General features: G+C 38.5%; 38 protein-coding genes and 3 long non-coding RNA genes across 61 annotated transcripts; 22 read left to right on the forward strand and 19 right to left on the reverse strand.

The window, feature by feature from the left end:
- The first annotated feature begins 118,271 nt into the window (after nt 1-118,271).
- Nucleotides 118,272-358,500, forward strand: LOC131682029 (protein abrupt). 10 transcript variants are annotated; one of them, XM_058963188.1, is made up of 10 exons: nt 118,272-118,352; nt 132,402-132,637; nt 227,245-228,148; nt 244,328-244,443; nt 244,561-244,750; nt 244,842-245,141; nt 245,204-245,408; nt 337,752-338,246; nt 338,301-338,588; nt 350,833-358,500. In XM_058963188.1, the coding sequence occupies exons 3-10, from the start codon at nt 227,555-227,557 to the stop codon at nt 351,288-351,290; spliced, it is 2,646 nt and encodes an 881-aa protein (XP_058819171.1). In that variant the 5' UTR covers nt 118,272-118,352; nt 132,402-132,637; nt 227,245-227,554; the 3' UTR covers nt 351,291-358,500. The 10 variants fall into 10 exon arrangements, with proteins under 10 accessions (XP_058819171.1, XP_058819169.1, XP_058819173.1 ...); XM_058963186.1 differs by lacking the exon at nt 118,272-118,352 and adding an exon at nt 118,622-118,816; XM_058963190.1 differs by lacking the exon at nt 118,272-118,352 and adding an exon at nt 118,624-118,724.
- LOC131682030 (uncharacterized) lies at nt 325,631-368,121 on the reverse strand. The gene is made up of 3 exons (XR_009304012.1): nt 368,110-368,121; nt 367,963-368,033; nt 325,631-325,715 (listed from the first exon to the last, which is right to left on the reverse strand). It is a non-coding gene; the product is annotated as an uncharacterized LOC131682030 (long non-coding RNA).
- Nucleotides 368,122-371,598: 3,477 nt separating this feature from the next.
- LOC131682833 (tetratricopeptide repeat protein 19 homolog, mitochondrial) lies at nt 371,599-372,986 on the forward strand. Its single transcript, XM_058964602.1, has 2 exons — nt 371,599-372,530; nt 372,583-372,986. The coding sequence occupies exons 1-2, from the start codon at nt 371,709-371,711 to the stop codon at nt 372,829-372,831; spliced, it is 1,071 nt and encodes a 356-aa protein (XP_058820585.1). The 5' UTR covers nt 371,599-371,708; the 3' UTR covers nt 372,832-372,986.
- A 6,792-nt stretch (nt 372,987-379,778) lies between these two features.
- Nucleotides 379,779-388,994, forward strand: LOC131678625 (protein catecholamines up). The gene is made up of 5 exons (XM_058958856.1): nt 379,779-380,208; nt 380,274-380,466; nt 380,582-381,003; nt 381,069-381,623; nt 388,655-388,994. The coding sequence occupies exons 1-5, from the start codon at nt 379,981-379,983 to the stop codon at nt 388,694-388,696; spliced, it is 1,440 nt and encodes a 479-aa protein (XP_058814839.1). The 5' UTR covers nt 379,779-379,980; the 3' UTR covers nt 388,697-388,994.
- Nucleotides 388,995-400,376: 11,382 nt separating this feature from the next.
- On the reverse strand, nt 400,377-402,186 carry LOC131682349 (WW domain-binding protein 11). The gene has a single exon (XM_058963752.1). It carries the CDS (start codon nt 402,082-402,084, stop codon nt 400,618-400,620), a length of 1,467 nt encoding a protein of 488 aa, XP_058819735.1. The 5' UTR covers nt 402,085-402,186; the 3' UTR covers nt 400,377-400,617.
- Nucleotides 402,187-404,540: 2,354 nt separating this feature from the next.
- On the forward strand, nt 404,541-465,927 carry LOC131678552 (kinesin-like protein KIF14). The gene is made up of 4 exons (XM_058958766.1): nt 404,541-406,241; nt 452,641-453,245; nt 453,306-453,492; nt 464,522-465,927. The coding sequence occupies exons 1-4, from the start codon at nt 404,760-404,762 to the stop codon at nt 465,707-465,709; spliced, it is 3,462 nt and encodes a 1,153-aa protein (XP_058814749.1). The 5' UTR covers nt 404,541-404,759; the 3' UTR covers nt 465,710-465,927.
- On the reverse strand, nt 406,276-407,174 carry LOC131678555 (uncharacterized). Its single transcript, XR_009303672.1, has 2 exons — nt 406,540-407,174; nt 406,276-406,475 (listed from the first exon to the last, which is right to left on the reverse strand). It is a non-coding gene; the product is annotated as an uncharacterized LOC131678555 (long non-coding RNA).
- On the reverse strand, nt 410,409-432,512 carry LOC131678554 (uncharacterized). Its single transcript, XM_058958768.1, has 2 exons — nt 431,812-432,512; nt 410,409-411,446 (listed from the first exon to the last, which is right to left on the reverse strand). Exons 1-2 carry the CDS (start codon nt 431,990-431,992, stop codon nt 411,166-411,168), a joined length of 462 nt encoding a protein of 153 aa, XP_058814751.1. The 5' UTR covers nt 431,993-432,512; the 3' UTR covers nt 410,409-411,165.
- Nucleotides 465,928-466,008: 81 nt separating the features above from the next.
- LOC131678553 (E3 ubiquitin ligase Rnf121) lies at nt 466,009-468,348 on the reverse strand. Its single transcript, XM_058958767.1, has 6 exons — nt 468,083-468,348; nt 467,976-468,010; nt 467,578-467,719; nt 467,123-467,506; nt 466,823-467,058; nt 466,009-466,763 (listed from the first exon to the last, which is right to left on the reverse strand). Exons 1-6 carry the CDS (start codon nt 468,116-468,118, stop codon nt 466,643-466,645), a joined length of 954 nt encoding a protein of 317 aa, XP_058814750.1. The 5' UTR covers nt 468,119-468,348; the 3' UTR covers nt 466,009-466,642.
- Nucleotides 468,349-473,202: 4,854 nt separating this feature from the next.
- Nucleotides 473,203-474,668, forward strand: LOC131681639 (uncharacterized). Of its 2 annotated transcripts, XM_058962554.1 has the most exons (4): nt 473,203-473,348; nt 473,441-473,806; nt 473,871-474,041; nt 474,098-474,668. In XM_058962554.1, the coding sequence occupies exons 2-4, from the start codon at nt 473,537-473,539 to the stop codon at nt 474,548-474,550; spliced, it is 894 nt and encodes a 297-aa protein (XP_058818537.1). In that variant the 5' UTR covers nt 473,203-473,348; nt 473,441-473,536; the 3' UTR covers nt 474,551-474,668. The 2 variants fall into 2 exon arrangements, with proteins under 2 accessions (XP_058818537.1, XP_058818536.1); XM_058962553.1 differs by lacking the exon at nt 473,203-473,348 and having other exon boundaries at nt 473,355-473,806.
- Nucleotides 474,668-476,089, reverse strand: LOC131681637 (cAMP-dependent protein kinase catalytic subunit beta-like). The gene is made up of 3 exons (XM_058962550.1): nt 475,708-476,089; nt 475,255-475,650; nt 474,668-475,190 (listed from the first exon to the last, which is right to left on the reverse strand). Exons 1-3 carry the CDS (start codon nt 476,020-476,022, stop codon nt 474,699-474,701), a joined length of 1,203 nt encoding a protein of 400 aa, XP_058818533.1. The 5' UTR covers nt 476,023-476,089; the 3' UTR covers nt 474,668-474,698.
- An 8,599-nt stretch (nt 476,090-484,688) lies between these two features.
- On the forward strand, nt 484,689-486,708 carry LOC131681638 (uncharacterized). 2 transcript variants are annotated; one of them, XM_058962551.1, is made up of 5 exons: nt 484,689-485,233; nt 485,293-485,622; nt 485,710-485,824; nt 485,897-486,021; nt 486,078-486,708. In XM_058962551.1, the coding sequence occupies exons 1-5, from the start codon at nt 485,126-485,128 to the stop codon at nt 486,402-486,404; spliced, it is 1,005 nt and encodes a 334-aa protein (XP_058818534.1). In that variant the 5' UTR covers nt 484,689-485,125; the 3' UTR covers nt 486,405-486,708. The 2 variants fall into 2 exon arrangements, with proteins under 2 accessions (XP_058818534.1, XP_058818535.1); XM_058962552.1 differs by having other exon boundaries at nt 485,897-486,708.
- A 974-nt stretch (nt 486,709-487,682) lies between these two features.
- LOC131679096 (protein O-glucosyltransferase 2-like) lies at nt 487,683-490,072 on the forward strand. 2 transcript variants are annotated; one of them, XM_058959653.1, is made up of 4 exons: nt 487,683-487,759; nt 487,817-488,074; nt 488,147-489,353; nt 489,406-490,072. In XM_058959653.1, exons 2-4 carry the CDS (start codon nt 487,905-487,907, stop codon nt 489,532-489,534), a joined length of 1,506 nt encoding a protein of 501 aa, XP_058815636.1. In that variant the 5' UTR covers nt 487,683-487,759; nt 487,817-487,904; the 3' UTR covers nt 489,535-490,072. The 2 variants fall into 2 exon arrangements, with proteins under 2 accessions (XP_058815636.1, XP_058815635.1); XM_058959652.1 differs by having other exon boundaries at nt 487,692-487,759; nt 487,810-488,074.
- LOC131679097 (pyridine nucleotide-disulfide oxidoreductase domain-containing protein 1) lies at nt 490,063-491,505 on the reverse strand. Its single transcript, XM_058959654.1, has one exon. The coding sequence runs from the start codon at nt 491,503-491,505 to the stop codon at nt 490,108-490,110; it is 1,398 nt and encodes a 465-aa protein (XP_058815637.1). The 3' UTR covers nt 490,063-490,107.
- Nucleotides 491,506-491,580: 75 nt separating this feature from the next.
- On the reverse strand, nt 491,581-492,468 carry LOC131679098 (small ribosomal subunit protein mS40). Its single transcript, XM_058959655.1, has 2 exons — nt 492,346-492,468; nt 491,581-492,239 (listed from the first exon to the last, which is right to left on the reverse strand). Exon 2 carries the CDS (start codon nt 492,178-492,180, stop codon nt 491,581-491,583), a length of 600 nt encoding a protein of 199 aa, XP_058815638.1. The 5' UTR covers nt 492,181-492,239; nt 492,346-492,468.
- Nucleotides 492,469-494,951: 2,483 nt separating this feature from the next.
- LOC131678682 (protein nessun dorma) lies at nt 494,952-514,225 on the forward strand. 3 transcript variants are annotated; one of them, XR_009303721.1, is made up of 5 exons: nt 494,953-495,363; nt 495,417-496,479; nt 496,537-496,970; nt 514,003-514,082; nt 514,139-514,225. XR_009303721.1 is itself a non-coding variant. In XM_058958927.1 (4 exons), exons 1-4 carry the CDS (start codon nt 495,130-495,132, stop codon nt 514,024-514,026), a joined length of 1,755 nt encoding a protein of 584 aa, XP_058814910.1. In that variant the 5' UTR covers nt 494,953-495,129; the 3' UTR covers nt 514,027-514,139. The 3 variants fall into 3 exon arrangements, 2 of the variants coding, with proteins under 2 accessions (XP_058814908.1, XP_058814910.1); XM_058958927.1 differs by having other exon boundaries at nt 514,003-514,139; XM_058958925.1 differs by lacking the exons at nt 514,003-514,082; nt 514,139-514,225 and having other exon boundaries at nt 494,952-495,363; nt 496,537-497,325.
- Nucleotides 514,216-514,836, forward strand: LOC131678684 (transcription initiation factor TFIID subunit 13). Its single transcript, XM_058958930.1, has 3 exons — nt 514,216-514,349; nt 514,415-514,593; nt 514,650-514,836. The coding sequence occupies exons 1-3, from the start codon at nt 514,308-514,310 to the stop codon at nt 514,828-514,830; spliced, it is 402 nt and encodes a 133-aa protein (XP_058814913.1). The 5' UTR covers nt 514,216-514,307; the 3' UTR covers nt 514,831-514,836.
- Nucleotides 514,837-515,968: 1,132 nt separating this feature from the next.
- Nucleotides 515,969-518,812, reverse strand: LOC131678683 (apoptosis-inducing factor 1, mitochondrial). 2 transcript variants are annotated; one of them, XM_058958928.1, is made up of 4 exons: nt 518,565-518,812; nt 518,451-518,497; nt 516,648-518,004; nt 515,969-516,591 (listed from the first exon to the last, which is right to left on the reverse strand). In XM_058958928.1, exons 1-4 carry the CDS (start codon nt 518,650-518,652, stop codon nt 516,116-516,118), a joined length of 1,968 nt encoding a protein of 655 aa, XP_058814911.1. In that variant the 5' UTR covers nt 518,653-518,812; the 3' UTR covers nt 515,969-516,115. The 2 variants fall into 2 exon arrangements, with proteins under 2 accessions (XP_058814911.1, XP_058814912.1); XM_058958929.1 differs by lacking the exons at nt 518,451-518,497; nt 518,565-518,812 and adding exons at nt 518,084-518,131; nt 518,196-518,375 and having other exon boundaries at nt 516,648-518,026.
- A 7,223-nt stretch (nt 518,813-526,035) lies between these two features.
- Nucleotides 526,036-529,944, forward strand: LOC131682827 (uncharacterized). The gene is made up of 5 exons (XM_058964595.1): nt 526,036-526,310; nt 526,369-527,179; nt 527,230-529,055; nt 529,120-529,322; nt 529,653-529,944. Exons 1-5 carry the CDS (start codon nt 526,174-526,176, stop codon nt 529,757-529,759), a joined length of 3,084 nt encoding a protein of 1,027 aa, XP_058820578.1. The 5' UTR covers nt 526,036-526,173; the 3' UTR covers nt 529,760-529,944.
- Nucleotides 529,945-532,451: 2,507 nt separating this feature from the next.
- Nucleotides 532,452-654,660, forward strand: LOC131685120 (protein kinase C and casein kinase substrate in neurons protein 1). Of its 2 annotated transcripts, XM_058968580.1 has the most exons (11): nt 532,452-533,514; nt 622,487-622,567; nt 633,970-634,267; nt 634,450-634,559; nt 643,412-643,560; nt 643,619-643,807; nt 643,857-644,213; nt 645,038-645,148; nt 645,623-645,843; nt 645,901-646,082; nt 652,392-654,660. In XM_058968580.1, exons 3-11 carry the CDS (start codon nt 634,164-634,166, stop codon nt 652,502-652,504), a joined length of 1,536 nt encoding a protein of 511 aa, XP_058824563.1. In that variant the 5' UTR covers nt 532,452-533,514; nt 622,487-622,567; nt 633,970-634,163; the 3' UTR covers nt 652,505-654,660. The 2 variants fall into 2 exon arrangements, with proteins under 2 accessions (XP_058824563.1, XP_058824564.1); XM_058968581.1 differs by lacking the exon at nt 645,038-645,148.
- Nucleotides 572,247-574,394, reverse strand: LOC131685121 (probable DNA double-strand break repair Rad50 ATPase). The gene is made up of 7 exons (XM_058968583.1): nt 574,275-574,394; nt 574,058-574,189; nt 573,735-573,996; nt 573,321-573,676; nt 572,878-573,044; nt 572,685-572,821; nt 572,247-572,620 (listed from the first exon to the last, which is right to left on the reverse strand). The coding sequence occupies exons 1-7, from the start codon at nt 574,333-574,335 to the stop codon at nt 572,326-572,328; spliced, it is 1,410 nt and encodes a 469-aa protein (XP_058824566.1). The 5' UTR covers nt 574,336-574,394; the 3' UTR covers nt 572,247-572,325.
- Nucleotides 654,661-665,800: 11,140 nt separating the features above from the next.
- LOC131678702 (integrator complex subunit 1) lies at nt 665,801-684,624 on the reverse strand. The gene is made up of 4 exons (XM_058958966.1): nt 684,250-684,624; nt 681,336-684,188; nt 667,865-669,223; nt 665,801-667,807 (listed from the first exon to the last, which is right to left on the reverse strand). Exons 2-4 carry the CDS (start codon nt 684,183-684,185, stop codon nt 665,876-665,878), a joined length of 6,141 nt encoding a protein of 2,046 aa, XP_058814949.1. The 5' UTR covers nt 684,186-684,188; nt 684,250-684,624; the 3' UTR covers nt 665,801-665,875.
- Nucleotides 684,625-686,791: 2,167 nt separating this feature from the next.
- LOC131682773 (cell division cycle protein 123 homolog) lies at nt 686,792-688,062 on the forward strand. Its single transcript, XM_058964494.1, has 2 exons — nt 686,792-687,584; nt 687,640-688,062. Exons 1-2 carry the CDS (start codon nt 686,909-686,911, stop codon nt 688,002-688,004), a joined length of 1,041 nt encoding a protein of 346 aa, XP_058820477.1. The 5' UTR covers nt 686,792-686,908; the 3' UTR covers nt 688,005-688,062.
- A 6,720-nt stretch (nt 688,063-694,782) lies between these two features.
- LOC131679158 (transmembrane protein 184C) lies at nt 694,783-700,385 on the forward strand. Its single transcript, XM_058959792.1, has 5 exons — nt 694,783-695,422; nt 696,479-696,515; nt 696,723-697,000; nt 697,069-697,275; nt 697,338-700,385. Exons 1-5 carry the CDS (start codon nt 695,160-695,162, stop codon nt 698,272-698,274), a joined length of 1,722 nt encoding a protein of 573 aa, XP_058815775.1. The 5' UTR covers nt 694,783-695,159; the 3' UTR covers nt 698,275-700,385.
- Nucleotides 700,386-704,628: 4,243 nt separating this feature from the next.
- LOC131679265 (small ribosomal subunit protein uS14) lies at nt 704,629-705,810 on the forward strand. Its single transcript, XM_058959972.1, has 3 exons — nt 704,629-704,774; nt 704,910-705,009; nt 705,701-705,810. The coding sequence occupies exons 1-3, from the start codon at nt 704,713-704,715 to the stop codon at nt 705,707-705,709; spliced, it is 171 nt and encodes a 56-aa protein (XP_058815955.1). The 5' UTR covers nt 704,629-704,712; the 3' UTR covers nt 705,710-705,810.
- Nucleotides 705,811-707,524: 1,714 nt separating this feature from the next.
- On the reverse strand, nt 707,525-710,583 carry LOC131681896 (phosphorylated adapter RNA export protein). Of its 2 annotated transcripts, none has more exons than XM_058962995.1 (7): nt 710,255-710,583; nt 709,074-709,690; nt 708,834-708,931; nt 708,525-708,616; nt 708,204-708,468; nt 708,042-708,143; nt 707,525-707,981 (listed from the first exon to the last, which is right to left on the reverse strand). In XM_058962995.1, the coding sequence occupies exons 1-7, from the start codon at nt 710,327-710,329 to the stop codon at nt 707,860-707,862; spliced, it is 1,371 nt and encodes a 456-aa protein (XP_058818978.1). In that variant the 5' UTR covers nt 710,330-710,583; the 3' UTR covers nt 707,525-707,859. The 2 variants fall into 2 exon arrangements, with proteins under 2 accessions (XP_058818978.1, XP_058818977.1); XM_058962994.1 differs by having other exon boundaries at nt 708,834-708,943.
- Nucleotides 710,584-722,842: 12,259 nt separating this feature from the next.
- On the reverse strand, nt 722,843-734,510 carry LOC131683193 (ejaculatory bulb-specific protein 3-like). Of its 3 annotated transcripts, none has more exons than XM_058965029.1 (2): nt 734,386-734,510; nt 722,843-723,459 (listed from the first exon to the last, which is right to left on the reverse strand). In XM_058965029.1, the coding sequence occupies exon 2, from the start codon at nt 723,435-723,437 to the stop codon at nt 723,054-723,056; it is 384 nt and encodes a 127-aa protein (XP_058821012.1). In that variant the 5' UTR covers nt 723,438-723,459; nt 734,386-734,510; the 3' UTR covers nt 722,843-723,053. The 3 variants fall into 3 exon arrangements, with proteins under 3 accessions (XP_058821012.1, XP_058821014.1, XP_058821013.1); XM_058965031.1 differs by lacking the exon at nt 734,386-734,510 and adding an exon at nt 734,102-734,251; XM_058965030.1 differs by lacking the exon at nt 734,386-734,510 and adding an exon at nt 734,085-734,238.
- A 14,145-nt stretch (nt 734,511-748,655) lies between these two features.
- Nucleotides 748,656-749,363, forward strand: LOC131683194 (ejaculatory bulb-specific protein 3-like). The gene is made up of 2 exons (XM_058965032.1): nt 748,656-748,699; nt 748,796-749,363. The coding sequence occupies exon 2, from the start codon at nt 748,816-748,818 to the stop codon at nt 749,194-749,196; it is 381 nt and encodes a 126-aa protein (XP_058821015.1). The 5' UTR covers nt 748,656-748,699; nt 748,796-748,815; the 3' UTR covers nt 749,197-749,363.
- A 10,267-nt stretch (nt 749,364-759,630) lies between these two features.
- LOC131683198 (ejaculatory bulb-specific protein 3-like) lies at nt 759,631-760,358 on the reverse strand. The gene is made up of 2 exons (XM_058965036.1): nt 760,273-760,358; nt 759,631-760,179 (listed from the first exon to the last, which is right to left on the reverse strand). Exon 2 carries the CDS (start codon nt 760,169-760,171, stop codon nt 759,794-759,796), a length of 378 nt encoding a protein of 125 aa, XP_058821019.1. The 5' UTR covers nt 760,172-760,179; nt 760,273-760,358; the 3' UTR covers nt 759,631-759,793.
- A 25,409-nt stretch (nt 760,359-785,767) lies between these two features.
- On the reverse strand, nt 785,768-786,342 carry LOC131683199 (ejaculatory bulb-specific protein 3-like). The gene is made up of 2 exons (XM_058965037.1): nt 786,315-786,342; nt 785,768-786,239 (listed from the first exon to the last, which is right to left on the reverse strand). The coding sequence occupies exon 2, from the start codon at nt 786,233-786,235 to the stop codon at nt 785,888-785,890; it is 348 nt and encodes a 115-aa protein (XP_058821020.1). The 5' UTR covers nt 786,236-786,239; nt 786,315-786,342; the 3' UTR covers nt 785,768-785,887.
- An 8,785-nt stretch (nt 786,343-795,127) lies between these two features.
- On the reverse strand, nt 795,128-795,656 carry LOC131683192 (ejaculatory bulb-specific protein 3-like). The gene has a single exon (XM_058965028.1). The coding sequence runs from the start codon at nt 795,611-795,613 to the stop codon at nt 795,224-795,226; it is 390 nt and encodes a 129-aa protein (XP_058821011.1). The 5' UTR covers nt 795,614-795,656; the 3' UTR covers nt 795,128-795,223.
- A 374-nt stretch (nt 795,657-796,030) lies between these two features.
- LOC131683196 (ejaculatory bulb-specific protein 3-like) lies at nt 796,031-796,586 on the forward strand. The gene has a single exon (XM_058965034.1). It carries the CDS (start codon nt 796,110-796,112, stop codon nt 796,488-796,490), a length of 381 nt encoding a protein of 126 aa, XP_058821017.1. The 5' UTR covers nt 796,031-796,109; the 3' UTR covers nt 796,491-796,586.
- An 8,971-nt stretch (nt 796,587-805,557) lies between these two features.
- LOC131683200 (uncharacterized) lies at nt 805,558-806,158 on the reverse strand. The gene is made up of 3 exons (XR_009304414.1): nt 806,081-806,158; nt 805,883-805,997; nt 805,558-805,687 (listed from the first exon to the last, which is right to left on the reverse strand). It is a non-coding gene; the product is annotated as an uncharacterized LOC131683200 (long non-coding RNA).
- A 17,330-nt stretch (nt 806,159-823,488) lies between these two features.
- Nucleotides 823,489-823,954, reverse strand: LOC131683197 (ejaculatory bulb-specific protein 3-like). The gene has a single exon (XM_058965035.1). It carries the CDS (start codon nt 823,948-823,950, stop codon nt 823,570-823,572), a length of 381 nt encoding a protein of 126 aa, XP_058821018.1. The 5' UTR covers nt 823,951-823,954; the 3' UTR covers nt 823,489-823,569.
- A 10,825-nt stretch (nt 823,955-834,779) lies between these two features.
- Nucleotides 834,780-835,399, forward strand: LOC131683195 (ejaculatory bulb-specific protein 3-like). The gene is made up of 2 exons (XM_058965033.1): nt 834,780-834,797; nt 834,871-835,399. Exon 2 carries the CDS (start codon nt 834,892-834,894, stop codon nt 835,270-835,272), a length of 381 nt encoding a protein of 126 aa, XP_058821016.1. The 5' UTR covers nt 834,780-834,797; nt 834,871-834,891; the 3' UTR covers nt 835,273-835,399.
- A 10,914-nt stretch (nt 835,400-846,313) lies between these two features.
- On the forward strand, nt 846,314-847,036 carry LOC131683191 (ejaculatory bulb-specific protein 3-like). Its single transcript, XM_058965027.1, has 2 exons — nt 846,314-846,433; nt 846,504-847,036. Exons 1-2 carry the CDS (start codon nt 846,329-846,331, stop codon nt 846,906-846,908), a joined length of 510 nt encoding a protein of 169 aa, XP_058821010.1. The 5' UTR covers nt 846,314-846,328; the 3' UTR covers nt 846,909-847,036.
- Nucleotides 847,037-848,366: 1,330 nt separating this feature from the next.
- LOC131681536 (putative neutral sphingomyelinase) lies at nt 848,367-858,306 on the forward strand. Of its 2 annotated transcripts, none has more exons than XM_058962358.1 (5): nt 848,367-848,441; nt 848,576-848,652; nt 848,721-848,894; nt 848,959-849,142; nt 857,235-858,306. In XM_058962358.1, the coding sequence occupies exons 1-5, from the start codon at nt 848,382-848,384 to the stop codon at nt 858,048-858,050; spliced, it is 1,311 nt and encodes a 436-aa protein (XP_058818341.1). In that variant the 5' UTR covers nt 848,367-848,381; the 3' UTR covers nt 858,051-858,306. The 2 variants fall into 2 exon arrangements, with proteins under 2 accessions (XP_058818341.1, XP_058818342.1); XM_058962359.1 differs by lacking the exon at nt 848,367-848,441 and adding an exon at nt 848,497-848,515.
- Nucleotides 858,307-891,896: 33,590 nt separating this feature from the next.
- Nucleotides 891,897-917,171, forward strand: LOC131679309 (uncharacterized). The gene is made up of 4 exons (XM_058960017.1): nt 891,897-892,005; nt 903,548-903,941; nt 916,571-916,773; nt 916,832-917,171. The coding sequence occupies exons 2-4, from the start codon at nt 903,556-903,558 to the stop codon at nt 917,119-917,121; spliced, it is 879 nt and encodes a 292-aa protein (XP_058816000.1). The 5' UTR covers nt 891,897-892,005; nt 903,548-903,555; the 3' UTR covers nt 917,122-917,171.
- Nucleotides 917,172-949,141: 31,970 nt separating this feature from the next.
- LOC131679235 (ejaculatory bulb-specific protein 3-like) lies at nt 949,142-949,765 on the reverse strand. Its single transcript, XM_058959910.1, has 2 exons — nt 949,723-949,765; nt 949,142-949,648 (listed from the first exon to the last, which is right to left on the reverse strand). Exon 2 carries the CDS (start codon nt 949,622-949,624, stop codon nt 949,286-949,288), a length of 339 nt encoding a protein of 112 aa, XP_058815893.1. The 5' UTR covers nt 949,625-949,648; nt 949,723-949,765; the 3' UTR covers nt 949,142-949,285.
- A 697-nt stretch (nt 949,766-950,462) lies between these two features.
- On the forward strand, nt 950,463-951,072 carry LOC131679236 (ejaculatory bulb-specific protein 3-like). Its single transcript, XM_058959912.1, has 2 exons — nt 950,463-950,504; nt 950,586-951,072. Exon 2 carries the CDS (start codon nt 950,602-950,604, stop codon nt 950,938-950,940), a length of 339 nt encoding a protein of 112 aa, XP_058815895.1. The 5' UTR covers nt 950,463-950,504; nt 950,586-950,601; the 3' UTR covers nt 950,941-951,072.
- Nucleotides 951,073-957,538: 6,466 nt separating this feature from the next.
- On the forward strand, nt 957,539-958,165 carry LOC131681408 (ejaculatory bulb-specific protein 3-like). Its single transcript, XM_058962169.1, has 2 exons — nt 957,539-957,593; nt 957,663-958,165. Exon 2 carries the CDS (start codon nt 957,687-957,689, stop codon nt 958,023-958,025), a length of 339 nt encoding a protein of 112 aa, XP_058818152.1. The 5' UTR covers nt 957,539-957,593; nt 957,663-957,686; the 3' UTR covers nt 958,026-958,165.
- The last annotated feature ends 81,642 nt before the right edge of the window (nt 958,166-1,039,807 follow it).

Raw genomic sequence — 1,039,807 nt, forward strand, 5'->3', positions numbered from 1 at the left:
AAAGCATCTGAATGTCAAATTCTCTTGGTAAATTCATTTAGTTCATTCATAGTTAGAGATGTGAACAAATGCATTTGTATTAATAACGTCCCCTTTGACCAGTTTTTGACATCTGTCAACCCAACCAGCAAATCACGAATGTACAAAATTTTCTACAAAAACCGTACCATAATTTATTTATTTATTATTACATCTTCGATATATATATATCGTACAGATTACACTTAATTCTATTGCTAGTGTCAATGTTAAAAATTTCTAATTGCTAACTTATAACTAGATTTAGTGGTATGGAAGTCATAAACTAAAACAGTTTCGTTGAATCTGCTACAACACCTGTCTAGCGGATTGTTCTGGCCATATGCTGTGCGGTGCCTGGGAATCCACAGAAGCGGACGATTCCTTATATCACGAGGGGGAACAAATAAATGAATCCTTGAGAGAATGTCGGGACAGTCAATATTGTTCGACAACATATCGAAAATGAACATTCTTTGCAAGAACGTGCGGCGAGACTCCAGCGTTGGCAAATCTAGCAACATGCATCTATTATTATACGGCGGAAGACGGATAGGGTCGTTCCAAGGCAACTTTCTGAGAGCAAATCGTACAAAACTTCTCTGAACGCGCTCCAGTCGGCTACTTTGAACGGCGTTGTATGGCGCCCATACTTGTACAGCATACTCCAAAGTGCTCCGGACCAGTGCGCAGTATAAAGATTTCAGTGCGTAGAAATCCACAAAATCGACAGCGTTCCGTTTTAGAAAACCCAATGTTGCAAAAGCGTTCGCCGTTGTTGCAGTGATGTGGTCGGCGAAACGAAGTTTTCTGTCGAATAACACTCCCAGGTCACGGATAGAATCCACCCGCTCGATGACACAGGCTTGAAGAGTATATTCGCAACGCCTTATATTTGCCGAGCGTCCGAAACTTATCATCTTACATTTATCAATGTTGATCTGCATACCGTTCAGCAAACACCATTCCTCTATATTGGTTATATCGTCTTGGAGCACAGCAGAATCGAGTGCTGAAGCAATTGAACGAAAGATTTTCAGATCATCAGCATAGAGCAGTTTTTCAGAGTTGATGCGGGTGCAGAGGTCGTTCATGAATAAGAGAAAGATCAGTGGCCCTAGGTGACTTCCTTGAGGCACACCGGTTGGCGTTACGAATGCGCTTGAGCATGTAGTGTCAATTCTAACGAAGGCAGATCGTTGTGAGAGATAAGAATGCAGCCATCTGGTAACCCACTCAGGAAAGCCTAGTCGCTCCAGCTTCAAAACAGCAATGTTGTGCGGCACCTTGTCGAATGCTTTTGCGAAATCAAAATATATAGCGTCCACTTGTTGACGCTTCTCTACAGCTGGAACTAGAAGGCTCGTGTACGTCATCAAATTCGAAGTGGCGGAGCGTTTTTTCATAAATCCGTGTTATCGTTCGTCGATTATATTGGAAGAAGCAGCGTACATCGCATTGTACACAAACTTTTCCAGAACTTTAGCTAGACAGTTCAGCACCGAGATTCCTCTGTAGTTTTCAACATTGTGCCTATCTCCAGCCTTATGAAAATATTTTCCGAGATTGAACGCTGAAAAATAATACTAATTGGTGCAGAAAGTGCTCGGGCACAATGCTTTATAAACACAGGAGGCAAGCAATCCGGACCAGGCCCTTTCAAAGGATCAACGCTGGACAGAGCGCTCGCTACATCAGAATCATTTACGTTAAGAAGAGGAAGGTTGATATTATGCGTTGGCAATGTTTCAAGGTACTGCTGCGATGGATAGATTGGAGGGCTGGAAAATACATCTCGGAAGTGTTCTGCAAAAAGGTTCGCCGACTCGGCAGCGGACTGTGAATTTTTGTCTCGAAGATAGACATTTTCTGGTACACCCACGGAACGTTTTCTGCTGTTTATATATGTCCAGAATGTCGAAGGATTATTTCGAAGGCTGTGCTGAACTTGGTTCAGATATTCACCGAATGCACTGTTCCGGGCTGTTTCATATTGCAGTTCAGTTTGACGAAGAATAGTTTTATTGTCGTCGGTCCTATGATGTAAATATCGCTTTCGGTGTTTCCGGAGTACGTTGCGTAGGCGACCAAGCTCAGCGTTCCACCACGGAAATTTATATTCTGCTTTTCTGCTGAGACGTTTTTTAGGAACATTACGGCGAAGAATCTCATATATGGCATCATAGAACGCCACAACTGCCTGATCTAAGTCATTTCCAACCAGCATCTCACGCCAATTGAGTGCACCAATGGTCATTGAGACTTCATCGAAGTTGCATCGAGTAAAGCCAAAGTTGAAGTCGTCGTTAATTGTATCAAAAGCTTCACCGTTATCAGAACACATATCAAGTCTTAAAACGAAGGGTTTATGGTGAGGGTCAACCTTCAGTATAGATGTGGGAGGCTCAATCAGTTCGAACACGTCCGTGTCATTGACGAAAGCTAAATCGAGGGTTCGTCCATTCACGTTGCTAACAGAGCAGATTTGATACAAGCCACCAGCGACCAAAGTTTCTGTGGTGGCCGTCTCTTGTTCCGTGATTGCATTTTCAGGAAGGTAGCACTTATAATCGTCATCAAAAATCCACCGAAGATAAGGAAGATTATAATCACCTACAACAAGTACATTGTCGCGCCTATTACATTTGTCCAGAATGCTTTGGACTGCAGAAGAGTGAACATTGTGCAAGTCAGGATCACTGTTCGGCCTTAGATAAATGCAACAAATATATAACGATCGACCTGGCAGTGAAACGCGTACGACAACTTGCTCCAAACATTCACATCCAGGCATTTTAAGTATAGTCCCAGTTAGATGTTTCTTTATCGCTATGAGAACACCACCTCCGCGACGTAGATGACTGGTAGAAGAGTTGCGATCGCATCGGTAGATTGTGTAGTTCGTCGTTAGCTCGGTGTTTAATATATCATCACATAACCAGGTTTCGGTGAGAACGATAATGTCATAGTCGCAGGAAGTGAGCGCAAGCAAGAAAGCCTGCGTTTTTGTTCTCATTCCACGAACGTTCTGGTAGTAGACGGACAGGAAGTCTGGAGTTGTACGCAACGGCATGCTATGAACCAAGAGGTTTTCAGGAAGCGAACTGTCATGTAAAGCAAAATACTCGCCTGAGAAGGGACTTCGGAAGACCCCTCACGACCTCCGACCATAAATTGATCTGAATCAGCAAATACCTTCATATTTTTATATGTATATATTGAATTTATGATTTTATTTTCCATGATTTTTAGTTTGCGGTCGCTGCATTGAACCAATGTATAGAAATCGATATGTCATCGTTTTTAATAAAATAAAATTGACTAAATAATGATAATACATATAGTTGAGATCATTTATATATCAGCAAAAAAAAAATTTTCTATTTTTTCCGTAAAATATTGTAATTAATGGTATGACATCCAGTTGTAAGCATTAAATTCATTATGATATGTCTATTTGAGTATATATTAGTTTGGGATCTCTAATGATATCAAAAACTTCACATTTTTGCTCCTACGTTTTCAAAATCTGAAATATTTAGGCATAAGTGAAAATAATACTTGTAATTGAATATCAAACCAAGAATTTCAAAAATTGGGGCAAAAAAAAATTTTTTGCTGATTTTTGTATGGAAAATGTCAAAAAACATGGTAAAGTAAGCCTACCCTATTCATAGGGTTCTAGAGTACCACGCACAAAACTTTCTTAGATTTATTGTGCATGCTTTAGACAGTGAAAAAAGTGCCTGTTCGTGCATTTTGGTTTGCACCTTTCTTTCTTATACGTAGTTGAAGTTGGTGTAAAAAAATGTTAAAATCTTCAATACCTTTGAAACAAATGAGTATTTTTACATACAGTCTTCGACAATATTATGTACTTTTGATACCTACATATTTGTTTTGAAAATAATTTGCACAAAACGTCACAATGAAAAAAGTTATTTTAAAAAAACTAGATTTAAGGGGGTTGCCATAGTAAAATGCCTTATAAATCGAGAACGTTTAGTTCTACAAGCTCAAGTTCTTCAACAAAATTCTTCACTATGAGCACTCCTGAAACTTTGTCGAAGACACCAACTTTCTATCTCGTCAGTATAAAAATTTATTTTTTTTAGTTCGATCATAGTAAGCCATGCCTAATTTCAATTGTTATCAGATTGTGGGAATATTCATATGAACAATTCCTCCAAAGACACCCTGTGTCGATGGTTTGGCCTCTAGTGAATTAAGTTCACGTTTTTAGCGTTTCCGACCACTGTGCCCTGGGGCGACATTATGGAACCATTTCGAATCGAGTTTTTCATACAAGCTTGCATACAATAAACCTTTCGTTTCGAGATGCGCAATGCCACCTCTGCTTTTGAGGTCGCACGCACAGGAAGAAATATCCCACCAGAACCACGCGGAGCGAACATTTCCCCGCTCCAAGTATAGCCATAGGAGAAAAATCGGCCGACTCAGTGAGCACACACCCACACACACAAGTTTAAATTAATAAATGTACTAAAGTGAAGAGAAGTTAGTGACATTAATCATCCTAACTCTTGATCCTAAAGCAGGCCCCGGAGCCGACCATGAAAACCTTCGTGCTTTCACGATCGAGCTAGTCAGAGAAGAGACCGTGAGAGTCCACCCCAGACGCACAGTGGGGCCGGGCCGGTCAAAAACTCCAAAATTTATTGTCGATTTTTATAGCTTTTATATTTTTTCCTAAATGTACATTACCTAAAACAGTATTCGTCAAATTTTTGAGTCAATCGATTGAAAAATATAAATGCTACATTTTTTTGAACCGTACAGGCTCTTGAAAATCTGCAAGAATTTGAGTGACATTCATTCTAATTCATCTCGCTTTAATAGGTACTACAATGATAATTTAACAACACATATAGGCATTTCTAATAGAAAATCAGCTCAGAAATTCAATGGTGTATTTCGATTTGAGAAATAATGAGTATTTAAAATGTTACCAATAAAATCAATATAACTATGTTGTTCAAAGCGGACTTATTTACATTCAGAGTGATATCTCTTTATCGGTAAAAGCGTGTTATAGGATCTCATCTAGTGCAACTTACGTAGAATTTCATCTAGTTTTCAAAAATCGTAGTACCATCTTGCGCCGTTTTGCGCCGAAGGTTGATATTTGGACATTTGTAAAATTAGTTTTTTTCATGGAGACGCATGGTATTTCTTGATTTCATGAAGTTTTGCATTATTATTCACCGGTGGATTTCTTTTTCTGAACGCTGCTTGTAAATTCAGGGTTTGGGGTGATTTCCTTGATACAAATATAAGTATGCCTTAACCGTCTTGCAATTATGACTCGTGTTTCTACATTTTCACAGTTATCTGTAGTATAGAAAAATTCAAATATATAGAAGCCAACGAGGCAAACTAACTGCAACTATTATTATATCTTTCCATGAATCCTATCTCTTTGGTAAGTATTGGTCGTTAACTTTACTGGTGGCCGATGAAAGGTAAACACGTGAGTGTGGGAACTGTTCTTTTTTATCCGATTTCTAGTTATTGGCCAGTAATGCAACATTTATTTTCAAGTGCAAACTCCCTATTAAATCTATTTCAATCAACAATCAAATTCAAAATCTTTCTCAATAATTCACTTCCAAATTGACGAGCTTCAGGCAAAAACGGTCACGCCTCTTTTTCTGGTCGTCAAATGGTGGGATAAAAAAATTCTCACAAGTTTCCTATCTCATGCCTCCACGCGAGTCTAAGTCTATTGATGACATTTGGTCCTTAGACCGGCGACGACTGGGTGCTATCAGCCTTCTGCCGATAGTAGCAGAATGAGAGGGTGCGAGCAGATCTATTCGAGAAAACATTGCCGTAAAAATGAATAGTTGATCGAAAATTAGCCCCAATAAGACATTAATCTGACTAGTATCGATGATCACGGATCAATACGTATTGAAAATTCGCCACGTCTGCTTTTATGAAACTAATTTCAAGCTCCGTTAACAAGCCCATGAATCAGGTTAACAATCCTTTATATTTATTTTCAGTGTTCGTTATTATCGCTCGTATACTTGTATTCCACAAACATTCCGATATGAAAAATAATAAATACTTTCCTTGATTTATAACATCTCGCGCTATCATAACTCTTTGCCTGTATAATGTATTATTACTCGGTAGTTTTCAACCCAATAAATATATCGTATAGAAGAAGTAGCGAATTCTGTCTAAATACTGTTGCAATAAATAGTGATCCGGCCCATTACGTAGATAAGATTAGCTTTTCTAGGCAATACTCCCACGATCGGCCGTGTGGAGTTCAAATTGCTTTTATTTAGGGAACATGGGATACTCTCGGTGGCCGGCTGCCCAGAGTTTAAAAAGAACCGAAAACTAAACAAGATCTTTTCTTTTTCTAGTCATCGTGCACTCAAAGACTAACTTAACAACTACCTAATAAAATATGCTTTACAGGTCACATCGCTTGCTTGGAGCGAATCCTAGACTTTATACCCTTCCAAACCACCAACTCCGCAACACCTATGGAAGAGTTTGATGAATCGTCGTCCTTCCGTTAAGTAGCATCAACACTTCCCATCTATTTTATCCTTTATCCTTCCCCGTGAACGATGGAGATGGGGGCGGCCGGCAACGATGGCTATCATGTTGTTGAGGTTTTAATATGGGTCGGATTGGTATTACCATTTCCTAAGCAACTCTTATTAGATAATCAGCAGTCAAACATGATGAAGTCAGTGTGCAATCCGCCAAAATCATCGTCACAATGCAACGCAACGCAAAACGCTCACGCCTCTATTTCAAAGCATACACATACAGTGCAAAGTATGCTCAGGATATTTTCGTACGAAAAACCAAGTCAGTACCCACAAGGAGAGATATGCATATCATCATTGGAATTGAAAATCAATGGAAAAGTATTGAGAGGCTTAGCTGCAGTATGCATCGTATGAGCAACTGTGAATAGAGCATAGTACGGCATGATTTGAGAGCTTCATTATAATCAAATTATCCTGTCATCTTTTAATAGCTTTGGCGATAACTATAAATAAATAAACCAATAACACAAAAATTTAAGGCATTCTATCAAATACCTTAAGATATGCTATCTTTCACAACTATTCTAAACGCATGCGTTTATAAATTCATACATAAGAATTATCTCTTAAAGAGCTATGAAGGGATGATTATTTCTACGATGATATTCAGATTGGACTGAAGATCTACAAACAAATGTATAAAATTACATCATTTTTTATTCACCAGATTTCGATAAATTGGAACCACCCTAGCTAACTCATTACTAAGGATTACTCTAGGAAATCAAAATGTTTCTGTTCGCTTACGAAGTATCTGTTTTGAGAAGTTAATAAAATTCACTTTTGCGAAATTTAAAAAAAAAAACCTTTTAGAACCACCCTAGGTCGTCTAATTTTCATTTTAGCATCCTAATTTAATCTAAATCGAGTTCAGCGCACCAAAAGTACCCTTAGACGACATTTTCAGACATTTTAAACTACTTTTGAGGTTTTGTCCAGCTTTTGTATGGAGTGGATCCACTGTGAGACGGTCCCCGTGGCTTGACCAGGGACTAGGGGCTTTTCAAAGGCTGGCCATCTGCCAGCCAGTAACAATAGATAACAGTAGACGCCACGTTTGACCAGTCGTAACAAACGTGATGTCCCAGTAGAGCAAAAGTGCTGATAGGCACGGTTATGCTCTGACTTAGAACGTCAATACGAAATGCACTATACTATTACTCCGGCTCTCAGTTAGTGTCGGATTCTGATGAGACGTAGTTGAGATGCAATCCATGACGTTATTAAGCGAAATTAAATGTTTCTCCGCCGATAAAAAAAAGTCTCCCTATGCAATAGCCTGTTGTGTGTTTTGTGTGTGCATGTGTGCTCTCCAACGGTTTTTTAATCTCGAATTGACACAAATCGGGTATCCAAAAAGCACATGTAGCACTCAAAGCTAAGCTGACATTAGAGTTAGTTAGATCCAGGAAAATTATTCTGATCTACACTTAAAGCCACGATTCCCAGTCTATTCCGACATCGATCAACAAGCTCTTGTTTGTCAGCCGTCCAGTATCCCAAAAAACTATTTTCGACCAAAAACCTCATTCGAACGTGTTGATCCGTTTACAACCATCCAGCAAAAGCACGCAATTCTTGCTCCTTTGTTGAAGGATGAAAAGATTAATCCTTTTCCACTTTACGCTAGCAATTTCTTAGCCGTCATTGCTGGTAGGATAAAATTCTCTCAACATCGATACCACATCAACCAGCAGTGGCAAATCCTGCAAAGAGCTTCATTACGAATTCCGGATTGGCAAAAAATTGACTGCCACTAGTCCGAGCGTACCATAAGATCCCATGCTTCAGCTTCTGATCTATGTATCAGCATTGTTTGGTGACTCGTTCGCTATATGAGAGGGAGGCGTCATATTGGGGATTTTTCTTGCTCGACGGGAAAAAAATATAAAAGCCAACCAAAGCGTAGAAAATGTAAAATTACATGACAACATACGTGTTCTGTGTTCATTTGTACGTGCTGGCCAAGCTTTGACTTTTCCGAGCCGAAGTTACGCGTGTCACATAAAGTAGGTATAGGAGAAACGGTGCCAGGTTGGAGTTGGAGAAGGAAAATTGCCTGCTCAAAGTCATTTTCAGCTTTTTTTTTGGTTGCTCCGTAAAATGAACCGAAATTTATACGAAAGCATCAGGCTAGCGGAGAAATGAAGAGACGGCCCATAAAGAATTGGGGAAAAAGTGGGTTTTTGGCAATATGTAGCACAAAAGGCACCCAGAGATTACTCGAATCGGATGTTGCAACGGCAAACGTGGTGGCGATATGCTTTGGCACCGATATGCTACAGAAGTGGAGGAGGGGGGGACGTTTCGGCCGGACCGTCACCGGTTCGGTAACTGTAGAACGGATGCGTGTCGTGTGCTGGCCATAATGCATAGAACGAGCATCGGGAAAGAAGGAAAAGCATGTTCAAGTGATCTTAAACTCCCATAAATAAAATATCAAGTGAAAGGCGGAACACTGATGAGATGTAAGATATATGAGATGGGTTTCATGTTTGATGCTAATATTATATGTAATTTGTAAGTTGTGAATGCTTGATTATCCGAGACGGTATTGGGATAGTGAGATGAACAGAATGAGGGAGCATCTTGGGAACAAATTACAATTACATAGCCTGAAAAAATCAAAATTTCCTATACTTCACGTCACATTTCGTTGTTGGTCCAAAATAATACTTGACCAAAAGCTTTTTGGACACATAAACTTACTGTCAATTTTAAGTACTTGTCCTTGCACGAATAAAATTTACCACCAAAAGCATTTTATTTGTGTAGATTTGTTTCAGAAGGAATAGTCTTGTAACCATAAAAGCAAATAATAACTCAATTACTCGCAACATTTCACAGCAGCTAATGCAAAATAAACATGAAATGCCATTTTGAGCACAATATTCCTGATCCCTCAAATAAACCTAAAACTAAATCTGTCAGTCCTACACCGATGAATGGGGCATCCAGAAGAATACCTTCGGGATCTTATTAAACTTCGGGTACCGCCATTCTATCGATCTGAACCCTTCATCCCTTCTGTTATCACAGCCCCAACCAGAGGCCGGATCACGTCCATCTTCAGATTTCAGTCGCGATTGAACCAAAAAGTATACCGGTGTAGTGTTTTAACTAACTCATAAATATACAACACTGTTCATCCCTTTTCGGTCCGTCCATCAGCGCTCTACGGCTAAGCTTCCATCAAAGGGCAAGGAATCGAGAATTTCACTTTCACATTCACTAAACAGGGCAGAAAAGAAACGGTCGAATAACAGAACGCATATATTACCCTTAACATCTCCAGCAGCAGTCTCGTTGGCAAAACTACTCAGCCTTAGTTTTGCAGCGCGGTAGAAGCAACGGGGTGGGGTGGGGTAAAGGTTTTCTTGATGGATCCTTGATGCCTAGCGAAAATGAAACATTCGCTATCCCCTAGCAGCAGCGCAGCGCCTTTTCAGTTGGAAGAAAATAAAACCTCCCACATCCAAAAGGTGTGAAAGTGGCCGTTACGGAAAGTTATGATGGCAGCCAGGCGTCGAAAATATTTCGGATCAAACGAGCAACGAGCTTGGCTCCTTGACGGGTAGGGGATTTTTTTGTGGTGGAACGGAGTGTGTTTTCTGCAAAAAAATGATAATTTTAGCAGAGATTTGGCGAACACAAGAAATATTTAATATTTTCAAATATAAAATAATATAAAAAAATATGAAAAAATTACTATGTTCAAAATAAGATTAACATCAATAAATCGCATAATAATAATTTTTAATCTTATACGGTCAGGATCTACTCACATATAAAATTTTCTGGTTAGACTTTTTATTCGTTCATTTTACTCGCTTCACTGGCATTAGCCTAACTAACCCTTGAGTCTTCTATATTACCATTTTTTCTATTGTTAGGAGAAACTTTACCACTGTGACCACTAGAGTGACAAGAAAAATGACTCTAGTCGTCCCACACCTGAGTCAATTCATAGTCCCAACAGGAGTGCTTGCTCCTAATCTGGCTGTGTATCAGTACTCGATTCCCACAAACTATACATTTTTTTGTGAAATAATGATTAGGTTTAGATCAAAACTATGTTTGGACGAATTATAGTATTTATAAAACCTCAAGTTTTAGTTAGAAAATTTTATTTCCACGTGTTAGCGCATATATGACACCAACATAAACTTTTCAATAGAGAAAAATATAAATAAGGCGTCTTCTATAAAGAGCTAGAACAGGCATTTCTAATAATAATAATAATTCTTTTGAAGATGCCCATATTATTTTTCTCTTCACTGAAAAGTTAATCTTGGCGCCATCTATCACAGATGGAACAAAAATTTTCGAACCGAAATATGACTCGTATAATAAAAAGGAAAAAAGGAACTGATGGGAATCCATCGCCCCCATTTGGTAGACGCTGAAGACACAGCCACCACCTTAGACAATATAACAAACCTGCTACGACTGTAAGCGCAGTGGCAATAGTCTAATAAAAATCTATACTGGCATTCGAAAGGCAAACATAGATGAACAGCAGCAATTTCATTGATGCTAATCATCAGCAGGTTTTCAGTGGTGATCTTACGTGGCTTTTCTTTTGTCGGTTCTCACGGTAAAGAGGGGCACGTCTGTCTTTACCAGGAGACATGTTGGTAGACTTGAGTGATTCGTAGTTATGCTGCTCAAGCCTCGGAAAAAGTTTTCATAGTTTGAGCGAATTCTATACATTTCTTTTGTAAGAAATGTAAAAATATATAAATTCTTCTGAACATACTATTCAACTAAACATGACCATTATTTCACAAAAATGTATAGTTCGTGGAAATCGAGTACTGATACAAAACCAGGCCCCATTCAAAATTAATTCAGGCATCACTTCGTTAATTATCGTTCTAATTTTCGTTTTTGTAGTGATAGTCTGATTCATACAGTGCCACCCAGCGATGAAAAAGCGATTTAGGGGTTTCTCTCCATAATTCTTCGTACACGTTTGTCTTGTAGCTATACTCGTTGGTGACGAGCTAGTTTGCCAACTCGTGCGTAGTATTGGCAGCGCAGACAGTTATGTCTAACACCTCCTCTTCTTTGCCAGATAGTGCAAATGTTGGGCGATTTCCTACATTAAGTATATACAGTTTTATACTACTTAAGTATTCCATCAATTCGGGCCTCCCAAATTGATATTTGAGCTGCCCCAAATTATGTGGTGAGCAATTGCATCACTGTCGATTATGAACGGAAACCCATTTATGTCACAGTATGATATAACATTTTTGTAATTAGCTGAATTACATGATTTATTATGCGACAAATATGCCGAACAATAGATGTATTTCCTGTTTATCTTATGCAGGTCCGTCGAGCCGCACCGGGCCCCAGGACTTATATTATTGCCTGCCCCCTCTTGATAAATACTTGTTTGAATCTAGGAAGAATTAAGAAGATCGTCATTACTTAACTCTTTACAACCATGTTCGGCCACTCGGCTTATCGTTCCTTTTGATTGGAGAAGCAATAATAATTGAATTGTACTAATAAATAGTACTTCCATAGAAATGAGTGTATCAGGGCCGGCGGACTACCTTTTGTGCCGAGTGGGTAGTAAAATTCGGAATAATTTCTACTCGTATTGATGAAAGTTTAGACATGGCGTGTGTAAGTGAAAATGAAAACTCCCTGATAATAGCTTGTATTCATTTGGAAACACCCTTTGTTAATTGTCTGTATGACCAACGGCTTAGCGAAAATGTGTTTATTGATTACTGATACTACATAGAACGGTTGTACAGCTAAGTACTAATCACTCCATTCTTTTCAATTTCGATGCATTCCCTGCGATAGAACCTTCTTTGGTGGATATTGAAGCCTGCATGATAATATTGACTAATGGGGAGGTATCTTCGACAACAGAGAACGAATTGAATATTTCTCCGATTACCAAAATAATGCCGATAAGTCTCCTTTTCAATGCAAACCGTATCCATCTAATACAACCGGCCCTTGGACGGTCTGCATCCGAACCATATCGAGTGATCTAACTAAACAACACTCGGGCGCGTACGAATAAGTATTTGTATACGTACCCGCCCGGGAAGTAAAGGTTGATGGTGTAGTCTCCGATAGGCGTCTCCTATTATTTTCCTAAGTTCTACACAATGTACTTGCATTATAGAAAACCTGGTTAACTTTCGACGTAGATCTTCCACAATTTTAACATTATTCGTCAGAGACGCTGAAACACTATGTAGGAGCGTTTTAGGGATCAAAATGTGCTATTATTTCAATCGGATTAGCCTTTGGTCGGTACCAGCTATTGAAGTTGTCGCTTGTCAAATCCGAATCAAAGGCAAAGACTTATTGATATTGCTTCCATACTCATCGCACCTCAGGTGGTTCTAGGTGACTTCAACTTCCACGGTATACCATTGGCTTGTCTTCACGATGATAACCAATCTATCTAAATGTATGATATTCGCGACAATTTCAATATCAACTTTTTGAATCAATGAGCACACTAAATGTAGCGAGGTCGAGAACAATAATAAATCTAACGCGCTAGGCCGAGCTGGCGTTGGAGTTGGCGTTCGTGTTATTTTCATCGTAGTCTTGACTACGATGAAAATAACACGAACGCCAACTCCAACGCCAGCTCGGCCTAGCGCGTTAGATTTATTATTGTTCTCGACCTCGCTACATTTAGTGTGCTCATTGATTCAAAAAGTTACGCGTCCACTATATCCTAAACAATCGAATCAAAACAAGAAATTCCTCCGGTGAAAGCGTACAACGTTTTGACTGGCTTGATTCAGGTGGAACGAAAAATCGCACCAGATTACCAGATACAAATATTAGTTTGAGTTGTTTCACATATCTTCAATCTGGGTAATGAGAAGGCGGATACTTAGGCATTAGGAGATATTTATGAAAGATCGCGTAGCTTCAACTAATTTTTCAGTATGTCTTGTCAGAGGACGTTTGAAAATTTATCAAATTGCATGGGGCAATGAAAGTTTTGGAATCTGAAAAGTTTCAGCAAACCTTGGTTAAAGCGGATGGATGAAGGTCGTGAAATCCGTTGGATGGTATATCGGGTCGTGTCCAATCATGGTGCGTTGAATGCGCATATTCGGAGTATTGGGATCGAGGAGAACGGTCTCTGCGCTTATGGTGACGGTTATCGCAACATTAAACATGTTGTCTGGTCGTGCGCCTAGTGTTTTAGCGCCAGTTTTCCGATCCTGTATGTCTCTCATATACATATTTTTAAACCCCCGATAGATATCCGAATTTAGGTATCTCTTCTCTTTTGGTTGACATACTACCAGCTACCTAAAATCTGATCCCAAGCGTTCCCACCGGATCCAAGGAGGCCAGCCGACGATCCGGTTCATGATGTCTGTGATTTTCTGTTTGTTAAAAAACTGCAAGTTTAATATAAAATTGTTGTACATGGAGAATTTCAGACGCATGCATTTTGTGCGCGAGACACTATATGGTTAATTTCAGGTTGTGGTTTGTTTCAAACATTCGAGTGGGTAAGTCTCCCCTCGGTAATTTTCGAGTGGGTTAACATTAACAAAGATTTCGAAGGCCTTGTTACCCATTAAACTTAAAGCGAAATTGAACCGTTCGCAATGTTGACGAGTAAAGTATAACTACGGGCAGAAATTAACGGTTCCAGATATGATGAAGAATGAAATTGCTACGTCTGCAGATCGCTGGTCAGGTATTCCAAATTGTATTTTTGTGGCGATAATACGGATATACTAACCCATTGCCGTCTACCTTACCCTGCAGTACAAAACAGAAAGAGGAAGTACCATTCAACAGCAAACTCTTGGTACATATCAAGGACAAACTAATACGTGCCAGTTCTGTGTACAAACGCCGCATTCCGGACAATCCTGCCCAGAAACCACTACTGAGGAAAGCTCATCAACAGCATCAACTGTCTCCAATATCAATACCTGAACCACATACCGTTGCCAAATTGATGAATGCTGTTCAAGCAATGACTGCAAAAGCCGCGTGAAGTAACATAGACTCAACAGCTAATACATTAGTGAGGCACCTACTACCAATGACGGTGGGTTCACGCTCGTGTTCACCTACAAGGGGAAGGAGTTAGAAAGAACACCTAATCGCGAACATCAAAACAGGTACCACAATGATGACACGAACGTGTGCGATGACGAGAGAGATATTAATGGCCCTCAAGCTGCAGTTGATATGGACGCAAATATTTCCCCGACGCGAAAAAAGATCTCTCCGCGCAATGGCAAGTTTTCGCGTACGAGATCGGACAGACTATCACTATGAATCGTTTTAAATTTTCATTTTCTACTCTGGTCCCCGACGATGGATCTAGCCTACTCTGACGGAGAATTCCCCGCTTCGTCCCGATTTACTCGATCTAGTCCCCAGCGGTAGACCTAACATACTCAACGGGCCAGCTAATAGGTGCTGAGGTCCATCCAGTAACTCCGGGGGGAGTGCAGATTCGGGTTCACTGGCGCCCCAACGACCCACTGCTAGCAATTCGACGCGGTCTACTCGCTCTAATCCCCGGCGGTGTATCTAGCCTACTCACGAGCTACCCGGTAGGGTGTCGAGGTCGGTCCGGCGATTCCGGTGAAGCCTGACATCCGGTTCGCTGGTGCCACGATGAATCGAGCTTTGTGCTACGTAGCGTACTACTCAACTAGTCCCCGGCGGTGCACCCAGTCTACACCATTAGAGAGTTCCCCAGCGACGGAATTTCTCACGAATCCCGATTTGTGGTTTCACGACGACTTTCTACCCAATGGCGCTACTTTATTGGTCCCTTCGTTACTTCCGGTGCAGCTCGGAGAGTATACTAGTAACTTCTCTGTTGGCAGCGTCCCAGGTATGCTCGTCGTGGTACATCTCTTCGACGATATTGTAAACTGTCACACCAGGCATACCTCTACGAACTTCTTCGAACCTAGGGCATTCGAAGATTACGTGTTCCGGTGTCACTTGCCCGTTCACACACTCCGGGCAAAGGGGTGACTAAGCATGTCCAAACCGATGCACGTACTTCCGGAAGCATTCGTACCCGAACAAAAACTGCGTCAAATGGAAGTTCACCTCTCCATGCTTCACCCAAGCCGACATATTTGGGATGAATCGGTTGGTTCACCTTACTTTCTCCAGCTGCTATTTTGCCAACGAGTCCGCTCGCACCAGTCTCCTTATATTACGTTCATTTCTCCACTGGTAGCATTTCACGTCCTCAGCCAGAATGATGCAGATGGGGATCATCCCAGCGATAACGCATACTGCCTCCGACGATATTGTTCTTTACGCACTTGCGACTCGTACTCGACCATCAGCCGGAATGTCCTGTTCAGCTTTTCATGGTTCTGCTTGGATTTCAGCGCAGCACCCCAGGCAGGAACCCCACATAGCATACCACCGACTTTGGGCATGATTCTCGCTGTTGCGTTCGTTGCCTTCGCCGACTTCGTCGTCGATCTGTATCCGAGGCGTCGCTTTGCAGTTGCAGACCTACAACACCTTCCTCTTGCTGTAAGCTAGCTTCATTCCGTTCTTCCAGTCTATTGTCTCCGTCACAGACCATTAGTGACACGTCGTACGCGAAACCAACGATTGTCACTTTCTTGGGCATCCGCAGTGTCAAGACCCCATCATATATCCCGTTCCAAAGAGTTGGACCGAGAATGGATCACTGAGAAACGCCTGCTGTGATTCGCATTAACTTCTGCACTTCATTCGTCTCGTTTCGTAGAGCACTCTGCTCTGGAAATAGGATATGGCATAGATTGTTGGGAACCCTCATTCTGTGTGACGCTGCAGCAATGGCTTCCCAGCTGGCGCTGTTAAATGCATTATTCACATAGATCGTGACCACAGCGCAGTATCGATCTCCTCTTCGCTTCTGTTTAGATTCCTTCTCAGCACACTCGAGCACTGTCTGAATTGCATCCACTGTCGATGCTCCTTAGCGGAATCCGAACTGCAACTTGGACAGTTCACGCTCGCCCTCCGTGCATTTCCACAGCCCATTAAGGATAATTCTTTCCAGGAGTTGTCCGAGTGTATCCAGCAGAAATATAGAAATATAGCCTTCCCTGGCTTCTGCACCTTCCACATTTCGGGAAAGTTGACTTCATTTAGACTCATATGCAGCACCATCCTCAACATGTCCGGGTATGCCAGGATCGTAACTTTCGGAACCACGTTTGGTATTCCATCAGGGTCGAGAGATTTCTTTGATTTCAGTTGCTTCAAAGCTTCTGCCAGCTCATCGCTAGTCTCTTGCCGATCGTCCATATTTGCTCCTGCTTCTTCGCCGTACTTTGTCGGTGGCCAGGTAGTTGGATCTTGGGGAAGAGACCCTCAAAAATGAAGTTTAGCTTACCCGTACACATTTCAGCTGGCATCGACGAGCCCTTCATCTTGACCATCACGACACGACACACGTCCCTCCAGGGATTGGCATCTACTTCTCGGCACAGCACCTTGTGGGCCTCCCACTGTTTAGCTTGATCTCCCGTTTCAAAGCGACCCTAGCTTCCCGAAACGTCGCCTTGTACTCCTCTCTATCTGGCTTCGATACTGCTCTTTGACCCTGTCTTCTGGTTCTGATGCATGCAGCGTGTAGCGTACTGAGCGTCTCGTTCCAACTGGACGTCGTCTACTGCGTGGATCCTGGTTTCGCGGGATTGTGGCATTTCAGGACGCCATCATCCTTCTTGTAAGATCAGCCTCGTCGACGTTCCTACTCTCCGGCCTGAGGAAGAGGTCTCTGTTGAAGGCTTGCGTCTTCCACTTTCGCTCTCCGATCATCCTTCTCCTGGCTGTAACAGGGTCCCGTTGGTCGATACGTTGTCGCTGTGAGTATACCACTGGTTCCAGTCCATGTTCATCGTCAGTGAAGGACTACAGAATGTGAAGTTGATGATAGACTCCCTACCGTCTCTTCGAAATGTAATAACTTCATTGCGTTCATGTATTTGTTACTCTACGACCTCACTCCACAGCCCAGGTATTGAGGTCGTCACCAATGACTACCGGTTTTGGGCCGATCAACTGCTCGGTTAACTGCTCCAGCATTAGGCTGAACTGCAACACTATCCACCTTGCAGGAGTGTAACAACTGCACACGAAGACTCCGTTGATTTTGGCGATGATTAAGCCTTCGTATGTGCGTTCTACTACTTCTTGAATGAAGAATCTGTCCATAACTTGTATCGCAGCCGCTCCCGATCTATCACCCTCCCAGTTACCGTCATCAAGGGGGACATGATACGGCTCTGTCAAACATTGTTTCTGTCGTAGACTGCCACAGCAGTTGTCTCAGTGATTCAGATTTATCTAGGTTATCTCCATTGCCGTTGGTACGCAGTCCCCCTTCTTGTAGGCAGGGTATTTGAAACCACCCGTCTGATGGTCGTTTCCGTCCTCTGGAGTGCAAAGCATGCACTTCGGCCTTTGCGTGCAATCTCTCGCAAGATGGCCGGCCTCCCCGCATTTCCAACACGTTTCCCTACCTCCAGCACCTTGTCGGCAGCGGTTACTGATTAACGAATCATCATTGTCTGAGCTCCTTCGTAGCCCTTCTTTAACCGGATCGTCATGTGCACTTCGCCCAGGTTGCACTGCTGATTCAGTGCATCTCTCATCGCGTCTTCCGTCGTGTTCTCATCCAGACACTTGCAAACCATCACCTTCTTCTGGCTTAAGGCTTCAACTTCTGCCTCTTAACCCAGTGGTTTGGCAACAATCTCCTGCATAATCTAGCTGTTGATCATGGGATCCTCCTTCAACTCGAAGAGCATCTCACCTTTTTGAGTACGCCTGATTCTTATTATTTTTCCGCCAAATCCCATAGCCCAGATTCTTTCTGATTTTCTTGAGCCCTTTTCTCTTCAGCTCAGCTTGTATCTCTTCCTTCCGCTTTTGCTGTTTCCTTTGCTTCCCCTTCCGACCTAAAACGATACTTCAGCTTTCTCCCTGTTGAGTTCCCTTCGGCAGTGAGGGCGATCTCGGGTGTCTGTCTCTTATACCCACCAGGTCTTCCATGTCATGGCGAAGATCTTGCCCTTTTTGGAATCATGGAAACTAACGTGTCCTCCATTCCAGTCTCTTCTCTTTCCCTTGCTTCGGAAGAGCTAAGGAAACGGTAGCCTTTGCCGACGCCAACGCACACCTCAGCTACCTCAGTCATTTCGTACTCCTTCACAGCAGACACTCTCGCCTTTCGGACTCTGAGAGCCATCTCCTTAATGTGCGTATGGACATTGTTTCTCACGCCCACAAATTTGTGGAGCACTTTCGGCTTCCATGCAATTTTACTCACCCCGTTCTGCTCTGGCTATTGTTGCTGCTTCTCCTCCTCCTACTATTGCTGAATACTTCAGCTGCAACTGGTGGACGTGACCTCACCAAACAACCTCTGACCAACGGATTCGATGCACTTCCTCCGTATGTGTGAGTTTCTTGTTTGTTCTCCCTTTTATTGGGTCCCAACTCCGGGCCGCTATCTCCACTCGTTGTACGTAGTCGTCTCTTGTGATCCGATGGTTATCTATGCAAGCAGAGGGATCACGCTAGGGTTGACACTACCCTTCATGGGGATTCGTATTTAGAACCGGATCGGCGTAAAATCGGGAATGGTCCATCCGAACCTAGTACCACCAACTATGTCAAGAAGAACGTACCCGGAGACCTGCCAGGGTTTTAACGGGACGGAGACTACTGTGCTGTTAGCCCACTCTCCATTTCAAGTTCGTATCATCCTTCCTTACTCAGCGAGCGCCTTTCAGCTCAACGTCGCTGTCCAATTCGTGATCCGTGTCCGTCCGTTGACATTCGCCATGGCCAGTATGTTGTAATCCGGTTGGCTAGGGTCCTTTTATTACTAAGATCAGTGGTCTTTGATAGGATCTCGCTTCGTCGAAGTTGCTATCGAAAATATGACTTTTTAGAGGTTTAGCAGAACCCGATCTTGCCCCAACCCTACCATATCCTAACAAGACAGCCCAATGCGCACCACTGGGGAGAAGAAGGGTGTCCTTAAGCCCCGTGAACTCCTGCTCCTGCTATCCCCTTGTGTGTGTATTTTTTTAATAGAAAGCTTTAAAAAGCATCAAAAGCCTAGCCTGTAGTGCAAGTGCACTACAGATGTGTAGGACTCATGACTTACTTTCGTGCCTAACCACTAAAAACACGATAAGTAAGTAGTGAAACACGGAACTACATCAAGGTAAATTAGTTATGGAATTTGCGTTCAGAATCCGACACTAACTTAGTTAATGGATTAAGCTAGCGCCGGATTGACGCTAGCTCCGAAAAAACGGACAGACAATTTGTGTTCCAGAGCAAACCCCTAGTCAATCATGATGTCCAGCAAGAAAAGAAGCTCATTTTAAGCTAATGAGAACAAAAAATGAGCTTCTTTTCTCGTGGAACATCATGCTTGACTAGGGGTTTGCTCAGGAGCACAAATTGTGTCATCGTTTTTTTGGAACTAGTGTCAATCCGACGCTAGCTTCGTCCGTCAACTAAGTTAGTGTCGGAATCTGATGAGACGAAGTCGAAACGCAACTAATAGCTAATTCAGGATTTCTACTCTTCACGCGCAAAGATGGTTTTAAAATCCACTAACGTATAGATTTTGTTAGTTATTTTCGGCAAATTTGAGACTAAGAGAAACGAAAGGAATGAAATGGAAAAACGGATAGGTATTCTAGAGTGAATCAGTTATAAACTTAGAACGTAAAACTAGGACTAGGCAGGCTCATATGGACATGAATGCATACGTCACGGCTTGATGCTAGCAGAAAGGGAGAAGAATGATCGCATGGTCTTTCTAGGCGAGGATTTGTGAAGAATTTTTTTACTAGTGTCAGCGGTAGAGCATGGTGATGAGTTATGTTCTACCATAGACCATGCGGTAGACTTGGGTGCAACGCCCAACTCCTACTTAGCAGAAGGCAAAGGATTCTTCACATTTCCTTTCGATCTTGTCCATATGAGCCTGCCTAGTTCTAATTTTGCGTTCAAAGTTTCGATCTAGAATACCTATCCGTCTTTCAATTTCATTCCTTTCGTTTCTCTTAGTCTCAAATTTGCCGAAAATAACCAACAAAATCGATACAGTAGAACCTTGCGGCAATTAAAACATAGTAACCTATAAAAAATTCACTAAGGAGAAATATAGGATAGTACATTAAGGTATTACTTTGTGAGGGGAGGAGCTCGTTGTGCTTTCGTTGCGCCTCATTCTTTTTCTCGCGGCAGCTGTCGCGGAGCCTTGCATGATCCATGAAATGGACCTCTTGAGCCAGTTATCTCTTTCTTTTGCTTTTTGTCTCCATCTATTAAGTCGCCATTTAGCTCTCGTCTCATTGAGCCGTTTAGTCTCTGATTTCATGAGCAATTGAGCTCCTGTTTCCGTGAGTCATTCAGCCCCAAGTCTTATCACGATCTACTCGGATAGTTCGAGGCGGTGAACTCACCCTACTCCGACTGAGAGTTCTGCGACGGAGGAATTTCTCACGACACCGATACCCGCTTTCTTGAGCCATTTATCTCCCAGCTTCATGGAGATCTATCGGATATATTTGTGTGTTTTATAGCGAAAAAGTTCCAAAATCTGCAAACAGACCCTTGAATGATCACTCAGGAAGTGTGGTTAACAGAATGCTAATCCACTAAAAAAAACCCGCACAAGTACACTTGAGTGCATCAATTGAGCTCTTCTCCTTATGCCTCGATCCCACCCGTAACCACTGGATTCGACTGCTATGGGGGAACGATGTGATCATTCACTTACAACTTTCAATCCCTAGTTGTCTTTGGTAGGTCACTGATTGTTTTTTCTCGCTTGTAAATGTGCTGTGCTTATGCATATCGTTTGTGCTAGTCTCTAGCGGATGCCGTTCGTTCGCTGTATTCGCTTCGATGGAGACAGTATCCTGACGACAATTCGACGACATCTCCCGACCACTCTATTCGCTCTTATACTACTCCAGCACATTCGTCATTGCAGCACAATATCGGTTGTTATTCTGGCTATCAACTATGGAAAACAAAGACACAGTCCTACGTCAACGCAGGCATATCAAATTTTTTATTATCTCCATAGTTAATAGTTCGATTTGCCTGATTTTTATCCGAAATAACTTTTCCAAAATTCTAACTAGATCTTCAACATCGGATTCAACTCGTTAGCTCAGCCAAATTTACCATCTTGATACAAACAGTAGTAACTAATACGAAACACGTCTTAAAATATTTTCTATAATTTTTTGATGGGCCAAACAATAGTTTCTGCTAGATGTAGGATCACGTGCATAGTCAAATCTTCCCAGGTTCCCTTACTATATAATACTTCCAAGCTATACCTATTATTCTGACACACTTTTCCCAAAAAATCCCCCATAGAACACAACGCTAATCATTTTGTTTTAGAATATCTTTCCCAACGAATCAGCAGGAAACATGTGGGCAATGGATGGCCGAGCGAACAGTCGGATGGACGGACGACGGACGGATGGATTGGGATGATGATTGGGTTCAGCTACCACTCTACAACTAGAGCTATCACACTCGAAGACGCACATAAAGAACTTTTTCCCGTTCTGGATTCACCGGTGTGGCACCTTCGACGTCCAATCGGGCCCCGCTACAGGAAGATCTGCAACGTCTACTCAATATGTTTGGAAAAGTAAGACGCTCGTTCGTCTAAGAGAAAAGGAAAAAATAAATGAGAAAAAAAGGACATTGGTGTATAATTCAGGTGGAAATGAAAGCGTGAATTTTCATCTTGAGTGATTTTGAAGAAGTTTTTCGTGTTGTTTGTTGTTTTTTTGCCTTTCGGCGTCCTTATGGTTGCGCTGGTCTCGTATGTCTTGGAGGATTGAATTGAGTTTTTAGAATGAAAAAGTAGGTATGTTTGATTTTAAGCAGCGATATCCTCGGAATTCGAAATGACGAGAACTTCCTTTTGACATCGCCGCTGTGATGAAACTATTGGAATTCCTAATGCAAGGATTGGGAATACAAAATGTATTGATCCAATTTGTTGAGAGAGGTTGTAAAACTGCTAAAGTGCTTTTCTGAAAATAGCATTTCATTAGAAGGTTGAAAAATGATTCGAAATTAAATTGAAACCATTTGGCACTATTTTGTTCTAGACATCGTTGCGAATTAGAAGCCGGAAAATATTAAACAGATATACTAAAAAATCCCGATCAAAATCGATCGATAAGATCAATATTTGAAACTGAAAAAAATTTGCTTGGTACGCCTATGACATTTCGTTTGAACTCTCAACCCAGTCCTCAAGGTAGCTTCGCAACTATACACTCCAAATGCCACATTTTTATTGGCCCGATAAGAGCTAATCAATTTCATATATTGTTTTCAGAAACACAGAAAAAATGAATTCTCGATTTCATTATACAAACAATACTGCAGAAAAAAACACTGTTCTCAATGTCGTTCAGGTTCACTGGGTAAAAAAATAAACCCACCTCACAATATGGAGAAGGAAAAAAAACCTGTAGACATGAATCGAAAGCCCCGAACAGTACCGAAAATATTTTCAAAACACCTGTTACCCCATCAAGAAAATAATAAACTATAGAGAGAAATGGAAAAATTATTTTCTTGCACGCCTTCCGTGCTGTGCTTCGCACTCAATGTGGTAGCGGTACAGTGAAGACCCGTTTTTATCAGTCCCTTGGTGAATTTTAGGCTGATAAAACAGGGACATTGACAAAATCGGGACATATATTTTTTTTACTTTCAAAGACACCGAAGCTCTTAAAATATTTTTCTTTAGTCCCTACACACCTAGAAAAAATCGTGTAAATTTACGTCTTCTGACCCTGACATATACGAGCATCAAAAATGACTTAGTTTTACGTTTGGTTTTAATTTTACATGACGTTGATTTTTGTAAATCGTGTAATTTTACTAACAATGGCAGTAAGTGTAATTTTATGTCATTGCGCATGTAAAGGATATGTTTCATGTAAAATTAAATGGAACACGGTAATGTTTCGTCATTTCGAGAATTACGGGTTGTTAAATTGTGTCATGTTTGCAATTACGTCAATGATAAAATTCATAATTTTTTGGTGTGTAGATATAGCCTTATAACCTTTCCTGATTATTTCGCTAAAAAAATTTTTTGCATGTTTCAGATCTCTAAGATAAGAAAAATATGCTCAAGAAAGGATTTACTCGAATTCTGCTTGGTTCGTCTACTAGAGCCCATCAAACTACCAACTATCAATTTTCTTATGAGGCTGATAAAATCGGGTCCTCACTGTATTTCGAGTTTCTTTTCTCCGCACTGATTTTCCTAGGACGGACTGCTGCGATTGCGGTGGAAAGATTTTCGCGTTTTCATGGACCAAACAAGTGGTGAAATGATTGTGTACATTTTGTTTCGTCTGTGAAAATGTGATCCTCGTAAGAATTTGTAACTACATGACCGTTAGGGTGGGACAAAAATTAGATTCCAGCTCCGAGCAACTTTTTGGATACCATTTGGGTCCTAGAACAACTGTGCAAATTCTTAGCTTGATCCCTGAAACTATATTTTTGCGCCCACTGTTTAAAGTTTACATAGGATTTTGTATGGGGAAATTAACTCTAACAAAATAATTCCTCCAGGACTCCCCCATTACTTCCTAAAAATTAATCGTTATGTGGCTTTTATAGGAAATTTAACAAAGAAATAAAGTCTCGAAAACCGCGAAACGAAAAAAGTTAAACCGAATGATACTCCGACGATTGACAAAATATTCATTTTTTCTAGCACCACTGCTGTTGGTTGTCCAATTGTACACAATTTTTTTTAATCTTCTCTTAATGTGTCTAAATCATTTATCTATATTGTTTGGCCACTTAGCAAGAGTTTTTAGACCTTTTTTGTACATAATACGAGAAAGCTAAAAAAAATTGTATCTAATTCGACCGTCAGCAGCAGTGATGCTATGAAAAGTGAAATTTTCATCAAGCTTCAGGGCATCAATCGGTTTTTGCTTAATAACTTTTTCCACAAGCTTCAGATCGTTTCGCGGTCTTTTAGACTTTGTCTCCTTGACAAATTTCCTATGAAAATCAGACATTTATTTATTTTTAAGAGGTAACGGGCGACTCTTGGAAGAATTATTTTGCAAATGACGATTTCCCCATACAAAATCCCACGTAAACTTTAAACAGTGGGCGCAAAAGTATAGTTTCACCGATCGAGCTCAAAGTTTGCAGAGTTGTTCTGGGAGCTAAATAAGACCCAAAAAGTTACTCGGAGCAAAATTTTATTTTTTTTTTTCATATAATTATGTCCCACTCTAATGACCGTCTTCGTTTGTAATGCGAGTATCGAGTCTCTTATTTATATTTCTAGAGCTTGTATTCATAAAGTCATATCTATCAATAGGGACTCTCTTAGTTAACTTTTTTTTCCAATTTTATCGGCGTCACTATCAGCATTAAGCCAAATTTACACCTATCTGATCCGTCTCAGTGCCGGTTCAGTTCCATATAAATAATTATGTAAACTTCAATACATAATGTTGTGGTGGTTATTTTTGCCTTTCTCATATAGAAAGGTTATGCAATCACTCTGAAAAACGTCAACCTAATCCCGGCCCGGAGGGCCGAGTGTCATATCCCATTCGACTCAGTTCGTCGAGATCGGAAAAAGTCTGTATGTGTGTGTGTATGTATGTATGTGTGTGTGTATGTGTGTGTGTATGTGTGTGTGTATGTGTGTGTGTGTATGTATGTGCGTATGTGTCAAATAATGTCACTCATTTTTCTCAGAGATGGCTGGACCGATTTGCCCAAACTTAGTATTAAATGAAAGGTGCAACCTTCCCATCAGCTGCTATTGAATTTTGGATCGATCGGAATTCTGGTTCCGGAATTACGGGTTTCAGAGTGCGGCCACACAGAAATTTCTCATATAAACTATAGGAAAAATTAAAAACTGAATTTTTATTTTTGATGCTAAATGTGTTCAAGGTGCATGAAACGTCGAGATTTGATGCAAACTAGAAAAAAAAATTTGACTACGATTCACTTTTTTGGATTTTGGCACATTTTTGCCTTTCTCATATAGAAAGGTTATGCAATCACTCTGAAAAACGTCAACCTAATCCCGGCCCGGAGGGCCGAGTGTCAAATCCCATTCGACTCAGTTCGTCGAGATCGGAAAAAGTCTGTATGTGTGTGTGTATGTATGTATGTGTGTGTATGTGTGTGTGTGTATGTGTGTGTGTGTATGTATGTGCGTATGTGTCAAATAATGTCACTCATTTTTCTCAGAGATGGCTGGACCGATTTGCCCAAACTTAGTATTAAATGAAAGGTGCAACCTTCCCATCAGCTGCTATTGAATTTTGGATCGATCGGAATTCTGGTTCCGGAATTACGGGTTTCAGAGTGCGGCCACACAGAAATTTCTCATATAAACTATAGGAAAAATTAAAAACTGAATTTTTATTTTTGATGCTAAATGTGTTCAAGGTGCATGAAACGTCGAGATTTGATGCAAACTAGAAAAAAAAATTTGACTACGATTCACTTTTTTGGATTTTGGCACATTTTTGCCTTTCTCATATAGAAAGGTTATGCAATCACTCTGAAAAACGTCAACCTAATCTAATTTTTTTTTTTTTTCGACTCGTTTAGGGTTTCTGGATTTTAACAGGGGCGTAGTTGATGGTTTACGGAGAGGGGTTACACCCCCCCCCCTCTACTGTTCGCGCCCCTCCTTTAAAAATCTCCTTAAATCACCCCTCAGACCACCACCCCATCCAGCCCTCATACCCCTCCCTTTCAACCCCATCATCTTTAAACCACCACTATATCACAAAGCATACCAATTTAAGCTGGGGAGTGGTTCGTTCATGGGACTTTCGCCCTCCTCACATACCCACCCCCGCATGACAAAATGAGTTAGCAAGCAGATAACATTGATCTAATGCTGATTAGGCTAATGAAGTATGATATTTTTTTGTTTCAAGTGTTTCACCGTCGACACGTAGCTCATCAAGTTCGTGGCTGGCATGCCATTGCGTATAAGTGCAAAGTGTACTAAGAATGTAATGGACATTTCCACGATTATGTTGAACATAAAAAGTCTCCGTACCATTGTTTAGAGAAATGAGAAAGGCACAATTGCACCGCTAGGTGGATTAAAACAGGTTTTTTCCTGATTCTTCCTCATAACTAAATAAGAAATTAAAGAAGTAATAATGGAATAGTTGTTTAATGACATAAACTCAATTCAATGGGATTCTTGATGAATAAAAATATACTTAGTTGCTAAATTAGACAATATCTTCTCACAAACTGAGTTTTATTGGATTCTGAGATGATTATGACTTTCAAGGAGATGGTCAGAGTCGCAAGCTTTTTGAGCCAAGATAGCATACCGAAATGCCGTGGTGAATGACGTAACTCTCTTCAATATTTCTGCCAAAGAGTGCTTAGAGCGTCTGCTAACAGAAGGCTTCATATTCTCCGGGTGTTGTTTATACGCCGGGCACAATCATTCTCTGCACACTTGCCACAACGGGCCTTATTGCTGCAATGGCCAGTTTGCTTGTATTTAGTGCAATGCATGACGCGCGGTGCACATAACGGAACAGGTACACGAGCCTTGTCAGATAACACGTAATTAAGCATAGCAGTCCCACCAAAGATAACCCGCTACAAGTTTGATGAAACATAGAATTCTTCCATAGATTGTCATTTAAAATCTTCGCTCACTGGTGCGAGGGATCCTATAAACAGCGAACTCAAATCGATGAACACACCGTCGATCTCAACTTTGTGAGCCGGCATGTAGACGCGGAATCGTGAAAGATTTGCCGGCAATAATTTGTTTGCTTTAGACAGAATGACACAATTCTAAACTTATAAGGGCAAACTTTCGAGATATCTGCCACGGCTACGTCAGTTCTTTAGAAATCTTCAGAACACTTAGCAGTTTATCTTTGATCCTAAAGAAGATATGATCCGTCTGAATTCAATGTGTATGATTTTAAACGGGAAATCGGAGCCTTTGATTACGTCTTGTTCGATATCTATTTCATCATCAGCAGGATTCTATCAGGAGGGGTTTATTTACGTACGATCATAGAGTTCAGCGCAAAGTGAAAATTTAAAGAATACCAAGGAAGAGACTGAAATTACAGGCGATATAAAAATTAAGAGACATGCCAGAGGATCGAAAAATGGTGACCTATCATCACTTGATATATGACTGGAAGATACCGATTTTCTTGCCAATTAACACGAAGAATGTGAAAACACATATATCAGAAATAGATAAAAAGAAGTATCTTTATTCAACTCACATGTGCGTTAGTAATGGCTGGGATATAACCGGAACACCTAATCATGCCATAATTCCTAAAAATTGCCTCATCAGTTATATTGGTCTAGATTTTGCGGCTGGAATTTCCATGAAATGAGCGACAGTCAAACACAAGCAAACTTCGGTCAAATCTTTTGGAACTCAGGTTTTGCAGTATTTTTTAAGTTACCAACCAATTAGTCGGTTTGTGAAAAAAGTAATATTCAAATAAATTCATCGGATTGTTGTAAGGCACAGGGCCGTCGAGAGCCGTGCCGGGCCCCAGGGTTTGAAGTACTGACGGGCCCTACCATATATGACTTCTTATTTCAATATCGATTAGAGAAATTACACGGATGCAACCGTTTCAATTAAACTGTTTTTTTATGAAAATTGTTTATTTGACACGATTCAATGCGTTAGCTTAACAGAGTCGTCAGTATTTTAAACATGTAATAGATGGAAAAAATAAAAATTAATAAAGGAATATTTGTGGCTGGCCATCAGAATGGCTTACGTCCGACTTGCCATTGCAATTGGTATCCTTTTTTGCGACGTTGCCATACAGTCCATATCGCCATCGTTCATGCTCCCTTGACGCACGTTAATGCTACCATCGTTAAGGCTGCCCAGAATCAGAGCTTAGAAAAATTTACATCCCTGCGTGAGCTTGAAAGAGAAACAAAATTCAATTCATGCCCGCCGCAATGTACCTCCATTTACGAACCAAGCCAAGGGTTCGTAAATTGAATTAGTACGTAAAAAAGTGTTAGTTTTTTGGGATTTAGATCGTAAAAAAAGTTCGCTTTACATTCCTAGTAAAATTCATTGCTTGAGCGACATTATCGATAACCCTAACAATATTGGTATTTCCGAAACGGGCTTGACAAGTACATGATGAAAATGGATATTTGCTACCTTTTTGAAATCCAAGATGGAGACTTCCGATCGAACAATAATCACGATAACCCTAAAAATTTGGGAATTTTTGAAACGGGCTTGACGAGTAGATGATAGAAATGGTAGCTTGCAGCTATTTCGAACAATTTCTGTATAAACTATGAGGTATTTTTAGGCGGGTTTGACGAATAAATGAGCGATGCCCTTTTGGAGGCCAAGATAGTGCCTTCTGGTTGAGAAACGTTTTCTATAATCAGATCATCCGCATCACAAATCACTATATCTATTCTATGATTATTTTATTTCGAAAATGTCAATATTTTAGGTTATACAGATATCTTAACTGGAATTCGCCATCTTAGTTTTCAAAATGGCTTCATACATTGATTTTCGTCATCTACTCGTCAATCCCATTCCGAAAATATCCAACTTTTATTAGTAACAGTTAGCTAAGCATATATTAAATTGTATACAACTTCATACTGTACTGTGCGTATTCAACCTTCAAGCAAAATCACGGTATCGCACAAACACAAAGACACAGACAGTTGAAGTTGATCGCCCATCGCGGTAGCAAGCACTTTGCTCGTGGCGAGATAGTCCGACAGGTTACCGGTGATATAGCACCACAAAATCGGTTTTTCGAGCCGGATAAATTTGTCCGTCGGCACAATCAATTGGCAAATTCGACTGTTAAATGAATCTAATAGGGTTACGTTCACGTACTTCAGAAAACCATTGAAACGACTGGAACGTAGTTGACTGTGGTATATTTGCAGTGCCAACAGAAACAATAATTTTCAATAATTAAATTAAAATAAATTAAATTCAGTTAAAAATGCGGGCCCCCAAAACAGACCCGGGCCCCAGGGTAGTTGCCCCTCCCCCCGACCCCCCCTCTCGTCGGGCCTGGTAAGGCAGAGATGGGTTGAGTAGTCTGAAAATCATCTGCTCAGTAAACCGATCTACTCGTACAGCCTCTCGGCACAATTTTTCGTTCATCGCCTTTAAATACATAGCATCAACTGATTTTACAGCCTTCGAAAAAATGCTTCGTCCGCCACCTTCAAATACCTGACTTTGAATAATATTATAGACAGATCAGCACTTAAATTTAAAATTTCACAAAACTTTAATGCGCTGTTGGTGATCCCTCTTGATGTTATAGCCCGAAATAGGCTAGGGAATTCCAGTTCTTCACGTTACTTTCGAAAGATTATTATTATTTGTTATTTATTTATTAAGGCTCTAACCTCGAGAGAAATTCGCCTTTTTGAAAATTATTTACATTTCGAAAACACAATTCCATTTACAATTCAATGTGAATAAAAAATAAATAAATAATCGAATACTATTTCGGTCGGCTATCCTGGGCTTTTTGCTTCTTATGTTCATTTTCTTTCTTGGTGGTGAGCAATGGTCTAGTTTACACTCTGTCGCTTGGTAATCATTCCGTCTGCCTTCTCCCTCGCTCGTGTTTGCGTCCATGTCGTCGTCACTAGCATAGCTCTAATTCTCACTGTTAGAAGCTTGGTGCTTTTTGTGTTTTTGAGTGACTTTGGTATAGCCGTCTTTTTTCTTATTTCTTCCCAACGTATGTTAACTATTGGCTTTGGGATATCAGGGTGTATTGTTTGTCCGGTATTCATTTTTTGGACGTCTGTCTATGGTGTATCAGCAGTTGTCACTCATTTCACTCGTAGTTAGGTGCAACGGAACTTTGATGTGTCTATACGTTACAAGTATAGGGTGTGGAGACTAGCCGTTAGTTAGAGCAGTGTCTGCCATCTTTGTTCAACGCATTGGCAGCATTCGATTCGAGTTTTCGTGGCGCTCAAACAGAAGTATTTCCCCATTCTCAGGACATTTTTGGTATTAAATTGGTTCTTGGGAACGAAGCAAGGATACTGATGCCAATTTATGTGCATTTCATCGACTGTAGACTGCATAATTAATAGAATAGTGTGGCACCCTCCCTAATGGGGCGAAAATTAAGTCTTTACCCTACTTTAGGACGGCGCAGCGCGGGTATTATTTTTTTGTTTGTATGCTGTTCGCAAGCGGTGCGCTTATTGGCTTCTGATCTGTACAAAATGAAAAAGCAGTTAGTTATGAAATTTGCGTTTCGACTTCGTCTCATCAGAATCCGACACTAACTTAGTGACAGGACTAAGCTTCCGCCGGATTGACGCTAGCTCCGAAAACGAAAACACTATTTGTGTTTCTGACCAAACCCCCAGTCCTGCGGCGCGAAGTCCGGAAATGCGTATTCTAAAATAGGCTGAGAGCGGCGAAGAATTTAGAATATCGTACGTGGAAATTATAGAAGATGTTCTCAAGCAAGCCACTAAGGGCTACTTCTATTTGTTTTATTCATGAATGATATTAATTCACTGAGCTACATTTATAAACACTTTAACACTTCATAGCTTCATAACAAGCATGCGTGCAAGTAAAAATTATCACGTTTACGTATATAATTTGAAGATATTCGAATTGATTTATTAGCACTACTGGCTCACTAAACACCAATCAGATGATCAGAAGGAATTAAAAAAGCAGATGTCTTTAGATTCCAAGGGAAAGTTCAAGAATCAGAAGATACAATAATTTAAATATTCAAAGATCGAGTAACCCCAATGGTCCAATAACCAGAAACGACTGAAAAGTTTAATTATCCAAACCTCAAGATCAGAAGATTAGAAAGCTCAAAAACCAAATCAATGAATTCTGGCAATAAAATTAGGATTATTTTCAAACTCTTCAACGTCGGTTTTACTGAAAGTATCTCTAGAGTGTCCATTATTTAGTTGTATAAAATTCTACAACAATTAATTTGTTGTAGATAGTGTATGTTAGGCAAATTCGATCAGTCAGAACTCGAGACATGCCAGAGACTTTATGAACGTTTCAAAAATTCACACCTTGGTTGAAAAAATTCCAAATTCTAAAATCACTTAAAAATTGTGGTGAAACATACTCAAACTTTAAACGAATTTCAATTAAAGTTGGTGTAGTTTAGGTTAAAATTATGTCAGATGTATTCCTCTACATCGAATCCAATTTAAACGTGATTTTCAATTGGTCTATATCAAACAAGAAATTACCGCATAGCTTTTTTTTTTTCAAAACTTCTAATCTAGGTCAAACTAACAACATTTTGCTGGATTCTCGCGCAAATTCTGGCATGCTGTACGCTGTGAAGAAGTTTTTAAAAAATAGAGATTGGAGCCTTTTCTGACTGTTAAGTAGTTCTTCAAGGTAGGTCACAAGACCTGCTGTTCTTTTCACTGTTCGCGAATGTCAATTAGATTTTTTAATAATCATGATTTGAAGAAGGCACAACTAACACCAATCCATTTTCTTGACAATTCACCCAAAATAGTAGTACGGAACAACGAACAAACTAGCGTCCCTCGCTTTGATTACATATTTTATTTTGTGATGGTGAGTTCAATTGAACTTGCTATTTTGGAAATTTCGACGTAATTAATAATGTTTAATACGGAGGCGGGTAAAGTGTAGTTGGTAAATCGATTATCTTGTACGCAGATCACCTGGGTTCCGCATATAGGGTTAGAACATTTTCTATCACAAAGAAGAGGTGAAATAACGTGTTTTATGGTACTTTTTTTGATAATAATAGAAAATGAAAAAGGATTGTCTTTTATTAGTTTGATTTTATTTCTGCGAAATGTATGGATCTTACCATGTATTTTGTTTCCAGACCTAGGTAAAATAGCACTTTCATTTCATGTAGTCACATTTCGTCGTAATCAAAGCAACTCCAGAATTTTGATACCCAAACAGGTAGCGTTTGTTCAAAATTCTGAGAAAATTCTCTAAACATCAATCTAACCATCTTAAATCGCGATACATGGCTATAAACAACGCAAACAAACGGCTAAACATCAAATTGTTCGCAACTTATCAACGACTTCAGGACAAACTAAAATCCCAAAAGCTTCTGGAAGTACGTCAATGAGCAGAGGAAAGAAAGTGGGCTTCCAAGTACCATGGTTAACCCTCCGGAAGTCGCGCTAATGGCCCATTAAACGATCAACCGCTGATGCGCTAAGACAATTTCGCTAGATTTTCAGAGCAGCGTTCACTCAGTGCACTAGCGCGACTTCCGGAAGGTTAATGGTGATTCAGCAACGAAGACCTTGACAGCAATTCCATCTTAAACGCGGCCAATAACGTTCCGTGCTTTTCATCCGTTGGATTCCCATCACTTGTCTCTAATGCGGTAGTTCTAGAAGCGTACTCACTCCCAAAATACTCATCCAATCCAGAGCCGTCTTAAGACTACGCGGGGCCCCTACTCACTATTGAGTCAATGGGGCCCCAATAATTGAACATGCGTAAACAGTTGTAGAGTAGGATGATCAAAAAATGATTCCCAGCATTACAGAATTATTTGTACACCATGCCACCCTGAGACTCTTTTTCAAATTTGTGCCAAATCAGTCGACCGTGTTGAAAGCATTTTAAAAAATAAAGTGAGATTCAAAATGTATTGAGATCAAAGAGTACTTCAGATTTCCACAACCAGGTGTCGTTGCTGATGTCCAAACCCCCAAACACACTAAATGCGGTGGTGGGAGTTCGATCTCAGGTGACGTGCAGTGTAATGGACTCACCAACTACGCTATAGTCTTCCTAGACGATGTAATCTGACCTTCATAGTTGTAAGACGTTGTTCGAGGAATAAAAGTGCCTCCATCAAGAAGGAGGAATGTTGGACCATGGTCTGTTGAACGTCCATTAAACCAAAAACGAAGCGCACTGCTGTTCATGATTTCTGGAATACTTGATGTAGTTTGCACATGTTCATTTACATTGTTTCGTTTAGTGTTGATCTTGAGAGCTTGCTAATGTTCCTGATATGATGAAACTAAACAGAGTCGACTTCCGACTTTGGAGAAAAGGTTATTTTTTCTTTCAATCGTATATTGTGAATAATGCTTCACTTACAGGTGGCTGAATTTGGGAACCTTTGAAAACAATCGATATTATTTTGAGACCAAGCGCGCGAATAGCCTTGAAATTCATTCATTTTATTCGCATGCCTTTCTGCCGAAATAGGAATTACGGCTCTTTAAAGTATTATTTCTTCATTGTACGAATTATTGGTGAGGTTGATTTTTGTTTAATATTCCGGCAGATGCTTTGTGCATTAATTTATTGTGACCGGTTCGGGAAGGTGTAGCATTTCAAGTAATAATAATAGTATCCCTACTCAACAAATTGGTGTTTTGAAGACTGCTCTGGTGGTTGAACGGCAAGCCGAAATGTCCCAGTAGAAGTCGATGACATCCTTTGATTTGAAAAATCTCTGGCTACATCTTCCTACGTGGGAGAAGTAAAACCGACCGATGTTATATCTAGGGTTCAGTTGGTAGAATCGCTTCCCAGTGCGGAAAGAGACCAATGGTAAAGTAATGTGAATATTAACATTACTTCAGTGGCATAGCCAAAAATTTGGTATGGGGGGAGGGGGTTTGACGAAAATCGATGATATTTCGAAAATGTTTCAATATAATGTAATTTTGATAAAATATTGAAAGTTCAGAAACAAAAACAGTACAGCAGTTACCATTCTAATCTACAAATGACAAAAAATAATAAAGAATACTTTTCATATCTTCATAGATAAGTTTCTTTCTTCATCAACGTCGAAGGTTGGTCGTCAAAAGGTGAATGCTTCCCAGTACTCATAAGCTCCTATGTCATGCTTCCCTGTGCGTCTATTGATGACATTTAATCCGTAAGCCGGCATCGACTGAGTACTACCGTCTTCTGTAGTTGAAGCGAAATGAGAAGGTTCGATTGGAAACTTGACACATCGAACTGCAAGTTACTTTGCTTTCCTGGGTTCGAAACAATGATGAGTTGGAAACTCGCAAATTCAAAGCCGTAGCATTACAGGAACTTTGCTTGGCGGGACAGAATGTGTGGAAAAGCGGGCATCGAGCGGTTACATTCTACTAGAGCGATGGCACAACAAACGAGTTGGGAATCAGCTAACGCGTAATCGTGAATCAAAGGCCATTTCTACAACTACAGCATCGTTAACGTGCACTGCCCTCGCGAAGTGAGACTAACGGAGACCTTCTCACGACCGAGTGTGATCTGATCGATAAGTGTATAATGAAGAACATCGAAATACCAGTAGACGAAGAGAGGGATTGCTACAACTAGTTACCGAGCAATCACATTGCTGAAGGTGTTCTCCCAAATTCTTTATCGCCGTCCATCTCCCATCAAAATTGGCATATAATGCCCAAATACGGATTCCCGGATAAACGACAATAGATCGAGTGATGGGTGGTGAGAATTAGAGATACTTTCGAGTCCTTTTGAAACTCGGAAAGGGCTACGGCCAGGTGTGATATTAAGAGAGAGAGGATTGAAATGAACGGTACGGTTTTTCGGAAGTCTGTTCAGCTTCTTAGCTTCGCCGGTAACGTCACTATTGTGGCACACAATCTTAGCAGACGGTGGGGGCATGTATCCGACTGACGGTTAAAGCAAAGCGAATTGAACTGGTATCAAATGCGTCAGATATAGTACATGAGAGTAAGAGGTTACGACTCCCACCGAGTATATCGATCGATGGTGATGCTATTGAGCTGGTTGATGAGTTCGTGTAGTTGGGCTCACTAATGATCGCCAATAACAACACCAACAGAGAAATTTTGAAACGTCTTCTAGCATCTAGCAGCGAAATCCCCTTCGATCGAAGAGTGTACGGCACCGCATGACGTCAACCTTCTACAAATCCCTCATTATACTGGTTGTCCTCTACGGTTAAGAACCCTGGAGTATGCTGGTGGGAGACCAGCGCTCCTAGTGTTTTCGAATGGAATGTGTTTAGAACGTTCTACGATAGAATGCATATAAAAAACGGAAAGTGGAGACGGCGTATGAATCACGAATTGCAACAGTTGCTTGGAGAACCGGCCATTGTTCGCTCAGCGAAATTTGGGCGGCTGCGGTGGGCTGAGCATGTCGTTAGAGTGGTAAACAGCTCGGTAAAATGGTACTAGAAACTAATCCGACAGCTACACGGAGGAGAGATCGGCTAAGATGAAGGCGACCTGAGCAGTCTTTTGCCTTGCGAGGCGACAAACAGCCATGGACAGGAGAGGACTTCTTGATACAGCAAAAGGCTAGATGGTCTTGGACTGATTGGTAAGTAGGTATTTCAGTGAATGTTTAGCAACATCCTCCTAGAAATAATCATGGAAAATCAAAAGTAGTAAAAGACTTGGTGTCTTCAGCAAAGTTATTGGGAATTTCATTTAAAACATCTTTATTGAAGATATGAAAGCTCTATATATGTTGCATATCAATATATAAAAGAATATTAACTAAATTATTCTTAAATCCAGTTTTCTTCAATATTATTGTAAGCTTCCGAGACACATAGCGAAACTCAAGCGTCTCGGTTTCCATGGAATGTTCCTCGACTGGCTAAACTCGTATCTTGTTGGTCGCGAAATGTCAATGAAAATAGGAGATAGTATCTCTGAAACAATTACCGTTACCTCTGGTGCACCACAAGGAGGTCACCTTGGACCTCTCCTATTTCTAATTTACCTCAATAACGTCAATCTCTCTTTGAAATGCCTAAAGCTTTCCCACGCCGATGATTTTAAATTATACCTAAGAACTTGTAATCTGAATGATGCCCAGTTTCTGAAATAGCAGCTCGATATCTTCGCCAATTGGTGTCAATTGAACAAAATGGTGCTGAACGCAGCAAAGTGCGTTCAACTTGAAACGTGGGACCTGCATCGAAGATCTCGGGGTCATACTAGATAGTAAATTGTCCTTGTGTGATCACATATCATACATCATGTCCGAGGCATCCAAACAGCTCGGTTTTATATTCCGGATGACTAAATTATTCAAAAACATCCATTGCTTGAAGGCGTTGTATGTCGCCCTTGTTCGCTCCTTACTAGAGTATTCGGCAGTCGTTTGGTTGCCTTCTTACCACAACGGTGTGCAGCGCATTGAGGCAGTACAATGTAAATTTGTTCGCTTCGCTCTACGTCAGTTGCCTTAGAGAGATCCAACAATTCTCCCGAGTTATGAGCACCGTTGCACAGTGGTCGGAAACGCCAAAAACGTGAACTTAATTCACTAGAGGCGAAACCATCGAATATATTCACAGGGTGTCTTTGGAGGAATTATTCATATGAATATTCCCCACAATCTGATAATAATTGAAATTAGGCATGGCTTACTATGATCGAACTAAAAAAATGAACTTTTTATGCTGACGAGATAGAAAGTTGGTGTCTTCGACAAAGTTTTAGGAGTGCTCATAGTGAAGAATTTTGTTGAAGAAATTGAGCTTGTAGGACTAAAGGTTATCGATTTATAAGGCATTTTCTATGGCAACACCCTTAAATCTAGTTTTTTTTAATATAACTTTTATCATTTTTGCCTGCTCCAATAAAATAAAAAGATAAAAGTGATTTTTGATTTCCAAAACAAAAGCGGACAGTTTCAAAGATCACTCGAATGCGTTGAAGTTAGCTCTTATTTATTTGGAAGGATTTAACTCTCCGGGTTCCAATTGAGAGCGGTCCTGATCTGACGATACCGATAGGTTTGAGCACCGACCACATAGTATGATCGGTGTCACTGACCCTGGAATTGTTACGCACACGTGATGAATTGACTGGAATTTGTTAGTAAAAAGGAATACCATTAAAAACTGAGCGTACTCCTCAGTTCCCATCGTTGGCATCATATTTGTTCACGTAACGACAACAAGCCACGAATAAATTTTCGTAAACTTGAACTAACTCACCGCAAATGCTAATTCAAATTGTTTATAGTGAGTCGGTTAAATTTTATTTGCCGATTAGATGATAACAAATATACAGGGTGTTAGGTTCATGTTTCAATCCACCTAGTGGTGCAGTTGTATCTCTCATTCATCTAAACTAGGATTTTTTTTTTAATCATTTCGTTTATTTGATAGGCACAAATGCGTTAGCTTGGCGGTGCCAAATTCTTTTGTTTTTACATTTTGGATATTTTAAAACTAGGAGGTTACAATGGTGAAATATTTTTTTTTTAAAAGAAAATTTTTACAGCTATCTTACGATTACAAATAAGATTCTATATACAAGAGAGGGAGCAAAAGATTTTTTTTTTATGAAAAATTTTAAAACAAGGAATTCAATAGTAATAGTTTTTTAGGAAATATTTACAGTTATCTTAAAACTAACAATATAGTTTGGTACACAAAAGGGGGAACAAATGTTTATGAGAAAATTCACCGGTGTTTTAAAACTAGGGATACAATTCTATTTACAAGATGGGGGACAATAGTTTTAACAAAGAGGTAAAATTACAACTATCTTAAAACTAGGAATACAGAATACAAATTTGAACTTTTTAGCGGAGACTTATGCTTGGTCAAGATATTCAGAGGGGGCTGTAGAAGCAGTTGTATCAAGGACAGGGGAGAGAAAGCGTAGATGGTGACCGGGAGAGAAGAGCAAAACTTGCAACTTTCGGGCAAACGGGAGATCAGCGAGACAAATTAGCGCCTCAGTCTAGTAGGTCGGATTGGCGGATGGTATTCTTCGGACCCGCGGGGAATCCTTCAAAAGTCATCGGACCTCGAGTCGATCTCGCTTCAGTTTCCGTAGTGGTAAGTGCGACAGCGGTTACATAGTTGCAGTCTGGAGCTGATCGGTCCCAAAAGGCAGGAGAAAACTTCTAAAACGAGAAATAAAAAGAGAGGGGCTAAATTGGGATATTTATCGTTTTTATGAAAGTATAAATAAGGGACATATAGGGGAAATCACGATTTGCCAGCATATCTCGGACTGGTACATTGGGTGGTCTACCTCGGGCCCGAAGGGAATCCTTTAACTGAGACCTGGCGTCCAAATACCCGGCGCATACCCAGACAACGTGCTCGATGTCGTGATAGCCCTCGTCACAAGCGCACAGACTACTCTCCGCAAGCCCAATACGCCGCAAATGCGCATCCATGGTGTAGTGGTTGGACATAAGTCGGGACATTACACGAATAAAATCCCGACCCACATCCATCCCCCTGAACCAAGGCTTCGTTGATACCTTTGGGATAATGGAATGTAGCCATCGTCCAAGTTCACCATTGCTCCACGAGGTTTGCCAACTGCTGAGTGTCCTCTGACGACAAATACTAAAAAATTCGTTGAAGCAGATTGGTCTTTCATATATGTCACCATTTAATGCGCCCACCTTTGCTAATGAGTCGGCCTTTTCATTGCCCGGAATAGAGCAATGAGAGGGGACCCAAACAAAGGTAATTTGATAAGATTTTTCAGATAACGTACACAAGGACTCCCGTATCTTCCCCAGGAAATATGGGAATTGCTTTTTGGGCTTCATCGCACGAAGAGCCTCGATGGAGCTGAGGCTGTCCGAAATGATGAAGTAGTGATCTGTGGGCAGAGTGTCGATGATCCCAAGGGTGTACTGAATTGCAGCTAACTCTGCGACGTAAACTGAAGCGGGATCATTGAGCTTGAATGAAGTGGTGATAGTATTACTGAAGATACCGAAGCCAGTGGACCCATCGAGATTTGATCCGTCAGTGTAGAACATTTTGTCACAATCGACTTCTCGGAATTTATTATAAAATATATTGGGGATCACTTGCGGGCGTATATGGTCCGGGATTCCACGAATCTCTTCCTTCATGGATGTGTCGAAGAATACAGTAGAATCAGAAGTATCTAGGAAACGGACACGGTTGGGATTGTACGAAGAAGGATTGATGCTCTGTGCCATGTAGTCGAAGTACAAGGACATAAAACGGGTTTGAGAATTAAGCTCGACGAGCCTCTCGAAATTTTGAATTACCAACGGGTTCAGAATGTCGCATCGGATGAGCAATCGATATGAGAGTTCCCAAAATCGATTTTTTAGCGGAAGAACTCCCGCCAGCACTTCGAGACTCATCGTATGGGTCGAGTGCATGCAACCCAAGGCAATGCGCAAGCAACGATACTGGATTCTCTCCAGTTTGATGAAGTGTATGTTCGCAGCGGAGCGGAAACAGAAACACCCGTACTCCACCACCGACAATATCGTTGTTTGGTATAACCTGATCAGGTCTCCTGGGTGGGCACCCCACCATGTTCCAGTTATTGTTCGGAGAAAATTGATCCTTTGTTGGCATTTCTGTTTCAGATACCTAATGTGACATCCCCAGGTACCTTTACAGTCGAACCATACCCCGAGATATTTAAATGTGAAAACCTGATTGATCGTTACACCCATTAATAGAAGCTGGAGTTGCGCGGGCTCACGCTTCCTAGAAAAAACAACCAACTCAGTTTTCTCCGTGGAGAACTCAATACCCAGCTGAAGAGCCCAAGCAGACAAATTGTCCAAGGTATTTTGTAATGGTCCTTGCAAGTCGGCAGCTTTAGGCCCTGTGACAGAGACCACGCCGTCGTCTGCAAGTTGCCTTAGCGTGCATGAATTGGCAAGACAATCGTCAATGTCATTCACGTAGAAATTGTAGAGCAGGGGACTTAGACATGAGCCCTGGGGAAGACCCATGTAGCTAAATCGCGATGTTGTTAAATCGCCATGCGAAAAGTGCATGTGCTTTTCAGACAACAGGTTTAGCAAAAAGTTATTTAAAATTGGCGAAAGACCATGCTGGTGCAGCTTCTCTGACAGAATGTTGATAGAAACTGAGTCAAAAGCCCCCTTAATATCCAAGAAGACTGATGCCATCTGCTCTTTGTTAGCATAGGCCATTTGGATTTCTGTAGAAAGCAACGCAAGGCAATCGTTCGTCCCTTTGCCTTTGCGGAAGCCAAATTGTGTATCTGACAGTAAGCCATTTGCTTCAACCCAATTGTCGAGGCGATACAAGATCATTTTCTCGAACAACTTCCGAATACAGGACAGCATTGCAATCGGCCGATACGAGTTGTGGTCGGAGGCTGGTTTTCCTGGTTTTTGGATGGCGATGACTTTCACTTGCCTCCATTCATAAGGGACAATGTTACCCTCAAGAAACTTGTTAAATAAATTCAACAAGCGCCTTTTTGCAGTGTCAGGCAGATTCTTCAGCAAGTTGAATTTGATTCTGTCTAACCCTGGGGCGTTATTGTTGCATGATAAGAAAGCAAGTGAGAACTCCACCATCGAAAACGGTGTTTCGTTCGCGGTATCGTGAGGAGACGCGGCGCGGCACGTTTTCTGTACCGGGACAGAGTCCGGACAGATCTTCTTGGCGAAAGCGAATATCCAACGGTTTGAATATTCCACATTCTCGTTGGTACTATTACGGTTACGCATACGTCGAGCCGTACCCCAAAGAGTGCTCATCGCTGTTTCTCTCGTTAACCCGTCGACGAACCGGCGCCAATAACTGCGTTTTTTGGCTTTCATTAGACTCTTCATTCGCCTTTCTAACGACGCGTACTGTAGATAGCTAGCAGGTAACCCGTCTTCCCGGAAGGCCTTATATGCAGTGGACTTTTCCGCGTACAGCTCTGAGCACTCTTTATCCCACCACAGGGTGGGAGACCGTCCATGGGTATTCGCGCTGGGTACTGGTTTAGTCTGAGCTTGATTCGCACTGTCGAGAATCAAGCCAGCCAAAAACCTGTACTCTTCCTCCGGAGGAAGTTCTTGAGTGGATTCGATTTTAACGGATATCGCGGTCGCGTAACTCTTCCAATCAATGTTCCGTGTGAGGTCATACGAGACATTGATTGTTTCCGATGGTCTTGAACCGTTAGCAATTGAAATCACGATAGGCAAATGGTCGCTACCGTGGGGATCAGGGATCACCTTCCACCTGCAATCTAACTGTAGCGATGTCGAGCATAACGATAAATCCAACGCGCTTGCGCGTGCTGGTGGTGTAGGAATCCGCGTCATTTCTCCCGTGTTTAAGATGGTCATGTTGAAATTGTCGCAAAGATCTTGGATTAATGTTGATCTATTATCATCATGAAGACAGCCCCATACCGTACCGTGCGAGTTAAAGCCTCCCAGAACTAGCCGCGGTGCCGGTAAGGATTCCGTGATATTACAAAGCGTTCGGTGCCCTACCGAGGCTCTAGGAGGAATGTAGATGGAAGCAATGCAAAGGTCTTTACCTTTGATTAGAACTTGACAAGCGACAATTTCAATGCCTGGTGTCGAAGGGAGGTTAATTTGGTCGAAAGAATAGCACTTTTTGATCCCCAAAAGTACTCCTCCATAAGGGTTTTCTCGATCCAGACGGATTATATTAAAGTCGTGGAAGTTGAGATTTATATCGGAAGTTAACCAAGTTTCACATAATGCGAAAACATCACATTTTAAACTGTTTAGTAAGAATTTGAAGGAATCGATTTTCGGGAGGATACTTCTGCAATTCCACTGTAGGACAGTGATCGAATCAGTGACCTCGTTTGATGACTTAGCCATCGAAGGATACGATCGCTGCAAGGAGGGGCCATTTAGCAGTCAACTGTTTCAAAAATGTTTGCACCATAGGGAGAAAATGTATCAGAATGCTTTTAAGAGGATCAGTAACATTGAAAGCTGTGAAAATTAATTCCACTATGTCAGAAAATTTCATTAGTCCGCTACTGGACTGAGTATTTGTTTGAAAAAAGGGAACACTTGGGGTTTTTGGTGTCCCTGGAAGTGGTGGATACTCCTTGTTAGAATTAAAATTTCCAAGTCCTGGAGCAAATTGCTTCGGCTTCCGTTGGATTTATTGATTGTAGTTGGCGCACTCTGAGTGGATGACACCTTGGCACCCTTACGAGGCAATCTAGGGGAAGCTTGATTTTTCCTCTTCCTGGACTCCCCTGGGTTAACCAAAGATGTTCCCTCTTGTGGATCGTCAGATTCTTGCTCAACGCCAGCCAAAAGAGCAAAGGAATTTTCGGAAGGGACAGATGGCGAAGCATTCTTAAGAATTTCTGCATAAGAGCGCTTCGAGCGTTCCTTAAGGGAGCGCTTAATTTTATCCCCGCGCTGTTTGTACGCGGGGCATGATTTAAGATCATGCGGAAGGCCCCCGCAGTAAATACACTTCTCAGTTTCTCCACTGCAAGCGTCATCCTCATGTTCTCCCTCGCATTTGCCGCACCTTTTCTTATTGCCACAATAGGTGGCTGTGTGGCCCAGCTGCTTGCAATTGCTGCAGTTCATTACCCGCGGTACAAACAGGCGAACCGGTAGGCGAACCTTATCCAGGAGGACATAGTTGGGGAGGGAAGACCCGGAGAAAGTCACCCGAATCGAGTCTGACAATGAATAAGTTGTCTTATTATTCTCAGTTTTTGCTGAATACAATTGCTTGCATTCCAGAATCTTCACATGTTCAAGTGAGGGGTCCTTAAAGCAACCAACTCCATACTTCAACACGTCTTCGCACTTCAAACCCGGTTCGGCAACGACCCCGTCGATCTCCACTGCCAAACAAGGTATATACACCTTAAATTGCTTTGTAAAGCGCTCGCTGCGAGCAATTTGGTTTGCCTGGTCGAGGTCATTCACTAATATGCGTATCTTATTAGCTCTAACACGTGTTATCTGAGCTACGGCCGGGTAGTTAGCAGTCAGCTCCCGTGAGATCTCTAAAATATTAAGCGATTTCGTAATGGGCCGGAAATAGATCACCCAGGGCCCAGTTGAACTGGGTGGGTATGTTTTAATACGAGGAGGACTGGGGGAATCAGGGGAGGGAGTAATTTCGGGTTTATCCGGTATATCCATGGGAATATCATTCCCATCCAATGTTACTTCGCCCTCGGCCATTTAGGCACGAGGATAGTACGTGGTGTAAACGAGAGATGAAACTTATATTCAGGGGAAAGGGATCTAAGAAGTAGCGACAGATCGGGGGAAAGGGAAATGAGAAAAAAAGATACTTAGCTTATATAGCGGCTTGTCCGGTTATTGAACTATTCACTTCACCAACCTAGGCACCGGCGAACAAAGCCTGCCGCAAACAATGACTGGCCTTCACAATGTATATATTTATATTGATCCACTCTATGCACAGCACAAGAAAACGATCTGCTTCGATCGAGAGTTCAGACGATTGACTTTGAAAAACTAGGATTTAATAGCTGATTCAATAAAACATTGTGGAAATGCCTCTTACATTCTTATTACACTTGATAAGCGCACGACTGCCACGAACCTGATGAGCAATATGTCGACGCTGACACACTTGAAACAAACAAAAATATAATATTTAATTAGCTTAATCAGCGTAAGCACAATGTTGGCTTTATGTTAACAATGACTCGGTGCTCAAACCTATCGGTATCGTCAGATCAGGGCTGCTGCAAGTTGGAACCGGAAGGGTTCATTCCTTCCAAATAAATAAGAGCTAATTTCAACGCATTCGAATTACTAGGTTTTTCAATTTCATTGGAAATATCAATCAACACGACCATTCGATATTATTCCTTATTCCGATAATTCATATCATCCATGCTATAAATAATCGCCAGCTACAAACCATCTCCAAAGTTCATTGACAGTCGTTTCCTAAAACAACGTCTGCCAATTTATTTCGCAAAAATGAAATATGACTCTTCCTATTCCGGGAGGTACACGTCTAATCGCACCCCATTGTTGCGAAAAAAAAACTCAGCAGCAAAAACAACACCCAAAAAAGGGTGGTTAATTGCAGTTTTTGTGCTTACCCTAAACGTGATACGGTTTATTATCGATCCTTTCCTTCCCCTATGTTTCAACCCCTGCCGATGCCTGGTGCATTCTGATTCGCATCCGCATCCGCAGCACTTTTTTGGCAATCGCGTGGGCAAAAATCACATTTTTCGCAAGTGACGCTCAGTTTGAATGGCACAAAAAAAAACCTCAGCAGAAAATCCCTCGAGGCATGTGCCTTGCCATAAGGCGATGCATTCGATTAATGCACGGAATGGAATTAATGTGCTATTTTTTCCCCCTAGCACGACGTTGCAGCAGCGGTCGATTGTATCGATTAGATATAGGACTATTTTTTACCACGTGCACTACGAAAGGGATTATCGACTTTTTTTGCAGTTCGAACCGTCGTGATGCCATAAATTTGATGATTTTGGATCGACATGACGCACCCATTAATGGCATATGTTCACATGACCTCTGGCTTCGGGTCAGGCTTTCAGTGCGAGAGTAGGTCACGTGATAACTAGCCGAATCTAGTTTTGTTAATTCTAGGACTGTCCTCCAAGAGAATTGTCCTCTAGTGGAGAGACGAAGACGATGATTTGCTGGGACAAAAAGATTTATAAGACCGTCTTGCGGCACTTTTGGACTTTCGCCGATAAATTACGACATCAAGCTTGCGAAACAAGTCATCTCCGAGGATGGATTTACGCGAGAACATTCATGCACAGAACGACTGGATGTCCTTTTCGTCCGTCCGGCAGCCCGTTTTAATGGTCCAATATATATGTATATTTATGTATATTTGCCATTTATTTTATTACCCGATTCATTACTATCCGTATATCGTTTTCTTCCCGTTTATCGCCGTTGTTGGTCACCCAAATCTCCGGAACCGGTACCTCACCCTTTTCCACTGGCGACCAGTGAGAATGCACAAACTTTCCTTGAAATTAGTTGTTTACTCACTGTAAAAATGTTCCTCGTGCCAAGCACCTTCTGATCGAAACGCAATTCGTAATGACGCCTAACTGAAACTTATCAGGAAAATTATGCTCTTTTCACACAAGCCATCAACGCGAACTGAGTCAGGCTGCCAATCTTATCATTCAATCAAACAACGACCAAGCAAAGCATCGTCCCCAACATATTCACCATCCAGCCAGCGATGGGCGCTGCTCTCCCAGCCATGAGGAAACAAGAGTAAACATCGTGCAGACCGAAGTTATTGAGCCTGATGCGAACAAATGAAAATAAATAAAAACTAATTTAATGAGATCATAAAACTGATGGCAGGGCACCAATCCTCGCGTATTGACAAAACCGAAAACGAACCGAGCACGCACATAATATGTTACAATAAGCATGTGTGTACATACTGAACATTGTTGTACGGTTGAATTTAGTCGTTCCTTTCGGTTCGGCCAGTCGAGATGATACGCGATACGACAAAGATGCAAAGATAAAGATGGTGGCGACCCTGGACAGAACACAAAAGTGACAGCAATCTAGACAAGTCGTCGGCCGAAATAAAAAGCAATTTAATTTATTAACCAAACATACACAAATAATACAAACCTATTTAATCATCTCTCGTCGCAGTCAGCGTCATCAGTATCAACGACACGACACTACACTACACTTAGGATCGGGTGTACAGCGTGTGCGTATAGAAGGATGACAAATTTCTTTGCGGATGCGGTGGAAGTCGTAGCCGGGACCAGAGAAGATTGAACCAAAAAACCAAATAAGTTAGGGGACAGACTACACGCGGGGAATGTTATTTGGGATGAAAATAATTATTTTGTTGGATATATATGGAACGGTATGCGGGTTTGTTGAAAGATTCATAGATCGCTGTGGATGGTTAAATTTGTTGGCGTTGTAATTTGAATTGTAATTTAGAAATGGAAGAGAGTATATCATGAATCAAAACACGACTGTGTGTGGGTAGTAAGTCTTAAAATAATAAAATGATGCATTTTGATGATCCGAATATGGTCAACGCAAATTAGTTAAGTGAATTACTGAACCACTAAAATTCAAAATAATTGAACCTCGTAATATCTACATATTCATTGAATCTACGTGGAAAAAATATTACCAAAATCGTAAATATATTCGAATTCTGGAACAATCACGCTTTTACATCACGAAAACAGGACCATGAACAAAACCCATGTGTTTTATAATTATGTTCAATTTCCCTTCGCTTTTATTAGAAAAAATATTTGCTCTGGTTCTGCGAACTTTAATCACATTTTCCGCCATGTCATCGATTTTCTGTACGTAAACTAGTACACAACTTTATGAACATTATTCATAAAACCAAAAATTAACTTATGATGTCATTCACAGATTTAGGATCATTAGTTCACAAAATCAAAACAGTTTGGATACTTTCTCGTAAACTATTTCAGGAAACTCTGAATTTTATTCATAAATATTCTATGGCTTCCAGAACTAATTCATGATTTCCAATATATTAGTCCAATCCAATATCCATGCTCGAGAAATAGTTCACAAAATCATCAAATATTATTCTTGTATTCGTCAACTGGTTCATGACTCCTAGTATAATAGAGGAATTCCACGAAGATCCGTCCGAAAATATTTAAAATCGTGACCGACCATTTTAGATTCCTATGAAACTTTACAAGTTTCATCGGCAATGGAAGACTAAACATTTTCCACAATCAGTAAGATCGTTTTGACTCAAAAGCAATTTTTTGACAGAGCGTTAACATTTCAACGTGCATTAATTTCAATTCTTTTTTGTTAGAATACTGTATTTTATAAAGGGCGAACACGAAATTATTGCGACACCGAAAATGTCATACCAATTTTCTTATAATGTTTAAAATCAAACCAAAATTTTAGGGTAGTTTTATACATATATTTACTTCAAAAATCAAAAGAAAAGTTAATCGATGGAGCCTTGAGTGTAAAATTGAACGCATTTTCGCTTGATGCCCTCCATCAAAGTCTTTACAGTGTCATCCGGTACCAGTTTCTCAGTTTTTTTCCATTTTCTTAACATGTCCTTCTCGTCTTTGACTGTCTTCTTGCTCTTCCGAAGTTCCCGCTTCATCATTGCCCAGTACTGCTCCACCGGGCGCAGCTCCGGACAGTTTGGCGGATTCATGTCCTTTGGAACAAAATGGACAGAATTGGCCTCATACCACTCCAGGACACTTTTAGAATAGTGGCATGATGCCAAATCTGGCCAAAATAGCGGAGCTTCGTCGTGCTGCTGCAAGAACGGCAAAAGGCGCTTCTCGAGGCACTCAGATTTGTAGATCTCGCCATTTACTGTGCCCTTTGTCACGAAAGGCTCAGTCCGCAAGAGCAGATGGCCTGCCAAATGAGATATTTGGAGGCGAACTTCGACATTTTCTTCTTGCCGGTGAAAAACTTCAACCCCGGAATTTGCTTAAAATCGGCTTACGTTTCGTCGTCCATCACACAGCAGCCATATTTTGTCAGCATCTTCTCGTAGAGCTTCCGTGCCCGAGTTTTTGCCGTCGATTGTTGCCACTCATCGCGGTTTGGGAAGTTCTGTACCTTGTATGTATGTAGTCCAGCTCTCTTCTTTGCATTCTGGACGTAGCTCTGCGACTTGCCGATCTTTTTAGCCAAATCACGGCTTGAGACGTTGCGATTTGCTTTAATCATCCGCTTCACCTTTCCCTCCGTCTTTTTGTTCTCCGGTCCCGGTTTTCTTCCAGCTCTTTTGCCGTGGTCCAACGTCAACCGCTCCAGGAACCGCTTCAACACTCTGGAGACGGTTGAATGGTGAATGTTCAACATTTTTCCCAACTGCCGGTGCGACAGGTCAGGAAATTCCAGGTGTTTGGAAAGAATTTGTTCTCTCGACTCGCGTTGGTTCACCTTCATTTTCGTTGAATCGAAAAACACGACTTCGAGTTTGACAGCATGTAAACAATACACATCAATGAGAAAGTGTGCAAAATTTGGTTGATTTTTACCCAATGGTAAAAAAGTTATGCCCTGTTGAATGTGTCGCAATAATTTAGTGTTCGCCCTTGCAAAACTTTCTGATAACGAGTTTCAGGGAATGAATATTTCTGTGCGAAGAAAACATACACTGAAAAAATGCGTCATTTTTCACAAAAACAAAAATGTGTGTTAAAAATTTAAATTGCAAAAAATCTATTTTTTCAATATTTTGTCAACTAAAGAGAAAAGGAAAATTTTGAATATGATTGTATGATGGAGAATTTATCGGTAAAAAAGTTTTTCTAACAATAACTTTATACACATTTCATACATATTGACATACAAAACTGTAATTTTATTACTGAATATAATTCTAAGTATCATTTTAAATCAAAACATATTTAACAAAAATCTTCCAAAATGCGATAGTTTTCGAGATATTTGGAATTTTGTTCCAAAAAGGTCGTCAAACGGTGGGATAACAAAATTCTCACAAGTTTCCTATCTCATGCCTCCACGCGAGACTGGGTGCTATCATCCTTCTGCCGATAGTAGCAGAATGAGAGGGTGCGATCTAGTCGAGAAAATATTGCCGTAAAAATTAATAGTTGATCGGAAATTACCCCAATACGACCAACCTGACTAGTATCGATGATCACGGGTCAAATCGTATTGAAAATTCGCCGCGTCTGTTTTTACGAACCCAATTTCAAGCTACGTTATTGCTAACAAGCCCGTGCATCAGGATAACAATCCTTTATATTTCCCTTCAGTGTTCGTTATTATCGCTCGAATACTTGTATTCCACAAACAATCCGATATGGAAAATAAGAAATACTTTCCATGATTTATAACATCTCGCGCTATCTTTACCTGTATAATGCGCTATCACTCGGTAGTTCAAGCCAATAATTATATCGCATTTATTGGCTTGCTTTTGTTTAGGAAACATAGGATACTCTCGGTAGCTTGCTGCCCAGAGTTTAAAAAGAACCAAAAACTAAACAAGATCTTTTCTTTTTCGAGTCATCGTGTACTCGAAGACTAATTAAACAACTACCTAATAAAATTTGCTTTACAGGTCGCATCGCTTGCTTGGAGCGAATCCTAGACCTGATACCCTTCCAAACTACCAACTCCGCGACACCTATGGAAGAGTCTGATGAATCGTCGTTCTTTCGTTAAGTAGGTGGAGCTTCAACACTTCCTGTCTACCTTATCCTTTATGGGGGCGGCCGTCAATGATGGCTATCATGCTGTTGAGGTTTTAATGTGGGTCGGATTGGTATGAATTCCTGCTTACCATTTCCTAAGCAACTCTTATTAGATAATCAGCAGTCAAACATGATGAAGTCAGTGTGCAATCCGCTAAAATCATCGTCACAACGCAACGCAAGTTGGAATTTCGTTCCAACAAAAACAGTTAATTCGTGTGATTAAGCCCTTTTTAAAAGTTATTTACGTTACCCCATCATAAAATGTCAAAAATCTAATGTTTATCGTCTTAAAGCCGTAAAAGAAACTTTTTCAGTGTATTTGGATCATGGAGAAGCTTTCAATGAAAAAGTTTTCCTAACAACAACATTCGACATATTTTTATAATACGTACTATTTGCCGTCAAAAACGATTTTTCTTTTTGAATATGATTCTAAACGATATTGTAAATCAAAATTCTAATAACAAATATTTTCTGAAATGTAGTATTTCTCGAGATATTTCAAATTTTGTTTTAACAACACAATTCTTTTTTTTATTACGACCTTTTCAGAATTTATTCGCATTTGTCCATCAACTATAATAAGTTTTTCAAATGCCCCATAACATTTTCTGTAACTTTCTCTTTGACATCAAGGTTTTATTGTAAACCATTTGAAAGCTATACGAAAACAATCAAAATACTATTCAACAATAGGGTCTTATGATTAAACTAAATAGTTCGATCATATTTTGGTTGTTTTCATGTAGCTTTCGAATGGGTTATAATATCACCGTGATATCAAAAGAGAAGTTATTGTTGATGGAGAAACGCGAATAACTTCTGAAAATGTCGTAATAAAACAAAAGAATTGTGTTGTTAAAACAAAATTTGAAATATCTCGAGAAATACTACATTTTAGAAAATATTTGTTATTAGAATTTTGATTTAAATCATATTCAAAAACGAAAATTGTATTTTTGACCGCAAATAGTGTGAATTATTAAAATATGTCAAAAGTTGTTGTTATGAAAACTTTTTTTATTAAAAGCTTCACCATGATCCAAATACACTGAAAAAGTTTCTTTTACGTCTTTAAAACGATAAACATTAGATTTTTGACATTTTATGATGGAGTAACACGAATAACTTTAAAAAGGGTATAATCACACGAATTAACTGGTTCCAAATATCTCAATAACTATCTATTCAAACAGGGTTGCTATGATTGATAATAAAATGCACTTGTTTTGAAGTCATGCTGCTTCTTTAGATAATAACTTTTCTCAGCGAATTTTCACAAACTTACAATGTTCCACGAATGTGTTCAGTAGAAGAATACCTTTAGAAATATATAGTTTTCTTATGAATTGATTGATGAGGTGATTTTTTAAGAAATTATTTTTAACTTTAACCGTTTTTCCATACTAATTTCCATATAAACTTTGGAAGTTTTGGAGGTTCCGTAGACACAACCGATCGGTACCAAAATTTGCACAATTACTTAGGGCCATAAAAGGAATCAGTAAAGCCTGGTGGAGCTAAAAGTCAAAAATTGAACCAGTTTAATGGTCATGAATTTTTTACAGGACTATTTCACAAAATTTTTTAGTATTTTTTGCAGAATCATTTTTGTTCCTTGGACTGTTCCATGAAATGTCATATATGCCCCACTTCTACCGACAAGCAAGTGGCACAGATCGTAATAAAGCGAAGAAAGATTGCGAATATTATAACAATACTGCTGATGTTATGAACAGGAGTCACATCACTCCACGTGTCAAATTCGAAAGTAATCTCCATAATAAAATATAAAGATAACGTGCAAAGAAATTACGAAAATCGTGACTAAGATCCTGAAATCATGAATATAAATCACATTACTCGTCATTAAAATTTCAAAAATTAAATCATGAATAAAGATCACATTAATCACACAAGAACCGTGACTAATATCCTGAAATCGTGAACATGAATTAGTCTACTCATGACTAAAGTACCACGAAATACAAATTACGAAAATACCAAGCAGTATCCTGCAATCATGATCATAAATCACGCTACTCTGACAGAAAAATCCGATAGCAAACTCATGAATAAAATGTCGCGGTAACTTGATGAGAAATCACAAAAATCGTGAAAAAGCTTTAACTGTTGGCTATGTATTCCCAAATTATGAACAAGGATCACAACAAAAACTAAACATGTCTAGGGAACTACCACAGCAACGCAACCAAACATTTGAATATAACGCCATTCAACGCAAACTAGTTTTTTGGAAACACAAATAGTTTCATGAATACGAGATTTATTATATATAATTTTAGAAACTTGATCACGATTTTCGTAAATCCTTCAGTTCATGAAATCGTAATCTTGTTTTCATGAATTTATGACCGGATTTTTTTCCGTGTAAAGTTCGCAGAACTTGCAAATCGATATTTTTTAATCATTGAAGCTCCAAACCATCGAGACTAGAAGATTTCGGAAAAGTTGCAAATGAATTAAGTCTTCTCTCCATACACCCATGTAGTCGTTAATTCGTTAATCCACTCGAATTCACGATTTCGTAAATCCCTGACCTCTGAATACTTGAAAACATAAATCTTTGAATGAAAATTCATAAGCCAAGAACCTACGATTCAACGAATCAAAAAATACATAAATCCTTTAATCCATGAATTCCTCGGTACAGAAACCCATATAGTAGTGATTTTTATAAATTTATAAAACTATTTATAAAATCAATGAATCAATAAATTTATGAATTCATAAATACATGACCATGAGTCCATGAATTAAATAATCCATTAACCTGCGAATCTCCGAATGATAGTTCTTTGAACCCACGATTTCCTTATTTCATGAAACCAAAACCAATTTAATCCACCTGGCAGTGAGATCAAACATTTGTTGAACATATCACTGTTGGACAATTCATTAATTTGCAGAACTCATGCGAAGTAGGCACCCCACTAGAGGTGAGCTGAATACAGTTTCGAGTCATGCACGAACAAAACCTCGGATAAACTGAATAAATTATAAAGAATCAATAAAACAATTAAAATTAAAACAAATAATGAGGAACAATTTTTTTCCATAAATTAGGCAGAATGATTAATTTTAATCCACCTAGTGGTGAAATTATGCCTTTCTCATTTATCCAAACTATGACTCCATGGCTAGTAATGTTCAATATAATTGTGGAAATGTCTATTACATGTTTAGAACACTTTGCACTTAAACAAAATGGCTCGCCAGCTACGAACTTGATGAGCTACGCGTCGACGGTGAAACACTTGAAACAAAAAAATATATTTTTTAATTTGCACCCATTTTAATAAATTTTGCAACATTTTGATAGTGGTGATAGTGGTATGATAGTGGTACCAGTTTCAATAAAAAATTGCTGTGCACCGAAATCGATCAAAATGTTGAAATGTTGAAAATCGATTTTTTTTTTTGTCGAAATATTTCTAAAAATAGCATGAAACATCAGCATCTAGTGTCAAAACAAACGAAAGCCGCTAAAAACAAATTTAATTATTTTTTTTTGTTCCAAGGACTTTTATTCAATTATTCAAAAATTATTCAAAAATCTAAAAGTTTATTGTAATGTCCTATGATTGCAAAAAAAAATTCCCAACGAACTGGGCTTGAGAGCAGAACAAATAAAAAGATGGCAGGGATTTAGGGTTCCAACTAAATCATCGTGAAGAAATTTTTGAAAAAAATTGGAACGGGACTTCACAGTTTAAAACCAAAGTTTTGTGAAAAAGAGGATAATCCAAAACGCTAAAAACTAATTTTAAGTTAGATATTGTGCCCTCCTGTACGAAAAAAACAAATTGAGAATGAAACGTTAGCAGTCAAAACAGTAAGCGATGCTTATATTGAGCTCTTGTTCTCGCTCCAATGAATTGGCGACAGTAAGGCTGTTCTCCCGTGCATCTTTCACTCATTGGAATCATCATTGCGAGGAATTGAAAATGACCATTATTTCATGTACAGTATTAATACGATTATGACGATCATGTTACTACAAATAATGAACTAGTATTAACAAACGGGTGATCTCCTACAAATAGTATTGTATAAAAGAAACAGAAAGATGGGGAAACCCCCTACAAAGTACCGCATACAGCCTGAATACAATACGCCAATGGTGTTTGGCTTACTACTCCAATATAAAACAAATGGTACTCAATCCAACTGTCATTTCTATGTGCTTTCTCTCGCACACCTTCTGTGAAAAATGGTTAGCTGAAGCTGAAGTCATTTCTAGACCTTTTATTCAAAACGACATATCTACAATGAGTGACTCTTTTTGTTTACTATCTCTTCTGTTAATAATTCGGTCGTTTTAACATTTATCCCTCAAACCTTTGCATAATATGCTAGTGAAAACCACCGTCTTTCGATCTGTACTGTAAAATAAGTGAAAAGTGCTATAGTGACACCGTACAAATCGAAAGAGAAAGTAAACAAAAAGAGTCAATCATAACTCTCCGAGCTCTCGATCGAAGCAGTTCGTTTTCTGGTGCTGTGCATAAAGTGAACAAGAATAAATTGTCAGTGAAGGTCAACCATTGTTCGAGGCAGTCTTTGTTCGCCGGTGCCCAGGCTGGTGAAGTGAATACCAGAATAGCCGGAATCGCCGCTATATAAGCTAAGTATTTTTTTTTCTTTCATTTCCCTTTCCCCGATCGGTCTCTACTTCTGCCCTTTCCCCTGAATATAAGTTTCATCTCTCGTTTACACCACGTGTTATCCTCGTGCCTAAATGGCCGAGGGCGAAGTAACATTGGATGGGAATGATATTCCCATGGATATACCGGATAAACCCGAAATTACTCCCTCCCCTGATTCCCCCAGTCCTCCCCGTATTAAAACATACCCAGCCAGTTCGACTGGACCCTGGGTGGTGTATTTCCGGCCCAACACGAAATCGCCCAATATTCTAGAAATCTCACGGGAGCTGACTGCCAACTACCCGTCCGTGGCTCAGATAACACGTGTTCGAGCTAATAAGATACGCGTTATAGTAAATGACCTCGACCAGGCAAACCAGATTGCTCGCAGCGAGCGTTTTACGAAGCAATTCAAAGTGTATGTGCCTTGTAGAGTTGTGGAGATCGATGGGGTCGTCGCCGAACCGGGTCTAAAGTGCGAAGACCTGTTGAAGTACGGGGTTGGCTGCTTTAAGGACCCTTCACTTCAAAAGGTGAAAATTCTGGAATGCAAGCAATTGTATTCCGCAAAAACTGAAGATGATAAGACAACTTATTCTCCGTCAGACTCGATTCGGGTGACTTTCTCCGGATCTGCTCTTCCCAACTATGTCCTCCTGGATAAGGTTCGCCTACCTGTTCGCCTATTTGTACCGCGGGTAATGAACTGCAGCAATTGCAAGCAACTGGGCCACACAGCCACTTATTGTGGCAATAAAAAACGGTGCGGCAAATGCGAGGGAGAGCATGAGGATGACGCTTGCGGTGGAGAAACTGAGAAGTGTATTTACTGCGGGGGCCCTCCGCATGCTCTTAAGTCATGCCCGGCGTACAAGCAGCGCGGGGATAAAATTAAGCGCTCCCTTAAGGATCGCTCGAGGCACTCTTATGCAGAAATGCTAAAGAATGCTTCGCCATCTGTCGCTTCCGAAAATTCCTTTGCTCTTTTGGCTGGCGTTGAGCAAGAATCTGACGACCCACAAGAGGGAACATCATTGGTTAACCCAGGGGAATCCAGGAAGAGGAGAAATCTAGCCTCCCCTACATTGCCTCGTAAGGGTGCCAAGGTGTCGTCCACTCAGAGTGCGCCAACCGCAATCAATAAATCCAACGGAAGTGATGCACAAAAGCCGAAGCAATTTGCTCCAGGACTTGGAAATATTAATTCTAACAAGGAGTACCCACCACTTCCAGGGACACCAAAAACCCCAAGTGTCCCCTTTTTTCAAACAGATACTCAGTCCAGTAGCGGACTAATGAAATTTTCTGACATAGTGGACTTAATTTTCACAGCTTTCAATGTTACTGATCCTCTTAAAAGCCTTCTGATACGTTTTCTCCCTATAGTGCAAACATTTTTGAAGCAGTTGACTACTAAATGGCCCCTCCTTGCAGCGATCGTATCCTTCGATGGCTAAGTCATCGAACGAGGTCACCGATTCGATCACTGTTCTACAGTGGAACAGCAGAAGTATCCTCCCGAAAATCGATTCCTTTAAATTTTTACTAAATAGTTTAAAATGTGATGCTTTCGCATTATGTGAAACTTGATTAACTTCCGATATAAATCTCAACTTCCACGACTTTAATATAATTCGTCTGGATCGAGAAAACCCCTATGGAGGAGTACTTTTGGGGATCAAAAAGTGCTATTCTTTCAACCGAATTAACCTCCCTTCGACACCAGGCATTGAAATTGTCGCTTGTCAAGTTTTAATCAAAGGTAAAGACCTTTGCATTGCTTCCATCTACATTCCTCCTAGAGCCTCGGTAGGGCACCGAACGCTTTGTAATATCACGGAATCCTTACCGGCACCGCGGCTAGTTCTGGGAGACTTTAACTCGCACGGTACGGTATGGGGCTGCCTTCATGATGATAATAGATCAACATTAATCCAAGATCTTTGCGATAATTTCAACATGACCATCTTAAACACGGGAGAAATGACGCGGATTCCTACACCACCAGCACGCGCAAGCGCGTTGGATTCATCTCTATGCTCGACTTCGCTACAGTTAGATTGCATGTGGAAGGTGATCCCTGATCCCCACGGTAGCGACCATTTGCCTATCGTGATTTCAATTGCTAACGGTTCAAGACCATCGGAAACAATCAATGTATCGTATGACCTCACACGGAACATTGATTGGAAGAGTTACGCGACCGCGATATCCGTTAAAATCGAATCCACTCAAGAACTTCCTCCGGAGGAAGAGTACAGGTTTTTGGCTGGCTTGATTCTCGACAGTGCGAATCAAGCTCAGACTAAACCAGTACCCAGCGCGAATACCCATGGACGGTCTCCCACCCTGTGGTGGGATAAAGAGTGCTCAGAGCTGTACGCGGAAAAGTCCACTGCATATAAGGCCTTCCGGGAAGACGGGTTACCCGCTAGCTATCTACAGTACGCGTCGTTAGAAAGGCGAATGAAGAGTCTAATGAAAGCCAAAAAACGTAGTTATTGGCGCCGGTTCGTCGACGGGTTAACGAGAGAAACAGCGATGAGCACTCTTTGGGGTACGGCTCGACGTATGCGTAACCGTAATAGTACCAACGAGAACGTGGAATATTCAAACCGTTGGATATTTGCTTTCGCCAAGAAGATCTGTCCGGACTCTGTCCCGGTACAGAAAACGTACCGCGCCGCGTCTCCTCACGATACCGCGAACGAAACACCGTTTTCGATGGTGGAGTTTTCACTTGCTCTCTTATCATGCAACAATAACGCCCCAGGGTTAGACAGAATCAAATTCAACTTGCTGAAGAATCTACCTGACACTGCAAAAAGGCGCTTGTTGAATTTATTTAACAAGTTTCTTGAGGGTAACATTGTCCCTCATGACTGGAGGCAAGTGAAGGTCATCGCCATCCAAAAACCAGGAAAACCAGCCTCCGACCACAACTCATATCGGCCGATTGCAATGCTGTCCTGTATTCGGAAGTTGTTCGAGAAAATGATCTTGTTTCGCCTCGACAATTGGGTTGAAGCAAATGGCTTACTGTCAGATACACAATTTGGCTTCCGCAAAGGCAAAGGGACGAACGATTGCCTTGCGTTGCTTTCTACAGAAATCCAAATGGCCTATGCTAACAAAGAGCAGATGGCATCAGTCTTCTTGGATATTAAGGGGGCTTTTGACTCAGTTTCTATCAACATTCTGTCAGAGAAGCTGCACCAGCATGGTCTTTCGCCAATTTTAAATAACTTTTTGCTAAACCTGTTGTCTGAAAAGCACATGCACTTTTCGCATGGCGATTTAACAACATCGCGATTTAGCTACATGGGTCTTCCCCAGGGCTCATGTCTAAGTCCCCTGCTCTACAATTTCTACGTGAATGACATTGACGATTGTCTTGCCAATTCATGCACGCTAAGGCAACTTGCAGACGACGGCGTGGTCTCTGTTACAGGGCCCAAAGCTGCCGACTTGCAAGGACCATTACAAAATACCTTGGACAATTTGTCTGCTTGGGCTCTTCAGCTGGGTATTGAGTTCTCCACGGAGAAAACTGAGTTGGTTGTTTTTTCTAGGAAGCGTGAGCCGGCGCAACTCCAGCTTCTATTAATGGGTGCAACGATCAACCAGGTTTTCACATTTAAATATCTCGGGGTCTGGTTCGACTCTAAAGGTACCTGGGGATGTCACATTAGGTATCTGAAACAGAAATGCCAACAAAGGATCAATTTTCTCCGAACAATAACTGGAACATGGTGGGGTGCTCACCCAGGAGACCTGATCAGGTTATACCAAACAACGATATTGTCGGTGATGGAGTACGGGTGTTTCTGTTTCCGCTCCGCTGCGAACATACACTTCATCAAACTGGAGAGAATCCAGTATCGTTGCTTGCGCGTTGCCTTGGGTTGCATGCACTCGACCCATACGATGAGTCTCGAAGTTCTGGCGGGCGTTCTTCCGCTAAAAAATCGATTTTGGGAACTCTCATATCGATTGCTCATCCGATGCGACATTCTGAACCCGTTGGTGATTGAAAACTTCGAGAGGCTCGTCGAGCTTAATTCTCAAACCCGATTTATGGCCTTGTACTTCGACTACATGGCACAGAGCATTAATCCTTCTTCATATACTCCCAGCCGTGTTCGTTTCCTAGATACTTCTGATTCTACTGTATTCTTCGACACATCCATGAAGGAAGAGATTCGTGGAATCCCGGACCATATACGCCCTCAAGTGATCCCCAATATATTTTATAATAAATTCCGAGAAGTCGACTGTGACAAAATGTTCTACACTGACGGATCAAATCTCGATGGGTCCACTGGCTTCGGTATCTTCAACAATACTATCACCGCTTCATTCAAGCTCAATGATCCCGCTTCAGTTTACGTCGCAGAGTTAGCTGCAATTCAGTACACCCTTGGGATCATCGACACTCTGCCCACAGATCACTACTTCATCATTTCGGACAGCCTCAGCTCCATCGAGGCTCTTCGTGCGATGAAGCCCAAAAAGCAATTCCCATATTTCCTGGGGAAGATACGGGAGTCCTTGTGTACGTTATCTGAAAAATCTTATCAAATTACCTTTGTTTGGGTCCCCTCTCATTGCTCTATCCCGGGCAATGAAAAGGCCGACTCATTAGCAAAGGTGGGCGCATTAAATGGTGACATATACGAAAGACCAATCTGCTTCAACGAATTTTTTAGTATTTGTCGTCAGAGGACACTCAACAGTTGGCAAACCTCGTGGAGCAATGGTGAACTTGGACGATGGCTACATTCCATTATCCCAAAGGTATCAACGAAGCCTTGGTTCAGGGGGATGGATGTGGGTCGGGATTTTATTCGTGTAATGTCCCGACTTATGTCCAACCACTACACCATGGATGCGCATTTGCGGCGTATTGGGCTTGCGGAGAGTAGTCTGTGCGCTTGTGACGAGGGCTATCACGACATCGAGCACGTTGTCTGGGTATGCGCCGGGTACTTGGACGCCAGGTCTCAGTTAAAGGATTCCCTTCGGGCCCGAGGTAGACCACCCAATGTCCCAGTCCGAGATATACTGGCAAATCGTGATTTCCCCTATATGTCCCTTATTTATACTTTCATAAAAACGACAAATATCCCAATTTAGCCCCTCTCTTTTTATTTCTCGTTTTAGAAGCTTTCTCTTGCCTTGTGGGACCGATCAGCTCCAGACTGCAACTATGTAACCGCCGTCGCACTTACCACTACGGAAACTGAAGCGAGAGCGACTCAAGGTCCGATGACTTTTGAAGGATTCCCCGCGGGTCCGAAGAATACCATCCGCCAATCCGACCTACTAGACTGAGGCGGTAATCTTTCGCTGATCTCCCGTTTGAGCGAAAGTTGCAAGTTTTGCTCTTCTCTCCCGGTCACCATCTACGCTTTCTCTCCCCTGTCCTTGATACAACTGCTTCTACAGCCCCCCTCTGAATATCTTGACCAAGCATAAGTCTCCGCTAAAAAAGTTCAAATTTGTATTCTGTATTCCTAGTTTTAAGATAGTTGTAATTTTACCTCTTTGTTAAAACTATTGTCCCCCATCTTGTAAATAGAATTGTATCCCTAGTCTTAAAACACATGCGAATTTTCTCATAAATATTTGTTCCCCCTTTTGTGTACCAAACTATATTGTTAGTTTTAAGATAAGTGTAAATATTTCCTAAAAATTATTACTATTGAATTCCTTGTTTTAAAATTTTTTCATAAAAAAAATCTTTCGCCCCCTCTCTTGTATATAGAATCTTATTTCTAGTCTTAAGATAGCTGTAAAATTTTTCTTTTTTAAAAAAATATTTCAACATTGTAACCTCCTAGTTTTAAAATATACAAAATGTAAAAACAAAAGAATTTGGCACCGCCAAGCTAACGCATTTGTGCCTATCAAATAAACGAAATGAATAAAAAAAAAAAAGAGTCAATCATTGCAGATATGTCTTTTTGAAAAAAAAAAAAAAACGCTCAAGATTTGTGGTGTTATACGGTCATTTCATATTTACCGTCACAATTCAAATACCATTCTGAGATTGCAGACCACTGGTTCCTACCAACTTTTCCCCTCTTCTCGTGACACAGACTAACAATTCTTTCCTTTTCTGGGCCAGTACCGGTATAAGTAAGAAAAAGTCTTGGGATTATCGGAAGTTTTACATTGAAGGATGATTTGTTTTTAAAGAAAACTTAGGTTCCTCTCGGTAGCCGGCTGCCGAGAGTTGAAAATTCTAAAAACTAAACAACATCTTTTCTTTTTTAAGCATCGAAGCTTCCCGACTGTCCTATCCTTTATCCTTCCCCGTAAATGATGGAGATGAGACAACCGGCAATGGTGGCCATTTTACTGTTGTGGTTTCAATATGGGTCGGAATGATATTACCTCCCACTTACCATTTACTAAGCAACTATTACAATTATTTTTTCCGAATCATAGTATTGATTTATCTTTGATGTTCTGAATGCACGAATCTGTTCAACTCTGTTTAAAAGAAAATCAATAATGAGTCATTGAATCCATTTAACCATCAGAAATCGAAATCAAATCACCTAAAAAATATGCTGTATCGTGAAATCCTGACTATCTACAGTGTGTTTGACAGGCCATTCAAGACGGCTTTGACACGATTATTTCAGCCATGTTACTTCAACTGATGTAAATCATAGAAACATATGAAAAAGAAGTCCCTAGCCGTAGACATCAAACAAAACTAATAATTTCAAAGCGTTGTTGCAAAACAAATGTTTGCCAGCGCCAAAATTTCGTTCCAATGACGTCAATAATCGTAATCTGAGTCCAAATATTTTCTCCTAAAACAGTCGGAATTGTCTAAGCCATGGAACTGCGTGAAGTTAATTGAATATGTGTAGCGCAATTCAAGCAATTTATATCTCCAAGTGAGAAATTGAGTAAGAAGCCAATCACGATGGCCATGTCTCACTTTGGCAGCCTTCCTTTTCATAGGAATATAGTATCAATAACCACAAAAAAGATGTACTAAGAATATGTTGATTCCTCTTCATTTCAGCTTACAATCGAACAGTGCACTATAAAAATATTTTTAAATGTTCAACTAAAACCGACCGTTCGACGTACATCGAAATTAATAAATGCTACTCTGATTCAGAAGCAGTGTAGCATCTGTGCAAAACAAATCCATATTTTTTCATAGTGCTCCCTTTCCCAAGTGTGAAAAATATTGTCCAAGGATAATGAAAAGCGTAAACGAGTCCAACAGCGGCAACGACGACACGATGGAAAATCGAACCACCAAGTCGGCGGGCCAGGGCCTATCACATCACAGATAAAGACGATATCGCACGCATTTCCTCTTCCCTGCCGGCGCCTCCGACGTGCCTAACAATCCAGGCGAGAAAATAAAAAAGCAACTTTCGCTTTCGAACCCACGATCAGTGTGAGTATGGGTTGGGTATGGCACCGGATCGTTGATAAGGACTTCATATATAATATGGCGTAGGGAAAGTTGGTGAAAATTACGATTCGAAAAGAAAAACACACACAGTCCGCAACGAAACGAAATGTGCCTCACGGATTCGATTAGGAATGTGAAACTGATGGACCGACGTCGACGTTTGCTCGGAGACGTCCTGTACTACGACGAAGGAGGTAGACCGCTCCGGGCCCCAGGGGAGACGGGTGGATCTGGAATTACACTTTTGGCGTCCGATGTGCCACATGTGAGTGGATACGTGGAAAAAATATTTTTCGATTTCTTTCTTCAGGCCTATCGTTAGAAAGTGCTGTTGCCAAAGGTTTTCTTTACCTCATTTATGCGAGCTTTCAATTTGTTCTGATATGAAGAGATGGTGCGTGAATAAAAATAATGTCAATTTCGTTCAAGTCCAAGTGTTGAATGATGTGTACATTATAATATCTTCTAGGTTTTGAATTCACTTCAAGAGTAATTTTGCAATGTTATATATATATTATAATATTGAGTCTAGATTTTACGATGTTATATATAAAATAATATTCAATCTAGAAAGTCTGGTTTGTTTTCCTGTCTTACGAATTATTTGAAAAAACGACCAAAAGAGTGGCTAACTGTTTCAAGTGGAACCTCAACCTCTCCATCCGAGATGTCGCAAGCAAACTGGGAGTGTCGACTACAACCGTGTATCGAGCTAAAACTAACCGAACTGTCGGCTTACAAGAAGTTGATAACTGCAAATTGTTACGATAAGTAAAACAAGTCGGTCAGCGAACAATCACGTAAACTATACATGAAGTTACTGACGAAGTTTGAATGCGTGGTACAAGATGACGAAACCTGCGTTAAGGCAGGCTTTAAACAATTTCCTGGACAGGAATATCGCACGTTGACTGGAAAAGGAAATATGGTACAGATTTTCAAGTACATTATGCTGTCGAAGTTTGCAAACCGCAACTGGGACCATCAACTAGAAAATTGATGGATTTGGCATCTTACTTTTTTCTTTTTCAAAGACGGCCGCTTTTCCAGGCTTTCTCAGTTGAACCTTAATCGTCCGCATAAGAAGAAATTATACACCGACGCACCAATTCCAAAGATGAATTAAAATAAGCACTCTAGCTCAGCGATTCTCAACCTTTTTCGTAGTTTATCGAGTTGTTGCGGACCCCACGGCTCAGCATTGATGTTTATATTTATTTTTGTTAGCATAACGTAGCCGTGGAGGGTCTTGTAGCTGCAAGCTTGCTGCTGCGTATTGAGTACCTTTTTCTTAGCGATAATGCTTTAGCTGTGTTGTCCTCCACAACTTGGGAGTTAGCCAATTTCACTCGCGTTATCGTTCACGTCCATGTCATGATCGGCACAGCTTTCGCAATGTTCGAGGTTTGTTTCTTGCTCTTACAGGCCGCTGTTGTAAGACCATGTCTATCAGCATTTATTGTGCTGGCTGTTGGTTTGGAAACACTAGACCAATCGGTGTTATTCCGTTGTAAGTATAGGAAGTTAGTTTCGATATACAAAGCGCATCAGTTATTGATTGACCAATTGATTGTTTTTTGGTATTGACTGTAGTGATATTGCTTAGCGACTTCTAATTACAAAACTAGCACGTAGAAATCTGACAGGATCAGGTGCAGAGAGTCATTTGCCACCAGCATTTTAACAACACGAGCGCCGTTGGGGATGCCACTGAAAAGTTTTCTTCGAGTATCGTTTGTAACGGATTCCACTTTCTAAATTTTGACATAAATCTTTCAATGTTTTTAGTCTAATGCACGGCGCTAGTTCGTGTAGGCGCACCTTAATTTTATCGTCATCCACACATTCAGGATATTGGCTTTCACGTCGTCATATTCGAAAGTTGTATTGCATGTTTTTCTTCGAAATAAAGCTTTCTGCCTGGACTAAATTTTTAAACGTTTTCAAAAGAAATATTTAACATTAAATAGAGATGACGGATTATTACCGTTTTCCAGTAACAAGAAATAAGACCAGAAACAAGCAATGAACTATTATCGCCGGCTAAGTTTAGGTTAATAGCACCTTCGGAGAATTTATTGGAAGTAATATGCTCTTTTTTGATATTGTGTTTTCACAGATTACTCCCCTATAAGTGAGATATTTTCATTAACTTTTCGTAATGCTTAGATAGGGAATGAAAAGACTTAGCTATTTAAAAAGGTATGTATAGTTGTAAACACATTTGAAAAGCTAAAATGAAAATTTTCCTTGAAAAACTTTACAAAATGGCAGATTGCAGAACTATTTCGTTCCTCTAATACCTTATTGGCGGGAAAAGTGCAGTTCGTAATTCTGGTTGAAATTAATGAAACAGCATAGATTTGATTTTCCGTAGCTTTTTCTGGCGATTTTCTAAAAAAATATGTATTTTTGGTATGAATTTTTGATTTTAACGTGCCACAGATATGGTTAAACCTACCGACACTTTTTACACAGACTAGCGTAGTGTCAAACATTGCAGCCAATAGAGCATAAAGGTTTTTAAGGGAAGTGTAGGAGGAAGCCGTGATGCCAGTTTACGTTAATGGTTGCTAGTTTCACTGTTTTGTCTCCGCTAGCCAGTGTATAAAGAGTCTGTAGTTAAAACCGGTTGCCTGATTATAGGGGGACCGGGGCTAGTTAGCGGTGTTTTCAGTTTTCATTTTTTACTGCGTTGATTTTGGTAGATCTTGCAAAATAGATCACGTTGCATAAAAGGGCGGACTGTTGGCAACATCTCTGAATTTTATTAGAATTTTTGAAACATTGTCTCCATTTCTAGAGACAAAAATATGTCACGCGAAAAAGCCGTCAACTTACCCCAACCACTTATCCATACAAAACTATTTCAAAAATAACTTTTGTTTGTGGATGGGTGTAATATCTATACGGATACTAAAAGCGCTTTTCACGCACTATCCAAAAATATTAAATATTCGTAATTTTTTGACGTGAGTCATGTTTTTCCTCTTTTCAAGGTGTTTTTGGAACGTGTCCAATGGAGAACAGACAGAGAGCGGACTACGAAGAATTGTGATGATGTCATCACATATTCCCAACAGCATCGTGATCACCACCATAGTCCCAATTCCTACCAATGGGCCCATTCTACCCCAATGCCTCTTATAAGCCAATCGTCACCGCACCTTCTCAGACAGAATTCACTCATTATCTAATTCTAGCACCAATGGATCGCGTTCAGGCTTGAGAAATTATTATCACTGTTTGCTTCCTATTTGCTAGCTTAGACACCGCCAGACTTTGGTGGTAAGCATTAAGCTATGGGGAAGCATTGAAGTCTGCCCTCACAGCCCATCGGCAGATACTAGAACAGGAATAGAATCATCTTAAATACAGTGGAGACCCGATTCTATCAGCCCCCGATTTTATTAGCTTTTTGACCCGATTTTATCAGCTTCATATGAAAATTGATACTTGGTAGTTTGATGGGCTCTAGCAGACGAATCAAGTTGAATTCGAATAAATCCTTTCTTGGACATATATTTCCTATCTTAGAGATCCGGAAAATACACAAAACGAAATTTTAATTTTTTTTTAAATAATCAGAAAAGGTTGCAATGCTATATCTAAGGAACAAAGAAGAATATTTTAAGAGCTTCGGTTCATTAAAAAAACTGAAAAATATATGTCCCGATTTTATCAATGTCCCTGTTCAGCTTAAAATTCGCCAAGGGGCTGATAAAAACAGATCTTTACTGTAACACAAAATGTTTAAAATTAAGAAAATTTACAAAGTATGCTCAAAAACACAATTTCGCTCACAACTTCCACAAAACAAAATGTTTTGCAACAAAACCACATTGGATGTGTTTCACACTACTTGAGATACACAACGAGATGCAACGCTTTATGTCTAGAAAAGGAGAAAAGGGCATTCCGCCAAATTACCCCAACCGCCAACTAGTCCCGGGCTCCCTTATTCTTAGAATCTCAAAAAGGCTACATGAAAGACTGTTGTGATACATTCTTTAATTTATCTATTAATATAAAAAACTCGATTTTTTCGATCTTGCTAACAGGCGCGTATCCAGATAAAAATCGGGAGGGGTTAGAAATTTCGTTTTTAAAATTAACAATATGTTTAATACGTAAACGTGTTACGTAAATACCTCATTTAATGAAAATCAGTATTGGTGGTCAAATTTGGCTTGAAAAGCTTTTGAGTTTGAAACTAATAGAAAATTCAAGCTAATTTAAAAGTTTTTAACAAGGTAAAAATCCGATGAGGGATCCGGACCCTCAGGACTTTCTCCGTGGATCCGCCACTGCTTGTAGGTCGCCCCCTTAAGGGTTTATATATGTAACGGAACTACAAAGATTATAATTTTTCATTATTTTCTCTAACCAAGATTGCAAAATTTTAGTAAGCTATATTGCACCACTGTAGAGTACGAAAAATAGTGTGTTATTAGGGACTGCAATTTCAGTTCTAGTTCTCAGATCGCCATGAAAATTTGAATAAACGCTATTACGGATATGTACTTCAAATTTACGTAAAATTTTTTTTTAATTTTGTTGCTTGGCACAACATATATAGTTCCTTTGTATTTGAATTTGTTTATTAACAACTTTACCACCTGTCGACATATGCCTTAACTCAGGTCAAGGAATATTCAGAAAAATATGAGTTTGTGAGATTAATTTACATTTATGTTTAAAAAAAAATCAAATGTACTATTAACTTCTTCACCATGTTACAATTTCCATTCACTGACGATAGAGGTTTTTACAAATACTATTTCTGGTAAGTCATTTGCAAGATATTTCATAGGTTCATTATCACGGAATTGATCTCGTTCCAGAGCCATAATCCAGATTTGAATGTATGGAAATGATGGAGCGAATAATTCTTGTACGGTTTAAAATCCGACAATTTGCATGTATTTATGGCCAGTGTGGATATTCAGGTGGAATATAAATCGTCTAACGCTACCGCAGGAGGATTTATCCGAAGGAATTCAGTTGGAGAAATGGACAATTCAGATCTGATTCCGGGAAAACATGAAGGTGGCATGAAAATATAAGCGAACTTAAGGCTGAACAAAAGGAGTACATATAAGAAACTGTTTCACAAAGCGACTGCCCCTGATCTTGGCCGTGGTTCCGAAATTCTGGCAGTGAAGTTTGGTTCTAAGACGAAATTATTTCAGCAGTGTATAGAGAATCGGATCAATTATTTACTGAAATAAGTTCTAATCGGTGTTTTTTCAGACTAAAACGATAACGGTGAAATATCTGTTCTGAGGATAAGGAAAAACCAATTTTAATCCAGCTAGTGGTGCAACTGTGCCTTTCTCTTTTGTCCAAACTACGATCCCATGGCTGGTTATGTTCAATATAATGGTGAAAATGTATATTGAATATTCACATACATACAATTTATCGACAGCCACGAACTTGAGATGCTATGTGTCGACGCTGAAACACTTGAAACCAGAGGCGGACCAAGGAGGAGGGTACGGGGGATCCGGACCCGCCTAAAATTTTCAACTTGTTAAGAAAATTTAAACTAGTCTCAATTTTAAAGTAGTTTCAACTTAAAATCATTTCAAACCAAATTTTTCACTGGTTTTATATAAATGCGGTAATTGCGTATTACGTAATGTGTTCATTTCAAAATCGAAATTTCAAACCTAATAGGAGATTTTACTCTGGATCCGCTCCAGCTTGAAACAAAAATATATAATATTTAATTAGCTTAATCAGCATTAACTCAATGGCGTCCTTCGGCTAACTTATTTTTCTTATACGGGGGTGTTTGTGTGTAAATGGGATGAATAACCCACAACCAAATCGCTCCCAGCCTATCTTGGTACGCCTACTGGATGAAGGTGTTTGGGATGGGAGAGGGTTGGTTCTGAAGAAGGTGAATGAGGTGGTTTGAGGGGGATCTGTTGCAAAGCTATGATGGGGGTGCTTGATGGGGGGACTTGAGGGGGAGGGGGGGTTCAGGGAAGGGTGTCGTGTAATGTGGGGAGATGGGGGGGGGGGCAACCTCTCACCACATACCCCAAAAAAATTATTATTAAGTTGGTCATGTTCAGAATGATTGCATAATCTTTCTATATGAGAAAGACAAAAACATCAGAGTCCTGAACCGTGGTGCATTTCTAGTCCTTGTAGGTAAGGTACAGGAAAATTTTGATGCGATTCTCTCGTCAGAGATGGTTTACAACAAAAACTATAACTGCTCCTAGATTGATTTGTTGAAGGCGGAAGGATCCGTTTTTAAAATTCGCAGCTTTCGGATATGATCGTTTTTTATATTCACCACTCGAGATCGCTACACTACTGCTTACCTCGGTCCCAAGGTAATTCTCGAACAGGCGGTTCCCCGTGTTAATAGTTATTCTCCAAAATTATAGATTTTCAACGGCACACAACTTCCCCTTCAATATAAAACTTATTACTTAAAAGTTGAAAAAAAAATCCATTTTGATGCATTAGCAGGACCCCCCTGCGCATTGTAAATGTCCAAAACTATTGATTTTCAATGGCGAACGATTTCTCGTTCAATATAAAACTCATTACCAAAAAGCTGAAAAAAATTAAATTTTGACGCATCGGCGGAATTTAAATTTTGACGCATTGTAAATGTCCAAAACTATTGATTTTCAATGGCCAACAACTTCTCCTTTAGTATGAAACTCATTACCAAAAAGTTGAAAAAAATTCCATTTTGGCGCATCGGCGGACCCCCTGTATATTGCAAATGTACCAAACTATTGATTTTGGATGGCCAACAACTTCTCCTTCAACAATACCAGGTGACCGCTAATATTTTGTTGCAGTACTTTCCCATAGCAAGCGAAAAAGGAACTGACGCATATACCCATCTTGCAAATATAAGCCATGAATGTCGTTCACTACATTCATTTTGAACCGCTAGCTGCTATGAAATTTATTAGTTAGACACACGGGCCATTCACATACATTTGCAACTGTCAGCGAACCAAACCAAACTACGGCACCAAGCCGAATAGCCGAACTTTCATGAACATGCAACAGGCACGCACAGTACGTGCTGCTGAGCGTGCCTGTTGCATGTTCGTGAAAGTTGCTTTGCTTTTCTCTCGTTCTTTTACATACACAGCAGCCGAAGTCAAACTTGCACCGGTGCTGTCGTGTTGGTTTTTTCCCGAACTTTCGCATTAAAATGACATTCAAAATGACTTATTCCAGTCCTGGTGCAGGCCCGTAGCCAGCATTTTGTTTCGGGAGGGGCTTGAAAAGTTCTTAATGAAATCAATTCCAAATCTAAGACAATCCTAAAAATATGTTAATTGTCACAAGAAAGGCTATAGTACTTACTCTCGTTACAACAGTGGATATTCTAGAGTTCACAGTATTTATGCGCTAACTGATTATGACAATGCTTGATGGTGCTGGAAAACGCAAGGTGTTCCAAGCTACACGTTTACAAGGTGTAGAAGATGTTAAACCGAAATGAGTAGCAAAATATCCATAAGATGTTCGAACGAAGAGAATGTCGAAATTCGCACAATATCTTCTGATTTAGCAAGCGATTTGTAGATGCGCAGAAACGGTTCAACTTCTATTCTCTTTTACTTGCGTCCTGCGAGTATCGCCAGTTCTAAGGCATCATGTTAACACATTTATTTATATATTCTATTTAAACGAAACTATTTTCAAGACTGGTCTTGGTCTTTTAGAGCCCCAGTTAGGAAGGATTTTTGGTGATCAATAAAATGATTAAATCAACTAAAAGAAACTGCCCACAATTTTATTTATTAAAGAAAATTGTCCACAAATCGAATCAAAATTACTTAACACTGATTACTAAAATCTTCTAATTTACCTTCAAGTCGCCAGTCGCCGTGCATGCTTCGTTCACCGTGCAGTTTCAAAACCACGAAATTGACAGAACTAGCTCCCTGAATCCACAAATCCTTTCGTTTCATCGTTTTATTGAAACATTCCAACTAAAGTTGAATCAAAATTTTAAATACACAGTAAATTGCATGCACGGTTAATGGTGACATATAACGTGCACTGGTGCCAAACAAATGTCCTCGACTACTTATACTCGTTTTGTTGCTAATAGTTTTATATTATTTCTAAATTGTGACGTATTTAGATAGGTATTTTACTGTGACTATGAGAGCGGTCTTCATTTTGATAAAAAACAGGGTTTCAAGTCACGCCAAATCCACCCAAACGCACGGTAACTGGTGACTTGACGGTAAATGTATTACCAAAAGAACTAGAAACTATAAATATGAACAAGCTCAATAATTTCAGCATCTCTTTATTCCGACGCATGGACGGGTATACATCGCACTTACGCAACTTTGGCGAAGAGTACGTAGGTGTAAGGCCAACTTTCTATGATGGTTTCTGTTGTTCTGTAGTTGAGTGTACAGAAAATATAGAACAGCTGCTCTTGGGTCGATTTCAATTTATTCATTCTTTTTTCTCTCTTTTTCTTCGTGATCTCTGCTCATCTCTCTCATTTAATTCCATAACTCACACAAATAAAACGAAAACATCAAATCGAAACAATAATCCCAACTTATTGACTGTATACTCAACTAGTTACAACATTTTAGTCTCTCTCCGTGAAAGGCTACTGATGTCGGTTCACTGTACCGTCACATCGTTTTTAAAGTTACATAGACAATAATTGGAAACCATCGAAAGAGATAAAAATGCTGCTGCTGGTTGCAACATTAAGTTTATTATGATTTATTGACTAATATGTGGTTTAGCATCAATTGACATCCGTTGAAAAGCAAGGATAAAATCACAACAGTTAGTCTTACCGCTACTATGTACGTTTCTGTATGTCAACAACATTAGTAATATACGAGGATATACAATTCGTGGGTTGATGCACACCTCAGGAAAACCGCTGTTTTACCACTTTTTGGCTTGTTTATTTTTTCTCATTGTTCTTGCTTATTGTTCGATTGTTTAAAATATCACTACTTTGCGGACTAATAATGTTTAAATACGGAACGCATTCCTCGCATAAATTGAAATCGAGTGTCAATAGAAATACTATTGCATTAAAATGAAGCGAAAACAAAAACTGTCTTCTCTATATTGTCATCAGCTTAGGGAAACGTTTTTGTCTAGCACGCTTGAGTGAGATGCCTGATGTTTCTACTAAGCGTACAGTGCACTTACCTATTACAGAATTTCAATTTGCTTATTTTATTTTATTTTTTATTTATTTACTGGTCTTCGAGTTACCCGTACAGACAGTTAATTAATTAATATTAATTCTATGTTTAAAGGTAGTCTTAGAAATGTTAAAATCATATTTGTCAGCTTCATTATTAAAATTGCGGCAGCATACGTTGAACGGATTGTTATGAGAAAATAGAGTACGATACATCGGTAACCGAAAGAAATCAATTCGTCTGGTGGGTCTTGGCGATACGTTGAGTCGGAGATGGTTCAGCAACTCCGGGCTATCTATATTGTTTCCCAGAAGATCAAACATGAAGGGCCGTTGCAGCATTATCCTCCGACTTGCAAGAGTCGGCAAACGTAGAAGATTGCATCGATGTCCATAGGGCGGTAGACGAATAGGATCAGTCCAAGGTAATGACCGCAGAGCGTAACGAACAAAGTGACGCTGAATTCGTTCGACGCGGTTGATTTGTACAGCATGATAGGGTGCCCACACAAGTACTCCGTACTCGAAAATACATACAAGAATACATACAAGCGCGCAGAAGAGCGATTTTAGGCAGTATACATCGTTGAATTGTTGCGTGGTTCTTTTGATGAACCCTAATACGGCATAAGCTTTGGCTGGAGACATTGCAATGTGTTGCGCGTAACTCAATTTGCTTTCGAGATGAATGCCTAGATCCTTAACTGCGTTTACACGGTTGATAATGCTTGTTGACATTCTATAATCAAACGTTGTTAAGTGCCTGTTACGACAGAACGAGATCACATTGCACTTTTGTACGTTTACTTCCATCCCGTTTAGTGTGCACTAATTTAGCAGTAAATCGGTATTGGCTTGGATGGCACAGCAATCCACTGCCAAAGCAATTACACGAAAGAATTTCAGATCATCCGCAAACATGTTCTTAGGAAACTGTATAGTGGAGCACAAACCGTAGCGGGCCTAGATGACTTCCCTGGGGAATACACGACTCTATCACAAACGGAGATGATCTCATTTCATCGATACGAACGTACGCGCGGCATTCGGTGAGGTACGACAATATCCACCATGTCAACCATTCAGGAAGTCCCATTCGTTCGAGTTTTGCCACCATTAGCAATTGAGGCACTCTATCGAACGCTTTAGCAAAACCCAACAAACATTTCGTGGTTTTATAAACGTTTTAACAGTTGCTTTATTCAGCTCTAGCTGAACATTGGAAGTATACGTGTAATCATATATCGTTTATTCCACCCTTAAACATCCGGGATTTGGAGAATTTAATCAGCTGGTCTGATTAAGACACATGAAAGAACAATTCTTCAGCACGTATACAGCCTGAAGAAAACCACAGTTCAGCTTTATCAATAAACCTTTTCAATCCCGCTATTCAGCTGAGAGAATTATCATAGGAAAATGGTTAAAAAAGACATTCATTTCAAGTTACACACGCCATCAATCTCTTTGGAAGCCATATTCTTTTATTAGTGTTACGTTACAGTTAGAGAAAAATTGTATTACCTTGTTGGATATCATATCACGTACCTGGATCCGAACCAGCAACCTGTTGAATACTAAGCACTTACCTTACTGTCTGCACCAATCTTGCATACATCGAATGCTTAAGAGTTCACCGATGTACCGACAAGTCTAGGCTGCTGAATAGAGTCTATACAAAGGCTACAGTAGCCTTCTATAGATTTGAGTGAACCTAGTTGACTTGGGTTCGAATCCCAACCTACGATAATATTTTTATTTCAATTTTTTTTATTTAATAATTTTTAGAACATTCGGGAATTTTAAATTAGATAATTTATTTATTTCAAAAATGATGGTTATAGTCGTTTTTGTTTCCAATGTGAGGATTCATGGTTGTCACAAAATATTTAGATAAGTAAAAATGGGTGTTATATGAAAGTAGTGGTAACTGAATGATGGATTGAAGTCATTTATAATTCTAAGGTGGCAATATCCTCAATTTATTTACCACTCCCTGCCAAATGATTTTCGTTCCATTGTGATTTTTTTTTTTTTGGTAAGCGGAAGTCGCTGTTCGAATTCAATAGTTTATTTATTTATCAATTAAGTCCGCCAGCGTGAATAATCATTTCATTGTACCTTTGTTTGCAAGTCGATGGATAGAAAAAATCATGGTAACAATGCTGGTGTCTAAAATTTATAGCAACATTGGAACAAAAAGTTTCTATTGTGTTCAATATGAGAATATTCATGTTTCACAAGTAAACAGACCGTTTCGAATTAAAAGGTAAATTTACATAAACGAGGGCGCGAGTGATTTGGTAAGCTTGTACATTGAAAAACTGTAAATCGTGTATTTCCCGTGGTGAAAACTCAGTAGATATAAAAAACTAAATAAACTTTCTTTATTTCTTTATTCATTTATTGATCTATTGCTCCTTAACTGTAATATATGCAAAACATCTCAATTGGAATATACCGAAATAATAAAAAAAAATCCTTCATATAATAGTAAAAAAAATATTGTGTGTGTATTGGGACTCGAACCCAGGTCGGTTGCCATTCCTCATGATTTGCTAATCGCACCAATTTTTGTAGTAGTTACAATTACCTTTGTTAAACACATAATTCAGCTGAAAGTCAAAGGTGGTATAACGGCAAATGTAAAGGTAGAAACAACCTCTTGAAGACATGTAGTGCAGCTTAATGATTAAAGGTAATACTTTTGGTAACAGCATCGTTTATTCAACTCGCAATTCAGTCTAATTAAGATGGTTGAATAAAAGCTTTAATATTGTCGCTATTACATTTATTAGCGGTATAGTTCAGCCTAGTTGGAACTGGCGAATACTGGATTTTAAATAGGCTGAATAAACTGTTAATGTTTAAATAGTTCAGCGAAAGTTTTATTCAGCTTATATAACCTTTAATCTGCTTTAAATCAACACGTAGTCTTATAGTTCAGCTCCCAATGTTTGTTGGGAATCCATATAAACGGCATCAATTTGCTGACGTTCACCAAGCGCGCTATTTAGTGACGAAGCGTATGCCATAATATTTGTACTTGTCGATCGTTTTTTCACAAATCCATGCTGCCACTCGGAAATAATATGGTGCACCTTCGGATACAGTAAATCATGAACGAGGCCTTCAAAAACTTTCGGTAAGCAACTCAAAATTGAGATGGCATGATAATTCTCTACATCATTCACGCTACCTGTCTTGTGGATCGGTGTCTTCCAGACACGTGGGAAAATTCCTTCGAACAATGACTTGTTGAAAATTATACTCGCAGGAACAGCAAACGCTTCAGTACACTTTTTAAAGAAAATAAGCGGCAGACAATCCGGACCAGCTCCTTTGGCACTATACTTTAACTAACTTTATTCTGGCTAATATATAACATAATATACAAATCTTGTTAGACACAACCACTAGCGATAAAGTGCTCATTTTGGGACAGTTTTTGAGCTCACTTTTCTTTAAAACTTCTTCATTTTTATTATATATTTCGTTTATTTTATTCGGTTCAATGCATTAGCTAAATGAAGCCTTGTGTATAATATATTTCCATGATGTAAACAATGAAAATTATAAAACGTGAATGGTTATCCTAAAGATCTCGTGCGAACGACTAGCGATTGCGCGTGTAGAACTATTTACTAGGCTGGGAAATATTTTTCCTAGCCAACAGTGTCGTAGTGGTTGTTCATTACTATCTCGTACACTTCCTTATCATCATAGTGGTTACTGCCATGTCCATGTTCGCGAATTTCTGACGGGTCACGAGTGTCGACTTCCTCAATAATGATGCTGACTGTTGATTTTGAGATACTAGACACAGTTTTCGCCATCAATATTACCGAACAGCAGCCAAAAATGGGCAAATGTTTGTTTTTCAAGTAATTGTATTGGAGACTGCAGATATGCAAAGATAACAACGGGGAATGTTTTCGGCAGTGCAGTCACGTAAGAATTTGCGTCGATTCTAACTTATCTGCGAAGATAAGTTAGAATCGACGCAAATTCTTACGTGACTGCACTGCCGAAAACATTCCCCGTTCTTACAATTTCCACAGTCAAAAAGAATAAATTTACCTATGCAAAGATATAATGTATAAAATGATAGTATTGCATTATGTTTTACGTGCAGGGTCAGGTAGGAGGAAATATGTTGGTCCACCTAGATCCTCACCACAAAAACACTATTTAATACATAGAGAATCACTTCCTAGATATGTCCTTTATAATTATATTTTTTCCAAATGTGACAGGAATCTTTTAATAGCCACGGTGCAAGTAAGTTGTATCAGATCTTGTATCCGAGCATTGATTTTCTCATCGTCCATATATATGAGGATCAACCACGTGTTACAAGTTGTTATGCAAAATGACTGAACGCCTGACATGGTTAAACTCGTTAAAGGCGATGTTCGTAAGCATAACCTCCATATTCACCTTCAGCAAATATTTCACATCACGAATGTTCGATCTTATGCGAAAAGGCCGGAAGTCAATATCCTCCGTATTTGGCTGGAGCACCACTTCTTGCTTCTGCGACTCAATCATTCGACAGATCCCCACAACAAGAATTAAAGTAACAGTTTCTTTTGTTCTTCGGACGAGTCACACAGTATTAAGGGAACTGTTTTGTTACACTCAGCATACTGAGTAGATATCGTGACCGCTATCTTCGAAATAGCAATCTTCCTCACAATTCTCGCCTTAATTTGTTGAAACCAAACAAGATACAAAGTTTTTAAGAGACTCCGAAGAACATGTTGTTTCTTAAATTTATTTTTGAAAAGTTTCGGAGGGGGGGGGGGGGGGGCTTTAGCCCCTTTGCCCCCCCTCTGGCTACGTGCCTGTCCTGGTGGCCGAAAACAAAACTGCTATGTGGCGGCATTCACGCACACCAAAGAAACCACATTCATTGAACGACATTCATACGTACACCAACCAGGAAATTCGTATACGACTTTCCTGCTCAGGAAGCAGCGTGAAAGTTTGTAAGCTTATGACGTTCATAAAAAAAAATGTTACGTTTCCAGCCTTCGCTGGTGCCGTAAGACGTTTTCGCTAGATTTTCAGAGCAACGTGCACTCAGCGCACTAGCGCGACTGCCAGAAGGTTTTCAAAATGAGAATGTTTGCAGCAGATGGTTTGCCATCATATTTAATATGTTATTTAAGTTTATATACAATCCCTTATATTTTATGTTTTTAACGACATTCAATTAGCAAGGGACTGGAAAATGAAGTATATTTTTCAATATTAAGCAAAACTCCGACAGCATGAAGTAACATGTTGCTATTAAACGTGACCATCATTAGTCACCTATAAATCAATTTTCTTCAATATTATTTATTAAGAGTCGCCGAGAACAAAACAATTCAAAAACAATTTCTGAAAACCATAGAAGACTGTAGACGTGACACTGTAACTCGCAGAATCAATGCATCTTATTGGGATCTAGCAATTCTTAGAAGGATACAAAGAAACTCATTGAAAATTTTGAACCAAACAGTACATGCACTTCCCATTCTTCACACTTTACTTACTCGCCAAATATGCGACATATTTATTCAGGCCTGCATGTTCGAACAATGGCCAAGGCGTGATGATAGTCCCGGGCAGAGACGATTTAGGATCAAGCTTCGAAAAACACCTAAATATACAAAGTTGGACAATGCACGAATGACCACTTAAAAAGGAAAAAGTCATGCTGCACATACGAGGGAGGAACGGAAAGGCTTCAAGTATGCCAAAATGCGGCAAAAAATGCACATAAACCATTGCAGGAGAGGCAGGAAAACCCATCGGCACTGCACGCATGAATAAGAACGTTTGCCTATAATAACATAACTGGATTAGCACAGGTATTACACTGCATAATGCCATCAACGAATGGTGCCAGTCAGTCAGTCAGTCGCTCAGTTAGCCACCAAGCTGGCAGCAAAGCAGAACTGGCGGCACCACAGTAAGAAGAAGAGGCAGGTAAAGTTTTGAAACGGTCCATGTCGCGCTGTTACGTTCGTCCACTCGGCAGGTATCAGGATTTTATACGAAAATGTACGCAAATACCGTGACCAACAGTCAGCAGGTTAAATTGAAAGTTTGCTGTTGTTCCGTGACGTAAAATACTGGAGATTATCGGGGTATGGAGTTAAATGGATTAAGAGTATTAAAATTAGATAGAGCCCACAGTAATATCGATTACAGGTAATTTTTTATCGTTACAGCCATCGAATCATACACAATTTGATTTGTTTCGAACACATGACCGAAAACATTCAGATTTTTTCCGCGCCAAGTAACATAAATCGTTCGCAGAACCAAGTACTACTACGATTGATTTCAGTCAAACAGTCAGCGTCAGGCCCAATTGGAGAAGCTTCAAAGTTGTCGTACCTACATCACCTCGCTTGCTGCTAAAAGCGGTCTACCGTTTGGCAAACTTTTCAAACCGGGCTTTGACGCCCCATCAGTGACGGAGAATTATGTTTGACCCTTTTTAGACTAACATCGGGACGTTGCAGTCGACTGTATGACAGTGCATTTTTTTTTACGAAACCGAAACCCGCTACTGACTATATACCACGGCTACATCATCGGATCGCCTACGAAGCCATGACGGACGGGCTAACATTGTTGTCTGCGCGCTGTCTGGCGGTGGCAGGTTGGCTGCTATTCTGCGTCTTTATTTTGAAACGACCCGCATTGTAGTAGGTAGTGGGTATAGGCACATGGTGGCTGCTTGGATTTGTCGTTGCATTCGGTTCGCTTTATGCTGACATTAGCTCAGCACGCGGACAAACTTCCCGTTTGGTTGGTTGAAAAACAAGCGCCACCACCTTCGCGGCCTTCATGCTTTGAAGAGCATGTTGCTGATTCATCCAACGGAATCTGCTGGAGCCAATTATGACGTCATCGTCAATCAGATATGGTCCAAATTCTGGATGCCGCTTGGGCACTGTGTGTGTGGTTGGGGGAGGGGCACGAAAAGCGATGGAAACTGCTGCGTGAAGCGCAAAGAAAAACTACTTTTTATGGCGCAATAAAACTCGGTCTGTCTTTCCGCTAGTGCTTACGTCCTGCTTGAACACTCCTCGTGCTCTGTTGTGTTTGATGCGAAAAGACGAATTCGTCTCCATAAAATCTAATTATATTTATCAGCGGGCGACGAGATATTTACCATCCACGAGCAGAAGAAGGGCGCACATGAAAGAAATTGAACTTTGGATGGAGGCAATAAAATTTTTCCTCGCGCACGGAAAATCAATGACAGCTCGGCACAAATCTTGGATTGAAGATATTCGGCTTGGCATGCTTTGGTGCAGCGACAAATGTCGTGGACAATAGTTCCACCGATAGTATAGGCCGTTTGTAAACAGGCCTTTTTTGGGAAATCAATTAATTACGTCAACTGTATCGGTATCACTGTGACATACATAATTAAATCTAAATTAGTTATGGAATTTGCGTTTCCACTTCGTCTCATCAGAATCCGACACTAACTTAGTTGACAGACTAAGCTAGTGCCGGATTGACACTAGCTCCAAAAACAGGAACACATTTTTTTTGAATCTGCTTCCATTTTGTTTCTGAGGTTCTCCTACATTCAACAATATACACTTTCTGAAAATCGACTGAAGAGTAATAGAAATATAGATAGGAGAATTTGATCAAATTTTGTATCAATGACAAAATGCCCTAGAACCCCAACTACTTAAACGCTGACTAAAGTCACAAAGATTCTGTTTGATTCCTGAGATTTTTTCTCATTAGAAAAATTGAAAAAAAATATTTGCAGATTTGAGCAGAAATATTATTAAAAATACGGGTTTTTGGCGGCCTCTATGAGATATCCTCAAAAAAAAATAAAAAAATAAAATAGAAATCGAAAAAGCAGTTTTTTTGCCAACCGTTAGTAAAATCATCATGGGGATCAATCAGCAGTATTCTACTAGTCTCCCAAATGAATTGATTGATTTTTTCAAAAGATTGTGTAAAGGGTTGCAAAAAATTGCTTTTCTCGTTTTCAAAGATTTTCGAGGATTTCGCAGTAGAACCTTAAGCCAAACCGAATAACATCGAAAACCTCCAACTTCACGAATCTATCGAGAAACGAACATATCTCTAATCAAATACCAAATTTCTTTCCTTCAACAAATAGTATCAACTATAATTGCGAGCTAGTTCAAAACAGATAGTGTTTCATTTATATTTTTCTTATAATGATAAAAACTTCGATCGAAGTGGGCGGCGGCAAAAATGGTCAACATGATGAGAAATTTGGCATTTGCGCTTACTTTGACATTTGTCACAAATTGAGAGGGGCTGACTCATTGTTTTTTATAATGCTCTATTATTATATTTTTTATTTAACCTCACGGTCATTCGCCGCTTTTCGGGTTAGAGAAATTTCTTGGAAAAATCTCTCACTCTATGTGCGGGGTTGGGATTCGAACCCAGGTGAGCTGCGTACCAGACAATCGATTACCAACTACGCTAATCCCGTCCCTCAAATTACCGTATTATCTACCTTCCTTCATATCACCACTCCCTTCGCCAATCAACGCATTCCAAAATAAGTTAACATGAAGATAACATTGAACCAATGCTAATTAACTCCCCGAGGTAACCCACGGCACAGCCGCTCAACAAAAATCAACCCAGCTCCAGTACATTCCACTCTGACAGTCCAGTAGAACATCAACGGACTAAGAAACAACCTCGGGAACCTGCAAAACATCATCGTCCGCACCAAACCACTCTGCCTCGCCATCCAGGAAACGCACCCTCACCCGACAGAGGCTACAACAACTACCAACGTATCTACCACTATACGAAGCTGGCTCTTCGACAATGCCGACTGGAACGCCTTCAAAGGATCAATAGAAAACCTGCTGGACCGAGACCGAATATACCCGCCAACTCTACTCTCCAACATTATGGCCAACGTAGCAGGGGAAAGTATCCCCCGAACCAGTGGAACACCACCACACCGTTCCGTTCACTGGTGGAGTCCGGAAATCGCCGCCGCCATCAAAGGGCGTCGGAAAGTCGTCCGTCTCCTACAAAAAGCACCGCCCGGCCATCTCTTTAGGGACCAAAGGGCGGACTACTTCAGGACACTCCGAAACGCCGCAAGAAAAATGAGCCTAACAGCCAAGGAAAACAGCTGGAATAACTTCGTCGACGGCATCCACCCGGACTCCACAACTGCCGAACGCTCTCAGCGAAAAACACCGACAAACCGATTTCTCCCTATCGTTCAACAACACCACCATCACTCATCCCGGGGAAATATCTGACAGAATAGGACGCCACTTCCAGTCCTTATCCGCCGATGAAGCTTTTCTGGATTCCTTCAACGCAATCTGGGAAGATAGGACCTTCCCAGAAAAATGGAAACTGGCCCACGTAGACCCCATTCCCAAAAAATGCCAGGGCTCCCGTACCACTAATGACTTCTGGCCAATCAGCCTGATGTCCTACCCCACCAAAATCCTGAAACGAATGGTCAACTGGCGAATGACAGACTCTTGGTCCACACCAATTCACCCAGACTCCTTGATCCACGCCAGTTCACCCTCCGAAATGACTGGAACCTACCTAGGATCCCTCGGGTACTCGATAAGGCCATATGAGAAAATCTACATGCCGACATCGCCATCCTAGACGTGGCAAAAGCACACAACAATGGAGTCTGCGGGGACACCCCAGCACATTCATCCAGAACTACCTCACCAACTGACGCTTCCGGAGTTTGTTTGAAGAAGAGTGCGTCAAATAGGGTGGATGTACCAATAGTCGCATGCTTAAGGAAAACTTTTGATAAAAAATCGATTAATAGACCTATGGGCAATGTTAATACATTAAACGAAAGCTTTCAGTCCCTACTTCATAGGAAAAATATAAAAATGGCTTAGTAACCAATTTATGTATTAAAAACCGCTTGTACCACTATAGGAACATATGTACCAATAGTGGTGCAATCGCTAATTTCGGTTCCTATTGTTGCAAATCCCATTGCTTTCTTATGGGACTTGCAACTATAGGTACACTACATCAACTATAGGTGCAAGGGAGCTCAAAATTCTAAGAAAATAATTTTTTTCAATAGTTATTTGAGCAAATTTCAAGGATAACAGTTTTATTGTCGCATAATTTTAGTGCGATGAATCGATAAAAAAATATTTGTTGATGGTTGGTATCTTAGTTAGGCGTATAACCCACTACTGCAACTATTGGTACACCTCAACTATAGGAGCACCCACCCTAGTTTACAACTGTTGAAGAGAAATTTATCCGTCGCGAACAACGAACACTATTCCTCCTTGACTCCGATTGGCCTTCCACTTCATTGTCCAGTTGGAACATCAATGATGCCCTGATGCACCCTTCTCACTCCGTAAATCATATGCATATAAACTAATATAATATAATATAATATAATATAATATAATATAATATAATATAATATAATATAATATAATATAATATAATATAATATAATATAATATAATATAATATAATATAATATAATATAATATAATATAATATAATATAATATAATATAATATAATATAATATAATATAATATAATATAATATAATATAATATAATATAATATAATATAATATAATATAATATAATATAATATAATATAATATAATATAATATAATATAATATAATATAATATAATATAATATAATATAATATAATATAATATAATATAATATAATATAATATAATATAATATAATATAATATAATATAATATAATATAATAATTCTATTCTATAAACAAAAACTAATAAAATGTTAAAGTTGGTCAAAAAGAACAAATCATAGTAGGATAATGAGCCTATTTTGCCATGTTATCACACTACTCATTTGAAGCCGTTGATTAGAGCAGCGTCTTCCATACATTCAACGCATTGGCAAAGATAAACTCAAGATAGAGTGGTCAAAGGTTTTCCATGTACCATCTAAATGCAACCCCTCGATGACCTCGGTTCACCGTCAGAATGACAGATCAATGCTAAACTGAAGCGAAGCTGTGCGAAAAAGGACACAACGTCGATCTTTGCGTCGTATCCATGACAATCAGTTATTACGAAAATAACAATACATTTTTCAACAGAAAAATAGACAAACTGGGCTTTTCAAAGTTCGGGAATTAGTTGATGTGCCTAAGATAAATTGCTGCTATTGAGGACTAATTAATAAATTAGTATACTAACTGACTGATATACAGGGTGTTTGGTTCATGGTTAAGAATCTCTCGGGGAGTGATAGACAATTTGGAGAAAAAAATTGTTCTACGCGTACCATCAAATCTCAGCCGTTACAGAGTTATTGCACTTTTTGTATAAAAAACTTATTTGTCTTAAAGTACCTCTAACTTTAAAAGTATACTTTGTATTTTAAATCTATTAGTTCCATTCGAAAGATGAGAAAATTTCCTATTGAATGGTGTTCTCATATCTTTTAGTTAATTAGTTTTAATTACGTTTTAACTGTAAAGTAGTTAAAAGTTAGTGTTTTTTAGGAGGTTTTTGCTAATTTTCTCGAAGTAATGAAGTATGATTATAGCAATATCCATTATCCAAAAGTTGGGTTTTAGGACCATTCATAATTTGTTCTTGGACGTCATATTTCTATCTCTGCTCATTTCTCTGTAATTTCATTACCATACTTTTCCTGTAACCGACTTGCAAGTGCTTAAAAGATCCTAATCTAAAAGATATGCTTTATATCGTTATTTATAATTCATTGGAAAGCTGAGAAAATGTCCTATCAGTGCGTGTACAAATATCTTTTAGTTAAGTGTACCAAATGATTTTTTACTATCGAACTAACTCAAAATTTGTGCATTTTGGAGAGTTTTTTTAAATTATTTTAATTATTAATCAACAAAATTTATCGATACTATTGTTCATTTGATGCCCCTTAATGTTCTCTATAACTTTTTATTTGACACTTTGTTTATCTCTCTTTTAATTTTGCTGGTATTTAATAGTTAACACAGCATGACCTCGCCACAAATGTAGTAGGTTCGAAACGATTTTGCGTCGAAACCAAAAGAGATAATTGAATGGAGTCAAAGAAAGAACTGTAGAACTTGCTGAGATGCATTATTTCCATGATAATAATAGTGATGTTTATTATTTACTATTTTAAGAAAATTAACGAAAATGCTAATAATAGCACTAACTTTAAGCTTATTTACTTCTAAAAGAATACTAAATTCACTTAACTGAAAGTTATTAATACATTTTTCTCTGTAAAACTTTCCTGGCTTTCGAGTAAAAAGAAAAAAAAAGTACAATAAGTGCCATACTTTTTCAATTAGAGCTGGTATCAGTCAAAATGAGATAAAAATATCATTTTGTTGAAGTTGAATAACCCAAACTCATGAAAATAAGACAAGGTAAGTGTATCATGTCAAAGAACGAATTATGCAGCTCTTCAAGACTAACAATCTGGGTTATTAAAAAGATGAGGTTAACTATTAGGATTTTCAAGAAATGAACGAAAAATCGATTAAAATTGTTTAATTTTCAATAAATTAATTTGAAAAGGCTACTTAAACTCATTAGCTGAAACATGTGAGGGCATCACTCAATGCGAAATTTTCTCACCTTCCCAGTGGACCTAAAATATTTGAAATACAAAGTATACTCTTTGAGTTAGAGGTATTTTAAGACAAATAAGTTTTTAACACAAAAAGTTCAATAACTTTGTAATGGTTGGGATTTGATGGTATGTGTAGAACGATTTTTTTCTCCAAATATGACAGTCAATTATCCCTCGAGAGGTTCTTAACCATGAACCAAACACCCTGTATTTTACGTCAGATTCTTCAACGAAGTACAAAGCCTTTGTATTAGATTGTGTGGAAGAATCAAGCGGGTCTTGAACTCTATGAATTTTCAATTTTTTCGTTTTTTTGTGGAGTTAGGTAAATTGCTCAGGATACGAACTGTAAGAAACGGACGAGCTCACATCAATAATTCTGGCCATCAGTGTTCTAGAAATAGGTCTTTTGTAGTAAACAAAACTGAACAAGATTTTACTCGTGGATTTAGACAACATGTTCCTTTCATAATAAGATTGTTTGCAACTTTAATTTGATTCGCATTTTGTTCTATTATATTCGCATTCTAAAAATAATCGACGCCTATTACCGAGGGGATAGCAAATGCTTACTATTATTGAGTTCAGCGGTTCACGGTTACTGATCCATCTTGAATGGTTTGTATGGGACCTAGTAATCTTGAGTTTATCTTTGGCATTGGGTCAAATGGTATGACATCAGCGGATATTTTTTTCTCACACAGCTTCACTTTACGTAGCCCGGATCGATTCTTAAAATTGTTGATCCAACCAAAACTAAACTTGAAGGCATAATGAGGCATATTAAAATCAGTTCAGTTCTTGTTGTTTCAACATCCATAGAAATAGTCGCATTTCCAATTGTTAATGTTGTCCTTCCAAAAGAAAAATATACACATCAATTCAAGAGTAAATGCAGTAGACTGAATTTACTTAACAGGTATTATTGCTTATTGTTAAAAAGGCGCAACTCATCCCTTTCAGACTATTAGAAGAAAACGTGAGATCCCAAGTGATTCCGGTTGGCCATCAACTCCATCATCCTGTTATTCAGATGTGTGGTAGTCGAATTATCCTCCCTTCCCATGTAATTTTATACAAGCAATAAAATTGATTATATAACGTCAGATTTTTGAGGTAACGGAATCCATGGCTGCTCCGCGGCTGATACTGGGAGACTTCAACTCGCACGGAGTATTGTGGGGTTCCCTCTTCAATGATAATCAATCCTCTTTGATATACAATGTTTGTGACGAGCTCAATATGACAGTTTTAAATACAGGCGAAGCAACACGCATTCCCAGACCACCCGCACGACCAAGTGCATTAGATCTATCTCTATGCTCGACATCACTTCGGTTAGATTGCACGTGGAAGGTTGCACCTGATCCTCACGGTAGCGATCATTTGCCAGTCGTTATTTCAATTAACAGTGAATTAGGCCTCACGAATTCAATCAATGTCCCTTATGACTTGACACGAAATATTGATTGGAAAAAATACAAATCTTTAATTTCCACTTCTCTTGTTTCGACAGAAGAGCTACCACCTACCGAAGAATATAAATTTCTAGCGGGTTTGATTATCGAAGCAGCAGAACAAACCCAAACGAAATGCAATCCTGGCATGACAATGAATAGCCAGCCTCCTAATCCCTGGTGGGACAAAGAATGCTCGGACGCATATGAAGCTAAACAAGTTGCTTACAAAGAAATTATGAAACGGAAAGGGTGTACACGTGCGAACTTTGAAAATTATTCGATTTTGCAAAACAAATTTGACAGTCTCCGTCGTGCCAAAAAGTCTAGTTATTGGAGACGCTTCGTTGATGGCTTGTCAAGAGAAACATCAATGAGTACTCTTTGGAACACAGCCAGAAGAATGAGGAATCGAAACGTAACTAATGAAAGCGAAGATTTTTCGAATCGCTGAATATTTAATTTTGCCAAGAAAGTTTGTCCAGATTCTGCTCCTGTGCAGAGAATCATTCGCGATGCTCCCACAAGTAACGATTCCATAGATTCGCCTTTGAAAATGGTGGAATTTTCAATTGCACTCCTCTCATGTAACAATAATGCTCCGGGTCCAGACAGAATTAAATTCAACTTGGTGAAGAATCTGCCTGACCTAGCAAAAAGACGCTTGTTGAATTTATTCAATAAGCTTCTTGAGCAGAACATTGTCCCGCACGACTGGAGACAAGTGAGAGGTATCGCCATTCCAAAACCGGGAAAACCAGCCTCCGAACATAACTCGTATCGACCGATTGCAATGCTATCCTGCATCAGGAAATTGTTGGAAAAAAATATCCTACGACGTCTCGACAATCGGGTTGAGGCGAACGGCTTGCTATCAGATACCCTGTTTGGTTTTCGGAGGGGAAAGGGAACGAATGATTGTCTGGCGCTACTTTCGTCAGAAATCCAACTAGCTTACGCAAAAAAGAACAAATGGCGTCTGTTTTCTTAGACATAAAAGGAGCATTCCACTCTGTTTCCATTGATGTTCTCTCAGAGAAACTACATCAATGTGGTTTTTCACCAATATTAAATAATTATTTATACAACTTATTGTCAGAAAAGCACATGAATTTTTTATATGGCGATTTGGCTAATAAGTTACATGGGGCTCCCACAAGGTTCTTGTTTAAGCCCCCTTCTCTACAATTTTTACGTGAATGACAATTATCAATGTATTGTCAGCCCATGCACTCTAAGGCAACTTGCAGATAATGGCCTGGTTTCTGTTACAGGACCAAAAGCCATAAATTTACTACAACCACTGCAAGATAGTTTGGATAATTTATCAAATTGGGCTTTGAAGCTAGGCATCGATTTCTCTACGGAGAAAACAGAGTTGGTTGTTTTTTCAAGGAAGTGTGATCCAGCTCAGCTTCAGCTTCAGTTGGTTGGTAGAACGATTGCCCAAGTCATGACCTTTAAATATCTCGGGATTTGGTTCGATTCTAAAGGTACATGAGGAGGCCACATTAAGTATCTGATAAAGAAGTGCCAACAGGATAAATTTTCTCCGAACAATAACCGGATTTTGGTGGGGTGCTCACCCAAGTGACGTGATAAGATTGTATCAAACAACGATACTTTCAGTAATGGAATATGAGTGCTTCTGTTTCCGTTCAGCTGCAAACACTCACATTATTAAATTGGAACGAATGCAGTATCGTTGTTTACGAATCGCCTTAGGTTCCATGCAATCGACACATACGATGAGTCTTGAAGTACTAGCGGGAGTTCTTCCCTTAAAAGATCGATTCTGGGATCTCTCCTCTCGTTTGCTTATATGATGTGAGGTTATGAATCCGCTGGTAATTGAAACTTTTGAAAGACTTGTCGAGCTTCAATCCCAAACCAGATTCATGACAGCCCAAGAAACAATTTGGAAACAACTGTAAGACTATTTACTGAATAAATGCCTAATAAAAGCAACCTATGCTGAATAAACAGTATTGCTGAACTATGTTATGAACACTAGTTTTATCAGTAAATTAAAACACTGTTATTCAAAATCATTAAACGTGTTGAAATATCGGTAAAATAAACGTGCCTATGGCTAGTTGTAGCACGACTATTCAAATTGTATGTTATATCTGAACAATATGCTGAATAAATGTTTTTTCTACCTGCTTTAGGTACCTCAATACAAATGCTATTAAATTGCTGATAAGACTCTGACAAAATGTTAGTCCAATCAATCAAAAATATACTGTTCAGCATGCTATTTTTTCTGAACTACATACTGAATTAAACTGCATTCAGAAGAACTGATTACTTCTGTTCAATTGATACGTGCTGAATAACATGCTGAAAATTGTCATATGCACTTTGTAAACATTGCCAGCGATACTCTGGCTCGTATTAAAAATCGAAAAATCGCTTGATGTTTTTTGTAAAAAGAATTCTACCCAGTATAGCTCAGCCGGACAATGAGCCAGAATTCTAGCTGATTCTAGTTAGTATTCCGACATCTGTGACACAACCGATGATTCTAATTAGAATCGTTCATTACCGGAACCGGAATACTAACTAGAACCACCCAACAGCCTCATTTTCGACTGAACTTACTGAGTAGATTCGCAGTCTTGTTTCAGGACCAGTATGAGTGAACCTGAACTGTAAAAGTGTTATCATGGAAATGATGTCAACTTACCCTCGTTCTCAAATAGGTGGTTTAAATCAATGCTCGCTAATTTGCGACGCGCTTTGGTCTTCACCTTCTTTGTAGGTGGGATCAGCTGTACATCTGATGTATCGGTAGTGTGACCCGCCTGCCTCAGTTTCAGCTTCGTCAAAGGTGGGGATATATTTTCGTTTTACTTCGCATTTTAATCTGTTCCAATTTGGAGATGGTTTCGATGATGGATCTCTTATAAGTAATTCCAACCGCTTTGGTGGCCATAATATTTCCATTTAATTTAATTTAATAATAATATTTTCCATCGATCCATTGATGTGGAACTATTGAAAGAACCGGTCGACTCGCTTCATGGTTCGCACAATGCAGAAAAAGTGACCGGTGTCTGAAATGCAGATAACATACCGCAAGGGGACATTATAGTAACTACACACCAAAAAATCTGAATTTTATCGTTGACATAATTGCAAACATGACACAATTCAACAAACCGTAATTTACGAAATGAAAGAACATTACCGTGTTCCATTTAATTTTACATGAAACATATACTTTACATGCGCAATGACTTAAAATTACACTTCCTACCATTCAGAACAAACGCTGTATGTGGAGTAAAATTACATGATTTACGAAATTAAACGTCATGTAAAATTAAAATCAAACGTAAAACTAAGTTATTTTTGATGCTCGTATATGTCATGGTCAGGAGACGTAAATTTACACTATTTTTTCTAGGTGTGTAGTGTTAAAAAATACAGTGCTAATCGTGCAATTTATAGTAATAGTTATTGATTCAGTCCCAAAAAGAGCATATTTTTAACGTTAAATAAAACATTATTTCGCTAGAAATATCCACATATCACAGTCGCTGAACAAACATAGTTTGCAGCACCTGTAACCCCTGTATCCAACATGCTTAATTCAAAATCCGATTTGGGCTGCAAATTCATAATTTTTTGAGAACAATCCACTTACCTTATCGTGGATATAACACTGGCTCATTTTATTAACTTTCAGCAGCTGTTCGAAATAAAAAAAAACTTTCAGCAGCACAGTAGATGAATAAAATCACGACTTTTAATGCCAAATGATTCGAGGTTTTGAAAAAAATGCTCCGATGTGATGAAAAAAATTATCGAGAAAAATGACGTTACCATCCGATGTAAGGTTGCACCTCCTGTTCTAAGGTTGAACTGCCATTAACACAACGCTGATTAAAAATATCAATGTTGCCGCAATTCAGCTATTAATATATGACTATATGAATACTTACTTGATTGGTATGATGACCAATTTTTCATGTGCTAGCAGAAAGGCGATATGGCTTAGATGGAAGAGCGACGAATGTAGTAACACAATGTACCTGGGTTCGAATCCAATTGCTGGAAAAAGGAAATGGATTCGCAAAATTTCATCTTGGAAGGTAAGGTATTGTGGTGCTGATTGACTTTGGGGGCCTAAGCTCCGTTAACCAGTAATTACGAAAGAAGATTAAATTAATTGAAAAAAATGCCGAAAATTGTTGGTGAAAAAAATATTTTTACCATTAGCTTTTCAAGCGCTTTACAACAAGCTGAACAATTGCTAAATAATTGCAGCTTAAACTGATTTAATCAGCAACTCCTTGTAAAAGCTGAACAAGTTTTGTTTGCGTGTGGAAAAAGCCTGTTTTCAGCTTACTTAATCAGAAACAGTTGAACTAATGTTATGAGCCACACAGAACTGCGACTGAAGAAACGCTGTTACAACAGCACTAATCAGCAAATGCTGAATAAATTCTCCAATTTCAACTGGTTAAGCATTGAAGAGCAGTAGCTTGATTATTTTAAAACGCAGCTAATCAGCATAAGCTGATTAAAATATCTTGCACATACGTTTTTTCAGCAGAAATTGTTCCTTGGGAGTGTACTTCAATCACATGTCACAAGAAATAACGCCTTCTAGTTATGTTATGACATGTGATAATATACTAGATACTCCCGATTCCACTTTATTTTTCGACACACCACTGGCTTCGGTATTTTCTATAATAATACCTCGATCTCTTTCAAGCTTGCAGAACCTGCCTCTGTTTACACAGCCGAACTAGCAGCAGTTCATTATAGTCTGTAAATCATTGATACTTTACATCCGAGCCATTAATTCATCCACACAGATAGCCTCAGCACGATTAAGGCACTACGCTCATTAAAGCTTGATAATCACGCTCCGTTCTTTTTGAAGAAGATACGAGAATACTTAACTAAATTAACAAATAAATCTTATCAAATTACCTTAGTGTGGATTTCCGCTCATTGCTCCATACCGGGTAATGAGAAAGCTGATAATTTAGCCAAGATTGGTGCACTAGATGGTAAATATATGAAAGACCCATCACTTACAATGAATTTTGTAGCGCTTCTCGTCAGAGGACGCTTACTGGTTAGCAATCATTATGGGACAATGGAGATCTGGGACGGCGGTTGCACTCAATTATCCCTAAAGTATCAACGAAGGCATGGTTCAAAGGGTTGGAGGTAAGTAGGGTGACCATATCAAGGGAGTGAAAAACCAGGACAGTCCAAAGGGGACTAATGCCCTCCATCACCTCTTAATCGATTGTGTCTTCTCCCCAGGTTTTCGGCAGCTAAAAACTTCTAGGTGCTGGTAGCCAGAGACTCGGCAGCAAAACCTCTGTTCTGGAGTCTGGCAGGCACAGCTCAGCCAAAGTCTTTCATGAGAATTCGATCGCCGAGCTCATTTTTCAGATTCACACACACGCAGTTCTTGTTACATAACCATCAGCGAATAATCATTAATTTAGCGGATGATATGAAATATTCTTAAATCATCTATGCAGGACCGGTAAGGGGAGATCCGTACTAAACACACGTCATTGAAGTAAAGTAGAAACATCAACGGTGTCAAGTAGCTTCCCTGCGCCATTCTTTATTTAAAAAGAAGTAGCTGCCAATCTCCAATGACAATCATTATCTCTTGATCTGAGAACTGGGATCGAAACAGCTGCAAAGCTGCCGTTGATTGCAAATTACTCCATTTTAACAATTGTTATATGAAACATAGCGGATAGGTTGGTGCAAATAATATCAGTTTGAGCGCGACCTTCCATACTTCCTGTTATCTAGGATGCTAGACTCGGCAGGTTAGTCGCTGTTCAGCGTCCAGTGAAGCTATGTTAATAGTGGATTAAGTACTGCTAGCATTGACCCTGAAGTGGGTCCATAATCACCAGCTAGAGAGAGCACTCAGTGAAATTATTCCACGATAGTTATTGTTGTTTCGTCATTTCCCTTTGTTAGATTCGAAAAATGTTCGCGGATTTGCAGTAAGGCGAAAAAATGCCACCGGAAAGAGAACTTAACAGAAGTTAAGTCACCAATACGTCTGCAATTTGTATTCTCAGAGGCACCAAAAGGAATTCTTAGGATCTTGGATTGAAAGGCAATTTAATCCGGGAAGAATCTTTAGTTATTATTGTTTCATCGACATTGATAGCGGCCAGAGATTGGTTCACAACGGGAACCATTTCGATTTGTTCGGCTGTGAAATTCAAATTACCTTAATAACGGATTACACTCCCGTAATACGCACAACAGTCTTCCTATACGTATGGGATTGTTATGCTTTTCACGGCAGTACAAGTCATTCATATGCTATGCACGAACTCTTCGTTCTTTATCTTTTCAATTTCCGCGTAAGGGAAGAAACTTGAGAGACTAAAAAAGACATCGGATGGTACAATTGAGGCATTCGAGTATATAGAACTTTGTCGTATTTTGCTTGAGGTTGAGTTTACGCTGCAGTTATGGTTGCGTAACTGCAATCTGAACTAGAGAAAATAAAGCGAAGGCTCAGTCAAGAAAAATAATTTAGGCTTGCAGGACAAAAACCAGGACAAATCAAGCATTTCCTTTGACTTCCCAGGACACCAGGACAGTCACTGAAAAACCAGGACATGTCCTGGGAAACCAGGACGTATGGTCACCCTAGAGGTAAGTCGAAACTTCATTCGTGTGATGTCTAGGCTCATGCCCAACCATTATACGTTGAATGCGCATCTCCGCCGTATTGGGATCGCAGAAGATAATCAATGTGCTTGCGGAGAGGGTTACGAAAACATTGAACATGTTGTTTGGTCTTGCACTGAATATCGTGAAGCCAGATCCCAATTAATAGACTCCTTACGAGCCAGAAGAAAACCACCCTATGTACCTGTTCGTGATATCCTCGCTTTACGAGATCTTACATACATGGGCCATATTTATCATTTCCTGAAAACAATAAATATTCAAATATAATTATCCCCACAATGTATCTATTTTTTCCCTTGGTACCCACAAACAATTTAGATTTCTTCGCAGTTAGTTAAGTTAGATAAAACGATATAAATAAAGAAAAAAAATAAACAAAGATTACAGAAAAACTATCAATAGGTTTACAATGAAATTCAAGAAAATAGAGTATAAATAAAAATATTCAAAATGATGATTATTCTCAGTGTTAGCATTAGAAAGTGAATTTTTATTATAACGTGATAGTCTTAAGAACTTTTGGAACATGTTATGTAAAAAAAAACCCCCGGCGTAAAAAAGCTTTTGCAAATGCCGTGTCAAATAAACGTTTTATGAAAAAAAATTGATTATATAATATTAATGTATGGTTATAAATATAAAGAAAATATTTCATGTAATGCATAAAATGATGAGTTTTATGAATATAATGTATATTTTGAATGCACCGAAAAATAAGAATGTTATGGCTTATAAATATCTTTACGTGAAAATGAGAAATGTACTGAATATATTACATATAACGACGAATATATATTGATCAAAATATATTCAATTATTTGGATTTAAAATGATGGCTATAAAGAATGTAATGAACTTGTTTGAGCCAAACTCCTTCTAACGCAGCCCAATACACTTATCACGACTACGACCTCTGAAAAATGGTACACCAAACTAGTTTTAACTAGTGAAGAGACCTTGACGCCATTAAATCGACGAACACCTAAAATCCCATACGACAACAATGCACCATCTTAACAGGGACCATTCAGAAGTTACGCAACGCAAAAATGGTACAAACTAGACCCCCACACAGAAATTGTCGAAAAAAAAATTTATCCTTTGGTCCCTACATATAGCCTCATGACCCTTTCTGATTATTTACATAAAATTTACCTAACAGCGCAAAATTTATAAAAAACCAAAATTTTTATTTTTGCATATTTCGAATCTCTAGATAATAAAAAGAGCCCATCAAACTACCAACTATCAATTTGCATATGAGGCTGACAAAATCGGGTCAAAAAACTGATAAAAACGGGGGTAGGTACAATCGGGGGCTAATCAAATCGAAGGCTGATAAAAACGGGTCTTTACTGTAGTGGCAGCTTGTCAAATCTAGCTGGAGCTTTGTTGTGCCTTCGTGAGTCTTAATGAAAGGTAGTATACATTTCTCCAGACACTCTTGGTTATGCAGTTAGAAGATAAAAAACCTGTTTCAATCCACCTAGCGGTGCAATTGTGCCTTTCTCATTTCTCTAAACTATGACACGGAGGCTTTTTATGTTCAACATAATTGTGGAAATGTCCATTACATTCTTAGTACACTTTGCACTTATACACAATGGCATGCCAGCCACGAAGTTGATGAGCTACGCGTCGACGGTGAAACACTTGAAACAAAAAAATATTCTACTTCATTAGCCTAATCAGCATTAGATCAATGTTATCTGCTTGCTAACTCATTTTTTTTTTTCAATTCGTTTATTTGATAAGGCAGGTTTGCGTTAGCTTAAAGGTGCCAATTTTGTTTTGTTTTACATTTTAAATTACTTAAAACTAGGGGATTACATATTGATTTTTGAAATTCGTAAGATTAGGGGGTCATTTAGTTTTTATGGCAATATGGTTTGACTTTTTTAGCAATGAGATTATTAGAGCAAATAATGTTTAACTAAGGGGGAAAATTTTTACGACTATCTTAAAAGTAGAAATAATTAGAGGGCGTGATTAAATTTTGTAAAGATTCGGAGACATTAACTACAGTTATTTTATGTGGTAGTAGAGGCATTTTCAACGAGATCATATAATATAATAGTTAAAACTAGAAAAGGCAAGAAGAGCTAAATGCTTCATGAAGATATTCGGGGGGGGGGGGGGGGGGGAAGGGTGCAGAGTCAGGGGAAGTAGGGTGGACAAACGTGGCAGGGGGAGAACATTATTTCAGTTTCAGACTTCGGGAGATCAACGGATGGATTGCAGAATCAGGGTGGCCTTCATCAGGGGAATCATGTACTGGGACGCCGGGTGGTCGTTCTCAAGATGGCAGGGGTTTCTCCAGACGATTTCGTAGTGCGGCTCAGATGTTGATCGGCTACATTTCGAGTTGTGCATGTGATGTTCGTGCTTTAGGTCCCGTGTTTGTTGGCTCATTCGACAGGGATGTTTTGTGTCGCCTTGGAGTCGCATCAAACCATCGTGGGTGTATGGTACAGGTGGAAGAGAGCGTTTCTGAGAATGATAAGGAAAAGGGGCAGTTAAAGTTGGATATTGATGGTTTTTATGAAGGTGTATATAACGGACATATAGAGGACATCGCGGCTTGCCAACACATCTCGAACCGGGACGTTGGGTGGTCTTCCTCGGGCCCGGAGGGTGTCCATAAGCCGAGACCTGGCGGAACTGTACTCGGTGCACGCCCAGACTATGTGCTCTATATCGTTATAACCGTCGCCACAAGCGCAGATACCACTCTCCACGAGCCCAATACGTCGGAGATGTGCATCCAGCGTGTAATGGTTCGCCATGAGTCGGGACATCACACGAATGAAGTCACGACCCACATCCATCCCCTTGAACCAAGGTTTCGTCGATACCTTAGGGACTATCGAATGTAGCCACCTTCCTAGCTCCCCATTGCTCCACGAGGTTTGCCAACTTTCGAGGGTTCTCTGATGAGTAATACTGAAAAATTCGTGGAAGCAAATTGGTCTTTCAAAAACGTCACCTTCAATGGCACCCACCTTAGCTAAGGAGTCCGCCTTCTCATTGCCCGGAATGGAGCAATGAGAAGGGACCCACACCAAGGTAATCTGGAAAGATTTGTCAGATAAAGCACTCAGTAGCTCCCGTATTTTCCCCAAAAAATACGAGGAATGCTTTCCATGTTTCATCGAGCGAATAGCGTCAATAGAACTCAGACTATCCGAGACGATGAAGTAATGGTCTGCGGGTAATGTGTCAATGATTCCAAGGGTATACTGAATAGCAGCTAGTTCTGCGGCGTAAACTGAAGCAGGGTCATTGAGTTTGTAGGAGGCGGTGAACTTTTGATTGAAAATACCGAAGCCAGTGGACCCTTCGAGGTTTGATCCGTCAGTATAAAACATCTTAGAACAGTCGACTTCTCGGAATTTATTATAAAAAATATTTGGAACCACTTGTGGGCGTATGTGGTCCGGAATTCCAATAATCTCATCTTTCATGGATGTGTCGAAGAAAACAGTAGATTCAGAAGTATTTGTGAAATGCACACGGTTGGGATTGTAAGAAGAAGGATTAATATTTTGCGCCATGTAGTCAAAGTACAGGGACATAAAACGGGTCTGAGAATTGAGCTCAACAAGCCTTTCGAAATTTTCAATCACCAACGGGTTCAAGATATCGCATCGAATGAGCAATCGATATGAGAGTTCCCAAAATCGATTTTTCAGCGGGAGAACGCCCGACAGGACTTCGAGACTCATCGTATGGGTCGACTGCATGCACCCTAAGGCGATACGCAAACAACGATACTGAATTCTTTCGAGTTTGATGAAATGTATGTTCGCGGCGGATCGAAAGCAGAAGCATCCGTATTCCAGTACCGACAGTATCGTCGTTTGATACAACCTAATTAGGTCTCCTGGGTGGGCACCCCACCACATTCCGGTTATTGTACGAAGAAAGTTGATCCTTTGTTGGCATTTCTGTTTCAGATACCGAATATGGCATCCCCAAGTACCTTTCGAGTCGAACCAGACCCCTAGATATTTTACTGTGAAGACCTGAGCTATAGTTTGACCCATTAATTGAAGCTGTAGTTGTGCTGGTTCACGCTTCCTAGAAAATACAACTAGCTCAGTTTTCTCCGTGGAGAATTCGATACCCAGCTTAATAGCCCATGCAGACAAATTGTCCAAGGTATTCTGTAATGGTCCTTGTAGATCGACAGCTTTGGGTCCCGTAACAGACACCACGCCATCGTCTGCAAGTTGTCTTAACGTGCAGGAATTGTCAAGACATTCATCAATGTCGTTGACGTAGAAATTGTATAACAGGGGGCTTAGACATGAGCCCTGGGGAAGCCCCATGTAGCTAAATCGTGATGTCGATAAGTCACCATGCGAAAAATGCATGTGCTTTTCCGACAACAAGTTTAGTAAAAAGTTGTTTAAAGTCGCTGAAAGACCATGCTGGTGCAGCTTCTCTGAAAGAATGTTGATAGAAACTGAATCAAAAGCCCCCTTTATATCTAGGAACACTGATGCCATCTGCTCTTTACTAGCATAGGCCATTTGAATTTCGGTTGAGAGCAACGCAAGACAATCGTTCGTCCCTTTGCCTTTGCGAAAGCCAAACTGTGTATCTGACAGTAAGCCATTTGCTTCGACCCAATTGTCGAGGCGGGATAGGATCATTTTCTCGAACAACTTCCGGATACAAGATAGCATTGCGATCGGTCGATACGAATTGTGGTCGGAGGCTGGTTTTCCTGGTTTTTGGATGGCGATGACCTTCACTTGCCTCCAATCCTGTGGGACAATGATAGCCTCAAGAAACTTATTAAATAAGTTCAACAAGCGTCTCTTGGCAGAGTCTGGCAGATTCTTCAACAAGTTGAATTTGATTCTGTCTGGCCCTGGGGCTTTATTGTTACACGACAAGAGAGCAAGTGAGAACTCCACCATCGAAAAAGGTGTTTCGTTCGCGTTATCGTGACGGGACGCGGCGCGGTAGATCTTCTGTGCCGGGGCGGAATCCGGACAAACCTTCTTGGCGAAATCGAATATCCAACGGTTTGAATATTCCACGCTCTCATTAGTACTGTTTCGATTTCGCATACGTCGGGCTGTTCCCCAAAGAGTGCTCATCGATGTTTCTCTCGTTAATCCGTCGACGAACCGGCGCCAATAACCGCGTTTTTTGGCTTTCATCAAACTCTTCATTCGCTTGTCTAACGTCGCGTACTGTCGAAAACTAGCGGGTAACCCGTCGTTCCGGAAGGTCTTAAACGCGGCGGCCTTCTCTGCGTACACGTCTGAGCACTCTTTATCCCACCAGGGATTGGGAGAACGTTTTTGTATGTTCGCGCCGGGTACTGGCTTAGTCTGAGCTTGATTCGCGCTGTCGAGAATCAAGCCAGCCAAAAAGCTGTACTCTTCCTCCGGAGGAAGTTCTTGAGTAGATTCGATGTTGTCGGATATCGCGGCAGCATAGCTCTTCCAATCGATATTTCGTGTGAGGTCATACGAAATATTGATTGTTTCCAATGGCCTTGAGCCGTTATTGATTGAGACTACGATCGGCAGATGGTCGCTACCGTGGGGATCAGGGATTACCTTCCACGCGCATTCTAACTTTAGCGAGGTCGAGCAAAGGGATAAATCTAATGCGCTTGGGCGCGCTGGTGGGGGAGGAATCCGTGTCATTTCACCCGTGTTTAGAATTGTCATGTTGAAGTTGTCGCAAATATTGTGAATTAAAGAGGAACGGTTATCATCATAAAGGCAACCCCATTCCGCACCGTGAGAGTTAAAGTCGCCTAAAACTAGTCGCGGTGCAGGCAGGGATTCTATGATGTCATGTAGCCGGCGATGCCCAATCGCGGTGTTGGGGGGAATATATATGGAAGCTATGCAAAGATCTTTGCCTTTGGTTGTTACTTGACAAGCGACAACTTCAATACCTGTTATCGAGGGAAGGTTAATTCTGTAGAAGGAATAGCGCTTTTTGATCCCCAAAAGCACTCCTCCATAGGGGGTGTCTCGATCCAGGCGAATAATATTAAAGTCGTGGAAGTTGAGATCTATGTCGGAAGTTAACCAAGTTTCACATAATGCAAATGCATAGCAACTCAAATTATTTATTAAAATTTTGAAGGAATCGATTTTCGGGATGATACTTCTGCAATTCCACTGTAGAACAGTGATCAAATCCGTGACCTCGTTCGATGAGTTAGCCATCGAAGGATACAATCGCTGAAAGGAGGGGCCATTTAGCAGTCAACTGCTTCAAAAATGTTCTTACTGTAGGGAGAAAAGCTAACATAAGACTTTTAATAGGATCAGTTATATTGAAAGTTTTTATAATCCAGTCCACAATGTCCGAGAGTTTGATAATTCCAGTGCCGCGATTATTCTCGAACTGAAACAGAGGAACACTTGGGATTTTTGATGTTCCGGGAAGTGCTGGGAACTCCTTCTCTGAGTTTAATCCTCCGAGACCAGGAGCTAATTGCTTCGGTTTGGTTGCAACACTTCCAATAGATGTGACTTTCGGAGTCCCGTCAAGGGATACCTTCTGGCCTTTACAACGAACTTTAGGAGAGGAGATGTTCCTCCTCTTCCTATAACTTCTAGGCGCCCTAGTAGATGTTCCCTCTTGTGGGTCATCAGCCTCGCCCTCGTTAGGAGGCAAGTGAGCATAGATGTTTGTTGAGGTTGGTGGTGTAGCTTTCTTTAGCATTTCTGCGAAAGAACGTTCGGATCGTCCCGCAAGGGAACGTTTTAGTTTATCCCCGCGTAGTTTGTACGCGGGACATGCCGAGATATCATGCAGATTCTCTGCACAGTAAGGACACTTCTCAGCATTCTCACTGCACGAATCATCTAGATGATTCTCCCCGCATTTTCCACAGCGGGCCTTATTGCTACAATGGGTGGCTGTGTGACCCAATTGTTTACACTTTGTGCAATTCATGACCCGCGGCACAAACAGACGCACAGGCAGACGAACCTTGTGCAAGAGGACGTAATTTGGCAAAGCGGTACCAGCGAAGGTCAACCGATAAGAGTTTGATTGGGGGTACGTTTTTGAACCATCCCCCGCAACTACTACTGAGTGCAAACGCTTGCACTCGAGTATTTTCACTGGCTGAAGTACGCGGTCTCTAAAACGGCCAACCCCGTACTGCAGCAGATCCTCGCATGTCAAACTGTCATCGGTGACAACGCCTTCAGACTGTACTTTTACAGCTGGAATATACACGTGATAGTCCTTCGTAAAGTGCTCGCAGCAAGCAATATCGTTTGCCTGGTTTGAGTTAGTCAGCACGACCCTCAGCCTGTCTGAGCGGACCTTTTTTATTTCGGTCACAGCCGAGAACCGTTCCGTTAGGTCTTTTGAAATCTGTAATAGATTCAGCGATTTTATTTTGGGCCGAAAGAAGACCACAAAGGGACCGGTCGAGAGCTCTGGATATTGTTTGGGTCGGGGGAGAGCCTTAGGAGTCGACTCGATCTCCATTTGGCCATCCGGGGAGGAAGCCATCGACACCGTCAACGCACGGGGTCAGCACCCGCGCAGACGGGAAAAAGCCGTAAATGTATCAAAAAGGTAGATTTCACTTATCTGTATACTCGTTTCCCACGACGCACTAGTCCAGCTTAAATAGCTGGTTATTGTTCAATCCTCGCTTTACGAACAAAAGGTTGAGGAATGTGGCCTAACGGTTAACACACGCACAAAAGAAAATAAAAGTCCAAACCTCGAAGAGGCAGAGAATGGCAAAATAACCTTGAACGCGGATTACTGCACTGTTTTTTTTCCAACAGACCGAAAACAAAACACTTCTATCTCGATCGAGCGATGCGTAGAGACTGATGCTAACTCATTTTGTCATGCGGGGCTTGAAGAAACTGTCCTGTTATTGTGCCTAGATTCTCAGACGAAGTAGAAGCAATTCCGAGACTTCAATAAATGTATGGATATGCATTTTTTTAATTCGGACTCTGAACAGCTAAGAAATCAGGTTTTAAAATATGAAAAGCTTAAGAAAGCTCGTGTTATGAATTTATACAGCCTTACCAAAAGGTTAAGTACCGCTGTACCGCTTTAAATGCGATAACAGCCATTAAATAGTAGAACTCAAAAACGTACTACTTCAAAATCCGACGGTCCACTGCATTGAAGTTGGACTCTTTATCTTATACTAAACAATCTAAAAAGGGGCTCCATGCCCCCCCCCTCATTTTCATTTTCTGACTGCATCCTTGCAGAGCCGTAGCGTGCCAAAGGTGCCAACCTTAGGGGGGCTAATATCTTGGTCTGTTTTATAAAATAAGTGAGGTTTAGTCATAAAATAAGCCAGGATAGGAGTATCATTCTCAGGTACACACATAATTATTATTCGAAGGTTAAACTGAAAAAGAAAGCCAAATCAGACAGCAAAAAAGTGCATAACTGAGACTTTAAAAAGGGCCAGAAGATAACGCTACGGTCTGGTTAGTTCAGACGAATTTCAACAAAAATAGCGAAAACCATTGCAAACTTTTTCCGCTCGTTCTCTCAGTTTCATAGAAACAAGGGGAACGGAACACATTTTTAAAACTGTAGCAAAGCCCGTAGAGTAACCTAGATTAATTATCATCGACGGGAGGAGTTCCGCAGTATCAAAAAGTTACCGGTTCCCAACCTAGGTCCAACCAATCCTGCACTAAGTTGAATCTCTAGTTGAAAAATGACATAAAATTTTCGGTGTTTTCGGAAGCGTTGGAAACTCCTTGTTTCTTCTCAAATGTCTAAGACCAGATGCTGTTTGCTTCGAATTTGTGGCAGAGCTTCCTCTTGCTGGTATATTGACGGCCTCTCAAGAAATGAAAAAAATGTTGCATCAAAGACTCATTTGCTTATAATTACGAGGCACAAACAACCAATCATGCAGACGATCCTTGTCAAAGCATTCTCGCCAAAGGTCACCCGACACTAGTTTGAAGGGACATTTTGTCCCCTCCGGTCGGACTGTGATTTAAAATCTTTGCTCCTTAGAACAAGAACACGGGAACTGAAACAGCCAATCCCGGCCTTCAGTAGATCCACGCATGTCTAGTTCGAATCGATAACTACACCATCGATCTCAATTTTGTAAGTGGACATGCAAACGCGTTAGTTCTTTATAAAAGTCTTGTTGCCAGTTACGTAATTTGTTTGCTTTGTACATAATACAGTAAAGACCCGTTTTTATCAGCCCCTTGGTGAATTTTAGGCTGATAAAACCGGGACATTGATAAAATCGGGACATATATTTTTCTTTCTTTTTAAGAAACCTGAAGCTCTTAAAATATTCTTCTTTAGCCCCTAGATATAGCCTCATAACCATTCTTGATTAACTTCCCTTAAGGGGGTCTGACAGTGCAAAATTTAAAAAATAATATTTTTTTTGGCATATTTCGGATCTCTAAGATAAGAAAAATATGCTCAAGATAGGATTTGCTCGAATTCAATTTGGTTCGTCTGCTAGAGCTCATAAAACTACCAACTATCAATTTGCATATGAAGCTGGTAAAATCGGGTCAAAAAACTGATAAAATCGAGGGTAGCTGAAATCAGGGGCTGATAAAATCGGGTCTTCACTGTATCACAATTCTGAGCGTATCTCAGCGAACTTTCGAGAAATCTGGTACAGCTGAATATTTCTGCGTCTTGATGAATATTACAATACTTAGCGGACTATCTTTGATCCGAAAGAAGATCGGATACGGTCGATCCCAGCAAATTCCTTGCAAATTCCTGGCCTGATCATGAGATATTTTTCTTCATTGGTTTACTTCTTTATTGAATTTCTATGTACGTGCATCTTCTAGGTAAATAATCAATTTCGTACCCGAACACTTTTTGCACGTGATGCGCCTATGACTTCAAAGTACAGAATCGAAGATCTCGTTACTACGGAGCCCTCCTAAAAAACGGACATACACTGCTGGCCAATAAAATAGGTGTGTGATAGATTATTTTGTTTTTCTCTCAATTACGCATACCAAGTTGCAGCAGTCTCAATCACACCTACCGCACACAGAAGGCTTGGGATCTGTCAAGTTACTAGTGGGTTGTTGGCGCTGATTCTATTTGCAATCTTTGTCAAGATGCAAAACAAGACTGCCGGAGGCTTTTTCGTGTGGTCAATATAATAGGTGTGTGAAATATATTAACGTGCTATTATTTTACATAATTCCGTTATACGTTTTATTTGGTGAAGTTTGAATTCTGCGTGTTAATAAATGTACTTAAATGTTGAATAAGTCAAAGATTTGTTATAGAATGGGTCGAGCATCTCACTGTACTCAAGTGGAACGAGTTTTTCTAAGAAATTTTGTTCAAGGAGGTAAGACGTATAAATAAATCGCGAATACACTGCGGCGTTCCGAAAACTTCGTTACAAATGCCTTAAAACCTTTGAAAAAAAGAAACACGCAAAAACCCCAAGAAGACATCTACAGCAGCTGACCATCGTATTGCAATTTTAGCGAAATCTGATCCATTCGCGTCATCCAAGCCCAATTCAGCACAAATTGGAAAAGTGGTAGGTCCGAGAACAGATCGCTGTAGGCCGTAAAATTTCAATCTTCCAGTAAGAATTGCTAAGAAAATTCCACTATTTCGAAGCCAACGCCTTTGAAGAAAAATGCAGTTTGCTTTTCAACTGCGTTAATGGGCCTGGTTCAGAAGGAATTAAAAAATGGGAACATATCCTTCGGAGTGAAGAATCAAAGGTAAACCTGTTTTCCTCCGATGCACAACTAAACGTTAAACGTCCAAAGTGCAAACAGTTTGATCTGCGACACACGCAAAATATGGTAAAGCACGGAGGCGAGAACAATGAGGTTTAGGGCTTGCTTTTCGTGGAATGGCGCAGGTCCTATTCCTTGCAACGCCACTATAATGGCAAGATTCGAATGCAAGGCTAAAGGATGGACATCCCAAAGGATGTCATGCAGTCCTATGCCAAAGATAACGTGCCTTTACATGACAGTTTCAGCAAGATATTGACCAAAAACACACATCGAAGTATGTAAAGGAATGATTTCGGGATAATAAAGTGACTATAATTTCGGACCATGCCAATCTCCTGTCATCAATCCCGTAGAAAATTTACGGAATGTACTTAAAAAGAGGTCATTCGATCGAAATTTCACAAATTAGGATCGTTTATGGGAAGCAGCTTAAAAGGAATGCTACCCTATACCAACGGAAATTTATCAGCGTTTGAATGACTTAATGCCAAGACAAATGGATAAAATTTGGTTGAATAAGGGAGCTTACACAGCTTACTAGTTGTTCAAAATGTTGAAGTCTTAAAATCATTGGATTTGAAAAATTTTAATGCAATGGATTGCAATACACCTATTTCATTGACCAGGTATTGTTTTGGATTTCATGGAGAAGAAAAGTTACGACAAAGCATAACATTTAATTTACAAATAAAAGTGTTCTTTTTCATATTTACGACTGTGCCTAACTATAACATATTTGAATATAAACATATTTTTAGAGAAAACGCAAAATTTCATGTACTTTTATCTCGCACCTATTTTATTGACCAGCAGTGTATTCTTTTATATTTCAGTGTACTGTGCATGTATGTACATACTGAACATGCTATAATTACGCAATCTACTGCTGATCCTATGCAAACACTCCCATTAACAGCCACATTAATCGCCTTAATCAGCCCACACGCACACTCAACCATTACTTCCTTGCTTCCTACACATTTACACCGCCGCCAGGGAATCAAATCTCGCCGGATCAAAGCACCGCCAAATGCGCGCAATTTATCACCCTAATTGTTTCCCAAAGCGTTCCCACCAACCAGACTCTGACCAGCTCTACCCAATCCGGGACACCTACATCCATTCGCCACCACAGCCTGCTGCTACACATACACGAAGTGCATTTTATCTTCAATGCGGAAGACCGGATCGCAGCAGGCGGGAGGAAAAAACGTGCGGAAGAAGTGCGAAGAAACAGCGCAAACTGCAAGTACGTGCTCGTGAACAATGATTTCATCGAACACACAAAGTGTGTAATTTCTTGCCGATTTTATCCACCAGCAACTACACAGTATAGATATTCCCAGTCCTGAAGTTATTTGTTCAGTCATGTCTTCACGGCAATTCGTCCGACCAAACACCACACCACCTCAGCCAGTCGGTAGATCCGTGTGCGGAAGGGGGAGCTCCAGGTAACAGAAAAAAATCTAACTAAACACACGCAAGCCGTTCGAATACGGGTTTCTTCAAGATTCCCGACGAGAAGAAGAAAAACCATTAAAAAATTTAACCAATACGATTCAAGTAAACCGGACAACCGAAAAAACGAACACGTACGTAGTTTTCGATATTTTTTCATTTAAATTCATTCGAAACGAAATTTATCCTCTGAAGCCATCTCTTTCGCACGATAATACATCTCTCGAGCCATGGTGGGTGACCGGCATCGGCGAGAGGACCCAAAAACCAGAAAAGTGATCACCCACCCACTGTGGGCAAGGGGAAGGCAATGTCCGAAGTAGCATCAAAAGAGCAACTTTAGAAATTCAAGTCCTATACACCTATTGCCAACAACAACGGTTGAAGTCCAGTACGCGATCCGCATCATCCTCTCCGAAATAAAGATATGTGAGATTATGGACACACGAAGAGAGCCTGAGAGAATCAAAAGTACACTTGATCCGAGCCACGCAAAAAAAAACTATCATTTTCATCCACAAAGTTGGGGAATCTTATGCTGTGTGTGGTACATCAATGCTTCAATCGAAACGCAATTGATTAGAACGAGACAACCATTGGCGCGAACGCGCCAACCGTCCTGCTCATTTTAATAGCTGAGTTCCCCCTCTTTCGGTCACTTGCACGCGCTCTAACTCGATCTAAAATTGAGCTCTCAAAACAATTCAACACCAAAAATATGTGCGATTACATTCAAGAGCGCACTCACACCCAACCACCGCTTGTTGTTGGAGCACATACATACTGCACAGAACGTGAGTGAGTGATGATTACTTGAATCATCCTTCGTTTCGTTGGCGCGCGTGAATAATGAATCAAATTTCTCTTCTTGATTGAGAGAGTGAGTGAGGATCTCTCGAGCTGATACAAATGGTAAACAAAGTCTCTGAGTACCGAGCGGCACGGAGGGAAATCACACACCCTGTTTGATTGCGTTGGAATTGAGATGAGTGCCCCTACGCGAACGCAATCTTTTTGTTGTTTTGTGTGGAAAGGACCAGGAAGAAAGGACAGAAAAAATAGCAACAAAATGAAATTGAAAAGAAAATTTGAAATTGGTGTTGCGTTGAGGTAACGGAGAAAGACTTGTTCGGAATAAAGATAAGGGTTTCTTGTTACTTCGACTCGGCATTTGACAAGGAAACGGCGCAGGTAGACGATTTTGAAGGTGAGGTACGGGTTTGGTTCTGTTTTTGGATCAGACGAAAGGACCTGCAATTTGTCCAAGTTTCTTGGTTGTTTTCTTACTGTTGATTTTGTAAAATGTAGCTGCATGATCTGATTTATGGTTTCAAATGCATCGAATCGAACGAAACGAGATGAGGTGCAGGTGAAAGCAATCGAAGTTGTAGATCATGAGGGTTTTTTTGCTACGAGGTAACGAGCTGGAGTGGTTTGACAGTTAAGACAGATAATTGCAATCGAGTTGATGGATTCGTGGGAATTGTGCTTCAAATTACACTACAATTATCTTCGAGTGATTTAGATCTATACCTGCATCAGATCTTAAATTCACATGTTGGTTTAATTGTATTGTTTTAGAAACAACAGTTTTCTTAATCGAAAATAATTTATTTTATTAAAAATGCCCTCTAGTATACATATACCGCCCTATTCTCACAGTCACGTTACCTACTGACTTGAAAGAAATTTACTTCTAGACACTAGGTGATGTGTCTATGATGATGATGTGACTATGAGAGTAGGGCCTCAGATCATGAGCGAGTTAAGCATAAAATAGATTGTTGGCTTGCCAGCGTTCGAACGCTCAAAAATAATCTAGATATATTCAATATCTAGAGATATTCAATATCTTGTTTAACCTTCCCTAGGTGTAGGGGTCAATATGACCTAAACTGAACTTTCAAAATGCGCTAACTTTTTTAGTTTTGCACCTAGCAGTTTGGATTTTTTTTTACTTTTCCTCTTTCATGGAGCGCAACGATTTTCAATTGAGTTCAAAATTGTCGGGCATTCCTGAAGGGCTGTACAAAAAAAGTTACGAATAAGGTGTTAGCGGGTCATATTGACCCCGATGTCTAACTTAGTTTTAAGGCACATTTTCAGCCAAATCTACATGAACTTGTACCCAAATTGTTGGTTGAAGTTTCAGTTTTCAGTTTCTGGTGAATATTACTGTTTTTGACCAGGTTGGCCAGTGGGAATCGGTGCCGAATGGGGTCATGTTTGGCATAAAAATATGTATGCAGAACCGTCATCATAAATCACCAGTTTATTGACAGAATACTAATAATAAATGCAAATAAAACAAAAATGAGAATGTATATATTAAATTTGTACATGATACGACCGATCTGGGATGTTCCGGATTACAATTCCGATGCCGATTGAATTCTCTATAACCTCAGCAATATGGGTATTTTCGTAACGGGGTTGACGAGTACATAACGGAAATCGATGGCGGAAGCCATTTTGAAATCCAAAATGGCGACTTCCGGTATAGATGAATTCTCTATAACTTCAGCAATATGGGTATTTAGAGGACAAGGATCGTGAAGAACATGTGTAGGTCATAAATACGAACTCATTCAAATGAGAATTCGAGAAACACTAAAAACAAAACAGCTAAGACCTAAGGTTCTAAGACCAATTTTATGAATGGACCAGTTCAGCAAATGTTCTGGATCTTCTGGATGGTCACTATGTGAACAATAGTCAATTTTTCACTCGGAACTATAAATTTATGCCAATGCAATGTGAACAAATGGTTTTGAAAAAACTTTAGAATTCTAGATTCATAAATTAGCCAGTTTTACGGATGTTCCGGATCTTCCGAATAAATTTCACGTATAATCCAGAGTAAGTATTTGAATCAGAGTATCACCATCATTTTAGATGGGATTTTATGTATGTTTTCAAGAATGTTACAAAACTTTGGGATCAGTTTCAATGATTGATCACTTTGTCGCTTGTTCAATAGTATATAAAATACTTTTATACTGCCGGAATCGGCATCGGAATTGTAATCTGGAACATCCTAGATCGGTCGTATCATGTACAAATTTAATATATACATTCTCATTTTTGTTTTGTTTGCATTTATTATTAGTATTCTGTCAATAAACCGGTGATTTATGATGACGGTTCTGCATACATTTTTTATGCCATTCGGCACCGATTCCCACTGGCCAACCTGGTCAAAAACAGTAATATTCACCCGAAACTGAAAATTGAAACTTTAACAAACAATTTGGGTACAAGTTCATGTAGATTTGGCTGAAAATGTGCCTTAAAACTAAGTTCGAAATCGGGGTCAATATGACCCGCTAACACCTTATTTGTAACAAAAAGTTAACACGTAGGAAGGAATAACAAAGAGACGCCATGGTCCATCTTTTGTTATTATATTAATAGAGATAAGATGAAACTAAATTACTATTTTATCGACTACTAGCTAATACCCATCGCGCGTTGCTGCGACACTCTGCGAAATAGGAGGAAAATACAATTTGTTCCAAAGCGCCATCTGGCGGGCAGATAATCTCCAACTAATAGCACGCAAACACGCCCCATACCAAATACCTACTGTGTGCAAATTTTTACGGAAATCGGTTAAGCCGTTTGGGAGTCTATAAATCATATACATACAAACTTTGACTTTTATATATATAGATAGATAGATAGATAGATAGATAGATAGATAGATAGATAGATTTGGCCTGGAATTGAGATACGACACTAAATCTTGAAACACTAGAAAATCACCATGCAAGTACTAGTACAAAAATGCAACAGAGATATAAAAAAAATGCCAACAATATAAAAAACCTTAAAGTAGAGAAAAGTGTGAACTTGCGAGAGAAAGAGAGAGAGAGAGAGAGAGAGAGAGAGAGGGAGCGATCGGAGACGCGCTCACTTCACTGAATTGTCAGATGCAACATTTACCAATGACTATTGAAGCTTTTCTCGCGTCTGGTATCATCAATTTCAGATCAATATTTCATAACTAGAACATTACAAATATTCATTTCCAATCATCGATCGAGGTTGGCTGCTGGTTCTTAGTCCAAACGCCAACGATGTGACCATCTATAACTTGACAGTTTGGCCTTACCAAAACGTAACGAGGGTGACGCCATGAAAACGATCTGTTTGGAATTGTGGCCACATCCAACATATGCCATTGCTCCAAATGTGTGCTATTAAAAGTTAATTTGGATCTGCAATCCAGCTTGCATACTTGTTTTGTGGTTTTTAAAAAAACAAGGGCGCACAAAACAAATATGTCATATACATATATTTTTCATCCGAGATCTAAAATATGTATTACAGGTCGGACTCGATTATCCGAGGATTCGATTATCCGGGGATTCGAATATCCGTGATTCGATTATCCGGGGAAAATGATTCGATTATCCGGGTGTTTCTAGAAAAATTCAAATTTCAACTAGAATGTCTGATTATAGTGCTAATTCGATCATCGCAGTGAACAAAACTTTTTTTCGGGGGATCTAGGGTTTCGTCCTCACAAATTTTGGTCTACCTCAAAAATAGCTTACATATGGGTCATTCCGCGCAAAGTGGCCAAAAAACTAAAACTTGCGATCGACCTTCACGGATTGGAACTAATTTTGAAGAAATTGTTCATCTACAGCCTCTATCCTAAATTATTGTGTCATTTTTAACCACCCCTCGGTCCATTAGAACACTCCCAATTTGAACTAATTGTTTCAAAAAATAATTGTTTTTCAGATTATATCTCTGGTACTGTTTGCACTAGAAATAATCAGAGAGATTGATGATGATTTTTGAAGGATTTGTTCAATGAATCTGTAAAAACTGCTAGTTTTTACGGCAGTGTTGCCAAATATGATAATTTTTAGTTTTAAACTAAAAGTACATTTTTCTAGTGATACACATATCGGTAACGGCATTTTTTACACATAAATACTTATACTTACTCGGTCGGTTTCTGGCACTCTCTTGGGATAATGATGACATGCTTTTCAGGATTCTGTTTGGATACTTTCTAGGATTCTGGTCGAAGTTTTCTTAGCATTCCGATAGAATCTATTTAAAATTTCGATTGAATCCTTATCCGTATTTCTATGGTTTTTTCTCTGAATTTTGATGCAGGATTCTAGAGAAAAGCATCTCAAAGGTCTGGTGGGATCCTGCTCAAAACATATTTCTGCTGAAGATTATGATTTTTTCAAGATGCTGATAGAATTATGTTCCTATTTTCAATGAAATCCGGTGTATAATTCTGATGAATATTCTACTGTGAGTTCCAGTGAACTTTGACACAATATTGCTCTTCTTCCATTATCCCCTTCAACAATTGATTCCTGCTCAGAATTCCAATGGCATCTTTAACCCATTCATGCCAATGTTGTTGATAAATAACCACGTTTTTAACCCTTTCATGCCCAACTTTTTTCTAGTGCATGCAGGGTTTCATAACTATTTTTCCTTCAAAACGGTGGGGCCAAGAAACACGAAAAGCCTTTTTTCATAAAGATAGGTGCTTCCCTCGCAGTGCTAGAAGCTGCTCAATTTTTATTTTCCAATGCTCAATGCAATTCTCCTAGAATATTTACAATAGTCCAATTGCATGGAAAATGTAGCCAAAGACAGTCTAAATTGATAAGTTTTATCAATTTTCAATAATATTGCAACATAACGAAGATATATGAAAAATTCATTTTCCGTCGTCAACGTAAACTGTTCCTGGCAGCACTGCTCCATCGGAATCCAATCAGACTAATTGCAATAACTTCAGTTTTAGAGTTGATCCTTGAAACTATTAATGCTCAAATGAAAGGCAATTGTCACATTTATTAGCTTTACTTGTTTTTGTGAGCAAATTTTGCCTTAATCAAAAGTTACAGCTGTTTAAAAACGTTGTTGTCCACAAACAACATGGGCATGAATGGGTTAAACGATTACAACTTTTGGTTTACACAACGTATGTTTACAACGACAAATAAGCTAATAGCTGGGACTAATATCTTTCATTCGAGCACTAACAGTTATAAATATTATGAGTAGAACAGAAGTTATAAAAATTAATCTTATTGGGTTCCGCTAAAACAGTGCTGCCAGGGATAGTTTCTGTTAATAGTGAAAGTCAAATTTTGGAATATTTTCGCAGCCCAATATATGTAAATATTTTTCGAAACTGGTAGAACTTTTTAATTTAGACTACCTTCAACTACCTTTTTCATGAAATTGGACTTGATCGGAAGGTAAATATTGAGCAGCTTCTAGCACTGCGAAAGAAGCACTAATCTTTAGTAAACCAGGTTTTTCATGTTTCATGATGTCAACAGTTCTAAGAAAAAATAGATTTGGAAACCTATATGCGGTAGAAAAAAGTTGGTCAAGAAATGGTTAACAAGATTCTGATAAGAGACCCGGCAGTCTCTGGAGACGATTTCAATTCTTGGGTAGCTCAAGCAAAAATGGATGTTAGGCTAAGTAAAGCTATGTAAAGAGGGCGCCAGCAGTACTTCTTGCTGAAGCCGCCGAGAGCCCATCATCTACGTCAGAGTCGAAAAATGTTTTTTTCGTTTACCAAAATCTGACGAAAATGACGAGCGAGCGATGCTACTTTCTAAACCACTAGAACATTACGAAACCGAAAATGAGACAACGGCCTACGACAAAGCATGCGGGTAAATTCAATTTCATTATTTCCTCCACACATTCGTTTTCGCTTCGAAATTGAGAGCGACATTAGTCTCTTCGATATTGCACATAGCGCTGGCCAAACGAAAAGAAACTAGTAACGATATTTATTTGTCGTTGTTCGATTCGGGACAATTACAAGCTGACGATGATATTGGACGACTGAAGCACTATTGGTGTGCATATTTCCTGTGTTTGCGGCGTTCTAGTTGCATTTTATGATGCACATTGCTATAATTTCATTTAATGAAAATTAAAATAAAAATCAAAATTACTGATTTGAAATTAAAACGAGATAGAATTTTCGTATTGTCATAGGAAAACGAAAGTCACTACTTCTGCTACTCGCTTCCATAGAATCGAAAGAAGAAGGGGCGTTGTTTTTATTGTTTTGCTCTGTGTGAATTTAGTAACGAAGGAGGCAGCGAAAAGACGAAGGTGAATTCAGTGAATTTCATCGTTCATTGAATGGGTATGAGAATTTTAGGCCCTGATCTACGTAACCTTCTGTAGTTCTTCGCTGGTGACAAACATGAGTGGGAGAGTTTCCGAAGACTATATGCGTAGTACAGACACTTTATATAACAGACTAGCGGAGAGAAAAAAAAGTAAAACTAGCAACCATGAATGTAAACTGGCATCACCGAAGCTCCCATAAGCTTTGCATGGGATTCCTCTTGCACTTCCCCTCTCAAAACCCTCATGCTCGTTTGGCTGCACTTTTTGACAGTCCGTCCCAGTAAAGTTCAGCCGGAAATGAACTGGAATTCTGGCTGGTTCCAGTTCGTATTCCGGCTCCAGTGCAACAACCGATTCTAACTAGAATCGGTTGGGTCACTGGAGCCGGAATACGAACTGGAACCAGCCAGAATTCCGGTTCATTTCCGACGGAGCTTAACTGGGGTTTGGCTGCAATTTTTGACACTTCGCTAGTCTGTGTATAAAGTGTCTGTAATGTGTAGTGATCACATGACAATCCGGCACGACATTGGTCATTGGTCAACTAAATGATGCTACAAGGACAAGAACAAGGATGTTTTTGTTTATACAACGTGCACTCTTCTAACTAAAATGAGGGTTAAAAGAAACGTTAGCTTTACTATTTTCTAGTACACGAGTAATCGAATCATTTACCCTGGAAAATCGAAGCCCCCGTTAATCGAGTTTGACCTGTATTGCAGAAGACACACCTTATTAAAAAGTTTGTCTTCGAATTCTTGCACAAATATTTATAAACAACTAATACATGCCGTTAATTCATTACCAATAAAAATAATACATGAAAACCAACTAAAAATAAAAATCACACCTTGAAATTCTAAAAAATCGGGTAGGGCCAAAATAGGTACATTTACATTTTCCTTAATAGGAGCATTTACCCTGATCATTTTATTTTCAATTTCTTCACAAATACAGTTCAAATTCATAAAATAACACAAAAAAAAGTTTTATTCGATTATTCGGGGTGAGATTTTTTTGAAATCCCCGGATAATCGAGTCCGACCTGTAGAAAGTGCTACTCATTAGTAAAATGTAAATTAGGAGTTCTGCAATATCACAAACTGGCCGATACTAAATGAGTCCTTGGGTCCTGCATTAAGTTGAATCTCTGGTTATAATGTCACAGAGTTAAAAATAATCGAAGCTCTTTTTTGACGGCTCAAAATGAACCTGATGCGACTCGCGGTGAATAAGAAAAAAATGATTCAAATATCCATGGTATTCAATCAGTTGAATATCATACAATATATTCATTTCACTAATTATCTAGGAAAATGTTTTCAAATACCGGTAAAGCATATGAAACAACAATCATCATCGCTTACATTGTGCCAGGGCCTACTTTGATGCGTTTGATTCGTTGCTGCACGGTCGCTTCATGTAATAATCGGAGACGAATGAAAATCTGCATGGATGAATGGGCGGTTTGCTCGTTTGACGTTTTCAGCTGCGTCACTGAATATTGAAAATGAATGCGGCTGAATATGATCAATTTTCATTCAAATAAGTTGAATATTTTTTCACAGATAAGATTTTTGAGATCAAAGCTATTTGCTGGTTCATTTGGCGGCCTGCCAAGAGAAAAATCAAAGGCTTCGCAAGGAATCTCAGCAATGGATTTTTCCATAAGGAGATCATCAGAGTCTCACTCCTGAGCAAAGAGAGCAATGATTTGTCGTTGTGAGTGGCGTAGCTCTTTTTAGTGTTGCTGCAAAAGAGCGTAATGTACAGGGCCGGCGGAACAGTTTTTTCCCGAGTTGGTAGTAAGATTCGTAGTAATTTCTTTCCGTGCTGACAAAAGTTCAGACATGGCGTAACTGAAAAAGAAAATTCCCTGATAACAGCTGGTGGCCATGTAAAAACATCCTCTGCTAACGGGTTGTATGACCAATGGCTCAGCGAAAATGTGTTTATTGTTTACTGATACTACATGAATCATTTGTACAGTTAGATACCAATTACTCCATTCTTTTAAATTTCGTTGCATTAATTTTGTATTCCTTGCGATTTAGTGGGTACCGAAGCCTGGATGCCAGTGTTGACTAATGGGAAGGCATCTCCGACGACCGACATCCTGTCAGGATTAATGCCGATAAGTCTTCTTTTCAAGACAAACCATTTCCAATTCTAATACAACCGGCTTCTGGATGGTCTACTTTCGGACCAAAGATAAGCCATTTAACATCATCGATATATCACGTGATCTAACTAAACAACCCTCGAGCGTGTACGAAGAAGTATTTTGTCTAGGTACCCGAAAAAGAAGAAATGTTAAAGAGAGCTACGCAACCGGCCATGAATAATTTCTATACACTCTTGTTTACTAAAAATCGAGAATCTGGCAATCCTATTGAAGGAACATCTTCTAATGCGCCTATTTTCGAAAGAGGAAACTCATTTTCTCTCCTAAGCTTCCTCGGCCTGAGATTGTCCCTTGATGGGTGCTATTACAAAACCGAAGTAAGTTAAAAGTCCACATGAGACACCCAAAACTCCAAGCTTCTATATTTCAGTGCTATTAATTTCCTCTAACTTAGATCTTTCACAATTTTAACATCAATTTTAATGGCCAGGGCCGAGAAACACGACGGTGGAGCGTTGTTGGGTATCAAAACGTGCTAGTATTTTAATCGGATTAGCTTCTCCGCAGTACCAGGCATTGAAGTTGTCGATTATCAAGTTCCAATCAAAGGCAAATGCTTATTGACTTTGTTTCCATATATATCGCACCTCAGTTGGTTCTATAAAACTTCAACTTCCACGGTGTGCCATGGCGTTATCCTCACGATGCTAATCGATCTATCTAACTGCATGATACAGGTGGTAATTTCAATATGACTATCTTGAATACGATGGAAATGCCACGAAGCGCGTTAGCTTCATCCTTGCACTCGATCTCGCCACAATTAGTGCGCCCATTGATTGAAAGAGCTATGCGTCCTCTGTATCCGAAATAATCGAATGTTTTGACTGGCTTGATTCACTACACAGCGATTAAAGGTAAGACGAAACGAGTACCCAGCACGAACAACCGTGGACGGCCTCTCACTCTGTGGTGGGTAGAGAATGCTCAGAATTGAACGCGACAAGTAAGCAAGTCTTATAAGGACTTTTTGAAGGTCGGATCATCCCATTTTTTTTGCGAATATACGCGACGTTATTGAAAAGTTTTGTGGAAGCTGAAAAAAGCGGTTATTGGCACCGGTTCGTCGACGGATTAAGGAGAAACAATATTTCGTCTGGTCGCTATTATATTCGATTCAACTTTTGATCGGAATACACAGAACCAACAATATTTTTTCGGCGACAACAGCCTTCCATGTAGATCCACATTCAAACGATAGACGCTTCGCAATGAAATGATTATATAAAAGTAATATTTTTTCTTTAAATACACAAATTTGTCAGACAGCAAAGATGCTCGCGCTAAGCATTGTAGTGGCCATATCACCGTAACGTTCGTCAGATGATGAGAGCAATACATAGCTTTTATGCTAATTATTATGGCAGTAGTGGTAGATCGTGATCATAAAACAGACTGTGCTGCAAACATTCACCCCACAAAAGGTATGATTTTATATTTACCTATCAACGACCATGCCCACATCGTTACAGTTCCAAGGAGGCTTCGATGGGGCATGGAAAACACTCCTTGTTTTTCATGAGGAAAATACGAGAGTTCTTGAATGCTTTATCTGAAAAAAACAGTAGCAAATTACCAGATACAACTATTAGTTTGAGTTCTTTCGCATTGTTCAATTCCAGGTAATGAAAAAGGGGACACTTAGATTAGAATGGTTATAAGAAGGCGGATACTTAGACATCAGAAGGTGAAATTTATGAAAGATCGTGTAGCTTCAACGAGTTTTTCAGTATTTCTTATCGAAGGACGCTCGAAAATTAGCAAATTTCGTGGGACAATGTAAGTTTAGGAATCCCAAAGGTATCAACAAACCTTGGTAAAAGAGGATGGATGAAGGTCGTGACTTCCTTCGAGTTGTATCATGTCCAATCATTATACGTTGATCTCCGGCATATTGAGGTCGTCGTGAGCGCTCTCTGCGCTTGTGGTCACATTAAACATGTTGTCTGGTCGCGCGCCTAGTGTTCTTGCGCCAGATCTCCGTTAAACGAATCGCTTCCCTAGTAACAATTGAGGTTTTATGGTAGTTTTATAGCCTTTCATAAAATTTAGATTGCACTTGTAGTGTGCTATAAAACTTCAATTGTTACTTGGGTTTGGTTTCGTTCCAGTCCTAGATGTGTTGGTTATCGAGTAATTTTTCAAAAAGCTGCATGTTTAATTTCCTTTCTTTCCGTGCACGAGACGCATGCGTGGTTAATCTCAGGTTTTGGTTTGTTTCAATCTTTCGAGTGGGTAATTCACCTCACGACAATTTTCGAGTTGGTAATACTATCCATACTACCCACGTGTTCCGCCGGAGACTCTCCTACCAAAGGTTACCCGACACGACTTTGAAAGAACACATAATTTTGTCCCATCCTGTGCGACTGCAGTTCAAAATCTGTGTTCGCCGGTAAAGGGCTCTTTGAAACAAACAATCTCGTGCTTCAGTTGATCCACGCACGACAAACTCAAATCGGTGACTACACCGTCGGTATCAACTTTATGAGCGGGCTTGTAGACGCGGTTTTCCTTCATAAAAAAAACTTCACCAGTAACGTAATTTGCTTGCTTTTAACAAAATATCATAATTAACATGTATGTATTATCGAGGTATACTTGTAACATGAACATCAATAAGTTGTCAATGTTTAAACTGAGTTTTTTAAATTCAGCAACTAGTACCAGCAGTTTGAAAATCTAGCTTAGTGTGAAGACATTGCTGATCGTCTAAACGGTACCGAAAATCGGTTCTTGTGGCCTAGTTCGTTTTGCAGAACTACTCTGTCCATCTCTAATCGGTAACGCCGTATTCGTGCTCACTATCAGATGATCTTCCTTGCCTTTTGCACGTACAGGTCACAAAACCCGCGCTGAAGGTGCTGGCTGTTGATTTTGGGGGTGCTTGATGCTTGCAGTTGAACAGATACTCTAATTTTAGCAACCTTTTGTAGTCCAGGTGATGGTGGCAGGATTGATTTGCCGTAGATGTGTTGCCAATCGGTAGCGGTACATTCTTCTGACCATATTCCTCACAAAGTTTGTCATTGTGTCCCGCCCAATTACAGTACTTGCACATATGAATCTGCCTCTCATAGATGCATTGTACTAGAATTGTGTAGTCAAGGGGATAGGTTCTTCGACCAGCCTCTTCACCACAAAAACATCATTAGGCATATCCGGGAAAAAGTTTCTTCAAGTATCAGGTGTAAAGGATTCTACATCTCCGAGTTATGTGCATTTGCAGTTAGTTCACGAGGTACGCGTTAATAGCTCATATAGCTTTACCTCTATGTTGCCATTTTCTATATACAAGGGTAGCTTAATTTCAACGCTGTCACTTTCAACTACTATTACTTTTGCTTGGTCAAACATATTGAATGATATTAGTACTGCATTGCATAGGTGCGTATACTGTAGAATACTGTGACTTCGGTAAGCATAAACTCCATTTTCAATTCTTATTGAATTGAACTCTTATTATTCTGAAATATGTTGATCTCTTGTGGATGTAAGTACTATCGAAACGAAAATATGTACTTACTATCGAGGATATGTACTATCGAGGTATACTTGTATCGTGTTTTCTATCGATTCTTCGATCTAGATCGTAAGCTCGTATTTCGTGTTAGTTGAAACTGAAACCGGAAGAAAAAATTCTTTGTGATTTATCCTTTATACATTTGGCATAGATAGAAACCGTTTTTTCTTCGTGAAAATATTTTTTTGCGTGATGAAATAGCATTAAATAGAAATATTGATTGAAGTTATATTGATATTTTAACAAAGCATTTTGACAGATGAAAATAAAAACATCTTCACTGCACCCTCATGCCATCTATTGACAGCCAGCGTTAGATCGCAAATTATGCGGAGTTGAGGGGCAAAGGTAGGTCAATCCTACTAATTCGTTTTGTTTGGTCAACATCTACGCCACCAAAATTCTGCATGAACCTAATTCGGTTCTAACAAAAATGATTGAAGAAACCAACCTGAATTGTGACTTGAATGATCAGACTAAAGCTACAAGATTGATCACAGTGCAGCAAACTGAAACAAACCATTGCCATCATTTCACACTGATTCGTTATATTTTTAACCCTTAAAGGCGCAAATCAATTTTTTTAGAATTTTGTGAAAATCGTCTAACAGCTATATCACGTTAATACAATAATTTTTAGACGATTTTCAGGATGTTGTTTTAAAACAACATTGCGCATTTAAGGGTTGAACAATTCTGACATTCATTCAAAATAACAAAAATAATTCATTCCAAGCATTATCCAAACCCAGTGCCAACAGAAGAGTACTATATCTTCGCACTTCATTGTGAAATTGTAAAAATCTATTGAACTAAAATAACACCAGAAAGAGACAACAACACTGCTCGTTTGCGTACCCAAAAGGAAGAGCGAACGGTGAATCTACATCGCAAAACGAACGGTAACAAATTCTAGTTCTTATTATTTTTTTGAAAAATTGAACGAGTACCCTCCGAGCGCCGAACAAGCCGAAGCGTTATTTTAGCTGAGTCCCCGAACCTGAATAGTGCCGGTCATTAGATGAGTGAGAACGCAACGACGGTAGGGGTACGTACGGGACTTGTCTCATTCTATCTAACCCAGTCACATCGCGTACATCAGCAGCAGCAGCGAAACAAGAAAGGTGTACATGATGGAGCACGCCGCTCCTCTTTCAAACAACAATAATTTACCATTGCAATAAAAAAACGGGGAGGAATGGTGGCATTGCACATACATCAGAGTGCCATGTGGCTGAATGAGCGCCAACAGAGAAAGAGCGCTGAGCAAGGATGCTGCGCATACTAGATTGGTGCGCAAGGAGACAGGGAGCTCTTTGTTGATTGCATTGCATATGTGGTACTCAGCCGACCGAAGCAGTTCTGTTCCAGCAATCAAGTGGAAAGCAGTTCCGTGTTTTCGTTCGTGACTTTGACCAGCAACGTGGTTTGTTTTTCTTTCGATTCCGTTTTGCGATCCTGTGAGTACCTACCAGCCTGCCGCGCTCGTTCATTGCACAAGGAGGGTTCTCGTATATACACTTCCACAAGTGAGTGCCTAACGATGCTTGAATGAATGTTGATTCTCTCTTACTCTCGCGATGTTTTTTGCCCTCTCTCACTGGCCGACCATGAGCGGCTGTGTCGTCTCGCTGGACTCTGATATGTAATTGTGTGTACTTACGGTTTTTGCGCTGCTGCCTACATACACACGTTGCGCGTACTCAATCATTCGTTCGGTAACGCTCGCATCGTGTGCACACACATATTGCTCGCTGGCTGCTTCGCGTACTCTTCCCTGTTCAGTGGGCGCACTTGAAGCAACTTCACTTTAGCATAGTCAGTTGCACAGCGTGAGTGATCAAGGGTGGAAGTACATAACAGAGGCTGCTTCTTCGGTGGCAGTAGTAGCATCAGCAGCAACAGCAACAAACCATACTGACAGGTACCGACCGACCCATTACATACTTTTCGGTGTCGGGAGTCCAGTTTGCAAGTCGCGCTTCGCGGATCCGGAACGCAGAAGGTGGCACGGCACGCGCGAGCTTCGAAAGCAAAAAAAAGTGACAAACAAAACTTTCCGCGGGGGTTTGACGACGCGGTTAGTGACGTGTCGGGATTCCAACAGGAAGTGCGTGGGGTCGAGTCTCGTGCGGAAGAAGACAGTTTTCTGTTGTCAAACAGGTGCACCGGAATAGGATGTTGTTTTTTTGGTTCAGTGCTTGGAGTTTATCAGTGTGGTTAGTTTTAAGCTAGCCTTAACGTATCAGTTCGACAATAGGGTTTAGAGAAGAACCCTGCATTGAGTTTTTGTTTTTATTTAGTGTCATTGATGAATCGACCGCTTATCGATTAATTTGCTGGCGTGATAACGGCACACGTCCAGAGCGAAGCAATTAATTTCTACACCACAGACGCGCACCACCTGCCTTGAACAGTGCAATCAAACATCGGGGATCGGAGTGGCCTCAATGAGTGATAAAAAAAATAGAACACACTATATTAATCAATTATATTTGCTTCCCAATAAAAAGCGGCTCCAATCGTCTGATAAGTACGAAGTACCGTAACCTCGGCCCCCGTTGCTGCCACAGACGCCCTTTCCGGGGGGAAAAGAAGATTGAAAATCAATTCCGTCCATCATCGTCGTCGCCCGTCAGTGTTCAATGCCGTCTCACATTTTCGTTTCTGTTTGGTTCAATTTGTTAAATTAAATTAATATTTTTCGGTTGTCACGCGAAGCTTTCCAGACTACTACGACCAATCAAACTACGCTTCAATCGAGAGTGCTTGTGATTGATAAAACAAATCTCGACAAACATATGATTACGGCCTAAAAGCCAACTGTCAAAATCCACTTTGAATGGAAATTCCAAACAAACCGTTACTAGTCCAACACAGTTCACTACAGTTTATGAAAGAGAAAACTTTTCTCTTTCATTTACTACCAACATCTGCGATTGGCGTGTAACGGTTTGTCCGGAATTTTCATTCAAAGTGGATTTTGACAGTTGGCTTTTAGGCCGTAATCATATGTTTGTCGAGAAATGAAACATTTTTTTCAGTTTCCTAGAAGAAAGCAAAAACAATTGAAAAAAGTTCGTAATTAATCAACAATTTGATTGATTTTGATTAAAAGCTAGTGATAACGTACACCGAGATACAACACTCGTTCCCGTGCATGTGACGTTCATGAAATATAATTGAATTATTTTTTCGCGGTTTGTGTGTGTACCCCGTCGTTCGAAAAAAAAAAATGTTTTGGTGAAAATCAGTAACACAAAAAGTGCTATGAATTATGAACGTTTTATGAATACAAACGCGGTGAAGAAAGAACAGTTCGTCCATCCAAACAAGCCAAGCCGTCGCTGAATGTCGTTGCCTCAGATCTGCTAATCGCAGCAACCCTCGCTAAGCAAGTGCAACGCTCATTGCTTCCTCGCATCTACAAACGGTAGGATATGTGCTGCATATGCAACTCACCCTTCAATTTTCAACTGTCGACCCTAACCCCGCAAATCAATACCAGCTAGTTTCCGATTAATCGATAGCCGGGAAAAACAACTAACCCAACTCATCACACACCAGTCTCGCTGTCAGCTGTTCCCTCGCGTATTGTTCCGCTTCTTCCACCTACACCACGTCAATGCGTTCGCATCCTGCTGAACCGAAAGCTATAAATCTCACCCCCGTATGAAAGTCCTGTTTCTCTCGTCCCGTCACCGTGGACGACCGCGACTCACTCACACCAACACCACCGCCGGTTTTATGACGGACGAAGCCGAATGCGATTCGGTGAGACGCTCGGGATCTTACAATCCCGTACTACCTACTATAGAATAAGGTTTATTGATTTTCCCCTATCATATTTTCCGCATCGCACACTGCAACTGCGGAAAATCGCGCAAAATTAATCACCACCGCGCACCGCAACCGCTTCCCCCGCCGCTTAGATCCTCCGCGGAGCGCAGAGCAAATCGATTCCAGTACTGACTACTGGTTTTCAATCGACCGACCAACCGAACACAATCGATGCGATAAAAGTACATAGAAAACTCATAACTCGCCTGCTTTCGTTATTAATCTGCTGCTCTTCCTCTTCTTTTAATATCCCTTAACTGGTTGGTTCACCCTCAATCGATGGCTTGATGCTTGAATAGGACCAAAACCCTTTTTTATTATTTTTTGGAACGTGTTTTGAAATCCGCGTTGCAAAATGAAAACGCGTGTCGTATCAAATTTTAACGCGGTTGACAGTTTGCGGGAAAAATGGTCCTGTTTTATACAGCTTTCAAAATTTAGACGGGAATTTTGCGTGAGATTTTGATGGTTAATTACGCCGGTTGTAGTTGAAATTTTTGGCTTATTTCTACACACTTTTGTCAAATATAACTATAGCAATCCTGTCTTAAATTTCTGGAAGTGTATAATTAGAATAAAGAATTAAAATTCGAATATTTGCAAAGATAGCGCTGCCTTATATGACCTAACCAGCTAGCAGCATGTAGATCCGCAAAAGGAAAATGCCAACATGGAAAGTGCCACTAAGTTGAACAGAAACTACCGATGCCAAGTTAGGTAATCAGTAGGCGATTGCGTTGGACGATTGGTCGGTCGGACGCGGGTTTATGAATGTAATGCTTACTTGATCTGAATCGATTTTTCGTCTATTGGAGTATTTTACTTGTGCTTGTAACATTCTAGACTTCTAGAACAATGATATACTGATCGGATCAAATGAGCTATTTTCTTAATGTCGGAAGTCTTTTGGACGCAGGCTATTTTCGGATCTAGCTTGAATCCCTGTTGATCCGGGCCAAACTCATGATAAATTGTGAAAATTTTACCCAATTGGCTCTTTTCAGTGCAACTAACAAAACTGCAAATTTCTTATAAATTCCGTTAAATATCATTATAACGGATTTAACGTCACTTCTTTTATGACCCTATTTTTAGACAGTATTGGATAATACGTATTTACGGATCATTGGACCGAATTTCTGTATCTTTGAATACTTGGATCTTTCAATGATTTTTGAATTTTCGAAACTTCTAGAGTATCGATTACTTTTTAGGATTAGGTCTCTGGATATATCAGATCTTTGGATTTTCGAATCGGATTGTTGTGTCTTTGGATCTTTAAGTATTGTATCCGTCGGTTTTTTAGATTTCTAAATCTTCAGCTCATTTGTATCTTTCGAATTCTTGTTGATCATTCAGCTTTCTTTTTGAATCTTTGGATCGTCGTATCTCTGAATTTTTGGATTATAAAATCTTCCGAATTTTAAGATCATTGTATCTTGGAATATTTGGATCTTCTGATATTGTGGAATTTTGAACTACTGGAAACCATGTTTGGAATTGTGTATGATAATCCCAAACCATTGTTTTGGATCTTTTGAATATTTTTGGGTTGTTGAATCTTTGGAATTCTTGTATGTGTGGACATTTGGATATTTCAGTATTCAAACCTTTCAATCTTTTAGTTTAGAAATTAAATATACCTTGAAGCGTTGCACTTTAAAAGTTAGATATTGGGGTCCTCACCTTTATATCATTTTTAGCTGGTTTCTTTTTACATTTCCTAGTTGTTTATTCATTGGATCTATTTTAAGTCTTCTGATTTTTAGATCTTTTGATTTGATATTCAAATGTTTTGACTATTGGATCTTTGGAGCTTACAACTTTAAGATCTCGGGATCTTTTCATCGTCATAATTGGATCTTTGAATTTTAATTCTTCAACTGATTGATGTTCTCCATCCATGACAACACATAAAGTAATTTGGACGAATGCGATCACAAAACATTGCAATCAGTAAATCTGAAACACTATACTTTAAAATAAAAGTTTTGACTTATTCCATTTCGAAGCACACAAAAACATTGAAAAAATCAACCATGGTATCGCAATAGCGAAGTACCTTCTAGCTCTTCGGTAGTTTCATTCCTATCTCCATGGAAGGAAGCTTGAAATTAATGTCAATGACGATTTATCAGGATGTCAATTCCTGTAAAAAAAGTCTGGAAAACCAGGCGATTTCAGGCCATTTATTTCAACCTTGAATTTTAAGGGAATTGTAATTTAAATCAGTGAAAATTTTCAAATTAAGCTGCAAACGATATCTTTGGGAAATTTATCTGGTTCTGAAAAGAACAGTCTCGTTGGAATATTGGATCACATTGTAGCGGCGCGCCTACACTGCAACAGTTTTTTAGCTAATGGAATCTTCTGATTCTATTGAATGCCAGAGCTATCGAGTTAATTCCCAGCGCAACTGAGTTTCCTCCGTATTCAATGTCAGTCAGCAGCGCCATTCGATGTTGCCTGAAAACTGGTCGACTTCCACTTGTTGGCCAACAGTTTGTGATTTAACTGATTATGTGCATGTAGTGTGGTAGAATCAAGTACAGTAGGTAAATTTTATGTGCAGGATTTTCCGTAGTGTTCCGTGCTCTAAGATCTAAAGAAAATTCGTAATTGATATTGATGCTCCAGCTAAAAAAGAATATAACATGTCACACGCATTATCACGAATAACTCAAATTTGAAATCCATGTTTCGATTATATTCTAGCGATGAATTTGTGGGTCGTACACTTTGTCCGACCGCGTAATTGTACAACGTATTGCAACTTTTTAAGCCTAAAAAAACTTCGACTGCTAAACTGTTGAACGTTATCATTACACAGTTTTGAATAGGATGGATCTGTATAACGGTGACTTCCGGAAGCTTATGCTCCAATTTCACCATTCAAAAATTATTCCACCTCACGGCAATACTTGAAATTAACAGCCACGGTGTCTAATCGAACTATGCTTCCACTTTTCTGCATCACTTTCCTCGATGATCCCACAACAAACAGAAATACGATCATCGTCCCCAGGAATAAAAGCTACCGTACTTTATCTCTCATTAGATCGAGGTGAAGTGTTAGTTGTCGTTTGCTTTATTTCTTTATAACAGGAGAAACTACCTGCAGGTGAACGAGATGCCAGGGAAATCATTTCTAATAATCGATGAAAGTACCAATGATTACGCATTGATAGAGGAATCAATCTAAAGAATGGGGTGAATTATAGCGTTAATGAGTATATTTTAGGTGGAAATTTCACCAAAATGAAGGTTTATTTTAATATTTGACATAAGTTTTCCATGGCGAAGGAGAGAACGAGTATCACGTTTATGATAATAATCTTCATTAGACAGCTTGTGATACAATTCCTTTTGACCAAGGAATAATATCTACCATTCTGCTCTTTCTTGTTGCGTGACGACTTTTCAAAAGTGCCTTATGTCTACCGTCCTTAACAGGATGAAAACTGTTAATGTCAGCTACGGCCACATTAACTTGGAATGAGATGAGTAAGATAAGATGGTGCTTACTTAAAATAATGCCACCGACTTGGCAACGCTTCCATCAGTACCATCCCGACCAGAATCGAATCAGAATATTTCAATAGAATGTAATTTTAATAACAAACTGTGTCGCAGAGTATCTAGCTGTGCCAAAGATCTAGTCTAGTGAATGTTTTCACCATTTCACAGTATGGCGGGTCCTGATAATGTGGTTCAAAGTATATTTTTCCGATATTCTAACATAAATCTTTCGAAAAATATACAAATAAAGTCATGTAATACTCTTAAACTGGTGTGCGTTTATGTTGATGTTGTGATTGAAACTGTTTTTCAAACCTTCAAAAATAGTCATTTCTATACCGATTGAATATTTTTACTCATGCTAAGCAATGCTAGTTTGTCGAGAAAATTGGCTCTTTAAAAACTACAAAGACTCTCCCCATATGGAAAATTTGGATTTAACCAAATTTGTGCATGATGGGCACAATACCTAAATAAAGTTGAATTTTGGGTTTCGAGTTCATCTCACCAGTAACTGGTACCGTCTTGGCAACCAGTTCGGAGCTATGATTCGGATATCTAAATGAAAATAGAACTACCTTTGCCAACACAATTTTTTCCAGTTCCTGCATCAAAAATGGAATATCATCGAAAGTACAACTCGGGAACATATATTTAAAATCTTCTATGGAAGAAGAATCTTGGACCCTTAATCCTTTCTCCCATATGTACCAAATATTGACGCTTGTGGATGAGTGCCTTTTTGAATCTTCTATTTTTTCGATGCTCCTGAAATGTTGCGGACTGGGAAAGGATAAACATTGCTGCTTAGAAAAAAATAAAAGCTAGCTTAGACCTAAAGTATGATTTCTGTTTTAGTGTTTCGGATTCTAGCACTAGCACCAACTGGGTGTCTAGTTAAGCGATGTATCTAATCTAGTACCCAAATTACCACTAATTAAACACTAAAATCCAAAAATTCACACGTCTTGCGTGAACTCTAAACAACTGGCTTATACCGAGTGATGTCCCGATAGTAAGCACAGAGGTTCTGTTTGCCGACGAGGAATATGAACCTGACGAAGAGAATCCGAAACACTAGAACAAAAACCATACTTTATGTAAGGTCTTGTGTCCTTATAGACAAAAAAATGGGAATTTGCATAGCTTAGACCTTCTAGATTTATGGAATATTCAAATAAACGGTTCATAATGCCAACCAACTGAACGACCTACAGATTTAAAGTGTACATAATCGAAATTATTCGTTGGAAGTTGAGCAACCAATTAGTTTTTATTGCGACAACTAGTTCACAACCACAAAAAGCCATATATTTTTTTTATTTCAAACTGGTTTTGTAGCAGGAACTAAAATTGCTGCTGAAGAATTGTCAAGAATGCTTTGATTTCTACTATCAGAAGTCGGACGTTTCATCCTAATCTTACAGCATGATCGGAACGCAAGGGAAACTCATGAATACGTTTGGCTACCGTGTCCGGGGTAACGTAAATCTTGGCATTCAGGAATCGATCTGGAGACGATAAGCCCATATATTATGAAATTCAGTGATCAACTAATTCCCTTAGAACTGTGATATCTGAAGTTAAATTGTTGCCCGAACAGAGCCTCGAAGTGGAAATGCAAATATTTCAAGAAAAAATCTCAGGATCCTGGAAGATAAAAAATGAGACATTTCGGATCTAAAAATTTTGGAAATAGTTCAAATAGTCCTTGTCGAAAATCACGCAATCTAAAGCATCATATTTGCAGGATTTCTGAAATCGACAATTCAGTGCTTAACTAGGAATCAAGTATACCCAACATCATGTCTATACAAATATGTGTATCTTCTTCATTAATTTTGTGGTGGATAAAGCACGTATAGAAAAATTATTTTTTCACTGGTATTGGGATTCTTTTTTTCTTGCGAGGTGCGTGTATTGGTTTCCCTTTAGTAACAGCAAATATGAAGATTTCACGATAAACTAATTCGGGGCTACCGAAAATCTACCCGCATACACTATATTCCAGTTCAGGGTTTTTATCGTATGGTAGCATCCTGAAATGATGCTTTTGACAATATACAATCTGATATGACATACCCTATCCACTTCTTGTTCCATTTATAATCAGATAGGTAAATGTTGGACACGTGCTAAAATAAAATATTTCCAAAGAGTTCCGGAAAGGGTTTATTTGCAAACTCCCGCTTACAATCCAGGACAGAAAATTATCAACTTACATAACCTCACCGATTCCTACTCAAGAATTTAGGAATATCAAATTAGGAATCCGTATAACGAGGATATTTATTTATTTATTTCATATTTCATATTCAAAATATTAATTCAGTGGTATTCAGCGATCTCGGATTCAAGAAAGAACCCGTATATGGACCAAGAATAGTGATCACTTTTAATTATATTTAGAAAACAACGATTCATCGGTGTTAAAAACATTAAACTAGAATCACTGTAATCTAAAAGTCTGGAAAGGCGTAAGGTAAATAAATCAAGAGTAATGAGCCGATACCATACGATCCCGGAATCAATCTAATAAGAACTTGGAATTTATATTTCCAGGAATCTTGAATTTCAGAGTTCAATCCGCCAATCGATAAAATTGGTCAATATCTAAAACTATCTAGTTCCACGGGTTTAGTCAATTCATAATTTTCGAAACCTAGCACTTTAGAAACGAAATTAGAAATCTATACTTCAAGGTATTCGGGTGTTGAGGATATTATTACTTAAAACACCATGAGTTAGGGCAGCAATTCCAACTCCATTATAATTAGAAATCTTTGACTCATCGGTTTCAGAAACTTTTAAAGTCAAATATTTATAAAACTAAAAGCAACGTATTAGCAGTACAATCTTTTCGCCCTCTGATTAACCAGACTTCGCCGCCGATTATCAGTGCATAGGATAATTTCATGGCTAGCCCTACTATTCTACTGACACTAAGATTCCTTCCTGTTTTGATCTCAAACAAACGAGGAAAGGGACACTGCGCCATAGCGTCTGTACTGCCAGACCAGAGCAAGCAAGGATCTCATAAATCCAGAATTCCTTAATCTTGAAATAAGTTCACTCATCCAAGAATTGAACGAATCAGGTATAACAAGCCAGATAACGCACAATCTTGGAATCAATCTAATTGAAAATTTGAAAATCAACAACTCTCAATCTAAAGTAGCAGTTTTCATTCTAAGAGATCAGAAATTTTTAATTCACGTAGTTTCTAGGAGTTAATCCTAGAATAAAATGAACCACTGAAACTAAGAGTCCAAAGGGCAGAACCTGCTTCTGAAGTACATCCTTTATTATGATAGAATGTAGAAATCGGCTAAAAACTTCAAGCATAAATCTAGTATTGAGATTTTCCGACGTAAGAATCGTTTAAGTACAACGTTTAGAAACCAAACTAATGTGGAATCTCTCTGGATGCCAACAGCAGCCCGGGATAGGGCTTAGTTCTCTCAACGGCGTCTTATTGTCGTTTGAAGCTATATGGTTTGAGAGCTTTTGAAGCACTACTTTGTCTACTCTTACAAATGGCATTCTTTTCTCCGGTTCGGGTTAAACAGGGCAGTATAGGAACTAGCTATTAGTAGTAGCTTAATACTTCAAAAGCGCAAACTCAGCGATTGAGGAATTCGAGTCCGAGGATTCCATTGATTTTTTTTTTCAGCTCTTCTAATTGCAAGGAAGAATCCACATATGTAGCAATAATACTAATAGCTTGAAATCATATTTAGAAAACAATTATTCGTCGGTTTTGGATATCTTAAAATAGAATAATTTCCTGAGCAAGGATCTCAGAGTCACTGTAATATAGAATTTGGGGTAATAGTTTGAGTTTTACTCATTCCCAAATGTCAATTAAGAATAATAAAAAGATATCAATGGAATTTTAAATCGTAAAATTGCAGCATCTTATCTCGATCAGCTCTGCCAATATTGGAATATTGAAAATGAAATCAATATCTCATCGATTTTAGTAGGTACTTTGAAAATCAAGTGTTCGTCAAAGAAAGATCTCATATCCAGAATTCACACATCCGGGAATCGAATCAGATATCAGATACAAAAATCCAAATGTCGCACAATCCTAGCATCATGATCACTTTGCTCACATTCCTGTTCAAATGCTCAGCGAAATCATGTAAACAAAAACTTTTCCCGAATTATTTAAAAATAGTCAAAGTTGTTCCAGTATTTAAAGCCGGTGATGTCTGTGATCCATCTAATTATCGACCAATATCTACAATCTACAATAGGCCTGGGAATATAATAAACTTTTGAAAACACAATCGATTTCTAGTCCCACCACGAGTGCTTGCTCCGAATCGGACAAGTCTAGCTAGCGGACCAACGTGCCTGAAGTTTGTATGGGATTCTTCGGTAAAACCCACTATTTCGCTTTTTCACCGCTAGGTGGCACAGTATGCAGCAGATTATCACCACAGGTGAAAATAAGAAAGACAATTTACTACATCTTTGTCAAAGACCATTGGGCATTGTTGGCAGAAGTTATTAAACTTTGAACGAAGTCAGTTTTGTATGGTGCCTAACAGCGCATGGTTGTGTATCAGTACTCGATTCCCACGAACTATACATTTTTGTGAAATAATGGTCAGGTTTAGCTGAATAGTATTTTTAAAAGAATTTTAATACATAATACGAGTCAGGTTTTGGGGACAAATTTATTTTCTCTGTGACTGCATAGAGGGCGCCAACATTAACTTTTCAAAGAAGAGGAAAAGAATACGGATATGATCAAAAGAATTGCTAGATAATTCCTGTTCTATAACATTCAAGTTCTATCTTTCGCTGTTGAAAAGTTAAAGTTGACGCCCTCTACGCAGTAACACGTGGAACTAAAATTTTCTAGCCAGTGCATGGCTCGATTATATACTACAAATCTTCTAATTGCCTTTATTATTTTAACTTGCATTGATTATCTGATGCATACAGTGCTCCCAAAGACTTAAAAGACGAGCTAGTGGGTTCCCAAGCAAACTTCTAGCACTTTGTGCCGATAGCTAGATTAATGGCTACTTTACTTCAAATTTGGAGCAAACACTCCTGGTGGTACTAGGAATCGTCTCAGGAGTGGACCGACGGGAGTCATTTTTTTTATCTCACTCAAGTCTACAATCTCAGGTTTCAGCAAAATTTTCGAAAAAAAATTTTGTTAGCAGAAAGATTTATTTCTTTAACCAGCACAATGTGATTTACAACTATCAGTACATTTTCTGGTAGGTTTGTAGCACTTCAACAGCTATTTCTGAGCTTATGGATCAACTAATTAAACAGACTGGGAGCTTTGTGTCTTGACTTCTACGAAATCTGGAAATATATGGAATCATAGGAACAGCTACCAGAAACCAATTTGTTTCCATTTAAAACTCGCTGAGCTCATTCAAATCTATTAACGTAGGAGTGTAGCACAGGGTAGCAATATCGGTCCGACGCTCTTCTTAATCTACATAAACGATATTGTCAAACTTAGACGTTTGCTGATGATACAGTTTTGCTATATCCAAGAACAGAATGACACACAATTATCTCCGATATTATCGAAGATCTTTGCGTACTTTCTAATTATTTTAATGCTAATTTGCTTACCTAAAATCTCAAAAAAAAACGAATGCGCGATTTTTCGTTTTCCCAGCAAAAACTATTCTACATGTAAATCATTGTATAGGAGACACTTCTATAGAGAGGTTTTAGCATTTGAAATGTTTACAACTTTTTCCTTAGAATCATTAGTCTTCTACGAGTTTTTACACCAGCTTTCTATTTCGGAGGAGAATTTTACGGAAAGTGGTTATTTACAAACTCCTCTCCTTGGAGTTTGTAAACGGGATTTGAGTAAAATTTCTTCTTTTGCAATGAACCTTTCAAGTAAGCCAACTAAATCAAAAATTCATCAATAATCGCAGGATTTGGGGATCAATTAATGCGGAAAACAGAATGTCATTAAATTCGCGAATTCACAGTTTCATGATCCGAGAATTCATTGACCAAGAAATATGGAATTTCCAGAATAGCAAAGTTTTTTTTAAAATAAAGTCACGGATTTCACGAATCCATGAAACAAGGAATTTTGAAATTCAGAATTCAATTGGGGTTTCTGACGCCGAAGCTATTTACGAACAAGAACAGATCCAAACTCAAAACATACTGAATGTGCAGTTCTCGTAGTAGATCATTCCACTGCTAATCAACTTTTAAAGAAATATGAGCTTACTTTCGAAATGTGTTTTTGCAAGATCTATTACTGAAATGATAATAGAATATTACCAGAAAGTAAGAAAAAGTTATCCGTCGGATTTTGAGTGTATCCCATTCGTCAAAATGACGGGATGGCGTTGGCAATCGCTCGGTCCAGGGTACTGGACTCGGGAAATTGATGCTGCATAATTCATCATGGTGGGAACAGAGTAGTTGTGTCCCCATCGGGAAACAACGGTGTCACCAACAGCGGAACCAAATCCGACCGGCAGCAGCAGCAGCAGCATGTTTACCGGTCGATCGATGGCAGAAGGCACAAAGCGATTAAGTTCAATTGATTTAATTAATTACTAATGAAATTATTTACTACTCGGGGCCTATACTTACACATCCGCTGAGTGGTTTGGCAGTTGGGCTGTTGTAATTCAAAACGGCGTCACCCGAACGCAGTTAAATATTCGCGACTTTCTTCCATTGCCTTTTTCCCAGGCATTCCAATCGATGGGATGGTACCGAGGCAACGGGAATACAACAGTAATTGAATTTAATTGAATTAATCGAAGGAAGCGAAATTGTGCAACTGTCCTGGCTCCAATACTACCACCACCACCACCGACAGTAATGGGTTGGATCGTGGTACGGCAAGAACGGAAAGCAGCTCTAATTCAATTGAAGATTATGTAACAAAAGAAAATCTGGAATAGAGCGCTCTAAAGCGACCGGTCGGCAGGAAAATTGCAATGATTTTAATTCGATTAGAAAGCCATTTAGTGGCTCTGAGCGCGAGTCCAACCATCATCATCATCATCATCATCACCATCATCAGCAAAAGAAGATGAGTCAGCATCGTTGACAGCTTTGACTGATGATTCAAGAAAATTTTCTGTCTGGAACTAATTAATTCCATTACCCTTTCAACGGAAAACCGACTTTCCCGATCGGCGGTTGACTTGACTTGTGGCGGGGGTAGGAGGAGCAGGATGGTAAATATAGCTCTAAAAATGTACCCAATTGTTCCATCAAAACACTTTTCCACTCACTTGGAGCGGCGTCGTGCACACATGCTCGCATTGTGCATGTTTGTATGAGTAATTAGAACTCTCGCAATTAGAGATGCACCCATACAGCGAAGCACGTGGTGCGCCGACACAGTGAGCGGAGAATGGTGAGAGTCTTCGCGCCTGTGAGGTATACTCACTGCATAGCAATCCTACACTCATTACTCTCGTTGTCTTGTTGCTAGCGCGATTTCCGTTCCTGTTTCGAAAGGGATGAAATAAAACAGTCGAATTGTAGTTTTATGTCCGCTCATTTTATACGAAAAGCTCATCATCTTGCGAGACGACGTGCACTAACACAATGATAACGCAACGACAGTACACTCACCAAGAAACCGGAGAGTGTCAAGTCATCTAACCACACTATTTCCCGGTAATAAATAAAATTACCATTTTCCCACTACCCTTTCGTCGAGCAGTGTCCTGTTTTGGGACACTACTACTAACAAATCTACCGGATACCAACCATCCCCAAAACGGTACTTGCCATTGTAATTCATGTATAGTTACAATCGTCCCCCGGGAAGCGAACCAGCAGAGGGGGCCGATCTCTCATTCTGTCCAAAGATTAATGCGATAGCGCCATCTACTTTGCGCGTAGGTAGGTAGCGCGGAATGAGGCAACGACGGCCAGGACATTTGGAATGACGACAAACGGCGACGGCGACAATATCGCACGGACACCAGCGAAAGTGTTCGAGTACTTGTAAAAGTGCCTCCTCCTTACGCCCCACCGTACGTCGGTGAGCAGGGACCGATTAGAGAGCCTTCGCTGGCAGGAAAAATCAATAAAACAATAACTCTATGCGAGATAGTTTTCATGGAAAACGTTTCGTGGTTCTAGTTTTAATTGTTTGCATTTTCCCACAGATCAATCATTGTTCATCGAAGCATGCTAGTTGTTTAGCAACATTGAACCCATCAGTGATACGAGAGTGACAGCAGAAGTAGAAAACAGTTGGTGCTTTTTGTTTTGAGTGTGTGGAAAGTGAGAAGAGATTTTATCCCGCTGACAGTGATTTCCCGGTGCATATTCTAAGTACGAAGAAGAAGAAAACCAGAGTTATCCAGCAAGCAGCTCCTACTCTTCCTTCGTTGAGTTGTCGGTAAGTTCACAGCTCAATTTAAGTTGATTTTTTTTCCTTTCTTCCGCATCCATTCTATCCGTTTACGATGTTTACCCACCAAATTTGACAGCTGAGTTGAGCGATTAGCATGACATCTTCCGAACAATAAGCACAATGTGTGTACTCTCCAAAAACTCGACTCGAGTGCCAATATTTACATATATAAACAGCGAGTGTGACTTCTCGGGCTCGGCTCACGCCGCCCGCCGTCTACCGTGCTACTGCCGCCGGTTCAGTGCCGCACAGGTCGCCCGTTTGTCAGTATAGTCGCGAGTCGCGAGACCCGTCACATGGATATCAGAGTTATCGGAGACCGCGGTACGGGGGAGAGAAGGTTGTCGGGAGGGGGAAAGAATTTTTGTTTGTTATTTATTCTCCCAATATGTACATTTATGTGTACCCCGATGATGTTGATGCGCGCACATACACACACACACGGAATATTTAAATCGTCTATTTGTACATTCATTGAGCGAAATTGGCGGCGTAGACGCCACCACATCTCGTTGCTTTCCTTGTTTCTGCTTGGGTTTCTGTTTTGAAGGATGGTGCGTGCATGAAAACGAAATGAAGTAATGTGATTGTTGACAGTAGCGTATGGTTGCCGTTAGGGTTGTCAGCTCTGACTGCGGGATCGAAAGCCAATATAAGCACAGTTTTGAATTATAGTTGCATGGCCTAGCAAGTGCCTGGCAGTAGGTTTGTATTATCGTGAAGAGCTCGAGCGTTTTTATGTTAAGAACTTTGGTTTCAAACGTGGGCACCCCTTTGTTCTTGATGTCGTATTGATGTGCTCCCATTTTGATAAAATTCAGCGTTTGTACATATGCGTTATTGGACGTCGGTTAATTATTAGACTCCTACTTTGAGGGGAAATGCGGTAAAACGGGCATTGAAAATTGGTTTAAAGAAATAGGTCCAAATTTTAAAATCTCTGACTTAACTTAATGAAAATTGATTCTATACCTTTTCGGTTTCACAATTTTGAAAGCTTAATAGCTCTTTACAACAAACTATTGGAGGCTAAATCTCTATGGCTGAATTTTAGAGTAAAACTAAGACTATTAGCTTGCGAAAATGACGTTTTGGGTGTCTTGAAATACATTACATTTTTTTATGAATCTCCGTATTTTCAAGATATTTTTACTCGGAGTTTCTTTCCAACCAATTTTTGATTCAAGTTTCATTTTCATTTTGCGATTTCTCAGATAATTATACCCCAATTTAATGCATTATAGTCATATATTTTGTGGAAACATCTGAAGTTTAGCCCTGCCAAAAAAATTTATCTTTGGAAGATGCATCAGTGTACGTGGTCTACCCAAGTAACAATTAAAGTTTTATAGCACGCTACAAGTGCAATCTATGTTTTATCAGTAGCTATAAAACTATCATAAATCCACAATTGTTACTAGGACTAGAGCGATATTTAATTAATAAAGTATTTTTTCACATTGTATTTTGTTTATTGTCTTCTAGAGTACTTTTTCATATAGCAATAACTTCAGAAACAATAGGGAGACAGAATGAACATGTTTAAACTTTAAACTGGAGTAGAATTGTCTGAGGAATATGAGTATGACAGAATTTTGAAAAAAAAAATCGATTGTAAAGGAACCCCAAGTAAAAAATTGTTTTTGGAAATATGAAGATTTTGAAAAAAGAGTAATATTACCCCCCCAAAAAGTTACTACTACAAGCTTATAGTCCTAAGTTTAGCGTAAAATGCATCCGTACTGATCTACCCCCCATAATGTTATTGTAAAGATCTATAACATTTTTAAAATTGTCATTGTATTTCAAAAAAAATATGAATGCTGTTTAATGTATCGATCGATTACAAATCGAAAAGGTGTACCCTATTTTCAACCCCTCCCAAAGTCCTTTCAGAAAAAACTAAACAGAATTAGATTTCATCAATTTTAACCGGAGTTAAAAGAACTTTGAAAGTTCGACCTATTTCTTCGGACCAATTTTCCCAATTGCCCGTTTTATCCCACTTCCCGACAAAGTAGGAATCTCATATTTGACCGAAGTCCATTCCAAATATGCACAAACGCTGAAATTTTCATCCAAATCGAAAAACATCAATACAACCAGTGACAAAATGTTGAAAAACTGTCCTCTAATGTGTTCGATCGCGTGAGCGTTTGTATGTTGCGTGTGTTAGCTTATATCACAGAGAACAGACATATAAGCTAAAACAAACATTCCCGAAAAACCTGTATAAACATTTAAATGAAAATACGTTGAAAATCACCATCGCATACAGGTTCGCATGCGTGAGTCACCATTGTATCCAAATTTGCATACAAGTTTCGTATGGCGATTGCTGGCCGATCGAAGGGCCGACCAATGGCAAGTTGCTACTTGCTGTTGAAATTTCAAATGTCAATTTCTTACACAAGTTGAAAATTTGAAGTCCTAGCACATTGACACCTCGATAAGCGTTTCTATGTTTGCGAGAACACGGATGTACATTTTCATAAATGATCGAAATTGAATTTTCCCGTATGGGGCCAGGATTGTATCATCGTGAAGACTTGAGCGCTTGTATGTTATCGTGTTTGATCGCGTGGGGGTTCGCGTGTCGGATGGGCTAGTGTTTATGTGATTTTTCGTGTATAAATTTGTTTGTATCATAGTGTGATCAAGTTCATATTCACGTGGTCCAATATTCTGATGTTTACTTTTGAGTGTACGATTCAGGTGCTACAAAAAAGTGGCATTCCCCATATTTCAGTTATAGATTGTGGCACCCCTAAATAGTTGTCTAGTGCAAGAGCTCATCTTCTTTTTTTAGTGTAATCCAACGTAGGCTTCTAACATCGAGGGTGGAGGTTTCCACACGTATACAATTCATGATCGCATAAAAACGGGCGTTTATATGTTTGCGCTTGAGACTTCGTTTATACATGAATGATTAATAATACATTAACTTAATGGCATATTTTTGCATCGACAATTGCGATTACATATTCCCGTTTGAGTGCAGGCTTGTATTACCTCGAAGAACACGAACATTTGTATGTCAGCGTGTTTTATCGTGTGAGCGTTTATATGTCGCGTGACCTAGCATGTATGTGACCTCGCGTGTATTAATTCGTGTGACTGCTTGCATATTCGCGTGGACTTTTGAATGGTCGTGAGAGCCGTCATTTTGATATTTTCTTGCAAGTTTACGGTTTAAATGCTGTCCCAATCAAGTCTTCATCTGTCGTCGCGCTGATTGAATCTAAATCCACGTTTAATTCGGCGGTTCATCGTCACCACGGAACCAGCTGTCGCCTGTGGACAGACACGGTTCTTTTCCTGATTTTGTCGTATCACCAGCGACATTTTTTTCATGAATTTACATCGCCATTTCTTCGCCTTCGGCTTGGATAAGATCTTACCTACTGGGCAGATAACGAATTAGCGATACCGCCGATGGTTACAGCTCAGCACCGTTTTAGAGTCACACCGAAATACTGTCTTCTTGACTACCTTGCAAGTAACCGGTGACAGTACGTCGCTCACCACTGCCTTCAACTAGAATGGTGGATTAGAGCTTCCTTAGTTTTCCCACTGACTTATACAAAAGTAATTCTGTCCGGAGATACCACGCGACAGTATATAACACACACATAAACTTCTTCATTGGTGTCAACGTTGATAAACAATTGCAGTGATCTTTCGGTGAGTTCTGGATGCTAAGTAAGTTCGTCTACCGCAACCACTTTTCAATCAACCTCTCCGGGACTAATTGACCACAGTTCGACTTCGTCCTCCACAGCTCCTGGATCAAAATTTTACCCTAAGAAATACCCTAATCCTGTCGGATCGAATAGGATCCAGACTACACGCAGCACATATCGATCTTCAAAAAAAAGCCACAATAAATAAAAGTACCTGTAAAGCAATAAAATATAATTTCTTTGGCCTACTCTACAACTAAATCCTCTTTAACCTACAGTTTTGTACTGTTGAATTGTTACTAAAAATGAAAACGGGCCATAATTTTAAGAAAGTGGCATACATACAGTTACACCACGCGAGAAACTGTGTATATAACGTTTAAAATTGGTGGATAGGAGCTGGTGCTACCTTAGTTTTCCCACTGACTTATACAAAAGAAATTCTGTCCGGAGATACCAGTATGTGACACACACCACACACACATAAGCTTCTTCACTGGCGTCCAAGTTGGTATACAATTGCAGTGACATGATATCTTTCGTTGAGTGCTGAGGAAAGCGCTGGATGCTAAACAAGTTCGTTTACCGCGACCACTTTCTAACCAACCTCTCCGGGACCAGTTCGGCACAGCTCGTGGATCAGTCTTCTACCCTGTCGGCTCGAATGGGATCATGACTACACGCAGCACATATCGATCTTCAAAAAAAAGCCACAAAAAATAAAAGTGCCTATAAAGCAAGAAAATATAATTTCGATTGACTCCTCTTTAACCTACAGTTATGTACTGTTGAACTGTTACTAAAAGTGAAAACGGGCCATAGTTTTAAAGAAGTGACATACATACAGTTGCACCACGCGAGAAATTGTGTATAGATAACGTTAAAAAATTTACTCCAGGCAGAAAACTTTATTTCGAAGAACAATATGCAACACAGCATCGAATATGACAACGTGAAAACCAAGATCCTGAATATATGGATGACGATAGAAGTGAGGTGCGCTTACACGACCTAGCACCGCGCATTAGACTAGAAAACATTAAAAGATTTATGTAAAAATACGGAGAAGTGGTATCCGGCACAAACGATACCAGAGGAAAATATTTCAGTGGTCAAATTCCTACGTGCTAGTCTAGTGTCTCCAAACCAACAACCAGCACAATAAATGCTGATAAACATGGATTTAAAACAGCGACGCGTAAGAGAAAGAAACACATAAGAACTTCCGAAAGCTGTACCGATCGTGACAAGGACGTGTACGATAACGCGGGAGAAGGCAAATAGGATGACTGCCATGTGGTGCAGAGCAACACAGCTAAAACATTACCGCCAAGAAAAAGGTTCTCAACACGCAGCAGCAAGCTGCATCCACAAAATCCTCCTGTCCGCAGGAACTTTGTATCATTCTTTTATTTTTATTTTGAGTCGCGTCAAGTATAACAGAATTAAATATAAACATCGATGTTAAGCCGTGGGGGTCCCCAACAACCCGAGGTGATTTCGAAGGGGTCCGTGATACTAAAAAGGTTGAGAACCACTGCATTAAAGTATTGAAGATGGAACACAATTGGATACCGATTATATCGATCTTAAAACAGCGTTCGATTGTGTCGGTCGCTACATTTTACTGATAAAACTAGAGAGGCTGGGTGCCTCGCAATACTTCACGGATTGGCTCATATCAGACCTTGTTGGCCGTAGCCTATCAGTTAAAATCGGAAAATAGCGACTCATACAATATTAGCAATCTATCCGGTGTCCCTTTTAGGTAGCTATCTCAGACCCTTGCTGTTCTCCTTGTTCTTCAATGGCATTTGCCGTGTTCTTCCATTAGGATGCAAACTAATATATGTCGGTATTCTCAAACTGTTTTCCATTTCACTACAGTGGTAACGAGACAAATTTTGTTATTGGTGCACTCATAATCAGTTGATTTTTAGAGTGACACGAAAACAAAGCTTTGACGTAGGACTACGTCTTTGTTTTCGATATGGGGTAGTTGCGCACTTTGCAAATTCGACAAAAATGGTTAGATTTTGAACGCCTATAACTCAGCCATTTTGTGATAAATTATCGAAAAGTTTGCGTTAAGTTAAGGTAAGAACAGATTCCATTAGATAAACCAATAGATTTTTGATATCATGAAATTGAAAATTTGATTGATGTTAAGCATAGTCTAAATACAAAGTTTTTCATCATTTTTTTTGGCGTTTTAGTCCAATTTAGTGTCAACTCCTGCATATTCGCAGCTACTTCACTAGACTTGTTCAAGGCCGTCTTCAGAATCTCACATTAACGTTCGATGGGCCGAAATCGAGGGTAAATTTGGTGGATTCATACCCGGTTCCATGAGCCAATTGAGAGCTGTTTTGGCGTAGTACACCGTCATCAAATCCGACTAAAAACAGTGGAAGAGCACTACACTTTTCATATAAAGGCAGTAACTCTGCTGACACGCAGATCGACAGATTGTCCATAAAGTCCAGTTCCAGTAGTGTAAAGAGTGGTAGAATTCAAACCGCTGGAGCATATTGCTTGCCCTACCAGCACTTTTTGACCAAATTTTGCATTGCGGTTTGATGGTAGGGGTGATCTGTTCTAAACTGATTTTTGATTTGTATTTCACGCTGGGAACACTGGTCGTCATTTGATATATCGAAACATCCGATATCTGTCATATTTGAGTAACATGAGCGTTAGTTTGTGTTTACTGCTGACGTCGATTGCATTTTGCGAATTCAAACCGCAGGAGCATATTGCTTACCCTACCAGTACTTTTTGACCAAATTTTCCATTTGAATCGATCTCTTCCCATCGATTACATCTTTCCTTACGGCGACATTATAGTATGGTGGACCTGAAAGGATTTTTGAGTTCTATTTCACATATGTCTCGTCGTCCATCATAGTGCATGTCGCCGCTGTATATCTCGCGAATACAATTTCCACGCCCTAGATTGGTGTGTATAAGTTTCTTGATGCGATTAATCATTCCCACGATCGTTGGTCAAATCATATATCAGCATTGATTCATTCTTTCTAATTAGAACTACCATTTTTTTATCCAATTTTGAGTTGGAATATCCAGATTTTGTGCCATTCTCTGGTGGTGCATCGAAAGAATAGTGTTATACAAGCTTGTTTAAGGACACTATGCATGCGAGCCAGAATATAGCTTCTACGCCGCACACACTCTCCCCTGCCCAACCATGAATCTGACATGAGCAAATATAAAAACACGTTTTTCAATACACTAACCTTGCCGGTGTACCACGAAACTGCTACTTGAGGAAGCTAGAACATTTTCTTATACAATCAACCCGAGTTTTTGACGGAATTCCATCTGTAGCTCTTATTTTGTGCGAAAATATCACCCCTCTTCACTTGGGGTTTCTTTTTGAAATACTCTTATTTTTCTTCTCATTTTCAGAACACTTTTTTAAATGCACTTTAATCACACACCATTGAAAAAACACCCGCGAAACTTTAATCGTTTACTAACTAAACTTCAAATTTTCTACCAATGTGCAGATGACCGAAGGAAAATGTCCGAAAACTCTCATTTGTGCGTTTGAATTTTCACTTCGAATTCCATTTATTCTCAATGTTAACAAGCGCGTCGGTGCCGGCTTTCACATATCTTCACCTTAAGGTGGATTTTCCTCTCGCTTTTCACTTAGCAACGCGTCCTGAAAATTAGTTTTCACTTCAACTAATTTATGCAATATTTTGGAAACGAAGAAGTTAAACCACTCAAAAAAGTAAACAAACTAAAGGTGATAGCCAAAAGCACAGCATGCTGTGATGAGCATATTAAATCCATCATAAATGCGTCCGTGTGTCAAGTTGTGGGCAATAAAATTAACTATCCCATTTTCATTTGCTATGATTTTTCTATTGCATACAATGCCACCTAGCGGTGAAAATGCAAACTTACAAACTTCAAGTACGTTGGTTCGGTAGCTAGACTTGACCGAGTACACCAAATCTGATAATTCTACGATTTGTATGTTATTTTGTATGATGATCAAATTTCATGCAACCAAAAATGTTTTTAATTGGAAGCTAGCCAATCAAGCTAGTGGTTATTCAAGGGACAATCCCATAGAAAACAAAAAAAAACAAATGTCGTTGTCCTAAAAATAATAGAGTAGTTAGACTAAAAATCACTGCATTGCGGGGGGCGCCAGAATTCCTCGACGACAAGCGACCATGGATTGAAGGTAATTTATCAGATTGGATCGTTATCGGAGTAGTTCTACTCCATGCGCCACGATAAAACGAGTCTGTAGTGCAATGAGGTAAAACGAAGGTGTAATAAAAAATAATAAAACAGAGATCCCTTCTGGTTCCCTACCTACGATCTGACGGATGGGTCCTGCTTTGCTCTCAATACTACCTAGTCTATGCTAATCCGCTTCAGTTCCGACGTCCCTTTTTCGTCAACTGTTATGGAGATTTCGGGTGTGCAAAGTGTGAAGATCTGAGGTAGAGGAAAGGCTACCGGCTGGGAAAGTGTCCCTCCTACTAGGAAGGTGCTGGGAAGTTGCGAAAAAAGTGGATCATAATAAAAAAATATTGCACACGCTCGTAAACATCTCTCCAACCGAATCCGACGCCGAAGTCCGGACGAATTCAGTTCTGGCTGTATGGAAGCTGACGAACGAGTTAATGAACGCAGAGGGCGCATCGACTGTTCAACATATAGGGAGTCCCAAAATTTTTATTTTTATGATTTTATGACCTTATTATTGCGATGCTCGGTTCATTTTTTTTGCTCTTTTCTGACTGGTCATTTTTCCAGCAATGAATTTTCGTTCTCTGCTTTCGGCCTGCTCATAATCCGTGGAAGGACTTTTGAGAAAATAAAACATCTCAGGAACCATGTTGATAAACAGTGCAAACCCGCAGAGTAGGTGCGAGACAGATAGAGAAAAAAGCAGTAGGGTGAGATAGACCGCCGACTTCTTAAGTCTTTTTGCCTTTTATTTTGCGCCCTTTGTTCTAGCAGTTCGCTCCTAAAAGCCATGGACGAACGAAACGAGTGGAAGATCGGCAGAGACGCTGAGGCGAGGGTGAGTGGAAACAATGGCAAATAGACGCCGAAATAATTATTATTTATTGCTAGCTCTAGCTCTTCTGCTTGCTCCTTCATACATACAACGACAGGCAGTATGACTGACGTTTGTTCTATGTGTCTTGTACGTTTGGGCGAGAGGGGTGCCGGGTTGTCCGAGAGGGAGCAACAGCATTGAGAAAATGAAATGTTAGTGAGGAACAAATGAAGGCAACTGTACGGTTTTTGAATTTATGATTCGGTTTCTATTTCATGTTCCCGGCATAATGGTAGGTACCTGTCAGGACTGTAGCTGGACAGTTTTCCGGGAATTTTACAGAAGCTGAGTGGTTGGCGATCTCACCTGCAAGGATGCTTGAAGAAGGTACCGGACCTGTTTTTTTGGATTTGAAGTTTTTTATTTGGGAACACTGACATATCGAAACATCCGATATATGTCATATTTCAGTAACATTAGCGTTAGTTTGTGTTTACAGTTGATGTCGACTGCATTTTGCGACAAGAAAAAAACTGACGCAAATCAAAGCAAGCTAAGCCATACTCCACTAGTAATAATATCACACTGCATTCTATCGTTTCCTGATTTCGGCAAACATCACGGATCCGATGAATTTATTCGAGGTGAACAAGTTGGAAGTAATTATACCGTGGCAGAACAAAGGCTCAAGGTTACCGCCTTACATCGCGCACACGGTGGGAACTTTTCGGAACACATTCCACAGAAGCACAGATCGTTATCGCAGCTGGTGCTGGGGTGCTCTGCCGCGGTTTAACTATTGTCTCAACGCACTTGAAAATTAATTTGGGCACGGTGCGCTACAACCAACCAAATAACTAGTGCCGGTAGTGAGTTGTGGAAATTCAAATAAAGAGCAATTAACTAGCGAAAAATTAGCATACTTTTTATTGCTCTGTTTGTAATTGGGCAAGAGTTGCCTGGCCCATTTGACAGACCAAGGGGTGGGCCAATGCTGGAACTGATCAATCTGCTGCGTAATACCGAAATTAATGCTGCTTTCAATTTTTAATTGAAACCAAAAGTGACTTCTTTTCGGCTATCATGCCCCCAAACTGTAATCTTTCTCCACCGGAGGTGATCAAAAAACGCATTCGTCACGCTTCTTCCTCGATTTTGAACATCTACTGTAGCTCGACTAGTTACATTGGAGCACTTACGAAAAAAGTGTAACATTAGATAAAGCCGTACATAAATTAACACAGCAAATTAATTACATTTTACTCCTCTATCTCCCCGCGGTTGGCCTGTGTGTTGGGTAAGTACCGACAAAACCTAATAAAAACAGACTTTGTGAGGTACCACAGAGAGCTGAAAATTAGAGTACATGAAATTTGGAAAAAAAGCTCGTAAAAGCAACACAAGCCAAATAATTAAAATAATAAATAATTACGTCCAACGCTTCCATTATTTCAGCGGGGTCCCTCGGAGAAAAAAAAAGATTAAACTATAACTTACACACTCACACTCCCGCAACCTCAATTTTTGACGAAGGTTTACTGTAGCCAAAACAAAGAGCTGGCCCCCAATTGTACACGTCGTAGTACATATGTTTCGCTCCGGTGCACGCTCTGAAACCTCGATATGAGACCGTAAGATAGTACGTCTTGGTAATGAAATAATTAAAATTGGGCTGATTTCTGTTTCGTCTAATAAAACTAGGAGTTACGGTTACGGATGCAGCCTCGTCTAATTTGTTATTCGCCAATGCCGACCGGGTTTACGATTGGGTAGGGCATACAGACAGTTTGGGGGGAGAAACCTTGGAAATTGAGCCTCCACCACAATTCGCATCTTAACATTGTGCGGTGTCGAACGAGTCTATGGGGGGTTAGGAAGAGAAAAATGCGATCGTGGTTTCATGGTTGCTGCTTTTTTTTGAAGCTACATGCAGCTTCCTAACTGTTTTGGGTTGAAGTGTGTCTGTGTGTTTAGAACGTCATCTCGAAACTAATTTCCTCTTTGATCGGGGCACAGATTCTTCCGGACCGTCGGTCGGATGATGAATATAAGAAGTTCAAATTGTTCTATTTCAGTCGTGTGTGCTAGGGAACACGGCTTGCCCACCCCTGTTCTGACTGCTATAGAACACTTCGTGCAGTACTCATTTTCCTGTCCAGCGCTTGTGTAATAGTCGCTAATTAGTCATTCGTATTTGGTTGATTAACATGTGCTCAACAAAAAGCACCTAGAGACCAGCACCAGCACTACTACCTCATCACCTACCTCCGGTGTCAGGTAATGGAGACTCTGGTGCGAGTTCTGGGTATATCGCATGACTTCGAGCACTTACTCGTTGCTGTGGGGAAGAACGATCTGTTCGGTCATCTCTTTCAGGTGTCGGCTAGGGTGGGCCTTGGATGATTGAAACAATTGTGATTGGACATTCGGTCGATTGGAGGCATCGTGACTGTTCCAAACGGGAGTTACTACAAACAACAGTGAAAACCTATCAGAATAGTTCTTTGAACAAGATTCATATAAGTCAGCAAATTTTGGAGAAGTTCTCCGAACTTCAAAATGACTATATAAAATTCTTTAACGGGGTTAATATCAGTAAAATCAGAAATGGGTGTTGCTCACTGCCCGTTAAAGTAGATTATCGAAAAACATGATCGAAAAAGAGAAGAAAAAGGAATAAAAAAATGCTCCAAGGCGCAAACGTGGTCGTCCTGCAGCTAAACAACCATGTGAGCCGGAATGCATAACTTCCATTCCACACTCTAGCGACGACCAGGACACCGATGAAGTCATTTACAACTACAAAACCAGACACAGCTGCTGAAAAACACAGGCTTTTTTTAATTTCCTTTTGCGGTTTCATGATTTTTTCACATCATTTCCCACTTCCTCATTGTCTTGCCTGAATTACGTCAATAGATTCTGGAATTTAACCCTTAAATGCGCAATGTTGTTGTAAAACAACATCCTGAAAATCTTTTAAAAATTATCGCATTAACGTGATATAGCTGTGAGACAATTTTCACAAAATTCCAAAAAAAAATTGATTTGCGTCTTTAAGGGTTAAATTATGTGTGTTGCTAATTTTTAAATATTCTGCATTAGTCAACTTCTTAAAACAAAAATTGAACCGCTAATTTTGTAGACGTATACATAGTTTTATTTAACCCTGAATGTAGTAACTTATCGTACTCCCTGCTTTGAAAAACGCCAAAAAAGTACCTGCGCCTTATTTTGCTTAGCTTGAAAAATATTTAGCCAGATATAGAATTATTATTGTCACAATGTTGCCAGTTGTACAACGTTTCCAACGAGTGCTTATTTGTCGAAATCAGTGCAAAAACAACATCACACGAGTTGCCAAAAAATTTACCTACTTGGCCCCACTCTTCTCTACTATTTCAAAAATTATAGTAAAAGTAATTAATAAATCCATCGAAAATGGTCTGGTTCTGAAAAAAAATTAAAGGGTTGTGTACAGGACACGACCACGGTGACATTAAAAATATAGCTTTTTTATCTATCACACATATCGACACACGTTCTTGTTCACTCGCCTGTTTTCATATGTTACAATTTGCTATATACTCTCTCCCCATTAAAACATAATTTATTGAAGGTCTTTTAACGGTAATCTATTAATTAATCAAGTATCTCACTAGGTGATTGGCATTATTTGGCTGATCCATCTAGTAAAAATAGGCTGGTCTGTCCAGAAAATATATTCAAAAGAAAAGTTCCATATTGAGAGCTGTGATGAGGAAACCCACGCCCGCCAACGGAAATATACAGATTCTCCATAAAATATGAAATTTCATTTTCCATTTAAATTTTCAATAATGTACTAATGAACTTAAGTAAACAATCTTAAGTGTAAGTATTTCTTGATCGATTAGTGGTGGAAAAATGAAATTATTTGATAAATTACATTGTTATGCAACGTTCGCACTACCAGTTAAAACGGGTTTTTATGCTATCTTGGTGACATTTTTCTTGTTGCTAATTATTAAAACGTGTTATAACTCTGTAGTGTAAACATTGTATTATTAAACCAATTCTGCAGCGTTTTATGTTATATAGGTGTTTTATGTGGTAATAGGACTGACATAATTATATCTTCAGTACAGCGGTTTGTTTCATAATTTAAAACAGATTTATTTTAAAATTTAAATTAGTATACCCAACCGTATTTGTTGTATACCTTAAAACGCAATTAGAACTGTGTTTTAAATACATAGGGTAGGACAGATATTCTGACTGGTTAAACTGGGAAAACAATTTTAAGTCCAGTAACGCTTAAGACATGGCTTGAATTTGAATCGAAAAAGAACACCCGCTTCAACTGCTGCTGGGACGGTAAGTTCTGTTTTAAAATTTTCCGTTGTGTGCAGTACGAAACAAAAGTGTTTGAAATTAGAAAACAAAAAGTTCTGCTGGGAATGTGATTGTTTCCGATGCAATTACACTCAGATTTTTCACGCAGGGGATACAGGCCGTGTAAATGAAAACCGCGTAAATATAAAAAAACGCGTTAATGAAAACCGCGTAAATTTCAAAATCCGCGTAAAAAACCTGAGTGTACTCTCCTATATAAAATACTACGCTGCTGAACAGTGCAATAACTACAGAAGCACGTTGTCAGATGCCTTACTGATAAAAAACATATAACCGAAATATGAAAACCAATTGGCTCTTTACCCTACGCAGCTACAAAGCGCCGTAAACATGGATTAACAAGTTACAACGCACACGCATGCATAAAAATAAATATATTTTTTTCAAACGCAACACTCTTAAGCAGCACACACCGTATTGAATTAAATCCAAACCACCGCGCCCACCCACTTTGCAAATCATTCTGTGACACCATGCTGGTACCCGACAAATCCGCACACGGCCACCGCTGCCGAAAATGCATAGCGTCTACCGCTTATTGTAGTGCCCAGACGCTGCAGCCATGACCTTACCCGTTCGACATAAGAACAAAAACTGATTCAAACGGGTACGCGTCACCTCTATTTATAAACTAATATGGTATATGGTTTAGTCACTTAGGTGCGAGTGTGTGCCAACGTTACCGAAAATCGATAACGCTTATTGCATCGCCCGGAGACGACGTTGCTCGTGAGGGATAAGAGCAACAACTGATTTAAACGGACATGCGTTGCTTCTATTTATGACTTTTCGTGTTTCATTGAGCAACTAAGCTGCCCTCTTTTGACAGCTGTGTCTGAGAAATCTGCCTCACGAATGGTATTTTTCCCGTTTTTTGTGAACTTTTTAATTTTACCAATTTCCAAAAGTCTACTTTTATTGGGGAGATATTAAATTATTACCAATATTTAAGTTAGGTGTTTCTGAATCGGTTGGTGTATGAATGATTAAAATCCATCTAGTAATATCGGAGTTATAAGCGTGCAAACCTTACATAGTTTCGTTACATGGGAGATAGTTTAGATTTTAGAATGACACCTAGCCCCAGATAGTGGAGTAAGACATTTTTAATGTCAAAAACAGTCTTTTGGATTATTGGATCATATTGTAGCGGCGCACCTAGTTTATGGCAGCTTTTGTAGCTAATGGCTTCAGATTATCTCATACAGCTGCTATCGAGTTAGTTAGCAGCGCAACTGAGAAAAGTTGGATTGTAATGTTTGGTGCTCCACTGATCAGTAACTGACACCAACTTGCTACCAGTTTGTACGATGTAGCCAAACTAACATCAAGTTGGCACCAGTTAGACACTAAATTCAAACAGTTCACACAACACAAATTCCACTGACTGAGCAACCGTTTTTGATTTGTCTGATTATGTTGAAGGCAATTCCAATCGTTGAATTTTTCATTGTGGCTTAATGTTCTGTTCAGAATTGGCACAAAGAGATCTGGACTTGATATGTACATAACGTGGTCTGAGCTCTAACTTGTATTTGGTATTATAGCATCAGGTACAAACAACAGGTTGTGTCAAACGCATTCTCACGAACAAACCAAGTAAGAAGTTTCGACTCCATATTTCGACAGTAGAGTCTAGCAATGAACTATGAACTAATCGGGAGTACGCATTGCGAGAACGTGCAGTTGTACGACGTATTGCAGGCTTTAAAGCGCAATAAAACTTAGTCGGCTAAACTGTTGAACGTTATCAGTTCATAATTCTTAATATGATGGAACTGTATAAAGGTAAATTCCGAAAGCTTAAGCTTTATTTTTACCTCCATTGCGCCACCTCGGAAACAGAAGGACGGGCACGGCAATATTCAAAATCAACTGCAACTGTGTTGAACTGTAGTATGATCCAACTTTGTTAATTGTTTTAGGCAGTATTTAACCCTCAAAAAGGCAAACTAAAATTGTTCAATTCAACAGGAATCGCTCATAAGACCCAATGAAATTAAAAGCCTCTTTTTTGTCGTTTTATCAGTGAGAGAATCGAAAGCCCGAAAACACTCGATTATTTGTATTTCAAATTACAAGTCTATTGAAACTAGAAAACAGTAAGTAGCCGGGCCTCTGAGACCCCTTGTCTTTTTGAGGGTTAATTTCACTGATATTTACACCTTACCAGAACAACATTCTTATATATTTTATAACTTAGAAGCCTAATGACCCTGTAGTACAGTGCCACTTTTATTTGACACGGACCAATGCGTGAGCTTGACTGAGCTGTGGATATTTTCTATATCTTCCAGATGTAGACGAAAAAGATTGGTCAATAATGTTAGAGATACAGTCATGTATGCTAAATAAAACATATTGTTGATAAAACAATATGTTTCATTAGGCAATTTTAAAACTGGACTCTGTACTGAAAAGCAAGAACCATACCTATTCTGAAAATAACAGTTTTCATGATATCTTGTTCTCTTGCTTTGCGGCAGCTTTTTTGTGCTTAATTTCCCAAGTTTGCGGACTGAAATCAATTACTTCTCAGCGGTGCAAACTTATTTTATTCTGATTCTGTCATATATCAACTACCAATATAATTCTTAGCGCAACTCAGTCCCGCTCTTGTTCAGTGCTAATCCATAACGGCCTTAGGCAACGCACGAAGATGACTTCCATGAGCTCCAATTTTATTTTCACCTTCCGCGAATAGAAGGACGGATATGACAATATTTAAAATCAATAGATACTGTGTTGAACCAAAGATTGCTCCCATTTTGCTGCTAAGTTCCACTCATCTCCATCAAAACACAGCAAATAGTCAAACGAACACCATAGCAAAAATCAAATCAGCAATGAATTTTTCGCTCACCTCACATCATGGCTACTGTTATTGCTTTACTTTTTATAGCATTAACTTTAGCTGACCTTCTTAAAGGGTAATCAGTCTCTGACATGCCGAATTGGTGGGAATAATCATTAGTAAGCAAATGGGAGGCTAAAACATTGTTTGCGTCAGATTTTTTTTCCAAAAACCGTTGTTCACTAAAAAAAAATAGCGGAAAATTTCTATTATTAGCAAACTTGTTGAAAATAGAGCTTTGGTTTACTATACTATGATCTTTTGGATGGGTGAATCTATGCAACGGATTTCTGCAACCAGGTGACGCTAGTGAGCATTAACTTTTTAAGTGCATCTCAATTTTTTAGCAGGAAAGTTCAGGTGTACAAAGAGCCTGCAAAGTGTTTTCCGAACAATTCGGGATTATGGGAATAGTTGTCTCTAGTGGGCAGCCATTTTTTGACTAGCTGTATCTCAAGTTTCTGATCTTTTTACAGTTCGGTATTTCCAGCAAAGTAGCTCAGAAGAAGATCCTTCTAGGTAGTATACGCGGAGCTAGTGAGCATGTTATATTCTCGACCTACTGTTCTAAAGATTTCTAGCAGCTTGGTTCCTTCGACAAAGTTGCTTAGGGGATCAAAAGATGAAATGAGGCACCTCGAATAGTTTGGGATTCTGACAATAGGCAGTGCTAGCGAATTTGCACATTTATGATTCCGGATTTTCAAGATCACAACTATTTCGAAGTGCACTGGCTTTGTTTCAGCTGTTCAAGTAGTTGAAAATTCTGCTCCAAAAATCATATAATTTCATGAACATTGTTGCACTGTTAACATAATAATTCGATCTTGAGATACAGTATAGCTAAACAAGTCCTGCTCTGTCATCAGACTGTACATTACACATAGACACGGTTGCAGAATTTGGGAAATCGGCACACGGAATAATGACAACTGCCACTAGCTTCGTTCAGTACCTCCAAATCGATAGCCAATAGCATCAGCGAGGAAACTAATCCTACAGATGATCAATTTACACTTGTAAACCGTAAGGCCAAAAACAATGAAGAACTTCTGATCGCAAACACCAAGACAATATCAACTCGTCATCGTCAATACTGTCTTGGTGTTCGCGATTAAATGTTCTTCCTTGTTTCGAATGTCCTCTTGGCAATTTGAAAGTTTAATAGTAGTTCATTTCGTAAACTTTTAGCGATTTGGATATTCAAAAGAAGTTAAAAAAAATCTTGTTAAGTTGCAATCTTCCAGAATCTTCTAAAGCCTTCAGCCAATTCTAAAATCTTATATAATTGGTTATAATTTATTAAATCTCCCTTCTAGCATCTACTGGAGTCTTCCGAGATTTAATAAAAGCTTCGGATATCTTCGGAAGTGTTGTTAAATCGTCCGAAATTTACTGCATTTTTAAGTTGCCTAAAATTTCTTAGAACCTCACAAATTCCTCTAATATTGACTGATATAGGCAAAGGTTTTTTGAAACATCCTGTAATTTTAAAACCGTAGTCTCCTGAAGTTTTCAAAAATAAATTGACGTCAACTGCAATCATTTGAAGGGTTCTGAAATCTTCCGAAATTTTATTGCACCTTCCGAAGTCGTCTGAGATCTTCTAGAAGATATTAAATTCTTCTAAACCATTCGAAAGTCTTCTATAGTTTTTGGAAATATTTCGAAATTTCTTCGGGCATGTCCTCGAAAGTCTTCGTAAATTTTGTGACGTCTTCTGCAATCTTATTAATGCTTCCGAAATATACCTAAAATAGTCTGAATTCTTCTAGAACTACTTAAGTTCATCTAAAATATTCTGAAATATTCTATAGTTTTGAAAAATCTTCTAAAGTATTTGATGCCTTCGGGAATCTTCTAAAATTTTGCAAAGATTTTTGAAGTCTTTGGAAATCTTCTGACAGTCTTTTTTAGGGTTCGCGTTTCTGTCAGAATTTTGTTTCTGTCAGAAATTTGTTCCTATGACATTTTTGAGAACCTTGTAAATTTAACTTCTAGTTTTAGAACAATATCATTAAATCATCTGGGATCTTCTGAAATTTTCCAAAATTAAATATCTCTCCTTCTGCATATTTGAAGGATATTGAAATTTTTCGAAATTCATTTAAATTTCTAAAATTGTCTGAAATCTTCAAAAACCATCTAAAATATTTTGACATCTTCTAGTTATGGAAAAATCTTTAGCAATCTTCTGATATTGTGTTGTATCTTCCGAAGTCCTCTGAGATGTTCCAGAAGTTCCCAAAGTACTTCTAAAGCATTCTGAAAACTTCCAAAGTTTTCGAAACTATCTGGAGTCTTCTGTAATCTTCTGAACTCTTCCTATATTTTCGAAAGCCTTCGTAAATCTTGTGACGTCTTCCGCAATCTGATTGAAGCTTCGGAAATCTTCTTAAGGAGTTTTGAGTCTTCTAGAAGTTTGTGGATCCTTCTATATTATTTTGGAATCTTCTACATTCACGGAAAATTTGTTAACGCATTTGATGCCATATGGTATCTTCGGAAACATTTGATGTCTTCTACAATTTTTTGAGAAGTTCTGATATTTTCCAGAATAATGATAGGTTTTCTGAAATTTGCTAGAACGTAACACATTTCTCCAAAATAGTCGGAGTTTGAGAGCACCTATTGAAATTATCTGGAATCTTCTAAAATCTTCGGAACTCTCTTGTCGTCTTTTTCCGTTTTGAAGAGCTCTGAAATCTTTCGATTTTTTTAATTGACTGAAATCTTCCAGAACCTTATAAATTTGCAAAATTAAATCTTTTGAAGACTATATTTTTTCTATAATTCCAGAAAAGCTTTTAAACAATTAAGAAACTTCTAATGTATTCTGGAGTTTTCGAAAATCCATTGTCGACTACTGCAATGCTTCGAGGAGTTCTAGAATCTTCGCATCTTTTAAATATCTACTAAAAACGTCTGAAGTCTTCGGGAAACTTTTGAAGTCTTCAGCAATCTGTATTAACACAGAGATGAAATCTTCAGAAATTTAATTAAATCTTCTGAAGTCATCCTGAAATCTTCTAGTATGGGTTAGTGTCCACTAGGACATTGATAATACAATTATCTCGTTCTGGACAAACCTAGTCTAGCGGTCGTGTAGCATCCAGCAAAAGAAGCTAATTCATCCACTGTTTTAGTCGTTATAATCTTCTTCGATTCCTGCAGGGTAGGGTTTCCAGCACAATTAATACTTATTTTATGCCGCTCAAAATTATTTCATATTCTTGTCACCAATACAATCGACTGTTTTTAGTTGTGACCTTAGTTTGTTAGCTAACCTTTACGAATTTGTATTATCCATGATTATATTTTTTACTATTTGTTGTACACTGAAGGATGGTTTGGCACTCTATTGATTATCTGCGCAATTTCAACTAGTCACGATCAATAGCGGAATTGCAATCAGGGGTGGTCGTACAAGCTCAACCTCTTAACAACTTGGTAAAGCATACATAAAAGTTCGAAACATGCTTCATATGTATGTGTTCTTAGCAACTTGAAGTTCTCACAAGTTTCATTTGTGTAACTTGAAAGTGCCCACTAGTTCTATTTGTATATTCACTGTTCCAGTGAAACCGACATCTTTGGCGAAGTTGGTAAGGTTGCTATTACAAACAACTTTGTTGAAGACATGAACGCTCCAAGTATTCAGAGTATCGAGATATAGTAAGCTATGAACGAAAGAACTTTCTAAAGCAGTTATTCAGATTTAACTGGTTATAGGATTTTGTAATATGCTTGGCCTTCTGTAAAGTTTTCTGTTAAAAGACTTCATAAAAGTGTCTTATAGAACTGCATAGATCGGCCATTTACAGTTAAGACAGGTTTTACGACAGTTAATAGCAGACTGGGCCGCTAGCTTGAGACTAAATTTGAAAAAAAAACTCCTTCCCTGTACGTGTCCATTTGAAACAACTATTCGGGATTCCCGGTGGTACAGAAATTCCGATTTAAAGACGAACTTGAATTCTCACCGGGCATCCACCCTAGCAGCAGTCCCGCGTCACAAAACAAACAATCGCAACACGCGGCGCAACAGTTTCCGCCTATAATAGCGCAAGTACCCGAGAAGCCATCGACACAAACGGGTAATTTTTATGACTTTTTATTAAAAACTATTAGCACACAGCACCGAACGTTTATCGCTCTCTCTCTCTCTCGGACTTCGACGAATGGTGCGACGGATTGGCGTGGGCTTCGACGTGCACCGAAGGAACGTTCAATTAGTATTCAATGTACAGCTTGTAGTGAGCAGCGTCGTCAGCTACTCCCTGTTTGTTCACTCAACACGGCTTCACTAATCAATTAACCACGAACCGCCAACTAACCCTTTGAATGGCGTTACTCCTAGAAGCTGTTATCTTTCCCATGCCAAACCACCCGGCCCTGTATGTCACCATATTTATCCAATCGTTTAATCATGCTTTTTTTCGGTAGCGAATGCCCATCTACTCTCGCACCCTCAAATGCCCAATCATGATTACCGGGAAGGGGGTCAACTGTTTTTAATTGAGACGCAAATCCATTTATCGATAACCCGGCCGGGTGTTGCGACCGCATTCCGTATTCATGCCAAGTTGTTATTAAACTCAAGGCTGGCTTATTTTAAGCATCGAGAGAAACGGTTCCACAACATGTGAGCTGATGGTTCTGGTCGTATGTTTTGCATATGTATACGGATGAATTGGTTTCGATTCTAGAAGCGCGACGCGGGTTCTGATACGGGATAGGGACGAAGGTGTGGGATGGTGATTATGATCTCTCTACGAAACAGTAATGTAATAATAATCGATGACAAGATGTCGGAACAGCGGGAGCATGCAAAGCACATGGAAGCTAATTTCCGATCGAAGTAAGCTGGTAAGTGTTGGTTCATACGTAGAATTAAAATTCGCAGGGCAGCTAACATTGACAGTTCGAAACAGCTGAAAAACAGTGTGATTGTTTTCGAAAAAATTGTAATAGCATTTGAAAGAAACGTACCGTGAACTATCGTGCCAACCAAACACATCCAATCAATCCGACAAGGTATTTGATTATTGATTATTATACATCTTTGACGACCTCCTACCGCTCTGCACGCTAAAACATATACGCTTGCAGTTGGAAACATCATTCCTGTACCGTACGGTACAATGCTCCATCAGTTTGGTTTCTATCTGCACATCGGTCGTCCTCTAGCTGCTCGGTGTTATTAATTAATATAATTCCCAATGACAACAAAATGCCAAATCGAAAACGGACCCGGTCTGTCCCGCTCTACCACCACGCAAGGGTGGTAGCGGTAGTTGATCTGTACGCGTTTCAATCCATTCTTCTCGGTCTATGGTTGCCGGTTGTTTTCGTCTCCGCAGCTGCCGCCGCCCGTCACCGACGGCATCAGCGGCGGCTTTGCCGTCATGCGGCGAGAAATTGTATCTCGGTTGAGGTTATGTTTGCTCTCACAATTAGATTCTTTACTGTTTGAATTTGAAGGAAACCAGTCGAAGTAGTGTTTGCAGCAATAGGAAAACCGATAGTGGTGGAAAAAAATGAGACACGACACGACTATGAGAGGGGGCACTATAATTAACTTAAAGATTCATTAGCACAATTGCTCGAATTGTTCGAACCAGAAACGCGTTTTAACTAAACAACAGATATAATGAAGCTGTCAATAGAACACAGCGCAGTGAATGACGCGCGAGAAATATTTGGGGCAACTGTACTGCCACTTCGCCACCATCGACACAAGTGCGCTTTGTTTGTATGGAAAATAATTAATATGTCGTAAAATGTAATTAATAAAGTTTTATTGCTTCCTTTTTATCAGCAATTCAACGCAAATGTCACGTCAATGGTTGTCGTTGTTGCGCTTCTCGAAGGTTGTGTGTGCGCGGGGCAGCTAATTTGATCACGGGGTCTACTATTATTAATACCCCCACCCGCTTCCCGTCTGGCAGTCTGCAGTATGTGCGCTCACCGCTCAAGAGCGATAGAGGCGATCATAACAACAATACCCTACAGTGTCGACGAGTACCGCACGCCGCATTTGGGCCGCCACTTGATTTAGGCGGCGCTACAAGTGCTTCGTATTTGAATTCGAATAATTGCAGCCTTTAACAATCGATAGGATTGGTTCTTATCGCCACTGAGGTGCGGTGTACGAGATTAACTTCGGGCCGTGGACAAAGTCGCATTTATGTATAAACACTTGAAGAATTGGTGAACAAAAATCTTACACGTTCATTTAAAATAACTAAAATTTTGGGTGATTAGCAGCAGTTTCTTGCTCTCGAGATAATAATATCAATATTTGAATTTTTATTCTAAAATTCAAATCTGATTAAACGAGAGAAACTCATTTCTGATCGACTCGCATTGTTTACAAAATTGAGTGACTGGTCACTAAAGTTTGTGATATTGTAACTCACAAATATGTAAGGGTAGATGTAAATTATATTATGTTTATCGACTAAAACAGAAAAAATATTATTCTTTGTAACCGCGAAAGGTTTCGCGAGCTGTTTATGGCTTCTCGTTTTTGCTTCCTCTTTACCGCCGGGGGGTGGTGACCATTCAATGGAGCGATCAGCTGTCACATTGAATTTCAATTACCTATACGCCTGCTCTCTACTGGTACCGCGTGACGCCTACCGCTCTACCACGTGGTCTACTGATTGCTTCTGATTCAATTGTTTTTTTTTTTCGCTGGCCATATCTTCATCATCGTCACAAATCGGTGTTTTTTGATTTTGCAGTGTTTTCTTTCAGTCGCAGCCAGAATGTTCTCAAAAAAGTAAATATGTTCATATTCTCCATTGTGTCACTTCTCGCTCTTTGCCTCGTTGTGAAGGCTTCTTTTTTCACTTTATGTCGATATTTTCTCGCGTTTCTTGTTTTCCTTAGCTTTACGTAGAACTCTGTTACACTTTACAGTAACAGAGCGAAAGTGATGTAGTAGTTGTGTGACCGCCGCCGATATGGCATGGGTCACCGCTTTGGTAGCAGCCCCGTTGAATTAGTGCAATTTTTCCTGCACTGTCAAACAGCGGCTACTATGACAACCGGCCGGTCGGTGGTTCCAGCAGTGGTGCGGAACAACGGGTTGCCTAGCTGGCGGGGAAGTTATGATTAATTTTATTTTCGTTTTCAATATTCGCCGGCTTCGCCATAACGGATGAGCGAAAAAGGGTTGGTTTTCTTCGTAGGGTGACCAGACTGGTTCGGGGAGGGATGGTTGTGCATTTCGAGAATGTTATACTAAACTTTTATTTTAATCGTTACGAAATTACAACTGAGGACACGCGCACAATTCTTTCCCGTTTTAGCTGTCCGTTAGAATACAAGAGTTGGTTCTAAAATCTAACTGGTGATAACAAAATAGCCAGAACTTTGTGCTTAAAGGCCGAACACGAAATTATTGCGACACATTCAACAGGGCATAACTTTTTTACCATTGGGTAAAAATCAACCAAATTTTGCGCACTTTCTCATTGATGTGTATTGTTTACATGCTGTCAAACTCGATGTCGTGTTTTTCGATTAAACGAAAATGGAGGTGAACCAACGCGAGTCGAGAGAACAAATTTTTTGCAAACACCTGGAATTTCCTGACCTGTCGCACCGGCAGTTGGGAAAAATGTTTAACATTCACCATTCAACCGTCTCCAGAGTGTTGAAGCGGTTCCAGGAGCGGTTGACGTTGGACCACGGCAAAGGAGCTGGAAGAAAACCGGAACCGGAAAACGAAAAGACGGAGGGACAGGTGAAGCGGATGATTAAAGCAAATCCCAACGTCTCAAGCCGTGATTTGGCTAAAAAGATTGGCATGTCGCAGAGCTACATCACGAATGCAAAGAAGAGAGCTGGACTACATACATACAAGGTACAGAACTTCCCAAACCGCGATGAGCGGCAACAATCGACGGCTAAAACTCGGGCACGGAAGCTCTACGAGAAGGTGCTGACAAAATATGGCTGCTGTGTGATGGATGACGAAACGTAAGCCGATTTAAGCAAACTCCGGGGTTGGAGTTTTTCACCGGCAAGAGCAAGTTCTATGTGGACCACCAATTTAAGAGGAAGAAAATGTCGAAGTTCGCCTACAAATATCTCATTTGGCAGGCCATCTGCTCTTGCGGACTGAGGAGTGAGCCTTTCGTGACAAAGGGCACAGTAAATGGCGAGATCTACAAATCTGAGTGCCTCGAGAAGCGCCTTTTGTCGTTCTTGCAGCAGCACGACGAAGCTCCGCTATTTTAGCCAGATTTGGCATCATGCCACTATTCTAAAAGTGTCCTGGAGTGGTATGAGGCCAATTCTGCCCATTTTGTTCCAAAGGACATGAATCCGCCAAACTGTCCGGAGCTGCGCCCGGTGGAGCAGTACTGGACAATGATGAAGCGGGAACTTCGGAAGAGCAAGAAGACAGTCAAAGACGAGAAGGACATGTTAAGAAAATGGAAAATAACTGAGTAACTGGTAACGGATGACACTGTAAAAACTTTGATGGAGGGCATCAAGCGAAAATGCGTTCAATTTTACACTCAAGGCTCCATCGATTAACTTTTCTTTTGATTTTTGAAGTAAATATATGTATAAAACTACCCCAAAATTTTGGTTTGATTTTAAACATTATAAGAAAATTGGCATGACATTTTCGGTGTCGCAATAATTTCGTGTTCGCCCTTTACTGGTTAGCCATGAATAACACACCGGGCGAAAAGGTTGAAGAAGCTTCACAGTGGGTCACTAGATGCTCAAACTGCGAACGAACGAACAAGTTTGATCTTCACTAGCAAAGGCTTGCCAGATAGCTCTGCGTTTCATGGCATATAAATGAAACATGCAATGTATTTTTTCACTGAATTTTTATTGATTTGTCATTGTGGATAAGTTTGTGAAGACCATTCGCACCAAAATCCGGACATACAAAAAAGCTACAATATAGTAACTTCAAATTCTTCATTAATTTATACCTATTACATCATATAGTATATAACTACGATACGTATCAAAAATGTGTATTATTTTAAACGGATTCGATTCCTTAAGATGGTGAACGCACTTTCCTTTCAATGCCTTGAATTAGTCTTTGTACAGTGTCCTTTCCAACTTTTTTTTTCGAGGCACTGAGCCGTTTGAAACGGTATTCTGGAATCGATGATAGTTCTCCACTAAGCTTCTTAAGGTTTCGCTTCACAATCGACCAGTATGTTTCGATTTGACGTAGATTATGGCGGGTAGCAGTATTACAATCCTTAGAAACATAAACAATATGATTCTGCTCATACCATGCAATCGAATCCTTGGCGTAATGGTAGCTACTAAATCAGGCTAGAAAAATTTGTTGTTGGCATGATTTTACGGAAAAGGTAAAATTGAGTTTTCGTGTTTATAGTATCTGTTGTTATGAATATCTGAAATTTCAACCCACAAGAACAAATTGCTTGCCATACAAGATACTTTTCGGAGAATCTACATTTTGGTTATTTAGGAGCATCTTTTCGATTAGTTGCAGTGTAAAAGTGTAAGGTCCAGTAAGGTACTTGAACTTTATGAAGCAATACGATTTATCGTAAAATTACGATTTTCTAAATATTTGCGCAAAGTAGTTTTTCTGCGTGCCAATTCAGGCGACGCGATCTTGAAATTAAAAGCTTTCATGGAAATTGTGTTTACGGTTTACTCGTATATATTTATTGGTCTGGTGGCGTTTCTCGGTTTTTATCAATTGTCATAGTGACGGTGTCTTTGTCGGTGTGGGTGTCTGGACAATGTTGGCGATTTTGGCGCTGACTTTTCGCGTCATTCAGCAGGCTTTCCAGTAAGAAGCGGATAATTTAAGTTCCCCCCTTTTATTTTATTTGAGTACTTCATTTTTATTTCTATTCTATTTTTACTATCATTTTTTTTCTATCTGACGGTGATTTTTGACGACAAAATGTCTGTCGAGGACGACACTTTCTTGAATACATTGAAGACCCATTTCTATCAGCCCCTTTGGTGTATCTTTGATTGACAAAATGGGTGCAATGACAAAAAAATATTTATTTATTTTCTTTTCTAAACCCAAGCTGTTTAAATTTTCAACATTAGTCCGTATACATAGTCTCATAACCCTGGCTGGTTGACGAAATCGGGTCGAAAAACTGACAAAATTAGGGGCTGATAAAAACAGATTTTCGCAGTAATTTAAATTGTACACTACCGAAAATTCTAAACTCTAACCACAGTCCATCTTTCCCCTTTCCTCCCTTGATCCCCTTGAGTTCTGGTACAGGCTCTAGTACGGTACTGATGGTACTAGCTTCCAAAACGTCGTTCCTAACCATAATGTTCCGCGTGTTTGGCAATACAATGGGTGTCCGGGCGATCGATTCGTGATCTACTTCCGGCCAACAGGCAAATTATTAATGGTTTCACAAATCAGCAGGAGTCTGACTATCAATTTCGCTAGCGTGTGCGAAATTGTGAAAATAAACGCGAATAAATTTCGTGTTGTGCTCTCGGACCGGAAACTAGCCAACGCGATCATAAATGATTCACGTTTTAGCATTGAATATCGTGTATAAATTCCGGCTGACGTCGTTGAAATCGATGGCGTTGCAACGGAAGAGTCGTTGACTGTCGGCGACCTAAAGAATGGTGTGGAATTTTTCCAAAACCCAAAACCCAACCCAAAAATCATGAGCTAATTGCAAACAGCTGGATCACACAAGTACCTACTGCTGCAACAAAATGATGTGCTCAAAGTGCGGAGATGACACATGTGCAAAGATGGCTGAAAATGCCTGCATTGCGGTGGTGTTCCTCATTCTGCACGTGATTGTCCGATATACAAACTACGTTCAGATAAGCATAAACATTCCGTAAAAGAGCGATCAAAATGCATTTTTGCGCAAATTTTGGAATTATCGATCCCGAGCCACATACCACTGCTAAACACATTGTCGAATTTTTATGACGACGTTGTATGTAGCTATGAAGGTGGTGCCGATTATGTACTTATTCTTGGTGTGAAAAGGACGAGAAGTGTTACCTCCTCTCCGAAACCTTCACTTGAAAAAGGGACGGTACAAGCCAAGCCATGTACTCCAAAGAAGCCATCGACTAACAAATTAATCGCCCCTGATTTGCAGATTTAAGGCAACAGCGCGTATGTTGCGGATTTGGCTGCAATACATTGTGTTTTTTTTACACAGTTGCGTTTCGGCTTCGCCTCATCAGAAACCGACACTAACTTTTTGTCGGAATAGATTAGCGCCAGCTTGACGCAAATCCCTTAAAACTAAAACACACTTTGTGTTTCAATTGAACGACTGATCAAACGTGATGTCCCGTCCGAGCACAAGTTCTGTTTATGCCGATGAGACACAGTGAAGCCGAAACTTGTCTTGGCTTAGCAGGCTGTTTTCGCCACAATCACAAATTGCGTGCCAAACCGGAATGTTTTCTGCAAACTGATATTTAGATACGAGCTTTAAAGTTGACGATGACATATCGTCAAAATATAAACTAAAACTCCAACGTTTTAGTATTTAGATAGTTTTATTCAATAACCTATTTTTAGTCCCTATGCATATTTTCCTGCGCATTTTTGGATTATGCGCTTTACGAAAAATATTTCTTGACAAACTGTGAATTATTTACTAGGTTTTTCGCCAAAAAAAACCATCCTACAACTAATCGAAGAATTCTTCTGAATCAAATAAAAGAATTGAGAACTTGAACCTGAAAAACTATTCTTTTCGGTTGGGATTCGGTGTTTGAAATATTTTAGCCATTAGTTTATCCACTAGATCCTTGATCTAGTCGTCGCAAAAGGCGAGACCAATAGGCGTGTCATAATTCAAGGTTTAAGACCGTGCCGATGATTAAATGAGTGCAGGGACCTACACCATCAGCTGGAAACGGATTTATTTAAAGATCATGGTTCGATGATATAGACAATTATAACCCAAAACATATTGGGTACGTACTAAGTGTTAAAAAACAAGTGCTGTACACGACTTGTGTGCCCTGATCGGTATTGCTTAGAATAGCACAAAACAATTTCCAATATAAACAATCTATAGCGCATTTTGTAGACAGGCAAAATTCGGGTTCCAGAAAAAAAGAACGTTAGCTCCGTCTTAGTTACTTTCAATAAGAATGGTATTACAAATCCACGTTGTACTGGTTTTGAGAAGCACTAAATTGATGAAGCATGATTTTTTAGTGTCCCTGATTCTCCTCGTCAGTAAGTAACACCGACTTAGTGCTAGTTAGATAAGTCCAAACCAGCACCAAATTGGCGCTAGTTAGATACTAAAATCCTAAAATTTACTCGCCTTGCTTGAATGCTAACAACTGGTTGGTATCGAGTGATGTCTCTTGGATTTTAGTGTCTAACTAGCGCCAATTTGGTGCTCGTTAGGACATAATTAACTAGCAATAAGTTGGTGTTAGCTACTAACGAAGAGACAACTAAAAACATACTTTATGCTAGGTCTTGTGCCCTTATGCACAAAAAATATTTCAGAAATTTACGTACTAAATTTATGGAATGGCACGAATTTTCCCAAAAGTACACAGTACAGAAAATTGTCAGCATTGGCACGAAGTGGAAGGACAGAGGTGTTAGATACGACTCTCTGGTCTAACCGAATTACGTGTGAGTTGGTTTGTGTCTAACAAATTCGATCTGGTGTTATCTCTTCTTCTGTTTTAGAAAGGTTTTTGTAGATACGCTACATATCGCCATCTCAAACTTCCTAACCGGAGCTACAGAACTATGAAGGCATCCACTTTTTAAGGTGTTTTCTAAAGCCAAAGTTTTATCCCTGCTTCTTGGAAGTAGCCAGTCATTTAGTCTATCCTCAAATGTTGATAGCGAGTCGTTTAGTCTATCGTCAGATGTTAACTCTTCGGAGGTTTGGAAGTTTCATTTCTGTTACTTGACACGAGTAGATCGTTCGGAATCTCTTTGGAAATGCATACAACTTCGTTTATTGTAATTTTGCAATATCTCACCTTCGGCACTACAATTTGCGAAATTTTCGTCTTCTGCCATTTCCCATTACATCGTTTTGGGCAACTTAGAAATAAATTTGATAGACTCTGGGTTGCTGGAATATTTGAGTAAAACGAATTTTTACTCAATGCAAGAAATCGTCAGCATTGGCACTAAGTGGAAGGGAAGTGGTGTTATATGTGACTCTATGCTCCGACGAAATTACGCGTGAGTTGGCGAGCTGGTTTGTAATTATATTTGTAATTGTTTATTGAGGGCTTCAACCGCTTTGCTCGTTGGTTTGTGATTTACGAGCTCGAACAGTTATATTTTCTTCGTCCCTGCTCCTTGGAAATAGCGAAACGTTCAGAATCTCTGCGAGGAATACATTATCCTCAGCTGTTGTAAAATTTCTGAACTCTTTCGAGATATGATTTTCGAGAAGGAGATTTCACGATACATACATTTGAATAAGTTTTGTATTATTACTAAAATTGCTCATAACTTTTGAACTAAATGAGCTATATCAAGTATGTTCTAATAAATAATATTTGTTTCGATAAGCTCTAAAAGTTTCGAGAAGACACTATTGATCGAACAAATTATTCGAAAGGTTATGGCGAAAAAACTGATTTGATTAGGAGTACCTTATCACACAACATTCAAATAGCTGTGAAATTAAAACCATTAAAGCTACAAACATAATGTCTTCAACAAAATTGCATGAAAAAGATTGTACTATAATCTCAGTTCTTGTTCCGAAAATAATTTTCAAATCATACAAACAATTAGGGTGTTTGTTCCAAAGACATAAAAGCTCCAGCAGTTTAGTTGCAAATATTTTTGTCATCCAAAATTCTGGATTCGAGCCACTGTGCAATGGGATCGAAGGTGCGCTGCTAGACCCCACGCAAAGCTGATTCAGACATCGCTTAGTTGAAAGCTTAACAACTTCTTGTAAGTAAGTCGGATTGACTCGCAGTCTTCGACAAAGTTGTAGATAATTAAATTATATTTCTTTTTTTCACTTGCTGTCACAATCTGATTTATACGGTGAAAATGCGAGCTAGTGGGATTTCTACATGTAAATTGTCATAAAATCCCCTAAGAATGATTTCGCATGCAATCTTTGTGGCTAATATAGGGGACCAGGGCTATTCGGACCTATCTAAGCAAATCGCCTTTTTAGGTGGATAGATGTTAAAAAAAATACCGGTCAAAGGTCCTAATTGATAGTTTGAAACCTCAGCTACATTTTGGTTCCATAAAAGGGTTCATTTGCACCGCTCCATGGTAGCGCTAGGCAACGATTTGCAAACCTCTACGTTTTTCCATCCTTTTACAATGTAGGGGTAATTCGAACCTCCCTACGGGGTAATTCAGACCGTCATTTTTCTTTACTTTTTTACAATGAAATTATTTATAAAAAAACTCCTTGAGAAGCAAAAAAATAAATTGCGTTACAAAAACTTAACCTGATTAATCACAGCTGTTGTTTGGCGCATCATGTATTTTCTTTGCTGTGGCGTGTGCAATGGCGTGCAAAGCATCAAGCCGCTGAACGGTGGTTGATGGAATAGGGGGACAAATAGCTCCGTAGGCTAATTTCGCACAAAAGTGGTGAGCATCTTGAAAATATCTGTGTTTTCACCCAAACAAAAATCATTCCATTAAATAGGAACCCGTGAAGCTTTCCAAAGCACACCTTTTATTTTTTTCACATTTGTTTACCATTTTAATAATTAAAAAAATGAAACACGTTGTATCTCCTTTCAAAAAGAACCAAGAAATGATATTCATCTGTCAAAATTAAAGTTTTAGAACGGCGGTTTCACGAATATGTACAACAGTCAGAAATTCTTACGAATTTCTGAGAAATCTAGGGTGTTTGATTTACCCCCACGGTCTTAATAGCCCCGGGTTCCCCTACATGTAAAGATTACATAGTTGCGTTCTGCCTTCAAAATTTATATATCGTCTCTTGTGTTGGTAGGTTATTGTGTTATTTTTCAAATTTGTCGAAGAAAACTATTCGAATACCGCAAAAATAAACATTGATATCCATAAACTCAAAGTGACATTTGTTTCAAAATCCGGTCACTTTGAATCGAAATCCGGCTAGACCGTTTTTAAACATAAGCAAAGATGCTGTTTCAAAATTTACTCACTACAACGCTCACCATTGGACAATGTTTTTAAAGTAAAGATATGTGGAAGCCAGAAACGCACGCTTGTTGCTAGGCATCGGCGCGCTTGTTTACATTGAGAAAAAATGGAATTCGAAGTAAAAATTCAAACGCACAAATGACAGTTTTCGGACATTTACCTCCGGTCATCTGCACAGTGGCTGAAGATTTAAAGTTTTGTTAATAAACGATTAGTGTTTCGCGGGCGTTTTGTGCAGCGGTGGGTGATTAAAGTGCATTTGAAAAAGTGCACTGAAAATTAGAAGAAGAAAAATAAGAGCGCTTCGAAAAGAAACCGCAAGTGAAGAGGGGTGATATTTTCGCACAAAATAAGAGCTACAGATGGAATTCCGTCAAAAAGTCGGATTGATTGTATAGGAAAATGTTCTAGCTTCCTCAAGCAGCAGTTTCGTGGTACACCGGCAAGGTTAGTGTATTGAAAAACGTATTTTTATATTTGCTCATGTCAGATACATGGTTAGACAAGAGAGAGGGATGTGTGCGGCGTAGAAGCTATGTTGTGGCTCGCTTGTATAATATCCTTAAATAATGTTTTGGCAAGGCCTACATTGATCCAGTTAAAATTATCATAAGCCTCCAACATAACGCGATGTGTTTTCGTATAATTGTGTCATACAGCATTAGCATTTATATGAAATAATGTAAAATTTTGTCAAGTTGGCCGGATTCTGAGTAATCACGGTATCGGTACTAAAAATTACGAAAGTATAAAAAACGAATTGATTTTTTGCGTGTACTTTCATTGCACCCATATCGACAGATTTATTAGATTAATTTCAAAAACGACATCGCACATCGAACCAGATTGAGCACCCATATCGACAGACAAGGTCGTATTTGGGTAACTCTTTGCTTCTATATCGGTCTAATTTATTTAACACTAACACTTTTTGTTCAAAAACAACATGTGCATGAAGGGGTTAATAACTGTTGCAAGGAAGTACTCAAGTTCAGGCAAGGAACAGGTTGGCGGTTTTTAAGGCGTAATTTCTTTAATGGTTCCTAATCGTCCAAACAAACATGGCATAGCTTGTTTTGCCAAGCGGAGCTGATCTATTTCAATCCACATGTCCCACAGTCCTAAAAGTGAATCCGAATGTGACGAATTTGATGAGGAATTCAAATGAATAAATAAATGGATATTTGCTAAAAACTATTGATTGCATCGAAAAATCACGAATTTGCTTGCATGCCAACTTATCACATTCCGACCGTTGGAATGATTATTTTGAACCAAATCGAAACTGTTGGCAATGATGATTAAAGACGCACTTGCCGCACCCAACAAATAGGATATCTTTTCTTTGTTCAGAAACGAAAGTAAGTTCCATCAGAACCCATCTTATCGACACCTCCTTCGGTCAGTTTTCTGCTCAGGTCATAAAACGAAATGTAATATTTGGTAGAGTAATAAAAAGCACTTCACTTTCCTCGGTCCGGTTCGCACTCAGCCGTCTTTACCGATAGAGTGTCTCGCAACCTCTCCTTAAAAAGCCTAGGAAAGTGCCACGGATCTTTTAGCATTTTTTTCTCACATTTTTCCCATATTCAAGATTGTCAGATTTTTACACCTTCCCGGACCGGTCGCAGGTAGACTGAACTGACCGAGGACAGTTCCTTACAATAGAGGTCAGATAAGACTAGTTATTCCGCCTGTCCCGTTTGCCTCTCAATCCCCAGCTATTACCGACCATTGTTATCAAATCGAATCATCTCGCCAAGCACTTACTCAATCCGGAGTGAAAGCCGGCGCGAAACTGAACGCAAGAAAACTAGAAAAGAAAAGTTGACCGTAAAAAATCCGTATCCTCCCTCTCCTGATGGTGACTGTCATTTTTGGTCTTTTTTTTGTGTTTCACCCCAGCATCGTCCTTTTTTTAATGACCCGCGACCCTCCGAAAAGAATCGTAGACCGAAATCGATTTTCTCTCTAGAACTGCATTATACGCGTCTATTTGAAGTTGACCGACTAGATGGCGAAGGAGAAACCGTTGTCATTCTCGGCCGTAAAATCCGATTGGTTCGCGCAAACTTCCAAATGCGTTCCGGGGATAGTGCCCGCTTTTATGTGCGGTACTAAACATTTTATTTGCTGTTTAGTGATTGTTTCATATTCATTTCGACTGGTAAAATGACGACTGTCGCTTGTCGTGCACCGGATCTGGTTCGAGGGCTTGGGATGCGGTTATCAGCGAAAAGTCGATCCTTCGGGGGGTCAACCAACAGCAGATTCCAATAAAAAATATTACTTTTCGACCGTAAAACATACATACTTGAAGGACGTTTCTCATATCAGTCCTAGTTAGGTTGAGAGTGGGGACGGAGAGGGATTTTCCGCTTCCTTTGCCTTCCGGTCAGCACTCATCCAAGGAAGCCATAAAACCGACAGCGACGCTATTTTGATGACTGGTGACTGTTTGACATAAAATTTGGCATCCCAGACAAATTGTCTCCTGTCTGTGACTTGCCACTGCACGTCACAGGGTAGGGTCGGTGGTAGTGACGGAACACAGATAGCGGACAAAATATTGATTTAAAACTTTTTTAATACTTTTTTTTAGTTGTCCTATTTGAGCTTCTACGCCGCCGTTGCCTTCGTCAGATGGTGTAGTGATTTATCGTTTGGTGGCTGATTTGACGCTAGCCACACGTCGCCAAACTTTTTAAACTGGCTCTCAGGCTTTCACTTTTGCGTTGTAATTTATTTTTTAGTGAATTGAAGGATGACCAACTATCGTCACCTAAATACAATAATACATCTAGTAGTCGTTGAAGGATGGTTGCTGCAATCTATCGCCATTTACTGTAAAACAACTGGCCATAAAGAAATCCACTACCCGGTGCAAAAACAACTGGTCTCGAAATAAAAGCACACTCCAAAGCCTGCATTTTCCGCATTGTACGTGAATTATATTTTCGCCCATTTCCCGACACTGTTCTTCGTACTACACAGCAAAAAGCCGCGACGCAGCAGGTTCTGACCAAGTACTCAAGAAGCCCAGTTTTCGTGTCTCCCACACCAACCCAAAGTCGGAAAAAGTGGCAGCAGCAACAGCAGCAGCAGCAGCCAGTTGTTGTTATGTAATAAAAACGAAATAAAATAAAATATAATGTGCAGAAGAATGTACTCGCTAAAGAGTCTGCGAACGTCTACAACTGCTCCTTTGCGCCCCGAATTCCCCCCACCACATGAATCCAGGCAGCGCGAGGAAAAACACTTTTCGCAATAGCAGCAGCAGTAGAAAAGGAGAACGACTCGTCCCTCTATACGGCGGGTTAGGGCCTGGCCGGAAAACTGCAGAACACGAGAAACCGAGAAATTTATGTCGACTCGTCCACTGACTTCTCCACACCAGCCCGTGCTCTATTACCGTTTGCCGACGTGGCGCGGCTCGGCTTCAAGTACTTGATGATCGTTTTCCTTGCTCTTTTTTGTTGCTGCCGGGTTCCCCCCCCCCCCCCCCCCGCCCTCAACCGACTTCGAATGTCCTTTTGATGATAGCCACCAGGGACTGCAACAAGGTGTGGAGTTTATGGCCGACGCGGTTGTTCTCGGGGTGCAAAATGTTTGGTGTTAGTTGGGTTTTTTTTTCATTTAAGAAAGCTGTTTTATTCCACCAATTGATGCAGTATGTTTATAAACGACGAGCGTGTCTATTATTTGAATGAGGCAGTTTTACTGGAAACATTACGTAATGTGGCATTTGAGGACTTGTTGTTTTTGTCAGTGCCGCAGACGTTCCCATCTATATAACCGAAGTTTTATGAACCCCCTTTTATTCATGACAAGCTGGTTGGTGGAATTCTAAAACGGTCTATAGTTCGAGGTAATTTCGCCGCATTCTTCAGCTAGAAATATAGTCAATTATATTCTGTTTGTTTTGCTACAGAAAACTTTTCTGGTTGGCGATAACAAAGTGGTGTGTTTCATTCAAAAAAAACTATGTCCAAGAGCTCGATGCTATATTTTTACGAATTTGCCAAACATTTCACTCTGTCAATCAAGCCCAGTCGGTTTCGAATCAAATCCCCCCTGCACCGCTCCTCCGCCGTCAGTATTATTTCCGCCCTAAAATCAAAGAACCATCAAAAATAGATAAACACGATAAGCAGCTCTGCTATCGAAACCACCCGCCGAACGTCACAAGCGCATGAAGGCGACCGCACACTTGAACTGAAATGTCCTTATCAAAACCTGGGACGAGCCCCGCAACAACCAGACAAGAGCGCTCACATCGCAACAGAGTTTATCCCTCCAAGCAGCATCACTTGCTGACAGTCGCTTACACGAGTGAAAGCAGACCGCAAAAAAAATCAGAAAAACTAACCCCAACAATCGAACGGTGGACGAGCGGCACATTGGGAGTGAGCAGTGTCAAAATGTGGTCAAAAAAAATGTTTTCTGTGTTCATTAAAAGTGTCTGCTTCCAACAAACGAAGACAGTGGTCACGAAAAGCTCGCAAAGTAAACGATGAAAATATGCCGTTTTTGTCAGCCACTTGCGTCTTGAAAAAGAAAAATTTTGGGAATTTATTTCGGGAGTATAGGGCATTTGTTAAATATTCTGTTCAAGTTTCAGTGTATTTAAACGAACAAAAATATTTTTGATAGTAAACTGGCCGCTTCGTGATGCAGTTTCCGCGGTGGTTTTTTGTGGTTCAAATCGTGCTGACAGATGGCAGCTGAAAATTTCTGCGAATTGCTTCCAAATGTTGTGGGTATCTTTATACATGTGGGTCATCTCACGTCAGATTTACAACCAAAATTTTTATTCCTTCCAAATTTTTTACTTGCATTCTTTAGCTAGAAATATTTGACAGGTTTTTTTTGCTGAATATGATATTTTTTTCAAGTTATTACTTTTTGAACTTTTGAAGTTTAATAAATTGAACATTTTTCAATCATTGATAACTTGGAAACGATTCGATATATGAAAAAAAAATTAAATAAAAAAGTGGTGTTTTCAAATGAGCTTACCGAAACAATTTTACAAAAAAATTATTTTTTGTTATATAACTTATGAAATTTGCAATTATTTGAAACAAATTAAATTTTTTTAAAGTTGGACCAATTTTTTTGTAAGTATTTTTTCTTAAAATATTAAGAATCATGGTAAAAAGATTGTATAAAAATTTGGGAGTGGATATTAAAATACTTTGCGAGATATTGCAATTGTAAACTTAAAACAAGGTAATTTTACACTAAACGCCCAGTGATAGACCTGTTATAACTGAATAATCTCGTAAAATACTTCGAGTTCTATTCTGGAACTTTCACGCAATCTTCTCGATATAATTATAAATTATTTGAATAGGCTAAAAAATGTTTTTCTTTGGCGTGGCCCTAAAAATTATTTGCTTCTAACGTTTGCAGAATACACAAATTACATAACCAAAACAATTATTTAAAAAAAATTTCGGTGAGATCATGCGAAAACGCAACTTTTAGTATTTAATGCTTTTTCCACTAATCTAATAGTTTCTAAGTTATCAAGGATTAAAAATGTTCAATTTTATTAAATTCATGAAATTTAATTAAATTTTTTATAAACTTCCAAAACTCATAAATTGAAAAACATATCAAATTCAGCCAAAGCCTAAAATTCGTGTCAATAACTTTTACCTAAAGAATGCAAAAAACCTTGGAGGGAACTAAAATTGTAGTTGTAAATCTGACGTGGAATGACTCGCATTCTACAAATTCAAGACTTTTTTTGGTGGTATCCAAGTGTTCGAAGTAAATTTTTTTTAAGTCGCTCTGAAAACAATCTTTTTTTGATAACATAAGTATATTAAGAAGATTATTTGAAAAGTTCAGAATGTAACTTGAAGTATTTTACGAGATATTTTAATTATAACAGGTTTATCACTGGGCGTTTAGTGTAAAATTGTCTTGTTTTAACTTTATAATTGTAAACAATCTTTTTAACATTCTTAATATTTAAAAAAAAATATGTAAAAAAATTGGTCCAACTTTAAAAAAAATTCAATTTGTTTCAAATAATTGCAAATTTCATAAGTTATATAACAAAAAATATTTTTTTGAGAAATTATTTTATTTTATTTAATTTTTTTTCCATATATCGATTCGTTTCCGAGTTATCAGTGATTGAAAAATGTTCAATTTATTCAACTTCAAAAGTTCAAAAACTAATAACTTGAAAAAAGTATCATATTCAGCAAACACAAAAAATGCGTGTCAAAAATTTCTAGCTTAAGAATGCAAGAAATTTTTTTGGAAAGAATCAAAATTTTGGTTGTAAATTTGACGTGGAATGACCCATGTATAATCTAGTGGACCACGCAAGGGATCTGGAAAATATATATTTTGTGTGAAATGGTAAGCTTTTACACATTCAACCCATATAAAACGTATATAAAAAACGCTTTTAATCCACCTAACAGTGTGATGAGACATTTCTTATAACTCTTATCACTCTCTTCGGATATTTCATCGTTTGAGAACATTTAGAACTTGATGCTTCGCGATGTTTTTGATAACACATACTACATGGGATAGATCTCAAACCAAATCAATGGGAAAGCGAAAAAATGGCCCATAAACTAGACATACAAACGAATTATTGCTAATGCTCTGTTAAAACAATATCTAAATTCCTTAATCAATACATTGTAGTGGGAAAACTGAATTTTCCTAAAGGGGTTATATATTGTACTGAGCCAAAAAAAATCGATTTTTTTTAATCGACTTGAAGTTTATACTTTACTCAAATTTCCAACGTGACTGAGAAGAAGAAATCAACACTTTTTCTTGAGAAAAGCGATACTAGCATTGACACCATTCAAAGAAAATCAACAGTGAATATTTCCAGACTTGGTTTTATTTCCTTTTTAAGAACTATTGTGTTTTTTTACATCCTAGATTGCATGATTCAGTGATCGAAACCCAAAACTTCATGAAGTATTTAAAATTATTAAATTAAAATTTGTGTTTGCTATTGAAATTGACAAAATGATAGTATCGCCCCTTTGGCGTTGGTTAATTTTTCGGTCCCACTTATCAGCATTGAAGTATCGCCCTTACGTTTTTTTACAATACCAATTTTACAATTGGTGGGGGTTTGGTGAAAATCGATCTCACTGTCCAAACGGCATAATTCCGAAACCGTAATATTTGAAGTTTTAAAATTATGCAGAATTAATTTTTCAGACAATAGTAACAGAGTTCGTGCCTTTAGCGAATTTGTTGAGACTTTATTGTAGTCATGAATATTAACCTGAGAAAATTCACCATAAATACTTCTTGGACGATATACCGTCAAAATTATTTTATCAAATGATGCGCTGTTTAATGTTTGTAAAACTCATCGAAGATACTAAACCTCCGAAATTGGCGGTTTCAAAATGATGCTATCTTGACCTTAAATTACTGTTTTTGAATATTTTACCTATACATATAATTCGTCATACAACAAAAATCAAATGCTCATCAAAATAGATCAGAACCTGCTAGAGTCGAATGGAAAGCGTCATTTTTCATAAATTTCTCTCTACATTCGGAAAGTGTTATCCTCGTTATTAATTATATTACGTTTTCGTCTCAACTCGACGCATTCCCAAAATCAAAACCTGTTTTAATCCATCTAGTGGTGCAATTGTGCTTGTCTCATTTGTCCAGACTACGATTCCATGGCTGGTTATGTTCAATACAATGGTGGAAATGAATATTACATGTTCAGTACGATTTGCACATACATACAACGGATCGACAGCCACGATCTTGAGATACTATGTGATACTGAAACATCGCTTGAAACCAGCGGCGGATCAAGGAGAAAGATCCGGGAGATCCAGGTCCTGCCGAAAATTTTCAACTTGTTAAGAAATTTTAAACTAGTTTTAATTTTAAAGTAGCAACCCCTCACTGCATACTCCCTTCGGGCCGGTATGATTGACGATTTTTAGAGTGATTGCATATCCTTTCTATATGAGAAAGGCAAAAATGTACCAAAGTCCAAAAAATCATTTTATGTCAAACAGCTCAATGTTTCATGCATTTTAAAGTCATTTGGCATCAAAAATACAAATTTGATTTTGAAAATTTTTCATTTCAGTTTATATGGGAATTTGCTGTGTGATTGCACTCTTCAACTCGTAACTCCGGAACCGGAAGTCCCATCAATTAAAAAATCAATAGCTGCCGATGAGAAGGTTGTAGCTTTCATTTGAGACTAACTTTGTGCAAATCGGTCCAGCCATCTCTGAGAAACAGAGGTCACATTTTTTCCACATACACACATACATACACACACAGACATTTTCCGATCTCGACGAACTCAGTCGATTGGCATATGACACTCGGCCCTCCGGGTCGGGATTAGATTGACGAATTTTAGAGTGAATGAGAAAGGCAAAAACATTTTTAGCAAATGTTGAAAGTTATGCATCTTTTTGGTGAGCAGTTCTATGTTTCATAGACATTAATTCAATTTTAACTTCGCTTCCTATTAAATAAAGATCCTTATTACAGTACATCTCTACAAAAACGAGCTCAATTTGAAAATAAATCTGAGGATTATGATTGATTACAGAACTCTGGAATTTTCTATTGGAATGTTTTCAGGCAGGAATTTGATATTGATGCAATTAGACAACTGTGAAATCAAGACCAATAGATCAGTTACATATCAGGATCACATTCCGATAATTTATCAAAAGTCCTCATGATGTTTACAACAACAGGTTATCAATCTACGGATCAGATAATTGTTATTGTAATATTGAATTAAATCAGTCTGCATCAATAAATTTTCAACTTCAATCCAATATTTTTTTTGGGTGTGGTGGAGGGGGGGGGGGGTTGTATGGTGTTAAACCCCAAAACCTTCTCTTGGCTACGCCTTGTAGTTATTTATTTCGCTTTTCATTTTCCGATATGTTTCAGATCGATCCGATGGTCATAAGTTAGAAAAATTGCAGTCAGAAGGTTCGCACAAATGAACATTTTTGCATGATAAGTTATCAAGTTCCTTCCAGACAACTTGGAAGTGTTCGGTGATTATTTCTAGCGGTTGTAGATAGAAAAATGAAATACAAAATTCGTTTTATCGTAATAATGTTTGGCTTATTTCAATGGATTATTACTATATTGAACAATAAATAGGCGACAAAAGGTAATCCACAAACAACAATCCATAACTTTTAAAGTATTCAAAATAGATATTTAAAGTCTTCAGTAAAGTTATTCGCAAAAGTAAGTGCTACAAATTTGCTGAAGACGTCATTTCGATATAATCACTTCCAAGAAAATTTGTGAAAATATCTCACTCATAGGGGGATTAATTAGCAAAAGCACAATACCAAAAGAAAGCGCATATTACCTCCATTAAATTCTCCGAAGATACTATTTACCTAAAATAAGCCGTTTTGGCGTTAATAATAGATTACATGTTTTTGGTCATATTTCTGGCAATGGGAAATGATAATCTTTCGTCCGCATTTAATTATAAATATCTCTTTTGATAATAGTCCGATTTCAACAATCTATAGCTTGTTCGAAAGGTATTCGTTAAAGCTATCTAAAAACATATAAATTGTTAATCTGTATTGTCAATTTTGGCAGATAATTCAAAAAAACTGCAAAAAACGCCATTTTTACGCATTCAAACATTCATATCTTGGAAACTAAACATCAGAATCAAAAACAAATTAATAGCGTTCATACTGTTTTTTAGTTCTTTCATTTAAAATTGGTTTGGATAAGATCGGTTCAGCCATTGCTGAGAAACACGAATGAGAATTTGTCCGTTACATACACACACACACAGACACACACACACACACAGACATTGTCCCAAATCGTCGAGCTGAGTCGATCGGTATATAAGACTCGGCCCTCCGGGCCTCGGAAAAAATCTTGAAAGTTTGAGCGAATTCTATACATTTCTTTTATAAGAAATGTAAAAAAGTTGACAACAGATCGAAAAACCCCTACCCCTAGATTATACATGTAGAGCAGTGTCCCCGGTTGTGAGCCGGGTTTTGTTTTTATCCATATACACTACTTACCTTGTTTCGACGATTTTACGAAATCAATCACCAAAAATTTGGAAAATCTCTTATCGACTGATTTTTTAACACTTTGTTCAGCACAGAAATGATAGATGTTTTCGGTTCGGAGTGCGCTTATAACCGACACTGTACAAAGCTTGACAGCGCTGAAAAAAGCACCAATCAAAATAGCGGATGCCCACAACCGGGGACACTCCCCTCTAAAGATATCCTCTTAATTTGAAAGTATTCTGAAACGATTTGGACAGCAATTTGTGAATTAATTAAAAATGATGAAGCCGCTGTATTTGTTGTAGCTGAGGTAGGTGTTTCTTTGTCTTTGGTAATCCAGCGCAGGTTTTCCCGTAGTATGCAGATTGTTTGCAGTACTGACAAGTGGGAAACCGATTATCATAAATATTCTGATACGCTCTACCTGGAATCACTGGACAGACCTCGACGCGTACTGCCTGGCCCGTTGAGTAGGCTTGGTTTACCGCTGGGAACTAGATTGAGTCGGCACGAAGCAGGGAACCAAATTACTTACGAAAACAAGCATCGGGATCGGGATAAATCCACCGCCGAGGAATACACAGTAGGGTGGATTCTAATTTGACTGGCAGTTAATTAGTTCACGAAACAGACATCCGCACCCAGAGAGATTCCACTCCCGGGGAGCTCTTAGTTGGAGTAGGGTAGTTTCACCGCCGAATAATATCCGAGTAGATCTCGAAAAAGTTGGAAGCTAAATGGTTCAAGAAAGCGGGTATCGGTATCAGGAGAAATTCCTCCGCCAGGGAACTCTCAGTCGGAGTAGAGTGAGTTCACTGCCGGGGACAATCCGAGACTGAATGACTGACGGAAATAGGAGCTAAATGGCTCATGAAATCAGCAATTAAACGCTTCACTAAGACGAGAACTAAATGGCGACGTAATAGATGAAGACGAAAACCAAGAGAATAGCTAAATGGCTCAAAGGTCGAGCCATTTCATGAATCAAGTGATGCTCCGAAACAGCTGCAGAAAACTCGGGAGCAAAAGAAATAGGTGAGACGGAAGCACAACAAGACGAAGTACTATCTTGTTGTAGTACCATGGGGAAGAAGGGCGAAAAGAAGAGTGGTTAGACACGAAAGTGAATCCCACACAGTGCCAGTACACTACAGGTCATGTTTTGAAGCTTTTTAAACTTTACTATAAAAATCACCGTGGTCTGAGCACAGGCAGAGCCAGGTCACAGGACCATGAAGGAAGGAATAGGATGCTTAGTACTCGAACACCCCTGTTAATGCCTGGAAAGAACTTTCTCCATTTATTATCTCAAATGGAAATAACTTCTCCGTATTGCGACATAAGCTGGCGAATAGTGCTATCGGTGACGCTAACATTGTCACACTCAACATAGTGGTGAATGTTGTTAACGGAAATTAATTGTTCGGCTAAGAGATGTCTTTTGAATTCTAACCGTACGGCATTACGTACATGGTGAAACAAACAAACACTCCGCAAAGATACCTCACTATCACTGCAGATCATCTCGATCGATACAATTCTCACTCTAGGAATGAGACTAGCGCTACTTGACTTCTATAGCACAGAAATGAGAATGATGGTAATTTCTATGGCACAGCACAAATGTACCTAACACGAACAGTTAACGGTATATTTCTCCGTTTAGCTATTCGTGGCCGATGTCTTCGCTGGATGAAAGGAGACTGATGGATGGAGTTTTGAAAAGTTTTTAGTTAGATACTCGTCAGTAACTGACACCAACGTGGCGCCATTTAAACACCAAATCCAAACAATTCACACTACATATGTGAAAGTCTAAAGCAAGTAGAATTCTTCTAATGTTTCAATATACATTTTCGGCCGGAAATTTGCCCGCTTTTTTGAACACCGACCGTCCAGACATAGCGAACGCATGTGTGGTAAAGCCATCACGAGTAAAGCCGAACTCGCATATAATCCCTAGTTTAAGTTCGAAGCCAAAGGGGCTGGTCACCGAACGAAAAGAATTTAAATTTAGTGCAGTCTGGACGCGGTAAAGAGGTAAAGAGGTAAAGAGGAAAGGTGAAAGGATAAGCCACAATTCTACTCGGTTCGTGCTTCCTTTTTCCAGTTTCCAGTCGGCCGAATCCATTGTTTGCTGAGAAAGGGCCACTACGCCGAGCGTGTCGGTGTCGAAGAACCTATCTACTTGGCAGTAGTGATGGAATATCTTGCCGCCGAAGTACTGGAGTTCGTGATAACAAAAAGAATAAAAAGGCCTGCGCCATTTCAATCGCAAGCTTTCTGCTTGATACAACAACAAAAAAACCGACCTTTCCTGGGCGACTATTTTCCACGCAAAAATAATGAATTTGATTTATACTAATTGCTGTAGACTGTAAGGATTTGCCTTTTTTTATTTTAATCAAAAAGTCTATCGTCTAGTGTTCTGTACAGTTGAAATGTGAAATAGGTTCTCATCCCCCTTGCGTACTCTTTTTCTGTTTATGGAACCGTAGCTTCCCCGGCCATTTTTTTTTTATTTTTAAGTAAACTACAAGCTGAGAAACTTTTGGGGAAAAGGAGCACACTTACATTTTTAATTTTACTGAAAACCAGTGCCCCTGCCGCACAGCATCAAGATCGAAAATAATATAAGCCAGAAGAAGAGAGGGGGTTGTAATGAAATGAAAAACGTGAATTTTGTTTAATTCTAACCAGAATATAATTTACCCGAATGCCATTTGGCCGAAAGAGCTATCGGTCGAATGCCTTTTTGCCGATAGTAATTTAATAGAATGTTAACATTCCATACAATTTTTCTCGTCGTTATGAGTACGTTTGAATCGTTTTCATTCATTGTGTTGTGCCGATTGGTTTCATACTACCTATCGACAGCGGAACGAAGAAAATACTATCATTTTGATTCAAAAATCCGATATTGGCACAATTGATAATATAATTCTGAAAATAAAAGCGCAATCACTACTTACACAATTGTTTACACACTATATCGCAAACAACCAATCATCCGAGAATAAGAGTTTTAAGAATCAGTTCTATGACCAATGAAGAACAGTTCATGTTCTAAGGGAGGAAAGGTATGACTCATGTTCCAAAGAAGGAAAGATATGACATCAGAACTTCGAGGTCAGTGCTATGATTCTACTGATGCTTCTTAGGCGGGTATCAACATATAATCAATCAATAATATAATCACGAATTCATCATAATTTAAATGTAGCGTAATTTGGGGAGAGATGCCGCACATTTCCAAAAATCGATCCTGTATTAAAGTAAACCATTCAATAATTGATGAAATCATTTTTATTAATTGCGACAAGTTTCTAAAATACTGTGAAATGGTTTTGTCATGAAAAAAAATTCATCAAATTTCTACGAACATTTCACAAAAAAGGTTATTGCGGGAGAGATGCCGCATGTGCGGATGAGACGCCGCACCGTGGTCACAAACTGAAAAATGATGAACAAAAGTATTTTTTAGCTCTCGTTGATGTTTTTGTGATTAAGTGTCTTCAGCTAAGTTTCATGAAGTTTGATTACACCTATAAATCGGCTAGCACCTTCACTTTTCTTAAGGGAGTACTACCATTTCTATAAATATTTTTTTTTATTCAACATTTTAAAAATATTTTTCTTTTGCAACCTTGTGTAACGGTTAGGTTGGAGTAACTTAATTAAGGCTACTATTTAACTATATGTTTGTACGAGCAATATATATTTATGTGTTGGTAGCGGTTCCTTAAAAGCAGTGTTTGGCTGTTTCTCCCAACAATGAATTTGTATGACTTAGGTTTGTTCTTGAAAGATTCATTTTGAAAAAGCATAAATTCGTTGAAATTTTCGTTTTTATCGCAATATTGACATCACTACAAATCAACGCGTTCACGAAAAGTTGTGCCTGAAACTTAAACCAAAGTAACTAATACTTAGATACATATCGCCCGTTTAAATATACAGGGTGTTTGGTTCATGGTTAAGAACCTCTCGAGAGATGATTGGCTGTCATATTTGGAGAAAAAAATCGTTCTACGCATACCTTCAAATCTCAAACGTTACTAAGTTATTGAATTTTTTGTGTTAAAAACTTAGTTGCCTTAAAATAGCTCTAACTCAAAAAATATACTTTGTATTTCAAATCTTTTGGATCCATTGGATAGGTGGGAAAATTTTCCATTGAAAAATGTCCTCAAATGTTTCAGCTAATTAGGTTAAGTAACCTTTTCACAGTAATTTATTTAAAATTTATCAATTTTGATCGATTTTTCGTTCATTTCGCGAAAATCCTGATAGTTAATATCACCATTTTAATAATTCAAATTTTTGGTCTTGAAGAGTTGTATAATTTGTTTTTTGACATGATACACTTATCTTGTCTTGTTTTCATGTGTTTGGGTTATTGAACTTGGATATTTTTATCTCATTTTCACTAATACTAGCTCCTATTGAAAAAGTATGGCACTTATTGTACCTTTTCTTATTTTTATTCGAAAGCCAGGAAAATTTTGCAGAGAAAAATGTATTGATACCGTTCAGTTAAGTGAATTTAGTATTCTTTTAGAAGTTAATTAGTTTAAAGTTAGTGTTATTATAAGCATTTTCGTTATTTTTTTAAGATAGTAAATAATAAACTTCACCATGATTATCATGGAATTAATGCATCACAACAAGTTATACAATTCTCCCTTTGACTCCATTCAATTATCTCTTTTAGTTTCGAAGGAAATCATTTTGATCTTCTCGTTTCATATGCAAAAACAACGATTTCGTACCCACTACATTTGTGAAGAGGTCATGCTGTGTTAACTATTAAATTGCAGCGAAATGAAAAGCGATAGGAATAAAGTGTCAAATAACAAGTTGTAGAGAATATTAAGAGGCACAAAATGAACAATAGTGACGATAAATTAAGTTGATTAATAATTAGTATAATTACAAAACTCTCCAAAAAACGCAAATTTTGAGTTATTTTACTAGTAAAAAGTCATTTAGTACACTTAACTAAAAGATATCTGTACATACATCGAAAGGAAATTTTCTCAGCTTTCCAACGAAGCCCTGGTAATGGCGATATAAAACATATTTTTTAGATAAGACTCTTTTAAGAACTTGCAAGTCAATTACAGGAAAAATTTAGAAGTGAAATTACAAGAAAACGAGAAGAGATAGAAATATCATGTTGAAGAACAAATTATAAATCGTACTCAAACCCATCTCTTGGATATTAGATATTGCTATAATCATAATTCATTATTTTGAGAAAATTAACAAAAACCTCATCAAAAACACCAACTTTGAGCTACTTTACAACTAAAAGTTAATTAAAACTAATTAACTGAAAGATATGAGAACACCATTCAATAGGAAATTTTCTCACCTTTCTAATGTAACTAAAAGATTTAAAATGCGAGGTATACTTTTCGAGTTAGAGATATTTTAAGATAAATATGTTTTTTACATAAAAAGTTCAATAACTCTGTAACGGTTGAGATTTGATGGTATGTGTAGAACGATTTTTTTTCTCCAAATATGACAGTCGATCACCCCTCGAGAGATTCTTAATCATGAACCAAACACCCTGTATAGATAAATAGACTCATAATCCTATATGTTACTGTGTCAGGTCCGTTAGTTTGTGGATTTATATTATTAAAAACCTATACCGGACGCAAATGATCATTTAATGACATTCCGAGGTGAAAAAAATACATTTTAGCTACGCATCCTCCTCCATCGAATGCGGCATCTTACCTCCCAATTGTAGGGGAGAGATACCGCATGACAAAATTTTCTTCTGAAATTATGGATGATCGTGCTCATGATCAGAATGCCTTTTCAAAGGTCCTAGCTATTCAACCGATACATGATATACCAAAAAAACGAACAATTTAAAAAATAACGAAATTTTAAAGGGGTGCTGAAAAATTTTCAGCACTCCGTGATGCAACTGGAAACACATAATCATTAATAAAATTTTCGTAAGTTAAGAATAAGCATTATTTTACTTCTCCAGTGTTATAATTCTTCGAAAGACAAACTCACAATATCATATGACCCCATATACGAGATATAGAGAGTGCGGCATCTCTCCTGACGCGGCATCTCTCCCGAAATTATCCTATACAAATAAATCTAGCTGTAGTTCCACAGTACCGTACATTGTTCAAATCATTTCCCATCTATAACATAGATGTTGTTGAAATCGTCTAAGATTGACGCTAATTTTAGGCTTATGAGACAGACGTCATATCTCGGCGCTACTAGACCTACTTGAAGATTATTTGTCTGTTAGATATTATTTATAAACTATTTAAATTTACAGTAATGTTCAAAGGAATAACTGATCGAAATATTATTGTTTATTTATTTTATTCACAACGTCTATCAATACGTCTCCCTCTCAAAACTAAAAATAGACCACATCGAGTTCTGTTCAAGATAAGGAAAATATTGCACAATTTGCTTGTAAACATACATCAAAGAAATGTATACAAAGAACAGCTCACGTTAAAAAGAACTTTTCGACCAAACGATACTTAGTTAGATGACTTTCGATGAAATGACCAGTCGTTTTTTTTTATTATTAATTAATAACTAAGCAAATTCTCAATTCGCTAATTAGAACTAGGGTTTTCTATGGTAAAACTAAAACGTTTCTTGTGGTTTCAGTTTTTCAGGTGATGGAATGAAAACCACTTTAGTGGAGCTACATTCTCGAACTGTTTTTTTCTGAACTTGAAACTATTTCTATTACACACCAAAAAAAATCTGAATTTTATCGTTGCAAACATGACACAATTCAACAAATCGTAATTTACGAAATGACGGAATATTACCGTGTTCCGTTTAAATTTATATAAAACATATACTTTACATGCGCAATAACATAAAATTTCACTTCCTACCATTCAGAACAAACGCTGTATGTGGAGTAAAATTACATGATTTACGAAATTAAACGTCATGTAAAATTAAAATCAAACGTAAAACTAAGTCATTTTTGATGCTCGTATATGTCAGGGTCAGGAAACGTAAATTTACACTATTTTTTCTAGGTGTGTAGTTTCAACCAATTCTGTATTTATTTTTCATTATTTTGGTTGGAATTCAATATTACTTATGTTACATTTGTTAATTTTAGTATCTGTACTTTTAAGCTACAGAAACACAACCAAAACCGAAATAGGTGCGCGATGCAATCTGCAATTTTAATTGCGTTATAAAACCTTAACTTGCCTGCTTTATTCGAAAAAAACCTACATTGGACGCTATAAGTATCTATGAATTCAAAAATTTCAACATGCACGAAAAGTATTAATGTTTTTCTTTATTCTATTTTGACCACCTTTCCAACCGCAACACTCCCTCTGTGCGACCGGTGACGAGGAAAAATCTCGAACAATAACAATTCACCACCGCAAATCGCGTCAAGGTGTGCACCGTGCCGAAATAGCCCCCACGGCGTGTGTATGTGGTGGGGTGGTTGTGACTACTTCACCAAGAGGGTATGAAAGTATGAAAGCGGGAGGTGGGCAGCAGCAGCAGCTACTTAAACACACGTGGTTTATTTTATTATCCTCTCCTCCGCCCCCCAATCAAGTTGAAGCTCTCGTTCGCTCGCGCGCGCACTCATTCGCTCGCTCTCGGCTTCGCCCTGCTTCGGTCCGTGTCGCGGTCTGTATCGGGGGATACCTTTTTGTTTCGAGATGCTGTGCTGTCTCTGCTGGTTCCGCGCTTTCCGAAATGCGGCGCGCATATTTTCGCATCCCATCATCATCATCACCATCGGAATCCTGACAGGATAAGGCATCGGAGGAGAGGGTATAAAAATTGAGCGTTGATTCGCCACTCAATTTCAGCTCAGGAGATGGTTGTGGTCTTTCGGGGAAAACAAGCCTGCGGCGAGTGATTTCCAGCCTAGTAGAGGTGAGCGAAGCATACATAAAACGTTTACGGGATTCATTCGTTTTCTGTTTGGGGTGGTTATTTCTAGTCGTTTTTCTCGACGGATTGGCAAAAATCTTCACAGCCGTGAAGAGAAATGGGGTTGAGTTGAAAGTTAGAAGTTGAATGCGTGCCGTGATGTGCTTTTATTTATGTTTGTTTATGACGAATAAAATGCCGCTACAACCGACGATGATGATGATGATGATGATGATGGTGGTGACGCCGACAGTGACGATGACGTTTCGGGATGCGAATAACGACATCAGGAAGGATAATTTTATTCCGGCGGATTTGCGGTTCACGAGTGAACGTGAGGATTACCACCGCTGGCAGCTGTTTCTGTTTATTTTTTTTTCTTTGGAAAGTGTAGCTATTTATGCTTTGTGAGATTCGGAGATGGGGTAAAGAGGTTGAGGTCAACAATTTTACGGGCAATGAAAATCTTTCACTTCATAAAGAAGAAAAAAAAGTACGAAAATGTTTACGCGAGCTACGTGAGCAGCGAGATTTCCGCCCCGAGATTGTCGTAAATATTTGTGGGCTATTGCGCTTTCCCTGGTCGTGCCGCTGTGGGTTGAGTAGCTGGAGAATTATTTGGAATAGAACGAAATCGCCGAATGGGAGCTTATCTCAAAGGGGGATTGCAATCGTTTTTCCTAGCAGTCTCGTGTATGGGACCCAATCATCACATCATAGTCTTTTATTCAATCGCAATTATTTTATACGCCAAGTAGGACAACGTTCTTCTATAAATTACGAGTCATTTGAGACAATTGTCACATGAATAATCGAACCATAAAATTGACCTATAAAATTACTTGTACTGATGTTCTTTTTTTCTTTGTTTCAGGTACGTATTCAGTAAATATTCGCTAATCAAACATTTATAGTAAGTATGACTGAATCAAATTACATTAAAAATTTACAGTGCTTTGGTATAATGTTACTTGTAAAGCTTTGTCAATGTCGTAAAAATCTACATATTCTAATTTTGTCGTGACTTGGAATTGTTGGTACCTCTAACAACTTCGCTATGATGGGAAGTCAAGAATACTAAGTAGTAAAATCTCTAATACAAGAAATAAGTCATTTGACCAATGATCTAGACTAGTGATATTCCAAAACAATCTGGATTAGTGATATTCCCATTTCTTAAGAATCCTTCTTTTGGTTCTGGTCTAAACATAACATTTTCAAAGGTAAATTTTTTTGGTTCTAGATTTCTGACAAACAAAAAGTTTTCAATATGAAAAAAATACCCTTGGATACAAAGTTTTCAATAGTAGATTTTTCTATTTGATGCAACCTGTAGAAAATCCATTTCTGAACCCAAGTATCAATTGAAGTTCTATTACACCCTTGAATAAGCTCTTTAAACTTACATTGCTTTTGAATTGTGCTGTAATACTTTAAATTACATAGCTTAGGACGTTAAACCACTTTGGTCATGTTTTATTTCAGACGGAAAATACACCAGTTTGTCCCGATCCTTGTGTTGATGGGTCGATATCTAGGGTCCAGAGGGTGTAGTAGTCTGTCTGCTATGCGGACAGAGTCCGGCGGAAAAAAGATGGGTGGGTAATGTCAGAGACATAACCGCAGTGAAGTAGAATACATTTTAGGCTATTCACACATATGTATCCTCATATGGTAACCCTGAGCATTTAATGAGAGTGAAAAAAATCATTTAGCAACAGCAGAAAATTGGATATACTTGTACCATTATTTCGGTATTTCCATTAGAAATACCGAAAAAATTTATTTTAATAAAATCTTTCAGAAATTAGTAAAAATTGCAGCATTCGTATTAAAAACCTAAAGTGTATGCTACTTCATTTCGGATATGTGTCTGACATTATCTACCCATCCTTTCAATCTAAAATAGAAAAATTGTTTTGGAAACCTAATAATTGCATAACCTAAGGCGATTTAAAGTACACAATCCCGACAGAAAACAAAATTAAGTCTTTATCCAACGAGCTTTCTGTCCCATTATTATAGTGAATTATGGTCCCTTGTTGTGATGAAGCACAAGTGCATTTTGCCCTGCCAATTTTTCAAAGTGTAAGCCGCATATGAGGAATTTCACGAAGGTCCGTCCGAACATCTCTAAAATGGTGACCATCTAGATTCCGATAAAACTTTACAGTTTCAACCGGCATGTAAGACTAAACATTTTCCTCAATCAATAAGATTATTTTGACTCAAGCGTAATTTTTAAAAGGGCGTAAACGTTTCTACGTGCAATAATTTCAATTTTTTTTTTTGCACGATTACATTATTTTATACAGTAAAACTATCTGAGAACGAGTTACAGGTAATGAATACTTCTGCACGAAAAAAATATACACTGAAAAAAATGTTATGTCATTTTTCGCAAAAACAAAAATTTATGATAAAAATTTAAATTACAAAAAAAACCATTTTTCTAATTTTTTATATTTTGTCAACAAAAATCTAAAGAAAAAGGAAACATTTTGAATGAGGTTTCATGATTGAGAAATTATTAGCAAAAAAGTTTTTCTAACAATAACTTTATACATGTTTTTAAATTTCATACTAATTGACATACAAAACTGTAATTTTATTACAGAATATAATATCGCCTTGATGTCAATGGGAAAGTTATAGGAAATGTTATGGGCCTTACGAGAAACTAATTGTTGTCGATGGAGAAATGCGAATAACTTCTGAAAAGGTCGTAATAAAACAAAATAATTGTGTTGGTAAAACAAAATTTTAAATATCTCGAGAACTACCACATTTCAGATTTTTTTGTTATAAGCATTTTGATTTAAAATGGCGTTTAGAATCATATTAAAAAATAAAACTGTACTTTTGATTGCAAATAGTATGAATTATAAAAATTTGTCAACAGTTGTTGTAAGGAAAACTTTTTTATTAAAAGCTTCTCCATGATCCAAATACACTGAAAAAGCTTCTTTTATGTCTTTAAAACGATAAACATTAAACTTTTGACAATTTATGATGAGGTAACGCGAATAACTTTTAAAAAGGACATAATTACATGAATTAATTGTTTTTGTTGGAGCAAAATTCCAAATATCTCGAAAACTATCGCATTTTGGAAGATATATGTTTAATGCATTTTGATTTAAAATGATACTTAGAATTATATTCTGTAAAAAAATGTCAATTTGTATGTCAATTAGTATGAAATTTAAAAACATGTATAAAGTTATTGTTAAAAAAACTTTTTTGCTGATAATTTCTCCATCATGAAATTACATTCAAAATGTTTCTTTTCTCTTTAGATTTTTGTTGACAACATATAAAAAATTAAAAAAAAATGGTTTTTTTTGCAATTTGAATTTTTATTATAAACTTTTGTTTTTATGAAAAATGTCACATTTTTTAAGTGTATATTTTTTCGTGCAGAAGTATTCATTACCTGTATTTCGTTCTCAGAGAGTTGTACTGTATAAATAGTGTAATCGAAGAAAAAAATTTGAAGTTGTTGCACATAGAAACGTCTACGCCCTTTTGAAAAATTACTCTTGTATCAGCATATTGAAATTGCCAGAAAAAATCATGGAGATTCATAAAACGAACATAAATGTAAAGTTTCGTTCGAATTGACGATGGTCATATTTTGCGGTCGACCGGTTTCCCATATATAATAAGCCGGTCCTAATGTGGATGCAAATATCCTGTCATGCATCAGCGGGTTATACAATTAGTCTGGTTTTACAGATATTTATTTCACTGTGTTTATAGCATGATGATATGTAAAATTCTTTCCTTGTTTGCCTCGAGGACCGAGTATTTTAAGTTTTACCGGGTAGTGTAAAAATAATCTATAAACTCGTAAATAAGCTTTACGCAGTATAAATCATCAAATCATCACCAGAAAATTATACTATCAGCTTCCAATAAGCCACCTCCGTCTTCTTTACACAACGAAACAATTATGTTAATCAAATCGTGAATCGCATCCGCACTACCGTCTGCCAGAGGAAACACACATAACTCTGAACGCGCGCCGTGGTGAATTTATCTGAACACGCACCTGACACCACATAAATTTTAACTAACAAGAGAGCGCGATTCTCTCGCACCAAACCACCCCGTCGCCAATCTATTTATTTATCTCCGAAAAAAGAGCTTGTGTGTCATCGTTGCAGCTTCTGTATATGCATGAAACTGGAACGCCACTACACCAGTTCATTATTGAAATGAAATGCTATTAGCGCCTGGTGGCAGTCATGGCATTTATTACCTACCACTGAAGAATGCGAGCTGACATGAAACACAGCAGCTGCTACGCTTACAACAACACAAACTAAGTAATTTTTCTTATGTTTCCTTTTTATACGTATCGAGGTTCACTGGATGACAAAGGGGCTGTCCTAACCAGGGATGCCGCATTGAAATCTGTGTTTCGGTCAAAAATATCTTTTCACCATCTGTGATAACTGAAACAGGAAAACAATATGTGAAAATCTGTTATAAATTTCCAAAAAATCTGTGAAAAATCACAATATTTCCAAATAATGTGAAACTTTCATGAAAATGCCAAAAATCTGCCATCTGCGAAAAAGAATCTGTGAAAATTGTGAAATAAATGCTTGGTCGAATTGTACCGACCAATCATGGATCAGATAATAACTGGTGTCATAAAATCCATTATTTCCGTTATTTTTAGTAATTGTACATTCGACGGAATTGGACACAAAATTGTTCTACATATTTCCAAGGAGATAGCGCAAAAATCTTATTTTTTCATTCAGTACAACGGCAGATATTCAGGTTCAAAAAATCGGGTAAAATTCCGGCAGAGAATTTTGAAACGGAAGCCCTATATTGAAACGTTAGAAAGATTCCACTTGAAAATGTATACTCGTAATCTAAATTTTCCTACATGATATGTATCATCCCGATTTTTACCCATGTCGTCAACGTCTTCCGTAGCTACTGGAAACAATAAATGTGGTCTCAAACGTTTTTTTAACAAGCCGCCTTGGATTAAAAAAGCCGCGGAACTTTTATATACCTACAAGATGAAGAAATAACAAATAAAATGCATTTTCATTTTTCACGGCGGGAAAATATTCGTTTCTTCGTTAACAGTGTCTTAGGAATTATTCATGTCTCTCTAATTATAATTATCGATCAGGTCCATGTCGCCATCGTCAATGCTACCTTGATGTTCGCAATCAGTTCCTCCTCCTTACTTCTACCACTTACGAGTCATGAGTATGAAACCATCCGTCGTTACTAGATTCATCACTGTTTGTATTGGCTGTTGATTTGGAGGCTTTTGAAGTCGTGCCTGAAAACAGCCTCAAATTTCGCTATTGTTTATGGGTTGGGGAGTGTTGGACCGAATTTCCTTAGATAAGTTTTCCGAGCATAGTTGTTTGCAGTGTGCTTGTACTTGATACGTGCAAGGAGCTGTCGCATAGTGTTTTGTATTTTAGGGTACAGTAGAAAGAAATGGCGATCCATCCGCATCATCATCACAAAAACACAACTAGAAACACTCGGCAAGTACTTTTTCGTGTATCCTTCGTAATGGAATCCACTTACTCGAATTGCGACAAGTATTTTAATAGTTCATACAAAAACCTTCCGTTTTACGAGTATGTGGTGTCACAGCATGTATCATGTCATCTGTATATCTGACATGACGGAACTGGATAGAGGTGACTTCAGTAAGCTTCAACTCCATTTTCACTTTCAGAAAAATTAATACGAAAAAACCGAATTTCGCTGGCACCACTTTTTGCTGCTGAAACACACTCCTCTCGATAAATCATTACGGCAAAAATAAAGGTAACGGTTTCCTTTGTTCCTCAGACAGTGCACACAAGATACAGTGAACTGTTTTTTGACGTTCGCTAGAGCTGGCTCGGGCAGAAACTTTGTTCTCCCGAAGTTTGCGCCTCATCGTGGCCCGGATAGGTTTCGATCGGATGGAGCTCAGGACAGTTTGATGAGTTGATGTATTTCAGCAAAAAATCTACCGAATTAGCCGCACTATACAATTTTGCAAGAGTGGCCTGACGCCAAATTAGGCCAAAACAATGGTTTTTGATCGTGCTCATATTTGGAGGCATTCAGTTTTGTAAATCTCGCCGTTTCTGCTGCCTTTGATCACGAATGGCTCACTTTGGCCTGCCAAACCAGGCACTTCGAAGCAAATTTCGACAGTTTTTGCTATTTGAACCGGTCATCCATGGTAAACTTACCCGTGATTTTTCCAGCCTGGCAATTGTTTGAAATCCGCTTTGACTATCATCAATGACGCAGCGCAGGTATTTCGTTAGCAGTGTCGGAAAGTCCTCGGACTTGCGATTTGGCAACACTTCGGTTAAGTTCGTCCTTGTACGCTTTCAATGTGGATCGTTTCTTGGCCCTCTGGTCGAAACATTGCGAAACATCAATTTTTCATTGACCCGTTTAAAGACACAGTTACAAGCAGTTTCATATGATCGTGTGCTTCAATTAATCCCACTAAGATATATTCACCGACATCCTTTAAGCAAATGTAGAGAATATTTTTCCTAACAATTTTGTCTAATACGTCCTTATCTACAATACTTTTTTCCTTGTTGTTTGTAGATGTCCCCTTCTATAAAGTTGTTTTGAACAATGCAATACACATTTTTAGATAAGGCACGAGTCTTTAAAGTGTGCAATAAGTTATTTTGAAAAAAAACTGGGTTGAAGAAAATTTCCTAATAAACGCTTTAGATCTCGATAATCTGCATACATAGAATTTCCATGTCTTCAACAAAGTTGTTTGTAATAGCATTTTCAGCAATTTTGCAGAAGATGCCAAATCTCTAGAAAAACTAATTTGATTATACCGAAAATTCTAGATGTGCTCATTAAACGATACGATAGGATTCGATACTTTCGAATGAAAATCATATTGTTATCCTGTTCTCGGGCGAAGTTGATCCAGTGTCCAATTGACGCACGGATGGGTGTACTAAACAGTAAACTAGTTTAGGAATTTCCTGGGAAGTATAAAAATGACTTCAGTACCAAGTATTCAACAGATGTTAGAAAAATGGACACTATCCACTACGGGAGGTTACACGTAAAAAATAGTTCATGAATTCATGAAAAAAATTTCGTAAACTGAAAGGTTCCAGAAAATCGTGATAAAGTTTTGAAAATTATGAATAATAAACCTTGTGTTCAACTATTTGCATTTCTAAAAAAAGTCGTCCGAAAATATACATTGCGTTAGATTCAAAGGTTTGGTTGAGTTAATGTGATTGTTATCTGGACATGTTTAGTTTTTGTTATGATTCTGGTTCATAAATTGGAATACGCAGCCGACAGTTAAACAAGGGTCATGATTTTTATGATCATTTTCTCTTTATGCTACCGTCATAAGTTTACAGATTTTTCTATCAGAGTGATCTATATTCATGATACCAGGATGTTAGTCACGATTTTCGTAATTTTTGTTCACGTCATCGTGATATTTTAAGCATAAGCAGAGTGGTTATTGTTCATGATTTCTGGATCATAGTTACGATTTTTGATATTTTAATATCGAGTAATATGATTTGTGTTCATGATTTCAGAATCTTAGTCACGATTCGTGATTTCTACTCTCGTTATCGTGAAATTTTAGTCATGAGTGGAATGATTTGTGTTCATGATTTCAAGATCTTGGCCGCGTTTTGATATTTTTGTCACGATTAGTGTGATTTATGTTCATGATTTCAAGAGCATTGTCACGATTTTCTTAATTTATATGCGTTATCGTGATATATTTTCTTGAGCTTACGTTAGAATTTGAAACGGGGAATGATGTGACTTATGTTCGTGATATCAGCAGTTTTATCATGATTTAATTTCACTTCGCCTTATTGGGATATGTCATTTTGGGTTACTTACGGATTTTTTGCTCTAAGTAACGTGACAGTATTAACTGGATCATGAAAATGTGACTGATTCGCGGTATCTTGTTCTGTGAACTATACCACGAACACGGTTTGTAACTCTCTAATGTATTTTTGGTGCTCGTCGCAGTTTTCGTTTTCTGTCCAGACATCACACTGAACCTTATCGATGTTTGAGGTCCAAACACTTTTCTTATATCTGCTGATAGTACCTATTACTGGTCGCTGGCAGCTGGACATGTATGACATTTCATGAAATAGTGCATGGAACAAAAATGATTCCACGAATAATACTCCAAATTTTGTGAAATAGTTCATGTGAAAATTTGAAATGATTAGAGATATCTTCTAAGCATCACGTGCACGCAAGATAGATCGTAAATCATGTACTAATTAACGAATCCGTGTTTCCTGATTTTGTGAACATTTTCACGAGTACAATGATCTGTCGTGACTATTAAACTAGGCATCATGGACCAGTTCACGTATACATGAATAATATTTGATGATTTTGTAAACTATTTCACGAGCATGGATATCAAATTGGGACTAATATATTAGGACTCATGAATTGGTTAACGAGGATTGAATGGGTTCATCAATACAATTCCGAATCTCAATAGTTCACCAAAAATATCCAGACTGTTTTGGTTTTGTGAACCAATGTTCCTAAATGTATTAATAAAAGATTAGTTAATCTTTGATTTTATGAATAATGTCCATGAAACTACTATTTCACGTACAGAAAATGAATTTGGTAATAATAATGTAACAAACCTTGTCGCGCAAACGGTATATGTATAGCAACAACAACCCAACCTAACCTGTCGCAACATCGGGTGCTTGACTATGCACCACATCTTCTGCTCATTCATTCGGACGGACATTGGTAATTTCCAAAACCTTCATATCTTTTTATTACGTCAGCTTCAACCAATGCCGCACCGCAGCCCGAGGGGGTGCAATTCAGATGTCTTAATTAAAATTTTCATACACAATATATCCGAGCTAGGAAAAAAAAACTCGTTAAACCGAAGCGCAAGCTTTCATGCGTCAAAGTTTAAGTGTGTATGTGTGCGTGCGTGTGTATGGTAGAAAAACGAGAAAAATTAAAATTCCTCTCCAAAATTTTGTTTTTTTTTTTCGTTTATTGCACGTGATATTTATGGCTGCTGATTGCTTTATTGCGGGATGATTTTTTTTCCTTTTTTGATCCAAAGACGACGGTTTTAGTGTCGGCCTTAGAGTAGAACTGTGTACGGCTTGATTGAGATTTTTGTTGCTTAAAAGAAACGAGTTTTTTCTTTGGACAAGATTCAGAGTCTTTTTCCAGTGTAGTGATTCTGGATTAGAAAATTGGTATTTATTGGTACCCTAGATTTTTTTACTCGCTTAATTGAAGGTTCTTTCGATGGAAATAAATTTCAATTACGACCGCCACATGCGGTTTAGGATGAAAGAAAGACACAATTAGTTTTTAGAGCACTTCGTCTTCTAATATACGCTCAAAAGAAGTATGATATATAAAGTGGTTTCGTTGAATCTTCCTCTATAAATACATGCGTACAATTATTGAACCTTATGCTTACGTACTCAAATTTATTCAACGCAATAAAAAGCTAATCTCTAGAACTGTAAGATCTTTGTAAACAAATGCAAGTTCGATCCTGATGCAACTTATAGGTTGATAATGTAACCAGAGGGCCAGAAAGAAAGAACGGAGGGAAAGAAATGCAATCGCATGTTTTCTCCGCTGATGTAGGGGCGAGCGAGCCCGAATCACATCTCTGTTTTCAATAAACACCAATTTAAAATTCATTTCATTTATCCAGTTAACCCGCATCGAATTGTTGGTCGCAGCCAGACGAAGGCACCGCCGTGCCGTGTACAGAGATCGCAGAATCGGTCGCACTGATCTGCGGCTTCCAAATTATGGGCACAAGTGTACACATATACGAAGCCGCCGTGTTCTCGCCTGTCGCTGTGATGAAAATCGCACATCCTACAATGTCGTAGTAATTTTATTTCCATGTCGCTTGGACACTGTAAACAAAGTTGATTAATAATTGATTTTTTTGACCAAGCAATGAAAACAATCGCTTCGATTTGGAATTTCAACCCGTTACTTTTTGTGACCTTGACTGACTGACTGACTGACCACACTGGAAGAATATATACTCGCACATACATCTTAAACTTTTAAAATATACAAAATTGGCAAAAATAAATCTATCACTTAATGGTGGCCCTCTATTAAGTAAGTGCCAATCCAATTCTAATGCACACATTAATTCAAACTCCAAAATCCCAATCCAAATCCATTTCTGTTCGTAGTTAAGATGTAAATTACCCGCCGCCTGGTCAGCAGAATCTAGTAGTCGCGTACGGGGTTGTTTCAATCAGTGCAAATATCCCCGCCTTTCCCCGCGCGGAGACCACATACCAATCCGCATTCGTTGTGCAGTGCGACATTGAAGCAATATATGATGAGCAGATGTAAAGAAGAGACAAACAGCAACTGCAAGTACTCACCAACCGATCGCAGTTTGCCGCGAGTTTCTGACCGACCAGGACACACACACACGCACGCGGAATCAACCATATGGGTCTAATTGAATAATTTCTATTAAAGTGAAGTTCAATTATGTTAATTCATCGCTGCTGTTTGGCGTTCGGAAGTCTCTCAACAATGTGTGTACGGTAGTGTGTACATGAATATGGTCGGGTAATAAGCCAGTAAGCAAGCAAGCAGTCAGTCAGCGATATCGTATAGCCCAGCGCACACATAGAGCACAATGCAGAACGGAATGATCACGCAGCATTAATTTGAATCATTACTTTAATTCATCTCGCGTGATGGTTCGCAGAGGGCAGAAGGGGGTCGAGGGAAATCTGTCTCGAATCCGCGAATTGTGGGGTGGGTGGTAGGTGGTGGCAATGGGTTGTTCTCGATCGTTTTCAATTATTTTCTCCGGTCGTTGGATATACGCGCAGGCACACGTAGAGTGGAGGGGAGATCCACGGGAGGAAAAACTGCCAATAATAACAATAATCTTAAATCATTTACAAGAGGTTCAGCGCGCGAGAAATTCTATTATTATCCGGGCACATCAAGCTATTGGGAGTTTTCTCCCTTCTTCGATTCCACCGGTCTGGGATTTTAGTCGTTGCACTCCTCGCCTAAGTAAGATCTTCAAGTTGGTAGAATGCGTGGAGGGAAGTTGGTATCCCGCCCAGCCGCGATCAGCTAAGCATATTTAAATGCGATTCACAATAATAACGCCGAGTAATCGAAACATTTCGTGGCTTTCCATCCTCTCCTAGCGCCGTTGGCGTCCTTTTCTCTTCTAAGTCTGCGGGGGTTTCGAGCGATACGCGTTTTTTCGCTGATACTGTATTTATGGGAATAATTCAAACACAGATTTCCCTGAAATAAACAATTAGCTACCGAGGGTCTAGCGCGCAGCGCACGCAAACCCAACCACTATCGGCTAATCGATGAGCGATTTTTTCGGGTTTCGAATTCTGAGCTGGCACACATGTGTGGTCCCTTCTCGGCCCTCTCGGTCTTGGTCTTGTTCTCGGATAGATATGCTCTGGCTGCCGGTGTTTTTTTTCCATTGTGTGAACTGTGAGGTTATGTTTCAGGAAATGGTGCCACTTTAGCAAACAGCAGCAGGCGCAAGATGAAACCGATTAGCGTCCCAGTCGAGCAAATTTACGGTATAATAATTGCTATTGTTTGGAAAGTTATACTTCATTATACTTGTGACCGTGAGGAAGGTTTAGTTTACATGTGATGTCTTCCTAGCAGATGGGATTCGGAAGCTTATACAATTAAATGAAATTATTTGTATAATCTTCTTATTAGGATAACTGATTTACTTGGTTAAATGTAAACAAATCTTGTAACGCCATCCTTTCAAAAAATGATGACACGTATTTTTATTTACAAAATCGTGAATAAAGTGCTATGAATTCTGGAACAATCATGTTTTTACGTTACGAAAACAGGACCATGAGCCAAAATCATGTGTTTTATAATTTGGTTCAATTTCCCTTCAGTAACTCCCGCATAATACTTTTATTAGTGGAGATATTTGGTTTTGTATTATGAACTTCAGTCACGGTTCACGCCATGTTCACAACTTCATAAATGTTATCCATAAAACCACAGATAAACTCGCGATTTTATTAACAGCTTTATTAACATTCACAGTTCGATTATACGACGTGAACTGTTTCATGATTTATTACATTTTGATCATGACCTGCTTTTCGTTGTTGTTAATCGGAAAATCCGCGTTAAAAATCCGCGTTAATTGGAAAATCCACATAAAAAACGCGTTAATTCGAAAATCCGTGTAAAAAAAACTCAGCAAAACTCTTAGAATATTTTTGGAAGTTTTTTTGCGCGAATTTCGCAATTAACACGGTTTTTGCAAAAAATATTCTAAGTCCTTTTGAATGCAAAAGACTTAGAAGATTTTCGGAAAGATGGAAGAGACGGGTCTGTAAGACCCCTTATGGCGCATACCCCAACAATATGGGTGTTTTTGGAATGGTCTTGAAGAGTAGGTGCCAGAAATTGATATTTGACGCCATTTTGAAATCAAAGATTAATACTTCCGGTTTAGCGCTATTCGCTATAACTCATTCAATATGGATATTTTTGGAATGGTCTTGAGGAGTAGGTGCCAGAATTTGTTTTTTTACGTCTTTAGGAAATCACAGATGGCGACTTCCGGTTTAGCGAAATTCGCTGTAACCCAATCAATATGGGCATTTTCGGAATGGTCTTGACGAGTAGGTGCTAGAAATAAATAAATCTGCACCTTCCCCGCGAGGTTTTCCATGAAAATTGATTTTTGGCGCCATTTTCAATTCCTAAATCGCGACTTCCGGCTTAGCGAGATTCTCTACAACTCAATCAGCATGAGTATTTTAGGAATGGTTTTGACGAGTAGCAGACAAACGGTTGGCGTCGTTTTAAAATTCTAGATGGCGACTTTCGGTTTACCGAAATTCCCGCACGAAGAGACGTATATGGTGTGAGTTGGGAGTTTGAATTTATTCAAATTAAACATATTGCTTAAATTTAAGTAAATTCAATTGTTTAATTAAAACTATTTGTACTACAACTTCAACTTCCAAAAAGACCAATATTGATTGGGTTATAGCGAATTTCGCGAAATCGGAAATCGCCATCTTGGATTTGAAAATGGCGTCAAAAATTAATTTTTGGAACCTACTCGTTAAGATCATTCCAAAAACACTCATATTGACTGGGTTATAGTGAATGTGGCTAACCCGGAAGTCGCCATCTTGGAATTCAAAATGGCGTCAAACATCGATCTTTGTCTACTACTCGTCAAGACCATTCCGAAAATACCCATATTGATTGGGTTATAGCGAATTTCGCTAAACCGGAAGTCGCCATCATTGATTTCAAAATGGCGCCAAAAATCAATTTCTGGAACCTACCGAGTTGTCGTTCACCGCTCTGACGTCATGCCAAGTCCCTCGCAGCCGCACAATTTTCGCTGTGCGAGAGATAGATGGTTCTCCAAGCACGGTGTTCCTAAAACCGTAATTAACAAAAAAATGACCATAAATTTGTCATACGGCATTCGAAAGATACAGTATCCAAGCATCTTCTTAGTGAATTTCAAAATATCTACTTATTTAGTACATGCCATTAGAAAGATATAGCAATCAAGCATATCTCCTGCAAGTTTGAAAATATTTCATTGACGGAATTGAAATTTATAACGGTTTGGATGTGGTATGCGGTCATAGATGGGTTTTCTACCAGACTTCAAGCGTGAATCCATGTTTGTCCATTGACTATTTAGTTCGTTTATACGTGCCGCGGTTTTTAAAGGAAAACCTGACCATTTAATTAAATAAATATAATGTACAAAAGGTGTTATTTATATGGTACACTGAAAAAGTATGAAAATAGTGTTTTTTTTTTTTTTTCAATTTGTTTATTTGATAAGGCACGTATGCGTTAGCTTAAAGGTGCCATTTTTTCATTGTTTTACATTTTGAATTTCTTAAAACTAGGGGGATACACATTTCAATATTATTTTGTTTTATATAATAAAACTAAAAAAAAACTACAGCTAACTTATACATATAAAAGAGGGTATAGTATAATATTCGTAAGATTTGGGGGACGGGTCATTTGTGTGTTCTTTGTATAGTAATTCACTTTATGATTTTTAGAAGGGAGATTGTAGAAAAAATAATTATTAACTAAGCGGAACATTTTACAAGCTTATTAACTAGAGATAACTAGAAAGAGTGGTTCAAGATTAAGGGGAATTAATTAGGACTATTTTAAAGTAGTGGTACTGTTGCGCATTTCTTAACGAGATTAAATATTGTTCAACTAAAACTAGAAGGTAGGGGGGCACATAAATTTTGGGAAGATATTCAAGGGGAGAAGGGGGTGAAGTCATACATCTGTGTATCAGAGACATGGGAGGGTGGGTGGACAAGGCTGAAGGGGGGGGGGGGGTGAGATATAAACTTTCAGTTTCCGGCATCAGGAATTAACGGCCAGGATTACAGATTCGAATGGATTGATCAACTAACACTAGAAGATAGGGGGGCACATAAGTTTTGGGAAGATATTCAAGGGGAGAAGGGGGTGAAGACATACATCTGTGTATCAGAGACATGGGAGAGAGGGTGGACAAGACTGAACGGGGGGAGGGGATATAAACTTCAGTTTCCGGCATCAGGAATCAACGGCCAGGATTACAGATTCGAACGGATGTATCAAGTATTGGGACGCCGGGCGGTTTTCCTCGAGCCGGCAGGGGTTCCTCCAGACGATTTCGTAGTACGGCTCAGATACGGATCGGGAACACACCGCGCTGCGCGTGTGATGTTGTACTGTAGATCTCGTGTTGTTGGTTCATTCGACAGATGTTTTGTCTCGTCTTGGAGTCGTATCAAACCATCGTTGAGGTACGGTAGGCGGAAGAGGGCACTTCTGGGAATGATAAGAGAAAAGATAGGGGCATTTAAATTTGGATATTGATGGTTTTGAGGAACGTGTATATAAGGGACATGTAGAGAATATCGCGGCTTGCTAGTACATCTCGAACCGGGACATTGGGTGATCTTCCTCGGGCCCGAAGGGAATCGAATAGTTGAGATCTGGCAGAACAGTACTCGGCGCATGCCCAGACAACATGTTCGATTTCGTGATAACCGTTGCCACAAGCGCAGATACCGCTATCCACGAGCCCAATACGCCGGAGATGTGCGTCCAGCGTGTAGTGATTGGACATGAGCCGAGACATCACGCGAATGAAATCCCGACCCACATCCATCCCTCTGAACCAAGGTTTCGTCGATACCTTAGGGATTATCGAATGTAGCCACCTTCCCAGTTCACCATTGCTCCATGATGTTTGCCAACTTTCGAGGGTTCTCTGATGAGTGATACTGAAAAATTCGCTGAAGCTAATTGGTCTTTCATATATGTCACCTTGTAAAGCGCCCGCCTTAGCTAAAGAGTCCGCTTCTTCATTACCTGGAATGGAGCAATGCGAGGGAACCCAAACTAAGGTAATCTTGTACGATCTTACAGACAAAGCACGCAGGCGCTCCCAGATTTTCCCCAGAAAATATGGAATGTGCTTTCTAGGTTTCATTGAACGGAGAGCCTCGATTGAGCTGAGGCTATCCGAGACAATAAAGTAATGATCGGTGGGCAAAGTATCAATGATCCCAAGGGTATACTGAATAGCAGCAAGTTCTGCGACGTAAACTGAAGCAGGATCATTGAGTTTGAATGAGGCGGTGAGGTTTTGATTGAATATACCGAAGCCAGTGGAGCCGTCGAGGCTTGACCCGTCGGTGTAAAACATCTTGTTGCAGTCGACTTCTCGAAATTTACTATGAAAGATGCTTGGGATCACTTGCGGGCGTATGTGATCCGGGATTCCACGAATCTCGTCTTTCATGGATGTGTCAAAGAAAACAGTTGAATCAGAAGCATGAAAGAGATTGACACGGTTGGGATAGTATGAAGAAGGATTGATATTTTGTGCCATGTAATCGAAGTACAAGGACATAAATCGGGTTTGAGAATTGAGCTCGATAAGCCTTTCGAAATTTGCAATTACTAACGGGTTCAAGATATCGCATCGGATGAGCAATCGATAGGAGAGTTCCCAAAATCGATTTTTCAGCGGAAGGACGCCCGCCAGCACTTCTAAACTCATCGTATGTGTCGAGTGCATACAACCCAAAGCAATACGCAAACAACAATATTGGATTCGCTCTAGTTTGATGAAATGTATGTTCGCAGCGGAGCGGAAACAGAAACTCCCGTACTCCATCACCGACAATATTGTTGTTTGGTACAGCCTGATCAGGTCTCCTGGGTGGGCACCCCACCATGTTCCGGTTATTGTACGGAGAAAGTTGATCCTTTGCTGGCACTTCTGTTTCAGATACCTAATGTGACATCCCCAGGTTCCTTTAGAGTCGAACCAGACCCCGAGATATTTGAAAGTTGAAACCTGAGCAATAGTTTGACCCATTAATTGAAGCTGTAGTTGCGCTGGTTCACGCTTCCTTGAAAATACGACTAGCTCAGTTTTCTCCGTGGAGAACTCGATACCTAGCTGGAGGGCCCAAGCAGACAAATTGTCCAAGGTATCTTGCAATGGTCCTTGCAGATCGACGGCTTTGGGACCTGTAATAGAGACCACACCGTCATCTGCAAGCTGCCTTAGCGTGCAGGAATTGACAAGACATTCGTCAATGTCATTCACGTAAAAGTTATAGAGAAGGGGGCTTAGACATGAGCCCTGGGGAAGACCCATGTAGCTAATTCGTGATGTCGATAAATCACCATGCGAAAAATGCATATGTTTTTCAGACAGCAAGTTTAGCAAAAAGTTGTTTAGAGTCGGTGAAAGACCATGCTGGTGCAGCTTCTCAGAAAGAATTTTGATAGAAACTGAGTCAAAAGCCCCCTTTATATCTAGGAAAACTGATGCCATCTGCTCTTTGCTAGCATAAGCCATTTGAATTTCTGTTGAGAGCAACGCAAGACAATCGTTCGTCCCTTTGCCTTTGCGGAAACCAAATTGTGTATCTGACAGTAAGCCATTTGCTTCAACCCAATTATCGAGGCGAAACAAGATCATTTTCTCGAACAACTTTCGGATACAGGACAGCATCGCAATCGGTCGATACGAGTTGTGGTCGGAGGCTGGTTTTCCTGGTTTTTGAATGGCAATGACCTTCACTTGCCTCCAGTCATGAGGGACAATATTACCCTCAAGAAACTTATTAAATAAATTCAACAAGCGTCTCTTGGCAGAGTCTGGCAGATTCTTTAACAAGTTAAATTTTATTCTGTCTGGCCCTGGGGCTTTATTGTTACATGATAAGAGAGCAAGTGAGAACTCCACCATCGAAAACGGTGTTTCGTTCGCGTTATTGTGAGGGGACGCGGCGCGGTAGATCTTCTGTGCCGGGGCGGAATCCGGACAAACCTTCTTGGCAAAATCGAATATCCAACGGTTTGAATATTCCACGCTCTCATTGGTACTGTTTCGGTTTCGTAAGCGCCGGGCCGTACTCCAAAGAGTGCTCATCGATGTTTCTCTCGTTAGTCCGTCGACGAACCGGCGCCAGTAGCTACGTTTTTTGGCTTTTATCAAACTCTTCATGCGCGTTTCCGCCATCGCGTACTGTCGGTAGCTAGCTGGCAGCCCGTCGTCCCGGAAGGTCTTATACGCAGCGGCCTTCTCCGCGTACACGTCTGAGCACTCTTTGTCCCACCATGGATTGGGAGGACGCCCGCGTGAATTCGCATCTGGTACGCGTTTAGTCTGAGCTTGAATCGCGGTATCGAGAATCAAGCCAGCCAGGAACCCGTACTCTTCCTCCGGAGGAAGCTCTTGTGTCGATTCTACTTTTTCGGATATCGCGGACGCGTAGCTCTTCCAATCAATATTTCGTGTGAGGTCATACGAAACATTGATTGTATTCGGTGGCCCTGAACCGTTAGCAATATTAATTACGATTGGCAGATGGTCGCTGCCGTGGGGATCAGAGACTACCTTCCACATGCAATCTAACCGCAGCGATGTCGAGCAGAGGGACAGATCTAAGGCGCTCGGTCGCGCGGGAGGGACAGGAATCCGTGTCATTTCACCCGTATTCAAAATAGTCATATTGAAGTTGTCGCAAAGCTCATGGAGTAGGGTAGATCGATTATCGTCATGAAGGCAACCCCATGCCGTGCCGTGGGAGTTAAAGTCACCTAAAACTAGCCTCGGTGCGGGGAGGAGTTCCGCAATATCGCAAAGCCGTCGGTGGCTAACTGAGGCTCTAGGGGGGATGTAGGTGGAAGCAATGCAAAGTTCTTTGCCTTTAATTCTGGTTTGGCAAGCGACAACTTCAATGCCTGGTGTCGAGGGGAGGTCGATCCGATTGAAAGAATAGCACTTTTTGATCCCCAAAAGTACTCCTCCGTAAGAGTCTTCTCGATCCAAGCGAATAATATTAAAATCGTGGAAGTGTAGGGTTATTTCTGAAGTGAGCCATGTCTCGCATAGGGCAAATGCATCGCATTTCAAATTATTTAGTAAGATTTTAAACGAATCGATTTTCGGGATAATGCTTCTGCAATTCCACTGTAGAACAGTGATTAAATCCTTGACCTCGTTCGATGAATTAGCCATCGAAGGATACAATCGCTGAAAGGAGGGGCCATTTCGCAGTGAACTGCATCAAGAATGTTTTTACTGCGGGGAGAAAGCTTATCAAGATACTTTTAAGGGGGTCAGAAATGTTTAACGCTGTAAGAATACGGTCCACAATGTCAGAGAAATTTATTAAGCCAGCACTGTTTTCTTTCTCTGGCTGAAATATGGGAACACTTGGGGTTTTTGATGTTCCTGGAAGTGCTGGGAACTCCTTTTCTGAGCTCAGGTTACTGAGACCGGGAGCGACTTGCTTCGGTTTTGCACCAGTACTTCCTTGAGTAGTTATTTTAGGGGGACCATGAAGAGACACCTTCTGGCCTTTCCGACGAAGCTTGGAAGAGGAAATGTTCTTCCTTTTTCTACTACTTCTAGGCACAGCAGAAGATGTTCCCTCCTGGGGTTCATCACAGTCGCCTTCGTCAGTAGACAAGTTGGTAAAGATGTTCGTAGAGACAGGTGGCGTAGCTATCTTAAGCATTTCTGCAAAAGATCGCTTAGAGCGTCCCTGAAGGGAACGCTTAAGATTTTCCTCGCGCTGTTTGTATGCGGGACATGAAGGGAGATCATGTGGGTTTCCCCCACAGTAGAGGCACTTTTCGACATCTCTACCACAGGAATCATCCGCATGATTCCCACCGCATTTCCCACAGCGGGCTTTATTGCTACAATGGGAGGCTGTGTGTCCCAATTGTTTGCAATTAGTACAGTTCATGACCCGCGGCACAAAGAGGCGAACAGGTAGACGAACCTTGTCAAAAAGGAGGTAATTAGGCAGGGCAGAGCCGGCGAAGGTCACCCGATAAGAGTCTGAGTTGACGTATGTTTTCTTCCCGTCAGCTGCGACTGATGCTGAATGCAAACGTTTGCATTCCAGTATCTTCACTGGTTTAAGCATGGGGTCTTTGAAACAGCCAGTCCCATATTTTAGCAGGTCCTCGCAATTCAGACTCGAATCGGAAACGACCCCACTGACTTCAACCCTGCTAGCTGGAATATACACCCTGTACTCCCTCGTAAAGGGCTCGTATCCAGCAATATCATTTGCCTGAGTTGAACTGTTAACCACCACCCGAAGCTTATCAGGCCGAATTTTCGATATTTCTGTCACGGCCGAATACCGATCCGTCAGAACTCGAGAAATCTGCAACAGATTCAAACACTTTTTTTCTTTGGTCCGAAAGAAGATCACAAATGGCCCGGTGGCCGAGCTCGGATATACCTTGAGCCGGGGAGCCGATTTTATTTCGACGTCCATCTCACCTTGAGATGAACCGCCGTCAGGGGAAGTCATTTTTGCACGGGCCTATTGCCCAGTGCACGTTATTAAGACAACCAAGAAGGGGAAACGAAAACTAATACTTAGCTTGTGTATGTAACGGTATCCAGACGGCTTACTAGAAGAACACTGTTTCACTTCACTGACCGGCTAACGGTACTCAGAAACAGAAACACACAAGAAGGGAAAAAATACTGAAACCTCAACTAGGCGCAGAGTGTGTAAATAACCTTGAACGCGGATTAACACTATTTGTCGCTATAGAGTGTACGGACCGATGACAAAAGACTTCTATCTCGACTGAGTGCTCGATAACGAATGATGAAAATAGTGTTGTCTACCAAACGTTAAATATAATGTGTAAATTAAAAGAAATGGATAAAAGTCGGAATGTTTACTTTAAAAGGCCATATCTCAATGGTTTGTTGACCGATTCTAGTTATTTTTTCATTATTGAACAAGTAGACGTTTCAGCGTTAATTTTCATTAAGAAGAATATAAAATAGAGTTGCCTACTTCAAACAATAGACAACATAATTATCCTCAATTATATGTATTATCACTATTTAGTGAATATCTTTGTATTCAAAACGATGACCTATACATTAGTTGAATGCAACAAACGCAAACTACAAATGATGGAAAAAATAAAACCATAAATTTAAAAAATATGAAGGTATTTGCTGATTCAGATCAATTTATGTTATGATACGGTTTTTGTTGGAAATTTTGTAGAATCGTGATTCGCTGGTTTTGGTTGACAGATGTAAAAACTGGTCAAAGGGGATGTTATTAGTACAAGTTCATCTGCTCATATCTCTAACTATTGTCAGTTTTATTGTCGAATTGAACTTATCATGAGAATTTGACATTCAAATGTTTATACAGCAATTGCAATCAACTAGTATATAAAAATGGATAAGCAGCTATTTTTAAAACAAAAATATTTACTAAATAATGATAATACATACAGTTGAGATCAACTATATCGCCTATTTATTGATGTAGATGACTCTGTTTTATATTATTCTTAATGTAAAGTAATAATGAAACGTTTACCTGTTCAACAATGAAAAAAATAATTAGAATCGGTCAACAAACCATTGAGATATGGCCTTTTGAAGTAAACATTCCAACTTTTATTCATTTTTTTAGTTTTCACATTATATTTAACGTTTGGTAGACAACCCTATTTTCATATTTTTTCAGTGCACCATATAAATAACACCTTTTGTACATTATATTTATGTAATTAAATGGTAAGGTTTTCCTTTAAAAACCGTGACACGTATAAACGATCTAAATAGTCAATGGACAAACATGGATTCACGCTTGAAGTCTGGTAGAAAACCCATCTATGACCGTATACCACATCCAAACCGTTATACATTTCGATTCCGTCAATGAAATATTTTCAAACTTGCAGGAGATATACTTGATTACTATATCTTTCGAATGCCATTTACTAAATAAGTAGACAAAAAAAAATTTGTTTGCAGAGATAGGACCAAACCTGTGGGTGTTTGCTGGTAGCCTTATGAAACGTGTCATAAAACTTCAAATTGCAATTTCTCTCGAATCCCTCGATGGATCATTTTGAAATTCACTGCGAAGATGCTTGGATACTGTATCTTTCGAATGCCGTATGACAAATTTATGGTCATTTTTTTGTTAATAAGACGGTTTTAGGGTGTTCCTAAAACCGTTATTAACAAAAAATGACCGTGCAAGCGATTGTTTCAATTCGTAGTTTATACGCCGTCTTCACATTCCGTCTTCCATCTGAACGCAACTGTAGATCGTTCACAGCACCTTCCATTCGAAAGTTCTAAGAGAGTGTTGGTCCTCCGCCAGCATAGTGCAGATTTCGTGGCCGTGGTGTTGATCAAACTGATTCTTAATATTTTCTCATGTGCTATTTCACGAAACCACTGAAAATCATCCATGGATCAGGAATCAGCAGGAATGCTTCGTGAACTGGTTCATGATTTCGAGGAATTTCGTTACAATTCAATGTTTGTACTCATGAAATAGTTCACAAAATCATCATGAACATTTCTACTTTCATGATATTGTTCATGAAATTTGCAGTTTTGTTCATGGAACTAACTCTTAAATGCATACTGTTGCCATTTGGCAACATACCGAATTTTGTGATATGATGCCTTAGCAAGAAGTATATATCGTTCCATCCCGAAAAGTAAGTAGTATGGAAAAATGAAATTCATGCCTTTAAGGGGTTATATTTTTACGTGAATAAATTCACGGAATGCATAATATTATTCATGGATTCGCGAACTGGTTCTTTCGTACTTGTGAACAAGTTCAAAAGTCTAGAAGATATCTATAATAATTATCACTTTCATGCAAATTAGCACATCGTCGCTGTTGTGCTATCTTATGACAAGCGCCATTTAGCACGATGTTTAAAGTTTGAGATTGAATATCTTGAAACTTATAAATGGCACAAACAATTCAAAGAAGACAATTGATGCTTCTATCTATTCTGTATTAATCTCTAAAATATTACGAAGATCGGTTGACTACGTTGCTAGTTTTTAATATAAATGTAAACGAAAGTAGCACTCATACGTGTCATAGGTGTGTATTGATGACAAAATTTGTATAGCGGGTCATAATGGTGCATGGAAAATTTTCCATAGGAAAAATTCATCAATTATTAACTTTAATTCATATTTTTGGCTTCATTTGGTCTATAAACAATTAGTGAGATGCATTTTGAAGGAAATGAGTCAGGGAATCTAGAAAAAATAGTTATTTTTGGTTACAGTGTTGCCAAATATGCTATATTTCCAGTTGAAAACTTAAACTGAATTTTTCTCACGATTCGTGTATTTTTGTTTGGAAAATAATTATGCCATTGTGTTTCTCAGATAGTTTTACACATAAAAACATCTTATACATCAAGACAACTTGAGCCAATCCCCAGACACAGTCATTTGAAGCAAAAAATTAAAAATTTCTTAGCAGGTTTCTCGCTATATCTCAGTAACCAAGCAGAATGTCAAAATTCTGAAAACACCACTTTGTATAGATTTTTTTGACAAGTGATGTGGCATATCTAACTCAGTTTACCTTAAAATTTTTGCGTGAGCTATTTCACAAAATTTGTAATAATATTCATGAATTCATTTTTGTCCCTTGAACTGTTTCATGAATCATGTAATAGTTGTGTCCAGCTGCATGCGACCGGTCATAGGTACAAGCAGTAGATATTAGAAAACCAGAATCCCTTTATGACCCAATTCATAATGTCACGTTACTCCGTGTAAAGAGCCGATAGTAAGGTCAAGAGTGAAGTATAACGTTAACGCAGAGAGAAATTACGAAAATCGAGACTAAGTTCCTCATATCTTAAACATGAATCACAATACTCCATCAGAAAAATCCGATAGTACAAACATCACGAAAACGCTTATAGAAATCCTGAGAACCGTAACAAACCTGCTGAAATCATGAACATCGTTTAATTCTTGGCTCTTTAATTCGATATAGTGGTTACAAATTAGTGTATACCCAAATAAAGAACAAGAATCATAGAAAATTAAACATATTCTGAACAAAACCACAGTAACCCCACCAAACATGTATCTTTCTAGCGTGAACGAGTTTTGTGGAAACACAAATATTTTCATGCTTTTGAGGTTCATTGCTGTTGATTTTGGCAGCTTGATCAAGAATTTTACGTGATTTTTCCATACATTTACTAACAGACTGCTTCGTACTAGAGTTGGCCTGGGTCCAATCCTAGTCAAGATCTGAGAAGAAAAATATCTTCCTTCGGTAAGGAAATAAAGCCGTTGATCCCAGTCCATGTGTTGATCGACTAATATATACACAAAAAAAACAATTCTAGGCAAAATCTCGATTTCGGGAACTGAACGATTTACGAAAATTGTGACCGAATTCTTGAAAATATAAATAAGGAACCTCATGTTCACGAATCCATTTGTGTTTCCAAAAAAAAGCTCGCGCCAAAAATATACACGGTGTTGCATTCGAATGTTTGATTAGGCTATTGTGGTTTTTCCCTAGACATGTTTAGTTTTTGTTATGATTCGTGTTCATGATTTGGGGATGCACTTGTTTGTATGAACTATACCAATACGATAGTTAAACGATGTTCATGATTACGGGAGCTCGGTCACGATTTTCGTAATTTCTCATCAAGTTGCCTTGATGTTTTATTAAACAAAATTATTAATTTTTCTTGCAGAGTAGCGTGATTAATGTTCATGATTTCAGAATCTTAGTCACCATTATCGAAATTTCCATTCATGTTATCGTGATATTTTAGTCACGAGTAGAGTGATTTATGTTCACGATTTTCGCTATCTACATGAACGTTAACATTATATTTTATTCTTGAGCTGACTCTCGGATTGGAGTAACGTGACTCGAGTTCATGATATCAGCAGTTTTATCATAATATTCGTAATTTCTCTTTACCTTATCGTGATATGTTATTTATTTTTTACTATCGGATTTTTACTTAGAGTAACGTGGCAATATGAAATGAATCATCAAAGAGCGACTGATTCACGGTATCTTTTTCTGTGAGCTACATAACGAACACGATTTGTGGCTCTATAATGTATGTTTGGTGCTCAGCGCAGTTTTCGTTTTCTGTCCAGGCATCACACTGCACCTTGTCAATTAAATAACGGTGTTCGAGGTACTAATAGTTTTCGTATACCTGTTGCTCGTACCTATTTCTGGTCTCTATCAGCTGGACATAACTATATGATATTTCATGAAAAAGTAAATGGAACAAAAATGAGTCCAAATATTTTGTGAAATAGTTCATGTGAAAATGTCATGACCATGTATAGAGCTTTATTGAAAATCATTAGGCATATTTGCTAAATATGTGCTAGATACATCGTGAATCAGGTACTAGGAATCATGAATCGTTTCACAAATACATAAAAAAATACTTTAAGAGTCTGTGAACTATTTCACGAGTACGGATATTGAATCGTGACCAATATATTAGCATGACCTAACGAACTTCAACTTTTGAGAAAGTACGAACTGTTACTACCAAAAATGAATCTAAATTACTGCAACTAACCGAACTGACATAATCGAATTGACCAATACCCAAGTCAATGGCCTCTGCACGCTCCGATGTGACAAATGCATCCAAGAGACCCAAACAACGGAAGTATTAAATCTGTGCCCGGTCATACGAAGAAACCCACTAGCTACAGCAGCTAGCGCTAGCGTGTGGTCCAAACGTAACCCACCGGCGCGCCGGGTGAAGGGGGCAGTACCAATTTCGGCCGGACAAGCGCGCAGATTTACTTTCATCCGGAGACGCAATGAAAGCAGCAGCCAACAAAGTTGGTGGAAAAGAAAACCTATGAAAATGTGGTAATTAAAATTCAAACACTACAAAAAAAAGTGCGGCCAAGTCAAGTGCTGCCCCATCCCGCTCTCTCTCTCTATCTCTATTTTGCTCTCGTGAAGCACTATTGGTTGGGACCTACTCGCGTTCAAGTGTTTGATGGTCCCGGCGGGGTTGTACCTACTACGTGAAAGTATAATCTTTTTTTGCACTGCTCTACAACTTTGTTTCGCTCGTTCATACGATTCGGGTATTATGGCGTGATCTGGTCGCCATTTTCATCTAAATTGAAACTGTAACAGCAGCTGCTGCTGCTGCTGCGACACAGAGAAGTGGACCTCGGACGGTAATAATCACTCACTTGTTGTCGGTGGTCTTGCAGCGTAAACTTGTTGTTAGTTCACGTGAAAGTTGCTACTTTGTTGGTGCTGCTCTTTTATGACTTCACCTGTGCAAGTGTGTGCGGCTTTTCGACATGGCCGAGCTGGAACTTAGATGCAGCAACGAGGAGACTATAGCTTAGATGTGTGTCCCCATGCATGTCAGGCAGCTCCTCGATGGGTATCATGTAACAAGCACCGTTAGAAGTCAACCGCAACGGAATGTCTGCTAGTGTCTTTGCCTACTTCGACTTGAGCAGAATCGAAAGTGACGTGAGGTCGAACGCGTAATTGCGCATTGCGCAATGGTCGTGTTACAGGGCGAATCCCAACTTTGTTTCTATATCAGAAGTTATGGCTACTTCATATTGTTCAAAAAGTAATAATTATACCTTCCGACTAATGGCCGCCCCGTTCGGCTTTGTGTGGGTTTCTTCATAAAGTCGACTGAACCTGTTTACAGTTTCGAAAATTGTTTCATTGCCCTATCGAACAGTTTAGATCTTTTCGGAGCAAGGCGTTCGGGATCAATGAAGTGATTAATTTTTGTGGTCTTTGTTTTTGCCTACTCGGCTCTCCGAAAGCTACCATTTCGACGATCGATGTGTCATTCCGATGTGCGACGACTTTCCTCTTGGAAGCTAAGCATGCAGATGGAGAATTCCGCGAGGGGACGGAAATATTCGCACACACATACCCAACCCGCACAGCAGCATTTGCCTTTGCGCTACATTTCGTCAGATTTGATTACATTCAATTGAAACGATTAGACCCTCAAATTTCAACTTTCAAAACAAGTTTCGCCGACCGGGTGTGAGAGCGCCAAAGTCGTCGACACACAAAATGGAGCAGTTCAAGCATCGACAGAGGAACCACGATGTTTGGGGGAATCGGCATCGGTCGAGATGTCGCCACCGAATAATGAAAGAGTGAGATGGTCTGCACATACATTCGTATGTACAGTCAATTAGCCGCCCGCGGTTTTAATTATCGCATCTCACCCGGAGGGAGGAACACCTGCTTCTCCTACCATGGCTACTGAGCTGACTCGATTGAACGGGGCAGATCCGAGGTACGGCATTATTATTCCATTACACGTGATCAGAATGTGGCGATATAAACAAAAATCCACATCATTATAATTGATTTCCTCTTTGGCAATGGTCCCCGCTCTCGTCAGCAGCTGTTCGACTCAACCGTCCGTGGTGGTACAGTACAGACTGACTGACTGACTGGGAGCAAGTAACCGCCCGTCAATTAACGACGAGGGGTGAGCGACCGAGCGAATTGATGCACCGCGTGTGTCAGAATAAGAACAGCGTCTAACAGTCGAAGAGCCCCCCGATCGAGCGGCTTCTCCAATCCGCAATCAGCAAACAAAAAGCCATACGCAGTCAATTCCGTGTGTATTGAAATTACTTCATTTGATCGAGAACCTACCGGTATTGTACGTCGCTGGCAACCGCTTCATCAGCATCAGCCGACGCTCGGTTGGCTATAGATTCGCGGGCGATTATCTGGCGGTTTGCCATCTCGCGGAAATTATCGGCGATGCGGTCTCGCGGTGTAATGGTATAATTTTATTTATTTAATAATCTTTTTTCGATCAATTTAATTTCAATAATCGACAATTGGTGTTGATGTATGGCGTAGGACTGTGTAGTTAATAATTGTTATTCGAAGAGAAACAACGTTGGTTTTTTTTTCCAAATTGTTGGCATATGCGTGACAAAAATGACACCTTTTGAAAGTAGGGGTGCTAAAGCCAGTGTCCTGTTTAGAGAATTATTGTATTTGTTGTTGTAATATTAATGTTCAAATTAAATTATAATTTTGTTTTTTTTTTTTTTTTTTTGAAGAACAAAACGACCAGTATAAGGCCTATTTGATTGTCACTCTTATTCATTGCTTGAACAAAAACAGGTCTTAACAAGCTAAAAAAAAGTTGTAACGCTAGCAGACGCGACCAACACGTTAACATACAAGCGCTTCAACCCTTCTCGATCATCCTCTACGCCCACGATCTCCTAAACATGCCAATACTAAAAATAAATAGATTTTTGCACGATCCATTTTGTACTCAATTTCGTGAAACGTGCGCCTACTAATTATAACGAAAATTTTAGATTTTGTGAAAGCAGTAACAAAGTACACCATGATTGGTTCGTACTATTCAACCGGCGAGTAAGTATATTAACGCGTTATTAGCACCGCCCCATGAATGACCATGGACGGTAGTTCGCCTATAAGAAATTGACTTTTTGAAAATTATTCCGTTCGTATTTTGTTGTGCCGTATGGAGGAAGTCAGTAACAAACCTGTCGGAGCACCTCTTTAAGTTATGACGAAATTATATAAACTGGTTTATATGACTAAATACTGTGTTTTAATTTGGTCACTGGTCATTTCAGCTACCAGTTTTGAAAGCTCACAATTATTTTTTCGATTATTTTTATGTAAACTTATTTGAAAGGGGTGATCGTTAAACGGTTAATATGCACGTCCGTAATAGGAAAGCAATGGATTCCAAAAACATAAAAAAAATTATATGCGCAGTTATTTTTTAAGAGGGTTTATAAGCTTCAGGGCTCGGTTTCTATAGGTTTATTTTCAAAAACATGCGCATAAAGTCTATGGCGCCAATATGTATTAGATAAAGCCTGCATGTCTTGAAATTACACCAAATTCTGAGTAAGATTCATAATAAGTAATCCATGGAAGGCATTTTCAAAAATGTTTAAGCTTATAAATATAAACAACACATTTTACATTTAATTTCTCAACTTATTTTTCTTAATACAAAACAAATGCAAATTTTTTAGCACAAAAAGCTTGGATCTACAATTTAACACAACCATTCTTCTTTCCAATGAATTCAAAATAATGAGATATCGTCATTTGGCGTTCGGAGGTTCCAAATTCTAGCGAATTGAATTGAATGGTAATCCTCGACCCAATGTTAAACATCGATTTTTGCTCCGATTATCGTTTAATTTGAAGATAATTTTATTCATACTTAGAGAAAAATTCGCCTAAATATTAGCCATAGAACACAACCGGATGACCCAACTGTCTCCATTTGAGGTAGTTCATGGCCATTGGTTCGAAATGGCGAACAGATAAACGAACCTTGTCAATGTGGACGTGAGTTGGTAGTGCAGATTCAGTGAAACGCACCCGATAGGATTCTGATGGGGTATAAATCATCAGCTACGGTGAGACTCGATTTTAGCGATCACACCGTCAATCTCCACATCATGTGAAGGTACATCAACGTGGTACTTTAGCGTAAAGAACTCAGCCCGAGCAAGCGCATTTGCTAACCTTGTTTTATATTGCCTTTTTCGAATGAATACCATAAATGAACCAGTCGATCAATCTGGATAAGCTTTGACGCGAGGTTTGACAGGGTTTGAGGCAGGAAACTGGATGCTTTGCTTTTACGCGCCTTTGTAATTTGGTCATTCACTGGTGAGGATAATAATGGGAGAAGTGAATGATTTAGCGGAGACGAACGAGTTTCACGGGGAAGGAAAGGGCGTACAATCGATTCTGAAATTGTTGAGTCCGTTGAATTATCCATCTCTAAGTCGGAATAACCGACTCAGCGCTATCCGACTGAGACCGAGCAGAGCAATACCGTCAACGACGCAAATAAAAATATTTAATGCTACATTTTTATCAATGCACAGCTCGCTGCTGGGAACGAGGCGTTCGTACCCTAGTAACAGTTGAGGTTTTATGATACTCTTGAAACCTTTCTTAAAACTAGAAATGCTATTGAGGTATTATCGCACTTTAGATGCTTTACTAAACGTGTACAGCTTGCATTTTCGTATTGCTTTTCGAATATTCGTACGAACGAGTGTGGATCAGATTTGTAAGGGAGTCTCCATATCACTAGAGTATCCAGCGTTCTGTGACCACAAATGTATAAGGATTCGGTTTTTTTGGACTGCTGCTAGGACCAATGGTTGGGGTTTTCGGACGTGACCGATTCATGATTGCGTGAGACCTGATTTGTAACGCGTATGACGGCGTGGGTTGTTCTATGTCGCTTATGCTAGCGTGCTTGAATTCTTTTCCAGAACTGAATAGCCCTTTGAATGTTCGCGGGGGGTTTCGACAGTTCGCGAGGGCCGTCAATGTGATGTTTAATTTTGAGTGTTCGATTGAGATGAAGGAAGAAAATGAGTTACCCCATCTCATTTGAGTCTTCAACGAATGCGCCCTAAGACTTGTTTTCTAGTGTATTTTAGATCGAGAGCTCTCGGACGAGTACAGTTTATGATTTATGATGGACATTTGTATGTTGGCGCTTGAGACCGCGTTTGTAAATTTGTAAGTGCTGTCACTTTGACTTAATCGCCAGGACGTTTATATGATTGCGAGATCATGGGGTTTGTATTATCGCGAAAGACTGGAGCATTTGTATGTGGGCATTTTTTTATTGCATGGGTGTTTGTATGTCGCTTATGATAGCTCGTACACTTGTGCGTGTCGTTTGCATATTCCCGTATGCTATTTGAGTGTCACCGAGAAAGAAACAGCAAAAGAACACATTAATTATACATTCATTCAGTAAAGGTTAGAAGGACGTACGACTCGTATACTACCATGTATTAGAGAAAGACATAAAATATTGTGACAATCAGGCACAGAGTGGCTACAAAAATGATTGAAATGGGAGGCTGAAGGTTAGTTTTGGTAGGTGAGAGTTTGTAAAGCATGCAACATGTAAAAGGCTCTATAAACCCTTCCGGCCATCTCGACTCGCCATTATCAAGGTGTGTTTCAATCAACATCTCTAAGCAACATTCTGTTAGAGGTAAATATGAAAGTCATCAATTTATTCAATCTGTGGAAGAGAAGGTCTTGTTCTCAAATTACTGTGCTTCAAAATTTAGAAAATTGAAGCAAATTTACAAAAACAATTTTTACGATCAAGATAACATAATTTTGAAGCAGTCAAATTTGAAGGTTTAGTGTCTTCGAAGAAGTTTTTCAACGTAATACATAATAATTATTAAGAATTAACACTATAAAAATATTTAGAGTTCTCGTGTCTTCAGAAAAGCTATTGCAAATTCTGTTTGAAACAACTTTGTTGAAGACATGAGAACTCTATGTATTCTGTATATATATAAATACAAAGAAGAGCTATGAAGCAATATTCACGTTATTTTCTAAAATCTAACTTTTTTCCAATATAAGTCTTTTGTTACTTTTAGAGACCGATATATTGGATAAAGATGTGTATTCTATTTTTCTAACTGTAATATAAGAACAACTTGTTTAAAAGGGTGTTTTGGCGAGTAGTCTAATATAACTCGATACCCTGAATCAGGCCCGTGCGAGAAAATTCTCAAGGGGGGAGGGTTGATTTTTTAACGTTTATTTTAAAAAGAAACGTACAGAAACCCTCAAACTTTGAAGATTTTTTCGGAGGCCTGAACCTAGTCTTGTGAACCAAAGGACTCAACAAATTGGGTAAATGTTTGTTATCGAGAAGGAGTCATCAAAAGACATCGCTGCATAGTTGTCGGAAACCCCAAAAATGAGAACTTAATTCACTAGAGGCCAAACCATCGAATATAATCACAGGTTATCTTTGGACGAATTGTTCGTAAGAATATTCCCCAAAACCCGATAAAAATTAAAATTAGGCATGGCTTACTACGATCAAATTAAAAAAAAATAACTTTTTATGCTGACGAGGTAGAAAGTTGGTGTCTTCGACAAAGTTTTAGAAATGCTCGTAATAAAGAATTTACTTGAACTAGTTGAACTTGTAGGATTTGATGCTATCGATTTGTAAAGTGTTTTCTATGGCAACACCCTCAAATTTAGTTTTTTTTTTAACATAACTTTTTCCACTGTGACTTTTCGTGCAAACCGTGCTCCAGACAAATGTGGAGGCATTAAAACCACATAATATTGTTGAAGACTGTAAGTAAAAATACCCAAGTAAAAAAACATTGCAAAATGAGCTTAAAACCTTCATACCTTTATTATGCGTAGTCCGGACATTGAAAATAGTGCCTTCTGGTCCATTTTGGTTTGCACCTTTCTCTCTTATACGCAGTTGCACTTAGTATAAAAAAATTTAAAACTCTTCAATAACTCTAAAACGAATGAGTATTTTTATAAGAGGTGCGCGCCGCGCTGCCGATTTCAAGTGAATTTTGTATATGCAATATTCAAAGATATTTTTACATGCAGTTTTCAACAATAATTTAATTTTTACATGCAGTCTTCAACAATATTATGTGGTTTTAATACCTTAACATTTGTCTGGAACATCGTTTGCACGAAAAGTCACAGCGAAAAAAACTATATTAAAAAGCAAAATTTAAGGGGGTTTGAACCACCAACCCCCCCCCCCCTCCCGTGAGCACGGGCCTGCCCTGAATACATAGACCTTTCGTGCCTTGAGCAACGTTATTGAAAATATTATTATTTGATTGTCACTCTTATTCATTGCTAGCAGACGCGACCAACACGTTAACATACTGGCGCTTCAACCCTTCTCGATCATCCACGCATACCTACGCCCACGATCTCCTAAACATGCCAATACTTAAAATAACTAGATTTTTGCACGATCCATTTTGTACTTAATTTCGTGAAACGTGCGCCTACTAATTATAACGAAAACTTTTGATTTTGTGAAAACAGTAACAAAGTGCACCATGATTGGTTCGTACTATTCGACCGGCGAGCAAGCATATTAACGCGTTATTAGCACCGCCCCATGAATGACCATGGACGGTAGCTCGCCTATAAGAAATTGACTTTTTGAAAATTATTCCGTTCGTATTTTGTTGTCGTGCCGTATGGAGGAAGTCAGTAACAAACTGGTCGGATCAGTAGCACCTCTTCAAGTTATGACGAAATTATAAAAACTGTTTTATATGACTAAATACTGTGTTTTAACTTGGTCACTGATCATTCCAGCTACCAGTTTTGAAAGCGCACAATTCTTTTTTCAATTATTTTTATGTAAACTTATTTAAAAGAGCTTATTGTTAAACGGTTAATATGCACGCCCATAATAGGAAAGCAATGAATTCCAAAAATATATATAAGTGATCCATGGAAGTCATTTTCAAAAATGTTTAGGCTTATGAATATAAACAACACATTTTGCATTTAATTTCTCAATTTATTTTTCTTAATGCAGAACAAATGCAAATTATTTTAGCACAAATAGCTTGGATCTGCAGTTTAACACAACCATTCTTCTTTCCAATGAATACAAAAATATGAGATATCGCCATTTGGCGTTCGAAGGTTCCAAATTCGTGCGCCCTGAATACATAGACCTTTCGTGCCTTGAGCAACATTATTGAAAATATTATTCTCTACGACTTTACAGAAGACACTAAGTCTCTATTTTTTTTGTGTGGCGAGAGCCCTGAATAATTTTTATTTTTGAATAGTGAGATCTGCATAATAATTTCTATAGGGTTAATCGCCAAAATATTGTCAGAAAAGGTTTTTTATTATATTGTAGAACTTCTTCGGAGACATTAAACCTACAAAGCTAACTGTTTCGTAATTATATGATCTTGAATGTGAGTTTCAGAACAAAGCATTTAATTTATTCATCCTCGGATAGTTTTTTTTTGTACTAGCGTAAAAGTTCGGGTGTACGAGAGAGTAAAGGCGCTATAACCTAGGCTTATTAGCCAGGGCAAGGTGTAAATACCTCTGTCCCACCCCAAAGGACCAAAGGAGTAACATTAACCTTCTTAGCCAAGTCGCTCCCAATGTTTTATCCTTACCCACTTTAATCTGAAACGGTCGGTACGGTTGTCCTCGTTTCTTCCTCATTCAAGTTTCAAAACGATTCTTTGGTTGAATTGTTCATTAAATGAATAATTCAATTGCCGTATAATATTGAAACATCTTCAAACCCAATTCTGCACAGTAATGTTTGCCACATATTTTAATATGCTTCAAATATTAATGTTGACAAGAAAAACACTAAATATTAAATGCAGTGTTTTCCAGGATGCTTTTAAATACTGGCGTAAATTATCATGTATCACTTAAAGGAATTTATTTTTTGGCCGTGATGGGTTCGGCTGGTAAGAGCGTGAATGCTTGAACTGATATTGAAGAATTACTTTGAAACATGATCAAACTCGATCAACATTTTATTCTGCTGTATATACTTGAAGAAATCGTTTCTCAAATAAAAGAAGCAGACCGAAAGCTTGACATGCGGAAACTCAATTTGCGTTAGTTCCTCGATATGACTAAAATACTGCAAAGTTCTTTAGAACAATTAAATACATATTTTATCCAGGGTCTTTAACACTTATATTATATTGATGAAAATTATATTTAATCAAATTTTGTAAATATTTTTCTATATCTCGATAGGCTAAATATCTAAAAGTATCGTGTCTTGAACAAAGTTGTTTCTAGTATCATTCTCAACAACTTTACTGAAGGCTTCATATAACGAAATATTTTTGTTTTGAAGAATTAGTTCTGCAAAATTATTTTTAGTGGGTAAATATACAATATCATGTAATAGAATTTTTTCGAAGACTAAATTTCCAAAGTTTATGATTTCGCAATTATGTGATCTTGACCGTTAAAACTGTTTTTGAATATTTATTTCGGTATTCCTGATTCCAAAAGTACATAACGTGAGAACACTACCTTATACACAAGATATAAAAATGTCATTTTTTCTACTTTTCGAAAAACACGCAAATTGGTTTCATTTATCGAACATTGTAATTGAATAATGTGGTTTCAAGATAAAACTTTCTTTTTCACAAAACCCTGCTTAGCTTGGAAAAAAAATTCCTTTATGTTTCGTAGACACCATCATTAGCTCCCGGTCCCGATGCACATCTGGCAACACTGCCAGTCTACTCTTAATTCCCTGTGTAAATTTCAGTAATAGCCTTATTTTGCACCGTTTTGCACTGAAACGCGATTAAATTAGCTTCTCAGTTTCCCACATACACACACCTCAATCGATGCGTTGGGATTTGCATCATCATCATCATCATCATCACCGCCAATGTGTATTTTCCGTTTTGTTTGCCGAGTAGAGCAGCTCTAAATTGATACCATTTGAAACGTATCCAACCGTGCCACAAATCGAACAATGTGTTGGCAGGCAAGCAGGCAGGCAGCCCCCAAAAAGAAGCAGTGTTAATTAATCTTCAATACTTTTTTAATTACCAATCAAGTTCGGACCGATCGACTTTTTCAAAATCTAGCCATATACTTGCGTAATGTTTGAAATTGAATTCGCCGGGTGCAACTAAGCGCACGGTACAGTTTCCGTTGCGCAACTCCAAAACAGTACAAATTTGGAGTCATGAAAGGAGGTGACAAACCAACGCCATCGACAAAATGCACATTTCTCCTACATCATACAAAGCGCATTGAACAACAGGAAGAAAATCCGAGGAGAAAAGTTGAAATTAGCATAATGGTAATCACTTTTATTACCTTCCTATTAGGCAGTTTCTACTGCAAAGATGTTCTGAGCTTTGGAACAAGCTTTTCGAATTAGCGCAATTTCACTTAATTGCAGTGGGGGATTTCGACTCCTAAAGCCACGCCACTGAACGGGAGTGCTAAAAGATGAAGTGATCAGCAGTTTGGTCGATTTGGCGCGAGAAGCAGTATGCCATGCCAGCAGCTAGTACACATACCCATCAGAAGGCCAAGCTTTCCAGCTAGAGGATTTAGGCGCCTCCGGTGATGTGTGCGCGCGTCCGTGAGGAGTGAGAGCGGATGTAGCGTATTAATAAAAATTGTGATAATTCGCTGTGTTTTTCGAGTAATAAAAATGAAATTAAAATCTTTCGTAGCCCTGCGGTTTGACAGCAGCGTACTTTGGTGGGATACTGGGAGGAAACGTGAACGACCACGCTGACTGCGCGAAACATGTGTAATTGTTTTCTGTCAGTTCTTGAACTTCCTGCCTTCGTTCCCCGTTTTCAAGGGGGGTTCACAAAAATTATTCACGCCTTAAATAAGCCAGCCAGCGTGAGTGAGTTTGTGGTTTTTATTGCGCTTCTTAGTTGGAAAACAATTTCTGCTTTCAGTATAAATTATGAGCGCAATTATTGTACACGAAAATACACACTTCTGCCGATGCTTTTGGAGCCGTTCTCCTATGGTGCGCGTCGATCATATTTTACATATGTTTTCAGTTTATTTTTAAATTTATCTCATTTGCGTGTCACTTGGTAGGACGCTGCCGCCTACCGCCGGATCCGCGTCCCTTTCCACTTGGCCCCCGTGTCGGCGAGTACGACACATTTTGCTCGTACTCAGTTTTTCGAGGGAGGGTGGAAGCTAAGAAGTCGCGAAGTGCTCTAACTTGCGGGAGGGAGAACGCGCGCGCCTGAACGACGGTGATGTGAACAGCCGATTCACTTCGCAGCATCACCGACTTTTTCGAAAAGTCGCGCTCGGCAGCCGTGCGTGATGTTGCGTTCTTTGCTACGCTTCTGTTTCAATTTATCGACCGAGGAGATTAAGACAAAAGACAGCTGGTTGTGGCTTAGGGGAGATCAACCAAAAAAAAGGGGGCGCACTTGTTCTATGGGAGTTAAGGAGTATAAATATCATGACAGGTGAATGACCGAAGGTTCTTTCCGGGTCTTCAACACTTAGGTACCGTTCGAAACAATCATGCAACAGGGAAGTGCAGTGACGTTACTCGAAGTAAAAACTGTCAAATATCTGTGATCAAACAACAATCGTTTGTTTATTTGCGATTTTGGGACTACCCTGGCGCCTGAGCGCCCCAGTCAGGGTAATTAGCCGGTACGACGCTGCCACCACTAAATCCTTCCTCACCTCGCAATTTAATCGACCCATCAAGATTCGTCGCACAATCCACTTGTCAAACAAAAAATCGCACCACAAGTATTTTATTTAAACAACATCCACAATTTACGTGCATTCCCGGCAATTTTCCCCGCCTGCCACGTCTGTCACACATGCCATCTACACAGTAATATGTTAACAAAGATTAACGTACTGCCGAGTGCCGGTATAAACGGTGTGACGTTGGGAAATTTGTGCGCGCGTTTCTGTGATAAGTCTCGTCGAGGCGGTCGTAAGCAGGCAATCTCAGTGCGAAAAGGGCGAATCGTTCGACCTTCCTAGCGATACAATTGACGTCCGGCCCCCGCATGAATGATGCTCGCATGGAGTGTATAGTACGTAGATGAGCCTAAATTACAGTTAATCATCGTTGATGGCCGCCGCTCTCTTTCTCCGGGCTAACGAGACACGAGGAGGTTCTACTCATGAATATATCGCAATTTGCAAACGTGTACGTAAGCAGCAAGTACGTTTCTCCACATCGGTCTAGCCGAACGTTAGATAGTTGGAAGGGAAGCTAGATCGACTGCCCGAAGAAAAGAAAAAAAAAACTGCATCTAAACAATCATGGCCATGGCAATTAAGATTAAGTATTTAAATTATTCATGTCTGTTATTTGAAAATAACGCTTAATCGGCGTATTACCAATAATAGCACTCGAGAATATAATTATTACAAATTTCATAATCTCTCTCGCCTGGCTTCCCCGATCCGGGAGGAACTCTTTCTCTGCGTTTCCTTGTTTCTTACGGATCTACCACCGGTTACCAGCAGCAGCAATGTGCTGGGATGCTGCTGGAAGTGTAATTGAGTGCTATTTTTAAATAATTTTTCAATTGGTCTTTTGCTTGTTGTTGGCTTGCTTGCTGTGTGTTTTTTGTTCACTCTTTCTTCCTGGTAGGTTCGCATTTCTACAGCACAGCTGAACTGCTTCAAGAGAAAACGCAAGAGCTTGTTTCCTAATTATTCATAATTTTCGTACGCGAAGTACGTGTATGTCTGTATGTGTACGTAGTGCAGCAGTTTATACCGGTTGGGTGGGGTACGACGGGGGAGATGACGGATTTGGAACCGGTAATGTGGGAGCGGAAAAACGAGCGACTCTTCGAAATTTGATTTACACGTTCTGCTATTTTTTTTTTGATACTCACAAACGAGCTACGAGTTTTAAATCTTTTTTGTTTGTGGCGAACACATTGTTTGTATGATTGGCGTTCGATGACGAGTAAGTGGCGAATGCGATAAAGAAGGAATTGCTCGTTTAATTGATCGGTTCCGGAAATATACAGTGTCAACAGAATTCCCTAACAGAACGACAACACCCCCAAAGTAATAATGTCATTCGAATGGAGTGGAGAACTAAAAATCCTGATTCGCAATAGCTTTACTGCAGTTCCGTAATCGGATTCACAAAGATCACACGAATAATACTCAGCATGCTGAGTAATAGCCATGTGATAATTGAGTTTGCAATGTCCAGTCAATGCCCAATACTGCAATTGTGCTTGGAAAAAATGCAGCAAATTCTTTGACATTTTCGGACTCACATCCGGCAGAAAAGTCTTAGTTTGAACGCAAGTTTGCAAGCTACGCCAATGGTTGGCATATTCGGATGCAGCCCAAGAGCGAATCTTGTGCTTTATCTAACTTATCGAAAATGGTGAAACTGGTTCTGATCCAACGAAGTCAGTCGCAGCACCCGCTCTAGCCAATTCGTCCGCCCAATTATTTCCAATAATACTGGAATGACGGGGTGCTAAGTTATTTGACTTCAGTTCGACATGCCAATAATAATTTCGATCTCGAATTTGTCGAACTAAGCGCTTCCAGGGCAGCCTGACTGTCAGAGCCAAAATAGATTCTTCTACCTCTGTTGAAGTGCCGATTGTACGCCACACAGAATCACGAAGGTTTCTGCTTGGAACACGGTACAGTATCTACCAAGCGAATGAGACTGGATTAATCTCATTTCACGACAATAGAATCCAGCACCGGCTCGACCCTCCAACAAAAAACCGTCAGTATAGCAAACTATATGTTCTTCAAGTTATCGCTCCATCCAACTCACGCAGAGGAATTCTCGCATAGATAATTTTAAAAGGAAAACTACGTGTGAGTGTAAGGTCACTGGAAGAAAGTGTATACTCATCCCAAGTAACCATTTCAGGCCCAAACAAGGCACCCGTATGCCAGTATTGATCTAACAATTGTTCTGTAGATCCACTGAATGTACTTGGGTTTGAGTACCCAAGATTTGCTGGAAGCCCGTCTACATTGGTCGAATACCATGCAAGTTTTCTTGATTCATTTCTTGATCGATTTCATGTGAACTGTCCAATTAAGTTTTGAGTCAAGAATTACCCCAACGTACTTAACTTGATCTGCGACAATAATTTCAGAGTCAAAGAACTGCAACGAACGAGCTGCGGTTGTGACCGTTTGTTGCATGAAAAGCACCATTGATGTTTTATTTGGATTAACTGATAGTCCAACATGAAGACACCATTGCTCAACAACAAATAAGGCTAGTTGCAACAAATCAAAAAGTGTGTTAATGCAAATACCGATGATCATTATATGATAATCATCGGCGAAACCATGTGTCGGAAACCTAAGCTCATTAAGCCATCGGCGACCAGGTTCCATAGAAGTGGTGACAGCACACAACCTGAAGGACATCCGCAGATACTCAGTTACCTTATCTATACTTGTCCTAACGATGAGCACAGATGTCGGTTGCTAAGCATTGCGTGTATCCAGTTCGTGATATATGAGGGTACTGCATGACCTCGTGCTGCTTCCAAAATTGATTCAAAAGACACTTTTTCAAAAGCCCTTCAATATCGATAAAAACGCCTAAACTTGATTGCTTTTGTGAAAAAGCTTTTTCGGTGTTGTGGACAACATCGAGTAACAGGTTGATATGCATGTTGCATTGCATGCAACCTACGCTAACATCCCGAATGTAGTGATCGATTAAACGTTCTACTGCTTTGAGAAGGAAGAAGGTCTGACTGATCGATCCAAAATTCTTTGCCTCCTCATAGGTAACGCGGCCATCTTTGGAAATGAGTTTTACAGTTATTTCTCGCCACGCTAATGGAATGTATCCTGTTGCAAGACCACAAGTAAGAACATTTTTTCAGAATATGCTCGAAGTGTCCATATCTTATTTTGAGTAGAACTGAAACGATTTAATTTTTTCTCGGAGACTTAATCGGAGCAAAACTTTCAATCGCCCATTTGATCGATTCGGTTGTCACAACTCTACAAGCAAATGCTCAAGAGTCAGAGCTACCTGAAAACAACTCAGGGGTAGTCGTCAGTGATGGCTCCGTACAGCCTGGAAAGTGTGAGTCAAAAAGACAGTTGAGTATTACATCTTCGTCAGACAAGTATTCACCAGTAGCAGTTCTAATCGAACTGACATGAAAGTCTTTCGATTTCGAAAGTAACTTATTTAATCTACTAGTCTCGTTGAGACTTGAGACATTTGTGCAGAGGATTTTCCTACTATTTCGCTCAGAGGATCGAAGGGCATTTTTGCATGCTTAGCGAGCCAACTTAGAGGTATCCGATCCGTCCCTGCGTCTACGATTCTAACCTCTCCTACGTAACTTTTTGAGCCGAACAAGTTCGGTATTCCGCTAAGGTGTTCCTCTAGAAGCACGCATAACACGAAGCGGACATTCCTCTTGCTACTATAAGTGGATTTGTTCTATCCACGACCTCATCCCAGTCACGGCAAGATTCAATCGTCGGAAGATACCCCTGAAACCTAGTCGCCAAGCCCTCTTCATAGAGGTCCCAGTTCGTAGCTTTGGGATGACGATATGTGACGATATCTAGCGAGACGTTTAAATGATCAAAGACGATGTAGTTATGCTCAGATAACGATGGTTCGAGCTCATTTGGTTTGGCAATTCTTGCGTAATACTGTCAGAGCAGAGAGTTACATCTAACACCTCTTCTCTGTCAGCTCGTGCAAATGTTGGGCGATTTTTTTTGGCTGCGTTGCGTAAGTACGGTACACTTCTTCTCAGACTAGATGTGTTCTCTCAGACTAAACGTGGAACAATATTTGAGAATAACGGTTATTCCAGCCCAAGCGAAAACATTTTCTGAGGGCGCCGTGGCCCGGAACGTGACCATCTATAACGTAACTTGAAATATAAGAAATGATTTGTTGATGTAGTACATACTTAACAGAAGGTTTCGACTCAGTGACACTATTAAAAACAGGACCGTGAATAATATTTTATAATTGTGTTACGTAATGTTTGCATAACGTTCCTAGTTGTGGAGATATGTTTTTGTGAACTTCAATCACGGTTCCCGCCATGGCATTACCAAAACATTTTTCTGTCCGTGAACTAGTTTACATTCTTTTAGGGGACGGGCATAGCGTAGTTGGTAAATCGATTGCCTTGTACGCAGCTCACCTGGGTTCGATTCCCAACCCCGCACAAAAAGTTAGAAATTTTTCTGAAAGAGATCGATCTTAAAAAGAGGCGAATGGCCCTGAGGTTAAAACCTCTAATCAAAATGAAAACAATAGTTTACATTCTTATGAGCATTAAACCAAATGTTGATTTGTGATTTTATCCATAAATTTAGAAAAAATGTTCACGAGCCAACTATATGACGTGAACTGATTTATGATTTATTACATTTTGATCATGATCTAGTGTTCTTGGTTATGAACTAGTTCACAAAATCACTATTTTTCGTGAACTATTTCACTAAACTCGAAATATTATTCATGGAACTAATTCATGGTTTCTAGTGTAATCGTCATTATTCATGATTCTTAGTATACATTGAAGATCAGATTTTATCAGCACCGATATTGTCAGCTTTTTGACCTGATCACATAAGAACCCGCCTGATAGCTGGCGAACAAAGCAAATTCGATCAAATCCTATCCCAATCATTTGTAATTTTGTGATGGAACACTCCTAAGGGAAATTTATACTAACTATTAAGAAAGGGTACCTAGGCTATACCTAGGGACCAATTCAAATAATTTTCAATGTGTTTTCTATGAGCTGAAAGTAGACCACAAATTGACCAGCCGACCCATCCGGATCAGCTTTGACGTGAGCCTTAACAAGGGGTTTGCCACAGGGAACTGGGTGTCTTTGCAATTTATGAAATCATAGATGAGAATGATAATTAGAGAAGTATGTATGTCCATCATCACTGTCATATTTGACAGAAAAATGACTACGATTGGAAACATGGAACATAGAACTGCAAGTCGCTCAGCTTCTCCTGGTTCGACAGAATCTTGCAATCTATTGGCTTGGCGGGGTAACACGGCGTGTAAGAGCTTTATAATTGATGATCAAAGGCCGTTTCTTTAACAACAGCATCATCAACGTGCATTGTCCTCACGTAGCCAGACCCGAGGACGAGAAATATGCGTTTTACGCGCAGCTGGAGTATGTCTACGTATGAACGGTTAGGAGACAATGTATAACCCCGCGATCGGACCGGACAGTCTGCACACCGTTACAAATGACAACGGCCAACCGTGGGTGAGCTACGAAGCCTCCTGAGGAATGGAACCTTCTTCCTTCGAAACGGTATTCACAAGGCCATCTGAAGATCAACAAACTGATAAATAATTCGACATAGATTCGGACCACTATCTGGTAACGGTCTGCATGCGCTCAAAGATGTCGACGGTGTACAACACTTGTTGATTACGGACGTCGAGGTTCAACATCGAGAAGCTACAAGATGGTCGTGCTGTCGAGGAATGCGTGTTATTTAGCGAATAACTTAAAGGGCGAACACGAAATTATTGCGAAACATTCAACAGGGCATAACATTTTTACCATTGGGTAAAAATCAACCAAATTTTGCACACTTTCTCATTGATGTGTATTGTTTACATGCTGTCAAACTCGAAGTCGTGTTTTTCGATTCAACGAAAATGGAGGTGAACCAACGCGAGTCGAGAGAACAAATTCTTTCCAAACACCTGGAATTTCCTGACCTGTCGCACCGGCAGTTGGGGAAAATGTTGAACATTCACCATTCAACCGTCTCCAGAGTGTTGAAGCGGTTCCAGGAGCGGTTGACGTTGGACCATGGCAAAGGAGCTGGAAGAAAACCGGGACCGGAGAACAAAAAGACGGAGGGAAAGGTGAAGCGGATGATTAAAGCAAATCCCAACGTCTCAAGCCGTGATTTGGCTAAAAAGATCGGCATGTGGCAGAGCTACGTCCAGAATGCAAAGAAGAGAGCTGGACTACATACATACAAGGTACAGAACTTCCCAAACCGCGATGAGCGGCAACAATCGACGGCTAAAACTCGGGCACGGAAGCTCTACGAGAAGATGCTGACAAAATATGGCTGCTGTGTCATGGACGACGAAACGTATATAAAAGCCGATTTTAAGCAAATTCCTGGGTTGGAGTTTTTCACTGGCAAGAGCAAGTTCTATGTGGACGATAAATTTAAGAAGAAGAAAATGTCGAAGTTCGCCTCCAAATATCTCATTTGGCAGGCCATCTGCTCTTGCTGACTGAGGAGTGAGCCTTTCGTGACAAAGGGCACAGTAAATGGCGAGATCTACAAATCTGAGTGCCTCGAGAAGCGCCTTTTGCCGTTCTTGCAGCAGCACGACGAAGCTCCGCTATTTTGGCCAGATTTGGCATTATTCCACTATTCTAAAAGTGTCCTGGAGTGGTATGAGGCCAATTCTGTCCATTTTGTTCCAAAGGACATGAATCCGCCAAACTGTCCGGAGCTGCGCCCGGTGGAGCAGTACTGGGCAATAATGAAGCGGGAACTTCAGAAGAGCAAGAAGACAGTCAAAGACGAGAAGGACATGTTAAGAAAATGGAAAAAAAAACTGAGAAACTGGTACCGGATGACACTGTAAAGACTTTGATGGAGGGCATCAAGCGAAAATGCGTTTAATTTTACACTCAAGGCTCCATCGATTAACTTTTCTTTTGATTTTTGAAGTAAATATATGTATATAACTACCCTAAAATTTTGGTTTGATTTTAAACATTATAAGAAAATTGGCATGACATTTTCGGTGTCGCAAGAATTTCGTGTTCGGCCTTTATGAAAAAGTTATATTTTTATGAATTATTTTTTAAAACTAGTTTTTAAATATTTTGTAAACGACTGTATTTACATATTTCCGCGTGAAGGGCACAAAATTTATATCTAAATTAGTTGTTGTTTCGACTTTGTCTCATCAGAATTCGACATTAACTTAGTAACAGGATTCACGCCAGATCGAGGTGAACTCTTTACGCTAGAGTACCGTGTATATGTACCTTCACGTAGTGTGGAGATTGACGGTGTGGTCTCATAATCGAGTCTCACAGTAGATGACTTGCTAAACCACGCAGATGGTAGCTTCAGGTATACCGCGATTCAACCAGTAAATCATTCGAAAGAGATTAATAGTTTCTTCCCCCCATCAGAATCCTTTCAGGCGCTTTTCACTGGATCCGTCCAGTCTGTCCAATTTTGTTCATTTCTTCGAGAAAAAAACTAGAGATACTGCCTAACACTTTCAATATTAACCTGTAGCTGATCAGTCGCTTGCTGTTTATCAATGTAGACGAGAAAATTAACGTAACACCATGAAAAAAATTCCAAGGGCGTCAAATCGCAAGAACTAAGCACCCAATGTAGATAGTTCGATAACATTATTAAAACACAATGTTTAGCCATATAAACCATTTTTTTGTAATTTTATCACAACTTTGTTTGTGAAGAAATTGGAAACGTCACGTATCTCAGTAGGCTTTTTCGGATAATCGCTCAATAAGAGCTCGGAATTAGAATAAGAATGATGGTTGGTGCGAATTTTTAAAAAGTATCCAAATTAATCTGTGCGTGTGGCAACACTGCGATGGAAAAGTTTTTTTTACGGTAGACTTTTCCTAATTTATGATTGTGGAACATTAATGTTGTCGATATGGTGATTGATAAATTGAAATTAATGGTAATTCGTATAGTATTATAAAAATGTTGACACAATTTGTGTTTCCAGCGTATACCATAGTTAGTAAATCGATAAAAAAGCAAATTGCTTTCAATTGAAAGTAGCGCCAATTCGCAAACCTTCCCAGTGCTCGGATCGATACTGTCCACTTCGACTAAACCCGAAATGGCTAGAGAATGCTTCTACTAGAATGCATTCCCAGATTAATATTTATACTGTTCCGCATTGTACGCTCCCAAACTTCTCGCTACTCCTCTACCCACTTCCATCCTTCCATCACACATAAGTAAGCAAAAACGCAACCCGTTTGAAAACCAAAAACTACATCCGTCCGGTTCATACACACTCATACAGCACCAAAACAGCTCCTCTGCACTCGAACGAACAGTGTCGTGCACCATTAAAAAGCATTAATCTTTATTATTTTGATCTAGACGACTCACCAACACTGGCATCGACTAAATCCGTTTGCCGCAAAATCAGTGTTGTTGCTGGTACTACTTCCATCCATGTATGTGTACTACTCCGCCACAGTGCCCAAAAGGTTTCAGAAACTCGAAACTGTGCGCTCTCTATAATGTCGTAGTTTCTCGTCCCGGGCGTCCCTCTCCTAGCCGCGCACCGAGCTGCAATTTCATAGAAACAATAAAAACAACCGCCCGATCGGCTTCCCCCCACATCACAACACATTCAATCATAGCGCCTGCGTTTTCCTGACTAGAAGTCTAAAAAGTCTCACCCCGTCCGCCGCTCCAGCTCCCTTCCAGGCATCTTGCTCCGTAGACGGACACAATTCTCGACCCGAAAAATGCACCACTACTGCACCAAATCGCTCACTTGCAAAGCGCAACATACTTCGTACCGCAGTTGCACTAGTGTTTGTCTGGAATATTAATCAAGTTTTCCCTTTCCGTTCTTTTTGCAGATTCCGTCCTTTGTTTGGAATATATTTGACACTACCACCTCGCGGGCGACTACTGCACCAGTAAAGGCAGAGTGCAGCAGGAAAATGGATTTCCGACGAAAGCTTAAATGATCTCAAACCAAATAAAAACCTAGCAAACCAAGTCTAGCAGGAAAACTACTACCTCTGAAATAACTGAAAACCAAGTGAAACAAAAACACACAAAAAGAAACAGTTACAAGCGTAAGAAAAGCCCACCTCACCGACGACCCCCTTTTCAAGTACACGTCCTCCGCCTCCCGCACCCCGGAAGGAGTTCTCGATGTCTTGAATGACGACAGCAACCGTCGCAATCCAACAGAGTGAGAAACAGAGACGCTTTCCGGTCATTCCGGCGCCCCGGACCAGCGAACCCATCGGCAGCAGCAGCAGTACACGGATAAGAATGAATGAAACGCAGCAGATGCACACGACGGACACCGCCAGCCAGCCGAACAGCGTAAGCAACCTGAGCATACACAACAACAACAACAACAATAACAACAACAGCAGTAGTGCCAGCAAAAACCGAAGTGGCAATAGCAACGATGCCAAAATGGACCACCACCTCCAGCTACTGCAGAGGGAACGGGAACGCGAACGTGAGCATCACCATCAGCAGCAACAGCAGCAGCTACAGCAGCACCAACAACAGCAACAGCAACAACAACAGCAGCAGCAGCAACAGCGGGAGCATCAACAGTCGTCTCAGAGCCAGACCCAGCTACATCGGCCACTATCGCCGACACCCTCGGAGCAGCAGTATGCACTCAAATGGAATGACTTCCAATCGTCCATCCTTTCGTCCTTTCGGCATCTGCGCGACGAAGAGGACTTTGTCGATGTGACGATTGCCTGCGAGCAGCGATCGTTCACCGCACACAAGGTATGTACGCGGGTAGAGGTGAGGGTGAGGGGGGGGGGGGGGATTGTGGTTTGGATGACCGCAAAGTCGGTGATTTGTTTTTTTTTTCTTTGATACAGATGTTGAAGCTTGATTTCTAGCGGATTTCTTGGCCCATTAAACAGGGTTGGATATTTGATCCAACAGCGTCAGACTACATAGTTTTAAACTCTTTGGGTTGCATGACTGCCTTTGAACAAGGGGTGCTTGTCGGATGACGCACATTTTAGGTGTGCAGGTTGTGGACTAGCATCTCAGTTCCCATTTTTTAATCGCTTAATCCGACTTCACACGTTTCGTGTGTTAGCTGATATCAATGATTCGTAATATTTCGTTTTTTTCGATTGATGGGTGCTTACTAGAAGATTTTTTTATTTTTTGAAAATCTGAAGTATTTTTCCTTCTTTAAAACATGAGGTGTTTTTTGAATATTTATCAATCTGTATTGTTAGTAGGTGAACCTACAGAATCCAACGATGCATGAAAGCTATAATAATCAGAAATGTGACATTTACAAATACCGTCTTTCTTTCAATCGAAAAGCTTGCTAAGCTTTTTTATTTCATGGAAATAACTGAAACAAATCATTGACCGTTGCTTTGAAAAATTTTTTGCACTTTTCTGTTGATGTGGCTCAACCGGCATACACCTATTTCAGTCATGGTCTTGATTTCTTCTATTGTACATTTGATCAGTGTCGCTGGCGATTGCTCCTATTGGGCAAAACTGGGGACAATTGGTTTGCTCTAGCTCTTTTGGAACATACTGGACTCCATTGTTGTACCAATGTAGCATGTTCTTGCTGTAATTGCAACCGGTTAGATTTGGCCAAAACGTAACTAGACCATCGTGAGACTTATTGAAGGATAGAATCCATTTGTCAAAGTACTCCCTTCTGTAAACTTCCGACTTCATGGTCCTATTCATCACAAAATCGCAGGATTTCCAACCACATGAACAGTTAGGGTGGGACAAAAAATAGATTCCGGCTCCGAGCAACTTTTTAGGTACCATTTGGGTCCTAGAACAACTGTGCAAATTCTTAGCTCGATCGGTGAAACTATATTTTTGCGCCCACTGTTTAAAGTTTACATGGGATTTTGTATGGGAAACTTAACTTTTACAAAATAATTCCTCCAGGAGTCGCCCATTACTTCCTAAAAATAAATCGTTATGTGGCTTGTATAGGAAATTTAATAAAGAAAAAAAGTCTCGAAAACCACGAAACGATGTGATGCTTGAGAGAAAAGTTATTAAGCAGAAACCGATTGATGCTCTGACGATTGATAAAATATTCATTTTTTCTAGCACCACTGCTGTTGGTTGTCCAACTATACTCAATTTTGTTTTAATCCTCTCTTAACGTATCTAAATCGTTTATCTATATTATTTGGCCACTTCGCAAGGTTTTGAGGGATAAATTGAGGCTTATTTTGTACATAATAAGAGAAAGTTAAACATTTTGTATATAATAAAACCGTCAGAAGCAGTGATGCTATGAAAAGTGAAATTTTCATCAATTTTGCAGGGCATCAATCGGTTTTTGCTTAATAACTTTTTTCACAAGCATCAGATCGTTTTGCAGTCTTCTAGACTTTGTTTCCTTGACAAATTTCCTATAAAAATCAGACATCTGTTTATTTTTAGGAGATAACGGGTGACTCTTGGAAGAATTAATTTTCAAAAGACAATTTTCCCATACGAAATCCCATGTAAACTTTAAACCGTGGGCGCAAAAATATAGTTTCACCGATCGAGCTAAAAATTTGCAGAGTTGTTCTGGGAGCTAAATGGGACCCAAAAAGTTACTCGGAGCCAAATTTTATTTTTTTCATATAACCATGTCCCACATCCCTTGCCAAATCATAATTTTTTTCATGAAGTTGATAAAACGACTTGATGAAGATTTACTGGATTTTTGGCTTTTGTGGTCTGTTTGATTAGAACGGCTGATTTATACTGCCCGACGTTTCGGCCATTGATCATGGCCTTTTTCAAGGGAACTCAATACTGTGGCGAACCTTCATGAACCTATCCGTGAAAATAAACTTTAATCTGCCAGGAACTTTACCGCGAACAGGAGCCTTACAGAATTTGAGCCCCTGGTTTTTGACAATTGCATAGATTTTATTATCGATTATCGAATTCCTGTTCGTTCAGTTTGTTTGTTTATTGTTCAAGGTTTCGCTTGTGTTGTTTACTTGCTCGGTAACTTTCGTAGCCTTCTCGGAGACGAATTCGCCGCCACAGTACAGCGTTTAGCATTCAGTTTTTTCGCCACATCTTCATCCGTGATATTGAGATCATCCTTGATTTTCGGAATAACCTTCAACCGAAATTGACAATGAACTGCTCCACATCGAAACTCTCTTTGTGTTTTTTTCGTAATTTGTGGGAAATCCAGTGAGGAAGTGTTGGAGCAATTTGTCTGACAAATTTTGTATCAGCAGATCGATATGACTCTTGGAACCTTGATTTTCAATTTCCAGTAAGTTTTTCATCTGCTTAAAATGTTCGCTGAAGGCTGCTTGCGCATTTACTCGTTCTTTTCGAAGAGTATCTACAATTTCATTAACGTACTTTACTACTGATGTCAAATTTCGTGATTTTCTTGGAGTGGGATAGTCAGCGGGAGCGTGAAATCGAATAATCTGTCTGTATCCGATAGACCAAAACGAATTCCTAGAATGCTTGATGCAAGGTTTCTATCACGGAGACAAATGGGAAATGCTGAAGAAAAAATGGATTTAAATGTTTCATCATTCACTCGTCAGTAAATGACACCAACTTGCTGTCAGTTAAACACTAAATCCTAACAGTTTATACAACATATGTCAACGCCTAAAGCACCTGGCTGGTACTGAGTGATATCTCGGTTAGCCAAGCACAGAAACTCTGGGTCGCTGACAAGTTTAGGGAAACGAACTCTGTCTTTTGACATGACAACCAAACGCCTGTAGGTATGCAACATCTATTTTTTTTAAGGAAAAAAGTGGATGAGCAAATTTGTACATGAAGGCTTAACCTAAGTTTAAAAAGTTGGATTTATACAGGGTGTTTGGTTCATTTTTTTTTTTTTTTCAATTCGTTTATTTGATAAGGCAGGTTTGCGTTAGCTTAAAGGTGCCAATTTTGTTTTGTTTCACATTTTAAATTACTTAAAACTAGGGGCTTACATATTGATTTTTGAAATTAAACTAAGGCTAATTTATAGCTATACATATACACAAGGGGGTAGTATAATTTTCGTAAGATTAGAGGGGTCATTTAGTTTTTATGGCAATATGGTTTGACATTTTTAGCAATGAGATTATTGGAGCAAATAATGTTTAACTAAGGGGGAAAATTTTTACGACTATCTTAAAAGTAGAAATAATTAGAGGGCGTGATTAAATTTTGTAAAGATTCGGAGACATTAATTAGAGTTATTTTACGTGGTAGTAGAGTTGGGCATTTTAAACGAGATCATATAATATAATAGTTAAAACTAGAAAAGGCAAGAAGAGCTAAATGCTTCATGAAGATATTTGGGGGGGGGGGGGAAGAGGTGTTACTTCTGTGTATAAGAGTCAGGGGAAGTAGGGTGGACAAACATGGCAGGGGGAGAACATTGTTTCAGTTTCAGACTTCGGGAGATCAACGGATGGATTACAGAATCAGGGTGGTCTTCATCAGGAAGAATCATGTACTGGGACGCCGGGTGGTCGTTCTCGAGATGGCAGGGGTTTCTCCAGACGATTTCGTAGTGCGGCTCAGATGTTGATCGGCTACATTTCGAATTGTGCGTGTGATGTTCGTGCTTTAGGTCCCGTGTTTGTTGGCTCATTCGACAGGGATGTTTTGTGTCGCCTTGGAGTCGCATCAAACCATCGTGGGTGTATGGTACAGGTGGAAGAGAGCGTTTCTGAGAATGATAAGGAAAAAGGGGCAGTTAAAGTTGGATATTGATGGTTTTTATGAAGGTGTATATAAGGGACATATAGAGGACATCGCGGCTTGCCAACACATCTCGAACCGGGACGTTGGGTGGTCTTCCTCGGGCCCGGAGGGTGTCCATAAGCCGAGACCTGGCGGAACTGTACTCGGTGCACGCCCAGACAATGTGCTCTATATCGTGATAACCGTCGCCACAAGCGCAGATACCACTCTCCACGAGCCCAATACGTCGGAGATGTGCATCCAGCGTGTAATGGTTCGCCATGAGTCGGGACATCACACGAATGAAGTCACGACCCACATCCATCCCCTTGAACCAAGGTTTCGTCGATACCTTAGGGACTATCGAATGTAGCCACCTTCCTAGCTCCCCATTGCTCCACGAGGTTTGCCAACTTTCGAGAGTTCTCTGATGAGTAATACTGAAAAATTCGTGGAAGCAAATTGGTCTTTCAAAAACGTCACCTTCAATGGCACCCACCTTAGCTAAGGAGTCCGCCTTCTCATTGCCCGGAATGGAGCAATGAGAAGGGACCCACACCAAGGTAATCTGGAAAGATTTGTCAGATAAAGCACTCAGTAGCTCCCGTATTTTCCCCAAAAAATACGAGGAATGCTTTCCATGTTTCATCGAGCGAATAGCGTCAATAGAACTCAGACTATCCGAGACGATGAAGTAATGGTCTGCGGGTAATGTGTCAATGACTCCAAGGGTATACTGAATAGCAGCTAGTTCTGCGGCGTAAACTGAAGCAGGGTCACTGAGTTTGTAGGAGGCGGTGAACTTTTGATTGAAAATACCGAAGCCAGTGGACCCTTCGAGGTTTGATCCGTCAGTATAAAACATCTTAGAACAGTCGATTTCTCGGAATTTATTATAAAAAATATTTGGAACCACTTGTGGGCGTATATGGTCCGGAATTCCAATGATCTCATCTTTCATGGATGTGTCGAAGAAAACAGTAGATTCAGAAGTATTTATGAAATGCACACGGTTGGGATTGTAAGAAGAAGGATTAATATTTTGCGCCATGTAGTCAAAGTACAGGGACATAAAACGGGTCTGAGAATTGAGCTCAACAAGCCTTTCGAAATTTTCAATCACCAACGGGTTCAAGATATCGCATCGAATGAGCAATCGATATGAGAGTTCCCAAAATCGATTTTTCAGCGGGAGAACGCCCGACAGGACTTCGAGACTCATCGTATGGGTCGACTGCATGCACCCTAAGGCGATACGCAAACAACGATACTGAATTCTTTCGAGTTTGATGAAATGTATGTTCGCGGCGGATCGAAAGCAGAAGCATCCGTATTCCAGTACCGACAGTATCGTTGTTTGATACAACCTAATTAGGTCTCCTGGGTGGGCACCCCACCACGTTCCGGTTATTGTACGAAGAAAGTTGATCCTTTGCTGGCATTTCTGTTTCAGATACCGAATATGGCATCCCCAAGTACCTTTCGAGTCGAACCAGACCCCTAGATATTTTACTGTGAAGACCTGAGCTATAGTTTGACCCATTAATAGAAGCTGTAGTTGTGCTGGTTCACGCTTCCTAGAAAATACAACTAGCTCAGTTTTCTCCGTGGAGAATTCGATACCCAGCTTAATAGCCCATGCAGACAAATTGTCCAAGGTATTCTGTAATGGTCCTTGTAGATCGACAGCTTTGGGTCCCGTAACAGACACCACGCCATCGTCTGCAAGTTGTCTTAACGTGCAGGAATTGTCAAGACATTCATCAATGTCGTTGACGTAGAAATTGTATAACAGGGGGCTTAGACATGAGCCCTGGGGAAGGCCCATGTAGCTAAATCGTGATGTCGATAAGTCACCATGCGAAAAATGCATGTGCTTTTCCGACAACAAGTTTAGTAAAAAGTTGTTTAAAGTCGCTGAAAGACCATGCTGGTGCAGCTTCTCTGAAAGAATGTTGATAGAAACTGAATCAAAAGCCCCCTTTATATCTAGGAACACTGATGCCATCTGCTCTTTACTAGCATAGGCCATTTGAATTTCGGTTGAGAGCAACGCAAGACAATCGTTCGTCCCTTTGCCTTTGCGAAAGCCAAATTGTGTATCTGACAGTAAGCCATTTGCTTCGACCCAATTGTCGAGGCGGGATAGGATCATTTTCTCGAACAACTTCCGAATACAGGATAACATTGCGATCGGTCGATACGAATTGTGGTCGGAGGCTGGTTTTCCTGGTTTTTGGATGGCGATGACCTTCACTTGTCTCCAATCGTGTGGGACAATGTTAGCCTCAAGAAACTTATTAAATAAGTTCAACAAGCGTCTCTTGGCAGAGTCTGGCAGATTCTTCAACAAGTTGAATTTGATTCTGTCTGGCCCTGGAGCTTTATTGTTACACGACAAGAGAGCAAGTGAGAACTCCACCATCGAAAAAGGTGTTTCGTTCGCGTTATCGTGAGGAGACGCGGCGCGGTAAATCTTCTGTGCCGGGGCGGAATCCGGACAAACCTTCTTGGCGAAATCGAATATCCAACGGTTTGAATATTCCACGCTCTCATTAGTACTGTTTCGATTTCGCATACGTCGGGCTGTTCCCCAAAGAGTGCTCATCGATGTTTCTCTCGTTAATCCGTCGACGAACCGGCGCCAATAACCGCGTTTTTTGGCTTTCATCAAACTCTTCATTCGCTTGTCTAACGTCGCGTACTGTCGAAAACTAGCGGGTAACCCGTCGTTCCGGAAGGTCTTAAACGCGGCGGCCTTCTCTGCGTACACGTCTGAGCACTCTTTATCCCACCAGGGATTGGGAGAACGTTTTTGTATGTTCGCGCCGGGTACTGGCTTAGTCTGAGCTTGATTCGCGCTGTCGAGAATCAAGCCAGCCAAAAAGCTGTACTCTTCCTCCGGAGGAAGTTCTTGAGTAGATTCGATGTTGTCGGATATCGCGGCAGCATAGCTCTTCCAATCGATATTTCGTGTGAGGTCATACGAAATATTGATTGTTTCCAATGGCCTTGAGCCGTTATTGATTGAGACTACGATCGGCAGATGGTCGCTACCGTGGGGATCAGGGATTACCTTCCACGCGCATTCTAACTTTAGCGAGGTCGAGCAAAGGGATAAATCTAATGCGCTTGGGCGCGCTGGTGGGGGAGGAATCCGTGTCATTTCACCCGTGTTTAGAATTGTCATGTTGAAGTTGTCGCAAATATTGTGAATTAAAGAGGAACGGTTATCATCATAAAGGCAACCCCATTCCGCACCGTGAGAGTTAAAGTCGCCTAAAACTAGTCGCGGTGCAGGCAGGGATTCTATGATGTCATGTAGCCGGCGATGCCCAATCGCGGTGTTGGGGGGAATATATATGGAAGCTATGCAAAGATCTTTGCCTTTGGTTGTTACTTGACAAGCGACAACTTCAATACCTGTTATCGAGGGAAGGTTAATTCTGTAGAAGGAATAGCGCTTTTTGATCCCCAAAAGCACTCCTCCATAGGGGGTGTCTCGATCCAGGCGAATAATATTAAAGTCGTGGAAGTTGAGATCTATGTCGGAAGTTAACCAAGTTTCACATAATGCAAATGCATCGCAACTCAAATTATTTATTAAAATTTTGAAGGAATCGATTTTCGAGATGATACTTCTGCAATTCCACTGTAGAACAGTGATCAAATCCGTGACCTCGTTCGATGAGTTAGCCATCGAAGGATACAATCGCTGAAAGGAGGGGCCATTTAGCAGTCAACTGCTTCAAAAATGTTCTTACTGTAGGGAGAAAAGCTAACATAAGACTTTTAATAGGATCAGTAATATTGAAAGTTTTTATTATCCAGTCCACTATGTCCGAGAGTTTTATAATTCCAGTGCTGTGATTACTCTCGAACTGAAACAAAGGAACACTTGGGATTTTTGATGTTCCTGGAAGTGCTGGGAACTCCTTCTCTGAGTTTATTCCTCCGAGACCAGGAGCTAATTGCTTCGGTTTGGTTGCAACACTTCCAATAGATGTGACTTTCTGAGTCCCGTCAAGGGATACCTTCTGGCCTTTACAACGAACTTTAGGAGAGGAAATGTTCCTCCTCTTCCTATAACTTCTAGGCGCCCTAGTAGATGTTCCCTCTTGTGGGTCATCAGCCTCGCCCTCGATAGGAGGCAAGTGAGCATAGATGTTTGTTGAGGTTGGTGGTGTAGCTTTCTTTAGCATTTCTGCGAAAGAACGTTCGGATCGTCCAGCAAGGGAACGTTTTAGTTTATCCCCGCGTAGTTTGTACGCGGGACATGCCGAGATATCATGCAGATTCTCTGCACAGTAAGGACACTTCTCAGCATTTTTACTGCACGAATCATCTAGATGATTCTCCCCGCATTTTCCACAGCGGGCCTTATTGCTACAATGGGTGGCTGTGTGACCCAATTGTTTACACTTTGTGCAATTCATGACCCGCGGCACAAACAGACGCACAGGCAGACGAACCTTGTGCAAGAGGACGTAATTTGGCAAAGCGGTACCAGCGAAGGTCAACCGATAAGAGTTTGATTGGGGGTACGTTTTTGAACCATCCCCCGCGACTACTACTGAGTGCAAACGCTTGCACTCGAGTATTTTCACTGGCTGAAGTAAGCGGTCTCTGAAACGGCCAACCCCGTACTGCAGCAGATCCTCGCATGTCAAACTGTCATCGGTGACAACGCCTTCAGACTGTACTTTCACAGCTGGAATATACACGTGATAGTCCTTCGTAAAGTGCTCGCAGCAAGCAATATCGTTTGCCTGCTTTGAGTTAGTCAGCACGACCCTCAGCCTGTCTGAGCGGACCTTTTTTATTTCGATCACAGCCGAGAACCGTTCCGTCAGGTCTTTTGAAATCTGTAATAGATTCAGCGATTTTGTTTTGGGCCGAAAGAAGACCACAAAGGGACCGGTCGAGAGCTCTGGATATTGTTTGGGTCGGGGGAGAGCCTTAGGAGTCGATTCGATCTCCATTTGGCCATCCGGGGAGGAAGCCATCGACACCGTCAACGCACGGGGTCAGCACCCGCGCAGACGGGAAAAAGCCGTAAATGTATCAAAAAGGTAGATTTCACTTATCTGTATACTCGTTTCCCACGACGCACCAGTCCAGCTTAAATAGCTGGTTATTGTTCAATCCTCGCTTTACGAACAAAAGGTTGAGGAATGTGGCCTAACGGTTAACACACGCACAAAAGAAAATAAAAGTCCAAACCTCGAAGAGGCAGAGAATGGCAAAATAACCTTGAACGCGGATTACTGCACTGTTCTTTTTCCAACAGACCGAAAACAAAACACTTCTATCTCGATCGAGCGATGCGTAGAGACTGTGTTTGGTTCATTGTTAAGAACCTCTCGAGGGATGATTGACTGTCATATTTAGAGAAAAAAATCGTTCTACACATATCATGAAATCTCAACCGTTACTAAGTTATTGAACTTTTTGTGTTGAAAACTTATTTGTCTTAAAATAGCTCTAACTCAAAAAATATACTTTGTATTTCAAATCTTTTAGATCCATTGGGTAGATGAGAAAATTTTCCACTGAAAAATGTCCTCAAATGTTTCAGCTAATGAGGTTAAGTAATCTTTTCACAGAAATTTATTTAAAATTTAACAATTTTGATCGATTTTTCGTTCACTTCGCGAAAATCTTAATAGTTAACATCACTATTTTAATAATTCAAATTGTTAGTCTTGAAAAGTTGTATAATTTGTTCTTTGGCATGATACACTTATCTTGTCTTGTTTTCATGTGTTTGGGTTATTGAACTTGGATATTTTTATCTCATATTCATTAATACTAGCTCTTATTGAAAAAGTATGGCACTTATTGTACCTTTTCTTATTTTTATTCGAAAGCCAGGAAAATTTTGCAGAGAAAAATGTATTAATACCTTTCAGTTAAGTGAATTTAGTGTTCTTTAAAGAAGTTAATTAGTTTAAAGTTAGTATTATTATTAGCATTTTCGTTATTTTCTTAAAATAGTAAATAATAAACTTCACCATTATTATCATGGAATTAATGCATCTCAGCAAGTTCTACAATTCTTCCTTTGACTCCATTCAATTATCTCTTTTAGTTTCGAAGCAAAATCATTTTTATCTTCTCGTTTCATATCATTCATCATTTCATCGAACCCACTGCATTTGTGATGAGGTCATGCTGTGTTAACTATCAAATTGCAGCAAAATGAAAAGCGATAGGGATAAAGGGTCAAATAACAAGTTGTAGAGAATATTAAGGGGCACCAAATGAACAATAGTTACGATAAATTTAATTGATTAATAATTAGAATAATTACAAAAATCATCAAAAACGCAAATTTTGAGTTATTTTATTAGTAAAAAGTAATGTAGTACACTTAACTAAAAGATATCTGTACATACACCGAAAGGAAATTTTCTCAGCTTTCCAATTAAACCCTGGTAATAGTGATATGAAGCATATTTTTTAGATTAGAGTCTTTTAAGAACCTGCAAGTCAATTACAGGAAAAGTTTAGAAGTGAAATTACAAGGAAACGAGAAGAGATAGGAATATTGTGTTCAAGAACAAATTATGGATCGTACTCAAACCCAACTTTTGGATAATAGATATTACTATAATCATCATTCATTATTTTGAGAAAATTAACAAAAACTTCATCAAAAACACTAACTTTTAACTACTTTACAACTAAAAGGTAATTAAAACTAATTATCTGAAAGATATGAGAACATTATTCAATAGAAAATTTTCTCACCTTTTCAATGGCACCAAAAGATTTAAAATACGAAATATACTTTTTGAGTTAGAAGTGTTAGAGGATAAACAAGTTTTTTTACACAATAACTCTGTAACGGTTGAGATTTGATGGTATGTGTAGAACGATTTTTTTCTCCAAATATGACTGTAAATTACCCCTCGAGAGATTCTTACTCATGAACCAAACACCCTGTATGTTTCGTGTTCCACTCGTCAGTATCGTAATGCTGTTGCGGCCCATTTTGAGATAATATTGCATCTTAGTTGCAATTTTTTTCACTGAAAAGATACATTAAATATTATCGGCCCGATCATCGATTAATTCAACAGATTATTCTATTCGAAAAAGTTGAAATAGTATTACAGACTACTGTAGTCCCGCTGCCTACGGATGAGTACAAAGCTTTTTCCATACATATTGCTGATACCCCCTGTTGCTCTGTACGGACATCAGGCACGGTCGTCGAAGGAGATAGATTATCATCCATGTCGCAAGGCTCGTACAGCACGGTAGACTACAGTTGGTCGGATGTGTAGCTAGTATGTCGGAAGAGGAAACAACCACGGTTTTACTCAGCTGCGAACCTGGATGAGGTTGATGACGTTGGTTCAAATCCCGCACTTGAGGAGTAGGCATGTGCGAATCTTTTCGTTTAAAATTGACCATTGGTCTACGGGAATGGAGACAAGTAACAGAGATTTGTTATGCATAAACCGGAATAACCAGTATTTGATCACAATTCGTATCGGCCGATTGCAATGCTATACTACTACGTCTAGATAGATCGGTTAAGGCAAACGACTTGATATCAAAACTCAATTTGCCTTTCGCAGTGGAAAACGGTAACGAACGATTGTCTTGTGCTGCTTTCAACAAAAAAATCAACTATCATACGATCGAAAGAGCAAATGGCTTCTGTATTCTTGGCAAATGTTGCAATTGTTATCTCGGATAAACTTCACCGTTAATTCTAAGCAAATTTTCGTACAACTTACTGACAAGCACATTAACTTTTCTCATTGCGATACGACAACTTCTAGAAGCGGCTACATGGGTTTTCCACAAGGTTCTTGTTCAAGCCCTTCTCTTTACAATTTCTACCTGAATGGCATTGATAAATATCTTGTCAAATCATGAACGCCAATATAAATGATAAAAAATGGCGTTGTTTCTATCACAAAGCTACAGATTTGCAAAAAAACCATTGCAAAGTATCTTTGAATATTTTTGCATTCTGCCTGTAAATTCGGGTATCGTGGTCTCCAAGCAGGCAATCTAGCTGAACAAATTATTCATTGTTTGCTTATTGACATAGGTGCTAATACCTTATTTAAGACTCTTTGTTGATATCCAACGAGAAAAACAGATCGAAATTGTGAGTTAACCCATTCATGCCCATGTTGTTTGTGGACAACAACGTTTTTAAACAGCTATGACTTTTGATTGAGGTGAGATTTGCTCACAAAAATAAGTAAGGCTCATTAATGTGATTATTGCCTTTCATTTGAGTATTAAGTTACAAGGATCAGCTCTTGAACTGAAGTTATTGCAATTAGTCTGATTGGATTCCGATGGAGCAGTGCTGCCAGGGACAGTTTACGTTGACGTCGGAAAATGATTTTTTCATATATCTTCGTTATGGTGCAATATTATTGAAAACTGATAAAACTTATCAATTTAGACTGCCGTTCGCTACGTTTTCCACGTAATTGGACTATTGTAATTATTCTAGCAGAATTGTATTGAGCATTTGAAGGTAAAAATTGACCAGCTTCTAGCACTGCCATGGAAGCACCTATCTTTATGAAAATAGGCTTTTCGTGTTTCTTGACCCCACTGTTTTCAAGGAAAAATAGTTTTGAAACCCTACTATGCACTAGAAAAAAGTTGGGCATGAAAGGGTTAAGCGAAAGCAATTATATGGAAAAAATCCCCCCAGAGGCAGAGTTCGATCCTGAAACTCTTGGAACTTTGTCCCAATGCTTAAACTCTTACGCTATCCCTGGGATATGATGACGTCCCAGAAAGAACACATGATGGTCGCATTGGCGACAGTGATCATAGTGATAGTCCCAAGGGTTGCAGGTTCGAATTCTGTCTCTAGGGGGATTCTTCTTCACATAATTGCTTTCGCTTAACTCACATTTTATATCTGTTTTCCCCGCTGGATACCACCTAAATAATCTTAAATAAGGTATTGGCACTTTCGTTCAAACCCAAAAAAAAATAATTGAATTGTTTAATGTGAACGGGGACGGGACCAGAAATCGACAGTCTTCATAAGCTCTGTCACCCACCGAAGTACGATGGGTAATGTGTTCTTCCTGGGACGTATATCATAAGGGTTTGAGGATTGGGCCAGAATCCCAAGGGTTGTAGGTTCGAATCCTGCCTCTGTGTTGATTTTTTTCGGATAGTTTCCTTCAATTTAACTCACAATTTCGATCTATTTTCCCCATTGGATACCAACAAAAAATCTTCACTCTTTCCTGCGACTACCTTTTGTGAGAACCAGCTACGGCACGGTTGCCACAACAGCGTAGCTCTTCTTTCACTTGACAAAAAATAGATTTTTTTAATGTATAAACGACATTCAATTAGCAAGGGACTAAAAGTATGAAGTATTTTTAATATTAAGAATCATAGTACTGAAGGAAGAAAGTTCAGAAAAGCGTGGAATATGGTCATATGAGCAAGCTTAGAGTTTTCCGATGACTTAATCCTTTATCTGTATCTTTTACCGCATGAGTCAATATATTTTGGCATTTTTACCTTCAAAAATGGCAAAAGACGTTATTCGTGGTATTTAGTTTCCGATCGTTGAATATTTTATGAGAAGATTGAATTTAGAATTTTCTGCATTTCCTTTATAAGCACAATGTAGACACTTCTGAATATTCATTTTAATGAACCTTTTTTTCGCGCGGCTTCTATTGAATAAATCACAGTAAAGTAAAGTAAACAACAACTACCAGTCTCTAGACATAGTGGACATTGTCTCTAGAACAAAGGAAACATTGTTTTTATTGATTAAAGTTGACGAAAAATCGTCGTTCACCTAACATTTTGTTCTACACGCCCAGCGGTGGACTATTTTCCGAAGGTGGAAATGGAGTTTAGACTTACGGATGTAGCCTATATTCAGTTTCATCACCTGTGCCATTCAGTACCGGCAGATGTGAAGACATGCCTTTATTTGAAAACCATTTCATTTACACAAAGTTAATTGTCTGTCATTTACTTCGTGAAGACATTTAGAAGGCTTTCCAAAATATGTGAAGAGTTTGAGCTATTTGTGACTAAAAAAATAGTTCCCAATTAAACCGGATAGCACTTGTGCCCTACTAATTTTTTGCCTTGAAACATGGGAAAATGAATTTCTATCTAACTTGAAAGAAGTCCACTTCATTTCTATTTACTTGTTTCAACTTCAACTAGAACGCAATGATGAAATATATTGATTGTCCATTTAGAAGGGTTATCACTCACTTATCGTTATCTGCTACAGTTAGTTTCGTTTCACTGAATGGTACGCCGCCTTGAACGCCTCGATGAGTCTGATGTATTCACCGTATATGTTCTAAATTTGTCGTAGGATAAACATTTGATCCGTCGTTGATCGGCTTAGGAAAGCTGTTCTGTATTCACCGACAAAGAATTCAACCAATGGGTGCAGTCTGCTGAACCGAACACGAGAGAGTGCTTTGTAGGCTGTAGTTATTACACTCGAGTTTATGGTCCTGTATGAAGATAAAGCATATGAAACCATCCAACCAACCCGAAGGCATTTCTTCTTCCAACCAGGTTATTCCGATTGCTTCATATAGGCGGCCATTCCCGACTTTTAGAGGTACGGCTGGGAGTACATTCTTCTTGGTTTATCATTTTCCAGCCTTTCGCACTTCGTCTAGTGTGGGTGAATCCGCCACTTGTCCATCTTCATCAGCTGCCGAACAGTATTCATGCTAAATGTAATTGATTTAATTTGTTTCTATAAAATAAAGTAAAATCAAATCAATACATTAAAAGCAACGAACATGAAAAATGTTGAAATTCTCACGCATTTTGAAGCCAGTGCATACAGTTACAAAATTTCATAGAAAACCAGTAGCCAAAATAAACCGAACAGCAGAAAAACCTTCGCCGAAATGAACTCACTCCCAGAAAATTATGTCCCAGAAGAATACCTTCAGAATATCAGAAATATCGAAATAAAAGTTTTCTGAGGCAATATTATTCATTTATTTCATCACAATGTAAGCGAGATAAAAAATTTAAATTTTGGATGATTTCGCATTAAAATTCAGCTCATGTTAAAAAGAAGGGGAAACTCCAAATGATGTGCATTAATACCTGAAATTGATCATTGAACGAGTGATTACATTATATCAGAGATTTTGCTTGTTTCTAAACATGAGCTATTCTCTTGAGTTTTTTTAATTCTTTTGTAAATTAACTCTCAAAATTAGGATTTTTCTTCAATGACGTCAAAATGGATTTAAAAATGGCATCGATCAATTTCTGGCACCCACTCGTCAAGATCATTCCGAAAATACCCACATTAATTGGGTTATAGAAAATTTTGCTAAACCGGAAGTCGTCATCTTGGATTTCAAAATGGCGTCAAGAATCCATGATGAATTTTGCTAATCCGGACGTCGGATTTCTAAATGGCGTCGAAAATCAATTTCTGGCACCCACTGGTCAAGACCATTCCAAAAATACCCATATCGTTGACGTGCGGGTCATAAGGAGTCATCCGCACAAAAAACACAAAAATTTCATACCGCAGAAGGTGTGCAATCAAATATATCCCCGCATCGAAAGAAGGTCTCCATGCGCAATATCAAGTTGCGTGCTTGACGGGCACTTCATAGTATACATTATTCACATACGCCTACTGCGCTGCTAAGTTACCACAGTAAGCTGTGCCAAACAAACGAATTAAAACGGCGTCAAAAAAGAGAAACTGGGTAAAGTATGGTTAGTTTCTGTCAAGAAGTTACACCCGGGTCTAAGTGTTTCAAAAATTTCGTGTTCACCCTTTGGTTCAGACTAATTCTTAACTTCTTTTAAATAATGTTTATCATTATCTATTAAACTTGTGAATTTTGATCAAAGAACAATGCTTATCGAGCTTCTAATCTAAACATCGAAGATTCCCTATTTAGTATTTCTATACGAAACAATTAATTTGTTATTATAAAACGGCGACCAGCGGTAATATTAAATTACCATCAAAGTCGCCAAATTAATTCGCATTATGATGTAAATATTTCTTAGCCTCGCGGCATTTGCCTAGATAATAAAGATCCGAACAAAATATAAACTACTGAATCGCATTCATAGCAACCCATAGAAAAAGAGCCCTCCAGCAAAATAACAATTCAACTACCAAAATCTCCGCAAAACGCCAGAGATTCGTTTCATTTTCAGCTGTTTTACTTTCAATTATCTCATTCCCCCTCTTTCCTCCCCATTCCACAGGTTGTCCTGAGCGCGTGTAGTCCCTACTTCCGCAAGCTGCTGAAGGCGAATCCCTGCGAGCATCCGATTGTTATCCTGCGCGACGTCCGCTCCGAGGACATCGAGAGTCTGCTGAGGTAATGTCCCGCTCGTTTATCACCGGAAAACTAAACTAATTAATCCTTCATCCGATTCTTCTCCTCCCCCCCCCCCCCCGGTTGTTCTCGCTTTCTTCCATCAAAACATCAACGCAGATTTATGTACAACGGCGAGGTGCACATCGGACAGGATCAATTAAGCGATTTTCTCAAAACGGCACAATTGCTCCAAGTGCGGGGGCTGGCAGATGTGACGAATCCGGGCCGAACGTCCAACAACTCCTCGGCGCTGCTAAATTCCTCCTCGTTATCGACACCTGCTGTTCAGGAGCTGAAAGCATCCCCCGTAATAAAATTCAAATTAAAACTGGCTCACGATAATTAATCCTCTGTTTTTCAAAATCCTCTTTTCCCTTTTTCCGGGCCGTACAATGCAGACTTCAACATCGTTACCATGGGAACTGCCGGATGACAGTCAGTCAGCGCCACCACCCCAGAAGCGTACCAAAAGTTCGGAACTGTACCGCAAACAACATGGTCTCAGCGTGGACGATCCGATTCCGGTGGATCTGCTACCCGTCGGACAGCATGCACTAACACGCGAACGGGACCGCTCCAAGGATAAGAGCAAGGAGCTGCGAGATTTTGAACATCGTGACCGCGATCGTAGCATGGAGCTGCGAGAATCACTGCTCGGTCAAGCTCTGGAAGGTGGACCCACGTTGTCCGTGCCATCGGCAAGTTCTCAATTTTTGATCATCGTTAAGTTATGATAACATTTTTGTTTCACATTCAACAGAAACATCCCGACCTACTATCGCTGCAGGCTGTCGCTAGCGGTGAAGATTCCAACAGTAGTGATACAGCTGCCTCCGACCACGGTGATGACATTGAAGGCATAAATGGAAATGTCGAGCATACGCGACCCTCGTTCCCGTTCCTGGGGCTGCAAGGTATTCCCGGGTTGATACCCGGCCCATCCGGCATGCACGGAGATAACTTCGGTAAGTCCAACTGTGCTCTGAGTTTTTGATATCCCCATTCTCTTTGGCCTCCCTTAGTTCTTGGACCCTTTTTACCAAATACTAATACCAGTAGATAGTTTGAGTTCTTGTTTTGATTTCTCCCGTTTTTTAGTTCATCTTGAAACTAATCTAATCAGAGTTGTTTGCCTTTGTTTGGTTTCCTATGAGAATTAAATTTTGAACAAACGAAATTAGAGCCCGTCGACGCGTTTGAAATATTGGTAAATTTAGGTTTCCGATAGATTAATACGATTTGAATAACCACACCATGTGACGAACAGGAACGAGTTGATCCGAAAATAAGTGCTGTTGACAAATGACAAATGAGAAACATCGACATATCCCACCCATTTCAGTTCGACGACCTTGTTGCGATGATTTACTAAACCCCAAAAAAACGGTACTCCCTTCCAAAGATATGACCGTAAATTACCGGAATTCCTACCTCCCGCCATTCCATTTTCTCCCCCTGACAAATGAAAAAAGCCACTGAAGGCAGTACTCAGTTTTAAGAATACCGCATATAATCCCTCATTAGGCGTTGAACTTAATTTGGCACTCGTAAAAAACGGCCTGGCCCTAAGTAAGACGAAAAATAACTTAATTCAACCGGCACCCTTCGCCTCGTCCATCCGGACGGGATGGAAAAGAGCGGAACCAACAAAAGAAAAAAGGGGCAAAAGTGCGAACGAATCCTCGCTTCCCGCTCCGCGCTCGGCGTAACAAAGTGGAAAGAAAAATAAACATCACTTCCTATGTTCGACCGTCCCAGCAAACGACGACGACGACGACTGACTTGGGAACTGGCCACTCGTTATTTTAAAGAAAAATCATCGCCTGTCCGTTCATCACCCCACTTTCATCAGCCTATGGCAAGCCTTCGCAAGGAACCAGGACACTTCGATGCCTCATTTTTCTTACGTGTTATGATCGCTGCTTTTTTTCTTTCTTTCTGAGAAGCATGAAAGCATAAAAAATGTGGCCTCTTCCTTCACCGCTCCCACCCCGTACGCCTTTCGAATCAAGCCGGAAGAATGCGTTGAGAGTGTTTTTCCAAGCATTTTCCACCCTTCGCCACCCTCTATCTCTCTGTCTCGAGCGAAAAAAAAATGTTAGCAGATTCAGCTTAACCGTATGGTAGGAAGGATAGCTAGCAGAGAATAAGAAAAAATCTTCATAGATTTAGGTCCATCGATGATGATAATGATGATGCGTCCCCATCACCAGAGTTCTCGCAATTTCTCACAGTTAAACCCGGTGATGGTGGTGGCGGTGGTGAAGCCAGAACCGAAAAGATGGCATTGTTTGTTGATGCTTTCTTTTATTCGGTATAACCGAGTGAGAGAGTTCGGCCGTCTTTTCAAAGAACTGGACCAGAATTGAAAATCGGTTTGATTTGACGTGTCCCTCTTTCCAGTGGGCCTCCTCGGAATAGCCTAACTCGCTTCCGGGAAAGAAAAAGTCGGCCGAAAGGAGTGTTATATAAACAACGTACATTTAATTTTATGTGAAGATTTTTTTTACGTCCATTTGGGGCGCTTTTTTTTTTGGTTAAAATGGGTGGTAAGATTGGGCCGAAAAGGGATCCGAAATTGAGAGCAGAATAGAATAGAAAAAATCCGGAAAGGATTTGAACGTGTATGAAGGCCGCGTCTTTTGCTTTCTGGAACATCTTGTGTACAGTTACAAGGATGAGACTTTTTTTGTGAGGGGCTATCTGAATTTCCATTTCGGACCAAGATTGAATGTGTCCATTCTTATCTGTGATTTTATCTTTCGCCGATGCGAGAAAGATGCTGGAATGGTACGCGGAATCAAATCTTTAAATTTCGATAGTTAAATAATTACTACCAACCATCCTCTGTTACGGAGCCAGTATGCTTAAGAAAGTGCGTGTTATGATGTTAAATTTATGTTAATTTTTTTATATGCAGTGTTCCTTAAGGATGATGCATACCCTGCATCGAAACGTCGGAGTGAACGTAAATTAATTCCACTGATCAGACGAAATTGAAACATTTTTAGGTAATTAATATTCAGTTACGCTTTGCTAAGAGTACAGAATTTTTTGTGAAGCAACGTATGTCACTGGCGTAGTTTGAACTTACGAGTTAGTAAAAATATCACTCATTTAAAAAGCGTGCAAATTTTTGGAAAACTCCAAGGAACGAACGATATATCCAGTATATTTTGGTATTATTGTAAATTAGATATCTTTGCAGTTTCATTGTTTTCAATCAAAACTATGAGCAGTACTTTTTCCGCCAATTAGGTACTATATAAACGAGTTGCTTTCTTAAATAGCCCATAGCTTTGTCATTTCGTGAAGTCTTTTAAATAGAATTTCTACTTGAGATTTTCAATTGTTTGTGCAAATATGTACCACCCCTTTAAAGCAAATGACAAGGGTTAGTTGTGACAATTGTATTCTCTATGGCTCCGAAATTATTGCACAAGCTAGGCATCGATATTGTACTGTTTTTGCAGTGTATAAGTAACAAAGCGGCAGTTAAAATTGATTGCCTACTTGTTTCATTGACAGCAGTCTAAATCAAACATTTTCTAGTTTAATTCTTGAAAATTAAAATTTTAAGATGCGAATAATTTTAGTTTTCAATATTCTAAAATTCGAATTTAAAGAAATAACAATTCCAGTGAAAATAAAAATTGAAAAAATACACCATACACAAAAAAATTTAAAAAAAAAGCGAAAAGAAAATAATCAAACGAACATTAAAAAAATTAAACCAAAAAGTTAAAGAAAAATGTTTTTAAACAAATAACAAAACTAAAGCAGTAAAATATTAAAGAATTGATGAATTTAAAAATTGGTAAAATAAAAATATTACAGTATTCAAAAATCGAGAAGCTAAAAAATAGATAATACCACGTAAAAGAATTAAAAAATTGGAATATCACGAAAGTAAAAAATCAGAAAATTGCTAGATAAAAATTTTTAATATTAGAACAACTAAAAAATCAAAAAAAAACAAAAATCATGGAACCAAAAACTCATAAAATAAGGAAATTATAAAATTAAAAAATTGAGAAATAGGAAAAAAATAAAAATAAAATATTCAAAAAATGCGTTGCACAACATAGACAACGAAACTATACTCTGTGTGCAGTGTATAAGTAACAAAGCAGCATGTATAATTGATTGCCTGATTTCTTTACCGACAACAATAAAAATATAAAAACCTAGAATTTAACATTTTTTAATTTTTGAAAATTCAAATTTTTAGATCTTAGAATTCTTAAACTCGAGTCCAAACAAATCACGATTCTAATTAAAATAAAAACAAAAAAACACCACCAAAAATGAAAAAATAAAACGAGAATTAAGAAAATTTAAATTAAAAAATCGAGAAACTAAAAAATATCAAATGAGAATATTAAAAAATTGTTGAATGATGAAACTAAAACATCATTCTATTTCAATTGAGGAACTAAAAAATTTAAAATTAGTGCAATAAAGAATTATAAAACTAAAAAATTCAAGGTATCAAAAAATCATGGAATCAAAAAATAAGAATTTTTAAAAATAAAGGACTGAGAAATTGGAAAATTTGCAAAGCAAAAAATTAAAACACCAAAAAAACTCAAAAAACTAAAAAACTAGAAAATTGTAAAATTAAACTCGGAAATTCAAAATGGAAAAATGATATAAAAAACTACTAGAATAAGCATTAAAAAATTGAACTTTAAGATGAAAATTAAAAAATTCGGTCGTAAAAAATCAGAAAATGGAGCGATGAGAAAAATTAAAAAATGCATTCCGAAATATTCAAAATATAATAATTAAAAAAATATTGCATTAAACAATTCAAAGAAAAGATCAAATCACTAATGCAAATCGGCAAATTTGCAAAAATACGAATTATAGAATTAAAAAATCGGAATATCATGAATTTACAAAGTTCGGATATCAAAAAATCAAAAGATTTAAAAGATCAAGAATCGCAAAATTAAAGTAGTGAGAAATTTGAAAAGATGCAACTAAAAAATTTAAAATATATAAGAATTAACAAATTAAGAAATGATTAAAAAATAAAAAATTAACGATTCAAGAATTCAAAAATGAAAAAAACTATTAAAGTAGGGAATCGAAAAATTTCGTAACGAAAACAATTAGAAAATCTAAAAATTAACAAAATTGAAAAACTAAGAATAAAGATCCAAAAAATGTGAGACTCAAAATAAAATATAAAAAATAAGTTCTTTTTAAGTCAGAAAATTCCAAAATTAGGAAAATTAAACACAATTGCCAATAATAGAAAGAAAAATGAAAAAGTCAAAATATCAAAATTAAATTAAAAAGAAAAGAACGTGAAAACTAATTAATCATAATTTAGGATGCAACAAAATAACAAATTATAAAAATTAAGGAAATAACAAATAGGAAAAAAAGAGGAATAAGAAATTGAAAAACGATTTTAAAAAGTTTCAAATTAGGAACAAATTAAAAAATAAAAAGCAGTTTTAAAATTAAAACATGTTAAAATTTTAGAATAAAAAAATTAAGAAATAAAAATTTAGTAACTCTAAAATAAAGAGATTGTAAAATTAAAAAAATAAAAATAAAGAATTAACGAATTAAAAACACAAACATCAAATATTCACAATTTTGAGAATTAAACAAGTTAAAAAAATCAAAAATTGAATATTTGAGAATTAGAAAAATTAATGAATTAAAAATTAAAAATCAGGAAACTTTAAAGATAAGGAGTTAAAAAATTCAACGATGAAAAAACAGAAAGAAAAGATAAAACGAAAACTTACTAAAATTATGAAATATAAGGTAGGAAATTAAAAAATTAAGGAGCAAGAAAATAACAAGATATAAAAATTAACAAATCGACGAAATGAAACAAGTAAAAATTAGGATGTAAACAGTAAAGCAATTTTAAAATTAAAAAATTATGAACCAAAAACTTAAAAAATCGAAACTTTAAAAATTTAAGATATCAAGAATAAAAATGAAAAATGGAATGAAAAATTATAAAATAAGGGATACAAAATTAACGAACTCGAAAACTAAAAGAATGAAAAATAATAATTAAAGAATCAAGACATTCAAAATTTAAGACATTTAGAAATTAAAGGAACTCTAAAAAAATTACTAAATTACAAAATAAATTAAGAAGTCCGAAACATAAGAAAGTATTTAAAAATTTCAAAGTTGAGATAAACTTATGATTGTAAAATCAAAACAAATTTAAAAATATTGGGAACCAAAAAATAAATGAATTGAAAATTTTAAAAAATATGATTTAAAAATTGATAATTACAAATCCAAAATTTAAAATTCGGGATTCAAACTTCTAAATTCAAAATTCAAACGTCTAAACTAAATTTACAATTCAGACTACACATTGAAAATTCGATTCGCAAAATTCAAAATTTTTAATTTTAATTCCAAATTTACAATTTGAAATTCAGAATTAAAGATTCAAAATTCCAAATTTCAAATTCGAAATTCGTAATTCTAAATTCTAAATTCTAAATTCTAAATTCTAAATTCTAAATTCTATATTCTACATTCTACATTCTACATTCTACATTCTACATTCTACATTCTACATTCTACATTCTACATTCTACATTCTACATTCTACATTCTACATTCTACATTCTACATTCTACATTCTACATTCTACATTCTACATTCTACATTCTACATTCTACATTCTACATTCTACATTCTAAATTCTAAATGCTAAATTCGAAATTCTGAATTCTAAATTATAAATTCTAGGTTCTAAATTACAAATTACATAGTCTTAATTCTAAATTCTGAATTCTAAATTCTGAATTCCAAATTCTAAATTCTAGATTCTAAAATCCATATTCCAAATTCTAAATTCTAGATTCTAAAATCCATATTCCAAATAACAAATTCTAAATTCAACATTCAAAGTTCCAAATTCAGATTTCAAAATTCAAGATTAAATCATCAAAATTAAGAATTTAAATCCAAAATCCAAATTATATTTTAAATTTTGAAAAAAAGGCTAAAAAACTAGAAAATTCCATTTTCTTAAGAAATGTGAAATTCGGAACTCAAAAAATTAAAACATTAAAAAATCGAAAAAATTAATAGTTCAGAATCAGAAAATTAAAAACATTTAAAAAAATAACCAAACAGTTAGAAAATCTGAAATTTGAAATTAAAAACTTCACAAATTAAATATGAAGAAAATACAAATTCAAGATTGAATTTGTTGTGCTGAATTATTAAATTATAAATAATGTTATGCAATATTGAAAAATAAAAAAGTAAAAATCAAGAAATTTAAAAATCAATAAGTTAAAAAATCACCGGAAGTGTCTATAAAACGCCGGAATGTACTAAAAAAATTTTAGTTTAAAAAAAATGAATAAATATGAAAAATAACTTTAAAAAATTTGCTTTTATTGGTAAGCTTTCAAATGCTTCAGTCTATCCTTTCATCTCGCCCAGAGCAGAAGCGAAAATGAACTCTATCATAGGCAATAAATTTCTGCTGCTTTGTTTCTTATTCACTGCACAAACAGTACAGTATCTCTCCCTGGGACTGCGCAGTCAAATGAGAGAGTCTCAAAAGTGAAATCTACTGCGATGATTACCATAGCGGTTCACATTATACAAACTATTATTAGACCAAAAGCACGTTAGACGAAACAGCTAATAAAGGTGAAAAGGAAGTGGCACCATCACGTGCACTGATAAATTTCAGAACTTTGACCTAAGCAGGAAGTATTATTTTTACAGAAGAAAACTATGTAACACAACATCGAATACGACAACGTTTGAGACAAGTTTCCCGTATACATATGAGGAAGATGATGGGATCGAGGTTCGTCTACTCGATTGGGCACCGCATACTAACTCGGAGTTCCTTAATGGAATGATGCCGAAATACGGAGAAGTGACATTTGAAGAATCTGTTTTCTATGTATTTCCAACAGCGTTCGTGTTGTGAGAAAAGAGATATACCCATTAAACAACTGAAATAATCCAACCAGACATTCGAGTGTATATTTTTGGCGTGAACTAGTTTTTTAGAAACAGGAAATAATTCCGCGAATACGGGGTTTATTATAATTAATTATAATAATTCATCATCTCTGGAGCTTGGTCAAGTTTCTCGTAAACGGTTCAGTTTACGAAATCTGGTTATTTCATGTATTTCTAAACAGATTTTTTTACGTGTAGCTTTACCTGAAATTATAGGGAAGTGCCGAATTTTAAGAAAGGTGGGATGGAATTGACGAAAACAATAACACACCAGAAACCAAAAATTCAATACTTCCATACTTCTGACAAACCAACTTATTACAAAAGTGCTAGACTTTTTGAAAAAGCTTTCAAAAAACAAGAACACTACAAAGGCCCTGCTTAGTGAACAAAAAAAATCTCATGAAAGAAAAAAAATTCAGTATTCAACATTATACATTTTGCTTGTTGTGGTGGGTTCCGTTTGTTTGCGTCGCATCAGTTTCCTACCCTCGCTTCAACCCGATGGATAAATGCTCGAACCATGAAGGGTTTGCCTGCCGTTTAGTCATTACAGTGAAAGCGGTTTGTCAGAAGAAGCAACATCCAACAATATGTTACCAGAGCAGAACCAAAAAAAAGAAAAATCAGAACCCGAACGGGGCCATTACCAGTGACTATGTTGCGATAAAATTTAAAATGCTGGTTGTAACAGTAGGCCAGGACTGTACGCAAGCACTCATCCGGTAGGAAAATGGATGGGTTGTGTGCTTCTAGATTTCGAAAATCAAATCATTTTCGATTGAAATTTTTCTGTTTGTTGATAGCAAAGAAAATAAATTATTTACAATACTTAAAACATTAACCCTACTGAGACCGCTCCTAGAGATAACCAACATTCCTATCTCAATTGTCCCGAGTTAGGTACTCTATTTGCGTCATGTGGTACGGCACCCCACAGCAACCATCCCTTGGCTATCTGTTTCGTCCAGTACTGGTTGGTACAATCGTTGCCTTTCCTAAGAACCGAGCATTTCTTCAGACGTGTATTTCTTCCTCTTTGCCTGAATATGTTCATATCCGTCGAGAGAAACGGTTTCACACTACACCCACGCCAGTTCAAGATTCCCATTCGGACCCGTTTGAATGTGTTTGTGTGCAGAAAAGGATCCAGTTTTTTCTTCTTTTCGTGCCAGACCAGAGACGCGGGTGGTAAATAGGCTCCGGTCATCCCGGTAATACAGATAAATCGAACTTTCGCATTTGTTTGGAAAGGGCGAGACACCACGAGTGTGTCCCGGCCGGAGGCTATCTTCGGAACGGAACGTGTCAGAAAGGGCTTTTGAAGCAGGAAATGCTACCCCTTTCACTGGACGACATTTGTGCAGAAGGGGGTTCATCTCCGGCCCCGATTCCCGATTAGAAGGGATGCTGCGCCAGTAGAGATGGCAAATATCACATATCAGGCAATCTACTTTATTGTGTCGCCTTTCCCTATCGGATGAAAACTGCAAGAAAAACGAATCTTATTTTTCTTCCTGCTGACACTCGTGTGTGCGTGCGTGTGATGATGATGACACAATAGCTACGCTTACCGAGAGTCGGAATTGTTATTTTGTCGACTGATAATGTATCTGTAATGTTTGAGAAATGGTCATACGGATTGTTTGCTGGGATTAGATGGTAGACCAATTCGCAGTTGGTAATGCTGCCACTACACTGATTGTTCTGTATACTGATAAATTGGATGAAGAAAACGAAACAATTTCGATGGGTAATTTTTCTCAATAATGTCTATTTCCTACCGACATTTGCACTTTTTTGAGATATTTTTCACTAATAACCACCAATCAGTACATGCATTCTGATGTCCCGTTAGAAAAAAAAAACATTTTTTTTTCGAAACAAGGTTCAAACCATATCAAGAGCTATAATGATTTTCAATGCAAACCGTATCCGTGATTCGCGAACCTTTTTCTTCCGGGCACCATATGTTCCCTAATCCGTCACGTTCCAGCATACCCGACCGGAAAGACTAACTTCAAGACGACCTGGCGATCCGAAGGGAGAAAGAAATGAAGATGGACAGCCGAAGTAAATTTTCCTGTACACGTACCGAGCTTATTTATATCTCGCTCCACCCAACCCAACCGTGTGTGATAAGGTGGGCAAATTTTGCATACAAAATCAATCTGATTTTTGATGGCTATTCGCCAAGGGGCGACGGTTGGCAAACGAGAAACCCCGGGAAAAAAGGGTTTCTTCCCACCTGCAACAACAGAAGCCCTATATGCCGAAAACCCTCGGGGTTTTCTTAGCTTGTGGCGCCATCTTTTCTACCATCGATTCCAAAGTACGATATGTGAAAGGATGATTGTGTTAGTGGACATGCCAAGACTGGCTCGCCTAGGTACCGGAGGAGAGGTGCGCTAGATACGGATATGAGGAAAATAAAACTTTCTTTCCCTTTTTTCCAGCTTTTCAATCACGATGGCCCGGTTCGGTTTATGTGGAGACGGTTTGGTGGGTCCTCGCCCACCTTCCGGTCGGTGGCGTAAGAAGATTGTGTAATAAAGCTATTTTACTTGCGTAACTTGGATTCATTCTCGGGAAAACAAATTTAGACCGAATCGGTGGCACCGGTGTGGTCTTGTTTTTAATTGTTGCCATGGTTACTGGGTTATTTATTGCATTGGAAACTTCCGCACAGTCACAATCGGTGACAGGCGAGAAAGGAAAAAGTCATGGTGCAACATAATTGCTACACTCTGCCTCGCTTCCCCCAATCACGCTGCAAATCATAAAATGTACCCTTATTACATTCACCCAGCCTGGAAGCGCTGGAAATTAACTAGAAAGCGATATTAAAATGTGAGTTTTAATAATAACACTAATAACAGTACGACATGTTTTGCGCTGTTCAGTTTTTAGTCATGACTATAATGTGTGCCTTCGACCTCATCCACCCCCTCGGAAAATTGAACCAAAACAGCCTTTCCGCAATGTACAGGAACCCCCATTTGCACACCCACAGAGTGCTCAAATTTCCTCCCTATGGGATCGTGGCGTTCGAACCTCCACGTCGACAGTGTCAAATGGTACTTTGATTGACCCGGATTGCCCCAAGCTCCCTTAGAAATGTGCGGTCGAAATAATGTAATAATGCAATGAAATATTCTTCACCCTCCACCTTTCACCATATGCTGCTAATAATGCTATTTTCGCGCAGTATAGTTTAATATTTGCACAGCATTTACATAATTAAAATTATTATTCTGATTAGGAAATTTCAGTTCGCTTTTTTTTACTCGACATGAGTGTCACACACATACACACTTTTTCGTTGCTCATATCCTGCCGGCTGACACCTAATTTAGTCTCCATATCGACCCCATTTCGAATCTCGCTGGCATCCGGGAAATTCATTCCAGCTCCGCGCAATAATAATTACGCTAATGGCAATCGCAACACATTGCGTCGGTAATGATACAATATTGACAGTAGTGTTTTTCGGATTTTTCCGACCCCCACCCGCCTAACCAACACCCCCAACCGTAACCGAAACCGGCACACACGGAATATAATCATCAATAGTTGACACTAATGGAATCGGTGATTCAAAATTATTGTCACCTATCTGGCAGGCGGAACATGTTCTAAAAACAGGTCGGTTCCAGCCTCCCACCTCTCACCTACCACATAAATGATAATAATGCACTCGAGCGAAGGAGAAAAAAATCGGGCAGTGCAATTACATGCACTCTTGTTCGTAATTAGCTCTGACACCCGGAGCGATGAAAATGGCGCTAACCAAATCAAACTAACCGCTCCCCACCCCCGCCTGAAACGTTCTGCGTCACCTCACTAAACACTTACTAACCGACTGAATATGTCATCCGCGCGGGAGCCGGAATGTTGATTGTGGCTGGCGAATTGGTTACTGTTTGTAGATTAAAAGATAACAACTTTGGTTGCGAGTTAGAACAATATTATGAATAATTAGAGCTAGAGTTTCTTTATTCGAAACCCATTTCGAATTAGAATAAAAAATGGTTTGTCATCATCTAGGGGTCAACGGAAGGATCGTCGATAAAGTAGTTTTGCACCAAACTGCTTAACCGCGTAAACACTTTTGAGCAAAAATCCAGAATTTCAAAACATTTAAAGCAGAAGAAATTGAAGATGAAAATATGTAGATTTAAACTTTTCTACTTTATCGACATATTTTTTTACGTTACATTTTTGGTGGGCTGAATTTTGTTACTTGTCTGTATGATTATTACATGTTAAAACATGTAAAAATCATACAGACATGTAACAAAATTCAGAACAATTTAAATTTTTGTTAACAAAAAATCGTCGGTAAAGTAGAAACGTTTAAATCTATTAATTCATTGTTGCCTGTAGAATACAAGTAGCCTTCCAAAAAAAATTTTAAAATTTCAGTGGTTGGTCCTTATCCCGTTTTTTTTTTGATGAAAATGTTGCGTGAGAAAACTACTTCCGCTCTACTGAATCGTATGACTTGGGTTAAGTACTGTTATGTTGTAAATAGTTACGACAATCTTGTTGAAAAATTTTAAACTAGAGGCTTGCCCTTGCTATGTCAAGCGTATCTGTGATACAATGGGCGTTTGTTTCTTTGCCAATCGTGGTATTCAAATGATGGTCATGTTCCTAATACCCAAAATTGTGTCATGTAGTTACTGTACAGTGAAAACTGGCAGTGAAATGTTTAGTTCTCTGATAGAAAATGAGAATAATAGTACAACCTTATCTTCTGCAGGACGCAAAACTTGCCATAGCTTTAGTTCAAGAACCATATTTCTATAAAGGAAAATTCTTGGTCAAAAAGTTACTTCCTAATCTTAGTACCTTCCAGCAATGGGCATGGGAAATCCACGTGAAATGCCTCGTGCGCGCATATTTTCGAATTTAGTGCTATTTACTGTATATCTTATAGCCGCTCAACAAGATCGTGATTTCAATTAATTAAAAAAAACTTACTCTATTTTCGCAATCTTTCCTATCTACACAATACGTCATTTCTCTAACAGTGATCTTGTTCAGAAGTAGTCGAATTGCCATGAGGAACAGCCTTTAGAGAATATGCGTTCAGTTTCCGCCAACCGATTAGAAGCTATCCTTTCGTATTTATACCCTCGTTACTAAGGAACACTTACAAAATTGATCAAATATTCATTTATCGTTCACTAGCCGAATGACACATGCACAGCATGTTGACACGCAGTCAATTTTCGTTACTCACATAATGATGCGCGTGTATTTTTTCCTCATTCATCGTTCGCTAGTCGAATGAGGAGTATGTTGATACGAGATCAGATGATACGCTAAGAAGAAGGCATTCTGAATTTTTGTCGCTTATATAGCCTGCGTTAAGCCAAACCGAGCTGAGTGCCAACATTTTTTCTCAAATTTTCCTTGTCACAAACAATTTTTCGATCACTTGCCATGGTTGGAGCAGAGAGTCACATCTAATACCTCTTCATTCCCACACCGTGCAAATGATGATGATTTTCTGCAAGGAAGAACACGCCTGGGAAGATTCGTTTACTTAAATATATCATCAATTTGGAACCCAGCATCAAATTTAAATTCTAGGTTACCCAGAACGATGTTATGACCATTTGCAGAAGATGACAATTTCACAAAGAAATTGTAGTGTCAAAGGTGCAAAAGCGAAAAAAAAAACAAAATTGTGCATATCAGTCTAGTAAATTGTATGCATTTCCTGAGGAATTCCGGTCGCAAGTGGCAAGTACGGGAATAAATCTTCCCAACATCGAAAGAGTTAATAAATTTTGCAACAACTAAGGATTACGTAGGGCAATTTGAACCGCTGGCCAATTCGGACCCCCAGCTGTTTCTCAGCTACGGTAATATTATGAAAAGCGTATATATCATTTTCATGGCTGTAATGTAGCTCTGTTCTGTCTCACAAAACATTGCGGTTCTCAGTTTTCGTGTGCGTGCGCTAGGAGCGAATGTTGCTTCGGAGCGCTTTTTTTAAATGTGTAAGCCGAAAAACAAGATTTTTGTTGGCAACAACAATTAATTAAATCAAGTGCATTATCGTGATTTTGGATCTGTCGGATAATATCTTTTATTTATATCCTGTTTTGGGCGAGACTATCAAGCTACTTAGACCGAAATAGGAATTCATTTTTTTTGCAAGAAATCGAAAAGAAATGCGTGGTCCGAATTGGAACAGGGTTGTGGTAATTCGGACCTTTCATGTACTTTTACGCAGAACCGTTCATACGCAATACGGTAAAAGATCGGAAAAAGTCGCCTTAGAAAAAAATGTGCGCGATTGATCAGACTTTTAGGAAAAAATATTTATTTGTGATTCGGTTGACACGTTTCAGTTCTATCGCTCATGAACCCCTGCTAGGTCCGAATTGGCCCAGTTCCCCTTACCCTTGAAAGATACTCAACCACCATGCGATAAGTAACAACATCTAAATTAACGTGTAAAAATCGAAAAAGACGACGGTTCTAGTGCGTTAGGCAAATCTTACCAGTTTGTCATTTTTTACGTAATTCGGTCGGAGCACAGAGTCACATCAAGCACCACGGTTTCCTGTATTTAATAGCTATGTGAAAGTTTGTGCCATTCCGTAAATTTGGAGCCACTTAATTTAGCATCCAATTTGCCCAAAATGATGTGATAGGCTTTTTCATCACCGCCGATTATGAATTGAACAATTGGTAATTTTCCATAAACCTATATGCGCCAAAGACACTATTTGAAAATATGCATGCTAGAAATATTCCATGTAAATTCGTAGCTCCGTTCTTATTGTTAACAACCTGGACGTAACTTGATAAGGTTTTTGTCCCTTTTTTGAAATATGGTTCTGAGATAAAAACTTTGGAAACTTTTTACAGAACTCGCGATAGATTAATAGTTACTGAACGATTATGTTAGAGATGATTTCGTGCTTTTCTGACCACTGTCTATCAACTGACTTCTCAAGTCATGTCCAGCATTTTTCACTCAACAATTAGAACATAAATGAACATATAAGTTCATAACTGTTTGTAGTGGACCATGATTTAGATTTGGGGCATGACCTCCTAAAAATAAACCTTGAATTTTGGTTCGCCAATTTCTGGCGCATTTAACAAAGCGGGATCGGTAATCTAGTGGACGAATAAGATATTTCAAGCACCGAACGCCGCACCAAGATAAAATTTCATTTATAAGTTCTCAATTGGTGTATTTGATTTGCGGAATTTTTCGGAAAATTTCAAGTTGTGTTTTTGGCGAAAAACCTAGTTAACAATTTACAATATGTCAAGAAATAATACTGGCCCGCCATAGTGGAAAAATAACTAACTGAAAATCTATTGATAAAATTATAATGGGCGGCGAAATAAAACTTCTATTGTTTTATGTTGCATAGCAATATTTCCCCTAAACTCACAGTTCGTAGTTACAAATTGCTTGCCAAATATATTATTTTTTCAAAAATTTCTGCCATTGTATGTGATACTAGTTTATGAGATACTAATCAAATCAAGAACAGTTTGAAAGTCCTTTATATTGCCTTATGTTTCGTCAGTGCATAATAATTCAAAGATGATCTGACTTGTTTAAAAAATGCCATTCTACTTTTAATATATACTTTTACGGTGTTTATTCACTTTTGTTATTAATTCCTGATTAAGGAAACTAGTTACTAGCTTAAGATTGCTATTCTTATTTTGCAAAGATTCCAAATTCCCCGACTTTTCCCGGCCTGACCGCTTCGCAACCTGACATTGCAAAATTATTTTAATAAATTAAATTTCCGAACCAAATTCATTCGTCTTCCCCGTCCCACCCCAGGCTAATTGATCCGAAAGACAATTTAAATTAATTTTACCCACTTTTCTTAGGAAAAACTTTCCCTTAACCCTAATCGAGCTGGACCGATCGACCGTCCAAAACCGCAGTCCGAATCTCAGCGATCCCAAAACACACATCTGTGCGCAACCGAATCTGACGAAGGGTCATCTCCCCGCCCCCATCTCGAATTACCTAGTTTCTTATGTCCAGGGAGAGAGAGAGCCCGGTGTCTTGTTTTAATAAGACAAATTTTAATTTATTTTAATTTGCAAACATGTGCCCACTCAAATCCGAATACCCAGAAAACTGTAAGTAGTTGCCATTTCTCAAAGCGAAGATTCCGATTCGGAAGTCAACGGGGGGATCCCAACGAATAGATTAATTTCTATGAAATTTACTCAGGATAAAGAAACTGTGTATCCCGGGCAGCATTTGTTTGCCTTAGGACACGAGTAAAGTTCTATGTGTCTGTGGTCAATTCTGGTTGAGCGATTTTCTTGAAGTTGTTTCCAAAGATTTTTGCTGTGTTTCGGATGGGTTGCAGCTCTTCCAAAGGTCATCTGCTAAAAAGTGGAAAGGAAAATTAATCCTTTTCCGCCTTCAATCTAATAATAAGGTCCGATCCGATGCCGAGAAGCTGTACCACATACACTGCTAATGCTATCGGCAAGCAGAAGCCGGGTGTCCGGTTTTGGGATATCTTTTTTCGGGTTCCACCTCCTTCCGAAACTGTTACGCAGTACACAATTCTTGAAAGTTGTATAGAAATTTGACCAATCTGGGTTTGGGGTTAGTTGGAACGCACACGTTCAGCAAATGGAAACATATTTCCCATACTTTATCTTGGTGCTTTGAGTTGCTGGGCGGACACTTTGAAACATGCCTGCGCCGCTGCTACTGGGAGCGGTGGGGGTTGTCCGAAAAGTAAAGAACTCATAAATAAACCCGGATCCAAAAAACCGGAGCCGACCGAAGTGAGTGAACGAGAAAGGCGAGGGACATGGGTATGTGTTTTAAAATACACTTACTCATTTTCTCGGCCCCCGGGGGACTCCACATCGGTCGTGCTGCTTCCGTTCGCAGTGGGTTCTGAGACTGATGATGGTAAGAAAGGAGCTTGCTTTCATCAAAAACCCGTATCTGAACAAACAGAAAGGTCATATAACTTCTTTATGAGCGCCTGGGCCTTTACGACTGCCAAGAAGGGATAGTTTTAATGAAAAACCCTCAGTTGTCCGAAAATATAATTATAACGTAAGAAGAAATGTATGTAAATATACATATTTGCTTGCGTCGGCGAGGGGTCGTCCGATGCTGCTGCAGAGAGGGGAGAGGTGGAAATTATACAATGCTCTCTCGTTCTGACCCTCTCAGTTCAATGAACAGTACGCTCGAAGGAACAACAAGCAAAACTTTTCAACACACGTCCATTATTTAGCATGTCAAAATGTGAACTATTTGTGCGCTTTGGGGGTGATAGGAGCAAGATATTTCTCCTAAAGTTGACCCCCGTCCCACTGGGTCGAGAACATTCCCGTACTGATATCAACACTTGCCAGTCTTTTTCTTACGAGTCATCAAACAATACTTCAGCCGGTCCCACTCGAACAAACTGAAACCGGTTGGGTGGGTGATTTTCTCCATGCAAGTCGTTTTCCATTCCATATTAAATTAATACAAATTTCATCGAGGAAAACTGCTCCGATGTGCTATAATTTAAATAATCTTTCCTCATCATAAATGTATTAATAACCCCATTTGAGTCAACGCTCACCCCACACTGAGCTTGTGTATGTGTGGCTGAGGGCATTATTATTCTATGGAAATTTGTCTCCGCACAAGTGTTAGTTCGTTTGGTTCGTTCAACTAGACATAAAACATATTACATATTTTACTTTCGTGCAATTTCACCCCTTTTCTTTCGCACGTGAAACTACTCCTTGGTCGACCCGTCCCTCCCTATCCGTCCGATTGCTGCACCCCACATTCAGAGCCTATTGTTATGATTATCATCAATGCTTTATGTAATACGGATCGTTTTCATAAATTTGCCCCTCTGCTTCATATACCCGACCCGACCCGATCCCAGTCCATCGGCTCCGTCAGTGCAGCAGCGCAGCAGTGGGGGTAGTTTCTGAACTATCCCCATCAGTGCTTTGTGCTTTTTCTTCCAGTAGGAGACGACCCGGGGAGATCGATGGCGTTTCATAATATTAGTTTAGTTTAGTATCTTAAACGCGTTGCCGTTTGTCCGTTTCCGTTTGCACGACATTAGTGTGTAGTTTGTTGTCGAGGGCAGGAGAGGAACTCAGACGGGTGACATTTTCCGTCCGAGGCGCAATCACAGCCCCCTTTTGTATGAATTGGATGTGTTTGTGGGGAATGTCTTTACTGCTAAATAATCATATGTAATGTAATAATAATCTCTGAAATAGGTTGAACGCCTCTCGGCGAGGAAACCGAAGGGAAAGGCTGCAAGCTCAATTGGCTGATTTTACTAATGTGATCAATAATTGAGCGATTGGTTTTGCAAGGGCAGTCAGGAAATTGTTTCTGCGAACAAATGCTAAACGACTTAAAACTATGAGGATGGGTCAATCACATCGATGGTCTGGTAGATGGAAGATTCTACGAAGCAATTCTCGTTTAGATTGTTTGATTAGATTCTAGAGGCAATTTTCTAGAGCATATAATTTATTACAAATTTCTGTTTTGATTTGCAGGTTAGTTACATGTCACATATTTTGTTTTCCAAGAACCCAGTAATTTTCTTCTATGTCTGCTCAAACAGACAATGTCAATCATTGTTGTACTGTAATGTCCTTAGAGCGTTTCCAATATGATGATGAAAAAAATTATGTTCAATTTCACTTGTCTGTTGGTATATTCAGAACTTCAGGATGCTTGATGAATTTAATGGATTCAAATCATTTGCTACGAAATTACGAAAGTACTTTTCTACTTTCGTACCACTCGTCCACGTTTCGTAACTTGATTAGCTTTTAGAAAAAAGCAAGAGCCACTTTTGAAGACTGATTTGTAACATTTTTCGTTTTTAGAACTATTTTCACTGCATTTACAAATTGCTTGCCACATCAGAACATTTACATACTATATCTGTAAACGAAATTTCAAGTTGTGATGATATTTCATTACAACAATAATCTAAACCTTAAAACTTATTTAGGATCTAATTTTTCAATTTTAACAAATTTAGGGCCCGATCGTAATCGAAAAACTAGAAATTAGTGAAGTTTAAGACCCACTAATATCTGCATTATATCACGCATTTTCGTCACTACCCGTTCGGAGCACCCAAAATCTATCACAATTACCATTCGACTATATCATGATCTAAAAATCGCGAAAAGACTTAGAAGACTTCTTCAATTTCTGTACGATTTTCTTAATTATGGGTCCCTAAGATTTTAGTAACCCCCGGTTGCGGAGGGCCACCCGCCATTTTGACGTGTGCGTTTTGCTAGTTGGATTTGAATGTTTCATGTTCCACTCGTCAGTAACTAACACCAACTTGCTGCCAGTTAGACGATATATCCACCAAAATTGACGCCATCTGGAAACAAAATCCAAACAGTTCACACAACATTTGTGAACGCCTAAAGCAACTGGCTAGTGTCGAGTGATGTCTCGAATAGCCAAGCACAGAAGCTCTGGATCGCTGACCAGTAACCTTGCCTAAGCTCGACTACTACTCTCAGAAGAAACTAGAAAACATAATAAATCTTTAGAGGGTTCGTCCAATTTGCATCAACACAATATCAATTGATTTCAAGGATTGCAAGATTCGGCCATCTGTTACAAAGTGAAATACTTATAGAAAGAGAAACTGTGGATTTTGCCGATGTTGGAATTCGGTTGTATCCAGTTCCACCACATCAGAATATCGATAAAATATCAACAAAATTCAACTAAGAACATTATTGAATATCCGTCGGTCCCTGTGCATGCAATTTGTTCGTATTCCCTTGAGTTATAATATTTGGTCATTATGTCCGATAAAGATATCTGCCTCATCTAAACTATTGAACTTTATCAGAATTTCAAATATGATGGAACTGTATAAAGGTGATTTCCGTAAGCTTAAGCTCCTTTTTTATCTCACGAGCAGAAAGTGCGTTTAAATGCTTTTTAGAAGAAGCTCTTTCTATGATGAGGTGAGCAACAAACCATTCTCCACTGGTAAAATTGTCGTGGTCAAAATCTATGAAGGTACAATTGATTTTGTATTGATACCGTAATCAATCTTAACAATGTGGTAAAGTGGAGCACGCAATTCAAGAACTCTGCGTTTATGCGACATATGCAGGTTTACCTTGCGAGCCATTACCATAGGTTGGCAGTACCGTCTTTACCTATAGCCACAATGGGCTAGTGCCCGCCCGATCAGAAATACATAACAGAAATATTTCAAAAATATATCTCACGTTGTTACTTGTTATAAATTTCTGTTATTTTAACTACTAACGAGACCAAATTTATAACACAATATGTTATCTAAATTGTGTTCTGTTATAATCCTGTTATTTCATTCTGATCGGGCGGGGGCCCCGGGATTTTATAAATACGAATCACCTGAGTATGCGACATGTCCGGACGAACGTAAAGTAACTTTGCACTTAACGCTGTCGGAACCGACTGTCTTTTCCAAGACATGAAACGAAACAAAATAATGGCCATAACAGTAATTTCAGTATCCCGAGCAAACGAAGAACAAATTACACCCCCATGTTCATGGTGTTTGACATGGAGGTTTTATAAATGGGTTCAGCCCATGAAAACACCATCACTATAGTCCGGTAGATTCCATCCAAAAACCATATTTTGGTATATTTGTGGTTTATTGAGACCATTTAATGGTGTTTTGATGGTTTGATGGTTTTTTCAAGGCTGCATGGTGTTTGAACTCGTGAGAATTTCCTCGGGATACCTGTTTCGATGAACAGTCCTGAAACAGAAGCTTCTGTGAATTCACTCAGCTAACTACGACGGGTGCTTGTTATTGAAGGCTCTGCCCGAGAAAGGCATACGAATTTTAGGTACACTTTCCGCGCCGTTTTGAGAAGATTTTATGATTTTTTCCTTATGTAGGACATACTAAGTTATAAAGTTTCTAAATCGTATACTATGTGTTGATCGCTTAGAAGTACCCTATGTTATAATAATTTTATAAACATTCTTACGAAATAACCTACAACACATCATGAAGTACGCAGAATTCTTTGCTGGTTTGAACAACGAGATTCGAATTATGAATCTGCTTTCAACCCTCCATACTCCATAATTTCTCAATCTTAATCGAGGCACACCACATTCTCAAACCACGATATGTAACTATGACGACAGAGCCTAGAGTGGACTTATGACGGCCCTGTCTGCAATCCCATTCCGAACGCACCTTATCTATGTCGACCATAAAATAAAACTGATTGGATGGAAACCGTCATCTTCGGTAATGATCATATTCGCCGATAAGATGGGGAAATTGTGACATGGTACTTACTGAATGGAAGGTCACAGACTTAGCTTGGATCCAACTGAAGCTTCCATAAGCACCCGTTGGATCCACTAGTAGGTATTGATCCAAGGTTTGCCACAAGCCATGCGACGTTGGAAGTATATCTTCATGCCGTGATTGAGCTAATCTTCTAGCAACGCAAAATTTTTTTGGAGTATTCAAACTCTGGGCTACCAGCTACCGACGGTTTCATACATATTTTCTAAACAATGGTAATTTGAGCTCCAAACGGCAGGCCATGTTTGTTGTGACCGGAATAAATTTCCAGTCATAATCAGCGGTGTTTTAAATAAGTATTACATAATTCGGGGAGATTTGATGAAAATTTGAATAACATTAAATAGATGGAATAGCTCAAATTTTCGCTAAAGAATTCAGTGCTGGAAATGGTCAACATTAATACGATGTGTTAGATGCGACTCTCTGCTCCAACCGAATTACGTATGAGTTAGCGAACTGGTTTATACCTGATGAACTCGAACTGGTGTTATATTTTCATTGATTTTTAAAACGTTTTTGTAGCTATCGATACATATCGTAATCTCAAACCTCCGAACTGGATCTGCAGAACAACGAAGGCATCTTCGTTTTAAGGCATAATTTCTAAACCAAAATTTCTCTCTGCTCCTTGGAAGTAGGGAATCGTTCGGTCTATCCTCAGGTGTTATGAAATTTCTAAGCTCTTTCGAGGATTGGAAGTTTTATTCTTGTTTCATAAGCAGGAATCCCTTTGGAAATGCAAACAATTTTGTTTATTGTAACTTTGCTATTTCTCACCTTCGACACTATAGTTTGCGGAATATTCGTCCACTGCAAATGCCCATTACATCATTCTAGACAGTTTAGATATGAATTTGACAGGTTTTGAATTGATGGAATATTTGAGTAAAATGCAGGAAATCGTCAACATTGGCACCAGCTGGATGAGTAGTTATATGTGACTCTCTGCTCCGACCGAATTATGTGTGAGTTGGCGAACTCGTTTGTGATTAACATAACTTCCGATGAAGTAAATTGTTCAAGGAATCTAAAAAAATACTAGTTTTTAGCAGAAGTGCTGCTAAATATGAAATATTTACAATTAAAAATTATAAGTCCATTTGAGGCGCCATTACAAAAATTATGGCCAGTCCCAAAATTCTTCAATAATTATCTATAAAAATAGAATTTTATGTGTTTTTTCCCTTCAAGGCATTGTATCTCGGGATCGAATTAAATTATATTGGGATTCAAAGTGTTTTTGTGTAAAAAATGTCTGAGAAACACAATGGAATTAGAATTTTCGAAATTGAAATTGCTCGAAGCATTTAAACCGATTGACTTGTCAGTAGAAAGTCGCCTCAAGTGCGACTGTTCCTTCACTCGACTAAGTAATGGCAACTTAAATTTCAAACCCGATTCTTCAAGCACCGCCCAAACCAATAGCAATTTATAAAACAACCGATAAGATCGACCAGTACGCGTCTCCATCCTTTCATCTTCATTAACCCGAAACCGGGTCTTATCAAAACGAACCACTACTACTGGTCAGCAGCAGTTATAACAACTTTCATACCTTTCATCCCAGTGCTCCAATCGCTTCCCCGTTTCGGAACAAGCCGCTAGCTGGGTAAGAATATAAAACTACCCCGGTCAACCCTCGACGCAACCATTCGAACTGATCCCCCTTCAATCATTTTGCTAGAACTGACTGGTCTCTTCCCACCTAAGGTTCACCGTGCCATCTTAGATCCGGGTCAGCTTTTAACCGGACCATCAAAAATCGGACCAAGCAGGATTTGGTTTTTATCAGTCCGGATTGAATGGAAGATGTTGACCAGCATGTGTTCTTCTGTTAAGACACGAAACGGGCTGATTAATGCACGGTTGTTCCGGATGGAGAGGGGGAGAGGATGTTAGCAGCAAAAGAGTCGTAACTTTATCATATTTCTACCGAAACTCGCCTCAGAAGGCGATAGTTTTCCGTTGAATAATTAATTAGAAGAAAATTGTCTTACCTCAGGGGTCGTTCGTCCGGTTACTAACCAGGCGTTGGCTTTCTTTCTGGGGTGACTTTGCATGTGATAAACATCTGAGATTGTTTGTTCAGGGAATGGATCAAAGTTTACAACCGGACCCAGGGTGTGTGTGTGTCCGAAAGACGTAGTCTTCGAATTATAAATTACTAATTTTAGGGATAAGGACGTTTGAAGAAGAAAAGAAGAATTAATCTCATTTGGTTTGTCGGGATGGGGAACACATGGTCGCTGTCCGGTAGGAAACCAAAATTCTATAATTAAAAAGATGCCTTAAGAAAAGAAGTTTCCGGGGAAGAAACTTTTGCGTTGCCACGTAATCACCAGAATGAGTAAGTGGGTGCGCAAATAAGGCCCGGATAAATTAAATATTCGGAAAACCTCTAGTTTATTTGTATTTATTTTATTTTTCTATGAAGGGTTTAACGTGTGTAGGAAAGATTCAGAGTCCAATTTTGAATCAAACCGATTTCATTTCGACCGAACCCTGGTTTGGTTATTTCCTTCTGCTCACAGATGGACACGTTTCGTTTTCCTATGCGGTTGCCTAGCAGCAACTAGATCAAAAATCATTACTTTTCTCTCCACATCGATGCAAAGACTATCCCTTGGTGGGGGAAGGCTTCCGTCCGCTGCCACCGCCACCACCTGCGTATAACCCAATCGGTACACACTGATATATCTTCATTTGATAAAATATGTGCGTCTAACTAGAAATAAGAACGGACGAGTCAAGGATATACACAACATGTGCAACCGACCAGCTGGCGTTCCAGGCTCGAAAGGTTCCGCAAGAGAAAGGTTTTTATCAAATCGCAAAAAAAAATAAGAAGTCCTTTTGAAAGTTTGCCTTCTCGTCCGGTATGACGCAACGGAAAAGCTCTACCCCCATCGGTGGGGGGGGCGGGTGATAGGACCGGGTTGGGGACTCGGGGGGTTGAAGAATCAAATTGATAGAAAATAAATTTCCAAGGAACCGGACAAGGAGAAAAACGAAACAGTTTTGTGTGGTCTTCCCTTGGGTTTGCCAAGACTCTTGAGAATGAGGATGCATCATCTGGGAATAGCATTATTTTTAATGGTCAGCAGTCCCCGAGATTCGACGGTGGGATAGGGGTGGAGCGGTAACGAGGAAACACATATTGAAATGCGGAATATAGCAGATAGAGATTGGAATAACAATGGTAGCTTCTTGCTACCGAAAGCAGCTCGAGTATGGCGAAAAGAATACGAAAATCGGTGTATATATACATGTGGGATATGAAGACAGGGTTGTGCGTTAATGTTATTGAGATGGACAGCTGGTAGGGTGGTATTTTTTGTCATCATAATGGATTAAAAATCCGTTGGCTAAAATTCAACTTTGCGAAATGTTACAAGTACCTACTCGAAAACATCAAATATGATGTCTGTGTTGGTAAAGTAATCATCGTTTTCTTAGCAAATCGTCCAACGTTATCCCGTAACCACCCTATCTGCTAATACACACATATAATCAGACACACAATAACTCATGTCCATATTTCATACATTATATTTCATCTTTCATTCCCATCTTCAACACCGGACAAACATCTTCCCGCTTTTCCGACTCCCCCGCACTCGGTTAAACAACCCGAAGTGGTAAAAGTTCTTCATTGAAAATATAAAAATACGTACACATTGTTATTCTTTTCGCCCATCCCATCCCGCTCTCTCGGATTCTCCTTTTTCATATCAATAACGTGTTTTTCGTTTTATTTCCTCACATGCCGCCTGCCCGGACATCCACCCCGGGACCACTTTTTTACGTAATCCGCACATGCAATATTCATATTTGACTGTGCGAGCGTATGACATAAACCTCTTCCCCCCGTGATCGGTCGTTCACATCCCTCCCGGTTCAAAACAAGCTGGACATTCGAATGAGCGAAGAAAAACAGCTTTTTTCCACTTTTTCCATAACGGACAACGACGACGACAGGCAAGCAAACTCCGAAGAAAACTGAAACTCACGCATATTTTTTCCACCCCCTTTTGGGTTGGTCAATAATTGAACTCCTAGCCTGCTACGGTGGTAGAGCAGGGGGATGGTTTAAACTGTGTGTATATTTTGAAGCGTCCAGCCTGATTGCAAACCATTATCATATGAATGAACCGATCGAATGATTGATGGTCAGCTAGATCCCGCAATTGTCAATTTTTCGACAATTCACGCTGGTCTGTCTCTTTGTTGAATTTTTAATGTACACTTTCTACTGCTGCCCGGTCTCTAGGTTGTAAACAACTCCTTTCCGCTTGTGTGCGGAAATTAGATTCATAATTTAAGGGAACCGTGTATTTTCCCCCTCCTTCCAAGATGACAATCTGGAAGCCATTTACCACAAAATAATAAATCGATCGCCTCGTTTCCTCCCGAGTGATAACATCAAAGAAAAATCTATTTTTACCGTGAACAACGACGCGTCTCCATTGAATGCCTCACTGGCGCCATCTCCTACCCGGATACTGAGCCAGTGATAATTACCTTCACGTATCCTCCTTTCTACTTCTCGCACCCTTCTCGTAAACTGCCATAACACAAAAAAGACGATCAAAATTAATTAACCAAATTGTTTGTGCAAGCAAGTAAGCCAACCGACAATCAATATACATACATGTACTCCGTACACACGCTAATAAAATGACCCCCGTGACATCCTCCCTCAAACCGTGAACCACCTGCCGTGAGATGGAGGAAGGAAGGGAGGTAGGGTCGGTCCTTCCGGTGGCGTGCACTATTCCGCATGTATCACTTTGTAATTAAATTTTATTAACATCCGAGAGAGCCGCCTGCCTTCGACGATAACGAAGACGACGACGACGATGATGATGAAACGAGAAAGAATGGTTTATTTTCTTGAAACCAAACTGTCTCCTGTCACCGAAGACGACCGAACGGCGAACGGTAATGAAGATGGTGCCAGTCAGTCACGGTGTAGTCTTAATAAATAATGTCCCGCCTATTCTCTGGTGTTCAATAATGTGCGATTAGTGCAGTATAGCGTTGCTGCTGCTTCGGGGAAATTGTACTGAAAAGTGGCACCCAACTGAATACGTCGGTAGTCTCACATCTTGTTAGCTTCGTCGGCGTTTGTTTTTCCCGTTCAATTTTAATCTTTAATATCAGTTGAAGTTTCCCAATTTCCAGGTAGCTTCGTAGAAGATTTCTCCGGAGATTCTCACGCCACTATATATGTACTGTTGATACGGAATGAGCTTAGTTACGATTTATCGACTGGGAGAGGGAAGTGTTGCCAGCACGACTCGGTTTGTTTTCTGGCGAACAATGCAATTTGGCACATTGATGAGATACATAAGTTTGTCTCCTTCAGTAGACTATCAAATTTCAGTTTGAATGACATTATTAAGCTTGATCGTCCCAATTCGTTTTTTTCGCAGTTTACCTTATAAGATGATTTTAGACATTTTATTAATAGGATTTTCGATTGATTGACACCGGTGTAGTGGAGTGCACTGAAACTGCACCGTTTTTGCACTTTCTTGCAGAAAACTGGGTATGTTCCATTGACACTTCTGCTAGAAAGTGCACAACCAGTGCACTCCACTACACCGGTGTCAATCAATCGAAAACCCCATAAGTCTAGCATTCGATTTCCCCCTCGAAACCAACTCCATTCGGACTGCTTCGCTCTCTATCAGCTCCTATGTGCTTTGTCTCTTAGAGTTTATAACCAGACCGATTATCACTGCCTCCTTTTTAAAATGCTCAAGTTCCTCTTCCACTGCTCTGCGATCAACGCCAATGCTATCGATATCGTTCGCGAAGCTCAGAAGCATGTGGGAGAGATCTCGTTATGATGGTGTCTTTGCAAATCAAATCCTTTTCATCAGCTCTATGCTGAACAATATATTCAAGATTGCATCGCCCTGCTTCAATCCATCTAACGTCACTAACGAGTCAGATGTCTCGACATTCACCTTGAACATCATTCTGATTATGTGAACGAATGTTTGTTTGCAGCAGTTTTCTAAATGTTTTCGTTTTTTAACCATTTTATCTTTTAAACTAACCATTTTATATACCTTTTTATTGATTTATATGCGATCTCCTTTTTTCGTGCATCGTCATTACCTTCATAAATCGTTAATGAATCGGTTTTCATCGTTATGTACCATTTTAACTATTTTTAATATGTTCAGTATCCCAAAACGACCCAAACGCGATAAAAGCATTTTTAAATCAATGATATAGGCAATAAATGCATACTTATTAATAATGTAAAGTTTGCAATCTGCGTCATAAGCTAAAATAATTTGTTCTTCGAAACCTAGCGAAGAAATGTTCAACATTCCAAAATTACTCAAAACCGTCTCATTTGAACCGTCACAACAAAATTATCATTTTAAAAGCACCCTAATGATGTTGATATTAATTAATTTTTCTATCAAAAGCAAATTCAGCGTATCAAAATGACTTCAGTGAAGCCTGCATAGCCTCGCATAAAAATCCGTCTGATGCTCTCTAGCAGATGAGCCAAGCCACATTCGAGTAAGTTCTTTCATAGGCTTCTGTTTATTAAAATGAAAGAATGAAATATGTCACGATTCTGTCATTATCCTAATTTTATCAGCCTAGAATACATCAGTGGCTGATAAAAACTTTAATGAAAAAAATGATATTTTCACATAATTACTTTCGTTTAACTCACCATTTCGATCTGCTTTCTCCATTGGATATCACCAAAAAAGTGTCAAAAATGAATTCTGCGTTCAATAAGTACAATAAAGAACAATATGAACTTTTACCACAAAATAATTATTTTTGAATCACCCTATTGAAAAGTTAAGCGACCAGCGTTTTGTATTTTAATTTTTCAATATCGAAAACGAATTTAGCACACAAAAATTGCCATATGAAAGTTTTATGGACCGTTACGACAAAATAAATAGGTTTGAGCCACCCTAATGACCAATGAAATTATTTTTTCTAATATTTTTTTATTATCAAAACCTAATCCAATGAACGAAAAATGAATAAAGTGACAAAATGAATTCTGCGTTCAATAAGTACCATTAAGAATATTATGAACTTTCACCACAAAATAATTATTTTTGAGTCACCCTATTTAAAAGTTAAACGTCCAGCGTTTTTTATTTTAACTTTTCAATATCGAAAACGAATTTAGCACACAAAAATTACCATATGAAAGTTTTATGGACCGACAAAATAAATAGCTTTGAGCCACCCTAATGAGCAATGAAATTATGTTTTCTAATATTTTTTTATTATCAAAACCGATTCCAACGAACGAAAAATACTATTGAATAAATTGCATGAACCGCGCGATAAAATTATTATTTTTGAGCCACCCTAATGATCAGGAACTGATTATTTTTCATATCTACTAATATCCAAAATGAATGCCGTTTTCCAAAGTTACTCAAAACGTCTTATTTGAACAATTCGGACGAAATCATGATTTTGGAAGCACTCTAATAAGATATGTACGTCCCGCGAGTTTTTTTTTTGAAAAGGACCAATAAGCATACTGTCAAAGTTCACTTTGTGTGGAAATTCCGGACAAACTATTACTTGCCGATTATAAATCACAGGACGAAGGAGAATTTGTCTCTCTTTCATAAAATGTTAACATTCGTTCTCGGCGAGCTACGTTTTTTATCTGAAATTTTCTCTCAAATTTTGATTTTGAAAGTATGCTTATTGGCCGTTTAGAAAAAAACACGCGACATGTATTCATTTTTATCAACAATTCAGCATACCAGAATTATCATTGAAAAAAACATTTGAGCTGTTACCGCTAAATACTTATTTTTGAGCCATCCTAATGAGCGGTTAGGTAGTTTTCTAATGTTCTAGGATCAAAAATGAATTAAGGGTATAAAAATGCTAAAAAAAATTATATGAACTTTGACAACAAAATATTTATTTTTGAGTCACCGTAATGAATAGTAAGTTTGTATGTCGTTACGACAAAATAATTGTTTTTGAGCCACCCTAACAGCTTGAGCTTGAGCTTGTGCGACCACCCCTGGCTGCTACTCCATTATCGATCGGGACTAGCTGAAGTTGCACAGGGAATCAGTAGATAATTATGCTTGGGATTAGCGAAACATCTTTCAATGTGCAACTCCTGGTAATCCTAAAGTATTGATCGATACCGGCGCCGGCCAGGCCCGAACGTAGATCGCTGAAGGAAAGGGAAGGAATGGTTAGTCCGATACTTGCTTTTGCTAGAGGCCGTATATACTACAGCGCACTCCACAAGTATCACGGGAGGAGGATATTTTTGTTAGTAGAGTATAGAAGTTGGATATACTTCTTCTTTACCGACGCCAGAGAGGTGATTCCACTACCTGGACTAGATATCGATCCACCAATTTCACGGACCGGGGACCAACGGCTTTACTTCCCTTCCGAAGCAAGACGTGACCACAGATTTTTTCACCCCAGAAAAATCTCAACGACCTCGGCTGGAAATGAACCCAGGCCAACTGGAATGAGTGGCGGTCACGCTTACCACTCAACCACCGGCGCCGTCAATTGTTTTTGAGCCACCCTATTAGTATTTTTTCTGATATGTTTAATATCAAATATACAAGTACAGTGCAATAATATTTAAAATTCTATTAACGATACAACAAAACGAATATTTTTGAGCCACCCTGATGGTAATAATTTGGGTTCTAATTAAAAAAGTGAATTCGGTGTACCAAAATGACGCAAAAAACATCTTATTTGAACACATACGTCCAAATAATCACCCCGAAACACTTATTTTTGAACAACCCCAATAAGCGGTTAAGTGTATTTGAAATGTTTTAAGTATCAGCAATTAATTCTGCGTATAAAAATTAAAAATATAATGTGAACTTTTACAACAAAAGAATTATTTTTGGGTGTTTTTTGTGATATATGTTATCAACTGAAATGAATTCATCGGGAAAGAACTACTATATATATATATATATATATATATATATATATATATATATATATATATATATATATATATATATATATATATATATATATATATATATATATATATATATATATATATATATATATATATATATATATATATATATATATATATATATATATATATATATATATATATATATATATATATATATATATATATATAAATTTTGTGAACCGTTACAACATAATAATTATTTTAGAGCCACTCTAATGAGTAGTAATTTGTTTTTCTAATATATTTCATAACACAAAACGAGTCCAGTACACAAAAAAACAATATAGAAACATTCTATGAACTGTTCGACAAAATAAATATTTTTGAGCCACACTAATGAAAGGAAAATATTTAATTTTTTAATGATCTAATGTCAGATATGAATTCCGCGTACCAAAAATACATTTGACCAGCGACACAACCACGTTTTGACATTTTTGCACTGAGCTGAGCCACTGTACATTTGAATCAATGGTTATTAACAAATATTTGCCGATAGCAGACCCTTTTTAACAGATTGGTAATGGTGACCCTAGGAGTGATACTGGAATAGACAGATTCAAAACCTATATCATTGGCATTTAGAAGTTACAGACATCACAGATTTGATTGGAGTTGTTCTTATATACATCCGTGTTGCTATTAATGAAGAGAAAAATACTCATCCTTAAGCAGCTCATGAAGCAAAGAATGAAAAGTTAGTATGATTTTTCATTCTGTTTTTTGTATGATTTTTCATTCATTTTTTGTTGCCATGGAAGTAAAAATTAGCGGAACCGTTTTATTGATTCGTAGCTCTATACTTAGCGTGTCCAGAATGTTGTTAGTGTCCATTGGTTCGAAATAATATGACTTGTTCATTGTGAATTATTAATCAACATTCGATCACCAGTTTTTCGTCAACCGATTTCGAATTTTTTATAGAACTTTTTTACTTTTATGCTTTATTCCTGTTTTCAATATTTTTACAGAACTTTAATATTGGCCTCTGCCATTTTATTTTTGCGCCGTTTTCTAGAAATATTTTTTTTTTCAATTTCAAGGGCTTTTTTTAAATTTTTCAGGGAAATGTTCGATCCTGTTTGTATGTTTTTATGGGTTTTAATGTTCAATTGCATCATTTTCAACTCAAGCTGGCTTACTTTTGTCGAACAGTATTCAGTATTCATCATGAAAACTTGTTAAAATGTTCAGTTTAATGGCGAGGCCAGTGCCAGATACTGATGAGAGAAGCTGATACACAAAAATCCACGCTCTGACTCTTTAGTCGAAACATACATTTTGATTTCACCGTGCTTCTCATCAGCAAACAAGTCCTGTACATGCTGAACGTCGCTTGTGACCATTGGTTTAATTACGAGCATAGGAGTGTCTCCTCTTTTGGATTTAGCGTCGTTCTAGCGCCAAGTTGATACCAGATGATACGCTGTGTGCGACGAACATGTCGAATTTGTGCTGTGATGACGTCAATTTCTTTTAACCTTCGCTTGATTCGAGAAATCAATTGCTACTCACTACGATCCGGAATTATCCAAAATGACAAATTTTCCATTCGCAGTGTTTACGGTGAAGTGTATGACAGCAAATTTGATTTTTTCGAATTTTCTAGTGCTCATTTAGGTTTATTTAAAATTGCGTTGTTTTTCTTTTAAATACAGTGGACCAAATTTTTGCACCAATTTGCATGTTGATTGTCCAACCTTGTTTTGGCACTTGACGACCCATCACAATAATCCTTCAAAACATTGAAAATAATTGCATTGGCTTGTCTTTTAACACTGAACGAATTTCTCTTGTACTGATAAGGTGAAGAGAAATTATGAATACCGTAATAAAACTGCTGATGTTATGAACATGAGTCACATCACTCCACGTGCCAAATTCGAAAGTAATCTCCAGAATAAAATATCAAGAAAACGTTCAAATAAATTATGAAAATCGTAACTAAGATCCTAAAATCAAGAACATAAATCACACTACTCGTGGCAAAAATATCAAAAATCATGACTAAGATCCTGAAATCATTAACATAAATCACTCTACTTGTGACTAAAATATTACGATAACGTGAATAGACATTACGGAAATCTTTACTAAGATGAAATCATGAATTTAAATCACGCTACTCTCACAGAAAAATTCGATAGTAAACTCATGAACGAGATACCACGGTAACGTGAAAAGAAATCACACAAATCGCGAATAATTTCCTGCAATCATTAATATCGTTTATCTGTCGGCTGTGTATTCCCAAATTATGAACAAGGATCGTGATTAAAAACTAATCCTGTCCAGATAACAACCATAGTACCCCCGCTAAGCATTCGAATGTAACATATTCGGCGTGACTACGAGGTTTATTATTCATAATTTCAGGAACTTGGTCACGGTTTCCGTAAATCGTTCAGTTCACTAAATCGTAATCTTTTTTTTCATTAATTTATGAACGGATTTTTTTCCGTGTAGCTCAGTTGTCAAACAAGTTGTATGCATCATCAATGCAAGGGAGTCCATCTCTCAAATATTGTTTTCAAACGGGTTGAGTTGTTGTGTGTACTGCAGAAGAAGTGTGCTCAAACTTCAAAAATGGATTGTCAATTTATAAATTGGGATCCCCGCAGGGGAGCGTTTTGAGCAGTTTGATGTTTTTAATTTACTTCAATGATACAATTACTAGCTCTGCGTTATGATTTGTTGGCGTATTCTAGCTATAATTGGTTTTCTGAATCAGTAACAACGTTTATTTCCCCAACTGGAGTCGCGGATTTCAAAGTGCTGTTTGCTTCATAATTCTCAGTCCTTTTGGCGTGTTCCAATTAGGTCGAACTTAACCCTTTCATACCCAACTATTTTCTAGTGCATGCAGGGTTCCAATCCAAATTTTTCCTCAAGACTGCTGGGGTCAAGAAACATTAACAGCTGTTTTGATCGAGATATGTGCTTCTTTCGCAGTGCTAGAATCTGCTCAATTTTTACGTTTTGATGCTCATTACTATTTTAGAATAGAGTAATATCAAGAGTAAAGAGTAAAAAACGCTTCAATTTTTACCAGACACCGTTTGTAAAATTATTTAGTAAGCCTTCAAGTTGGTAAAAAGGAGATATTTTGCAAGCATTGTTAAAAAGTCAAAGCAAAATAATAACGAAATTTGTATTATTTTTGTAGACATATTGTTATCTTGTGCTCGTAGGTTAGGAATGTTGTATTAGTGTGACGTGTGTGGATGGAAAAAATAGATAAAAAAAATCCGATGATTTAACGAGACTAAAACAGTGTCCGGTTGGAAAGTAAAAGAAAAAACTGGGAAAGAAAAATCCTGTGAAAAAATTGCCTACGCGTAGGATATTGTGTATCCAATTTTTTAATTTTTTTTACAAGCTTATGCATTTTGCTAAAATTATACTAGAACTGATTTTTTCACCAATACAGTCTCTACATCCATTTCAAAATAATGATCCCATAAACATTCAACTATTGTTTGAAAACGGGTTAAGTTCGAATTTCGGCTTGTTTGTGTTGCAGGATAAATATGCTAAAATTTCAAGACTGCATTATCAATCCATAATCAAGGGGCTCCACAAGGAAGTAAACTGAGTAGTATGTTGTTTTTAATTTACTTTAATGGCATATTTTCGATCAATTGTATCCGAGGTTGGTCTTCTGAAACAGTTTCCTTTCCCAAACTGGAGTAGACAATCCAGGATTTTAGTCCTATTGTAAAGTATGGTATGTTTCAAATAGGTTAAACTTGAAAAAAACATTCTACCCATTACGTAACAAACTGGCTACCCGGCCAGCGGAACGGCGGAAGTCTCACACATCTGATCCCGATCGAAGTGATGGAATGGGGACCCCAAACCATTTGGAAACGAAACAGCCCACGAAGGAAAAAGACAATTGTATTGATTACTTCACGGCTTTCGGAGAGTTTCTTTATTTTCGTTTCTTATTTCTCTATATATGTACGGTATTGCCCACGTCTTCGATGGATGGGGGGGGAGGTGTAACAGACCGAGAGATATTCTTTTTCGTACCACTCCTCCATCGAAACGCACATATCGTACTGACGGAAGCAGGGATGGGTCAGGATATCTATAGCCATAAATCGCTATATTGGCTTCATCGTATTGTTTTTCGCCACCTTGCGAACCACACCAAAAGGCAACAACAACAACATCAAAGACGATCTCCCGTGGGTGCCTTTGCTCTGTGCTACATCCGTTTTGGTTGTAACCGAGGGTAGGGTGCCACGCGTACAGTACAAGAATGATAATATTTTTCTTTCGATTTTCCTCCAACCAACTGCCATCGTTCTCAGTGCCATGTCCAGTCGGTTTGAGTTCCATCCGTATACATTGACAAACTTGGAAGCGATATGGTTCGGGGTCAGTTGCGTAACATCTCTTCCGAAACATGGGACAAAATGTTGAGGGGTATCTCGATTTAAAACCACCAGCAGAGACCGGGCAAAAAGTGGGTGAAGAAATTGAAAATCCTCACCGCGTTGGCGACTCCAGTCTAATGTGTTTTTGTCCGGTGAAAAATCGAAAATTTCGTCCTCACAAACACATACGTGCAGCACTTTCCGGTCGGATGTACTTTCCCGAATGGCGGAGTATGGAACGGGATGGCCCCGTGCTCTCCAGTAACAACAACGACAACAACAACAACAACAATACCAAGAAGACTCACTCGCCCGAAAAGGACGCAAGTTTAAGGATAATGGCGAGGAACGACAGAGAGTAATTGTGTTCATGTCCGATTATAAGAAAAGCGTACAGAAGAATGATATATACGAGATCCTCCGCTCTCCGCCACCAACGAGCGCAACGCTATATGTGTGCAATACTTCTTACTTTTGTGTGAGGGTAAGCGGCGAAGAAAAGGTCTTGGTAAACACGGACACGCATCCTTTTTTTCGTCTCTTTTTTTGGTGCGGTACTACGCTTGGAACCAGTACTCCACGCCCCGGTAAGCGAGGGTGGGGGCGATGAGGGGAGAGGTAGTATTTCCGCCAGATAACCGAGTTGAGCTGGCCCAGTAAAAGCAACAACAGCAAAACAATAAAAGTAAAAGCGGCTTCTATGAAGCCTTGACGCGGATGGGTGGCGAAGGGAGGGAAAAACTTTACATTATCCATCTTACATGTCCAATCGGAGGAAGCAAAATACATTTCGGCTCTCAATGGTCTAGCTCATGGGCGACCGGGGGCCGCCGGTGCGGAAACTCCTACACTACAACGTGATTCGAAGGAAGTTTATTACGCGGCCGACGAGTGGTTTCGGATTATTGAGCTGCTTACTGTGAAATAATGATTTGGAAATTGTGCGACAAAGTTCAAGGTGTTTTTTTCAGTAGACAGACTGAAGTTCGAAATACCGAAAACCATTCAATCATGTCTTAACATATTTGAGTAATGGTTCAGTAACTAACGTCAGTTCCACTACCCCTACCCAAATCGCTTCATTAAGGCCTACGAATTCCATCACTGTTCATTGCTTCGTTCGCTCACACCAGCATTACCGCGCGGGCGGGGTAAAAACAACCCGCTTCATTCCGGTATGTATTCACATTTTTATCGCCATTCGGACCAACGAAACACTGGTCGGTTACTTCCATTATTTTCGTACGAACACCCTGTCCCAACCCTACATCAACCAGCTTACCCCCATCCCCCCTAGCAAGCAAACCAAGACCGAAAAGACCTGACAGGCGAGAATCTTAGCACATATAAGCACACATTCGGCTCGGACACAGCTGAAGAAGAAGGATTGTATGTATTTACACCCCTTCCCCCGCGCTCGTCCTGGTCCTGGATCCTGGTCTCGCGAATAGCGGCCCGGTAAGTGAACGGGGGATGATGGGGTTGTGCTGTGCTGTGGCCTGTGTGTGTCCGAAAATGCGGAATGCGAGTAAAAGTACACGTTGAACGGAACGGGCACGTACACACACGTTGGCCTGGCTCAGCTCAGTTCAATAAGAAAGTGGTGGGAGAGAGAGAACGTTGGTCCCGAAATAATGCTTTATCTTCGCTTTCCCGTACTCGTACCGGTTGCCTTAAACCCGCATCTCCCTCCACCCACGTCAATCGATGGGAAAAGGCGGGGGGAGGGTGAAGTGGTCAGTTCGTGCTATCTCAGATGTGGGGGGAGGAAATGGGAGGGGGTAAGCAGTTGGTAAGAAGGTTTATATAAGAATCGAACTTTCACGTGGTGTTTTTCTTGTATTTTTCTCTCCCTCTGTGATGGGTGGTTCAAGGGGGAAGGTGTCACACACTGTAGCACATGTGTGATGTTTAATGTATTGCCGGGAGGATGGGTGGAAGAAGAAGATCCTTTAGATTTCAGGCAAAGGACCTGATAAGACGGGACTGTTGTAAGACTTTGGGTTCGGGTCAGGAAATAGGGGTTGTTTGTTAAAAAATAAAGTAATACTGAAAAGAAAGATATATCTGTTCGATAGATCTACTTCGGTAGGGTGTAGAACTGGGGTGGCGGTGGGGCAGCCATGATGTGTCTTTGTGTGCCGTCTGTCGGTACGTGTGGGTTCGAGTGAAAAACGATCGGTTTTTTTCTCTAACGGGCAAGATAGAAGGAGACTATTTACCATTTTAACCATCGTACTTGCCAAGTGTAAAAATGGACCCGTACCCGAAAGGACCACCGTTTGGCAGCGGACGAGAAAATAATGGTAAATAGTACAGAATAATAAGCACATAAGACGCGCCAAGCGCGCCAAAATCACCAACCAAACGATTTTATTTTATTTTTTCGCCTAGATCGGCATCCGCATATTGATTTATAGCTTTCTTCTGGGGCTATCTCTCACTTGTTGGGAATGGGACGCAAGTACATCTCACATGTGGGGGTGTGCACCTTTTGCGTTTCGTAAGCTTTCCAGAGATAGAGGGACAAAAACCGGTCAAATTTATTCCGTTCAAATTTATTCAATTTAAGCTCATTTCTCATGACCGTTATCGGTCTCGGTAGCAGAAGTTAGTCGACATCATTGCGAATGGGGAGGACAGGGACAAAGTGTGGGCGTGATAAATCGAAGCTCCGAAAGGTGAATAGTTCAAAATAGTTCGCCACCTTGGTTAAAAATTATTGTGCTTGCAGAAAGCAATCGGTGTCCTAAAAAATCTAGCCCTGGCGCATGTTGATTATTATCGGTAATTGACAGCGAGATTGATAGTGCGAAATTCGAGCTGACGGTGCACGGTATATGAAAGAATTTTTAAGGAAGCGTTTAGCGATAAATGGTAATTATTCACTTAGTTCAAGGTAGATGATTGGCATGCTTTCTGGTGGACGTTGGTGGTGGAATCTGCTAGTTAGCACATTCTGGAAGCTCAAATAAATTGAGTCTGTCAGCAGGTTCCAAGTTAATCAAAAAGTTTAGATGCATGGTTTTGATGATACATTAAATGTAAAATTGTCATTGATAAACAATAAAACCCTCAACAGTTGAAAGGCAGTAGATAAGCTCCTATCTAAAGCAAGCAAATGACGTTTCTGGCGACAAGTTTTGTATTAAGAACCACCGTGTCTACATGCCCGATCACAAAGTTGAGATCGACGGTGTTGTCACCGATTCGAGTTTATCTTGGGTGGATCTATTGAAGCAATGGGCTGACCTTTGGCTAAACTGCTTTGCCTGATTACGTCTTCTTCGATAAGGTTCGTCTGTGAGCTCGGTTGTTTGTCATGGAGATGATTCTTGTATGAAGACTGCTGAAAAATGTTCCTATTGAGGGGAGAGTCCACATGATATATTACCATTCTAGCGCTTTCGAGAACACTAAAAATACCGAGTGATATTTCGACCACAGATTAAACTTAATCAAGGGTTGGTTGAGCCTAAATTGGACACTGGCAACTTTGTGATATTTTAGAACTCCTCTCGGCACTCAGGATTACAGTATCATTACCACATTGATGCGCGCTCGAAGATATATTTCTCCTTAGTGGAGAACAATTTAAGTAAAAACTATTTTTTCTTCATTAGGGCGCAAATCATTTAAAACCATCTTTGCGCGTGAAGACCACAAAACCTATAACTTGATTAGTTATGAAATTCGCTTTTCGCCTTTCGTCTCGTCAGTATCCGACATTAACTTAATGACAGGACTGTTTCTGTTATAATCAGCCTTATTCTGCATTATGACTGAACGCTTTTCCGAACAAATGTACGTTGCTTTCGCAATAACAACAACACTTCCATATGGGTGTCATATTCGATCGTATCACATTCATTCGAAAACTTAAATAGCCGTAATGCAGAATGTGGCTGAATATTAATGAAATAATTAAATTCCAAAATTTTGTGTTTCGCGGGGAATTCGGTAACAAAATTGTTCGCACTTTCTATAGAGGGCCTTATTACTACAATGGATGGCTTCCTAATCCTTTGTAAGCCCGCTGTACAAACAGATGGACAAGCAAATAAAACATGTGCAACAGGATGTTACTTGAGCTTAGGTCACCCGAAAAGTATTTAATTTGGGATATGATTTCATTCCATACCCCGTTTTTAATACATGTGGAAATGTACATGACTTAATTTGGACATGATTAAGAGGTGTCAAAAATCATCTTTTGCTATATTCCCATAGTAAATTCACCTAAACTCAGGCTTGAACAGTCGTACATCTTAACATCAGGTTTTATCAGGTAAACTACAGGAACTCGCATTGGTAACTACACCATCGATCTCGACTTTGCGAGTACGGATGTAGACGTGGTAGTCGGTGAAGAACTCGCTGCTAGCGGTATCGTTTTCTTGCGTCCAATTTGCCACTACGACCCTAGGTATGTTCGAGTGTTTCTTTCGATCGCACCAAGAAGCATTCCGTCTGGTTTTTTTTTCAAAATCTTCAACAAAATCAAAGATTTGGTTTTGTCTTTGGGTTGAGAAAGGAGGCGGTTTCCATTCGACCTACAGATGAATGACCATGATAAAACTTCTGCTGTGTGCTGTGCTTAGACGGCATTTTGGAATAATTTTATGTTATCGATGATTCACCGCAGTCGTAAGCCTTTAGGGCAGACAAATCCATTAGAAGAAATCTGCTGGAACTTTTATTGTAAATTAAGGCTTTATTCGAATGTTCATATTTAGGAATATTATTTCTTTGAAGGAATATTTAAAAGAGATTTCCGATAACACTAACGTTGCAGTCATTGACGTATGTTGACGATAAACGATGGAATATATCGCTGAAATCGACACCATGAAAATTAGCGGTAAAATTATCAATTCAACGATATCGTGTCGAAACGATAAACACCTTGGTTAAGGTCTTCAACAAAATTGTTCAGATAACATTTCAACAACTTTACTGAAGACATTACCTCTCTATTTTTAGTAGGAAATTCTCCATAAATCTAGGACGATTAAGCACCAGAATTGTTGTATCGGAAGATGCGCTGTATCATGAAACGATAACGTTGAATTCATAGTATTGACAACCCTAATTCATATCTTCATCAAAGTTGCTTCAGATGCCATTTTCGACAGCTGTACTGTAGACACTAAGACTATAATTATTTAAAAATATAACTGGAATACGAGACCTTCTATACAAAATCCAATTACGTCAACAAATTCAGCACCCCAATGTGCCCTAGAGATAGCCACCTACTTTACGTACCACTCCTGATGTACCAGAGATAAGCGGAAAACGCTATTTTGCATCATTTTTCGTCAAACAGTGTTAACCAATTGTAGAAATAGCCCGGATATCTACCGAATACCACCTTTCAAACGACACCCATGATGATAATGGCTTCCACCGAGGATGTCAAACTGGCGTCAATCATTAATTTCCGTCATCCTCTGAATTTCCTGACCCTTTCAAACGATACCCATATCGATGGTGGTTTTCAGTGTTATGTGGTAACCGGAACCCAAAATATTCCACAATATGGTCGAAAAGCCCAGCAAATCATTATTTTATTTTAACCTCTTCTCACAGATTAAAATAAATATTTTTATGCAAACATGAATTTCACATCAAGTTATATCCAAATGCATTCCAAATGTTCATTTTGAGCGGAAGATTTCCTCAAGAATGGATCTCAAAAACAACTAATAAATATAAATAACCGAAAGCCGCCATCTTGCATTTCAAAATAGCATCAACTAATAATTTCGGTCTGATCTAATAATCTTCTGACTACCACCTTTCAAACGGCACACTTAATGACGATAGTTGAACACCCATGTTGATGATGGTTTCCATCGAGGATTTCAAAATGGTGTCAGTCATCAATTTCAGTCAACTACTGATCACCCCTTTTCAAACACCACTAACATCAACGGTGATTTCCGGTGTTTCGTGGGAAGTGGAAGCCTTCATCTTGGCTTTCAAAATTACGCCACTCATCAATTGTTGTTATCTACTGAAAACACTCTTTCAAATGACGCCGTCTTTATGTTGGTTTTTTGTATTTTGTGCTTACCGGAAACGCCATGAATTTTAAAGTTGCATGAATCATCAATGTTCGATATTTGTGTCGCCTGTTAAGAATTAAGAGTGGGCTGATATTCTATACCTTTTTTACCTTTTGTTGAACAATTTTTGCGCTAATTCTCATTCGACTTACTTAGAATCCGACACTAACTTAGTTACAGGACTAAGCTAGTGCCGGATTGACGCTAGCTCCAAAAAAACGGAGACACTAATTGTGTTCCTGATCAAACTCCTAATCAAGCGTGATGTCCCGCAAGAAAAGGAATTCATTGTTCACGGGACACTGCCAAGCTTGTTTACAGAACTAAATTTGGATATTCCCCATTTGTTTCTCGATGGAAACGGGTGGTACATTGTGAAAAGACAATTCTCAACTTATGCTCCCATCCTATAGCCAAAACTATCCGTATCAGTCGTAACCATTGTCACCTAGCAGACAATCGAACGGATACAAACACTCTATTGTACGACATTGAAACATGGTAAACAACTAAGCGTCTCCACGCGACCCAGCCTACCTAGATATACACTAGCTAAATTACACAACTACAAGTCTCCACACACGACTAAATCCTTCGCATGATCTGATTAGCTTTAAAGGTGAAAAGCATTACTCAATTATCCGCAGTGCATATGTTATTTTCTGACAGCAGCGCACCGCTCGTTCCTCCCCCCACCGACCCTACACTAAACCCAGTCTGACATCGTGCAATATATCCTCATCATTCCTCCGAGTGAGTGAGTTAGTGTGTGCCTTTTAGAACCAAACCTCACGTATGTAGATATAGGCCCTAAACGACTAAAGCAGCAGCAGCAGCACCAGCTAGTTTATTGGCGTGAATGAGCCATTTCAGTCAGCAGTTGTTATTGTTGTTGTTGTTGTTGCTATCGGGCTGGGGCTCTGATCCGGCGAAGGGGGTGGACAGCTGGATCGGTACTGGAAAGTGGAACAACGCTCGTTAAGAGTAGTTGCCTTGGCGTACATACATACTTTCATTTTAATGCCTCAACTACACCGGTCTTTTCGCTAGTGGGTGTATATGTGTGTGTGTATGTTCCCATTTTCAGCCCTGGCATTGCAAACTACTAGCACTAGATAACACGAACTTGGCGTTTCCATTATTTGCGGCATTATCATTCACATTTTACGATTGCGTTAACCCCGTGCCGCCTGTGTAAACGCGTGCACCTGAAACGGAACAAAAAAACTGCAGTCCGCTCTTGTGTTATGCAGCGAAGGGAATGTAGGAAACCTTAAAACTACTGGGCATTACCACTTTGGAGCGGCCTCATTAAACGTGGGTTTTACGTAAGCGATAGGAAATTTTCCGTCAGCTGTATACTGCGGCGGTGGAGAGCTCGGGAAGGCATACTGGAATTTTTGCAGCTAGTGTCAGTATAAGGAATGTAGAACTTTTGATTTTTCAATTAAAAAAAGTTTTCGTAGTTTGTGATTTGCTTCATAAACTCAAAACAAAAATAAACACTTGAGGAAAAACTATATGTTGACGGTTTGAGCTGAACTATCAACAGCAAAGTAGGTTGGCCAACTAGATTGGATACATACATCAAACGTAACACCACGCGTCTCCTTCCGCTAGTTGTTGGGTGAATGTATCGAGCTTTACTCTCACGGCTCGAGATCAGTTTGGTTAAACAAATCAAACGTCGTTTATCTTAAACCGAATCAAATGGCTAGGAAAGGTTCAAGAGTTGTTGTTTTCTTGCCTGACGACCATAAACAGAACAAAAAAAAACTGGAAATAAATAACGCAGCAAACGCAACTTCAATAACGCACCAGCGTAAAAATATGGAAGACCCGTGCCGAAGGCACCCCCTTCCATCAGCGGGGTCTCCAAAAGGCACAGCAACAGCGAGAACACAAAAAAGAGCTGAAAAGCGATTGTAGGTTCGCAAAGCCCAGGGATGGATGAATACCGGGACAGTGGATGAAACAGCAGTGGAAACACCAGCAGCAACAGAGGAGAGAAAAAAAAACTTTTGCAATAAATAAAATCGTAAAAATTTGTAATAATTTTTCCTGCTCTTCGTCGAACCGCGCTGAATGTGTAGTGAAGCAGCTGTGGAAGGGGTTGTTGGCGGCAACCCGAAATTTATCAACAGTTGTAATAGCAATAGAAAAGCAATTTGAGTTGTAAGGTGAAAAGTCTTACGATAGTCACTTTGATTTTTTGCCTCGGCTTTTCGCAATTCGCTTGCAAATGGCGAGGCGAATGGGAAATAAATTGTAATGAGTCTCTGTGCGCGGGAACGAGAGGGAACGAAAGAGCAACACTAGGAATTTTGGCACCCGTTGTCGGAGGCTGGTCTTTGAGGAAATAAATCGAAATATATGCCGGTGGTAACTGATCCTGGTAGTTTTTCGTTTTGAATCAACCATATTTGATATGGTATTCCTCAATGCTGATTCCAATGATTCAAGGCGACTGTTTTTAATGCTAATAGTCCGACCGAAATAGCTTATTTTCTATGATCACGCAAGTTCCGACTTTTCAAAAAAAAAGCAGCAAAACGATGCGAAAGCTACGTAATAGTCTCCGTAATCGAACCAATCAATCAAATTCAGCATTTTACGCGAGTGTTAATAATTCAGCGGCTTCATAGATCCATAACCGCAATGTGCGTATTGCGAGGATTCGCTCAATACCTAATTCATCCCCAAACCTTCCTCCGACCGAAAATGTTTCGCTGGCTTCCAACAAGTTCTAGTACAAAAACGAAACAAAATCAGGTTAATGGCGACCGGTAATAAGTTCAAAGCATTTATTTTGAAACGACGACGAAAAAGAAAAAAAAAAGAAACCTCCAAATGTCAACAAGGCGCGTAAGACCGGGAAGGGTGATCGGTGTTTAACAGATAGCTACATTAGTTTTATCGTTTATTAGATTTTTTCCAGTCCGATTCTTTTACTCAAACTTTTTTCTTTTGCTCGACTAGATGGCCCTTTTAAACTGCCATGAATCACGTACATTTTCAATTTAATTTGTGCTTTGCTAGCCCCATCTCGGGCTCGGACAGCCAACCAATCGGTGCTTTTTAAAGCTCTTCGCCGACGGCGGTAAGAAAATGAAAAAGCTTTACACAATAATTTCTGATTTATTGATTTAGGAATTAAAAGAAATCCCCAACAATTGATTTAACTGAAATTTATTCAAGCCCACGGCGTCGGGCTCTTTCTCGAAGAGGAACTGGCTTGCAAATTTTTGAGCTTACCTAACGGCAGGCTGACGTTATTTGACCATCAATTCTCCCCATCATCGAGGAAGAAAAACACTCTTTCACAGCTCGCGCCGAAAGGAATCGATAATAGCTGGAACAACGGTTAAAGGGGTAATTACCTTATAAAATAATGAGTTTTCCGCGGCCTCCTACCTACTCACAGCCGATGGCTGTGGATAATAAGGCAGCCAGCAAAAAGGGCGGAAAAGGAGTGCCATATACCGGAATCGGCATTATGCGGCCCCGATGCGAAATATACAAGGGGGTTGGAAAATTTCCAATCATCGTCGTGAAGTCGTCGGTGGGCGCGAGCAGCGATTTGCTGTTGCGTGCAATAAATCATGAAATTCGAAATAATGTACCCGGGTGTGCGGACGAAGACAGGAGGGGGAGGGGAGAGGAAATGGTTCGGCTAAGTAGGTGGCAGAGCGATGGGGCAGAACTGTTTACCATGAATTGTGTATAAAATTAATCAAAAATATAAATAATCGGGACGATTGCGGAAGACGGAAAACTATCACTGATGGGTGGTGCTGGGCAAGTCTGGAAAATTTTCCGAACAGAGGAGGAAAAACATTAAGAGTCGCAGGGAAAGAAAGGCAGGTCTTCTGCCGGCCGTGGTTGATTGGACTGGTTTTGATTAGCCTTAGTCAGTTGGAGCCGAGTTATTCCGTTTGTTAGTGCTCGGTGATTTGTTTCATATGACGCTGTAGTTAATTTTGTGATAATTACGCCTCATGAAACTGTTCTAGCTGTTTTGATTGCATTGGTCCAGAGATTGTTCGTTAAAACAGTCAGGAGTTTCTTTTAGAATACAACTACATGAAATAGGAATACAATTGATACAGATAGGCGTCAATTGAAAAAGACCGATCAATAAATATTACTTAAAAATTTATCTACAGAAATGTGACCAATGACTGACTGTTCTGAATTTGTCTGAATTCCAATAAAAAAAATATGAGAAGATCACAATACCTTGACGGCGATAAACGGATTTGTTGAAAGTCAGTTCGAACTACAGGTAGAAGCCATATACTCCGACTCCCTCGTGGCCTACGACAAAATTGATTATCAGATAATAGTTTCCAAGCTGTACAGACTTGCATTCAATGGCTATTTCTTGAATTGGCTTCTCTCATACCTGACTGAACGAGAAATGACAGTCAAAATTGGAGTCTGCATGATATCTCCATTTTCGGTTAACACGGAAGTTCCTCAGGGTAGTCAACTTGGACCGTTTATATTTCTACTCTACCTAAACGACGTAAACCTTTTGTTGAATTATATGAAACTTTCCTTTGCGGACGACTTTAAACTATTTAAACTATTAGTTTTGCTAATTAGTGTCAAGTTTTTGGGAAAAAAAAATGTTTTGAAATTTGTAATATATGACACTAACCATTTGATTGAAAAGTTTTTAGGCTAAATCCAGGCGTTCATACTGCATATGCAAGTACAAAAATTCCAACCAATGCACTTATCATACTTAACTACTTCCTCCTGCTCTGTTAATCTCAACACGCATAGTGGTTTACGAATAAAATGTCGTACGAGCTGGATTTACGTAAACCTAAGTGTTTTGGACGGCTCAGTGCTGAAGAAATTCTTAAGGCGTTAATAGACAAGCCAATTTTAATCAGCACTCAAATTGGCACAAAAATTTCGTGTTTTAAGCTTAACTGTCCACTTATTTTGAAGGAAACCCAAGCACCAAAATATACAGGCAAACCACTCGAAAATATACCAATTTGCTGACGTACACTTCACCGTAAACACTTTGCGATTGAAATTTTTTGGTTGAAAAACTGTACTTTCGCACCATACATTGAGTGGAAACGATGGCGATTTCACTGACAACATTGAAGCAACGCCAGACGATGCCGGTAAACGAAATCCGAGCCGAAGATGTTGCTGTGTAAAAAACTTATCTCAGAAAATCTCAACGAGCTCAGCTGGGATTGAACTCAGACCCACCGGACTAATAAGCGGTCACGCTTACCACTGAACCAACGGGGCCACCAAACCGCAAACCTCTACGATACTTAGAGCATTAGAGGATTAGTTCGGCGATACATGTAGTACCACCCACCCACATTGGGCACCGAGGTTGACATAAGTTTTGCAGTTTTCGTGGGAAACGAATATATTTTTAGAAATCTAAAAGAAATTTGCCTCGGTTTTCTCGAAGCCATAACACACGAAATAAAAAAAGGAAAATTTTGCATTGAAATACAAAATTCAAAATACATACGCAACATAACAGCGATGCCCTGTAGCTGCAGTAAAAATCTAGCAACATTTTTAATTCAACCCACTCGCAATCTCCGAACTTTTTTTTTTCTTCCGCTCTGCCAGTCTACTAAGGATATTACCTTCGTAAAAAAAAGATTTTTCCCTGCGTACATGATCGACCGAAAATAAAAGTCGCACAGACAGAATAAGCTTCGTAAAACCCGTTTTAAATATATTAGAATGTAAAAATCGGAAATAAACTTGAAGCGTAAAAAATCGGACTGAGATTCTTCGCTCTAAAAGCTTTAAACCGCAAAAACTTTGCAAGCATGAACCCGCAGTTCTATAGATTAAAAGTTGGCTAAACAAAATTACTTTATAAGAATCGGATATATTTTTTATACTGAACGCTATTTTATACGACTCTTACACCAAAGCACCAATTCGATTTTTATTTGCTTGATGTTTATATCATATTTTTACAATCTATTTTTTTTACATTTTAACGACATTCAATTAGCTAGAGATTACTGGGTAGGGAAAGTTATGAAATTTAGAGCCATAGTACTCAAGTGAGAGCAAGGATGTGAAGTAAACAGATCGGAAAACTAGAAGTGACAGGGTCATTAAAACAGACTTAATATCGTACGGGCTTAACTTTTGTCTTCTGCTGATGAGGGTCGAGCTTAGGAAGCATAACTACGAATCATCCGAGTTCACCAGCATGTGTCTTGGCATAGACAGAATCTAATATATTTGAAGCGGGTTTTACGAGGTATGTTATGCCCATACGACTTGTATTTTCGGTCGTTCTATATGATAAACACAACTGTCAATTCGCTTCATACCCTAAAACAAAGCGTAGAGAATATTTTAGAATGAATATAATATCGAAATAGTAATTCCATCCAAAGCTATCCTGCTCGGACTAGAGATCTGGAACAAGTTGGCACTGTAAGACGTTATCGTGCACAGAAGTTTTCTTTTGCGGTATTTGTCTTCACTAGTGCTCAATGGATAGCACTTAACTCACCTTTACCACCTCTTCGTGACACCCAAAAAGAGAATTCTTTACACTTTTTCTCGATCATGCTTTTATGCGTCTGTACACTCTAAATTTATTACTAATGATGTACAAAGCCGATTGATAAAACATCCGTTCCAAGTTTCACACTTCACTGTCTAAACGTACATCTACATGCTACTCATTCGACTAGCGAGCGACGAATAAAGCACAACAATACATGCGGGAGTTATATAACTTTCCAATTCATATTCGATTAGCTCTTAGATGTTCCATATTGAAGGTACTGTTTGTAATAGACTGGGTAATTTCAGTTTTTTCTTTTTTCTGCTTATCTGAAAATCAGTTTTAGTGGTATTTATAGAAGTCATGCATGCTTTAAAGTTCAATACAGGATTGGTGAACAATTTTACAATTGCCAAATGCGCAAATGATGTAATTCGTTCAGTATAATGAAAGTTACTAACGTTCAAAAGCTTACACTCATGCTTTCATTTTTAAATTACTTTATAAACAACTTGTCAAAAATTATAAGAAATCAGTCATGAAAAATTTTCTATTGATTGATACTTGATACTTTTATGGGTGAGAGGAGTCTAGCCCAATTTTACAATCGGTAAAAAAAATTTTTCGTCGTCGAAACACAGACATTAGACCGCACAAAACAAAACGAACGTAGAATATGCCGGAGAACTCCGAAGTTTATGATTTGGCAAGGCATCTGCAGTCGTGCGATTGCGCACTGACATCACCTTGTTTGACTGCTGATTATCAAACAAGAGTTGCTTAGGAAATGGTACACAGGAATTCATACCAATCTGACCCATACTAAAACCTCAACCATTGCCGGCCGTTCTCGTCTCCATCGTTCACTGGGAGGGATGAAGTAGGCGGAAGTGTTGATGCTTCAACTACTTAACAGAAGGACGATGATTTATCAGACTCTTCCATAGGGGTCGGCTTGGAAAGGTATTGCGCACTTTCCACCCACGCACTTTAAAGTGCGAGTGATCTCGAAACTGCGAGCTGTCAAAACCAGTCGAACTAACTAGTCTATGTGAAGAATTCACAAAAAGAATGGTAAGTGCGCAGTGCGGGTAGAATCCAGTTTTTAGTGCCACAAGCTATATAAGGTCTAGGATTCGCTCCAAACAAGCGATGCGACCTGTAAAGCATAGTTTATTATGTTGTTATTGAGATAGACTTCGAGAACACGATCACTCGAAAAAGAAAAGATCTTGTTTGGTTTTTGAGTTTTTTTTTAAATTTTGGGTAGCCGGCTACCGAGAGTATTTTCTCTGCAATTATGCACTGAGTCTGACTGAGTTACTATTGCAATAGTATTCAAGCAGGTTTCGTTATTTCTTCTCTGCGATATTTTTATTATGTTGAAAACAACCGAGTGACAACACCTAATATAGACAAATAGTTATGATAGAGCGAAATATTATAAATGAAGGATTTTTTTTCTCTCCTTCATATCGGATTGTTTATAAACTACTCTTATACGACCATTGAAGGGAACTACAAGTTGATGATAATCTGATGCAGGGACTTGTTATCAATAACGAAACTCGGCTTAGAATCATATATGCATAAGAGGCGAGTTTTCAAATCTTCAATCAACTATTCATTCTAACGGTAGTGACACCTAGATTCGTTCGAAGTCTCTCATTCTCCTACTATCTGCAGAAGGCTGATAACACCCAGTCGTTGTTGATCTATTTACCCCTTGGATTAAGCGTTGCGCTCAACCGTGAGGTAGATATTGGTTGACATATTAATACAAAAGGTTACCAAGAAATCCGCCTGTAGTGAGATAATAGATTTCTCATGTTGGCAAGGCATTTGTAGTCGTGGAAGGTAAAACTAGATTTTTATCACTTTGACACAGCGACAATGGTAGAATTGTCTTCTTATGTGCCTCCGAAAGAGAATTTGGCCATTCGTTCAATCCCACGAAGATTCCCTGTCACATTTTTTAGAACATTTTTGTTTTTTTTTTATTTTATCGAACTGCGTCAAATTCTTTGAGTGGATTAGTAGGTCGAATTAATGTATTTTACCAAAATTCGGCCATCAGTGCGTTTTTGGAAAGTTTACAGGTACATTTAAAGAAAATTTCGTAAATAGTTAATTTAATGAAGTCGGTATTTTACAATACCGCAATGATGATGATGTCACATACGCTTCACTGAGCTCTGTCCCATTCATCATTGCGTTAACTTAAACATCTCGAATCATCATGCCCCAAACATTGAATAATTAATGTCGATGATTTATTTCTCAACATAATCGGTAATTAGACAACAGTTCAGTAAAATAAACCGGTCAGGTTTGAAAAATTGCAGTTTAAAGCACGGCACGGTCGCCATGTGGTATTAATATTTATACAGATTTTTGAAAAAAGTTTATTGCTCACGGCATCGCTTCGTGGTTTAAATGTGCAAATTTTTGTCTTTAATTATTCTGCGACTAAACCGTAAGGTTTTGAGATTCAGTGACTTTAGAAAGATTGTTGGAGTTGTTAAGGCGTATTTTTAGAAGTAGTTTGATTCATTCATATAGGATACTAACCATTGCTTCAGAACTTTGTAGGACTATTTCATCTACATATTTTTACAACTTGTTGAGAAATTTGTTCAGGAAGTATGATATTTTTAATCGAAGAACGGTCGCAACATTTTCATAAAAATACATCGTGGTGTCTTAAAATGTTCAACAATATTGTGGTTTTTTATAACATGTACAACATTGCAGAGAACATTTTCGTAGAGACATACGACTCATAAGAAAGGAACCGATGCAGTTACAGATTTGATACCTTCAAATGAATTGCTAAAAACAATATTTTATACAACTTTACTGAAGACTCAAACTGTGTGTCTACTTCCAGTAAAAAGTTATATTTTATGAATGCTATTACATTTCATTTTGGAACCGTCTACATTTGAATGTCCATACTGACGATGCTAAAAATATTTCTGAAGTTACCAAACACAAAACCATGTGATTTTGCCTCAAAATAATTAAAGGTCGCATATTTCCACACTAGATAATCGAAAATTTCAGAGAATCTAGTATGAGTGATAACGGACAAAAAGACGATTACTGTGAAATGTTAAATATGAATGTAATGTGGCTCATCTAAGTGTAATTCATATCTTATTTCGGCGGAAACTTTTCATTTAATCTTCTGTTCCTCAAGGAGGCATCCTAGCACTTCTAGTATTCTACTTTTACATTAATGATTCATACGACTTTGGTAATTCAAATTTGTTATATATTTAAAACATTCATATGGACTCGTCTCGAATTATTCAGAGGCTGAACACAACCCTCATAGTTTCAATTTATTCAGTTAAATTTTTATGTTGAACATTTATTTTTCAAATTGTACTACCGGGCAAATTCTTCACTAACCGAGTGGTACAATTTAGCCGCCTCGAAAATTCCAAACATTCGTCGCACTTTACTTCAATTACGACCGTCTCATCCCTATCAGCTGCAAAGTAGCACTCCGTCATACCTATAATTTCGGTAAACAATAAAGCAATACTTGTAGGAACCTGATTTTAATGGGGGTTTCCGTCTAACGGTAAGTTTCAGTGCTTTCCACCCATCACTAACCGCCCCAGCCAGGCGACATTTCAAGGTAAATGGGCTAAAAGTTAGTCTACCAACTGATACCAGCAATGGCTCCGACTAAAATAATAACTCTTCGCTTCTAATGGTTCCACCCGAACCCTCCGCTCCGGACGTAAAGAAATAAAAAAAAACTAAAATAAATAGTAATAAAAAGCTCCAGTAAAACACACAACCGGCTATGTCTCGCTCGGTAATTTCCAACCTCAAAATCAATTTCAACGGGTTTCGGTTAATTATTTTTTATTACCACCACCAACCTGCCGTGCAGCATTGATCCTCCGAAACTACCCGTTCGTCAAAAAAAGAAACGCAGACGTAATGAAAATGGCTTACCTGAAACTTTCAGGAAAGACATTAATGTACCAGTTCTTGATCACGAAAACCCGGCACCCAACACAGCACCACCCACCACCACCCGTCGTCGTCACTCTTTGTTCTGACGATGTAGTTAGAATCGCGGATCTAGATTTTGGCTTTTCTTTCCGTCGTAAATCACGCACCGACTCTTATGCTCGCTGGCACCTACCCACCCACGCCACATCAGGCATACATTAGACTTTGACAAGCCGCAATTTAGATTAAAATTCAATGCCCACTTCCCTGTCCCAGCAGCAGCAGCAGCACAGCTAGCGGCCGTCGCCATCGGGGTTTGCTTGTTCGGTTGGATGATTGCATTTGCGTTACAAGTAAATTAACCCCCTAGTGTTGCCCACTACTGCTCAAGGACCGAAGTTCATAAATTAACATTGAAATTACGCTTTCCCCTTCCCCCTTTCCTTGCATCACACGAGCTCGTGGTAAGGCTGCTACTGCTACATCCCGGTCGGAATAGTAATTAGTGCTTAAGTAAAGTCACTTTCACTCAGTATGCTACTGCTACTGCTATTGCTACCCATCACATTTGCAAATAAATCATTCCCAGGCCTGCTGGTGCTGGTACTAATCAGGATCACCACCGCCAGCTGCGACCATGGAAAGAAAATGCGGCAATCCATCGTGAGATGGCGCTTTTAATCCTTCTTTGTGATTCATTGGCATTCGTTTTGCACCCCGTCCATCGGTTGCTGATCTATGGTGTAGCCTTTTCATTTGTTGTTTTTTCTTTGCCCCTTTGGACATGGTCAAAGATCACAGTCAGTACCAGTCTGGTGAGATGTGGCAAGTGAGTATTAGAATAGGGTTCCTAAACAACGTCTAAGTTCGGATGGGAGCGGTTAGAAAAGTAGGTTAACAACTGCAAACCCTATTCCGATAAAGAAAAATCTCAGTCAAACAAATCTTCCTTTGATCTGTGAAGCAACTAACTTCCTTCCGACACTCCGTTGTTTATTTAATTTATTATTTATGTATGTAGATATCAGAATTATGTAAATCTTTTTGTTTTCGTTCAGGCTCAATTTGTATACTTTTGTTTTTTTTTTTGTTATCCTGTTCCGTTCGAGTCATTGTTTCTATCCGTCTAGTTGCCCTGTGTGATTGTTTTTCACCCTCCTTCACATGCACACTAACGTGCCCCAGTTCACCCGGCGAGTTAGACTAACGATCGAACACGCCACGGAATAAAATATTTGCCGTCAATAATGTGATGAAAGCGCACCCTTTTCTCGACCTGAACTCTCTAGCCTTATCCTGGCGCGCTATCACTACATTCGTATTTTCCAACGCTGTTTCCTAAATTTATTTTTCCGGGCACTCCGCTCTACTTCCAGTTTCTTTTTCTGACAACATTCCACCCCCTTGTCTATGTCCTGAGTTTTTTTTTTTGGCAATTCATTGCCCGAAGAGTGATAGAACTCAGCGCTGAAGAAAGACTGGTCGCCCAATTCCGTCCAAATTTAGCGATGGCTCCTTCTTCAGTTATGGTTATTTATGTATATAAATATACCTAAATTAAATTAATTGAAGCCGGAGAGTTTGACCACTGCCGGATGCGCACGGCCAGCGCAGTGACAAAGAACCTGCCGAGAAGTAGTACTAAAAGGCTAACGCAATTTGACGGAGCAAAATTTTAATCAGTGTAAATTATGACTCCTCTTGTGCCTCTTCATCCTTGCTGGTCACAGTTTACAATGTTTGGCTCAACAACAAAGCACAGTTGAAAGCAGAGCGAACAAAAAAAAACCACCACCAGAAACGCAAATTAGAAGCTCTATACGAGTATCACAGAGTCGACAGTTAAAAAAATAAACAAATTTACATTCTAATTGTTCCCAAAAAGAAGAAAAAATCCGGTGTGCTCTAGTTAGTGAAACTAGGTGGTTACCTAAATCGGCCGAAATGACATGGCTCTTTGACGTGTTTGAGTAAAATGTAAAAATCCCCGCGCACTTGTGGCGAACAGGCAGTAAAACTTCCAATAATCGGTTGAATACTTTTCCGTAGGATAATTACAAAATTATTCAAATTATTTGTTTGCTTGAGAAAACTTTCTCGGAAAGCTTCGCAATGGGATTCAGCACGAAACGAAGACTTGTGTCAATTTGTGGGCAAACCGACAGAGCGAACATCATCGCTTGCTGTTTCCCAGCTGCCTATCTTGCAGGCGCAATAGGATTTTAATTCAAATGTAAATAATTAAATCATATCGTTCCCGATGAGTTTCACCCGCTCTTCGATCATAGGAAAAATACAGTTTGTGTTTCTATAGGCAAAACCCCCCGGTACATTTTATCATATAGCTTAAACCGCTCGGGCTCGGGCTGCCTCCGTCGCATGTCTCATCTCTATTATTTTTAACATTAACAAACAATGTGCCTTGTGATGCCGTGTTTCCAGCTTGCGAGAGGATGTGATGTTGTCGAGCGTATAACAATCAATTTTCTGGTTTTCAGTTTCTGTGTGTATTAAATGTTTCCTGTCTTCGTTACCAAGGTACTGCACGGAGAAAATAAAATGTTTAAATAGAGTGAAAATCGAAAGTCGATGAACGAATTATAGAGCCGTTTTCTGCAAAAAATGCGGTTGCTTTTTGTCCTTGCAACGATTTCTGTTCATACTTCTACGAATCTGTTTTTCGGAGATTTTCGTTTTTTTACAGTAGCAGTATTTCGTCCAAAGTGATCTATTTCAGTCACTGCAACTAAATGTTTCATATTTTAAAAAATTGTATGGTAATTTTTCCTGTTCCACTCATCAGTAACTGACACCAACTTGATGCCAGATAGACGATGTATCCAAACTAAAGTACATTTAACGAAATGTTTAGTATTTCTACTAAATTTGTTCGTTTATTGAATAAATTAATTTTTTTTTTTCGATCATGCCTCGAAAAATTTCGAATATTTAAGTATTATTACATGCTCATTGGGCGGTAGGGCATTGCAAAAAAAATTTTTTTTGACTTCTCAAAGGCCCCTCCCCCTCATATTGTGACAAATGTCAAAGTAAGCTTAGATGCCAAATTTCACATCATTTGGACAATTCTAGACCCCCGCCCACTTTGCTTGAAATTTTTTAAATTGGTGCTATGGGAAAATGTGGAGGAAAAATATATTAAATGCTATACCTTTTGAAGTAACAATTAGAAAATTAAAATTTATACCTCTTTTTAGGGGAAATAACCTTAGTATTTGAATGGAGATATTCCTGTTTCTATAAAAATACGGGAAAGTGGGGTACTAGGTCATTTTGACCCCAAAATCCCCTGTTTTTTTAATTTTTCTGCTCCGTTGTGCAAACCATACATATTTTGCAGTTTTTCTTATGTGAAAAAATCTCAGAAATCGAACGGAACCTTTTAGACCTTTGTCCGAATACGAGAAGTTGGGGTTATAGGGCCTTTTGTCATTTATATTAAATTTTATCATTTTCTCATGCATATATCTCAATTATTCTTCATTCAATTTTCCTTTACACTTTCGGAGTTGTTACAGTTTGTTATGGCATTTCTTCTTCAGCCGCCCATTCTGGGACAGACGCTGCTTAGAGCCGCTCCTAACACGGAAAACGGACGGTTCTTCGGTTTTCCCCCATTTCCTTTCAGGTTACCTAATATCTTCGATAAGGTTTCTCGTACCCTAGCTGGCACTGCGGGAAGGTAGGGATAGGATTTCTGTATCAGGGGCGGAAAGGCTTCATGTTGCACATGGTGCAGCTTTGTCGTCCAAAAATAGTCTTGTACAAAATATAGTTGAGAATCTGATCTTCAAAAGAAATTTATTGCTGCGAGTTGTACGAAGAGGTTCCAAAACATAATACGAGCTGTTCGTCATATTTACAAATAATTCGTACAATTTGCGAAGAAATGTTGTACGAAAAATCTAGTTCGTGGCTAAAAAACGAAATAATGTATTGATTATATTACGAATCTGAAATTATGATCAAGCTTGATTTTGCGAGCCATATACGTACAAAACAATTTACTGATTCGGGAGCGACTTTGTACGATTGATTTATGTATTTTACGAAATATTCTCGGTTAAAAAATCGTATCAAAATAACGAATAAAATACCTCTGGTTTTTATCAGCTCAGTGCAGCTTGATCTTCTGCGACGTTTTTCGAGCTTGAAGTAAGCCCTTTCCACTCTCCAGGGAAGACCAAAAGAGCTATAGAAACATTCTACGAATTTCAGAAAAATCTTACAAACTTCTGGAGATTTTTGAGAGTTGCAGTAAAAGTCTACGAACTTCAAACAAGCCCTCCAAACTGCAGACAATTTTTCTGAAACCCAGGAAAACCATACTGTGAGATTCCATGGAAAATCTGACCGAATTAGTATAAATTAGGCATAACCCTTTTTATTAAGAATGAAATTTGGTACATGTCTTTGACAAGAAAGTGGTCTAGAGATCTTTTTGACTGAAAAGGACGTATGTGTTTTTCTAAAAAACGCTTTTCAAAAAATCGTTACTCGAAACACGTGGGTTGCATCGAAATCTTTCTGAGAAAAATTTTCGTTCATTCTGAACAATTCATCGCTGTATATGAAGAATCACGATTAACTTTTGAAAATGGCGAATTTTTCAAAAATAATAGGTTTTCCATAATTTGTTATAAAATGACCTAGAAAGCGGCTTCAGCTAGGAAATTGATTACTATGAGCATACTGATTACAAAAAAACTTGAATAATTTGTAACTTAAATTCACTCATTTACACGAAAACACTGAACTTCGAAAATAAACAAAGCTTCTATTTGGGATGTCTTTTGTTCGATGTTTTATTTATTCTCTACAACTTCTTCTCAGACATGATTTCAATGCGATCAACGGATTTTAAGTAATGATTTTTTTTTGGAAACATTTCAAGATATATACGCCCTTTTTAAAGGTCAGTCTTGAGCCAAGCGGATCTGTAGACCGGTAAAAAATAATCTTTTCTATCGAAGACATGTACCAAATTTCCAGCTCGTTTACAGATTTGGCATGGAATTGTCCAATATCACCAGATTTCTGTAAAAAAACTTTTGGTGAAAATTAAATTGAAATTCTGTAATTGGTCAGAAATCTTTAAGTATAGTTCGATTTCTAGTTGGTCAATCGAGCACTCAAAGCTTGAAAAGTTTGCTTCGACTCTCGGATAGACCTTTCTGAGGTTAACATTGCAATTCAAATTATATAAATTTTAATGAATTGTGATAGACATTTTTTTGTGATATATGATGTCAAAAATCGTCGTATAATTCTCAAAAAAATCGTGTAACCCGTTCCTCCTTTTTTATGTTTATAACGAATCGGATGTCTTTCCGGATATTTCAGCGCTTGATTTTGACCCATCCAGCGGCATATGAATCAGCTTAATCAGTTTTGTCGGAAAGCCGCTGCTTAATTCGTTTAATTGAATCGTGCGCTGCCTTAAAATCCACAAGATCCAGATGATGAATCCACAAGTTGTATTCTTGAAATTCATCCCGTATTTGTCTCAGTGCAAACTTCTGGACCGTCATTGGTCGTTCCTCTCGAAACCCGCTTTGGTATTCATCGACAAGCGATTGAATACCAACGGGCGCAATTCTGCTAAACAGAACATGGGAGGGTACTAAATTAAAAAAGTTACCAAAAACTATAAATTTTTCGCTTTATGACAAAGTTATGATTTTGTCAGAGAAAAACTGAAAGATTTTTTTATGAAACCAGAGCCCTAAAATGCCATTTTTGACATGTATGTTTTGTTAGCGCTTTGAAATTCGGCAAATCGTCACATCTCATCATAATCTAGTTTTCGAGTGAAATCATCGAAAGATGTCTAAAAATATATTATAGTCAGTTTATCGTACAAATAAGATGTTTATTGAAATTGAGGGGAAGAAAGTGTGATGTAGGCCACTTTTTGTACCCGGTAGTGGGCCACCTTTAAACAGCATTACATATGACATTTGCACCATTGCCTTTGGTTAGATTTGTTGCATTCAAATGTATTTTTACGCAGTTCATATTTGTGGATTTCTCGATGCTAGCAGAATTTTTATTTTCACCACGTCAAGTAGCACAAAAGCAGCTGGAAAATAATTCAGTCCCGATTCTTTCCCGATTTTCAGAAGTCTTCTAAGCGTTATTTCTGGACTGCTCTGGGCAGCCGGCTACCGAGAGTTTTTGAGGGAATTGTTGTTTGTTGTAATAATCTCCAAAATTCCTTGATTGTAAAATACATAACCCAAACGTTTTGTTTTTTGTTAGTTGCGGGATTTAAAAAAAGAAAAATAGTGTGTTCTGTGGCCGTCTGAATTATGGTGAAACTTTTGTCGACAGCTGATACCGAATGAAATTTTTCTTACCAATATTAATGTACGTAAGCTCTTCGAACCTCCGCAATTCTAGGGAAACCTAACTAACTTCAAAGAACTATAAAAAAAATTCAGTAATGTATTTTTTCTCGTCTTTTGCGACGATTTTGGAAGATGTTAGCTACACTAATGATCTACACGCTTAGAAAAAAATATGTAAATTTATGTCTCGAAAAGCTGACATACACGTGCATCAAAATTGGTTTAGTTTCACGTTAGTGTTTAGTTTTAGAACCACACGATTTTATTACATGTTTTTATAATTCGTTTATTTGACGTGATTTAATGCGTTAGTTTCACGCAGCCGTGCGGCTTTTGTATATTTATGAAAAACAAAAAAAAATAATTACAAAAAAAAATTTACTCTGCCATCATTGAATTCTACGCTTGTAATCCACTATTGCACGATGATGCTTCAATATTTGTTGATGCTGTTCAACAGGATTGACATTTCATTCATCATAGGTGCACAGCGTGATCTGTGCATAGGGGGTACCAGGCTCCAGGGTTAAGCAGAAAGGAATAATACGATTTAGCCGCATTCTTCCTCGAACACCATTGGCAATGGCGGGGAAGAAATTCTCCCAAGAGTCATTTTTTAATGGAAACCACTTCACCGTATTGCGACATGAATCTGCGGATTGTGCTAATAGGTGTACCCGGATACAGATCATGTAGCCGTACGTCGACTGTATTGTAAACATGTCAGTTGGATCAAAAATTTAGCGTAGACTTTTCCATACTACACACTGCCCCTTTGATAAAATCAATACTTACACATTCCAATGGCATACGGGGCCATTGGTTTTAGTATTCATTATATTCATTGTGTTGCAAGTTGCTCTTCACAATGAAGTTTTCTGTCTCGACTAAACTTCTGAACGTTATCAGTACACAATTACGTACATGATGTAACTGTATAAAGGTCATTTTCGTGAGGCTGAGTTTAATTTTCACCTTCAATAACAGATCAACCTCGTGCACTATGAGTTTGTTTAAAATTAATCGCAATGGAATTTAACCGTAGTAGTGGCACTTTCATCTTTTGTGACCTGTTTAGTTTACTGTGCAGCCGAAACTATACTGCGTGTGCAGTGGATAAAAAACAAAGCGCTAAGTTGAATTGGCTGCTTGCTTTATTGATAGGTATAGTGGAGTGATTTTTTACTTTTGCTGTTGGCAAGATGAGAAGGTAGACTCGTCATATTTGTTACAAATCGTCAGCAAAGCCAGTCGTAATAGAAGGTCAAGTTTAGAATAACTTTGGTAAAAAAAACTTTTGATTTTTGGATAACCTACATCATATTTCACGCAAATTATTTGAAAGAAACACAATTCCTGCTATAATTACGGACATGTTCTCTCAGTGCAAATAGAAACTATGCTCCACAAATCTCTCCGCCCACCCCCTCTTGTAAACCCTCCTTCTAATCCACTCTTCGCTTCAACCTCAACCCATTCCTTCAAGATGAAACAGCTTCTCTACACACCGGAGTAGACATCATTTCATGCATATCGCACAAAAGGAAGGAGCTTTCCATCTGTTTCCACGCAAAGCCACTTATCCACTCGAAACCCTGCCACCCTCCCATCTCCCTGTGATTGAACGCATGAGCCACCCCAATCAAGAGCAATAGCACCGAACCGGCACCAGTCTCATATAAATAACAGTAGAGTCAATATTTAAAATTGAATATTTTCCAATATTAATAAAACTATTCATGCAATATGAGAAAAAGCATCCTTTTAGTGCTAATCATCGTCATTCGTCGTTTGTCTTCCTGCGAACTTCCGTTCTCCACGCGCTCTCTGTCTGAATCACTAAAGCTAATCTAATATCGGCAATGATCATACACACATGTGACCGTTTCGCTGGCCAGACAGCACTCTTCCGGCAGACGGGAGGATTTACTGCGGAAGATGACACTGATTGCTAGCAAACTCAGCTTTGCGCCATAGGCGCCGCCTGCTACAGCTGGTCGGTTTGACTGCTGAGTGCAAATCGAGTCGAACTTTCGATTTTTAATATTATTAAAAATATTCTTCCACTTCAGTTGAAATCGAAGTGGGCTAGTCGGAACATGTGAGCAGAGTAAAGCTGCTTCCAATGTACTATAGAAGGTAGTTAAAATAATTGCTTTGTTTCCTCAAGGATCACCATGCGTTTCCTTCGAGCTATATATTAACGAGAGGCCGCATGGTGATTAGTAACCGACTAGCACTAATTACTCACCCCACAAACGCAAGTTTCAATTTTCGTCGGTCCAAACCCAAATTTATTCGCGTCTGTTATGATTACAAACAATGGGCTTGTTCGACTAACACCCTCACACTCTTCCCCACCCACCCACACTCATTGCATGTGTACCTAAACGGGGAAGGCGCGAAAAAAATGTATGTCTGGCATGAATTTTTTCCCCCTATTCAGTTTCCTTCCTTCCGGGAAAGCGCAGAACTGGCCGGCGGGAAGGTAAACCTCACCAGCGAGCGAGGAGAGATTAATTAAAACCATTACACATGGACTGCATACCCGCGCCCGCACCATTCCCAATATAATCGGGGACACGTTCCGTTCGGTCGGTTACACACTGTGGTTTGGTTAGCCCTGACGTAATCCCGCGGGATTTTTTTTTCTCCTACGTTAGACCCCCCAAAGACCACCCACCATTTGCGCTGCTAGCACAGCTAGCGTATTTGACTAGTAATTACCTAACGGTCGGCAGTAGCCGCCGCCGTTAAGAACGCAAACCGCGATTGGAGAATCAATTACTTGATTGTTTTTTTCCTGTGGCACCCGCGCAGCACACCTTCACCTGCGACGGGTGACGGTGATGATTATTGACCCCCCTCTCTCTCTCTGTCGCTCCTCCAATTATGACAAGCGCGAAAGAAAACGCACAAGTTCGCTTTCTTTTTCCCCCGTACAGTCTAAGTAAAACCAGCCGCCTCCATCGATGATAAACCGAAGGCTTGCTCGAAATCACAAGAATAAACACAACTCTGCCCCGGGGCGGAACACACCCATATCCTTCGTGTAGGTTTTGTCAGGTTCCGAACGGGTCCGAAACACCAAAATAATTAGAGCTCGATGGAAATGACCGATTGGGTTTGGTAGGGGAAGGGGGGAGGGCGAAAATTAGACTCATGCACGCAGTTTTTCTATTATGGGGACCGAAAAGCCGTGCCCGTCCGATAATAATGATTCGTCTTCGCCGATAATAATAGATCAGATAACGGCCGCCGGTTGATTCGATACGGTGCCAAAGCTTTCTTTTTTTTTGGTTGTTTCGTTCTCCATATCATTGCTATTGGAAGCAGCGTAAAACTATTTGCGAACTTATCGGTGGTTGTGTTTTGTAGGGTGGCGCATTCTAGCTTTGGTCCGGGTGACGAAGAGCATCTATCGATCAGCAGACCACACGAGGTAGGGAGAAAGTTGATTATGAAATTGAATTAATTCACTCTTTCTCCGAGTTATTCGATCCTGAGCTCTTCTGGCGAAAATTTTGACGAACAAATGTTTATCTCAGTAGAAGTTAATTGAAGGCTACTAGCTGCATGGGAAGATTGCGATTGTTCCTTTCGTTTCATAGTGGTAATTATTTGCGCACAGCATTCTTCCTCGGGTCAGTTTTGCCAAGAGGCTCCTTCAACGGTAGTGATGGTGATGGTGATGATGATTGGAAAAGTTTCCAGAACAGGTTCCGTTCGCTACATACTCAGCTTCATTGCAATGGTCTAATGGGTTCGATTGAATTGGGACGTGTTTGTTGGTGAAAGGAAAAATGAGGAAGCTTGTTTGTTCATGGAACCGAGTACAAGATGAAATAAATGTAGGGCATTGTTGCAAAAATTATCGAGTGGATTAGGTTCCAAAAATGTAGAAGTTAGACTAGAATATCCGATCCGATTGCTTTTAATGATTCATGGTGACTATTTAAGCAATTAAAACAATCGACTACTTGAATCACCCCCTATCATATTTCTGACTACGCCACTGAATAGTCTAAAATATAGTGCTTTTTTCAAACCAAAATTTACTTTGAAAACTCATTCAAAAGAAAAAAAATCGAAATTTGAAAAGAAATTTCTGATCTGGCAGGCGATTTGCTGACGTGGTGATGTTAGTACTTCCTACATTACTTCTGGATCAATAGACAGTGTGATATACAAGAACACGCTGCGCCAACGCTGTCATTTTACCAATACACACGGAACGTGCTGAAATGTGGCGAGATTAGGTTCTGGAGTGGAAAGCGGATTCTGAATCGTGACGACTATGGTCTCAGAGCTCAATTCGGATCTCGTTGGATAGAAGGTTTGCAGCGTCTCAGTCTGTGTTTAAAATTACCGTTGACTGGAACTAGCTGAATATAATATTGCCCTATGATCCCCACACACAATATACTGTTTACAAATGACAGTAACAGTTGTTGCTTTTTGACTCATCAGTATATAAGACCAACTTGTATGTAAGACCTAACAGGCACCTGATCCAAAATCGTAACGCTACATGGGTTAGCGAAGCAATTAGTAACTCGTGATTGCGTTTCTGCTTCATCTCATCAGTATCTGTCACCAACCTGGCGTTTAGTTGTACAAAATTTAATATGTGGAGCCATTCGGATCGAGAAAAGCTGTTGAATAAAATAAAAGCATATGCAAATCATAGTTATTCTTCATTTTATGATAGTTTTTGGGATGTTACGATAACAGGCGAAATTTTAATGAGCAACTATGTGTCGACCTACAATGATCAAAAACTAATAGTCTCGTTATAGTATTCTCTATAGAGGAAATTGGCTAAACGTCTTATTTGCACTTGGGTAGTCATGGATTTCGTTTCTACTTCGTATCATCAGTATCTTTCACCGACTTGGCATTGACTTGTACAAATTTCAATCTGTAGAGCGAAAAGAAAGTTCATATTCAACGAAGTAAATTACGCAAATAAGAACTAATTAGTAATTCTTGATTTCATGAAAGTTTTTAAGTTGCTCCGATAACAGGTGAAATTTTGATGAATAATTTCAAGTCAAATTGATCAAGTCTAACTACCGAACATAAAAAAATCATCAGTCTCTCGTTTGCGATCCACAGCTTTCTCCCACCTAAACCTCCGAAAAAGATGCAAAGAACAATATTTTTTTTCTACCTCTGCCTAATCCAGTGCTATTAGCGCCTTTCTGCCCCCGAGAAGTGGAACATTGATTGGAGGAGAATATGAAACTTTTGGAAGTCACCTTTATACAGTTCCATCATACACGAAATTCTGCACTGATAACACTCAATGGTTTAGGCCAAGTTGAAGGCTCTTTTGTGACCCTCCCGTTTATATGGACGAAAACAAAGTCACTACACGATTTGCCACCGCGTGCTTCTGATAAGTTCATTACAAACATTTTGTCAAAATGTTGACAGGTCGAGTTCGTTGCGTTTGAAATTTCGCAGCAAAGTGAGCACAGGCTTCGATTCAACACAGTGAATGCGGTTTAAAACATATTTTCAAATTCATCCTTCAGCCCGCGAGAAGTGTAACATTTGTTGAAAGATGATATGGAATTTTTCCGCTGTTTGATGATCGAGAGGAGTGAGATTTCAACATACTTTGGTTCAACAAAGCGAATATGGGTTTAAACATATTCTCGAATCTCTCCTTCTGGAGATCAATTTTCTCCTTCAATAAATATTCCACTTCTCGCGGAATATTTATTGAAGGAGAAAATGGATCTTTAGCTTTCTGAAGTCTCCTTTATACAGCTGCACCATATACGAAATTCTGCACTGAAAATGCTCTATAGTTTAGCCGAAGGCCTAATTGTGCCGTTTCCCTGTATATTGGAAGATAACAAAATTAGGGTACTACTACGCACTTTGATTGAAAAAAAAAATAATGTGAATCTAAACATATTTTCGAATCCGCCCTTTTTTCCGCTAGAAGTGGAATATTTATTGAATGAGATAATGGAACTTTAGCTTTCGGAAGCCGCCTTTATACAGTTCCATCATACACGAAATTCTGCAGTTCAATAGTTTAGCAAAGGTTGAAGGCTTTATTGTATTGTTCCCGTGTATATAAGGATGGCAAAGTCAATCGTGTGGTAGTGATTTGAAACCTGGAGAAACTTCCTCCCAAGTGTTTCCACCATATAGTGAGTACCGAACCCAAATAAATTGATGTACAAATTACTGTCACCGTTTCGTATATTCTTGCGGTCGTTCCTCTGCTGTTTGATGATCTATATAATCGAGTATTCACAAAAAAGGACCCAGGCGAATGCGGAATAAAACATATTTTCTATTCCACTCTTCTGTACGCTAGAAGTGGAACATTTATTGAAGGAGGAAATGGATCTTTAGTTTTCTGAAGTCACCTTTATACAGCTGCATCATACACGACATTCTGCACTAAAAGCGGTCTATAGTTTAGCCGAAGGCCTAATTGTGCCGTTTCCCTGTATATTGGAAGATGACAAAGTTAAAGGTGCTTCTAGACGATATTTCACCGTGATATTTCACGCATTTTATCGAAATGTGGAGAGGTAGAGTTTGTTACGTTTGAAAGCTGGAGTGACTTCTTCCCTGCTATTTTAACAATACAGGCAGTACCATTGAATTAAATGAAATAAATCTACGAATAACAGTCACCGTTACTTATATTCTTGTGGTCGTTCGTCGGAAGTTTGATGATCGAGTCGAGTGAGATTTCGGAGCAAATCGGAAACACAACAAAGTGAATGTGAATTTAAACATATTTTCGAATACACCCTTCTGTGTGCAAGAAGTGGAACATTTATTGAAGGAGAAAATGGAAATTTGGCTTTCGGAATTCACCTCTATACAGTTCCATCATACACGAAATCCTGCAATATTTTAACCGAAGGCTTAATTGTGCCGTTTCGATAAAAATTGGAAGATGGCAACATCAAGGTACTACTGCACGATCTGTCACCGTATACTTCCGCTAAATTAATTTCAAGCACTTTATCAAAATCTGGAGAAGCGGGGTCCGATACGATTGCAACCAGGAGGTATTTTCACCATACAGTGAGTACCAAACTCAAAATATATTAATAGGGCAAACTAGAAGTAACAGGCGCCGTTACATACAATCTTGCGGTCGTTTGTCTGCTGTTTGACGAACGAGAGGAGTAAGATTTCGCAGCAAGGCAGAAACACACTTTGGTTCAACAAAGTGAATGTAGATTTTAACATATTCTCGAATCTATCATTCTGTCCGCAGGAAGTGGAACAGTTGCTGAAAATGAAAATGGAACCTTCGGACGTCACTTTTATACAGTTTCATCATACACGAAATTCTGCACTAATGACATTCAAGGGTTAAGTCAAGGTTGAAGACTTCACTGTATCGTTCCTACACGATCTGTCACCGTGGACTTCCGATAAGTTTATTACTAGCATTTTATCGAAATGTGGAGAGTTGTTGGTTTGTTACATTTGAAACTTGGACTTTACTGCCTTTTTATGATATTTTCGTGATTGGGTGTTTTCAGTAAGTCTCATGAGACTTGATTACGCATCCAAGTCGGTTAGCACCTTGACTTTGCTTAAGAGGGAATTCAAACCCTATTTTTAGAAAACTTTTTTTTTCATCAAAAACTGTTTTTTGTATCTTTGTTAAACCGTTAATTTGGAGTAAGTTTACTGCATATATCGTCATATTATTATGTGGCTCGTTAAACGCCAATTTTATTATGTTATTTTCCTACGATGAGTTTCTACCACTTTATCATCTAAACATTCTACAGAAAGTCAAATTCCAGCAGATTACACATTTTTTCTGAAAACTCTGAATTATTTGGATGTCATATTTATTAACCCATTCATGCCCATGTTGTTTGTGGACAACAACGTTTTTAAACAGCTATAACTTTCGATTGAGGCAAGATTTGCTCACAAAAACAAGTAAGGCTAATAAATGTGACTATTGGCTTTCATTTGAGTATTAACGGTTACAAGGATCAGCTCTAGAACTGAAGTTATTACAATTAGTCTGATTGAACTCCAATGGAGCAGTGCTGCCAGGGACCGTTTACGTTGACGACGGAAAATGAATTTTTCATATAACTTCGTTATGTTGCAATATTATTGAAAACTGATAAAACTTATCAATTTAGACTATTTTTGGCTACGTTTTCCACTCAATTGGACTATTGTAAATATTCCAGGAGAATTGTAGTGAGCATTGGAAGGTAAAAATTGAGCAGCTTCTAGCACTGCTAGGAAAGCACCTACCTTTATGAAAAAAGGTTTTTCGAGTTTCTTGAACTCACCGTTTTCAAGGAAAAATAGTTTTGAAACCCTACATGCACTAGAAAAAAGTCGGGCATGAAAGGGTTAACTTTTCAAACTGATTCACTGCGGTTAAATTTGTTGGAGTGTGTTGCATAAGCAGAATAAAAATCTTTGTATTATGCATTTCTCAATAGATCACATAAAATATTCGTTTACATCCTATAATTAACATCGTATGCATATAATTTGTGATTTATGAAAAGTTACGCCACTGCCCAAGTAACAATTGAAGTGTTATAGCACGCTACAAGTGCAATCTAGTTTTTCTGAGTGGCTGTAAAACTACCTTAAAACATCTATTGTTACTAGGATGGTATCTGAAACTTTCTGGAATAAACTCAAAAGATACAAATTCGAAAGTAAAAAGCGTCCTTCCTAGAAGAAATTTAACGGTAACCACTTAATCAAAGTTGTTAAAAATGCGTTTATAAACAACTTTGTTGAAGACATGGTGCATCATAGATTCAGGGTATCGAGATATATTATATTACTTGCGGAAAAAAAAACTTCGAAACGAGTTGTTCCAATACTACTGTTTATTATTATTCTTAAATTTGTTGGACCTTCTGCAAAGTTGTATAGAACAATGAAATACACATTTTGATCCAAGCTAAGTGCGCTATGAATAAATTATATTGAAAAAAAAACTATTTAAAAACGTTTCGTCAATATCGTTTTATATTTCAATTTGTTGTATGCATAGAGCTTTCAAGTCCTCAACAAAGTTATTTCAAATGACATTCTCAACAACTTCGCTGAAGACTACAAGTTTTTAAGTAATTTTTATATCGTTAATTATCATTAAAATTTGTCTTTTCACATTTTTACTCAAACAAACAATACCACACTTCGCATTTAAAGCCAGCAACCTCTTCTGCAGCTACTGAGGTCGATAGATTTTCGCATTTAAAAATGGTTATCTTTAAACCACAGGAACATATTGCTTGCCATATCGGCACTTTTGGACTTGTCCGCATCGCTCACATTCTCCGCTATGCCAGCAGTATAATATGGTGGGCATGGAAGCATTTTTGAGTTCTGTTCCATATAGCTCTCGTAGTCTATCAAAATTATTGTAATCGGTTGTTGCAAAGCTCGAGGGGCCCTTGTTGCAGTACGTTGCCTTAGTTCTGCATTTTTTCACGGTTTTATGCTTTTTATAGACCTTTCCATTTTTTGTCACGTTGATTCATTCCAACGCTCGTTCACGTTTTATTGGTCGAATCACGTATTGGCGTTGATGTATTCTTCCTAATTAGACTATCTACTCCAGTTACGAGTTGGAAAATCAAGGTTTCCTGGTTGTTCCTGGTAGTTCATCCAAAGAATAGTGTGCCTCAAACTTGTTTATGATGGATTTTACACTTGCGTGGTGTAACTATTATTTTCTCTGTTCCTTGTGTCCGAAACCTTATTTTCACTTCATTTTTAATGCGCAACATTTCAAAAAGTAAACAAATAAAAGATGACAATCAAACACACAGCATGCTGTGATGAGCACATTGAAACCATCACAAATACGTGCGTGCAACGCAAATGTATGTGGGTAGCTTAATTCCGATACAGCGCTTATGTATGACTTAAACTGCCCATAAAAGCATAAGAGTCCCATATTAAAAAAAAACAGCAAGCCGAGAAAAACACTGTTGAAGATTTACATTCTCATTGAGCCTTATGGATGGGATAACCCTGTGTTGGTATTTTTTCGGTATTTTCATAACAAACCTGGTAATCTTATTTGTTCATTGTGATTCAGTGGTGATACAGAATACAATCCAACAGATAACTCATTTTCGTTAAAAATCCATATGGGACTCTTATGCTTTTATGGGCAGTAAATGTATGATAACAAAAAAACAGAATGTCAGAAAATCTTTCAGAATATTTAACTACAATATCATTTGTATTTGACCGTTTAAAGGCAACGGAGCCTCCAACTAAATATATATTTTTAAATCTGCGTTTTACGACAGTACCATAGAGCCGTCCAACTTCTAATAATTAACCAAAAATATGAGCAACCATGAGTCCAGAAACCTGTCAAATCGAAAGCTTTGCTCCAAATCCGGGCTCAATCCCGCAGTCACCCCGACAGCCATCCGATGATTGATTAAATCTTCTCCCCGCCCCACCCGCTCCTACACTTAACCGCCCCATTGCTCGTTTGCCCAGCTGGCATCAATGTCACGTGTGACAAAAGTGCATGTGTATTGTCACTGCCAGGGGCACCGATAGGTAATCAACCGACCGCGATGCACGTTCGGTCGTCGTCGTCATCGTCGCGATGGTCAGGGTGGTGGGTGGCATGCGGCAAGCTAGAATATGTATACATTCTAATTGATTGCGCCTATTGTTGTCAGTCACTGTAACTGGCCAGTGCAGTGTCGTCACAGCATTTCGCTCTTTCGAACCCGAGCGAGCTGACTGACTGACTGAGGAGGCTCTGTTTTGATTGATGTTTGCTAAAACACGAACACAACCGCACACATATTCTTTTGCAGATGCACGTTCGCCGGCGGTTTTCATTCGCTTATCCATAGATGAAACTTGCCGCTGCCACCGCCGTCGCCGCTTGCTGAGAGTCGAAATTTATTCATATTCTGTTCCAACTGTCGTTTTTCTAATTAATGGTTATGCAAATCGTGGCACAGATCCTAATCCGACAGACGGGAAACTTGGCATGATCTATACACTTAAACAAATTGAACCTATGGAACAGAACCGGGAGATGTCGCCGTTCGTACGGGTAATCTAAAAAGGGCGATCGGTTTGCTGTAATGAAATTTCCACGTATTTTCTACATTCGGTGGTTCGGGACGCCACCGTCATCATCCGTCTCGGTAACCCACATGATTGTGTTTACCACTAATCGCGATCCCGGTTGTTGGTCTTGCCTCGCGAGAGAGAGAGAGAGAGAGAGAGAGATAGAGAGAGAGGGAGAGAGAGACAGAAAGAGAAAGGGACTACATGCAATTTCATTAACCCCCAGCGAGAAGGTCTAAGTGCAGGGTAAAATTTTTAATTGAATTTCCTGCTTTCCGGCGATCGACAGCGACGGACGTCGCTAAATTCCAATAGAACCACCACCGACCAATAATTGATATTTTGCGTGGGACAGATGGAACACAAAAGTTGACCTTTACCCCTTTTGTTTTGCTGCCGAAAATTTAACATTCATTGCGACAAAGTTTGCGCTGCTACGGGGGGAAATTGCTCTGTTTGAAAAATAGAAACATTAACGAGGTAAATAGACCGCTGGCTTCAATAATTTTTATCACTTGAATTGGGTACTTGTTGTTCTGTTCGACCCGGTCCCAGTTGAGTGTTCATTTGCAATTAAAAGAGGAAGGATTTTAATTAGAAAATCGATTTAAAACTCCCCCGTCGCTGAGCCCCGTTCCGTTGTAATGGGGCGATAGGCGTTGGTAGGTTGTTGGTAGGATGGTCGGCCACCCCGAAAGAGCCGAACCTTCTCCATTCTTGTGGATAGGAAATTATAGCGATGATTATAAACCCTGATCGGTTCGTTGTAATTGTGTATTGTTCTTCCACTGTCTCTGTGTGTGCCATTACAATCTACTTCACAATGTGCCCCCATCTCTGAAATTACCCCAACCCCCAAAAGTACGTTAATGAAAGCGATTGATTGAGTTCCTAATGGGATTACTACAGTCGGCCGACAGCAGCAGCAGAATTTTGCGACAGAAGAGCCACGTGGTACGGGTTACTAAATTTAAATTTAGGTTAGCCTATCATTTTTTCGTTCACCGACAGCCCTGATTTTGGGGCTAAGGTGCCCCCAACGACCGTCTCGGCTCACAGGCACCGAGCTTTCTATCTATCTTCGGGCGTTACGGAGGGTGGCAAGGCCACCCTCTCCCGACAAGGGGTTTTATAATCACATTCAATGGATAATTATGCCTTAACTATCATTAAAATATTCCATTCTGAGGATTATAATTATCATTATTTCGACATTAAGAATTTTAATGTCGCTCACTCTCGGCACTTTCGGGCGTTTTCTGTTCTCCGGTGCGAGATGGTTGTTTTTCCTAGCCCAAACATGGCAGGCGACGGGCGGGCAAAGGAAGAGCAAACGGCGCCGGGGGTATCAGCTGCTGCAAGGGAAATTGTTTTTGTTTTTCAGCACTTCAGCCCAATGGGAATGGGGGTAAGCGTCGAAGCTCTGGGGGGGAGTACTATCACGACGGCTGCAATAAATTTTAATTCTTTCTCAGCTTCTGATTTTGTGAGTTGTTTAATGGTTGAAAGTAGGAGGAAGGAGTGGGTTAAGCACTGTTCGAGTGTATGCCATTCGTTGATGGGGACAGCTTTTCGGTGCTGTGTAATCTTCTACTGTTTCTTCTGTCCCCGAATGTATGCAATTGCTGCTTGTTTTCGACGACTGACGGTCGAATGGCACGGCATCGGTCCCTTTGACGGGTGAGGAGCTTATAATTTTGGTTAATTGAAAATGTTTGTTGCTGTCAAGATATGTTGCATGTTTGGTATCAGTTTTCCGGGAGCTGCCTAAGCAATACTGCCCCGTGTCTGTGAGGTAAGATAATTTTTTTTGCTGAGCAACTTCTTATCTTCTTGAAAGTGGGGTGTGCGTGATCAATTAGTATTCGGCAAAAAAACCTCTAAAAATATTCAGTTTCTTTTTTCCTAACTTTATTGAGCGCTTGGATAAAAAATCATGTGGATTCATTTGACTGAGCTGTGTGTCTTTTCCATAGAAACAAAAGGTGGAAAATATTAAATACAAATAGTTGTATAGACTATGCTAATGGCGCAGTTCAAAAATGTTCATATATTCCAGCTGTAATGCTAAAAATCTGAAACTGACTTCTATATTTTAAAATACTTCTTTAGAGAATTTGCTGATTCTGAAAAGGACAGTCTGTTTAGAAGAGTTGGAGTTTAATGTTTTGTGTTCCTCTCGTCAGTAACTGACACCAGCCGATATATTCAAACTAACACCAAATGGCGCCAGTTAGCCACTAAATCCAAACAGTTCACACAACATGTGTGAACGCCTAAAGCAACTGACTGGTAACAAATAATGTCTCGGTTAGCCAGGCACAGAAGTTCTTGGTCGCTTACGAGTATAGTGAAACGGACTGTTATTTTTGTTTTCACGTTCAATGTTCATACTGTTCTATCTGGCAAAATGACCGAAAATGCGATAAGCCAAAAGTTGGTCCGAGCACCGTCAGGCAGAATGTTTAAGAAAACAATCCAGTCAACTTTGAAAGATCTCAAGGCTTTTCTGGGATTATGAGATAAAAGATATAAATTATTTAATAGTGTAAAGAATAATAGCTCATGTTTCAAAAAAGGTAAAAAAAACATTGATTTATTTCAGAGTTTAATCTATAGCATGCATTTTGTGATAAACACTACGATATATTACGTCTCATGTTCTAGTCCAAATAAAAATCTTGCCCTTGAATAACCCAAAAAAAAACTAAACGTTCGACATTGATATGCCAACGTTGGATTACAAGCAACGTTGTCAAGTATTTAAAATCTAAATATAGCACTTTCCAAAAAAAGATTGCGGGGAAATTGAGCATACAATAGCTTGCAATAAAACTACTTCTATGCTTATAATTTTTATTTTATTATTGGTGATTTTGTCGACTTTTATCGAGGTGGTCGTTGAATCCAAGAGACAGTTGTTTTGCCTGAGAAAGCGATATCTTCACACAACCAGCGCATGACAACCCTACCTTAATCAGTTGCTCACATTAAATCGTGTTACATCGTGATGCATGACGAAAATCACACCTGTATCAAAATATGCTGCGGTTTCAGAGCAGGCCCAAAATAGGAAAAAAATAGAAATTAACCAAAAAAATTCTGATCTGGCAGGCGATTTGTGAATGTGGCGAAATTGGCGCTCCCTGAATAACTTCTGGAACAAAAAGCGGCGAAACACACCACGCTCCGAACTTGTTTATATAGTAGGATGCCAACGAAGTGAATTTAATGCCGAATGAAATGGACCAAACTAATTCACTGGAGCTTCGCCTAAGTAAAAAATTTCCGCTACTAAGCATATAACATCTCAAAATCATTAAACGTTAGCTGGTTTTCCAAGACAATTCGTCTGCGGATTTCAAAAAATAGCGAATACAATTTTAAATATGATGTTCTGTTGTTAGATCGTAATTTATGACCCAGGAAACACTAACCGTTTTTCAATTGAATTATCGTCCCACAAATGCAGTGCGTAATGGCAAGATGTCAAATCCAACCAAAACAGCACGAAGAAATTGTGCTATTTCAGGAAAGGAAACAGACTTTTCCAGACACTCGTTTACGTAAATCTTCTTGTTTGACAGCTCTAGTCGTACTGACTATCGCTTTTCTAGCTACAGGTACAGCAAACCTGCCAAACTAGATATATCTTAGCGAACTTTGGCAATTTCGTATGCTTGAAAATATCTGCCCACTTTCCCCTTCCGGTTACCGTATGAATCACCAGAACAGTCTTCACGCATGGGGTCACTGGGCTAGGGTCAGAGAGGTATGGGATTTTCAGGACCCGCACTTAGGATTGATGTAAAGTTTTACTAGCTACACTTTTAGAAAAAATGAAAATTAAATTTAACGTAAACAACGCAGCAACGTATTTTTCTGTCCGATAATAGGATTTTACATGCTATGATATGTAAAATTGAATATTGTGACTCTTTTGATGTAAAACTCAGATTGAATGACCAGGAAAAGCCGAACATCTCACTATTTTACATGTAATAAAATGTAAATTTATGTGAACTGGGACGCTCCTTTTATGTGCATCTGGCAAGACGTAAAGTTACATGATTTTTTTTTGCTGTATATGAGCATTAGAAGAGCAAAGAAAACTGCAGGACATTGAACACCCCTTTTATTTCTTCTCTCCTTCCAATGAGTTCGAATGCAGCATGTGTGCTTCTAGAAGATTGTATTTATATCACTCTTTCGGTATTGATGGAACTTCTATTGTCTGAATAGGAATTATTTGCTCCATATGAGAAACGCTGCATTCTATAGGCACTCAAAATGTTGTTAGTTATCGACGAATTTATTGAATGCTGCATAACATTAAACAATTCCATCAGATCGGAGCCAAAAAAAGGCCGATGGTGTTAGAGAGCACCTTACAGAATTAACCAGACTTCCCATGAACTTCGACAATTTTGTACCTGTGTACCAAATTTCGTGCATGCATTCAACCTCAAACATACTTCGTCTCGATGTACAGGCTCGCCTCGAACATGGAACCCAAGCGAACTCTAGTTCAAACATCCGTGTACGTACACCGGGTGCGTACACGAGAACGATGTGCACAAGGCAAAAAGAGTCAACGATAGTGATGATGAGAGTGAGAAAGAGAAAATTAGTGCTTCGAACCTACGTGTACGCACACCGTGTACATACATGGGGTTCGGTTGTGCAGGCGAACATGTGCACGTGTTTAGGTACGAAATAGCGTATTTTAGTTCGTACACGAAGTGTGGGTTTAATATGAGCACAGAACCAGAGCGCACATTGTTTTCGATGTGCATATGGGAAGACTGGTATTAACTGTCTCGTAAGCCACACCCGTATTCGATTTGGTACTAATAAGGTGCCTGTCATTCGACTTCTCGTTAGGATCGAAACAATACCAATACCAAACGTGCTAAAAAACAAATTTTGGACGCATTGTTAGGAAGGAATCTAATCTCTGGTATGACAAATGGAATCAGTTACATTTCTTGAAATCATCAGCCTAACAGCAAACAATCCAACCTGGTCAGGCTTCCCAACATGCTTTACTTGGTAGCAGCTTTATCGCATTGTTAGTGCCGGGAAATATTCAGCTGGATTATATTATAAATTAACCAAATTTTGGATTTCTCAGCATGCTCTACTCGAAACAAACAGAGAACTTATACTTTTTCCGTGCTGTTTTCGAGATTTCATTTCTGTTATTGATGCAAAACATACATATTTCGAAATTTAATGCAAAATTTGTGACCATTTTTCTGGCTGTATAGTGCAAACATTGAGTAATTTCAATTAGCACAGAAATGTTCGCAATCGTACACTCTTTTCATCCTTTAAATCGGAGTAAGCTTTGGAAGTTTTCCACTTGAGTGTGTTTGCAATTCTTGATTTAAATGAAATTTACCATGACAAACACCAGCAGAATATATTCTTGATCTGTGAAATAAAATAATTTAAGAAATACAATAGAGTTTTTCCAAGTTGAATTCAAAATCGCGATATGTAGAAAAACGACAATCGCCAAGGCAAGTTATGGCTTACGGCGTTTAAGACATGAGATTTCCTATTCCGGCTATCAGACGCGATTGACCTTGAAATGAGTTGTACCGCTTATATTTATTGATTCGAGTAATTTCTATGCATGAAAACGATTTTAAAGCAACTTCAGCAATGCAGGACATTCTTCCATCGTTTGGTGATTTCGTAAAATAGTTAAGTATGGATTATTTGTTTTAAGTGTACGCGGTTCAGTTCGATTTATACATCTTCCTTAACTGGAAACAATCAACATTTAGCGTAACCTATAACAATGAATAAGGAACATTTCTGCCACAAGAAAAACGCGACGATCGAACATTTATTTATTTTTCACGGAGCAACAGAATATCTATTGATTTCAAGGGCTGCAAAATTCGACCATCTGTTAGCGTAGCGGAATAGTTGATAAAGCTGCAAACAGGACAACAATATTTCAAATTTCTGCTCTTGAATTGTTAGGCCAAAACTTCACGGAAGGAATATTCCTTGAAAAATTGTATATTCATAGACGCTTTAGTGATGAAATTTTTCTTCCATAACTGAAGACGGCTTGCCAAATCATCAACTTATGAGAAAATTTGTCTGCATCGCTTAGTGAGGTAAAATATTTGACTCGAGTTTTGTTCACAATCTACTTTAACGTAAGTTTAATCGACCATCGAAATACGTCTTGTATTTACCCAGAACATGCTTTTATTTACTACCTCCTTGCACAAACAAACAAATTTTGCTTCAGCGTCCTGTGGGCATGCTTGATGGTGTCCTACTCGCGCTCAGATTCGCTGAACTCTACTGTGTACTGCAGTGAACCTTTTGACCAAATCAATTCCAGAGAGCCCTTGCAAAGTTTTTAACGTATAAATTATTCACCGTATCATTACATAGGAGATTTCTCAATGTTTAATGCCACATGCCCCCAAATAGACATATTTTATACCAAACAACAAGAAGGCATGTTCCACTAAGTGTTCCATCATCGAATGGTATCGTCGCTCTCTAAGCCTATTTCCAGTCGAGCAATATTTTACCCGCTGATCACCGATGACCTATTGACTTTTGTATTCGTTTATTAAACGAATGCTAGTTAGTATCCGACAGATCACACTCAAGTTGCTATTGCGCGTGGAGACCTTATTTCGCCTTGCCTCTGGTATCTTGGGGGGTCATTCACTTCACTTCACTCATAACTTATGGGTCGCAAGTGCGAGCTCGGCATCTTTGATATTAGCTTTCTCGTTAATGGTACTGGCTGTTGGTTTGGAGATCCCGGACGCAGATGTTCTTCCGTGTCTTTTTAACTTTTGGGTAACAAGTGTCAACTCACGCTCTTTGGTATTAGCTTACTCGTTAATGATGTTGGCTGTTTATTTGGAGATGCCGGACGCAGCTTTTGCTGTTGTTATTATTGCCTGAACCACAGTAACAAATTTGTCAACCATATTTTGGTTAGCTGATGGTATTATTGACTGTGTGTCATATTGGATAGTTTTTGGCGGTTCTTGAGCATGGTTTCCAGTAATGTGCAGTCGGGTCACAGAACAGTCACGTGTTAACTCAATCCCAGCATGTGATGCCATATGACGATTGAATCATGATAGCTTGCTTGATCATATTCGTACAGCGTAGCATCCCGATTAGAAACACATAACAAAAATATTTCAAGACTATATCTCGAGCTGTTACTTGTTATAATTTTCTGTTATTTTAACTACTAACGAGACCAGATTTATAACACAGCTTATTAAGAAAATTGCATTCTGTTATAATCTTGTTATTGTATTCTGATCGAGATATATTAAGCTGTTTTTAATTATTAAAGCACCACAATTCGTTCAACCGTCATGAAATCAGAAGAATGTTACGAAAAACCATGCTTTTTTCGTTTAGCTGTCGAGGTGAATGGGTTAATGTGTCCTGAATATGTGCCTCGGTGGCTTTAGTTGTTGGAAGCAGACTGATTAGTATCTGATGGCTCTCTATTGTTTCATCGCAGACCCCACCTGCATGTTCGTAACCAATCGTGCGAGGCGACTAAAATGTTGCTACTGATTGCTACATTAAACTCCTCGTGACCATATTGAGAGCGCTTGGGAGCGAAAAATAGTGGCAAATATTGATTTATACTTATGTGATTGATTGACCGATATATGATCGACATCTGACCGAAAGAGAGGAAAAAATCACGTAGCTGAATCTAAACATTTATTCCTAAATTGTTGGGCAACTTAATTTTTATTAAGCATCTGAATATCCGTTGTTTATGGCCGTGGCAATTAGAGTTCCTAGTACAGACCCTTTTGGAATAGAACCGGTCCCTTGGTACTGACAACGGGAAAATACCGTTACTCGATTTTCTTTTCAAAAAGAAAAGCGAGAAGCACTTAACAAGTATTCTGATCAAAAAGCATGTTTGATGTGTCACTTGCTTTGGAACAGTATCTCTTTTTATTAGACAGATTTGATTTACTTATGCGGAACATTCGTTGATTCCGAAGTTTTGCACTCTTTTAGATTAAATTACATTTTTGCTGTGCTACTTTCTTCGAAGAAGGAAGATACTAGAAATCCAAGATAAAATTAATCGTCTAGAGCAGAAGTCAGCACAATTCACTGCATTACTTCCTCTTATGTACACCACGTCTTCTTGCAGGCCTTTTCCAATCGCCAGCAAATCACAATCCTCGCCATTAGAAGCGTTTAGTGTGGATGTCAAATCTGGAATAATTATGTACTAAATCGGAGTTCTTTCTTTTAAGGACTCCAGTCGCAATGAAAATGCCGCTTTTCTAGCTACAGCTACAGAAAACCTGCCAAATCGGATATTTCTTAGCGAACTTTGCCACTTGAAAATGTCATCCATCTTTCCCCTTCCGATTGCCATATAAATAACGAGTAGCGTGTTTATGGATGGGTTGGCGCAAGAGGCTCTGGCATTTTTGGGACCTCGCACTTAGGATTGATATAAAGCTATGTGCTATGCTATGTGTAAAGCAAAAAAAACTACAGAAAAATAGCGCTACTATTCTTTCTGTCACAAGATAAAGATATCTGGGTATAATCGGAAGCAAAGTGGAATGCACTTAAGATTGTTAGTTCGAATGCAGAAATTTATATGTGCTTCTGAAAAATTGTATTCAATTAATTGTTTTGGTATTAATGCAGGAAAACATAATAAACATCGATTTTTAGTAACATTTTTACAATTAAAAATCGCATTCCACGGACACGGACATTACACGGACAAATTGATTGAACTCTCAATGACATCAAATAATCTGACCAGATCGGAACTCCAAAGCACCATAGTTCAAGCAGTAAATAGTGTTGTGCAACAGACATATAATCATTTAGTCCAAGATAAGACTGACGGTTTAGAGTACTTAACGGAATTAACTATCTCGTAAGCCAAACCCATATTCGAATTGTTGCTTATTAGGTGTCTGCCATTCGATTTTCTTTAGCACCTCTTTTGAGATCGAAACATAAGTAAATCGACGCTTTTTTCCAAGCCGTTTTTTTAACACGGCTCATTATAGCGGTAGTTTAAAGGAGCCGTGGAAATGTGGTTTCGGACGCCTTGTTAGCAACGAATCGAATATGGGTGCGACTTGCGCTATGAGACAATTTTAACTTCAAGACGTAAAGTGCTCTAAATTGTCGGCATTGTTATGTACCAACAACTCGTTCGCTGAAATGAAAATACCCAACCACGTCTTACTCATACTCTAACTCTAAAAAAATCTAATGTCGTTAAAAAAAATTCTGAGCTTCTGTGTTTGCTTTCCGGGACATCACTGGGGACAAGCTAGTTGCTTTAGGCGTTCACATGTGACGTGTGACTGTTTGGATTATTGCATTTAACTAGTGCTTATTTGGGTACTAGATTAGATAGATCGTCTAACTTTGCTCCAAGTTGGTGTTAGTTACTGACGAGATGAATTCGAAACACAGAAATCAGACTTAATTTGAGTTGCGTCTTGTGCTGTTAATGCACAAATTGGTTAAATCCAATGTTTTCTTTTGGGAATTAATATTGTATAAGAAAATGGGTGCAGAGGGAAATTACTGGCTTATGTTTAAAAAACACACAACATTTTGATCGAATCTCTTAAGTGATTTATAAGGCTCTGTTCGAAAAATGAACATTTTTTTCAGTAAAACTTCTCCTTCGTCGTGTTTTCTGATGAATATCTGCCTTGAATTCTTGCACTGAATTACTGTCTACTTTGTTGGGTATCTTTTCCATCGTTTCTGTAAATCAAACTGAAAGTTCGTGGTACATTTATTCAATTTACACTCGATAATTGTTTAATAATTTTCGATGGAACGGAAATCTGGCCAATTTGGTGTATTAATAATAAATTTAAAAATGAGTTCGATATTGTACATTCTTTAATAATCTGATTGAAATGTTAGTTGTCTAAATTAAGGTAGAAATTCACGGAAGCACTATTCCTTGAAAAGTTGTACATTTATAGTCGCTCCAGTGATGGAACTACTAGTTTTACTTCCATAACTGCAGGTGGCTTGCCAAATCATCAATTTATAAGTAAATTTATCTGCGCCGTTTAGCGAAGTAAGATTTTTGACCGTCCAAAATCCACTTCAATGGATTGAAATACATAACTTGTATTTAGTCAAAACTTGTTCGTATTTATCACTTCCTTGTACGGGCTTCTAGCTATAAAACATCACAATTCCTTCAACTGTCACGGAATCACAAAAAACCATGCTTTTTTCGCTGTGCATCGCTGACTTGACTCGTTGGAATTTGGACTGATTACCTTTTTTGATGTCTCTCTGCTGTTTCATCGCACATACCACCTGCATGTTCATAACCAATCATTTAAAGCGACTAAAATATTGCTTCTGGTAGCAATATTAAGCTCATCGCACAATATTATTGCTAAGATTAAAAATTTTCATATTCTCTTCTCACTGGAATCGCACGTCACATAACTTTTATTGAGCATCTGAACAAGTATTTTATCTTATTTTATGCTCGTGTCAACTAGGATTCCTAGTACCCATCCTTTTTGAAGAGAACAGGGTCTACAGTACTGACACTAGCACTACTACTCGATATTTTTTTTATAAAAAAACGAGAAGAATTTTACAAATATTTTCATCAAAAAAGCCTGTTTAATGTGTCACTTACTTTGGAACAGTATGTCACATTATTTAACAGATTTTTTCTAATGCGACATATCTTTGATTCCGAGGTTTGGTACGCTTTTAGATTAACTTACATTTTAGCGGAGCTACTTGCTGTGTTCTCTGTTTACTTTATTGTATTCTATCTTCCACATCTCGAGCAGAATTCAGCATTCCTTCCTCCTATGTACACCACGTCTTCTTGCTGGCTTCTGCCTTTTCCAATCCCAGCAAATCACAATTCAACCCCCTTTCAACCGATTCTTGCAGATGACAAATCTGGAAAAAAATATTTACTACTTTCTTTTATGGATAAACATTAAAAGACTTAAACTAATTATGTCGGCACACAGAGAAAAATGGGAACTAGTCGAAGATAGACTAATTGGTTTCAGAGAGTTTTATTGCAAAGGCTTCTATACAATATCTTCTACAGCATTTTCACATTAAATTTTCCGAATTTTTATTTGTTTACTAATTGCAGTATTTTGATTTAATGATACCTACTTCCTAGCTGTCCAAACGTCTCCCATACACAGTGGGTGAATAAATGTAACACGTAATACTATTCCCGTTTGCACTAGGCAAGGCCTACTATGCGTCTAATCATAAACAAGATTCTTTGAGCGAATAAACTGTTGCACAGATGAGTAATTATGGATTCAAATCCGGATTAGAAATGGAAATTTATTTATCCAATGAAGGACTATTTTTCACGTATAAATAACATAAAACATGAAAGTTTTAAATAGCAGTTGAATCATTAAAGTTTCGAAAGTTTTTAGCTAAACACCCGCTCACAGATTCCTATTTTAAACCTGGTGTTTTTTCATAGCTCACTGGAAAATTCCACTGAGCCATTCCTCCATGAGTAGACATCATTTTCCTGAAAAAAATCAATTATTAGCAGTAAATAATCAACCAACAAATCTTCCACAATTTTACCTATTTACAATTTTACGACAATCAATCCTATTAGATTAACAATAGATGTTGTTGTTGGTCTACGCCATTTTTCATTTCCATTATTCCATTCCACTAATCACGGATTACTATGATCCGTTCCCATCTCCCTTTCCCACCATCAACATCGATCAAACTAACGGTGAACATAACTAATGCCTAATGACGGAGTGTGGACTATCGACGACACGACACTGCGACAGATGCACATTCCCGCATCAAACATGGAGGTTATTCAAATCGAATCGCAAACCACAGTGACATATGCGACCGCGCGAGAGCAGTGGTAATGCTGATTGTTATTACATACATGTAGCCCGGGTGAAAATATCTAGATTCTAGAATACATAAAAAAAACAACGGTGTGTTAGTTTTCTATTGATTGCGTTTGCGAACTATATTTGTTCGGTCCTGCTCGTTCAGTGAGTTCCTAGATTAGTGTTGCTGTATTTCAACTAGTTTGTTAACGATCGGCAGATTTGTGCTCGTTTTTTTGCTGCTCTTAATTTTTTTTCTTTCCATCTAAAAATAGCGACGGATAAAGCTAACGTTCTTCTTCTACTGCTGCCAGTTTACTGAAAAAAAAAAATCTTCTTTTAGCGAATAACCAAGTCTCTTAACCATCAGTGTTAATAATGATTTCTGATTGTTCAAAATAATAATTATTAATATTTACTTAACGGAAAGGTTTAGTCTCATTTATTTTATGATTTCATTTTTTTATTCTTTCTTTCGTCCACTTCACTCACCCACCTGATATTTTTGAGTTTTCCACCTCCTCACATCAAAAGTTCAATAGAAAACAGTCAGTCAGATTTGCCAGTTGAAATGTCCTAATCTGGAAGAAAAAAAGGTCGAAGAAAAATTACCTCACTCAGACATGCAAAACTAAATTTTACTATTGCTACAGTGTAGACAACCCGATTGGTGAAAAGCAAACTAACCTCAAAATTTTAGTTATATTATTTTAATCTAATCGGTAGCTTTTAGTTTTTCCATACATAACCAAAAACAAATGGGATTGGATTAGGTTTGACCATAGTATTAATAACTTTTAACGAACAAATTGTCCAACTTTTGCCGTTTATTTTTTTTTCCTTCGATGAGTTTTTCTTCTCTCTGTTTTTTGTTTCATTATTATAAGCATTATTATCCATAAGTTATCGCTTCAGTTTATGCCATCTTTAGTTTAGAAACATGCTATCGTCTGCCAATATAGATTAAATATTAATAATTGAACACGACCGTGATCTCTATCGATGTGTAATGATTTTTATAAATGGATCAAAGCAACCGAATCGATGTTACAATAAAACTAATTGGTACTACACATGATGAAAAGCAAATGAAAAAAATGCAAAAACAAAACCAGAGTGTCCAAATTTTTAACTTCTTTCAGACTCGGGAACTGATAAGCAAATTGTAACAGAGCGTACGATAAAAAAAAGCGCTTTAACATAATTAGGTTTCCAAGAATGCCAAAAAAAATGAGAGCAATATTCCAAATTCTCGCGAATCAGTTGCGCTCTTGATCGATGATAGAGCCAACCAAACATGAATGAATGAACCAAAAAAAATCGCTTATAAAAATAATTAACCAATATTGATCAGGGTCGGACTTTTGGGCGATCAGAAATCATCTAACACTGCAATCCCTAATCACGATTGCAGATGCACGCCAACATTGCGATACACTGATAAAGGAGGAAGCGAACGACGACGACGATGATGATGACGATATGCAGCAGCACCATCAACAACAGCACCATCAGCAGCAACAGCAGCAGCAGCAACAACATCAGCATCAGCAGCAGCAACAGCGGAAACAGTTGATTCATCAACAGAAACAACAGCAACAGCGGAATTGTTTAAGTGCCTCGGTTGACGGTGAGAATGCAGGGTTGAGGGAGCCGGACGAGAACGACAGTCGTTACCTGGACGATGATGAAGAAGAGGAGGACGAGGATGGGATCGACGACGATGAGATGAAGGCAGATATTATGTCGATCGATAGCGACTACCATAAGCAATTAGCTGCGGCCGGAGTCCTGGCGGCAGCTGCTGTGGCCGCCAGTGGCAACGGTGGTAACCCACTGGGTGACGGCAGTGAGCCGAATGATTTTTTTAGCGCCCACAAGTCCGGCTCTCGTGATCTAGCGCTCAAGCAACACATCCTGAACGAGAAAGCTCGCCTACATGCTCACCTTCAACGGCACCAGCAACAGTTGGCTGGCTTTCTACTGTCGACGTCTGCAGCGGCCGCTACAACGCCTCCTACGTCCACTCCTCAAAACTGTATCAACCAATCCACCAATTCGACAACCTCGCCATTCGCCTCGGGCACCGGTAGTCTAAGCAGGAGCGTCACTGGCAACACTGTAAATAGTAATTCTGTAAACAACAGCTTCTCGCACGACAGCAAACCCCAGAAGCAGTCGCAAACGCCGGGCGATCGTCTCAACCCCTTTGCCTACAACAACAACAGTAGCAACTCCGGCCAGGTCTACCTGTTACCGTGTCCTTTATGCGAAGTCCCCCTAGAACCACGTGTCTTTAGACAGCACCTCGATCGTCACTATCCACGTGACAGTCCGGTCTGTCCGGTCATCCAGTGTGGCCGTCGCTTTGCTCACCCGAACTCGGTTCGGAACCACATGCGCCTGAAACACACCAGCCAATGGGCGAAGATGAAGGCGATGCGCTCATCCGGTGGTCCCTTCACCGGGATTCCTTGAACCGGCGACGAAGCTACACCGCCGCGGCTGCTGCAACACCGGAGTAGTTCCGAAGCCGGCAACGACGACAACGACAACGACGACGGCGGCGGCGGCAGCAGCAGCCATAGCAGCAGCTAGTGATTAGACCGTGCGAAACTGAACATTCCTCACAAGTGACTGGTGGTGTGTCCGTGGGTCTCCACTATTAGTTTTTGTTTTTTTTGTTTGTTTTTGCCGATGGTCCATCGATCCATACGGTTATACACTAAAGTTCCTAACTATTCAAAAAAAAAAACAGTGTAAGTGAGTAGGCGTAAAGAAGGGCTGCTGCTACTAGGAGGGGGAAGGGGGCGGGAACCTGGTATGACGTGATTATTGTGGCGGACGGTTTCGTTCTGATGACAAGGATATATCTATAAGTTACTAATCAATTATAGGTGTTTTGGTTTGAAATTTAAGAACGTATTAGACCCTAGAAAAACGTAGCGGCAATGGATCAGTAAACATTTAACAATCTTGAAAATGACTTAAAAATCTGGCATCATGGTTGATCGCAGTAGCTTTGGATGGACATTAGACTGTCCAGAAAAGGCACATCCCTGAACCAATTCCTAGTCCGACCAGGAGCGTCTGGTCCAAATTTGAACCAAATTGGACAAGTCTAGCTACCGGAACAATGAGCTTAAAATTTCAATGGATTTTTTACAATTTACACGATGAAAACACATGAATTCGCATTTTCACCGCTAAGTGGCACTGTATGCATTAGATCTTCACTTTAAGTGAGAAAAGGGAAGATAATTGTATCCCGAACAACTTTATTGAAGACTGCACATCAATCCAGCTTCTTTGGGAGAAGTTATTAAATATTTAACTAAGTGCTATCTGAATCAATTTTGCAAGAGGCCTAACAGCGCACGTCGACGAATTACGAATTTGATGCCAACGATTTTTTTTGTGGATTAAATAATGTGCTTGGAAGAATTTTAGTGCAATAGTATGCGTCAAATTTTGACTGAAAAGTTTTAGTTACACATTTGACCGAACAGAGGGCGGAAACACTAACTTTACAACTAAGAGAGATAGAACATGGGTACGTTCAGTGAAATTACTGAAAAGTATCTTTTTTACAACTTTGCAGAAGACACCAAATTTCTATCTCACTCCGTTGAAAAAATAAAGATGGCGCCCTCTATACGGTGAAATGTGAAACGCAAATTTTCTAACCGAAAGATGACTCATATTATGTACTAAAATTATTCTGTTAGGCCTCGTGCAAAACAGATTCAAACATCACTTCGTTAAATGTTTAATAACTTCTCCTATTAAAGTTGGATTTGAGTCTTCTACTAAGTTGTAAGCAATAAAATTATCTTTCCTATTCTCACTTACAGTGCGAGTTCCGTTTTTCCGTGTAAATTGTCGAAAATCCCAGACAAACTTCAAGCACGTCTGTCCGGTAGCTAGACTTGTCCAAATTGGTAAAACTTTAAAGAAGACACTTCTGATGAAACTAGGAATCGACTCAGGAGTGGGCCAAAGGAATCATGCTTTCTTGTCACTTAATGGACATCCTCTCTACTTATTCTCACCAAACCGCCATATTTATTTGGCTGCACTCAAAGTGTCTGTATTTTCGGACAATTTGTTAGGTAACAGCCGAATTAAAGATTGATTCAGTCAGAAACCGGGCGCAAAGAATCAACTCTATGGCATAGAGAAATTGTGGTGGTCAAAATATAAAAAAAAAATATTCTGATGATTGTATGATCAAATACCGAACCTTCCTTTAAATTACTCGCATTGGCGGGTTAACATCTTGCTGGTCTCCGTTAACTGCCTTAGACCAGGAGCGGATCCAGAAAAAACCTCATGAATGAAATCACTTTTGGTGTTCAACCTTGGCTTGAAATGATTTTGAGTTTGAAGCTAATTTAAAATTGAAACTAATTTACAATTTCTCAACAAGTTAAAAATTTGCGGAGGGGGTCTGGACCCCCAGGACCCTCCCCTCTAGATCCTCCACTGCCTTAGACCCTTAATAAACCTATAAGACGGGCACCGCTGTACCACTTTCTGTACCACCGTAGTTTGTTTGTAACAAAAACTTGAATTTTTGTTCGCAACTGCAATTCTCTTGTCAGATCTGGAGTTTTTGAGCAAATGTATGCATGGAAACGACCTTGAACTTCCTGATAACATTTCGTTTAGCCGCGGTCGGATAAAATTCAAACGTCGATACATGTTATTCATATATTTTTATGCAAATCATTTAAAAGTGATGTATTATTCAAGCAAATATTTGATCCTTTATTTTAGGAAATTGAACTTAAACATTTGAAGATCCCCGCATTAATAGTTCCGGTAGTGTAAAAAATGACAGACTGCAATTCGCAGGAACATATTGCTTGCCATACCAGCACTTTTCGACCACATTTCTACACTCCACGAATTTTCGAACTTATTATCGAACTCTTTTAATCAACTTCCGGACAAGTGTTTCATCACACCCAACCAGCTGCTTTACCAGATTTTTTAAACTCCCTTTTCATAATCGGCTTGTAACGTTCGATGTACCGAAGCTGACGGCAATCTGGTAAATTCCCTTTCCCGTGAATCAACTGATAGTTGTTCTGAGGTTTTAAGCCAACGCTAAATCCGACCCAAACAGTGCACTATGGTCCCAAAGCCTTATTTAGGAAGACAAAATTATTAGCGTCCAAACCGTTAGTCTCGTCGCCAAACTTGTTTATTATTTTTCGTCGATTAGTTAAACTAGGATGGTTCAAAGTGTCAACGTTTTAGATATGTAAAGTTTTGTGCTACGCAATGTTTTACTAAGTTATAAAACAATGTTCTTTCAAAAAGTATCACATACTCAATTGAATGACGGTAACTTTCAGTATTATCGCACCAATTGACTATTTCTTAGATGATTTTAAGAAAAGAGATTGAACGATCAAAACGCAACCCCTTAAAATCGCTATTTTTCATGTGTAGTTTCATTCATTTATTTATCTTAAATATGCTCACGACCCTTTTAGAACTGCATATGGCGTATATTATTGTTGACGAAACAAAGATTTATATTGTCGATATGAAGAGTTGAAAAAATTTTGGTTGAAAAACATTTTTTTAGAAGTAACGGTTCAAAAACATTTTTTACGTGATATACCTAAAACAGTTTTATCTTCCTAAATACGGCTTTGGAACCATAGCGCAATGGAAGAGGGCATTGCTTGTCATATAAAGGCAGTTCTGCTCGATAGATTTCTGCATCTATAGTTACAGTAATGTAAAAAATTGTAGACATCAAACCGCAGGAACATATTGCTTGCCAAATCAGCACTTTCGACCAAGTTTCTCCACTGGAATGGACCTATCGGAATCACCTACAACGGCCATATACTATTATGCACCTGGTAGGCTTTTGAGCCCTTTTTCACATGTGTCACTTTGGCGATTTTCTACGTTTTATAAGCCTTTTCACTGTTCCATTTCTTGATACGTTGGATAATTCCAGCACTAGTTTCCGCTCTATTGGTCACATATTCACGTATCAGTGTCGATTTATTTTCCCTAATTGAAGATGCCACTTTCTAGACCAGTTTCTCGCGTTCGAAGGTACGGCTTTGCTGTTTCTTCCTGGCTGGTTCATCCAAAGAATAGTGTTCCCTAACCTTGCTTATGGAGGATTTTACACTCGCGTGACGGATTCCGAAGCGCTTCAACAAATTTTCGTAGAATTACACCCTCTTAATTTAACCATGTGTACAAGACCTTAATTTTCACTTCATTTTCAATGCACGACATTTTGGAAACAAAGAATTTAAGCCGCAGAAAAAGTCAATAAACAAAAAATGACAGTCAAACGCACAGCATGCTGTGATGAGCACAACAAAAGCATCACAGATACGTGCGCATAAGGCAATTGTATATATTTCAGATGAAGTTCTTCTCTCCGCAGAAACTCACTTCACCTTCGACAAATGTTCTGGCAAATTTGTTCCTTTCTCAATGATTTGACACAGTGTTCATCAAGTGATAAGGCCACATTATGCAACAATTGAGATATCTGACGTTTAAAATATGCACACTAATGGTTCGCATCTTTATATTACCGCCCTCCCTTTTAAGCCCAGAAGCGGTTTGATTGTCTCCAAATTCGCGCGTGTAAACGATTTATTGCCTCCCAATTCAAACGTCAAAACGGCACAATACCAACGCAACCTGATAAGTCTATGTCGAAAAAAGTTTTGCATACAAGTTTGTACACAATTAATCTTTTGTTTCGAGCTATGTCACCGCTGACTTTTCTGTAATTGATTTCAATCAGGGAGGTGTCACTCCTGTCATCCACTATGGAGATATACGGACTTTGACAGTAATCAACATATGATGGGCCCATGTAGCCCGTGCAATAGCATGGGGTTGTTTTGATTTTACCAAAGGCAGATGTTGGCTAGGACAAAATGGCTGCCTAGCAGGGGCCTGATTTCAATACCTTCCAGCAAAGGTCAAACGATAGTATTCCGTTGACAGAAATGTTTCAGGACATATCATATGGAATTTGCGAATTTATATGATTTTGCGATTTTTGGAAATTATTCTAAAAACCTAATACAATTATCGTAGAATATGTAGAGTAGTCTAAATTCATGGAAAAGGTTGTCGAAGACATTCTAATTTGATTTTAAAAAATATTTCATGACGACAAAGGTATACTATAATATTTTTCATCGTTAAATGAAACTGGCAGCACTGCTTCAGCATAAGCATGCCATAATGTAACTCAAAAACTTTCGATATTGAAACCCAAGTAACCAATAGGCATTTATAGAGAAACATTGTCTTGTATCTGCTTTAGATCTGCATACAAAGCACCCCTTAAAAGCCGATAAGCCCTATATACTGATTTAATGCTCATATAATGCCAGAAAATGCGAAATATTGGCAATTGAATATCGATGTTAGATCACCGTGAACTTATTTTGGCGGATTTTAATTGATATTTTTCGGTGAAAATGAGCGGAAAGAGGTTAATTGGTTTACGTTTCGGCCTACTGTTACTTTTCAGCCATCATCAGAAATTTACTATATAAAAAAGTATAAAAAATAAGCATTATTACAATTTTCATCACAATAGTTTACAGTCACTTAAAACACCTAGCTATTCTACCCTCTATTCCCCATTGGGTTGCTTTTCTGACTACTCTAAATCTGTTGCCTCTCCCTGAACAGCTGTTGTGAGACGTGAGTGTTTCCCTATCGAGTTTAATTTTTTGAGCAAGCCGTTGTATGTAGTAGAGAACCCCATCGCATCCCGTTGTAGATTAACCGCAGTTTTCTCTCTCAATTTGATGTGGAGAACTTCTGCGTTTAGTCTGTTGCGCTCATTGTTGATTCTTTCGAGAATTTTGGTGCGAGATTACAATTACATTGGCAATTACATGCAAAGTTTGAAAACCCGTTTTTTGCATTATTGATTCAATTAAGCAGCAACAATGTAAAACTCTCAAATTTGAATGTTTGTTATTGGCACTATTCATGCTATTGTACAGTTGCAGTTGGGTGTTATTTTTGCCAACGTTTGCAACACTGTCGTATTTTCGTGTCGTCGTAATTCTTAAAATACCTTATCATCGACACCAGAGAGGTAACTTCACCATCCACCAGACTAGAGAGATTTTTCAGCTCAGAAAATCACATTGACCTCGGCTGGGATTGAACCTACACCCACTGGGGCTGGAAGTAGTCATGCTTGCCACTGAATCACTGGCGCAGTCATCTGCTTAAAAGTATAATTGACCCTCTTCTAATTATAGGTGATAAGTATTTTGATCTTATCGGAGTTTGAACATGAAAGATAATCATGTGTTCTTCCTGGGACATCATCATAGCCCCTGGGATAGCATAAGGGTTTGTGCATTGGGCCGGAGTCCCAAGGGTTGCAGATTCGAATGCTCCCTCGATGGATATTTTTTCTCAAAATTGCGTTCATTTAACTTACCATTTTCGATCTGTCTTCCCCGTAGGGTACCACCAAAAAAAATCTTAAATATGTATGAGCAATACTTTTTGAAAATTATCTATACTACTACCTCGTCATTTACGGCAAATACGCTTCTTTGTTCTGTTTCTGCCTTGACTATGTATATTGAACATATTCGGTTGCAGTGAAACATGCCGAATATAAATCTCAATAAGAGATGCATAAGAAACAAAAATGATTTTATCGGTATATTGGCTTTATATTTGCTCTGTAATAGCCGCAAATGCGTGTGAGCTTTGTTAAGCCAAAGACAGCCTTGCGTTCTTCTAAGATATATATATATATATATATTTAAAAAGCGCTATGGTATCCAATCAAGCTCTGGAAACACCCGCATCAATTTATTTTTGACTAGTTTTTAACATAGTGATCGAGGGCTACTATGTGTCCCTCACCTTTTTATGCTAAAGGTATGTTATTGCAAAATGAATTTTGGCTCGAAAAATACCATAAAATGCCATATGTAAAGCATAAATGCTATAAAGATCCTTAAGGCTTGTATGCATTATATAAACTTTATATACGTTCTCGGTAATCAACAAGCATTGGTACAAGCAGTAGAGTAGCATATAATTTGCATTTGAGATGCTTGTTGCAGCATTCAAGCAACTATTTTGAGGCCAATAAACAGCATTTTAAATGCACAACAGCAGTGTAAAAAAAACTTTTTCATGGCACAGCAGTAATGTAGCCGTGTATTTTGCCAAAATCAGCTTTTAAATGGCATTTAAAGAACTTTAGTGCTTACCAGGTAGCCGTTAATACGCATTTTACAAGCTTATTGGTTACCTGACCTAATATATAGTATATAGTGCCGGCGATAAGGTTACATTTTGACTGTGCCAATATATCAGCAGGTCTATTATTTGGATTATTTTTGAATGTGGGTCTTTCCCAACAACAATCGAGTTCTCTCGGTGTTATCGTTGACTGCTCCTGTAACGGTCCTTAACTGTTGGGTGTTTCGCCTTTCTTGTAACTAACCTGGCGACTGTTGTGATAAATCATTGGATTCTTTGCTCTCCCAGAAAATCCCACTGTGTGCCCAGGCGATATTACTGTCCTGATCGCTACATTCAGCTTGGTTGTTAGCTACGTGCAAGAGCAATACTCATACGGTTTTACCTCCACAGCGAGAGTGGCTGGTGATTTTGGATTTTTTGCGATTTCCCGGGGAAGAGAAATTCTACACCTAGCTAAACTTAGACAATCTTTCACCAACGGCACATAATAGTTATGACCAATACACTTTGTCGAAATTCTGTTTGTTGTCAGCGCATACTGGTGTTTCTTTTGATGCCTACCCTTTGGTTAGTAAAAATCTTCAGGTCCATTTTTCACCAGAAGTCGAAACCCTAGTTAGATAACTAAGGTTGCTGTTAGTAGAAACACTCAGTGCCGTTAATCATCAGGAAAGGACCTTTTTCGTTTCGGTTTTTTGATCCAAAATGGTGTCCAACCAAAATGTTATCTTATAAATGTGTTTTTTTTCTAGCTTTTTTTTTCTTGAAACTGTACTATGTTAGTTCCAAACTATAACACATATCAAAACGAATTTTTTAACTGCAGTTAGTGGTCAGCCAGTCCACAAACAACGACAGCAATAAACTCGCGAGAGATTGAACTGCTTGTAACTGTTGTCCAGCGCTGAACTTCTATTTATTATCGTTACAGTTGAAACCAGGAAAATCCAACCAGCGACAATCGTTTCTTCTCTTGTTTAGTGGTAATCCATGATGTCGGAAGTAGTGCGCTGTGTAGCGCATCATTGTACGAATACAGCGCACTACTTCCGACGTAATTCCATTGTTTAGAACCAGAGAAAATACGATTGTCGCTCGTTGGATTTTGCAGTTTTCAACTGCAACCAGAATATTTTCCGGTTGCTGCGTAGCAACCAACACTCATTCGACCTCCACAGGCTTGCTTTGTGATGCTATCATATATTGATAGAGTATTGTTCCTCCTTCGAAAGATCAGCTCATAATAAACTGCCTTCAAATATTTTCATTGTCATGAACCGCTATCCGGGTTGGACGATATTTTGAAATTTTGTAATCCGACCGTCCGTACATAACCGTCATAGAACGTTTACCCGCCCTCGTCTCCATTCACGTGGGCACTCTCACCTGGAAGAAACTTCTTTGTGAAAAAACCCTTCGTACTAAATAACAAAATATAAGAAAAAAAGTAAAACAAACGTCGCTATCGTGTAATAATGCACGACGCACGCCCGCGCCCGTAAAGCAGTTGTTCAAAACAGTTGAAGTTGTGTGATTCTTAGCATTCTTTTCCTTCTTATTTCTAGTCTCGGTATCATTATTATAACATAATTAATTATAAATAAAAACAAAAGCACTGGCAACACTTGCTACCGATTTTGGGGAAACCCCCACCCGCCGTGCATCGTTACAAATATAGTTAGAGTAAAGGCTTTCCATTTTTTTTCTCGATAGGTTACTAGATTGTTGTTTGTATCGACCCGAGCAAAAGAAAAAAAAAAACGATAAACAAAATAAATCATTTCTCAATCAGTATTATTTTGCCCCTTGTGTAAGCCGCCTGCACGCAGCCAAAAAAGGTTAGATTTATTTATTGCAGATTAGTTATCGAACTAAGATTAACGTAGAAAAAAGGGGGGCCTCGTGCCATCCGGTTCCTAAACGCATTGGAGTTGTAAACAGTACGATTCGTTTTATTCCTTCACTATAGATAAGTTGTATTCCTTCTAACGTAACAGCAAAACTACAAAGTCCTAGTGATTATGATTCCTTCACTTTTAAGTGTAACGCCGTTCAGTTTGAATCGCTGCGAAAAGCAAACTAAACGAACTAGAGAAAAAAAAAGTTGAATAATTTTCTATTTTTAGACATTCTAAAATGGTTCCTATAATGTAATTGACTATATATTGAGCAGAAGAACTAACTGTATATTTATGCAAATACACATATAAATAATATGAAAAAAGCAAAACAAATGCGTAGAGTTATATATAAAATAACTTTAAAAAAGCAAGTAGATAAGACGCTGTGAGCAGTACACTAAAGAGTAACAACAATTAAATAAACAAACCAGCCCAAAACTTGCGTTTTCCCCTTTCTACCCAACTCAATACACACAGTCAGGCAAACAAAATTTTCCATCACCAGCCGCAAACCGCACCTTCGTTAATGCCAACGTCCACTTGTAGTACCCCACCCTATTCTAACTATACCGATTATTATCGTCATATTTTCTCATACTGGAGACAGTTATTAGTGTGGCAAAATAGTTTATTTCCTAACCGTTCCGTTGTCCTTCATCGCCGGTGGCAAGCAATTCAAGTTCTCCCACCTCGCAATATTGTGTCCGTAATTCCTGCTGAAACAATACTAAAAGGAGAACGTATGCAAACCGATTAGTTTTAGGTTAGGATATAACACGATACTAAAACGCTAGCAGGCGTATTAATATTAGATTTCAATTTAGTTAGCCCACCACCCCCCACTTTGATTTCAAATTGATGGAAACAAAACTCGCCATAATGAAACATATTTTAGGGCCAATGTAAGTTCAGTTGTGGCTTTACGTTTGCTGGTTTTGACAGAGGAAAAAAACGATTCAACGGCAATAGAAAAACAATAAAAAAAAAACAAGTAAACAACTGCTTTGATACGAAAAATAAAAAAAAACGTTTGAACAATTAAAAACAACAACAGCATATACTAAACGCCATATTATACGATACCAACCAAAACAGTCAGCAGCAAAACAAAACAAACAAACAATATTAACAGAAGCTGTAAAGTTTAGTTTTGTATTGGAAGCTGAAAAGAGAGAGAAGGAGATATGAAGTAACTCACGTTTCTGAGAGGGAAAGAAAAAATAAACAAATTTACAAAAAGGAAATACAACTTTTACTCCTTCTTTTAATCCCCTTTTCAACTAACCTAACACGAGTGCCACCACATTAGCACATTAGCGAGCGCACAAATACATTCATAAACACAAAAATACACACGCACACACCAAAACACCTCGCCACCACTGTTGCCCTTCAGTTCGATTATGTTTATCATTTGCCACCATCTCTCTTTTTTCTCTTGCCACCCCTCTCTGATTGCAGTCTCTCGCCGTTCTTTAGAAATGCGAGTACGCGCCACAGATCCCCGACCGTGCCCCAAGTGCGGTAAGATCTACCGTTCGGCACACACCCTGCGCACCCATCTGGAGGATAAGCACACGGTTTGCCCCGGCTATCGGTGCGTACTGTGCGGAACCGTTGCCAAATCGCGCAACTCATTGCACTCGCACATGTCCCGCCAGCATCGTGGAATCTCGACCAAGGATCTACCGGTACTGCCGATGCCTAGTCCGTTCGATCCGGAACTTGCATCCCGTCTGCTGGCCAAGGCCGGTGTGAAGATTTCAGCGGCGGAACTGCGAGCACGCGCTTCCCCAACCGGTACCCGACGGAACGATGGTATGAAGCTGGAGCTGCGATCCGGAGGCGAGGGTGACGAGTTTGACGATCCCGAAGATCTGACCATGTCCCAGCAGAGCAGTCACAGCGAAAGCCAGCGGCGGTTCCACGAGAGTATGATGGGCATGTCGCCATCATGTAAGTATTTTTAGATCTGTTATACGCGGACTGGGTCGTTTTAATTTAGCGAAGTTCCTTTCGGTGACGTTTCAGCTTTTAACCACCCGAGCACGACGATAACGCGTGTTCGGCAGGGTGATAATGGTAAGGGCGGAATTGACGGCCGGGACGGCAATGGCGGAAGCGGAAACAGCAACAACAACAACAACAGTGGTAACGGATCGGGAATGTCTCTGTCGCTGGGCGATCGGCACGGAGGCAGTGGAAGCGGTAGCGGAATGAACCACATGCAACCGAACACACCCACCGGATCGGCGATTTTGGACACGTACTTGCAGTTTATAACGGAGAGCGCTTTCGGTAAGTGTTGTGTTTTCTTATTTCAATGTTGGTTGGAAACTAGTTGAAATGTTCCCGTGAGAGAGTTTTTGTTTCGGGTATATTGTATGGCTTCAACGACCTGGGGTCCCCATCCAAATATTTAAGGCAATTATTTTGATTATTTAAATGCTACGAAATTGGAAATCGGTTAAGTAGTTGACTTTCCGTGAAGTAAAATCACAGTTTGTTAAATTAAAACTAAGATAGCTCAAATATTTTAAGAAAATGTATTTTACGAATAACGTTTGTAAACAACTTTTTCACCGTGAGGCGACAGCTGCTATATTCCGTTGCTGAGCTTGACTTTCCATTTCGATAGACTTTTCAGCTTTTTCAGCGCACCGGTCAAATAATTTCAATTTTTTTTTTTTTCGTAACATTTGCATTATATCCACATGTTCATTTGCGATTTTATAAATGCGGAAGTGAAACTGTGGAGCTTTTAATATCATTGTAAGTTTACTTTAGTTTTTATATGGTTCTGGAATGCCACAGTTTAGTTTAGTTTTTATATAGTTCTAGAATGCCACAGCTCAAACCATCTTACCTTATGTTATATAGTCTAGACATTGGAAAAAGTATGACCGTGCATTTTGGTGTGCATATTTTGTATGCGTGGATGAAGTTAGCGTAAAAAAGTAAAACATTGTTTACATGAAAAGTTACAATGAACAAAATTATTATTGTAAATACCAAGTGTACCGGTGATGCCACAGAAAACACTTTATAAATCGATAATCTTTAGTCCTATAAATGCAAGTTCTTAGGCAAAGCTCTCTAAAACTATGTCGAAGAAATCAGAATCCTCTCTTTTCAGGACCAAAAGTTAATTTTTTGAGTCCGATCTTAGCAAGCCATTCTGAATTTTATTTTTTGTTAAATTTTGGGGAATATTCATACGAACAATTTCGGTTGGTTTGAACTAGTGAATAGTTTATTATATTCCCGATTTTGAAATTTCCGACAACTGTGCAGTAGGATCACTAGTATTTTTTCCTTTATGTTTAGTGCCAGAGCATATCCGTTCGTTCACCAGTTTTATTATAAACATCAACCTTACTCTTACTTAACGGCAGCAAGCGAAGAAACCCAAATGTTGCGACATTTTTGTTGGGGTGATTCTGAGGACGCTAGATAGAAGAGAGGGGCTAGATTAGGAGATTTATCTTTTCAATGAAAAGATAGATGAGGGACAAATAGGAAAGATCGCGACTTGCCAGGATATTCCGAACCGGAACACCGGGCGGTCTACCTCTGGCCCGGAGGGAATACTTTCACTGTGATCTGGCGCCACAATACCCGGTGCATGCCCAGACAACGTGATCGATGTCGTGATAACCTTCAAATAGTCGCTCGGATCGAGAGATACGATAATTTTCTGTCAATGTTATATCTGAAAAAAATGCATGAGAAATGGTAAAACTTGTTCGCGTTTGAGTTGCACTGATAGGTTCTGTTTATTTTGAACAATCTGTGGTTCCGGTGAAGTTCTCATTCCTAGAATCATTCAGCTGGATTTATCGGAAGAGATTGTTCTCCCTGAAGAATCAAACCTTTTTATGTGAATGCGGTCGAGTAGTTATTGGAGCCGATAGTTTTGCTGGCTGGTTACCACTAATCAGGAATCAGAATATATTGGCTCAAATGGCACGTTCCCCGTACATAGTCGGGGATTTGTGCCACTAATCAGGGTAATTTGGAGAGAGATGCCGCACATTTCTTAAAATCGATCCTGCATCAAAGTAAACCATTCAATATTTGATAAAATCATTGTTATCAATGGCGACAAGTTTCGAAAATACTGTGAAATGGTTTTTGTCATGAAGAAAAATTCATCAAATTTCCGTGAACATTTTTTAAAAAAAAGGTCATTGCGGGAAGATGCCGCATGTGCGGGTTGGATGCCGCACCATGGTCACAAACTGAAAAATGGCGAACAAAAATATTTTTAGCTATTGTTGATGTATTTGTGATTAGGGGTCTTCAGCTGAGATTACACCTATAAATCGGCCAGCACCTTCATTTAATTTTAAGGGGGTAATACCATTTCTAGAAACATTTTTTTATTCAACATTTAAAAAAATATTTTTCTTTTGCAACCTTGTGTAACGGTTAAGTTGGAGTAACTTAATTAAGGGTACTATTTATTTGTATGTTTGTACGAACGATATATTGGTAGAGGTTCCTTAAAAGCAGTTTTGGTCGTTTATTCCAACAGTGTATTTATATAACTTTGGTTTGTTCTTGAAAGATTCATTTTAAAAAGCATCAGTTCGTCGAAATTTTTATTTTTATCCCAAGATTGCCATCACTACAAATCAATGCGTTTACTAAAATTAGTGCCTGAAACTTTAAAGAATAAACCGAAGTAACTAATACTTAGATAAATGTCGCCCGTTTAAATATATAGATAAATAGACTCGTATTCCTATATGTCACTGTGTTAGGTCCGTTAGTTTGTGGATATACCTTATTAATAATCTATATCTGACGCAAATGATCATTTAATGACATTCCGAGGTGAAAAAAATATATTTCTGCCACGTATCCTCCATCGCCATCGAGTGCGGCATCTCACCCGCAAATTTGATGCGGCATCTCTCCCGAAATTACCCTACAGCCTATGGTACAACTCTGAATAGCAATGTATCGAAAAGCAACAGTAAATTAAGTTATCCTATACGAGCCGCGAAATGACGCCTCTTCTATTGAACGGAACAGATACTTGGTTAGTGGTTACGGGATCATGTACAATGTCGATGTGCTTATCATTGCTCAAATCCGATTGGATGTTCCTGCACTGGTAGTACTCATAGCCATTGATAAGCTGAATTTCTGCGGCACCGTTGTGATTTCCGTTGACGGACGAAACGTCAAGACTAGACTGGCATCACAGGAAGTCAACGGGGAATCATGAGAATAGGCCTTCTGAAACCGTTACAATATTTTTATCGAACTTAAAAAAGACAACTTTCTTTTCCGTTCGCATCGATTTTCGTGTCAATGTGAATTTCGATGAGAATAAAAATCTATTCTTAAGGACATTATACATGCGAGCCACAACATAGCTCTTACGCCGCACACACCCCTCTCCCCTGCCTAACCATGTATCTGACATGAGCAAATATAAAAATACGTTTTTCAATACACTATCCTTGCCGGTGTACCACGAAACTGCTACTTGAGGAAGCTAGAACATTTTCCTATACAATCAACCCGATTTTTTGACGGAATTCCATATGTAGCTCTTATTTTGTGCGAAAATATCACCCCTCTTCACTTGGGGTTTTCTTTTCAAAACACTTATTTTTCTTCTTCCCATTTTCAGAACACTTTTTCGAATGCACTTTAATCACACACCACTGAAAAAACAACCGCGAAACTTTAATCGTTTACTAACTAAACTTCAAATTTTCTTCCAATGTACAGATGACCGAAGGGAAATGTCCGAAAACTCTCGTTTGTGCGTTTGAATTTTCAATTCGAATTCCATTTTTTCTCGATGTAAACAAGCGCGTCGGTGCCTAGCAACAAGCGTGCGTTCCTGGCTTCCACATATCTTCACCTTAAAGGAAGGGTGGAGCTCGGCTCACAGAAACGAGCCTTGCTACTCCGTGAATTGACAGTTTTCGGTGACATCAGACAAATCGTTGAAATAAACAAAACGGATTTCTCGAAAGATGATAATTAACAATATTTAAGCTTTTACGGTGGAAAAAATAATGTGAAACGGGTTCTTGACGTAAATTACGTCATAATTATGCTAGACACAGTGGATAATCAGTGCATCTATGTTATTATGACCGAAAATTGGGAGTTTGGCTGCATGCCATAGAAAACATATCTAACCGTAATTTTCTATTCCTAGCAAAGGTTTAGACACCGGCATACATTCCTTGTGATCTATCATGTGTTGATCATTCGTTAACAGCAAACATTATATGAATTTCATCTAATTGTTTTCGCCGACGATTATATGTAAGCCGTGAGTGAGAGCACTCCAGGTAGAGTCTGGCCAAGATGAATTTGACGTATCCAAACGAGCAGAAATTTGATGTATCGAATGTATCCTAACAAGTAAAGCTCTTTGTTTTGGAATTAAATGAGTGTAAAATTGTAAGGTTTGTAAATTACAATTCAATAATAAGTCTTCAAAAGGGCTAAAGAGTTTGTTGTACACAAACTTATTTTGCTCATTATTCTGCTGCTGAGTTGAATTACATGAAAAATACACATGAATCAACATCTTGACCCTTGGTAGAATCCATTTCAATTGTTTTCTGGGTTTGAAATTATAACAGATTAAGAAAAAATCATCAAAACAAAAGTTTGTTTACAAATCTTATTAGCCCTATTCAAAAGTTGATATGAAATCTTACTTTTAAATTAGCAAACAACTTTATTTGCTGGACAGGATAATATCCAAAAATGTGTTTATTCTTATAAATTTAGAACATATTTCGTCGCTGTTGTGCTATCTTATGACAAACGCCATTTTGGGGTAAACTGAGTTAGATATGCTACATTACTTGTTTGAAAAATCTCTACAAAGTGGCGTTTTCAGAATTTTGAAATTCTACTTAGTTACTTAGATATAGCGAGAAACATGATGAGAAATTGTGAGTTTTTTGCTTCAAATCACTGTATCTAGAGATTTGCTCAAGTTATATTGAAGTTTTAGATGTTTTTATGTGTGAAAATGTCTGAGGAACGCAATGACATAAACATTTTCAAATGAAAATTACACGAGTTGTGAGAAAAACACAGTTTTAGTTTTAAACTGGAAATAAAGCATATTTGGCAACACTGTAATCAAAAATAACAATTTTTTCTAGATTCCCTGACTCATTTCCTTCAAAATGCATTTCACCGATTATTTTTAGACCATATGAACGCAAAGATATGAATAAAAGTTAAAAATTGATGATTTTTTTCTATGGAAAATTTTCCATGCACGATTATGACACGTCTTATAAATTTTGTCATCAATACACGCCTATGACACGTATGAGTGCGACTTTTGTTTACATTCATAGTAAAAACTCGCAACATAGTCAACCGATCTTCATAAAATTTGAGAGATTAATGCAGAATAGATAGAAGCATCAATTGTCTTCTTTGAATTGTTTACACCATTTATAAGTTTCAAGATATTCAATCTCAAACTTTAAAAATCGTTTTTCTCGAAATGTGCTAAATGGTGCTTGTCATAAGATAACACAACAGCGACGATTTATAACCATAGCAGCCTAGGCAAAAGTTGCGTCGAATGTGCGAACGTACGGAATTCGTTAATAGTTCTAAACACTGGCTCAAGTAAAATGTTAAAGCAGCTCCTCTGAAAAATTGTTCTCTGGCCAAAACAGAAAACGGTACATTCTTATACTAACAGCGAAAGTATCACATGTCGACCCTTTAAACGAACTCGAACAACATAGCCAGTCGCATCAAATGCTGACACAATCCAAAGTTTGTGTGAGTACAGATCCTTTATTCTGTTTCAGGTTAGATTTTTGCGTAGAATTTGTTTCACTATGTTATAATCTCAACTGATTTGAGGGCAAAATCAAAACATTTCTATTTAAAATCATTAGCGTAATCTTTACTAGGTGTTTTATTCTAGTTCGCGAGGACCCTTGAGTGCATGTACATTTTAAACCCCCTTTCATGTAAATGATTTGTTGTGGACACCGGTGGTCATTTCATCTGCAAATGAGCAAATTTGCTGTTCAAATATTACTCAAAATTTCTAGTTCATATGCTTATTGTATCCCGATTTATTTTGAAAATATCATATGAACGAAGTTCAAGCGACTTTTTTCACAGCAAGGGAACGGGTGCAAGTTGTACATGGTTTGATACTGTGTGCGGGTTTCAGAAATGCCATAGTGCTTACCGCTCATTGTGCTGCCCGAACGATATAGCCACGATGTTGCTCTTTTGGAATGCAAGGATCGACTGACTCAAACAGTCACACGACACCTCTATTTATAATCTCGTGGGATTTGATTGAGTAGCTAGGCGCTTCCTATTGACGGCTCTGTCCGGAATAAACTAACTAATGTATGGGAGTTTTCACGTTTTCCGATATCTATATATTTGTACGGATTTTCCAATAGTGTACTATTGAAATACATAAACTATATAGCAATAGAACATAAATTCAATAAATTCCGTATTGTTCAAAATAGTAACGCAAAAAAAGTGATCTCGTTCGATTTGAGATTTTGGAATGACACCCACCCCAGATAGTGCAGTAATACATTTTCAATGTCAAAGAATCATTCAATGAATTTGAAATCCTGATTACACGAGCCTCAATTAGTAGGGTAGAATGGGTTATGGTTTTTGGCTCATTCCTCGGGCTGCAATTGATACAGGTTTGTCAAACTTTGATAGTGTAGGTTTACTGCGACGGACTTCCGGCTCATGTTTCATATCTTTAGGTAACTTTTGATAAAAGCATTTTGCTCCGGGGGTCCGTTTGACCCTATCTTCCTCTAAATGTAAAAAGTAAAAGTTCAAAAACTGCCCAAACTAAAAAAGTAATAAAATTTCGTGATTCTATCATACGACCTAACATTAAAAAAAGGCACGGTAGCCCACCGAGTGCATCATACAAATATAGTTGAGACACCATTTGTGTATATAACAAGAAAAATAACAAATTTCAGAATTCTAAAGCACTGCTCATGTGCATTAGAAGGAAACATCTCATAGAAATCATTATTCTAGAAAGATTCAGGTAAAATTACATTTGATTCAATCGTTAAATACATTTGTTTTACCGTGAGGATGTTTTTAAATGCTCCATCGCCTCCAACAAGTAAAAATGCTGCAGCAATTTGTTCAAGTTGTAGTGTACCTTTTAAAATTAACTGTGCTAAGACTTTGTAGTGGGAAGGCAAAGTCCTGGTACTACAATTCCTTTGCGGAATTTCGTCTTCCTACTGACACCGAGAATCCTATGTGGACGGGGTTCGAAAAGAGAGTGGGAAGAGAAGTAGATGTAGGATTGTAGACCTTCTCACTTTTTTTTAATCCAGAGCGTAAATCACGATTGTCTATTCGGTGGAACGACATTTAACAAAATGACAATAGGGGAAATGATTCACTCCCAGGCTTGTGGTAACATATTTGAATCAATGAACAGAGCGAAGCATTGTGATTGTTAATCTTCCACTGAAAATGTATGGAATAAAAGCATTGCGGAAACCATCGATGATTATCTTACCTTTTAACCCTTTGCATAATCTCAGTCGTTTTTTGATCGGTATAGAAAAATTAGCAGAAAATTGTAAATTGCTTTTTTTAATTCGTTTTTTAAACACTACTCTATGTGTTAGCTTAGAGGAGCCGTAGATCTTTTGTATATTTAAAAGTTCTTTTTTCGCGGCGGGAAAATATTCATTTTCTCGCCAACTATTTCTTTCGGGTGATCCATGACTCTCGCGTTGTCGTTTACGTCCGTAAGATCTTGTTTACTGCCTGTATACTCGCTATCAGGCGTTCTTCTTAGTTTCTTGCCCTTGCTGATCCGAAGTATGAACTCCCCATTCTTGGTAGTAGCTTCGTCACAAGTGGTATTGGTTGTTGAGGTCATCATTGCCTGAACAGCAGCCACAAATTAGGCAATCGTCTGTGGTTTATGTAAAGATATTAGAGCCAGATTTTAAAGTGCTGTCGTCATAATCGAAAAGAAGCTAAACAAAGACAGGTGACAATGTCACAATGTTACTTAGGTCCTATTTAAGACTCTCTACAGATTTCTACGCAATATATTTCGGCATCCCATTGCAGTTGCCCGAACCCATGCCGAGAACCGCAGGATGGAATCGTGAAGGTTTTTTAGGGGACAGATGACAGGTCAATACAATGTATTATGGGCTTATTCGTTTTCTTCTTATTTCTCCTGGCATAATGTTTCAACTCGAAGCGTTCAAACGGTGTTCATTATTCAGCTTTCATGTCACTCAGTAATTCCATATTAAATTTGCAAAAGGGCGAATAAGATTTGTAAACAAACTTTTATTTTGATGGTTTCTCTTAACTTACTATAATTTCAAAGCAGAAAACAATTGAAATTACTTCTACGAAGGGTAAAAATTTACATTAACGCATATTTTTCGTGAAATTCCACTCTGCAGCAGACTAATGAGCGAAACAAGTTTGTTTACAAAAAACACTTTCGCTCTTTTGACAAATTAATATTGAATTAACTAGAAAATTGAGTTTCAAAAATTGAACCCGCTCAAATAATTCAAAGCCCGCTGTGGAAGAGCACGGATGTTATGCACCTCAGAGCAAATAAAGAGAAGAATAACAAACGCTCTTTGCACTTTTCATGCGAACCACCGCTCTTCTCTTTTACTACACTACACTTATACTTGTATTCCACAAACAATCCGATATGGAAAATAAGAAATACTTTCCTTGATTTATAACATCTCGCGCTATTTTTGCCAGTATAATATGCTGTCACTTGGTAGTTTTCAAGCCAATAAATATATCGTAGAGAAGAAGTAGCGAGTTCTGTCCAAATACTGTTGCAATAAATAGTGATCCGGCCCATTACGCAGATAAGATTAGCTTTTCCAGGCAATACTCCCACGATCGGCTGTGTGGAGTTCAAATTGTTTTTGTTTAGGGAACATAGTATACTCTCGGTAGCCGGCTGCCCAGAGTTTAAAAATAACCAAAAACTAAACAAGATCATCTCTTTTTCGAGTGATCGTGCACTCGAAGACTAACTAAACAACTACCTAATAAAATATGCTTTACAGGTCGCATCGTTTGCTTGGAGCGAATCCTAGACCTGATACCCTTCCAAACCACCAACTCCGCGACACCTATGGAAGAGTCTGATGAATCGTCGTCCTTCCGTTAAGTAGGTGGAGCATCAACACTTCCTGTCTACCTTATCCTTTATCCTTCCCCGTGAACGATGGAGATGGGGGCGGCCGGCAATGATGGCTATCATGCTGTTGAGGTTTTAATATGGGTCGGATTGGTATGAATTCCTACTTACCACTTCCTAAGCAACTCTTATTAGATAATCAGCAGTCAAACATGATGAAGTCAGTGTGCAATCCGCCAAAATCATCGTCACAACGCAACGCAACGCAACGAACCACCGCTCTTCTCTTTCACAATAAACTTCTTCACTCCGATGCGTTGTGCTCCCACACATGTATTCTACTCCATGGCTGCACGCCACAAAGAGTAAAAATAAAGAGGCTCTTTATTGTGTATCTTGGTCCCACGCGCACGTGAGTAGAGAAGGTAACCAAAAAACATTTTTAAAACGTTCTTCTGATCAAACTTTATCTAAATTGTAGTTTGATTCGCCTTCTTACCTGCTTTCCAGTGAGGGGAGGCTCAAAAAGTGGCTTTTCAAGGTGACTCTTTCAACGAAATTGTGCAGCTCTTGGTGCACAGATCTTACTCTTTTTTGTTTTCAAGTTTCTCTTTGTGCGGTCGTTCTGCACATCGCAGTGTTTTTCTACTGCTCTATTTTTAATCGGTGTATTTCGCTCTTTGTGGCTCATTGTGTGAGCAAATAACAAGCCTGTGGAAGAGAAAATAATATCCAAACATTAGTTGACCAGATCATTTTTGTTGAAAGTTTTCTAATTTGCATCCACTCTGACATCCCGATGAGTTTCCTTCGTGAGAGCGATAACTGTTGGCGTTAGCAGGCCATGACATTTCGGAAAGTACCATTCTTTTGGTTAGGACTATAGAAAACTCGCTGACAGGTTTCACGAATAACATGAAATTCCGTTTCCAACTGGATCCCAAAGCATTCCAAACGTCATGATGATCCCGTTGGCGTCGCTGTCCTCGTAATTGAGCTGCTTCTTCTGAGCATCAATTGGCATTCCTTCTAGTAAAGCGTCATCATTCGCACAGCATTTATGGAGGTGTGATCAAGTCTTCCTGCAAATGCTTCTCTCACTGTGTCGACACCAGAACTTGCATGGAATCGTTCTAGGACAAATCAGAAGTACTTTTTGTCGAAGCGTCGAACACACCTCTCAATTTAGTGCGGTGGAACTGTAACTGTCTGGTTCCATCGCGCAATGGTGCGGAAGGTATTAGGTCATTCCCGGATTTTCGGGTTCTACACACGTCTTGGCTCTACTAGTAACTCTGAGACAAATATTCGTTGATGAATCCACGTTCGTTCACTTCATCTCCGGAAATCTTTCAATGCTACTTTGGTTCGACTATGAGTAGGTATCTATATAAAGTTCACCTCGCATGTATCGTCTTGTGGAAATGTCACGTCACCTCCAGTTCATCGATGGTCCAAAACTACTTCAGTACATAGTGCAGTCATAGTATATAGTGATAAACGCCATTTTGAGATAAGCTGCGTTAGATATGCCAAGTTACCTGCCTGAAAAATCTGCACAAAATGGCGTTTGATTTAACTTGGTTACTGAAATATAGCACAAGACGTGATGAGGAATTGTGTATTTTTGGTTCAAATTCCTGTATCTTGGGATAGGTTCAAGTTATATTGAAGTTTTAGATGTTTTTATTTGTACAAATATCTGAGAAATACAATGTCAGAAACATTTTCAAAATTAAAATACATGTATTTCGAAAAATGCAGTCTTTGCTTTAAACTGTATATATTACATATTTGGCAACACTGTAACCAAAAGTTACTATTTTGCGGAGATTCTGGGGCCAATTTCCTTCGAAATGCATCTCATCGATGGTTTCTAGACCGAATTAAGCTGAAAATATGCAAAAATTACAATGCAAAAATAGTTTTAAAAAATCATATAATATTATATACTGCAGTTTATACTGGGCGCACTGCTTTCAGCTTCTTGTTTTAATTTTTGTTTTTGATAGTGAGCAATGGTCAGGTTTACCCTCTGCTGCTTGCTGATCATTTTGTCTGCCTTTTCCCTCGCTCGTGTTTGGCACCCATGTCGTCGTCGCTAGAATAGCTTTGATTTTTGTTGGCAAATGCTTGGTGCATTTTCTGTTTCCAAGTGACGTTGATGTAGCGATCTTATTTCTTGTTCATTTCTCTAACTAGGTATGGTAACTTTTGGCATGGGGATACCAGGGAATATTGTTTGCTTGACAGTCTGTGGTATATCAGAAGATGTCGAAGGCTGTTTGGTGGTGTTGGTAGTAGTAGATGAGTTTTCTTTAGCTGTTTTGGCGCATGGCTTACCGTAGTGTGCCGTCTGCTTGCAGAACTAACACGTGGGCGTCTGCCCAATTAATGTGCATAGGGTTCTTTGTAGTCGCAAAATTCTTCGCGCGAGAATAATTTTCCGGATAAAATTTGATTTTTTCCTTCTCACCGGAGAACGTGATAATATTTCAATTTCGTGGAAATCAATTAAAGCGTCAAAATATTCAAAGAAAAGCGACAAAGAAGTACGATAGACTTGTTTTTCGCGTTTTGGAATAGCGACAGCCAGACAGCGAGCGCAAATAGGATACCGTGATAAACTCATTCGCTCATTCTCCGGCGGTTTTATTTATCCGAAGAAATAACACGTTGTATTTATCCGGAGAAGTTGTGTGAGTGCCAATAACTTTTCGTGTGAAAATGTGAATTTTTATTGTCGCAGTAGCAAATTATCCGGACGCATTTACTCATATGAGCGATAAATGCAATGCCTGCACGGGGGTGTTAGTTTTGACGTTTTCATATTCGACATCGTGTTGCATGTTATTCTTCGCTACGCAGCTTTCTGCCTCTGCTAAGGAATTTGTCTCGTATGGTGTAATTGTATGTGTGACTCTTTTGTGAGCTCAAGTTCTATTTTCACCTTGATCAACTGCTCCACCTAGTATTTTCAAGGATTAAATTATGCGCCGTTTTTGTGTACTTGAAGACAAGGTGTAAATGAGAATCTTGGAATACATTATTCTGTATTAATTCGTGGCTAGCTGTGATGTTCTTTTTTACTTTTTAACGACATTCAATTAGCTAGAAATGAATCGTGTGAATGGACGCTGAATAGGATGTGAAATACAGAGATCGAAAAACTAGAAGTGGCATTACAAACAGGCTCAAAATCTTACGGATTAATCTTTTGTCTTCTGCTGGCAGGAGTTGTGATTTTCGTGGAAAAGTAAATCATTAACACATCGTGATATTCAAGCATGCATTAGTGAACACAATAGTTTCTTCCCAATATCCAACGTTACTAAAAAATCGATTATCTTTTTTCCCTCCCAACAGGAATGGGCGGCATGACCCAAGAGCAAGCAGCCGCCGCCATCCATGCGGCCAAATATGCCCAACTGAAAGCAATGGGCCACAATCTCGACCAATTGCCACCTGGATTCTTGCCACCACAGCTGGACATCGCCAAGCTAAGCGGAAACAGCCAAAGTACGGACCTCTCGCTAAGTAAACTGCAATCCTCGCCGAACGTCACGATCGAGCCGGCTTCGAACCGTGACGATCGTCACCACCAAATCAGCGCCCAGCAAAAACTTCTCTCGCTAGCAGCTGGAAACGGAAACCACAACCTGAACAACAATTCCATCCTCAACAGTGACACGATTCGGCGGGGGGATTCCTCCGAACCGATGGATCTTGGACTGGATGGACCGCAGCATAATGTGCATGATGATGGAAACAGCTCCGGTGATGAGCGGAATTACTCCGACGATGAGGGTGTCGGTACGAACTAAAAACAGTTCGTTCACCCACCCTGATTCGTCACGATTTTTAGCAGAAATTAAGATCTGATACAGATGATGCCATTCGGTGCGCAGATCGACCTCTACATGCAAATATTTACTCTACCATAAGGGTTTAGTTTTTGGTTCGGTTTTTGCCGAACCGGCAAGAACAAACTGCGGACGAGAAAATGAGTAAATTCGTTGTGCCATCCTTAATTAAGTGAGTATGATAAATATTCTCGATATATTAGTACTGTATAAATCCATCCAAAACTGCAAACAGAGAATATTGTCGTCCTCCTGTGCGAAAGCGTGCAAAACTGATAGCTGTTGACTTGTATAAATGAACAAAACTGCAGCTCGTAAACGTTATACCTCAGGTTAATTTTGCCCCCTTAGTTCCGATGATAGGACTACCTAGTGTTAAACAATGCAACTATAAGGAATATACGAAGATAGACAAACTGCAATCCGTAATTAAAATACCTCATATTGAAGAAGAAGAAAACTTTTAATTTAAAAATTCCTTTTAAACGAGAAAAAATAAGATATTTCACGTTGTACTACTTACCTAGTGATGATAAGAGCATATTTACAAACAGAAACCAGTTGAGACATAATCCGTCAGTCTACCTCACAAGATAGTTAGAGAAAGTTACGATTTTAAAAAAACAACACTTATACGCAACTCCAGAATTACCATGAAGTGTAAATAACAGGCAACCAAAACCGAAAACAACGCCCAGTTCTTTAAAAACTTATCATAGAAGAAATTTACGTATACTAATCTCCTAAACAGAGAAACCCAAACCTCTGTATACGCGAACGCTATCCCGCTATTATACCTTTTTCTATTCTTAGAGTTTCAACTGAAGCACGACATACAAATTGCAAATCTTAGTGCACAAGATACGAAATTTTTATCAAAACTGATATACGAACATTACACCTTACAAATGTATACTGAAGGAAATTGAACACCTACCACACACATATGATTAGTTTTTCGAACGTTAAATCCGCACTTCTTTCCAATCAGTTGAAAACTAACCTATACGATACTTACTTGTAATATCAACCAGAAAACAAAAACGAAAATTCGCTAGTATACGGCCCAATAACAACAACAACAAGAACGTGAAGAGCAAATAATAAACATGTATACTGACAGATACGATGTCTATACGATTTACCCACAAGTAATACGATCAAAACGGAAACCGATACGATATCAATTCAAGTATACTGAAAAGAGAACTACAACTATGGTTGAACGCTCTTTTTTCAAAGCATTTATCGTTTCATTTTCTCCTTTTTCTCGAGTGCTTCCTCGAATCTCAGTTTAACTAATACTCGATACCATTAAAGCTACCTCTTATTACACATCCGTGCATATGCGGGATGAAAAAAAACCTATCTCAGGGCGAAGGAAATCCATAGATTCATTCACGTACGTAACAAACGAAAAAATAACACAAACAGTTGTTTATTAATTTATTAAGTTACTTTTTGTTGTTGAAAAAGTCTGTTTATTTTGTTACTCCGTGACATTCTCATGTGCTTGACGAGCAACAGTAAACAGATTACACATCCATACACACTAGTGCAACATAAAACGGGTATAATATTATGTTTAACTACTACTACTACTACTGTTTAAAATAGTCCTTGTTTACTCGAATGAAGGTAGTTTTTTAGTTAGGTTTCATAGCAACCGTAGATGAGCTTCGTTAACAACAAGGACACTCGTGCGAAGCGAAGTTCAAATAAGGGAATCGTGTGAGCGGACGCTGAATGAACTTCAACTAATTTCTCTCTTCGCCGTGAATTAGAAAAAAATACCGTAAAGTGATGTTTTTCTTGACCAAAGGTTTGTCGCTTGCAGCCTATTATGAATCTCACATTCTGCAGTTGGAAATTGATGCAAATGCATAAAGTGTGCAAGTAGGAGTTTCCTTGCTACTTGTGTTCTGATATGCCCGGCAGACCCCATTTGACAGGGCGGCCAAGGTGCTTCCAACTGAGTTTCGTATTTTCGAAACACAAACAAGAAAATTAAACAGCAAAATAAATTTTACCGCGTTTATTCATCTACTCTCTTCTACTGTACACGTTGGTGTGCTGCTACTGCTGGTGGCGGTAAATGGACGATTTCGTCCGACCAGACGACTTCTCCCGCCCTCCCGGTATGTCGTTGGCTGCTTAGGCAGTGGTCCTTGGCGTTTAGTTATGGAGGTGAGCTTGGCTATTTTGTTGGAACCTTCCTAGCGACGTTGGCGGCGAATCGCGGGATCATCTACTCGCCGTAAACGATCCCGGAAGTCACCGCGATGTACTTCCCAGGGTGAACCTTTATCCACCCTGCTTCCTTCTCCTTGACGGTTAACTGTGAAGGAAAACTTGGGTCATTCGACTAGGGTTGCCACCTCTCCGAGTTTGGCCCGGAGTCTCCAGGTTGTACATCAATTTCTCCGGGTCGACGATGAATTATTTTAACTGAAATTGCTTGTTTTAAACGAGTTCTTCTGGTGTAAAAGTTCTGCAGCGGTCATTAACTGTTGATCAGAGAGAAAAGCTTCGTTCCGCCCTAGTGAGAAATTTTGGTGTTTACCCAATTTTCCTCCTTAGGGTGAAATATAGCATAGTTGGAACCTCCCTAGCGACTGTAATGACGAATAACCGAATTTGCGCCCAGCAAAAATTCCGTTGCCCCTCTACTGACAGCTTCACTCTACTTCTCCTGTTAGCTGGGGCAATCCTTATCCGGCTTATCCTCCACAGCGAGAGTGGCCGGAGCTTTTGGATTTTTTGGCGTTAGCCGGGGAGTTGAAAGTTCATACATATATAAATCGACAAAATGGTTAACAAACGCGAAAAATTGATAGCTTAATGAGAAAAGCTTACAACAGTGGTGTGCATTAAGCTTTGCCAAAACAAAGCACTAAACGGTAAATATGAGTCAATTATGGTAATTGATACCTTGACGAGTTACAAAAAGACTGCAAGAGTATAAACTTGTCTCACTTAGATTCAGCAGATAGGTCTGGTTTCAACGTACACTCGTGCTTCTATACAAGCCTATCCCCGCTCAGTAAAAATCTTCGGGTGAAAGCCTCGCCGGAGGTGGCAACCCTACATTCGACTGATCCTGCACGGTGAGAACGATACTGATGTCACTTGGGTCCTTTTTATTTATCTGGGGAAGCGAACGGTTTCTTCACAATGAGCCCCGGACCACTAGCCGGCACTTTCGACGGAAGCTACCGTTGCACACGTGTAGCTAACGTTTGTTACTGTGGTGGAACTGTCCCGAAAAAACACAATTTTCTGGACGTCTGGTTGTTACCGTGGTCCGTCATTTTCTGTCTTAACTACCATGGCCGCCTTCCACCTCAACCAAAAACAACACAAACCTCCTCGTCGCATAGCTGTCATCGATAAACAGCATAATCAGCGCAAGAGGAGACCGGTGGCCTACCTGAACTCTGTGTTAATTATTTACAATTATACAACAAAAATTACTACACCTAACTGGACTGAAAAATCGAGCAAAAATATGAACAAAAATTTGCAACTAAACGTGAACGGTTCAAAACAGCGGCGAGCATAATGTTGCGTAAACACATAAGCGGACCCTACACGTGCAGAAATATTGTCAATAAATCGATTATTGATCAATATATTGATCGTGTAAGGGTATCTTGAAAATATTGATCATGAAGAAATCAAATGGGATTGACGTATTGAAGCAGTCTTGACAATATTTTTATTGACAATATTCTTGTCCCGTGTAGGGTCACTATACACTATATATAGGCTATACACTCTACCCCGGTCAAACCATTCGGAATTTGATTCGGAATCCTGAATGGAGTCAGTATGGATTCCAAATCAAATGCAACAACCGATCCTGAGTCGGAATCGGTTGTTGCATTTGATTTGGAATCCATAATGACACCATTCAAAAATCCGAACCGGTTCCGGTATGAGTTTAAGGACATTATACATGCGAGCCACAACATAGCTGCCACGCCGCACACACCCCTCTCCCCTGCCGAACCATGTATCTGACATGAGCAAATATAAAAATACGTTTTTCAACACACTAACCTTGCTGGTGTGCCACGAAACTGCTACTTAAGGAAGCTAGAACATTTTCCTATACAATCAATCCGAGTTTTTGACGGAATGCCATCTGTTGCTCCTATTTTGTGCGAAAATATTACCCCTCTTCACTTGGGGTTTCTTTTCGAAACACTCTTATTTTTCTTCTTCTCGTTTTCATTGCACTTTTTCAACTGCACTTTATTTACACACTACTGCAAAAACACTCGCGAAACATTAATCGTTTACTAACAAAACTTCAAATTTTCTGCCAATGTGCAGATGACCAAAGGAAAATGTTCGGAAACTCTCATTTGTGCGTTTGAATTTTCACTTCAGATTTCAGATTTTCTCAATGTAAACAAGCGAGTCGGTGCCTAGCAAAGGGGCTTCCACATATCTTCACCTTAACTGGGACGGAGTGCATAGACAAAAATAGGTATACTTCCACCCAGTGCTCGATTGTTACCCTGATGGGTTACTACAAGGGGCCATTCTTTAATGATGAACCGACTTTTTTCCGTTTCAACAAACTCAATATTACTGACACTTGAACACATTTGGTGTTGGATGAGGCAATTTGACAACATGTATGAAAATAACAACTGTCGAAACAAGGCATGGCCAACTTCGCACAGCGCTTCAAATGTTTTTTCATCATAAACAGTACAATATCTTAGCGGACGAACAGTGTATTGTTACTCCAATACTATGATTTTAATTTTTCTGGCCTATAAATTCTGTGCAATAGTCTCTTATCATTTGTTAAACAGAAGCCCACCAGATTGTTGATTATGATCTGCTAGCAATCACATTGTTCATTCCGTCGTCTCCACACGATTCCTCAAAAATAGAACGAATGCTTCGTTGTAAAGCGGCTTAAGAAAATCCGGTAAGTCATCTGTACAAATATCACGAATCTCGTGTAAACTCAGGTATATAAATATATAGGAAAGAGTATGAAAAAAAAACAGCAATAACAGTCGCACAATCATGCCGCAGTATTGAATCTCACATTTGGAATCTCACGGTATGTTTTTTTTTTTAAGTTAATAAACTGTACTTAAAATCGAATACTTCCTGTGTACAGCTTCCGGCTTATTGCTTCCCGATAAAAATTCTCAGATTCAAACAAAGAAACTGATCACCGTGTAAATAGTCAACACCCTTTACCCGTAGTAGACAAGTAGTAGCTGATTCTAGAGTCTAAATCGTTGTAAGTGAGCGTTAGATACAGATAAGCAGCATGAATGAATGAACTTGATCAAAAACTGATTAAAATAATACTATTATTAATAATGAAGATAAAAATTCTTGTAATTAAAATACGACACTAGGCGTTACTTATTCGATTGATGTTTTTTGGATTCGATGGAGTCAAACAAAACGGAGGTTTCCCAAAACCCGGCACCCGAATACAGAATAGCTAAATTTTAAATTTAAGGATTTAAAAAAGTGAATTCTTTCGAAGAGAGAAAAAATTCAAATGGTTTATGTTTTTCTTTATCCGCTCGGTTATTATTTAAATTTAATCAAAAAAATACACGCTTTTGGTTGAAGTTTATCGCTTAGACGGGGTTCAAATCAAAATTGTTTAGTAGACGGGAGGCAGAAAAATTCAGTGAATTTTTCGTTAGTTATGTTGTATGTTGTACTTAGGCGGGGACGGATTCCGCCCTGTCAGAATTAATTACTTTTCCAATTGTTTGAAGCAATTATATTTATGTTTGTAACAGAACTTTGCGACCCGCGGACAACCTGAACTCGTGAAACAGATACAAAATTCAAAAATGTAGATGATAGCACTACTAGCACTAGTAAGTGTAGCTGGGCCAGGTCGGAGAAGGTGAAAGAGTTGTTAAATATTAACTATGACTATTACAAAATATTTTATTGAATGTGTGATAGATTTACTCTAAAGCATGGGCATAAATGAAATGCTGTTTGCATTTAAAAAAACAAGTTAATAATAATGGACAGAGCGAAACAACCCTAGAATAAAATTATATTTAGTAAGTAGTAGCTAACGAAATGGATATAGAATGCGCAAAAAGTAAGAAACTATATTTAAACAAACACAAGAGTTCGATCAGTAAGTAAAGCTACAACTTCTCGTAGTTTGTAAGATACTTTTAATTTTCTAAGTTTTTTTTTATAGTTATAACAAAACCGTCATCGAGAATTATATATCATTTTTTCAGAGAAAAAATATATTTAAAAATTATATTTTCTTTTTCGTTCTTACTTTCCGTTTGTACCGAAATATCGCCCTGCCCTGTTGTTTGTTTATCCTCAATCTCCTATCTGTTGTTGTCTCACCATTTTTTATCCCATTATTTTTATCTAAACCAAATCGGTTGACAATTTCCGGGGTGTGCCTTTTTTGAAGTCGAACAAAAAAAGAAATCTATTGGAGTGCGAAAAATAGCATCAGCTTGATTCATAGATAAGAGAGAAGAAAAAAACAAGTTCCTAAAAAAGTAGACAAAAAAAAACATTTTTACAACCTCACGCAAACAACAAACTTCTGATTCGATCTATTTCCAAGCAGCTGTAGAATGCGCGTAGAGCTATGTAGTAGTAATTTTTTGCAAGCCTCTGAAACCGATTGCATTTGTATTATTACTTGTAGAAGCTAGATGAGGGAAACACGTTAAAGACAATAATAAAAGTTCCAGATCCAGAATTACCCTTGGAAAATGATGTAGGTCAGACGGCAGGATCTCTCCATCAGAACACGCGAGCCTGTTTAGTTTAAGACCAGGATGACATTTGTTCGTCACTCCGATGAAGCTGTAAATCATAACCTACTCGAATGAATGCGAGATTTATTTTGATCACAAATAATAAAATAATGAATAAGACAAATAGTGCAATAGGTTTTAAAACGCGGTGGCATCGCTTCGATTGGAAACAGTTGTACAACAATGTTATTTAGAAGAAGAAGAAAAAGCAAAAGTGAACAAAGTACTAAAAATGAGATAATGAAAATGGTATTCTCGCTGTACATTAGAAAAGCGAAACAAAACAAATCATTGTGTAATTGCTTTAGGTATGCATAACACTACTACTAAACCCATCTGCATTGAATATAAACTCGTATGGTAAGAGCATTTGAAATAAATTAATAAAATCGTATAACTGAGTGTTTTATTATCGAAGATTGTCCATATCGAAATTAGTTTGCCCTTCTTTCATTAGCTTTTGGCCATTTCTTTCTGAGACTTCTTGTTATCACTACTTGAATGCCGCTTAGGTTAGTCTTATTCGTCTGCTTCGATAATCAGTAGTACGGCTCAGATTCGCATCGGCTCCACACCGAGTTGCGCGTTCCGTGTTTGTTGGCTTGTACGACAGAGCCGTTTCGTGTCGCCTGGAAGTCATATCGAACCATTGATGGGACAATCTTCCTTGGGCCCGAAGGGAATCCAGTAGTTGAGATCTGGCAATGCAATACTCGGCACATGCCCAGACAATGTATTCGATATCGTGATAACCGTCGCCAAAAGTGCAGGTACCGCTTTTTGCGAGCCCAAAACGTGGTAGATGAGCGTCTAGCGTGAGGTGATTGGACATTACACGAATAAAATCCCGACCCACATCCATTCCTTTGAACCAAGGTTTCGTTGATACCTTCCGGATAATAAAATGTGGCCACAATCCTAACTCTCCATTACTCCACGATGTTTGGCAAATTTCTAGCGTCCTCTGACGAGATATAGTAAATGCTATATTACTCCCTAAGGAGAAAATTGGTTCAGACCCGTCTTTATGCATGTAGGGCACAATACCTAACTATAATTAGTCCACGCATTTGCGTTTCAACTTCGTCTCTTCAGAACCACGGCACTTGACCACTTGTGCCCTTCATGCCTAAAGACGGTTTTGAACCAATTTTCCTCTTAGGGAGTGATATAGCATTTGCTAGTGTTTGCCTGCTTAGCTGAAAACAAGGTTCGATTTCAGTAGGTCTCATCAGTAAACAGAACCTCTTCACCTACGGAACATGGTAAGGTAGAAGTCGTTCAGTACGTTCACTAGTAGTGTTTCCAATTTTGGACTTAGCGTCAGCCCGGTGCAGTGCTGCGAAATTTCAAAATCAGCTACTTATTTCTGCATGTATTTACCGAAACCAACATTCAGATTCACCGCCTCTTTCATTCATTAACTTTCCAACTGACTGAAACTTCATGCATGAAACGAATGCTTGAGTGCAGGAAATATAAATTCCTTCACCAACCAAAGCACATATTTGATTTTTTTGTGGGCAGTTTGAAGGCAGAAGCTTGCATCTTCTACATTTTCGAGCATAAGTGAACTGCATAATCTATATCTGGTGCACTTTTGCTCAATAATCGCTCTCATAGGTAGAATAGAAACAAAGTTCAGTTCGCTTCTGAAACCGAACATGTCCGAGCTTGAATGCGCTGTGTCGAGAGAACGAATGACGAAGGAAACGAACCAAACATTTCATTCATCGCGACGGGCATGAATTGAATTTTGTTTTCTTTCAAGTTCACGCAGGGATGTCAATTTTTTCAAGCTGTAAAGTGTAATGTGCCGTGGTTCTGAAGAGACGAAGTCGAAACGCAAACACCTGGTCTAATTGAGATATCGTAAAAAATTCGTTAAAGCAGATTGGGCTTTCGTAAATGTCACCTTCCAATGCGTTCGTCTTAGCTAAAGAGCCCGCTTCTTGATTACCCGGGATGCAGCAATGCGTGGGGACCCAAACTAAGGTAATCTTGTACGATTTTGCAGATAAAGCACGCAGACCATATTTTTCCAGGAAATACGGAATGTGCTTTCAAGGTTTCACCGAACGAAGAGGCTCTCTTTTGAGCTGAGGCAGCCCAATACGAAGTAGTAATGATCGGTGGGTAAAGTATCAATAATCCCAAGGGTATACTGAATTGCAGCAAGTTCTGCGACGTAAACTGAAGCAAGATCATTGAGTTTGAATGAGGCATTCGCCTGATTGAATGTACCGAAGCCAGTGGAGCCGTCGAGACTTGACCATCGGTGTAAAACATCTTATTGCAGTCAACTTCTCCAAATTTACTATAAAAATATTTGGGATCCCTTGCGGACATCTGTCATCCGGGATTCCAGGAATCTCACCTTTCATGGATGTGGCGAAAAATACAGTTGAATCAGAAGCATGAGAGAGATTAACACGATTTAAATACGAATGCCATGAAATCTAAGTACAAGGACATAAATCAGGTACGAGAATTGAATTCCACAAGCCTATTTGTAATTACTAACGGGTTCAAGATATCGCAACGAATGTATTTAGAAAACTTCTATTTCAGGTTCAATAAAAAATGGGAACAATTTCAATACCTTTCTGTAATTAAAGTAAAGAGCATAATTTGTTTTTTTTCTAAGAGAATTGCTTTCTGGACTCCCTAGAAATGGGTGGCATGTTTCTTTTCGCTCGAGTGCTGTCAGTTCGATCGAAGATGGCGTCGAAACAGCAAGCACTCCGCGAGCGTGTTGTACGGTTTTACGAAACGCATGGTCATTGTAACCTCTAGACTAGCTCAGTGGGTGGTTAGAGGGGAATTATGCTGGTACTCGTTTTATACGTACACATACTCACCACGGGACTCATTCACTTTGGGAACTACGGGAAAACGGACCATTCATAGCTGCTGGCAACCAAGGTAAAAGACCAAAAGGTATGCGCTATGTATCACGACACTCGCAAGTGAAACCTTGAATTTTCTTTCTCGTAGAACACCCGAAGACGAGGGCTGACGACTCCTTTCGAGTCCGGAGGACGATTTTAACCTTGTGGTAAATGTGCTGGTAATGTTCACTCTGTGACAAACTAAGCTATTACCCAAATTACATTCTTACTATTTATTGTTACCCTTGACAAAAACATAAATTTGTACAAAACTTAACTATGTGACGTCACATTTAATTTTCTACTTGCGCTTTAGAAATGGTCGTTTGTTGGTGCAGATCTGGTAGAAGATGACTGCTGGGATTAATGAACATTGCGGCTGCTGTAGACGAAGTTATGGTGGCTAGTCGATTTGTGACTGGTGCTTTGTAGCCGAGTCTGAACTGCTTTAGCTCGGTGTTCCAGTTCAGAATCCAAAATGGCGACGAAGCTTCCGACGCCTCCATATGTGCTGTTTTCTGGCATCGAACGTACCGTCGATTTTCGTACCTTCATAGCAGAGACTCACGGCTCTCCCGATCGTGCTCTGTCCACTGCGAGGCTTGTGGTTGAGAATGCGACTTATCGTCGACCTTCCTGCTGAAGAGATGTCCTTCGGACGAAGTCCGAGACCAGAGATAAAAAGGCCCGCTGGGGACCTGCTGTTTCGTGCTTTTCTATTTTTAGCTTTTCCTACTTAATAATTAGAATTAAGACAATACCTTTTAAATTCATGTTAATTACACTAACCGTACTAACATCTTTTATATATCCGATACGTTTTTAACATTCTCCTTACTTTATAACAAAAAAACATCATAAGCACACTGAACACCATTTAGGAAAAATACAAAAATACTTTATATTGACTATGTTAAAACCGCGCGCACTTCCTATTTCTTTGGGCGTTGGGAGCAAAAAGAACGTTCTTGGTCATTGCTGAGTCTGACTTGGCTCGGATGGTATCAAGAAAACCTCAATTTTCTCCATATCTGACACTTACATTGTTTAAACCTGGCAACCCTTCACATTGCTGCAGCGATGAATGACATGTTGCGCGACGTCATTCGCTCAAACCGTTGTGATTGAGTTACCCTAGTTGAGAGTGCTCCCGCGTGAGTGACTCCTCCGTCCCAGACGTAAACGTCAGACTTGAAGGACTACCACTCACACAGCTGACAATATACCTAGGGTAGGACTTAGGATTCTTGGAATTAATTGAGCTAATCTAGAGTATGTTTTCATTGTGGCGAAGCCGACAATCAACATTGTAACCAGCGGTTGATATCATCGTGGAAAATTTACAGACCACTTTCGAGACGAAAACGTGTCCGTGAGTACAGTTCACCGGATCCTGGCATCCCTGAGCGTAGAGCGTAACGTTGGAAGAAGAAGAAAACGTTGAAAAAGCTGTTCAACAACAAGAACGGAACGGATTTGCGTGACGCCGGCCGAAAATATCACTACTCCCATACCTTGATTTACCGAACCCTCAAAATGGAGGACATCATCTGTCGGAAGAAGACTAGGTCCCCCGAGTCGAAAGTTATTTTCAGCTCTCGAAGACCCACATTCCAGGAAATGACAGCTACTATTCCAGCGACAAGTCGGCCACACCCCCGAATTAAAATATAAGTTTAAGTATAAATTTGAAAAAAAAAGTTATGCTGTACATCGCCATATCGGACAGAGGGATTTCAAAGCCGTGGTTCAAGCCGAACGATCTAGCCATCAATCAACATTATCAGGAGGAGTGTCTTGAGAAAATTCTTCTGTCGTTCTTAAAGGAGTATCATGCGGATGGGAAGCACGTCTTCTGACCGGACAAGGCGTCTTCACATTACGCCAAGAAGACGCTGGAGTATTTTGAGTAGAAAATGATACCACACGTGCCGAAAGAAAGGAATCCGGCCAACTTACTCCAGTGCCGTCCCATTGAATACTTTTTTCATCTCCCTCAGTTCCCCAGTGTATAACAATAATTGGCGGGCCAAGGATACGAAGCAGTTGACCACCAGTATCCGGAATCGTATCGGGAAGATGGACGGCTTCATTGTCTTTTTAAGAATAACCATGTTTTTAATAAAAAATACTGAATACACTGATTATTTTTTTGTCTTTCAACTACATGACTGAAAAAATTCTCATTTTTTTATTGAACACTTGTTACCTGATGTGACATCCCAAGGTACCCTTAGAGTCGAACCGTAATACAAGATATTTGAATATTAAAACCTGAGTAAAAGTTTGACCCATTAACTGACTCCTTAATCTCCAAGAAAACTTGCCATCTACTCTTTGCTAGCATAGGCCATTTGAATTTCTGTAGAGATCAACCATCCAAATTCTGTAGAGATCAACAAAGCAATCCTTCGTCACTTTTCCTTTACGGAACCGAATTGTCGATGCGGAATAGGATCATTCTCTCGAATAGACTCCGGATACAGGACATAAGTGCAATCGGTCGATATGAACTGTGATCGGAGGCTGGTTTTCTTGGTTTTGAGAAGGGGATGACATTCACTTGCCTCCAGCCATGAGGGACAATATTACCCTCAAGAAACTTGTTGAATAAATTCAACAAACACCTCTTCGCAGAGTTTTGCAGATTTTGCAACAAACTGGATTTAACTCTGTTCAACGCCGGGGCATTATTGCTGTATGATAAGAGAGCAAGTGAGAACATCCAAAACTGTGATTCGTTCGCAATATCGCGGGAGAGACGCGAGGCGATAGATTTTCTGTGCCCAATTTTAATTTCGCCTAGACAGACTTTCTTGGCGAAATAGCACCCGACGTATGCGAAACCGAAACAGTTGCAACGAAACCGCAGAATATTGAAACGGCTGGATATTCGTTTCAATATTCTGCGGTTTCGTTGCAACTGTTTCGGTTTCGCATACGTCGGGTGCTCATCAGGCCCCAAAGAGGGCTCATCGATGATTCTCGCGCTTTCTCGTCGACGAACCGACGCTAATACCCGCGTTTTTTGGCTTTCATCAAGCGTTTGGTCTGAGCTTTTTTCGCAATGTCGAGAATCAAGCCAGTCAAAATCCTGGCAGGGCCGTATTAAGACTACGCGGAACCCCTGAGCATTCTTGAGCTAGGGGGCCCTATAATTGAACAGGTATAAACAACTGTAGTAGTAGGATGATAAAAAAAGATTCCCAGTATTAAGGAACCATTTCCGCTCCATGTCACTCTGAGAATCTTTTCCGAATTTGAGCCAAATCAGTCAACCGTGTTGAAATTATTTTAAAAAATAAAGTGGCATTATAAATATACGGAAAACAGACAATTTCCGATTTCCATAACCAGGTGTCATTGCCGATGTCCAAACATCGTCAAAACACAAGATGAATTATATCTTTAAAGGTTACTTATTTTTCTGACCGATCTGACCGATGGTGGCAAACGTGCTAACACACTATATGCGGTAGTACGAGTTCGAACTCAGGTGAGCTGCGCGCAGTGAAATGGACTTATCAACTACGCTATGCTATTCCAAGATTGTGTAATCTGACTTGCATAATTTCAAGACATTTTTTTGAGGATTAAGGATTCCTAGATCAAAAAGGAGGAATATTGGGGTAGGGTGTGATAAACGTCCATTATAGGAACGTTATCCAGTGTAACAAAAATTTCTTCGTGCACACTCCATAATTACCATAAACGAAGCGCACAGCTGTTTATAATTTCAGGAATATTTTATGTACTTTGCACATTTTCACTTACATTGATTCGTTTAGTCACTGAGAATTGACATACAAGTCAAGTTTTCAACTTGTGTAAGAAATAAAACTGTCGCTTTGAAATGACAACAGCAAGTAGCAACGTGCCACTGGTCGACGCTTCGATCGACCAGCAATCGCGATACGGGACTTGTATGCAAACTTGGATACAATAGAGATTCACGCATGCGAACCTGCATACGCTGGTGATTTTCAACGTATGTTCATTTAAATGTTTACACAGGTTTTTCGGGAAAGTTTGTTCTAGCTTATATGTCTGTTCTCTGAGGTTTAGTATTGTTCCTGGTATGATAGCTTCTTCATGTTCCTAATATGATGAAATTAAACGGAGTCGACTTCTGATTTTGGAAAAAGTCACATTTTTTTTCTTTCAATGAATTTTCCACTTCGCTTACTGATGCTCAAATTTGGGAACCTTTGAAATCAAACTATACTATTTTGAGTCCAAGCGCGCGAATCGTTTCGAGATTCAGTTTGTTCATTCGTTTCCGATAAAATAAAAATAACGGTTCTTTAAAATATTGTCCCTTTTTGCAAGAATTGTTGGTGAGGTAGATTTTTTTTTCATATTCCGATACATGTTTTGTGCATTGTGACCGGCTCATGGAGGCGTAAAAAACGGACTGGCAATAATAACAGTATCCCTATTTAATAAATTGGTGTATCGAAGACAGCCATTAACATGCTCACTATTGAATACCTGTCGTTGAATACCTTAGTCATTACGTAAAACTGTACTGTTTGAAATTGCTTTCAAAACGACACAAATAAAATTACCCAAATTTATCAATATGATCGGTACAGTTCGTTTCAATGGCAGGAATGTAAGGAATGTAATTTTCATCCTGAAGAAAACCCCATACCGTACCATGCGAATTAAAATTACCAAGGACTAGTTGCGGTCCTGGTAGAAATTCCGTGATAATACAAAGCGTTCGGTGCCCATCGAGGCTCTAGGAGGACTGTACATGGAAGCAATGCAAAGGTTTAGAGATTAGAGGTTGCAAAGTGACAACTTCAATACCTGATGTCCAAGGGTGGTTAATTCGATTGAAATAATAGCACTTATTAATCCCCACGGTGTCTTTTTTTAACAACTTTATGCAAAAAAATTCAGCATCTCTGAAACTTCAGGATATGAAAGAATGGGCTTTCCCCTTTCATTTGAAACCAAAATCAAAATAATCCGTCGGGGGGTCTAGAGCAACTTTTTTTTGAAGTTTTTTTTCGTGAAAACATAGATTTTACAATGGAACTAGTTCATATTTCTGCTCCTAGATGGTGCTTTAGACATTCGAACAACACTAAAAGTGAGAATCTGATAGATTATTTAATTGTCTACAACTTTGTTACCAACTAAAAACCGAGTTGAAATTATTCCGAAAAGTAGTTTAATATTTTAACGAATTCTAAGTCTAAGTTAATTTCATAGAAAACAAGCACAATTCACAAGCACTTTTTTTATTTGCCAAATAGTTGTATTTAGTTCAATAGTGAACTCAGCCGAATTTGAGAGCTTTGAAAGTCATCTTTTAGCTAAAAATTATAATTCCCTGATACAGGCCACCATTCATATTTTTGGGATGAGAAGTTTTAGATAAGTGTTGACCAAACTAGTATGATATTAATATTCTTTTTCATGATGGTAAGTGATTCCTCCCGCAGAAACAGCCTTTTCAATTATGTATGCTTTCTTTTTCATTTTTTCGATTGTTCTCAGGGATGACTGATAACTATTCTTACATGAATCTCCTACTCTGTTAGCATCTTCGTATAAAATTGACTTGTCCTGAACTTCAACCTTTATATTTGAACAAACTCAATGAAACTTTTAACGCACCATTGCAATATTTCGCGGATTTCATTGGTTAAAAACGCTGATTATCCGTTTTCAAAATTAACTCAATGTGACGAACAGTGAACAAAAAAAGTGAGTTTTTGGATGAAGATAATTTTTTTGGTATATATTAGAGGACTTCTATGTATATAAGGTTATTGTTGTACTCAAATCATATTTTGTTTTGAAAAGTAATACATATCGCATAATCTAGGATCAATTTAGTAACGATATCTCGCATAATTGATAGGAAATCGCCGTAAAATCCAACTGCCACAATATGCTTTGCAGAGAATATTTGAATAAATCATTTCACACTAACCACTAATTTGGACAGTTACTGCTGTGGTTTGCGTTAAATTAGAAACGGTGTGTCCCAACATTTCGTCTTGAACGGAATTATAATAGCTGACTTAAGCGATCATAACCTAAATTATACAACGTATGGTCCTTTCTAAAACACCCGTGTAACAAAACATAAATGTAAGCAAACCCTTGTAACCAAGCAATACCTTCCGATGAATGGTAGTCCCTTCGAGCCTATCGGGAAAGATTACAAACCAAAAGCACAAATAGTTTTCTGACTCTGTCAAACATCCCAATTTTCAGAAGTTCAATTAGAATTATCAACGTAATGAATCCCGTCTAATATTTTCATGCCACCAAACCCAATTTTTTTTTTTTTTTTGGTTATGTAATAAGTGTGAGAAAACATATTTCCAAACCACTAGGCCTTGTGTGAAGCTATCTTAGATATAACTTTGTTAAAATCTTAAACAACTTTTCCGGATGATTTCAGATCAGTTTTTAGTGGTCAACAAACTTGTAGACAATTAAATTTTCTATCAAATTCTCACTTTTAGTGTTGTCCGAATGTATAAAGCACCATCTAGGGACAGAAATATGAACTATCCCCAGTAGTAAAACCTATATTGTTACGAAAAAAACTTCAAAAAAAAAAGTTGCTCTGGACCCCCCGACGGATTATTTTGATCTTAGTTTCAAATGAAAGGGGAAAGCCCATTCTTTCATATTCCGAAGTTTCAGAGATGCTGAATTTTTTTGCATAAAATTGTTCTAATAAATACACCGTGATCCCCAAAACTACTCCTCCATAGATACAGACGAATTATATTAAAATCATGATATCTATAGCGGTAGTTAGTTTCATATAATGCGAAAGCTGTTTAGTAAATGTGATTGTGGGTTTCTCCAACTCTCAAGCAAAACACGCGATTTTATGTTGTAATGCTTCAAGCTACGAATATATTTGGATAACATTTTGGTTTATGACTAAAGAAATTGTTTACTTACAAATTTGGTGAAAACACGGAACGATAGGTTGGGTCATTTCAGACAACCAAATTTGCGGTGAAGTTCAGTCCCTATTAGTATAAATTTGGCGGTTAGGTTAAGTTCAAACATATTCTTAGTTTATGGTGTATTATAAGCTATACTCACAGTAGAGTAGAATACGTATAGAATTAGGTAGATCTAGATAGCAATACGTATAGATTAAGTTTCGTATGTAGGTAATATTATTTTTGTTTTCAAATTACTCACTCTCGATAAAGCACTTATTTATAATTATTAGGGAATATTTAAATTATAGAAATGGGGTATTTATATGGTAAGGTAAGGAGGCGCTTGTACCGATAATATTAGAATTGTAGATCAAGCACTGTGCACTAGCAACGTAACTGTCCGAGCAAACGTTCAATTTTGCTGTATCATTACCATTTGACGTTTCGGGTCTTTCGCTCAGCCATGACAGTGAAGGTCTCGCTAACGGGGGCACTCGATCCTCGCCGCGTCGCAGTGGCTGGAGGCTGGCCAAAACCTCAAAAAATTATTTTTGAAATATTGATATTTTATATTTTTCTTAAATTTCTCATGTATTGAATGACGTTTATTCAAAATTTTATGATCATTGGATAAGAACACGATTTTTAACATGAGTTTAAACGTAGCAAAGTCCGGACTTTTTAATGATTTTCATTTCCGAAACCACTATTGCTCTGTTCACTTCAAATGCATGTTGCTCTATTGATTTTGGTCCGATTTTAGCACAACTAATTTCATTATGAAGAGAAACAAAAAAACTTGGTTAGTGAATAAAATACATTTGGTAAATTTGCTTGGAACTATGACTTTTTCGTTTAAATATGTTTGAGGTGGTCAGATCAAAAATACTTTTTTCACTAATGTATTCTGTACAAATTTCGGAATCATTTCGGAACGGTCACATAGTATACATTCTATGGGAAATAACCTCTACTTTTCGAATATCATGGTCTCGTTCTGCGCCTAGGTGCGCAAAAAAGTTTAAGGAGATTTTGAAGCTTTGTTGCTGATATGGAGCCGCATGGTGCTTTGTGTAAAATAATTAGACAATCTACAGTAAACCAACACGTTATATAATGCATTTAAAGTAGAGTTATTCATTTTTTATGATATTGCTGACATTGGTGAACAGTAATGGAAAATCTATCATGAAAACGGGATCATAGTTATAAGAAAGGTTCAATGACACTGTATGGAAAAATGCATTTAATATTTTACGACTTTTGGCATCAAAAATGTGCTCAGCACCTCAAAATTAGCTTAAATTGTGATTTTCAGCCAAATTAGGTAACATTTGAGGTTTTGTCCGACTTCTGTTTGAAGACCTGCCACTGTGCGTCGTCTCAACAGGGAGTATCGTCGCAACAGTAAACATTTGAAGGAATCTACTTTCGGGAGGATACTTCTGCAGCTCTACTGTAAGCAGGCACCATTTAAGAGAGGGGGGGAGGGAGTAAGGGTTCTGGCGTGAATTTTTTTTTGTTTCGAAATTTTGGTGAAGCGAATTGATCAAAACTTTTGAACATTATAATGTAACATTTCAAAAACATTATGTAATTTTCACATGCAAAAATTTTGACAGTCGACTACACGAAGTAGTCATGTTGTATTTGTTGTTGTATGTTTCGAAAATATTTATTGAAGGTAGTAGACAAACCGAAGCTACAAAAGTAAACTCGATTTTATTAGTGATTTGAGTGATTTGAGCGGCCTAAAATGAGCTGTACCGAAAGCATTACTTTGTATGACGAATACATTAACAGTTAATATTGCTTTACTGGAAATGCTACAAGGTGCAAAACGTCCACTAGTTGGACCATTTACTTTGACAATCGATCTGACAAATATTAAGAGATGTGAACAGATTCGACTTCTCCTTCGAACAGTTTTTGACATTTGTCACTCAGTCTAACCTGGGACGGAACATGCGGATAGAAATGAAAACGATTGTCAATTGATCCAGGTCTGAAACGTCACTTTGAACCAGTGTGAGGCAGAATGAGAACGCATGAGAGCAAAATTGGAAACGAAGAACAAAAAATGGAAAAGAAAAGATCTATCCGCATGTCCCGTCCCAGAGCGAATTAAATTTGTTAGTTGGATAGAGGCTGTGGCCCAACCAGCGAATCACAACTGTATTTCTATTGGTTTGGGCTTGAGGGATTATGCAACGAAACATTTAAACCAAACAATAAATCAGTCTTGGAAAAAAGGAATGCTTTATTATGAGCGTCACACCAAATACGAATATCACGGCAGTGTGCGCACTCCCAAGAAGTGCGATAAAAGTGCACATAGTTCGTCATTGGTAGTTCCGTGCACTGGTTTTGCGCTTTTTTACACATTTGTGCAAAAGCTGGATTGTTCCATTTACATTTCCGCTCGATAGTTCACAACCCGGTGAACTCCGCTACAATCGTGATTCGCTGGTTGGTCACTTTTTCATTGGACCGCTTTTTGGTTGGACCTCCTCTAGTTGTCCGATTAAAAAGCATCGGATTGTCATGTCAAATTCGCTCTTTAACAATCGAACTGATATTAATTAGAGATGTGCACAGATGCATTTAAACTACTAACGACTCCTTTGTGGAGTTTTCGACATCTGTCAGACGGTTCTACTAGCGAATAAAATACATTAGTTGGACGTATGGTGTGGCCCAACCAGCGAATTACGACTATCGTTGCACGGTTGTCAAATATGGCAATCGAATCAACTAGAAGTATTCGATGCACTTATTTATTATAGCCAAAAGAACAGGTGCACCGAAGGCGTTAATGTGCACTTATATCACACTTTTAAAGCACTTGAACGATCCAATTTGGTGTTAAATTGGCAGTTTAACATTAATGAAACTTAGTCGCAACTATTTTTTATAAATTCTTTTGTTTATATTTACGCAGAGACTTATTCGAACAAAATATAAGCTATCAAATAAGTAAAAAAAGTTTGTGTCCACGTTTGAACGAATACTCATTAAAATACCTGCGCCGCGTACCCAGATTTTATTTATTTATTTATTCATTTATTTATTTACTCATTGATTTGTTTATTTATTTATTTATATGTTTATTTATTTTGGTATTCATTATCCCATGATTGCTAATTTGTATCAATTCGTTCATCATTTACTTATTTCCAAAGCGGCTTGAAGTTTAAATAGAAAAAAATATTACAATATTACCACGATTCCAGATTTCGCTACTAAAAGTCTGTCAATCCAAAAACTTTATAGAAAATGTTACACCCAACTATTTTGCCAAAAGAATGCTGTATGCTATTTGGCGGACAGTCTACTTAGTAGTTGTTAAATCGATTGCCTTATACGCAGCCCACCTGGGTTCGATTCTCAACCGCGTACATAGGGTTAGTGATTTTTCTAAAAAGATTTTTGTAACTCGAAAAAATGAAAATAACTCTAAGATCAAAACCTCTATAATCGAAATAAAGAAATCTGCTGAATTGATCCATAATCCGGAATTGTCACTACCCATTTTTGAGTAACACTTTATTCTCAGAGTGGACTAAAATTTGCGGAGTGTGTGAACTACATGAATCCATCAGGAAAAATCTCACGCACACTCGCATATCCACCCGGTTAGCAAACAGTTAAACGTCAAAACATTCAAAGCTGCAGCTGTTTACATCTGCTGTTTACAAAATTTTACAAGTCTAATAAAATAGTAATTAAATTATTCCTCTACAAACATCCGCCGAAATGCTGCGGAAACTTCACGCCAACCTGGTTAGTTCCCTTTCCCGACGAAGCTTCATATCCATTCACCACCCGCGAGTTAGCAGTGCCTGCCAGCAACCGGAAACACCAACTCCTACAGAACAGCGACAATATCACGACCAAAACAACAGCAGGGAACAATCATCCCAAAGCAGGAGAAGCTATCATCCGATTCCGGTCATCACAGCCAGCACGTTCCTGTCGTGGTTCAGCAAGAAAAATGACGAAGACACACCGGAAAGTAAACTAATTACCACTATAAAAATGTCGATTTTAAGCATCCAACGAGAGGAATACAAGAAGGCAGAACAGCTGTTGCACGTTGCTCTCAAAATGGCACAGGACTTGCAAAGTAAGGACGGTATCACCTACATCTTCGACATTATGGCAAATTTAGCAATGGAGGTAGGTGAGTTTGCCAAAGCGGAGAAACTGTTTGTCGAAGTTATGCAGCGATTGTTTGCCGATGGCTTCCTGGAAGATCACATGAAAATGCTACACATCAGTTCGAAAGTTGCCCACTTGGAACAGCTACAAGGTCATCTGGACAAGGCAGCCCAAGGATTCGAGTGGACGATCTCAAAGCTAGAAGAAAATCTCAAACGGATGGGTGATGATAAGGAGGTTCGGGAGTTGTGGGGGCTCACGAAGAACTGGTACGCGCAGCTGTTGATGGAGATGAAGCGCTTCGCGGAGGCGAAGCATTGTTTCCAGCAAGCTTACGATGCGTACACGGAAATTCATGGTAAACTGACGGAGGAAGGGCTGTCGATACTGAACAATATTAGCGTGGCTTGTTCGAATGTAAGTTTTTGTAGCAATTGAATTATTCCTAATTTAATTGATTCTGTTTTAGCTGGAAGACTACGCTACAGCTGAAAAATATCTCCAGGAAGCAATCGCTCTTGCAGTGCAGATACCGGATCTTGCGGAAGCGGGGGTGTACCGGGCAAATCTGGGTTTGCTATATCTGCAGCAGGGACTGCTCAAGCAGGCGAACGAGTTTTGCTCGTTCGCTTGGAAATACGGCAAGCAGCATAAACATGAGGAAACTGTGATACAGGCCGACTACTGTCTGCAGCAGATTAGGGCTGCACAAAAGTAGAACTGGCCGATCTAGAGAAGTTGGTTGACATTTTGGCAGAGAGAATTTCAACAGGGGTTATTATTGGAAAGTATTGTTTTGTCCAAACATACGTTGGTACACTTATTGTAAAAATATATTCGTTTACATTTGATAGACTGTTGCACAGCAAAGTAGTAATTGTGTTTTTTTCTTCTTAGCGCTACGTAGTTTATATGCTTTCCTCAACTTATTGTGAAAAATTCGAACTGATAGGACTCGATTTGATCACTCAACAATGTTTAAGAGGTTTTTTATTTGAGCACCTTCAAAACTTAAAAGGTTCTCACCCTTCGTAACGTTTCTACATTTACCAAAAGGCAGACCGCGTCATCACTTTTGAACGCTTTTTACCAGGTAGGTGTGATACAAAATCTTGGGTAAAGCAAATTTCAACGTCTGAAAACTCATTTTCGATCCATGGCAAAACTACTGATCGATCTTCACGCCATCCGGAATCAGAAAACAGAAGATTTTTACCATGTCTGCCACTGTAGCTCAAATCATAACCGAATGCGGGTTTCGCGCCCTGTATACACATCACTGGGATAATTGTAATCAAGATTTTTATCGAGTACCCTATCATTTTGATGGTTAAATTTGCGGCTTTTATCGACTAATTTCTCATCCGAATAGATAACGACGGTGTTAGGAAGCGAACCAGCTTCTTAGCATTTTGCATCTTTCCAGTCTTCTTTTTTCGTTGCCTCAGAAATAAGCTGGTGTTGTCAGAGTTTGTATGGTCCGAGGTCTTTTTTACCACAGTTCGGGTCATCTTACGCCACGCATTGTTGTTCTTAACAATTTAGTTGATGGATCTAACCGATTTGCAACGTATTTCGTTGACCACACCTTTAATCAATGACTTTGTCCTTACAGAATAAGGCTTTTTCGATCCTGGACGCCTAGATGCTTCATTTCTATCTTACAATAGTTTCTTGCATAGCCAGAATATTTTAGATTCACACCGAGCAGCTTCGTTATGTCTTCAACGGACGACTGTTTCCTTAATAGTTCCAAAACTGCACAGCGCTTAGATGCCCACTCCTTAGTTCTGAAATTTCACAATATCACTAAACAATTATTACATTAACTTTATCCCAGAAACAGCTTTTATTTGTTCCCAGCAGTTTGCAATTGGTTTTTTTATTATATTTATTGTCGTGACCGGAGCTTTTGCATCTGCTCTCATCTATTTCCTTCCAAAAACTAAAGCTAGATTGTCTGTCATAACAACCAAGGCCTGCTTACCTAAAATCATTCTACCGTTTGCTTTTAACGCATCAAGGTGAAAACAGAATAGATTGATAATTTGTACGAGTATTGAGATATCTGACGTTTAAAATACGCACACAGAGATTTCGCATTTTTATACTACCGCCCTTCCCTTAAGCCCACAAGCGGTTTGTTTTCCTCCCAATTCGCAGTGCAAATGATTTGTTTTCCTCCCAATTTAAACGTCAAAACGGCACAATACTAACGCAGCTGGATAAGTCTATAGAACATAATTATTTGTTACGTCAAACGTTCAATATTGATTTATTATATCCTACACTCAAAAAAATTAGCACATACTATCCATGTGAAATAGTATATTATTTTTTCCGTATAACATATCCAATGTATTTTATGTAATATCCAAGTGAAAGAAGAACGGTAACCATAATAAAAGTCAAGTGATCTATCACATAAATTCAATGCGGTACTTTACATGATTTTCCTATAAATTTAAATAAATTTTATATTGTTAAAATCATGTGGTCTCTTATAATTTTTAAATGTTTTGCTAAAAAGAAACATTATATAAGTTCAACCTGATATTCCGGTAAACATTATTGATGTAAACATCATCTGAATTCTCTCTAAATTAATTAAAAATCAGTATTCATGTTATATTTTTAATACAAAACATTTAAATGTCTACACTAAAATTATTCTTAGCACGGAAAAGAAAACGCTTATTTATACAATGAAGTGTTATCGGTGGGCTATCGAACAAAGTGATTTTAAGTATGTCAACCAGATTCTCGCTGTTTAAAGTTTCGTATGCTAAATAATGGATAATATAACGACCTATTTTCCACTGTTCTACAACTAGATAAACATTCGTTTCAAATATAAAAAATTCTAACATCTAACGATATAAAACTACCCACTTTGTAAGTAGTCCCTTTGTAGATCATATTGTTTGTTAATAAAAATTCAAAATTCGATCTTATATTCAAGGGTTGTAGTAGTTTCGAAAAATAACTTCGCAACCGTATATCGGCACAATAGCAATCGTTGTGGGCATCAGGCTGGAAAAAGCATTCTGTCAAAACATCTTGTGCAAATTGTAATACGGCTTTTATGCCAAGAGTGTAACAAATATTTTTGCGTGATGCCATGATATATGCGTACTGCTTGAATGACCGATGCTTAGCCTCATTTCTGAAGCACATCATCTTTTCTATTGGACCAGAATTCAAAATTACAGAAGGAACTAAAAAGTGGTGCTTCGGCTTGAGGTCTTTTCGAAACAGCTGTTGATACAATAAATGATATGTTTCAATGAGTTTCCGTAAAACGTGGATTTAGTCGAAAGAATAGCTTCTTTTTAGGCACATATCGACCAGTTTTATCAATGTAATGCAATATTGACATACGTCGTCATCCTCTGGGACATATTGTCCACAAACAAATGTGAAATAGTGATTGAAAATGCGCATCTCATTAGACGTCATCCGTAGGTGCACAGACTTGCGCCTCTCTTTACTAAAGTAAGATTCTGTAATATCTGGCATTCTTTCCAGATCACTATCCAAACAAGTTCTACTAACGTATTCCCTACGAGTATTAAATGCAGCAGGTGTGAAGTATTTCTTTTCATAAATACAATAGGTTAAGATTTCAACAAAGCCATGCTTGCAAATACCCGATGAGAACAAGTCATGCATACCGTCAACACTTTTATTGGTAATAACATGAAAGGATGGTAATTGATTAAAAATTGATTTTCCTGAAATTCCAGCATCACTTCGTCTGTTAATTTCTACATCTTCATTGTAGTCTTGAATTCGACGACAACAGTCTGCATGCTCTCAACAATCTTTAATTCTTTTGGACGTCGGCAAAACCGGCAATATGATGCAGAGAATCCACCAGAAAAGAGCAACATCGAGTGAACCCCCAAATTATCACCCTGGAATAAGCATAAAATTATCCTGATTTTTACTAATTCACCGTCGACAGTCAACTCTATTCCAAATTCTTCCATAGTTTTAAATTGATCAATAAGTGGTGCCATTAACTTGTTTATTCCGACAACTTTCATGTCGGCTTTTTTAACATTCCTGCTACAAAAATATTGTGCAGCTTGGCAGAGAATTCTTCTGGTATAGTTGGATCTGAATAATAAATACCGCATATTGAATGTCGGTTGTTGTGAGAGCTTTGGGTATCGTTGATTTCATACTCGTCGGCGTATAGCCATACTGGTATGCTTATCTCATTTTGATATTTGTTTTTAATATCTTTCCATATAGAACCATTTACAAAATTAATTATCTTAGATGATTTTTCCAGTCTTTGCATATTTTGCAGTGTACGTTTAAGAATATCTTTGCATTCAAAATACGATTTGATTTGTAATTCAATAGCCATTAATACTAGGAAGCTTTTGTCAGGATCGGAAATCAACTCATTATCGACATCCAGTATATCCCTACGGACGACTAGATTTTTCTCTATTGCAATGATCGAAGGTATTTGGAAACAATGTTGTTCTTTAAGATAATTAAAAAGTTTATGATCGGAGTTAATCGAGTTAAATAACTGTTTCATCTGAGCAACATAACTTTTGAATTTAAATAGACTGTCTATATCAGAGCATGTTATGTTTAGGCTATCAATTTTCTCTACTCTTTCATTCAACAATCGACTGATTTCAGCTTGAATATCATACACATTAGATCTAGTAATATTATTTCTTGCATGTAAATTTAAAGTTAATGCTGCAGCTGCTGGTTCAAATGCGTGAGTGTGGTGCAAGATTGGACTATTCTTTGTAATTTGACGACCTTCGCTAACGTTATCTACCCTCAACTTCTTTCTTCGCGCCTGGAACGATTCGCCAATAGTTTCGGAGATTTGGTTAATAATTTTAGTATACGGAACATGAACATTTGGACGGAATTCCGGATGGTTTGAAATGTGTTTTTAAAAGGATAAAATTTGGAAAATATTTGAGGACAACGTGGCATTGTACACACATATTTGTAAGATACTGGCGTTCGATGGAAATTCTTTAGATGGTCCAAATATGGCTCACAACCGGTAAAATTAGCGACGCAATCTGGTAACATACAGTGAATTAACATTTTGTCCCCAAATTATTCAAATATGCTGTTTATTTGCTGATGTTGGCATATGTTTCTCGTTTCTCTATTCCGTATACATAAGAACTCAAAAAATGCCAAAGAAGTTTTGAAAGTTTTGCATATGGCAGATCGAATACAGCTGTTAGCTTTACCAAAACATCCAGTGCTCTTGATGCTGAGGGTAGCTCATACAAAATAACGTCGTCGTAGCATACAAGTGACCTGTTTGTAGCTCGAACCTAAAAACACAAGTTTTGGTGCAACCGGTAAGTGGCGTTCCGCATAAGATGCATATACAGCTTGAATTTTCGAACGAATATCTTCAACTGACTCCACGAATAAAATAGTATCGTCTTGTGCAACTACCATGGTGGGTTTAAAATGCAATTCTGCCGCTATCGGTGACAGAACCGTGTGAAGTCCAAGCAAAAGCGCACATAATTTGGAATCTGCAAAAGAAAAGTTTGAATTAAATTATTTTGCATTTATTAGTTTTTAATTCTTTAGCGTTTTGCGCAATATTGACAATATTACTTTTTTCAATAGGATTACCGTCAGATGCGTTGCTGTCGATCAATAGAGATATCAATCCGTCTACCGATGGATCCAGACCTTTTTTTGAGATGTACGTAATTAAATCCGCCTTCAAGCTTTCCAATTTTTCCGACCCGTTCGATGAACCAATGCCTTTAAGATTAAAATCAATATCCAAAAGTTGATACCCATGTTTCGATTTATAGTGCTCGAACAATGTAAGAAGCTGCTTAATTTAGATTTTGTTCATGAGGTATTGTTTACGACAATTGAAGCTTTTTGACCACATTTCGAGTACCGTTGACCATGGTTCCGTATTTAATTTCAACCATGCATTTGCTGCTTGTGATTCTGGGTCTAGCAGCGAATCAATTTTTCCTGTGGCCTTAATTTTCTTCGAGTGTTCTTGTTCTTTCGCATCCGACTTTCGCTTTTTTTGCTTAAGGTTGCTAATTTTATTAGCATCTTTACCTCCAAAGTTTTTGCGAGCACCACCTCTAGGAATGTAATAGCTTCCTGAAAAATATAACCATAAAATTTTAATGATTTTTCTAAAGAGTTCAAATTTATAATTACAGTTTTTCGTGCGAAAAGAGTTGTAATTACACGACCGTAATTTTCCAAATGTTCTTTACGCGTGATCTTGCATCGGCTCAAATGAAAGCGAGCGATTACACCAGCAAGTTGTAACTGCTTAGGCTCGGAAAGCTCTCCGTCTTTAGCTCTTGCTACGATCTCTTTTCCTTCTTCAGTACTGTTTAAAAAAACAATAGCACTGAGGGAGTTAGTGGAACTGCTGGGTCTTCTGTGGTGTATTTATTCCTTTCTGGCTCATTGCAATCTTCTAAACCGATATCCTCCTCATCCTCTTCGGCGATTGGGAACTGTTCAAGTAGTGGCACGTCTTCAGTTGTATCTATCGAATCGGAATAATTATCCTGCGATAGGCTGCGATTGAATGGGGTTTCGACTTCTTGAATTTCCTCAGCGTCTAATTCGATCGGAACGTGCGCTTCCTCTTGAATCAACAGCGTCGATCGCGAGCTTCCGTGCTCCGTCGCATCCGTAATGACAAGCTCTTCTTTACAGACGGTTTTACCAACTTCTTTTGCAGCTAATGAAGCGTTCGACGACGAAATAGTTAATTGCTGAAAATAACCAAATAAATGTTAGCATGGATGTTTCTGTTAAATATTTCAATATTTACATTTCGCTCCCGCCAGGTATCGATCATATCGTAGAGAACTCCGTATTTCCACTTTGTTCCACCTGCCGCTGTCGGTTCTAAATGGTCCTTCAAATCCTCGAATGAAACTGTGCACAATCGTTGAAGATTAAGACCACATTCTGAAAAAATACATTAATGTATTTATTAATAGTAATAATGAATAGCTAAAATAGTTACGTGAAAATACATCCAGTAAGTTGTCCGAGAAACCTAAATCTGCCAACAACGCTCGACTTGCTTCCGCCATCTTAGTTCGTTTTTTGCACACTGGAAAATCACAACAAAAAATACTTGGCGAAAGTTAGTTTTCGAATGTATATGATAATCACGTAGAAGTTATGGTACACATTGATTAAATTCACAGTGTCTTCACTTCATTTTCAAGTGAATCACATAAATATAATGCGAGTACAACTCAGTATAAGTTAAAGGATTTATAATATGAATTGTATGTTCCTTTTTAGCTGAGTGTACAAATGGGACCATTTTAAAAAGCCACCCATTAACCATTAACAATATATAATATATTATTAACCCTTAACAATATATAATAAATTATGTTCGATCCTTCAAACTTTAGAACAATAATTTTTAATAAAATAAGAAACTAAAAACGTGTGATCGAGCCGAGGTTCGAAAAGTAACACTATGTAACGCTGCTTGTTTTACTCGATATTTTGATTTCGATCAATTTTCATAACGCTGGTAACGGTTATGGCGAACTGAACGCGAATCCCTTCATATTTTTATAGCATGCACTTTGACACTCCTTTTTGACGCTGCTAGATGAGCGAGACGGTTGCTATTCGCTATCCTTTCTCGCTACAGGGACCGCAACCAAAATCGCATTCTTTGACCGTCGTATTTTCGATTGTTCGAACCGGGTAGCAGTAGTGTAAAGATCAAACGTCGAAAATCTGTGCGCGTTGTTATCAGTGACGTGTAAATAATTTTTTGCTGCTTGACCACCATCGCGAAACGCCACCCGGAACCTCCAGCCTGTTGAGTCGGATGGAACACGCCAAAAGTCGGGGGCGAAAGCCCATTGTCCTTGTTAATTCGTCTGATGCGGTGAAACGACCGGGAGAATCAAAATCCTACCGAGTTCACATTGCACTGGGGCTGCTGCTCGTGATGCTGTGGATGTCATTTCCAACGCTGTGCGATGGTCACGGACATTTTGATGATCGTGACCATCATCACCACCACCACGGACACGATGAGAATCCAAGTTTTAAGGTATCTTAGAGCAACATTAAAGGGAGCATCCAGGGTAAACTTATATAATTTTGCGTATATTGTAGTATTCAAGACAGGCTAATGAGATGTACCAAGAAGATCACCATGATCACTTACATGGATCCGAACATCATATTCATCACCATGATCATAGTCACGATCATGGACATAAGCATCAGCATACGGACGATCATGATCATGAGCATAATCATCAACATACGGATGAAGTTAGAAGTAAGAATGTCAAGCCTCCAGTCGGTAAGTTCAATTTTATCTAATGTACCAACTAACTGCTGTTACCTTCGGAAAAGTTACTTCTAGTCGGTTACTGTTATGAGCCATTTCCAAATATACTGATTTCTCCTATTTTCAGACACATTCTACATCTGGGTTCACTCGCTGACGTCAACTCTGTTAATCAGTGCCGCTCCGTTCTTCATCCTATTCGCAATCCCACTGGAAAATACCGACGAAATGCAGCCACGCTTGAAAACGCTTCTGGCGTTCGCCTCCGGTGGATTGCTTGGTGATGCTTTCTTACATCTGATCCCGCATGCCATTCAACCGCACAGTCACGGTGAGGATGATGGACACGGTCACCATGGACATAGTCATGGCCACAGCCATGGTGGAGAGGAAGGCCACGGTCATGATATGCGCGTTGGCCTCTGGGTATTAGCCGGTATTATCGTATTCCTTGCCGTCGAGAAGGGTGTGCGACTAATCAAACGTGATACCGCCGGTGGTGGTCATGGTCACAGTCACAGTCACGCAACCACTGCTAAGAAGGCAAAGGTACGCAGGATCGCAGGTTTAGACTTTTTGTTAGATTTTCCAATATCTTGTTTTGATCTCTTCAGGCTTCTCCACCCGTGTCCCCTTCGAAGAAGAAGGATTCCAAGGCTACCGAAGGTAGTAACAAAAAGAAGGATGAATCCGAAGCGGCTAAAGCCAAAGGAAAAGCCGTCAAAAAAGAATCCAAAAAGAACCAGATTCAAATCGCCGGCTATCTTAATCTGGCAGCCGATTTTACACATAATTTTACGGACGGTCTCGCCATTGGCGCATCATATCTAGCCGGCAACAGTATTGGTATTGTAACCACGATCACCATTCTGCTACACGAAGTTCCTCACGAAATAGGCGACTTTGCGATCCTGGTGAAGTCAGGTTGCTCGAAAAAGAAGGCGATGCTGTTGCAGCTAACTACCGCCATTGGAGCGCTAGCCGGAACCGTTCTTGCCTTACTGGGAAGCGGCAGTGATGCCGCCGAATCCTGGGTGCTCCCGTTCACGGCGGGTGGCTTCATCTACATTGCGACGGTATCCGTGATCCCGGAATTGCTCGAGGGATCCACTAAGCTGTGGCAGTCGCTGAAGGAAATCACGGCACTGCTGGCCGGCGTCGGGATGATGGTAATTATTGCAAAGTTTGAGTAGAGAAAATCTTCCCACTCTTGTTCTATCTGTGAGCGTCAGTACTTTAACTTCATGAAATTTGACCCGTATGTTTGAGCAATGCGTAAAACAGGATAACCTACGATATGTGATCAAAGTAATTTAGCTTCAGGCTACAGAGAAGATTACCGATCGGCTCTTAATTAATGGAAATGCGCCCTTTTTGAGATACCCTTGAACGTTCTGTAATAAAAAGCAATAATCAGTTTGAAAATGCATAATCGTTCTGTTCGTTTTTTTTTTTTTTTCCATACGTTTATTTGACACGGCATTTGCAAAAGCTTTTTACGCCAGTTTCTTTTTTTACATAGCACGTTACAAAAATCCTTAAGACTAATTTTAACTATACTAGTACTTTGTCTAAAACTAACACTGAAATCACTTTATTGTTTGCTTTTTTCCTTACATTGTTGTATTTCATACTGATCTAGTATTTTCGGGTGTATTTATTTACTTTTTTTCTGTTATTGTCTAAATTTAAAAACTAAATATTCTAGGACACTTTAATTGGTGAATGATTAGCCTTGGATGAGAGTATGAGGAGACGAATTTAATTAAATTTTGACAGACGCTGTTTTTAGAAAATGATAGATAAGTTCCATGTATAGAGGATCGCGATACGCCAGGATGTCTCTAACAGGAACATGGATTGGTCTTCCTCGGACTTGTAAAGAATCTACTAATTGTGATCTGGCTTCACGATATTCAGTGCAGGACCAAACAACATGCTCAATGTCATGGTAACCTTCTCCACAAGCACAATGATTACCCTCAGCGAGCCCAATACGACGGAGATGCGCATCTAAAGTATAATGATTGGACATGAGCCTAGACATCACACGGATGAAGTCCCGACTTACATCCAATCCTTTGAACCATGCCTTCGTTGATACTTTAGGGATAATTGAGTGTAGCCATCGTCCCATATCTCCATTGTCCCAAGATGTTTGCCAACTAGTAAGTGTCCTCTGTCGAGAAGCGCTATAAAATTCATTGTAAGCGATGGGTCTTTCATATATTTCACCATCTAGTGCACCAATCTTGGCTAAATTATCAGCTTTCTCATTGCCCGCAATAGAGCAATGGGCGGGGAGCCACACTAGGGTAAATTTATAACATTTTCTTGTCAGGTTACTCAGAGATTCTCGTATCTTTCCCAAAAAGAATGGATCGTGATTATCAATCCTCTTTGAGCGTAGAGCTGCAATTGTGCTGAGACTATCAGTGAGGATAAAGTAATGGTTCGGGGGTAAAGTATTAATTATTTGCAAACTATAGTGAACTGCTGCTAGTTCCGCTATATAAACAGAGGCGGGTTCTGCAAGTTTGAGAGAAATTGAAAAATTATTGTTGAAAATACCGAAACCAGTGGCCTCACTGATTCGTGACCCATCAGTGTAAAACATTTTAAGGCAGTCTATGTGTTGATATTTACTTGTGAATATTTTAGGGATCTCCCGCGAGCGTAGATGATCCGGAATTCCACGAATCTCTGCTTGCATGGACGTGTCGAAGAATAAAGTGGATTCAGGAGTATCTAGTATATTCACGTATGTGGGAACATACCTAGCAGGCGTTATTTCTTGTGACATGTGATTGAAATACACTGTCATGAATCTGGTTTGGGGTTGAAGCTCGACAAGTCTTTCAAAATTTTCAATTACCAGTGGGTTCATAACCTCACATCGGATAAGTAAACGAGAAGAGAGATCCCAGAATCGGTCTTTTAAAGGAAGAACTCCCGCTAGTACTTCAAGACTCATCGTATGGGTCGACTGCATGCAACCTAAGGCAATTCGTAAACAGCGATACTGTATCCGTTCCAGTTTAATAATGTGAGTGTTCGCAGCTGAACGGAAACAGATGCACCCATATTCCATTACTGAAAGTATTGTTGTTTGATACAATCTTATCATGTCACTTGGATGAGAACCCCACCATGATCCAGTTATTGTTCGCAGAAAATTTATCCTTTGTTGGCATTTCGTTATTAGATACCTAATGTGGCCTCCCCATGTGCCTTTAGAATCGAACCAAATTCCAAGGTATTTAAAAGTCAGGACTTGGGCTATCGTTCTACCAACCAACTGAAGCTGAAGCTGAGCTGGATCACGCTTCCTTGAAAAAACAACCAACTCTGTTTTCTCCGTAGAGAAATCGATGCCTAACTTCAAAGCCCAACTTGATAAATTATCCAAACTATCTTGCAGTGGTTGTTGTAAATTTAAGGCTTTTGGTCCTGTAACAGAAACCACGCCATCATCTGCAAGTTGTCTTAGAGTGCATGGGCTGACAATACAATTATCAATATCATTCACGTAAAAATTGTAGAGAAGGGGGCTTAAACAAGAACCTTGTGGGAGGCCCATGTAACTTATTCTGAGTGTCGCCAAATCGCCATATGAAAAATGCATGTGCTTTTCTGACAATAAATTGTATAAATAATTATTTAATATTGGTGAAAGACCACATTGATGTAGCTTCTCCGAGAGAACATCAATGGAGACTGAGTCGAATGCTCCTTTTATGTCTAAGAACACAGACGCCATTTGTTCTTTTTTTGCGTAAGCAAGTTGGATTTCTGACGAAAGTAGCGCCAGACAATCATTCGTTCCCTTTCCCCTCCGAAAACCAAACTGGGTATCTGATAGCAAGCCGTTCGCCTCAACCCAATTGTCGAGACGTCGTAGGATAATTTTTTCCAACAATTTCCTGATGCAGGATAGCATTGCAATCGGTCGATACGAGTTATGATCGGAGGCTGGTTTTCCCGGTTTTGGAATAGCGATAACTCTCACTTGTCTCCAGTCGTGCGGGACAATGTTCTGCTCAAGAAGCTTATTGAATAAATTCAACAAGCGTCTTTTTGCTAGGTCAGGCAGATTCTTCACCAAGTTGAATTTAATTCTGTCTAGTCCCGGAGCATTATTGTTGCATGAGAGGAGTGCAATTGAGAATTCCATCATTGTCAAAGGCGAATCTATGAAATCGTTACTTGTGGGAGCATCGCGAGTGATTTTCTGCGCAGGAGCAGAATCGGGACAAATTTTCTTGGCAAAATTAAATATCCAACGATTCGAAAAATCTTCGCTTTCATTAGTCACGTTTCGATTCCTCATTCTTCTGGCTGTGCTCCAAAGAGTACTCATTGATGTTTCTCTTGACAAGCCATTAACGAAGTGTCTCCAATAACTAGATTTTTTGGCACGACGTATACTGTCAAATTTGTTTTGCAAAATGAAATAATTTTCAAAGTTCTCACGTATACCCCCTTTCTGTTTCATAATTTCTTTGTAGGCAACTTGTTTAGCTTCATATGCATCAGAGCACTCTTTGTCCCACCAAGGATTAGGGGGCCGTCTATTTATTGTCATTCCAGGATTGCATTTCGTTTGGGCTTGTTCTGCTGCTTCAATAATTAAACCCGCTAAGAATTCATATTCTTCGGTAGGGGGTAGCTCTTCTGTCGAAGCAAGAGAAGTGGAAATTAATGTTTCGTATGTTTTCCAATCAATATTTCGTGTTAAGTCATAAGGAACATTGATTGAATTCGTAAGGCCTAATTCACTGTTAATTGAAACAACGATTGGCAAATGATCGCTACCGTGAGGATCAGGTACAACCTTCCACGTGCAATCTAACCGAAGTGATGTCGAGCACAGAGATAGATCTAATGCACTTGGACGTGCAGGTGGTCTGGGGATGCGTGTTGATTCGCCAGTATTTAAAACTGTCATATTAAATTCGTCACAAACATTGTATATCAAAGAGGATCGATTATCATTGTAGAGGGAGCCCCACAATACACCGTGCGAGTTGAAGTCTCCCAGTATCAGACGCGGAGCAGCCATGGATTCCACTACCTCAAAAATTTGACGTTGTCCAATTTGAACTTTGGGCGGTATATATATAGAAGCGATAGACATGTCTTTGCCTTTAATGTTCGTTTGGACAGCTACAGCCTCAATGCCCGCAAACAAGGGGATGTTAATTCTATAGGAAGAATAGCACTTTTTAATTCCTAGAAGCACTCCTCCATACGGAGTGTCTCGGTCTAGGCGAATAATGTTGAAATCATTTAAGTTGAAATTAATGTTTGAGGTAAGCCATGTTTCACATAGAGCAAAAGCATCGCATTTTAAATTATGCAGTAAAATTTTTAAGGAATCAATTTTAGGTATGATACTTCTGCAATTCCACTGTAAAACAGTGATGGAATCTTTCATTGGAGGAGGTGAATTACCCATTGAAAGATACAATCGCTGCAAGGATGGGCCATTGAGCAATCAGCTGCTCTAAAAATGTTCTAATTGTTGGGAGGAAAGCTGAAAGTATACTCTTTAGTGGTTCAGAAATATTGAATGCTTTAAAAATCCAATCAACAATTTCAGAAAATTTTAATAATCCTACCCCCGGCTGAGGCTCAGAGGAAGTCGAAATTTTATTATTTCCAGTAATGGTGTTCTGTTTGGATTGTACGTTCCCAAAACCGGGCGGAATTGATTTCGGTTTTGAATCGGAATTTTTCGGTTTTGGGCGCAGTTTATCTATTGGTGGAGAAATTTTAAGGCCTTTTCTTGGCAGCTTGGGAAAAGAAGACTGTTTTCTTTTTCTGGAATTTCCGGGTAAAACAAATGATGTACCTTCGCACGCTCCGTCAGAGTCAGACTGTTCCGAAAATAGAGATGCGTAAGTGTTTTCTAAGAAGATGGGTTTAGGGGTAGCATTTTTCAACATTTCTGCATAGGAGCGCTTAGACCTCTCCTTCAAGGATCGTTTAATTTTATCCTCACGCAATTTATAAATGGGGCATGCAGGGAGCTCATGTGAGTTTTCTCCGCACATTAAGCATTTTTCTGAATTTTCATTGCATGTATCCTCTTGATGAGAACCCCCACATTTGCCACACCGTGCCTTATTGGAACAGTAAGTGGCTGTGTGGCCAAGCTGTTTGCAATTAAGGCAATTCATTACACGAGGGATAAAAAGGCGAACAGGGAGACGAATCTTATCGATAATGACATAGTTGGGCAGCGCAGACCCAGCGAAAGTCACTCGAAATGAATCAGACAGTCGATAAACTTTTTTATCTCCTTCGTGTGATACTGAATGCAATTGCTTGCATTCAAGTATTTTTACGTCTTTAAGTATGGTGTCTTTGAAACGACCAACCCCATGCTTAACTAAGTCATCAACAGTCAAACTCGATTCTGTGATGACCCCATCAATTTCAATTTCTTTTGAAGGAATATACGCTCTATATTCACGCGTAAAAAGCTCGCAAGAAGCAATTGCATTGGCTTGTTTGAAACTACCAACGACAATGCGTATTTTATCTTTATTAACTTTGACGATCTCTTTTACATCCGAGAATCGCGAAGTCAAATCTTTAGAAATTTGAATGATATTTAGCGCCTTTGCTTTACGCCTAATAAATACAATCCATGGTCCCGTTGACGACTCTGGGTAAATTTTAATTCTAGTCGGATTTACATTTTCACCATAAGGCTTAGGGGGAGGGTCTGTTACTCGTTCTCCCATCTCTTCATCCATTTTACCTAGCAAGAAAAACTATCACAAAAAGGAATGAAAAATATACCTGTTATCTGCTATCTATTAGGTGACGAAGACACCGGTAGAACACACCTCATGTGTTACGTTGTAAACTCGGTGCCCGTTGTTTGACAATGTGACACTTGCTGTCCTTCTTCGTCGCGTTGCTTCTTCAGTAGAGAAATAGTCCTACCTGCAACACTTCAAAACTCTCTCCGATTAAGCTGCTCGTATGTATCACCACCACAAGCGCGCTCTCTCCGTTTCCACCACCTCGGTAGACAAATGTGGCTACCTGTGGCTTGCTGCGAAAATCCCACTGTCGATGCGGCACTTCTCGGTGCCACTATTCGTCGTACCACTTCTGCGGTAGACAAATAGAGCAAATGGGTCTACCTGTGACGCTTCCCTCTCGTCGATTAGAATTGCCCGACGACACCAATACACTATATTTTTTTCTGTGTGTACAGGCACGATCACTGTCGATTTCTGCCACCGCGGTAGGCAAATTCGTCTACCCGCGGTTTGCTGTGAAAACACCACTTGTCGAGGATGCCGTTGACCACGCCTCCGACGTATCAACTGTCGACTCACACTTAACAAACTGGTCTCTCTCTCTCCCACAATAACGCATACAGCGTCTCGCACTCCGTCACTCTCTCGAGAACAAAACCTTCCACCTGGAGGCACAACCGTCTCGGTCGGTTGCAAAAACTGTTATGATCTGTTCGTTTTGTTTGATTTCATTTTTTGATGACACTATCGTAGGTAAATTAATGTTGATTGCTCAAACATGGGGTGCTAGGTATTGGTCTGTTATCTCCCCGATATACAATATACTCAGTGGCAATAAGCAGCTATCAGTTAAAACAGACTTGTGGATAATCTAAAAATTTCACTTGGTGGTTGAAACGTCAATGTTTCTAATTCATACAATACTGTTCAATTATGTTGGTTCAACTTATTCAAAAACCTATGATGCACATTGAGCCTCCTCAAGGCAGATAAAGGACAAAATGTTCTCAGACAAAAGATTTATTTCGAGAGGTTTTCCTTTCTAACATTAACCATTCTACATAATGACAATTTCAAGGATCCTTAGAATGCTTAAGTAAACTTATTTGCCAATGCGCAAGGAAATCAAAAGAGTCAGGTAACCTAAAGTGCAATGCGATGTGCCGCGAAACTCACTCTAGGGTCCTCGGCTCAGAATGTACTGCCGATACCCATGAAACATTGAATGTTGATCTCGCTTCTTCACTTATTGGTGTAATTTATAATTGATTGATCAAATTTTAGATAGAAAATATTCGTAGAACCGATAGGCCGCCTGAACTATATTTATAACACGCAAAAGTATTTCCCATAGACACTCATTACTTGGCTATAAGCAATAGCACACACACTAATTGTTTAATCATTACTTAACTCTCTAGGGAACATGTATGAAAGCCATAGAGGGCACGTATGAGCATTGATGGGAGCGCCAACGTGTGTTACTACAACGTTTTGATTGTTTTATTTCACATTACAATTGAGTGCGAATGTGTCGTGAAGTGTGATTTGTTTCATTTTACTATTGTTTGAATAATAAAAGTTTTTTGTACCCGTTACACTTTGTTACACTAAAACAACTTGGGACGAACTCCCAATCAAATTAATATTCGCAAAACAATCAATATATTCTGTTGTTCTAGCACATGGTGGAACAATTTTCATTAGAAAGTAGATTTCACGAGTCTAATAAAAATTATTAATAAAGATATTTACATTTAACTTGTCTATTATATGTATTCCGAAATAGTCACCCGTCTGTTGTCAGTTGGATACCCCTTTTTATTTAGTCTTGTTTTGGGTGTTTTCAATTCCATAACCCCGAACCAAAGAAAGCATTAGAAATTAATAATTATGTGAATAAGGAAGACACCCTCACAGTCCAACCCCTGAGTCGCTTAATACTCCCACACCGATCAAGTTTCAGTACTGGAGCATCACCCTTGAATCAACATGAACGAAACTCATTTGTTCACATGTTCGTCACTAAAGTTTATCTAAAACTATCCGGAAAAGTTATTGAACTTCTGACGGAGTACTTTTACACTTTTAATCATGCAGCACATGATTTTAGCACAGGAACACGAATTTATACGGCTTGCCAAAAAAAATGCTTTTAGCTAACTGGTGTGCTCCTGCGCCTAAGAAGCTTAGCGCATAAGATACGTGCTAAAAGTTCACTAATGAATTGATCATCCACTTTTTCGAATAGATTGTCTACTTTATAAATATCACCAAGCAATATTCCGTAACGAATACTACACCACATCAATTAGAGCAGTGAGTATAAGGCCAAGTCCCTCATGGTGGTACAAAACTGATACGTAACTGAGGAAACCCTATTTATGCTTTGCTTGTTCAAAGTTGGTATGGCAAGCTAGAAATATCTGGAGCAACATGCATTTTTTAACTGTGTAGGATGATAGCTGATGAAATTTGCTCGTGTTTGCAACACCGTCTTCACTATGGTATCGTTCGGAAAATGGATGATGTCTGTGCCGAACTAAAGGCCAATAACCAAGCAAATTTCGCGCCTTGCTAGAAAAGTGTCTACAGCTCCTGCCGTCCGGCCAAATCCTGACACTTCTCGACCACCTTAGAAACATCGTCGCTGGGATGGCCCTGATCAGAGCAATATATGATTCCATCAACCACGCCGTTGCTCTAGTTGTATCTTTCACGCTTTCATCCCACCGTTAGTCTCTATACCCAGCTACACCGCAAATGTGAACGAATGTCGAAGACGAGCGCATACTTGGGCGCCACGTAGTTGCTACAATGGAAGCTCTAGATCTCCCACTCCTTTGCTCATTATCTAACTCTCGTCGTAAGCTACTACCGTTCCGTTCCTGCTGTTTGCATCGCACCATCAGGGTTCAACGCATTCTGGTATGATGGAAGCCCTCGATTCCTCACCATAGTCGAGATGTCAAGCCGCAAGCGATCATTAGTTGTCCCGATCCTGTGATGGGCGAAAGGGTCTCCCAACACACCAAACACTACAAATCTGAGCCGACTTCATCGCCTTAACCTAGACGTGGCTCGATAACCGTATTCTGTCTCGCCAGGTGTTTGGTTCGGAATTTGATGTTGTAGGTTACTTCCTGCTAGCAAACAGCGGGAGAGTGCTCACCTGAGGAAGAAGGACCAAAATGTAGGTTACTTCCTGTTAGCAAACAGCGGGACCGTGGTCTCCTGCGGGAAACTGAAAAGATTCCCGATCAGTACATACACGTACCGGTGTAAAAAGTGTGAATTATTTCTCAACGAAAACTGAGTTGCAAAAATACTAACCCAATAAACAATTTAGCTGGATTTTGGCTTGAACAGTTATTGTGCAGCTTCTTCCCTCGCAATAACGGCTTGTTCAGCTTCCGTTGTTTGTTGGGAACTGCTACTTTTTATGAAATTATAAATATTCAACTTCGTTAAAACAAATTGACTTCTGGTTCAAATGAATTATTTCTCCAGAATGAAACAAAGGTCAAACTTTTAAGATTCGCCTCCTGTGATTTGTTATTTTATTATTTCCATAGAAACCTGGAGCACCTACGGTTCCCGAGCAAAATAAGTTGCTTGCAGTGTTGGCAACATTCTCTAACCCTGGAATCACTAAAACACTTACTGACAGGTCGCTGCGGAAGATGTAAAAAGGAGAAAAATTCAATATGGAGCCCAAAGGATACGACAGTTGACCTCATCGTTCTGACCAACAATGTTCTAACCTTCCCGTCCGGACCACGATAGACCTTTTCCATCACACCTTTTGGCCAGGTACTACAAGGCAAACTTTTATTTACTATCATGGCTGTTCGGCCATCTATGGAAGTTGTCCTTCAATGTCAGCTTCTTTCTCCAAACAGCCTAGATAAGCCGTGTAGTGTCGGTAGTGGTTGTTTCAACCGGCTAAGAATTACACTGTTCCAGTGGTAAAAATCCACCAAACAGGGAACCCCAATTCCATAGTGTCATGCGACCCGTGCTATGGGTAAAATTGTTGAGGGGGTTTAAAATATTCTCAATGCCAAACGGAGCCTGGGAAGAGTTGGGCGAACTCCCCAGTATGCTGCATTACGCAGCGGAACGTTCACTCTACGCACCGAAGTTTTTTCACCGACGATCCGCTTAATTTTGCCGAATTTTTATTGGCTGGGGGTTTGCTGAGACTCTCGGCTGATGGTAGTGTGGGGAATAAGCCTAGATATATTAGTCGTACCCAAAAAACGATAAGTGTTCGTGAGATTTTATTAAATTTCATGCTTGGTGAATATCGGCATTGCGTATCTCTTCTGTGTTTGTATTTGTCCTCTGGCTATATAATTATTGAATAAATCTCTCTGTTAACTGACCATACGAAGAAGTGAATGGATAAGCGAATAGAAACTAATACGTTCAAAGTTTCTGTATTAATGGTTTCCCTATATGCCGAATATTTTGTCGCTCACTTTTCTACCTGGTTATATAGGTAGGTAGGTGTTGGTAACAAGAATAAAATAAAGCGAACGAGCACGAAGATGTCCGCAGCATGCTTCGAATCTGTAGTCCAACCAATTTCGTACCTACGGGTGCTGCATCGCAGTTGATCGAGCGAGAGAACACGAATGAGTGGGAACAACTGCAAGCGCCCGAAGCTTGAATCGGTAGTGACGTACCCATGTATGTGTGGAAGGCTGGTCAATATGTACGGATCGATGAGCGAGCAATTTTAGATCGTGCTTCAGACACTTGATCACATTTGCCACGAAAGGAAGCCATTTTTATGGAGGGCTCGCACCGAACTTCTAAAATTCACGACAATGGCGCAGAAAACGCTCTCATGAGGTAAGAAAATCTTTTTATATCACAAACAAATTGTGCGGTTATGGTGTGATTTGAAGAAAGGCTAAACTGTTTTGAATGCGAAAATAGTGAAGATAAATGTTATAGTTTAAAGTGAACGCTTACCGACGGAAGGGCGGTTAAGCTTGAAATTGAAAAAGAAATATAAACGCTTGCCGACGGAAGGGCGGTTAAGCTTGGAATAAAAAAAAAATGCTTGCCGACGGAAGGGCGGTTAAGCTTGGAATTGAAAATGAATTAAAAACGCTTGCTGACGGAAGGGCAGTAAAGCTATGAATTAAAAAAATAAATGCTTGCCGACGGAAGGGCGGTTAAGCTTGGAATAAAACGCTTGCCGACGGAAGGGCGGTAATGCTAAGAATTATTTAAAAGTATCGCTTGCCGACGGAAGGGCGGTTTAGCATAAAAAAACTTGGAAGCTATGGAATTAAAAAATAAACGCTTGCCGACGGAAGAGCGGCAAAGCTTGGAATTTAAAAAAAATAGCCTGCGCTTGCTTTGAACTGACAAAAAATATTTGTTGACGGAAGCGCTTTTTTTCTTTGAATTTGAAAATGATGTAAAACACATAACGACGACTTTGAGTTATAAAAAATGACGAATTCAAAATGATTTGTTTGATAGATTTGTTTCTTTGAAATGAAATAGACGGAAATGAATAAAAGTAAATTCACTGGTTTGCCGGCAATTTAACAATATAGAATTTTTTCTACGGAGAGGAAATAAAGAAGTTTACTTGCAAAAATCAAACGAATCTAAACACTTGTCAATGGAAGGCCGGTTTAATGTTTTGAAAGGCCTCTAGACAAAAGGGTGTGGAGTTTAAATGAAAAATATGACAAATTCTAATGCTTGTCGACGGAAGGGCAATAGAGAAGCTGAATTGAAAAAATAAATAAAATGAGTTCAAAGCATGCCATAAGATGGGCGGTTTAGAAACGTTGGTGTAGTGATTTTAATGCTCCTTGATAGAAAACTTTAATTGTAAAATACGAGTTCTAATGCTTGTCGATGATAGGACAAGAGAAAATTCAGAAAGATAAAACGAATTCAAATGCTTACTAACGTAAGGGCGGTTTAGTTCAAAAGATAAATAATACTAATATTTGGAATGACAATTGTGGAATTGAATTGGAAATCTAATAAAACGAGATTTACTTTCTGAATAGCACGAATCCAAACGCTCACCGATGGAGAGATGGTTTGGATATTTTAATGCTATTTGACGAAAGGGCGATTAAAAAGTTTTGATGAAAAAGAACGACTTCGAATTCTTGTCATGCTCCGAAATGAGTACAACTATCAAGCAATGCTCATGAAATTATTATTTTTTAATTTTGTTTCGCTAGCTAACAATGAATTCGACCATACAACTGTTTTTAATTTCATCTGATGAAACGGAAGGGAAATTTTCAAATTAATAAAAACCCAATTAAATGTGATTTTTTTTTGTAATCAAAAACAATTTTTATTGAAGAAAAAATCTACGACTGGGAAAAACGGTGGATCAAGTCAAGTGAATATGAAACATTCAACTTAATCTCAGAATTAGAAAATTCTTCCGAATCTCAACATTATTTTTGAATTTCTATCGAATGTTTTCATATCAAATGAAACAGCGCGACTTTATTCATTAACTCTGTGCTGCATTTCCGTAAAACTATGTTTACTCTGTTGAATTAGAATGAGTATCGTCATAATTTTACTGGTACTATTAGAAAATCAATTACCGATGGTGAGGCCTGTTAACATGCACACAGATTATGCTTGAACAATTTAGCAGATTAGTAGCGTGATCACTACTCTATTACAACATCATTAAAAACATTCGATTCAATGATAAAATCATACACGTTATTTTCGTTAGGAGTAGAGAAGGGGAAGAATGTGGGGAATAAGCCTAGATATATTAGTCGTACCCAAAAAACGATAAGTGTTCGTGAGATTTTATTAAATTTCATGCTTGGTGAATATCGGCATTGCGTATCTCTTCTGTGTTTGTATTTGTCCTCTGGCTATATAATTATTGAATAAATCTCTCTGTTAACTGACCATACGAAGAAGTGAATGGATAAGCGAATAGAAACTAATACGTTCAAAGTTTCTGTATTAATGGTTTCCCTATATGCCGAATATTTTGTCGCTCACTTTTCTACCTGGTTATATAGGTAGGTAGGTGTTGGTAACAAGAATAAAATAAAGCGAACGAGCACGAAGATGTCCGCAGCATGCTTCGAATCTGTAGTCCAACCAATTTCGTACCTACGGGTGCTGCATCGCAGTTGATCGAGCGAGAGAACACGAATGAGTGGGAACAACTGCAAGCGCCCGAAGCTTGAATCGGTAGTGACGTACCCATGTATGTGTGGAAGGCTGGTCAATATGTACGGATCGATGAGCGAGCAATTTTAGATCGTGCTTCAGACACTTGATCACATTTGCCACGAAAGGAAGCCATTTTTATGGAGGGCTCGCACCGAACTTCTAAAATTCACGACAGGTAGTTCGGTGAACTTTTGTTGAGTTTCGATTATCAAATTTCGATGTGTACAGATGAACCTGCCCAGAGGCCGTGCGATATCCGGCCAAGAATTGAGCCACTGGGGTCCTGCTCCCATGTCGTAGGAGGCGACTGAAAGTAGGAGACCCTAGGTCAAGGTGTAGTTCCGTGCCGAGGACTTGATGACTGGAGGGTCTAAATATGCCAGTCGCGCACGGAGCATTTTAGGTTTTGCCCATAATGTGTTATGCGAATCTCTGACACAGTAGACCATTATTTTCTTCGCAAATCGTGGGAATCAAATGATCGTGTCCCATTTAAACCTGATATGGCTCGCTTTATGCGTTAACATCCCAACTTGCTTGGTGTCCTCTAGTTGTTGTGTAATTTGTGTTGAAAATGAAATGTACAGTTCTCTAATCAACAATGGTTAGAATAGCACAAATTAATCTCCTGCATAAACGTACACTGCCGTTCTACGCATAATTGTCCCATGTTGCTTTTTGGTCATTTTCACTTTTTTTAATCAAACAGTCCTTTTTGATGTATATTTTCAGAAAACACATCCAATTCATAAAGTTTGTTCGAAGACTTCGTGAAAAAATACCAAGTCTGTTTGTCCCATTGTTGATATTCTACGCATAATTGTCCCACTAACAAAAATCCCAAAAAAGTGCGCAATAAAAAAATAACTACGTAGCGTTTAGTTAAGAAGTTCATTACGCTAGATGTCGGGCACTGAAAAAATTGATGGAAAAATACAGGATCATTAAAAAAGAGATGGCAGTGGCAATATTAATCACAGTAGTGAGAACAATCCTGTAAAGCTCTTCATTACTATCGTCGCTTGCATAACATGGCGAACGCATCTAGGATAATGAGCCTATTTTCGCAATGTTTCTATTATTACGCTACCCATTTGAAGCCGTTGGTTAGTGCAGCGTTTGCTATCTTTGTTCAACAAATTGGATCAAATGGTAGGGCGACAATTGGAGCACTCGATTGGAACTTTAGTTGAGATCAAACACTAGCATTTCATCGTTTTTAGGCCATTTGTGTTATTAGATTAGTTCTTAAGAACGAAGCAAGGTTGTGAATGCCAAATTAATGCACTCCATCGAGTGTAGGCAGAGTAATTAATAATCTTGTGAGGTACCCTTCTAAATAGAGTAAAAATAGGTACTTTACCCTATTTCCAATTTTGATGAAGCAACAAATCTCCCGAGTAACAGAAAAACTCACGACATACACTTTTGTAAAAAAAATGAGGCATCATTTACATAGATCGTTATGGGACTGATATGCGTAGAACTTTCCGGTTTCCGCTCGATTTCTCGGCATAACAGTCCCACTTAACATTTTTCTTAAAAACTAACGTTAATTGAATCTCTATAATAAAAAACTGGGCTGATTATATTGAAAACGATTGCCATGAACGTAATGTTGGACAATAAAGCTTTATTTGTTACACCGTATCCCTCCAGATGGCTAATACAATTTTCATCTTCAATCGCGTTTTTCTCAATTGCCAGTTTTGCAACATGGGACAATTGGGCGTAGAACGGCAGTATAGTGGTATTTCAAGAATTTTTAACGTAACCCAGGGTCATTTTGAAGGGTTCCATGCTACTTAAGCGGTTGAGAACCGCTGTTCTACGGGATTCTCTATATACCTGGACTCGTGATTCATACGCCTGCGTCCTTCTATGATTTGCACTGTACCGAGCACTGAGCGCAGAAATATCTAAAACCCACCGAGTCTGCCACTTTTAATATCAATGTCACGCCGTCATACAGTGCCATAGAGAATATCAACGAATTTTACGGGGCTAGTTTTGTGCTCGTCTGTAGATTGCGGAGTTTTAGCTGACTTCGCAAACCGAAGAAAATTCTATTCGCGCCGCAACATTTCCAGCCCACTGTGATCTTCCGTGCAGCGTAATGTTTACACATATGGTACAGCTCGTAGTTCATGCGTTTGCACCATTATTCAATTTTCATTGTGCCGTCGAATATTGGGTACAGACTTCTTCTCTCAATCACACCGAACAAACGGTGCCTCCTTCAACAACCACGCTTCATGGCCCTACAGAGAACAGAGAGCATTAGCGATTTGTATAGAGCAAGTCGCGAGCTTCTGTAGGCGACTACGTAAAGCATAGAAAGTCCAATCGCAACACGCCTTTTCCATCGTGGTTAACATCGTTATAATATGTCACTAGTGTTACAAGATATCGTCAACAACCTCGTACTGATCCCACACCGTTCGTATTGCCACACTTTCTATCAGCTACCGAGTACTTTGCTTTGTAGTCAGTTCGAATTGTGCAATCTCTTTTAGAGCTGGATAGTCCCAGTTAGCCTAGGTAAGATTCACTGCTAGCCATATTTGACCCACCGGTCGTCGTTGATCACTCGGGCTTTTATAACATGTTAAACAGAGATAAGCACACCACCACCCAGGGCTTTGCGATCACAGCGGGACACATTTGTTGTCAACAGTGCAAGCAACTAATGTTGCTCGGGTACCGCAGGTGCTCCAGATTTCTATGTAAATAACAAAATTAACAAATCACAGGAGGCGAATCTGAAAAGTTTGACCTTTCATTCTGGAGAAATAATTCATTTGAACCAGAAGCCAATTTGATTTAAGGAAGATGAATGAATCTGTTGTTTCTGACGTATCGGAAAGAGATACGAAATCTGGATTGAAGTCAAATGAAAATCGATCATCGCGAAGCAGCATAACTGACAACCAAATCAAGCTCTTAGATCTAGAGGAGAAAAAGAAGGAGGCGGAACAGCGTGCTTCTACTGAACGAGACAGGATTGTAGCTGAACAGAAACTAGCCGAATTGCGGATTTCGCATGACCTTGTGCTGAAGGCGGAACACAGGAAAATTGCGTTTCTGGAGCGTAATTTGAGAAAAAATGAGCTGCTGTCTAGATCGAGTACCTCGAGCACTAATGCGTGTAAGCGTGTTGAAGAGCGGGTTGCTGAGTGAGAAAAGGTAGGAGCATATAACGAATATGAAGAATCATCCCACCAGATGGATCATGCGTTTTCACGAGAAACCGAAGTATGGAACGCCTCGACGCCTGGCCTAAGGAACGTGACAGCTCCCGAACCTGGGGTGAGTTAAAGTGACTAGACGTCCCGGATTAGGCGTAACAGCCCCTGATTTGAAGTGAACCTAGTGCTTCTTGTTTGAGGTGTATGTGTAATGGTTTGATATTTATAAGTGCCTCAAGAGCGGCAGTCGTGAAAGCACCAGTCAACGCCATGAGCGCCACTCTTTGCAAATGGTTTAGTTTTGACTGGACGGTCAACACCTCTCCCCTCTGCCACCACACAAGGCATCCGTATGGCAGTATTGGACGTCGTGTAAATCCAATAGATGTATTTAGGTTTGATACCCCAGGTCTTTCCAATTGTTTGTCTGCACTGCCCGAAGTAGCAGTAGCACGGGAAGTATTCTATCTTTTCCGGGTGATATGGAGCAAAGCTGTCAACTGCCCACTTGACCGATTCAGTGGAAACCAATGTGCGTGCTAACGCCCACGAGTCCGAATCACCAGAATGAGATCTGTGAACATTGTTCAGCTCCGGATCGATACAACCTGGAAAGTGTTTGTCGAAGAGACAATTAAGAACATCTTTTTCGTCCGTCACATAAACACCATCTCTGGTTTTTAAGGAGTTCATCTGAAAATCATTCGATTTGGAGAGAATTTTATTTAATCTGCTAGCCTCGTTCAGACTAGAGACATTAGTGCATAGGTTTTGCCAGCGAGCCCGCTTTGCAGATCTAAGACATTTCTTATATGCACTACGAGCTGACCTGAAAGCCCTTGAGTAATCACGCTGACGCCGGTTCCAAGCTCTTCTCATGACTTTCTTCATTCTTTCAAGCTCAGCCCACCACCAAGGGGTTCCCCTAGTCGATTTAACAGTACGAAGTGGACAAGCTTCTTCGTATGATGCTAACATGAATGAGTTTGTCGTATCCACGACGTCATCTAAGTCGTCCAGTTGACTAACTGTTGGAAAATATCCATGAAATTTAGTTGCCAAGTTTTCCAAAAAGAGGTCCCAGTTTGTAGATTTAGGATTCAATATATTACCACATTGAAGGTGACATCAAAATGATCGAAAAATATATATTTATGATCGGATAGAGACGGTTCAGTTTCATTTGGAACCTGCCAATTTCCCAGCTTATGGAAAATTCTATCAGAGCAAAGTGTTATGTCTAACACCTCCTCCCTCCCAGACCTCGCAAAAGTTGGTCGGTTTTCCACATTCAGAATATGAAGATTTGTACTACTTATATACTCCATCAGTTCAGAGCCTCTCAGATTGATGACTCGTATATATATATATATATATATATATATATATATATATATATATATATATATATATATATATATATATATATATATATATATATATATATATATATATATATATATATATATATATATATATATATATATATATATATATATATATATATATATATATATATATATATATATATATATATATATATATATATATATATATATATATATATATATATATATATATATATATATATATATATATATATATATATATATATATATATATATATATATATATATATATATATATATATATATATATATATATATATATATATATATATATATATATATATATATATATATATATATATATATATATATATATATATATATATATATATATATATATATATATATATATATATATATATATATATATATATATATATATATATATATATATATATATATATATATATATATATATATATATATATATATATATATATATATATATATATATATATATATATATATATATATATATATATATATATATATATATATATATATATATATATATATATATATATATATATATATATATATATATATATATATATATATATATATATATATATATATATATATATATATATATATATATATATATATATTGTTTCCGACAGTCAGTGTAACTGTGACAACACAGATATCGCGAGTTGTGAGCTCCGATATGAGACACGCGTCAATAGCCTTATTTGCAAGCACGAGGCATTTCACGTGGGTTAGTCATGCCTTTCTTGTTGTAAGCAATGAATTTCCAAAATAGAAGTTTGTTTTATGGAAATACGGTTCTTGAACCAATGCTATGGTAGCTTTACCATCCTGCATGAGTCGAGATAAATTCATAGTTGCTGTTACACCCGGAAAATAAATTATTTTTCGCCGGCCCCCAGCAACTACTTCACGGACCCCAGGTTGAGAATCGCTATCTAGAACTGACTTACGATTACGGGCAGTGTACTAAGTATACAAACATGCAGACGTCAGAAGGCTGACTAAACACGGTAAACTTCGGGCAAACCTCGCACTCCATGAATGCGTGCAATCGAGTAAGTTAAGCATGTCGAGAGCAACAAGGACACTAGGACAAGTGTGGCGGTCCAAGATCGAGTCCCTAAAAATTTGTTATATTCAGAACACTTAAGAGTGGACCCAAACAAACGACTTACTTATGAAAGCAGCGCATTACCTTCCCATCAGCCAAAAACTAGTCATCAATCAGAAGTTTTTTTTTTAATATATCGTTGGTGTTAATTCTTAGTGCAATATTTTTATCTCAATTTCAAATACAGACTAATCAAGCGAAATAAAACAAAACTTTATTTGTTAATTTGAGTTTACTCGACTCAACTATACCTAGAACGTACCATTTGCAAAATTCTAGTAAAACATTGTTGATGCACTTTATAAAAAAACGTTTGCAAAAATACAAGGATAATTCTTTATATGACGCCTGTCATATATGAACTGAATTTTCCGTGAGTTTCGTATTCGATCCAAATATTTACTGAAAATTTACCTTACATTCAAATCATACTAGCTTTATGTCCACTATTTTAACATTTGAATTCCACCTTCGCAAAATCTTTAAAGTAATCCCTCCATTTCTCTCATAAACTGCAAATAAGCATCATCCTTGCTGGGTTTGCTCGGATCATGAGCTCCAATACCAGGTCGACCCGGATGCATATGTTGATGCTGCTGTTGTGGATGTGACTGTTGGTGATGTCCCATGTCGGGCCGATTGGGATGTTGTCGCTTGACACCTTCGTCCTTTTTAGTCCGTAAGGCACTGGGAACGAAACGAGTAACATCGGCGCTAAGATTTCGGATCTGTGGTTTGGCCGAAATAGTTGCACTTTTTGGATCCTTGTGTTGCTGCTGTTGGTGCAGCATGTTACGCATATGTTGCTGCTGGATGTGCTTCGGTGGAGGACCAGCCGGAGGTCCCGGCGGCATCCGGATACCTAATCGTGGCGGAATACCTGGCGGTGGTCGGGGAGGCATTCGTAATCCAGGCATACCAGGCATTCCGGGTCGAAGTGGAGGTGGGCGTATCATGAGAGCAGGCTGGATGGGACCAGGCATTGGAATCGATGGCATTGGTACATATTTTACTGTTGGATCCGATGGGTGTGGTGCCGGATTCGGTAGAGCTAGGGGTGGCTTGGAAGGCATAGGTATTGCCCCAGCTGGATTGTCCAGTTGGTCCTTCTTCTTTTGTACATTTTCCATTTCCTTCATAAATTCATCCAAATTTTGACCAGATATTGCAAGCATTTTCTGTTGTACAGTACTTGGTTGTTTTGGTTTTTCCACATCCGAATCATCAGAGTTATCGCGAGAATCGGCATCATCAAAGAATTTAACGCTTTTCTGAGTTTCACTGTGAAATTCTTCCAACTCGAAATCAAGCTCCGGCATCATGAATATGTCAGGAGGTGGCCCTGGTGGACATCCAGGGATATCGTCATCGTCATCTACGGGTTCCATTGGTTCAATAGGATTTTCCACCGGTTTCTTCAAGACCGGAGGTGGCATAGGTTTCAGTGGCGGAATAATTGTAGGCAACGTCGGAGGTATCGGAATTCGGGGAATAGAGAGAGGAGTAGGTGTTTCATTTGCTGATGGTAATGGGATATCATCAACTTGAACTTGCTCGGCATGTCTAACACTCTCATAATATTGAATTCGCTTATTCCTACGCTTTTCGTAATCAACTTCCTTCCGCTTTAACTCACCCCACAAATCTGGATCATCGGCCTGGTACAGTCGCATAACCCGATCCAATGTCTCTTTAAGCTTTTTCCGTTTCTCTTTCAATACTTTTTCATTCAACGGCGAAGGTTGATATACATTAAATTCCATCTCGTCTATTTTTTCCATTTCCTCGATTAGCTGGGCCGGGTCTTTGCCTTTCAGAACAGCCGCACGGACCATTTGCCGTTGCTTTTTGTTTTTCTTCAGTTCCTTCTTACGTGCTTCCTTGCGGGCCTGATCCGTCGGATTCATGTACTTTCCACTCTTGGTGGTATTGATCGAACGTCGACCCATTTTGATAAAATTTTGTATTATAGGAATTCAATAAATGAATTTTCAAACTAAAATCCAATAATATTGTATAAACACTGAATATGGACACTATTTTATTTCGTATACAGCTGTCAAAACTGAACCAAAACACTCCAAACTGAAAAGGGAACTTTCATTAACATCGTATAAACTGTTGCTATAAAAATCCACAGGGTGAACACACATATACTATACGTATGTCACAGCAAAGAATCCATAATTACAAGCATGAACACAAAAATTTCAAGAATGAAACTCGAAAGAACTGCTCATAATTAAAAGAATGCAAAATCAGTTATAAAATGTTAAAAATTCACTCGAAATATGATCAATATTAGGTAATAGATAACAGCACATTATTATTATTGCTTAGTGCAGCTTTAACCATATGAGTCATTAACCTGATAAACTACACATTCGTATGTTATGTCGCATGACTTTCAGTGAGATTACTTACGGCCAATTTCTTCACTTGACTGAAAACCGGTTTTCGTTGAAAACTGGTTTTCGGCTAATTGGTCACCGGTTTTCGTCCAGTGAAGATATTGGCCGTTAGCAAAACTATGCAAATGTCCGTTATGTCAAATGTCCATTATGCCAAATGTCTGTTATGCCAAATGACCGTTATGCCAAATGTCCGTTATGCCAAATGACCTTCAGTGTAATCAATTCTCAAAATTACGCCAAATGACCATTATGCCAAATAACCATTATGCCAAATGTTCATTATACCAAATCACCTTATGCCAAATGGCCCGCTCCCCATATGTTTGTAGAGATTTGTAGTTTTTGGTCAGTCTCTTGACGTTGAACTCTAACGATTTCGCCACCTGGACGCTAGCTTGACGTTACAGAATGAACATTGTTTACTTTCGACAAGTTTTGATCCGACCCAACAACATCCAACCCAGCAAATGTCATTCCGGTCGAGCTGGGGCTCAAGGAGTACCGCTATCACTGAGAACTGACACACAAGTAAAGTTTTCAACTTGTGTAAGAAAATAAACAGTCGCTTTGAAATGACAACAGCAAGTAGCAACTTGCCACTGGTCGGCGCTTCGATCGGCCAGCAATCCCTATAAGGGACTTGTATGCAAACTTGGATACAATGGTGACTCACGCATGCGAACCTGTATGCGATGGTAATTTTCAACGTATTTTCATTTAAATGTTTACACAGGTTTTTCGGGAAAGTTTGTTCTAGCTTATATGTCTGTTCTCTGTGCCGCTATGTAACACAGCTTGTTTTGCTTGATTGCCTACAAAACCCTCTAATAACGGTTGGTTTCAAAATCGTCCAATTCGTTGGACCAATTTGGACAACGTCCAAATAACCATTCAACAAACGCCCATCGTTGGACCCGTGTTGAACGATTTTGAAACAATTTTTGGACGTATGTAAAAAAATCGACACAGATTTTTCATTATGGCCTAAGTCTCAATGTACTCAAATGGAGAGAAATCAGTTTGAATATTGTACGATGCTTTTCTAAATGTAGCTTTTATTGTAGTTATACATTATGTTTTTCCTAAAGCATCTGTGGTTAAACCTTATAACAATATGTTATATGAATTTGATTAATATATGTTTCTTGTTGTTAGAAATCAAAATAATGCATTCGCCCAATTTGCTTTCCAGTCGTGATTTCGTCTTTCAGAATTCACTGTTTGCGAAGAGGCGGCGAACACGATTTTCCGAAGGGGCGGTAAATGGGCTAAACTGACTCTGTCTTGCTAGGTAGGGCCTAGTAAATGGGCGAGCTCGACATTATATTTTTAATGGGGCTCAGCAAATGGGCGCATAGAAACCCATTACAAATAAAAGGGTGCATGTATCTCTTCTTCAAATTTCATGAAAATATCGAAATTTTCGAATGTTTGTGTGCAGCAATGATCGAGTGGACAGGATCAAGGTAAATATTATTTTTCATTTATATAATACAACCGTCGCATACCGGAAAATTTTGAGAATAATAGCCATTCCCTAATAAACATCGTATGATTCAAGAGCCTATAGGTTATAACGACCTGTTCATTGTATCATCCAAACAATAAGTGGAATCGTTGCATTATATGGGTTATAGTTCGCGTATAATTTTTTTATTAGGGTTCGTCCTAATTCTGCCCGAAACTGTAAATTTTACCTTTATATTCTAGTTTAGAAGAAGGGCATATATCGGATTCTCGAATAAAAATGCATGTTTTGCAGTATTGTTTTCTTTAATTATTAATCGAACGAAAACGAATTTTAATCAATTTTTACCACTACATCTTGTAGTATTTTTGTCGCATAATGTCATATTAACGATAACTCAATTTATTTACATTCGTGAATGAAAAATCTATATCGAAATATCTTCACACTACATTTGGCCTCCCTGCTCGTAACGCTTCGTAACGACATTCGCCAAACGCTCGTTATCGTCGTTTCGCAAAGAGAAAGAAAACCGGAGAAAACAATTTTTCAAAACGATTCTGTTTTGACAGTTTTTATCTGCAACGATTTTTGTGCATCGAGTGTGCTGGTTCGAAATTATTGTTTTATATCTTGAAATATTATAATTAATTCATAAAAATGACTCGCTAATAGTTCCAGAAAACTTAGAAAAAGATCCGTTGTAAACATCGCAAGTGCAAACAGAAATACCGAATTCAAAATGAACTCCCGCATGACGACACCAAAGATTACCAACCGTTTTGGATCTCCTTCAAGACTGGTCACTCCAGTACGGTCAAACCTGCCGAAATCGACGATGAGTAGTTCGTTGTTGTCCGGAAGTAATAGAGGTAAATTAAATGCCTCCAGCAGCGAGAGCTTGAGCTCTGCTCCATCATCGGCCATGAAGACCCCGAAGAATCCATCAGCTTTGTTTGCTAATGCCAAATCTAAATCATCAACAGCCCTGAACAGTTGCATGACACCATCGTCGTTATTCCGTGGTACCACATCGGCAACATCATTGAAACATTTTAGTGGAACCCCGAAATATGGAGTGAAACAGACACGGTCACATTTGGACGGATTTGTTCGAACGACTCCAGAATGTTTTTCAAAAGTGTCACTAGACAGTCCGCGTGTCGGTCGACATTCGGTCAAGTTAGACGATTCAGTAAAATCTTTGAAAGATAAAGACGGGATCAATGGTGAAATTAGTAATTTAAAAGTGGCGGTTCGAGTGCGTCCACTTTCTGTTAAAGAATGTGTCGAATCCGTGGCCAACATTGTTCGAGTGAAAGATAATGACGTGATAGTGAATACTGGAAATACAGCTGACAACTCGGCTGGAGTGGAACATTGCTTTCAGTATGACCATGCATTTTGGTCGTGTAATGCAGACGACCCTGCCTACGTCGGACAAAGTAGTGTATATAACGATCTTATGCAGCCACTGTTGGATAAGGCTTTTGAGGGATATAATACATGCCTTTTTGCATATGGTCAAACTGGTTCCGGTAAAAGCTATAGCATGATGGGATTGGACTCGGATGATCTGGAAATCAACTCTGAAGCGGGAATCATTCCCCGATTCTGCCAAGAGCTTTTCTCTCGAATCGAAGCTATCAAAGACCAAATTCACGTAGAGGTCGAAGTTAGCTATTTTGAAATCTATAACGAAAAGATTCACGATCTGCTAGCGGTTTCACACACGGAAGGAGTTTTCTCAGTAACTTCCTCTAGCGCTAAGAAGCCGCCGCTTAAAGTTCGCGAGCATCCAATATGGGGACCGTACGTGGTTGACTTAAGTACCCATCCAGTTGATTCCCATTCCGCACTACGAAACTGGCTCGCCGTTGGCAACAGTCAACGAGCCACCGCTGCCACTGGAATGAACGATAAAAGCTCGCGGTCCCATTCGATTTTTTCGGTTGTGCTGAATCTGTCAGAGACGGGAACAGCTCAGGACGATGGAGGCAAAAATATTCATCAAACCAAGCGAAGCAAAATTAGTTTAGTGGATTTGGCCGGCTCGGAGCGCGTTAGTCACACTTGTGCTAGTGGAGAAAGGTTGAAGGAGGGTGTTAGCATTAACAAAAGTTTATTAACGTTGGGAAAAGTGATTTCATCGTTGGCGGAGTCTAAGAAGATTCCGACGACCTACATTCCGTACCGAGATTCAGTGCTCACCTGGTTGCTAAGGGTAAGTGATAATAACGTTTTTTTAACTGCATCCATTCAAAGTAATTACATCATTCGCAATTTTTATTTGTTAAACTTTATTACATACTCATCAAACTATCATATTACGGTAAGATCCCATCCGTGAAGTGGTTGATAGGGACGGTTCGCAGAATACGTTTGTGGTGTTTGCACTTGCAGGCAAGAGCACATTTCCTGCAACATGGTTTCCGAAGAGGTGATTTCATAGCAACAGCTAAAAAATTGGTTTACCTAGAGAAATAGTTCTATTTTGTATCTTTATTTGACAAAGTACTCACGTTTATCGAATGATTTGGTTGATTTGAAAATACGACTCCACTTCATGTTGTTGCTTGAACAGTTTAATATTTTCTATATGAACTTCGCAATCTGATGCCAACCTTCACCAAATTCAGTTCTCTCTTTCACGATTCAATGCAAAGTGACTGCAATCGGTCGGGTAGTTGGTTCAACACGAGAGAAGTTTTTCGAAAAACCGCAACCAGCAATCTGTTGTACTTGGCGGTGCCGTCTTTGGGTAGTCGATATCTTAGAAGGGGCAAACATCTTTTCATATCAATGACCAAACATCCGGTGGCGGTGACTGATGAATATTGTACCGCACACAGCGACCCTTCGCTGTAAATAGAGGCATATTAGTTCTATTTGCGTGGTGCGTGGGGCTGATATGCGAATATCTAAAACAATTTTCGATAGCATTGACCCTGCGAATTTTACTGTGATGTTTTGCTGAAACAGTTATTATAATTTGAAAGGAGATGGATTCTAGAGATATCGAAGGTATAATAGTATTTTTTTGGACGTTATGACAACAATTTTCAGACGTTACAAACATTCGACAGGTGCCATTCTTGCTTTAAATTTCAGGACACGTCGGAATAAAGGGTTAATAAACATGTTTCGGAAATTTTTCTTTGCACCGTAACTATAGAGTTGAATCAAAATTTTGTAAAACGGTTAACGATTTTTTTAAATAATTTTAGTGTATGTGTGTTTGTGTGTGACACGAATTACACACTTTGGTATACCTTTGAATTAAACGGTGGAATAAATCGATCAGAAAGAAAAACGTTATTGGTAAAGTCTCGATCCTTGTAACAAACGAAAGTTGTCAATTATTTCAACAGATAACACAATTAGTCTGAAACGGAGAGCCTCCACTCAACCACTAACGGATTGAGGCTGTCGCAGCATCCAGAGGAATTGCTGCCTGTAGCACCTATTTTGCGCGAAATAATATTAGAAAGCTCATCTTCTGAATGACGAAACGTTCTCCTAAATCGACCATATTTTGTCAGACGATCGACATTTCTCCAATGTTATAAATGTCAGGAGCGAACGTCAACTTTGACCGGTTGCAAACGTGAGATCAATGGGCGTCTATGCTCAGGGTATTGCTGACTAATATGCCCAAAAGTTTGTCGAACAGTCCGAACTTGAATGTGCTGCGTCGGGAGAACGAATGACGAGGGAAACGAACCAAAATTATCATTCATCGCAGCGGGCATGAATTTTGTTTTCTTTCAAGTTCACGTAGGGATATCAATTTTTTAAGCTCTGGTCCTGAGTTCATTAAAGGTAGTCCCGATTCTTGATCTGTTGCTCATAGACATGACAACCGAATCGATCAAATGGGCGCTTGAATGTTTCACACCAAGTTCCTCTCCAGAAAGTTATAATTACTATTAAAGTACTCATATATAATCTTATTCCTTATGGAGCAGTGAAATGATTTTACGTGTTACTATGTTTTAATTGTCGCAAGGTTCTACTGTATCGATTTTGTTGGCTATTTTCGGCATATTTGAGACTAAGAGAAACGAAAGCAATGAAATTGAAAGACGGATAGGTATTCTAGAGCGAATCAATTATAAACTTAGAACGGAAAACTAGGACTAGGCAGGCTCATATGGACATAATCGAAAGGAAATGTGAAGAATCCTTTGCCTTCTGCTAAGTAGAAGTTGGGCGTTGCACCCAAGTCTACCGCATGGTCTATGGTAGAACATAACTCATCATCATGTTTTACCGCCGACGCCGGCAAAAAATTCATCACAAATTCTCGCCTAGAACGACCATGCGATCATTCATCTCCCTTTCTGCTAGCATCAATTTTACATAAATAGGAACATTGGAATAGTTGTTGCTAAAATTTGCACGATATTGAACGCAATAACCAAGTGGCAATAAGGTGAAGAAAGATACAAAATTCCTGATATTTATTATGCTTTGGTATCTACTGTTAATGTTAATCACGCCACAAAAAATCCCACCTCAAACATCAGCCTATATATTGTAGGGGAGCGGGCCATTTGGCATAAGGTCATTTGGCATAATGGACATTTGGCATAATGGTCATTTGGCATAATTTGGAGAATTGATCACACTGAAGGTCATATGGCATAATGCTTTTCATTCTTGCAATTATGGATTCTTTGCTATGACATACGTTTTAGTAAAGTATAGTGTAGAACTGCGATCCACCCGACGTATGTTTTGTTCTGGCTATTATTACTATGATCGCCAATGAGTTTTGACTTTCCATACAATGTTTCAATAATTAAAATTACCCTTATTATTTTTCTTTATATCATGAGCTGTTCCCTCGAATTATTTACTGTATCGTTTGTGGATTTCGTCATGCTTCTCAAACGATGATTTATTGAATGAACCTACATATATTCAACCGTCGGTTGTTACACTGGTCTAGCACTTGAGGCGAAACCATTGCAACCATAGCCGCATAACCGAAACCAAGGATCCGAAGCGGCGCAAAGCCGCTGAGGATCCGGTGGACAAGATGGCCGCCGTCGAAAGCGGCGGCCCCTCGCAAGCAAACCTGTGATCCACTCGTTTGCCCGGATTACTCAAACATAGGGGCTATAAATTAGTTTAAGTCCGACGGAGCGACAGCAATGTCGGACAGCACGCAACTTGAAGCGATGTGGCGCAGTCACATTAGTCGTAAATATTGTTTTATCAATTGGTAAAGAAGAATAATCTAATTAATTTTTGTTCAAGTTCAATTTAGTACTATTGGTGAACCAATTCATTTAAAGTCATTTAAATATTTAGGTAGTTGCCGTTATGCTCAAACATGTGATCAACTTATCAGCTGCTTACAACTGCATAACTAACTTTCCCTCGAACGATGAACGTTATTGTCAACATGCAATCAAAATACATAATACATACAAAAAAGGATATACTCAAAAAACATCCTGGTAATCAATAACTTTATCACTACATATACCTATGCCAAACGACCGTTATGCTGAATTACTGTTTTCCTTAACATAAAAATATTTGTACGGAAAGACCTTCAGCAGTAGCACGGCTTAAAATTATGCCGAATTACCTGCCTTCTCGAACAGTTTTAAATTATGTGTAGTTGAAAAAATGGCAGTGTGATCACTTCTCAAAATTATGCCAAATGACCGTTATGCCAAATAACCTTCAGTGTGATCAATTCTCAAAATCATGCCAAATGACCATTATTCCAAATGACCGTTATGCCTAATGTCCGTTATGTCAAATGACCTTCAGTGTAATCAATTCTCAAAATTATGCCAAATGACCATTACGCCAAATAACCGTTTTGCAAAATGACTTTATGCCAATTGACCCAGACCCATATTTTAATATTAGTCAACAAAGCTAGCAGTAATAGGACTGATTTCTTGAAGTGTGACCATGCAATGTGAGTAGTACAGTTAATCCTTAAAAAGTAATGTATTAAAAAATCGAAATTTATAAAATGCAACCCTTCTATATTTCTGCTGTTACCTAAGGATCTCGACAATATGGAAAAAAATAATTACAGTATGTTTTATGTAATTATTTTTTGTTCTGATTTTTCAAAATTCTCTTGGTCAAGTCTCCCCGTAGTGGGACGACTTGACTAAAAAAAAAGATTACAGAAAAACTTTTATAATTTTTGAAAAATTAAATTAATAATTCTACAAAAAATCATGAACACGCACAATAACTTTGCACATTATATCACAATGACTTTTGAGGAATTGAAGGGTTTTTTAGAGATTTATACAGGTTTAACTGAAAACCTGGTCAAGTCTCCCCATGTTCCGCTACTGATGGACTTTTCTTTCATTGCTGATAAATTAACTATTTGCACTACTAGCATAGATACGATAACTTACTTTTTTATTTATAAGTATATGCATCCAAAAGCTTGGTTTACTCCGAATATTGCACTTATAACTACAAAGACACAGTACAACAAAACTTTCCAGCTTTTCAAAGAGTATAATGTTAATATATAGTATTTGTATTGATTAGTTTAAATATTTCCTCGCAAAAAAGTAATAATGACCATCCATATTTCATAAACCGTTCGTAACAACTAATTATTGTTGAATAACGAGAAACACACTTGTAAAAAGTATGATTTTCATGTCGAATCAAATCATCAGGAAACTATTGTCCATACCTTTTTTTCGACACAATCCGTTCAGACAACTGCCTTTCCCATGCTCGCATTGCTATACTAATTTTGAACCAATTATTATTTTATTTCTCCCCGATGGATTTAAAAATCAGTCTTTTTCTCATACCACTATCGATCTCTACACAATACTCCGTGTATATTAAATTCTGGCTCTTGATATATACCAAAAAATGCATTCTTGTAAGACATCGATGAGGTATACTGGGTAGTGTTTCTCGTGTGATGCGCACAGGCAGATTACTATTTTCCAGAGTTGATTACATACAGTTAACTAAAATCAGTGTACTGTACTGTATGGTATATGTTATGAAATAAACTTAGGATGCTAGGAGACTGTTCAGCTTGAAGCCATCATAGTTGCATTTGAAATATGTATGTGAAATATGAGGCCACAAATCATATAAATATCTAGCCAAAAACGCTAGAACCGAAGAACTCATTTTCCATCGCTATCCTGTGAGTTCTGGCGAGACAAATTACGACGGCCGTGTACGTGATGATGATGATTGTGCGAAGCCAGTTCAGTGTTAGTTGGACTTCCGGCGGGTGACGTTTCAGGGCCGCATTCTCGCTCTTCTTGATCTTCCTCGACGTCCTCGGAAATGCTCTCGCTGGTTATGCGCTGACCTCGTTTGCGCATGTATGCTCCAAGGGGTCGTTTTTTCTGCTCCTTGCAGAACGGGCACGGTTCCTTCGAGGATTTGTTCTTGGATTTTTCTGTAAAGAAAGGAGAGGAGTCATGGGAATTATTAAAATTTGTTTTTGATAATTGATTTAAAAGGTTAGTCTCATCAAGACACTTTGTATCGTAGTGTTGGAAGCAACCCCGAAAATTTTAATCTAAGATATAGGCTACATTATGAGTGAAAAATTACATTCGGTATCATTAGTCCCTTGTCAAATCCGAATGAGAGATTAGTGAATAGAAGATTAACAGATGACGGTTCGAAATGATCTAAAATGTACTGGAAGTGGATTAAGCGTATGGACTGCACTTCAAACCTTAACCTGAATTGAGTATCAATTTTCTGGGCTTGCAGAAGTGATCAACTACGTGAGTTCGCATGTCAGGATTATTATATCCAAAAATCGTATTATACGCCTTTAAATTTCCTGTGCAATTTCTTGGGTTGTTACGGTCGCGCGGACTCTAACCGCTGGAAACACTAATCCCTTAATGGAACGAGCTATGATTATTAAAATTAATTTGAGACTCCGTTATGCCACTTTGTAACTATTTAGGGTTATTACGAATAACATGGACAAGGTTCTAGTTATGATTTTTGAGACAAAAATTCTATTAAAAGTGTTGAAAAATGGATGTAAGTATACGGGTGCATCCATCGTTCTGCATTTTCTTTTCATTTGGATTCAACTATTTAAAATTGATGCGCTGTTTTTTACGGGTGAAGTGACCGTAGTGGTCGGTTAGAAGCTTTCGACAGGCATCCGTACACAAAGCTTTTATTTTGAAATTCTGGGCAAAAATGTTTAACAAGATTGGTGTTTTCTCGAACTGTCACGTAACGGAGAAAGGAGCAAATTAATTCTTTAGTGAAGTTACGACATAGCCCGGTACAAGGATCGTAAAGTTGTCTGTTTCCCGGAAGGGGCACTCAAGGCGTCAGACGTTGTTGTGGTCAACAAACTCTGTGATGTACAGTTCGAAATATGCGCATTCGAAAAGGCTACAGAGTCGAATCGTAAAGCGAAAAGTACGGCTAAATGCGGATCAGATGCTGACCAAATCAAACGGACGCATTCTTATGGACGATGAAACGTGTGCCAAATTGGATTTCAAACAGCTTCTGGGACATGGTACCACTGTTGTTCTTGCCACAGGGACATATTCCTTGTCAAATCATATTTTTTCGCGAACCTATCCGCAAAAAGTTTAGGCCACGCTTTAAATCGGCTATCGCATAGGTTACATCGTAAATCAAAACACATCCATCGACTTCATCAGCACCTGGTCGAACAGCTTACGGGTCTGGATTCAGGCCACTGTTTGTTGCTCGACGTTTCAGATAGGGTCTTCATTTGCTCGATAAAATTCGCAATCTTCTCGAAAACTGATTCGCCACAGTATAACCTTCGAGGCTTTGCTAGGTACATATTTGAAAAAAAAAAAAATTTCATCAAAATCGGCGCACAATAACTTCAGTAACAGCTATTTATAACCTCTATAACATTCATAAGTGGAAGTTGATTAAGGCTGAATATGTAATCCACGTGTATGCACAATCCAAGCAACTGTAGTCAAGTTAGTTTACATTTAACCATGAATTTATTAAAAAGACTGCAATCATTACTAGTAACTTTTGTGGAATCTGATCCAAGTTTTTCATATTCATTGATCGGGATTTGGACTCACAATATGTTTAATATAGAGCCGCCTTTAAAATTTTTGGAAGAAATAGGAGGGAAAAATTTTGAACGTTAGTGGCTTTCATTGTATTGATCGAAATTATATTATATTTGCGCTAATCAGTTGACCAATTTTATATTAAAATTTCGAAGTACGACTTCTATGCGTAACGCTAAAACTGTGACACGAAAACCCTAAAATTTGATAATCTATTTTAGGCTGAACCGTCTATATGGTGCATCTAATCGAATTTGTAGAAGTTATAAAAGTTCCGCTCACATTTTTCTACTAAGTGCTTCATTCATCGTTTGTTAGTCGAATGAGAAGCACGTGGGTGGACGGTTTGACGTACCCATATATTGATGCGCTGTGCATATTATATTTGTTAATCAGCCTTATTCTGCATTATAACGGATGATGTGCTTTCTTAAATTACATTCGTTATTACATCAATTACAATGTTTTATCGGCAATATTTTGGATTGCAATATTTCAAAATAACTCTGAAAGTTTAGCAATATTTCTGAGTAATTTAGCAAGGTTTGTATAAATTAGTTATGGAACAACTTAGTGACACTAACTTAGTGACAGGACTAAGCTAGCGTCGGATTGACGCTAGCTCCAAAAAACGGAGACAATTTATGTTCCTGAGCAAACCTATAGTCAAGCGTTATGGCCCGCAAGAAAAGAAGATCATTTTAAGCTGATGAGAACTAATGAAATCGAAACATTTGGTTTAGCTTAACAAGCCAATGCAAGATAAACTATTCTATATTTCACCTTAGTGGAGACTAGGGTATTGCATTTTTTTTTTTGAATTCTCAAAGGCCCCCTCTCATATTGTGACAAATGTCAAAGTAAGCTCAGATGCCAAATTTCACATCATTTGGACAATTCTAAACCCCCGCCCACTTCGCTTGAAATTTTTTAAATTGGTGCTATGAGAAAATGTGGAGGAAAAATGTATTAAATGCTATAACTTTTGAAGTAACAATCAGAAAATTATATTTATACCATATTCCTGTTTCTGTAAAAATACGGAAAAGTGGGGTACTGGGTCATTTTGACCTCAAAATTCCCTATGTATTTAATTTTTCTGCTCTGTTGTGCAAACCATACATATTTTGCAGTTTTTCTAATGTGAAAAAATCTCAGAAATCGAACGGAACCTTTATCCGAATACGAGAAGTTGCGGTTATAGGGCCTTTTGTCATTTATATATAATTTTATCATTTTCTCGTGCATATATCTCTATTATTCTTCATACAATTTTAATAAATTGTACCTCGTTCATCGTGGAAAATTCTTAGAAATACAACAAAAATAGATTCACTTGCGTTAAAATTCAAAAACATCAAATTTTTTGACATTAACTCTACAAACCACATTTTTTTCATTAAATGTCTTAATACCTCAACTTCCCCTATTTTTCCAGGTATGAAACTTTTCTCATGTGATTTCTAAGCGCATTTTTCACTATAAATAGTAAATTAAATAAGCATTTTATTGTTAAATGGAGTTAATATGTGCGATTTTATGATAAAAATGTGAAATCGAGACTATATGTCAGATAATTTGATGTTTCTGAATTTTACCGGTAACGAAACTATTTTTATTTTGTTCCTAAGGATTTTACGCGTTGAACAAGGTACAATTTATGAAAATTGAATGAAGAATAATAGTGATATATGCACGAGAAAATGATAAAATTCAATATAAATGAAAAAGGCCCTATAACCCTCACTTCTCGTATTCGGAAAAAGCTCTAAAAGGTTCCGTTCGATTTCTGAGATTTTTTCACATTAGAAAAACTGCAAAATATGTATAGTTTGCACAACAGAACAGAAAAATTAAAAAATAGGGGATTTTGGGGTCAAAATGACGCAGTACCCCACTTTCCCGTATTTTTATATAAACAGGGATATACCCATTCCAATACTAAGGTTATTTCCTTTAAAAAGAGGTATAGATTGTAATTTTCTGATTGTTACTTCAAAAGTTATAGCACTTAATATATTTTTCCCATAGCACCAATTTCAAGAGGAGTGGGCGGGGGTCTAGAATTGTCCAAATGATGTGAAATTTGGCATCTGAGCTTACTTTGACATTTGACTCCACTAAGGAGAAATGTATATCATAGTGAAGGTTTGTACAGCCTATTAATAAAAGATGCAGGCGGACAATACATGACAATTTGCCCAGAATATTTGAATAAAAAACGCTGCAAGTTTTGAATATGTACAGGCAATATTTATTTACTTTGAGATCCACGCAAAACCTCGCGAGGATTTGGCGCGTTATTATTCTGTTGTTTTCCGTGATAATCCTGTATAATAGAAAAGATGGATTTGCGTTTCATCTTCCACTCGTCAGTAACTAACACCAACATGGGGGCAGTTAGACGATTAATCAATACGGACACCAAATTGGTTCCAGTTAGACACTACATCAGAAGTTTGCAGAATGTATGTGAACGTCCAAAGCAATACGCTGACGAGAAAGTGAAAACGAACTCTCGCTTTTTACGTGAGATCCAAACGTCTGAAACTATGCAAATATAATGATATGACATATTCATCTGACCAGGTTTGAGGAAACAGACATAATTACACCACTAAGTAGATTATAATTATAATTTTCGAATATCAGCATAATCAAGCACGTTACAAGTTTTTTTTTTGCACAACGCATGTCAAAGTTCATTCTGTCTTATCTAATCTAAACGTCTTGTTTCTGGGTGCCGATTCGCAAAACTGCTCAATAGTAAAAATAGACGTGCTTATTCAGATAAAGAATACGATTACTGCTCATTTTTATTACACTGTATGCAAGAGGGAAATGTGAACTTTCATCAAATATATTATTCTGGTGTGACACGATTACTATAGATATCATTCAGAAAATTGAGATATCCACAGGGCACATATATGAACGGCCCCTTAGTGTATACTAATATTTCCCGTAACCCCAACATCGTTTAGAATTATATTGAACAATTTTACTTAGTTAATATAGTGACAAACATTGAGGTATCCCGATCACATAATTTTAACAAAATAATTTATAAACAAGACCTGATATAAGGCATAATTATTTACATGTATAACATTCAGTTACTCGAAACATCTGATGTGTGCATACCATTCATTGCCAGAAGTTTGATACTAACCATTTGAATGGCATATATTGCCAAAGACATCAAATGTGTCTCATTCTATTATAAAATTAAGTTGATTACATAAAAAATCAAAGATTAATTTATTATAGGACATTTCGGAAAAGAAGCTTTCAAATAATTGATATTTCAGTGCATTTTTGAAATACGCATTTGAAGTCGAATATTTGTGGAAATTTTTCCACATGAATCTCACACATGATAATAATCAAAACTCAAAACAACCGGTAACAAGTAACGTATGATAACAGTATTTGGTCAGTTTCTTGAGGTGTTGTTAGATTCGTTATCACAAACCGTGTAACATAACACACCCGTAAAATTTATTTTGCCGCTATTGTACCAACTTTATCAGGTCCATACTTCAAGTACATGCGCTGTCGCATAAGCGTCACAAGAGGTAGTATTGCCTATTTATGGTGGACCTTGTAGGGGTTTGTACTGGTTGAAGTTTCCAATTTGCACCGAGCTTCACAACAAAAATTTTTGAGCAATATGGCTTTTCGATTTTATAAAACATTTAATTTGTCCCGAAATTAGACTTTCTAAAGGGGGTGGGCGTAGCGTAGTTGGTAAATCGATTGCCTTGTACGCAGCGCACCATTTTTCTAACCCGAAGAGGCGAATAACCTTAAGGTTAAAACCTCTATAATCGAAATAAAAAAAGGCTTTCTAAACTGCTCCAATTGTAAATGATTCCTCCCCCATATTTATGCGCAACGCTATACCCTTATCCCTTTTTTCCGTTCTTGACATACTGCGGTTTTGCGCAGACCCAGACAATTGTACAAATATTTTCACATACTTTTATTGTGTTGTTCTATTCGCATAAACTGATTAAAAGTGTCCCCTTATCAAATATCAGTTCGACGAAATAGCACCACCGTCTTCTATTTAGAGCCTGTTATACCAGCGGTGGTTGCGACTGAATAAAAGTTGGCCACATTCTGTCACACTACAAAGAAACGATCGGTCTGATTATTTTTATCTTATCGCTCAATTTAGCTAGAACCGTTTCAGTTTAAATTGCATTGTTCAGGTGGTGGGCTTTTCAGTGTAAGATAAGCAAGTAAGGTCGATTGCGTGGTTGGGACGTGTCACGTAGTCCTGCTGGGGTTGACCGCGGCGATAATCGATTACGATCATTGTTTGTTGGGTCCGAAGTCGGGTGGAATCTTTATTATTCGGTTAGATAGGGTCGAAGGTTTTGATGGATTGTTTTCTGGTCTGTTCGAAGAAGCTCACACTCAGAACCTCATTAGCCTTGTAGTCCCCGAACACCATGTCTATTAGAGTGGCTCGCGGTTGTATGGGAAAACTTTAAAATGATTTCAACTAGCGGGCACAGCACTTTTTGAGTTTCTTTTGTGGTCCCAAATGCCTGTGCAAAATTTGGTAGCGGTTGGTTGCTTCCCGGGTTTGCGCAAAGTTTGTATAGGATTTTATATGGGAAAAATCAATTATTTTGCATTTACGTTGATAAAGATCGCTATTTCACTGAATATGAAAACCCAGCTTTATCAAACTATAGTTCAAACCTTGTTTGACAACTTTGTCGCAGACGGTAACTAACTACGAGTTTTCAAAAAATAGTTATAACGGTTTTAAAACTTATGGTTCAATCCAAATGCAGAAATTTATTATTTTTTCCAACACTGCAGTGCACCACCGACATCGATATTTAAAACTTAAATAAATGAGAATATATTCATCGCAGAGACTTGTTACCTATGAATGAAATGTTCAGAACGCTTTGTGCGAAAAATGTCATGAAAGTTTGAATTTACGTAAAGACATAAAGTAATGATTTCGTTACATCAAACTTATAGTATTTTGGTAGTACATATTCAGTGAAATAAAGAAGTATGAGTTTATAAAAATATATTGATACTTGGCGGAGTTATGGCTTTTTCCCCGAAGCCCTTTTTTATTTAAGAGGTTTGCGGTGATCACGATTGAAGGCAAATAGATGATCTAAATCCCAAAACTCAACTAATTCCATTATTATATGAGTGTTCCTTGTACCTTAACGATTAGTTGAATTATTGTTTTAAGCTCTAAAAATTGTATTAAAAAATTCTCATCCTGCAAAATAAAAATTTATGCCTAAAAAATAAAACGTTAAGGTGCGAGAAAAATTAATTACGATCAATTGAAAAACAAATTGAAGAAAATCGGTTGAGTGGTGTTCGGCAATCGTGATCACGGAAAAACCATTTTTAATCGAGTTTAAAATTTCAAGTTACCACTGCTCCTAGTAGACGAAGCGCGCTTGAAAGCGCTGTAACTTTCTATCTATTTCTCGGATTTCTATAAAAATTTGGCAAAAAATATTCTCAAGGACTTTCAAAAAAAGAAATAAAAAAATCGATTTTTTGAAAAATAAAAAGGTATCCCGAGCAAACGAAAAGCCCATAAAAACCCCATGTCTAACAATTTTCTCGTATGCGTACGTACATACTGCATTTCATTGTAATATTATTTCGATGTTAATTGAAGTAAAATAATTGTCCAATTTGTACTCCTTAGTGTTAATAGAAATTAGGCATTTTCCTCACCACTATTTAATAAAACATTAACTTAAGCATAACATTATGTCGATATGAACGCAAAAACAGAATAGAAACGATATATCGTCTCGGAACAAGACTCGTATACAATGTAAGACGAAGTCAAAAGGCGCTGATGAAAGATAAACACAATACAAATAAAGACGGAGGTCGGGTTCGGAGCGAGTACGTGACTCAACGCACGTGGTACGGTCCGAAGAGATCTATTTCATTGCCAGCGAAGTGCAATCTCTTGCATGACATCTTTTTGGTATGTAGTTGCTTTTGCGTAACAAAGATTTTTTCCGATGCTCCGGATGATCGAATTGATAATGAGAAAATAGTTGCTTGCTATGTACGGATACATATTTAACCCTGTACTATCTGATTTATTGCTCTCGTGGAGAAGTTATTTTTGGTTGTTTTTGTCATACGAAACCCGAAAAACAATGGAAATTTATGAAAGTTGCTGATTTGTCATATCAGTATTCCACCTAAAAGCAGCCAACTTGCCGACCCTTTTTTCGGGGAAACCATCCTTTTTCGCAATTATTGTATTACCAAGGGGTATTTCATTGCTTAATACTCGAATACCTGGCGTTCGAAAAGGGGTGATCCACATTTTTTTCCGAAAACGATTTTTTTTGTATTTTTTATTACTGAAAGTAATCCAGCCATGACACTATTTGAATAATTTGAAAATTATTTTTAGATCGTTTTATTTGCGAATTAGCGCATCACGAAAATGTTGTACAATTGATTTGTAGATTGGTTCTTGAGATATCATTTTAAAGAATTGAATTTGTTGAAATCCCTTGTTGTTTATACTCTACATCAATGATATCAAGAACTGTCTAAGCACTAGAACGTTAAAATTATTGTTAGATGACTCCACATTATATTGGGCTGGCGATGAAATGAGTGTAACAAATGTGCTACATAACCTGTAGCTTGACTTTACACGTGATTTGAAATTAACACGATTTTCATTTAAATAAAACATAATTTTACATGCACCATCAAATGTCATGTAAATGAAAAAATCGTTCAGTAGTGCAAATTTCTATATCGCTTGGATAAGATTTAATCTTCTGCCATAATATTGACTGAGATATACTGTAGCTTCGTGCTATGAGTGACATGATTTTTATTTATGTTAATTTGAATGAAAATTGTATTAGATTAAGTTTTATGTCAACATTTATTGAATTAAAGTGTTTCTAAATATAACTTCGTGTTCTTAAATGACGGCTCGGTGCATACAACGTTATTAGCGAAAGCAATAAAGCAGATTGTACGCGTTGGGAAATAAAGTTCGTAATTGGATAAATCATCACAAATTCGTTAAGCGTTTGTATGTTTAATGACCATGCTACGTGCCTCATATGATGGAGGAGGTAATGTGGTCTAATTTATTTTACGAAGTACATATAAGAGAAATTATTTTTGGACTGATTCAATGCGTTCTTCATGCAGTATGATGCATGGACTGTATACTACGCTGCAATATCCCAGTATTGGTCTGACGTATGTTTTCAAAATTATAGCTGAAGCGTTTAATAAAGCCCTGCATACTATTAGCTTTATTTATTTCAATGTTCCCCAAATGTGAGCTTGGAGTCTAAGATTACGCTTAAATTTCGTATAATTTTACGTTTCTCTGCAAGTTGGTTTGCTAAATATATAGGAATCCGATTTTCTGGTGAACGATCGGGAATTCTCCCTATTATTTTGAAGAAAAGTGAGCGAATTTTATAGTAAAATATGAGATTTTTCGGTTTTCATGAAACCATTTTCCGAAACTCGCCGCGTCGCTTCTTGACGTGGAAACGGTTGAAAGTCTACTCTTGGAACGCTCGTATGTGTGGCTCTGCGTGACTGAAAATATTGTTCGCAAAACAAAATAACTTTTGGTTTGAGCTCTTTACACCAGACACCCTCCTATAAAGAAATATGTGAGGATAACGCCAGAAGTAACTTGAATTGGTTCAGAAAGTACAAATGGACAATTTGTTAGCGTTTCATTAAATATGATTTCAACCATTCTCTAAATCTTGGTTTCATTTCCGATTTTGAGCCAGATTTAGATTGGTACTAAATAGGAAGATTTCCATATTTTGCATCTGTCATTCTGCCGTGAATAGTGCTTTGCGAGATCGAGATAAATAAAGATATAGAATAATATGAGAATAATGTTAAAAACAATAGCGTTCAATTTTATATGCACAGTAAAAGTTGTCCTTATTCACGTGCATTTGATAATTTACTGAAGTAGAAAAATATATAGCCATATTGTGGAAAACATCAGTCGCATCATACACGGCATGCGGTAATAAAATCGTTCAATAAATTGGTCGACGCAGAATGTTACACCGCTTAAAACCAATATCAACAATCGAACATAAAAACGGCAAACATGAGATCACCACGTAGGCCACCGACGACGCAATTGAAAGGCAACTACATGAGCTTCCGAAGATTATAGTAATCATATTATGTCACAGATGAGGGATTTCATGATTTTCTCTGGCAAGTGCAATATTTTGATACAAAAGCAATTTTTCAAAAGGACGTTGACGTTTCTACGTGCATTACTTTTATTTTTTTTGTGCACGAGTGCTGTATTTTAAATAGTAAAACTATCTGAGAACGAGTTACAGTAAATGCATACTTCTGACCGAAAAATACATGCGCTGAAAAAGTTGTCATTTTTCACAAAACCAAAAATTATTTTTAAAATATAAATTGCAAAAAAACATATTTTCATATTTTGGCAACAAAAAACTAAAGAGGAAAAAATATTTTGAATGTGATTGTAAGATGGAGAACTTATCGGTATAAAATTTCTCTAACGATTACTTTACACATGTTTTCAAATTTCATACTAATTTACATACAAAACTGTAATTTGGTTGCAGAATAATCAAAATGCATTTGACGAAAATATGCCAAAATGCAATAGTTATCGGGATATTTGGAATTTTGCTCCAACAAAAACAATTAATTGGTGTAATTATGCACTTTTTGAAAGTTTTGCAAAGTACACAAATTTCCTGTAACTTTCCCTTTGACATCAAGGCGAATATTGCAAACTGTTTGAAAGCTACATGTTTTAAATGGTACCTGTTACCAAAATGTTGCTCAACCATAGGGTCTGATGATTAAACTATATAGTTGAATCATATTTTGGTTGTCTTCATGTAGCTTTCAAATATTTTACAATATCGCCTTGATGTCAAAGGAACAGTTACAAGAAATTTTATGGGCCTTTCGAAAAACCTATTGTTGTTGATGGAGAAAGGTAAATAACGTATGAAAAGGTCGTAATTAAACAGATTAATTGTGTTGTTAAAACATAAGTCAAAATATCTCGATAACTACTACATTTCAGACAATTTTTGTCATGAGCATTGTGATTTTCAATTGCATTTATAAAGGGCGAACACGAAATTATTGCGACACCGAAAATGTCATGCCAATTTTCTTATAATGTTTAAAATCAAACCAAATTTTTAGGGTAGTTTTATACATATATTTACTTCCAAAATCAAAAGAAAAGTTAATTGATGGAGCTTTGAGTGTAAAATTGACCGCATTTTCGCTTGATGCCCTCCATCAAAGTCTTTACAGTGTCATCCGGTACCAGTTTCTCAGTTTTTTTTTCCATTTTCTTAACATGTCCTTCTCGTCTTTGATGGTCTTCTTGCTCTTCCGAAGTTCCCGCTTCATCATTGCCCAGTACTGCTCCACCGGGCGCAGCTCCGGACAGTTTGGCGGATTCATGTCCTTTGGAACAAAATGGACAGAATTGGCCTCATACCACTCCAGGACACTTTTAGAATAGTCGCATGATGCCAAATCTGGCCAAAATAACGGAGCTTCGTCGTGCTGCTGCAAGAACGGCAAAAAGCGCTTCTCGAGGCACTTAGATTTGTAGATCTCGCCATTTACTGTGCCCTTTGTCACGAAAGGCTCACTCCTCAGTCTGCAAGAGCAGATGGCCTGCCAAATGAGATATTTGGAGGCGAACTTCGACATTTTCTTCTTCTTAAATTTGTCGTCCACATAGAACTTGCTCTTGCCGGTGAAAAACTCCAACCCCGGAATTTACTTAAAATCGGCTTTATATACGTAAATTCGTCGTCCATCACACAGCAGCCATATTTTGTCAGCATCTTCTCGTAGAGCTTCCGTGCCCGAGTTTTAGCCGTCGATTGTTGCCGCTCATCGCAGTTTGGGAAGTTCTGTACCTTGTATGTATGTAGTCCAGCTCTCTTCTTTGCATTCTGGACGTAACTCTGCGACATGCCGATCTTTTTAGCCAAATCACGGCTTGAGACGTTGGGATTTGCTTTAATCATCCGCTTCACCTTTTCCTCCGTCTTTTTGTTCTCCGGTCCCGGTTTTCTTCCAGCTCCTTTGCCGTGGTTCAACGTCAACCGCTCCTGGAACCGCTTCAACACTCTGGAGACGGTTGAATGGTGAATGTTCAACATTTTTCCCAACTGCCGATGCGACAGGTCAGGAAATTTCAGGTGTTTGGAAAGAATTTGTTCTCTCGACTCGCGTTGGTTCACCTCCATTTTCGTTGAATCGAAAAACACGACTTCGAGTTTGACAGCATGTAAACAGTACACATCAATGACTCTCGGCATGATACTGTACCTTGATGTGGTCCGGGGGCTTTTCCACCAAAGCAGTATTACAGTGATTATATCACAGAAACTTGGGATACGATTGATTTCTTTTTAGTTAAGCTACATTGTGATCAATTTTAGTACTTAACTTGGCGACCTTTATTATCCACTGCCATGGTCAAATAATATACAATGTGGGTTTAGGGCCCAATTCTCTCTGCAAGCAAATTTCTTATTCTCTCATATACACTATCAATCTCATTCCAAACGTAAAAACGTGGCCTACACGATAACACAAACCTGGTCACAAATACGAACGCCCGCGATCTCGCCAATATTCAAACACCTCGATTGATTGGGTGAACGTTGGAACCTAAGAACCTAAGCTCACGCAATCATGAATCGGTCACCTCCAGAAGTCTCCGCCCTTGATCCTAGCAGCCCAAATTCATGCCTTTAGTTGGACCAATAGAAATAAAACTAGACAAGACGTCCACGCGCGATCATTGAAGAATACGCGAACATGCGAATGGCCACACGCTTATAAAAATAATGTGTCCACGAGAAGTTACATACATACTAGCACACGCGACAAAAACGTCCACACACAAACGCTCGAGTCCTTCGCGATCATCCACGCACGACCACACACACGATCTCATAAAAAGTATAACACCCCGGTGACTAAGTGAATGGTTTAGCACTTATAAATTAACAATCCCGGTCTCGAGAGTGAACCTCCAAATGCCCGTGTTCACGCGATCATGAATCGGTTTCGTCCGAAATCCCCTATTCTCGGCCCTAGTAGCATAAGTCCAATGCTTTCAGGTGGACCAATCAAAAATATAATGCTCATATCCACTAAACTACATAAAATCGAATGTATACATACAAAGTCACATACACGCGACAAACAAATATAAAAATGCTTGAGCCCTTCGCGACCATCCACGCAACCTATACTCGCACTCTTCCAGACATTATAACATCCCGGTGATAATATGAACGTCTCAGCACTTGTAATCACTCAAACGCAGTCTCAAGCGTAAACCTACAGTCCCCCGCACTCGCGCATTCATGAATCGTTCACGTCCGGAAGTCTCTATCCTCCATCCCAGAAGTCTAGGTCCACGCCTTAATTGAATCAAATAACTCCACAGCTCCAGTAGGACAACTCTCGAAAAAAATCGGACTATTATTAATACTCAATAACAATACTAACTCTTCTCTTTATTTTATTTTTATTTATTTTCGGTCTCATGCGTTTTATTCTTGTGATGACCTTCTCGAGCTCATACATCCAAGAAGAGCAACGTTGCTGCCAACAATGATTCTTCTCTGCCATCAAACGTCGCCAGGTTTTAGAACAATGGATATGTATTCTCATACTCGATGGTATCAGATAAGTAGGAACGATCAACAAACTGCAAGTAGTATATTACACATTTCTTGTTTTGAAGTATAAAATATTCGTATTAAAATATTATTTACAGGCTCTACACATATCTCAACACACACAAATACACAAATGCTTGACAGGTGACTGGGCCAAGTGCATTCACTCGTAGGATCTATCATTTCGTTGATCGCCTCGATTCTACGAAACCAGTGCAGAAGTAAGCTGACATAAGCTAGTCTCATCTGGTGAATGCATGTAACCTGGAAACCCCAGACACGACAGGACGAGACTGACAGACTGGACTCGACGAGGCCTAGTTCAGAGTTTTCGGGCATTCTGCAATGCACGGTTAGTGACCTCAAAAAAGAAACATTCGGCATGTTATTTTTCCTTTTATTACTATATCTTAAGTTAGGTTCATACTCATACTCACTAACACAATCAATAGCATATTCTCCCATATACAATCACATCCAAAGCGCACAAACGCCCCTAACTTTCGCGATAACACAAACCTGGTCAAAAACGCGAATTTACATTACAATTTCAATCATCCACACACACCTACGCTCGCAATTTCGCCAACATTAAAAGACCCCCTTACTTAAGTGAACTTTTCAGCACCTATAACTTTACAACCGCGGTCTCAAGCATTAACCCACCACTCGCGCGATCATAGACCAGCTACGTTCGGAATTCTCTACTCCCCACTCATGCCTTCAGTTGGACCAATCAAGAATGATGCAATGAATGATGCATATTCACCAAACAACACGTTCCTCTACCATACACTAAAAATTAATTATCATATTCACGGTCCGCGCGCGATCGTTCAAGAATACACGTGAATATTCGAATGGCCACACGAATCTAAAATCGAATTTATGCACGCAAAGTTAGAGACACGCTAGCATTCAAATGCTCGAGCCTTTGGCGATCACACTATTACACAATTAGTAAACGCCCACGTTAACCCAGACAGATATGCATTCCTGGACTCGAACGCTAAAAACCACACCTTCCACGCATACACCACCCAGGACTGAACATTAGATTCATACACACAAAGCAACAAGTAATAATTGCAGGTATTCGTCTGGCAACCGGGGGAAGTACATCTCAAACGCAGAACTTATCATTTCAATGATGGCCTTGGATCTGCGTTGCCTGTGTTCAAGGCACCATAGCTTTGTCCGTCAGGTCAAGGATGTATGAAACCCGCTAGCCACCACCCTCGGCCCTAGCTGCCCATAAAGGGATAAAAAAAAATGATAATGTGGAAATTTGTTCTAAAATTAAAATTCTATCTACCGCTTTGTTGCTTATCCACTGTACAAACAGTAGAATATCGTGGCCCCCTGGTTGCGAATGGAAAATAATAAAATCACAAAAAAAGAGAATGGTCTTGCGGGTGAATACCATTGTGAATGACTAAATGAGATGACAAATTTCTCCTCACTGACAACGATTTTTCTCATCCGACTCTGAAGAGTCGATTCCCGTTCCATGAAAAGTGCATTTAAGCCTTTGATGTCCATATTTTGTCTAGTGTCTAGAGTCTATGCGTGAGAAAGAAGCTGGAGATTTTGAGGATTTCTGGAGGTTTGGAATGGGACGAAAAATGGATAAGCAAGTATCAGTCACTCGCGTAAGTAGGAGATGAGGAAGGAAATAGAAAAACTGGTATATTTTTCTACAGACATTCTAATTTATATATACAAAAATCAAATAAATACACTAAATACGCGTCGATTTTTTACCTCATGTAAGGAATCGAAAGTCTTATTGTAATGTTATAGTCCATTTGATACAAACATTACAGTAAGGCGGGGCTGGTTGATGGAACGATGACCTCGGAATCAACGTTGTCATCGGAAAGTCAATTGAGCTAACACCTACCGAAATCCTTAAACCAAGTTATTTGCATGGATATGTTAAAATACATGCAAACATCTTTTTTCTGTAAATCACTACCAGCTAGTGGGAGTTAGGATGGTTAACACACACACATACACACACATGTAAACAGTACACATCAATGAGAAAGTGTGCAAAATTTGGTTGATTTTTACCCAAAGGTAAAAAAGTTATGGCCTGTTGAATGTGTCGCAATAATTTCGTGTTCGCCCTTTAATCATAGTCAATAAGAAAATTATATTGAAGTAGACTTCTAACGTTTCGATATATGGACCCCGTTTCAAAAATTTCGGCCAGAATTTTATCCGAGTTTTTGAACATGAATATCTGCCGTTGTACTGAATGAAAAAATAAGATTTTTGAGCTATCTCATTGGAAATATGTACAACAATTTTGTGTCTAATTCCGTAGTATGTACAATTACTAGAAATAATGAAAATGGATTTTGTGAAAGCAGTAATTATCTACTCCATGATTGGCCCGTAAAATTCTACCAAGCAGCGAGCGTTGCTGGGACTGCCTCTTTGTTATCCAATGAAATGCGACACACATATAGTAGCAGAACACATGAAAAAATCGTCAATTTACTTTCTGACCTCGTAGTAAGCAAACGTTGTATGCTAGATCAAACTCTTTGGGCAATATGCGTATCCCATGACTGCCGCCAGCAATCATTCCAATGATGCACAGGCGCGCCAGTTTCATGCATACAATGATCACATACCACAGAAAAAGCAGAACGCTGTTTTCTTTGCGCTGGAGATGGGGTGGTTGGGCGTGAGAGACCCCGCTCTCTTGCTCTTTAAATTATGTGTGGCGTGTTCAGATAAATTCACCACGACCCGCGCTCCAGAGTGATCTGCGTTGTATAGACTTATCCAGCTGGGTTGGTATTGTCCCACTTTGACGTTTAAATTGAGAGGCAAGCAAGTCTTTCACACGACGAGTTGCGAGATCTCAGTGTGCGTATTTTAAACATCAGATATCTCAATACACTGGAGTATACATTGGAGTGCGCTTTTTGGTTCGTTTTCCGCCTGCAAGCTATAAGGGGCCCTTACACGCGCAATAAAAGTGTCATTACTAAGTAATGGTATTACTGAAATTGTATGGCAATTCCGTCATTTCTCACCTCACACGTTCATTAGAAAACCGGATGAAAAAAATCGATGTTTCGAGACAAAAAGATCGATTTTGAAAAATCGCATCGACTTCGCCCATTCCTAGGTGGTTACGTTGTGCGAAGGAAATTATGTTGGCTTATTGGATGCTGATGTTATAAGCTTCTGCTTATGAAATGATACGAATTGCTTTACGTATCATCGTATATGCTACTATAAACACAGTTTTCTAACGATCCGTAGAACCCGATTAATTGTATAATAGGTGTATGTGTAACTTTTTAGTGAGCTTCTTCATGATCCAAATACACTTAACAAGATTTTTTACATCTCTAAAACGATAAACATTTCCTTTTACCGATAAGTTCTCTATCATGCAATCATATTCAAAATGTTTCTTTGCGTTTTGAATTTTTATTGACCAAATAAAAAAATAAATAAAAAGGGTATTTTGCAATTTAAATTTTTAAAATAAAATTTTTGTTTTTGTAAAAAATGACTGTATATTTTTTTTATACAGAAGTATTCATTCCCTATAACTCGTTCTCAGATTATTTAGTTGCATAAAATACGGTAATCGAACTTTTTTTAAATGCCACATAGAGAAAATTTCACGCCTTTTTTTTAAATTGCTCTTGAGTCAAAGTCTTCCATGCTAGTGAAACTTGCAAAGTTTCATCAGAATCTAAGATGATTTTCAAGATTTTCGGACGGATATTTGTGGAATTCCTCAGGTGTTTTAATGGAGGAGTGAATAAGAGAATTTTCTTTCCTGATAGCAAACACGGCGTTCAGGTATTGCGTATACGTTTACCCAAACCTATTTCGTTGTTCATCTATGCTTCTACGGTTAGAAAACGCTGTGTAAGAATAAAAATTGAATTGCTACGTGACAGTTCTAAGAAACAAATTGCACCTACGGGACTCGATGTGCGAAAGCACCATGTTAACTACAACTGGTGCTAAACCACAGATGTAATCTTCAGCTAACCCAACCACAGTGAGTGAAGTCAGCAACAACTGTAATCAAATCGAAAATATCATCTTTACCAAATGCACTAATTAAGATTAGAGGACAATAAGCATCTATTGTCCCCAGGTCTTATTAACCATTCTAAACAAACTTCAGCAATCCAATGAATTACAATGAATTCAAATTTATATCTCGCAAAGGTTTTCACAAAAGGATAGAGCAACCGATCGTTAGCCACAAGATATCAGCAGTTATGCCAATGAACAGGGACTAAAGTTAAGAGGCGGGCATAGCGCAGTCAGGAAATAGATTGCCTTGTACGTAGCTCACCTGGGTTAGTTTCCCAACCTAATCCAAAAAAAATGAATGACTTTCGAGGAAAACAATTTCCACGTGTACTGGCAAATGCGTGTGCAAAACACAACGAAATCACAAAAGCATTCAATTTTAATGCATGGATTATTTTTTTCAAAGCAATAATCCAGCTACATTCCTATAAATCGAGCTTATAGCGCATATTTAACGACATGCGGGACCTTTTGCAATTGATTTTTTTAAGAATCACAGCTGGAATTTCTGTTTCAGCATGATTGAGTTAGTGAATAATATATAGTTTCAAATATATAAATATGCATCCTAAGGTGTCCATCTAAGTCATATTTCCTATATTAACAAATGAATGTACATTGCTGACTACAGATAAATCCATATTCATTTGGTCCGCAATCACTGATCTTGAATAATTATCTTATTGTGTTTGTATTGTTATGTGTTATTGGATACCTATACTGAGCACGATGGCTGTAAACAAGTTTTTAGTCCGCTGCGCATGTTGTTTTTGTAAAGCTGTCGAAATTGCAGTGAGTTCAACTTGTAAACAATTTTCGATTTGATTTTCGGTGCCTACTAATCAAGGATCCTCCTTTCCGAGGTTTTTCTACATTATTATCGCTCGTCATAGTTATATAATAAAAAAAACGAATTCTATCGAAAAAGACACGAGCCACAAAGTAAATAGGGTAATTTTCTTATTTTGAACATGTTATAATATTACTAGTTAGTTAGTCGATGGAAATACAATGGACGATTTTCGCGCCATTTTGATTCTTATACTGCCAATAGTATGTTTTAAGCGGAGAAACGAAAGAATGGCGAAAAATTCGTCCGTTGTAAATCAGTCGAGTAAATAATTAGTAATTTTATAACATGAAAGTTTAATAATGAAGTCGTATTTATCGAAAGAGAATTTAAACGAATAATATAGTTTCTGTTTTAGTACACTAATTAATAGCAGGCGCTCCCTCACAATTTCAAACGAACATAGTGAAAATAAATAACGCACCCTACGTTAATCTGAGACCGTACAAATATCCTGCTCGACAGTTCCTCTGTCATATCAAGCCAACTACGCAAAAACGCACCCGTTCTTTGCAAACAACAATCCGTCGCTATTAATAGAAATTCGCATGCTGCGAGATCGAGTGAGCGGGAATAAAGTATTATGTCCGGCAAATAAACGCCACCAAGGCAACACCAACACACACATTACATGCTGGTTGTCGGGAGGGAGACGTAATGAACCGTCTTCACGCGGTATTTTAGCTTCTCCAATAGAGTAAATAGCAAAACTTTTTTGGATAAATTTAATATTTGAATTAAATTAATTAATTATTTTTAAACCTAAAGCACTCGATTTCGACAATCAGACTCGAAGTAACCCCAGTAAACGGTAATCCTTTTCGAGAGTTTGCTGTTAAACTGCTACTCCTATCAAATGAGTAGTCTGGCCGCATTTAATCCCACGGCTTATGTATCATATTTCTAAAAAGACTGCAAGGAAATTTTTGTTTTCATTATATCGTACAAAACGGTGGATAAATTCTTTAGATGTTGGCTTAATTTTAACAAAGTTGTATTTCTAATTTTAGCGCTGCACGCTGCATCTTTGCAGTCTGCGTATTCAAAGAATTTAATTTTAAGAGGCGCCACGCAGTTCGTCTGTTTTAAATTAGTTAGAGTGGTTGGTAGGTGGCTTGTTCAGATAGTTTAATTTAACGACATCGCCATTTAAGCATTTCAAACAGGTCTCAAAGCTATTCCGAAAGATTGTGGTATTAGTCTTCATTTCAGTTTATCTTGACACCACTGGATGCAAAATCTTGGATAGCTTTAATCTTCTGGATAACAAACCAGTTTGGGTCTTTTATTAGTATTTTTGTCAACAACCTTAGCTAAGCTTTCCGGCGTAGCTTCTTCCTTTTCCTAAAACCTAGTTTTAAGAACTTCACTGATTTGCAATGATAACTTTCATTAACTTTTTTTGCAATGGCAATTAGAATAAAAAACAAGTTTGCATTATTTAAAAACTTTCGTTAAAAATAAAAATACAAAAACCGAAAAAATCTTTTAACCAATCAAATGAAAATAAGAAAAATAACTTGTGTTTGCCACCGTAGTCAAGTCTCAGCATAATCGCCACGAACAAGTTTGTACCGCGTAAAACTGAGAGTACATGTTATTTTGTTCACATGCCTTCGTAGACAACACATGGTCAGTCAATTTTAGAGCTAAAGCATTAGATAAATTAACACCGCTATGTGGGATTTCGAGCTCACTTGTAGTGAGGTAATGGAGAGGGAAGCTGACTTTCAATGTATATTGTTTTGTTGGACTTGTTTGCCTGTTGAGTTAATTCCTTCATAACAAGGTAGATAACTGGTACAGAATAATGTTTAACTATATCAAGCAAAAAAAAGAAAATCAATTGAATATCTTTGAGGCATTTTAATAGGCCGTCTTCATTAACCAACACAAACAGAACGTTTTATTACTTGGAGTCAAACTAACGAAATCCCACGCAAAGAGAGACAAATTTTGCGTTGTGTCGGAAACAAACATGTCGCGGGCCCCAAACCAATGAATGGGGTTGAATTTTGGAATTACCTTGTGCCATATTGTAGCTGCCATTCCGTTGCTGCTGCTGCTGCTGTTTGTGATGTGTACTCTTGGGGGGAGAGTTGAGCGGGTTCTCTAGTGTACCATAGGGGAACTTTTCATAGTCCCGGTACAACGGATTCCGGAAGGATCCGTAGTGCATACTGTCGCTTATGTAGTACACGTCCATTTTAGAGAAAAGCGTTTTGAGAGTTTCTATGCTACCGAATCGAAGCCAAATCGAGGCAGGATAAAGGGCTTTAGAACCCTATTCAATAGTCTACATGCACAAGGTTGAATGAACGAACCTAGGTTGGGTTCTTAAGCAGTTAGTTTGAAGGATTTCTATTGTAGTGCTTCACTTTTGAATGAAATATCGTGTTGCTCTTGCAATATTTACGACTATCACTACTAGAGTTAATCACTGCTGCCGTAAAGCCAACATGTTTATTAACAAAAGCACTACTATTCGAATATCTTCGCTAGCTTCTTATCACTTTCCACATATGCATCAACCACTTTCCGTATGGTTATTTTCCGAAACAAATGAACAATTTCCGATATGATCTCACAGGCTTGAAAATGCTGCACGGCAAGCAAAAACATACAGCGCTTCACAGAGTTTGCAAGGTTCGACCAACTCTATTGAGACGATGTTTGAAAGTGAGTTGCGAGATATAGAGGCACGTAAAAACTTTGCCAACTGGCTTGGTGTAAGCGTACCTACCTATATAACATGCTGCTCGGTGTGTGCCGCCGCCAAGCGCGCGCTCGCTCTCTGTTTTGTATAAAGCCGTAATTCAACAGTAGTAACATGAGGGGGATCGAACTCTCCCATCGAGTAGCTGCGCCGTAGATATGGCTGGGCTGCCCCATGAAGGTAAACGCTCACCAGCGCTCCACTCCGCGTGTGTGTGGTTGAGAAAGAGAACACAGGTTTGCTTTGATGGAACTTGATACGAAAGAAGCAGTCTCGATTACAATGTAGCATTACCCGATCGGAAGATCATAACAACATGCTAGGAAAACTATTTCCTCCGTTGTAACTTGTTATATCCTTTTTTGTTCTTTTAACATTCTTTTTTAATCTGATTCATGGCACAATTAGTCACGAAAACCGCATTCAATTATATTTATTATTATTTCTTTCTGATCGGGCATGGACCACGTTTATGGAAGGATATAAAGACATATGTAATTATGTGATAGTATGGTGTCCGTATAATCGGGAATTGTATTCTGTTCTATTAATAATGTGATACTAGAATTGTTATTTTATTTGCTAATTTGTAAGCATTTTGAGATGGTCCTGGTGTTCACAGTATTTTCTGAGTTTTATTTAAGGTTCAAATAAGAAAGCCTCGAAATCTTTCAAAACGAAAAAAGCAGGATTTTTTACACAGTTTTTGTTAGTAGGATGGGTAGAGTTACACAAATCTGGATTCACCTTGATGAGTAATACGATCTGTACAATTCTCAGTAGTATTATCATGTGTTTATAGCTCTGGGCAACTAGCTGCCGAGAATTTACGAAAGATTTATCGTTTATTGAATTAATTTTGAAATGCTCGGTTTGTAAAACAAGCAACTTTAGCTCCGGGCAGCCGAAAATCGGGAGTGTTGCTTATGTTTAATTGAATTAAACGGCAGGTGAACGATTTTATTATTTCTCGCCCTTCATTCCGGCGAAACAAGGTATTCCAAAAACAATACAATACAATGAAAAGCGATTGTCTCGACACATTTGTCGATCTATGTAATTAAAGATTTCGTAATACACGCATTATTTATCGTGTATGAATTTTGGTATTATTATGACTATTATAAATTAGCTTCTTTTTCCGCGGATGATTGATTCTTATAAATAGTATAATTATTCGTGCGCGTTGTTATGCTACATAAGGCACATTTTAAACGGTATAATAAGCCCTACCGAAATACCTGAAACGACTAACTTGGTATGTCGGGACAACCAATGACATGTGAACGGTTTTTTTACGCTGATTACTACAATAAGATTAAAGACAATAAGAATCAAAAGAAACTAACTTTCCATCTTTTGTGTCAATAATCAAGCTCTAATATTTTATACTCATGAAGAAAAATAGTAAATATCCATGAACCATAATTTAACGTTCGATATTTGAATCATTTCTAATGTTCATTTTTACATCTTCTACGGACCAAGAAAAAATATTTAGCAAGCATTTTCATCAAATTTATGGAACTTTTTCTGACATTTTATTGCTCCATTTTGTAATACCGTGGAACATTTTTGTCGATATTATGGAACATATCGACGTGTTTTAATGTACATTGTTAATATTCTATGGATCAATGTCAGTTAATTTATGGCGCAAAATGTATCATTTTATGGAACATTTCCAATATTTTTATGGGGCATTAGTTGATTTTATTTGCTCTTTTATTACTATTTTAGTGCTCTTTTGCGACCATTTTATGGTTCAATTTTACATAATCTGTGGATCAAATCACCCTTTTTTATGGATCATTCACACTGTTTTATGGATTTTCAGTTTTGTTTTATGGAACATGGACAACTTTTTTATGGATCGTTTTACAATTCTTTATGGATTATTTTAAATATTTTATATGCAAAAGTAGATTTTCCCATTTGAGTATTAACTGTTACAAGGATTAGCTCTAGAACTAAAGTTATTGCAATTAGTCTGATTGGGTTCCGATAGAGCAGTGCTGCCAGGGACAATTTCGTTAACGATGGAAAATGTTTTTTTCATATATCTTCGTTATGGTGCCGTAGGGGAACATGGGGAGACTTGACCAAGCGCAAAATTTTATTTTCGGCTATGGCGTCTTCTATTCGATTCTTAATTTTTTTTCAAAAATATTTTTATACTTGTTTCGATCCCTTAAGGTAATTTTGAAAGTTTGGAGTAAAAAGTCTTTTCCTTGCAGATAATATTACGTGATTAATAAATTTGCACTAAATGATGTATTTTTTTATCATACTTTGTATGGACATATCTACTCGACTACTAATTACTATTAAAGGACTAATATACCATCTTAATCCTTGTGAAGCAGTGAAATGATTTTACATAAACTGGAACATTGGAATAGTTATTACTAGAATTCGCATGAAATTGAACGCAATAACTAATGTTGGGGAGACTTGACTAAGATTTTATGGGGAGACTTGACCAAGTGGCGATCAGCTGAAGAAAGATACAAAATTCCTAATATTTATTAAGCTTTGGTATCTACTGTTAATGTTAATCACGCCATAAAAAAATCCCACCCCAAACATAAGTCTTTATATTTTAAAATTTGTAAGCAAAGTTAGCAATAGTAGGACTGATTTCGTGACGTGTGAACATGCAATGCAAGCAGTACAGTTAATCCTTAAAAAGAAATGCATTTAAAAAAATCAAAATTTATCAAATGCAGCCCTTTCATATTTTTTACTGCTACCTAAGGATCTCGACAGTAGGGAAAAAATAATTACAGTATGTTTTATGTCATTATTTTTTGTTATGATTTTTCAAAATTCTCTTGGTCAAGTCTCCCCACGCCTTGGTCAAGTCTCCCCGCAATGGGGAGACTTGACCAGAAAAAACGATCACAGAAAAACTTTTCTAACTTTTCAAAAATTAAATTAAAAATTCTGCAAAAAATCATGAAGACGCACAATAACTTTGTGCATTATATCTGAATGATTTTTGGAGGATTGAAGGCTTTTTTAAAGATTTATGCAGTTTTAGCTGAAAACCTGGTCAAGTCTCCCCATGTTCCCCTACATTGTTAATATTCTATGGATCAATGTCAGTTAATTTATGGCGCAAAATGTATCATTTTATGGAACATTTCTAACATTTTTATGGGGCATTGGCTGATTTTAATTGCTCTTTTATTACTATTTTAGTGCTCTTTGGCGACCATTTTATGGTTCAATTTTACATAATCTATGGATCAAATCATCCCTTTTTATGGATCATTCACACTGTTTTATGGATTTTCAGTTTTGTTTTATGGAACATGGACAACTTTTTTATGGATCGTTTTTCAATTTTTTATGGATCATTTTTGTTGTTTTAGCGGCGCAAACTTAGGGCTGCCGGTTTAAAGGCAACAATCACATTTATGATCCTAACTTGTTTTTGTGAGCAAATATCGCCTCAATCAAAAGTTATAGCTGTTTAAAAACGTTGTTGTCCACAAACAACATGGGCATGAATGGGTTAATTAGTCATCAGGAATCTAAACCAGAAATTTGTCTTGGAATTAAAAAAATGTCTTTTTGGTCACAGATATCTGAAAAATGATTTTTGCACAGAATTGTATTTTCAGGTCCAGTATTTTAACACGTAACTGGAAATAGTAAACTGAGACAAGGCCACCTGTAAATAGTATTCATTTGCATTGAAGTGTATAGAAAAGAGTGTCAAGTGTCTAGGTTATGTTGGCAATTATATTATTGTCGATGGCACAGAAGGCGTACATTCAGTTGATTACAATGCGGTCTCTTTCCACCCATCCTTATCACTAGCGAATTGTTTCGTTCGGAATTCTCGTTCTAGAGATATGGGTTTATGAGTCCTACACAAAACAATAACATGACAAAGGAATGGTTCAAACTACCAGAATAAGTATTTAAATTTATCGAAAAGCCAGTGGTCATTGAAAGTATCCCTGGACTGCTTTTGAGATACGAACATACTTGAAATTACAAGTCGTAGGGTAAAGTGCCTATTTTCACCATACTAAGCAGGGTGCCTTACTAATTCATTAATTCCTCAGCCTACAATCAATTAAATGCCTTAAAATTGACATCAACAACTTTGCTTCGTTGATAAGAACCAATATAATAACACAAATGCGCTGAAAACAGTGAAATTCTCGTGTTTGATCGCAACAAAAACTCGAATCGAGTGTCCTTATTGTTGCGCTACCATTTGACTCAATGCGTTGAACAAAGTTGGCAGACACAGCTCTAACAAAGGCTTCAAATGGATATGATGACAATAGAAACATGACAAAAATGGGCTCTTCACACTATTTTTCGCAACTAAATATGTTTTTAGTCACATTAATCATGAAAAATGTATATTGGGGTTTTCAGTACAACTCAGTATCAGTTGTAGTTACATTGTAATATGTATGACATAAATTCAGTGAGATCAACTATCTGTCCAATGCATAAATTGTGATTGTAATTCTCGCTAATTTATTTACGTGTAGAATACGGAGCACTCAAACGAAACGTCTATTGAATTGTCCAATGCCTGTACTAATTCTGGAATTGATACTTCAATTGAAGCGTTCTCAGCATAAGGCAAATTTGGGCAGTTGAAACCATCGGTATAAGTTAAAAACATCCTTTTACTGAGATGCAAGTATAGTTGGATAGTTTAGAGGTTTTTAGGCACCATTTTCCCAGGATCTAATTTGTGGATATTTTTGGAATTTGATCCGTTATTTTTAATAATAGTGTATTCCAGTACAATGAATCTGCATTTTCAATAATATCAACCCAAAACAGATGTTCTTAATTTTCAAATGACACATTTGAGCATATGTTTCATTCAAAATTCAGTAGAGATACGAAAAGTTTAAAAAAGTGCACGTGGGATGTCTCTTTTTAATATTTTTGGCTTCAAACAACCATATTACCCAATTTAAAATACCCAAGGATTTCCTTAATTGTAGTATATACAAACACTTAGTATAGAATTCAATTAAATTGGAATTGATGTAGTTTTCGGTTTTTGGTCACATGACTCTCCTTAGTGCAACGTTTCGAAGGAATAACCCCTCATCTTCAGAGGAAAGCAGGGTTTGAACATAAATTAATTAAAGTAACTATAATTAAATCAATTATAGTTTTCTCATAATACAAATATTTTGCAAATTTTTGCCAGGACCACAAATGTTTTCTTTTTCAAGTAGAATGTAATATTTATTTTGTTTCCGAAAGTGGCTCTGTTCTACACTAAAATGGAAAACTATTTATAGGAAAACAGAGGACAAAAATTGGTTTGTTTTTTTAACCTGAAAAAATGCATCGCAAGATTAAATTAGCTTGGATACTAACAAATATTTCAGATTAGTTGAAGATCTTATGACACATCTTGGAAATGGATTTGGAAATATCAGGATAGATCTTAATCGTGACATTTGCCACGAACACGATTGGTGAGGGATCGGGGGTGGGGAGGGGCGACAAGTGAGGGATGGTAAATGATGGTTAGTGCTGTGACATTATTTTTGTATATAGTGCGAAATTTTGATTCCTTACATCTTTATTATACATAAAGCAACTGATACTTTTTACGCCATAATTAGTATAACATAAATCTGGCAAAAGAAGATTTCACTAGAATTTTGTTATTCAAAAATACAGTTGCTTTCGGTGATGCTACGAGTATAATATGAATATGAATTATGTTAAAAAACTATCTTCTCACTACCTGGTGGATTACATGGTGATCTGTGCATTTATATACCATCCAACGTCTATCTCACGACTGAACGCAATGCTTAATCCAACAGATAAATACATCAACTCTGGACAAATTTTCGCTTTGAAGTGAATTTACACATTGTTTTGTCTTTGAAGTAAACTTGATATTAATTTTGAGGAATAGTTAATTAATTATCAAGTAAATTCACAAAATGTTTACGGAATCGAATTCCTTGAATCACGCAGATGTGTTTTCATACCCCGATTTTCAAAAATGGTATAGTTTTGCCCTAAAACATCCGTAAAGCAATACTCTGTCTATAACGATCTCATTTTTAGTTAGTGGAAATTGGTAAACGAGAAATAAAAATACAAAATGTTTAATATCTCCGCCGTTCGTGAACGGATTTTGACAATCTATAGCTTGTTCAAAAGGCTTTCTAATTATGTGCAGGTAGCATGTTCGAAGGTTATTTGCTTTAAACCCTTTGTGTTTTGATAAAATCATTCATATCTCAGAAGGTAAACAACATATCGAAAAACAAAAATAATAGTGTCAAATGGCAACGTTGGGCCTTTCATTTGAAACTAATTTCATTAAGATCGGTTCAGCGGTTGCTGAGATAATTACATGAGATTAGTGCACATACATACATACCCACAACACACACACACACACACACACACACACACACACACACACACACACACACACACATACAGACATTGTCTCAATTTGTCGAGATGAGTCGATTGGTATATGAGACTCGGCCCTCCGGGCCTCGGAAAAAGTCTTCGAAGTTTGAGCGAATTCTATACATTTCTTTTGTAAGAAATGTTATAAAACATTTGCAGATATGACTGCCAAAAATTGGTAACTGGTTTTGAATTTTTCTTGCGAATTGGCAATTTTCAAGCCTCATACATATTTCAAAAGTCAACATTCACTCAGACAAGACCATGCGTATTCCCAACGCACATTAAATACCCAGTGGATTAGTTTCCTAGTTGGTCAAATAAACAAAAAACAAAGAAATAAGTTCGCTCAGTCTAAAGAAATGTCAGCTCGATTGGCATCAATCGGCGGATACGTGTTCCCTTACAATGTCATAAAATCAAAGAACATTTAAAATTACATACTACAAAATATGTGCGATACAGAATATAACGAAATGAAGACTGCTTAGCTATTTACTTTAAAATTAAATCGGAAAAAATGAGTTGCATAACCGAGGTGGCTCATTTTCAAAGATAGCTCTGCTGATGAATCGCTCTGAAAATAAGTGATAAGGGACGCGGGCGAAATTAGCTGAGCTCGTGAAATAGTTCGCAAAATCAGGAAATATTATGCATGGATTCGTGAACTGGTTTATGCTGCCTAGTACATGATTCACGATCTTGCGCACTTGTAATATTATGAAGATATTCCGAATCATTTTCAATTTCATGCAACTCTTCACAAGGTCATGAAATTTTCACATGAACTATTTCACAAAATTTGTAATATTATTCGTGGAATCGTTTTTGTTCTATGCACTTTTTCATGAAATATCATATAGTTATGTCCAGTTGCTACTTGCTAGCAACCAGTAATTAGTACAAGCGCATATCTAAGAAAACTATTAGGACCCTTAACATCTTTATTCCTTTGATAAGATTCAGTGTGATGTTTGGACAGAAAACGAAAACTTCGCTGAGCACCAAAGATACATTATAGAGCCACAAATCGTGTCCGTGCGACAGTTCACAGAACAAGATACAACGAATCAGTCACACTTTTATGATTCAGTTCTCAGTTAAAAAATGCGATAGTAATAACATATCACGACAAGACGAAGAGAGATTACGAATATCATAATAAAACTGCTGATAGCATGAACATAGAAAGTAAGCTTAATAATAAAATATCACAACGTTTATAAAAATTGCAAAAATCGTGACTACGATCCTGAAATCATGACCATAAATCACACTAATCGTGGCTAAAATATAGAAAATCGTAACCAACATTCTAAAATTATGAACCTTAATCACTCTACTCGTGACTAGCAAACATATCACGATAACGTGAATAGAAATTACGCAAATCGCGACTAAGATCCTGAAATCATGAACATAAATCACTCTAGTCTGCCAGAAAAGTCTGATAGTAAATTCATGAATAGAATATCACGGAACTTGATGAGAAATTACGAATATCGAAACTAAGCTCGTGAAATCATGAAAATCGTTCAAATCATTTAGTTTATACAAACCAATGTATCCGCAATTCAGAACAAGAATCATAACTAAAACTAAACATGTCTAGGGACCAACCACAGTAACCCAACCAAACATTCGCCATGTACGCAAATAATTTCATGAATACGAGTTTCGTTATTCATAATTTCAGGAACTTGGTTACGAAATGGTGCAGTTTTAGATGCTGTTCAATTTTTTTCCGATGTTCTATACAATTCTTCTAGAACATTTACAATAGTCCAATTAGATGCAAAAGGTCGAAGATGGTCTAAATTGTTAAGTTCTATCAAATTTCAATAATATTTCAGAAAAACAAAAATATATCAAAATTTAATGTTTCAACCTTAACTGGCAGCACTGCTTCAGCCGAATCAAATCAAACTAGTTGTAATAAATTTAGTTCTATGGACAATACTTATAACTGTTGCTCGAGTGAAAGAATATAGTCCCAGTTATTATCCTTACCTGTTATAACGAGCATATCTTGCCTAAACCAAAAGTTCTGGGCAGGCACTTTACAGAGGTTTTCTACTATTTAATTTCACTATGTTTATTTGTAGTGAAGATACCAGTATTTCGACTACTGCTTGTAATCTCCTTCAGTGATACAAACACTGAAGGAATAATATACAAGTAGTAGTCGAAATTCCGGGGTCTGTTGTTATATAGTTAAGTGTAAATGCATTTCACTACAAATAAACATACAAAACTCACATGTAGTTTTCCTTACAGGATTGTGAAGATTCTCTCTCGAGAGGAGTTGTTGTCCGGCTATATGGAAGGACAACAACAAATGAAAGTGATCTCTTACACTGACGGTTCTCTGATAGCGAGACGTGCTGGTCTACTGTCGTGAAATGAGATTGGAACGATCTCACTCAATTCCAAGCAGAAATCTTCACGATTATATGTGAGGTACAATCGGCCCTTCAACAGAGCTTGTCCGGCAAAGTTATAAATTTCTGCTCCGATAGTCAGGCTGCAATCAAGGCCCTTGGCTCAGACAAATCACGGTCCAAGCTGATGATCGCGTGCCGAATCCAAATTGAAGAACTAAGCATTGTCAACACTATTTACCTTGTCTGGGTGCCCGGACGTTCCGGTATTTCTGGAAATGAATGGGCGGACGAATTGGCCAGGGCAGGTTCGTTGGTCCTGAGCCCGCCCTGCCAGTTGCGATAAGTTGGATAAGGGAAAAAATACGGTCCTGGGCTTCGTCCGAGCACCGCAATTATTGGAGAAATCTACAAACCAGGGCTTTAACAGGTCACTGCAAACTCAATTATCACATGGCAACTATTCAACGTACTGAGTCTTTTTCATGCAATCTTTGTGAATCGGACTACGGAGCCTCATATCATCTGATATGCAACTGTCCAGCAGTAACGCAATTGCGATTTCGAGTTTTCGGTCGTCCTTACATAGACGACACCATGTTTGGACGGCTGGAACTTAGAGACATACTAAAGTTTATTATCCAATGTGGTAAAGAGCTTTAGGCTTACTCGCAGGCGAATTGAACTACTTGTGAGTTTAACTTACCTGCTGTTTTGTTTTATTTTTCCCACTCTTCCAAAACGGACACGCGATCGAACACGTTAACGTATACACGCTTGAACAGTTCACGATGATACACGCGATCGCTAAGTCCCTTTGCCCTCACATATCACACATTCCCATCTCGTCTGCAATTGTAGTGAGTGATTCTGACTGGAAGCCCTGCCGAGACCCTAGTTCTACAACTCCAGTAGGAGAACTCTCGAAAAAAAACACATTGGATAATTGGTTTCACATAACTTAAGGTACACAACGATATGCAGCGCTATATGTCTAATAAACACCGGAGAAAAAAGGATTCCACCAACTTACCCCAACCGCCAATCAGCCCCGGGCTCCCCTACTCATCTACTCAATGCATCAATGCTATGTCCTAGGACTTTTTGTAATAATAAAACATTCTTAACCCTTTCTCGCTCACCTTTTTTGTAGTGCATTTAGAGATCCAAAGTGATTGTTGTAATCAAGATAGGTGCTTCTCTAGCAGTGCTAGAAGCTCCTCAATTTTTACCTTCCAATGCTCAATATACATCTGCTGCAAAATTTACAGTAGTTGAATTGTGCCGAAAAGGTAGTCGAAGGCAGTCTAAATTGATAAGATTTATATCAGTCTTAAAAAATATTTCGAGACAACGAAGTGTATATTAAATTTTTTTTCACCTATAACTGAAATTGTCTCTGGCAGCACTGCTCCAGCGGGATCCAATCATAATATTTGCAATAACTTCCGTTTTACTGTTAATTCTTGTAACTGTTAGTGCCCATGAAAGGTATTAGTCACAGTTATTATCTTGCCTTTTTTGTGACCAAATCTTATTTAATCCAAAAGCTATAGCTGTCTAAAAAGGTTGTTGTTTATAAATAGGCATGAATTGGTTGAACAGTATATCAAATAATACACATACAAGTTAACTTACGCGGTTCTTGCCATCTGAATGTGATCCTAATAAAAATATTAATAAAATTCCGTTTATCTAAATTTCGTTATTTCACGATAGCAGATTAGAGTATATTTTAAAATTTTATCACTGATCATAGTTTAGACTCTTTAGACTTGAATTTGATCCTTGTCTTGCAGGAATCCAAAAGCGATGCAACTTTTGATGATATAAACCCAGCCGTCTTCGGGGAAAACCATATGACGTAAAACGTGTATTGTAGGTGAATTAACATTACATATTGGCTGATTGTAAATACGTTGTTGTCGTATAACAAAGAGTACTTTGTGATTAAGTTTATCATAGTGTTAATATACTTTGTCAATTGACCGTGCTGGATCTCGTTATTGTTCGGTATCACGCTAGTTCTAACATTCCAAATGCATTACGATTATAGTTCATGTACTGGTGTTATCTTTAGATAGAAGTTAAAGTAAACATATTATTGCGGTAATATTTTTTATTATTTTAGATTTGAAAGTGAAAATAGCAATCAGTACGAATTACATCACACAACTGTTTGATAAGTTAGTATAATTTTATAAATCAATACATGCTTCTAAATTTTGGGTTTGACCTCATACGGAATGTCACATGATTGATTATACGTTTGCCTTATCAGGGCGATTGAATGCATTTACAAGTATGTGACAACTGCAGCGAAAGCGATTTGGAATCTTTTGGCTAGATAGCGAAACAATGCAACCGGTTGAAATTGCGCTGTACGTTCGTAGCACGTTCCGAAGTGAAGCTAGCGTGAAGAGTACGGCATGACATCAGATACCACCGGATAAACACTCCATATAGAGAGCACTTGCTCACATCCGCAACCTGTTGCTGGCGGACACACCTCCATCGCTACTCGAATTGTTTGTGAGAATTGTTTTTCCTCATTCATGAGATAGAGTTACTGAGGCACGTTCTGGATTTATTTTTTTAACTTGCGTTGGCACGTTCTTAAAATCCAAACAAAAAACAACGCAGGTCCCGAATGAAAAGTTTTATCAATGTCAGCAAGACATTGAGTTGTTCGAAAAAAAAAAACAATCCAGGAGTAGAAAGATTTTTTAACGATTAGTCAGTGACGGAGCCACCTGTTTGCATCTTTACAGATGAATATCGTAAACCCTCTTAGAAAATCGTTTTTATCGTAAAATAAAAACGATTTTCGCAAGTAGAATTTTAGATTCTCAAATGCTGTGACAATAGTTGCCGAGCTTTGAACGCATTAAAGTCCACCGTGAAAAACTGACCATCCGCAGTTTCCTGTAGAAAGCGAAACGACATCATTCCAACAACGATGAGTCTTTCCAGATAACCTCAGACAGCGCGAGTCTTAAAGCTGCGACTGCTGTCTCATCCAAACGGATTAAACAGTATTAGAACGCTTGATTAGAAGTTTCGCCCACATATTCGCCAGTCCCAAGCCGTTTGTACTAATTATTATTTCTTGAATTCTGTCGTTGGCGAATATTGAGTCTTAACGCACCGTTAGATATAGTGCACACTATTCAAATTTTTGAGGCAAATTTATGTGCAATCATCGGGAATAATTAGAATACCATGTTTAGGAAGGCACATCACCCCAACCATTAACCTGACAGAGCTATATTCTCTATAAAACGTTAGAAAGTGCTGTACTGGTGAAGTTTTGCTCAAATTATTGTTTTATTAAAGCGTCCTTGTACATATCATGAGTTGAATAGGACCCAGCTCGTCGATCTTTTTTCCTGACTAAAGTCTTCTCGACAAACGTTAAACGACAATAATCTTTCGCACTTTATTAGATTTACTGCGAATAACCTTGAGTGCGGCTATCGCCTTTCACTCGTATAATTTGCAGCTATATAATAATACAATCTCCGGGTAGTAATGAAGACGATTTTTGTGTTTAGATTGCTTTTTATGTGTGCTGTACATTGTTTGCTTGTTGCCCTGCGAATGACGTATACAGAGATAAAAAAATCTTACTACGTAGACGGTCATATGTTCCGAATATCCTTATGTTGGAAACATTTATCCAAACACACATATGAATTTAGGGATGTAATATATCACCTAAAGAGTGAACATGTCTCAAAATTAACTTACACACTACAAAATAAGTTTTGCAGGTTTGGTTAATTAGGTATCTACTTCATCAAATTACTATATTTGCGGCTAAGGGAATCCCGATAAAGTGGCTGTAATCCCATAGTCTAATAATTCTTTGAATTGCCTGTTTATATTCCATTGATGGCATTGAACAATGTATTTGGCCACATTTTACGGTGTTTCAAAATGCTGATTTCGCGCTCTAAATTAATTACGTTTAATCCGTTGTTTTGTGTGGTACAGTTCGTTCAGACAAGTTTCGTGCTTCTTTCGATATACATTGTGTTTGGCTCATAATGAAGAATCTCTTGAGAGGTGGTAAAGAATATATTTGGTGGAAAAATCCTTCTGCACGCATGATCAAATCTCAACTATTACAAAGTTATTAAACTTTTACTATCATAAATTCGTAAAAGTATACGTTTTTTTGAGTTTCATTAAAAACCCGAGAAAGTAAGCTTCTGTTATTACATTATTGATTAATTACACAGAACGCAGCAAAGGGATTTGTTTAATTTGATTGTATCGATATTTTGGGTTAGGGATATATGGGACTTAATATATGCAGGGAGGCTATTCCACATATTGGAAAAGAATTTTTCAAGTAAATTGAAAATATTCTGTACACTATATGCTATTGACGCGAGTTGACATACACCTACTAAACTAGTATTCAGGTAATGCATGTTCATGTATCATTTCGAGCATTGTGGTGCAATGTCTGCATTTTAGATAGTTTTGAAAGGTACATCGTAAAATTGACCTGTTTAAATGTGATATTTAATCATACTGTGACAAATACTGTGACCTTGTAACAGAGTTACATGCTACCTACAGTTCTCCAAATGACATTTGAAGTGACAGAAATAACTGTATTTCACTATTTTGAAATACAGGAATATAGAGGCATTTTGTTAGCTTCATTCGTATATGAAACGTAACGATGTAAAATACTGGTCGGACTCGATTATCCTGGGATTTGATTATCCGTGATTCGATTATCCGGGGAAAAGGACTCGATTATCCGACTGTTTCGAAAAAAAATCTAATTTTAACTAGAATGTCTGATTATGATGTTGGCTTTTGAACTTTTTTTCGGGGGGTCTAGAGTTAGCCTTATTAATGGGTAATCCGTGCAAAGTGACAAAAAAACCATAAATTCGTAAAAGTATACGTTTTTTTGAGTTTCATTAAAAACCCGAGAAAGTAAGCTTCTGTTATTACATTATTGATTAATTACACAGAACGCAGCAAAGGGATTTGTTTAATTTGATTGTATCGATATTTTGGGTTAGGGATATATGGGACTTAATATATGCAGGGAGGCTATTCCACATATTGGAAAAGAATTTTTCAAGTAAATTGAAAATATTCTGTACACTATATGCTATTGACGCGAGTTGACATACACCTACTAAACTAGTATTCAGGTAATGCATGTTCATGTATCATTTCGAGCATTGTGGTGCAATGTCTGCATTTTAGATAGTTTTGAAAGGTACATCGTAAAATTGACCTGTTTAAATGTGATATTTAATCATACTGTGACAAATACTGTGACCTTGTAACAGAGTTACATGCTACCTACAGTTCTCCAAATGACATTTGAAGTGACAGAAATAACTGTATTTCACTATTTTGAAATACAGGAATATAGAGGCATTTTGTTAGCTTCATTCGTATATGAAACGTAACGATGTAAAATACTGGTCGGACTCGATTATCCTGGGATTTGATTATCCGTGATTCGATTATCCGGGGAAAAGGACTCGATTATCCGACTGTTTCGAAAAAAAATCTAATTTTAACTAGAATGTCTGATTATGATGTTGGCTTTTGAACTTTTTTTCGGGGGGTCTAGAGTTAGCCTTATTAATGGGTAATCCGTGCAAAGTGACAAAAAAACCATAAATTCGTAAAAGTATACGTTTTTTTGAGTTTCATTAAAAACCCGAGAAAGTAAGCTTCTGTTATTACATTATTGATTAATTACACAGAACGCAGCAAAGGGATTTGTTTAATTTGATTGTATCGATATTTTGGGTTAGGGATATATGGGACTTAATATATGCAGGGAGGCTATTCCACATATTGGAAAAGAATTTTTCAAGTAAATTGAAAATATTCTGTACACTATATGCTATTGACGCGAGTTGACATACACCTACTAAACTAGTATTCAGGTAATGCATGTTCATGTATCATTTCGAGCATTGTGGTGCAATGTCTGCATTTTAGATAGTTTTGAAAGGTACATCGTAAAATTGACCTGCTTAAATGTGATATTTAATCATACTGTGACAAATACTGTGACCTTGTAACAGAGTTACACGCTACCTACAGTTCTCCAAACGACATTTGAAGTGACAGAAATAACTGTATTTCACTATTTTGAAATACAGGAATATAGAGGCATTTTGTTAGCTTCATTCGTATATGAAACGGAGTAAATTCCCTAAGACAGATGAGGCACAATAATCGAAAATTGGAAAAAAAAAGTTGAATAAATTAATAACTCCTCGTGGTTACGTTATAGAAGTATAGTGTGTTCGGCTAAGTTGATGTAAAATACTGGTCGGACTCGATTATCCTGGGATTTGATTATCCGTGATTCGAGTATCCGGGGAAAAGGACTCGATTATCCGACTGTTTCGAAAAAATCTAATTTTAACTAGAATGTCTGATTATGATGTTGGCTTTTGAACTTTTTTTCGGGGGGTCTAGAGTTAGTCTTATAAATGGGTAATCCGCGCAAAGTGACAAAAAAACCAAAACTTGAAATCGACCTTCACGGGTTGGAAACAGTTTTGAAGAAATTGTTCATCTAAAGCCAATATATAATAACCTAAACTACTGTGTCGTTTGAACCACCCCTAGGTCCATAGGAACACTCTTAATTTTAACAAATTGTTTAGAACAATTTTTTTTCTAATTATATCTCTGGTGCCGTTAGCACTAGAACCAATCAGCGAGATGATTTTTGAAGGATTTGTTTAAAGAATCTAGAAAACATACTAGCTTTTAACGGCAGTGTTGCCAAATATGCAACTTTTTGTTTTATACTAGAAGTACAATTTTCTCGTAATACACAACGGTTACTGCAGGCCTTTTTTACACATAAAATGTCATTGTACCTACTTTCCTCCCCAAGGTTTAGGGGTTTGGCGGTATTGCAAACATCATCAAGCATATTGCGTGCATCAGTCCTACAGAACCTCTGACAGACAATTGCTTGTAGATGGTTATTGCATTACGTCTCGATAGTGGTGCATCGAGGAGATCGAGAGGGCTTATGCGCCTTTTTTATGTTATGCGTTTTTTTCATACTCTGCACCTGCGCATACCAACGCTAAACCACTGGCGCGGTGGCGACTGGCGGATCGACATGGATTGACTTTTGCTGTGTGCCGTGTTTGCAAATATTGTTCTATTGGTGGTATTCGTGGACGGGGCTTATAGAGGGAGTCATTGTGTGTCCATTTATCGGTCGACTTCGTCATCGTGCATATACTAATTAAATTAATTTAATAATTAAATTAATTTAATAAAGTAGAATAAGTAGAAACCTATTAGTTGTAGCTTTGTAATAATCGTAGTTGTATTTGTCTGAGTATTTGTGGCAGTTAGGTCAGGGAATGGATGCAGAACTAACGTTTATGGTAGAATAGTGGCTAATACTTCTTTTGATCAATCTGAGCATTTGGTTCTATTCATTGGGGAAAGTCAGGCTGGAAAAATTAAGGTAAAATAAATTTACCGACGCACGTGAGTCATCCATTCCCGGCCAGCATAGCATGATGAAAGTCTAACAGCATGCAATTGTCGTTAATGATAAATATACAACATTTGCTGCATTTAGACGAGTTTGATTGCATGTTACATGTGTTTTTCTATTCTACTTCATTAGTCTCTTTCTTTTGTACATCTATTAGTTTGCCTTTCCATTATTTATGTATACCAAAATAGTATTGTTTAATTTATGCACTTCTAGTCAAGCTCTTTACGTCTTTTTTTCTTTATTCGGCATGTTATGATTCCTTTTATTAATATATCTCTACTATACGCTGCCTATACGCATATAAGTACAAACGCTAGTGGCCTTCGCGATAACACAAACCTAGCCACAAACGCGACCATGCAATTGCAATAATCCATACATACTCACGCCCGCGATTTCGCCTACATGAAAACACCCCGGTAGTTAAGTAAACGTAGCATCTTTAAACTTTCAAACGCGGTCTCAAACATTAACCCACCACTCGCGCGATCATGAAACGGTCACGTCCGAATGTTTTACCAATCTGGACTAATGCATCCAGTTGAACCCACCAAAAATGACGCTCATGTTCACTAGACAACACGTTCCATGGCGACATGACCTGGAACGCTAGTGATATGGGGAAACTGATTCTCTTCTACCATCTGTACCATACACCAAAAATTAAGCATTAGATTAATGGTCCGCGCGCGATCATTAAAAATACACGCAACATGATTATAAAATCGAAATTATACATGCAAAGTCACATACACGTGACAAACACGTTAATATACAAATGCTTGAGCCCTTCGCCACCATCCCCGGCACCTACACCCGCGATCTCGTAAACATGATAACATCCCGGTGATAAAGTGAATGTCTCAGCTGCTATAAATTTTCAAACGCGGTCTCAAGCGTGAACCTAAAAACTCCCGTGGTCGCACGATCATGAATCGGTCACTTCCGGATGTTTTTATCATTGATATCAGCAGACTAGGTCCATGCCTTCAATTGGATCAATTAAAAAAAGAAAGCTCTCATCCACTGGACACCACGTTACATGGTGACATGACCGAGGACTCTAGTGATATGGGATAACTTACTCCCTGTCAGAATGTGAATTGCATACCAAGAACTAACTATCAGAATGAAGGTTCGCGTGACCATATGGAAGATCTCACTCTCTTTTAGCATCTTAGCCGTAGGGGAACATGGGGAGACTTGACCAAGCGCAAAATTCTATTTTCGGCTATGGCGTCTTCTATTCGATTTTTAATTTTTTTTTTTCAAAAATATTTTTATACTTGTTTGGATCCCTTAAGGTAATTTTGAAAGTTTGGAGTAAAAATCCTTTCCTCGCAGAAAATATTACGTGATTAATAAATTTGCATTAAATGATGTAATTTTTTATCAAACTTTGTATGGACATGTCTACTCGACTACTAACTACTATTAAAGGACTAATATACCATCTTAATCCTTGTGAAGCAGTGAAATGATTTTACATAAACTGGAACATTGGAATAGTTCTTACTAGAATTCGCATGAAATTGAACGCAATAACTAATGTTGGGGAGACTTGACCAAGATTTTATGGGGAGACTTGACCAAGTGGCGATCAGCTGAAGAAAGATACAAAATTCCTAATATTTATTATGCTTTGGTATCTACTGTTAACGTTAATCACGCCATAAAAAAAATCCCACCCCAAACATAAGTCTTTATATTTTAAAATTTGTAAGCAAAGTTAGCAATAGTAGGATTGATTTCGTGACGTGGTAACATACAATGCAAGCAGTACAGTTAATCCTTAAAAAGAAATGCGTTTAAAAAAATCAAAATTTATCAAATGCAACTCTTTTATATTTTTACTGCTACCTAAGGATCTCGACAATAGGGAAAAAATAATTACAGTGTGTTTATTTTTTGTTATGATTTTTCAAAATTCTCTTGGTCAAGTCTCCCCACGCCTTGGCCAAGTCTCCCCGCAATGGGGAGACTTGACCAGAAAAAACGATCACAGAAAAACTTTTGTAAACGCAATTATATCTAAATGATTTTTGGGGGATGAAGACTTTTTTAGAGATTTATGCAGTTTTAGCTGAGAACTTGGTCAAGTCTCCCCATGTTCCCCTACACCAAAAATGAAATATTAGATTCACGGTCCGCACGCGATTATCCAAGAACACATGCGAATAAGCGAAAGGCACACGGTTATAAAATAGAATTTATACACGCAAAGTTACATACATGTTAGCACACGCGACATACAAACGCACACGCGATCGAACACGTTAACGTACAAATGCTCGAGCTCTTCGCGATGATACACGCGATCGTGAGTCCCTACGCCCGCACATACCTGAACCGTACAATGAATATCACATTCAGAATCACGGCCCGCTACAATTGGCCTAAAGCAGTGTTTTAGTGGGCGATATTGCTTGTCGCTTCTGCAAATTGTAGTATGTGATTCTGACGGGGAGCCCTTCCGAAAACCTAGCTCTACAGCTCCAGTAGGACAATAGCTCCAGTAGGACTCCCGAAAAAAAATAAAATGTCATTATACCTACTTTGCTCGGCCGTTTTCTGGCACTCTCTTCGGATAATGATGATGTGCTTCTCAGGATTCTGTTTGGATACTTTCCAAAATTCTGATTGAAGTTTTCTTAGCATTCCAATGAATCTATTTCAGAATTTCAATTGAATCCTTATCTACATTTATGCGGTTTTTTTTCTGTGAATTTTGATGCAGGATTCTAGAGAGAAGCTACCTAGTGGTCTGGTGAAATTCTTCCCAAGATGGAATTCTGCTGAAGATTATGATTTATTCAAGATGCTGATAGAATTATGTTCCTATTATCAATAAAATCCGGTGTAAAGGTCTGATGAATATTGATTGATTTCTGCTCAGAATTCCAATGGAAAGTTGTTGATAAACGTTTAACACGTTTCTAAACGACTATAATTTTTGGTTTACACAACATATGTTTACAACGACCAGTAAGGCTAACAACAAGAACTAATAACTACCAGTAACATTTATAGAAATTATCAGCAGAACAGAAGTTATTACAATTAATCTGGTTGTCAGGGATAGTTTCTGTTAATGGTGAAAATTGAATTTAGGAATATCTTCGTTGCCTGGTGATTCGGTTATCCGGGGTGAGATTTTTTTGAAATCCCCGGATAATCGAGTCCGACCTGTATACCGAAAGAATTAAAAGCCTCTAATGAGGATGGGCTCTATACCAGTCTCTTTTGGGGCGACTAGCTCGGCTGAGAGTAGCGCTCTCGCTCTCAGGGTCGGCTTTTGCAGGAACGAACCGATCAAGAGATCAATAAACGCGGACAAGTGCGAATATGCCACTTTTCATTTATTAACCTAACTTACAGTGTATGTTGTGTGTGGTTTGCCGACCGGCGGATGACGCTGATACGTTAAAATAATAAAACCAATTTTGGCTGCTGCTTGGGTAGAGCATCCGGTAAGGGTTTCCCCAAGGAACAAATTCTCTTCAACGTTTTATGAATGCATTGAAATACACAGTGCATGTATGTCTAAAATACTTTTTGTACTATTAATACGGTTACCGGATAATCCATATCAACGAGTTCACGGACATGCATATTCATTTCCTTATTTCCTCAATTGATCTACTTGATTCCTCTTAATATAACCGATACAATACACCACGCGACCTTGCTTCAATTATCACTGAAGCAACCGCATCTGTGAAAAACGCTATTCATGTCAGCGAAATGAATTCTACTGCTAATTAAGCAATTCGTTTCATTTCTTGCAGGAAAGTCTTGGAGGAAATTCGCGAACCGTGATGTTGGCCACTATTTCACCAGCAGCAACACATCTGGATGAAACACTAGCCACTTTGCGATACGCCTGTCAGGCACGAACCATCGTCAACCGAGTCAAGGTGAACGAAGATCCACATGATCGCATTATCCGTGAACTGCGAGCCGAGGTCGAACGGCTGCAGGTTTTACGACAGGATTACGAACGACAAAAACGACATTCGGCCAATCAGAACCATCAGCCGAGAAAAATAATTATCGAGACTTCCGTTGATGATGGTGAAGTAGAAGCGTTGCGGCAACAATTGGCGGAAACCGAACAGGAGTTGGTTAAAGCTCAGAAATCATGGCAAGAACGGTTGCAGGAAGCCGAGGATGTCCGTCGAACGGAGATGAAGATGCTGAAACGTAAGGGGTTGGCACTGGAATTATCCGCCGAACAGAAGGAACCTTGCTTGGTGAATTTATCTGCAGATCCTATGCTTTCGGGAACGTTACTGTATATTATTCCGGTCGGGATGGTGAAAATTGGACGACCATCTTCATTTTCTTCGCCGGATATTGTTCTGGAAGGACCGTTAGTATCGCATCATCACTGGTAAGATATATAATATTAATTGAATTGAACACTGCATTCAATGATTCTAATCAACATCAGCTCAATCGAAAATCGAAACGGAAAACTTTTCCTAACCGCCGAAGATGCAGATCAGTACGAAACTTTTGTGAACGGAGAACTGCTTCGGGACCGGCGCCAGTTGTTCCACAATGATCGAGTAGTCATCGGAGGGTCGCACTATTTTCGGGTATCGAACCCACAGTGCCCGAACCGTAGCAAGCAAATCGTAAGTGCCTTCTACTACAACAGTATATTTCAGAGGGTGATCTGGATGGAAAGTATGTTGAAACCTTTGCACGACAGGTACCACCACGAATAGTCTTACCTTTAGGCAATATACTGTTGTACGGTAGGACATAAAATTAATAAAATAACCGAACTGCATAAGATATTCTGAAGAATTTTTATTCCATCAAACTTCTCGAATGAACTATTAATGTGGAGTATTGAAACACAGAACATAAACGAATACAGAAGAGAAACTCACTGTTAAAGGTAGGCTGTTAATTGAACTTATAGTTTGCCGTTTAAATGCGGTTCTAAATCTTTCGGATGAATTTTCTTGAAGTACTTTTTTGTTAGGGGAAATTTTGCCATTGCAACCATCTTTTGTGGCTGCCCTTGTTTGCTCTACATGTTACAAATTGACCGAATCCAATGTAGTTGGAAGCGAGTTGTTTATTTGTCCACATGTGTCGTCCCAACCGGGTAGTACATTGTTGATGTAGCCTTCAGAAGTATCGCTTTCTTTGAAGAAACAATACTGCACAATGGCAGAGAGCCTGGCTAATTCGTCGTCCACTTCATAACTACCGATAACTTACTTAGTTGCCTGGTACCTAGAATATCATTACTTTATTCCGAGTTGCCAGTTGTTGTAAAGATGTAATGCACCCCCAAACAAATATGGACTCACATCTTATTGCCAACTGTGCTGCTTGGCTGTCGGAGAAGGTTGTGATTTTTGCAGTTTCGTTTCCTGCAGACCTCCGAGCAGGTGCATATTGAATATACCTATAGATATCGCTTTTATAATTCTTGGTCCGTAGACTGCCGGGCCAGTCAGGCCACCCATTTTAAAACCGTCCGTATAGAATGATATTGTTCCTTGAGGTAGTGTGGGATCTCCTACATCCCATATCCTACCGTCCACTATGTGGACCTCATATGAGATGTCGGAGTTCGGTTTAGCCACCATTTTATCTTGAACTGTGGTCAAGACAAGGGTTTAGTTAGAGTTTCTTCACTATGCTCAGGTGACCACTTAAATTCCCATCAAATAGTGGTGTTCCCTTCCCTTCTTCTCTCAGAGAGCGAATTTGGCCCAGTATTTGTTTTGACTCTTGCCGTTTGCGCTCCTCCGCCCATAGGGGATTTTCGATCCTCTCCTTATGTATCAGTTGATGAGCCGCATACGATAGAGTGCTTTTGTTAATAGCTCGATACACTCGTTACCGTTTCTGCAGACTTGCTATGATCATAAGTCCGTCGTAAAGTGTTTCGTGTCACTCACAGGAGCTTTTTCAGTCCATGCTTGCCTAGAATTTCCACGTTCGACGTTTCTAGCTATTCCGCATACGTAGTTCAGCTGGTTGTGTTGGGAGGTTATCAGTTTCACTGAAACCACATCTACCGCCAACAGGAGCTCTACCGTTTTAAGACAGTGCCTCTCTTTACGACCCTCCAGCATTCTGTGCAGAACTTGTCTTTCTGATTCTGCAACCGGCGGAGGATGTTCTCATCGGACCTGTCGATGTTGTCGAGAAAATACCCGATGTAAAGCGCTTGTTTTGGAATCTGCGACGCTTCAAGGTCTTCCAATAAAGCACCATCCCAGGATTTGATCGCAGCTGTGGCATAAGTGGCTGCAAGAAGGTTGAACAGAGAAACGGACCAAAATCGAAACCGAAAAAAAATTTTTTTTTTGCAGCTTTTGTTAGATCTTTCTGAAAATCAATCAGCCGTGCTGTAACAATATTCTACATATGCTTCTTGATTTTCATTAAGATCTAACAAACGAAAACACTGCTTTTTTCGTTTTCGATTTTTGTAAGTTTCTCTGTTCAACCTTAACTGTATCTTTGTCTGAACAGCCGATTTAAAGATGGGGTTTACCCTATATCTTATAAATGCGTTAGGCATACGCACGTTTGGCATGATGGACGTTAGGCATAGATTATCATGTTGAAGTATTACTTCAAGGATATCATTTTTTGGCAGTTCTGGCATCGGGCAGTGAGATCGTGATCGTTTGAACGTTATTTGATGTTGTAAAATTACTCTGGAAGTTGATCAAACTCAATCAACATTTTATTCTGCTGTATGCACTTGCAGAAATCTTTGCTCACATAAAAGAAGCAGACCGGCATGGCATGCGGAAACTTTCTTGAGTGCTTCTCCATGACGTCACATGCTCAATTCGTATCGGTAATTTTCCAACAGCCGCGTAGTCAGCAAATTTAGCAACTGATTTCTCAATAAAGTGAGATTTGTTTGCTGATTTTCGGTAAATGATTTTTCGAGTCTCAGCTATCAAACGTCACTTTTACTGAGATCTAGCAAAAAAAAATCTTTTACTGAGATCTCAGCTGTTGAGATGTCGGCAAAAGATGCGAAAAGAACTGAGATTCGGCAGAAAAAAATAAGTGTGTATCGATCAGCGCGCATCGAGTAGCATTCAGCTGTTTATGGCTGAGGGTATTCACAACCAGGTACCCAATGGGAATGATGGCCATCAAGCGTTGAAGGTTGGGCGCTGTTCAGTTTTTAGTGTCTGGCTAGGATCCTGTCCCTTGATATTTTTCGGTTGGGGTTCCTTCCTGCACCCAGTATTGTTCGGCGACTCGGTGTCCGTTGTACGCTATCGCTTGACTGGTGTGTTCCCTTTTGGGATTTTGACAACTCTATCGCTTTTGCGGGTTCGTGGCCGTTTTTCAGCAGTCACACATTTTTCGCCGCGCTCCGCTTAAGTTACGAATTATCCATGTTCCTCTTGTGTTATTCTCGGAGTCCTCCGGCACAATGGGAAAAATGTACCCAAAACGCAACTTTTTTTTTAATAGGCTGGATAAAGTTTATCAAAAAGGGTGTTTTTATGTAAAAGATCTAAAAAAATAATTGCTGTCATTTACAATGACCGCACGGCACGCTATTATGCTCAATTTGCCCCAATTTTACTTTTTGTTTGAATTTATGTTCAAGACTAAACATCACTTGCGAAGAAAGTTGAATGCGGCTGACTAATATTAGTATATCTTATGTAAAAAAAGTTCAAAGAATCAATTGAAGAATAGCTGTAATAAGCTCACGAAACGTGTATACTAGAGTGACAAGAAAAAAATGGCCCCTTTCGGCCCACCCCTGAGTCGATTTCTAATCCGACCAGGAGTACTTGCACTAAATTTGAAGCAAATCGGACAAGTCTAGCTACCGGACCAATGTATCTGAAGTTTGTATGGGATTTTTCGACAATTTATATGGAGAAAACCCACTAGCTCGCATTTTCACCGCTAGGTGGTACTGTATGCATCGCATTATCACTGTAAGCAAAAATAAGGAAGATAATTTAATAATCTGCAACTTTGCCGAAGACTGCTTGTCAATCCGACTTTGTTAAAAGAAGTTATTGAACTTTTAGCGAAGTGATGTCTGAGTCAGTTTTGCATGGAGCCTAGCAGTGCACATGGTTGTGTATCAGTACTAGATTCTAACGAACTAAACATTTTTGTGAAATAATGGTTAGGTTTAGCTGAGTAGTATGTTCAGAAGAATTATAGTAAATAATACGAGTCATGTTTTTGATAGCCGCGCTTAGCCTTCTATCAAACAATTGAGTAAAGTCGCGTTTTTGATACTTTTTCCCCACTGTGCATCGGTTGCTTCGCCGGACTGGTCTGTGTCCTCCTTGGCCACTGTCCAATCCTCGCCTCTAGCTGGAGAGTTGAGAATGGACAAAGTGCATTCTCCTCCATGTTTACAGTGTTCTTAGTGTTTTCCGTTTTGTTCCCCCGAGTAGCTAGGGAAAGAAAGTCAACCCCGTCAGAGTCCCGCTAGACAGGATAAGGGCAATACAACTGTGTGGTGCACCGTAGTACCCCACAGGCTCCGTACGTGGCTTGGTATTTGTCTTCACTTCGAATCCCAGTCCTAGTTGACGTAGGGGTGTGTTTGAAGTGTTGAGACCCCCCGTCATTCATCCCTCGACACGGGTCGCATCATACCTTTGATTGGGTCATAAATTTTACGGTACGGATTGTGAGGGCGCCCGTTGGCATCGTCTCATTTCGTTACTTTTATATATTCACTTTAACACTAACTATAAATGAAGTAATACAGTGAGAAGCTTGATGAAAGAAGATGTTCACTCTTTATTTATTAAATTGGATTATGATATTTTGAGTTCACTCTTGTGACAATCGCTCGCCGTTATGTCTGCTACTGGAAGTAGGTCTGTTTATCATTGAACGCATTTTATTGTATGCTTCAGAGCGACTTCGGGTCAGTCCCGGACTACGACTCCTTCGCACTCGCTTCGATGTACTTGAATCCTTTAATTCAATATCAGAAAATCCTCTGAATATTCTCGCTGGTGAATCCGGCCAGCCTTGATGCCGGTCTTTCTTTTCATCTGTCCAACTGCGCTTCCGTGTATCTGCTTTGTCTGCCAGAACTAACAGTCTCGAGGCTCTGTCTGAATTGTTCTCCAGTTTCAACTGGTTCCTGTGAGCCATGATGGTGTTTCTTCTGTTGCTCAATCATGTCCAAATGCTCTGTCATCTTATTTCTTAGCTTATATGGTACTCAGTGGCGGCGCGAGATGATTTGCCGCTAGGGGCCAAAAATTAAATTTGCCGCCCCTTTTATAATGAACAAAAGAGTCCAATTGTTTTATCATCTGTTCGATTTTTTGAAAATTTTATATGAAGCCGCGTCCCCTTAAAAGTTCATGCGAGCAAGTTTCTAATTTAGAGAAAAATTAATAATACTGCCATTTATTAACCGATTGTTATGAAAAATAGCGCATAATACTTTTAACAAAAGAACATAACAAATGACCGCGCTACTAATTTTTTAGACCCGAGAAATAGTTGTATGCTCTAAATCAGTATCTTGAGGGTCTATTAATTTAATCGAACGTGTGTTTGTATTGTATTTGACCAGACCTGCAACCTTTTCTGGATCACTTGAAAAGTACATTCTTTTTTTTATTTTGCGGCACTTTGTAATTATTTATTATACTAATAACAAGGTCGCCGAATGGTGAATACTTCCCAGTGTTCGCCAGCTTCCAGCTCATGCCTCAGCTTTGTATGTAATTGCTTGTCAAACGTCCCTAGGTGCGGCCAAGTGCATCTATCATAATATCAAATTTGCCTTAACAAACTATCAATCGTCATCATTATCTTAGTGACCTAGTGACCGGATAATTCAAATCATATCTGAATGTATTTTAGATTTCCAGGTTACTCGATCTTGGACCGCCAGTTCCATAGACGCCCACCGCATGCGCATCTTCCTCAATTGTGCACAGCCAACGAGAGCGGGGTTTGCCTCGAAATTGACGACTTCTTCCAGGTTCTCTGCTCTGTTGTCATAACTTTAATTGGTGTCTCTTTCGTCTTTCGGCACTACAAGCCCAGCTCACTGAAGTCTGCCGTGTTTTATCAGCCTTTCAATGTCAGCATGGTTGTATACTTGGTACTGTACTGTGTATCCCATCGTTTTCCACCTCAAACCCAACACGACTGCTACGTTCTCTGCCAGCTACCATGTACTTTGTCTTGTCCGCAAGTTGTATTCCCTAAATATATTCAGAATTTGTCGCATTTGGTCCGTCGTCGATCGTGCTTCTCGAAACCCGCTTTGATTTTCATCAACAAAGGATTCAGCCAACAGACGCAGTCTACTCAAAAGATCACGAGAGACTATCTTGTAGGCGGCATTGATGATTGTTTTGTCTTGGAAGACATTATTTTCGAGTTTGTAGTCCTTCTTGAAGACATATGAGGCCATTCACCCAATCCGAAAGCATTCTTTCTACCACGCAGATCATCCCGATCACGGAGTGGATTGCTTCTCACAGCCGGTCACTTTTTAGACTTTTAGAAGTTCACCCGGGATTCCGCCCTTCTCAACGGCCTTATGGATTTTAAACTCTCGGATCCACTCATTCCTAAAAAACATTCGGTCAAATAACGTACGCTAGCGCACGAAACTAACCTTCGATAGGACACTTATTAGACCGGTTGTCTTATCGACTATGCTGGACGTTACACGTAACAGGAAAAGAAGCACCTTTCCAATGGAATTAAAAGATTGAAAACACACTACCTATATACTTTTTGAGGTTGAGACATTAAAAAACAAACAAGTTGTTTGCAAAAAAGTTCAATAACTTTGTAACAGTTGATTTGATACACCCTGTGTATGGTAGAGCTCCCTTGTTTAATTCCAGTAAATTAGTCTGCATACTCACTAGACCGGCAAAAATTTTGATTTTTTCGGAACACTGCTAATTCGAACGGTAATTGATAATGGTAATCATATGCAAAATATAAGCTTTTTATGATAGCTCTAGTTCACCCACAAGAGGTTTCAAGTTTCTATAGTAATATATATGGAAATTCGGAAATAACTTAAATTCCAATAAAAAAAATCACAGTAACTCTGCATACCTCAAAACTTGCGGTCGCGTAGCTTATCTTATAACGAACAGCTTTGTTAAAGATTACATATTGATTGAAGGTTCGCCTAAAAAGTTTTTTTTTAACTTTGAAGACGAGAAAGAGATGCAACACATAGCTTTACATGAGAATATCTTTTTACTGCAAAATCGAAAAAAGCTCATATTTGAAAAATTGTATGTAAAGCCAATTACCGTTTGATTTAACAGTGTTTCGAAAAAAGTCAAAATTGTTGCGGGTCTAATACTCACACTACTACAAGGACATTCGGAAACTCATCTCCGTTGAATCTTTTGAGACTGATCAATAAGTATATAGTTTTGTTCGATCGCATCCGTCGTCCCGATTTCCTACCTTTTTAATTGTCAACAGATGCGAAAATAATATAAATTCAAGCTTTTCATCCGCACTTGATTTTTATCGTGATTAATGAAACTTGAAAACTTGAACAATTACTAAAAATGAAATAGAAATTTGTTGAGTATGAAATGCCGCCCCCTGATTTTGCCGCTCGGGGCGGTTGCCCCCTTCGCCCCCCCCCCTTAGCGCCGCCACTGATGGTACTGTGTACGCCTTTTTGAAGATCGGTTGGTCGTGTTTTATCGTTAATTCTCCTTCGTAGCCCACAATTAGTTCTGTAAAATCTTTTCCTTGAGCCATGCTACACACTGAAGAAGTAGATAGAAAACCAGATCTCCATCCAGGATAAAAGCAATCAAGCCACGATCGACTAATCAGTGGAGTAAAATGGTTGTTGCACACCAGTACTACGAGCTTCTGCTGTTGCGTTATTGCATTTAATTTTACCAACATATCAACTTCCCCAAGAATTTTTAAACGCTCACCGTTGACAACTACAAGTTGTCTTTCAGTTTTTGTGATTGGTAAATCCCCAAAATTATTCAGATAATCGGTTTTACTGATAACCGATACAGCAGCTCCTGAGTCAATCTCCATACGCAATGCGCGATTGTTAACGATTGGTTTGACTATACATGGTTCATTTACCCTATTCACTGAGGAAACCATCATGCATTCTAGCTCGTCTGTTTCATCCAGCGATGCCACACCCGGATAGAATTTTACAATAGCATTTACCCTACAAACAATCATAGAACAATAAATATTATATTTATTACTGTTTCAACATTGTTCGATGCCAAGTTCTCACAGTAGATTTACAATAAAATTTTATGTAACAATAAATTTCATTGTTCAGCAAAAAACTGATACAGTGCATTCACATTAAATTTTACTGTTTTCGAGAAAAAAATGTATGGAGAAAAATTGATTTTTCTAATGTTAAGATACATAACCACCCCCTTTTTCACTGTAAAAGTCTATTTTACATTGAAATTTACTGTAAAAACGTTAAAATTTATTGTTTTTGTATTGTAGCATAACACTAAAGCTTACTGTAAATTATTGTAAAATTACTGTACTGTCACAGTGAAAATCGTGGTTTTGTTACTGTACATTTCTATTCGGGACATGTTTTTGTGAAATGTCTGTAGAAGAATAATTAAAATGTCTGTAAAAGTCTGTAGATGGTTGTTTAAACTTTATTTACATTATTACCTTAAAAGTAGCTTGAAACTATTGTGAAGGAATCACTCGTATTCGGATAAAATTATTCAAGTGCAATTTTGTTAAACACTATTACTCTTTTAAAAGTCTGTAGATTTCTGATTACGTAGGCGACCTTCAAAAGTCTGTAAAATACAGACATGTCTGTAAATCTGGCATCGCTGGTTTCATCGTTATAAGATTCATGCTCCTGAGGTCGCTTGAAGTTATATATGTCTTCCTGGCTATTACTACACCCACAAACCTGAGTTTCTGTTTCTATAACTGTAGCAATCGCGTCGAAGGTGTCCTTTCTTCTTACAATAATTACAAATGGCATTCACGTATGAGTTTCTAGTCCTACTACCTGACGTTGACCTGTTCCTAAATGTGACTCGTCTTTCTTCATATCTTGAATCATTTCTTCCTCTTTGTTCTCTGTCAAATCCTCCACGGCTATAAATATTGAAATTTTCTCGTCTCCCTAATCGATTTCTAATTGAAAATACCTCATGCACATCTCTTCTAGTGCACCCATTTATTAGTTTTGCCCTGCTTCCAGCTAATTCACTGTTAACTATTTTCCTTTCAACCGTTGCTAACGACAATTCATCCTCCATAAGCAATGATCTTTGCAGATCTTTGTCAAATAACCCCATAATAAGCCGATCACGTATGGCCGTGTCTTTAAATTCTTTCAAATCGCAATGCTCAGCCCAAGGATGCAAAATGCCTATCTTTTCTGCGGCTGTAATTTTTCTGCCTACATTCTCATTTCCCTCTCGATGCTGCTGTCATTCGCTAGTGCAGGACGCCCAGCGCTGTAAGGCTGCCTGTGTGCAAAGCAGTAACATGACAAAAAACTACTGTCCCCAGTACAGCCACCAGACGCGAGCGGTACAGCTTCTCTTTCCTTATTTTACATTTTTTAATATTTTCAATCTTTTTAATATTTTTATTCAAAAATTACGACAATGAATGCGGCTCATTTACGCCACGGCCGACATCAACGCTTTCGTGTGCGGGCCTCTCCCTTTGACTATGCAGAGAAAAATGTACAAAGCGAGAGAACAAACTTTACTACGCCACACTCTCACCGAGCAGTCGGAGTACAGCAGCAAAACAAAAATGTATTCTACTGCTATACGGGAAAATGTACTCGGTTTGGCTACCGTTCTGGCAAGAGCTGTAGTGATGCGTCGCTGTAGCGGGCTGTACGGCTTGTACAAATGTAAATATACCGAAAAAAATGTAGTTTATCGGTACCGTTGGCATCCCTGGCTCAGTCTGTAACTTAATGGCTAAAATAAAATTCTCAGCTGACTCATCTGATCCCTGGAAACGACTGTAAAAACGATATCTTTGCATCATGTCGGGTTCGATTTTGTCAAATCGCTTTTAATTTTTTCACCATGTCATCATATTTCAAAGTTTTTAATTCAACAGCAGGAAAAATTAATTTAAGTTCATCGTAGACAATGGGCCCCGAAAGAGCAATCAAAATAGACTTTTTCTTCTCGGCTAAACCGTTCAATTGACTCAGGAATTCAAGTCGCTCAATGTAATTTGAAAACGACGTTCCGCGCTAAGTAATGATCTAGGGATCCGATCATAGCCATTTTGTAATTTAATCAATTTAGAATTAAAAAAAAACTTACGGTATACCCACACGAAGCTAGAGCTTTGATGGTAGTTCAACAGGGATGAAGCTATTCTCATGCAGTCTCAGCTGATATTTGAGCGACTCAGAAGAGATAACTCGCTCTCTCTCTCAGCTCAGATAACCGGCAACTGCTCCGTATAATTGTTCCACGTTCCCACCGGCTAAATTATTCTGTCCTGCTACAATAGAGGTTACACGACAAAAGGCAATCGAATTGATACCGACCTCCTCTCTTTGCTCAATAGAAAACAAGATGGAGATTTCTAAGGAAAGCGACGCTGTGGGACGCAATAGAAAAGAAAATGACCAATATTATTAGAAGCACGCGGTACAATTTATTCTTTTCACTCCTAAAATGAGTTTTTTTTATATTTGTCGCTCAATAGTGACTCTTAAAAAAGGTTTTCTGTTACTTTTACAATTGTTTCTCAAAGTCAAGCACACTGTTTACGATACAAGTCTTCGAAAGCTTACCACTTTCCGAAACTCTATAATACTCACACAGCTCACTCTGGATTTTTAATCCGTCTGAGCTCAACCGTATTTTTCTCGTCGCCAACTTTTATATATTCACTTAAATGTTAACTATAAATGAAGTAATACAGTGAGGGGCTTGAGGAAAGAAGATGTTCACTCGTTGAAGTCTTAACTATGAATGTTTTATTCTCTCGAATGTGTACTAGTAGCGGCCGCTAGTGTTTCATAACGAAAACTTTTATACACGAGACAGTATATCATTTAATCGAACGTGCGTTACGCAACGTTATAGTTACTACAACTACTAAAATTTTAGTAGGTTGTTAGCACCCAGCCGATGCGGGTCTGACGAGCAAATGTTATCAATAGACTCACGTGGAGGCAGGAGATAGGAAACTTGTGAGTTATCTCTTGATTTGACGACCCCGAATCTCTTTTAGTATGTATGTACACATACAAAATTTATTAGCGGTGCAGAGGTGAAGCGTTGGTCACATAATTCTTTCATCATATGATCTAGTTTAAATCTTGCTAGTTTATAGGTAATGGCTTGAAAAACACTGTGTAAGAATACTTTATTTTAAGGAACAGAAGATGATTGTACCTCCTTGAATCTTATCAGTCAAGGTGCAACGCTAATAAATTAATTACTAGATTTACAATCGCACAATTAAATATCATTAATATTTGTACTTCGTTGCTAAGAAGCATAATATAAAAATGTATGTAATATTAAAAAAAATGAAAGTTTAACAATCAAACTCTTAAATTTAGTGAACAGATGAGATTCTGAAACGAACAGTATATATTGCCATCGCTGTCCATACCACAAATAAAAGCATGTTCAATTTGTAAACCTTTTCCAGATGGTAGACTTTCAACTGGCCCATCAGGAAATCCTGCGGGAGCAGGAAATTCGCCTCCGTCGAGAATTGGATGCCGATAAGCAGGCCGCTATCGCGCGAATCGAAGCCGAACGCATTACCCACGAGCGTCAGTACGAGGAACGCCTTGCGTCGCTGGAGCTGGAGAAGTTCAGATACAAATGCGATAAGGAACTGCTGGAAACGGAGAAGGAAGCAATGCAAAAGAAAAGCAACGAAACAGATTTGGATGGGTCATTTGTAATTACCCCGTTCAAGTCCAATCTGGCGGAGGAAATTCGGAAGATCATGGAACGACCAAGCGAGGAGAGCTTACATCATGTTCAGCTTATGGTCAAGGAAGCAACGCAAAGGTGCGCCGATTTGGGACTGCACTTTGAGTTTCAACAATCGCAAGTTTTAGATGAGCAGGGTATTTTTAGAGCCGTAGTTAATATTTATGATAAACCTAATGACAAAGTTGCGGAATGGTTACCTGCACGATTAGAGTACTGGCTTAGCGTGGTTAGAGATAGAGAGGATTTAAACATAGAGAATATATTTGAAAATTTCGATTTGGAGTGGAAGGACGATACCGCAGAATTTAGACAGAATAGAAAGGAGTCACGGAACTCTAGTAGAATATCGCTCAACTTAAGTTCGGTGAAAGATATGATTTTCGGTAGGACTAGTATCAGCGGACAGTCCATTGCACCAAGCGGAAGCGTAAAAAAATCGGAAGGCCTTCTAAAATCAATGTTCAAAATGAGCACTCCGGCGCACAACATCCGGAAAGAGCTGTTTTTAGAAGATTGTGACGTAAGTGACTGCAGCCAGTTGAATGATGAGAACACTCCGAACAATCAGCAATCGCCCTCCCCTACAAAGGGTCGATTTGAACTGAAGGTCAACAATTATCTCAAAGACATCCAAGTCGCTACTCTTAAATTGAAGAAACTATGCGAGAAACAACAGCGAGGTAACTCTAAAAAGGCCAACGAAAGTGTGATCGATTTAGACAGCAGTGTCCGATCCGAGGAAGGATTAGCGAGGGATTTCCTTCGCTCGATAGGGGAAATTGAAAACGCTCTCCAGGATATGCGATTTGTGCTGACGGAGCAAAGTGTGAGACAGGCTGCAGCAACAGAACTGGCCAAAACGCCAAAGTCGGTAAGATTTTTATTGGATTAAAGGAAGTTTATGATGATGGAAAAAAACTATCTCGGTCACAACACTTAAGTTTAAACTTATTTGTTTAATGGTGTTTGGGAGAAAGCTGACGCATTGTGTGTTTATTTACTTGCCACATTTGTGATAGTATTAAACAGCTCTTTACCCTTTCTGCTATTTATTGATTTTAAGCAATTCTATGTACAAAAATTTGTATTTTCGGTCCTTTTTAACGTAATACAAAACCAGTTTTACACTATAGAAGCATTTAAATTATAGAGAAACGGCCAAATCTGTGCTAGCGTTTAACTTCCACTGATGAACTACTGCATTGAGGCACTGAAATCAGTTTTTATCGGTATCGATATGTGTAACACGAGACGCCACCTCTATGTGTACAAGGACGCTAAAATTAGCCACGCTCCGTAAAAATGAAGGCTTTCAAGATAAGACTATTACAGTGCCTGAGCCAAATTTCATAACAAAACAAAATACAGTAGCGTCGCATGGAAAGTATGTTTTATTGAATTTTATCTACAGTTCACTAATTCCATAAATTACACAATATAAAACCTGATCACGTTCTCGAACCACTCATTTTGGGTGCAAGTTGTTTTGAAAATGTAGAAGCATTGCCCCTCCCATCACTTCTACGTGCTACAACTGGTTTCGGTGACAAGAATGATTGACTAACACACAGGCAATTATTTTTGCACCAGTTTTACCATGAGATGTAAAACATAATATTACAAAAAAATATTACCAACTCATACTAGGAAATAACTGAGGTGAAGTTTTCATTTAAAATACTAGCTTACGCTGGGCGCGAGTTTTGGTATCGATGACATTTTCGAACGACAAAGATGACAACGACGAGTACGACGGTGACATTGAGGACACAGTGAACGAATGCATGGTTTGCGGTTGCCAACGGAGAAGCCCTATCCCGAGTTGCTATTCTAATCCTAGTACCCAGTTGATGCCTTGCACGATGAACAGTATCAACGGTTGCCAAGCCACTAACCATCGGATCCAGTCCAGTAACTGACCGTACAACACGTGAGGTCGTTCCCATCTGAAAAAATGCAACTTATTGTATATCTTTCGTTCCAACTAACACATTAGAATACTAACGGATTGCAGAACATCTTCTTAAGGTCCACCTTTTCCTTACAATATGGACAGGTTTGCTTTTTCCCAATAATGCACCAGCCTCGTATGCAAAATTCATGAAAAACATGATCACAGGACAGCTTGTAGGTGTCTTCGATGACTCCCGTTTCGTTTACCTCCGTGAGGAGCTGATTACCACATACTGCGCACACATTCCGCTCTAAGTGCCTTGTGGGTATACCTTTAGGCGTATAATACTAGAAATGAAAATAACGGGATAAAACAGTTCACTGAAATCCACCCACTGACACAATCTATTACCCCAATGTGAGCAGCCATCTTATCGGCACAAATCTCCGACACATCCCGTCCCAGCACACCGTAGTACAATCCATAGAATACGAAGAGCAAACCAATATCCATCCATACATTGGGTGCTTGATTAAAAACATAGTTGAGCCCAAAAAAGGTGAACATCATGATAATATAGCCCACGATGCCCAGCCCGTAGCTTAGCTTGTAGATAAAGTAAAACCATTTGTACACTAGTCGTGGGGTGGTGCCAGCCACTGGTTTTTTGAGCGCCTTCCGCATAACCAGTGCCGTTATGCAGCTGAAAATCAGCCAGAAAAAGGTGAAGCGCCAGTATTGGTTCCTCAAGCATAGGGCAAACGGTATCAACCAAAGTGCTAACAGGGTCATGAGCTATGAAAAAGGAAATATCAATTAGTTTTGTTTTTGAATGTAAAAAAGTTTAAATTGACCTGACTACATACCGAATATGATTTATAGTGGCGCTTTTTCCACTCGACCAGGACGATCTGCGCTACGATCAACGTAACCAGCAGGATAACAACCATTTCAGCATGCATGGATTCATGACCCTTGTGTTTTTCATGTAACTTCATGTGTTCAATTCTAAAATAAAATACAAATGATCTATATGGATTGTCGATCTTGCGCCGTTGGACATTGTAATAAGATCGTATTCAATGATCATCTCGACGTGGTGTTGATAATCAACGAAAAGGTACTTTTTTCAGCGCGTCATTTTCTACCAAGATAACAATCGATAAAACGAGGGAGGGGAGAAGCACAAACACGCCACTTGTTTGTTTTCATCGTCTGCAGCAAAGTAAAAGTAATAATTATTATTCTTTCCTTTGGATCTTACCTCATCTTTTCCTCGGGTGTGAGATCCTCAAGGGTCTGAAAAGGAAACACGCGTTCGATTCGTATATATTTCATCCCGCTTGCGGACATATTCAATTATTAAAATACCTTGTTCAGCATATCGACCGGCTCGTGTAGATTCATTTTAATTTCGTCCAGTGTGATCTCTAACTACTAACTTTACAGTTTTGTGTACGATACAATTTAATATACATACATACTACAGCATTTAAAAAGTCATTTTGAAAAACACAGCCAAACTAATCTGATATTTTTTCCTTTGCGAGTAATTTGATTTTTTCTTCCGATGAAACTTTCAGACAATTTTCTTTTGTTGCTTGTTGTTTTGAATACGTTGAACACAGTGGTGACAAATGGTTTTGACATTCCAGGTTTTGACGGTTGTTACAGTTTTCTCATCTCATGGCGTGAGAATTCACAGGTGAGAAGTCGTTCGAAATTTTGAGCCGGATTATGATACTCATCATAACGGGGAACAAGGTCGTTGAAAGAAAGATGTGGTCCGAAATGAGTTGAAATTACCCGGATAGAATTTTACAATAGCATGTACCCTACAAACAATCATAAAACAATAAATATTATAGTTATTACTGTTTCAACATTGTTCGATGCCAAGTTCTCACAGTAGATTTACAATACAATTTCATGTAACAATGAATTTCACTGTACAGCAAAAAACTGATACAGTGCATTCACATAAAGTTTTACCAGGGCCTTGCCTCTAACGATTTATTTTTGGTTCATTGTGGATTCGCCAATAAGTAACTCACGGTCCCTCGAAATGTCAGACCAAACCATGACGTTTTGCTGACATCATAAATACGATCACTCATTTTTCTGTTGCCGCTAAGGAAAAAAATCAGTTGAATAAATTAAACAAAACTTTTACGGCCAATTTCTTCACTGACTGCAAACCGATTTTTGCCGTAAACCAGCTATCGGGTTGCTGGTAACCAGTTAGCCGAAAACCGGGTTTCAGCAAAAACCGGCTTTCATCAAAGTAAAGAAATTGGCCTTTACAAAAACCAATTTTTCCGGATATTGGCTATGAGTGTGAAACAGGAACAAAGATCCACGAAGTTCGACCATTGAATCCGATAAAGTTATACAAGACATAATGCTCTTTACCGCAGATGGAATTGACGAACCTATGCTAATTGTATTTTGTAAAATTCTCGTAAACTCTAAAGCAATCGTGTTTTTTTGAAAATACATTCGTTCGAAACAATCCGATCTAGGCGCCGAAACAGATTCAAGCAACCTTATTATTATGAGAGCGATAGCGTTTCCAATCTCTCTATTGCAATACATGCGATCTTTTGAAGTTTTATTCATTTTTATTATTCAGTTTATGTAGTCGCTAGTAGTACAAATGTTTCAACTACGATAAGTGTTGCTTGTTTTTTCTTAAATTCTGTGGAGGTTCAGTTTTTCCTTATTTAATTCAAAAAGATATATTTTTCAATCATATTTTAGCTTTCGGAGTTTGCCTTTAGTCCTCGAATAACATGGTGTTCCCATTTTGTCATATACGTTGGATTAACTTCTTCGCATCTTTGATTGCCTTGTTTACAGATCTCTCGAGATATTTCCAACATCAACCGTGCAACGGGATCGTTTTTAAGAGTTCAAATAATGGTAAAACGGATACGAACAGCTGATTAGAATTCGTTGCTGTTGGGATGTGGATTGGTGTGATGGAAATTTCGCCAAGTCGGCTGGTTGTTGAGCTTCTTATTAGACCACGGTTGTTGCTGCCACGATTCATTTTGATCATCAGACTGCACTGCAAAGAAAATTTGCATGTATTACGATTGTTGGGTCAAATAATTTACGTCAGTTGTAATAAATATTCACTGCTCTGTTTCAGCGGATTTCGCCAATTTAAACTCAACGAATTTTAGATCAAGTAACAACCGAATAACCGACGCAAAAACAAGAAAATCATTGTTAGATTTTCATATTGCACTTACGACCGCCATAGTAACGTTCAATACCACATTTTGTTTTGATTTATTTGCATGCATCAAGGCCTGCGTTGATGTTTTTCGTTTTCCCAGTACACTCTCAGAAGAAACTTCAAACTGGCGCGCCATCAAGCGGTGAGTGTGGTCAAATCTGAAGGGACCCGAGTTACTTTCAAAAATTGTAAAATGAGCCACAAATTTTTAAAATTTTCTTCGTACGATTCACGTCTTTATTATTTGTCTTTGGTTTTACTGTTTTCGGGAAAAAATGTATGGAGAAAAATTGATTTTATTAATGTTAAGATACATAACCACCCCCCTTATTCACTGTAAAAGTCTATTTTACATTGAAATTTACTGTAAAAACGTTAAAGTTTATTGTTTTTGTATTGTAGCATAACACTAAAACTTACTGTAAATTATTGTAAAATTACTGTACTGTCACAGTGAAAATCATGGTTTTGTTACTGTACATTTCTATTCGGGTAGAGCACTCCAGACTCAAAAAAATGTGAACGTTATGCCTATTGATTTTACACATAGATTTTTGCAATTAGCAGAGGCAGATAGACACTATTTATTGGCACATAAACCTAATGTGTGTATTTACAAGAAATATTAATCTTACATTCACATTTCATAACTATAAGCACATAGAACAGACGTCCATCTTCAGCATTCAACTTGTGTAAAATCTCTAACGGTTTCCAAGGTAGTTGGGATATCCAAACCAGGTGCGCTACTGTCGTCAGGTTTTTTTTTGTGGCTGAGCTCGAATTGACAGCGGTTATTTCTCTACCCAGTCAAACTAGTCCGGAACCGGTTCGGACTTCCAGCATGAATTCCAGCTCAAATGCATCAACCGATAGAGTCGGAATCGGTTGTTTTCTTTGAGCAAGATTCCATACTGAATCCATTCAGGATTTCAAACCGGTTCCGGAATGGATTTGACGGATAGTTGGGATAGGTTGGTGTGGCGGCGCTAGTGTTTATCGTATATTAATTCAAATGTTTACACACGTTTTTTAAATATTTTTGTTCGATCATGGATGTCTGTTCTCTGTGGTTCAATGAAGGACGTTCGTTGGAGGACGTCCAAATAACTCTCGACAAACATATGATTAAAGCCAACTGTCGAAATTCTCTTTGAAAAGAAATTCCGTACAAACCGCCAATCACAGATGTTGGTAGTAAACAAAAGAGAAAAGTTTTCTTTTTCATTAACTGCTATGAACTGTGTTCAGACAGTAACGGTTTGTTCGGAATTTCCTATCAAAGAGAATTTTGATAGTTGGCTTTTAAGCCGTAATCATATGTTTGTCGAGAACTGTTCAACAGCCCGGTCAAATCATTCGAAATTTGATTCGGAATCCTGAATGGAGTCAGTATTAAACTGACTGTGTTAAACTCATTCCGGAACCGGTTCGGATTTCTGAATGGAGTCATTATGGATTCCAAATAAAATTCAACAACCGATTCCGACTCAGAATCGGTTGTTGCATTTGATGTGGAATCCATACTGACTCCATTCAGGATTCCGAATCAAATTCCGAATGGTTTGACCGGGTGGGAGACGTCCCGCGTGTTGACACGCCCCGATCAAACCATTCGGAATTTGATTCGGAATCCTTAATGGAGTCAGTATGGATTCCAAATCAACCCACTGAGAAGTCCAAAAAAATATTTCAAAACCGTTCAACACGGGTCCAACGATGGACGTTCGTTGAACGGTTATTTGGACGATGTCCAAATTGGTCCAACGAACGTCCTTCATTGGACGATTTTGAAACCAACCATTCTTAGAGGGAAATGCAACAACCGATTCTGAAACCGATTGAGTCGGAATCGGTTGTTGCATTTGATTTGGAATCCATACTGACTATTCAGAAATCCGAACCGGTTCCGGAATGAGTTTAACTGCCCACTAAGACGTCCAAAAAATTGTTTCAAAATCGTTCAACACGTGTCCAACGATGGACGTTTGTTGAACGGTTATTTGGACGTTGTCCAAATTGGTCCAACGAACGTCCTTCATTGGACGATTTTGAAACCAACCGTTCTTAGAGGGTGGGGCGTGTTGAACGGTTTCGAAACATTTTTTTGGGTTTCTCAGTGGGTGAAGCCGGAATACGAATTAGAACCAGCCAGCATTCCGGCTCATTTTCTGGCTGAATTAGCTGACGAACGTTCTTCATGAAGCAAAATATGCTGCGTTACAAGTTCGGGCGAAAAGACTCGAAAAAACAGCGTACTTTGCATCATAGAAGTCGCGAATACCCAGTTAAGCTCAGCCGGAAATGAACCGGAATTCTGGCTGGTTCCAGTTCGTATTCCGGCTCCAGTGACACAACCGATTCTAGTTAGAATCGGTTGTTGCACTGGAGCCGGAATACGAACTGCAACCAGCCAGAATTCCAGTTCATTTCCGGCTGAACTTTACTGGGTACAACCAGTCAATAGGTTTGTTCCAGTACATGGAAGATACTCCCTGTTGCTCCGGAGCAAAAAATTCTTGCTCCTTTTCACTCCGGTTTGCCACCACAAGAAGAAAAGAGAGAAGAAGATAGTACAGGAACGATTTTCTCCCTGTTTGCTCCGGAGTACTTCCAGTTTCTCCTGGTACTGGAACAAACCTATTAGGTTTGTTCCAGTACCAGGAGAAACTGGAAGTACTCCGGAGCAAACAGGGAGAAAATCGTTCCTGTACTATCTTCTTCTCTCTTTTCTTCTTGTGGTGGCAAACCGGAGTGAAAAGGAGCAAGAATTTTTTGCTCCGGAGCAACAGGGAGTATCTTCCATGTACTGGAACAAACCTATTGACTGGTTGTACCCAGTAAAGTTCAGCCGGAAATGAACTGGAATTCTGGCTGGTTGCAGTTCGTATTCCGGCTCCAGTGCAACAACCGATTCTAACTAGAATCGGTTGTGTCACTGGAGCCGGAATACGAACTGGAACCAGCCAGAATTCCAGTTCATTTCCGGCTGAACTTTACTGGGTACAACCAGTCAATAGGTTTGTTCCAGTACATGGAAGATACTCCCTGTTGCTCCGGAGCAAAAAATTCTTGCTCCTTTTCACTCCGGTTTGCCACCACAAGAAGAAAAGAGAGAAGAAGATAGTACAGGAACGATTTTCTCCCTGTTTGCTCCGGAGTACTTCCAGTTTCTCCTGGTACTGGAACAAACCTAATAATAGACTTTTCTACGGCTCATGTACGTACACGTCACATGACACAAAACTGCTTCACTAGCTGGTGGAAAATAATAAACAAAGACGGCAAAAGTAAATGGGATTGTTTTCAACCAGTAAGCTGCATTGGTGTTCGTGAGACTGGCCGACAAGAACTCAATAGATTGATTTATCATAAAAGTTATTTGTATATAATGTGAGCTTTGCTAGCGCGTTTAACGAACGATCAATCAAGTAGTTTTTTTTTCTAATGATTTAAACGTTTTCCACCTTTTGATTACTGGTTAGCTGAATCAAAATTCCAATAAAATAGCAAGACAATCAGCGAAAAACAAAGCAACCTTGGGGTTGTACAATTGTTTTTGTCTTGTAATCGAGTGAAACATGCCTGCCAACAAGAAGTTGGCCGCCATCGCTACTGTGGCCAACGAAGCGGAAGAACCCAACGCATTTGTTATTTGGAACCGTCGGATACCAGTGACGGATAGTCGTAATAGGGATGCGGAAAGTTTCACCAACTTCAGCTTCGTCTTTGAAGCGGATTCCAATGATATTTCTTCGCTATCTGCAGGTGATATTGTTCCCTTTAACGAAATTGAGAGTATTGGCCCGGAAAAGATTGTGCAATCTCTCGAAATGTCATATATATCATACGTAAGTAACCTAATGAAACCTTTATTTTGCATCCGGTATTTTCCACATATATTTCTTTGAATAGAACATTATCCAGAATAAGATGAATTTAAACGAAAAGCGAGGCCCAAAGTTTCTTTGTCAGGAATGCCGATCTACAATGCACACTCGTCTCAGCATGATCACTCACATGAAGATGCATCTGAAACCGTTTTGTGAAGTTTGTTTTGGACTGTTTGAATCGACTGACGCAGTGGTACTTAGCAGTACAATAATAGAAAAGGACGTATTAAAGAACTTACAATTTTGTAGCGCAGCCATATAAATACTATCCATCCAGAAGTGGTTATTCAGGATCGAGCTACGACACCGACGCCAAAAGAGTACTACTATATGCAAACCATCGCTCCTCCGAATACACCAAATCCATTATCAGATGACGAGATGAAGACAATTGAAGGTCTGGTCAATCCAATTGTGAAGCTGCCAGTTATTGAGAATTCTGTCAATAAGCTCCTTAGTCACGAGGACACAGATGAAGCTTTCAGTACCGAGGATGAACACGGTCTGGTAATCGATGAACGTCCTCCTCAACCAGTTGGGCATCGCAAACGCCCAATCAAAAAACCTCCAATCTTGAAACGCCAACTCAAGAAAAAGATTACTAAAGGTAAAAGTACTGATGCTTCCAAACCGGAGAATGTTTTGAAGAAAATAACATCTAGATTTGGAAGAGCAATCAGCTTGAAACTACCGCAATATTAAATTGACGGCACATTTTGTTATTGTTTTCATGAATTGAACTGAGTTAAAAAAAGGATTTTTCTTATTAATAATGAACCGGTTTTTATGGTTTAAAACAACATATACAGATAATATTATTTGTTACAAACTTAAAATATTTACATAATAATTAAAATTCGGCAAATTCTTTGATAAATAAACACTTTGATGCTACTTTTATTTCTTGTTCGTCGTACACATCGAACTGGGATGTATCTCCTGGACCACTCACCTTGGGAATGAACGGTGCCGTTATCTCTACATTCAAAAGCCCTATCCAGTTAGTAGCGCGAAACCATGCATGCTGCTTTATATCGTTCGTACCATTTTTCAAATTACCATATCGCTTAGTCAAATCAGTCTGAAGAATGTTTTGAATCAGATTGCGAAGATCGCTGCTGAAGTTGCTAGGAAATCGAACTCGTCCTTTACAAATTTTCTCGAACAACGCCATTTGATCACCGGTGTGACTGTAAAAAGGGGCATATCCTGCCGCCATCTCATACAACAGAATTCCATATGACCACCAGTCGACACTTTTTCCATAACCTTTAGCTTGGATAATTTCAGGGGCCAAATATTCCGGCGTACCACATAGCGTCCACGTTCGGTCTCTAATCATCTGCAGAAATCAAAGTACCGGTTACAATTAAACAATTTGTAATCAAACTAATAATCAGTTTCACCTTACAAAACCCAAAGTCTGTGATCTTAACATATCCCTTCGTATCGATAAGAATGTTTTCCGGCTTCAAATCTCTGTAAATCAGATTCATGTGGTGCAGATACTCAAGGGCTAACGCTACCTGTGCACCGTAGAATTTCGCTTGATCTTCTCCGAATCGCTTATTTTTTCTTAAAAGAGAAAACATTTCACCCCCGCAGATGAATGGCATTGCCAGGTAAATGAAGGAGTTATCCTTATAGCAGCACTCAAGGTGAACCAGAAAAGGAAAATCCACACTTTGCAGGATCCGTTTTTCGTTCAGAGTATGTGTCAACTGTTTTAGACGGACAATTTTCTCTTTCGATAGGATTTTCAAGGCGAAGTATTGATCAGTGTTCTTTTTGCGGATCAGTTTCTATAATTTGAATCGAATGATTATTCCTGAATTTGAACAACTTACATTTCTACGAACCACAACGCCGAAAGCTCCGGTTCCAAGTGTCTTTAGCACATCGTAATCGGACAGTGACGCGTCACTGGAAGTCTTCGAACTGTTGTACCTTTTCTCAAAGTCAGTTTTCAATCGATTGAGGATATGTTTGTAGTCACTGCTGGCGGAGAACTTTTTCGTTGTGTTTCCCCGAACGCTTGTAGATGGGCTACTTTTTAGTACGGTTACACTTCTTAATGCAGGAAGCGACTTTTCCGGCGAGGTAGACATTCTGTCTCCGGTCAAACGACAAAGAAGCTGTCGTTTTAAATGACGAAAGCGGTTCCAATCTGGCATGGCCTACCACAATTTTTATTTGCACAGTTTCCACAAAACAACAAAATTCTTTTTTTGATTGAATTTTCCACAAAACAAACATGGACTAAGCAGTTACCTGGCAACCCTATACCATCATATGGAGTTTGACAGCGACCTACATACATGGGGCTTTATAGCTATAAAGCCCCAAACAAAGAATTATGTTCGGCACAATACACGATATTCCAGCATTCCACACGACGTTTTGCATCTTGTGGGATGATTTAATAAAATTTAATTCAGAAAATGAACATTTGGTAACTAATTACAGCTTTTAATCATTTGATTCAAAATGAATGTTTTGATTTTCATGGCAGTGATGCTGGCTGTACAGAGACGTCGTCCTTGACAGGAGGCTGGGACTAAGCATTTCATGTGACGTTTCTGATCAGCTGATTTTTGGTTTTGTTCTTTTTTTCTTCCCAGAAATCGGATTCTGTCAGAATTTCGGCTACAGCTCCCAGTGAGCAAATTTTCTGGCAGAAACCGCTCTGCTAGATTTCTGTAAGTCTTGGTTTGGCAGCGCTGTCAGATTTCTGCGCGTATGTGGTGTCGGGTTAGTTGCACGGAAACGAAAAACTACCTAAAATTGAGTTCCTTTGACTCAATCTCGTGGTATCGTGGGGAAACTTAAAATTAGGTAAACCGTGTTGAAGGTAGTTTCCATTTAACCACGGCAAAAATTACTACTCATTGATAGGTTTTTTATACTCAAATTTAAGTTGAATTTACCTAATTTTGAGTTCACCCCAAACAACTCAAAAGTACCTTCCTCCACGGAAGACCTCGACTGAGTCGAATCTCCCTTTTTGTTTTTGACAACACTAATAAGTGCGAAAGCGACGCACAACTCAAAAGTAAGTTAAAAGAACTTTTCTGCAGGTTGTTTTATTTAACCGTGTGAGCTAGGGCGAACTCGGTTTCGCTCGCGTTTTCTGGCAAATTTTGATAGGAACCGAACTAAATCTTGGCTGAATTCTGACAACTGTGCAAAGATCCTGGCATTTCCTACCTGGAAGAATTTAGCACGAATTGAGCAAAACATCTGACAAAGATGTGGCAGGAAGCGTGCAGAGATCTTGGCCGTACATTTCTGACTCGATTGTGGATAAAAGTGAGCAGCACTGGTTGGTTTAACCGCTTCTGTCGGAAACGGTTGTGGCATTTTAGCGAATTCGTTGCCAGAATTCGCGCACAAAATGCTCGCAGAAACTCTGCCAGCATCAATTTCGCTTTGCTCAACTTTTGCTAACTTTCTGGTTGCCACGCTGACCCGGTTCCCAGTGAGCAAATTTTCTGGCTGAGACCGCTCTGCTAGATTTCTGTAAGTCCCCACTGAGACGTCCAAAAAATTGTTTCAAAATCGTTCAACACGGGTCCAATGATGGACGTTCGTTGAACGGTTTTTTGGACGTTGTCCAAATTGGTCCAACGAACGTCCTTCATTGGACGATTTTGAAACCAATCGTTCTTAGAGGGTCTTGGTTTGGCAGCCCTGTCAGATTTGTGCGCGTACCCTCTAAGAACGGTTGGTTTCAAAATCGTCCAACTAAGGACGTTCGTTGGACCAATTTGGACAACGTCCAAATAACCGTTCAACAAACGTCCATCATTGGACTCGCGTTGAACGATTTTGAAACAATTTTTGGACGTCTTAGTGGCTATCCTGTCGGGTTAGTTGAGCTAGGGCGAACTCGGTTTCGCTCGCGTTTTCTGGCAAATTTTGACAGGAACCGAGCAAAACCCTGGCATAACTCGGAAATAAACTGTGCAAAGATCCTGGCAATTCCTACCTGGTAGAATTTAGCACGAATCGAGCAAAACATCTGACAAAGATGTGGCAGGAAGCGTGCAGAGATCTTGGTCGTACATTTCTGACTGGATTCTGGATAAAAGTGAGCAGCATCGGTTGGTTTAACCGCTTCTGTCAGAAACGGTTATTGCATTTGAGCGAATTCGTTGCCTGAATTCTCGCACAAATCGCGCAAAATGCTCGCAGAAACTCTGCCAGCATCAATTTCGCTTTGCCCAACTTTTGCTAACTTTCTGCTTGCCACGCTGACCGGGTTACTGTGAGCCGTGTTTACCAACATTGCTTCACAGCTTAATGGCAGTGTTAGTAAACACGTCTCACAGTAAAAGTCAACTCGACTCCGCCCGGTCAAACCATTCGAAATTTGATTCGGAATCCTTAATGAAGTCAGCATGGATTCCAAATCAAATGCAACAACCGATTTTGAGTCGGAATCGGTTGTTGCATTTGATTTGGAATCCATACTGACTCCATTCAGAAATCCGAACCGGTTCCGGAATGAGTTTAACTGGGCGTCAGCGCGCACAGCCTAATACTTCAGTCGAAAAATGAGCAGGAACGCTTCCCAGTTTAACTAGAGCACTCTAATGTGGTTTTCGTTTGAGGCGAAACTGAGTCAGTTCCTAACCCCAACTGCTGTCAAAATGTATGAACTGACAGCGGTTGGGGTTAGAACCTGACTCAGTTTCAGCACAGAGAACAGACGTCCATCTTCAGCATTCAACTTGTGTAAAATCTCTAACGGTTTCGAAGGTAGTTTGGATATCTAAACCAGGTGCGCTACTGTCGTCATGTTTTTTTGTGGCTGAGTGCGACAGAATTGACAGCGGTTATTCCTCTACCCAGTCAAACTAATCCGGAACCGATTCGGACTTCCAGCATGAATTCCAGCTCAAATGCGTCAACCGATAGAGTTGGAATCGGTTGTTTTCTTTGAGCTAGATTCCATGCCGAATACATCCAGGATTTCGAACCGGTTCCGGAATCGATTTGACGGATAGTTGGGATAGGTTGGTGTGGCGGTGCTAGTGTTTTGAGTTGGAAACCATACTGACTCCATTCAGAAATCCGAATCGGTTCCGGAATGGGTTTAACTGGGCAGGATAACTGGAAGTACTCCTTTCCTGCACACCCAATTCAGTTCGGTAATTTCAGCACAGCTGAACAGCCAGTAACATTTTTAAACGGATAGCTCAGTAAAGTGGCTTTAATTTACTGATTTTCTGCGATATATTTTCTGAGTTTCATCAAAACAAACGTAACTTCTACTGAGATCTCGGTACAAGCTTTGTTAGCTGAGTACTCGGCTGTGTGAAACTCGGTAAAAATTGCGAAAAAAGCTGGGATTCGGTAAAATAAAATTAAGTATGTGTACTCTTCTCTTTTTTAATATTCTGGTAGCAAACCGATGTATGAGGGCAGCCACCCGGTCAAACCAACGACGTCAAACCATTTGGAATTTGATTCGGAATCCTGAATAGAGTCAGCAAATGCAACAAACGATTCCGTAACCGATTGAGTCGGAATCGGTTGTTGCATTTGAGTTGGAATCCATTCTGACTCCATTTAGAAATCCGAACCGGTTTCGGAATGGGTTTAACTTCCCTCTAAGAACAGTTGGTTTCAAAATCGTCCAATGAAGGACGTTCGTTGGACCAATTTGGACAACGTCCAAATAACCGTTCAACAAACGTCCATAGCTGGACCCGTGTTGAACGATTTTGAAACAATTTTTTTAACGTCTCAATGGGTACGTTAATGGCTTAACCGTCCCAGTTAAGTTCAGCCGAAAAATTAGCCGGAATGCTGGCTGGCTCTAATTCATATTCTGGCTTCAGTGACACGAACGATTCTATAGTTCCAAATGCAAATATGTAATAGTATTAGGTTAGTAGCCACTGAGACGTCCAAAAAATTTTTTCAAAATCGTTCAACACGGGTCCAACGAAGGAAGTATGTTAAACGGTTATTTGGAAGTCGTCCAACGTACGTCCTTTATTAAACAATTTTGAAACCAACCGTTCTTATGGTTATTTTGACGTCCTCCAACGTTGCACGCTCGTAAAAAGTTACTCAGATTCTGAGTACTTTTAACTCAGTTTTGAATGATGTTCGTAAACGTCAAAAATTGAGTTGTCATGTATAATATCTCTGAGTAACTCTGACTCTATTTTTGGGTATTACACAAGAAACCGTTTTGGAGTTACCAAACGGAAAAGCCGTTTCTCGCCAAGTTAAAAATTCCAAGCGTCATCCGCCATTTTCCATTAGTAGGTACACGCTCGTTTAGTTATCGCTCATAACTTTTTCACAAATAAAAATTTGTTCAAATATTTATAATAGTTGAAGCTAGAGTTGTAGTGTGTAAAATACATTTTAATTGAAAGAGTGGATTTGAACAACCAGCATGCAGAAGATTTCGGAAGAGGTGGATGCTGAAACTGCAATGAAGTTGCGAGGTAATATTCACGTTATATTATATATATATATATATATATATATATATATATATATATATATATATATATATATATATATATATATATATATATATATATATATATATATATATATATATATATATATATATATATATATATATATATATATATATATATATATATATATATATATATATATATATATATATATATATATATATATATATATATATATATATATATATATATATATATATATATATATATATACTGGAAAAAAGTGTAAGGTTTCAGGTTTCTCATGCCATGTGCCAAATTGTGGGAAGATGATTCCTGGACACGTGGATGAATTGAAGGAACACTTCCGGTTGGTACACAATTTGAACACCAGCAAAGCAGCCGCTCAACCTTTCCTTTGTTCAGAATGTGGTTCACTGTACCAGAGGTTTAAGAGCTTGAAACGGCACATAGAGAGTGTTCATCCACTAATTACAGAAAATTCTACAAATATTTCATACGACCATGACGCTGTTGAACAAATTCAAAATAATCATCCGGAAAATATGCTCGTAGATGATGATTATCTGTTGAGAATAACGAATACCATATTCTTTAAAACGGCGCCGTCGTTGGATGAAATTACTAAGAAAATTAGTAAATTCGCCACAGATTTGCGAAAAGATGTATCTCTTCCCGAGACAAAAATCAAAAAGTTCTTACAGATTACCTCGAATCTTATAGAAGATTACGAGTGTTACATGTTGAATCTATTCAGAGAATTTTTGAAATCGAAGTCGATCCCATTAAACGATACCGACGCTTTGAAATTTATAAACGACGCATCTTTGGATGGAATTTTTGCAGACGTAGCTTCTCCAAAAGACAACCTAGCATATTTGTCTGGAGTTGCGGGTTGTGCTGTGCCAAACCCTAGGGAAGAAGTCTTGGGAAGAACTAGAATCACTAAAACTGTCCCTGCGATTACCAAACTAGGCAAAAGAAAAAGTGTACAAATAGTGAAAGACGTTGCTCACTATATTCCACTAACCAGCATTTTAGCACTGGTTATGAAGAATCCCGGAGCTCGCAAGATGATAGCAGAAGAAGCAGTGAATGACGATATCTTGTGCGGTTTCAAAGATGGTCAACGTTTCAAAACACACCCGTTCCTGACACGGTTTCCCGATGCATTACGACTCTCGCTTCATCTGGACGATGTCGAATATCTGAACCCTTTGGGATCACGCAAATCAAAAAAAAAACTTACCAATTTCAGTGTTAAAATTGAGAATCTCCACCCCGCAATTAATTCATCCTCCAACAGGATATATCTAACGCTTACAGTTCGCTCAAGAGATGTAAAAAAATATGGCTACAATAACGTTATGAAACCGCTGATTCAAGATTTGCGTGAGCTTGAATCAGATGATGGTGTTGTAGTACAATATGGGAGTGAAAAGTTTACGATGAGGGCAGTTCTAGTGCATGTTTTGGGGGACACGCTGGCAATTCATGAAATTTTCGAGTTAATGGGGCCCCAATCAAGTCTATTCTGTAGAATGTGCTATGCGACGCGTACTGCACTTCATTGTGGAAACATTGGTGATACCTTCCCTCATCGCACTGAAGAAAGCATACAAGGTGATTTAAATGCTCTTCAAAGCGGAACTAAAACACCTTCACAATGCGGAATCATTCGAAAATCAGCACTGAATGAAGTTAAATATTTCAACATAGCGGAAAATAACACGTTTGATCCAATGCATGATCTTTTGGAAGGCGTCGTCATGGTCGTAATCAAATGTGTTTTGAACGAAGCTGTAAATATCCATAAAGTGATAACGATTAGTCAAGTCAACCAAATTATACAGCATTACGAATACGGTATAACTGAATCGGCTGATAAACCTACCGCTAATTTTACTTGCGAGAAGTTAAAAGCACGTGGACATGCTATTCCTCAGTCAGCTTCGCAATGTTGGCTTCTCCTTCGAGCATTCCCTTTTATGTTCAACCAGATTCTCGGATTTAATTCAAATTTATCATCATTGCTTAGAGCTCTCATGAAAATAACTTATTATAGTTTCTCCAATAAGCTAACATTGAATCAGATTAACGATCTGGAAAACGAAATCGAATGTTTTTACAAGTTGTTCAAATCCTGCTTCCCTGCCATCAACCCTACCAATAAATTCCATCACATCTCTCATTATCCCTACATAATTCGTCAGGATGGGCCAGTTGTTAATCATAGTTGCTTACGCTTCGAAGCGAAATTCAAGGAGTCGAAATCCCAAGCGAAGACATGCAACAATTTCATCAATTTAACAAACAGCTTTGCTAAGCGCCTGAATCTAGCACAGATAACCACTATTCTTGACCATTCATACGAAATTGGTACGGTAGATATCGTTTCGTCAAAGCACATACACAAAAAATCTCTAAATAATTTACTCCTGATCCGGGATCTACCAGATTCAATCAAATATATAAACCATATGAAAATAAATAACACAAGCTTTCGGCCGGGACTGATAGCGAAATACCAAGTATGCAACGAAATGTCCTATGGTTTGATAATAGATATATTGCAATCGGATAATCAAATTGTTTGCCTAATACAGCATCTCGAATGCGAATATTGTTTACAATACAACAGTTACAAACTCAAAACTGACAGTCAAGTTATTCGCATATCACACAAGAACTTGCAAACGAAAAAAACATACAACTTATGGAGTATATACGGAGATTCAGAAGAAAACTGCTATATAAGTTTGAAATATGTAGATAGTTAGTAGGGAAATAAACTTGGAAATAAATTTATAATAAAATAAACAACAATCAAGAAGGTAGTGCAAACAACTTGAGATGTCACTTTAAACCTTTATATATACTTATTCGCTCTTTTCAGCCCAAAAAATAAACGATCAGAACCTAGTTCTGCTCAACGATGCCGACCTAGTTGAAATGGGGATAATCGAAAAAGGATCCCGTCTAACAATTCTTAACATAATAAAAAACTATAGTTCTGAAGCTAATCCGACCAAAGATAAAATTGATGAGACTTCCAATAATGTTCAAAATTTGGTAAACTTTCTACTATAATTACTGTAAGCGCTTGTCGTACTATACATATTTAACGTTTTCAGATTAACCGTTCGACATTCGAAGATGACGCAAAACTCCGAATGAAAATTTTGTATCCAATTTTGGATCAAGGGATCGTACCAGATAAGGACGGTTTAAATCATCTTACACGAGTCGCATGCAAGCAAATGGAGACTCAAATAATGGACGGTCAAAGGCAAGTAGAAAGTTTTATTTGTTACTCTACTAGTGCATCAAACTATGAACACTCCTTAAAGTGTGATAGAATGAATTGTTTACATTGAACCGCACGAGTCTCTCCGCTAGAGCAACCTTGCGGCGAAATGCGCAATGCCTATACATATTTATAGGGCTTACGGCCAATTTCTTTATCCTCGCTTAAATTTTAAACCGGGTTCACCAGTACGTTTAAACCTGGTTAAGACGTTAAGCGAGAATGAAGAAATCGGCCCTTAGTAGTCCTTCGAGCAAATATGCAGGTGATCTAACACTGTCTATGAGCAGAGAAAAGCAATGCCTTTCGTTGTGAAGCTTCTATTTCAAAAAACATCGTAGTCAATCAGTATCATGCATTATTACTTCATTGAGCCTATGAAACTATGAAGTATGCATAGTAATGAAGCACGGCCAAACAACTTCACTTCTGATTATCAATGTAAAGAAATGTATGAAACACAGTACAAACTGCTAGAGGAAACCACATAGTTATCAGTTCTTCGCATCCTGATTTCAATATTGACCATTCTTTTCACATCTTCAATCTGGTTCGATTTATAAACTTCGGCATAAGAACGTACATGCGTCTTTGACGGTGGTACTTAGAAAAAGTAATTCGTCATGTTCCGGCACAAAATTATAAAGACGACCGACGACGACGAATTATAATAACTTAAACATTTAAACCAACAGAATTTAAAGGTATACAATTTCTGTTTATAGCGAGCGTGTTTATTTGTTTACATATACAGTTCAATCGTAAATCGACCAAAGGGTCTAACTAAGCCGCAATGTCGTTGAATCGAGCAACAGCGATGCCAGATTTACAGACTGTGGACAGATTTGCTGCACTGAGAAACAAAAATATGCAGAATTAGCATACTTTCATTCCCGTCTCTTTTGCTGTAATTCTCGACGAACATATGATTACGGCCTAAAAGCCAACCGTCAAAATCTACTTTGAATGGAAATTCCAGACAAACGGTTACTAGTCGAACACAGCTCACAACAGTTTATGAAAGAGAAAACTTTTCTCTTTCGTTTACTACCAACATCTGTGATTGGCGTGTAACGGTTTGTCCGGAATTTCCATTCAAAGTGGATTTTGACAGTTGGCTTTTAGGCCGTAATCATATGTTTGTCGAGAATTTTCATGCATTTTCTAGCATATACTTCTAGTAAATATTCAATTAGTGGATAGACCGAATACGTCCAATGCACAAAATTTGCAGCAGAAGAAACGAGAGGCAGATCAAAAAGTATGATATCGGTGATTAAAAAAAAGTTCTGCGTATGCCTGGTCCAGACATTTACAGACTTTTAAAACAGTAATAAACTGACCGATTTTCTTCAGAAAATAGATGTGTCCCAGCATGCAAAGAATTACGAATCAAATACCGTTCATACTTTTACCATTTAGATTTTTTTTAAGAAATTTAGAACTTAATCTTTCACGGAATCTTTTTGGTCTTTTTCGGAGTAACGAACCAATGATCTCTAAATGCGCAGGTATCCTTCTGTTGATCAACAGCATGCGGCAGCTGTTCAAATCGTAAAATTATTTCCACAACTTAGTAATACGCGAGTCACACCAACTGCTCCTGATGAGGTTTGTTATTCTATGCTTATTTAATTTCTCTAATATAATTATAATTATTTTCATGCTAGTCATTTTTCTTTTGGCGCAACGGAGGCAAGGAAAAGGGTGCTCATACTGGCATGATATTTCATCGCATCCGGAATGTCATCAAACAGCTACCTGCAGAAAAACATAAATATAATCGAGGAACTATGCCTGTAGAAGAGTCCGTTTCAACTGAACTTGTAGAGCGGGCTCAATTGCTCCGAGTAATGCTTGCATCGGCATCAGTAGCAGAACATATTTGTGATGAAATGGACCGATGCTTTCCAGTCCTCAAACTGTTATTAAAAGAAAAGAAACCCGTTAATGATATCTTGGATATGTTTCCACACCTGTGTTCATATGAAGGATTGGTGGTAACATGTTTATTTTTTATTATTTACTATTTCACTTTATGGTATTCACGGAACATATGAATATTTATATCATATCACTTTTTCTAGATTCGTCAAATGTTTGAGAGATTGTATCCTAACAGAACAGAAGGTCTCAAAATCGAGGATGTCTTCTCTCAGTGTCTATCTTATTCACCGTCCAGATTCTCTAGAGTAGAAGATGGTGAGATATAATTTTTTTTAATTTAGCCCAAAGGTCTGTCATAAAATTTTAAATTTGTAAAACTATTCACAGATCACATTCGAGGATGCTTGAGAATAATTTCTCATATGCCAATTCGCGGACAAAAAAGAACGCTGGTAGGCTGTCCAACTGTAGGCGAAGAACATTCGGCTTCAATTTTAATTCGTTGGATTGGGGTAAATGCAATATAATATACATAAGGTTAGATGTAATGATTTTATATCATCATTAGGAGTGCTTAGATACATACATGGCATCCCCCGCAACTGATTCCAAACTACACATGGTGTGCGTAGCAAGCCCGATGAAAAGAGGAAATTATGCCGTCATTTGTGAGAAAAAAGTTATATTCGAGACTAACAATTCTATTCATGCAGTGGAAATTTTATTCAAATGCCACGCAGTTCTCGGAGTGGAGGTGCCACCTAATTTTAGAATGTTTTGGGACTTTCTGGCATGTGCCATATATAATATAATTCCGCACAGTCAGAGGACAACTGTGAATAGACTCGTCCAAACTTTTATTGAAGTTTCCCGCGCACGTATTGACAACAAATAAAAGGACAACTTTTTTATACAATACTTACTAAAAACCATAAAATTTAATAAACAGAAGTTTCTTTAATTATTATTGTAAAAATATTCCATAAGAAAAGAAAGACTGCATTGTGTTGTATCCAAAACAAAATTTTGACGGCCAATTTCTTCACTGGATGTAAACCGGTTTAGTTCCAGTTCAAATGCAACAATCGATCATGAACCAATTTAAATAGGAATCGGTTGTTGCATTTCTTCTTACAGAAACCATTCAGAATTGCAAGTCATAATCCGGATGGCTCCAGTCAGTATTCCGGCTCCAGTGACACAACCTATTCTAACTAGAATCGATTGTGTCACTGGAGCCGGAATACTGACTGGAAACAGCTGCAATTCCGGCTCATTTCCGGCTCATTTCCGGCTGAACTTTACTGGGTTTTAATGAAATCCCACTGAGACGTCCAAAAAATTGTTTCAAAATCGTTCAACACGGGTCCAACGATGGACGTTCGTTGAACGGTTATTTGGACGATGCCCAAATTGGTCCAACGAACGTCCTTCATTGGACGATTTTGAAACCAACCGTTCTTAGAGGAATATTGCACTCATAAATTGGGTAATATTCTACCCAAAAACTGAGGAATTACAACTGGCTTTGTTGTCTACTCAAAAATTGGGTAAGCTTCTGCTCATAATATGAGTAAAAATCGATCAATTTTTGGTTTTGTTGAAGTTCTACTGAACCCAAAATTTGAGTAATGTTCAACTCAAAGTCTGCGTAATAATTACTTAATTTTTGGTTTTGTTAAATTTGTACTGAACTCAAAATTTGAGCAATGTTGAACTCAAAATCTGAGTACTAGTGAAGCACTTTTGGGTTTAGTGTAGATAATATTGTACTCAAAAACCGAGTAATAATTACTCAGTTTTTGGTTCAGGCTGGCTTACTCAAATTTGAGTAACTCCGGAATTACTCAATTTAAGGGTTGTTCCACTTTATCTGGAAATGGGTGGGATTAAACTCATTTTTGAGTAACTTTTTACGAGCGTGTGGTCCAACGAACGTCCTTCACAGGACGATTTTGAAATCAACCGTTCTTAGAAGGAATTGTTCCCAGTTAAGCTCAGCCGGAAATGAACCGGAATTCTGGCTGGTTCCAGCTCATATTCCGGCTCCAGTGACAACCGATTCTAGTTAGAATCGGTTGTGTCACTGGAGCCGGAATACGAACTGGAACCAGCCAGAATTCCGGTTCATTTCCGACTGAGCTTTACCGGGGAGAAGTGAAATAAATGAACACAGAAAAAAATATCTCATATATAAATCATTTTGTCTCACCGTCTGGTAATTGTGTTTGTTGCTCATATTTTAGTGAGGTAAATATAAACAAAGTCACGGTTCAAAGCGGATGAAAACGAAAGGCCAGTTTGCAGGTACAAATAGTATACATTTTAACCAAGGAAATATACGGTGGCCAATTAATTATCACTAGGAATACATTTTATATTCATCAAAGTAGATATGAGAAAATGTATTATCTTGTTCTGCATATTTGTTTGCATTGTGCTGGTTAATTCAAAACCACATGTTAATAAAAGCCGCATTTGGGGACCAGGTATTGAGTTTGCGGACAAACTTCCTATGAATGCAAGATATTTTTTCATTGAACTCAAAGATATAGAAGACAAACTGTGAGTAAAATTTAAATTATTTAATATTCTATCTCCGAAACATTACAATACGAAAAATAAACGTATTTTTAGGATCACCGAGCCGGTGAAGTATGACATTCGATTAAAAGGACGATCTCGAATTGGTAATTGTCGCGTACGAATAGAACAAATAGATAGGTACGATGGGACAGCATTGATCCGCTATAAGCTGATGGAGACCTGTTGGGACGTAGAGATTTCAGTCCTTTTTGAGGATCAACATCTAGGTGATTCGCCTTACAATTTCGACGGCAAATTGTATATTGAAAACTGCAACTGCCCTCAAGGGACATTGGACCAGTGGCTTCAGCTGATCGATTGTCCTGTGAACGATCCTCAAATAGATAATGATTTGATACCGTTTCGAGCCGTGAACTTTTCAAACTTGAGACCCAGAATCATTGAACAGTATGACAAACCAGGAAGCGTCTCACTATGTAACTATGTTGTTAAAAATAACTTGGTTTATCGAACTTGCTATGGACGCTACACAGGATTTAAGATATACATGGATGCGATGTTGCTTTCTTTGGCTCGAAAAGCTTTGCTGCCAGACGTGGAGCTGTTTGTGAATTTGGGCGATTATCCACTGGTCACTAAAGGTGGTCATCGTCGCACTACCGGACCATATCCAATTTTTTCCTGGTGTGGTAGCGATGATACATTCGACATAGTAATGCCAACATATGACATCGTTGAATCCACCCTAGAGGCCATGAGTCGAGTATCGTTAGATATGCTTTCGGTACAACGAAAAGGTGTTTCGTGGGAACAGAAAATACCCAAAGCATTTTGGCGTGGACGAGACGCATGTCGAGAACGGTTGGATCTTGTTGGTATATCACAAAAGCACTCGGATCTAATAAATGCGTCGTTGACGAATTTCTTCTTTTTCCGAGACGAGGAAGAAGTTTACGGACCAAAGGTAGCCCACATTTCGTTTTTCGAATTCTTCGACTACAGATATCAAATCAACGTCGATGGAACTGTTGCCGCTTATAGATTTCCCTATCTACTAGGCGGAACGTCGGTTGTTTTCAAACAAGATTCCAAGTATTATGAACATTTTTATAGTAAACTGAAAAAGTGGAGGGAATACGTTCCATTCGACAAAAATCTGTCCAATCTGGTGGAAACTATTGAAAAGGCCAAAGAGAGTGACGATGATATGCTGCTAATTAGGGACAATGCCAAGATATTTGCTGAGCAGCATCTGCTGCCCAAATCGATATTGTGCTATTCTGCTCTCCTCTTAAGGGTATGTAGTTCGTCATGAAAATTAAAAAAAAAAGTAATATTTGTTTTTTTAGGACTATGCAAAGAACATTGTTAGCCCGATTCAGATATTACCAGGCATGGAATTGGCCGAGCAACCAGCTCTCTCATCAAACTGTGAATGTGATTTTAAAGACCATGCTGAGAATCACGATGAACTGTAATGCATTACCATGTTTGTTGGATTTGACCCTTAAATGGATTGAATTTCGGCAACGTACCAGATTTATCAAAAAAAAGTCAACATGGGGTATAAAATATCCTTGCGAAGTTGATGCCCAGAAAAACATGCATTTAGGGACTAAACATGATTTCTTCAGTAATTACAAATTTCGATGGCCAGGCCATCACATCAAAGATCTGATCATACAGTGATACCTCGCGTTAGAATGGGCATGTCACAAAACGTGTGTATGGATGGTCTTTTGCTAACTGTATGATTAGTTTCGTAGAACGAATTGTTTATTATTAAAAATTGTTTAGAAGTACAAATTGATATGGCTGAGATGGAGAACCAGTTGATACCTATTAAGTTTTTTTGATTATGCAGTTTTCAGCCAGTAAGCTGCCTTGTGCCTTGCTCTTAACGTAGGTACATTCCCCTGTAATAAGCGGCAATAAGTAAATACGATGAATGGACCCTTTCTAAACTTTAGTCAATATGGAAATGTCATCGGAAATAAGATCCTCGATTACTTATAACCACTCACTGTTTTGCAAAGAAAATTCAACATAAACTAATCAAAGTAATCCTCGATGTCGATGTTCGGATCCAGCAAGTCTTCCCCGTACGGCGTCAAATCCAGCTGATTTAGAATTAAATTTTCACACGTTTCTTCCAAACCCGTTTCGCCGATCAACATTGCTCCCTGCAGCCGTCCAGCTACCATAACAAGCTTGATGTATTCCAAACCAGGAGTCATCCTGAGCAACACTTCATACTTATCATCGAGTCCTTGTCCATTGTAGCGACCCAAAAGAACCACCTGATATCCAAACAATTGTGTCACGTGATTAAACATTTCAAAACAAAAATCTTGGTAAATTGTTTCGCCAGCCCGCTTAGCTGCCATGGCACGAGCTGCCATTGATCCCATCTGTCGAGCCTGAGTCCACAAACGCATCTGAAACCAATGCGAAGCATGGTCCCATCCAGCGTAGCACACGTCGCCAGCAGCATAAATGTCATCCACTGAGGTGGCCATTTCCCAATTTACGAATAGGCCTCCATCGGGTCCAAGGCGAAAGTTTCGGTCCGAACTAAAATTGATCGCTGGATTCACTCCTGTAGCAGAAACCACTAAGTCACATTCAATCACCTCTCCATCGGTAAGGCGAAGTTTTAAAGGATACCCTTCGGATTGTGTCTGAATTTCTTCGACTTCGGCTTTGTAATGTATTTGCACCGAACCAGGCACATTCTGCAACTTTCCAGAAATATCAACCGTTTTATGCCAATCCGGACCTAGAGCAGCCCCTCGTTTCGCAGTGCTTGACTCAGCTTTCTCTTCCGAATACCTCATGCGTTTGATAATGGCTTTCTGTTCGCCTTTGCAACTCAAACGATCTTGAAAAAACTTCGCCGCAGCGGAATCAACAAACGTCGAACTAATGTATTCGTCCTTGATGACCCAATGCACCTGGACACCGGTCATTTCGTATACTATTTCCGATGCGATTCCACCATTTCCTACTACCACAAGACGAGTGGCTTCCTTGATTCGATTTTGAAACTGTTCTACTGATTCAGTGTCACGGATTCCAATCACGTTTGGATTACCAGCTGCTTGCTCGATCAACTTAGGACGAGCTCCCACACAAAGACAAAGATAGCGAAATGTGATCTTGTTTCCATTAACTGTTTGAATAAAGTGGGATTCGCTTTCAATTCTAATCAGTTGATCCTCCAACACCCGAATGGCTCTATTCAGCGAAGTTGCTTGCTTCTCCTCAACATCAAAACGTGTGAGAACTTTTCCCAGCGAAACGAGATTGGTAGCCGCCTTTACTAAAGATGATTCAGTAATTAATATGATGCTGTCTTTAGGATCCGCAAAAACGAGCAGCGTTTCTGCACAGGAAACACCTGCTATCCCTCCTCCAACTACCAAAAAAGTGCAACTAATTTCCGTCATTCTTCTCTGTTCTTTTCTAAACTAATTTGCTTCTATTCAATTTATAAAACTAAGCACTAAAGTACTTACAGACGATTATGGTTTTTGGTCGGCATAGTACTCGGAGTAGTCGTAGTTGCGAAAAGGAACATCAAACGTTATCAAACCGTAGTCCATAGCCCGCTCGACGGCTACTAGAAGTTCAAGGTGTTTCTTCTGGCAGAGGCCGGTGATTTGGTAACTCAGAACCTTTCCACTCTGAGGTGAAATAAACTGCTTAATCAAGTTCTCATTCCTATGGTCCAGCACTAAATATTCATCTCGGCAGATGGGACAGGGGTTGCCGGTAGAAATTTTTCCCTGGCGAATGCACGTCTTTCGAGTTTTCTTAGGCGGGTAGATTCCTTTGTGATTTCGGCGGTAGTTTTTCCAAACGGGCTCCCCCTGGTAGGTCTGCTGATACGCTTCACTCGCCAAATACCGAATGCTTGTTTCTACTGGAATGATTCGGGTACGATCTTTTCGATCATCGACGTTTCCTTCTCCGGTCGACTGATCTGCTGCTTGCTCTTCACCCTTAGCTTCCTCCGAAATGAAACGTGATGACGACAAGAAGAACGTCCGAATATTATTTGTTTGGATTACTTGGCGATATGCGGACAAAATTGGACTTCCCACTGCTCTGAATAATGACATTTCTATACTTCTATTGCGAAATATTTACTCGGTGAGATGACGTAATAGAAAAGACGAACCTAAAAAGGAAATATTTCATTCATGTTTCTTTACTGAAATAATAACAAATGTTGGCTAAGATAAAGTCCAATTACTACAAAATAAGTACAAGAAGTAAATACTTACCAAGAGTAGAATATAAGCACCGTAGTAACAGCGGAAACCCAACCAAACATGTGCTGTTTATTTGCGTTAAGGGAATCGCGAGAAGAAATCCTTTTGTTTTTATTGTTTCGTTTTCCATTTCTCACATGCAGGGATGCCAGATATGAAGACATAACATCATTTTAAATACGTCCACCCAGTTAAACTCATTCCGGAACCGGTTCGGATTTCTGAATGGAGTCATTATGGATTCCAAATCAAATCCCTCTAAGAACGGTTGGTTTCAAAATCGTCCAATGAAGGACGTTCGTTGGACCAATTTGGACAACGTCCAAATAACCGTTCAACGAACGTCCATCATTGGACCCGTGTTGAACGATTTTGAAACAATTTTTTGGACGTCTCAGTGGGTATAATCAGTTCTAGGTCAATTTTTCAGAAGGGCGTTACAGCAAAATGTAAACAAACTGTTTTTATGCTTATTATTAAAGCTTATGCATATAAATATCACTGTACATATAAATTATTATGGAAATATGATTTAACAATCATCAAAATAAGATTTGTAAAATGGGCTTAATTCAACTTTGTTTGAAATGAAATCTGTTTGTTGATACGGCCCTTCCGTTTAAATCCATGTTTTAACTTTTATTTAACTATATTTTCTTTTATAATACTTTTATAAACTTTGTGCAATCGTATTAGCTAATAATGATAGAAACAACTGTTGTCACTGAACCCGCCCAGTTACCATGTCTAAAAGCAAAAGGTCTGGCAGATGATTGTAGCTATCACCAATACGCAGAAGAAATGTTTAATAGTGTATGTGATTTTTCCGTTTGTTTACATCACCGATAGCAAAAGTGGAACGTGCTGACGTCACTCCGTGTGTTTTGATTAATGTTCGCCTGCTGCCATTTTGGAACTCAATAACGTCTTCACTGGTTGCTTCGGGATTGTTTACCTTTTTTACGTTACTAGCTCAGGCAAATCCCTTTATCTGCCAGACCTTTTAATTTACGTCATTGGCCCAGTTAAACTCATTCCAGAACCGGTTCGGATTTCTGAATGGAGTCAGTATGGATTCCAAATCAAATGCAACAACCGATTCCGACTCAGAATCGGTTGTTACATTTCAGTTGGAATCCATACTGACTCCATTCAGGATTCCGAATCAAATTCCGAATAGTTTGACCGGGCGGAATATTAACTAGATCCAACCAGAATTCCGGATAAACTTTACTGGGAATGGACCCTCTAAGAACGGATTATAACTACTAGAGGGAGCAAAGCGCTACAGTCTCCATGTATTCACGGACTGAAACATCGCTCTGTAGCATATTGTATCCCATTACTTTGACATGTATGTACTCGGGGCAATATGTGTCAAACTAATGGGCCTATCATATAATCTCTTTTCATTTCTTACATTTTGTAAACAATTTTATGCGGAAATATGACTGGTTTCTGGTAGAATTCTTGCTCAACATCACCCAGTTAAACTCATTCGGGAACCGGTTCGGATTTCTGAATGGAGTCAGTATGGATTCCAACTCAAATGCAACGACCGATTCCGTCTCAATCGGTTTTAGAATCGGTTGTTGCATTTGAGTTGGAATCCATACTGACTCCATTCAGGATTCCGAATAAAATACCGAATGGTTTGACCGGGCAACAGCCGACCTCAAATCCATGGTCCCCAGTCAAACCATTCCGGAACCATCAACGAATCCAGTATGGAGTCCAAGTAAAGTTCAGCCCGAGTTCTGGCTGGTTCTATCTAGTATTCCAGCTCCAGTGACACAGCTGATTCTAATTAGAAACGGTTGTGCGTTACTGCCCCCTAAGAACGGTTGTTTTTCCAATCTCCAAATGAAAGACGTTTGTTGGACGACCACCGACGAACCGACGTGACAGAGGCATTCTAAAGGTGCTCCATACAAAATAACGATTGTTTTTAAATGACGCGATCGCTACTGTAAAATTACGACAGATTGCTCCGCCATGCAGGGATACCAGGTATAATTTTCAAATATCTTCACATTTCATAAAAAAAATGTCTTCATTTTTCTTCAACGGCCAGGATTCTGAATCGGTTATTGATTTTGAGCCAGAATTCTGCCAAAAATTAGTCAGACATCCAGAAAAAAAATTGTCTTCAAAATGAAAAACACGTCTTCACAACATTTTAAATGTCTTCAAAATGAAGATAAATCTTCAAATCTGGCATCTCTGCCGCCATGTTTTCCCACTGAGAAGTCCAAAAAATTGTTTCAAAATCGTTCAACACGGGTCCAACGATGGACGTTCGTTGAACGGTTATTTGGACGTTGTCCAAATTGGTCCAACGAACGTCCTTCATTGGACGATTTTGAAACCAACCGTTCTTAGAGGGTTGAATCAGGACCCGGTAAAGTTCAACCGGGAATTAACCGGAATTCTGGCTGGTTCCAGTTCGTATTCCGGCTTCAGTGACACAACCTATTCTAACTGGAATCGGTTGTGTCACTGAAGCCGGAATACGAGATGGAACCAGCCAGAATTTCGGTTCATTTCCGGTTGAGCTTAACTGGGCTATGCATGTTTTGGGGTGCCCGCCCTGGATGTAGAAATAGCCCGCCAGAACAAGTCCAAAAATAAACGTCAAAATATTCAAAAAAGTGGAAAAAGTTTTGTATTTTAACGTCCAATACGCGTGCATAATTTCCGTTGTACTCTAAAAATCAGATAACGTTTCGATTAATCGATTAACATAGTTGCTAATACATCACACACTCTACCATAATTGTAAAGGTTTTCCGGAATATGGAGGTTTACGAGTTTGAAAAGAGTCTACTCACTCGACTACAAGAAGCACACGACATTCTTAGCGCCCGCGGAATTCCGATAGTGGCATCCGCTGTTCGAAACGAATGGGCTAACTACATTGAAATAGCAATAGAACCAACGGGATGGCAATCACTCTGGCGAATTCCGCGGGTAGTTTGTGAGGAACTTTCAGTTAAATATCCAACCGTCGTGATGGGGACCGTAGAACAGGTTAGTTTGATGTGTTATAATAGATACCGATTGACGCAATATTTACGTTACAGGTGCTGTTTGATGAATTAAAAGCTATATTCCTAATTGAAGCGGTTCAGGATGACGTGCATTTGCCGGACAAACAGATAGTGTCTTTAGAGGAACTTTGGCCGCTGAAGGAGCAGGAAAACAATGCTCTAAATGTTGATCGAACGGCAAATTGTTTAGATCAGTTGAGGTTTTTCTATCAACACATTTGGATGCCGTGGGATAACGACGATGATGACGAACGGAATGACTGGGCTGAAAAACATTTGGAAGGAAGGATCAAATTTTACTATGACTTGAAGAATAAGAGCATGTCGAAGCGATTATCATCGCATATTATGGCTTTGCTGGCCGAGGCTAACTATATTCAAAAAAAGAGAGAGATGCTAGATGCGGAAGAAGAGGAAAACAAAAATCAGTCTGACGATGAGGATTTGCTTCGACAAAATAAAGCCAGTGATTTGATGGAGATTTATCTGAGATTGAACTATATTAAGAACGAAGTTGAAATCTTGGAGAACCCAGCGATGAGAGAAATTTATGAAAAGGTTCGATTTTCGGATGAAATCAGCTATTTTGAAAGATCAAATGTTCATAATGAAGCTTCTGCGGATGTTTTCGTTGTAACTCACATCGGAACAGTGGATCAACAAATCGAATACTTGACCAAAGCGAAGTTGACTATTGATGAGAATAAAGTCGTCCGGATTTGTGATTCCCTCCAGGGGGCTTTAGAAAGGTGCAAACCTTCTGATAAACTTTATTTGCCACCTGGTAGGCATTTAATCAAGTTTCTAGAATACCTCAACAATGGGGGAGCGATAAGGGCAATCAGTCCTGTTCGTTTCGTGGAAATCTTTGAAAGTAAAAAGATGGAGTCGGTTGAAGAGAAAGCTATTATGAGTTCCAAAGATGATAATAGTGTGCTGATTACAGTCGACGGAGATTACTGCTTTGAAAATGTAATGCTGGACTGTATCAATGTTCGTACCGGTGTGCTAGTGAAACGGGGAAATGTCACGTTTAAAAACTGTTACTTTATGGGAGATGCAAATTCAACGACAAAGCAGGGCATTGTTGTTTTCGGTATAATTTCGCTCTGAAGCAAGTGTTGTACGTGTAACTGACATCTCTTATTTTCAGGCAATTCTAGTATTCGTTTCGATGATTGTGTCATAAAGGATTTTTCAGTCGGCATTTATTCGAATCATAATTGTAGGATTCTACTTTCTAACAGTATCATTCACAATTGTATCAACGGCATCGAGGTTCTGCATGGTTGTACTGTTAGTTTTCTTTCGTCCAAAATTAACCAATGCAAAGACTACGGAGTTTCGCTGGAAGTTGATGATCTACAAACCTTCAGCACAGGTGAAACTTGTTGCACTTACAGCGACTACAACCAAATTGAGCGCCCGGAGTTTAAGTTTGAAGGATCGTGCCTTTTTAGTGGCAATGGAAGATCAAATTTCGTGATTTTCAAAAGCAATAATGGTGAATTTAACAATTCGTGCTTTGTCGAGGAGCAGCGTCAGGAAAAATGTCGAGATTCGTTGAACCCCGCTATGGTGGCTAATGTAAGTAGCACTCTTTTCTATACAGCACTTGAAGCCGACAGTTCAGATCACTCTTGGAAACACTTGTCAAGATCCATCGGATCAGACGACCGTGACGGTACGGACGAACTGAACAACGGACATTTAACCGAAAGCATGGACGAAGAAATATGTCAGTCCAGATGTGATCCCGATGAAAAATCTAATTTATTAGAAGGTTTAGTTTTAAGCGAGTGTGAAGAGTCGTCGGATTCTGTGGAGGAATCGCTCGAAATAATAGAGATTAACGATACTGTAATAGATGTTGATTAGTCTAGTTGAATAAAATGGAATGTTTGATTTGTGCTCGTGACATGGGTGTTCTAATATTTCAGAGCTGAATTTAGTAATGTTCCAGATCTTTTGTTCAACTGACTCAAATTGTACACGGTAGCACGTTCTGGGTAAAATAATGGTTATAAAGAGTTTCGTCAATTTAAATTTGACATTTTTTTGAGAAAACGCTAGCAGTCACCTTCAAATTAGTTATGGAATTTGCGCTACGACTTCGTCAAATCAGACACTAACTTAGGCACAGGAGTAAGCTAGCGCCGAATGGCTTGAAATGACTTTTATGCCTCGCTGAAAACCAGTTTTTGGATTGCTGGTGGCCAATTAGCCGAAAACCGGGTTTCATCTAGGTGAAGAAATTGGCCGTTTGTGTTTCCGACCAAACCTCTAGTCCTGCAGTGATATTCCGCAAGAAAAGGAGTGCTGATGAGAATTAATGAAGTCGAAACTTGGTTTAGCCTAACAAATGACGATTGACCATTGGCTCTTTGAAATGATTTTCTCAGTCACTGTGTTTTTTTAGAGTTGAATGCGCAGTGGATCAAATGGTGTCAGGCCATTTGGCATAAGCCCGTTTGGTATACAGTCGTTTGGCATACAGTCAACTGGCATTTGGCGTATCGGGCGTTTGGCATAATAGTCATTTGGTATAAGGGTCATTTGGAATTAGCACGAGAAGATAAGCGCCCTAGCTACATTAGACGGTAGCAAATAGTTTTTTATGATTCTGTCACGTTCGCCCGAATGACATTCGCCCGAAAGCCATTTACCCGAAGGACATTTGCCCGAATGTCACATAAACCCGAATGTCATTCACCCGAATGCCACGAACACCCGAAAGACATTCGCCCGAATGCAACATAAACCCGAATGCCATTCGCCCGAATTCCATATACCCGAAAAACATCGAAATGTCAATCGAAAAAATTTAATTTATTAAGATGAAATACAAATTTTATTACATTTGATGCTATGAAGAAATTAACACTAAAGCTATACCAGTCAAATAGTTAATCCAATCACCTGGTTTGTATGATTTAACTAGGGTTTCCAGTTTTAGGTCCTTTCGTGAGTTCTTTTTAGACTTTTTAGCTGTTGCTACCGCTTGTAGTGTGCGTAAAACATACGTACTAGGGTTTTTCTCTTCAAGCTGCAACTGCTTCAACACACCATAGAATTTCCACGGCTTAACAAATCGTTCCATTTATTGTGCTAGTCTTCCACATTATTGGTGGTTCTAGGAATCTTTGTCGATACATTTTCGAAAACTGACCACGAAGCGGGGGGCAAAGAAGGGTTATCGAGAAACTTTTTGATTAGTTTCCTTCCTACCAAAAATACATTTTTTACTAATATAATCCAAAAAATCGTCGAGAGCCTTTGGACAACTTTTCCTCAATTTTTCGAGTGCCATTGGAATACCTTGATGGGGCAAGAAATCCAAGAAGTTATTGAACTTGTTTGTAAATTAGTTGTATTCGGTGATCTTCCGAATATTTTGTCTGACGACGTTGTTTTATTTTTCTGAAAAAACTTTGGTTTAGATGGAAGAATCATCCGTGAATTAGGTGAAAGAATCATCCTGTCTCGAAATCCAATATTACGTAGAGAGCTATTTGATATATAGAGTCAAGAAATTGCTCTTGTTTTGAAAGAAGGAATCAACCCTTATGTTTGAGTATACCGGGCAAACGAGTGGATCATTAGTTTCTTTGCAAACTTATTTGGCATGCAGATCCAAGGATTTGTCATGTATGAAAGAAGCAATCAACCCCTAATTGTGGGAAAAGAGCTGCTCATGTTTAAAAGAAGGAACCAATCCCTAAGTGTGAGTAAACCGGGCAAACGAGTGGATCACCGGTTTGATTGCGAGCGCTATTTGGTATACAAACTCAAAGAACTGCTCATATTTAAAGAATGAATCAACCCCTATATTTCAGTAAACCAAGTATACCAATGGATCACAGGTTTGCCGAGTAGGGACCTCCGCTTCGGTTCCTCGACCTCGGTAATTGTGACAAAGCCGCATCACACTAGCTTCGTCACATAACATTTATGAGCTACTGTTTACTAACGGTGTTGTGCCAAATGGACTTCCACCATGCAAGATATAATTACTAATTTAATTGATTCAATTCGTTAACGGAACATCTTAATATATATTTACCTCGATCGATGGTGTTTCCGAAAGATTTCTTATTATTTTGTCCGGTTTATCACAAGATTTCACCGCTCGAGCTGACAACTGCGTCCTATATGCATCAGTTTGCACCTGAAGAGCATTTGTGGCGTTGGCAACAGAACCTCAGTGAAGTCAGATAGAACACCTAAAGCGATGTCGCATAGCGACATTGGTCAGTGTACGGTTGACTAATGTGGCTACGCCACATCGCTTTCTGGTGCACTGTCCGACTTCGCTGCCACTCAGTCGGCTTTAAACTAGCTATAGCCCCTATGTTTGAGTAAACCGGGCAAACAAGAGGATCACAGGTTTGCTTATAACTCCGGCGACGGGAGGATCAACGCCTCGTCCAACGGAACCTCAGCGGCTTTGCGCCGCTTCGGATCCTTGGCCTCGGATATGCGGCCAAGCCGCATCACACTAGCTCCGCTGTATAAGCTCACTTGTTATTGTTCAGTTTATGAAACTTTGGTTAAAGATTTCACATTTCCCGTTCGGATTTGGTTTATTTAGGTTAAAATACATCCTATTGGCAAAAAACCGCATTAAAGTCGGACTTCTATCACTAAAGTCACTAAACTAGACAATTACCGATTTTATATTATGCTTGAGTGAATGTGGTATTCGGGTTAATGACATTCGGGCGAGTGGTCCATTCGGGTTTATGGCATTCGGGTAAATGGTCCATTCGTGTTAATGACATTCGGGTAAATGGTCGATTCTGGTAAATGGTTTTCGGGCGAACGTCATTCGGGTAAATGACTTTCGGGCGAATGTCATTCGGGTGAATGTGATAGAACCGGCGTAGCCACATTAGGCGGTGGCAAGTATTTTTCAAATTTATTTATTGCGTTGGAAGCGACAGTACTTCGCAAGTAAACCTGTAATCGCAACATGATTTTCTTAATTTTATAATTAATAAGTATTCGTTTCAGTACAGTGATTATGCCAAATAACCATTATTCCAAATGACTTGTATGCCAAACGGACATTATGCCAAATGACCGTTATGCCAAATGACTTTTATGCCTAATGACCTTATGCCAAACGACCTTATTCGGTCGATTGGTCTTCTCCAAGAGCAGAGGCTAATATCTCTCAAGTATTTAATAAAATAAAATAGGTTTTACACCATTCATTTCCACTATGTGCATTGTGAAAGGGAGATTGGGAGTTTTAGTAGAACTAACAAACAACAAAGTCCGAGTCTCAAAACGTGAGCTAGTTGTAGTATTGGATGAAGAATTCCTTTAGCTTGACTTTTACCAGAAGTGGAAAATGTTAATATAAACCACAACTATGGTGAAAATTGTTGGTAAAGTCTAAAGAGTGAGTCTAGTTATGTAAGGTATGCTAGCTAAGCTCGATGGACTATCCAAGTCAGTCTTGGATCACATACGTTTGGAGCATCAAATGTAGCTTCAAGCTGTTCTCAACCCCGATTTGGCAGTTTTTACGACGCCACCCACGTTAAGGCTTGGTAAGGCCAAACTAGAGTAGAAGGGGGTACATTATGGTTGTTTGACGTATCCTTGATGGTCACATCATTAGCGTTTCTGTATTAAAATCGTCAGACAGTCTTTGTTGATTATAAGCTGAAGGAATATGTATAAAGTGGTATATAATGTCTTTTTCCCCTCAGATAAAGGGTGTTCAATAAAAAATGAGATTGATTTCAATACCTTTCTGTAATTAAAGTAAAGAGCGTATTGTTTCCCACCAAGAGAATTGCTCTCTGGACTCCCTAGAAATGGATGGCATGTTTATTTTCGGTCGGATGCTGTCAGTTCAACCGAAGATGGAGTCGAAACCGCAAGCACTCCGCGAGCATGTTGTACGGTTTTACAAAACGTACTGTCATCGGGGGAAAAAGTTTACGGTAGACCATTTTCGAGACGAAAACGTGCTCGTGAGTACAGTTTACCGGATCCTGCAATCCCTGAGCGTGGAGCGGAAGGCCGGTAGCAACCGTTCGGTGAAGATATTGACGAAGAAGAAGAAGGAAGTGTTGAAAAAACTGTTCGACAACAAGGATGGAACCAGTTTGCGTGATGCCGGTCGAAAATATCACTGCTCCCATGCCTTGTTTCACTGAACCCTCAAGATAGAGGACATCATCTATAGGAAGAAGACTCGGTCCCCCAAGTACACGGAGGAGCGGATAACGATCGTGAAATCGCAGTGCCCGTGGATGACGAATAACTACCGCGGGACATCGTTTCGTGCTGGACGACGAAAGTTACTTTCCGCTCTCGAGACCCACATTCCAGAAATGACAGCTACTATTCCAGCGACAAGTCGGCTACACCCCCTGAAATAAAACATAAATTTAAGCAAAAATTTGAAAAAAAAAGTTATGCTGTGCATCGCCATATCGAACAGAGGGATTTCAAAGCCGTGGTTCAAGCCGAGCGGTCTGGCCACAACTCAACAAGTGTACCAGGAGGAGAGTCTTGAGAAAATTCTTCGGCTATTCTTAAAGGAGCATCATGCGGATGGGAAGTACGTCTTCTGGTCGGACAAGGCGTCTTCCTATTACGCCAAGAAGATGCTGGAGTATCTTGAGTAGAAAAGTTGACCACCAGGATCCGTAAGTGTATCCGAAAGATACAATCGACTTACGACGTCGACATGGTATCGAGTTTTAAAAGACGGATTGAGACACTTACTACCACTGAAATGGAATCTGTAAAGAGCACTAACACATATATTATAATTCCTGCTAAAACATCAGGAACTGTATGGGAAGGTGCTGGGCCTGTGGTCTTCGACTGGCATGGTCCATACTCTTTGGTTCGGATGTCTCCATGGCTGGTTGGAAGACGTCTGTTCCTACTTATAAGTGGATAAATCAATTCGCTTGGGTGGGAGGAAGTGTGGACCCTATCTACTGTCGACTCTTTTCACTTTGGGTATGAGGCTAGTTCAGGAAAGGAGTGCATGACTGGTCCCTAAGAGAAAGTCTAAGAGAAATTCAGGACTTGTTATTTTGATGATTTATATCGGCCAAGCACACCGGCTCTTGGAAATGCTGAATAGCCTTATTCGACTTAAGTTTGCGGTGATCGTGGAAAATAACTCATGTACTTTATAGGCAGAAATTCTCTTTGTAAAACTTTAAAATGCCTTAATCCGTCTAGTTACTCAACAAAACAACAGAAAACAAAAATTTGCCTGATCCATATCCGAATATTTATCAATATAACTAGAATATGGATAATTGAATAATTCTGCTGTAAGATGAAAGTGAAACAGCACAGTTCTAGGAAAAAGCATTCGCGAGTAAAGACTAACACTGCTAGTATTTTTACCGTATCAATTAATAGTCGATTGATCTGCTTCGGACCTAGGAGACAAAATAAGTTTAGAAAGAAATAGTCCACCACCCAACAGCATAAATCCCTGCTAATACGGGAGCAACGGTACGCTCACCGTAGATCCTACCAACTCGAATAAAAATGTGAATGGTGAAAACACGAGCACCTGCTTCCCAGTGCTGGTCCCGTCAGGAAAAGTTCCGCTTAGCTGTGATACGCCCCCGCGGCTGCTGGTGTGAGAGATCCTGCTTCTTCTCGGGTAAGCTCGTACGATAACTCAGTCCGGAACTGTCCGCTGTTTGTATATCTCTGCAACAATGCCGTCGGAAGTTATGGAAACATCTCCGCGATTAACCAAGAAGACTTGATCGGAATAGAATTCAGAAGAGAAGGTGGTGCAGTTAACACGGACCAGCCCTCGTCTAGCCTCCACTCTACCGCCTTTGACATCAAATCAAAAGCAATGGCCATCCAGTGGAACACAAATGGCCTGTGAGGATACCTTGGCGACCTGCAAAAGATTATTGCTAAGACTCAGCCCATCTGCCTGGAGTCACAGGAGACACACATCCGGAATCAGACGGATCCGGCATCGTGGTTTGGACACCGGTTTTCGTAGGACGCCGCCAACGGGGCTAACATCTACTGGACGGTGGGCCTGACCACTCGGGTTGATACACCATCCTGACCGTTATCTTTGGATACCGAACCAATAGTCACCGCCCGGAGGATCGAATATCAAGCTCAGTGCACCATCATATCCCTGTATATTTCCGGCGGAACTCGGAATGTGGGTTGCAAACTCCAACGGTTCATGGGCCAAGTTGAGACCCCATTCATCATGATGTGGGGGTTACGTCTGTGCAATAGAACAGGAAACGACATCGCCGGAGTAGTCGAAAACAACGACGTCGTCGTTCTCAGCAAAGGCAGCTCAACATTTATCCGCGGACAGACGGAATCCGCCATCTACGTCACTATCTGCTCGGAAGTGTTGGCAGGATGTAGTTTGTAGGTGGACTGTTCTTGCCGACCCACGTACGCCCAGACGCCAACCTGCAACGAAGAGACCGTTGACGACCTTATAAATCGGGACAAGTCATAGACTTTGAACGAACTCATCAAAACCTTCAATAGGGCTGCTGTTTCCTACATTCCCAAGACAAGTGGTAACCATACCCGACAAGCATTGCACTGATGCTGCCCAAAAATCAAGAGAGCCACCAGGGCACACCGAACTGTGAGCTTCCGTGGACGACCCACACCGAAACCAGCGAGCTGATGACTTCAGAAAGGCCCGGATAGCGATGAAAGAGGCAGCTAGGTAGGCACTTCGCTTCCCTCCCAGCTGGTAAGTAAAGGGCGGAGAACAGGCCATGGCACGCGCTGAAAGCGTAATTACACACTCCTGAAACACAAAGCACATTGCAACAGGAAGGCCGATCCTGCTTGACGGGCGGTCGTTCCCTACCGTAAGGAACCGAACCCTGGGAATAATCATGAATCGTCAGTTCACTTTCGCGCCACACTTCCGGTGGATCAAAGCCGACTACTGGAGCCGGCTGGAACTAATCAAAATAATCAACTTTCGGCGGCACAAGCGCTGCAATATTCACACTGCATTGAACATTAGCCAGGTGCTAGTCCACACTAAGATATTCTACGGGATTGAGCGAACGTTCGCGCTGCCTGTGGCCTGCTAACCAGCAAGCCTGCTGATTCTACCCCTTGGATTGGTGGATGTATCTACCACCGATCACCCGCTTATGCTGAGCACGTGACAGGACCTGGCACGCCCGCGTATTCAACCTGAACACAAGTCTATACTGTCAGAACTGAGGGCCAGTGCTGCTGGTAGTGAAGCCAGAGCCAAATACAACCGACTGATGGCCACCACCGACCAGGAGAAAATACCTGGCCAATAACCCGAGCATACTATTTTTTGGTATTCATACCAAAACTTGGTATTAAGTGATTATCATACCTGATTGTGGTATTAAGCAGGTATTGAAGAAACATTTTTCAATACCTGTTTAATACCTCAATGAGGTATAATACTTTATTTTAGTATTATTTATGTATTCCAGTGATATTTGCATATACCAAATCAATACCTTATTGAATACCTCCATAGAATAAATTTTGATATTGGAAGGATGAAAAATGTTTTATTATTATTCAGGTATTATAATAATTCGTTTCAATATCAAATAGTCAGAACATGTCTGTGTTATTATTTTTGGTTTTTTACCTCTTATGTAGAGCTTATTAACACCATATTGTGGTATACAGTCCAGAGCTCAAAAAAATTGACATCGCTGCATGAACTTGAAAGAAAACGAAATTCAATTCATGCCCGCTACGATGAATGAAATTTTTTATTCGTTTCCGTCGTCATTCGTTCTCCCGACGCAGCGCTTTCAGGTACGGACATGTTCGGTTTCAGAAGCAAAGTGAATTTTATTTCTATGCTAGCTCTGAGAGGGATTATTGAGCAAAAGTGCACCAGATATAGATTACGCAGTTCACTTATGCTCGAAAATGTAGAAGATGGTAACTTCTGCCTTCAAACTGTCGACATAATAACAAATGAATGCTTTGGTTGGTGAATGAATTTATATTTCCTCTGCACTCAAGCGTTCGATTCTGCATGAAATTTCAGTCAGTTGGAAAGTGAATGAATGAGGGAAGCGTTGAATCTGAATGTCGGTTTCAGTAAATGCAAGCAGAAATAGGTAGCTGATTTTGAAATTTCGTAGCACTGATACAGTCATTGGTATGGAATACCTGAATCTTGTATTCCGCAGTTATTTTCTTCTGCTCGGGTTCTGACGCGTCCCACGCGACTCGTAGCTTATTGTCGAACATTGTCGCTAACATTTGTTCTCCAAGCCCATCCGCCAGCCAGTCCTAGTGCTTCAAGACTTCATCGTTTTTGATGCAGGTGTTGATCATCTTTCTCGTGTTGGCTGCATTCTTTTGACCAGCCTTCGGTATGTTGCACAGGTTTTCAACGTGCCTGTCAACGGCACGTTTATAGTCGCATCATTGTGTGGGTACCAACTATGTGGCATCATAGTCATTGTTATTGGTCAATGATACCTGCTGCTCGCCCAATGAGGCTACTTTGCGTAGGATCCATTAAAGATCGGCAAGGGTGTTTGCAGCGGGGGTAGATTGCGGGGTCTGCCTTAGCGACTTCCGCCTTCATCATTATATCGATCCGCATGCACAACTAAAAGGCAATATCGTAAAGTGACTCGAGTTCGATGTAACTCGATTTCTTCCTTTTGACAATTTGTAGAGTGCGGTAGCTCGTAGATCTAGATCTGAATTTGGATACCATTGCACTACTGACAACTGTTTTCTGTCATCTTCTGGTGAAGCTGGAGAAAATAAATATTTCTAATTCATATTCTCTGGCTCACCAATTTTGGTGTCATCTATTGTCAGAACAGGAACTTGAAAATTACGAACAGCACGCAGAAATTTATTTATGCATCGGTAGCATACTTTTCTATCTGCCTCTCGTTTCTTCTGCTGTAAATTTTATGCATTGGACTTATTCGGTCTATCCACTCATTGAATGCTTACTAGAAGTATATGCACATTTTTATTTCTCAGTGAGGATAATATTGACCGCCAGGCTAGGGGCAGACTTACTTTTACTGCCACCTATTGCAGCAGGAGCACCCTCCATAGCACTGGGTAGTCCTTACACTTCAACTTGATCAAGCATTACCCACTTATCATAATCAGCATGTCATTGTACGAGGGGCCAAAAAGGAGTTGGGCGACCGGTAAGCAATTTCGCTTGCACGTATCATGGGGATGTTCAAGAATCTCCTTCCAATAACAAGATCATATGAATAAGTCGCAATGCAAGCCGTTGATGTGAAAGGTAACCCCAATAGGTGGGGAGAAGAGCCCGCCCAATGTCCACGAAATGTTAATAACAGGGAGCTAGCGACTCTACTCTCCCTGTCCAAATCGCTTCGATCAGGTACCCTGATGGTCCCTCCCAATCCCCTTTCGTTATATTTTTTTTCAATTTGTTTATTTGATAAGGCACGTATGCGTTAGCTTAAAGGTGCCATTTTTTCATTGTTTTACATTTTGAATTTCTTAAAACTAGGGGGTTACACATTTCAATATTATTTTGTTTTATATAATGAAACTAAAAAAAAAAACTTTGCAGCTAACTTATACATATAAAAGAGGGTATAATATAATATTCGTAAGATTTGGGGGACGGGTCATTTTGTGTGTTCTTTGTATAGTAATTCACTTTATGATTTTTAGAAGGGAGATTGTAGGAGAAATTAATTATTAACTAAGCGGAACATTTTACAAGCTTATTAACTAGAAATAACTAGAAAGAGTGGTTCAAGATTAAGGAGAATTAATTAGGGCTATTTTAAAGTAGTGGTACTGTTGGGCATTCCTAACGAGATTAAATATTGATCAACTAAAACTAAGCACTTAAGTTTTGGGAATATATTCAAGGGGAGAAGGGGGTGAAGTCATACATCTGTGTATCAGAGACATGGGAGGGAGAGCGGTCAAGGCTGAAGGGGGGGGGGGGGGGGGGGTGAGATATAAACTTTCAGTTTCCGGCATCAGGAATTAACGGCCAGGATTACAGATTCGAACGGATTGATCAACTAACACTAGAAGATAGGGGGGCACATAAGTTTTGGGAAGATATTCAAGGGGAGAAGGGGTGAAGTCATACATCTGTGTATCAGAGACATGGGAGAGAGGGTGGACAAGGCTGAAGGGGGGGAATATAAACTTTCAGTTTCCGGCATCAGGAATCAACGACCAGGATTACAGATTCGAACGGATGTATCAAGTATTGGGACGCCGGGCGGTTTTCCTCGAGCCGGCAGGGGTTCCTCCAGACGATTTCGTAGTACGGCTCAGATACGGATCGGAAACACACCGCGCTGCGCGTGTGATGTTTTACTGTAGATCTCGTGTTGCTGGTTCATTCGACAGATGTTTTGTCTCGTCTTGGAGTCGTATCAAACCATCGTTGGGGTACGGTAGGCGGAAGAGGGCACTTCTGGGAATGATAAGAGAAAAGATAGGGGTATTTAAATTTGGATATTGATGGTTTTGAGGAACGTGTATATAAGGGACATGTAGAGAATATCGCGGCTTGCTAGTACATCTCGAACCGGGACATTGGGTGATCTTCCTCGGGCCCGAAGGGAATCGAATAGTTGAGATCTGGCAGAACAGTACTCGGCGCATGCCCAAACAACATGTTCGATTTCGTGATAACCGTTGCCACAAGCGCAGATACCGCTATCCACGAGCCCAATACGCCGGAGATGTGCGTCCAGCGTGTAGTGATTGGACATGAGCCGAGACATCACGCGAATGAAATCCCGACCCACATCCATCCCTCTGAACCAAGGCTTCGTCGATACCTTAGGGATTATCGAATGTAGCCTTCCCAGTTCACCATTGCTCCATGAAGTTTGCCAACTTTCGAGGGTTCTCTGATGAGTGATACTGAAAAATTCGCTGAAGCTAATTGGTCTTTCATATATGTCACCTTGTAAAGCGCCCGCCTTAGCTAAAGAGTCCGCTTCTTCATTACCTGGAATGGAGCAATGCGAGGGAACCCAAACTAAGGTAATCTTGTACGATCTTACAGACAAAGCACGCAGGCGCTCCCAGAAAATATGGAATGTGCTTTCTAGGTTTCATTGAACGGAGAGCCTCGATTGAGCTGAGGCTGTCCGAGACAATAAAGTAATGATCGGTGGGCAAAGTATCAATGATCCCAAGGGTATACTGAATAGCAGCAAGTTCTGCGACGTAAACTGAAGCAGGATCATTGAGTTTGAATGAGGCGGTGAGGTTTTGATTGAATATACCGAAGCCAGTGGAGCCGTCGAGGCTTGACCCGTCGGTGTAAAACATCTTGTTGCAGTCGACTTCTCGAAATTTACTATGAAAGATGCTTGGGGTCACTTGCGGACGTATGTGATCCGGGATTCCACGAATCTCGTCTTTCATGGATATGTCGAAGAATACAGTTGAATCAGAAGCATGAAAGAGATTGACACGGTTGGGATAGTATGAAGAAGGATTGATATTTTGTGCCATGTAATCGAAGTACAAGGACATAAAACGGGTTTGAGAATTGAGCTCGACAAGCCTTTCGAAATTTGCAATTACTAACGGGTTCAAGATATCGCATCGGATGAGCAATCGATATGAGAGTTCCCAAAATCGATTTTTCAGCGGAAGGACGCCCGCCAGCACTTCTAAACTCATCGTATGTGTCGAGTGCATGCAACCCAAAGCAATACGCAAACAACAATATTGGATTCGCTCTAGTTTGATGAAATGTATGTTCGCAGCGGAGCGGAAACAGAAACTCCCGTACTCCATCACCGACAATGTTTGGTACAGCCTGATCAGGTCTCCTGGGTGGGCACCCCACCATGTTCCGGTTATTGTACGGAGAAAGTTAATCCTTTGCTGGCACTTCTGTTTCAGATACCTAATGTGACATCCCCAGGTTCCTTTAGAGTCGAACCAGACCCCGAGGTATTTGAAAGTTGAAACCTGAGCAATAGTTTGACCCATTAATTGAAGCTGTAGTTGCGCTGGTTCACGCTTCCTTGAAAATACGACTAGCTCAGTTTTCTCCGTGGAGAACTCGATACCTAGCTGGAGGGCCCAAGCAGACAAATTGTCCAAGGTATCTTGCAATGGTCCTTGCAGATCGACGGCTTTGGGACCTGTAATAGAGACCACACCGTCATCTGCAAGCTGCCTTAGCGTGCAGGAATTGACAAGACATTCGTCAATGTCATTCACGTAAAAGTTATAGAGTAGGGGGCTTAGACATGAGCCCTGGGGAAGACCCATGTAGCTAATTCGTGATGTCGATAAATCACCATACGAAAAATGCATATGTTTTTCAGACAGCAAGTTTAGCAAAAAGTTGTTTAGAGTCGGTGAAAGACCATGCTGGTGCAGCTTCTCAGAAAGAATTTTGATAGAAACTGAATCAAAAGCCCCCTTTATATCTAGGAAAACTGATGCCATCTGCTCTTTGCTAGCATAAGCCATTTGAATTTCTGTTGAGAGCAACGCAAGACAATCGTTGGTCCCTTTGCTTTTGCGGAAACCAAATTGTGTAGCTGACAGTAAGCCATTTGCTTCAACCCAATTATCGAGGCGAAACAAGATCATTTTCTCGAACAACTTTCGGATACAGGACAGCATTGCAATCGGTCGATACGAGTTGTGGTAGGAGGCTGGTTTTCCTGGTTTTTGAATGGCGATGACCTACACTTGGCTCCAGTCATGAGGGACAATATTACCCTCAAGAAAATTATTAAATAAATTCAACAAGCGTCTCTTGGCAGAGTCTGGCAGATTCTTTAACAAGTTAAATTTGATTCTGTCTGGCCCTGGGGCTTTATTGTTACATGATAAGAGAGCAAGTGAGAACTCCACCATCGAAAACGGTGTTTCGTTCGCGTTATTGTGAGGGGACGCGGCGCGGTAGATCTTCTGTGCCGGGGCGGAATCCGGACAAACCTTCTTGGCAAAATCGAATATCCAACGGTTTGAATATTCCACGCTCTCATTGGTACTGTTTCGGTTTCATAAGCGCCGGGCCGTACTCCAAAGAGTGCTCATCGATGTTTCTCTCGTTAGTCCGTCGACGAACCGGCGCCAGTAGCTACGTTTTTTGGCTTTTATCAAACTCTTCATGCGCGTTTCCGCCATCGCGTACTGTCGGTAGCTAGCTGGCAGCCCGTCGTCCCGGAAGGTCTTATACGCAGCGGCCTTCTCCGCGTACACGTCTGAGCACTCTTTGTCCCACCATGGATTGGGAGGACGCCCGCGTGAATTCGCGTCTGGTACGCGTTTAGTCTGAGCTTGAATCGCGGTATCGAGAATCAAGCCAGCCAGGAACCCGTACTCTTCCTCCGGAGGAAGCTCTTGTGTCGATTCTACTTTTTCGGATATCGCGGACGCGTAGCTCTTCCAATCAATATTTCGTGTGAGGTCATACGAAACATTGATTGTATTCGGTGGCCCTGAACCGTTAGCAATATTAATTACGATTGGCAGATGGTCGCTGCCGTGGGGATCAGAGACTACATTCCACATGCAATCTAACCGCAGCGATGTCGAGCAGAGGGACAGATCTAAGGCGCTCGGTCGCGCTGGAGGGACAGGAATCCGTGTCATTTCACCCGTATTCAAAATAGTCATATTGAAGTTGTCGCAAAGCTCATGGAGTAGGGTAGATCGATTATCGTCATGAAGGCAACCCCATGCCGTACCGTGGGAGTTAAAGTCACCTAAAACTAGCCTCGGTGCGGGGAGGAGTTCCGCAATATCGCAAAGCCGTCGGTGGCTAACTGAGGCTCTAGGGGGGATGTAGGTGGAAGCAATGCAAAGTTATTTGCCTTTAATTCTGGTTTGGCAAGCGACAACTTCAATGCCTTGTGTCGAGGGGAGGTCGATCCGATTGAAAGAATAGCACTTTTTGATCCCCAAAAGTACTCCTCCGTAAGAGTCTTCTCGATCCAAGCGAATAATATTAAAATCGTGGAAGTGTAGGGTTATTTCTGAAGTGAGCCATGTCTCGCATAGGGCAAATGCATCGCATTTCAAATTATTTAGTAAGATTTTAAACGAATCGATTTTCGGGATAATGCTTCTGCAATTCCACTGTAGAACAGTGATTAAATCCTTGACCTCGTTCGATGAATTAGCCATCGAAGGATACAATCGCTGAAAGGAGGGGCCATTTCGCAGTGAACTGCATCAAGAATGTTTTTACTGCGGGGAGAAAGCTTATCAAGATACTTTTAAGGGGGTCAGAAATGTTTAACGCTGTAAGAATACGGTCCACAATGTCAGAGAAATTTATTAAGCCAGCACTGTTTTCTTTCTCTGGCTGAGATATGGGAACACTTGGGGTTTTTGATGTTCCTGGAAGTGCTGGGAACTCCTTTTCTGAGCTCAGGTTACTGAGACCGGGAGCGACTTGCTTCGGTTTTACAACAGTACTTCCTTGAGTAGTCATTTTAGGGGGACCATGAAGAGACACCTTCTGGCCTTTACGACGAAGCTTGGAAGAGGAAATGTTCTTCCTTTTTCTACTACTTCTAGGCACAGCAGAAGATGTTCCCTCCTGGGGTTCATCACAGTCGCCTTCGTCAGTAGACAAGCTGGTAAAGATGTTCGTAGAGACAGGTGGCGTAGCTATCTTAAGCATTTCTGCAAAAGATCGCTTAGAGCGTCCCTGAAGGGAACGCTTAAGATTTTCCTCGCGCAGTTTGTACGCGGGACATGAAGGGAGATCATGTGGGTTTCCCCCACAGTAGAGACACTTTTCGACATCTCTACCACAGGAATCATCCGCATGATTCCCACCGCATTTCCCACAGCGGGCTTTATTGCTACAATGGGAGGCTGTGTGTCCCAATTGTTTGCAATTAGTACAGTTCATGACCCGCGGCACAAAGAGGCGAACAGGTAGACGAACCTTGTCAAAGAGGAGGTAATTAGGCAGGGCAGAGCCGGCGAAGGTCACCCGATAAGAGTCTGAGTTGACGTATGTTTTCTTCCCGTCAGCTGCGACTGATGCTGAATGCAAACGTTTGCATTCCAGTATCTTCACTGGCTTAAGCATGGGGTCTTTGAAACAGCCAGTCCCATATTTTAGCAGGTCCTCGCAATTCAGACTCGAATCGGAAACGACCCCACTGACTTCAACCCTGCTAGTTGGAATATACACCCTGTACTCCCTCGTAAAGGGCTCGTAGCCAGCAATATCATTTGCCTGAGTTGAACTGTTAACAACCACCCGAAGCTTATCAGGGCGAATTTTCGATATTTCTGTCACGGCCGAATACCGGTCTGTCAGAACGCGAGAAATCTGCAACAGATTCAAACACTTTTTTTCTTTGGACCGAAAGAAGATCACAAATGGCCCGGTGACCGAGCTCGGATATACTTTGAGCCGGGGAGCCGATTTTGTTTCGACGTCCATCTCACCTTGAGACGAACCGCTGTCAGGGGAAGTCATTTTTGCACGGGCCTATTGCCCAGTGCACGTTATTAAGACAACCAAGAAGGGGAAACGAAAACTAATACTTAGCTTGTGTAGGTAACGGTATCCAGACGGCTTACTAGAAGAACACTGCTTCACTTCACTGACCGGCTAACGGTACAGAAACAGAAACACAAAAGGGAAAAAATACTGAAACCTCAACTAGGCGTAGAGTGTGCAAATAACCTTGAACGCGGATTAACACTATTTGTCGCTATAGAGTGTACGGACCGATGACAAAAGACTTCTATCTCGACTGAGTGCTCGATAACGAATGACCTTTCGTTATATGAAATTTATTACATATTATGTGGAGGAATTTGATGTAATTGATCATTTACCTTTATCCATATATAGCAGATACCATGTGACTGTAATAAATAAATTTCTCCATGTTCAGTCGACGTCATCTTTGGTGCTGAGCACAGTATTGTTTCCTATATTTTGAAACAAAAAAAGGAAAAGAAAAAGAAAGAAAAAAAAGAATATGGAGGAATCACTTCGAAATGGGCAAGAAGAAAAACAATTCCTTAAGTTTTCCTATGGTGCTGAAAATGCTACAATATACCTATAATCTGCACTGGGCATGATAATTTTACTCACCAAATTATACATGGTGTTTTTATTGTACCTACATGAATGTATTTCTTGTCACACGCATTTGAGATCTTCCTCGCACCCCTGTTATTACCTAAAGCTCGACGCGACTCTGGACAGGGCATTTGTAATAAATTACGTAACTTCAGACTTTTCGTTGCGTGTAAGACGTCAAAACCCCACAAAAAACTTGCCCTACATTCAATAAAACGTCGAACAAAGTGGATCAGCGTTGGGCGTTTGTTGAACAAACGTTTCTGCGAAGGAGTGCAAAGTTGATGCAAAAATGAAAATTAAATGCATTTTCTCTAATTTGATACAAATTGTTATACAAGGAAACAGGAAGACACTAAAACAGCACATGGCTTAATTTCCCAATTTAATTCATTGTAAGACGACAGACGCTACATGACTCCTTTTTAGATACATAGAAACATATTCTAAACTGATATGGACTTATTTGCTTGATAGACACATGTATTAGAACATCGTTAATCATTTATTTATGTTCATTATTTGTAGAAACGCAAAAGCATGGAGGAGTGATTATGTGTAGCCCTGTAATAAATCTTTCTGATAAGCGAATATATGATGGCAACCTGGTGCGTATGTTACGTTTCATGCGTTATGCTATAAATATAACGGTTCGTATTGACAGCTGTTTTACTGACGCTTCTAGTTTTTACACTACTGATATCTAAACAAAGTTGTATATTAAAACGAGTATAGTTTTTGATAATAAACTACATAGTATACAAGTGTTTTGTTCGCGATTATTGTCTGTCCCGAGGTTTATCCCATTTCTACCACAAATAAAAATCTGGATAATGGCTGCTAACCAAGCGGAGGAAACTTTTGACCAAGCCGAAGTAAGTTTGTCTCCACCGGTAGTACGGTCGGTGGCTGGTATACCAGTTCTCATTTCTATAAACAGTTCGATGAAGACGACTTGGGAGAGGTTCAGATCGAATCCACTGCTGGACGGAAACGTCTGTTTAGCAAGGAATTACGGTGCATGATGTACGGATTCGGAGATGATCAGAACCCTTACACGGAAAGTGTAGATTTACTAGAGGATCTGGTGATTGAGTTCATTACTGAAATGACACATAGGTTGGTTCCTTCCTAATTACTAGCAGTTATGGATTTTAAATTTTGATAAATTTCAGAGCAATGGAAATCGGACGAACGGGGCGTGTCCAAGTTGAGGACATCATATTTTTGGTGAGAAAGGACGCTCGAAAGTATTCTCGTGTGAAGGATCTACTCACGATGAATGAAGAACTGAAACGTGCACGGAAGGCTTTTGATGAAATTAAATACGTTGGAGCTGAAGCGAAACTCAAGTGAAAATAAGTGTAGTTTTTTTTTGCAAAATGGTTCACGAATACAATCAGCCATATTCTGCATTACGACGGATCGTTTTCGCAAACGAATGTGATTTGCTCTCAATAACAACAGAAAAAAGCAAATGGGAGTTGGGGGTAATTGTTTACTTTAGCTACTTTTCCCCCTGTAAGTGGAAAACATGTTTTCCTTTCGTGAATATGCTAGTTTAGTGTTGCAGATTCATAAAAAAGAGCCGGAAAGCGAAAATTTTCAATAATTTATTAATGAGACTAAAAATAAGTTCTACCTACTAACCTTGCACATAGGGTTATTGTGCTTCCGAAAGTAAGGTTTTTGGCGAAGCTAGTTTGATGCGGCTACGCCGCATAGCCGAGTCCAAGGATCCGAAGCGGCGCAAAGCCGCTGAGGATCCGCTGGACGAGGCTTTCTTTGTACTTCTCGCAAGCAAACCTGTGATCCACTCGTTTGCCCGGTATACTCAAACATAGGGGCTATCCCTAGTTTAAGTCCGACTGAGCGGCAGCGAAGTCGGACAGCACCCAATTGAAACGATGTGGCGTAGCCACATTAGGCAGTGACAATAATTTAATTTTTGCCGATGAATACAATCCTATTGTTACTAAATAAAACATTGTTAATGCCTAATGTGGCTACGCCACATCGTTTCAATTCGGTGCTGTCCGACTTCGCTACCGCTCAGTCGGACTTAAACTAGAGGTAGCCCCTATGTTTGAGTATACCGGGCAAACGAGTGGATCACAGGTTTGCTTGCGTTTCCGATGACGAGTACGAGGACTACGGCTACATTAAACTAGCTTCGCCAAAAACCTTACTTTCGGGAGCACAATATCCCTATGAACAAAGTTATTAGGTACAACTTACTTTAAAGCTAATTAATGAATTATTAAAAATTTTCGCATTCCGCCTCTCTTTTATGAATCTACAACACTAAACTAGCATATTCACGAAAGAAAAACATGTTTTCCACTTACAGGGGGAAAAGTAGCTAAAGTAAACAATTACTGGAGTTGGGTTCGATCGAACCACATTCGTTCGAAAAATCATTCCGTAGTAATGCAGAATAACACTGCTTTTATTTTGATACTAGAATAAAACACAAACGAATAATACTGTTTTAAACACTAGAATTTACTGAATTGTTTGTTGTCTGACTTATAAGCATGATCAAAATAATACAAGTACAAAAGAAATGCCGCCTACCATCAATACAGACACGGTTAAATTTTGTTTTACTGGATTATTTTTTTTACCAAGCACTGCAATTTTATTTCGATTCCTCTGAATCGGTTTCCTCTGGGCGTTCGTGTAAATTAAAAAGTTTTGCAACCTCGTTCAAGTCATCATAGTGCGTATGTTGGGCGATAATTTTACGGGCGGTTCCTATTCTGTTGAAAATGTTCCACAGCATGATTCCGACGACTTTCTCGTCTCTTAAATAAAAGATCACACCCTTGTTGAAATCATCTGTTTCGTCCTGTTGTTTAACCGGGGATTTTTCTTTCGCCCTAACAATTCCGGTGTTATTTAGAACGTTGCCGTTGCCACTGTTGGTTGCCGAAGCCGGAATGACTGCTGTATTTACTGCCTGCAATTTCTCGCTTGTATCCGGAATGATTTCCGTCTTGGTCTTTGCGAAAACGGCTACTGTCGGAAGAGCCGAATCAACTAAACCAATCGCTTCATAGCCGATTCTTGGACCTAAGTCTGACCAGAACATGCTCTGATGGTTGTATGGTTTGTCTGTAACAGAAAATGTTATTAGTTACTGAAATTACTCCACACATGTCCTTACTTACTTTTTCCAGCCATATTTTCACCTGCCAAACGACCGGACACGACCGCATGATCATGATGTTCCACTCGTCGACGACCCAACTTTGGATCATAGAAACAAGCAGCATCACCTGCTACGTACAGATGCGACCGTGCTCTAAGTTCAGCATCTACCAAGAAACCTCCTAGGTTGGAGTCCACTTCCAACTGAGATGTCTTTGCCAGATCTGTATTTGGTTCCGAACCTACAGCAATGATAGCGTGATCCACCACCAATACACTGTCATCGGTTAACGTTAGTCGGAGTTTTTTCTCATGCACTTCCGCTGCTTTAATTTGTGTCTTTGGCCAAACTTTAACACCTTCCTCTCGAACACGGTCCGTCGTCCAGTGACTTAAATACTCAGGCAATATTTTGCCCATATTGCCTTCCTCGTGAAACAGTTGATAAACCTCTAATCTCTTCTGGCGAATTTCACTGAATTTTGCTAGCGCACAGGCTAGTTCACTTCCAAGAAAACCACCTCCGATTATTGCCACTTTGCCACCAGATTTCAGCTTCTTACCAAGTTCCTCAAAATCGGTCACATTCTTAAATAACGTTGTGTACTGTTTCACCGCCAGCGGTGCTGCTTCGAAAACAGGTAAATTTTTTGGTTTTGCTCCAGTCGCAAGTAAACATTCTCCGTAACCAATTTCGGTTCCATCGGTCAGAATTGCCTTCCTGTTGACGACATCGATCTTGTGTACCTCGTAACCTCTGGCGATAGCTACTCCTCCATTCGGTGAATCCATTAGTTTAGTCGGGTCGATGTAGAAATCCTCCGGCTCGTAATAAATGCTTCGTTCAACGCCGTTCCATTGTTGAAATTTGAGCGGTTCGGTTTGGGCTTTTTCTTCAGGATTGAACCAAAGTTCCTTTGAAAGCGGGGGTCTCATATAAGGCATTTCCGTTTCATTGGTAATAACTAGAACTTTCGCTTTCGCATCGTGACCTTTTATTGCGCGAAACGCAGCAAAACTTGCCGTTCCCCCGCCGATAAGCAGATATGGCACCTGCTTGGGAAGATCCTTCGAGGAGGGAGGAAATTGTGTCCTTGTCTTTAGTGGATGAGTTGAAGCTGGCGACGCTTGTTCCAATGTAGGGTCGCTGTCAAATAAACCTAATTTGTAGGCAAGACCCAAACCACCCGCGGTTAGAGCGATGGCTCCAATAATGTAAGGAACCTTAGATTTCTCTGGAGGATTGGGCGGTGGAGAGTCTGGAGGTGGTGTGGTCTTAGAAGGAGGACAAACTGGATGCGTTCTCGATGGAGAGGGAATTGATGCTGAACGTGAAGGGGGACAAGCTGGTGGAGACGATTTCGCTGAGTCATATTCCTGTAATTGAATAAAAAAAACTCTTTAAACAATATTGAACAAAACAAGAAATATTTCAATAAATGTATGAAAAGGAAACCTTTGACGCTGGTTCGAGGGTATTGCAGACAGGCGTAACGGGAGTTTCCTGCGGCAATAAAAAGTGATTGGTTTTATATTGTAATATTAAATCCTATCGCATTTTAAGGAACCTTCCGACTGAGAGCGCTTCGTTTCGGTCTTGATCTAGCTGGCATGCGCACATCACCTTCACAATTGGGACCAGTTTTACCAGAATATTGAATACCTACGCCAATCATTGGAGTTTTCATAGGATCGATACAACCAGGCCGCATCGTATTTCCTTCCGAACTGCAGTTAGGATAAGGTGGGCTGTAGCAACTAGCGCCACTTGCTTCCAGCAGTTTGCGTCGTCTTTCGGTAACCTCTTCAGAAATATCACTTACCTTCCTAGAGAGCCAGCGGCGATTGTAGGTCATAGATCCGGACACACCTGCATCGTACAGAAATCGATATTACATCATGTTTATAGTCACGTCGAATAACCTATAAAACACTACCAGAGAAATTCACTCTTGTTCGAATCGCTGCTACCCTGGGTTGTGCAATACGGAGGTTTGCTACAGTTAGACGAGAAGCAGAAAGCATTTTTCTTTTCGTTTGTTTTATAAATCACAGCAATTTTAACTCTTATAAAACGTTCCGGAAATTCTGTTCGACAGTTCAGTAGACTTCACTGCACCCTATCAATCATTTTTTCGGTAACTTTGTTTTGTTCTGATCTCAGCACTCTTTATCAGAATTTGCAGAGTTGCCGTTTATTAAAATTAATGAACGTTGTACAAATCACGCCTCTTTTTGAAAAGAGACTATAAACAAAATAGCTGGATCGAGTATAAAGGCCCGGGTAGAATTTTACAGTATCATTTACCCTACAAACAATCATAAAACAATAAGTATTATAGTTATTCCTGTTTCGACATTGTTTGACGCAGAATTCTCGCAGGAGATTTACAATAAAATTTCAATGCAACAATCAATTTTATTGTTCAGCAAAAAACTGATACAGTAAATTCACATTAAATTTTACTGTTCACGAGAAAAAATGTATGGACTAAAATCGATTTTTTTAGTGTTAAGATACATAACCACCCTCCTTTTTTACAGTAAAAGTCGATTTTAAATTGAAATTTACTATAAAAACGTTAAAGTTTATTGTTTTTGTATTGTAGCATAACAATAGGATTTACTTTAAATTATTGTAAAATTAATGTACTGTCACAGTGCCCAGTGAGCAAATTTTCTGGCAGAGACCGCTCTGCTAGATTTCTGTAAGCCTTGGTTTGGCAGCCCTGTCTGATTTCTGCGCGTATCCTGTCGGGTTAGTTGAGCTAGAGCGAACTCGGTTTCGCTCGCGTTTTCTGGCAAATTTTGATAGGAACCGAGCAAAACCCTAGAATAACTCGGACATAAACTGTGCAAAGATTCTGACAATTCCTACCTGGTAGAATTTAGCACGAATCGAGCAAAACATCTGACAAAGATGTGGCAGGAAGCGTGCAGAGATCTTGGCCGTACATTTCTGACTGGATTCTGGATAAAAGTGAGCAGCATCGGTTGGTTTAACCGCTTCTCTCAGAAACGGTTGTTGCATTTGAGCGAATTCGTTGACAGAATTCTCGCACAAATCGCGCAAAATGCTCGCAGAAACTCTGCCACCATCAATTTCGCTTTGCTCTACTTTTGCTAACTTTCTGCTTGCCACGCTGACCGGGATTCAGAAATCCGAACCGGTTCCGGAATGAGTTTAACTGCCCTCTAAGAACGGTTGGTTTCAAAATCGTCCAATGAAGGACGTTCGTTGGACCAATTTGGACAACGTCCAAATAACCGTTCAACGAACGTCCATCGTTGGACCCGTGTTGAACGATTTTGAAACAATTTTTTGGACGTCTCAGTGGGTGGGCAAGTGTGCCCTTTGCTCTACAATGATAAAATAAAGTACCCATTAATGCGTAGAATTTTCAATCAAAGTGGAATAACCCATTCAATGGGTAAAGAGTTTGACCTTGTACGTCAACCTGAGTATGTTTTACCCATTATTTTTCACGGAGCTGTTACAACAAAATGCGTAAAAATACCCATTCATCAAAATTGCACCAGAATGCAAAAAAACCGTCAATAGAATTATTTCTGAATTAAAAAAACATAAAATAACTTTCATTTCACATTTTTGTCTCCTTATAAAAATATAAGAATCTAGATAGAGATCCTATTCTAAGGGCCGATTCCTTCACCCTCGCTTAACTTTTAAACCAGCAGTACGTTTAAACCTGGCTTAAGCGCTAGATATCCAATATCGCCAACTGGATATATTTTTGATGGCTGGATCTTTTGGCTGCTCTAAAAATGTCGAACTGGAGAATATTTACAATATCCTCTGTAGTCTAAACAGCCGTTGTTTTCGGAGCATTGCCGAAATGCTTCGTTTCCGCCAAGGACTCCGATAATTTGCAGGTACCGCTACGATCCTTAGTTTGCAGGTTAACTCGCTTGAAATAATTCTTAAGGATTTTTCACCCATTATTAAGGTCAATATACCCATTGACGTTACCTCATCGAGTAGTTGTAAAATGGATAAATAGTACTCACAACAAAATACCCATTTTTTGACAGCTCGAATAACTTCCGAAAATGGGCAATTTGAATACATAAAATGGGTAAAGTTTTTTTTACCGTGTAGATATAGTTCCGCACGCGCTCGCGACTCATATGACGATGAGCGGAACGCGCTGTTCAGCTTATTTTAATTTCGCTTGGTCTTCAGCGCAACCTAGATGTCGGAATGCAGCGTCTCAGTATAGAAGACGCTACACCACGCAGAAGACATCTCTTACTGCTTCTTGAAACACCAGTTATTCGGCACCATAACATTGGTCATCTTCGTCGTCTTCTCACAGGCATAATCGACGTAATTATTTAAGTTTACCCGATTGTCGATCGTTACTCCCAGCTATTTCAACACGTGTTTTAATGCCTCCTACGGTTATCTGAGACCGCTAAAACGCTTTGGAGTTGCTAAAAACACCATTACCATTTTGTGGTGGGTCAGCTGTAACCCAACAATCTTTAAAAATGCCGAACTGGAGCATTTTTGCAATATCATCTGTAGTCTAACCAGTCGTTGTTTTCGGAGCATTGCCGAAATGCTCCGTTTCCGCCAAGGACTCCGATGCAGGCCGATAATTTGCAGGTACCGCTACGATCCTTAGTTTGCAGGTTAACTCACTTGAAATAATTCTTAAGGCTTTTTCACCCATTATTGAGGTCAACATACCACCCCGGGGGCACGGTGATAGTTTCCTGAAACCTCCGTTTGTTGTTGTGGTGGTGTTGTTGTCAACAAATTATTAAGCTACATTCATACTGTTCATACGTATGGCGTACATGCATACTGTTATAAATATTTATTAAAAGGTTCACAATGTTATTCGTATAAATGGAATTTGTTTCGAAACAAAGACTGAGCAAAAAAATTAGGTGAAATAAGAAACGAATGGAAATATCGATTGGAGAAGCAGTATATGATAAACCTACACTAGAGTTGCAGTGTGATAGGAATTTTCAGGGGTATAGAGTAGGCTTTCCAATCTGTAACTGTATTAAGCCCTTTCACTCTCGCTTAACTTTGAAACCAGCTCACCAGTACGTTCAAAACTGGCTCAACTGCTACGCGAGAGTGAAGAAACTTGCCCTTAGTGTGTTTAACGATTTGTTTTGATCCACCAACTGTAATTTTCTGATAGGTGTATGAAAACAACTGACCCTAATCAGCCGAATTATTTTTGTAATTGAACCTGAAGGAGTATTTTATGTCTCCGGCTTTAGTTTTACAGGGGCACAGAGCATTTTAACAACATTACAAGTAGGATATGGGACTCAATTCCTATGTTTGAATTGACCATTTGACAATAAAAGTTAGAGAGAAACGAACACTAAGTAGTGTGTGTGTGAAAATATTGCATGAAACTCTGCATCGGATATCTAACTATCTGATGTGAATTAATGGTTCGAGATGTTATCGTAACTCCATCAAGGATGATTGCTTGAACGAACTTCATGGCAAAAATGCGGGAAGTCCACTACAAATATTATCTAACATTTGAAAAACTTTTACGCATAAGCAATCTAACCTAGCATCTTCAAGACAAGTAAATATTAGGAAACTGAGTATATGCGGATGTGCTCAAGGTGTTTTAATTACGTCCATGCGATTTTGTCGAAGATAGCTCGTAGAGGAAATGTAATGATTGTGCAACTAGTCACTAGGGTGGGACAAAAATTAAATTCCAGCTCCGAGCAACTTTTTAGGTACCATATGAGTTCTAGAACAAGTGTGCAAAAATTGTGCTCGACTCCTGAAACTATATTTTTGTACCCACTGTTTAAAGTTTACATGGGATTTTGCATGGGAAAATTTACTTTCACAAAATAATTCCTTCAGGAGTCGCCCATTACTTCTTAAAAATAAATAGTTATGTGGCTTTTATAGGAAATTTAACAAAGAAACAAAAGTCTCGAAAACCACGAAACGATCTGACGCTTGAGAAAAAAGTTGTTAAGCAGAAACCGATTGATGCTCTGACGATTGATAAAATATATTTATTTTTTCTAGCACCACTGCTATTGGTTGTCCAATTCTACGCAATTTTGTTTTAATCTTCTCTTAATGTGTCTAAATCATTTATCTCAAAGAGAATAGGGAAAGAGACGAATAGTGTGAAGCCAAAAATACCTTATTGAGCAGACCAATCGTGCAATGTAAATAAACATTACTCATGTCTGAGTTGGAGGAGATAAGTATTGTACATCTATTAAAAAAGAAATTTCAATTTTCGTCAGAATTTGGTTCAATCGTGATTGTGAGGTGTATTCTACAGTATATGCATGAGTAAAAACAAGCTATAGAATTATTTCATCTCTTTGTTTCGAAATGCGCATCGTTTGATAAACAAATCCAACGATCGACATACGGTTTGTTTTCAAAATATAATAGAAGTCATTTAAAGTGCTGCCTGTGGAAGCGGTTGCCAAAATTCTAGTGTTGAAATCATCATAAAGGGAGTGTTGCCGTTTTGACTAATTTTCACTCTTCGTCTCTTTCCCTATTCTCTTTGATTTATCTACACTCAAAAAAAATTAAACGTTATGCCTATTGATTTTACACATAGATTTTTGCAATTAACGGAGGCATATAGACACTATTTGCTGGCACATAAACCTAATGTGTGTATTTACAAGAAACATTAATCTTGCATTCACATTTCATAACTATTAGGCACATAAAACCCCATTCTATAACATTATGCACATATAACTTATGTGTGTGCATACATAGTTTATACAGTTGACACATAGAAGGTATGTGTGCGCGTGATAACAATAGCATTTCTTCTTCATATGAATTTTAAGCGGTTTGAAGCAAATAGAATTAACGTTTGGATTTTTCTCAGTGTATGCTATTTGGCCAAGGTCATTTCGTAAGAGTTTTGAGGGATAAATTGTGGCTTCTTTTGTACATAATAAGAGAAAGTTGAAAATTTTGTAGATAATTCGACAGTCAGAAGCAGTGATGCTATGAAAAGAAAAAATTTCATCAATCTTCAGGGCATCAAATGATTTTTACTTAATAACTTTTTCCACAGACATCAGATCGCTTCGCAGTCTTCTAGACTTTGTTTCCTTGACAAATTTTCTATAAAAATCAAACATCTGTTTGCTTTTAGAAGGTAACGATCGGCTCTTGGAAGAATTAATTTGCAAAATACAATTTCCCCATACGAAATCCCATGTAAACTTTAAACCGTGGGCGCAAAAATATAGTTTCACCGATCGAGCTAAATTTGCAGAGTTGTTCTGGGAGCTAAATGGAACCCAAAAAGTTACTCGGAGCAAAATTTTATTTTATTTTTTAATATAACCATGTCCCACTCTACTAGTCACACATGATGGTGTGATCGAAAATAGTTAAAATACTAAAACCAGAAAAGTGACATTTTTGAAAAAAATTAAATTCCCAATAACAGAAATATTAAGAACGCTGTTATTTAGACTATATGAGCGGCCGAAAATAAAAGTCGCAAGGACAGAATATGCTTTCGTAAAACTCGTTTCAAATATATTAGAATAAAAAAATCGGAAATAAGCTTCAAGCGTAAAAATCCGACAGATATCCTTCAGCATAAGAATCGCTTAAAAAGTTCTCACCCATTAAACTCGGCAAGGATGGACCTCAAGTATAAAAACCGGTTAAAAATAAATAAATCGTATGCAGGAGCATTCGTATATCGTGATGTTCAAGATTGAAAGATGGCTAAAAAAACTACTTTGTAATAATCGGATATATTTTTTCCGGTTTTAATATTGAAGCCGACTCTTAAGAAGGAGAGTCCCAGTCTGTTTCTTATGCTTGAAATTTATATTCGGTTTTTATATTCTAACATATTTGAAACGGGTTTTATAAAGCGAGAGTTTTTTAGATTAGAGTGTTTTTTAGAAAAATTTTGCCCCTGTTTGTGCAAAAATTGTATCGTTGGTTAAACCAGAGAAGAAATTTGCTTGCAGTGGTTGTTTTCAACAAGTTGTTAAGCTTCGTGGAAAACCAATAAAATTTAAACACTAAACTTATCAATAAAATAATTCACTATCTCTTCAAATGTCGTTGCTCTGCGATTTTGTTACCAACTGCAATCATTTTATACGTTTATTTGAAGTTAAACCATATTCAGTTAGCATAATGACGGATAAAATAATAAATTGTTTAGTAAATAGTTATTACGCACAAAGACGATGTCCTACACTAAAAAAAAAGTAAACGTTATGCCTATTGATTTTACACATAAATTTTTGCAATTAACGGAAGCATATAGACACTATTTGCTGACACATAAACCTAATGTGTGTATTTACAAGAAATATTAATCTTACATTCACATTTCATAACTATTAGGCACATAAAACCCCATTCTATAACAATATGCACATATAACTTATGTGTGTGCATACATAGTTTATACAGTTGACACATAGAATGTATGTGTGCGCGAGATAACAATAGCATTTCTTCTTCATATGAATTTTAAGCGGTTTGAAGCAAATAGAATTAACGTTTGGATTTTTTTCAGTGTACAAAACTAGATATGAACATAGCTTAAACGCATTTTCTGACAGTCAATTGAACCAAAGAACCAAAATTTTTGGCTTCAAGACAAATGTATGTAGATGACAGCCGTGTCACCGGGGTGCAATATACCCATTGACATTACTTCTTCGAGTAATTGTGAAATGGATAAAAAGTGCTCATTGTTAGAAACAAAAAATACTCACTTTTTTGATAGCTAGAATAACTTCCGAAAATGGGCAATTTGAATAAAAGTAAAGTTTTTTTTACCGTGTATATGAGGCTACACGCAGAATTTTATTTATGCAGCATAGTATCTGCCTCTCGTTTCTTCTGCTGTAAATTTTATGCATTGGACATATTCGGTCTATCCACTCATTGAATGCTTATTAGAAATTTTTGCATGAAATGAAAATGCATAAAATCACAGCAGACGAAAAGAGACGTGAACAGAAAGTATGCTAACTATGTATATTTTTGTTTCTTAGTGTATATCTGCCTAACGTCGGTCTATCTTTACAAAGTTCAGTTGGACATTTGGCAATTTTTTAGTAAAATTTGTGAATGGGCGAGATTTTTTACACATGTTACCGCCGTTACCCAGTAAAGTTCAACCGGAAATGAACTGGAATTCTGGCTGGTTCCAGTTCGCATTCCGGCTCCAGCGACACAACCGATTCTAACGAATCCTAACTATAGTTATCTATAGATCGGTTGTGTCACTGGAGCCGGAATACGAACTGGAACCAGCCAGAATTCCAGTTCATTTCCGGCTGAGCTTAACTGGGTAGATGTTCAATAGGCCTTTTCAATTTTGTATATTCTTTATCTTTTCATTTGCTCGTGCGGAATCAAAAAAGCGTAGTTCGTTTTGCCGCTGCTCCGGAACCGCGTGTAGAAGAATGATATTATTTTGGTATTTCGTCTGCTTAAAGAATATTTTATAGAAGTTTTTCAGAAGAAAAAAATACATTGTACTCAACATAAATATGAATATTATAAAGAAATGCGCTTTATGCCAACAACCGGCTGAACTGATGTGTAGTCGCTGCTTGGAAGTATATTGTTCTGTTGAGTGTCAAATTCGCGACTGGGCAGACCATAAGAAAGTGTGCATTAATATTCCGTAAGTAAACTGTTTTCATACAATTATTCTTTATAATAAAAATTCCGCCTTTATTTAGGAAATTGTATCCAAATAATAGTTACTTGGAAATTCTGGCCGGTGGCGTAGCGCTACCATTGAGGAGCTCCTCAGTCATCGAACAAGCAACATCGCGTATGCTAGCGATTGATGGAAGATCATTGAAACCGCTACGTAAGCCGAACATTCCTCTCGGAACAGTGGAAGCATCGATCAACCGCGAAGTGACATCAAAATTTAACAATACCAGCAATGATGAGTCACATTTTAAAAGCTCTGCACATAATATAACCGTTACGGCACCCTCAACAGACTGCGAGAAACGGTTCTCGGCAATGAAAATTGAAGTTTTTCAGGAAAAATCGAACGTTAATCATTCTAGTTCAATTCAAGACATATCAGTGTCGAAAGAAGAGCGTCCTGAGTCTCCTCAAAAGCCCCAAACGTTGGCAAAATTGAAATTAGAAGTAATAAAGAACCATCAAATGATGGCAAAGGCAGCCGGAAAGACGCAACTTGCTGCAGCTACTTCCAGCCAATCGAAGCTGGATTGTGCGGTCCCAGCTGTTGGGGCAAACTCGCCGAAATATTGGCTAGAACCGTTTCCGTTGGAGAAAAATGACGGTGAGCTATTCGAAGTCATCGTTCAGTGCATTGAAAGCACAACGCCAAAGCGGGCTTGGGTAATTCTTGCGTCCCACGAAGCGGTGTGCGATAAGCTTCTGCGGGACATTCAGAGTCAACTGAATCGGAAGGGCGAACCTATCACTTACGAGCAGATTGAGGTGAATGACATATTTGCCGCCCCTTTCGATGGCGACGTTTATTACAGAGTGGTGATTCTTGAAAAGGTACGGAACTGTTTTGTTTTGATATATTCACCATAGGTGGTTTGTTACAGGTTGATCCAGCGAAAAGCTTGGTTAAAGTTCGTCTTATTGATTATGGAGACACAATGACAGTGCCGACGTCGGAGCTACTGGCTCCTATCCTGTTGATGAAAAACCTGCGGGCCTTCGCATTCCAGATAGAGATTGCTAATTTGAACCGCTCGCTGGAGCTATGCGAGCGCATTCGAATCAAAGTAATTCGTTCTGAGAAGGAATGCAAATTTGTAGAGATGGAGCAGACTCCCATGTCGCACTGTTTGCTCGACATGCTGGGAATTGGAGAGGAGAAATGTGGTAGTGGTGGTATTGTTTCTGTACTGTCGTCACGTAAAGCACTGGTTATGCTGTCAGCTCCTGCAGTAAAGCCATTTATGAAGGTTCTATTCACCCAATTGGTGGAAGTAGCTCCGAATTTCCCAATCGCCAAAGAACCTGCAGTTTCTGATTTAGTTTGCATCAATTCCTCTGGCGCAGGCTGGTCAAGGGGTCTAATTGTAGATCAACACGAGAACAACCAGCTGGTGTATACCGTGGACAACGGTACCATTGATTTGGTGCTTAAGGATCAGGAAATTCGTATTCTGCCAGATGAGTACAAACATAAGCCTCGCTTAGTGGTTCTGATGGAAATCGTTAAAGTAATTATGAATGAGGTGGAATTCAAACGATTGTGTTATTTGCCAAGTTTTGCGTTTGGCTTTGAACGTGTTAGTTACGATCACAAGAATCGCTCTATGAAGGCGTTGATGAAAGACGCCGAAGGAAAGCGTTCTCTCGCGGAAGTTGAATTTACTGAGTTTGTATGCGATTTAAAGAAGGTTGGTATCAATTATTGGCCGCATATTCCTCAAGACAAATGTGTAGTGAAGATTACATCGGTGCTGAATGTTAGCTCCGTGATAATTTGTCCTCAAGATAAGATTAACATTTATACCGATCTACTGCAAACGATTCTACCGGGACTAAAGCCTCTTACATCGTCTCCTCTGGCGAATGATGTTATTATAGGAGTTGATGATATCATGATGCCGTACCGGGCGCGTGTAATGAAAAACGTGTCTTCGTCGGAGGTAGAATTGTTGGACCTCGATAACGGTTGCATCAAAAAAATTCCGTTCGGTAAACTCTACGCTGCTAATGGGTTTATCAGTAACCTTCCAGTTTTCACGATAAAAGTTCAAGTACGCGATGTTAATGAGGCAACCATTAGAGACAGAGATGTCGTGGTCAAGCAGCTTGATGTTTTCAAGACAGAAAAACGAAGCTTTCGATTAATGTTTGAGGGTGGATCATACATGTACGGCGTCAAGCTGATCGATGTGAACACCAACCGTTCGTTGGCTACCTTGTTGATGGAACATCATGATAAAACGCTTCGCGAAGCAGATGAAGAGCTAAAGAAGATACGCGATCAGGAAGAGGCTCGACAAAAAGCAGCTGAGGAGGCAGAGGCACAGAAAAATCGTGACCAGGAGGAGGCTCGTCAGAAATCAGCTGCAATGGCACAGGCGAAAATTGAGCTAGAACAAAAGGCAGCTCGGAATGCTGCGATTATGGCTGAACAGAAGTTGAAGGCTCAGGAAGAGAAAAACAGCAAACAGGAGGAAAATGCAAAGGCAGCTATCCCTACCAAGTTTACGATTAACGATTTGAAGTTGATTCCGTTGCCGGCCGGCAGAAATGATGTCAAACTTACTATTTTGGATGATGGTGATTTAAATCGGGGTATTATGACGGTATGCGAAATGAACGAAGCAAACATACAACGCTATTCAACCTTGACTGAGGAAGTCAACAAGCACGCCTCCAATATTGGAGGAGATGGATATTGCCCAGAGTAAAATGATTTCTTAACAAACGGACATTACATTTAAATTAATGCACAATTCTATTTTTTGCAGGGTCGATGAAATGTGCGTTGCAGTATTCGACGCCGATAAACTCTGGTATCGAGCAGTTTGTATCATGGTAGCACCAGATAAGAATAGTTTTGTGGTCCAGTTCATCGATTACGGCAACATTGCTTCGGTAAAGCGTGAATCGATCCGCAGTTTTCAGAAAGAACTCGATTTCCCGTGCGTTGCATTCACCTGTTCTGTTAAAGGTAATTTTTGAGTCGATGGAAGTATATTGACTATATACTGCTCAATTTTATGTATTAGAATCATGTTATTTACAATTTGATTATTATGTTCTTTGCTAAGTTTTCATGAGATGTTGAATCTAGTAAGAGTTGTGGTACGTTTTAAGGGTGGGCCGTGATTGATAAATTGTTACATATTGGGGGGTGGGGTGAGCTAGAACGTTAAGAAACATGTTTTAATTTACTTTTGATCATATTATTGGTGGCATAATTTATGAATGGTCCCAAAATTCTAAGCTCGCAAGATACTGAATAACCAATAATTAAGAGTTGGATTTCTTTCTTTTTCAGAATTCTCTGTCGTACTGCAAAAGCTAGGCAATCAGCAGTTACAGTTAGGATATGTGATTGCTAAAGAAATTCAAGCGGATGGAGAAAGTTTTGTGTTGACCTTTTAGATATTTACCCGAGTAGGAAAAACGTTACGATAAACATGTAGAACATGTTTCGTTATTCTTATTTTTTGACTGAGCATAGTTCCTTTGGAAAAAGGAATAATATTTCATTTTGTTTTGATATATTTTTGAGAATCACTGGACTTTTTTACTCTGGAAGAATGAAATAACAATGTCCATTCATGTTAGTTTTAAACTTTCAATGGCATCCGAAATTCCCGTTTAGTTATCGTTGTAGAATGCGTCGGTAATCGATAAAACACAGAACAGACATTCATTTTCAGCATTCAACTTGGGCAAAAATCCCCGACGTTTCCGAAGGTAGTTGGGATATTTCCACCAGGTGCGCTACTGTCGTCATGTTTTTTAGTGGCTAAAAAAATTTTGGTGCATACCATGCTTAGGTGTAGGGGGCATTTTGGAGGTGGTTGCAGTGTTCATCGCCAGGTGACGCATTGTCGACGGTAGTTTTCTCCACTTTGTGGTTGGTGTCTTCGCTTGGCGGATCAACTTACTTTAGGGCATGTTCAGAAGCGTTTTATTTTATATAGGAGTTTCAAAGTAGAACTGGAACTGAAACATTCACATCCCCAGCAGAGCGTTTTGTTTTATAGTTTCGAACAGTTTTGTTTTAAAATTTAAAACTGTTATACGACGTCGTTCTATTGTTGCTGATTTTAAAACACGTTTAGAACTCTGTTTTAAATACTTGCAAAGTTTTGAGCACAGACACTTAGACCCAATAGACTGGGGAAAAATAAATTTGAATGCAGTAACGCTGAAGGCATGGTGAGATATGAATTTCAAACTGAATAGAACACCCGCTAAAACTGCTGCTGGGGACAGAAAGTTCCAGTTTTAAAATTTTAAGTTTTATATTATAGAACTGTCAAAATTATAAATCTAAAACTAAAACACTCCTGAACATGCTCTTAGGGGGGAATTCACGGAAAAGAGATTATAACAATTAGAGAGAGCAAAGCGCTACTGTCTCCATGTATTCACGAACTGAAACATGGGGTTTTGCTCTAGCATATTGTATCCCATTACTTTGCCATGTGTGTACCCGGGGCAATATGTGTCATACTAATGGGTCTAGTTTATGTAAGAGCGAAATAATAACCCATCATTGTTAACAACGGTATGCGACCTCTAGTAGTTATAATCTCTTTTATTCACAGCGACATAACAAAAGAATTGCTATGAATAATTCCTGAAACTTTCCGAAGCGGATGAGAAACCGGCATCCAAAAGCGTGTGATCGAAAAGAAGTAATAAAAACTGTAGCACCCCCACCTGGAAGCGTAACTTCTAGCACTCGTGCAGCTTTAATGGAAGCCGAAATGAGAATTTTGGAGGAAGAGCAGCAAATGAAGGAACAGACAGCGAGGGCACAGAATGCATTGAGAAACCGGGAGATCGCAGAGAAACAGCGACAAATAGCCGAGAAAGAAGCGCTATTGGAAGAGGAACAAAGACTACGAGAGCTAGAACTAGCGGTTGACAAAATCTTTCAAGCGAAGCAGCAGTTGATTCGACAGGAGTCTTTGGATCAAAAACAAAAGCTCGTCCAGCGATAGGTTGTAGATGAAACTTGACATTGCAAGTTGTTAACGGATTGCAAAAGTACCAGATCATGCTGTGTGGGGTGCTGTCCCGGTTAACAATGAGACGAACGAGATATTTGCAGATACGTCATTTAGTAGGACAACGGTCAGTTTGTTGGCTGAATTTAATTTAGTTTTATTCAATTTAAAAGTCAGAAAGGAATAATTAAGGTGTACTCGTACACCCGTTATGAAAAACTGGCACAATACATATGAAAAACTGGCACATTTTTTCCAAATTAAAGATCCATATTCCTCAATATAAGATACACGGAAGATATTAGAAATGGTAACTAAAATTAGTATAGTTTTTCAATAGATGATAGTATGATTGGAAGAAATCAGAAGTAATATATCAATAGTTTGTTAATAGTTCAACATATTTGTAGAATGGTATTTATTTACACAGGAAGGTAGAGGATGCTTTCCTATTCCTAAAACAGTATGAATAAACAATAACTTCATGCATGCGGTTGACATTCTTATTAAAATATTAAGAATATAACATACGCACACAGAAAAAAAATGTTGGTAAAAATAAGAGTTTTTCACTCTTAGCAAAAAACAACCAACGCATACTCTTTGTTTAAAAATAAAACTTGTTTTGAGTACAATTCTTCATTTGCTTAAAAGGAAAAGTTTTACTTTGATTATTATTCTTGATTAATTTAAAAGTTTTACTTTCAACCTATTAGTTGGCGTTGGTTGTTGTTTGCTAAGAGCGGAACACTCTTACTTTTACCAATATTTTTTTTCTGTGTGCGTCTACAAGCAAGGCGGAAAAACGGAGGGGAATTAAAATAACCAAATTGTAATTATTACGTTCGTTACATACATCTTTCGAAGTAATCACACCTCTAGCGATTTCAAAATCTGTAACTGATGGGTCAAATTTGTATGATATACAAACGGACGGATTATAAAAACAATACTGTATATTAGTGTATATTCAACCAAATGTGACCCCTCGTTCAGTGTAGCCTATTTTTTCAGTGTTTGCGATGTTTTTGTTGCACCAAACGTCAGGACAAACTGTCATTGCTCGGATTTTTTTTGTTTCCAAGTCGTTAGTGTTTGTGCCAACACCCCGTTCATCATCAGTCAGCCAGTACCTGACTTCAGCCGCGGTCAGGCCAAGTTCCTCGAGTGACCGTTTTTCCCGTCAGTGATTAGCTGAGTTTTGACCACGCAAGGTGGTGGTGTTTATTTAGAGTTCTTTTTCATTTCTTGTGCTCTCCCTATAGCAGTAATACGGTGGAAGTGTGTGTTGGAATTTGAACCGTGTCAAAAGTGGGTACATTATTCCCGAAGAGTCGCAAAATATTTTATTTTGGATTTGGATCCTGTACTATATTTTTACAGGCAATTCGGCGATAAAAGTGAACAGGTTTGGAGTTAATTTTGATCGGTATTGCTGAGATGTTTTCTGTTGCATTCCAGTTGGAAAAACTTTGCGCAAATTTAATTAAGAAGTAGGACTCGTGATCAATAGCATGAAAATATTTCGAGCTGGAAGAAACCCTTCGCTCGAGTACAGTTTCATGTAGTGCATTTGGAGATTGTGTCCAATCGAAACGGGAGTGAAGGAATTTCGCTTGAACGGTTACATAAAGGAACGCACTTTTACTCTTTGAAGGCATTCCCCGGCACATCAGTTCTGCAGTGGCAAAAACCAACCCTGCAAGCAAGAAGCAGTAATTTCTGTCGTCGTGGTTGCGGAATTTTCCTGAATGTGTGCGCAAGCAAGAGCCTGATATTGTTGGGTCATCATCAACGAATAAAACTCGTCTTTGAAGCAAAGGGAGAACAAAAATAATTAAAACGTCATCCATTTTGACGTTTAGCCTGAAGGGAATCAACAGTACGGATTACTAATGCGGTTCGCGAAAAAATACTATTTGAATCGAAGTTTTTAGTGAGACAAGTGAGTGAGAGAAGCGCGAATTAAAAGTTTATAATTATTACGTTTTACGTCTCCGGAAAGTGTAATAGTTGGTGATTTTTTTGTGTTAAAACGAGCCTAACAGCAACCAAGAAGCGATAAAGGCAAATGTTTGCAATTTGAAATATTTCTTACAAAACAATTCTCTAGTAATCTTCTGAGTGAAAAGGATTATTTATAGTTGACGCACACATTTTGCGGAGAAAAAGGTAAGAATTTTGTTATTTTTCGCATCACGTTGTAACCTTGAACTTGGGCGCAACATTTTCACTTACCCTACATGTTGGGCTATTTACATGCAAGGGCTGGGTAAGCGATCCCCCTGGCACAAAACAAACAAAAAATCAGAAATTAAAGTCACGCCTCTTGTATCACAGTCTAGGTTTAGGTAGTAAAAAGAGGAATTGAAAGCGGTAAAAGCAGGAGATACTGACAAAAAAATTGGTTTGTTGTGTGTCTAACGGCGTTGAATTTTTGAAAAAAATATGTTGCTCTTTTGAAACAGCACAGCGTGGGTGCGCTTAGCACGCTTGTATAGGCACGTTATATAGCCTTGTTCAATTCACTGCACCAGTATTTTCATCTATTTTTAACTAAGCTCCCTCTCAATACGATTTGTGTTTACATCAGTTAGATAGTACTTTGTACTGCAAAAAAAGAATTATATAGCTGTGGCGATCAAAAGTAACACACCATTTACACCGAAGCGTTGATTTGATGATTTGATTGATCTAGTAGGCGAATTAAAACGGGGTGTTTGTCATTCAATATTTTGCTTGTAGCTTGTACCTATAAACAGACATTGTCATGTTTGTTGATTTATGACACTACACCAAATTTGATGTATTTGTATCAGATTATTTATTCAACTAATCATTAGGTTGAGTGAGTTTCTAGTTGATCTGCTGGACTTCCATCGTGATCACCACTAACCTCTTAAATGAAAAAGGGTTTCGGAGAAAAGACCATAACTGACGAATAATCAATATTTTTTGTAAACTAATATTCGTTTTCTTCACGGAAAAAATGTACTATTAAAAAACTTTATACGTAAACAGTTTTTGAGTCATCGTGTCCGCCAATTTGAAATATGCTGTTTCGGAGAACTATTGATCTGCGGGTGTGGCCACAAATACGCGTGGGGAACACAGGACTCTTGAAATCAAAAGGAGTTCAGCATGGCCATCGATATAGCGTAAGACTGTTCAAGAGGTTCAATACTAACAATTAAGCAAAATCGATTTTTTTTACCTACTACACGTGATACCAGACGCATCTCTTAAGCAAACTTATGAATGCTGTGCTTATTTTCAAGTGAACTGCTTAACAAAACTCAGCATAGATTGTATGATTCCTTAATAAGTTCATTTTATCTTCATGTACCTGTAGTTCTTGTTTCATAGTATATTAAAATTAATCTATTTTGAAGTAAAATACTTCAAACGTTTTAAAATTTTCAACTGCTTTCAAATACGAATAGATGTCTTTAAACTGAGCAAAATAAATAGCTTTTTGTGCTATAAATTTTCTTTATTCAATTTCTTGAAATGTACAACTTCTACAAATAACAGACATATTGGATTGTTTAAAAGTAGTAACTATCTGCGTCATGATTAATCCGTACTATTTGACCGGCGATTGAGCAAATTATTGCATAGTTAGTACCGCCCCATGGATGACTATGAATGGTCGTTTAGAAAATTGCCTATTTGCAATATACTAAGCCCATGTTTTTTTTCGTGCCGTGCAGAGGTTGGCTGTAAAAAACCTACCGGATCCGATCGGTACACAGCGGAAACTCTTCATACAAAGTTGTGACAAAACTGTAAAAAATGTCTACAAACTAGGCTTGTGACTAATATTGTGACACTGAATCCTTTCAGCTGTCAGTTTTGATATCCATATTTCCTTTTCCGATTATTTTTATGTTTACCCATTTGAAAGCGGTTGTCGTTCAAGTGTTAATATACACGTCAATAATAGTATCTAAACAAACGTAATAGCAGAAATGGTTTCCAAAATTATTTTTTCATTAGTGCAAAGTTGTTTAGGTTAGTATTATGTAAGAAGATTTATGGGCTTAAGGGTGTCTCCATAAGAGTATTTTCAAAAACTTACATATTTCTTTAGCGCAAAGCTACACTATATTCTGAGTAAGGGTAATAATAAGGCATCGGAATAGAAACTAGTGATATAACATTCAAGTTTTCAATTTCTTTTTCTTAATGTAGAATGAATGTAAATAAGCTCTGCATGAAAAGCTATAGTTTAACGCACTCATTCTTCTTTCCAATGAATTCAGAACTGCTCCAATCGGCCGTTTATTTCCATTTGAAGATCGGTGGTAATACAAATTCGTGTTAATTGAATTGAACAGAAATCCTCAACATCACTTGCTACGACGACATGTGAAAATTGATTTTTGTCCCGATGATTGTTCAATTTGATGATAATTTTATTCAAACTTAGAGAAAAAAAACTAAATATTCGCAATAAAATACAGAGCATTGACTTTGAAGGTTTTGACACACGTCGTCCCACTGTGAGGGTACAAGTATACCAGCTCGACATTACTTTCGCTGACAGTCGGCCCTTCACGAGGCCATTTTGAGTGTCACAAATTAGGTATGACGAATTTGAATACGATCTCTTACCGAAATAACTTCACAATTAAATCTTGGCAGAAATCTGTGCCCATCTGTTCTTTTCCACATTTCTCGATAATATATGGCGTATCTATAGACAATAGATTTGGACGAGGTAAATACCGCTGGTCGTATAGCAGCTTGAAATAACATCTGTTGTCTCTCGAACCATCAATCATATCGGATCTCTTCCGGGCCACCAATACGGCAAATAGAGAGTTTTATCACGATGTTCTACCGTTTTCGTTTTGCAATTTAAATTCGCCAAAAATGCGCGGTAATTTTTTTTGAAGTAGAATACTTTTATTGATTTAATACAGTGGTTCTGTTAATTTTCCAACGAAAAACAATATAAATATCTATGCGCTTAAAATACATCACAAATATAAACACTCGAGACTTTTGCGGTAATACAAACCCGGTTCCAAATGCGATCATTTACGCCCAAGATCTCGGAATCATATGAAAGCTCTGAAGATTTTGATGAAGCCAACGTGGTAACGCTTATGAAACATAGTCATTCGGGAGCTCCCACTCTAAAATACGGAGCTATACACTAGACCAGCGAATCTCAAGCTGGGGCCCGCGGACCCCTAGGGTGCCGTGAAGTCGTTGCTGGGGGTCCGCGAAGAAAAATATGATTGCCGAGTGCAGATTGAAATTTCAAGTTTTGTTTGCTAACAAACTGAAAATAACATATTGATAGCATACAAAATCGATGTTTATCCGAGGCAGTCCGCAGCAACCCAGGGTGATTACTAAAGGGGCCATTAGTACGAAAAAGGTTAGGAGCCGCTGCACTAGAAAACAAGTTTCAGAGCGATATAGTTATAGACTCCAGTGAGATAGGGGAGTTCACTTTCTTCCTTCATCTGAAGCGTACATTCATAATTAAACATCAGAATGACGGCCCATTCGTTCATTCTAAAGCTCACGTGAATATGCAAACGTCTACGCGGTTTTATAAACGAATTCAAACAGGCGACGCTAGTATCAGGGGACGGGCATAGCGTAGTTGGTAAATCAATTGCCTTGTACGCAGCTCACCTGGGTTCGGTTCACAACCCCGCACGGGAGCACGTCGTTTGGCATAAGTTCGTTTGGCATAAGTTCATTTGGCATAAGTTAATTTGGCATAATGTTCATTTGGCATAACCGTAGGTGACACATACGGTCGTTTGGCATAAGGTTCATTTGGCATAATGGTCATTTGGCATAATGGTCATTTGGCATAATGGTCGTTTGGCATAATTTGAAATATACATTGAAATCTCTGTTATATTAGGCGTTGACGATGCCTAATGTGGCTACGCCACATCGCTTTAAACGTGGTGCTGTCCGACATCGCTCCGCTCCGTCGCACAGTGGGACGGAATCAAAAAAAGCCGGACATTGATATTTGCGACGAAACTATTGGTTATGGCACTTTGATGTCTTCGGAAAGGTTTCTTCATTTTTTAAGTAGTTTAATATAATGTTGGAAAATTTTTATTTAAGGGGGTATAAACGGAGATAAAAAAATAACTTTGCAAGTTGTTGTTAAAATTGATAGTCATGTATGGAAAGTTTGTAGACGAAATGATTTCATGAAACTTTGTTGAAGTAGCGAAATGGCTATCTGATAAGCGAGAAAAGTTATTGGGAGAAATTGAAGTATATGTCGGAATACCCCCTTAAAAAGTGTTTTTTCATTGTAAGTTTTTTATTTGATTTTTTACAGTTTCTCGATGTTCTAGAAAGTTGTAGATGCTTTCAAAACACACCTTTTTGCGGAATAGACCAACTCGCTATCTCTTCGTTTTTAGGGTGCACATCTGTTTTTTTTTGGTTTTTTGGGCTAACTTTAAGGGGCTATGGTTTGTAGAGTAGCAGGTAGTAGCAGCTAAATTTAGTTTTTTGATGTTCAGCAAAAAATACCCAATTGATACATATATAAATCATAGCGGGATCTAATAGGATCCTTGGAAAAATGTGGCGTAAAATAGACTAGCGTTTCAATATATTATTTGTATTATGAAGCATGAAAAATAAACTATTATGCGAAATTAATAAACATTTGAAATATTATAGTTCATTCCATATATTCCGACAATTATTGTTAATTTTTTTGTTATTAACATGCTCATAAGTCATCAGTGTCCTGCCAATTATCTTCTTCGTCATTGGATGAACAAGGTAATAATATAACCGAGTATTCTAAGCAACGAAATTCCTTGTTCATCCAATGACGAAGAAGATAATTGGCAGGACACTGATGACTTATGAGCATGTTAATAACAAAAAAATTAACTTTAATTGTCGGAATATATGGAATGAACTATAATATTTCAAATGTTTATTAACCGTTGTGTGTCCGACGCGGTACCCGGGTACCTTTTTAAGTTTCAATTAATGAAATTCCTATGTTTTATCCATAACTGTGAAATTGAAACTTTGTGACATCTTAGAACTTCACTAAGTTAAGCTTTTGGGTTAATAATATTGTTGATATAGTAAGGGTGGGAGTGAGGAGGGGCTCCTGATTTTTTTTACTACGTAACAGGCCGACGTGGGTACCCGGGTACCCACAAAACTAAAATGCCCATAACTAAGGTAATATCCAACCGATTTCGATACTTTTGGCCGTTTTGGATTCAGGAACTCATCCACTTTTGGACTTGGCAAAAATGAATCGGGTTACTTTATTCGGTTCCCGGGAATCCGGGTTTCCGGAAGCAGGTTCCTGTGCAGGGATACTATTTGCGAACTTCAATGGAATACTAGCAATATGGGTATCAAAATTCTTGGAATTGCATCAGTAGGCTGTATCTCGTGGTTTTGGAACCATTTGGTGATTTGACTCCGGAACGGACATTCCGGAGCAGGTTCCCGTGGGGCCGTGAGTGGCCATTCCATTCCAATTCCATTTTTCAAATTGCCATAGGGACCCTAACAATAAAAAACAGACTTCCGAGACAATTTGAAGAGTTTTGATACTCATATTGCTAGTACATTATTAAAAATTACAAATCATATCCTAGTACTGGAACATTACTCCGGAAAATCCGGATTACCAAAAACCAGATCCGTTATTTCGGTTCTATTGCACAGAATCAAAAAGTGGACGAGTTCCTGAATCCAAAACATCTAAAAGTGTCCAAATCGGTTAAAGGCAGCCATAGTAATGAGCATTTCAATTTGTGGGTACCCGGGTACCCTCGTTGGCCTGTTAAAGGTGTTTTTTTTGTTGGACACATAACTGTTAATTTCGCATAATAGTTTATTTTCCATGCTTCATAGTACAAATAATTTATTGAAACGCTAGTCTATTTTACTCCACATTATTCCAAGGATCCTATTAGATCCCGCTATGATTTATATATATATTTATATATATATATATATATATATATATATATATATATATATATATATATATATATATATATATATATATATATATATATATATATATATATATATATATATATATATATATATATATATATATATATATATATATATATATATATATATATATATATATATATATATATATATATATATATATATATATATATATATATATATATATATATATATATATATATATATATATATATATATATATATATATATATATATATATATATATATATATATATATATATATATATATATATATATATATATATATATATATATATATATATATATATATATCAACAGGGTATTTTTTGCTGAACATCAAAAAAATTAATTTAGCTGCTACTACCTGCTACTCTACAAACCATAGCCCCTTAAAATTAGCCCAAAAAAAAAACAAAAAAACAGACATACACCCTAAAAACGAAGAGATAGCGAGTTGGACTATTCCGCAAAAAGGTGTGTTTTGAAAGCATCTACAACTTTCTAGAACATCGAGAAACTGTAAAAAATCAAATAAAAAACTTACAATGAAAAAACACTTTTTAAGGGGGTATTCCGACATATACTTCAATTTCTCCCAATAACTTTTCTCGCTTATCAGATAGCCATTTCGCTACTTCAACAAAGTTTCATAAAATCATTTCGTCTACAAACTTTCCATACATGACTATCAATTTTAACAACAACTTGCAAAGTTATTTTTTTATCTGCGTATATACCCCCTTAAATAAAAATTTTCCAACATTATATTAAACTACTTAAAATATGAAGAAACCTTTCCGAAGACATCAAAGTGCCATAACCAATAGTTTCGACGCAAATATCAATGTCCGGCTTTTTTTGATTCCGTCCCACTGTGCGTCGGACTTAAACTAGCTGATAGCCCCTATGTTTAAGTAATCCGGGCAAACGAGTGGATCACAGATTTGCTTGCAAGGGGCTGCCGTTCCGACGGGGGTATACAGATTCAAAGAACTGCTCATATTTGAAAGATGGAGTCAACTCCTAAGTTTAAGTAATCCGGGCAAACGAGTGGATCACAGATTCCACTCGTTTGCCCGGATTACTTAAACTTAGGAGTTGACTCCTTCTTTCAAACATGAGCAGTTATTTGAATCTGTATACCCCCGTCGGAACGGCAGCCCCTTGCAAGCGAATCTGTGATCCACTCGTTTGCCCGGATTACTTAAACTTAGGAGTTGACTCCTTCTTTCAAACATGAGCAGTTCTTTGAATCTGTATACCCCCGTCGGAACGGCAGCCCCTTGCAAGCGAATCTGTGATCCACTCGTTTGCCCGGATTACTTAAACTTAGGAGTTGACTCCTTCTTTCAAACATGAGCAGTTCTTTGAATCTGTATACCCCCGTCGGAACGGCAGCCCCTTGCAAGCGAATCTGTGATCCACTCGTTTGCCCGGATTACTTAAACCACAGATAACAGACGTTTAGGCTCGTTTTAAATCGTGTGTAAATACCCGCCACTGAAATTCCTAATAAATCAGACGTCTGAAACACGTTTGGCAAACGTTTGTAGATGGCGCAGTGATCGATACAATGCAGTTAGAGTGGAGCTGTCAAACACTTGTAGCAAACTGTTGCGCAGATGGCATTAGTGAAACACGGATTTCCAACGTTTATCCATTTGAAAGTTTACACAGGTTTTTGAAGAAATTTTGTTCTAGCCTAAACGTCTGTTATCTGTGCTTAAACATAGGGGCTATCAGCTAGTTTAAGTCCGACGGAGCGGAGCGATGTCGGACAGCACCACGCTTAAAGCGATGTGGCGTAGCCACATTAGGCATCGTCAACGCCTAATATAACAGAGATTTCAATGTATATTTCAAATTATGCCAAACGACCATTATGCCAAATGACCATTATGCCAAACGACCATTATGCCACACGACCATTATGCCAAATGACCATTATGCCAAATGAACATTATGCCAAACGACCGTATGTGTCACCTACGGTTATGCCAAATGAACATTATGCCAAATGAACTTATGCCAAATGAACTTATGCCAAACGAACTTATGCCAAACGACGTGCTCCCACCCCGCACATAGGGTTAGAGATTTTTCCAAAAGAGATTTCTTTAAGCCGAAGAGGCGAATGACCTTAAGGTTAAAACTTCTATAATCCAAATTAAAAAAAAACGCTAGTATTTGCGACTTAAAAAAACGCCCACGCGATCAAACACGTTAGCATAGAAACGCTCGTGTTCTTCGTGATCATACAAATCTGGTAACGCAAGCGATCATTTACGCACACCTACGCCCGCGATCCCGCATACATAGAAGCGCCTAGGTGATTAAGTCCTTATGTTAGCACTTGCGAATTTAAAAACACTATCAAATGTGGTTAAACCAACGCCAGTTTCCACGCAAACGTGAATCGGTCACATCCGGGAGCGCCTACTTTTGGTCCAGCAGCTCAGGTCCGCGCCTTCACTCACCTTCTGGGTCTCAAAGAAGGAGTTCACATACAAGTAGTTTAAGAACGCCAATATGCATGTTCTAGTTCTGAACCGTACACTTTCGCGGTTCGCACGAACATGTAAGCGGTTACTTGTGTGTACATATGAATTTATACACGAGAAATTGCATACACACACGTTAATATATAGTCGCTCAAATCCTTCGCGATCATCCTCGCACACCTAGGCTCGCGATCTCACAAACATGAAAACGTCACGGGAATTGAGTGAGCATTTAGCGTTTATAAACTTATAAACGGTTAGCTCAATCTTAACGTTGATATACCACACGTTTTATGGCGACTTGACATGGAACCCTTGTGATATGGGAAACTCATTCTTTTAGTATCTGAACCATTCACTAAAAATTAAAAAATAGATTTACGGTCCGTGCGATTAATCAAGAACATAAGCTTACATACGAATGGTCACATGGTTATACCACAGATAACAGACGTTTAGGCTAGAACAAAATTTCTTCAAAAACCTGTGTAAACTTTCAAATTAATAAACGTTGGAAATCCGTGTTTCACTATTGCCATCTGCGCAACTGTTTGCTACACGTGTTTGACAGCCGCACTCTAACTGCATTGTATCGATCACTGCGCCATCTGCAAACGTTTGCCAAACGTGTTTCAGACGTCTAATTTATTCGGAATTTCAGTGGCGGGTATTTACACACGATTCAAATCGAGCCTAAACGTCTGTTATCTGTGGTTATACTATCGTATTTATACACGAGATTCCGGATTATTACGGTCGCGCAGACTGCGCGGTTTTTGCGTTTCATGTTTTAATTTGAGAAATTTGGCGCGAATTTAATTTTCGATAATGTTTTATTTTAACAAAATATCTCCTAACATCAACAAGCAATCCAAGCGCTGGAATAATAAACCCTCATGGTTATGAAAATTAATCTGAGACGCCGTTGTGCCAATTTGGATCTAATTAAGGTGATTACGAATAATACGAACAAGGTTCCAGTTATGTTTTTTTAAATTGTAATTCATTTATAAATGTTGAAAAATGAATGGCAATATATTGGTACGTCGAATGTTCCGCGTTTTTTATTTTTCTTAAACTATGAAGCTCTGTATGTGTAGCATCGCTGTTTTTGACGTCGGACGTGATTATGGTCTACAAACTTTGTGCTGTACAGTTCGAAATATGTGAATTCGCAAAGGTTTCAGAGCTGGATCGAAACGCAAAACTGTACGGCCAAAACATGAGGAGTCCAAAAACTGTATGATTAGGAGCTGACCAAATCAAACAGATGCATCCCTATGGAGGATGAAACGTGTGTCAAATTGGATTTCAAACAGTTTCCGAGACAGAAATTTTATGTTTCCGGGAGTTGCAGAGATGTTCCCAAGATATTTAAATTGGTTTTTGCGGATAACCTTACCGGTAACTTGTTGATCTGGCAGAGAATATGCAGTTGTGGTAGGAAGACTTCAATTTTCATTGCAAGCAACCAAAGCTTAAATTTAGAACTAGTTTTCCGAAAGAGGCGGGCATAGCATAGGCAGTGCCTTATACGCAGCTTACCTGAGTTCGATTCTCAACCCCACACATAGGGTTAGATTTTTCCAAAAGAGATTTCTCCCACTAAAAGAGGCGGATGACCCTAAGATTAAAACCTCTATAATGAAATAAAACTAGTTTTTCGAAAAGCATGTTTTATTCCATATCGTCCATATCTCTGCTTATGCAAGGAAAATTTTCAAACTCTGCAACCAACCGTAAAGGCTAGATTCTAAGGATGAAACAAAGACAATAAAATTTTATTTAGCGAAAAGAACAAATCATCCACGCATCTTTCTGTTGATGTCGCTCCTCATCCGGTGCACACTTAGTATTTATTAAGTAGAATGCAATTATTACTTTGGAAAATCTGATCCAAGTCATTCATATTCTTTTGTCGTGACTACGGCATACCTTTCAATACAAAGGCTCCTTTCAAAAATTTCGGAAGAAACAGAAGGGAATGTTTTGGAACGTTAGCAACATAGAACAACTGAGAACTGACATACAATTAAATTTTTCAATGAGTGTAAAAAAAATGTTATCAGCAAACAGCAACTTGCCACTAGCCGGTGCTACGATCGACCAGCAAACGCTATGCCAGTCTTGCGTGCAAACTTGGATACAATGGTGATTCACGCATGCGAACCTATATGTGATGGTGATTTTCAACGTATTTTAATATAAATGTTTACACATGTCTTTCGACACAGTTTGTTCTTCACCAATTTTGTAATAAATTCTGAATTATGTATGACTTCTATGAATAATGCAAATGCTTTCGAATGTGAGCCGGATAACCCTAAATTTGAAGATCTATCTCAGGAAGAGCCATCAATATGGTGCACCCTAAGAGGACCTAATCGAATATTGGGAAGTTGTGCTTCATTCAGCGTTCACTAATTGAATGAAAATATTGTGGATGCACGGTCAGACGGTGTGATAAGCAGACGGCAATCAGAATTTGCGCAGCTCATAAATTATTGCGCATATTACTTCTATTAATTTGCCTGATTCTGCATTATGGCGGATCGTTTAAAAGGAACGCGAATTCCATTTTCAATGGCGTGTTTCTATTTTTTCGTCTTCCACTACAGCCCTGACGCGTTAGCGCACGCGATATACGATCCGCTCGAGTCCTTCGCGATGATACATAAAGGCGAACATGCAATCACGATCATCCAACGCACATCTATGCTGAAAATTTCGCAAACACAAAAACATTCCGACAATTTAGTGATAATGCGAGAAAGTTTCAACCGATTTTGATGATTAACCCTTTCATTCCCAACTTTTTTCTAGTGTATATGGGCTTAAAATCTTAGCTTTTCTTTAAACTGTTGGGCCTAGAAACACGATAAGTTTGTGTTGATAAATAGTGATGCTTCGTTAGCAGTGCTAGAAGCTGCTTAATTTTTACTTTGGGGCCGTACAAAAATGACGTAGCTTTTTTCGGCGATTTTTGACCCCTCTCTCCCTCCTCGTAGCATTTGGTCACAAAATTCTAACCTTCCCTCGTAAATAACGTAGCATTTACCTCCCTCTCGTCCCATGCAAAGCGCCCGGGTGATGAAAAAAATTACATATGTTTTTCAATTATTTTAAATACACGTCCTTTCAAAATGTTTGACGACTTTTATCAACATTTTCATTATAACAGCAAATTGCGTGCAAAATAAGTTCATTTCATTGAGTCTATTTTCAACCATCAAAGGCATCGATCACAATACCCAGTGTGCTCCTGCTTTTGTCCGAACCAGTACAAAGCGAACGAAAAAAACAGTTACTTGTGTACATTGTCTGAACAACAAAGGATACCGTTATTTTTATTCTTGTGTGATCTATCAAGATGACTGAGTCTCATCAACAAAACGTGATTATTCGGCCTAACACAGTGGCCCTTGACTTCAGGTCTTTTCGCATAAGACCAAGTATTCGTGATGTGGAACATCTGCTGAAGGTGAAAATGCAGCTTCGGTTTTCAGAAGTCACCTGCATACAGTTTGAGCACGTCAGGCATGCGGTGCTTATAATCTTCAACAAATTCGCCCAGGCGAAAAGATTCATTTTGCAGAACAACTTAAAACACGTGCTTATTTGTGACAACGCTGAAATCAAGATCCCTGTATACATGGATAATGGGAATATTGAAGTGAAATTACATGATTTATCTCCACTTACTTGCAATTAAAAGATTCATGTCGCATTATGGAGCAGTGGAATCTATTACGGAGGACACATGGAGAAACTACTTCCCAGGTATTTCAAATGGCGTTTTTGTGGTGAGAATGCGGGTAGACCAACCCATTCCCTCCTACCTTACCCTGCAGTACAACACAGAAGGGGGTGATACGATTACACAGCGAACTATTTGTACATATCAGGGACAAACTAATACGTGCCAATTCTGTGAACAAACGGCGCACTACGGACAACCCTGCCCAGAAAATGCTAAGGAAAGCTCAGTTGCAGAAAAAATGCCAACACCCAAGCCCCAACATCTTTACCTGAACCACAATCGGTTGCCAAATTTGTTGCTGCAGTTAAGGCAATAATGACAACTACAAAAGCTTCAAACTTAACTAATACCACCAGTGAAGAAGCTACCACCAAGGATGGAGTGGTCACAGTCGGGACCCGCAAGGGCAAGAAGCCAGAAAGAAGATCTGATCGCGAGTATCACGGCGGTAATCAAGATGATGATACTGACGTAAGCGACAACGAGACAAACATGGGTAACCACGAAGTTTGCGAAAGAAGGAACATCTTCCCGACGCGAAAAAAGATCTCCGCTCGCAATAGCAAGTTGCGCGCATGGGATCTTACATACTCAACATAAAATTTATTGTTATTTTTTTTACTTCTTGTAAATATATAAAAGACCCATGGCTCCTCTAAGCTAACGCATTGAGTCGTGTCAAATAAACGAATTAAAAAAAAAAGTTCATTTCATGACAAATATAGTTTTGATAGTTTGGTTTTGAATTTTATATGTCAAGGGGAGCATAAAGACAAGTTCTCTCAGTTCACAATCGTGCAGCTGCCCATGATTCTAAGAACCATCATTCATCTAAATTACTAAATTTTGTTTGGTTGAATCCGAAGTGAAAATTCAGCTTCCAAACTAAGTCTACTAGTTAGCAACATTAGCTAACTAATGTAGCAAGTTAAATCCCCATACAAAATCTTTTCGTATTTTTGCGAACTTGTAATTCCGCGAATCGTAAAATTTACCTCATGAAAAACCGCATCAAAAGTAACTTGTTTTAATTTAAATTAATTTCTCTTGGAAATGGAGGATCATTAAATTGTTTTCTCTAAACAATGGGTTTTAAACTTAATGCTAATTCTGACCCTACCCTCCTCCTCGTCGCACTTCGTCAAAAATTTGGTATACCCTCCCTACCCCCCAAAATGCTACGTCATTTATGCATGGTCCCTTTCTGATGCTCAATGCAATTCTCTCAGAATATTTACAATAGTCCAATTGCATAAAAAAGTAGTCGAAGAAGTCTAAATTGATAGGTTTTAACAGTTTTGAAAAATATTTCAAGACAGCGATGATATACCAAAATTTTGTTCTTTAATTTTAACTGAAACTGTCCCTGGCGGCACTGCTCCAATGAAATCTTATCGGATTACTGCAATAAATTCAGTTCTGCGGATAATTCTAGTACCTGTTAATGCTCAAGTAAAAGTTCCCAGTTTTTGGTCTGACTTGTTTTTGTATTAAAATTTTATTTAACCAGTAAGTTAAAGCTGTTTGAAAACGTTGTTGTTTACAAACATCATGGGCATAAAAGGGTTAACAGGATATTAGATACGGAATCAATTTTTCTCTCTAAATATACATTAGAACAAAGGTGTCTTTTTATAAAAATGTTGAGCAATTTAAAAAAAATATTAAGAAATCACTAAATATTCGTTATTTTCATATTGTCCTAAAACCAAAATAACATTACAATAATACCAGTGGAAAGGTCTACTCTTCTTTTCAGAATCGTTAAGTCTAGAATCGGTTAGAAAATGACAGCGTACCTAATGTGTTAGTATCGAATATGTATCTCAAAAAATAGTTTTTCGCTCTAAAGCAAGATTTTGAGGGTATGGAACATTTTTTAAGCATTGTTTTGTATTGCATTTGATGGGGCTTTAAGAATAGTTTTTAGTATCAATGAAATTTTCGATCGCATTTCTAGTCCTTTTTATATTTGTAGTAATAGAACTATTAAAAAAAATCAAAAGTCCATTTTAGAACTTCTACATACCAAAAACCCATGACCTACAACGAATATAAGGTTGTCTCATTTGATCTACTATAGCTCGTCGCTGTTGTGCTATCTTATGACAAACGCCATTTTGGGGTAAACTGAGTTAGATATGCCACATTACTCGTCTAACGAATCTCTACAAGATGGCGTTTCCAGAATTTTGAAATTTTGCTTGGTTAGGATTGGCTCAAGTTATAATAAAGTTTTAGTTGCTTTTATGTGTAAAAATGTCATCAGAACACAATGGCATAATAATTTTCAAAAGAAAAATGCATGTATTGGGAGAAAAACGCAGTTTTATCTTTAAACTGGAAATATTGCCTATTTGGCAACACTGTAACTAAAAATAACTATTTTTTCTAGATTCCCTGACTTATTTCCTTCAAAATGCATCCAACCGATTGTTTATAGGACAAATGAAGCCAAAGATATGAATAAAAGTTTATAATTGGTGATTTTTTTCTATGGAAAATTTTTCATGCACGATTATGACACGTCATACAAATTTTTTGTACAGAATAGGTATAAGCATCAATTGTCTTCTCTGAATTGTTTCTATTATTTATAAGTTTCATGATATTCAATCTTAAACTTTAAAAATCGTTTTTCTCGAAATGTGCAAAATGGCGCTTGTCATAAGATAGCACAACAGCGACGAGCTATCACATGGTACTTGAGATTGCAAACTCGACGCGGATGGATTGCAAAAGTCTCAGATCGTGTGATGCGTGTTCAGAAAGCATATATTCTAGTCGAAAATGGGCGGATGGACATATTGGTAAATACGCACTGTCATAAAACACCTCTAAATATTCCAAGTCGTTCTGCCTCTTACCAAACAAAAATAATCTGAACTGGTTCGCAACAGATTTAGAGTATAAAAATCAGTATATAAAAGCAAATCATAATCACACTATTCGGTGGATCGAGTTAGATTGTTAAAATGGTTTTCAATGTCCACAACTTTACCTAACTGCGTATCATGGCTGCGTTCTTTTTATTGTCCAATAAACTTTAGGGTAACGGTCTTGCTCTACCACAGCTTGTCTGATATCAGCTTTCCCTATTGTGACCTTCCCCTTGCACCAAATCACATTTTCAACCATTCCGTAGCAATTCAACTACGACGCGGAAACAACCACCACACATCGAGGATTCCCGATGGCGATGGTGTTAGAATGATGTCATTGTTTATATTAATCTCTCAAGTGTGCACGGTGTCATCTTTCGACATTTTACACATTCTAACCATGGCTGCCAATCACCCATATCGTTGCTGTTGTTATGCAAATGTGCTTGCCTACTCTTTTCCCACACAGATTGTGCTATAAAACATCGCTCCCAAAACCTGTTGGAAAACACTCTGATGCTATAAACACAACAAAGACAACAAAAGGCGTTCCTAATATTATTCTTTTGGCCGCGAACGCGATTTCACATTTCATTTATCCTTCCCAACCCACAGTGTTGTCGATTGTCTTGTGACTTGTTGCTATGAAAACATCTCTTCACGACAGATTTTCTATTCGTCTATCAGCCTGAGCAGAACAGAACGACTCGAATAACTTAGAAAGTCTGATTAAAAACAGGTTCTCCGCGAGAATTCCGAATTCTATCCACTGCTGGTTCGCTGGTTACATTTAATGCTTATTGCATACATTATAGACGATCCATAAATGGATGCTAATTTCTTTTTCGTTCCCCAACTGACCAGATCCGGTTCCGTCCGAGTGTCCGCTTTAATACCAATAAAAAGAAAACACGCCGTGTTTTAATCAATGCGTAAAATTTCACCGCTGATAGCCATGGGATCGGTTCGCATCAGTTTGATTTGAAGTGTTTGAAACCCTATTCCGCAGTGTTGGTGGTTTCGGCTGCCCTCAATTCTACTCTGTATATTGGCAGCGCGGTAACGAACGTGCTAATGGATCTGACTTTGACGCTATCACCTCCAGGCGTCGGTACCTACGTATCTATAAAAATGATAAAAAGTTACAATCCGCGCAGGTGATGAAGTCACACTTCCATTGCTTATGGCTGTTGCGCGATTTCAGTGCCATTTCATTGACGTACAATTATTGATGATAGCTGCTGTGCGTATAGCAGAAACGTACAATTAAAATTGTATTCTTTTGAATTAGTGTGTACCTTATAGCGGGTATTGCACATATAGATAAAGTATACATGCCGCAGTCAAAAGCAATTCAACTGTCGGGAATTCTGTTCTTATCAGTACGATGGGCTTTGATCTTGTTTAGTTAGGCGTCCCACGTGAGCATCGTGTTGCGTTCAATTCAAAACGACATTCCGTATTGGGTGAGTTGTTTCCTAACACAAACAGCTAAGAAATCGGATCGCTTGGGAGCCACGTCGCGCAAAAATTCCTGCTTTTTCTCTTTCTCTCTGGTAGCCAAAAACTTTATCCCTAAGTTTGTAAGACTTATGAAAATACCGTGCCGTCGTCGCCGTCCATCGCCTACGGGGAGATGTGCCATGGATTCGAAATGGATGTTCCGTTAGTTTTTTTCATTCTCATTCTGGTAGAGGTTTGTTGTATCAAAAAACCGGCTTTCGGACATCTCTCAGGAATCTTGTGACACGGAAACCGGCGAATGGGTAGAAAGGGGTAGGGGTGGTTGGTCCGGAAGGTTACAAAAAAACTGCGCACCGACGCACACACTTGATTCGGACGATCGGATTTTTAAACGATAACCTGTTTTCTTTGGTATCCGCGCACCTTGCTGCCCTCCGTAGGAATCACGTCCGACTCAGCGAACGTATGCTTTCCAATTTGTTTATTTTCATCATCTCGTTTATTGGTACCAGTTCGAAATCTGGCCACTTGGAGAATCAAGCGACTCTGGTAAGAGCAACCGAAGAAATGGCGACGAAGACGTGCGCGTTTGAAACTGTTGCCTTCTTTTCGATTCTACTACTTGACTCCGATGGCTTTCGATGTTTTACCTTGAATTCGGTCTATATCTTATTAGAAATATCTATAAAAGGAAAACTCGAGCGGCAGAGTTGGCATGCTTTGAAAGAGCTTAAGAAATATGTATGATGTATCGTGTGATATTTGCGCGAATTCAGTTTTCGGTTGCGTTCGTTGGATGATATTCAATTTTTCTTTTGTAGAAGTCGTGTGGCTAAAGCTAAGGTTTGATCACCAGTGTTCTCTTTTACACATAATCACACAAAGTGACAAAGGCAGTGATTTTTCTTCATTTATTGCACCTTCTAAGGCAGTGGTTTTCAACCGGCGGTGAATTCACCCCCAGGGGTAAATTAGATTATCGTAAGGGGTGAATTGTGCTGGACAAATTTTGACTTCTTATCCTAACATACCCCTCGGATATTTGTCTTTTTATATTGTTTCAGTGTATTAAGAATTGAGATGACTACTGAAAGTGCTCAGGAACAGGTTCCTGCTTGTAAAATTGTGATTTTCATTCAAATGAAAATCATTTTTTTCTGACAGAATAATGATGGTAAACAATTTTCAGAAAGGGGTACATCACGAGGATCAATATTCGGAAAGGGGTACATGGGACGAAAAAGAACCACTGTTTTAAGTAATACGGATACTTCGAACCATGATCGATCTATTTTTGAGTTCCAGGTTACTCGATCTTGGATCGCTTTATCATAAATTTAGCTTGTCTCACTTCCGGTATACGTGTTACATGGCCAGTCACTGTAATTTGTCGTGTTTTATCAGCTCGTGGTTCATGTATCTGGCCCGATTTTTTCACTATACGTCGAATTTTTCTCTCAAACACACCGAGCGCTAGAATGGGTCGTCAAACGGTGAGACAAGATTGTTCTTACAAATATCCTATCTCGTGTTTCCACGCGAGTCCAAGTCTATTGAAGACATTTGATTCTTAAACCGGCGACAGGTGAGTGCTATTATCAGCTCTCTGTCGATAGTAACTGAACGCGAGTATGCAAACGGATCTAGGCGTGAAAACACTACCGTAAAAATGAATAGTTGATCGGAGTCCCAATACGACTTTAATCTGACTAGTATCGATGATCACGGGACAATAGGTACTGAAAATTCGCTGCGTCTGCATTTATGAATCTAATTCCAACTTCCGCTATTGCTAACAAGCCTGTACGGTTGGTATACGCGTTTTCAACAAACAATCCGATATGAAAAATAGAAAATACTTTCCTTGATCTAGGACTAGGACATTTTTTGGTATCATAACTATTAGTTCGTATAACGTATTACTGGTGCTTGAACACTAACTAAACAACTAGTTAACTAGTAAGCAAACTATGATTTATAGGTCGCATTGATTGCTTGAAGTGAAACTTAGACCTCAAGCTTTCTAAAACTCTAACTCCGCGACAGTTATGAAAAAGTCTGATGAATCGTCATCCTTCCGTGAAGTATCGTGACTTCCCGTTTGCTTTATGCTTTATCATTCCCCTTGAACGATGGAGATGGGGGCAGCCGGTAATGTTGTCTATCATGCTTTTGATGTTTTAATATAGATCGGATTAGTATGAGTTCCTAATTACCAATCCGACCCATATTAAAACTTATTAGATAACACTAGTTTACAGTTTTTCTGAACTAAACAAGCTGGTGGTCATTTTCAATGTAGAATCGCGTGTTGAATCCGAAAATGAAATCTAAAAAATTTACAGTAGAACAGTTTTCGAGTTACACTAAAAAATAAATTTCATCTTTAACAATAAAGGTACGTTCAGTAAAATCCAAATATCTTCGGTTGTAGTGCATCGATATGAAGTATTATGTTGAATTAAAGGAAATTGAATGCACTTTCGATCGTTAGAACATTTTGTTTTAGTGTGACTACTGGTTCTGACGTTATTTACGAATCTATTGAAATTTTTCTTAATTTTTCATCATTTTGTGAAGAAAAATAAGAGTTTGGTCAATATTTTGGGCAAGTCAAAGCAACCCTAAAAATTATATTTTAATAGGGAATTAAAACCTGCTAATAACCAATGAAAATAAGCACTTATTAGTTTAAATCGGATAGAAATTGTGAAAGTTATACAATTTTTTGTACAATGGGGAATTTTGAGTTTGTCTGGGTCAACTTATTGAACCGTCTCGATTCCAATTTCTTCATAATATATGAAGGATTCTCTGCCCGCATTCTGTTAAATAAGTAAATTGAGGAATTTTGAGAGAATTTAATGCGGCATAATGTTCGAACTCGTTTATCCAAATGATGCAAGACTTCTTATAACAATAATTTCAGGCTCAGTGAAGTAATGTCATAAAAAATTTACCATTAAAAATACGCATAATATTTACATGTGTCGCACAAAATCGTATATGCACAAAATACGTTGTAAACTTATGACGGTGCAAAATGTTAAGTTCGGGCGCTAGCTTCACGAATGATGACTTATCCACCTCTTTCGTCACGTTTTGTTCTATTAACAATTTATTTTACGTTATGAAAATGTTTAGAAAATTGTAAATTGAAATTATATTGGATTCACATTGGCTTCTACGATGTACCGATTTTACTGTACTGGTTCAACTTCAATCTAATTCAATGTATTGCGTAAAACATCTAAGTGCAATTACAAAATATTCTACGTTCTTAAAATCATTCTGAAGTTAAGATTTTGAGATTTTAAACCTAAAATAAGTCTTGTTCGATGTCCTACATAATTTTAAAACACGAACTGCTAGATGTTCTAGGAAGGAAAACAAATTAAAAGTATTACGTTGCCGTATGTAGTATGACATATTTCTACGGATTCGCATAATTTGTATTAACATTGTACAACACCCAGTTGAGCAGCTAGCGTTTCAAAATTTGAATTTTATGACGTGTGAGGGTTTAGTTTACAACGAATTTTGTATAATAAGAGTGTTATTTTATGTTATACACTTGAAAATATTACACGCAGTATTTCATACCAATCAATCGATGACTTATAACTTCATTGAGCCTGAAACTATTGTTATCAGAAGTCTTGAATCATTTAGATCAACGAGCTCGAATATTACTCCACATTAAATTCTTTCAAAATTCTTCAATTAACTTGTTTAACAGAATTCTGACAGGGAGTCCCTCATATATTATGAAACAAGCCATAGAAAAAATTGGAATCGATGCTGTAACTCGAAAACTGTTCTACCGTAAATTTTTTACTGTAACTCGAAAACTGTTCTACTGTAAATTTTTTGGACCTCATTTTCGGATTCAGCACACAATTTCACATCAGAAATGGTGTTCTAATATTGAAGTTCAGATTTTCATTTTTATTTTGTTAACTAGTGTAATCGGCAGTAAAACACGACGAAGTCAGCAACCCGCAAAAATCATTGTTACAACGTAATGCAACACACCAAGCACTGTACTGTCTGCTTCCTTCAATGATTATGCCTCACAGCCGCCCAGAGCAAAAGGGAGTATCAGCGATTTGTATAGAGAGCCTTTTGTGTCTGTAGGCTACAGTAGCTGACAACGCAAACTATCGAAAGTCCTATGCTATATTTCACCCTAAGGAGGAAAATTTGGTAAACACCAAAATATCTCACCAAATTTCTCAGCCGAAACGCAACTGTGTAAGAAATATCGAAAGTCGTTATCACTTTCACGCATATTTTCGTCACTACTAATTCTAATTGCTTAGATTTGTTTCTTCGGTTGCGGATTACGGTCGCGAAACGATGTTTCTTATTCCCTGTCATCCCATTAACAATGCTGGTAGTTTTGTTTTTGTCTTATCTTCTCGTACAGGGTTTTCTTAGTTTTTAGATTGTTTATAGTACTGATGCGTGGGAAACTGCTTGCCATAAGTACACAGGTCCGAGAATAGAATCCAGGAAGGAACGGGGTGTTAACAGTTTTTATTTTTCTTATCTATCTGATATAAACTTTCTTGTAAACATAGTTAATACTTATTTCTTATCGCTAAAAATGCCTTTAATGGCTATCGTTTACCAAGAAATTGATAACATTATTATCTTTCTCCGGACAAAACCGGAGGGGTTGCATATTGCATTTCTATTCGATTGAAATTCTTTCGAAATCAAACTTGTGAGTGTTATGGTTTTCGATCCGATCTAAATATCGACTGAGGAAGTCATGTACAAAACTGACATGCACATTCGCATTTTTGTTTTGTTTGTGTTTATTATTAGTACTCTATCAATAAACCTGTGATTTATGATGACGCTTCTGCATACATCTATGTATGCCAATCATGACCCCGTTCGGCACCGATTCCCACTAGCCACTAGTCCTTCAGGAATGTTCGAAAATTTTAAACGCTATTGAAAATCGTTGCTCTCCATGAGAGAGGAAAAGCCAAGAAATTCCGAACTTCTAGGTGCAAACTTGAAAAGTTATCGCATTTTGTAAGTCTATTTTGGGTCATATTGACCCCAACACCTAATAAAGGTTAATGTATTGTTTCTTCTTTTGCTGTTTCTATCTCGCCGTCACCCAAAAGCACAAAGGAATATGCAAACAACAATATGATTCCAAAGACGCATCAGTGCACATGAAATTATAAACAAACAATAAACATACGAACGCTCGAACGTTTCACGATTGTAAAATAAAATTGATTGTAAAACCCAGGATCTCGCAATCGCACGAATTTATAAACGCGGCCTCAAGCGTCGGATCTCGCGCAATCATGAAAAGTCTCCGACGTGGAGCTAACATGCAAAGGCTACACGGCTAGATAAACGAATTCAAGAACGTTAAATTATACACACGATACTATACGTGCCATAAAATCGGCCACGCAATCAAATACGTTGACATAGAAACGCTTGTAGCTTTTGCGATAATCCAAATCTGTTCACGCATGCGAACATGCAATCGCGATCATCCTGCGCGCATATGCGTTCCGGTGATTAAAGCAATACATTAGCACTTACAAATTTATAAACGTGGTCTCAAGTGCGATTATATCAACACCCAGTCCCACGCGATCATGAATCGTTCACCCCCGGACGCCCCATTCAATGGTCCTAACAACCTCCTTCAGTCTGTGTCACAAAAAAAAACAAACTATACATTAGAAGTCTCAGGCCGCCAGGGGTAGATGCTCTAAGTATATGAAGGAGCTCAGCCCCTTCTAGATCCTTCTAGATCTGAATCGTACACTCAAATTCGTTGTTTGCTCGAGCATTCAAAAGCCCACGCGAATATGCAAGCGGTTACACGATCAAACCTATTACCATACAAACACTCGAGCCCTGCCCGTGAATACTAAACTGGTCACAAACATACAGTTACGAAAATAGCATAGCATAGCATATACGATTGCACAAATCGTGGGTGCTATAATCAGCTAATATTTAACAAGATATCCACCATACTGTTTCGCAAGAAAAACATTTTGGAAGGAAAATTGCGCTCGCGATTTCGCAAACGTCTTTGCGATTAAGTGAACATTTTAACAGTTAACAATTGATAAACCCGGTCCCAAGTGCGGTTATACAAACGCACGTTCTCACACGATCATGAATCGGTCACCTCCGGAAGCCCTTACTCCCTATACTAGCAGTCTAGGTCCACGCCTTCAGTTAGATTATTCTAAAAAAACGACACTCATATACACCACATAGTTTCAGGGTGGCATTGCTGCGAACTCTAGTGATATTGAAGAGTTCATTCTTATACATTCAAAATTCAACAAATGACTCGAGTTAGACTCTATCATTCAAACGCCCACACGATTAAACACGTTAGCATACACACGTTCGAGCCCTTCGCAATCATTCACGCAGGCCGGCGATCCCACAAACATGAAAACATCCTAGTGATTATGTTAACGTAGCACTTATAAGTGTATAAACGCTATCTCAGGTGAGGGATTCCACGAAAAAGTGGCCAACCGTAAAACCGTATCCACGATTTCCCCTGACTATTAGAACATTTGCACACGAGACCGATATTTCAAATGACCGTATTTTATACAGCAAAACTTTCTGAGTTACAGGAAATGCAAACTTCTGCGTATAAAAAGTTTACACTGAAAAAAAAGTTGGGACGTTTTTCCCAAAAACAAAAATTTGAGTTAAAAAATTTCATCACAAAAACCATTTAAAAAAAAATTATTTGGTTAACAAAAATTTAAAGAGGAAGCAAACATTTCAAATGTAATTATGGAAATCCCAAATTATTTATTGATCAATACCGGCGCCGGTCAGTCCCGAACGTAGATCGCAGTAGGAAATGGAAGAAATGTTAGTCCGATATTTGCTTTTACTGAAGCCGTGTCACGGGAGAAGTATTGTTAATAAAAATCGAGCAAAGATGACGTCGGTGGTTGAACGGCAAGCGTGACCGCCCCTCACCCTAGTAGATCTGGGTTCAATCCGAGCCGAAGTCGTTGAGGCGAACAATCTGTGGCCATGTCTTATTTCGGAAGAGAAGTAAAGCCTTTGGTCCTGGTCCATGTGTTGATGGGTAAATATTTGGGATCCAGATCGTGGAGTCACCTCTCTGGTGTCGGTGATTGGTATTCAGTGCGGACAAAGAGCGACGGAAAATAAACCAGACTTAAAAAAATATAGATTCGAAATTGAAGTTAGCGAGCGATTTAAGTCTCTAAGTGCCCGGTCACCAGGAGACTCATTGAACTTAAGTTAGCTGTGTACAAGGTAATCGATTTACCAACTACGTTATTTCAGCACCTAATTTTAAAAAAATCTCTTGCGTGAAAATGATCTTATTGACTGTGGAATTTGTCTTCCATGTCGGTAAAACGTGTAAAGTTTCATCGGAATCGCTTTTAATGATTTTCAGATGGATCTTTGTGGAACTCCTCAGGTGCGAACATCTGAACCGTACACTCAATATCACGATCAGATTCACGACCCGCTGCAATTGGCTTTAATCGTACTGAGTGATTCTGACAGGGAGCTCTTCCGAGAATTAAGCTCTACAGCTTCAGTCCAACCACTCACAAAAATTAATGTTGATCAAATGTTGCATTATTGAAAATGGACTAATACTAACTCTCTGTATCACCAGGAACATATTTATAAAAAACAATTATTTTCACAGAAAATACAACGAATGGGGGATAATTGCAAGGTTAATACACCGCTTCTACCGACATTTAGAATTCTTGCTAATCAGAGCAGGAACAAGTTCCTATCGATTTTTTGACATTTGACATCAGACAGCGGCTGTTGATTGCGTGAATGGAGTTTCATCTTACCATTCGTTAGATCAACGTTTGGTAAAAAACGTAATTCAAAATTGGTGGATTTAAAATATTGGTGTTAGTAGTTAGTAGTAGTGTTTCTATCTGATGTTTTGTTTATTGGGGCTTTAACTTCGATGGGTCATTCGCTCATTCTTTATCTTATTGCTCGCCCTATCATTTTTTCAAATTTTGTGACAATTAATACACAGTTTTAACATGTTACTAAGATCATTTTGGGATGTTTTTCTCAATGTTGTTCTAAAACGGTTTCAACTCCAATTTTATATTCACAAATAACCCAAGCAAAGCATTGTTTTCGACAACTTTATAAGACACTAACTGATACCCAATCGGTCCCAAAATTTACCGAATCCAGATACCAGAAAAGGGAGCTCGAAAACTACTGTGCTAAAAATGGCATATGATGAGCGATTCTAGTGAGCCTGTTATACCATTGTATAAACGAATCTTTTTTTCTTAATCTCCAGAACAGTTTTGCACAAACAATAAATTCGCAATGCTACAGATTGCATAATAGGGACGGGGTAATGGAACGTTCTCAAGCTATGGGTAAGCAAGCAAGCAGTCAGTGCTCCGACAATACACATCTGGATGCCAGGAGTTGTTCTTCACTGCGGCAATTGAGATCGTCACTTCTTGACCGTGCAAAGAGCTTTTCTTTCCTGGCTGCGGGATGTTCAATTCCAGTAATTTATGGCAGTCGGAATCTACACCCGTTTGTCTTGCTCCGGATGAAAGACAAGCATGTGGAATTGTATATGCCGACGCATAATGTTTCCTGTGTGCATGTTGTTGAAGTTGATTCACATACATACATACATAAGTGGGTAGACACGAAGACAAAACCGTGAATGAAATGGGAATCCGTTGAATAAGAGGATTACATTTTTAGCACTTCTCCCTCGCAAATCTTTTGCCATCGTTGGAGATTTTTGTGTGCTGTATGGATGTATGTAGCAGTTAAGAACGTGCGTCTGGGTTGGAAATTAATGGCGTGCCTTTTCTGTTGCTTTGTGAATTTTAATTCATGGAATTTTGCTGTTGTATTCGTTAGCTAAAATCAACATCCCAATTTTTCAAGGTTGTTTCGCATTGATTATTAGGTCATTGAACTGTATAGCTGTTAAACGTTATTTATTTAACCGACTTTGCTGATTAGGATCTATTTGCATGTCCAAACAATAGTACACATAGCTACGGTTTATCTAAAAACAAATAGCTCGTTGGAGATTACAGCTTGGGTATTTGATCTGTTATTCCTACTTTAAGGACTCTTAGTGTCAGTAGGGTTTGAAGTCTGTCGAAATTGAAGATCGAGCTCCACAGCATTATGTAGTACTTATGCTTTGCTTTTAGAGTTATTAGGTTCAATTTATGCAATCCTTCCGGCATCCCATGTGTTGCTTTCGTTCTACTTCGTTAACTCAATTAACCTTGGAATTCGTACGTTCGCGGAAGCGCTTCCATTTATGAGTTGCGTGTATGAAAGAGGTTTGAATTTATCCATATGATGTATCCTTCGAAAAGATGTTGTTCAGCTATAAATTTTAATGCTTTGACATAGTCTGATCAGTTTGTGGCAAACAAAACATTAGTTTGGAATTGTCACTATGCAGTACAGTAACCTTTGCACCCTTCAAGCCAAAGTCGGAAAAAATCAAAAGTTGCCAGAATTTGATGAAAACCTTAGCCCTGCGACAGTTGCGTCATTATCTACAACTTGGCAACCGTCTAAAGCTCAATTCAACCTGATTTACAGAACTGGTAACACTGCGCGACTTTTGTAGAGTCAGGGTAATTTTGGTATGCTCAATTCCTATTTGATATATATTTTATTGATAGATATGATAGGCTTGTATTGAATAAATAAAGCAGTAAGTAAGTATTTGACCCTATTCGGAATCATAGCTGAAGAGATATAATCAATTGCATTATAGTGTTTTTTACACTTTTTTAGAATACATCATCTACAGTATGCGCCATAAAAAGCGCAAAAATTTATCGCCCGGATTTTGACCACTTTTATTCAGCATTTCATCTATTTAATTTTTGTTGGGTCAACCACCAGATCTCAACTGTCATATATTGTAGTCAAACATTAGTTGAGGAGAAAGGTAACATTTTCAAAAGATAAGTTATCCTTGGAATGATACTCAACTAAAGACTCCTATGCCGGATATCGCATTAAACGTGCATTTGTTCGAAAAATGATCGATCTATACTCTAAATGTCTAAAAGTAAAGTTTCACCTTCAGATTCGAATCCGTCAATGTATTTACAATTCTCCTGCACGTACGCATGACCTAGATGGGCTTATGCACCCGATATTGTTCTATGTTACAGCCTACACTATCTATGCAGAGAAACCATGTTTATGTCGATAACCCGATTAGGAAACACTTCAACAGATATTTAAGTGGGTCACGCGCAAGATAGTTAAGCTCCTGCTCACGAAATCAGTGAGTTGATTTTCTCCTCGAACCTTGGATTGTCCTTTTCGTAAAAATATGATATTTTTGTGGGCTTAGTTTCGGTTCACTGTTCCTGCCAGGTAATCGTTCATTTAACTTGTCGTTGCAATTCAATGCAAAGTACTATAATGAAGCTAAAAGCAAAGCATGGCGGATATCTGATCTAAAGTACTATAAGCATGTAGGTATTAGCGTTGGAAAATTAATGCATGCAGAACCCAAACTAGGTTCTACAGGGGAACATGCAAGCACACCCTCAATACTATACGATTTGTGCTTTTACATCAGTGAATTTTGTTCTACACGGGATTCCGTTCTTTATTCGTTCCTGATGGTCGGTATTTGCTTGACTGTTATTAGTGTGGCTATGGCACTTTCCGTTTTCGTTCCCTATCGTATCGTCGTTTTGATACTATCTTGTCCCAAACCATCGTATTTTGAATTCCAACTTGTTCTCGCAGTATTAGAAGCGTATTAAACACAGCACAATATCTATATAGTTTTTTTTTCAAAATTATGCAAAAATGCAGTCGTATTGCAATAGCACAAGAGCGACAATATAGTGAATGTCATTCCATTTGCTCACCAGTGTGGAACCGAATCGCTCTTGCAATTGCTCCATGGTGGAACCTAGTTTGCCGGTGGCACTTTTGTTACCTTCAACCACGTTATAGGTCGATGAAGTCTGGTCGCGGAAAATTCCGGGAAATTGGATTAAATAATAAAAATCAATAGATCGTTCTGGTACTTGGCACCACGATGTAGGTCTTGCTATTTTACCATTACTTTTGTATGGGATATTCAGCAAATTTGTTGTAAGTTGCTAAAGTTATCAATTTAACATTTTAAATTGTCTTGTTTAAATATGTTCTTTGTCTCTAAAATTGGTTTGATCTGTTTTAGCACTACACAGCGAAACTTCTGAATTTGCTCCGCTCAAGGATTTTGACTATGCTTACATACCTCTGCTTTTTGCTTAATATTTTCGTCCATATTGATACAGAATAGGTTCATTAAAATGAATTAGTTCAAAGTTGTTCGGATACACTAGAAAGTTTTTGCGAACTTGGAAACGTGAAATGTTTATCATGGAAAAGTGATAAATCGAAAAATACCTTGCTAATTTAACCAGTCATTTGATAGAAACTGTTTGAGTGCAATACGAATTGTATTTATAATGAAGATTGAAGTTGATTTTTGAGAATTCTTTTACGTTTTCGTGACTATACTGACAGAACAAAATATTCGAGGTTTGAATTTATCCATATGATGTATCCTTCGAAAAGACGTTGTTCAGCTATAAATTTTAATGCTTTGACATAGTCTGATCAGTTTGTGGCAAACAAAACATTGGTTTGGAATTGTCACTATGCAGTACAGTAACCTTTGCACCCTTCACGCCAAAGTTGAAGTTGATTTTTGAGAATTCTTTTACGTTTTCGTGACTATACTGACAGAACAAAATATTCGATTTTAACTATGGAGGGTAGTTTAACTGCGCATGGTAATTGTATTTGATGTGAAACAAAAAAAAAGCTGAAAAGCTCAGAAAGTGGCAAGAATTCTCTAAATTTAGCAGAAATTTCCTCAATTCAATAGGACTTTCCTCAACTTCGAAGGATCTCTCTGAAGTTTGTAGAGCTTCTATGAAGTGTATCCGACTTCTGATTTCAGAGAATGACACTAATAAAGATCGCTAGTGGCTATCATAATACGCGTATATAAATATAAATGAAGTGATAGAATTCAAATTAGAGTTAGAAGGATTTTTCACTGTAAATACGGTACAGTTTTCCAAGCTTCCGAAATTGAACTATATATCGATATTTTTTAGCTAAAATGGTGGAGTTATATCAGGTGGTGCGAAAATGACACATGATTACAGTATTTGATCAATTTTCATGGTTGACCTAGAATGGTTTGAATACGTTACAGAACAAACATGGTTTTGCGAGAAGATCCGAAATTTTCTTAAACCTTCACTCAAATGACACACATGTTATCTTCTAGATCTTGTAGTGATTCGCGGAGTTGTGGTGGTAACAAACTAATTCTGAGCGATAGAGAAGTCTAAGTTTCCCAAGAAATATTTGGTTTGGCTGGTAACTTGCAACAGCGGACGAACCAGTAAAAACTTTGTAGTAACAGAAAGGTATTCCAGAGTATCTACCAGGAAGTCTTCTTGGTAAGAGCTCGACCGTTTTGTAATATATTCTTGTTTTATTTATTTCGGCTAAGCAGTCATTCACTATTTTTGAACTTCGTTTTTATTTATCCGACTTTTCGGCATTGTATAGCGCCATATTCAGGGGAAACAGGAAGGTTGCTTACAGAAACGATTTTAACCACGTCTCAGCAGTCATAATGTACTCATTCTGGTCAGATTTGGCATCGTTTCACTACGTTGGTGATGTCTTTCTCCTATAGAAAGGCCATGCAATCACTCTGAAAATCGTCTTTCTAACAGAGGCCCGAAAGACTGAGTCTCTTATACCATTCGAATCAGTTCGTCGAGTTCGGCGTATATGTATGTGACCAACAAATGTACATCGGTTACTCGGAGATGGACGAACCGATTTTTGCAAATTTAGTCTCAAATGAAAGGTGCAACATCCCCATAGGCTGCTATTAAATTTCAGTTAATTTCGACATCCGGTTCCGGAATTACGAGTTGAAGAGTGCGATCACGCATGAAATTCCCATATAAATCGGAATCGGCATGATATCTAAAACATGCCAAACTTCATAAAATGTGTTCTAAATTGCTTGGGTTTCTAGTTTCAGCTCACTGATGCCCAAACAAACCCACTGGCTAAGTTGCTGAACATCTTAGAAATGTCTAACCCAATTTTCAAACTTCTCAAATGAAAGTTACAACTGCTATAAAATTCCATTGGACCCGGAGCTCTGGTTCCTGTGCCACGGGTTGAAGTATGCGGCAACCAATGTTGCAAATATTCTTCGCCGAACTAGTTCATTCGTTCATCATCGATGCGATATTCGTCGTGTCATTCACCCATGCCTCGAATAACGCTGCGCCGTTCGTCACACGAAAGCACAGAATCATCGAAAATGAATAATACAAACAAACAAAAAATCCGAATCTGATGACTGCTGTTCGTTGCTTGTTCGCATCGTTGTTTGTTGAATTTAGCCATTCATGCAATGTTCATCTTCACGCATCGTTTGGATCGGCACACGAATGGCTGCGGATGTCTCGCGGGCGAAAACCGAATCAACACAATTATGAATCTACATAGTAGACTATTGGTACTTCAAATAACTTTTTTTCTAATGATGAAATCAACACTGGGTGATAGTTTCCTTGAATCTACGTTTAATGATTTTCTTAGGACCATTTGGCACAAATAGCAACCGTAAGACGAAATACTCTTATATAATATAATTTCTATATCTATAGAAGTATAATCAAGCCACAAGTTTTTGACAAATCGATGCATTCCGATTTCAACCAAACTTAGCAAATATTAAACTTTTTGCCAAAACTGAACTGGTTAGTCTTATACCCTAGTATCAATTGAGGTTTTATCGTACTTTTATAGCCACTCATAACATTTAAATTGCACTTGTAGCGTGCTATAAAACTTCAATTGTTGCTTGTAAACATAAGTTTTTGTACCATGAAAGACTATTCTTTAGCTTAAATAGCAGCTAATATGGTTTTAATTTCAGCAAAATTTAGCATGTTTTCAATAAAGTTGTACAACAAAGCATTACAGAAAAAAATGCTGAATATGTATATCTTACTTGACATGACATCAAGAAATAAAATTTGGATATATTCTATTAAGGGGCTACACCACTGTAGAGCACGCCAAATATGTCATGAAAATGGACACAAAATTAATTAAAAAAGCTAAGCAATAAAAAAAAATCCTCCGTACGTCGCTGGAGAAATCAATTTTGAATATACTGTGAAAATTTCCAAGCGTTCAAAAATCATTTGTTCGAGTTACATTTGCGGCTTCGAGAAAAACACGGTTAAAGTTTTCAGTACACACGAGATATACATAAGAGGCATTGCGGTAGAATGGAAAATCTGAATATTTATGTATTGTTTGCGTCTTCCATGTTTTGGGACATGATTTTTAACATTCTAAAGCCATTTTTGACTAATAAATTGAAAATCGACTTTTTTTTATTCTACAGTGCTGTGACACTTTAAAACTGTTTAACATAAATGTAATCTCTGGACATATTAAAAATATTTTAGAGCGCATGAGATGTTTAAGGACACCAACCACTAAACTATTTTCATTTGAAAGTTATAAGAACTTCGTCATCTTCGAATAAAGTGCCTGAAAGTGAAACCTGTTTTTTCCATAAAGAATATACGACTTTTTAGAAAAAAAAAATGGGCTGAAAATGCCAAAACAATTTTTTTATATGTTGCAATATTCATTCAAAATCCTATATAAAAAGTGTTCATAATTTTTTCACGGAACAAACTAGAGTCTAGGGAATCAATATGTCAAGACATATCAATCCTCTAGGCCAGATTTTTAAAGGCAAAATTTTTCTTCGAAAACTTCAAAATTTCTTTTGTGGAGAATATGAGAAATGGACGTTAAAAATATCAATATTTTCCAATATCGCTCAAGTGTTCTACAAGTCATGACATACTATGAAGTTGAACGGAAATAAGCTTTGCTTGCCATAATCAGTGCTACTGGAATATTAAACAGAAATATTTTTAATGAAAAAGTGTTCATAACAGTTTCATAAATAAATTCAAAATGTCTAGCGTGAAAATGCGTTCCGCGATATGCTTTTTTTTAAACGACTTATTTTGATCAGAAATGTGTTGATTATCTTGAAGCTTGCGTTACTAAATTTGATCAAGTTGTTTATTTTAAGTGGGCGAAATTTAAATGTAAAATTGATTGGAACTTGGTACTTCTAGCATATTTCGAAAATGTACGAAAATTTAATTGCTCTGACGATAGAGTAGGGGAACATGGGGAGACTTGACTAAGTGTAAGATTCTACATTTGGCTATAACGTATTCTCTTTGGTTTTTAATTTTTTTAAAATATTTTTATGCTTGTTTCGATCCCTTAAGGTAATTATAAATGTTTGAAATGGAAAATACTTTCATCATAGAAAATATTCTGCTCGGGGCCGCCGTACCCTAATTACGTAAGGCTTTTTTTAGAACTATTCAACCTCGCCCTCCTCCCAGATGAGAGTTCGTATGATTTTGGTGAACTCCCTCTCCCCCTACATAAGATTTTATCTTACTTTGTGTAATTTTAAATCATATTGTTAATTCATTAAATTATTCGATAGCGAACACGATACTTATTGAATTATTAAAAGAGAACTCAGGACAAAATTTAACTACACACCAAAAAATTATAAATTTTATCATTGACGTAATTGCAAACATGACACAATTTAACAAACCGTAATTCACGAAATGACTAAATATTAAACATCACCGTGTTCCATTTAATTTTACATGAAACATATTTTCCATGCGCAATGACATAAAATTACACTTACTGTCATACAGAACAAACGCCATATGTGGAGTAAAATTACATGATTTACGAAATTCAATGTCATGTAAAATTAAAATCAAACGTAAAACTAAGTCATTTTTGATGCTCGTATATGTCAGGATCAGGAGACGTAAATTTATACGATTTTTTCTAAGTGTGTGTATAATCATCTGTAGAAATTTCATTTGCATCCTAATCTCGCCCAGTAGAAATTTCAGAATAAATTTTAAGAGATATTTAGAAACTCCGATTTGTTCCACATAATTTGCTTCGCTATATTCCACTTCCTTTGAATCTATTTTCTTGTGATGTAGAACTCAAAAGAATTTATAACCTCTTCTGATGTGAATTTGTTCGGAGTTTCAACTATAACGCTTATCGTACGCATAGTTCCGACATAGCTATCTTCGAATTTTCTTGAAGTAAAATACAGTTCACACTCTGGAACTATACAGCCAACAAGTTCTTTGACAATCACATGACAGAAAATTTTTCATATACCTTGCGGGTTTGAAGCGAAAGTTTGAAAAGAAGGATGTTGGTCTAACAACACGAATGGTCTCAACACTTCTTAACTCGTAAAGCAGATTGTGACTCCAGTTCCCGATCAGAACAATGTACCACCAAGAGTCAAGAAATTTCTGTAACTGCTCCAAAACCATCGACAATTAAGCCGCCCCTTACGTTGGCAACAATAAATTCCATAACTAATTTAACAATCATATTTTGTCGCTGCAAAACACTTCGATTTGAGGTCTGCGTTTCCATGACCATGATGTACAGTATGTGCTCATTTTGATTGATATATAAAATGTTCATGGCACAAACAAGAAATAGTTTCTTTTCTTATGAGAAGAATATTTTTCTTATCGATTTCATTTTTCATGCATGTTTTATGATATTACTTAAGAAAGGACAAACCTTCCCTCCCCCAGGTGAGAATTGGTAAGATATTTTGAAACACCCACTCCCCCCATATGTCCTTACGTAATTAGTGTATGACCCCTAATTAATAAATTTGCGTTAAATGATGTATTTTTTTATCAAACTGTGGTACCTACTGTTAATGTTAACCACGTCACAAAAAATCTCACCTTAAACATCAATCTAACTTTATAGCACTAGTTAACAAAGTTAGCAGTCATGGTTGAATTCGTGAGATGTGCACATGCAATGTAATCATTATAGCTAATCCCTAGAAGGGAATGCATTAAAAATCGAAATTCAACAATTTTATTTTTTTTGTTGGTATCTAAGAATCTCGACAATATGGAGTAAAATAATTACAGCACGTTTTTTATGCCAAGTCTTTCCCGATGGGGGAACAAGAAGTAATATTTGTATTGTCCATATTACACCCACAACACACTGTTCATTCTACAGCTAATTTATTTTTAAACAACCGTGCTGATTAAGCGAATTCGTCGTGATACTAGCAAAACATGCGCAATAGGTTAAATTATTGTGATATAACACCATGGTTTCTGAGTTACTGGTTGAGAAGTGCGGTCATACAGTTAATGCCCATATAAACTGGTACTACCATGGTATATAGATGATGCAAAACTTTTTAAAATGGGTATTAAAATACTTAGATTGGCTGGTCTTTAGTTGCTTTGCCCACATTGGCCAGCTAGCACGGCCTTGATGCCCCGGAGATCTTGCCAATGTTCAGAGTTAATTTCACAGCTATTCCTCAGAAAATTCTTGATCAATTTTTTTTAATTTCAATTATAGAGGTTTTAACCTTAAGGTCATTCGCCTCTTCCGGTTAGAACATTCTCTTAGGAAAAATTTCTAACCCTATGTGCGGGGTCGCGACTCGAACCCAGGTGCGCTGCGTACAGGGCAATCGATTAACCAATACGCTACGCTCACTCCCTTGATCAATTTCTACATCTTCCAAATTTGAAATGATTGAGGCAATGTTTCAGTTGGCTGCTATGGAATTTCATCCCGATTTGACTTTTGATTTTGGAGTTACAGGTTGGTTAGTGCGGTAACAGGAATTTCCCATATACCTGTTCCATCATAATACTTGCCTTTTTTATTTGAATGGGTATTCTGAATTTTAACAGGGGCGGGCATGCCACAACCCCGCACCCCCTCCCCATCAAACCCGTAGCTCTCTCATTCCCATCGCCTGCATTCACCAGGCATACCAAAATAAGCTGGGTGGTGGTAGCTGTGGTTTGTGGGTTTTTCATCCCCCCCCCCACACACGCCCACACATCTGCATGCAAAATAAGTTAGCAAGCATCCAATTTTTTTGTTTCAAGTGTTTCAGCGTCATCAAGTTCGTGGATGGTGAGCAATTGTATATAGGTGTTTTAAGAATGTAATTGACATTTCCACAATTATATTGAACATAACCAGCCATGGAATCATAGTTTGAAGAAATGAGAAAAGCATAATTGCACCACTAGGTGGATTAAAACCGGTTTTTTCCAAAATTTCGTTGAAGTTTTCAGAAATGTTTAAGAACTTGTTTTGCGAACATCTATACTGAAGACCAAAAATCAATTTATAGAACATTCGAAGTTATGGACCGTTGTTTGTAAATGACAACTTAACACTTTTTTAACATAATTTCTTAAATATCACAGATAAAGCTTCAGCATATTCCAGAAAGTTATTTGTTTTGTCAAGATACGTATGTTTCCAAAAGTAATAATTAGTCTAAGTTATTTAATTAGTAATAACTTTCAAGCGGACATATAGCTCTAGTTGCAATTAGAAGTGCTACTCAACCCAATAAAAATCAATGGATTTCACTCTCCAGTTGGTATAAAAGATTAGAAAAAGTTGTTTTTTTTTCAAAAAATATCTTCGAAAATACTCGAGGCAGGAAAAAATATGCGTGTATAAAAATTATGTATTTTGGCGAGTGGAGAACTTAATTGAAGTGCTATTTGAAAGAAACTGCTATAACTTTCAAAAAGTTTAAAGAAGATACTCAGTGTGTTCGGCAAAGATATTCGCGAAAGCAATCCTAAAAGCTTTTCCAAAGATGTCAGATCATTTCTGCTACAAAACAAATGAATATAAGAAACTCACTTTTACGAGGATTAATGACTTAAGTTATAGCAGCAAATGACAGACCTTATCCCGAAAACACTATTGACGTAAACTCAGCTATTATGAAAGTTGAAGTTTTTGTGTCCTCAGCAAAGTTGTTGGCAAATGCTTACTATACAACTTTGCTGAAGATACAATCTTAATATATGCAGTTGCAACAAAGTTGATATCTCACTTTTAGGGAGATTCATCATTAAAATCACAATGTCCACAAATCCCTCCGAAGACGTCATTGACCTAAATTTTACGATTTAGGGGTAAAGAAGAGATGGCATGGTTTTGGCAAAAACCACTGTGCGTTGTACTAAATCAAGAAGGAAATTGTTCAGAATTTTGTTATAAATCCTTTGTTATGAAACACTAAAAAGTTCAGCAGATAAGCAATGTATGCAGCTTTTCCGGTCCACATATTTGTTAATAAATTAAAAGTTTGTAGGGGAGACCGGGGCTAGTTGGCGGTGCTTTCAGTTTTCATTTAATACCGCTTTGATTGTTGTAGATCTTGCAAAATAGAACACGTTGCATGAAAGGGTAGACGGTTGGCAACATCTCTGAATTTTATTAAAGTGTTTGATATGTTGTCTTCATTTCTACAGACAAAAATATGTGACGCGGAAAAGCCGCCAACTTACCCTAGCCTTGGGGTAAGTTGGCGGACTGTCAGAAAATAAGCAATCCAATGGAAATAAAATTACATAAGTGATCCATATAAAATGTGCCGATTGTCTTCAATAAAACCTTATGGTATTCAACACTTTTCATTATATTTCAGTGCCAATATCCCCTCATTTTGACTTTGACGCGTGCTCCATATTCAAAAGCAAATTTTCGAAATACTTCAGGCGATTGGCTGAAATAATTTTCCCCTGCATTGACGAGAGACACAAGAAAAAATTTCTTTTACTTTGGAGTGGATTCCAGAATAAAAATATATGATGGCTATTTTTGCACTATAAATAGTACCGCCAACTTGTCCCGTGTGCGTTACCACCAACTTACCCCAACCGCATATTTTATAAAAAAGGATTTAAAAAATTACTTTTGGGTATGAATATGTATAATAACTATACGGATGCTGAAAGCTCTTTTCACGCACTATCGAAAAATATAATCGTTCGAGGAATAGATTGAAAACCAGCTAAAATAACACAAAATGTTTAAAATTAAGAAAATTTACAAAGTATGCTCAAAAACACAATATCGCCCACAGCTTCTACAAAACATAATGTTTCGCAACAAAAACATATTGCATAATGCGTTTCACATTACTTGAGGTACACAACGAGAGACAGCGCTTTATGTCTAATAGAAAAGGAGAAAAAGGGGTTTCGCCAACTTAACCCCACCGCCAACTATACCCGGACTCCCCTACTTTAGGTAGATCCTATAATTCCGGTTTATGCTTGGATATAAACTTTTATCACATTTGTTGCTTTTTGCCTAAATTCTTGGAATATAATATCCTAGGTCAGAACAGGTTAAATCCTTTTCATTAAATTTGATGTGGCCATTTGAGAAGCTTTTGGCTTATGCATAAAAACCATTAATTATTTTATTTCTTCTCCTTTTTCAGGTAATCATTAGAAATATTCAAACTTCATTGCCGTCGACTGCAAATTACGTGACCACAGTCATAGCAGAGATATTTGTATCGTAACCGAAAAGTGAGTCGTTAAATGTCTAAGACGAAATAAAGACTGTTCTAGTAGAAAAACATTTCCCAATTCACTTTGTGATAATTAAGGCTCGATACGTTTTGGTACAGTGTGTATACGAATAGAAAACTTGTTAGTATGCGCAATGATTTGAATCTTATAAAGCCTTTATTAAAATGTAAAATAAGAAAATCACTTAATTCATTTCCTAATTATGACTAGGATTATGCAAATAAGTTACTGCAAATGTGTAGACAAATCTAGAAGCGGCTTTTGACAAATAGTTGCGATGCACAAACACACTGTTTTGTGTAATTCGAACCATGATCATCAAACTAATCGAGCGGTTATCTTCTTTCACAGTATAATAATGGTTTTATATGATTCAAAGATAGGCAAAATGAGTGTATAATTCTCACTATGCGTACAGCAAAAAGGTTTCTATTCTTAGGTAAAACAAAAGAGTCTTGTACCTAAAAATATGCGCTAATTGCAATCGTAAATTAGTTAGGAATTTGCGTTTCGACTTCGTCTCATCAGAATCCGACACTAACTTAGTGACAGGACTAAGCTAGTGCCAGATTGTCGGTTTTTTTGCGGAACATCACACAGGGGTTTGATTATAAACAAGTATTTTCGTTTTAAGAGCTAGCGCCAATCCTGTCACTAGTGTTAGTGTTGGATTCGTACATTCGCAAGCCTTGGCATCAAAAGAAGGCACAATAAGATGTTTGGTGCGGCGATAATCACAAATTGCCACGCTGCTTTTCGATTGATAAACCACAAAATACTGTAACTCGGTATTCTCGTCTTCGGTCAATTTAATAAGAGATTTTTTAGCGGTGGAGAATATTGCCTCAAATATGCTAAGTAGTTAGGCTAGTAACAAATTCTACTTTCACATTAATTTATGTGTAATGCGACGCTGCTTTTATGTACAAATGAAACATCAGCAGTCATGGAATTTGCGTTTTGACTTCGTCTAATCAGAATCCGACAATAATTTTGTGACAGGATTAATCTAGCGCTGGATTGATGCTAACTCCAAACAACAGGATTTTCGTAGCTGTCTGCTAAGCGCTTGTGTGTAAATTTCACATAGTCATAGAGAAATTAATGTGAACTATTTTGCCGCACTTTGCATAATTGTCCTATGTATAGAAGGAATCCCATTAACATGGGATAAATACGAGTATAACGGCTACATAACAAACAAACTGTTCTCACGGGAATAATATGTTTTAGCGATAGAACAATAATTTCATTGCAAGATTGACACCTTGCCCTATAGATCCGTCGATCTCAGTACAAGCTGTGTTATTTTCTCTGGCACTATCACGTGAAGCAAAAAATAGTATAATTTTTACCAGTGACAGTTGTGTATATTTAAACACGAGCCCATACGCCCACTGCCTTGAAATAAAGGCGATACGATTATTTGTTTTCAAGTAACCATAGTATTGTTATTGCATGATATTGTTGCTCAATTCAAGTGGCAAAGTGTGATAAGTATCCGCACTTCGCGATATTTGTGATTGAGTCTTAATATGATCGACCGACAGACTACTCAGAGTGGTGCCATGTTACTTTTGTTTATTTTGACGATGGTTGAATGTTGACAAGATAATGATTTTTTATTTATATTGATTTTCCACTGAAAACTACGTTTGAGAGTAATAAACGCCCTACCAATTCTCTACACTTGGACCTGATGCCAGAATGACAAATTCAATGGTTAGCAACGATAGGATGCCTGTAATTGTTAATCATTTAGAGCCTTCTGGTTCAGCCTCCTCATTTATAAGGCTACAGACGCTTTCCGACTCATTGGAAGAGCACGTACAAGAGTACGCTTCACCGGCAGTTTGCTCGACGGCACACAAACTGCAAAACGGTGGGCTTAGGGTTTCGGTAGATGACGATTCGTCTTTTAAGAAATTCTTCTTGCGTACTCCATACTCTGCCGCGGCGGCAGCAGCTTCGTTGTATCTCTTCAAAGTGTCGATTTCATTTTGAGCCTCATTGAACTTCATCTCAAGACTCAACAGTTCACGTTGCATACTAAGCAATGAAAAAATATAAACAATTATAAGGGCCCGTAGAATAAAGTCGTAGTATATAATACTTGTGTGAGGCAGACGATGCTTTTGTGCTTTGGTCCTCCAGTGTAACTTTCAGACGATGATTTTCGCATTCCATATCTACTGCTCTTTTGTTCAATTCCGCTTCCTGCTTATCGTATTCACTTTGCATTCTTGCCATCTGACGTAAATTACCATTTCTTAAATAGCTAACTACAATTTAAAAATGTTACTTACATATGTAGTACTTTCCTCCTTTAGAGCATCATACTGCCTGGTAATCTCTTCCAACTGCGTGGTCTTTAACCGTAGTTCTGACATCAACTGGTCATTGGATTGCTTTTGCTTTACCGCTGAATCGTATTCCTCTTTCAGCGAAGTATATTTGTCGACCCAGTTCAAAACTACACCGTCGAAATGTATGCAAAAAAAGAGAAAATATAGAACACTTTCATTTTACTTCCCTGCTTCAAAAATTATCATAATAGTAGAGCAGTCGCCTGTAGTGTTAATCTGACTACCAATTTCATGTGCGTCCCATTTCCCTCTTGTTTCACTTTTTTGTCAGTTGGCCAACAGTGATAACGTTCTGTCTGTTGGTGCTACTACTTTATTATGCAAATTCGACCGCGTGTCACGCTCGTGGTGAATATGACGTGTTGTTCTACATTCGAACTTACCCTTTCGCTTCTCCTGGTCAATTTCGGTCAGTGTGTTGAAAGCCCGGGTTCGCTCTTGCTGCAATTCTCCGGATATACCCTCACACGCCTCCAGTCCAGATTCGATATCCAACAGCAATGATTTGAGGGTCAGCTTCGTTTCCTGCAGTTCCTTGTTGGCAAACTTTAAAGCTTGCTCGCGCTCCCGAAGCTCATCCGGCAGTTGCTTCAAACGGTTGATTTCTTGCATAAGCATTTGATTTTCTTTCTCCACGGCGGAATTGATTTTCTGGGTAACCAGTACTTCATTTTCCTTGAGGGTCTTCAACTGTTGCTTCTGGTGCTCGACGATTGAATTCATTTCCAGCATTTTTGATCTGTGGGATACATTGTAAAATGTTTCTTAAGCTAGAAAATAAATTCGAATGATTATACCGATAAAGCAGCAATTGTTCTTCCTTCATCTTGAGGTGTCTCAGAAGCTCTTCCTGTTCCAGCTTTGCCTGTCGTAACTGATCGAGATAAATGACGAGCGCTTGGTGGCAACGGCAGTTGCACTCAGTAAGTCCCAAAAACGCAGAACCGCCGCTAGGTCTTCTGCTTTGCGTTTCCAAAGCAGAAGGGTCTTTCGCTGTTTCCGCACATTTAGCGGCAAGATTCAACTGACAACGACTTAGAAGCCGTTGCGTGTTAAGTTCTATAAATCGGTTTGTTGGTGAATCGTGGGATTTTTTTTATAGAAATTGCACAAAATTAACCTTTACGAACATCCAATTCCAAATTACTTATGGTGTTTTCAAGATCATCCAGTTTACTAATGATTCCAGTGATTGGTTCATCGTCTGAGGTACTTGATGGTGTTTGGGACAGGGAACGGTTGGGAATTTTTGCTGAAATTTGAATCCGGTCGAAGCGAAGCATCAATTTAGATGGATTTGAGTAGGTTAGTTACTATGATTTATAAAGGAAATATACCTTGTTCTGAAACTTTTTTGGCAGTACGGGAGGAGGTATTGGTCGAGGAATGGTTGGACATTTCTACTGAAATTTAGATCCGGTCAAGGGGAAACTTCAATCTAAACTGATTTGTTTAACTTGGCTACTACGATTCGGAAAGAAATTATACCTTCTTCTGATATTTATTGCATGATCATTTTTCGAAGATACATATCAACGTTGGACATTTTATAGATTTCAATGAAATCATGAAATACCTGCTCCAAATCGCGTATGCAGTATGTTTGAAAAGTTCTTCACGTACTGCCACATTCATACATTGATATATGTACAATCCCGTTGTTCATTTTCAGTTGTTTTTTTAACAGTAGATGTTCAGTCCACAGGGAAACCAACGACACGACCTGAAACTTAATGAAAAATCCCGAACAAAAAGTGTTCACGAAATTAACCGCCAGTTATCAGTACATTGAGCGACCCCTCGGTAAAGATGAAATATGAATTTCTCACGCAACACTGTCTCAATTTTCTTAATGTTTATTTGCATACCCTAGCAACCAAAGTCCGTAACAGATAGAAAAGAAAATATTCTGTTTCGTTTGCCGTAAGAATCAAATGTGAACTCGGATAAGCGAAGCTTTTGTTGGACTTTGGCAAAATTTGCTTCTTTTGAAACATTTTCGTCTAAACAGTGTCTAAAACGTGAAGTGATAGTTCCAAATCTCAGTCAAGAAAAATGTCTCGCGATCCTCACAACGTTTTGTTTATTTTGGAGAGCTAGGCAACAACGCCAGCAATCCGAATAGTGGAGCTCCTGGCAAGTGGTCTTAATGATGAAACAGTTTTGTTCCGCTTTGGCAATTAATCTAATCATTATGTGCTGCCAAAACAACCCGCCATTTTTTCAACAGTTGCTGCTGCTTTCTAGCCACAGAGATCAGAAAGATCTTTTAGAAGAAAAACATATACCAGGTAATTGTGATGTGAAATGCTCTTATCAGTAACCGTATACTAAGCTGAAAATGTTTATTTTTTAGAAAGACGGCGCATCCGGATCTTGCCAAGAAACAAAATAACACGAAAATTTCAACACGCGATTATCAGTCCAGACGGCGACATCCTCCGGTAAGGGACGACATTTCGTCGTCGCCTTTGAAGCAGTAGTTTTTTTAATAAATTTTTCTAAGTACTCATGCGTCGCGCGACTGTTTTATGCAAGGATCGGCCAGTATGCAGAAGTCGCGCATGTGTTCCCGCTACTTCGGTATTCAAGTACATTCCGACGCAGGCGCGCACTTTGAAGCCAGGATCATTAACGACGCTGTATGCTGCTGACTCGTTTGTGGCAGAATCAGATCACGAGGAAGGGTTTTCTGAACAGCGGAGCTTGTTTGGATTGGATGCCGCTGGAAAATCGAATAGATTGCTAGCAAGTCCGCCATTGTTGAGGAAGAGGATGCGTCAAACGGTACTGGTAAGTTCGGAGACGAATATATTAAATTATTCATAACTGATTTCCGTTTATTTCAGTATCGTTCCTTGCTGGGCTACTGACCAACGTGTAATCGTTCCTGCTGTCCAACAAGACGATCGGATTCGCTCGCTCGAAGGCACCAAGCGGAGGATACCGAATCGCTATCGGAACCAACGCAAATTCCGCTGATCGATCGTGTCATTTGTGCTTTACCACGAACCGCTATACTCTGGGTTGATCGCGGTTCGGGCAAGATGCTACACCGGAAATTGTATCGTACCGAAACCGAATGAGTCAACGTCCATCTGTTTCCTGTGTCCGACAGCAGACTCGTAGCAACACACAAGCGCTAATTTTGGAAAATGAACGCAAATTAGAGAGCGAGAGCTTTACAAACGATTCACTTGTTTACAATATAAAGGAAAAGAGCTACGAATCCTCCTGCACCCCGGTAAAAGTCAAGAGGGAGGTGACCCAACCTTTGCGGGTTGAACTCATCATAAAGGAAACGTTTCCAATATCAATCGTCCCATGTGAACCGAATCCGCTCGAGTTGCCGATACAGATCAAGGCAGGGTTTTCTGAACGGCGGCAGTTGTCCAAATTGGATTCTGCTGAAGCAAAATCAAAGATTTTGCCAACACGGCCGCAATTGTTCAAACGGTGCGGGTAAGCTAGATGACGAATAAATGCAAAAAATCTTTACTGACTTCCGTTCATTGCAGTATCGTCCCTACTGGGCTACCGATCAACGAGTAATTGTTCCTGCTGTCTGAAGAGTCGACTGGACTCGCTCGATCAAGTATACCAAACAGAGGATACTGAGTCGCTATCGGAAGCGACACCAATACAGTTATTACGAACCGCTATATCCCGCGCTGATTGTGGTCTGGAACGAAATGCTACAGTTGATTGCAAAATAATTCTAATCGTACTGAAACGGAAAGAGTCAACGTCCATCTGCTTCCAGTGTGCGGAAATGAGATTTCAGGTCGCCGGATACCACACGGCCACAGCTCCTTGGAACAGGTGGAATCCGCAACGTATCAATGATTATTAGAATAAATCTTAGATGTAGATAATGAAATTCCTTTAAAAACTTCAATGGGTGTTATCCTTGTCATAGAGAAAAACGGTCATGTTGTGATTTTCAAAAGTTTGTTCCTCTATTTTGTTTTCTAACGTCTTCAGTTGTGCGAAGGTGTACGTACGTGCACTTCAGAAACAACGAAATAAAACTGGTCGCATTCTTCTCATCGCAAGTATTTATAATGGATTGATGGTACTGTTAATAATTTTGCTTTGAAGCATTTTGTATTGATTGGAGTACTTACTCACTAAATCTATTTTCTACGCCAAATTTTCAAGCGGTAAATATTACAGGAATGGATGCTCTAGACAACTTTATTAAATATCTCTTTAAAGATCACTTTCAGGTGAAATATTTCAACTTCATTTTATTCGGTTGTAATCGCTGTTGAATGCGATACTTGGAAATTGTATACTTCTAGATTTCAACTGCATCAAACAGTCTTGCATGTCCAACGATGAAATCAAAATAGCTCCTCATGATCGTTCAATATATCTTGATATTTCTTCGATAATCTGCAATGAAAGTGGATTGTTTATTTCAGCTACACTACCCATGATCGCATAGTTGTACCGTTTTTATGGGATTTACTATCTTTATGGGACTGATATGCGATCAAGGAGAATACACCGGTGTAATGCATTGTCGAAAACGAAAAGGACGTTATATTTTGGTTCTTACCATGGTTTAGATATACGAATCCTTCGGACAATCCTATTTTTCGACTGGGTTTTTTGTATCGGTGGTTCTGGTTCTTCCACACGTATTCCGACTCGTTCCTACACAGCACATTATCAACTTATATGCTTCCAAACAACTTTTTTCGAAAAACTAACGGTTTGTTTTGTTTGCAAATCGTTTTTCCCTACGTAACCAGGGGTTGCTACGGTAGGTAATTTGGAAAAAATAACAACATATTATTCAGTGTTGCAGGTTTCATACATTTTGCAACCAAATATCATATTTGACAGTACGAGTTACCTGAGTCACTGAGGGGTAGTCCGATTTGCGATACAGTTTCGGAATGCAAGTGTCTAGTCGTGTCGTTGGGGAAACTGCATGTTCTCATACAAAGTACCCACCTGAATATTTTAGAATCAATCCTGTATTAAAACTTAAAATTAGGTTGTCATTTTGTATCGAAATCGGAGTCAGTATTCAGTGTAGTGTACTAACGAATTCAAATTGCAAGTTAATTGGAAACTGGAAAAAATTGCGCTTGATCCCAGATACGTTTGTAGAGCAAGGTTCAAGCTAATTTAATTTATATATTTCATATCTCAATATTATCTTCGTGGCAATAATCATCAAGGATAATTAACCTTATTGTATGATATAGAAATGTATTCCTTCGGTTATATATGTTATCAATTATAACGTAACAACTCTTAATAACCCCTTCTATGATTTTGGGTTGCGATGCTATATGTTGACAGTGATAAAACTGATAAGAGCCAATAAGGTAGACTTACTTATCTATCCGTCAGCTTGTGGTGTGGTAAAACTAAGTGTGATGTTGGGTATTTTTGATAGTCATATTTCGCAGATTTCCTTCGCTAAGGCAGAAAAAATGTCTAAGCTTTCCGCTATATATACCTCCAAATCCGTAAAGATGCAATCATAAATTATTTTTATTCGGTTAGCACGCATGGTTCCATCCAGTCCCAAACCTGGGACGTTTCCAGAGAGGGGAGCTAGGGAACCAAAATCTTGTCAATAGTTATAGTGTTTAGAACAAAGTGACGAAAGTATTGAAGAAGAAATTTTATAGGAGACTAAGCAGTAAAAAAACCTTAACTTCCTCGCTAATGAGTGCCATGTTTATCAAAATACGAATATAATGCCTAATCAGGTGCTCAATAAAGTTTATTAGTTAAATGACACGTTTTTGAAATGTGCCCAATTCGTATTTTCGTTCTAATTCTGTACCCTGTGCTCTTAATATATATACCAATCATTGCAATCAAGCGTGTTAAGCAAAAAATACATTTCTGTTAGCCGAGAAGCGTTTGTTTTCGCGACATTTTGACGTAATAGCATTTTTTGACACCTAAAGGGTGTAACTTCCATTAGGTATTTTCCATTGGAACTGTAGGTGGAATTAGTTCAATGTGTATTATTTACATTGTATAAGTTTCTCTAGCAATTGTGTAACCATTGCAAAATTAGATTCCTGGGTTCATTTTCTCCACTGCTCCTCACAAGCGCCGTCCCTGAGGAAGTTAAAATGCAGATGATGTCCATGTTTGTCAAAAAATAAATGATTTAGCAAGCAATTTTCTCGTGTAGAAAGCGAAGCACCCCGTTCGTGGCAACCGCGACTGGGCAGGTGTAATCGAAAGAATGCCCCCAAAAGCGTCTACTTCCACTTCTGAGGTTTCACGATGGCCCTACGTCTTTGTTGCCGGATGCTTTCTCTTGCAATTACTCGAAAGATGTTCTGAAGTGGTACGAGGCTAAGGAGGTCAATTTAGTGTAAAAGGGACTTAATCCCCCGAGCGCACCAGAATTGCGCCAATTGAGAAATGCTGGGCCATCATGAAGCAGGTAAGCTGGAAGCAGGCATGAGGAAAAAATGGATTTCCACACATAAATAAGTTAGCCTGTACACGATCTTACGAGAAGTGTTAAGAGGAAGGTACGCGTTTGTGGATATGGCTATGACATTCACTATGAAACTTTGGACTGATTTTCCAGTACATATCGAAAGCCGACGCACTATGATTCCAAAGTCGTATTTAGAAATACAAAACTACTGTCGCCCAAATAATTTGTTTTAGCTATATAATGTCTATAAAACTTTGTTAATATTTTATTGGCATTTTTTCGAATATGTAAATGTAAATGAAGTAGTCCTTGTGGTTAGGGCGTTCAATTAAAGGATCAACTGTTTAGATGTGTCATGTTTATCTGCACAATGTTCTACAACAGTTAAACTGAAGCCACTTTATTGAATAAACAAGGCTATCTATAATGGTTTATTTGTTATGATTTTTTAAAGATTTAAGAAGGGTGGCTTCTGAGTAAACGGTTTTCTTATATTATCTTTTCAAGTGTTGATTTCTCGCATATGCATTGTTATATAGATTTCTGGATATTTTTGCCAAAGTAATGAAACTCCAATCTCTTTTGTTTGTACAGCTATAAGTAATTTTCACAACAAAAATGGGTTTCTTCAAACCTTAATATCTTCAAAAATTGAAATTCGATTTTCAATCCATCAATTCCATCTGAAAGCTGGTTTTTTAACCAAAATTGTTAAGAAATTTTCAAATAGCAGATTCCACGAAGATCCGTCCGAAAATCTTTAAAATCGTGACCGACCATCTTAGATTTTAATGAAACTTTACACGTTTCACCGTCATGCAAGACTAAATATTTTCCACAGGTAATAAGATTATTTTGACTCAAGAGCAACTTTTCAAAAGGGCGTAAACGTTTCTACGTGTATGAATTTCAATTTTTTTTTGTTCGATTACTGTATTTTATACAGCAAAACTATCTGAAAACGAGTTACAGGGAATGAATACTTCTGTCTGAAAAAAATATACACTGAAAAAAATGTTGTGTCATTTTTCAAAAAAACAAAAATTTATGATAAAATTTCAATTGCGAAGAAACCCATTTTTTTAAATTTTTTATATTTTGTTACCAAAAACCTAAAGAGAAAAGAAACATTTTGAATGTGATTGCATGATGGAGAAAAAATCGGTAAAAAAGTTTTCCTAACAATAACTTCGTACATGTTTTTAAATTTCATACTAATAGACATACAAAATTGTAATTCTATTACAGAATATAATTCTAGGCACCATTTAAAATCAAAATGCTTTTAACAAAAATATTCCAAAATGCGATAGTTTTCGAGATATTTGAAATTTTGCTCCTTCAAAAACAATTAATTCGTGTAATTATGCTCTTTTTAAAAGTTATTCGCGTTACCCCATCAAAAAATGTCAAAAATTTAATGTTTATCGTTTTAAAGACGTAAAAGCAACTTTTTAGTGCATTTGGATCCTGGAGAAGCTTTCAATAAAAAAGTTTTCCTAACAACAACTTTTGACATTTTTTTATAATTCTTACTATTTGCAGTCAAAAATGCAATTCTGTACAACATCTGACTGTAGCTTCTTTTGTAACTTTTTCTTCATATCTTCTTCAGATTTGACCTCCTTGGGATGCTTCCGTAGTGCTTGCTTCAGAACTGCCCAGTATTTTTTCGATGGGCCTTAGTTCCGATGCGTTGGGGGGTGAGTCATGTCCTTGGATACCAAAGTGACCCCGTTGGCTTCGCACCACTCCAGACAACATGCGAATAGCGGCACGAAGCTAGATCCAGTCAGAAGATCGTAGGGTCCCCGTTTTGCTTCAACAGAGGAAGCAGACGCTTCTATAGACACTCCTTGAGGTAGATCTCCCCGTTTACAGTCACGAACGGTGCACTCCGCGTGCGACACGATCAGATCGCTTGCCAAATCATGTAATTATTGGCATACTTTGAAAGATTCTGCTTTCTTACTTCCTCCGGAACATCAAACTTGTGCTGGGCGGTGAAGAAGAGTAGCCCTGGAAGCTGCTGGAAGTCCGCTGCATCTGGGTGTACAGTTACCAGACCCGTGATTTTCCCACCGTATTTTGTCGTTCGTCACGATTTGGAGCCTTGTGCACTTTGTACCCTCCCGGTGCTTGGCTCTCTGAACGATAAACTTCAACTTTTTGGCCATATCCCTGTCCGTAGCATTGGGATTCCGATTAAGCGCTACACGCGTTCGATTCTGATCGCTCATAGAACATCAATTCTGACCACATTTCTCCTTCCGTTCGATGCTCAGAGTTTGGTAGTGACGTTTAATCACACGACTCGCCATTGCGCGATTTCGTGTTGTTTCCGATGTCCCGTTGAGAGCTTGAGATTTTCCAGTGGCTTGCGCAAAATAAATTTGCGACGTTACTTTTCGGGTGAAGCCATTTTTTCCAATTTTCGGAAAACTGACAGCAATAAAAATACAGTGTGAACAATACACTCTAAACTACTTCTACCCAAATTTTCAAGAGAAAATATCCAATGGGTTATTTTCTACAGCGTTTTTACGTGATGCAATTTGACGTGGGACACCCTTTATTGTTTCCGGAAACAGAATCCTACCAAAGACAAATAATAAAGACGTAAATCTTACGAAAAAAGTTTAAAAAACTTGTGCCTCATTTAACCATTTTAGAATGAGTGACTCTGGTCCCTTCAGATTTGGCCGCTCTCGCCACTTGATGGCGCTTCAGTTTAATGTTTCTGTTGAGAGTATACTCGAAAGAGACATCAATGCAGGCCAGGAGCTAAACCAAAATTGTTGTTGACAGCTGAGTTGTTTGTTGTGTCACTGAGGTGTGGTGGGATTTTTCAGCGTTTGAACCTTTTAAACGCTGTTTTTGTTAATTTTGATAAAGAGTGATCACATCACACCGTGATCGAGTTAGTACTTTTATAGTGTCATTCCTCTTCACACGAGAACTTTGTATTTTTAGCATTTCGACAGCTGTATAGGAACTAAAGAAAAGGCCAAACTCAGAAGAAAGCCAGATGAAGAAGTACCGAATATACCTGTTACAACTCCTACGAGACCATCAATCTGCAAATTACTCATCGCTGCCAATTGTCATTCATCGTATGAATCTTAATTTCTACTATTTACGGGGCATATTGTCATGTTGGCTCGCTTTTTTAGATTATTTATCATCAACGAGGATGGACACTCGACGGAAATATCCAAACCTGACAATAATTCGAAAAAAATCGGATTTCGCCGTTGCTTGATGCCGATCGAAAAAAGTATTGTTTGGAGCCACGAATCACGAGAACAGACGTCCATCTTCATTTAATTTGTGTAAAAATTTCTAACGGTTTCGAAGGTAGTTGGGATATCTTCACCAGGTGCACTATTGTCGTCATGTTTTTTATTGGCTGAGTTCGACTGAATTGACAGCGGTTATACCTCTGCCCAGTCAAACCATTCCGGAACCGGTTCGGACTTCTGAGCGGATTCAGTTTGAATTCCAGCTCAAAGGCGTCAACCGATTGAGTGGGAATCGGTTATTTTCTTTGAGCAAGATTCCATATTGAATCCATTCAGGATCTCGATCCGGTTCTAGAATGGATTTGACGGATAGTTGGAATAAGTTGGTTTGGCAGCGCTAGTGTTTTATCGTATATTAATTCAAATATTTACACACGTTTTATTAATATATTTGCTCGATCATGGATGTCTGTTCTCTCTGCACGAATGCTTGCCCCGGGCAAGGCTCTATACTAGAGTGACAGAAAAAAAATGACCCCCATCGGCCCACCCCTGAGTCGATTCCTAGTCCCACCAGGAGTGTCTGCTCCAAATTTGAGTCAAATCGAACAAGTCTAGCTACCGGACCAACGTGCTTGAAGTTTGTATGGGATTTTTCGACAATTTACATGGAGAAAACCCACTTGCTCACATTTTCGCCGCTAGGTGGCACTGTATACATCAGATTATCACCAAAAGTGAAACTTAAGAAGATAATTTTATTATCTACAACTTTGTTGAAGACTGCAAAACGATCTGACTCCAATAGGAAAAGTTATTAAACTTTTAACGAAGTAATGTCTGAGTCAGTTTTGCATGGGGCCTAGCAGTGCATGGTAGTGTATCAGTACTAGGTTCTAACAAACTAAACATTTTTATGGAATAATGGTTAGATTTAGCTGAATAGTATGTTCGGAAGAATTGTAGTACATAATACGAGTTATGTTTTGGTTAGAAAATTGTAGTTCAACATCTGACCGCATAGATGGCGCCAACACTATCTTTTAAACGAAGAGAGATAGAAATTAGGTGTCTTCTACAAAGTTGTAGAACAAGAATGTTGCAGTAATTCTTCCAAACATCTCGATATTTTATCTCTCTCCGTTGAAAAGTTAGTGTTGGCGCCATCTATGCGGTCACAGATTGAACTAAAATTTTCTAACCAAAACATAACTCGTATTATGTACTGCAATTCTTCCGAACATACTATTCAGCTAAATCTAACCATTAATCCACAAAAATGTTTAGTTTGTTAGAACCTAGTACTGATACAGTATCATGCACTGCTAGGCCCCATGCAAAACTGACTCAGATATTACTTCGTTAAAAGTTTAATAACTTTTCCTATTGGAGTCGGATCGCTTTGCAGTCTTCAACAAAGTTGTAGATAATAAAATTATCTACTTAAGTTTCACTTTTGGTGATAATCTGATGTATACAGTGCCACCTAGCGGCGAAAATGTGAGCAAGATGGTTTTCCCCATGTAAATTGTCGAAAAATCCCATACAAACTTCAAGCACGTTGGTCCGGTAGCTAGACTTGTCCGATTTGCTTCAAATTTGGAGCAAGTACTCCTGGTGGGACTAGGAATCGACTCAGGGGTGGGCCGATTGAGTTTTCAAAAATTCATTATTTTTCTGGGCAGTCTACTCTATACTCGTAACCAAAGTAGATAACGAAAATGATTAACTCTAAACGGATGATGACATAGTTTTATATCTAAAAAACTCGACGAACTGAATCGAATGTTATATGTCACTCGGCCCTCCAGGCCTCCGTTAAAAAGTCGGTTTTCAGAGCAATTGCAATACCTTTCTATTGAGAAAGGCAAAACATGAATGCGACGAGATATCTTGATAGGCAGGATTATTCATAACGTATGCAATTAACGTTGTCTAAATGTATTGATAGAGTAGGATTTTTGAGTTTTTCTGATCACATCCCTTACTCACTCAAACTCACCCAGAATATTATTCAGAATTCTGATCGAATCTTGTGTGCAGCAGCTGATCCAACTCAATCATTGTTGGAATCGGGTGCTACATTCGAGCCGGGAAACTGAATCGAATTCCGGATAGTTTGTCTACGTCTGACCTTCGATTACTACGTTACGTTATTATATGAATGTGTGAAAAGCGAAAAATAAGTGAAGGAATCATTATTGCATCGAATGCAAATTTTCAAGAAATATCTGATGTGTGAAAATGTTATTTTCTAAATACGAAGTGATTGTGGAATTACGTATACATGTTGTTTGATAGTAAAAAAAGTTGTGCTACTTGAAAACTATCCAGTTGATACTCTATTCTCCAGTTTAAACTGAATTATTGTATTGGTATCAAATTTCAGAAGATCGTGCATATCGCAACTGAAAAACTTAAAAACTTCTCGTAAAATATATCCGGCCTTATTCTGCACGGCGTGTTACGTGAGGTGACTAAACTCACCTCACTTTACGTGACATTTTTCACCCGATTCTTAGAGTCGACTCGGGTGAGGTGAGATTCTCCATTGCGGTTAAATGGGCGCCTCAAGTCACCCAAAGTGACTCTTCAGAATTGGGTGAGAAAAGTCACGTAGAGTGAGGTGAGATTAGTCGTCTCACGTCACACGCCGCGCAGAATAGGGCCGATGGTATAGTAATGCGTTTTGGTGTATACACATATCAATGAAAAATACAAATTGGATTTCGAAAAACTTGATTTCCTCAAAGTTTATGGTTTAAGAGAATATAATTAGCATTGCTTCGAAAAAATTGTCCTCGATAATATAAAAACTACGTAGAACCTGATTAGTCAGACTTCGAAACTATTCAAGCTTCGTAGAAAATTGCTTCCTGTTCAGGACTAGTGATCGGAGAGGTGATAGTGGTACACGATCGACGGACTTGTTGTCCACGACCATCATCAATACTAGATCGGCAGAGCATTTGCTCGAGGGATCGTCTGAACCCGGAAAATATGTCACCATGCTGCATCGCTTCGCACTGACTTATTTTTTATGGTGTGGTACCGTGTTATTGAAATCGTTACATGAAACCTAGAAAATAATAAAGCTTCAAAAAATGTTCATGCTAGTTTAATTAAGTTCAAATAACCGAAAAAAATGTGGTCGACTTTATTCGCATGTATTTTATTGGTCACAGTCTTCGGATAATCCGTGCCTAGTTGGCAGTTCATCTGATCACGCCTTGCCGCTGCATTTCCACTTTAATCCCATTGTTCCGTCCGGTTGCTCCCCTCTGCCTACAAGAAATTCAAATATGGATTTTCATCAGCTTCCAGTATTAGCCAGGATCAATCACCGCGAATATCCGGGAAAACGCTGCTTTAAAAATTTTGCTTATTTTTGGTTCGATTGTTTTACCTTGGATACCGCGTTGTTTTTTCCCTAGAGACGTCAACAGAAAAAAGAGTACCCGTATTTATGATGTCAGTGGAACGTCATGGTTGGGTTTGACATTTCGAGGGACCGTGAGTTACTTATTGGCGAATCCATAATGAACCAAAAATTAAACCCTAGAGGCAAGGCCCTGATCCTACTGTGCCTGATGTGTTACGTGAACAGACTACTCCAAATCCAAATAGACACATTCTATTATGATTTTTCGAGGGCATTCTGAGCATAATTGACGAAATGTCTTCATTCGTATCTCTCAAATCCAAAATCCAACAGCCTTTGTCATCTTTAATGATCCATGCTTAAGGATTTTTACCATCATCTTCAGAGCACCGCAGGGTGGTATCTTAGGACCAATCATATTCGCGCTTTTCATTCACGACATACGCTAAATTGCGAAATACTGATGTCCGCTAACGATTTAAAAGTCTACAAGCTCAACTCGTCTACAGCTGATTATTATATTCTTCAAGAAGACACACTGATCCGGTGGGGCGGAAAGAATCGCAACGTCAATAAATTCACATCAATTTCCTTCTCTTGTTGTCGAACTCTTGTCAGCATCGAATAGTCGATCATGGACAAGTCTCTGGAACGTGTGGACAATCTGTGATTTGAGTGTTACGACCAATTATAAGTTGAGATTCAACGATCACATAGCTTTAACTAAAGCGAAAAAAAATTCTATTCTCGGTTTTATTCGAAGAAACACCACATCTTTTGACGACGTGTATGCGGGTAGAGAGTTTTGCATTTTTCTGCCCATTACGACTTGGAACTAGCTTAAAAATTCTGTACCCCTCGTTGTAAATTAATAAAAATCACATTGAAAATGAGTATTTCTGCGATATACTATAGTTTTTCGAGCTTTTAGGAATTTCTAATATCTTTGTTTTAGAATTGATTTCCCTGGTAATCTTTTAAAATTAACTATCTTAAATAATTCATTTATGCATTCAATTTTTAAGCCAGAGACTCGAAACAAAATCCTCGCTACGGGCCTGCCTTTGGCTTATGATTACGAAAAGCGTTGCCACCTTACCCTTCCAAGCATACTCACGGACACTCACAACTCCCAGTCACGCAGTTCAGTGGCCTTATCCGCATTGCATCGATCCTAAGTACTGTTATGCAAGCGCACCAAAAGAAAGCTCTGAAAAAAGGTGTCTAGCGCATCTTTGACCAAGGCGGGTAAGGCAGCACCCTGAATGATAATGAGGAGCGAAACATAAAGAGCATACCACCCAACACTACCGCTGATGACTGTCGAGGTCAGTTTTAGTGGGCCGGACGGTCTGAATTTTTAAAAGAAAACGCTGATCGGTTGCGTGAGCCGGGGATAGTGGACACCTCTAGAATATATTTACATCGTCAATTAAGCCAACCTCTTGCTCATGGTGAAACATTCATCAGCAGGAGGAAGCAAGCTTGTGCGGAGATTGCGGAGCGCGAAAGAAAGTGAAACTTTTGTTTCCGAACTTCAAAATTTGCGATCATAGCAGTAGCGATGCATCGCGGCCTGATGTTGAACACTGTTTGGGGTTGATAACATTTGAAGAGTACCAACCGATCAGTCCGATGATGGTGATGCCATTCCGCAGCTGGTCTCTGGCAACGAACATTCGAACATTCCAGCGGCAGTATGTTGATTGACTTTCGATTTCGGTGGTACATGCATATAAATTCGACACATGGCATTTGGGAACTCGGTTCGATGAGACCATTTCGCGGCATCTGATTGGTTGCCTTTACGCAATAGGCGAATATATTAGAAATTCACGAAGCGTAGTGTATTATCGGATCTTCGGAATGCTAAGGATCGGGATGGTAATCACATTCGAGGCATTTTTCTGTTTATGATTTTGAATTTAAATCACAATGATCAGTGCGTGTGCAGGAATGCAATTATTGAGCAGTTTTTCTATATCTTTACTGCTTTTATAGTTGGACAGTTGATTGAGACGTGCTTCTTCAATGGGAGCTTAGATTACACAACTGTTATGATTCCATAGAGCTCAATGACAGTTCCTCGCAATTTCTTTACAATTTGATTTATTGACGTGTCTGGAATTAATCAGTGGTATTTACACCAGTTTAACGCGTGGCCATAGATATCATAGTGATAATCTAGTTGACTGATGGGAGTCCAATCCCAGTAATGTACTTCCTTTCGTATTTGATTAATCGGCTAAATGCTAAACAAAATTCAAAACTGATAGCGCAAAGCGTGTTAAGCATATCCGAGCAAGATGGCAGCGAAGGCGGAAAAGTACTTTCGATCGATCGAATAGTCTGCCGCATAAATGAGGCATGCGATCGCAGCACTGATTGGGAGATTATATCATTCCCTCCACTAACTGTGCAAATAATACTCTGCTTGGGCGCTTCGGATAATACGAAGCAAGGTACATAAATAATTATTTTCAATTTCTCCTTTGTTGTAATTAGAGCCATGCAGAAAATCGATAGTATCAGTTAGCAGAGGTGCCCACAGCTAAGACTCTCGCTTACGTTGAAATTCTGATATCGGTTCCATTCGAAAAATTTCCAAAAAAATTATTTATTTACTTTATGTTTCGAGTCTTTGAAATGCTACAAACAAAATCACGGCTCAAAATTCAATGTTATTAAGCACCAGTCAAATATAAGTTCATTTTGTCACAACTGACGCAACATAAGTTTTTATGTTAATATATGTTGAAATCTGATGTTAACGTATAAATTTCATTGAAGCACGGATAAAAATTGTTCCCAAATTCGTGAAAAAAGTGTCATGAATTCTGGAATAATCACTCCCGGTACTGATTTGGTCGTTATCCGGAGAGAACCAAACTTTAAGCTCACTAAAACTGGGGATGAACGAGTTAGGAAGAATTAAAAAAAGACACCCGTGAAAATCTTTTAACAGATCATCCGCCAGCACAATCGAATAGTGACCTATCTCCAACCTTGCTGGCACTCGATGAGTATTGAGACTTGAAGGCTCTATACAATGAACCGAAGCATTGTTAAAGGGAGCACCAATTGTGCTTCTTGTCTTTGATTTTGGTGAAATTTCTTCCCATTTTTAAGGAATTAGAAGGAGCACGCTTCTCACAACTGCCAATATTCACACCTGATGTTGTAGGAAGTGACTTAATTTTCGATTCACTGAAAATCCGAAAAGAATCAACGGTTTAATCAAAAAGGGTGGGAATTTACATCTAGCAAAGTCCTCATAATTAATCCAATTTTTTAATACCACTTATTCAAAATTGAATTATTACACAGTAGAACTGCAAGAGGTTGCCTCATCTAGACGTCTAAATAATCAAAGACCGTGTACTTATGATCAGATAACGACGGTTCGCGCATGTTGGGTGCGTGCCAGTTTGCCAACTAGTGCGTAATACCGTGAGAGCAGAGAGCTACATCAAACACCTTTTCTCTGTCAGATTCTGCGAATGTTGAATGATTTCCTACATTACGTATATGCAAATTTGGGTTGCTTAACTAGTCCATCAATTCGGTGCCTCTTAAAATGATATCTGAGCTGCCCCAAATTATATGGTGCGCATTTGCATGACTGCCGAATATGAGTTAGTTATTTATTCTTTCATTTTCTATCTGACTGGTGTTGGTCTACATGAAATGTTATTATTGTTGTTGGATGGGAAAAGATCATTTCGAATTCACTTCAGAAGCAGATCTTGAATGCACCTAAAAACCCATCATCTTTCCATACGTTTTTCGTCTCATTACAATGATTTCACTTTACAATGTAACAGAATTTATGGTATATAGCATTACAATAACATTATATATATTTTAACTTAATCTTATAAACTAATTCAATCTCCTAAGTCTATTTTAGAAATCAGAAACAGAAGAATCAAAATGGTCATAAACATTATTGAAAACATTACATATCCCCCTTATGGGTTTGTTATGATTTTAGGCTCATACTCGGTGCGCTGAAAATCGAGTCTTAAAAAATCTGCGATCTGAGGTTTCTGGGGGGTACATTGATTTGAGAACATCTCGACTATCGATTTGGTCAGTCAATATTTCCCTAGTAAATACCGCTCTGAATGTGGTTCACCTTTTGGCCCGAGTTTCCATACCGAGCAGATGACAGCGATCGATGTAAGTTCTAAGAGCAAAGCGGAGGAAACTTGCTTGCGCTGCTTCAGTCCTGCTAGTCCAAATGCTCGTATAAGGACACCAAAGGATTGCTGAATCTTCCAAGACAGACCGAACACGTGAAAAATGCAGTGCCCGCAAACAATATGGATTAGTAAATCGTTGGCGATTCTTATTACGAAGCCAAGCTTTCTATTTGCCTGTACTATAAAGTGAGAGTAATGGTTTCTGAATGTCAGTTGCAAGTCCAGGAGTACACCAAGTTCTCTGATATCTGCCACTCACTCTAGCGATTCCCGGCGATGTTGTAGCTTCAGAGAATTGGAGTTGTGATTATACCAGTTACAGAAAGCATCGAGCCGTTGTCGAAATTCTATACCGTACCACAATTACGAATAGTTTGAGATCATCAGCTTATATAAGTTTGCACCCTAGAAGTGTAACAGAACAAACGTAATTGAAGAATAAAGAAAAAAACAACGGTCTGAGATTGCTCCCTTGAGTTACACCCGACAAGTTGATGAACCTGTATGACTCGTTACTTCCTATTTTCACAGACTGAGAACGATCTTTGAGTGATCTTTGACATATAATTGAAGCCACCTTGTAAAATTTAATGGGGCGCCCAGCCACTCGGTCTTTGCCAGAAGAAGAGAGTGATCAAAACACTTTCAAAAGCAGCTTTATGATCAGTGTATACAGTGTCTACATGTGATCCATTTTCCATATGTTTAATGCATTAGATTTGAAGATATCCCTGCAAATAGCCTCCTGACGTTTGAACGGTGGAAAATTGAGCGGCGGTGGTGGAAGCAAACGCCTGTATTTGGGCAACGGGGTAGCATCCGTATGTCCTACTTCGGAAGATTCATTCGTTGTATTTACCTGAGCAAACGAATACAGAAATTCCGTGTTCTTTGAATTGGTCATAAACATTATTGAAAACATTACATATCCCCCTTATGGGTTTGTTATGATTTTAGGCTCATACTCGGTGCGCTGAAAATCGAGTCTTAAAAAATCTGCGATCTGAGGTTTCTGGGGGGTACATTGATTTGAGAACATCTCGACTATCGATTTGGTCAGTCAATATTTCCCTAGTAAATACCGCTCTGAATGTGGTTCACCTTTTGGCCCGAGTTTCCATACCGAGCAGATGACAGCGATCGATGTAAGTTCTAAGAGCAAAGCGGAGGAAACTTGCTTGCGCTGCTTCAGTCCTGCTAGTCCAAATGCTCGTATAAGGACACCAAAGGATTGCTGAATCTTCCAAGACAGACCGAACACGTGAAAAATGCAGTGCCCGCAAACAATATGGATTAGTAAATCGTTGGCGATTCTTATTACGAAGCCAAGCTTTCTATTTGCCTGTACTATAAAGTGAGAGTAATGGTTTCTGAATGTCAGTTGCAAGTCCAGGAGTACACCAAGTTCTCTGATATCTGCCACTCACTCTAGCGATTCCCGGCGATGTTGTAGCTTCAGAGAATTGGAGTTGTGATTATACCAGTTACAGAAAGCATCGAGCCGTTGTCGAAATTCTATACCGTACCACAATTACGAATAGTTTGAGATCATCAGCTTATATAAGTTTGCACCCTAGAAGTGTAACAGAACAAACGTAATTGAAGAATAAAGAAAAAAACAACGGTCTGAGATTGCTCCCTTGAGTTACACCCGACAAGTTGATGAACCTGTATGACTCGTTACTTCCTATTTTCACAGACTGAGAACGATCTTTGAGTGATCTTTGACATATAATTGAAGCCACCTTGTAAAATTTAATGGGGCGCCCAGCCACTCGGTCTTTGCCAGAAGAAGAGAGTGATCAAAACACTTTCAAAAGCAGCTTTATGATCAGTATATACAGTGTCTACATGTGATCCATTTTCCATATGTTTAATGCATTAGATTTGAAGATATCCCTGCAAGTAGCCTCCTGACGTTTGAACGGTGGAAAATTGAGCGGCGGTGGTGGAAGCAAACGCCTGTATTTGGGCAACGGGGTAGCATCCGTATGTCCTACTTCGGAAGATTCATTCGTTGTATTTACCTGAGCAAACGAATACAGAAATTCCGTGTTCTTTGAATTGGTCTGACTTGTTTAGACCGTCGTTATCTGACCGGAAAAGGTTGCTGTCGTGTCCCTAAGTTCCCCGTAGACAAATGGTTGTCGGTGAGGTAGTCAAGCTTCGTTCGTAGGCAAGCTGCAATTGTAGACCAAATTTAGGATATGCACAGTATATCGAATAGCTTCGGGAGGACATATATCCTCCTTAGCTTTACCTGACTATTTTTGCTCGTGATTTGGTTCACAAAATCACAAAATATTATTCATGGATTCGTCAACTGTTTCTGGATTTATAATACTATTTTTCGTTCACACTCGATTTATCTTAAATTACGTAACACTTAGGTGGGGAGGGGTACGAAATGTGACGTGTTGTGACATATGGAGAGGGCGAGTGAGTTTGAACGTTACATATTTTTACTAAAGTAAGTAACCCAAGTTCGTTTCTATAGGTTCTTTGAAAACAACATTAGATTATATTCGTAAATGGACTAATGTAAATATTCTAGCAGAATAGAATTGAGCATGGGAAAGTAAAAGATGAGTAGCATCTAGCACACTTGATCAAACCAGGTGTTTGTGTTTCTTAACTCCAATAATTTACACCCTCACATGCGTAATGTTGTTTTAAAACAACATTGCAAAAACCATCTCAAAATTATCTTAGTGACTTATTGATATTGTGGCACAATATTCGTAAAAATTAAAAAAAAATGATTTGTGCCTTTACTGGATAAGAAAAACCTATACGCGACCGGAAAAACTAGGTTAATCCAAGGGCGAGTATAAAAACAATGAGTTGTATTTTTGCCGTGGTTGAATGGAAATCGCCTTCAACACGATTTGCCCAATTTACAAATATTGAGCGATGTCTCGAAATTGAGTAAAACAACTCCATTTCAGATAACTTTTCGTATCCGTGCGGAGTTGTCAGTACAATCGACTTATGTTCTCGCACAAAGAATCGAAAAACCCCCTGACATCAGTTCAGATAGCTTCAAGCTGAAATTTATTGACGTATTTAATATGCTCTAATGTATCGTGCTTCATGAACTTACATTTAGTGTTTTTATATAGTCCAAGACCTTCGTGCTTGGGAACTTACTTCCGTTCAACCTGTCGTCGATTACTGGCTCTGAAATTCATCTTAAATCTATAATAAATTCATTTTTGTGTAAACTATACCTACAATAACAGAGCCAACTAAACGGTCGAGTGTGTATGACCTGCGCTGGAATATGTGCTCATTCCTACAATTTCTATAATATTAACTTCAATTTAGATTCTAACCTACAATTCACAAAACTCACTATCCAGTCCACAAATCTCTTTTTACTTTAACTTTGAAATTATAAAACTTGCGGTAATTATAATTCGCTTCCTGACCTTTTAATGTCGTAAATTCAAATAATTATTCAAAGGGTTTTATATAGTAAACATCAAAGGGTTTTATATAAATTTCACACTTGATACTGCAAACTCATCATCTCGGGTTTCGCCTTGTTATTCTTCGTCGTAGATTGGCTTGACAGCAGAACTGTCATTTCGGGGGACGTCCGGGATTGACACCATGATTTACAGTTATTGCGCCAACAACTTATGTTGGATTTTCAAACCACGTTTAATTTTTTGCTTACTAACGGAAACATATGTTTGTTGACAAATTAGTAGTTTTTATGTGTCTTACTCCCACACGAATCGAATCAGTAAGCGTGTTACGTGTTTCTATACGACAATAATTTCATTTAGTCCCATTTGTGTACATGCGTCTTAGATTAGCTGAAGTTTCCTGTTGTGTTTTCTTGAAACGATAAAAACACGTATGTACTTCCATCGAATTCACTACCGCCTCGGAACGAACTGAACTCTTACAGTTCATTGGCGTAGGACGTGAAGGTACTGCGTCTTATTTATGCCTTTACTGGACTGCTTGTATAAAAAAATGAGATACTTCACATACCTTTACAACATATTCGAAAAATTCTGGCGACGCGAAAAAGTGTAATGTTATGTGCTTGCATTATTATTTAGTACATTCTTGTCCTAAGAGGAAAAATCACAACAGACTTTGACAAACGTGAGCGTACGTGCTGACCTGACGTGATAAGAGACGCAAAAGTTTCTATTTAGTCCCTTTACACAACTTCATTTACTTCCACCACAGCCGCCGTAATCTCGTATCCTCATCCATCATAGATATTTATAACGCGATATCTTTCCAATGAACGTTAACAAACTGATAAGATATTGCAACGCGCTGTATTTCCCGTCCCGTTCTTACATAAGCGCAACCTAAACCCTACAGCTATGTAGCTGTATGTATGATGAGAGAAAAGTGATGAATTGCTTCTGGCGTAAAAAAAAACTAGAAATGTTTGTCCAAAGATCGCCCAAATCCTGTACAGATGTTTTTGACCTTTTCGCGCACCGAACCGCGTGGAATGTAGCGCGATGAGCTTTCATTTACGCGCGCGGCCGCCTCTACCTTGAAATAACTAACAACTGACTCGTGGCGGAGTTGCGGTGTCGGTGTAAAGCATGCCGGCAAAAAATACGTCGTACACCACGGCCTCGCTCGATGATGGTAGCCTTCGAAACTATAGTTCTTAGTTATGACATCTTAAAGATAGATAAAAATATTCGAAATTAAATTAACCAGTTCGTCTATAAAATATGTCATGTTGTACGACATAATCACAGTGAATTACCTGAAAGACTTTTGCTTTGAAATAAAACTGACAAGTTACCATGAAGTTATGCAGTTTAGTAGGTGACTCGATTCAGCACACAACTTTGTCCTTACTTAACGGCGAAAGCATAAGTCTAAAGCTCCCACGCAGTCCAGCAAATGGATTGCATTCGTGATGTAACATCATGTACTACATGGATGATGGTAATTGCAAAAAAAATGTAAGAAGCGAAAAACGAACGCATTATCAAAGCTCGTTAATCGATTTTTTTCGCGTGCTCGCGCAAATCGAAACCATTCGATGATATCATTTCACTTTCGATTTCGGGCCCCATTTCCCCCGATGGATGGTCGAAATGTGTGTAGTTTTCCTGCATATAAATTACCATGCACATACACAACCTTGCCTGGCCCCGCCGAGGCTGGCTATCGAGCACAAACATTCAGCTAGAAAATTGAAACGAAATAATAAAGATTATTTGTTCCTCTCGATTAAGCTTTTAGCTTTTGTTTCCTTTGTCGGTTCGTTTATCCAGTCTCATCAGTGGCATACCTGAGTACTGGTAATTTTGCCTCCGCCAGGGGTACTGATCCGAGTGGGGAATCCTGAGTTAAAACTTGTAGCTTTCCGAGACGAAAAAAGAGTAATTGGAATAGGATTTCGATAAATAGGAAAATGAAAGTTTTATTTAGGTCATTTATAGGTATTTCCACTCTTAAAGTCTTCATATGGCATTTCAACCGATCTGAATTCAAAGACCCTGTTTTTATCCACCTATCCGATCAGAATGAAATAACAAGATTATAACAGAACACAATTTTTGTAACATATTGTGTTATAAATTAGGTCTCGTTAGTAGTTAAAATAACAGAAATTTATAACAAGTAACAATGTGAGATATAGTTTTGAAATATTTCTGTAATGTGTTTCTGATCGGGTAGTGGTGTGATTGTCATCCATCAAAACTATGATTCATTAGCTGGTCATGTTCAATATAACTGTAGAAATACCTATTCTACTCTTATTACACTTCCCAAGTAGGAACTGAAGTTTTGTGACACTCTTGAAGGAGCTCTTAAAACTTGTAATCAGTGATGCACTGCTGGGAAAAATTCCACCTTCCCGGGTTTTTATTTTTGGGCTTTAACCGGGTTTTTCCCTAATCGTTTTAACCCGACCGAAACATGGGTTTTTTCGTTTTATCGATTTCATGAGGTTCATTTAACGTTTTTAAAAATCTAGCATTTATATTCGAACGACCGAAAATAAAAGTCGCAAGGATGCTTTGCAAAACCTATTAAAAATTAGAATTGAATTCTCTCGCAGAAACATCCGTATAAAATTACCTTCAAGATTAAAAGTCGAATAAATAAAAGTGCTTTGTAAAAATCGGATATATTTTTTAGGGTTTTTATACGGAACGTTTGTTTTAATCGACTCTTATGTCGAAGAGATATCCAATCCAATTTTTACGCTAGAAGTTTATATCCTATTTTCACATTCTTATATATTTAAAACGGGTTTTACAAAGCATGTTCTGTTTTTTGCGATTTTTATTTTCGGTGTCTCATTTAGTCCGCAGCCAAATATTCCAGCTCGTTTTAATTAATACAGATAAATTTTATATAACAAACAATAGTTATTGTTACTCTGACTAGTGAAATTCACAATAATGGTGTCCAAGCCATTTTATTTTACTTGTTTCTCATTTTAGAGGCTATTCCACTTTTAACGAAATTAGGAAGGTATTCACTCAAAATACTTACCCTCACAGTAATAAACGCAATGGACTTAGCTTGCAAATTGTTGAACAGCTAACATATCACTAATTTAACTACAAAATATGTGAATAAATGTGGGATCAGCGATTAGACAGCGATTAAATTGACCAGAATTTTCAGATTTAAGCAAAACTTAATGGCAATAATGCTCATAAACAAAAAAAAAAGTTTGGAAAATAATACATAAATGTTTAGTTATTAAAATATCACAAAAATGCAAAAAAAAACAATTTTCCCATGAAAAAACCGTTTTAACCGGGATTTTCCCTTGGGTTTTTTCCCCAAAACCCAATTTGGTACATCACTGCTTGTAATGCTCTTGTAGTGTGCTATAAAGCTTTTAATCCTTAAAGGTGCAAATCATTTTTTTCAAAATTTCTGAAAATTGTCTCACAGCTTTTATACGTTACTCTGATAATTCTAAGATGGGTTTCGCAATGTTGTTTTTAAACAACATTGCGCATTTAAGGATTAATATCCCACGACTACCACGACTCGACGCTGACTCACCTTAAATAAAAAAGCATAATATTTAATTAGCTTAATCAGCATGAGGTAGTACGATTGTAACGGTTTATATGGGAAATTCCTGTGCGACCTTGCTGACCAACTTGTAACTCCGGAATCAAAAGTCAGAACTGAATGAAATTCAATAGCATTCGATGGATTACTATATCTTTCATTTGAAACCCAAGTTTGTAAAAATCGGTCAAGAATTCGCTGGGAACATTAGCTTAGGAACTTAACTGAGTTCCCCGGGGCAACATAAACCGTAATAGGTCGCCAATGTGTTCAAAGCTACTTTGTTTGGTCATTAGTGATCTAGACCCGCAAATTTAAGTAATGTTGCACCCATTTTAATATGTATTAGCGGAACATAGGGAGACTTTTCAGTTAAACCTGCATACATCTCTAAGATGTTTTCAATCCGTCCAAAGCCATTGAGATATAATGTGCAAAGGTATTTACTTTTTCAGAAGTTATAATTTTTTTCTCTGATCGTTCTTTAAAGCCTTGTATGCTAATCCTAAAAATGACTTGACATTCATAAAAAAATTGATTACGCAATAGAAGAAAAATCTTTCTTCATCCAATTGCCATCTTCACTCAAAATCAATTCAGTAAGAATCCCAGTAATGCAACAAACTATGGAAATCAGGCATAATGCATATTGCATCGGCTTGCTAAACCAAACCAAGTTTCTATTTCAATACTTCTCATTAGCTTAATCAGAACTCCTTTTCTTATGAGCCATCACGTAGGACTAGGGGTTTGTTCAGAAACACAAATAGTGTTATAATTTTTCTAATATTCCGCATCTTTGATTCCGAGGTCCGGTGTTCTGAGCGACTTTCCGTCGATTCAATAGCTGGCAGATGCCAGAAAGAAGCATTCTCTCTTCTAGCATCTCTCGAGCACAATTCAGCGTGATTTGCTACACATCGGCCAGATGCAACAGCTCGATTTGCCTACCTGATTCATGTAAATCCTCTAGTTAGCTACTGCCTAACCCGCCCGCCAGCTAAACACGAATCGCGCCATTCAAAACGATTCATGCGCCTGCTAAATCCAAACTGACTAGATACTTAATCGGTGTTCGTGCTTCTATAGATAAAGACTAAACAGTAAACCGAATAGAAATGTGACTTAGGCCGCAAACTGATTATGTCGGCACACTACGAAGAAGGGGAACACTGCGAATAAGGGGAACTAATGTAATTAGTTTAAGCAATCCACATTGGCGCCAAGGGGACTGTTGGTGAAGATACAACAAATAAACAAGTTCGAACTTCGCTTATGAAATATTCCATGGCTGTTATTTTTCACTTGAAACTATTTCAAAACTTAATATAAGATTACACTGCTGGCCAATAAAATAGGTGAGTGATAGATTATTTTGTTTTTCTCTCAATTACACATACTAAGTTACAGCAGTCTCAATCACACCTACCGCACACACGTGCCATGGTATCTGTCAGGCTACTAGTGGGTTGTTGGCACTGATTATATTTGCAAACCTTGTCAAGATGGAAAACAAGATTGCCGAAGGCTTTTTTGTGTGGTAAATATAATAGGTATGCGAAATATATGAACGGATTATTATTTTACATAATTCCATTGCACGTTTTATTTGGTAAAGTTTGTATTCGGCGTGCTAATAAATGTATTTAAATGTTGAATAAGTCAAAAATTTGTTATAGAATGGGTCGAGTATCTCACTGTACTCAAGTGGAACGAGTTTTGCTAAGAAATTTTGTTAAAGAAGATAAGACGTACAAATAAATCGCGAATACACTTCGGCATTCCGAAGCCTTTGTTACAAATGCCTTAAAACCTTTGAAAAAAGAAAACACGCAAAAAAACCCAAGAAAACATCTACAGAAATATACAGTATGCTTTTCAACTCCGTTAATAAGCTTAGTTCAGAAGGAATAAAAAAAAGTGTTATTTTTCATATTTACGACTGTGCCTAACTATAAAATATTGGAATATAAAAATATTTTTGGAGAAAACTCAAAATTTCATGTATTTTATCTCACATCTATTTTATTGACCAGTAGTGTATAATCGTACTAAATTTTACCAACTTTGAATCGCTAGAATTAGTCATATTTTCTGCTTCCTAACTGTGTTCTTGTGTCCGACCAAACCAATCCCTTCACATGTAACCATGTCATGTAGATCTACCGAAAATGGGACCATAAATCAGACAACGCTGGTTACACACCCAGGGTAAATTTCAACATGTCATTTCTGCAACGAAACACTACAGCACTTGCGCAATTATCTTATCAATCTTTGCTTGTTGGCTGAAAACTAAGCTGCCAACAATCCTGTCATCGTAATGGTTGGGAGGTTCGACGAGTTCTCCGAGCTATTTGATTTAATTTTAACCTCACCGCATCTGAAGTCGTATTCAATCAAACTAGTTAGAATATGTTTTATTAGGCCTTTGAATGTTGGATGAAATTTTTTTACAAATCCAAATAGAAAACTAGGCTCGATTTTGAAGCTTCTTATCAACAAAGTGCTCTGGCTCTGAAGAGGCGAAGTCGAAATACAAGCATCTTGATTTATTATAATCTTAGTGCTCTTAATGATATCAATGAATTTTAACATTTTGTAGACGGCGCCGATGGTTGAGTGTAAGCGTGACCGCCACTCACCCCGGTTGGTCTGAGTTTAAATCCCAGCCGAGGTCGTTGATATTTTTCTGAGGTTCCCTTCGTTCGGAAGGAAAGTAATGCCGTTAGTCCCCGGTCCATGAGTTGATGGGTCGATATCTAGTCCAGACAGTGGAGTCATCGCCTCGCAGCAGAAATAGGTTGACAGAAAATAACTAGAACATGAAGAAGCTAGAAGAACGTTGTAGAACGGTATCCAAATAAGCGAAGTTAGGTGATCCAAGGAAACAATATGAACAAAACATGAAACGTGCTTCACAACCAATGACACTCTCCTACTAATGACCGCAAACGTTACTTTTTAGTCTCCCGTCAACTGAATGATTCATCGTTCATATATCAGATAACCGGTGGGACATTTCAGCGAACTTTTCGATATCTTATCGCAATTTGCAGAGCTACAAATGCCGAGCCAAGCAAGTTACCAGTATCGCAGGGGTGGGCGATCGTGCTGGAACCAGTCACGCACCAGTATCACTGTCTAGTTAACAGAGATATTTACACAACACCTGTTGTAAACCTCCTAACACGGTTTTATGTTTGCAACTGCAAGAAAACACGTTCGGCATATCGGTTAGTAATCCGTACCGAACGCGTTTGCGCGTATGTCCAAATTACAGTCAAACATCGAAATGTAAACAAACCAATTTTAGCTTTAATCTGTTGATTAATTACGCTGGTTTCCATTTTCTTCTATGACGTAAAATAATGAGAGGGAATTTTAACCAATATTGGTTATAAACTCGTATTTAAGATTGCAAATATATAAACATTCGGCAGTTTTTTTCAAAAGTTTATAGACAGCATTCCATTCATTTTAGATGAATACTACAGAACAAAATTTTTTGAATTCAGTAAACAAATATGGTTGCTATAACTTATATAACTTCTGTTGAATTTTTTTGCTAGAAAATTATTATGAGAGTGCAAAACGACCGTATTTTTTTTCTGGATCCAAACCTTGAAAACATTTCATGGGTACTTTTCTAGTATGTATGACTCAATACGTCTCTTATTAATAAATCATAGGCAGCCACCGGCAGCAATCATTCACCGCACATACAATGAATACCTAAGTATACAGGTGAAGGGGATCGCGAGCGGGATCTTTGCTAATTAATTACACGCTAAGTTTGGTTCAGATTCAATGTTTATTCCACTCCACACATTTCTCCTAATTCATTAAATCGCTATGCTTAATCAAACTGAACAGACAGCAATAATACAATGCAATCGGTCCTATTTGTACTTGTTTACTCTTCGCGTCTGTATGCGGTAACAAACAAACTGGAGCACCAATTGCATGCGGCATTGCTCGTGTCTGCTCGTTTTTTTTTGCGCTATATCATTTTGTGCCTGTGTGTGGCTCCGTGTACTTGTACAGAATACCTCAGGCGGGCTTAGAAAGATATTACACAGTCAGTGAGCCTACATGTGAGAATGTGATATAAATAAAACGCGTCGACCTCACCGACCGTTTTACGAGTCTTGAAAGCGCCGGCTACCGCTGGATTGTGGTGCAATACAGCGTATATGTATGAAGATGTGTTTCGTAACCGTTAATAGGTTCTGGTAGTTTGCTACTAGTTGTACATAGTTGGATTAGCGTTTTTGGAGTACATATATGTAAAGGTATAATGTGGATCGGATACTGACCTGACCGGCCTTTTGTTTACCTTTTGTACACGGCGCTATTAGGTTAGTAGAATGCGGGTAGTTAGGGATCGGAAAATAGTTGGGAGATTATACATTAAAAATGGATTAATTAGGATTTTAGTTGTAGCGTTCCAGATATTTTAGTTAGTGTAAAGAGACAATAGGACTGTTAAAAAATAGACGCTTCAAATTTGTTATGTTTGCAGAAACAGCAACACTCTTACTTCTTTATCGCAATAAGTACCAAAAAATCTTGTGTAACCACCGTACTTTTTAGATGTCTTATCATTTCACCAAGCTAGTCTTGAACAGAGGAAGTGTCTACCATAACCATGAATTCATACAACAAGATCAAGTAGCTCCAGCGGTGAGTAAGTAAATGACTGAACTACTTCGTATTAGACAGAACTCTTCATCATTCGGTGATTAATGTGGGAAAATTAGAAACCCACAGAGTTTAATAGTAGGTCGGTGAGCGAGCTGAGTTGTGCGTTTTAATTTCAATCGGTAACTGCATGCATTCGAATGGTACAAAGTTGCATTGTTCGTATTTTAACATTTGTATCTTGTGCTGCTTTAGATAACTATGTGCCCGTATTCGGGCGGAAACAGCAATTAGAATTGTTTTCTTTCTTTCTTACTTACTAGATTTGAGCGATACGCGTAACTTTGCGTGTACGAGATAATTTGAGCATTAGGGCATTGCAAAAAAAACTTTTTTTTGAATTCTCAAAGGCCCCCCCTCCCATATTGTGACAAATGTCGAAGTAAGCTTAGATGCCAAATTTCAGATCATTTGGACAATTTTAGACCTCCGCCCACTTCGCTTGAAATTTTTGAAATTGGTACTATGGGAAAATATAGAGGAAAAATAAACTAAATGCTATAATTTTTGAAGTAGCTATCAGAAAATTACAATTTATACCTCTTTTTAAAGGAAATGACCTAAGTCTTTGAAAGGAGATATTCTTCTATCTAGAAAAGTAAGGGAAAGTGGGGTACTGGGTCATTTTGGTCCCAAAATCCCCTATTTTTCATAATTTTTCTGCTTTGTTATGCAAATCATACATATTTTGGAGTTTTTCTAATGTAAACAAATCTCAGAAATCGAACGGAACCTTTTTGACCCTAGTCCGAATACGGGAAGTTGGGGTTATAGGACCTTTTGTCATTATTATTAAATTTCATAATTTTTTCGTGCATATATCTCTATTATTCTTCAATCAATTTTCATGAAATGTAGCTTGTTGAACGCGGAAAATTCTTATGAATACAACAAAAATGAATTCGTTAGCGGTAAAATTCAGAAACATCAAATTTTTTGACATTAACTCTACAAATCACATTTTTTTTCGTTAAATGTTCTAATACCTCAACTTCCCCTATTTTTCCAAGATGGAAACTTTTCTCATGCGATCCTCAAGCGTATTTTACACTAAAATTAGTAAATTTAATAAGAATTTTGTTGTTAAATGGAGTTAATATGTGCAATTTTATGATAAAAATGTGAAATCGAGACTATATATCAGATAATTTGATGTTTCTGAATTTTACCGATAACGAATCTATTTTTATTGTGTTCCAAAGGATTTTTAACGTTTAACAAGGTACATTTTATGAGAATTGATTGAAGAATAATAGAGATATATGCACGAGAAAATGATTAAATTTAATATTAATAACAAAAGGCCCTATAACCCCAACTCCCCGTATTCGGACAAAGGTCAAAAAGGTTCCGTTCGATTTCTGAGATTTAACATTAAAACATTAGAAAAACTCCAAAATATGTATGATTTGCATCACGGAGCAGAAAAATTATTAAAAATAGGGAATTTTGAGGCCAAAATAACCCAGTACCCCACTTTACCCTATTTGTCTAGAAACAGGAATGTCTTCCTTCAAATACTAAGGTTATTTACTTTAAAAAGAGGTATAAATTGTAATTTTCTGATTGCTACTTCAAAAGTTATAGCATTTAATATATTTTTTCTCCATATTTTCCCATATTACCAATTTCAAAAATTTCAAGCGAAGTGGGCGGGGGTCTAAAATTGTCCAAATGATGTGAAATTTGGCATCTAAGCTTACTTTGACATTTGTCACAATATGAGAGGGGGGCCTTTGAGAATTCAAAAAAAAGTTTTTTTTGCAATGCCCTATTGAGCATTCATACGACCTTCGATACTACCGTGCTACTTTGTACTATATAACACCATGTGATTGTGTTATTATTTATTTATTAACATTTATTATTTTTGGTTATTATACATTATTATTTTTTATTATTTATCATTATTGATTATTATTATCAATCTCAGTTTCAATCCTTCGGTGGGACCCTACATTCGTTTTACTATTTCCGGAATTTTTATATTTACAGTGAAAACCTATTTTTATCAGCCCGTTGGTGTCTTTTAGGCTGACAAAATGGGGATATTGACAAATCAGGAAATTTTTTCCCCTTGTTAATAATCCAAAGCTGTTGAAATATTATTCTTCAGTCCTTTGACGTAGTCTCATAACCCTTTCTGATTATTTAGCATAAATTTCTCTTAAGAGGGAGCAAAAAATAGCGGATTTTGCATATTTAAGATAGGGAATATATGCTCAAGAAAGAATTTAGTCGAATTTGGCTTGGTATCTGCTAGGGCCTATTAAAAATAGTTTCGTGTAAAGTTTTGACAACTTTACACGAAAAAGTCGCGATAAAAATTTGACAAAATCGGAAGTAGACAAAAACGGGGGCTGATAAAATCAGGTCTTCACTGTACAGCTCATGCACCATGCACAGTACACCAGAATGCAAATTTTTCAGTTTTTACTGAAGCTAAACAACTTATCCTTATGATGTCTTTGTGAGAGTTTTTGCAGTTTGTGAGTCAGTCCCTTCTTTTTGTTTTAACAACAGTTAGGCTAATTCTAATTTGATCAAGTTTCAAAATATTAACTTTCTATTCATTCTAGAAAGAGCCATACTACATTCGGTGAAGTTGCAGAATGACTAATTTTAGAAAAGTTTGTTAGAAACATATAAGCTGCATCTGTCATACTTTTCATTTTACAATAAATTTAACCCTCAGAAAAATTGTGACTACAAGAAGCAGCGACCCAATGAAATCAAAAGCCTCTTTTTGTCGTTTTATAAGTGAGAGAATCAAAAGCCCGAAAGCGGTCGATCATTTGTATTTCAAATTACAAGTTCATGAAAACTAGAGAACTGTAACCCGGCGCCTCTGAGATCCCTTGCCTTTTTGAGGGTTAAAATCAATAGTTAGTGTTTCTAAGAAAAACGGTATTCGTTGAACTTTTGCGCTATTGATTATAAACTAAAGTAATGTTAAGACTTTGAGCTTGTTAATTTTTTTTCAAGCCACCACGTATCTAACTAGTATTGTTGAAAAGTTATTAGCTATTTTTGTCAAAATTTTTTTTTGTAATTTCCAATATGGCTGATTAACGAGGAACGACATGTAAGGTTAAAGCCCCAAATAAACAAACATAACAGATTGAGGGAAACAAAAATAATCTCTTTTAATTACATGTATTGTCATGATTCCAAGTATACTTGAGGAAAAATTGCGATTATCTAATTTTTTAATTTCACAAAGCTGATTTTAAAAACTCAATTTTTGAAATTAAAATCGTTTAAATGATAAAAGCTAGAGTTTTGATGTGTTAGACGAAAGTGCTCGTTTTCAAAAACTGTCATGAATGTATTACGAAGGACATGTTAGCGAAAAATGAAAACTGCCAAAGTTATAATAAAAATGAGGTTAGCTAGAACGTTACGTAACATATTCTACAGTAGAATTTTTTTAACGAATTTGTTACGTACTACGGAAGGAAGAGAAATATAGAAATTTGGGAAAATTGGTTGCGAAGGGGGAGGGGGAAGTCTATCTTGACCAATTTTAACGTTACGTAATTTATGATGCTATATGCTTAAATTACATTTAAAATGGAATATTTAAACGATACACATTTTGGTACTGTACAATACTTTTCTATTAAGGGGGTGCAGCGGGAAAATAAAATCGATTTCTTTTCCATCCGCTTAATTTTTAGTATTGAGCCTCTTGAATGGTCTCCTGCAATCTCTATGGCCACGCTGAACTTCTTTTGTTTTAAACAGCCATGCATTCCTCGCGCGTATTTGCTGTAACACACGCAGATTTCAATCTATTGGCAACAATTTTCGAAAAACTGACGGCAATAAAAATATAGTGTAAAGAATGCACTTTAAAGTAGTTTACCCAATGGGTCATTTTCTACAGCGTTTTTTCCGTGATGCAATTCGCTCCTTGACGTGGAAATGGTTGGACGTCTACTCTTGGAACGCTCGTATGTGTGGCTCTGCGTGACTGAAAATATTTTTTTCGTGTACAATGAATGTATAAATAAATCTGAACATTACATAAAAGATCCATTCTTACCATGCATTCAAAATCGTAAACCAAAATAACCTTCGGTTTGAGCACTTTGCACCAGACGCCCCTTTAACTTGGAGGGTGGATCTAACGTTACTAAAATATGAATGTCAACTTGTTAATGATTTAAGACAGCGATCTTCTTGTCTTTTAGAAAATTGAAGAAAATCATATTTTAAGAAACTTTGTTGAAGACACTGGAGCTAAATGTCTTGTACGTTTGATTTTACATTAAACTTACCAATACATATTAGGGTAATTAGTCCAGGTGTTTGCGTTTCGACTTCGTCTCTTCAGAACCACGTCACTTGACCAATGCACCGGGCTGACGCTAAGTCCATAATTGGAAACACTACTTGTGAACACACTAAACGACTTCCAACTTACGATGTCCCGTTTCACTTATATAACTTTTGCCCTGTTGATTTTTCGTTAAGATGGCTTCAGAACCAACCTACAGATATTTTGAAGGAGAACAGTTTGTCTCAATGTACCGAACTTCTAGCTTCTTCCGTTAGAAAGTTGTAAACACTTCTTACAAAAAATAGACAAAAATGTTTTGTCGTTCTCATATAAAGAAAGCTTATGCAATCACCGGGCCGAGCTTTATATACCATTCGATTCAGTTCGTCGAGATCGGGAAATGTATGTGTGTGTGTCATTTAAACTCACACAAAGTTCTCAGATACGGCTGAATCGATCTACACAAACTTAGTTTCAAATGAAAGCTATAACGCTTCCGTAAGCTACTATTGAATTTTTAGTTGATCCGACTTTCGGCTCCGAAATTACAGATTGAAGAGTGCGGTCACACAGTAAATTCCCATATAAACTAGTACCCTCATGATGGCCAAATGATACAATACATATTAAAATACTTATTAAAATGTATGCAACATTTCTTGGATTTGCGGGTCTAGATCACTAATGGAAAATCAAAGTAACTTTGATCACATTGGCCACCTATGACGGTATTTGATGCTCCCGGGAACTCACCAAGTTCCAAAGTTTCTCAACGAATTCTTCACCGATTTTTACCAACTTGATTTCAAATAAAAGATATGACTCTCCTTTTGATTACAATTGATATTCATTCATTTATGACTTTTGGTTCCGGAGTTTGATTAGTCATGTCACATTGTAATTTCCCATATAAACAGTTACAATCGTAATACCTCAGAGGCTAAAAATCTATTGAAATGGTCACCAAAATATTTCGATTTGCAGGTCTAGAACAAAGATTGTTAATCAAATCTTCTTTGAATATATTGTTCAATATCGACAGTTCCGGGCTTCCGGACATATGCCGTAATTGAAGTCAGAATTTTCTTTAATTCGGAAAATTATTCTGAAAACTTATTTCAACACGGAAAACCCCGCAATCACAAAAAATGAATATTGCAATTTTTGATTTTTGTCTTGACTGTTTCAACTAAAAATTGTTGATTCAACTAACTGTCCTGTTGATTTTCGCATCATCAATTGGCTGAATAAATTAGTTGTTTTTGAAAGCTGTCAGTTTTCAGAAAATAAAGACAGCAAAAAGGAAACAAAAATTTGCAAATTTTATTTAACCACTTCTTTAGTTGAAAATGATACGTCAGTTTTCTCGCTATGTTCATTTTGTAAAATTTTTGAGGCTAACATAAAAGAGCTTGATTTTGAAGTTTAGATTAATAAACCAGTTATAATACTTATGAAGTGCCTACCTAATTTAGTGATATATATGTGAATTTATGGAAGTATCTTTATATAATACATCAGGTAGACAACAAATTGCATGATTCGACTGATGTTCGAACGTGAGCAAATCTTCTGGAACCAGGTGTGTATGTTTCATGTGTTTTTACAAATCAGCCATCCAATTTTCTCACATGTTAACAAATGTTAGACATTAGAATAGGACATTAGTCTCCATCAGTAAATTGATCTGTATATTCTATCATTGCATAAATAATTGTTCCATGCAAATAGAGAATCTAGTGGAACATGGAACCATAATTCGTATAGAAAGTCAATGTTATATATTTTTTTATAAAATAGAATTAATGTAAACGTATTGGCGCTGAACAGTGTTAATATTTATATTTTCTAGTGATACAACGCGTTTGGATAAATCAAGCCATTGATATGATAGCAATAAACTTCTTCGAAGATAATTTGGCTTTTTATTACTGGGTAACAAATCCTCCTTATAATTAACAAAATCGTTAGATATTACAACTGGTTGGGATATTTTTCAATAATACAATTGATTGAAACAACCATCATGGTTTTTAGTATCAACACGCACCAATCTTGAAATCAACAATTATATTAGTTGTTACAACTGGTTGGGAATTATTCCAATATTACAATTGACTGAAACAACCATCTCGGTTTTCAGTTTCAACTCGCACCAATCTTGATATCAACAATTATATTAGTTGTTACAACTGGTTGGGAATTATTCCAATATTACAATTGACTGAAACAACCATCTCGGTTTTCAGTTTCAACTCGCACCAATCTTGAAATCGACAATTATATTAGTTGTTACAGCTATTTGATGAGCTGATTCGGATGGTGTGTGTCTTTGCTAACTGACAGCATCACATTTTCAACTAGATGATTTAGTTGTTTCAGCAACTGTTTTGTTCATTCAAAAACAAAAATGAAAGTTTAGAAAAATCAACAATCGTTTAGCTATACCAAATTTTAACCAATCGATTTCAGAAATTCGACTAATATATTAGTTGCTATGCGATCGGGAGCGTTTCCGTGAAAGACGTCAAGCCTGCGATCAACAGGTTATGAAATATTTAGGATTGAAACGTAGGTATTGGTGACCGAACTAATCCATTCCCCGAAAGAGACAAACGAAAAAAAGCATGATTGTATTAAACATAATAAAACATCTTAATCTATGTTCTGTTTATTAAGTACAAGAACCAGTTAGAATATGTTGAAGTTGAAGCTATTGTGATAAAATTGCCACGCGGAGAATGGGCTAAACATTTCTACGATTAATCTAACCTAATGCTAAAATCGTTATAACACTTTTTTTTAAATGCCAATGTATGAGGGCCTATGCTAAAAAGTATATTTTCCCATATGAATTCCATGAAAACTTTAAACGCAGTGCGCAAATCCGAGCATTCACTAATCGCTCCCATCATTTGCGCAGCCATTTAGGACACCATCATGAACTCAAAAAGTGCTGTGGTCGCTAATTACGATCATTTTTAATTTTATCCATGTAACCTCCAGCAAGTATAATGGCTATCGCGTCTTGAGAAAAAAAAAATGATAATCGCCAATACCGGGATTCGAACCAGAAGCCATTTACTCACTGAGTACGCCGTTTAACTGGGCCATACCGACACACAGTGCTTGGTCGAAAATCGCATACATTTACTTAACCTGAGTACTACAGATATTCGAATTGCGACCCGCAATACATGTAAAATTCTATGATCAACCAAAAAATTACGATGCGATGTTGTGTGTAGCTAGACGAGCTATGTCCTATTTTCCCATATATACTAGAAATCAAACAACATCTACATGCTTGATTCTCAAAATTCCGACACGAACTTGACCATATTTAAAATATATGTCAAGCTCGAGGGTTGGATGGAGTATTGTACGAAGGTATCCTAATATTAATTTGTTAAGAGGCATCTAAACTTTCAACCGAGTTCAGGCTTATACATATGAACCACTTTCGATCACTTTCTTTCCGCGCTTTACTTAATCGAATGAACGTCAATTATAGTACTTAACCACTAGGAGGTCTCATTATCACTAACCAGTTCCTAATCTTGTCATATAGCGAAGTTTGAGGATGTATTCATGGGACGAACGACGTTTATCAACTATATAATTATACGCACCTAGATAAAATGTTGCCTTTTCTCATCAATGTTGTCACTGTATGTATAATGTTCAGTGGGTACGCTCTTTCGAAACATTTCCTGTTGTAGACCACCATAAAGTGTTAGATCATCAGTCATTGACTAGTCTTTTGCTGCTCCTACCAAGATCGGTTAGCGAAAGCAAAACTAACTTAATTAGGCCAGAAAATTGGTTTGTACTCAACTACACTTCGTCTAGTCAAAACAACAAAACCGACACGCACAGGGAAAGCACCACCGACTGTCACGTGCTGAAGTTGCATATTATTATGAATAATTCACGCATGAGTCTCACTGCTACAACGTGCGAAGACACAACTGAGTCACTTAGAGCGCGAGCAAGTTAAAAACCACTTTCTTCGACCGGATTCCACCGCCCGGCAAACATCATTTGGGTTTCACCTTAACCTTGATCGGTACCGAGCAGCTTGCAGCGATGCTGCGTGGATTCCCTCGTAGCAAAAGGGAACAGTACGCAGCATCATATTTATAGAACGATTAATTAAGTCAATCCACCGATGATGCTGTTCGTACGCCGCCGCTCGGAAAATGATAATTGTAGCAACAAGTTGCAAGTGTCGAAGAAGATGTACCCCGGTGAGGCTACTGCCAAGAAACCGGTCTCCCTGATTCGTCAGCCACCGAGTATGTACTTCAGTCTTCGAAACGAGAAAAACACCTGTCGGCGGCACTTTTTGCGCTTTATTTTCACATTAATAAAAGTAAAGCATTTGATTCATTGAGAAATCTTACCTTACTTGCTCTAGCTTCGCAGGCGAATGAATGGAAAGAAATCTCGCGCCTTGAACGGGGCGTTTTAAAAGTGATGATAGTATAAACGGTGAATGGTAATTTATTCAGTATGGGCCTGACTGCACCTGAGAATTATACATATATTTAGCAATATATTTTTCAAACCGGAAATGGTTATGACTAACAATAAAGAACATAAATGACAAACTTGTTGCATAGAGCTAGCCTTTAATAAACCAATAATCTGATCGGTGGTTCGTAGATCAAATCTACATTTCAATGGCTGGCATCTAAATTAAGGTGATCAACTTTTTTTTCGAAACTAATTTACTCGCATTTTTTTTGTTCAAAGTAATCATCGTGTAGTGTCATTTGAAAAAATAGTAGATCATTTTTAGTTCTTTTTTGATATTAATAATCAGTTGTTTAACTAACTACTCAGATTACTCCAGCACTAGTCGGCGTCCCGTTTTCTGTGCGAAAGTTTAGTGTTTAGTATATAGGACATACTGAAGCTTTATCTACAATATTTAGAAAGCACCGTTATAAAAATTAAGGGTTCATTCACAAACAACGACCTATAACGTCTGAAGTATTACAAATAGAGATTGTTGGTCTTCATTAAGGATGTTCACAAAAACTAGCTCTTCAACATTTCTTAAGGCTTTGTTTTTCATACTTTCAAGAAAAATGTTGCAAATATTTCACTTCAAGGAAGTTTAATCCCTGCAACTATACCATCAAAAGGAAGGTCCTAAGACATCATTGTTGTATACCCGATCAGAATTTCACATCAAAATTATATCAAAATAAGATATTATATCACGGCAAAATATATATCTCTGTTTGATATAAAATATAGCTGGATAGTTGTTAAAATATCAAGTTTTTATACCAAGAAAATGTATCGGTTATATCTTATTATATCTCAGTCTTTTTTAGTATAATGTATTTTGGTTGTATCTTGGTTTGATAAAATATTTATATCACACAAACGGATATTTAAGATATTTTATATCTAATTGAGCGCAGTAAATATATCTAAAAATATCAGAATTTTATCACAAAAATCACATTTTTTTATTATTTTTAATTAATGAATCAAATATTTTCTTATGAAAGATAATTCATTATTCTCTTTAGTACAAGTGTCTCTCAAAAATGTGCATTTAATTTCCCTGTGTTACTAATTTTATAATTTTTATTACCGACGCAGCTACTTGTTAGAACTCGTAGTTAGTTCAGCATATAATTTTAAAATTTGTTCATTTATTTGTTTTGAAGTCGTTCCTGTTTTTCACTTCACATCCTTCATAGTTTTAAGGGATCATCCATAAATGACGTAGCATTTTTTGAGTGATTTTGGCATCCCCTCTCCCATCGTAGCATTTTGTGACAAACCTCTAAATGCCCCCTGGTAATTAAGTAGCTTGACGGTAACACTTCCCCCCCCCCTTGACCCTGTACAACATAAAAAAACGATGTTAATTGAAACAGGTAAGATTGTCGTGATATCAGGTCAACCCCTATTCCCCTTTAAAAAGTTACGTAGCATGACATGACCCCGTACCTCCCTGTCGTCACACAACATCACAAAATACAAAACACCCCCATCCCCCATATAATGCTACATCATTTATGGATGATCCCTTAAAATGCTTGTTCCTATTCTTTCGTATGTTCTTCTCTCTTTTACTCTTCTTTAATAGTTTACCTGCACTTGTCACAGGTTTTGCTTCCATTCCTCTTCAAGGCAGACCAAGTGTTGCTCTTTCAGATTATCATATGCAGAATCTTTAAAACTACTTGCTGCTTTGTGGCACTACAGCGGAACATTTTCTCTGTTGTGATCTGTAATCATCAAGTAGCTTTACAAAGCGTACATTATCTTATGTATTTACATTCCAACATATGACAAGACAAGACCACTAGTAATTTGGAGCCAGTTCTTGGGAGGATCCATCTCTGGTGATATCGTTATAGCTTTGCCAAACTGTCTTGGAAAGATTATATTTTGATGTACATACTAGGGTAGGCGAGCCCTTATTTATCTCATTAGTCAGGATATCACACTATTTCGTTGATAACTCGACTTAGAGTTACTGGATTGCGCTTAAATAGGTATCATCATCTTTGCTTCGTTCCTAAGAAGCAGCACAGTTAAGAAATTTTCCTGGGAAATGTAAAATACTCGCGTTTGAGCGAAGCGAAAAGTCGAGCACAACGTACCCTTATTCATCCTACCATTTGAGCTAATGCGTTGAATAGAGATAGCAGATACTGCTCTAACTAATGTGTTCAAATGGATGATATGAATAGAGGTGCTAAGATGAATTAGGGAGCAGTTACCCTATGTTGAAAAGATACGATATGGTTAATATAAATATGATATATTATTTGATATCATTATTGACAAATCAAAACATGATATAATTTTAATTTAGTCTTAATTCGTTCCAAACGACATATAACAAAATTATATGGCTATATGATATAAATATCAAATCAAGAAATAATTTTGATATTTTCTTGATATGATTTTCTGATCGGGTACTTATCCATTGAATAAATTATCGCAATTTTTGAGAAATGGTTTTACAAAAATTCCATAAGTGAAATATTGATCCATATACACTACCCGTCAAAAGTTTGGAATCGCTTTAATAAGTATTGCAACACTCGTACTGAATATTGCAACATCTCAAAAAGTTTAGCATCACCTTTATATCCAGGATGCTGTATCTCGAGATCCTGCTTATTTACAAAGCAATTCTCTTCAGCAAAGGCTAAGAGGGCTCGAGACGTGAACACTTTGAGTAAAAAAATTTATCACTACGTGGCGCTAGTGTGCATGTGCAATAGAGTTTTGAGTTTTACCTTGTTTTATCTCGTTTCTCGAACGGCCCACATAATTCGTTTCTTCAGCAAAATTGTTCAAAAGGAAATGGCCGTGTGGATGATAATTGTTTCAGTTCGGTATGCTGATACCACGTGGCGCTAGTGTACATGTATAATAATGGATTTTAAAGTTTTTCGATGAAGTGTTTCTAAATACCTAGAAAGTTCGCTGCTTCAGATAATTTTTAACAAGACAATTACCGTTAGTGATTATATAATTTACAAACTCTGTCACCATGGGCCACTAGCGTTCATGTAAAATAATTAATCTTTGAACTTCTTATATCTACCACTGATTCAAAATCACTCCTATCAGGGACTACGATAATACTGGTCAATACGGTCTGGCCAGCTCAAGAACCCTGGACATCTTCAGGATGCATCGGATTGTAAAGAAGTAATGCGACCGCTCAATCAAAAGCTTTTTTGTAATGTTTAAAAGAATGTCTCTGAACTCTAAAAAGCTTACTATTTGTATATCAAGGCAGTATATTTGAGGAAGCTAATATATAAATAGTTAGAAAACAAGCTTTTATCAATTCCGAATTAGCCTTTACAACCAACTTGAGAAATAAAAATGCTATCAGATCTTTTCACAACATTTTCAAGTTAGTCTTATTTATGTGATATTAATTGAATGTCCTAGTGATTCCAGGATTTTTAGGTTTGATTCCCTTCATTTTCTGGGAAATAAACCTTTATGTTTGATATATTTAAAAAAAATCACAAGCATTAATTGCCCTAAAAATTTAACATGTGCAATATAACAATTACTTTCTATTTTATTTAGCCAAAGATACGAGTTTCACTAGATAATTTGAGTTCTGAAATGCAGTATTTCACATATACACTAGCAGCACGAAATGATACAGTTTAAATTCAAAATGATTGTCATGCCCGTGGCCATGATCTAATGAACAACTTTTGTGAAAACATTACCTTTGTAGCCCGTTAGATAGTCGTAATTATACAAGATAAAAATCGACAACCTAATTAGTATCTATTACTAGTGCTACGTAATGCCATAGTTTCGAACCAAACACATCATCACAAAACATGCCTTCTAAACAACTTCGCTGATGTCGTGAGGTAGTTAAAGTCAAGTTAAAAAATTCATAAATTCCGATGTACACAGGAGCTACACTGTGGTAGAATTCCGAATCAAACAGCTTGCTATCCACAAGAACTTTGTTTTAGAATTGAGTTCGCTGAAGATGCCGATTGTCTAGGCTGTCAGGGTCAATTGATGACCCAAAATTGATTTTAACATGTGCATGTGCACTAGTGTCGCGTAGTTAGAAAGTTCCAAATTAAACAGATAGAATCCATACGATCTTGTACTTCAACACAACTTCACAGAGGGCGCGAATTTTGTAGGAAATCAAGATCACAAGATAAAACATCTCCAATCACGTAATATTATTTCACATATACACTCGCGCCACTTGTTGACAGAATTTCGAGTGAAAATGGTTGTCAGGCGCATGTGCATGACCTTTTGAACAATTTTTCAGAAGACACGCATCTTCAAGGACGGTAGGAAAGCGAGATGAATCAGGAATCAGTAGCGTCTGGCTCAAAAAGCATGTTCCCCATGCTGATCGGAGATTTGCGCCTTGTTATTTTCCTGATGGGAAGGATTGGGGAAGTGATACGGTTAAGGGTAAGGAAAATAACGACACAGAAAAATTAAACAGAGCATTCTGCACCCCCGGAGGCATGCTGAACGATCTGCAGGTGCTACAATAGCAGGAATAACACTGCCAACCCCCGGAGGGGTTTAGAATTTTTATTTAAGTAGTGGGCGGATATATCAACACCCCCGATTGGATATAGAGATAACAGAACCATAACAGCCCCGAAGAGATATTGTCATTCAAATACGACTAAAACTATAACTCTTTACCACACTGGGTTAGGAACAATAGCATATCCTTCAGTTTCAGCTCTCTGTACATCAGGGGTTGTAATTCTCTCTCACTCACGCGAGAAGTAGCTTATCCGATGTCCAACTTTTCCGAGATAAGATGAGTCGCAAAATTCTCCGTCTCCACAAATAGCGTGAGAATGATTTTCCGGATAAAATTTATTTGACTTTTTCCTTCTCACCGGAGAAGGTGATAAAATTTTAATTTCGTGGAAATCAATAAAAACTTCAAAAAATACACTTAATTACAAAGAAAAGCGGCAAAGAAGTATGATGGACTTGTTTTGTCGTGTTTTGGAATAACGACAGCAAAGCAGGGAACGCCAAAAGGATACCGTGATAAACTCATTCACTCATTCTCCGGCTGTTTTATTTATCCGGAGAAATAACACGTTGTATTTATCCGGAGAAGTTGTGTGAGTGCCAATAACTTTTCGTGTGAAAATGTGAGTTTTTATTGTCGCAGTAGCAAACTATCCGGGCGCATTTACTCATATGAGCGATAAATGCAATGCCTGCTGTACATAGGTTTATCTATGTACGGAGAAATAAAAATCCGGATACGTAATTGCATTACTACAGGGCAGTTGCATATCAAATGATATGATGTTCCGTCATCGAATTCACAAAGATCATATGAATAATACTTACTGCGCTGAATAGTAGCCGTGTGATAATTGAGTCCGCAATGTCCAGTCAGTGCCCTGAATAGAATACTGCAGTTGTGCTTGGAAAAATGCAACAAATTCTTTGATATTTTCGGACTCACACCCGACAGAAAAGTATTTGTTTGAACGCAAGTTTGCAAGCTACGCCAATGGTTGGCATGTTCGGATGCAGCCCAAGAGCGAATCTTGTGCTTTATCCAACCAATCGACAGTGGTAGAACTGGTTCTGGACCAACGAAGTTAGTCGCAGCATCAGCTTTAGTCAATTCGTCTGCCCATTCATTTCCAGTAATACTGGAATGACCAGGTACCCATAGAAGTGCTGATTGTACGCCCCACAGAATCGCAAAGATTTCTGCTTGGAATACGGTACAGTATCTACCAAGCGAATGAGATTGGTTTAATCTCATTTCATGATAATAGACACCAGCACCGGCTCGGCCCTCCAACAAAGAACTGTCAGTATAACAAACTACGTATTCTTCAAGTTGTCGCTCCATCCAGCCAGAAAGCCATTCCTAGCGAGGAGGAATTTTCACATTGAATGTTTTAAAAGGAAAACTACATGTGAGTGTCAGGTTACTGGGAGCAAGTGTATCCTAAGTAACCATTTGGGGCCACAGTCTTGTGTGGATGGTTGCGCGATATATTGGGTTAATGTTGCAGAGCTCAGAGCCTTAAGACGGTATGCACAAGAAAGTGCTTCTTATTTCAGAAACACATGTAGTGCTTTTATGTTCAAGAGTGCCTCTAGAGCAGCAGTAGGTGTTGTCGAGAACGCACTACTCATCGCCATCAAGATCATCATATGAAGATGGTTTAACTTTGATTGAATTGTCATGACTTCCCTCTTCTGCCACCAAACAAGGCCAACCCGTATGCCAGTATTGGTCTAACAATTGTTGTGTAGATCCACTGAATGTACTTGGGTTTGAGTTCCTAATATTTACCGAAAGCTGGTCTGCGTTGGCCGAAGGCCTGAAATCGATGTGAGCTGTCCAATTAAGTTTTGCGTCAAGAATTATCCCAGCTAAATTAACTTGATCTGCGATAATAATTTCAGCTTAAAAAAAAAACTGCAATGAACTAGCTCCAGTTGTAAACCTTCGTTGCGTGAAAAGCACCATTGATGTTTTATTTGGATTAACTGATAGTCCCAACATGAAGATACCATTGCTCAACAACACATAAGGCTTGTTGCATCAAATCAAAAAGCGTGTTAATGCAAATACCGGTGATCATTATATGATAATCATCAGCGAAACCATACGTCGGAAGCCCAAGCTCATTAAGTTTCCTCAACTAGCCATCGGCGACAAGATTCCATAGAAGTGGTGACATCACACCACCTTGAGGACATCCGCAGACACTCAGTGTCCTACTTGTCTTAACGATGAGCACAGATGTCGGTTGCTAAGCATTGCGTGTATCCAGTTCTTGATATATGCAGGTAGTCCATGACCTCGTACTGCTTCCAAAATGGATTCGAAAGACACGTTATCAAAAGCACTTTCAATATCGAGAAAAAACTCCTAAACTTGTCCAAATTAAAAAATTGGCCAAATTATGTGAATTTTGGAACCTGAGATTGGGATTTGTCACAATATAAAGAAGAATCCTTTGAGAATTAAAAGGATTACTCGGTCACTAGCAGCAACATGTACCGGACTAACATTCCTACCTTACCCAGAAGAGCATTCGGACGTGGCCAGCATACGCAAGCAAGCAGGGAATAATACAGATTCACTGTTAGCTGTGTCTGCTGTTCCTATCTCTGATCACGTTTTCAGACTTTCACAAATGAATAAATTTTATTTTAAAGCAAGTATGTTAAGGAGATCCCAAGGCTAGTTAGCGGAATGATTTTTTATCTACTTGTATCAGACATATGGCTTTGTCTCCCACGGTGTACTTCAAGTAAAGTGAAATACATTCTCTAATGTGTTTATGGTGCATTACAGTTTGTTCTATAGAAGTTGTGAGTATTCATCCCATAAAAAGTAGGAGTTTCGAGAACAATAATTAAATTTTCTGAATTTCAAACATTAAAATGCATGGATTATTAACCCTAAAACAACAGAATTTTTATCCGGTGTCAACACAATTATTTTGGATTTTAGCTAAAATAATTTCGAAAATTGGCTTAAAAATATTATTAAATTAAATAATAACGGTTGCCACATTAACATTTCCTTCCTTCCTCGATGACTGTAAGGACGTGGCCGGCACCGTTATTGACACATCACAAAGTTGAGCTCTCGGAACGTGCACATTGAGGATGGAAAGCTACTCCCAGGCTCCATTCGTTGATTCCTTGTGCAATTTCGCCAGCTCTGATCAATCACGGAGTAGCAACTACGAATTGTATGGTCATCATGCTCATGCTCATGCTCAATAATTTCGAAAATTGGCTTTTGAATATACGCTTCAAAATCAGAATGCTGAGCCTGAAATATCAATTGGCATACCCAGTTTTATTGAAAAGACATTCACCACGGTCTATAAGGACTCATGAGGTAATTTTATTTCCTTTTGCTTACTTAGTTTTTGGCATATCGTCTAGTTTCTCTAAATATTCCGGAGTCAAGGTAAATTGACAGGATTTCGGCGTCGCATATTGATATCTATAAAATTGAAGACAATTCATCAAACGCTTTATGTGATGTAGTCAACATTCTGCCCTTTTAGGTAAAGTGTTCTATTTAATACGATCTACCTGAATCAAATTATTAAAAAATGAAAATTGAAATCATCGCCAGCTAGCCCCCATCTCCCCTGCTTATAAGATGCTATTACCATTCCATATTCATTAAGATCAACTAGGTCAGATGATAAATAAAATAAAATAAGAAAATGTTGAAGTAATGTTGCTTCAATCTACATGTAACATACCCACAGCATCATTGGCAAGAATATGTGTTATATGTTCATCGTTTAGCTTCGCAGTTTCGTTATTTTTTATCAGTTTGTAATACCTACAATAATACCCACCTGTTTACCTACGATTTTAGGGTAAACAGTATTCTGGCACTCGCAGTATTCCCGTTCACTACAATGAAATGAAGTTTCGGCATTACATTTTATTCTATTGACCAGTGACACAAACCCTAGATTCACATTTTCCACGAGGTTCCTCTGTTGATTTACCGATGGCGAAGAAAAAGGTGTGAACACCGCGCAACTGTTTCTCGTTACGGTAGAAGACATCGTACCTTTTATCTGTTTTCTTTTCCAGTTTTACGCCGAATGCTTCTGGTTGTCTGCCGGACGAAACGCCGTAAGCTGTAGGGCGTGAATGTTGAATAGAACTGTAACAGCTCTAGGCCGACTGATTGTGCGATTTCAAGGCACCCGGGAATTGCATGGTTGTCACGACGATCACCACTACTTACATTACTACTTACTGGCGGTGGCTATCACAAGAAAAGGGGAAGAAAGGAGAATAAATGATACAATCACGATTATCTGAGATTGTGTGCTTGTGAGTCTGGAAAAATAATATTCATTTGTTTATTACTTCTTGAAATCGCCTAGGCATCGGCAGCAATCAGAACATGTACGATTCGTTACAAGCTTCGAATGTTATCGAAATTATCGCCACTGTGGAGAATACAGCCCATCTTCAATCAACACGGATCTGCTAATAGCCAATCAAAGAAAAGTTTCCGCGACCGTCACTGACGGACAACGTGATTGCTCATTTCTCATTGTGTTGCGAGTTCATCCATACAGACCTAGGCCTTGATTTTCCGAGGTACATCGTTTCAACTGGTCATTACATAATAACAACCATTTTCTCTCAGGCTGCAAATAAATACTTGATTCCCACTCGCATCGCATAGCTCATCACTCGTTTGACTGAAAATCATATTTACTTTGTGGTGATTTTTTTAACCGTTACATTAGCAATCATGCAGCAAGAGGGCAGTATTTCAGTCGTGAAATAAGATTTTTAATTCCGAAGCCATCGCGCAACGACGACAGTAGTCACGGAAGGTGTTTGGCTTCGTTTATCGCATTTAAAAGATTAATTAGCCTTACTGTAATACAAGGCCACATTGAAACGGCACACTAATTGAGTGATGCTAAGCGTCATAACGAGATGATTTCATATCACCATTCGCAATAGATAATTACCATTTTTCTAATTTCTGCATAGTTAAACACCAGGGTTGTTAACGTTGAATTCAACTTTACCGCCAATAACGATGAGTGAAATTTCATGTGGAATTCTGTGTGAAATTCCGCGTGAAATTCTGCGTTCAATTCCGCGCGAACTTCCGTCTCAAATTTGCCGTGAAATTCCCCGTGAAATTCCGCGTGAAACTCCGAGAGAGGCACCCAACTAGAAGTCGGATGAACACTATTTCGAGTCCACGAATAAACTCGATAAATTGTAGATAATCAATAACACAAAAAAATCAAAAATTATTGCTAATTTATTCCAGTAAATCAAAAATAACAGATTATTCATTTTGGTGATATATAGGAGAAGAACGCAATCTAATCCAGCAATGAGATAAAACTTTTTCTTATATAAATTTCATCTGTGTAAAATCTCAAATTCGGTAATTTAATTTCAACGCCTTCATTTCTTCATTCATTCACTTTCAAGTTGACTACAGAACAACATTTTAATGGTTGTACAACGAAATTTCTATGCATACACTACGGATTCTTTTTACACGATCTTCATAATTAACGCATTTTTTCTCATATTTAGCAATTTAACATAGTTCTGCAAAATGGCTTGAAAATTTTTCTTGTGGCCCGCTCTTTAACACCATGAGTACATATTTTTGCAATGTACTTGACGATCAAATGCCACAGGCTGATGTTTCCGTCCATGTTTAGCGGAATTCTCTAAAACCCAATCAATATGGGTATTTTAGGAATGGGCTTGTCGAGGAGACGCTAAATGTCGATGCCCGCATTTAACGCGGTTTTAACTAGTTCATATCCCCTGTGTAAAAACCTTAGTGTTCTTTTCATTCTAAAAAATATTAAGCGAATATGCAAAAGGTTGAATAATCCAGGTATATTTTTCAAGTAAATCATGTCAGAGGCAATAGCTTGGAGTGCCCTGCATTAGCAAGTGTAAGGCGGAACTTCTCTGATTTTTAATCTTTAAAGTCGACATATCTGAAGTAATTCAGATGAATAAAAGTCTCACGGATTTGGAAATTTCTTTTCCTTGTAAATTTGGAATTCAACCTTGCTTTCACTGCAATTACTAATATAAGGCCAAAACCATTCTTAAAGGTTTCAGTTATCAAACTTGGTTTGCTTGGCATATTCCATCATGTTTAGAAATGTACTGTTATAAAACTATAAATATACCATAAATATTTCTATACGTAAAAAGAGAAATCAACGTTAAGTTTTTCGATAACGTTAACATTACATTCATCGAAGTTCGTTGACGATGACCGATGAAATCGACGTTCGGAAAATTATCGATTCAACGATATCGTGTTGAAACGATAACGCTGAATTCATCGCAGTATCAACCCTGTCCACCACTGACACCAAACAAAACATCAAGCTTAAAACTTTCAAACAAAATGATTTTTCTTCGCCGTCTGTGTCTATTAGTTTTAACGAACAGCTTCTCGTACTTAAGATCAAGTATCTACAAATAGCAGAAACAAGAGTAACTGGTACTGTCGCTACACATAACACCTGTCTAACTCAGGTAGGTCCAATAATATGTATCAAAATGCTTTTTACCAGGAAACCTAAGTGCAAATTTGCCAAACGAAGCAATTGCTTGCTTGCAGCTGGTGTTCGCCTCAGATGATTGCGTCTTCTATGGCAGCGAAGCTATTTCTTTTGTTTGTAAATTATGCCGTTGTTTGTTGCCTAGCAAGTAGACCTCTTTTCTGAAGTTAAAATAAGCCACTTCCCTTGGGCACTTGTTTTGATTTTTTTTTCGCTAGTCACAGAGCTAATTGCACATGTTGAGCTTGCATTTCCGAATACAACGCTGGTTTGTTGAGGTAGGTGATAGGGATCATCTTAGAACCAACGATGATTTTACAAACTGCAACAAAATACTTTCTAGTCAAACGTATTGCTGTGATTATATCGGTGCGCCTTTGACTGGGTCAGTTCACACGTACTATTTCTTTAAAAGAGAACAATGCTGGTGCAGCTTAATCTGGGACGCGTATTTAATTATAAACCATTCAAAATAATACTATTGGTCAAGTAAACAAATCAAATGGATTTATGTTAACTTTTTCTATTTCTATATTCCATTGACGTACCTTTATCTAACTAAATCTCAAACCTGCTTAGTATGCGAGTTTTATCGATTAATGTTATAATTCTGTTTTTTTCTATTCTCCCATCTCTATTTCAGATTAATAGACTAACAACGAAAGTTTGTGTCTCCGAAGAGCACGGTTATGTAGATCATAATGGATGTTAGTGACGACTAGAGGTAAGAAGGTCTTTCTTCAATTACTATTACATAAATTTATGTTGTGTGTGTATGTGTTTGTCAGAGAAAGATATTTTTGCGTGGCACTTGTTTGCTAATTATGCATGCGAAACAGTGCTTCCGTTTTGATTGAGTTCAGTTTTTACTGTGTCATATGACGTAGGGTGTTGACTTGGTACCCTTTTAGCGGAATTTTGACTTTTATAATCAGAAAATTATTTTATTGGTAAAATTAACAAGATAATGTAACGCACGTACTACATATTATATTCAAATTAAATAGCACAAATATTGTTAAACCAAAAACACAATAAAGAAAGGTAAACAAATCTTGTAGGAAACATTGATGTTCGAAGCTTCGCCCTTGTTCCTTCTACCCATGTTTATAATAGTTCTCACGTACCTACATATGGTTTTTCTTGAAATTTGCGACCATTTCCTATATGTTTTTTCAATGAACTATAATAATATGAGCGTGATTATTAGCTTCCTACAGAAAAAAGTCTGTCATTGTTACCAGGAAAACTACTTCGTTTAAAATAGTTTTTATTTGGTTCTATTAGTCGTATCGCATATTAGTTCGTTATGTCACGTGCTTTCCGTTTCACTCTAAAGTAACTAAAAAGATTATGGGTTCTAGCAAGTACAGGAAGTATATCATAAGTTTGTCCACTCTAAGGTCGCCGCCGTCGTCTTTTCAGTATACAATCGAAGATATTAAAATTTTAAACTTTTATTGTTGAGATATAGCAATTATTCGCATTTCCGTACATATACCCAGTGCACGGTGTTTGGTAGAACAATTTTATTTGAAAAAAATCATCATCGCTAGAACTTCAGCATGTGATAGAATGGGCTTTTCGCTTTCATTTGGTCGGTGTTAGGTCAGACCGGACTAAGTGACAGTGCATTGATTTCGAGAAAAACGCGTTTAAAGTTTGAATCGCAGCATCCTTTACATTATAATTGGAAAATAATTTTTACCATAATTCTTGTTTATTGTTTCATATTTCAAATCTGGTAAAAGTGGAATGTAGATGAAGCAATTCTTTATCCAGGGCTATCATTAACTCATTTTTTGACGTTTTGCGACTTGGTCCGGTCTGACTTAACACCGACCATTTGAAAGTAAAATTAAAATATTCTGTCGGGGGCTCCAGAACAACTATTTATTTTAAAGTTTTTTGTTTGAAAACTTAGGTTTTTCAATGAAACTGGTTCACATTTTTGCCTCTAGGTAGTACTTTAGACATTCAAATATTACCAAAAGTAAAAATCTGATGGACAATTTCATTGTGTACAACAACTACATTGCGATCTAAAATCGCCAGAGAAAGTTATTAAATTTTTATCAATGTTTCTAGATTCGCACGGGGTCTATTGGTTAAGAAGCTTTATTCCAAAAACATTTTTATTTATAAAAAATGGATTGACTTATTTTAACAGTGTGCTCAGAAGAACCTGAATGCTAGCAAAGTCCCACCTTTAAGTGTAAAAAACATAATTCCAGATTCCACCGTTTTATGCGCACCAATGATATGTTAGGAGCATGGAGATATAGAGAAGAGTAGATAAAATTTGAACGAAATTAAGACTCTTTTGAAAGTTGCTGGGTAATGCAGCAAAATGAAATAGTTTTTTCTGTCACAGTTATATTAGTTTCTTCTTTTTTTCACTTACTCTGGAGTATGCTTGATGTAATCTTGAATCAACCTTTTTGCTCGTTAGCATCTTGTGGGATATATTTGGCCTAAATTTAAACTTTATATTTGATCAAACTCGATTAGATATTCAGTCATTTGATTTGATTTTGATTGAGAATCCTGATTGACAGTTTCATGAAGGATAGAAAAATAATTCGGTGAGATTTATGTTCAAGTTTGTTAACTTTTGGGAATCGCTGTACATTGAACAGAAATCGCAATAGTAAATGAGAAATAAAGGTTTTTTCTATTGTACGAAGATAGCGATCTCAATATAAAAGTAAATATTGAAAGTATCATCGTTACCCGAAAGACGTGGAGCTTTTAATGTCTTCAGATTCTGATCTGAACTGGCAACTCTGTGTTCTTGATATGTTGTCTTTGCTCTTATCCCATATTATTTGGGAAATCTTCAATAAACAGACTTGCATTACTTTGAGAATTTACTGAATGGATGGTCCAGCCTGATATTTTCTTGTTCGTTTTCTGTTGTGATCCGTGTGCAACGAGTAACAACTCCGGATTTTCTTCTTAAAGGAATTTTGAAACATGGTTTTGTTGTTTTCTAAGATTATGTGAAGTGTGTTCGATTTGGAAATAAAATTTGAGGACAAGCAAAAATCTGTATCTATAAATTCTGATGAAATGAATCTACCCCAAAAGATAACAAACATATTAAACACGGATCCAAAATTCGAAGAGCTTTTTTCTTTTTCAATCATCTTTCTTTTAATGTTGATAAAGACAAACAGGATTCTCAATCCAAAATTTCAAGAAAATCCGTTGTTGTTTTTTGCAATGACTCGAACTGTCTACTTTAGTTCATTCAAATATAAAGCTTTGAATTTAAGCCAATTGTATTTTACCACGCAGGATAGGATCAGGAAGAAGGGTCATCCTAGTTTACATTAGCTATCCCCTAGAGCGAGAAAAGAAATGAAAAAGGCATGATAAAATCCGTTACTACATTAATCAACATCTTGAAAAGGTATAAGATTATCGAATAAATTTGGTCAACACCTTTCCACACCTTCTTGTTCATAAAGTGTAATTTTCGCCCAAGACCCGGAGAAATCTGAAAATATATTTTTTTCTGCTGGGAATGGGGCTTTGTATACATTGAAATTTATTTGAATTTACTGTTCATTTAAACCCAACATTTTTTGTAAGTCCTTGTTAATCGACTTCTTAATCCATAGGCTGATAAAATTTTAATAACTTTCTCGGGTAATTATATATCGATTTATAGTATTCTACGAAGTTGTAGACAATGGGATTGTTCATCATATTCTCACTTTTAGTATTTTTTGAATGTCTATAGTACCAATTAGTAGCAAAAATGCGAATTAATTTCATTAAAAAACTTAGTTTTTAATAAAAAAAACTTTATAATAAAAGGTTGTTCTAGACCCCCGACAGAATAATATATTATAATATATTATAAATATAATAATATTTTAATTTTATTTTCAAATGAAAGGGAAAAGTCCATTCTTTCATATACCGAAGTTTTACAGATGCCGAATTTTTTTTAATAAAGTTGTTCGACAAAGACACCGTGAGTGAGCCCCGGGAATGCCATTGCATGCGTTTTGCGCAGAGAGTTCCGACTGTCAAATGCATATCGTGTTATATGTCATGTGAATATTGAAGCACATGCTGTTTCTCAAGTATGAATAAAATCGAAACAACTTTGAATAACGGCAGCCGAGCAGTATTTTTATATTTTAATTTTCAAACCCTTCAACTGTACGTCGTTCCGATCTTGAATAATGTTCTCTTTTATAGCGTTGAGGTCATAGAATTCTCATATCTATTCAATGATCAATAAAAGTCAATGGATTCACCTGCGTTTTTACGGTCTCTTAGTTACTAAAACACACAAAACTAAACAATGAAGGCAAAGCCTCATCTTTAAATTCTACGAAAACGAGTAACACAAGTGACGAACTGTCGCTTTCCTATGACAAACCGAATCATCAATCTCATTCTTATCCGCATTCACTCATTTTCAATTCTCATGTTAAATACCATGACATGAAATTAAAACAGTGAGCACAGTCCAATACAGTTAGAACACAGGAAACACGGGAAAAATGCACACGTCGTCACTGTTACTGCGCCATTTAGCACTTTTCGAGAAAAACGATTTTTTAAGTTTGATATTGAATATCTTGAAAATTTTAAATGGTCCGAACAATTCTGAGAAAACAATTAATTCTTCTACCTATTCTGCATGAATCCATCAATTATTGTGGAAATCGGTTGACTACACACCTAGAAAAAATCGTGTAAATTTACGTCTCCTGACCACGACATATCGTCGCTGTTGTACTATCTTATGACAAGCGCCATTTAGCACTTTTCGCGAAAAACGATTTTTAAAGTTTGAGATTGAATATCATAAAATTTATAAATGTTAGAAGCTTTTCGGAGAAGGCATTCGATGCTTCTATCTTTTCTGAAGTAAACTCTCGATTTGTGCGAAGATCGGTTGACTATATTTACAGTTTTTGCTTAAAATGTAAACCAAAGTCGCTCACATACGTGTCATAATTGTGTATTGATGATAAAATATATATGACGTGTCACAAATGTGTACAGAAGATTTCATATAAATATGAATTATAACTGATTCGTAAAATTATGCATTATGGATCACTATGTCCAATATCATACTTTTCCATGCGATAGCAGCAATATCATGTTACAAAATGATGGTATTAGAACACAAAGTTTTTCCAATTTTCCTCCTTTATTCAGGAAAAACAATTAACAAAAATCGGTTTCATTGACAATTTAGAGACAATGTATATCAAACAATGTTATTGTTGACAGGTGACTAGACGAAACAAATGTTCTTCTTGTATAATCCATCACTACATTTCGGTATACTTTCCAAAACAAGTGGAAATCTCAAAAGGAAATTTGTTCAATAATCATGAATATATAAGCCAACCATTCCCAGAAAAAACTATGGTAGGAAAAGTTTTGCTCCCGAGACAAGAACCTAGCTAATGGTTATGGTTGATCTGCATAGGAATTACCTATGTCATTAGAGACATCTGTTGGCTTGCTATAAGCTTTTCGGCTTATAGCAAGCCAAACTAAGAATGTTGTCTCTTTTTTCTTTGTCATAAGATAGCACAACTCGATCACTCGAGAAATTGGCGCTTGTCATAATCGTGTTTCGCTATATCTCAGTAACTTAGCAGAATTTCAAAATCCTAAAAACGCGACTTTATGGAGATTTTAAAACTTAGTAACATGGTATATCTAACTCAGTTCACCCCAAAATGGCGTTTGTCATAAGATAGCACAACAGCGACGATATATGAGCTTCAAAAATGATGTAGTTTTACGTATGATTTTAATTTTAAATGTCGTTGAATTTTGCGAGTCGCGTAATTTCACTCCACATATGACGTTTGTTTGTTTAAAATGTTGAAGGGTGTAATTTTATGGCACTGCGCATGAAAAGTACATCTTTCATGTAAAATTAAAGAGAACATGGTTATATTTCGTCAATCACGGTTTGATAGAATGTGTCAAGTTTGGAATTACGTCAACAATAAAATTTAGATTTTTTGGTGTGTGTATTTAAAATTGTTGCTTAAGGCTCAAGTTACTTTTTTGAGCATGTGTTAGAATTGAACGCTTAGCAGTTTGCGTAAGAACAATTGTGTTCAGCTTTGCTTCCGGATTTTCCATATAAAACCCTTTCAAAGCTCTAAAAGAAGAAAATTAGTCGATTTATTAGATCATCACGATTCAAATCATGCAAAATAGCTGCTGGAAAAAATATCGACTTAGCGGAATGGTTTTTCGGCTGTGTTTTTTCACAGCCACTTTTCCAAAAGCACCATTCAGCTAAGTCGATAGTTTTTCCAGCAGCTATTTTCCATGATTTGAAACGTGATGATCTAATAAATCGACTGATTTTCTTCTTTTTGAGTTTTGAGAAGGTTTTATCTTTCTGACCCTGATCTAAGAGAGCATTAGAGTTTGTAATGGTCGGTAGCTCTCTTTAGCACTTCTGCGTCAGAGTGCTTAGAGCGTCCCTTAAGTAGAAACGTAAATAATACAAATAGGAAACAGAAATTACGGATCTTAGAGGAAATTGAAAGAGGAATTAGAGACAGTGTAGGATAGCAAACTACAAATTTAAAATGAAGACACTTATCTGTTTATTCGATGATCGATTTACTGGATAATAAAATCGGTCGATTCCACCGACCAGAAAACACTAAACCGTTAGAGATGCAAACACCGCCAGTAGACTTCATTTCGGTCGCTCAAAAGATGTGCAAAAGATTGCCAGCGTTCGTCAAACCCGGAAAAAGCTACCAGGACGTTCGCCACCTTCGGCGCAATCAGATCTGGTAGGCAATTTGTAGACGTGGAGAAACCGTTCAACTATTATTTTCTTGATTTGGCGTCTTTGCTCCTATTACCAGTTTTTAACAAAATTTTATCTTATTTCCAATCTTCTGTGTACTTTCACACAATGTGTTCGGCAATATTGCCAGAAAAATCAGAGCAACTGCTTTTTATTCTAATCCTTTAAGTTCGTATTTTAATATTCAGATTCTTGAACAGATACTAAATGTTTCATCGAATTTATACCTTATATACAACACCATATAAATTGAAAATATATCAGGCTGACGTTTCTAGTTGAGGAGAATTCCTCGATCTCTGGAACAATGGCAAAAGGCAGACCAGTAATTTGTATTGTCATATTCAATTAAACTCCCGGTGTATTTCAAAGTGTGCCTACAGACAATACTGATGTCTCTACAAAACAATAATTTAGCTCTAATAACGTTGAACAATCTTGAAAAATAATTGGGAATTGATAACATTACCAAGATTAAGACAAGTTTGTTAAACGTATCAACATCACCACCAACCATAAATCAGAATATATTGGCTCAAAACGGCACGTTTCCCGTATGTAATCGGGGATTTGTGCCTTACCATGTCTTCTGATCATTTTCCTAATTGGAAGGAAGAGAAAATAGTATTGCAAGGGTTGGAATAATGCCAGCACAAAAACAAATAAAACTTACAAGTAGCTCTAATCGCCTGTGAGAAATCCTAAAGCCCTTTACCGCATTTGATACGGAACTTTGAGGAGTCTCTGAGTTTCTGTCGTCCAAACACGAAGTCGTCTATGTAAGAACGACCGAAAACTTGAAATCGCAATCGCGCTACTGCTGGGCAGTTGCTTATGAGATCATATGAGGTTCCTTAGTCGGATTCACAAAGATCAGTGCATTGCATAGTTGCCATGTGATATTTGAGTTTGCAGTAGCCGGTTAATGTTCTGGTCAACATGCCGTAGTGGAGTTTTGAAAAATGTAGGAAATTTTAAAACACAGGAATCACACGACACGATTGTTCTAGAAACGCCTTTGTTTGGCGATACGTTAATCGATTTCTCCAAAAATAGCAGTGCTCGGACAAAGCCCAGGACTGGATTTTTCCTTTTATCTAACTTGTTGAAAGTGGCAGGGTTGGCTCAGGACCAACGAAGTCAATTACTACATCTCCCCTGACCAATTTGTCAGTCCATTCATGTCCAGTAATAACGGAATGTTCGGGCACCCAGACAAGGTAAATAGTGTTGACAATGCTTAGTTCTTCAATTGGAGTTCGGTATGCGATCACTAGTTTGTACCGTGATTCGTCCGAGCCATGATTGCAGCCTTACTATCGCAGCAGAAGTTTATATCTTTGCCGGGTAAGCTCTGTTGAAGGGTCAACTGTACCCCGTACACAATCGCGAATATTTCTGCTTGGAATACAGTACATTATCTACCTAGCGTGCAGCGATGCCACATGTTTTTGTGAAATGTCTGTAGAAGAATAATTAAAATGTCTGTAAAAGTCTGTAGATTGTTGTGTAAATCATATTTACACTAGGTTATTACTTTAAAAGAAGCTTGAAATTAGTAAACTATTGTGAAAGAATCACTCGTATTTGGATTAAATTATTTTAGGCCAATTTTGTTAAACACTGTTACTCTTTCAAAAGTCTGTAGATTTTTGATTACGTCTTTAGCAGACTACAAAAGTCTGTAAAATAGAGACATGTCTGTAAATCTGGCATCGCTGCTAGCGTGTGAAGCTGTTCCAATCTGTTTCACGACAGTAGATACCAGCACCAGCACGTCCCTCCATCAGAGAGCCGTCAGTGTAACAGGCCACTTGCGTTTGTTGTTGGTTCTCCGTGTAGCCAGAAAACTACTCCTCTCGAGAGGGAATCTTCGCATTGAATGTTCAATAAGGGTAATATCGCTGGGAGCAAGAATTCCTTCACCCTATGTAACCAGTAACAGTCGTGTATGACTGGTAGCAAGATCAACACGGTTACTCTTACAAATACCAGTAACCTGCAGTCTGTATGCACATGATAGTCCTTCTTGTTTGCTGTGTATATGTAATAGCTAAATATTTGAAAGGGCCTCAAGCACAGCAGTCGAAGCTATCGTGAAAGCACCAGTCAACGCCATGAGCGCTATTCTTTGAGGATGGTTGAGCTTCGACTGGACCGTCATCACTCTCGGCCACCACATAGTCCATATGCCAGTATTGGACTACAATTGTCGAGTAAAACCCATAGATGTATTTGGGTTTGTGACCCCAGCTCTTTCCAAAAGTTAGTTTTCACTGCCGAAGGTAATGCACGAGGGAATACAGTACAATACAGACTTGATCTGCACACAGTAGCTCAGAATCAAAGAACTGCAAGGAATGCCAATTTGGTGTTAGTTTTGATACATCGTCTAACTAATAGCAAGTTGGTGTTAGTTACTGACGAGTGAAACACGAAACAATAAATTCCAACTTTTCTAAGTTGGGTCTTGGTCCCTTTAGGTAAAGATAAATTGCACACGTTTTTATGTTACGAAAACAGGACCATGAACAAAACTTATGTGGTTTATGTTCAATTTCCCTTCAGCAACGTCCGCGTGACGTTTTTATTAGTTGAACTATTTGTTTTTGTTTTGTAAACTTTAGTCACGGCTTCCGCCACATCATTACCAAATCTAGTTTTTGTACGGGAACTAGTACACAACTTTTTGAATATTACTCATAAAATAACGGTGCACTCGTGATGTTATTCATAGATTTAGGAACATTAGTTCACAAAATTAAAACAGTCTGGACTTTCTCGTGAACTACTTGGAATTTTGTTCACGATTCCATTTAATTCTCGTGAACTAATTCATGATTCCTATAATATTAGTCACGATTCAATATTTGTGTTCGAGAAATAGTTCACAAAATCATCAAATATTTTGTCAATTCGTGGTCGTGAAATAGTTCACAAAATCATATATTATTCATGTATTCGTGAACTAGTTCATTTGATAAACACTAAAATTTCTCACCAGGGAGAAATTTTTTTTTTTTGGTAAAACACATTTGCACATGAAGGGCACAAATCCTTACTTATTACATGGGTGCGTTTCGACTTCGTCTCATCATAAACCAACACTAACTTTTTGTAGGAATAGATTAGCGCCAGCTGGACGCAAATCCCTAAAACAAAAACACACTTTGTGTTTCAATCGAACGACTGATCAAACGTGATGTCCCGTCCGCGACAAGTCGGCGCTAAATCTATTCCTACAAAATGTTAGTGTCGGTTTCTGATGAGACGAAGCGGAAACGCACCCATGTAATGTTTGTGATGTTAAGAAGATATCCCCAATAATTTAAATATAAAGATAACGTGCAACTAAATCATGTAAATCGTGACTAAGATCCTAAAATGAAGAACATAAATCATACTACTTTTGACTAAACTATCACGAAAACGAGAATAGAAATTACGAACATCGTGATTAAGATCCATGAATTATGAATACAAATCACATTACTTATGTTTGAAATATCAAAAATCGTGTTTGAGACTTTGAATTAATGAAAATGAATCCCTCTACTCGTGGCTAAAATATCACGATAACGTGAATGGAAATTACGAAAATCACGACTTAGATCCTGCAATCATGAACATAAATCACGCTACTCTGACAGCAAAATCCGATAGTAAACTCTTGAATAAAATTCACGCGTTTCTTTAACGATTGAAGAAATATTTATTTGAATCAGTTATTGCGAAAAATTGTTCTTCATTTGTCGACATCTAATGCTGATTTCGTTTTTAGATCAGAGTTGCTCTAGGTTCGCTCGGAGCTGTCACTTTTGTATGGAAACTGTAAACATTAGAGCGAACCTAGGGCGACTCGATTTTAAAACCGAAAACAGCATAAGTAAGCGGTGAAGTATAGTATGTATTTAGATATGCCAAAACAACTGAACAAATCCACCCAAATTTTCTATTGCACAGTAAAATAGTTTGCAGTGTGTTTTTTTGAAGAAGTGTGCTAAAAGTTCGGAAGGTCGTCCTCCCCAAGTAAAAAGTAATTAATGTCAAAACTGAAAAAAATAAAGCATAGCTATTCTAATAACATTTTACTTGTATAGTGCAAGTATTGAAAAATGTCTAATTATTAGTTATAGGTGATTTTATTGAGTTGGGGTTCATCACAATGACTAAATATTGTATATATGGATTTACAGCTGCTATAATTTCAGAAAATATGTAGGTGAAGCAAAGTAGTTTGATTTGAATTGAGCTCCAACAAGAAATGAACTTTAAGAATGTGATTGCAGTATGTTACACCAATCAAACTAAAAATAACCCTACCCCTTCAGCTTATGATGGCTTGTCATTTTCTGTTTACCCCAGAAACTCAAACAGAAAGGCATTCACAATTCAGCAGGAATGTCTGACTATCGAGACATGACAGCCACACAGCTGTAGGATATAGCGACACAGCGTGGAACAAGTTTGCGAATCTCACTTTCTCTGTCTGTCTCTCAGTTGACGAGGAAATATCGGAAATTCCTTACCTAGTGCACTGGGTTATAAGACGACAAGGCAATGGTGGTGCATTTCCATATTTCAAAGCTTGATCCGTGTCAATGTCACCGGAACTGGTGTTTAAATGCAGCCTTGTTCCTGCCGTATCCATCCCGTACTCTACCATCAGAAGAACAACTTTGCATGGCGGGATGAGCCTATGTCTTGAAATGGAAAGGGAGGCTACAAGTGTGTAGGGGCTGTGCCTACAAGAACATGTGCCTGGTCTTTTTACATCATTTTTCTTTTATTGGCATCCTTCTGAACCCATGAGGATGTACATATCGCAGAGAAATACTTGCCGTGGTTGCTCATCTTGTTAATGACGGAAGCAATTTCCTGAACGGTTTACATGTGCACTCGATCCGACGAAGCTACTTCTATGTACACTTTAAAGAGCTGTGATTCATATTGAAATCTTGTTTTAATTTTGACATTGGATGGTTGCAAAAATTTAACTTTGAAATAATTTGAGCTCGTGTGAGTTTGAAATTACCTTTTTTACATCAATAAAACTTAAAATAAAAACTTGTTAAGTAATCATCGCCAAACAAATCGGCCCCACTCCACTACACCGCCATTCAAAAAAAAAATGGCCGAATAGATTTTAAAGTTGAATTCGAATATTTTTGCCACGGTTTAGTTCATACACGATGCGCAAGGCATCTAGGTTCTACAATAAAAAATAGTACCTGAACATAACAGTTAGTCATTCGACAATAACGATTATTTTCATTTATTCTCACGTTTGCTTCTTTCAGATACTTTTCCGTTTACGCGCGGCCACACCAGTAACAGAGTTTCAACAGGTGGGACTCAAGAACCCATCAGTGTTCGAATATCGGATACGACCAGTCTAGCTAGCGTTGGAGAGTAGTAAGCCCCGCCATAAGCGGATTGAGGGCAGCCATTTTGCCACCATTTACAATAATTTATCACAATTCACCACGACGCAATGTCACATCACAGCGATGATCAGCTGCTGCAGGCTGGTAGCGATTCGTTCTGGGAACCAGGCAATTACAAACGAACCACCAAGCGGATAGAGGATGGCTACAGGTACGTGTTTTACAATACCTTAGCGGCGGTGCGAAGCACGCGCCAATGGGTGCTTTTCTTACTCTCTCGAGAGTATCGATGATAAATAACCTTGCATAACTAATCAATTCTTGAACACGTGAATGATTGATTGGCTGATGTTTTTGCCTTATCATTATCCATTCGTTTTTTATATATTTTAGATTGTGCGCAGACCTACAAACGCTGATACAAGAGCGAGCTGAAATCGAAAAAGGATATGCTAAAAGTCTGAAAACCTGGTCGAAAAAATGGGCTGAGTTGATTGAAAAAGGTGAGTAGCTGATATAAAATTCCTGCATGTTAGTCAAATGTTCCAGTACCGGGTCCAGTATTTTAACGTATTGCATGATTGCTCGCTCGAATGTGGCGTAAAAAGTGCAGTAAGATACTAATGGCGTACTTGCGCCGAAGCGAAGCATTACACCCCTGCTGGTAGCTCGGTTAAAAATGTCACCACTTGTGCGATTTACTGTTCGTTATTTATTCGACTCACTAAACAGTTAAAAATGATACATTGCTAGAACTCAGTTCAAGGGTTGTAAATGTACCACCCTCAACAAATATGACCTAATCAATGCCACGGTCGTCAGACACATAATGTGACGGAGAAATAATCAAAAACAAAAAAAGTGAACTAACACTACTCAATAGTAGTCAACAATTCACGTTCGTTGTGGTAGTTATTTTGCTTTTTTATCTTGTGCTCCCCTCTGTAATTACTTGGTAGAATCATATTTGTGGCCATCAACGAATGTGTAAAAATTGTCCATGCATTTTTCTCGTATTTTTGCGCTATTACTGGATGGAACAAGTTTTTTTTATTATTCTACATCCACAGAGATATAGGCATTAATTAACAGAACATGAGAGTTGAAGCAGCCAGTCAATGATGAGTTTTCCTGTGTAATTATTCATCATTCACAGGTGCTAATTCGGTAATCGATTGTAATAACCCTCAATCGACCCTTATACGAAATAAATTAATCTTTTGATGAAACATTCTAACCATCTGTGGTATTGAAGGAAAATATATATTTTCCGAAACATCTTTATTCTACGGGAAGCAAATTACCTATTGATTCATATAATATGCAGTGAGCGAAGACAAACAGACGTAACATTTGCTCTTAATACCATTACTCATTGCGCGAGTGAGAGTCTTCCGATTCAATTGCACATCACTGTATGCACCTTGGATCAAACGCGTAACATCGTTTGTAGGACAATATGACGTCTGCGTATCTGTGCTCTGGGTTATGATAACCATGCAGACAACTGCATCAATTACATATACGCAGTTCGCTAATTGTGAACTGGTGCACAGCTGATTATTCATCAGAGCTGTTTGAAATTGGATGTACTTTTTTCAGAATGTAATATCGGCCTGTATAAACTCGCGTGCAATTTGTCATAACTTTTTGTTTTCGCTTTGTGAATAATTAAATTTTCGAACCACAATGCAACTCACAAGTGCATTGAAGAAAGGAACATAAAGATAACCCGATGAGATACAGCGCGCGCATCATTGGTTCGTTCAAACGATATTAATTTATCATTTCCTATTTTATTCTACCGCGTCCAGATATTTGATATGGACTAGTTCAAGTGCTTTAGGCCCGTGATTCCCGCATAGCAGTAGTTTTGCTAGGTTTTATAAACGAGGCAAATCCGACTGTTACTCGCTTCGTTAGTAAAAATGTCTGATGATCAATGAGTCATGTCGATTGATTTTTAATTCATACAGTTCAACACATTGTATTTGAACGATGCATACGATTTCTCATTTTCGTTAGAGTATTACGGTAGTTATTTGTACTCCAATATTAGGTATTGAATAGTATAAACGAACCTAACGGGTATAAATAGTAGTTAGTTGAAAATAGAAATACTTATCGTACCGGATAAATAGGTTTATGTCAAAATGTAGAAATCTCAAGGTGGGAACGTCTGTCGTTTATGCGTGCGTTGGTTTCTTGTTTGCGAAATTAACCATGCCGACGGGCCCTCAAAACATTACATTAAGAAAGTACATCAATCAAGCCGAAGCTTTTAAGCACGTAAATATGGCGTCCCGGCCCGCAATATATAAGGATTTACATCACTTATCAATCAAAATGTGGTATAACAAAACGTGCCCATGTACGTCGTTGCCTATAGGATGATCTTACACGGAATCTGCGCAATAGTAAATTTCCTTGCTATAGCTTTATCTGATGCGGTATGTGCCTTAGGGCCGATTTCTTCACCTTCGCTTAACTTTTAAACCAGGTTCACCAGTACGTTTAAACCTGGCTTTAGCGCTAAGCGAGGGTGAAGAAATCGGCCATTAACCCTAAAGAATTGGTTCTATGCACTGAGTGCATAACGTTCTGAATTTCAGGCGAAAACGTCCTAGACCTTTGGGTGGACGCTTATGAACAATTCAAGAATCTACTTCTACAATTCTAGAAGTAGATTCATGAATTGGACAGCTCTGCGGATGTTCCGGATTTTCCGATTGTTTTTCACGTAGAATCCAGTATTTGATTCCCTCTCCTAGGTTGACGGGTTTGACAGTATTGCAAGCATCTTCAAGCATATTTGAGCGGATAACTGCTTTAAGATGGTTATTGCATTACGCCTCGATAGTGGTGCATCGAGGAGACCGAGAGGGCTTATGGGCCTTTTATATGTTTTGTGTTATTTCATACTCTGCACCAGCCCAAACTAACAGTCAGCTAAGAGCCTGTGCACACTGGCGTGGTCGATTGGCGGGTCGCCGTGGATTGACTTTTTCTGTGTGCTGTGTTTGCAGACATTGTTCAACAGCTTAACGGCTGTCTTTTTGAGCACGGCTCGCAGTGGGAGTCATTGTGTGTCAATTTATCGGTCAACCTCGTCAACGTGCACAGACGCATTAAAAAAATAACAGTATAAACCCTATTAGTTGTGTTGTGTTGTGTTGTAATAATTGTAGTTGTTAGTATGTACTAGTGTAAAATTGTTATGTGCTAGTCGTATGTCTATCTGTGTATGTGCTCGTCTGAGTATTTGTGACATATGGGCTAGGGAATGTATGCAGAACTGAGAACTATGATAGAATAGTGGGTAATCCTTCTTGGGATCACTTTTTACCGGTGTTCAATTCGTGCATTCGGTTCGATTCATTCGGATTGGATAAATGAAGGTACGATTAATTTACCGACACACGTCAATCATCCACTCCTGGTCACCATAGCATGAGAAATTTCTAACGGAGTGCAATTGTCGTTAATGGTAAATATACATATATCATTTTCTGGCATTTAGACGATTCCAAGTAGTTTTATTGCATGTTTCATGTGTGTTGTTCAATTAATACTCAACAATACTAACTCTTCTCCGCGGGCTTGGCGGTGGACTCCAGACTGCAAATTTTTATGCTTAGGGATTTGTAGCTTGGAGACCTTGGATTCTGTTGGTCCCTAGAATCTAATAGAAACAGGGCGCGTGCTTCAGTTGGTGGATAGAAGCGAAGGGAAAACCTGACGACTGGAAGATTGAATTATTTTTGCTATCTATTCAACTAGATCCAGACCGATGCAGTATCCTATAGTTGATGGTTCATTACATATAATCTAAATTAAATATCATTCAATTTGCACAATTCATTAAAACTTAAGGCAATCAGCCAAAGTACTCGGAACATACCAATTTAAACCCGAATCTAAAGTAAACATCATTCAATTGCACAATGTATTGAATTTAAAATTTAAGTGAACTATCCAAAGTATTGGGATCATATCAAGTCAAATGTGCAAAATATGCCTAGCAATTTTGAAGAGCCATCATCCACGCGAACCAAACCAAGTCAAATAAAGTGGCTATGTTCCCAAATATAAGCAACTTAGAATACAGTGCTGTTCGAAATAATAGCAGCGCAAACGTTTTTTTCGAGTATGGTGATTTAGCTTTGAATATGTTTTTCATGTTCGCATCGTACATAGTGATAAAAATTCAGTTCCTGGTGGTCGTCTAACCTACTGACGCTTACCTTTTGATTTAAATAATACCACTTTACTATCATCAGCTCACTAAATGGTACGCCACTTTTCGACGGTCCACTTGGCGTGAAATTCGACAAAGTTCAGACGATTATGAGGGTGCCGTATTGTGAGTAGTGGTACTTTTCTCGAACTTCCTGCGTGCAAATCGTCTTAATCAATCGTTTTCTTCTCGTTGACATTGCAACAGAATGTTCCAGGTCTTTCTAGAATTCTCTCGAAGACATAAACCAATATTATTTTGCCATCCGATCCATCAGTTTGTTAAGTTTGAGCGGATGTTGTTCGCTCTCGACCGCTAGTTTCACATTTGTTTGTCCAGTGCAATGTATTATGTATCTTTGTGACAGAACACTGTAAAAGTTCCTGAACTTCACGGTATGTTTTGCCACTAGCATTCAACCGTTTGATGAGATTTCGCTCCTCGATTGTACAGTGCCTCGAACGACCCATTTTCGTGAAATACTACAATATGTAAACTTATAATTTCGGGTTAATTGTAAGCGTAGGAATACTATTCCGAACAAATTAGATTGACTAAACTGAAAATCTGGAAACTTTAGCGATTTGAAAACCTTTTGTGGTAGCGCTGCTATTTTTACGAACAGCTTTATATCGACTATCTTCCCAAATGACAGCTATGTTTCGTAAATAATAAGCCAATGATTCCAAATGGCTCTTCGTACTATAGGTCACTTACAAAAACATATATCATTATTGGAGAATAGAACGTATGGGAGTATTTTAGATTAAACTCGAAAAATATTTGCGCTGCTATTTTTTCGAACAGCGCTGTACGTCCCTCCCGTTCTTTCCTTCTACTTCATTTGTCTGTTTTTGTTTTTCTTCTATTAGTTTGCTTTTCTACTACTCATGTAAACCAAAAAAAAAATCAGTCAATTTATACGCTTCTAATTAATGTCTTCATTTTTTTTCTTCTTTTAATTCGGCATGTTCTTTTTCCTTTTATCACTATATCTTGATTTAGATTGATTATAACACTCACTAACACAATCAATTGCATATTCTCTCATAATAACTCATTCAAAACGTACAAACGCCGCTAGCCTTCGCGATAACACAAAGCGGGTCACAAACGCGAACATGCAATTGTAATCATCCACACATACTCGCGATCTCGCCAACAACCCACCGCTCGCGCGATCATGAGTCGGTCACGTTAGGATGTCCCTGCCGTCGTTCTTAACAGCCTAGATTCATGTCTTCAGTTGGACCAATAAAAAATGAGGCTCATATTCATTAGACAACACATTCCATGGAAACGTGACAGGGAACTCTAGTGTTATGGGGGTATTATCTTCTAATACCTGAACCGTACACTAAAAACTAAGCAACAAACTCACGGTCCGCGCGATCATTCAAGAACACACGCGAATATGCATATGGCCACACAGTTACAAAATCGAATTTATGCACGCGAAATCACATACGTTCTGGCATACGCGACAAACACGTGGACATACAAGCGCTTTTCGCGCACATCTACGGTTGGGGTCTGACAAACTTGATAAAACCACGGGATAAAACGAACTTTTTAACACTTATAAATTGGTATCACATAATCACAAAATACATACATTAGCTATCAAACCTTATGGAGAAACATATTGTATTTATTTCTGAACAGCCAGCAGTAGTACTGTTCAATGCACCTTTTCATCACATTCTGCAGCGTAATTATTCGTCAAGTATACATCAATCCATTAACCCTACCCCAACCCACACCCTGTTCCTCTCCCATGGCGTTTTGGTGGTCCGCATAGACAATTCTGCCATTACCCCTCCTATCATCGGCCTTGGGCGTCTTGCGCTCTCATTGCTTCACTAAACGCTGCAAAATGAAAATGAAAAGAAAGAATCCAGTATTTGACTCAGAGTATGTATCAATATAATTTTAGATGGGATTTTATATAAGCTTTTAAGAATATTGTCACTTGTTCAGTATTATGAGAAATACTATATGGTATCGTCGGAATCTGCATCGGAGGCGTAATGCGGAACATCCAAGGTCGGTCCAATCATATACAAAACTGATATGTACATTATTATTTTTGTTTTCGTTGTGTTTATTATTAGTATTCTCTCAATAAACTTGTGATTTATGATGACGGTTCTGCATACATCTATGTATGCCAAATATGATCCCATTCGGCACCGATTCCCGCTGATCAACCTGGCCAAAAACGGTAATATTTACCAGAAACTCAAAATTGAAACTCCAACTAACAATTTGGGTACAAGTTCATAAAGATTTGACTGAAAATGTGCCTTAAAATTGAGTTCGAAATCGGGGTCAATATGACCAGTTAACACCTTATTCGTAACTTTTTTCGTACTGCCCTTCAGGAATGTCCGAAAATTTAAACACGATTGAAAATGGTTGCTCTCCATAAAAGAGGAAAGGTCAAGAAATTCCAAAGTTCTAGGTGCCAAACTTAAAAAGTTATCGCATTTTGAAAGTTCATTTTGGGTCATATTGAAGGTTAAATGTATCAGGGATCAGAATAAGCCCAATGGTTGGCATGTTCGGATGAGGCCCAAAAGCATATGTTATGCTTTATCCAACTTATCGACAGTGGTAGAACTGGTTCTGGACCAACGAAGTCAGTCGCAGCGCAAGCTCTAGCCAATTCCTCCCGCCCATTCCTTTCCAGTAATACCGGAATGACCGGGTACCCATAAAAGGCTGATATCGTTTGAAGTTCTTCGATTTGAGTTCGACATACGATTACTAATTTCGATCTCGAGTTTACCAAACTAAGTGCTTCTAGGGCAGGACTGTCAGAGCAAAAATAAATTCTTCTACCGCAAATTCTTTGTTAAAGTGCCGACTGCACGCCACACACCACGCGAAGATTTTTGCTTGTAATACGGTAAAGTATCTATCAAGCGAATGGAATTGGTCTAATCTCATTTCACGACAATAGACACAAGAGCTTTCTGGGACCTCCAACAGAGAACCGTCGGTGTAACGAACTACGAATTCTTCAAGTTGTCACTCCATGCAGCTAGATAGCCATTCCTCGCGAGTAGGGATTCTCACATTAAAAGTTTTAAACGGGAAACTATATGTAAGCTTAAAGTCACTGGGAGCAAGTATATACTCCTAAATAATCACTTGGGGCCAGTATTGTGTGGCTGGTTACTGTTCCGGATCCAAGTAAGAGTGTATTAATGCAAATACCGATGATCATTATATGATAATCGTTGACGAAATCATATGTCGGAATCCCAAACTCATTAAGTTTCCTCAACAAGCCATGGCGATAAGATTCCATACAAGTGGTGACAGCATACACCCTTGAGGACATCCGCAGACACTCAGTTTCCTTATGACTACTTGTCTTAACGATGAGCACAGATCTCGGTTGCTAAGCATTGCGTATATTCAGTTCGTAATATAAGAAGCTACTCCATGACCTCGTGCTGCTTCCAAGATGGATTTGAAAGATACGTTGTCAAAAACACCTTCAATATCAAGAAAAACTCCTAAGCTTGTTTACTTCTACTAAAAAGCCTTTTCAATGTTGTAGACATCATTGTGTAACAGGGTGATAGTAGACTTACCCCGCATGATATGCATGTTGCATTGCATGCAACGGGTCATCGCTCAAGCTAACATCCCGAATGTATTAGTCGAGTAAACGTTCCACTAATTTAAGAGGTTAGACTGATCGGTCCTTGTCTCCTCATAAGTAACGCGGTCGCCTTTAGGAATGAATTTTACAACTATTTGCCGACATGCTAATGGAATGGATCCTGTTGCAAGACTACGTCGGAAGATACCCATGAAACTTAGTCGCCAAGCCCTCTTCGTAGAGGTCCTAGTTCGTAGGATTGGTATTACGATATGTGTCGAAATTTAGCGAGACGTTTAAATGATCAAAGACGATGTACGTGTGATCAGATAACGACGGTTCGAGCTCGTTTGGTACGAGCTAGTTTGCAAACTCATGCGTAATACCGTCAGAGCAGATAGTTACATCTAACGTCTCTTCTCTGCTAACTGGTGCAAATGTTTCGTGATTTCCTACATTAAGTATGTGCAGATTTGTACTACTTAAGTATTCCATCCGTTCGGTGTCTCTGAAATTGATATTTGCGTTGCCCAGAGTTATGTGCATCACCGCTGATTGTGTTGGTAAACCCATTTCTGTCGTAGCTTTACAACATGGGAATACGGTTATTGAACCAAAGCTATGGAAGCCTCTCTCTCCTTCACAAGGCGGGATAGATTCATAGCTCCTGTAAATTTATGCTGAAGATTAATTTGTGCGGCTCTAATCATAAATGAACACAGCAATACCTATTTCATCATCAGCACTTATTGTACAGCAACTAGAAGATACCAAACACATTGGCTTATAATCGCCTATAGCGGACTTAGGGACATGACCATCACTGAAATCCCACGATTTGCGAAGAAACAAACGTCCACTATGTCAGAAATTCGCTTAACACAGTAAGGGTAAGACCCACGACACTCCGTGCGCGACTATTATCAACCTCCTAGTGGACCACAGCCACAGCCGCTTTTAGTCACCATTTCCGACATATGAACAGAAACCCGATGGGTCAATTCATTGTTTTAATATTACCCATGATCGCATATTTTCCCGTTTTCTATGGGATTTCCTATATTTATGGGACTGGTATGCGATCATGGGCAGTATACTGCGAGAGATATCAGCCGCCTATATCTATTGAAATGGACATCAAATCACTTCGATTAGCAAGTCTAGATCACTGGATGACCAATCAAACATTCTTTGAATATATTGTCAACTATCGACAATTTCGGAGTTCCGGTTTTCGGGCATATTCCACAATTAAAGTCACATTGGTTCTTCGGTGATAACTGAACCGATTTTCTCAAACCAAGTCTTAAATGGAAGGTTAATATGCAATTGTGTGCTGCATATTCATTATCATTATTCAGAGTACTGTTCATTAAAGTTAAATTTCCAGTAGTTCATGGCATTGCAGAAGTGTCGACCTTCAACTAATAAACATGGAAACAGTCGTGGCAATATTCTCCACAAAATCCTAACCGTGGCCTATATTTATATATTTTTCACAGGACCCGAGTATGGCACAACTGAGGCAGCATGGAAAGGTATCCTAACGGAGGCAGACCGACTTTCGGACGTGCACCTGAAAGTCAAGGAAAATCTCTGTACTGACGTGATGCATCAGATTAAAGCGTGGCAAAAGGATAATTATCATAAGGTAAAGTGTTATTCTAGTTAGTGCCGTAACAAACGGTATCAATTTCCTATCGTTTTAGACAATGATACAAATCAAGGAAAGGAAGGAGATGGAAGACCAATTCAAAAAGGCACAGAAACCTTGGGCAAAACATTTGGCAAAGGTGGAAAAATGTAAAGCCGACTACCACGCCGCCTGTAAAACGGAACGATCTGCCACGAATCAGGAAAAGAATGCTACGAGCGATTCTTCACTTTCCAACGATCAGGTACTAACGAATGAGGTTTGATTTTCAAGAAACTAGTAATCTATATTAGCCGTTACAGTTGAAGAAGATGCAAGACCGCACCATGCGTACCAAGGAGGAAGTAAGCAAATGTCGAGAGCGATACGAGAGCGCTCTGCAGGAGATCAACAAATACAACCCTATATACATTGAGGATATGACCTCGGTGTTTAGTAAGTGCCAAGAAATGGAAGAGACTAGGTTACGCTTCTTCAAGAACGTGCTCTTCTCGATACATAAGTGTTTGAACTTCTCCGAAGATCCCAGCCTGCCGCAGATCTATAAGGAATTCCATCATACCATCAACAATGCAGACCACCAGAAGGATCTGAAATGGTGGTCCAATAATCATGGTGTCAATATGGGTATGAGTTGGCCCACGTTTGTGGTAAGTCTTTGGCTGTACAGGCACAATTGCCTTCTGCGCTTCCGCATGCGTTTAACAATTCCTTCACTGTTTAACCCATTTTTTGGCTTTTTGACCTGTTGATTCTGATTTCAGCATGATCTGTTATAGAATATTTAACCAGCGCAGCTGGCGGTTCTGCTGATTTAAGACTTAAAATTTATTTTTTTTATATGTTACAAAGTTTACTGGTGCGTGTTTGCTTGACTCTGAAACTGAGTCAGGATCTAAACCCAACCGCAGTCAGTTTCTACATTTTGGTAGCAGTTGAGATTAGCATGTGATTCAGTTTTGCCTCAAGGCAACACGACATGGGATCTCCTACCATGACTGTGCAACTTATTGTAATCTTCCGCGACATTAAATTTCAATTTATTTTGAAGCCGGTTAGTTTAAAACCGTTCTAGTTGTTCTTCTAGTTGACAGAATTGGTCATCGATATTCTATCGTTTGAAATAATTTATTCAGAATCTAGATGAACTGCCCCATGTTGGTACCGTCAACTATCTTATTGAGCGATAGAAGTACATCTAACTAGATCCATGGAAATGTCTTCTCTTTTGCGCTTTTTCTACTTTATCCGTATACCATATACACATTATACATTCACACTAACAAAACTATCTAATGCTTCTTAACTCACACTCTTCGATTTGCAATTGATTGATGTAATTCGAAAATTCTTTAATCGAAATTTTGTACAAACTCTTTCAAAATTTACAAGTAAAACAATACACGTGCATAAACTCAAACATACAACCAGAAACAGAAAGCAAACAACGGCCAAATCGCATCTATTTTTGCAGGAGTACACCGAAGAATTCCGCGACATAGCAAAGGGGATCAAATCGAAAGAAGCTTTACCCGCTGCGCCGATCACGCTCATACATCAGCGACCCGTTGCCGAAGATTTGCATGTAATTTGAGTTTTTTTTTCTTATCCTTATTTTACCATACCATATTTTGCACAACACACCAGGCATCACATGTCGTTTTCGGTCCTGTTTTCGATTAAGGAAAATAGCTTTTAGAAATGCAGATACCTAGTTCTTCGAGATCCACAAGTAGAGTAATTAATGCTGTTGATTTGTTGGTAAACGTCTTGTGATTTGTTGTTGTCTCTCTTATTTAACTTAACTTTTCAAGTATGAGTAGAGATTAGATTAACTTTTGCATGCTTTGATTTAGTTTGACCTTGTTTGAGTGCATAGTCGGTGATAATAATACTAGTTTTGACGATTATGCATAGCGTGAGCTTTTTTAAACAGCAGAGTGTAGTGTTCTTTTTAACGCAGCTCTTAGATATCGTAAACCGCTAGTATGCACGATTTTCCAATTCTACCACAAAACACTGGCTGATTCCCACTTTTATTTTCTCCGTTATATACCAGGAGTACCCGCCTCCATCTAGCAACAACAACAAGAACAGCATGAACCGTACCTCGGCATCCCTCAGTATTAGCAATGCGAACAACAGTAACTCGCAACGGGCCACAACCCCAAGTCAGGAATCACCCAAGTCGGAGAATGCATCGATCAAGAACAGTGATGCAGTGACAACACCGACGCGGATTTCCCCCGGACGAGGTGCCACTGGAGCTGCAGTTGTGACGTAAGTTCTTCTGTCGAGGCCGAACGAGCGTATTATTGATTTCATGGATTATTTCAGTAATGGTACCAACGGTAACGGTAAGGCTGGTGATGCACACAACCCGTTTGACGAAGAGGAAGAATGGGATGAAGGAGATGGCAACGATAATATACTGGTGGACAACGGTGAGCCTGGCGTCCCGGTGAAGGCACTGTACGATTATGAGGGTGCGGAAAGTGACGAGCTTACGTTTAAAATGGGTAAGTATCTCAGAAAATCAAATAACAAAATGCAACCGATCAAACTTGTACTACTGTTTTTGGAAATCGTAAGGGGAGGTCAATTCGGTAAAAGACATAAATATGTTCCGACGATACAGAGCGTATTGGTATATTTATTCAATTTCTGTATAATAATTATATATTATCATGGCGAAATACTGAAAATTGAACGAGTGATAATGAATCTCCCGAGGCGCCTCGTTGAAATTTGTTTTGCGATGAACATCATGACTCAAAATCTACTGGATCAATAGTCTTGACATTTTGCACAGTTTTTTTTAGAGTAATTTCTCTAATACCTAACTACGGAAGCTTTCATTTTTTGCTCGATTATTGAATTTTTTGTTGCGCTTTGATACCAAAAGTCCAATTTTTGCTAAAAATTAAAATACTAAAAAAATGTAAAAAGCTCCTGTAGTTACTTGGACGATGATGTAAAGAAATACTGTGCAAAATTCCAGAACGGTTGGTGGAGGAGACGCTTCACACAGCCCCTGTTTTAGTATTCAATGGGGCCTCTAGGATATGCTACGGCTGCTCGTCGTATCGAATAGGCAGTTTTTTTGTTTGATTACATAACCATTAAACCATTCCTGAGCCACGAATGAAAAAATGATTCTTTGGCAGAAGGTTTGCTTTACCTAATTATTGATTGAAAGTCCCAAAATTTGGAAACGGCGTTCATGCGTATATTTTTGCCGGATTGAGTTGCAAAGAAACCTGAAACAATGAAAATCATATGAGCGATCGAAGGAAAGCCTTATGAGCTTTGTGAACAATTTATTGTGACTTCGTAAAACCCGCTGTAAATATATTACATTCCAATATAAAAACTAGTTGAAAATAAATGTTTCCTTCACAAGAAAATCCGTATATTTTCATATTCAAGAGTAAAAGTCTGTCAAAGTAAACTGCTTTATAAGAACCGGATAATTTTTTTGAAAGGTTTTTACATCGAAGTTTGTGAAGAAACCCAGTTCGACTTTTACACTTGAAGTTCTTGCCCTATCATATCCTACATTGTAAGCGGGTTTTACGAAGCGTGTTCTGTGCCTCCACTTTTTATTTTCGGTCACTCATATATCGACTTAGTTTGTTACTGTTAAGTACACGGGGTGGAAAAAAACGATCACTCCGTCCTCCCATAGAACTATTGTGAATCCCAGAGGTGCGCATTGGACAATGCTTAATCGTCGATCTAGTTAGGGTTCCTAAGTAACCTTTATATGCTACATGAGGAAGTCTTTCTGATCTCTCCAGGATCTGGAAATTCGTTACCAAAGATGATTGAGTTCATTCTGGTTCTGGCGAGAACTGGGCAGTCGCATAGTATGTGTTTGAATGTTTCTAGCGCTTGATGAAATTTCCTGCTGACACTCTCTTGAGTCTTTTCCCCTAATTTGACAAAATGAGCTCTGAGAGAGCATAGACTTGTCAATAGGTCAATGATTACCTTTAGTTGAGGTTGGCGTGAGGTGAGGAATTTCCGATTTTCCCTCTGAGTATTGAATAAACCGAGAACAGTGTGGTAGGGCATCAAAGTGTTTACCCTTCATCTCTTGCCCCCAGCCATCGAGCTTTTCCTTAAGGTTGCTAGGATCCAATCCAAAGTATCATACCCGTACGCAAGGAGGTGGGCAGTATTGAATTACTTTTCTTAATCTCCTGATTAGGACTAAAAAATTTATATTGTGACTAGTTTAGACACACAGTCGTTTAAGTTCGGTCATTCTAGAAACACCACCTGGCAAATTTTACGTCAATCCATCCCTCCACCCCGTTTCTACGGAATGTGCTAGCGGAGCCATTATTGGCTAACACAGAGTCGAGTTTCGCAAGCGCCTCCAGTAGCGCTTGGCCCTTGCTATTTGTACAGCGGCTGCCCCACTCTACTGCCCAAGCGTTAAGGTCTCCCGCTATGACTCCCGGTTTCCGGCCCACTAGGTCTGACGAGAGCCTGTCGATCATCTGGTTGAACTGTTCTATGGACCACCTTGGTGGAGCGTAGCAGCTACAATAGAACGAACCATTGATCTTGGCAATCGCAACACTCTCGGCGGAGGAGTGTATTACTGCCACAACAGCTGTTGGGCAGCTGCACAATGGTTATGATTTAGCTGCGTGACGTGCACGGCTTCTTATTTGCCTCACCGAAGGGACACGAAGGTCCACCCATAGCATGGTTACGGGCTTGCTTCTTAGCGGTGCAGATAAGGCAGCCCCGCTCTTTATGCCCCTCCTCGCCGCAGCGACGACATAGTTGTCTGTACCCTTACATTCGTTCGACTTATGGCCGGACTCAAGGCACCGATAGCACCTATTCACTGAAGGCGACTGGGGTATGCTAACTGGACATAAAGGGCGAACACGAAATTATTGCGACAACGAAAATGTCATGCCAATTTTCTTATAATGTTTAAAATCAAACCAAAATTTCAGGGTAGTTTTATACACATATTTACTTCAAAAATCAAAAGAAAAGTTAATCGATGGAGCCTTGGAGTGTAAAATTGAACGCATTTTCGCTTGATGCCCTCCATCAAAGTCTTTACAGTGTCATCCGGTACCAGTTTAGTTTTTTTTTCATTTTCTTAACATGTCCTTCTCGTCTTTGACTGTCTTCCTGCTCTTCCGAAGTTCCCGCTTCATCATTGCCCAGTACTGCTCCACCGCGCGCAGCTCCGGATAGTTTGGCGGATTCATGTCCTTTGGAACAAAATGTACAGAATTGGCCTTATACCACTCCGGACACTTTTAGAATAGTGGCATGATGCCAAATCTGGCCAAAATAGCGGAGCTTCGTCGTGCTGCTGCAAGAACGGCAAAAGGCGCTTCTCGAGGCACTCAGATTTGCAGATCTCGCCATTTACTGTGCCCTTTGTCACGAAAGGCTCACTCCTCAGTCCACAAGAGCAGATGGCCTGCCAAATGAGATATTTGGAGGCAAACTTCGACATTTTCTTCTTATTAAATTTGTCGTCCACATAGAACTTGCTCTTGCCGGTGAAAAACTCCAACCCCGGAATTTGCTTAAAATCGGCTTTTATATACGTTTCGTCGTCCATCACACAGCAGCCATATTTTGTCAGCATCTTCTCGTAGAGCTTCCGTGCCCGAGTTTCAGCCGTCGATTGTTGCCGCTCATCGCGGTCTGTACCTTGTATGTATGTAGTCCAGCTCTCTTCTTTGCATTCTTAACGTAGCTCTGCGACATGCTGATCTTTTTAGCCAAATCACGTCTTGAGACGTTGGGATTTGTATTAATCATCCATTTGCCTCCGTCTTTTTGTTCTCCGGTTCCGGTTTTCTTCCAGTTCCTTTGCCGTGGTCCAACGTCAACTGCTCCTGGAACCGCTTCAACACTCTGGAGACAGTTGAATGGTGAATGTTTAACATTTTTCCCAACTGCCGGTGCGATAGGTCAGGAAATTCCAGGTGTTTGGACAGAATTTGTTCTCTCGACTCGCGTTGGTTCACCTCCATTTTCGTTGAATCGAAAAACACGACTTCGAGTTTGACAGCATGTAAACAATACACATCAATGAGAAAGTGTGCAAAATTTGGTTGATTTTTACCCAATGGTAAAAAAGTTATGCCCTGTTGAATGGGTCGCAATAATTTCGTCTTCGCCCTTTACTGACCAGCCGATCTTCAGTTTTTCTATCACGGTAACCTTTTTGCTTCCGCTTTCGGTAGCCTTAGGTAGGCTACTTGCGTGCCGGAGGGTCCCGCTCTCAAGCGCACAGAGGCCCGCTCAATTACTGCGCCACATTGTTCCTTGACGACAGCGACGACATCATCTGCGGTCGTGAACTCGTCCAGTTGCTTACACTGGAGAGTCATTTCCGCCCCTAACGACCTCACCTGGGCGCCTTCACCTAGGATCTCTTGGGCCGAGGCCTTATATACCGCACTAGATTGTGCGCCTCGCTTCAGCACCAAAAGCATTTCGCCTGTATTGGTGCGTCCCACGCTGCACACGTCTTGCCCGAGGGCCGAGAGGCTTTCGGCCGCCCGCATTGACTTTAGGACGTCGGCATATTTGTCCTTGTCGGTCTTTAACATCAAGGCCTCGCCTCTGTCCTTTGCCTTCTTTGCGGGCCGAGGTGCGTCCAGTGTCGGTGTCGGCTTTCTCCTAGCGACCAGCTTCCAGGGGTTTTCGCTCCCCTGTCCCGGTTGCGCCGGGTTGCTGGTGCCTTCTTTCTGCCCGGCGGGGTCATTTGCGCCGCGGTTTATCTCAACCAAACGGCGTTTGGCCGTGACGGTTACACGCCGTTTGGTGTTGTTTTTTGCACCCTCGCCTGGTGACTTTCTACGACGCTTCGCGTTCGACGTCGTCTTGCGCTTGCCCCTGACCTTCGAGGGGAACTCAGCCGCCACTTCTAGCGACTTGGCTGCTCCATAGAAGGGGAAGGCCCCTGTCTGGGTACCTACATCGGCCTTCTCTCTTCCCTCCCTCTTGGAGGCCACTGTCTGCCTTCTCTCGACCGTCTATCCTCTTGGCGTAAGCCTGCTGTTCCTGTCTTGCGACTCGAACAGCTTTTCGGAGCACCAGCAGGCTCTGTTTCAGATCCTTGCTGATGTTTTGTTTCGCATTTGTAAACTCGATGATACTATCGAGTTGCTCCACAACTTTACGCATCGCGATTAGTGGCCCGTCCAGCGCGGTGGTAGGGCTACCTACCACTACTGGGTAGTCACTGGTGCTGTCAGATGCAGCCCCCGTCGCTCCACTACCCTCCCCACTGGGGGAGACCTCATCAAACCACCTTTGGCAAAGGGGTTCGGCACCTCCGTTTAATTATTTTTATTTTTATTCACTTCGCTCATTGATCCCACGAGTAGCGCGAGAAAGAAAGGTCCGCCATACCAGAGCTCCGCAGTTAAGTGGTAAGGGACGCTTTCTGTGGGGGTTGCCCAGGTACACAGGCTCCGTTAACGATCGAGCATTTTTTTCACCCCCTCGATCAGTCATCCCTTGGCATGGGTCGCTTCACGCCTTGGACTTGGGGTTATGACCTTTGTTGCTTTACGTGATGACCGCGGCCCAGATCATCACAACCATCCTCCTTTACCAGGGCTTTGGACCTGTAGCTCTGGTTCTCAATAGTTCCAAGTACGTAGCCCAAGTAACATTTGAAGTTTTATAGCACACTACAAGTGCAATTTAAGTTTTAAGAGCGACTTCAAGAGTACCATAAAACCTGAATTGTTACCTGGGAGGTTATCACGGACATGCTACTATTGAGATCCGTCATTTGCTAGCGGAGTTAAGTTGATCAACTCTGACGAAACAAATCCGTACACCAATCTGCACGTCTTGCATAGTGTACGTTTTTTTTCGTCAGAGTTGATCAGCTTAATCACGATATAGTTTACGTGACTGTGTATTAGTTCAACAATAGGAAAACAATATTGAATTGATATTTCCTCGCGAACTATTTTACAAAACATGGAATATTTGTTTCATGTCTCGTGTACTCGTTCATGATTGCTAGTTTAATATTCACGACTCACTATTTGTGCTCGTGAAATAGTTCACAAAATCATAAAATATTCAATGATCCGTGAACAGGTTCTTGATTTCCAAAATATTAAATAGCCAGAAATCGAAAGCTGTACTGAGTGCTAAAAATACAGTACACAATCACAAATCGTGTTCGTGAAATAATTCACAAAACCATCATGTCCTCACGTTAATCCGCTTAAAAATTTGACAGTAACATTTTGAATAAAATATGACGATAAAGCATCTAAAATCAACAACATATCACGCAAAAAAAACGAGAGTGAGCTCACGAATAAAATATTACGATAACATAAAAAGAAACTACGAAAATCGTTACGAAAGTTCTGAAATCATGAATATGAATCACATTACTTAGCCAAAAAATCCGATAATAAACTAAAGAAACAAATGTCACGATAACGTACATTGAAATTACGTGACTAACCTCCTGAAACCATGAACATCTTTCAATTCTCGGTTCTTATCTATCAAATATTTTTCTGGCATGAACAAGTTTTGTGGAATTACAAATAGTTTCATGAACATGAGGTTTATCATTCATGATTTCGGGAGCTTGGTCACGATCTTACATAAGAGTCTTATTTTCTGCAAGGAATACTATATAATATATTCTGCATATGATTACCACTCCAACTGTCAACATTCTATCGTAGCCCTTGGCATTATGGCCAGCTTATTTGGTCATCACATATCCATCGATCAGTCGTCTCAATACGAGATACACATTGTATAATGAGTATCGTTTTACTATATTCCAGGTGACATCTTCGACAAACTGGAAGACGAGGACGAGCAAGGTTGGTGCAAAGGTCGAAAAGACGGACGTGTTGGGCTGTATCCGGCTAACTATGTTGAACTGGTACCAGCGTAAAAGGTTCTATTCCGATAGCGTATATGTTTGACCCTAGTTCAACGGAAGGGATGGTTGCAGAGAATTGTAAGATATGAGGAGATCGGTCGCAAACGCAAGCAGCAAACGCAAGAGATTTGGTTCGTTGTTTATATTTTTTTAAATTTCACGTTTACCATTAATTATCACCTATCGAACTATTACACGAAACCAGTCACAGCAGATCGTTGAGTCATGATGTTATCTTTTCTTTTTGAGAGAGAAATAAATTTAGAACATTTTTTGTTTTTAGTTCCAAAGTACTCGATTTGTAGGCTGAAAATTCTACATTAAGGGTAGCTGCTGAAGTTGAGCCCAGCACAAGCGTTTGTCCGGACAGGTTGCAATCAGTCTTCTACGCGAGATACGAGTTTTTTGAATGTTAGCGAAACAGTGTAATGTTTTTATTCGTAGTTACTTCCCGATATGGTTTGTTTTTTAGCCCTATCCGTTTGTTTTCGTAATATGTTACAAATACGAGTGTTCCCAAGGAAAAAATTCTATATTAGGCTTTGGGGTTCTATTGAAAACATTTTGTTATTTATCTCTCCGGAAGTCGCGTCGACACTTAGAAGGTTTGAAGCTCTAACACGCTACGCTACTTCCGAAGAAGTAAGGAAATTGAGCTGTTAATCCAGTGGCGTGAAGTATAGAATTCTACAGCTTACTTTATAAAGCCTAAAAAGCCATAACTCAGGCTATTCTAATCTAGAATAGTTTCAATGAACAATATACTCTTAATAGCGTCACTGGCGGTCGTAGAGTTTGTTATCTTCCACGAGAAAAAGAAAATAGATGTGTAATGAATCATTGAAATTATTCGTAGTTTAAAATACGCTGTTCGAATATTTGACGCAGAAACAGTTTTGAACGTTTGTCGAATGTCATACGATTATTCCTGAGATAGATCGACATTTGTTGATGTATGTATTGTACGAACTACTAGCTCTATGGGATTCTTGGATCATTTACTAAGACGTAGAGTATTCTAAGGCAGTTCGAACCGATATTAAGCTCATATACATATACATACCTTAGCTAGATACTGACTGAACCTTTTGTGCGAATGAGGGATGGTGGTCCTAACACAAGAGCGTTGGATACACATAGTCAAGTTTGTTAAACTATAGTAAAAAGAATTTAATGATAAAAAATGATAGAATCAAAAACAAAATGTTTAAGCTAAGCTGCATTTATTCATAGGACAGATTCAGATTTGCGTATAAAGCGAAATTATTTCTTTTTTTTATTTACTATGGATTATACTTGAAAATCCCAACATTACCGAAAAAGTAGGAAAACATTCAAAGGTTTCTTACCTAAAATGCATTTCTAGAGCTTGGCAAATTCAGAAATCCGCTATCCAGTATTTAAACTTATTTTCGTTATTGCATGTATTGAAACCTTTGTTAGACTTCTGTTTAAACCTCTATATACACCCGAATACAAATAAAACTCAATAGTCGATTTCTAACAAAATTTAAACAAAGCCACAAATTGAAAAATGCCAAAAATATGGGACTAATTTGTTACAAAGCTAAACAAAGTATCTTTACAAGCAACAGAAACCACCATCGAAATGATGTTGTATATTAGATACACCGGAAGGAAGTGTATAGATGTATCGTAGAGTCAGCACATACATTTCTAGAGTTATACCGTACAAGGTATCATCGAAGATTATACAAAAAAACTAGCAGAGTTTCAATATTTTTCGACCGACACACTGGATGGAAAATAAGTGATTTACATAGTCGATTTTGGTTTCGTTTCTTCGACAAGCAATGGACAAAAGTGGTAGGAAACAAGTACAGCTAGTTTATTACAATGTTGTGAAAGCTGACATCAAAGCAAGCGGCAGCAACGCGATCGATATCGTAATTGCAGGGGCATTGTTGGAACATTTGTCTGGCTCACTGAAAATTTAATCAAAACATATTGTTACTAGTGGAAGTGGAGCACGTTTGCAAATGTGTTGAGAATACGAAAAAAAAGTTGTGGAAATCTTTCGCTAGAATGATGAAAAGTTGTGTACCATACTAAGTTTTGAAGATATATGCTAAGGAAAGAAGAAAAAACGATAAGTTTAAGTAGATGATAGAAGATTTAAGTTATTTATATATAATTAGTAAAGTTAACAGTTCTTTTATTTGTTTAGAGAAACTTCCTTGTATTATTCGAAATTTTCATATAATTGATCATTAATGTGTTGCATACTTTTGCGGAAATTCTCAGCAGACACTTTGTTCATTTTGCAGCTTTCCAGCTTTCTTGCTTGCTTCCAAATATTCTCAAAATCCTTTTCAGACAGATCAAAGTTTCGGAAAATGGTGCGAATCTCGTCCTTTCTTCTGGGCAAAAAATAATCCATGTGACCCAGTCCCAGTGCGGTTCCCGGCTTGGGAGAGATTAGATCAGCAGCGGTATCGAAATTTTTGAACTTGGTAGCTTTCAAACAATCATCCATACGATCTCGTCCTGGTATTTCAACGTTTTTCATTCGGACTGGTTCTATTGGCTGCGCTTCCTCTTCGAATGGTTTCGTCAAACTTCCAATTTTAAAGCTCGAAAGGGGAACGTGGTGATCGAACAAATCCCACAACCGTTGCTTGTTTTCCGAACTTGAAGCATTAACTTGCAGAGTTTCGAATATTGGTTTAAGTTTTTCAAATTGTATTGGCACCTTGGCGGATGCGCTGAGAAAAGCAACAGCATCTTGGGGAGTTTCGTGATTGGTGCGGTCTTTTCGGCAAAGGTCTACCGCTGATTTATCAGTGCTAACGAGGGAAGATCTAAGAAGGTTCAAATATTTGATTGCCTCCTGGACGTTTAAATATTTCTCATTCACGTCTTTATTGATAATAAAGTTCACTGGCTTTTTGCAGTCCTTAGTCGGTTGTGCTATGCGGGATGACTTATTCTTTGTATTTTTCATTTCGTATTTGGGTCCTTCATTGTCAACACAAGACACATACCTAAGAGCCATCAATGTCTTTCCCCCTGAGCGGTCACTGTTAGATTTGGCACCATGAACTTTGCCCTTCAAACGTTCAAGTTCTTCATTTTTTAATTCCTCGTGATCCTCCTCATATCCTGGGAACAAGATCTTCCGAATATCGATGTCGGATGATGTAACAACCCCGAATCTTTTCTTTGAGGTTTGATTGCGGTTAGCGATGGATCCGAGATTTCTTCGCTGTCCGATAGCTGGATGTTTAGTCAACCTCAAACAACTGGACCTCAGTGTGCTCATCAAATTGTTCAACGTGTCCGACGTAGGTGGTAAATCTTGTTCCATAATTTGCTTTACTTTCGTATAGTAACCATTGACGGTTGGGCGTTCGGGTCCTGCTAGGTAAACTTCCTTATTTGCCGGTTGGAAAGACGCTTGGTACGCTGTACCGGGTAGCGTTGGTGGTTGTCGTCCATCAACAAGCAATTGTGAAATTTTATCCACGGGACGATGGATAATTGAACGAGGTGCCATTTTTTACAATGAGACTATGCTCGTGGACTACTTGGATGAAAAAATCAAACGGCAATGGCGATAATAAGCTACAACGGAAAGTGAATACAGTTGAATTGGCATGTAGTCTTCGAAAGATAATATAGAAATGAGCGGCCGCAAGGACAGAACATGCTTCGTAAAACCCGCTTCAAATATATTACAATATAAAAACCGGATATAAACTTCAAGCATAAAAATCGGACCGGAACTTTCCTTTGTGAGGGTCGGATAAAAAAGTCTTCAGTATAAAAACCGAAAAAATCCGATTTTTACAAATTAGTTTTTTTTAGCCGACTTTTAATCTCGAACATCACGATATACGGATGCTCATGCGAACGATTTAATTATTTTAACCGGTTTTTATACTCGAAGTTCATCCTTGCCGAGTTTTACAGCTGAACATTTTTTAAGCAATTCTTATGCTGAAGAATCACTGTCTGATTTTTACGCTTGAAATTTATTGCCGATTTTCGTATTCTAATATATCTGAAACGGGTTATACGAAGCATGTTCTGTCCTTGCGACTTTTAATTTAGGTCGCTCAAATCTTCTTGGAGATACAACGAAAAATAGTTTGGACCAAATCATTATCGCCCGATAATATTGGAGGTGATGAACAGTAATCGGAGTCACGGTCGTAGCGTGGTCTTCTGGCCCCTTTGACAAAGTCTCAATTTGGCGTCTCTTTGGTGTAACCACGGCATAACTGCACACCTACCCTGACGTATTTTATGTCATATCTTTACTTAGTTTATAAAGCAGATCAAGATTTCAGCACTCTCTTAAGGCTGGCATCCGCTGGTGAAGCGAAATTGTTAAAAGTTGCGACATTGTCAGCAAATATGCCACGGTAAATGTGAAGTTATGTATCAGTACAACAATGTAATTGGTAAGTTATGCAAATTGTACTGTAGCTGAAGAGACAGGTAAGAATAAACAATTTTACAAAACCATGTGAATACAACAAAAGATGGCATTAACCGGATGAGCAGGACTTCCACGACGCGTCGCGCAAAGCCGAAATTGAGCCAGTTGCTAAAAAATCGGTAGCATCCAGTCAAATATATCCCTTGTATCTTCTACCTCTTACTTCGTGTTCAATCAGTTTTCATTTTGTCCTGGGCTCTAGGCCCGTGCAACTGATGATAAAATGAATGTCCAGCAAGATTCGTCAGCGATGACTCCGACTTATCGTTTAAAATCATACACATTGAATCAAAATAATACGCAAACATCTTGGAAATCTTGAAGGAACTGACGCAGAAATATTCAACCATAACTGATATTCTAAAAGTTCACATAGATGAGCTCAGAATTGTGATATCTTGTCCAATGCAAGCAAACAACAGCGACAAGACTTTTATAAAGAGCTACTACGTTCACATGCCCGCCCACGAAGTTGAGATCGATTGCGTTGTCACCGAGTTTATCATAGGTGGTAGACGGTAGCACAGGGTTGGGTGTTTTGAGGACCCATTGCTTCAGTACACTCAACAAAAAGTAAACGTTATGCCTATTGATTTTACACATAGATTTTTGCAATTACCGGAAGCATATAGACACTATTTTCTGGAACATAAACCTAATGTGTGTATTTACAAGAAATATTAATCTTACATTTACATTTCATAACTATTAGGCACATAAAACCCCATTCTATAACATATAACTTATGTGTGTGCATACATAGTTTATACAGTTGACACATAGAAGGTATGTGTGCGCGTGTTAACAATAGCATTTCTTCTTCATATGAATTTTAAGCGGTTTGAAGCAAATAGAATTAACGTTTGGATTTTTTTCAGTGTAAGTAAAGTATAATGATCACATTTAACGGGACAAAATGGTGTGTTCTTTAACGGTGGTGAGTCGTTTGGGCGAATGCCGTTGGGCTGAAGATCATTCGGCCGATTGACATTGGGTCGAATGGTCATTAGGCCGAATGGTCATCAAGCCGAATGAACCAAATAGAGTAGTTGAAACTGAACACAAGATTTAAAATAATGATAAGTTTTAAATGAAGGATGAATTTTCGCAATTTTTTACATTTCAATACTGGATGTTTAGCATACCTTCTTCATCTTTTTGGCTACATATTTAAATAAAATGTGGTCATAGGGAATGACATTACTCGTCCTCCTTTAATATGTTTTCGAATAGACGGGAAAGTTAGTGACCACTAGGAACGAGCCACGGTTTGTCTTGAATTGATTTTCTTCTACATGAACTAAACATTTAACCAAAAATCTATAAACAAATGAGATGTTGGACATATGAAACTTTGTGATATTGCAGAATTTCTCCCGGCACCAAGAAGACTTAAATTCTCACGTTACGGTCTTCACGATGATAAGCGATCTAGATTACTCCACGATCATTGCTACTGTTTCAAAGAGGGGTCCTATTGCTTATTACTTGCTTTCAATATTTTGGAAGAAACATAAGCTTTAGAACGTTTATATCTTTTGTTGTACTGAATGGAAATAATTGATTTCTTAATTATTTTTGTCGAAAATATGTTAAGCAATGTTGTACTAAATGTTGGAGTATGTATAATAAGCATTTATAACGATAAGCTGTATTTTGGAACAACTTTGGAAAACGGCACAAAAAAAAAGAAAATTTCCAGCCGATCTTGGGGGGGAAGGGGAGGAGTTGCTTCTCTAATCTTCCGGTCATCACATCGCATGCTTTGGTATTCTTAATATGTATAACAAACATGAAGATGTGACACAAGGTGCCAAGAGCGCACTAAAATCCTGTCAATCCTATTTTTCATTGGATTGTCTGCTCTAAATATATCACCAGGGGACCATTCATAAATGATGTTGGATATTGACAATAGGGGAAGAGCGTCACGTAACGAGATAAAAAAACTAAAAATGAATTTTAGACGTATCAGCGGATCAGGGATAAAAAACGTACAACATTGTTTATGAATGGCCCCCAAACAAAGAATATTCCATAACGAATATCACGTAACATCGGTGACAGAGCATTGGGATCAAGGCCAAGCCCCCCCCCTGGGTCGTGCAAAACTGAGAAGCAACATCAATTTAGGCACAGATAGCAGACGTCCATTTATTTTCATTTTGTTTTGTTTTGTCTTTTCATTTGTTTCTCCTGCTACGATGTGTGCGGGAGAACCGGACGGCCAAGGAAACGGAAAGCCAGTGGCCCAAACAGATCAGGAACAGGAGGGAGGACTGCGAACAGGGAAACCGACAACAGAGGAGAAATCGTTTATTTATTTATTATAGCTACGATACTAATCACAATTGTTTTGCTTTTCTTGTTTCGTTTCAGCAAACCATAATCTATACGGACTAGCACATACGAACAGTTAGGCTTTGTAGGTTCTCATCTTGAGAAATGACAATGACACTGTACGAGATGGCGCTGTGCCTGTGGCCTTCGACTGGCATGGTACATTCTCATTGATTTGGAAGTCTTCTTGGCTGGTTGGTAGATATGTGCTCCTACTTGCAAGTTGATCAATTCACTTGGGTGGGGGACATGTGGATCCTACTAGTTGTCGACTCTTTTGATCGTGAGTATGAGGCTAGTTCAGGAAAGGAGTGCAGGACTGGCACCTAGGAAATAGTTAATTATTCAGGACTTGTTCTTATGATTACTAAACTCGACCAAGGCACAAATCCCCGACTACATACGGGGAACGTGCCATTTGAGCCAATATATTCTGAAACTCGACCAAGCACACCGGCTCTCAGAAATGATAAGCAACCCTTTCGGGTCGGTGTGGTCTATTCGAGTCGAACCAGGCGGACATTCGGTTCGAGCAAACTTTATGGTTAATAGTGGATAAATATTTCTTACGCCTTTATTGGCAGAGATTCTTTTTGCGAAATCCTAAAATACCTTCACTGGTATAGCTACTCAGGATAATAGTTATAGAAAATTAAGGGTTTGCCTGGTCCATAATGTAATGAATATGTATATTGACTAGAACAGGGATAATCGAGTTATGTTATAAGATAGAGAAGAAACAGCACAGTTGAAGGAAAAGTATTCGCGAGTAAGGACTAATACTGCTAGTATGTTTACCGTTTCAATTAATAGTCGATTGATCTGCTTCGGACCTAGGAGACAAAAAGAAGATTAGGAAGAGACAGAAGCGGATTCAATGCAAAATTTGCCAATATGACGTTGACCCCAAGGCGATGGTGGGATTATTTTCCATAGGGTGACAGACTAGATGACACGACGTTACAATCTCTGAACTTGCGCCAAATAGTTTGTATGTATGTATGAAATTCGCGGACATCACGGCTGACTGCGATCTCTAATTTACTTAACAGTCGATTGATCCGCTTCTGACCTAGGGGACCCATGAGGAGATCAGGAAGAAAATAGAAGCGGAATCAATGCGAAGTTTTAATTGCATCACTGACGACTTAGCACGCGTTGTTAGGAGCAGGATACATTGGACCAGACAAAACAGAGAACTTGATACGTTAAGCTGCAGTCCCATCTTCCCGATAAAAAAAGAAAAGAACTGATCACAATTATTTTGCATTTCTTGTCTCGTTTCAGCAAACCAAAATCTCTTTACTATCTCTTCATTTTCTGTCTCCAACTATCCTCTATGTAATGTACATATCTGAAACTTGTGGGACTGGTTAACAGCCGGCGCCTGCTTGTGGAAGAAACTGGTGTGCTATACGGACTAGCACATACGAACAGTTAGGCTTTGTAGGTCCTCATCTTGACAGAGTCTAGATGGGCGGATGAACGTCTGCCAGGGTGTGGGCTGAGAAATGACAATGACAATGACAACTTTGGAAAACGGCTCAAAAAAAAAAGAAAATTTCCAGCCGATCTTAATGAGAGCCGTCAACAAAACACTAAAATGATGCAAATTCCCAAATGGGAAAATTTTGGACGATACCAATTTTTTTTTTGCTTAAGGACACATACCTTACATCAAGTACGGTTTTTGTTTTAGTGTTTCGGATTCTCCTCGTCAGTAACTAGCACCAACTGGGTGTCCAGTTAGACGATGTATCTAAGCTAGTACCCAAATTAGCACTAGTTAGACACTAAAATCCAAAAAGTCACACGTCTTGCGTGAACACTAAACAACTGGTTTATACCGAGTGATGTCTCGATAGTAAGCACAGAAGTTCTGTTTGCCGACGAAGAATATGAACCGAAACTGTCTTATGGTTTGAAGACCCAAACGCCTGAAATTATGCAAATTCCCAAAAATGATGAAATTTATTTATTTCCATTGTCATTCGTATTGAGCTGTTTGAAGCGAACGGACTATCTAGCGAAAAACTTTAGGGATGTATACTGTCTAAAATAGCTTTACTGCGCGTTGGTTCACTCAGCATCGATTCTGCTTTTGAAGTCGATCCGATAGTGATGAACGGCGTGAGAGTCGATGATGAGGCATATGTTGATGCTTCTGGACTGCATAACGAAGATGATTATGACTCCACGCCACGATGTGGACGACGCACGAATAGACGGCTTCCAGAGGGTTGATTTATCGAGCCTTTGATTGGACCCGCAAAATCGATGTGTACTCGCTGACATGGACCAGACGATTTTGGTCGGGACACAAGAGGAGAGTGCGGAGATAACTTTACTATTGAGGAACAGTGCTGGCAAGCCCTGGTGTAGATAACGATGTCGCCATCAAGGTAGTACACGTAGCTTTGAGCGATGGCCTTGCATGTAGTTGATCCAGATACCGTTTCTGGTACTGTGAGGGAAAAACGAGCCAGTCAGCAAACAAAAGACACCCTTCATTCGCCTAGCGTGAAATTACTTTATCTCCGGTTTGACGGTTTTCGTTTGAGGCTAACCATCCCTCAACCACCGATAGATTTGGCAAAGAAGTGGATCAGCTTGGATGCCCTGCTCGACGGCTCTGCAACTATGGGGCAGAACATCAGTTGTACCAGTGTCTACTGACTTGATATTCGCTTCAAGAGAGATGCTCGCGATGCGTTGCCGAACTTCTCAGTACACGTACTCGATTTCGAAATCGTAGAGCAGCAACGTTAAAACAACCTGCTGAAGCCTTTTGGTTGTTTTTTTTTTGGAATAAAAGATAGGTAGTAGTGGTGCGCGGTCGGTCTGCAGACGAAAAAACCGACCAAACAGTATTTTGTGGAACTTGGTCACCGCGAAGATGATTGCCAGACCCTCACGACTTGGTTGGCTGTAATTCTACTCGGCCTTGGTGAGTGCTCTCAAAGCGTGTTGGTCTAGCTTGATGGTACCGTCGGAAAACCGATGAGAAATAGCGGCCCCTAATTCGATAGAAGAAGCATTGGCTGCTACGATTATGTCAAGCTTCGGATCGTAGTGTGTGAGCAGAAGTTCCGATAAAAGTAGTTGTTTGAGCCGCTCAAATTCCTGCTGGCACTCGTGGGTCCATTCGAACTTGGAATCTGCCTTCAGTAGTTTGTCGAGCGGTTATCGCAGTGTTCGCATGTTGGGCACAGACTGGCCATAAAAATTTATCGCACCGAGAAAGGAACGGATGACAGAAACATCTGTGGGATGCGGTAGCTTATTAATTCACGGCTGTCGATGTTGTGATCTAAATAGGGAATCTGGTCTTTGCCGAAATAGCATTTTTCAGCACGAATGGTCTATCCAAATTATTGGAGGCACTGCAGTACTGCCTTGAAGTTGCAATCATGTTCTTTTTCGGTTTCACCACCGACCACGACGTCGTCCAAGTAGCCGCCTCCTTTAAGACCGGCCAGCATCATGCCGATGAGCTGTTGGAAGGCATCAGGCCGGAGACGATTGTAATGATACAGCCCGCGCTAGGTATTGATTGTAAGAAGATGGCGGGACCGTTCGCCTACCTCTGCTTATAGAAAAGCACCCGAAAGATCAACAGAACAGAACACCACAGTTAGCTAGCTTGGAAAAATGTCGTCCGGAAGTGGGAGCGACTACTGATGTGGCCGCAGAGCAGAATTAAGGCCTGTTGAATGATCTTCGCAGATTCTGATGGCTTGCTATGCAGACAACCACGATTGGCGTCTCCCACTTTGAAACGGGAAAACAGCTTCTGAGTGCAGTAAGTGACACTGGCAAGCTAGGCCAAAATTTGTCCATGGGGAAAAACCACAAGCTAAAGCTGTATCGCACTCGCCTATAAGCTGCAATGCGTTACCGGAATCTGTCGTGGCCTTAACTGTTGCTGGTGCTACCCCTGGGCGTCCGACTTGCCTCAAAATCTGCTTCCCGATGACCGTTAATTCGCTGGCGGTGTCGAGCTGGAGCTGTATGGCGGTCCTATTGATACCGACGGAGACTAATTTCCCTCGCTTTAGGACGGTGCACTCGTTGATCACCACAACGTTACTGTTAACTGTCTTCCTTTCTATGAATTTCGAGACTGTTTGGCGCTACCGCAGTATCCCTCACGATGCCCGATTTGACTGCAGTCGGAACATTTGTGGCTCTTTAATGAAGAGTCCCCAATGAAATGAAAAGCGCCACAGGACCAACACGGCGTTTTTGGCTTCTTCGTGTTGCTTGCGGTCGGTTTATGTGGCATTTGATCGCGACGCTGAAACTGATAGAAGCAACACCAACCTTTCAGCAGGTGTACGTGTACAAATACGTACACCTGCTGAAAGGAGGTTGCTGTTGCTTCTATCACCATGGTGCTATCGTGTTTAAAGCTAAGCAGTCGATTATTTTCATCCGAAAGCTGCTCCAGCGAAACGTCCTCGCGCTCCCCAATTCTGGAAAGAAGCCGTGTGTGAATTTTCACATCATACTTTGACTTCACATCCCACGCACAGGTTATTCATTCTGCAAACATATGCCACGTGGTTCTCTGTCGGGGTTTTGGCCATCTGCAGACATTTGTACCGTCTGCTAACGATGGACTCCTTGATGCAGAAGAGACTTTTCAGTTTACTGACCGTCTCAGCAAAATTTAGATGCTTGGGCTCCTGCGGAAATATGTGGCTAATATAGAGGTCGTGCTCCGCAATGCCTAATTTACTGAGCAGCAACGTAACCTTAACTGGGTCATCTAAACGTGAAGCAACCGAAAAGGTCATCGTACCTTCCAAATGTCGGCTTCGTAACGAAATTCTTTCATGTTGGAAGCCAAACTGTCGGTTGATTGCCGTCTGCAAAAACTCTTGCTGCTGCCGGCTGAGGACCTGCGTCATCATCATCATTTTCGATGGTAGTAATCACCAAGTTCTCTCGAATTAAATAAAATTTCGTTCACGAAACATCCACGCGACTTTTATTGCGCATTTCCCACCAACCTGGACTCCGCACTTTCAAAGTGCGAGTGATCAAACTGCGAGCTGTCAAAACACATGTATTTCAAGTGATAGAGATGGTACTTTCATAGACAGACCAGCCGAACTAACCAGTCTATGAGAGGAATTTAATAGAAGAATAGTAGGTGCGCAGTGCGGTTAGAATCCAGTTTTTAGTGCCACAAGCAATATATCCAGGGCACTGAGTGCCGTAATAAACGCAAAACGTAACAATATAAAAACACGTTTTATAGGTATACATGGTTAAAATCTGACTGACGTACTGACCGACAACCGGAAACAGTTACTGCTACTTCGATGACTTTTCTGACAGCTCCTGTTATCAGGGTCAAGCCTCTTGGTATAGTCAGCGGTGGAGAACCGCCAGGGGTCCCAGTCGTAGCACACTTGACGAGGAATTCGATAAAAGCCAAAATATTATCTATCCTTTAATATAACAAGTTTAAGGACATTATACATGCGAGCCACAACATAGCTGCTACGCCGCACACACCCCTCCCCCGGCCTAACCATGTATCTGACATGAGCAAATATAAAAATACGGTTTTCAACACACTAACCTTGCTGGTGTGCCACGAAACTGCTACTTAAGGAAGCCAGAACATTTTCCTATACAATCAATCCGAGTTTTTGACGGAATGTTATCTGTAGCTCCTATTTTGTGCGAAAATATCACCCCTCTTTGCTTAGGTTTTCTTTTCGAAACACTCTTATAGGTATTTTTTCTTCTCGTTTTCATTGCACTTTTTCAAATGCACTTTATTCACACACTACTGCAAAAACAATCGCGAAACTTCAATCGTTTACTAACAAAACTTCAAATTTTCTGCCAATATGCAGATGACCAAAGGAAAATGTTCGGAAACTCTCATTTGTGCGTTTGAATTTTCACTTCAGATTTCAGTGATTCTCAATGTAAACAAGCGAGTCGTTGCCTAGCAATGTGGCTTCCACATATCTTCACCTTAAGCAACCACCATTGGGACCAAGGGGTCCGTTGGTGCAGACACAACAAATAAGCAAATATCAGCAACAATATTCTCCGCGCCCTGCGATGACATCTTCCTTCGCACTGCTGCGAATCTAGAATCATTTTTACATTTTGGACAGAGGGGTGGCGAAGCTTCTCCAAACTGGTATAGGTAATGCCTGGAGCAACAATGACCAAATAGTGTAAATTACCTTCGCTACCACACGCTAGTCGCACAGAAACTCTACCCTAACCCCAGGGTCGGCGCAATTTTCGCCGTGTGGTTTCTCAATAGTCAAGGGGGTAACCGTCATTTTGTTTGATACTCTAATTTCAAAGTCCCTGCCGCTGCCAGTTCTGGATCCGAAAACTGCCATTCAGTAAAAGAAGCAGGCTTTACAGTCATGCAACAAGGAATGGTAGGGGATTCATGGGCAGTAATATCATTTGCGCAGAGTTGATGTCTAAACTAAAAATTGAAAAACTGTTATGTACCAGAAGTATAAAGTGAATGTTTATTTATTCATTGCAACTTTACTGTAGATAATCAATAAACAGAATCAAAATATCACCATTCAACAAGCATGCTGCTTTTTAAGTGCCTGCACACAGCGCCGGATCGCATTGTAGGTGTTGATTTTATTTCCTATACCCAGGTTAAACATGGTTTTAAGAATCTGTGGAGCATACTCCTGCAAACATAGTGTATACTCTGTAGCCTTATCCAGAGCCGTCTGAACGACGGCTACGTCCTCATGATAGAGACACTGAACGAAAGCCGTCAGTGCGGTGCTGTTGGTGGAAGAATTTCCCGGATTTTGCTTAAGCCAACGTGTGACCAGACCGTGCGCTGTCTGTCGAACCGAACCCGAAGAATGGGTTAGGAAGCGTATAATTTCATCGAATATGTCTTCCAGAAGAGCCGGTCGTTTTACGGTCAGTGCGTCTACTTCCAGTAGAGGCAGGGATATGTCCTCGATATCACGTGAACGTAGAGCGTGCGTTAGCTCCGGCCAGTGTTGGGGTAAAACTTCACTTTTAATGTACGGAGACATCATAACCGCGGCTGTTGTCTGTTGGCTGGGTTTGATATCATCGGAAAAGCTGTCTTTTGATGTTCCAGGAATGGGTTCTTCAGGTTCGGTTTTGATTGCTTTGGTGGTGCGTTGCTTAAGCATGGATAAACCTTGCACCAACTGTTGAAGAGATTGCAGGTCATAGTGTTGCTGAGCAAGATCGTTTAGCAGATCCGAATGCTTTTGTACGTATTCGATTGCCGTTTTCGGGTTTGAGCTGATGTACGCTTGCAGCAATTCCATGAAGCGGTAGATCAGGGTGTATGTTTCTTTGACATTTCCATGGTTTCTAAGCAGGGCAAAGTAGCAATCCAATGCGTTTTGCAAGCCCACTTGGTAGCAGTCGTTGAATACCAGAGGCTGTAGAAGTTCCAATATTCCGATTACCTGATGAAACAGATGGAAGTGATACTCGGCACGAAGAACCTGCAGATCCATATGGGCTCTACCTTGTAGCATAGTCGCCAAAACTGACAACTGACGCAGTAGTAGCACTGGATGAGAAGCAGATAACTTTCTAACTATTAGTTCCATTTCAGCAGACATTTGTTGAAAATCTCTCGGGTTGGAAAGGTTTGTGATCGTAGTTAGAATGTAGTAAGCAAACTTATCCCCAACACATCCGGTAGCATGACGAACATCAGCATCATAAACGCCATGAATGTGTGGCATCATAAATTTCATTGGTGGGATGTTGAGATACAGTTGCTGTAAAAATTTTTTAGATGAAGGATCATTCTTTGCATCGGCATATTCCACCATTGAGCTCAAATATTCGAATTTTTTGTCTATACATTGAAGAAGGAGCTTTACGCGTTGACACATTCGTTGCTGAACAGCTTCCGCTAGTATGTAATCAATGAAAGTTTTAATCTGGTTCTCTTTTAGTGTCAAAATGTACTCAATCTGTTCATGCTTCGGGACGGCCTTGTCCCGACCTTGCCAGAGTTTGGGATTCCTGGTCATTGCATCGATAAAGTCCAGAACCGAGGATGGATCAAAACTTGGATTAAATGACTCCATCAAAATTTCGATAGTTTGATAGAGAGTCTCCCAGCTAGCCTGATGGCTAAGTAGCGACAGCAAATATGGACGAAATTCTGGCAGACTTCTATTGAACAGCAGATCCATTTGAAGCTCCTTATTAATTCCGATCAGTTCTGAATCGGCTTCGGCCAACCAATCAACGAGCATACCCCGTTTATCGAATTGCGATTCAGCGTTTTCCATCTTTATTTCCTTCAGAAGCGTAGAAATTACGTTGATCGCTTCTTCGTTACTGATCTTACGCAGTTGTTGTCTGCCTTTTTGTTCCACTTCCGAGGCTTTGCTGGTGGTCAGTACCTGTAGCAGATTCTGAGATTGCTCCTGGCCTTGTATATTGTCCTTTTGAGCCACTTTTATAAGTTGCTGACGTTTACCAACCAAAATCTATGAATAAGCAGAAAAATATGGTTTATTTGTCATTCTAAAATTTAAAAACATTACCTGCAGAAGAACTGTATTTGTCGTGGGATTCATATATTTGATAATCTCGTCCAAAATATGCAGCAAGTAGTTTAAGTTTTCAAACTTTTCCGGCGGAATTTCCAGCAGTGAACGGAAGAAGCAAACCATCTGTGGATTTTGAACCCAATTCTTGATTAAATACTGTCCCTGATTGCTCTTCAACAATCTTCCCATATAATTCAAAGTCTTGTTGGCCGTGTTCTCCTGCGTCTTATCAGACTTTCCTCCACTGTTCAAGAGTTGAATTATCTTTCGGTACTTTGGCATATCCGACCTACTGATTGTCGCATGAGTTAAGATTATTTCCACAGCTTCCTCGATCTCCTTGGTCTTAGAGACAGGTTTGCTCGGATCAGGTTGCGGACGAGAACGCGGATCTTCGCTAAAATCGAGCTGAACCGGCCGCAACACTTCTACATTCGTCATCGGTGGATCTCCGACCGGTTCATCGTCCAGTTCTAAAGCTTGCATGGAAATGTGACCGTTTTTAGCGCCCCTCGCCTGCTGGATTTCCACCAATTGCGCCAGATATTTTTTGTTCAGAATAGCATTATTGACCGCTTCGAATTGTTCGATTACGGCTCTATCCAACAGAGCCAATAATTTAGACATTGAGTTGATAGGAGTTCCAAAGTTTTGCACAAACAAAACGATTTGATCGGGAGTCAATCCAATTAGAGCCGCATCTACCAGTCGATCGACGTTACTCCGAATCATTTTGAGTTTTAACCAATCTGGCAATATCTGTACCGGTTCGGATGTTTCAATGTTGAATGCCTGTGGAGGAGGAGCTCCCTCTGGGAACCAGTAGTCAAGAATTTGTGTGGCCACTGGAATGAAGGTGGAGTGTGTCAAGAGTATAACGAAAGCTTGGATTATGTTCAGATGTATGTGGCATTGGCTTTCGTCCGCAAACTGCACTAACAGCAAGTCCTGATACTCGGTGAAAGTTTGTGTGATTTTATACTCCCTCAGCTTGATCAGGAAATTGTTAAACATCACAAAAAGACAGTTGAGGGTCTGCACCCGACCTTCGCTTTGATCGGTTGCCGTAGGAATGATGTGTGAAAAAATGGTGCTACGTTCCACTATCAGGTGCGACATGTCCATCACGTGCTCCAGCATGTCTGCTTCCGAGTCCATTGATGTGTGAGCTGCGATGAACTGAATGTAAACCATCACCAGTTCCGGTATGTTCTCCACCTGGCAGGCAGCTCGTAGTTGCAGCACTACGTTCGGTCGGACATATACGAAGTGGGGAATCATCGGTAAATAGCGGAGCAACCAGTCAGAGTTGTTGCTTTCAATAGGTACCGGGTCGTTATCATCTTGGAAAACCTACGGGAAGAAAATTGTTATTATTGTTAGTTGGAGGCTTTAATCACAAAGAGGGTTGTTCATTGCGAACAAGGACAAGGATCTGTTACTGGGAAGTTGAAAATTGTTCACGGGATACAGCGCACAGTGGGAAAAAATTTACCCAAATCGTAACTTTTTTTTGAACAGGTTGGATAAAATTTACCCAAAAAGGAGTTTTTTATGGAAGCAGGTCTGAAAAATTCATTGCTGGCATATACAATGACCGCGCGGTACGCTGTCATGCTCGTTTTGCCCCGATTCCCCTTTTGGCTTAAGTTTATATTCATGACTGAATATATAACTCGGAATAAAGTTGAATGCGGCTGACCAAAGTTACGAGTTCTTAGAGAAAAAGATCAGAGAAATGATTTAAGATAGTTCTAAGAATTTCACGAATCGAATGCACCCATTTTACCCTAATTCTTAGAACAACTTAAGTTTGAGGTTAATCCTGGCTCTATATTTCGGTAAAAGACTAAATGCAGCTGATCCAAAGTGATAATTCTTATGTAAAAAAGTCCCGGGTATCATTTGAATATAGTTAGATTGACAGCACGGAATGTGTGTACCCGTTTTACCCCGATTCCTACCGTAACTCAAGCGTAAAGTTAAACATGGCTCTACATTTCAGAAATAGGTTCACGCAAAAAAGCCAGATAATCGATTTAAGCTAGTCAGAATAACCGTACGAAACGGGTGTACCCGTTTCCACCCCCCCTTATTCTTCCCATAATAAATCCATGAAGTTCTCAATATTTTAAGAGAGGCTGAAAGCGGCTGATCAAAAGCAGTTTTTCTTATGTAAAATAGGACAGGATATCGACCGACGGCGTCGGTGGTTGAGTGCTAAGCGTGACCGCCACTCATTCCAGTTGGCCTGGGTTCAATTCCAGCCGAGGTCGTTGAGATTTTTCTGAGGTGAAAAAATCTGTGGTCGCGTCTTCCTTCGGAAGGGAAGTAAATCCGTTGGTCACTGGTCCATGAGTTGATGGATCGATATCTAGTCTAGATAGTGGTGTCACCTCTCTGGCGTCGGTAAAGGAGAAGTAGAATTATGGGCGAATGACCTAACGGTTAAAACCCAAAATAAACAATACAATACACAAGTAGAATCCAACTTCTATACTTACTAACAAATATGCTCCTACCGTGCTACTTGTGGAGTGCGCAGTAGTATATACTGCCTCTAACAAAAGCAAGTATCGGACTAACAATTTCTTCCCTTTCCTTCCGCGATCTACGTTCGGGCCTGGCCGGTGTCGGTATTGATCAATAAACACCTTAGGATTACCAGGAGTTGCACATTGAAAGATGTTTCGCTACTCCCAAGCATAATTATCTACTGATTCCCTGTGCAACTTCAACTAGTCCAGATCGATAACGGAGTAGCAGCCAGGGGTGGGGTCGCACAAGCTCAAGCTCAAGCTGTAAAATAGGCCAGGATATCGACTGAATATAATTAAAATCACCGCACGAAGCGTTTGTAGTCATTATACCCCAATTCTTATAATACAAGTGTGTAGTTGATACCTTACTCAACATTTCAGCAAAAGGGCTCAAAGTGACTGATCAAAAGTATGTTTTTTGCGAAACAGTCCAGGGAATCGACTGTCTGAAGATAGTTACAATGACCGCACGAAACATGTGTGCCCGTTTTACCCCAATGCCTCCCATAACTCAAGTGTGAAGTTAAACCCATGGTAGGCTGAATGTGGATGACAAAAAATAGTAATTCTTGTGTAAAAAATCCCGGCAATCGATTGAAGATAGATAGAATGGCCGCAGGAAACGGTATACCCGTTTTACCCTTATTTTTCCCAAAATGCATGTTTGGAGCTATACACTAAGCATCATTTTAGAAAAGGACAGAAAGATGCTGATCAAAAATATTTCTTGTGTTAAATAGTCCAGGAAATCGATTAAACATAGAATGAATGCACGAAACATGTGGGCCCGTCTTACTCCATTTTTCCATATTTAAAGGTGACATTAAACCTGGCACCAACCCTTCAGAAAGAGGCTAAATACGGCTGATCAAAAGTAGTAATTCTAATTCAAAAAAGTCTGGAAAATCGATTGAAGATAATTAGAATGCTCTTACGAAAAGTGTGTACCCGTTTTTACCATAAAACAAGTGGAAGGTTAAACCTTATTCAACATTCCGGAAAGAGGCAGATCGAAAGTTATGTTAAATAATCCAGGTATTCGATTGAACATGACCGCACGAAACGTGTGTACTTGTTTTACCCCAATTCCTCCCATAAATCAAGTATGAAGATAAACCTGACAACAAATTTCAGAAAGAGGCTGAATCCAGCTGATCCAAAGTAGTAACTCTTATGTAACAAAGTTCGGGAGATCGATTTGCAAGAATGCATGCACGAGGCATTTCACGCGGATTAGTTATGCCTGTCTTGTTGTAAGAAATGAAGGTAGTGTTAAGTAACTTTCCAATATAGATTTTTTCTTTATGGAAGTACGGTTCTTGAAACAATGCTAGCGAAGCTTTACTTTCCTGTATATGTTGAGATAAATTCATAGTTGCTGAAAGTTTATGCTGAAGAATGATTTGTGCTCTTCTATTACACTGTGGCCCAGAATGCAAATTTAGAGATTATACTAAAACTAAACAACTTAACCCAATTAAGTCTTTGGAAAAGTTTTCGTAGTTTGCGAGCCACTTTTTTTTGTTAAAAAACGGTTAGGAGGGTTCAAATTTTATTGTCCGTGTTTTTCCAAAGGAATTGTCGCAACAACAATCGTAGCATTTTTCGGCGCACGATTTCTCGCAATGTATTTTTATGGGATGAATGACACTTTAAAAAAGGTTATGCGATTTTGTGTAAAAACCTTATTATAAATAAAACATACGAAAACCTGAAACTTCAGAAGCACAGTTTTCAGTTAGTTTTATTGACAAATTCACTTAAAGTAAACAATTAGCACACATGAAACTTGTATAATACATATTTTTCGACGTTTTTCAACATTTATTACCAAATGCGCCAATTCAATTCCTCGCCTCAAAATGATTGAATGTCGCGTTTCCAATGAGACGTACAACATGCATCAAAAATATTCAAAATTCATTGAAAATACATGTATTTTGTTACTTTTTTTCTTTTAACAGACAGTTTTGTAAAATAGTGCATACAAAAGATAATGAAAAGCTGGAAAAACCATCTCAAAGATGAATAAAAGTTAGTGTATTGTTTCACACACTTATCAAACCACCGGACACCATGCACATCACAGCTCTAGTAGTACGATGCAACATAACCGATAGTCGTGCACACCACAGCCACCAACACTAGGATAGACCGCCGACAGACAACACAACAGCTGCCAGCACACGACGTATGAGCCACCAGATACTGTGCACGTCACAGTCACCAGTAGAAACACGATGAATTTCATATAGCTGTGCACACCACAGCTACAGCGGAAAAACACCTCACTTAGAATAGAAACTTAGAACAAATTTAATTCTTTACTACTCAAGGATGAAACGCTGGTCGCCCTGTTCAAGTACGAGAAGGAGTAAATGGAACAGAAATTTGCGGAATAAAAAGACCACCAGAAGAAACTCAACGAAATTCGGACGGAAATGGATGATAAGCTGCTGCAGTTGAAGCCGATGCGGAGCAAGGATACTGATAGCAGTAGAATGCAGGAAATTGGCGCTCAACAAATGGATAAAGATGACTCAAAGAAGAAGAAGCAAAAGAAAACGAAATCGGAAATTATACAAGCAGAAAAAACAAAGCCGGAGAAGAAAAAGTCGGGAAATGGAAAGCCTGGAGATGCAGATTTGGTGGTCGTGAATCTTTCTGATATTCGAGGAGCGTACCGTAAGCATTCAAAACCGAAAGTGGATGCCAAGCGTTGAATAAAGCTAGTTGGAGGTCCTCCAATGCTACCGGGAAGTTTCCTGATTGGTCGAGACAAAAATGAAACACCTGTTGGTCACCTGGAAGCCCCAAGGAAGGACAGTAGTAGCAGTAGAAAAATAAAGAAAGTGAAAAAAGTTTCGGAATTTGAGAATGGAAATATTTCTGAAGAAAAATCTTCGGAAGCGGAGAACGAGAGCGGCGAAACAGAGTTCTGAAGAGGAAGAAAATAGTGCCGAGAAAGAGGAAGATAGTTTAAAAGCGGAAGGAAGTATCGAAAACAAAGAAGAGAATTCCGACAAAGAGGAAGAGCGGAAGGATGCAGAGACCACCAAGTCATCGAAAGAAACTTACGAAGTCCCAGTTGTCTCCGCACCAGTTCCTTTCCAAAAAATTACCAACCTTTTCTGGAAAGTTGGAGGAATGGCCAATGATCATAACCAGTTATGAGGCGTCGACGAAAGCGTGCGGGTTTTATTATCTCGAAAATTTAGCGCAGCTTCAAGAATGCCTGAGAAAAGAGGTATTGAAAGCCTTCAGAAGCCGATTTCTGTTATTCAAAGCGGTTTCGAAGATCATCGAAACTTTACGGATGTTGTTTGAACGCCCTGAGAAATTTCTCAATATGCTGATAAAAAGGTCCAAAATGCAGACCGCCTACCGAGCTTCATTTGCTCCGGGATGATAGTACAACAATTAACAGATCATCTCGAAGCTACAAATGAGCCCGATGCTGATACAAGAGCTGATAAAGAAGCTGCCAGCAGAAACTTAGCTGAAGTGGGTGCGCTATCGAAGGAAGAGTAACATCGTAATATTGCGTACTCTATTCAACTGTCAAACATCGTGAAGGACACAAGCGAGGTGGCGTCGTACGGAGAAGCATCCCTGTTCTTCAAGCAAGGTTTGCGAAAGGAAAAATCAAAGCGAGAGCGCGAAAGATTTCTGCGCGTTCATAGCATTGCGCAGAATAGAAGTCAAAGTCCACCGACGATGTTAAAGTAGTACTCTCATCTCCGTGGCCAACCAGTTGACCGGCGGATTAAAGGTCCACTTGATGCGGCTGTTGATATATTCGCTACTTTTCCGAAAGCGAGCTGCTCCATCGCCTGCTTGATCACCTTGCTTGTAGCCTGGAAGTTAACTCCATTCTCGTTTAGGAAAGCGTCACGGAATAGTTGATTGTTTATGTGGACAAAGCTCCGTTTTCGTCGGTATCCCGAAGCTAAGAAACGCAAGCCAAACCTGTCCGATTTGCCCAAGAACTTCTGGTCGATAGATCCTGCGAGTGTTCGATGATAGATTCGGAACAGGGGTCGACTTCGTTCCTTCGTCGGTGATGTTCTACTTTGTCAGAATCCAACGCCACTCGCCAACTTACGTCGACTCTAAAATTTCACTGACGCGAAATACAACGCTACATAGCCGGTGATGGGATCTTAGCGCGCATAACAAGTACTTGGAATTTTTCCAGAAGTACTGCTAGCTAACCGTCATAAACAGTAACACAATTATCGTATCCGCCAATCAGACACCGAGTAAGGCCACTTGCTACTCGGACTTCGGGATGGACAGGAATTTTAATGGAGCTACTCTTGTTTTCGTTCCCACCAAAGAGCTTTCAATCACGAGCCCCTCACAAAATCGAAGATGCTGCAAAACCGTTTTGACACGCGTCCACAAATGACCAAACCTCAGCCTTTAGGGTCGTTAACGTTCGGTAATCTTCGGAAACACCATACGCCACGTCAATCATTTCTCGATCTGCGTGTCTTCTATAGGATCTTCCCAGCTACCGATGTTCTACATATTTCATACAGGAGATCCTTCAGGAAAATGCTCAATAAACCCCAGTGGATCGTACACCATCACCAACGTGCGTTCTGTGTTTGGTTGACCGCCGACTACTGAAGAGCAGATTTTCATTCTAACGTGAAATTGCATCGGTCTGTTGTCGTATTCCGCCACATTCCGTATGCCACCACATTGCTTTTCTATATTAGCTTCATCACCGATGTTTAGACTATTCTCTTTCGTCGTTGTATGTTCCAGTTTTGCCATGGCTGCGGTAGTTTGATATCCAGTTTAAAATTTCAAACCTAACTCGTGAGTTCTTTTAGTGCGAGCGGTCTCAGTACTCACCATATTACCAACTTAGTGTTACTCGATGATTGTGTCGACCGCCTCTTGATAGACCTGCTCGATAGGGGATTGTCACTGCTTCACATTGTTGCGAATTACCATGTCCTATCCGGATACGATGATTCGTCGAAGGGATGAACGCCCGCCTAGGATTCATCTGCGATCGATCCTGCGACGGATGGTGCGACGCATGTCTAGCGTGGACGTTCATTTGGGCGAACTCTAGGGATGGCACCTCTCGTGTTGACTGCTGGAAGTAGACTTCTAGGATTGAAGAAAATCTGACCGTCTTACGATTACCACGTTGCTTATGGGTTAGTGAACCAAAGCGAGTTTAAGTGAATCGAAACTGGTATGTACTGGTCTGCTTGATGACATCTAGAGCCTAGTAGTGTTCTTATCCGAGACGTTCCGTACTTACTTCATCTGCCTCTAAATCTTCAGCTTCATCGACACGTTCCATTTCAGCTAACCACTCTTCTACCTTCGAAGCGTGGGCTCCTTCGTTGATTCCGCTACTAACAATGATTCGCTGGCGTATTTCTTCAGAACCTCGCACCTTCGCTCAAGAAACCGCTTCTCCATCTCGAACTCTTTCTCGAGTCTTCGAAGTTTGAGTTCCCTCAACCGCCTTGTTTCAGTTCGAGCAGATCCAACTTTGTTCTTGAATTCAGCCGATGGCGTCCTGTTTTCCGCCAAAGACGGACTTCGATGCTGTTGTTATTCGGCTGCTGGTAGTGGTGGGAGGAATGCTGTCTTACAGCAAGGGCGAATTAACTTATCGCAAACATCACACTGCGTTATTTCGTCATCATCGCGCTCTTCGTACAACTGCACTGATAATCCCGAGCTCTACGAGTTTCACGCAATGGATTTTGCCTAGCATTATTCATGGAACCGACGTTACTTAGTCCGACATTGACCACATTTATTTGATATATTTCAATGTAGACGTAAATTGTAAAATTCCTAAAACTTGCCTAGTTTTAGTTATAAGTTCAATAAATTTTGATTTTCACCCTCCTCTACGTTGATGGGTTTGACGGTATTGCAAACATTGTCAAGCATATTTCGTGCATCAGTTTTAAAGAACCTTGCTTTCAGATGGTTATTACAATACGCCTAGATAGTTGTGCATCAAGTAGACCAAGGGCCTTTTTCGTGTTTTGCGTTTTTTCATACATTTCAAAACATGGTTTTTTCTGGTATTAACATCGCGGAAACATGTCTAGTTTGTGTGCACACACACCTAAAGATAACTGGGACATCAGTATCCGATTTGCAGTACATTTTCCGATTGGATCGATGCAGACGCCATCTTACCGGGTGTTTGAAGCGCCTTAAAATGGAAAGATAATGCCAGGAATATTAATCAACAACGTCTCCGACCACAACTCGTATCGACCGATTGCAAAGCTGTCCTGTATCCTAAAGTTGTTCGAGAAAATGATCTTGTTTCGCCTCGACAGTAGGATCGAAACAAATGGCTTACTGTCAGATACACAATTTGGCTTCCGCAAAGGCAAAAGGGACAAAGGATTGTCTTGCGTTGCTCTCAACAGAAATTCAAATGGCCCATTCTAACAAAGAGCAGATCGTCGCTGTTGTGCTATCTTATGACAAGCGCCATTTAGCACATCTCGAGAAAAACGATATTTAAAGTTTGAGATTGAATGTCTTGAAACTTATAAATACTATAAACAATCCAAAGAAGACAATTGACGCTTCTATCTATTCTGCATTAATCTCTCAAATATTACGAAGATCGGTTGACTATGTTTCGAGTTTTTACTATGAATGTAAACAAACGTCGCACTTACACGTGTCACAGGCGTGTATTGATGGCAAAATTTGTAAGACGTGTCATAATCGTGCATGGAAAACGTTCAATAGAAAAAAAACATCAATTTTTAACTTTTATTCATATATTTGCGTTCATATGGTCTATAAACAATCGGTGAAACGCATTTTGAAGGAAATGAGTCAGGGAATCAAGAAAAAATTGTCATTTTTGGTTACAGTTTTGCCAAATATCCTTTATTTCCAGTTTAAAACTAAAACTGTGTTTTTCTCACAACTCATGTAATTTTCTTTTGAAAATGTTTATGCCATTGTTATTTCTCAGACATTTTCACAAATACAAACATCTAAAACTTCAATACAACTTGAGCAAATCCCCAGATACAGTGATTTGAAGCAAAAAACTCACAATTTCTCATCATGTTTCTCGCTATATCTAAGTAACCAAGTAGAATTTCAAAATTCTGAAAACGCCACTTTGTAGAGATTTTTCAAACAAGTAATGCGGCATATCTAACTCAGTTTACCCCAAAATGGCGTTTGTCATAAGATAGCACAACAGCGACGAGATGGTATCTGTTTTCTTGGATACTAAGGGGGCTTTTGATTTAGTTTCTATCAACATTCTTTCTAAAAAGTTGCACCAGCATGGCCTTTCACCGATTTAAACAACTTTTTGCTAAACTTATTGTCTAAAAAACACAGGCATTTTTCGCATGGCGATTTATCGACATTACGAATTAGCTACATGGGCCTTCCCCAGGGCTCATGTCTAAGCCCCCCGTGAGTGATATTGACGAATGTTTTGTCAATTGCTGCACGCTAAGGCAGCTTGGAGATGACGATGTGGTCTGTATTACAGGTCCCAAAGCTGACTTTTTTTTGTTAGGGTAAACTTTGCCACTGCGACCACTATTCAGGTTATCTTTTGTGGCTGCCCCTGTTTGCTCTACATGTTACAAATTGCCCGAATCCAATGTAGTTGGAAGCGAGTTGTTTGTTTGTCCACATGTGTCGTCCCAACCGGGTAGCACATTATTAATGTAGCTGAGGATCCGTTTGGGACAGGTATGCTATATCTCGTGAGGCGTCATAAGATGCCTTCCGAAGTATCGCTCCCTTCGAAGAAATAGTACTGCACACTGGCAGAGAATATGTTGCGAGCTCTCGGGCTTGTAGTTACAAAATCGACAAAAGCCATCTTGACTTTTTGCCAATTTTTTTCAGATGATACTTAGCAGGACAATGTCCCGTAAATAAACCTGTGATTATACGTAAGTCTTTACGTTTTAGATCTACAGTCGTGATTCGCTGGTTGGACATTTTTTAACTGGACCGCTTTTTAGTTGGACCTCCGCTAGTTGGACCATTGTCCAACTAAAAAGCATCTGAATGTCAAAATCTTATGTCAAATTTACCTTGACAATCAATCTGACAATTATTAGAGATGTGAATAGATGCAATTACACTGCTAACATCTCCTTTGGAGAATTTTTGACATCTGTCAGTCGGTCCAACTAACGAATCAAATTCGTTAGTCGGACAGAGGTGTGGCCCAACCAGCGAATCACGACTGTATTAGTTTTTTGGCTCTCGTTGTATCTGAATGTATAAATTTCTTAGCTTGTTGAGCGCCTTCTACGGTACGCCAGTCGTTTAGTAGTTGGTCTCTTGCCCAAGCCGAAAGTTCTAGTTTAATGGCACAGGTAGATATACCTAGGAACGGTTCTGGTCTAACAAACGTGTTTGATGAACCACACCTGGCTAATTCGTCGGCCACTTCGTTACCATCGATTCCTTGGTAGCCAGGTACTCAGAATATCATTACTTTATTCCGAGTTGCCAGTTGTTGTAAAGATGTGATGCACTCCCAAATCAGTTTGGACTCACATTTCGACGACCTCAATGCCAACAGTGCTGCTTGGCTGTCCGAGCAGATTGCGATTTTTGTATGTGTGTAGTTTCGTTTCCTACAGACCTCCGAGCAGGTGTATATTGCATATACCCCTGCCTGGAAAACTGTAGGCCACTTTCCCATTGATATCGCTTCTTTAATTCTTGGTCCGTAGACTCCCGAACCATTCAGCTCACCCATTTTAGAACCATCCGTATAGAATAATATTGTACCTTGAGGCAGTATACTGCCGTGATCCGCATAACAGTCCCATTTGCTATGGGTTTCCTATGCAGGTGGGACTGCTATGTATATCACGGCAGTATAGGACCCCCTACATCCCACATCTGACGATCCACTATGTGGACCTCATATGAGATATCGAAGTTCGGTTTAGCCTCCATTTTATCTTGAACTGTTGTCAAGACAGGGTTTAGTTTGAGTTCCTTTATTATACTCAGGTGACCATTTAAATTCCCATGAAATAGTGGTTTACCCTTTAGCACTCTCAGAGAGCCAAGTCTCGCCTCCTTCATAACATGTTTGTGCAACGAAGGTAGATGAAATATGGCTTCCATAGCTGTAGTGGGTGTTGATTTCATAGCGCCTGTGATGAAGAGGCAGGCTAGCCTCTGAACTTTAGTTAGTTTAGCTTGGGCGGTCTTTTGCTTAACTTTGGGCCACCACACAATGGAGGAATAAGTTAATCGTGGTCTGGCGATGGTCGTGTAGGACCACCAAGCCAACCTCGGTTTGAGACCCCAAGTTTTCCCGAAGAGTTTACTGCACGCCCACAGTGCTGTTGTTGCTTTATTAACGGCGTATGTCAGGTGCGAGTTCCAATTCAGTTTTTTGTCTAGGATAACACCTAGGTGTTTTGCTTCTTCTGCGTAGTTGATTGTAGTTCCACTGAGAGTTGGGGGAACCAACTTCAGTTTTTTCCTATTGGTAAATGGTACAATGACCGTTTTTGCAGGGTTCACGTTGAGTCCCTCTTTGAAACATCTTGTCATGATGAAGTTTAGGGCTAGTTGAATCCGATCGCTTAGTACAGATTCATGTTTTCCCCTCACAATTAGGACAATGTCATCTGCATATCAAACAATCTCGAAACCCATTTTCGTCAGATCATTGAGAAGATCGCCCACCACTAGTGACCAGAGCAGGGCTGATAGCACACCTCCCTGGGGACAACCTCTATTGAATGTTATAGTTGCTTTCGTGTCTCCCAACGTTGCTGTGATCTCTCGAATCTTCAGCATTGCAAGAATCCAGCACCCTCGATGTTAAGAAAAGCGCAAATTGCTATTTCCTTGAAATCGGGGGTTTTCTCAATAAGTGTCACTAAGGTAGGGTTTGTTTCCGTAGATTTGCCCTTTTGATATGCAAACTGGTACTTGTTTAGCGGAGCTTTTGTAGAAATATTGGAAGAATGTTATCGATTTCAACTTCATTGGCATTTTTTTTTCAAAACCGAGCTATGTGTGCAGCGTCCCTAAGTCGTCTCTCTAGTTTTCCTTAAAATCCTCATGATAATTACCCAACACTTTTCGATTGGAAGGAATTGGAAACAGTTGGGTGTATTATGGACGAAATCCACTTTATTTTTAGCACCTCCTACACTGCCGCTAGAAGCATAACTGTCCCATGTGCTATGGGAATCCCTATACACATGGGACAATTATGCTTCTAGCGGCAGTATACATATGGGACAATTATGGTTCTAGCGGCAGTACAGCTGGGAGCTGTTAGCTTGCCAAATCTGGCCGGAACTAAATTAAGCTTCTGCAAACGTTAATAGAAGGTAGTAAGCATTTCTACAGGCATTCTTACTTGTACAGTTTCGAAAACATCGTTTTTTCCGTGGATGAAAAGATTGGTCTGCAGCTTCAAATTCCTTGCCAGACCATCTGCTTCAGGGTAAGCTTGAATGCTTGAAGGTTTTCACAGTGGGTGTGCAGGATAATTTTTTTCTCGTATTCCATCTAGCATAACTATTTTACTAGTGATTGTATCAAGACGAAACTTTCACCACTGAAACAAGTGTATTTTTAAACAAATCGCTTTCAAATCATTCCAAATCCGATCACAGCTCTTGCGGTCAGATTTGGATTGATTTACAGAATTAATAAATTGTTCGGATTCTAAGCAAAGCAGATTTAAAATATGATTATTTACAGTCGGCATTGCTACATCATTAAAACTTGTCTCGGTAGACGACGTGTCCTTAATTTGTGCTCAGCACATTTGGTAACCCTACTATAGAGGCATAATGCAATAACCATTTTAAAGCAATTGTCCCATCAACCCAGGGGAGGGATTAAAACGTCTATAATCGGAACAAAAATAAAATAAAACCACTCACCTTCAGCAATAGCTTCAATCCCCGAATGGCCGACTTCCGCGCTTGATTCGAAAAAGAAGACAACCTTCTCAGGAAGTACTCAAAAATCTCACAAATCATCTGATGATCGCCTGTCTCGTCCTGTATGACCTTTTGCAAAAATACCAAAAGTTCCGCTTCACGGCTGTTCTCCACCACAACCGTGCTGGAATTGGATAGCAGAAACTCGCACAGACACTGCACCGGCAGGTGGTTAAAATCCCCATCGCTATTTTGCACCAAATCGGCTAGCCACGGCATAGATTGGGATGTTCCCTGACGTTGAATAATTTCGAGCAATAAATCAGGTTTGCGACTTCGACACAGCAGATGGCCCAATCGGTGAGTCACGTTAAGGGATTGGATCTGTTCTAGCACATGGTTTGGTGGTCGACGGGCGACTCCTCGGGGATCCATGAGAATTAATTGAGATAGTAGTAGACTGTTTTGTTCGGTGATCACATTCGAGGCCAGATGATTTTCAAACTCAAGAATGTGCGCTTTTTCGCCGGTAGAGACCTGTAATTCTTCGTCCGATGATTTTGTCGGTCCAATCTGATTGGTAATGCACATCTCCATTAGAGTACGCAGCATCGGATACTGTTCCCAGCAGAACGATCCAAACATGGATGGATTGTGGGATGATATTAGAAGCAGTATGATCCAGGTCTTCCAGTATAAAGAAGCTATGGCAAGGTTTGGTGGTTCATAGTTTGGCGGTAGAACGATGTTATCCGGATGGTGATACTCGGACATTTTGAACAAGAGATCAATAATTTCCAGATTAGCCACTTCCAATGGTGGGTAATCAATGTGACGCAGCGACCCTGCTCGGCGAACGAGTTGCTCGATGATTTCCATCGTGTCCGGAATGGTGAAAGGGATTTCTTTGGTGATGCCGATGAGAATAATACGTAGCATGGAGTTCTGTTGTAGGGGAATTTCCGACACTATTCTTAGAAGTGGAGCTCGCTCTGGTTCTGGTGGCCATTGGTCACCTTTGGCGTAGGCTTCTGGAGGGTCTAGCAACAATATTTTGTGGAAAGCTATTTTAAAATCGTTGGGTGATGGTTTGTAGAGAAGTGGAACTACTTCGTGCATCCATGTCAAGGCATCAAACTGAATCGTGGACATTTGTTGGTAGAATGTAGTTAACGCAGGTGAACTCTTCGGTTCTCGACCGCTTCGTATTGATGCATTGGATTCTCGTATTTGCGGTGAAACCGAAAGGAACATACAAAGGCAGATTAGATCTGCAATAGAGTGAAAGATTCTGTCGCGGAACTCGAAATTTGCGATTTGTGGAGTCAAATCTGGTCGATTGATCAGGAGCGCTTTACAGAACACCATCAAATGGATATCATAGCGTAACATTTTGACCAATTCTCGTAGAAATACTCTCAGAGTTCTTAGCACATCTTCTCGCTGAAGGAGACATTCTTGGTAGATCTCCGCCAGATGCGTAGCAGATTCCGACGGTTTTGCCTGGAACATAGTCGCAAGCATTCCCATATTATTTGGGTTTCGAGCATTAGAAAGCTCGTTTTGAATCACATATTTTAACATCAACGTTAAAATTTCTTCCTGACTATTTATCATTTCTTTGAGACAAATCATAAAAATATTAATCAACGGTTTGGTTTTGAGTCTCATCTTGACTAAATTGGATAGGACTTCTTGATCTTTTGAAGTTTGACCGGTAACATTGTAACAAATGAAAGTCAGCAGTTCTTGGGCAGGTTTCATTAGTTTACCGTTATGAATCCATAGCTCTAAACGCGGAATAGCTACCGCTCTAATCTCCGGAATTCCACAGGCTAAAGACAAAAATTTGAGAAAGTTTCTTGTTGAGCAATCAGGCGCCTGTCTGCGGTTAAGCTGATCTTTAGCAGCATCCACTACCATCTTCTCGATTTGATCCTGAATATGGACAAAACGTGGTGGATTCGCATCTGCATCTTTTCCCAAGGCATCACCGAACATTCCACTATCGGTAGAGTGTTCCTCATCGAGCGCTGGATTTTCCCTTGCACTCGGGTTCAACGTACTAAGTTCCGGCTGCAGCATCCACTTAGGTGGAATTTTTGTCCCAAACGCAGCTACACAATTATCAGTAAAGGGAGCACATTCTTCGTAGTCCACCCAAACTCGATCGTTCATCGCATCGTCTATGTACGCACGAATCAAAGTTTCCGGCCACTGCTTTTTATCGCTGTAACCTCTAGCCAACAGATTGCAAGCCAATACATGAACAGTCGGATTATTGCGTCCCTTGAACGAGTTCTGACTGTCCCTTTTCAATACAGCAATCAAGGCAGAAGTGATGGTCTCGTTGCAAAACAAGTGGGGCCTTATTTTAGCTAGGTACAACAATGAAAGTGAGAGAACCGATTCTGACTTTGATTTTGGCGAAATCAGTAACTTGATGGCACCGCAAATATATCCAACAACACTGTCACTATCCTGTTGATCAATTGAACTTAGTACGGACGACACCAAATCAACCGAGTCGCAGTCCAGTGCCATCTGTTCCCAATATTCAAGCACACTACTGGAACTAGAACTATCTCCACCGGATGATGGCTTACTAGTTCCAGGAAGATTCGATGAAGCGCCTCCGGAACTGGCCAGCTTAATCTTTTTTACCGCAGCACTTGCCAGTACAGAAGAGTCCCGTTTACGTTCGGACACACTGCCGACACTAGCCTTGCCTTTACCATCATCTCTGGAGCTACCGGCAGATTTAGAGCCCAGCGCAAAAAGTTCACTTTGTGGTAGACTTATCTGCTTTTTCGTGGATCGAGCACTGGAACTCGGTTTATTACGATCCATTGCCTGTGAAACAAAACTTAGTATTAAGTGAATAGAATTTAATAATTGATTCAATATTTATTACGCTCTGAACTGAAAAAAATATTCACAACCGAGCAAGACGCTGGAGACACTGATACAAAATAATGAAAATGACACTTACAAGTTACAAAGATTGCATGAATTCGACGTTCTCATCGAAAAGTGGTGATGAGAGCTACCAAAAATATTGTCGCACTTATAATAAAATCTCACATTGCGGGCGTCTGAAAGGCGCATCAAATATAGCCGCAGTTGCTCCGCAAGCAGATTTCAGTGGAGCTTTATTTTTCTGCCAGCTGTGTGCTTTTCGAAAGCTTCAAGGAAAAAGCTGCCTATAAATTTATATAGGCGGCTGTCACGCGCCTATCTCAATTGAGCTTTCATATAATCGCATATCGAGCGATTATCCTGCAAGGCACAATATTGATTCAGTAAAGAGATGCGCGGAATAGTCGGAAATTAAAAACAAAAACTGCGAACGATGTTTTTAATGTCTGACCAAATACAAATTTGTATTTGGTCTTACGTTTGAAATTTATGTGAAAATATCGCATTTTTGAAGAAAGTTGCAGACATTAAAATTTGTATGCCTAAAAGACACTGTTTTGCAATAACACAAAATTAAAATAAGTTATGAGTTCTCGACGAACATATGATTACGGCTTAAAAACCTACTGTCAAAGTTCTCTTTGAAAGGAAATTCCGGACAAACTGTTACTGGTCGAACACAGTTCACAGCAGTTAATGAAAGAGAAACCTTTTCTCTTTTGTTTACTACCAACATATGTGATTGGCGAGTTTTTCCGGAATTTCCTTTGAAAGAGAATTTTGACAGTTGGCTTTTGAGCCGTAATCGTTGTCGAGAGTTGTCCAATTGGCTCATAATAATGTCCACAACATGATTTCAAATTCAAAAATCGTGGGTGACAACAAAACAGAAAATGTAATCAAGTGTTTTTGGGAGGAATGTTTTGTTCGGTGTTGATTTTCAATGACTTTGTGAATTGTGATGACCAGCGATGCCATAAGGTAGGACATGTTTTCCTTTTGAAGACATTTGAAAGGTTGTGAAGACGGGTTTTTCATTTTGAAGACATTTTTTTATGGCTTGGTCGATTTCTGACAGAATTCTAGCTCAAAATATAAAAAACCGATTCAGAATTCTGGTCGGTGAAGACAAATGAAGACATTTTTTTATGAAATGTGAAATATACCTGGAATCCATGGTGATGACAATGGCCAACGATGTTACCGTTGTATAGAAATGCATGCCAATACTATGCTGTCATGAGCTTTTTGAGTGCTGCACATTATTGAGATAATTTGGAGGAAAAAGTGAAATCTTTATGTCAATGATTATGCAAATTCGTTTTACTATCTTATTGGACCTAAAATATAAGCAAGTATCCACGTGGCCAATTTCTATACAACGCCTTTCTTCTCCATGGACGATAAAGATATGGTTGGAATGGGATTATGGTTGTTACGGTTTCTACAACTTTGGTTAGACGAAGAGTTCTTCTAGTACACGGAACTTGCATTAGCTAGCAGTAATTTTAAACCTGTATCTTTCTTCTTCTAGCGAAAATTGAAAGAAAGGGAGACCTATTTTCCCAAAATAATGTAATATTCCACAGAGATGAAACAGGCAATGGAATTCAAGCGTATGGATTAGAAATACCCAACAAATAAGGAAATATGAATAAAGCTTAAATTATCAAGCAAAATTGTTTCTTGGGTAAAACTTTACCCTGAGAAACTATTTCTGTCACGTTTATTCTGCTATGATTGTTTTTTGCATTTTCTCTCAAATATGTCTCGAGTATGAATTCTATGTTTGAATAGGCCAAATGCATAGAACTTACATCAGAAGAAGAGAGGAAGATAGGAAAATATGATAATAATGGTTAAATAAAGTACAAACCTAGGGGCAGATCACTCTAAAAATGTGTATGATAAATTTGCATCAAATTGAAACAAATGCATTTTATTTCCATTTTTGCATTAACTGTAGTGCTTCGACGACTTACACGCAACGTAAAATACATTTTTTAAAATGCATTACAAGTGATTTGCCCCCCCCCCCCCCAAACAATCATAAAACAATAGATACTATGATTATTACTGTTTCAACAATTTTCGACATAGAGTTCTCGCAGTAGATTTACAACAAAAATTTCATGCAATAATTAATTTGACCCTTACCGAAAAAATGCATGGATGAAAATCGATTTTTTCAAGTTTAAGATACATAACTACCCCCTTTTTTACTCTAAAAGTCGATTTAACATTGGAATTGACTGTAGGAAAATTTAAATTTATTGTTTTTGCATTGTAGCATAGCATTAGTATGTATTGTAATTTGCTGTACTGTCAAAGTAAAAATAATTATGCTTTTGATACTGTACATTTCTATATGGGATGTCATCTTCCTTTTCTTTCAAAAAAAAAGACAATTATTGCACCAACTCACAAAAAATGTGGTCACCTTTCTATCTTGGCGTCAATACAGTGACATCGGTGACATCCAAATGCGACTCTGCCGATAAAACAAAAACAATTCAATCTCTTGTCAGTTTCATGTACATAAACAATAATATAAATTCCTTCGCGTTCGCACAATAATTTGCAAAAAGTATTCGAATTTCGTCAGCAAATTTCAAATATTGATAGTTTATTTAATTTTCGTGATTCGGCTCAACATGCTACTTCGAAACATTGAGTTAGAAAAGACAGCCTGTATGCTGGTCAACTGGTACGAGCAGTTTGAGAAGAATACCATCAAAGCCCAAATCATTCCGATTCCGGTCGATGTCCTGAAGTATCTCAGACAGGACATGGTAATTCTGCCAAAGGAGTGCGCTAATCTACCTTCACCGGAAATAGCCAGAACAAAGCATTTCAATTCGTACAACGACCAGTTCAGCGATGATGAAGAAGATGGTGATGCACTGCCAGAGTTCCCGGTGTTTAGTGGGAAAATAACGGAGGCTATCGAAAAATTAGGCGGTTCGGCTTTTTTGAAGAGCGATTGGCACTGCCCAAAAGATGCCCAATGGATTACGTTGGGACAGACACTTTGCGTTAAAGATATTACCGATGTGTACCAGCTGTTAAAAGCGTCTAGCTTTTGTAAGGAAGATTTCGCTGAAAGACCACCCAGTATGAGTGGGTATCATGTTGTATTGAAAAAGTGGCGTGATATTCACCCGGGATCGGAGTTTAGATGCTTCGTTAAAAACAAATCATTGATGGCCATTTCACCAAGGCATTGGCCATCGTACCATGAACATATTGCGGCAGAACGAAGCGATATCGTTTGTGACATTGTTTCACTGTTCAAGGAAAAAATTAAACATCGGTTCCCCTTGAACGACTGTACGCACTTTTATTCTTCGGAAAATATCATCTTATCAATGTTGTAATATTTCAGATGTATTTGACGTATATCGTCCCGCCAAAGACCACGTGGTTATCATGGATTTTTCACCTTACGGGAAAGGTCATTCGGAGAGTTTGGCGTTTGATTATGACCAGCTGGATGCCGACGCCCTGGCAGCTACAATCGAGGAAGAAGACGATCCAGAATTCCGCTATTTACCCGAGGATTGTGGAATTCAGCCTAATAGAAGGAATAATTACGGTTTTCCGCAGGATGTTATTGATATGTTCCAAACTGCGAATGGAGCTTCGACATCTTCCACTGGAAGCGGTGAAGAGGAAAATGATTTGATCCACCGGTTGATAGATGAGTGGCATTTACAAACAAAAGACGATGGAAGTAATGATGATGAGTAGAGTGTAAGTTGAAGAAATATCAAATAAACTATAAAAATACGATTAAAAATAAAAATAATTTTTAATTTCATTGGGTGTCGCAATTCAGGGTTATCAACCGATTTTATTTCTATGGACATGTCATAAATTTTGAAGGGTTTGCGTCCTTTATTTGTCCTCGTATCGACACAGATCTTTCAATAGGGCCAAAGTCGCAATGTACTCAAATGGAGAAAAATCAGTTTCAATATACGGCGATGCTTTTCTAAATGTAGTTTTTATTGTAGGTATAAATTACTTTGTGACCATGTTTTTCCGGAAGCATCTTTGGTTAAACCTTATGACAATATAACAAAGAATTTAATTCCTATGTGCTTTTAGTGGGTAGAAACTAAAAAAATGCTTACGCCCAATTTGCATCCCAGTCGTGATTTCGCCCTTCAGCAACCACCATTTGCGGAAGGGCTAAACGGTGTACATAATTTTCAGAAGGGCGCGGTAAAAGGGCTAAACTGACTCTGTCTTGCTGGGTAGGGCTGGGTAAATGGGCGAGCTTGACAGTATACTTTTTAATAGGGCTCAGTAAATGGGCGCATAGAAACCCAATGTAAATGATAGGGCGCGTGCATCTTTTCTTCGAATTTCATGAAAATATCGAAATATTCGAATGTTTATGTGCAACAACTATCGAGTAGACATGATCCTAGTAAATATTGCTTATCATTTATATAATAGAACCGCCGTTTATTCTTTTATTTGTGAATAATAACCGTACGCCCGGTTCTGTCAAAAAATGTAAGTTTAGCCTTTATATTCCATATGAGAAGAAGGGCCTAAGTCGAAATCTCGAAGAAAATGCATGTTTCGCCGTTTTGTTTTCTTTAATTATAAATCGAACTAAAAACCATTTTAACTAATTTTCACCTCAATCTTGTAGTATTTTTGTCGCATAATGTCATAATAGCGAAAACGCAGTTTGTTTACATTTGCGATTTAAGCCCTAATGAAAGATCTATGTCGGTATGTCCTTCGTTTTATTCACAAATTTTTGCACACAGTCGTGGTTCGCTGGTTGGGTTGGTCACCTTTTAACTGGACAGCTTTTTATTATATATACACGCAGAATTTTATTTGTTCTTCGATAACATACTTTTCTGCCTTTTTTATTTATTTTATTTAAGTATTTCTGCTTCGATAGCATGCTTTTCTTCTGCTGTAAATTGTATGCATTGGACATATTCGGTCTATCCACTCATTGAATGCTTTCTAGAAGTTTATCCATGAAAATGCATCAAAATTACAGCAGAATAAAAGAGACGGGAATAGAAAGTATGCTAACTATGCATATTTTTGTTTCTCAGTGTAGGATTCGAAGCGGAGATACCAAATTTGCAGACATGTCTGCAAATTCGCAGACTTTTAATTTTAGCTGCAGATTTTTTTGAAGACGCAGATTTTTTAGTTTGGTTGCAGATATTTACAGATTTTTGAATATAAAGGCTTTTGGTTACACTAGTTTTCCTGACATTTATTGTTCTTCCCAGATTTTTAAAATTATTATTGCAGACATTTGAAAAAAGTATCTGACATATCTGATTCGAAGAGCTAGCACAACGAGTTAGCACGATGAGTTAGCTCGTTGAGCTGGCACGAGTTAGTTCAATGAACTAGCACGGTATAAGCACAGACTAACAGACATAACACTATGAGGGAATTCCCTCAAAAAACATCAATTCGGCAATTTTCCCAGAACACTAGCTCCACCTTTTATTCACAGTCCCAAACACTCATTTACTGATGGGTTACCCCTCAGGTTTGTGAACAAATTTTCACTAGTGGTCTATCCCCCATATGCTGTTCATATGTCAGTGGCGCCATAATTTCAAATGTGGCCACAGTCCCAACTACAAATATATTTAAAATGACCGTTAAAGCGGGCAAAGCTTTGTTTTTGAGTGTTATGTCTGTTAGTCTGTGGTATAAGCTTATCCGATGAGCTAGAACGGTGGAGTAGAGTAAGATATGGAACGGAAGAATAGGACAAAGCATTATTACTCACACTAACGTGTTGTATTTTTCTATGCTTTGCTATATCTCAGTGCAGCGTGGTAGTTATCACCGCGCTAGCGAGAGCTCTCGCTCAGCGGTGCTCGTGCTACTTGCTAACTCTAACTCATCGAAAACCAACACAAGCTCAGTGAACTTAGCTCTGACACATTACAAGCCAGTGCACAGGAATAGAATACGGTGCAGCACCGCTCTTGTGCATGCCTGGTCTGTGGTATGAATTACATCCTACTGAGAAGCCTAATTTTTTATTAAATTGCTCAACATGGTCCAACGATGGACGTCTGTTGAAAGCTAGGGGCAGATCACCTGTGAGGCATTTTTAAAAATCAGTGGAATTAAATGCATTTCTTTCAATCAAAATAGAAATGCATTTTGCGTTGCGCGCAATGTATTTTGTGTTGCGTGTAAGACGTCAAAACCCTACAAAAACAGCCCTACATTCAACAAAACACCGAATAAAGTGGATCAGCTTAGGACGATTGTTAAACAAACTTTTCTGCGAGGGAGTGCAAAGTTGATGCAAAAATGGAAATTAAATGCATTTTTTACTAAGTTGATGCAAATTTGTTATACATTCCTAGAGTGATCTGCCCCTAGGTTGAAAGGCTATTTGGATGATATCGTACGTTGGTATAACGAACGTCCTTCATTGGACGATTTTGAAACCTCGTTTGAAACCAACCTTTCTTACTAACTGAGAAGTCCAAAAAATTATTTAAAAAATGTTCAACACGGGTCCAATGATGGACGTTTGTTGAACGGTTATTTGAACGTCGTCCAACGTTGGTTCAACGAACGTCCTTCATTGGACGATTTTGAAACTAACCGTTCATAGGGAGTAGGGGTGTAGTTTGGAACGCACAGTTTTTAGAGAACAGTTACGCAAAGAGTGAAGTCGAAAAAGTCTACCTATTGATCACAATTGGAATTCGTCTTTGATACCTCTGTAGCAAAGCTGGATTCTAATTTTGCTCGATAGATAGACTTTTTCTGGCTTCACTCTCTTCTTTGCGTATACTTTTATACTAACGCTTTTGGCCACGCGATGTAACTCAGTAAAGTTTAGTCGGAAGGGAGCCGGTATTCTGGCTGGCTCTAGTTAGTATTCTGGCGCCAGTGACACACCAGATTATAAATAGAATCGGTTGAGACTGACACGCCCTTTTACAACTGATTCAGCACTACAGTCGTGATTCGCTGGTTGGACATTTTTTAACTGGACCGCTTTCTAGTTGGACCTCCGCTAGTTGGACCATTGTCCAACTAAAAAGCATCTGAATGTCAAAATCTTATGTCAAATTTACTTTGACAATCAATCTGACAATTATTAGAGATGTGAATAGATGCAATTACATTACTAACGTCTCCTTTGGAGAGTTTTTGATATCTTTTAGTCGGTCCAACTAACGAATCAAATTTGTTAGTTGGATAGAGGTGTGGCCCAACCAGCGAATCACGACTGTACTCACTGGTTGGTCCTAGGGGCAGATCACTCTAGGAATGTAAAATAAATTTGCATCACATTATAAAAATGCATTTAATTTCCATTTTTTCATCAGCTTTGCTCTCCCTCGCAGAAAATTTTGTTCAACAAATGATTTGATGGAATGAAATACATTTAATATCGCTAATTTTAAAAAATGCATCACAAGTGATCTGCCCCTAGGGTTGGTCCCAATGCAACTATAACTTCTTTAAAATTTTAATAACTTCCTTTAAAGCTAGATTTATTCGCAGTCATTGACAAAGTTGTAGGCAATTTCAAGGTTGGCCCTTGGTGTTGTGAATTTCGGTACAGTGGGTTTTAATTGGAAAATATTCTCTTCGTTTTTCATATGCATTGATATTGTGTGTCCATATGAGCACATTCATATTATTTTTAAACATCAACCACAGAAAACAGAGGTCCATCTTCAACATTTAACTTGTGTAAAATCTCTAACGGTTTCGAAGGTAGTTGGGATATTCGAACCAGGTGCGCTACTGTCGTCATATTTTTTTGTGGCTGAGTTCGACAGAATTGACAGCGGTTATTCCTTTACCTAGTCAAACTAGTCCGGAACCGGTTCGGACTTTCAGCAGGAATTCCAGCTCAAATGCATCAACCGATAGAGTCGGAATCGGTTGTTTTCTTTGAGCAAGATTTCATACTGAATCCATTCAGGATCTCGAACCGGTTCCGGAATAGTTGGGATAGGTTGGTGTGGCGGCGCTAGTGTTTATTGTATATTAATTCAAATATTTACACACGTTTTTTAAATATTTTTCATGTTCGATCATGGATGTCTGTTCTCTGTGCATCAACTATCGATTTTCTTGACCTGGTTCAAAGTCTGTACTAACAGGTTATCTTGCTCAATAAACTTGCAAATCGAGATTACTCTTCCTTCCTGATTTTTAAATTAAGGAAAATGTGCCGACAACACTCCTCGATGCGGCGGTGCCACTGTTTGTACACCGCCGGAGCTGACATGCATGCACAGTCTGTCAAACGAGAAGGTCTGAAATTGAGTCTATGCGGGAACCGTCATTCACCATCGTCATACCACGTTACTGCTCTACAACGAACATCATAGATAGATGTGTTGCTGATAATTCGATAAATTTACTGCCTATAAAGTTTTACTTAAAAATATAAAATTGAATATTTAAAACTAAAATTGGAAAACAATACATTGAATATTTAAAACTAAAATTGAAAAACAATATATAGTATATTGCTTACAGCAATTTTTAATAAATGTAAAATCGATACGATACAATACGTATGGAATAGGCTCACTAAAATTGTAAGTAGAATTAATTGTATAATCCATCGCTATTTAAAAATATATCATTTGTAGCTTGAAGCTTACATCAAAGGAAAACCGCGTGTTTGCTATCTAGACTTGGTGCAACATAACCCCACCAACAGAAAACAAAATTAAACTCAGCCTACAAGCTGACAGCTGGTCCGCAAAATAGTGTTTCTGTCAACATGTTCGTTAGCCTTATTGTAAGCCGGCTAACCACACACACGGCATAATCTGGTACTTTTGCAATCCGCAAGCTGTTTGCAATCCCAAGTATCGTTTGCAAGCCATATAGTAAAAAAGTTTATAACTACTAGAGGGAGCAAAGCGCTGCTGTCTCCATGTATTCACGGACTGAAACATGGGGTCTCGTTCTAGCACATTGTATCCCATTACTTTGACATGTGTGTACCCGGGGCAATATGTGTCAAACTAATGGGCCTAGTATACGTAAGAGCGAGATGATAAATTATCAGTGTTAACAGCGACATGCGACCTCTAGTAGTTATAATCTCTTTTCCTATAGTAGATCTGATTAGAAAAACTCATAGTAAGAGAACTGCGGAGAAAAAAACAGCATTTTTGGCAACGTATGCCCCGGCATTGTATGGCAACACGTCCAATGTTATAAGGATAGGCAATGTTCGATTGGATTCGTTTTTTGACAGCTAAACGCGAATCCAATCGTCCTAGTCTTATAGCTTCCGATTCATAATTGTCCTAAAATGAAACAGATCAAAAATTGGATTATTTATTGACTGATTAATTTGCAATAGAAAATGTAATATCCTGCATACCCAGTCAGCAAATTTTCTGGCAGAAACCGCTCTGCTAGATTTCTGTAAGTCTTGGTTTGGCAGCCCTGTCAGATTTCTGCGCGTATCCTATCGGGTTAGTTGAGCTAGGGCGAACTCGGTTTCGCTCACGTTTTCTGGCAAATTTTGACAGGAACCGAGCAAAACCTTGGCATAACTCGGACATAAACTGTGCAAAGATCCTGGCAATTCGTACCTGGTAGAATTTAGCACGAATCGAGCAAAACATCTGACAAAGATGTGGCAGGAAGCGTGCAGAGATCTTGGCCGTACATTTCCGGCTGAATTCTGGATAAAAGTGAGCAGCATCGGTTGGTTTAACCGCTTCTGTCAGAAACGGTTGTTGCATATGAGCGAATTCGTTGCCAGAATTCTCGCACAAATCGCGCAAAATGCTCGCAGAAACTCTGCCAGCATCAATTTCGCTTTGCTCAACTTTTGCAAACTTTCTGCTTGCCACGCTGACTGGGTACCCTTATACCCAGTCAGCGTGGCAAGCAGAAAGTTTGCAAAAGTTGAGCAAAGCGAAATTGATGCTGGCAGAGTTTCTGCGAGCATTTTGCGCGATTTGTGCGAGAATTCTGGCAACGAATTCGCTCATATGCAACAACCGTTTCTGACAGAAGCGGTTAAACCAACCGATGCTGCTCACTTTTATCCAGAATTCAGCCGGAAATGTACGGCCAAGATCTCTGCACGCTTCCTGCCACATCTTTGTCAGATGTTTTGCTCGATTCGTGCTAAATTCTACCAGGTACGAATTGCCAGGATCTTTGCACAGTTTATGTCCGAGTTATGCCAAGGTTTTGCTCGGTTCCTGTCAAAATTTGCCAGAAAACGTGAGCGAAACCGAGTTCGCCCTAGCTCAACTAACCCGATAGGATACGCGCAGAAATCTGACAGGGCTGCCAAACCAAGACTTACAGAAATCTAGCAGAGCGGTTTCTGCCAGAAAATTTGCTGACTGGGTAGGAGGTATAAAGGTTGCTATTCTATTACTTCCCAATTTATATTCACAAAAGGGTATTCGTCTTTATAACATTCGACTTAAAAGTTGGATTCCTGTCAAACGTCAAATTTCAGTTATTCACAAATCGAGAGAGGAATATGCATGAAATGAAACGAGAGAAAAGCTGCGAAACCAAAACATTTTGACTGGTTGTGCATACAAGTCATCCCAACTCCCCCAATCGTCAGCAGTTTAGTTTTTGTTACGTCGCAAACAAAACGAGAATTGCGTTATTTTTCCGGAAGAAAAACGCTGCGAGTTGTATACATACTGTATTTTCGAATTTAGCTGAATATTCGTGAAAAAGTGAATGATTTTTTCATGTGTTTGGTGTCCGAAATCGTGAAGTGATTCATTGCAGAATGAAAGTCGATAGAAATTAATAAAAATGATATTGTGAAAGCGAAGGTGCTAGCAATAATGGTGAATACTTAACCCAGAAACCCTTTGTCCCGTTTGGAGTGTGTTTAGTCCATTGCAGCGAAAAATTATGTGCATTCCCAAGCTGCACGGGTTCTGCTCCCAGTGGCGAAGCTGGTTCCGACCGCTGCTGTTTGTGATATACGCGCTATTCGTCCTAATCGTACTACCGTTGCTGATCGTCAACTCGGTCAAGGATGGCTTCAGCCGCAAGGATCAGCTTATTCTCATTGGTGGCCTGTTTGTGTTGGCAGCCATTCCCATCTCGATCAGGCAAATTACACAACATATTGTGCATTTAACTCAGCCAGTCTTGCAGAAACACATTATCAGGTTGGTTGGTGGCTGATTAGATCATTCTTTTATAATGATTTATTGCTGATTGTAACTGGGTTCGTGGGTGTTCGTGTTTGAGGAACTAAAATTTGATTAAATTCAGGCTTGTGCCCTGTAGATAGGATGGATCTTCTAAATCTATAACCATTAAATGATTCTTCGATGTATGCATGGCTATAAAAAATCATAACAGTCGTAAGGTTTCACATGAAATTTCACTGCACAGAGGTAAATTACGCGTCTTATATTTGAACAACCAGGCAGACTTTCGTATTAATGGGATTATAGGTCTATTTCCACAATATTTTTGTCATGTGCACCAGGAGTCAATTGCGAAAGAGAGACTTGTGATTCCGCATAGGGATTGTAGTACCGAGACTGCTTTTTGCCATTGAAACGCGTTATTTTTTTTATTTATTTTCAACACGTAGATCATCTCGTGCGTGACCACAATCTCTCTCAAGATTAATTTACCATTCGTTTGGAAATGTTTGTATTGAATTTCCAGCTGGATGCTTTGTCATTGGTGTTGCTTTTCTCAATGAGCATCTTATCTCGTCCCAAGCAAAATTGCATTATACAGTGAAATGGAAACATGATTATACACTTGACATGTGTATTAGATATTAGGTACGTCGGCACACATATGTTTCTTCTGGCTTAGGACAGTTTCGTCCATTGACTTGTAATTCGATAATGTATTCGTTTTAAATAATGCCCAAGTACCTATATGTAAAACGTTATGTTCATCACCTGATAAGAGGCTCAAGAAAGCGATGTAAGGTTGAATTCGATGAACTGCACTGAATTAAAACTGAATTCAACTGTAATTTAAAAAAAAAAATTGATACTCGCATGTGAATCACTCGAGAGCGAAACAGGATGGTATGATCAGTAAATGCATGGAGGCTCTAGCGCTTTACATTGTCCAGTAGCTATCGTTTGTTTTGGATCAAGTAAACATATTTCACTAAACCGCCTGTGAAACGTTACATCCATAAAAATATATAAACTGCATTAATGACCATTTTATTTACTTTGTTTCTCTTATAGGATCTTGTGGATGGTGCCTATCTACGCTTTGAATGCGGTAAGTTTTTATGAAATAATGCAATGAAAATGGCTCAGTATTTATTAAATTTAGATTATCCACGTTTTACGCTTGGGGTCTCTTTTTAATCTAGTGTATAGCTAACCACAGCTCTCATTGCTACATTAACTTGCTCTAATTGTTCAATTTCCCAAAAACAATCCCTATTCCTTGTTACCCTAACTTATAAACCCTATTTTGTTTCAGTGGCTCTGCCTGATCTTCCCACAGCACGCCATTTACATGGACAGTATTCGGGAGTGTTACGAAGCGTACGTAATATACAACTTTATGAAGTACCTGCTCAACTATCTCAACCTCGAGATGGACCTAGAGCGAACGCTGGAATACAAACCGCCCGTGAAGCACATTTTTCCCCTATGCTGTTTGGCACCGTGGCCTCCGGGAAGGGAATTTGTACATAACTGCAAACATGGCATCCTGCAGTACACGGTGGTACGACCGATAACCACCTTCGTGGCTTAGTAAGTATTCATTCTTACGGAATAGGTTATACAGATACAGATCGCACACATTAGCTTCTTTCCTCTAGCATTTGTGAAGTGAATGGTGTCTACGGGGAAGGACTCTTCGAAACGGATGTGGCATTTTTGTACATAGTTGTCATCAATAATTGTTCCCAATTTATTGCCATGTACTGCCTGGTGCTGTTCTATAAGGCCAACAAGCATGAGTTAAGACAGATGCAGCCCTTTCGTAAATTTCTGTGTATTAAGACAGTGATCTTTTTCTCATTTTTGTAAGCTTTTTCTCCGATAGGTGTTCATTGGCAAAATAATTCTCACGCATTTATTTTTTTAGCCAAGGGGTAACCATCTACTTACTAGTGTATTATGGTGTCATCAAAGACGTTTTCGGTTCGGAAAGCAACGACGATCCTAAGTTGCTATCCTCGAAACTGCAGAATTTTCTCATTTGTATCGAAATGTTCTTTGCCGCTCTGGCTCATCACTACAGTTTCTCGCATAAACCTTACGAACGGAATATTCCGTTGAATATCATGAATAGCAGCATCAATGGAAACAACAGTGGATCGTGGTATAGCGGATTGTTGAACATGCTGGACATTTCCGACGTGCACCAAGACGTCAGTGAACATTTGGGTGTGGTGGGCAGTTCACTGAGCAGGCGGTTACGGGGCAGAACAACTTATCAAACGCCACGTGGTGGCAGCGGAATGTGTGATATCGTTGGTAGTTCAGAGCGGGAGTACTTGGTACAACCGGCGGGTGGTTCGGGTAGTTTAAGTACAGGTCACTGCTATCAAAGTGGAATGAGCCATTCAAGCAATCAGATGTATTCCAATCTTCCCAAATCGGCGCAACATCGCTATGGCACACTGGACAGTGGGATTAGCATTGTAAAACCGAAGATCGATAAACTAGTGGAAACACCCAACGAAGGGGCTCCCAAAACGGCGAGCATTTTCGGTCAGCTTAAAAACACTAAAAACTTGAATCTTATGCTGGCTAGAACACCCAGTTTGGACAATCTGAACTCGATCAAGAGTGAAGTGACTACCTCGAGTAGTTCCAATCAGAAAGCGTTGGCCACCACTGCCAGTGGCCGAACGTCGGCCAACACAACGAACAATACGACATCCACTTCGGATTCCAATCTGAGAAAGTCGGAGAGCAATAATAGCGACTGGTTAAGCACACCGGACGACGAACTGGGAATCGATGTGAAAGGACTAGGTAACGATCGGATAAACTATCATCCGGAGCGGAGGGCGTAAGTAGATCTAATTAGTTACTATTTATAATGGCAAATCTTATACATATATACAAATATTGCGATCAAGTTACTCATTTTTGCGGTTTGGTACACGTTTCCAACAAATGCCAAATAGGAATGAACTTTTGTTCTCGAGTCTTTGTTGGGCCCATATTATTGGCTCGAATCAAAACTCGTCGAAATGTCAATTGACGATAGGTTCATCCGGAGTGTTCATTTGTGTTTACATTTTGCTAGCGTTGCCAATTTTATTTTGTGTCCAGCACCCAATGTGGCTACGCCACATCGCTTTTGCGCGTGCTGTCCGACTTCGCTACCGCTCAGTCGGACTTAAACTAGGGATAGCCCCTATGTTTGAGTAAGCCGGGCAAACGAGTGGATCACAGGTTCGCTTGCTTCCGACGGCGGGTCGGTGGCCACCTCGCCCTCTAGGCCTCGGTTATGCGGCTAAGCCGCATCGAAATGGTACCCCTTAAACATTCTAACTTGAATCGGTTGTGTCACCGGAGCCGGAATACGAATTAGAACCAGCCAGCATTCCGGCTGTGTTAAACTGGGAAGTTTAGTACAATTTGATCTGGAAATAAAATTTTTCTGGCAACGCTCCAGCACTCCGTTGATTTCACCACCTGGGCGCCAGGTTGACGATATGAAATGAACTTTGTTTACTTTCGACAAGTTTTGATTCGAGCCAACAACATCCAGCCGTCTTTGTTTAGTCAATAACTATTACACGTTTATTTTTAAATATCAATAGGTCGATTATTTAAGATTCTGCTGCTGTAAATATACATACAAAAATTACAAGTTTTCCAAAATTTATATCCAGAAGAGTGCACATTCGGTGCTGGCGAAAAAAAATATAACCGTAGATATTTTTGAACTGCGCAATTGAATGTAAATATATAGCGTTTCCTTTCCGATCAGTACAATGTTTAGATTTTTTGCTAGCCCGCAAACAAACTTATTCCAATGAAACTGCCACTATCAAAATAACCTAAGCTTGTTTCGAAGAGATTGAAGATTTTAGGCTTTACCCCAAAATCTGAGTTATAATAAATAATTCAATACGATCAGCAGTATAACAAACAGTGTTGTCAGATATGCGTTGACATTGTTGCTACCGTATGGGTTAGGGTTGGGCAAAAAAGTGCTCGCCTGAAAAATAATTCAGATTCTAATCATTTTGCTGAGAAAAAATCTCAGGTTTTATTTAATTATCACAATTTGGAAACCTGAAAGAAAATTTCTAAAATTTAATTTTAGCTCAAACCGGTCGTTTCATCTGAGCCGGAATTTTTACAAAATCGCTTGTTTCACTTGAATCAAAATTCCGTCGAAAAATGGCCGGTCAACCTCAGTAAACCTAGCCGGAATTCAGGGGTATAATAAGATAAATCTTGGTAAACCGCCTTGAAGCTAGTTTCCATGGCATAAGTCGAAAACACAGTTTTTTCACTCAACAATGGGTTAAATAAACCCAATTTTAAGTACACCTCGAACAACTCATCAGTACCTTCTTGAACGGAAGATCTCGATTGAATCGAATCTCTCGTCACGTTTCGGATTACATTAATTAAGGCGAATGAACACCCAAAGTATCCAAATTTAGATTAAATTTATGTTGATTGATTATTCCATGTCTGTAAAGTGTCACTAATTGGAAAGGAAACCCATGTAAAAGAGCTTGCGAACAAATCACTAAATATGATACACACTCGCGTACTGCTTTAGCGTATAGGTAACAACAGAAACATTATAGTGAATCTAGCCGTAAGTCTACCCAAGTCGATATTAAAACTGGATGAAACTTTTTTAGTATTGTTATTCTTTGTGATTTTTTTGAAATTATAATTTTACTTAGTTAATCGTACTGTAAAAAATAGAAACAATAGTTGAAACACGTCACGCTTTTAGAGAAAGGTGTGTTTAAAGGACAGATGACCGCGTATCGATAGACACATTTATTGTTTTAGATGGCAGAATAAAGTTAATTTGTGACGGTTTTTATGCGATATAGTTAAAAAATGACTTAAGTGGTCGCATTTTCTGAGTTAACACATATATTTATCACGCGAATGATTGCTTGGAATATATAAAGGATAATTTGAATTCTCCCCAGAGACAGTTTATGCTAACAGAATATCACTTCCTTTCTGGACGGCGCTGGTGGTTGAGTGGTAAGCGTGACCGCTACTCATTCCAGTTGGTCTGGGTTCAATCCCAGCCGAGGTCGTTGAAATTTTTCTGCGATGAAAAATACTGTGGTCACGTCTTCCTTCAGTTGATGGAGCGATATCTAGTCCAGATAGTGGAGTCACCTCTCTGGCGTCATTAATGCAGAAGTAGAATCCAACTTCTATACTTACTAACAAATCCATATCAACATTTGAATAGGGCTAATAAGATTTGTAAACATTTGTTTTGCTGATTTCTCTTAATTTGTTATAATTTCAACACAAAAGACATTCGAAATCGATTCTACAAAGGGTAAAGATGTTGATTCATGTGTATCTTTCATGAAATTCAACTCGACAGCGAAATAATGAGCGAAATAAGTTTGTTTACAAAAATCTCATTAGCCCTTTTGAAGAATTGATATTGAAATATCCTCCTCCCGTGATACTTGTGGAATGCGTAGTAGTATATACGGCTTCCAGCAAAAGCAAGTATCGGACTAACATTTCTTCTCATTCCTTCCGCGATTTACGTTCGAGCCTAGCCGGCGCCGGCATTGATCAATAAGACAGTTTAGGATTACCAGGAGTTGCACATTGAAAGATGTTTTGCTACTCTCAAGTATAATTATCTACTGATTCCCTGTGTAACTTCAGCTAGTCCAGATCGATAAGGGAGTAGCAGCCGTTTGGGAGTCCATAATATACATACAAATAGATAGATCGGTATGGTAAATGGGCTAGAAATGCAACATAATATCTGTTATGTCTCGTCAGTAACTAGCAATCTTCCCATATGCACATCGCACACTATGTTCGCTCTGGTTTTGTGCTTATATTAAACCAAATACAAATATGTTAATACGGAATGCTCTGATGATTTTTCGAGGACTCGTTTTACGCTACCCTGTACCTGGAAAGGTACAGTGTCAAAGTGATAGTGTACTTTGATGAATTATCATTGAAATTGGCAACGCAGAACGCCAAGCTGTTTATTATTGTATCCTAGTGATATTTTTATTATTCGTTTTTTTATTCACGTGAAAGTTTTTCTTTCTCACGATGTTATTCGTTTGCATTTTCGACGTGAAATGAACAAAGGCACCGAGGTTGAGTTGATTCTGTGTTGCCTATCAGAGCTGGCCAGTTCCGCCCTGTGGCTGCTGGTAGCAACTTTATTCAATCTGCTGATTTCCGGAACGCACAGCATCGTAGGCTCGACTATCGGTTTCAGTCTGGTTGCCCGTGGAATGCAAGGACTCAAGTGTAGCACACTCGGAACGATCGTCGGATCGTGGTTCATTTGACCCGTGCTCAGTGGTATGATGAGCGTGATGTTGTTTTGTATTTGATTAAACCCACACTTCGTGTTCGAACTCAAACACGCTATTTCGTACCTAAACATGTACACATGTTCGCCAGAACAACCGAACCCCATGTACGTACACGGTGTGCGTACACGTAGGTTCCAGGCTTTAGTTTTATCTTTCTCACTCATCACTAGCCTTGGCTCTTTTTGCCTTGTGCGAATCGTTCTCGTGTACGCACCCGGTGTACGTACACGGATGTTTGAACTAGAGTTTGTACACCGTTCGCTTGAGTTCGATGTTCGAGACAAACCTGTGCATTGAGGCGAAGCATGTTTGAGATTGAACGCGTGCACGAAATTTTGTACACAGGTACAAAATTGTCGATGTTCATGGGATGTCTGGTAACTAGCACCATCTGGATGTCTAGTTAGACGATGTATCTAAACTAGCACCCAAATCAGCACTTGGCATAAGTATTCGAAACACACAATTAATTTAAGTTATTTTGTGCTTTTGTTAGGTTTTGTGCTCTTTTAATGCGCAAATGGTTTAATTCCCTTTTGGAAATTAAGATTGCATAATGCCAGGCGTTTGGCTCCTTAGTCATAAGGCAAGAGTTCGTTTTCGCTTTCTCGTCAACAAACCAGAGCTTCTGTATTTGCTTTTCGGGATATCATTCGGGACAAGTCAATTGCTTTTGACGTTCACATATGTCGTGTGTACTGTTTGGATTTTTTTGTGTACAACTAGTGCTAATGTTAGTTTAGATACATCATCTAACTAGACACCCAGATGGTGCTAGTTACTGACGAGATGAATTCGAAATACAAAAAATCAATAGGTTGAAAGATGTTAACAATAATTATTTTCAGATTCACTATGTAGCCAAATAAACTAACCAGCATACAACCACCCACCATGCTGTACTGCAAAACTCGAGGAAGAATTATTGGTGAAATCGATATTACACGCTTAAATTTGCTATAGTCTGATATTCGTTATGACTTTAGGTCAGTAATCCCGTACTACTATAGTTACACACATCTACAATTCTCTACATTCGCTGTTTAAATAAAATATACCAAACAAGCAAAATTTAAGCGAGAATACGCGGATTGTTTATAAAATAATGTAAGATTAGGCCAAACATAAAGCGCCATGTTTGAGAACGCGAAAAATACCCAAATCAATCTCCGCCGCCAGACAATTTGTTTAAATATTGAAATCGACGTTTAACCTCTTTCGAAAATCGAATTTGTTCCTAGAGGTAATTAGCACAGGCGAATAAAGTTACACGTCGAAATGTTCACTGCGCCTGACAATATATTCGTCCATTTTTTCTTAACTTGATCGAAGTTGACATGTCGACTGCTTTTACGTGTGGTCTTTAATTTTTTTGTATAATATACTGGACGAAATAAAAATCTTTTGATATGATGATGATCTGCCACCTAGGGGCAGATCACTTGTGATGGATTTTTAAAAATCAGCTAAATTAAATGCATTTCTTTCCATCAAAATAGAAATCCATAATGTATTTTGCGTTGCGTGCAATATATTTTGCGTTGCGTGTAAGATGTCAAAACCCTACAAAAAATTAGCCCTACATTCAACAAAACGTCGAACAAAGTGAATCAGCGTAGGACGTTTGTTAAACAAACTTTTCTGCGAGGGAGTGCAAAGTTGGTGCAAAAATGGAAATTAAATGCATTTTTTCTAATTTGATACAGTCAGTCTCTAGAATAAATTGTTCGTGCTTTACATACTCGTCATATTCAGCCTGTCACTGTCCTAAGGGCCAAAAGGGAAATGGGAGGACCCCCAAGCAGATACACTTACGCGCATTCCACGGGTATTATAAAGATTCACCTCCCATTGACAAAATCCTATTTCAAGTTGTTAACCAAGCTGTTATATAGAGAGATGTCCCAATGGATGGGAAGATAAGCCGCCCATTTTTCCACGCGTTGTTATGATAGGGAACTAGCATTCCCACTCTCCCGTTTCAAAGGATGCTCAGATGGTCCCTCCTTTTTCCCAAAGATGATGTAATAATCGTGTCATTTTGTCATATTCATTTAAATATTTAACATATCAGGTAACTCGATTTTTCTTCACCTGTTCATTATTGTGTACATACCCGAATAGAAATGTACAGTAACAAAACCATGATTGTCACTGTGACAGTACAGTCATTTTACAAAAATTTACAGTAAGTTTTAGTGTTATGCAACAATACAAAAACAATGAACTTCAACGTTTTTACAGTAAATTTCAATGTAAAATAGACTTTTACAGTGAAAAAGGGGGGTGGTTATGTATCTTACATTTTTTTCTCGAAAACAGTAAAATTTAATGTGAATGCACTGTATCAGTTTTTTGCTGAACAGTGACATTTATTGTTATATGAAATTTTATTGTAAATCTACTGTGAGAACTTGGCATCGAACAATGTTGAAACAGTAATAACTATAATATTTATTGTTTTATGATTGTTTGTAGGGTAAATGCTATTGTAAAATTCTATCCGGGTTAAACATCTCTCGACAAACATAGGATTACGGCTTAAAAGCCAACTGTCAAAATTATCTTTGAAAGGAAATTCCGGACAAATCTTTACTCGCCAATCACAGGTGTTGGTAGTAAACAAAGGAGAAAAGTTTTCTCTCATTAACTACTACGAACTGTTTTTAGCCAGTAACGGTTTGTCCGGAATTTCCTTTCAAAGAGAATTTTGACAGTTGGCTTGTAAGCCTTAATCATATGTTTGTCGAGATCTGTATTCTGTATCTGCGCCCGAAAATATCTATATTATAAATAAATCTGCACGAATGGCAGCTCTGGTTGCCATAATGACAAAAATCCCTCTTCTACCAAACCTCGATGTTTACGGCATTGGTATGCGCGTGTGCCATAAAAGTTCTTTTGCACTAAAAGATTCACGCTGTCGACATGGGTTTTGCTGATCTCTGGTATTCGCATCCTCGTACCTATGGACAGGGCTCCCGATTTTGGTAAGTATGCATATTTAATTGTTGCAAATCAGGTACTTATTGCGGAATGTTTGATTTTGTCCCAAAACGAAAAATATAAACGTCTCGTTCGATACTTTGTTACTGCCTACTGAAAACTAACCTCTACTATTTCAGTCGAGCCTGTTCCAACAATCACGGTATGATTCGCAAGTATGGCTTGAATATCTGCCGACAGTGCTTCAGAGAATATGCCAAGGATATTGGATTCCGGAAGGTAAGAATAAATTATCTGATTTTTTTTCCTTGGTACTGAGAATAGTTCCGGACATTACCCTGATGACGCATGTATTTTGACAGTATTCGGAACTGACTCCGTTTCAATGAGATAAAGCAGAGGTGAGGAAACATTTCCTCTGAAAGTGTGTGAACAAAAAGATGAATCTAGACAAACATATGAAAAGGTAGTAAGTGCAAATGAGTGTACTTTCTCTTCCGTATTTGTATTTGTTTATTAGCAATATTACGGTAACCCGTCGACATATGCCTTCCGTTAATGACACGCTCGATTTAGGTTTGCTCTTTAATTCTTACACAGAAACATTTATTTAATAAAAGAAATACGAACAGGCGGGATTAAAAAGATTTAATTACTCGCTTTAATTTGCTTTTTACTGTAAAAAAGTGGATAATATAAAATCAGAGTCAATATCCAATCTAAGTATGATTAAACCGTAGTAATTGAAAGAGAAAGTAAAAAGAGGCTCATTTTTACACAGGACCATTCCAATAAGTATGTGAGATATGCAATGTTATGCATTTCTCTGTAAAGGTCTTGCAAAGCGTTTGTGTATATAAAAGCTTTGTTTTTGGATTGCCCCACCGAATTGTTTTATCTCATTGACTTATTTGATTGTTGCACAAACATCACAATAAAATATCTAACCATAATTTTTTTTCGATTCTAGTTGGACTAAATTGCACCAGCGGTATGATGTAAAAATGTAGCGGCCAGCGGCTGCATTATAAGAACATCGCCAACTTCAAATTATGTGGCTGAATAAACAACTGAAGTAAATTTTGTGTTTCATTTGTTAAATGTAGGATTAATATAAAGGTGCCGTAGGTTATGTTTGGAGCGCAACTGCTGTCCAAGTGACGTTGATTGAAGTTAATGCACCGCGCTCAGTTGAGATCAAGTAACAAAATAAATATTACCAGTGGCAGCTGTTTGAGTTTTCGAACGTTACTTTTTAGCGGATTGTCTTTCGCCATTCTGATATGTTCAGCCCACGATAGACACTCAATGATAAATGATTCTTCCAGCAGCTGTTACAATTCGTGGTTCATATGTGACCATATTCCGTCTTGCATTCCACTGTAGGTCGTTCAGAAGAAATTTGCAGCGCATTGGTCCTGTAAGTTTTGTGATCGTGAGGATAACCGGTCTAATTAGCGTTTTGTAGATGGCTAACTTCGTGCGGTAGCGTACTTTGTGCGACCGAAAGAGTTGTCAAAACCTTCGCATTGCGTGATGTGTAGAAAGCATCGATATGGTCACCACCTCCGTCCATAGTGGTGCGTGTAATAGTAAAACTCGTTTGATGATGATTCTTCCAGCAGCTGTTACAATTCGTGGTTCATATGTGACCATATTCCGTCTTGCATTCCACTGTAGGTCGTTCAGAAGAAATTTGCAGCGCATTGGTCCTGTAAGTTTTGTGATCGTGAGGATAACCGGTCTAATTAGCGTTTTGTAGATGGCTAACTTCGTGCGGTAGCGTACTTTGTGCGACCGAAAGAGTTGTCAAAACCTTCGCATTGCGTGATGTGTAGAAAGCATCGATATGGTCACCACCTCCGTCCATAGTGGTGCGTGTAATAGTAAAAATCGTTTGATGCTCTACTCCCTTGACTAACGATGATAGGCGGCGAACAATTAAATTGGGAAAGCATCTTGTAGGCGGCGTTCAGCAATGCGATTGCTGTATCCAATCCTCCGATGAAATCTCTTCCGAGATCTTTGAAATCACCCAGTGGATTGTCAATAGACAGCTCACATGGCCGTCGATCATAGCCAACGGCTATATTATCCCTGAACTGTCCAATTTCCTGAATGAGACCGATACGCGATCATAGCATAAACAAAATCAATATATACCGTTGCAAGTTTAAGTTATATCAATGAGTATTATGAGAAAAACATGCAATCTTTTTTCTAAAGAAAAAAGAAATGGATTAACCAATTTGCGCATAAGGACACAAGATCTTAAAAAGTTGGATTTTAATTTTTCGTGTTCCACTCGTCAATAACTGACACCAACTTGCTGCCAGTTAGACGATGTATTAAAACTTAACACCAAATTGGCGTTAGATACAATCCAAACTGTTCTTTTGGGGAAAAGATTGCATACTCGCAGGCGTTTGGCTCTCATTCCAAAAGACAGTTCGTTTCCCTATACTCGTCAGCGACCCAGAGCTTGTGTTTGGTCGGGATATCACTCGGAACTAGTCACTTTTTTGGGCCTTTACACATGTGTGAACTGTTTGGATTTAGTGTCTAATTGACGTCAATTTGGTGTTAGTTTTGATGCATCGTCTAACTGGCAGCAAGTTGGTATCAGTTACTGACGAGTGGAACACGAAACATTAAAATCCACCTTTTGGAGACAAGTATGTTCTTGACCTGTTGTTCTATGAGAAATATTAGAGGGAACAAAACGAAAATGATAGACTGTGATAGAACAAGCCGACCACATCGATTCGGATCATACTAAATACCAACAGCGTCATATCATTGACGGGTTTTAGAAAATTAAATATATTTCCTGCAAACTAAACACTATTTCTCTATGTTAAACACTTTCTTGCATTAAACTAGTACACTGCATCCCGTTCACTCGCGCTCTCGTTCTCCCGTTTCATTCTGCTCCGTTCGCCAGCTCATCAAATCGATAGCCAAACAAACTACCGTCCCCAGCAAGAAGTATAGACGAATCTATCAGTCTACACTTTTGAAAGATATACTCAGCGCTGTTTGCTCCAAATATCAGTCAATTTAACTGAAATTAGGAGCGATCCGCCAACATCGATGTGGGGATCTGTATCGAATGGCCATCGATGGATGCTAAAACATGTCCATATCGTCGCACGTCATGTCAAGAAAATCATCGTCATAGCTTTGCAGCTGGGTTGGCTCCTGTCGGGAGCTTTCCGGTACCGGTTCTTGATCCTTCGGGTCGCTGAGCCCTACAACAGAAAGGGGGTTAAAACAATGTATTGGAAACATGTAAACACTACAAAATCTACCTTTTTCAGGGCTTGTTACATTTACGAGTACGTTTTGTGGATGGTAGTCTGGGCTTCCCTCACGGTTCTCATCGCCCACCGGTGAAGGAGGTGGGTTTGACACTGGAATGTAATGGCATCTAATAAAAGCTATCGTTTCATATTTAATAAAACAGATCTTACGTGTGCTGTGAGTTTCTGGCTTGAGATGGGACAGCATTAGATCGCTTCTTGTCGGCAGTTCGTTATCCGCTGCTTGTCGGTTGAGGGTCTTCTTCAGTTCTTCGACCTTCTTTTCGCGGTTTACGGCTTGGGAGTTTTTACGTTCCTTGATGGCGGTTTTCTTCTCAACCAGGAAGATTGCCTTCTTGTCGTCCTTGTCAATCTCCTCGTTATGTTTGAGGAGAAATAGGAACACGCCTCCTGGGGTACGACGGCGTGCACCGTTCTGGAAAACAAAAGGACTTATTTTTTTTGTAAATGTATTGGTGAACGGTCGTTTACCATAATAAGCATTCCTCCATCGGCTTCAATTTTTTGTGTTTCCTTGAACAGCTTGGCAGGTATTTGTTTACCAAGAACGCTTACAACTCGCACTGAAAATGTGTAAATGTTATTTTCAGCTAAGTTGCAGATCGTTTGGCATAAACGAAACATCAGAATAAATCGATCGTCTATTGGCTGAACCTTTACTGGGCCAATTTCTTTTTAGTTGTTTTTAAAATTTGACTAATCTTCGTGGTTCTTCATTGCAATGCTCAAAAAACTAGATTGATGTCGTTTAAAATCTATTGAATAAAAGCAGCTACTTACACATAAGGTCATCCTTTTCCTCGCACAGTTTGTTGGCTAGTTCGGCTGCAAACGCTTCGTAATCACAATCCTCAGCTATGTTCAGATCTAGAATGTGCCTGGAAGCAAATCTAACCGGTAAATTGCCCAATCATTGTGAGTCTACTTTGTGCGGAAAGCCCATCACCCACGGTGCACATAAATCGAACCGAAACGCCATGCAAGCAAGCTCACACAAAAGAACTAAATTTTATGTCTTACCTTGGTGTATTTTGGAAGCTATCGTTGCTATTACTGTCGCTACTGTTTCGCTTTCCGAGTCGCAACTTGACGCTTTTCCGTTCCCGAACGCAGGCACTTCCAAACGAGGTCGAACGAAACCGCTTACCACCCCCGCACCCATCCGAGTCATCCGAGTTCGACTGTCGCCTTTTCATCGCCCGCTGAAACGCATTGTCGCCATTCATCCGATATTTCAAGTTATAATCGTAGGACTCGACGTCCCGATTTCTCATCCCGTTCAGTGTCACGTCACACCCACGCATAGTTTCCATCAACGTATCCTCCTGCAGACTTTCGGTCCAGATGTTATATTTGCTTGGAAGCGATTGACTTGTCTGTGGCTGCGGAATCTTTTCCAATGGAGGACGTATCCTCAATTTCTTGTCGCTATTACTTCTCATGCGCTTCCCGAAACTAGCGCCATCGTCATCACTATCGTCCGAGCTGGCTTCTGATTCGTCGTTCAAATCATCCTGGTCAGACAGAATTTCCATTGCTGTCCGTGGTTGGCTCACGCTCGCCCCGCCGGCGAATTCCGTTTTTGCTAGTTCTGGTCGTGCCAAAGGCGTGTAACCTTCATCGCTGTCATCTGTCACCTGCAAAAGGATCGAATAAAGGCGCAGTTTCTCGCAAATCGGTCATTGACATCAAAGTAGACTGGGGAGTACGGTGATTGTGAGGCAGAGCTTTTAACAAATAAAATGTAGGTCAACTATTGCCTTTGAAAAGCTAGCCTATTTTAGGCTAATTGAAAAAATATCGCCTAATCCTTATGTGTCAATCAAACTAAGCTGTTCACGATGCTGCCTTTTTCTTTGGAAAATATGACCTTGGTATTTAATGAGTGATTTTCTGGTAATTGCATATTAATTGGAAAATTATTTGTAGTTGCTTCTCATTTGGTTAGATTGTTTTCTATTACGGAAAACGTTGAATATCACCTGATAAATCAAGCCTACGTCAACCATGTGCAGTTACTGAAAAGGAAAATTTTTCAACAATCTTCGTGTTCTAGATTGCATTTCACCGCCTGGTTTTACTGACATTGCAAGTTCAAGAATTAACACGAGTTGACGATCAAACTTCACAAAAAAAAATCCACCACCACAAATCCACACAATTGGCCACCGCTTTGGCCATACGGGGCACAGGATACTCACCTCACCTTCCTCGAGCTCCAGGTCCTGCGGATTTGGACCAGCGAGCTTGATTGCTTCGTGTTCCATGCTCGTCATTTTAGAGCTCCTATGTCTACCTGCTATAGGGGAGACGATTTGTGAAGCAATTTTCTAGCCGGACGAGTAATGCCGTGGTAAGGGCATACTAGCTAAACTAGTAAAAACATTTTTGCTGCATTGGTCACGATAGCAAATTATTTTTTTTGGAAAAAATCACTTTCAATTCTGTCGTATAGATAAAAAAATTAACTTTCTTTCACTTTGCTTCTCTGGTTGTCGCCTAATTTGACATTTCGTGTTTAGTGAGTGCCACACAGGGTGATCTGTAAATCCGTTTGCAATTTGACAGCTCGTGAGTTGCCGTTGGTGCAGTGATACTAGATATATTATAATGGTTTCACATTTAGTACTAAAGACATATTTTGTCTTCAATGACCAGGAGTCGGATTCGATCTATGGGCGGATCACTCTAGGAATGTATAACAAATTTGCATCAAATTAGAAAAAATGCATCCCGTCTCTTTTCTTCTGCTGTGATTTTTATGCATTTTCATGCATATACTTCTAGTAAGCATTCAATGAGTGAATAGAATAGACTGAATATGTCCAATGCATAAAATTTACGGCAGAAGAAACGAGAGGCAGATAGAAAAGTATACTATCAATGCATAAATAAAATTCTGCGTTCAGTACACTTCAGCCGGAAAATGGGTCGGAATTCTGGTTGACTCCAGTGGCTCATTTTTCGGTCTAGTTTTAAGGTGGGGGTTGTGGTTATGGTAATGATTTTCATTTGAACTTCTAGAATTCACACACGCTTCTTCGCCACAGTCATTACCTAAAAAATGATTGCAATACTCCCCGGTCAAACCATTCGGAATTTGAATTGGAATCCTGAATTGAATCAGTATGGATTTCAGCTCAAATGCAAGAACCGATTGAGTCGGAATCGATTTTTGCATTTGAACTGGAATCTGACTCCATTCAGAATTCCGAACCGGTTCCGATTTAACTAGGTAATTTTTTTAGGTATGCAGCAAATACGCTGGGCTACATAGCGTTATCTTCGGATGCTCAGCTCGACATTTACTGAGCTGTTTGTTTACTGTTGTTAGGTTTTTCAAAGAACAGCTGATCAGCCAAGTAAACCGAGAGCGCAAAAAATGTCATTCCGGTCGAGCTGGGACTCGGAAAGTAACACTATGCAACACAGCGTATTTTGCTTCATGAGGGCATGTTCAGAAGCGTTTTATTTTGTATAGGAGTTTCAAAGTAGAACTGGAACTGAAACATTCACATCCCCAGCAGAGCGTTTTGTTTTATAATTTCGAACAGTTATGTTTTAAAATTTAAAACTGTTATACGATGCCGTTCTATTTGTTGCTGATTTTAAAACACGTTTAGAACTGTGTTTTAAATACATGCAAAGCTTTCAGCACAGACGCTTGGACCCGATAGACTGGGGAAAAATGAATTTGAATGCAGTGACGCTGAAAGCATGGCGGAAGATGAATTTTAAACTGAATAGAACACCAGCTAAAATTGCTGCTGGGGACAGCAAGTTCTAGTTTTAAAATTTTTAGTTTTATGTTATAGAACTGTCAAAATTATGAGTCTGGTACTGAAACACTCCTGAACATGCTCTGAAGTATTCGGGTTCTTTAAATTTTAAATCCTCGGGTCTAAGGGACCATTCATAAATTACGCAACGCGTTTAGGGGGGGGGAGGTGGTTACGTAACATGTTTTTACTGAACAAAACAATTTTTTCGAAGAATTTGTTACGTAATAGGGGGGAGGTGATAAAGAAATTTGTGACACTTTATTACATGGGGGGAGGGGGAGTCAATTTTGGGCAATTTTCGGGTTCGGTTCGGGTCCGGGTTTTTCAAATTTGGATTTCTCTGGTTCTGGTTTCGAAAAAATGAAACCCGACCATTTCTTGTCGCTTTTTCGTCTCTACACGTATTCGAAAAACTACTTAAAATTGGATTGTTTTGACCCAATTTTGGGTATCGTTGAGTAACCACTATTCATTGCTAGGTTGTTTTACAATCACTTTATACACAGACTTGCGGAGACAAAAACAGTAAAACTAGCAACCATGGATGTAAACTGGCATCACAGAAGATCCCTTAACCCAGAAAAGTTCAGCCGGAAATGAATTGGAATTCTGGCTGGTTCCAGTTCGTTTTCCGCCTCCGATTCTAACTAGAACTGGGAAGCTTTGCATGGACTTCCGCCTCTACTTTCCCTCACAAAACGCTCATGCTCGTTTGGCTGTACTTTATGACGTCCGTTCGGCTGCAATTTTTGACACTTTTGTAGTCTGAGTATAAAGTGTCTGTAGGCTGTTTATACTCAACCTTGAATTAAGTACACTGCTGTTCTACGCATAATTATCCCCTGTTACTTTTTGATCATTTTCACTTTCTTTCTTCAAACACTCCTTTTTGAAGCATACTGAAGTTTTTTTTATGCGGGGGATACGTACCGCATAAAATACTGCCAAATCCGCAAAAAAACGCAAACTTTGAAAATCTGCATAAAAAAACGCATAATTTTGAAAATCAGCATAAAAACACATAAGGTGTGAAATATTCTTCGATATTAACCTTTGCGTCCCCGTGATAATTTTCACTCATCAATTTAGGTGCTAAATTCGCTCTAGTTTTAACAATTCTCGACAAACATATGATTACGGCCTAAAAGCCAACTGTCAAAATCCACTTTGAATGGAAATTCCGGACAAACCGTTACACGCCAATCACAGATGTTGGTAGTAAATGAAAGAGAAAAGTTTTCTCTTTCATAAACTGTTGTGAACTGTGTTCGACTAGTAACGGTTTGTTTGAAATTTCCATTCAAAGTTGATTTTGACAGTTGGCTTTTAGGCCGTAATCATATGTTTGTCGAGAATTGTCAACGGATTTCAATCAAACTACTTGCAAACGGTCGGGAATTCATTCAAGTTTCTTAGGCTGTATATGTTGGTCAGGTCAGATAACCGGTTCCGGATTTATACGGAAATTCCGTGGGGTCTGTCCGAAAGTCATTTTAGCTATTTTCTTTAACTTTTCAACGTCTAGCTATAAATCTGGTATAAATCTGGTATTATTATAGCCCGTACATGATCAAAACTTATATACAAACCCTTTGAAGTCATTTTGGGATGGTAATGGCCACATCCGGGCATCCTGGAACCGGTTCCGGGGGACCTAGTAAATCCAAAATGCGCTATCTTTACCAAAAGGCATACCAAACATTACAAATTTTCATGAAAAATACACAAACGATGCAAATTGCATGCTCATAGACTATTCCTGGACCCTTTCGAAAGCATCCGGGACATCCAAGAATCGATTCCGAGAGATTTCCTGGAACGGATTTCCGGAAACAGCAAGCCTTATCTATGAAAAAATTGAAAAAAACATACCTGTCATGCGGCACATCAAATTATATCACCGTGCTGATGTATGAACAATGTAATCTTGTTTTAGGTCATCTAGACATACGGGGATACTTTAGGACCGCATCCGGATATTCTGGAATCCGGTTCTTCGGCACAACCATTTTGGTAAATATGCGTGTCATGCGGCACATCAAATTACATTAGTTTGATGATGTATGCACTTTGCGATCACGTTGTATGTCATCCGGCCACAAGGGGACACTTTACGACCGGTTCCGGATGTTCCGGAATCCTGTTCCTCGGACCAAACATTTTTGGTAAATGTGCCTGTCATGCGGTACATCAAATTACATCAGTTTGATGATTTATGAACATTGCGATCACGTTGAATGTCATCTGGCCACAAGGGGACACTTTTCGACCGGTTTCGGATGTTCCGGAATCCGGTTCTTCGTACCAAACATTTTTGGTGAATATGACTGTCATGCGGCACATCAAATTGCATCAGTTTGTTGAACTATGGACATTGCGATCACGCCGTATGTCATCCGGCCACAAGGGGACACTTTTCAACCCATTTCGGATTTTCTGGACTCAGGATCTTCGGACCATACATTTTTGGTGAATATGCCTGTCATACGGCACATCAAATTTCTTCAGTTTGATCATCTATGGACATTGCGATCACGTTGTTTGTCATCTGGCCACAAGGGGAGACTTTTCGACCGGTTCCGGAATTTGCGAAATCCGGTTCCTCGGACCAAACATTTTTAGTAAATATGCCTACCATGCGGCACATCAAATTCCATCAGTTTGATGATTTATGCACATTTCGATTACGTTGTATGTCATCTGGCCACAAAGAGATACTTTTCGACTGGTTCCGGATGTTCCGGAATTCGGTTCTTCAGACCAAAAAAAAAGGGATGAGGGATTTAAGCCAGGAAAAAGACATCAAAACATAAGTCGTCTGTTGCAACTGCAATACACCTGTTTGCAAGAAGCACGATACAGTACATAACATGCATTCAATGTGATCACTTGTTACAACCAGTAGCACTAGTGAGAAACTTTTTTTTTAATTCATCAGTTCACCAATTTTCGTAACTAACTACAAGAAAAATCAGCGTGTTTTTGAAATAATAAAACCAAATTAATGTTCTGCACATCAAGCTGATGTTATTTGATGTACCTCATGTTCAACATATTCACCAAAAATGTTCTATCCGCTGAACCGGATTCTGAAATAATCGGAACCGGTCGAAAAGTATACTCGTGTGCCCAGATGAGCTAAATCGTGATTGTATTTCTCATAGATCATCAAGCTGATGTAATTTGATGTGTCGCATGACAGGTATATTCACCAAAAATGTTTGGTCCAAAGAACCGGACCATGGAATAACCGGAACCGGTCATAAAATGTCGCAGCCTTGTGGCCAGATGACATTCAACGTGATCGCAATGTTCATAAATCATCAAACTGATGTAATTTGATGTGCCGCATGACACGCATATTTACCAAAAATGTTTGTTCCGAAGAACCGAATTCCAGAATATCCGGATGCGGTCCAAAAGTATCCCCGTATGTCTAGATGACCTAAAACAAGATTACATTGTTCATAAATCATCACGGTGATATAATTTGATGTGCCGCATGACAGGTATGTTTTTTTCAATTTTTTCATAGATAAGGCTTGCTGTTTCCGGAAATCCGTTCCAGGAAATCTCTCGGAATCGGTTCTTGGATGTCCCGGATGCTTTCGAAAGGGTCCAGGAATAGTCTATGAGCATGCAATTTGTATCATTTGTGTATTTTTCATGAAAATTTGTAATATTTGATATGCCTTTTGGTAAAGATAGCGCATTTCGGATTTACTAGGTCACCCGGAACCGGTTCCAGGATGCCCGGATGTGGCCATTACCATCCCAAAATGACTTCAAAGGGTTTGTATATAAGTTTTGATCATGTACGGGCTATAATAATACCAGATTTATAGCTAGACATTGGATAGTTAAAGAAAATAGTTAAAATGACCCTCGGACAGACCCCACGGAATTTCCGTATAAATCCAGAACCGGTTATCTGACCTGACCAACAAATAAAGCTTAAGAAACTTGAATGAATTCCCGATCGTTTGCAAGTGGTTTGATTGAAATCCGCTGACAATTGTTAAAACTAGAGCGAATTGAGCACCTAAATTGATGAGTGAAAATTATCACGGGGACGCAAAGGTTAAGAACCATACCCTAAAAACGTCGTATGATTCAAGAGCCTAACGACCTGTTCAGGGTATCATCCAAACAATATGTGGAATCGTTTCACTATATGGGTTAAAGTTCGTGTATAATTTTTGTTTATTAGGGTAGTACTCAAGGAAGAGCAAGGATTTGAAGTAAGAAAGTTTAGAAAAGCGTGGAGTAGGGTCATATGAGCAAGCTTAGAGTTTCCCGGCTACTTAACTCTTTATCTTCTGCAACGCAGGAGACAGGATCTTTTGGCATTAAATGCGAATCATCTGAGTCTGCGGCATGTCCGGGCAAGTGTAAAGTCACTTAATGACTTATGATGTCGGAACCGTGACTCCCCGGAATCGCAGGACTGACTTCGGCACCTAACCGAGCAGCATCGAGATAACGATTTCGAGAGAAATTTCAACGTCGGCAAATTTCTCCGTCGGAGTAGACTAGGCCCAACGCCGGGGACTAGTTCGAGTAGATCGGGAAGTAGCACCGGCAAATGGTCGTCGAGGCACCTGTCAACTGGAAGCCACCCTCCACCCAGAATCGCAGGACCGACCTCGGCATCTGGCCGGGTAGCATCGGTTTCGGAAGATCTTCCACTGCCGGGGAACCCTTCGTCGGAGTAGGAAAGATCCACCGTCGGGGACTATTCCGAGTAGTCTGTAGCGAATCGCCGGCTTGAATCGTCGGGGCACCAGTGAACCGAAGGCATTCCTCCACCAGGATACGCTGAACTGACCTCTGCATTCTGCCGGACTGCATCGAAGAAAGAATAACGCGTCCGTCAACGGTTGCGGGAGACATTCTTTCGTCGGGGAACTCTCTGCCGAGGTAGGCTAGCTCCACCATCGGGGACTACGCCGAGTAGCTCCGAAAGCGACAAATCACCAGTATAGGGTCGTCGGGGCACCAGTGAACCGGAAGCCACCCTCCAACCGGAATCGCTGGATCGACCACGGCATCCAACTGGTCAACGTAGAGAGGAGGGCATGTAGAATATCATGCCGTGCAGGACTGATATGGCGGTTATGAGACCAGCGAAATCTAGCACCACCACCTAGACCTGGAAAACCAAGTGAAGTGAATTAGCACGCCTCCCCCCGAAGTAGTCATTTCAAATGGAATCCGGGGGATCAGGCAAATGTCGGACTTCTTGGTGGAGTTTGAAGGAGTAGGGTTCAAAGTTATCTTCTCTGTTCAGAGTCCCTCACTCACGGACTGTCCAAGATGCAGTTCGGTTTCCGCAAAGAACGCGGTCAACAGTGCCAGCTGGGAAGCCATCGCTGCAGCGCTGCAGAGAATGAGGGTTCCCGACTATCTATGCCAGATCCAGAGCAGAGTGCTGCTGTACGAGACGAACGAAGGGCAGAAGTCATTGCGTGTCACAGCGGGCGTACCTCAGGGCGCCATTCTCGGTCCAACCCTTTGGAACGGGATGTACGATGGGGTCTTAACGCTGCAGCTGCCTAGGAAAGTGAAAATCGTAGGTTTCGCGGACGACGTGTCACTAACGGTGATGGGTGAGACACTTGAAGAAGTGGAGGTGTCGGTGATGGAGACAATAGACGCGATCGAGAGCTGCATGAACGGGGTCAATCTGCAAATAGCTCACCACAAGACGGAGGTGTTGTTGGTCAGTAACTGCAGATCGGTTCAACGGATGCAGATCGACGTCGGAGGGCACGTGATTGCATCGAAACGTGCATTGAAGCAATTGGGAGTTATAATCGATGACCGGTTGAGCTTCAACAACTACGTTGATTACGGCTGTGAAAAGTCGGCGAAGGCAACGAACGCAATAGCGAGAATCATGCCAAACGTCGGCGGCCCGAGAAGCAGCACGAGACGTCTGCTATCTACGGTTTCGTCATCGATACTCCGATATGGGGTTCCTGCCTGGAGTGCTGCGCTGAAAACCAACCGGAACCGTGAAAAGCTAAACAGGACATTCCGACTGATGGCCGTACGAGTCGCGAGTGCCTACAGAACAATATCGTCGGAGGCAGTATGCGTTATCGCCGGGATGATCCCCATCTGCATTACCCTGGCGGAGAACGTGGAATGCTATCAGCGGAGAAATGCACGTAACACTAGGAGACTGTTTCGAGCGGACTCGTTGGCTAAATGGCAACAGGATTGGGACAACGCGGAGAAAAGAAAGTTGGACCCACCGAGTAATCCCAAATGTATCGGCGTGGGTACATAGGAAGCATGGAGAGGCGAACTTCCATTTGACGCAGTTTTTGTCCGGACACGGATGCTTCCGGAAGTACTTGCATCGGTTTGGACATGCTTCGTCACCCCTTTGCCCGGAGTGTGCGACTGTGCAGGAGACACCGGAACATGTGGTCTTCGAATGCCCTAGATTCGAAGAAGTTCGTAGGGGTATACCTGGTATGACAGTGGTCAATATCGTCGAAGAGATGTGCCGTGACGAACATACCTGGGACCCTGTCAACAGAGTGGTCTCGAGCATACTCTCCGAGCTGCAGAGGAAGTGGCGAAGAGACCAACAAGAAGCCGCAAATCGGGTTTCGAGAGAAATTCCGCCGCTGGGGAACTCTCCAACTGTGTAGACTAGGTCCACCGCCGGGGACCAGTTGAGTAGTACGTGACGTAGCACCGAGTTGGGTCGTTGGGGCGCCTGGGAACCGGACGTCAAGCTTCACCGGAATCGCTGAATCGACCTCGACATCCTACCGGGTAGCTCGTGAGTATGCAAGATCCACCGCCGGGGATTAGACCGAGTAGACCGCGTCGCAGAGCTAGCAGTGGGTCGTTGGGGCGCTGGTGAACCGGAAGCTACGCTCCACCCGGAATCACCGGATAGACCTCAGCACCTACTGTATGGCCCGTTGAGTAGGCTAGATCCACCACCGGGGACTAGATCGAGTAGATCGGGACGACGCGGAAAGCTAAATGGCTCACAAAAACGAACATCGGAATCAGGAGAAATCTACCGCTCGGTTGCAGGAGAATAGGCTAGATCCATTGTTGGGGACTAGACTGAGTAGTTCGTGAACAAGTGAGGGCGGGAGCTGAATGGCTCATCGGGAAAGTAGAGCGAAACGGAACGAGAGGAAGCCAAAGGGCTCAAGAAATTGTGGCGCTAAAACAAAGAAAGAATCGGTATCGGGAGAGCCTCCTTCGCCGGGGAACTCTCCGTCGGCGTAAGCTAGATCCACCGCCGGGGACTAGACTGAGTAGACCGCGACGAAATACCACCAGTCGCAGGTCGTCGGGGCATCAGCGAACCGGACGCCCACCGGAATCGCCGAACTGACATCTGGTTGGTTGGCTCGGTTTCGGGAGAACTTCCTTCGCCGGGGAATTCTCCGTCGAAGTAGGCTAAGTCCATCGTCGGGGACTAGACCGAGTGGTTCGCGAACAAGCCTGGTGCTCAACGAGTAAACGGCGCTGAATTGTGCGAGAAGGGAGTTGCGGTGCTAACTGGCACAAGGGAGCCGAAGGGCTCGGTGAATTAGACAGTCTGAAGTTTGCCGCCCAGACTGTATTCGTAGGGGAGGAGTACTAAGCCTCGACTCACAGCCAGCTTTCCGACTGCCATGCAGAACTTGCCAGTCTGTGTGGATGGTAGAGAATTGATGGTGTGTAGAGGAGTGGGGCTGTAACCCTGCGGAAGAAACGAACTAGTAAGTAGTTGAATTAGAGTGTGTGCTATGCACATAAAAACCCCTCCCCGAAGTAATGCTGTATGGTAGTGCCGGGGAGGAATCAGGTTCTGGGCAAGAGCAGTGGTTTTTTAGCGGGTCGGGTGATGGCAGTCCAAACCCGTTCCCTGAGACTTTGGGGTTTTGTACATTTTCTCTCTGGTCTAGGGTTTTCCTGAAAAGTTTTTTAATGCTTTTTTTTTTTTAAAAAGAGTCCCTCACTCTAGCACACGATGGACGAAATCGGTAGTATGGTCTAATTACTGAATGTGTGCTGGGTCGGCATAAAAGCTCTACCACCAAGTAAAGAAAAATGCGCACACACATAGAGACTTTTTTCCGATCTCGCCGAACTGAGTCGCATTGTATAAGAGATTGGGCCCTGCGGGAATCGGCTAAAAAGTCAAAATTCCGACCGATTGCATAACCTTTATTATGAGAAAGGTAAAAAGGTTTTCAGTCACTTTCTGTTTTTATTTTCACTGACATCATGAATGCTCTCCATATTCTTAACCCAAAGATTAGTAATTAATAATCTAAAATAAAAATATGAACGTTTTATGTCTTTTGTTTGAGCATGTGCATTCACGAGGATCTCTTTTTCGATAAAATTCGCTTCAGGTGATGCCCTAAAAATTAAAAGGAAGCTGCATTAAAAGAATCATATAGCTTTGAAAATCCGCATAAAAAAGTCGCATAAAATTAAATCGCATAAAACTAGACTTCAGTTAGGGTTACCAACCGTCCTTATTTTAAAGGACATGTCCTTATTTTCGACGACTTTGAAAAGCGTCCTTGTTTTACTTCAAATGTCCTTATTTTAGTCTCAAGCCGTGGTAGGCATATTTGAAATCTTTCGGATCAAATTTATTACGAGAGAATTAAACTATTCAATCATTTTCATTCTTCACTTCTTTCCAACGAGATTTTTGGTCAATGAATATGGCTACTTTCACAATGTTGATATTGACCAATTTAACAAATTTTACTCATGTTTGAGTTAGTGTTTTTCACTGGAGTAAATAGCGGCGGATAAACCAAAATTCCGACAGAAGCCAACCAGAACTCTGACGTGTATTCTGGCTGGATGGGCTGGATTTACTGGAGAGGCATGTATACCCAGTAAACGAAAAGGCGACTAGGCTGGTTTAAATAGACGCCGACGAGCGATAAGCTATTGAAACTTTGTCTAGGCCAGAGATAACAAACATATTGAGATGCGCGAAGAATGAAACTAAAAGTTCCAATCGAACCAAAACCAACGATCCCAATCGAGCAATGTGAACAAATATGCAGGATTTAGGAAGTAACGCGTTGTTTCAAACACATAATGTAGGTCTTGTGGAGAAAATTAGCAGTAGGCACTGAAAAATATGTGCATGAAAACGAACATTGATTATTTTATTATATTAAATCATAGTTAAAGGCGATAATAAATCGATTGTTTTTCAAAATTAACTACTCGTTTGTTCATTCATTTTCGTTAGGATATAATCTACTGATACTGAAAGGGGGAGGGTAGTTTGGGGCGGTCGACATTCAGTGTGTCCTTATTTTGCTCTTAGCCCATTTGGTAACCCTACTTCAGTGTATATTTTTAGAAAACACAATCCTGTAAAGCTCTTCATCACTATCGTCGCTTGCATAACATGGTGAACGCATTAGGGATAATGAGCCTATTTTCGTCATGTTTCTATTATCACGCTACCCATTTGAAGCCGTTGGTTAGTGCAGCGTCTGGTATCTTTGTTCAACACATTGGGTCAAATGGTATGGTGTCAATTGGGGCACTCGATTCGAGCTTTTGTAGCGATCAAACACTAGTATTTCATCATTTTTAGGTCATTTGTGTTATTAGATTGGTTCTTTAGAACGAAACAAAGTTGTTGATGCCAAACTATACGCACTCTATCGAATGTATATGTATGTGAAAATCGTACTGAATATGGTCGGTGTTAAGTCAGACCGGACTAAGTGACAAAATATTGATTTCGAGAAAAACGAGTTTAAAGTTTGAATCGCAGCATCCTTTACACTATGATGGGAAATTAATATTTGCAATAACTCTGGTTTATTGTTACATATTTCATATCTGACAAAAGTCGAATGTAGCTGGCGAAATTCTTTATCCAGTGCTATCATTGTCTCATTTTTTGATGTTTTGCGATTTAGTCCGGTCTGACTTAACACCGACCATATGTAATATACATTTCCACCATTGTATTGAACATTACCATGGAATCGTAGTTTGGACACATGAGAAAGGCCCAATTGCACCACTAGTTGGATTAAAATAGGTTTTTCAAATTGGCAAACACGATAACTCAAAAACTAGTCAACGCATTTACTTGTTACTCGTTTTTGGACGCCAGTCATTCATATGTCTATTCTCTGTGCATATGTGCAGCGATGTATAACAAACGTTTTCCTTCACCTTACCGATTGCTAATCAAATTAAAATGCATTCTTCAATGCCAATGCTACGGTTATACAAACAACCGCCCCTCACATACTATTTAATATGTATTACCGAATCGAAGCACTTTGGAATGCATCTCAGAAATACCCGGCGTTTAACTCGATCGGTGCCGATCTTACTTTTGCAATTGCATTATATATAAACACGCGGAGATATTATTTAGGGCTTGAAGGTTGCGATCGGTTGATGGGTTGGGAATTTCTTTTATTACTATTTACTATACGCCAACGGACGTAAAGAAATTATTATGCTGTTCAATTATAGTGTAAAATTGCACATCGTGTGGATTTACCACTGTAGACCTAACATAGACTGAAATAGCTGGAATACGTTTGAAACACAGGGTGCCGGTTGGTTCCTACTTCCTAGTGTCCCCTACCGTGTCACCGATTTGATATATTAGTTCATATACTCACATTGTGCACCGTTCAGAAACAACTTAATCGGTGATTCCATAATGTAAAGGGTAGGTTCTAAACTGGCACATACCTGAAACAAAATTTATTGCAGGGATTTCCCCCAGAAAGAGAAAACTTCCGTCATGACTAACCGCGAACTGGATCGACATTTCTATCGTACCGGTCGATTTTACGGTTCAATGGAGCAGCGGTGCTCGTGCGGTGTAAAAAACAAGCTTTCGATCGCTCCATACTGACTATACACCGGAGAAAAAAACACCGACGCTGTATTCTGGTGAAGCATGACGATCAAGTTTCTTTGTGAACTGGGTAGAATAAAATGAATAATAAACAACATCAAGATATCATATTTGTTTGTAAAAAATCGTAAGCGTTCTGAATTTATTAGCGCTTTCAATATCGTTTCCGCGACTCCTGCGAGAGTTGCCGTGTACAGGTGGTAGAAGAGCGAAAGAAATAATACTTCGAAGCTTTGGTTTCTTGATTCTGGGGACAAACCGACTCCCAATCAATCAATATCGGTAGAGTAGAGAGGTAGAGTTGAAGATTACTAGCTGGTTCTAGATCTTAATTCCGGAGGCACGAGCCTCCTTCTGGTACTTGGTGATGTACACATTGCCAGGATCGTACCGCTGTTGCAGAACCTTCCACTGAGACGATCGGTTCTCGATCAGATAGTTGATGACATGGACGGCACCTTTGCGCTGTTTTTCGGTACACTTTTCACAGTTGGTCTGCAGGGCTTCCGGCAGGATTCGCTTCAGCTCGTTGGCATCTGGGGTGCAACGGCCCTGGTCCAGCAGGCATTTGTAGTAATTGTTGAACAGTCGGTTCGATTTGAGAATCTCGTCGATGTCGATACCGTCGTACTTGGAGGTGTACCTGTTGTTCTGGGCGGTCACGACCACGATCAGGGCGAGGGATATCACGATGAATGATTTCATTTTTGGGGAGGTGTTGGTGTGTCTGAAAGTTAGATGGAGGATATAAAAGTTAGGTTAAATAATTAAATATAAATAACAGTGGTACCAATAATTTAGAAAGGCTTTTAGGAAAATATCAAACTATACAAAGCATAGATTGATTTTAGAAACTGACCAAGTATCATTTTTGGGATAGTAACATCGCCTATTGTGAAGTTGCAACTGTTCCTATAGCGAATTGATTATTCATACAAAATCAGCATTACAAACTGGATGTAAATTTATCAGCAATAGCTATTCTCATTTGTATGGCGAGCACGATCAAGCGCACAGTTTGTGTGGTGAGGATCGATTAGACAGTCAGCAGCTTTAATGGTTTGTTTTGAAAACATCGGATGTGCGCGAAATACAAAAAAGAAGACATACCTAATGACTAATAACATGGTACTATTCACGTACCTACTATAATTCGTTCTGACGGGTGACATTTGATCTCTGACCATTATTTTTTCAGCTTTCTTTAAATTATTCAAAACCGATCACTTAAAAGATGTGATTAAATAAATGCTAAATTGCTTTCTTCAACTTCATGCAAATTACGGATAATTTGTCCCGTTGTTCCCTAGTTTACACTTCCAATATTGTATTTTTCGAAAAAATACAAAACATAGTAATAAATTTTTTGCGCCATGTTCACCAATTTTATATTAAACTACAAAGTATGTATGACTACTGTAAATGACGTAAAAAACCATTTTTAGAAATATTTTCGGAAGTTACGCAGTAAAACCGATATTTGCCAGTGTTTTTCAGTCAGAGCCATCGATTTGAAGGGGCTATCGGACCCATTGTATTGTCATGCGAAACTATAGACATTTGAAGATAGCCGATGGAGCATTCGTTCGGGGGACTTTACACGAAGACCGCTTTAACGAAGGCTGATACTGTATTTAGTTAATTTAGTTTCATGCTTATAGTCGACGCTTATTGGAAAAATTTTCTCCTGCCTGACAATTCTTTCTCTACCTGACAATAGCCCTTATTAGAGCCAGAATAACAATCCGAAGAGCTTATTTCCATACTTGTTCTTTCACCAACCATTAACACTGTAGTCACGACACTTCGTTTATGTCCCAAGTACGTACCAAAAAATAATGAAATTTAAATGACATGTAAACCAATACGAATGTAAACATACAAAGCTTGAATCAAAAGTTTGATTGAAAATTCAATTGAAATCAATGCATTCAATTGGAGCACCAAAAAGCATATGATTTTACACTTTAATTCGCGTAATATTACATGTCATTTATTTTACAGCAATATTGGATTAAAAATACATTAAGGTGCATTGGTTTTCCGCTTAATGAAACTGTAATTTTCAATCAACGTGTAAAATTACAATAAAATTCGTTGAAGATAGCACGACAAGTCGTATGTATTTGTGGTGGGAGTTAATTTTACATTTATATTCATGCTCCAAATATGTGCATGAAAATAAATTTAAAATTACAAAATATTTTTATCTGTATTATCCACCCATCTTTCCAACGATTCACATTTTGGATATTTTTTGTTGAAAATTTCATCATTCGAAACGGCTGGGTACGTGAGATGAACGGAACCGTGTGTCTTTTGAACATTTACAATAAAGAAACAATAAAGAATCTTTCATGTGTGTCTATCGAGTTCTTTGCATGCAAATTACCATCGCGTGTGGAGATTCTGTTCAGCGGTGGAGGAGCATTTTCATCGACACCTGATAGAGCCTGAGGATCATTTGGTCTGCTTTCTTGATTGTCACTTTTGTCCATACTGTCATCACTGTTGTTTTTTCTTTAGTAATCCAGCACAGTGTGCAGATTATTTGCAGCACTGTCAAGTGGGAGACTTATCATAAGTACACAGCGTGGTCTGGACACAGATAGAGCCAAGCCGCAGGGTCACGAAGGAAGGAATAGGGTGTTTCAGCCGCATTCTAAGCACTCGAACACCGTTGTTAGTGCCTGGGTTGAGGTTCCTCCATTCATTATCTCTAATGGAAAGAACTTATCCGCATTGCGACGTGAACTGACGAATAGTGCTCTCGGTTATATGCTGAGACAGATCATGTAGTCGCAACTCGATTGCGTTATATTCATAATAAACGGGGATCTTGACATCAACATTATCACACTCTACATAGTGGCGCATGTTGTTAACGGAAATAAATTGTTCGACTTAGAGATGGCTTTGAATTATTTGAGTACACGTACATGATGAATAAAATTAACATCAGTTTGCTTGAGACACATTTTATCTTTTAGTAAGTGCTCCACTTCCCGTATGGGTGTCTACCTGTTGAACCATGGAAATCCAATACGGCATTAATGAAATCTTCTCACTATCACTGAAGGTCAGCTCGTTTGATACAATTCTCATTGTCGGAACGAGAATAGCGGTACTTTACTTCTATAGTAGAGAAACGGGAATAATGGCGTTTGACTTTTTATGGTACAATACACATTAGAGTGAGAAGAAAAACATGACCCCCATGAGTCGATTCCTATAGTCCCACCAGGAGTCACTGCTCCAAATTGGAGCCAAATCGGATAAGTCTAGCTACCGGATCAATGTGTTCGAAGCTTGTATGGGATTTTTCGCCAATTTACATCGAGAAAACCCGCTAACTCGCATTTTCACCGCCAGGTGGCACTTTATGCGTTGTAGTTTATCATGCAAGTAAAAATAAGAAAGATAGGTTTTATTGTGTACAACTTCGTCGAAGTCTGCAAATCAATTCAACTTCCCAAGGAGATATTTTTAAACTTTTAATGTGATGATGTCTGAGTCAGTATGGCATGGGGCCAAATAGCATATGGTGATGAATCAGTAATCAATTCCCACGAACTTGATTTTTTGGGAAACATTGATTGGTTTTAACACTATAATATGCTTGAAAGAATTTGAGAACATGCTATGAGCCAAGATAGAAGAGATAGAAAGTTGTAGAACAAGCCTTTTCCAGCAATTCTTGTGAATATTATAAGGCAATAGTATACATTGACGAAGCAATCCACTGTGTTATCAGGAAGATCTGAGTGAAATAAGAAATACCTTCGGGTTGGTTAGCTATCTTCAAGAAGGACCACAAACTCGAGTGTAATAACCACTGAGGCATAACGATCCTTAACACCGCCTACAAAGTATTCTTTCGTGTTCTGTTTAGCAGACTGCAGCCATTTGCTGAATACACCAGCGGGTTTTCAGAAAGATGATCAAATCGACGGCGCAAATGTTTACGCTGCGATCAATTTTAGGTAAATTCCTAGAGTACAACTTGAAGATTCACCAGAAATGCATCCAACTTGTTTGTGACATTAGATGGATTGAAGTAGCGACTCTCTGCTCTATTGTTCAACACACTGCTCGAAGGTGTGATACGAAGATCTGATGTGCAAAGAACCGGAACCATCATCACGAGATTTCACAGGCTTCGTGGATGACATCGACATCATTGGCGTTGATCGCAAAGTGGTGGAAGAGGCATTTTTTAAAAGGGATGCTGCGATAATCCGGCTGACTATAAACTCTGACAAGACAAAGTACCTGGTTGCTGGTAGAGAACAGTGTTGGTTCTGAGGTAGAAATCGATGGGGTGGGGGACGAAATCATTTATCTTGAAACACTAATGACATGTAATAACCATTGTTAGTAGCGAGGTAAAACGACGTGTTGCTGCTGCGAAGAGGATTTTCTATGGCTTGCGTAGCCTACAGACGGGCCTACAGACGGGATGCTCCCTTATGATTTGTATGGCAATTAGGCATGGGTGTTGAAGGTAGCAGACTATCTGTGTGTTTCAGCGAAGAATTCTACGTTCAATACTCTGCGGCCCAATAGAAAATGGAGAATGGTGCAAACGCATGAACCACGAGCTGTACCGAGTATACAAAGATTTGGACATTGGACGGCTTATAAAAACACAGACTACAGTGGGCGGTACATGTAGTGCGAATGCCTGGAGAGAGCAGCTAAAGTTATGCTCAGCAGAGAACTTAAAAAAGTGTTGTCTTTGGCGTAGATACTGCACTCGCTGGTTGTGTGTAATTGAGGAAGATGTGTGCGACGGGCGTTCGAGGAGACTGGAGGCCCTAAATCGAGTAAACTGGAAACATAAACTACATTCGGTCATGATTTAGAGTACCAGGATTGTTCGGCCACTACCTATGATGATGATGAATCTTAATTCATACGCTGTCACTTTCACTTTTCGGGTAGAAGTGGTGAATTGAAAATTTGTTGATTTCTATAATTATAGTGGACGAAAAATGTTTTATTTTAATAAAATATGTAAAAAAGATGTAATTTTAATCTACCTGTCGAACATGTTAGCGGTTGTCTATCGTGCAAAGTAAACGATTATTTTTCTTTCGGTGAGCGTACAAGAAAAGTATAGATAGATTTATAGAAATAACATTGGGGCAAATTATTGCAATCGACTAAACAATATCCTTTAGTTATTTTATTATGCATTTTTGTAACAATGCACAATAAATTACAAGAAGGAATATTATAAACAGTATGCTATAAGTCACGAAACAGTAACTTTTTAATTCACTCCGTATGAATGTGTTGTGTAACTCGATCGAAGTCACTCAATGTTACTGCAAAACTGTGGTTATCAGAAATATAAAAGCAGTCATCTGTTTATGTAGAGTTGCCCATTCCTCTGTACAGGACTCTCAAATTACACAGATTCTAACCTGTAACCCTTTCGCATAGTTTTGCTGTTCAATATTCTAATTACATATTACTTCTTTCAATTAAAAGTCATTTTGATGAAGAAAATATGTTTTCTTCTTCTGAAAAAAATATAAAAGTTAATTTTTTTTTGTTACATTACTAAGAAATTGTTATTCCGGTTTCAGTTTGTACTAAAATAAAATTCGGAGATTGGAGGCTAGATAAAAAGCACGATCGTTTGAGGAAATCACTGGCGTAAAGAATGCAGCGGTTGATAGTCGAGGTTGTCCATTGATTAATATAAATTCTTGGTGAACGTTTTTCGTATCTAAAGCAACCGACCTAACCTCAATCCCAAGAAGCACTTTCTTATGCACACTATCTTAAGGTTACTGGGGTCTGGAACAGTAATACAATAGTGAATAGATCATGCAACTAGCCACACAAGACTGTGATCCCCAATGGTTTCTTGTGACTTTAAACTTACATGCAGTTTTCCTTTTAAAACTTTTAATGTGAGAATTTCTCCTCGCGAGGATTAGCTTTCTGGCTGTATGGAGCGACAACTTGAAGAAAACGTTTATTACACTGACGGCTCTTTGTTGGATGACCAGGCCGGTGCTTGTGTCTATTGTTCTGCAATGAGTTTAGACTAATCCTGTTCGCTTGGTAGATACTGCACCGTATTTTGCAGTGATCTTCGCAATTCTGTCAATCGTGCAATCAGCACTTCAACAGGGAATTTGCGGTTGAGGATTTATTTTTGCTCTGATAGCGAGGCTACCCTAAAAGCACCAGACGGCAAGCGGCAGACTCGAGATCGTAATCGGATGTCGAACTCAAATCGAAGAACTTAGCATTTCAAATGCTATATTCCTTCAATGGGTACCAGGTCATTCCGGTATCACTGGAAAAGGAATGGTCGGACGAATTGGCTAGATCGGCGCTACCACTGACTTCGTTGGTCCAGAATCATGATAGAACATTGCCGTTGAGATGGATAGAGTACAAGAATCGCTTTTGGGCTGCATCCGAACATACCAACCATTGGTGTAGGTTGCAAACCTTTTCTGTCGAATGTAAGTCCTTTAATGTCAAAGAATACGTAGCAATTTTCCAAGTGATTGCAATATTGTGTAGTGCAAATTCAATCATCACATGGCTACTATTCAGCGTGCTGAGTATTATTCGTGTGATCTATGAAAGATATGAACATTGAAAGCCGGACAGATATTCCAAATTGAATCAGTTGAAATCTTAGAACGGAAAACTTTCCATCAAGCCGATATGTGTATGTCCAGCCCTTGTTTTTCGTTCTAAGTTTCGTTATGGCAGACTTAACAGCCGAGTTTCAATAATGTACAGAAAATGTGTTACCGTCCTTATTACCACCAATATTCCTTCCTGGCTGGGGTTCGAACATACTAACGCCAGCCCAAGGTTAACCCTCCGGCAGTCACGCTAGTGCATTGAGTGCACGCTGCTCTGAAAATCTAGCCAAATCATCTTAGATCAGTTGCGGCTGCTCGTCCAGTGAGCCATTGGCGCGACTTCCGGAGGGTTAATAGTTACAAGTCATACAGATTGAACCACTGTGTAGCCTGAATCGAATAATCAGTAACCGTTTGGTGACGTTGGTCAAGATAGGGACTCAAGAAAATGCAAGCGTCTCTTACAAAAATGGATCGATTATTTAATGAAAGAAGTTTCTGTTTTGGGTGTTCAGCAACAGTCAAAATCGAAGGCCTGACGTGACGAGAGTTGATTTCCGAGACATGGATCAAAATCGCACCACGTTGTTTTGCCTTATCTTAGCATAGAACGACCAAAATAGGATTTCTTGTCAAATACAATTCTTAAAAACGGCACTTTTATTTTGAAATACAGGTAGAGACTTAGGGCTTGTCGGCGCTACAATCGACCAAAAGGCTTTGAGTAATCGATATTGACTTATTTGACGTCTAAGACACCAACACAGTTGCAATGTGTATAGACATATATGTATACGATACAAGACATGAACATAGCGATCATCACCCTGATAACCTCATTTGTGAAAAATTCCACCCGATTTAACCTCAATCTCGCACTAACACAAGTGCACATGGATTAGTCCATACGGGTCTTGGCAGCAAACTTGGGTAGAATGTCATTAATGTGTGCTAACATATGTGCGATGGTGATTTGCAACGTATATTCTTATTTAACCCTTTAATGCCCAACTTTTTTCTAGTGCATCTAGGGCTTCAAAACTATTTTTCCTTGAAAACAGTGGGCTCAAGCAACACAAAAAATCATTTTTATAAAGATAGGTCCGTCCCTCGCAGTGCTAGAAGCTGCTAAATTTTTACCTTCTAATGCTCAATACAATTCTTCTGAAATAGTCCAATTGCGTGGAAAACGCAGCCAAAGATAGTCTAAAATTTTATCAGTTTTTAATAATATTACAACATAACCAAGATATATGAAAAATTCATTTTCGGTCGTCAACCTAAACTGTTCCTGGCAGCACTGCTCCATCGGAATCCAATCAGTCTGATTGAAACAACTACAGTACTACAACTGACCCTTGTAACTGTTAATACTCAAACGAAAGGCAATAGTCACATTTATTAGGCTTACTTGTTTTTGTGAGCAATAACTGTTTAAAAACGGTGTTGTCCACAAACAACCGGGAAAACAAGTCGGAATGTTGAGTTAAAAGAAAGCAATTATGTGAGCAAATCGCCCCAGCGACAGCATTCGAACTTGCAACCATTGGGACTCCGGCTCAATGCACATGCACTTATGATATCCCAGGAAGAACACATGATTCTGGCATTGGCGACAGTGATCGACCCACTGCCTCTAAAGCGAGATCACACACAACCGCCAAAAAAGTCTTAAATAAGGTATTGACACTTACATCAAAACCTTTAAAAATGAATAAATTGGTTAATTCGAACGACGAGTTCGCTGCAGTCATGCCTCTGGGCAAGGGATCAGAAATAGACAGTGTCCATTAGCTCTGCCACCCAGCGAAGTACGATGGATAATGAACTAAAATCAGATACTAAACGGTTATAAAAAAACCCCGGCCTTGGTATCTTGGTATCGTGGAAATTAAATAGATCAAATGTGTTGGCTGGCAGCGGCTGTGGCCGTTGTCTTGATCTGATGGTATGATCACTGTCCACAATGTGATAATCATGTGTTTTTTCCTGGGACGTCATCATAGCCCGGGATAGCATAACGATGTCAGCATTGGGATGGAGTCCCAAGGGTTGCAGGTTCTGCCTCTGGTATGATTTTTTTTATATAATTGCTTTCGCTTAACTCACCATTTCGATCTGTTTTTCGCGTTGAATACCACCAAAAATGTCATAAATAAGGTATTGGCGCTTACGCCCGAACCAAGTGTTTCCATCAATAATCCAGTTGACGAAGCAACCACTTAGTGCGTGTGAAGTGACGAACCCTATCGATTTTTTAAGGGTAAACAACGAGTAACCGTCATTGGCCATCAGCTACGGTTTAAACTTATAAAAAGTACCGTTTAAAGAAACAACAGGTTATAAACCCGGTACCACCAGCCATGTCCCTCACCAATGCAGTCTAATGGCCCCTCAACAGGCAGTCCAATCGGGTCAACTAATAGACTCATACCACTGTATACGGGACATAGAGTATCCAACCACTTGTTAGAAGTGGACAGTGATGAAATTAAAGAAAATCGAAGAAAACTAGGAGTAATCGTGATAAGACAGATTATGAATGAACGATCAGCAAGTGAACACATCGACCATCATACGCACGTTTGGTAAAACGGCTTACCCAGGGTAAGTAAAAATCGGCCTTTCCTGTGACAATCTACTAGTAAGTAATACAGCTAATTTCGATGCAAATCATCATTAGGGGAGACCGGGGCTAGTTGGCGGTATTTTCAGTTTTCAATTTTTACCGCTTTGATCTAAATAGATCTTGCAAAATAGAACACGCGGCATAAAAGAGCAGACTGTTGGGAACATCTCTGATTTTTTTTAAAGTGTTTGATGCATTGTCTCCATTTTTAAAGACAAAAATATGTGAAGCGGAAAACCCGCCAACTTACCCCGGTTCCGGGGTAAGTTGGCGGTATGTGAGGATACCCCAAACACTAAGCAATTAAATGGAGATGCAATTACTTCAAGGGTTCTTTTGGAACGTGCTGAATGTCCTTTCGAGAAAACTGTATATTAACCGACATTTGCTGTTATATTTCAGTTTCAATACCCCGGCATTTTGACTTTGACGAGTACTCCCTATTCAAAAGCAAATTTTCGAAATTCTTCATGCAATTGGTCGGAATAAATATCTCCTACATTGGCGAGATGCACAAGACAAAGATTTTCTTACTTTGGAATGAATTCCAGAAATAAATTTTTTGATCACTTTTTTGCACTGTAAATAGTACCGCCAACTTGCCCCGCGTACAGCACCGCCAACTTACCCCAACCGCATATTTTATTAAAAACTATTTAAAAAATAACTTTTGTTTGTGGATAGATGTAATATCTATACGGATACTGAAAGCCTTTTTCGTGCGCTATCGAAAAATATAATCATTCGGGAAATAGATTGAAAATTACCATAAATAACGCAAAGTATTTAAAATTTAGAAAATTTACTTGGTATGCTCGAAAATACAAAATCACCCACAACTTCCTCCAAACAAATCGTTTTACAACAAAAACACATTGGATAACGGGTTTCACATAATTTGAGGTACACAAGAAGAGGCAGCGCTATATGTCTAATAGAAACTGAGAAAAAGGGATTCCGCCAACTTACCCCAACCGCCAACTAGCCCCGGGCTCCCCTACATATTTTTTCTTAATAGATCACACTCGAATGTAATGCCAAACTCAAGGAACCGAACTTTAACATAGCACAAAAACTGGTACCTCTGTTCGTTTTAGAGATGGGAAAAGAATCAGCTCTCGAAAAGGGTTGATTTTACCCAAGCACTTTTTATTTTTTCATAGATTAGTGGTTGAATGATGCAAATATTATTTTTATTATAGATCCCATAAGATCCGAAAACCCAGAGTTATATTGACCACTTGCCGTGGTCATAAACCAATTCAATTTAAACAAGGGTAATGAACACATTGGCAATTTTACAAAGTTTTTACGCAATTTTTACGTGTATGTTATCGCTTTGAATTAATATTTTTTTTGATAGGGGAAACTTTTCCACTGCGACCACTATTCAGGTTATCTTTTGTGGCTGCCCCTGTTTGCTCTACATGTTACAAATTACCCGAATCCAATGTAGTTGGAAGCGAGTTGTTTATTTGTCCACATGTGTAATTAATAGTTACTTGTAACTTGCAACAATGCTATATTTCTCCGCAAGGAGAAAATTTGGTAACCAGATATGAATCATGCTCAAAATTATGTCATTTCGTGTAGACCATCAAGTAATTTTAAAACTGTACAAATACAAGTCTAAAAGATATTTTGATATTGTTGATATAAATAGAAATTGAAAGCATTTGATTAATATTTTATAGCAAAAGTCATGGTTAAACAAAAGTAAAACATTGAAAACGCAGAACAGCTTTTCAAAATAAATAATTCATTTCCGGCCAATAATTTCTCCAAAACATTAAACTAATTTTATAACTTTTTACTTAGTCAATTTGAGTTGAAAAGCAGCATTTATGTGCATCCTTGAAACGATTCAAACAAACAAATGACGAGCCGTTATTATAAATACTTGCACAAAGATCACTCAATGTTACCGGTTTTCACTTTTCCGCTTGTCGAACGCTTTCGATTATTCGTTAAATCGATTAGCAACAATTAGCATAGTCTATTCCCACATTCTAAAGCCGGGTACACAATACTGTTAAGTTACAATAGATTCCATCGCTATTTCACACTAATTCAAACGTTCTGTTCTGGGAACTATTATCTCACCTAGGAATGATAACTACCTCAATTCAGCAAGAAGCTATTAACAGGTCTAAACACAACGAAATACGCTACTGGAATATTTCAATATCATCGGGCTGAGCCGGTTCCGAATTGCTTCGTAACACAGAGAACAAACATTAGGCACCATTTATACATATTCATAACCGCGGTCGACTGAACCTCTTCCGGCATTATTTTTCCCGCTACCAACGACCTGTGGAACGGCTACAGTCCTCGAGTCAAGGGTTGTTGGGTGTACCGTTAGGCATCCACTACACTAGCAACACACTATCTGGTTACTCACCGTTGGTTGGATGATGCTTCGGCTCAACAACGATTTAGAACTTGCACTGTGTACGATACCAGAAAACCTTCTAGCTTTTATATATGTACTGACATCGTTTCGGGCCGACGCCTTTGGATTGGCCGGGCCTGTTCTCGCTGGTGGTGTGACGAGATCATCGCAAATACAACCTGCGGTCAACCGGCGTCGTACATTGTCAACCACGACATCGAGGAGGTCTTTATTTGTATCAATATCAATGTACTCTTTACTCTCGCTTCTACCTCCTATGGATACAGGCAGACGATTGACACTGCTGTGTTCATACCACTACGTCTAAGGAGGCGGTTGGTTGCTGTTGCTTAGTGTGGACAGGCGTGATTGGAACAAGTGTGCGCTGGGACGATGATTTGCCCATATGAAGAAAATAAGTAGTTAGGAATTGGTTTTGTGTAGTCGACATTCCTCTAGTTGTGTGTACAAAGTACTAAGCACTTTATCAACGCTCGGAACAGAGTCATGCGTGCGGAGATCGATTCATGGTATTTTAATCATTTAAGTGTTTCGTTCTGGGGTGTGTTGTTATAGTGCAGTCCATTGAATGAAAGCGATCGCTGAGTAGTTCTGTTGCTGTGCGTCGACCTTTTGAAATCGCAGGACTTTGATTTTTTGCTGTTTATTATTATCATAACAAACTTTTTTAACAGGTGTCTACCTACCTATTCGTGTTCTGACAATTGCTAGAGGTTTGTTCAGCATCTAAATTATTTATGAAGAATATAGTAATAAAATAATAGTATGTTGGTTTAATTCTGCACAAAATGATGTAACATCTTCTTTCATTTGCGCTTTGGTAGGTGCTAGAATAAAAATGCATGACATGTTATCGTAGTTGGCGCAAGTTCGTTGAAATCAGAAATCTTTATCGATAACAAGATAAGGTTGCTGAGAGGAAGCGGTAACTGCAGCAAAGATTCGGTTACCGGCTTAAAAATACAAGAGTGTTGGTGATCAATTTCATTTTTTGATTTGATATATGGCGATTCCAGGAGATATTACATGGAAAGCGAGAACAAGAGAAACTTTCAACTTTCTTCTAAAACTTAACAGTAATATAATCTTAGAAGAACTATATAGATGTTATTTATTTGAATAACCACTTATTCTACTTCTGTCTTCATTTTAACGACATTAAATTAGCTAGAAATGACTAAGTATTATTTTCTACTTGATTCTCGGAGTTGCTTAGAAGTTGTTTAGAAGTTTTTGTTTGTCATCATTTTTCTTATAAATCCATTAGAGATTCACCCAATACCTTAAATAGAGATTTTTTTTAAAAATTGAAAAAGTAATTTTAGGTGAAAATCTAGGTCAGAATTCACAAACTGAAAAAAATCATGTAATTAAATTAAGTTAACAAAGTTTTAAAGTAAAATAAAATTATTTTTTAAACTTAAATAAAAACCTATGGTGACAGAAAAATCAGTGGGCCATAATCCATTGCCAAATCCTGACGAGATAGAAAGAGAAACAATATATCTCATAAATATTTTGATCTGATTACTCAAATTCAATTTTTGTTTTTTTTTGTATTTTTGTTTTTATATCTCATAATGAATTTTTTATGGATTTTTCCATTTTTCGAGCTCAGTTCATAGTACTTTTTTATTGATTTTATTTATGTTTTTTTTTTGTTCAGTTGTAATACTTTTCATTGAAACATTCTTAAGTTTTGGATGCTCAGGAAAAATTTAATTGGTATTAAAACAAGGTAGCTTTATAGCAGCCGGCCAATAAAATTGGAATAGCTCATATGTTGAGATCCACTCTGATTTTTTAACAAAATTTTCCCAACATAATTCTAAAATTTAGAAAAAAATCTAAATGGAAACATTTGAAACTCTACGAATGTAGAATCGTTATGAGTCTTCTTTTCCGGTATAGTGCTCTTTATGACCGGTTTTGGAAACTCTAGATTGCAATTTGCTTGTAATGAAATGCAAAAATTTTGAAAAAAGCTAATGTTTTCATAAATTGTCACGCGATGTATAAATAGAGAATCAATTCTGCACAAAAGAAATGAAAACTCCAGTATGATGATCACAATGACCAAACCTATATGTGCAGTACAAACAGATTTCATGTAATGTTTGTCTGCTGTCCTGAAGGTGCCATTGTGTTGTCGAAGCGATGTCATCGCTTTCGTATAGGGCTATCAAGCAATCGAGCTGGACCGTAAAGCAAAACATTATGACCAAAATCGCGGGTCTGAAAGATGTATGGTCAGGATCTGAACAAATTCCATAAATGCATTCAATGACCAGATACTGGAAAAAAGCTCTGGCTGCTGACTGGTGTTGACCAGCAGCTTGTGCAGAAATTAAATGCAGGTATCAAGCCCAAAGCTCAAATTTTCATTCGAGACGAATAAAAACCGCAAAAACCCACAATGCCCAGTGGTTCCATTCCTTAAGAGAGGGGTCATAAATATGTGCAATGCAAATATCGCTACTAAACTATATTTCTTTAGTAAATTTTGGGTTGCTGAATCCGAATTTCACATTAAAACCTGTTTTAATCCACCTAGCGGTGCAATTGTGCCTTTCTCATTTCTCTAAACTATGGCACGGAGGCTTTTTATGTTCAACATAATTGTGGAAATGTCCATTACATTCTTAGTACACTTTGCACTTATACACAATGGCATGCCAGCCACGAACTTGATGAGCTACGTGTCGACGGTGAAACATTTGAAACAAAAAAATATCATACTCCATTAGCCTAATCAGCATTAGATCAATGTTATCTGCTTGCTAACTCATTTTGTCATGCGGGGCTGGGTATGTGAAGAGGGCGAAAGTCCCATGAACGAACGACTCCCCAGCTTAAATTGGTATGCTTTGTGATACAGTGGTGGTTTAAAGATGATGGGGTTGAAAGGGAGGGGTATGAGGGCTGGATGGGGTGGTGGTCTGAGGGGTGATTTAAGGAGATTTTTAAAGGAGGGGCGCGAACTACGCCCCTGTTAAAATCCAGAAACCCTAAACGAGTCGAAAAAAAAATTTGGCCGGGATTAGGTTGACGTTTTTCAGAGTGACTGCATAACCTTTCTATATGAGAAAGGCAAAAATGTGCCAAAATCCAAAAAAGTGAATCGTAGTCAATTTTTTTTTCGAGTTTGCATCAAATCTCGACGTTTCATGCACCTTGAACACATTTAGCATCAAAAATAAAAAGTCTATTTTTAATTTTTCCTATAGTTTATATGGGAAATTTCTGTGTGGCCGCACTCTGAAACCCGTAATTCCGGAACCAGAATTCCGATCGATCCAAAATTCAATAGCAGGCGATGGGAAGGTTGCACCTTTCATTTGAGACTAAGTTTGGGCAAATCGATCCAGCCATCTCGGAGAAAAATGAGTGACATTATTTGACACATACGCACATACATACACACACATACACACACACATATACACATACACACACATACAGACTTTTTCCGATCTCGACGAACTGAGTCGAATGGGATATGACACTCGGCCCTCCGGGCCGGGATTAGGTTGACGTTTTTCAGAGTGATTGCATAACCTTTCTATATGAGAAAGGCAAAAATGGTTGTATCCGCCTAACAGTGTGATATGGCCTTTCTTATTACACTAATCATTCATATTTAATTAACATTATTTTTTGCTCTAACATTTTTTAGAGTATCAAATAGTACATTTTTTGACGTGATTGCAAGAAAAAACAAAACATTTTTATTGAAAATTCTTGAGACTGCAGCTTTTGTGTTTGAACGCCAATAGTTTGATATCGTTTCCAGTGAACATGATATCTGGTGAACCAAATCACAGACCAATCTTCAATTTTGGAATGTTGTTCGTGATTATAATGGCAAGCTCACTGACAAAATTTCAAATTAATTGTGAATGTTACAAATTTTTAAGAATACAACGTGTTTTAGCTACCATAAAAATAAAGCTTTTCGCATAATTAAAAAAGATCCTTATTACGGTACCAATAATTTTAAAATAGAGCAACAGTTCATGACTTCAAATTATTTGTGAATTGGAACTACGGATATTGTATGAATCGCAACGGACTTTCTCAAAAAATCCGCATTCGTTGTGGTACGAAGTAGAGTGAGCCGTACATCGAATATTCCATTCTGAAATGTGTTTTAAAAAGTAGCGTCCAATAAATTAATATAACTCAAGTTGTAATGATCCGATAGAAAAGAAATTTTGTGAAAATAATAATTAAGCTATATAATTTCAAGATCTGAAGTATTAATAAATAATATAGTTTTAAAAAGCGAAATGAATTTTTGTACTAAATCGTCAAACATATACAACATCTTAGATTCTCCAGGCATTCTGTGCGCAGACATGCGCAGCTGAAGTCTAGTTTAAAAGGAACTGAATAGTCTGATGATCATTTTAAAGAAAAATTCGCGACAGATATCAAAGGAAAAAGTTAGTTAAAGACAAATTCAAAATTTTTAGTTATATTCTTCAAATACATATACAAACATACTCATCTTTCTGCATTCCATATCCACCTAAATCCGATAATTATCGTTCAATATACATCTATTAGTAACGTTGTTTGACAAAAATACTAATATTGATAACCACAGTTCGACAAAAAAAATTCTGACGAGCAATCAATTATATTATTTAACTTAACTTATCGGTATATAGCGAACATCCCTAAGAATTCATCTATATACTAAAAATCAGTTTATTATTGTAAAAATTAAGTTTGAAACAATAAAACATATATCCTTAACCATACAATCACGAGATAAAAACACGCTCTTGCCGATATATTTTTTATATTATTGGACTATGGAGGACCACCATTTTCTTCTAATAACGTTTTATGCTAAAGCATACTTCCAATTGAAAGCATCATGTTGCCTTTGCGTCTTGCAGGATACATAAAGCAAATGATGAAAAAATTCCATTCAACTCATACGAAATCACAACTTAATATATTCTTAAACAATTAAATGAATCAATTGTTTACGAGTTATGTGGGACTGAAAAATGGTAAATTTTACTAACTTCAAAAAAATCATATTGCAAAAAACGTGAGAATTGTTTTGCGTCAAAGACCACGAGAAATTTTTTTCGAGGAAGTTGAAAATGTTTAATGTTAATTTTTAAGCCAACTTAAAATGGAATCATAATTAGATATAGAAATACTTTGATTACCTTTTTTGAGAAACCAGTTTCTACATTTAAGAAATAAATTAAACAACTACAATTTCAATAACAAAATAAAATAACTGTTTTACAATCGAACCTTTACCAGAAATCTACCTGATAATGAAGGTTTAACATAACAAAATGTTTTTAAGACCCCCCCCACTAATGGAAAAGGCTGCGCACGCCTATGACTACTACTGCTCTTGATCTTTAATATCTTATGTTGATCGCTTCTTGCTTGCTGTCAACCTTCGCGGTAAGTTTTAACTGCTCGGGTCTCCTGCAAATATCGCCACCTGTTGAGACACGAACCGATCCGGAGGTGTCGACCATAATGATTTACATCTCTTTACAACCATCTTCGCAATGTTTCTTATCCTTCTTGACGCTACTCGTTTCTATGTTTCGTAGCTGATGCTGAGAATTTCTCGACGGCGGTATTTCTCCTTATACTGATGCCATTTAACTGACAGCTACTCCGGTCATCGGTGCTGAAATTTCTACAGACAACGATATCCCGAAATTTTTCCGACTTCGTGTTTGTCCTCCTGAGCTCCAGTTGCAAGCAACTTTGCAGCGTAACTGGTCTACTCACACCAAGTATGGGAAAATCGTATCACGAACTGTTCATTCGTCATTCACAAGAAATCATTCTACAGTTGTGATGCATTCTGTTTACTTAGAAAATGAGGTATAGTAACCTGGTACTGCTAACACACGCGAGCCAAAGCTACATATAACAACCAATGAAGAAGCACATCCGTTGCTTTTTTATTCTTTTCTTTTCCAACGCGGATGGCTTCGCTCGTGAAGATCTTTTCGAGCGGTTCGCGATTTGTATAAAATTTTCATTGAACAGTTTTATTATGTTTTCAACTTTGCAAAATATAATATATACTTAGAAAATCATCTACCGTTTATTGAATAGCTTCTTTCTCAGTTTCTTCAACGACTTGTTCCTAGGAAGACCGAACTCAAATGTCATTTTTTGTATCAAAACGCAGTATAATTTTTCTCCAGAACAGGAAGTAATTAGATTTTTAAAAGTAATTCAAAATCCTCATGGAAGGGGTTTGAACCCCTAAAACCCTTCCCTTGCGCACAGGCCTGCGTGGAAACAACGATAGTTTCTCGTAAATGTGACAAAAACTGTGAACCCGGCTGCAACCTTGAACTCCAAGCATCATTACACGATCAGGATGTCAGGACTTGTTAATGACATGGGAACGCAGCAGTGTCGTCCGAAAAAGTGCAAATTCTCGATCTCCGTCATTTTCATGAGGATTCTTCAGATCTGTCGCTTTTCCGAGGCCATTTTTTGCCCCTACGAATACCTTCCCCAGGACTTCGACGGATAGTACGGCATACTCAGATGCAGCTGTACTATTCTTTGGTCGACACTTAAGTCCAAGGTGTGGAGAAATCTCTATCCAGTTACTGCCGCCGGATTTATTCCTATGCATTTGGATAGTGCTATTGAGAATTAAATATGGACATGCGTCACCTTACTCCACGTGTCAAACCCGAAAGTGGGCTCAAAAATGAAATACCACGGAAACGCTGATATAAATTACGAAAGTCGTGACCGAGATCCTGAAATCATGAACAAAAATCACTCTATTTGTGACTAAAATATCATGATAACCTGAATAGGAATTACGAAAATCAAGAATAAGATCCTAAAATCATGGACATAAATCACACTACAGATAAATCCGATTCGAAATTGGTGGCTAAAATATCACGATCACGTGAATATAAATTTCTAAAATCTTGCCTAAGATCCTGAAATCGGGAACATAAATCGCGCTACAGTGCCAGAAAAATTCGATAGTAAACTCATTAATAAAGTGTCACGGTAACGTTTTGAGAGATTATGAAAATCGCGACAAAGCTCCTGAAATCATGAACATCGTTTAAATGTCGGTTATGTTCGTAGATACACTTTATACAAAACAGCGTATCCTCAAATTAAGAACAAGAATCATAACAAAAACTAAACATGTCCAGGGAACAAACACTGTATCCCAACCAAACATGCGAATGTAACGCCGTTTTGACGCGAACTATTTTTTTTTTGAAACCACAAATAGTTTCATTAATACGTTTATTAGCCATCATTTAAGGAACTTGGTCACGATTTTCGGAAATTGTTCAGCTCACGAAATCGCGATTTTTTGTTCACGAATTTATGAGCAGATTTTTTTCCGTGCAAAGAACAAGACAATAATTAATTAAATGCAAGTGTATCTTTTTATGGATCTGCAGGAAAATATCTTATATCTAATATCTTACTTTGGCTGAGACTATACAACTGTTTTCGCTTAATCAGTGTGTGAATCGTACAACAATTTGGCAATAATATGGCGAAAATTATGGTTGAAGTTCCCAAAAAAACGATATATCGACAAATTAAAGTGTTATGCAAGGATTACGGAAGAAAAAATGAACACAATTATAAAACCCATAATTTTTGTATACGATCCTATTAACATAAATAGAGTAGAAGCCAAGCAGGTGAATCTTTTTCCTGGGCCAGCTTGTTGAACGTTATCAGTACTTCTATAAGCCTAAGCACCATTCCCATTTGGATACCATGTTTGGTCGAATTATTACGCTTAGACTCATTTATTTTGATAGATCAACGGTAATATTAAAGGTAACTTTTGTTCTTCAGATAATGCCTGCAAGATACAAGCAACTATTTTTGTCATTCGCTTTGCGTCAGCTCGACCAGAAGCAGAACGTACACTGAGTATCGTGATAAATGGCTTTGAAGGTTGAAAATAGACTGATTTTTACTCCACACTTCCTCGACCCGACCCGTACCCCGTCATAACAAAACCCGAACCCGCCTCGGGTCTTACGGGTACGTGTTCGGGGCAGGTATCAGGTAAAAAATCCGTACCCGCCTCTAATACCTAATCTGCATGTATCTCAGGCTAGATTAACGCAATGCTTAGTAACCGCATTCTTTGTTCGTCAATGAGACAGGCAGAGATAAGGAAGTTGAGTATTTGCAGCGGTTTTCAAGGTGGTGTTCTATTACTTTGTTGTGGAACCGGGTTTGCAGATAGTTTGTTGAGGGTACTTAATGAGCTTGTTTTATACTTTTTAACGACATTCAATTACCTAGAGATTGCTGGGTAGGGAAAGTTATGAAAATTGAGAGCCATAGTACTCAAACGAGATCAAGGATGTGAAATATACAGATCGGAAAACTAGAAGTGGCAGGTTCATTAGAAACAGGCTTAAAATCATACAGGCAATCTTTTGTCTTCTGTTGACAGGAGTCGAGCTTAGGCAGCATAACTACGAATCACTCAAGGCTACCTTTATGTCCCCTGGTAAAGACAGACTGGCCCCTCTTTACCATGAGAACCGACAAAGGAGAAGCCACGTATGATCACCAGTGAAAACCTGTCGACGATTAGCATATCAATGAAATGCTGCTGTTCATCTCTGTGTGCCTTCCGAATGTCGGGCGTCGACAAGTTAATCCAAACATAAAGATTGAAGATAAAGGTTCTATTCACGAAGAAGCGAATAACAATTGGGGTTCGTCCTTTGCAGTTCCTTAATTCTGTGTTACTGTGCGAGGATTAAGTCAAGTACATTGGAGTTAAATTAGATTCCAAACTGAATTGGTCTGCTCAAGACGAATTTTTGGAAAGACGCAGTCTCAAACCCAAATACATGAAGAATAACAATATCTAGATATATTTTCGATATCCAAAATAGTCTTGTTGCATTAAATTAGATAAAACACGTTATTGAAATGCTGTAATTTTGAATTTAAACCGCCTTCTTGGATTTCAAAAAGATGACACATAAATTTTCTACTTTTAAACATCTTTCTGCTATAAAACATATCCAAGTTGCATGGTTTTAGATGATAGATGAATATGCATAAGCCGCCATCTTGAATTTTGGTCGTATTCGTAAAAACAACTATTTTTAATCCGAAAATTTGGTTTATGTGTGGTAAACATTACAAAGAAAAAATAAAATGAATAAATGAACGTCTGTAATCTGTGGTCTAAGTTTTCAACTTATCCTCAGAATCCAGGGGTTATTTACTGTTAATCTGGTAAAATCAAGTAACCTTAATTTCTTTTTGAATTTCTGATCCAGCTCGATATGTCTTTATATTTGCACCAATTTCGTTGGAAATACATCAAACATTACAAAGACTGACGTTTTCTAACGGGCGGAAGCAGTATATTTTCAAAACGTTATTTATTACGAAATAAATGTAAATATATTCTAAACTAAGTGAGAAAACCGTGTATCTGTTAATATAACATTCATTAATAGTTCCAAACTCTGGGCCTTATGAAGGGTTAAAAATACTGGGACCACTAGTACACCCGATTGGCGGCACACGTGCAATACTTCTGTCATTAGACAGTATTAATGATATTGCTTCAATACGTCAATCCTATTTAAAATGCACATCATCAACACTAGTTTTTTTTTCCATTACACGTTTAATACTTTTGTCAATAGACGAATTTCGCGCCAAATCGTATTCAGAGTTGGCTCTCAGATTCGAATGAAACTTTCTGTACACGAAGACTTTGTCACAAAAAACCACTTTGCATATTTTGTTTTTTTCCAAAAATGATGTAAACTGTCTTTTGAAAAGGGCCTAACTTTTTTCTTCATTTTGTGCAAATGGCTATAGTGTAAAAATGACAAATTCTAAAAAAAAGGTTGTAGGAGTGGTTTTCACAAAATTAGTCAAATTTTCGAATAAAAATATTGAATAAATTCTTCATTGACTCCTACACTGAAAAAAATCGATTTTAAAAATTTAAGGTCGATTTACAAAAAAAAAACATTTTTGATTTGGATGAAATTTTGTTTCAAAATAGATAATTCTGTTTCCTACCTACCGTCAAAAATTCAAGTTGGGCACTTTTAAGGGAAAAACTTTTCCTTGTCCAAACTGGTTGTGAAAACCACTCCTACAACATTTTCTTCGGTGTATTTTTATCGAAAACTAAACCAACGAAAGTCATAATCATCTCAGAATCCAATAAAACTCAGTTTGTGCGAAGATATTTTCTAATTTACCAACTAAGCATATTTTATTAAGGGGTTAACTACTTTTTCATTTTTCATGAATTCGATTTTTTTTTATTACTTTATCTGAAAGAAAAACTCCTTGAGAATGTTTTTCCAAATTTTTATAAAGATCGAAAGTTACAGCGCTTCGTCTACCAAGAGCAATGGTAATTTAAAATTTTAAACTCGATTTACTAAAAATGGTTTTCCGTGATCACGATTGCAGAAAAACTACTCAATCAATTTTCTTATTTTTTTTCAATTGATCATAATTAATTTTTCTCGTACTTCAACGATTACTTTTTGATTCATAATTTTTTGTTTCATGGATAAGAATTTTTTAATACAATTTTTAGAGCTTAAACAGCGATTTTTTTTAACTAAAAACGTTATCGAATGTAGGAAAAACGTTATTATTTATTCAACTAATTGTTAAGGTACGAGGAATACTCATATACTAATGGAATTTTTTGTGTTTTGGGATTTTAGATGATCTATTGGTCTCCAATCGTGAACCCTTGAAATAAAAAAGGGTTTCGGGAAAAAAGCCATAACTTCGCCAATTATCAATTTATTTTTATAAACTTATGCTTGTTTATTTTACTGAAAAATGTGCTACCGAAATATTATAGGTTTGATGTAATGTAATCATTGCTTTATTCCTTTACGTAAATTCGAACTTTCTTGACATTTTTATCACTAAAAGGTATGTTACCCTTAATCAAGAACCCCATTGAAAAGAGTTTATGTCGTTAAACAAATATTCCATTATAACTTTTTTATTTTCTTGTTTAGTGCCGAGGAAGAATCAGAGAAAGAAATAACCACCACAACATTATGTATTGAATTTTACATAATTTTTTATTTATTTTTATATATTACATTTGTCTTAAAACTATCTTCATGCATGCTATTTGGTATTATTTCTATACAAGGAAAATATTTTGGGTTCATGTTCTGAATTAGAATATCCTTTCGTCTCTACTTTGCCCTCAGTAATAGGCACAAAATTGTGGAAGTTTTGAGTTCCAGATATTGTTTTGGCGTTATTATTCAGCTCTTAGAGTTCTTTTGACATTTTGTTGTACTGTTCAGTGAATATGCAGCATAAAATTAATTTTGTGATATTTTTATCAGTTTGCTCAACTGTTATGGTTTTTCCATAGTCGCGAGCAGAGGTTAAAATACTCGCTCATTTTCACGACAAGCAGTTTATCGCACAGCTTTTTCATCCTTAGTAGGCACTGACCCAACTTTTCACCTTTCAAGAAATTGCGAGAATTTGCTGACAATGCAGTATGGAAGCATGATAATTTCGCAGCTTCGAACCTCGTGAAAAATTAAGTTCAAGAAAAACCATTAATATATTACTTTATAGAATTTATTTCCCCACATTATTGCAGTATTTTCATTCTAAGGATCTGTATCTATTCATTTTTGTGACTTTTTGCGAAACCATTAGCTATTCGGCAGTTTTACATTAGGCGCGAAAATATCATCTCATATTATACCGCGAAAAGATATGATCCAATGCTGTCTTGTCGAGAAAAGTTGGAGAGCAAATAATGTTACATCGTATGTTTGCTTTTTTAATGCTGATCGAAGTAGGTGAAATATCGCCTTATTCTGTTCACGAATGCGAAAATTGTAAACTCCGGTCGCGAGCAAGACTGGCTCTTTTTGACATTCGCTTGAGAGTGCCACCAATAGCATCACAGGGTCCTTTTCCATGGGATACTGCAACAAAATGCCATTCTGCGCTTAACTCATACTTTGACTGGAATCTACACAAGCTTGCAAAGTTTTTCTTATTTTTGTATTGTGCTGCTGCTCCATCAGACATAAAATAAATTTTAGAAAAGTTTGTAAATTGTTTCATAAAATTTATCAATTTTGAGAGGAACAAATGAACTGCAGTCTTCAAGTCTTCCAGTTTTCTTGTCTTCCAGTCTTACAGTCTTCCAGTCTTCCAGTCTTCCGATCTTCATTCAAGTTTGTTATGAATATTTACCAAATTCGTTACTGATACTTTTTGCATGTATCAGGCAACTAGCAGTCGCCATGTACAGAAGGTGTCATTAAAATCTGAGAGGGTGCTGCCAACATTTGTTAGAGTTGGCGCGAAATTCGTCAATACTCTCTAGTATTGACAAAAATATAGAATGTGTAAGGGCCGCTATAAACATCAACCCGCAACACAAGCGAGGTTTGGTTTCGTATTTTTCGTGTTTCATTCCATATTCGTGCACCAGTAAATGAAATCCGAAACCAAACCGGGGTGCAGTGTAAACTTATTTCGGTTTGGTTTTCTTGCCTTAGTTGAACACAACCAAGAGCAAAACCGCACACAATGTACAGTAAATAAAAACTCGTGTGGAGATTCCGTTCACCGTACCGGTACTTAACCGGTTTATTTCCACCATTAGTACGCCGCGCCAGGTCATGTAACTTAACTTCAATAGTGTCATAATCTATGTATGTTGGGATGCTGTATAATATGTCATTACATTCGACAACATGTTTTAAGTTGTTCTGTGTAGCAAATGTGCGTAGAAAATTCTGTGAAGAAATTCTTGCTCTTAGCGATATTACACTCAGGTAGTTTTCCTTACAGAATATTCCAGATGAAGAGCTCCCTCCCAAGCGGATTGGTTATCTGGCTATATTGTGAGTCAATAATGAATGCAAGTGGCATGTTTCCCTGAGGGCTCTTTGATAGAGACACGTGCTGTTTCGGGTGTCTACTATCGTGAAATGAGATTGAATCGCAGTCTCACTCGCTAGGTAGTTACTGTACTGTATATTAAGCAGAAATCTTCCCGACTATGTACGGGGTACAATCGGCCATTCAACAGAGCATTCACGGCAAAGTTATAACCTTCTGCTTCGATAGTCAGGCTGCATCAATGCAATGATAATACTATCAATCTCGTTTGGATGCCCGAACATTCCGATATTACTGGTATTTTATGAGTCGACGAATTATACAGAGCACAGAAGTTGACTTTGCTGACCCTGAGCCCGGTCTGCCAATTTCAACAAGTTGGATAAAGAAAAGATCTGGTCTAGGGCTTCTACCAAACACTGCAACTATATAGACTGTGCCTAGTGATTTCGATTTCGAAAAACCTCTTACACTTTTTGAAACAGCACTGTGGCATGCTGATCAGGGTTTTATTCGGCCATTGCAAACTCAATTATCACATGTCTACTATTCAGCACGTTGAGTCATTTTGGTTTTTTTGTGACCACGATGCTAAAAGATTTAGGGTATAGAGCTCATTTTGACACTACTAGGAAGGATGCGGCAATATTCAATTAATTACACAACCCAAAATCGATGGAATGCGTATGAATTGGCATCAGCTCATTTGATTCGTTCCTAACAAAATTTGTCTTCGAACCTATCTTATATGTTATATGATTAGGGTTTTTAATTTGGTTAACATTTTGCAACGATGTTGTAAATACTATGTACTAAGACTGCTCATCGTTCGTCTTGCCCGCATTTTATCCAAAATACATATGTAAATGGACTCTTGAAGTCAACATTCAGACTTCAAAATGAAATTCTAAACAGAAACCTCCCCATCGAATTCACAATAATGACGTGAGAAATTTTTGGCCAGAATTGAAAAAATCCCCCGAACTTTCATTGTTTTAAATTCCGTTTACATTTTCGTTGATAGGTTTATGTTTAATTAAAAACACTTTCCAAATCCGCATTTTGCTGGCCGAACCGGAGAACCCGATGAATATTTCAAATGGGAAACGCTGATTAACGGTCCGTGCTGCAATAAAGCAAGCAATAGCTAACATTTTCAGCCCCAACTGCACCGATATTCTAGTTATGCAGGCCCGCGTCGGCCGCCCTGTGAGAACAAGGGTTGAGACTGGCCTCTTTTATGTATCGATCATCCTTGGCTAATCATTCTATCGTGATTTCACCAGCTGACTTAGTATCCATATATAAAGTGCTAGCGCATCTGCTTTGGGTGCATTAGTTAGTTTCGTAATTGCGACCGAGAAGCATTCGTTCGAAAGTTTCGGTGAGTTAGTTCATATTTTATATTTTGCTAGGGTTCGTCACATTAGTGCATTGAAGTCTTTTCGCTGATTCTAATAGAAGCCTTCTCTTCGTTTAGTTTTCCGAGCACTGCCAAAAATGAAATTCATCATCGTAGCTAGTTTGGTGTTGATTGCTGTTGTTTCGGCCCAGGATAAGTACACAACCAAGTACGATGGAATCAACATCGAAGAGATCCTGAAATCGGACCGCCTTTTCAACAATTACTACAAGTGCCTTATGGATGAGGGCCCGTGTACTCCGGATGGCAAAGAATTGAAAAAAATCCTTCCGGAAGCACTTCAAACCGATTGCGCAAAGTGCAGTGAGACTCAGCGTTCCGGTGCCATTGCGGTGGTCAACAATGTGATCGAGAATCGTCCGGAACAGTGGAAAAAACTGCAAGCCAAGTATGATCCGGAAAATATCTACTTTGAAAAGTATCGCAGTGAGGTGGGAACAACGGCTAGCACGGTGTAGTTATGGATCCACTGTAATTGTTACAGCTGAATCGATATAGTTTAATGAATAATAGTATATAATGATGCCCAGTTGATTAGCAAAAAGTGCTTGGGATTTGAGGATCCCAAAATTAAATTCACGTGTCGGTATTAATTGAATAAAAAAGTGCGCTTTCATCAAAACAACCATTTGTGCTTTCTCATGGACAACAAAGAAGAGTGAAGGAAAATTGCATAATCTTGCAGATGAGCAACCAACATTCAAATTTTTCGTTATCTCATGCTACCTAAACTTGGCTTCTGGAGGTGATCGAATTGCGAGTTAGATTATTACGTTCTTTTGCTATGGTCTAGTGAACATCGAAACTTCGAAAGACGTTTGTTGTGCTAACGAAAATATTGTTTTTTCAACTCTCCCAACGAAATGCTAACGAACTGAAATAACGCCGACGCGGTTCGGGTTTGACTCATTGAAAATTCAAGTTCACTGTCGAACCGTACCAGGCCATGGTAAATATCCGGAACACATGCTTTGAGTGGTTGTGCTTCAATTCACTCTACGCCTCACTTGAACTGTTTGTCCATCAAATTAGTCTGCTACACCGAGTGGGGAGTTGTTATTTTTTTCGCCTATTTGCTCAGGTCTGAAATGATACACTCAAAAAGGGGGGAATTCTGCTCGAAGATGACCTGTTCGGCAGATAGTTGGTAACGCGATGGGTAATGGAATTTTTCTTTTGAATTCATTGTCGTGTTCTATGGTTCTATGAACTTTTGGAGCAAATAACAAACAAGAGGGGAAAATATATAACATCCGTTTTGGTGTTGTATCTCGTCCTCGTCAGGTGATACCGAGGTATGGTGCTGGTCACATTAATCTGTCATACGTTCAAATCCTGACCAAGTTTCGATATTGAGAGTAGGGATAGGTATTCGATTAAAAATTGTGCAGGAAAATTAGCAAATAATCCCGAAAAAAATAATTAAGAATACTTAACAAGATGAGGCTAATACTGGAAAGCTACCGATTGTTTTCGCGACGAGAAAATGAAATAATTTTGAGAGGCCCAAAATAAGCATTAACTGTAAGTTATAGCCTTACTTTGCATGGCGGATATACTAGCAATTGAATGCACGTGTCGTTTCAAAATACTAGAAAGAGAGAATCAAACAGGTTCATCACGAATAAACAAGAAGAATGTTAAGAAATAATTACGAAAAGGGAGCAGAAACTCAATGAATCAATTCTAGGCTTCTGGCGCAGGATGCCACACGGCCTCTAGACTGGGTTTTTCCGGATCGAGATCATAGTGATGTCAACTTCCTAGTGGTGGATACCAGCCCCCTCTACGATTTTCCGACTCCCAAAAAAGTATTTGTTAAATTGTGGAAAAATGATATCAAAATAGAATTATTTGATGCGAATCTGATACAAATCACGAGCCATTCGAGAAGAGCAAACCATGCTGGGAAGAGGGATAGAACAAAAAGCAACTGATTATTCTTCGTTTGTTGTTGCAGCTTCAGCTCGGGTGTGTTCGCTACGTCAGGCGCTTCACAGATGAGAAAGCTTTCATGTAAATGACGAACGAACGGTTCGAAATGCAATTTTCCCATGCATACGAGCAATGAAATTGTTCTTCCCATTCTCGAGTGAGCATGAGAGAAAACTATTGGATTATTCTTAGCAAAATGTGAGCCGAGCGATCAAAAAGTATAAAAAAAATTTCATAACTGCACGCCAAGTGCAATTGAAGCGTTAACTGTCATTAACTGCGCTTTCCGCACAACCCAAGGTCGTTCGGGATATCAAGACTGATCCCACCAATTTCACCAAAAACTGCGTAATACGCATCCAGTAACTTTGTTTTGGAGACTCAATTGGTCCTACAATGAAAAAGAGCAAGTCGAAAAAAACGCTGTTCAAAATATACTTTTCATTGAGCCTTATGAATTAGACATCTTTGTTTTAGTATTTTTCCAAAATTAGTGTTCTGGAGTGCAAAGGAATTTTCGACAAAAATGCGAACAGGACTGTTATATTTAATGGTCAGGTCAGTCCATCCATGAGATATCCATTTCCAATATACTGAGGGCCTTTTTGTTCAGTAAGGTTTAAATCATAAGGTCATTCGCCTACACTGAAGAACTATTCCTCGCTGCCAGGCCCATGCGCAGAAAATTCTCAAGGGGAGGTGGGGGGGGGGGGGGGGGGGGTTTATTTTTTAACGTTTATTTTAAAAGAAACGTACAGAAACCCTCAAACTTTGAAGATTTTTTCAGAGGCCTGGTTCTTGTGAACCAAATGACTCTGCTCAACAAATTGGGTAAATGTTTGTTATCGAGAAGAAGTTATCAAAAAACTCCGCTGCATAGTGGTCGGAAACCCCAAAAACGCGAACTTAATTCACTAGAGGCCAAACCATCGAATATATTCACAGGGTATCTTTGGACGAATTGTTCGTAAGAATATTCCCCACAACCTGATAAAAATTAAAATTAGGCATGCCTTGCTACGATCAAATTAAAAAATAAACTTTTTACGCTGATGAGGTAGAAAGTTGGTGCTTCGACAAAATTTTAGAAATGCTCGTAATAAAGAATTTTGTTGAACTAGTTGAACTTGTAGGATTTAATGTTATCGATTTGTAAAGCGTTTTCAATGGCAACACCCTCAAATTTAGTTTTTTTTAATATAACTTTTTCCACTGTGACTTTTCGTACAAACCGTGCTCCAGACAAATGTGAAGGCGTTAAAACCACATAATATTGTTGAAGACTGTAAGTAAAAATACCCAAGAAAAAAAAAAACATAAAATGAGCTTAAAACCTTCTTACCTTTATTATGCGTAGACCGGACATTGAAAATAGTGCCTGCTGGTCCATCTTGGTTTGCACCTTTCTATCTTATACGCAGTTGAACTTGGTGTAAAAAAATTTAAAATTCTTCAATAACTCTAAAACGAATGAGTATTTTTACAAGAGATGTGTGCCGCGCCGCCTATTTCAGGTGAAATTTTTATATGCAGCGTTCAACAATATTTTTACATGCAGTCTTCAACAATGATTTAGTTTTTACATGCAGTCTTAAACAATATTATGTGGTTTTAATACCTCAACATTTGTCTGGAACATCGTTCGCACGAAGTCACAGCGAAAGAAGCTATATTAAAAAGCTAAATTTAAGGGGGTTGCCTTAGAAAACGCTTTATAAATCGATAACATTAAGTCCTACAAGCTCAAGTTGTTCAACAAATTTCTTCATTATGAGCATTCCTAAAACTTTGACGAAGACACCAACTTTCTACCTCGTCAGTATAAAAAGTTATTTTTTCTAGTTCAATCATAGTAAGCCATGCGTCAATTTTATTTTTATCAGATTGTAGGGAATATTCATTCGAACAATTCCTCCAAAGATACCCTATGATTATATGCAATGGTTTGGCCTTTAGTGACGTTTTTGGCATTTCCGACCACTGTGCGTTGCCTGCTGGCTCGTGGTGGATTCGTATTGATTTGTAGTAGTTGTTAAGCCATCCGACTAAACTTAAACCTCTTGTATCTCGTAATCCTCATTCATCCGGGGCAACCGTTAAGTACTGCTTTATGTTACTATGTTTTAATTGCCGCAAGATTCTACTGTATCGATTTTGTTGGCTATTTTCGGCAAATTTGAGACTAAGAGAAACGAAAGCAATGAAATTGAAAGACGGATAGGTATTCTAGAGCGAATCAGTTATAAACTTAGAACGGAAAACTAGAACTAGGCAGGCTCATATGGGCATGATCGAAAGGAAATGTGAAGAATTCTTCTGCAGAGTAGGAGTTGGGCGTTGCACCCAAGTCTACCGCATGGTCTATGGTAGAACATAACTCATCATCATGTTTTACCGCCGACGCCTTGGGTGCAACGCCCAACTCCTACTCTGCAGAAGAATTCTTCACATTTCCTTTCGATCATGCCCATATGAGCCTGCCTAGTTCTAGTTTTCCGTTCTAAGTTTATAACTGATTCGCTCTAGAATACCTATCCGTCTTTCAATTTCATTGCTTTCGTTTCTCTTAGTCTCAAATTTGCCGAAAATAGCCAACAAAATCGATACAGAAGTTTCTCATGTATTGAACGATGTATATTCAATATTTTATGGTCATTGGATAAGAACACGATTTTTACATCAGTTGAAACGTAGGAAAGTCCGGACTTTTTAATGATTTTCATTTCCGAAACCACCATTGCTCTGTTCACTTCAAATGCATGTTGCCTTTTTGATTTTGGCTCGATTTTAGCACAACTAGTTTCATTGTGTAGAGGAACGAAAGAACTTGAACTAATGTATTCTGTACAAATTTCAGAACCATTTCGGAACGGTCATATAGTAGTATATACTCTTCTATACTTAAATTTAACTGGCGCGTTTAGATTTGCAGCAAATTTTTCAATTTTGCGTTTATATTTTCAACGCGCCCTCAAATAAAATCAGAACTGGATGAAAATGTAACAAGAGCATTCCAGGAAAATGACGCAGTTTTTGATTGCGCCTAACAATATGCAATTCGAACAAGGCGCAACAATTTTTGAAAGCATAATGGCTGACTTCTCGTTGTGGCTGATTCGTTGACAGAAGAAAAACAATGTGGCCAAAACTTGGGTTTTTAACTAATTTTGGGTCGCTGAATCCATTTCTACTATCAGTTTTGATATTCCATATTTAATTTTTTCGACTACTTTTATATAAACCCATTTGAATGCGTTGGTCGTTAAAGGGTTAATATAAACATTAGTCATAGTAGTCAATCTCATCGAATAGCAGAAATGGTTGACAAAATTAGAAAAAATCACTTATTTTTCAGTAATATGATGTTGTTAGGGCAATTAATTTGTAAGGCGATTTATGAGCTACAGGGCGTCTCCATATGGGTATTTTCAAAAACATAGATATACCAACTTCGTAGCAAAAATACGCAAGATGAGCCCTATATATCTTGAAACTACATTAAATTTTGAGTCAGATTAATGATAAGTGACCCATGGGAGACCATCTCAAAAATTGGAAGACGCATAAAGATAAATTACTGATATGATATGAAACTTTTTAATTGGATTTTTTTGATGCAGAACAAACGTAAATCAGCTTTGCACCAAAATTTTCCATCTATAGTTTATCATATTCATTCTTCTTTTAAATGAACTTAAAATTGCTCCAATCGGCTATGTAGTTATTTAGATATCGCCTTTTGAAACTCTAAGATACTAAAAATTCTAATGAATTGAATTGAACAGAAATCCTCGACATCACTTGCTTCAACGACAAGCTAAAAATTCATTTTTCATCCGATTATAGTAAAATTTTGAGATACCTTTATCCAAACTGAGAGAAAAATAAAATAAATATTTACAAAAGAATTACAAGTCATTGATTTTTGGGGTTTTGTCACTCGTCGTGCCACTGTCAGAGCTTAAAAAAATTGACATCGTTGCCTGAACTTGAAAGAAAACAAAATTCAATTCACGCCCGCAGCGATGAATGAAATTTTTGGTTCGTTTCAATCGTCATTCGTTCGGCCGACGCAGCGCTTTCAGGTACGGACATGTTCGGTTTCAGAAGCAAAGTGAATTTTATTTCTATTCTAGCTCTGAGAGGGATTATTGATCAAAAGTGCACCAAATATAGATTACGCAGTTCCCTTATGCTCGAAAATGTAGAAGATGCTAACTTCTGCCTTGAAACTGTCCACATAATAACAAATTAATGCTTTGGTTGGTGAATGAATTTATATTTCCTCTGCACTCAAGCATTCGATTCTGCATGAAATTTCAGTCAGCTGGAAAGTGAATGAATGAGGGAGGCGTTGAATCTGAATGGCGGTTTCGGTAAACGCCAGCAGAAATAGGTAACTGATTTTGAAATTTCTTAACACTGGCCACTGTGCGATGGTTGGGTGCGTGACCGCCACTCATCCCAGTTGGTCTGGGTTCAGTTGGATATAAATCCATACTAACGACTGTGTTCGAAAAAACGCTTTTAATCCACCTAATAGTGTGATGAGACATTTCTTATAACTCTCTTCGGATATTATATCGTTTGAGAACATTTAGAACTTTATCATAGGACAATATCAGTGCAAGAAATCTCAAAATTTAAACCAATTTAATGGAAAAGCGGAAAAATAGCCCATAAAATAGAAATACAAACGAATTATAGCTAATGGTCCGTTAATAACATATATAAATTCTTCAATCAATGCATTGTGTTGGAAAAACATCATTTTCCTAGAGGGGTTATATACGTTGTGCTGAGTCAAAAAATTCAAAAAACAAATTTTCGAATGGATTTGAAGTTCATACTCTCAATAGCGTTTACTTAAATTCCCAACGCGGCTGAGAACTAAGCACTGAAATTTCAGCTCTTGATATCTCGCTACCTCTAAAGTGCATGCGTACATAGTTCAAACTTTACTTCGATATCCAGTTTTTCTAAAAATGACTTCCCAGTAGTATTTTTGATCTGAATTATTATCACTAATCCTAATGCCAAATTTTCTTTTTCACGAAACTTTTCGATAACCTTCCGTCACTTCTATTAAAAATTTTCAAATACTTTAAAATTTACATAATCTTATTAAGAACAGTTGTTTAAGAAGCTTTCGTAATATTGTTTAGGAAAAGCTGAAAATTTATGAATTTTCTCTATCTGCAACACATAAACCCTTGAGTATACCAATTAAATTAGGATACCCTTTTAACATAAACTATCGCACGAATGGGAATAGGTTCGCCGAATTTTGGAAGAAGTCGATAAAATAACACCTTGAAAACTACCTAAAAATTGGTGTAACTCGATGCAATTGAAAGAAAATATCCTCAGAAAATGGAATGTACCTATTACTGTGAATAATAAATACAGTAAAGACCCGTTCTTATAATCTCCAAGGTGTATTTTAGGCTGACAAAATGGGGACATTGACTAAATCACGACATTTTTTTCCTTCATAATAAACTGAAGCTGCTAAAATAATCTTCCCTTCCCTTGATGTAGTCTAATAACTATTTCTGATAGTCTTGCAGCGCAAAAATTTTAAAACAAATGTTTTTTTTGCATATTTGCATCTTTAAGATAAAGAAAATATGATCAAGAAAGAATTAACTCAAATTCAGCCTTGTTTGTCTCCTAGAGCCCATCAAACATATTTTCATATGAGGCTGATAAAATTGGGGGCAGATCAAATCGGGTCTACAATGTATTATAATAGATGGGCAGTATTCGAAGAAGTTTCTTGTGGACAAGTGTATAACGACTTTGTTTCTACTACTCCAAATGGCATAATTACGAAATCGCCATCTTTGAAGTTTTAATATTATGGAGCATCAGTTTTTCAAAAAAATGTAACAGAGTTCCTGTCTTTACTAAATTTGTTGAGACTTTCATTTAAAACAACTTTATTGTAGACATGAATACTACGTATATATAGTATATCAAGTTATAAAATGATATTTACGAAGTGTTCCTTAATCTAGTTTTTTTTCTAAAATAACTTTCTATTGTGAGCTTCACAAACTCAAGCTTTGGATAAAACGTAAATTTTATCGTTTATAAACAATAGAAGAGATTTATCATAAACAGTAAAATCGTAATAATTTAATTTAAAATTAAATAGAAATAGCCTAAAATATGTTAATGCCTTGAACATATGGAACCTTCATGTCTTCAACAAAGTGGTTTGTAATAGCACTCCCCAAAATTTTGCTAAAGACATTAAGTCTGGAACTAAATTTGTATGAAGAGTAAATTCGCCATAAGTACTTCTTGGAGGATGTAACGCAAGAATTATTTTATCAAATGATGTGCTGTTTAACGTTTGTAAACTTCATCGAAGATACTAAACCTGCGAAATTAGCGGAACGAAAAACGCCATTTTTATAAATTCCCCTACTTTTGGAAGGTGGTTTTCTCGTTATTTATTCTATTACGTTTTCATCTCAACTCGACGCATTCCCAAAATAAAAACATTTTCAGCAAATGTTGGAAGTTATGCAACAGTTCTAAGTTTCATAGACATTAAAGCAATTCCAGTTTCGCCTCCTATTAAAAAAGACCCTAATCCATATTACAGTACACCCCTTCAAAACTGAACTCAATATGATAGGAAATTATGATTATGATTGATTTTAGAACTAAATTTAAATAGAGTTTCTATTAAAATGTTTTTAGGCAAATATTTGATATTGATGTTATTAGACAACTGTGAGATCAAGACCAATAGATCAGTTACAGATCAGGATCGTATTCCCACAATTTTTCAAAGGTCCTCATGATGTTTCAAACAATAGGTTATCAATGCGCTGATCAGATAATTATCATTGTAATATTTAATGAAATCAGTCAGCATCAATAAATTTTTAACTTAAATCAAATTTTTTTTGGGTGAGGGGGGGGGTGTGGTTAAACCCCAAAGCATCCTCTTGGCTGCGCAACTGCTTGAAGTTATTCATTTCGCTTTTCATTTCCCGAGATATGTTTCAGATCGATCCGATGGTTATAAGTCAGAAGGTTAGCGCAAATGAAATTTTTTGCACCGATAAGTGATCAAGTTCCATCATGACAACTTGGAACTTGTTCGGTGGTTATTCTAGCGGTTGTAGATAGAAAAATGAAAAACGAAATTCGTTTTATCGAAATAATATTTGGCTCATTTAAATCGATTATTACTATATTGAACAATAAATAGGCGACAAAGGGTAACCCACAAACAACAAGCCATAACTTTTAAAGTATTCGAAATATGTATTTGATGTAAAGTTATTCGCAAAAGTAAGAGCTACAAATTTGCTGAAGGCATTATTTCAATACAATCACTTCCAAACAAATTTATGAAAATATCTCACTTTTATGGGGATTAATCAGTAAAATCACAATACCAAAAGAAAGGGCATATTGTATTCTTTAAATTCTCCGAAGATACTATTGACCTCAAATTATCCGTTTGGCGCTAATAATACATTGAATGTTTTTGGTCTTATTTCTGATTATGGGACATGATAAAAATCTTTTGTCCGCATTTAATGTAAAATATCTCTTTTGATAATAGTCCGATTTCAACAATCTATAGTTCGTTCGAAAGCTTTCTAAAAATATATAAATTGTTTAGTAACGTTGTCAATTTCGGCAGCAAATTTAAAAAAACTGCGAAGAACGCGATTTTTGCACCTTCAAACATTCATATCTTGGAAACTAAATATCAGAATCAAAAACCATTTAATAGCGTTTTGTTTGGCTGATAGGGCTTTCATTTAAAATTGGGTTGGATAAGATCGGTTTGGCCATTGCTGAGAAACACGAATGAGAGTTTGTCCGTTACATACACACACAGAGATTTTCCCAAATCGTCGAGCTGAGTCGATTGGTATATAAGACTCGGCTCTCCGGGCCTCGGAAAAAATCTTGAAAGTTTGAGCGAATTCTATACATTACTTTTCTAAGAAATGTTAAAGGTAAACTCAAGTATGTATTTGTAATTCTTTACTGTGTGTTCTAGAAATGGCTGAAAATTAGAATTGAAATTCGTTTATAGTTCAAAGTTTGTAAAAGTTTCATCAATATCTCAATACCTCTTATCGATGAAGCAGTAGCAGAGCAGTTTGGAATTGCTCTTCTTATTCTCTCCGCTCATAGGTTATTTTACCAGGTAGTCATAAAAGAAGGGTGGGAGCATTTTCCTATATAGTTGTGCAGTTTTTAAATTTAAAAAGTAATAGAACTCCAAATTGTGAGAAAAAAATGATAACGTTTTTTTTAGCAATTTAAACAATGCAGATGAATTAAAAAGTTAAATTTAGAACAGTTGGAGAAGTAAAACCGGGCCCAGCAGTTGAAATTGCCCAAGCGACGACTGCTTTCAAGTAAATTTTGTTCAATGATGAATGATCCGTCCACCACAACTATCTATTTCCCATTATTTAGGGAACAAAGCTACTGTTGCATTAGTGGATATTTTCATATTGACAAATTACTACTTAAGAAATCCCATTTTTCTACATCGCTTCTTCTTGGACTACGCTAATAAGGGGGATTCACCCTGCGTGACTGATTATATGTTATTCGGTTAGATCACGTTGTGTTATGAATCATTTTTGTTTTCCAATATAATGAGTGTGACACATCTTTATTAATCTAGCTACACAACAAAGCTTGAGTATAAGATTAAAATATGTTTTGATGCGCATAACAATGATCTCAATGCCTCAATTGAATGACAGTGGAAAATTTTGTTATTTGGAGAGCTAGGAATGCTAAAGATGTATATTAATTCTAAGAGTATGTTGGTAGTTACCCATCGTATACGGATCAGGATCCCTACTATTTCGATGGGTACATTCCTTATCTCTGGCATTTGAAGTTGATGGTTTAAAATCGTTACAGATGGAATTTCTTGGGACACATAAAAGCAAAACCAATTTTCAAGCATATTAACAACAATTTCATTTCGATTTTCGATTTTGAGTGCAGCCTTCTGTGCACGTAATCAAAACTTAAAGATTCAAACATTTTGAACTAAAAGGAACTACATAGTAGATAACAGGCTCACGTTAGACTAACGAACCGGGGACACAAGCATCCTTACAATTTTATTCCATTCTTCGCGGCCTCCTCGCGGTACTGTTCGATGTATTTGTTTTCCGGATCGTACTTGGCCAGCAGAGCTTTCCATTCTTCCGGGCGGTTCTCGATCAGGTACCCAAAAGCTTTGATGGCACCGTTTCGCTGTCCTTCGCTACATTTGCTACAATTGGTTTCGAGGGCTTCCGGCAGAAGGCGCTTCAGCTCATTTCCTTCTGGTGTGCAACGACCTTCATCCATCAGACATTGGAAGTAGTTTTTGAAGAGCCGATCCGATCGAAGAATTTCATCTACGTCTATGTTGTCGTACTTGCTGGTGTATACATCCTGTGCGGCTACCACGGCGAGTAGGGCGAAAATGGCGATGAAGAATTTCATTTTAATAACTGCAATAAAGTACTTTGTTTAATATTGTTCCACGTTCGGAAGGTTCCAGTTTTTTGTACAGTCGATTAGAACTTCTAGAAATCACGACTCACCGGTTGGATCTTTGCTCCGTTCGGCACGAGATGAAGCAGTAAACTATGTTCAAACTGGGGTCCTCGAATGCTATATATACTTGCGGCCACTCGATTACAATAGCTTTCCTACTATCCATCTGCCCAGTGCACAATCCTTCAAGGATTTTTTGGCACCGTCGAATAAAGTGCAATACATACTTACAGTTGCTGTGCGCTAGTACTCGGCCAACCGGCGTCTCTTTTTTTGGCGGGCCGCTAGACACCTCGTTTCCTTTCTCTCACGGCAAATAATTATTAGTTAGCCTAATTCAATAATTTCAATATGTGCGAAAGCAATGAACAAAAGAGTAAAAGGAAGCAACTGTCGGTAAGAAGCAGTCACATTACCGCACCTTGGTACATATTTAGCTCTCAGTGGGTCCACCATCTTCCATCAGCTGATCAGGCTACAACGGTGCACCAATCCGTTGAATCTGCGCATTTACGCAGCATGTCGGGGATGCACATGTGTTTTTGTTCAGTTTGCTGACATTTGTCGATTAGATATACGTTTGTGGGAGGCGACTGGGTTGAAAAGCACAATGTGTTATTAATTGGTAAAGCTATTTAGGTAATTTTTAAGTTTAGCTGTCTCTTCCGAACAAGCGTAACCTTTGTTTTGGTGGCAAGATCCGCTACCATAATAAGAGCATTGTGTCATGATTTTGAATTTGTTTTTCAGGTACTCTGTTTTTGCAAGTACTTTTTATGGATTTTATCGTTAATATAGGATCCGTTTAACCATTATACCCACAGAGCTTTGAAGGAATACATTTTACCCATTCCTACCTATTCGAGCTTTGCACTTGTTGAAGTGAACAATTGCAAGCTGATCCATACCTAGGTCAGGACTCCGTGCTTTTTTATTGGGTAAATTTTTGGAGTCTTGCTCTTTTCTTCAGGTGCGCCATTCCGCCGAAAATTGCCGTGTTTTGCGGAGAATATATTAATCAAAGAGCATTAAAAAGTGTTCTAATACGTAGAAATATTATAGTTTCATGCGATATCTTTAACAGTGGCTTTTGCCCGCTCCGTAGGAAGGCACAGGTGGCACGTTAAATTAATCATTCCTTTTTGATTGTAGAAGTATGAACATAACGAACTGCGTTCGTGAGTTTATTCGTAGCTTTCATATGAGTTCTCTTAGTTTTGCTTTCAGCCATTCTGCACCTGCAACATAAACAGAGGCCATCTCCAGGACAATATTATCAACCTTGCTCTGATCGTGGACGGGGGTGGAGGATTTAAGAATAATTGCATAACTGTATGAATTCTGATTACATGAGGTGGTCATTAGAAAATAAAATGTTGAAAAGTTCTTATTGATAAGAATTTTAAAACTAAGACAATAGCAACAACTCCGTTCAGTGCGTGAGTTGCACTGAATTGACAGCGAATCACACAATTGATGTCCAGGTGACCGTCATAATTAAGGTGACCATATCAGACGAGTAAAAACCCAGGACAGGATTGCCCCCCCCCCCCCCCCCCCTTAACTCTCAATCGACTGTGCCTTCGTAGATTTTCGGCAGTCAAAAAGTTCTGGAGGCCTGACAGGCAGAGCTCTGACAGAAAGTCTTTCATTTGAATTCAATCATCGGGCACTTTTTCGGATTAACACACGCAGCGCAGTCCTTGCTACATAACCTTCAGCGAAGGTTTCATGCTGTTTTTGGAAAAGTCGGCAATCCTGAATTGAGGGGATGGGACGAAATATTTTAGGATCGTCTGTGCAGGACCGACGAGAAATTTTCAGCAATAAATACAAGTCGCTATTTCTGATATAAAGATCCTATGATAATCATCTCTCGATCAGAGAGCTAGGATCGAAATAGCTGCAAAACTACCGTTTATTCCAAATTTGACATTTTTTGATTGTTATATGAAATACGGGCGATGGTTGGTGTAAATAATATCAGTTTGAGTGCGACATTCCATACTCCTTGTTATGTAGGATGCTAGACTCGGCATGTTAGTCGCTGTTCAGCATCTAGGCGTGAAGCCATGTTAATCGTGGAATAGGTACTGCTCGAGAGAGCGCTCAATGGTGTTGTTCCACGATAGTTATTATTGTTTCACCATTTCCCATTTCATGGATTGGGACCATGCTGGCGGATTTCCAGTAAAAATGAAAAAAACCGCTGGCTAGATAACATGAGCAGAAGCAGAGTCACCAAAACGTCGATGTGTTTTCTCAGAAGCACCAAAGGGAATTAATCGGGTCCCAGATTGAACGACGAATTAAGCCAATAAGAAGCTCGCCCGATCAGAACGACATAACAGAAAGCTAACAAATATAGGGTGATGAGCCTATTTTCACCATACTAAGCAAGGTGCCTCACTAATTCGATAATTTCTTGCCTTACAATCAATAGAATGCGTAAAAATTGACATCAACCGCTTTGCTTCGTTGTTAAGAACCAATATAATAACACAAATGCGTTGAAAACAGTAAAATTCTCGTGTTCGAGCACAATGAAAACTCGAATCGAGTGCCCCTATTGTTGCGTTACCATTTGACTCAATGCGTTGAACAAAGATGGCAGACACTGCTCTAACCAACGGCTTCAAATGGGTAGGGTGATAATAGAAACATGGCGCAAATAGGCTCATCACCCTATATCTCATGTTGATATTTATTACTCGCTGTGTTATTTTTGTGATATCCCAATCAGCAAGGCAAGCAAACTTATATCAAGATTATATCTTCTGGTGATATCATTGAACTGCTAATATGATTTTATTGTATGCATATAACGAAGATGTTATAATATATTACATATTCTTTCACAATTATCATTGAACGCTAACTGTAAACTGTAAAGCGGGCAAAGGACCAGTTGGTTAAAGCCCCAATAAACAAATCAATCAATCAACTGTGAATGATTGTTATATTACACAAATGACTGTCTATTTGCTAATACGCTGAAGACTCTTTTTATGCGTATTTATTCAACTTTTTAAAGCAAATTTTCGAAGTTTTTATTGATTTCCTTATATTTGCGTTTTCCACATGGATATTTGCGTTTTCCACAATTTTGAGAATAGATAAGTTTTAGATGCAAGTGGCGGAAAACTTGAAAGTAAGGTGTTTAACTTACTTGGTTGCATTTTGATTAAGAGATTACCTATTTTCTGAGACACTTGTCTGACACGTAATTTCGAATATGTGGCATATGATTTCAATGTTGAAACCTTTATTCAAAAAGTTTTGGAATCGTAAAGTTATCAACAAGCTATTCTAAAGATTATAATTTTCATATAAAACTTATTTTAAAGAAGATACATGAAGTATCAAGCACTCCGAATGAAATAAAGATACGCGGATTCAAATAAAAAAGCATTTTTTAAACTATTTGTTATAGTTTAGTCAAATGATTATGTAAATAATTTTCTTTTAATTAATTATGCCTATTGCGAAAACGAATTTTCAGAACTTAAAAAACTGATATATACTGATTTCCACAATACCCTTATGAATTTTGAGGATCTTCGAGGATTTTCAGTCATGGTTTTTCATAAGCAACCGACACTTGTCCAGTTTGTGGGTATCTGATTTTGTGCGTTCTCCGAATTACTAAAGCATTGAATTTTTTTTATTTAAACCCCCGCATAAAAATAGTTGAGGTTGAGATTGTTGTATCTTTTCATTCCACCTAAGACAGTTTGACATTTACAATGAACTTTGAATGCGCATATGTACTAATGATTCCGTTGTATTCGATAGTGCTTCGTTCGTTTTAAAAAAAAACTACAAGGGGCAGCCCTATGGGGTTGCACGAATTGTAGACGTAGGACTATACTACTTAATGTAAAATATTTATTTTCTTAGTACTTAGTGTGTTAGAAAAAACACCCGGACCGGTGAAGAAAAATCAAATTTTAGACAATATAATCACATCTCATGTATAGAACAAGCTTTCTAGTTGCTCTCAAACAGATCCTAAAAGTTCAAACACCCATGGATAACCCCAAGTTTGTAGATGTATTTCGATGCCACAGGATTGTAAAATGGTTAAGATTGGACAGAGAATGCGCAAAATTCGCTAACGAAAAAAGCAGTTTTTTCCACACCGTATGTCAGATCTTCATAAAAATCAATCAGCGTATGTAGAATTTTGTTACAGTACTGCTGATTGATGTTTATGAAGATCTGACATACGGCGTGGAAAAAAGTGCTTGTTTCGTTTGCGAATTTTACCCTTTCTCTGTCCAACCTTAACCTTCCCTAGGTGTTGGGGTCAATATGACCCAAAATGAACTTTCAAAATGCGCTAACTTTTTTAGTTTTGCACCTAGCAGTTTGGAATTTCTTGACTTTTCCTCTTTCATGGAGCGCAACGATTTTCAATTGAGTTCAAAATTGTCGGGCATTTCTGAAGGGCTGTACAAAAAAAGTTACGAATAAGGTGTTAGCGGGTCATATTGACCCCGATTTCGAACGTAGTTTTAAGGCACATTTTCAGCTAAATCTATATGAACTTGTACCCAAATTGTTCGTTGAAGTTTCAATTTTCAGTTTCTGGTGAATATTACTGTTTTTGACAAGGTTGGCCAGTGGAAATCGGTGCCGAATGGGGTCATGTTTGGCATAAAAAGATGTATGCAGAACCGTCATCATAAATCACCGGTTTATTGACAGAATACTAATAATAAATGCAAATAAAACAAAAATGAGAATGTATATATTAAATTTGTACATGATACGACCGATCTGGGATGTTCCGGATTACAATTCCGATGCCGATTCCGGCAGTATAATAGTATTTCTTATATTATTGAACAAGCGACAAAGTGATCAATCATTGAAACTGATCCCAAAGTTTTGTAATATTCTTGAAAACTTACATAAAATCCCATCTAAAATGATAGTGATACTCTGATTCAAATATTTACTCTGGATTCTACGTGAAAATTATTCGGAAGATCCGGAACATCCGTAAAACTGGCTAATTTATGAATCTAGCATTCTGAAGTTTTTTCGAAAACATTTGTTCACATTGCATTGGCATAAATTCGTAGTTCCGAGTGAAAAATTGACTATTGTTCACATAGTGACCATCCAGAAAATCCGGAACATTTGCTGAACTGGTCCATTCATAAAATTAGTCTTAGAATCTCTTAGGTGTTTTGTTTTTAGGTGCTTTGTTTTTAGTGTTTCTCGAATTCTCATTTGAATGAGTTCGTAATTATGACCTACACATGTTCTTCACGAACCTTGTCCTAGAGCTCTGAGGTATTTTCGAAAGCATATAAGGGTACACTGAAACCTCCATTTACGAACTCTTTTTTTACGTAACTGTTTATACGAACTAAATTCGAAATAACGAAATCTTTGTTTACGAACCAGTTTCGTAAAAAAAGCTTGTGTACGTACAGTGCAGTATGAAGTCGTAAACAGTTTGATTTATTTTTAGCTAATAATTACTAATAAAAGTTGGGTACTTTCGGAATGGGGTTAACGAGTATATAACGGAAATCGATATCGTATGTCATTTTGAAATCCAAGATGGCGGCTTCCGGTATAGATGAATTCTCTATAACATCAGCAATATGGGTATTTTCGGAACGGGGTTGACGAGTACATGATGAAAATGGATGTTTGGAACATATTGTAAGGATTAACAAGAATATTGCTCAACCGGAAGTCGCCATATTGGATTTCAAAATGGTTCCAAACATCCATTTCCATCATCCACTCGTCAAGCCCGTTCCAAAAATACTCATACATAATAATTATTGAAATTTTGTGAACTGCTTTGACGAAACGAATTTTGCAAGGAAGATGAAGCGAATTTTTTTTACGAACTAAATCCCAAATAACGAACATATTTTTTACCAACCAAATCCCAATAGCGAACACTTTTTTTACGAACTAATTCGATTTACGAACCCCCGGTTTGGTTCGTGAATGGAGATTTCAGTGTATATCATTCGCAGAAATTTGTACTTGTGACTAAGATAGGGACCTTATTGGTAACATAGTAACCTTTCGGAAGATCCGGAATCGACTCTCGAAGTCTGTGGTTTTCCCAAAAGTTTTTCTTTCATAATTATTATTGCAAAGAAATCGTATTTGTGACCGGAACAAAGACCCTGTTGGTTTCGTGGAAACTTTCCGGAATATCCGTAAAACGGGTCAGATCATATGCTTGGTGCTGGAGCTCGGACCAATGCATATATGTACTGGGACCTATAGCTCTGTGATTATTTAGAAAGCACTTTTATCAGCATTCTTGAAAAATATCTTTGCAGTTTTTTTGAAGTATCATTAGAGTTCTTACTTGTGACTTGACTTTGTACCGCATTGGCTGTGTCGTATCTTCCTGGAACATCCAGCATATCCGTAAAGCTGGACAATTGATAAGCTTTGTAAGTATTTGTAGTTGTATTTGTAGGAGTCTCAATGTGCCTATTTGCGCTTGCGGTGATACAAGAACCCAATTGGTATCATAGTGTTCACCTAAAAAATTAGGAACAGCCTGCTCAATATTTGAAATTGGTTCTGAAACTTCGCAGTTCTTTAGTAAAATATTTCTAGAATTCTCTTTGCAATTGATGATAACTTGTTACAGATATATACTTCCTGTATTTCAAGCACAAATGGTGGTTTGTGCACAATTTCTGATTTTTTCTGTAGAGGGCATCTCAGTACGCTTGAAGGTCCCCATCACTATGTACGTGACAAAACACAGAATCCATCTTTCCTAGTTTTACATTGCTAGGATTTTTTCTTCAAAAACACGAATCCTCTGTCGCAAACAACAATTCGAACGCAATTTTTCATTTTTACGGCATCGCATAAAAACGAACTGTAAAATAAGTAAACATTTAGAAACATGCCACTTCCGCGCAAACTAACATCACCATCTTGACGACGAATCGTTTCTCCTCATTATTGTGGTGTTAGTCTACCTGGAAGTGTTATTAGTTTCCTTGAATTGATAGTTGAATCTTTGTTTACAATAATAGAACGAACCTTTCGAAAATTTACTCTTGATTGCACGCAGATGCAACGTGACCTGTGCTGCCAGACTGATACTCCCAAACTGTTATTGAAGGACGAGTCAATACGAGTTCATGTCCCAAGCACAAAAATGAATGAATTCCACAAAACCTTGAAAAGTACTTTCCGAAAGCTACCATGTCTGGGAACCAAATTTGTAAACTGGCATTCTACGCCGGATCATCCGATAGATCAAAGGGTTCCTGTCGCAGTCACAAGAACGAATTTATGCCAATGATATACCCTTATATGTCTTCGAAAATATCTCAGATCTCTAGGGCAAAGTTCCACGGATGTTCCAGATCTCCGGAGAGTTATTATGTGGCCAATAGGGTCGATGTTCCAGTAATAACAACGAATTGATGCCAATATTTTCGAAAAAACTTTTGAGTTCTAGGACTAGATTTATGAATTAACCAGTTTTACGGATGTTCCGGATCTTCCGAATAATTTTCACGTAGAATCCAGAGTAAATATTTGAATCAGAGTATCACTATCATTTTAGATGGGATTTTATGTAAGTTTTCAAGAATATTACAAAACTTTGGGATCAGTTTCAATGATTGATCACTTTGTCGCTTGTTCAATAATATAAGAAATACTATTATACTGCCGGAATCGGCATCGGAATTGTAATCCGGAACATCCCAGATCGGTCGTATCATGTGCAAATTTAATATATACATTCTCATTTTTGTTTTATTTGCATTTATTATTAGTATTCTGTCAATAAACCGGTGATTTATGATGACGGTTCTGCATACATCTTTTTATGCCAAACATGACCCCATTCGGCACCGATTCCCACTGGCCAACCTAGTCAAAAACAGTAATATTCACCAGAAACTGAAAATTGAAACTTCAACAAACAATTTGGGTACAAGTTCATGTAGATTTGGCTGAAAATGTGCCTTAAAACTAAGTTCGAAATCGGGGTCAATATGACCCGCTAACACCTTATTCGTAACAAAAAGTTAACACCTAGGGAAGGTTAATATTACGTCATGAAAATTCAATTCTTCCGTGACAATTTTTTTGCCTGCAAAATGCCCTGTGTGTATGCAAAGCTCATGATTTGTTGGGATATTAGCATTGATCGAAAAATGCTTTCCAACGCTGCGCATTGCATACATACAGGACATTTTGCAGGTCACCAGAAGCTGTTCATTTTACCACCGCCACATGTTCATTTTACACACTCGCTATAAACATGTCTCATTTTTGGACATGTTTAGAAATCAAGAATCATGTTTGAAAAAATGTGTTTATGACGAAGTATTTTTACCAGATATGTACAAAACATGTCTAACAAGAAACATAAGGTGATTGTAATATCTTATTCACTTATTAGTTAGAAAATAATGACTTTGCTTAACGTGTTCATTTTACCGCCAGTTCCCCTACATACCAACATATTCGCCCCAAACATTGAACCCAAGCGTACAATGCAAAATGAGTCAACGCTGATGATGATGGGTAGAGCGAAAGAGACAACTAGTACCACCACGACACTATTAGCGCATTTCACCAAAATTCCACGCACCCTTTCCCGATTGAAAGGAACGGCCGCGCTTAGGCCATCTGTCATAATATCGTGATTTTGCATAGCGAAGGGCTGAATGATAACACATTTTGTTCCAAAAAACAGCCCTGCGTTATGCAACACTTTGTGCAGGTTGATTATACCAGTTGCAAGTGGGGCCAAATTCACCAAGTTCCGTAAAATTCCTTTTAAATTACAGAATTGATAAAATTGCTTAGATGAGCTAAACTAATTAATCAAATCCAGTTTTAAAAACTGTCCTTGCGTTTAAACCAAAATGGGAAGCTTATTACTATCACTACATTACTTAATTTCAAGCGCAAATAGCAAATACATGTGCTAGTTAAACCAAAAATTTATTGGCAACATTACAGCGGCATTTAGGAAGCAGTTGGAGCGGTCGCCTGTTGGACGACACATGGTAGCGTCCCTCCACAGCCAGTGTAACGGACTTCTAGCTCAGCTACACTGGCTGTAAAAAACACAGTGCAGTGATCTGCTTCGCCAGCCGTTCAACAGGGAACTGAGCGTGTCTGGCCAAGTCCGTTCTTTACATAGTCGATGATGACGTCATTCATAGAAGCGTTGCGCGCTAGGTACGCCAATCCGTCGTACAGGGCTTGGGAAGCGCTATCTTCTGTGTGTTAATGCGCGATATTTTGACAAGGTTGTATATTATTTAATTTTTTAATGCTATGATATCAAAAATCTTTAGGTTTATCTATTGGAATCTATTCTTAGAAGTATTCCGGGGCGATTAGCGCAAAAAATTTGAAAATTTATCATGAGATGGCTGAATTATATGCGTTTAAAATTGGACCACTTTTCGTTACATACCATTTTTGTAGAATTTGCAGAGTGCACCCCCATATCGAAAACAAAGACGTAGTCCTACGTCAAAACATTGAACTAACAGATTTTCGTAATAATCAAGATACTTGATTCATTTTGTATAAAGTTAGAAAAAGGAATAATGCGACCTGTTCAAATTGTTGAAAGATTAATATTTGTGAGTATGCTGCATAAAGCTATCAATATTTCAAAATGGCCTAGAAATCTCTGAATATGTACATATCCCAGCTGGTATTATTGTTTGCTGTTACAATTTAAATATGTGTTTTAGTTAGTGCTTGAAATTGCTAAAAATTTTAATGTAAAAATATTGAATAGTTTCCTCCTTAAAACTAAATAAAATTTAGAAAAGAAAATGTATTTTAGAAAACATGAATTATTCCAAAATTCGTCACACCGAAGAATCCTCAACAATTTCTTGAATTTTATGATTATCTGTTATAATATTCGCAGTTGATAGATTGAACTATTGTAAATAATTGTATTTGTTCGAATTTATTAGATGTGAGATAATTGTACTGGTTTGCTTGATCTTCCCCATATTAAAAATGCCAATAACAAAACCCCGAAAGCGACTTTACTTGAAATCTCAAAATGCAAGCCTCAAAACTTTTATATTTGTTTCTTTGAATCTATTCGGAATCATAAGCAAGCAACATTTGTCGTATTCTTCGTAAAATAATGTAGGTAAATTATTCGCTCAATGTTAGCATATCGCATCGACATTATTTCTAAAAATCGTGTAAATCATGTTAACGTACAAGAGAAGCACCGAAGCGCACTATTCAGAATCTAAAAATAGCTCCACTTCCTAATCTGAAAAGATATTATAAAGCTATTCAGTCTATCGTAATATAGGCAGCTGTAATAGTGAACAAAACTGTAATGAAAACAAAGCGTATTATACAAGGAAAACAAACAGTTCTTAGGCTTTGGCAAAGTTCAATGTGTGTGTTCTGGAAACATCTTCTGCATCTATAATCGTTTTGTCCTTGATGAATGCGTAGAATATTATGCTAACAATAAACATCGGTCGAAAGCAACGTCGTTGGTTCATGCAGGTAACATCCCCATAAAACTCAGAATACCCCGGTTCAAATCGCTATATCCACAAATAACAACAAGCGTGTCATATATTCATAATAACAATCAGCCAGCAGGTATGCAATCATTTGATAAAACTATAAAAAGCTTTTGTTACATGAAGCTTTTTGCTTCCAAACGAAAAACGCCTTTAATGTATGTTATATTTTTCTATTCTATTCTATTTTTAGACTTGCACGCTAAATTCGTTGATACTATACATTAGGTAATAAAAGCTATATTGGCCGTGGGGGAACCGAACAAAATTTGTTATAATTCTGATAGAAGCCTATCACAGGCTGCAATATTTTTGATACATACTAGAAGATTTTCTGTTATGTTTTCTGTTATTTTACCAACTAACGAGACCAAAGTTATAACACAACTTATTATCATAACAAAGTAACTCAGCCTGTAATAATTCTGTTATTTCTTTCTGATCGGGTCTGGTAATCGACGTTTCATCGATATCGATATCGAGTTTGGTCCACAACTGGAATCGGTTGGAATTGTTAGGCTGCCAAATTTCCATTCATATACTACGCACATCTCGTACTTTCTCTTTTCAATTTCTTGTATGAAAAGAAAGTTGAAAACAAAAATAATGAGGCATGATTGAGATATTAAAAAAGACAGGATGCTACCATTGGGAGATTTAAGTCCATTAAACTTTGTTTGTCGTATTCTGGTAGAGGGTCAGGACACCAGGACAGTAAGTGAAAAACCAGGACATGTCCTGGGGAACCAGGACGTATGGTCACCCTAGTCATAATTAGATTGGGATATACCAAAAGAGATTATAACTACTAGAGGGAGCAATGCGCTACTGTCTCACCGTCACACTGCCTATTCACGGACTGAAACATGGGGTCTCGCTCTAGCATATTGTATCCCATTACTTTGATATGTGTGTATCCGGGGCAACATGTGTCAAACTAATGGGCCTAGCAGATAATAAACCATCAGTGTTAACAGCGGCATGCAACCTCTAGTAGTTATAATCTCTTTTGATATACCAGCATGGTGGTTGTAGCGTTCTAGCAGATATTTGTTCAAATCGCAAAACAAGTATTTTGAACTTGTTTGTTCGAACATGGATGTCTATTCTCTCTGATTTAGTTGTAACATTTCATTCCAGTTGGCCTGGGTTCAATTCCAGCCGAGGTCGTTGAGATTTTTCTGAGGTGAAAAAATCTGTGGTCACGTCTTCCTTCGGAAGGGAAGTAAAGCCGTTGGTCCCCGGTCCATGCAATTGGTGGATCGATATCTAGTCCAGGTAGTGGAATCACCTCTCTGGCGTCGGTAAAGAAGAAGTATATCCAACTTCTATACTCTACTAACAAAAATATCCTCCTCCCGTGATACTTGTGGAGTGCGCAGTAGTATATACGGCCTCTAGCAAAAGCGAGTATCGGACTAACAATTCCTTCCCTTTCCTTCCGCGATCTACGTTCGGGCCTGGCCGGCGCCGGTATTGATCAGAAAACTTTAGCATTACCAGGAGTTGCACATTGAAAGATGTTTCGCTAATCCCAAGCATAATTATCTACTGATTCCCTGTGTAACTTCAGCTAGTTCTGATCGATAACGGAGTGCCAGGGGTGGTCGCACAAGCTCAAGCTCAAGCTCAATATTTGAAGCATATTATAATATGTCGCAAACATAAAAACGGCCAGGCCTACTGTGCAGAGTTGGATTTGAAGATGTTTCAATATTATGGGGCAATTGAATTATTCATTTAATGAACAATTCAACCAACGAATCGTTTTGAAACTTGAATGAGCAAGAAACAAAAACAACCGTATCGTCCGTTTCAGATTATATAGGGGGTTAGGATAAAACTTTGGGAGTGACTTGGCTAAGTAGGGTGATGAGCCTATTTGCGCCATGTTTCTCTTATCACCCTACCCATTTGAAGCCGTTGGTTAGAGCAGTGTCTGCCATCTTTGTTCAACGCATTGATTCAAATGGTAGCGCAACAATAGGGGCACTCGATTCGAGTTTTCTTTGTGCTCAAACACGAGAATCTCACTGTTTTCAACACATTTGTGTTATTATATTGGTTCTTAAAAACGAAGCAAAGCGGTTGATGTCAATTTTTACGCATTCCATTGATTGTAAGGCAAGAAATTACCGAATTAGTGAGGCACCTTGCTTAGTATGGTGAAAATAGGCTCATCACCCTAGCTCCTTTGGGATGGGACAGACACCTTGTCCTGGCTAATGCGGCTAGGGCACCTTTACTCGCTCTTGATCTACGACCAAATTATTTAAAAACAATCTCACCGGAAAATTCATTTTACATTTGGAGTAATATTTTGTAGTCAATCAGCTGTCTTCTGTTCGCTCGTTCTTAGGTCAATGTTCCTCCACTTTGATCCATGCAGTCGGCAGCGGCCTGGGTGTCAAGCTTCATATCAAAAATCAATCCATCATCTGCCCTCAAATGTGTTTATTAGATAACGACAACCGACAACACAAGTTGACGCTGAACACTCCCTGTTGAACTACTGCTACACTTGCGACATTTCGTAGAAATTATTAAAAGGACGAATAGCAATCAACAAACGTTAATTTGCAGAAACAATTATTAAAAAATTGACGTGAGCGACAAAAGTTTTCCGCGCACGACGCATATGGCTACTACGATCTCCTGTCTAACAATTTCCACTATATTATGGGGTTATATACAGAGTTGTGGCGAAAAAGTGTGCTAAGTTCGTGATTTTTTTTAAAGTGAAAAGACAATTTTATTTGAAAAAGCGAAAGACAGATCGTTGGTAGTACTATCGGTGAATGCTCTCCAAGCCGAACCGCTCAACTGAAATCCAAAAATTAAAAAGCAGAGCTTTCACCATTCATTCAAATTCAATCCGAACGAACCATAATACAGTTCAGTAAAACGCTTGCCTTCACCCCAACCGAATGAATTGCCGCTATGGATACCGAAGCAACAACACGAGGAAACAGAAACAGGAACGAATATATCCACACACGCTTGCATAAGCACGCATCATTATAATGATGAACAGTTGTGAGTATCATTGAGAGAGAGGATATCAGTATTCTCTTCTCTCTTGAATAGTGGTTCCTCTTTGCTTGGTTGATTATTTAGTGAAATTGGTTCAGGAACATACAAGCTGTTGAACCATTCAGATTCATTGTGTAATGCTGAATCTGTATATAAAATTCTTCTGGCCATATTAGCGGTTTTCAGCGTCTTTCGCTACGTCAGTTAAGAACATATGGCTTGTGGAGCGGACATTAGGCAACAGGTACCGCTTATTGGATTCTGCTGAGGTTTGAGGGGGAAAAAATTGAACTTGTGTTCACGATGCATTATAAATTTAGGGAAATCGTGGATATTCAAACATCGATATGCATTTATCAGTTTCACATATAGGTTCATTTTTTCTAACATTATATCTCTAGCTTACGAATATTTGGAATTTTATAATCGTCAACCAAAACGAAGTGTTTATAAGCTTGGTTATAAGTTATTCGCATTTAACAAGGACAATATATGTTTCAAACTATGATGTACTACATTTTTTTTCCTAAATGTTGTACAGACAGGTTAAATGTTAACCCTTAAAGGCCCTTAAACAATTTTTTTCAAATTTTCTGAAAATTATCTCACAGCTTTAATACGTTACTATGATAATTTTGAGATGGTTTTCGCAATGTTGTTTTAAAACAACATTGCGCATTTAAGGGTTAACAAACATAATATTAACCACAAATTCGATAAGCAAGATTTATGACTCCTGATTAAATTGGATACCTACTAACGGAGTGTTTAAAATGTACGGCATATTGTGGAATATTTAATAATCAAAAAAATACTTCGAGCTTCGTCTAAAGCTGAGCAGGAATAGCAAAATTACACATGCCTTTTAATCTTTGAGAAGAAATTAGTATCCCGCTTTAATGCTTTAGTGATCTGAACAGATTAGTTCGCTGCAATTATTCCGAGCTTGGCGAATAAAGTTTTATTCGGAATATCCTCCAAATGAGTCTTGACAGTTGATTTTAATGCCTTTATTTTAAGTTACCCGAGATTTTTATTGTAACCAGGCAACCAAAAATGTTTTCAAATTTTGCTTAAATGGAAAAAAATCACACTATATTTTTTCCTATTCCATCAACATTACTATCCTATCATTCAAAATTTGTCAACTGGTTAATAAAAACTTGACACAATTTAACAAATTGCATTCATTGACATTAAAATCAAACATGATTTACGAAATTCATAGTCATAATAAATTAAAATTAAATTTAAAACATTTTTGATGGTCGTATATGTCAGGAGCAGAACACGTAAATTTTTACGATTTTTCTAGTTCTGTGTAATACTAAAAAACCCCTGAGTTGAACTTGAACAACGACTGGCTTATGAATATTTAAAAGTATATTGTATTCCATAAGACAAATTGTTTTTGGTTTAATAATTGAATGTCTTCCAAAACTCGTTGAAATGTAATATGCAAAAGTATTCTGCGTATTAATGATTTTTTTCAGAATTGATAATTTACTTTTTCAAAAGTTACAAAAGTTTTTCTGTGATCGTTTTTTCTGGTCAAGTCTACCCACCGCGGGAGCCTTGACCAAGGCTTGGGGCGCTTGACCAGGACAAGTTTAAAATATCAGAACAAAAAACAATGGCATATAGCATGCTTTTATCTTTTCTTCCCATATTGTTGAGGTTCTTAGTACTAGTTAAAGATATAAAACGATTGTATTTCATGAGCTTTGATTTTTTTTAATGCATTGCTTTTTTGGATTAACTGTACTGATTACATTGCAGGTTCACGTGTCAGAAAATCAGCCATAAAATCATTAGTATATCTATCTGTGGTGTCCTTGAACGATTGATTGAAAAAAAATTCTCTTCTTTTTGGAAGCGGGAACGATTTTTCCAAAAAAAAAACATTTTCACCTGAAAAAAATATTAACAAATCCATAACATTAACAGGAAAATTTTGACGAAAAAATGGAATCGTTCAAGGACACGGCAGTTAAATCACGAACAAGCAAAAATAAAGTTTTGAAATCCGTTGCAAACTCTTTCGGCACTCGTAGTCACCGCAAATATCGTGATAATCGCGTTTAAAGTTTCAAATATAAGCGTAAGGGAGCAAGATGAAAAACGAAATGAAGAAGATGAAAAATGAGCTGATGGGATCGAAACAAATATAAAAATATAAAAAAAAAAATAAGTACCAAATGGAACACGTTATTAATAATTGTTGAATTTCGTGCTTGGTAAAGTCTCCCCATGTTCCCTTAACCCTATTTGTATTTTCACAATTCGACAGATTCAATAGGTTGAAGACAAAACTAAAAAAAAATATTGCATATGAAAAGCGCACAGAACATGTACCTATCTCGAATAAAAATAATAAAAGACAAACACATTCTCGTTATGAGCGCTGTTCTCCGGGGCAGCTGGGCGGCATCATTTTTCGTACCTACATTCGCACCCAGCAAGCAAAGAGAATCTGGGTGCCTATGTACAGCTTGCTATGGAGAACGAATGATGCATAGCAGTTGATATCTCTTCGAATGGGAGAGAGAATGAGCAACGGGTACTATTACGCTATGCTCATATACCTACACTATAGAACAGCAATGATTCACCAGCCTCGGTGGTGGTGAACCAAAGCCGTCAACTCCGCAGCTCAGTGGTGAATGGTTCCATAGGGTGTATGTTCGTGAAGCGAAGAACAAATGAAGAGTGTTCGTTCTTTTTCAGCTGATTCGTTTTCCAAGCTCTGCTAAAAAGATTATTGAAGGAAACTGTATTGTGGTGTACTTGAACGGAAGTGGTGCTGAGTCGGTGGCCTTCCTTAAGTAAGTATTACATCAACATTTCCTACCCTATCCTAAGCGTCGGTAAAGATGGTCGTGGCCAACAATGACGATTCTCATGATATTGATTTACTGAACTCAAAAGAAATCGTGTGGAAGCATAGAATAGGAAATACTCAAACACATTACCAAAGGAAGTATGGCGTTAGAGTTCTCCTGAAAAAGGTTATAAATGTTCGATGGTTTGAATCAAATACAAAATTTTCGTTTTTGCCAAAACCGCCGTTGTACCTGGAGACCTATAGCTAAAAATAATTTCGGATATCTTGTATTACTTTGTTTTGGTATGCTTAGATTAATTATTCAAAAGAATCTGTTAACAACATAGATGTAATTAAGCTTCAGAAAATTATTTTATGCTTCTCATATCATGCTTTTCATTTCATGTCCAGTGTAGGTAGAAAAAAAAATTGTCCTCTAATTTGAACCATCGAGCATGAGCATGATGACCGTAACCGTACAATTTGCAGTTGCTACTCCGTGATTTGCCAGAATAAGCAAAATTTCACGAAGAATCAACTAATGGGGCCTGGGAGAAGCTTCCCATCATCAATGTGCACGTTTCGAGAATTCTATACTTCGAAATGCCAATAACGGCGCCGGCTACGCCCTTACAGTCATCGGGGAAGGAAAGGAATGTTAGTGTAACAAACGTTGTTATGAAGTATGATGATCTACATAGAAAAAAAATCATGTAACTTCACGTCTTGCAAATGCATATAAAAGGAGCGTTCCAATTCACATAAATTTACATTCAAGCACATATAAAAATGTGAGTTGTCCGCTACGTTGTTTATGTAATTTTCATGTATGTAACTCTCTCAGGAGGGCTATCATGTGTTTATTACTTTGGGCAGCCAGCTGGCGAGAATTTATGAAAGATTTGTCGTTTGTTGAATCAATTCGGAAATGCTCAGTTTGTAAAAAATATAACTTTGGTAGTGTTACTTATGTTTATTTGAATAAAATCGCATGCAAATGATTTTAATATTCCTAATTTCTTCATTCCGGCGAAACAGGACCTTCCAAGAATAATTTAATATAAGAAACGGGGATCTCCTCTGTCGAGATATTTCTAATACCTACGTGTCATTTATCGTATATAAAAATTAATTAGTATTATAAGAAATGAATTGATAATTCTGTATTCGCTTGTATCTCCACGCACTATTGAATGCGATGCTGACTCTTATGTTGTCGCGTTGTTATGCTCACTGAAGTGTATTTTGAATGATATAAAATGAGCATTACCTAAGCACAGAGAACAGATGTCCATCTTCAGAATTCAACTTGTGTAAAAATCTCTAACGGTTTCGAAGGTAGTTGGGATATCTAAACCAGGTGCGCTACTGTCGTCATGTTTTAGTCGCTGAATTCGACTGAATTGACAGCGGTTTTACCTCTACCCAGTCAAACCATTGCGCAACCGGTTCGGACTTCTGAGTGGATTCAGTATGGAATCCAGCTCAAATGCATCAACCGATTGAGTCGGAATCGGTTGTTTCCTTGAAGCCAGAATCCATTCAGGATTCTGAACCGGTTCCGGAATGGATTTGACGGATAGTTGGGATAGGTTGGTGTGGCGGCGCTAGTGTTTTATCGTATATAAATTCAAATATTTACACACATTTTATTAATACATTTGTTCGATCATGGATGTCTGTTCTCTGTGACCTAAGTGTCTGAAGCGACCGACTTTGTATGTCGAACTTGTAGCTAGGATTCCTAATACCCTCTAAGAACGGTTGGTTTCAAAATCGTCCAATGAAGGACGTTCTTTGGACCAATTTGGACAACATCCAAATAACCGTTTAACAAACGTCCATCGTTGGACCCGCGTTGAACGATTTTGAAACAATTTTTTGGACGTCTCAGTGGGTATCAACCCATTTTGGCGAGAACCGATACCACGGTACTGATGCCGTCAGTTCCGGTAGTATCGGTAAAATACTGGTACTCAAATATTATTTTTTCAAAAATACGAGAAATAGTCCAGAGCAAAATTAAACGATCAAGATCTTGATTTTATTGATAAACATCTACATGCCTAACAAATATTTTGATCAATAACGTGTATAAGTATTACTATTAACAAGTGTTTTGATCAACTAAGCATGTGTCACTTGTTTGGGAACGGCATCTAATTTTTTACAGTGGATTTTTTCGTCACTTTAATTAGATTGATAGCTGGTAGCTGGTAGGTCGGTCGACAATGACTGGGCAGTGCGTAAGCCTCTTGTACCTGAAGGCATAAAATAGACCCCACTTGCGGTCCTTAGCTTCCTGCCCAGTAACTCCTAGCCCTGGCCTCCTCGTGGTGTCGACTGGGATACGAGTAACCTTAGTGAAGATCGGGTAACGAACCCCGGTGGGAACTTTGGTCGTATGCTGGCAGGGAAGGGGGGTTACCCTTCTTCGGAAGGTGTAAACCTGTCCTGGTGCCCAGGTGGGACCTTAAGCAGTCCTGGCACGATGGCCCACCGGCGAGACAGGTGGTTGGCGTAGGCCCTATAAGCCGCCCCTTAAAAAACCCACATAACGAACAATACAGAAGAGAATACGACCCAGAACAATCGGCAACGACCCAGGCGACGAATAAAGGATCACGATTGGAAACTCGGAACATGGAACTGCAGATCGCTCGGCTTCGCAGGATGTGACAGGATAATCTACGACGAGCTACACCCCCGCAACTTCGATATCGTGGCGCTGAAGGAACTTTGCTGGACGGGACAGAAGGTGTGGAAAAGCGGGCATCGAGCGGCTACCTTCTACCAGAGCTGTGGTACAACCAACGAGCTGGGAACCGGCTTCATAGTGCTGGGCAAGATGCGCCAACGTGTGATCGGGTGGCAGCCGATCAACGCAAGGATGTGCAAGTTGAGGATCAACGGCCGTTTCTTCAACTACAGCATCATCATCGTGCACTGCCCACACGAAGGGAGACCCGACGACGAGAAAGAAGCGTTCTACATGCAGCTGGAGCAGACATACGATGGTTGCCCTCTGCGAGACGTGAAAATTGTCATCGGCGACATGAACGCACAGGTAGGAAGGGAGGCAATGTACAGACCGGTGATCGGGCCTAACAGCCTGCATCCCGTATCAAATGACAACGGCCAACGATGTGTGAACTTCGCAGCCTCCCGTGGAATGGTAATCCGAAGCACCTTCTTCCCTCGCAAAGATATCCACAAAGTCACCTGGAGATCACCGGACCAAGTAACAAAAAATCAAATCGACCACGTTCTAATCGACGGTAGATTCTTCTCGGACATCACAAACGTCCGCACTTATCGCAGTGCGAATATAGATTCGGACCACCACCTGGTTGCAGTATGCTTACGCTCAAAACTTTCGACAGTGCATAGCTCTCGTCGAAGCCGAACGCCGCGGCTAAACATCGAGCGGCTACAAGATGGCAGAGTGGCTCAAGAATACGCGTAGCAGCTGGAAGTGGCACTACAAACGGAAGAGCAGCTAGGCGCAGTTGCCCTTGAAGATGGCTGGAGAGATATCCGATCCGCCATAGGTAGCACCGCAGCCACTGCACTAGGTACGGTGGGCCCGGACCGAAGAAGCGACTGGTACGACGGCGAATGCGAGCAGTTAGTCGAAGAGAAGAATGCAGCATGGGCGAGAATGCTGCAACACCGCACGAGGGCGAACGAGGCGCGATATAAACAGGCGCGGAACAGGCAGAACTCGGTTTTCCGGACCAAAAAGCGCCAGCAGGAAGACCGAGATCGCGAAGCGATGGAGCAGCTGTACCGCGCTAAAGACACACGGAAATTCTACGAGAAGTTGAACCGCTCGCGCAGGGGCCACGTACCACAGGCCGACATGTGCAGAGATACAAACGGGAATCTTCTCACGGACCAGTGTGAGGTGATCCAGAGGTGGCGGCAGCACTACGAAGAACACCTGAACGGCGATGCAGCAGACGACGAGGATGGCACGGTAACGCACCTGGGAGCACGCGCGGAAGACATTACACTACCGGCTCCGGATCTCCAAGAAATCCAGGAGGAGATCAGCCGGCTCAAAAATAATAAAGCCGCTGGGGTTGACCAAATACCAAGCGAGCTACTAAAACACGGTGGCGAGCAACTGGCTAAAGCGCTGCACTGGGTGATTACCAAGATTTGGGAGGAGGAGATTTTACCGGAGGAGTGGATGGAAGGTGTCGTGTGTCCTATCTACAAAAAGGGCGACAAGCTGGATTGCTGTAATTACTGAGCAATCACCCTGCTGAACGCCGCCTACAAGGTACTCTCCCAAATACTATGACTATCACCAATTGCAAGAGAGTTCGTGGGGCAGTACCAGGCGGGTTTCATGAGCGAACGATCTACCACGGACCAGGTGTTCGCTCTTCGTCAAGTACTGCAGAAATGCCGCGAGTACAATGTGCCCACACATCATTTGTTCATCGACTTCAAAGCCGCATAGGACACTATCGATCGAGATCAGCTATGGCAGATTATGCACGAGTACGGATTCCCGGACAAACTGACGCAATTAGTGAAGGCGACGATGGATCGGGTGATGTGCGTAGTATGTGTCTCAGGGACGCTCTCGAATCCCTTCGAATCACGCAGAGGGTTACGGCAAAGTGACGGTCTCTCGTGTCTGTTATTCAACATCGCGGTGGAAGGTGTAATAAGAAGAGCAGGGATCGACACGAGTGGTACGATTTTCACAAAGTCCGTTCAGCTACTTGGCTTCGCCGATGACGTTGATATTATTGCACGAAACTTTGAGAAGATGGAGGAAGCCTACATTAGACTGAAAAGAGAAGCCAAGCGCGTCGGACTTGCCATCAACACGTCGAAGACAAAGTACATGATAGGAAGAGGTTCACGAGAAGAGAATGAGAACCGCCCGCTTCGAGTTTGCATCGGTGGCGACGAAATCGAGGTGGTTGAAGAGTTCGTGTACTTGGGCTCACTGGTGACCGCCGACAATGATACCAGCAGAGAGATTCGTAGACGCATCGTGGCAGGAAATCGTGCTTACTTTGGCCTCCGCAAGACACTTCGGTCGAACAGAGTTCGCCGTCGTAACGAAGTTGACCATCTACAAGACGCTGATTAGACCGGTAGTTCTCTACGGGCACGAGACCTGGACCATGCTCGTGGAGGACCAACGCGCACTTGGTGTCTTCGAACGGAAAGTAGATGTTAGAAAGAAGGATTCTATCTTCCAGCATCTATCGAGCACAATTCCGCGAAATTTACTGCACAGCGGTCTGATGTAACAGCTCGGTTTGCCTGCTTGCTTCATGTAAATCCTCTTGTTAGCTACTGCCTTATCCGTCCGCTAGCAAACCACCAATCGCGCCATTTGAAACGATTCATGCGCCTGCCAAATCCAAAATAACTAGGTACTAAATCGATGTTCGTTCCTCTATAGATAAAGATTAAATACTTAAATATGTCTACCTACTGCGAATAAGGGGAACTTATCCGAACTTTGATCATGAAATATTCCGAAAAACCTTGTCCGTTAATTTCCGCTTGCTTTAGTTATTTCAAAATTTAATACAACATCATTGTGATTACGGTCGACGACATTGTAAACATATTCTTTCCAGTAAAGCGGGAGTTGTTGATATTAAGCTTGAAATGTCACCTTGCTGGTCGGTATTTTGAAACAGACGACTGTATTAAAAGGTTTGATAAGAAGTTATGAAGAAGCTCCCAATAAAGTGTAACGCTGTGTGGTAATGATATTTTCAATTTAGTAACTTGCAACTACAGACTACTAAGGAATGTAAAGAATTTGACCGCACGCACAACTGAACAGTTTTCTTTTAGAATTTGTCTAAGGCAACGCAGTTATCAGATGTGCTGTATGTGAGTTTGTTGTCATTTAAAATTGTCGCTCCCCTCACAATAAGAACAAAATAAAAACTATTTTACTAATTTAAAACAACAATGTGCTAAAACCACATACAGAAAATGCAAGATATCAGAACGAACTTCTAGTTTTATAGCTTTTAACAACAATAAATAAGCAAAAAAAATATAATGCTCATGATGGAATATGATGAATATGGCTATTCATAAAATAATGCATGTACATATACTGTAGGTATATTAAGAGGGGCTTGATTGTTAGTATTGAACCTCTACAAAGATCTCCCGCAATCTCGGTGGCCACGCTAAACTTCTTTTATTCCAAATAGCCATTCATTCCACGCGCGTATTTGCTATAACACACGCAGATTTCAATCTATCGGCAACAATATTCGAAAAACTGTCAGATAAAAATACAGTGTAAACAATACACTCTAAACTACTTCTACACAAATTTTCAGGAGAAAATATCCAATAGGTCTTTTTCTACAGCGTTTTTTCCGTGATGTAATTTGATGTGGGACACTCTTTCGTAGCGTTTTTGATGAAAATCGATGTTTTTTCGAAAACGTTAAAATTAAATGTAAGTTGAATAAATTATGTGAAAGTTCAGAAACAAAATTAGTCTAATAGATGCCTTTTATAATTTCTTTTATATGAATGCAATTTTAAAGTGGAATAATTTTCAAAAATTTGTCTAACGATCAGGATCACATAATTTCGAAATCATCAACTTTGAAGGTTTAGCAACTCCGAAGCAGCTTTCCAACATAAAAAGCTCATATTTTGATATAACAATTTTGGTGATGAAAACTCCTAGAATCGATTGTGGAGAGTAACTCTTTAAAAATAGTAAAAGATTTAGTGTCTTCAGCAAAGTTGTTGATAGTGTCATTTTAAAAACTTAGTAGAAAATTTGAAGGCTAAATAAATGCAATATATCGAGATACAAAACAATATTTCAGAAATTTTCTTAAAGCCAGTTCTTTTCAATACAAAGACTTTAGAAATTTATTATTTATATATACATTTATACACAGCAGAAGTTGTTTTGAAAAGTTCACTATGGTCAGTGTTAAGTCAGACAGGACTAAGTCGCAAAACCTTAAAAAATGATATGATCATAACGCTGGATAAAGAATTTCTTCAGTTACTTTCGACTTTTAAGCTGATTTGAAATATGTTACAATAAGTAAGAATTATAACAAAAAAGAATCGCAAATTATAATATAAAGGATGCTGCGATTCAACCTTTAAATTGATTTTCTCCAAATCAATACAATGGCATTTAGTCCGGTCTGAATTAACACCGACCATATAGTCTAATATATTTCGATATTCTGAACACACGGAGTATTTGTGTCTTCTTCAAAATTAATTACTTAAATTAATCGACTTACCAACTACGCTTTGCCCGCCTGATTCAATAAAGTCGTTTAACTCTCGAACTAAATTTATTTGAAGAATATATACTTCATAATTACTTCTAGGAGGGTTAACCTCCAAAACTATTTTATTAGAAGATAAACGTGTGCTACTTTACGTTGTAGTATATTTCAAAGATACTAAGAATCCAAAGTTGACAGTTCCGAAATAATGTGATCGTGACCGCAAGCAATTTTTTTCGAACAGTATGTTTTCTTTTATTCACAATTAAAGCTCGCAAATCCAAAACACGAGTTCTATTACAATATTCAATTGAACACTCAAATATGCCACTAACGTGAAATATTTTGAAATTTTTATTATTTTTAATCCTGCTTAAAGGCTATTTATATAATTGATTGTACAACAAAAATCAAATGCTCATAAAAACCGACCCCGACCAAACGGAAAAATTATGTTTTATCATTTTCCTTCCATTTTCCAAAATATTATTATCGTTGTCAATCACATTGAGTTTTTGTGTCAACTCTACGCATTCTCAAAAAAATACATTTTTGCAAAAAATAAAATTTTCCAATTTTTCAGTAAAGAAGTTTGTGTTTATAGACAATCAACCTTCGCTTCCCATTCGATGCATTGTTCGTAATCCATATTTCGGAACATCCCTTCTAAAGAACAATTTGACAACTATAGAACCTCGGCTAAGAGTTCAGTTACAAGATAAAATTCCCACTATTTCCCAAAAGTCCTCATGATACCTAAAATAATAGATTCTTAATGTAGTGATTAGACAATATACTTCCAAAATTATCATTGTACCATATTTAATTAAATTAATCAAAATTAAGTTTTTTATCCTACGCCACTGCATTGTTGCCTTCAAAATCGTAAAACAAAATAACTTTCATTTTGAGCACTTTACACCAGACGCTCCCCTTAAAGGATTCAATATAATGAGAATACTTAGTATTATGAACATGATTTAATGGACTAAAAGCAAACCAATAAATATGACAATAAAACATTTCTCGACAAACATATGATTACGGCCTAAAAGCCAACTGTCAAAATCCACTTTGAATGGAAATTCCGGACAAACCGTTACACGCCAATCACAGATGTTGGTAGTAAACAAAAGAGAAAAGTTTTCTCTTTCTTAAACTGTTGTGAACTGTGTTTGGCTAGTAACGGTTTGTCCGGAAATTCCGTTCAAAGTGGATTTTGACAGTTGGCTTTTAGGCCGTAATCATATGTTTGTCGAGATTTGATCTTCGTGCAGGTATGACTGCCACAAGTTTTAACTACAACTCATTGTTTATCCTTCTCGTGAACTCAATTCTCAATCCTGATACATTATACAACAGTCATCATTCCACTCAAACAAGACCATGTGTATTCCCCACGCACATTAAATGCTCTGTGGATTAGTTCCCTACTTGGTCAAATAAATACTAAACAACCGAAAAAGGTTTGCTCTGTTCAGATGGATCAGCATCACCCACTTCCTGGGATATACTTCTTCATAATAATTTGCATATTACAGGAAAGGCGTATTTTGAAAAATAAAACGGTAAAAAGTTGATTTTCGCCTACTTATTTCCATACCAATGTCAAATGCAATGCGGGATGGCAGGCTATAACCAATCGACTCCAAATTTTGTATAGTTACTTGGGACCTCAAAAGAAACCGTAAAAACGTTGCTCGGGTGAATTAACCATGATCCCCCCCCCCCTAATGCACACGTACATGCTTCGATCTCGACAAACCGAGTCGATTGGTTTTATACTTGTACTTGATGTTGAGTAAAATTAATAAATGAAAATATTATACATTTGTAAGTATATCTATTTTAAATCAGGTTTATTGGCAATGGAAATTATCACTTTTAATTTGAACAATTGAGCATTAAATTGGAACAAAAAAATCGAACAAATAACATAAAACAATCAATCAACTAACCCATCTGCTCACGACATGGTTCCTTCCCTTTAGGCATTGGTGGCATATTTATTCTCCGGGTCGTAACGTGCGCGAAGAATTTTCCACTCTTCCGGCCGGTTCTCGGATAGGTACTTGAAGGCGCGATCTCCGGCTTCCCGTTGCTTTTGACTACACTTTGCACAGGACTGTGCCAGGGCTTCCGGTAGAACGCGTTTCAGTTCCTTGCCTTCCGGAGTGCAGCGACCCATATCCGTGAGGCACTGGAAGTAATTCTTGAACAGCCGGTCCGATTTCAGGATCTCATCCAGATCGATGTTGTCGAACCTGTTGGTGTACCGATCTTCCTGGGCTGCGGCCAGGGCCATTAGACCGGCGATGAGCAGGATAAGTTTCATTCTGCTGCTTGTAGGGATTACCGGTTAATAATAGTTGATTGGTTAGGACTGTTTTGGACGATTTTGAAACACAACTTACCTGATAGATAGTGTTCCTCAAATGTAACTGTGCGGCAGAATACTGTAAATTGTGTTTCAGTGGATGGCTTATATAGCTTATGAACTGATATCTAGTCATCTATTCGTCAAGGACGATTTGGTATAGTAGAGTAAGAAGCAAACCGCCAGCAACTGTATCTGTGTGTCAAGCATAAGCCTATGTTGGTGGTACGGAAGCAATTACTACTTAATTTTAGAAGCTATAGATAATTTGGTCAAATACGGTAAAGCAACGACGAAACTTTATTTCAAGTACTCTACATACAATGTTAAAAGAGGCTAAACACAATTTTCGATATATGTGAGACTGACCGATTGCTGAGTGTTGTTGGTTGCTCATGGCTAGATATAGCTATTATAGCAATTATTGCTCAGTGATGGTAGGCATTGGGATTGAATACCGTTTGAACTGAGGAGGTCAGAGGGTGGATCGGTGCTATAACATTTAAGAGTTGGTTTTTCCTCGATATTTACCATATTGTCATATTTTGTTTACGATATAGTTGAATCATCAGACCATAATAATTATTTTAGTTTAATTTATTTATTTGTTCTTCTGTAGCTTTCAAATGGTTCCCAATATCGCATTGATGTCAACAAGAAAGTTTTAGAAAATTTTATACGCATTTTGAAAAACCTTTTGTTCTTGACTGTTGTAACGGAATTTAGTTAGCAAGGTGAAGGTGAAGTATATTTTTCAATATTAAGAGCATTACTCAAGGGAGAGCAAGGAGTTGAACGAAGAATGTTCAGAAAAGCGTGGAATTGGGTCGTATGAGCAAGCTTAAAGCTTCCCGGCGACTTAACCCTTTGTCTGCTGCCGCAGGATTCAGAATCTTTTGGCATTAGAAATGCGAATCACCTGATTCTGCGGCATGTTCGGACGTGCGTAAAGTAACTTTGTACTTCATGCTGTCGGAACCGACGTTCTTGAGCATGAGCATGATGACCGTACAATTCGAAGTTGCTACTCCGTGATTGACCAGAACAAGCGAAGTTGCACAGAGAATCAACGAATGGGGCCTGGGAGTAGCTATCCATCCTCAATGTGCACGTGTCGAGAGTTATATACTTTGAAATGCCAATAACGTCACGGCCACGTCCTTACAGTCATGAAGGAATGTAACAAATGTTGGTATGGAGACCGTGTATACCTGTGCATCTCCACGTTTGCCACGGGAAGGAGTTTTTGTTAGTAGGATGGAGTACAGAGTTACACAAATCTGGGTTCACCTTGACGAGTGATATGATCTATGTAACTTTCAGTAGTGTTATTATTTGTTTATTGCTCTGGGCAGCCGGCTGCCGAGAATTTATGATAGATTTATCGTTTATTGAAATAATTTTGAAATGCTCGGTTTGAAAAAAAAAGCAACGTCAGCTCCGAACAGCCGACAGTCAGGAGTGTTGCATATATCTGTATAATTAAAGGTTTCGTAATACACGCATTATTCATCGTGTATAAAATTTGGTATTATTATTAAGGACCATTATGTATTGGCTTCTTTCTTCGCGGACAATCGATTCTTATGTTATAATTAATTACATTTTAAACGGTATATATAATACCTGTGACGATCAGCTTTGTATGTCGGATATACAACCGATGACATGTGCGCGGTTTGTTTTACGCTAGCTGCAAGATTGTAAACAATAAGAACGAAAAGAAACTAACTTGTCACCTTTTGCGTCAATAATCAATCCTAATAAAAGTTTTATGGTTAAATAACTTAACGACGTGTTCAGAATATCATCCAAACTATATATGGAATAATTTTACCATATGGGTTATAATACGTGTATAGTTTCTTTTTATTAGGACAGCTATACAATATTTTTATACCCATGAAGAATTGTGGTTAACGTGAAATGCACTACATTACCATTTACTACTCCAAAGCATATGCAAGCACCAAATGCAATAAGTACAGTTAATATAATTTATTGATTATTAAATGGATTGAAAGTAAACCAATGAATATAACAATAAAACATTTGTTCTTCATGCTGATATAACTGCCGAAAATTGGTACTGGTACGTGATTCTGAATTTTTCTGGCGAAGCTATTGTTCTTGGTGGAGAAACGCGAATAATTAGTGCAAAGGTCGTAATTGAACGAAATAATTCTTTTTGTTGAAACAAATTTTAAAATATTTTGTAAGATGATTGTATTCATGATTGCAAATAGCATGAAATATAAAAAAAATATATTCAAAGTTCTTGTTAGAGGCGTTTTGTTTATGTTTATAACGATAAACAATCGATTGTTGATAATTTTTAATGCATAAAAACGTGCATAAATTATAAAAGGGCATAACTGCACGAATGTATTGTTCTTGTTGAAACAAAACTTAAAATAACTTGGAAACTATCACATTTTAGAAGATTTTGATAAAAAGTATTTTGATTTGAAATGACATTTACTCTAAAAAAATACAATTTGTCTGTAAATTAGTATGGAATTGTTTATTTGACACGGCTCATTGCGGTAGCTAACCGGAGTCATGGATCTTTCATGTGTTTAAAATATGTAAAAAATAAAAAGAAAAACAAATATTATTGATTATCCGTTGGATCTCGTGCACGCAACTTTTTATTACGAGCGGACACCTTCTTTCGCGGCTCGCCTACTGCGTCATGGGGACCATTTAATTCTCTTCTGTTCTTTACATCAAAATCATCATCGTTAAAAGTGCCTTGGTACTCGCGATCAGAAGCTCTTTCCTGCTTCTTGTACTTACGGGTGACCAATGTACATCCGTCGTCATTGTTATTATCATCTTCACCAATGTTACTTACAGTGGTTTTTGGGGAGCTGGATGCTACTTTGACAGTTGTCAATATGGACTGAACAGCTGCCACAAATTTGGCAACCGTGTGGGGTTTAGGTATTGGTATTGAAAACTCTTTTTGGGTTGGTTTACCGTGGATGCGTTGGCAATTGGTAGAGATGCGTTCTCCTCTGTATTTTCCGCGCAAGGTTGTCCGTGGTGCGCTGTCTGATTACAATACTTGCACGTAGGAGTTTGCCCCTCATGGGGGTAGTTTGGTTAATAGTAGCTTCGCGGGTTTTGAGTTTTATAGTCAAGTGGGAGGGGATAGGTCTTTCGATCCGCATCCTCACCACAAGAACACCTTTAGGTGTACCCGGAAAGAAATTTCTCCACGTATCAGGTGTAACGGATTCTACTTCTCCGTATTGCGACATGTATTCTTCAGTTAATAATCAGGAGGGGTACGTGGTGATAGATCATGTAGCTACATCTACATAGTCTTTTCCATATACACGGGAATCTTAATTACAGCTTTATCACTTGCAGCCACGTGCTTCAAGTTGTTCTGCAAAACGAAACGTTCGGCTTGGGCTAACGTATTGAATGACATGAGTACTACATTGCGAAGATGATGATACTGTAGATACGTAACTTCCATGAGCCTAAGCTGAATCTTCACTTTCAGCAGGTATTCCACTTCACGAAAACTCAATCTTATTGAACAGAATTTAAAGTCAACGTCCGCTGTGTTGGGTCGGAGTAGAGTTTTTTCGTCAACTTTACTCATGATGGCAAGAATAAATTAAAAGTTTCCTTTGTACTCGAGACAATGCACACTAGATCGAGAGGTTGCTAGTTGTTGTTCACTTGGCTCGATTGCACGTCTGACTTGGGCAGAAGCAGAATGTCGACTGATTACTAATAGTTTCTTTATGATGCAATTACCCTTAAAATAATACCTTGCTTTTTCGGTTCTTGTTGACAAACAGAGTTCAATAAAATGGGTTTTCAAATTGAAGTTTTAACATAAATTTTTGGTTTTCCAAACAATGTTAAAAAATTTTTCAGTGTATAATTTTCGCGTTGAAGTATTCATTCTCTGTAACATTTTCTCAAATAGTTTTGCTGCATAAAATACGATAAACGAACTTTTTTTCAAAAGCAATCTTCGCAAAAACTTCTAGACTCTTTTAAAAAATTATTTTGAGTCAAAATGATCTGATTGACTGTGAAGAATATTGAGTTTGCCATGCCGGTGAAACGTGTTACATTTGAGGCGAAGATGGTGGGTAACGGTTTTATAGATTTTTAACAAATCTTGGCGAAATTGAAAACAAAGAACAGTTATTTTCTATGCAGTAGTAACATGAATAACTTATAAAAAGAACATAATTTCACGAATATCGATCAGAATGAAATAGCAAAATTATTACAGAATTTGTTATTGTGTTAATTTGTAATGACGATTTTTCATTGCGAGTTGTGTTATAATTCTGCCATTTCTCAAAGCTCCACTGCGCAAACCATCGAATCGAGGCCGAAAGCGACGTAAAGCTGTACGCTTATTCAGTGATGCTGGGCAAGCAGCTACAGCTCAAAAAAAAAAAAAAACAACAACCGAAGCTAGAAAAAAAAATTGCAGCTGAAAAAAGAAAAAGTAGAGGCAGCAAAACGGTAGAAACCGATGGAAAAAGAACAAAAATTGATCGATAAAGATGAAAAAAGATTCCAAAAACAACTGCTATGAAGCGCAAACATGATTGTCACGCAGTTAAGTAATCACGTGAGTCGGAATGCACAACTTCTATTCCACACTCTGGCGATGACGAGGACACCGAAGAAGTCATTAGCAAGTAAAAAACCAGACGCACCTGCTTAGAAACTACACGTTTTGCCTTTCTCATGTAAAGAAAGGCTATGAAATCACTGTAAAAATCAACTTTAAACCAAAGCCTGGAGGGCCGATTGTCATATTCCATTCGATTCAGTTCGTTGAGATCGGAAAATGTCTGTGTGTGTATGTGCGTATATGTCATTTAAACTCACAATTTTCTCAGAGATGGCTGAACTGATTTTCACAAACTTAGTTTCATCTGAAAGATATAACGCTCCCATAAGCTGCTGTTGAATTTTTAGTTGATCCGACTTCCGGTTCCGGAGTTACGAGTTGAAGAGTGCGGTCATACAGCAAATTCCCATATAAACTGGTACAACCATGATGTCGAAATGATGTAATACATATTAAAATGGGTGCAACATTACTCTAGTTAGCGGGTCTGGATCACTTGTGATCAATCAAAGCAGATTTGACCACATTGGCCACCTATGACGGTTCATGATGCCTCCGGGAACTCGTCAAGTTCCTATACTAATAACGCAACTATTTCTCAGCGAATTCTTGATCGATTTTTACAAACTTGATTTTAAATGAAAGATACAGTAATCCTATTAACTGATATTGAATTTCATTCAGTTTTGACTTTTGGTTTCGGAGTTACAGGTTGGTTAGTAAGCTCGCACTGAAATTTCCCATATAAACCGTTACAATCGTAATACTTCTAAGGCTATTAATCTATTGACATGGTCACCAAATTACATCGATTCGCAGATCTAGACCACTGATTGCTAATCAATTATTCTTTGAATATATTGTTTACTACCGACAAGTCCGGAAGTCCTGGTTTCCGAACATATTCTACAATTAGAGTCACATCGATTCTTAGATGATGACTGAACCGATTTTTTCAATCCACGTCTCAAATGGAAGATACAATATGCAGTTGGGTGCTTGCAGGCCCCACTTCCTCCGCTTACCCTTACACCACCGTCCTTTATCCCTCCATCCGCCACATTCCAAACCCATTTCCCCCGCATTTCAAAATATGATCATATGAAGATAACATTGAACTCATGCGGATGAAGCTAATTTAATATCACACTTTTCTATTTAAAGTGTGTCAGCGTCGACTTTCGTGGTAGTCGTGTAATACGTGCTAAGTATAATAAGACTGTAATAGATGTTTTACAATTATATTGAACATAAGCTAATGAATCATAGCTTGGTTAATGAGAAAGGTACAATCGCACCAGTAGGTGGATTAACATTTCACTAGTTGGTTTCATGATTTTCCACATCATTTGCCGCTTCCTCAATTTCTTACCTCAATTACGTCAATAAATACCATCTGTTATTTGAGCTAATAATTTTTAAAATATCTGCAGTATTCAAACTCTTCAAATAAAAGTAGCTGATTTTCTAGCTTTGTTCACCGTTTTGTTTAACCTCGAATAAACTGACCGCTCGTACCCTCAGATTTTAAAAACCACCGAAAAAAGTACCTTCGCCTTAATAGATGTAGCTTAAAAATATCAAGCCAAACAAAAAATCATTTTGGTAAATCGTTGCCAGATGTATAACCTTACCAACGAGTGCCTGTTTGTCTAAATCAGTGCAAAAATACCACCGCACGAGCTCGCTAAAGAAAACTGACCTACCTGACCCCACTCTACTCTACCTAAAACATATATACACGGAAAAAATTGTTCCTGCAATCGTGAATAAAGTGCCATGAATTTTTGAACAACCGCGTTCTTACGTTGTTCGAAAACAGGATAATGAACAAAGATCATGGCTTTCATAATTATGTTCAATATCCCTTTAGTAACGCCCGCGTAATGTTTTTATTAGTGGAAATATTTGTTTTTTTTTTGTGAACTTAAGTCATGTTTTCCGCCACGATATTACCAAATCGATTATCTGTCCGTAAACTAGTACACAACTTTTAGAACATTATTCACAAAACCAAAGGTTGACTTATGATGTTATTCATAGATTTAGGAACGTTAGCTCACAAAATCAAAACGGTCTGGATACTTTCTCGTGAATTATTGCATGAAACTCGGAATTTTATTCATGAATCCATACAATCCTCTTGAACTAATTCGTGATTCTTAATATATTGGTCACGACCCAATATCCGTGCTCGAGAAAACGTTCATAAAACGTTCATATTATTCATGTATTCGTGAACTGGTTCATGATTCATAGTACAATAGTCGTGCACGTAAAATATTTCACAAAATCATGAAATATTATTCATGGGTTCGTGAACTACTTCATGGTTCCTTGTACTTGACCTAGGATCTATCTTGCGTGCTTGTGATATTTAGAACATATCCCTAATCATTTTCAATTTCATGTAACAGGGTCATGAAATTTTCATGGAATTTATTTCACAAAATCTAGAGTATTATTCGTAGAATCATTTTTGTTCCATGCACTATTCCATGAAATGTCATATATGTCCAGCTGCTAGCAACCAGCCAGAGGCACGAGCAGTAGATATAAGAAAACTTTTAGGACTTAGAACATCGTTATTCATTTGATAAGGTTCAGTGTGATGTTTCGACAGAAAAAAACGCACTGAGCACTAAAAATACACTATAGAGCCGCAAATCATTTTCGTGATACAGTTCATGAAAGAAGATCCCGCTTATTAGTTATACATTAATGTTCCTGTCTATATTGTCGAGATACTCCGAGTACAAAAACCGAAAATGACCAAAGAATGATAGCTCGCGATATAGCGAAGAAAAAATACGAATATCATTATTAATCATAACACTCCTCGTGTCAAATTCGAGAGTTAGCTTTAAAATAAAATGTGATAACGTGCAAATTACTAAGATCCTTAAATCAAGAACATAAATCATACTATTAATGACAAAAATATCAAAAATCGTGACTAAGATCTTGAAATAATGAACATAAATCACTCTACTCATGACTAAAATATCACGATAACGTGAATATAAATTATGAAAAACCTGACAAAAATCCTGAAATCATGAATATAAATCACATTACTCACACAAAAATCTTGACTAGTATCCTGAAATAATAAGCATGAATCACTGTACTCATGATCAAAATACCACGAAATAGAAACTACGAAAATCGTGACTTAGATCCTGAAATCATGACCATAAATCACGTTACTCTGACAGAAAAATCTGATAGCAAACGCATGAATAAAATATCACGGTAACTTGATGAGAAATCACAAAAATCGCGAAAAAGGTCCTGTAATCATGAACATCATTTAACTGTCGGCTATGTGTTCCCAAATTGTGAACAAGGATCACAACAAAAACTAAACATGTCCAGAGAACAACCACAGTAACCCTACCAAACATTCGAATGTAACGCCATGTATATATTCGACGCGAACTAGTTTTTTAGAAAAAAAAAACAAATAGTTTCATGAATACGAGGTTTATTATTCATGATTTCAGGAACTTGGTCACGGGTTTCGTAAATCCTTCGGTTCACGAAATCGTGATCTTGTTTTTATTAATTTATAGACGGATATTTTCCGTTTAACTATTTTGCAATTATTCGACGAACAAAATATTTAGATGAACATTATCTATTATATTACAGGTTCGATTTGGGGTCATTAATCGAATTGAAATTGAAAATAATAATAATCTTGTAATGACTACTTCATTGGGTGTTACTTATCCTATAATTGATGTGTTCAAAAAAAATATAGAATCCAACAAATATTCTGTCGGCTTCCGCGCCACAAACAGATTTTATTTAGATGCGACAGTCGTTTTTCTCCAATTCCGAAAAAAAATCATTCACGAATATTGTCAATATCGCGATAATCGATCATTTCATTAAGTTTTTTTAATTTTAATCGTAGAAGTATTCGCCATTTTTTGATATACGATAATCCAACACTATACGCTGGAACGTGAAATCAATGCCAGGTTGGCCAGACGATTATTTTCTCGAGTTCCTGTTTCTGTGGGAAGCATCATAGTGGGAACGAAACAAAAACATGCTCAAAAACGATTGTTTCGGTCACTGCAATGTAAAACAAATGCACGCATATACTCGAAGTACAGTGCAAGTGTAGTTTTTATACGAGATTGACGATACTAAAAATAAATATAGCAACAGCGGGTTTGCTTTGTTGAAAACTAGAAAATATAAAATATTTATTCAGGTGGTACAAAAAACACAAACATAAACCATTTTTTTAAATTATCTAACGATGAGTATTGAAGTTGTCATTGTACATTTGGAATTTTCTATTCGGCACCTCATTGGGTCAGATTGATACCAGCGCTGACGGCCTGCTCGCGATATTTCTCGATGATTTTGTTGTCCGGGTCGAACTTGGCTTTCAGAATAGCCCAATCTTCGGGCCGATTTTCGATGAGATAGTTGATGGCTTTAATTCCGAATTCGCGCTGCTTTTCAGTGCACCGGGCACAACCGTTCTCCAGCGCTTCCGGTAGGTACCTTTTCAGTTCAGATCCTTCCGGTGTGCACGGTCCCATGTCCAGCAAACAGTTATAGTAGCCCCGGTACAGGCGATCGGACATCAACACTTCCTCGATGTCGATGTTGTCGAATCGGTTTGTGTACGTACCGGTTTCCTCCTGAGCCACGGCAAAGGCGATGATCACACAAAGAACTACGAGTTTCATCTTGGCTGAAATTATTCTCAGGAGGACCTTCGGAACTGAGAGCAATGAGTGGACTACAGTTTTTGCAACAATGATCTGCTCTATTTATATGCGGACAAAGCTGCAAGTAATCCCAAAATCATCTACAATTTTGGGGGCACAATTTGCTCCACTCATCCTAATCAAAATCAATTATCGCTCGATTCCGGTAGCATTTGTACCGGCAATGATGTTAAATGTTACATTTGATTGGGGTGCGAAGCTAGAAGAGATCGAAACGCCGAAGGCAAAGTCATCACAAAATGACGAAAATAGGTGAGTTTTTTTCTTCAGGTATAAAGGTTACAATGAATATGCACATGTGCATCATCGTGGATTTCCAATCTATCAAGGCTCAACTTGCATTTCAGGGTCTGGTATAAATAAGGAGTGGTTCTAAGCATTCGTCACAGTTTAGTTACCGACTTACGGATAGCCACATCTAGTTCGAATAACCGAAGAAATCTAATAACCAAAAATGAAGCTCCTGTTTGTGCTCGCCGCGGCCATGGTTGTAGTTCTCGGCCAGGATTTATCCTATACTAACAAATACGACAACATTGACGTCGATGAGATACTGAAGTCACCACGCCTCTTCACCAGCTACTACAAATGCCTAATGGATATGGGTCCCTGTACGGCGGAAGGAAACGAACTCAAGAAGCACCTCCCGGATGCCCTGTCCAATGCCTGTGCCAAGTGTACGGAAAAGCAGCGTGAGTTTGCCGTGAAAATTCTGAACGAGCTTATCGCGAACCATCCCGACGAGTGGACCACGCTGAGAGCGAAGTACGATCCGGACAATAAGCTCGTCGAAAAGTTCCGCGAAACAGCACTCGCTGCCGGAGTCAAACTGTGAAGTATGCAGTAATCGCACCGGACCCGGACTAATGGTATCGGATTATTTCTTGTATATTTGTGTAATTAAATAAAAACGACGTTGCAATACCTAATCAAATAAGGCGTTTCGCGGTTGGGATACATTGGGTAGTAAATCTGTGACTTTGTTTCAGTGTTATCCTGTTTGTTACGTATTTAATGGGAATTGAAATCGATGATCAATGAATAATAAGTATTTTAAATTATTCGAAAACTTGCGCAAATTTTCCAACCGGACCCGGGAATCGCGGAATCAGGTTATTCAGACCACCTGTTTGTGTGAATATTACTGTCATGCGCTACTTGAAATTAGGGTTTCAGCGTGAAAGAACACTATTATGGCGACTTTTTAAGAAATTTTGGGTGAAGCAAATTGATCAAAACTTTTGTACATTGTAATGTATTATTTCAATAATATTCTGTAGTTTTTCTATGCAAAAATATCGGCAAACGACTCGGTGATGAAGCTTTTTGTAGAACGTCTCTGCAAAAAACACAATTTGCGGTGTTAACTGCCATTCAAAAACTACTTAATCGATTTATTTCAAACTTTGCATAGACGTTCTATGTAAAAAATACCTAACCCCTACGTTGAGTTTTCGAGATATTTTTTCAATGAAGGTGGTTTTTACTAATTTGAAATAAAAATTGCTATTTTTCATGAAAAATTTCGCCGCTAACTTCGCACGCACGCGGTTGGTGGAAAGTTTTTCCCACATTGCAACTTGGTGCATAGTAAGTCGAAATCAAAAAGCGGGACCTAGGGTGCACAGTGGTACGACTTAGAACAAAAGGTGGACTAAAGCAAAAGCATTGTCGTATCGTTTCAAATAGTACGGTTTTATGTAATTTTGGTACGCTGAATTCTTTTTTGATATTAAAACATATTAAAAATGAACATTTACTATCCATTAGGGTGTCTCAAAAATATAACATAACCGTTCCTAAAATTTATGTATATTAATTTTCGTGTGCTAAATCGTTTTTGATATTACAACATGTAAAAAAATATTCGGTCGTCAAACGGTGGAATAACAAAATTCTCACAAGTTTCCTATCTCATGCCTCCACGCGAGTCCGAGTCTATTGATGACATTTGGTCCTTAGACCGGCGACGACTGGGTGCTATCAGCCTTCTGCCAGTAGTAGCAGAATGAGAGGGTGCGAACAGATCTAGCCGAGAAAACAATGCCGTAAAAATGAATAGTTGATCGGAAATTAGCCCCAATACGACTAATCTGACTAGTATCTATGATCACGGGTCAATACGTATTGAAAATTCGCCGCGCCTGTTTTACGAACCTAATTTCAAGCTCCGTTATTGCTAACAAGCCCGTGCATCAGGTTAACAGTCCTTTATATTTCCCTTCAGTGTTCGTTATTATCGCTCGTATACTTGTATTCCACAAACAATCCGATATGGAAAATAACTAATACTTTCCTTGATTTATAACATCTCGCGCTATTTTTGCCTGTATAATGTGTTATCACACGGTAGTTTTCAAGCCAATAAATATATCGTAGAGAAGAAGTAGCGAATTCTGTCCAAATACTGTTATACTCTCGGTAGCCGGCTGCCCAGAGTTTAAAAAGTACCAAAAACTAAACAAGATCTTCTCTTTTTCGAGTGATCGTGCACTCGCAGACTAACTAAACAACTACCTAAGAAAATATGCTTTACAGGTCGCATCGCTTGCTTGGAGCGAATCCTAGACCTGATACCCTTCCAAACTACCAACTCCGCGACACCTATGGAATAGTCCGATGAATCGTCGTCCTTCCGTTAAGTAGGTGGAGCATCAACACTTCCTGTCCACCTTATCCTTTATCCTTCCCCGTGAACGATGGAGATGGGGGCGGCCGGCAATGATGGCTACCATGCTGTTGAGGTTTTAATATGGGTCGGATTGGTATGAATTCCTACTTATCATTTCCTAAGCAACTCTTATTAGATAATCAGCAGTCAAACATGATGAAGTCAGTGTGCAATCTGCCAAAATTATCGTCACAACGCAACGCAACAACATGTAAAAAAATATTCCTCATACATTAGGGTGGCTCAAAAATAATTATTTTGTTGCGAAGGTTCAAAAATTTTTAATGAAATTTATCTGCGCTGAATTTCTATTTTGGCTATAAAAATAGAAATTAACTTTACTACTTATTAGAGTGGTTCAAAAGTAAGTATTTTATCTTTTATAATGATTTTTTTCAATAGTGATTTTGGAATTTATTTTCCATATTGAAATGAATTGATTGACAGCTCATTATGGTGCTTCAGAAATGATTATTTAGTTTTTACGGATCAAATAGGATGTGTTCGATTAATTTTGGAACTTTTCATTTATTAGTGAGTCACTTGATATGAAAACTACATTTTCTTTCATTTTTAAAACACATTTTGAGCGTCTTAGTGGCATGTTTAATTACATTCACTAATCAACAAGATGGTTCACGATTTTTTCGCAAGACTGCTTATTTCATATTCTTAAATAAAAATGAATCCAAAACCCTTTTTTCACGTATATGGTTCATTTAAAAATGGTCTTATTTTATTTGGATAATATAGCATACCTTAAGATATAAGTGCTATTCAAATTTGGATTAGAAAAGTCTTACCAAATGATTAGAACTCAACTGTGTTTATTCAATTTGACAGTCACTGCATATGTTAGCAAGAAATAGTTCCAGAAACATGTTATGGCATATTTGAATTGGTTGAAAATATTTAATGAATTTTAAACATTCTTAATGCTTTTACCATCCAAAAAGCCATGCTCCCACTCGGCTCCTTACTCTCAACAACTAGTAAAACCCTTGTAGATCATGCTCTCAATGCTATTTGAAAGTTGTGCGTGTATTCGTGTCATTATTCTAGCTATAAAGTGATTATTCAAATTCAATATCAGTAATAACCATGCGTCTCCATTCACAATTTTTTAAAATTTCGACTGCTTATCGCAAGTTTTCGCAAAACTAGCATAGATTCACTTCAAAGAGAAAATTAAAAGCTTTCGAATGAGTGTATAGTGGGATTGTGGACATTCACGGGCGTCGTTGTTGTTATCGCATTAGAAGTTCGGATTCAATAAAAATTCATGACAAACGGTTATCTAAACACTAACTAAACCAACTAGTGACTTATTTTTTGTAATTCTACGATGTAATTTTATCACACGAATAATGTAGGTGAAGTAAGGCAATACATAAAATCAACCGTTTCTTTAAAAAAACGAAAATAATCGGATGTAGTTCCTATGGTCCAATAATGCAAAAACACTAGAGTTCAAAAAACTGTCAAAAATTTATTTTTCGTGCAAATCACCTAAAATCTCGCGAAAATGTCTCTGATGGTTCAGCTGATACGAGAAAATACTAGTGATAATATCGCATAACCTTCATATATGGACTTAAGTCCGGGCTCGTCCCACTGTGGGTAGAAAGTAACTGAGTTATAGTTGCACGTCATGCAACTCTCCCGTTAATAATTTTGAGAAAATTGCCTACTACGGCCATTGTGGATCGGTTTTCCACCACACTTGTGTTCCTGGTATGCAGCGATCCGCACTAGATCTATTGGCTTGATTCAATCAATTACAATTTACTTTATTTTGTTAGAATTTATACTCAGACCTCTCTTTTAAAAGGCACAAAAGTCTCTTCCACTGCTCTACGGTCTACTCCAATGGTGTCTAAGTCACCCGGAAGCCAAGAAGCATGCGAGATCTTTTAATGATAGTACCGTTCCTTTGCACAGCAGTCCTTTCTTCACTTTCAAGCACTCTTGAGCAACAAATCAGGAAGTGCATCGCGCTGCTTCATTACAGCTAACGTCACAAACGTTAGCTTCGAGCATCATCTGGTACCACAGCTCATTTTATTGCACTGAATCATTGACTGCCTTGAAATCCACAAACGGATGATGTGTTCGCAAGTTGTATTCCCAAAATGCAGGGTAGCTCTTCTAACGAGTCACTATTGAAATCGAGAGCCATTACTTCATTGTATTCCTGTAAAAACTTCAATATTGAAATTCCGGATATAAATTTAGATAGATACTTCAATACAGATATCCTAACAACTTATTCGAACATGTTCAAAGTTTAACTGCACAAAGTAATTGCACGAATTTGAACAAGATTTTCTGGTTCCACAAAATATCCCAATGCTTGTTTCACCTTCAGTCTTCTGTCCTATAATAATATTTCAGGCTTTTTCAATGCGAATAATCAGTTGAGTTCATCTGTGATCCGTCGCACTAACGTCAGAAATTTAATGAAGTGCAGTTATAGGGTACGATAATATTTTATGAATTTATTGTTTTACTTTTTAACGACATTCAATTAGCTAGAAATTACTGAGCAGGGAAAGTTATGAAAATTTAGAGCCATAGTACTCATGTGAGAGCAAGGATGTGAAATATACAGATCGGTAAATTAGAAGTGACAGGGTCATTAGAAACAGGCTTAAAATCTTACGGACGAATCTTTTGCTTCTGCTAGTAAGAGTCGAGCTTAGGCAGCATAACTACGAATCACTCAACATGAATTTATTTATCTACGAAGAAATTATCCACGTTTTCAACCAACAGGTAATATTGGCTCAAACAGGTACCAGTAGCATTCCCCATTTGCCTTCATAAGAGAAGACTCTCATCGCCCATATAGGAATTCGCGTTTGCTTTGTACTCCAAATGAACGAAGTACCAGTCAAATTTTGCAGAAATATAGTTCGGAATTCTTGCCTATTCATGCTCAATCAATCGATTACGGTTCGATTGGTCTCGGAATCCAATTGAGCGAAGCATGAATGATTTTCTATTTGATGGCATGAAATGAAAAATGACCAAATCTTGAGTGATTGAAAAAATAGAATACAGTTGGGTCTCCTACTACGCGATTAACTGTGGGCGTGAAAAAGGAATCCGCGTTGTAGGATACCCATAGGTTATGGGATTTCGACTAATTAGGGCTGTGGCCGATTATTTCGTCCGCGTCAACATGTAGCTCCATACTTTCTTTGGCAAAGTTGTTGTACTCAATTACAACTTAGAGTCATAGGGTATCCAACTAGTTGAGAACTATGCCGCGAGAGGTGCTAAGAAGAAAGAGTTAATAAATCGAAACTTTTGTCGTAAATTCGAGTATCATTAAATGGATTCAATGTTAAATATATCAAGACCCTGATTATTGTGACAGATGGTGTCTTCGGGGAATTTGTAAAAGAAGTCCAGAGCTTCTGTATGATAGAAAGTATAACTCGCAATTGTCCCACCAGGCGGCGCTAGCGCTAATGCAAATATTCAACACATGTTAAAATAATTGTATATCGTCAAGGAGGTCAAGGACTACCCAACGGTAATAGATTAGTTGGAATACTCTCACTATGAGGCGCTAGTGAGCGTGGATGCTTTCAGCTTATGGTAGATTATGATATATCTCAAAAGTCTAATAACTCGGAAAGATGGTGTTTTTGGCAAAGTTCTCGAGGACGTCAAAGTTTATTCGATTATGGATAAAATAAACTGGAATGAACCCGCCAGGTGGCGCTGGTGAGCATTTTTTTTTTCAAATCATATATCTCGATATCATGATCATTTGGAAGGGTGGTGTCTTTGGCAATATTCATAGGTCAACCTCTGTCCTACGGCGAACAAATTAGTTCAGAATTCGCCCACTAGGCGGCGCTAGTGAGAATGAAACATTCTTAACACTATAGATCTATTTCTAAAGTCTGATAATTTAGAAAAACGCTGTTCATGGTAAAGTTCTCCAGGAGGATAAGTGCTGTTTGACAATGTATAGAAAAATTTCGATTTTACCCGCTAGGTGACACTAGTGAGCACGCATTTTTCTTTTCAATTTCTGCATCTCAATATAAAGGCAGTTTAGAAGGGTGGTGCCTTCAACAAAGTTGCTCGAGAGGTCTAAGACTACCCAACGGTAACAGTATAGTTTGGAATACTATCATTATGCGGCGCTAGTGAGCGTAGATGTTTTCTGCATGTGGTAGATAATGATATATCTCAAAAGTTTAATAACTTAGAAAGATGGTGTTTTCGGCAAAGTTCTTGAGGAGATCAAAGGCTACTCGATTATGGGTAAATTAAATTGGAATGGACCCGCCAGGTGGCGCTAGTGAGCGTTATTTTTCATATCCTGTATCTCGAGATCGTGATCCGTTTACTAACGGAATGAAAGAATGAGCGTGCTGAATAAAATGTACTAAACGATTTGTTTTATTTAATATCAAGGATAAAAAGCAACATTGAAAAATTGCTCCACATACTTATTCTTATATACTTTTGTCCAAATAACTTTGAGTTTGTAATTGATATTTTAAAATAGGCTCTAATCTCTCTCAATCATTCATACAAGAAGTAGCCTCAAAATGGATAAGAGGATAAATTCATCAACCCATTCTCTGGCCCATAATGAGAGTATTCGAAACCAATCTGCCATCATCAGACAGCTCTAGATCTACCGATAAATTTCACCGAAGAAAGCCCTCTTCTAAACTGCCATGATTTTGAGATGCTGAAATTCATAAACAATTATTTTTCTCTCTAATGCCACCTAGTAACTGAAATTCACGTTAATCTTTATATCGCACATCATGAGAACACCCTTTTCATGAATTATCAAACTTTTGACTTAATGTAATATGTTGTAGAAGTTGTATTCTTCCTAGCGATGAGTGAGTTCTGAACTAATCTGATCAGCGTAAGACAAAACTCAACCTGTCGATGAATTTTTCCAAAGATACCACCCATACAAATTACCCTGATCCCGCGAAATAAAATTTAAAAAAAAATTGCTTGCAATTCAGTCTGTCTATAATCGAGAAGCCCTTGATCTCCTCAAGAACTTTGCCAAAAGCACCATCTTTCTAATTGAGCTGTATCATAATTTACCATGTACTACAAGTTTCTGCGCTCACTAACGCCGCATAGTGAGAATATTCTAAACTAATCGTTGGGTAGTCCTCGACCTCTCAAGCAACTTTGTTGAAGACATCACCCTTCTAAACTGCCTTAATGTTGAGATGCAGAAATTGTAAGCACAAATGCGTGCTAACTAGTGTCACCTAGCGGGTAAATCCAAAGTATTCTTTACATTGTCAAACAGCACTTGTCCGCCTGGAGAACTTTATCGAAAACAGAGTTTTCCTAAATTGTCACACTTAAGAGATAGATCTATAATGTTAAGAAAGTTTCATTCTCATTAGTGCCGTCTAGTGGGCGAGTTCTGAACTAATTTGTTTGCCGTAGGACAGAGCTCGACCTGCCTATGAATATTGCCAAGGACACCACCCTTCCAAATGATCATGATCTTTAGATACAGGATATGAGCAATAATGTTCACTAGCGCCACCTGGCGGGTCCATTCTAATTGAATTTATCCATAATCGAGTAGCCTTTGACCTCTTCAAGAACTTTGCTGAAAACACCACCTTTCTAAGTTATCAGACTTTTGAAATATATCATTATCTACCACATGCTGAAAGCATCTACGTTCACTAGTGCCGCATAGTGAGAGAATTCTAAACTAATTTGTTACCGTTGGGTAGTCCTCGACCTCTCGAGCAACTTTGTTGAAGACACCACCCTTCTAAACTGCCTTAATATTGAGATGCAGAAATTGAAGGGAAAAATTCGTATTTACTAGCGTCACCTAGCGGGTAAAATAGAATTTTTTCTATGCATTGTCAAACAGCACTAGTCCTCCTGGAGAACTTTACCAAAAACAGCGTTTTCCTAAATTATCATGCCCGGTCAATTGTTTTTCCACCAACTATTTTGCATGATTTGAATCGTGATAATCTATTAAATCGACTGATTTGCTTCTTTTAGAGTTTAATAAATGCTTTATATGGATAAACCGGTGACAAAGTTGAACGCTTTTTTTCCAACGCACACTATCAAGCGTTCATTTCGTGTAGACGCTTCTTTGAACCTTAAGGTGAAGATATGTGGAAGCCACGTTGCTAGGCACCGACTCGCTTGTTTACATTAGGAAAAACTGAAATCTGAAGTGAAAATTCAAACGCACAAATGAGAGTTTCCGAACATTTTCCTTTGGTCATCTGCATATTGGCAGAAAATTTGAAGTTTTGTTAGTAAACGATTAAAGTTTCGCGAGTGTTTTTGCAGTGGTTTGTGAAAAAAGTGCATTTGAAAAGTGCAATGAAAACGAGAAGAAGAGTGTTTCGAAAAGAAACCCCAAGTGAAGAGGGGTGATATTTTCGCACAAAATAGAAGCTACAGATAGCATTCCGTCAAAAACTCGGATTGATTACATAGGAAAATATTCTAGCTTCCTTAAGTAGCAGTTTCGCGGCACACCAGCAAGGTTAGTGTGTTGAAAAACGTATTTTTATATTTGCTCATGTCAGATACATGGTTAGGCAGGGGAGAGGGGTGTGTGTGGCGTAGGAGCTATGTTGTGGCTCGCATGTATAATGTCCTTAAGTTAGTGTCAATTGTTCGTAGCGGAACTGGCGGTAAAATGAACACGTTAAGCAAAGTCATTATTATCTAACTAATAAGTGATGGAGATACTACAATCCCCTTATATGTTTCTTGTTAGGCATGTTTTGTACGTATTTGGTGAAAATACTTCGACATAAACACATTTTTTCAATAATTAATTTTGATTTCAAAACATGTCCAAAAATGAGACATGCCTATAGCGTGTGTAAAAAATGAACATGTGGTGGTGGTAAAATGAACACCTTCTAGTGACTTGCAAAATGTCCTGTATGTATGCAATGCGCAGCATCAAGTACGATTCACACGATAGATCAGGCTTCCGTCACCGGTACGGAACGTCAAGATTAAATACATGTAGTTTAATGGAAGCGCTCACACACAACATCAACGGCACGGAACGTTTTGACGTACGGCACGTGGGAACGGGCACAAGAGAAAAGTATTAAATTTATCCCGACAGAACGGTGACATTCCACACACAGGGCATTTTGGAGGCAATAAAAAATTGTCACGGAAAAATTAAATTTTCATGGCGTAATATTAACCAATTTACAATCCTGTGGCATCGAAAAACATCTACAAACTTGGGGTTATCCATGGGTGAATAAAATTTTACAATCTGTCGGAAAACATGGCGGATATAGCAATTTGAAGTTACCGTTCCGACTAATTTAGAGGTGAAACATCTGCAAGAGGTTCAATTACTATTATGTAACACCATTTTCAGAATTTCGTGATTGGTCGGTGAAAATCCGTAGGAAAATCATAAGAAAGATATGAAAATTAAAATATATTGTAAAATAATCCAACATCTTTAAAGAATTTAAAATTTAAAAAAAGTTAAGTAATGGTTTTCCTACGGTTATTGAAGTACTACATACTACGCTCCAAAATCACGACATGAAAACCAGAATATCGTTACTTTCAGTTCCCAAATCATCACTCCGTGAAGACCTTTAGTTTTTGGGATAGTCTGTACTTGAATTTCTTCCCCAACTACGGAATAAAATATATAAAGTAATGCGACATTTTTTCTATAAGATGACTTTATTGTGAAAACATTTTTGCAGACCTCTTACCTAGTGATTTCCAGCAAAGATTCAGCATCGCACTGTGCCCCGGTTCGGGATTCGGCTCGTCTATATATAGAGGAAATCTCGGACTAGTCGTACGGTTTCTTTCCTGGAGTTCTTTTTATCCTCTATTGTATTTATTTTTAGCTACGCGAGAAGGATAATTATTGATGGAGGTAGCTTTTTAGTTACGATCATACGGAAAGAAATGAAAGCGGGATTTCCAATCTATCTACGTATAAGGTATTTTTTGGTCATGAATATGTGATTGGTACAACTGTTGGCTTTCAAGTTGTTGATTTAGTTCTACTTTTTACGAATGTCTGCTCTTAATTAAACCAACTAACGTCGATTTCCCAGGTTTAAAAATTTATCAAGCACGAAATTCCCAAAAATACTTTTACTCTGGTTAATAAATCTTTTGTCCCATGATACCAACTGTAATCCCCTTGACGAAAGGTAACTCAAACAGGAAAGTGGTAGAACAACTCCGCTGAAGTTGATGTGCAGCATTTCAAATCATTCTGATCATGCCTTTTAATTTGACAGGCTTGTGCGAAAGTACCATCTTACCGAAACGTTGTACGGTTGAAAGAGTAATCTGATAAACAGATTTCGCGAATAATCTATCTTACTACACATATGCAGTACCGTTCGAAAGTTGTGAAACAGAAGACGATAATTTGGAGATCGATGCAATGAAAATATTTATGTTCCAAGACATTTCAAAAAGAATAAATCATTCGGTCGAACGGTAGCAAAACTTTTGAACACTACTGTAAACGTGCAAAACAAAACAAAAAAAGTCTAGCATGTTTCGCCTAGCATGTCGGCATCGTTTCAATTGTCGAATCTCTGCTTTTCATGGTCTAGACAAAAACCCGCCCGATCCTTGTCCGGACCGGTGGAGGTCGTGAAGGGAGTGCGCCGGAACCCGAAGGGCAGTGCGGTGGAGGAGAACTTTGAATGACGCCCAAAACTTCTTTCTCAGCTGTTTGATTATAATCTCTGGAACTGGCGTGAGTTGATGGATGGATTGGGCGGTGATCGCACTTTTCAAAAATTGCAAGCCCCCCAACCATGCCAGCAGCGGGGACCAACCACATTTGGAGCTTTGGGCAGACCGGTTTTCGGATTAGTTAGCGGTGTTACTAGAATCTAATGGAAGCAAATTTTGCAATTCGAAATAATGAACTACTTCGGAGTTCGTAGCAGGATTGAAAGGGGAGTTGGGAAAATTGTGGGGATTAGCAAAATGGGTAAAATAATGCGTGCGCTGGTATTTGCGTAGGATGACGAGCGATCTTGCATTATCTTCTAGTTATGATTTATTTCACTTTGCTTCATTCTTTTTTGGCAACCTGAAATCTTCTTTCTAGAAAAAAATATTGTTAGATTGACTTTTCTGACACAAATATAAAAATAACCAGGGATTTAATCCCTACGTTACGAGGTATTTCGATTGACACGGATCAACGGCCAGACCGATAAAAAGCTATACTCAGTTTCGGTAGACCGACACGTCACCAGGATTTCCCATCCGTTTTTGTGCGCCGTAACGAATGTACGCGGATAGATTTCGTTTCGGTTGGCGGATTGGGTTGACCTTAATCAGCCACCATTTGCAAGCTCGACGGCAGTGTAATTAGTTCGAGGTAGTTCACATCGCGATGGTGTTGACTCTCCAAAAAAAAATCAATGATGGTGGCTACAATAAAGCCTCGTCCCATTTTATTTAAAAGAGAAAGCCTCAAAGAAATATAGAAACAGTTTTGTTATCTATTAGGTTTTACCAAATATTTCATATAACACTGAATAAAGTTAAAAATCAAAATTTTCTTCCCTGATTTCCTTGCCTTTTCGTTTTCCGCCTGCGGTTTGCTTGCCGACACAGAATTCTTGCAAATCACCGATCTACTCCCCGCGGTGTGACCGGCCTGACGTCAACAGCACTCGATTGACGTGTACTTGCGGGGTTTTGCGTTCAACCATGCCTGAAGATGATTTTTCGACGATCGTATGCCGATAATTGCATAATTGACCGGATTCGTTTGCCCGAAACAAACTGCAAAAGAAACAACAATGAAAAAGAATCAACTTTTTCGGCAAGTGATTCATATATGTCTATTTACCTCTGTACACATACACGTCTTAACCTCTTGTTGAGTGTATCGATGGGTTGGGTGATTGTTTGCGCCGAACAATTGCGTACATACTTCTACTCAGCTCAAGTGCACGGTTTTCGTCAATTCGCACTTCAGACTGGTTCAGATGGAAAGCACCGTCGCGGGACAGAGTGCTCTGAGCTGACTCCAGTTTTGGTGATCGTTCTGAGGTTGAGACAAACAAATCAGCGATGCATAGAAGCTTTTTTACAAATGGACTGTGCTAAGCCATTCGGAACTGAGCGTCATATATTTTTCTTTTCTTGTGCAAAAAAATATTTTTTTAATGATTCGCAAATAATGAAGAAAGTTAGAAAAATTGCTTTCGGTTGCTAGTTCAATTTTAAAAAAATTGCATATTTTTGTGTTACTAGTGCTATTATCTCTCCGTCTTATAAAATATTTGATGTCTAAGTTGCTGTTCCTAAAGGTTGTGAACATAAAAAAATCAGGATTGTTTGTTATATTAACCTCAGTTGAATGAATTTTGTGATACGTCTCATGTTTAATTTATTTAAAGTTTGTTGGAAATATATGAGTCATTTTATGAGATTTAGATTTAGTGTCAAACTTTGTCGTACTGTGCTCGAATTTAGTTCTTTAGTGGCGAATCAAACAACTTTATCGAAGACAGCAAGTCACTACAAATTGGCACCTTCTACAAAGCTTTTTTATCTGCAGTTTACTTAAGAGACTGTTTTCTTTCAAAATTTTATCGCTGGTCGAATTGATGTCCTCCGATTTTGATGAAAATTTCTGTGTTTGCTTGTACATATGTGGGATCGACATCAGTGAAACATTTCCTAATTTAACGAGAAGGGGGGTAAAACGGGCTTTGAAAAACGGTTAGAAAAAATGGGTCGAAATTTAACTTGATGAAATCAAAATTCAGTGGAAAATAGGATATACCTTTTCGATTTTTAATCGATAGAGTAGAATGGGGTCAAGCAGGTATGGGGGTACAATAGGTATAGTGCATTATCTTTACTATGTTGTTGTAGAGGTCGTTCAAGTTGTGTGAATTGGATACATGGTAGAGAATATCGTTGACGACTATCATTTCGGCTGTTACCGTGGATCAGCTGTATTAGTTACGGCGTCGTTTATGTTTTCGTGTGTTGTTCTGCGAAAACGCATTATTGTTTGACCTCAGTACAGTACATTTTATTAATGTAAAAAAATGCCAAGGGAGTTTCTTCTTGCATAAAAATTGAGGCTGAACATGAGTTTTTTGTTGGTTTTTCGATATTTTTGTTTGTGAAAAAATACGGACATTAACACGAAACATACGCTTGAGGGCACGATAGGTCACTACTATATTGTAAATTAGAGTTATTTTGACAGGAAAATTGTGCATAATTTCATGCAAAAAAACGCCAAAGCGAAGTGAAGAGGACATAAAGAACACAATTGCGTCTGTTCAAGATGGCGCCAGTATTCGATCTGCTCTCAACAATACAAGGTTCCGTTCGAAACATTTCCTTCCGCGGTTTCATGATTTTTCACATCATTGGCTCATTTTCTTGCCTGAATGATGTCAATGGATTTTTAAGTAATCTGCAGTATTCATACGCTTCAAATAAAAGTTAAACCACTAGATTTTCAAGGCGTGTAAATTGTTTTATTCAACCTCGAATATAGTGACCCTCAAATTTTAAAAACAGCCAAAAAAGTACCTTCACCTTAATGGATTTAGCTTGAAAAATATTTAGCCAGGCATAAAATCATTATTGCCCAAATTTTGACAGATGCATACCCTTTACGACGAGTGCTTATTTGTCAAAATTAGTGCAAAAACACCATCGCACGAGCTTGCCAAAAAACTGATCTACTTAACCCCACTCTACTCTACAATCAATAATATTTATATTTTACCTTGAAAAATAACAATTTTGAAAACGAAGGATCTCGTTGTAAAAATCTAAATGAAAATAGCTTTGCATGGATGAATTTTAGAGTGAACTTAGGACTTAAGTGTGTCGTTATAACATTTTGGTGTATCTTGAAATTCGAGAAATATTACATTTTTTTCAGAAACGTCATATTTTTTAAATATATTTTTACTCGGGCATTCCTTTGTACCCTATTTTTATTTTTCATTTATCTAATTTTTAGATTCCTCAGAAAATTCTACCCTAATTTACCTTATTAGAGACATATATTTCTTCGAAAATCTGGGGTTCAGCATGATCGCAAAATTTCTCTTTGAAACATGCATCTACAAATTAAACATTTTTCCTCCATTTACGCATTCATTACTTGACAGATTTAGTTCAAGAAAACAAAGTTCTGGTTAAAACAAGCAAAATAAACAGTTTAATTAAATATTTGGTTGGCGAGATATAAAGTCATTTCACCATTTGAAAAAAAAGAAAAAGAATTTTCACACAATTTCATCTAGAGTTGCCAAAACTTCAACAAAAAGCTGATGATTTCAAAAGGATTATATCATATTGTGGCATCAACTAACATCTCAAATATTACTTTGGAAGACACTGCATTAATGGACTACTTAAGCAGTACAAATCTACATATACTCATTGCAAAACATTGACCAACATTGGCATGATCGGACCGGGAAAAGGTGTTAGATGTAATCCTCTACTCCGACAGTATTACACATCAGTTGGTAAACTTGCTCGTACCCAACGAGCTCGAACCGTCGCTATGTGATCATAAATTTATGAACTTTGATCGTTTAAACGTCTCGCTAGATATCGTAATTGACTAGGAGGGCTTAGTAACTATGGTATTTTCAAACGGTTGAATCTCCACGTGATTTGGGTGGATAAACCAAACTCGCTTATTGTAGCACCATACCAAGAGGCTGTACCCCATTAGACATAAATACGTTAGGCATACGGTCGTTTGGCATACGTACGTTAGGCATAATGTACATTTGGCATTAAGTCGTTAGGCATAATGGACTTTAGGCATAATGGACGATAGGCATAAATTATCATGTTGAAGTATGACTTAAAGGATTTTTTTGCGATGATGGCCTCGGGTAGTAAGAGTATGAATGTTGTTTGATGTTGAAGAGTTATACTGGAAACTGATCAACCTCGGTCAACATTTCATTCTGCTGTATATACTTGAAGAAATCTTTGCTCAAATAAAAGCATACCGAATGCTTGGAATGCGGAAACTCAGATTGCGTAAATTTCTCGGCGTACAACCAATAAATTTCACATGACTAAAATAGTTTCATCACTTTTGTTTAAAATCAATCCCAGCTATATCAACCCTTTCATGTTCATATTTTTTATGGTGCCTAAAAGGCTCCAAAATTATTTTTCTTTGAAAAGGGTGAGATCAAGAAACACGGAAAACTTTTTTTCATAAGGATAGGTGCTTCCGTCGCATTTCTGGAAGCCGCTCAAACTTTGCCTTCTGCTCAATACCATTCTGCTAGAATGATTACAATAGTCAAAGTGCGTGGAAAACGTAATTGAAGACAGTCTATCAAGGTTTTATCAGTTTTTAATAATATAGCAAAATAACAAAGATATATTAACCCTTTCATGCCCAACTTTTTTCTAGTGCATGTAGGGTTCCAAAACTATTTTTCCTTGAAAACGGTTGAGTCAAGAAACACGAAAAGCCTATTTTCATAAAGATAGGTGATTCAATGGCAGTGGTCAATTTTTACCTTCTAATACTCAATACAAATCTCCTAGAATAATTACAATAGTCCAATTACGTGGAAAACGTAGCCAACGACAGTCTAAATTGATAAGTTTTACCAGTTTTCAATAATATTGCACCATAACTAAGATATATGAAAAAATCATTTTCCGTAGTCAACGTAAACTGTCACTGGCAGCACTGCTCCATCGGAATCCAATCAGACTAATTGCAATAACTTCAGTTCTAGAGCTGATCCTTGTAACTGTTAACACTCAAATTAAAGGCAATAATCACATTAATAAGCCTTACTTATTTTTGTGAGCAAATCTCGTCTCAATCAAAAGTTATAGCTGTTTAAAAACGTTGTTGTCCACAAACAACATGGGCATGAATGGGTTCAAATTTCTTTTTTCGTCGTCAACTTAAACTGTTCCTGGCAGCACTGATTCATTGGAATCCAATCAGATTAATTGCAATACGCAATGTTTATAAACAATATGAGCACGAAGGGGTTAAGCTATGAATAACGTACATTAACTTAGATTAGCTCTTACATACATGAATGGTGCAAAAGTCAAAGAAAAAAAATATAGGCCTTGAAGAACAGCTCATGAAAGAATGAACGATGAATTTTATTATTCATTAAACTAATATACGAATATTACAACTTCTATATTGATTATCTACTATATTATTCAGATCAATAATTATATTCCATTCCATTCCATTCCATTCCACCAAAGAACACAAAATAGATTTCTTCGTTACGGACCGTTTTCGGATAATCACTAAACCGCAACGTACATGAGTCAGTGGCAAAGCGCGAAAATAGCTGAATATGACTATTGCACCAATATACGAAGGTGTGCTTGACGATAACACGGTAACTAGCATAATTTTTTGAAAAAGGCGCAATACATGCCGCCGAAATGTCGGATGAAAAGTAAATATTTCGTTTGTTAAATATTTCAAAGACTGGAAGCCAAACATAACCCCACCCACAGTGGTTAGTTTTTCTCACAATTTCAATATTTTGATACAATTGTATTAATAGCCTTTTTTATTTCGACGAATATGTAGTCATAGTTTCTTTTTAATGACCTTCAATTAGCTACAGATTACTAAGTAGGGAGAGTTTTGAAAATTTAGAGCCGTACTACTCGAGTGAGAGCAAGGATGTGAAATATACAGATCGGAAAACTAGAAGTGGCTTAAAATCTTACGGACTAACCTTTTGTCTTCTGCTGGCAGGAGTCGAGCTTAGGCAGCATTACTACGAATCGCTCAAGTCTACCAACATATCTGAAGGTAAAGACAGACTGTCCCTCTTTACCATGAGAACTGACGATATTTTTGCTGTCTCTCGTTAAAAAGCATGGTATAGCAAGCGTAGTGTTTTCTAAGCCGACTAAAACGAGTTTAAGGTTGAGAATCCTACAATAATGAATGGTTTGCGATTACTCTTATATTTTTGTGAATTATGCCTATCGTCCATTATGCCTAACGTACATTATGCCAATCGTCTATTATGCCTAACATCCATTGTGCCTAACGTACTTATGCCTAATGTATTTATGCCTAACGTCGCGCACCCGGTCCGCTACGAGTTAGGCGTACTTCTAACGGAACCCCTTGATAGAATACTCAAAAAGTTATTTAGAAGAGCTTGGAATCACAGACGGAGGCATTTAGGCCGGCCCGCAAAGCTTACAGAACTTCCCTTCAATCCTCTGAGCAAACTGTTTGGAAAAACCTAAGAGATTAAATAAGTTACTTTTTCATTTCAGTTCAAGTAGATCTGCTAATTGTGAAAACTTGCCTATTGAAGATGAAGTACCGAACTGTTTTTTGACTCACACTTTCCAGGTTGTACAGAACCATCACTGACCACTGCCTCTGAGTTCGTAACAGGTGGTTCATGTTCTCAAGCATTTGCTCGTAGTATTATGACAACCGAATCGATCAAATGGGCGCTTGATAGTTTTGCTCTGTATAAATATTCGAGATAGGATAAGAATAGGAATAGACAAGAATCCTTCCAGTTCAGCTTCAAAGAGGATATGATCATTTCAAGCATCGCTTGATAAAAGTTCTTACTTGTAGTCTAGCAACAGGATACATTCCATTAGAGTGCCAGGAAATAATGATTCTCAGATGTTTTCTATGAGGAGGCAAAAAGCTTTAGACCGATTAGTTTGACAGTCTTCCTTCTCCAATGAGTGGAACGTTTTATAGACTACTATATTAGGGATGTTAGCTTGACCGATCACCCATTTCATGCAATGCAACATGCATATTAGAGGGAGGAGTATTGTACCACCTTTTTAAACAATGTTGTCTACAATATTGAAAATGCTTTTTCGCAAAAGCAATCAAGGTTTTTCTTGATATTGAAAATGCTTTTGACAACCTGTCTTTCGAATTCATTTTGGAAGCAACACGAGGTCATGAGGTATCGTTATATATCACGAACTGAGTACACGCAATACTTAGCAACCGACATCTGTGCTCATCGTTAAGCAGAAATAAGAAAACTGAGTCTCAGCGGATATCCTACAGTTGGTGTGCTGTCAGTATTTCTATGGAACCTGTCGCCAATGGCTTGTTGAGGAAGCTTAATGAGCTTGGGTCTCCGACATATGGTTTCCCCGTTGATTATCATATAATGATCACCGGTATCAAGGGGGAGGTTTGGTTTGAGAGTTTCAGTATGAAAAAAATCACTTTCTTTGCGAATTTTTTCAGAAGCGAATTGATCAAAACTTTTGTACATTATAGTCATTATAGTCAATGTTGTAAATTTTCTATGCAAAAACATCGACAAACGACTCGGTGACGAAGCTTTTTGAAGAACGTCTTTGGAAAAAAAAAATTTGCGGTGTTACCTGCCATTCAAAAACTACTGAACGATTTCTTTCAAACTTTGCATACACATTCTATGTTTAAAATACCTAACCCCTATGTTGAGGTTTTGAGATAATTTTTCGATTAACCGGGGGTCGTCCGTTGCAGTTTTTGACTCTTACATTATTGTCGCAGACCAAGTTAAGTGCGTTGGGGTAATTCTTGACTCAAAACTTAATTGGGCAGCTCACATCGATTTCTGAATCAAGAAAGCTTGCTTGGCCTTCGGCCAATGTAGACGACCATTCGGAAAATCTCAACGACTCAAACCCAAGTAGAATCAGTAGATCTACACAACAATTGTTAGACCAATACTGGCACACGGGTGCCTTGTTTGGTGGCACAAGAGATAAGTCATGACAATCCAATCAAAGCCAAGATGACTGGTGCGTCCTCGACAACACCTACTGCTGCTCTAGAGGCACACCTGAACATACAACCACTATGTTTGTTTCTGAAACAAGAAGCACTTTTTTTGCGCATTCCGTCTTAAAGTTACTGGGTTTTAGAACAGTAACCCAATAGATCGTGCAACTAGGTACACAAGACTGTTAAATGGTTACTTGGGATGAGAATTGGGAATTTCTCCTCGCGAGGAATGGCTGTCTGGCTGGATGGAACGACAACTTGAAGAATGTGTAGTTTGGTATACTGACGGTTCTTTGTTGAAGAGCCGAATCGGACCTGGACTATTGTCGTGAAATGAGGTTAAACCAGTCTCATTCGCTTGGTAGATACTGTACCTTGTTCCAAGCAGTATGCTTCGCGATTCTGTGTGACATACAATCGGCACTTCAACAGGGAATTTGCGAAATGTTGGGTTAACGGTTGAACTGGTCATGCAGTGCCTCGTTTTCTGTCGCTTACATCATGCATCACTCCGCTTGGTTGTCTAATGCTCTTCATAAGTCTTGATTACATGGGATAGGTGCAATGTGCGATTTCAAATTGCTAGCGATCCATTGTTATCCACACGATAAAGAGTTATACACAATTGAGTACACTATTTTTTGGTATATAGTAAAAAAAATCCAAAAAAGTAATATTTCTTTTGGAATACAGTCTTAAGAATGATGACCACTGCGACGAAAAGGGACTAGCGATTGGAAGCTCGGAACGTGTAACTGCAGATCTCTCAACTCCATCGGGAGCATCCGCGTATTCGTCGATGTTCTCAAGGACCGCGGGTTTGGAATCGTAGCGCTGCAGGAGGTGTGTTGGACAGGGTCTATGGTGCGAACGTTTAGAGGTAATCATACATGAGCTAGGGACAGCTTTTATTGTGATGGGCGATATGCAAAGGCGCGTGATCGGTTTGTGGCCGATCGATGAAAGAATGTGCAGGTTGAGGATCAAGGGCCGTTTCTTCAACATCAACATAATAAACGTGCACAGCCCTCACTCCGGAAGCACCGATGATGACAAAGACGGTTTCTACGCGCAGCTCGAACGAGAATACGACCGCTGCCCAAGCCACGACGTCAAGATCATCATTGAGGACTTAAACGCTCAGACAGACCAGGAGGAGGAATTCAGACCGACGATTGGAAAGTTCAGCGCTCACCAGCTGACGAATGAGAACGGCCTTCGACTCATTGATTTCGCCGCCTCCAAGAACATGGCCATTCGTAGCACCTTCTTCCAGCACAGCCTCCCTTATCGTTACACCTGCAGTTGACCGCTACAGACGGAATAGCAAATCGACCACGTCCTGATCGATGGACGGTACTTCTCCGACATTAATGACGTCAGGACCTCTCGTGTCGCTAACATCGACTCTGACCACTCCCTGGTGATTGTTGAACTGTGCCCAAAACTATCCGTCATTAATCATGTACGGTACCGACGGCCGCCTCGGTACGATCTGGAGCGACAGACATACGTGCAGCACTTCGAGGCAGCGTTGGCGGACGAGGGAGAGCTCGACGTGGCCCCTCTAGAGGACTGCTGGAGAACAGTAAAAGCAGCCATCAACTATGTAGCTGAGGACATTGTCGGGTACGAGGAACGGAGACGACGGAACGATTGGTTCGACGAGGAGTGCAGAGCGGTTTTGGAGGAGAAGAATGCAGCAAGAGCGGTCATGCTGCAGCATGGAACCCGACAGAATGTGGAACGATACAAACAGAATCGGAGGCAGCAGACACGCCTCTTCCGGGAGAAAAAAAAACGCCGCCTGGAAGAAGCGGAGTGTGAGAAAATGGAACTGCTGTGCCGTTCTCAAGATACACGGAAGTTCTACCAAAAGCTCAACGCATCCCGCAAAGGCTTCGTGCCGCAAGCCGAAATATGTAGGGATAAGGACGGCAGCCTGCTGACGGACAACCGTGAGGTGATCGAAAGGTGGAAGCAGCACTTCGACGAGCACCTGAACGGCGAGGAGAATGTAGGTACAGATGACCAAGGCAACGGAGGATTTGACTACGTCAGTGCAGTTGAGGACGGGAATGAACCAACTCCCACGTTGAGGGAAGTTAAGGAAGCCATCCAACAGCTCAAGAACAACAAAGCAGCTGGCAAAGACGGTATCGTAGCAGGACTCATCAAATAGGGCCCGGAAAAGTTGGCCACTTGTCTGCACCGGTTAGTAGTCATGATCTGGGAAACCGAACAGCTACCGGATGAGTGGAAAGAAGGGGTGATCTGCCCCATACACAAGAAAGGCGATCATTTGGAGTGTGAGAACTTCCGAGCGATCACCATTTTGAATGCCGCCTACAAAGTGCTATCCCAGATCATCTTCCGTCGTCTATCACCTAAAGTAAATGGGTTCGTGGGAAGTTATCAAACCGGCTTCATCGATGACCGGTCGACAACGGACCAGATCTGCACCGTACGGCAAATCCTCCAGAAATGCCGTGAATATCAAGTCCTAATGCATCACTTGTTCATCGACTTCAAGGCGGCATACGACCGGGAAGCTGACTCGACTGCTAAAAGCAGCTATGGACGGTATACAAAACAGCGTAAGGATTTCGGGTGAACTTTCCAGTCCATTCTCGACGGGGACTGAGACAAGGTGATGGACTCTCGTGTCTACTATTCAACATCGCTCTGGAAGGTGTGATGCGACGAGCCGGGCGCAACAGCCGGGGCACGATCTTCACGAAATCCGGCCAATTTGTATGCTTCGCGGACGACATGGACATTATCGCCCGAACATTTGGAACGGTGGCAGACCTGTACACCCGCCTAAAACGCGAAGTAGCGAAGGTCGGACTGGTGGTAAATGCGTTCAAAACAAAGTATATGCTGGTAGGCGGAACCTGAAACGACAGGATCCGACTAGGCAACAGCGTTACGATCGACGGGGATACCTTCGAGGTAGTGGAGGATTTTGTCTACCTAGGATCCTTATTAACGGCTGACAATAACGTGAGCCGTGAAATCCGAAGACGCATCATCAGTGGAAGTCGGGCCTACTATGGGCTAAAGAAGAAACTGCGGTCAAGAAAGATTCACGCCCGCACCAAATACATCATGTACAAAACGCTTATAAGACCGGTGGTTCTCTACGGGCACGAGACTTGAACCATGCTTGAGGTGGACCTGCAAGCGCTAGGAGTTTTCGAGCGACGGGTGCTAAGGACGATCTTCGGCGGTGTGCAGGAGAACGGTGTGTGGCGGCGAAGGATGAACCACGAGCTATTTTCTATGGCGAACCCAGTATCGAAAAGGTGGCCAAAGCTGGAAGGATACGGTGGGCAGGGCATGTTGCAAGAATGCCGGACAACAATCCTGCAAAGATGGTGTTCACTAATAATCCGATTGGTACAAGAAGGCGAGGAGCGCAGAGAGCACGATGGGCGGACCAGGTGGAACGTGATTTGTCGAGTGTTGGGCGTAACCGACGTTGGAGAGCTGCAGCTACAAATCGAGTATTATGGAGGCAAATTGTTGATTCAGTGTTATCATGAAATTGATGTTGAACTAAATAAATGAATGAAGCTTAAGAATGATTGTACATTCATCCTAAGTGCAGAGCCGCGAAAATCCCGGGGCCCCTGGCCTTAGCCCAGTATGCCTACGCGAAACCGCGAGGAGATCCAGCATCATACAGGGTCGTATACCTTCACTGAGAGAATGTATTCATAAATCTGCTACGAATAGGTTTCGTACAGAAAAGCTTCGTAATATACGCGATTTTTTAGTATATATGATGAATCGTTCGTAGTTTTATGGAACCCTTTTTATTTTTATTACGAATTTTTCGTAGTAAACCCAAAACGACTTTCGTAGACTTATTGCGAATCGGTTTCATTATTCAAACGAATTGTTTGATGATTTCATCAAAAATATTTAGGAGCATTATTCGTAATATTTACGATTTTTTCCGCATTTTCGCCGCTAGGTGGCACTGTTCGTATCGTATTATCACTGAAAGATAATTTAATTGTCTACAACTTTGTCGAAGATTGCTAGTCAATCTGGCTTTGTTAAAAGAAGTTATTAGAATTTTAACGAAGTGATGTCTGAGTCAGTTTTGTTCGAATCAGGGGTGGGCCGATTGAGTTTTCAAAAATTCATTTTTTTTCTGGGCAGCCTAATCTTCATGCATCGAACCACAAACATGGCGACTTGAAGAACAAATATGTTTGTTATTATACACATTTAGTGTACATAGTATGCAATTTATCGTCCAAGACATAACTATTTTTCGTGATTGAAACGAAATGTTTCATTATTTTACTAAATGTTTGTATATAGCACGAATATTCCGTTAGTCAAATGATTTCATTTTCGTTCATCAAAAAAAAAGTTTTCGTATATTTATATATTATTTTTTCATTCCATATTTTAAGGATTGATTTTTGATAACCTCGATTTTTTTTATATTAGGAGTGCGACATTGCAATATCTTGGTTCCTTGTTCTTGGTACTTCAGAGATGCGATGTTAAATTGAATTCAATAAATTCGAACTAGTGAGAATATTAAATTTCATTATTTTCAAAATGAAATATTGCGCAATTATTGTAAATCATCATTCACTGTGTGTCGTAGACGGCTGGTCACATTCTTTCGAGGCACGTTACTGATACCAGCACACCCGACTTTTCTCCACTGCGTTGTATTCAACATAACTATTTTACCTTTTTTATGATTTTTCTTAAGCATTACGTAGCTGACTCGACGAAATGACCGATTCGACGCAATTGTTTTCGGTGAAATGACTTTCATTCAAACGACTTTTTTTATGGAATGGCAATCAGTGAGTTGTCCTATTCTCTAATAAAACGATTTTTTATTTTAGTATATTTATTTCACTTTATTGTATTTGTTTTCAGGAACAGAAATCTTCAACCGCCCGCTTCAAGCATCTCCGAATGAATGTTGTTTTGTATCATCATTGTTAATTAACACTGTTCGTCTGTGTAGCTACAGTGTTGGTCCGATTTTTGCATGTACTTTTTTGGACAGGTCCCGATTAGGCAACAAAGTTTTTTCAGCGCCATTATTTTCTTTTTACTTTTGTGTCTACTGCCTTTTGATTAGAATTGTAGAAGTCTTAAGATTTTTATAAAACAATCAAAAGAAATTAGTCTGGAATGTACATATCATATAACAGACTGAATCTGGTACAAGTAAATATTTTTAGATACCATTGCCAAAATTAATAATGATTATTTTAAAGTTTACCATGATACATAGACATACTTTTTTACTGCCTATATTGCCAATGATCACATATTTGTTCCATTTTAATGGGATTTCCTATCTTTATGGGGCCAATTTGCGATCATAAGCAGTAGAAAAACGTATAAATTCATGTATATTGGTAAATTAAAAAATACTAATCTTCTACTAATCCCGGATTCGGCATGCATGCATGCTCGTGCATATTAAAAAAAAATTGCGATATTTCGAAAATATGTGGTGAAAATTGGTCCGAATTTGTCTCCAGCCAATTTAAAGAATGCTACATTTTAGGGTTGCGTGTTTTACTCTCCGTTGTTTTTCATTTTAACTATTTGGCTGATTGAATCTGTACCGGATCACGAGAGTTCAATAATTTGCACCGACAAATGATCCGAGCGGATTGGAATTGCTGCCTCAATGGCAGGTGATTTGCGTCACGGATAATTGGCCACGCAAAGAATTGAACATTGGGTGATAATTGCAGTGATGAATCATGATACACGCGAGAAAAACAAGTTCTGTTCAAAGCTGGTATTATATTTGGTTGCATTGGATTGTTTAGCTATAGCTCGAGCAACAGATTTTCTGCACGCGGAATTTGAGTTAGGTTGTAAGGGAACAAAGATATTTGTTCTATTAACTTTTACAAGTAATTCCTGTTTGAATACTCTTTCCAAATAATTGAATTGATTTGATTAATTCTTATTTTGATAATAGATATGTGATTGAATTGTTTGAGATTATCTGAATTAAAATGTAAATAACATACTTTTTTATTTTATTACATACATGCTCTATCTTGATTATTTTTTGTTTCACTTCATAAACCAAATAATGCCTCTTCATTTCCGGTATTTTTTGCAGTTAAAGCATAAATCTGAAACACGAAAAAAATTTTAAGAAGAGGACAACATATGAATAAAAAGTATGCATTTGAAACTATTCAGGACCATGATGCCATTTGAAATAATTATTGAACACGTCTTAACGCGAACCACAGTACACTTTCAACCGTCTTCCGAGATAGAAGTATCTTACGATCTCTAACAAACTATAACACAATAATTCTGATGTGAAAGTTAATTATATAAAGAACCTATTTTCCCGTTTCTAGAGATTCAGGACTAGCTGATACGAGTCATCGCAGTAATGTTAACCCATTCATGCCCATGTTGTTTGTGGACAACAACGTTTTTAAACAGCTATAATTTTTGATTGAGGCAAGATGTACTCTCAAAACAAGTAAGGCTAATAAATATGTCTATTGCCTTTCATTTGAGTACCAACAGTTACAAGAATCAGCTCTAGAACTGAAGCTATTGCAATTAGTCTGATTGGATTCCGATGGAGCAGTGCTGCCAGGGACAGTTTACGTTTACGACGGAAAATGAATTTTACATATATCTTCGTTATGTTGCAATATTATTAAAAACCGATAAAACTTATCAATTTAGACTGTCTTTGGCTATGTTTTCCACACAAGTAGATTCTAAATATTCTTGGAAAATTCTTTTGAGCATTGGAAGGTAAAAATTGAGTAGCACTGCGAGGGAAGCACATATCTTTATGCAAAAAGACTTTTCGTGTTTCATGACCCCGCCATTTTCAAGGAAAAATAGTTTTGGAACACTACATGCACTAGAAAAAAATTGGGCATGAAAGGGTTAAAGAAACTGCAAGCAATTTGGCATCACGGAGTTACAATCGATGCCCTGTCAGCGTGAACGTCTGTATAGTAACGCAACTACTATCAACAAACAATATTATGCCAATGCCAGCAGAGAAACGATAAACAAACCATAATTGAAACCCTGCAAGTTATATTAATAAATCTGTTTTTTAAGATACACTCTAAAGCTTAGGGAAACCCGGGGCTAGTTGGCGGTTGGGGTAAGTTGTTTTGTGGAAGTTGTGGGTGATATTGTCATTTCGACCATAGCAAGTAAATTTTCTAAATTTTAAACACTTTGTGTTATTTAGGTTGATTTCCAATCTATTTCCCGAATGATTATATTTTTCGATAGTACTTGAAAAGAGCTTTCTGTATCGGTATAGATATTACTGCTATCCACAAACAAAAGTTATTTTTTAAATGGTTTTCTATAAAATATGCGGATTAGGTAAGTTGGCGGTACTATTTACAATGCAAAAATAGTCATCCAAAATTTGTTTTTCTGGAATTCTGCCCAAAGTAAGAAAATCTTTTTCTTGTGAATTTCGAAGAATTTCGAAAATTTGCTTTTGAATATGAAGTACGCGTCAAAGTCAAAATGCCGGGGTAGTGAGACTGAAATATAATATCATATATCAGTTAATGTACAGTGTTCTTGACAAGACATTCAGCACGTTCCAAAAAAAACCCTGAAGTATTTGAATTTCCATTTGATTGCTTATTTTTTGGCGTATCCATACATACCGCCATCATACCCCTGGGCCGGGGTAAGTGTGTGGGTTTTCCGCGTCACATATTTTGGTCTCTAAAATGGAGACGACGCATCAATCATTTTAATAAAATTCAGAGATGTTGCCAACAGTCTGTCCATTCATTCCACGTGTTCTATTTTGCAAAGATCTACCTACATCAAAGGGGTAAAAAATTAAAACTGAAAACACCGCCAACTAGCCCCGGTCTCCCCTTTTCTCTTGTGGAATGAAAGATAGAGCTTAGAAACGCCTCCAATAACTAATTTAGAGCTTGTATGTTTTCAGCAAATTTGTTTAAAATGTGTTGTTATACAAGTTCGTTGACGGAAGTGGAGCTCTATCTCGAAATTTTAAATAGTTTAATTTTAGATCTTTCTGAAATTACAACCAAGCAAATAGCTATTTAAACGAAAAGAAAGGCCTTGCAAAATACGAAAACGTTCCTAACCGTAGGTTAAGTTATGGTTTTTCGTGAAATAGTTAAATTACTGTTAAATTCACATTTTGGACCACTGTACATTGAAGGGTTCGAGCAAACGACGACTGACTTGTGATACCAACGCAATAATTTATAACTAATACAATTAAATCGAAAAAGATAAAACAGAAACATATTCAGTGGAGATAAATTGCTTTATTTCACTGTCACATCTAGCGGTCCACAATCAATCAGGAATCGAGGGTCAATGATCGGCAATATAGCTTTGTCCAGCAAAACGTCAGTCAAAACCAGTTTACAGCTTGATTCCATCCTTGTCGGCATCGGACGCGTACTTCTCGACGTACTTGTTGTTCGGATCGTACTTGGCCTTCAGGAGCTTCCACTGTTCGGGACGGTTTTCGGTCAGATTCTTGATAACCTTGGTGCTGGTTTCCTTCTGCTTAGGGCTACACTTGGCGCAGTCATTCTCCAGAGCATCGGGCAAAGCTTTCTTCAGCTCGTTGACATCCGGGGTACAAGCACCTTCATCCATCAAACACTTGAAGTAGTTAGCGAATAGACGGTCCGACTTCAGGATCTCATCCGTGTCGACGCTGTCGTACTTGGTGGTGTACTTGTCATCCTCGGCAGCAACCAGGACCAGCAAGGCCAGAGCAATAACGATGAATTTCATGATGATGAGTTTCGGGAGTAGCTAGGAAGCGAAAGTCGATCTATTAGATACGACGAATTATTTTCTTCCTGGGCTAAACTTACCTTTCTTGGAGTGAGGTCCAGAGTTGAACTATACTTCTGCTACCTTTCCCTCGGGTTTATATACGTGAAATGTTCCAGCTTCTTTCTACCTTCTATCATCTTTCTATCAAGCGACATGCTGTTTTTTTTGTATCCATCTTTCGGTACCCAAACCATCCGATCCAGCTAAGGCAGTATGTATGGTGCAAAAAAACTGGTTACATTGCGTGAGGGATGAGATAAAAGAATATTAATCCAATAACATTAACAGAAGCGGCGAATGTAAGAAGTTTAGTTTAACGTGGGTGTAAATGAAGTAGCTTCGGAAATATGCTATTTTAGTAGGGGTTTTAGCACAACTTATTTCGATTCAATTAAAACAACCTATTAAAAATAACACCAACAGAAACCAGTAATAAAATTGTTGCTTAACGGTAATTAGTTCCGACAAAAGTGATCGTAATCTCTAATTATAATACGGGCTAAGGAATATAATCTCTTCATATAGGTCATATATTTTCAATCTTTTGAATCTTATCGACCTATCATATCATGATTCGTCGACAAGTTTCACAGCCCCGGGCATAGGCATATCGGAGCAATTGTTAACGCTATATCAGTTCGAGGCGAATGGACTACTGAACCCACGGAGACAGTAGTGCTTGTATTCCCTTGTGTTTTCTTTCTCGGCAGCATGCCGTCTAGATACTAAAAGTAGTATATGTATTCATTTTCGACCAAAAAAGGGTCAGAAAACCTTTTTGTTTCATTTTTGCTTTCTCATATAAAGAAAGGCTATGCAATCACTGTAAAAATCGACTTTTTAACCGAGGCCCGGAAGGCTGAGTGTTATATAACATTCGATTCAGTTCGTCGAAATCGGAATACTCACACAATTTTCTCAGAGATGGCTATTACTTGGATATGCGGGTCTGGATCAGTAATGACCAATTAAAGTAGCTTCGACCACATTGGCCACCTATGATGGTTCTGGATGCCCCCGGGGAACTCGCCGAGTTCCTAAACTAATGTCACACCTATTTCCCAGCGAATTCTTGACCGATTTTTGCAAACATGATTTCAAATGAAAGATACAGTAATTCTTTTCACTGCTTTTGAATTTCATTCAGTTCTGATTTTTAGCTCCGGAGTTACAGGTTGGTTAGTAAGGTCACACTGGAATTCCCCATACAAACCGTTACAAACGTAATACATGAGAGACTAAAAATATATTGGAATTTATATAATTAAATTACATCGATTAGCAGGTCTAGATCACTGATTGCCAATCAAATATTCTTTGAATACATTGTCCACTATCGACAATTTCGGAAATTCCGGATTTCAGGCATATCCCACAATCAAAATCACATCGATGCTTCGTTCATGACTGAACCAATTTGTTCAAACCAAGTCTTGAATGGAAGTTAGAATGTGCAGTTGCGTACTGCATCGCTCTCCCCCCTTCCCCCACCTTACCCTTCCATCTCCCTCTTTCCTCACCCCTCTCTCCCTTGGATCACCCTCACACCCGCATCCCCTTCAATTTAATAATACCGTGGCTGTTCCGAAAAAATTTCGTAACCAATTTGTGGTGTTTGGGCATATAATCCTTCCTACACATTTTGCGAACATTACCCTTTTTCTCCCACCAGCTGACCAAGACGACTAAACTAAGTCTCAGACCGCCGATTACTGGTTGTGATCCTTTAAGGTTTCGATCTGGCACTTTCCCTTTTAGAAAATTTTAGAGCTGGAATATTGATTGAGAAAAGCACAATTATACCGCTTTTTATGAACAATTGTTTACAATACATACAAAATAGTTCGGATCGGAAAAATTCACATGTTTGCCTAATAATTCATCGCCCTAAAAGTGAGATGTCTTTTGAGAACTATTCATTGATTTAATCACCCAATGTTAAAAATGTTCTAGACCCCCCATAGAAAATTTCAAATTTAGTCTCAGATGAAAGAGCAGTATCTAAGGACTTCCCATAGAATTAAAAGCTATAACAAACAATATTCTTTTCAAAAGCAAGCTTAAGCAGCATATACTGAGGAACGTAAACGAATATATATTTTAAGCGTATCAACCATTCAAACCTGTAGGTTTTTTCTGGCTTCTGCTAGTTTTTCCCTACTTCATAAGTTTAAATTTACTTTAATTTCCTTTTTGTTTTAAACCACGTTATCATTAAGTTATCATTAAGTTAATAATTAAATTTTTGATTTAAATTAAGCTCATTTTTTGTGAATCCCTTCAAAGGAACTAAGTTCCACTGGGATTTCATATTATTTTGATTGTTGTTTTGATCTCCGCGTTTCTTTTTGTTTACTTGTTGTGTCCATTACCAGGGGGCTCTCTGTGTGAGCTCTTTGGTGTGGGGGATAGTGGAGGGTATAAAAAAAAAAAAAAAAAAAAAAAAAAAGGATTCGATTAGCGAATATTTCAGCAATGCTTATTTTTTTGTCTAAATATTGTTCTACCAGAGACACCGTGAAGGGAACTAGGTCAATTCGAACCAAGTAATGGTTTTTGGACTATAGGACTAAAGCCACAGCAAAACCCTCTTATAACAATGTAGAAAAAGGCTCGTAAAGATGTCTAGAAAGAGTCAAAATCGTTATGACTGTCGATTTTAGTCTGCAGAAATTGATTTGTGAACTCATATTAATTAAAACCAGTGTTGCCACAGTTAAATCTGTACCGGGAGTTGAAAAATTTTTTCTATCTGTACTATTCTATAGAAAAATCTGTACCGAATTCTGTACCCAAACATTTAAAAAACATTTTTTTATACATATTTTGCAATCGAGGAAATCAAACCAGACATTCTGACTCGGTTGTTTTATTTGAGCTGGAATGCCGCAAGAAACCAGTTAGAATTCCGGATGAGTTTGACTGGGTAAATTCAATATCAGCTCCAGCTTAAATTCTCGCTGCCACTTTATGTGCAACCAAAGGTGGCCAACAGAGTGGCGGCGAGAAGCTGAGATGGGGCTGGTAATTTCAATACAATGCGAGAAACATATTTGCAGGTATTCAAATGGAGCATGTTAGAGTAAACGTATGCATTCCGAGAAGATTCGCTCAGCTTTCACTTAGACATCATCCCTTTGATTGGCTGGAAGCAGGTTTCTCACATATCTTATTCTAATGTCAGCTTTAGTTCAAGCTCATTCAGTACCAGCTCCACTTCAGATTCTTGCCATCACTGCTGCCTAACTCAACGTTTACCTGATATTTACTGGGATGCATCGCAGGGTTAAATTATTTTAATTTGTTGTCATGTAAAAAATCTGTATCAATCTGTACTTTTTTACAAAAATCTGTAGTCTGTACCGTACAGAATCTGTACCAAAAATGTCTCAAAAATCTGTACCTTTTTAAATAAATCTGAACTTGTGGCATCACTGCTTAAAACATGATTTGAATACGACCTTTCATTCAAAATCGCTTTGATGTTCTAGTTAAATAGTGGTCGAATCGAAGTTGGTCGTAGAGCACTGACAAGCTATATTCATATAGCGACAAATATTTAAATAATTAAAAATCGTATTTTCGCTCACATTTGATCGTGTTTTACTTCTTACAATGTCGGATTAACAACTTAATAAAGTCATTGTTCTTTCTTATGTGTGGGAATAGTCAGGAAGCAACATAAACGTATGTACGACTTCGATATACATCACAATGACTTTAAAAAGTTAGATACGACTTAATATATCACAACATATTAGAAACCCGATTTCACGAAATTACTTACGATTTATCTCATTTCTTTAAAATAAGATTGCTGCATATATGACGATTGTTTATCGGAAAAGGGTTTCGCTACTTGAAGATACGATATGATTACGAAATATTGTCACTCTTGTATTAATTAAAATAGTTCTGTGTAGTAAATCCTGTTATACAATCCAAGCGTCTTAAGTTCGAATCCCATCTTAACGTGAGACGAACTCTATGGGTTGGGTTTGGCAATTCGGTGAAATAAGCATTTGTTTTTTTTTCTCCCGCTCTTCCGCTTTTTACGTATTTGGTTATGCTGGAGATGATTGATGTGTCTATTAAATGTTCCTAATTTTTGATCTGCTTTACCGACGAATCAGAGTGAATCGTATATAAGGTTCCGGAATCGTAGACTAGTTATGGATATCGTACATAATCTGAGATTGTTTCGGATATTGAATCGTAAATACATCCTCTAGAATCGCTTTCATACTAGAAATTATCGCGCTTAACGTCCATATTGTTGTCAGAAATCAGAAATCGTTAGATATCGTCAATTTAAATATGTACGTATACCGCCTCCAGTTTGGTACGCATATGACGATTTTCTGCAACTTTTTAGTGGAATATAAACACGTATTATTCAGTTGCAACTTGTATATACCATCAAAAAGGATGGCTGGGACGTGTCAACTGACTTGAAAGTACAAATTTGCGGAAAACGCATAATTCCATATTATACCTGTTCTTGAGCACCAATGATATCTTGTGAACAAGTAGAGATGTAACACGAGTAGATAAAATTTGTAATTTGGGGAAACCGAGGAGATTGGAAACAGAGGAGAGTTGAAACAGTGCCCATTACTAGCGAAACAGTACCGTTAGGGATAAACAATAATGCGTTTGTTCTACTTATATCGTGCCCACAAACCCACCAATACATGTCAACTACGTTAAATGATTTACGGTAAACACACTACAAAAAATGAGCAAAAGTAAGTTCTAGATATTTTCTTTAAATTGGTATAAATAGGATATTAAGTGATGTTAGATCATGAAAATATCACTATTATGTAGTCTAAGAGTTAACATTGATGAATTGTATACGTTTCTTTCTATCTTTGCGATGTATAAGTTGTAAATTGAGGATCAAGCCTTACTTCTCGACCTAGGAGAGTTGAAACACCTTGTTTCAACTCTCCTCGATGATGAACTTCTAGCCTTATGGCAATGTTATAATCACATAAACGTTCCTGAACAAATAGTAATAATCAAGATTCTTCTTTCTTGAATTGACAACAGTGATGAACGTTCTCAATTTATTAGATCTAGGTCAAAAAACCACGGAATATGCATTTGTTCTAATTGTTTACTTCTAAATACTACCGATATGGATACCAAATTACCTGTTTTCATAATTCCGTATCACTTGTAGTTATAAATAGTATCACTGGTCATATGAACGATTTTAATAAATGTAGAATGTTCTAGGGGAAGTGGTTGGAAAATAATACGTAACTAAATATATGAAAAAATGGGAATCAATTTTCTTAATTTTACAGTTATAGTTAATTAGTGGTTAGGTAAAGTATCTTACTGTTATTACTATTGGGATAAGTGCAGTAATTTCTGCATTTGTAATCAAAATCTAACAATAATTTTCAAAACAAGTGTCAGTTTATACATAGATATACACTGTGAAAAATAATGATAAGAATGCATGTCATTTTAAGGAATTATCTTAGTGTAAACGAATGAAAATGACACAATTGTAACATTTGATGCTTTAGAAAAAGTTTTGATAATATTTAAAGTGATTGGTTACTTGTATCAACTCACATTGATTGCTGTTTCAACTTACCTCGGTACGAGGAGAGTTGAAACAAAGAGAATACTGTTACAAAAATCAATATAGTGATGCTTGGTTATTGATATTTACCGCTTATTCTGATGTAATTTGATAAAGCATTAACAGAAGTAACAAATTTAAAAATAAGCAATCATCGAATGGCAGTTTTTGTCGATTTATCCAAAAAAAACAAAAGATGGTTTCAACCCTCCCCTAGTCCTTTCCAAGACGCTGAGTAGTGCAGAACAAAAGAACAGCTTCTACTATCAAATATGATCATGTTTCTTCTTTTTCCTCTCTTCGCTCATTAGGAAAAATAGCTGATGTCGTTGGAAACCAACTTCCGCAGTTTGAATCAACATTCTTTTCCATCAGCGTCTTGTGAAATACCTTTGACTTAAATTCAAACCTTTTTACATTTCTTATAAAAGAACTGTATAATATTCGCTCAAATTTTCAAGCTTTTTTTCCGAGATCTTCTATCTCAACCGACTCAGTTCGACGATTTGGGACGTCATCCCAATATAATTATTTAAAAGTAATGAAAATATCTCACTTATAGGGGACTTATCTGCCTACATTCTCATTTCTCTTACAACGCTGCTGTCGTTCGCTAGTACAGGACGCCCAGCGCTGTACGGCTGTCTGTAAGCAAAGCAGTAACATGGCAAAAAATACTGCCCCCAGTACAGCCACCAGACGCGAGCTGTACAGCTTCTCTTTCTTTATTTTACACTTTTTAATATTTTTAATCACAAATGACGACAATGAATGCGGTTCGTTTACGCCACGACCGGCATTAACTCTTTCGTGTGTGGGCCTCTCCCTTTGGCTATTCAGAGAAAAGTGTACAAAGCGAAAGAACAAACTTTACTACGCCACACTCTCACCGAGCAGTCGGAGTACAGCAGCAAAACAAAAATGTATTCTACTGCTGTACGGGAAAATGTACTCGGTTTGGCTACGGTTCTGGCAAGAGCTGTAGTGATGCGTCGCTGTAGCGGGCTGTACGGCTTGTGCAAATGTAAATATACCGAAAAAAATGTAGCTTGCAGGATCGTTGGCATCCCTGCGTATGACTAATGACTATATAGTAGCATTAATCGAAGTGAAGAGGACATATAGAACGTAAATGCATCTATTCCAGAGGGCGCCAGTATTCGATCAGCCTCTAAACAGTTCAAGGTTCCGTTCGAAACATTACGTGCTCGTGTGAAAGTAAAGTGCTCGTCATCACTGAAAGCACGTCAGATATTTCGCGTGAGTTAATAATATAATAATTTTAGGTGTTCACGTAGATAATCGAAAAAGAGAAAAAAGGAATAAAAAATGCTATGTAGCGCAAGCGCGATTGTCACACAGCTTTGTAACCGCGTGAGCAGCAACGCATAACTTCAATTCTACACTGTGGCGTCGACGATGACACCGAATAAGTCATTTGCAAGTACAAAGCCCGACGCAGCTGCTAAAAATGTTTTTTCAACATTTTCTGAATGACGTAAATGGATTGCATTTATTATTTGAGTTATTAATTTTTAAATATGTATTCATACAGCATTCATACGCTTCAAATTAAAGTTGAACCGCCGATTTTATTCAACATCGAATATAGTGACCTATCGTACACCCAAATTTTAAAAACATCGAAAAATGTACCTTCGTCTTATTAGATTAGCTTGAAAAATATTTAGCTCGGCATAAAATCATTATTGCCAAAACGTTGCCAGATGCATAACTTTTCAAATGAGTGCTTGATTGTCAAAATCAGTGCAAAAATATCATCGTACGAGCTCGCCAAAAAAAAAATTGACCTACTTGACCCCACTCTACTCTGTTCATTACTGGCTATTGCAAAAAGGCGCTTGAGAAAAGGACATCGTCGATTTGTTTAGGAACGAAGAGCTTTGGCACGAGTACGTTTTAGATTCCGAAACATGGCGTTAGATCAAGGAGGCTTCCTAGGAGGTTGGCATTTAGGTACGGATGTTTCAACACAGTCAAGCAGCAGTTGTAAAGGTTAAAGGCAGCATCTATATCCACATGATCATGTAGTACACTCCAGTCGATCAGCAGCAATTGTCTAATCGAGTGTATTGAAAAAGAATGTCCAATGTTCTATTAGTTTTATCCGTTTTATTCATTTTATGCGTTTTATTAATTTTATTCGTTTCATTCGTATTGTTCGTTTTTGCATTTCATTAATTTTATTTGTTTTATTCGTTGTATTCGTTTTTTTCGTTTTATTTGTTTTATTCGGTTAATTCGTTCTATTAGTTTAATTAATCTTATTCTTTTTATTCATATTGTTCATTACATTCATTTCAGTAATTTTAGTCATTTTTCTCATTTTTATTTTTCCAGTTCATCCAGTTGATTCAGTGTCTTCATATTATCAATATTATTAATTCTGTTCAATCATTCCTTTTTTTCATTTCATTCATATTCATTCGCTCAACTTAATTTATTCTTTTTTTACATATTGTCCAATTTTTAATTTAAGGAGCTAAACTAAATTGATTTATTTTATTTAATGATTTGCTATAATTTATTTTGTTCAATTTAGGTTTATTCCTACAGGACGGTGTTCTAGTTGGGTGCCCGTTTCGTATGAGTTCTGCAAACTAATGAATGATCCAACAGTGATATGTGTTAGTAATGTCTTATCTCATTATTAGGTGGATTAGGTTGTTTTTTACTTCAGTAGTACTATACCAAAAGCTTGTCTTTCTCGTTTTCAAATAAAATTTGCATAAAACTATTTAAAAAGTCTGAACTTTGCTCACTTTCCCCACTAAATTTTGTACATAGCTTTTCTATACGGTTGTAAAGTGGGTCTTTAAAAAGAATGGTAAAGTGCTGGGAATATGCGGAACTTTAAAAAATAGACTAATGCACCCAACAAAGGTTAATTAGTTGTCCGGAAGATAATGAAAATTCGAAAATTCGTGGATGAATAATACTAATTTCATCTAGTCTTCACAATGTTTAAGTTCGGTTTGACAGCGATTTGTTTGGAAAATACTCGTGTTACATTTCAGCTACATATACTCAGCCATCGAGTGCGGCATCTATATTAATTGTCTGGAAGGGATGCTGCACAACGATGTTTTCCTTTAAAATATAGATTACTGTTTACGTGATCTGAATGGTTTCTAAAAAGTGCCCTAAGGCTTGTATATACATTACCAAAAAATCGCCTAAATTACAAAAAAAATAATTCTGTACTGAGAATTTTCGAGCTCCGTGATGCAACTGAACGCAAATTATCATTAAAAATATTTTGGAGGTGAATTATTAAAAACATTTTGCACTTTCCAGTGTTGTAACTCCTCCAAGGAAAAACTCGCAATACCATATCATCGTAGAAAAGTCCCTCTATACACGAGATGTAGAAAGTGCAGCATCTAACACGACGCGTAAGAAACCTCTTCTCGAGTACTTCTGACGGTGTTCTTGTGAGGAGGATGCTGGTCGAAGGACTTTTTCCGTCATACCTGACTATTCAATTCAAACCTATTATACAAACCACGTTATGCACCCATCAAGGGCAGATCCTGAAATCAAATCTAACCTACAATCTCCAACATCTTCAGCTAGTATAAACACTAGCAGCTGCTCAGGTTGTAACGAATGTTAAAGTCACACGACTGTGCATAGTTTCTCCTAAACAAAAAATAGTACTACCAACGAACAAGCAGCTGCTAAACGGGCTTACTGAGCCTCAATATGTTGCTGGTGATCCTGAAAATAGATTCCCCCCATCCCACCTGCAGTTGTATATCAACCAAGACCAAAGCGAAGTTAGAATCATCGGGCGATAGGCTAAATTAAAACTTGACCCGCACAGCTGTTGGATCTGCGATTGTAGCTGAGTGCTAAAACGAGCAAAAAATATCCATCAATCATCTGTTGAGATGCTTAAGTGTATCATATCTTCTTTTTCAAGTTTTGCAAAGATTTGGTACAGGTCGCCTGGTTGGAGGTCTCTTAATCAAATCGTTTTCAAATTTGTTGTTCGCCTAGAGGGAAGGGTGAGGGGGGCTCAAATGTCATGTTCATTACAATCCCAAACTTTTTTGAGTTTTGATGTGGATCAATTTACGTTTACCGCGAACACGCGAACAGTTTTTTTTTTACACTTCAACCAACGCCGTTTTGCAGAATCCAGGAATGAATTTTTGATCTCTGGCTGACGAAGAGGAAGTGAAAGAAAAAAAATCGTGACGGTTGTATTACCACAGTAGTTGTATGGAAAGGAGAGTCATGATGATAAGGGTTTCAGCTGATGCAAAATAAACTATGTCTCTGAAGACTTTCTAAGCGACGAACCCAGTGTTGATTCAAATATCCCTTAACCGGCCTGAATTTGCGCAATGTTTAGATTGCGCGATCATCTGGTAATTTCACGTAATTCACTCAGTGAATTACACGACTCTTAAGCGGACCCTACACGAGTCAGAAATCTTGTTAATAAATTTATTAACAAGAGTGTAATCCCATTAAAATTCTACAGAATCAATATTTTCAAGATGACCGTACATCATCAATATATTGATAAATCATTGATATATGATTTATTGTCAATATTTTGTAGGGTCCTCTTTAGAGAGTTAACCGTTAACCGAGCAGCTTCATGTTAAATTTATTAATTAAAACCGCAGTAGGTTTAAAGATACGCAAAAAACTCTGGCCGAGAAATGGACATATTATTCATAGTAGTTTTTGTAGCGGTATTGAAATTTACGTTCATCGATGATCACTGAATTACATTTCACATATTTTAGGAACACAGATAAATCCAAAGATTTAAATTTATATTAACAAACTGTATGCAAATTGTACGCGATTATCATGGGGCAAAATTTCGAACGACTCATTGACGTAAGAATAAATAATTAATAACATGTTCGGTATCTACGTAATCAATGTTAGGTACTTTGATTAGTGAACCGATTACCGAGGAACAAAAAGGGGGCCCGTCCGGTCATCGCTCTCTTTCATTATAATCCACTGCAGTAACTTTTTCGCCACATAGATGCTGACTGATCGGGTTCGCTTGGCGAAAGATAGAGAAGAAAACAATTCGTCACTGGATAGAAAGATGATAGATGATAGAAAGAAGCTGGAAGATTTCTGGTATATAAAGCCGGGGGAAAGCCGGTAAAAGTATAGTTCGATTCTGGACCTCATCCCGAGAAAGGTAAGTTTTAGCTCTGGAGAGAAGTTGGTCGTCTCATATAATGAATCAAAATTCGATTTCAATTCCACAACAGCTGATCCCAACACTCATCACCATGAAGCTCATCGTTATTGCTCTGGCCTTGCTTGTCCTGGTTGCTGCCGAGGATGACAAGTACACCACCAAGTACGACAGCGTCGACACGGATGAGATCCTGAAGTCGGACCGTCTATTCGCTAACTACTTCAAGTGTTTGATGGACGAAGGTGCTTGTACCCCGGATGTCAACGAGCTGAAGAAAGCTCTGCCTGATGCTCTGGAGAATGACTGCGCCAAATGTAGCCCCAAGCAGAAGGAAACCAGCACCAAGGTTATCAAGAATCTGACCGAAAACCGTCCCGAACAGTGGAAGCTCCTGAAGGCCAAGTACGACCCCAACAACAAGTACGTCGAGAAGTACGCATCCGATGCCGACAAGGATGGAATCAAGCTGTAAACAAGTTCCTAACATCTGGTTTTGACTGACGTTTTGCTGGACAAAGCGAATGCCGAAAATTGACCCTTGACTCCATATTGACATTTGGCCGCTAGATGTGACAGTGAAATAAAGAAATTACCCCTAATTGCATTTGTGTATTATTGTTGTGGTTGGTGCCATTTAAGGGGATCCATTTCTTGTACATCGACCATTCGACAAGTTTTCTGACTCAAGTATCAACATAGAAAGCCCCAAGAAAGCTGCCATGTTTGAAAATTTGAAAAGCAGTTTACAACAATAAAATTGGTTGCAAAGAGTGTTAAAATAAGGTCGGAATAGAAATTAGTCGCATAACAAAGGGACAAAGACTGCGGAAATAGGTGATACGAGACGCGGACGAGAATAGCTGACCACCGCCGTAGAGGATAACCCCCCTCACCAACACAAACAAAAAAACTCCAATTTGCAAACGTGCGCGAAAAAATTCGAATAATTCTAAACAAACGTGTATCTCGGCGAAAGTTTTGTGTATTTGTAAATAGCCAATACAATGACAAAGACTTCTGACAAATTGATATGAAAACGGCGTAGAATAAATTTGATAGAAGACTCTACAAAAAGCAGTGCTTTCTTGCCATTGATTGTCATGATTAACGAACAACAAATAGATACATCTGAAAACATCCAATGTGGGTACTTATGGAATAGAGAAGATGTCGCCATTTTGGATTTCAAAATGGCATCGACTCATAGAAACGGAAAATATCAATTTTGATTGGGATATAGAGACTTCCGCTAAACCGGAAGTCATGGTTTTCAAAATGGTGCCAAAAACCGTTCTTTGGCAAGTACCCGTCAATCTCGTTACGAAAATACCCATATTGATTAGATTATAGAGAATTTAGCAATGGGGTGTCGACCACCGACCATGTTTGGGTGCCGACAACCGATTTTAGTATCCTTTTCGCAATCTGAAAACAAAAGAAATTGTTGCGAAAATTTGCGTGGCATTCAAAATTGAATCACAAATACTTTTCCGATCGATTTACTTCATTTTATAACACTACAGAAATGATCAAAAAACTTTTGATTAGATTTTCAATTGTTCAAAAACTATTGTGTTTATTTTTTTTTCATTTCGTTTATTTGATAGGCACAAATGCGTTAGCTTGACGGTGCCAAATTCTTTTGTTTTTACATTTTTGATATCTTAAAACTAGGAGGTTACAATGTTGAATTTTTTTTTGCTAAAGAAAAGAAAGTTTACAGCTTACAAAGACTAGAAATAAAATTCAATATACAAGAGAGGGTCAAAAGATTTTTTTATGAAAAATTTTAAAACAAGGGATTCAGTTTGATATACAAGAGGGGGAGTAATAGTTTTTTACGAAATATTTTACAGTTATCTTATAACTAACAATATAGTTTAGTACACAAAAGGGGGAACAAATATTTATGAGAAATTTCACAGATATCTTAAAACTAGGGATACAATTCTATTTACAAGATGGAGAACAAGAGTTTCAATAAAGAGTAAAAATTATAGCTATCTTAAATCTAGGAATGCAGAATACTAATTTGATTTTTTTAACGAAAACTTATGCTTGGTCAAGATATTCAGAGGGGGGTTTATTTCCACATCAGTGTAGCAGCAGTTGTATCAAGGACAGGGGAGAGAAGGCGTATGGTGACAGGGAAAGTAAAGCAAAACTTGCAACTTTAGGGGGGGGGGGGGGGGTGTATCAGCGAAACAAATTTGCGCCTCAGTCTAGTAAGTCGTCGAGTATCGGATTGGCGGATGGTATTCTTCGGACCCGCGGGCAATTCTTCAAAAGTCATCGGACCTCGAGTCGCTCTCGCTTCAGTTTCCTTCTATGCAGGCGTAGTGGTAAGGGCGACGGCGGTTACATAGTGGCACTCTGGAGCTGATCGGTTCCACAAGGCAGGAGGAAACTCTAAAAACGAGAAATAAAAAGAGAGGGGCTAAATTGGGATATTTATCGTTTTTATGAAAGTATAAATAAGGGACATATAGGGGAAATCACGAGTTGCCAGCATATCTCGGACTGGTACATTGGGTGGTCTACCTCGGGCCCGAAGGGATTCCTTTAACTGAGACCTGGCTTCACAATACCCGGCGCATACCCAGACAACGTGTTCGATGTCGTGATAGCCCTCGTCACAAGCGCACAGACTACTTTCCGCAAGCCCAATACGCCGCAAATGCGCATCCATGGTGTAGTGATTGGACATAAGTCGGGACATTACACGAATAAAATCCCGACCCACATCCATCCCCCTGAACCAAGGCTTCGTTGATACCTTTGGGATAATGGAATGTAGCCATCGTCCAAGTTCACCATTGCTCCACGAGGTTTGCCAACTGTTGAGTGTCCTCTGACGACAAATACTAAAAAATTCGTTGAAGCAGATTGGTCTTTCGTATATGTCACCATTTAATGCGCCCACCTTTGCTAATGAGTCGGCCTTTTCATTGCCCGGGATAGAACAATGAGAGGGGACCCAAACAAAGGTAATCTGATAAGATTTTTCAGATAACGTACACAAGGACTCCTGTATCTTCCCCAGAAAATACGGGAATTGCTTTTTAGGCTTCACCGCACGAAGGGTGTACTGAATTGCAGCTAACTCTGCGATGTAAACTGAAGCAGGATCATTGAGCTTGAATGAAACGGTGATAGTATTACTGAAGATACCGAAGCCAGTGGACCCATCGAGATTTGATCCGTCAGTGGAAAACATTTTGTCGCAGTCGACTTCTCGGAATTTATTATAAAATATATTGGGGATCACTTGCGGGCGTATATGGTCCGGGATTCCATGAATCTCTTCCTTCATGGATGTGTCGAAGAATACAGTAGAATCAGACGTATCTAGGAAACGGACACGGTTGGGATTGTACGAAGAAGGATTGATGCTCTGTGCCATGTAGTCGAAGTACAAGGACATAAAACGGGTTTGAGAATTAAGCTCGACGAGCCTCTCGAAATTTTGAATCACCAACGGGTTCAGAATGTCGCATCGGATGAGCAATCGACATGAGAGTTCCCAAAATCGATTTTTTAGCGGAAGAACGCCCGCCAGCACTTCGAGACTCATCGTATGGGTCGAGTGTATGCAACCCAAGGCAATGCGCAAGCAACGATACTGGATTCTCTCCAGTTTGATGAAGTGTATGTTCGCAGTGGAGCGGAAACAGAAACACCCGTACTCCATCACCGACAATATCGTTGTTTGGTATAACCTGATCAGGTCTCCTGGGTGAGCACCCCACCATGTTCCAGTTATTGTTCGGAGAAAATTGATCCTTTGTTGGCATTTCTGTTTCAGATACCTAATGTGACATCCCCAGGTACCTTTAGAGTCGAACCAGACCCCGAGATATTTAAATGTGAAAGCCTGGTTGATCGTTGCACCCATTAATAAAAGCTGGAATTGCGCCGGCTCACGCTTCCTAGAAAAAACAACCAACTCAGTTTTCTCCGTGGAGAACTCAATACCCAGCTGAAGAGCCCAAGCAGACAAATTGTCCAAGGCATTTTGTAATGGTCCTTGCAAGTCGGCAGCTTTGGCCCCTGTAACAGAGACCACCCCGTCGTCTGCAAGTTGCCTTAGCGTGCATGAATTGGCAAGACAATCGTCAATGTCATTCACGTAGAAATTGTAGAGCAGGGGACTTAGACATGAGCCCTGGGGAAGACCCATGTAGCTAAATCGCGATGTTGTTAAATCGCCATGCGAAAAGTGCATGTGCTTTTCAGACAACAGGTTTAGCAAAAAGTTATTTAAAATTGGTGAAAGACCATGCTGGTGCAGCTTCTCTGACAGAATATTGATAGAAACTGAATCAAAAGCCCCCTTAATATCCAAGAAGACTGATGCCATCTGCTCTTTATTAGCATAGGCCATTTGAATTTCTGTAGAAAGCAACGCAAGGCAATCGTTCGTCCCTTTGCCTTTGCGAAAGCCAAATTGTGTATCTGACAGTAAGCCATTTGCTTCAACCCAATTGTCGAGGCGAAACAAGATCATTTTCTCGAACAACTTCCTAATACAGGACAGCATTGCAATCGGTCGATACGAGTTGTGGTCGGAGGCTGGTTTTCCTGGTTTTTGAATGGCGATGACCTTCACTTGCCTCCAGTCAAGAGGGACAATGTTACCCTCAAGAAACTTGTTAAATAAGTTCAGCAAGCGCCTTTTTGCAGTGTCAGGCAGATTCTTCAGCAAGTTGAATTTGATTCTGTCTAACCCTGGGGCGTTATTGTTGCATGATAAGAGAGCAAGTGAGAACTCCACCATCGAAAACGGTGTTTCGTTCGCGGTATCGTGAGGAGACGCGGCGCGGTACGGTTTCTGTACCGGGACAGAGTCCGGACAGATCTTCTTGGTGAAAGCGAATATCCAACGGTTTGAATATTCCACGTTCTCGTTGGTACTGTTTCGGTTATGCATACGTCGAGCCGTACCCCAAAGAGTGCTCATCGCTGTTTCTCTCGTTAACCTGTCGACGAACCGGCGCCAATAACTGCGTTTTTTTGGCTTTCATTAAACTCTTCATTCGCCTTTCTAGCGACGCGTACTGCTGATAGCTAGCGGGTAACCCGTCTTCCCGGAAGGCCTTATATGCAGTGGACTTCTCCGCGTACAGCTCTGAGCACTCTTTATCCCACCACAGGGTGGGAGACCGTCCATGGGTATTCGCGCTGGGTACTGGTTTAGTCTGAGCTTGATTCGCACTTTCGAGAATCAAACCAGCCAAAAACCTGTACTCTTCCTCCAGAGGAAGCTCTTGGGTGGATTCGATTTTAACGGATATCGCGGTCGCGTAACTCTTCCAATCAATGTTCCGTGTGAGGTCATACGAGACATTGATTGTTTCCGATGGTCTTGAACCGTTAGCAATTGAAATTACGATAGGCAAATGATCGCTACCGTGGGGATCAGGGATAACCTTCCACATGCAATCTAACTGTAGCGATGTCGATCAAAGCGATAAATCCAACGCGCTCGCGCGTGCTGGGGGTGTAGGAATCCGCGTCATTTCTCCCGTGTTTAAGATGGTCATGTTGAAATTGTCGCAAAGATCTTGGATTAATGTTGATCTATTATCATCATGAAGACAGCCCCATACCGTACCGTGCGAGTTAAAGTCTCCCAGAGCTAGCCGCGGTGCCGGTAAGGATTCCGTGATATTACAAAGCGTTCGGTGCCCTACCGAGGCTCTAGGAGGAATGTAGATAGAAGCAATGCAAAGGTCTTTGCCTTTGATTAGAACTTGACAAGCGACAATTTCAATGCCTGGTGTCGAAGGGAGGTTAATTCGGTTGAAAGAATAGCACTTTTTAATCCCCAAAAGTACTCCTCCGTTAGGGGTTTTCTCGATCCAGACGAATTATATTAAAGTCGTGGAAGTTGATATTTATATCGGAAGTTAACCAGGTTTCACATAATGCGAAAGCATCACATTTTAAACTGTTTAGTAAAAATTTGAAGGAATCGATTTTCGGGAGGATACTTCTGCAATTCCACTGTAAGACAGTGATCGAATCAGTGACCTCGTTTGATGACTTAGCCATCGAAGGATACGATCGCTGAAAGGAGGGGCCATTTAGCAGTCAACTGCTTCAAAAATGTTTGCACTATAGGGAGAAAACGTATCAGAAGGCTTTTAAGAGGATCAGTAACATTGAAAGCTGTGAAAATTAAGTCCACGATGTCAGAAAAATTCATTAGTCCATTACTGGACTGAGTGTCTGTTTGAAAAAGAGGGACACTTGGGGTTTCTGGTGTCCCTGGAAGTGGTGGGTACTCCTTGTTAGAATTAAAGTTTCCAAGCCCTGGAGCAACTTGCTTCGGATTTTTGGTAGCACTTCCGTTGGATTTATTAGATGTTGTTGGCGCACTCTGAGGGGACGACACCTTGGCACCCTTACGAGACAATCTAGGGGAGGCTAGATTTCTCCTCTTCCTCGATTCCCCTGGGTTAACCTCTCGTGGGTCGTCAGATTCTTGCTCAACGTTAGCCAAACCAGCATAGGGATTTTCGGACAGGACAGATGGCGAAGCATTCTTTAGCATTTCTGCATAAGAACGCCTCGAGCGTTCCTTAAGGGAGCGCTTAATTTTATCCTCGCGCTGCTTGTACGCAGGGCATGATTTAAGAGCATGTGAAGGGCCCCCGCAGCAAATACACTTTTCAGTTTCTTTGTCGCAAGAGTCATCCTCATGCTCTCCTTCGCATTTGCCGCATCGTTTCTTATTTCCACAATACGTGACTGTGTGGCCCAACTGCTTGCAATTGCTGCAGCTCATGACCCGCGGTACAAACAGGCGAACTGGTAGGCGAACCTTGTCAAGGAGGATGTAGTTGGGAAGAGAGGACTCGGCGAATGTCACCCGAAGCGAGCCTGATAGAGAGTAGGTAGTCTTACCTCCCTCGGTGTTTGCGGTATTCAATTGTTTGCATTTCAAGATCTTAATCTGTTCAAGCAAGGGGTCCTTAAAGCAGCCAATCCCGTGCTCCAACAGTTCTTCGCATTTCAGGCCCGGTTCGGACACTACCCCATCGATTTTTACGGCCACACAAGGCACATACGCTTTAAATTCCCGCGTAAAGCGCTCACAGCAAGCAATCGCGTTTGCCTGGCCAAGATCATTCACTAGAACACGTATCTTGTTTGCCCGAACACGTGTTATCTGAGTTACGGCCAGGTAATTAGCAGTCAGATCTCGAGAAAGTTTTAATATATTAACCGGTTTCTCTCCGGTCCGAAAATGTACCACCCATGGCCCAGAGGAACCTTCTGGGTACTGCTTTATACGGGGAGCAATGCGAGTGTTAGGGGGATCAGGGACTTCCATGATTACATCAGATGGTATTTCGCCCTCGGCCATTTAAGCACGAGGGCAGAGCGTTATATAAACGGGAATGTGTCTTATTATTTGATTACAAGGTAGAGTAAAAGTAGGGAAAAGGAAAGAAAGCAAACGAGGAAACACAATAAAGCAAAACTTATCTGCAAACAACGTCGATTGTTCCGCACCAGCGAAAACAATGTACTGGATTTACTGTCGGCACCAGCAGAACGGCAGCTAACGAACGAACAAAGGATGACCTTCACTCACTGAAATTTTCACACCGAACACCACTGTGAAATATAACGATCCGTTCCGTTCAAAGGTTGGGAGACGTATGATATTGTGTTTATTGAACAGAACATTAGGGCATTGCAAAAAAAATTTTTTTTGAGCTCTCGAAGGCCCCCTCTCATATTGTGACAAATGTTAGAGTAAGCTCAGATGCCAAATTTCACATCATTTGGACAATTTTAGACCCCCGCCCACTTCGCTTGAAATTTTTTGAAATTGGTGCTATGAGAAAATATGGAGGAAAAATTCATTAAATGTTATAACTTTTGAAGTAGAAATCAGAAAATTACAATTTATACCTCTTTTGAAAGAAAATAAGCATAGAATTTGAATGGAGATATTTTTGTTTCTAGGGAAATACGGAAAAGTGGGGTATTGGGTCATTTTGGCCCCAAAATCCCCTATTTTTAATAATTATTCTGCTCCGTGATGCAAATCATACGTATTTTGTAGTTTTTCTAATGTGAAAAAATCTCAGAAATCGATCGGAGTCTTTTTGACCTTTGTCCGAATACGAGAAGTTGGGGTTATATGGCCTATATCATTCATGTTGAACTTCATCATTTTCTCGTGAATATATCTCTATTATTCTTCACTTCATAAACTATACCTTGTTGAACGTGGAAAATCCTTAGGATTATAACAAAAATAGATTCGTTACCGGTAAAATTCAGGAACATCAAATCATTTGACATATAGTGTCGATTTCACATTTTTATCATAAAAGCGCACATATTAACACCATTTAACAACAAAATTCTGATTTAATTTACTACTTTTAGTCTAAAATATGCTTAGGGATCACATGAGAAAAGTTTCATTCCTGACAAAATAGGGAAGTTGAGGTATTAGGACAAATAATGAAAAAAATGAGATTTGTAGAGTAAATATCAAAAAGTTTGATGTTTCTGAATTTTACCTTTAACGTTTTTATTTTTGTTTTATTCCTCAGAATTTTTTACGTTCAACAAGTTACATTTTATGAAAATTGATTGAAGAATAATAGAGATATATGCATGAGAAAATGATAAAATTTAATATGAATGACAAAAAGCCCTATAACCCCAACTTCTCGTATTCGGACTAAGTTCAAAAGGGTTCCGTTCGATTTTTGAGATTTTTTCACATTAGAAAAACTACAAAATATGAATGGAGCAGAAAAATCATTAAAAATATAGAATTTTCCCTACAGAACATACCAGCTTTGACAATCGGCACATGTGCTGACACATAAATAATATTTGTTAGAATGACCATGTCTGCTTTCTGTTAAAAGTTACGTCGGGATTGCCGACAACCGACCACATTCCCCTATTAATATTTTCAGTTAGGTGAATTTATTATTCTTTTAGTTGTAAATTAACGGGTGTTCAATTCCGAATCCTGGTGGTCAACTGCTTCGTATCCTTGGCCCGCCAATTATTTTTGTACACTGGGCACTGAGGGAGCTGAAAAAATCCTCAATGGGACTGCACTGGGGCAAGTTGGTCGGGTTCCTTTCTTTCGGCACGTACGGTAACTTTTTCTGCTCAAGATACCCTTGCGTCTTCTTGGCGTAATGGTAAGACGCCTTGTCCGGCCAGACGACGTACTTCTCATCCGCATGATGCTCCTTTAAAAACGACAGAAGAATTTTCTCGAGACACTTCTCCTGGTACACTTGTTGATTGAGGGCCAGACCGCTCGGCTTGAACCACGGTTTTCAAATTCCTCTGTCCGATATGGCGATGTACAGCATAACTTTTTTTTTATCAAATTTATGCTTAAACTTATATTTTACTTCGAGGTGTGTGGCCGACTTGTCGCTGGAATAGTAGCTGTCATTTCCTGGAATGTGGGTTTTCGAGAGCGGAAAGTAACTTTCGTCGTCCAGCACGAGCGACGTCCTGCGGTAGTTATTCGCTTCCTTCTTTTTCTTCGTCATTATCCGGACGGCCGCTACCGGCCTTCCGCTCCACGCTTAGGGATTTCTGGATCCGGTAAACGGTACTCACGGGCACGTTTTCGTCTCTAAAGTGAATTACCGTAAACTTTTTTCCACGATGACCATGCGTTTCGTATAACCGTACAACACGCTCGCGGAGTGCTTGCTGTTTCGACGCCATCTTCGATTGAACTGACAGCATCCGAGCGAAAAGAAACATGCCACCCATTTCTAGGGAATCTAGAGAGCAATTCTCTTGGAGAGAAAAAAAAAATTACGCTCTTTTCTTTAATTAATTCATTAAATGAGAATAAAAACTCTTTTTTTATTACATACATCGATAAAGCTGATTTTCGTGATTGCAACAATGTATTTTTCCAACTCAGGAAGCGTGAAAATAAAGTTTAAATTTAAAATAAAGAAATATGTTGACAGTCTGGATTTGACACTATCTGAAGGATTTGACATTTCGAATTTCATGACAACTGATGCCCTGTCAGAAAAAATGAACACATGTTTTCCCGGTTTTCCCGCAGGGTTATTTTTATTTGACATAAACACCATACAATGAATATAGTTTTTTTCATTTTGGGTGTTGTCTTGATATGCCAGATGTAAACAACAGCAGTTTTCCTATGTATGGTTGCCAAGCTTATATAAGATTTATTTAAAAAAATCGTTTTTACGTATTATAACGAATTTTTTTTGAAATGATGTTGTATTGGACCTAAAATTTATCGAATAGAATGGAAAACTGTATATAGCTTAATGACCCAATTACAGAAAGGTATTGAAATCATTCTCATATTTTATTGAACATTTAATTTATTGTAAGTTATATTATTAGTATTCGTTAAACAACCTTAATACTTTTAACTAAAAGATATTTGTACGTATTACGATAGAAATTTTTCTCAGCTTTCTCACGAAACCATGGGAAAAAGGATATAATGCATACGTTTAGGTTAGTCTTTTAAGCACTTACAAGTTGACTACAGAAAAATATGAAATTACAAAGAATTGAGAAGAGATAGGAATATGATACTGAAGGACAAATTACGGTTTGTCTTCTCAACTAGAAGGTTACTTTATTCCATTCAGTAAAAGATATCAAGGCTTGTTTTGTGGGAAATTTCATCAGCCTTCAAATGGTCATAAAAGGACAGCAATACAAAGTATGCTTGAGTTAGAGGCGTTTTAAGACAAACAAGTTATTTACAGGAAAATTTCAATAACTCTGTAACGGTTGGGATTTGATACTATATGTAGAATTTTTTTCCCTAAATATGATCCTCTATCACCTCTCGAGTGATTCTCTACCGTGAACCAAAACACCTTTTATGTTATGCAGATTTACAGTAATAAATTCTTTAGTTTTTAGTATTAAATATAAGATTTACTTAGTTTGCCTTCTAGATTAGTATTCATTCCTAATTATTCTTAGTTGAAATACCAATAAAAAAATATTCATTCATGAACTTTTCTTCGGGAAAGGAAGAAAACTAATATTAATTTCTTCTATTGAGGTATGCCATAATTGTGAGAATTTTTTTCTTAATAAAGACTACTTCTTAAATTTACAAAATTAACATTGTGTAAATCGAAGATAGAAGATAGATTTTTTTCTAGTTCTGATTTTCATGGGAAACTTTCCAATTATTCTTCTTTATATTCAGGCGAAACAATACATTAATCCAATGTAAAAAAATCTTTGCACATTCCACATACCTGCAATAATATTGAGAAATGATAATTAACTTCCTGCCCGTGCAAAAAAGTTTTCAAATATTAATTCTCCTTTCGCTATCGCACACCTTCGGATTGATTTGTTGCTTCCGAAGTGGTAGCAGCACATACGTCATTGCCAAAAAATAACGAAATTGATTGGATCAATAGCAAAGAAGAAAAGTGTTTTTTGTGTCTTCTAGGATCGGCGCTAAAGGATAGAGGAGCAGAATGAAACGGTTGATCACATAAATGCGGATGATAGCAATAAACTTGGATGATCGCGGGTTTACCTATATAAAGCTGAAGGATAGTTGCAAGAAGTGTAGTTCGATTCTGGACCTCAATCCAAGCAAGGTAGTCCAATTTCTGAAGCGAAACTCATCGTAACTGACCTAATTGTCGCCTTTTGATTTCGTTGTTACAGTTGCTATTATCAACACTCACAACCATGAAATTCATCATCATTGTTCTGGCCCTCGTTGCCCTGGTCGCTGCTCAGGATGATAAGTACACCACAAAGTACGACAGCATCGATGTGGATGAGATTCTCAAATCGGATCGACTCTTCAGCAACTACTTCAAGTGCCTGATGGATGAAGGCCCTTGCACACCCGAGGGTAACGAGCTGAAGCGTGTCCTGCCGGACTCTCTGGAGAATGACTGCTCCAAGTGCAGTGAGAAGCAGAAGGAAAGCAGCACCAAGGTTATCAAATCTTTGACTGAGACCCGACCGGAGCAGTGGAAGCTGCTGAAGGCCAAGTACGATCCGGAGAACAAGTACGTCGAGAAGTATGCCTCCAGCGCCGATAAGGATGGTATTAAACTGTGAGGTGTGTGGTTCGAGTAACGTTTTGCTGGGCAAAGCCAATTGCTGTCAATTCCTAGGGATCCTTCATTGAACGTTTGCTTACTTTGTGAAAGTGTTACGGAAAAATAAAACCTCATCCTCTCCCTGTATATGTTATTTGTCTTGTTTCTATTATTATAGAGTTGCTAGAAATATTTGGGTTTTGTTGGATTTGTTAAGATTCAACAGAAAACGCCTCAATAAGCGGCCATTTTGGGAAACGAAAAAAGCAATTTTTTCTCACACCGAGGATGTTCATGGAAATGAATCAACGTATTCGGGGAATTGGTGGAGTATTACTGATTAATTTTCATGAAGATTTTCCCAGCGGTGTGACAACGTTTTACAAGATGGCCGCCTTTTCAAGCTTTCTCATTTGAACCTTAAGTAAACATCGCAAATGTTGGTTTTCTGAACACCGTCATACTTTGGACACAAACAAGTATAAGACCATTTTTTCAGCGCAGTGATCGAGATATTCAATTTAAGGCTCTTACACCAGAATTAAAAAGTCACTGGTATTGTACTAGAATTCTGATATCGCTCATTTCACACTGAATAACTAATGAAACCATTAAATCTAGTGGATTGGATTAAAGTTGAACGGTTAAAGTGAAATACTTAGGTCAGATTTACGACCAAAATTTTACTTTCAAAGATCAAATTGAACGGTTGTAAGTATAATGCAACAAAATATTTGAAATCATCTCATAAACTTGAATTTCAGGTTCTGTCTACAGAACACACTATAAATTTATAAATAAATATTTGGATTGCAATGACTGTAGGCAGTGATGATAATATTGGCGTACTAGGAAGGATGGTTCAAAGGATTCACTTCGAATTCTTTCTTGCACAGACTCCCAAAAATATAAACAGCAAAAATCATGATGATTCCAACAGAAACTGCAATCAACTGCAACGATTAATTCTCTTTTTACTTTGCAAGTTAGTTTCAGTAGTTGACAAGTAGGTTGAAAGTTCCTTCAACAAAGAAAATCTCTTAGCTGCGAAAGCAAATGTGCCCGAACACAACAATACTTACATAATCAAAATAATTATGTAAAAAAATGAATCGAGAGAAATCTTTCCCAACCGCGAACCTAATCAATTTGTATCTTCAAATTATACATTATCATTATCACGTGCACGTTGCCGCGCTTCCACCTTGCGCTTGCTTCGAGTTAACATTCTCCCGCTCCATCACCACACTCATGCACTCACGTGTTAAGCGTGTGGTGAGTTCCCGGAACACTCAAAACGAGCTTTCTAGAGCTTTGTTCTGCTCGAACCGGAATGAGAGTGATATGAACGACAGGATAGAACGAAAGGAAATGAGGTAAATAATAATTATTATTCTTCGGGAACGACTCAGAGCGACTTCCCGAAAGCTTCTAAACTGCTCGAATCGGTTCACTCATAGATCGCCTCTCCTGTGATAGTAGTGGTACTTTCATGCGTGTTAACAAGCTGTCACTTGTCATTTTGTTCCCGTTGCTTTGTTCGAGCTCGGAGGTAGTGAAACCAGCCGAATGCAAGTTTAATGGACTGGAATCCAAACAATAACATTGCCAACTCTACGTTGTTTGGTTGGTGAGAAGGAAGCCTCTCAAGAAAATTGATTTTTCTCGGTTCGTTTTCGGCTTAAGCTGTTAGATAACCACTGGTCGGAGCACCCGCAGAATGACATGGCTCTCGAATTAAGCATCCTGACGCTGAATATATGGTGAGTATGAAATCAAGTGATATTTATCGAACCAGTCCATATATAGTTTGCACTTCTAATCGTAACAGGGGAATTCCGTACATATCGAAAGACCGCAAGGTACGGGTTAACGCGATCGGCGATGTTTTGTCCAGCGGAAACTACGACGTTGTGTCACTGCAGGAAGTTTGGTCCGACGGGGACTATCAGTATCTGAAAAATCGGGTCGAAGGAGTGCTTCCATTTGCTCATTACTTTTACAGGTTTGCATTGCTTGCTGTTCTAGTAATGCGTAGCTCTGAACGAATAATTACTTTTCTGTTCCAGTGGCGTTGTCGGGTCCGGCCTAGCGGTATTCTCCAAATACCCCATCGTATCAGCATTTTTCCATGCGTGGTCGGTCAATGGATATGTCCATCGGATTCAACATGGTGACTGGTTCGGGGGGAAGGGTGTGGGATTGGCTAGGATTTCCGTGAATGGCCAACTGGTACACCTGTATGCTGCTCATGTAAGTATTAGTCGATGTGAAGGGTTGAGGAGCGAACGTAAAGATAACTCAATAATTAACGGAAGAGAAAGTAAAGAGTTAAATTGTTAGATACGTCTATTTGAAAAATTCTTGAGGATTAAATTATCGTAGGCGGTTAGGGATTGTAGAGCATATTTTCTCCTTCCTAGGAAGTGCAGTTTGGTTTGCTTCGATCTTTGTACCTTGTTTTCAGAATTTTCTAAACAATGTTTATGGCTCATGGTCAGAGTTACAAATATTCGAAGTTCATTGAATTAAAAACTTACATATCCTCTTGTAATTGTCATAAAAATTCAGTGAGGCTACCCAAAATGTAAAACGAAGCACGTTGAAAGCATGTTTAAATATTTCAAAACATTTTCCTAGATGCTCAGTGACATGAATATAATTGTACGATATGCTGTTAAATGACACGAATTTTTGAATGAATATTTCATTCAGCACGATTCGCATCAGGTTAATTCACAACTTCGCTCAAGGTACTCTGGTGCATTTCCCAGCACAGTATCATATGTCGTTTCCGCTCAAAAAATGAACCCAGATTATTTGTTCTAAACTAGAGAACTGCGGAGACTATTTTGGATCTTTCGTATTCGGGTAGCATTGGACATGTTGGTATATGCGTTGTGAAAAATATTGTTTGCTCTGCAGTTCTCTGCCAATTTCAAACATTTTTGTGGGACTGAGATGAGTTCTCGCCTAACAGTGGTTGTGTGAGCGAACCTGACATAAATTTCAGATTATAATCCAACTTGATTTTCAATTCAACGGTGTATAACCTTATTAGGTTCAGAACTGACTTCAAACAAACGATTTGACAGAGTTTATTTTGACCTCAATCCAAACGACATTAGAATGACGAAAAATATTTTTTATTTTTCGAATGCAGTATGCCGATAGGTCGATAGCAGCTTCTTCCACATAATTCAAATCTCGAGTTTCAAATAGTTCAAGTGATATTCTTCATTTGCAGTATAATGGTTTTATTGGAGTCAAATGGAGGCAAGACTGGGTATTTTTTTTCCTACGTGCATACTAACAAGGTTTCTATTCCCACATGCTCTCTTTTAGACTACCTTGAATCTGAAGAATTATTCTACAATAATTCAAATCTCGAAGGGCGTTTCTGGAATTACAAACATTTACGAAAATTAAAATTGGAATTTTTTTATATGTTTTAAATTCCAAATTAGTTATGGAATTTGCGTTTCGACTTCTTCTCATCAGAATCCGTCACTAACTTAGTGGCAGGACAGAGTTACCGCCGGATTGACGCTAGCTCCAAAAACGAAAACACTATTTGTTTCTTATCGAGCTCATAGTCCTGCGTTCTAATCTGTCCCCCAAGAAAAGAAGTTAGTTCAAGCCTTGGTTAACAACATTGTTGAAAACGGTATTAACAAGCTATGAGTTTTAACATAAAATTATTCTAACGATTTTAAAACTTATGGTTCAAACCACAGAAAGCCATTATTTCTTCCAACACAGGCAGTGCAGCAGTCTGTCTTCTGATCTCACACAAAGCAGAAGCAAAAAATCGCTACGCCAGCGCTTTATTCTATATCCACTGCACAAACAGTATTATATCGTTGTGCCCGACTGCACAGTGAAATGAATCTGCCAAAGGAAACAAAAGTGTCCATGACACAGGATGACATATCGTTGTTATAATAAATCCATAGAATGCATTCCGCTTCTAGAATCGATCAAAATTCTGTCGTATCGAAGTCGTTCCGCATTGTGGATTTTGATCAGAGCTCGAAAGTTAGTTTGTGAATAAATATTGTGGAAGTTCTTTGCAAAAACCATGAATAGTGCAAAATAAATTTCATGAGTTGATGATGAATCTATTTCGCTGATAGCGGTTATTTGTTTGATAAAATACATGAACAACTTAATAATATTTACGAACATCTTACGTAGTGATCGGTTTTTTGGAAAAAAAAAATCATTTGTGTCAGAAAGGTATTCTAATTAGCGGATAAAACAAATTGGAACGATTTTGTTAATTGTATGAATTATTTGATTAAATAAACGTAAAAAATATTGTATTTTCGAACATTATTCGCATATATTTCGATCATGAAAAACTAATGTAAATAAATTACAAGTGAATACATGTAAAGAATTCATATATTTTACGAAAATTGATTCTATTAATCCTATTCGTGGCAAATTTACCAATATATTCTCTCAGTGCATACTCTTATTTGACAGTTTGTGCTCGAGCAACTGGTACGCTTGCGGTCAAAATCTAGTACCGTAATCTAACTAGCTCGAGCGCTTGGTTGAATGCGATACGTAATGAAACAATTCAGTGGAAACGGCATCAAAAAGTTTCGAATCGAGATGCGAAATGCCACCCCAGAATCACTATCTGCTCTTAGATCTAAATCCGTATCAGTCATTACGGATCGAGTGGGTGAAAGGTGGCAAATCGAAATTTGTTGATTTAGATGGAAATTTTTACATAAAACTCACTTCACATACCCGTTCGAATTAATTGCGGTATTAAAGAAAAATCATTAGTATTCTAATAGAATACTTTACGTGAGTAAAACAGGGTTCATAATTAAAAAAAAATGTTTCAGTGACAGATAAGCACAAGAAAAGCGATACAAATCAGCAACAAATGACAGAAATTTTACTGATGCACAGATCCCAGAGAATGATTTGTTAGAGTAAAAAAATATGGAATCCTCTTTTGTCGGCAAATAGGTTTTTCCGCAAATCACCATTTGTATTTGAATTCCTTCTGAAAAGCATTTATATGTACGTATGGAGACAAGAATGTGAACTGTTTTCTCTTCACTATCCCGAACTGGTGTAAAGGAATTGATATTAAAAAAGTCGGTTTGATCTGATGATCGAGATAAGGCGCTGTTGCTTTAATTGTTGCTTTGGTGATCGTTGATCTGTTTGTTGCTGGTTGAACGAGATGAGTGAGGTTCTTCAGCTATGTGGGAATACACTTCGGTTCAACACACTGGCTGTTGATTTTAAATATTGCCGTATACGTCTTGCTGTTCGCGAGGTCTGTTATTTGTTGAAAGTGAAAACAAAGCTTCAGCTTACGGAAGTCATCTTTTACAGTTGCCTTATTTCTGAAATGTTGTACTAATAAGCAGACTTCCCATGAATACCGACAAGTTTGTACCTGTGTACAAAATTTCGTGCTCGCGTTCAACCTCAAACATGCCTCGTTTCAATTTGCACGTTCGCCTCGAACATTGAAACCAAGCGAACGATGTACAGACACTAGTTCAAACATCCGTGTACGTACACTGGGTGCGTATACAAGAACGATTCGCACAAGGTAAAAAGAATCAACGCTAGTGATGATTAGAGTGGGAAAGAGAAAACTGGTGCCACGAACCTATATGTACGCACACCGTGTACGTACATGGGGTTCGGTTGTTTGAGCGTGTTTGAGTTCGTACACGAAGGGTAGGTTTAATATGAGCATAGAACCAGAACGAACATTGTGTACGATGTTCATTTGGGAAGACTGCTAATAAGGTTGAATAGTTTAGTCGAGGAAAGATGCTACAAAACGTCGTTCACGTTCTGTCACCGCGTCCCTCCGCTAAATGGATTGCAAGCATCATATCGAAAAGCGTGGTGTTAATATTTGAAAAAAAATTCTTTTGGATTAATCATGTCCATTTAAATAAGCTACTACAAATTATGGAGGGTTCATAGTCGTCGCCCATAAGAGAAAAAAGCTAGGAAGAGGATCTGATCGTGAACTCCAAAGCAATAACCACGATAATTACACGGTTTTGAACAATAGCGAGCGAGTAATGAATGCTCCTCACAATACAGTTTGGTGATGTGGAAACCAACATATCCCCGCCGCACAGAGGAGTAACAGTGGTTGAATCCTGGCCAAAATTATTTACTGCTGCTATTGTTGTTATTATGCCTTAATATGAACTAAAAATATACAATAACTAGTTTTTGAAACAATTTGGCATTTATCCACCTACCAATACAGAGATCAATTTTTTATATCCTTTCGAATACTACACCCAAAATAATTTCCCAATGCAAAAAAGGCATTACATCCTTTCGTGCATATTCCGAATTAGAATCATGCCTTCTTCGCATTGTAGACCAAGCATAGCTACGGCATTATACCAACACAGCTTGATTCATGATGATATAAATGATGAAACACGCTACCATATTATCTGCCCGCATGTAAAAGTATTAGTTGGTTTTGCTTGCTGAGTCTGCCAAAAAGGTTGTGTATTCTATACATGAATACCTCTGTGGTGTTTGTAAGAACTTCTGTCTTCATACACAGCTACGCTTTTTGTCTGCGAACAGCTCAATTCCAACCACACTAAACGCGTCAACAGTTTACGTTCACGAGACTGTGTGATATACGCGTTGTTATTTTCCCACAGCGAACGATTTTTGCAGTAAAATCATCGCTCTCTCATTCTACGTTTCAGAGAAGAGTGGAAGAAAATGATTTGTGCTCAGATTGATTTGCGATGATCGTTGACCAGGGCGATGATGTGCGCTGGATTCGCATGCTCGGAAAATAATACAAACTGAAATGAGTAACTGCCACTGCTGCTCAAAAGTGCAAAACCATGTCATCACTGCCTTTATAGTTTATGATACTTTAAACTTAGATATTTTTGCTGCGAAATACTGATATAATATCACCTGAAAGTACTGTTGATATGAGGAATGCTAGAAATGATGGGCGGACGGCTTCTATCAGACAAATGTTGAATTAACTTGTTAGCCCAATGTTCCCATATAGGTAACTTCTTCCTGCGTATAGTGCGCTTAAATAATCATTAATCATTATTCACATTTACCTGTCTAGCACAACCTATCTAGTGGCTAGAACTCGCATATCGCTGCTAAATTTAGGGTTGAGAGAACGCCGAAAGCTCAACATAATATCAACACATAATCATCACCCGCACCCCACCAATTTGATGATGCTATAAACTGTTCTCTCCAATATGTAGCATGTGATCAGTAGAAAAGCGAAATGGAAACAGATCCTTGAGCGTGTATTAGTATTTTCAGAGCGCACATGTATCCGAGTGGAGATGTCCTTTACATGTGTATTAGTCGGAGTCATTTTAATACTAATACTCCGATATCGTTAAATTCACTAATACATTCCCAACTGTGTATTTGTGTAAGTTTCTGTGATGTAATCGCCATTTAATGCATTTTTGTCCCGGACCAATATCGCTTTCTATGCATTATACCAGTTACAATGCAAAATTCTCATTAGAATCATGCTTATTCGCATGTAATTCATACGGTTCGCGTTTTGGGTGTAGTAATCTCGAGGAGATCTTTGTGAATATATTTGTTTTACTAGTTGCATAAACAGAAAAGGGAAAGGGGAAGGGACGCCTGTGCACGTATTCATAGATATTCAGTTTTCCAAACATAGTATTTGACCCTTCAGCATCTCGGAGTATTTCAAATTAGTAAAAATTTCAATATTTTTAAATTGCTTGGAATTTGTGGATCGGAAAAAACGGAAAAGTTCGAATGTTTTTCGGATAGCAACTTTGCCGGATATCGCCGTTTAATGTAACTTTTTTGTCAGTCAAGTTTGGAATAAAATGTTTAAAAAACGTATTTTTAATGTTGGTGCAATGCACTGCAACATTACTAGTTTTATGCTGTAGTTATACAAATGGTTGTGTTCAACTACGTTTGTAATAATATTGTCTTATTTAATACAGGTATCTTCACTAGAAATCGACATTGCTGGGTATATAGTGAAAATGATTAAAAAACAGCTTAAAGCATCACCATTTAACATCCATGCAAAAATTCTATAACAATTTTTGACATACTCCCAATTTTTCCACGTTATACAGCAGGCTTCTAGCTATGTAAAAAATATTAACAATAAACAATAAATTAAAAATATTTTGGTTATTGGCCAGGAATTTGTTCTAGTTACTCCACTGTGCGCCGTCAGAAAAGGTCTCCCATGCCCTGCCACTTCTAGTTTTCCGATCTGTATATTTCACATCCTTGCTCTCACTTGAGTACTATGGCTCTAAATTTCCCCTACTCAGTATTCTCTAGCTAATTGAATGTCGTTACAAAGTAAAAAATAAATGTAAATCTATTCCAAACTTTGTCATAAATTATGTTTGTAACATCCTATTGGTTCTAACGTTGAACGAATCCAACACAGCACACTTTTTCATGCATACGGCGTACTTACATCATTGATGGATATTATCAGTGTCTTGTTACATTATCCACTTGATATGGTATGAACCATTTCTTTTCAATTAGGCATTCAAACATAACTGAAAGTCGCCATTTTGGGTTTCAAAATTACACCAATCATAAATTTCCGATGTCTACTAACCACTCCCTTTCGAATGATATCCATATTAATGATGGTTTTCAGTATTTTGTGATAGCCGGAAGTGGCCATCTTGGATTTCAAAATGGCGTTAATCAGGTTTCTTCCAGTACCAGGAGAAACCGGAAGTACTCCGGAGCAAACAGGGAGAAAATCGTTCCCGTATTATCTTCTTCTCTTTTTTCTTCTGGTGGCAAACCCGAGTGAAAAGGAGCAAGAATTTTTTGCTCCGGAGCAACAGGGAGTAACTTCCATGTACTGGAACAAACCTAATAATTTCCGATGGCTCCTCACCCCCCCCCCCCCCCCTTTTCAAATCTAGATAAACATCTGAAAAGGGCATAATCGTAAATGAGAGTCTTTATGTGTATTTTCTGTTTCGATTATTACGGCGTCATCACAAAACTTTTCAACATCGTTTCAATAAATATCGAAAGACTCTGATGCCGTCTAGCATATTATACTAAAAGTGAAGTAGCTAACGTAAAAGCGTCCGAATTATTGACGAAAAAGAAAGTAAACAAAGAGAGACTCTCATTTGGGCTTATGTCTTTTTCACGTGTTTGTCTAGAAATGACATCCATATTGATGGTGCTTTTCAGTGTTTTGTAATAACCGCAAGTTGCCACCCATTTCAAATGACATCCATATTGATGATACTTTTCAATGATCTGTGATATGTAATTTCGGAAACCATTCTTAGGATAAAAATGGAATATTTATCCTCTCAGGGCAAAAGTGGTACATCTTTTTAACCCATTTTTGCGCTAAGGTTTTTTTTATCCCATTTCTGGTACTTGAACTGGTTTTGTTTTTAATAAAACGTATACCGTATAGATCTACGTAAATCTCTAAAGAAGTTTTCAATCCTTCAAAACTCCTTGAAATGTAATATGCAGAAGTATTGTGCGTATTCATGATTTTTTGCAGAATTTTTAATTTACTTTTTCAAAAATTTATCTGTAATCGTGTTGTAAGGTGTGAGGAGATTTGACCAAGGGAATTTTGAAAGATCAGAACGAAAAATAATAGCATAAAATATGCTGAAATCATATTTTCCCATATTGTCTAAATCCTTAGATACCAGTAAAAATAGAAAAGGATTGTATTTCATGATTTTTTTTTTATTTTTTTAAATGCATTTCTTTTTTTGGATTAACTATATTAATTACATTTCATGTTCAAACGTCACGAAATCAGTCAATTAACTACTAACTTTGTTGACTAGAACTATAAAGATATAGACTGGCAAACACCAGTCTATATTTTTATAGTTCTAGTCAACAAAGTTAGTTAAAGGCCGGATTGTTTGTGACGTGATTAACATTCACAGTAGGTACCACAGAATAGTAAATATAGGAAATTTTGTATCTTTCTTCAACTTATTGGCACTTGTTAAAGTCTCCTCATAAAATCTTGGTTCCCCTACATGCTCCCCTACATGTTCTAATGTTCCCCTACATGTTCTAATTAGGCCTATAAAAAGACGTGCCGAAAGTTAAATTTTTCTAATTGTGCTAGCAAAAGTCCGGACGGCATCCTGGTGAACAAGTCTAAATATATGGTGATCTTTTGATCTCCATCTTTATCTGATGAAATGTGATTGCTATGGATAAAAGAATTTAATTTATTCTCTAAACTACTTAGCTAAACTCTGTCAACCACTGATCCTACTTCTTTCATTTTATCGATCCACAGTTACACGCCGAATATGATAGAAACTTTGACGACTACATGTCCCATCGGGTTATACAGGCCTACGACACTGCTCAATTCGTGGAAAGTACACGCGGGAGTGCGGTAGTTCAAATCCTGGCCGGCGATCTGAACACAGAACCGGGCGATTTAGCATACCGTGTTATTCGAACCAATGCCAAACTTACGGATTCGTACGATCGGGACTCGCATTCCAGCGATCTGCTGGGCACGAATGAAATCGCCCGAAACAGTTACACCGATCCGGAAGCTGCCAAGAAGAGCCCCCAGGGAAAAAGGATTGATTACATTATGTACCGATTTGCGGACCAGTACGAGGGTCATCGGTTAGAGCACCGTCTTCCACTTCCAGAGCGGATCCCCGGCAAGGACATGAGCTATTCGGATCACGAAGCTGTTTACGCTAAAATTATCCTGAAGAAAGCGGTTGTTCCGAACAGTGGGGAATTTAAACAAGGTGAAAATAATGATCAGGAAACCATTATGGCGCTGAAGGAAAGTATTGTCATCTGCAACGAAAGTTTGAAAAAATTGGAGTCACACAAACGGACCTACACGCTGATGGCCATCGCAGTAGTTATCGTTCTGCTCAGCATGCTCGAATTGGACGCTCCATATGGACTTAAAACGGCCCTTTTGCTGTTTAGGTTTCTGCTTTCTTGTATCGTACTTTTCTTCATTTTCATGGCTACCATTTGGAACGTCATGGAGAAGCATGGCATCCTGGCCGGAAAGCTGTCGATGGAAATTGCTCTAAAGGTTTTCAAAGATGTGGACGGCTTGGGCGAACTAGGATAAAACATTGGATTTGCTCACTGAAAATGTTTTCTTTTGTGCATTTCGTTGATCTGGCGATTGTAGGATAATCGATCTGTAAGTCTTAGCAACCGATCGTATTTAGTAGCTAACTTTAGTTAGCCAATATGATGTTAATTGAGGGTCGAAGTATGTTTAATGTGTAAGTGAAAAAATGTCCACTACATCTAACGAAACGTATCAATGCTCGTACTCGTATTGTTGTTTGCAATGAAGTACATTACTAACACAGTGCTAATCTTGACTTTCGTTTCTCGGAACTGAAAAGAACACATCGAACTGAAGTTAGGATTTGCTATCGTTATTGAGAATGCGGACTTCTCTGCCGTGATATGTGCAAGAGCCTGACATGAATAGTTAAACCCTGGGATTCCAACATAAATCAGCCCACATTCCGGATCTCATTCTGGATGTATTGTACTGGGAAGAAGTTATTTTATAGTGCGGACATCTATGTGTCGTCATGAAGAAGCCTCGTTGCCGACAAAGCTTAAGAATGTATTTCGAAAGGATCAGATGGACGTCGTCTTAGGAAAAATAAATAAAAAAGGGGAAAAAGTGGGCTAACGAAATGGACTAAGCAAAATGCTGTCCACAATGATATGTCCATTTAGTATCCAGTCGATTCCACTCGCAGGTTCGAATTCATTCCGGATCCTGTTCATATTTTTAAAAATGCTGTGAATATATGGATATCGAACGCTGTGATAATTCTTTCTTCGTGGTACGTACATCACAAAGAACTGACCAGTAATAATGTTAAAAGAGATGACCTAAAACAGCTAGTGGCATACGAACGTCACCAACATCTTAAAAATCATCGTAGCAGCACTTGATGTACTCACCGAAAGTTCTAATGATTCTCATCTACCGCGGTTTATTTAGAAGATTTGACTCGGTGGTTCCACCTGATGTCTTCAAGAACAACAGACGATGTATTGCAGCTTTCGGATTGTGCCCAATATGATTTCGAAATCAACTATTTAAAAATGATGGTAACATTGATCTCAGAAATCAAGTTGAATAATTATGCTACTTTTTATCCATGTATAATTAAAAAAATAATTTTTGTAGGTTTGTTTGAATGGCCATTGGAAGTAGTGGCCAGCTGCTTTGGAGATGACTACGAATGCAGTACTTAGAATGCAGAGTAAATTGCTGATAGAGTCAGTCTATCCGGTAGTTTACACGCCAAGGTTCATCCAGGACTGCGTGGAAAATATATTTTTAGTGGTAAGATCCAAGCAGCGTAGACCGTCCGCGCTTTACAATTTCAAAGCCATCTGCAAATCATAACATTGTCACAGTATATGCAAAGGAGCATCATAAATCACGTAACGCAAAAATTGTCCAATATTGACTGCCCCTCCTTCAAGTAAAAAAATGTCACAAATTTCTTTATCCTCCCTTCCCCCTATTATCAAATTAGTCAAAAAAAATTCTTCAGTAAAACATGTTACGTAACGTTCTAGCTTATTCCCTCTCCCCCATATGTCCCCCCTAAAAGCGCAACGTAATTTATGAATGGTCCCCAACATGTTAGGAATTCAATGGTTCTTTTCATGAAGAATGACAACCGGGGTGCGCCCTTTGCAGTTCTTTGATTCTCAGTTACTGTGTGGTGATCAAGTCAAATACGTTGGAGTTATATTGGATTCTAAACTGAATTGGTCTGCCCTCATTGAGTTCAGAGTCAAGAAAGCGTGCATGGCCTTCGGGCAGTTCAGACGAACTTTTGGAAACCTGGGGTCTCAAACCCAAATACATCTATTGGATTTACACGACAATTCTCGACAAACATATGATTACGGCCTAAAAGCCAACTGTCAAAATCCACTTTGAATGGAAATTCCAGACAAACGGTTACTAGTCGAACACAGTTCACAACAGTTTATGAAAGAGACAACTTTTCTCTTTCATTTACTACCAACATCTATGATTGGCGTGTAACGGTTTGTCCGGAATTTCTATTCAAAGCGGATTTTGACAGTTGGCTTTTAGGCCGTAATCATATGTTTGTCGAGAATTGTACGTCCAATACTGTTATACTGTAACCCGTCAGGGTAACAATTTAGCACTGGGTGGAAATATATCATTTTTTGGGTATACACTCCGTAGAGTGTATTTGTTTACATGGAAAATTATCCTCACCGTTCTTCGGTACCGTTAATTTTTTCTTGTAAATTTTGTTAATTTTAGCGTTTGTGAACGGTTTTGTTCGTGCCTAGGGACCATTCATAAATTACGTAACGCTTTAAGGGGGGGGGGAGGGGGTACGACAAGTTGTGACATGTTGTGACATAGGGGGTGGGGGAATTAGCTAAATCGTTACGTAACATGTTTTCACCGAAGAAGAAATTTTTTTTTCTAGGAATTTGTTACGTAATAGGGGAGGGGGGGATGGAGAAATTTGTGACAATTTGTTACATGGGGGGAGGGGGGAGTCAATTTTGCACAATTTTTGCGTTACGTAATTAATGAATGGTCCCCTAGGTTAGATAATTTTTGTTTTATGCTTGTGAATAAGTAACATAGGGATTAGAGGGGCCATCGCTCTTCTCTTGCTGGAAAATATGTGCTGATAATTTTGCGCATCGTCGATGACAGATGTGATTAGGCTGGTATGTGTTGGTTTTGGTAGAGTGCAGAAGGCGGCCATCGTAAACTTTTAGATAGTGACGAACCACGGCGTATAACAGACGTCCATAAAGAGCGTTTCTTCCGGAAAGGTGCGCGCCACTCGACAGAGAGTTAAGGGCGCGCGTGCGACGGCAAGTAATCCCGTCGAAAAGTGTCGGTCGTGGTTCGGGTGCTTAGTGTAGTGGTATTGGGTCGCTGAAACGGGAAGCTAAACGCAACTCGTTTCCCCGGCTAAATACGACGAAGCAGGTAGGACAACGGATTCACCTGAGTTTACTGGGTCCATTCACGGGGAGTAGTCCCGGCGATTAATCGCCCCGTCGCTAGGGAGGTTCCAACAAAAGAGCCTTGCTCACCTCCCTGGTTAATTGAAAAGAACCGCTGCGATAGCAGCCAACCGTACCAGCAGGAGAACATGGCCGTCGGAGTCCCGGCCGGTCGGATAAGCCTTCACCTTTCGCCATCGTCAAAAGCAGCTTATCAGCTCCACCGGCAGAGTACAGCACAGAGGAGAGGAGAGTAAAAGTCGGTAAATTTCAATAATTGTTTTGTTTGTTTACCTTTTGGTTATGCGCGAAAATCTGAAATTCTTGTAAAGGCACCTGGGCCGTCAGGATAAGAAGGGTCCGCCGGGTAATTAAGAATCCAACCGCAACTTACAATACGGATGCCTAGTGTGGTGACAGAGAGCAGAAGTGATGATGGTTCAGTCAAAGCTAAAGCATCTGCAAAGAATTGCGTTAACTGGGCTTTCACCACAACTGCGACTGCTGCCCTTGAAGCCCTTCTAAATAACAAACCATTACACATACACCTTAAACATGAAGCACTATCATGACCATACACACTGCAGGTTACAGGGCTTTGGAACAGTAACCATATTGGTCTTGCTATCAGTTATACACGATTGTGGTCACATGTAGTTTTCCTTACAGGACATTCAATGTGATGATTTCATCTCGAGAAGGGTGGTTGTCCGGCTAAATGGAGAGACAACTACCGCAAGTGGTTTGTTACACTGACGGTTCTCTGATGAGGGACGTGCTGGTGCTGGTGTCTACTGTCGTGAAATGAGATTGGAACAATCTCCCTCGCTAGGTAGATACTGTATTGCATTCCGAGCAGAAATCTTCGCGATTGTCTACGGGGTACAATCGGCCCTTCAACAGAGCTTGTCCGGTAAAGTTATAAATTTCTGCTCTTATAGTCAGACTACAATCAAGGCCCTTAGCACAGACAAATAACGGTACAAGCTAGTGATCGCGTGCCGAACCCAATCGAAGAACTAAACATTGTCAACACCATCTACCTCGTCTGGGTGCCCGGACATTCTGGTATTAATGGGAAAGAATGGGCTCACCGATTGGCCAGGGCAGGTGAGCGATTAGTCCTGAGACCGCCCTGTCAATTTCTAGAAGTAGGATAAGGGAAAAAATCGGTCCTGGGCTTCGTCCGAGCTCCGCTATTATTGGAGAAATCTACAAACGTGTCGCCAAACAAAGGCTTTTCTAGAAAAACCGTGCCCAGTGATTTCGGGAAATCTACATTTTTCGAAACTCCACTGCGGCATGCTGACCACGGCTTTAACCGGTCACTGCAAACTCAATTATCACATGGCAAATATTTGGCGCGCTGAGTCTTTTTCATGTGATCTTTGTGAATCCGACTACGGAACCTCATATCATCTGATATGCAACTGTCCAGCATTTGCGATTTCGAGTTTTCGGCCACCAGACGACACCATGTCTGGACGACTGAAACTCATAGACATACTAAAGTTTCTTATCCAATGTAGTAAAGAGCTTTAGGCTTACTCGCAGGCGAGTTGGACTACTTGTGAGTTTAACTTACCTGTTGTTTATTTTTGTTTTTGTGCTGTTATTTTTCCCACCCTTCCAATTCTACTTTCCTACACCTCCTTGTCCTTTCCTTCCGCTCAGGAAATGATGAAAACATGGCAAGGCGCAAATCCCCGACTACATACGTGGAACGTGCCATTTAAGCCAATATATTCTGATTCCTTATTCCTGAAGACATGCGTCAACAGCACTATTTGAAAGTATACATGCAGAAGGCATTTCACGTGGATTTGTCATGCCATTTTTGTAGAAAGCTACGAAGACGGGGTTAAGTAGTTTTCCAACATAGAAGTTTCCTTTATGGAAATACGGTTCTTAAACCAAAGCTATGGAAGCTTTTTCTTCCTGCACAAGGCGGGATAGATTCATAGTTGCTGAACGATTATGCTGAAGATTAATTTGTGCTACTCTAAGTTTCTCACATTTCATCATCAGCAGTTTTTGTACAGCAACACGAAATTATTGCGACACATTCAACAGGGCATAACTTTTTTACCATTGGGTAAAAATCAACCAAATTTTGCAAACTTTCTCATTGATGTGTATTGTTTACATGCTGTCAAACTCGAAGTCGTGTTTTTCGATTCAACGAAAATGGAGGTGAACCAACGAAAGTCGAGAGAACAAATTGATTCCAAACATCTGGAATTTCCTGACCTGTCGCACCGGCAGTCAGTGATGTCCCTATCCTCTGTGCAGTAAAGAGAAATTGAAATTACTCCCCACACTCTGGCAAGCAAAACGAGAGCGCTTCTCTTTCGTTCATATACACCACCGTATTTGATGTGTGTAAGCGCATGTTGATGGCAGAGGTAAATTTTCTTACACCCAACACTGGAACGGTCTAGAGTGTGGAGAAGAGCTCTTGAAATTTTCTGTGGCGCGCTCAGATAAATTCGCCACCGCACGCGCCCCTGAGTCGCTGTGGTGTATTCACTGGCGTGTGATCTTTGGTTTGTTTTCGTCTTAGAAGCGGCAGTGCGGGCGAGATTGATTTAATTTGCACAGGTTGTTGCGTTGTGTTGTGTGGATGGTGGTGGCTTATTTCAAACTTATATGATTTTCTACTGAATATTTCATATAAGTTGCTTGGTAAAGCTTACGAGTTTATAGAGTGTTGTTACACTACCGTGGGAAACCTGAAGTATTCGAGCCTAGGGGCAAACAAGGAAAACATTTTACGTATCAATGTATCGGCTGGTATAAACAAAGTTTTATAATGATCTGTAGTATCAGAATATTCGCATAACAGATGTAAGACGGGATTTGTACATCCACATTAGGACCTGCCTTTTTTTTGTTCGACTGAATAACTCAATGGTAATTTAACTTATTTTGATTGCGAATTTGGCGACGCCAAAAAGTAAAGTGATCCATTACAAGTAATGTCCTGGTATTACACACGTTTTCGATTATTATCATATTGTAATTCTCTCTCACTCACGCGAGAAGAGGCTTATCCGATGTCCAACTTTTCCGAGATAAAGTCCACATAAAACAAGATAAATTTCACGAGAATTCACATTGTTACTTGTTTTTTTTTTCTGTAGCGCGTTATTAAAAATAATGACGTGCCAATTTAAAAGCGCTTCTATTTGACCGGTACAGTGCTTTCAAGGGGTTACAGCACTGTAGATTTTTTAAAACATTTAATTTTTATTTATTGGTTGAATTTTGTTTACTGGTGCTTTAGGATGCTGAAAATGATATTCCAAAAAATGAATCGCGAAAACAATAAATAAATATTAAAATTTTTCGCAACGTTAACCGTGTTTTTCTCGAAATAATTTTTTTTGATCTGGCCGGAAATGTAACTCGAACAAATGATTTTTGATCAGCCTAAAATTTTTACAGCATGTTCAAGATTACTTTCTCCAGCGATGTATGTGGGATTTAATTTTTTCATTGCATAATTTTTAATAAGCAGTTTTGTGTCGATTTTTAACACATTTTCAGCGACTAAAAAATGTGCCATTTCGCGAAAAATCAAGACATAGAAAAAATCTTACGTACGCCGCTTGCTGTCGTTCTAAGCAGCTTAAAAAGATTTGGTTTTTGGCTAAGGATCAAAAATTACGGGACGTAGAGTTCCGGCCGTGGACCCCTTCCAAAAAAAAAACTCCGCGACGGGAAAGTGCTGCACAGCCGCCATCTTGTGATGAAATTACTCGAATAAATCTTTTTTTTGCAATTCATTACTTATGTTATATATCTCATTAACCCTCCGGAAGTCGCGCTTATGGCCCACTGAACGAGCAGCCGTTGATACTTTAAGACGATTTCGCTAGATTTTCAGAGCAGCGTGCACTGCCGGAAAGATTGCGTCAAGATAAATTCCCGAAATATGCCTATTTTTCGTGCTCTATAGTGGTGTAACCCCTCAATAATTAGTTCTGGAATCTTTTGACGGCACGTATAATAAACATTGTTGCTGCTGACCCATTTATAACATCCTTTTATGGAACACAAGATTCATTGTTCATTTAAAATAAGCGTGAACACTAGTGGCCTTTTTTCTTGACCCCGAAACTGAGCCAATTTATTTCGCTCATTGACGCGCAGAATCCCCTTCCTAGCTCCCATACTCTTGAAACATTCGCTTTCGCCTGCTGTTTAAACGATTTCCAAGCAAAATAATAGACAAATGAATAAATGAATAACGGGTGTACGCTCAATTGTGATGTTGTATGTAAATTAATTATCGCCACAAGCGTATACCTAATTTCACTGAATATGTCAAGCCTGTGGACGAAATCTAAGATTTCGTTTTAAACTTGTAGGATTAAGTTATAATAAAACTATTAATACTTTTAGTTTTGCAGGTAGTGTAACAATACTTTATAAACTCGTTCGCTTTACCAAGCAACTTGTATGAAATCTTCAATAGAAAATCATATAAGCTTGAAATAAGCCACCACCATCCACACAACACAACGCAACAACCTGTGCAAAACAAATCTATCTCACCCGCGCTTGTAAAGCGGACCCTACACGTGTAAAAATATTGTCAATAAATCGATTATTGATCAATATATTGATCGTGTAAAGGTATCTTGAAAATATTGATCATGTAGAAATCAAATGGGATTGACGTATTGAAGCAGTCTTGACAATAATTTTATTGACAATATTCTTGTCCCGTGTAGGGTCCACTTAAGACGAAAACAAACCAAAGATCGCACGCCAGTGAATACACCACAGCGACACTGGGGCGCGCGCGGTGGTGACTTTATCTGAGCGCGCCACAGAGAATTTAAAGAGCAAGAGAGCACGGTTATCTCGCACCCAACTACCTTAACACCAGCGCACACTTGAAATCGGTCTATACAGCTCCGAAAGAAAGAGCGTTCTGCTTTTTTCTGTAGTGTGTGATCATTGTATCCTCTGTGTAGGCATCACACTTACGCGCTAGTGCATCACTAGGGTGAAATGCCATCACTGCCGGCAGATGGGAAAAATGTTGAACATTAACCATTCAACCGTCTCCAGAGTGTTGAAGCGGTTCCAGGAGCGGTTGACGTTGGACCACGGCAAAGGAGCTGGAAGAAAATCGGGACCGGAGAACAAAAAGACGGAGGGAAAGGTGAAGCGGATGATTAAAGCAAATCCCAACGTCTCAAGCCGTGATTTGGCTAAAAAGATCGGCATGTCGCAGAGCTACGTCTAGAATACAAAGAAGAGAGCTGGACTACATACATACAAGGTACAGAATTTCCCAAACCGCGATGAGCGGCAACAATCGACGGCTAAAACTTGGGCACGGAAGCTCTACGAGAAGATGCTGACAAAATATGGCTGCTGTGTGATGGACGGCGAAACGTATATAAATGCCGATTTTAAGCAAATTCCGGGGTTGGAGTTTTTCACCGGCAAGAGCAAGTTCTATGTGGACGACAAATTTAAGAGGAAGAAAATGTCAAATTTCGCCTCGAAATATCTCATTTGGCAGGCCATCTGCTCTTGCGGACTGAGGAGTGAGTCTTTCGTGACAAAGGGCACAGTAAATGGCGAGATCTACAAATCTGAGTGCCTCGAGAAGCGCCTTTTGCCGTTCTTGCAGCAGCACGACGAAGCTCCGCTATTTTGGCCAGATTTGGCATCATGCCACTATTCTAAAAGTGTCTGGAGTGGTATGAGGCCAATTCTGTCTATTTTGTTCTAAAGGACATGAATCCGCCAAACTGTCCGGAGCTGCGCCCGGTGGAACAGTAGTGGGCAATGATGAAGCGGGAACTTCGGAAGAGCAAGAAGACATTCAAAGACGAGGACATGTTAAGAAAATGGAAAAAAAACTGAGAAACTGGTACCGGATGACACTGTAAAGACTTTGATGGAGGGCCTCAAGCAAAAATGCGTTCAATTTTACACTCAAGGCTCCATCAATTAACTTTTCTTTTGATTTTTGAAGTAAATATATGTATAAAACTACCCTAAAATTTTGTTTTGATTTTAAACATTATAAGAAAATTGGCATGACATTTTCGGTGTCGCAATAATTTCGTGTTCGCCCTTTAGAAGATATCAAACACGTTGGCTTATAATCGCCTATAGCGAAACCTCGAAATGAGCATGACTATCATTTGAAACCCACGATACGCAAAGAAACAAACGTCCACTGTGTCAGAGATTCGCGTGACACAGCAAGGGTGAGACCCACGACACTCCGTGCGCGACTGGCATATTTTAGTCCTGCTATCCATTCAGTCGTCGGCACGGAGAAACACCTTGACTTGAGGACTCCTGTTTTCAGTCGCCTCTTACAACATAGGAACAGGAACCCAGTGGATCAATTCTTGGTTGAGATACTTCAACCCGCCGGATGCCACACGGCCTCTAGGCTGGTTTTTACCGGAGAAAGATAGTAGACTGCTATCAACCTCCTAGTGGACCACAGCTGTTTAAAGCAATATAAAGTCAGCGTGGCCACCGAGGTTGCGTGAGATTTTTCTAGAGCTTCAATACTAAGGATTAAGCGAATAAAAAACCTCGATTTTTGTTACCCACTACACCCTTAAGACATTGACTCAATACTCACTCAACTCTTCAACGAAACAGAGTCTTAATTTATGGATGTAATTATTCACTCACTGCCACGAGATACTGATGCACTACCTATCCGACTGACGTCAAAATGGTGTGATTCTCCTAATCACTTCAACAATAACAACTTTGTAATCGAGCTTTTAGTCCTGATGCATTAATTTGCTGCCATAAAGATTTTAAGCTCCTTTATCCTTCTTGTGAGTCACACATCTGTACACCGAGGGAAGCCAATATGTTGTCTAACTAGGACCATAAACAAGCCGAAATTACCTACTTAACATCGTTCACCAAACGAGATCTTCCTAGCTGCTTTTAGTGTCAAGGTCAGAGCTCGACACTATGTTTGAGTTGTAATGTATATCCGATCTACTCATCCGATGTTGGGTTGTTTTCATTTCGCTAAAGCGAAAAAGATAATTTTCTTTATCATCTTGATTCGCGTTTTCTTTCGAAATAATTTATGTTCATCGTTTCGTCTAGTTCGCTGTGGTCTCGAGAGTACCCATTACTTGTAAACCTCCTGTCTTGTTAAAAAGCATTATTTGGCGTAATTTAGCTCTGCGGAAAGCACTTACTCGTTCTCGCGTCATTCGCCCTTTGACCGCAGTCTCTCGAGGTTGGACCCCGAATGGGAATGGGTTTTATTACATCTCGAGCCGTTAGCAAATTCGGCAAATCTAACAAAGCCCGGGCGGAGATGATTCGCTAACGCCAGTAATTAGCAGCTGTAATCGAGAGCAGCAAACCGGTGTCCAAGTGCGCTGAAGTTTCCCCATTCGTTCGAAGGATAATTGCTCTATTTGTGTACGGGATTCCCCTTCGAGTCAAGTTCAGCTGACTTGTAAATAGTTATTGCCATGGAATGAGTAATGTGCATTCATTTGTTTATGTTTGCCTCTATGCGAACTAAATTGAAGCTTGTTTTTGAATGTTACTTATAAACTATATGGACACCATATTTTTATTGAGTATTAAACTTTATTGAAGTTGTCAGTCAATGACAACTAAATTTTGAGATATTTGTAGGAAAAAATCGACTTATAAATCAATTAACTATTCAATATATAGAAAGGTTTGTTCTGTAAATTTTGCAAATAAAAAAGCAGTATATTCAAAAGGACACGACTTCGAATGCGGTTTTGTGCCGCTAGTTTTAGCTCCAATTTCTTAGATGATTGCTTGCAGACATCGAAATGGTAGCCTTCTTGATGGTGGACTTGTCAGACGAAACCTCGGCTGGCACAGCAACGTATTTCCGTTCCGACAACTCCGTGTTTCTGGTCCATTACGAGTTTGACCGCATCCTTCTAATTACTTTTGTGCATCAAGCTGTCGTAGAAACTGATGACAGCGAATCCTGCATCTGGGGTGATGTTGTCACAAAATTGCTTCCGTTCCACTCAATATTTCGATTTGTTTTCCGTTGAATACTACCAAAAATCGTAAATAAGGTTTTGGAACTGGCAATTGGTCTACGCAGATAAATACGCTAGTAATTCATGATTTGGCAGGACATCTGCAACTATGGGACGGAAAGTAAGGTTTTCGCATGGGTAACCAACAAAATAAATTAGTCATTCCTTCAATCATACGAAGGTCATATTAGGATCTAGTCTGACTTAGTCAACTGCAGCACGGAATGTCATAGATTGAAATAAGTAGAAAAATGCCAACTTTATTTAAAAATTTATCAATCTTCCAAATTATACAGCTTTTCGTCCTGTCGATTTTTTTGCTACAATCAAAACAATCAAGAGGATTAAGAACCTTCGCAATCTTGATCACGTTGGGTTTTCATAGGGAGTCTATTGCTTCTTCTTCAATCCCTTAGAAGTTAATCACACTTAATCAGTCGCAGAAGAGTGTGTATGCCAATTGAAGTATGCTACTACAACACGCGCATCGCTATCGCTCTCTCCCTCAGCGTGTATAAGCTATTTCATTTCCCAGTTACGCGAACAAAATCGATCCTCGACTGATAATAAATGCATCCGGAAGACCCTCGCAAACTATTCCATCACATTCGGTTAGGCGAATAAGTACTATGTTGTGTTTCTCGATTGCCGCACGTTTTGTCCGTAATCGTAAACACATTTTCGCACTGAGCCAGAAGCGGCCATGGCGCAATTAAAAACTAATCGCTTAATTCTTCTGCCACAGCTGCCCGGAAAGTGACTGATGATTGAATTCTCGTCCATTATCATCACTACAGATCTTGGGCCGGTTGATCGGAAGCCTGGAGGTTATATAGAAACAATAGGAACTTTACCATTAATTTGCGAATTGGCTAATTAGTTAGAAGGGGGAAATCCACTTGATGTGACGATGGCTCTTCTCGATCTACCGCACGACGAGGGTTCAAAGGCCGTGTGATAGCATTAGTTGGGATAGATTAATGAATATTCAATGGAATCGATTAAGCACGCGCGCACTGATGCTGCTCGCCTTACAATAACGTGTCTGATGCTTATAGCTAGTAGGTAGGTATCGTATTCGGTAAATTTTGAATGCGCCAGTGGAAAATTTTAAGCTGTTCGCACTTCTGCTCGAAAATATTATTGCACTTTGATGCATAGTTATTTAGAATATGTTTTTAGCCCCACATGTATTGTCTTTTTCATATCTAAAGGTTATGCAAGCACTGTAAAAGTTGTCAATCTAATCCCGGCTCAGAGGGCTAAGTGTCATATACTCAGTTAGTCGAGATCGGAATAAGTCTGTATGTATCAGTGTATGTGTCAAAAATGTCACTCATTTTTCTCAGTAATGGTTGTACCGATCTAGTCTCAAATAAAAAGTAACAACCTTCCTATCGGCTGCTAATGAATTTTGTGTCGATCGGAATTCCGGTTCCGGAGTTACGGGTTGAAGAGTACAGCCACACATCAATTTTCCATATAATCTGATACCACTGTGATATCAAAATGATGCAAAATGAATGGAAAATTACATGGATTTTCCAGTTTGGATCACTAATGGCAAACCAAAGTCGCCTTGACCGCATTGGCCACCTATGACGGTCCCTGTGTCAATAAAAGTAGGAACTGAATATTGTTTAAAGGGGCTGCCACTAAATTTAAAAATCGAATTTGTATTCTTAATGACAAATATCGAAGAAGTATCTTGTCTACGTACCCGGCTGGGAAGTAGAGGTTGATGGTGTAGTCTCCAACGGGGGCCTTAATTGCGAAATGTGTGATTGAATCCTTCCAGAACCCTTTGTTTCAGTCTATGAAAATTCTGGTTTGCAAGTAAATGCGTTCAGCATAAATCAAGAAGCATAAGAACTTATTTTCAATCAGTCTCATGACGAGCTTTTCGCCGGATCTACTCTTCCAAACTTTGTTCTTTTGAACATGGCTCGTCTACCTCCTCGCCTTTTTGTGATTCAGGGCATTCTGTCATTGCGAACAATTGGGCCATACTGCTACCCAGCGTAGAAACGTAGAAACCACGACTAATTTCTATACTCCCTTGTCCACTAAAGAAATTCCCCCGGTGGAAGCATACAAGGTTTTAACTGGCTTGATTATCGACACTGCGATTAAAGGTCAGACGAAACGATATCCGGCACAAACAGCAGTGGACGGTTTTATACTTCGTGGTGGGTAGAGAGCACTCAGAATTATACGCGAAAAGGTCCTATAAGAACATTTTGAATGTCAGATCGCCCGATTTTTTCCGAATATATTCAACGTTTGAAACGCAAATGAAAAACTTAAGGAATGCTAAAAAGGTGGTTATTGGCACCGATTTGTCGACGGATTAATGAGAAAAATAATGTTTCATTTTGTGGCTAGGTTCTACGTTGTGTATTCCACTCAACCGTTGATCGGAATACACAGAACAAAGAATCGCGATGAACTGATAATACTTTATTTAAACGAAAGGATAACACAAATTTATCTGACAGCAAAGATGCTCGTGCTAAGCATTGAAGCGCTCGTTAGATGACGACAGCTATACATCGCTTCTATTATGACTACAGCTTCCATTTCCCGCTGGTTTTCAGCTTCCCGGGATTCGGGAAATAAATAATAAATTTCCCGGGATCCCGGGAATACAGAAGAAAAATAAAAAAGTGAATGTTTCTCTTGAAAACAAAAGAATAAATTGAAAAGTTTTCAAACCCGTTTGATTGCATGTATATCTGCCCTAAAGCAGTTGTCAGAAGATGGCGATTTGGTGACCTACACATCATTCAATCATTTGATAACTCGTCAATAAGTTTACGCAAAACTTTTACTTGGCTATATGTATAGCCTAAATTTTGGTAATTACGATTACGATTGAGACGATATACTAAACGCAGCTGCTGGAGTTACTGTCCAAAATTGGAATTCGTTGTTCTGATACGATGGAATGTGATCAATTTAATGCAAAGCACCTTCTTTGGTAATTTTGAATGAAAAGATTGAGCTGCTTCTGGGTAGTGTGCAGTTACTTCCGATCAAAAGAGGAAAGTGTATACATGGAATCCATTTCCGTCACAGTAGGATCAGCATCATTTCGAATTAAGTGTGAATCAAAATCAAGCAGATAATGGACGAACTGTGCAGCGATGGATGAAGACTATTACATATCGATATCCTGTTACGGGCAAGTATCTGGATTGCTTGATCTCTTTTCATACATCCAAAAATTTACAGATATTACAGTTACAGTATAACAAATAAGACGAAATATGCATTCGATGAACCGACCAAATATTTCTGCAGACGTTCTAGAAACATTCCTTATTTTAAATAGCGTTTGCGTTAAGCATGATATCACTACAAACCATCCCAAGTTTTAAAACAAACACACATCGATTTTTTAAGAAAGTAACGCAATTTCCATTACTAATTTGATTGCAAGCCCTTTCATTCAAGATCTAACTATTAAAACAAACTATTAAAAGAATTGTTAAAAATCTGATCAATCGGTTCATCGGTGGCAGAGATATCGTGCGCATCACTAACGCTACTGTAAGGAAATGGTTCGGTATAAAGGCCGGAAAATTAATCCATTTTTGAATGAAAATTTGAATGAATGCAACATTCTTTAGCAGTGTTTTGAGTATGGCGTGGACTATATACCTAAAAAAATCACGAAAACATCAGTGAGCCTAAAGATATATAGTCCATTGATCTGCAAATCAGTTGGAAAAGCACAATCTGCATTCACTACTCACTCCAAATGTTAGATATTTCCTACAGAATTTCATTTGGAGAATCTAAGTCTTATGGAATAAATTAAAAAAAAAATTTCCCGGGATTCCCGAATCCCGGAAATGAGAAAACACAATTTCCCGGGAATCGGGAATCCCGGGAAATCCAAAAATCTCGGGATTCCCGGGAAATAAATTCCCGGTATGGAAGCTCTAATTATGACAGTAGTGATGAGTGTGATCATAAAAGAGGCTGAGCTGCATACATTCTCCCCACAAAACTGGTGGTTTTATATTTACACATCAACGACCATGTCCACATCGTTACAGTTCCAAGGATGCTCTCCATTTGATGGAGCATGGAAAGCACTCCTTGCATTTTCTGGGGAAAACATGGGAGTTCATTAGTACTTTATTTGAAAAATCATACCAGATTATTATTAGTTTTGCAATGCTCCATTCCGGATAATGAGAAGGCGGACACTTAGATTAGAATGGTAATGATAAAAGGCATTAGAAGCTGATATTCATGAAAGATCGCGTAGCTTCAACGAGTTTTTCAGTATTTCTTATCAGAGGACGCTCGAAAATTGGCAAATTTCGTGTAACAATGGATGTTTAGGAATTTCAAAGGCACAAACAAGCCTTGGTTCAAGGTGATGGATAAGGATGATATCTCGGGTCCTGACCAGTCATTATACGTTGGATGAGCATCTCCAGTGTAGTGGGGTCGGTCTCTGCGCCTATGGTGACGATTATCGCAACATTAAACATGTTGTCTTGTCGCCTAGTGCCCTAGCGCCAGATCTCCGTTAAATGAATCCCTTTGGCCTCGTTCCAGTCCGAGATGTGCTAGTTATCCTCCATCTTTCTGTATGTCCCTCATATATAAATTTTTGAACACGATTGCTAGCCAAATTTAGTTATCTCTTCTCATTTGGTTAATATGCCAACAGCTACTTGGAAATCTGGTCATAAAAGAGTTCCCAGTGGATCCAAGGAGGGCAATTGGCGTTCGGGTTCATGATGTCCTCCCTGGTAACAATTGAGGTTTTATGATAGTTTTATAGTTTTATACCTGTAGCCTGCTATAAAACTTCAATTGTTACTTGGGCTGTAGTATTCTTCCGTTTGCCAAAAAGCTCCAAGTTTAATATCTTTTTTCCCTAACATTGTTGTCCGCCCTCTCTTCACCTTCCCTGAAACTGTCTCTGCTACTCTGATGTTAAAATCAAGTCCTCTTGTGTATATATTTTGCCTTCCTTATAATTAGCCTAATAGTGTTTCTCCTTGTTTCAATTGTTAATCAAATAATAGTTGGTGCCAAAAAATAAGATTGCATGTCTAGTTTTTGAAAATATTTCTAACTGCATCCTTTAGTTTAGTTTGTTTTAAGATGTAGATGTGTCAAGCTATTTCCCCCTTAGTATTACTAAATTTTAAGCAAATCCTCATTATACCATTATACCATATTTTCAAGAAAGTAGTTGAGTGGTAAGCGTGACCGCCGCTCATTCCAGTTGGCCTGGGTTCAATTTCAGCCGAGGTCGTTGAGATTTTTCTGAGGTGGGAAGTAAAGCCGTTGGTCCCCGATTCATGAGTTGATGGATCGATATTTAGTCCAGATAGTGGAGCCACCTCTCTGGCGTCGGTAAAGAAGAAGTGGAAACCAACTTCTATACTTACTAACAAATATCCTCTTCCCATGATACTTGTGGAGTGTGCAATAGTATATACGGCCTCTAGCAAAAGAAAGTATCGGAAAAACCATTCTTTCCTTCCGCGATCTATGTTCGGGCGTGGCCGGCGCCGGTTTTTTTTTCCTTTTTTTGTTAGGGGAAACTTTGCCACTGCGACCACTATTCAGGTTATCTTTCGTGGCTGCCCCTGTTTGCTCTACATTAGGGCATTGCAAAAAAAATTTTTTTTGAATTCTCAAAGGCCCCCCCTCTCATATTGTGACAAATGTCAAAGTAAGCTCAGATGCCAAATTTCGCATCATTTGGACAATTTTAGACCCCCGCCCACTTCGCTTGAAATTTTTTGAAATTGGTACTATGGGAAAATATGGAGGAAAAATACATTAAATGCTATAACTTTTGAAGTAGCAATCAGAAAATTACAATTTATACCTCTTTTGAAAGGAAATAATCTAAGTATTTGAATGAAGATATATTTGTTTCTTGAAAAATACGGGAAAGTGGGGTACTGGGTCATTTTGGCCCCAAAATCCCCTATTTTTAATGCTTTTCTGCTGCTTCATACATATTTTGTAGTTTTTCTAATGTGAAAAAATCTCAAAAATCGAACGGAACCCTTTTGACCTTAGTTCGAATACGAGAAGTTGGGGTTATAGGGTTTTTTGTCAGTCATATTAAATTTTATCATTTTCTCATGCATATATCTCTATTATTCTTCAATCAATTTTCATAAAATGTAACTTATCGAACGTGTAAAATTCTGAGGAATAAAACAAAAATAAAAATGTTAAAGGTAAAATTCAGAAACAACAAACTTTTTGATATTTACTCTACAAATCTCATTTTTTTCATTATTTGTCCTAATACCTCAACTTCCCCTATTTTTCCAGGAATGAAACTTTTCTCATGTGATCCCTAAGCATATTTTACACTAAAAGTAGTAAATTAAATAAGAATTTTGTTTGTTAAATGGAGTTAATATGTGCGATTTTATGATAAAAATGTGAAATCGACACTATATGTCAGATAATTTGATGTTCCTGAATTTTACCGGTAACGAATCTATTTTTGTTATAATCCTAAGGATTTTCCACGTTCAACAAGGTATAGTTTATGAAAATTCAGTGAAGAATAATAGATATATATTCACGAGAAAATTATGAAGTTTAATATGAATGTCAAAAGGCCATTTAACCCCAACTTCTCGTATTCGGACTAAGGTCAAAAGGGTTCCGTTCGATTTCTGAGATTTTTTTACATTAGAAAAACTACAAAATATGTATGATTTGCATCACGGAGTAGTCCCGTCGACCCAGTCCCGGGTTTAAGCAAAAACGGTGGTTGGCACTGCGGGGAGGTAAGGGATAGGAGTTCTGTATCAGAGGTGAATGGCAACATAGCTTTGCCACCTATGGCAAAATTGTTCCATTTATTTGAGACTAAGTACACCCACATACGCGCACACACAGACATTTGCCAAACTCGGCAAGCTGAGTCGAATGGTTTATGAGACTCAGCCCTCCTGGCCTCGGTTAAAAGTCAATTTTCAGAGTAATTAGGGTGATGACCCTATTTGCACCATGTTTCTACTATCACCCTACCCATTTGAAGCCGTTGGTTAGAGCAGTGTCTGCCATCTTTGTTCAACGCATTGAGTCAAATGGTAGCGCAACAATAGGGGCACTCGATTCGAGTTTTCATTGTGCTCAAACACGAGAATTCTACTGTTTTCAACGCATTTGTGTTATTATATTGGTTCTTAACAACGAAGCAAAGCGGTTCATGCCAATTTTTACGCATTCCATTGATTGTAAGGCAAGAAATTACCGAATTAGTGAGGCACCTTGCTTAGTATGGTGAAAATAGGCTCATCACCCTACATAGTCATCCAAATATTAATTGTGCCGAACTTTAAATACCCAGATTTGTGGTATCCTCCGGTTTGACAGAGACCATTTGCACAGACCTACCAGTCATGACACTGAGAACACTGAATAAAACGTGATCATCATTTCCAATTTAAATTCGCTTGACACACTATCGCCGCCTCGTGACGATTCTTTGAACTATATAATCTGTTTGACACATCCGTACATTTGACATGACGGTGCATTGGTGTGCGTAAGTAGTTAATATGGACAAATGCACATAACAACAAACATCAATTAAACGGAAGTCAGATTAGAACTTTAAATTTGTAATCCGAAATGGATGAATTCTAGGAAAGGTAGAGGCTTCTTTACGGGCAACTCCACTATATGAGAAAACTGAGCAACGGGTAGGTCATGTTGCCTAGAAAGGATTATCTTAAACATAGAAAGTTCATCGCTTTCAATTTGATCCGTGCTGTAATGTGGACTGTTCCCACAAGTTGTGGTGAAGATTGTTGAAAGTGCTTGTTTGACTAAATTGAAATTGAAGAATGTTTCCACACAATGCCATTTGATTTTCATTATTTTATTTTCAACTGGATTAGTATTAACTCTTAACAATGTGTCAAATAATTTGATAATCGACTCTCATTTGATGGCCAGCAGAAAAACATTCTGAATTAATAGCGAATTCTGCCAAAATCATCGCCTTTGCGGTCAATTCTAGAGCACCAGTTTATTTTCGTTTGTTCCTAACATAGTTCATTTAGCACAATAGCGGCAATAACAAAACGCGGATGCTTAATGGTATGTGTTTGGATATTTTTGTTAATCATGTCATATGGTCGCGCGCCTCTTGCGGTGAGCACGGAAACTTGGGAATGGTAATCTAACGTTTGAAAAGGCCGTTAAATTTTTGCAACACTTTGGTGATTTCGAGTGTCATGTCTGGTAGGTCTGTGCCTATAGCTACACTGAAAAAAATCCAAACGTTAATTCTATTTGCTTCAAACCGCTTAAAATTCATATGAAGAAGAAATGCTATTATCACGCGCACACATACCTTCTATGTGTCAACTGTATAAACTATGTATGCACACACATAAGTTATATGTGCATATTGTTATAGAATGGAGTTTTATGTGCCTAATAGTTATGAAATCTGAATGTAAGAGTAATATTTCTTGTAAATACACACATTAGGTTTATGTGCCAGCAAATAGTATCTATATGCCTCCGTTAATTGCAAAAATCTATGTGTAAAATCTTTACTTTTTTCTGAGTGTAGGTTCGCTTATTGTTCCAAAATGAATCAACAGGAAAAACAGGTTCGTGTTTGCCAATCAAAGGGCTGCATTGCTCTAGAACAGCGGTTCTCAACCTTTTTCGTACAACGGACCCCTTAGAAATCACCCTGAGCTGCTGCGGACCTCCGCGGATAAAAATCGATTGTGTATGCTATGAATATGTTAGTTTCAGTTGGTTAGGAAACAAGACTTAAAATTTCAATATGCACTCGGAATATATATATATATATATATATATATATATATATATATATATATATATATATTCTTCGATGACCCCCAGCAACGACTTCACGACCCCCTAGGGGTCCGCGGACTCCTGGTTGAGAATCACTGTTCTAGAACATTGCCAATCTCGGAAAATACAATCATTAATTAGTCACGAAGCTGCAACCTACCTATCGACCTCAGTTTGCACCGCATTTATTCAAATGCTGTCTCCGGTAATATTTAAAATCGGGGTCCTAATATTGAAAATATCAATGTGTTCTACGTTAAAACTAATAAATTATGTCGAAAAGCGTGTGGCATCCTCTTGTGGTATTTTGTGGAGAGTTAAAGCGTTTGTTCCCCAGCGAGCTCGGTTGAACTACTACTTTGCATACATTCATTCACAACTTAACTACTTAGTATCGGTATGGGGGCGAGCAGCGAGCTCTCACCTTAAAAAGCTACAAACACTACAAAACAGATCCCTGAAAATTATATTTAATAAACCAATTTTATATTCGACTTTGTTGTTATACTCTGAAAGTGCCCACAATATTTTACCCATAGCCCACTTATGTGACGTACAAACACTATTATTCATACACGACATTCTACATAACTCCATCGCGCAGCATAATCAACCCTCCCGAAACTTGACGTTTAGCCTAAGTTGCTTGAAACCACCGTGTTTCGAATGATGTCGCCACCATAGAACGCCGTCCACTAATTGCGATACTGTAAATTTCTATGCGAGAAAATAATTTCGTGACGTCTTTTACGAACTTGTTTTCTTTATTTACATTCGGAAGAGATAATCAAGATGATCATTTCAAAACAGCGTAATAATTTAAGATAAATACAAACAAGTTAAGGATTACAAATTGTGCCGAATGTAAAATATAAAATGCATGATTTGATTTGAGTGTGCTTCTAGTGTGAACTTTTTCCTCTCCCATTGCCCTTGAAATATCTTTCGCATATGACAATTCTCGAAAGTTTGTCGTTAATCTTTAAATACATTTAGTTTTGTGATTATCATTTTTCACTTCGCATTTAACAAAGGCAGGAATGACTTCGACTGTTTATTTCTGACAGGGAGAGGGAGCAAAACAGTCCAGTATCATTGTGTGTGTTTTTTACATTACAATACAAATATTACTACCTAATATCTTAAGACTAAATAAAGGTGCTCACTAACTAGTATAAGCGCCGCTTGTTTGTATGCTGATGATTCCAAAAAATCATGAATCATTTAAAAATAATGCATCGGAATAAAGATGAATTTTTATAACAAAACAGCACCAAACGCCCAAAAAGTCTTCAAAAATGAATTATCAAAAGTAAAAAAAATTTAACAAGAAAATTTTCACTGTAAACAAGTTTACGCTTTTTGTAGAAATTGCTCTTGAATAAAAATTGATCCGCCATTTTAGACCCACAGACCCAAATAAAGTGGTTTCAACGATTTGTATAGGAGCTGTCAAGTTGTTCCCCCTCTGAGCATAATATATATTTTACAACTTTAACACATCCTCGCTCAACACGTCGAAATAGTAACTTGCAACGCATTCGAGCAGCCACAAACCTTGGCCAAAAGCGCATTCTTTTTATTGGCCCTACTAAATTTAATGCACTTCCACTTGACATGCAGAGAATCGACAATCGTACCATCTTCAAAGCTAGATTGAAACAGTACTTTAAACATAGGCTTAACGAAATATTTAATTAATGATATTATTTTGTAATTTAATGTAAACATCCGACAGCAGTATTTAACTTTAATTTAATTTATAATGTGGATCCTTTAACAGGAAATCTATTTCCACTGGGATTCCACCTTAGTTAATTATCTTAATTTAATTGCACATCAATAAATGTCTGTCTCAGCTCAGTTTGTTTTATTTGTTTTGTTTGTTTTTTGCCATTCTTCATGGGCTGAGACAAGTTGCGTCCACTACCAGGGGGCTCTTGTTTGAGTTCTTTGGTGTGGGGGAGTGTGGTGGGCAATTTATAAAAAAAAATCAAAAAAAAATAACACCGGAAAATTTCCACTAGACCGGGCGATTGTTTTTAAAATATTTCGAAATTCATCAATTGGACGGGTATACCCCCTTAACTAGCTTAACGACAAATAGTAACCATTATCCTAGCGACGACAGTTACAAATACTCATGTGGACAGCTTGCAATTTGTTTACATCTATGATAATCATATACTAGCTAGTTACAAATTACCAAGCGCAAAGATCACACTTACGCTCTGCTTGGTTACTTATTAAAAACTTCGCGTGTACCTGAAACTTTTGATTCCGGCCGGCTAAGGGAGGAAACAGCAAAGTAAACCCTAGCTGCTGTGCCATAATTAACACCCGCCATTTGAACGCTTTTTTGTCATCATCTATTCATTACGGCCATCAAGCTAGCGAAAATGGATGACTACCTCCCAACAGCAGCGGCTGTCAGTGTGAAAATATACAGGTCAAGAGCGGTTTTAAAGGGCACGAAAGGGTTGTGGGTTCAAAGGTGTGCTTACTGCCTGACCTGTCTGTCCTGCACGGATGATGTGCGGTTACAGCCACTCATCACAAAGAGTGCGAATAATGGCAGTCAGGCGTGAACCAAGCCGGCCCGATTGAACAAAATGAAATCGATTTTTTTTCGAATGAGTCATTCATTGCCTCGGCAGGCGTGAATAAAAAAAAATCAAAGTGTGTACAAAAGCACGCACCTAGGTTTACGATTGCAGCACAGTAAATAACAAGTGACAGCGCTGGATCGATTGATCGAGCGGCAACGTGGTCGACGAGTATTTACGCTGTTCAAGCCCATCGACGATTAGTGATTGATAGTTGTCAATAGATGACAAGTAACAATAGTGTTGACGGGATGATACTGACATTTTGTCAAATATACATGTTGAAGCTCCGCTTCAGGTTCACATTTGAATTTTTTAACGGATTCGAAAAGATAAACGATCCAAATCCGACCAATAATTTTGGATATTTTGTTAAGCATAGGCTTTATACTGTTCTGAGATTCTTAAACGCTCCTGTACACGTGACCAAATCGACATCTGTTCGTGATTGCGAGAATTGATCTATCTCAATGTTACCCGAAAGGTTTCGTTTAATTGTACGTTTTGATTGCGAACCCATCCCTTTCACCGGCTTAACAGCTTTCCTAGTATTTATTTTCTGATGATCTACGATACCGTATAAACACACACTCATGTCCGCTCCTTCTTTTAATGGTCCTTGATCTCCGAAAGTCGTATCGTCTGAAGTTGCCTCTCGTGAATTTCCCCATTATTCCAGTAATTAAATTAACAGAAAATGACGTCAAACAGCGCTCGTTCTGTGATCTCGCATTCACGTCTACGAGATACGGACCCCTTGCCGAAGGTGGCGGCTATAACTTGCTATCAATTCGTTTGGTGATCGGTGTTCAGTGAAACAAACTATTTTCGGGTGAGGGACAATTGAGTCACGCGAAAGGATGGCAATCTGAACGCAGAATAGCCGACGCATTCTGCAATGCGTTCAAAAGCCGTCATAGCTAAAAAAGGAGTTTAGGGAACTGCCCACCGATCCAACTCTGTAAAAAGGGGTGCATCATGACGTTCACTTTCAACAACATTATGGTTGGTTTTGCGTGTCTGAGGTGCGTGTAGGTAATGTTTCGATGATCGGTAAATATATCGTTCCATGGGAAGTTTTGTTGAAATTATTAGATAAATTGTATACAGCCCTGGCCTAGCGGCTCAGAGGATAAGCCGCAGTCAGAAAGAATTATTAGTGGGCAGTATGATAGTAGTTCTAGACCTGCATTTGTACACTAAGAATCATCAGCGAAGTCTGTTGAAATAGAAGCCAAGTTTCACAACGGAATCTACTACCAATGTTTTGCTTTTTGCTTTGCGTACTTGAGTTGGGAAACAAAAAAAATAACGTTCAACTTAAAACGTCCGAAATGATTATTATGGGACAAGATAACTCACAAACGGCAATCTGAACTTTGCCTGAATCAACTATCAGTTTGTCATGCGTATGCTCCAACTGACCAGTATGCAATTGAAGTACGCGTCTCTGTTCTTTTCACATATAAAGGGGGGCGAGTATCAGATATTTTTCATGCAAACATGCTACATAATCGAAAAATTTTGTCACGTTTCTTGTTCAACTGATTGAAACTATTGATACTCTAAAATAGCTGCAGTTATTTGTACGTGTGGCTCAATCTAGTATCAACCAATGTGCATGATTATATTTCTTCAAACAAAATCAGCTATTGTCTGCGAAAACTGATTCCAACTACCTTATCCAAACAATTCATGCTTAATATTATTGATCTGTTGAACCCTCTGGCTCTCAGTCAGCTCATGAACTTCATTAAAAAAAATTAAACACAGACAACATAATTTTACGTAGCTAAGCCCAGTTTATTTCAGTTTTCTTAAAAATAACACCAAATTTACAACTTTCAAAACATTCCGTCGTCGTTTTTCAATCAAGGCAGTGTTCGAGCATCTCTGGGCAGTACTGCCTTCAACTTATGTTAAGTGGACATGCAAATATTAGTCAATTACATGACGCCGGCGAGATTCAAAGTGTAGTAAATATGAGTGGAGTAATGTTTTTTTTGCAACTCGCACTGCAAATAGATGTATAATATATACATTGTACATATTAATAGTCAGAGTTATGGTTGTACGATTGTACAGAGTCTCTTCCAGTCTGGGTGCTACTTGTCCATGTTTTCCTTGTAATTGCTAACTCGCGGTTTATTCTTCACATTCGTATGTGTAAATCTGATTGGCAGCGATTTTCTCCACATTGAGAGCATGCATCTTCTTCTGTACTGCTGCGAATCTAGGACAGAAAATTACCATGGGTACTTCCGCAGCATGTGTTCAAAATACCACATATACGACCAAACATTCAGCACCATCCTCCAAATAGTAAACGCCAAAGAAGAGCACAGATTCACAATAATAACCAATGAGACTTAAAAGTAAACAATAACAACCGACTGTAAACATCACATCAGTAGCGATCACAGCGTGGACGAAAACAATAAAAAAGTGGACTAATAAAACAATAAAGTGGACTAAATTTCGTACTTATTTTCTTATGTTCTTATGTACTTTGTACTTTTAGACGGGGCGCACAGCGAGCACGGTGGATCGACCAGATAGAGGACGACCAGCGGACTCTTCAAAGACTGCGAGGCTGGCGACAAGCAGCCAATGGACAGTGGAGTGAAGACGGCTTCTGCATGCAGCAAGAGACTACAAGGCTCTAGCCTGAACGGTAAGGTAAGTACTTTCGTACTTTCGTACTTTCGTACTTTTGTACTTTCGTACTTTCGTACTTTTGTACTTTCGTACTTTCGTACTTTCGTACTTTCGTACTTTCGTACTTTCGTACTTTCGTACTTTCGTACTTTCGTACTTTCGTACTTTCGTACTTTCGTACTTTCGTACTTTCGTGTTTTCAGTACTTTCGTACTTTCTTACTTTGGTACTTTCGTACTTTCTTACTTTGGTACTTTCGTACTGTCACACTTTCGTACTTTCGTAAATATTTTCTACTGGGAGAAAAATCTTCAAGCCCACTAACCCACAATTGCGTGCACAAGGTTCAATATATGCCTATCAATATTGGTTTTATGTCCATTAGAGTGGGACACGGTTATATAAAAAAAAAAAAATAAAATGTTGCTCCGAGTAACTTTTTGTGTCGCATTTAGCTTCCAGAAGAATTTTAAGCTCGATCGGTGACTCTATATTTTTGCGCTCGCGGCTAAAGTTTACATGGGATTTCGTATAGGGAAATCGTCTATTGCAAAATAATTCTTTCAAGAGTCGCCCGTTACATCCTAAACCTATACAGATATCTGATTTCTATGGAAAATTTGTCAAAGAAACAAAGTCTAAGGAAGCAATGGGTGACTCCTGGAGGAATTATTTTGTTACAGCTAATTTTCCCATACAAAATCCCATGTGAACTTTAAACAGCGCAAAAATTTAGTTTCACTGATCGAGCTAAGAATTTGCACAGTTGTTCTAGGACACAAATAGAACCTAGCTTAGCCTCAAAAAGATGTAGGAGATGCTGTCGGATCCAGGAATGTATGCCACTGTGAAGTCATAGGGCTGAAGGCGCAACGCCCACGCCTCGGCGCATGTACATGCTCGTTTTCCATCTTGATGCTTTCCACCAAATATATACTCCAATGACTTATGATCAGTGTAAACAGTGAAGTGTATACTAAACAAGAATAGAATTTCTCTACGGCCGAAACGACAGCTACGGCTTCACGCTGGGTTTGGGCGTAGACTCTCTCTACTTTCGTGAGTCCCTTTGACGCAAAGCTGATGATTCTTGGATTATTTAAGCTATCTCTTTGTGTCAAGACTGCACCAAGACCAACGGCGGATGCATCCACGTACAACACGGTTTGATCTATAGGACCAAAGAAGCCTAAACGGTGGACGGTGCAAGACAATTCGCTGCGCAGCTCGTTAAACGCATTTTGCTGGTCTGAACCAAATGAGTCCACCTCGCCTCTAATAAAACGCCTCACAGTGGCTGGAGGCTGGCCAAAACCTCAAAAATTTATTTTTGAAATATTGATATTTTATATTTTTTCTAGATTTCTCACTATTTTACACAAAACACCATGCGTCTCCATATCAGCAACAAAGCTTCAAAATCTGCTTAAAACTTTTTGCGCACCTAGGCGCAGAACGAGACCATGATATTCGAAAAGTAGTGGTAATTTCACATAGAATGTATACTATGTGACCGTTCCGAACTGATTCCGAAATTTGTACAGAATACATTAGTGAACAAAGTATTTTTGATCGGACCACCTTAAACATATTTAAACTAAAAAATCATAGTTCCAAGCAAATTCACCAAATGAATTTTACTGACTAACCAAGTTCTTTCATTCCTCTACACAATGAAACTAGTTGTGCTAAAATCGGACCAAAATCAAAAAAGCAACATGCATTTGAAGTGAACAGAGCAATGGTGGTTTCGGAAATGAAAATCATTAAAAAATCCGGACTTTGGTACGTTTAAACTCGTGTTAAAAATCGTGTTGTTATCCAATGATCATAAAATTTTGAATATACATCATTCAATACATGAGAAATTTAGGAAAAATATAAAATATCAATATTTCAAAAATAAATTTTTGAGGTTTTGGCCAGCCTCCGGCCACTGGTTCTCGAGGAAAGATTTGGGATGAATTGGTCAATGAAGTTTATTAACCCCAGAAAACTTTGCACTTCCTCCTTTGTCTCTGGCATCCTGAAATTTTGAATCGCCCAAACCTTTTCGTCTTTTGGACTGATTGCATCACTACTGATTTTGAAACCTAGTATTTCAAGCTCCTGTACTTCAAATAAACATTTTTCCTTATTCAGCAATGCGTGATTCTCTTCGAGGATATTTAGAACTGTTTGTAGTCGTTTGTAATGTTCGGCCAGTGTTGCTCCCCACACAACAATATCGTCGATGTAGACCACTACGCCAGTGATACCAGCAAACATTTCGTACATGATTGGCTGAAATATTTCTGGTGCGCAATTTATACCAAACATAAGGTGTTCAAATCGCATCAGACCTTTGCCTGCCATAAAAGTTGTTAATTCACGGGATTCAGGGTGTAATTCTACGTGATAGTAGGCGGAGGTAATGTCCAGCTTCGAAAATACAATCGCTCCCTTGAGCTTGTTGAGTCGGGTATCGATCAGCGGAATTGGGTAGTGTTCCCGTAGTGTCGCTTTGTTGGGATACCGCATATTAATGCATAGACGGATATCATTAGTACCCTTCGGAGCCACCACCATAGGTGAGGTCCATTCGGCGGGGCCCTGAACCGGTTCAATAATATCGGCATCGAGCATTTCCTGGAGTTTTTTTGTTGACTTTATCTTCCATCGCAACAGGGATTCTGAGGTACGCTAGCTTCCTAGGAACCACGGTGTGATCAATCGACAATTTTACTTGGATGTTGGGAAAGTTCGGAAACTCTAGTTTCTTCTGTGCAATACTGTGGACCTCTAGACCTACCTTTAACACTGAGGTCCTCGGCTGTTCTTTTGCTTAGCAAACACTTTTGCGCTCCCTGGAATACGAAAAATTCGGCGTAGATTTTAGACTTTGTTTCATTGATTGTAATCCAGGCTTCAAATATGACCAACACCTGTAACGGTTCTTGGGAAGCATATGCCGTGAACTGACGGTCGCATTGAAATTTTCTTTTAAAAAGTTTGGCATTAATGTTTATCAGTTTTGCCCAAACTTGCTCCGTAACCGTGTTTATCATCGCCCTGGAGTCAATTAATAATTCCACTGGAAGTAGATCAATGAAGCCAACAACAGTTCCATCGTTTATGTCTGCCTGGTAAAATAAATTAGGCAAAACGTTATCATTACTTTAAAGTTTATTTGTTTGAAATCATCCTTCCATTTATTTAATAACATGGGAATTCAAGAAAAAATCAAATCTAGTGTGTAGTAAAAGTAACAAAGAAATATTAATTCTACCTTCGACGGGGCATTAGGGATCATCCATAAATGACGTAGCATTTTTTGAGCGTTTTTAACACTCCCCTCCCCCATCGTAGCATTTCGTCACAAAACTCTAAATACCCCCTGGTAATTACGTAGCTTGACAGCAAATCCCCCTCCCCCTTGTCCCCGTGAAAAATTAAAAAAAAAATGAAAAACGATGTTAGTTAGATGACGACCCCCTACCCCCCCTGTCGTCACCCATCATCACAAAATACAAAACTCCCCCTCCCCCATATAATGCTACGTCATTTATGAATGGTCCCTTATCTCCATGATGACCAAAGAACCTCGCTCCGGTATCAGGTAGGCATCCATCCCTTAATGCATTGGCCGCTTCTGATTTCTTCCAGGAAAAACGATTCTTTGTTGGGGCGTATCGGCCGGCCGGGCACTTCCTTGCAAGTGTCCTAGATCCCCACACTTATTGTATGTGGCCTTTCGTGCTATGCAGTCCTTCGATTCTCGCTGGTGTCTCCATGAGCCACACCGGCTTCATTCAGTAGAGGGCCGATTGTTGCCCTCCCATTTCCGCTCGCGCTTAAGCTGATGTGTTTGATATCCACTTCTCTGCGTTTTATTCTTATCCCAATCCTGTTTGACCAATGCCACCACACTAGACTTTGATCTAAATGGGTGCAATGACTCCTTCTGCTTCAATAATATTTCGCGATTGATCGGGTAGTTGACTAGTTCATTCAAGTTCATTGTGCTCTCAAGACTTATTTCTCTCAGTCTTTCGTCTATGGCACCGACAGTTATATATTGCAGTAATTCCTTTTCTTCACAATCACGAAAGTCACAACATGTGGCTTGCGTACGCAATCTCAAAATGAACCGATAGAACGGTTCTTCGGCCGTCTGGCCAATTCTACTCTCTCATTGCGCTTTCCCACGAAAAAAGCATTCAAACGCTTAACAGCGTTGTCATATTCCAGAACTTTTGCTGGAGCAAGTGGAACTTTTACAGGCTCTGGATAAATTTCTCCAGGTACCGGTGCTAGATGGTGATAAATTCGTTGAAGACCTCTGCCACCTCTCGCCAGCATAAATAGAAGCTTTCTGAGCTGTGATTCAATCTGCTTCAGCTCCAAAACAATTTCACAGGCTCGATGCCATTCCTCCCACTCTCGCCGTAAATGTGCACCATCGGCTGCATCGTTGAAAAAATCCAATTGGAAATGGTTTTCTGGATCCATCTGTAAAAATAAAAAAAGCTTCTGAAAATCTTCACGACCAGAAGCGATCTGTCCACAATTAAGAAATGTGTTTCGTTTAGTGGCGCCTGCCTGCTGTCTCTCCATTCATTTCAAAAAAATTTGTGTGTTAAAAAGGTAAACACATTTTTTTTCAAAATGAGGATTATTAACAACTATTTCAAATTTTTTTTTCTTTCTCAAAATGTAGAGCGAATATTCAAATCGTTGCCACAATACTGATAATAGTTGCAGGACGCGAAATTAAGAAATAGAAGTTGAACCTTTTCTGCGCATTTACAAATCGCTTGCTAAGTCAGAATATTTAGTGCAAATTTCGACATTCTCTTCGTTCGAGCATTTTATGGATATTTTCTACTCATTTCGATTTAGCGGCTTCTATACCTTTTAAACGTCTAGTTTAGAACACCTGTATTTTCCAGCACCGTCAAGGATTGTAATATTCCTGTTAGCTTATAAATACTTTGAACTCTAGAATATCCATTGTTATAAAGAGAGTAAATTGTAACTTGTAGATAAATAATAAAAATCAAATCAACATCACCTTTCTTGTGACAAAGAACAGGTTTTTAGTATTTTTGTGTTCCTATTCTCTTAGATTTCGAATTGTTTTCATTAAGAAATTGTAGTTTCTAGCGACTATCTTAAATCATCAGAATTAAAAGATTTCTCGACAAACATACGATTACGGCGTAAAAGCCAACTGAAGTTCACATTGAATGAAAATTCCGAACATAGGGTCCTAGCCAATCACAGATGTTGGCAGTAAACAAAAAAGAAAAGTTTTCTCTTGCATTTAGTGCGGCGAACGGTGCTCGGCCAGTAGCGATTTGTCCGGGATTTCCCTTTAAAGTGAATTTTGACATTGGGCTTTTACGCCGTAACCATATGTTTGTACAGATTTGTACAAAAAATTTAAGCCCCTCCCGAAACAAAATCCTGGCTACGGGCCTTTCTCCTGGAAATATTTCGTTTTTGAGAGAATTTTAAAGGTGAATTTAAATCTATTCCCCGAATGATTATATTTTTCGATAGTGAGTGAAAAGTGCTTTTGGTATCCGTATAGACATAACATCTATCCGCAAACAAAAGTTATTTTTAAATAGTTTTTTTTGTAAAATATGTGGTTTGGGTAAGTTGGCGGTGATGCACGCGGGGCAAATTGGCTACTATTGGATACTATTTACAATGCAAAAAAGTCATTAAATAATTCTATTTTTGGAATCCACTCCAAAGTAAGAAAATATTTTTCTGGTGTATGTGTATTCCGGGCTATTGAGTTCCGGGCTATTGAGACTAAAATATAATGGCAAATGTCGCTTAATATACAGTTCTATTGGAAAGACATTCAGCACGTTTCATAAGGACCCTTGATGTAATTGAATCTTCTTTTGTTTGCTTATAATAAAATAATTATTTTCTGGCGCATCCATACACATAGTAAGGTGGCGGGTTTTCCGCGTCACACATTTTTGTTTATGAAAACAAAGAAAATGCAACAAACAATTTGATAATGTGCAGGGATGTTGCCAACAGTCAGCCCTCACAATAAAAAAATCTGAATTTTATCGTTGACGTTATTCCAATCTTGCCACAATCTAAAAAATCGTAATTGTCGAAATGACGAAATATAACCGTGTTCTGTTTAGTTTTACATGAAAGATGTACTTTTCATGCGCAGTGCCATAAAATTACACCCTTCAACATTTTAAACGAACGCCACATGTGGAGTAAAATTAACCCTTAATGCGCAATGTTGTTTAAAAACAACATTGCGAATCATACTTAGTTGCGTTTCGGCTTCGCCTCATCAGAAACCGACACGAACTTATTGTCGGAATAGATTAGCGCCGGCTTGACGCAAATCTCTTAAAACTAAAACACACTTTGTGTTTCAATCGAACGACTGATCAAACGTGATGTCCCGTTCGAGCAGAAGTTCTGTTCGTGCCGATGAGACACAGTGAAGCCGAAACTTGTCTCGGCTTAGCAGGCCTATGCGAAAGCACTATGCTATATTTCTCCCTAAGGAGGAAAATTGGGTAAACATCAAAATTTCTCACATCACGTTTGATCAGTCGTTCGATTGAAACACAAAGTGTGTTTTAGTTTTAAGGGATTTGCGTCAAGCCGGCGCTAATCTATTCCGACAAAAGTTAGTGTCGGTTTCTGATGAGGCGAAGCCGAAACGCACCCGTGTAACAAATAAGGAATTGTGCCCTTCTAGTGCAAAGACTGGTTTTACCAAAAAAAATTTCGCCCTAGTGAGAAATTTTGGTGTTTACCCAATTTTCCTCCTTAGGGTGAAATATAGCATAATAGAATAATTTGTTAAATAGAAATAGAATAATTTGTTAAAAATAATTTTCAGTTTCAACTGCGCGAGTTGTTTGTCTGCTACAAAAAATAGGTTTTTATTTAGGATCCGCACAGTTGTTTTATGCAATGGTTTTTAGATAAGGTGAGTATTGATTAAAAAAGGAACTGCACAAGCACTGAAGAAGTCGGTAAGACTTCGAAGAAATACGTAAATGTTCAATTTATTAAACTCCACGTAAAGGAATTAAATGGAAAATTTTCCTTTTTATTTTTTATTTATTTAATTGAAAAGTTCTTTAAACAAATCGTACCTAGTGCCATAGTTGTATAACATGCTTTTATTCAGTTGAAGTACAAATGTCGAAAATCTTAGATTTCTATAAATATCTTTATTTTAATTTAAATATTATTCATTGAATTTAAACTTGGAGAAGAGCGTACAATTTTATATCCTCCATTTCATCGAAAGGGAAAGTTGGACTATGTTGCAATTCTTGTAGTGCTTTATTTTAACACAAAATGAATCACTCTGCTTCACATGTTAACCATTGCAAAATGTGCAGAATCATCAATCTTCAAATCCTCAAAATCTGACAGTTATTAAACGGGCCAGCCATCCCGAAACAGACGATGATAAATTACATTCATGCATCAGAAAAATGTACGCAGTGTACTATATCGTTTCAATTTACGAACGTTTTTTATTTTAATTGATTTGGTTTGCGGATCATTGACCAGACGTATGCATATTCCATTGAATGGAATCGTTTTTCATCCAGAACAACTTTCGGTCACCTCTCCGTATGCCATCAATATTAATTAATACTGCAGCAACATCCTGATAGCGTTTTTTTGTGTTATCTCCTGCTTGTAGTCAGGATGAATTAACCTATGAATTCGTCATGCTATCTGAACAAATGGCCAACCCGGTCGCATCAGTCTGGAAATTGCCACAGTGTAACAATAACCCTGTTATAGGTGTGACTTTGAGCGAAACTTTCCAAAAGTAACAATGTGCCGCACTAAAAAGTACTAGGGAACACGATCCTATGACGCACTTGATTGTTCTTCGGGCAAAACTTTTTTTCTCACTACGATTCATGATTACAGCAGCACCTTCTATTTACCCTCTCTGGGAGAGTTTAGTGACGAATGCGACTTGTAACTTGTAAGTGCTACAGTCAGGCTTCGAACAGGTCGGTGTAATCGTGCATCGTGCCACAGATATTGTTGAAGTATATAAGTTAACGTTCGAAAAATTGGGATGAGATTTAAATTTAGATTGGAATCAGTGGCGGATCTATGGGACCTCCAGGACCCGAAAATTTTATATTAGTTTCAAACTCAAAAACTTTTCCAAGCAAATTTGACCACCAATACTGATTTACATTAAATGAGGTTTTTACGTATTACGTATTGTACAATGTTCATTTTAGAATTGAAATTTCGAGCCCCTCCCGATTTTTTTTCTGGATCCACCCCTGATTGGAATATTTTCCTATAGTTTCATGACATTTCAAATGTAAAGTACGATTGGCAAATTCAAATTAACGAAATGTGTCTTTTTAAAAAATAAAACAGATTGAAAAATTAAAGATCTGCAGTAAATATTGCGATAAGGAAACCGGCAGTAATTAATCCGCGACACATGTTGGAATAACTGTATCTTTAAGACATTAACCGCGTTGTCACATCGCATCGCAGTAAAGCTGCGAGAGACTTAAACAAAAAATAAACGTAAACAACAAACCCTCTGTTAATCGCGATCGCTCATTCTACGATCCCCTCCCTCTCGCCAACATTGTCACCTTACCCTGTCCTTCCAGGGCTCGTTTCCATCGCCCACCGGTTCCGAGTAATCGTCAACCGGAGAGAGTGAGTGAGAAGAGTTTATAACTTTCTGCATATATATAAACTCAAGCTTGATCGGGCGTTAATCACAGTTTGTCGCTTGTTTAGTATACAGCATTTAAGCGGGTCCGATTAACGCCAGTAGATTGCCTTACGTAGTTTTATTTTGTACCACCAACTGTTGACGGTAAGTTGGAGACGGGGAGTGTGTTGTGATCAACCTAGTGTGCTTAGTGATAGTGAGCTTGAGAAAGCAGTGCAAATCTTTAATTAATTTAGACTAAATTGTGTCAGGAATATTCGAACTTGCAGATGTAATTAATGTTGAAATTGTTTCACTAGTCTTACAGTTATATTTTAGTTTGTGTCTGATTATCAGTAGAACGTTTGGAAATTTCAAAAAAATAGTGTATTCGATTTTTACTAATTGAAAATTTGAATCTGTCTCCTTGTGCCAACGGCAGTCGTAAAAACACCCATTATGTAAATCAGTAGAAATGGCTTCGTTTCTCCCCAATTGTGGGATATTTAAGTTTTATTCTAATCCCTGATTCTTGTTATAAATTGCCCAATTATAATAGAGTGAATTTATGTGCTTTCTTTTGCTTTTATTAATTTTTGAAGTCTTGAGTCTAAAAAATTTCTACATAGAGCTCAGGATGTTCTATGTGAGCACAAACAATTTTTTCACGTGTCTCCAATTGACTTACTTCCATCTTTGCGGCAACAAAACACTTTACTTCAAAATTCACAGTATGTAAACAATACACTTCAAAGAGAAACTGTACGAAATATGCTTAATTTCTGTCGAATGGGAAGAAAAGTAACGACTGGTTATTAGTGTTGCAATCATTTCGTGTTCACCCTTTAATCGAATAGGTTCAAACATCCGGAATTATATGAACGCTATTAATGAGTATCAATAAGGCAGCAACCGGAAGCTCTAGTAGATTGTTATTAATTTATAATGACTCTATTACAGGACAAGATGCTATTTATCGTGTAACGCTAGAAGATATTGCGGAGAAATATGATGGACTGGTTTTCTCCTCATTTACATAACTTTGGAAATCGTTTATTAGGGGTGTGTTTGAAGAAGTCGTTAGTCTAGATCCTCTGTCTTGACATATCTAAGGTATAAATCCTCGGTCCTAATATATTCCGTAGCCAATTCCTTTGCAAACGGTATCTAATTTTCGAGCTAACTTGTGAAATATTTTTTTGACTATCAAGCGCACATTAGAGGAACTTGTTCCTTGGAGACACTTGATACACTGGTCATATCGCATAAAATAACAATACATCTTCTTTGAGGGTTTATATATTACACAAGTATGAGGTTATCGAACTGATCTATTTAGAAATATAAATGAGTTTTTGTTCGTGTCTTTTATCGATTTACAATCGATTGGATAGATTTTGATGAAATTTCGTGCGTACATTTTCAATAAAGTGTATCGTTTCATTATTATACGATAAACATCTAAATTGAAGAAGTGCCAAATGCAAGTGCAATCGTGAATGTTCGATTTAGTAACATTGTTTGGGGCAGATGAAATTTGCTGAGTCACTTAGTTATTTAGATGTGAGCGAACTACAATTACTCAATAAGATGTCCTATTCAAAATCGTTCAATCTAGTAATCCAGCAATCATAGCAACGATACGCCTGCTTAGTGATAGCAATGAATAAAAATCATCACATTCAATTCCGCAAATATCAGGGGAAATTGGTCTTCATGAAAAGTGATTTTTTGCGAAGTGCAATGGTTGTGTACATTTTGCGAAGCAGTCACACGGTGGTTTCTGGTAGACCGAACCAGTGTTGCCACAATTAAATCTGTACCGGGAGTTGAAAAATCTTTTCTATCTGTACTCTTCTATAGAAAAATCCGTACCGGATTCTGTACCCACAAGGTTGTTTAAAAAAAAAATTTCTTATACATATTTTTCATTCAGGGAAATCAAACCAGACATTCTGACTCGGTTGTTTTATTTGAGCTGGAATTCCGCAAGAAACCAGTTAGAATTCCGTGTGAGTTTGACTGGGTAATATCAATATCAGCTCCAGCTCAAATTTTCGCTGCCACTTTGTTTGTAGCCAATGGTGGCCAACAGAGTAGCGGCAAGAAGCTGAGATGGGGCTGGTAATATCAATAGGATACGAGAAACCTGCATGGAATTCAAATGGAGCAGGTCAGAGTAAATGTATGCACTCCGAGAAGATTCGCTAGGCTTTCACTTAGACATCATCCCTTTGATTTGCTGGAAGCAGGTTTCTCGCCTATCGCATTCTAATGTCAGCTTCAGTTCAAGCTCAATCAGTACCAGCTCCTTTTCAAATTCTTGCCCTCACTGCTGCCTAAGAAAACGTTTACCTGCTGTTTACTGGGTTCAGGAGCGGATCCAGAAATAAAATTCGGAGGGGGTCCGAAATTTCGATTTTGAAATGCTCATTGTACAATACGTAATATCTAATACCCATATTTAATTAAAATAAGATTTGTTTTTCGAATTTGGTTTGAAATGATTTTGAATTTAGAACGAATTTTTAATAGAAACTTTTTTTAAATTACTCAAGAATTTAAAAAATTTCGGGGGGGGGTCCGGACCCCCAGGACCCTCCCCCTGGATCCGCCACTGACTGGGATGCATCGCACACTTATTTATACATTCATTGTGCATGAAAAAACATATTTTAAGTCATGCAGAGCCACACATACGAGCGTTCCAAGAGTAGACGTCCAACCATTTTCACGCCAAGGAACGCCGCGGCGAACACGATAACTGTCGTTAAAGCTGTCTGATACGGGAGATTCAATAAGTTTTGAGAAGCTTAGACTTGTAGTTAGTCGATGAACCACAAAAATAGAAAAAAGTTTAAGTTTCGGAAAATGGCTGCATGAAAACCGAAAAATCTCATATTTTATTGTAAAACTCGCTTACTTTTCTTCAAAATAATATAAAGAACATTTGTTTATACAGTTTTCTATGGTTCATCGACAGATTACACATATTATGCATTCTCATAAAAAAATCAAGTCAATTCGTTAATTAGTTTTTGAGTTATCGTGTTCGCCAATTTGGAAAAACGCGATTGTGAGAAAAACGTTATTAAAAGGTGTTCCACATCAAATTGCATCACGGGAAAATCGCTGTAGAAAATGATCCATTGGGTATTTTCTCTTTAATTTGATTAGAAGTAGTTTAGAGTGTATTGTTTACACTGTATTTTTATTACTGTCAGTTTTTCGAAAATTATTGCCGATAGATTGAAATCTGTGTGTGTTATAGCAAATCTGCGCGAGGAATGCATGGCTGCTTAAAGCAAAAGAAGTTCAACGTGGCCACCGATATTGCGGGAGACTATTGTAGTGGTTCAATATAAACAATTAAGCGGATAAAAAACAAGTTGATTTTTTGCCCACTATACCAGACGCCATTTGATAATTTTTTCACAGTATACTGCCCCAAAGTTGCTGCAATTTTTGCTGCTTATGATTCTGATGCGATCATTCCTTGATTTACCAAGACAAGAGAATTGAATTCTGCTACCAAATCATATCTACTAGCTAAGAAGGTTAATTTTAGTCTATTTGCACGCACTAGACTAATTTCTACTGCTTTGTTGCTTATCCACTGCACAAATGATACAATAGTGTGAAAGGTGCCTCTTCTGCGGGAATTACCATTGCGACTGTTTTCAAACAAATTCGAATTAGAACAAATGTGCGTTGTGTAGAACTGTTCTAAAAGGGTATAATAGCATCAATAGGGGAGACTGAGGAGACTTGATCTCCTTTTTTATTTTTCAGTCCAAATCCGTGGAATAATAAAAAACTTTGTATTTTTTTGTAGTTTTATATTGTTTCTAGGGATGACTAATAATCATAAAAAAATACATGGAAATATTATACTGGACATGAGCTATGAGTATTTCTGGAAAACAACAAAAAAAATGGAAAATTCTTAGATTAGTGGAGACTCGATCCCTAATTTGGGGACACTTGATTCCTTTATGAAAACGTGTTTAAAATAGCATGTAGGGTAATAAGCCTATTTTTGCCCTGTTTCTACTATCATCCTACCCATCTGAAGCCTTTGGTTAAAGCAGCGTCTGCCATCTTTGCTCAACGTATTGACTCAAATGGTATTGCGATAATGGGGGTACTCGATTAGAGATTTTGCTGCGCTCAAACAGAAGATTTTCACCATTCTCAAGACAATTTTGTTATTATATTGGCTCTTAATAAGAGGCGAATGACCTTAACGTTAAAACCTCTATAATCGAAATAAAAAAATGGACCTTAATAACAAATCAAAGAAGCTGACATAATTAAATTATTGTAATAATGTGGTACCCTTCTTAATAGTGCAAAAACTGGTACATTACCCCATTCAATTTTATAAATGGATTGTAGTATTGATTAAATTGTTATGATTAGATATTGTTATTTTTGTTACTACATATTACGCATCTCTCACCTGATTTTTTACGAATTCCCCAAATCTCCGTGCAATTATTTTATTATGGTTGAGGAACGTCAAATGTGGGATGAATGGTTGCTACGTATACTGTAGTAAACAATTACAGTTATGTTTCTTTACGATGAAGCGTTCATTTTTGACATTTTTTTATGACAACAATGACTTCAATTGTTCTGGTGTGAATTTGGTTATTTTCAGTGGAGTGTATGAAGTATGGCGAAGGGGATCAAATCTCCACGAATTTGAAGGGATCAAGTGAACCCATAGCATATATTTCAGCAAACTTTAGTAAAAATATAGTTGAACAAAAGAATCAGCTCAATCATAACGTATTCATATAATTGACATTCTCCTGTAATTCTGTATGCAAAAGTAGAGTATGTAGTGGCTGATTTTATAAATTTTATAAAAGTTTGAAAATTTGAAAAATAAATCTTCTTCAGTTCTTCTGAGACTTTTTTTTAAATCGGTAAAAATTCGGTTACACAAAAGTCCAATTTCTTTTTTCTGTGTTAATGAAATTTATGTTTAGATAAAACTACGCAACTTTATAGTATATTCGATTAATGTATTCTGATCCGCCTTTGAGTTACAATGATGGGATCAAGTCTCCCCGGGGATGAAGTCTCCTCAGTCTCCCCTAATTTAGCCGAGGCTGGAAGCATAATTGTGAAGATGATTCCTGTGTATAAGGATGATGATGAAATCGAGGAACATTGATTTGAGTCGCGCGTTAACTTGGAGGTCTTTAAAGGAATCATGTCGAAATAAGGAGAAGTGCAGTGGCGGATCCAGGGGGTAAGGACCCCTTCCGAACATTATCAATTTAAAATTAGTTCGAATTTCATATTAGTTTTAAACTCAATATCTTTTCAAACCAAATTTGGCCACCAATACTGGTTTTTATTAAATGAGGTTTTTACGTATTGTGCATTGTACGATGTTCATTTTAAAATTTCAAACCCCTGCCGATTTTTTTTCTGGATCCGCCGTGGAGAAGTGGAATCCATTATTTGACGAATCAGTAGCGACTGGCTTAAATGGTACATTCCCCATGATGATTGGAGATTTGTGCTCTTTCTGCTTTTCCACCATTTCCATGATGGGATGGATTGGGCAAGTGGTCAGGGGCCGTTCATATATACCATGTGGACAAAAAACCTTCGTTTTTGACCCCGTGGACAGTTGCTGTACCCCTACACTTCCCTACGATGTTCAAGTGGACTTTCCAATTTTTTTCGGTTGATTTAATAAAATGTGTTTTCAGAAAATTCTCCTGTGTTTCACTACTGTGGTGAAGAAGGACTTAATGAAAAGCGTCCAAACTTCAACTACAGTCTTTTGTGAATTTTTGAACGAAATATCTAATTTCTGATCGATGTTATCTTTTATATTTAAGTTTAAAGATTCATCACAATAACACAAAATAAAAGTAACCTCGTAATTTTAACCACAAGCTTTCAAATTCGAAATTAGTGGGATTTGACCAAGTTGCAGAAGATTGAATCAAGTGATTCAGATTTTATTCCGCACGATTCCTTCTGATTTGTTTGATAATCGTTGCCATCGATGTTTTCAATTTTCACGCAGTCTGACTATCACAAAATCTTGAAAAAAAATTCAACGAAAACGCGCACAGCAATGACGATATACATTTGCTCCATTTTCTTGTAAAAGACAAAAATATACCCATGCTCCCACCCCCTCCCCAAGGACAAGCGCGGAATTTCACGTGACCCCTCCCCTCCCCTGAATTGTCGTGGTATGTGGATGGTCTCTAAGGTTAGGGGTAAGTAAAATAACGACATAGAACAATTAAAACAATGCATTCTGCACCCCTGGAAGGATACTGAACGATATGCAAGTGCTACAATAACAGAAATAAAACTTCCAAGCCTCCGAGGGATTTAGAATTTTTATTTAAACGGTGAGCGGATATATCAACACCCCCGAGGGGATATTGAGATAACAGAACGACAACACACCCGAAGAGAAATTGTCATTCAAAAATGGCTTAAACTATAGCTCTTTACCACACTGGGTTAAGAACAATAGAATATCCTTGAGTTTCAGCTCTCTGTACATAGGTTGTTCTATGTACGGAGAACCAAAAATCCGGATACGAAATTGCATTACTGTAGGGAAGTTTCATATAAATTGGTATGAAGTTCCGTTATCGGATTCACAAAGATCACACGAATAATATTCAGCACGCTGAATAGTAGCCATGTGATAAATGAGTTTGCAATGTCCAGTCAGCACCCTGACTAGAAATCTGCAATTGTGCTTGGAAAATGTAACAAATACTTTGACATTTTCGGACTCATATCAGGCAGAAAAGTCTTTGTACCCCTGCAACCTAGCCGACAAGCCCTCATTGTAGATGTCCCATTTCGTAAATTGGGGATTACGATATGTGACGATATCTAGCGGAACGTTTAAATGACCAATGACGATGTATTTGTGCTCATATAACGACGGTTCGTGCTCGTTCGGTACTCATGCATAATACTGTCAGAGCAGAGAGTTACATTTAACACTTCTTCTCTGCCAACTCGTGCAAATGTTGGGCGATTTTGTAACGGATTACTTGTGCACACAACAGTCGACAACTTAAGCGCCACTTCCGTTAGGAAGGCTGCCGACGCATGACGATAGTCCGGCCAGAGACTCTATCCACAAGGCGGGTATGTTAAAGTGGCTCAAACACCGTTCTTACTCGGCTAATCCACCGACGAGAGCCCAAAACAATAGCCAAACCGAATAAGTTAATTGAGAAAATCTTTAGCGTAAAAATCGAACAATAAAAAAAGTAAAACGAACGAACCGCGCACTTTAATCGAGATGGTCATAAACCCTCAGGGAGATAGAGAGACACTATAGAGCGGTATAACATTTCTATTTTCCTATGGATGCGTTTTCTAGTCCCGGGACGCTTAGATATAGGTACAATCTTGGTCTGTCTCTCTTAGCTTCTAAACCTGACCTGATAAGATCCAGTTCGATGACGATCGTTTCCTTCCCACGCTGACGATGCAATTTCGGTCGTACTTACTGCTCGCTTAGTGACTCCACGCACGACCATGCGCGTGCAACATATCGCCCAGTTCTGCCTAGCGGTTGACGATTTACCTGGACGACGAGGGTGCCCGTGGGATGGCAATGAGCACGAGAATTTGTCGGACTGTTCTCCGTCGTATACGCCCGACGGAATGCTACCTACGAGGTACCGTCTTAACGTCACAGGATGGTGAATTTGGAGACGTTCTATCGGCGCGTAATTGCTGCTAGGCGGTGATTGGCTGGCTGGCGGGTTTTCCGATCTGCCCAGGCTGAAGTTGGCTGGGTGGTGCTCCCAGAGAAAAACCCACGTTGAGCGGGTTGCCTACCTGTTCAACGGTTATCATTAACAGAAGTCTCATTTCGCGACATTTACAATTTTACCTGATTTGTATCACTAGGGTTGCTCAGTGATCAATCGGTAGGGGTTTTAAACATACTATTTCAGCCTTTTTGATCAAGAGGGCCTAGAAAAGATCACTGGGTTATACCTACAGCACGTGGTGGCTTTTGTCGTCTACTTACGATCTACCTACAGCATCTGTACACTAAATATGCTGCCTTCTTAGTCTTCTAACTAGTATTCGCTTCAGTTTTTAATTAAATATTTGCTTCAAATCTTCTCGTGTGAACTTTCTTCAACTTTCAATCTGATATCTTTTGGTCACACGTTTCGCACTTATCCCCAACTGATGGCTTCAGCAATCTCTTTTAAAGTGAGAACAAATACCTTTTTGGTATAGTGGCGTGATTTCCGAAACACAAAAGAGTTGCCCATCTCCCTCACTCTGTCTGGCAAGTCTACCCTACGTGATCGTTTAGATCCTCGTTGGAGTTATTCTCTTGGTGGTTCATCGGGTGGAAAAGGCAAAGGAGGGTGAGGTGGAGCCTTACGTGTTAAGTTAAACTTTTCCGTGAGCCGCAGCTTTCCCGCTGACGGAGAGATGGCGCAGTAAGCAATGCTGTCAGTGTGATACCGACTGGGATATTCTATCTCGTTACAATTTTCTATATTAAGTATGTGCAGATTTGTACTGCTTCAGGGGAGCGTCAGGTGTAAAGTGCTCAAACCGAAAGTCATTTTGTTTTACGATTTTGAAGGCAAGGTAACAATGGATCTTGTGTGTAATGTTGAGATCTATTTATACAGTCATTATGTACGAAAAAAAAAAATTTCAGTCACGCAGTACCATACATACGTGCGTTCCAAGAGTAGACGTCGAACCATTTCCACGTCGAGGCGGGCACGATAACTCTTGATAAAATTGTCTAACATAGGAAATTCAAAAAGATTTGTGAAGCTTTTACTTGTAGTAACTCGATGAATCAAAAAAATTAGAAAAAAGTTCGAGTTTCTGAAAATGGCTTGAAGAAAACCGAAAAATCTTTTATTTTACTGTAAAATTTGCTCACTTTTGTTCAAAAGAATAGGAAAAAAAAATTTCTGTGGTTCATGGACAGGCTACATATTTTGAGCATTTTCACAAAAAAATCAAGTCGATTCGTTGACTATCGTGTTTGCCAATTTGAAAAACCTGGTTTCAAGAAAACGCTACTAAAGGGTGTCCCAAATCAAATTGCATCACAAAAAAAAAACGCTCGCCTATTGGGTATTTTCTGTTGAAAATTGGGGTAGGATTAGTTTAAAATGTATTATTTACACCATATTTTTGGCGCCCTAAGTTTTTCGAAAATTTTTGGCGATAGATTGAAATCTGCGTGTATTATAGCAAACACGCACGAGAAGTGCAAGGCTGTTTGAAACAAAAGAATTTCAGCGTGGGCATCGAGATTGTGGGAGACTATTCTAGAGGTCCAATACCAACAATTAAGCCGATAAAAATGAAGTCGATTTTTTTGCCCAATACACCAGACGTCCTCTTTAAGTATTCCATCAATTCGGCGCCTCTCAAATTGGTATCTGAGCTGTCCCAAATTATGTGGTGGGCATTTGCATCACTGCCGCTCATGAGGCGAAACCCATTTCTACCACACTATGATACAACCCTTTTGAAATCATCAGAAGGTGATGGTTAATTATGCGGCAAATATGCCGAAACAATAGACGTATTTCTTGTTTACGTTGTCAACAGTCATATTTAACGTGACAGCACAAATATCGCGAGTTGTGAGGTCGGATATAAGACATGTGTCAATAGTATTATTCGCAAGTATACGAACACGAAGCATTGCACGTGGATTTGTCATGCCATTTTTGTTGAAAGCTACGAAGACAGGGTTAAGTAGCTTTTGAACATAGAAGTTTCCTTTATGGAAATGCGGTTCTTGTACCAAATCTGTGTAAGCTTTTCCTTGCTGTACGTTTATGCTGAAGATTAATTTGTGCTACTCTAGCCAAAGTCTATACATTTCATCATCAGCACTTCTTGTATGGTAACTAGATGATACCAAGCACGTTGGCTTATAATCGCCTATAGCGAACCCCGAAATGGGCATTAGGGACATGACCATCATTTGAATTCCACGATTTACGAAGAAACAAACGTCCATTGTGTCAGAGATTCGCGTAAGACAGCACACTCCGTGCGCGACTGGCATATTTTAGTCCTGCCAGCCATTCAGTCCTTGGCACGGAGAAACACCTTAACTTGAGGACTCCTGTTTTCAATCGTCTCTTAATTCCAACGTTGTCACTTGCAACCAGGTGCTTGAAGTTATTTTTCAAAATGAATCATTCGGCTTGCGCTAACGTGTTGAATGATATTAATACTGCATTGCGAAGATGATGATACTGAAGGCACGCGACTTCCGTAAGCTTAAGCTGCATTTGCACCTTCAGAAGAGCTTCTCTAAAACTCGGTCGTATTGAGAAAAATTTAAAGTCACCAGCTTTTTCGTTAACTTTACTCATGATGCCAAGAATAATCCGATTTTCTCCTTTGTTCTCGAGACAATGCACACTAGATCCTTAAACCTGTTGTTCACTTGGCTCGATTGTAGCTCTGGCTCTGGCAGAAGTAGAAAGTAGACTGTTAGAAGAAGTTAATAATCTTTTAGCGAAGTGATTAATGTGTAAGTTTTGAATGTGGTCTAACAGCGCATGGTGGTGTATCAGTAGTCGATCCTCACGAGCTATAGATTTTTATGAAAATTTATTTTTCTACATGCAGATAAAATCCTCGGGCTACATCCGAGTGAATAGTAAATTGCATTCGACTAAACAACTCCTTCCATCAAAAAGGTATTTGGCTGAAATACTTTTTGGCTAACCTTTTTCGACCGTTTAGTATTTAGCCCAATTGCGTTCGGTCTAACGAGGATCCACCACTGGCTTCGACTGAAGGATTGGATTATATAATATATTCATTGTTATTTTCTTTTTTTGAACCTCAACATTTGATTTAGACTTCTTCAATAACTAAGCTATATTTTGATGCTGAGAAACATACCAACATCAGAAATCCCAATAAGACACTGAAAAACAGTTATCAACTAATTGATTTTATTGACGTCACACCGCTGAAGCACCATTTGTTTTGTCGATCCATTTAAAATCCGGCAAATATGTATAATGGCACGACATTAACCGGTTGAACTTGAACCGGTGAACGGCACCGTCACCGATGCCCGCTGGGGAAGCGGTTTTTAACCTTTGAATATGTAATAAGCTTACAGCTAGCGGTCAAATTTAACAGTAATTCTTTGTTGTCGAGCGTCCATAATACGTGTGAAAATAGGTTCCCATCGCTCTACGGTAAATATTGCACATTTCTCCGAATTGGCATCGCAAACACACCGGATCCGGTCCGTTGTGTCCCTCGAAGTCTCAATTAGGCAAGCTCAATTAGCGAGTACATGGCGATAGGACGCCAAAATGGCTGCAAGAGAATTTGCCAATTCACCGTGAATGCCCGCCGTTGACAGTTTCAGGTCTGCGTTGACTCGTGCGACTGTGAACAAGGGAACAAGTCACGCTGCCGTCTGTGTACTATCATTAGCATCTCATCAGCTCTATTATGTACGCATCCACGATTAGAAACGAAACTATATACCTGGGGTGTGATTAGCGATAGTTGGTTGTACCCGAGTTCTGAATGAGTGGGTTTCCCCTTTTATTCGACTCATTGTTGACTGTTTTGACGAGAGATAATTTCCGTGCAAGTCTGTTTTGAAAGTTGATGATTCTAACGGTTATATATTTTTACATTTTTTTCCTCATAGATTTCATCATGAAGTTCTTAATTGTGGCCGTGTTGGCACTGGTTTCCATTGTTTCCGTCCAGTCCCAGAATAAGTACACCACTAAATACGACGGAGTCAATTTGGATGAGATCCTGAAGTCCGACCGGCTGTTCAACAACTACTACAAATGCCTGATGGATCAAGGCCGTTGTACTCCAGATGGAAACGAACTTAAGCGGGTGTTGCCCGATGCACTGAAAACCGCATGTGAAAAGTGCAGTGAAAAGCAGAAAGAAGGCACCGAAAGGGTTCTCCAATATCTAATTACAAACCGACCCAAGCAGTGGGCTGCTCTGCAGCAGAAGTATGACCCCGATAATGTATACGTCAATAGTTACCGTGAAGAAGCTAAGAACCGTGACATCAAGGTGTAAGTCGCAGCATAACCCTTGGACTGAGACTGCGATGAGCACCAACAATGCCATCGAATGAACAAAACCCATCCTTAAAAAAAGTCCTCTAATTACTTAGTAGTGTTTCGTCGAAACTTGTCCCACCAGACCTGCTTTTGATACTTTCAAAATGGCTCCGCCAAAAAAAAAAATGACAATACAAACAATTTCGTAATCTTCTTTTATCTGTGATCGAACCTCAAATGTACGAATGACGTGTCAAGGGTTGTGACCCGCTGCTGCAATTGGCCATAGTACATGTAAACACAATAAATCATAGCCGTCGGTAGGGCAACGCCTACTTGACATAGAAACGACGAGCGAGCTCCGCCGCCGTCGACCATCAGGCGCAGAGGTTGAGTGATTGAACTTTACAACCCTGCAATCATTGTCACTGTCAGTGACTGACGAAAAGCAGCACAGCAGCAGCGGCACCCACCCAGCTCCCTAGAATTGCGCAAAATCGAAACTCGTGGCTTTCCACTGGTGAAGTGTACGGCCGGGTGCAGGAGGAAGGTGCATTTCACAAACTGGTCAGCGCAACGTTGTTATAGTCAGCTATTAATTTTGTAAGAATACGAGAAATAAATAACTTTTTGAATAACTGTTTTGTTGGTTTGATTCTAGAAGAATTCACATAAAACCGATCCATGTTATCGAAACGAATTTCACCCACCAAGTAGTTTGACTTGACAGTTATTGTTCGGGTTAAACGGTTAGATAGATTTATCACACTCAAGATCGATCGAGTGTAGGCGGTCAAACACCGGTAAAGTGCAACAGTAAAAAACCCCAACAAATCACACCATGGAACCGAACTTTGCACTTTTTCGATTTGCCATCAATGGAGGCCACCGGTTGTCTTCTGGGGGTGAAACCGGTTCCCCGTCTTCATGAACAAATGCAGGTCGGTAAAACGTCAGACGATATCTGTCTTTATGTAAAGTATCTTGTTTTTATCAATCTTCTTGTGTCTGCTTCTTTTCCACTCTCGACGTAACGAACATTAGCACGCGACGACAGAAGGCCGTCTGCCGCACCGCGCCGTTGCTTCGCTAGCCTACCGCGAGCCAAAGATTACATAATATCGAAGACTCCATATCAAGAAGACTGATATCTCTTTCCTTCCCCCATACAAACGAGAAGCGACAGAGGTTACAGCGCCTCTATTGGAAGAAGGGAGGAAGCTTTATGTAAAAATGTATATGTGTGTGTGCATCACTATGGAAAGTACCACCTTTACCCGCAAGTGGCGTTGCTGTTACTGTCCCCGGATTCTGGACAGAGTTGCCAGTCTTCTTGATATGGAGTCTTCGATAATATGTATGCTCGTTTTGCCCTCTACATGTACTTCGGCGATGGTATGATGGGCCGACATCACAAACCGGTCGTCACGTGAGTTGCAGGGATGAAGGTGTGGGTTTTTCCCATGTTCAATGTCGATGACAATTTAAAGATTTGAGTGCATAGTTAAGGGACAATGTAGCTAATCAATATTGAATGTCAAACTGGTCACCTTTCTTATTAAGGTGGTACTCTGCTCTCGAGGCCCGAAATTGATTTGTTTTTTTTTTTGGGAAAAATTTAAGAAGGAAGAAAGAAGATTTTTAATTTTTATTTTTCATTTTGAAGCTACATGTTTTGATTTTTAAATTTTAATTTTGAAGACCATAAAAAACATTGGCGACCTCTAAACGTCATTGATAGCATAGATATTGAAACTGCTGCCGAGTAAGATTTTTCATAATAGTATTGCTCCGATTTAATTTTTTTTATTTATTCAGTAAATATACTGCTATTTTTCCCATGACAGATTTGCAAAATTTTGGCATGCTTCTATTTTTATAGTTTTTAAAATGTTCTAAAATGACGTAAAAATTAAAAAATTTGAAACCGGTAAAAATTTTACGATTTCCAAAATAAAAAAAAATTGTCACGGGAAAACAGAACGGAATGTTTACTATATAATTGAAAACAATTGAAATCTTGATCAGTCGCAGTTTCAATCAACGTCAATGTAATCAATGACGTTGCAATGTCGCCAATATTTCTTTTTTCTGGTTCTCAAAATTAAAATTTAAAAGTCAATACATGTGGCTTCAAAAAATAGAAATCTGAAATCTATACAGTAGATAATTTGCAATTTATTCTCCGAAAATAGCTCAATTTCGGGCCTTGAGAGCAGAGAATCCCCTTAAAGAAAAGTAATGAAGCCCTTGCCAATTTGAGGGGTTTCCCGATGTCCGGAAGGGTGTGCCTTTTTTACAAATCGACTTAGCTCGACGGATTCGAAAAATGACTGTCTGTGTTAGAATGACAAGAAAAATCAAAGGTTGTGTACAAGACACCACCACGGTCATCATTAAAAAAGCAGTATTTCTAGCGAACAACATGCGCGAATTTTAGATTTCTAGATTATCAATAATTTTCAAATTAACTGAAATATACAGATTGTTGTTTGTTTTCACCATCACAGATAAACTGAAACACATGTATCAATGTGGAAAAGTATGTAGTAGAACGGAACAAATGAATTCAAACAAAATTTACAATGATACGCTTTTTGATTCAACTATTTTTCTTCTATTATTGAATCATCACAAAATTAATATTGAACCGATTAATATAATTTTCAAGCGTTATTATTCTTTGGTAAAGACATATAATTGATCATCAATAAGCGAAAATGTAAATCAAGTTAATAACATAATTTTTCCAATTCAATTCAATTGGAACCATTATGTATTCGGTTTGGTGATAACAATAATGTCTTATCATTCGGATCGAATTCACAACGATTCAAACCATCCCGACATGTCTCATATGCACGGTATAAACCAGAAAATCGACATCACGCTTCCTTTGCACCATCGTCGGATGGAACTGCGAAACAACAAAATCCTTCCGGTACACACATATAAACGTTCCCACTGCGTGGTTCAAAACAAAATGAAAGATGTAACAGTAGGCTAATCTAGATAGTAAATAAAATTAGAAGAGATTATTCCTCATTAACGTTATATGTTTCAGTGCTTTGTGCTCAGATTGTGTAATCTTCACAGGTAGTAAAATTCAGTTAGTGAATGATAAGATAATGCAATATTTGAACAACATTTTCCTTAATTTTATTCACGAAATATTGCACATTAAGCATGTGACAGTGAATTTCCGCCTCGAAAAAAATCGGCGTGCAACATAACTCTACTCTACCAATCGGTTCGAAATTTTATACAGCACTCCTTCAACATAATTTCGGAGATTCGCCGTCTCTTACTTTTGATTGTTTTACTATGAAAATTTAGGAAAATACTGTACGAATTTTGAATTATTTTATGGAAATTGACTGAATAAACTCTCTGTATAGTAAAAAAATTGACACGCTGAAAACATTTTTTTTCTTATCCATCAGTACGGCGCTGATCCCGTGTGATGATAAGTTTCCTTTTCAATGGTTAAACAGAGGTCGAAAGTGAATCGACTCCCAAGACTGGTAACCCCCGATTCAAACGGTACCCAGAACTCTCAAACGATTCATTTGTAATCTTTTCCGAACCAAAACAAAATCTTTGAATCCATTCAAAATTTCTAAAGACCTGACAGAACGGCTCTCGGCTGCGACAGAAATAATAAAAATGCACTAGGACAGGATCAGCGTCTTAATGGCAAGTTCTAAGCAGGCATATGATGTTACTTGCTGCGAGTTCTTGACGAAGAGCTATAATGTCTATGTTCCCGCTCGGGAAGTCGAGATTGAAGGTGTGTGTATTTATGATAGTTTTATGCGCGAGGCTTTGTTAAAGTACGACTTGGCTGTTTTAAGGACCGGTCAGGTTAACAGGTGAAAATACTGGATTGCAAGTGATTGCATTTAGTATTAATCGCTAGGGTTAGATACACTAATCATATTCTTATCAAGTGACCTTAGATTTGCCGCGCTACACCTACAAAGTTTGTACCGAAAATCATGAACTGCCACAAAGAATTGGGTCACATAGCCATCGATTGCTGATACTGTAATACTGATCCTCTTAAAAGTGTCTTTTTTAGTATTTCTACCGACAATAAGAACATTTATGAAGCAATTGTCTGCTAAATGACCGTTCGTTGCAGTGATCGTATCTGGCGATGACTGTTGAACAATGGAACTGCAATTGTACCATCCCAAATACCGATTCTTTCAAAAAGTTTATACATAATTTTAGATTAATGTATTTGCATTACGTGAAACTTGGTGGTCGGACATTCAACTTAACATCCACGATTTTAATATTGATCATATGGATCGGGAATCAAAAAGTACTATTCTTTCTAAAAAAATGACAATCCCTCGATAACAGACATTGAAATGATTGCTCGTCAATTAAAAACCAAAAAGTAAAATAATTTGCGTAGCAATATTCCCCCAAGGTAGCGATTGAACACCGACAGCCACATTGTATCATAGAATCCCTGCCTGCACCGCGAGTAGTTTTAACACACAATCTTTGCGATAACTTTAATTTGACAATTTCGAATACGGTGCGCTCATCGTTAGCTGGTATCACTTCTGTGATGTATTAACCCTTTCATGCCCAGTTTTGCCTTTCTCATATAGAAAGGTTATGCAATCACTCTGAAAAACGTCAACCTAATCCCGGCCCGGAGGGCCGAGTGTCATATCCCATTCGACTCAGTTCGTCGAGATCGGAAAAAGTCTGTATGTGTGTGTGTATGTATGTATGTGTGTGTATGTGTGTGTGTATGTGTGTGTGTATGTGTGTGTGTGTGTGTGTATGTATGTGCGTATGTGTCAAATAATGTCACTCATTTTTCTCAGAGATGGCTGGACCGATTTGCCCAAACTTAGTCTCAAATGAAAGGTGCAACCTTCCCATCGGCTGCTATTGAATTTTGGATCGATCGGAATTCTGGTTCCGGAATTACGGGTTTCAGAGTGCGGTCACACAGAAATTTCTCATATAAACTATAGGAAAAATTAAAAATAGAATTTTTATTTTTGATGCTAAATGTGTTCAAGGTGCATGAAACGTCGAGATTTGATGCAAACTCGAAAAAAAAATTTGACTACGATTCACTTTTTTGGATTTTGGCACATTTTTGCCTTTCTCATATAGAAAGGTTATGCAATCACTCTGAAAAACGTCAACCTAATCCCGGCCCGGAGGGCCGAGTGTCATATCCCATTCGACTCAGTTCGTCGAGATCGGAAAAAGTCTGTATGTGTGTGTGTATGTGTGTATGTGTGTGTATGTGTGTGTGTGTGTATGTGCGTATGTGTCAAATAATGTCACTCATTTTTCTCAGAGATGGCTGGACCGATTTGCCCAAACTTAGTCTCAAATGAAAGGTGCAACCTTCCCATCGGCTGCTATTGAATTTTGGATCGATCGGAATTCTGGTTCCGGAATTACGGGTTTCAGAGTGCGGTCACACAGAAATTTCTCATATAAACTATAGGAAAAATTAAAAATAGAATTTTTATTTTTGATGCTAAATGTGTTCAAGGTGCATGAAACGTCGAGATTTGATGCAAACTCGAAAAAAAAATTTGACTACGATTCACTTTTTTGGATTTTGGCACATTTTTGCCTTTCTCATATAGAAAGGTTATGCAATCACTCTGAAAAACGTCAACCTAATCCCGGCCTAAATTTTTTTTTCGACTCGTTTAGGGTTTCTGAATTTTAACAGGGGCGTAGTTGATGGTTTTTCGGAGAGGGGTTACACCCCCCATCTACTGTTCGCGCCCCTCCTTTAAAAATCTCCTTAAATCACCCCTCAGACCACCACCCCATCCAGCCCTCATACTCCTCCCTTTCAACCCCATCATCTTTAAACCACCACTATATCACAAAGCATACCAATTTAAGCTGGGGAGTCGTTCGTTCATGGGACTTTCGCCCTCTTCACATACCCAGCCCCGCATGACAAAATGAGTTAGCAAGCAGATAACATTGATCTAATGCTGATTAGGCTAATGGAGTATGATATTTTTTTGTTTCAAGTGTTTCACCGTCGACACGTAGCTCATCAAGTTCGTGGCTGGCATGCCATTGTGTATAAGTGCAAAGTGTACTAAGAATGTAATGGACATTTCCACGATTATGTTGAACATAAAAAGCCTCCGTGCCATAGTTTAGAGAAATGAGAAAGGCACAATTGCACCGCTAGGTGGATTAAAACAGGTTTTTTTCTAGTGCAAGTAGGATTTTAAAACTATTTTTTCTTGAAAACGGTGGGATCAAGAAACACGAAAAGCAATTTTTCATAAAGATAGGTGCTTCCTTCGCAGTGCTAGAAGCTGCTCAATTTTTACCTTACAATGCTCAATATTAATAGAATATTAATAATAGTCCTCTTGTGTGGAAAACGTAGCCAAAGGCACTCTAAATTGATAAGTTTTGTCAGTTTTCAATAATATTGCAACAAAACGAAGATATATGAAAAATTCATTTTTCGTCGTCAACGTAAACTGTCCCTGGCAGCACTGCTCCTATGGAATGCAATCAGGCTAACTGCAATAACTTCAGTTCTAGAGCTGATCTAGATGATTGTAGCTGCTAGTACTCAAATGAAAGACAATAGTCACATTTATTAGCCTTACTTGTTTCTGTGAGCAAATCTTGCCTCAATCAAAAGTTATAGCTGTTTAAAAACGTTGTTGTCCACAAACAACATGGGCATGAATGGGTTAACCATCCGATACAAATATATATGCTTGGTAAAGCTTGTTGATCATGCGGCTGTTCTGTTCTATTTCTTCTCCATTTCTTATTGTTTCGCGAGTATTAAGCGTATAATTCTTCACTCAGAAAAACACCAAACACTAGATAGTCTATCTCATTCAATGTCTACACCTAAAAGCCGTTAAGAGCCACAGGTTGTATTAACGATTTGTATAGAGCAAGCTTCGTAAGCGTCCAATGACTACGGGACTTTAGCTGACTGCTTCGTTATCTACTAGCGACCATTTACTCTATTCAATTATTCAGATACTAGCAGCCTTCTTTTTGAAATGCACTAACGCCTCTTTCACTCCTTTGCGATCGACTCCAATAATGCCGATTTCATTCATGATTCAGCCTTGTTGGCTCTCTTGACAAAAGTTTTCAAGACGCACCTTCAAATGGGTTGTTCAAAGTAAATATTAAATGACATCGCCATGCTTCAACCGATTAAACTTATATGATATTAATATGCGAGAAAGATACATATTGCAAATAAAATCTAAACGTAGATTTCAATACTGAAAATACTTCAACTTCGAGAAAAAAGATCTCCGCGCGCACTGACAAACTGCGTTCGCATAATTCATTAACCTAGCAACAGCTTTTCTTTATTTATTTACAGTAAATACAAAGGTTCACAGATCCGTTAAAGTTTTTAAAAGGTATGTAGCAAGAACTGTATGACGTCGACTAATAATAACAAATCTGAAGATCGGTTGAATAGGTTTTCGACTATCGTGATCATGGCAAAAGTACTTTAAGAAAAACACCATTTAAAGATAATCTACACGGAAAACAAATATCACAATTTTGTGAAATGAACGTTTTACGAAAACCGTAATCCTGAAATTCTGAATAATGAACCTCGTATTCATGAAACTAATTGTGTCCAACTAATTTGCCCCGAATATACACATGGCGTAACATTCGAATCTTTGGTTGAGTTACTGTGGTTGTTCCCTGGACAAGTTTAGTTTTCCTTGTGATTCTAGGTCATAATTTGGGGATACACAGCCAACAGTTACACGATGTTCACGATATTTTTGTCATTATTAGAGTAATTCATGTTTCTGATTCCAGGATCATAGTCACGATTTTTGATATTTTTTAAATCACGTGTAATTTGATTTATGTTCATGATTTCAGGTTCTTAGTCACGATTTTCGTTATTTATATGCAGGTCATGGTGATATTTAATTCTTGAGCTTACTTTCGAATTTGGCACGTGGAGTAATGTGACTTATGTTCATGTTATCAGCGGTTTTATAGTAAAGTTGGCAATTTCACGATGATTGATTCTTGTTCTGTGAACTTTATCATGCACACGATTTGCAGCTCTATAATGTATTTTTGGTACACAGTGCAGTTTCTGTTTGCTGTTCAGACATTAGTTATCAAATGAATATCGACGTGCGAGGTCCTGAAAGTTTTCTTATATCTACTGCTCGTACTTATTACGTATGGTCGCCAGCAGCTGGACATATATGATATTTCATGAAATAGTGCATGGAACATGAATAATTCCACGAATAATACTCCAAATTTTGTGAAATAGTTCACGTGAAGATTTCATGACCTTGTTACATAAAATTGAAAATGATTAGGGATATTGTCTAAATATCACAAGCATTCAAGATAAATCGTAAATCATGTGCTAGGCATCATGAGTCAGTTCACGTATACATGAATAATATTCTAGAATTTCTTGAACAATTTCACGAGCACGAATGGCAAGTCGTGACTATTCTACTAGGAATCATGAACCAGTTCACAAATACATGAATAATATTTTATGATTTCGTGAACTATTTCACGAACACGAATGGTCAGTTGTGAGTATTATACTGGGAATCATGAACATGTTCACGAATACATGAATAATAATCAAAATTTTGTGAACTTTTTCACGAGCATGAAAATTTTAGGAATCATGAATTAGTTCACGAAGATGGAATCTATTCATGAATAAATTTCCTAGTTTCATGAAATAGTTCACGAGGAAATATTCAGACTGTTTTGATTTTGTGAACTAATGCTCCTAAATCTATGAATAAAATCTACAATCAACCTTTGGTTTTATGAACAATGTTCATAAAGTTGTGAACTAGTTCACGTACAGAAAATCGATTTGCTAATAACACGGCGGAAACCGTGATTGAATTATACAAAACAAAAATAAATTTTTCCACTAATAAAAGCGTTATGCGGGCAAAATTGAACATAATTACAAAACTTATTATTTTTGGCCATAGTCCTGTTTTCGTAACGTAAACACGTGATTGTTCCAGAATTCATAGCACATTATTCACGATTGCCGTAGATATTATGCATGCTCGTGACCATCTTTCGCTCAAAGTTTTCCATAGTTTACCATTTGCTTACAATACTTGTACAAAGTTATCTGCCCTTCGTGGTTACATAGCGTGGTATGTTTAACTTTAGTTCCGTTATGTTTGAATTGTATAGTCAAATAGGAGAGAGTCCTTTGACTCACATCCTCATCGCAAGAACACCATTGGGGTACGCGGTTATATGGCATGTAACGTTGCTTCAATATAATAATTTTCTATATGCACGAGAATCACAATTTCCAACACAGTCACATTTAACCACATGCTTTTGGTTTTTGCTAAACAAATCTTTCTGCTTAGCTCTACATGTTGAATGATATCAGTACTGCATTGGTATGTAGGTGATGATACCGAAGCTAGGTATAGGCTTTCGTAAGCTTAAGCTCCATTTTCATGTTCAGAAAATATTCCACCTCTCGAAGACTCGATTGTAAAGAAACAAATACAAAGTCAATGACTGCGGTGTTGGATCGGAGACAATGCACACTAGATCAAGAGGCAGCTAGCTGTCGTTCACTTCGCTCGTTTGTACCTCTGACTCGGGCAGAAATACTGAGCAGGTAGACAATCACTATTGTTCTTTTTTCTTTTTACTAATCGGGTAGTCGATTTCGCAATTGCTTTTTTTATTCTGATGTTCTACTGTTGTTGTTAAATGTTAATAACTGTACTGTTACAAAACAATTTACCATATCTGAATTTTCAATATGTTTTCTTCGATTGTAGAAATAGTTTTCTGTTTGATGTCGTAGTGCAATTTGTAAAAAAAATTACCAAAACATAATCATTAATCGCAACATCACAACATCAAGTTGAGTTTTAAAATCCACATACAATAGAGGAAATTTCCATTTCGCAAAGCCATGCCAGAAGGGCTTTCAGGCGAATGTAATTTTCATATCAACTTTTGAATAGGGTTAATGTGATTTGTAAACAAACTTTCTTTTGTTTTGCTGATTTCTCTTAATTTGCTATAAGTTCAAAGTAGAAAACAGTTGAAATTGCTTCTACGAAGGGTGAAGATGTGGGTTAATATATATTTTTCATGAAATTCCACTCGGAAGCAGAATAATGAGCAAAACTATTTGGTTTACAAAAATTTCCTTTAGTCCTTAAGTATTGATATTGATTTGTATTAAAATGGACAACAAGATATCGAGCCATCATCATTCACTAGTTTACGCTTAGCAATTCAACAGTCTACCCCGATGATAGACTAGAAACTAGAAACACACCGCTAGTTTACAGAAAAGCAGAATAACAGTTGTTAAAGATGAAAATGGAGCTTGAGCTTACGGTGTCTCAAATTCAACAACGTGATACTAGAAATGTAGTACTAATAACGTTCGGTATGCTCTTCGAGGCAAATCACTAGTAATGAACAACGTGTAACACGATATCGGAATATATGGACAAGGATATGACTGAAATTCGCTTACATGATTTAACGCCGCGCACCAGCTTTGAGGACATTACAAATTCATGTCGAAATACATAGAAGTGGATTTTTTTTAAGAATGAACAGCGAATGCAAATCTGCTCAAGGTATCACCTATATTCAATGAACGCTATGCACACACTCTGGTCAAACGCCGACGTGCCAGTTTCGCAACCAGATGGCACACGACGATAAACGATGCGCCAAAACTGCTAAAGTAAATGGATCTATTGCAGCACACACTAACAAATAGCCTTAGACTGCTAAATCACAGGTGGCCGATCAAACAATAATCATTTCTGACCCTTAACCAATATCCAGTACATCTAGCGAAAGAGCAACCAAAATAGAAGACGGATACACCAAGGTCACTCAGAAACACATAAAGATTAGAAAATAAACAACAGTGAAAGCCAAAGCAGCTCTAGCGACAGCGACATGGATGTACACGAGAGCGAGGGATAGGGCAAACTGAACCAGCAGCAGATGGTTAAGTTATTTCAGTATAAGAAAACATCGAAGAACAGCGTGTACTGTAATGTTCCTATATTGATTCCTTCTATGACTCCTGATTTGTAGCTAATCTGAAAAGAAACGGGCAAACCAAGCATTTTGGCTAACAAATTCCAGTCGTCGTTCAGATTTTCTGATGGTCTACTCGGCTGAGGCGACCTTTTAATTGGGATTCTTAGCATTTCACTGATTTAAGAATATTCCTCACTTAACGAAATGGAGATTCTCCTCCAATTAAAAAAATGAGTTCATCTCTCAAGGACATTTTAGCTTCATATTGGAGTTAATATTTTTAAGAAAACTGCAAAAGAAAATTAATAAAACAAGTAGCACAAATTCAAGTGGATGTCGATTCAATCACAATAATGTTGTTTTTTCTAAGTCGTTGGCCAACTGATTGAAATCCGAATCTTACTGACGACTTTATAAAGTTGGTACACCAGGCTCAATATTAGTTGAAATATCTGTAGATTTTACTCAAGGACAATTGCTCTTTGGTTTATTCGTTATAGATTTATCCAACTTTTCAAAGCGCTTAGATGTTTCTGTCCAGTTCTGCCCGGTCTATTCATTTCGTACTTTCAAACTTCCTTGATTCTGAGATATTCTTCATTCTTCCAATTCTGCAGAGATACTCAAAAACCCATCAGCGTCAACTTGGAAGCGTGCAGTACGAAGGAACTCTCACCACTGCCCATAAAGCTCAAAAGAAGCGCCTAAGCGAAACCGTTTCTCGTCAACTGCGGTTGAAGATCATTCGAAAAATCAAGGCTGATCCCACTACCTGGGATGAAACTCGATGGATTTGTTTTTGTTAACGATTAAATTTATGAGAATTTCGGCAAATCCCAGGGCATAAATTTCACAAGGCTCCTGCTCGTGGCAAGATTCCTAGAAGATTCAATTTGGGTTTCGTAACCAAATTCATAAAAATAAATGATTTGGCAAGGTATCTGTTCCTGAGGCAAGAAAACGAAAATCTTTGTAACGGGTAAGACTCTGAATTTCGAAGCGTTTTTATCATGCAGTAAGTCCTATGATGGCACCGTTATGTTTTGATCAGATATAGACAGCTGTAGTAATAGCAGGGACGTGCTACAATGGTACAACGACAATAGTGTCAAATCCTGCCTGTTGAATCCGCCATTTTGTTACGATAATGAAGCGAAAACTGAAGATAAAGGGAATAGTCACTAGCGACATTGATCGTCACTGAAGAAGATGTGTGCTGGCTGATGGAAACACCAAAAATTTTTTTTTTCGAAATAACGGTCAGTAAATGTTTTAGTTATTTTCATGAATGAATTTATATTTTATTTTACAAATTATTTGAATTGCATAGTCCAATGTCTGAATCACTCATTCGTTTGCAGCGAGTACTTCTACAAACGACCGCATTGCTTTCCCTAATTGACTTGAAATTATCCCTACTGCCGCATAGATGTCTCAGCTAATTCCCAACAGATTACGATCACGAACCGTAGATTGTACAATCAAAGCTCACTTGTTGATAAGAAATATAAAATCAGTCGCAGTTACCGAAAGATTTCAGTAAATGCCAAGTTCTCGTATCGATAAAGTTCCTTCGAAATGAACTCAAAACTAAGTTTTCTGTTGGTTGCTGTATGTTTTGCAATTGTAGTGGTAGCGGAAGAGGACTACATCACAAAATATGATAATATCGATCTGGACGAAGTGTTCAAGAGTACCCGCCTTTTAACGAACTACATGAACTGCTTGAAAAACCGCGGACCCTGCACTCCAGATGGAAAGGAATTGAAAGGTATGCTCGAAAGCGTCCTGATTTGCCATCTACTTACATATACTTTCGACATTTACAGAAAAACTTCCGGATGCACTTGAAAACGATTGCATACACTGTTCCGAGAAGCAGAAGCAGGGAGCCGACAAAGTAATTCACTTCATTATTGAAAACCTGGAGGAGGATTTTAAAGTTCTAGAATCACTGTACGACCCGACTGGGGAGTATCGACGCAAGTATCTGGACGATCGACAAAAGTTCCGACAGCCGACGAGCGAAGAAACCACCACCGCCACCATGCCGGACGTTGCGAGTTCCTCCGAGGAAGCAGTAAATGGTGAAGATCATGGCCAGTCTGGGGGACGCTAACAATTGGATAAGGCGATGAATTGCCGCCATGAAATGAGCGGATCATTATCGAAATGGGGGTTTTGTGTTGCAGTGAAACAGAGAAAACAGTTTAATTACAATTTGGTGTGAAAATCCTCTACTCGGTACCGTGCATAGCAACTGAGACTTGAGTTGAATCCTCTGTAGATTTGATGGTCATTGAATAAAGCACTTAAGCCCATGATCATAGATCGCCGACAAATTAAATCATTATTGAGCGTGCGTAGGAAAATTTCTGACCAGCTGTTATATTGCCAGACAGGCAGTTTTTTGGGTATGCAAGTTACAAAGCTAACTCGTAAACAAGTTCAAATTGTATAACAGTATGGTCTGTGAAAGGTTGAAAGCAAGTTTCTCGCTTACTGTCTGCGTACGAGTTGAAGTCTTTCCAGTGGTGTGTTCGATCGAATATCAGCGTTGATTTTATTTTCATCCCCTAAATGTTGGCAAGTATCATAGTTTCTCAGTAACTTGTGTGATAGTTTGAAAACTTCTCGGATTCCGTCCATAAACCCCTCTCCAAATCGAGATTCTTGAGTACGACCTTAAATTTGGGTAAACTAAATGTAGAATGAAATTTTCTGTGTTAGACGCAGAAAAATAATATTAAATAATATAGAGGAGCCCGGGACTATTTGGACCTACTTAAGAGAATCGCCCATTTAGGTGGATAGATGTGAAAAAAGTTACCGGTCAAAAGTCCTAATTGTTAGTTTGAAACCTCAGCTACATTTTGGTGCCATAAAAGGTTCATTTGCACCTGGCAGCGCTAGACGACGATTTTCAAACCTATACGTTTTTCCATCCTTTTACAATGTAGGGGTAATTCAGACCTCCCTACGGGGCAGTTCAGACCGTCATTTTTCTTTATTTTTTATTACATTTCTTACAAAATAAATGTATAGGATTCGCTCAAACATTGAAAACTTTTTCCGAGGCCCGGAGGGCCGAGTCTCATATACCAATCGATTCATCTCGACAAATTGAGACAATGTCTGTACGTGTGTGTGTATGTGGCTGAACCAATCATAACGAAACTAGTTTCAAATGAAAGGCCTAACGTTACCAATTGAACCATTATTTTTGTTTTTCAATATGTTGTTTACTTACTGAGATATGGCTGATGTTGTCAAAGCACAGCAGGTTTTTGGCAAATAACTTTCAAACAAAGCGAGGGGATTCCCACATGCTGCACATAAATAGAAATACCTTTCTAACAAGCTATAGATTGTTAAAATCCGTTCACGAGTGGCGGAGATATTAAACATTTTGTATTTTTATTCCTTGCAAAACTCTAGCGAAAATTTAACTCTTTTGCAAGATTTAGATTATTTATACTGGTTATGGCTCAAAAATTCTACTTAGATTAATTATAATAAGGATGTAAGGAATAAATATATTGCATAATATACCTATAAAAATAAGGTCACGGCATTAACCATCATTTGCCATTCCTCACAAGAAACAAGTTTAATAATACATCCTACACGACAAATACAATATTTGTAGTCCTGAGAAAATTTGCAAAATATTTGCATTATGGGAAAACTATAACTATTTTCAAATGTTCACACCCTCAAGATGAAAGAGGTATCCCTGCAAAACGCTACATTATGGGTAGAGAGGTGATCATTGAAAACTACATCAACTCAAATTTAATTCAGTTCTATTCAAAGTTTGTATATACACTATAATTAAGGAAATTCATGGCCCTCTCAGAAAAAAACATTTCGCTTAACTGGGAAACATAAATGTTTGACGATGAAAATTTTCATGAGACATTCCACGAGCGATATTTAAACTCTTCGTATCTTTATTTAATTTTGAATGAAACATATGCTCAAATATGTCATGAGAAAATTAAGAACACCTTTTATGTGATGATACTATTGAAAATGCACATTCGTTGTATTGGTATGAATTTTCATGAAAAATAACGGATCAAAGACCAAAAATATCCACGAATTAGATCCGGAAAATGAAGCTTCTCAAAAACTGCACTCTCGATGGGGGATGCAAGTACAATGTGTCTTCGAACTTATCGTTGTCCAGATATGCTCTATACTGAGTACAGAACCAGCGGACACCTTTTTCTCGAGTGGGTAGTAAGATTCGGAGTGATTTCTCCCAGTACTGACGAAAGTTCAGCCATGGCGTGTGTAAGTGAAAATTAACATTCCCTGATAATATCTGGTGGCTATTTGGAAACACCCTTTGTTAACAGGGCTGTACATCTGACGGCTCACCGAAAATTTGTTGTGTTTGTTGAATACAGATACTACAAATGTTCCACAGCTAAGTACCAATTACTCCATTCTTTTAATTTCGTTGCATTAATTTTCCGTTCCCTGCTATAAAACCTTCCTTTCGTGGGTACTGAAGCCCGCATGATAGTGTCGACTAATGGGAAGGAAGTGGAGGTCGTTTTGAATATCTCTTCGATGGCAAAAATAATACCGATAAGTCTCATTTTCAATGCTAATTATATCTAATTCAACCGGCCCCTGGATGGTCTACTTTCGGACCAAAGACAAGCCATTTAACATCATCTATACATCGCGTGATAAAACTAAACAACCGTGTATGAAAAAGTATTTTATCTACGTACCCGCCCGGGAAGTAGAGATTGATGGTGTAGTCTCCGTGCGAAATAGGGAATGCTCCTTCCAGATCCCTGTGCTTCAGTCAGTGAAAATTCTGGTATGCAAGCAATTGCGTTCAACAAAAATCGAGGAGTAAAAAAACTTATTTTCCTTCAGCCTCATTTCGAGCCTTTCGCCGGATTTGTTCTTCCAAAATTTGTTCTTTTGAACGGGGCTCGTCTATTTGTTCGCCTTTTTGTACTGCGGGGCCGTCGTTGCAAACAACGAGCCCATTGTAGAAATAAAGCACGGTGTGGAAAATGCGGTATGGAAAATGTCGCTTGTTAAATCCGAATCATAGACAAAGTTATCTTCATTCTGATAACCGATCTTTTTTTATTCAGTTTGTTTCTTTAATAGGCACAAATGCGTTAGCTTGGCGGTGCCAAATTCTTTTTTTTACAATTTGAATATCTTAAAACTAAAAGGTTACAATGCACAACAAATTTTAATATTGAGAGGAACATTTTTACAACTATCTTAAATTAAAAATGCGATTCGATATACAAGATTGAACAATAATTATTTTTTACAAAAAAAATTACAGCTAATATAAAAGAAGGGGGACAAACTTTTATGAGAAATTTCACAGCTATCTTAAAACTAGAAATACAATTAGATATACAAGATAGGAAAAGAAAAAAAAATGAAAAGGTTCAAGGCTATCTTAAAACTAGAAATATAATACAAATTGGTTTTTGTAACAGCAGCAGGAGTTGTATCAGGAACAGGGGGAGTAGGCGAGCACGATGACTGGGAAAGAAGACCAAAACTTGCAACTTTCAGGCAAAGAGAAGAACAGTGACATGAGTTAGAGCCTCAGGCTGGTAGATGGTAGATGCCTAGGATCGGGTTGACGGAGGAGAATTTTTCAAGAGTGATCAGACCATCGACCTGCTCTCGCTTTGACTTTATTTTTACAGGCGTGGTAAAGGTAACGGCAGTCACATAGTGGCACTCTGGTGCTCCAAAAGGAAGGACAGGGAACTTCTAAAAACGAGAAATAAAGGATATGGGCTAGATAAGGATATTTGTCAATTTAATAAAAAGGTAGATAAGAGACATATAGGGAAAATCGTGACTTGCCAGGATATCCCGAACTGGAACATCGAGTGGTCTACCTCGGGCCCGGATGGAATCCTTTAACTGCGATCTGGCGCCACAATACCCAGCGCACTCCCAGACAACGTGATCGATGTCGTGATAACCTTCATTACAAGCACACCGACTACTCTCTGTGAGCCCAATACGCCGCAAATGCGCATCCAATGTGTAGTGATTGGACATAAGCCGGGACATTACACGTATGAAATCCCGACCCACATCCACCCCCCTGAATCAAGGTTTCGTTGATACCTTTGGGATAATTGAATGTAACCATCGTTCCCCATTGCTCCACGAGTTTTGCCAACTGTCGAGTGTCCTCTGATGACAAATACTGTAAAATTCGTTGAAGCAAATTGGTCTTTCGTAGATGTAACCTTCTAATGCGCCCACCTTTGCTAAAGAGTCGGCCTTTTCATTACCCGGCTGATAATCGATCTATCTTACTGCATGATATTCGTGACAATTTCAATATGACCATCTTGAATACAGTGGAAATGAAACGAATGCCTACCAGCGCGGCCAAGCACGTTAGATTGATTGTTGTACTCTACCTTATTAGTGTGCTCATTGATCGAAAGAGCAATGCGTCCACTATATCCGAAACAATCGAATCAAAACAAGAAATTCCTCTGGTGTAAGTGTCCAACGTTTTGACTGACTGGTTTCTCTACACTGCGATTAAAGGTCAGACGAAACGAATATCCGGCGCTAACAACCATGGAGGGTTTCCCACTCCGTTATTATCAGAGAGTGCTCATAATTGTATGCTAAAGTGTCATATGAGGACTTTTTGAACGTCGCATCGCCTAAATTTTTTCGAACACTCGCGACGTTAGAAACGCAAATAAAAAACTTGATGAAAACTGAAAAACGTGGTTATTGGCACCGGTTCGTCAACGAATTAACGAGAGAAACAATATTTTATCTGGCAGCTGGGCCCTACGCTGTGTACTCGATTCGGCCTTTGATCTGAATACATGGAACTAAGAATCCTTTATCGGCGACAACAGAATTCCACATAGATTCACATTCAAATGATAGATGTTTCGCGATCAAAATAAAATAATGTAAATAAACGTAATATTTGCTCTTCAAATACACAAATTTATCTGACAGCAAAGATTCTCGCGCAAAGCATTCTCCCCACAAAACTTATGGTTTTATACGACCATGTCCACATCGTTACAATTCCAAGTAGGCGCTTCGATCGATGGAGCAAGGAAAGCACTCTTTATTTTCCTGGAGAAAATATGGGCGTTCCTAAATTCTTTATGTCAAAATCGTTCCTGATTGCCTGATACAAATATTAGTTTGAGTTCTTTCGCATTGTTCTATTCCGGGTAATGAGAAAAATGGCACTTAGGGACCATTCATAAATTACGTAACGCTTTAGAGGGGAGGGGGTATGACAATTTGTGACATGTTGTGTGAGAGGGGGGGGAGTAAGCTAGATCGTTACGAAATGTGTTTTCATCGAAGAAAAAAAATGTTTTTCAAGGAATTTGTTACGTAATAGAGGAGGGGTGGATGGAGAAATTTGTGACAATTTGTTACATGGGGGGAAGGGGGAGTCAATTTTGGGCAATTTTTGCGTTACGTAATTTATGAATGGTCCCTTAGATTAGAATGGTAATGAGAAGGCGGACACTTATTCATTAGAAGGTAATATTTGTGAAAGATCGCACAGCTTTAACGAATTTTTTAGTATTTCTTGTCAGAGGACGCTCGAAAATTGGTAAATTTCGTGGGATAAGGGTCCATCCATAAATTACGTAACGCTTATAGAGGGGAGGGGGTTCGACAAGTTGTTACATATTGTGACATAGGGGGGGGGGGGGAGTAAGCTGGATCGTTACGTAACATGTTTTCACCGAAGAAAAAAAAATTTTCAAGGAATTTGTTACGTAATAGGGGAGGGGGGATAAAGTAATTTGTGACAATTTGTTACATGGGGGGAGGGGGGAGTCAATTTTGGGCAATTTTTGCGTTACGTAATTTATGAATGGTCCCTAATGAAAGTTTAGGAATCCCAAAGGCATCAACCAACCTTGTTTAAAAAGGAAGGATGTAGGTCGTGACTTCCTTCGGGTGGCAATCATTAGAGTGTTATCTGCGCTTGCGATGACAGCTATCACGACATTAAACATGTTGTCGAGTCGTGCACCTAATGTTCTACACGCCAAAAAATCTGACTTTTACCGTTGAGGTAATTCCAAACTTGCCACAATTTAACAAACCGAAAAGACTAAAACAAAAAAAAGGATGGAAGCACTAGAAAGTCCATTGTATATTAAAAAGCCTTTTCTCACAAGATATGATTTTCAAAAACATATAATAACTTTCTGAAGAAGTGGTTTACAAATTCGTACAATCCGGTTTATTCATTTTCTTTATTCAAAAATGAATTTTTACTTTGAATAGATGATCATTGCATTTTAATTAATTATTTCATTCAACATATTCTTATTCATTTTGTTCATCTGCGTTCATTATATCTATTTTATTCATTTCATTCTTTGGATTCACTCTGATCAGTTTATTCTTTTATTCATATCGTTCATTTAACTAATTTCATGAACTGTTTTCATTCTATGTATTCTATGAATTTTTTCCAATCTTATTTTTTGTTCAGTTTTTTCATTTTATTAATCTATTTTTGCAGTTTTATTCATTTCATCCAAATAATTTATTTGACACAATTTGTTTTTTTATTAATTTAACCTTTTAACATCGTTTAATTTTTCATTTCAATCAATGCATTTTATTCCGCTCATTTTCTTCTTTTTATTCATTTTATCAATTCAGTTCATTTTGTTGTCATTTATTATTTATTTTATTCATTTTGTTCATTCCATTCATTTTATTTTTTTATCCTTTTCATTGTATTCACTGCATTCATTAAATTAAATTGACTCATTTGATTCATTTGATTTATTTGATTAATTTGATTCATTTAATTTATTTTATTCATTTGATTCATTTGATTCAGTTGATTCATTTGATTCATTTGATTAATTTTGTTTAAACTAAAGATTTATTTGAAACGGCTCAATGCGTTAGCACAACTGAGCCGTGGATCTTTTAATTTTTTACAATAAGTAAATATAATAAAATAAAATGCTAAGAATGTCGGTCTTCCAGATCTTGTTGACGCAGTTTGCTGTCCCCGGCAAGTTTGAAAATATTTCATTAACGGAATCGAATGTTACAACGATTTGAATGCGGTATGCGGTTATAGATGGGTTTTCTACCAGATTTCAATCATGAATCCATGTTTGTCCATGGAATATTTAGATCGTTTATACGTGTCGCCGTTTTAAAGAAAAACCTTACCATTTAATATTCTAAATATAATGTGCAAAACGAGTTATTTATATACTGCACTGAAAAAATATGAAAATAGAGTTGTCTAACTAGAGTTGTCTAAAACTGATTAAAAGTTGGAATGTTTACTTCAAAAAGGTCATGTCTCAGTGGTTTGTTGACCAATTTTATTTATTTTTTCATTATTGAACAGGTAGACAATCAATAATTTTCAATAAGAATAATATAAAATAGAGTTGTCCATCTCAAACAATAGACAACATAATAATTCTCAACAATATGTATTTTCACTATTTAGTGAATATCTTTATATTCATCGTTTTGACCTATCAATTTCTATACATTAGTTGAATGCAGCGAACGCAAACTACAAATCATGGAAAAATAAAACCATAAATTCAATACATATATTCAAAAATATTATAAATTTATGTTATGGTACGGTTTTGTTGAAAGTTTTGTACAGTCGTGATTCGCTGGTTGGGTTGACAGATGTCAAAAACTGGTCAAAGGGGATATTATCAGTACAAATGCATCTGTTCACATCTCTAACTATTGTCAGGTTTATTGTCGAAATGGATGAGAATTCGATATTCAGATGCTTTGGGGGAATCTCCTGCCTTGATTTTCCGCGACAAACTGATGTCGATGTTGGGACCTCTGTCCGACCAGGAGCGTGGCCAATTTCTATGCCGCCGGGCAATGATTGGTAGTAGATTCCCAGAGTACTTTTCGTAGATATCGTTGGCTATATTTTGCAGCAAACACTCATTTCCTGATGTCCGTTCAAGGAATCCAAGAGCTCTTCTGAGCACCGTCGCAGCTGCTGCCCATCGAAAGGGGAGCATGCCAGCCTCAACGCATGCAGCTTCGGCTGGGGTGCTTGGTAGTAAGTTTGATGCCATTCTAATCGCTCCGTGATAGACTGGGGTCAAATATTCTATGAGTCCCTCTAAGTTTCCACTAGTCATTTCTATACCGTAGAAGATTCTACTACTAATGATTGCTTGTGATATGTTTAGAGCGGTTTTACGATTGCACTTCGGATGACTAAGCGCTTTCGACTTTGGCAGTCGTTCTTGATCTGCCGAAAGTGAGGTATGCACGTCATTTTCCTGTCCAGAGTGACTCCTAAAATTTTTGGTTCTTTCCGAAACGGAATTACTGATCCGTTAAAAATGGCCGGTCTGTCAGTGGCTATGTGGTGAGATCCACAGCAATGGGTTATAATGCTCTTGCTTACAGCGATGTTGAAGCCGACCGAGTTTGCTCATCGACTAACGGCATTAACCGCAGCTTGTATTTTTATCCTGATGCGTGCTTTTGTTTTTATCTCATATTGAATCCAAGGGAACCGTTTCTAATCATAATTTTTATCCAAGTTTTGTTAATAAACAATGTGACATGTCTAACGTAGGAGCCGGTTTTGATATGCTGTGAGAATATGTAGGACCCGACAACAAAATAGACACAGAACGCAGTAATCAGACGTTAATTAAACAACTGCGAGCACAGCAGGCAACCGACTACTGCTGGTTTTGGCTGAACTGAACTGAACTGATTTCTTTATTTTGCACATTATAATTGGGTTCTTATAGATATCCCATTGGTGAGGCCATACATCACTGTTCTATCTCAACACAATACATTCCTTGAACGTGCTTTATAGCACAATACAAAAATATAAAAATTATACATTTTAATCACCGGTTAATTAAGATCAGTCTACCTTCTCATCTCGCCCAGAATAGAAGCTAAAAATCGTTCCTCTATAGATACACGGCAAAAACGACTACAGACGAATGTGTTGCTATTGATTTTTGGATATGTTCTGTAAGACCAGCTACTCGGGAAGTGAAACAATTACTAAACGTGCAGATTGTGCTCAATCCGTGAGAAGTAAATACCCTGCAAATGCACCAGATCAAACATTAAGAAACACAGTCGTTTGTTTCGCGGAATAACGTGCAACACACCAATGAAAGCTGCAACGTTTACAACATCATTCACGTATATATAGGCAAGGTCTCTAGAGAGATGCGCTTACAGGAATTATATTCACACACCCCTGACATCATGACTAAAAAATTTATGTAAAGGTACGGAAAACTGGCCTCCGTAACAGCTAAAACTACGCGTTTTACCGGGCGTCCCTAACGTTGTTCTTGTGGTGAGAATGCTTCCGTACACACCAACTCCTTAATCGTAATTTTATGTGGATCAACCGAAAATGGGACTATTCATCAGACAACACTGGTTATGTACCCATGGTAGATTCCGTTGCACAAATTGTGCAAAAAGACACTGCACAACAGACAACATTGTGCAAAAGCGGCTAAGAAAAGCCTCCCAACTATAACCGTAAATATTACACCATTATCTTATGCCAAACCACAAACGGCTACAAAACCAATGTCTACGGATCTGACAGAAACAAATATACACTCAACAACAATCGCGCCCAGTGTCTCCAAGCCAACAACCGGCACCACCAGCGAAGAAGCTAACGTAGAAGAGGACGGATGCGTTTGTCCATGCGCTCGCATTCCTGTTTGACGCTCTATTGCTTTCTTCGAAAACACTTTGAATAGGCTTCTCAATATTTTGTAGTGTATTCCGCCGGTTCAAGCAATACAACTTTTATCTTGTGCAGAAATTAGACAACTAAGAAGACCCTTAAGAACGTTTGTTTTAACAAATGTCAACTATCAAATAAAGTTTTCATTTTTTTAAGCTTTCATTATATAACAGTTTAAATAAGGCGAATGATAACAAAGAAATTACTATTAATTCTTCTATGAATTCCGGATGTGTTCGCCCATCTTCTGGGTAAAAACGCGGGCCCCCAAATACGATCCGGGCCCCAGGGCAATTGCCTTGCCTGACCCCCCCCCCTCCTCTCATCGGGCCTGGACAGATGTTCTCAACGATGTTCGAGTGATGAGATTGCGACATGCCTGACCAATAACGTAATGCCTGACTCCATGTACTGGAATTGTAAACCCACACGGTGTATTTATTAGAACAATTTTATGCAAAAAAATCAGCATCTCTGAAACTTCGGAATATGAAAGAATTAGTTTCAAATGAAAGGACTTTCCCCTTTCATTTGAAACTAAGATCAAAATAATCCGTCGGGGGGTCCAGAGCAACTTTTTTTTGAAGTTTTTTTCATAACAATATAGGTTTTACTACTGGAGATAGTTCATATTTCTGTCCCTAGATGGCGCTTTATACATTCGAACAACACTAAAAGTGAGAATTTGATAGAAAATTTAATTGTCTACAAGTTTGTTGACCACTAAAAATTGATCTGAAATCATCCGGAAAAGTTGTTTAAGATTTTAACTAAGATAGTTTCACACGAGGCCTAGTGGTTTGGAAATATGTTTTCTCGCACTTATTACAATACCAAAAAAATAATTGGGTTTAGTGGCATGAAAATATTTGACGGGATTCATTACGTTGGCAATTCTAATTGAACTTCTGAAAAAAAAGGATGTTTGGCAGAGTCAGAAAACTCTTTGTGCTTTTGGTTTGTAATCTTTCCCAATAGGTTCGAAGGGACTACCATTCATCGGAACTGCTTGGTTACAAGGGTTTGCTTACATTTATGTTTTAGAAAGGACCATACGTCGTATAATTTAGGTTATGATCGCTTAAGTCAGCTATTATAATTCCGTTCAAGACGAAATGTTGGGACACACCGTTTCTAATTTAACGCAAACCACAGCAATAACTGTCCAAATTAGTGGTTAGCGTGAAACAATTTATTCAAATTTTCTCCGCAAAGCATATTGTGGCAGTTGGATTTTACGGCCATTTCCTATCAATTATGCGAGATATCGTTACTAAATTGATCCTAGATTATGCGATATGTATTACTTTTGAAAACAAAATATGATTTGAGTACAACAATAACCATATATACTAGAGATGGTCGGGTTCGGGTTTTTAGACCCGAAACCCGGACCCGACCCGAACCCGACGGGTTTCGGGTCAGGTTCGGGTTCTATAAATTGAAGCTTTTCGGGTTCGGGTCGGGTTCCGGGTTTTCAAATTTGAAATTCTCGGGCTCGGGTCGGGTCCGGGTTTTGAAAATTTTGAAATTTCGGGCTCGGGTCGGGTTCGGGTTTTTCAAATTAGAAAATGTCGGGGTCGGGTCGGGTTCGGGTTTTGAACAAAACAACCCAACCATTTCTTGACGCTGTCTATACACAAAACCCAATCTCTTTTTATTCTTCGTGATACGAATGGAAGACACATATAACCTTACCAAATGGTAGCACCTTTAAATCGCTAGAATTCGTCGTATTTTCTGGTGCCCAAATATATTATTTTTTCATTCTTATATAAAATTCTGTCTCTTCAGACTGACTGAATTATTTTATGTTTTAAAAGAACATTCATGAGAGAGCATTCATTAATACGTGTTTCACATCTAAAATTTCTTTGCGATTTATTTTTCATGATAATTAGTAACAAATCAAGTCAACAGGAATTAATCGGAAAATATTAGTTCAACTTTCTGTTTTAAAATATTAATTTCGACAGGTACTTTAAAACCGATACTTAGGCCGCGGTCAGGGTAAACGCGTAAAACTCAGCTAAAGCGTACAGCAAATAGTATCTAAAGCAAAGCGAGTAGAAATCTGCGGGAAGTAGAAACAATAAAAACCAATCTATTGATCGGCTCCTGATTGCTCGTTTTGACAGTCGCCAGAAATCGAACAGTGGGTTTGGCGAGTGCACTTAATGGTAGTACTTTTTTGCTACATATTGAATAATAATTGGCCATTAACCCTACAACGGTTTCGTGACTTTTTCTCTAAGTAAACGGTTTTGTGGGATACATTCGTACCCCAGAACTAAATTGCTCTAATATGCCTAATTTTTATTAAATTTTATAATTAAATTGGATAGTTTCATTCTAAAACATACAATTTTACACAAGTTTTTCGCTTACTATGTATCGATGTTTTGCCTTTAAAACAAGATATAATAATGTTTTCGGAATTATGTAAACATGACAAAACATTAACGTAAACGGTTTTGTGGGGTACATTTGTACCCCAAAGAAACTTTAAGCGGGTACTGTTAAGTTGGTCAAATGCAACAAATAGGTTGTACCTGCTTTAGTGGAAGTTTAGTAACAATCAAATTGATTTATGATAAAGATTGCTTGCAGTTAAAATAAACTGTAACCATTGACTAAAAAGGGCGTTGTAGCCCGGGGACGATTTCGCAATTTCCATATATTGAAATCACAAATTTGGTGGTACTGCTGTGGCCAATTACCATAGCTAATTTAATACATGTGATAAATCATACAAAACTGCCTTGCAGGAATGGTTTTTGATACAAACTTAGAACTTTTGGTTAAGTACGACGGGCAAGGTTGTTTGAAACTGTTACCATTAAGTTGTTTGTTTCCCCATGAGTTAGTGACCGATTTATTCTACTTTCCGGTTAAGATATCGACGATTTGTAAGTTTCTCATAACATTACAAATTCGACGTACAATAATAGCATTTTTTTTTCTTTTTAAAATAATAGCAAATAGATATGAGGATTCTATTGGCCAGTGATTCGTTTTGCCATAGGAAGATTTAATTCAACACGTATGGTGCTACTTCAGCTTCGAGTGACTCTACTATTCTAAGATGACCCTAGGGTGCCTAAAATTAAAAATCTTCGAGATCTTTGGTGGATTCTCCATATTAGCAAGTTAGGTTCGGATCGGGTTTCTCAAATTAAAAATTTTCGGGTCGGGTCGGGTTCGGGTTTTCAAATTTTAATATTCTCGGGGTCGGGTCGGGTTCGGGTTTTACAAAATTTTTATTCTCGGGTACGGGTTGGGTCCGGGTTTTCTAATTTTGAAAATTTCGGGCTCGGGTCGGGTGCGGGTTTTTCAAATTTTAAAATTTCGGGCTCGGGTCGGGTTCGGGTTTTTCAATTTTCAAGCTCTCGGGTTCGGGTCGGGTTCGGGTTCAAAAAAATTGAAACCCGACCATCTCTAATATATACATAGAAGTCCTCGAATATATCCAAAAAAAATTATCTTGATCGAAAAACTCAAAGTTTTTTGTTCACTGTTTGTCACATTGAGTTAATTGTGAAAACGGATAATCAGCGTTTTTAACCAAGCGTTGCAATGAAATCCCCGAAATATTGCAATGGTGCGTTAAAAGTTTCATTTAGTTTGTTCAAATATAAAGTTCAGGACAAGTCAAGTTTATACGCAGATGCTAACAGAATAGGACATTCAAGTAAGAATAGTTATCAGTCATCTCTGAGAACAATCGAAAAAATGAAAAAGAAGGCATACGTAATTGAAAAATCTGTTTCTGTGGGAGGAATCACTTACTATCATGAAAAGAATAATAATATCATACTTGTTTGGTCAACACTTATCTAAAACTTCTCATCCCAAAAATATGAATGGTGCCCTGTATCAGGGAATTATAATTTTCAGCTAAAATATGAGACTTTCCAAGCTCTCAAATTCCGCTGAATTCACTATTGAACTAAAAACAACTATTTAACAAATAAAAAAGTGCTTGTGAATTGACAATCCACTAGGTCTTCTGTGAAACTAACTTAGACTTAGAATTCGTTAAAATACTAAACTACTTTTCGGGATAATTTCAAATCGGTTTTCCTATAGTTGGTAACAAAGTTGTAGACAATTAAATAATCTATCAGATTTCTACCTTTAGTGTTGTTCGAATGTCTAAAGCACCATCTAGGAGCAGAAATATGAACTAGTTCCATTGTAAAATCTATGTTTTTACGAAAAAAAACCTAAAAAAAAATTTGCTCTAGACCCCCGACGGATGCTGATTTTTTTTGCATAAAGTTGTTAAAAAAAGACACCGTGTCCAGAATGCTCAAAATCAGCTACGTATGTCAGAAGGAAATGTAAATAAGTTTTTCAAAACAACTTCTGGATGAAAATGTGGGAGGGGAGCACGTGCCTCCCTGGATTCGCCAGTTGGAATAATTAGATCGTTAGATAGACAGTTATAGGGAAATATTACCTTTATAATTAGCCGTTCAGATTTAGGAAGAAGTGTTTTAAAAGGTGTGCCTTAAACTACTGGACGATAGACAAACATACATTGGTTTCTCGAAGAGTGCTGAAAACATTTAAAAAAATTTAGTCTTAAATGAAATGTATAATGTGTCCATAGACTGCTATTGAATTTCATTTTCATCAGACTTTCGGTTTTAAGAATAGCTAACTTCCTTATTGATCTCAAATCGAAACTGAGTAATTTCCAAAAGCGGGTTAACGCCGAACTCTGCAGCAAATGTAGTCACTTCCAATGCTAGTTACCCTTACAAGCGAGCGGTTGAATCTGTTGCGACTACATACCTACTACAAATCTCGACCCGTAATGAAAACAATTTAGTAATTCCAAACACTTTTGTACCGTGCCGTTGGACACAATCGAACGAAACGTGAATTACCTATTCTGACTGACCGATTCAACCTGCGACGCTTAACCGTGCGTTTGTAGGGTAACAGTTCCCTAATTCGTTTTAGCACCTATATTCATCCCATCCATCTGAACATTTAAGCATTAGCTTAAATGGTAGGATGAATAAGGGTGCGTTGTATTCGACTTTTTACTTCACTCAAACGTATATACATTTTACATTTTCCAGGCCTGATTTTTCATTGTAATGCTTCTTATGAACGAGGCAAAGACGTTGAAAGCTATTTAAGCGAAATGCAGCGACCGTTTGTTGAGTTATCAACGAAATAGTGTGACATACTGACTAATGAGATAAATATTGGCTCATCTACCCTGAAAGAAAGAAAAAAGTTGAGCCTGACGCGATCGCACGGGGATTATTCAGTAGACGCCCGGCGAGCGCCACCGAGAGCAAACACAGCGGTCAAACACGCACACCTTAAGTGACTCATTTCGGCAAATCACTGCACTGCTGTGTTCCTAGTTCCGTGTGTGTGTGGTGGATGACCCTTTCAAATTGAATTCAACGTTTTCCGTGTCGCTCATCCAAGTTCAATGCAGTTTCGATTCGAACCGTGCTGGATGTAGTAATTTGGTCGAGCGTCGAGCTGGGGTCACGCACGTGGTTTTTGTGGCTTATTGGCACTGAATGCGGTTAAGAAGCAGTTCGCTCAATTAGAATGAGACACTACTGCATCGTGGCAGGGTTTGTTTTGATTTGTCTGCTGATGGGAAACTTTGTGCTGATGAACGAACGGGAACGGATAGTGAGAGCGGAGGAGCTTGCGGGAACTGATTATAATCATCAGAATGGTGTTTCTTTGGCAGGTTAGTTCTATATGTACTGCGTTTTAATTGTACATCATGTACCGATCATAGCGATTCTTCTAGACTTCATGACCTATGGAGTAAGTTGGTAGCGCAAACGCATTGAGATGATCACCAACTCGTGTTCCTTCCGCGGGCGAAGATGATGACGACGTCGGATGCTGACTCGTTTGATTTACACCTCGAAAAGATATTTGATGGCCAAATCAATTAAGTGGTAAAACAGAGGAATCATGACTGATAGGTTGGATGTGTTAGATAGCGTGTGTATTCAGGATAGATTAATTTGAATGATGATTATAAACTGATTGGTTTTATCGTTAACCAAGTACGGAGCGTTGGATGAGATTATGCTGAATTGTTGCTCTTGTGCGGCGCTGTGGTCAAGTAGCATGAGAGTAGATTGGTACCAAATTTTGGAAGAGTTGTGTGCTTTATTTTAGTGAAAGAATCTAACGATTGCGAATGGGCTATGTCCATTGGGCATGTTTTAATTACTTTAAATTGGTCCAACAATCTGATGTAGAGAACTTTCACCTGGTACAGCAATAGAAGTGATACATTCCTTCGCCCCAAATTTCATTTTTTAAATATAAGGAAATGTTTTGATAAAAATTTTAATTATAAGAGTGTAATCATTTATTTAATTGGCGTGCTTTTTAATATAGCGAAGGAATCTAATTCGGTGTATTCACACAGAATGGCGTGATCAAGCAAAAAATTGTAATTATTTCGAGCTCGTTCTTGTAGAAAGAGTTAAATGTGTAGTAATGCATGAAATAACGTCTCATCAATATATTGCAGCTGACTCGACTACGACACAGACGTAAAGTCACAACACAGGAAACACAACTAGGGTTTAAATGCAAATATTGAGGGATGATCTCTCGTTAATACAGCCATTCTGTTTTCTGGTGTGATTCTGGTAAGATCGAATCACGGTCCGGCTTTCTCGACCATATTTTGTATTTTGCTATATCTCTTCCTAAGGAGAACATTGAATTAAAAACATTAAATAAAGAAATGATGTAGGTCAATCATCTTTAACATGTATTTAGTTACAAATCCAAACTATGAAATCATTTTTTTAAATATTCAAAAATGGCGGATTCATATAAGATCCCGCGCATTAGCTCCCTGCGAAAAACAAAAAAATAATGTAACTATCTGCTTTGACGGTATTACGCATGAGTTGGTGAACTGGTTCGTAGTCAACGAGCTCGAACTGTCGTTCTTTGGTCATAAAGAAATAGTCTGTGATCATTTAAACGATTCGTTATAAACTGGGACCTCTACCTAGAGGGTTTGCCGACCAGGTTTCATGGGTATCTTCCGACGATTGAATTTTCAACTGACTTGGATGAGGTCGTGGATAACAAAGACTTACTTATAGTAGCAGCAAATCAAGAGGTTAGTCCACTTCGAGCTATAGAGGAACCCCTTGGTGGAATGCCAAATTTGTTCGATTGAAAAAAGTTACCTAGAAGAGCTTGGAATCGCATAGATACAGGGACGGATCGGAAGCATTTAAGTTGGCTCGCAAATCATACAGAAATGTCCTTCATGCTCTGAGCGGCTTTCTTACTGGCATTGGTTACACGATTACAGCGCTGATTTGGGTGATAGGTGAGAACTACTAGGGTCATACTGATGCCGATTAGTGACATTTTCGTCATATCTGGTATCACTTATAACTTATTCAAAATACATTCTGTCATCTTACGTGGACTACGGGGCTTAAGTACTATATTCCGCTAGAACATTGCCAGCCCTGGATAAATACCTAAGCAGGCTGCAATTTTAATTCGCGCTGTGCTTCTATTATATTCAACATCCCCTATTACCAAAATGGCACCTTTAAGCTAACGCAAACGTTCCTTATCAAATAAACGAAAATAAATTAAAAAAAAATCCCTATAACCTTCCATACAAAAGTCGGACAAAACCTCAAAAGTGGCCCGAATTGGTTGAAAAATTAACATTATGGTAATTTTGTGGCACTGCATTCATATTTTATGTTATTTTTTAATTTTTTTTGCCTCAAAATTTTGGCACTTAGGGTGGTTCGAAAATTCAACATTTACGTATATGAAGTGCACTATATCTGAAAATTCATTTTCAAAAAAATTGGTGTAGTAAATTTATAGCAGAATACACATTTTTTCAATCGTTGATAATGCTGAGAGACATTTATAAATTATACTATGAACCCTGGGTAATCAAACACTACCATGCGTCTCCTTCAGACATATGAAAAATCACCATTTTTCATACCTCATACACCATTTTTTAAGTGTCATTAACTACAAGCGATCTTTCCGAACTTTTTCAAAAAAAAGTACAGCCAGTTTGAACATTATAATTTTAGTTTAATGCACGAGAAGAATGGCTTTTTATCGACTAAATCGAATGGTAAGTATAAGTCAAATGAATAACCTTTCAAATGATACCAGTTTGACCCTAATAGGAATCTTTACTAAAAGATATATTCATCTGAATATTACAGGTTTGTATATAGTGTTTCCAGAATTGATCATCTATTTCACCTTTGAAGTTCTGTAAAAACTCATTTTTTCGTCCTCGAGACTTAATATTTTGAGAAGACTTTATTTAACCTATTTAGAAACAGAGAAAAATGTTAAATCATGGAAAATCCAAAATAAAATTTTGAGATTTTGTCCGGCTAGCCGACACTGTGCGCATGGGTGGAACATTGTTACCTGCGCTTGTTCATCGCTCTCGTAGTTCGTCGCTGTTGTGCTATCTTATGACAAATGCCATTTTGGAGTAAACTGAACATTACTAGTCTAAAAAATCTCTACAAAGTGGCGTTTACAGAATTTTGAAATTCTGCTCAATTACTGAGATAATGCGAGAAACGTGCTAAGAAATTTTTAATTTTTTGCTTCAAAATTATCGTGATGTACAAGATGTTTTTATATGTAAAACTATCTGAGAAACACAATGGCATAATCATTTTTAAAACAAAAATGCACGAATTGTGAGAAAAATGCAATTTAAGTTTTAAACTGGAAACATAGCATATTTGGCAACACTGTAACCAAAAATAACTATTTTTTCTAGAATCCCAGACTCACTTTCTTCAAAATGCATCTCACCGATTGTTTCTAGACTAAATGAAGCCAAAGATATGAATAAAAGTTAATAATTGATAATTTTTTTCTATGGAAAAATTTCCATACACGATTATGCCACGCCATACAAATTTTGTTATCAATACACACCTATGGCACTTTTGTTTACATTTATAGTAAAAACTCGCAACATAGTCAACCGATTTTCGTAATAGTTGAGAGATTAATACCGAATAGATAGAAGCATCAATTGTCTTCTTTGATTTGTTTATACCATTTATAAGTTTCAAGATAATCAATCTCAAACTTTAAAAATCGTTTTTCTCGAAAAATTGGCAAAATGGCGCTTGTCAGCGACGAGTTGAGCTTGAACCGGCTGGATATTGGCATTTCGCTCTGTGAGTTTCATCGCGCACGTTGCTCGCTATCGCCGGTGTATCTTGTTGCCATCGGTGCTGGTTGGTCGCCTCGAGACGTGCCATATGCTGCGAAACCAACTCAATTGATATTGGTTGTACAAGTATGGGACTGATGTTTTGGTAGCAGGCAAAGGATACTAGGGTAATTTGAATGCCGGATGGTGAATTTTTCGTCGTATTTGAGGAATCCCACGAAGATCCGCCCGAAAATCTTTAAAATAGTGATCGGCCAACTTAGATTCCGATGAAACTTTACACGCTTCACCGTCATGGAAGATTGAACATTTTTCACAGTCAATAAGATTATTTTAACTGAAGGGTAATTTTTTAAAAGGGCTTGTCTACGTGCATTAATTTCATTTTTTGTTCGATTACTGTATTTTAAACAGCAAAACCTAATGATTTTTTATGAGCGTGTCCACTGGAAAACAGACAGAGAAAGAATGACCGGAACGGTGAGAATGAAGAAACGGTGCAAATTCACCTTTTTATTGGAAACACCGAGAAAAGATATGTCCTCAAGCAGGAATCGAACCTGCGATCTCCCAGTCTCTAGTTGGGTGCGTTAACCCCCTCGCCATCGAGTAACTGTGATGATGCCATCACATGTTCCCAACAGTTTTTGTGATCACCGCTGCAGCCTCCAATACCTCCTAACTGACCCATCGACCCCCAATGCCTCCCACAGCTCCCAAGAGCTATGGAGGGGTACGTTGATGTCTGCCCTCAAAGCCCATCGGCAGAAGCTAGCGACAAATCCAGTCGTTGATGGAATTTTATATATTCCTTGTTTGGACGTGAGTCTTTGTTTTTTCCTTTCTTTGGGCTTTGAGGGCAGACATCAACATACCCCTCTATAGCTCTTTCACTGCCAACTGTCTGGTGGCGACTGAGTTAGGAAATGGGGGCAAACAGTGATAATAAATATCTCAAGCCTTGAGCGCAGTCCACTGGACCTAAAAATAGATAACGAGAGAGATTTGGCCCGATCGGTGAGAGGGAGAGGTGACGATCTGCTTATGGGTGACATTGGGGGTCGAAGGGTCAATTAGGAGGTATTGGAGGCGGCAGCGGTGATCACAAGAACTGTTGGGAACATGTGATGGCATCATCACAGTTCCTCGATGGCGGAGCGGTTAACGCACCCAACTAGAGACTGGGAGATCGCAGGTTCGATTCCTGTTTGAAAACATATCTTTTCTCAGCGTTGCGTTTCTAATTAAGGTGAATTTTCACCGTTTCTTCATTCTCACCGTTCCGGTCATTCTTTCTCAGTCTGTTTTCCAGTGGACACGTTCATAAAAAAATCCTTAAGAAAGGAAAAAAGAAAGACTCTCGTCCAAACAAGGAATATACAGCAAAACTTTCTGAGAAGGTACAAAAATATACACTGAAAAAAATATTCATCTAATATTTATGTTAAAAGTTAAATTGCAAAAATAAAGAATTTTTTGTATTTTGTTAACAAAATCCTAAGCAGAAAAACATTTTGAATGTGATTATCGGTAAAAACCGATCCACCTATCAGTGTGATGAGACATGTCTTACACATACCACTCATTGACATACAACACTATTTTTTTTACAAATATTATTCTAAGTATCGTTTTAAATCAAAACTCATTTAACAAAAAACTTCCAAAATGCGATAAATGTCGAGATATTTGGAATTTTGCTTGCCGAGGACTCAATGGCTGGCATGATTAAAATATGCCAGTCGCGCACGGAATGTCGTGGGTATTGTCCTTGCTGTGTTAAGCGAATCTCTTACACAGTGGACATTTGTTTTTTCGCAAATCGTGAGACTCAAATGATGGCCATGTCACTAATGCCCACATCGGGGTTCCCTATAGGCGATTATAAGGCAACATGTTTGGTATCTTCTGGTAGCTGTACAATAAGTGCCAGTGATGAAATGTGCAATGCTCTGATCGACCATGGTTCGAGTAGCCCAAATTAATCTTCAGCATAGATGCACAGTAACTATGAATCTATCCCAGCGTCTGTATCAGGAGGAATACCGCCGCCGAGGAACTCTCAGTACCAGACAAATAGAAACGATTAGTGCCAAGAACGAAAAGAAACCCTGCGAAGGGGGTTATAAAGAGATGTAATCATCATGGTCGACTCCTCCGAATCGGTTAGTGTCTTAACAGGTGACGGTATTTTCAGCAGACCAAGCAGGTCAGATATACCTCGAAGGTTGGACAGCAGGCAAGAAAAAGCAGCAATGGAAAAAAACATGAACGATTAACATAAAATAAAAAAGAGCAAGAGCACAATACTTGCTGCAGTAGCACCTAAGGGTGGCCTCGCATGCATGAGGATTACGGGATACAAGAAATTTAGGTTTAGTTGGTAGATTTAACTACTATAAACCAATCCGACAATACCACGAGCCAGCAGGCAGAGGTGTCGGTTGAATATTCCTTCTCGACAACAGACATTTATCCAATCTGTTGAGCTGAATCGATTGGTAAACAAGACTCGGCCCTGCAGGCCTCGGAAAAAATCTTCAAAGTTTCTACACCTTTCTTTTATAAGAAAAAAATCCAAACCCTCCCCTTGGGAATTTTCTGCGCACGGGCCCGAATGTTATGATATATGACTCAGTACGTGCCCAAGATATAATTTTACGAGTTGTCTTTTACATTCGAAGAACGGTTATCAGAGACATCTAATATTCACCTCCATGCTTTGTCCGTAATGCATGGAACACAATGTGTAACATTTAAAAATTGATTTCTAAAATATCAATGTCACTCATATGTCAACAAAGTATAGCATTCACTAATATAGAAAGTCTCGATGAGATGCAGATTCAAATTGTTAAAAATCATAGTGCTTGAGGAAGCATTGAAGAAAATATAAATAGCACAGCGCTTCGTTGACGAAAACATCCTCCCTGAATTGGACATCAAAGTTCGAATGATGAATATATTTTCAAACAGTCCTACTGCATCATTCTTCCTTCTTAGTCAAGACAATCTTCAACTTCAAACGACGCTATCAGACCAGATTACCACAGAACAGCAAGGAAACGGAACTTCATATGGGACCTTCGTATGATTGAATGAAAGGCCAATTTCTCTCAGGAGTTGTCCAATTATAGGCACTCTAGTGATGAAAACTTGTTTGTAATTCCACAACTGCAGATATCTTGCCAAATCATCAACTCGCTGACGAATTTGTCTGTGACGACAATTTAGAACAAACCTGGAAAATTCTCCTACGTACAATTTTTTGTCCACAGTCCATTTTTACGTAAGATCAAACGTTCATCGCCGGTACAGCTTTCTTGCTTGGTTTTTGGCTTCAGCATCCTGTTGAGATGTATGCTGACATGTTATGACCGAAAACCTTCTCGCAAACAGATTCGCTGAGCATTACTGTACGCCGTTGTGAACCTTTTGGAAAAACTACGCCCAGAGACTCCAGGACTCTTTTGAACTGCTCTAATAATCTTTACTCGTTATTTGCAGTCAGATTTTCTTCTTCAACGTCTAATATTTTTTTGCGATTCAACGTTAGTGTTCCCCGATAACGTTTAAGCATAGTATTTAGAAAAACTCCACTGTTTATTACCTGAATCAACCCACACTAGACGAGGGCTACTCGAGAGCTGCAAAACGGTAATAGCTATTGGGAATAACGGAATCCTTGCCGAACTTCTAAAAGTCGACAGTTATCCGCCGGACGAAGCATTCCACTGCGTGATCGTGCATTTACTTAATGTTGCAAATCACCCAACATTTGCACGATCTGGCAGAGAAGAGGTGTTAGATGTCACTTTCTACTCTGACTGTATTACGCATGAATTGGCCAACTGGCTCGTACCCAATGAGCTCGAACTGTCGTTATCTGATCATAAGTACATTGTCTTTGATCATTTGAACGCCTAGATGTAGCAACCTCTTGCGGTTCTACTGTGTGATAATTCAATTTTGAATAAGTGGTAGAAACAATTGGATTTAATTTGCTAGATTGTAAATTCCAACTCGTTTTGATGAAACCGTTGATGCGTTTTTGGATGTTCGGGACAATGTTGCTTTAGAATCTTCTTCGCAACGAAGCACGGTGAATATGAATCAGCTGCATTCGTCCCATATCGTTCTTCGCTCTTATATTCAAGTTGCTGTTGATATTCACCCACGAATGAAGCCGACGGCCAATCCGTGTTCATCCGAATGTCTTATCCATACGTTCTTACCTTGCTACTCATCGAACGACCGAATGAACTGCACGAGGAAGCTATGAAGTGAATGACGAATAAACGAATCAGCAAACCATTCCTCACCATAGCGATGATCGTTTACAACTGTTGGCGAAGATGACTACAATTTCATCTTCGCAGAATGATGATTGGCGAAGAAATATATTTGTATTCTGATGCGTTGTACTGTTCGGAACAAGCCAATGCGCTACTGGTTCTTAGTACAAAACTATGGGTAAAATTAACAAGGCAATATATGTTATACATATATACGACAATCTTAATAGAAGCCTTGTTTATCAAGCATTCAAAGGAAATTGAATCCATGTCTGGTGATAAAATTCGGCATGAGGCAAATAAAATGAGGATGAAGTTTTGATTTTAATCTGCACATGGTGATATACCATAGTAATTTAATCTATTGCTGATGTTTTGCTAGTATCACGACGAAATCGTTCAACCAGCACGACTGTTTAAAAATAACATCTTAAGAAGTAAAATGAACAGTTTTTAGTGGGTGAAATATGGATAACGCAAATATTATTTTTTGCTCCCCCATGCGGGAGACTTGACGAAGAGTGTTGTGAAAAATAAAAATCATGCAAATAAAAATATAAAATGGTTGCATTTCAATGAAGTTAGATTTTTTAAATGCATTTCCTTTTAGGGATTAACTATACAGCATACATTGCATGCGCACACGTCTCAAATACAGCCATAAGACTAACTGCTAACTTTGTTAACTAGTACTATAAAGATAGATTGATGTTTAGGGTGAGATTTTTTGTGACGTGGTTTTCATTAACAGCAGGTACAAAAATTTTGTATCTTTCTTCAGCCTATTACACAGTGGTCGGAAACGCCAAAAACGTAAACTTAAGGTTCAAGTTACCTTTTTTGAGCATGTGTTAGATTTGAACGCTGGGTAGTATGGGTAGGAAAAAATGTGTTCAACTTTGCCACCGGATTATCCATTTAAATCTTTTCAAAACTCCAAAAGAAGAATATCAGCCGATTTATTAGATCACAACGATTCAAATCATACAAAATAGTTACTGTAAAAACTATCGGTTTCGCTAAATGGTGCTTTTAAAAAAGTGCCTGTGATTTTTTGTCACACTACCACACCGTGCTGGGGTACGCTGCACAACTGCGCAATGAAAAAACCACAGCCACTTTTTCAAAAGCACCATTCAGCTAAGCCGATGGTTTTTCCAGCAGGTATTTTGCATGAATTGAATCGTAATGATCTAATAAATCGACTGATATTCTTCTTTTAGAGTTTTGAAAAGGTTTAAACGGATAATCTGGTGGCAAAGCTGAACACAATTTTTCTTACGCACACTACCAAGCCTTGAGGTAGCTTGAGCCTTAATTCACTAGAGGCCAAACCATCGAATATATCACAGGGCGTCTTTGGAGGAATTGTTCGTATGAATATTCCCACAATCTGATAACAATTGAAATTAGGCATGGCTTACTATGATCGAACTATAACAATTAACTTTTATATTGATGAGGTATAAAGTTGGTGTCTTCAACAAATTTGGAAATGCTCGTAGTGAAGAATTTTGTTGAAGAACTTGAGCTTGTAGGACTAAAGGTTATCGATTTATAATGCGTTTTCTATGGCAACTTGTAATTGAATATCTAGTTTTTTTTAATATAACTTTTTTCATTGTGTTTTTTCGTGCAAACTATGTTCAATACAAATATGTAGGTATCAAAACTACATAATATTGTCGAAGACTGTATGTAAAAATACTCATTCGTTTCAAAGTTATTGAAGATTTTGACATTTATTTACACCAACTTCAACTACGTATAAGAAAGAAAGATGCAAACCAAAATGCACGAACAGGCACTTTTTCCACTGTCTAAACTATGCACAATAAATGTAAGAAGGTTTGGTGCGTGGCACTCTACAACCCTATGAATAGAGTAAGCTTACTTTATCATTCATGATTTCAATTTTTATTAGATTGTGGGGAATATTCATGCTAACAATTCCTCCAAAGACACCCTGTGATATATTCGATGGTTTGACATCTAATGAATTAAGTTCACGTTTTTGGCGTTTCCGTGTATTGCCACGTGGTTAAGTCTTGCAATAAAATCTTGGTCATGTCTCCCCAACATTTCTTCATTGAACGCAAATTTTAGTAGTAACTATTCCAATATTCCGATATATGTAAAATCATTTCACTGCTTCATAAGTAATAACATGATATGAGTTCCATAAAAAGGAATTTACTCAAATAAATACACAAAGTTTGATTTAAAAAATACATCATTAAACGCAAATTTATTGATTACAGAATATTTTCTATGATGAAAGGATTTTCCATTTCAAACTTTTAAAAAACCCTGATGGGATCGAAACAAGTATAAAAGGATTTTTTTTAAATTTAAGTGCCAAATAGAATACGTTACAGCCAATTGTAGAATCTTACGTCAAGTCTCCCCATGTTTCCCTACTCTATTGTCGGAGCAAATAAATTTACGTACATTTTCGAAATATATTAGAAGTACCAAGTTCCAATCAATCGTAAATCAAAGATTCACCCACATAAAATAAACAACTTGATCAAACTTATCAACTTAAGCTTCAAGATAATTTACACATTTCTTATTAAAATTACTCGACTAAAACACATTTCGCGGGCGCATTTTCACGTTGGACATTTTGAATTTATTCATGAAACCGTAATGAACCTTTTCTTCATTAAAAATATTGCTGTTTAGTATATCAGTAGCATGATTAGGGCAAGTAAAGGTTATTTCTGTTTCATCTTCATAGTAGGTCATGACTTGTAGTACACTTGAGCGATATTGGATAATATTGATATTTTTTAACGTCCATTTCTCAATTTATATAGATTATATAGATAATTACCGCACCCGAGCGGTATTTACCGCACCCGAGCGGTATTTAGCGCACCCGCACCGCAAAAACTGCGATGCGGTGAGACACTTTTTCCCGGGAAATAAGCTTTTACCACGCGGTATTACCGCAACCGCACTTCAAAAAATAATTGATAAAGTCTGCAGTCTGCATTAACAAGTGAATTAAAAGTATAACTTTTACCGTTTGAGAAGGACGCAACTAGATTAATTTTCTTAACGAATGCTTAGCAATGTCATTATTAGGAAATTCCCTCTATCAGAATGTTCGAGTTTTACTTATTACCCTACAATAGAGAAACATAATCAACATTGAATTGCTCTAATTTCCATAGACTTGACAATGATTTGAAAAGAAATCCGAATATAATCTGTATTCGACCTATAGTAATTTGATTTCTTACATTTTGGTTATTCTAATATTATAAAAGATACTGTTACTGAGAAATAAAATCTATAATCTGCGTCCAATATAATTTGGCACCACTATTTTTGCGACATATTTTGAACACTATTTATTTTATACTTCAGAGGTAAAAAATTACAAACGAACTTTTTCAAATACATAAAACTCACAATCCAATTATTGAAAATCAATTGAAATGTACTATCAAATCCAATTTAAACATGCATCATTTCTCCCGATTCCTCATGGCAATCGTGGAATTATGAATCATTTTCTATGACATTTTCTCAACTGTGATTTTTTATTAATTTGGAGAACTAATAATACTGAGACCAAACCAAACGAATTTGGAGTAATTGGCAGGAAAGGAGACAAATGTATGAAAAGCGTCCAAAATAAGGAGGGGTCCAAATTAGGTTGATTATCTTATCATTCGTTCTTCAACATCGTATTTCTATCTCTTGATTTTGTGTAAATTTGCAATTTTTCTGCAGTCCGTTTTATAAGACTCCTTCTCAAAATGTATTCCACATAACTTTTTTTTCGCGTGCGTCCATTGTTCGTCCAACTGAGAATATTTTCTACCAAATTAACAACTAATATTTTCAGTTAGGAGTATTTTGTGACTTTTTGAAAGTAAAGCTTTCGAAGTTAGTGTAGGATATTGCGGTGTTTTGTGTTTCTCAAAGACAGTGACAATTGTTAAAGTTAGTCCAGATGCCAAATTTTGCAAAGGTTGGACAATTTTTAACCCCCGCCAACTTCAATTGAAGTTTTTGCCCTTGGCGTTATGAAAAGATATTAGAAAAATACTATTATTAGCCTTTAGGAAATTACAGCTCATATATTTTTAAGGGAGCAATCTTAGTATAATAATAAGAATACATCCATTTCTTGAAAAAATACGAAGTTAGGGTTTTGGGGTATTTTGTTCCTAAAATTACCTATTTGTAATAACATTTCTGCTGTATGCTGTAAATCATACATCTTTTGCAGTTTTTCAAATCTTCAACAACTTTATAGGAGAGACTGAGGAGACTTGATCCCCGGGGAGACTTGATCCCATCATTGTAACTCAAAGGCGGATCAGAATACATTAATCGAATATACTATAAAGCTGCGTAGTTTTATCTAAACATAATATTCATTAACACAGAAAAAAGAAATTGGACTTTTGTGTAACCGAATTTTTACCGATTTAAAAAAAAAGTCTCAGAAGAACTGAAGAAGATTTATTTTTCAAATTGTCAAACTTTTATAAAATTGATAAAATCACCCACTACATGCTCTACTTTTGCATACAGAATTACAGGAGAATGTCAATTATATGAATACGTTATGATTGAGCTGATTCTTTTGTTCAACTATATTTTTACTAAAGTTTGCTGAAATAGATGCTGATCCCTTCAAATTCGTGGAGATTTGATCCCCTTCGACATACTTCATACACACCACTGAAAATAACCAAATTCACACCAGAACAATTGAAGTCATTGTTGTCATAAAAAATGTCAAAAATGAACGCTTCATCGTAAAGAAACATAACTGTAATTGTTTACTACAGTATACGTAGCAACCATTCATCCCACATTTGACGTTTCTCAACCATAATAAAGACAGCTTTCAAATAATTGTACGGAGATTTGGGGAATTCGTAAAAAAATCAGGTGAGAGATACGTAATATGTAGTAACAAAAATAACAATATCTAATCATAACAATTTAATCAATACTACAATCCATTTATAAAATTGAATGGGGTAATGTACCCATTTTTGCCCTATTAAGAAGGGTACCATATTATTACTACAATAATTTTATTATTCCAGAAATGCTCATAGCTCATGTAATTCCATGTAATTTTTTTATGATTATTAGTCCTCCCTAGAAACAATATAAAACTACAACAAAATACATAGTTTTTTATCATTCCACGGAAAAATACAAAAGGTGATCAAGTCTCCTCAGTCTCCCCTACCGGTTGAGATAGGATTCCTAATGAGATATTATGTGTAGAACGATTTTTTCATCAAATATGGCGCCGTTCTTATTGATAAAATCCAACATATTTTATGTCACCGTGCTGGGATAATATATAGAAGTACTGGTGTTTTCCTTTAATTTTTTGGTGAAATTTTTTAATAATTAAAGGTGATTTTTACTACGGAAATGCGAAAAACGTTCATTTTATTTTCATGTGTCAAATTCATTGCAAATATGAAAATCGAAAGAAAGAAATATATAACTTCATTATTCCATTTTTTCAATTAAGTGAAGGATAAGTAAAATAAAAGTCTTTCCTATTAACTGCAGCGAAAGAACGTTTTTGTATGTATAATTGTGAAATACAGCTACATTTCACAGGACTTCAGTGCTATGCTAATATTTAGAGGAATGACAATGTTTTACCTTGTTTCAAAAGTATTTGTCTAAAAATGTACGGCATTTTATTAATAAAACTTGCAAAGTTGAATTTTTTCATAAATGTTACATTCTGAGGAAACCGTCAAAGTTAATTTTCGTTTAAATAAGAATAAGATTTTATTATATATGGTTATACAAAATAAACGAAGAATTTTTCAACACAATTTTTAAAAAATACGTGAATTTTACCGCATTACCGCTCGGTGCGGTGCAGTAAATGCAGTGGGGTTCCGGTAAGCGGAGCGGTTTTATTATTTTGCGGTTGCGGTGCGGACTATCATTTACCGCCCACATCCGCACCGCGACGAACCCTACTAGTTCGGGTTACTAATTTAATCTGACGATGATTCGGCTAAGCTTGGTTTAAATCAGAATGCATTGAATTGACAAAAATTTGTAAATGAGCTCGATTACACTTCTATGGACACAGAAATTGTTTTTGATTACCTCGACCATTATGATTCATTGAAGTTCCAATAGTCTAGTGGATTCATAATAGGAAACATGGTGTTGATTAATTTCCACCCGCGAGACATCCGCAGATTTACAAAAATAATTGATTTGTTTTGCTTTGCTTACGAAGCTCTGATCGTTGACCAAAAAACATCAACAAGCAATCATTATGTACTACTAATGCTTCTTTATAACAAAAGTCATCCAATTACGAACATATCAAGCAAGCATTTCTGTACAATTTCGGTCAAGAAACTGACCCTTCCAGCAATGAACAAGGAATTTGTTTTTCTATGACGCAATGCAGGAGGAATGAAGAACGAAGAATCCTAAGCGAAGAATGGCCAGTGGCGATTATCATCTAAGCCATTCGTGTGCCGATCGGCATGATGCGTGAAGATGAACATCGCATGAATGGCTAAATTCAACAAACAACGATGCGAACAAGCAGCGAACAGCAGACATCAGATTCGAATTTTTTGTTTCTTTGTGTTGTTCATTTTCGGTGATTCGGTGCCTTCGTGCGGCGAACGGGGTAGCGTTATTCGAGGCATGGGTGAATAACACAACGAATATCGCATTGAGGATGAACGAATGAGCTAGTTTGGTGAAGAACATTTGCAACATTGGTTCGGGAAATCGAAAATTGAATCACTTCCCATGTTGAACTAAACTTGAAAAACTTAGCATTTCAAATGCTACCTACCTTTTATGGGTACCCGGTCGTTCCGGTGTTACTGGAAATCAATGGTCGGACGAATTGGCTAGAGCCAGGGCCGGCGGAAAGCGTGGGTAGTACTACCCATACCGAAAATAACCGAGTGGGTAATTACCCACTCGAAATTTTGAAACATTTCAAAAAATTTAGATGCGCAACGCATGTATCTCGCACTACACACGTTTGAAAACATCGATGTACCACAATTCCATTTGCATAAACGAACGTGATTTAATGTGAATCTAATGTAAGCGTGTGCATTGCGAAAAGGGAAAAATCGTTACTAATGGACCCCTCACCCTATGCTTTCTACCCACTCGGGCGTAAAGTTTTTCGCCGCCCCTGGCTAGAGCTGGCGCTGCGACTGACTTCGTTGGTCCAGAACCAGTTCTACCATTGTCGAGAAGATGGATAAAACACAAGATTCGCTCTTGGGCTGCATCCGAACAAGCCACTTGCGTTCAAACAGAGACTTTTCTGGCGGATGTGAGTCCGAAAAGGTCAAAGTATTTGTTGCATTTTTCCAACGTGAAAAAAATACTTTTTTTGTGATCTTTTTTTTAGAATTTTGCCTGAAGCGAATTGATCAAAACTTTTGTACGTTATAAAGTATCATCTAAATAACGTTCTATAATTATTTTATGCAAAAATATCGATAAACGACTGGGTGACGAAGCTTTTTGTAGAACGTCTCCAGAAAAAAACATGATTTGCGGTGTTACCTGCCATTCAAATACTACTTAATCGATTTCTTTCAAACTTTGTATATACATTCAACGTAAAAAAATACCTAACCCCTACATTGAGTTTTTGAGGTAAATTTTCAATTCAGGGGATTTTTCTTTCATTTTAAGTAAAAATTTCTATTTTTCAATTCTACCTTTTTATGATTACAAACCCCCTTATTTGAAAAATTATTTCAAAAACTCAACGTAGGGGTTATGTATTTTTACAGAATATGTACGCAAAGTTTGAAAGAAATCGGTTAACCAGTTTTTGAATGGCAGATAACACCGCAAATTATGTTTTTTTGGAAACTTTCTACAGAAAGCTTCGTCACCGAGTCGTTTATCGATATTTTTGCATAGAAAAATTACAGAATGTTATTTAGATGATACTTTATGACGTACAAAAGTTTTGATCAATTCGCTTCAGGCAAAGTTCTAATAAAAATCACAAAAAGTGCTTTTTACAAACTGAAAACCCCCCTCATTCCCAAAATGTTCAAAAAATTTCTTTTTTGACGCATTGGCGGACCCCCACGTGCATTGAAAATGTCTAAATCAAATGATTTTCAACTGTCAACAACTGGCTTTTCAATATAAAACTCATTCGAATAAAGTTGAAAAATTTTCCGTTTTAACACATTGGCGAACTACCATTGAAAATGTCCAAAATAATTGGTTTTCATCTGTCAACAAAATACCCTTCAAAAAAGAAAAATCATTGCGACATTGTTGAAAAATATTCCATTTTGAATATCAAATTTTTACTAGTTCGCAAGCTCCGGACCTCCTCAAGAATTTTGTTAAAACATCTTTCTAAATTATTAATGTTTTGGGATATATTACAATCTACCACATATTGACAGCTTATACACTCACTAGCGCCGCACACCAACTAATCTGTCACCATCGGGCAGTCCTTGACATAGTGAGCAACTTCTAAATAGCCATCATTTGGAGATATTGAAATAAAAAGATGTATGCTCACTAGCGCCGCCTAGTCATTACATTATCAAACAGCCCTTGACGTCCTTAGAAACTTTACAGAAAACATAATTTTCCTAAATTGTTAAGCTTTTGTGACAAAATATCACCTAACATGTATTGAAAGTTGTATCCTCATTTGCGTCGCCTAGTGGCTGAATTCTGAACTTATCTATTCGCCTTCGGGCAGCACTCGGCCCGGTTAATTTCGGACAACATGTGGGTCGTCCCTTTTTGGATACGCAACTGGTTCTCGAAGAAACAAAACAATTTATGATGCAGTTGAAAGTTATTTATTTTTTCACCAACATGGGTAACAGTCTAGTGCATTTGAAAATTCTTAGAAGTGGTCGACAATCGCTCTGTCCAGCAAAACTTCGAAAAGCAAAATGTTATTTTGCAATGTCGGCATGATCCCACCTTACGAGTACTTGTTCTCGGGATCGTACTTGGCCCTCAGCAAAGCCCACTGTTCGGGGCGGTTCTCCTGCAAATTTTTGAACACTTTGCTGCTGGTTTCCTTCTGCTTTTCGCTGCACTTCGCGCATTTATTCTCCAGAGACTCCGGCAGGACACGCTTCAGTTCATTGCCTTCCGGTGTGCAGCTGCCCTCGTCCATCAGGCACTTGAAGTAGTTGTTGAAGAGACGGTCCGAGTTCAAAATCTCATCCACATCGATGTTATCGTACTTGGTGGTGTATTTGTCATCCTGGGCAGCGACTAGGACCACCAGTGCCAAAGCAACGATAACGAATTTCATGGTGATCAATGTGGAGCTGTTCAACTGTAGCGATCAGAACAAAATTCACAGATTATCACAAGCTGCCAGAATAGCACTATAGGCAAAACTCAACTTACCTTGCTTGAACTGATATTCAAAATCGAACTGTACTCTCTCAGATATCCTTCCGCTTTATATAGGCAGTAACCCAATTATTCAGTTTTGTTCTATCATCATTGTTCAGACAATGACTCGTTCAATTTTACCCTGCCTTCTCACTCTTTTTTTCAATTGACGTCTTTGTTTTTTTGTAGTTAAAATGCATAGCATCGAAGATCTGTACTTTCCAGGATTTTTGGAAAATACATCCTTCAAATAATTCAAGTCTAATCATGTGGAAAATTGTGACAGGGTCGTTGAAGATATTTTTAGTTTCCATATCATATTATTGCGTTTGAACTCTCATCATTTTCATTTTTCTTTTTATACTAGTAACGAGCATAGGTCACTTTTAGTAAAACTGATCCATTTTCAAGAATTCAATTTTATTACTAGGACGAAATCCATCTGTTTCAATAAATCTGCATGGAAACTGATCACGAGAAAGCCAAGCAAAATTTGACGTAACATTAGAATTAATCAACGGCATGACAAGGAGTAAATCTATTGGCGTAAGCATTAAAAAAATGCAGAGTATGTTAGCCACCACTGATTAACGTAAACTGCATGCATTTCAGATACCATATTAAATTCGGTTAGATGTTAATGACGAGCTTGGTACGGTAGCATATTAGAAAAGTCAAGTCATTGTCTAAGTGCGGATGATTGAAAGAAACTGGATGATATGAATATTGCCTATATAAAGCTCCGGCATTGCTGGCAGCAGTACAGTTCAAACTTGGATCTTCACCAAAGCAAGGTAAGTTGAGCTCGACAGAGCATCCTTCCAACGATAACTAAACATTAAGTTTCGTTTCTGTATATATTTGCGATTGATCAGCCCAACATTCAGCACCATGAAATTCGTTATCGTCGCTCTGGCCCTGGTGGTCCTAGTCGCCGCCCAGGATGACAAATACACCACCAAGTACGATAACATCGACGTGGACGAGATTTTGAACTCGGACCGTCTCTTCAACAACTACTTCAAGTGTCTGATGGACGAGGGCAGCTGCACACCGGAAGGCAATGAACTGAAGCGTGTCCTGCCGGAATCTCTGGAGAATAAATGCGCAAAGTGTAGCGAGAAGCAGAAGGAAACCAGCGCCAAAGTGTTCAAAAACTTGCAAGAGAATCGTCCCGAACAGTGGGCTTTGCTGAGGGCCAAGTACGATCCCGAGAACAAATACTCGTAAAATGTTTTTGCCGCCTCGAGGCGGAGATGTAAAAGTGACGTTTTTGTAATCTCGTCCTGATGCTGGTCACGTTTCCTAAAACATTTGTCCTCTTGATTAAAAATAAAAAAAAAATTAAGAAACCGCACTAAATTCAAACGTTTTTTAGTTCTTAGATTTCGTAATCCGATGTTTGTCATTGTATGGTTCACTTCACAGAGATTGGTATATAATCGATAAACATGTCCAATTGATTAGTTATGTAAATTGCGACACTAACTTATTGACAGGACTAAGCTAGCGCCGGATTGACGGTAGATCCAAAGACGGATATACGATTTGTGGTGTCTGAGCAAGCATCCTAGTCAAGTAAGAGAAGTCCTGTTTAAGTTGATGAGAACCAGTGAAGTTAAAATTTGGTTTGGCCTAAATTTTACCCAATTTTCTCCTTAATGGAGAAAAATTGGTTTCCATCATTTTTTTTTTCCTTATGGAGAAATATATGGGTTTGTCGATTGATGTCCATCGGTGTAGTGGAGTGCACTGGTTTTGCACTTTCTAGCAGAAGTGTCAATGGAACATACCCAGATTTCTGCACTTCTGCTAGAAAGTGCAAAAATGCTTCCGAACCAGTGCATTCCGATTAATAATTCTAATTGAGGCTCATATTATAGGTTGGTAATGTTTCAAGGTAGTCTTGCGATGGGTAGACAGGAGGGCTGGTAAATACATCTCGGAAGTGATCTGCAAAAAGATCCACCGACTCGGCTGCGGAACATTTGTCTCGCAGATTAACATTTTCTGGAATACCCCTGGAGCGTCTTCTGCTATTAATAAACTTCCAGAATGTCGAGGGATTATTCCGCAGATTGCATTGGACTTGGATGAGATACTCACCGAATGCACTGTTCCGGGCTGTTTCATATTGCAGCTCAATTTGTCGAAGAAAAGCTTTGTTGTCGTCGGTCCTGTGACGAAAGAATCGAAAGAATAGGTCTAGGCCTCTGAAAAAAATCTTCAAAGTTTGAGGTTTTCTGTATGTTTTTTTTAAATAAACGTTAACAAATCAAAACCCCCTTGAGCATTTTCTGAGCACGGGCCTGCTCTACTCTAATGATGTGCTGGAGATCCCATAACTGTACTTCGCGGATGATCTGAGGATATTTGATCCGATTCAACTCTTTGGTGTTTTTATTGTGATTGTAGAGGTTTCGACCTTAGGGTCGATCGCCTCTTTGTCGGGTTTAGAGAAATCTCTTTACAAAAATCTCTAACCTATGTGTGGGGTTGGGAATAGATTTTTTTATCTGGTGGCTTCAGTTTCTGAATTCGACGAATCACGAATCAGGAATCAGAATATATTGGCACGTTACCTGTATGTCGTCGGAGATTTGTGCCTTGTCATGTGCTTTCATCATTTCCTGAGCGGAAGGAAAGGACAAGGAGTTGTGGGGAAGTAGAATTGGAAAGGTGGGAACAATAACAGCACAAAAACAAAAACAAACAACAGGTAAGTTAGACTCACAAGTAGTTCAACTTGCCTGCGAGTAAGCCTAAAGCTCTTTACCACATTGGGTAAGAAACTTTAGTATGTCTCTAAGTTTCAGTCTTCCAAACATGGTTTCGTCAATATAAGGACGGCCGGAAACTCGAAATCGGAATTGCGCTACTGCTGGACAGTTGCGTATCAGATGATATGAAGTTCCGTAGTCGGATTCACAAAGATCACATGAAAAAGACTCAGCGCGCTGAATAGTTGCCATGTGATAATTGAGTATGCAGTGACCGGTTAAAGCCCTGGTCAGCATGCCGCAGTAGAGTTTCGAAAAATGTAGGAGATTCTTCGAAATCACTTGGCACGGTTGTCCTAGAAACACCTTTGTTTAGTGACACGTTTGTAGATTTCTCCAATAATTGCATTGCTCGGACGAAGCCCAGGACTGTATTTTTCCCGTATCCAACTTGTCGAAATTGGCAGCGCGGGCTCAGGACCAACGAAGTCAATCGCTGAACCTGCCCTGGCCAATTCGTCAGCCCATTCATTTCCAGTAATACCGCAATGTCCGGGCACCCAGACAAGGTAGATAGTGTTGACAATGCTTAGTTCTTCGATTTGGGTTCGGCACGCGATCACTAGCTTGGACCGTGATTTGTCTGAGCTAAGAGCCTTGATTGCAGCCTGACTATCGGAGCAGAAGTTTATAACTCTGCCGGACAAACTCAGTTGAAGGGCCGATTGCACCCCGCACATAATCGCAAAGATTTCTGCTTGGAATACAGTACAGTATCTACCTAGTGAGTGAGATTGTTCCAATCTCATTTCACGACAGTAGACACCAGCACCGGCACGTCCCTCCATCAGAGAACCGTCAGTGTAACAGACTACTTGCGTTTGTTGTTGTCTTTCCATAAAGCCAGACAACCACTCCTCTCGAGAGGGAATCTTCACATGGAATGTCCTGTCAGGAAAACTACAAGTGAGTGTAATGTCGCTGGGAGCAAGAATATCTTCACCCCATGTAACCATTTGTGACCACAATCGTGTATGACTGGTAGCAAGATCAACATGATTACTGTTCCAAAGCCCAGTAACCTGCAGTCTGTATGCACATGATAGTGCTTCTTGTTTTAAGTGTATGTGTAATGGTTTGATATTTAAAAGTGCCTCAAGAGCAGCAGTCGGAGTCGTGGTGAAAGCACCAATCAACGCCATGAGCGCCATTCTTTGCAGATGGTTTAGCTTTGACTGAACTGTCACCACCTCTCCCCTCTGCCACCACACAAGGCATCCGTATGACAGTATTGGACGTACAATTGTCGTGTAAATCCAATAGATGTATTTAGGTTTGAGACCCCAGGTCTTTCCAAAAGTTCGTCTGCACTGCCCGAAAGCCATGCACGCTTTCTTGACTCTGAACTCAATGTGAGCAGACCAATTCAGTTTGGAATCCAATATGACTCCAACGTATTTGACTTGATCTGCACACAGTAGCTCAGAATCAAAGCACTGCAAGGGACGAACCCCGGTTGTTATTCGCTTCTTCGTGAAAAGAACCATTGAAGTTTTGCTTGGGTTAACTGATAGTTTAACTTGTCGACACCACTGTTCGACGGCTCTTAATGCCTGTTGCATTAAGTCAAAGATTGTTCCGATGCAAAATCCAGTAATTAGTATTTGGTAATCGTCAGCAAACCCGTAAGTTGGAAATCCAAGCTCATTGAGTTTCTTCAACAAGCCGTCAGCTACTAAGTTTCATAACAAAGGTGACAGAACGCCGCCCTGAGGACAACCGCAAATACTCAACTTCCGTATCTCAGCCTGTCGCAGTGACGAGCAAAGTATGCGGTTACTAAGCATTGCGTTTATCCAACCTGAGATACATGCAGGTATCCCATGATCGCGCGTCGCTTCCAGAATAGACTGGAAGGACACATTGTCAAAAGCACCCTCAATATCTAGGAATACACCCAAGCTAGATTGTTTGAGCGAGAAGGCTTTCTCAATGTTGTAAACAACATTGCGAAGTAGAGTGATCGTGGATTTCCCACACTGATATACATATTGCATTTTGTGTAGTGGATATTCAACAAAACTAGCGTTCCCTTTGGGAATAAATTTGAGTAATTTCTCACCATGCTTTCGGGATATACACGGTAGCAAGACTGGAAAGCATAATCTTTTTCAAGACATGTTTAAGAAAATCAAATCCCTTTTGCAGTAGCACGGGAAGTATTCCATCTTTTCCGGGTGATTTGTATGGAGCAAAGCTGTCAACTGCCCACTTGACCGATTCAGTGGAAACCAATGTGCGTGCTAACGACCACGAGTCCGAATCACCAGAATGAGATCTGTGAACATTGTTCAACTCCGGATCGATACAACCTGGAAAGTGGGTGTCGAAGAGACAATTAAGAACATCTTTTTCGTCCGTCACAAAAACACCATCTCTGGTTTTCAAGGAGTTCATTTGAAAATAATTTGATTTCGAGAGAATTTTATTTAACCTGCTAGCCTCGTTCAGACAAGAGACATTAGTGCACAGGTTTTGCCGCCAGCCCGTTCTGCAGATCTAAGACATTTCTTATCTGCTCTACGAGCTGACCTGAAAGCCCTGGAGTCATCACGCTGACACCGGTTCCAAGCTCTTCTCTCTCCACCAAGGGATTCCCCTAGTCGATTTAACAGTACGAAGTGGACAAGCTTCTTTGTAGGATGCTACTATAAATGAGTATGTCATATCCACGACGTCATCTAAGTCGTCTAGTTGACTAATTGTTGGAAAATATCCATGAAATTTAGTCGCAAAGTTTTCCGAAAAGAGGTCCCAGTTCGTAGATTAAGAATTACGATATGTTACCACATTGAAGGTGACATCAAAATGATCGAAAAATATATATGTTTATGATCGCATAGAGTTTCATTTGGAACCTGCCAATTTCCCAGTTCATGCAAAATTCTATCAGAGCAAAGCGTTATGTCTAACACCTCCTTCCTCCCAAACCTCGCAAAAGTTGGTCGGTTTCCCACATTCAGAATATGGAGATTTGTACTACTTATGTACTCCATCAGTTCAGAGCCTCTCAGATTGATGTCTGAGCTGCCCCAAATGATGTGATGAGCTTTCGCATCACTGCCGATAATGAGCGGAAGCCCATTTCTCTTACAATATGATAAAACACTTTTGAAATCATCAGAAGGAGATGACTCGTTATGCGGTAGATGTGCTGAACAATATATATATATATATATATATATATATATATATATATATATATATATATATATATATATATATATATATATATATATATATATATATATATATATATATATATATATATATATATATATATATATATATATATATATATATATATATATATATATATATATATATATATATATATATATATATATATATATATATATATATATATATATATATACAGCAATTTATTGAAAAAAAGTTATACAATCTCTCAAAATTCTGCAATATTTGGTAGAATCGTTCCTTACCGAAAAATATTAGATACATATTTTTTTATTTCGTCATTAGGGTGTCCCTTTCCATGTTAGACGAGTTCAAAAAATCGTCATTTTTCAAAAGTTGATTTTTTTTAAATTCATAACTTTAGAACCACTTAACCGATTTTCATGGGTTCTGATCAAATGAAAGGTATTTAATTTTAGTTTCAAGAAAGAATTATTTACTTTAAAAAAAATGAGTTTTGTGCGAACAAATTATGCATTAAATGGTTTTTCTTTATTTTTGCTGCGAGGGTCTTTGAATACTCCATACTTTTACATTTTTATTTGAAAGATCATTCAATTCTACACATTCTGGCATATTTCAGACCCTCCAGTCATCAAGTCCTCGGCAAGGAACTACACCTTGACATAGGGTCTCCTACATCCAGTCGCCTCCTACGACATGGGAGCAGGAATCCAGTGGCTCAATTCTTGGTCGGATACCAGACAGCCACCGGGTCTGTACACATCGAAATTTGATAATCGCAACTCTACAATTCTTCACCGAACTACCATCAGCCGAGAGTCTCAGAAAACTCCCAGCCAACAGAAATTCGGCAAAACCAAGCGGATCATCAGTGAAAAAACTTCGGTGCGTAGAGTGAACGTTCCGCTGCGTAATGCAGCATACTGGGGAGTTCGCCCAACTCGTCTTCGATAAACCCTGCCGGTGCGATTTTTCGGGAACCTTGTGTTATTGTTCTTTTTACTATTTTAACAGTTATGATTTTTGTTTGCGGCTTGATTGTATAAAGTGAGATTAGAATTGAACTCAACATTATTAAACTTTTGCTTTTTGAGATGATAAGATATTATTCCCCGGCACTCGCGCCGTTGTATTTAGTGCAAAACCTTCAGAACCTCTAGCAAAATCTACCTTTAGCACCAGCAGCTGCTCATTCGGGGAGCCATTCGCGCGAGTGCCGGAGGGTTAAACAATGCCCGGAACATGGGATCATTCATTTTAATGAAATAAGATGACATGCTGAAATACCAGTTTTTGAATTCCGTAATTGTTATATTAAACTATTTAATAAGTTTTATGAAAATAAATCACCGAGAAACGTCTGTCTTCAAAAGCTTAGACGGTACATAGTTGCTAAGAGAGCTACGTGCGAACCAATAATTTGCTCTTAGCAAAACATCTAATTTGCATCATATTGTTGCTTGCGTCCTTCAGCAAGGGTGTTTCATTACCAATATTCTGCAATGCATTCTCAGAAGTCACTAAGCTACTCACCGTAGTAAATTGTTCCAAAAACCCGTACGCAAATTTACGAAATCAGCTGCATTAATCGGGCAAAAATTAATCAATAAACGATTATCAATTTCCTACTTACTCGATTAGCTTGCAGCAATCGGATGATCTGCTTTAGCAACCTCATCGACCTACTGGCGGCGCTGAGCGCCACTGAACGCTATCGCGTCAATGCCAGACACTAGCGCAAACGATAATTGTTCAATATCGGTGATGGAACATTCGGTGGCATATTCGGGATCAGTTTTTATGGAAAAAGTTGAACAGGTGCTTGTTGGTGTGTTGAGAATGGAAACAAACTGGATGATTTTAATATTATTTACCTATATAAAGCAGTGGAATAGCCGACAGGAGTATAGTTTGATTTTTGACATCAATCCGAGCAAGGTAGCTTGTTCTCTATAGACCAAAGCGTAGTTATCAGTTAAATTTAGTATTTACAATTTGTTGTTGCAGTTCAAACCCTAAACGATCATCAACATGAAATTCGTTATCGTTGCTTTGGCCCTGGTAGTCCTAGTCGCTGCCCAGGATGATAAATACACCACCAAGTACGACAACATCGATGTGGATGAGATTTTGAACTCTGACCGTCTCTTCAACAACTACTTCAAGTGCCTGATGGACGAGGGCAGTTGCACACCGGAAGGCAATGAACTGAAACGTGTCCTCCCGGAAGCTCTGGAGAACAAATGTGCAAAGTGTAGCGACAAGCAGAAGGAAATGAGCTCCAAAGTGTTCAAAAACTTGCAAGCGAACCGCCCCGAACAGTGGGCGTTGTTGAAGGGCAAGTACGATCCCGAGGGCAAGTACTCGTAAGATGGATAGATGCTGTGACAATTTCAATCAGTACGGTTGACCTTTTCTGGATATACCTATGTCGAGCTTTTTTTCTTAAGAACCTACCACATTAGGCCGCTTCACACAAGAGTGCAATAAAAGATTACTGTTATCGCAAATCACCTTGGTATTTTTGATTATGTATGTACTATAGACTAGAGAATTAGTCTGGGTACCTTAACAATTCTTCGATATTTTTGTAATTTCAACTGTGATATTTTTTGAATTGAAGAGCCTCTATAATAGGGTGTCCCAAAATGACATCATGTTAAAAAAGCCATCGGGCTCACTTCTTAAATGAAAGGTTAGGGTATTGGGACCACTTTCTTCTTCGGAGTGAGTTTGTTAAAACGCTTCCTACTGGTGGCGACCTTTGATTTTTTGAAAAATGGGCCGATTTTGGATAAAATTTCAAATTTATGCCTGTTGAAGTGGTCCTGAACTGTCTTAGATTTTTTTCAGCATTTTTTATTTTTCTGGAGATCCAAACGGAGAAGTTTGGTTAGTTAGTTTGTACAAATTTGGAATTATAAGAGCGGCAGGGTCATTAAAACTTAGTAAAAAGTGAAATTTTTGGTGTTTTTCAGTATTTTTTCTTCAAAACTGGGTATCTACAAAATTTTAAAAGTACAGAAAACACTTTATGTAGTTGAGCCGAATTCAGGGACGTAATTTTGCTGAAGAAAGTGTATAGCTATTGCTAATGGGGTATGAGTTATTTAAGTTTTTGTTAGAGAACCTTTGACATTTTTAGCAATTTATCAAAAATAATGCTGTTCCAAAAAATAAATCAGTTCAAATGTGCTTTGACCACACATTGTTTTCCGAAAAATAGAAGGAAAATCATGAAAAATGACGTTTTCTGTACGTCTTTAGTATGTCAGGACGAGGTTTAATCAGCATCTGATATTTTTTTGTAACTTAAATTATAAAAATAATAACTTTGCTAATGACGCCAAGTCTCTAATTATTTTTTGAAGGGTTATTTCTCCATAATTACTTCTAGGAGGCATCTTCAACAAAACGATTGTGTCAGAAGATGCGCTGTATTCTGTTGTAAAACTTTTTCGAGGATATTTGCCCCAAATTTGACTATTTCGGAATTATGTGATCTAAACAGTAAATATCAGTTTTTCAACACTCACCTCACTCTTCTGCATTTTTCTCCACTTCAAAGTTCCTAACATGAAAATAAGACTTTATATACAAAATGTAAGTACGTTAATCAATTCAGCCTTCAAATATACGCCATAACTTGCTATTAACTCGACATATTTGTTTAATTTTAGTGATTTTCAAACCCGCTAGGTGGCTATTAGTATAGAAAATATGTTTTAAAAAAATCGTCAAATGCTCATAAAAACCGATTCTGATGTACTAGAGACAAGCGAAAAACGCCATTTTTCATCATTTTCCTTCTATTTTCCGAAAAATAATATGCGGACTAAGCCCACTTAAGTTGTTTTATTTTGTAGAACAGTGTTATTTTTTATGAATATCATAAAATGTCAAAAGGTTATTTAACAAAAGTAAATAACTTATACGCCATTGGCCGTAGCTATACACTTTCATCAGCAAAATTACGCCCCTGAATTCGGCTCAACTATATAAAGTGTTTTCTGTACTTTTAAAATTTTGTAGAAAAAATACTGAAAAACACCAAAAATTTCACTTTTTACTAAGTTTTAATGGCCATGCCGCTCTTATAATTCCAAATTTGAACAAACTAACTAACCAAACTTCTCCGTTTGGATCTCCACTTCAACAGGCATAAATTTGAAATTTTATCCAAAATCGGCCCATTTTTCAAAAAATCAAAAGTCGCCACCAGTTTTAGCAAACGTCGTGTCGCGTTTTAGCAAACTCACTCCGAAGAAGAAAGTGGCCCCAATACCCTAACCTTTCATTTAAGAAGTGAGCCCGATGACTTTTTTAACATGATGTCATTTTGGGACACCCTACTCTATAATTGAGCAGATGTAATGCTATTTCGATGAAAGTTGTAAAGCATCACATTACAAAGTTGATTCTATTCAGTATATGGCGTTTAATTCCAGGCTTCTAAAATAAAGACACATTGTAATGGCACTTGGAACAAATGAATAAATATATAACTTACGACACTTTTCAGATTTCGCCGGGTAGATAGGATCGCTTGTCAAATGATGGCAATCATATCGTTTACATCGCGGGTGGGGTAGATACCTCCTATCGGTATTGACTTTTGGAATAGATTCATCATTTAAATCAGTTTTAACTTTAACGGGTTCCGAATTGGGTCATCTTACAATTCCCCAGGTGGCAAGTTGGAGATCAACAGATTCTAGCGTTCGACCCATAGCTAATAGTTGTTCCACCATACTATCGGTCTGATCATTAAAATCGCAGTAACCCGCTTGTTTCTTCAGTCGACTGATAAAAGTTTCAAGTTTCTCGCTTGAAACGGGAACCATCTGGAGGAACTTCTACTGTTCATATGGTTTTGACATCCATGGTATAAAGTATTCATCGGGCAGTTGCATTGCAACTTTGTCCCGGTTTTTCAAAATATGGTCGTCGTCTGCTTGAATCTTCAAAATGGTCGGTGTTAAGTCAGACCGGACTAAGTGCCACTATATTGATTTAGAGAAAAACGAGTTTAAAGTTTGAATCGCAGCATCCTTTACGTTATAATTGGAAATTAATTTTTGTTTATTTTTGCATATTTCAAATCTGGCAAAAGTTGAATGTAGTCGAATTTTCTGTGAATTTTCTAGCTTGAGCAGCAGCAGCACCCGTTCAAATAGTGATAAAAATTCTCGATCGGCGAGAAAAATCACTGTTTAATAGTGACCTGTAATAAATAAACAAATCAGTAATAAATAGGCGGTTTTTAGTTCTACTGAACGCACAAATAAATTAATAATTGTCCGGAATAAACGGATTTTTCTCTGATCGGCAAACAAGCGCTTTTTAGCTAAAATAAAAAAAGATGAGTAGGTAATGTCAGAGTCATAACCGAAGAGAAGTAGAACACAATTTAGGCTGTTAATACAAATGCTGCAATTTGTATTATCATCTGAAGTGTTTAATTAAATCCATTTATTTTGGCATTTCTAATAGAAATACCAAAATAACGGTACACGTATATCGAATTTTCTGCTATTGTTTCACTATTATTAAGGGACCACTTCAATGGAAAAAATATGTTGACAGTGAAAATATTCTAGGAACACTGTTGGTTACTTTGATTGCTTTGACAAGATATACCAAGCAAAAATCTAGCTTCTCATTTCGTTGTTCATAAATGTTTATAACATGCTCACCAACAAACGCGGTGTGCCGACCCGAACCCGAATATTATTTTTGTAAGCTTATCCGAACCCGACCCGTACCCGGATTTTTTAAAAATACAAAACCCGAACCCGACCCGTACCCAAACCTGTAAAAAACCGAACCCGAACCGTACCCGACCCGAACCCGACCCGCACCCAAATTAAAATAAATTAAAAACCGTGTCCGACCCGAACCCGATTTTCAATAAATAAATTTAACCTATTTGATTCGAAAGAGTAGGGAAGCCCGGTGCTACTTGGCGGAATTTTCATTTTTCATCTCTTTTATTTAAGTAGATTGTGCATTATTGAAAAATATTATCATTCACGTAATAGAATAAAACTCACCGGAAATAATACAAACTCCACAACATTAAGGAAATTCGTTTATTACGTTCGAAATCTGTCACCCATGATTTTCACAAAATAAAATGAATTGCAACATATGAAAACATATTTTACATAATTTGTGGTAAAAAACGAGAGATGTCTAATACAAATGAAGCCAAAGGAACTCTGTTAACTTATGCCTTCCGCAAACTAGGCCTGGGCTCTTCTATTACACTAGTTGGGGTGATTGTAGTAAGCCAATAAAAATACGTTTTCAATGCCAATTGTGGGTTGCTGAACGCGGAAATCATATCCATTTTCTTTTTCGTAGCATCATTTTTGAGTTTTTGAAAAACGTGTTTTTGAAACTTTTTGTAGTCTTAGGAATAAAACTTTCAATCGACATAATCGACCCACCAAAAATAACAAAAATGTATAACGTGTTCGGATTAAATATCAACAATTTGGGGTTAAGAGCGACCAAAGCCAAAAAAAGTAATTTATTGAAAATTATTCATTTTTAGTAACAATTCAGAAAAAAAACTCTATTAAAATCTTATGTGACAGAGAAACTCCTCACATAAATTTAAATCCTAAGATTGGCCTTTATATAAAAAATTTCAGCCATTAACTCTCGGGATCATTTCACATTCAATGATAAAATGATGACATGTTTTGGTCGACAAAGGTATTCGAAGGGTTAGACCAAACGAACCTCAGATATTATCGGGGATGCTGAAAACGCCCTGCCAGCAAGGAGAGGAATCGCAGTCCGCACTGGTAAATTGCGTGCCCGGACTTCGATGAACACGAGTTGGGAATAATTTTTCTTTCATTATCTTTTTTTGCACATATATTGAAAACATCCACGACTTTGTTAACCTTCTAAAACTCGTGTCATTGTGTCTAGTACAACACCCTTAAAAGTTCCAGCAAAATCACGTTTGAGCATCAGCGGCTGCTCATGTTGGGAGCCATTCACGTCAAAACCAGAAGGTTGAGCTTGTGCGTCGAGCCAATAGACCAGCGGTTCTCAATCTTTTTCGTATCACGAACCTCTTATAAATCACCCTGGGACGCTGCAGACCCCCGCGGATAAACATCAATTTTGTATGCTATCAATATGTTGTTTTCAGTTTGTTAGGAGAAAGACTTAAAATTTTAATCTGCACTCGGAAAATATATATTTTTCTTCGCGAACCCCCTCGGAACCACTTCACGGACCCCTAGGGATCCGCGGACCCCAGGTTGAGAATCACTGAAATAGACGATTTGAAAGAGGTTTTTTCTACATCGTTTTTGAACTATGCCGAAGCAGGCTTCTTGTGACGTTGTGCATGGTTTTCCGGAATATTCAATTCAACACATACGAAAACGTTCAAGTGGAAAAGCTTATTTTCGACCGAAAGTGTGATTGGGTGAAAATTACAAAGTTCCTTTGTTTACTTAGTGTCTCATAACATCCGTGATGTGAAGACATTTTTTTCGAAACTATTTTACCGTTAAATCGGGGTATATTTGAGTTCATACGAGACCTCTTTTAGTAAACTTGCGATGAGATCAATTCTTCCTCATCTAAACCAACATCAATTTTATTCCAAACACGTTCAACTTCGGTCCGTCTCGATTATTTTGTAATTTAGTGAGTGATCTTGCAATTGAGAAAGGTGCATTTATCAGCATATTTTGGATTAATTGGAATAATCTCGTGTACGCATATACAATTGAACACTGCTTTTTAATTAAACTCATCAATACATTTTGTAGTAACCCTAAACATTTTAGCCAATAAAGCCATAAAAAATCTACAATTTTTGGTGCTTGGTGGTTAATTTAGACTATTTTCCTTGAATAGATCGATAGAAGTCATACACTACATGTCTTTCCCATGCACTTGTTTTTCTTTTTGAATGGTGAAATGAAGGAAATATACAACATTAATACTTCAAAAATGCTCGAGAAACTTCACAAAAAGCGATAAATGTTTCCCTGTTTTATAGAACAGCAAAAATTTTCAAACGAGATTTTCTAAATGATGAACTTCCAGTTCACAATCTCCCGGATAGTTCCGTTCACTCGATACACGCTCCGATAAGGTCATCCAAACATTCAAGAACGGGTAAGTGCACAATTTTTCGAAAGAACCCGACCCGACCCGTACCCGGAATAAATATTTTTTAATGTACCCGACCTGACCCGTACCCGGTGATAACGAAACCCGAACCCGCCCCAGTTCCTACGGGTTCGGGTCGGGTATCAGGTAAAAATACCCGTACCCGCCCATCTCTAACCTGGCGCGCTACGCTTCTATGAATGACGTTATCATCGACTATTTAAAGAACGGATTTCGCCGGACAAGCCAAGTTGCCTGTTGAATGGAAGGTGGAGCAGATCACTGCGCTGTGTTTTCACAGCCAGTGTAGCTGAGTTAGAAATCCGTTATACTGGCTGTGGAGGTGCGCTACCCAATGCATTATTCGTACACCAAATTTCTTGCACATTCGAGCTCCATATGCAAACACGGTTAACATAGTGTCGTGGTACTAGTTGTCTCTTTCGTTCTACCTATTATCATCAGCGTTGACTCATTTTGCTTTGTGCGCTTGGGTTCAATGTTTGAGGCGAATGTGTAGGTACGTATATCTAATTTGTTAACATCATAGATTCTTTTTTACAGATGCCAGATTTTTGGCATTTTGATGAAAATTTCTCAGATTTTTGGAAATATTGTGATTTTAGGAAATTTATCACATATTTTTTACTTGTTCTTTTTAAGTTATCACAGATGGTAAGAAGATATTTTTGACTGAAACACAGATTTCAATGTGTTTGTTATCGGTTACATGCGAAACCTACATGATATCAATCTGTGCTTTCGTTGCGCAAAGAGATTTATTTCCACTTCACGTGATTCATTTCCACTTAGCCTATCCTGTTTTGGTTCTGCTAATAGGTACATACTACAAAGCCTATTTATGAATGTATATACTGCTACTCGAAAAACGGCTGCAAAAACGTATCTAAGTCCATATATTAAATTGTGTTCGATTATATTTATAGTTTCGTTATATGATATATGACTACATTCGCTACATTTGTATGCGTACTTTAGGAAAGTTACAACAATAGCAAAATATAGCTGGAAAGTTTGGTCTATACATGAAATGTGATTATATTGTCTAAAATTTGATTTTTCTTCGCCGGTCCGGGGTTTTTAACACACACACAATCGAAAAGTTTTCACTGATCTTGTGATATAAAGATTTAGTTCCGGATATTGGTTCGGTCACGCTTTTCTGTCTTCTTTCTTCAGATCTTCTCAAATCGATCACCTACTACAAATGAAATGACCTGACAACCAAGAAGGTTTGGTTCAATATTTGATTAATTATTACTCTAAATGTACTATGAAAATAAATATTTTACACTAAGTAGTATAGTCCTACGTCTACAGCTCGTACAACCCCATAGGGCTGTAGTTTTTACTTACCATTGGCCAAGCCATTGTTTCCGTTTCTTCAAATTTTTCCGTCGTGGTCAAATGTAGGAATGAAAACACGTTTTGATTTCTTGGTAGTTTGAATAGTAATTAAAGTTTTATTGCCTGCCATTATTGGTTACACTAAAGCTTGGCTTACTAACTGTTCACAGTCTACTGAGATCCTACAGTGACCCGTTTTGCATCTCTTCTGTTTAAACGGTTACAAGTGGTTTCCATAATAAAAATGGTCTTCTGTAAATCTATAAATCTTCAAATAAATGTTTGAACTGTCAATTTCATTTGAAAGAACAGAGCTTTATTAGTTCTATTTCTAAAATTTAAGTATTAGACTAAGCGTAGGTATCAATGCATCACCAATTCAATTAAACACAGTATATTAAATTAAAGTAAGTTAGCTGTCGTTTAAAATAATGTAAAGTAGACGACCTTCCTTTCATTTACACAAGCGGTTTGACCATAACAGAGTTAAATAAGTCAAACATTGATGCACATACCTTTGGTGATCCCAATCCCATATATAATAAGTGTAATCCATCACAAAAAAAAACTTTGTTTGATTCTATAACCCGGATGATTCAGTTATTCGAAATATTTTTGTTCCGAGCACTGCGGATAATCGAATCTGGTCTGTGTCCACGTGGTCAACTATTGCCAAGTTACAACGGCTATAGACGCAGGCTCCCAAAAAGCATAAATTAAATATCTCCTAGATTCACCACTGTTCTGATTTCTCATTAGAACTCTCTTTGACATCAGAAGCGCTATCTGGTGGTGAATGGGTGTGGAAATGTGCCCTCAAATAAGTGAGAACACTGAACCCATTCTCTGCTCATTTCAATTGTCTCTTTCAAACAGTTGTTGTCATGGCTTTTTTTTCGTTTGTTCTTTTCGAATTGTCAACGGTAATGGTTATTAAATAACCATTTTGATTTTGATTTTTGATGGAGTAATAAATGGCATAAGTTCCGTGTTTTATTCCAAAAATTATTATTTCAGAGAGTTTGATGTGGAGCAATTGCATGCACATGACCTTGTTCGATAATCACTACAGTTTGTCAGTGTACAGGACAAATACAATACTAGTAGAATGGTCCTAAAGAAACTAGAATTGGCTTCTGCTTGGGATCGGATACACATGGAACTAACGCCTTACTTCTGTTCCACAAAACCAAAAGAAGCTGTTGATCAAAAAGTCTCAGAGATGATGAAGTCCATAAAAGTATATACTAAATGTGTTTAACAGGGAATCCATTTCTTGATTGTTTTCAGCATCTTCGGTATTTTTTAAGAAACCCAAACCCATTGTTAACTAGGAATTGTTAATATAATTCAATGCTAAGTTTGTATGTTCTATAAAGGAACACTGAGAGCATGTAGGGATCAATATCCTTCCGGCAGTCGCGCTAGTGCACTGAGTGCACGCTGCTCTGAAAATCTAGCGAAATCGTCTTAGGACACCAGCGCCTGCTCGTTCAGTGGCCCATAAGCGCAACTTCCGCAGGGATATAGATTGCACAATGTGGCTCATAATGCAACCTAATTTCTGGTCAATAACGGAGTAGCAACTACGGACAATCTCTAATGCTTATGCTTTATAAAAGGAACACTGAGACGCTAAGCAATATTACAGTTAAGTGGCTGGATTTGCCAGCCTTGTAATGTTCGCTAGAAAACTAAAAATTTTCTGCAACTTAACACACTTAAGACGAGTTGGTTGCGACATTTGTTGAATCGTCATATTCAGAAGTTTGTTTTAGCCTCACACTCATTAATTGGATTTTTCATTTTCTCAAAAATAAGGCCAAGCAAAATTGCATCATATGTTGATAGCCATTTTTAAAATTCTGCTGGAAAAAATCAGTGTATAAGACCAACAATTCCTTATTCCACTTTATTATTATATTATTTTACGTCCTCGACGACTGAAAGTACATATAAATGAAGTCCTATGCTAAGGGTTAAACAATTGGAGAATTTTAAATATAAACTGATGTCTAAATAGTCCTAACATAGCAATTAATTTGTCCTATTGGACAGGCTTATAAACTTATAAAGCATCTTTGACGCGTTGTGTTCTATTGCAAAAAATTTTGCGAAATATTTGGTCTACTAAACGAAAGAAACTTCAATCCAAATAAGAGGAACCGCTGATACATTCGATCTGCAAAAAGTTTAGTGTAAATTCCTAATTGTGTAATTCCAACCTTGCGTTCGGATCCTTAACCTTCATTAAATATATTTTTGGAATCGTTCTCCAGGAGGCGGACATGGTTTTTTCTGCGTTATATGGATAGTTTTCCATACCGAATTATTAAACGTTCCGAACAGTAAATAACGGATAATTCTGGATCACAATGATAACAATTTTCACATCTTTTCCTTAGCAAAACTCTGCGGATGAAGCATTATCACGATTTTGCAAAACGCATTGGCTGTACACAAATGTTCAGAAAAATCACCGCAAATATCCGTTTTTTATTTTGATTGTCAGATATTGAAATTATCAGGGCCTTGTTGATTATACGATGTGAAATGTGAAATATATAGTACACCCAACAACCGCAGCTTCGGAAGGATGGCGCTAATTGAGTGTAATTATGAATCCTTTATAGTGGGGTCTCTAGTTATTATTTGCTTTATGCTAAAAGGTAACTAATTATGGCATCAGAAAAGCCTTTTCAAATCGATTGTCGGCGAAATGTCTGAACTTTTTTCGCTGACTTAATTCTGTTTATGTTTCGTAAGAGTGTATGAAATGCTTTTATATCTCAAACGAATGCGCCTCGTGTGCTCCAACTTCTAATACATTGTTCGAAAATATTCGCCATCCAGGTTGTATACTTGTAGGCTGAAACACATTGCTAGCTATTCGAGCGTTAGTATTGATCGAATGTGAACCAAGTCCATTGTTTGAAATTAACCTTTAAGTTAGAAAACGTTTTCCTCTTTCGTGATAATGGCTTAAAACGACTCCACCACATGCTACTCGTCTCGTAAAAGGCCTGCTTGGCATAGTCCCAAGCCCAATCCCAGTTTGTATGAACAGGTACGGTTGCGGAATAGTTATTGTTTGTGTACCACTCCACAGATTGCACAATTTCACGTTCGACCGAGCAGTAGGCGTCGAAAGCGTCCGCTAACTTGATCCCGAATGGAACAGTTTCCAGTTTGCAAAACGCACCAGCAGGGAGTTCGAGTGTGGTGTCGAATGCACTGCTCCAGTTCGGTTCGATCTATTCCGGTTTAGTTGCCGTGCCTTAATTTCGGATTAACAATGCGATTGCACTGGTTGAAAAATCGTCGGGGAATCACATTGCTCGACATGGAAAATTTATTTACGATGACTCTCGATTGTCCTCTGTTCGTTCGTTCGAAATCGACGTTGTTTCTGCATTTAGTGTATTGAGTACATTTTCATCCTATTTCTATTATCACTCATTTGAAACCTTTGATAAAACAGCAGTTACCATTTTTGTACATCGTACTGGTTGAAATAATGGCAAAATTTTTGGGCACTTCCTAATATGGTGTAAATACCCCCAACACCAAGCACACGTTTCAAAAGTTGCACGAAGATATCCCTATCCGCTTTGTGCATGCGGACGTTGATGTAGTTTTCGGCGTCGTTCGTAAATCGTTCCCAAATCGAGTAGGACGGCAAATGCTGCAGTGATGGTGGATGGTTGTTAAAACGTATTGAACGAAAGGATGCTATGACGATAAGTCGGTAGGTATCTACTGTGTTGTGAGCAGTGAACACATTTTCAGCTATTCGGCCATAAATCCCAGCTGCAGTGACTCGTATGCATCTCCATATTTTGTGGCATGCGAGCGATAGAGCGTATGGGAATATTGATTTGGCTGGCAAAAAAATGCAAACCAAAGTGATTTTCACAATGTTTTTCATCACATGAGAGGAAGTTTTAAATCTTTTTTTTTTTTTCCTATTTTGCGATTTTGCATTTCTGCACCGACTAGACGGCATTTGAAGCGCTTGAAGGATGTTCTGACTGACGTGAGTGTCACATTTCACTCAGCAACTGCGCAGCGACAACACAAAGTTGTTAAGACCCAAACAGAATGCTCCGTCACTAACGGTGCTTCAAAGTCCTGTATGACAATTCTCTTCATCCATGGATTGCTCTGTAGCAATCTATAATCAGGTTGTCCCGACAGTTTCAAAACTTGTCAGATTGGACCTGCGTCAATTACGAATCATTCTGTTGAGGCCTGTACCCCCTTTGGTTCGCTCCATAAACAAAATGTGCTTCCTTCCCAAGTCGCTAGGAATATTCCACTGTCACGGTTCAGATTGACGCTCACTTTTTCAATTGATGCGAGAGATGCGCTTTGGCACACTTTGGCCTCTGACAATCACCACTGACACTGCAAACTAACATCGACGAATAAGTCGATGGCGAATCGATAATTATAGGCACTGCGGGTTTCCTTGTTCGTGGATACATGTAGTTAAGTCACTGTATGAAATAGTTCAAGGTAACTCTAATCGCAGAAAAGTGGGTCCTTTTTGTGGGGTTGCAAAAAAAAGCGAAGATTGGGCTATCTGTAACAATGGAAGAGAATCGAAATAAAACCGTTATCGATGCCGCGAATCATACGAATTTCGATCGATGGTCTACAGCACTCTGGGTCACATTTCGTGGTTCGTTTCCTAGTCGCAATTATCGACAATGTTGATAGGTAATATAAAGCAATGCGTAAATAAATTATCGCAAAGTTGAACAAATATAGGGTGACCATACGTCCGTTTTGCACTGGCTGTCCTGGTGTCCTGGGAAGTCGAGGAAAAAGCTTGATTTGTCCTGGTTTTTTTCTCCTGTAAGCCTAAGTGTTCAAAATAATAAAATGAGAATTTTTCAGTCATAAAAAAAATTCAACGAATTATGTATTTTTGATTAAAAACGAAATGTTTATTCTCCAAAAAACGTCAATGGATATTGGAGAAAGGGCCCTTGTCACCCGTACGACGAAACTTAGTCGCGATGCTCTCACAAGAGCGCTGGACGACACTGACGTCCATCTTCCGGATACAATTCCGGAACTGGTCAACTGCTTCGTATTTTTATACACTAGGGCACTGAGGGAGCCAATAAAATCCTCAATGGAACTGCACTGGGCCAAGTTGGTCGGGTTCCTAATGGGAAGACGCCTTGTCCAGCCAGAAGACGTACTTCCCATCCGCGTGATATTCTTTCAAGAATCACAGAGAAATTTTTCAAGACACTTTTATTCCAGGGGTAGGGCCGACTTGTCTTAGTTGTCATTTCCTGGAATGTGGGTTTTCGAGAGCGGAACGTAAGTTTCGTCATCCAGCACGAGCGACATCTCGCGGTAGTTCTTCGTCATCCACCGGCACTGCGATTTCACGATCGCTATCTGCTCTTCCGTGTACTCGGGGGAACAAATCTTCTTCCGTTAGATGATGTCCTCCATCTTAAGGGGTTCCGTGAATCAAGATATGGGAGCAGTGATATTTTCGGCAGGCGTCACGCAAACTCGTTCCGTCCTTGTTTGCGAACAGCTCTTTCAACGATTCCTTCTTCTTCTTCGTCATTATCTTCGCCAGACGGCCGCTACAGGCCTTCCACTCCACGTTCAGGGATGCCAGGATCCGTTAAACTATACTCACGGGCACGTTTTCGTCTCGAAAGTGGTTTACCATAAACATTTTTCCACGATGGCCATGCGTTTCGTAAAACCGTACAACACGCTCGCGGAGTGCTTACTGTTTCGACACCATCTACGATTAATCTGATAGTACCCGTCGAAAAGAAACATGCCGTCCATTTCTGGGGAGTTCAGAGAGCAATTCTCTTGGAGAGAAAAAAAACTCTTTACTTTAATGACAGAAAGGTATTGAAATCATTATCATTTTTTATTGAACACCCGTTATATTTCTAATTGAGTTTTCGCTTTATTCACCCTGCTCCAGAGATCGACAAACAAAACTTAATACACTCGATTCTCCCAATTGTACCATCCGATACCTTTTTAATTCTCTTGATAGTACCACGTTATTTCATTTTCCAACTTTTTACATGGAAATTGAAAAGAGAAAGAGGTGTTCGTATGTATGTAGAATATGAATGAGCTTTAGTCTGTTTGCAAGAAACTTTGGCAACCGAACAAATCAATGTCGATGAAACTTCTTGGCTAAAATCGTCTTTCAATCCGAGATCCGAAAAATTTCCTTTGGTAGATCTGAGAAGACACATTGAATTTTTTATGTAATTGGTTCACTGATTTTTCTCGGTGAAATTAAAAAAACGAAACCTTCTTTCTTCATTGTTACGTTACGTTTCGTCCTACTACGCTTCAGCTATCGTCGGACGCCTACAAACATTTATTTCGAAAAATTATTCAATGTTTGTAGGCGTCCGACGTAACGTAACAACGAAGAAAGAAGGTTTCGTTTTTTAATTTCACTGAGAAAATCAATAAACCAAATACATAACAATTTTGCGGTGACCAATAAAACCTAAATACATTGAAGTTTTGGTGATTCTTCTTCTCCTAGAGTTCTCTTGCTAGTGGCAGTTTTTCGTTTTACTGGAAATCCATTTCATAAAAAGTAAAATGGCGCAATATCAATAACTATCGTGGAATAACCTCGTTGAACGCTCTCTCGAGCTGGTGATTATGGAGCCCCTTTAAAATCAATACCAGTTCCTAATAACTTTATTTTTCATCTCAATCGGATCGAAAGCTAAATCGGTGTGCTTGTTAACTGTGCAGTGAATTAAACGAATGTTTCTACATATTGTCTGCTATCTACATGTACCGCGCCAGCAGAGCAATCGAAAAATAACAGTTTTCCCAAGCCAGTGTGAACAATAAAGCACCGTCACTTTCATCGATGCGGTATCGATCATTTATTTAAAAATGCGTGAAACTCAGTAGCACAATTTGAACGATCTTCGGTACAATACAGTGTATACAGTTGTTTGTCCAATTCATCCTTGTGTTCGCGAAGTGGAACAATTAATAAAGGCGCATACTCGTAATGCGGTACTGATAGCATTTAAAACTTTGGACATAGAGAAAAGTTTGGCTATCGGAAACAACATGCAACACGTCGTTGCGCATGACAATGTTAGAATCAAGATACCCGTTTAGATCGACGATGATAAGACTGATGTGCGTCTGGACGATCCATCCTCCCGTACTAACAATAAATTCACTACAACCATCCTGTCGGAGCACGTAACGGTGAAAGTTTGAAACCTCGAGAAACTTTTTTCCAGGTATATCCAATGGTGTTCGTATCGTGAGAATGCGAGTATCGAAACCTATTCCTTCATACCTCAACCTTTAATACGTATTACGTAAGCAAATCGCAAATCACGCTGTGCACATATGAAGGCCAGATCCCTACGTGCCAAACCATGTGCGAAAGTCGCGCTCAAACTGATACTACCAACACCAACCTATCCGCCGGTTTTAATATAGCAATCGATAAAATGGAGAAATTTTAAATTAACGGTAGGCTTTGCAACTGTTTCGATCCTAGCTCTCAGATCGAGAGAATATGGTTTTCATTGGAATTGCCAGATATAGCGCAGGGAAGCTACTAGGGACCGTTGATGTTTCGGTTTTACTACAATGACGTATATTTTGTGCTGAAAACTCCTCGCAGGTTCCTGCACAAACGATCTCATAATATTTTGTCTCATTTGCTCAATTCAGGATATCCCATTTCTCCGACAACAGCATGAAAGAACTGCGTTTGTGTGTGTAAATCCGTGCTGATAGAATTCACACGAAAAAATTTCTGATAGAACTCTTCCTCCCAGACCCACAGAACTTTTTTATTGCCGAAGCTTTGCCTGGCAGACCCAAGAACTTTGTAACTGCCGAAAACCTTTGGATAAGACACATTCGATTGAGAGGTAACGGGGAGAGGCAGTCCCCTTTCAACTGTCCTGGATTTTTACGCGCCTCATATGGTCACCCTAACAAATATCTGTAGGCAACATGATGAGTACAATTGGATTATATTGCTTTGAATCGAGTCTCTTTTTTGCCTTTCTCATGTAGAAAGATTAGGCAATCGCTCCAAATATCGACTTTTTGACCATACCATATCATACGACTCAGTTCGACGAGATCCGAAAATGTGTATGTATGTGTTTGTGTGTGTATGTGACATATGTTTCTCAGAGATGACTTGACCGATTTGCATAATCTTAGTCTCAAACGAAAGGTACAACTTTTCTATTGGCTGCTATTGTTCTTTTTTTATCGGACTTCCGGCTCCGGAGTTACGGGTTGAATAGTGCGACAACAAAGCAAATTCCCTTATAAACTCATGATGCCCAAATGATACATACTAAAATGTATGAAAATCTACTTGGCTTTGCGGGTCTAGATAATTAATGACAAATCGAAGTAGTTCATGGCAACTTCTATTAACTGCTATTGAATTATATTCAGATCTGACTTTTGGTTCCGGAGTTATAGGTTTGTTCGTCCGGTCACACAGTAATTTCCCATATAAACCGTTACAATCGTAATACCGCAGAGGTTGAAAATCTACTGAAATGGACGTCAAATTCCTTCGATTTGAAGATCTAGATCACTGATGACCAATTAAAGTTTCTTTGCCACTATCTACAATCCCAGAATTCTCGGATTTCTGGCATATTCCAGAATTAAAGTCACATCAGTTGTTCGGTGATGAATGAACAAATTTCTGCAAACCAAGTATCAAATGTCAAAGTACCATCTCTCCTCTTACTCCCCCACCACTTTCGAAGTCTCGTTGGCCGCATTGACCACCATAGAAGTGTCCTGCAGTCACGGGAAAATTTGCCATCTTTCAAAATAACCATGCTCGCATCAGTTTCTTGGAGATTGTTGGGCAAGTTATTCTCAACTGAAAGCCCCATATATTTCAATGAAATTTCGTACGGATCGGGTAATTGGTTCCGGAAATATAGACTCAATCGTCCGATCACATATGAAATTCCCATATAAGCCGGTACAATTTTTTTTTCGCTCCCATAAGCTGCTATTGAAGTTTTAGTTGATCCGACCTCCGGTTCCGGAGTTACGGATTGAAGAGTGCGGTCACGCAGTAAGTTTTCATATAAATTGTTAACACCATGATGTCTGAATCATGAAATACATATTCAAATGGATTAAACATTACTTAGATCCACGGGTCTAGATTACTTATGATCAATCAAAGTAGTTTTGACTACATTAACCATCTATGGCGGTTCTAGGTGCCCTCGGAGAATTCGCCAATAATATCGCCAAGGTAATATAATACATATTTTCCAGTGAACTCTAATTTAATTTAATTTCAAATGAAAGATATAATACTTCCATTGACTGCTATTGAATTTCATTCAGTACTGACTTTTGGTTCCAGAGTTACGGGTTGGTTATTGCGGTCACATAGGAATTTCTCATATAAACTGGTACAATCGTAATACCTAGTAGGTGAAAAATCTATTGAAATTAGCATCAAATTACTTCGATTCGTAGGCCTAGATCACTTAAAGTCAATCAAACATTCTTGGAATATATTGCCCCCTAGCGATAATTCCGGAAGTCCTGGGTTCTGGGCATATTTCAGAACTAAAGCCACTTCGGTGATGACTGAACCAATTATCACTAACCTAGTCTCAAATGGAAGGTATAATATACAGTTGCAGTTGCGCCCCCCCCCCCATCCACCCCTCTCCTCTCTTTCCTCCCACACCCCGCCCCATCATACTCTTTCACCCCATCACCACCCCATTCGCACTTCTAATGCCAAAAGATTCTGACTCCTGCGGTAGCAGACAAAGGGTTAAGTCACCGGTAACCTCTAGGCGTGCTCATATGACCTTTTCCACGCTTTTCTAAACTTTCTCCCTTCAACTCCTTGCTCTCCCTTGACTACTATGGCTCTTAATATTGAAAAATATACTTCACCTTCCAGTCCCTTGCTAAATAAATGCCGTAACAACAGTTGATAAAAGGATACTGCCGACTTTTATCTAACTTTTTCTGGAAAATAGTCGAAATTAAATAGTTAACATAAAAAATCTCGGATTTTTAAAATGTAATATTTGACAAACATATCTACAGTTTCTAAAAAAGTGATCAGTTCAGTTGAAGTTGATTGATTTCATTAATATACAAGCAATTGTTTGAACAGCTTGAAACGATGCATAAGAGTTGTATCATTTTCAATTTGAATTTTTGTTCATAAAAGGTACATTAAATGACGAGATAACCATTGCCGGTAGATGCTGAACATGTTTGGAATATGGTTGGTATTTTGTTTCGATGATTTTATTAGAGGGAATCATCTTATCGTACGTTACTGAAAAAAGTCTCATTTAATCAAACTTACCCCGGTGATCAAAGATACCCCGTTTTACGGTACACATTTTATAGAAGTTCTACGGGTTTCAAGGAACTTATGCCAAGGTTTCTGTGCTACTCAGAGTAGTTCTGAACACTCTAGCAAAGTATTCCAAACTGTGAGTCATAAATGCATCGTGAAAGTATGAAACGAATCCTACAGTAGTATCTTCGAAGTCTTTTATATATTTCGAAAGATAGCTAACTTACAAGAGGATCCTTAGAACTTGATACAATTGGTACAAAATTCTAATCAGTCATAGTATTTGCCTTTCTCATATAGAAAGGATATGCAATTACTCTAAAAGTAGTGAACCCAAACACGTCCCGGAGGGCCGTGTTTCATACCCCATTCGACTCAGTTCGTCGAGATCAGAAAATGCCTGTATGTGTGTGTGTATCTGCCAGTTTTACAAAATTCATTCAAACTTCAAAGCTCAAGTAGATTCCCTGAAACTCCCAGTTAACTTTAATAAAGTATTTTGAGAAAAACTTACAAAATTAGAAAAGTCTGACCAACAATTTCAGCATACTTTATGTACGGCACGTGCCACAAGTTTCAGAGAAATATTACTTCAAGAAAACCTGTAAAATTTGGAGAATTTTCCGAACATCTAAGAAGATTTTGGCAATATTAGTATTTACATCGATAATAAAATGATTTTTGCTAATTGGTTTTCAAATATGTACGTAAAATGTGAGTGCTAAATTCTCTATATTCATGGAGATGCAATGTTTTGAATAGAATGGGCGGAATTCGGGTCACTCCTAGTGACTTCGATGGAAACTCGAATAATTTACAGAGCTAGAAAAGTGCAGCTCAACGAATGTTTTTCCTTCATACCTCTTTTGTGAATCTTATGCAAGTGATTAAAAAAAATCAACATATTGGCGTGGTTCATGGATTAAAGTATGCCATGGAACTAAGGTTTATATAACTTTTAGTTCATATGTTATAACTTATATTTAAAATCAAATCGACTTCGCAAATATTTTTGAATATCCGTTTTTTCACCAATATGTAGTCCTATTCGGAGAAGAATTGTTAATGACATCGTGCTCAAGGAAATGCTACCAAATTCAAAGAATTTTATCCGAAATTCTCGGAGATCCTACAATTATTAAAAGAATTCTTATTCCTCCCGTTTTCTATTTCAAATTCGGGATATTTTACACGAACTTCCGAAAAACCGTACATGCCAGTACCCAGTAGAGTGGGACATGGTTACATAAAAAAATAAAATCTGGCTCCGAGTAACTTTTTGAACAACTCTGCAAATTTTTAGCTCGATCGGTGAAACTATATTTTTGCGCCCACAGGTTAAAGTTTACATGGGATTTCGTATGAGGAAATTGTCTTTTGCAAATTAATTCTTCCAAGACTCGCCCGTTTCCTCCTAAAAATAAATATATGTCTGATTTTTATAAGGAATTTGTCAAGGAAACAAAGTCTAGAAGACTGCAAAACGAGCTGATACTTGTGGAAAAAGTTATTAAGCAAAAACTGATTGATGCCCTGAAGATTGACGAAAATTTCACGTTTCATAGCATCACTGCTTTTGGCAGTCTAATTATATACAAAATTTTTAATTTTCTCTTATTATGTACAAAAGAAGCCTCAATTTATCCCTCGAAACCTTACGAATTGGCCAAATAGTATAGATAAACGATTTGGACACATTAAGAGAGGATTAAAACAAAATTGCGTATCACACTAGTTTACAAATTTTGGGTTAATTGCATGAAGTTAAGAAAAAAGGTGTTTTCTAAGTCAATTTTGGGTCGCTGAGCACGAAAATCATATCCATTTTCTTTTTCAAAGAACCGTTTTTGTGATTTTTTAAAAAAGGTGTTTTTGAGCACTTTTTGCAGTGTTTGGCCAATATCTCAGGAACCAATCTTCCGATTAACACAAACGACTCACCATTCGAAAGGTATTGATGTTCCCATTCCAAAAATGTGTAACATGTTGGGACAAAATATCAACAATTTAGGGTTAAGAGCAACCAAAGTCAAAAAAAAGTAGCGTTTGGTAAAATTACTAATTTTTGGTTGATTTTTCATAAAAAAATAAATCAGCAAAAAAAATCTTTTAAACTCTTATGTGACAGGCAAATTTCTCACTTGAATTTTTAGCCTAAGGTCACGAAAATCTGACAAAAACTGGTGATGTTATTAGGCACCGAGTGAAAATTACTCTGTTTTTCACATATCTCTTTTGGTCTTAAATAAGATTACACTAGTTTACAAGAAAAATGAAGTTACGAGAAAAAATGTTTTCTAGATTAATTTTGGGTCGCTGAATACGAAAATAATACTCTATTTCTCTTTCAAAGAAGTTCGAGCTTAAAAAAACGTTTTTCTTTTGTTTCCGCTTTTTTGTTTTTGCTCTATTTTTTATCACAGAAAAATAATTTTTCATATTTTCAGAATCTTATGTGACAGATTTTAACAATTTTAAGATAATCGCGATAAGCTAAGAAGAAAAATGCTTCTTCAGTTAATTTTGGATCGCTGAATATGAAAACCAAGTCCATTTTTTCAAAGAAGCATTTTCAAGATTTCTTTAAAAAAAGTGTTTTGGGCACAATTTTAGTTATTTGTCAATATCTTGTTCAAATAGGATCCGATCAAAACAGTTCGAAAGGTATTGATGTGCCCTTTTCGAAAATGTATAATATGCGTAGATAAAATCTCGACAAACATATGATTACGGCTTAAAAGCCAACTGTCAAAATTCTCTTTGAAATTAAATTTCAGACAAACTGTTACCCGCCAATCACAGATATTTATAGCAAACAAAAGAAAAAAAAGTTTTCTCTAGCATTAACTGCTATGAACTGTGTTTAGCCAGTAACGGTTTGTCCGGAATTTCCTTTCAAAGAGAATTTTGACAGTTGGCTTTTATGCCGTAATCGTATGTTTGTTGAGAAATGTACATTTATTATGATTACAATCGACCAATGTAAAAAAAGTAATGTTCGACCTTTTTTTAAAAAATGCATATTTCTAGTAAATTTTTTATAATAAATCAAGGACAGAAGAAAATTATTTTAGAATCTAATGAGATAAATATTTTTTTTGCATAAATTTTAATCCAATGGTCACAAAAGCCGGATGAAAAATGTAGATGGTATGACGCACTGAGTGAAAATTGTAACTTTTTATTTTCCGCACAATCATACTTTCGGCTGAAATAATCTTCTATACTTGATAGTTATTGTTTGTGTTGGGTACTGTCTTCTCGAGCTTGCATCCATCCATCTTGCGGCATTTGAATGGTTTTGGATATTTCATTGTACAACTAAGTGCTCTTTTTAAAATGTGTAAATATCGTTGGAAAAATTTTGTTTTGTCTGTGGTGAGTACATATTTTACGAATTAAAGGAATTTTAGCCTTACAGGCTTCTTCACAGCAGATTCTAAGTTCACAGAATATTACGTGGCTAGTGCTACGATCCCACTGAGACTCCTTCCCGATAGGGACTCGAATATTTGACGACTGGCTTATGAGACCAGTGCTACACCCTCTAAACCGCCGCACCAGCGCAGGATCCGTTAAAATCATAAAATTTCTATTTCGCTCAATGTGCCATAGCATCAACATTTTCCATCCGATGTTAGTGATATTAAGCTTAAAATTAACGTAAATATATTATCTGTCATCTTAGATTCTAAAAGGTCCGAAAAAAAGTTGTTTTTCGATAAAAAAAAAATCATTTAAAAATGAGTACCTTTTAAAAATGATCAAAAATGCACTTTTTTTAAACTTTGGTTGCTTGCAGCACTATAAACTTTACTTTTGATCGACACATATTATATGTTTTTGGAAAGGGCATCTCGGCACCTTTCAACCTGCATATTGACTAAATTAATTGAACGATTTTGACAAGAAATATTGACCAGTGGCGTAGCCAGAAATTTGGTTTGGAGGGGGTTTTGATGAAAATCGCAAATTTTTTGAAAAAATGCTAAAATTTAATATGAGTTTGATAAATTATTGAAAACTCAAAAACATAAGTAGTCTAACAGATGTCATTCCAGTCTACAAACAAAAAGGATCAACATGGAACAGTTTTCAAACCTCTATAGATTATTTTCTTGTATAATATGTCAATGAAGTCAAAAATTGCGATCTTTTAATGTGGGATAAATGATCTAAAAAAAATTCAACGTTCAAGATCACCTAATATAATAATCCTTGACTTTGAAGGTTTGACAACTTCGGCAAGTTGTCAACATAAAACAGCGCCTGCTTTGATATAGAAATTTTAGTGATTAACTCTCATAGAGGTAATTATGGTGAATTAATTTTTCAAAAATATTAGGAGACATGGTGCCTTCAGCAAAGTTTTTGATAATGTCATTTCAAACAATTTTGTTGAAAATATGAAGGCTACATGAATTCAACATATAGGGATTTAAATGGACTGGGCCTGCTCTATGTCTTCTTAGTGAAGAAAAATTTAGGTGAAAACTATTTTTTTCTGCGCTATGGATAAAATTGTTTGAAACAATAATTGCGAGTTGAGAACACAAAACCTATAACTAAATTATGGATGGATGGAACTGAAACTTGCGTTTCGACTTCATTTCATCAGAATCCGACACTATCTTGGTGGGCGGACTAAGCTTGCGCCGAATTGATGCTAGCTCCTGAAAATGGAATCACTCTTTGTGTTTTTGAGTCCTTTTAATATCTGGGAATTATTTGTTTTAAATCCAGTTCCCTTATTTTTTTGTAAGCTTCAAAGGCACCTTGAACGCAATGTGAATTTATTATTTAATTACCGCTGAAGAGATTTATCAAATACAGTAATTTCAGAATAGCTTGTTGTAAAGGTTTTCTACTACTATATTTCGATACTCTGAATATGTGGGATATCTATGTCTTTGACAAAGTTGTTTGAAATAGCACTTTCGAAAACTTTGCTGGAGACAAGTCTCGACCCAAATTTGGTTGAAGAGTAATTCTTGTCTATAATTACTTCTAGGAGGATTAACCGTCAAAATTATTCTATCAGCAGATGAACAGTTTTACGTTTTGAAATTCTTCAATGTTACTTAACATCGAAATTTGGCAGTTTCGAATGAATGTGATCGTGACCGTTAAAAATTTATCGAGCATTAATTTTACTTTTCTTCATTAGTCAACCTCACAACTTGCAGTACTAGTACGTAGCACACAAAATTTTAGTACGCCATTCATTGCATCCTGCTAAGAGGCTATTCATATAGTTGATAATACAACAAAAATCCAATGCTCATAAAACCGATCCTGACCTGCTAGAGACAAAATTACATCAGCTTTCAACTAGTTTCTGAAATGTTATTCTTGTTGTTAATCATATTGAATTGTTGTCTAAACTCTACACAATCTAAAAAAATACATTTTCAGCAAATGTTGAAATGTATGTAAGTTTTCGGTAAACAAGCTTATGTTTTATATGCAATCAATCTATTCAAATTTAGATTCCCATTCGAAAAATTGTCTTTAATCCATATTTTGAAGCATCTTTCCAAAAATGAGCTCATAATAATTCAGACAGTTATTTTATTTTACATTGAAGTAATTTGACAACTATGGGATTTTGGCTAAGAGATAAGTTACAAGATCCCCTTCCCACAATTTTCCAAAAGTTCTCATGACGCTTTAAACACAGTTCTCAATGTAGTGATCAGAGAATATTTTTCCAAAAATATTTTGTGGAATATTAAATTAAATTCATCAGCATCAATTTTTTTTCAATCCAATTAATTTTGGTTTGGGGGGGGGTTTTAACCCCCAAAACCCCCCCTAGCTACGCCACTGATATTGACTAAAAACTACAAAAAGTGCTCAAAAACGAGTTTTTTTGAGAAAATCACCAAATCGCTTCTTTGAACAAAAAAATGAATATTGGTTTCGTTTTCAGAGACCCAAAATTAGTCAAAAAAATTCTTTTTCTTGAAGCTTCATTTTTCTTGTAAACTAGTGTAATTTGAAAACCAACAGCAGTGGTGCTAGAAAAAATGAATATTTTGTCAATCGTCAGAGCATCAATCGGTTTCTGCTTAATAAGTTTTTTATCAAGCATCAGATCTTTTCGTGGTTTACGAGACTTTGTTTCTTTATTAAATTTCCTATAAAAGCCACGTAACGATTTATTTTTAGGAAGTAATGGGCGACTCCTGTTTTGTAAAAGTTAATTTTCCTCCTATTTTGTAAAAGTTAATTTTCCCATACAAAAACTCATGTAAACTTTAAACAGTGAGCGCAGTTCACAGATCGAGCTAAGAATTTGCACAGATGTTCTAGGACCCAAATGAAAGCTAAAAAGTTGCTCGGAGCTGGAATCTAATTTTTGTCCCACCCCAATACCCAGCCTGCCTTTTGATGGTATGTACACGTTACAATTGAATAATATGTATTTATTTCCAAACAAGTCGCACGAAATGCACAAAATTTGAATGTGCAGACCAAACTAGAGGCGGTATACGTACATCGCTATGAAATAAGGAGAGTATTGTTTTAAACTATTTTTGCGTGTTAAGAGCACAAAACCTCTAACTATAGCTTGGCTTACTAAGTCAAACTAAGTTTCGGTTTTTATTAATTCTCATCAGCTTAAACAGAACTATGGATATGCTCAGAAACACAAACAGTGTTTTCGATTTTTGGAGCTAGCGTCAATGCGGCGCTTGGTTGGTCCTGTCACTAAGTTAGTGTCGGATTCTGATGAGACGAAGTTGAAACGCAAAGTCAAAAATTAATATATTTGCTTATTTTGGATGTATTAGGGAGGGTATCGCACTGTTTCAGTAATTACTCGGCTTATAATCGATGGAATGCGTATAAATTGGAATCGATATATTTGCACAAAAACGGTGAAATGCTCGCATCTGAACGCAAAGAAATCGAGTGCTCTACAATTTGAGCCAATGCGTTGATGAAAGATGGCAGACGCTGACGACTTCAAATTGGTAGAGCGATATTTGGTCGGTGTTAAGCTAGACCGGACTAAGTCGCAAAACATAAAAAATTATATAATCATAGCACTGGATAAAGAATTTCTTCAGCTACATTCGACTTTTGTCAGATTTGAAATATATTACAATAAAAAAGAATTCTGGCAAAAATTAATTTTCAATTATAATGTAAAGAATGCGGCGATTCAAACTTTAAAATCTTTTTTCACGAAATCAATGTATTCTCACTTGGTCCGGTCTGACTTAACGCCGACCATTTGAAACAGGTCGAAAATATGCTCTTAAGCCTGTGTCAGTTGAACTTCTAATAAAGGCAACGCTAGCCAATCGTTCGTTTTATTTTTTTTGCGAAAACCGGGTTGAGTATCTGATAATAAACCGTTCGCCGCATCTCAACTGTCTAATTATCGCAGGAGAATTTTTTCAGTAGTTGATGGATGCAGGAAAACGTTGCGATTACCCGATACGAATTATTGGTCGGATGATGATTTTCCTAGTTCGTGGATAGCAATCACTGTTGATTGTCTCCCAGTGTGCCTAAAAATATATAAGAAGCGAACAAGCAAGTAAATAAGAAAATATATATAGTATAATTACTAGAATCGTGGTATGCTGATTCCAATTGCTACTGTCTGGCTACATTTTTATGAAAAAGCATTATTTAACATTTTTCTTGTTATAAACGTTCTCCAGAGATAGAAATAATTTATCACATTCGGATGCCGATTATTGAGCAAATTTATTCGTGTGCCCCGCAGTACTCCCAAAAAGATCTGTATTCTTTGTTCAAACCACTATCCTGCTCAAAAATTGATCACTTCTAATATGTACACCCAATCATTACCATGCAATAAGCGCACCCGTTCGCCGTTAGGGTCACGGATTTCGAGTAGGTGTACACTAACCGGTTCCTTCAACTCATGATGGATGACATGGTAAGTAGGTACTTTCGGTGATCGACTGTAAAAATAAAAACAACGAAGTCAATGATCTCTGATCACGTTCGAAGTATCGGGCAAGGTGTACTGGGTGTGCTGTATTGTCGAACAGACACGAGATTGCTTTTATTTGTAGGTTTTGTACCCATTTTAGCTCAAAATAATATATTTCACATATTGAAACAATGTTTATGCACACTTTTAATGTTGATAAGATTTATAAGGCAGCACATTTAAAAAAATCTGAAATGTATAATATGTATATGGACACATCAAGTTTGATAAATACTTTACTACAACTTATGTGTCTATTCATCAATACAGAAACTCCAGCAGCTGATGGAAGTAGTTGAATGAGCATTATCTCAATTGTGTTTATTATTTTCAAGTTTCTGTTCCATCTGTTGTCAAGTCGAGTGCGGCCTTGTTGTTTTGCCAACTCATTACCTCGCGAACTGTACAGAGGAAACACTTGCTTCCAAAACGTGATTCACCGATTGTATTTCTCCGTCTGCTTGAATACTAGCTTTGACAGATTTAGAACTGACTTTAGGAAATATGAGAATGCTCGACGATGTTAAAGATGGCACCCTAATGCAATAAATATTCCCTCTTTGTCTATTGAGATGGCGTCGTACTAAATCAATTATAAAGGGCGCAATGCAGTCAAACGAGTAATGCATCATTAATCGAGAAACCTGTTCGCCGACTCGATCTGGCACAGAACAGGAACTGTTGGCTTGACGGTAAGGTGAATCCTCTGTTCGCCGGTTAGTATAGGAAATCGTGCCAAGACGATATTGGATAATTGTGTCTGTCTCTCTCGTGTTGTAGGTGCATATCGAATGAGCCTGATGAGATGTTTTACTGTTAGCGATAGACAGCATCTGCCGCCTGTTGCTGCTATAAATCTTCCACCCCTTCTCAGCGAAGCTAGCCGAAGTAGTCACATTTTTCACTGCTGAAAGCCTTCGAATCTGGTCGGATGGGGCCAGCTGTAGTTCTGTATGCTATCCGTGGAGGACGGAAGGATGTTGCAAAGAAGGTGGTGGCCAATCACTGAAGAGTACTTCTTCTCCTTGTATGGCTAATCTCAAGTGCTTATCATTCGAAATTTTGCACTGGCAAAAAGTGTCTTCTAGGAGCTGCTTGGCTTACTTTTGAGTAGTTTGGACCTGTTTGAATTGGTGTCGCGCGATTCGTGCCGCCGGTTGAGATGGTTGTTTGCCTTGGATTAGGTAGCACTGAAGTCTGGTTGCGGTTGAGAAATTGTGGTGGTCGGATTTTGAGAGTTTGCAAATTTGCGCAGAAAATAATGCATTTAGCCGGTAATTGATCCTTCAAATTAGTGATGGGAGCTGTGGAAACGAAATGATACATGGTATACTGTTTGTATCATAATAATTAAATTTAGATATGTAGATAATTTGGCATATTATAGTCCGTTTTTGTCGTGATTACCACTAATGTCCCAATATAGGGTATTATATTTCAAAATCGCGGATGAAGCAGAGGGTAGTGTTTTTGGATTTAGCATCAAAAGGCTTAAAAACCAAAGGCCAAAAAAATAAGGCGAAATTTCAAAAGGCGAAATGTTAAAGGCTTAATGTTAAAAAGGTCGATAAATAAAATGGCCGAAAACTTAAAAAGCGAAAACTCAAAAAGCCGAAAACCCAAAAGGCCGAATCTCATAAGGCAAACTTTTTTTATTATTCGATTATTTCACATTGTGTTCTTCCTGATTGTTTAATCGGGGAAAAATCACTTGCAATTAATACAAGTAATTTTGGCACAAGATGGCGGTTGTGCAATATGTTTGTTAATAACCAAAAGGTCTGAATTGGAGAGAAATCAAAAACCGGAAGCCGTAACGACGACAAAAAGGGTGGCAAACGGTTCCAAGCGGAACACCAACCGGTCCCTCCGAGTTGCCACGAACAATCTGAGAATGTTGTGGAGTTCTGTATGAAATATCTGGTTTGACAGGTTTTCTGTACCTGCACCTTGAATTGCGGCATTTTCATTGTAACCAAGACCGTCAACCAAAAACGTCGCCATTGATGTGACCATCATATAAATGCAATCAATTAAACGCATCAAACAAGAAACTTTGATACTAGTCAATAACTTGAAACTCCATAAATAAACATTAACTTCAAAAGTGCATCAAAATAAATGAAACTCCAAAGAACAACTCATGTCTAAAAGAAGAGAAACTCTTGTAAAATGTATTCATATGTTAAACAATCAGTACCAACAGTGCAACGTAACACTTTAAATTGTCCCAACTTTTTAACAAGACTACCCTGTTTGACATAAAGCCATTTGGCATAATATCGCTTGATATAAGGTATTATATGGTAGTTGGCTATTTGACATAACAGTCGTGTAGTATAAGTACCATTTTACCTAAGGTATTAAAATGCTTTAGAAAGTATTGTTTGAGTAAATTGAGCACTCAAGCGGATCGCACGTTTACGTATGAAACATTTCCAATACAAAAGAAGGATTAATGCTCTAAAAATCCACAAAACCCTTTGTCAAATTGTGCATTCATTGCGATTTTAGTTCAGATTCAAAGAATGCTCGAAAGAAGGAATCATCCCCTATGTTTGAGTAAACCGGGCAGCCGAAGTGATCACAAGTGTGCGTGCAAGAGTTATTTGGCATACAGATTCAAAGAACTGCTCATAATTAAAAGAAGGAATGAATCCCTATGTTTGAGTAAACCGGGAATACGAACAGTTATGCAATTGTAAGCAGCTGGCATGTAGATCAAATGTTTGAGCATAACGGCAACTACCTAAATATTTAAATAATTTTAAATGAGTTTGTTTACCAATAGTACTAATATTGTACTTGAACCAAAATTAATTAAATTATTCTTCTTTACCAAATAATAAAAAAAAACATTTTCGCCTAATGTGGCTATGCCACATCGCTTCAAGTCGCGTGCTGTCCGACATCGCTGTCGCTCCGTTGGACTTAAACTAATTTATAGCCCCTATGTTTGAGTAATCCGGGCAAACGAATGGATCACAGATTTGCTTGCGAGGGGCCGCCGCTTCCGACAGCTCGTGATATAAAGAAAGATAATAAGGATAATTTTAGTTATTGAAACGCTGTATGGAAAACCAAAACTCACTGGCGATCATAATAGTAATGGCCAAAACAAAACATACATCTGGTGGATCGCAATTTTACACTATACTATACTAAAACGTAAGTCATAGCCAAGTATCCATAATTGCAAAAATGAACAAGCATAAAAATTTCAAAAATGAAACTCAAAAGAACTGTTCATATTTAAAAGAAGGCAAAATCTGTTATAAAATGTATTCATTCGAAATATAATCAATATCAGGTAATGGATAATAACACATTATTATCATTGCTTAGTGCAGCTTTAACCTTTTGGGCCATTCCCCTGATAAATTACACATTTGTCTGTTATACCAAATGACGTTCTATAAAAAAGTTTGCTTTTCATTATTCTGCCTTCTGAAAAGTTTGCCTTTTGAAATTCCGCCTTCCAGAAAGATTGCCTTTTGAAAGTTCGCCTTTTGATTTTTCAGCCTTTTGAATTCGGCCCTATGTAATTTCGGCCTTATGATTTTCAGCCTTACGGCCTCGACCCGTGTTGTTGAAAGCTAGCAACTTTCATTGTACTGAACGCAATTTTCGGTAGTCTCATTTTTCTTTTTTAACGACATTCAATTGGTTATAAGCTACTAAGTAGGGAAGGTTATGAAAATTTAGAGTTATAGTATCCAAGTGAGAGCAATGCTGTGGAATATACAGATCGGAAAACTGGTGGCAGTGGGTCATTAGGAACAGGTTTAAAATTTTACGGACTAGTCTTTTGTCTTCTGTTGGCAAGAGTCGAGCTTAGGTAGAGTTACTACGAATCGCTTTAAATTTTTTATATCCTTCCCAACTTAGTAATCTCTAGCTAATTGATTGCCGCTAAAAGTGAAAAATTATAGTCAGTATTTTGACATATTTTGCACGCGGCTTTACTTTATAACTATGTCCTTTTATTAGGTTTAATGGGACATGACAAATTAAGATAAAATATTACTGTGATTATTTCTTTCACGCATTTAGATCTGTAGGACGCACCAACCTGCCAAAATTCAATTTTCTAGTACCTATTATGGTCAAAACAAGGTTTTAGATTTCGTTGACCTGAAAATGGAGCTTTGTCAAAATCAAGCAATGAGTTGTTTAAACAAAAAGAAATTGGATTTATACAGGATGTTGAGTCTATTTTCTTACTGCCATTCTACGCATAAAGAGCCGTTGATCATAGCAGCTTCTGTAATCTTTTTTCATCGAATTAACTCCAATGGTATTTGGGGTATGGAGCTAGAGCTTGAGCTTGTGAGACCACCCCTGGCTGCTACTGCGTTATCGATCTGGAAACATTTTTCAATGTGCAACTCCTGGTAATCCTAAACTGGTTTATTGGTCAATATCGGCGCCGGCTTGGTCTGAACGTAGATCGCGGAAGAAAAAGGAAGGAATGTTAGTCCGATACTTGCTTTTGCTAGAGGTCCTATATACTACTGCGCACTCCACAAGTATCACGGGAGGTATAGAAATACGATTCTACTTCTTCATGATCGTCAGAGTCAGAGACTCCCTTATTTGTACTAGATATCGATTCATCAGCTCACGGACCGGAAACCTACGGCTTTATTTCCCTTCCAACGTAATTCGTGACCACAGATTTTTTCAATTCAGAAAAATCTCACGACCTCGGCTGGGATTGAACCCAGACGTCAGTCTAATGGTATTTGGGCTATTCAATCGGATAAACTTTTTTTATGATGGAAACCGACATTACATTTATTGGTAGGCCTCAGCATAGTTTTGGGCAGTAAACTGATGATTCTGATTCGCACTGCATTGACTGTGGCTCAATTATTTTTGGTAGCTACCAATGCTGCCAGTATCACACATCGTGCATGAGGGACTAACGTGACTAAACCGATACATTGAGTTACTTCATTTTGCTCTCTTACATGGAATTGTCATTCTCTACATTTCTCATTACCAGCTGATTGCAAAAATTAGAGAAATTAGCAATTCAGTTTCAGATACCAGAACAATAGTTTTGTTGTTTTTAAAGCTACCAATAAATAGTTTTCGTTCATTCGTACGGTGACTCTTGAACCGATCAGTCGATTTTTCCAGACCGTGCATTGTATGGCGATAAAGAATAGTGCTAATCTGCTTTCAAGGTTATCTTGTGCATTCTCAGCCTTTTCGAGGTTTTGAACTTTTTTTCTCTTTCGTGTGTGCGTGTTCACCGGGTTGTTGCCTTCGGTTGGAATTCCATCATAAATCAGCCCATATTCCAAATCTCATTCCGAATGTAATTTACTGGGATGAGGATACTTTATGGTACGGACATCTATGTGTCGTCATAAAGAAGATCTAGTTTCATGTATATTGCCGCAAGAAACAACATAAACTACTCAATAGGCCCGTGCTAAAAATGACTTCACCTCAAGGTGAGAGGCATGACAAAACAAAATCGGCACAAGATATATTCTTGGTCGGCCACCGGGTCCTTCGCGATCTTCTTCTGGGCCAAAGACAAAAAAAATGTTTGAATTTATAGCATATTTCTCGAGTTCTGGTGGAACGATATTCGGTCGTGATAGAAATATCAAAAATTCGTCCTAATAACCTTCGGATGGTGACAAACAGCTTAAATCAATTTAAATGAAATTACTGGCTACGGGCCTTTTACGAACGAGTACAGAGTATATGTACCAGCAAATCGGGTTGAAGTATGCGGGGCCATTTCCGATTCGATTTGGAATTGCGCAGATCTGCTGGTACATGGATTGGCTGTTTTAAAGACTCCATGCTTCAACTAGTGAAGATACTGGAGTGCAAACGTTTGCATTCAGCATCAGTCGCAGCTAACGGAAAGAGGACATATCGTTGCTGTTGTACTCTCCCCATTTTTTAGAAAAGTGAGCGAATTTTACTTTAAAATATGTGACATTTCGGTTTTTATGTTGCCATTTTTCGAAATTCAAACTTTTCTCTTTTTGTGGGTAACAAGTTTTAAAAATTTCCATTATCAAGAGTTATCTTGCCCGTCGTGGTCGTCAATTCTACTTCGTATTATCCCAGGAATCAGGAATCAGGATTGGATCAAATGGCGCGTTCCCCGTATGTAGTCGGTGATTTGTGCCTTGCCGTGTTTTTTCATCATTGGGTGGGAAAAATAACAGCACAAATATAAAAACAAACAGCAGGCAAGTTAAACTCACAAGTAGTTCAACTCGCCTGCGAGTAAGCCTAAAGCTCTTTACCACATTGGATAAGAAACTTTAGTATGCCTCTGAGTTTCAGTCGTCAAAAGGCGATGTCGTGTAAGGACGGTCGAAAACTCGAAATCGAAATTGCGCTACTGCCGGGTAGTTGCATATCAGGAGATATGAGGTTCCGTAGTCGGATTCACAAAGATCACTTGAAAATGACTCAGCACGCTGAATAAACCCATGTGATAATTGAGCTTTCAGTGGCCGGTCAATGCCCTGGTCAGCATGCCGCAGAGGATTTTCGAAAAATGTAGGAGATTTCTCGAAATCACTGGGCATGGTTGTTCTAGAAACGCCTTTGTTTGGCGACACGTATATAGATTTCTCCAATAATTGCGGTACTCGGACGAAGCCAAGGACTGTATTTTTTCTCTAATCCAACTTTACGAAATTGGCAGTGCGCGCTCAGAATCAATCGCCACACCTGACCTGGCCAATTCGACAGCCTATTCATTTCCAGTAATACCGGAATGTCTGGGCACACAGACAAGTTAGATAGTGTTGACAATGTATAGTTCTTCGATTTGGGTTCGGCGCACGATCACTACCTTGGACCCCGTTTTTGCCGAGCTAAGGGTTTTAATTGCAGCCTAGCTATCGGAGCAGAAGTTTATAAATTTGCCGGACAAACTCAGCTGAATAGTCGAATGTACCCCGCACATAATCGTGATAATTTCGGATTGGGATACAGTACAGTGTCTACCTAGCGAGTGAGATTGTTCCAATCTCATTTGACGACAGTAGACGTCCCTCCATCGGAGAACCGTCAGTGTAACAGCCCACTTGCGTTTGTTGTTGTCTCTCCATTTAGACAGACAACCACTCCTCTCGAGAGGGAATCTTCACATGGAATGTCCTGTAAGGAAAAGTACATGTGAGTGTAATATTACTGGGAGCAAGAATATCTTCACCCCATGTAACCATTTGTGACCATAGTCGTGTATGATTGGTAGCAAGATTAACATGGTAACTATCTCAAAGCCCCTCGAGTATGTATGCATATGATAGTGCTTCTTGTTTGAGGTGTATGTGTAATTTGATATTTAGTTTGAGCCTTAAGGGTAGCAGTCAGTCGACCACGCGACCTTTCGATCGACCGTTTTTTCGGCAAGATGACTGATCACCATCCCGTTTTACGGCGCAAATAAATGAACTCTATTAAACGCCTGTTACTTTTAAATTTATCACCAACAAAGATTCGCAATCATGATTCTATATTCCGCAAAAAGCCAGATAATCTCCTTTCAATTGAGAAACACCTTGTTTGTCATGATGATTTGTCATCGATATGTTGTCGTCCATATACTACACCCATATTTTTAAACAATGACAATAATTTTGGATCGGTTTCAAAATTATTTGTCTTTAAACAGGATTCGATTTCAAAAATCTCTTCATTTTGTGATTTCAGGCATTTGTTGCAGATACCAACAAATCTGGTAGCCCATGCATAGGTATGAACAGAAACGCCGTTTGACAATGAGAAGTGGATTCAGAAATCGTATCTTGAGTTGAAGCGAAGACTACATATTGTGAAGACTGATCTCTTTCCTTCCCCCATATAAACGAGAAGCGACAGAGGTTACAGGGCCTCTATTGTCGGAATGTAGGAAGCTTAATATAAAAGTGTATATGTGAATGTGCATCATTATGGGAAGTACCACCTTTACATGCAAGTGGCGTTGCTGTTCCTGTCTCTAGATTCTGGACAGAGTTGCCAGTCTTCTTTATATGCAGTCTTTGGTTGGAGTTTATTGTATATTCATTTTTTTAAATGGAGATATGTAACTAACACAGGTATTCTCTTTAATTTATTTTTATAAAATCTAGCGGGTTTTAGGAAAAAACGCTTTTAATCCACCTAACAGTGTGATGAGACATTTCTTATAACTCTTATCACTCTCTTCGGATATTATATCGTTTGAGAACATTTAGAACTTGATGCTTCGCGATGTTTTTGATAACACATACTACATGGGAAAGTGGCAGGACTCAGAGAATCGCTCAAATCAGCATAGGACAACATCAGTGCTAGAAATCTCAAACCAAATCAATGGGAAAGCGAAAAAATGGCCCAAAAATAGACATACCAACGAATAATTGTTAATGCTCTGTTAATAAAATATCTAAATTGTGGTGGGAAAACTGAATTTTCCTAAAGGGGTTATATATTGTACTGAGCCAAAAAAATCGCATTTTTTTTTGAATCGATTTGAAGTTTATACTTTACCCTTTGGCGATTGTTTACTTTTTCGGTCCCACCTATCAGCATTGAAGTATCGTTCTTACGTTTTTTTACAATAACTACAGTTCTACACCACCGATTTCGTCCGGGTTTTTTTCAATAGAGATCATTGTTACTATTTACAGCTGATATCAGCTTGATAATCCTAAAAAAATACGAAAATGACAGTTTCGCTTCTAAACTGCTAGCAAAAAAAGTATCGCCCTGTTTGTTTGCATGGAGCGTGGAGGGCGAAACTTTAAATAAACAAAAATACAGTTTCGCCCGTTGTATTTTTTGCTGTAGTTCAAGAAAGCAATATCTTAGAATCAAAATTTTTAGGTTAATTGGTTGCGTTTCAAAGCCCTCATTCGCATGTATGAAAAAAGCCTTATGTTTACATTTGTAAGTATCGCCATTTTCACAAAAAAGGGTTGAAATGAAATCGCAGCTCCGGATATCACGCTATCTCTGAAGTGCATGCGTGCATAGTTCCAAATTTTACTTCGACATCGACTTTTTCTAAAGGTGACTTCCCAGTAGTATCCTTGATTTGAATTATTATCGCTAATCCTAATGCCAAAGAACAAATAAAAACCTCTCGAAAACGAACCGTTTGGGAAAATCATCATCATTACTGGAGTTTTCATTTTCACGAAACGTTTCGATAACCTTCCGTCACTTGCGTTAATGCACTGTATGCATAGTGCACTGAAAATCTAGCGAAATCGTCTTAGGGCACCAGCGGGTCTAATTCAGAGCTATCTGCGCGGCGAGTAAAGTAAAGAATACTAAAAATTAATTTCTATTCCATAATTTTCAGTTCAGCAATTCGAGAGATCGTGCTCACCGCAAGCCATGAAAAATAGACTACGTTGTGAAGCGATGGTCACTATTTATTAAAAAATCACGGTTAAATACAAAAAAATTATACTATTAAAAAATTTCAAATAGTTTATAATTTTCACAAACTTATTAAGAAAAATTGTTTAATAATCTTTCGTAATATTGTGTAAGAAAAAAGCTGAAAATTTCAGTATTTTCTCTATCTGCAACATATTAACCCTTAAGTATACCAATTAATTGGTATACGAATTGGAATAGGTTCGCCAAATTTTGGAAGAAGTTTATAAAAAACCCCTTGAAAATTACCTAAAAATTGTTGTAGTTCGATACAATAAAAAATCCCCAAAAATGAAATGTACCTATTAATGTGAAACACAGTGAATAATACATACAATAAAGACCCTTTTTTATCAGTCTCATGGTGTATTTTAGGCTGACAAAATGGGGACATTGACTAAATCGGGCAATTTTTTTTCTTTATAATAAACTGAAGCTGTTAAAATATTCTTCCCGTCCCTTGATGTAGTCTGATAACTATTTCTGATTATGATGAACTTTTTATTTTTGCATATTTCCATCTTCATGATAAGGAAAACATGCTCAAGAAAGGATTTACTCGAATTCAGTCTTGTTCGTCTGCTAGAGCCCATCAAACATATGTTCATATTTGGCTGATAAAATCAGGGTTTCAATGTATTATAATAGATATTCAGCATTCGAAGAAGTTTCTTGTGGACGAGTGTAGAATGACTTTGTTTCTACTTACTTGAAGTCAGCGGCGTAGCCAGAAATTCGGTTTGGTGGGGGTTTGGTGAAAATCGATCATACTGTCCAAACGGCATAATTCCGAAACCGTAATTTTTGAAGTTTTAAAATTATGCAGAATTAATTTTTCAGAAAATAGCAACAGAGTTCGTGTCTAGCGAATTTGTTGAGACTTTATTGTAGTCATCAATATTAACCTGAGAAAAATCACCATAAATACTTCTTGGACGATATACCGTCAAAATTATTTTATCAAATGATGCGCTGTTTAACGTTTGTAAAACTCATCGAAGATACTAAACCTCCGAAGTTGGCGGTTGCAAAATGATGCTATCTTGACCTTAAATTACTGTTTTTTAAACATTTGACCTATACATATAATTGGTCATATAACAAAAATTAAATGCTCATCAAAATCGATCAGGAACTGCTAGAGTCGAATGGAAATCGTCATTTTTCATAAATTTCTCTCTACATTCGGAAAGTGTTATCCTCGTTATTAATGAATATTACATGTTCAGTACGATTTGCACATACATACAATGGATCGACAGCCACGATCTTGAGATACTATGTGGTACTGAAACGTCGCTTGAAACCAGGGGCGGATCATGGAGAAAGGTCCGGGAGCTCCAGATCCTGCCGAAAATTTTCAACTTGTTAAGAAATTTTAAACTAGTTTTAATTTTAAAGTAGCTACCCCTCACTGCATACTCCCTCCGGGCCGGTATGATTGACGATTTTTAGAGTGATTGCATAACCTTTCTATATGAGAAAGACAAAAATGTACCAAAGTCCAAAAAAGTCAAAATACAAATTTGATTTTGAAAATTTTTCATTTCAGTTTATATGGGAATTTGCTGTGTGGTTGCACTCTTCAACTCGTAACTCCGGAACCGGAAGTCCAATCAATAAAAAATTCAATAGCAGCCGATGGGAAGGTTGTACCTTTCATTTGAGACTAACTTTGTGCAAATCGGTCCAGCCATCTCTGAGAAACAGAGGTCACATTTTTTCCACATACACACATACATACACACACAGACATTTTCCGATCTCGACGAACTCAGTCGATTGGCATATGACACTCGGCCCTCCGGGTCGGGATTAGATTGACGAATTTTAGAGTGAATGAGAAAGGCAAAAACATTTTTGGCAAATGTTGAAAGTTATGCATTTTTTTGGTGAGCAGTTCTATGTTTTATAGACATTAAATCAATTTTAACTTCTCTTCCTATTAAATAAAGACCCTTATTACAGTACATCTCTACAAAAACGAGATCAATTTGAAAATAAATCTGAGGACTATGATTGATTACAGAACTCTGTAATTTTCTATTGGAATGTTTTCAGGCAGGAATTTGATATTGATGCTATTAGACAACTGTGAAATGAAGATCAATAGATCAGGTACATATCAGGACCCCATTCCGACAATTTATCAAAAGTCCTCATGATGTTTACAACAACAGGTTATCAATCTACGGATCAGATAATTGTTATTGTAATATTGAATTAAATCAGTCTGCATCAATAAATTTTCAACTTCAATCCAATATTTTTTTTGGGTGTGGTGGGGGGGGGGGGTTGTATGGTGTTAAACCCCAAAACCTTCTCTGGGCTACGCCGTTGCTTGGAGTTATTTATTTGGCTTTTCATTTTCCGATATGTTTCAGATCGATCCGATGGTCATTAGTTAGAAAAATTGCAGTCAGAAGGTTCGCACAAATGAACATTTTTGCACTGATAAGTTATCAAGTTCCTTCCAGACAACTTGGAAGTGTTCGGTGCGGTGATTATTTCTAGCGGTTGTAGATAGAAAAATGAAATACAAAATTCGATTTGTCGAAATAATGTTTGGCTTATTTCAATGGATTATTTCTATATTGAACAATAAATAGGCGACAAAGAGTAATCCACAAACAACAAGCCATAACTTTTAAAGTATTCAAAATAGATACTTGAAGTCTTCAGTAAAGTTATTCGCAAAAGTAAGAGCTACAAATTTGTAGAAGGCATCATTTCGATATAATCACTTCCAAGAAAATTTGTGATAATATCTCACTCATAGGGGGATTAATCAGCAAAAGCACAATACCAAAAGAAAGAGCATATTTTCTCCTTTAAATTCTCCGAAGATACTATTGACCTAAAATAATCCGTTTTGGCGTTAATAATAGATTACATGTTTTTGGTCATATTTCTGGCAATGGGAAATGATAAAAATCTTTCGTCCGCATTTAATGTTAAATATCTCTTTTGATAATAGTCCGATTTCAACAATCTATAGCTTGTTCGAAAGGTATTCGTTAAAGCTGTCTAAAAACATATAAATTGTTAATCTATATTGTCAATTTCGGCAGATAATTCAAAAAAACTGCAAAAAACGCCATTTTTGCGCATTCAAACATTCATATCTTGGAAACTAAACATCAGAATCAAAAACAAATTAATAGCGTTCATACTGTTTTTTAGTTCTTTCATTTAAAATTGGTTTGGATAAGATCGGTTCAGCCATTGCTGAGAAACACGAATGAGAATTTGTCCGTTACATACACACACACACACAGACACACACACACACGCAGACATTGTCCCAAATCGTCGAGCTGAGTCGATTGGTATATAAGACTCGGCCCTCCGGGCCTCGGAAAAAATCTTGAAAGTTTGAGCGAATTCTATACATTTCTTTTATAAGAAATGTAAAAAATATTCAAAAATCGTTTTTGAAATTTATCATAATCCCAAAATTAAACTATCGCAGTCGTAGTTTATGGCCATCTCCATTCAATTATTTACCCTTTTATCAAACATATTTTAATTGGAAAAAATCATTGAAGCCCTGTCGTGAATTCAAAATCACTAGATTCAGACGTACCGAGTGCAATTCTCATTTCGGTCGATTGGTTCAATTTCCCAAAAACACCGCTCGAACCACGTCATTTTATTTGAACTAGATTATATTATTTTCTACCAGTAAGAAGACGACCAAGACCATTCAGGGAAAATTATACCATTGGAATAAAAAATGAAGACACGCCAGTCTTGTCTTGGTGGGGAATTCCCTCCCTTGCATGAAAAACAGTCTGACTGATGTTGAATAACACTTTGTTCTCATCGTGCGACCGGCGAAAAATAAATCAGCATCCAACCTTTTTGGACATGGGACTTTACGTCACACGGCACAGATTGCGCGAGCGCGCCCGATGAATGTTAGCGGCTTCAAATTAAACCCTATTTTTGGTGAGCAGAAATGCGTAGCGGACATCCTGAAGGTCGAGCTCGTTGGTGATCAGTTGCAGCCAGTGGATCTTAGCCGGGGAGTTTTTTTTTCTGCCGATGCTGCAGAAGATGTTGACTTTCCTTTTGGTTCCATCATTAACATTTATTTGTTTATTGTTGGTCGACTTTATGGAATAATTCTCGATCGGAAACTAATTTAATAGAACAAGTTGATTGAGAAGAGTAGGTTGTTTTTTTTTATAAACGACAACTTATACGCTGGAGTTTCAGTTTGAGGGCTAATAAGGGGTTAGTGAATTGAATTTGTTCGTTATTTGGGATTCACATTGAAGAAATTTTTTTTGACGCCTATTGAAACTCCTTTCGTTAAAGATGTATACTAATATGAATACTTATAGAACTTAGTACTATATCTTGATAAACTTATACGTATTTACCAATCTGTTTATCAAGCAATAGTTGTTCCAAGTAATCCAAGAACTTCCCAGAGTAAAGGCCATAAGATATAAAGGCGTATCCATTGATCTCTGTTTGTTTATAAATGCGGTATTCTCATAGAACCAAATTGAACGAGTTTTGGAATTTAATAGATATGTCTCATCACTTAAAAACTCCACAAAGTACAGGAGAGGACTCCCAAAAGTAATAATAAACATGTTAGAAATTTTAATTCTCTGTATACTAGTTGATGAACATGACACTAACTTTTGAAAAAGAGTGAATGAGTGACGATTTCAATTAAAAGTTGGATCTAGAGAATAGATCTAAATGAATATGTGCACAGCGAATACAGAGTATAAATTGAGCTTATCTTTGCACACCTGTTCTATCTGAATAGCTAGATAAATAGATGTCATTATATCATATGGTCAAGGGTCCGAAAATGGCAACCACAGGCGAAATTTTTTTTTATCAAATTTTGGTCAAACTGTTTTTTCTTGTATGTACATATATAACATCTAATATTAAACAATATGAATGGCGAGTCCAAAAAATATCAATGCCTGTTCATTAACTTTATTGATGCGTTTTGCATGACCTGAAAATGACTAAAAGACCGTAAGGAGAGAAAAAGGTATCTTGCAATGGTCCTTGCAAATCGACAGCTTTGGGACCTGTAACAGAGACCAGACCGTTCATCTGCAAGCTGCCTCAGCAGGAATTCACGTAAAAGTTGTAGCGAAGGGAGCTTAGACAGGAGCCCTGGGGAAGACCTATGTAGCTAACAGGGAGTCCAAAAACGAGACAAAGTGAATAACAAAGATAATGTCGTAACACATTTTTGTTAGGACAAAATCTCTCTGCTACATATCTTTGTTGCTTACTTGAAACAACAAAGACAAACATCATGAATATATTGTCGCCAACACGACCGGCTAGCAACAAACGTATATCGTATTAAGAAGACGATGAGTAACGTGTTGCATTGGCTATGTGTTCTAACATTTCAAGCAACGCTACATCGTGGTGTGTGATCTTATCTCCATTCTCTCATCCTCTCAATAAGATGTGCCTTCGCTGCTCACTTGCAGTCGATGTTTGGGATTTTTTTGTATGTTTTGAAAAAGTAGGTTGGTTCGTTATGAGGAATATAGTTTTATGAGCATATATTTTTATGCAGGTAGGGTGATAAGCTTATTTTTATACTGTTTCTATTATCACTCTACTCATTAGAAACCATTGGTTAGAGCAGCGTCTGTCACCTTTGCTAGTGCTATAATTGGGGCATTAGCTTGCAATTTTCGCTGCGTTCAAACAGGAGTATTGCACAATTCTCAGGTCATGTTTGTTATTACATTGATTCTTTGGGAAGAAGCAATGCTGATGCCAATTTATACGCATTCCATCGATTGCAGGTCGCGTAATTATTGAAATAGTGCACCCTTCCTTCATTCCGGGCAAAGTGAGAACGACGCGATGACCATCATACGTTGATACCACTAAGTTGTAACGTGCTTTAACATTCAGGCGGTAGCACTCAATTGTATAATACAACTGGCAGCGTTATGTCCCAACTAAATATTTGTTAGAATAGCTGTACGAAGTTATATTTCAATAATAAAGCACTGTTTGTCAAAACAATTGTTTCTTATATCAGTGTTATGGAAACCAGTTTTTCGTTTTATGAACAATCTGTTTTAAACCATCCAAGCATTATTGTAATTGTGCCTTTCTCATATTTAACACAGTTAAAAAAAATCTTAAAATAATTGGCAAAATCCTCGTATTGAAAAATCTCATGTGGTCGCACAGTGGCGGGTTCCCGAACAAACCAAACCAACCACCAAACCAAAACTGTTGCTTAATCTGGCTGAAAATCACATGTTACGCTAATTTTGGGGTGGTGAGTTCATTTTCAATGTCTAAAGTTATAGAATGTAAGAAAAAAATTTCTATACAGTGTTATCGAATCTTTCTTATTAGTATAATGCCATTTTTCCGATGAATTTATTTTACTGATTAGCTATATCAATAACAATGTAATAATATAACTAATAAAACTACTTCCAATCTCTATATAAAGTGTTTGTTTATATTTGATTCACTTGTTATTTGGCGCTAATCAGCATGTACCTCCATACGCATAGAAATAATTTTTAATTTCAACAATATTCTGTATTGAAATCAACTAAAAAAATTTTTGTTTCCCGGCTAATAATAAATATTGTTTACAACAATTTTTTTTATTGAATTCAATGAAATATTTTTTTGGTTTTAAAAGAACATAGATTTTTTTGGAAATGACGAAAAATTGTATGAACAACAATTTTCATTTGCTAAATCACCCGTGTATGTTGGTTGAATCAAAAATATTTTTTGCTTTTCTCATATAGAAAGGTTATGCAATCACTCTAAAAATCGTCAACCTAATCCCGGCCCGGAGGGCCGAATGTCATATGCCATTCGACTCAGTTCGTCGAGATCGGAAAATGTCCACACAGCAAATTCCCATATAAACTGAAATGAAAAATTCGCAAAGGGGGCAGTAAGGGAAAATTTCAAAATCGAATTTGCCTTTTTGATGCTAAATGACTTTAAAATGTATAAAACGTTGAGATTTGATGAAATATCGAAAAAAAAAATTTTGACCAAAAATTGACTTTTTTGGACTTTGGACTTAAAATTAAAATTAAATCTTAACAAGTTGAAAGTTTGCGGCAGGGTCAGGACCCCCCGGATCCTCTTCCTTGATCCGCTGCTGGTTTCAAGCGATGTTTCAGTGTCGGCACATAGCATCTCAAGATCGTGGCTGTCGATCCATTGTATGTATGTGCAAATCGTACTGAATATGTAATATTCATTTCCACCGTTGTATTGAACATAACCAGCCATGGAATCGTGCACCACTAGGTGGATTAAAACAGGTTTTCTTTGAAATAATACAGCAATGTTTGAAACAACAATATTTATTTGTTGAGTCGAAATAAGATATCTGTTTAATGTATTACAGGCCATATTCGATTTTCCGTAGTCTCGATTATCCGTAGACACGATTTTCCGTAGAAAATGACTCGATTATCCGTAGTCCTAAGAAATTGTTTCAATTTTTCGCATATTATGTTTTCACGTCTATCATTGTTATCAATTACAATGATACAGTTTCTGAAAGAATTAAAATATTCTAAAAAATTATGAAATCTTCATAGAAATACAGAAGTTTTACTTAATTAGCATATTATTTTGAATTCGATGCGATGACTTACATATTTTCGTACACCAATCGATTACAATTGATACTAGCTACAGTTATTGGAAAACCATAATTTTATGTTCTCACAAAATATTCACAAAAATACGTGGAAATACAGAAATTTCGCATTTTCAACAAATAACTTTTTTTGCTATCCTAATATTTAAATACAAAAATCCATAGAAATTGATGTCAGCTACATTTCCTGGAAGCACAAAATTTTAAACTCTTGAAAATTACAATAATTAGGAAAAATAAAGACATTTTATTTAATCAACAAATATTTAACCCTTAAATGCGCAATGTTGTTTTAAAACAACATTGCGAAAACCATCTCAAAATTATCATATAAAAATTGTGAGACAATTTTCAGAAAATTTCAAAAAAATTACTTTGCGCCTTTAAGGGTTAAATTCAATTCGGTGTGCTATGAAATTTGATGCACCTAATCAATTGGTTACAAACTACATTTTCCTGTAGATGCCTGTGATTTTCTGTGTAATTTTTAGAATGAATATAATGACTGATTTTGTGAGCCCCGTTGTGTATTTACGACTGACGAAATCTGAAGATATTTGTTTCAGATTGTTTGGCACTTTCTAAGGTATGAAATAAAACCCTAAAATACTCTTCGGAATCAGTCTATTACCGCATCAGTTTGAAAAAAAGATTGAATTTTTTTTGATATTTGAGGAGCATCGGCATTTTGAATTCTTAACACACTTACGCAAAGGCTTTCGTTTTGATTCTATCGTGTAACATAGGGGAATTCAATCAGAAGACGTTGTCTTAAATATGGTTGACAAGATCGGCTCAAAAAGCTGACAAACTCTGTTAAGCATAAGCATAAGCATAAGCATAAGAGATCGCCCGTAGTTGCTACTCCGTTATTGACCAGAACCAAATTAGGTTGCAAAATGTTGATTGGAACAACATGCTTGGGAATAACATGATGAGCCACATTGTACAATCTATTCCGATCCCTGCATGCTGATCAATACCGACGCCGGCTACGTCCGAATGCAGATCTTCTGGGAAAGGAAGGAATGTTAGTCCGATACATGTTGCTACTAGAGACCGAGGAATCCTCTGCATCTCCACATGTATCACGGGAAGGGGAGAGTTGTTAGTAAGTGTGCCAATAGCGTTATCATGTAATAATTGCTCTGGGCAGCCGGCTGCCGAGAATTTGGGAAATTTATCATTTGTTGTATTAATACGAATAGCAAAATAAGCAACTTGAACTCCGGATAGCCGGCTATAAGGAGCACTGCTTATATTTTTTAATAATATTCAATCACGCGACGAATTTATTCGTGGTTTCTATCGTGTCGGTGCTGATTTTACCCGGCGATCGTTTGAATAAAGTGAGGAATCTTATACCGAAGGTTCATCAGACTCTTCCATAGGTGTCGCGGAGTTGGTAGTTTGGAAGGAAATAGGGTCTAGGATTCGCTCCAAGCAAGCGATGCGACCTGTAAAGCATAGTTTATTAGGGATCATCTATAAATGACGGCTCAAAAAGCTGACAAACTCTGTTGTAGAAAAAATCGGAAGTGGACAAACAAGAGGACGAATAAAATAGGATCTTCACTGTAGTCAGTATTGTGCACCGCTTTGAAAAGAACAGCGCTAATAATTTTTTACGAAGTAGATGCATTGAACAGCCTTTAACCTTCCGGCAGTCGCGCTAGTGCACTGAGTGCACGCTGCTCTGAAAATCTAGCGAAATCGTTTTAGGGCTCCAGCGGCTGCTCGTTCAGTGGGTCATAAGTGCGACTTCCGGAGGGTTAAGCGACTCGGTAGATTGCCGAACAATGGCCAAATGAAGATCCTGGATTATGTTTCCACCAAAAAAATAAGAGAAAAAAGTTTACTGTGCGACGATGTATAACAAATTGAATAATTTAATGCGTTTGAACAAGCATATTTAAAGCCAAAATATCAAAGAACCAAGATTCAACTAGTTTCTGATTGGCTCGCTAAATAATATCTCTAGAGCGCATGATGACGATGATGATACTGCTGCTGATTCAACAACGCACGCTTCTTGGTGTCGTGCGCATAAAAAGTTGGGCATTTTTGATATTCGCAACGTGTGCAAAATTCATCCGCTTAAGAAATCCATGTTTCAAAATTGTGCAATGCTGGTTCTTTGTTGGACCAACGTTAGGCGACGCCCAGCAGACCGTTCAGCAGGCGACCATTACTGGATTTGTGTTGAAAGGTTTTGAATCAAAAATTTTGGGCTTATCAGTGGAATCTAGCATGTTGCTTCTCTTAGAGGATTCCCAAAGTTTTGTTGTTGTATACAAACCAGTGGTGCGTAACTTCAAATTCAGTTGTTATTTCTGTCTGAATTCACCGAAACATAAGTATATTAATCCAAATTAATCAAACACAATACTTTAAGGTTGCACAGAGAATGGGCAAAATTCGAAAATGAAAAAAGCAATTTTTTTCCACACCGTGTGTTAGATCTTTATAAAAATCAATCAGCTGTTCAACCTTAACATAAAAAAAGTTAGCTAAATAACTTATTACATGTCTTACTTTCACTTTATAGAATATAAAGTGATCGATATTCGTCCATAAGTCAAACAATAATGCATTTACCATAGGTCAAACATTGATGCATTTACCTTAGATACTGTTTTTCAACATATAACAAATATATTTCATGAAGAAAAAAAACTTTTTTTTATTCGATTATCCGGACGATTCGATTATTATTATTAAGCGAAATTTTTCTGCACCTTACGGATAATCGAATCTGGTCTGTACTTCTAATCTTTGATTTAACAACATGCATAGCTGGTTCAAAAAGATTTTACTTTTTTTATAAATATTTGAGAAATCAAAAATATTTTTCGAATATTTAATTTATATTTGATACTTTCTACATTTATAAAATTTTACCGTTTACTCTAAGTAATTCTTCTATTATTGGATGATTAGTTGCTGCTTGAGCGAAGAGTCATACGAATGAGTATCCGAACACTTTTGTTGTAGTACACAAAGAGGCCAATGGAAATTAAAAACCTGGCAAGGGTATGAAGGCCCTATATTCAATACAAAAAACACAATATATACAAAATCTATTTCCTTATTGCAAACAATAAATAAAATAAAAAAATATCTGATGTTTTCTCCAGGTATTTATTTCATAAACGAATTTCACCTCAAATCGTGTACGAGCTGCAGAGAACATAAACTTGAAAATAATATTCAAGAACAAATAATAAATTACTCACCGATAAAGCACTCAACCGTATCTTCGTATTACTGAAATCCGTCCAAGATATCCACAGTTGTATTAGCGGACACTTCTTTCACCACAACATGTTCGGCAATTTTTACGACGAACATTTAACTTTTAATTTTTAGCAAAATGGTGGTAATTGTTGATAACGCTAGCAATATACAATATCTGCCAATATTTTTTTTGTTGAACCGACAATTTATATTTCAAATAAAAAAAAATGTTTTTTTCGGATTAACAAACAAACATTTTTGATTTAACTTTAAGTGTTTTCATATATAAAAAATCGAATTGTTGAGTTGAAAAATGATATATTTGATTCAACTACACGAAATTACTCTGCGTGTACAAGAAAAAATTCAAAAATGTCGTTATTCACCGTTAAATTGAAGCATACCATCCCGATCATAAGAGGATAACAAAACAATAACATTGTTTTAACTATGGTTGATATTTATAACAAATGGAGTTATATTCAGATAACGGAATTGAAAGTGGATTGCGGGTAGTTTTCTATACTATCAATATTATAACATAATCTATTATGAGACCACCAATTTATGATTTGATCGTTTGCTACAGGTCACTGTCATTAGATGATTATATCTAATTCTCACAGAATACCTATATACTTCTGGAAAAAAATTATATCTCATTTAGTTTTAACTTTGATAAAATCATATCAAATTTTGTTACAATTTTGTTACAATTAGCCAGGGTTTTGTTTTATTTTTTGTTATTTTAACAACTAACCAGCCGGATCTATAACAGGTTCTGTTTCAAAATATTTTTGAAATAAATAAATCCAGGTGTTATAAATCAGATATGCCCTTTTGATTGGGATACCACCTTTATAGAAATCCAATCTCACAAATTGCAATATCCTAAGTTCTACGGATAATGCTTTACAACTATTGGTGCTCAAATGAAAGGTAATAGTCTCAATTATTAGTCGTACTTGTTTTTGTGAGCGAATTTTGCCTAAATCGAAAGTTAAAGACCATCCATAGATGACGTGGCATTTTTGAGTGATTTACAACACCACCCTCCCCCGTCGTAGCATTTCGTCACAAACCTCTAAATACTCCCCCTGGTAATTACGTAGCTTGACGGTAACCCTCCTCCCTTGACCCGTAAAAAATACAAAAAAAAAAATAAAAAAAGATGTTAGATGAAACGGGTAAGGTTGTCGTAACATCAGGTCAACCCCTATTCCCCTTTAAAAAAGACCCCCTACCCCCCCCCCCCCCATGTCTTCACACATCATCACAAAATACAAAACTCCCCCATATAATGCTACGTCATTTATGGATGGTACCTTGTAGGTATTCAAAAACGTTGTTGTTTATAAACAACATGGGCATGAAGAAGTTAAGATCAATATCAATTTCAGAAGCATAAGAATTTTGTCTACTCCCGATTTTATAAGTCAAATGAATTCGACCAAAATTCATGTTCATGTAGTGTCACAATTCAAATCAATTCCTCTGATGATGGTAAACTACACTGCGAAAATTTACGATGACGCAAACAGCCATGGGCATGCTGGACTTGGATAATGTGATTTGCGACGGCAACATGCGGAACGCTATCGAGAATCCTGTTGGAGTGACGAAATTAACAGATATGCGTCAACGTAGGCTTATATGATAGCCTGATGGAGTTTATGAGATTTAAAAATGTGTAAATGATAATTAATCTAAATAATGAGAAATATTTATTAGACTATTTTTAGAGACTATAGAAGAATATTTAAATAGCTTCGGTTTATGAAATAGAAAAAAATAAACTATGCTCCCTTTGGTCAGATGATGGAGCTGATAAAACAGGCCGTCACTGTAATAATATTTCAGTTGAATAACCTTTTCAATCACACTTCAACTGATTGTGTCCATCCATGTTAATGGTTGGCAACACAAGAATCACACAATTTGCATCGAAACTTAAAGAAATATGCCAAGCTAGAATGAGTAGTAATTATTTACAGATAAGTTCTATTAAATTCAATCCATGATTAAATTTTCATTAAATTGTTGTATGATTTGCTAAATGAACGTCTATATCTAATGAAATTGATAAGCAATCGTTGAAAATCACTATTCACCGTCCGAGCAGCGTACACCAATAAATGAAATAGCGAGCCGCCTGCGAGATGCGCATACAGCGCAACGACCAAGAACCCATATCTGCTTCAATAAAATGTCCCAACAAAAGTTTGTCATGATCGCAAGGAACTAGGGACAGAAACAAAGAAGAATTTTGTTGCTCTTCTGTGTGGACAAGCGTACTGAAACACGCATGGTTGTCACGAATAAACTTTCTCTGCAATGTATCATTCTCTCACAACACATGCAACATTGCTTTATCTCAAATTCTCTTTGTGTGTTCATTTCTTGCTTCTGAGGGTTGTGTGTTGCTGCGCGACAGAACAAACTGTATGTCGCATACTGTGTGTATCGTTTGTTTTGGTGAAATAATCGCAGCAAATTGACTCCCTGTTCCTGATATTATTTGAGGGCGCATTGAAAATATAAACGCAGAATTGAAAAATTCACAGTAAATCTAAATGCGCCAGTGAAATTTAAGTATAGAAGAGCAAAATATTTGCTTTCAAATATTCCAAATTATCTTGCCAAAATAACATTGCATTATTCCAACACCGAAAATTTTCCAAACATAATTGAACTCGATTTGAAACTAGGTGGCAAAATTGATTTGCAATACAGCGTACATTTTCATGACATGTTACAAATAGACTCCGCCTTGGGGCTTTTTTGGTGATGAAACAGTTGAGATCATGTTCACCCCAGCTTGATTATTACACGTGATTTGGTTTCATTATTAGTTGTTAATATTCTTTTACTACAAAATATGTTGCTTGGGTTGATATTATTGTCATCACGTCATTACTTCAAATATATAATAAAATCATTCGGTGGAATGAATAAATTTTCCACCAGCCAAACGGTTGATAGACACCGTTCAACTATTCCAAGATTTCAAACAACGACCGAATCGATTATACTGCAACAAGTTCCAATGCCACAGCTGGGATAATCAAATTGTTTTAATATGGCGCACAACCAACACACTACCAACTTTGAAAACTAACACCGTATTCAATAGTTCCCTAACTTTCAAAATATTCCCATTACATATACATAGCTTCTTCGAAAGTTAGAAGTTTTCAGTTTGCAGCAGCTGCTAGTTTTTGCTCTTTCCCGTTCCCCTCCCCGTACTCGCCAGAGGAAAAACTTTTCTCAATACAGCAACGTTGTTATCCTACACTTACTTTCGGCTCGAATTTCATGGATCCGTATAAATATATACGGCGTCCAGTAGCTGTTGATTAGAACGAGAAGCAGAAACAATTAATTTAAATAAACGATGCATCCGGTCCCGGATGGATTACCCCAATAGGGTCGTAGAAGTTTTGCTAATGCAGTTGAAAGCGGAGGGGGTACTTTTCGGGTTTATTGCAAAAACTTGTTATGCCGTTGGGGCTATCCATGTGGTCGGGTCAAGCCACAACAATGCCACAACTCTTGAGCGAATATTGACTTGTTTGCCGGTTTAATCTTCCGAGAACTGTTGATTTGGATTTTGTTTCAATTTTATTATGTAATACTTGAGGATAGACTATCTATTTATACTTTCAACTTGATTATGAAACCTTCTGTTTAATAAAAAAATACTAAAACATATAGTTCGTTTTTCTGTTGCAGAGCTCTAAACACGGAAAATGCTACATTCCAGCCTCATACTCGATTGATATTGAAACAAAACACTTCAAGTGCACTAAATACAACAACCGAAGCGAACACAACAGATAGTTTTCTCAAGTGCATGAAGCCCAACCAAAAACTAAATCGGACGGGGCAATTAACTCCTGCTCAATCACTTAACCCGCATCGCATGCATGCGAGCGCCTTGTCGGCACGGGGGTCAACTTGATGTGTTTCCTCTTTTTACAATTTTTTTGTATTCTATACGAATCTTCAACCTGTGGCTTCATTGATTTCATATGAATTATCATTCGAACTTGTTCGACATCTCCGTTTGGACAGTGAATTCGTTACTCGTCTCGTTTCATTGGAGTATCAGCTGATGAAAAATTATAAATTACCTTCAAGTTAATTGCTGCAAAAGCAGACCGCAAAAGAAACAAAAAAAAATCACACCGGTAAGTGTTACATTATTCGAATCAACAATTATCCTAACTGAAAAATAGAAATTAGCACCACGATAAAAATTAAATTATTTTTCTCAACTATTATCGAGTGATCAGTTTATAAACTGGAGAGATTTCAACTAAAACTACCCCGAAAGCATCTCAAAGAGCAATTCACGATATAAGAACAGCGAACACCGATTTCGACATTTCCACTTCGCTTTCCGCTGTAACAAAGAGATGTTTAACTGCTCTACAATAAAAAGGATTACGCCAAACCGCGATGGCAAAAAGGGTTGACCCTTCAGGTACAGGATTGGTTTCCATTTTTTTGTCTTCTTTCTGTTCACCTTCACCAGCATCAACCGAGTAACCCTTGACCGAGAACAAGAGGCAACATTTCGAAGTGTAACTCGGAGACATCACAGCCCAGCCGCGGGAGTCGGTTTTGTGGTATTTCGGTTGATTTTGTGGATCACCTCAGCAATGATCTCACGTGACTCGCCGCCGGCTCAAGGAGTTTGTGTGCGTTGTTCTGTTCGTTTTCGGACGTTCAAAGTTCACCATTACCGCAAATGACTGGGGCGCTCTCGAACGTAGGGGGGGGGCATTGGCTGATCGCGTGGTCCGCGCACTTACCTGCCATGCGAGACGCAAGCTAATTTCAGAGATAATGAGTGACCATCGGAGACGAAAATTCTCGGCGATTTTCGGATTTTTTTTTTGCGCTCTGAGGATTGCCATTTACGTGAGCTTCGCAGTGATTTGCTGTGTGACTTGCTTGATTCAGGTGGGTGATGCTTGATGAACGTTATTTAAGCAGAATGATTTTTGTTGCAGGGGTATGTAAATTGTCGCAAAATCCCATATTAGGTATCTTGATTTAGTTCAATTATACACAGAAGAACCCTTTGGGCAACTTAAAACTTATTTTAGGACGCATAATTTGTTTAAAAACAACTACTAAACTTTTTTCGTTTCAAATTTATGAGAACCTTTATATAAAAAATATTACTTTTTCAAATAGCATTATCTTCGATAAGGGACATAACATTAAATACCGTTGCTGTCATATGAAATAGTATGATTTGTAGTATAGATCACCAGAAAATGGAAAATGCAATATTTTTTTTTATATCTTGCAATATTTACTCAAAAAATAGTTTATTTTCAGTAAAAAGTATTTATAATTTTCTAACGAGAGAAGCTACAGGTTCGGTATATTTAGACAAATTGTTCTCCTTAAAAATATCTGAAAGTATTTCTAATGTGATCTTAATGAAAAATCAAAACTGCAAGAGTTGTATTGACGAATTTCGCGCCAACTCGAACAAATGTTGGCAGCACCCTTTCAGATTTTAATGAAACTTTCTGTACATGAAGACTTTGGCACAAAAAGCCATTTTGCATACTTTGTTTTTCCAAAAATGACCTAGACTGTCTTTTGAAAAGGGCCAAACTTTTTTTACCAATTTTTTTAATGTGGCTATAGTCTAAAAATGACAAGTCCATCAAAAAATGTTGTAGGAGTGATTTTCACAAAATTAGTCAAATTTTTGAATAAAAATTTAAAAAAAAAATCTTCATTGACTCATATACTGAAAAAAATCGATTTTTAATATTTAAAGTCGATTTACAAAGAAAACCCATTTTTGTTTTGGATGAAATTTTGTTCCAAGATAGGTAATTATGTTCCCTACCTACCGTCAAAAATTCAAGTTGGGCACTTTCAAGGAAAAAAAGTTATTTGAAAAAAACTTTTCCTTGTCCAAACTGCACTGAGTGTATTTTTATCGAAAATTAAACCAATAAAAGTCATAATCATCTCAGAATCCATTTTCCCAGCTGCTAGTTGCCTGATACATGCAAAAAGTATCAGTAACGAATTTGGTATATATTCATAACAAAGTTGAATGAAGACTGGAGGACTGGAAAATTGGAAGACTGGAAGATTGGAAGACTGGAAGACTGGAAGATTGGAAGACTGGAAGATTGGAAGACTGGAAGACTAGAAGACTGCAGTTCATTTGTTCCTCTCAAAATTGATGAATTTCTAAAATTTATTTCATGTTTGATGGAGCAGCAGCGCAATACAAAAATAAAAAAAAACTTCGCAAACTTGTGTAGATTCCAGTCAAAATATGAGTAAAGCGCAGAATGACATTTTGTTGCAGCATCCCATGGAATGTCAGAAGAACTCGAAGAGCTGTATAATAACTCCACAACAATACCTGGAATTCAAAAATTTCACAGTGTTGTGCCTATTCCTGGAGGACGAAAAGGTATTTTAAATCAGAAGATGAACCAAAAATATTTTCCTTGTATAAAAATAATACAAAATAGCATGCATAAAGATAGTTTTAAGACAAATGTTTTATATAAAAATAAATAAATAATTATGTAAAATTCAATACATAATGATGTGGTGGTTATTTCTTTCTCCGATTCTTCCTCAGCACTAAACAAGAAAATAAAGAAGTAGTAATGGAATATTCGTTAAATGACATAAACTCTTTTTAATGGGATTCTTGATTAAGGGGTTACATACCTTTTAATGATAAAAATGTCAAGCAAGTTTGAATTTACGTAAATGAATAAAGCAAATATTTCATTACATCAAACTTATAATATTTTGGTAGCATATTTTTCAGTGAGATAAACAAGCATAAGTTCATAAAAATAAATTGATAATTGACGGAGTTATGGCTTTTTCCTCGAAACCTGTTTTTATTTAAGAGGTTGCGGTGATTACGATTGAAGACCAATAGATCATCTAAAATTCCAAAACTCAAAAAATTCCATTAGTATATTGGTACCTTAGTTACGATTAGGTACGATTAGTTGAAAAACTACAAGGGACAGCCCTATGGTGTTGTAAGAATTGCAGACGTAGGACTGCAATACGTGAAATATTTAATTTCTTATTGCATTTGGATTAATAATTAATCAAACATTTCTTTCTACAGTTCACTTCATGAATCAAACCGTCTTGCTCATCAGGTCATTTTATTTACAATAAGCGATCGAATCCGATTAAAGGAAGCAGACAGAAAACTGCGATGGAAAACCGAACTAATATCCGGAACTGCTTTAAAATTTTAAATAGTTTTCTATTGTGTGCGGTAAACATCCAGACCGATGCTTAAAAATCATGTTTTAGACAATACAGTCACAGTTCTTGTATCGGACAAGCTTTATAGTTTTATTTTGCCGTTATTGTAATTTTCCTAAAGTACACATAAATGTAGCGAATGCAGTGGTCTTAATCATATATCGAAGCAAAACATATACAAGAATCGAAAATAGTTTTATGGATGGACTTAGATGCATTTTTTGCATCAATTTTTTGAGTAACAGTGCTTCCATTCATAAATAGGCTTTGTAGTACCTATGTATTGGTAGAATCAAAGTGGGATAGGTTGAGTGGAAATGAATCTTGTGAAATCAATAAATTGATGAAACGTAAATAATAAACCTTCGTTGCACTTTCTTCTATCCATTCGCGTGAATTTGTTGCTAAGAAAGTTTTCGTCTCCTTAGCCTGTCATGGAGACGACAACGCAAAGAAAAGCCGAAAGCTTCGCGCAACGAAAGCTCAGATTTCTATCATACACGCAACACTTGGATATACCTACACAATCGTTTCAAACAATAAACCCAAGCGAACGGTGTACCGTGCTTGAATCAAAAAGCTGTGCCAGTACATCGTGTCCGTACACGAATGGAAGATACGCACCAAGCAAAATGAGTCAACGCTGGTGATGATGGGTGGTGCGAAAGAGACAACTAGTACCACGACGCTAGCCTCTGCTACACTGGCTGTGGGAGCATGCAGTGCAGTGTCTGCTCTACCTGCTGTCCAAGAGGCAACTGAGCTTGCCCGACCAAATCTGCTCTTTAAATAGTCGATGATGACGTCATTCATAGAAGCGTTGCGCGTTAGGTACATAAATCTGTCGTGCCAGACTAGGAATGCGCAGCCTTCTGTATGCAAATGCGTGGTATTTTAACTATGTTGAACATCATTTAAAATTTTAATGCCATGATATCAAAAATCTTTGGGTCTATTTATTGGAATCTATTCTTAGAAGTATTTCTGAACGATATGCGCATACAAATATGGCGAATGCAGTGGTCTTTATCATATACCGAAACTATACATATACACGAATCGAAAACAATTTTATATATGAACTAAGATGCGTTTTTGCAACGGTTTTTAAAGTGGCAGTGTATTCATTCATAAATAGGCTTTGTAGTATTTACCTATTAGTAGAATCAAAATACTATAGGCTGAGTGGAAATGAATCACGTGATGGGGAAATGAATCAATGAATTGATCGAACGTAAATAATAAACTTTCGTTGTGCAATTTAGTAACAAATTAGATCTACCTACCTACACATTCGCCTCGAACATTAAACCCAAGCACACAAAGCAAAATGAATGAACGCTGATGATGATGGGTAGAGCGAAAGAGACAAATAATACCACGACACTATGTTAACCGTGTTTGCAAATGGAGCTGGCATGTACAAACTATTTTGTGTACGAATAATTATACATAAAAGTGTGCTGGAAACGAGCACAACACAAAAGATAGCATAGTGTTCACATTCACTGGGTAGCGTACCTACACAGGCAGTGTAACGGACTTCTAACTCAGCTACACTGGCTGTGAAAACACACAGCGAAGTGATCAGCTTCGCCTGCCGCTCAACAGGCAACTGAGCTCTTTCGGCGAAATCCGTCCGTTTAAATAGTCGATGATGACGTCATTCATAGAAGCGTAGCGCGCTAGGTACACAAATCTGTTGTTCATTATTTAAATTTTTAATGCCATGATATCAAAAATCTTTAGGTTTATCTATTGTAATCTATTCTTAGAAGTATTTCGGGGCGATATGCGCAAAAAAAATGAAAATTTATCGTGAGATGGCTGAATTATATGCGTTTATAATTGGACCACTTTTTGTTACATACCATTTTTATAGAATTAGTCCTACGTCAAAAAATAATTTTTTCCTGCATTCGAGAACGTTTTTAGTAAGAAAAACCCTGTTTTAAGCTCTAAAAATTGTATTAAAAAAAATTTATCCATGAAACAAAAATTTAAGAATAAAAAAGGAATCGGTAAGGTATGAGAAAAATTAATTACGATCAATTAAAAAAAAAAAAAAAAATTAAGAAAATTGATAAAGTAATTTTTCGGCAATCGTGATCACGAGTTTAAAATTTCAAATTACAACTGCTCTTGATAGACGAAGCGCGCTGCAACTTTCTCGGATCTCTAAAAAAATTGGGAAAACATTACCAAGGAGTTGTACTTTCAGATAAAGTAATAAAAAAAATTTGAAAAATGAAAAAGTACTGAACCCCTTAATAAAAATATGCTTTGTTGCTAAATTGAACAACATCTTCTCACAAACCAAGTTTTATTGGAGTCTGGGATGATTATTATCCGCGCACTTACCTGCCATGCGAGACGCAAGCTAATTTCAGAGATATTGAGTGACCATCGGAGACGAAAATTCTCGGCGATTTTCGGATTTTTTTTGCGCTCTGAGGATTGCCATTTACGTGCGCTTGATGAGCTTCGCAGTGATTTTCTGTGTGACTTGCTTGATTCAGGGGAGTGGAAAGATGCTTGATGAACGTTATTTAACCAGAATGATTTTTATTGCAGAGGTATGTAAACTGTCGTGAAATCCCATATTTGGTTGCTTGATTTATCCGATTTGGTCCCAATTTGAAGCAGATTCTCCCAATAGGACAATTTTCTTAATTCAATTTTCAAGCGTACAAAGGAACAATCATTTCGAACTCTAGCAGTAGATATGTGTGCCGCCGCTGGTATTTTTTGTTATACGCCGTCATCGTACGATTTGTCGGCGTCTTCTGCTGCCAAGTTTTGTCACACCGCAATTGTTTGAGCCCTCGAGAAGGCTCATGTTACTTCTCCGAAAAACAAGTTTAATAAAAAGTAGTTTAAAGTCGCTGAAAGACCATGCTGGTGCAGCTTCTCTGAAAGAATGTTGATAGATACTGAATCAAAAGCCCCCTTATTATCTAGGAACACTGAGGTTGAGAGCAACGCAAGACAATCGTTCGTCTCTTTGCCTTTGCGAAAGACAAATTGTGCATCTGACTGTAAGCCATTTGCTTCGATCCAATTGTCGAGCCGGAATAGGATCATTTTCTCGAACAACTTCCGGATACAGGACAGCATTGCGATCGGACGATATGAGTAGTGGTCGGAGGCTGGTTTTCCTGGTTTTTGGATGGCGATGACTTTCACTTGTCTCCAATCGTGTGGGACAATGTTTGCCTCAAGAGACTAATTAAATAAGTTCAACAAGCGTCTCCTGGTAGAGTCTGGCAGATTCTTCAACAAGTTTGATTCTCTCTGGCACTGGAGCTTTATTGTTACACAACAAGAGAGCAAGTGAGAACTCCACCATCGAAAAAGGTGTTTCGTTCGCGCTATCATGAGGGGAATCCGGACAAACCTTCTTGGCGAAATCTAATATCCAACGGTTTGGTATTCCACGCTCCCGTTAGTACTGTTTCTGTTTCGCAGACGCCGGGCCGTGCTCTAAAGAGTGCTCATCGATGTTTCACTCGTTAGTTCGCCAACGAACCGGCGCCAGTAACTACGTTTCTTGGCTTGCATCAAACAGATGGTCGCTGCCGTGGGGATCACGGATTACCTTCCACGTGCAATTTAACCGCAGCGGTGTTGAGCAGAGAGACAAGTTTGAAGCGCTCGGGCGCACTGGAGGAGCTGGAATCCATGTCATTTCTCCCGTGTATAAAATTGTCAAATTGAAGTTATCGCAAAGATCGTGGATTAAGGACGACCGGTTATCATCATAGAGGCAACCGCACCCTAGTAACAATTGAGATTTTACGGCGCTCTTGAAGACCTTCTTAAAGCTTAGAATGCCCTTGTAGTGTGCTTAGAATGCCCTTGTAGTGTGCTATAGAACAAGAATTGCTGGCATGCTGTACCGTGAGAGTGAAAGTCTTCTAAAACTAGTCGCGGTGCAGGTAGGGATTCTAAGATGTCTTGTAGCCGTCGATGCTTAACTGCGAAGAATAGAAGCTATGCAAAGGCGTTTGCCTTTTGTTGTTACTTGACAAGCGGTAACTTCAATACCTGTTATTGAATTAAGTTACCGCTTGTCAAGTAAGGGAAGGTTAATTCTGTAGAAGGAGTAGCACTTTTTGATCCCTAAAAGCACTCCTCCATAGGGGGTGTCTCGATCCAGGCGAATAATATTAAAATCGTGGAAGTTGAGATCAATATTGGAAGTTAACCAAGTTTCACCTAACGCAAATGCATCGCAACGCATACTATTTATTACAATTTTGAAGGAATCGTATTTCGGGATGATACTTCTGCAATTCCACTGTAGAACAGTGATCAAATCCGTGATCTCGTTTGATGAGTTAGCCATCGAAGGATACAATCGCTGAAAGGAGGACCATTGAACTGCTTCAAAAGTATTCTTACTGTAGGGAGAATAGCTAACATAAGACTTTTAACCCATTATGACCCAGCGTATGAAATTTCATATGCAAAAACAACACATTTTTGGATCATACTTGTTATACAACACAGGCGTCTTCAAACTTCTGGTCTTGCGTGAACGTTAATTAATACTCAATAATTTATAATGTGTAAGCTCAATAATTTTTTTATAAAATTCCAATGCGTTTTCCAGTGTCAAAATTGGACAAAATTCAAACCAAAATATGAACAATACTTATAAATTTTTTTCTTTTAAATCACGAATTCTTGTTTCGGATTGAGAACGAAGAATGGTCATGAGAAGTGTGAAAGATGTGGTTCAGTGCGAAGAAATGGAAGAAAATTGTGAAACAATTGCAAAAATTCTGCTGGCAGTTCAAGGTAGGAAATTTCATACGCTAGGCTGGACCGATATCTCTTTTTCTTAAGGTAAAATTATTTCCTCTTTAGGAATCAAAGGCGATTCACAATTGTCTCGTTGATCTCCATGTTGAATATGTGCATTCATGGCAAACAAGTGCTCAATACGTTGCAAATCATGCCTGGTGCTAACCAGAAGATTTTTTATGTAAATTCTCTTAAGAAAATGTTCTTTGACTTTAAATGATTACAAAATTTGTGGGAAAGATGGTTTGATGCAACGAATCTATCATGAGACGAAACGGCACGAAAGGAGAGGAGAGAAGTGTTAAAATCATTCAAAAAGCTGCTAAATGAATGATCTCACAAGGCTTCAACCTTATTATTCAATTTTATGCTAAATATAAGGATATTAGCCGAATTTTCGTTGTAATGAGTTTTTGATTCCCTACCAGTCCAGCGCATGAAATTTTATACGTTAGTTTTTTTTCGCAACGAAACGTTTCAAAGTGGTTATTTTGTTTTTCCCATACTTAAATCGGCATAATATGAGGGCTCACGAAGTATCGTATAAATTACCAAATGTTTTAACATAGCTGGGTTATAATGAGTTAAACAATGCATTGTATAAAACCTAGGAAACAATAGAGACTGATATATAGGGACACTTGGGGTTTTTGATGTTCCATGTGGAAATTCTTGCTAGTGTCCAAGACCAGAAGCCACTTACTTCGCTTTTGTAACAGCATCCTTCAAGAGACACTCTCAGGCCTTTACGAGGAAGCTTAGGAGAGTATATGATTTTCTTCTTTCAAAAATTTATAGACACATTGGAAGATGTTCCCACAATGGAATTTCCAGACTCTCGTTCTTGAGTAAACAATGGAGCGTAGAAATTAGCCGGTCGTAGGTTTCTTTAACTTTTCTTTGTGGAGCATTCCTTAAAAGAATGCTTCAATTTTTTATATACGGGATATGTCGAGAGATCATGCGAAGTCTTTTCACAGTAGGAAATACTACATGATTCTCTCCGGATTTTCCACGGTGCCTTGTTTTTACAATAGGCAGCTGTCGAATTGTTTGCAACGACGGCAATTCATACTCCGCAGGACAAAAAGGCGAATAGGTAAACGAGCCTCGAACAAAGTTTGAAAGAGCAGGTCCGCCGAACGGCTCCAAATGAGGCTGATGGAAAATATATTGTTTTCTTATACTCCTCGATATTGCTGGTCGCAATCGCTTGCAAACCAGAATTTTCACTGGCTGAAGCAAAGGGTCCTTGAAGGAACCAACCCCATACTTCGCAATTAAAGCCCCTTTCGGAGACTACATCATCAATCTCCCCTTCCCGGGCAGGTACGTATACAAGACACTTCTTCGTACACGGCCGAGGGTTGTTTAGTTTGATCACGGTTATAATGATGATGTTAAATGGTTTACCTTTTAGAAGACGATAATCCAGGGGTTTGTTGTATTATATTGATATAATGTATATCTAAAAATAGACTTATCGGTATTATTTTTGTCATCGCAGAAATGTTCAAATCGACTTCCATTGAGTCTGAAGGGATGTCGGTCGTTTGAGCCTTTCCATTACTCAACAAAATCATACGGACTTTAGTATCTGCGAAAAGAAGGTTGTATAGGAGGTGGCGGAAAATTAATGCAACGACCATTAATGGAGTAATTGGCCTTTATCTGTGGAGCATTTGCAGTATCAGTATTCAACAAACACATTTTCGCTGAGCTGTCGGTTATACAGCCCGTTAACAAAGGGTGTTTCTAAATAGCCACCAGATATTATTCAGGAATTTTCATTTTCACTTACACACGTCCTGTCTGAACTCTTGCCATCCCGGGTAGAAATCACTCCGAAACTCGGGAAAAAAGAGTTTCACCGGCCCACTCTTCAGCTAAGTTGTTGATAAACACGTGCTTTACAATTTTTCCGAAGACATTATCTTTATATAGGTACTTGCCAGAAAGTTGGTAAATATTTGTCACTTTTAGGGAGATCAATAATTAAAAACACACCCGTTCACTTTAGAAGTATAGTTTGTCCGAAGAAGCTGATCTTTTGGTTTTGTGCTTCTATACGAATACACAGTCCAGTGATTAATTTACCTTTGAAATCGAAAATTTATTTTCCACACTAATTTAGCCTTTGTGGCTTTTTTTTATTTCGTTTAAAGACATTTTAACCTTAAGGTCATTCGCCTCTTCGGGTTAGAAAAATTTCTTATGAAAAATTTCTAACCCTATGTGCGGGGTCGTGACTCGAACCCAGGTGCGCTGCGTACAAGGCAATCGATTTACGAACTACACCCCTTTTTGTGTCTTTACTAAAGTTGTAGATTTCGTTATTGCAAACAAAATCGCTGAAACACATTTACATGGAAGGCCTATCAAAATTATTTTTCGCGTGATAACTTTATTCGCTTTCTTGTATCTTCTTTGTATGTTTTGAAATTAAAAACGATATTCCAAACTTTCCAATAATTTACTTTAACAACCCGTTAAGAAGCATACAATATAATAAGAATCTGAAAGTACTGTCTTTTTATTATAGGAAAGTGAAGCTTCTAGTTTAATTGAGATTCCCCGAGTGTTACACTCAAAACGAAATGACGTCATAGTGGTATAACATGGAACGTCATTGTGTACTGCAGTACACAGCTTCAAATTTTCACTGTAAATTACATAGACCACGTGCATCAACGATGTGCAATAAAAACAAATTGGGAGCTTTGATCACATACTAGGGTTGACGCTCCCTTATTCATCTCATTAGTAGCGTGTTTGCGGAAAAGTATGATTATTTCCATATATCCATAGCAACAAATAAAAGTTTTAATGAAACATACCTTGTTACACATCGACAATCGACCTGAAAAGCTGAAACACTGAAATTTTTATATTAAACTCACTAAATAATGCTTTTAAATTGTCACCGCCAAGCCCCTTATTTCATCTCATTGCGCCAATGTTCATCTCATCGCAGTTCCTATAATCGTCCTATTTTTCAATGCAAAAAATAATAATAACAACAATATATCGGCCTACTAGCACACGTGTCTTTGAAACGTCAAAATAATTTTCGAAAGGGCGTATGACTTTTTATAGTGGTGACAACCCTGTCAAAAAAATGCGGACGAACATGGTCAGGCGATTTAAAAAGTTTGACGTTTGACTCAACTCGCCTGTGCTAATTGCCCCTAGGGACAAATGCAATTTGCGAATGCGGTTTAAAGGCAATTTCAACACTTAGACAAATTTTCTGGCGGCTGAAATGGACTTGGTTATTTTTTGCGTTTTTCAAACATGGCGGTTCATGTTTGGCTTAAGCTTAAAATTGTTTTTTTAAACAATTGGCGTGTTCTCGCTTGTACAGTCGTGATTCGCTGGTTGGGCCACACCTCTGTCCAACTAACGAATTTGATTTGTTAGTTGGACTGACTGACAGATGTCAAAAACTCTCCAAAGGAGACGTTAGTAGTGTAATTGCATCTATTCACATCTCCAATAATTGTCAGATTGATTGTCAACGTAAATTTGACATAAAATTTTGACATTCAGATGCTTTTTAGTTGGACAACGGTCCAATTAGCGGAGGTCCAACTAAAACGCGGTCCAGTTAAAAAGTGTCCAACCAGCGTATTACGACTGTATTTTGTTTGTCTAGTGCACTTCATTTAGCCAACGAATGTGGGAAATTGTGGAATCGTGTGTAAGTATAGTGGAACAAGATCTCTGACCTAAAGTCATAATGATCGTCAGATTGTGGTAAGTTTTGTTGCGCAATACCAATTTCACCATTGATTCTTCGTATAGTTTGGTGGTGATTACCTAGTGTACTGATAAGTTTATGTGAGTAGATAATGAATCCTAAAATAAGTATTATTTGTAATTTTCATATTAGGCAATTAAGGGCGATAAAATGGCGGGTTCCCTGGGCGATTTGGGGGCGATCTAAGGGCGGGTAGGGCGGCAAAAAAATGACGGCTGCAAATCGCCCAAATGTTGAATATGAAATAGCCTCCTAATTGCCAGCAATTTGCTGGCAAATTGAAGGGTGACCCAGTCAAAAAGGGCAAGTTGCTGGCAAACAGAGGGCTATTTGCCAACACGGATGCGCTAATTGCCCTTCAATTTGCCAGCAAGTTGCTGGCAATTAGTGGGCTATTTCAAATGCAACATTTGGGCTATTGGCTGAATGAAGTGCACTAGACAAACAAAATACAAACGAGAACACGCGAATTGTTTAAAAAAACAATTTTAAGCTTAAGCCAAACATGAACCACCATGTTTGAAAAACGCAAAAATAACCAAGTCCATTTCAGCCGCCAGAAAATTTGTCTAAGGGACGATTTCTTCACCCTCGCTTAACTTTTAAACTAGGTTTACCAGTACGATCAAACTTGGCTTAAGCGCTAAGCGAGGGTGAAGAAATCGGCCCTAAGTGTTTAAATTTCCTTTAAATCGCATTCGCAAATTGCATTTGTTCCTAGAGGCAATTAGCACAGGCGAGTTGAGTCAAACTGTTTAAATCGCCTGACCATGTTCGTTCGCATTTTTTACCGGGATCTAATGCAGATAGTTTTTTTTCATTATGGGTGTTGTCTTGAAAAGCCAGATGTAAACATCTGCAGTTTTCCTATGTATGGTTGCCAAGTTTACATAAGATTTATCTTAAAAAACAAAAAAATCGTTTTATGTATTACAACGAAATTTGACAATTACAATTTTTGAAATAATGTTATATTGTGTGATCTTAAAATTTGTCGAATGGAACGGAAAACTATAAACATTTATAATGACCCAATTAAAAGCTTAATGTTGACATGAAATGAAGCAATTCTAGAATTCAACACTCAGGCCTAAAATATAGTGAATTTCATAAGAATATTGTATTTTTTAGCCACAAGCGAGACGTATGTAAATTATAAGATTATCTAACGAAACGGCACTTATTTTGCCAAATCAGTTTGATATGATTTGGTTTTCCATTAGAACCATCTTTAATTTTTCATAAGACCGTATTACACTAAATACAAATATTTACATTTCTATAATGTTTAGGAGAATCATAAGAAGCTCGTATATTCATAGGAATGGCTTATGCACTACCTAATAAAGTGTTAAGATAATCATTAAAGTCGATTTTCCTACTAATCTTAGTATTGTTACTTTTCTATTCATTTTAAAATAATTTTTATAAATTTCGCTATACGTTTTGGTTGAGTGAACGCTTGCTTCATTTATGTGTTCTGATTTATTCAAGATAGGGCTATAAACATACGAACCATGAAAGTTCGAAGTTTTGTTCAAAAATGAAATATTTTTATGAAAGATTAATAGTACCCACTGGACTACAGGAATTATCCATGCTAATCCACGGGAGGAGGTGGTCAAAACGAAGGTTTTTCTATTTACGTGGTGTATGAAAGGTAAAAATTATACCCTTTCGTTGTTTGTTAAAAATAGGTTCGTTATTTCCTCTTTAAGTATATTATGACACCCCTCTCTACGGTATTCACATATATCTAACAAGAATTTACTTAATGCTTTAGGTTGACATAGACTGTATCTTATGATGATAGTGATACAGAATGGGATTATGGACAAAGACACTGCGGTATAACAGCAACGGATCATCAGATGGAAGTTGGTCACTTTAGCTTGGCAAACTACAAACCCGATGCGATAACGTAAAAGGTGAGTTTGTGAGACTATTGAAACTCTCTACGGAGAGTTCTTAACCCTCAAGAAGGCAAGGGGTTTCAATAAACTTGTAATTTGAAATACAAATGATCGAGCGTTCTCAGGCTATCGAATCTCTCACTGATAAAACCGACAAAAAAGAAGCTTTTGATTTCATTGGGTCTTAGGAGCGATGATTCTTGAAGTCAAAATTTTAGCTTGCCTTTTTGAGGGTTAAATCCGTGACATGCCACTGCTAACTCTGGTCGGAACATTACCTCGCTCTTACGTATGATAGATACGTTAGTTTGGCATTCATTACCTCGAATAATGATAATTAATTAAATGCTGGAGTCAGATAGATGGTTCGATAAATGAACGCACGAAGAACAGTAGCGCTTTGCGTCATAACCGTCTTGAGACAAACAAATACCATGGTCGTAAGAGATGGGTTCCTTCGCCGAGTTACTTTACAATAAAAGATGAAAGCGCACCTGGATACACCTGCATAGCGAAATGTATAGGTGTGGCAGCCAATTGAAATGAGCACCTAGTTAAAATAATTAGGAATAGGGATGATTCGGTTTGAATTCATATTTATAATAATGACTTAATGTTTATTCTTTTTTATTCTCCTCCTTTTCCTTTTCCTTTTCTTTTAGTTTTTTTTGTGTGATCTTGTTCTCCGCTCTAGCTCTCATTGCAGCTTCTTTATTAAGTTGTTTCTCTCGACGTTTTTCTGCCCTTTCTTTCTTCTTTTGTGCCTGTTCCTCCTTTTCCGCTTCAATTTTTTCATTTCTTCCAACCGCTCGCCCGCTGTTAAAATGGCGTTTTGTTTTTGTTTATACACACGTGTTTATTGTTTCGTTTAGGGGTTGGAGGAGACGTGAAAAATATTGAAGCGGAGTTATTTGAAGGCATGTTAGTGATATCCTTGAAGGGAACAGGAGCACAATCTGCGAAAAAAGAAAAAAATAAACGTATCATGAATATTAACAGTCATTTTGAGAAAAAAAAACGTGTTTAATCCACCTAACAGTGTGATGAGACATTTCTTATAACTCTTATCACTCTTCGGATATTATATCGTTTGAGAACATTTAGAACTTGATGCTTCGCGATGTTTTTGATAACACATACTACATGGGATAGTGGCAGGACTCAGAGAATCGCTCAAATCAGCATAGGACAACATCAGTGCTAGAAATCTCAAACCAAATCAATGGGAAAGCGAAAAAATGGCCCAAAAATAGACATACCAACGAATAATTGTTAATGCTCTGTTAATAAAATATCTATATTGTGGTGGGAAAACTGAATTTTCCTAAAGGGGTTATATATTGTACTGAGCCAAAAAAATCGAATTTTTTCAAATAGTTTATAATCCCTTTTTTATTTCGACTATGTTAGTCACATTTTCTTTTTTACGTTTTAACGACATTCAATTAGCTAGAGATTACTGGGTAGGGAAAGTTATGAAACTTAGAGCCATAGTACTCAAGTGAGAGCAAGGATGTGAAGTAAACAGATCGGAAAACTAGAAGTGGCAGGGTCATTAGAACAGGCTTAATATCGTGCGGGCTTAATTTTTGCCTTCTGATAATGAGGGTCGAGCTTAGGCAGAATAACTACGAATCACTCGAGTTCACTATCATGTGTCCTTGATAAAGGTAGACGTATCTATCTTTACCGTGACAACCGGCCGGTAAAGGCTCAGTCAGATTGGCTTATGACACACGGCTCTCCGGGTCGGGATTAAATTGACGAATTTTAGAGTGAATGAGAAAGGCAAAAACATTTTTAGCAAATGTTGAAAGTTATGCCTTTTTTTGGTGAGCAGTTTTATGTTTCATAGACATTAAATCAATTTTAACTTCGCTTCCTATTAAATAAAGACCCTTATTACAGTACATCTCTACAAAAACGAGCTCAATTTGAAAATAAATCTGAGGATTATGATTGATTACAGAACTCTGGAATTTTCTATTGGAATGTTTTCAGGCAGGAATTCGATATTGATGCTATTAGACAACTGTGAAATCAAGACCAATAGATCAGTTACATATCAGGACCCCATTCCGACAATTTATCCAAAGTCGTCATGATGTTTACAACAACAGGTTATCAATCTACGGATCAGATAATTGTTATTGTAATATTGAATTAAATCAGTCTGCATCAATAAATTTTCAACTTCAATCCAATATTTTTTTGGGTGTGGTGGGGGGAGGGGGTTGTATGGTGTTAAACCCCAAAACCTTCTCTTGGCTACGCCGTTGCTTGGAGTTATTTATTTCGCTTCTCATTTTCCGATATGTTTCAGATCGATCCGATGGTTATAAGTTAGAAAAATTGCAGTCAGAAGGTTCGCACAAATGAACATTTTCGTACTGATAAGTTATCAAGTTCCTTCCAGACAACTTGAAAGTGTTCGGTGATTATTTCTAGCGGTTGTAGATATTAAAATGAAATACAAAATTCGTTTTATCGAAATAATTTTTAGCTTATTTCAATGGATTATTACTATATTGAACAATAAATAGACGACAGAGAGTAATCAACAAACTTCAAGCCATAACTTTTAAAGTATTCAAAATAGATATTTGAAGTCTTCAGTAAAGTTATTCGCAAAAGTAAGAGCTACAAATTTGCTGAAGACATCATTTCGATATAATCACTTCCAAGAAAATTTGTACAAATATCTCACTCATAGGGGGATTAATCAGCAAAAGCACAATACCAAAAGAAAGGGCATATTACCTCCATTAAATTCTCCGAAGATACTATTGACCTAAAATAAGCCGTTTTGGCGTTAATAATAGATTACATGTTTTTGGTCATATTTCTGGCAATGGGAAATGATAAAAATCTTTCGTCCGCATTTAATGTTAAATGTCTCTTTTTATAATAGTCCGATTTCAACAATCTATAGCTTGTTCGTAAGGTATTCGTTAAAGCTGTCTAAAAACATATAAATTGTTAATCTATATTGTCAATTTCGGCAGATAATTCAAAAAAAACTGCAAAAAACGCCGTTTTTACGCATTCAAACATTCATATCTTGGAAACTAAACATCAGAATCAAAAACAAATTAATAGCGTTCATACTGTTTTTTAGTTCTTTCATTTAAAATTGGTTTGGATAAGATCGGTTCAGCCATTGCTGAGAAACACGAATGAGAATTTGTCCGTTACATACACACACACACAGACACACACACACAGACACACACACACAGACATTGTCCCAAATCGTCGAGCTGAGTCGATTGGTATATAAGACTCGGCCCTCCGGGCTTCGGAAAAAATCTTGAAAGTTTGAGCGAATTCTATACATTTCTTTTATAAGAAATGTAAAAAAGACATGAATTTATATATATAAAAGTCAAAGTTTGTATGTATATGATTTATGGACTCCCAAACGGCTTAACCGATTGCCGTCAAAATTTACTCATAGTAGGCACAAAGATAAACTCAAGATAAAATGGTCAGAGATTTCCCTTGTACCATCCAAATAAGACCCCTCGTTAAACTCGGTTCACGACAGCAAAAAAATCAAAGCGCTTCTTTGGGTAACACCGCCGTCGATATTTCGTCGTATCTATGACAATATGATACCCGATTTTTTAGCTGCCAAATAACAAACTTTAAAGTACTTATAACTTGATAATTAGAAAATGGAAACCTATATCAGAATTTATTCTGTGTAGATCGAGAGCATGAACGAAAATAGCTCAATTTTGTACCATCGTATGAACATTGTGAACGAGTGACATTTATCAAGCTTCACTATGAAATTTAGGAAGTGTATAGAAAAATTACATATTTAGTACTACTTAAAATGCTTGCAAACCTCTGTGGCATTTCCGTCGCTTTCGAAAGTTTTCCAGTATCGTTTTCACAATTCGTCGAATTAACAAAAAACTTATTCCTTCGTACAACAAGACGTTCTGTGAAAATATGCTAAATTAAAAATTGCTTTAGTTGAGTTTCTAGTGTTGTATTTATTTATATCACTTTCTCTTTCAATGCAATCACATAAAATTCGAGGCAACATTCCATTTATAATTCTAAAGTTAAGCACTATTGACAATTAATAAATGCTTCACAGAGAGCCATTGTAATACATCCATAAAATTAAAGAAAGTGTATGTGTTCCTTTCCAAAATTCTATTCGCTTGATTCTATTCTTCAAACGCTGTAATCTCAAAATTTGTGTGAGAAACCAAATGGAGATCAAAAGTCAATATATGGGGAAATCTAAATCTACAATAAAATTTTACTACCAATTGTTAAATGATTTTCCATAATAATCTTTTTGATGACATTATCGATGTGAGACTTGAATGTTAACTTCCTTTCAATTATAATTGATATAATTATTGTTCCTAGATATTTCTATTCGATTAGCTTGAAAATCTCGTAGTTAGTCTACTGTCTATCGGGAAAATATTGCTCTGAACCGGAAGGGGGTTTCGGTTTTTCTTAAAGGTGTTTTTTGCACAATTGTAGGAAGTTTCTCAACCGCTAAACCTACATATGAGCACAAGTAACCGAACTCGTTTTCTGCGTTTGCTTTCGACTGGTCATCAAAATGATTTTTTAAACTCCATAACTCATCTCCGAGCATTTCTGCGAATAATTAAAAGATTGAAATACAGCAGATGCAACCATTTGAATTATTTAATCGCGTTTCCATCGGAGTTTCCGCTCCCACTGGGAGATCTTAGCAATTATTTCATCAAATCAACTAGAATCGTTGACCTTATCGGTCAGCTATTTGTTCGTGCTCGGGTTTGTGTTTGTTCAGCTGGAGTTTCTGGAAATCGTCGGTTCAACAAGTAAACAAACATTTGTTGCTATTATTTTTGAAACCCGTCCAGGTGGCATTTATATACGCTTGTACCATACAACTAGGTTCCCGTTTCTTAATGTTGAAATTAATGCTGATATCGGTTATGGATTCGTGTCGGTTCGCTGTAATTCTTAAAAAATTCATAAAATAATGACAGTTTCGACAGAGCCTAGAACGAATGTGATCTGAAAACAAAATCAGTATAAGATACCCACACCTCAAACTGATACTGAACAAACAACAAAACATCATATTGAACATCAGATTCCAGAATTAAATTGTTATTTTGACACACGTGACGCTACATTCTTCGCTCGAGGCGTAAATCTAAATATTTAAATTAGCTGTGCAGCGTAGAAATGCCCACAATCCTGTTTTTTGCGGGTTTTCCTTTGCGGGTTGTGGTTATTTATTAGGAGAAGTGGAGAATCTTCACCGAAAAATATTCTTGTCATATTGCGTCACACATTCTTGAACATAGGTAGGTAGGTAGGGTGGAAGGAAACCCAATCCAATGTAACCAACAGCGCGATGAGGCTATAGCTTTCTTGAACAATTAAACGCAATCATTATTTATTTAGCCGGAATATAATGTAAATCAGTTTTACATGCTTAGTTCCATTGTTGGTAATCTAAACTGAGATCAGACTTCGTTGGCTTTCAAACGAGATAACGCATTCTTCATCTCGCGATTTGTTACGCGTTTGTATATCTGACATTTAAAAATAGTTAGTTTTGTTCACTAGTTTTTAAACTACTGGACTTACAGTTGCAAGCGATTACAATACTTCGTGTAGTGTTGTTCTTGTCTTCTTAAGTGTGGGCAGTACAACGGTGCTGCTGTGGTGAAAATCGACACAGTCGATTTTCAACTCCGGTACTGTTCTTGAGGTAGCGGCTATTTTGGGAATCGGTAAATTTGGAACATAAGCAAAGTCTCATCAATATGGGTATAATGCTTTCTTAAACCTACTAACTTCCCAAATCATTATAAGTGTTATGTTTTTGCACTGCACGTTCCTTGTTTATTTTCCCATTCTCATTTTCATTCCCCAGCTTCCTTTTTCTCTTTTTCACTTTATCCGTTTTTCCCAATCTTTTTTATTCTTTATCATTTTATGTTTTTTATTCTCCCATTTCGAGCTTCTTTGTTTATTTATTAATTTTTATTTTTTCGTTCTTCGTCTCTTGATTTCTTTTTTTGTTTTATATCGTTTTTTCTCTGCTTTTTTATTTTTTCATTCAATTAGTTTTTGTGTGTTTATTTTTTCCTTCACTTAATATTTTTTTTACATATTTCTCCTATTTTACAACCACTACTATTCCTCCCACATCATCCATTTCACATCAGCTTGTTCAAATGAGCTGAACTAGCGCCTACTAAATTTATGGTCCGATTCGTAACTGTGCGAATAACATTTCCGGTTCCCGGTGACTTATGGTCCCGCATTATTTTTCCCGAAAATCGATGGCGTAACTTCTGCTAGAGCCGCCGATCTCGAGTTGGAATGTTCCACCATCCCTCCCATTCCCTCCAAACAGGGGTTGTTTTTTTACAGTTTTTTACTGCCATACATTTGCATATTCAATTTTTGCAGCGAACACAAGTTTTGCTTTCGAATATAATTTTATTGGAATGCGTTTCGTATATTTATAGAAAGCCGGTTCCCGTGGATGTCAACGGACGGAACGATATGGTTGGTTTTTTTTTGGTCAGGAGTGGCGTTCTCGCAACTGTTGGTTGGCGCACAGAATTCTATTTGCATATTATATCCCCTATTGGTTATGACAACTAGGCATGAAAGTCTTCTGGTAGAACATTATTGCATCAGTGTTATAGTTTATTTATATTTTTATCAATTCGTTGTTTTCTATGTTGTAGTCGACAGATGATGATTTTCTCATTTGAATATAATCGAATTGGCTGAAACGCAGATTCTCGCCGATTGATACGTAGCACGTGTTGATATGTCATCTCTCTTTTTGGCACATTTCTAGGTGGTCACAAAAAAAAACCAAGAATAATCAATTGCCTGAACAAGACCTTTGTCATAAGATAAATCGTTTCTACAAATACCAAGAACAAATTCAGATAAATTTCTCTTTGCTTTTATTGTTTAATTTTATTCTCTAAAAAGTGGCAGTAACATCATCCAGAATCATTTAACGGTTACACATAATCAGGTACGCTAGTGTTAGAGGCCATGTTGCCAATCACTTCCTCACTGGTGGCTACCCTTCAGCAGCTGCATCCATTGCTTGACCTTCTCCGAAAGGACCTGTTCTTTCTGTTCCTTCGACAAACCGGGTTGCGAGATCAAATCCTTAACATCACCGAGGGCTTTCATAACATCCAGTTTTGGGACGGCTGCGCGACCAATCGCGTTCTCAGCGGAGTCCGAGTCTTCCGGTTGGGGAGGTACATCAATCTCCAGGTCTCCGATATGGGTAAGGATGGCAACCAGAATGTTGATCAGATTGGTTTCGATTTCGGTCTTGATGTCGGCCTGAACGTTGACTCCGACGGTGATAATGTCACCCACGTTGTTGTCACTGATGGAAACAGGGCCACAGAAGACTCCTCCCAGCAGGGCTAGCAGAGCGAATGCGATGGTGAACTTCATGTTTGAAGGAGGTTTTGCTGTGGTACTCGGAGTAACTTGGAACTGGATTGAACGCAGAATGTTGATTGATTTTTGTTTGGAAGCGATCTGCTTTTTAAACTAAAAAATAAACGATAACGAACATCAATTTACTATCTCGTAGACAAAGCGAACAATACGCTTCCGTTGTAAATTGATTCCTTTACTATTAGATAAGCTTATCTCGTTAATTGTGTTGAATCACGCGAATTTAGTTGATGTTTAGGGACTTTTCTTTCATGATAAGATTAGCTTTGAAGTGCTGCAATCTATTCAGTAAATTTGATTTGTGTAATTTTTTTGGAAAACAAAACACAATTGTTTGAATTACAAAGTTCCCGTATGTAAATATAATTCCGTTGTAATATTTCGAACTTCACATCCATTTTTAGTATAATTATAAGAAAGTTGCTGCTGTCTTCTTAAACAAAATATCTTTTATCAGTTTGTTTAGTTTGTGCCAACATAAAATAAAACTGCATCGAATTTAGTGGAAAAAAGGGAATAAATGATATGAAAACATAGCCCAGGACAAACATCCGAAATCAATTCGACATGGGCTAAAGCCACCATCAATATTCCATCCCAGTTCTGTTAGCCAATTAAATCCAGGGGGAGGCTCCTGCAATCATGTTGACGCAAGGATTGTAGTTAGCCTGGTGACTGAGATGCCGGCTGGTAAATGCTCAATCCATTGCTTCTCCGCTGATGGTGACTGATGTTGATTTTGAGATGCTAGATGCAGCTATTGCAATTGACATTATGGTCTGAACAGTAGCGTTCTATATGGACACAGTTTGTGGTTCAAGTATTAATATTGTAAACAGCGTGATGGAACGTAAACGAGTTTTCCTTAGTTGTTTCTGAGCATGGTTTCCCGCAATATACCGAATTGGCACGTAAAGGGTGTCCCATATAAAATTGAATCACGGAAAAAACGCTGTAGAAAATGATCAATTGGGTATTTTCTCTTGAAAATTTGGGTAGAAGAAGTTTAGAGTGTATTGTTTACACTGTATTTTCAACGCAATCAATTTTTCGAAAATTGGAGAAAATGGCGTCACCCGAAAAGCAACATCAGAACTCATTTTGCGCAAGCATATGAAAAATCCTCAACCCTCTCATCGGGACATCGGAAAACAACTTGGAATCGTGCGGACGACGGTGAGTCGTGGTCTTAAACGTTACTACTAAACTTTGAGCATCGAACAGAAGAAGAATTGTGGTCAGCATGGATGTTTTATTAGTGATCAGGATCACAAGCGTGTAGTGAGAACATTTAAACGGAACCCCAATGCTTCGGTCAGGGATGTGGCCAAAAAGTTGAATCTGTTCAAGTCTTTTGTTCAGAGAGCCAATAACCGGGAGGGACTGCATACGTACAAAGTACATAAGCCTCCAAATCGTGACAAACAGCAAAATACTGTGGAAAATTCACGGGCCCGGAAGCTGTACACTCAGAGGCTGACGAAGTCTCATTGTCTCATCATAGATGATGAGACTTACGCCAAGGCGGACTTCCAGCAGCTTTCGGGGCTACTGTTATTTACCACTTAGCACAAGTTTGATGTTTCGGAGGAAGTAAGGAAGCAGAAACTTTCAAAGTTTTCCAATAACTACATGATTTGGCAAGCGATCTGCTTATGTGGCAAACGGAGCGTCCCATTCGTGACTAGCGAGACTGTGAACGGGGAGATCTACCTCAAGAAGTGTCTACAGAAGTGTTTGCTTCCTTTGTTGTAACAACACGAGGGCCCTACGATCTTCTGGCCGGACTAAGTTTCGTTCCACTATTCACATGTTGTCCTGGAGTGGTACGAAGCCAACGGGGTCATACCCAAGGACATGAACCCCCCCCCCCCCCCCACGCACCGGAACTAAGGCTCATTGAAAAATACTGAGCAATTATGAAGCAGGCACTACGGAAACATCACATGGAGGTCAAATCCGAGGAAGACATGAAGAAAAAGCAGGTTTCCGTACAGAAGAAGCATATGTGGTTGTGTAGAACCTAATGAGTGGAGTTAAGCGGGTGTACCCCATTAGGCATAAGTACGTTAGGCAAACGGACGTTTTACATACGTACGTTAGACATAATGGACGTTAGGCCTAAAGACGTTAGGCATAATGAACGTTAGGCATAATATACGTTAGGAATAATGGACGATTGGCATAATGAACGTTAGGCATCAATTCCCATATTGTAGTATCACTTAACGGAATTTTTTTTTGTGGTCTTCGCCTCGGGTGGTAAGAGCGTGAATGTTTGAACTTTGTTGATGTTGTAGAGTTAGTCAGGAAGCTGATCAAACTGGTCAACATTTTACTCTGCTGTATATACTTGAAGAAATCTTTGTTCAAATAAACGAAGAAGACCGAATGCTTGGCACGCGGAAATTAGATTAGACTTAGATTAGTTGTTACATACATGCATGTGCAATTGAAAAGAAGAAAATATATGCCTCGAGGAACAGTTCATGAAAGAAAGAATGATGAATTTGCTGCATTTACACACTTAATTTTGTTCTACCGAATCCCAGATTTTTTGCAACTTTTACCGAGTTCTGCCCAGCCGAGCATTCAACTAACAAAGCTTTTACCGAGATGTCAGTAGAAGTGACGTTTTATTTGCTGAAACTAGGACAATAGATTGCTGAACTATCAGGTGAAAAATTTTACTGACTTTTCAGCTATGCGGAAACTATCGAACTGAATTGAGTGTGTATATTGATTACCTCCCATACTGTTCAGTTCAATGATTATATTCTTGAGGCCATCACAGATAACACTACGGATCTGTCTGATACGAAGGAGGTTTTTCGTGAATTGTGAAGAGATACCGAAACAAAAAGGTATCGGCTAAACGTGACATCCGTACGCTAATGCTGAAACTGTCCATGACAGTGCAAGTTTCCATAACTTAATGGCTAATTAATCTTTATTGTTCAATATTTGGAAACATTTGTATTGGAAATACATCCAATAAGCTTGAAATCGGCTTCTTTTTTGAAATGGAATTGAATCAAAACTATTCACTCAAATCAAGAAAGCATTCAGCTCACCCAAGGAAAATTCCACTTCCCACTTCCACAAGCCTTGCGATCATGTTTATATTTTTTATGAATTATGCCTATCGTTCATTATGCCTACCGTACTTATGCCTTACGCATCTATGTCCAACGTCACGCACCCGATTTAAGCGTAAGGTGCGAGCGTATGGTTATGGTATTGAAGTTAAATGAAATAAATATGCCACAAACTTACTAATGGATTATATTATACTGTCTGAAAGTTTGAAAAGGACCGATCCGTATTTTTTTACAGCTTTTTTCTGTGATGCAATTTGATGTGGGACACCCTTTATTCTTATGTTTTAGGTGTAAATATTGTCTGTTTAATTATAGCAAATTATGTTTTGTTTCAAAGGGAAAAGGTAGGAAGAAATGGGTGAGCCTAATACATTGTCACATCTAAAACGAAAATTGAGTATTAGTTTATTCGGGAATGTTCCCTAGCGGCTTCAATACCAGCATTACAAATAAGCGGTGCCAGACTCGTACCTCGATTTTTCCATCGTCCATTTACGTGAAGTACATTTTCATCGTCAATAATTGATCGACATCGCGAATACTCGGTCGTATACGAAGAGACATAAAGTCAACAACTACCGTATTTGGTCGGAGGTTCATGTTTTGCTGCTCACAACAATTAGAAGGATTCATCCCCTTTAGCGTGACCTTAAGTTGCAAACAATTCTAGAACCACTTTAGAGCAGAGTAACACCTGGCCCAATCGTGCGAAAACTTGACGTATTGCATGAATGACCGGCAAAAGCATTCTTCCGTGCACAAATTTGAAGGTATTGTCGAATCGGTAACAACATTTCCTTAATCCCAACCTTCTTCGCAAAATTTGCCAGCAAATTCATACCTACCCAAAGCATTGCCTTCAAAACATTTGCAGCAAATTTTGTCAAAGCTCATTCGTAAGGGTCGACTCGACAAGGCATGATAGGAGATTTTTAAATAAATAGAGAGGTGTTATATAGAGATATTAACCGTTTTTATAAAGTTATAAATAAGGGACATATGGATGAGTGACGCGAGCGACCATATTATCTCGAACCGGGACATTGGATGGTCTACCTTGGACCCGAAGCGAATCCTTTAGCTGAGACCTAGCGTCACAATACCCGGCTCACACCCAGACAACGTACTAGATGTTGTGCTAGCTACCGTCACAAGCTCACACGTTACTCGCTGCAAACTCAATCCGCCGCAAACGTGCATCCAACGTGTATACGAATTAAATTCCGACCACCCCTGAACCAAAGCTTCGTTGATACCTTCGGAATAATAGAATGTAGCCATTGTCCAAGCTCCCCATTGCTCCACGAGTTTTGTCAACTGTTGGGTGGCCTCTGACGACAAACACTAAAAAAGTCATTGAACCAAATTGGTCATTCTTAGATTTCACCTTCTGAAGCGCCCGCCTTCGGTAAAGAGTCTGATTTTTCATTACTCGGGGTGGAGCAGTGAGAAGGGACTCAAACAAAGGTAATCTGATACGATTGTTCAGATAACCTTTGCAGTAAGATTTTGAAAGAATCGATTTTCGGGAGAATACTTCTGCAATTCCTCTGTATAACAATGATCGAATCGTAGACCTCTTTCGATGACGTAGCCATCGAGGGATACGATTACTGGGAAGAGAAGCCTGCTTCAAAGATGTTCTCAATATGGGGAAAAAAGTTATCAGAAGACTTAAGCGGATCAGTTATATTCAATTTTATTTCATTATCTGTTTGAAAAAAGGGTACACTTGACGTTTTTGGTGTCCCTAGAAGTGGTGGATACTCCTTATCGGAATTTAATTGTTCAAGTCCGGGAGCAACATGCTACGGATTTATGGCAGCACTTCCATTGGATTCATAGATTGTAGATGGCGCACTCTCAGAGAACATCTTGGGACCCTTACGAGGGAGTCTAGGGGAGGAAAGATTTCTCCTCTACCCGGATTCTCCCAGAAGCATTCTTTAGCATTTCTGAATAAGAGTGCTTTGATTGTTCCTTACGGGAACGCTTAATATTATCCATGCGCTGCTTGTTCGCAGGGCATGATTTAAAAGGATGCGGAAAGCCCTCACAGTAAATACACTTTTAAGTTTCTCTGTCGCAAGAGTCATGCTCATGCTCTCCCTCGCATTTGCCACACCATTTCTTATTGCCACATTAGGTGGCTGTGTAGCCCAACTGCTTGCAATTGCTCAGTTCTTTACCCGTGACACAAACGGGCGAACGGGTAGACGAACCTTATCCATAAAGAACATATTTAGGAAGAGAAGATCCGGCGAGTCCGACGGAGAATAAGTTGTTGTCTCATTCTCTGCGGTTTTTGGTGAATACAATTGCTTGCATTCTAGAATCTTCACCTACTAAAGTGAAGGGACCTTAAAACAACCAAACCCGTACTTCAAACTCTGTTTGATGATGACCCCATCGATCTCCACTGCTTTAGAAGGTACATATACCCAAAATTGCTTCGTAAAACGCTCGCAGAAAGCAATCTGGTTTGCCTCGTCGAGGTCATTCACTGTAATACGTATGTTATTAGCTCGAACACGTGCTATCTGAGCTACAGCTACAGTGGTGAGTCGTCAGTAGGGTTCCTTATATCGACCCTTTTTGGCGCGAACCGGTACTGCGGTACTAAAGCCCTCAGTACCGGTAAAGTACCAGTACTTGATTTTTTTGTTTTTCAAAAAATTCGTAAAGCGTCTCAAAGTGAAATCGAATTCCCAACTGATGGTCTTATTCCCAAATGATCGATTTATTCTGATCAGATCTGTTTGTTGTATCCAATTGCGTCGGAATGATATGTCTCATTTCAGTAGTATGCGTCACCATCTTTTATTTCGAGATCTAGGCCCCTTTGAAATCAATATCTGCCAAGTGGCCATTTTCGTCAACTTTAAAAGAAGGTAAATGCAAGAAACTCTATTACCAACAGAAAATCAAAGCGAGAATGGTAGTAAGACAGAGCGGGTTGTTCGCATTTCCTCTCGCCATTGTCACTTTGCGGCAAATTGGTTTCGATCTTAATGCTATTCTCTTATGCATACCAAGGCTCCTTATTTTCCTGTAAAATATGGAGTTGAGCTGATTCCTGTCTTTTCCGTTGACCAAAAAAAAATATAAATCGTTCCATTCATAGCAGTTCGCCAATTCTAAAATTGTTAGTTACTAAATCGGTGTTCGTTCTTCGATAGGTAAACCAAATACAGATGTAACTTAGATCAATCTTACTACGCGCCACCCAATGAATAAAGGGAACCAATCAGAATATCGCAAATTTTTACGTCACTTACGCTAAATGTGGATACTTTGAAATTTAATACAAGAGCGTTGAAATTTTATTTCGACCAAATAGTGCAGGAGTTAGAACATTCCGTTCAGAACAACGGGTGTTAGTAATGTCTAACTTTTAGAATTATTATGATGATTGACCTCATTCCTTCACAAAGACGTAAACTGAACGATTTATCTAGGAGATAATTATTATAATTAGAAGCCACCTTTCAGACTGATATTTGGCAATGGGTCCGTAAAGAATTGCACACATTCTTCATAAAAATGTTTGCACGGTACCGAAAATACTGGTGCTGGTTTTTGTTCGGTACCGGTATTACGGTGCCAGCAATGGGTCGAAATACCCGGGATTTTCGGTATCGGTATTACCGGTATCACAACCCTAATCGTCACCTCTCGTGAGATCTCTAAAATATTTGCGATTTCGAGTTGGGCCGGAAGGGTTCATTTAAACTGGCTGGATATTTTTCTATGCGAGGAGAATCGGAAAAATCAGGGGAAGAATTAATTTTTGGAGATATCCGGTGTATCCATGGGAATATCAGTGGGTTTATCATTCCCGTCCAATCTTCTTTTGCCCCTTAAGGCAGTAATGCACGAGGATAAAACGTGGTGCAAACGAGATATGGTAAGGCGAGAGGGATCGAAAAAGTAGCGACCGATGGGGGGAAAATGAAATGAAAAAGTACTTGGTTTCTATCGTGGCTAATCTTCTGTGATTCACTTCACCACCCACAAGAAAACGATCTGCTTCGATCGAGAGCTGCTTTGTTCATTCTGGTCGTAGCGAAAATCCGAGATTCTGATTGAAGCACTTGAAGCACTTAGGCCGCCCTGACAAATAGGGTCTGTAGGACAAACAAGAACCCAAGTAATAGGGAAACCATTACTTATAGAATAAAAATCAACTGCAATAAAAGAAAACGTTTTAAATGTAGAAAATTTACTTAGTGTGCTCGAAAATACAATATCGCCCACAATTTTCACAAAACAAAGCCGTATGGTTAATGGCAATGAAGAAAAGGGAACTTCGTCAACTTACCCCATGCGTCAACTAGCCTCCCAAAAAGTTCAGAAAAGATTTCAGTGTATGTTTTGAAAATCGGAATTTTATTTAAAAACTATTGGGCTCCTCCCGACATTTGTTTCTAGCTACGTGCTTGGGAGGATGGAAGCGATGTGGACAGGTCGATTCAAGTGGAGCAATATGTTCGAAAAGTGCTGGTATTACTCTTAATTGGCCCACAGAAAAGGGTATACATTAGGTTCAGAAGCCATCAATCCACCAAATTGTCTTTTTTCCACGGTAGGGTACTATACTTTTGTAGAGGGGGTCTCAAAACAAATTCAGTTGAGGCATCTAAAAATGTGATGAAACGCTTGTCTCGAATTATATGACCAGTGATTGTTTAAAAATTTAAGAAGGAATAATATTAATCTTATTTGGTGTTCACCATGTTCAAGTTCGGTCTGTCTCGTACAATAAAGAATCAAACGTTTGTTTGAATAAAACATCTTTCAAAATATATGGATAACTTTCGATGCATTCATTAGACTGGTATGTAGACAATATTCTAGGAATCTTTTGATTAAAATGTATTAATCATCTATAAACTAAGGACAAAATTCTTCATTTATTTCACTTTTTGCCTATTGATATGTCACTGTGATTTGAGTTATTAGTTTGGAAAATCGTCATTTTTGGAGTTGTGTAATTCACATAATCTTCAACATTTACTTCCTAAATCCATTGTTATTGTTGTGGTACATCCCCAAAAACAATGACTAGCGGTTAGACATGTTATCCAAACGCTAGATCATAACTGGTCAGACGGTACTACTTATTCTACTTTGTCACGATTCAAACCCTATCTTATCAGTATGGGAAAGCACCTTTTCGTTTGTCAAACTCACATGATTCATTCGAGCGACCTTATCGAAGAAGGTACGAAACACACGATAGCGGAAGCGTATTGTCACGGACAATCTGACAATCTGATTGTACCCTCGGTGTTATCAGCATAATTTTTTGATTTATAAATCTATCGCACTCGGAGCAGAAGTCAAATTTAAACCAACCTGCTACCGACTCGGATTTCAAAGTTAACAGTGTTTCATAAATTTCTACAACATGAACTACTTGATCCCGTTCGCATTTCTGGCGCTCCTGGGAGGCATCTTCTGTGATCCCATTTCTATCAGCGACAACAATGTTGGTGATATCGTCAGCGTCGGAGTAAACGTTCAGGCCGACATCAAGACTGAAATTGAAACCAACCTGATCAACGTCTTGGTGGCCATCCTTACTCATATCGGAGAGTTGCAGATTCCTAATGAGCCGGAGAATACGGAGAACGCAGAGGTTCCGATCGAAAGTGCCCCCGTTCCAAAGTTGGATGTGATCAAAGCTCTCGGAGAGTTAAAGGATCTGTCGTCGAAGCCCGGTCTGACGAAGGAAGAAAAGGAACAGGTTCTTTCGCAGAAGGCTCATGAATGGGTTAAGCTCTTGAAAGAAGGCCAGCAATAAGGAGTTGGAAATGGGAGGTAAAATGTGATGACTGATTCAAATGTACCTGAACATGTAAAATAATTGCAACAAAACTATAAATAAAATGAATAGCAAAATAATGGAAGGTTTTGGTTCTTTCTAAATCGCATAGTCTGACTCAATCAAACTACAGTTGGGCATGTCAACCCTTCATTTTCCATCAAAACGAAACCTATTTGCCAGACTAGTAATTTTCCTATATAGAGTAGAAGGGGGTAATGTAGTGCATTTGCTATGCTCACCGAACTAATGAATCAAATTGTTTAGATGTTTAGCTGTCATTGGGACTGAAATTGTGTGTGAAATATGTATTGAATAAAATGACAATGTAAAGAAAGCTCGACTTAGCTCTTCATCACACGTGGATCACGAGCATTAACAATTAATATTTTTGAAGTCATAAATTGAAAATAAAAACCTACAACTAGGTTTTATTTTCGGCAACTGAAATAAAAAAAAATATTGTTGTCAAAAACGGAATCCTACTGTATTAGCAGTATAATTTTTTAAATTATTTTGAAACCAGTAAAGATGATTTCTTCACCATACATCGTATTATTATTGAAAAGTCGAGTTTCGCAGTATTCCAGAAACATAGAATATTGAAGACATTCACATGCCGTTTGAAAAATATTTTAGTCTAATAAACATACGTAACACTCCTGACAGTCGGTTGTCTGGAGTTGAAGTTGTTTTTTTTTTCAAAAATATGGATTTCCGAATTAATTCAACAAACGCCAAATCTATACTGAATTCTCGACAACCGGCCGCCCAGAGCAATGAACACTATAGCATTTCTGTGAGTTACATAGATCGCATCACTAGTCGAAGTGAATCCAAATTCAACTTATCCATTAATATAATTCTCGAACGAGCCCACTGAAGAGGGAAAACTACTCCAATGCTCCATTCGTTGGTTCTCTGGGTAAGTTGGCTAGATCCGTTCAATCACGGAGTAGCAACTACGAATTGTAAGGTCATCATACTATTCAAAAGTGTTTTCTGAAAATGCCTGGTAAATGGGACAATTATTTACTGAAATGATTAACTTCCAGTGGAGCCGTCTCTGATGCATAGCAGATATTTAAAATACTTTAGAGGTATCCTAACCTAGCCATCCTAGGTTCGATGACGGCAAAATATCACTGATGATGCAGCAATTAGGGCTATGAAGGTGATATTTTGGGGTCCTGTAATAGACGAAACTATTAAATACTTTTGCATGCAAATCGTACCCAAAACTATCTCGAAACCATGTTTTCAAAGTCGGTGATCTTTGTAATTTAAGGACTACACCAATAAGCTTGAAATATTTTCACTCATTCTATACACTATATTCTCTGGATGAACAAAAAAATATTTGGATGATTTTTTTCGTAAAATGTAAGAGAAAAATTAGCGTGTACGTATAATGCTTATATAGTGCTGTGAAAGCATTCGTTATGAAATTTCTCTTGATTGTTATATTCGACAAATTTCATTGCATTCAAACATATGCAGTATAGTCTAGGTAGTAAAAGGAGCGCATTTCTCGTGAATGGCGACGCAAGGAACCGCTGTTTGAGACTCACTAAAGCTAATTTTCGTACAACATGATTATATGGAAGGTAATTACAGTTCTGATTGATATTTTCATTTTTCCTCCTTTTTGTTTGTGACTTTATTTTTCAACAAGAGACAACAAAAACATTTAACAAGTATACCGATCAAAAAGCATGTTTAATGTGTCACATACTTTGGAACAGTAGGTCTCACGTTTTGGCAAGCTTTTTTTT

Source organism: Topomyia yanbarensis, chromosome 2 (assembly GCF_030247195.1).
Source record: "Topomyia yanbarensis strain Yona2022 chromosome 2, ASM3024719v1, whole genome shotgun sequence".
Lineage (NCBI taxonomy): Eukaryota > Metazoa > Arthropoda > Insecta > Diptera > Culicidae > Topomyia > Topomyia yanbarensis.

Bases quoted from the DNA above. Each gene is read 5' to 3' on its own strand.
- LOC131678683 (XM_058958928.1), bottom strand. From the start codon at position 518,652: ATGCTTTCTGCTTCTCGTCTAACTGTAGCAAACCTCCGTATTGCACAA. The intron at 518,498-518,564 runs GTAGTGTTTTAT...TGTACGATGCAG, and splicing joins AACAAGAGTGAATTTCTCTG to GTGTGTCCGGATCTATGACC. The intron at 518,005-518,450 runs GTAAGTGATATT...ATTCAATTACAG, and splicing joins GCCGCTGGCTCTCTAGGAAG to GAATATGACTCAGCGAAATC.
- LOC131679097 (XM_058959654.1), bottom strand. From the start codon at position 491,505: ATGACGGAAATTAGTTGCACTTTTTTGGTAGTTGGAGGAGGGATAGCA.
- LOC131683191 (XM_058965027.1), top strand. From the start codon at position 846,329: ATGCGGATGATAGCAATAAACTTGGATGATCGCGGGTTTACCTATATA. The intron at 846,434-846,503 runs GTAGTCCAATTT...TCGTTGTTACAG, and splicing joins TGGACCTCAATCCAAGCAAG to TTGCTATTATCAACACTCAC.
- LOC131678625 (XM_058958856.1), top strand. From the start codon at position 379,981: ATGGAACACGCCAAAAGTCGGGGGCGAAAGCCCATTGTCCTTGTTAAT. The intron at 380,209-380,273 runs GTATCTTAGAGC...CGTATATTGTAG, and splicing joins ATGAGAATCCAAGTTTTAAG to TATTCAAGACAGGCTAATGA. The intron at 380,467-380,581 runs GTAAGTTCAATT...TCCTATTTTCAG, and splicing joins GAATGTCAAGCCTCCAGTCG to ACACATTCTACATCTGGGTT.
- LOC131679265 (XM_058959972.1), top strand. From the start codon at position 704,713: ATGGGTTTTGCTGATCTCTGGTATTCGCATCCTCGTACCTATGGACAG. The intron at 704,775-704,909 runs GTAAGTATGCAT...CTACTATTTCAG, and splicing joins GGACAGGGCTCCCGATTTTG to TCGAGCCTGTTCCAACAATC.
- LOC131679236 (XM_058959912.1), top strand. From the start codon at position 950,602: ATGAAATTCGTTATCGTCGCTCTGGCCCTGGTGGTCCTAGTCGCCGCC.
- LOC131682349 (XM_058963752.1), bottom strand. From the start codon at position 402,084: ATGGGTCGACGTTCGATCAATACCACCAAGAGTGGAAAGTACATGAAT.
- LOC131678554 (XM_058958768.1), bottom strand. From the start codon at position 431,992: ATGGACGTGTACTACATAAGCGACAGTATGCACTACGGATCCTTCCGG. The intron at 411,447-431,811 runs GTAATTCCAAAA...CTTTCTTTACAG, and splicing joins CAGCTACAATATGGCACAAG to AAAAATCCAAGAACAAATCC.
- LOC131678702 (XM_058958966.1), bottom strand. From the start codon at position 684,185: ATGGATCGTAATAAACCGAGTTCCAGTGCTCGATCCACGAAAAAGCAG. The intron at 669,224-681,335 runs GTGAGTGGTTTT...TTCTTCCCGTAG, and splicing joins GATTGAAGCTATTGCTGAAG to GTTTTCCAAGATGATAACGA. The intron at 667,808-667,864 runs GTAATGTTTTTA...GCTTATTCATAG, and splicing joins CAAATACAGTTCTTCTGCAG to ATTTTGGTTGGTAAACGTCA.
- LOC131683194 (XM_058965032.1), top strand. From the start codon at position 748,816: ATGAAATTCATCATCGTAGCTAGTTTGGTGTTGATTGCTGTTGTTTCG.
- LOC131683192 (XM_058965028.1), bottom strand. From the start codon at position 795,613: ATGAAACTCGTAGTTCTTTGTGTGATCATCGCCTTTGCCGTGGCTCAG.
- LOC131681639 (XM_058962554.1), top strand. From the start codon at position 473,537: ATGCCTGCCAACAAGAAGTTGGCCGCCATCGCTACTGTGGCCAACGAA. The intron at 473,807-473,870 runs GTAAGTAACCTA...TTCTTTGAATAG, and splicing joins AAATGTCATATATATCATAC to AACATTATCCAGAATAAGAT. The intron at 474,042-474,097 runs GTACTTAGCAGT...ACAATTTTGTAG, and splicing joins TTGAATCGACTGACGCAGTG to CGCAGCCATATAAATACTAT.
- LOC131681408 (XM_058962169.1), top strand. From the start codon at position 957,687: ATGAAATTCGTTATCGTTGCTTTGGCCCTGGTAGTCCTAGTCGCTGCC.
- LOC131683196 (XM_058965034.1), top strand. From the start codon at position 796,110: ATGAAGCTCCTGTTTGTGCTCGCCGCGGCCATGGTTGTAGTTCTCGGC.
- LOC131678682 (XM_058958925.1), top strand. From the start codon at position 495,130: ATGGAGGTTTACGAGTTTGAAAAGAGTCTACTCACTCGACTACAAGAA. The intron at 495,364-495,416 runs GTTAGTTTGATG...TTTACGTTACAG, and splicing joins TGATGGGGACCGTAGAACAG to GTGCTGTTTGATGAATTAAA. The intron at 496,480-496,536 runs GTATAATTTCGC...TCTTATTTTCAG, and splicing joins GCAGGGCATTGTTGTTTTCG to GCAATTCTAGTATTCGTTTC.
- LOC131682827 (XM_058964595.1), top strand. From the start codon at position 526,174: ATGAATATTATAAAGAAATGCGCTTTATGCCAACAACCGGCTGAACTG. The intron at 526,311-526,368 runs GTAAGTAAACTG...GCCTTTATTTAG, and splicing joins AAAGTGTGCATTAATATTCC to GAAATTGTATCCAAATAATA. The intron at 529,323-529,652 runs GTAATTTTTGAG...TTTCTTTTTCAG, and splicing joins ATTCACCTGTTCTGTTAAAG to AATTCTCTGTCGTACTGCAA.
- LOC131683193 (XM_058965029.1), bottom strand. From the start codon at position 723,437: ATGAAATCATTCATCGTGATATCCCTCGCCCTGATCGTGGTCGTGACC.
- LOC131678552 (XM_058958766.1), top strand. From the start codon at position 404,760: ATGAACTCCCGCATGACGACACCAAAGATTACCAACCGTTTTGGATCT. The intron at 406,242-452,640 runs GTAAGTGATAAT...CATTTCTTGCAG, and splicing joins TGCTCACCTGGTTGCTAAGG to GAAAGTCTTGGAGGAAATTC. The intron at 453,493-464,521 runs GTAAGTGCCTTC...AACCTTTTCCAG, and splicing joins CGAACCGTAGCAAGCAAATC to ATGGTAGACTTTCAACTGGC.
- LOC131683195 (XM_058965033.1), top strand. From the start codon at position 834,892: ATGAAGCTCATCGTTATTGCTCTGGCCTTGCTTGTCCTGGTTGCTGCC.
- LOC131679098 (XM_058959655.1), bottom strand. From the start codon at position 492,180: ATGTCATTATTCAGAGCAGTGGGAAGTCCAATTTTGTCCGCATATCGC.
- LOC131683199 (XM_058965037.1), bottom strand. From the start codon at position 786,235: ATGAAACTTATCCTGCTCATCGCCGGTCTAATGGCCCTGGCCGCAGCC.
- LOC131679235 (XM_058959910.1), bottom strand. From the start codon at position 949,624: ATGAAATTCGTTATCGTTGCTTTGGCACTGGTGGTCCTAGTCGCTGCC.
- LOC131682773 (XM_058964494.1), top strand. From the start codon at position 686,909: ATGCTACTTCGAAACATTGAGTTAGAAAAGACAGCCTGTATGCTGGTC. The intron at 687,585-687,639 runs GTACGCACTTTT...GTAATATTTCAG, and splicing joins TCGGTTCCCCTTGAACGACT to ATGTATTTGACGTATATCGT.
- LOC131679309 (XM_058960017.1), top strand. From the start codon at position 903,556: ATGAAGTTCTTAATTGTGGCCGTGTTGGCACTGGTTTCCATTGTTTCC. The intron at 903,942-916,570 runs AGTCGCAGCATA...GTATCGATAAAG, and splicing joins AACCGTGACATCAAGGTGTA to TTCCTTCGAAATGAACTCAA. The intron at 916,774-916,831 runs GTATGCTCGAAA...CGACATTTACAG, and splicing joins AGATGGAAAGGAATTGAAAG to AAAAACTTCCGGATGCACTT.
- LOC131683197 (XM_058965035.1), bottom strand. From the start codon at position 823,950: ATGAAATTCATCGTTATTGCTCTGGCCTTGCTGGTCCTGGTTGCTGCC.
- LOC131679158 (XM_058959792.1), top strand. From the start codon at position 695,160: ATGTGCATTCCCAAGCTGCACGGGTTCTGCTCCCAGTGGCGAAGCTGG. The intron at 697,001-697,068 runs GTAAGTATTCAT...TCTTTCCTCTAG, and splicing joins ATAACCACCTTCGTGGCTTA to CATTTGTGAAGTGAATGGTG. The intron at 697,276-697,337 runs GTAAGCTTTTTC...TTATTTTTTTAG, and splicing joins GTGATCTTTTTCTCATTTTT to CCAAGGGGTAACCATCTACT.
- LOC131682833 (XM_058964602.1), top strand. From the start codon at position 371,709: ATGCTGCGGAAACTTCACGCCAACCTGGTTAGTTCCCTTTCCCGACGA. The intron at 372,531-372,582 runs GTAAGTTTTTGT...ATTCTGTTTTAG, and splicing joins TTAGCGTGGCTTGTTCGAAT to CTGGAAGACTACGCTACAGC.
- LOC131679096 (XM_058959653.1), top strand. From the start codon at position 487,905: ATGAGAAAATGTATTATCTTGTTCTGCATATTTGTTTGCATTGTGCTG. The intron at 488,075-488,146 runs GTGAGTAAAATT...ACGTATTTTTAG, and splicing joins AAAGATATAGAAGACAAACT to GATCACCGAGCCGGTGAAGT. The intron at 489,354-489,405 runs GTATGTAGTTCG...TTGTTTTTTTAG, and splicing joins ATTCTGCTCTCCTCTTAAGG to GACTATGCAAAGAACATTGT.
- LOC131683198 (XM_058965036.1), bottom strand. From the start codon at position 760,171: ATGAAATTCTTCATCGCCATTTTCGCCCTACTCGCCGTGGTAGCCGCA.
- LOC131681536 (XM_058962358.1), top strand. From the start codon at position 848,382: ATGCGTGTTAACAAGCTGTCACTTGTCATTTTGTTCCCGTTGCTTTGT. The intron at 848,442-848,575 runs GTAGTGAAACCA...TTTCGGCTTAAG, and splicing joins TGCTTTGTTCGAGCTCGGAG to CTGTTAGATAACCACTGGTC. The intron at 848,653-848,720 runs GTGAGTATGAAA...TAATCGTAACAG, and splicing joins ATCCTGACGCTGAATATATG to GGGAATTCCGTACATATCGA.
- LOC131682029 (XM_058963188.1), top strand. From the start codon at position 227,555: ATGACGACAGCAACCGTCGCAATCCAACAGAGTGAGAAACAGAGACGC. The intron at 244,751-244,841 runs GTAATAAAATTC...CGTACAATGCAG, and splicing joins AGGAGCTGAAAGCATCCCCC to ACTTCAACATCGTTACCATG. The intron at 338,247-338,300 runs GTAAGTATTTTT...AATTTAGCGAAG, and splicing joins GATGGGCATGTCGCCATCAT to TTCCTTTCGGTGACGTTTCA.
- LOC131678553 (XM_058958767.1), bottom strand. From the start codon at position 468,118: ATGAATCTACACGAGCCGGTCGATATGCTGAACAAG. The intron at 468,011-468,082 runs GTATTTTAATAA...TTTCCTTTTCAG, and splicing joins CGGTCGATATGCTGAACAAG to ACCCTTGAGGATCTCACACC. The intron at 467,720-467,975 runs GTAAGATCCAAA...ATTTTATTTTAG, and splicing joins ACACCCGAGGAAAAGATGAG to AATTGAACACATGAAGTTAC.
- LOC131685121 (XM_058968583.1), bottom strand. From the start codon at position 574,335: ATGTCCAACCATTCCTCGACCAATACCTCCTCCCGTACTGCCAAAAAA. The intron at 573,677-573,734 runs GTATAATCATTC...TGTATCCCACAG, and splicing joins GAACAATTGCTGCTTTATCG to ATCAAAAATGCTGGAAATGA. The intron at 573,045-573,320 runs GTAAGTTCGAAT...TCGACGGTGTAG, and splicing joins TGACCAGGAGAAGCGAAAGG to TTTTGAACTGGGTCGACAAA.
- LOC131678684 (XM_058958930.1), top strand. From the start codon at position 514,308: ATGGCTGCTAACCAAGCGGAGGAAACTTTTGACCAAGCCGAA. The intron at 514,350-514,414 runs GTAAGTTTGTCT...TTCTATAAACAG, and splicing joins AAACTTTTGACCAAGCCGAA to TTCGATGAAGACGACTTGGG. The intron at 514,594-514,649 runs GTTGGTTCCTTC...GATAAATTTCAG, and splicing joins ATTACTGAAATGACACATAG to AGCAATGGAAATCGGACGAA.
- LOC131685120 (XM_058968580.1), top strand. From the start codon at position 634,164: ATGTCACATCACAGCGATGATCAGCTGCTGCAGGCTGGTAGCGATTCG. The intron at 634,560-643,411 runs GTGAGTAGCTGA...TATTTTTCACAG, and splicing joins GGCTGAGTTGATTGAAAAAG to GACCCGAGTATGGCACAACT. The intron at 643,561-643,618 runs GTAAAGTGTTAT...CTATCGTTTTAG, and splicing joins AAAAGGATAATTATCATAAG to ACAATGATACAAATCAAGGA.
- LOC131681896 (XM_058962994.1), bottom strand. From the start codon at position 710,329: ATGACGAGCATGGAACACGAAGCAATCAAGCTCGCTGGTCCAAATCCG. The intron at 708,944-709,073 runs GTAAGACATAAA...TTTACCGGTTAG, and splicing joins AGCTTCCAAAATACACCAAG to ATTTGCTTCCAGGCACATTC. The intron at 708,617-708,833 runs GTAAGTAGCTGC...ACACATTTTCAG, and splicing joins GGAAAAGGATGACCTTATGT to TGCGAGTTGTAAGCGTTCTT.
- LOC131681638 (XM_058962551.1), top strand. From the start codon at position 485,126: ATGCGCAGGTATCCTTCTGTTGATCAACAGCATGCGGCAGCTGTTCAA. The intron at 485,825-485,896 runs GTGAGATATAAT...AACTATTCACAG, and splicing joins ATTCTCTAGAGTAGAAGATG to ATCACATTCGAGGATGCTTG. The intron at 486,022-486,077 runs GTAAATGCAATA...TATCATCATTAG, and splicing joins TTTTAATTCGTTGGATTGGG to GAGTGCTTAGATACATACAT.
- LOC131681637 (XM_058962550.1), bottom strand. From the start codon at position 476,022: ATGCCAGATTGGAACCGCTTTCGTCATTTAAAACGACAGCTTCTTTGT. The intron at 475,651-475,707 runs GTTCGTAGAAAT...TTCAAATTATAG, and splicing joins CCGGAGCTTTCGGCGTTGTG to AAACTGATCCGCAAAAAGAA. The intron at 475,191-475,254 runs GTGAAACTGATT...TGATTTCTGCAG, and splicing joins CAGACTTTGGGTTTTGTAAG to ATGATTAGAGACCGAACGTG.